The sequence below is a fragment of the Anopheles arabiensis genome, chromosome 2, assembly GCF_016920715.1.
Source record: "Anopheles arabiensis isolate DONGOLA chromosome 2, AaraD3, whole genome shotgun sequence".
NCBI classification, from domain to species: domain Eukaryota; kingdom Metazoa; phylum Arthropoda; class Insecta; order Diptera; family Culicidae; genus Anopheles; species Anopheles arabiensis.
In genome coordinates, this window is record NC_053517.1 from 31,394,969 (window position 1) to 32,269,749 (window position 874,781).

The 874,781-nt window shown below is 45.9% G+C and overlaps 46 protein-coding genes and 8 non-coding genes across 102 annotated transcripts; 27 read left to right on the forward strand and 27 right to left on the reverse strand.

The window, feature by feature from the left end:
* Positions 1 to 54,324: 54,324 nt before the first annotated feature.
* Positions 54,325 to 73,634, reverse strand: LOC120895320 (proline-rich receptor-like protein kinase PERK13). The gene is made up of 4 exons (XM_040298556.1): positions 73,350 to 73,634; positions 60,274 to 60,460; positions 59,185 to 59,289; positions 54,325 to 55,009 (listed from the first exon to the last, which is right to left on the reverse strand). The coding sequence occupies exons 1-4, from the start codon at positions 73,356 to 73,358 to the stop codon at positions 54,684 to 54,686; spliced, it is 627 nt and encodes a 208-aa protein (XP_040154490.1). The 5' UTR covers positions 73,359 to 73,634; the 3' UTR covers positions 54,325 to 54,683.
* Positions 73,635 to 82,433: 8,799 nt separating this feature from the next.
* Positions 82,434 to 85,269, reverse strand: LOC120896690 (protein Tube-like). Its single transcript, XM_040301017.1, has 2 exons — positions 85,037 to 85,269; positions 82,434 to 84,965 (listed from the first exon to the last, which is right to left on the reverse strand). Exons 1-2 carry the CDS (start codon positions 85,207 to 85,209, stop codon positions 82,925 to 82,927), a joined length of 2,214 nt encoding a protein of 737 aa, XP_040156951.1. The 5' UTR covers positions 85,210 to 85,269; the 3' UTR covers positions 82,434 to 82,924.
* A 91-nt stretch (positions 85,270 to 85,360) lies between these two features.
* LOC120895912 (RWD domain-containing protein 1) lies at positions 85,361 to 86,395 on the forward strand. The gene has a single exon (XM_040299652.1). The coding sequence runs from the start codon at positions 85,555 to 85,557 to the stop codon at positions 86,278 to 86,280; it is 726 nt and encodes a 241-aa protein (XP_040155586.1). The 5' UTR covers positions 85,361 to 85,554; the 3' UTR covers positions 86,281 to 86,395.
* On the reverse strand, positions 86,375 to 88,005 carry LOC120895910 (cysteine and histidine-rich domain-containing protein). The gene is made up of 3 exons (XM_040299651.1): positions 87,679 to 88,005; positions 86,825 to 87,591; positions 86,375 to 86,747 (listed from the first exon to the last, which is right to left on the reverse strand). Exons 1-3 carry the CDS (start codon positions 87,743 to 87,745, stop codon positions 86,502 to 86,504), a joined length of 1,080 nt encoding a protein of 359 aa, XP_040155585.1. The 5' UTR covers positions 87,746 to 88,005; the 3' UTR covers positions 86,375 to 86,501.
* A 131-nt stretch (positions 88,006 to 88,136) lies between these two features.
* On the forward strand, positions 88,137 to 100,481 carry LOC120898116. Of its 4 annotated transcripts, none has more exons than XM_040303515.1 (4): positions 88,137 to 88,252; positions 98,693 to 99,607; positions 99,674 to 100,003; positions 100,098 to 100,481. In XM_040303515.1, exons 2-4 carry the CDS (start codon positions 98,774 to 98,776, stop codon positions 100,455 to 100,457), a joined length of 1,524 nt encoding a protein of 507 aa, XP_040159449.1. In that variant the 5' UTR covers positions 88,137 to 88,252; positions 98,693 to 98,773; the 3' UTR covers positions 100,458 to 100,481. The 4 variants fall into 4 exon arrangements, with proteins under 4 accessions (XP_040159449.1, XP_040159451.1, XP_040159450.1 ...); XM_040303517.1 differs by lacking the exon at positions 88,137 to 88,252 and adding an exon at positions 95,511 to 95,599; XM_040303516.1 differs by lacking the exon at positions 88,137 to 88,252 and adding an exon at positions 97,327 to 97,423.
* LOC120897940 (probable cytochrome P450 304a1) lies at positions 88,289 to 90,050 on the reverse strand. The gene is made up of 4 exons (XM_040303174.1): positions 89,354 to 90,050; positions 89,007 to 89,275; positions 88,929 to 88,941; positions 88,289 to 88,838 (listed from the first exon to the last, which is right to left on the reverse strand). Exons 1-4 carry the CDS (start codon positions 90,004 to 90,006, stop codon positions 88,289 to 88,291), a joined length of 1,485 nt encoding a protein of 494 aa, XP_040159108.1. The 5' UTR covers positions 90,007 to 90,050.
* LOC120897945 lies at positions 90,253 to 95,387 on the reverse strand. The gene is made up of 7 exons (XM_040303180.1): positions 94,689 to 95,387; positions 94,312 to 94,612; positions 93,927 to 94,207; positions 93,213 to 93,838; positions 91,527 to 92,311; positions 91,097 to 91,365; positions 90,253 to 91,024 (listed from the first exon to the last, which is right to left on the reverse strand). Exons 1-7 carry the CDS (start codon positions 95,035 to 95,037, stop codon positions 90,399 to 90,401), a joined length of 3,237 nt encoding a protein of 1,078 aa, XP_040159114.1. The 5' UTR covers positions 95,038 to 95,387; the 3' UTR covers positions 90,253 to 90,398.
* Positions 100,482 to 100,944: 463 nt separating the features above from the next.
* On the forward strand, positions 100,945 to 102,149 carry LOC120898118 (signal peptidase complex catalytic subunit SEC11A). The gene is made up of 3 exons (XM_040303521.1): positions 100,945 to 101,210; positions 101,303 to 101,559; positions 101,628 to 102,149. Exons 1-3 carry the CDS (start codon positions 101,142 to 101,144, stop codon positions 101,854 to 101,856), a joined length of 555 nt encoding a protein of 184 aa, XP_040159455.1. The 5' UTR covers positions 100,945 to 101,141; the 3' UTR covers positions 101,857 to 102,149.
* A 1,035-nt stretch (positions 102,150 to 103,184) lies between these two features.
* Positions 103,185 to 261,748, reverse strand: LOC120898114. 4 transcript variants are annotated; one of them, XM_040303514.1, is made up of 14 exons: positions 261,563 to 261,748; positions 250,860 to 250,888; positions 249,453 to 250,394; positions 207,216 to 207,426; positions 204,329 to 204,450; positions 172,718 to 173,166; positions 165,582 to 166,341; positions 155,091 to 155,231; positions 141,079 to 141,203; positions 119,897 to 120,025; positions 110,619 to 110,787; positions 110,361 to 110,508; positions 109,704 to 110,271; positions 103,185 to 109,315 (listed from the first exon to the last, which is right to left on the reverse strand). In XM_040303514.1, the coding sequence occupies exons 3-14, from the start codon at positions 249,631 to 249,633 to the stop codon at positions 106,952 to 106,954; spliced, it is 5,367 nt and encodes a 1,788-aa protein (XP_040159448.1). In that variant the 5' UTR covers positions 249,634 to 250,394; positions 250,860 to 250,888; positions 261,563 to 261,748; the 3' UTR covers positions 103,185 to 106,951. The 4 variants fall into 4 exon arrangements, with proteins under 4 accessions (XP_040159448.1, XP_040159447.1, XP_040159446.1 ...); XM_040303513.1 differs by having other exon boundaries at positions 250,849 to 250,888; XM_040303512.1 differs by having other exon boundaries at positions 250,788 to 250,888.
* Positions 141,262 to 153,392, forward strand: LOC120898117 (parkin coregulated gene protein homolog). The gene is made up of 4 exons (XM_040303520.1): positions 141,262 to 141,829; positions 141,923 to 142,004; positions 148,795 to 148,906; positions 153,082 to 153,392. Exons 1-4 carry the CDS (start codon positions 141,537 to 141,539, stop codon positions 153,360 to 153,362), a joined length of 768 nt encoding a protein of 255 aa, XP_040159454.1. The 5' UTR covers positions 141,262 to 141,536; the 3' UTR covers positions 153,363 to 153,392.
* Positions 261,749 to 262,547: 799 nt separating the features above from the next.
* Positions 262,548 to 264,383, reverse strand: LOC120893442 (mitochondrial dicarboxylate carrier-like). Of its 4 annotated transcripts, none has more exons than XM_040295460.1 (3): positions 264,263 to 264,383; positions 263,268 to 263,719; positions 262,548 to 263,186 (listed from the first exon to the last, which is right to left on the reverse strand). In XM_040295460.1, the coding sequence occupies exons 2-3, from the start codon at positions 263,681 to 263,683 to the stop codon at positions 262,739 to 262,741; spliced, it is 864 nt and encodes a 287-aa protein (XP_040151394.1). In that variant the 5' UTR covers positions 263,684 to 263,719; positions 264,263 to 264,383; the 3' UTR covers positions 262,548 to 262,738. The 4 variants fall into 4 exon arrangements, with proteins under 4 accessions (XP_040151394.1, XP_040151553.1, XP_040151474.1 ...); XM_040295619.1 differs by having other exon boundaries at positions 263,268 to 263,695; positions 264,263 to 264,334; XM_040295540.1 differs by lacking the exon at positions 264,263 to 264,383 and adding an exon at positions 264,102 to 264,192.
* LOC120893792 lies at positions 264,121 to 275,876 on the forward strand. Of its 3 annotated transcripts, none has more exons than XM_040296108.1 (2): positions 264,121 to 264,225; positions 274,970 to 275,876. In XM_040296108.1, the coding sequence occupies exon 2, from the start codon at positions 275,036 to 275,038 to the stop codon at positions 275,810 to 275,812; it is 777 nt and encodes a 258-aa protein (XP_040152042.1). In that variant the 5' UTR covers positions 264,121 to 264,225; positions 274,970 to 275,035; the 3' UTR covers positions 275,813 to 275,876. The 3 variants fall into 3 exon arrangements, with proteins under 3 accessions (XP_040152042.1, XP_040151869.1, XP_040151953.1); XM_040295935.1 differs by having other exon boundaries at positions 264,177 to 264,289; XM_040296019.1 differs by lacking the exon at positions 264,121 to 264,225 and adding an exon at positions 268,260 to 268,413.
* LOC120893670 (mitochondrial dicarboxylate carrier-like) lies at positions 264,428 to 268,973 on the reverse strand. Of its 2 annotated transcripts, none has more exons than XM_040295814.1 (3): positions 268,811 to 268,973; positions 265,373 to 265,792; positions 264,428 to 265,302 (listed from the first exon to the last, which is right to left on the reverse strand). In XM_040295814.1, the coding sequence occupies exons 2-3, from the start codon at positions 265,783 to 265,785 to the stop codon at positions 264,858 to 264,860; spliced, it is 858 nt and encodes a 285-aa protein (XP_040151748.1). In that variant the 5' UTR covers positions 265,786 to 265,792; positions 268,811 to 268,973; the 3' UTR covers positions 264,428 to 264,857. The 2 variants fall into 2 exon arrangements, with proteins under 2 accessions (XP_040151748.1, XP_040151665.1); XM_040295731.1 differs by lacking the exon at positions 268,811 to 268,973 and adding an exon at positions 266,248 to 266,418.
* A 118-nt stretch (positions 275,877 to 275,994) lies between the features above and the next one.
* LOC120893262 (neuromedin-B receptor-like) lies at positions 275,995 to 361,783 on the forward strand. 3 transcript variants are annotated; one of them, XM_040295095.1, is made up of 8 exons: positions 322,768 to 322,918; positions 323,736 to 324,165; positions 348,186 to 348,801; positions 354,423 to 354,588; positions 354,701 to 354,833; positions 355,266 to 355,473; positions 355,589 to 355,803; positions 358,191 to 361,783. In XM_040295095.1, the coding sequence occupies exons 3-8, from the start codon at positions 348,378 to 348,380 to the stop codon at positions 358,947 to 358,949; spliced, it is 1,905 nt and encodes a 634-aa protein (XP_040151029.1). In that variant the 5' UTR covers positions 322,768 to 322,918; positions 323,736 to 324,165; positions 348,186 to 348,377; the 3' UTR covers positions 358,950 to 361,783. The 3 variants fall into 3 exon arrangements, with proteins under 3 accessions (XP_040151106.1, XP_040151029.1, XP_040151188.1); XM_040295172.1 differs by lacking the exons at positions 322,768 to 322,918; positions 323,736 to 324,165 and adding an exon at positions 275,995 to 276,561; XM_040295254.1 differs by lacking the exon at positions 323,736 to 324,165.
* LOC120908765 (glutamyl aminopeptidase) lies at positions 359,138 to 369,754 on the reverse strand. Of its 5 annotated transcripts, XM_040294976.1 has the most exons (6): positions 369,522 to 369,754; positions 368,672 to 369,198; positions 368,428 to 368,591; positions 360,174 to 361,725; positions 360,016 to 360,095; positions 359,138 to 359,919 (listed from the first exon to the last, which is right to left on the reverse strand). In XM_040294976.1, the coding sequence occupies exons 1-6, from the start codon at positions 369,550 to 369,552 to the stop codon at positions 359,268 to 359,270; spliced, it is 3,006 nt and encodes a 1,001-aa protein (XP_040150910.1). In that variant the 5' UTR covers positions 369,553 to 369,754; the 3' UTR covers positions 359,138 to 359,267. The 5 variants fall into 5 exon arrangements, with proteins under 5 accessions (XP_040150910.1, XP_040150824.1, XP_040176252.1 ...); XM_040294890.1 differs by lacking the exons at positions 368,428 to 368,591; positions 368,672 to 369,198; positions 369,522 to 369,754 and adding exons at positions 362,196 to 363,368; positions 365,743 to 365,825; XM_040320318.1 differs by lacking the exons at positions 368,428 to 368,591; positions 368,672 to 369,198; positions 369,522 to 369,754 and adding exons at positions 362,196 to 363,368; positions 365,631 to 365,740.
* Positions 369,755 to 370,639: 885 nt separating this feature from the next.
* On the reverse strand, positions 370,640 to 375,315 carry LOC120895538 (endoplasmic reticulum metallopeptidase 1-like). Its single transcript, XM_040299017.1, has 7 exons — positions 375,020 to 375,315; positions 374,614 to 374,901; positions 374,345 to 374,405; positions 372,860 to 374,265; positions 372,060 to 372,796; positions 371,820 to 371,973; positions 370,640 to 371,744 (listed from the first exon to the last, which is right to left on the reverse strand). Exons 2-7 carry the CDS (start codon positions 374,620 to 374,622, stop codon positions 371,577 to 371,579), a joined length of 2,535 nt encoding a protein of 844 aa, XP_040154951.1. The 5' UTR covers positions 374,623 to 374,901; positions 375,020 to 375,315; the 3' UTR covers positions 370,640 to 371,576.
* A 2,982-nt stretch (positions 375,316 to 378,297) lies between these two features.
* Positions 378,298 to 420,716, forward strand: LOC120908536 (translational regulator orb2-like). 5 transcript variants are annotated; one of them, XM_040319656.1, is made up of 9 exons: positions 378,303 to 378,644; positions 380,889 to 382,592; positions 398,043 to 398,181; positions 408,891 to 409,570; positions 410,049 to 411,321; positions 411,406 to 411,559; positions 411,659 to 411,816; positions 411,976 to 412,420; positions 412,674 to 420,716. In XM_040319656.1, exons 2-9 carry the CDS (start codon positions 382,575 to 382,577, stop codon positions 413,458 to 413,460), a joined length of 3,654 nt encoding a protein of 1,217 aa, XP_040175590.1. In that variant the 5' UTR covers positions 378,303 to 378,644; positions 380,889 to 382,574; the 3' UTR covers positions 413,461 to 420,716. The 5 variants fall into 5 exon arrangements, with proteins under 5 accessions (XP_040175586.1, XP_040175587.1, XP_040175590.1 ...); XM_040319652.1 differs by having other exon boundaries at positions 378,298 to 378,644; positions 411,659 to 412,420; XM_040319653.1 differs by having other exon boundaries at positions 378,298 to 378,633; positions 411,659 to 412,420.
* Positions 420,717 to 421,723: 1,007 nt separating this feature from the next.
* LOC120908537 (peroxisomal membrane protein 11C-like) lies at positions 421,724 to 424,394 on the reverse strand. Its single transcript, XM_040319657.1, has 4 exons — positions 424,031 to 424,394; positions 423,128 to 423,492; positions 422,738 to 422,806; positions 421,724 to 422,654 (listed from the first exon to the last, which is right to left on the reverse strand). Exons 1-4 carry the CDS (start codon positions 424,130 to 424,132, stop codon positions 422,435 to 422,437), a joined length of 756 nt encoding a protein of 251 aa, XP_040175591.1. The 5' UTR covers positions 424,133 to 424,394; the 3' UTR covers positions 421,724 to 422,434.
* A 1,407-nt stretch (positions 424,395 to 425,801) lies between these two features.
* LOC120897952 (lipase 1-like) lies at positions 425,802 to 427,164 on the reverse strand. Its single transcript, XM_040303198.1, has 3 exons — positions 427,063 to 427,164; positions 426,280 to 426,996; positions 425,802 to 426,191 (listed from the first exon to the last, which is right to left on the reverse strand). Exons 1-3 carry the CDS (start codon positions 427,162 to 427,164, stop codon positions 425,802 to 425,804), a joined length of 1,209 nt encoding a protein of 402 aa, XP_040159132.1.
* Positions 427,165 to 427,528: 364 nt separating this feature from the next.
* On the reverse strand, positions 427,529 to 430,621 carry LOC120894381 (lipase 3-like). Its single transcript, XM_040296911.1, has 3 exons — positions 430,286 to 430,621; positions 428,162 to 428,872; positions 427,529 to 428,090 (listed from the first exon to the last, which is right to left on the reverse strand). Exons 1-3 carry the CDS (start codon positions 430,607 to 430,609, stop codon positions 427,710 to 427,712), a joined length of 1,416 nt encoding a protein of 471 aa, XP_040152845.1. The 5' UTR covers positions 430,610 to 430,621; the 3' UTR covers positions 427,529 to 427,709.
* Positions 430,622 to 432,007: 1,386 nt separating this feature from the next.
* Positions 432,008 to 440,051, reverse strand: LOC120897955. Its single transcript, XM_040303207.1, has 7 exons — positions 439,830 to 440,051; positions 436,927 to 437,661; positions 436,425 to 436,832; positions 433,772 to 433,867; positions 433,420 to 433,725; positions 432,589 to 433,293; positions 432,008 to 432,502 (listed from the first exon to the last, which is right to left on the reverse strand). Exons 1-7 carry the CDS (start codon positions 440,034 to 440,036, stop codon positions 432,089 to 432,091), a joined length of 2,871 nt encoding a protein of 956 aa, XP_040159141.1. The 5' UTR covers positions 440,037 to 440,051; the 3' UTR covers positions 432,008 to 432,088.
* Positions 440,052 to 443,476: 3,425 nt separating this feature from the next.
* Positions 443,477 to 493,328, reverse strand: LOC120898430. 4 transcript variants are annotated; one of them, XM_040304274.1, is made up of 12 exons: positions 491,546 to 493,328; positions 453,198 to 453,333; positions 451,533 to 453,115; positions 451,132 to 451,462; positions 450,192 to 450,668; positions 449,407 to 449,586; positions 449,065 to 449,337; positions 448,221 to 448,529; positions 447,651 to 447,963; positions 444,308 to 444,539; positions 443,796 to 444,201; positions 443,477 to 443,700 (listed from the first exon to the last, which is right to left on the reverse strand). In XM_040304274.1, exons 1-12 carry the CDS (start codon positions 491,757 to 491,759, stop codon positions 443,640 to 443,642), a joined length of 4,515 nt encoding a protein of 1,504 aa, XP_040160208.1. In that variant the 5' UTR covers positions 491,760 to 493,328; the 3' UTR covers positions 443,477 to 443,639. The 4 variants fall into 4 exon arrangements, with proteins under 4 accessions (XP_040160208.1, XP_040160209.1, XP_040160210.1 ...); XM_040304275.1 differs by lacking the exon at positions 448,221 to 448,529; XM_040304276.1 differs by lacking the exon at positions 450,192 to 450,668 and having other exon boundaries at positions 491,546 to 493,327.
* LOC120898432 (splicing factor 3A subunit 3) lies at positions 453,567 to 455,768 on the forward strand. The gene is made up of 2 exons (XM_040304278.1): positions 453,567 to 453,826; positions 453,917 to 455,768. Exons 1-2 carry the CDS (start codon positions 453,731 to 453,733, stop codon positions 455,273 to 455,275), a joined length of 1,455 nt encoding a protein of 484 aa, XP_040160212.1. The 5' UTR covers positions 453,567 to 453,730; the 3' UTR covers positions 455,276 to 455,768.
* Positions 493,329 to 494,843: 1,515 nt separating the features above from the next.
* Positions 494,844 to 498,630, forward strand: LOC120893664. Its single transcript, XM_040295687.1, has 3 exons — positions 494,844 to 497,157; positions 497,229 to 497,473; positions 498,083 to 498,630. Exons 1-3 carry the CDS (start codon positions 495,457 to 495,459, stop codon positions 498,603 to 498,605), a joined length of 2,469 nt encoding a protein of 822 aa, XP_040151621.1. The 5' UTR covers positions 494,844 to 495,456; the 3' UTR covers positions 498,606 to 498,630.
* Positions 498,631 to 498,691: 61 nt separating this feature from the next.
* LOC120893668 lies at positions 498,692 to 499,989 on the reverse strand. Its single transcript, XM_040295691.1, has 2 exons — positions 499,755 to 499,989; positions 498,692 to 499,675 (listed from the first exon to the last, which is right to left on the reverse strand). The coding sequence occupies exons 1-2, from the start codon at positions 499,868 to 499,870 to the stop codon at positions 499,039 to 499,041; spliced, it is 753 nt and encodes a 250-aa protein (XP_040151625.1). The 5' UTR covers positions 499,871 to 499,989; the 3' UTR covers positions 498,692 to 499,038.
* Positions 499,990 to 500,038: 49 nt separating this feature from the next.
* Positions 500,039 to 501,462, forward strand: LOC120893666. The gene is made up of 4 exons (XM_040295689.1): positions 500,039 to 500,292; positions 500,360 to 500,495; positions 500,565 to 500,841; positions 500,950 to 501,462. The coding sequence occupies exons 1-4, from the start codon at positions 500,111 to 500,113 to the stop codon at positions 501,240 to 501,242; spliced, it is 888 nt and encodes a 295-aa protein (XP_040151623.1). The 5' UTR covers positions 500,039 to 500,110; the 3' UTR covers positions 501,243 to 501,462.
* Positions 501,463 to 501,477: 15 nt separating this feature from the next.
* On the reverse strand, positions 501,478 to 503,317 carry LOC120893667 (transmembrane protein 192-like). Its single transcript, XM_040295690.1, has 5 exons — positions 503,201 to 503,317; positions 503,009 to 503,127; positions 502,564 to 502,696; positions 502,205 to 502,484; positions 501,478 to 502,109 (listed from the first exon to the last, which is right to left on the reverse strand). The coding sequence occupies exons 1-5, from the start codon at positions 503,234 to 503,236 to the stop codon at positions 501,883 to 501,885; spliced, it is 795 nt and encodes a 264-aa protein (XP_040151624.1). The 5' UTR covers positions 503,237 to 503,317; the 3' UTR covers positions 501,478 to 501,882.
* Positions 503,318 to 503,543: 226 nt separating this feature from the next.
* Positions 503,544 to 505,650, forward strand: LOC120893665 (eukaryotic initiation factor 4A-III). The gene is made up of 3 exons (XM_040295688.1): positions 503,544 to 503,656; positions 503,861 to 504,285; positions 504,389 to 505,650. The coding sequence occupies exons 2-3, from the start codon at positions 504,150 to 504,152 to the stop codon at positions 505,453 to 505,455; spliced, it is 1,203 nt and encodes a 400-aa protein (XP_040151622.1). The 5' UTR covers positions 503,544 to 503,656; positions 503,861 to 504,149; the 3' UTR covers positions 505,456 to 505,650.
* Positions 505,651 to 506,002: 352 nt separating this feature from the next.
* Positions 506,003 to 513,714, forward strand: LOC120893344 ((E3-independent) E2 ubiquitin-conjugating enzyme). 3 transcript variants are annotated; one of them, XM_040295157.1, is made up of 6 exons: positions 506,004 to 506,232; positions 506,299 to 506,914; positions 507,071 to 507,324; positions 507,401 to 510,279; positions 510,366 to 510,587; positions 510,662 to 513,714. In XM_040295157.1, the coding sequence occupies exons 2-6, from the start codon at positions 506,378 to 506,380 to the stop codon at positions 510,907 to 510,909; spliced, it is 4,140 nt and encodes a 1,379-aa protein (XP_040151091.1). In that variant the 5' UTR covers positions 506,004 to 506,232; positions 506,299 to 506,377; the 3' UTR covers positions 510,910 to 513,714. The 3 variants fall into 3 exon arrangements, with proteins under 3 accessions (XP_040151093.1, XP_040151091.1, XP_040151092.1); XM_040295158.1 differs by having other exon boundaries at positions 506,004 to 506,215; XM_040295159.1 differs by having other exon boundaries at positions 506,003 to 506,914; positions 510,668 to 513,714.
* A 431-nt stretch (positions 513,715 to 514,145) lies between these two features.
* Positions 514,146 to 515,256, reverse strand: LOC120893345 (peroxisomal multifunctional enzyme type 2-like). Its single transcript, XM_040295160.1, has 2 exons — positions 515,141 to 515,256; positions 514,146 to 514,954 (listed from the first exon to the last, which is right to left on the reverse strand). The coding sequence occupies exon 2, from the start codon at positions 514,911 to 514,913 to the stop codon at positions 514,578 to 514,580; it is 336 nt and encodes a 111-aa protein (XP_040151094.1). The 5' UTR covers positions 514,914 to 514,954; positions 515,141 to 515,256; the 3' UTR covers positions 514,146 to 514,577.
* Positions 515,257 to 519,686: 4,430 nt separating this feature from the next.
* Positions 519,687 to 533,159, forward strand: LOC120895467 (ras-like GTP-binding protein RhoL). 5 transcript variants are annotated; one of them, XM_040298897.1, is made up of 5 exons: positions 519,687 to 519,819; positions 522,461 to 522,980; positions 531,386 to 531,737; positions 531,846 to 531,963; positions 532,159 to 533,159. In XM_040298897.1, the coding sequence occupies exons 3-5, from the start codon at positions 531,468 to 531,470 to the stop codon at positions 532,362 to 532,364; spliced, it is 594 nt and encodes a 197-aa protein (XP_040154831.1). In that variant the 5' UTR covers positions 519,687 to 519,819; positions 522,461 to 522,980; positions 531,386 to 531,467; the 3' UTR covers positions 532,365 to 533,159. The 5 variants fall into 5 exon arrangements, with proteins under 5 accessions (XP_040154831.1, XP_040154829.1, XP_040154833.1 ...); XM_040298895.1 differs by having other exon boundaries at positions 519,687 to 519,808; XM_040298899.1 differs by lacking the exon at positions 519,687 to 519,819 and adding an exon at positions 521,634 to 521,742.
* A 194-nt stretch (positions 533,160 to 533,353) lies between these two features.
* LOC120896380 (replication factor C subunit 4) lies at positions 533,354 to 534,755 on the forward strand. Its single transcript, XM_040300434.1, has 3 exons — positions 533,354 to 533,615; positions 533,683 to 534,550; positions 534,620 to 534,755. The coding sequence occupies exons 1-3, from the start codon at positions 533,491 to 533,493 to the stop codon at positions 534,710 to 534,712; spliced, it is 1,086 nt and encodes a 361-aa protein (XP_040156368.1). The 5' UTR covers positions 533,354 to 533,490; the 3' UTR covers positions 534,713 to 534,755.
* Positions 534,742 to 535,897, reverse strand: LOC120896381 (transcription initiation factor TFIID subunit 9). The gene is made up of 3 exons (XM_040300435.1): positions 535,830 to 535,897; positions 535,582 to 535,741; positions 534,742 to 535,490 (listed from the first exon to the last, which is right to left on the reverse strand). The coding sequence occupies exons 1-3, from the start codon at positions 535,833 to 535,835 to the stop codon at positions 534,850 to 534,852; spliced, it is 807 nt and encodes a 268-aa protein (XP_040156369.1). The 5' UTR covers positions 535,836 to 535,897; the 3' UTR covers positions 534,742 to 534,849.
* Positions 535,898 to 537,929: 2,032 nt separating this feature from the next.
* On the forward strand, positions 537,930 to 540,494 carry LOC120893185 (L-dopachrome tautomerase yellow-f2-like). The gene is made up of 4 exons (XM_040294916.1): positions 537,930 to 538,250; positions 538,335 to 538,440; positions 539,321 to 539,979; positions 540,056 to 540,494. Exons 1-4 carry the CDS (start codon positions 537,930 to 537,932, stop codon positions 540,356 to 540,358), a joined length of 1,389 nt encoding a protein of 462 aa, XP_040150850.1. The 3' UTR covers positions 540,359 to 540,494.
* Positions 540,495 to 541,979: 1,485 nt separating this feature from the next.
* LOC120893186 (L-dopachrome tautomerase yellow-f-like) lies at positions 541,980 to 544,156 on the forward strand. The gene is made up of 5 exons (XM_040294917.1): positions 541,980 to 542,195; positions 542,280 to 542,539; positions 542,829 to 543,401; positions 543,486 to 543,677; positions 543,756 to 544,156. Exons 1-5 carry the CDS (start codon positions 542,048 to 542,050, stop codon positions 543,903 to 543,905), a joined length of 1,323 nt encoding a protein of 440 aa, XP_040150851.1. The 5' UTR covers positions 541,980 to 542,047; the 3' UTR covers positions 543,906 to 544,156.
* A 32-nt stretch (positions 544,157 to 544,188) lies between these two features.
* On the forward strand, positions 544,189 to 545,724 carry LOC120893187 (L-dopachrome tautomerase yellow-f-like). Its single transcript, XM_040294918.1, has 3 exons — positions 544,189 to 544,362; positions 544,424 to 544,629; positions 544,704 to 545,724. Exons 1-3 carry the CDS (start codon positions 544,215 to 544,217, stop codon positions 545,616 to 545,618), a joined length of 1,269 nt encoding a protein of 422 aa, XP_040150852.1. The 5' UTR covers positions 544,189 to 544,214; the 3' UTR covers positions 545,619 to 545,724.
* LOC120893183 (gustatory and odorant receptor 22-like) lies at positions 545,715 to 547,442 on the reverse strand. The gene is made up of 3 exons (XM_040294915.1): positions 546,090 to 547,442; positions 545,907 to 546,019; positions 545,715 to 545,832 (listed from the first exon to the last, which is right to left on the reverse strand). Exons 1-3 carry the CDS (start codon positions 547,437 to 547,439, stop codon positions 545,808 to 545,810), a joined length of 1,488 nt encoding a protein of 495 aa, XP_040150849.1. The 5' UTR covers positions 547,440 to 547,442; the 3' UTR covers positions 545,715 to 545,807.
* Positions 547,443 to 547,482: 40 nt separating this feature from the next.
* Positions 547,483 to 549,148, reverse strand: LOC120893188 (putative hydroxypyruvate isomerase). Its single transcript, XM_040294920.1, has 4 exons — positions 548,662 to 549,148; positions 548,475 to 548,586; positions 547,995 to 548,170; positions 547,483 to 547,920 (listed from the first exon to the last, which is right to left on the reverse strand). The coding sequence occupies exons 1-4, from the start codon at positions 548,861 to 548,863 to the stop codon at positions 547,607 to 547,609; spliced, it is 804 nt and encodes a 267-aa protein (XP_040150854.1). The 5' UTR covers positions 548,864 to 549,148; the 3' UTR covers positions 547,483 to 547,606.
* On the reverse strand, positions 548,260 to 548,330 carry Trnag-gcc. Its single transcript has one exon. It is a non-coding gene; the product is annotated as a tRNA-Gly (tRNA).
* Positions 549,149 to 550,747: 1,599 nt separating the features above from the next.
* Positions 550,748 to 550,821, reverse strand: Trnai-aau. The gene has a single exon. It is a non-coding gene; the product is annotated as a tRNA-Ile (tRNA).
* A 1,841-nt stretch (positions 550,822 to 552,662) lies between these two features.
* Positions 552,663 to 552,736, reverse strand: Trnai-aau. The gene has a single exon. It is a non-coding gene; the product is annotated as a tRNA-Ile (tRNA).
* Positions 552,737 to 553,687: 951 nt separating this feature from the next.
* Trnak-cuu lies at positions 553,688 to 553,760 on the forward strand. Its single transcript has one exon. It is a non-coding gene; the product is annotated as a tRNA-Lys (tRNA).
* A 662-nt stretch (positions 553,761 to 554,422) lies between these two features.
* Positions 554,423 to 554,493, reverse strand: Trnag-gcc. The gene has a single exon. It is a non-coding gene; the product is annotated as a tRNA-Gly (tRNA).
* Positions 554,494 to 555,060: 567 nt separating this feature from the next.
* Trnam-cau lies at positions 555,061 to 555,132 on the forward strand. Its single transcript has one exon. It is a non-coding gene; the product is annotated as a tRNA-Met (tRNA).
* Positions 555,133 to 558,443: 3,311 nt separating this feature from the next.
* Positions 558,444 to 562,798, reverse strand: LOC120894816 (neprilysin-4). Of its 2 annotated transcripts, none has more exons than XM_040297650.1 (2): positions 562,670 to 562,798; positions 558,444 to 562,580 (listed from the first exon to the last, which is right to left on the reverse strand). In XM_040297650.1, the coding sequence occupies exon 2, from the start codon at positions 562,347 to 562,349 to the stop codon at positions 559,326 to 559,328; it is 3,024 nt and encodes a 1,007-aa protein (XP_040153584.1). In that variant the 5' UTR covers positions 562,350 to 562,580; positions 562,670 to 562,798; the 3' UTR covers positions 558,444 to 559,325. The 2 variants fall into 2 exon arrangements, with proteins under 2 accessions (XP_040153584.1, XP_040153585.1); XM_040297651.1 differs by having other exon boundaries at positions 558,444 to 562,577; positions 562,670 to 562,791.
* A 1,159-nt stretch (positions 562,799 to 563,957) lies between these two features.
* On the forward strand, positions 563,958 to 564,029 carry Trnae-cuc. Its single transcript has one exon. It is a non-coding gene; the product is annotated as a tRNA-Glu (tRNA).
* Positions 564,030 to 582,762: 18,733 nt separating this feature from the next.
* LOC120894545 (fibroblast growth factor receptor homolog 1-like) lies at positions 582,763 to 611,463 on the forward strand. 2 transcript variants are annotated; one of them, XM_040297196.1, is made up of 11 exons: positions 582,763 to 583,834; positions 591,942 to 592,307; positions 603,668 to 603,794; positions 606,630 to 607,723; positions 607,867 to 608,048; positions 608,720 to 609,100; positions 609,183 to 609,423; positions 609,495 to 609,790; positions 609,867 to 610,060; positions 610,129 to 610,269; positions 610,360 to 611,463. In XM_040297196.1, the coding sequence occupies exons 2-11, from the start codon at positions 592,175 to 592,177 to the stop codon at positions 610,634 to 610,636; spliced, it is 3,066 nt and encodes a 1,021-aa protein (XP_040153130.1). In that variant the 5' UTR covers positions 582,763 to 583,834; positions 591,942 to 592,174; the 3' UTR covers positions 610,637 to 611,463. The 2 variants fall into 2 exon arrangements, with proteins under 2 accessions (XP_040153130.1, XP_040153131.1); XM_040297197.1 differs by lacking the exon at positions 607,867 to 608,048 and adding an exon at positions 608,318 to 608,484.
* Positions 611,464 to 612,039: 576 nt separating this feature from the next.
* On the forward strand, positions 612,040 to 614,867 carry LOC120895937 (transcriptional adapter 2B-like). 3 transcript variants are annotated; one of them, XM_040299679.1, is made up of 4 exons: positions 612,040 to 612,087; positions 612,180 to 612,277; positions 612,399 to 613,259; positions 613,692 to 614,867. In XM_040299679.1, the coding sequence occupies exons 1-4, from the start codon at positions 612,081 to 612,083 to the stop codon at positions 614,253 to 614,255; spliced, it is 1,530 nt and encodes a 509-aa protein (XP_040155613.1). In that variant the 5' UTR covers positions 612,040 to 612,080; the 3' UTR covers positions 614,256 to 614,867. The 3 variants fall into 3 exon arrangements, with proteins under 3 accessions (XP_040155613.1, XP_040155612.1, XP_040155614.1); XM_040299678.1 differs by lacking the exon at positions 612,040 to 612,087 and having other exon boundaries at positions 612,170 to 612,277; XM_040299680.1 differs by lacking the exon at positions 612,040 to 612,087 and having other exon boundaries at positions 612,170 to 612,277; positions 613,628 to 614,031.
* Positions 614,868 to 615,039: 172 nt separating this feature from the next.
* Positions 615,040 to 615,113, forward strand: Trnai-aau. Its single transcript has one exon. It is a non-coding gene; the product is annotated as a tRNA-Ile (tRNA).
* Positions 615,114 to 615,371: 258 nt separating this feature from the next.
* On the forward strand, positions 615,372 to 619,298 carry LOC120895137 (protein suppressor of hairy wing-like). 3 transcript variants are annotated; one of them, XM_040298212.1, is made up of 5 exons: positions 615,372 to 615,526; positions 615,772 to 616,317; positions 616,400 to 617,459; positions 617,531 to 617,690; positions 617,776 to 619,298. In XM_040298212.1, the coding sequence occupies exons 2-5, from the start codon at positions 616,012 to 616,014 to the stop codon at positions 618,980 to 618,982; spliced, it is 2,733 nt and encodes a 910-aa protein (XP_040154146.1). In that variant the 5' UTR covers positions 615,372 to 615,526; positions 615,772 to 616,011; the 3' UTR covers positions 618,983 to 619,298. The 3 variants fall into 3 exon arrangements, with proteins under 3 accessions (XP_040154146.1, XP_040154148.1, XP_040154147.1); XM_040298214.1 differs by having other exon boundaries at positions 615,949 to 616,317; XM_040298213.1 differs by lacking the exon at positions 615,372 to 615,526 and having other exon boundaries at positions 615,557 to 616,317.
* On the reverse strand, positions 619,207 to 620,000 carry LOC120895138. The gene is made up of 2 exons (XM_040298215.1): positions 619,745 to 620,000; positions 619,207 to 619,662 (listed from the first exon to the last, which is right to left on the reverse strand). The coding sequence occupies exons 1-2, from the start codon at positions 619,874 to 619,876 to the stop codon at positions 619,459 to 619,461; spliced, it is 336 nt and encodes a 111-aa protein (XP_040154149.1). The 5' UTR covers positions 619,877 to 620,000; the 3' UTR covers positions 619,207 to 619,458.
* Positions 620,001 to 620,293: 293 nt separating this feature from the next.
* LOC120898266 (serine/threonine-protein phosphatase PP1-beta catalytic subunit) lies at positions 620,294 to 661,695 on the forward strand. Of its 5 annotated transcripts, none has more exons than XM_040303869.1 (8): positions 620,294 to 620,397; positions 621,973 to 623,070; positions 649,378 to 649,458; positions 656,972 to 657,103; positions 657,222 to 657,437; positions 657,518 to 657,657; positions 657,982 to 658,320; positions 658,402 to 661,695. In XM_040303869.1, the coding sequence occupies exons 2-8, from the start codon at positions 623,019 to 623,021 to the stop codon at positions 658,507 to 658,509; spliced, it is 1,068 nt and encodes a 355-aa protein (XP_040159803.1). In that variant the 5' UTR covers positions 620,294 to 620,397; positions 621,973 to 623,018; the 3' UTR covers positions 658,510 to 661,695. The 5 variants fall into 5 exon arrangements, with proteins under 5 accessions (XP_040159803.1, XP_040159802.1, XP_040159801.1 ...); XM_040303868.1 differs by having other exon boundaries at positions 620,323 to 620,561; XM_040303867.1 differs by having other exon boundaries at positions 620,323 to 620,551.
* Positions 661,696 to 741,975: 80,280 nt separating this feature from the next.
* Positions 741,976 to 827,336, forward strand: LOC120893760 (neuroligin-3). 8 transcript variants are annotated; one of them, XM_040295841.1, is made up of 10 exons: positions 741,976 to 742,007; positions 743,706 to 743,887; positions 754,624 to 757,096; positions 804,611 to 804,828; positions 804,965 to 805,114; positions 805,925 to 806,987; positions 807,954 to 808,072; positions 808,197 to 808,457; positions 809,960 to 810,880; positions 820,371 to 822,751. In XM_040295841.1, the coding sequence occupies exons 3-10, from the start codon at positions 756,864 to 756,866 to the stop codon at positions 820,676 to 820,678; spliced, it is 3,273 nt and encodes a 1,090-aa protein (XP_040151775.1). In that variant the 5' UTR covers positions 741,976 to 742,007; positions 743,706 to 743,887; positions 754,624 to 756,863; the 3' UTR covers positions 820,679 to 822,751. The 8 variants fall into 8 exon arrangements, 7 of the variants coding, with proteins under 7 accessions (XP_040151775.1, XP_040151777.1, XP_040151778.1 ...); XM_040295843.1 differs by having other exon boundaries at positions 741,977 to 742,031; XM_040295844.1 differs by having other exon boundaries at positions 741,979 to 742,031; positions 743,711 to 743,887.
* On the forward strand, positions 823,359 to 824,308 carry LOC120893761 (probable ATP-dependent RNA helicase DDX46). Its single transcript, XM_040295848.1, has 2 exons — positions 823,359 to 823,594; positions 823,677 to 824,308. The coding sequence occupies exons 1-2, from the start codon at positions 823,568 to 823,570 to the stop codon at positions 824,100 to 824,102; spliced, it is 453 nt and encodes a 150-aa protein (XP_040151782.1). The 5' UTR covers positions 823,359 to 823,567; the 3' UTR covers positions 824,103 to 824,308.
* Positions 827,337 to 874,781: the final 47,445 nt, after the last annotated feature.

The window sequence follows — 874,781 nt, forward strand, 5'->3', positions numbered from 1 at the left end:
CGTGGATCGTGAATGTGTCAGAAGGCCTGTGTAGGAGCAGGCACTCCGTCCACCAAGCCTTGCAGTTCGGCAAGACAGACTCCGGGCTCGTCGGGACCAAACAAAACCCGTGAGCTGACATGGCGAGCCCGAGCCGTATCCATCATTGATGTAAATTTATCACTCAGAGGAATTGAAACGTTTCTGCCAGCGGAAACATTTCACAGTGAATCAGTTGAATTTCTCCGGGGAATTCACGTCCGGTACAGGTGGTTTGGCTAAGGACGGGGACGGCGAAAACCGTTCAGCAAAGGAGGGAAAAGAAGGAATTAGAAATGGTTCTGGACCCGGGACAGATCGAAAGAGCATCTTGGCGGGCCAGCAACAAAACAAAAACGGAGGAAAACCTCAACTCGACATATACACATACATAAGCAGCAGCACATCCTTTCGCAGTTCTTCAATCGTAATGGGGCGAGGAACGGTTGATGGATGGGTTTACGATGCGAAATTAGCTGCTAGTTGATGGTAGGGCTATTTGTGGATGGACTTTATGAAGTGATAAATATCTAATCGAACAGGGAGGAATTCTAATACAAGCCTGTGTTTGTGTGTGTGTGTGTGTGTGTGTAGTGCTGCCAGGGGAGGAGTTACACTTTTCGCATCAGTTATTTTGTGATTGAAAATGCGCATTCATTGACAACAATGAACACAAAGAAGAGGTTAATGCTAAAAGAAGGGTTGGTATGGATCCATGTAGCAGCGTTGGTAGAGTTGAGAGCTGCTCTTGCATTGTTCACTTTATGTATTGGAAAAGGGTTGCATTGGAAGAACAATGCTGCAGACAGTTTTTTTTTCCTAGGAGTTGTGTACTTGAACGACGAAAATGTGCAGTAATGTATATACATGCTCTGTTATCATTTTATCAGTCGGTCAGACGAACTTAGCATATTATCTTGATTTTGCCTGTGATTGCCTCATAATCTGTATAAGATGTAAGAAACATGTAGCTACATAGGCAACAAGAAATTAGTAATAATGAATGAACAATAATCACCCAAATAGAACGAAGTGTTCTATTACGCATCAATGTCTTTCGAGCATATGGATCATTCAAGCTTCTGAGTATTGTTAGAAGCCATTCAGCAGCTAAAAAATATGCTCTTACAATTCAGAACCCTCGGTCTGATATAAACCAAATGCAGGGTATTTACTGTACTGCCTGATTTATAATATCCAAAAACTTAGTATATAAGGAAACTTATTTAGTGCTGAAAATACAAAATTTTATTGCATTAGTAGATCTAACAACGACCACATCAGGCGTCATGGGAAAAGAAATCCCGTTTAATCTTACAGCACAAATGTCTTACACAAATGGAAACTTATGTCTTACGTGTTCTAGAAACATTTTACTAACAACGCACCATCCGCTACCAATCAAACCCCCCCCCCCCTCCATCTACATCAACCTGTTCCCACAGGACCTTTTAAATTTTATCTTCGATCGCTCAACACCTGCTGCCCTCGGGCGCGTAAGCATAAAGGGGTCAGCAAGCTGGGAGGAAAAAAGGGCAAACAAACAAAAATCGGTTTTTCCCACCTCAAAACATGTCGCATCAAACCCGGACGGTGTGCACCTATCGGTCAAACAAAGCGGCCCTCCGAACCCGGTTTGGTGCAAAAACTAACTCGTCATCATGTTTAATGCGACAGTTTTTCGACAACGATCCAGGCCGGCGTCCGGCGAGCTCGCCCATCCCCCGGTGGCAAGCGGTCCGTTTCGAGGGTGCTTCCAAAACTTCCAAAAAGTGGTTGCCTTCCTTTCCATTGCTCTTCCACTGTTCGATTCGCGTTAATTTTTCATGTGCGTGCTGGTTTTCATTTTTACGCCCGCGCATCGGCAGCCGTGCGCTGATATTGCACAATTGCTTACGAGCGCTGATCGAAAGTTATGATTAAACAACGGTCCGGACGGTTTGAACGGTTTGCAAAACGACACCCAAACCAACGGCCACCAAGCTGGTGGGCCTGATGGGTGATGGGGAAGGGCGAACGCTTGGGGACTTCTTTCGGCTTCAGCCGTCCGTGCCGTGGTCTGACCACGCGAATGAATAATTGTTGTCATTGTGATTAATTTGTAAATAATTGACGATTATTTGTGAGCGATCAAACCCCATCGGGGGTCGCCCCGATGTTGGATTTCAGTGTTGGAACGAACAGAATAAGAGGGAGTGAGTGTGTGTGTGGGAGTGCTTATGGGTTTGCGCCATCTGCAGAGCGTAGTAGGAACTTATGTGTGGGTCTTCTGTTGCAGAGGTAGCAATTGGTGCCCCTGAAACGCATCAGTGGCGTTGGATGACAAAATAATTAATATCGCTCAAATGCAAATCATGTATCAGTCTCGCCCCTTGCTGCTGGACTAGAGTTGACTAAGATGCTAGTTCAGCAGCATACCCTTGCAGACGGAAACCGTTCGTGTACCGTTCTGACAGCAACAGACAACCTTGTAGATAGAGACGATTCTTCGGCAACACTCAGTCGTCTTCCGACTTTCACTTTCACGGAGCGCCGATGGTTTAAACATCCATCAGCTTCCATCGTAATACAGAGACACGTTCTCTGCTATCTATACTCAACCACACTGACATTGGCCTGTGCGTGTGCACGTTGTCGTCTGGTCTTTGCAGCATATTTCATCTGCCGCTTTTGCATCGCCCGACGCCCATCGATCAATGTGCGGAGAGAAAAATGCACATTTTCATTAAACCCCGTTCTCCGTAAGCAAGGCCTGAGTAAGGCCGAGCAAATCTACACATGGACGGATGGGCTGGAATTTATAATGTTCCTTTCCCGCTTTCTGCTCAACCCAGTACTCCCCCTCTCTAGAGCACCGTTCCGCACTGGGCTCGACCATGTTTTCGCTTCTGCAGACGGATCCATTAGGCTGAATGGTTCACAGGCAGTGCAGCAAAACATGGGCACGGGACACACAGCACATGTGTGCGTCGGAAGTGCCATCACATGCCCCCCCTCCATGCATTCCCCTTTTGCTACTCTGATGTAGCCAAATTCGAAAGGGTTCGGCCGGAAGTTGCCTATGAATTCATCCAGCAGCCAGCAACAGACAAAGACGCTGAACAGGGGGGGGGGCGAAAAGCGGGAGACTCTCGCGCTTGCATCCTTCGTTGCATTGTGCAATGGTTGTCCTTCCCGTTCCCCCCGGACACGCCCGCTCAACATGATGAGAACGGTGGCAGCTGCAGGCTCGGATGTGTGTCCAGCGAGCAGTGCAAATTAAAAATCAATACCAGGCCTGTGTAAATGAAGTGTCCATTGTTTCGAAGGATTTTTGGCGCGCAGTGGGGGGAAGCGGATGTATGCTGCAAAAACACACGCAGCGCAGAACGCAACGCCGTTCAAGCGCATAAACCAAACCGCCGCCGGGCCCAGTGTTTATCTACCCAAATTGAGCTTTTCATATCGAGAGAAAGAGAGAGAGAGAGATAGGCGGCTGGTCGTCGAACGACATGAACCATTGTTGCGTGGCAAATCTCAAACGCGTTGGTAGGGTTTAAATTTGAGCATCCTGTGTGTTTTCGCACAGGCTGTGTAAAATGCATTGCATACCTTGCAGGCGCGAGACAGAGATTAGACGAGTTTTTGTTTCGGTTTAGCGCAATCATAATGAAGCTGAGCCGTAATAACAAAATCGTTTGAGGTATGATGCGATGGGTGCTTCCGCAATCATGATTATGTTACTGTAATCCTTTTCTTAGTTTTATTTATATGTATCAATTTTTAAAGAATTATTAAGCAGCAGACTTTAAGTTGTAATTGAAGCATGTGATTGTACCAAAACGAATCGAACATTAAGCCTGTTTGACTTGATCCTGATATACATGTTTGTACCTCTTTATTCAAACAGCTACGAGGAAAACTCTATTTATACATTTATTTAAACCGATGAAAAACTTAAATTACGATATGAACCATGATCCGCCATAAATTTGCTTTCAGTGATGAAAGAAAACGAGCGCACGAAGTTTCTCTACGCAAATAAAACTTGCTCCTCGCAGCACCCCGACGATGAATCGTCGTTTCGCGATAGAAGTGGAGTAAAACCGATGCACGACACAAAGTTTGCAGCATAATCTGTATTATCCTCGGAACGGGTTCATCCTTCGTTAGTGAGTGATGGAAAATAGCCTGAAGTAATTCGCTAATGAGGCTGTAACATTTATTACTTTTCGTACAACGCTGCCGCATGTGAGGGCAGGCAAATGTGTGAAGAAGCTGCTACAAAAGCTCGCATGCTAGCATCCGTCAATTTCCATGCATTTCTTATTAAACTCGTGCCAATGATTCAATGGTAAATTTTGCCTCCAAATTACATTGCTCCCGCATATACTTCCAACCGGTATCACATTAGATTGAAATTTATGCGCCCGATACTTCAAACGATCGAACGGTTCAGTTTTGTGTTTGAAATTCTGTCGAATGACGTGCGCTGAATTTAAACGATCAAATACCGTAACATTCTTCCTTGACATTTCGCATGCTCTCTGAGCTGCCAGGCAGACATCTCCTGCGTGTGTAGTGTAAATAAAAGCTTTTCCTTAGGTCGTCGGCATGCGCGTGTGTGTGTGTGACCGCAACGGTACGGGGCAACGCTTCCGGGCGGGTTCGGGACCGCCTGTCGATGGAACCTACCCGCTAGAACGTCACATAAAATCTATTAAAATGATAATTGACAGCGTGCAACCTTTCTGCATCGATTCGCATCCAGCCGAACCGGTCCGAAAGCGGCAAACTAGATAACGACTTTTTCCGACGGATCTGCTGAGCGGTCGGGAATCGGTCGAGGATAAATATATCCCCGAAGACAGTTGCCGTTCATCGAGATCCAAGTGGTCTTCCTTCCTAGCTGGCGATGCTTTACCTCCCCACCCCCGGTACCGGAGACAGGTGAAAATTGAATGAGACTGACATAAAAGCAAGAGACCGTTGCACACGCCCGTGCACCGTTGCGATAAACTCTCCCCCTCCCCCTCTCCCCTTCTGCATTTGAATGTGTCCCTTAGGGGTTTCCCCATCGGGTACCGGAGATCGATTGAATGGGAAAACGGCAATGATGACCAAAACACCCCCCTCCCGGTCGGCGCCTTCGCAAACGACTTCGCAGCGTGTTCGATCTCGACCGTCTCGAGGAAATAAAAAGCAATGGCTTCCGTCAAGGCGCCCGGAGGTCACTCAACTGGCCTTCTGTTTGTCAGCCAAGGGGAGCAGAGCAAGGGTGCAATGTAAACATCCACCCACCCCCGGTCGGGGGGGTTTCTCGTACGAAATCGTTATGGAACCCGTTCGGTTCGGTTCACGGTAAAGGTTGCGAAAAACATTCAACGCTCGAGTGGCACGGTTGGGTTCTGGAGCATAAAATCTCTTTGTCTACCTTGAAATGAAAAACGCATTGCCGCCTGACTGAACCGCAAGGCTGCCGTCAGGTCGAGCTTGGATCGTGCCTCGAGAAAGTGATGATTTGATTCTCTTGCCGAAAAATAAATAACATGGGAAAGAGAAACAGGTTCAGCAGCTAAAATTTCGCATGTGAGCTTTCCTCCCGCAACAGCTCAACAAATACTCGTACGTGGGTGTGCGCTGGCATGCATAAATGTTGCATCTCGCACAGAAGGTAATCGGGAGAAGTACAAAAACCAAATAAAAGCGAGCACTTCTTCCTTCCCTTTTGAGCGAAAGTCGCCTCGGAGCTGTCAGAAATTTTAATTAGATCCCGTCCCTGCCCGGGTGGACTCAGCTAAATGCAACTGTATGCGCCAGTGGATATACAAAGCGACCTGAAAATACACAAAGTACATGCATTGCAGGTCGTGCGAATGTGTATTTGTTCAACGGGCTTGGTGGTGTACGGCATGATTTGCTAAGAGTGAATTCTGTTAAATAAGTAGAAATTGTTGAGTTGTTGAACTTATTTAAAACACATCCGTCGGGACGGGAATAGCTAAATATTTACTGTGAAAAAAGAAACACTACCGTAGTGGGGAAAAAATACCTTTACAATGCCAATTGCATCCCGCTTGCGGAACAAATAAACACAGCAAAAAAAGAGTAACAGCGCGCCTCAAACATTGAAGCTTTGTAGAGGAGCATTCTTCGCTGAACACAGGGGTATCGGGTTGCAACTTTCAAGGATGCTAGAAAATGCAGAGAAAATGCGCTACACAATTGAAAGCACCTCTCCCAGCTGCTTGCACATTTATTGGTGTAATCGTGTGGAAAATAAAGCTCAACTTGAACTACGCCAGCCTTCCGCCTGACGGCACACGGAGCAGCAACTTTTGCATTGTTTTAATTACAAAGTAGTTTTTCGTTTTAAGATTGGGGTTTTTGTTTGCTCCGCCTGCGCCTGAGAGTGAGCGCTCTGCTCGGTAGGGGATTGTTTTTTCATGTCCCTTTCATGGTGTGTGTGTGTGAGTTTTATGTTCGTCCCGGTTTCATTCTCGCTCGGGAATTTGTTCCTCGTTGCCTGCAAACCGCGATAGTGGTTTTTCGGGAAACGATTTACGTGTGGAAACTGTGAGGTTGAAGTGAAAATTGACGTAACTACAATGTTGTTTTATCGCTTTTCAACTGCTACCGTTCCGTGGAGCGTTGAAATTGGAACAAAATGTTGCAGTTTGGAGTACCGAACGGTTGGTTTAAGCAGCAAAACAGTACAATGTGATTAAATTGTTTTAGAATGGCACGTTGGATCGGATCTTCTCATATGCTGTTTGTTCTAAAACAGTGATTTGGTGATGGTGATGTTTAAAATGTAATTTTGCCAATAGTTGAGGTGACCAAGAAAAAAAGCGCTATTTTGATGAACTCTTGTTTTTAAGCTTTATGTTCCATAATCGTGTATTTCGTTATGTACAATAACATATAGAGATATTCGATGTAACAAAATTTTGGCTATCGTAACGACTTGGATATAATAGCTATGTTACAGTTATTTTTTCTTGCGTGTTCAGAAGAAATAAAATTGAAATTAATGTAAAGAGATATTGAAAAAAAAACAAAGATTTCGATGCTGTATTGGAGAGAACATATAAACTCTTCAAAAAATGCGAATATTTAATATCAACCTTTACCATACTGACTCCCAAGAAATCATATTTAAAGATTTATTTTATCTTTTTTTTTAAAGAACAGATATTATGCATTCCTGAGTCGTTTCTCGTCAGTTTCTCTTCCATCCGGTACGATGGTACGGCTGTAACGGTTCACGCTAACACTTTCGGCTATGTTTGAATTTTTCCATTTTAAACGAACCATAACTAGCCGCAATTGAACATGCTGAAACCGAGAACCAAACCATGACAACACTTCGTCAAACCCGACGGATTGATTTTACATCCGTAGTCACAGTTGGCAAACAGTGCGCGTGGAATGCCTTGCCGTTTTTCCTTCCTTCCTTCGCTATTTACGACCAACGCTTATCAATTCTTCCTCGATTGAAGTGCTGAGGGTTTGGATGGATTTTGGGTTCTGCTGTTTAGCATGATGAGAGGCCAAATTCGTTCAATTGAAGTGTGTACTCCCGCTAACCCCTTACCGTGCGGAGCCAAAAAAAAGGATAACCACGTTCCATCCACGTGTGCCGCGGCCCAAATCAAACCGAACACCACCGTGTTTGTGTGCGTATACGACCGGAACGGAAGAGCTGCTGGATATAAATTTGGTACGACCGGAAAACGCAACTACAAATTGCATTTCCCGTGCCTCTGTGTCGTGTGTGGCTGCGCGTGTGAACAGTATGCAAGCGGACTGCTGCTTCGGCCTGATGATGATGATGGGGAGGCCTTCTAGGAGGATGGAAAAGCTACGGCACGGAACGAAGGGCCCGAGACTGATTTGTCAACGAACCGTGGCCACATACTCTGCGTCTCCGTTTAACGATGAATTCAAACACATGCGACGGCCGGAAGGATTGGTTGCCAGGACCCAGCGAGTGAATCAATATTTTGGCTTCTTCCTGTATCCTCGCGCCGAGCAAAACCACTCGATGCCACATGCACACACCCGCTTCCCGTTCCAGTGTGCGCCGTTATTTTCCATTCGCGCTGGCGGAACGGTTTGAAAATTGAGTTTCACTTCGTTATTTTTCAAAATAAAAATGCAATTTATGACAACGCGCGCCGCACCCAGGCCATCGCTCTTGCTAAGCAGGCTTACGAATCTAACCCCCATACGAGCGATACCCGGAAGTGATCGATGTCGCGGGGCTGAAGGAAAATGTCGGCCAAAGCAACAAAAAAAAAACTATCACTCCTCACTCGTACGAATCGCTGTTTGTCATACGGACAAAATAGATAGAGTTCCGATTCACTTTAACCGTAGGATCCTATCCTCACGCTCTTCTCAAACACACACGCAACAAGGGCGAAAAAAGTATAATGTATGTTAGTAAGTAAGTGGGCTTTGCTGTTATTCTTTGGATCGTAAAATTTCATTCACTCATACTTCCTTCCGGGAGGACATGCCGCCGCAACAAGGGCACCAAGGGGCACGGCGAGCGTGCCAAACCATACCATTCAGCGTGCGGGAAAAGGGAAAACTGGGCCGGAAAAAATCAAAACTTTGCCTCCCGGTTCAATCACTCCCGGTCGTGGAATGTTCTACTCTTCTTGCATTGCTCCAGCGTGCGTACGGCCGCCTTTTCGGCGACAGCTTTCCCTCCCCCCGAGTTTTTCTCACCCGTCAAAGCCGTCCGCTGTGAAAACAGGCTTATCAAATAGTTGTGAATGTGTGCTAAAGCCTCAAATGATGCATAATTTGATTGATTTCGTATGTAGATGAGCGCATGTAGCGCTATCAATCCGATGTATGCTGTTTTTCCTTTCGCTGTCTCTTTCTCTTTTCAGCTAGTGTCACACTTACTAGCAACTTCATATTCCACATACGATTGGTGTAATTTGTGTGTGTGTGGCGGGGAAGAGATTTGAATTTTTTCCCCATTCAAGACGCTTTCTGGGTCAATAGGGAAGCAGCCGGGAAGTAGCAACAGTAGGGAGTAGCTACCCATTGTGAGTAGTTTATTTTTATTTATATTACACTATCATTGCCCAAAACTCCCAAACTCACATCGACGTTTATATATGTGGGGCGCCAACGAGTCGAGATACAATTGCAGCTAGAAGGCAATAAAACTGCACGAGTAACAGTTTCATCATCATTGAGATTTCTTCGATTGAATCTTCAAAGCACTATGAGTGATTTTGTTCTTCTAAGAATTTTCGGCAGAGTAAACTCGTGAAAGCAAATATCATGAAGCTTCAAATGCGTATAATTCAATTATTATCATCATAAGACAGTTACACACAAAACAAAAAATACATTCTAAATAGCCAACAGTTGCCTCTGTTCTGCAATATTTACGTATCATTTTATCCTAACACACAGTCCATAAATTTTGCTCCTATTCCTGGGCGACAACTAGCCTTCTTTTGCCGCAGGACACACCATTCACACCTTGCTCCCCTCGAACCAGCCAGCATCTTTAATCTGTCATTAAGCCATGCTCAGCACACGCTTGCACTTAATTAAAAATCATCATCCAATTGATAATTACATCTCGTTATTGCGTCGTCCATCTACGCGATTGCATGATGTATTTTATTTATTTTTCCCTCTCGTCGCTCCGCCTTTCTCTTTCACTTTCTCGTTGATGTCCAATCGTAAAAAAAATCCCCTCCATCTCCACTATTGTGATTCCACGGTACAGACGGATGGCAACGTGCGTTGGGTTTTTTTTCTCTCTTGCGTGCGTCCATGCACCCTTCCCCCACCGTTCGGTTGCTTTCACTTCTAATGCACATAATTTCACCCTGACAGACGTCTTTGTTTTCGTTTCCGGACCACGCGCGCCCGCTCCATTCACTCATCGTGTTTTTTTTTTCACTGCCAAGGATTACTAACAGCTAACCAGCACACACACAGAAAAGGCATCCTTCCATGGCGTAGCCAATTTTTTTTGCTTTCCTTTATTGTGTTGAGAGCTTCCTCTCGCTTTCGTTCTATTCTTATCACACACACACATACTTTTGTTTCTGTTTTTATTTTTTGTATGAAAAGCCAGATTTTCAGCTCTTTCTGTGTGTTTCATCATCCCATTGAGGGTGAACGTGGCGTTTGTTTGCTATTTTTTTTTCGCTCTCACTATTTGTCCAAGAAGCAGACTCTCGTGGTTACTTTTTTCTTCGTTTTCAGGGGTTTTGTTTTAGGAAATTCTTTCCACTGTGGTGCGAAAGGCGGCCGAGAGATGGTTGGGTCTCATTTTTGTGGCATTTTCAAGTGGCTGTGACGTCCGTTTTTTTCGGTGTTATTTAGATTCTTGGAATGTTTGCAGTGGCCACCTTTTATGAAGGCATATGGAATGTGAAGCATTAGGGATGGTAGTAAGAAAACAACAATTAAGAAATGTGGTATTTGTTGCAGTGGTAGACTTATTGCAGAAATTTAAACCACATTCTCTTAATTCATCAGAATTATTTTCTTTTATTTTAAGCAAAAAGCATATAATTTAAAAATTAACTCATTTACAGATTATTTAATCTGACCATTTCCGCTGTTGCTCTGTCCATTTTGAATGCACAAAAACTACACTATCTCATGATTCCAGACAATTTGGATTTTAAGATCAATTTGGGCTGAAGGACAGCAAAAAAAAAATTGTTTAAAGCAAAACGTGGAAACCCCTCATTGCTTTTTATGAATAAATCATTTTCCTTTTTTCCTTTCATGCTTTTTGACGGTACAATTTTGTATTTCGGGGTTATTTTTTTTTCACTTCATTGTACCAACAGAAAACTTTTTTTTTCTGTTTGCCGGTGTGTTTCTGACTGCCCCTTGTGTCAAAACCTTGCCCTTTCGCTCAATTTCACCCCTGACGCCGTGCGTTTTCGTGGGGTGCAAGCGGACTCTTGACTCATTCGCACCCCGTTTCAGCGGGTCCAGCCGCAGCATGCATGCAGCATAACGGCAGGGCAAGCAGCATGGACATAAGCATTGTCGGCCAGCCAGACGGGAGAATGAGAATGAAAAGCCCTCGCGGCTACTTGTTTTCATTCCGCAGTTAAATTAAAATTCATTGAAGGAGTAACTAGTGCCAGCGCGCGCGCCCGGCACACACTGCATGTTGTGCGGGAGTGTGGCCCCGGTTCGGAAACCAGCCAAGTCAATCAGTACCGCCCGTGCGCCTAGTCCTTCCTTTTAACACTCATTCCGGAAGCTGTGACAGGCAGCAGAAGAAAAAACGACCACACTAACAAACACTTCCTCGCCTGGTTTTCCGATTTGCATCCATCGTTCGGTTGCTGCGGCGGCCCTGCAATGAATAAGCGCTATTAATTATGATTTCAGTGATTGACTCGATCTCGCCTGACATCCATCACCTCGTCTCACCGTGTCACCGTGTGGACCTTGCGGGGGGCCAAATGCTGCGGTTGAAAAAGTGGCTCGAAAATAGCCACCACCATTTTGACGCGCGCTGTCCCCTCGGGCGGGGTAACGGGGGAAAGCGTTGCTAGATAGTAATTAGCTGTAAATTAACTCCCATTGAGATTCTAATTCCTGTCGATGGGGTTTTCCCACTGACAGCAGCAGCAGCAGCAGCACCAGCGGTGACGTTCATTAATGAAAGGCAAACAGAGTGACGAAATTGGAGTCGTTCTATTAAGCAGGTTTTGACTCTTTTTTTTGGGTGTGCCAAAAAAAGAGGAATGAGCTTAAAAAAGGTACCATACCTTCTTTATAACGCCATGCGACGAACCAGTAGTAAAGGGATACGTTTTGAGTTGGCTTTTGCGGTACCTGGTGGTAATTGGTAACTATGGTTTTCAGATTTGAGCAGATGCTGCTGTGGTTGTCCATGCCTTTTCCACCACCGTTTCTATAGTAATCATAGAGTTTACGGGATTTCACTCCTATCCCTAGCTTGATTATGGATGGGAAGTGGAGTTTCCACAGTGGAATTCATACGGCTTACGAGTTGAAATTTAATTCTAATTAATCTTGCAGAGCTTACCTTGCTTCCTTGGCATTCCATTACAACCGCACTGCAAGCGCTGGGAGCGGACCATTTGGAGGGAGTGCAAACGTGTACCCGTCAATTAGTGTATCCATTCGAATGATTTATCTTTCGGGTTAGGCTACCCATGGGTCGAGGGGAGGGCGTTATCGGTGAGCTTAATTTTGTCAATAATTGAATATTTGCCGGACTGAAATTTGCCCCACAGGTTCAATTACTGAATAGTGATTACTGATGATTTCGAAATCACGATAAACGACAACTAAATGAAGGATATCTGATAAGGTCAATAAAGGGAGGTTTCACTAGTTTAAATTGGAAGCCCGGAATTACAGTTTGTGTCCTTAGAAATATACATTAAATGAGTAGAATTCATCTGATCTAATTGATAGTTACATTCCACCGTTTTGAGCAGTGCTGCAAAATGTCATTGTCGGTGTCATAAAAAAAATCTGACTGAAACAAAATCCATATCAGCGTCACGTACTCAATTGTGATAATCAGAACGGTTGGTGTGACTAATACATGCTCATTACATGCTTGCGACCATCGCTTGGTCAGTCTCTCACGACTTTTTTTGCTGTGATCAGTTTTGCATAATCTCACTCACATCTCATGACAAATTCCGGCTGAAACAAAATCATTTCAGCGTCACGAGCTCTACTGTAATGATCAGAGGTGAGCCTCAAACAGTTGGTGCGACCATCACATGTTTGGTGACATTGTGTGCAACCAACTCTTGGTCAGTCACTTGGTCGCGACATTTTCAGTCGGTGATCATCGCGATGGTCACGGGAGATATGCGGTGCGTGCGAGTGGTTCCAAGAAACAAAATGAGCATGTTTTCTCGCTCTGTTTGACCCGACAGATAATCAAAACAGATAGAGGGAGAAAGCATGCTCATTTTGTTGCTAGAGCCCACGCGCCAAGTATATTTCAAGAATGTCGCGATTATCGCCGACAACAATGTCGTGACCAAGTGAGTGACCAAAAGTTGGGTGCTAAACTAAATGTCACCAAGCATGTGATTGATTCTCCAACTGTTTGAGTATCGTCACAGATCATCTCAGTTGTGTACGTGATCTGATTTGAGCTTCGTTTCAGTCATGAGTGTTGATGACTGAAACAGTGGCATTTGGCAGCACTGTTCACAGCCAGAAAAAAAATCATGATTATGCTTGCGCCGGCATTAAGCTAAGCTTGTCAGTCAGAGTATCGCGTTGGACTAAAGAATTCACATGTCGTATTCAGTATGTCATGACGCACTTACGTGAAAATCTCGGGATGCTTATGACATTTTGCAGCACTGGTTTTGAGTTTCAACATTTATGTGACTAAAATCATGTGAAAAAACAAACTTATTTTTTAAAAAGATTAGACTTCATGTAACATTTAACAGTAAATTCATGGGATTAAAATTGTCAGTAAATGATGATGTTTTTTATGTTTGTGTGTTATTTTTAGTAAGGAGATTTGTGTTTTTTATGGAATCTTACATCACATCCTAAAAAAGTAATTATAAAAAAAAAACATAAAACCTCCTAAGATCGGCACTTGGGGCTTGAAGTAGTATTTTTTATTGCAATATTTTAATCTAATCTCATAAACTACTATAAAAACAAAGAAAAATGCTCCTTTTCCTAACACACATCCCATATAACGTCTTCAATAAACGAAAACCTCTCAACAGCCTTTTCCTGTTGCAAGCGTACCGAAGCGTAGTACAAAACCAACGTTAGGTGCTCATCCCGAAACTCGTGTCAATTAGGTTGAGTGCGCATCCCCTGCCAATCCTTTCAATAAGCAATCGATGCAATCATAACCCTAACCTTTCCATCTACCAAGAACCACACACACACACACATATATTCTATGCTTCAATTCTGCAAATCTCCCCTACCTTTATCCCTTCGTCAAAAATGTGGCTTCTGGTTTCTGCTCCCGATGGTGTGTTGTGTTCTGCCGAAGGATTCGTATCATATTCGTCTGCACGCGAACGACACACTTTCACGTTCACTTTCCTTACCGCATCGAATGCGATTCGGTTTCAATCAAGGAAAGCATTTCGTGCAACAACGCCCGGAATGCGTGCGGTGACGCGCAACAGAGAGTCGGTGTGATGATCGGGAGCAGACATTTTGGCAGCTCGTTTGATACCAAACCCGAGTACATTGCCACATGCCACACATTCCGAAGTGTAATTTACGAGCAGCACTAGCAGCAGGAGCAGCAGCAGCAGCAGAGTTGGAGACCTCGCCCGGCACCAGCGGGGACGAGTTGACTGTAGCGATACCGATCGCTCATTAGCATCAGCATCGCCGCCCCACAACATATATGAGACTGCCGGTGGGCTTATCCTTTCGCGGAGCTGCTCGTTGCTGGAGCGAAACATAATGGCGAAAGTCGTTGAAATGCTTGAAGCACCATTCATTACAAATAAGCAGGCCCACTTTGGCGAGTGTACAATGGAACAGCAGAACAGCGGCCAGTGGCTAAAGGATTAGCAGGCAGCGGATTCGAATACGGTATTGAAGGGGCTTTTCCAGTGGAAAACTTTCCTATCGGTATTCAATGCTATCCAAACTGTTATTTCTATCCGGTAACGACGGGGCATTGTTGTGCTTTAAAGTGGAAGCAGTGCGAGGAAAGCTAAAATGCTTGTTTTATTATGCATCCCTTTGCCTCTTACCTTTCCTCCCAGTCCTCCTCCTGCACTGTCGATTCGCGTAAGCAGAAACCCATCCCAGCTCATTCACTTGATGAAAGAGCATACTTTTTTGCTCATTCATTTTATTGATGGAGGAAAATTCCTTCCCGCCCTGCCCCACCCTGGTCACCAACCACGGCCCGGCAGTACTCAAGTGCGCCAGTATTATTAAGCCATTCTTTGCTCGTTGCACATTGCCTTTTTTTCCTTCTTACGTATCTCTCTCCACTGTTCTATCGCTTTTTGCGTATGCTGTGTAGTCTCGTTTGGTTGCAGCAAGTGGCTGCAGTTGCTGGTGGAAAATCTGTGGGGTGCGGGCGGGATGTGTTTCCCCATCTCTGGGTCCTTTATGCCATTTTGCAATGACAACAACCTCCCGGAGCCGTCTGGCCAGGCTAGCCTCGAATGGGACGATTCGACGAGCTGGCAATACTGCGAGCAGCAGCTGCCGGAACGAGATTGCTTTACGATTCCTTCCTTTATTTGATCTCCGGCGACCGGCACGCGGGGGAAAGCCCTTGGTGTGGGGTGCGTTTTGGGGCGGGCATTTTCTACGCTTTTTTCATTAATTTGCTGGGAAATAAAATTGTTAGTTTTACGAGGCAAAGGTTGTTGCCGGTACCGGTGCGCGCGCTTCCCCGCACACACTGTTCGAAGCCGGCACCACCGGGGTCAGCCTGCATCGGAATGTTGATTTGCCGAACGCGCTGATGGATGCTGTTTCGGGTTGCTGGTTCACCTCGGTTTCGGTGCACAGCTTTTACGAGCATGCATTTTTTTTTTTTCAGTGGGATTTTCCAGTCTCCATTTGCCGCGGCACTATCCACTTTTTCCTCTGCAATCGTTCTGAAATCATTGCTCTGGTGGATTATTTGCACTCGTCACGTCACGGCATCGGTTAGGTGGAGAATTTCACACGTTTTCCTCGCGCGTCTGGTTACAGTTTATTTTGTTCCTTTATTTTGCTTCGTCCTTTCTGTTCTGCTTTGTTCGGTAGCAGCATCCTAATTGGATTTCGTTTCCGAGTCGTTTGGTGGTACTTTCAGCTGCACCGTAAAAGTGCATTACTGCAGTAACTTTAAACAAACTCGGGGTGGTTCGATGGTTTCACAAATCATTGCACAGGCAAGAATTGATTAATCCTGCGGTGCATTTGAGTGAGCTTTAATGCATATTTTATCATCACATTTTAAGACTCAATCGCAATGACAAGTCGCAGAGCATGTGTATTTATTCTAAGTAACTAATAAATTCTATTGAATTGAATGAAATATCAGCAATGTAATAAACTTCTCAAAAAAAATATAATGTTGTTAGCAATTCAGGAATTATGTTACCATATCCAATAACCGTTTTTAATCATTGAAATACTGTTAATAAAGTAAATTAATTACCCGAATTTCCTAAAATACAACAAATTTATTGTGAATACTCAAATATTAAATTGTATCAACTTCTCTCACCATGATGAATTTTAATTTCGATTTGTTATGTCCAATCTTCTACAGCAGCGTAACCTTATGAATTCAATTGGAACATTGAAAATAACGAATGATTTATATACAGTATAAATTATTCAAAGGAAACTTTAAATACTCTAAAAACCATAAATGTTTCCTTATTTTTCCTACAACAACCTAGTCAAATCTCATACAAACATTTAAGTTGCTCCACGATTTGCATCTGCAGCTTCGTCTTCCACCCTCGGGATTGGAGGTTTTAAAATGAAATAGTGAAAAAAATACACATTCAAATCGCAGTCGCTATCACCATCGACCAGAGCCAATATAAAACTTTAAATTGAAACATCAAAGTCAGTGAACCGTCACCGCAAACCCGGAAAGTTCCCATGGGCAATCTTTCTTCCTCCACACCTCCATGTCTTAACATCTTGCCCATACAATGTTGTACCGCTGCTAGCATCGAACTGTTTTTTTCTATTCCTTTTCTTTTCGCCACATCCTTCGAACCTAATCGATTAAGGCTCGCCCCGACTAAGAAGGTTATCAAACTATCTTCACCTTCCTCTCCGTCGCTCGGGCGGTAGGAAATGGAAGTGATGCTGCACTTTGACGGCTTCACCTCATCCCTAACGGGCTGGTTGGATGGTGTTGGGGCAATCTCTGTTCTGAGCTGGGGATGAGTGGTTGGGGTTTCACCCGTTCTGGGACCAGCATGAAAAATCGACATTTCCCATCGCAAGTCATAAATCTTAAACCAGATTAAAAGCGCCAAAGGAAACGATCAGATGTGGTGCCGTGTTGTGTTGTTCGGATTTTCCAATCTTCAGGAATACAGTGGCAGTGCTCCGAATCACGCATCATGTAGCCGAAAATCCGCATCACAACCTACCAGTGCCGTGCTGTGCATGTTAAAATTTTCCCACCACTCAGCCCACTCTGCTGGCCCCACAGCGTGCGTTTCGCCCGGCGAAAGGGTCACTGCCATTGCCACTGGCACCGTGGCTTGTGTTACGTTTACGGTTCAATAAATTATCGGTGAAAACATGCATGTAAATTGGATACTTCGGGGCAGGCAGGTTCTCGCTATTCATTGGCGTAGAAGCAAATCTGTTCTCCTTAGCAGGGGGCTAGAGGCTAGAGTTTTCTAACCGAATGCAAAACATCTTACTTCGTTTTGGGTTGCTGGCGCGTCACTCGTGCCCTTCTGGGGTGGGGTGCAGTGACAGGCGAACCGTTTCGATCTTCGGATAGTGCTACGGAGCTGCTACGTATTTAAAAGCCAAACATCGATAGGAAAAACCCATAATGGAGGGTTAGGACGATAGAGGGAACCGATAGGGTAGAGTGACCAAGGTGGGCCAATAATTGTACCTAGTGTATCGGTGTACACATGTTTGCAAATATTCGTACATTAAACCGAGCACCGATCGGAACCGATAACAGAGATTTTTTGCTTTCATTTCCCGGCAAGAGTGGCAGGAAAATGAACGCAAAAAATCCGTATTCGTTCGAAAATGTTTCCGTATGCGGAAGGGACGTTTGTCTTACCGACATCATAGTGAGAGCTGAAAGAAAGGTACTCGAATAGAGAAAAAAGGGGTACAAGATTAGCCTTTCCTATTTGGGTTCAATTTAAACAAAATAGAATTTGCATTATAAATTGACGAAATGCTGTCTGTGCGAATGGTACGAACCCTTGGGAAGCTTTCTTTGATGTTTCACATCCGTTCGATTGACTGATGATGTTTGTGATTTCCGCCAACCGATGGCGGCTCTCGAGAGCGGCTGTATTTATTAGAGTGATCCCATTAGGCTGAGTGAAGGCGCCGCTACACTCCCTTTTATTTTTGCAAACCCCTTGTGTCGTTTTTTTTTGTTATTCTTTCCTTTTCTTTTCAAAAATACTTTCTAAAACCATGATTCCTTTATCCAGAGTTTGACTCCTTCTTCCTCTACGTTTTTCCCCTAGGTACACGTGTAATTGATTCGTAAGGACATCCGACCGAATGTTTTGCCAGATTTCGCGAATTTCATTGATTGGGTCAATTTGAATAATGGCAAATTAGGCGAAGGAAAACATTTGCTTGGTCGTTGAGCACATATGCACCGTACTTCCGTGCGCTCTTGTGCGCTTCCTCGCTCATTCCTGGGGGAAGTATTAATGGCAATCACATAAAGTTCGGGATCGCGAAACAACGGCACAATAAATAGGAAGGGAGAGAGAAAGAGAAAGGGCGTACGAAACATTTTTGCAACATGTTTGCATTTTAACGGCATTTTCCGTAAATGAACCTCAAAATGATTTCTCATCCCACCGCCTGTATGTGTGCGCCTGTAACCGTAAATCCGGTCGGTTTATCACATTCATCACCCTCCCTCGCTCAGTTTATTATTACCTGCCGTCGCACATGCATTAGGGAAACCATCGCGGCCAGCACATTGAAGGAGAAAAAGTGCACCGAAGTGCCGGGAGGTTGTTAGGGACTCGCACTGTTTTTTTTTCCCCTTTGCTGCTCTCTTTAGCTCAATGCTATTAATTTACCGGCCATATTCAAATGTCAATTGAAATATTGAGCCGATCGGAGGGGGGAAATGGTTCATTTATTGAGTGTTTTCGGTGGTGTCATGATTTCGTTTTGAAAAGGGCAATTGAATGCGATACCGTCATTATTTATATGCTGAACCGTGCACCGGGATTGGCAGTAACATGCAGCGAGGTGAGCGATATTTCATTGCGCTTAGGTGAAAGTTTGAACAGATAGCTTGTCGTGCAGCACATATGTTGCGCATTAAGATGCTGCATGACGGTGAAAGGGATGTTCTGGATGTACAGGATTAAAATTGGGCTATTATTTAACGTAAATGAAGCTCAGCTTTGATGGTTTATTTTATTTATAATAAACTTCCTATTGAGGTTAATTAAGAAATTATGTTCTTTACATTTGCAAGAACGTTGGACTGCATTTAAAAATTTCGAAAAATGATATACGTGAAGTATCTAAAGAGGAGGTTATGTTTCAAGCATGTGAGATAGTTGTTTCTAATAAAACTAAGTAATCTATCCTTCTTCTGCCCGCCTTATATTTAACATTGGTGCTCATTACACTCATACATTATATTCCACCATCAAATCGAAAATATTGTGCAGCACATCGCTCGCTAACCGCTGCTAGAATTCTGCAGACGTGAGCAACAATATCAATTTTCTTCACTTCATAAACCGACGGGTCGAGTGGTGCTGCACGGATCTTCACCGACCGTCCAAAACGTTCAAGTACGCACAAATCTACCATCTTAACGAGAGAGCACACACACACACACGCCGCTGCTGGGGTTGGTCGCTCCATGTGTATCATGCCCATTGTATGACGTCCAATATTTTTTACGACCATCATCAATTCGTTTAATTGCATAGATTATGTTCGCAAGAGGTTGCAATGGTTATGAGTTTCCTTTTCACTTTCGGACACGGTCCGCCGTCCCAGCGAGTATTCCTTTCCCTTTTGGCTGAGTCCTTGGAGAAGCAGCAATGGGAGCGGCACGACATTTTCGACCAAGAAGAAAGGACACATCCTGGGCCTGGCGGTACGTTTAGTGTGTCATTTTCCCATTCCCATTCTGTCCGTGCCCTATTGTTGTTTGATGAAGGGATGAACCTGGTTGAGGATGCTTTTTATTGGTTTGTGGTGGTGGTGGCGCTCCTGCTCTAGGGGATGCAGCTTAAGAAAAAAATACTACGTGGAATGAGAAACAACGGGAGCACACGTGGATTTATATTCATTTTGTCTTGGGCACCGTATCAGCACCGTGCGCTCGACAGTGATTAAGCGGGATGTGGATATAGCATGAAATTTCTCCTTATGATTTGTCATAAAAACGCGGGAACTCCCCTCCCTTTGCCCTGGGTGAAAGGTGGCCACCTTTGATGAGAAACGCCACCACCGGGGGTCAGATGACGCAGTGTCAGTGACAACAGGAACCTCGGTGTCAGTGTCTGAATGGCTTAGTCAAGCGCATATGAGCTTTGGTCGGTAACGGTGCTCATTGAAAACTTTTGCCAATTGTAACTTTGCCCTGCCGAAAACGCAAGGCGAAACGATTGTCTCCCGAAGGGATGCTTACACTGCTTGGGAATGTTTGTTTTGTCAAGTCCACGTGAAAGGAAAAAGGTCCAGACGGAGGCAGAAAACTCCGCAAAATACAATTGTGCACGATAAGAAGCAAGTGTGCCCTTCTTTGTTGCACAAACTATGAGAAATGTTTTAACTATTTTGTAAAAACAATCGAACTGGTTGGATGCGTTGGTGAACCCTTTCACTCACACACGCTACATTGCAAAAAGGAATTTTTGTCCGAGTACCACCAGCAAAAATAAAACTGTTGCACCCAAAACTCACTTTATGGCCAAACCGCACACACTTCTCGTATTCCGTATATTGTGCAGAGAGTGCAAAGATCGCTGGGTCAACATTTTATATCGCAAAACTTCAATTGCGTCGCAATAGCACGGCGAAGAAAACGACCGGAGTCGCTCTTTGTTTTGTCGCTGCACACTTCTCGAAAGCACTCGAAACTCGTAAACTTTGTAGACTTTCGTTTCGCCTCCCTCGAGGCCATTGCTGCAAACCCGGTAGCAGCGCGCGTCCGCGCGTCGGAAGCGGGAAATATGAAATTTTATAGTTCAAATTATCAGCACTTCGGGGCACGAACGACAACGGCGACGTGTGTGGGAGACACACCAGAAACTATGGACTTTTGTCGAACAGAACAGACCTTTTGCCCCGGGAGCATAATCCGCGGTGTCATCGGGTTTTTCGTGTTTTGTGCGCTGGGGAAAAAAAAAACGAAGGAACGGGTCGATTTTCGTTCTGCTCCCTTTTGTGTATTACCTTTAACCTCGTAGTTTGCAGTATCTTTTTATCCCTGCGCTGCTCAAGTGTCGTATATTGGCCAGCGGAGCAATTTATGAAGGTGTGCAGGTACCGTATGCCGGTGACGGCACTGTTGCAAATAGCATTCGGCCAAGTTGAGTGACCCTTTTTTTTCGATCGTAAAACGGCGGACTTGGCGGCATGTGGTGGAGAGTTTAAAAGATTTTAAAGTCACACGAACATGTGGCTGTGAAAATAAAACATTAAAAAAGAACGACGTCCGAGTAAAGTTAGGCCGTGCGGAAACGGATTGCAGGAAGCGTGCATAATTATGTTGCATTGGCATTATTTTCTCGCTGGACTGTGGTGCAGTGGTACAGCGACACAATGGTGGAAATGATTGCTATTGCTTCACTCATTTATTCCTTCTCTTTCTCTTCCTGTTATGCTGTAAACTGTTGTTGAAGTGGTTTAAAAGCGAAAACAGCACCATCAAACGTTGATTTTGCTGGTGCTGGCCCCCTATATCCTCCTTATATCTTGTGTATACAATCGAAAAAAATGCCTCCACCCACCCGAAAACGCGATACGGTTCGTGACGAGAGAGAAGATGAATTTACACTTGGGTGAATATTTTGAGGTACTCTAGAAGCTTTTTTTTTGTGTGTAAAGTGCAATTTATTTTTTTGACATAAAATGTACCACTTCCGGGTGCGGCGGTGTTGACGGTTCAAGTGCGCACCACCAGCCGCCTACCAATTACTATGCTGCTGTGCGGTGGTTTCTTGGATTTTCCCTGGACGATATTTAAAAAAAAAAAACGTCGTTTTTTATAGCTCACCACTAACCATGAATAAAATTTAATGCACCAGTTTTACCGCCACTCTTGTACTGTCTGTTAGGAACTTTTTTTTTTCGTTTGGTATTAATTGCACGAGCTCATTTTTGCTCAGCTGCCTTGCCTCGTTCTATACGCTCGATCTAATGGGTACGACGTCCGTCCGTAGGGGGCAAGGACGCAAATTACTGCTGCTAATTCATCAATAAACATTTCCCTAACAGGGAGAAATTAATTTACCCGTAAAACACTAATTAATAATTTAGTTCATCATCGTTCTTGGCACGAGAGGGTGAGAGGAACCAGCTCACAACAACAACGAAAAACGTTCTACAACCGAAACAAAACATTTAGCGTGAGGGGTGAAAAATCGGCATCACAAGCACGGTTCTGGTCTCGTCAGCCGCCTTCAGCCGGAGGTGAAAGGTTCTTTGGCACCGATAATGGGTGTGTTGCTTTCTAATGCATTGCAGAGACGGAGGAAACAACGATTGAAAAAAAAAATAGGATAAACTGCTGCCAGAAACAAAAAAAAACTCTCTCCCACCCCGCTATTCGTTCGGCTGTGGGGTGCATATTCTTTGGCTAAAGCGCATACAAAAAATCGCCTCAGTTTCAATGGCGAACTGAACCTGCCCTTAAGCCAGCTGCGGTTCAGTGCTGCTGTTGCTGTGCTGCCCTGCTACCTTCCTACCTTTTCCCAGGCAGGTCGAGTCGAGTGATTAGGGCGTGTGAGAAGAATATAGTCTGCAGCAATCTGCAGAATTAATGAAGTCACGTCGAGGTGTACGCGTTGAACCATACTTTGAAAGTCAACACCACATCTCTCGGGCGGTGAGCTGGCCCTGTACCAAGTGTACCCAGTGCACGGAGCGTCCGAACGGAAGTGAGTGCAAAGTTTTCGTTTTTTCTTCGTTTCATTTTCGTTTATCTCTGTATGAGAGCGTTTTTGTGTGTGTGTTTTTTTTTTGAGTTCGATTCGCGCGTACTTCCACTTTATGATTACACGAATTTGGACATCTGCAAATTGGGTCCGGATTAAATTGGCTGTCAGAGAATCAGCGCTTCCGGCAGAAGTACGTTGATAATTACAGTTGTCGTACGGCGCCAAGGTGCGTTGAGGTGGAGGCGCGCGTAGCCTTTAAAAAGGAAATGAAAACATTTTGGTTCGAAATTTTCTTTTTGTTGGTTTATTATCAGTGAGTTTTATTTAATATACTCATCGTTATGGAAGGTGTAAAATGTTTTGGATTATTTTCTCAACCCCATTCCACATGCTCGCTCGATGGCCAGCTGATATGTTTCAGCCTAACGTTAATAAAACGAATTTTATATATTCTGTACATTTAGGGATCATTTTTACGCAATGCTAATGCTTCCAAATAAACGAATGTGCCTTGATTAACAGTTTCGAAACCAACATGTTCCTTTCCGCGCTCGGAACTGGCAAGGAAACAATGGATGATTAAAAAAATAATCCCCCCCTCAACACCCACCCAACAGTTGGGCGTCGTGCTGCGTTCGAAAATGATAAAACTTTCATCGAAATTAAAATAATAACATAAATCATTCATAACCATCGGTTTGGGGCCATCGGCTTTTCTTTTCCGTCGCTTTAACGTACTGGTATTAACAAATGAAAAAAAAAGCAAAGGAAGCAGTGTAAGTGTGCGCGACCCACCGAAATCAGGAAATTTATTTGTACCGAAGGAAAGTTTCACCATTTGTATCGCTTCGGATGGCCGTACCGCTTCTCCTGCAACAAGAACATCCATTGTGGAACGAAAAACGGACCCCTTAATACGTAAAAAACAAACGCCCAACACAAAACAAATGAAACACAAACTCCCTCCCGTTGTACGGATAATCGAAGAAGAACGAAACACCGCACCCAAATTAATACACTCGTAGCCGCGAAATGTGTTGTAATGTGTCAAAATATTAGTCCGGAAACGGGGCCGGTCGATTCGGGGAGAGGTGGAAAGGCACACCATCCAACGGGATAATAATTTATGATCCACTGAGTGAAATTGTGTCCGTGCGGCGGTTCGACCACTTCCTGCCGTTGGTCGAACGCGGTTGGTTCAAATTATTAAAAAAAGGCCAGTAAGTAAGCATCTTCGGAAGTGATCTTAGCTTTGCTGTGTGTATGTGTGTGTGGTACGCCATCTCCAGCGGCCGTGCATTTCCGCGGCGCGATTTCACGCGCCCAAACGCCGCACGGGAACGGTTGGCGTAACGAAAGGAAGCAGTGCGCAGTCCTTTCAGCAGCGCGCCCAGCGTTATCAATAATTTGCATAAGATGCTACTAAATAACGGCATTGTTAGACTGGGCTGGCGGGGCCATTGTTTTCAACCGGCACCCCTACCACCCTTGCTGCCAACTGCAAACGTTGCACCGTGCCGTGTTCGCATTGAAGGAGCAACAAATTTTCCGCGCTGAATGAATAAAAATTACGACCTACCGGGCGCACGTTTATTAGCGTCCTGCCGGTGGCATCAATACCGCGTGGCCGGTGAGTGTGCGAGGGAGCGGGGGAACGTTCCACTATTTAGCAGGGCACTGCTGGCACACGATTAGAGTTGGGCAAAACGCACAAAAAAAGCGGAACTGGGTCCGGACGATTCCAACAAATTTCGGACCCAGTTCCGAAGGGTAGGTTCAATCCGACAAGCCGGAACCGCCCGGAATCGTCTGGAATCGTCGGAATCGTCGGAATCGTGCGGAGTCGTTGGAACCGTCCGGAATCGTCCGGAATCGTCGGAATCGTCCGGAATCGCCCGGAATCGATGGAATCGTCCGGAATCGCCCGGAATCGTCGGAATCGTCCAGAATCGCCCGGAATCGCCTGGAATCGTCCGGAATCGCCCGGAATCGCCCGGAATCGTCCGGAATCGACCGGAATCGACCGGAATCGACCGGAATCGACCGGAATCGCCCGGAATCGTCCGGAATCGTCGGAATAGTTGGAATTCCATTTCATTTCATGTCATTTATGCAGTGCATAACCTAATACAAATAGATACAAACAGTAACACAAGAAGCTAGATTGCATGTCGAACGATATTGAGGAACTCAGTGCGCGACATTCCTGGCTCAAATGTACGACAGCCAGCATTGACAGATGCGCGGCGGCCGGAACGTGAACAGACGCAAACGACCGGAATCGACTGAAATCGCCCGGAATCGACCGGAATCATCTAGAATCGTTAGAATCGTTCGGAATCGACCGGAATCAACCGGAATCGTGAGGAATCGTAGTCAACCAATAGTAGTAAATGGTAGAAGCCACATTTAATACATATTTTACTTTTTCCGTCATTGCTTTGCATGCACCACCGGCAAGTATGGCTTCCCAAAAATGTTTGGAGCGTTCATGAAACCTCTTAGTATAATGGCAACAAAAGAGCTTAACCGGAACAAAAGAGCTTAGGAATCGAACCTATAAAGGCCATGTTATTAAAGTCGTACGACTTGATAACTGTGTTCATAATTAGAAACGTGCGTAGCTTAAGAAATCAAAATAGTACAAATGTAAGAATCTTATTAGTTGTTGATTAACACTAGGTTTACGGAACCAGTCAATTTGACGGAATTTTAACTTTGCAGAGAAATACGAACAATACCTTTTGTTTAATTTAGTTTTTTTTTCTTTTCGTAAACTCATCATAACATACTATAAGTTTCTAACTTAAAACTATATTTACATTATATATTAGATGTTTCAAGTCATTCATACGTTCACTGGGGCCCCTCAATCGACGGGATCATCAACGGGGCCCCCAAATGGCCGAGGCAATGGAGATTGTTCTTCGTATTATGGCTGTGTATGGCTGTATGTAGATGCAGCTGTAACGGTTTTTGGTCTTGTTGTGTTTGCAAAAAATTAAATAGTCGATAAAAACCATATTGAGTATTTTTATACCCTTCTCCCCTTCCTTCTAACCTGAAACCTTTCCCATTTCCCATTCTCTTCGGTCCAGGGCCAAGAATGAAAATTTTATTTTTTGCATTAAAAGACACACACAATCCACTATCCTAGGCCAGGAATGTGAATACCATTTTTCGTGTGAAACAGCTGTCTGCTTTCGGCACACAATCGCAAAGCGGTAGCAGGGGCCCCGTATACAAGAACAGGACGGTTCATCCCAGCCAAGAGCGCACACAATGACATCGATTACCATTTCTCGAATGAAACCTCAACCCACTGAAGCACCGTTGACCAAACGACCTTCCTAGGCTTTTTTAAAGCGACGCGAGCTTGGTGTCAATTTTTCCTGCTAATTTCTCCGGCTACGAGCCGGCGTATTGAAATTTTGTGTAGGGGCCTTTAAATTTTTGTCTGTGTATGATGTGTGCTTGTGGCTGTTGAAACGGGTTTTCTTTGTGGTTAAACGCAGCGTTCTGTTCTGTGTTCCGTGCATTGGATTTTAGCAGCAAGTGTCTCCGCGTTTTTTTTTTTGGTGAGCTCGTGCACCGACCATCCACACTAAGACCAAATGCACGGGGCCCCTTATTGACGGGGCCTCTTTACCGACGAGGGCCCTTACCGACGGGGGCCCTTACCGACGGGGGCCCTTTATCGAAGAGTCCACATAATCGTTGGGGCCCCGTAAACCACCTTTGAGTTTTGGCTTCAATATAGCCGTATCGGTTTTGTATCTTGTCTTCACGCAAAAAGTTGTATGTAAATAGTGATAAAACATCATTTTAATATTAACACGGCCCAGTTCCTTTTTTGTCATATGAATACCACCCCTTCCCGATTTCCCCCTATTTGTCAGTTGACCACAAAAGATGAGTAGGGCCCCGCGTGAAAATTTAAGGTTTTGGTTTAAAAGCAGGCACGCTCCACGATCTCAGGCTTGAGATGTGAATACCATTTTTCGCGTGAAAGCTGTCTGTTTTCGGCACACATCTGCAAAACAAGTATAGTATCTTGACACCCCCAGCAAGCACAGGCACGTTTCATCCAAGCCAAATTGAAAAGCGCACACATCGATATCGATGGAATCGTTTCTCGAATGAAACCTCTACCCACTGGAGCACCGTTGCTTGCTTGGTGTTAGTCAATTTTTCCTGCTAATTTTACCGGCTACGAGCCGGTGTATTGATATTGTGTTTCGGGGCCTTTAAATTTTTGTTTGGGTGTGTTGTATGCTTGTGTTGTGTAACGGGTTTTCGGTGGTAGTTAAGCGCAGCGTTCTGTGCATTCCATTTTAGCAGCAAGTTGCTATGCGTGGTTTTGGGTTTGGGTGTCTCGTGCACAGGCCACCCACACCAGCAAAAATTGACGATTTCTCGCTCTCTCCAATACTTTGCGCCAACGATGATGAGGTATTGATTTGAGCTGTGCGCGCGTGTGGCAGCGTTCTTCGCTTGCGACTTTGATGCAAGTATTGGCAGATTTCTTAGAACATTGAATGTGCTGCTTTGAGTAGTATGGGGCCCCGGTTTTCTGCAGTTCGTGGCCCTCGTGATACAGTGCTTGAAGCGATGGGAAAAATTTAAAAATTAAAAATAAGTCTATTTGAATTAGATGGTCAAAGGTCCCATCCAGGGGGCGGGGGTGGGTAGCATCGATACAAAGTCGAACATCCACAATGACGGGGCCCCCTAGATCGCCGGGCGGTCGCCCAGTCTGCCCACCGTTTAACGCGCCACTGGACATGAAATGAAATGGAATTCCGACTATTCCGACGATTCCGGACGATTCCAGGTGATTCCGGACGATTCCAGGTGATTCCGGGCGATTCCGGGCGACTCCGGTCGATTCTGGTCGATTCCGGACGATTCCGGACGATTCCGGGCGATTCCGGACGATTCCGGGCGATTCCGGGCGATTCCGGACGATTCCAACGATTCCGGACGATTCCGGTGGAACTAGCGATTCCGTTTCTCTGGAGTCGGAATCGGAATCATACTTGCCGGAATCGGAGCGGAACCGTGGGTTCGATCCGGCGAACCCATCTCTACACACGACGCTCATCGAACCACGGCCAAGTGCCATTAACACATTCGGCGTAATGTAGTGACGTTCTAGCGCTGGTCGCCGATCCAGCCCCCGGCAGCCGATGTTTATTTATGAAAGAGGGATACCGGGTTTCCCATCCCACCTTTTGCGTGCTCCTTGCTGCTACTGTCGGTGGCGAATGGTGGTGATGAGGTATTTGGCGCGCTAAGGAAATCAGCCGCAAGGGACACGGCCGTAACGTCCGCAGGGAAGGATACGTGCGCAGGGAAGGACATTTGCTACATCGTCGTCACTCAGCAGCATGACCCGGACGGTGGTGCTGAAGGTTTGATTTACGATGGAACTGGAATCGTGTGTGTGAATGTTTGTGCGTTCGTGGAAGGACATCGCAGGAGGGTGAGCTAGGTACAACGGTCCAAGGATAAGGAACAATGCGCCAAGACAGGGATCTGTTGCTCACCCTTCTGTCGCTAGGTAGTTGGCACTGGATAGTATTGGAATTCAATGATAAATGGACTGTAAGAAGAAGAATTAACACAAACTGCCAGCCTGCAACATACATACGCAACATACAAAATTCTTGCGATGTGTTTCAATTAAATTACTGTAATAATTACAATTACAAGGGCTCATCCATAAATTACGTAATTACTATTCATGAAACCCAACTGTACCACTAATTTAAAAAAAGTAACACTACCACCAACCTTCCAATTATTAGATCCTAAAAATATGTTTTTGAATCGAATTCAGTTGATACGCGTAAAAAGCAGATCTCCTAGTCATTTGTTTCAATATTTAGATGCAAAACACATAGTAATTGTTTTTCGAAAAAAAAACTGATCACAATTTAAATTTTGATACCAATATAGAGTATCTCGTTTTGTATTACAAAGCAAGCATTCTAGCCATTACTCTCCCACAACTAATATAATAAATTGCAAGGCCTGGAGGTATACTTAGTAACACTCGCCCTTGCGTTACATAATTAATGGACGTTTCCTTTTAAAAACTTGTAACACAACTTAAAAAAAAAGTAGTTCAAATTTAAGATAACTCGTATTTTAAGTAACAAAAAGCACAAATCTGATCTGAAAAAATCATATGAACTGATCCTGAGACATATCCGTTATATGCACCACTTACATGACGCTCCTAACTTCATGGTACATACGAACTCAACATTTAAATATATCTGCTGTACGTCAACCGAAACACACACTGAAAAACTATTGTCAATTGTATTCCGTTGCGTCCAGCCCATGAAATAATACGCCAGTGCCCACTGTCGTCGGTTTGTAAAAACGTAAAATCATTGGTTTTTTTTTTCTTTTTGTCCTGCAATAAACGTAATGAGCCCGCCACCCAATTTTCGTCGCATTTGCCGCCCATGTTTACTAGGCTTAATCTCGTTTAATTGGCGATTACCGTACACGCTGCACCGTTTTATGCTGGTTTTATGCTTTACAACAAACATCCTTTCCCACCCACTCCCTCTCTTTATGCTCCTAAAACTTGCAGTTATTTTTACACATCTCGGGCTCGTCGTTGTTGCCCCGTTTCGGTGCGGTACGTTGAAAACCGTCGATTAAACACAAACATGTCGGCACTGCTCGTGCCTCGGCAGTTCAGTATTCCTCCCACCGAATGTGCCACACACTGTGGACCTGTGGAAAATGGAGGAATAATTGATGCACATGACGCCGACTACTACCCGTGCGCCCACACCGGCGACCGGCGTTGTTGGGGAAGATTTTTACGATCCAATTATGCCCGTTCGACGTTCTATACGTATTTTATTTTATTAGCACCGCGTGTGCAGCGCACTATCCTCCGCGGTACATTCAATAACGGCCGAACGGTGGCGATCAAGTTTTATCGCGCTACATGCGAACCTTGGCCACCGTGTTAGCCCGACGGTGGCATTAACGCGCGATGCGCTCTGTCCCAAGCGCCAACCTATGCCATAAAAACCACTCTCGTCCACACACACACAAGCTGCTGTACGACATCGGTTGTACGGAAACCGCAGGCTACACGAATGGCCGCTGTATGCAACGGGGCGCGCATCATCCGCTGGGTGTCGTGAAAATTCGTTAATCCTTTGTGACCGTTTCTCAAAATTCGAAGGAAAAAAAATCAAGTCGCTATGCGTTGACTCAAAGGTAAATGCTGCTGCTGCTGTTGCTACTGGTGTCTATCAAATGGATCAATGGGAGCAGCTACGAGGCACCAATCCGCACGAACACGTGGACCGAAACAAACGAGCGACAAGTTGATAGCCCATGCCGTACAAAAACATATTCAGCACGGGATGACACTCTCGGGAACGGTGTAAAGTAAGGACGTTGGAGAATATTTTCGATTGCTAGCCACCAGGCAGTCGTTTAGGCGACAGATCTCACAGTATCTTTAATGGGGGATTTACTAGAAAGATTCTGGTGGCGTTCTGCAAAAGATCCTTAACGACGCAAACTTTGAATTAATTTTTGCTATCATTTATTTTGCTTATTGTTAATTTATTGGAACTTTGTTTCTTCCATTTCTAGGTTATTGAATTTCCCGCAAATACCATCCCACTAAACATATCTATTGTAACAATTTGAATTATTTTTCAATCTCGGTCGACCATTTCAGTTATGCTGCGTGGTTTTTATCAAATTTCTCCACAATACAGCTCCCCCTTCTCCCTTACCTCTTCCCGGATGTATCGTTTTGACGAATTTTAATGGCTTTAAAACCGTTATAAATTATTGTTAATATCTTCACGCTCCATCGTTAAATTACGTTCGATGATATTGTTTGCTTGCTCGATTTCAATATAAATCACCACTGTAAGTATCCGACCCGAAAAACCCTCCACACACACATGCCTGCGGTTGTACCAAGAAACAACCATGTCAACGTCCCCGAGTGCATTTCCCACCGTGTTCGGCAGCGTGCGTGTAGTTCGTGTATGCCTATCTGGCACATGTATACTTTTTTTTTTACTTTTATTATTTTTATAAACGACTCTCGTCATTAAAGTATGATCGTATTGAATTATGATTCATCCCACCCGGGGAATGGAAAGGAAGAAGCACATCCTTCCCGAAACGGCTTCCCAGCTGGGCGAATGAACAAACCCGAGGGCCAGAGGGACAGAGGGGCGAGCTGGCGGAGGACATTAAATGGGCGCTTCCCTGGTGCTTTAAAGCCGTCCCTTTTTAAATACCGAAGCGCCATATTTTGTCCACAGAGGCACCGGTAAATGTTCATTAGAAGGGATCTGAGAGCTTCCGGGTGCAGTGCCACGCAAGGCGGTGCGGAGACAGGGGGAATGGATGTGTTTTATGGCTTAGTTTTCTGCGTTTAAAGATGCTGAATGGCAGTAGAGGGAAGTGGAAGCAAAAACGTTTAAATGTCGAAACGAAGTGTAATACTGAACAGATTCGTTGACAGACATGCATTGAAAGGAGTTGCAAAACGCGTTAAAGGTTATTCTTCGCCAATGTACCTCATTAACAGTACGATGCACTGTAAAGCCAACCAACCGAATCGGGATAGAAACATTACCTGATCAACGAACAACGCGCATAAACAAACCGATATACTGTAATACGGGAAGGCTACCCATCGTGCCAAGCCAAGTTAACGATGCACAAGGACTTTTCCAAACGTCCGGGACCCGTCCTTTACTCCAAAAAAAAAAACTCAAATGATTATGAATGATCACAAGCGGCCGTGCCGGTGCTTGTGGACAGATAATAAATAAAAATTATAAATAAATCTCGAATTTGTATACCCCGCGGCCCACGGCAGGCACGGCATGGACCTTCCGGATCGTCCACCGTCAGCCGTGTAGAGTGTGTGCCCGAGCGTAGGGAAGCTCTTCCCCTTGGCACACTTGATACTGGTGACATGATTAAAAGCATTTAATGAAACGGTAGACCCACTCGAGCTGTGTTTTATGCTGTGTAGCAAGTTGAAGCCGAGGGGAAAGATGAACGGTTGGCCGGAAGGACACACTTTCGCACAGGCCGAGAGTCGATTTATCATAATTATTGGAATGTTATTGAAATTTCCGTTTGGCCGTTTCTGTGTTGAAGCGAAGGCAAAGAGGCTGCCGTCGCTGCTGCTGTTCTGCTCAACAATCAGCACACAAACGACGTGTCGAAGTGTCGCGAATGTTGCATTTCCAGTGGGGTTGTATTCTTCTTTTTTTTAATGGCACGCCCTGTGGATAGTGTTGCTGTTTGCTGGTGGATGATTATTTATGCTTTATTTGGTGCGTGTTGCTTGATAGGATGGTGTTTAATGGTGTCGGTTGATTCCTGGCTTGTTGAAGGCTTTTGTACATAAGGAGAGCAGCTCAAAGGACATTGCAAGTACGTTTAATCGTGTGTTTACAATATATTATATTCTACTTTTTATTGATTAAATTTAAAACGTTTAGTAATAATTTAAAAATACCAACTATATTATTTGAACACGACTTTGCACTGAAGCAATCTGCAACGAAATAAAAACAGTGGAAAATCTTTATCTATCACAATTCTTGTCCCTACCGTCGCAACGCAAATTTCAAATCATCACGACGTGTACACATATTAATATGTATTATAATCCCTCCCGTACTGATTCCATCATCCCACCAGCAAAACCCTAAAAGCAATCTAAATAAAGTAATTCATCAAATCAAAAAAATAAAATCACCAGATACCAACGGTACGCGCAGCATTGGCAAGGATGAAATGAAGTGCGATGAGTGTCGAACGTGTGTGTGGCGTGCGCTTAAGACGTAAAGCATCCTGGCAACCGGGCGCTGGCAGGACAGGTGGCACGGGACCGACGGTTCCATAATCCGTTGTCAGCAGAATCCGCTCCGTCACGCGGCTCATTAGAAATTCCATTTTCGGGACGCTTTTACTCCAATTCCGTCCGTGCGCACGGCAGACGATTCGGCGACGTTCTCACCGGTCGGCATGATGAATGCAGGGAATGTGGGCAAAAGCGGGTACGTGCCCGGCGCCCCAATCCGTAGTACGATAATAAGCAATAATTGAACATGAGCCACCGATTCCGATTGTCATGTAGTCGATTTCTCTCGCAAGGCGCATTCCGGTGCTTGCTTGGGGATGAAGCAACCGTTGAAGGACAATCAGATTACAAGCGATTCAAGCGCGACGGATGAATTTGAAGCAGCGGAAAACGGCAGGGACCGTTGCCTCTGCTCTCAAACAAACCGTTGGCCATTTCCCTCGAGGAACGCTCATCATTGAGAGCAACCGAAGAGCAGCGGAAACGGCACACACACGCACAAAAAAAACGCAAAACGAATCGCAAGACACGAACCTTCTATCCGCCGCTGCTCCGCTAAGTAGCTCTGATTCTAAACGTGTTGACAAATCCCACGAGTATTTAATCTAAATCCCTCCGCCACGAGATCACCACCATTGCAGCCGTGGCGAAAAACATTCCACGCTTGAGCGACGGGCGAAAAATCGAGCAATCACCGCCGCCGCCTCCTTGCGAGACGTGTAAGAAATGGGTGAGCTAGCTAGGAAGGTTGTGGCGCTAACGACTTACCGGAATGGTCTCGATGACGAAAGCCCCCGGACTGCGGACGAAAGGCTATGCCGGATGAAATAAGGATGACAATGAGAAAACGTACAATTCCTCGTGAGTCCTCTAACCTTTTCTTCACAGCTAACGATAAGCCGTTGGGTTGGGAGGGAATTTTCCTAACGAATTTTTCTCGGGCCCAGTTCATTGACGTTGCAACCAATCGCTCTTCCCTCTCTGGCTTGCCTATGATAATTAGATTCCGTTCGACAAACGAACACCGAGCCACTGGTCGCACCGGGCGAGAGCTGATTATTGGGCGCGAAAGGAGCAAACCCCCGTACCGTGCATGGGTGCGTTGGGATTGGTGCGAAAAATCCCGCCCAACCCTCATGTCACCTTCCCCTTTCATTCCTTCAACATTAGGTAATCAATCAAATCGTTAATGGAAAACATGTCCCACCGACAGAAACATGGCTTCGTGATGGTGTGCCTGTCCCAGCAGATGAATCGAAGAGAACGGAGAGAAGAGTTGGAATTCCCATGCGAATTTGCCTGCCTGCCTGCCGGATGGATCGACAATCCTGGGCAAGTATGTACGGCTGATCGCCAAGCACACCAAGGCTCGAATGGTGGCCATTGCTAATGATTGCTTGTTTTATCGCAACCAACGCACACATACAAACACTGTGCACATTGCATTGTCACGATTTCTTGATTACTGGGGAGGGATGGTGTTTGAATTGTTTGAAAACTGGTGATAATCCTTCGACGATGGCAAGATGATGCAGGACGCATTGAGCCTAATGTGATGCAATTGCAATTAACTAAAATTACGCCACACAAACAGCGGGGTGCGCTTGTGATAAGTGCAAAGCGCGCCAAACCCTTCCGCGTTCCAAACGTTCTTCATGCTCTGCTTCACTCGAACAATCAGCAGCGTAATCATTTTAAGTTTACGACACGTTTGGTGCTGCTAAATCATGTCTAACTAGTATCCTACCTTTCGGTAGGAAGGACGTGCGGTACGTTGCATGCTGGGGTATAATCAATTATTGAATGGCTTCTATTTGCAATGGAGGGGGAGTTCCGGCAGACGAATAAATGCATCGCCAGCACCTCGTTTGCAAATGCACCCGAGCGCGTGGGAAGGGGGGGGATGCTCATTGGTTTTGGGCAAGCCCGCGCCAACACTCGAAAGCAATCAGGCGTGGGATTAAAATAGAAAATGGTATTTTTAAGAGGATTTTGCTGTGCGTTGTTAAATGCGCCGGAAAATTAAGCTAAACAGTTTCGGACACTGACCACACGGGCACATGCACATGCTCGGGCAAGCTTTTCGGGAGGGAGGAAGGGCGTTTGTTGTATTGGAGCACACTGCAAATTTATCAATTGTCGGGGCTAGTAATTGCGGTATTACGATCGGAGTCTGGGTGCAACTAGGATTCATTCGATTGATTTCATTTGTATCATAAACATTGGTTTCATGTAGTAAAATACATGAGTGGCAGAGTGAATACATTGTACAGTCCGTTGATCTTTTGTTACATTTCAAACATATTATATCATTTTTCGAATTTTCCTTCCCAAAAGTTTTACAAGGAATTTATCATTACAAATTATTGTACATATTTAAAGGTTTGGGTTATATTACAGAGATAACCCAGCTCGAGACAACATTTTGCCGCTTATTTCCATCGGTTCTCAAGAGAAGCGGAACAGAAGAGAGCACAGATCTTCACATCACATCTTCAGATTTAATCCTCACAAAGGTATCTATCCTGAAGGTACATATTCGAAATTGAGGGTAATTTTCCTATTACCCGTTAAAAAATTCCAACCGCAGTTTGATTATTATAACAGTATTACTTTAGGAACCGAATTCATTGAATAGTAGATTAGATCGTGAAGAACTTAAACTGTCTATTGCAACCACTGCATTTCTATCATTTTCCAATGCTTCTTCTGAATGTATTATTCATGTTTCCTTATCAACGCAGTGTAAAGTATCCGAAAATGAGAGCATATTTTAGATATCTGAACCGCAAGATCTTATCTTCTTTAAGTCCTACCCCTTTGCTGAACTGTTTGTGAGCTCGGGACATCTATCAACTTGCTAAAAAAATAAACATCATGATCAACTATCATAATTATACTTCTATTTCAATGTGGTCTCCAAACAAAACGAATTCGAATGCAATTACATCCCAAGTGCTTTTATGAAACACCACTTACACTCCAATTCCACTCATTACAAATTACACCAAACGTTCAGCTGTACAAAACGCTCAACTGCCGTAACATAATCGTGCTGCTAAGTATCCGTTCCGATCGTCATAATCTCGGTCATCCTCTAAATTCTCCCTTTTCAATGCACGAGGTGGTCCGATAATCGAACAATCACTTGTAACGATTGCGATTATGGGTGGTCAATACGGGACCACCGACCGCAGGACACCCGCCCACCCACGTGTACTCTGAAATGAACTGACCGCACGGACCATCGTTGGCACGTTCATCACCCCTAAAAACCAACAGTGCCATCAGCTACTAATTTGATGTGATTCCGATCAGCGTCAAGTTGACCAGTCGCTGCACAAGAAGCAACCATGTTGTGACAGCCACAACCAGTCCCGGCCAAAACTCCGGCTCATAAACCGACCTCACCTCGCCAGGCCTTCCACTTCCACTTGCCCGAGGGGCAACGAGTCCGATCTCAGCTCATTTGTAAGCCGGACCTTTCATCGGTCGTCCTGCGCTCGACGCTCTGCCGGAGCATTTATTTATGAAGACATTATCGTAAAATTTAATTTGAAATTTCGAAATTGATAAAACACACGCTCGCTCGGTGGAAATGCAAGGAAAAGAGAGAGAGGTCAAAGACTACCGCGACCGAGCTGTCGAAGATGCGGCGAAATGCCAATACACCCAACTGACGCCCAGCATCAGCTCCACCCGGGAGCATCGCTGGCTTGTTCTGCTTGTTAAAGTGCTGACAGGATGCGGCGGTCGGAACGATACCGATGGCGCTTCACGCTGAATTCCACGCCAGTGGCGGTTTGGGGTACCGCACACGATAGTTTTACCATCCACCGTACCGCAGTACCGCACCACAGCGCCATCAGACGCCATCGTTCCGACCGCAAAACGGTTGGGATGGCATCCCACGAGCGTCGTTGCCGCAGGACAAAGAAAAGCATCGTAAGGTTTCCCTACCATCCTGCTACGAAGCACGAAAATCAAACACACTCTTTATCTTGAAGCTTGTATCTATTTTTGCGTGCTGCTGCTGCTGCTGCCTCACACAAACCTCAAGTCTCGCCTCATCCGGTACCGTATTGTGAGCGGTTGGAGGCTACGAATGCTGCGAAAAATCATTCACTTCGGTTCGTTGAAGCTTGAGTTTGAATGCAGGGATCGATCGGGACCAAAACCCCCAACCGGGGGGGCTGAGTTGGACGGGGACGAGTCTCTTTCTGCCAGGGATCAGGAACATAGTTGCTGTTTGTCTGCATTTTATCTAGCCCGTAGCATTCTCTCCCTACTACCTGCTTTGGTCCCTGGCTCGGATGGGATGGGGGCCGCTGGAAGAGCACAACAATCTACACAAGGATGTGGCATTTCCTCCTGTTGCTGGTTCTGCCATCAGCGTAACCATCGCTGCCACAGCTTGAACACACTTCCTTGGCTCAAAATCAAACACCAAGCAGGACGGGAAAACGTGAGCTTTTGACTGCATCGCTGATTTTACAGAGCAACGGAAAAAGCATCACCATCTTCACCGCCGTCGCTGCGTGTTGGCTGACGCCGACGGCTGAGATGGGTTTGCGAATCGGGGAAAGCAACTCCCTCGAGTGGTTCGGTCGCGTCTTGCAACGTTTCCTTCAACCCCTTTTGCCTGTGTTGCCGTTGGTCCGCGCGTTCGCGTTCGGGGGGTTTCGGTATTAAAATGGAAAATAATGGAAAGTCTAAACATGGAATGTGGGATTAGGAGACAATAAAGTATCCGTTTTTCGAGTGCTGTGCGCGTAGACGCCCCCAGCAAGGTTCACGTTTACCTTTCTTTGTTTTTCGCTGCTCTCAAGGATCTTCACCGCGTGGCAAAGTTTAATGCTGCAAGGTGCCACGAATGAACACCCAGCGCTGTGATATGGGAGCATGGCTGAGAGATATAATACCGGTCGGTGGAGTTAAGACATCACAAGCGCGTGCACTCCCCGGTTGGAGCAAGCAACCCCTTGATTGGGTTCCGGTTCCTTTGGCGGAACCTTTTTGCGGGCACATGCATATGCACCATCGGCTTTGCTGGGATTCGCCGTTGAAGCACGATCGGATCGGAATTTGTGGCAATCGTTTGCAAATCGGAACGTGCAAGGGATCGGGAATGATTAATGATTCGTAACGGCATCTGCGGGTGCTATCGGTCATCGTCCGGAAGTGAATTCAGTGGGGGGGGGGTGATAATTTTGTTTTAAACGGTTTCACTCAAGATAAAGCTTTCAGTTCGGGACAGACGTTTATTGTACATTTTCACACAGCTTTATTTTCTGATGGGTTTACTTTCATTTTGCTATAAAGTTATATGAAGTTATTATTATTATTTTTTGAATCTGGTTTCAAACTGTTGGAAATTGTTATTTTAAATCTTGCATTTGAGCAGAATAATTCTATTTTAGAACAGGATTAACAGATGAATTAATTATTGTACATACGTATGGAGTTTTAGTACACGTCTTTATCAACTGTTTTAAGAATGATGAAGATATTATTTGTGAGTCCTGTTCCAAATAATCATCCTCATAGACAGTCACGGGTAGATTCTTCTTTTATTAAAGCTTGTCATAGGAAAAAGAATGATTACAAATGAAAAACTCAAATAATGAACGAGCAGAAGAACTTGTTCGCGCTCGTAATACGTTACACATTTTTACATCATTAATTTCACTTCATGTGACGTGTTTTTCCGTTGCTTCGCCTTGCCATCGGCACTGAACGTGCCTGGTGGCACAAGAAAGAAAACAAATGCGAAATTGCAATATTGTTCTTTGGTTGTTCGCTGTTTTTTTTTCTCTCTTTCTCTCTCCATAGTATGCGCTTGTTTTCGATGCTCGAATGGCGTCAGGACGCGTTATTGGCACGCGACGACATCCTCTCACTCGGCTGTCAGTACGGTGTGCACCCCATGCACGGTGACAGAACGACGAACAAACGTCTCAAGGGAACGGCAATATTTATTGATCATTTGGAGCAAAACTTTACAGTCGATTTAATAATTATTATTAAGCAGGATTGACTGCTTTCTGTGCTTTCTTTTGGCGGCAGCCGTGACTCCCTTGCCATTTCCATGCAGAATTCCCACATTACCGTTTGGGAAAAACAGGGGATTTACGAGAGCACGTTTTCCCCCTGCCCCGTGTGCATTGGAACAACCCCTTTAAAAACAGCTCAGATTCGGCTCACTTTGGTGAACTGTTACTGCTAACAGATACTTGAGAGCGGCTCGTGTCCAAACACACCAGTCAAGTAGGGTTTCGATTACATGACGAGCCGTACCACTTCAGCACCAAGAGCCGAAGCCTTCGGGGACACTTTACCGACCACAACACAGCGCCACCTGCCAACGCATCGGACCATTGCGGACCGGTACGGAATCACTTAAGCCCGCAGGGCTGTCCCATTGCAGAACTGATCGAATTTCCCTGAACCGATCGTTTGATGGTGCGCTCGAAGCGTTTGCTATCGACCAAACCAAAAGAACAATAATCACAATCGCTCGCTCCTGCACGCGCAAAACACACAGCCTGGAAGGAATACACTTGTTTTTTTTTTGCGTTGTCCGGAAATGGTCCAGGTTGGAAATTAGTTTGGCCTCGGGCCAGCTAGCCCCTCCCGTATGACAAGTAGGAAGTTGTCGTCGCTTTCGGGAAAGTTGTTTAAACAAACCGTCTTTCACCTACTTCACAGGCCGTAGGGGGAATGGTTTTCAGCCGGTTCGAGCCTGTTCCCGGGTAACGGCAAGAAAGTTCTTCCCTCTTTACGTACGGCATCGGATCGGATTGACCCTTGAGGCAAATGAGTCGGACTTCACAACGGGGTGAGTGTCCCTTTTGTGGAGTTGCTATTTTAGAAACGATTGTAAAACAACGACGACACTATCGGGCAATACATAGCCCAGCCCGATGTTAATCCCTGCTAAGCGATATTAATTTCCCAACCCATCCACCATCCCCGGGCCCGCTTTGCTGGATTAGACGGTCAATGTGGGACTTTGTGGGTTTCGTTACTGCTTGGAATGGGTACCCGCAATGTATGACAAATGCTAATCAAGTTGTCTATCGTACGCTACATGTTTGTGTTGCAATACTTTTTAGAGTGTAGTGCAAAACATGGGCATGAAAGGATATGATGCTTTAAACTGATTACATCGTGATTAGGGACATGAATTCATTATGTTCTGTGCAGTTTGCAACATTAGTGATGGTTGTGGAACTGGTCGAACTTAATGTTCATAAACAAATTAGCCCATCTAAGTGGCTTTAAGCTACACGCATTCGTTAACGATTGTTGAAGAGTTAGTTGAAGTGAGTAGGGAACACGTTGAATTTGAACAGCTAGATTTTGTCTCATTGCTATTAATTTTGAATTGTAGTTTGAATTGTTCCTTAAAGTTTTACAATTCATTCATATTTACTACTCTAATTACTAACCCAGAGAAAAGTGTGACAAAATGAGAAAATATTCAAAATACGAGCAAATTGGAATTTCGGAACACACGGAATTTCGTAAGAGGGGAGGATGCGATTTGGAAATCGAACATTGAGGCATTAAAAATTACTGTGATCACTTAGCATTCACTATCATGACTGTCATTTATACATGCTGAAGAGGTCGTTGGAAGTAGTATAGGATGTAGAAGTTGATAGCAGAGTGTTGGATTTGTAGAAACAAACTTCAGAGCGCAGAGGAGTGTTATAGAGTATATTAATGGATTATTGGATTATTGGATATCATGTTGAACTTGACGGTGTCATTATTATGTCATTATCAAGTTTGCTGGCATTGAATTTCTCTTTATTAAAAGATACTTCGCCGTTGAAACTAATCAAATTTTAATGTTAACAGCCAAATTTTCAAGAGGTTTACCTGCACCACTATCATATCAACTATTAGTTCACTGAACTGCTAAGGTAGACAACCCAAAGAATTCCTTCCCATGTCCACCACCCAGTGCGTATTCCCGCTTCGGCGCTGCTCCATTCCATTCGTCTTGTGATTTGTGATCCGATCTAATCGAGTGTCAATTAATCACTACACCGCAAAACTTACACCATGGACTTTGTCCACGCTGTGTTTACACGTCGTCGAACGTGATCCCGGCAACGTGAAGCACACCACCGAGCAGGCGGGCTGCGATGTAACGGGAACGGGAATACAGACAGGATGTGGGAAAAGTTTCCCGACCACACCGAGCACTAGAAACGATCCCCTAAACTGCGGTGAAACTCGCTCTGCTAATCCTTCCACATGCTCGTACATGTGTACGGCATTGCTACGAAATGGGTATTTGTAGCAACCGTGCTGTAGCTCACGGGACGACCGCTTTCCAATCAACAAGTTACGACCAGCCCAGAACTACCCACCCAGCCAGCCAGCCAGAAATCAACTGTAACGACCCGTACGACCGAAAGGATTACCCAAGAAGCTCCCGGCCTGGCTTGGCCCGGCATAAATCATGGTAAATTATTTTACGAAAAACTTATTTAATTTATACCGCTCCTTTTGGTCGGTACTTACCGCACACACACACACACATACACACACATACACACATACAACCGGTAGCCCATACTCGAACGCTACACCACGTTTTGTTTTATTAAGGCAAAATGTTTTTGTCCCAATCGACCCAGCGATACATCGATGCAGCACAGCCAAAATGCACCGATCCCGACCGCAAACTTATCGGAAAAATGGACGCGTGTCCTTGCGCGTCCGGGGTAGGTTGTGATTTATACCACGGCTCGTGCTAGCAACGGGCAGCCCTTACACACTCACACATGAGTCGACACAGCGGGAAAGAACAAGTTAAATTCTATACCCCGCACCAATGACTCCATTTCCACCGACAGCGTGCCAAGCGGGTTTTTTTCGTTTTTGGAAGTTGAAAATTTCCACCAACAACCAAAGACGACGACGACAGCGAAGAAAGAGGCACGTGGTGTGTGCGCCAAGGGTGACCTACTCGACGTTCAAGTAGAGCACATCGTCGAGCGAGCTCTTGGCGCGAGTTTTCCGATGCAATAAAAAATGAAATATCGACATTAATATGGATATATCAGCGTGTGTTTTTGGTGGGTTTGCTGCTACCCCAAAAGCCTCGCAGAGGAGGAAAAAATCCCTTTCCAAACGCTCCTTGGTGTGTGTAATTTTGAACTCCCCCAAGACGGACTCGCGACGGCGGTCGTGGCGAATGTGGCTAGCGAAAGTGCTCTTTAATCCAGTTTAATGAATTATGAAAATGTATCGAGTTTCGGGCAGGGATTGAGGAGAGCATAAATCTAGAAACGGTTTCAGACGACACACACCCTGTGGGTCACCCTGAACGACGCAAAAAGGGTTGTTGTAATGCGTTACGGGGGAAAAGGTTAAACACGCTGCCAGTGGCCATCGGCAGGGGGTACGGCATGTGTGTACGCGCACGACGCACAAGGGTGTACACGAAGGAGTAAATTTAATTTGCAACATCGTTTCAATTACCGACACAAGCCTCACTGTCAAAAGGTGCCCTTAATCGTATGTGCGTTTGTCCCTTTTCACGAGTCGCAGGGGTGAAGATTACTCTCCGAGGGATATTGGCTGCTTGAGCAGGCAAACAAAGATTGCAGGAACCTTTCATCTTTCAATTAAATTACGAATAATCGACAGCAATTCATTTGCGAGTGTTAAATGTTTGCATTCTATTGCGCTCTGTTTACTTTCGAGCATCAACTGTAGTGGCACGTTGTTGACAAAAAAAACGGTTGTAACGCATCAAACTGCATTTGCAAATGTAAAACAGGGTTCCACTGGGCTACTGTTACGATGTTTCCCGAAACAGAGACAACAGCGAAGCAAGAATGCAATAAAAATCGCATTTTAAACCTTTACTCATTAAACAAGCTTCTGCAGACAGAGGGCAGCAGTAAACGTTTGCATCTAGCTCCCGAAGCTGCACCATAATCCTTTGTACATCCACACTGAACGAAGACAATGAAAACTTTGAAACTCTAAGCCCTTCTCCACACTTGCCACACCGCTCCCATGTGTCAAGTTCGCAGTCCCGAGACACGCTAGAGAAAAGAATTCCTTGACGCGCTTTACAATGCAGAAAGAAAGCAGATAGGAACAAGCTGGGAGAAGGAAAAAATATAATTTTAAATTAAATTAAACTCCTCTGTTATCGTGGGGCAGTTTGCTATTTCTCTCTCTCTCTCTTTGTCCTAAGTTTTTCTTCCCCGCCTTTTGCTTTCATAATGCACCGTAGTCCTGTAAGAACCTTTCTTTTCCTGTGCATCTTTCCTGAATTCATCGGACGGCTGCATCGTACGCGCACACGAAGGTTCGAGGAAAACTTTTCCACACTCTCTTTCGTCGTTATTGAGCAATGATATCTTCCGCCCGGTCCAATAAACTTAGGATGGCCTGCTACTCATGCTGCCCTTCATTGCTGCCAGTGCAAAGCAATAGGAATTTATCGAAACAACAACTTTATTTTTAAAGATTTACCTTCTTGCGGAGGCCACAACATCATCATGCGGCTGTGTAGATGCTGCTAACAAAAACAATCAAACGAAAGACGAAAAGAAGGTCAAGAAATACAAGACCGGGAGAGACGGACTGTGACATGCGAGAGCCCTTTTCCACGTCCAACCGCAGCGGTCAAAACAATGCTGGAATGCACATACACACGGGTTCGCTCTTTTCTTCTTTACATTTTTTTGCTCCTCTCTTGCTGCCGGATGCCTTTAGAGGAATGGGAAGTGAAAACTCTTTAAGAAAAATTAAAATTTCTCCATTCTACCCAACGGGGTAAAGGGAAGTAAGCAGACCCGGGCCCTCAGCGACGCCACGCGGGACGGCGTGGGTTGAGAGGGCAAAAACTTTTCAGACTGCTTGTCAACTTCACTATACTTCGCCGCGGGTCCCAAACGCCTTCGCCTCGCGTACCGAAACAAAAGGTACACTGACCGAACGGTCGGCGGCAGCGGCGGCGGCGTAAAAGTTTGGATAGATCGAAAACTTTGCGGAAACGCAACCGGGACATTCCATGGCAGTGAAGTGAAGAAAGGATGGAGAATGAAAGGGGACGAAAGGATTCGCAAACGATCGGGCTTAAGTTTGACAATTCATTAGGGAGGGAGCACAAAGGCAACAGGATAGCAGCAGCAGCAGCAGCGGTAGCAATATCAACAGGAAAGATAAACCTTTACAGTTAAGCACCGGGAGAGAGGATAAGCAAAAATATCCTCAGCCTGTTGTTCGCCTGAAGAACGGTGATGCATTTTGTTGCGATGAATGAGCTGCAAAATTGGTACCGACGTATCAAAATTATCGTAACCAGACGCACCAAGAGCGCCAAGAGCCACTTCAACAATCTGGTTTACGTTATCAACAGTAGCAGCTCCAAAAAGATAGCAGCCGAATAACTGCACCAAGCTTACGTGACGGGACGGAGGACCGAAAATTACACCAGCTATTAAGATAAATGGCACTCATTTAAATGATGGATACATTCCCATTTCGCAAACCTGCAATGTGTCGTGCAATCGTAAATTTTCAACGGAAAGAATCAAATATATACATACTCTTCCAAGTCACGATGCACGATGAGAGGGTATGGGGGAGGTGAATGAGAGTCATGGGAGATACACAAAACAAATCAAACATCTCTTCCCTCTTGTTTCGCTTCCCACAAGTCCTACCCATCCCCGGGCTGAAACCACCCCATCCGCTGGGGATACAATCGTTTTGACTTTCTTCGGTGTCGATCCAAAGGTTGTCACTATTATGCCGTCATATGCGGCGCAGTATTTGAATATGATATCGTTGTTATGGTTCATTTCGCCTCCTAAATTGCCAACGAATTCGATAAAGATAGCCCTTCATGCACGGTTTTTTTTCACTTCACATCTTCACATCTGCCTGGCAGTGTTGGCTGTGGGCGAATGGGAAAGCGTACGCCACCCTGAGGTCCCCATTAAGCGAATGATAGTTGTCATGCTTACATCGACGGCAGCAGCACCATCGACGTCGTAGAAACACGGGCAAACACATTTTCATTCGCAAGGAATGTGATTCTATTACTGCAAAAGCTTCTGCTGGTTTAGTTCGCTTTTTTTTGCCATGTGCCATGGTTGGGTTATTTATGCACGCGCCGTTTCACTCCTGCTCTCGGTCTCATTCTGCACTGCACGCGTCTTGTGAATTTCTTTGTGGAGTCAAAATCCACCATCGTAACCGTCGATAGAAATCATCGTTCGTGATTGATTATGTTATAATATTATTCGTTTGCTTTCGATCAGCAGGCACTGCTTGGTTGGTGCCGGTATGGATGGTGCTACTAAATTGGGGAGCTACGACTTAGATTGCTATGTTTTTAGATCTCATTTTGACTTTGCTACTTGTGCTTTGATTGATGGCTTTTGAGAAAAATGATTCGTCGTATGTGTTTTTCTGCATTAAAAAGCCCGGTGACATAAATGGGTAATAAAGCTGACCTATATTTATTAGCCACAACCAGTATGGCAAACCTATTCATTAGTACTACAAGTCTATTGGTCGATGACCAGTAGAGTTGTGCGGTATGTCTTACCTACGGTATGCGAATAGCATTGTTTTTACCGAAGCTTTTTGAAGTCTTTCAGGAAGCGATAAACTGACAAAAAACAGTAAAATGCCAAATTCGTCATAATCAAAATTACTATTGAAAGCCAAAGTTTTAGAGGAATTTTTTACCGCATTACAAAAAAGGAACTTTCTCTTTTGTACATAAAACCTTCAACAGTAAAGATTAATTTATGGATCGAGGGAAAATGAACCAAAATTTTAACATTTTAATGTTTTAACAAATTACGTCCCAAATGTGAAGCATGAGATATTAAATGGAAATATGTTTTGTTGACAACTTTTTGAGGATTTCAATGATATGCCCGTCGGGCTTTCAAGCGAAAAATTAAACTATCTGGACGCGTTCTGAATAAAGTCTCGATTACCTGTATACATTTACAATTACGCCAAAAAGATCTTAAAATTACATTATTTCATTAGTATCCAAGGCTGTTTAGGCCTTCCAAATGGTTCAAAGAGTTATGTTTATTATTTATGAAGGGATTATATCCGTCTTCTGGGCAGCAAAGAGCCGCGTACTATGTGTCGTACTATTTTGTAAATAACCTGCTTGACTTTAATAGGTAATTTTTTTTAACAATCATTTGGTGTCATAATTTTACCTTCAACAGTGTAATATTTTATGATGATTATTTTACCCCAATATATGGCCTTTTAATTTCATAACTCTCTTGATTTCTGTCGCTTACAAACTTTGGTTTCCGTTAATGTCCAATCAAACCGCTCGTGTCAACAATCACAGCACCCTGACCCCTCACAGCCCAACAGCAGGAAGGAAATGATAATTCAATTTGTACCGCATATCAAACTCCGTCCGTCAACTAATTCCCCAAACCGAACGCTGCGTATCGGTTCTCATCCCCGTTCCGACGGCCATATCACTGACCGACCCGGCCATCCGTCCAGCTTTAATATAGCGAAATTACATTACGCCCTAAACAAAGGGAATCCCTGCCGATAGCTCATAACAACTTGTGCAGCGGTAGCGGAAAGCAATCGACCGCGATGCTAGTGGAGCAAAGGATTTCACGTTTTCGAGCATCCGAAATCGCTCGAACCACACAAAAGCGTAGAGCACAGTCCAACGGATTCCTTTGGCAGGTTATTGTTTGGTTGGCCCGTCCACGACCGAGCACCGAGTGGAATGCATTGTCTGTGTGTCCCTTGTTTTGGTCAGGGATGATTCCCCCGTTCACGCTCCTGGGCGGATGCTGCCGAACGGCTCGAACGGGGAAGACAATGGAGAAATCAAATCAAATCATAAAAATGAAATCCGAATCATCAGGAACGCATCACGGAGGGGGGTGGTGTTGGTGGTTCTACTGCCGCTGGATTTTCATCATAGGATACGATTGTGTGTGTTGCGTTGTTGCTTCTCAGTTATCCCCACACTACCAACCAATAAGAGTTTTGTGTCATTTCGTATTTCCTTCGGGGATTATCCTTCCCGAGACCCGGCACCACCGGAACCTCCGTGGACCGTGACTACTTCCGGAACCATTGTGAATGAGTACGGGACGCACTTTCGCTACACAGCGACTCACTGTCAGCGGCATTGTTTTCGTGTCGCCGCTGGTTGGCATGACGAATCACGACCACCTACCACCTTCTTCAAGAACGCCTGTCAAGCACTGTTGTCGCTCGATTGTTGTCGACCCAAACTCTTCGGTGAAAGTGTGGTTTCCATTTCAACCAAATTTGGAATGACACAGTGAAAACCGCGCAGGGAAGCGTTCTTTCGATAATGCAAATAAATATTTATTATCGCATGCAATTATGAATGGTCGCTTTCATTGCTGCGTCTGTTTGCTGAGCTGTTGTAAAGTTGATTCCACTCAGGCAGAATCTGTTGTGGCCTATTGGACTCGATGTGATTGACTGGCTGGGATTTTTGTTATCCATCTGTACACATCTGTTTCATTTGTTGAGATTTATTTACGCTGTCCAATTAATATAAATGAAAACGTACAATTGTTGAGTCAAAAGAATTAAACAATTTGTGTTTGAAGCTTACTGATAACCCTGTGGAAGGTGAGGCCTCTCAACTCTTGTCTACTATTCCATAATGTTTCTATAATTTCTAATGCTCTATCAGTTTCTATACTTTCTTCAAACAAATTTATTCCAAAAAAAAACCATGTCCCTTGCGGCCAGCTCTCATAACCCAACACAGCGGACGTGATTGATTGAAAGTGCCTTCTGTCAAGTGGCGCACATCAAAACCCTGCCGCGAAATGTCCCGCCCGGGTCAATCAATGGAGATTGCGCGGGGCTGGTGTGTGTGTGTTTGCGTTGTTTTTATTGCGCTGTACCCACTTTCAAAATCGTCAGCGTGAAATTGAAGCCCATCCAACCGTCCCGCCTGCTGAAGCAACAGGGCCGTGTTGATCCTTCCTAGGGCAACGGGGGCCACAGCAAACAGAATAATCGAGTCACCGTCCATCTAAACCGTAACAGATGTGACCCCCTTCCGACCAAACGCACTCACTGCGACGCACTCTCGAGCCGGGGGAAAAAGCCGAAAAGTCAACTTGGTCAGAAAAAAGCACTTCAACGATTAAAAGAATAGGAAAAAGGGAAAAATCTCCAAAAACACTACCCGCCCACCAAGTCCGGCGGCAAAAAATATGAATAATAATCATTAATATAACGATTTTAATTAAAACCCCTTTTACGCGCATTCTATCACTCGCCCTGATATGCGTGTGATGCCGGTTGCCTACCTTTTAGGCGCAGTGGCGCGGGCGGGCTTTATTAAGAAAACGAAGCCACAATTTGTTTGTTGGACGATACTCTCAATTGAATAATTATGTTAATTTCCCAAACCAAACCCCCTAACCATCACCCGGGGGGGAGGGACGGCCCGGGAGCAAGTGTTCTAGCCCTGGAAAAGCTGGACCATTTCGGCGACACAACAAACCCTTTCCCCCGGTGGTTGGGCCTTCCGGGGCCGGACACCCGCCTAACCCACGCACCGGTACGGCAGCCGTTACGGTGAGCGTAATAGTTATTGTTATGGCTAAATTCCCACCGGAATGTTTCGGCACGGTGGGACGTCTATAAAAGCAAGCTTAACGTACGCATTTTTGCCAGCGCATAATTATGATCGCTTTTAATTTTAATCGCTCGAAACGGCTTCACTTTTGCGGTAAGTGAGGCTTGCCCGCGTGCGATGTCTTTCAGCGTGGAAGACGGTTCGGTTGGAATGTTAACCAGGCGACCGGTTAATGAGTTGCTCTGCCCAAGGTAATATATGGTACGGACAGAGAACACACACACATTCACCCGTTCGAGAGAAATGCTGCCACAGCATCCAAGCTGTTTTCCACCTTCCACCGTGTCCGATTTTAATGTATTCAATTCATTAAACCCTGCTCATGCACGAAGAATGTCTGTTGTGTCCTATTACAACCAGTAGTCCTCAATTCAAACCATACGCTTTTTTTGCTCTTAGTTCCCTCGCTCTCTCTCTCTTTCTCTATCTCTCCCCACTTCTAGACAAAATATTCACGGCTACTAACAAGCCCAACTCGTGCATCTGCTCTGTCCACCTCTGGGTGCTGCTAACTTTTCCGTCGCGTGCAAAGCAAATCCTTTCAGATCAATGACACCAGCGGAATACAAATTCGAGCGAATCCTTTTGCTAACCAGCAAAACGCGTGTGTACGATTACTGTGAGGGCGAGAACGCAAAAAAACGCACACATCTCACCCATCCATCCAGCGTGTTCTGTAGCATCATGAATACATAATTCGAACCGATTGGTTGACTTTACCGGAACGACCCTTTTTTTGGCAGCGAGTAAAAGTGGCGTGGCAGATGTGAAACGTGACTAAAAAAAATCGCAGCCCACCGACACTGGCCTCTTCAACCTGACCATCCATCATCCATCATCGTCACTGGAATCGTCGATGGAAATGGACCATTGGACCGCATTATCGCTGGACTATCCCGAGGGAATTGCACTACAGTAAATGTGCGTGCGGACCTATGCGATGCCTGCTTGACTCACTTCAAGCAGGCTTAAATAAACAGATTTTATTCCCGAATGCCTGAAATCGACCAAATTTGCGCCGCCTGCCAAAAGGAAATGTGCAATTTTCGTCAAATTATGTCCTCGTTTAAGTCAGGAATGTTGAACGATATTATATCGCTCATCGAACGGTCTTTCTTGCGCGCAATAAATCGAAGTCGAAATATGTTCCAAATATGGGGTAACCGGGCTTTGGTCAATTGATACGGTTCTAGTGAGGGTAATGAACGAATATGGATGAATAGCTAAATCGATTGCTGAACGAGTCTGCCTTTGGTGTGCCTGGTCGATGACGCCCCGAGGGCACAAATTATTGACCAATCAAAAACCCACCCCTGTACACCTTGTACTGTTTTTTTTACAAGAGGGTAGGGTTTCACCCAAAATTCTACCAAAAATGAGACATTGCTTGTCCAACTGTCTGCAGCTTTGCTGGCATCATTTGAATGACAATAGATTGCTGCTCAGACGGTTGCTCATAAATCGAGCATTCTCGAAAATAAACACACACACAGACACAAGCCATGGTGCAATACCAATTCAGTAAGGTCACACGAATGGCTCAATTAATAGCCGTAAGCAACTGGCGCGACATCCATAAAACTAGCACTTAGCCCGTGGTAGCAGCAGAACAGCGGTGAAATGCCCCAGCAGCTTGTGCGAGCGTCACACGAAAGGATTAGAAATCTTTGATAGCGCAACTACCAACCAAAACGGCAACAAAACCAAAAAACGGCGAGAAGGAGAAATCCCCACACCACGCAAGGACGGCGTCACGGGAAAATAATCCGATTAATTACCACCACGGCCGGAGTCGGAGGGCAGTGCGCGCGAAACAACAAACGGAACCGTTGACTGCCCTCATCCCCGGGTACCCGGAATCCTGACTAACGGCTAGCGGACACGTAAAATTTATAAAATCACGCCATTAAGTCAAAACTGTGCTGCTGCTGCTGCTGCTAACACCGCTTTTTACGTTGGCCAGTGCGATCGGGTCATCGCACCACGACCGACTTTGCCGACACTGCAGGATGATGAGCTGCAGCTGAGCGCGGGTTGGGTCATTTATTTCGATGACTTCCTTGCAAGGGTGTGAGTGGAGTTGAGCATGTAAAATAGAAGCAGAAGAGAGAAAAAAACAGCACCCCTTTACCAGTACGACATAAGAATGCGAAGCAAACGGTGGAGCAAAAAGACGTGAAACGTCCATTACACAGCGAACTGGCCAGCGGTAATGCACTGCTGAGGTTAAGGATTTTTGTGCAGAGTTCAGTGCTTTTAATCGTTTGATGAACGTGTAACCCTTCGTGGGGTGGGAGTTTGGTGGGTTTGGTTTCATTAAAAATTATGTGTTTTTACTTGCGCTGGCTCTTGTTTTGGCGAACAGACACAATCATCTTTGTACAAATGCATACGGCGAAGGATCATCATAACCGTTACTGTAAATCGCAGATCTAAAATCGGTGGCTCAGGTGAAGCTAATTGTTATGGAGCTACAAAAACAATATTGGCGCTGCAGTTAAGAGGCGAACACAATTCAAATTAAACTGCTTTGGTTCTAGATACACGATCCTTCTCACAAGATATCGAAAAAATATATATATATCTGAAGCATTCGTTGTAGGGATGAATGTTGGCTTATGCTCTTTAAATAAACTAATTTGCAGTAAAGAGCTCTGTAACTCATAAACTGGCCACTGTCGCCAGCAATCTAATAAACCAATAAGCCAAAATGCAGCCCATACTGTGTGAGCAACGCGTACAAATCAACTTTAATCAAATGTTTTATGAACTTGTTTTCAGCGCCGTCTCACCATTTGAACGCAGCCATTGGACGTTGCTCACCGCTACACCGTAACATGCTTCGCAATCAGATAGTTCGATGCATTCAGAGAACAGAGGATGAGAAGGGCGAAGAGAAGGAAAAGCTCTCGAACGCTCTCACCAAAACAAACCATCCAATTATAAACATATCAGCGCTAATAAATGAGCACAGATAACACCGCCCGATAGCGATAGCATGCCGAGGCCCCATAATCCACCAACGCGTACGAAGGAGCACCGTCCGTTTGGGGGCCAGCCACCCCGAGCAACAGCACAGGGCACAGGTCCCATCCAGTAGGGCCACCGCTAGCCTGGACAACAACACAAAAAAAACATCACTCCAACAACCCAAAACGAACTGCAAACGACTGCGAACGACACCGCGAACAACTTTCGACAGCCAGAGCGCGACCAGGATTCGGATCTCCGTGACTGTAGCACATCGCCATCCATTTCCCCACGGGGAGCGAAAGGAGGACGCCATTCCTAGGAAAACGGTGACGACGATGGCGCCGTCTCTGGCGGAGAGTTGGAAAAGCTTTCGCTTCGATTCACTCGTTCATTCCGTTTCGCCTCGCCCCCTGTTTCGGGTTTCGGGCAAGTCGACAGTCAACAGGTGAATCCTCCAGTGCCCGCAGGATTAACCCGTGCGACACGGTACGCGGAGCGAACAGTGCCTGTGCGAGCGATGCCAATGTCCTGCAGCACAGTTGGCCGGCTGCATGAATTGGCAGCCGCCCGGGGTGGCAAACGACGCGAAAGGGTAATAAAATGGCTTGTAAATTTCTCACGAAAATTTTTAACGCTCTATCTGTTTCTGCCACCTGCCTGCCTTTCGTGCGAAAGTGCTTTTAGCGTTTGTTTCACTTTTAACTCTTGTTCAGATCTAATTTGTTGGTCTCGCAAGTCTTGGCGTAATTGAACCGTAAATGTCGTAGAAATTAAGGCAAATTACGTTCGCTAGCACCGGGGTACGGGCGAAGTGTGTTTAAGGTTTGTTTGAAGCGCGAGGAACACAATCGTGGAGTTGTGGAGCAATAACATGCACATACGTTTCTTGCTAAAAAGATTTAGTATTATCATTTTATTTAGTTTCTGGATTGTACTAATGACTCCAAACATGTAGGAGGAAATAAATAAATAAAAACATAATTAGATTAATAATTAGATTTGTAATTAACAAAATTATATTTTTTATTCTAAACATCTCCTATGTTGGCAAGTTGTTGAATCAAAAACTGAGGAAAATTATTCTTCGCTTTACCTCAGTTGTGCAGCAACCCTTTTTAGAGAGTTTTTTTCACAAAACTTCCTCCATGGTAACAATCAATCCAGAAACATTCTCAAACTGCACGGGGGCAATAAAGATATTTAAAAACGAAACAAACACGATCATAAAATTAGCACACTCACTTCAAACAATGTCATAAAAACAGAAACGACTGCTGCATGACTATCTTCGCACAAGCCGCAAATGTTGATCCCGACAAACAAGGCTTATGCCACCAATGTGCCGTATCGCTTCCAGAGCTGGCCAGCATCACCCCGCGGCACACACCACGACACATTGCACCGCACAACCGTGCGTGACCCTAACTTCGTTCGGTTCCGGGAGTTTGGCATTTTATGATCCCAGGAGATTATTATTATTATTCAATTGTCTACGTATTACCGGAACCGCCTCGTATCTATTTTTTAAAGGTTTTCCTTTCGCAGCGGTTTTACGATCGTTGCGAACAGTTCCGGTTCCCAGCGATAGTTACCATAGTGGCCCGAAAATGTGCTTCGAAAGGGAATGGGAATCGATGCGCACTTTTTTTTTATACGCCACATCCTTCGGAAATAAAAATGTAACGTTCTGTAGCGATCGATTGGCAGTCGTTTCTGGCACGGTGGAATGAGGACAGTTACTACATAACTCGGTATTTTTATGATCTGTAAGACGCGATAGGCAGACTTGTTATGAGGGATGCAGTCCACATCAGCTACAATGTAACAGCAATTAAATGTTTCAGCTGCCGTTCTAGACGGATGCCTTTTCTGCAAGAATATAGTACATTTTTCGATATGCTGTGTTTTATGAAGAATGGGTTATGATATAAATGTGGAAATCTAGTTAAAATAGGACAGAGTTATGGTATTTCTACGATTGTCTTTCTGAGTTTTTTTTTGTAACTTAAGTTTGGCTAGAAACCCTGCCTCACTGCTGAGTGACAGAGAGCAAACAGTTGCAAGATAGACGCACAGCTTGTACTGCGAATTGCATAACTTATAGTTTATATGGTGTGGGCATTGCATACTCTCTGGGGGTAAATAATGTAAATATCAAATCGAACATTGGGAGATAGAAGACCTAAATTGTTATGTAATACAAATATGGCCGAGGTTCGAATCCAAAACAAAGCATTTCCCTGCTGCAAGGAATGAATATTAAAATAAATTTTAAAATATGCCTATAAAAGCTGCATAGGACCATCCTCACAGGGTAGCGCCAACAATGAAGAGGAAATTGAAAGAGGATACCTTATTATTGAGTAAGTAACACACGCTTTTGTTCACGAAACATTCATTCAAACATTATACACTTAAACAAAACTATACACGAAATTCATTGCCACTAATAAATAGTGTTACAAAGGTTATTATTATGAAACAGTTTTCTAGGCTTCTAGATTTGTATCTATGACGATTTTATGATTTTTTATTATTTTTGTTTAAACATTGATATCTGACAAGTTAACAAAGCGTGAAACCTACGATTGAAGAAAGGAAACAATGTGCTATAGAACCAAAGAATAGAGTTATATCAAGTATTATCATCAAATTTAGCAAGTCAAGAACTTATACGCTATGCAACAAAAAAAATCTTCATTAAATGTTTGGACCAACGATCAGAATTTTTTTTTTCAGATTTTAAAAAATGTTTAAGGATTTGACTTTATTCTTTTTACACGAGCAACTTATGATACATGAAGAAACGGCATAGAACAGTAAAAATGAAAACACATGTTTTGCACAGGAATTTAAAAATGTTTAATTGCATTGCTGAAATTCATATACACTTCAAATGCTAGCCAATTGGATTAAATTTTTAAAAATGATTGCCTTATAATCAGAGTCTGTTATATTGTGACATGTTCAAGGAAATGATTGGAAAATAAGAAATAAATACACTAGCGATTACCTTTATATCAAGAACATTGCTTTATTTTGTACTCTTCTATACCGTATTACACAACACTGCTAAATATTCATTGGTTAATTCAGAGCGGAAACATAAAGTGATCCGTCCATCTGTTGTCGTTTTCGATCGTCACTACAAACTAACTACTGCTCTAATGGTAAAATGGCGAACACTTCACTGCCAGCCAACAGCTGCTCCTGCGCTCGTATGTACATCGTTCTCGAGGTCGCCCCGCAACGCGTCCTTGGTACATTGCATCCATCGTGTCCTCAGTGCCGCATCGTCCGCCGCCTAGTGTCGCGTCGCGTAGCTAACGCTTGTGGCAACCGCTTTCGGGCGGCCGACAAACACACTCGACCCACCGTACCCTAGGCCGTGCGGTGCTGGCGGGGGCACGGGCGGAGGTTTCCGTACGGGCGCCGTACCCGGTCCCTTGTAGAACCGGAACCACTTGGGCGGCGTCGGCTTCTTGTAGCCCCCGATCGGAACGGTCGGCGTTAGCTTGACGATGCCGGGCTTCTTGGGCCGCTGCGAGGTGCCGGTGGAGGCGGCGGCCGGAACGGGCAGCTTCCAGGGCGCTGGCGGATATCGGTATGGCGGGGCCTTTTTCCTGAATTCTGTAAACGAGGTCAGTCAGAGTGGGTGGTCGTAAGCGTCATCATGATCGGGGCGGCCCGGCCTCCTTCCATCTGCCATTCGCACGTGTGATGTAAGTCGTGTCTGTACAAGTTCAAGTTGCTCGAGTTAGTTCGCACCCTCAATATGTACAGTATGTTTGCGCCACCTGCACACAATGTCAGCGTGTGGTCAGCATCGGTATGCAATGGAGACAGACAGCCAGTAAAGGGGGGACGGGGTCGGAGGAGGATAGTGGGAGAAGCTTGCCATTACACAACAAACAGTCGCTCAATCAATCAGCATACCGTGCGGGGGGCATACCAACGAAACGGGTCCGGGGGTCGCCATCCGGGGGAGGATCACAGTTATTAACGACACTTTGCAGCGGCTCTGTGCTGTGACACTAAAAAGTCAATCGCCACAGAGCATAGCTGCCACAGCGGTGGCAGTGCGCGACTGCAACAATCGAGCGCGACCGATGGCCACGCGCCAGAAGAGGAAGGCGATCTTACCCAAAGATTAGCGCGTTCTTGCGACGACGAGGAAGCTAGCAGGGTTTTGTGTGCGGGTTTTACTGTGGCGGCGGCGGCACACCTTCGCCGAGTGGCGCGAGTGGACAAAAAGGAAGGAAAACCACCAATCAGCCCCCCCCCCCCTCAAAGCTCGCGGTCGGTTGGCAGCACGCGATTGCGAAAGAGCTGCGGCGGCGTGTTACGGTTTTAAAATATAAATACCCATTACCGCATACGCCGATGCCCACCATTCCCCACGGCGAACATATGAGAGGCTTCGGTTGGCGGCTCCCCTAAACATGCAGGAAGTGAACGGGGAAACCCGGGGAACCGGAGGGACGAGGTGGACGAGCGAAAAATTGCGACCGCTTGTGACCTTGGGCAAACGCATATGAATGTGACGCTGGTGAGTGCTGTTGCTAGGGGGCTGCTCCATTAAAACCGAAAACACTGTCCGGGAACACACGGTAAATGCAGTGCGAATGTTGTGGGCTCGGGTTGTAGCAAACGGTGGATGGAAACAAACCGGCAGAGCCCGACTTCCCCTTTGCCAGAACGAGTTAGAGATCATATTTACACAGGAGAGGGAGGTGCAGGTTAAATTAGCGAAGGTGGTCAGTCGGTTGAGATGGAATTTCGATTAGAAGAAACCGTGCGGGATAAAACCGATGTCCCTGTCCCCTGTTCACTCGTATCGCCGGGTCCCCCATTTCAACATCGGCAAACGCCCCCCCCCCCCCCAAAACCCCGAAACCCAATTAAACATGTCAAACCCGTAACACTTAAATGTCATTTATACAATAATTTATTAAGTTACCAATTAATTGCTATGTGTAAAGTATCGTACAGAAAATGGGGGAAACCATCAGGTGTTACGGAAACTTCAATCCCACTCGCTCACACCGGCGCTCGGACGCACCTGTTTCGCGGACATTCTAATGCTCGCTCTCACACACATTCGCTCAACACACACACACACACACACATTCATTTAGCCTAGCAGACACACTTAAAGGATTGCATTTTGTACAAAAAGGAGAAGGAGGGGGGAAAGGGATGAAGGATAGTATTTTAGGAGGGCTATACAGGTTACAGCTGTGTTGCTCTGTTGCTAAGTAACTGGCGCCGCGTGCGTTAGACGTGCTTGCTCGTGTTTGCTCTTTGTACAATATGTTCAACGGACCGGGGTTGGTTTGGTTCGTTTCCGCGTGTGGGAGTGGTTTCTGTTGAAGGATTGCCCGTTTGATACTGGTTTGGTGGTGGAGGGTTGGGTTGGTTCTGTACATTTTTGGGGGAATCGGTTGTGTGGCTTCGGGCGGCTGTTGCTGTTGGTGGCAGCACCGGCAGGGGTGTTGGTGTTGCGGTAACCTCTACTAATAAATACTGTCCGGCGGATTTTATTCCACCGTGGGGTGTGGTAGTGAATCATTTAACTGTCTGTGTTAGGGTTGATCTCCTAGCGTTGCTATCCTATATCGGAGGATCCTGATCATGAAGGAACCAGCAGCTAATAACGATTTTGAACGCGCATTGCATTAACTGTAACACTAGCGTAAAATGTCCGATGCGTAGCTCCACTCATCGTTTGAATCGGGGAAGTAAGATACCAACAATGAGCTTTTCCATCTGACAGTGTGACAGTGTGGAAAAACTGATCGGAATAGTACTCCCACGGACACAAACTTTGAGCCTTTCCGGCTACGCAACGGCGACTTTCCGGGTTTTGTTTGAACAACAAATTTGATATGGCATCAAATTCATTCCTATGCACTCTTCTATGCGATCTAAAACTAATCCCTAACCAACAAAAGCAACCAGTGCTAGACGCTATCCCTGATCAGTGCGCGGACGGTGTAGTGATGGACTGGTGGACTATTTTGCGTACTTCGCGCGATGACCCTGTACCCTGTTGCCTGATGTGTGACGCATTTTGCGTTTCTTAATGATTTTCCAACTCCGTCTGCGATGTTTTTGTTTGTTCATGAAGGATAGTTGTAAACACCCTATTCTACGTCTTGCTAGCAGTAAACGGTCTAAAGCAGAAAGATACTTTTGAATACAAAATCTTCTATGTACAGCTAACAACAGAAGTATATCGATCAGTTCACCGCATCATTCGGGGCGCAAACCACACACACACACAAAACTACAAAAACCCTCACTGACTTAGTAGAATCGCAAATTTCGGTACAACGCATCTGGAAAATGGTAAGAGAACACACGTTGGACAATCGGTGCATTGGCGGTAGGATTGAACGCGGGAAGCAGGTTTGGTTTTTTGTACAGGGAGTTGTTTTCGCATTAGTCACATCCAAATCTACTCGCAAACACACACACTTATATGTATATAAAGCATCCTAGTGGACCCGATCGGCTGATGGGTTTTCCGGTCGGCTTGGGTTTTGGTTTGGGAGATCGCATCATAGATCCCTTTACCTTCCCCATCAGTGCCCACCAGTAGGGTCCGCTTGCAGTGTTGCATTGTTGCAAGAGGAATAGGTCTATTGGAGCACGGTGCTTGGATTGCTTGGAAGGAAGCTGGAGGGAACGAGGTGGTAGGATGGATAGTGTTGGACGGGGAAGGTTGCGGATGCTTCGTAGGACGTAGGACGACTTAGTAGTAATCTAGACGGGGGAGCAGATTCAATGGATGAGTATCACGTTACGGATCCGTTGCGGCGCAGCAGCGCCTAAGCGTTAGAAACGCGGCTACACAGACGCGTGGTTAGTGCTGCGGGAGGTACTACGGGGATCAGCACGCGGTTGGTTAAAATAGGTTAACAGCAAACTAAGCGACGGAATAGGTAGCGGGACAGGAGCGGGTAGCATTGTGTAAACTATCCGCCCGGCACGCCTGTTTAGTTAGATGGCAATCTGAAGAGAAACGGAACTGGCCTGTCGTGTGGCCAGTGACGCAGAGCTGCCACGAGTAGGCGCATATTTACTAGAAGAATTCCTTCCCACGTTTACACATTGCACATCTCTGCCGGGAGGAGGGGGGTGGTACTAAATGCTTTCGTTCCACGGATGTGGAGGGCTTGCTGGTTCAGTCTGCATGCGATTAGTATCAGGCCGAGAAGGTCTCCCGGCCAAGCGCGTTCCTAGCTCATTAGGGTTGGAATTAATTGAAAGCTTCGGCATGTGCCGTTGTTGTATTTTTTTGGGGTTAGATCGAAAACGCAGCTTGTGCGCGTGGTTTATCTATCTTTGCACCTATGTACATTGTGCGCTGTCCCACGGATTGTTTTGATTGTTTCTTTTGCCCTCCCTCCTCGTGACGCTTGCGTTAGGCAAACATTCGATCTTTTTTGAGGGTCAGGCCACGGCGTGTGTGTTCCCTCGCTTCGCTTACACGCTTTCGTGGCGAGCATCACGGCGGCAGAGATTTAAGGTTAGCATAGGAAGGAAGGGTAGCTTATTAGTGGCAGAACGATGCTGATGTGGTAGTAATTGTGGTAATAGTAGTAGTAGTAGTAGTAGAAGTAGTAATAGCAGCATATCACAAAACAGTTATTCGTCTAAGCGACGAACCCCCTATTATTGGTCGGCAAAGAGGCGGTGGGGGCCAATGTGTTAGTGGGTGTGTGGTAGTAGTAGTAGTAGTAGTGTTGCTGTTTTGCCCAACGAAGGTGCCAACGCTCGAAATTATTATTCGTTCTTACTCTGGGGCGTATTCGGTGGCACGAAACCGTATCCGGAAGCACCAACAATCACTCCGCTCGACTCAACTGGAGCATCGGCGGGCGCTGGCGGGAACACAACGGGTCCTGCGGAATTGGGAACGAGGGAAAAGACGTATCCATTAGAATGTAGTAAGCAACACAAACTGTAGTCCAGCGTATCTAACAAACAAACAACCAAAATAATCCTTAAACAAACGCTAATCTCCCAACACTAGATAGAAATTCTCTCCTTTCCGATGGGGAGGATCACCCAACGGGGCAACCCGGCCGCCCGTTCACTCCAAACCACTGCTCCACTACGACTATCTACAGCTGTCTGCCGGTCCAATCTACTGCACAGGCAATAACACTCCGAGCCACCCTTAAATGTCAACTACCGTACCGGTTAACCGTATACTTAGCGCCTTGTACGGTGCCGTCAAATGCAAATAACGATCATTGCTCGCCCGACGGCAATTTAATGCGCGATGCTGTGTACGGTTCAGCTTTTCTCTCTGCCATTCACTGCCTTTTTCCGATTAGTTTGTCCAAATTCACAACACAAAACCTCACACACACAAAAAAACCCGTCGTTAGCCGGGGGGTGGGGGATAGGGAAAACCGGTCGGCATGGATAGAAGGTAGGGAAGGGAATGGAAAAAAATGCGCGGGAATGGGACGAACTGCAACTGTGCGCCCCTCGCTAAAGGTCACACACTATGCTACGGGTCCGATTCTAGGTGTACCGGGTGTACCGAAGACAGCTCAACTTATGCTAACAACTACAACCGTCAGCGGGTTTGGGTTTTGTTGGCAGCCGCGTAAATCACACTCCCGCGAATGCGATGCAAATTACTGGTCCCGCGTGCTTACGTCAAACCTTGTTTGGGAACCTTGCCGTGATGGTGATCGGTGATCCATCCCTCGCCCAGAAAGGGGAAGTCTGCAATCGTTCCTTCGTTTCGCTACACTCCTGGACGTAATAATAGAGCTCGACTCTCCCGCGTGTCAAGATCGCGCCCGAATCGCGTCCCTTTGCCACGAAACCCCCATTCGTCCCACCCACACCGGAAATTGTAAGCCACTCACCTCGGTTCTGTCGCGGATCTCTGATACCAGCGTTCAAAGTACCTGACAAATCCTGTCCACCGAAGGCGCTCGGTCCACCGAAGTCACCGGTCAGCGAGGCGAGCCCGAACTGGGACGTGTGCGGGAAACCGAACCGTTGGCCGGCGACGGTGGCCACTGCCAGGACGAGGGCGAAGAACACGGTGAACTGAGGAGAAGAGGAGAGATAGAAAGAGAAAGAAAAGAGAGTGTGAGATAAATGATCATGGAAAACAAAACATCACGATCGTAATGATCAAAAGTAGAGCTACAGTACATAGGAAAAGTGGTGAGAAACAAACAAACAAAAAAACAGCACACAATAATCGAGCAGATGAGATGATGCCGCAAATGATGGGTCAATTATAGACCATTTCGCGTTTGGGAATGGTTCACAGCAAATAAAAAAAGAAACGAAACGTGTTGCAAGCTCTTTTCGCCATACCCAAACGATAACGTCACTATCAAAATAAGGTCAAATTAGACATATCTAATCCCCCACTGTTCGGTGCAACGGTAAGAACGAAAGATTGCAATGAGCGATAGCAACGAACGAGAATAGCTGTTAATGAATTGTTAGCTAACGAAACCCCGACTGTCCATTCAGAATAAATCACTCGCTAGCGCGGAAAAATGATAGCTTTTTTGGTTGTAGCCGCTTGCCTAAGAGAACAAACGAACATTGCACCAAACACTGCTCTAATTGAATAGATGATAAACGGGCTCTTTTTGGGCAATTTTCACCACCACGACCGGTGGTCGGTATCGCGCTCGTTTGATCGCGCGCACACCCAATTTATGCGCTTAATTATGCGCGTTGGATTGATGGTGGCGCATCGGCGCGCTGCGTATGATGAAACTCATTTAATTAAAGAAAAGCCGTTTATTGTGCCCCTAAGCCGGGCCCATCGGTACTCTCGGTTCGATCGTTAGCGAATGGCACGAGATCGAATAAAAGGGGATCAATAAAAACGAGGGCTGACTGAGCTGACGGGTTTTTCGATGGTCACCGTTTCCGAGACGGAGGCGCACCTGAAAGGCACCCATTAGGCAAGCGTGATGATTAATATGCATTCAAATGCACACCGTTTCACGCGCTGCTAATTGTTGCTATCCGGGCACAAAAGCTCCCGGAACAGCATACGGTTCAACCCTCTGAATCGGTTCAGAGGAAACCGATCCGTATCGACAGGCGTACAGAAGAGCCGTACGCATGCGATGATTTGCCTATTCTTTTTACCATCTAAGCTGCTCTTTACTGAATGGGATTTGTCTGCCGCCGCCGCCGTGCCCGGAAAGACTTGTTGTTGGTTAAACTTTGGCTTTCAATTTGTTCACGTTTGGCGTTCCACCGGTCCACCAATGCACACGCTTTTTGTACCAGATCGATCGCTCTCCGGCCGCTTGTGTGCTGAGGGGGTTTTCGTATGTTGCGTATCGCGGAGCCGGGGGCCGATGCTTTCCGCGATGACATAAAACCCAGCCAGCCGGTTAGCGATGTGTGAAAACCGATTTGCGGATTGGCAAACAGTGAAAACGCCCCGCGAAACAAAACACGTTCGATCGAAGCTCGCGCCGAAGGCTGGGGATCATAAACTGGCCACCTGGCCGTTGTTTTGGGTGAACTGGATTTTTGGGCCTCCATCCCCGACGGATCGGCCAATTTGGCTGGCTCATTCATGTGTGCGCGAAGATCTCACTTTCTTTTCACAAAGCCCATTAACTCCCGCTCTCTTGCGCGTATCGAGCTGATCTGAGACGCCGGTTCCCCTTCAGGGTAGTACCCGTTGTATCTGTACGGATGTGTTACAAGTACGTCCAGCTGGAGTACGGTTTTGTGTGGACAAGCGGGAGCTCCGCTAGATTGGCGTGCAACCAGTTCCGACCAGCTATCGACTGTCGGATGTTGAGCGAAAGCGAAAGTCACATAAACCCGGGGTGGACGGGCGGTATCCTCGGAGTAGTCCGGTTCCGTGCAGTCCGATAGGAAGTGGGGAAGACAACAACGCTCTTCAAACAAACGAACGCGACTCGTGCCACACCGGTTGCAGGCTGGAGCCAGTGCTCACATTCCGTTACGTCTATTGCTGCTACAGCTTCGGGCAGACTGCGCGGGCTAGTGGGTGGGCGAAGAGCGGAGGCACCAGATCTCCGACACAATGTAGCACGTGCGAGTGTCTACACTAGCTCGGTGTGCTAGAATTGGGTGAGTAACGTACAAAGAAAAGAGTAGAAAACACAGCTCTAATGCTGCACGATCGATCTAGTTTTAGTTGTGCGCTCCTTCCTCGTTTGGGGTTGGTCGGGCAGGGAGAAGGGCGGCGCTAAAATGGTGACCTAGTTTGCCTTTGTGGCTACAGCGCGGGGTGGTCTAATTTGCCTACCAGATATTCTAGTCGGTGCACAGCACCGGAATCGTGCCAAGAACGACCGATAGCCATTGCTTTGTGTGCGCGAGTCTCTCGCCTGACGGTATCTGCTCGTTATGCCATAATTCCGGCGCGCACCAGTTACACACCGGGCAAAAGCAAGCAGAGACAGAGCAGCGGGAATGGTGCATAAAGGGAGGAGGAAAACAACACCTCACATCCAGATAATAGTGCCTGGCGGGATTGAGAAATTGGTTAGGGCTGCCGCTGGTAAGCGTCTTGTCTCGGCCCCTCCATCATCCGGCAGCTGCTAGGCGACGACGGCAAGTGCGATAAGTAGCAGCTTTTTAAGGGATTCCACCTGGAGGGCTACCATGAAGGTGAAGCGTGTGTGTGTGTGATTGCTACCAGCCCTCCTCGAGCAATCGAAACCATTAAGCGCCGAAAACATGAAAGTGAATGCGCAGTATCACACACACAGAGGCACAGAAACTCGGCAGCAAACCACGTGTTGGCGCTTGCGTAACAAATGATGTGATTAAACGCTAGTTGGGGGCCTAGAAATAAATTCTACCATGAGGCAAAATATCGCACTAGAGGAGGGGGATGGAGAGCTTTTTCCTCCTGTTTGTCAGTTTCGCTCGAATCGTTGCGAAATTCTTCACTGCAAACACACACACACACAAACATACCACGACTACCGAAATCTGATGATGATCAATAGCCCGAGCCTTAATTGACAGACGGACCCAGATTCAGTTCGGGTGTTGCGCACACGCGGTGAAGTTGGCCATTAGTGTGCCGTCTCGGGGTTTCGTCGCTTGCCTCCACTAGCGCCTGCGAGGACGCACCATACGCTCCCACATGCGTGCAGGAAGGATACCGAAACTCCCATTTGGTTGCGTCTCCCATTTCCGTATCATCAACAGCAACATCAAACCCGGGACCGAGTTCGTTCTAATCGTGATCGAGCTGCCACGGGGAGGGCAGGCAGTTTGTGGGGCACAAGTTGACACTTTGACAGGTTACAGCAACACACCGGTACAGCACAGCGTCGATCGTGATCGGTGGCAGTAGAATTCCCGCTTGCGTTCCCCTCCATTCCATCCCATCTTCAACATGAAGCATGAAAGTGATCATCGCCACCGACCAATATTACCCTGCCTTCTCAATCTCGGGTGCCTTCTCTTTCTCTCACTCGTGCCGCCTCGCAAACCAATACTGTGTGCGGCCCCTGGTGCTGGCCTCTTACTGACCGTCGGTCGGCACCGGCCAACACGATCCAATTGCATAATATTTCATCTTGAGGCCTGCCTGGGGTCTTGTAAAAACTCGCCCGTCACACCACCCTCTTGTTGATGTTGATCCGCCCGCCGCCCACCTAACACGAGGAAGGAATCTTGTTCAATTCTGCTGGAATTTCATCATTTTTCAATAAAGCTCTTTTTTATTGTCCCTCCTCCTTCTCCTCCCCCTCCTCCCCTCTCAAGTCTTCGTCTCCCTGCCTGCCAACAGCCCGTGTTAACTAAGTGCGTCACGGTGAAGTGGTAAGATGAAACAACAAAACACGATCGTTGCTGCACTTTCATAGAATGACAGTCGTCGACTTCGAAGGCAATCAGCAGCAGCCAATCCAAAGATCGCGGTTCGGGTTGCTTATGAGCTGGTTAATTTTTTGGGAAGCGCTCACGGAAGGGCACTCCGGTGGTGACCGATACCCGCCGACTGACCTACATTGGGCAAGGTCTCTGTTGTCCGCGCGACGGTTGGAACGGTTGTTGGTGCAGCGGCAGCAGGTTCCGCAAGTGCATCAGAGCCGACAACCCGACCGTGAGCGGAGACGCAGGGGCGGAGGGTTTGATACCGGCAAACGTTAATGACATTCTTTTGCTACAGAGCGCGCACAGCTACTTGGAGGCGGACTCGGTTGACTTTGGCCTGTTTTTTGCTTCATTATGTGCGCTCTGTACTTTACGTCACACGCGGTGTGCTGTTGTTTCGAGCGCCTGAATGTATACACTTCGATTACGATCTATTTATTACCAGCTGTTCTTGTTCCCCTCCCTCGACATCTCCCCCTCCGGTCACAACGGAAAGCAATAACTCATATATTGCCCTTCCACAGCCCTACCCCGTCCCGAATGGTCGTTTGGCAAAGTACAGAGAAGAAGAAAAAAAAGGCACCCCGATCGAGTGTCGTTAATAGAGTCCGTTAGTTGGCAATCGAGCTGCCATCGAACGATGTGTGATGGGACGGTTGTTAAAATCCCATGGCCAGCATGTATGTGTGTGAGCCGTTTGATCGGGACGCAAAGTGGATTGAGAAACGCCGCCAACCGTAAACTTGTCGCATTCTACGTTACTTCTGTTTTTTTTCTTTTTTTGTGCCTTTCGTTACGATCATCAATGTCTTGTTTGTCGCATTTTCAGGTAGCGCCGAGCACTAGCCGAACGAATCGGGTGCTATTTGCTTCGGTGCGAAAATTATGCAAAAACGCTCACAACGACAAAACGACACACTTGTCGCCGAAAGCGACCAAGCGAGAAGTGGCGATCCTGGCCAGGCGGTTGTTACCGTTTCGGACCGACCGTTTCCTGGAAGGAAGCGGACGGCACATGACGACACTAATCCGGCTGTGCCGCGAACCACTTTCCATACTTTACGCGGAACACGCTTTCCGAACCGGCCGCAACAGTCCAGACCATGGTCAGCCGGCGTGATTTCCGTGCACCAAAAGCTCACCCTGTGTGACAGCTTGACAGACCCAGCGCGGTCTTTTGCAGCTATTATTTGCACAGCACTCGCGCACTGGGTCGATCGGTCGGTCGGTCGGCGCCTCCAGTGGCCAATTGTCACAGCGCATTTTGCAAACCTCAGAAACCAATTGGCCACACGAGCAAAGCGGCTTCAAAGTTCGCTTCCCAGCCGTGTGTGTGTGTGTGTGCCGAAGCAAACTGGCTGTGGGCCGAACGGACGGTCCATTTTCCCAGCGCACGCGGCCCCGCGGTTTCGAGTGTAATGCATTTTAATTGGCTCCGGCACTCCGGGTTTGATTGGCCAGCCGAGAAGAGGGTGAAATGGGGTTTTGCAGGGGGGAGGGGGGGAGCAAACGGCACACAGTTTTTTTTGCAGAGCCCCTCCCCGATCAGCTGTGCAAACTTGACCCACAAACCACTCTCGAGTTGTGTGTGTGTGTGTTCGGCATAAGTAGAACCCGCCGCTAGTCAGCCAGCTCGAGCCAGCTAGCTCGAAGCGCCGATGGCTGCGGGAGGGTGACGTTACTTCAAGCAGATTTTCCACTCCACACGTAAGCGGTCAATGACAAGCTGACGTGAACGTTTGCCTTCTTCATTTACGAATTTTCGCCCAGCCGTCGATCACGTACGACGACGCCACCGCCGCCAGAGACGGCCGGGCACGGTGGAGTGGTTCAAACTTCATTTAAATCTCCGGCGCCGCGTATCACACACCTACAATGTTCACACCCACCCACCCCGCAGTACGTTTTTGCCGTTGGTTCCGTTACAAAAGATTACGAAACCGTAATTCGGCCCGAGTGCTTCGAGCGCGGGTCCAGTGCGACACTCTGGCCCACAATTCGGATCGGATCGAACCGCCGAAGGCCAGACGTTGCCACCGTCAATCGGATGCAGGGGTGCAGGTTTGGAAGGAGCGCACGGTCAGGTAGGCTTTTAATGATCCGCTCCTTGCTCCGCTCCGGTTCCTGGCGCGCACGAACGAACGAATGTGATGAGAGGCCCCCCGAGCGGCCACTCGATCTCGCGCTCGCGTCCTTGCGCGTGTAAACGCTCACGAAAGTCAAGGTCCTGTATGGAGCGATGCGCGGGTCCATCTTCAATTCGACGATCATTTATCAACAACGGCAATAAAAAAACGCACACAAACACACTCAAAGCGGTGGTGGGAGAGCAATAATGGCGATTAAATTGTACTTATGCTGCTGTGCCTTTGCCGCTCCTTTCGCTTTTCGCGGAGTGTGTGTGTTTCATGTCATTTGCTCCACTATCTGTCACTTGCAACAGGTCCACGATCGATCACGGTGGAACTGTTTGGTTGTTTTTTATTCCTCCCTCCCCAACAAATCATTAATCTCCATCTGTTCAATCACACAGAAGCAGGTTCTGCTGTGCCCTAGAGGTGAATAAACGTAACCGGAACGGCAAATGTGGTTCTCCGCTGTCGGGGCACGGAATGCAAATGTTCTCGGACGCAAGATGTCCCGCGCCGCAGCATCTGGCACCATTGCTGGCCGCCCTTGAGATACATTTACGTCGGCTTAGTGTCGTGTTTGCGCGTTTCCCGGTTCAAGGATGCTTGCTACAAGCCGGAAAGATGTGTGCGTGTGTGCGTGAGCGGTTAATTATAACGGCTCGGGCCCAGCTCGGAAACGGCGCTCAGATTAATGCAGCTCGCAACACGTTACACGCTTGCATTTACAGCATCAAATTAAAATCTCCCTCCGCCAGGTGTTGGTCCAAGGGGGGGAAGTAGTGCCACCCTACCCACACTAACCCTTGTGAGCGCGATAAACAGCAAACGATCGCGTGCGTATTTTGCTCGTACGGCTTGCGTTAGAAAATAATTGTCTTCCATAAGGGGGGGATGGTTTTTTTCTGCAAAGTGCAAGTTACAGCAAGAGAAAGGCAGGAGAGGAGGAAGGGGACGCAAAATGGCCAATGCGTTTACCCGGGCCGCATCTAATTGAGGAAGTACACATTCCTGCCCAAACTCCCGCCAGTGCAGCAAACACCGAAACCAGTTGCGTCATTAGACGATTTGCTTTGGCCGCGTCCAATCGGTCACATTGTGTCCCGGGTGTTGCGTACGGATCGATCGAACGGAACGGAATTTTAAGCAACCGAAGTATCCGAAACAAGGGCCCGCGATGGGAAACCCTGCCACGGGCACGCAAAGAATGCCGTGCGCTATAAATTATAGGGACGTCCGCACACGCGCCAGCGCGCCGCATTGCGTGGCATTCCGAGCCTGAAATCGAAATCGAAATGGAAAACGGGGCCAGGAAATCATGTGCGCATACACACACACAGACACACACACACTGTGTGGGCTGTCTTCTTTCCCAAGCGGGACCGGACATGGTCACCGTCCGAACTGGGGCACGGTCACTCTGGTTGCGCACCAGAATGGGGAATGGGCTGCGGCGATGGCGACGAACGTGTTCAAGCATTAATTGCCTTTTACAGCTGATCGCTATCGCACGCCGCCAAAAAGGTGTGTGTGTGTGTGCGTGCGACCGATAGCTTTCGAACACTCCTTGCCCGGGCATGCAGATTCTTGCGCGTGCCGCGCGTCCTCCATCACGTTAATCAAATCGAGCAGAGCACTATGCGCAACACAGCTTGCAAATTTTTGACGTAACACTTCATGCGCTGGATTGCTCTCGGGATTCGATTGTCGGGTCGGCGGACGAATGCATTGTTGTAATACATTCGAAGATTTATGGGCGTAGTTTTTCCATGTGTTTTTTGTTTTTGTTTTTGTTTTACTCATTTCATTTCGTTTCTTCACCCGGGCCACTAACCTTGCCTTGGTCGGGGCACGTACTTTCGGAATTGAGTAGTGCAGTAGTTTGCGGCGGGGGGAAGAATCATAAAAATGCTACGCGCATACGCGTTCATCGTGCGAAAGTCGAACCGAAACTCCACCGCGTGTAACGCTCGAATTTGTGCAGCCATGCCAAGCGCAGGTGGAACCGAATTTGGGCGCGATTGTTGCTTCGGGAGAGGCTGATTATATGGGGCGCGTTTTTCCGCCAGTGCAGCAAAACAAATTGCCAGCTAGGGCGTGTGGTTGGAAAAAGATGAGACGTCTGCAGCACGGCACGATAATGAACTCAACGCAAACGCCGTGCAAACGATAATCAAATTACTACACGGCAGCCCAAGCACACACAATAGAACAAAACAAATGCTCCCAAAATGTGCAGCTTTGGGGCGGGGTTGAGAAAATCATGATATGAAGTAACAATTTCACATTTTCGAGGACGGCACACAATTTCCTCCTTCGACTTCGACGCCGTAAAGGCCAACCGGACAGGAAAGCGTACGAAATGGAACGCCCTACAGCCTTAGGGAGAATGCAGCACATCATCCAATCGCGTCCAATCGCTGCAAGCAAGCTGTGTAAGCTCAATTTCAATATCGTTCACATGGTGTGCTTGTGCGGAAGTTAGCTCACAGCCTGAACGACCAGGGACGGATGGAGCTGATGCGGATTGCGTCTTTGGCGCTGCCGATGTCGATGAGATTCCCTTCGATCGAGTGTAGGTGCTGGATCAAATTACTGTCATTTCCTTCGCCACGTTTCATTCCACACCACCTGTCTGTTTACATCGATCGCAAGCCACCCATTGCCATCGGAGGGAAAATGGCAGTTTTCTGGTGTGCACGTTCACCCCGCAACAGTCGCGGCCTAATCCTCATTTACCATAAACTGCCCATAATTAGCCAGATAAAAGGGAAAACTGGAAATCATTAGCCTCTTCGGTGCGACCACTTGAACCCCCCTCCTGCAGTTTGGCGCAAAGGGTAGCACTTCACGATTCCACATCGCAACTGTTTGCTCCAAAGTTACGGGCCCATTCGTACGGGTGTGAAGGCAAAGGTTCGTCGCTTAAAACGCGTGCCCGCGAGTTGAAGTCTTTTGTGTATGCATTCATAAACGGTGCGTCATTGTTGGGCGCTGCTTCACGCTTCGAATGATCGGTACGGACCGCACGTTTTTAACGCGATTATCACGCATTAGTGCCGGGAGGTTGATGTTTTTTTGGGTGCATGCCACGCTTCGCTGTATATCTAAATGGTGCCCAAATTATCAATTTAAACACACGCTGTTTAGTAAAGCAACTTTTACTCTGGCCTTTAAACGTGTATGATTTATTCAATTATCTGCCGATTATTTGCATCTTATTGACCGTCCCTGCAACGAGTGGTAGCATACTGTCTATTAACTGCGGAACCCATCACATCTTACGATCGCTTTGTTGGCATCTGCAATCTACTCAGCTGCAGTCATGCTTCCGTACTACTGACCCAACAGTAGCGGCAGCGCGCTTCCTCTCGTGCTGCAAAGCATAGCGTCATAAATTGTGACGAATCAACCCCGCAGTAGGGTCTGGCCCCGATGCCCTTCGTGAAGTTGCTGGCGGCAAAATTGCTACCGAAAGGGAGGCACACTTTTTCAAATAGATTTGTTTCGTTTGGCTGCACACGACCGTCTAATAATAAAATCAATGTCAATGACGCATCACCTATCGGATCGGTGTCAGCTTCCGGAGGGGTGGGAAAGGGGGTAGCAGGGTAGGTTGTAAGGAGAGGCCCACGGAACGTGAAGCGGCAAAGTTTTTCCGCGCGCGCGTTTTTCGGGTGCCCCGCGGCCGGCCTAATGTGCCTTAATTAAGAAAGATACAGCGATGGAGATGCGTCGCCGATTCGAAGCGGTTGTCATGTGTGTCGAGTGCGTATCTGTGCACGAAAGCACACACACACACACGCGTTAACACCACACCGCCTGACCTCCATTTTGAACTTGCGACGATCGGAATGTAAGCGCGACCGCGACCACCACCACCACCACCACTCCGTTACTTGAAGGTCAAACGGACTCGAAGGCTACGGAAAACCGTCCGCCTCGCTGATTCCATAATGACAATTAACGGCTCACTCTCGATTTTGTCGTGGTTTTTTTGCTCTTCTCTTCATCTTCTGCTTTTTTCGTTTTATTTCATTTCGGTTTCCTCCCTGTTCTGTTCCCTTCCTTCCTCCACCTAGGGGCCCACAAAGGTCAAAAACCATCGCGGATCGGTGGTGCTTGCTGGGTAAATGCTGCCGAAGCGCCTCGCGGAAACTCGCATCCGAGTGCAACCGTGGGGCAGTCTCGGTTTAAGCGCGATGCCGTACCAAGAAGAAAAAGGGAAATCTTGACTCCGTCATCCGATGCATCGTGTCTGTATGTGTGTGTGTATTTTTTCTCTCCACTTGCACCTCCAAACCGGTTCCTTACACGTGCTCTTTACTGCCGTCGAACCGGTGATAGTAGATGCAGGAAAATAAAAGGGAAAATTAAGTCCGCAGCGCGTGCCGCCGCACTGTTTACCTGTTTTTTATTTTCTTTTTTTGTGTGAGGCACTACGCACCGCATCATATGATGCTGGGTACCACCGCACCAACCAGCGCCACCTGGATGTATTATCGTTTACAAGTGACACTTCCCTACGTTGCGTGTATCTACTGCCGGACCCTTCTCGTTATTCCGCTGGCATTCGGAAGCATTTCTTTGCCCTTTTCGAAAGCTCCGCGCAGCGATCGTATCAATCGAACGGGAAACGTATAATGGCCGGTTCCGAAGCCGAAGACGCAGATGCTTCCGGTGTCATGTCGAGGCAAAGGAGAGAAAAAAAACGTTCGGCACGCGGCCCACAAGCGGTATGCTAATTAGAAATTATTAATCAAAATTTCCCTTTCTACGTTTCGGAGCTGTGTGGGATATACTTCACGGAGCGAGCCCTTTGTCACCTCACCTGCATGAAATATGGTACCGGATTCTAATAAATTTTGAACCCCAATTCCAAACCGGCCGTGTACGATCGAAACCGAAACCGTGTCGGGACGGTGATCGAGATCAAAAGTGTGCTAGATTGCATTAGGCCGGCGGGAATTGGTGTCACCCGCATCAATGGTGGCCAAACAGAGTTAATCAAGCCATGCTTCTGGGGGCGGGGCGCATGAGAACTGAAGCCGGACTGGAGAGAATGAGCCCAGTGGCTGGAAAATGATGTTTTGCAATGCAAAATTGGCACCCCCCGATTGCCACCGATCTCAAGATCAAATAAGATACTGGAACGAGCGCCGCGTTCGGCCGAGTTGCTAAATGGCCATAAATCGGCATTATTGTGTACAAAACGGTGGCAGCCTGCAAAATTTGGCTTTGGAACAAAAATGGCCCCGCTAGACCGTTCGGGGTCTGCTACGACGCCAAACATCGAATCGATGGCCAACTGGCTCATCAAACCCGCTCTGTTCCTTTCTGTTCTCCATTATGCTCAACCACCCAGCCCCATGATAAACAACTGCCAAACCTGTCTTTCCGGGCCATGGGCACATGTTGGTGTGTGTGTGTGAAATTGGTGTGCGCGTAAACAGACAAGTGAAACAGACTAACCTTACAACTAGTTGTTGTTGCTCATGTTTTTGTTGTGTTTGATCATGTTTCATGATTTTTTTCTTGCACTTTCAAGTGAACTTCGTTGTTTACGGCCTGTTTGCCGTTGATTGTTTACAGCGATCGAGACGGGTCGATCGCAAAATGGGAAACCTTGGAAAAAAGGAAATCAAACCAATTGGGAGGTGCAATCCCCGGGAGGCGCACGGCAACTCTTCTCATGCAGCTTGCATCTATGAAAATCCATGAAAATGAGCCAATTTCGAGGGCGGAGAATTTAATAAGCCAAAGGGTTAACGCTATCCGTGAACCTTTTTGTCTTGAGGGAGCGGGAATAAACGGCATCGGTTGGAAACGCCCGCTTCCGGTGCACAATCAACCGGCGCCACAATTTGGGACTGGGAAAACGATTGTACGATCGCTGCGAATGAATCGACCCGCGCGCAGCTGAGATTTCCCGAGTACGTCGTCCCGTGAAACGTGGCGCGTTAAGGTCAATCTGTTGGCGCCAAGCACTCCGTTACCTCGAGCATGCGGTACGGTGCTAGCAATCGGTTCGATCATCCGGGGGAGGTGTGCATGAATGAGGTCTGCCCTCGCCAACTGTTCCCCGGAAGTGGCCGCTAATCGATCGATCGTTCCCTCATTGAAAGCGTCGATTCAGTTTCAGCTTTGCACCAAACAGGTGAGTGCCTTCCCGCCCTAATGGGCCCTGCTCTTCTTATGCCATTTTTTGTGTGATTATTGCTATCGTGCACACACAGCCACACAGCGATCAATGCGGTTTCGGAAGGATGAAAAGACTCGCGTTTGGCAGCGCTCACGTCACGGCAAAGCTGAAGATGGCTTCGCTGCGTGCCGGACTGGTGTTTGTTTTTCGGGCAATTTCATCGAACCATCGAGCTCACGCACGTACACACAACAACTAATCACGCAAACACTGGTACAAAACACGCACGCACGCACACAAATACACAGGAAAGACAAAATGAGCGATTAGGAGAGGAGTGTTTCTCCCAAAAAAAAAACAAAATTAGGAAACAATATACAGCATAGAGAGTATGAAGAAAACCAAACAAAAAAACATAAAACCAAGCCTATCGGCTATGTTGCGGTGAAGATGGGCTTCAGTTCATTGGGTTTTGTGCCACAAACTGCTGAAAGCAGCTTCCCCTTTTGGCTGCTGCTTATCACTCTTCGCTGCCCGGCTTGCTTTGCACCGTGCCTTTACCGTTTACCGTTGAGCAGAGGGCACATCGCTCCCCACACTTCAATAGCAATGGAGCAAAGGGAAAATTGACGCAGCATACGGGCCTAATATCACCAATGAAACCGCTGCTTAACCGTTCGACTTCCAACTGTTCAACAGTTTCACTATTTTACACTTTTTACTCCATTCACAAGCCGACAAACAAACGTCTGTTTTACACTTAGTACGCTACCTATGCCAACAACTACAACGTTCGCATGACAAAAAAAAAACTTACTAGATTCATTTTGATGATTGGTTTGTGTGTTTAAACTTGCGGCAATCACTACACGAAGGTATCACAGTTCACTCTTCCGGCCGTTTCTCGGGACACTTGCTGGAGTTGCTGTACACACGATCGGGTGACGTGTTGGCGAGGTGGGATGGGGAGTGGAAGGCACCGGGAAATCTGAGTTCACACAGGCAAACCTTTCAAGCTGGGGGGGGAGCTGGGTAAGACTAGGACGGTGTGATCCTGGCTGCTGAAGCACTGAGCGTGGAATGATCGGTCGGTAGCCAGCGTGAAGTGATTTTATACATTCGACCAGTACCAGCGGGGCCGCGTCCGTCGGCCGCCCAACCCGCTCAGCAACGAAACGGGTTGAAGGGGGGAAGGCCCCAGGGCTGGCAAAGCACGCGCCAAATCTACGCTCCCGCCGCCCGTTCGGTTTCGGTTCCGCGATGAGCTGCCGCGAGAGCGACGAGAGCGAGCGCGAGCTTTCAGTCAGCCCCCTCAGCTGTGGCGATTCTGGCCGACATTGTGAGTGATCGAGATGGGGGAAGCCGTGGCTTTCGGATCTCGGGTGAGAAATAGAGAGACCCCAGCAAGTGGGAGAGCTTTGTGAGCGGCCGCTTTGTTTTTTGTTGTTGCGCGAGAGCGAGAGAACGGGTATGCGAAAAATCAGGAAATGCGCGAACACAATTTAATCACCTTCTTGCCAGGAGAATTTAGCAAGCGGATTGCAAAAGAGTAAGGAAGTAAGGAGGTGGTAAATTACAGACACTTTTTATGCTACTAGCAGCAAAAATAATACACACAAAAAGCTTGATTTTTGCTCGAATTCATTACCAGCGTATATGATTTAAAATTGGCCGATCGCTGCTCAAAATGTTTACACTCCGAGAGAAGACCGAACGATCGTGAGAGCGAATGTGCGCCATCCAGTGCACGATCCGGCCAGCCTATGGCGTACGTGACTTCTAGCTCTTCGGAAGGCACTATAGTCTCCCCCTTTGCCGTTGCCTTGAAAAACGTTCTCGACGGCCATGCATGGGGGTTCCAGATCCAGAACCCGGATCCCCATACCGCCGGAGTAATGGCAGCAGTCAATGCGCCCGCCGGTGCTGTGAGACACAGTAAGCAGTTAACAGGGCAAGAGTTAAAGCATCAGAGTATACGACCTTGAAGCCCAAACTTCCCTACGGAAGGCACATTAGAACGTACATGCTGTCCCGTGTGCGGTTGACTGGATTGTGAGTGGCGGTTCAATCGAGGATCGTCCCCGATCATTTTTCACTGGTAGTTAACACCCACAGGGAAACTACTTCCTCCCTTCACGTCTGGCGAACGTGCGGAAGTGTGCATGAGCCGTTTGTTCCTAGATCCGCGTTCCGTTACACGTTCTGTTGATTCATCGAGTCGAACTGTCGGGTTCTATATTGGCGGAGGTGTTCAGCTACGTTTATCAATTCGTTCGATCTTCATCGTCTCTCAATCGTGCTGGCAGATGTAATGGGCGTTCCCAATATAAAGATAGATCATAGATAGCGCAGATATCTCAGCACGGTTGTCAGTGGTATCTTACTTCCATCAGGAGGGTAAACAAGACGTCATAGTGCTACATGGAGTTTTAAATAAAGCTATCTAGAGTTATGGCCAGAGTGACTTTAACTGTGATGAAATTAGTATAATTAATAAACAAACAATTAATATTCAAGGCGATTATTGAGCGGATATATTTATCAGTAAATTTGAATGAATATTGCGCACGACGGCAAGACACGGTAAGATACAGAATTGCACAATATCGTGTAATGGATTACAACCAAACGGGCTGTTAATTTAACAAACTCATGAATTTTAATGTCAGATAATCTCGAGTTTTGTTTTACACTGTTTGCATTTGATTAGCATCCTGGCAAGATCTTTGCACGACGCACAGACGCCTTAGTTTCTAAGGCAAAAATCTTTAACTTGCAGAGAATCCTGCAAAAGAGAGATCTTTAAAATAGAACATTCGAGTATAGGGAATATGAATAACGTCCGAAACATGGGATAAGGCTTTAAGTAGAAATGATTGAAACTCTTCCTCTAGGAGCGCCTTTTTGTGACGATTTGATATATATAATTTTATAGTTTAAAGCCATACAACTCTTGAATAATTAATCAATAATGAATGATGATAAATTAAGCAACAATTATGTTTATGATTGAAGGATTGCTCTTAGCGTCATATGATCCTTATGTTCACCGGTAAGCAAGTTTTTCATATTGGGAGCACTGTTTCAGTGAGGTGTGTCTTATTAGCTTATATTGCATTCATAACTTTCAATAACCTGGATTCACTGTAATTAATTTGACATCTAACCAATATCGGAACAATTGTTTGGAGCCGTGGTATATCTAAAGAATAGACACCCAACGGATCAAACATTTCGAAATAATTATCATAAAATAAAAAAGAAAATTGCATGCAATAGAACTAATGGTATGTTATCCATAGAACAATCAATGTTGTGTTTCTTTCAACTGCTCTCGTAATGATTCCAGTTCATAAAATCCAACCAAACGTTATCTTGTTTTGCGGCTATAAACGGACATGTTTTACACCAACCCTCCGACACACCGACACGCACCATCAGCTCTCCGAGTTGATGAAGCAACAACAGCAACAAAAATATCAACTGCCAAGAGTTCAAAACCATCGAACACCAGACACTCGCTTCATTAAATGCGGCCATATAATCCCCGAAATTACAGGCACACAACACACGCCATACCGCACCGATAGGCCGACTAATCCGTCCCGATCCGCCCGGTGCGATTGATGCGGCTTATCAAACCACCCCCAAAAGGTGCCCAATGTTAACCACCCACGGAAATCGGCTACCGATCAGCTTGCGGTCATCTGTGGCGCACACACACACACACACAGATGCAGAGAGGTCGCGATCGTCAATCATTTCCCTTTCCCGCGTCAAATCCACCGTCAAAAAAGTGTGGCCGGTATTTTGGGGCAGCAGTTCGCTTCCTACCGCAACGTACCGTCGGTTGACGCTTTCGCAATCGGCCAATCGGTGGCATTCTTGCGCCTGGTTCCTGGTACCGGCTAAAGGCCATTGCTCGGTCGAGGTCTGCCTACACTAATCCACTACACCTGGTGGTCTCGCTGTTGGTTTCCCCAGTTCTACCCGCATGTTCACCTGCCGTGCCCGCTGCCATCGACCAGTGTCAATCGTTAAGTCAGCGCGAACATTTATCAAAAACACTTACCACCACCCACCCAAAACCGAGCGGTTCCGTACGGCTCGGAAGCCGTTTCAGTCCATAAACTTCGCCGGTCGGCTCTAAATTTCGATGTCAGCCCGAACCCGACACACGATCGCCTGTCAACCGCTCAGCACTCGCACTTGAGTGATCCGGTTCCGGTGACTTAACGACCGGTGGCGGGTTACCTTGATCCTGAAACCCCGCCAACGGATGCGTGACGTGCACGGGCGGAACAAGGAAGAACTGGCTGTCCGATATGCGGACGAGAATGTTCCCCGGTCCTCGCGCAAAGCGTACAACACCCTCCCCGGGCAGCTCGAGTCACCCACTGGGTCACAGAGGGTAAGGGGTGATTGTCTTCTGCCGGCCGTTATTAAAAACCCTTTCTCTTTGGCAGTCCCTTACGACGGCAAGTGGATAGCCTTGTGACCGATAAACCTGCCACAGTGCCCTCGTAAATACGGTTCCTTCGCGCGACAGGAGGATAACGCGTCTTGCCTGACGTCTTGCCGCCTTGGCCTTGGCGGTCGTTGCTCTGGGTGCCTGGCTGGGTATCGTGCGCCGTAGATACAATCACCGAAATCATGCTAACGTTTTACTAGAACGCAGGGACAGGGATTTCCCTTAGAACAGAACATAACGGCACGTCCCGTACAGCACCCAGCAGCCCTTAATTTGACGATCTGGCCCTGCGAGTAACAGGTTTTACGGCGTTTTAGTGACGGGTGACGTTCGTTCTCGCGCGCACTTTCAAGTTCGCTGCTCCACACGATCACCTTCTGCCACGTGCCCAGGCGCAAACGTGGTCGGGGGCCCTTTAGGCGGTGAGTCAAATTCGACGGGTTGCGCGCGCGATTCCTCCGGTTGACCGATCTTGAACTTGAACGACGAACTCTCTGCTGCCGTCAACTGGTGCTCTGCTGCGGGCCGGCTGATCATTTACCGGTCGCCGCGATTTCGGCAGCGTGAGTGGAGGAAACGGCGAAAAAAAAGGAGCCCAAAATAACAAAAGTTACAAACGGTCATGTCACATCATGAAGCATGCTGACGGAAGAAGAAGAGCAACAACAACCAATACAGCAAGAAACAAACTACTACAGCATTTGGCAACTGGTTTTAAGCTTTTTCGGGAGGGGGGTTGTGGTTTTTTTGTTGGTTTTGCGAGGATAGTATGCAGGAGACCTTCAACCGCTCGACGCACATATGGACGCACACTGCGGAATTGTTTCTAAATGACCTATCATTTTTTAAACCACATTAAGGCAGACCGTTAGGCCGGATGTGGAGTATGTTTTGCGTTTCTAGGAAATGTCGCTTATTCTTTTCATTGCTGTTCGGTCATTATCATTGCGGCGTTGATATTAAGTCGTTATTTTTGACACTTTTGTTTTTATTGCTTATTACTTTCAAAGTTTTGCACTCCTTTTGCTTCTTCTTACACTTTTGCTTTTATTATGTGCATCGCTTCCGTGTGTGCAAATCTGTGCTTAATGTTACCCATCTTTTAACACTAGCCCGGTTTAATAGGTCTCTTTTTTCGCTCTAAAAAATGCTTCTTTTGCTATTATTTGTTCTGTTTCTTCTCAGTTTTAGTTTTCACTATTTGCTTCTTCTCACGTCTTGCACTGTTTTAATTGTTTATTTCTTACAAAGCTTATGAGTCTATTGTTTCCATATTTGCATTAGAAATAAATAGATTTGAATGATGACATTTCTAATAATCTTTCCTTTTTTATTTTTCTGTTTCTTATATTCTCTTCACTATTCTGTATTGTATTTGTTATTGATCATGTTTCTCTTTTGTTGTTATTTGTTACTTTTGTTTTATTATTTGCTACGTTTTTTTAGAAGAATAGTTTTTATTTACATTTGAGGGTAAAACGCAAGACTTGCTTTTGTTTTTCCTCTTTATATTTACTATGTACTATTGCACTCCTCCGTTGCTACTTCTTACACTTGTGATTTTATTGTTTTAAAAGTGTTATATTTCTAATCATACTTTTACTTTGCCCTCCTTCTCTGTGTCGTAATTCAACTATTCAAATAATTTCGTATCGGCTAATCATGCTCACTTAACCACTTAGCTGAAAAAGAAAGCTTATTATAATACCTCATTATCCACTCCAAATATTGTTCAATAATTATGCATGCAGCCTCAAAATAACCTTCCCACAAAACTAACCAGCCCTAAAGTAAATCAGAACCGCTGACCTTCGCTTGCAAATCACTTTTTGTTTCGCTGAACTTGGCCAAAATAAACGCATCATTTGCAGCACTTAGGCGATAAAACGCCCGCCGCAATCTGTAACCTTCTTGTGCTGTGGTTGCTAAAGCAGCAGCAGCAGTAACAAAAAAGCGCTGCAAACCACCACACTTTAACACTCCACTCAGGCGGCCCCGACTTGAATGAATGCATAATGCGCAGATTTATCAGCACATGTTAGCTGATTGTTTTAGCAAATCCCGCGCTACGCAAACATTCGTTCGGCCAATCGTTGCCGTTACCGGGCAAATCGTTAATGTTAATATGCATTGTGGAGCCCCCTCGCCCATGGAGTTGAACCACTTTTCCGCTCCCAGCAGCCCACTTCGCCGTTACAGTTAGTGAAGTCGGTAGACAGTCCGAAGCGGCAGTCCAAGCCTCGCATCACCAAATCATCCGTCAATCATCTGGCACCTAAAAATGGGCCATCCTTCCATCTATTCGTCCCCCCTCCCGGCCAACCCAGCGGTTCAAGATACTATCGGTCACGAAATGCCTTCTCAGCTAGTTAGCAAAACGTTTTCCTCAACGCTAGCATAAATACCCACACACACACACACACTCAACGTTTTCCCAGCATATTTCCCCGTTTGTTTGCAGGGGAGGCCGCCACCGTCAGGCTCATGCTAGCCGTTGATTGTTATCGCTGCCCGAGCTGCACGATACGATTTGCGCTCCGTCCGGCAGTCCGATGCGGGCTTGAGCGTTGCCCCGCTTCCCCTTCCACCGCGCAAGCCCATACACCAACGTGCCCTCGGTGCACGCGAGGTCATTGGGTTACAGTGCGACCCCAAACCAAATGCGGCATGATTTCGCAACGAATCTCGGAAGTGGCTGCAACGCCGCTAGGGGAGAACCGAGAACGTCCATTCACTCACGTACACACAGGTGGTGCGCGAGACAATGACCGAAATCAAGTGCATCTCATTAGATTTGTTACGGATTTGTGCGTCAGCCGGTCCCGGTCGTTGTGGTGTCGAGGCCGCACCAGAACGCCCGAGAAGCATTTGCCGGTGTGTGTGTGTGTGTGTGTGTGTGTGTGTGTGTGTGTGTGTGTGTCTGTGGAATCAATTAACGGATGCTGCCCGGACCGTCCCCGATTGATCGGTGTATTCTTTGCGGAAATCATACCAAGGCCACCGGGTGGCCACCGCGAATGTTCAATGAACCTTCCATGTCCTCCGTCCGGACCGTACGTACACATCTCCGGTCCGTTTCAAGGTAAAGATCACGATCATGGAGAATTCAAACGTCACTCGATCGATCGCATTGCTCATATGTGTGTATGTGTGCGGCTTTAATTGGCCACGGTTCGTTCTGGTGCACCCGTCCTGCACTGATTGGGCACGTTGCGGCGAACGGCATCCATTCTCCCTTTCTTCTGACTTCTGGCGAGGCCTCGCCGGGCATTACAATCGCTGCACCGAAGAACCGACCGGCGTACGCGAAAGGCGCTTGCCGGGGGTCTCTGATTGGACAAGGACGCAGTCGCCCGCCGCCTTGGTGCTCGCCGTGGATCCTCGAGAAGGGCAGACAGGTTCTAGCGACGTGCTGGAATGCGCTAAACACCGATCGGCCGCCGGCGGTTGCTGACTCACTGCAGGTCTCCCCCACCTGTAATCGACACGGAGCTGACATTGCACTTGAAATTCTACCACCAGTGGACCGTTCAAGTGGTGCACTCAACCGTTGCATCGCGCGCGCCTAGTCAAAACGCAATGGCATTTGGAAGCTCCCTGGCGAGCTGGTCCACCTGGCTGCAGCTTTCAGACGCGCCTAATCGATGGGCTGTGAGAATTGTGGTGTCTATCATTGCTACAGACGCTTTGCCTATCGATCGTGTCCGACCGGCAACGGTAAGATCGATCACCCTCGATCGCTCCCCCAGCGCTGGGTGAGTTATGAAGCTTTTCCGCTCATAAAAAAACACCGCACGTTGCGTTTTCCTGCACTTCAATGGTGCGGTGAGGTTCGAGAGCGGCAACGGCTAGCCAAGGTGAGGTTTGGCCGACGGTACGAGTAGAGAAATACCAAAACTCTGTTACAACCGGATGGAGAGATTGTGCAATTGCTTCATCGGAACCGCCTTCGTCCATAGTGACCCTCTGCAATCGAACGCGTCCATCAAAAATGGACCAATAAACGTGTGACCAGCCCCGCGATCGGTTCTGATCCGCTGCATCTCGTCCAACACATTCCAAATAATCTTTTTTTTTTAATATTCAATCAGAAAGGGCCTTACGTTCTTTGGTGATGAAAGTGCGTCCCCGCGTTGGCATTTAAAGTTTAGGCATTCTGACTTCACACTACCGCGCGCGCGCTGCAATCGAACAGAAAGATCGCGTGTGAACCCTCGCTACAGCTCTCCGTCGGCGACAAAACCGGCTCCTTTGACCCTCCAAACGGCAACGGCACGAACCGGTACACGCAAAACCTCGCGTACCCGTCGCGCCAGTCATTAGCCACGACGCGCAGATCGCAAGGATTCACTAGTCGGAAATGGCCTTCCGCACAGGCGCACATGATGCGCACGCTCGAAAAAAAAAACAAGATCACACTCTGGCTCGGTGGCCTTCGCCGTGGCTACCGCTCCTCCTTGGCAACATGTTGGTGAGGGAGGCGAGGGGGTTACTACTTTATCTCGACACTTCACGAGCAGGCTTAATGATCGATCCTAACCACACTAACGATTGCACGCAACGCTTGTGTGGCGCGCTGCATGATCGTCGGCTTAATTACTCCCTAAAACATACGCGCATACGCACGTGCGCACGGCTAACCGCAGCGATGACAACACCGTGCCCTGTCCCCGCTTAAACACTACGGCTTGCAGTGGCGGGCTAAATTGTGCATTTCCGGCATACCAGGATTGGTTGGGTGCTGGTTTACCGGGCACAATCTCCCCTACAATAGAGCCTGATCGCGATCGAGATCGATTACCTGTCATACGCCTTCAATCAACCGTTATTAAACGACAGTGCGAAGGGCTCAGTCCACCCTTTACCCCGCGTCCTGAGCCGGGTTGGTAAATTATTTCATCTCATTAATCACCCAAAGTAGCAAACGGCTTCAACCGTTCCATTCTAACCACCCGGACCCGGACTTCTCTACGCCTCCCTGCGCTACCGCTGCCCTATCGGCGCCGCGGTCTGTCCGCTATGGTCGCGAGGTCGAGATGAAAAGATCTAAAACTGACCGCAAAACCAATTAAACTCGAAGGTAATGGGCCGGATCGAGGAGCGAAGGGCGGCACGCGCTACGCCACGGTACGGTGATGTGGGATTATGGATCAGGAGGGGATGGCGGCTGCCGTTACCGTTTGTCGCGTGGTAGCCAGTGTCTCGCTCGGTGCATGCAAAGGCTACTGCCGTTCGGAACGCTGCACATGGAAGGACAGCGCCATGTGAACGGGGGGAGGGTGCAGACACCACGTCGGCAGCGGGTCCGACCCGTGTTACACTCGAATGACTCCGGCAAACGTATCGGATTGCTGATTTTCGGATCGGTGGACAGATTTCTATTACGGCTAGCAGGCGGAGGGGATTATTGAATTGAATATCGATCATTGGTTCAAATGTAACGGTCAGCAGTGCTGCTTGTAACTGTTGCGTTTATTCGCCACAAGCGACGAACCCATTAGCGTTGTTTACATTTGATTTAATGTAAAAGGCTTATTAAAGATTATTTTTCCTCTGCTGTTTGTGTGTTGCATTGTTTTAGTAAGAATAAAATTGAATGTTAATCACGCGAATCCATTTTTAAAACGATTCTTCGATATGTTTGCGTTCCAAGCATGCATTTTGGACAGACCGTGCTATCTTACCGGAATGTGTAAAAGTGTTGTTAGAAGCTATAGGAAAAGGCACAGCAAAACTTATCTGTTCGCCTTTGCCGGTAAGAGTATTTTTTGTGCATTTAAATGCTTATTTGTTGAGCAAAAATTATTGGTAACCTGCTTAATGCTAATTATTGCCCTGCATCCTATTGCACGAATGATTGCTCGCTTTGCTCACTTTACGTCACACCCTTTGTCTTTTTTACCCACCGTTTGCATTGCAATCTATAAAGGCACCAATTGTATGCCGGCTATCGCGTCAGCCAGCGCACCACTGTTCGGTCGGCTCCACTTTTCGCCCATGCACTTGATCGCAATCTCCAGCAGCTTTCTCCCGGCCTCATACCAGCGAGCTTCGCCGTCTCTGCCCACCGCGGCCCGCCTATCGACGAGCAAGCCCAGATCCCGTCCTTCCGCTCGCTGACGGCATACATAGCCCGCCAGGTCGATTTCGCTGCGAGATTCCTTCTCCGCCAGCACGGGTTCGCCGGTGACCGTTTCCGCAACCACGATGCCGAACGCAAAAATGTCCAACGCTGGCGACACATCGCCCCGCACCGCCTCCGGTGCCATGTACGCGTTCGTGCCGATAATGCTGGTGGTGGTGCGTGAGCTGGTGCGCTTGATCAGCCCAAAGTCGCACAGCTTTGCGACCGGCCCGTCCAGCAAAATGTTTGCCGACTTCACATCGCGGTGAATGATTTTGGCTCGCTCGTGAAGGAAGGCTACCGCATTGGCGATGTCCTTTAGGTACTGTAGACGAACGGTGGCCCCCATCTGCCGCTGGCCCGTTCGGACTAGTGATAAAGCTGCCTCCAAATTGCCATCTTTCAGGTATTCGTACACCAGACACAGGTGGGGCCCATCGGAGCTCGAGCCCAGCAGGGTGACCACATTCGTGTGCAAATGTTTCGAGAGAATGTCTAGCTCTAGGTGAAATTTTTCCCGAAATTTGTACTTGTCGGGATCGAGCCGCTTGACCGCGGCCACGGGAATGGATGGCGCGAGATTGAGCGCTAAAAATACTGCTCCGAAACCTCCCGCACCGAGCGAGCGCCCGTTGGGTGCGGCAAGATTGCCGTTGGTATAGGGCGCCACGTTGAATCCGTCCGTGACCACGCGAAGATGCTCGTATGCGTATACCGCTACTACTGGGGAGGAGGAAAATTTTATGAAATCGCTAACGAACTCGTCCACTTGCGGTACGATCGCTGTAGAGCTGCTTTCGCTACCGAGCGTATCGGAGGTGCTGCCGTCCGAGCCAAGCATCGATAGCATTGGAATACTGTCATGTGTGTTGTTTGTGCTGTTGGATTGCGTTTGATGTGCGTCGGAAGAACCGCCCAGCAACGCCGATAAGGCCGGAATGTCTTCGCGGTGTTCTGCGGGAGCTCCATTGTCTTCCTTACTCTCGCTAACTTGCCGGCCAAAGATGGATAGTTCAGGAACCTGCGGTCCGTTCACTTCCTTTCGTTCGCTCTCCTCTCGGCCAAAGATGGATAGTTCGGGAACCTGCGGTCCGTTCACTTCCTTTCGTTCGCTCTCCTCTCGGCCAAATATTGAAAGATCGGGAATCTGCGGTCCGTTGATTTCCTTGCTCACACAGTCATAGTTGCGATTGTTTTGCAGTTTCGATGATTCCGGCTGACCAGCCGTTATGCCCAGTGCCGAAATCATTGGCAGTCTGTTCGATGACAGCGGACCATCCGGAGTAGCTTCTGCGGGTGGTGCTTTCGCTGCCGCTTTGCCTGGACTCGAAGGCCCAGGCAGCTGGTGTGGGTAGCGGTCCATCATTACTGGGTTTCTTATGTCGGACGAATCGGAATCGGATTTTGTATTGTTGTTGCTGGACGAAAACACTGGCAGCTCGCCATCCACGTTCACCGACGATTTATCCTTAATTTCGACCCGCTTCGTCGGTCCCAATTTGTCGTAATAGTCCCTGTTGTTGCCGATCGTGATCGATTCCACATGGTGCAGCAGGATGGTGCTGCTCGGATAGCTGATACCGTTGAGCAGTGATTCCGTCTGATGATCTTCCGGCAGCGTCACGTCAATCGGTGCCCCCGGGCCGTCCTTGGGCCGGGCGGGAGGTTGTTCCTTCAGCAGTGTGGTTAAATATTCGGCCGCCCGTATCTGGTTTGCGCGCACCAGCAGCTTCAGCAAATGATCGACGGTCGGGCGCACCTGGCCGGATATACCCCACTCTTCCAGCAGCAGCTTGGAGGGAGACAAGTCGCGTTTCTGGCTTTCGGTTTCGAGTATGCTGCAATCAAATAATCGCTACCATCAGCGCAGTCACCTTTGGCAGGCTGCTCACAGCACGGTGTGACTCACCTTTCGTTCAATCCGGTGTACTTGAGCGGGTAGTACGGGTCTTCCTTCAACAGGTCGTCCAGGTTCCGCGGTATCAGGTACAGGAAGTCACGCCAACCTTCGCTGGTGTCCAGGATGTGCGCCAACGTTTCCAGGTGGAACGCCATGTGACGAATTTCCATGTTGCGGTGCATGGTTTCCGCAAATCATCAGCTGAGCGGGACGGTCGCGCGAAATGTTGTTTTGGTTGGGCAATATTTATGTTTCTCTTCCCCCCCCTCCCCGTACCCCACGCCCCTTGCAATGTGTCACAACTGACAGTTCGCGACGTGTCAGTGATGACAGTTTGGAAATGCGAGAACGAGTTTTTTCCCTCTTCTCAGTTTGCGTATGCCTTGTGTTTTTGCCGGAGCAAATCGCGGAAACCGGGAACGGAATAAACAAATGTGTAATTTGCCTGGCAAGTGAAAGACTGTCCACCGGCACCAACGGAACGCAACTGCACAACACGACCGACACCGACCGGACCCGGCCCGCCGATGGAGCGCAATCACCACGAGGACCAGTGCAATGAGATCGAAGCGCTTGATTCGATCTACTGCGGCGAGCTGGAAGTGCTGGAGACGGAACCGCACAAGTTCCGATTACCGATCGCCACCACCGAGTACGATCCGGAGGTGGAAACGGAAGGCCTCTCCTGCAAGCTCCTGTTCACGTACACAGCGAAGTATCCCGACACAGCGCCGCTGGTGGAAATCGAGGAGCCGTCCAACTTCCACGACGGCTACGAGGAGGAGCTGCTGGAACACATACACAAAACGATCGAGGAGAACCTCGGCATCGAGATGATCTTTTCGCTCGTGTCGTCCGCCCAGGAGTGGCTGAACGTGAAGTACGACGAGCTGAAGAATGCGGCCGAAACGGCCAAGGAAGAGGCGAAGCGAAAGGTCGAGGAGGAGGAGATGAAAAAGTTCGAGGGAACGCGCGTCACGGTGGAGTCGTTCATGGCGTGGAAGCTCAAGTTCGAGCAGGACATGGGCATTACGGAGCGGAAGGAGAAGGTGGCGGCGGAAGCCCGCAAGCTCACCGGCCGGGAACTGTTCCTCAGCGACAATACGCTCAACGAGTCCGATCTGAAGTTCCTGATGGATGCCGGGGAGTCGATCGAGAGTGTGCGCATTGACGAGTCGCTCTTTCAAAACATTGATGATCTTGATCTGGACGACTCGGACGACGAGAACGACGAGGACTATGTGCCCGAGTAGCGGGCGCGGGGGGCGAAGGCGAAGTGGCGTGTTCCGGATTGCGGAGAGGCGGGTGTGTTTGCTTGTTGCTTGAAAAGACTGTAAACTGCCGAAATACAGTGAACGTTATACCTTACACGGTTTGTTTGAGGTTTATTGTACGATTTAGAGGGAAGGACCTCCGCTCCCCACCACGGGACAAGGAATCGATCGCTGTACTAGAGAAGCTTCCGTCTGTGTGTTTAGTCCTTAATTTCCGTAATCGTGGCCGTGCGCATCGTGGGCTCGAGGTCGTCTAAATCCACGTCCGAGTCACTGTCGTCGCCATTTTTGGTGCTGGCCTGCTTGTTCGCATCTTCCTTCTGTTGCTCGGCCTTCTTTTCGCGCGGGAAATCCAGCTTGGCCCACGTGCCAGGTTCCGCTTTAATCAGCGTTATTTCCACTTTCGTACCGAACATCTGCACCTTACACTGTGTGACATCGATGACCTGCACAAAACGGATACACCAAACGTTAGCTGCCGCTTGTTTCCTTTACCCCCTCCCACAGTTGTCCTTATACTTACCCCGCGCAGCTCCATGTCCACATTGTACTGGTTTCCATCCTGCTGGGGGAACACCAAACAAATCGCTAATCGAATCGGATTCACGCGCACGTAGCTTTTCGCGTAATGGTAGTTCTTTGCGTACACCGTCACCACCACGGTGGTGGCCGTTTGGTGCCAATCCAACCGGCACTTGATCGCTTTCGACTCGTCCTCCTCGCTGACCCACAGGTGTTTGCCCGTCTCGCAACCGGCCTGGTTCATGAACGCGGTGAAATCGGACGTTTTCCGCTGACAGCAGGACCAAAACTTCATGCCCTCGTGAAAGATCGGCACACCCGGGTGGTACACGCACGGCTTGTCGCTCGTCTTGGCGTCCTCGTACGTGCAGCTGCATCCACCGTGCTTGCACACGGTGCCAGCTTCAATGGCGGCCGCATCGGTGGGGCTCTTCCTCTTCACGGCGGTCTGGGGCATTTCGTCAATCTGCTTGCGGAAAGCCGGCGCCACCCACGGATCGAGCGAGGTTAAAGCTGTCTCGAACGGTGGACGCTCCATGGACGGGCGTATCGGTTCTCGTATTTTCACCTCTGTCGGGGCCGGTTCTTCCGCCAGCACGGTGTCCTCTTTGCGCTTTTCCGGCTCCGGTGGCTTCTCGTTCGAATGCAGTCCCTGCGTACAGCCCTTGATGTTGAGAAACTCGGTAAAGTCCACACTTTTCTTGTTGCAGCACGTCCATCCTTTGTAGGCATCGTGGAAAAATGGCACTCCCGGATGGTGAACGCAATCTAAGGCAAGGGGGGAGTAAATTGATAAAAAATGAATGAAAACCGTCGGCAGGATTGTGTGAGGAATGTTACAAAATAGGCAAATACCTTCAGTATTGTTTTGTGGGTCAAAACTTTGACCACATCCTCTGTTGTAGCAGACCACCTTGGTCATAGTTTTTTTCTTCTTCTTGTAACTTCTCCTGCGTGTTTTTCAGGGCAAAATTTTTACCGTTTATGGTAAGCGGAAGATACACGTTCGGATAGCTGAATCGACGGTTTTCTTCACTCTGTATCAAAATGAATGGATATTTTATCCGTGTCCCAGCTAAAACGGTGCGAATGTTCGAGAAACAGCGAGAAGTAGCGTGCATGCAAAACTATTTTCTGCCGCTATTTTTTTTTGTCCTGTTTGCTGCCCAGAACGGCACGATTTCGGCGGTGACAGTTGTGATCAACACAAAGCTTCCTGCGGTTGTCAAACTTCGGGCGGGCAACATGCAGCTTCGGCTTTCTGTGAAGCGCGCGCGCGCGTGCTCAATTACCACAGTTGATGTGTCAGTTGCTGTGCCTGTGCGGCGATGCAAACAACAAACATAAACAAATCGTTCAATTTCGTGCTCCAGAAGACCAGATAAAAAAGTTTCATTCCTGTAATTACTTCCAGTTTTCAACTCATAAGGTAAGTGAAAATAGTGCATCAGTGCATCATTGTTATTTATTGATCTGCTGCCCCGCTCGTCCGTCGGGGTACAAAACGCACCCAAAAATCATCCGGTCCGTGCACCAATCCGGTCTGCCGTTTCGATAAGTCCGGCAAACGGTCTGATTGTAGCGGGAGTAGCTCGAACCGCTGCACCAGTGTGGCCACGATTAAAAACATCACATTGCGCGTGTACGTCTGACCGGGACACTCTCGTCTGCCCACGCTAAATGTTAGCGAACGGTCCTTTGACAGTGCCAGCATGCCCGTCTCCTCGTCCAGCATACGATCCGGCCGAAAGGTGCGCGGATCGCCCCACACTTCCGGCTGATTGTTGACACTATCCAGATCGAACAGGAAGAGCGTATTCTCCGGTGCGCTATACCCTTCAAACTGGATCGTTTGCTGTGCCCTGTGCACTATTCCCGAGGGGATGAGCGTATCTATTCGCAGTCCTTCTCGGATCGTTGCCTCCGTGTACGGTAGATTGACACGATCGTTAAGCGTGGGAAGTCGGTCGCTATCTACGACCTCATCAATCTCCTTCTGCATACGCCGGACAACGGTTGGGCTGAGTAGGAGTCGCTCGAGCAGCATTGATAGTTGGACTGCGGTGCCCGCGGTTGAAGGGATGAAACAATCTGCCAATCCTAAAACCAGCTGGTCATCTGTCGGTGATAAAAAGCACATGAACTAATCCTTTTTGCCTGCTTAAAAACCGTTCGATACCTACACTGAAACGTTGTCTCATTGCGCTGCGGCACATGGTTTTGCATCTCGCGCAGATACACGTCCACAAAGTGGCGCGGGTTGTTCGGGTCAAACGTTTGCAACTGCTTGTCGATGATAGTTTCTAGCAGCTGGTTCACACCCATCATGCCGCTGCGAATGTTGCTGTACTTGATCGTAAATGGAAACACAAACCGCAACCAGGGAAGGTAGGTGAAGATCGTCCCATAGTCATCGGCATTTCGTGCGAAGAGCATTGCCTTCCGTCCAGCTCTGTAAAGACCATCAAAAACGCTTCATTTTTGGTAACTGTTTATCACCTTAAACCAGCCTTAAGCTATATCCACTTACACCAACAGCGATTTTGCCCTCTCTCGATCGTACCGCTCACCGATCGTTACCTGCAGAAAAATGTTCGCAAGCGTCACCAAAAACACATCCGGACATTTAACTGCTCCCCCGTCCCGCATAAAGTCACGCTCGTACCCGTACAGCTCGCCGGACGCTAGCTGGCCCACCAGCTTCCACAGTTCCTTTTCCATCTCCTGCTCGTACTGTTCCGATCGCCGCCCGAAACCATAGTCGCGCAAATGCCGCAAGAAAAACCGACGCTGATCCTTCCATGCCGGTCCGTCGATGAAATTGATGCCTCGCAGATGGAACTCCTTTTGCCGCATCCGGGCCAGAAATAGATCCGGCCGGCCGTCTAGCTCACGGCGCGTTAACAGCTTCCGAGCGATCACACCATCCCGCACGATGACGGTCGGAAGGCCTGCCAGGAAGAGGCCGAGCACTTTGGTGCGGTAGATGTGGGCCAGCCTGGATGCGGCCCGCTGCAGATGGCGGTGGTTGAGCAGTAACAGCAGAGCGTAGTCTTGGAGTGGGGAGAGCCGTACCGCTGGTCCCGGGGGATAGTTAAGTGGCCGTTTGATGCGGTTCAGATAGAAGCGGTACGATAGCAGCAGCACTACCGCCGACCAGAGCAACGCACTTATGACAGGCATTTCGGATGGTTTGGATGGCAAAGTGGATCGGATTGGTTGTGGGAGCATTGGGTTTTATCAAATGCGAGTTGCGCTCCCTCTTCCATTTGCTTTGTAGCGCGTGCTTGGCTTTACGATGTTCGTTTCACACGCAAAAGGGCCACGCAATGTTGAACTTGATCGTACCGATGAAGTATGCACTTCGAACACTGACATTCACGTGAAATGAAGACATACCTTGGGTTTTGAGTTAGGTAAACTCGTCCATTCACGTGTTAGTCATTTTAATGTTTTGTTTTTATTTATTAAATTGCTTATTTTGCTACATGCTTGTACAATATTTAGGATACATGATACTTTGATAACATACTTTCTTACAATGCCTACAAAATCTCCCTTCTTTAACTAACCACTTACCGTGGCTCAAACTTTAACCAAAAATCTTCCGGCGCAATAATAACGCCAGTATTCCGTTTGCTCAAATCCGGCAGCCGGGCATTCGGTGGCTGCCGTATGTTGAAGTTTTGCATCAGCGCCGCCAGCGTCAGGAACATAATGTTCCGCGCAAACGTTTCCCCGGCGCAGAGCCGCTTGCCGGCACCGAACGGTACGGAAAGATCCTTCGCCAGCGCTAGCCGCCCGTGCTCGTCCAGGAACCGTTCCGGCCGGAACCGCTCCGGATCGCCCCAGTACTCCCGCTGGTTGTGGATCGCATCCAGCCCGATCAGCACCAGCGTGTCCTTGGGCAGGTCGTACCCGCGCAGGGTCGTGTCCTCCTGCACGCGGTGCGCAATCCCGGACGGTACGAGCGTGTCGATGCGCATCGCTTCCCGCAGCGTTGCCTCCGTGTACGCCAGCTGGGTACGGTCGTCCAGCGTGGGCAGCCGGCCGTGTCCGACGACTTCGTCGATTTCCCGCTGCATCCGCTCGATGACGGGCGGGTTGTGCAGGAGCCGCTCGAACAGCAGGGCCATCTGGGTTGTCGCGCCGGAAATGGCGGGAAAGAAGAAATCGACCAGCCCGAGCAGTAGCTGATCGTCTGCAAAGAACGGTCGAACAAAAGGGAAGGGCATGAGATCACGCGCAAACGACACCCGGAGACCATGCTTACGCTGGAAGGTAAAGTTGGGTTCCTGCGGGGTGCACTTCACCATCTCCCGGAAGTACAGATCGAGAAAGCAGCGCACATGGTTTTCGTCGAACGTGCGCAAATATTTGTCGATGATCGTCTCGATGAAGCCGTTCACATTCATGCTTGCCTGGCGGATGCGCTGGAACTTGCGCGAGAAGGGAAAGATGTAGCGCAGGGTCGGAAAGTAGCTGAGAATCGTGCCGTAGTCATCGCCCTCCCGCTGGAACACCATCGCATTCGCGCCGGTACTGGGAAAGCGAAGACAAACAAACACACACAGTTAGTGATAAGAGGATCGAAACGCACTGCGCCACACTGCACCAATTGAACACACTTCGATGTACATGCACACAAAGACACCATTTCGGGATCATCCCAAACTCCAAACTCCAACCTCTTGGCCACTCACTCGTAAAGCACACCGGTCTCCTCCCGGGACAGCCGCTCGCCGGACACGATCTGCAGGAACGCGTTGGCAAAGCAGCTGAACAGCACATTCGGACACTTGGCGTACCCGTCGTCCCGCACGATTGCCCGCTCGTGGCCGTGCTTCGGCCCGTACCGCAGCAGATCGATCAGCACCAGCAGCTCACTGTTCACCTCCGCCTCGTGCTGGGCAAAGCGGCGCCCGAACCCGTAATCGCGCAGGTAGCGCAGTATGAACCAGCGCTGCTCCTTCCAGCTCGGCCCATCGGTAAAGAAGATGCCGCGCCGGTTGTAGTCCCGGTCGCGGATGCGCGCCAAGTACAGATCCGGCCGGCCGTCGAACACCTTCCGGTTGAGCACCTCCTTCGCGACGGTCAGATCGTTCACCACGATCGAGGGATAGTCGCGGAGCGAGATGCCCAGTATCTTGGTGCGATAGTAATCGCCCAGCACGAGGGCCGCCTTGTGCAGGTGGCGATAGTTGATCAGCAGCAGCAGCCCGTAATCGCCCAGGAAGGGAAACCGGCCGGGCGGCCCGGGTGGGAAGTTTTTGCCCGGCCGGGCAGTTAGCGGCCGGACCAGGGCGTACAGTAGCAGCGAGATCGCGACGCCCCACAGGAGCAGCGTTGTGGTGGCCAACATCTTGTGTCGGTAACTGAACCGGTTCGGGCATCGGTGAAGTGGTTTTATAAGCGATAACCGACCCCCGCGGGATGGCATGCGGGATGGGGCGTAGCAGAGGGAAAGCGGGCCCTTGTCCCGCTTTCGATGGCGACGGTGTTACTACACTCTACGCGCAGTGATCGTTGCAGTCGTTAGGTTTTTTTCATGCAAACACACCCCTCAAACGCGTGCAATTATCTCGTTTTAATCATAAAATGAAGAATGACCGGTGGCCGGCGGTCCGCGTATACATTTACAATCGGCTGTGTGTGCGTGCTTGAGACGTTGACAAGATGCTCAAATTGAACAAACCTATTTGTCTTGGGATGAACGGTGGGGTCAAGCAGGGAAGGTTACAAAAGCACGTTTATGGGATTTTGTTTATTTTTTTTGTACCGAAAATATGTTTTTGCAAACTTCAGATTGGGACAACGGCGTTATCAGCACAGTTGGCAGAACCGGATCGGTCCGGAAGGTTATATGTTTTTCGGAAATCGTAAACCTAAAGAATCAGAATTTCGCATATAGGGATGACTTGTGGTTTTTGGGTACCAGAAGGAGTCTCAATAACAGAGTGTTTTATGTTGGAAGAACTTTTAAATTTAAATTCTCCTTTAATTACACCTAATCCCGTTGACCCATTATATAAAGCGTTACCTTCAACACGCACCGGCCCTAGTAACCGATGGCCTTTCGAGAGGGTTTCTCAAGGTGCTGTAAGCACATCGTCGTTCAATCACTACGCCTAGACTGCACTGTGTGTGCGTGTGTGTAAATATCGATATAGAGATTTTATTTGCATTGGTTCGAGTATTTGCCAAGTTACAGCTACTATGTTTATCGCGAATCAAGCGCACACCAGACGACAAACAGACAATTAAAACACAAAAAAAACCTAATCGAACCCCACCTGCGCTTTAACACAGGTGAGTGTGAAGTAGTGCAAAGTTAGTGTAAGTAATTGCAGTAAAAAAAGCACACAAATCAAACGCAATTCCCATTTCTAGCGGGCGGTAAACTTAATTCTAAAATCGGGCGCCGTGCGGATCACACCGGTCAGATGCTGCTCCGGATCGGGCGTGCGGCCTTCCATGCTGAAGGTAAACTGCTGCACCAGCGTGGTGAGCGTTAGGAAGAGTGCATTGCGCGCAAAGCTTTCCCCGGCACAGACACGCTTTCCGGCGCCGAACGGTACGGAACGATCGTGCTCGAGCGCTAGCTGCTGCTGCTGCCCGTCGTCGCTAAGGAAGCGCTCCGGCCGGAAGGTGTGCGGTTCGGGGAACACATCCTCCTGATGGTTGATGTAGTCGAGCCCGTTAATGATGAGTGTGCCTTTGGGGATTTGAAACCCGGCCAGCTCCGTATCGGCGGTGGCGACGTGCGGAATGCCAGACGGGACGAGTGTATCGATGCGCAGGGCTTCCCGCACGACCGCCTCACAGTACGGCAGATGGGTACGATCGTCCAGCCCGGGGAACCGTGCCTGCCCGACGTACTGCTCGATTTCGGTGTACATTTTCTCCGCCACGGCAGGGTGGGCCACGAGCCGCTCGAGCATGAGGCCAAGTTTGGCCGGTATGGCGGAGAAGGCCGGCACGAGAAAGTCGGCACAGCCGATGATGAGTTGATCGTCTGGAAGAGAGGGAATAGGAGAAGAAAGATCAATTGCTGTTCGCAAACAAACCGATTGCTGTTGGCAAGAGGCGCTTGTGGCACTTACACTCAAACGCAAACGCATCACTTCCGCTCGTTGCCTTGCTGCCAGTGCGGCGCAACTCCCGTATGTAAGCGTCGATGAAGCACCGCTGGTCATCCTCGCTGTACGTTTGCTCGCACTGTTCGACCAGCGAACGGATCACCCCGTTCGCCTTCTGGTTCACCTCCCTCAGCAGACGATACCGGCTCGGGCCGGGCAGCACGTGCCGTATCCAGGGGATGTAGCTGAGCGCCAGCCCATAATCGTCCCCCTGCCGATGGAAAGCGAGCGAACAGTGCCCAACGCTGGCGTGTTAAAAATGGCAAAATTAGTAACCGACCTTCAAACACACAATGGGACACACGTCATCATTGCCGCTCTCCACTCTCCACGGGCAAACTACACTCACTCGTACAGCACGGCCTGATCTTCACGCTCCAGGCGCGTTGCGGTCAGCATGCGCAGCATCACGTTGGAAAACAGGGCAAAAAACACCTGCGGACAGAGTGCGCTTCCGGTCGACGCGTCCACCACTGCCCGCTCGTGCTCGTGCACGGGGCCGTCCTTCAGCAGGGCAATCAGTTCCGCCAGACCGGCCACCAGATCTTGCTCCACGGCGTCACTCCGTCTGCCGAACCCGTACTCGTGCAGGGTTTTGAGGAAAAACTTGCGCTGCTCGCGCCAGCTGTCACCGTCGGTGAAGAAAATGCCTGCAAAATCAAGCAACCAGCTGGCTGGTTGTACAGATCGAACACAGCTTGCACACACACACCCCACGACACTTACCTCTTCGCGCGTACCGTTCATCCCGCAGACGGGCCAGAAACAGGTCCGGCCGACCGTCGAACTCGCTGCGCTGCAGCACCTGCCGGACGGTTTCGTGATCGTTCACGAGCACGGCGGGCAGCGGCCCAAGGTACAGCCCGACCAGCTTGCTCCGGTACAGCTGGGATAGGCGGGCGGCGGCCCGATGCAGATGGTGGTAGTTGAGGGCAAGCAGAAACGGGTAGCTACCGAGCAGGGGCAGCCTCGGCGGTCCCGGCGGAAACCGTTCCGATGGACGGTGCAGTGCGTATCTTATCGCGCACGAAACGATCAGCACGGCCAGTGCGACTAGCAGCATTAGTTCCATCATCGATGTGTTGTGACGGGGTGACGATTACGATAATGATGATGATGATGATGATATCATGCGCTGCAAAGGTTGATTACAATAATTGGAACGCTCCAAAGCGCTCTCCTTATCACACGCGATACACGTTCTCACGGCACGCGCGCGCTCCCTTCCGTATAAACAATCTTCCGAATTGAACAAATGCTCGCGGTTGACTGAAAAATCCACCACAAAATCCAACGACGACAGGTTCGCTTTGGTGCTGTGGATCGTCGCTCCATGCCTTTTCGGTATTCGTGTCCACTTCTCCCTTTTTTTTTGGTTTAGCATACCGTATTATTGGTTGGTCGGTTTGGTGTGCATGTGTGTATTGGTGTGTCTCCAAAAGTGAACCAGATGTTGGATCTGTTTAGATACGGCGTGGATGCGTTTCCGAACCCCGCTGGGCTGGTGTGCGAGACAGGGACGGAGCAGACGGCAAGCTACACTTCAAACGCGCTTCGAACGTTTGGATGTGTGGTAAGGCGTATTTTTAGAAGGCGCAATACATCCCGAACCTCCACTGGCCTAAAGACGCAAAACGGTAACCGCAAGGGGGAAGAGCTGGGAAGAGTTAGGTGCCGTCGCACAATGTCGGTCGGTCGGTCGTACGGGGTCGTCCGCTTAGAAAGATGCGGTTCTCCAGCACACTGCCCAGCGCTTCTCAACGAACACGTGCACGTGTTGTTCATTTCAAAGAGTCGTTTGGCGGTTAGGGTTGGGGAAAAAATGTTTTGGCAATATTATCAGACAGATATTTGAAAAAGATAATAACAGTCCAAAGATTTCAGTGGTTTTTGACCTATTTACAGTGACGGTCACCCTAACTCGGACATTGATTTGGTCTAATGCATCACACTTGATATGTGTTACATTTGTGGCATTCTTTACAATTCCTTATGCCAAGTTTTGTAATACCTTCTTCACCTATATAGATGAGGATCACCAGACCTCTAACAGAAAGACTAAAAATCTCACCAAGAATAGCAATTGTGCATGCCAAGTTTTGGAACTAGCTTAGGCTTTTTAATACGCAATTGAAGTACCAATACAGTCTACGGATCACCACTGATGACAAATATCTTTATCTTTTCAATTCCAGCACCTGGTTGACTAATATAGGTAAGCTACGTGGTCATTTTGTTAGGTAAAGATTCACGAATCTTCAAAAACTCATGAATCTCTGAAGAAAGAAGACTCATGAATCTCAAATGATTCATGAATTTCACAAGAAATCTCGAAAGATTCACGAATCTCAAGGATTCATACATTATTCTCATTATTCTTCTTCTTGGCGTAACAACCTACGTGGTCATGCCAGCTATACTACAGGCTATCGAGACTTCTTGGCAAGCCCAGCCAGACAGTTTGTTTTGCTACGGGGAGACGGTCCATGCGAGGCTTGAACTCACGTTGTAGACGTGACCGTTGTTTGGTGGGATCGGGCAAATTCACTATTTTGAAAATCATACATCTCTAAAGATTCATGAATCCTTGGAGATATATGTATTTTAATGCATTTATTAATCTGTAAAATTCATGAATCTTTGAAAATTAATTTATCTTTCGAGATTGGAGATTCATGAATCTTTGAAGAGTCAATTCGAGATTCGAATCATTCATGACTGGAGATTCATATTAATGAATCTCAACGAAGGATTCATGAAACCACACACTAGTCAGAAGATAATACAGGCCAGATAGTGAGAATATAGGTGTAACTAAAATGAGGCCAAGTCTGTTGTGGTTGCTCCTGCATGCATATTCTGGATTTGATAGTAGCATCGGATTATTCGGCAACTGCTCCAATAATTAACTATCTAAAACGGAGTCACAGTTGACCACTAAGTATATGGGACATTCGATCGAACATATGATTGAATGGAAAGAATTTGTACGCTATTTATAGAGGGTTCGATTGACAAAAAACTTACGAAAATGGTCTTGAATTGAATGCTTTTCTGATGTGTCCTCATAACTTCCCTCACTATATGCTATTCTCAATTCATACATTATTTACAATTGTTCGTAAACATAATTTACAATTATTCCAACAGTACACGTGAGTTTATCCTTGCTTGATGAAATGAATTTGGGAACCACTGTCGATCCAGCATCATCATTCTGGGCTTTGGGAAGTTTACGATGCGCAAAAAATAAGAAGAGTGTGTGCCAATCAAGAAGGGAACGGAAGGGTTTTTTTGTTGGTTCCTATATCTCTCTCCCCCTCTCTCTGCGAGAAGAAAGAGAGAGAGGTGTCGAAGATGCTTAGCGTTGACAGGGCAGTAGTACCAAACGGTTGTGTAAATGTGCTGCAGTTCGGCGCGCGTTTCGGGGTGAAAGAACATTGGCGTTGCCATGGCGACGGGTAAATGCGTTTCGGAAGCGACCGATAATCTTATTCCCGGCCCTGTTGCGCTAGGGCTACTGCTTCTAAACGCTCTCCGCTGCTCTTTGCATAACGATGGTGGATTGTTATTCCCCCTCTCTACACGGGAACGTGGAAATAAGAGGGCAACTCCTCACACGAACTCTGCCGCGTGGTCGTCTTTGTCGTCGTGCGTGCATCTACGCGTAGGGCTTATTGCTTGCTCCGTTTAATGGTAGCAACTTTAAGACGTAGTGCCGGCGTCGTCGTTACCTCTTGCCTGGAGCAGCGTACGTTTTGATGTTGGTCAGCTGAGTTGCTGTTGTTTGTGCATAGTAGCGTTTCCTTTTGAGCGCAGTTTACGATGCCAAGAACAGCAAAACCCCCACACCACACGCTGGCCAAAATCAAAGTAAACAAAGAAACCAAACAGCGTTGGGTTTGGTGCATGGTGGAACGGGTGCGCAATAGCCGGCGAAGGTAACGAACGAAACGGGTTTGAAGAGTCGGTTGACTGTTGCTCTCATCGCAGATTCGGCGCTTGAGTTGTCGCTGAAGAGTGGCCGTTTTTATTTGCGCCTTTTTGCATAATTACTATTTGTAGAGATCCAGCTCGTGGGTAAGACGAGTTGTTGGGCTACGAATACGAATTAAGAGTTTAGTTGGTAGGCAATATTTTGATAATAATTATCTAACTCTTTATTCCATAATGCAGGCAATGTTCGAACTTTATTCCCGTGCGTGATTTGAAGATGTCGATCTTTTATACGCAAAATCTGCTTCAATTTGCACTGCGTTGCGCCTTTTAAAAAAACAACATCATTAAAAACAAAACCATTTTGCATTCATTTGCCCCGTGTAGAAAAAAATCGTACCAAAACCAAAACAAAATTTTAACAATTTTATGACTTGAACGTCCTGATTATCGCATTATGACCTTTCTGCATTAACCCTGTGACCATTTGTTGTTTTTTAAACCACGGAAAAAACGATCCGGCCATAAAGTATGTTTGCTTCTGATTGTCGTCTTGAGCGTAGCAAAGCAAATCGAATTGTTAAAATGTCCATCTGCTTCTAACCCAAAATTGCCATGTACCAACATTTGTCAAATCTTGATTGTGGAAAGCTTTTCTATTGTAAATTTACGACCCCTTTTTTTAAAGACCAACAACCACGTCGGTTACGGTGTTGATAAGCAATCTGGAGCATAGTAAAAGCCGCCCCATCCTGTATTCTAATGACCTTTTTTTTCTCTCTCCCCCTTCACAGCACCCGGCTCTATCTGGCGTATTTGAACACGGAGTTTTTAACTCCCCTTCACCCACCGCCCTCCTCCAAAGTGCAGCAACGATGGATGCGTCTACCATGCTGGAGCGTGCGACGGAACTGATCCGCTGCTGCAAGGTACCGCGGCTGATGACCAGCATCGAGGAGGGTCCCCTAGACCGGGGCACCTTTACGCAGTTTCTGCACGTGCTGGAAGCGACGCTACCGGCAGTGTTTGATCTGCTAGCCGATCACGGCACCCTACTGACCGGGTACGACGAGTACAACGAGGATGATAACGTGCCGTTCAAGGCGGGGCTGGTGCTTGTGATAGCTGAACAGTACAGCGAAGCAGGCGACGCTAGGGCGTTCGGTGAGGATGCAACCCACGGCGAGGAGTATCGCACCGGCACGCCAGCGCTGCGGAAACGTATCGCACAGTTCTGCCAGGGCCACGAACTGGAGCATCTGCTGACTGACAGGGGCAGTGATCGGGTATGGCGTCACTTGCACGACCACTATCGGCGGGTGCTGTCGGCGAGCGAGTGGAAGCATCATCCGGCCGACGTGGCAGGGTTCGTGCGGCTGGTGGAGCTGCTGTACGGGCCCTATCCGGTGAGTGGCGCCCCGCCGCCGCAGCTGGACGATGACCGGGCGGCATACATTCTGTCGGTCGGCATTATGCTGGTGGAGTTTTTCGAGCCCGCCTATCAGCTGCTGGGGCTGCGGCTGTTCTGTGCCCTGCTGGCGCCACACCATCGGCCCGTCATGCGGCGCACCAACATACACCGCGTTGTGTACAGCAATGCGAAGCGGCTGACGAACAAATGCAATCAGGAGCTGTTTCTGGAGGCGCTCTGGCGATGTATCTATCTGTACGTGGAGTTGGAGGAGGCGGACCGGCAAGACTTTACGCAGGTTAGGGGAAGCACTATGTTGCTATGTTTGGTTGGGCAATCTTAAAACGAAACCATTTGATTCCAGTGGAACACGGTGGACGATATAATGGAGATTCTGCTGAATGGACTCACGTTCCAATCGAAACTCAGCCAGTCCGGCATCTATCTGCTGTACCTGCTGAAGATGCTCGCTCTCGACCTGCCCGACTACCTCATCGATGGGCTGGATGAGGTACAATCGATCGACCGGAAGTGCCACCTGTACGAGCTCGTGTGCGAGCAGCTGCGGCAGGACTGTCTCGGCGGGTTCCACAACCGCCGGTACTACCGCTGGCTGCATCAGATCATCGAGCTGCTCCCACACGAAGCCGTCAAGTGCCAGGGTGCTGCTAGGGAAAATGGTCGATACTGTCATGTACGTACCGCCAGAGTTTATTTTTTTTTTGGCTGAATGCATCGCGAGATCAATTATTAATTCCATCTCCACTCTCTGTCCGTCTGTGCAACAGGGCGTCAATCTACTCTTCATACTGGTCACGTTCCCGGTCGAACCGGAAGCACTGCGACCGACCCATGTACGGATGCAGACCAGTTTGGTGGAATTCATCAACGTGTTTAAGCAGTACGAGCAGCAGCAAAGTGCGGCGGCGGCCAAGCGGTCGAGCGCATCGAGCGACTTCGTCTACAACACGAAAGCGCTGGTCTCGATCAGCAAAACGATGCTGGTGTTTCTCACCCACCTGGCACCGCACTACTTTCCCGAGCATCCCGCAATGGCAATGCTCGGTCAGCAGCTTGCAAACGACTATGCGGACTGCGATTCGATCATGTACAACTGCATGCAGAGTTTGATCGAGAAGTTGCGATAAAAAGAAGTCACCTTAAAGAGGAAAGGTAATGATGCTTTTTTTTATTTATACGTTTTACCAATCCGAATAATTTGGCCAATGCCAGTACATGTTTGTAGCTTTAATATTTTGATCCGAAATGTGTGTTTAATTTTTCATTTTTTTCATTGTAATTAAAAAAATTCAATACGCGTTCAAGCGTAATACGAGTTGAACTGTTGTAATTAATCGAAAAACGGTCAATTTAAAAATACGTGGCCGACTGTTGACCAAACTTGTGTCAATTATTACCACAGTTGATCACGGCCCTGGAGGGGTACGTTCTGCATTGTTCGCACCTTTTCCAATTTTTAAAGCTAAAAAGCTGTTTGATTTCAAAGATATAGAAAAAATCTTAATTTTATACAATTCCAAAACAATTTAACTTGCACAATTTACAGGTTTCAAGTAATTCTTGGTGGAAATGTGTCAACTTTTGACTACGTGTATATTTTGACAGCCGCAGCAAGAAGAAGAACAACAAGAAGAAGCAACATTGATGTCGTGTTCGGAAACGCCGCAGAACAACCCACAGCAGAGCAAACACAACTTACCAAAGCCCGTTCACCAATTGTGTGTGTGTGTTGAGCCAAATTCTATCGAATTTGGTGCGGTTTCAGCTTCAGGGTAACGTTGCAAAACAGCAAAAACGATCTCAGCCAAAGGATGGGCATGATGGACAGCCTCGGCCTCAGCGGGCTCGCTGGTGGCGTGCAGCGGATGGACAAGCGACAGGTGAGCTGTCCGTGCGGCCGAGAAAGCTGCCGCTCTAACGCGCGTCCGTGTTGCGTCGGGATTGATTATCGAATGTGTTTCGCTTTTTGCAGTTTCTGTTCCAAATGCTCAGCTTCGGCATGATCGTCTCGTCCGCCCTGATGATCTGGAAGGGCCTGATGGTGGTCACTGGCAGCGAGTCGCCGATTGTTGTGGTGCTGAGCGGTAGCATGGAGCCGGCTTTCCACCGTGGCGATCTGCTGTTCCTCACAAACCAGGACGAGCCGGTGCGCGTCGGCGAGATTGTGGTGTTCAAGATCGAGGGCCGCGATATTCCGATCGTTCACCGGGTGATTAAGCTGCACGAAAAGTACGTAAATGCTTGCGTCGGGACCGTGGAAGGCGAAACCGACTAACCACTTTGTTTTGTTTGCACAGGAGCAACGGCACGGTGAAATTCCTCACGAAAGGTGACAACAACTCCGTGGACGATCGGGGCCTGTACGCGCCGGGGCAGCTGTGGCTGACGAAGAAAGACATCGTCGGACGGGCAAGAGGCTTCCTACCGTACGTGGGGATGATCACAATCTACATGAACGAGTACCCGAAGCTAAAGTACGGCATCCTGGGCCTGCTAGCGCTGTACGTGCTTGTGCACAGGGAGTAGGACACGCGAGCGGAGGCTGCATCATTCTTCCTTTTTCCCATACTATTTTCGATACATCCGGACGGACGGGAGCGGTCGCTGCTGCCGGTCTGTGGATGCGTTTGATTCTCTCAACAGCAGCAGTTGTGTTGTGTTTAATAATTGTTCCCGCTGCGCAAACGCTCCACCGAGGGGACATTGTGGAGCACGGCATGCGGCAGTCAGCGGCAGTGCATTTGGCAGTATGGTTTATCGCACGAAACAGCAGTACGTAACGTGGAGACGGTGGAAAATAAATAAGAACTTAAAACACCTAACAAACATCGTTCCAGATGGATTTGATGCTTGCGGTACCCACCGACAGGGGGCGCTGCAATCGGTAGAGGGTTCAATTGTTGAATGTTCAGTTAACGCGCGCGTCGTTTGCACAATTCGACACGGTTGGACACGCATGTTGCGCCACGAACCAGTGCTGATATGTGCAAGATCGATTTACGAGTTGTTCTAGCTGTTTCTCCAACACCAATATTGTCACGTTTTATACGCAAAATCAAACACAACTGCTTCGTTTTGTTTCCGTTTTACACATCGTTCTTTTATTTGTTCGTACATTCGCTTTTCTCCTTTCCTCTTCAATTGATCTATTTATACTCTTTCCGTGCTGTCGTTATTTTGCTGTCGACAAAAGAGCTCTCCCTCCCTCTCTCTCGCCTTCGACGCATTTAAACTTAGATTCATATTTGCTTTATTTTTACACTTATTCAATTGCTTCCTCATTTCTGTCGATAGTTCAGGAAGTTTCTGCCGCTGGCAGCTGTTGACGGTTGACTGACGAGTTTTTAAGCGAATTCATACAATATTATACAGTTTTACCCTTTCGTGCTGTTAAGTTAATGTGTTAATTGCACCGTTCTTTAGCCCACAGTTGCTTATTTATGTACCAAAAAAGAAGAAAACACATCCAGCCAGGCAAAGTAAAACGATTGTGTGAGGAGTTATTAAGTCAAGCGATATCTGTAAAACTAAACCAAATGATTAAATGGAATTTTTAATGCGTCTTTGAGCTTTGCCAGTGTGTTAAAGAGATAAAGAGAGTTAAATTTAGGTGTACAATTTGCATTGAACATTCAACATTGGCTTCCGTTTTTCTGCATAAAACTTTACATTGAATTTGAAAGTTATTTTGCTACAGTGCGCAATTTTGTGTTGTGTTGCGAGAAGTTTTCCAAAACAGAAACAAAAAACTCTCACACAAAAATGGCCATCCACATTTACATTCCCATTGATTGCTCCACACCCACCGTTCAGTAAGTCATCATCATCATCGTTAAGTTAACTCGACAAAAAGGTAATAGAAATTGGTGGTTTTGTGTATTGTGTTTTCATTGTTTTTAATCATTTTAATTTTCTTCTCTCTGCTCAATGTATTTCTTCTGTTACATTCTCTCTTGCATTCCATTCTGCAAGTGTTTGTGTGTATGGGTTGTGTTAGTGTCTCCTCTCCTCTCTTCTCTATCTGCTTGCTGTTCCTTAAGCCTATGAGTTTTTCTATAAGATTAGAATCACATTTATCTTATATGTTTAGTTTCTTATTAGTTGTCCACTTTGCTCTTTGCTTCTTCATCCCCTCCTCCCTGCTTCCTTCTCCTGCTTTTCGACCTGCTTTTACAATTTATCCGATTATCGTTCTCGCTTATCGTGCTAATAATGTGTATTATTGCCGCTTATTTATGCTGTGTGTGTGTATGTGTAATGCAGATAAGAGCCTAAAACGGGACACAGGAGGAAGAGAGGGCTAAATCCACGCCGCACCCGCCTCTTCCTCCTCTTCGTGCCCCATTGTTTCGTTCCGTTCGCACAGTTAATTGTTTACACAGAAAGCGATCGTCTTAAATATACACATATCTAAACACCGGTCTCAAACACCACCCTCCCATCGAACCCACCCTGCTCCCGTGGTGGAGAGGAAGGCAGCCTTCTTCTGCCATTGTTTTTATTTCTTTCTTTTTTCTACTTTATTTACAAATCAGCTCTCTCTCTCTCCGTCCGTGTGTTTTGTTCCTGTGTTAGCAGTTAATATCGGCAGCATTTTGGGGGAGGGTGGTAGTACCCGCCCTCTGTAGTCCTATAATTGCAATATGGCGTCGCACTCAGGCTAATCAGTGTATCAGTGGCTTCTCATTGCGGGCACACCGAGGTCGTCCTGCCCTAAACTAAACCGTCTCGAAAGTATGATACAACACCGGGTGATTTGATTTTGTTTGATTTTCTATCTCAATCTCATTTCTACCTTCTTCCTGTGATCCAGTGATGTGTGATGCTTCCTGTCGCTTAGCCTTAAAAAGCCCCGCTTACACTCCCCCTCTCGTTCTTGTCTCTCTCCCACATCTGCAGCAATGCCAACCCGGGTGAGCCGATAAAACCGAACGATGATAAAAATAGTTTTCCAAAAAATATTCAGCACGCTCTCTCTCTCTCTCTCTGTCCTTACTTTCTCCTGCTTTACCGTCCTTCTTTACTGTGTTACAAAACATTACTATTTGGAAAAATTGTTCTAATGATATGATTCGTGTTTTGTATAGGTCAGTTAGCTTGGTCAAGGGGGGGGGGAGTGGGAAAAGGGGGAGGGAAAGAAGATAATGCGAGAGGCAAAACCCCGAGAAATGGGAGCATCTGTTTCGTTTGCATGTTAAAATACGAAAAAGCTTGTTTTTCTCTCTCTCTCTCTCTTGCGGTTGTGTTTGTGAGTTCTCTAGTGTTGTTTGTGTGCCTTAAAATTATCTATTTTTCTCCGGGGAGGCACACAAACTGAAGGAATAATGTACCCCCCCTCACCCCCACCAACAACCCGGAAAAGCTGGAAGGAATCTTGCAATCTGGCAGTAGCATTGTATCGAGCAGCCTGTTCTACTGTGTCTGTGTGTGTTTTATGATGGAATCTTTCATTTTCTAATTGGCACGGCATTTACAAAAAATAAAACTTTAAATCAAATTATAGTGATAACAACACACACACACACGCGCAATCGTCATTGTGATGGGATGTGGAAAACAAAGAGAGACACACACACAACCCTACCTCACTTCGTCTGACTGACCAACCGGTTGCTGTTGAGGGATGGTTAAACACAATTTCGTAATCAAATCGTACAAAGTACCAGGCGCTTCCATTGCGATGACGCCACGTGGCCATATAGAACGGGATGAGCGGGATGAAATGAACGTACCTTTCTGAGCGTATTCTAATAAATATATCTTCCCTTTGCTTTCTGCTTAAAAACTAACCCTTAGTGCGATGTGGTGGAAAATAAACGGGACACGGGAAATTCCTAGCGCTATAGAGCTTTCGAGGGGAGGCGCTTTAAAAATAGTGCCATCTTGCGCACACACTACACACTACTACCATCGCCTACAGTTTCGTTCTTCTCGTCTTCGCCATCCAAGCAGGCACGTGTGTTGTGTTGTGTCTGTCCGCTGTTCTACTGCATTCCAGTGTGCACACTGGTGGTGTTGATTGACGTTGGCGTTTATCGTTTGTCACTCTTCATCTAAATCGGAGCCATTTTGTGTTTGTTCCTTTCTTTTCTTTCTATGTTTCTCTTCAATGCATACAGTGAGTCCCAAAAGTATTCGTCTTTGCTGAATAGTTTACAGCAAAAAGGCGAATTACCGTCGCAATAGGCAAGGGTCGATGAAAGTAATAGTGAGGTTTGATAAAGGGACCATCAATACATACACGTTTGGTCAAAAAATAATGGCATTTAAATAGTACAATAGCAACTACAATACGAAAAAGACTAAAAAAAAGGGTCGTTTGCAGGTTGCGCAAAAAGTATTCGTCTATCCAGCTTTTGGCTCATCTATGCTGGCCAAACACTACGTAGACACGAATTAAATGTATTATTATCATTCTGCTACTTGCTCGTTTCAAAATTAATACATTTTTGTTGTTTCAATTCCAACTTCGAGTAGATTGTAAGCCATGTGGGAGATCTAATTCCTACGTTTGCACATTTTTCTGACACAAAATGTGTGTCAAACTGTCAACTCGGCAGCCATCCTTGACCGTTAATCTTCCGGAAAGGAGCGGTTCAATGTCCCAAAAAATCAAGCAAAAACCACGAATCATTGCAGAAGGAGCAGAGATGGGCCACGTTTGGATGATGGGTCATGCTGCATTTCATTGTATGTAGCTGGTCATATTATGGCTTGAATGAGTGCGTTGTTACGAAAACGATTTGGTTGAATAATGCCATCCGCCGAAAGTGGCCAAATCGGGTTAGGAGCATCAAATAATTCACGAATTCATTTAAAATAAGGCTCTATAATAGAGAGAAACAAATTGGACATGCCAAAGTCATACGGCCGTCGTCTAGTATGGCGAAAACAGTTTACTAAGATGCGGCTATATGTAGATATGTACTATATGTACTATGGTCTTGTGTGTTCTTGTATGTACTATAGTCTACTATACTATTGTGTCCCAGTACTGAGAAATTTTACTTAACAAGTACCACATGTTTCAAGGTCAGTCGGGCGGGAGACCATACAGAGCATTGTCATTTGCCCAAAACACCAAACCAGCCGAAACCAAACGGATGAAAACGGCTAAAGTAGGCTCTAAATATGATATCAGTTGCCTATTTTTCAATTGAACTTGGCGAAGTGGTCTAAAAATGAATATTATTACTACCAGAACCTACCAGACAGTCATTGGAATAAGTCGTGTAGGAAAAGTGGGTTAAAAATAGGCCCTTATTGCGGTTCAAATGAGTTAACGTGTTGATCTTGTAATCACTAATAGTCTACAAGACTATAGTCACTAGGGAGTATTCAGAAACCAAATTGAGCAAGTTTTTGTTTCAATAACCTATTTTTTTAATAACCGACCCATGCCTATTGCGGCCATAATTCGCCTTTTTGCTGTAAACTATTCAGCAAAGACGCATACTTGTTGGACTCACTGTACATCTCTTTCTGTAGGCTGTTGTCGTTCCATTGTTACTCACTTATCACTTGTGTTTGTGTGTGTGTGTACTCGACATGTCGTCACCATCATTGCTCCCCCCCTTCCCTCTTCAACCTTCTACTAATCGCTTGGCAAACTGGTTTGTCGCTATCTATCATCGCAGACCAGATTCTCCACGTCCGAAACCATCACCTCCATATCGGACGGGAGCGGTTCGTCGTGCGGTGGACGGCGTCCAACACCGCCACCACTACCCCCAACCCCCATCGGCCACTCGAACGGTCGCTGAGCTTTCGGATCATCCGCACAGGACGACGTGTGTGGGCGACCCGCATGATGGTTGTGCTGCTGGTGGTGATGGTGATGCTGATGCTGATGCTGATGGTGGTGAGGATGATGGCCGTTCGCTTTCCCGTGCAGTGACGTTTGCCGTGCCAGGGGAGCCAGTGCCGGCTGCTGCTGATGGTGATGCGCTGGCGGATGGCTCGACGAAGGTTTCGCCCCGCCAACGCTGCTGCGTCGATGGTGGTGGTGCGGATGATGGCCATTGCTACCATTGCTCGTGCCGGAGTTGTTGCTGCCGAGCGTACCACCACCGTTGCCGTGCCTTCCCGCCGCCGGCACACCGTTCGAGGCCGAGCGGGACAGCTTCGCCGGCTGGGTGATACTGTTCCGCCGGCTGCCGCCCGGTTCCTGGTGCAGCGTTTGGCTGGACGAGCCGTGCCGCTTGAGCGAGTGCAGATTCGAAGCGGAGCCCGACTGGTGGCGGCTGAGGTTGGTCGTGCTGGAGCGCTTCCGGTCGGCGAAGCTGCTACGCTTCCCGCTGTTCGGTTTGGCCAGGTTGGTCGTGCTGGACCGGATCAAACACTCCGTACTGTCCGTGCCGCCGCCGCCGCCGCCACCGAACGCCCGGAACGCTGTGGTGCTGTTGTGCACGCTCGACCGTCGCTGCCGGTCCCGAGCGCCACCCGCCACCACCAGATTGGACGTGCTGCCCCGCACCGAACCGGCCAGCCGATCCGGCTGGGTCGCACTCTTCGCTAGCGCGTGCTGGCTCGGCAGCCGCGTCGTCCCGCTCGCACTCCGGCTGATCCGGAACGTGGCCGTGTTGATCGATGGCACTGGATTGGGGGGCGCGATCGGGGCGGGGTCGTCCACTGCCGGCTGCCCGTCCCCGTCTCCGTCCCCGTCGAACGTTACATTCTCGTACGTGTGCGACTCCCCGTCACCGTCCACCGGCTCCCCGCCCGGTGGCCCGTGCCGTGGATTGAGCGTTTCATAGTTCGGCTCGGACAGCGGCGCACTGCTGATGATCGGGAGCTTTTCCTCCGCCTGTTGCTGCTGCCGCACAAGTATGGCCGAACGTTTCCGGGCCGCGGCGTGTTGCTGTGCTTCCTCCCCCGCACCGCCCGGTCCAACGCGCTTCCGGTCGGTCAGGGGACGCGTTTTGCGCTGCCCGCCCGGGCCGGCGACGACGTGCGTCTTCACGCCCGATCCCGCCGCCGGGTCCGTCTTGGACAGCTTCAGGCTAAACTTGAACGGCGGCTTGTAGACGACCTGCAGCCGCACCTTCTCGTTCAGATTGCCCACCGATTTCGTCTTGACGCGCGCCACCTTCTTCGGCGCCACCACCGGCACGGGCTGCTGCTGCGCCAGATGGTCCGGCGTCGACTGCGATTTGGCGAGCAGGTTTGGCACGGCGGCCGGTGGAGCGGGAGCATGCTCGTACGAACCACCGGGAGCGGTGGCCGCCGCCGCCGCCGCCGACGGCGACTCCAGCAGCCAGCGGTGCACCTTCCCGAACGTGTTGCTGTGGCTGTGCGCGTCGGACGCGTTCCGGCTGGAGTAGTCGATCACCTCTTTGTGTTTGGATTTCGGTTTCTTGTGTTTCTTCGGCTGTTTGATCGCCGCCGCCGTGGGCGATTCCTTTACCGGCGACTCGTCCGATGGGGCACCGGCGCCCGCAGCAGCTCCTCCGCCGCCACCGCCGCCACGCTTTTTCTTCTTGCGCAGCAGCTTCTTCGGGCTGTCGCCAACGATCGTGGTGGTGGTGGTGGTGGTGCGGCCGACGTGCCGCTTCACCTGCTTAATAACTATGGTGGCTGGATTGGTGGTGAGGGCGGTGTGGTGGCTGGTGCCGCCACTGGTTGGGCCGCCCGTCCCGGACGCTTGCTGGCGCTTGTGCAGCTCCTTCGACGTGGACGGTAGCACGGCGGTGGTGGTGGTGGCGGCGCTGTTCCCGCCCGTCAGCGTCGTTAGCAGCTGCTTCGGCACCGAGGCCGCCACGGGTTTCGTCTGCGGGGGGCCGCCCTTGCCGCCCTTGCCGCCCGGTTTCGACCGCTCGCCCCGCACCTTCTTTTTCAGCGGCACCTTCGTCCGGACGGCGGTGTGCACTATCACGCCGTTGTTGTCCTCCGGCAGCCGGACCGTTTCCGTCGTGGCACTGTGGATGATGGTGACCGTCTTCAGCTTTAGATTGGTACGCTTGCCCAGCAGCTTCGCGCTCAGCACCTGTTTAGAGAAGAGCAGAGCAAGCAATTAGAGAGAGAGGCAGTAGTAACACAGCACAAAGGGAGGAATGTAGGGTTTAAAAGCGTTTTCCCCGAGCGTGTTTCATTTACATCGAGCAATAGCGAAAGTAGTGGAGCGAAAACAGCGTTAAAGAGGCCGACAACATGACAACGAGGAGCAGGATTTCTAGCGCCCCAACGATGGTTTGAACCCATTCAAAGCTTATCCGCTCACAATACTGCTCAATGTCCAGCGGGATGTCCTTCCAGTGGCGCACGTTGTGGCGAATTTTCTGCTCGCCCGGTTTGCATTGGTGTGTTGTTGCCCACAAGAAGAAAGTGATTATCATTGGCAACAAGGCATGCAGGAGCAGCAGGCGACCACTTACCAGCAGGACCAGCACGGCGGTCACGATCAGCGCCACCGTGTACCAGTTGCTCAGTATCCACCGCTTAAAGCTGGCGATGCTTTCCTCGGACAGCAGCAGCTTCCGCAGCGTCGCGAGCGGCCCGGACGGGTCCACCTCGCGGCACTTCTGCGCGACGTCGCAGTACCCGTTGTAGTCGTTGCACGGTGTGCCCGGCTTGGCGTACATGTCCGGCACGTCGAACGGCGGCTCGTTCCAGTCGAACGAGCTCAGGCAGGGCCGGTCCTCGCCCGGCTGCTTGCAGCACAGCTCGCACGCCTTGATGGCGGGATCGGTCGGGCCGACCGCGCACTGGCAGCTCTCCAGCCCGTACGCCAGACAGATCGAGCCGGTACACTCGCCCATGTAGCACACGTACTCCTTGTTGCAGATCGTCTTGTTCGGCTTGTTGATGGACGGCGGGCAGACCGGCATCTGCCCGTCGCAGTAGGCCGGATCGCGGCACCCATTGTCGTCCCGGCACTTGTCGCCGAGCTTGAGCGTGCACTCGAGCGTACAGCACGGTCCCTGGGACGGGCTGCATTGTGCCCTGGAAAGAGAAGGGGAGAGAGAGAGAGAAGGTGTATCAGTTGGTACAATCCGGGATGGAAGGTTCCGGCCAAATCGAACGCTTCTTACTTCGGTGTCAGCGTGCACGGTTTCTGGTCGAAGCGCGGATGGCGCGACATCGGATAGCAGCACGAGTCCTTGCAGTCCTCCTCCCAGCCGCAGTCGCACTGTTCGCCCGGTTCCACCACCCCGTTGCCGCAGATCGCTTCCTGCGGCTCTGTGTGTACAGGAGGAAATGGAAACAAAAGTGAAGCGTGGGAAATTATGTTACCGCACGGGATGGGATCTCCAAATCAGCTAGAATACTAATCTCAGTGGTTCACCTACCGGTAAAGCAACCCTTGGCGCTGCGGGCCTTCGCGTTCAGCACCGGTTCGATGGCTTTCAGCGAGCACGGGCTGAAGCGGTTGTTGTTGCGCTTGTCGCCGGACGTCGCGCGCGCAAACATGATGAAGTTGCCGTCCTCACCGCCCGGCGTACACTGCTCCGGATCGTGCTGTGGGTGGGCGTGGGTGAGAAAGAAAGAAAAGGACAGTGAGAGAGGGAATGAAACAGTGTAACAAAAAAAAAAAGGTTCCTGGCCACAAAATCATCCACCTCTTTGCCTTCGTCCTGTGGCGCCGAATGGGTGGTACCCGTGTACACCTCCGTGTACTGCTGCTAAACGGAAGTGCCCCATCTCGGTGAAATATGGCAATTTCGCTCTAATAGCCGCAATTACTCCGGGGAGGGGAGGAAATTAATCAACCACAATTATTTGTGCAGCCAGGAGCGAGTGCCAGGTGGCGCCACACTCTGCTATTACTACCCGCTAAGGTCGCATTCGGTGGAAGCATTCCGGTTGTGCTGCTGCTGCGTTATGTTTTGTTCTCCCGAGCCCTTTCCCTCTCTGGTTGGAATGCATTTATAATTGTGACATTGTGTGGCGCACAAGCGCAAGGGGGTTTGTGTGTATGCGCGTGTACAATGATTGCTATTATTTGTCGGGCGGTGGAAATTGAATTAGAAATTGGTTTATTAAGTCAGGCTTCATTTCTTCAGCGACCAGCCTCCGCGCTGCCGTCGACATCCTGTTCTTTCGTGAGCAGAATGTGGGAGAAGACTGGCCAGCTTGTATCGGTGGTCAAAGCTCTGAAGTTGAACGTTTTCATTACGAAGTTAGTTAGCGTATAGCAATTTAGCGTATTTAGCAAAAAACATCTCATTTAAAATGTATGTAACAATCAAACGGGTTTTCCCATTTTACTGTAAACAGACAGAAACGTTTTTAATATACGTTTTTAAATGCTACAAGACAGTTGAGTGGTTTTGATAAAAAATGTTATTTTAAACAAACAAGTTGAAAACTTGTTTATTATTACGGCATTTTTTTAATACATTCTTTGCCACAGTTCTCCAAAATAACTGTCGACGTAACAAAAGCCGCATCGCGATAGATTACTCTTTTTGCCTTTTACTTAGCTGTTCTTTTTGCCATCTTGTTATCAGATCTCTTGTGTTATCAGATCGATGTTGGCCATTACTGTGTTTCTTGCAATTTAATCAGACGCGTTGAGATGGAATTGAGATTATCTTGTGTGAGTATTCACACCCTTAACCTCTGTTATTGGTGGGTTTATAGGGCGAACAATTTCTTGCATACTATGGCTTGTTATATTTGTTAATTCGTGGTACATTCGTCATCTCGTTCGACTTAACAACATGCCTTTCATGGGTTCAAGCCCCGGATGGACCGTGCCGCCATACGTAGAACTAGTGCTGCAAAATGTCACTGACAATGTCATACAAAAATCTGAATGAAACAAAATCCATGTCAGCATCACGTACTCAATTGTGATAATCAGAGGTGATACTCAAAACGGTTGGTGTGATCAATACATGCTTCATGACATTTTTGCGACCATCGCTTGGTCAGTCACAATGTGTTTTTTTTTACTGTGATCAGTTTCGCAAAATGTCATTGACATAGTCATGACAAATAACGGCTGAAACAAAATAGTGTCAGCGTCACGAGCTCTACTGTGATGATCAGAGGTGATATGTACTCAAACGGTTTTTGCGATCATCACATGCTTGGTGATATTGTGCGCAACCAACTCTTGGTCAGTCGTTTGGTCACGACATTTTCAGTCGGTGATCATCGCGATAGTCATGGGATATATGAGGTGCGTGCGAGTTATTCCAAGAAACAACATGAGCATTGTTTCTCGCTCTGTTTGACCCGACAGACCATCAAACTAGACAGAGAGAGAAAGTATACCACACGCCAAGTATATACACAAAATGACTTGACCAAGTGAGTGATCAAGAGTTGGGTGTTAAACAAAATCTCATCAAGCATGTGATTGGTCCACCAGCTGTTTGAGTCTTACCTCTGATCATCTGAGCTGTGTACTGACTGTGTACGTGATCTGATTTGAGTTTCTTTTCACTCATGAGTGTTGATGACTGAAACAGTGGCATTTGGCAGCCCTGTTCACAGCCAGAAAAAAAATTATGAAAATGCTTGCGCTGGTTTTAAGCTCAGCTTGTCAGTCAGAGTATCGAGTTTGACTCAAGCCCTCGCACGTCGCATTCGGCATGTCATGACGCACTTTCATTGAGTATCAGGAATGCATATCAAGCTACCTCGGATATGTTCATTGTTTTACGTTGGTGAATATCTCGTGATGTTCATGACATTTTGCAGCACTACTGCAAAACTGCAGGACTGACTATCCTGCTTTGGGGAGAAATCAATAAGTCACTGAAAGCCAAGCCCACAAGTGGTACCGGCAGGCCTAGACCGAAAACAGTTGTTGAGCCAAAGAGGAAGAAGAAGAATGATCATTCTGATTCTCAATATCAGATATTCTTGATAGATGTGTTGATTTCCTAATGCAAAACAAACCTCCACAGACAGCCAGCTTAGCGATGGTATTGCACAAACTACAAAACATAAGATAAATTTATTTTAATCTTTAAAAAACACACACTACCCATAAATACACCTTTCTTGCACAACATTTCAACCGTGGTTCCACTTCATTCCCGACAACGTTGCTGACATTGAAACATAAACTCCGCCCAAAGCTAATCACTGCTGCATGTCACGAGAGGCACAAGAATATTATCCCTTTCGCTTGCAAACAACGCCAAGACACACGATACGCAAGCACACAATCATCATCATCAACATCATCATCTGGATGCACTTGCGCGCTGCCCAAGTGCAGTAACAAAACCGTTGTATTTTCTCCCCACAAAACAGCAGACAAATGCAATGGGGAAGGAAAAACGGGGCAGTTTTCCCGAGTCTTATAAATGGGTAACACTTGTTTGAGTTCCTCCCCCGTGCGAGAGTGCTGGTGGATTTATGCCACCAGCTAAGAACGTTGTTACACTACACTACAATCTGGCACAGTGAGCCAGTGTCTGTGTGTCGGTGAGATGCCCGCGTTCGCCCAATTGGCCCCCTTCGGGGTTGATCCTCTCTCGTGTCCTTTCTTTCTTTTTGCATCCTTTCCCTACCGTATTGTTTGGCACCGTGTTCGTTCGATGCTGTTTATCTTCCTCCAGTAAACTTTGCAGCTTTCACTAATGACCGTCCGAGGATTGTGGTGGTAGCACCCCACGAGGTTGTTTGCTTTCTTAGCTTTCTTAACCCTCCCCTCCCGGAGCACACCGGTAAACGATTAATTGTGACTAATAAATTTTCCTTTCCAGTATTTATTTTTACCATTCTCCCCGCGCCAAACCACGTCCCCAAGAAGTGTGCAATACCGACGAAGCTCGCATTTTCTCATCTCCGGACCAAACGCAGATTGAATCACGTTCACAGAGGCAGACGGGAGAGCTGCAGCGTTTTGTTAGCTCCAGGAAACGGAACATTCCCTTCCGTTTTGTTTTTAGATGTATTACAGAAGATGGATGGTACCACCTCCCTAGTTCAACCGTTTCCCCATTGTGTCCCCTTCATAAACCGGGACCTGCGAGGTACTGCGCTGGCAGGAACCTGGAGAGTTGGAGTGAACAATATTCATCTTCGTGTTCCGTTGCTGTTGCCTCTGTCCCGCATTCTGGAAGCTTAACATATTCCGACGGATTGTGTCCATTGTTGGAAAATATTGCTTGAAAAGCCCCCCCCCCCAGATCGTCCACGTTTCCACTCGGTGCCTTTATTCACCTTCCCCGACGACTGGATTAAAACCATTAGGCGGGGTTAGGTTTAAAGCACCGGAATTATTATTCTATTAATTATCCAACGACCCCCGGTGCGAGCTAATTGAAGCCTTGGCAACGCGGGCAAAACGGCCTTCTAGCGTGCGCTGTACTAAATGAGTGACGAGACGCTTTCCGCGGCCAGTGTTGAAGCGTTTTATTTTTGTATCGTGCATTTTGCCATTGAAACAACAGCATACATAAGACATAAGAAAACAAGGAAACCAAGCGCGTTGTTTACCACTAAAGCTCTGTATAGGGGGGTGAGCTAATAACTACAGCTTGATGCACTTTGCTCCATAGTACAGCCAAGGAAAAAGGCATCTATGTGTCACCCGGGCGTCGAAAACAGTGCGTCGGTGGCAATTTATTTCATTTTATCATTCCACGGCCACAAGGAGGCGATGGGAAGGGAGACCGAAGCAACCAAAGCAGCAGCAGCAGCTTCTTTACGTGCCACTCGGGGAACGTGTTGCGCAGTACTGTAAACAGGTAGTGTATCAGATTGCAATTATGGTTGCTTATTTATCTTGCGGAATTGCACCAAGAACTTGATGCCCGGAAGCATCTAGTTTTTTCTTCATCTCTCTACTCAAGACAATTTACTTTGTTATAAAATAATACCCCAGGAATGATGTTACAGAGGAATTTCTCGCTTACAAGCTTACTCTTAAACCTCTAAATGTAAGCTCAATAATCGAGGAAAATTGGCAGTCTTTAAGGCCGGGATACATTGTCCTTGCTCGCTAGTGTAATTTCGATTTTCACTAGCGCATCTGGCGACGGCTGTCCGACGCAACAATTTTGAGCCGCTTCAGAAAATATGTTATTATTCCACGTTTTTACTTAAACTGGGCTAGATATGCTTAGTAATTTCAGCCCTTTTCGTGATAAAAAACTATGCAAATAATACTTCATTTTGAGATCCCGCACGACCATTCCCTCGATGACCCAAAAAGCTTCCACCAGCCGCCGCCAGATGCGCTAGTGAAAATCAAAATTACACTAGCGAGTACGGACAATGTACCCCGGTCTTAAGAGTTTGAAGATATTGGATGTTACCAAGCATGACCAAGATTGATTTATTTGAATAAAATTAGAAATTTGATTAATTTTTGAAGAATGCTTGTATCTGTCTAAATTGTTCAATGTTGGTGATGATATGATGAAACAATACAGTTGAAACAATACACATGCTGCATATTTATCCCTTTGCTTTGCGGTTTGCATTTGCCTGTACAAATTAAGGAACTCAAGAACCATACCAACTAACAGCTCCAACACAAACGCCACAAAATGAGAAGCGTAGAGCAGCGTGTTGTGTCCTTCAACCTACAGTATATGATAATGATGTAAAGCTTACAGCAAAGTCGGCTAGTCTCTCATTAAATACCGAACCGATCTGGTGAAATTTGCCATCCACGGTAGTACAGTACGGCGGGGAGATTAGAATACGCTGGATATAGGTCAACACAAAGCCCGGTGTCATCCATCCAGGGGCCACAGGAAGCCTAACAACAGGTCCCGTCAACCTGTGTACTCAACAACAGCAGCAATATGGACACTACAAAAAAAAGACTCCATTCCAAAAGACTGATGTGCACATGGAATGAACGAGCTCAGGAAACGTAAAGAGTGCACACGTGTCACCATCACGCCGAGCCGGCTTGACAGAACAAGTTCTCGCATTTGTTGCTCGGTGACAGGTACAATTTTTCCTCATTTTTGAATTTCCCTCATTTTTTCTCTCCTTTTCACACATACAAGCACACACAAACAGGAGGAAGAGAAATGCAAGTTGAAGTGCAGCATGCCTTTACGCTCCGACGGCCTCCATTCTGCTTCATGCAATATATTAACCCTTCCGCAGGCAAGTTCCGTTGGTGTTCCTCCGCACTCCGGGGCAAATTTTTATACACACACACACACACACACACACACACACACACACACACACACACACACACACACTCATACACTGAGTAAATTTTCTACGTGTATGATTATGAAAAGCGCAAAAAGCGAGGTCCAACGGGTTTGGCGGTGTCGCTTTTATGTTACGACAAAGCAACCACAAACCATTCTCCCCCAAACCCACAGTCGGTGTCGGAAAGGATAAAGGAAAATGAACGAGCAGCGGCTGGCTGGTAGGGTTGTAGGGTCCACCAGGCTGGCTGGGGGTTGCACACACACACACATACAGTGTTACTTTTGCATTTGCTCACCCTTCTCCACCAGGGAGCTTTGTGTTTACCCTTTTTACTAAAATCCATTTCCGTTTCGGGTTCGGTCCATCGTGCACGCTTCGAATGCGAATAAATCATAGCACCAGATACACCATTTTCTCCCCCTGTGCCTTTCGTCTCGAGGTATGAATATCAAAAATCCTTCATCTCTCTACACTTGTTGCTCCCTCATGTTGAAAAAAAAAAAACCCCCGAAAAACCTACTGAAAGGGAAATAGTTTGAAACGGCAGCACAAAACAGCAAACACGATCAACCAACCGTACACTGCACTTAACCGGGTTTGCGCAGAGCTTCAAAAGGAACGATGTTTTGCTTGCCGCTTTGCTTGAGTTTGCTTTCTTTTGTCCCTTTTTTTGGGGGGAGCCAGAGGACGGGTACGCTACAGGGGACAGCGCTGCTTTCCTTTGGCAGTTTAGTGAAGTGGTCTCGAACGAAATTAGCAGCAGCGCATGAGAAGAGCGAGGGAAGGAGATCTGTACCTTTCCCCTGCCCGAATGAAGATGTTTTCCATCTCGCGGACCAAACAAAACGGACCATCATTTGCACGCTGCCAAAAGGGGGAAACAAATGTAAGGAAAGCGTACAAAGGAAGAGTTTGCTCTGCCTATGCTCGGGTCATAACGGTCCGAACGGTTCCCTCCCGGGAAGAGAGCCGATGAATGAGGAACTGAAGGGAAAGAGGGACCTCGGCCTGCGTTCGAAAGTTTGTTCGTTTTCCCCGAAACCGATACCCAATTCGTGCGCTGCAAGGTTTTGGGCGGAAGTTTTTTCGACGCAACAAAAACGAAAGAAAAAACCAAACTGGAAAAAGTTTTGCTCTGGCACAAATCTTGATTACACTTGGATTAGGCCCATTATTTCCGTGCCAATAAATTCCTGCTCCTAGGGTGGATCTCCTGTCCCGGAAATGATGACGTCTCGCAATCCCCATCCCTTTGGAGGGAGGGCTACAGACGGTAGGGGGAGAGGTGTGAAAGGAAGATGCTCGTCTCCATCAGTGCAATCAACGCGACGAGTTTTGTATCGGATGGCCAATAGCAAATAGTGGTAAGCATTGAAGGGAGGAGGAGTTTTTTTTTTCTTCTTAGTTCCCTTTCGTTGGTGTGAAGACACGATGTTCGATTACCGTGCTTTGGTCGAACGGAGGAAATCAATTTGGCCAAAGTTGACAAGAACCAAACGACGATGACAGCGACGACGGTGACAACGAGGACACGACAACTTGCTTCCACTTGATTGTCCCCCTCGGAGTGGGCCGGGGGCGTTATCTGTTATTGCAACGCTTTCGGCCATGTGCGACAATTGGGGAAGTTTTTTGCTTGTTGCTTTGGGCCACCTTTAGCCTTTAAGACACCGCTGGATCTTCTTTTGTAGACTATTTTGTCTTTTTGAACCTCTTTCGCTACTAAAACTAGAGATTGGGTTTGAATCAAACGCGATGGAAACAAGGCTAGTAGAATGCTTCCCATTTGGTCCCGCACAAAGTGTAAGCTAGTGGCGCCTTACTGATCGTCTACTGAGCTTAAAGAAAACACGTCAAAGGAAGTAAAATTCGTTTTGCAAACCTGACACAAAAGTGGCCGGAACCGGAACCGATGCGAAGGATATTTTCGCAATCGATGAAACGGCCGAAAAGATTCAAGCCATCCACCGAATTATCAGCCTACCCAGAAAAAAAAAACGGATAGCGACCATTCTATCCCTGCGTACACACATCTCTGACGATTCAATTCCGTTCCACACGAACTCCTTTGGCCAATCTCGAATTTGGTGACTCGGAAACGGTCCCACGTGCAGGATGATGGGAATGATTTGGGTGGGGGAAAAGGAAACAAACAAAAAATGAAGCCCAAAAACCATCTCGAATTTGTTCCGCAAGAGCCCCCGAGCAGCTTTGGACAGTGCCAAGCGCCATGGTGTTGGCGTCGGTCCGTGTTGCTGTGCGAACCAAAAGGGGGACAGAGGGCGAGAGAGAGTGGTGGACGCTCGTTTTTACGGATTTTATTTCTATTTTATTTATTTATTATGCTTCTCGCTGCGCTTTGCCTTGGCGCTGCCGGGCGCTGTGTTTGCCGTGCGAAAAGAAAATTGAATAAAACATACCCTTCTCCTTCGCAGCGTGTGCCTCACGAAGAAAAGCCAATCCTCCGGAAGGACTGTGATCCGTAGGCGCGCAGACAAAACACTCATCTCGAACGGAGTGGAAAGCCAACAGTGGGAGAAGGAAAGAGGGGCTGGGGTAAAAATAGAAAACGCAAAAAAGAGCCAACGAACGGCCAAGGAAAGAGAGCATTTTCGCTTTAACATAGGCGCAAGATGCAAGATGTTCGCTGAAAAGGAAAACCAACATCGCTGAAGGACGTCTCGGAAGAGAGGCGAATTGAAAGAACTGCAATCAAAGCCACTGCGCTTTTCTTCACCTTCCATCAGGCAGGCGTCTATCTTTCGACCAGAGAGAGAGAGAGAAAATTAATTTCCAACGACACACACCCACAAAGGAGATGCCGTGGACCCGAACGCTGCAAGATGGAGAGTTTAATTGAATCGGATCGAATTAAAATGCTCCGTTCAATTAGCAATACGGACGGCGCTGACGCCAATCGTGGCTGGGGGATTGCGTTGACAGGTGCGGCTGACTAGGTTGGACACAGTTCAGCAACGGTTTGATATTGATGTGATTTGAATAAGGAGCGCGCGCAAGGATGCTCCATTTTCGCGTGGAATTAATGAGCTTGGGGCAAAGATTCGCTCGCCCATTTTTGTCAATCGATCCAAGAAGCGATCCAAGTGTCTTGCTGTGCATACCACCTCCCCATCCCGTCCGTAAGGTCGCTTTGTGTTCCGTACCAGACACAACCAGAGTAGCTTTACCTCCAGAGGAAAGCTCTTTGTGTGCCACAGCCGTCGTCGTCACTGGAACGTAATCCGCTTTTGCGCTTCCCTTTGTTTCTGGAGGCGCAGTCTGGACTGCTATCGTTTGACCTTTACCTAGGTTAGCGAGAGCAATCATGCCCGGTGTGTGTGTGTGTGTCTGTGTTTCTCTTTGATGTTTTAATGATCGTGCTCGGTCGGAACGACACAGTGACTTTGAAGTCGTCGAGCTTTACCATTGCCAATCGCATTTGACGAAAGCAGAAACACGATCGTTTGTTACTTACCGGTGAGCCAAAGTTGTGTCCGATTTCGTGGGCCAGCGTTACGTGCGATACGGCCGGCGGAACGTGTTTGCCATAGTTTAGCAGCGTGACGATGCCGGTGTTGAGCGATTTCAGCGAACCGCGATAGTGCTGGAAGGGAGGAAAGAGAGAACAGAGGAAACGATATCGATAAAATAATGTGCTGCTGATAAGCGGCTGCTTGGCCAGTTGGTAAAGGAACTAAGGAGTGCTGTGAGACTAGACAAATGATTTTAAATGACGCATAGAATCTGAAGAAAATTATCTTTATTTCTTTGTGGTGATAGACTCTGCACGGCTGCAACATTCCCACGAAAGTATTCATGGAAGGATTAAATCGAACTGCGAAATTTCGCACGCCATTGAATTTCGCCATTAAATAGTAAAATTAGTTAGTTGTTGGGACATAATGCGATGTTGTACAATTTGAGAACCTTATAAAAGTTTCTTTCAATGACATATTTGCAAGCAATTCAAGCATCACTTTGGCTGATCATGTCCCATTGGGAGTTTAAAACATATTCATTAAAAAGCAGAAAACATTTCCCAGGATGGTCCTAGGGCTCCTTCTTCCCATTTTGAGGTTGATGAGCATCCTGTGCATGCTGGATAAAATGCACGAAGCTTTCCCATTTCCCGGAAAGCGTCCGTTGTAAGTTTTCGCATGAAACGAGAACACGGCGTGAGAAGGAAACCTGTACACAAGCATAATCCTGTTTGTGATTCGCGGAAGGCAGTCGCGTGCCGGTGTGTATTAATGAGTATGCGAAGGAAACTCGCACTGGGTGTTTTTGTTTTTATTAACAGGGTTTTCCAAGTCCGTTTCGAATGTAAGCATTGCTATTCACCGTGTGCATAATGTTATTTCACATCGATCTGATATTTCATTTCCATCCATTTGAAAGTGACTCGGAAAACCCTGTCTAAACCTCATTACTGTAATCACTCCAATAGAGAGAACTCATAGATCTCACTGAAAACGGTAAGCAACGGTCCAAATGAACGGGTTCGTCGCCTTTAATCATAGCACGTGCGATATGCTCGTAACGCAGGAGAGCACTGGCATAAAGCATCAGCGAAGCATAAACTTTAATTACATTTTAATATTGCAATAGCTTGCTTGTTATTATTGTTATTATTGTTATTTATTAATCTTCAACGGGCCGTATGGCCTAATTAAGATGTAACAGTTCAATAAAAAAAAATACATAGCAAAAACAAGATTTGCATCGCAATTCACTGCGGCCACGGCAAAAGCCGGAGACGTTCCTTGAAGCACTGAGTTGAGATGTCGAAGTCGAAGCAATCCGAGACAGTGTTGAAGACAGCCGACATGCGGAACATAGGGTCAGATCGACCAGCACTGGAACGGGGTTGAGCGAGCCGTAGAGTTTCTCTAGACCTAAGTGTTCGGGATGGTGCATAGATATCGACTCGATGCAACAATGGCGATGAGTCGATAGAGCCATTTAGCAATCCAGCGATGAAAGAACACTGTGCATTGCGTCTTCTAACCGAAAGAGGTTCAAGGCCTAGAAGACGGCAGCACGCAGCATACGGAGGAAGATTATTGCGATCCTGCCAGGGAAGTAGGCGTAGGGCATATCTCGTGAGCTTACGTTGAATCGCCTCAAGTCGAGCAATTGAAGAAGCGGTAGTTGGGCTCCAGACTACGCACGAATATAGCATCAGAAACTGTTAACATGCGACCAATAGGTTCACGCCATGACTTCTTTTTAATTTCTTACAGTAGAACGCTGTTTGTACGGCCACGCCAAGACACGGGACCTCAGCCGATTATTGGAATAACACGTAAAATTGGTAAAATAGCTTGTTTTTGACTCATTGGTGTGTTTTTATTGAGTTCGTTATGTTTTGGAGCTATTCAATAAGTGTTTCGAAATACAGTCTGATCTCGAGATACGCGGTTTTTGCCTTCCCTAGGAATCCGCGTAATTTGATTACTCGGCAGTTTCTAGTAAATTCAGTATTTTAATAGTGGTTAATAGTTTAAAGTGTATTTGTATTTTGTATTTGTATTTGTGTGTCATTTATTACAAACGATTGGTGCAGAAAACTCCGTTATATATGACTCTTAAGCGGATTAAATTTTATAACTAAAATGAATTTTACACTGCATTGGACAATTCTGGAAACAAATTGTACTGATTTGCCATTTGATGTTAGAAAACTACGTATCTCGAAATCCGCGAAACTCGGGAACAGACTGTACATGTTTTTAATGAGCATATTTAGAATTCGTCCTGTTTTTCAATGGTGTTTGTCAGATGAACGGCGACCTCACTGTCGTGCAGCTTATTAAGCTCGGCAGGCTCCGATGGGCTGGCCATGTTGTACGCATGGAAACGGACGACCCAGCCCGTAAAGTCTTTTTAGGCCGTCAATAAGGACAGAAAAGGATACGTGGAGACGTGGTAGGCCCAAACTGAGGTGGCAAGATGGCGTGGAGGCGTCCGCCACTAAGGCCGGGATAACGGACTGGCAGACGAAGGCGCGATTTGTTGCAGTAACATTGTCGGACACGTAATTTTAACTTAATATTTTAAACATTTTTGAGTTCAGTAAAGTTTACATTTGTGTAAGCAAATATGTGCACAGTTTCAGCAATAAATTGAAAAATCCAGGAATGTTGCCATTGAACAAATGTTGCCGCAACATGTTCATAGACCCAGGCCTTGCAGTACTTGAACTAGTTGTCCCAATATCCCAATAGCTGTCACAATTTACTTACTGGATGCTGGATTTCAGTTTCCCGAAATAAAACCACCAACGCCAATCGAAGCTGCGTAGTAAATCGAACAGAAATTAACGCCAAATAAATGCCCTACGCCTTCCTGCCTTGGCACCAAACACGCGTCACAGCGTGCGCTTTGCTGCAGGCCGGCGGCCACCGCGAACCGCAGAGCACTTTAGTCAAATTACATACTCATCATCATCCATCATTCCACTTTTGGCCCAAGGAGGGAAGATTTTCACCATGATCGCCATGAATGATGATAGATTTTCCGCTCACTCCTTCCACCCACACACACACACATATTCGCACATTCGCTCTTCATTTGTAATCTTCAGCTTCGGCGGTGGTTTGCGAGGGTTGTATCTCATTTTCCACGAATAAAAAAAAAACCCCAAATTCAGTGTCCAATTTCTCGCACTTTCTCGTTTGTGGCACACATTCTCTTTCCGTGTCGTTGTCTTGTGTGTGAGAGAGAGAGAGCGGTGCGGGGACTATCGTGTGGCTAACGAGACAGCTTCATTTGGGCGTAATTGAATAGAAAAACTATCAGTCATCATCGCCGTTCGAGTTAGCTGGCCGTTTGCTTCCGGCGGTTTCCGGTGGCGCCTGCCTGGTCGTTTAGAAGGAGGAAAACATGAAGCCTGTAACCGCACACCGCCACCAGCAGAAACACACGCACACAAACAATTTCCATGGGAAGGAGCAGCGGAGCCACAACAACAATCCAATAAAACCAAACACTGGGGCGGCACGTGGTTTGTTGTTTCGAATCGAATCGAGACGATTGATTAAGTGCAGATAGAAACTTGTGGCTCGCACGGAGAGAGAGAGAGAGACTGTGCCAGAGCAGAGCAGAGGGACACAGCTTGAGAAGTGTTACGTTGCGGTTCCGCACTGTTTTGACAGCGATAACATTCCTTTCGAATTAGTGAAACCACTCGCTCGGGATCGGATTGAGCTGGAGCGGAGGGAATCGGATCTCTGCGCCACTCTTCCGGGAAGAGGTGTGGTGTGTTGGTGTTTGGAATTTAATCAATGTTCGCCCACGGGGAAATCGATCGTGCGAGATGGAGCGACTGGGATGAAATTACAACCGTTTCGGTGGTGGTGAGTTGCTCCTTAAACTTTGGCATGATGATAAGATTTGACAGTTTTTTTCTACCATTCAACCATTGTTTCTTTATAAAGTTATTTTAAAGAAGGATTGTATTCCTTGACGTAAACCAAACAAAAGGAACCAGTTGATTATATAATCAGAGTACAGAAATGTGAAAAAATGACAAACGATTAATCGTTTGTAGTGGTGAATAAGAATCCCTAATCGCTTCACCACAATCGCAGGCGATAATCCGTTCTGTTGGAAGTGTGAGTAAGCAAAAAAAAACACCTTCCCATTTACCGTGCGGCTACCTTTGATGCTCTAATCGGCGATGGAAGGAATCGCTTCATTCCCCGTGAATGAAAAGGCAACAAAGTCCAGGGCAAAAACATGATCATACAAAAAAAAAAGAATAATCGCCAGCCTAACTAGGTTCCCTTTGCGTAATTAAAATTCCCTTTCTCCATTCTAAGTTCCCTTCCCCCAATCTTCACCTGACGGCACCGACACCGGTCCTGGAGTCCCGGTTCATCATTAAATGTGCAGACTCAACGCGAGGGTACCCACCAAGCTTTAGCTTCTACGGGATGTGCACGGAACATGTATATCGCTTGCTTTTACCAACCATCATTTAAGAAAAAGAGGCAGAAATGCAAAACGTGAATAAAAAACACATCTCATCCTTACGCCGGTCGCTCGGCGCGGGCTGCATCTAATTAAAGCCTTCTCACCCCCGCCCAAACGTTCACAAAAAAACCCGTTTTGATAAAAAAATGGTCAAAGGAAATCAGTTAAACGAGGAAAAGCAAGAGATAAGATTATTGGGTCCCAGCAACCGGAACCGGGCTCATTAAACCCCGAATTCAACACACGCGGCCACACGCCGGTGTCTCCGCCGGGTCACCGCGCATTGGATTCGCCTTGCACGGATTTTGCACGGCGTGACCTCTTTTCGTGAAAACGGTTTCCGAAATGATGCTCGAGCATAAATGAAAACAAAAGCCAAGGGATCAGAGATAATTCGTATCGCTCTCGCTTATCAGCAACACCATGTACAGGGTGAGGGGGTTAAGGACAGGGCGTGGGAAAAAGGAAAAGCCAACCGATTATAAGTATGGTCGATCTTTGCTTAAAAACACGGAACCACACGAGTCAGATTTGAGAATGGTTTTGTTTTGTTATCATTTGCTAAATGTCTAGTGTTAGCATTGGTTTGCTTTTGTCGTTGAAAAACTATTCCATAGTTCCTATTTTTCATTTTTCACAGTGCAATATGTAGTGACAAAAGTGAGCGATTTTCATATCAAATAAAAAATTAAAAAAATTAAAAAAATAATACATAATTAAACTAATTAATTCATTAAAAAATTATAATTTTGCAAAAAAATAATCCTTGGCCTCGTTTTTGTTATACTCTTCTTAAACGTGGTTTATGTTAAATTGTCCTTCCATCATTGTAAAATTATTTATTAATTCATGTCTTTCATATGTTCTTAATTGCATTTCCTCCTGTAGTTTCTTATTTTACTTGTCACCTTTCAGCGAAAACTATTCCTTTTTACCTATTTCTATTGTTTGTGTATTCATCGTTTTAAAACATACTGTTTAGAGTGCTTTAATATATTGGGTTTGAGAAAATAACATTTTTCAATAACTTGCTAGAAACTAATGCTTTTCAAATGCTAGAAACATTAATCACATTGCATACCTTCGGACCAACATCGTAACATCTGACCCGTAAATTTGCCAACATATTTACCAGTGCCCGAAAATCCAAGTTTCCTTTTAAGCTTTTATTCATTAAAACGGTTTCCTCCCGGCACCGGAAGCGGGTGCGGGGTGGGCGGGATCCCATAAATAAATGGTACACGCACTCCCGCCGGCCAAAAACTGGGAAAGATTTCATATTGCATCACGCGTTTCCACCGCGCCGAGAGGTGGTTATTTTTCTTAATTTGTTTGATTTCTGCACCGTTCGTTTATTTTTAATTAGACCCTCTCACAGCACCGCCCCAACACGTCCCACAGCCCACGCGGAGGAGCTCGGAAGGTTCGGTCTTTCTTTCGCCGAAACGTGACCATAAGCGGCCGCGCCCAACAACCTTGCCCTGCGCGCAACCTTCGGCCGGGCGCAAATCATTTGGCCAACCGAACGGCCCCGGTCGCTTCGTTTGCCCAGCTGTTTTCGCCCGCACCAAAGCACACCAACCGGTGGCCGGGCGCGTTTCTAGTTGCGGGGTTTCTTATTGTTTGGAACGAGGGCAGGCGGGCATTTTCAAAATAAATAAGCACCTCGCCAAGCGGGGTTCAATTCGCATAACTTTTGCCGGCGCACCGGAGGTTCTCCACCGCGGGTGGCCATTTCGGTTTGTAAGTTCACGCCGACCACAGTTGCCACTGCTGCCCCTCCTGCGAAACCATGGGACGCGTATAATTCAATTATCCACTAAATGGAGCTTTGAGGCGTGCAGTGACGGACGCTCTTGGCATCATTTGTAATCGAATTTCGTTGCTATGCGCAGTGTGGCGGCACACAAATAAATGAAACCTGTTTGCTACCTTCCCGCCCGTGTGATGTTTGAGCGAGGCAGGGCCTGGTGGTGGTGATGGGTGGCCCCAAGGTCTCCTCCCTTTCCGGCCGCCGTAGGCAGCGGGAACGCTAGATGGAGTAGCATTTTTCTTTTATCTGCTGGCGGAAAACTTCTTTGCGGTTTTCCGCGAACGCTTTTGTGCTGTGGGTACAATCGAATGAAGTGAAAACAAATTGCCATAAATCATCCGTTGCTGGAGATGGGAATAGGGGGCAGAAATAATGGGGTGCAAAGTTTAGACTGGCAAAGGAAGTGTGACTTTGTGCAGAGAGAAGTAAGCGATTGTTGTCACTTTGTTGAAATCATTAGCCTCAGCGACTAGCGGTCGTTTAATACAAAGGCTCAGGGAAGCGACAGTCAATGTACGTGCACTTTAAACAATATCGAGAATATGCTGCAAACATCTGCGTGTTTCAAGCAACATACATTTATGATACACCTCTGTAGCTGATATAATGATAGACACGTAAGCTGCATCAACCGTGCAACGAGTATTCAACGTCCTTTACGCCTCATGAAGTTTGCCCTTTTGCGGGATGTATTGTCCGGGGCTGAGTAAAAACCAACTGGAAAACTGGAAAATTGCTTTATTTATAATGTACAAACCCGGCGGTAGCGTCCGCTGAACGTTGCGAGGGTATCAATGTTTGTGCGAATTATGAATTCCGCTTCACTTACACGAGCTGCCCGAGCCTTCCGATGATCGGTGTAACGAGCCGGTGGGGTAGAATTATTCATAACTCATAAAGTACACATAAAAACGGCGTCCGGAAGAGAGGAAGGCAGCGCGCGTTCAGCGCTGTGGATGCTGTGGGATGCTTTAAAACGCTGTACACAATAATTAAAGCTGAAGGTGCGTTAACAAAGCAAAATACAGCAGAGTACAGCATGAGCCATCCTGTTGATGGGTTGTGAAGTTGAAGAGAGAGAAAAAAAAGCTTACGCATACAGAAAACATACAGAACGCATTTTGTGCGTGTCTCGAAGAGCCCAACATGAAGCGTTTTGATATACTTTAAACTTGTCGTTCACTATTGAAAGCAAAATATCAAACAAACTTGGTGCCTGGGTCTTGCAATCAGTCTTGCAATCCAAGTTATCATCGGGAAGAACTCGAATCAGTAGACGACGAAAGCTTTTCGAGAGCGATGATGAATAACGCGCATTATGTTGTGTGCGTTGGTCTAAACCACAAGTGTTCGTCTAAACCAACTCAAATATCAATGTTAAAGAAGTACCAATTCAATTATGGACTTGACTAATCATAACTTCGCGGGCCTCAATCAGAACCCTCAGGTGCCGCATGCGATTTGCTTCACCTTCCCGAAAAACGGACACGTTTCCAGGACTATGCATAAAAAGTAGCTGTTGTTAAGAATACAGAATGCTTTAGGCTCACTTAGTACGAAGTACCTTACATCTTGAGCGATGAAGAGGGTCTTGGATTCTTAAGAACCGCATATTGGACATGACTTGGCCCGTAACATTCGACAGAAGGAGGATGGGTGAGATTTTAACGTTTCGCTGGAAGCGTCATCGCACCAGTTGCTAGAATCTTTTCCCGCCTGTTGAAATACAAATAAAAACACCTTTTTCTCCTCCGGGAAAACAGAATTAAAGTTAATAAACACACACACATACACACATACATAATAAGACCCATTCAACACGGTGTTCCTAGAAATGATCCGTCAGCACGCATTGGCACAAGCAACATACAAAACAAAATAGAAAGAAAACTCCAAGCGCGCTTTGTTGCAAAGATTCCTTTCAGTTTATCTCTGCCCCCCCTTCGGCAACAAAGCTCAAACACTCGAACGTTTTGTTTTTGCTCCCTCGCTTCCCAATGCGCAACACTGTTGGCACACATTTGCTCTTGCTCGCAACCACACAAGTGTCACACTCTGTGAAGAGCCTCCAGATTCAGTGGCAGGTGGCACCGCTTCTTGGACGCTTCTCTCGTAACGTGCAATCCCCTCTGCCCAACTGACTGCTGGCTCTTTATACTTTCTGCCACCTTGGTCAGAGCAGGTACAGCCCGAGCCACAGCCATTGCTTCGTACAAATAGTACGTACAATTACACAAAGGCAGGCGCCAGTTAGGGAAAGAAGCGCGAGCGAAGGAAGCTTTTGTCAAACATTTGTCCCACACTTGGCTGTTAATTGTTTTTGTTTGCATCAATGTCAGGGGGTGTGTGTGTGTGTCGTACGTGCATACACCCTCCCTCCCTAACACTGTCCGCATACGTTCGTGCCCTTTGGGTGGAGCAGGTTGCCGAACGTGCCCGCACGTGTGAAGGAAAAGAAAATTGTTCCTGCCACCGGTTGTTTGTAGCGGACGAACTCGCGGGCAGAGCTGGGAGGGGTGACCTAGGACAAAACGTTCCACGTCGGACGCGTTAACCCACTGCCACACTGGCCGGGTTGCGAGGAGGACAGATGAAGAAGCGTCGTTTGTTAGCTGAAAAGGAGGTACTGCCGCAGCACCGTGCTATATCCGCAAGCGTAAAAGATATAACCTTACGCTGCTGCGGCAGGAAGGAAATCCGCATAATGTCATGAAAGTCACACCGCTGCCACACACAACCGTGCGAGCGCGTATATATTGTGGCGAGCGAGAAAAAAAAAACGGGGGATTTAGCGCAAGAAAGCAACGGCAACGTGTCACTTTTTCCTGGAGGGGTTTTTCTTATGCGTGTAAAGTAAAGAGGGTCAATGAAAAGACGAACGAACCACATGGCAATGCTACAGGCATGGACAAAGGAGTTATTTGTTGAGACAGGCGTGTCGTGCTCTTTTTTTGTGAACATACCCATGTAAATGTAAGCTTTTATTGTCTTATCTTTTTCCACTTCAAATATCGATCGTGAGCCTGTTTGCAAAATGCTTATAATCGTGAGAAAGGAAGAGAAAAAAGGCGAAGAGCTAGCGCTGCGGAACAGTTTCTTTTGTCCATCTTTTGCTTCTTTCAATGGTATCCGTGCCTTGCAAATCGCAAAGCGTTTTCCGACATTCGTACCAAAACCTCTCCGGTACAGAAGAACTGGGAAAAGTCGTTCCCTCCAGCAAACAAAGTGAGTGAAAAATGGAACAGCCAACCGCTCAGCAGACATCGAACGGTTTAGAGGTCGTAAATATTTGATCATTTCACACCGGTGTATCGATTTGTTCGTTTCGTGAGCAACATTGTTGTGTTCCCCCCTTTGCCAAAGAATATGATTTCGCAGACAGGGCAGGTGGCCACTTGCAGCTGTGCAGAGCGCGTGCTGAAAAGTGCAATGAAATCAGTCCTCTTGACCATTTTGGCCCTGCCTGTACCGACACGCAATTCCAAGCTTTGTGAGATTGATGAAAGCTTTTAAAGGTGCTTTTAAAGACCCCCAACATACCATGGGAAGCTTCGTCCTGGTGCGACTTTAAACATTTCACTCAAGAAGTGAGCACGCGTCCCGTGCGTTGAACGGATGGCTCCCAGCGTGGGGTTACATTCCATTTCGAGCGTTCGGCAGCCGTTGGCAACGCACCAGGGGTAGGCATGCTACCATTAATCAACAAACCACGGACCACGGACCGTTTCCCCCGCGGCATCCCAGGGGACGAATTCCGTAATGGAGAAAAAGCGAGAAAGTTTTCATTTCAATTTATGTGATTCTTGCCGATCTCCCTTCCCAGCTGGTTGGCACGTACCCCACTCTCTCTCTCTTTCTCTCTCTAGGGAGTCCTTCGCCCAGGTGGTGGTGGTGCTTCTTTCCAATTTCCTCTATTCTGCGCTCACGATCATGACCTTTTTGTTCACTGTGTGCAACACAAAACAAAACAAAAAAGAATTCACATCCACCTTCTTGATACTTTTCGATTCGAAATGGGTCCCGCGCCAAACTGGATCGAATAGAACTGTCAAGCTTTGGTGGAAGCAAATAAAAAGCTTCCCGGATGAAAAGCAAAATAAAAGTCAACTCACTCTCGCAAGATGTCAAGGATTTGTCAGTTTTCGAGGGATGCGAGACAAATACGGTACGGAAAAAAATTCGCCACCAAACTCGAAATGGACACGCACAGTCACGCAACGCATGTCCCGGGCGTTAGGGCACATTCCAGAGCACATTTGCTCGGCTCAAAACTGAAAGCAAAAGCCAATCGATCGACCCATTCCTCCCATCCGCTCTTTACCACCGGGTGCGGTACGGTGGGGTATGGCAGGACCGCTATCAGCTGAACCCTTCACTCACGCTGTCCTTCACTTTTGACACGCAGGAAACAAACGAGATTATTTTCCTTCGTGCATTCGATTACAATAGCAGATTGTGTGAGCGTGTGTATGGAATCGTACAACATATATCGTCCCCTGTGACAGCGCCCTTTGGAGCAAAAAAAGAAAGAAACAGTGCCGAGAAACCAAAGCAAGTTCCAGAGCAGCCTGATTTGATTTAGTTATAAAATATTACTAATACTGTCATCTTTACAGCTACCTGCGTTTACCGTCTACCTTCTCAATGTCAATGTTAGGCACCTTTCGCCCGTTCGTACGTCAAAAGATGATTAGCAATCACGCGTTCGTGCACACGTTCCGCTTCAAAGTGCCCGGTTTTAACGGAGCACATATTAATGTTAATAAGATCCTCAACATTTCCCACTCGCTTGCCGAACATAAAGCCGGAGGCTGTGCAAGGCTTTGGGGGAAAAGCAAATCAAGCTGATTTTGTTTGTTTCCTCCCGCCCGAGACGAGGAAGGAAGCATTTGTGGACGCACCGTTTCTTGCCGTGGGAAAACATTTTGCACACTCATGTCATTTGTCATAAAACGCGCGTTCGTCAGTTGGGAACGCGGTGCTAATCTACCGGCAGAAGCTACGTTAGCACGGGTTTGGCAAGTGAAGAGCTATAATGTAATGACTTAAAAGCATGCGCGCCTGGTGCGGGTGTGTGTTGTAGCTGGTGAAGTTTACTTTGCAAAACGATTTGTTTGTCCTGTTGTTGTAAGGTGGCAGCGGCAAAAATGCAAGGTGTCGGAATATCTTGGAAATCATTTCGAAGCTCTCCAACCGTATTACTCCAAGTGCTACCTGCCGAATGATACTCGTTACGTTTTACAATGCTCATTAGATGCAAAGGAAATTGGTGAGTTATGTTATTTTGATGTTCTTCGTAATGATCATTGGCAAAATATGCAGTTAAATAAACTTTATAAGGATGATCTACGGACGACAAAAATTGCGATAAGTATACAATTAGCACGAAAGGCTTCTGATGTCCGCAGCTTTTCAATTATAAATAATTAAACTAATACGGAATAACGTTCATTTTATTAACATTATTTTTTTCTATTGTAACAATATAGCCTCTTGGACCGTTCCTCCCGAATAAAACAAAAACAAAATATCCATAATTCTTTTACTTGTATCCAACACCAAAACAATGCTTCGAATGCATAAATTCATCATTTTCTTTCTAGGCAAAGGAGTGCGTCTCTCCCCAAGCCGTCAAATCAACAGAACCGAGTAGGTATTTCAATTTGTTAGAAGTACTTTGTAAAGTGATCCCAATATTAAGCCAAAGTTTTGAAAAGAATTTTTAATCATACTTTGCATCTCCTCACACAGCCCACATTCCCTCAAAGAGCACCGTAAAGAGGCAGCTGCAATTTAATTCTCATCATCAGTTAGCAAAGAAAACAGCAAGTTCAGCAGTACTCGCGCGTCATGTACAGCATGTTGGTGAGCTGTTGCGTTTGGCGTACCTTCATCAAAAAGAAGAGAAAAAAAAAAACAATTCTCACACATTCCTTCGGTTATCTTTGAAACCGCCTGAAGATATCATGGTAACATCCCGCTCAGCAACACAATGCGGTTTGCCGGTGGTGACGGGTTTAAGCAATCACCTAAACTAACCGACGGATGGGACGATTTTTTAAAGTCTCCCGCTTACACTCACGGTCAGCAGCATCACGTTCGGTATGGAGAGGAGACTCCGCAGCTGGAACACCGAAGCGGTAGCAGCAGCATAAAACGTTCTGTCTATTTTGTTGCAATTTTTATCTCCATCCGCTCCACGGCGGTAGCGCAGCAGCGCTCGATAGATACATCCTGTCGGTATTTTATTATTATTTTTCTGTCCCCTTGTAACCCTCACCCCATTACCAACATGGCGCTTTACGTATATTTACTCGTGTGGGGGTGAATCAAGCTTCCGGCGGATGTGATGTGCATTTTAATAAATAAATACACTCTTCCGTAGCCGTTGTTGCCCGTTGCTGTGTACCGGCCGTTGCTTCGGGCAATACCTGGTTTTACACCTGCCCTTAACCCAACACCCTCGTTCCCCCAAACCTCTCCACGCTCATCCCCTGCTCTGTTCGACGGTGCAATGGTGCACAAAACTTTTCTCGCCTGAAAAAGAACATTTTTTGAAAAAGTATTTTTCTGTTCAGAGAGAGAGAGGGAGATAGAGCAACGTTAGCTTTCGAATTACGGTTCTCATTCTAACGGCAAAACAGAAAAGTGGTGGGTCTCCTTTCCTTCTTTTTTTTTGTGTGCAACTATGGCATACACTTTTTACGATCCGAGCGCTACCAACCGCCGGCCCTTAACGTGTGCAGCAGGCGGGCAGGCAGACTGTTGGTTGTTGTCTAGACTTTGAATGGAAATGATTTTTTCCCACCCAGGCGTTGATGTGTTGTTGATTGTGTTGGGCCACACAGCTTGTGCGCCGGGCGGAAAGCAGCATCCATGCTATTCCGCCCAATTTCATGCAGGGAAAGTATGAACACCATCGTGGCGGACTGTTCATGTGCTGAGATAGAGACAGGCACTCATAAAAACCATCGTGGACATACCGGTGTTAAACTGTTTTTTTTTTTGTTTTTTTGTTTCAGCTTTATAACAGCATTGGCAATAGAGTGTTAAAATAGTGTCTAAAGTTTTGCACAAAGTGAGAGCAATTTAAGACCTGCCTTTTTTTCGCGGATATCTAACTAAAGGCTACACAAAAAGGCTTTTAGTATGGTTAAATAGACGGCTGAAAATTTGATTGCAGTTCGTTTTAGATGCATATTTCATATCTATTCCAGGTTTGGGTTAGCGGCAGTCCCGTGGTCTAGTCGTCGACAGGCCCGTCGTCTGTATAGGCCTGTTCCGATCTGCATGACTGCGTTACGCCAAAAAGAATACCAGGTTCCGGTTTACATGTTACAATTAATGTTAGTACAATCAGTTCAATTTCAATATTCCAAGGTACTACAATTCATCAAATCGTGACAATATATGGCATGAACATGATGATTTATTGATTCAATGAAATGAAATGAAATCCAATACATTTTCAAATGGTTCTCAAATGAATCTCAATATTTCCCTAACTTGCGGTGTGAATTTGCATAGTCGGTCATTAAAAATCGACCACCAAGGTATATGGCAATAAATACCAATTAAGAAAAAAAACTACTTCCACTAAGCTCTAAGTGCATTGACGCGCACACAGAAATAACCATTTGCTAATTGGTCCCAGTCTGACGGTGACGCGGTACGGTGCTCGTCTTTTCCACATACACACACACAGCTTTGGGAATACACATTTCCCCCGATTACCCTCTGCACCCATGCCACAGCAGATACATTCCAATTTAAGGGGAGGGAAAAAGTTTCACACCCTGCCAGGAATCCATTTTGGTGCGGGAGTTTTAGGAAAATGTTTGTAGTTTGTTTTTCGGCTACAACGGCCGATACTGACCGGCATCCGGAGGAGGTTGAGAAGTTGGTTGCGGTTGCAACTTTTACAATTAGTACATTTTTCTCAATCATCCTCGGGTCTGGTGTACGTGACCCTTGTTATTCCCACCAGTGCACACGGTACGCACACCGGCCAACCCACGGTGAGAAGGGTGCGAAAAGTTAACCTCCCTGTAGGTTCAAATCGACACATTCAACCCAACCACTACTAGCCGAAAATGTGTGATCCGAGCCGGTCATAGGGTGGCCTTCGTGTGCACACCACAGTCCCGTTGCTAGCCGTAGCGATGGAATTGTGCTTTTCTGTTGTTGGTTTTGCGTTGCTTACGGCAAGCGTAAATCAAACACCAACGACGTATGATGGGTGACCAGGCGCCTCCATCTAGCTCACCGGTTTCGCAGGGTGTAGAGCTGTCCGGCTGCCCACCGGGGTACAACACGTTGGAGCAGCAACGGGAACGGAACAGAGAATTTAAGCCGAACATTCGGGGCAGCCCACCCCGCTATCCCATGGAGCTATCATAACTAACCGCCTCTGGAGGGTAGTAAATTATCATTTCTGTCCATAAAAGTTGTATGGATGACTCTATTCGGCATTCGTGGCGTTTCGTGCTTCTTTACGTTCGCTTTGATTGTGAGCAGGACCTCCGACAGGCCGAATTGTTGCATTCTTTGCTGTACACATAGTGCTATCTCTGCCACCGGCACTACCACCACTACCACACGTACGTACCACGACGACTCTGTTGGTCAGTAACTGTTGCGATGGCTTTGGGAGGCAGGGGTTTGCCCGCGTCGTTACGATGAAGTATTTAGGTGGGATTTTATTTTTTCTTTGTCCGTACCATCCTTGGCTGCCGCCCGGATAAGGACGAAAGCGTACGAAAGTGGTGTTATTGCGCTCATTCTACCATCAAACGCACAAACACACACACGGCGCTCCGTACACACGAGCAGGAGGGTTGGTTTTCGATTCCGACAAGGCTAAAGGTGGCCATAAATTTAGTTGTGCCACACAATTCGCCCGAAATGGCGGTACGAAGCCGGCACACGACTGCCGCACCGTCGTGCTTTCCTGCTCTGAATGGCCAATCTGTGCGGCACGATCGCCACACGTTGGCGTTGACGACCGACTCAGGCTCATCTTTCTCTGGGGCAAGCAGTCGGCTTGAGAGGGAAGCAAAGACGCGCAAATTCTGCCGTTCGTCTTCTGCAAGGAATCTTCTTGCCCAACCCTACGCAAAAAAAAAAAATACGCTGACGACAATGGTGGCTCGTTTTCCTGCAAAAGTCAGCCACTTTTCCATTCACATTTCCCATTGAAGTGAACATAAAGCTTGGAACTGATTTCGGGCAGCGTCTTCCGCTGCCAAGCATTTACGCACAAACAGGGGTGCACAAATGGGTGTGGCCGGGTAGCAGTAATTCAGTCAGCTGCGCAAAGGGAGGGGATGCGAAAAATGTCCGCGCGCCTAAATAAATCACTATCGATCGAAGAGACAACAAGAGAAAGAGAGAGAGAAAAAAAAAAAGGAAGAGGAAAGGGAAAAGGAGATACTAAGAAAAACGTGCCAAAAAGCGTTCCCACTTCCTTACGATTACGCGCCGACCTTGCACTTAGAATGACGGATAATGTGGTGAAGGAAATGCCAATAAATTGACGATATTTTTTTTTTATTTGGCGAGGGATTTTTGACGTCACTCTTAGTGGAAATTGATGACGCCGCTGACGATGACGAACGGGCCCGCGCAAACCGGATTTTTTTTTTATAACCTTCTGAGGAGCATCTCGTGTACAGATGGTTAAGCTTCTTTTAATTTGCTGTGTATGCCTCTTTTTTGTGTCTGTTTTGCTGTTTTATTGTGCCTGCATGTTTGCAGATAAGAAGGAAGTCATACTAAAGTTAACTTTTTTGTAGCATTGCATGTACTTCATCTCAAGGTGGTGGAAAATATATTCTTTTACCATTATTTAGCAATATCACATAATACAGCCATACAATAGCACAAAGTTAGTTAGTTGAAAGCTCTGTGAAACAATTAAGCATGGTTTTGTTGCTTTCACATAGCGTCTACCATCTATAGCAAGAACAGCAGGACACTAGTACTTTTGCTATAAAACTAATTTCGTTCATGCTATTCACAATCCATCACGGCTAATCATCAATTTCATCTTTTAGCGTAAAATGTGCAGCATCCGTTGGCTAAAATAAAACAAAAAAAAATCCACAGATCACCAACAGAGCCACTCCCGTGCCGGTTCGCAGAGACGTCCTCCCAATTTCCTCGCGCTCTGGGCGTACTACAGATACAATCAGCTAAAGTTTAGTCGCTTTGAGATTGGATTAAAATTCAATTCTTTCGACCATCGTCTTGGGAGCTACACGACCGGCAGTCCCAGAACCACACCATCCCAGCGGAATGTGCTGAATGGAAAGGAGCATGCGGTGGTGATCCAGCCTTGCTGCTTTTTTTTACCATCTTCCCCCCCATTCCCTCCTCGGTTTTGGCACACAGCACAATACGTTTCTGTAAGCGGTGCTCTCTGTGTGTATGTCAACCGGACCCTTACTGCTGACACACCGTAATTGAGACGGAAATTGCATTTCCTACCCTTGGACGACCAAGTGCGACAAAATGGGCGTCCGAGCAGAGGACTTGGGAACAATGGTAAAAGCAGCAGTAGTGGTAGTAGTAGTGGTAGTAGTTTGTTTTGTTGCTTTGTGTGGTTCTATCCGCGGCACAGGGAGATATGTTCAACCGGAGGCCATTCGATGTACAACCGGAGGGACATGGCCGTGTGCTGAGCTGTTCGGATTTGTGGCTCCCTTTTTGTCGCTTTATTACACTGCTCTCACAGCACGGATGGATGAAGGCAAGACTATTCTGGCCATTTCGGTGCACGTTGGAAATCGATGTGGCCTGCTCTATTGCCATCCCTTCCGATGGGACATAAAAGAAACTCTCCTTGCGAGGGGCGGAGTGGGAAAAGGGGACGGAACAGATTGTGTGTCGTCGTGTTTTTTTGCTGCTGTTGTTCCTTTATTTTGCCTGTCTCAAGGAAGATATCCTTTACTTCGGGTTTCATCAGGCCGGTGTCAACGGTGTCACAACTTCTTCGGCCCTGCTGGTCGTCCGCTATATAACATTGTTACCTTTCGCTGTTTGTCGACTGCAGCAAAACAACGGCAGCACTGGCGCGTAGTTATGTTGTTGAAAATATTTGACTCTTCCCGTTTTTTTGGGGTCAGCAGACCGTGAAGCGCAATTTAAATCGTAACGGCGGCATGCTGGAGATAAATGAGAAAACCAAGCCCACCTTGCCCTTTACCTTCCCCGGTGGACACATTGTTTCTGTGCTGTGTCAGCCGACAGATGAAGAAACAAGGGGTGCAATGTTGCTGCGAATTTGGTGGCTTTGTGAAATGGTAGAATGTAGAAATATTACAAACCTCTCCAAAGGTACGATAAATTCTACTTTCTACCCCACCCGAACACGGTGACAAATGATTCAGAAGGAACAGGGGGTTGTATGGGGGATAGAACCTAGAAAAGGATGAATGTGAAGCTTCTAATGCGCACTGATCGTACGCTTGTCTGTCCGGAAAACGGCAACGACGCACAAATTGGCACCTTTGTAATAAGCGCAGGACCAAACGCAGTACCTCGGCTACCCCTTGGCACAGGCCAAATATTTTATCTGCTTACCTTTCTACCCGAGCACAATGACACGACGGAATGATCTATCCTCGTCAGAAACCGCAGGGACGTTTGTCATTGTGATTGTATCGGTGGAGAAAAGATTGTGCGTACCTCGTTTTTTTTTTTTAATTTGGTCTTCACTCACGACCTAAGGTGGAAGGCAAAATAAAGCCCCAAAAGCAATATGCATGTTGTTGTAAGCTGTATAATTCTCGGCAACGCATAAAGCTAGCCAAAATACACACACACACACACACACACACACACACACACACACACACACACACACACACACACACACACACACACACACACACACACACACACACACACACACACACACACACACACACACACACACACACACACACACACACACACACACACACACACACACACACACACACACACACACACACACACACACACACACACACACACACACACACACACACACACACACACACACACACACACACACACACACACACAAACCACTGGAAAGGACGGCAACAAATGGTCGTTGGATGGAACACTGGATGGAGAAAGCAAAGTTCACAAATGCGCTCATCCACCACCAGTGAGCCCGAGCCAGAACAGGGCAGGTTTTTATGACCTGTCATCTGTTTCGAATATCAGGCCAGCCGGGCGGGAACCGAATAATTCTTTAGCCAAGCAAACTTTCGCCCCATTGCCCAAGCAACGCGTTAGGAGCGAGCGTAAAACAACGACATAAACCACTACGGCTCGATGCCTCGGCTTTTGTTCGCGCATTTCTGTCTGTCCCAATACACACAGCTAACACAGAAGGTAGTTACGAACACGTGGTTCCGCTACTTCGTTGCTCTAACATCCACAATGGTGAAGCTAATGAGTCGAAATGGTGCCAGCCAGAAGAATAAACAAAAAAAAACCCAAACCATGTCCAACAGTTGTGTACGAGCGCGTTCTCTTCAGGGTATTTCCAAAGTCTCTAGCCCAATACCTATTAGCCCTTCCTAGACGCTCTTTTATTATTCGAAATCCGCTTTGAATATACATACGCCACCTGACTGAAAGAAGGATTGTTCAAGCGCACGCGAACAGCCAATCGTCACCATCGTTCAAAGCAATCTAGTTCCCTCCCTGCCGGGTGCTAGACGGTAGTAGTAAAATAATGTTTCGCCTAAAAGCAGAATAGGGAGAACAAGACAAAAAAAAAACATTCAAAACAACTCCACAACACGTTTACTATTGTAGTGAAAAGGGGAAAGCAATGGAAGAACAGCTTGCACTCAACAACTGTTGGATATAATGGTCCCACCAGAGGTACCATTTCCATTTGCACTCCATTGCACTGTCACAAAGTTAGTGTCTGCGATGTTGTTCGCTCGGCTTCCAAACGAAAATGCACCGACACTGCAGTGTTTGAGTGTGTGTGTGTGCTGTTGCTATTGCTCGTTGCTCCTTGGCGTCATTGCTTGAGGCGAGAGTGGCGTGAGAGGCGAACTATCTGCTGACAGCGCACGCTAACAATGCGACGCCGTTCCCACCCAGACTGTCGATGTGTCATTCATTTCCAACTGCATAACGGTAGCAGCTTGCTCCAAAGCGCGACGCACCGACTGATGCCATACTGGCATGAATCTCCTAACTCCGATGTGTTCCGTTTCACCGGCTACGGCTCAACTACTTTCGAATAGAGAGATACTATGACTTCAGTCGAAAGCCATACAACCGCTCCTGCCACAGAGCGTGGTAGCATATTTGTTCACGCGGTGCACATGATGATGCTGGCTTTCTGTATTTTAGCAAAAAAAAATCCCTTTTTATCAGATCGAACTGTTGGAGCGCATGAGATGCGGCGTTTCGGGTTCGGAATGAAGCGCAAGCATTCGTATCATACGGGGATCAATAGCGCATGCAGAGGAAGAAACATGACTATCGCTACAGCGCCAAGTGTTCAAGGTTTTCTTTTCTTCTTTTACTAACCCACAAGAGCTTTTGATTTCGATTGCGCGAACGGCGTGATTTTCAATGAATGCATACGTACTTCATCTTGGTGCTTCTTCGGAGGCTACAGCTAGATCTGGTTAATTGAAAACGGAAAATCACGTCCACCTACCGGAAGCCCAAGCAACAACCACTAATAACAGCGAAGGTTTTAAGAGCAGATAGCACCGAGTTCATATATGCGTTAGGGTTCATTTGTCGAGTAGGCACCAAGGGAAGCTTTCTCGCAAGGTTCCACCAGCAACACGGGAGCGAAATGTGTGGCATTATTTGTACTTCGAGAGCATCCAGGAACCTTCAGTGAGAGCTAATCTATGCCTTGCATTCCATTCAAATAAAACCACGCTGGCGTTCGGTAATCCTTTCCCGGCGCACTCACGCTGCTCTGCTACGATCAATCGCTTACAAATCCATCTTTCCGGGGCAAGACGACGTTTGGTGATAGCGTTTCGGTTTAGCTTCGCCACAATAAAACGCTTACGATATTCTGACTGTCGACAAATAATCCATATGCTTTCAGGAGCTCTTTCCTTCCTTAACCACCCCCATTTTCCGGCCACAAGTCCGTACAACATCAGGTTTACTGCTATTGACTCGATGAAGTCTTTCCCGCGCAAAGCAATAAAATTCGTTTCATCCCTCCATTCCACCACCAACGGTGCGCGGCGGTCGTGCGTTTGGTGAGTCCTTTTTGGCGCATAAAATAAGCTCCAACACACATACACACACACATACAGATGTAGAGACACATCATCACCATCGCTACCGCTTCAGTATCTTCGAATGGGGCGAATGGTATTGAAATTTAATGGAAAGCTTCTACCCATCCGTGTCTGAGCCAATAATCATAAAAAACCTGCCCGAGCGCTGACGCTCGGGTCGATACGTATACGTATCTCGGATATGCAGGCACTGGGTCAGGTACCTGGGGGTGGCAGGAGCCGAACCTCGTCTTCCCTGCGCTAGCCTAGCACGATGAGTGGTCATTAAATTTGATGTAGCTTCCGATCGGCCGCCTTCAGTTTGCCGCTGTAGATCTTTTCCGAGTGCCGGCGGGATGCGCTAAATTGGATCTAGATAGGGTGAAAGCAGTTTGGAGATTTTCCTTTTCTCTTTATGCCTAGCCGAGCTAGGGCTTCCAATTACAGAAAGCGAACCCGGTGGCACTATGCTTTATATTCTTTGCGGAAGAAATTTAAATTTTCCATTAAAGCACCAGCAGGGTGGAATGAGCGATCGTAAAGCTGTCGAACTGCTTGCTTACTATATTAAACTGATGATTAACGAACGTCACTTACCCCATTCTTCTCGCAGACGCCGCCAGCATTCTTGAGGTCACCGGTCCAGGCCAGCCCGAGCGTGCCCATCTCGAAGTCGCGGTAGGTGAACATGTACGCCAAGCAGAACGCGTCGTAGTCCTCCTCTGTAAAGAAAAAAAAAGATTAGACACACAAAACAAACATGTTAGAGTTTCAACGCCTGCATCAAGTAGCCATTGCTCCGAGATGTTTCTCGAACAACTGTCAAGTGGAGTGCAGTGAGGAAGTTCCTCTTTTCTTCTTTCGGCCGAACAACAAACATCTAAATTCCCGTGTGCTCAAGAAACTGTTCAGAATTTCCCGAAAGCATCACACCAGTGTGCCAAATTCCTAGTGGCTTGTTTTCCGCCGAAAAAAAAAATCCCCCTCAACCGACCGAACCGTGTTGCACTGCCACCGCCCGTTGTTCGAGTGTCGGCGCATCATATCGCAACGAAATGCCGTCAACGTCATGCTGGTGCCAGCCACGCACATGCCCCGGAATTCTTCGTCGCGTGCCAGCCTTCACAGTGCAGGCCTGCCAGCGCTGTGTAGTGGTCTGGCCGCCCTGCCCCATGCCGGTGTTCTGCATCCGGCCGGCGCGCGTATCGCGCTTCCGTGGGTTTTTCCTGCGCGGCGACATACCGATCTCGCGCGAGTGCGGAACGCGCTGTGTGAAACACTTCATCAAGTGGCACACACCGCCGGAACAGCTCAACTATCAGCGCTTTCTGCCACTGTTTTTCGATGGGTAAGTAAGGCGCGCGGGTGGCTTGGTGCAGGGGCGAGCGGTGAGGCGCTAAATTCGACACTCTAACGAACGGGCATTGGGTAATAATTGCAGGTTGTGCGAGTCGACATTTCCGTACCGGGAGTTTGCACGCCACGGGGTGAGCGATCTGCTGATAGCCGGGACCGAACGACAGGTGAGTGCTGGGTTGGGGGGAGATCAGGGGAGGTGCGCTTTCATGATTGATGAATTGCAGCAGCGCAAGGTTCGGGCCGGGGCTTGTCATTCGCTCGGCGGGGCGTTTATTATTCAGACGCTTACTGTATCGCACCTCTGATTTATATCGCTAGCGAGGGTGAAATGTTGGTGAGCCTTTCCTGATGTGCAAACGAGCATCTACCACATCGTTTGAGAGATATTTCACGAACCTTTCAGTTACTGTGGTCTTTTCAAAAAGCAAAAACCAAAGCATTGGGAAATTAGATCCTTTTTTCTGCGCGTATCACAAGGATGTTTGATTCCACGAGAGCTGTACGCTGTATGTAGCCGCTAGAAGGATTCCGCAGCAATGAAAACTACCACGATTTCCACGTAATGCATAATTTCACTTCCCATGCTTGGGACGCGAAAATATTGCGAAAAAAAAACATACTTTCCCCGCAAGAAAGCTTCATTCACAATCGGTTCTAATTGCTGGACACGACTGTACGGCGCCACTTCATGCATACACACTCTTCCTCCACGAGATTCAAGGTTTCGGTGTATACAGGAGGTAGAAAAAAAAAAAAACTCGATGCAAAAAAACGGTGCCACGATGCCACACAAAGGATGAAAACGTCCAACTGTTGCACGCCGACGGCATTCATCTCTTCAGTTGGGAAAATGAATTGCACTAGATGAAATCCCCATTCCTAACCGAGTGCGCACACTAAGGCCGTGTGTTTTTTTGTCCCGCTTCCGGTACGAATCATCCGCCCGGATCTTTTTGCCACATCGGTGTGTTGCATCGGTGGAGAAAACACACGTCACACGGCACGATAGAGAAAGGAAGGAATGTAGTGAGGCATCTCCCCCAAACCCCCAGTTTTTTCGTATGAATAAGCGAAGACTGTGAAATTGCATTTCACAGCGCTGGATTGCGGGATGAAGGATGCTTTTCTCCACTGCACATTCGCGCAAGAGTATACTCCCCTGAGTGATGACGCTGGCAGACGTTAATGCAATCTGTGGATGTATGTGTGTGTGTGTTTGATGGTGTGCCACAAAGAGCCATGTTAGGCGGCCGACTGGACAAGCGAATTCGCGGTGAAACCAGACAACACCCGGTGGTTGGTTTAGCGCAAAATAGTTGAGGCAAGAGTCGTGCAGAAGCAACAAAAATATCCGTTGTACATTAGCACTGGGCCACACACACACACACATACATATATATAGACAACCGGATGGACAGGACGGATGCTTTTTCGTCAAATGGCTAATAGTGGTTTAGTGTGGGAGAGCTGTCACATTTGTCCGCTTCCGGTCCAGAGTTCGGTGTTAGTTTTGGAAGATCTGTTTTTTTCTTCTGATTTGTATGGAGCTTTCCCCCAGCTGTGGAACAAGATTTATGTGCACATTTTCGGTGGCGCACTTTGGGGGATTTTTTTTCCTACTAGCCACGATAATGCTCTGTCCTCCGTTAGCGTTAGTTGTGTTGCATTCCTGGACGCGGAAAGGAGTAGACACACCCTCACACGCACGAGCACTTTTGCGCCAGATAAAAACGTGTCCAGCTCGTCACTTGTTCGCCGTAGAGCGTGACGTGTGCTACGGCGGAAGCATTGCCTTTACCCCGGTGGGGTCCAATATGGCCCATGCATTATGGCGCTGCTCCACCCAGACCGTTGGGGAAATGTGCTACGTTGACCATCGTCGCGATCGTTACTCTCTCGTCACGTGTGCCGTTGGTTACTGGCGACAACCGACATGGCGACAACTCGCTGACCTTCACGCTAACCTACCCGAGCGGCCGAAGCCGTACACACGTGCTTTGCGCTTCCTATCCCGGCCTGCTAGCCATTGAACACCATCATGGACGGAATGCGCACCCCGGGAAAACCACTCCTGCAGCGCTGAAACCAGCCCTCGCAACATTGCAACTTTCGGCTAACAATCACGTAGCCTTGCCGGGTGTCCGATGGGCATCGTAAACCCGTAAACCTGAAGTGAACGGTCCACGGCTATGGACTTTGTTGACTTCATTTACCTCGTCGTCGCCCCGGACGTTGCCGTGGAAAAGCTGATGAGCTGGAGCATCATCATCACCTTCCGCACGGTCCGCTCAGGTTCAGGCGATGGCTAGATGAAGATGAGCTGTCGTTGGCACGTTTCCCGCTAGTTGATATATACTACTGCCCGTCGCCCGTACGGCGGAGGTGCATTTCTCGGTTGGTGCCGTTCTGCGTAGTGCATTTTTATGAGCAGACGAAAAATTAATACTGGGACCTAGGGACCTTTGCCGGGACTACGGTCGGAGGTCACTCGTCAGGCATATAAATAGCATAATGCTTGGGTGGAGCTGTATGCAGAGCGTTTCTTTTCATAGAGCATAAGCTACTTTGCAGTTAGATTGTGCTATGGGGAGTTAGAAAAGGGACATTCAGGCAGGATGATACGAAATCTTCAATCTGCATAACAGCAAAGTTAATTATTGTTTGTACCAATCGGCTTGGAACTGTGCTAACAAAAAGGAGAATCATTGCCAGCCTGCAGCACAGCAACCTGTCGAATGCAATTAAAAATATCCCTTCGAGAAATGAAACACTTCAATAATGTAGGGCAATTATACATCTTTTTCAACAGCCACATCACATAACAAGTGTGAACAAGTGTGGGAAAGAAAACGATGCTTTACTCCTGCTTTCGTTGCTATAGCACAGTTGGAGGTTTTTGAGACGACTTTGTAAGGAATATGTCATTTTTTTAAATGTCTTTCAGTAAGAATGCTAAAGCCATTGAAAAGTGGAATTGAATTTCAATTTCTCTTCTGTGCGAGTGTCGTTCATCCCTCGGGTTGTGCAGTGCCGTTGAAGAGTGATGAGTTTTGTGTTCAATCAGCTTTGTCTGAGACACTCCACCGAGCGATATAAATCCATGTGTAGCAGCGTGATGACAAAGATCCAAAAATTCGCAGAACAAAAAAACAGTTAGAAAACCAAATAGAATAAGAAATTAGATCAAACTTTTCCAACAAGATATATTTCGTAGAATTCCACCGTGAGGTAGGTTTTGGTTCGTTTCAGGGAGCCAAAGCAAAGCATCGTAACCGCAACCGCCACCGGTAAATTTGCTGAAGGATTACGTTGTTCCCATACACAGACATACACACACATACACACACATACAAACAAGTAAAAAGTCACAATCTTCGATTTCGAGGAAAGTTTGCTCCCGTTGAGTCAAATGGAATCGTATTTGCCTAAGGTCAACCGTTGCCAGCAGTCAGCAGACAGTGGGGGGCAGGCGGGCGGCATCCCGTTTGCCCAAGGGCTGGTGGGAGGAAAACTTTTGTGCGCACCGTGAAATGAGTATAACAATATTCAAATATTGCCACGATTTACATACAAATTCATCATAATGAGAGTTAAGAAATTGCAAAATTTGACCCTGTTCGGTACTTAGGTGACGCTGGTTGGCAACGAGCAAGTCGGGCACGGAATATGCGCACATAACAGTGACGTATAGATTCGTTTGTGTGTGTGTGTCAGAAAAACATACCACCCCGACGGTAACGATGTTCCAAGAGGCGCTTACTGTTTTTTTTTCTCTTCGTGAGAAACTTTAAATCAACCATCCGCCACCATCGGTGCTTGGATGATGCTCCCGGGAACGCCAACAAAAAGCCGAATGGTGGTTTGGAAGAACGGCAAGATCCTTTATTCTTTAGATGGCAAACGGATGGCTCATTGGGGTGGGATCGTATTTTGAATGCGTCTCCTGTCTCCCAACCAAAGACAAAGATCGATGGCTGTGCGAATGAGAGTGGAGGGCAGGAACGCTCAGCGAGCAATCGAATCTTGAACCCACAGCAAACACACCGCACGGAGTTTCACTTATTTGCTCGCGACCGCTCGCTGCTACCTCAACTGTCGAACTTTGTGGCCCGGCATTGGCCAAACTCTCCCCGCCCGTTTTGCCGGGAGTGAGCAATCACAATAATCCCAGGACGGGGTTTTGCAGGCGGCAGGGAGAGGACGGCAAAGTGCGAAACGAAACCACCTCCGTCAGACGCTGTGATCGCATAAACATAAATCATTTAATATTCAAATGAAGTTTTCTTTCCGCGCCATGATACGGCGCAAAAGCCTTCCCGAACCCCCTCCCCAATTCCGCGGAGGTTTCCGTGGCCATTCCGGTTCGCGAATCGCAGCACGAGGATTCGCCACGGTATGTCTTTGTGTGGCTGAACGTTTTTACGCCGCCAAGGCTGGCGCACGACGGAAGCACACAGAAAGACCGTGCGATTCGGTAGTAATGATTCCGTCCGCTCCGATCCCGCTCCGAAAAGAAAGAAAGACAACATGCGTGGGAGGACGTGTCGGTTGGAGGGGGTGAATTTATGCAACACGGGCAGGAGCAGCCCGTGGCAGGTAGGAATTAATGATTCAGCTGCATGCAAACTCATCATTCACAGGGCTTTCCGGCCTTCCATTCGTCAGCTCGGCGGGTGAGCTCTGCTGACTGTTCCGTTCCGTGGGGTGACGATTGACAGCGAAATTTAGCTCATTGTATCTGATTTTCGCTTAAAATAAACTTTTGTATGCTTAATTACTCGTCCCTCGGCTAAGGTGTGTGGGACCGTGCGCTTGTGTCGTGTGGCTTCACAGGTGTGTCTCTCCACCCCCACCCTCCCCGATACCAGGTGGTAGTAGTATGGGAATAGGGCACGGCTGTTGTGTGTGGAAACGTCACCGACGGGTTTCATTCAGCACATTTTCATGCACAGTTATATCGTGGAACTTGACTTTGAGCGAGCACGTGACGGTTATTCGGCCCTTCGCGCTACGCGCGTCAATAATTTCCCCCGAGTGCCGTCCACGGTTTGGAAATTGGAACGCACAGTTGCGTTTGCCAAAACATTATTGATCCTGTTTGGTTAGCGTACCTGCCCGAGAGTACGCCTTTCAGCGCCCGCCTTTGGAAGCTGACGATCGGGGGGAAAACTTAAAATTAATAAACTTTAAAACCCCCTTCCCGCAGTACGGACCAGTTAACCGCCATGTCGCTAATGGGTAAAACTTTGCCCATTCACTAATACACAGCCGGCTTGCCGAAAGCGATTTTGCAAAAGCGTCAACAGCGCGATGCCGTCAGTTCTGACAGAGCGGAGCGGAACTGAAGTCTTGAGGTCCGCTGCTTAGCTGCCAGCGTTGAGACGTTGGTTGAATTGCTGATTTGAGCTAGGAAGGGGAGGGGATGCAGGGATATAATCCTTTGGCTCCAGTTTGGCGTAAATTTCCCGCCACTATCCACAAGTGCCCTGCGCCAAGTGCCCTGGAAAATGCCCCGTAAAGCGAAAGCAAGATGCCCCGAATTGGAAAATTAGATTGAATCCTTTCTCCCGCGTCGCCTCTCCTTTTTGCCTGGGCGGCGACCGAGCTTGGCCAATGATCCTTGCCTCTGCCCTGGTTAGCTGTGTGTCCCTAGAAGCCCCTGGACGGTTGTTGTCACCGTGAAAGAGGATGGTGCTTGATTTTTACGCTCGAAAACAGCCGACTCAATGATGGTACATAATTTAATAAATTAATTTCATGAAGATTAGCGCGGAGAGGGGCCCCAGCCCGGCACTGCGGGAGCTGTGGAATTCTTGATGGGCTTGATGCTAATAATGCTGATGACGGCTAACGGTAGGGCCACAGCTCTTTGGGCAAAAAACCGGCGCCTCATCAACATCAGGTACTACCTCCTACGACGCCGGATGTCTGCCTGCGAGCGGTCGGCTTCATCAGTTGGTCAGATCGTTCGCATCAGCTCTGCATCACTGCCACAAGCTCCACTGAAAGTGTCCCAGCAGGGGGTGCAGCCTTTGCCGGTTACTGAGAGTGTTTCTGGTCCGACACCCGTGTCCCCTCCGAAGGCACAGGGGGGGCTCCCGCCAGCCCCGCTCTCACTGCAAAGCCGATTTAGGCGGAGCGCCGAGGCAGAGTGTGACTGACCGCAGGCAATGGATGAAAAAATTAATTTACTTTCAGAGGGCGGACGGTGCTCCACAGCAGCTACCGAACGTGCGCCAAGTGCCTAGATGTACGCAGGAATCCGAGAAGCTAGGTTTCGGTGTTTCGGCGGTGAGGAAGGAGAATGACGAAGAAGCAACCCGGACAAGGGGACACACTTGGGATTAGGCTTTAGTGAACCGTTCTACGATTAGATTATAATGAAGACCGCCCACGAGGCGGAGGGAGTGAGATAGGATTTTCTGGTCCTCGAAATGATACGCATCGCCATTGCCGTCGCGAGGGGCGGACGAGCGGGTAGGGCAATCGACCCGTTCAACTAAGGGGTGGTGGTGCGATCGTAATGATAGCGAGAGTGTTCTACCGCTTGTTTCGAACGACACAGACGCATGGCCACACAGGCCACACGGCATGAGTTGGTGGTGAAGATAAGCGCCGTAGGCTTTTGCCCCGATGCTCCTGTCCCGAGTGACGCAACGACGGCGCTACAGCCTCTCGCCAGGGCGCCGGTCGCCTACCGGGAGCACAATGCCTATAATTGCGGTCGTTACTTCCAACCGATTTGCGATGCTATCATAATCTCTTACATTTCCATTTCGGGCGTCCCCGTCCGGTGCGTTTCTGGGTGGTGATTACAGTGAAGGACTTCCAATGATGAGATCGGAGTTTAGCTTGCTTTACTAACACGTTTTTATTTTCTTCTCATCCTTTGTTTCTTGTGGCGGTGGACCGCTGTGTGATTGGCATTCGAACACAACGCAACCAACCCTCCAGATATTTCAAACCATCCCCATGCTGATACTACCAATGCGCGAGGCGTTGAACACGAGAAATCCGGACATTATAATTGCAACATTAAACGCGTTACAGCAGCTGCTGCGTGTCGGTAAGTAAACGTCATAGGTTAGTAGTAGTAGTAGCAATGTGGCACTAGCTCGTCTGGAAGATGAGCATCTTGTAACGAAACCAGACCAGGGCAGACAGTGTGTGGCAGTAGTGCGTTGGTGGTCGTCTGTTTTGTCGTCTGACTCATCTCCGGTTGGCAAGCTTCACACTGCACAGCGTTCCCCAACGATGACAGCTCGTTCGCTTAAAGTAGCAGCCTTTAGTTTGTAGCATGGGAAACCAGATGCCGTGGTTTGGATCAAGGGGAGATTTCGTAGAGAGGAGCCTAGATTGGCACGACGAAGCTCGTGCTTGTACGGTACCAGTGTGAGCTCTGTCGGAGTGATTTCATTTTTATTTAACAACCGAGAAGATTGCGTTGATAATTGATACATTTATAGTAGAGCGCTTAATTTCACAACATAACGTTCACAGCACAATCATCATCATGAGGGTAACATTTTGGGGTTTCGGAATGATTAATCTATAAATGAGATGTGACTTACAATAATGCTAAAATTGATAAAGGCCGACACACATGTTTTCTGTGCTTGTCAAACTTATGCATGGAATATATGTACACTGCTTTCTTCTTTGGCACAACAGCTGTTGTTGGTATAGGTTTGCTTGAGCACAGTGGGCTTGGCTTTCAGTAACTTAGTTATTCTTGCGTAACTTAGAATAACTTTTGACACGCTCCACATTCATTGCACTAGCATTTGTGTTTTTTTATATTTAAATACAGTCAAAGACATTCTTTCTAAACAATAATAATAATACAGTTAAAGACATACTTTGATTGCAAACAATATTTATTCAAACCTTTAAAATGTGTTCAGAGCTAACACAAATGGTTTGTTGGCATTTAATTGTTACTCATAAAACTCTTAAAATTCATGTTTGATTGATTTATGACTGATGAGTATTGGTTTTACAACGTGTAAAACCTGAGAGCTCACTTGTTCACAGTCGATCACGATACGGTGCAATTGTAGTTTCTTATTAAACACAGTGGCAATATTATTGCACACCGCGGTACCTCATCTTGTAAAGTAATGTAATAAAAGGCATACACATCGTTTGTTCGAATCAACATTGCAAGTGTTCTTATGAAGCGTTCGATTGAAATCGTTGATGGCCGATAGAAAGCGTTCGATTATCGCTCGAGTCCCATCAGCACACAAGATGGCATGGAAAGGGAATGCTAGAGGAGCAAAAGGTGGTTCTGCTGATGACTTTTACCAGCATCAGACACCATCAGTACCGCCCCACCAGCACCGCGCGGAGGGAAGAAACGGGCGAGGGTTTAATTAATTTTGTTTATGGCGAGTAAAACTGAAATTAAAGTAAAAAATATTGCCACAGACCAGCAATCGAGGCAGTGCTCGGTCCGGGGAGGTGTGGGAAGGTGTGCCTGCTGTTGCGGACGACCGACCCAGGAAAGTCAGCTACTTACTGATAGCGTTTTTATGGCCCCGGCACCTGTTGGGATTGTTTTAATATCTTGGAAAGCTTCGACAGTTTGCACCATCCTCCTGGGAATCCGGAGCTGCTGCTACTTTACTCCGGGGTTTGCGCGGCCGCTGCATTAGCCCCTTCCCATCCTTGGTTCGTGGAAATGGTTTATCTGCTTTCTTTTGCCCCACCACCCACCTCCCCCCAGGCACATGTACCACACCCAGTCCTGGCTGAATGCTATGCACGGACACACAAACCCTCTTGGGAAGAATTTACACACGTGCGAGAGGAAAAAAAAAAAGAAAATCATTGCCCAGGTGCAGACGGCCGAGGGAGATAGGAAATTAAATTTTAATTTTCCATTAACGTTGAAACATGACAAACGCTGTCGCTTGTGTTGAGAGGTACTCCGGACTCCGGACACTTTACCACCAGTTTCGCTACCACACTTTCCCTCTCTTTCCTTTGCCGCGCTTGCTTGTGTTCCGTCAGTTTGTGCCAAATCATGTGAGGCGCAGCAGCGTGCACAAGGATATGATGGGCGAGTTAGTGGCTTTTGGGGTTTTCTTTCGTGCCACTGCCTTACACACACACTTCACTGTCAGTTAAGCGACTCGGCTAATTGAAACTCTTCAGCCCGCAGTAGCAGCAGTTGCCTGTGCCGAGCGTGTGCAGCAATAATCGTTAACGTGTAATTTACTTAAAACGTTTGTGCTAGATAAATAACCGTACGTGTTTGGCCGAAGCGGCAGCAGTGGAACACGCCCGGCAGGATGCTGCGATCGTGCATTTTGCCCGCGTAGCATTAATAGCACCAAACAATTTCTGCAGTAAGCTAGAGCCCGTTACAATTCATTTCAACCGTGCGCTAATGCCGGACATGATAACAATGATAACTAGATGTCATTTAATGCTCCGTCTAGCCTTATTAAGATATCTTTACCATGTGCTTGGTTTCCTGTTTTCACAAAAAAAAAAAAAATCTTTTCTGTTTCTTCCAGCCGCCTTAGCTTGATGGTCCGTTTTGCTCCAACGAGGAGCGAAACTCCCCAAAAGCGCAACCGAAAGCGTTGGTCGTTTCGCAGAATTTCATACTTCCACTTCACATTTTCCTTTGTCATCCACGAGCAGCCCTTTTCGTGGACGATTTTTGCTGAATGGAGCACACAATGCTGCAACCACATCACCGCAATAGCTTCGGGGTGGCTGAGTTTTCTTGCAATATTCTGCCCAACGTTACGCGCAGAAAATTCTGCCGGTTAAGGGAGTCAACTAACCGGCAAAACCAGTACAAATGCTGGAATCGGACTGCTGCCACGATAGCAGCAACGGCACGAAATGGTGTGCCTGGCGGGCGAACAGCATTCAGCCCTGTCTTGGTCGTTCGGTCGTGTTGTGAAAAAACACACAAAAGCTCTTCCCAGGTTTGTGTTTCACACAACACACAAACGGCTTGTGCGAGGGGTGCTCGTGTATTTAGGGAAAAAGGGGCAGCGCTAAGATTCCATCGCGGCCACCCCAGGCACATGACCCCGGCAGTATTATTTTATGATTTTTACTGTTGGCCCATCATTATTTTACAACGTTTTACGCGCTGTTTCGTGTGCGAGTGTGAGTATGAATCCTCTGTTTGGTTCTTGTTGGACCAACGTTCAGTTCAAATTTGTAGAACAAATTTCTACCAGTATCGTGTAACCGGCCCTCGTTCACAACGTGTTCTCCGCCACCAGAAGCAATCTTCGTGCTTAAACATTGCGGTGCGGTGTGAGATAAAATAAAAATGAATATTTCCCTTCGTACCGGCGCAGGTGATTGTCCAGTTGCAACCGTGCACTGTGTGCGATTGGCTGAACCACATTGCTTCCATATTACACCGAAAGTCGGAATAGATAAAATGCATGGAAATATGTGGTTTGCCTTTCCGTGCGGGCAGTGAAGGTTGGCAGTTTGGCTGGTTTCTCCTCCGTTTCGAGTTTAAACCATCTGCTCCGGAAAAAAAACACGACCACACACGTCCCTGAACGAGAAAAATAGCACCACACATGGAGGAGGGAAAGGCAAAGCACGTGCTTTGAAATAAAAACAACAAAAGCTGAACCAAACATTACATACTCTCTTGGTAAAACGTTTCATAGAATTCAAAGAAGCAGGATAAAGCGAATTGAATGCTCAATTGCAGTGCTGCACAAAAGCTGACTTGACGATATTTTCCACTTCGAATGGGAAATGTGCCAAAACGGGAGGGAAAAATTAACAGCCATCTGGGCAGTGCCAGTAGCACCGAAGTGCTTCGGCTAACGCCGTGTGCGATGCAAAGGGTCTGTAGCAATAACATCACGGTAAAAATACGCAAACCAGCCAGAAATGGACAATTATCTTCGTTCGCTCTTTTGCTGGTCAACGCAGACTGGAATTGCAAGTGGCAAGGCTTATCAAGTGATGAAACAACCAGTTAGAACATTTCTACTCAGCTGTCGTTAGAAGGAAAACCCAACTAATGAGTTTCCCTCTTAAGGTTGGAAGGGGTCATCGATGATTGGTTTTTACTTCAAGCACGTATGGCACATACAGATGTGAGCAAGACTGGTATTCACCCTTCAGGGGGGAAACATACACTTTTTGATATATTTATACTAGGTTCCAGGAAATTGATGAAATCCTTATGTTTCGTTGAATGCGTAGATTAAAAAAAAACACTGCTCTTTTTTACTTTCACAGGACCATCGATCGGAATCGCTCTGGTGCCGTACTATCGACAGCTGCTGCCAATGCTGAATCTGTACAAGCAGCGGCGCGTTAACATTGGCGATCATATAGACTTTCGTGGCGGTCGACGGATTGGCGATGTGGTGAATGCTACACTCGAGCTACTGGAACAGTGCGGCGGGCCCGATGCGTATCTCAATATTAAGTACATGGTGCCGACGTACGAAAGCTGTGTCTACAATCGCTCGAACGGTTGCAAAACATGTGTGTACAAATATAAAATTGCAACATGACCAGCTAGCAACATATCATGCGAAAGAAATGTAAGTCTTTTTTTGTGGTATATTTTTGAATACATTCTCCTTTCTGCTTAAAAAGCAGAGTTGGTGCACTTCTCTTATTTGAGTAGTAACATATGTTTATTTATTTTGCTACAAATCGAGCAGGAACTGAAGCTTCTTTTGGTAAATAGAATTTTGAAAGAAATAATAACGAATACATTCTTAGAATTCTTAGTTTAAATGATCTAATCGGATGGGAAAGCTTCTGTGCCGCTGGCCTTGCTGGAGCTAGTGTGTTTAGTAGACCCACTAGATTGTTAGCCATTCCGTTTATTAAACTGATTTCATTTTTAATGACATAAAAAGTCAACCCTACCCAGAAAACTTAGCGTAGCGCACAAACTTAAAGAATTCCATGCATATACTCATGATCGGTAAATATCTTCGCAACCGTACTGGCACGCTTTGGAGACCCATACAGTAACGTTGTTACGTAAGTGCGGACGTTCGTGTAAAGTAAAACGGCCGTATATTATAAATCACAACCCAAATTGGATGGAAAATGGTAAATCATCATTTGTGCAATTTTCTATCCTATTACTTCGTTGCGTGCAGAACGAGACACGTGCGGTGGCAAGCGAAGCGAGAGAACGAGAAACCATCCCTGCCGGTTGGTTCGTTCGTTTGCGAATGCGGGTGCCGTCAAACGGAAACAACCAAATAGGATCAACCCTGTTTCGAGGCTTGCAATTGGAGAAAAAAAAAAACACCATTGGCGAGTATGCAATTGGTTGCAAAAATGTGTATGGGCGTAGGAAATTTATTGGTAAATTGCAAAGTAAATTTGCATACATATTTTGCTTCTTCTCTCCGCTGGAACGTAATTCGCCGATACGGGGTTTTTTTTTAAGTTTCAAGAACGCTGGCCAGTCATTGCTTGCTTTAAATTTTGTGTGAAAAGTGCAGTAAATCGAATCGGAACTGTCTGCACAGCAAAAGATGCATATTGGCAATTTTATATAATGAATTAAAACCAAAGCAACAATATATCTGCACAGTCGACTGTTCGTTATCGGTAGTGGAAATTGCTGTTGAAAAAATCCACACTCTACAAGGTCTTGGTTGCGTACGCGAAAGTATAGAATTGGTATTTGATTTTCTATTACCTTTCGATTGGCGTACCTTACTCCTGCGCATGTCTTTTTTTTGTAATTCCAATGTGTTTCCCCTGCTTACATCGAAGCAAGATATGCACCGTACAATCACCCATACAGCACCCATACGACACGGAACTTACGAAGGGTTTTGTGTAGGACGGAAACCTTTTATCCGCACACATTCGAACGTGCCCCTAAACCGACCTTCAATAAAATATACATTGACAGTCATCGGTTTCCCCCCCATTGACTTTTATTTTCGAGCAGACTTTCGAAGGGCTTTTATCCACGTTCTTATTTCGTTAAGAAAATCATGCGTTGGGGTTCATGATTTCAGCCTCTACGGGGGTAGGATTATTTAGAATTATTGGATCAATTCTATTGCCTATTGCCGTAGATACTTTGTGCAAGTATTAATTCTACAAATACGCTCTCCGAGTTTAATGTGTAGGGGGGCTGCTTCCTTATTGTTGCTTGCAGTGAGGCAACTGAAATACTAAACTTTCCTAAATACACACACCCTACGCTGCGGATAGAGAGAGAGTGTGTGTTCAAGAAGATAAACAAAAGCAATCTAACTTACCCGAAAACAGCTCTAGGAACTTTTCCACACCATAGTTTCCGGGAAACCGGTACGATGGATCCTTCAGCGCATTTTGGTTGTGCACCTTGATGCGCTTGATCATGAAGGTGATGTTATCCGGCTTTCCGTCGCCGTTGAAATCTGAAACAGAGCAAGTAAAAACGTGTTAGTTTCGGTAAGTTTGTGGTTGTAATTACCCTCAGATCGATTAAGGTTTAGGTTTTAGCTACGTTTTTTCGAATAATCTAGAAAGCAATTTTCTCAATCAACTGACTGAGCACAAACAAACAATCACAGCAAAAACATCAAGCATTCACCATTCTTGGCAGCCTGCCGGAGAGCCCGGGTGATTGTATGACAATCGTTTACATTTTCCTCTTTACTCACCGTGCGCTATTGTAGTTTGCCATGCATTCACAACACAAACAGAATTACCCAACCGCACCCACCTACAGCAGCGCCAGGAAATGCAAAAGATCACCCGTTGCACATTTGTGCAGGTGACAAATTTTCCAACCCCATCTTTCACTCCCGGATTGTAGTACCAAGAAGAACGGCAAATGCATTTGCGACTGTCGCACTAGGAACGATAGCAAACGAGGCAAACGAGATGGATGTCTTCGTGGTGGGACAGAAATTGCTTGGAATGCTGGATGCCCCGTTGCACCCGGCGGCATCCGGTACACCTGGCCGACAAGCAAAAGAAAGCGTCAAGAGCTCACGGAGTAAGTCGTCCCCGTTTTCAGCCTTCACTCTGCGGTGCTATCATCATCATCACCACCACTTTGGCTCCCCTATTCCCGGTGGCCTACCGCATCAAACATCGCAGAGAGCATTCTGCAGCAACCGACACGCGCGCTATGTACGGCCGGCCACAGCATGATGATTTGCGAGTGAGTGACGATTGCTCCACCACCTGCGCCGGTTAGCGAGCGAAAAAGAATACGCAAAACGGAGCAGTCAGGGAGTGCGAAAAGTGGGTAGCATGATGATGACATTTGTTGAATGTTTGCTTTTCTTCTCGCACCTTAATGACTGACGCTTTTCCATTGGCTGTCGATGTGTGAGTGGTAGGAGGAGAAGGCGAAGGGCAACAAGTAAAGGGAGAAAGGAAAGAAGGAGCATGAGAAGGGCAATATGTGCTGTCAAAGTGCTCTCCAAAGAGGCCGGCCGACTCGTTGTCGTGAAGTACCAGAGGGCACAATAATGGAACAATCATGTGCGTCGCATGTGCAACTATTACACTGCGAAGCAAAGGCAACTGAGGAGGTGTGTACTGAAAGATATTTTAGCAGATAGTAAATAACATCCCGATTTTATGTTTGAAGCAACAGAATATTTTTCTACGTATAAAAAATGTTAAATGGTTTAAAAGTAAATAAAAAACAATTTAAAAGGTAGTATAAATTATCAAAATGCTCCTTATTGCTCAACCCTTGTGGTGTTCAGTGTGCAATTAAGAAAATATAATTTTAACGCCTCGTTCGATTTTAAAGCTAACTTAAGCACAGTTTTAATATTTCATTATTTTTACCTTGGTATTACTGTCAAAAACAGTAGTACAGAAGACTTGGTTTAAAGCAACTGTAATCAACTATCCGTAAAATTGATAGTATCATCTGTACGATTAAAAGTACACTCACTAATGGAAACCCTGGATGTAGGCTATATTGCCAGCATGTTTACAGATGCATTTAGTTTCGTTTTCATTAAACGCTGGTGCAGTTCGCTTTCCAGTTCGCTGGTGCAGTTGATGATCTACCATCTACCTCTACACCGGTATCACATCGGTACCTGGCCATTGCAACAATTTGCCACCTCAAACCCCACCAGGAGACGTTTTGTGGCTTTTGGTCAGGATTTGCTTATTGAGCAGAGCTGTTGGGACGTATTAAAACTGGCTTAGCTGTTTGTGTTTCGGTACTGTGGTGTTCTGACTGTAAGTACAGTTATCACCGGACAGACAGAATCCCCCGGGGGCTTGAGTAAAAATACCCAACAAACCACCAATGCAAGTCAAAGCTAAATTTATCGATTGGTCATGCAGCTCCGCCCGGGGGGGAGACAGGACGTTCCGGTTTAGCCGGAAGTAATGTGCCGAGCAGCCTAGGGGGAGAGACATTTGCCAGGGATTACGGATCGTTCAAGTAAGAAGTCACAGGATTTGCCTGGACGGTACACAGTCACAGTGTGCCGACCGACAACAACACAATGTGGTATCGAGTCTGTGCAGTGTACTTATTACAAAAATACTGTAAAAAGGTATCTACCTTCCTAACAGAAGATGGAACGTAACTATTCTTTACTGGCTTTCCGTCTCCCGCCTGACAGAAGCATCTCGATCCATACCAGAGTGGGCTATGGATTAAATTACTGGTTAGGTTTTATACGGTTCGTTTAGCTTTGTTAATTTACTCTGCTTTACCATGGTTAAATGGTTTGCAAGTGCAATGACTAGAAAGTACCAGCGTTTACCAATGGGAGATTTTGTTCAGCATTAATTATCTGATGTTGGCAATAAGTTCGACACAGTTGGTATTGATTGACAAAAGAATCATTTCAGCAATGCTTCAAAACAGAGAGATTGTTGTTCAAAGAATTAATGTAAATCGAAAGCTCTAAAAATAAATTATTTTCTATTCTTCCCATCAAGTGATGCTTGTTTAAATAATATAAATAGTGTAAATAAAAAATCTACAAAACAACACACACATAACAAATTGTGATATAATTATTGTGTAGGGTTGAATTAAATTATGTTTGCTTTTTTAACTAGATTAAAAAAACACAAAACAATAATTACAAAAAGGTAATCCGAATGTAATAAATCATAAGCTAGATGCATCATTGAGTTCGGGCAATTTTCATAATTGTGGCTTCGATTGTAGATGCACCGCAAGCGCAATAAAACCCATAAACGATAATCAACGGATCAGTTTTCACCATAGGCATGATTGCAAAACCATCTCCCTGCGCTTCGTGACATATTGTATCAATTATTTGCACCATGACCGTTTACCAATTGCACATTGCATTATGTATTCCGCGTCGGCAGGTATTCCGGGGCGGGTCGTGGAATAAAGATAAATAAATGAACAAATATTATTTTTACCGCCCTTCTGTAGAAGCGCAGCCAACAGCAATGGACAGCAACACATAGGCGAATGATTGACGTTACCGGTTACCGGATTTTAATTCCAAAATCCCAAACAAATGGGTGCCGAATCTCTACCGCGCCCAGTGAACTCTGTGTGCGATTTTTATGTGCCGGTTTTTATGCATTATGCAGGACAGACAATTAAAATGCGCTCGCAATGTCTCAATTTTGATCCCGCTTATGGGCTTTCCGCGTTGTTTATGTTGTGCCATAAATTGTTGCAATTTATGGGACCATCCGTTCGAACCGCCGACGACGACAACGACACGACAAGCGCGTACGGCGCGAAAAGCAAAACCGCACGAACATAATCGCGCGTCCATGTTGTTCCGCACCACAATCGATAATTTTAAATTTATTCTAGGCATGCTAGGCACTTAAAGCGACAAGCTGCTCCGCACACACTGTGTGTGTGCGCCCTTCGCGCGGTTGCCCCTGTTTCCCGTCGTCCGACGCAATGGCTGTGTCTCGATTAGAAGCGACCTGCTGCCCGCAGGCAGAAACGCGCTTTGACAAAACTGTCACCCAGCCCGGTGCAAAATGAAGAACGGCTCCCACCAGGAAACGGGGGTTTCGATAGCGTCCCGCTTCATCCCTTCCCTCGATTCGCGGCGAATGATTCTTCCCCCGGTTTGTGTCAGCGCCAGAAGACAATTATCGGTTTTCCGGAGTTTATTATTCACTCGAGAAACATTCGCTTCTCGCACGCGGCGGTGGTTTGTGGCGCCTGCGACCGGGTGGCTGCGACATTGATGTGGCACTCAATGGCGGGCGTTAACATCCGAGCCGATGTTAAATGGGCGGTTTCCAGTCGGTAATAGGTTGGTCGTGTTTCTTGTGCGAGCCACCACCGCGTGTGTGCCGTGGGGCTGGCCACCGGCTGGGATGGAATAAATTTCGGTGAACCGCCGCTTGTCCGCACGAAGACAGCGCGACAGCGCACGGTAGTAGGTCGCCCGGCCGCCCCGCTGGTTGCTAATGCATTGATCAGTGGCTCGTTGGTGTACGTTGGTGTACGGCAACAACACGGCTAGAGACAATAAATTATGTTCAGTTGGTCGTTTTCCCCTCCCACTATTATTCGATGTTAAACTGTCATCGCGCATTGTTTGGCTGGCAAGACTCATGTACATAACGCACGGCACAGTACGTGCTGTGCAAACACATTTCAAAACAATTTTCCCTTTCATCTTTTGGACCAACTGAAGTCACGTTTTCACACGCTTGAAACAAGCAAATACCTGGTCCGACATTTAGCTGCCACCACGCGCTAGAAAAAAGCATCAAACGGGATGAACAACATGTGTCTTTGTTTTGTCAGCATCGTTGTGTGCCTATTATCAAACTGAAACGCACGCTAGCATTCCATTTTTGTTGTTATTATTCGGAAGATTTTAAAAGGGAAACCATCTACCGAATGCATGTGCCAAAAAGCTGACTGCTAGCTAAACAAACGATCGGAAAAATGTTTGCACTTAATTGGAAAAACGACTGTGCATCGTTTTTTTTTTTAAATGATACCTGGAAATTTACAGTGGAAAGCAAAGCTGGATAAACCGCTTTTTTCGGGTTCGTTGCGTACCGAGCCACACTGCATTGCTAGCTGCCACTCTCTATACTGTGCCGTATTTTCACTAATCTAATCACTCAACACACGCACGGAAGCGCTTTTGATTGGGATTTGAATTTTTATTTATCGCACCCGGAGTTTGCCATGGACTGCATGGAGGCGCCTGGTGGATTGTGCTGAGCGATGGATAAACCCGGTGGTAGCAGGTAGCTTAACCGGATTTACATTCAACTACGGCTGCTCCGTATCTTTGCACTGATTGACAGCTGTTTTTATTCGGACTGTGCGTTTGATAGAGGAATGAGCATAGCAGCAAAACAAAACTTTGGCCAAATCCGATTTGCAAAAGCAAATCAGTGAAAAGCTGTAAAATGGCGCATTGGTCCAATTTTTAGTTTGATATAAGGTTTGTCAAAAATGAACAAATAAAATAAATGAATGACAAGGTATAAAATTTAGTGAAGCAGTAGAAATACGAGCATTTTGAAACAGCAAACACACTTTCTTATCATGTTTGTTAATCGTTACCGTATCACATTATGTATTGACTGATGATTAGAGAAGCTAAACAATTGTTATACATCAACAACCATGCTTAGATTTTTGTTCTTGCTCATTAATAAATGTGTGCTACTATTATGATGTTCTAGTAAAATGCAGTTTCTTATTTTAAAAGAATATTTTGTAATTAAACATTATATTGTGTATCAGAGGAGGAGCATTCGATCGATTTTTGTGCGATTTTCCTCTTTGATTGAGTTCATTGCGGATTCTCCATCGGTTCGGAACAGCCCTCGTAAGACGAACGGTCTAGCAACTGACGAGGTGTTAGCGAGCGTGCTTCATACCCATCAACCGTGAAGGTAAGATTAAACGACACAATTTCGGTTGCGGTACGGCCAAATTTACCGTGCCGCTGGGTTCTGGGTTTGAAAGATGTACTTCTTTTCCGTGCTTATTGCTTTGCTAACGCAAACGATGACTCGAAACCGCCGGTGGGGGTTCGATTGGACATGAATGGTTCGCCAGGGCGGTTGTGCGCTACTGAAGCATACCGTGCCGAGCGCGGTGTACCTCCGAGTGATCTGACAGGTCGAGGCATCGAGCGCGACGCGTATCAAAGACGCGCCACACCCAGCCAACCAACCCAGCCCAGCGATCTGGAAAACATCGAGGGAAATTGACTTTCTCCTCGTACCGCCAGCGCTTCGCCCGCATCTCTTCCGCCGATCGGTTATCTCAGGCGTTCGAGTGGACGTTGGAGATTGAATTAAATTCTCTTCGGCGGGTTTGATGCGCTCATCCCAAACGAATTTCCTGCTGGCCGGAGGAGAGCGCATGGACTGGACTCTGTAAGGGGAAGAGGAGTCGGCGGAATGAAATATTTCCGTGTACCCCGTCTCGTTGGTTCCCCGCCCCTTTGGACGCTGTCATCCGGAAAATGACTGCGGTAAAATTTGATGAAGGACCTGGACCTGTGGTGTGGAATGCGACCGGGGCCGTAAATGTCACCGTTGTCATGGGCGGGAAATTGGGAAGATTGCGCACTTGGGGAGGGAGAAAAGAAGGAGAGAGAAAGAAACGGCAGCCCCATTCGCTTTCGGTGCGTCACCGAGATCGAGTTACCGTGGTGATGTCCTAGGGTAAAAAGAGTATCGTCAAATGACAGTACTGAGAGGATGATAAAACCAAACCGAACGGCTGATGCTGTGCCGGTGATCCGTAACGATATGTGATTGATTTTCACACGCAATGTTTGATTGCGCAAGAGCGCACGGCCTTTCATTTAATTGCGCACAATTTGCAAAACCATTGCACAGCGGCAACGCAACCGTCAGTGTGCGGCAACGTTTTTAAATAGCGGCCCAGACATTTAACCGTTTTGGCGAATTTCATTCCGGCCGGAGGCAGAAGAAACTCTATTGTAGTTATTATTCTGGTTAAAGGAGGTAAATAGCAAATAGCACATGCTCTTTATACTTCGTAATTAAACGGTTTTGCATAGTTTTGTTTAAAATTTGAGCTTTTACCGTAATATTCGAAATACTTCACAATTTTCGCCACAACTGTTGGGATTTTTTTTCGGTAAAACTATGCAGGCTCTTCTATAAAATATTTTAATCTTCATAATGTTAATATATGAGAAGCATCTAGTGTTAAACCAATTCGGAAAAGAATACCTTTCTCTTGGACAGCTACATCTGCTTCTTAGCGATTGCAAAACACTAAACTATCAGCAGTTCTATACTGCTGGGCAAACATTTCCAATAACAGAAAGAATCTCTTTATCATGCTCTTTTTTCCACAAGATATCTCGCTGCGCTTCATATGCTAAACAACAATCATCATAATGCAGTATCAAGATTTCCCCTTTCGGTCGGTTCTAGCTAGCGATTGTTCTTCCTTCGCGGGAAGTCAAACAAACTTCACGCGGCTGCTTTTCGCTGAAGTTTCCGCATGTTAGCCTGCCGGTCTATTTCTCGATCCAATTTCCAACGAGATCCAAGAGCTGGGTCAGCACCCTCCCCACGCTCGGTGGCGGTCCTGTTTTTCCAAACGTCGTACCCCGGATGCTGGTTAAAAATATAAATGGAATGCTTGCCTGTATTACGTTTACCGTGGGGTTTTCTATTATTTGCCCCAATACTGCCTCCAGGTACGACGAAAAAGGAGCGCACACACACATACACGCAAAGCAAGTGGAACGAGCTACACATGCAACGATAGTATCAATCAGGCTGTATTTCTGTTGCCGCTGCTTCAAAACCACCTGAAAGGATGGTGCCGCCTTACATCGCCCGCATCATGCCTGCCCTTCGGCTGGCGGCGCTGCAGAGCTTCTAAACCGTTCCCATTGTGACATTCAAACCGCTTCGAGCAGCAATCTACTACAGCATCAAAACACATGCTTTTGGAAGGGGGAACGGGGGACGGGGGGTGTATGCTAGCGGAGAAAGCATAGCAAAACAACCTTCCACACACACACGGACACACACACGGACACAGCACCGGTACGATAACATTCCCAGTGCATGAGAAGCGTTCTGTCTCCCTGGAAGGAACAACTGTTTCCAGTTTCTCGGCATGCCAACCCGTGTGCTGTTTTTGGTTGAAAAGTAGAACAAAACACCCTCCCTCCCTTACCCTCGAGCGCATCCAATAGTCCGCATCCGTACATCCACATGCAAACGGAGCAAACGGAGCCCTCCGCACTCGCATTCGGATGTTCAGTGAAAAAAAAGTGGATTCCGTGAGAAGAACGAATTTCATTGCCAGGGAACCGAAAATGGGAGGAAAAGTTGCAAATGTTCAAGAATAAAATACATATAAACACGCTGCCCTCACGCCGCCCGCCCATTTCCTGTCGCACGGGCAACAGGCCCGAGCTACGAGCGAAGCTATTGCTACGATTTCGATTCCGATGTCGGCTGACGGGCGAACGGTGCGCGCGCGGCCAGAACGGCGCAACCATGTAATGCTATAAACGAGTTTTTGGCTATGGAATGTTTTTTTTTTTTTGTTGGTGTTGGTTGAGCTCGATTCTTTACCGCCGATCAAGAGGTGCAAGCCACACGAAACGAGCCTCAGCAAGCGCAAGGGGCCGTGACAGTTTAGTTATTCTGAATTCTGAAATCCTCCCGTATTTGTCCCGCTTGCCACTTGTCTCCCTGCCTGGTGGTCCCGGATTGGAACGGAACCCGTGCACCGAAATATGCCAGCCACCATCAAATACTGGTTTGTGATTCACCCCCAATGCACGAGAACGATCCTTTTCCGATTGTTGGAAAGTTTCGTGTGAGGACACCCCTAGGGGGCTGGTGCGGTAACGACCGATGGTGCCAATGCTTCTCGAGCGAACATTTTACCCCGTGGCATGCATGCACACGCCGGCGCTAAATTTGGATTCCAACCGTCCGTTCTTCGGTTCGTTCGTGGATTGTTGTGAAGCCGGACCCAGCCGGGGACACGTCGACAGAGGGAGGAGAAGAAAGTTAAGAGATTCATCGATAGTCTTTGCTCGAGAGCTTATCGCCCATTGTCTGGGCCAGTGTAGTGCACTGTTCAGTAGCAAACAAGGCGGGAAAACGGTGAGGTCGTCGTGCGCTACCGTTAGCATTCGTAGCTCGTTGCCTGAAATCTCGATCCCGGGCACGAGGGGTACGAGCAATCGCTGGTAACAATAAAATATTACTTAAACCGAACGATACGCGCGCGCTTATGCATTTTCACGAAACACCGTAATGTCATTCCGGTTCAATCGAGCGCGATAGGTCACGGGAAAGGCATGACACGGTGGAGAAATGCTGTAATGTAATGGAATGGAATAAGCAATTTAATGCAAAAACACATTGTTTCGGGATGGCACGGGCTGATGGTGTGCAATGCAATTTGCACGGCACAAATAAATTGATTTCAGAGATCGTTAACCCTATAGCCCTACCGGGATGGAGGTTGAGAGGTTAGGTCAGCAAGATGCAAAACACGATTGTTGGTACGGTTTTCATTAGTTTGAAAGGAAATTAATATGAATAGAAGGATAAAAGCAATTTGATAAAAGCAAATTATTTCACGGCAACATACATGTATGAAGAATATTTTTGAATTAGGTAATAACCAATATATTAAACACAACAAATTTGATGGTATCGCTCTTTTGTTTCTGTAGTGGTGATAGTCAAATAAAACCTGAACTGTATATATGTAGCAAGCATCTGGGTTTTGAAGCTTTTCTGCGTAATTTAATTAAATTTTCGAATTTGATAGATTGTGAAAATAAATGGTTTTGATAGACGAAAACATTAGATTTAGCGTTTTATAAAGAATGTAGCGACTGTTCAGACACAGGCACGGAAGTCCTGTCAGTTTGATCGTGTTTAACGAAACACGAAGTTCATTCGTTAAGTTTGGAGCTTGCGGCTCGATCTTTTAGTTTATAAGTGTAAATCGATTTCGTGAAATAAACTGTTTTCTAATTTTGCGCTTCGAGAAACAGCTAAACAGCTTCTTCTTCTTGGCCTAATGTCCGGCCTTTACAAGTTTTCGAGAATTATTCAGTATCATACAGCCGGATACACGTGACCACCGAGATACGTATTTGGGACCAAAAAAATGTCCCAAAGCAAGGCGTAAGTCGATACAGTCTTATGACGAATATCTGTGAATATTAATTTTACTCCAAAAGCCGTTTGCACAATTTAGATATTCAAATCGGGTAGTTGGGGAATCTTTGGAAATGTGGAAATCAATTTCTTCACAATAACAATAACTTCTTCTTTTAACTGTCAAAATCAAAATCGTCGTATCTGCGAATCGTCGTAACTCAAAGGAGTCGTAACTTGGGGGACGCTTATAGTCAGTCTTTGCTACGAAGGGACGGTCCATTCTACACTTGAACCCACGACGGGTATATGGTTTAGTCGTGTGAGTTTACTGTACCACAGTACCAGATAAAGCCAAACAACTGGATATTCTAATTTAACTTTTGTTGCGTAAATTATTGATATCAAACTACTTGGTACTGATGCTGTTCATATTTCTGAAGAGAATTCTAGTATTCAAAACTATTCTGAAAAAAATGTTGTTATGACAGCAACGCTAATCAGTTGAAATCAATAGCACCTAATCAAGAATCTCAAAATATAACCTATAAAAACATCTGCTTTTTGCAGAAAAAAGTGTATAGATCGTAGATCATTGTAAAACCCTGTATATACGAAAGGTAACAAGGCATGTTGCATTAAGTAACTCAAACCCGGCTACTAACCTGTTTTTCTGTAGATGAGATTCGCCCGCTGCACGTGCCGCGTGATCGCCTCGATGCTCGCCTCGTCCGAGCCCATCTTCTGGAAGAAGGTATGGTCCGCCTGCAGATACAACATACACGTGCTCTTCCGATCGTACAGCGAGTTGGCAAACGATTTTTGCTCCTTCTGCTGCTGCTGCTGCTGCTGAAGCAACTGCTGCTGATGATGGTGATGGTGGTCGTGCAGATCGTTCCGCACGTTCAGGTTAATGTTGCCGTTCACCATCACATCGGGATGATCCGCGACCGGCACGTTCTTGCGCGTCGACCCATTCTTGGTAATGATTTCCACGTAGTGATCCTTGTTGTGGTTCGTACCGGTCGCGTTGATCGTGCGCGTCCACGGGAACTGTTCCGCACCGGCCCCGACGATGCCACCGCCGGTAATGATCGTGCTACCGCTGCCGTGCGGATTATAAATGTTGTACAGGAAGTGATTCTTCCGATTGTTCACTGCGGTCGTGGGCGTCCGGGCGGTCGGTGCCCCACTCCCGACGCCCGTTCCACCGATAATGCCCCGATTGACCGTCCGGTTGATGGTGGGACGGGTGGGAGAAGGAGCGGACCCGGAGGCTCCAGATACGGCCGCACCGCCGGTATCCATCGTGCTTCCGCTGCCCCCACCGTTCGCTGTCTTGCCGTGGCTGCGCACTACCGTGTAGTCATTGTTGTACGGCACCTCTAGATCTAGTGGCAGCGATGGGTTTCTGCTCTCCTGTATCTGTGTCAATGAGAGTGGGGGGAGAGAAACGGTAGAAGAGAAGACAACAACCAATTAGTGCCTGCTTGCTTCAACAATCTTAATCAGCTCAATTTATAGTTATTTCCCCCATCGAGTCGTCGAGAGCGTCGATCAGTAGCACCAGCACGGTGCAGGCGAGTAGTTGCGGCATCCTGTTACACAACGGTCGCCTTTCCCCCGGCGAACCATGACAATGTGGTGGAAGGATAGAGGAAAGACGGGAAAGTGGAGTACGGAACGATAGAGACACACTCCCCGGCTGGCTGGCTGGCTCGTTTGCTTAGTCAGCTCCGGGGAATTTACCCAACATAAATCCATTCCAATTTGCCCCAGTCTCGGCGGGCGGGATACTTGCTTTGTCCATTGTCGGGAAAGAGTGATGATTTCCAGGCATGCCAATTAATTAACGCAATTAGGAAACTTTAAGTCCTGTGTGTGTCGGAACGAAGGCAAAAAAGAAAAAAAAAACAAACGAAGCACATTTTACAAAACGGACCCACCAACGGCTTCCTGCTTCGTGCCAGAGCACACTAGTAGCGTTAAGCTTTTGCAGCAGGAGATTAGTCGACCGTTGTGAAGGTATGCAATGCTCATAGGAAAAACATTGTGTAATGTGCGTGTTACGGGTGCGTTTTTCTTTCCCTTCCAAGGGTCTACTCGGCTGGTCGCCTAACACAGTAAGAACAATCTTGAGAGAGGAAAAAATCCATTTTAAAAGCGAACCAACCGAGCATACTTTCGAGTGAACCAGCAACAGCAAGTACTGGCAAAAAGGATTTCATTTCACGAGGGAAGTGGTGCTTGCTATTTATTGATCGGAAAAGTGCAGAACCACTCACTAATGTACACCTTAAGTGGCACAGATAGTGCCGGATCCGAGCACATAACAATGGCAAAGAGGGTTCCCAATTGGTTCGTTGCTAGTGAGAGCTTCATCCCTTCCGGCTTGGGAGAGCACTGTGAGTTGGAACCGAGACGAAAGGAACAATAAAAAAAAATACACACACAATCACGTACACTAATAAGAGACTGAACAAACCGAGATGCTTTACTGGCCCATTGTCGCTTTCTTCGAGTAATGCAATCGGGTTCGATGAAGTAGAAACTGTCTGTGCCACTCAGCAAATAGCTTCCAGCACGATCGCTCAATCACCTTCCCTGCCCGCCCCAACAACATTGAGTCATTGAAATGTAAATACGGTCTTCGCTTCCGCCGTCCATGAAGCCGTCCCGGTAGACTCAGAACCTTCACCACCTTTCAATCCTTCCTATCGCAGGTTCGCAACCCGGGAAGCACGCATTCGGACGACCTTCGAGACCATTTCCTGCCTCATCGCTCCTCCACTAAAGCTAGTGCACAAGCTAGTCCTTATTTCGCTGCCCGCGGGTCACGGGCCGAAGAACAGCTCCCTGCAGCAGCCCTTCAAATGATGGCCGTACGCTCCGTCGTGCGATGTCGTCTTTTGCTGAATCCGATTTGACATTCATTTCACTTCCGTTTTTTCGAGCTCGAGGGTGGCCATTCTCTGCCATTCAAACTATAGCCGTAGAAGAAGTCGTTTCGTACGGTTCAATCATTCTATTCTAAATCCACCGGATGCAGACACACACACACATACACACAAAATCATCCTCTTTTTCGCACACACGATTGCAAAGAAATGCGACCAGCCGGTTGCACAGCTGGGATGCTGCTGCGCCCTCAGCAGTTGAAGAAAATCCCGCTTCCTACCCTGTAGGAGGCCAGGGAACTCACAAACGCCACCGAAGCGTAAGCTTTGTAAATAACTAAAAGGCTAAAAGCTTTCCGGTTGCTTTCCGGGGGAGGATGGCGACCTTTTAACGCCAGCCCCGCCATGAGCAGCGCGTCGATGACGGTGAACGATTTGCCGTCCGTGCACGACGCTATTTTATGTTCCGCCGCCTGCCAGCGAGGGCCAGCAGCAGCGGAGTTTGTTAGTCCGTGGCCTGATTGGAGTGCACCGGAATGGGATCCTTACCCACGTGGTTATTGCGAGGTGGTGCAGCGAGAGGAGGAGGAGGACAGGGAACGTTACGTAAAGGCAGTGTGCCAAAAGCTGCCATGAACACGTTCCGACGGGGAGCGCAAATGCTGGAATGCTGAATATGGTGGTGTGGCGGGTAGAAAGACGCTTCTTTGCGCAAACCAACGTTTAAAAGATGGAAAGGAGTACAAAAAAACATGGCACCAACACAGTCACACATTCCTGCTTGTTGACACACGCGGTATGGCACGTACGGGTCGCGGGACTGCGAAAGCCGGAAACCCGACAGGGAAGGGGACACTACTACTCACTGAGCGCTGCAGCGTTTCTGCCCCGGAACGCAATCGTTTTGAAAATCGTTCGATATCCGTCCGCCGTCGTTTATGCATGTCTTCCTGCTCCGAGAGGAGAGGGGCCTCTCCGTCCCGCTGTCCTCCACTACAGCAGAACGAGAAGTGGAACAGCACGGAATGGTGGTACCCGTTAACGAAAATCATTGGGTTACAATTTCCTCCGCGCCACACACAACGGCGGCTGCTGCAGCGCAACTTCAAACGAAAACGAAATCAACTCTGCGCCCTGGATCCGCACGTACATACACACACACAGACGCTGGCAGGATGTTTGCATGTACTTGAAGCAGCAGCCCTCGAGCGAAGGGTGCTCGTATAAGTTCACCGGACCGGATGACGGTTCAACAAAGGAAGAAATAGTCTATTGATCAAGAAGAAAGCTGAAATTTTATCGGTTGGCGAGAGTGGTGGTGAGGGAGCACAAAGCTGAAAGCAATGAGCTGTACCAGCCTCAAAGTACCTGGCATGGTTTTCCCCTTCAATCCTTACCCTTCCTAGCTTAATCCTTCCCCACTCACACACTCTCTTTGCCTCTAATCGACAGATCAAAGGACAACGATTGCAATAAAATAGAAAGGCGAATAAAATGGGCTGCGTAGCGACTGAGTACAACGGAAAAAATACATCAAATAGTTTTGCCTGTACAGAATTATCAACGGTAATTTAAGGGCTGATAGAGATGGTTTAGATGAGAAATGTTCTTCCAGAGCACACACCCGCAAGAATAGAGTTGTAGAGTAATATTGGCTGTAGTTGAAATCGCTCTCATTTTGCTTCTAGGACTTTCAAAAGATTTCATCAAATGATTCAAACCACAACTCCCGCTCGGTCAGATTCCCCCAGATGCAGATGCAGTTTGCAATAGAATGCAATAGCCACACACACACACATACCAGAGACAGAACTTTAAGAGCTCTTAAAGCAACACATTTGATATTTTTGTGTGCCTTTTCCATAATTTTGTCCGGTTGTGGAGTAGATTTGAAGGAATATTTGAACATTGCAGCTGAGTTAAAACCCATCAAAACATAATTCGTTAGATATAAAATTCGTAAACTGAAATCTCTATTGCATGTCTCGACGTGTCTGTAAGCATCTACCGTAATAACTTTTCACACACTACGCTCAATTGGACTTAGTGGCATGTTTTGCTTTGATGTTTCCAACTAGCCGACCATTTTGACGGAATGAATGGATACATTTTAGTGAAAAAAATGTTAATTTTTATACATACAGTACATTTGTGTGAAATGGGGAAGAGTAAAGAAGCGTGCGCGAGCGACGGAATGTGCGCGAGAAGAAAGGAATAAAAAGAACGGGCGAGGATGAGCGAGGAGAGGCGGGTAACGCGAAGCGAGAGGGCAGATAGGCAGAAGCTATAAAAGCGGTGCCCGCTTTGGGGACGGGGAGTTAGTTTGGGGAACGATACGGGAACGGTTAAATGTGAACTACAAAACTAGAAACGAGTGCAAATAAATCTATTTTCCGGTGTCCTTATTTACTCCCCATATTTCAGCTAATTTCACATTTGTTTTACTGATTTGATTTGATCCAATGAAATATTTAATGATTTTATGAAAATCAGTAAAAAAGACAATGCTAAACATTACTAAACATTACAAAGTAGGTAATTAATGAGCTGTGTGCATAAAAATAATTGCTCCAATGGCTTAATTGTGCTCAACAATGGGGCCCTTTCCGTTTTAAGTTCGTTGGCTGAAATTTCAGCCTGTCAGCTGTTTGCATTGTATAGCAGTTTTCGGGCAGCTATCTAAGTGAGTATAATATACAGGTGGGCTTATCCTAAGGTGTATGAATTTAGAAGGCAGATTTTTATCGCTTCTGCTTCTGAATGAAGATTTTAAGAGTGTTTTGAGTATTCGTCAAGCCTCCAGAAAGCTTGTTTGAACAAAAGTTTTCACCCATCCTGTCAAAAAGTGATATTCAAAATTGGTTATAAAAAAATGCTATGAGACCACCTGGACTACATGCACTTTGATTCCAGATTCCACCACCAGATCTCTTTAATGCACTTTGGGTTAAATGTAAACAACACCGTGTTTTCGAGCAGGTACTCGAATCTAATTCTAGCTTTGAGGCTAGAATAATCTAGACTGAAAATTGCAGACTGGTTTTTTGGGTGGTTTTGTATGGAGTGTTTACATGATTTCAGCCTCCAACTGTCAAACTCCATACAAAAAACTAACTAGAATCGTGAAGGCCCCCAATATTAGATTATTGGAGGTTGTGCTTTTTGTTTTCGTTTGTGTTTCGCGAGAACATTGTCAGAAATTCCCGATGGCAGTTCCTGATTTCTGATTCCTAATAGAAATTGATCATGATTTCCTCAGTTGTGTACAAAACGTTCCAACAAATAGTATCTATTAAGTGCAAAGGAACAAGTATGACGCAGAAGTTACATTCTGTTTCTTTTCAATAATGTATGTCAACTATGGACACTTTTTACCATGTGAATTCCAAAGCACAGCATTTCCATGAATAATCAAATCGAGAAGATTGAATTAATTTCCATCCACCATCAATCAATCTATCATTTGCGACAACCTTGAACCTCAATCGATCCCGAAAACGTACAGAATTTGTGTCGTTTGGCAACATAGCCCCAACACCTCTGCCAGGCTGGCCTTTCGTTCTAGGAAGTGTAAAGCTATCCCGCAACCAAAAACCTAATCAGATTTACCTAAATCGATGATGTTTGAGCAAATTGTGATCGTAACAGAAGCTTTACATGTTCTTTTCCCCCATAACAGGATTGGTCGCGTCGCATAGGCATGAGTGGTTCCTTGCTTTCACTGTCTAACTATTGCCAAATCCGCTCATCATCGATAATGAACGTCGGCCGTCTTCTATTAGATTACCGATGCGAAAACTAAATGACTGACTTAGTTCACACTCTTCTACACAAATTCTCGCACACCATCAGGTTGTGATTTACTACGGACACTAGCCACAGGAGGAACCATTTGCAAACCGTCCGACTTCGTTCCGTGCCGCCTTAAGTCACCGCCGTATGGTAACATCGAGCATCCACAGTTTACCCACCCAATGCTCTCTCACCCCCAACTGCACCCAACATCCACGGGCTGAAGTTCAAGGTCTTCGAACTCGGGCTTCATGAGCGAAATTGGAATGTTCATAAATGGTATTCGTGTCATGTTTCTGTTAAACTCTCTCGGATTAGTAACATGTCGTCTCTGTCGTACGCGTCCCGGGACGTTTCTGTACCGCCGTGTGCTGTGTGTGAATGATTTCAGCACAAACCTTGATTCAATTCTACGTCGCCCTCTGTTTTGCTTTCTTTCTGTTTCATCTCTGTCTTCCATTCCCTGCCCACACCGACACCCATATCCTGATTCATCCATTTAAAAGGTATCCCCCAGCAAGCAACGTTTCATTATTTAATGAAATGCACACGACAGCACGTACCGTGCCCGGTGTGCCAGAGGAATTAAAGTTTTTTTCCGCACCGCAAGACACCGGACGATGCCACCGGTTGGGAGTGGCGGCGAAAGCAACTTTTACCGTTCGTCGATCCTAACGAGTTGCAAAACAAAATGGGAGAAAATAAAATTAGCTAATCCCTGATATCTCTATCTTTAAACTCCGACGATCGCGCTGCGCCAACCGCGCGGTTGACGCACGAAACTGGTGGCATTCGCTTTCAGGCACGTTTTTCACGCTGACGGCGATACGAGGACAAACTTTGCAATAACAGGTGAGAACAGGTTCCTCCACCGCGAGAGTGAATGGGCCGCGAGAGCCCTTCGGAATCGCGCTGCGGGAAAGATGATTTCGATAACGTACAGCAAACTTAAACGGCGACAAAAGTTCGTCTAACAAATGTGGCTTGAAGGACCTGCCCGTGTGCTATCGAGCAGCGTTGGGCAAACCGCTGCACGCATTTTGATACAGCACGAACTTTATAACGCGTAACTGTTTTGAGACGATGTGTGACGAAACGATGATGTTACTTACCACTTCTTCCTCCTCCAGCCAGCGCCGCTTTCGGCGCATTTTCCGCTGCGCGGCGCTTCCCGGGCGACGTTGTTTCGTCGTTACGGGCCTTCCGCTGTCCACTTCCGCCGCCCGTTGTTCGCTTTGTCCGTCAGCTTCACGCACGTGATTGAATTGAGTACTAGGGCTAGACTGGATGGTTGCTAAATTTAACACACGTTCACCGGAATCACTGCTGCCATTGCGCGCCCGCTCCGCCCCGCGGTCCGGCCGATGGTGACCGTGGTGGTTCTGGTGAATTTTCACGTCACTGAGTTTGTAGATCACAGTATGAACACCGTGCCGCCGCTCGAGCTCCGGCGAGTACCGGGCGGCCGGTTCGATGTAGTATTGCTCTAGGTTCGTGACAACCGTACCGTCGAACAGGTTGTCGCTGGTCAGCACACCGTGGACGTGCGAGTGTTCATCGTCTGGAAACAGAATTGGTAAGAAGCAATGGATTGTTAGAAAAAGGGCAATTAGTCAATAAATGAAAGCGGGACTGGGCAAGGATGGTGGAGGATGTTCTGAGAAAGGCAATCTTTTGCATTCGGTTTGGAGGGCTTTTATTGGTCATTACAGGACGGGATGTATGAATGACGAAATGATGACTTTTCGGACGAGTCAGGAAGCTTGCAAAACAGTCCTTCATTGACATATTGATGGACTTTTGCGCTCCCTTTTTTTATTAATCATTCCACACTACGGATTATGAACTTCAAATCCCACATAAAATGACATGGCTATGGCAGGTACCAAAGGTAGAGAGGAAGCAAATCCCTTGTTCCTCCATTCTGCTGACTCATGTTCCATGCCATGCATTGGCTTTGATTTGCGTGTGTTTACGGTGTAGCTTGGGTTGGGTTCGGTTGTTGATAAAGTTCCACCGATAGACTACGGGACCCTCCGCTCTACCACACGTCTACCGCCAAGCACACACAAACACCCCTTTTTTTGCTCTTGCTTCGCTCACTCGCTTGCGCCTGCTTTGTGTGGCGGGATCTTCCGCCTCATAAATAATCATCCGCTGCGTATCATAGTACCGTGTGCATATTTTACGATCCGCACCCAGTAAGCTGCCCGGACGACGGACGCCGCGTTCCGTGAAGGATCACCAGACAGCGTATACCGCTCCTCGACGGTGTGTAGCTCGGCAAACAACCCAAGCCATCCCTTCGGCAACCGAAAGCGGAAAAAACAACAACACAAAAAGCAGGGAAACGGATCCTTCGATAGAGGGGGGCCACCTTTGTTCCGTTTCCACTTGCCCAAGTTGCGCGATCCTCGAAACGTGACGTGGCCGTGAGAAAAGATGAAAGCAGTAACCTATTCGATATCCGACATTGAGCGTGTACACTACAAAGAAGCGATAAGCTTGTCTGTCCTGGGAAGGGGTGGGGAATCACACACACACACGCACATACACACAGAGCGGAAATGTGGTAAATAAATAAGCGCAGTAAACCGGGCAGATTGAATGCCGGCAATTGCTCGCACACATCGATAGAACCGCGCCGGAAGAGCTGTAGGTGTACCCGGTACATGAGGAGTGCACGGGAAATTAGCATTTCAGACCCGAACCCGAAACCCGATCCGTTTCGAACCGTTTTGCTCCGAAAAAAAGGGGTGTACGTTTCGGAATGGAGAATGCTTTCCCACCGCGCACCACCCTGCACGGTGACAAAAGTGACAGACGGAAGAAGCCCCATTTCCGCTCCGGCGCGGGAGAGCGTTCGATCGATCGATCGAATGCGTATCCGCCAACATGTGCTGCAAATAACGGTGCAGGTAAAGCCTGTAGTATCTCAACCGCCTCAATCAACAACAGCCAACAGCGAATTAACTCGAACATCGCTCCCCAGCCGGCGGCAGTAGTTGCTGCACGCCGCCGGCAAAAAGAGGGGATTAGCGCAAAGGATTACGGAAGCCAGGAAAGCCTTCAGCATGAGCGTACCATATGGAAGCTGATAGAGCGGCGGATGTCGGTAGGCGTGTGCGGCGTGCAGCAATTGATTTGTCGAAAAGACATGCAAAACATGGCACTGGAGCCGCATCCACAGGCGAACGAATCCATCGGTGGAAAAGCAAGCGGCCTGCCCGAACCCACCTACAGTCACTGCAGAAGTTGGCCGGGGGTTGAGCGGAGGTGTGTTGATCCCGGTAATCCCTTAGCTACACTGTGTACAACATGTACGTGGCCCGGGAGTACGCGCTCGCTGCCTTGGTGGAATAAGCCGCTTACGCGCTGCTAAACGGTTGCCCATGAGTGCCGTGCGAGAGCGGACACGATCCGGCGTTCCGCGGTAATCTAGGACGCACCACCCCAAGGATGGGGCACGAACGGTGGGCACGATTTATGATTCACACTGGAGGGCGGCGTGGCGGCAGCACACGAAGTAACAATATGATGGATGGGCGAATCAGACCCCCTGCCCGAGCAGTACACCGTGGTGGGATGGCGTGTGGACAAGCTCATGCACTTCTTTCCAAGCGAATCGTCCTGTCGGTGGGACACACGAGCCTGGCCAAACGGGCGCACAATTTAATGGGCACACCGAACACAGCACCGTGCTTCGCAGCGATTGGTGTGGGTTTGTTTTTCCACTTTCACCACGATTCGGTGTTTTGTGTAATTCAGTGTGGGTGGTTTGTTTGAGAGCTGGCCGCAAGGGCGTCTGGAACATTGTTCAGCAAAGAGCAGACATTTGATGATGGGCATTATCGTTGCGTTTTGCTTCGCTTTGTCGATATCATCTCAGAATTGAGTATAACAAACACCCTCTACCGAAGGTAACTTTTTTTTTATAAAGGTTTGTTCAAATAAACTTTTCAAATGTATCTAATTTTGTGAATCAGTAAGCAATATTTCAATTCGGAATTTGTCATGTTAAGAAATGGATAATTTCATGGATTATGATCACATCTTTAAAAGACAAAACCATTCCGTTTGAAAAACCTTCGTTTTACAATAATTGTCTTCAATTTTCGAAACAATAAAATCTTACTAAAAGTGTGTGTGTGTGTGTTTTTTTTGTCCTTTTTGTCACATTAATGCCATTTTGCTTAAAGGTAAACCAGTTGCCTCTCAGGGAGGAAAGCCAAAACTCCAACCAAACGTTCTCACAAAAGTCCAATTTAAACGAATTGGATTTCCACGCACAGCAGCCACGCACAACTTTGAAGTTGCTAAATCTTTCTTTCTTTGTCTTTTGCGAAGACACACTCCCACCATCACCACCACAACCGCAACGAACCATAGGTTGGCGCACTGGTGAATGGAGTGTACCAATCCTAACCAACGTACCGCACCAACCATGGATAGGATCTTAGGATGGTTTCCGAACCGAAGAGCAACGGAGAAGCGCACAAATCCAACACAAAAGAGCTTACCCACATGAATCATGAAACTGTCCATATCCTTCCCACACGCGAAACTACACATACACACACGCACGCAAAGTCGCATATGGATACACGCATCGTGCTACGACTCACGAACGTCGGCGAAATCTACCTCAAAAGCCATCGAAAGTTCAAGTGGCTTTTGGCCACCCCCGGGACGAACAACGGGAAGCTAGTTGTGCCAGCATGGGAAGCAATGGGAGCAAGGGACGGATGTGCGGGAAGCATACCGAATCCGATTCACTCACTCACGATCGGGGAAGGATGAGCCTGAGCAATAGGAATATTCACGCTTGGATGACGAAAATGTTAGCGCACAAGGGGGACCCGAAAGAACTAGCGTCTGCTGGGCGCACCGAAAACCGAACTCAAGTGTGTAACTTTTCCTACGGTTTAGAGGTTTTTCAAGTCAAATTCGGGAAAATCCTTCACCCGACTCTACTGTCTCTAGCAACAGCACTGTATCATCGTGCACTCCGGACTGTGCCACACAGGAAAAAAAAAACAAAGCGTGTGATTTTAAACAAGTCGGTTCGTGCTGACTTCCTTTCCCTTCCCTGACTGCAGCTGACTGCTGCCTTGGGAGCGGAACGAGGCGCAAGCTGGCGGCAGGATAACGGCATGGCGGATGGACGGAACTTTCGGCTGGCGGAGTTGCGTTAACTGTTAAACCTATATAGCCCAACACATCATTTCCCGTGCTGCAAGCGCGAGCATAGAGAATTGAATTATTGACATGACTACTTCCCCGCGCGCTGTCCTACCCTTACCCACCCCAACTTTTGTTCCGACACACCGTCAGAAAAAGCCATACATTTTAATGATATTTGATTTAGCTACTTCTCCAAGTGGGCGAATGCCATCCCAGCAGCCTGCCTGCTGGCGCTCCCACGGAACCAGAATTTATTTGCATGGCCCAACTCACGCGCTCAAACATGTGCAGAAACACACACACACACACACATGCTGCGAAGCGCACAAATTTACGATAGTTCCGTGTGGCGCGAGCATGGCGCTACCGCCCGCTGGCAGCAAATCCAGATGGTTTTCATTAATTTTCCACGCGCTGTCGAATGCTAATAAATATTATTCCTGTGCCGCTTCCGCGCGCTCTGCCTGCTTGCCGAATCCTTTTCGCACCGATCGGGGGCACTCTGCACGGCCACAGCAGGCAAGCAAGCTGAGCTTGGTTTGCGTGTCGTTTACACTGGTGGAAAATTGGCATTTGGAGACGGTGAAGGAAACAGCGCCCGGAAAACGAGCGCTAGTGGGGATGATAAATTTTTAAATTTTTCTTCACCATCCATTTACACCACATACGAATTTTCCCACAGAACTCCTACACACACATACAGACAAACAGGAGGGAATGCAAATCAATCAGTGACGTGCGGTGTAGTACGAAAACAACATCGAAAGGGTACTTTCCCAACCCTCACTGGTTGGCGGTTCGAGTCGTTCACTTTAACGGTTACACTTCGCGGTGCTAGTTACGCATATCAGGTGCAACAGTGAACAGCTTTTTTTGTAGGTTTTGTTTTTGTTTCGCAGTGTCGCACTGACAACTGTTATCGGCGAAAATAAAAACAAACAAAACTATCTGTATCCGCCTTCCTGTTCCTTGCTTGCATTTTTTACAGTATTGGACCCATCCTTTTCTGGTCCTCTCCGACTGTCGTTGGGTGTTTTTGGTACTACGGTTGAGTATGGCTTATGGCTTTTATTTGTATTATTCGTTGCAAATCCGTTTCACAGGGCAGGCACTTCCTATTTGCATATGTCATGTTATTAATTGCTTATTGCAACAAACCGATCGCAACGGAAACAAGGGGTGAGTTTAATTGAATTTTTTACATAATGAATGTGTTTCGGTGAATGTTTTGTTTTGCATACGTTTCGAGAGCAATTGACTTTCGCCGGGCACGTAAGGTGTCAACCTGGTGCGTGCGTGTGTTTGACAGCAATTGGGTATGTTTTTGTACATTTTAATTGGCTCTTGGTCACTGTTTTCCGTACAAAGGTAATTTGATATGCAATCGACGTTTTGCTGATGAGCTTCAACTGTGTGTAATAAGCAATGCGTTTTTAATTTAAACATTATTATTTGATTCTATAATTCATATTAATAAAACGGTTTTATTCATCGTTTTCGTTAACTCATGCGGTAGCACAACCATCCACCCATGTGTCCGTTAATATAAATTTAATTTAATTAAGTGTCCCAGTTGACTTCAACTTTGCTTGCAATGTAATTTGCCAGACCCACACCAGTACGCTGTGCGTGTGCATTTATACATCTGTTAGGTACCGGTGCTACATTTTTCCTTGCTTCTTGTAGCAAATGAAAGCACAAAATAAAATAATAACACATTCCATCACCAAAGCGTGTATGGACGCGGCATGCATTGCGCAGCCTGCAGTAAAACAGGCGAAGCGAAACAACAAAAAATAGCAATACATTGCCTTCGCTTACATCAGTGGTGCAACCACGCGCGGGGTAACAGAGCTCCCGATGCCGTTAATTACCGTGCCATATTTTACGACATTTTTTTTATGTGCAAAACCCCCATACCGCATCGTTGGTGCAAATTTTAAATAAAGAAACTACACCCCACCAAAAAACCCAGCGCACATGGCGCGGGCACACCACACAAGCCCGTGCACCGAGATGCGATAAACTTTTTCTACATCATGGGATTTTTCTCCCGAGTATGGTTTTGCAACGTTCACCCACTGCTTGACGCGTTTCCCTTGCTCGTTCACTCGTTCGCTGGTACGTTCGTCGCTTACTCCTCTTTTTTTTCTTCATTTCTCAGTAGAAACTCCCTTCCAGCATCAGCACCACGGACGCGAAAACCAGCCACAAAACTGAAAGATTTACAAACTTCCCTGTCCCGCCACTCGCAAAATTCCCGACCGAGCTTCTCGAAACAGTGCTCACAAACTTGCTCACCTGAGGGTGGAGATGGCCGTGGTGTTCCCGAGGGACAAAGGGGGTTTTTCCCGATCTGAAAATGATGATAAAATTTATCACCCCAGCCCAAGCAGCCGCAGAACCGGCAGCAGTAACGAATTCGACACACGCGGTACCACACCAACCGAAGCCGGGGAGCACAAGCCGTCGCGTCGCGGATTGTTGCAATGTTTGCGAGATAAATTTTCATCCGACAAGTCCGGAGAATAAATGTCCTTCCCTACTGGGGAGCTCTACCAGCCCGCGCACACAGCGGGACAAACTGATGCACATTACAACTGTAGCGCACGATTTCAATTCAACCCAGTTTTAGTGTAGATGAGAAGCAAATAAGGAGGAATTTAGTTACAAAATAGTGCGATAGTTTTTCCATTCAAAAATTTGAAAGTAGCTTTAAGGTGCCATTTACTACACTGTTTTGCATCTCAAATTTAGTAGAATTCAGGATGCACTTCCTTTTCAAAAAATCACTCATTTTAATTTCTTACCATATATTTTATATATGTATTTACCACACCATATATTTTAGGGGCAAATTACTGGAAGTTTTACGAATAGTTACAGCACGTTTTTGCAATATGAACATCTTAAATGACCTCTATGAACGACTTATCGATAAACTTTGATCATTGTGCAAACAAAAAAGATGAATTTGTCGAAGATAAGGACGCTACAATGAAAGGATTATCCAAATGCAACGAGGGAAACCCAGCCGCGAAGTTAGCAAAAGGTCAAATACAACAAGCAGGAGGGAAATGTTTTCGAAGCATACTGGTGTGTTCCAAAGCGCACGATGCTACACACATACACACACAAACACTTTCCACTACACTCCCCAAGAGGGTCGTAAAACAAAGCGGAATGGAAGCACAAATATCGAACCCTCGTACAACCGCCCTCCGTGTCTCGCCAGATGTGCCGGAGAGACATAAAACATCCAGAAATTTATCGATAGTAATAATGGCATCTTTTCTATTTTTCTTTTCTCCCATCTGGTGACGCTAAATGGCAAGGTTATGGCAGAACATTTCGTTTTGATTGCGATAATGCATCCAGCCGGGGGAGGATGCTATCGGGCCGGTTCCGATGTCGTATAAAACCCTGCCTCCCTCGCTACGCTTGCCTAATATGTTCCTTCCGTTTGTTTTCAGCTTTCGACTATCCTTATTTATATCTACAGCTTCGTGGCATTTGCTACTACCGTGCACAAACCGCCCTCATATCCATTACGGTGTGTCATATTTTCCCATCTCGCGCGGATCACCGGAGCATCGCCAATATGGATGGTGACGATCTATCAAGCACGGGTAGTTCCTTTCGGACGAGTTCTTCAGCTGCTTCGATCCGGGGTTCACTCTTCGGACGGGTCGTGTGCTTGTTTTATGGCGCAGCAACTTTAGCAATGTGGAATGTGCAAACTTGGGACGTACGAATGGCTCGTAAAGCATATGCTTCGCTTCGACGGTACACTTTTGGCCCCGCGCGAGCGTTAAAAGTCAACGAGCTGCGGCAGTAAGTTGCCGCGCGGAGCATTCCGCGGAGAGTTCGCAAAACTTTGTGCGCATCTTGGAAGTGTGTTGTCGAGTTTTGAGTTGGAAGAGAAATATGTTACACCAGGGAGAGAGAGAAAAAATGGAGGAAGAGTGTGAACACAGTGCAGTGTGTGTATCCTATTTGCAGCAATAAAGGAAGGTACAACTTTGTACCTGGTCTATGAGTGTGTTTGTGTGAGTATGTTTTAGTGTCAATTTTAGAATCGATCGCGGACGGGAAATGATCCGCATCGTTCGGAGCATGTTGATTTTAGCACGGTAAAACGACCGTAAAGAGAGCTTTTCATAATAAACTAAAGAGTAAACATCAGTCCTACATTTCTCACGACCGAAATAGGCAAGCATAAAACAAAATACATTCTCGCCCTTGCGTCTGCCAAACCCAGGGCCTGCTGCCTTTCCAACATTTCGACCTTCAATGCTGGCGAGAATTTCATTTTCCCAACAAATGAAAGTTGGTTGGCACAAAAATGTTTCAAATATTTGTGCTATAAATCATCGGGAGTGCCTACGGGTTCGGGCAGCACCCCACGAATGACACCGGCTAGGGATAAAAATATCTAAACGTTCATCTCTACCCCACACCACCCCCATCGAACGCAATTTTCCTCCTTTTGACATCGTGACCCAACGCTTCCACAGCGGAAGCGGCAAACCAAATCAAGTAATTTCACGCAAAACATAGCACCGTACGCTTAAAATAACCAACACCGGGGTTGGGGGTTAGGGATTCGGTTCACGCTTGACCAGGCAGCAGCCGGCCAAAGCGGTTCGATGGCTTGAGCAGCATTTCGGAACGTTTTGAGAAGCAGCGAAGAGAAATAGAAGCTTGAAGTAAAAAATAAAGGAACCGCTTGAAGTAAAACACGCTGTCAATCCTTAAAAGATTGCACCCAGGGGCTTGGAAGAGGGAAAAGGACCCCAAGGTATGGCTGGGCTGGTTGGTACCGAACGTTTTTCCCTATTTTGATAGCATTCCTTATGGTAAAAAGCTCTTCGACAAAAATTCCATTAAATGTTTGTCTTTCCCACTTCTGCCAGAAAAAGGGCTTTTGCTAGCAGACCATCACCCCCCCCGCCCTCTCCCCCACCATTTTCTTCCAGGCTGCATCACGCCAAGTGCAGAATGTTTGGCATGAACGGAAGCTTCCAAGCATACGGGGTGAGGGGTGGGGAAGTTGGCGGCAAGAAGTTTTTAGCTTTCGGTAAGTATTCCTCTTAACGTCATTCATCGTTCAACGCCATGAACGGTGGAGTGTTCGTTCGTACCGGGCGGTTCATGGGGTTCGGGTTTCATGGGGGGGGGGGGGCTCACTCCAACTACAACAACAGCAGCGGTAGCAGCAAACAAAAAAAAAGCCACTCTACAACCCCAGAGCATCATCAATCCATCCTTCAAACCGCTTCGCAAACCGAACAACAGCGAAAGAGTACAGCTGGCTAGAGGGGGCTGGCGCTGCTGGGTGGAATGAGCGAACGCAAGAGAGGTCCTTCATTTTATTTTGTGAAAGCCTCACTTTTTGGCATTAGCACTTCCGAGCAGTTCGGTAAGCTGTCAACGAGACCCCTTGCAATGTGGTAGTGAGAAAAAGTTGGCCACAAAAATGCTCTACCGTTGGAGAAGGGGTTGGTTAAGAATAAGGAAGAAAAAATGAAGAAAGGATAAATGAATAAATTTTTGAATAAATTTTTGTAAGAAGCAATGCAGGAAGCGTCAACTGGGTGGAATATGAAATGAAACTACTCACCTACTTTAAAAAAAAAAAACGAGTTAAAGCATAATGGGTTTACCTGGTTTCGATTGTGCAGGACAAACGAACAATAGGGCATGAGTACAACAAAGAACGTACTGCATATTTGCAAAAGATGGAAAAACAAACGACCAAGAATACGATCCACGATGTGCTCGAAGCTTCAACGCTCAAGTCACTCAATGCGCGCAAGCACAGCAGCACACAATCTTGGCCGGATTTGTACCTGCTCTCCATCACGCTGGAGCGGAAAGGTGAAGATAAATGTACTTCAAATGCCACCGGAGCAGGCGACGTTGCACGGCAAATTGCGACCGAAAGGGAACACCAAAGGGACACGCGGCATGCAAATAAGTTGCATAGCAATATAATGCATTTTTGAGTGCACAGTTCAAACGGGAAGCAGCCCGGACCGGAATGCCAAGCGAACCATCCAACACCACTGTAATCCTTACCTTGTTTATCATTCCAAAGCGCAAGTGTACGCAGAAGGATGAAAACGAAACGAAGCGATTTTGATTTAAGTAATACTCCGCCCTTCCCCTAGTGCTTCAAGTCACCAAGCTCAACGCACACTCCTGTACAGCCGTATTTATCAATAGCGCATAAAACATCATAACCGGCGGGAACGGTTATCGTACCTGAAACATACTTTCCCACTTAACCACTCGGCAGTAGAATATTGCATCGCTGAATGTCACTGCGGAGCGAGAGCCAGGCGAAACAGGACCGTTGAGTTGTAATAACGGAGCGAAGCAAAAGGTAGCAAGTAGAGGAAAAAAGAAGTATAACTAGTTCCAACTTTTTGTCTACCAGCAGGAAACTTTATGTCAGCCATTTCAACCTCAACCACCCCCCGTGCGCGTTTCCATCGCGCGATAATTCTAAATAAAGGCAACAAAGAAACGCCCAACAATAGTGGCCACCCTGGTAATGCGGCGCTGCCGAGGTGCCGGGTCACGTTTTATTGGACGCCCTCCTCGATGGCAGAGCAGTGCATTGTTGGCGGTCTAGACGGAACACCAATAGGTTGCTTTTTTCTTTTTATATTTACAGTAAGATGAGCGAAACATAATAACAACACAACCGTGAACCGCTCCGAACATTCAAATGAGCTTCGCAGATGTGTTTGGTGAGTTTGGACAGCGGCGAATAAATAAAGTCTCACGGCAAAGATTAGTCCCCGGCGCGCCGGTTCATCGTTGTGCCACAAAGAGGCGACACTTGATGAGCGCGTTCAAGTTCGAAGTTTCGGTTGTGTTGTATGATGCAAAGTAGCTTAAAACATGAAGAGGAAACCGCCATAAACCATGCCGTACCGTTTGGAGCGCGAAGGAAACTTTTTGCCTTTTCGATCGTAGTGTGACCTCGCATAAACTTAATTCCAGACAACAAAGGATCGAAAACGTAGTAAGGGGACCAATCGAACCCACCAAGCTGCTGGCACTGTCAACTCGGTGCCGGTATCGATGTGAAAGCAATCGAACATTCTGGCACATTACGGGACAGGGCAGATCGATGCATGCATGTGTCAGGCACTACACTGTGTGCGCCATTTCCGGACACGGATCGGAACGCCAATAGCAAGTGCACACAAGGGTCGTCCAGTAAATGCAAATTATCGATGGAAATCAAGTTTTCTGGCAGGAAGCAAAAGAAATACTGGCGCAAAACAAAAAAAAACCCTCCATTCATACCCCACACAGCGTTCCTTTTCCCACCAGCACGCAAAACCAACATTGCAAACCCGGAAATTGCAAAAGTGAATTGAGAGCAGACACACACACACACAGCAACAACAAAATGACACTACAATGCATCACTAGAGTAGACGTTGTGGTCTGGTTGTACTTCTGGGTGTCAGTTCCCCACAGTGCTGGAAGAAACAGCCAAAAAAAACCAGGAAACTCACTCTGGTAACACACATAGTGTACGATCACCGACTGTGTCCAATTTTTCAGGGAAATACAGCAACACGACTGCCGGATCGCCACTCACCGTCCGTGTCGATTCGCTTCGATTGGTGTGGTGCGGCACTTGAAGTCGATTAGAAAAGTTCCGGCGAAGTCTGCTAAACGGTTTTCAGGATCGCATCCAAATTGGATCTGGCCGGAACTGTGCATTCCACAGCACAAATGTGCTCTTTGCAAAGGGGAAAACCGTTGAGCAGAGGGCAAACGTTATGATGTACTTCGAACGATTCCTACCATACTCATTGTCTCCAGTCTCCAGTTTCCACTGGAGATTAGAATGTGTCCCTGTGTGTTTGTGTGTGTTTGTGTGTATGTTTCGTAGAGCACAACGAACTGGTTGCGATCCGTTTGGATGCTGCTGCTGAAACACCACAACACTAAATAGTCTCAAACGCGAAACTCTGGCACACCGTGTAGGGTAACATGGGAAAAGATGGTCATGTTTACGATATTGCTCTATATCTCTTTGAGTAAATCACTTCACATTGATGTTTAAACAGTAATGAAATTACTCACAGCATGGTCACAGCGAAATGGTCACAGTGCGGGGTAAAAAATTAAAAAATGAAACGTCAAAGCAAACCGAAAAAATGGACATCAACACCAGTGAAAAGGTGATTGCACGGCATTTTGTGGTACTTTAGATTTGATAGAAGTTTGAGTTTTTATTTGTCTTTAACTGTACTATTGTGATATGCCGTTTGAAGTATCCTATTTTAAAATTCATAGATAAGTTATCACGATACATACATCAGAAGCAGCTTGCCTCTAGCGGGTTGTGTAAACTATTATTTGCTATTTGCTAACTTCTTTCCTTTAACTATTTGCTAGATTCTCAACGAAGCATATGCTGAGAACTAATTATTGTATGTCCAAAGTTATTACTAATATAATACGAAATCAAGGATATTAAACGGTCGTAGTGTGCATCAAACATCAAATTTAATTATTTTTCAATAGCTTCAACTTTCAAAGAAATTGTACATTTGCTTATAATGCAGGTGACCACTTTGTCCAGCATGATCATTTTGCTCCCGGTTCTCCTAGAGCTGAACTGCAGCAGAAGAGCATGTTGCAACGCTGCATGTATGCATGAGTCACCTCGAGGAGTAGGAACGGCAACGATTTGGCACACACACAAAAAAAAGAATGCCGCTATGCAGAGCTCCCGATGCGTTTGGAATTCTTCCCCGAGAAAACGGTGCAGATTTATACCGATGACCGACACATATCCTACACATATCCTGCCCTCTCTCTCATATACACACACACGCGCTTGTGTCGTTCCACTACTGTAATGCTCTGTGGTGGCACCGAACCACAAAGCCCAAGAATGCCAAACGCTACCGATGGAGCGGAGAGGAGAGTGCCAGAAAGCTGCTGCCAGGGAAAAGCTGGTCAAACTTTTAACCCTTGAGCGTTGGTTTTGTTGGAGTTGAACCAGAACGATGGGATCAGTCGTCCTGTGACCAGTCACACTGTGGCAGACAGTGTGGCAGACAGAGGTTTGGCGGAAAGGGCAACAATGCATTCCAAAAATCTGCATTACTATTGCTTGCCTATTTTTTTTTTGTTTTTGGTTGCCGTTTCTACTACCACTACAGCTGGATGGGATAGCGTGAGACTAGGTCCGGTTTCGTTTCAAGAATCCGGACCATGCATCTGCAATGTCGGCCTGCTGACGCAACACGTCTAGGATGCGCTTACATATGAACAGATGCTTGCAGGTGGTGGTTGTGTGAGGATTGCGTTGGCTTCGCTCGTTTTCTCTCGTTTCGTACGTTAAGCTGCCGATTAAACGTAGCGCAGATGGGAGTGGAGAAATTTTCACAACTCAGCTTTTGACCAGCTAGAAGAACATGTACGTGGCACTAGAGTACGCTACGTAGAAAGGGAATGGAATGTTGTCTGAGCATCAAACAACGCTGAGCATTCGTGGAATTTTCCAATCTTTCCCGATACGAAACATCGATCTACTATCTCACTATCAACCGCCGTTGTGCCACGCATCGCCTTCGCTTACACGTACGTGTGTTTGTTCTTGTAAAAAATCACGACTAAAACTGCAGATAGCTCAGCTGGCACTTTCGACACCTTGACTGACTGATGGGGCAGGAACGGATTCGCGCGATCGAAGGTTTGCCTGAAGCTCCTCGATATGCCATGCAAAAAGGAAGAATAGGAAGTTGTAGCTGATACGCACGGCACGAAGAGCACATGAAGACCGATACCCCAAAATACACCAACGATCCAATTTTGCTGAAAACTATCCATCATCATCGAACGGGGAAGTATCGCTACAACGGCAGCGTGAACAGAGAGCTACGTTCGGCATGTTAACTGCAACGGTGCTGCTGCGACCGAGCCATTATGACAGCCAGGGCAACTTTTATTAAAGAAAAACAAAAGCTCCAGTAGCCGCATCGTTCAGGGCAGCAGCTACCGTTCTCCTTTGCCGAACGAAGGGTTGTTTTTTGTTTGTTTTTTTTAAGCAAATTTTCGAAACTTTCTCTCGAAAACCATTAAGGTCCCTGCTCGGAATAATGGAGGATTTCCACTGCAAAGGGTGATCGGTAGGGAGGAGGAGAAGGGAAGACATCAATCACAAGACCACCTCATAGGATGAGAAGCCAAACTCCCGCACAAACTCACACACCCAAGGAAATGAGAACCATCTGTGTCAATCAGCAATCCGTTCATCAACGATTCCAGGCAGGTGCGCACCTCCTTCCATCATCTCGAGAGCACGCACTAACAAATTTATCCCACAATTTGTTGGAAATGGGAAAGCTGCAAAGGGATAGGGTACAGAAGGGGGAAATGATGATGAGGCTCTCCCAAAAACATGGACAGCCGAGAAGGAAAATATTTTCTTTACTAAGCTTTGTGCAACCTTTCTCCCCCAAAGTGCCGTCCGATGCAGGCAAGGCAAAAACGCACGCACACCGCACACAAATTCACACAGCGACTCCAAATCCCTGTAAAGTCATCCTTTCTCCCTTCCCACAGACCCTCACCACACCACAATTTACCATGTTGGAATAGGATCAACATTTTCCATTCCGCCCCAGCTGGGGTTGGTAAAACCGAAATCGATCAAGCGGAAAAAATCATCAAATTAATCCCCTTTACGGATTCGCTCCCCGACGACGAGGCGGACAAGTGGATCTTTTCCGGAGTTTGTGGACGGCTCGGTGACCGCAGGAGCGCTAGCGATACGTTTCTCCGTGCTGGGCTCTTTTTTGCTGCTGTCGTTTTGCTCCTTCATCATTGTCATCGGTCTCGATTTAAATCTGCCAGTTTTACGCTTCGTTGAAAGTTTCCGCGAACATTCAGATTTGTGCTAAACTTCACGAAGGGTTACGGACTGCGGGGCCCGACCGTTCCCGATTCCCCGCACACAGACGCTTGGGCTTGGGGGGAAACGGAAGGCGCTCGCTTCCCAAACTTTCCCAAACCGGAGCCTTTTTCCCTTTTTGGAAGCCCAACCTGCACGCGATGGAAGTGGAATAGCGGCGAACTCATCACGCGACCACGGAAACCCATCCGCCGCAACGTCATCCCAAAGCGCCCAAACCACCGTTTGGGAGGCAAAAAAAAGGGTTCACCATTTGGGCTGTGTGATTAAGGCAACTAGGCACGGGGGAGAAAACGAACTAGGCACTACAGGCGTATGACAAGCGACCGAAACAGACGCACCGGCTCCGAATGGGATAATCGGTGGCGTAGCAGTGGCGTGCGTTCAGCGGCGGGAATCCTTTCCCGGAGCAGCAAGGAAAAGGTTCGAGTCAGCGAAACGTGTCCCGCCGGATGAGTGTCTCAAGGGGTCGACAGTCAGTTGGCGAGGCGGATAATTCCATCTCGTGCGCTGCCTGGGTTGGGTGCCAAATTGGTCAACGGTACTGGCAATGTCTGCAGCAATGCTGCCCTTTTGCTCTGGCGAGGAGGGTTTTAACAAAAAAAAATATTTCCCGTCGGACAAATGAAGTGCTCGCGACAAGTGCACTCGGGCAGAATGGGGGCCAAGGTTTAATTCACTGATCCAATTAGCAGTGCTCATTGCACGGTCCAATGAGTGGAAGGGTTTATTTGGCGGAGTTTTGTTGATTTAAAGCAAATACAAATGCACTGCAAAAAAAATATTTCCTTTCTATGTTTTGTATGTTTTGTTTATTTGATGTACCAACAAAGTAACTGAGGACTTTGTTTCCGGTCTAATGAGTTATGCAGTTTTCGAGCTTTGTTAGCGATAATTCTTACGACCCTCCTAGTCTTACGGTCTATAAATCGTTGCGAATTGTTCAAATTAAGCTATTGAAACGGTATACACCGCTGTGCAGGTTTATTCCAAGAATGAAACTGTGGATGACTTGAAAGATTTGATAGAAAAAATCTAACAGCATGCAAAGAGACAGACAGCATGTAAAGCATGCAAAGAGCATAGGTCGCAGTAACTTAAATCTTTAGAAAGGTCAAACCATGGCAGATTACGAATAGTTAGTCTAGTGAACCTGCACTGTATCGACTCAAGTCTACCTATCTAAACTGCAGAGCGGGGCGTCCAGGTTACGGAGTTCAACTCCAAGATTGAGCGAACTAACGAGGCGCAGACTGCTTGACTGCAGGCACATCGAGTCTTTACCGTATTTCTAAGTATAAACCGTTCCTTATTACGAAATCAAGCATTCGACTCGCCTTGTCTATCACAGATTTGTAGTGGTCATCAAAGATAAGATTCCTGTGAATAATGGTTGTCAAGACTTTAGATATAAGCTAAGGGACGCCTCTTACGAGAATAGCTACCAACGCACCCCACTTCTGAATCACCAATATTTGCCAGTCGAGATGTCAAGTTAAAAATAGTTCAGAAAGTATTTATATAAAAGAATTAAATTAAGCTACAAAATACAATAAAAACAGATTGGCCTTATAGCGTAGATATAGCACAACGCTGTTCTCGATCCGAGCTAAACAATTTACACCAACCATTGGTACTATTAAACATATGAATAATTGAAAAGTTTAAATCGTGTTAACTACCGTATCATCAAACATCTTGTGAAAACGAAAGAATTAAAATACAGTGGTCAATTAATTTAAATACTGTGGGATGATTATTTTTCACCATACGATCGACTCGACGCAGTCAGCGGTTAACCGGGCGGAACCATCCGATTTCATTGATTATCCTCATTTCACTTAATTGCATTACACACACATCCACTCAACCGCCGACCCCTTGCTCTCTAGAACGCGATAAAACGTCCGGCACAACACGTTGATTTACTGGACATGCGGTTCTAAATTCCGTTAAGCCAAGCGCTACATGACCATCAAACAACACCACCGCGCGGCGGCAACTGAGGATCATAGGAAGGAGGAATAAAAAAAGCCCTACCGGCAGCAATTATCCGCCACCCCATAGTCCACACCTCGGGACCGAGGATGGACTAAATCGACCAAAATGGATCATAAACATCCTGTCAAAATTAACGAGCCAATTCACGCGCGCATGGTTCAACATTGGCAGCAACGCGAAAAAAAAAAACAAAAATGAAACCAAACGATGGTTCGTTCCATTTCGATGGGATGTTTTTTGTTGCTTCTTGCTGCTTCTTTTGCCAGTGGTAGGTGTAATACAAATCGCTTCATTTATACTTTTGCCGCCCAGTTTGACGTCCGAACGTGGCACGGCTTCAAAGTCCAGTCGGTGTCCGTCCGGCTCTCTATCTTTCTCCTGGTTTGGCTCTTGGTCGATACAAAAAAAAGATAAAAAACAAAAAGCCGACAAACCAACGCAACAAAGTAAACCAACAACGCAGTGCGGTGGTGAGAACAAATTATGAAATCGATGCACAGAAGCAAACTTTTCGTCCTTTGCGATAAGGCGAAGTGACGGAAACCAAAGTGAAGCAACCAACCAAAAAAAGGGAAAGAAAAACAAATTATTAATGATTACACGTACTGCGCGCGATGGTCGAACGGAGAGTCGGACACATTCCGCCACGTGACGGTGGTCAGCGCTGCCAACATAACTGATCAATTATCATGGATTTTTATTTTCCCTCCCGGCGCCCTAGTCGTGATAGGAATTCTAAGAAACGGACGCCCTTTGGCCGAACTGTGCCGTGTGGTGGAAAAGCGAGAAAGCAACCACCAATCGGGCGTATGATTGAGAACGCTTATGGGAAACGTTAGTGTGCGAACCATCCGGAGCCGGTAAAGTTTGTTTTCCAGCTCTTCCTCGGTAACGAGCAACTTTGGAAATGATTATTAAGTGATCAAATTAAACAACCGCCGGGCACTTTCATCAATCGACGATGGGCGCTATTGCTCCGTGGCTTTTTTTTTGGTTCGCTGCCCGTGTGGGGTACGATTGTGCGGAGCTATAAATAAATGTAGTCTATTTTCCTCGCTTATCACAATCACAGTGCCACACACACACGCCGATTGTCCACTAAGGTCGAAAGAAAAAGGCTCCATTTTATTAGGCAATGCTTTATGATGTCCGTCCACTAGCGCCTTCTAATAATAGTGAACACGATTGGAGACAATAAACAAGCCAGGCCCTTTATCGCGTTCGAGCACAGAACCACCTGTGGTGCAATGGATCGTTTCGTTCCGGCAGTAAGCAAAACCAGCAAAAAAAAAAGCAAAACTTACCTTCATTGCCACATTTCTGCGCTAAAAATACAAATTACCACCCAGCGCAAAGGATGGCAAAGCGGTTCAGAAGGTGTAAGAGTCGCAAGTCCCGCCGGTGAACCGGAGCACAGTCCGGCGAGGAGCGACAAGGACTCGAAGGAAAGGATTGCGAGACAGTTACCGAGCTTTCGCCGCCGCCGCCGCCGGCGGTTGGGAATAAAAACCACTTGATGCATTATTTATGAGCGCCGAAAGCGCGGAAAGTGAAAAACGGATATGCTGTTTATGGGGAGTACAGTGCACCCGGGAGGGCAAAAAAGAAACCAACGAGGCTCGTCGGCGGTCGGCCGAGCGCGACGGAATAGTGATACGAATCGTTCCCCCACCATTGCTTGGGGGGGGGGCACGAACCGGACTGCGGGCGGAACATAGCCCCGGCCGTGTGGCAAAGTATGTGGCGGCTCGTTAACTGACCAGCACTACGACGGGCCAGCATGACCGCATACAATCGAGTGCTTCCAGTACTTAAGCGAAGCGGACGATTTCGTCTTGAGCGATTTTGGCCAAGGCTGGCCGCTTTTGGCGTGATGTGCGAGACAGCGCGCCATATTTCACCATTTGCCATGCGAACGCGAACCAAGCTAAGCGATAAATTTGGGGCCCTCACTACGATTCAACGAACTCCGCGCGCTACATACTAGCAGGAGGGTGCCTAGGGATACTAAAACATGCTTTTTTGTCCATCGCTTTCGCTCTCCCGCGTGTCCAAATTTATGCACATATACTATGCCACCTAATGCTTCACACACACACACACCCGGCATGGTGTCTTCCTTGGTTTCCGGCGACGAGAACGGCCACACATGGCGCTGTTGGTGCTGCCACGCCGGATGGTTTTTGCCGTTCCATTTCCGGACTATGGCCCGTGGACCTCCTTTTGTGGCGCCTTTTTTCCATCGGCCTGATAATGCCGGACTGGTATTCACGTTCGGGCGCGAGTTGTATTTATCTTTCTGTCCGCTTCAACGTTTCGTCCTCACTCTCTCCGGGCGACAAAAACACACACACACAGCCGATTCTCGGATAGGTGGGTGCTGCGAGAACGGGATTGTTGCCTTCTTCCCGCATAACATTATACCGTGTTGCCGAGAAGGCTGTAATGCTTCGGGCATTACATGCCTTTCCGCTCAATGTTTTTTTTCCCCGCTACCCCGCTGCGATGGGTGGAAGGAGGGGCGTGAAAAACTCAGCAGAAAAGACACATTACACAACAACAAAAAAAAAAACCACTACTACTGGGCTGCTGCTTTACCGGACGGACGGTGGTGTATACATATCATACATCGGCCCAGGAGGATCGGCTCCAAGGACGGTTCCGGTCCTTTCCCAACGCGAACTCGGCGGGGGTTGCTTGCCGAAGGGAAAAGATTCGGTGGCCGTTTACATCCGCTCGGGAAATTCGGAAAACACGAATCTCTACTCGCAACCAGCACCGATGGGGAAGCTGTACCGTACCGTGTGCTGCACGATCGTCACGTGACGGGCCAGGAAATGACGCAAATGGGGAAATAGTTTTCCGTTCCATTCCAGTTCCGCACATGGCACAGATTTTGCTGACGTGACAACGGAACAAACATATCGTACTGGTGTGGCGGTGGTGTGCTGCCTTGACGTGCTGTCCGATTTTGCGATTTGCACTTGCGGGGCTAGCATCGAGACACTATCGCGGATGTGACCGAACGAACGATCACAAGGCTACGGGCGGGAGTTGGCCAGCATCCAAACCGAGTGGCGCCAGCAGTACAGCAGCATCATCAACCCTGTTCCAAGGTCTGACCCTTTTTCCCGGCAAGTAGTGCCCTTGAAAGATGGACATTTTTCAACCGACAGAAATGTTGGGAAAGGTTTTTATCACTTTTATTTAACACAATAAATTACATCACATCGAACGCGCCTGCACTTCTCTTTTGGCACATTTCCCGCGTCCCTGAAAATAACGCTCACACACACACACACATACACAATTGCAAAGCCGAGAGCTTTTTCTTGCTCGCTGCAAATGTATGCAAATGATCACAGCGTGTATGCTGGCGGGGAAAATGTGTCCTTCAGCCCACTGGGTGGGTACATGAATTATTCGCGCAAATTCATGCGTAAAAGCCATGAACATTCGGTGCTGGGATAAACACTTCACCGAAACAAACACACATCCGGGTTGATGGAACCGAATGTCCCCGGGGCTTTTCCCATGCATGCTCCACAATCCACGGACACAATTGAATGTGGTTAAAGTGACCGAACGGAGCCATGGTGTTTTTCCGCTTCGCTTTTTTAGTGGCGATACTATTTTAGCCCGGCCGCGGGTTATCGGTAAACTCAATTCGGTCACTCGAGATCACTCGCGCAAGTGCGTGCGTGTGTGCATTTCGATTGAAAACCCGAATCAAATTGCCCATCGATGGGAAACAAAACCCCAAGCTGAAAAACAACCACGTTAAATAAATATCATCATCGATTGGCCGCCACCGCACGACCGTTTGCCAATGGTTCAGTTTCCTGCGTGTGCTAATTGGCGCTCGTTTGTGATAAAAACCCGACCGCCAACAATTGTTGTACTCTCATGCACCCTCACTCGGCCCCGTTGCCAGTAGCAATGTGTAAAAAAGTACACTCGAAGTACACGTTCAGCAAAAAAAAAGGAATACTTACCAAAATGAATGAACAAAAACAGTGGCTACTGTTAAACAAATGATAAAAAAAAGTCAGAATATAACGTATGGAACATTAAAAAAAAACACTCACACACATACACAATTTCCAGCGACCCACCCGGAGTGCAAACGCAAGAAAAAAAAATCGTACTTGCCGGACCATCACTACCCTGAACGCAGCACGCCAAGGATCAAGGGCTCGTAGCGAATGAATAAAAAACTACTTAATTACAACTTATCTGCGGCTCGACCCGGCTCGTACGGTACCGGGACGCAGAGAGAGAGAGAGGCGCAGAGAAAGGTGCTTGCTGCCGGGGGGGTCCTTGCGTCCGGAATCTGGCATCCGGATGAAGGGCAAGATGGTAATTAGTGATAACTAAATTTAAATTAAAAGAATGAAACATTTCCGGGGCCCCTACCGGACACCCGTCGTGGGTCACTTCCGGACAGAGCGCGAAAAGAGGAGGAGCAAAAGGAAAAAGAGAGCCACCGGGAGGCTACCAACATTCCAGTCCTTTTTTTACTATTATTTGGGAGCAAGCAACGGAAACGAGTGTTTTTGCTGAGACTGGGCTTTTTCTTCTGCTTTTTTTTGCCCTTCTCCACTGTGTACTTCAATCTTTCGGACACTCTGCAGACATAATCTTTTGCAATGAAGCGGAGCTGTCCGAGAGCAATTGGTCCCTGGTGTGTTCTGGCTTGAGAGAAAAAAAAACAACGAGAATGAAGGATGGTTAAACGGCTATAAAAAACACCGAGTGCAAGAAGCAAGCTGAACCTCAATGTCAGCGTTGAGAATGCGGCGCTTAACTTATGTTCCTAAGCAAATTAGCAACTTTGAACTTATCATAAACCATTCCCACGAGCGGGGACGGAATGAAACGATGGCGAATGGTGCGAAACGGGGCTGCTGGGAGGAGGAAAAACTTTTGTTTACTTTCAACCACTACCGATGCGCCGGGCAGCACAGCAGCACGCGGCAGGAGGACAGGTGAAGAAATATTAAACTTATAAACTGTTCGTAGCGGACATTGCTGCTGCTGCTGCTGCTGCTGATTTCTTTGCTCATCTAGATTCTCGGTGGTAAATTTAATAAAAACAGAAGTTACCCGCAAACTAATCACAACTGATCCGAGGGATGGAGAGCATATTTCTTTACAAGATTTTTTAATGTAATATAATCATGGTGCTTCCCCACCAAAGCAGCTCTGCCCAGACCATGGGAAGTTTGCTAGTTGATGCAAGTGCTTGGAGGTAGGGTGGAACATTTTTGATAGCGAAGGTTTTGTTCAAAGAATGCAACGAACATATTATTAACGGAATTTCGACGGAACAAATCTGTAACAAAGCTACTGTTCGTTACAAGCATATAGTTTTTTTTAAATTAAAAATTACTTTTATCACACTTTCTCGCAGCTGTATCACATCGTCTAGGCTTGATTGCTTGCCATTACAACAGGGTAACAATATAAATTTTAAATTTTGACATTTGCTCCCACATTTCATTCGCGCTTGACTGACATTCGTTCAGACAAAGTTTAAACAAACGATAGATGAACAGTAGATGACACTGAAATTCCTCCATAAGAATGTCAAGAAAAAGACGCAAATTTAAGAGATGCGAAACATACCATACCTTTGCGAAACAAAACCCTGTCAATGCTAACGTTGTTGAAAGTTGTCAAACATTGGACAGGTGTTGATAACTCATATTGTAATTATTTGTCAATTAAAAAGAGTTAGGCATCGTATTAAAGATTATTTACATTTACAATTATTTACATTAGCAATTATTTAAAAATGACCCTGGTTTCCCTTATTACAAATTTACTAAATGCACAGTAATTCTAAAATTTCCCAGTAGATTGATTGAACTATGACCTTCCTATGCTTGTTGCATTTGTAATCGTACCATATCTGCAGTTCATGCTTTTAGTGCAATTTTGTTCTCGCAGCTTTTTGCTATCATGCAGCTAAATGGCTCATCTCCCATCGTTCATTCATTCTGCAACGGATCCTTCAGAACAAAGACCTACGAGAACGTTATGAAACCACCCAAACTACGGGGATTTGGGTTACTTGCACTGTTTAATGGCTTCTTTCGGTTCGCGGACTCCGACAAGGCGAACAAGGTCATAGATTTTGCCGGAAGCACATCAAACCCCGCGAAACTGCCCTCTCCAGCATATAGACGAATCTCCAAGCGTTCCCCAGTCGGTGGGAGTTTAGTTGGAAATTATAAACAGAAAGACACCCACCACACAAAAACATCACAACAAAAAACATCAACACCTTTGCACACAGTCCCAGACACACATAACACACACACAAACATACACAACAAAGGAAGCATTCTTATTTACGTCGGGATGGCATGACAGCAATGAAAAGGATATACTCGCGATGGCACGTCGGTGAGCAGCATTCCGGTGCGCTTTCGGTGAGCTTGGCGTTGTTACACGTAACGTAACAAACAAAAACCAACTTACTGCCGCTTGCTCTTGTGAAGGGTTGTACAGCGCAGTTTTCCGTCAGAGGGAAAGAAAAAAAACACACACACACACAGCTAAGATGAGTAAAGGCGAGGCGAGAAAAGTCAGGCGACCGTTCGCGGCGTCAACGCTGAGCGTCGCGGTGCGTCCGGTTTCATTTCGTTGGGATAATTTATGTGTTTTAATTAGGCTTCGTGCCGGTGGTCGTAAGTGTGTACAACACCGTCACCCACTTTTCGTGCTCCTTTTTTTTGCCTCGGTTGCAAAGTCCAAAACAGGAGGACCGATGGCAACGACAAAAAAAGGACAATAAAATAACGACACGCACAAAGACACGCGGTAGGCAAAGCATGCAAATGTAGGCGTGTTTTAACAAAAGCCCAAATGGCTGCCCAACTGCTCCCCCGTCAACTGCGCGATAGTTTAAACTCTGACCCACCAAATGGCCTAGTATTTTATCGATTAGAAAAATGTAATGTTTTATTGCATAATTTAAAACACACGCGTGTGCATCGAACTACTAGCTCATCATTCATCAATGGCCGGGTGCCTTTGTTGCATACTTTTACAGCAACCAAGCATCAACACAAAAGGGTCGGTGATTTTGTGGTTAAAATTAAATGAACAACAGTTGAGGTAACCACAACACAAAGGCGCTCTTTCTAATGAACACCTCTTCAACCTTCCCTGTTGGCAGCACCCAGCCAGTTGCGGCCCAAAGCCCAGATTTGACGGCCCAAAGTTTACGTTCGTTCCGCTTCAATCAGGGTACGGCAATCACGGATTAGCCCGAGTGCTATTCAATTAGGGTCCATATATTTATACACTGCTTGCCTTTTCCCGCCCCCAGAGCTCACCTCTACCTTCAATAGCCTCTGTACGCTCAGCCGGAAACGTTAAACGGACGCGTCGATGCGTAATCCTTGCGTGCGGCGGTGGTATTCATGTAAAGGAAGGCAGCCAGTCCCCTTGGCCGGTACCAAGCAAGGGCAAGGGATTAGTTCGAAAAGCGCCCAATGAATAACGGTCCCATGAACATGAGCCCTGCACGCCCTGCTCGCCCTACTCCCTGCTCATTAGATGACAGTACCGAATTGTGGTTTTGGAATAACTGTGATTATTATCAGCATTTCCAATTATGCTAATTAGATCAATAAATTATTGTCCCATCGAACGGCAGTATGTGTGTGTCTGTGTGTGCTCGATGGTAATGGTATGTCGGGTGTATGTTCACCTTATTACAGCACGTACTCTACAGGTGCGCCTTCTACCTGGCAGGCAAGCACACGGGGGCATGCCAACCCGACACCGATATATCGACAAATAATCCTCCAATTTCGAACCGTTTGCTGGGTGGGCGGGACCGAGAGTGATAATTTTGGGGCAAAGCAACATAATTGGCTTATTGTTGCAGCATTGTGTAGGTAAATTCCCAGCCCTGCTTTTAGCTGCTTTTCCTACAGCGGTACACACATACACATAGGCACAAAAAAGGTAGCAATTTGGAAATTTATGCTACCAACCCTGCCGGCTTCCGGGTGGGGAAGAGGGAAGTACAAATAATGGCATCCCGCCGAACGCTCAATAATCAATGTCCCTTCCCACGCTACCACCAGCCGCCAGCTCTTATCAGTGTAATATTTTTCTGCACCCTCAACCGTCGTCATCCGCCGAATCACCCTCATGCTCATCCAAAACCAATCTCCGGACTCTGACAATGTGGAACGTGCCGTTCTATACCCCCCCCCCTCTGGTGCCTTCACACCAAACTACATACGTTATCACCTCGTACGCAAAACGTATCCCCCTGCTGCTGCCGTTCTCCCTGAGCGGCCACGAATCCCTGAGCAAACAAGGATAAGAAAACTCGAAGGTGTGCGAGCGTGTCTTGATTCAGCCAAAAATCACTATCCAAATATGGCAAGTCAGCAATAAGCTGGCAGGGCTGGCAACGGGATTACGCAACGGGGATGTCGGTGCACAGGGACAGCAGGGGTAGGTCAACAAACGATTCATAATTGGATTGGTGGCCATTCGAGCAGAAAAGACCTCACCACTCTCATCAGAATCGTTCATTATCGGCACTCGTTTTGGATCGGGGGGAGGACCAGATCGTATCGAACCGTTCGTTTATTTGTTTTCGCACCTCCGCGTGCGTCCCCATTGTCGATGGGATTGATGAAGGGGAGGAGGAGAGGAGGGGGTATACATAATCGATTGAAGCATGGAGCGGGAGGATAAATGGTCCATGTTGCTTCAAGCAATGGGGACGTCCTGGGGAGCAAGGATGCGAGTGCATTATTCCGATTTATTGATACCAATGGCAGCTGTGGTAATGCTGTTCCGTTTATAAAATCCTTATTATAAATATTAGCAGCATAATGTTTTTTTTTTTTTGTATAATGCATATTAGCATATTCTATTCCATCAAGGAACAAACATGAAACAAATTCAACAAATTTCAGCTACGACCAAACTAATGCACCAACATTCTTTGAAAAGTAAAGAAAAATGCCACTGGACGGTCCCATATGACGCTTGAACCCACGACGGACGTGTCGTAAAGTCGTGCCAGCTGACGACTGTACCAAGGGACCCGCCCAACGGAGCCTCACATTTGACAGGCACATTCAAAGTTGAAAATGACAGCTTCAGTCTTTACAAGGCCATAATAGAGTTGGCAGCGTTCAGTTGAGGGTTTACGACGCCATAATAAAACTTAACGAAAATCGATAACTAGTTTACTACCACAAATTGGCATGGAAAACCCTGTATTGTTTTCTTCAAACCCCTGAAGTCTCGCTTTTTTACTATGTGTTCCGTTTTTTTCATTCATTCATTCATGATCACACAAAACAAAACATGCACGAACAAATAAATGGAAATTAGATTTAAAAAAATACACTATCCCTACTGTATCGCTAATCAATCAAAACAAACTGTTTCACCCCTCAAAACACTACAACGGCTGGGTGAAATCTCTGAAACCCAACAAAATAACTAACAGGGACGCACACGGCGGCGCTGAATACCATTACCATGAAATTTTATATTCAATCCCCGCACTCAAACACATAACTTAGCTAACTCCATCATTTGCCTTATCTTTTTGCCGTGTTAAAACACTTTTCCCCACAATCACCACAACGGCGCTTAACTAAGTGAGTCGGATGTTTAAGGTATCATTTGGCACACCTGCAACGATTCCGATTCCGCACACACAAACGAAGACCAAAGGCTCGGAATAGACTGTACACATAACTTATGATTATTCACTCGCCGGAGTGTGGATCGAAGTGGTGTGAGAATGGAGACAGGGGAAGGATTCTTATTACACACTTCATCCGCTTCCTTGCGAAAGGTTACAGCACAATCGGGACGATTAATATGGAGAATCGATACAATAAATCAACGTAAAACTTGAAGCGTTTTCACGCCACGTTAGCTTCAAAGTGTCTAACACACACACAGAGAAGCCACCATTACAATATAATGGTATGGACTCTTTCCGCGTTCTGGAAAACGTTCGGCAAGCATTATACGCGCAACCGGGACAGCATCCCCTGATAAGGTTGGTAGAAAGTGAACCGTTTCCCTCCGTAAGATATTTGCCTTGCGAAAAGCTTCCTCCCCCAGGGCTCGCCAAAAACAACGAGGCACGTGTGGCTGTTTATTAGTTGCCGCTACCATTACCGTCAAGGCGAAAAGAAGCGAACATACTTGCAACACTACCAATTCCGCTGGGATAAAAGGGGCATTTGCAGCCGTAAGAGCACGAATGCCTCGCCGTGTGTGCCACACACATACACACGCTCGCCAACGAGAATATGATGCTGCGCATCATCCTAATGAAATCAAATCGAATTAATATTTATCGATTACCCTTCACGGAAGCTGCAATCAGGCACATTCGATCGCAATGTACGGTGTGAAGGCAAAGTTCGTTCGAAAAAGGAGCGATAGGGAACACCTCGAACACTCGAGACGGGAGCAACAACGACAACAGCAAAAAAAAAGCGCGGAAAGCGTGAGAATGCCAAGTGGCTCGATTCGACACAGTCGGATGAAAGCACTAAAGGACACTCGGCACGAATCTGCCAAAAACCCCTCGGGTCGTATGTGCGCCGATCATACGGAAATGTTGCGCGCAAAGCAGCCCGGGCCGTTCCCGGGCGATAATGATGATATCGAAGGCTTTTATCGTTCAATCGTGGTGGTGTGCTGGGCCACAGGGGAAATATCCGAGTACAATTCGAGTGTGTGCACGCGCGTACGACAATGGCAGTGGCGCAGGATGCCAGAATCAGGTTCGCAAAACTGTCACGATTAGAAGATTTTGCGAGCAGTGTGTGGATTTGTGAGGGACGGTTGGCAGAAGAAATTTGGAGCTGGATCTGGAGTACGAGATGCGACTGATTGAGGCGTTTTTCTCCGCAGGTTTGCCGTTTGTTCCCTCTTCCTGTCCTGTTCGCCTGTCAATCAAGTGAAGTCTTCGATTCACATGAGGTAGTGGCCTGGTGCCTTATGATGGTATAACGTTTAACGTAATCTGAATGGATATGATGCTTTCAACATCCCATTGTACAACAACATTGGTATTAAAAGGTAATGCAAACTCTAACATTACAGGAATTAAAAACAATATTTAAAACAAAACTTAACCAGAATGAGAGTTCAGACAGAAAAAAATGCTTTCAAAATATTGTTATTGAGGTCTATTGACATGGGGTTTATTAAAGCTAGGAATGAGGTAACTATGAACTGTTTCTAAAACAGAAATAAAATCAACACACTGAACAAGAGTTTCACATAAAGGCTTTCTTTCAAATTTAACTGCAAAGCAAAAATACGAATACCTTTTTCTCAAATCAACCTGACGCAGACGTTCTAGCTTGGTTTCTAGATTTGTATATTCAATTACCTCTAGTTATTTCGGGAAAAAGGAGTCTTAATCTTCTGATTCCTGAAGCAAAGCTAAAATCGCGTATTAAAAACAAGCATTAAAAACAGAACATGTTCTTCATATTTAGATACGTACGACGGGAATAAATCCATCCAACATGTGTATATGTATATGTATCCACAATTAAATTAAATGTTATTTGAGGTAAAATTGGTGAAAAAATGCAGACAGAGTCATCATGTTCAGAGTAACGAAGCACATTGAGCCTTCTTTGTCGATTCAGAAGCTTCAGAAGCTAAGATACAATTACAACACGGAAACTCGTCCTAATTGAATTAAAAGTCGATGTGTTGCCAAGATGGGACGTACAATTACTTAAGTATTATGTTTAATATGTTTAAAGTTATGTTAAGATGAAAACCTTTAAGAGCTTTATATTTAAGTGATTAGTGCAGTATATTATGGACATGGGAACGTGGTGAGTTCTATAATTGGCGATTACTGTCACAATATCTATAAACAATCTAGAACTTCAATTTAAGTCAAAGTAGAATTTTGAACAGAAACTAAAACTAATTGCATCCTATGCAAAATAACGCCCCACACTGAATGACCGGCTCGCATTCACTACATATCAAACCAGCAATCGTCCTGCCGTGCCGGAGTGACAGGGAAAAGTGTTAAATTTTCTTCCCCCTCCACCGGGGCACTACTCAAGCACACCGCAGACCACAGGTTCTGTCGCACCAGGGCGGAGAGAGTACGCCGCTTGAATGTGAGTGTTCGCGCAACGGGGGAAAGTGCCCGGCCGTACAACACACAATTCGTTCATCATTGCTCATTGAAAAAGCGACAACAACTTCCTCCCACCCCCCACGAACCAGCAGGAGGGGCCGCCAGCGGTGGTGATGCAAACAATAGTGTTGCGCCTTAACGACGGAACTGAAGTGGCGGATGCTATTATTATCCTTCTGCAAGCGTATCGCTTCGTTCCGGCGTACTACGGGGCGTGCATACTGCAAGCGGGAGAGAGGACAATTGCACTAATAATGTGCACTACCGACCGCCTGCCAAGCCGGATCATCATCATCGTTGTCCTCGTAGCAGTCGTCGTCGTCGGTCGTTGCGCGCTGCTCTATGAATCTCCGTTTTTGCGTACGCGCGCTGCCACCAGTAAAAGACCAGAGCAGAGTGGGCAGAGCGAGGTGTACCAAGCAGCAAGCAGACAAATTACTTTCAAACTCAACTGAATGAAATTAGTTTTTCCAGCACGAGATTGTTTGGAGCGGAGTGGCCGGTTAGAGCGAGTGACGGCACGGGACAAAACCGCCGGAAAGATTTCTTGTCGCATCCGTAACCGAAACCCGAGACTTCTCTTCCCCCTTCCTGTTGCCACCGTTCAATGCTGCCTGCCCTATGCCCGCTTCTTACTGCCCTCCGCACACCAACAAAAGGCTCACCGCACGGGCAACAGTTCCGGAAAAGTTCCGACAAAAGTGCCTTCAGTTAGCAGATCGGAAAAGGGGGCCAAAAATTATTATGCATTTGCAATGAGCAGCCAAAGCGACGCAACGCAAACACACCGTTTTTTTTGAACAGTAGGATGCTCCGGGGGTCGTTGTAAAAGTGCTAACTCGGGAGCGTTACAAAAACGGTACAAACCGCTCCGAACCATCTCGGGGCAGCAGCAGCAGCAGAAAAAGCGAAAGCATACATACAACGCCAATTCTTTGTTTTTGTGTTTTGTTAAACTCGCCCAATAGGCAGTGTGAGTGAAATGGTGTCGCACTGAATTTGACCAGCGGAACCGACGCCGGAGCCAAGCCGAAAAACCTTCCGATGGCCGTTGCTTTTTACATCGTTTGGCAGGCGAGCGCGGGCGTGCACACACACGCAGACTCCATTAAGGCACTTCAACTGGTTCCGCGCCTAACACTAAAGCAAAGTCCCCTCACCCAGCATCATGATGGCATCGTATCACATACACACACACATACACACTAATACAAACTCAAATACAGCTGGTGGGGGAAAGAAAAACGCGCCCCACAAGCTAGGCAATCCAGTAGAAATGGGAATGAAACTTGTTGAAAAGCCATTTATTTTTCATTATGAATAAAATTACTGAATTTTCCGCTCCGGATTGGCGGACCTGTGGGTTTGGGTGAAGCAGCACTCGGAATGTGTACTCATTTTTTGTGCTGCTATCCACTTGGTCTTATGTTCACATTCCCCAAACGAGAATATGGTTGGAATGTTGACCGCGCTTTTTTTTCTTCTACGCCCACAGCCGAACGGTCTTGTGTGTAGTAACACAATCATGGTTTGGTGCTGCCCCAGTCTCCCTCAAAGGGCAGGCTTGGGGGTGTACCGAATAGGGGGATGAGAGCCAGTGCCAAATTAAACGCTGTTTGCGCTTTCTGCTGCCAATTTAGTGTACGCTGCGGGAAGTGAAGGATGCATTATGCATGTGTACGCTACGCTTTTGACCCACGACGATTCCGACAGTATGGTTGCCGCCGTGCGCGCAAACGACGAGCGTGAATACAAACCTGCCCAATGGGTGTGGCGTGTGTGAGGCTTGCTGCTTATGTGTTGCTGCTTGAGCAATGCTTTCTGCCCTTTCGGGAAGTGCATATACTCGTAGGGATCGGTAGGAGCTCATTTGTCTGCTGTAAATAGTGATATGAACATTTGTTTTTTTTGTTTTTCTACGAACGTTTCCTTTTGTTTCTATTATGCTTCATGTTAAAAGGATGTACGATTCTGTTTAACATATTCTACCGATCGAAATGTAAGCCGCAGGGACGCGTAACAGGACGAACGATGTGGCACCCACAAAAGAGCTTTTCACTCAGCTCTTACAACTTTTCAGAAAATTATACCTCAGTTTTGCTTCACAAAAGCAACCAAGTCAGCTAATTTCGCGCCAACGCAGATGAATTACCAAAAAGCTTTTGTAATGTATACCGTGAAATGTGCTCCTCAAACATTGTGCTCCTTAAAACATTGTCGCAAATTAGTTTTTGAAACATTTCCTTGGTTTTTTTAAGAAGCTCTTTCAAGAAACCTTACACATGATTTACTGCCAGTACCGAAAATCGCATGAATGTTGTGCGTTAATTTTGAAAGATAAAGTTACTGTCCTACCCATTAGAACGGAGAGGCCGCCAATGGATGCATGCTTACCTTCCACCGTGCCGGTGTAGATCCGCGACAGATCGTAGTCCAGCGGGCCCTCGGTGTTCTCGATCTGGACGTCCCGGGAAAACACCGACCGCGGGTCCTCCCGCAGCACCAACCGGAACTCGCTGGAAAAAGGAGGAAAGGGGAGAGGAAAGAGGTTGAGTGCACCATTTAGTTGCTGCGGAACGCAAGAGACAAACTACCGACACTAATCTCCCAAACACTCCCAATAGCGGCTTGTTGCGGCTGCGGTGACGTGGAAACTTTTCACATCTAAACTTGTACCGGCCAAACTACAACCGACGGTTTGCTGTAAATACCATTGGCCCAGCAAGCAGATACAGCGGCCGTCGTGTGATAACTTATTACCGCCTCCCTCCCGGCTTCTGCAGCCTATCGCACGGTCCACCATCGTGGAAAGTCTGTTCGCTTCGCTCGTTGGATTTTAAGTCGCTTCATTTTATGAAAGAAAAATGGGCTCCGGTAGGACATCCAGGTCTAGCCCTAACGCACCGCAACTGTGTCAGTGTGTTGTCGCGCACAGCGCGAGAAAACTCCGTGTACGGTTCTAGCATCTAGGCGAAAAGAAGATGTATAAAATAAACACCAAACTTGCCCAACCAACCAAGTGTGTTTGCAGTACGGTGCGAAAAGTTTTCCCAGCCGTTTCTCGCCTCGCACATACTACCAAAATCGCGCCGCGTTAGCCACTTGCCACTAGCCGCAGGCCTGCTTCTACCTTCCTCCAAGGTTCCCTGCCCATTAGCCCCTCCCCGGGCCAGCCCCTCACCGGAAAATTATGTCGCCGGAAAACTTTCCTCGCTCGGTCCAAAAATCAAACTTTCCGGCACATCACCGCACCCGCCAGCTGTAAAACAGGCATTGGAGAAGTGGGCTTTATCGGGGTGACCAGCTGCTGCCAGGGCGGTTTTTGGCAGGCCCGATACTGCTCTTTCTTCCGACAACGGGAACGGGTTTTGGTGGGTCCCTCCCTCGTATAGGGCTACACAAAACCATAAAAGAATGTGAAAACTTTGCCTCAATGTAGCACGCCCGTGTAACGAAGACATTACCCGGTGTCGTGCAAAATTAATCACACCGAACAGGATCGGTTGGGTTCTTCGATGGTTGCAAAACATACGTGTTTGGTGGTTGGAGCATTTGTGTTTGTGCTAAAGCTAGGCAAGTTCCAATCCGTGTCACCCCGCCGTCGAAGATGAGCACCATTTCTGGAGGCGCACAACAAACACTAAACAAATCCTAGCCTACAGATACAACCAAACACGATGTGGTGCTTGTCGCTTCGCAAAGAGTGTTTGAACTTTTTCTTTGCCCTTTTGGGCTGGCCGAATAGATACTAACATAGTCTCACTCCAACATTTCGCTGTATCACTACTTTGTACACATTCAATCCGCATCGCTGTAGTTGGCACAACAACGATCGTGGCCCGGTGGACCCATCACTTCCTGCTAACCGGCAGCTAATCAGTACTGGCAACTACAATGTGCTTTGACCAGCAACTGCTTGTGTGTGTGTGTGTGTATGACACATAACACATGTACACAACATCCCTGGTCGCCGATACGGAGCAACTCTTGCGTTCTACGCTACGCCCTGCAAGGTACGACTCGCATGCAGGGCGGCTTTAATGAAAATGACTCTGCGAGTGCTGCCCGTGCTTCGTGCGCGGACAGAGGCCTGCAGAGGAGGCTGAAGTCGGTAAATAGCATCGAGTGCAACATCTGCCAACCTCCCATCCAAATGAACCGTGTGGAGGGAGTTTCCCCTAACAAGTGTGTGCACACACCGGGGGTTGAACTGTATTGCTCCTCATCGCCGCATTGCGAATCTTGCTTCCGCTGTCGATGTCCTCCGCCTGTCGATGCAACTGTGTCGATGTTGACCAAAATTTCATGCGACGACAACGACGATGACGACGACGAGGACGATAGCACATCGTCGCTAACCGGAAACTTTTCGTCATGGTCATGGCGTGGTCATTCCGGTCGACATGGGGCTGAAAGCCATCGAACTGGGCTGACGGGGCTGTGAGGCAGCGAATGGTCAGTGCGGCTCAACGAGTGAGTGAATAATGTTACAACTGATTCGGGCGAGGCTTCTTCTCCACCGGCTTGCGGCTGCGGCACGAGTGTCGTTCGGTTGCCGCTCCGGATTGGATGTGAAATTGTTTTAATACAAATGAAAGAAAACTAATGGCACAATTTGTTTCGTGCAGTTGGTCGGTGGTTTGCCTGTCAGCCGGTTGCAACACGACGACGGTCGACCGGAACCTGCACGCTCGATCCGTGCTGCAGCAGAGGAACGTTCGTGGAGCCACGGGACAGGATACCTTGCGAGCGGAAGTTGGCTCGTTTGAAAAACGCTGCAGTCGACATTCGAAAAGAAGAAGCTAGGGACACAAAATATTGGGAACATTTGTTGTCGCTATCAATTAACGAGGGGAAATGTTTCGCCCCAAAATAGTATTTGTTTTTGGTTAAGTGTGTGCTAAATGATGAAACTTGTTTTGTAGTCGAATTTACAAACCAATACAAACTATTGTATTGTATCACTATGTTTTAATTAAGGCGCTGCAGTGCTCTGTTGTCTTCGGTCTGCAGCTACTAGCCATCAGAGCAACACCGAACCCCTAACCGCCTACAAGTATGCAATCCGCAATGCATCCGCATGTGAAAAGTTTCCATTATCTCCCTGGTTTTGAAATTTCATCTTAAATTTCATAAAGTATAAAAGCTCAATTGTGCCGCGAATGTTTAGTTTTTGTAGCATAATTACACACACTTTTACATATTTTATAAATGTACACAAACAAAAATATTATAACAAACAAACGCATTGAGTCTACTCTTCATTTCTGCCTATACTTACCGATCATGAGCCCGAAAGTTTAATCGCACCACATTGGCTGGACCGTACGCGGCGGAACCATGCTCGTAGTTGATGCTGCGGCGGCGCCTTCGGTGCTGCTCGTGGTGCTGGTGGGCCACATCTAGTAGACCGCGGTCGAAACGGGCTGGTTCCCAGTACCGAATGAACGGGTTGATCGTCGAATCGGCTCCTCCAGATGCCAAGGTTGGTACTGTGACGAAAATATAAGAACAAACAAACACAATGTAACAAATCTGTGGCGCAAAAGGTATGAGTGGTACGGTAGCATATCAGTTCAGCAGCCTCATCGGGGACACTCGATGGCCGGAAGGTAATAATTACACGCCGGCTTGAACGACCAGTGTTCAGCTATTTACAATTCCAGCGTACGACCAAAACCACCCGAAACCGAGCATGCGAAAGACATTAGCCCGTCCTTTCCGACTGCTCCGCTACCTTTACGTGCATCATAATTAGCTCTCTATCTCTCCCTTTATCTCTCTCACTCGCAGCGCTGTCAAATGCAACAAAATCGAACCCTCGCGCGAAGAGGAAGCGATCGCACACGTGGGAGGCCGCCTGAAGGCATGCATAAATTTTAATCCACCAGACACAATTACAGGATATGCATCGCGATAAGCGGCACGCAGTCGCAGACAATCGTTACATCCGCTTTTCTGCTTGTATGGGTAGCGTATCAGGCATACAAAGCCACTGTCACACACGCGGATAAGACGTGTAGATAAAAATTCGATAAGCAGCATAATACATACACGATGAGGTTAACAGGAAACAGGTTCGGTGTTTGGTGCTCAATAAATGAAGCGTTTCAAACACTGCACGTTCTTGCACACGTATAAAATAACACAAAAAAGACTCCGAGCCGTTTGCATTCATTGGTAAGTAAAATCTTTTCACACACATCTGGATGATTTGTTGTAAAAGAATCTTTAGAGCAAGGCAGAATTAGTAATAATTTTTTTATGCAGCAAATTGGGGTATAAATGTAGAAGCATCTGCGTTCGGTCATCCAATTGCTGCTTCGGGGTACCGTAACCTAATTAATGTCATCTAACGCAATCGAACGAGGCAACAGTATTATCAGTTTCCGGATCATCCAACCGATGTAACAATTGAACAGACATCGCGGACCTGGCACACGGTCTGTTTGTGCCTTGCAAACCTACCGCTAAGCTCAGCCAAACGCTCGTGAGCCTACAGCAAACAGATTCTAAAGAGTCCAAATTTGCTGTACATATCATTTCATTATGTTCCCGTTTACCAATGGCAACGCCCCAGCATGCAGCATGATGTAAATTAAATTCCCTAGCAGCGTGCATTTTCGCTACTGGAACGTACTCATCTCGGTATCATGCCAATTGCGAACTCTACTCGTGCTTGTAGTATCCGACACACAGTCAACAAAATCTGGCAGGATTGAAATTACATTACGCACTAGCATTCACACATCCGCCCCTTCGCGCCGTAACGTTTTGTTAGCTCCGGCAGAACCCCAGATGTGTGTCATCGTCGATGCTGCTTACCAGGCGGCCTTGTGGTAGTACTAGCTCGATGTACTAACAGGATTATGCACCGTTCCTTCATGAGCATTCGTACCGAACCCGAAAATAGAACCCGCCGGCGCGAAATCACGCGCTTCCCAGGTGAAGTACATCTTCCGGAAATTCCAGAGAGCCAGAACCAATACGCTGAGAAAATAGGGCAAACGAGCAGATTTAGTGCGGAAGTAAAGTGTGCTGGATGGAGCGAAGAGTTAATTGATTGACTGATTTGTTCTACTTCATCACACACACACACACTACAGAACGGGATGATGGTACGGTTTTGCTCAGCTAGATTCGAGAACGATAACGGGACGAAACGGCGTGAACAGTGAATTTCGAATGAACAGATCGCAAATCATTTCATTACAGACCTGCAAGAAATTAATCCTGGAATTCGTTAAACTCTTTAATACGTTCCCTGGCTTTTGAGTCGAGTTGAAACTGTTACAAACTTGTTTCAAATGTTACCTCGCCCGTATACCTGGGCTGAAAACCTCAAACCATAACTAAAAATAACACTAAAAGCAATATTTGAGTCAATCACAACGAGTCGAAACTTGGTGAGCTCGTGTAATAAAGTCTCCATTACCAGCTCAAAAGCAAGGGAAACTACGCCGCATAAAATAACAACGTGAAACAGGCCAACAGTCGTCAATAACACTCAGAACTGGTACGCATGTTTTAGCCCATTCCGGCATTGGTCGAATGGCCAAAGAACAGGCTTTATTAATCGCGCGCCCACTTTCGCGCGAACTCCATCCATCGGAAGCCTCTCCTTCACTCAACGGAAGCAGCTAACTCATTTCAGCAAACTGCTGTTGATCGAGCGAAAGTGAACTAATTTCGCGTGCTTACGAGCTACTTGCGAGGGAAGAGATGTGTGTCGACGCTCTACGGTACACCGTTTTGACACACTGTAACATGGTGCGCGGAGATATTAAAATTCTTCTTCCCACCACCAGCTCATCAGATTTTTAATTTAGAATATATGAGTTTTCGATGAACACATTTTGGACACGTCATGATGTCCGTCAGATTGGAGCGATGTTGAAGAGATCCCATTTTCGTTTTGAAACATCATCTATGCTGTAACGAATTCTAGTTCGCTTCAGCGTTACGACTTCAGCTCACAGGCGAACAATGCTGTCTAAATGCAAAGCAGAATGCTGATGTACATGAAAAACGAATAGCCCACCATTAGAACATCGACACCACACCATCCCCCGGACTGGTTACCGTCCACAATCTGCTCTATCTCGCTGATACCTCTATTCTGAATTCAAACACAAGGATCAGAACACCACCTGGGTAACGAATGACCCGCCATACATAAATAAGCCCCGGTTATACGCAATAACCGTCATGGTCCCGCCGCTTGTAACCAGCAGGACAACGACATTAACGTCCATCGTTCACTTTGACCCATTCACTTGAACGACAACGCTTTACTATATCCTGGGGCAAAAAGAATGTCCTTCTTTATGATGACTGGAATTCTGATATCTCGGCTCTCGTCGTCGCCGTGCCGCTCTGTCGTCATTATATATTGTTACCTCATCGCATCTAATCGCGGCGCTTTGTGGCAAGAACGCTCTGTGCGCGAATGTCAGGTTCGTAACCTTCACCTCCTTCCGTGCCGTCCTTGCGGGTGAATTCCTTCCATTAGAAAGACTCGCAACAATGCGAATGACGCGCAGCGTCCACGAAGATACGCTTCCCCGGAGTAAGCGCTTTGAACGAAACCAAAGCCAAATGATGTCATTCGCAACTGGCAACAGATGAACCACCAGCGAGTAGAGTTTAATGGTCGTGTACAAGGGAGTGAAGAAGCAGCACAAAAAACTGCAGAAAACAACCAATCGGTTGATGAACGCTACACGCATCTGACTCGTCTTGTCGTCTGGGAAACCGTCGTTTCCGAATGTCATCCAAGTTCAAGGTGGTCTGCCCGTGTCGGCCCAAGACACAAAGACGACCACAGAACGACCGTATGCCGGCTCGGAAGTACAAAATCGATACGAAATAATTTGTCACTTCCTAGTTGGATTGACGACTGATGAAGAGATGAAATTGAGAATGATTCGCCGGCGACCGTTTCAAGATCGTTTGCGCTCGATCGTGATTCAATTAACATTCTTTCGCAACACTTACTGACGCACTGTGCTTACCTTACCGTGACGTTGGCGTCACTGACTCTTGCAATAATGGATGAACTGTTGAAACTAAATATCTTCTACGAGCCACGATCAACAGAAATGTCAAACAAAACGCATGGTTTGTCAAGGTCAAGGCGCCACGATCGTGTACCCCAGGTCCATGTCCATTCTCCACAGCAAGCGGTGAAATGTAGCGCTCCAGCGACCGTAATCTCCGGCCGACCTCGTCAGCCAACCAGTGCTTGAACGAGTGTTCGAGTGGCCGCCTTTTGCGCATTCATCAACACCTCGTCTCGGCTGCGTTATGCTCTACATACGCGCTCAACGCTCTACACACCGTCGGGCTTAAATGCGTTACCAAATCTCGATTTGATTGCGAGTGAATAAGCAGATAGCACGTGCAACGATTAATGCAACATTACACAGCAGTAGCAGAAGCAGCAGCAATAACATCATCGAAAGCTTTTCCTTTTATTTCGCTAAGCGACGAGCGAAGAGGAAATAAGCGCAACGGAACGAAACACGGTCCATAATAGATAGAGGACATGATAAGTGGATGGGTCCCGCGGATGGTGCACGGGGGGGGATCAAGCCGCCATTATCCAGTAGTGCCAGTCACCCACAAAACTTGATTCGCACACAAGCACGTCCAATTAAACCGATAATGAGCTGACGTTATCTCTGGCCGGTTTTATTATTTGGGGTGAGCTTTCGCTTTCTCCGCCGTCCCGAGAAAGCACCGGGTGCGCCGATGCTGCTCCACAATCTGCCGAAGCTCTTTTGTTGTAGCCGTGCCCTCCTGCTAGTGCTTTCCAACCCTCGTTTCCCCCAGCATTATGTTCGATTGTTTTCGTCGTTGACAAAAGAGGTGAAAACGGTGCTTAGAAGGTGCTGCCTTCATACCTTCACCGAGAGGGAAAGCGAACGCCGCTGGGACTCGTAACGCCACCCAAAACAAAGCATCTGATAAGACAGCGGCAAGGAACGTCTTTAGCAGAAACCGATAATGTGCCCTCTTCCCCACAACAGTGGATGGCCTCTTTTCCCAAGGCAGACACGGCTTCTTTCCTTTGTTTGCAAAACCCCTGCACACAGATTATTTGGCTTTTACTGCTCGCTCTTTGTTGGCCGAACGGATGGAGAGGATGGAAGGATGACTTCAATCAAAACGTACGCGCTTAAGAAGTACCCTTCAAGCGCTGCTCTTGTCTAGGAACAATTAATTGAGCTCGATAATTACGGGACAAGAATCAACCCGCGCGCGCACAAGCGGGCGAGCTTTTATTCACGGTTCTGGGCTAGTGATGTGCTCTTTGGAGCGCATCCACGATGCCGAGTTCGACTCCGGTTATTGTTAGTCTTATTACGACTCCGTCAAAATCGGAACCACTAATCGTCCGACAAGATCGTTGTCGTCCGGAGACGAATTCAGAGTCATCCGGAGTTAGAGTCGTCGAGAGTCGGACTCGGAGTCGGAATCGTCCAGACTCCAGACGTCCAGAGTCTTCCGTAACTTCGGCCAGAATCTTCGGCATTTCGATATTTCGTTTCGTTTAGTTTTTTTTTATCTTTTGCTTTGCGCCTGCACTTCGTAAACATGCTTTTACTTTTAAGAACAGCACTTAGCGACGACAGCTTTACTTTGTGATGGCATCCTTGCACCGACCGTCGTCGATCCCGACACTGACCGACCTCGGCCGGCTCCAGTCGATTCCCACCGACTCCAGATGACTCCTAATCCGGACGACTTCAAACAGCTTTGGACGACTCCGGACCAGCTCGAGCGGATCCAGACGATTCCACGCGACTCCGGATAAAGCTGGGCGAACCTACCTTTCAAATCCGGTTCCGAAGTTATCGGAGTCGGCACGCAGTCCACTCCGGATTATAACTAATTACTTATGACGGTCGTGAACTTCATCCTGTATTCGTGACCATTTTAAAGAAAGCATCTTGTACGGATACAGGATTTAATTTTAGGTATTTTGCATCTAATACTTAGATTGAGACGAACATTGCTTCTATTTTCGCAACTAGAATCGTACTGATTAAAATACAACTCGTTAAATCCTTAGCAGGCTACGTCTGGTAGCATTATATGTAAAAGTCAGCAGGAATACAAACAGCAAACATGCACCAATCACAGACATACGCTCAAAAAACCGCATAAAACTCACAAAAATAACGCTGAAGGTGGAATCGATACTTTCACGCTACAGTTACGGAATGAACCATCCGGAATTTTCCTTTGCCGTCATCTGTACTATTTTCCGCTTGTCCTTGAATTTTCCTTTTTTCTACCCTACTTCACCTCCTACTCTCCCTGGCCTTGAATATTCTTTCTCCATTTAGCCAGTTGATCGAAAATAAATCTAGCGGTTCTTTGCTTCATTATCTTGCGGGAAATACTCGCGAGTGGGAGTAAGCACGATCATCAAGCGGTACTTAACGTTCGCGATAAATAACTGTGTGCGTGTGGACCGAGTTGAAGATGAATGACGATGCTGTGTAACCCACCGCTCCGATAAATCGATTTATTGTGACAGTGGAAAGAGCGAAAAGCTGGCGGCAAAGTAATAATTATTCGTCGAACAAGTGTTGGAACTAACTCGGTTAAGTTTTAGTTTTTCAGCGTATGTGCCCCGCTGTTCGAGCCATTCATGGTGACGTAAAGTGCCGATGGGAATTATTTGTTCTTCCCAACCTTATCAGAAGCGTCTTGCGGGAAGGTCTGGTTAGTAGGCAAAGTGTCAAAGAATCTGTGTAAAATTCCACAATTTGTTTTGTTTCTCCGCTACGACCCAGCGACTCTTGCCCTTAAATCCTTTGAGTTGCCTGTCGGAAAAGCTCATCACGTAACAGGTCCCTTTACAAATAGTTGGTTAATACCCATTTCGTTCCTTTGCCTATCCTACTTCCTAAAATTGTTGTACATCCTTAAAATTAAGACCAAGAAAATGATTTATAAACCTCGGTAATTAAAAACAATTTTACTTTTGTCCTATCGTTAGCTGTTAATGTACACGTACATCAAATTATGTACACACGAAGCAAGCACACAGCTATCATATACCAATTTTTAATGCAAATTACTAATCTGGCACTCGCCACAACAACGAGCAAAGCTCAAAATCGAAAAAAAAACTCAACAACCCCCGATCCCCTCCAGCATTTGTTCTTCGTGCTGTTCATTTTGCATTTCATTTCAGTGCCCCGGCAAAAAGGGCAAGCAGAGCAGCTAATCAAAATTATGCTTTGCCTATGAATAACATCCAACAAGATTGCTACTTCGGGCCATTAACAATACACAGTGTGAAATTGTACTTGGCACAATAGCAACATAACACGTACAGAAATACCGATTGCTAAACAAAAAAAACACGAATATTAATTAAAATCTTAATTAACTGACGGACTATAAATGGAACTCGCTGTAAATATGGAGCGAATAATACGAATGGCATTTTTGGCGTGTCCTCCATTTTGCAGATGTGTAGAATTTCTGTCCCATAGATATTTTGTTTGTATCGAATGGGGGCCATTACACGACTAACACAACGCAGCCGGCATCCCAGAAAACCCCTCACATTCAACAAAACACACCCGACGTCATTCGGGTGTGATTTTTAATTTATTGCACACCTCAACAATCAACCTGCCAATCGGTGTACTTTGCACCCGGCACCCCAATTGAGTGCATCCATCGCCGGATAAACCCCGGAGCAACAACAGCAACCGCGAGCCACCCCTCCGAATAGGTGGCTTTACATCACCGAATGTCGAGTAGCCAAACCTTCGACACGCACACACACACACACACCCATGGGCAAGAAGCATCGCACGGCCGCGCTGATGAGTGTTAATAATTAAAATCATCAATTAACCCGATTCCCGGTGCTTCCGGAAGCCACCAACGGGTGCGCGGACGCAGCGCACCAACATGAAACATTCACGTACAAATAATGTAGCCACTGTTATTGGCGCAGAACACAAACACACCTATCACCGGCAGGGGCAGTAGTGTGTGGCAACAGGGCGGGATTGGCCGAACCGAGAGCGGGAAGTATTATTCTCCCCCAGCCAGTACACACATCGTGCCTGTGCGACACAGTGTGGCATTTGATGAACTGCTACCCACCACGCGATGGAGCGTACATCCGGTTTTGCCAGCTTCACACTTGCCGGGGCTGCGACTCATAATGTTGAAATCGTTGAATAAATTATTTAAATACAATTTCTGCGATGCATACGCTTTGTGTGCAGCTCAACGGGGGATTATTTAAAAAAAAACACACACACACATATCAGCAATGGGAAGAGAGTAAGAAGAAGCGTGCTGTTTGTTAAACGAACGGGAATTGTCTTTTTCTGTTTTTTAATAGCATAGATAATTGTACATTCCTCGCTGGATTTTGTTTCAATATTAAATCCGAACTGAACTTGACTGGCACGAATGCATGGCGATATTCATTTACAAATTCTTTTTTATGATTTTTATTTATTATTTATTCCGATATCGTAAGAATTTTAAGAACAGTGTATACATAAAAGTACTATAAATTTCACGGAAAATATGCTAAAATCAATAACTCACCACAAAAACGTCAGATAAATTAACACATTGTTTTAAAATAATCATCAGAACAATGGGACGCAGCTCCCTACTTTTCCACCCAAAATCATACCCAACTAACATCAATCAATGGTGCGCCGACGAGGCCGACGGTACAAATCGAAACCAAAAATTAAGCCCAACATCGCGCGCCCCTCTCTCGAACGAATCGGCTCAGCTCGGCCGTGGAAAACAGCGCGGAAAACATACACACAACACACCAAATCATCTGCATCCGTGGAAGGGGTGCTGAAGAATGTGTCATGGCTACCGGTTTCGCTCCCGGCTACACATCGTCCTCGTGTACATCGAATCCTGTCACGTTGCAAACTTCCCACCAGGAACGTGCCAAGCATAGCAGATCAGGCAACCCTGAGGTCACACGGCGCACACCCGCAAGCACAGAGACGATACAACAACAACAAAAAACACAGCACAAGAACCTGTGTCTGCCGTTCTGTCCGTTCGGTCCGAAACACGCACTCGATGGTGGTGGAGGTGGTGGTGTTGGGAGAAAGTGTACACGGGAAAACGGCCGACAAGCGAGAGTCCTTTCCTTCCCAACCCCCCCATCGAGCAGCCTTCGCAAGTAACGATTCGCATAAAAGTTAATAGTGTCGTTATAATCCCTACTGACGGGGCTTCTTCTACGCTGCTCCCGACGAGGACGATTTGGCCATTGGCCGTTTAAGCTGCGGTTCTAAATATACTTTTCCGAATGCGTGTTTTTTTTTTGTGTGTTCGCTGCTTTGCGGTCCTACTTTCCCATCGCTTCCCATTCGAAAGTATTGCTGGTGTATTTGCACAAATTATCTGCGATTTTTGCTTCGTCTTGCTGCTGCGTGGGTTTTCTGTACGTTCCTTCTTTCTGTCTCTAGATCTCAATCGATTCCAAACATCACGAACCCGGAACACGTGATTTTATCCTGGTTGGCTTCATTTGCACTTGCACGACTGAATCGGATTTACCCGAGGCGACAGCTAGAAGGGCAGCACGCGACTCAAATGGAAAGGGGAGGAAAAACTTTAAAATAGGTCGTTAAAAATTCTATTCCTGCTTTTGCTTCGATGCACACCGCTAATCCTTAGTACACCTGTGGCCCCAAGGCAAATGAAAGCGTGACCGTAACCTTCAACCAATGGACCCGTTGTTGGTGTTAGGTTAGGTGTATTGATTTGTTCTTTACAGGATCGCTTGCTGTACCAGAATTACCAGAACTCATTTATGGTAGGAGTTCCTTAACTATAAAGCTTGGTATGCATTTTCTAGAAATATAAGCAGTCCAAGAAGTGGATCGTTGTAGCCTTGATTCCAATTCAAAAGGTCCACCACGGCTATGACATAACAACGTTCATTGAGTTCTCCACAAAACGACGTTTCTGCCGAACCATGATTCTAGCGGTGCATGCAAAAGTTGGGGCTGCTTTTTCAGGCTTCCAGCCAACTACAAGCAACAACTTTCTCTCACTTGCACCGCGACGTACTGCACAGTTTAGCAGGAAACCCGTCACATGCGCCGTCACGACCGGCAAACGTTCTCTAGCCCGGTACACGGACGTACCAATCCATCTAAATGCAATCTGGGCTCATCTCCAATTAGAACAACTTCTTCGAAGCCTCACTTACGAACCCTGCTTGTGCGCCAAGCTCCGTACAAACATTTACAAAAAAACTCTTACGCTTCTTAAGCTCTTACGCCAGAAGTCTAACTCTAGTTATCTTGCGCTCTCACCCTCATATCTGTAAAAACGAGAGCTTTATCGCGATGCACTACAGAAGAGCGCTCCTGGTTATTACGGCAGTGGCTCTTATTGATGCTACGAATGCTCATAATTTTAACTTAGTTCCATGCATTTGCACGATTAAAGTTTCGCGGTGTTTCGATCCTGCAAAATTCGGATTCCCAAAGCACCAGCAGCGCCATTCTACCTTCTGGTGGCAGCCCACTCCATTTACAGCGTGCAGGAAGTTGCAGCACTCTTCTTCTTGCACGCTGAAAAGCACTTCAGCCCAGCTGAATGAAGCCCCCGGTGCAGAACGAGGCCAGCGCTCCACTTACTTTTTGGAGGCACATTTTACAACGCTCCACCACTCGTTCGGCTTCATCTTTTCGCAAACCCACTTTGGCCAAATTGCTACGGGCCGTTGGGTGAAGTTCTGGGTCCCATTTGTCGATTACCTAACGCCCGAAAATAGCATCAATGATTATAACATCATCTTAGCAAGGTTTCGGCTCAAGCATCGGGCGCACATCCGTATGGTGGGCCCGTAGAATGAAACCATAATAGATTGAGTGAAAGAAAATCCTACCACCTAAGGATGTTAAATATTGTTTAATTTTTTGTTTTGTTTTGCTATTCCCATATGTTTTGGGGAGTTCTGACACATGGGTAATAGGAATAGAAACGTTGTCAGAAGACTGACGCAAGCACTAAACATATTTAGTTACCTTAGAATACGTAAAACAGTGTTAAAAGTGATACATAATGACTAACGAACCTGTCCAACATGAGAGTGACGTTTTATACAACTTACGGAAACAAAATGAAAAGACCAATAACCGTTGATCGGAAAAATAATTAAATATACATTAAATCTCACGAAAACAACCATATCAAAACAATGCGATGTTTGGTTTAGAGTTTCATTTTTGATTGCAACTTCTAAGCAAAACCTATCCGTTATATCGACTATAGTGGTTTCGCCTCACTCACTCATCATAAACAACGTATTAACACAGCCACACACACTCGCTCGCACACACTCCACAGAAAAGCAATTATGCTTTCACTAAACATTATCGCGCTAACATTTCGCTTTCTTTTCCTTTTTGCTTTTTCTTTTGTTATATTTTGTTACGTCCACAAAAACAGACACACAAACGGCGATCAGCGAAAAAAAGAAGAAAGAAACAAAAGCAACAGACCATTTTCATAAAAATGCCAACGTCACGTACGTGTCATCAGCCGGTGAGGTGGATTAGTGTATGCCTCAAAAACTAACGCTTGGCACATAAATTCCACGCTACGCCAGCCACACCACAGGCAAATGTGACGATGACGCGGCGCGCGCGCACACACGACGATTTCTGCTCCATCATCTAAACCAGCACGTGGAAGTTGCCTCCAAAAAAGAATAAAATACCAGCTCCATCACACACACACACACATCAATGCTACAGGTTCTCGGTGCACGGGGCCATCTGGTACGAGGATCAGTTTCCAGCTGCAAATCTCTCTACTTCCGGTAACGGTAAGGTAGCGGAAAGCACAGCAGCAACACATACACATACACACTAGAGCCTTCCCTTCAAAGAGCCATTTTGGTGTTCATTTTCACGTGGCTGTTCTTCTTTTTTTTCTACTGCTTCTACTGCTACATATTCTTGCTTAATACGACTGAGAGCGCACCCTTCTGCGCTGCGAAGGTTAATATGGAACACAAAAGTGCTGATGAAATTGTGCCGCTTTTGCTGAGTATGTGGTCAAAGAAAATTGGCCACCGAGGTACCGTGCACACAGTACTAGTAGCACACATTCCCTTGAACGCAGTCATCCTCCCTTTGCCATAAGCTTACGGGGGATAAATCATTCTTCCTCACTCATGTACACCGTTGCACGGACGGTTAATGGTAAGCTATCAAAAAGAGGTTGAAAAAAAAAATCCCACGAGCTTACCTTCAAGCTAATGTCATCTCATGCCCTACTCCCTGCTGTCCAAAATGGTGAGATAGCTGCTGACTGAAAGCATTGCGGAATGAAATAAAACTCACGATGCTTTCGGGCGTCGCATTCCATGGTAACGCACTTTAATGATACAATCTTCATCAAGTAGAGCCCGTTCGCTGTGAGTAAGTAGAACACGATGTCATCCATGTGGCGTAATGTCGTTTGGAATGAAATGGGAACATATGAAAATGCCAACACCAGGAGTGCATGTGGCATTGCTGCTTCTTGTTACCTTTAAGATGCATCGCTTCTGAAAGGCAAAATGGGGATGCATACAATTTCCAACTATAAATAGCAATAAGTAGTGAGAATAAAAGTAGGAAAACATATCGGATGACGATGAAAACCTATTAAAACCTGTCGAATGGTTTATTAAGTAAAAAAATAGCTTTAGTAAAAAAAGGAAACCTATTAAAAACACAATCATGCAATCGACGCCCGTAAGCACTCTCGAATTGTTGGTGACAGACAATCACGAGAAACACTTTCCGTCTAACATAAATAAGAACAGCTACTCCATCACCGACAGCTCATGCTGTGTTTGATGATGATTTTTCCGCAAAAAGCTTCCCGAAAGGACACGCATATGCCCCCATTCCTCGTGCCATTTTCATGGTACATCCGGCACACACAACATAATAGAGAGCGTGTTTTGATTAAACGATGCCATTTGTCTGAACCATCCCTGGGCCTCCGCCATCTTCAACCACCGTAGGCACGGCTGATTCCAGTGAAGTACAATCTGGATGAGTTTCTACCGGTGTCCATGTTTTTAATCGTGTGACAGTCGACGTGTCAGAATTCCCGTCATGCATCAGTTCTCAGCCAACGGCCCCAGCACGCAACAATCGTGTCAGGAAACCCCACTCGCGCCTCAAGACGTTATAATTGCACACACACACACACAAATTATCCCCAGTAAAGAAATTGCAAATGCAGTTCTGCACCAAGCACCTCAGCCGGTAATCAATTAAGCCAGGCCGATCGCATTCGTTTGGTTGGGTGCAATCACCGGTAGTGCGGTGCGGTGTGCTTCTAAAATGACCTCAAGCAATGAAAATCCGTGCGAGGGCACCGAAGCTCAACCATCCGCCGTCTGCCCACGGTGGAGAGGAATTCTTGGATTATAAATATTTATGCTAACTGTTGTGGAAACTCACCTAGCGCCTCGTCCTCCCACGGAACGGCATGTGCGTGTGTGCGGTTTCCGATACGCACTCGCCTATCGTTCTAAGGTTTGCTGTGGTTTTCATGTGGTTGCCGTTTAATCGCTAACCGCGCTTCAGGCAATGTAGAGTAGCCTAGTAGTCATACTAGACCGTATTATGTACGACTTGAACAGAACACACGCACCCACTGATAGATTGATAGGTTTATAAGGTGGATGGGAGGTATGAAAGGTTCGATGAGCGAACCGATGAAACCTTCGCCGGGATGGGTTTTTGGAAACCCCCAAAGGCAGCTGGGAATTCCAATTGCTCCAATTGTGTTACCGCGCTCGGGACTCAGGCACCGTGTTTGGCGTAAAGCACCTGGTAATCCTAAAATTAAGTCGAAACTCCCGTTCCCTGGCACCAACAGCAGACCTATTCGATTATTTATGAGCAGTAAATTGAAGTGTAAAACGTTACAACACGTTCGCCACCGTGGATAGTGGATTGGCGCATGTGGTAGGCAACGCGTCGTGCCGAGAGACCTTCGATCTACTTCCCGTAGAGGATCTCGTATTCGTCGGCAGTCTTGCCACGGGAATGTTGCCTCTGTAGTAGAACGTTGAAGAGGAACTTTGAAGACGAACCAAATCGTTGCATAAATAATACTGTGCAAGCCACTGTAAAAATAATTATGCAGCTATTGGCAGCGAATTTCCGATCGATGTGCCTTATGCCAATTACGCACAGCAGTGTTTAAAAATGTTAGAAAACAAGTTGAATAATTTATTGAAAAATGAGCTTCAAAAGCATTTTCTAATGAAGCTTCATCAACAGGTACTTAACTATGGACTAATGTGTTAAACTTCACATAATTAACGTGGTCTCAATTTCCTTCGTTTTTCTTACGCACGGATGTTACCAATGTACATGAACTCCTTCAAAGCATCGTGTACCATCTTTCGAATAAAGCATATCGAGCGGTAATCACTCAATCGCAGCTCTTCAATTCTGTTCAAAACAAACTTTCTACGCCACTGTTTCAACAGCAAAAGCTCTAAGCAAAATAAACAGGTTTTGTTCCTAAACAGCGAAAACAAAATATGAGATATGCTTTTACCTTTAATCCTTACTCTTCTGCCGTTCACTCGCGGCAAAATGGCCATATCGGGGCAAAATGTCCGAGTTTGCTTATTTAAATGTGGAGGAGTACAATGTTTTAAGAATATCATGATTTCCTATTCAATAAACAATTAAAGGAATACGACTTGTACTCAAAATGACAATAATTTAATTATCTCGAACATCGGATTACGCGAGGATGGTGAGAAAAGTTTGAGGTAATAAAAAATTCCATCTATCACAAATAAGAGAATTATATATGTTTGATAATTCTTCCTATATTTTCGTGGTGGAAAAGTACCTTAACTTGTATGAATTGTTTAAAACTGTATGTTTTGTTAGTAAAGAAATACATACAAATTTAGAGCAAAATTCTTAACATGGCCATTTTGAGCCATGTCCCCCTACACAGAATGTTCGATACAAAACATGTGTCCTGCGTGGGACACATATTTGTTGAAGCATCTTTATCATGTTCCTTTTTATTTTATTTTACAAATAATCTTCTCCTGTTTCTACATATGCGGGGCACTCTTGAGAGGTAGAATTTACATTGGTTTCTCCGTTTTTCGGTTGTTGTTGTTGTTCGATGGCTGTGTGAGACAAGCAATTTAATATTCTACATCGCTGTACACAGATTTGGGCCGATTCGATAGCGAGCAAAACATACCACACGTAGCATTCAACATCAACGGCTGCCAGGGGCAAAATCGATAAAAACTGACAGTGTCGGTGCCGGTATTACCATGTTCAATTACTTGCCCGATGTTTGTTGGTGAAGAGCATTCTAAACACTACGAAACGAATGATCGAAGCAAAACGACAACTAAATAGAACAGTATTTAGACGCCAGAGAGTTATTTCTCGCTGCCGTAGGGGAGGAAAAAACAGCTCTATCTCCCCTCTAGCCGCCTGTTTGCGAGTGTGCTTTGGATTGATGTAAGCTCGCATGCTCCATCGCTAGAGCCGGTTCGGTACGGAAATGTTACACGGTAATTGATGGCAGCTAAAATTACCCACCGAAAGAACGCTCCTCACCACCAGCAGCCACACTACTTTGCCGCTGTTCCCCCCGACAGGAAGCCAAGACCTGAATCGCTCCATCTAACTCTAAATGAAGTACGTTAGTGGCGATATCAGTGCCTGGGCTAAGGTAAAACCCTCAACCACTTGCCGTAAGATTAAACACACACACACACATACAATTCCCGTGTCCTCTGCTGGGTTTTCCAGGTTAGCGTTGCGTCGATGCAAAAGTTTCTGCAGCCCTCAGCCAGGTCGATGAAGATGACGAACCACCAGAACGAGCGACTCGTGTACGTGTGGCGGCACACCGAACGCACCGTGTAATTAACTTAGTTTCTCTACCGCTCAACGTACCAACACACAAATTACGAACCTCAAATGCAGAGCCCTCCGTAAAGAGCTTCCTGCTATGAGACACACACACACACACACACACAGGTGTGCCCGCGCTGTCTCAAACGATCTCTCGGCAGATTGGAAAACTTTTCCGACCTCGTTGCATCTCGAAAGAGGTTACACTACCGTCAATGCTGTCGTCTTCAACGCGACCCCGTCTCCCGACACCGACGGTAGCATTCTGCGGCATGCAGCTCGGGTCGCCCGGATGAAGCTAATGCGGGCACTGCTGCTAATGTCAGCTTACGCATCGACCTTCCCTAACGAGTTTCACAAGATCTACACGCACACACACACACACACACACACACACACACACACACACACACACACACACACACACACACACACCAGGAAGCGAGGAGGCGGCAAAGTGCAATCGAGGGATTGTGCTAGGCAATCGAGTCGTTTCAAGCCCAGGCTTAGAGATAATTATGCGTACGCAACATCACCTCAATGCTCGGCGGTTGTTTATCTCGATTTTTATCGAGCCTGTACTGTGGTTTCAACCATGATCGTCAGCATCATCACAATCCGGGGGGGAGCCGTACGGAGATGGTCAGTTCAAGCGAGTTCATGAGTGTGCGTGTGTGTATGTGGTCTATTTTTGCGTGCGTTATGTATTCCACGTTAATAAGGCACCATATCATCTTCGTGAATGCACTTTCGATCCAAATTGTCGGTGGTAAGGTTAGACTTTAGGCCCATTCGCTTTCGATCCGATTACGGTCTAATTGAACGAGGATTAGCAGGTACTTCTGCTGCAACGCAAGCAACAGCAGGCGAAAACGGCCCACGGACATGCGGGACACATCAGTGTTGTGGTAATCTAGCTCAGGCCACTACTCTCCCTCACACACACACAGGGCGACATATGCGCAACTTAAATGCAAAAAGCACATAATCGCCAAATACAGCTTTCAACCGCAGACAGATGGGAAAGGGTAGCGGTGTGCCTACGGTTCTTTTGCCCAGACCAGCGATCCTTTTGCAGCATTCAACCAGGCCGCACAGAGATTATGAGCAAGTTGGAAGGAAGTGTTCTGCATGTTTGAGTCCTTCGTCTTCTGCTAGCGACAGTACGTACACCGGAGCTGACATTAAACGACACTGTCATGGGCGCAACCGATGCTGTCGCATCGCAGCAAAAGCGCACAAAATGGTACCAAAATACAGGCCCTCTCGCATGAACCTGCTCAGTGCATTCTGGCACTGGCAAAGGACCGCTTTATGTCTGCGGGCTGGAACACCATAGCCGGGTAACACGGGATAAGCGCCTACATGTCGGCACTCTCCGCCCTGCAGAAACGAAAAATACACATATACCCTCCTCTCGGTGCTGCTTTTAAGCCACATTTCGACCCGCTTTGCTGCTATTCTCTGATAAACACTGAGCACTGGGTTCGTCTATGGTACTTTCCCCGAATATGAAGTGATTGTTTTACCCGTAAGAGAGCTCGGGCTAGAAATTGAGTTTGAAATTTTGATGAAAAATATTTCCTCCCCAGTAGATTGGAGATATTCGTAGTAGTAGTGCGAACACGTTCCAGTACTCCTTTTACCCACAGACAAGACCAGGTTAATCGCTGTCTTGAATAGTTTTCGGTGCACAGTTTTCCCTGCGCCATCATCGCTGCTTACATGCAGACACACGTGCAGCATGAACTCCTGCAGCTGTGCGCAATGTGTGTGTGTTCGAAGTGGAGAACCTTTTACGAGCCTTTCACTACGATGGAAGTTTCGTCAAGTGCTTAATAGACGATGCTTAAAAGCAATGTTGCAAACTTGATCAATAAATTGCTGAAGATTGTAATGTTTGCCTATAGAACCGCTATTAGCCAACTACATCGTTTTTGCAGCAGAAGGTAATTGACAAGAAATTACATACTATATTGATCGGTTTACTTTATCCAATTCCCGCATTCTTTGCTCAATTTGTCTAAGATTAGGTGATTGGTTTCAAAAGACGAGTAAATTACTATACAAACTGAGTAAATAGACAATCGTTTTGCCAAAAAATGTGCTTTTTTCTCACTCAACTGACCGATTCACAAAATATTGCATGGCATTCAGAGGGGTATGGTACTTCAAAAGCCCAAGCAACCGGACCCATTTGCAAGTCAAAGCACCAACTCCAGCAGCAATTGTTCAACAATTTATCTAAAAAATGCTGCCAAACCCGCATCATGTACTGCGAGGCTGTTCGACGAAAGTCAGCGCTAGAGCTCCGATACACCAGAAAGCCTCACACACTGACCCGGTCAGTAGAAAGAATGTTGATGAAACAGTCGTGTAACGAAACAAAGCAGGAAACAAAGTGGTTTTGTAAAATGAAATGATAAAGCACAAAACGAAGGCTAGCCAGATACCACGAAGGCAGACCGGCAACGGTTTTGCCGCACCGGAAACCACCACAAAGCAGCAGCAGCAGTTCACCCCAGAGTGACGGTTCTTTCCGGTCGCCAAAAAATACGCCATCCGGCCGGAATGATATGACGAAAATATGTCGAGCATTTCACTTTATCAACCCTTATCTACGTCTCCGCGGTCCCTTCTTGGCCCCTTTTTTGTCGTTCTTGCCGTTCTACCGGGGACAGTCGGTCGACCCACTTTAGGTAATCGTGGAATGAATTCAATCAACTTCCAATTCTGATTAGAGAAGGTATTTTCGTACAATGCATACACACACACACATCGAGACATTTCAGTTAACATTTTTTCATCGCATTCTTTGTTACCCACTTTACGCAATTCGTCTGACATTCCTCGACTGCCATGTTTCAATGATTGGTGCCGCCGCCTACGGGAGAAACACTTATCGAAAGTAAGCACAAACGAAACGGTCGCTCTTGTTCACGCAGCTCCATTGGTGGTGGCTGATTCCTGCGCATTTTTTTAAATTAGAGCCCCGCCAATAAATTTCGCACTCACCGCTCCTGCCCGCTCTCCCAGCCACTTCCACGGAGGTCGTAAAATCGAATCGGTAATCACTTCCGGTTGAGCGAATCGATAGCAATTAGAAATATTTCATTTTCCGCCTCTCAACCTCCGCAAACCCCGGGGAAGGAAAAAGGGCTGTCAAAATTGGACCGGCACTTCACAAAGAAGAGGACCGAAGAAAAGAGGACCCCCCTTCGCAACCCTTCGCGAACTCTTCCTTCGGCGGATCGCTCCCAGCAAGCCCAATGCGATTGCCTATCAGTGGTTGGCTGCCATTTGTTCCGCTTATTTTATTTTCCCGCGGAAATCGCGAGTTCGAGAAAGTTTTCCACCACCACTGGAATGGAAGAGAAAAGAGAGGAACCGCTCTCACGGGGTGGGCAGCATTTTCCTTTTCCGCAATGGGCGAAAACCAATCCATTCTTTCGCATTCTTTTGTATCCTCCCTCTCCCCTCTCAGCCCCACAACCTTTTACCGCATAGAATCAGAGTTTTATTCAGTTTACTTTTCCACTGCCTCACTCACTCATTAGGTAGTGTATGTGTGTGTGTGTGTGTGGTGGCACTCACGGAAACAGCGGAGGAAAGCAGGACCTTGCCATTATCTTGACGTTTCAATCAACATGCGGTATCCCCCTTTCGCCCGGGTAGTATGAACCTCTTGGTTGGAAATTGGGTTTTGCGTTTGCAGTCTGTTTGTTTTTCCGATTCCTGGTGTTTTTTTCTACGTTCATTTTTTTCCTCTTTTCCACAAGGGTTGAAACTTTTGCGCTTCCGGGTGTGCCATCAATACTGGCCACTCGATCATGATTAGCAGCACTATGAAAGGCTGATGCGTTCACGTTTGAATTAAAGTTTGATGGTTTAATCAATTGGCAGAAATTGAAGTTTCCCCAGTTAATATTTTTATGCAGATCGCAATCGGTGTTTAGAACGTGTCGAGCTATCTGGCTGGCCCCATTACTCATTGATTCGTTGAATCGCAAACTTCAATCTGCTCCAAACGAATGGCACGTTCCATCGAAAGTCTTTATCTCACAATGGTGAAGATGGTTTTACACTGATGTTTAGTCCGCCAATCGGTCATGCATGCGCACCACACATAGACCGGGTACGGGATGCACATGTACTGTTACGGTCGATGAACTTTGCCTTCCCTTGCTGGAGATCAGAACCAGCAAAAGCCGACCACGCAAGGGCACCACCCGATAGGTCGTCCTCCAGCCGACAGATGGTCGTGCGGGCCCGACGTTCCAAGACCGGTTCGGGCGCGTCATCGTCGTTTTGTTCTGGACACACGCGAGAAAGCAACCGCGAGGCACGGAGGCACGCAACAACGCACACGAATGACCGGCTGGACACGAGCACAGAGTTACAGCACCTCTCCCTGGCCCCCTTGTAGGTGACACGGAGTCATCGGTTTACCCGTTGGCACCTTCTTTGGATGACTTTCATGTTCTTGTCGACACAAACACACACACACACACAGATGGTGGTGAATAAGCAGCGAGAACTATGCTAGATGTTTGTGGGATGCTTTTTCTGCTGGTCAAAAGCAGTTTGTTTTGCTTTCGTTTAGCGGGTGATGTTTTCGGGTTTTATGTGTTGGTTTCTTCTTTCCTCTTTCAGCAACGGCACCCACCCAATTTGGGCGATCCAGTCAACGGTGTTTAATACAGCAAAAAAAAAACTAGATCGATAGAACCCTTTACTAGAATGAATTTCGCTTTGCGCTGTGGGTACTTTAAGAGCTTTCCGGCGGTCAATCCGCTACTCGTTGAATGGGGCTTTTGATTAGCTAACAGTACTGGTTGAATGGATTTCGATTGTTTACGTCCGGAAGAAATTGCCCGATTTAGATGCACGATCTTCTTGGTGTTATCGTTACTACAGCGCGCATACCAGATTAAAGATTAATTGATGGATATCTACAATGAGTGATCATTTGAGCTAATAGACGAATGATCAACAATGTTATGTTGTGTGAGGAAGTTTGAGCTGGCGCCACCCCTTTTTGTGACAGCCCAAGAAGACAAAAAAAAACAATTTACTGAGAGAAGAAGGGAGTGAGAGAAGAAACTGAGTAAACCATGCAATTAAATAAAACAATATCCATACATTTTTGTCTATTCCATCATTTGACAAACTGTGGTATAGTCGTCAACTCGTACGAATCAATAACATCACCCCGTAGCAAGGACTGATTATCAGAATGCGTGGTACTGAATAAGTCTCGAATGCGTATAAAGACCGGCAGGTCCGCGTAGAACGTTACGCCAAATAGATGAAGAAGTAACAAGCTTCGTTATGGGTTTTCTCCCAGAATTTTATAAATACAAAGTGTTAAATAATGAAATGAAATGAATAAAGTAACACGGTGTTTTTTATGATATTTTGCCTGCCACCCATTTCACTAGCCATGAAACCTATATTCTTCCTTTGTACCAATTTGTAACATTTAATGAGCTTTGAACAAAATGCACGACAAAAAACAAAAGGCATTAAACGTGCGTTTCAACGGATTCATCATCCTAAAAACTATTAATTACACATACATTCCGGGAAATTTTCTTTTTTTATAGCAAATGAAACATCAAATTAATCTATACAACCCATGCAATATTTGCCATGTCCATTATAGTATTGGAATTAGCACAATGCATTCACTCGTGCGGGTAAATAATTAAAGCTTATAGTGGGTATGTCACAAAAGCTGATGGGCTTAAAATAATTTTCAACAAACCAGCACCAACGCACGCAATATTCACACACCGAACTGCCACATCAATTGTTGGCGGAAAATATGACGATGGAAAACTGTTGCGGACATTGCTGTACATAATAGGATTATTTTAAAATTATCGACCATTTAAAATATCCAACACACTCGGTACACTGTGGCCGGAATTAGCCAGTTTCGAGGAACTATATATTCGCCCGCTTCGCTATCAAAAGCTTTGGACCCGAACCCAAACGCCCGCATGCCTCCAGACAAAGTTACATAAACAGATGCTCGTAACTTTATCACCGTTTTGGGTCACCTTTACACAAATTACATTCTTCCCCTTGCTGCCGCCCCTGCTCCATCCCGCTGCTCCATCCGCGTAAGGGTCATCTTGTTTCTGCTAATCGCAATACTACCGGTCTCCGCCCCATGAAAACTTTAATGAGCAGTGAACGATGCAATAACAAAGTTGTACAGCGCTGTCGTAAATTCAAATGTTAACTCTGCACAATGCCATCCCGGCATCGATTTTGTTGGCAGCAGAATCACGCGGAAAACTTGGAACTGAGCGACATGCCTGTCAGAGAGAAAGAGAGAACAATACCTTGGTTTGCCCATTTCGGGCACCGAATGCTGCGCGCAGAAAATTAAAAACAACCACCCAGAAAAAAAAACCAACCGGACCGAGGAGATGAAACTTTTCACATCAATTTTGCCACAGTTACCGTCCCGTAAGCGAGCCAGGGTCAGGACGGCCGTGACAACAACTGGTCACACGGTGCACTCCACGCCAAACCCATTTCCTAGAGACCGAAACCCCCACTGCTGCTCCACTTATCGGATGACAAATAAGGGATAAATCATCAAAAGTTTGCCACATTTTGCAGTCTTTTCGCGGTACAACAAGGTTCCAGGCATTTGGTCTGAGCTTCCTTCCGCATACAGCCCCAAGAACATAATGAAGGGCACACTTTTCGGTCTGCTAGGAAGCGCTCGCTTCTAGCACCAAAGTATAAACAGATTCTCATAACCGACGGTCGATACGATCTTCTTACAACAATACGTTAAAGCCTAGAGCGTCAAAGTGTATCAACTATATTGAGACTCTGCGGGGAATGATAATGATAGGAAAACAAGGCCTGCTTCGATGAGGCCACATTAGCCAGACAAGGAACAGAGTCAACCAGTGAGAAGAAGCTGTTCTACGATAAATTATGCAAGTTTTACCATCTAATGACATAAATTTCGCAATCAAATTATCTGATGAACCGAACAGTAGAAGAATGTACTGTGTGTTCTATTCCGAGTGATATTTGTTTGGTGAAACATAACCAATCAATGATCAATACTATGCCAGCATTGTCATTTCCCTCTTGAGTTGGAAAGGCCAACGGAGCCAATTTGCATGCAACCTTTATCTCAGAACATTCGTATACACTTCATGCCAGTTGCACAAAGAATACGAGCACACGGAGGAACATTGATTATTGATGTGATGACAACCAGCTTTGATGTTTCTAGATTGATATTGGAATTTAATAACCATCAGATCCACTGATTTGTCCAAACATTGCGCTGTAGAACGCATATTGATGTCGTTCAGATTCTATCGCATAAAACTGCAATATCTCAAAAGGTAGTAAAGTATGAGAGCGTAAATTGCACTTTAAAAACTACGAACAATTGCTTTTGTCACCATCACGTGGCACAATAATGTCAAACGTTTGCATCGGTTCCATGGCAACAGGGATGACTAATACCTGGTAAAGCTTTTGCTGCAGGAAGGCAACCCCTCTCTAAGCTTCTACAACGCAAACCACAGCAAAAAAAAACCCGCTCACACAAAAAAAAACATTCCCCCACAAAGCTGCCCACAGCTTCTTGTGGTACACAGCACCGTGCAACCTTCACAAACAAACGGCGCTGCAAATGCGCGACCAGTGAGCTAACAAATACGTCTGCGTAAAATGAATGCCCAACCCGCGCGCGCGCCCCGCTGTAAAGGAACAAAAATACGACGACGGGCAAAACGGCAACGAAAACCGTCCGGCGAAACCAGTTTTGTGGCCAGCTCGCGCAGTCTCAGGCTCACACCATCTCTCCCACACCGGAAGGCCCGTCGTCGTCGCGCGGAGCTTTAGAAGGTCTCTCGGCAACGCAACCGCCACAGCGCCAACCGAAACAAGCGCGGGCTAGACACCCACGGGGGCCAGCTTTCTTAGGTCTAGCGCCAGAGATAAAAGCTCGCCCCTCGCTAAGTGTAAACCGCAGCGGCAGCGCACACTGCTGTGTACAATGCATTATTTAATCGCAATACTAGCTCCGCTCACGCACACACATACAAGCACGATACAGTGGTCATACACATGGTCATCTTGAACAGCATAACCAACACCACCACGCACACGGGAAGGCTTTATGCTGCACAACCACCATTACTGTGATCGGCTTACACAATAATAAAAAATGAGCTGTACGCGATCGTGTCTACTGTACCATCAGGTTTCTTGGTTTCGCTGCGTTTCAGTTCTTTCAAGCTCTTTGCACTTGGTGCAGTAGTCAACTCTTCATTTAAGGGTACATCTTTTCCACATTCGTAAAAACAACTAATAGTCAACAGCGGTCTTCCAAATCCATTTTCTCCTTCTAAAAATATCAAATTCTACCACGCACAAATTTGAGATAGAAGATCTCGCTCCGCTTGAGTTTTTCACTAATATCAACAAGATCATCTCGTTTCTTGGCTTACCCGTCAAACGTCAAACACAAATCAACCTTCCACGCAACTGTCGTAGTGTTGGTACCAACAAGCCAATTCTTTTTACCATTGCGGTTTTGCGATTGCGATGGTAGTGTTTTTCTCTCTTTATCCCCCTCTCTATCCCTCTATTTCTCTCACGCTCTATCTTATTATCTCCTTCTCTTTATGATTTCTCCCTCAAACGCAACTCCACGCTCTTGGTTCATGCGAGCCAATGTGTATGATGTACAAAAGTTCAACCGTACGCGTTTTGCAATGTTTTCTCCGTTCCGTTCGACTAATTGAAGGGTTTGAGGGAGAATTTTGTGGCGTTTTTTTTTTCTTGTGTGCTTGCCGAGCGTACCGATCAAAACGGAACGGAGCTAGCAACAAGCAGTGACGACTAACGAGCCCAATAAATCTCCTCCTCTGCGGCCCCTCCAAACGGTTACGGAACGAACCCTGCCCATGGGAATATCTCAAAGGGAGAGAAAAAGAAGAAAATCTTACCGTAACACCAGAACACGCACGTCTGTGCAAAAAAAAGGGCTAGGGTGTGGGGAAGGGGGTACGATTTATCTGTGATTGTTCGGCGGGCAATAACCGCCATCACCAACTGGTCAGACGATAGCCAGATCGGCTCATTTGGTTTACCTTTTGCTACGTCAGCACGCCCTGACACAATCTTCCGTCAGCGTACGCCATGTTGCACACAGCGCGCAAGCGGACGGACGATCGAATAGGCGGCTGGTCACACTCTACGAATGACCTTTCCCTTTTGCAGCGGCTGACCACACGGAACCTTAGTGTATTTGTGTATTGCTGTCGGGGCGTTGAGTAAGCAACATGAGCTACCGCTTTGGCCAAGTTTACCGAGTGGCACGATTATTGCGAATCGTTTGAAGCTTTTCGTTTAAAATCCTCTCAACACACATACACACTTGATTGCATGTCTTCTCTGATGCAGTTTTAAGTAGGGAAGGGATGTTCTCGAAAGCTTCTTACCTGGAAAGAAGGAGAAAAGCAACATAGAAGTACAGAATTAGTTGATTAGAATAGAACATCTACAAATATGATGACGCAACATGCTACATCGTGTGAACATGTACAGATTCTGGTCATTTCGCTCAACGAAGGTGAATCTATTTCAAATTTTATACCGTCAACATATCCCGATAAACTGACTCCATTATTAGCAGCATCTATTCACATGCCCACCCGTGCCATTGCGGGGTATCCGACCAACAATGAACGTTCCACCGGCTCGATGTCTCACCATTTGTACACATCCGGACACAAAGCACCAGATGGAACAACCCACTGCCAGCAACGTGAGAAATAGTATTCACTTGCCGCATCGGTACGACACTCGGAAGGAAGTGCTACCGGATGGCCGACGTCCTTATAATGGAGTGCCAGTTTCCGGGAAGAAAGAACGACAACGGCTTGCTATTTGCTGCCTCGCCCTTCCCAAGCATTGCAACCCATTGCAGGAACGACAAGCTTTCGGTGTGTCGCTTAGTGAACGTCTTGCCGCCGATTGCCGGAAGGCAATAGGAAAAGCACCGAACACCGCAACTGGATGCTGTCCGGTTCCGAGCGGCAGCCTTTGGTAGACGCAAAAGCGGCAAGGACTCGTGCGTTGTTGTCGCTTTAGGTGTTGTCCACACACACACACACACACACACATTGCTGGAAAGAATGTGAAACACGGCCCACAAGCCGAGAGTCCGATAAGGAGACGGGGACGCACCCGGTCAACCATAGATGACATCATGGCTTTTGACCAAAAAGAAACGGCAACCAAATACACTTCTTCCTCCGGGATACGTTAACCAAAAATGCAAATAGGTCACGTGGTAATGTAAACCACCCCCGCGCCGCGTGTGTCCGCCGTCCGAAATGTAGGCCACACACGATACGGTGGCGTGTGTCGGGTGTAATGGGTCGGGTTCGTCGCTTGCAAAACTTGCACGATCGGTACCGGTTGAAGTCTTTTGTTGATCAAGCACCCGTATTGGTGTTTATTTGCTCGAACCCCAGACGTACGGTCTCAGTTTGGGGCAGATTATTTGCTGCTGTTGTAACATACACACACACACTTGCATTTGGGTTAAAAGCTGAGATATATTTCATCTCTGATTTTCCTTTGCACGATAGAAAAGAAACTAATGCACCAGAGACAGTCTATTAACGCAGTTAGGGCACTGTTGGGTCATCGTTTTGTTTGACAAATTAAAACAACTGCCCATTAAACGCAAAGCGAGTAAGAAAAGCAAATAAAGTGCGTAATATATGTGCTGAAACACATAACACATCCAGTTATTTCCTTATATGTTCTATCAATATCGTGTATTCGAAATGTGAAAATACTATTTCGTTACACATGAATAAACAAAATGCTCAAAGTTCGTGGAAATAGGCAAATCTTGCCGTTTGCCATCCCTATCTACCAAACGGTACTTTTCTCGTATTCTACCCTGTACCCAGAATCCACCTTTCACGAAACGCATACAAAAAATAAAGCTTTATGGCGCCCGCCCACCTTTCCTTCCAGCTTACAATTTTCGTGCGAATCAAAATGAAAGCATCATCGATTTCCAAACCACCTATAACGAAGAAACAAACAAAAAATGTTACAAAAAATGTATCTTATCGACCGACTTTCTGGCCAGAATCCTACGCTCCACCACAAAACAAACGCGCGCACACACTCACACACACATATATACACAAAACAAGCAACACAAACAACAACAGAAAAACATGGATACCAAGTGAAGGTGCCAATAAAAGCGAGCGTGGGAGACACGCTTTATTTGTCCGGATGTGTCATCATCTTCAGATTATCGCCGCCGCAAGCCGCCTTAAGAAAGTTGCCGTCCATGGCATAGGTGTTGGTGATGCTGGTTTTGCTTTTGCTTCACGCTGGCTCTATTTGTATTGTTTTTTTGCAAACACACACACACACACACACACACACACACACACACACACACACACACACACACACACACACACACACACACACACACACCCGACAGTTTGTGTTTCCGTTGCGTCCATCCTGCTGCCAAGCCGCGTTCAACCGTATCCCGCACGGCCAACTTTGGGTCGTGAGGGTGGATTGTGGCACGCGAAAAAGTAAGAAAAAAGTAAACCGCTCGAAAATGCCACCCGAATCTGAACCATGCTTAACGTCAAGTGAGCTGAAGTGTTCACAGTGATCTGACATCTGCCATGATTGCTGCGGGCGCGAGAGAGAGAGAGTGAGCTTGCGTTAATCGCGGACGCGGTTAAATGGGCCATCGAGAGGTGACTAAAGCGAACGGTATATATTGCCGATATGGGTGGTGAAAACTCACACACACACACACACACACACACACACACACACACACACACACACACACACACACACACACACACAAACATAGAAGACGATGTGAGATATCATGCAGCGTTTGCCGTACCGATTATACCCTCATTAGCCTGAGTCACTGGCGGGCAAATAAGTGTCACTGTCCCAGGGGGTCTCTTGCTTTGCCTTCCTCTCTTGCACGATACACTAACCCTTATCATTAAGCTGCCTTATTTCTTGCGGACTTCTTGCTTTCGATCCGTTTCGTAGCCATGTATACAGAACGTGGTACTACGTGGTCATGAGAATCGTCTAGTTTAAAAGGAGAACAAACGAACTTGCAAGGTAAGTCTCGCCAAAATAATGATATATGAAATGATTTTTCGATGTGATTCATTTTTCCAAAATTATTCATTCCTAAACTAATTGTGTAATTATTGGCACCGTTCTCATGACATGAGATACAAACTAGCCTGCGAACGGAAATGCGCTTAGGAAATGTGATGATCCAAATGAATAGTGATGTACACTGGTTAATCTTCTTTTAATCGCCGACCTGCCCGGGCCGGGTTAAATGTCACCTTACTACGAACATCGATAGCCGTGTACCGTTTCGTGTCACCGATTTAACGTACCGCAAGTAAGAGTCCGCCTTTCGATGATGTTTTTATCTCCTGCTTTCTCACCCCGATCTTCCATTTATATACAGCCCATTCTGGTGCAAGATTTTTTCCTCTAGGCCATGTTTTACGTTCTACATCCGATTCGAGGGAAAGTCTCCGCCACGTCCGAAAGCTTTCCCAGACACGTGTTTTCTTCTCGGACAGTCTATAACCTGTCGAGGAAAAAAAAGAATCCCTCCCTTCGAGCGGCAGCGCGCAGATCGATACGATTCCGACGAGCTGCTGTGTTCAGTTTCAGCCATCTTTTCCGAACGGTCTAACCTACTTCCCAAAAACCGCAAATTACCATCATCAAAGTACGCTCGCCCTGTTACCGTGTCGTACATACGTGCGTACACTTCGGCAGCCCACGTGAAACCTTTCTTCAATTTCCACACTCCCCCCCGGAGAAGCTTGTTGGTTCGCTTTGAGGTTAAGAATTTTCGCTCTCTGCCAGCACGAGTGCTTGGCAATGGCAGGAAAAAAACCCTTTTCTAAAAAGCAACCCTCTTACCAACCGAGAGTGATTTTTTGTTGAAGAGCAGCAGTAGCTGGCTTAGCCGTGGATCCTCTTTTTTCCTGTAAGATCCCCCCGCACTTGAAGGATGAAAACTTTTTTCGACCAAGCAGAAAAGCATCACACCGTGCAAAAGAGGGCAGCATGTGTTAGTGCGTAAAACAGAGGGGGAGAGAAATAGTCAATCTTTCTCTGTCTCTCTACACATACACACACACACACACATCAGCACTTTGGAAATAGGCCACTCGACCAAGCCCGGTAGGTAGAGCACCTTAGGTCAGGATCCTGCTCTCCCCTATTGGCCCCGGGGGCTGGAACCACGTACGAGAACGAACGGTCATTGAGAATTCATGACCCGATCCGTTTGCGGCGGAATAATAACGGGTGCCCCCTGCCTGTGGTGTGCTGTACCGGGAAAGGAAGGCGGGGAAAAAAGTGCACAACCATGGACGTTCGAACCGTACCGGAATCCCGCACAACCGGGGAGAATAGAGATGTGTCCTTCCTGCAACCGTTCGCAAGGACAAGCACATCTCCTATCACTCCCTTCCCCGCCTTTCGCAATGTCAATCCTTGATGCAATTTCACTTTGCCGACAACGTCCGTCAACACCTGTGCTCTGGCGATTGACCTGCACACGCTTCCAAGTGGGAGACACAGCCACACTGCACATTCGATATGTACGGTCTGCCGGACGGGATGGACACACTTTGGCGAGAACGATTAGCACCGGCAAAAACTGCCACTCGGTCCACGATGGATGCACGACGTTTTACGTCATCGATTGTTTACCGAGCGTGGGCTCGTAATCAGTGCAGTTGCCGACCATCGTGCGGCAAAGGACACCTTGCCTGCTGCCGGACAGTTAAGACTAGAGTGAGTACACACTCGCCAGCATCATTTCAGCTCGAGCACGGTAATTCCCTTTCCATCTACCCACGAGTCTTGGCATGCGGCAATGGAACCCATTATCCTTCCAGCCACCTTCGACCAATCACTGAACAAACAAGCAATCGTTGACAGCACTCCTTGGGCCCTGGGTCGTTCGGCTGTCATTTGGCCTGTGCCAAAACTCGTTGCCCCGTTTCCGTGTCAACCCGTACGGGGATAGAAAAACGGAAAAGGAAGTGATGCATTGCTCTTGTGGGAGCTTTTTTGCCCGGCCAGACCGAGGCCTAGGTTGTCTGATAATGAAGCAAGAAAGCACGCCCGAGAGCGGACAGCAATGCTCAGGTTATGTCGAGTTTTATGAAACCTTCTTTCGGTATAGTGATACACATGCACACACACACACACAGGACATGGCGAAACACGTTCAATATTCCCACGATTCCCACTTGCACGTAGCGCTCGTTCGGAGGAATACAGAAAATATCGAAACAATTTTGATGCATTATTTAGTGAGCGTCAGCACACAGGAAGGGGGAGTGGGGGAGGGGTAGTGCCAACCCGGGCGTTCGGTGTGACTTTGCTTCGCTTTTATATCCGCTTTTGGCTGGCGTAGTACAACAGTACACCTGCGATCCTGTTGGCCGGGTGGAAGCAGTCGCAACCTTCAACTGTTTGGCTTAAATTTTGAAACAAACACAGACAATTCTTCTCTGAGTATTTCTCTCGCTCTCTAGCTCACTCTCTCTATTTCTCTCTCTTTCTCTCTCTCTCTCTCTCTCTCTCTCTCTCTCTCTCTCTCTATAGATATATTTCTCCTAGTATTCGAGTACGTTACTTGATGTAAATTTGCTGCCTTCTTCCCCAAATCAACCCCGGTCCCGTCTCTGGCCCGGCTTCGTAATGGAAGGTAAACACCGTTTAACGAGCTGCTGCTGGGTAAATGGTAAACACGATACGCAGCTCTGTCTGTCTGCAGCACATCTGCTACAAGGATGGAACACACCCGGCAAACCCACTCAAAAATTGGTGCGAATCGTTGTTAAAGCTTTGGTAGCGCAACCGCTTCCGTTCCACCAACCGCCTCACAGTAGCAACCGCACACACACAACGATACAATTAGACTCGGGAAGGAACTTATGCTGTATACTGTTTTTCTCTAACTGAGGTAGGGAGTTGAATTTCTCTTTTACAAAACATCCCTTTCGCGCGCCCATAACGATACAAAACCCGCTCCGGAACATGGCTCAGAAGGCATGGCTTTAAAGTGAAGCCCCAAAACTATCCTTTTACACGTCGCCAGGTTTGCCACGCACTACAACAACTACTGCTACTGCTGAACAACTGTACTACGGTAAGGGTAGTAACCAAAACGGGTAATTTTAATTAAAGCATTTTACAATTGCCCGGTTACAACCTCGTGGCCTGCTCCAACGCCGAAACAAATGAAAATAGGAACATTTACAGCACATAAACCTTTGAAAGGTTGCGCGTGGGGAGCGACAGCAAACTGAACCTAGTACCTGGGTCCATCTTCTCTCTTGAAAAGAACGATGTTTCAGTGTGCAATAAAATCTTCATCGCAGCACCAACCAACCGTCTGAGTCGCGTTGCTATGAAAACGGTATTAAGCACGCAATTGTCAACGGGCAGTTAAAACAATGATGAGTAGATCGTTAGCAAGCAATTAAAAGCTCGCTTTTCAAGATTTTTTTTTTTTTTGTACACTAATCGTCTTGCTGCGTGTGAACGGAAACGTTTGATCAGTAAACCGAGTTCGTAGTGGCGAAATATACACAGCTAATTATAAACCCCTTAAAATAAACACTCTTATTATAAAGCTTGTTCGTGAATTTGAACAACATTTGCTACGTGAGACGCAATCTGTTAATTGGGTGCAACGGTAAAGATAGTTTTATAAACTGTCTTTATTCTAGCGGTCATGGCTAGTGATGGGTAAAATTGGAAAAAAAATTCCGGGATCGACTTCGATCCGACTCCGAATATTTCGAAGCCTATTCCGGAAGGAAGGTCTGACCAGCATTATTTGGAGCTGTGTAGATTAGACTAGAATCATCCGGAATCGCTCGGAGTCGTCTAGAGTCAAAGTCAACCGGAGTTGTCCGGAGTCATTCGCAGTCGTCCGGTGTCGTCCGGACTCATTGGGAGTTTCTCCGGAGGTATTTCATTTCAGGGTATTTTTTTCCTCTTTCGCACGTGCACTTCTTTAACCGTCCTTTTGGTCTAAGAATAGCGGTTTGCGTCGAGCGGAGTAGGCAGGAGTCGGAGATGAAGTGCCTGACCGCAAAAACATTGCACCAGCCATCTCCAGCAGACTCCGAACGATTCTGACTCCGCCTGACTACAACTCCGGGCAAGTCCATATGACTCCGGCCAACTCTGGACGACTCTGGACGACTCCGAATGACTCTGGATGACTCAGACCGACTATGGACGACTCCAACCAACTCCGGACGACTCTGGACGGCATCGGATGACTTCGAACGACTCTGGACGACTGCAACCGACTCCGAACGACTCTGGAGGACTTCAGCCGACTCCAGACGGCTCTGAACGACACCGGACGACTCCGAATGACACTGGGAGGCTCCGAGTGACTCCTTTGGACGACTCCGAGTGACTCAGGATGGCTCTGAATAACTGCGGACGACTCTGGACGATTCTGAACAACTCCGAATGACTCCAACCAACTCCGGACGACTCTGGACGACTCCGGATGTCCGGATGCAGACAGTTTCATGTTTGGAAATATTGCTCTTTCTATCTAAACGCATGCGGTCGATATCGTGCCAATTCTTCGAAACAGGAATATTTATTGATCTTCTGAGCAAATCAACACTTTCCTACCGATCCTAAAACAGATTAGCACCAGCAATTTAAAACTAGTGTACAGTTAGTTGCTGCTAATCAAACAACAGACTGACCTGAATGATAGCGTTAGCAAATAAATAAACCAATAAAGAACCTTAATTTCCATTCCGAATAGAAATTGAGCATTAAAATTCCTGCCACAAGCTCAATAAAATATACAATAATAAAACTACTCTATTGTGTTGTTTTTGGTTTGTATATGCCACTGCCGAACGGTACACTACACCGAGAACGATCCCGCGCATAAGAAGGAGAGAGAGAGACAAACGTTATGCAATAAAAATCAAACACTCACCAACCGTATCGGACAGCAGGCAACTCGAAAAGGCAACACAATAGCACACATACACAAACACACACACACACACACGTACAGTTAATTCTGCGCTACCGGAAGTAGTTTCGCCCGGCACACTCCAGTTGTCCAGCCAGCACAATATTTGACTACATCGATCAAGCGCTTGCCAACATTAGAGATGGGAATGTTGCGTCTACCCGTAGGCAAAGGGAGTTATAATGAAAACATTGACCAATTTATATCTATCTATCCCCCCAGGGGCGAGAATCGAAAGCACAACACCCGCCCACCGCGTCCCGCGCCAAACGTCCATGCCAGCCACGCAAACGAGACACCACTACCAACGTCGAACCTGTAGCACAACTTTGCACCGAATCAATTATCCCGTAGCTATTATTTCTTAATTTATCGTAAAGTTTACTCACAACAGTGCCCCCCCCCCTTCCCCATGCTGCTGCTATGCTATATCTGAGAGCACGGCGGTTTGGCAATAATGCAGAGCCGGAACTTCCGATAGGAAACTATAACTTCCCATCAGGGCGCAGTGCTTACGGTACACGGTGGCCGCATCGTGGCGGGGCCGTTTCGTTGGAGAAAGCTTTTGCTCCCGAAAAACCTGCTCTCCGTTTGGTTCGACGCTCTTTGGGTGGCCTCGGGCTATTGATCGTAATCGCACCCCCCTCGTAAGCACCGTATTACCTGTACACCCGAAACCGTCCCCGCCACGCCGTTGTTCCGTAGTAGAAGGGTCGAATCATGCCGACGGTCGAAAGAAAATGCGCCAATTCCGGGCACGCTTCGTGTAGCCGCACACGAAAACTAATTCTACTGCTTCGCTGCTACTACCTTTCCCTGCCCTGAAAATGATGAGCACTTGGGCACAAGCTCACACACACACACACACACACCTGCAGAAGACATGTGGGTGACCGACACGGTATAAGCGGACGGACGGACGGACGGGCAAACGTGCTAAGGAGCTGGAATTGAATTCAATTTCCATCCATTCTAAGGCTGCGAATATTTCGAAACTCTTCCATCACCAACCCCCCGCCACCAGGTCTAGGGGCAGACCCGTTGTGGCCTCTCGCAGCAAGCCTTCCCATTCACCCCCCCCCCTCCCCCCTCGGATGAGATTGAAAGCACCGGAAAAGACACCCAACGTGCGCCTTTCGCTCACCTTCCCACACCGAAAGGAACAGGACTAAGTTTGTTGGCACACTGGATGGTGGCACGCAGGGTGGCAGGCTGCCGCACGGAACACGGGAAATTTTAATTACAAACAACTGCTCTCACTCTCCCCGGCCCTCGGCTGGGATCATCGCGTCGTCCTGTGCCTAATAAGTACCCACCCGAAATAGTACGATTCTTCCTCCCGCCCGCCAGCGAATAGACTGCAAGAGCGAGAGTTTATTAAAAATTGATCACCATTTGCGTTGGGTTTTGGCACCGTTCCAGTGCCCGGGCTAGAGGGTTTGATGAAGTCCCGGGCGCTCGCGATTCGATTGGAAGCTTGTGCTTGGGCCGAGCAGGTCGGCGAAGAACGAAGGTTCTCCTCCAGCCCGAAAAGCATTCGGAGGATCACCATTCTCTCGACCCGTTCACAAGAGTGTTGTGCACGCCGCACAGCTTAAGGATGAACTTCGGCAACACCGACAGCATACACTCAACTTGAAGCACTGTCTCCTTCTCCATGCTACCATCGCTTGCCTGCAAAAAGCTTTTCACAGCCATCGGGAAATTAGTAGCGAAACAGTTTCGCCACTGCGATTGGTACACAAAGTTTAGCAACTATTTCCGCTTCAATTTCCAATTCGTGCACACACACACACATACAGAGCACTCTCCACGCACAACCGTCGGCAAGGGTGTTAGTTCGCTGACACAATGGTGATAAAAATTTTCCACCCCAAAACTTTTCCCGTATTTCCCCGTACACGATTATCTTCCGCGAGCCCGAGCGGCTTCTCTACGATAATGGCGTCCCAGCATAATCCCCATGCCACAGAGGCCGACCGTGTTCTCATCTTCATTTTAACGAATCATTAACGTTTCGGAAGGGCATCCAATGCGATGTGGGGGAGTGGTGGGTTAGGACGACACATTCCTTCCAAAACTTGCGCCGTTGGTGCATAGCCGACGACGGAAAATGGAAAACAATCACGATTCCTTACGCTTCTTCGCCTGATGAACGTGCCACCGTTTTCACGGTACATTTTCCCCATCACAGGCAAGCAACATCAGGGAGGGGGTCTGGGTGACGATGGGCGAACAGTGCAGCTGCCGAAGGCATCGGAAGTGGATCAAACGGAGCGGAATGCTAATAAATTGCGAAAAATAAACCTCTACCGTGATTATGTGCTCTTAGCATACTTTTTATTCAGCCACTGCTTTTGTTGCTGCACATTCGGTTTTTGGGTGTACTCTTCTGTGTTGCCTACATTCTGTAGCTGTTTTTTGTTGTCCAGGGGGGGGGTGGAGCAGTCCTTCACCGAGAGTATTTCGCGTATCTAGCAAAAAGCGCGAAAGGACGAGGGTTACTGTCCTGCTTGGCGGCATGCCAACCGACCTACCCACTACTCGCTGCTCGTGCGACAAACGCGACCGGACATGGGGACCTGTTACCTGCATGTTGCATTTTCCACACATACATAAAAAGAGTGAAAGTGAGAGAGAGAGACAGAGGGAAGAGTGGCAAAACAAAATCGTCATGCTTTTATTGTTGCTTCACCCCCATTCCCATCGCTCGTTCTGCATTTATTCTGTACTTAACAAATTTACTTATTTTTTTATTTAAATGTTCTACCGTATACAACACAACCTACCTCAAGGGAGAGCGCAATAGTTTATTTTATTGATGTTGTTGTTGTCGCTTTTGTGTAGTGTTTTTTTTTTCAATCCTTTTTTGTAAAGAGTTTGGACGCATGATTGGTTCGAGCGTTCGGGTAGTGCGCTGTTCAATTTTCCGCTCAACAGGAGATTGCTGATGCACGCCAAAAAGGGGAAGGTGGCGGGCAGTGGGAAGAGAGGAGAGGAATGGTTTCACACAGCGACTCACCACCGTTCAGGTGCGAGGTAGTACATCGTGTAAATTGAACATTTTTCCGGTCGTGAAAAATGGTGCATCATTTGTAGTGGCGTGTTTTTTCTTTTCTTTCTTTTACTTTCGAGTCACATTATTTTTTAAACAACACGTTTAACGAAACTTTTTAAACAGCTCAAACGATGTAACACGTTGCAGCACCAGACATGGACGAGGATGTTACACGACCAATAATGTTGTAAAATGTACACATGAAGGTAAAATAAGTACAACACAAAGTGTTTGGATTAAAAAGCTCTTTTTATATTGCAAACAACACGTTATCAAAGACTCTAAAAAAACCCCGCAAACAAAACAAAAGCTCCACTACCCCCGTCTATCAAACCAGCTCAATAGCTTTTTAATAGATTTTGTTCGCAGAATGCACCGTACCTAGTAATAATTACTCCAAGCGGCAAAGAAATCACACTGGGACGGTGTTTCCTCACCATCCCACCCTGCAAACACAAGGGCTCGAGGGTGTGAGGGTGAGCTTTGTGCGCCGCCCCATGCCGAGAATGTTCCCGCGTGGTTGTTTTGCCTGCACGCCACTCCACACGCGGCCAAACGCGGTGCGGCCAAACAAAAGAGCAAACACGCCAACGCGCCAAACACTACTAACACAATTACCTTGGCGAATCGCGCCACGCTAAACAAATCGGTGGCAGATTGCAAAAAAAAACACACACACACAAACACTAACGTCCATTGCACTACTGGCTCCTATTGATTGCAAATAACAACAAAAAATGGATGGCAAAAAGTACAACTCCATTACAAGCGGTACAAACGCAACAAACTATTTGCAATAGCGACACACTATGCAGCACACAAAAACAACAACAACAGGCAGCAGGCAACCTCCTCCTCTCACAGAACCGAAGCATATAGCAGCGTGAAATGAACCGGCAAGTGGGCACCCCCCCGTAGGGAGGGGTTGATGTTGGGGCCACTCCTTTAAAATGGATGACCGTGTTGAGCAAATCGAAACAATGAAGCGAACAAATCAACGCCCAGTCAATTGGTTCAATAGTTAGTTGTTGCCCGTTCGCTTCGTTTTCGAGAGGTTTTTTTTTATTTACGTGTGTGTGTGTTTTTTTTATTTTTTTTTGCAGCAATTGGCTACAGTAGCAATTGGTAAAAAAGGGTTTGAACTTGTTCATATGCTCTTTGAACGTATAGTTCACACACACACACAAACGACCGAGGGCGCGTAACTGCTACAGGAAGTGTTTTAGTGCGCGCAAATTAAGGATTCTGGAAGGGGAGTTTTCAACAGTGGAATTGGATTTTAGCACAATCGGTGATGCATGCCACTCGATGTGTATTGGCAAAATGTTAGATTTCATTTTCACTGCAACATTCGGAGTGCCGTTCGAGTAGAACTATTCAGCAAACGGGAAACGGGTAATTATAAAGTCGAAACGTTCGCGACGCCTCTTGCTAACACGCTTCTGATTGTTTCGCAACCGGTTGTGCACAGTCCAACGCATACCGGGAGGGGCATTGCTGTTGGTAGGTAAATTGAATCAAACGGTGTAATAATCAAATTAAAAACGAAACTGGCCCAACGTTTTTTTTAGCTAATTATAGCGTAGGTTTTGAACAGCAATCATGGTCAAATCGCTACTAACAGAATTTGGAGTGCACAGCGGCATCGAAACCTACACACTGAGGGTTTTATTTGTAGCTTTAAAACTATTGGTTAACGTTTGTGGATAAAGGCAAAAAAGTAAGTCTGTATACACGTTTGGTGTGACACCTATAATTAAACAACAACGGCAACAACCTATTGGCTCCTGTACGCAAAAAAGTTATTAGAATAATAGTACAATTTTCTTTTTTTTTCCTCATACCATCTACTTGAACATGTAATAATAAATGTACAATTTTGTATATAAACACGCAAAACAATCAAATATATAGGCAGAAAACATTGGCAAGTAGTGGGAAATCACGACCAAATCCACTTTAATTTCAGCGTCACGTACTCAATTGTGATAATCAGAGGTGATGCTCAAACGGTTCATGTTTCCAATACATGCTTGGTGACATTTTAGCAACCAACCCTTGGTCAGTTACTTTGTCATGTCTTTTTTTTACTGTGATCAGTTCTGCAAAATGTCACTGACATGACAAATTTCGAGTGAAACAAAATAATGTCAGCGTCACGAGATCTACTATGATGATCAGAGGTGATACTTAAACAGTTTTTGCAACCATTGAGTATCAGCAACTAACATCAAACTACCACGGACATGTACATTGTTTTCGGTGGTGATTATCACGTAATTCTCATGACATTTTCTGAATCGAATCATCTCTAATAAATTAAATGTCGTTAAAATAAAAATGTGAAACTTTAATTTTCCAGACATCACAGAAAAAAACATCCATCAAGAAAAGGCTTCATTCCTGTTACCAGTTAAGGCTCCCGTTTTATTGCGCACAACTCCAATAATGCTTCAAAACGTGCAACGATTTGTTCCTCTCTATTGCCGATAGCGTTAAACAGTATGGGGACAAAAACACCACACAAATCGATGTTGCGCAATCGACCTTTATTCTGACAACTGACAACAGACACGGCCCAATGCACCGTGTCCCAGCTAGTTTGTAAGCCATCGCAACGCATGGATCCGCTTTAGGCACCGTCATTTGCAGCATTCGCATCAAACCACTCCGGAAGGTACAATAAGGCTCAACACAGAAACACACAAACACAAACACGTAATGCTTGTTGATTTCTCACCGGCCCCCAAGGCTTGGTGAACATCCCACGTTACTCGTTGTTCTGCAAATTCTGCAATCATGCTGACCGGACCGAAACCCCTCGGAGCTGCACTAAAACCGTTGTGTTGTGCGACAAACCTGCCATGTGTGTGTGTGTGTGTATGTTTGTGTGCTCCATGTTTCAATTAACTCACTTTATAGAACATTGTTCGACGCGAATGTCCTCACCAGGAACGTCCGGTATTGAGTAGCGTTCCCGGGAGAAGGCCACTGCCGGCCACTGCAAGCCAAGCAGTTCGAAATTGAATATCGCTCAGGCAACGCTGATAGGATTAGTGTAACAAACATCAACCCGCGCGCGGTTTCAAACAACTGCAGTGCTGCTGGTTAGTGTAGCAGCCGCTGCCATCGCAACCGCCGTGAAATCGATCGTTGAATTATTAAACAGAGCAGATAATTGAATTTTCACTGTCAATGCGTCAAAAAACGCATCCTCCGAATGCTAAGCTGCACATAAGCTTAATGATATAGTTGTGATACTGGGTGCATTGTTTAAAACTTTGCATAGCATATTTTAATGACCACATATGTAACATAAAACTAGAACAAACTACCATGAAATGGATGTGTTCTGAATAAGCTGCATTAAATTGCACATCCCTGGTGTGTGATTTAGTATCTGATCGTAAACTTGGCAAGAAAATTGAAATGTCAACATTCTTTTGCAAAAATTAGACACGTTCGTGCATCATTACTCTTCCTGCAAATCAATTACAGCTCGGTAAGATGTTCAAACAACAACCAAACCCCTTTTTCTAATGAATCACGTACAAAAGTGCTCATCACACAACAATAATTGCCTTCGCTGTTTGCTTCCAATGAATAGATAATACAGCGAACGATCATAAACAAGGGAATTCAATAAATCATTTCCAATACATCCTTGTTAAGCACTAATGTGAGGCTTCAAGCGTGCAAAGCAAAGCTAATTTTTTCTCTCTCACACACACAGACACACATACACACATACACACACATCAATATCAATGCAACCACCGCTTGACGTTTGGATAGGATATATGCAACAAGCGCAAAGCAGTCCCGTCAAAGGCAGGACACAGAAAAATGAATCATTAAAATCGGTCAGTTGATTGAACCGCAATAGAATCAGACAGTCCATCCGTCCACTTCACGTGTGTGTGTGTGTGTGTGTGTGTGTGTGTGTGTGTGTGTGTGTGTGTGTGTGTGAGTGTGTGTGTATGTGTGAGAGTGCTCTGTTGCTATTAAAATCGGGTCACCGAGTTTCTGCGCTTAATTCAATCAGCTCAGCCACGCGTTCCGTGCGCCGTGTGTCAAAGTGCAAATTGCATCATGCACGCCAGCGCCATCGGCCACCACTTGCGATTTCGTCCCCTAGAGACCATCATGGCCGCTGCCACATATGGCCGAAATAAGTAACAATTTGTGCCTTTATTTGATTTCAATTTTGCGCTCCCAGAGGGAACGTAGCATTACAGAGGATATGAAATAAAACGGATAACCCGCGTGCATGTTCCGAGTCAGCATCCTTATAAGTGCTGTTCTTTTTTTTTCTTTTCTATAAATCTCCAAGCCTACCAATTAACACATTGCTAATTCCAGGTGATGGGCGCGCACACGTAAACACAAACAGCCGATGCAAAGCGAATGAGAAGAAGTGCCGTATTGGCAAAGGTGTGTGTTTTTGTTTACAATTTTCAATCGTTTTCTTCCGCTTGAATGTCTCTCTTTCTCTCTCCCTGGTGACCTAATGTTTTGTCAGTCAATGTTCGATCAAGTGCAATCGTCTCGGATACGATTTTAGCCACTTTGCTTGCGTTTTTTCCTCCAAAACTCATATGGATGAGTTGTGCAGTCAAGCAAAGCGAATGCGAGGATATACATACAAATGAATGTCACACCTTCACGCGTCTTTGTGCCAGCATTGGGGTATGTTCTCATCGGTATCGGGTTGATATTCTCCAAGGGGATGCAACATCAGTGCTAATTCCGTGGCAACTAGAATTCAACGAATCTGACGAACGCATCGAATAATGCGACAGCATCCATACCCATCCCGCTGGAGGATTGCATCAGTTATGTTTATATGAGTATGCTTTTCACAATGATGCACTCATTGGAACGGTGGAGTTAATGAATACTTCAGTGCATCCAATACATCAATACAGCATTGGAAGTGGCAATGATTTGAAGCAGAATTTGAAGAGCACTCGTAAAAATGCAAACCCATCCATGCTGACTCTTTCATCCATGCATGTTTTGTAGTATACTAGCTCATACTCAAATGACAATTCCACCTTGCAAGCTTGAATTCAAGCGGATTATCCTTGATAAATTAACAGATGAATGCGCTAACACTTGCAGGTTTTTCACTTTATGCTTCAAATTTCTAGCAAAACTGCTCCCTCTGCTATAGGTAATAGTACCTTCTCATTTCACCCATTACAATCCATCTTTTGTAATTTTGTTACATTATTTTGTGTTGTTTTTTTTTTAATTTCTTATTTTATTTTGTTATCAGCAATAATTTTGTAGCTGGAATTGATTTGTTAAAACTGTAATTGATTGTCTTACATTATTTACAATCGGAGTGAGTTTAGGATTTAGGTTTGGAATCAGTTCTAGGTTCGCTCTTGGATTTCGTCTCAGTTAAAAAGCCGGAACGGAATTGTGGACAGTACCGGGGCCGCTAAGGGTTCGGAATCAGTTCCAGGATGAATTTTTGTTTAGGACTGGTATGAATTTGGGCACAGTTATAGGACTGGTATGTGTTAAGGACCAGATCTAGGACTAATATGAGTTCGAAATCAGTTGTAGAACCGATAAGGGTTATAAGCAGGATCCAAGGCCGGTATGGTTTTCGGAACCAGTTAAAATAATAATTGTACGTTAGATAAAATTCGTGAAGGAAAGTGTATGTGTTTTATTCCATTAAAGATTAAAATGATTAATGAACCGACAGGGATGATATGGGTCATGGCTGACCTGCCATTCAACAATAACCAAAGTACAATAGTGCTTCAACCCATGAGGGCAAAGCAGATCAACACAAGATAAATAACAAACCCAACAAGTGTGTGTCTGTGTGTCTCAGTTCCAACTCAACTATATGTATATGAGCAAACCATCACACGAACTCCGAATGTCCCTTGTATTTGTTCAATCAACTTCAAAAACCAAATTTCAACCGAAATTAAAGGAACTATAGGTTCACTGACCTGTACTGTAACATGCTTCGTTTTGTGTTGCTAACTATCTCCTCTTTACCCAGCGCTTCCATCTCCCCCACCCAAAGAATGTCTGCCGTAACACTAGTCCGCCTCTAATCGACGGGATTCGTGCGACTTCCCACACGCCAATTTATCTTAACCAACGGGTGCAATAATGGCTCGCATCACTTCTAATATTATTTCTACCCACGCACGCTGAAATTAAAACCCAACCACCCACCAAAACTAAGCGCAACCCTCCGAAACGTCCGAATGTTCTGAACAAATAAAATGAATCAATTTAGCTAGTGATTTAACGCGCAGCTCCGTTCCGACACGCGGCCAGTACGCGGCCGAGTGCAAACGAGTGTTCCGTTCCGTGTCTACTAACCTTGTGCAAGTGGAGTCGCCTGGACGGCGACGATGCCGCCACCCGCTCCTCCCGGTGCTGCTGTGCCGTAGCCGGACGCTGGCCGCTGCTGCTGGTGGTCCGCTAGCGGGGTCCTTGGTGCGGACGGGGGCCGGCACGTGAGGATGAGAAACACCCCGAATATAATCCTGTTCATTATCATCCGAACGTAATGACATCACCAAATGCTCATTTAAATTTTAATTGAATGCACATCGGATAACCATGACCTATGCACGGCTGTATGTTACCAAGGGGATGGGAGAGGGGACGGTGTGAGGTGAGTGGAGAGGAGGTTGAAGTTGGGAGGAAGGAATGCAACGGCTGACGGGATCGGTTTGCGGACACGTTGCGGCAATGGAAGAGGTAGGTAGTGCCAAACTGCTGTTGCTGCTGCTGCTGCTGTTACTACTAATCGCTACGGGTGCCACGTATTACTAATACACCACAATTTTAGCACTATTTCACACTTCACTAGCGACCATTACGGCGCCACCGGTCGAATGTGCGAAACGATCACGGCCGAATGCTTCATCTTGCCGCGGCTAGAGATGCTTTCGCGATGGCCATCACCATCACACTTGCCATCGGTTGGCAGCCACTCTTGCAGCACACACACGCGCACACACTAACTCAGGCGCTCTTTTCTGGTACGCTTTGCACTACAATCTCACTAGGCTTGGGGGCTTTTTCACCGGCATCGAACGCTCATCGCTTGCCGCTCGCGCAACTCACTCACTCAGCGCGCTCAACGGCTCCGATTGCGCCGCTCGCTGAAACAACTCACTGTATTCGTGTATCGAACAGGATTCACAAATTCTATGAACTTCATGTAAATATACACATCCACACTAGCACAACACTTTCTCTCACACACACATCATTCGTTGCTAACTAGCTAAACCACCCTGTTTTACTGAAACGCTGAATAATTTTCCGATAGAAAAGAAAGAAAACAAAATCGAAATAAAACTACAATGCTCATACATACTCCTTTCTACTAATACATAAACCACACACACACACACATATATATACAAAAGCACACAGAGAGATATGAGAGAATTTCTGCAATTTCTTTTTCCTCTTTCGCTTTAAACACTTCGCTTAACACGCCATACACGCGAGAGTTCTGGTGGCACCCGGGAATCATCCGCCGGCCGGACATTCGGTTCATGGAACAACCGGCGGTGCCGGTTGGTTCCGTTCCAACGACCCAGGCTTTCGCCAACGTGCACAGCGTCGAAAGATTCTTGGCAAACGTGGAAAGCAAAGGCGTCTGCGTCACAAAAGGGGCGGCGCAGGTTAGTTCCGTACCTCGCGTTCGCCGGAAAGGCAAATCGTGCCACAACCCGGCGAGCCACTTATATGCCACTACCCTGCTGCTACCCTTATAACCGGGAGCGGAGCGGATGGATCTGAAAGAAGCGAGCAGAAGAACAAATAAATATTAATTATTATTAGTACGTCGCTGCCTCCTTGCGCACTGGGGGCTCGGCCCGCCGTTCCCTGAGCACCAACTTTAGGAAAGGAGAGGATGAAAACTTTGTACCGGGGTTGGGTTTTTTTTTTTTTTTAAATTGATGTATGTTTTCCTACCACTGCATGCCTGCTTTGAACTTGCGTTTTCATCTTGCTTTCATCCACGCTTGGGAGGTTCATTCACTTGCCACAAACGTACATAGTTGGGACTGTGGAGCCCGCGCGACTAGGGGAGGGGGGGTGCAAATTTGAATTATTTTACGGTCAGTGCCCGGTACGTTGTCGGGCGGTCGTACGTGTGTGTGTAAGAATTTTTATACAGCATTACACCATAGCACAGACATACATGCACACACCGACAAACACACAGATGTGCGCATTTTACGGTTTAATTTTATTAATTACTTTTCTCCCCGCGTACATGGTACAACTGGAAATTCTTTTCTAGTGACAGTTCGTCTATTACCTACCGCGAAGGGAACGGTCAGGCAATTGGTGGATGATTTAATTAACTTTACATGCTTTAAAATCGGCGAACTAGCAGCTGCGCGGGTGAGATGAACACGTCATACGTATGTCACTGGAGCGGTCCAAGTCGTGTACGACGTCCAACAAGCTGTGATAGGCACAAACGTTTTCTAGTTCGTTCGGACTTTTGTAGGACATTTACAGGGTTTTTCAAGTCAGTTTCGAAAGTAAACATTGTTATACACCGCATGCAATATGTTGTTTCACATCGATCTGACATTTCATTTCCGTCATAATAATTTTTAAAATCTGCAGCATGATTTTCAACACGTCTCAAGCTGAATTGAGTTTGACAGCTCTTTGTTATGTGTTGAAACTGAAATTTCAATTTGAAACAAATAAACCATTTGACAACTGTTGAAAATCATTTTGGATGCGGTGAATAACAATTTTTACATTCGAAACTGACTTGTAAAACCCTGTATTATTCAGGAGTCCACGGCCACGAAACAGTTGTAGAAACTTGATATCTTTCTTGATGCGAAATGAGGCATTAATATTTTCTAGCTTTGAAATACATGTAAATCAAACACAATTGACCAAACAGAATCTTTGAATGGATTACTGCCTTATTTGGGGGAGATGGCCAGATTCTCAATATTTTTACAGGGTTTTCCAAGTCACTTTCGAACGTGCACATAATTATTTACCGCTTCCGAGATGTTTTTCAACAGCTGTCAAATGGTTTATTTGGTTCAAAATAAAATTTCAGTTTTAACACAAGATTTTTAAAACATAACAAAGAACTGTCAAACTCAATCCAGCTTGAGTCGTGTTGAAAATCTTGCTGAAGGAATTAAAACTTATTGTGATGGAAATGAAATATCAGATTGATGTGGATTAACATCTAGCACGCGGTGAATAACAATGTTTACATTCGAAAGTGACTTGGAAAACCCTGTATAAGAACAACTTTTCAAAGCTTTTGTAGGGTTTTCCAAGTCACTTTAACCGTAGAGTTGGCAACCAGATTAACATACGTAAGTTGGCAACCGACATACCCGGGTATTCCACACGTTTTGACGCAAAAAATTAACGGTTTTCATAGGTAAACAATGCTTTCTATATTTTAATGCTGTAAGCAAGTAATCTCGACCATATATTCTCTGCTATTTCATTTATTCATTAAGTTTTTTTCATTTTATGATAAATTTAACGGTCAAATTGAAATTTGGAATCGCTTGAGTTTGACTCTAAAATAAGCATAATACGAAAAGAGGAAGAAGAGAAACGTCATTCTCCATACAAAATGTATGGAATACCCGGGTATACTGGTTGACAACTTACGAGGTAAAGTTTAAAAAAATCAAAATAAAATACTTACAGACTGTTTAAAATTACAATTTATGCACCAAAAATCAGAAATTAAAAGTTGGGAGGCTACGGAAAATTTCAGGTCAATAAAAGCAATGAATCAAAAATTATTTAAGTTTAAAGTTAATCCGGAGTATAGTAGTAGTTAATTCGGAGTATCCGGTTGCCACCTTAAAGGTTAAAATGTGCACATAATTATTAACCGTCTCCAAGATGTTTTTCAACACCTATGAAATTGTGTATTTGCTCCATAATAAAATTTCAGTTTTTACACATGATTTTCAACACACCCGCAAAGAACTGTCAAACTCAATCCAGCCTGAGCCGTGTTGAAAATCATGCTGAAGAAATGTAAAAATTATGAAGATGGAAATTAAATATCAAATTGATGTGGATTGACATCTAGCACGCGATGAATAACAACGTTTACATTCGAAACTGACTTGGTAAAAGTAAAGCGCTGTTCAATGGAGCTGTTTTGTTCACGATAGTGCATGGTTCTGATGAATCCTTTATTACTGATGGCCAAAAACAGACTCCAATAGATAGATTTCAGGAAAATGATCTCTCGGAATCTTGTGTTTATTCCAAGAATGTAGAATTTGCTATTTGAAATTAGATTTTGCAGTTTTTCCCCCTTTTTATAGATAAATTGAGTCAGTTGTCCACTTCTACAAGAAAGACCGGTAATCCAAGTTTTACTGTAACATTTACCCCCAAATCTGGTTTGAAGAATGCACACATCAAACGTTTCGTCAAACCTCTTTGTTCATATGTGCTCGTGTTTCCGAAATGTTACGCTTGCACTAATAAATACGCAATTCCAGACGCAAAACCCAACATTCGAAAAGCATCGCACAGCATCCAAACAGCCCTATCACATTACTACCCGTCCGATGTTATCACTTAATTAAGTAAAGCATCTTCCCGGGCCCGGACGAGGTAACGAGAGATGATACTCTCCGGGTATCCCCCACTTTGTACGGATTAAATCCACTGGAAAAGGTTGTGTGTAGCGGATACATCATCTGTCCCGCTGCGATGCCCTTCTGCTAATTCGAGTTCCGATAAGGCACAAGCACACAAACACACACACATACATATAATAGCATCCTTTGGGGCAGGAAATCGATCCTCTTTCAAAGGAGCACGCTCGCCTGGCGTCGCTCTGCAGCGCTCCAACTGTGATGGACAGTTGATAGGAATGCTGGGGGAGCTGTGGATTTGAAAATTCACACAGTTTTGCAAACGTAACGGAATGATGAGTGGAACACTGCCACCGCCCGACCATCGTTTTCGTTCGAACCCGCGAACCCTTTGATGTTGGAGTACGCACCCGAGCCGTGCGACGTCCTTTAATCCATTCGCTGTTAAAAGCACGCTGGCGTGCTGCTGTTACGGTCCTGTGGCTCCTTACCACCGACACCGGCACATAATTTCCTCTAATTCGAGTTAGTCAATCCGTGCCCGCCCGTACGCTGCCACGCTCAAGGATCAATGTTTTGGCCCAAGGTTTTTGAGCATGAGGTGAATGAGGTGATATATTGACTGGCACTGGTTTCGATTTTCAACATCCCCGTGCGAGATCGTTGAACTCTTCCGCTGGTTTCGCTTTTCAAACCAGCTGGTGTTGAGCCGAAATTCTCGGAAGGTACGGGTACGCAGGACACAGGATACATTTCCTGCACTTCGTCCCGTAGCACCACCACCACCACCACGCATATCGAAGGGGGTTCGTTGTTTGTTATACTTCCCTCTACTCTACGAGGACGAGGAGGTATTATCGTGAACAACGCCAAAGTACTACAGCGTTCCCCCTCCATTTTGCTAGCCCAAAACCACAGCACAACAGAGCACCGCAACCGCAAACCCTCGGTGGACGGAACGGAGGGGGAAAATGCGCGTTCGGTTTGCGTTTTTATAGGTCGCTGTGCTTCTGGGCCTATATATGTCGCTTTTCCCTCCCTGGTTGCGTTAGATGCTGATTTCCTTGTTAAAATTATCCTTCCTGGGTGGGTGGAGACGGGTATGGGGCAGTGCCATTTGATACTATTTTCAAGTTCAGCATTTTATTACTATCAAACGAACAGCACGCACACCTTGGCGCGCAGGGCGAACGGAAGTCTTTTCTACCATATGTTACAGATTTTCCCATTTCCTGTGCCTCGCACCCTATCCGACGCGATGCGTGTGTGTGTATGTGTTTTTATCACCAATTCTTGCGCTTGTTTCTGTCTTCCAACCCTAGTCCCGTTCGTTACCTTTTCCCCCATAGTTTTTCCTTCTTTCTTCTGCGCACTTGACGCGTGAAAAGAAAGCGGAAACATTTATTCAAAAGTCGCTCTTTGTCTACACAGTCTCGGCTCGCTCACGGCGGCTACGGGACGATGTGGTGTGGTGTGCCTTGAGCAAAAGTGGGGGGGGGGCACGTGCAAGAAAAATCGACCAAACCATATTCATACCCTCGCACAGGGAAGAATCAGGCAGCACAGAACGAACGCACTCGGCACGGTACGGAGCACCGCAAAAAAACACCTTCCTTTTCCATGACACTTCTGCTGTTTTGGCCCCTTCTGGTTGCTGCTTTCTGTCCTTCACCATACACCCCGAGACTGTATCGAACTAAATGCATGCTGTGCACACATTGGCACGTGTGTGTGTCTGCGTGTGTGCAAGGAGGGTTTGTGGTGAAAATGCTGCTTATTACGGTTTGCAAGGGTTCGCCGGCGTACGCATTTTATAGCCACTCTCTGTGCGCGTTGCGATCGGCAGCAGGTCGTCGGTTGGGTTGGGAGCAGAGGTTTGCTCGTGCCAAAGTCAAGTGCGAAAAAAAGGGGCTAAGGAGGAGGAAACCGCTGATGTCCTTTAGAGAAAGGTGCCAAGGCGTTTTCCCGTTCCGTTAGCGAAGAACGTGCTTAAAAATCGAAAGACAGAGAGCACGGCGAAGCGATGGGAATTTGAGTACGCCACACATCGCGTGAAAATGTTAGCAAAAAAATAAAAAAAAGATAACCAAGAAAAAGGAAAGGCACGGTACTGTGCTGTCGTTTGGGAGATATTAAATTTCGCTCTGCCGTGGCATTATCAAAACCCGCCCGGGGGGAGGGTAGGTGTGGCTGTGGTGGCGCAGAATCTAGTTCCCTCGCCGGAAAAATAGGACGAAAATAAGAAAATGGAAGTCGAAACGGAAAACCTAGGAGATGGTGGGGTCGCCACCAGCGACAAACCCCGAGGGTCAACTCACCGCGAGCAGTGATAGAGTGATAAAGAGGGAGACTGGCGTGAAGACACAGTGGTGGTTTGTGCTGTGCGCACACACAGCACTTATCTGAGGGGTGGGGGGGAGAGCAGGGTGTGGATGAAATTTTCGTTTCTTCCTGTCCTCGTCGTTGAATCGATTGGCAGTTTTTTTTATCGATTTTTCGCCACCCAACATACTTGCGGCCGAAGATGCTGCGGCCGAAGATGCTGTGCCAGTTGCTGCCGGCCGTACGAGCGTTTCCTGTTCGCTTGATGGATGGCTGGCTGCTTGATAGCAAGGCAAAATGCCCATTCGGCGAACAGTTTAGTTATCGTAACTAGTCGAGCACGATAAATAGTAAAAAAGCTGATGCTAATCTGTTTGCTCCAGAACGTTGGTGCAATGTTTCCGGTCAGCCGGCCCTGCGGCAGTAAACAGAGTGGTAATTACATTGGGAGGTAGAAATTTAATCAGAATGGTTCGGCAAAGATTGCAAATCGGTAAACAAACCAGTGGGCGAAATGAATTATTCATGCTATTTGGGGCTTTCAAGAAGGCCCTTTTCATAATTCGTGTTTTTTTGTCAGTGCTATTTTGTGAAATTGTTCAATGTCGATTCGTCTCATTTGTGATATTTGCGCTTGAAGCTAGCGTAAATGCATCACATAGTGATGTAAGATGTGGTCGAATAAATATTTTTTAAATGATTAGTGCAGTGTGAAGAGGACAAACATTAGGATATTTCAACATACTCAACACAGCAAATTAACGCTGGTATGGGTAATATGGTTTCTTTGCTCACTGTGCTCATATTGTGGAATCATCCAAAATAAACCAAATATGTTTGAAATTTAATATTTACAGAACAAACTGCTACAATTGATTGCATTACCTTAATCTCTAAAAGAGCATGTCTATTGTCACGATATGAAAAAAATATATATGTTTTAAAATAAAAAACAACTCATCCCAAACCGCACTGCAATTACATAAATTAATTGAAATGAACAACCATCCATTTCATCATTTGGTAACCATTTAGAGTGTCAATAAAACATTTCTCACGAAATACCCAATCCATCCGGAATGAGGCTGAAATTTTTAACAAATTATTGTATTTTTCTACCACTTTGTAATGTTGTGTTTAAATAACTGATTTGATAAAGACCCAACGATGTAGGCAATAATCTTGCTGCGGCTGTTTCCCGAAATAAATCATGTTCTAAAGTAGCGTCGCTGCCAGCGCACGGAAGCGCTTCGGTCGAAGATTGGTCTAGACTCTACCTTTAACGACTTGGTACGAATACAGAAACAAATACAATACTACAGTTGGTGTTGGTGGGAAAGACAATTCAAAGTACGCCATATGACAGAATCTCTTCTTATCTATCATATGTTGTTGATCATAAGTATGTTGGTGAATTACTATCACCATTATTGGCATGTTTACTGTACAAAGAAGCCTACCTTTAGTACTCCAAACTTTAGTTCAACGCATTTTTAGTAAACATTAAAAGTATCGGCTTTCCTGTTTCAATGGCAAATGAATATCGGGAGGTATATGCAACCTAAGACATGAAATATCCTCATCGCAAAACTGAATTCGGGGTCATTGCAGAACACAAACATGTCTTACAGGGTTTTCCAGGAGTTCTCATGGCTGTGGGACACTTTATTGACTCCTTCTTATGTGAAATGAACTTAATGTAATGGAAATTGGACTCTAGAGCACCCTTGTCGGACAAATCCAATAAGATTTTCCAAGGGTGCCATAGAGTCCAATTTCCATCACATGAAATTCACTTCCCATAAGAAGGAGTCAATAAAGTCCCCACAGACAATCCCACAGCTATGAGAACTCCTGCAAAACCCTGTATGCCGAATAGAGTATCTACAGAACCAGAACACATGCTTGTTATGCTTGAGCTGATGCTGAGCTTATGATTTTTGCTGTAATTTTCTAAACAATAAAAACTGATCGCAATATCGAATGTGGCTCCAGGACTCTAGAAGCAAGTGCAGCTACTCTAGATAAAGTTTACCTTATTTAGAAGAATATCCGAACCGTAAATGAAATCTGTTCTAAGCACAATTTGGCAACAGTAGACCAGTACATGCTGTCACTATGCTGTTCTCTTTAAAAAAAAAGCGCATTTCACAAATTCAACGCGCCCAACTTGCAATCAGCAATAAACACACTTGTGCGTGTGTGTGTGTTTTTTTTTTTAATTTGATTCCATTTCCTTGCAACCAACAACAATGAGAAAAATGTAATAAACGTCAATTTTCTTTCTCGCGCGCGCTCGCGTACAAAATCAACCGATCCGGTATCTGCGGACCATCGGACTTGAGGCGCCAAACTGCATTCAGGGTAATACAATTTCCTACCAATCACCCAACCCACCCTCCCGATCCATCTTCGTTTTCCGCCAAGACATGGGGTGGGGATGAAACGAAACAAGGAAAAAAACAAACAAACAAACAAGCGAAAAAGCAGGACATGGTTGATGTGAATAAATTTAATAAAAGTATCCACCATTTGTCCGCACTCGAGGGAAAATGGCTGGGCTGCGCAATTGGGCGCAAACACGTGGGACATTCGCCGCCCACACGCGCCTGGTGGGATTTTCCTGTCCGAGTTTCTGACACATTTTCGAGTCCCCCATCGCCAGTCCCTCCCCCTCTGGCTGGTGCCCAAGGTTGGCGGCCGGTGTTGCGGTGCCGTTGTTGCAGGCTTTGGTTGCTGTTGTCGGGGGCTTTCGCCGTCTCGCCAAAGTAAGGGACAGTACGAAAGCAGCTGGGATGGGCCCCTCTTCTGCCCTCTAGTCCCGGGCTTGCACAGTCCAATCAAAATCCTTCGTCATAATGGCGTCCGGCGTGCCGGGGTCATTCTTTTCTTTTCTTTTTTGTTTTATTTTTTTTTATACATATTTGGCAGCGCTTCGTACGGAGACGACTGCTGCTTGCCCAATGGAGCAAACACGGTTCAAAGAAGGGGAGGGAAGGAAAATTTCCATAAACTTCTTACCACCCGGGCGGCAACTTATCTATGAAAAGGCACCGATGATACAGAGAGGCCTCCAGCCACCCAGTCCAGTCCAGTGGGCCTAGGGTTTTGGGGCTTGTAGGTTTTTTTTGTATTGTTACTTGAGTATTGTGCTGGCCTACAGCAGGGCATCGAGCACAATAGGGAGGGGGGAGAAGAGAGTATTTGAGGGGGGAGGATGATGGGAGTCAAAATGAACCAAACGCCGGCGGGATGGCTAAACTTTTGTTTCGCGAAGAAAAATGTCACGCTGCGTTTGGGGAATTTGCGTGGGGGTAGGGAGTGCGCTCCGTTCGTCCAGTGAATTAGACTGTTTACAGTTTTGCTATTGAGCGTCTTTTTTTTTTTTTTTTTTGTAAAACATTTTTTCTCTTTTTTCGGCCTTTCCTATTACGCTCGGTGTCAATCAAAACAACGCGCACACAAATCAAGCGAATTAGGAATAATAATAAACAACTTTCTTGCCACCGCTGCCCGTTGTATTAACCCCGAGAATATTATTTACCATATTTTTCAACAAAAACAACAACAACAACTACAATAGCAACAATATAAAAACAAAACCAACATGCTTCCTGCTTTCCTTATTAAGATTGATTGAATTTTGCAGAGAAGATTCGGGCTCATCCGTTAAACTTCTTACTAACAAGCTTGTTTTCATTTTAAATCTTTTTTTTTTTTGTTGATGTGTATGTGATAAGCCTGATAAGCCTCTTGCAAAACAAACATTTTGGTGCGAGACTATAAACCTTCCGAAACACACCAAATCACATCCGGCAGCTGGCCGCATTCTAACGTTGCAACATCACGTGCGGAAAAACAGCAGCATTTACCTCCTCCTCCTCCTCCTTGGTCCCAAAGAAACACAACAATAACAACAACCAAACATACACACCGAGCACAGGTTGTAATCTGCGCAAAGAAGCTTTAGTGCCGCAGCAATCCGGCCTGGCTCTGCTCGTGGTATTACTTTCCTTCCTTCAGTTTCGAGCAAAATCGCGTTGGTTTTACGTCGTTGTTTCACGCTTTTCCGACAGCTTTGTAGAGAAAAACAAAAACAACACAGACACACACACACACGCAACGTACGACCACCAGATGTTCGAAAGTGTAAGCACACACACGTTTGGGGCTACTGAAAACGGGGCACACCATTTCCTTTTCGGCTACTGGGTGGCACATGCTGCAGAGCGTACAGCAAAAGGTAGGCTCTGTTTGGGGCTGAAGAAGCTGATCCATCTTGCTTCGCTTTCCCCCACTTCCACCCCTAGTGCACAGCGTTGTTAAGGGTGTGAGCGTTGTCCAAGTAACCAAGGCAGATATGGCAGAAGATGGTGATGATGGAAGATGGAAAACATACACTCACACACACACAGTCAGATACACACAACTACTCGCTCAATGTTATTTTAGTGTATCAAAAGCGATTGCCCTTCCGAAGACTTGTTGTGCTGTTTTGTTTGGAGTAAAAGAAAAACACCCCTTGTTGGGGTGCCACTGATTTCACCGTAAAAAAACTGAATTGAAAATAGCCACAGTAAAATTTACCTTTAAGCCATACTCGAATGCACTTGCAGGCGCTGCACAATTCTTTTCGGCACGGTTTTTTTTTACGTTTCTACGGTCACACAGCGCCACAATCCCTCTGACAAATACACTCACACACACACAAATATTCGGAAAATGGCACAAAACAACGGAAGATTGAACGGAAACACTTCACACGCGGAGTGCCTACCAACAACGATTGGACAGGCCAAAACTTGCGTCACTGCCAAAGGCCGGGTTTCCCGACGCCAAACATACACACACACACCTGGCCGCGAAAAGTGGCCGTTCCCACACAACCTGGGGGGGTTTTGTTTTTCCGGCACAGTCACCCAACACGACGCTGCGTTTCGTAGGCCAAGCGCGATGCCGCCCAGCTGGTTTGTCGGTAGCTTTTCGCTACGATTTTGTTTTCCTTTTTCTTTTTCTTTTCTTTTTGTATGCCCCCCCGCCAGCATAGAACGTAAACTCGCCGCACCCGGTTCACCCTTCGGCCGCTTTGGTAGTTGTGCAAGGAGCATGCGAAGAGGGGGCTTGTTTTGGTATGTCGAACACGGCCTGCTGCTGCTGCTGCTGCTGCTACGGCGTTGTTGTAGTGGTAGTAGGCTCCACCAAAACACACACTCATACACTCGCGCACACTTCGAACAGAGAAGAGAACGCACGAAAGCTTGTCTAACAACTGCGCTCTCTTGCCTCTGCGAATTCCGAGATGAAAGCAGCGAACTCTGCGAATGCGTCCGCACCCCTGCCCACGGTTTCTGCTTTACACACAAACACGCACACACACACACCCTTTTTCCGAGTAACGGAGATGACGACGGGGTTTCAATGGGGGATGATGGGGACACAATCGAAACACGCCAATAGACATCAAGTAACAATTGCACTATTTTCCGACGATGAAGTGTAAACAAAGGTTGGAAAACAAACCTGCACAATATGGTGTCTTTTCCAGTGCACCACACACACACACACACACAAGAAGAGAGCAAACGGTGTTCTGCACACCGAAGACGACGGCGACCACGACGACGACAACAGTGCGAGACCCGTCTGTCCGTCGTGCAAACCCGGACACGTCCTTTCGAATCTACGTTTCAACTACTACTAAAACAAAATCTCCCATCGCTCGCGGTTCGTGCCGGAGGTGCAAACACTTTCGAAAAACCGAACAGAAACTCGCACCCTCCCCCCGCCGTTAGAAAACCCGTTTCATCCCCCATGCATACACACTTCACACACACACACATACCTGCTCGAACCGATGTAGAGTGTGCTTTCCATCCCTTGCGCACGTGCAGCGATGGAGCGACCCCTGTACAGTTGTGCTAGAGCGAGACGGGGAGTGTTGAATCGTTCCATACACGCAAAGGTGATGGGATCGTAGCAACCAGACGCGCACATACACATCCGCTCGCCTGTTTACAAACCGCGGTGCGACACCATTTGTGTATGCGTGTATACAAAAAGACACACATACACACACACACACAAGGGAACGTAAGGGAAACTGGTTTTCCGAAGCTTTCCGGATGCCCTTCTCGCCCCATTCTGAAAGCTCTGTCTGTCAAACAACCCTCTACGAACACGGTGAGGGCGTTTGGTTGTGTGTGATGAAAACAGGTTTTTGGCTCACCGTAGTGTTCGTGGGTAAACCGCGGTGCATGGATTGGTTTACGATACACTTCAGTAGCATAGAAAGATGGATTAAAGCATGAACATTATGTTAGAAAATAATGTATCAACTGATTAATGGCAAGCGAAATGCGGTTTGCGCCTAAAGTTATGCTATCAAAATGCATACGTTTGATTTTTTAAATGAATATTTAACGTAACATTCGTATTTTACCGTTTAAAATCATGAATAACATGATTAATAAACGACACAAGATAAATAAAGATTAACGAAATAAAATGAAATTAAATTTTATGATTTTATTTATCAAAAACACTATTCTAACTGTATCAGTCCATACCTTCACTATCAAAAACTAACAATCACATTTCCTATTTGGTGCTACTTTTTTTTGTTTTAAATACCGAGCCACCAGCCGAGGCTCCTCTGGCGCGTGTTACAACCGTACCGGAACAGTGCCCCTTTCCCCCTTACTGTGCCTTCAGCACACCGAAGTTAATTCTCAGCTGCTCGAGAAAGATGAACGTAAGCACGGTGTGCGGCCCGAGCCGGATGAAGCGGGGTACAAATCCCTTGAAAAAGCCCACCGGTCCGAGCCGGCTGATGTGGCGCAGGATCGCCCCGATACTGCTAAACTCGCCCGGCTTCGCATTCATCATCACCGTCTTGACCACGTCGATCGGCTGCGTCATCGTGGTCGCAATACCGCCCGCAATGACCGAGGCCAGGAAATGCGTACCGATGTTGTCGGTAAAGTGGCCCGTCTCGAACAGCGTGTACTTTGCCTGGTCGTAGAACGTTAGCTGCCCGATCGTCATAAACACGGAGCGTGCGGTGGCCGAGCTCGCACCGGCAAACAGCCGCCGGAAGCCTTCCTCGCGCCACACACGAACGATGCCGTCGAGCGCATTTTTGTAGCTGAAAATTGTTGTGAAGCGTGAAGGTTACTAATTCGTTCGATGTTGTGTGTTATTATTGCTACAACTAAAATACGCTCACTTTCTACGCTTCTCTGGCGGTAGCTTCACGTCGTTCTGCATGCGCACGTTGATCAGATCTGCCGGCGAGCCAACAAATCCACCCACCGTGCCACCGATCGCGGCCATCATAATTCGTCCGAGAAAGCCGGAATCCTTGCCGTACTCCGACTGCTTGCCTATTTCGTAGATGGCGAAGCGTGTGGTTGAATAGGTTAGCTGGCGCAGCACCGCCGCCGTTACTCCGTTGTACAGGGCGGTAACACCATCGTCCCGGATGATTTCGCGCGACAGCTGCACCATCGACAGGTTGGTGCGAATGTCCGTTTGGTAGAGCACTTTCAGCAGATCCAGCGGGTGCGTGCAGTAGGCCGCTCCGGCGCTGGCTAATCCTCCAAAGTACCATCGGGACGTTTTTTCCAGCCGTTTCGATTCCATTTGGGGCTGAATCTGGAGGTGAAAACGAATGAGCACCTGCAAGCACAGTTCACAGCGCGGTAGAACGGTTATTTGAAAATTGTATAACACCTGCGCCCAGCGCCATCTACATATCCGTTTCTGTTATACCGAATAGTCTGTACAACCACCGTCGGTCGGTGTAATCGTTGCACAGTGGTCTACGGACAGAGACCTACAAGCTACAAACACATCGATTAGACTTCCAACGAGAGAACCAGGAATGCACTTAATATACATTCTTTCTAATTTTTTTACACAATTTTTAATACTTTACTATCTTAGCCATAGCAATTGCTATCTCCAAACCAGCTTTCAAGGTAAACAAACAACGCTGGCCCAAATTGCACCGCTGGCGACCACTGTGCACCGGATTTTTTTGACAGCCGACCGTAATCACCTGATCCAATTGTCAATATCGTGTTGTTATCGCACAATTTTATCTAACTTTGCGCGCTCCGTGTGTTGTTTTCGACTGCCAAAAGGCCAAATCTGCAGCACCGGCTGGTGCACGACCTGCCGGGGTAAGTGGCAAGCGGCACCGAACACCGTTTCACTTACTTTTTCACCGAGGACACGATTAAACAGGTACGAACAGCCTTACGCCGCATCCGCTACGTCAAAACTAACTTTATCTCGCACACTGACGTAAACAACGGTTAGGTAAACATGGACAATGCGTCCCGCACATACAACACACCGAGCGAAGATTTCATGCACCGCAGCTAACGTTGATAAATATTTATTGCGATTCCTTTTGGGATGGTTTTCCCGTACCTCACTATTGCTACTCCTTTTTGCACTTCCCGACGCTTGTGTGAGTAGGTAGCGCGGTCGTAAAATTCTAGTTTTTTTGTGCAAATTAAAAGAAAAACCAACAAAAAATATGTATAAACCTCCGTAACATGTTCGATACCGCCCGTTGCACGGTAACTGCATTCGATGCAATGCCAAATCCCTACACGCGAGTGTGACTCGTGACTGATGCTTGTTCGTTAGTGGAATGTGTCAAAATTGCTCTAAAAGCTCACGGTAACCCGTAACCGGTAAATCGTTAGTGGATAGTAGAGGTGAGTGGGTGATGTGTGTGATGGTTGTGGCATGGTTGTTTTTGCATGGCCCGCAACACACAGCCTAAGAGGGAACCGAACCGCGCTTACGGCTTCAGGTAGCCAAAGTTCATGCGCAGCTGCTCCAGGAAGACGAACGTCAGGATGGTGTGCGGCCCGAGGCGCACGAACGCCGGCACGTAGCCCTTGAAGAACCCGAGCGGCCCGAGCCGGGCCGTGAAGCGCACGATATCCCAGACGCCGCTGAACTCGCCCGGCTTCGCGTTCATCGCACGCGTCTTCAGCACGTCCAGCGGCTGGGTGAGGGTGGTGGCGATGGCACCCGCGGTTAGCGACGACAGGAAGTGGGTGGTGAGATTGTCACCAAAGTGGCCGGATTGCAGCAGCAGATCCTTCACCAGATCGTAGAACGAAAGCTGCCCGATCGTCATGAACACGGCGCGGGACGTGGCGGTGGACGCGCCGGAGAAGAGCCTGGCAAATCCTTCCTCCCGATACACCCGGAACAACCCGTCGACGGCGTTCTTGTAGCTGCGAGAAAAGAGGGAAAGAGGGTCACTCGTCAACATGTTATGCAAAAAATAATGACACAGTCACTCACTTTCTTCGCTGCTCCACCGGAAGCTTAATGTCGTTCTGCATTCGCACGTTCACCATGTCCGCCGGTGTGCCGACGAAACCGCCGGCCGCTCCGGCCGCACCGGCTAGGGCCGCCTTGCCCAGGAAGCCGGAGTCGTTGCCCATCGCCTGCTTGCCGACCTCGTAGATGCCGAACCGGGTCGTCGAGTACGTCAGCTGGCGCAGGAGTGACGCGGACAGGCCATTGTACAGCGCCAGTACGCCCTGTGTGCGCACGACCTTGCCCGTCAGCTGCAGCAGCGAGATTTTGCCCTCCTGCTGCGTCTGCAGCGTAACCTTGAGCAGATCCAGCGGGTGGGTGCAGCAGGCCGCACCGGCACTGGCCAGTCCGCCGAAGTACCAGTACGAAACACGCTTCTTCTTGTCGTCGGACATTGTGTGGCTGAAAATGAGAGAATAACCGTTCTGATATCTGATGTTCTGACATGCGTGCACACAGTGGCTGGTCAAGCAAAGTAGGTCGTGAAAGTAGGCGCTCGCTGCGCTAGCAACGACCGAAATCAGCTGACAACTGTTGTGTCACACTGTGTATGCGAAGGGAGTGGGATGTAAACAAAGTGCACAATATGATAAAACCCTACACACACACACACGTCGCTTGCGGTTGAGCCAAAGGTACACGGGCCCCCACGGTTTTCTACGGCATTACAAAGTTCGCTTTTTGTCGGTAGGTCATGACCACCACGGTCGTAGGTGACAGCAACAAAAACGGCTGCTATTACGCGAGCGCAGGTGGCGAGACGTTATTTTTAGATAAAACCACCACGCCGGATTTGTTTGCGGAAGATAATGGGGATGCATCGCCACGAAACCAACCACGATGCAAGTTAGGCTTACCAGGTAGCTTGTGAGGGGGACGGCTGGGGGAGGTTTAAGGCCAAAAATACGACACAACAACGACGACCACGACGACGGTGGGGACGATGGCGACAGGCGACGGCAGCAACGGTGACGAACACTCTCGACTTCTTTTCAATGAACGACCAGAAGGGAACGTGACGTAATTGTCAGCCACCCGACCCAGCTAACAAATTCCACCGCTAATGACATTAGGGTGCACCTCCATCGGCAAGTGCGCAAAGTTTCACTGCAAATTTGTTGGCGATGCAGAACGATGTTCTTGTAAATGTGCTGCTAATGGCAGGTTTTAGCCATTAATTGAATTTTTGTATTAAAGCCGGGCTACATTGATCGTACTCCCAAGCGTAATTTTGATTTTCACTAGCGCATCTGGCGGCGGCTGGTGGAAGCTTTTTTGGTCATCGAGGGAATGGACCAGCCGGATCTCAAAATTAAGTAGTTTTTCCATCGTTTTCCATTGCAAAAATGGATGCAATGCGTGCAAGACATGTGTATCTACGTTTTACAAAACTTTTCTCCTCCGATTTAAGTAAAAAACATGGAAAATTAACGTATTTTCTGGAGCGACTCCAAATTGTTTGGCAAAATGCTTCGGTCAGCCGCCGCCAGATGCGCTAGTGAAAATCAAAATTACGCGTGCGAGTACGATCAATGTAGCCCGGCCTTTACAATCCGACTGAAGATTACAATTTTGAAAACTACTGAAAATTTTTTTTATAAATTTGGCCGAATGGGCAATTTTTGCATTTGATAATTGATATGTCAAAGCAGTACATTTTGCGCAAAGGTTTGTAACGCAAAGGTTGTAAGGAAGAAAACCTTGTAACTCGAATCCTCGTATCTCAGGGATACGAGTGCAGCAAAAAAAATTGAGCATAATATTCAACTTTTGAAAAACTTGGTGACAATAATATTGAAAATGTCATAATGATTATGCAATCAATACAAGTACAGGTACTCCCCGAGATACACGGTGCCTCTTAAACGCGAATTTGGAGATACTCGGTTTTCTAAATTTGACAGTTCTTTGAGCAAATTGTACTGATTTGACTCATCAATTGTCAAATGCCAAATAATTTCCCTCTTGATCGAATGCTAAAAACCATTTCAAAAGGTTTAAAATTGTTGCACTCCCTGCTTGCAAAATTACACGAAAGTTTTGTAATATTTTGGCTACAAATCACGAGATTCGACATACGCAGAAATTCGAGATACGCGGTATTTTGCAACCGTTTTCGAACCCTTTTAACTAGGGGACCGCCTGTACATAATTGTATAATGCTGTTATCCAATTTTCGCGTAATTCTAATACAATCGTGAATTTCAGTTAAAAAGTAACTTTCGTGATTGATTGGAATTAAGAATTTTGCTCTCTAAATAATTATCTGATACAATAATGTTTGAAAATTCCATTGTTTTTTTTTATTTTTTGCGTTCATATAATAATTTAGTGTTTTCAGTTCAGTTTTACGCAAAATGTACAGTAGAACGTCGATTATCCGGGGGCGGGCGGTTTAACCGTGCACATAAATGTGACAGCTGTTCAAGCGTACAGCGAACATTTGCAGCGTTAGCCAAGTGGGCAACCAGTTTTTGTACAGCTCTGTAGTGTCTAGTGGTGTTTTCGAAATTCATTTTTGTTCATGAACAGTTTTAAAACCTATGGTTATTGATTAAAATAAAATTCTACTAACGATTAATCGATTGATTCAAAGTAAATTAATCATAAAACTAGTGTATTTTATAATTTTTATATGAATTTGATATTTCTTGGACCATTATCCGTGCAAATCGATTAAACGGCAACCGTCCGGTCCCGAGCTACCCGGATAATCGACGTTCTACTGTATGTAGAAAAACGAAATTTTAACGGCCGTATCAAACTGGCTCGCACCATCTGGCTTGATTCAAGATGGCGGAACGGTAAACCCACCATAGCTTAGCATGATCCAACCCTCCAATGGAACGTCAAACGCAAAATCAAAACAAACTTGCAAAAACAACCACGAGCCAACCAAGTTCTAAACAAACACACCAAATGTGCAAGCGCGCGCGCGCACCTACGCACACCCTCGCCGCCCAATATTAGTGCTCACAGGATAAATACGCGTTTAGCGGACAGCTGATAATTTGACCTTTTCGGTAAGTGTACCCTGTTAATCGTTCAATAAACGCGGTTTTCGTGGTGCTACACATTACACCAACCGTCTGTGTCCGAGGGTGGGCACCAGAAGCCGGAGCTGTGTTTGCATTCCACATTAGCACATTGACCGGTTTGCTGGCGTATTTCCACCGGCTGTTACTAAGGAATGGTCGTATCTTTTTACCTTGAATCGTGCACACGGTAGCACGATGGTTGAAGGGTTTGTTTACGAGCTGTATTGTTACTAACTGCCCCTACCACACACACACACTCACACGGCAATCTAACGAATCGATTTCGATTAAGTTAGTAACCGCAATCAAACGGCAATCACTCACAAAATTATACTTTTTCACTTCATTTGCTTTACGGATATGACTGCACCTGTGTACTTACCGCTGTTGCAGATCGATACACCGAATTCCCCGATTCCACCGAACTCTGGACGGGGAGGTTAGATTCCGATGCGATGCTTCCGATTTCAGTGGGGGGGTTGGAGTTGTAATTGCGCCAGGCGCACACCCACTCAGCACGGCTCACGGCGTTGAAGTGAGAACTTATCAGCTGTCCATCCACCGGGACGACCGGGCTGCTAAATTTATCATCGCTTGACGACTTTTCTGTCAGTGACAATATGTTGGAATGGCACCGGTCCTAGCGGGGGGAATGTTCTTTTTTTCGCTTTATTTCCATCTCCCCCCTTTCTTACTTCTCTGACGCACATTGTATGCGGATAGGGATGATCTTCTGCTCGCCGTTACGTTGCTTCCGTTTTTGAGAGTGTTTCATTTTTGATTTTTGGTAACGTTTTACCGTCCCATTACGCACCAATTGGCTGCATAGGATGGTTGGCGTGTGCGTGTGGAATGGTTGGCTACACTTTGGTTGATTGATGACAGATTATGATGTTGGGAGACATTCCACCAGACTGTTCAAAATGAATCATCACCTTCATCATCATCATCATTACTTTCTCGCGCGGGTTGCCAACAAAACGCCAACAGGCCGTCCAACAAGAGCACATGGCGCTGGGAATCAGGGAAAGCTCGATAAGACACGATGATGACAGTGGAAAGGATTAAATCTGCATTAGGAAAAATGCCTTTTTGCTGTCTCTTTTCTCTCATACTCATCCACAGGCTTGTATGGTTTTGAGGTGAGCATTTCACTGTGTTCTTCTTTTCAGTTGCGTTTCCTCTCATCCTACGCCAAAGATAACGTCAATCGGTCGAAGAAAATTGACTGCTGCTTGGTAAAATCGTGTGGAACACCGACAGGACAGCCGACACAACATGAGCGTGTGTGTGTGTGCCTTTTGACGCTGACGCAACCATTTTCCGGGCCCGTCCCTCATCCTCACCCCAAAATTGTTTGGTGAAAAAATGTCCCCCCACCCTTAACCGTGAGCGGCGTGAGAAGATGTGATAAGAGCAAACCACTTTGCGGGATTCGTTTGGCATTTGGTTTTTTCGTTTTTTCGCTTTTTGCCTATTATTTATCCCTCCCAAACACGTGTCACCACCATCGCGGGAATGAAATTGAGTTTTATAAATGTATGAATCGATTGGTTTTTCTATCGTGTTTATACCGTAAAGAGCCAAATTTGTATGTCATATGAAATTATTATTTATTTATGGCAATCACTCGTAATCGTACCACCTTTACATGAAGCGTTCCTTTCAGTATATGGTTCAATGCGTTAGGTGACGGGACATTTTCCATCCAAGCAAAACGGGTGGATTATTGAATACTTTCCACCTAAGCTTTCGTGTGGGATGTTCTTTGTTCTAGTTTACCTAACCTTTTCCCTCATTCAACCCAGTCAGTATAATCTTCGGGGAAAGCTTTAATGCGAGGATTTGGGTATGCACAGCTAAATCCACTTATTAAAGAGCTTACAAAATTAGTTTGCTGTTTGACCAGTTTGACCGCCCTGCCATCCACTCGTGAGATGACAGTGATATTTTCATCCCGTCAAGCGTTATCCACTGAAAAGGGACGATCTCCTGCTCATCGTGCCGGACACATCATACGTTCGTCCCAGCATTGTTTAGTTCCTTTTCTATTTGGACTCGGGAAGCTTAATTGTGTAATAATGCTGTATCATTAAATACCTTGGCGCTGGTCATTAGATAGATGCGTCGGTTCCTACAAGGCCGAACAGAATCGATTCCCAACTGGAACGTATGCAAGTAAAGAGCTATCCGGATGCGTCTTACTATTAAGTCTCGGTAGCTTGTATTATCCGACAATGAATGCGCGTAGATCACTACGCCAGCTAGGACAAGAATTTATCTTTAGTATTTATATCATATATATATCGCTTTCGTACTAGTCGTAACAATAGTATTGGTGTACAGTTTTACCACAATTAGGATTTGTTAGTAAAACTATTTAATATACATTTTCCTGTACTTCAGATATTCTCGGACCAAAAAATCGTCATTGTATGTAATACAAGCTATGAATGTTCTAGCATCCAGACTAAAACAAACAACAACCGATCCCACTAACTGTCTATTGTCTATAAGTCTAATTAGACGACTTGTCGAATTGTTGTCTTTTTGTGTCTAATAAGATTTATAATAGCTAATAGCTAATAATGTAATAGCCGTTAAAAAGTGTCTAATAAGCCTTATTAGACTTACTGTCGTAAACCGGTCTAAGAAGTGTCTAATAATTGCTATTAGATGATATATCCTAACAAGTGTCGAAAATTCAGTCTTTAATCAATATTGGTAGACAGTTTGCCCTACTACATGGATGAAATTGTCTAATTTGATGAAGAGTAAAAATGAAAAATAAAAGAACTGCAAATTATGCCAAGTAATCAAGGACTGAGCTAAACAAACAGCAACACATGTATATTGGGTAAGAAAGCAGTAGCAGTTCTTATCTTACAGGATTTCCAATTCACTTTGTGTATGTGCACATCATTATTCACCGCCTAGAAGATGTATTTCCGGCCGGTCTCGTAGTACAGTCGTCAATTCGTACGACTTAACAACATGCCCGTCATGGGTTCAATCCCCAAATAGACCGCGCCGCCATACGTAGGACTGACTATCCTGCTATGGTGGGGAATCAATTAGTCACTGAAAGCCAAGCCCACAAGTGGGTACAGGCAGGCCTTGACCGACATCGGTTGTTGAGCCAAAGAAGAAAAGAAGAAGAAGAAGATGTATTTCAACAGCTGCCAAATGGTGTATTTGCATCATAATAAAATTTCAGTTCTTACACATGATTTTCAATACATCACAAATAACTGTTAAACCCAGCTTGAGACGTGTTGAAAATCATGTGGAAGAACTAAAAAAATATTGTACTGAATTATTGCAATGAAAACATGTCGTTGACAGAAGAAATTGACTTGGTAAACCCCTGTATTAATTGACACTATCAAGATGTAGTACAAAAACGTTAAAACTATAAACATTCGACGCATAATTGTAAAATGTCTACCCATTTTGGTAGTGAAACCATGAACAAAGTGATATCTACGGTGTTTGCGATAAAAAAAAGCTCATCAACCATGCAAAAAATGCCCCCAATTGCTTGCTTGCTTAGTAAGCAACGAACGAACTAAATCAAAAATTTAGATCAAGTTCCACCAATCCTCTTTGGGAGGCCCTATCAAAGCATTGAACGGATTAAAGCAACAACAACAAAATGGCCAGAAGCATGTCGCTCCCGTTGAAATTGGTTCAAACGAAACTGAATCTCAGACATGCTGGATGGATGTTCCGAAAGAAAATTGACGGAATTTACCGGGTGCCCCAGAATCAAGTGCATTCCAGTGAAGCGAAAAATTGAACAACATTTAAACGCATCGGTTGCGTGAAGCCGCCACCGGTTCCATGCCACAAAAAAATGGTATCATCGTCAGCAGCATCATCCTCCTCATCATTATCATCATCATCATCGTGATCCTTCGAGTAGTGCTGGCACATCGAACCACTGTCGCAATCGGACCACTTGACGACGGTTCCTTTGGTGGAACGGGTTTTAGATAGCGGCAAAGAAGGAGATACCGTCCACGAAAATAGTCCACCAGTCCAAGAAAGAGCAGACCATTTTGCTTCAAAGAAGGTTTTAAGAGATAATCTGCTGCCCACTTTTGTGTGCGTTGTTTCATTAAAGCAGGACCCGTCGTCGGTTGTCCAGCTGGGGAACAAAAACTCATCTTACCCGAGTTGCTGGTGCTATCTTTGCCCGGACTGCCGGGTGCTATATCTTCCCAATCCCAGTTGTGCACCCATCCTGCAGTAGCCGTCCCCCCAAAGGAAAGATCCATATAAAGTTTGCCAAACCTCATTTTCGGCGGGAAGGCCAGGAGAAGTGTCCACATTATCGACTCGTTAAGAGCAAAGGGAAAAACAAACTCCACCCGCCAACCCGGGCAAAAAGTTTCTCCACACGTGCGGTTAAAGATTTGTTTGCGTACCCAATCGTGGGCTGGGTGGAGTTGCAACCACGCGAATAGGGATGTGCGTATGTATTTTTTTTTTATATTTTTTGTATGTGACGCAAACAGCAGAGGTTAGCAAAAGTTTTTGTACTCCACTGTGGTGTTTGCCTCCCCACCAGGGGGAGTCTTAACTACTGAATAATTCTTCGAGTTCTTTTTCACATCGGGAACTAGAATAACATAACCCAAGGAAGCCATTTCAGTGCCTTCCAGCTCCCCCATGAATACAAAAGCTTTGACAGAAAGTTTTGCCCGCTAGCAGGGCGTTATTTTCGGTAAACAGGGTTCCTGAATTGCTAATCAACCGTTTGTTCTCTTACTACGCGCGCTGGATATAGAGCGCATTTGATTGGAGCGCTCATGTAAGCCCAGACACATACACACCACCTGTAAGGGTTTTGTCTTCCCCGCATTGTTACCATAAAACTCGCGAGTATATCTTATCTGTAGCGATAGTGTGTGCGGCTACATCATACACCTGCTTTCACCCAGCAGCCCGTCGGCAAACAAAAACTCAACCAAAAACCCCCGCTTTTGGGGATATACCGTAAATTGAGGTGACTGACGGTGCACCAGCCGGAACTGTAAGCCGCCTGTGAAACGGTTCATCTGTCACGACCCTTCCGGGTGCGCCCTTTGCGCGGGATGTTGGGACGCACTGTCTACCAATATTATGATAAGAAAAAGTGAGCGATTGGGGAGGCGGAGGCATGATCGATTGGTTACCCCTTTTTGCCGCCCGTGTGTGCATCTTAATTACAATTTCATGACCAAACCATGGGAAATGCATAGCTGACTCATGACATGGACTGGCAAAAGGTTCTTAAAATATTTACACACCATCCACTTCCGTCATAGCTCTCTCGCTCTCACGCTCGCAAGCATCTCGCACGATCGGTACCGACGCGTGAACACCATTTAAAGTCCACTGTAACGTTGCCCACGTGGTGTAGATTTCTGTATTGATGGACGGTTTTTGGGGGTGCAAGGATAATCGGCGGAGCTATCGACAACAGGAGAAATTGGAAATGTTATTTCCACCGTGTCCTTGTGTCCGTAAACGAAGACAAAGAATCGCAACACGAGAGGAGGGGAGACCGATGCACTCGGTTGTCGGTGCGCGGTGGTGTCTGGTTTGCTCTGGTCCAGCGCCGGGGTTACACCCGGTTTGCCCTTGCCTGCCATCGGGATTTAGAGAGCAAGAGCGCGCCAGCGAGTGGCTGATTGGTGTGGAATGTGAGCTGGAAAATAAATTGAATTTTATATCCCGGCTGCTGCTGCTGCTGCTGGATTCCTGTCATTGCACCGTGCGGGGATCTCTTTTCTAATGCCATTCGGGAAGCCATTCGCTTCTGCCACGCATAAGATTGCACTGTCGTCGCTCGTTCCGCTCGCTGCATAGTAAGTTGATGAAACACAAGCGACGAGGCGCTCGAGGTACGGTACGATGCCATGGACAAAAATGGGTTTGTTGATACAAGATGGATCTCGGTAACGATTGCGTACAAAACGGTTGGTACGCTATAAAACATTCTTGAGCGAAGGGAGGGAGGGAGGGTCAAGGATAACGTTCATTCTGGAGCTATTTTCGTGAAAGCCGTACCGAACCGTGCGGTGTAAATAAAGATGAGAAATTGGTTGAATTTGCTCAAAATCATTCCCTCCCCCTTCTTCTAAAGCTCACACAAATCATCTGAACGTCGGGGGGAAAGGAACCACGACCCGTCGCTTCTGTTTGAGGCAAATATATTTAAAAGTGCGCCCGTACCCTTGTTTACTTCACGCATGCGGATCTCATGTTGGTTTTTGGTTCGCTCTGGTTTAGCAGCTTATTAACACCCATCCGACGGTCCACTACGCACGCACCGCAACAACCCCTGTTCAAGGGTTCGCCACCCCGGGCTATGTTTTTTTTCCGGTTGGCTTCCGTTGCGGTTAGAGAGCCGGTGGCACTATGGTTTAAGGTTTTTTTTGTATTTTTTCTTTCTACTCGTGACTTCAAAAACAAGCAACACACATTTACACATTTTAGTCGTTAACCTTCCCCGGCTTGAGACGCTAGAAACTAATGTATCTTCTCTCCACAGAACCGAGCGGCTAATACCGGCTGTACAAACGGACCCAACCGCTCCAGCAGACGGCGACCCACCACCATGGCGTGGGACATACTGTCCGTTTGCGGTTGGCCAATCGCCGGCAGCAGGAACGACCACCAAACGCCACCACAGCAGGCACCGCCTCGCGTTACCCTCGTCCAGGAGCAGTCCGGTGTCGATGGAGCCTTCCTGCTCGCCATGCTGCTGACGAACCATCTCAAGCGCAGCGGCGACAATCGTGTGCTACTGTTCGCTGCCCATCACAATGCCGCCCACTATACCGCCGCCTGCCAGAAGCTTACGTTTAACGCCGCATCCGCCATCCAGTCGGGCCAGCTGCGCATCGTCGACGTGCTGGCGGCCGTGTACGGGGGCGCTACGGCCGGACCGGCACTGCTGCAGCTTATCAGCGACCGGGTGGCCGAGGCTGGCCCCACCAGTAACACACTCATTATCGTGGACGATCTTACCTGCCTCGGTGCCATGATGGGCGGCGGAAGTGGCGAAAATGCTGTGATCGATTTTGTCGAACGGCTGCTTCTGCCGCTCCACCCGGCGGCCGCCCAATGCGTGCTGAAGGTGAACGTGTCGGAATGCTACGAACGGTTGTGCACGTTCCTGGCCGATCTGGCGGAGGTGATCGTCGGGCTGGGACCGCTCCCGTCCGGTGCCAGCCACGAGCTGGACGGTATCTTAACGGTGTACCGCCGCCAGTCCACCTCGTACCCGCTGCTGGGCGCATTGCGCGAACCAGCCAAAACGCTGCTCTACAAAGTGCACGACCGGCTGGTACGGACCTATCTGCCCGGTGAGGTGGGAATAAAAAATCTATAATACCGCCAGCAGTACCGCAATCGAACGCGACGGTGTTTGGCAGCATGCCAAGTGTAATAATTTACGGCGTTTGAGTATATGTGTGTGTGTAGATAGAGCTCTGTATGGAAAGAAAAGTCACTGCATCAACCGGTAGACGTACTTACACGTTCTTGCGAAGGAAATGATGTAGTGTGGTTAAAAAACTGCTATCACCACTGATACGTTGTACCCCTGTACCTTAACTGAACCGAACGAGTAGAGGCAAACATTCAGAAGGAACCTTTTTCCCCGCATAGCATCTAGCAGCCGTTGACGTCGTACGTGATTCTTTTGCCTTTGCAAATACAGCATTCGTTGACAGAGGGAAAACCCAAATCCGCTCTTGTGCGGCGTCGTGTGCCAAATTCCAACTGCAACCATTTTCAGTGTGGCGCTTGCATTCCCCTGTCGAATCGTGACGAACGCGGCGACACATACGTTCCTTACTGCTGTTGTTTTTTTTTGCCAACAGGCAGTGTCTATTAAAATTTAATGAAGCCAATACCGTACGAAACTGCCACGCACACGGTTGCGGTTTAGTGCGCGGTAAAGGTCGTGCAATAATGTTGCCAATGTCTTCGCTGCCGTACCGTGCTCGTCGAAAGGAAGGATGTGGCGTGCATTATACACACACTCACACACTACGTGACAAACGCACTAGAAAGGATCATCGGTACCGATGGCGACCCCAAAAAGGGGCAACAAAAGCATCCGAAGCATCCGGGACGGTAAGTCGTTTCACTTAAACTTTCGTGCTAATGTGTTGTGTAAATCCCATTCCCACAAGTAGCCGGTGTTTGTTGTCCCTGTACGTTAGATTATAGACCCATGTTTACATGCCCGTTACTACAATCGCGAGTGATGATTGTGTGTGGGGCACAGGATGTAGCAATTTCAATGTCAAGTTTGCTGTTTGCTGTGCCGTACCTTTAATTGCAATCGTTCGGGCAAAGGATCTTTCCACCCAGGTCCCATTCATGGCTGACTTTTTGCACCCTGGCAATGCATGGAAAGGTTGGAAAAAACCCTCGTAAAAGTCACACGATATGTCAGAGATAACATTTCATTACGGCATGGTCTTGCTGCCACCCTAGCGTCTAGCGTGTCGCTAGATAGGCTGTTGCCGGATCGGTTGCGTCTGGCGTGTGGAACACATGGAATACCTATTCTACCGGCTAACACCTAGGTCGTGACGCTCGGGGCCTGGACGACGAAGCGGGAGCCGTGAAGGTTAAGAATCCTAGACGACCGTCTACGGAACTCCATGGAGACCTGCTAAATATACATCTTCGCCCGTGCGTGTGTACCGGTTTCTTTTAGGGGCCCATATTTCATACCCCCGGGACCGTCATTCCGTGTCGGTCACGGTGCCACTGTTGTCTGCTGTCATTTTTTTGGAAAGCCACCGAACCCCGATGGCCCGGTGTGTTTTCTTATGACATTCCCGTTTGTGCAATATTTCATTCATATCGGTCCGGATTAAACCCCCATCCCGAGTGTCGTGCTTCTGGTTCTGCGCACACGAATCCGTGTTGATGTGCGAATTTATTTATTGCCCGCAATTGAAGTGCGCTGCAGTTGACAGGAGGCCGGCTCGTTGATGACGGAAGGCGTAAACGCTCCGGCGCACTTTTTGCGTGTGAGTGTTGGGCTGTATAAAACGGTTCCACGTGTGGTGGCTTTCCTCAGAATCGTACCACGTGCTGACAAAGTTGCAAATCATTAGGCAATTTGGTAGGGGCGTTCTCCGTTCTCCATATCTTTTGGTATCAATATTTCCGTTGCATGTTTTTTTTTTCTTTCGGAAATTAAAGAGCAAGCTTTCCCGATGCCATTTTAAAGATGGGTTACAAAAAGCGCATTATGTACAGGCGGAATCTCCTTACCGAGGCAAAGGACCCCTTTTTGTTGGCGGGAATTATTTTTCTTGTGCTTTACCTGACTCGTCACTTCTTCCACGGCACACACACACACACCAAAACTCAATTTCGTTCGGTATGCACCGGTCGCGGGACTTTCATTTGCTTGCTAACCTTTAATGTTGTAAAGCTCGTAAAAGTAAATATTTGGAATTCGGGGGAAACCTTTGTCGCGACCTTCGGGAAACGATTTTTCACCTTTTAGGCAGCCGGTGTTACACCATTCGTCACAAGATAGCAGCAGCATACGAATCAAAAAGTTTGTTTTTTGTCGCTTCTTTTGCTCCACCTACATCCCACAGGCGGGGTGGCCCTCGTGCCATTTCAATCTGATCCATAAAAAGCCATCACGCACCGTAAATCGCACCACTTGCTTGCCCATTAAAACGCAATACGGAAAAGCCCTTCTCGCCATAAAAAAAAACCGGGAGATCGATCCGACCTCCTCAAAGCTTTAACTCTCAATCCGTCGTACCCGACCTCATTCTGGACGCGTTTTGGGAGTGGGCAGCTGATCCAGTTTGACGTGCGTCCGAAATCGTTTTGCTCCCCCTCCACTAAACAACTGGCCGAAACGACTGGGGGGGAGAGCAAGGACAGCATTCGGAGTAAATAATCATTTAGCGTAGCTGGCCCGGTTTTACGCAAACGGATTTTTACGATGCACTACTAAGTCCGATGGCATGCTTTCACCCTCGGAACATCGATTTTCGCTTATCGATCTTCAGGGCTTTTGATCGCTCCGGATGGCAAGCGCTCCGTCCCTCCCACTTTTGGTAGTAAACGCAGCCTCCTCTTCCCGATTCCCGAGTTTCGCTCTGCGCTGCGAATATCCTTCCTTTAGTGGCCAATTTGTGTCACTCAATGGTGCCGTTGCTGCCTCTGCCGCCTGGAAGGATATTGATTTTTTTTTGCTGCTGCTGCTGCCTTCTATACGTTTGCGCGTGAAGCGAGGGTGCCTGGCGCCTGCCTAGCACCATCATCACGTCCAGCAGATGGCACGGCTCACTAAAAGAAAGGCCACTAAATCTTCTTCCGGATCGTGATATTTCGATTATTTGACTAGGGTTACGATTGTGTGCTTTCCCTCCCTTTCCATCCCATTGTTGACTTTTTTGCAACTTTTGTGGGTGTGTTGGGAATCGACATTCGGATGCGGGATGAGGTTTTGCTTTTCTATATATCTTCTCGATAGAGGGGTAAATGTATGCTTGTGTTTGTGTGTGTGTATGTTTAATTTGACGAGATTAGCGAAAACGAAGTCAAGGATGTAATTTGCCAGCTTCGTGGAACTGCACCTTTGCGGCCGCCAGCAGTTCAGCGCAATTCGTCGTTCACGTGCTCGCAGCGCGAAACTCCACAAGCGGCGCCGCCCTACCGCGAATGCACGCACCGATAATTTAATGAAGAAAATCGGGCATTTCGTGGCGAGAAGCTGTCGCGCGGCTCGTGGAATTGATTTGCGGTTCGTACGAACCGGCGCGGTTCAAATACATTTCGATGGGGAAAAACAATTCGACAAAGTGATAACGCGTGACTCGACGTGATAGCGCAGTACTGCGCCAAACGGTATTTCATTGCATAAAGTTGATAAACATTATGTTTTTGTTTTCTGAGCAGGGTCATGCGGTTCGTCTGTTGGCATAACCTTTAGAGCAGAGATGTCAAACTGGTGATCTGCGGGTCAAATGTAGCCCGCGAGGTCTTTCTGTGTGGCCCGCGAACTCTTGAGCCAAAATTTATTTGTAGAATCATATCTGCCTCTATAGCACATATCAATCAATTCCGGACACCTGAAATATGCAGTGTTTTCAACTTCGCAGGTTTCTACACTAATTGTCATTATCATCGTCATAAAACCTTGTCTGTGAGTTTTCCCACACAAAAAGAGTAATTCGAATGAAACTGCTTGAGTTATAGAAGAAAAACTAAAAATGTTTATTTTGATGAAAATGAGCATTCAATTCCAGACAATTTTATACCCTTTCCGATGAATAAAACCAACAGAAATAAAAAACGCAAGCTACTACCCTTTTTTGGCATACTGTTTTGGGAAAGATTGAGCCTCTCTTTAGGTATGCTTGCAGCTTAGAACATTATACTTCTGCAAAACAGCTTTAGAAATCAGCTTAAATCAGATGTCAGCACAAACACGTGTTACTTTTGATAGGATGTTACTAATGATTTCCAAGAAGACTAGATGTACTACAGGAGGGCTAATGACTCTGATTTTGGTCGCCATAATCCATGCGGATTTCTATGCAGATTGGTAGGAAGGGAGCGATTTCTAAGGACTTGTATGACTGTCCCGACTTCCCGACTGTCAAATGAATATTTGCCTAAATCTGCACTGGACTGCACGAACCGACTAATTAGATTAGGGCAGCATCACCAATAAGAATTCACTGTTTCTAACGTACGTAAATGCTGTTCACAATCAGCTCCTACTCATAAATGTTGTGTCCTCAATGGAAAATGAGGTTCGACTCAATGAGGTTATGCACTTACACTGGACGATACGACGTGGGAGCACGCTCACGTCTGGTCGGGTCGAAGGGCCAGGCGCCAGAGAACGATCGACGGCCCGTGCCCTATGCTTCCAGGTAGAGCCAAAGGGAGTCCATCGCGTACGTTAGCACCCGGCACTTAGCGACAGGGCTGAGTAGCAAGGGTCTGCGCTTAGTGCCCAAGGTATCCACAACAATAAATATTGATAATTTAAATCACACCAATATGAACATAAAATTGACTTTTTTGCAATGAATAAACCAACGTACTTAGTCATCAGACGCCTATGACCAATTGAAAATACAGGGTTTCGAATCATATAAGGGAATAGTTCAATCACTTAGGGGAATGTTGCAAATCGGTAGGGGAATATTGCATGCAAGCTGTGGATGTTTGCAATCACTTAGGGGAATTTTGCAATCGATTAGGGGAATGTTGCAAGCGTACTGTGGAGCTGTCATCAGACTGTGGGTGCCGGTGTAAAAAGCTACGAATTGATACCGATGATGTTTTTTTTTTAAACATCGTTTGGAGTTGTTTTCGTGTGGGATTCTGTTGTACGCATGATAAGCTAAATAAATCCTGCTGCGGAGTCATAATTAAACATGATAACTTAGTAAGATTGACGAAAATATTTTAAGGTATTTACAGCGGCTTTATTTATTTTATAAATTTATTTCACTTTATTTTACATTAAAGTTTTAACTATTGTAATATATCCGTTATCCCAAAATGAAATGAAAAGAACTACTAACGATGTGAATTTTGTATCATCTAATATCATATAAACACTAGACTGAGGCCCTATTTTCCCAAAAACATTCCTATTTTCCCCCTAAACACTGTTTTCAGTAGCATTTTGGCTCGCGTAGTCAAATGAGTTTGACATCGCTGCCTTACAGCTTGAGTATCCGGTGTGTAAAGCAGCAGAATCGATTCGCAATCTCGAGTGTTGATGTTTTATGTCACCCCAAAACAAGTGAAGCAAAAGCATGATCACAGCGTATCCTTTTTGTGCCTTTTGTGTTCTGTGTGTCGGGAAAGTCGAGATGACTTCTTTATTTCCCAATCGTTTGCCCAATCTGGGCTCGCTTTTTTGCATTTCCAATCATTTATCAATCCTGAATGTCATCACAAAAACAGACAGGGGGGGAGGTAGCTCACCTTAAAACGGTAATGATTAATGATGAACATCGTGTGCTTCCACTACCTCTCTCTCTCACACTCTCCCACACACACAGACATGTGCCAGGCTGGTTTAACGTAATAGCCACGCGCACACATTAAAGTGTGGATGAGTTTTTAAAGTCTACAACAAGAAAATGGCCCGAAAACAAGGCAAATTATTACGAAAATTTGCAAGCAACGGTAAAACTAAATTGAATTGTTAGTTTGTCTGCCACAACTGCTGCTACACACACACACACACACCCCTACACGATCAAAACGGCATTCAGCTTGTTCGGTGCACTCTTTGCCCTTTGTCGCCTGGGGTGGTTCTTCGCCCGCAAAACAATGTTGCGTAGTCAACAACTTTCGCCACCCTCGGTATAGGTGTGTGTGTATGTGTGTGGATGGTCAAGCGAGGCAGACGATTTGTTACAACGATTACCGAACAGCGGAACAACGGCAAAGTGTTGTGTGTGTATGCTTCGGTCCTTCAAGCCGGAAGTGGCTAGGACCTTTCCAACAGTGATAGACAGCGACAGGCACGACGACGGTACACACGAGATTGATTGTAGAGCAGCCCTCCTGCCACGATCGAAATATCACTGAACCTCCCCCTAACTTTCGCAACACTCCTCCACACTTCCTGTCCTATTTTTGGATGACCCTTCTGGTACACGGACTGCGGGCTGACGTAACATGGCAATCAATATTGTCGTCGTCCTGTCTCACGAGACTGGAGCGGCTTAACTTCGAGCTGATGATGTTTCGAGCGGTTTTTTCCTCCCCATCCAAAGAAGGTACATCATTTTTTATGCCCGACTTCACCCCACAGTTATGCTCCCTACAGCGCTACAGTGAAGAAGAGACGCTCTGTGAACATGAGGTCACCGAAACGGGTCGTCCAAACGGTGCGTGTTGTGTGGTGTTTTCATCCTGGGTCTTCTCATAGCAGCCGCTGGTGGTCTGCTGGTGCTTCGTAAATCGATACAATCCGTCCCAATCAGTCCCGCCGTTTGCCCGAGGGCCGCCACCAAGTCAACGGCACGATCCTTTCCCTCCCTTATGCTGTAAGACGCTGCAAAGATTGAGAGTTACGGTTTAAGGAAGGAGGAGCCAAACAAGCGCCATTTACTTTTGTCCGCTTTTGTGTTTGCTTTTATAAAAACGTTTTTTGCCTTGAACACAATTCGCAACACACTGTCACGGCAACGCATACGCCTGTTTATATTTATGCAAAAGCTTTGCGAACGCAACGCTCAGAACGATCAAGACAAGAGCAACTCAACACCAGGAACTTGAAGGAAACGGCCAAGCCGGTAAGAACAATGTGTGTGAGCGCAAAACTGTGGCAAACAAACAAACCAACTGTGTGCTGCCGATGTTGTGAAGGCGTATTTTTATTATTTTAAATTTATTTTATTAACAACAACCTGTCCCGATCCTTTCAACAACACGAAGACACGTGGTGCGGTCGTCTTGAGCACTACCGGCCCGGTGTGGGACGGAACGGTGGCTCACATTACCGGTAGGGTCTGCCTGCCAGCCCACATTAGTGCCGTTGTGTATCAAAATCCTGTCCGTCCCCTCACAAAAATGCCGGCACTTTTGCATTCAATCAATACTCTGGCATGTTACCGTTCAATTTGAGCGTAAACGACGCGTCTCTCATCACGCACCACCCTAGGCTTTGGCTAGGGTTTGGCCTTAGTGTACCTCCGGCACGAGCATGCAAAACACACTTTAAATAAACGTCAAAACTCCGTCAAAATCAACAAGGCACGAGGGGCCTCCGTGATGGATGACTGATACACGGGGCGCTAAAGCTAAAGGAGTTTACTTTACCCGTGCCGAACCAAAGTGCCGAACCAGCTGCTGCCCACCCAGCTACTCGTTCCGAAGCGACTCCTTTCTGGCTTATTTTGGCCCCCACTCGAACGGCATGGGGCAATTGGGAAATGTATAATCATTTCCGTACGATAAACAGAAGCCTCTTGATTGCGTATCGGAACGACTTAGCGCCCCCCGTAGCGAAGCGGGACGGTGGTCCTGGAAGTGGTATTGGCAGTGGCTGTGGGAATGTTGGTAGCGCGACCCTGTTCCGTCGTTCGTTGTGGAATGGAAAAGGGAACACAAACCTCACTCTGCACGTGGCAGCGTGGTTGTTGAATCCTGCCAGTCGAGCGATAAAGCGAATCCGGGTAATTTATTATTGCGATGACGACTCGTTCAGTGGGTGGCGGGTCGTGTTTAAACTAAACAGTTTACTCTACCGCCCATTGCCAACGTCCCCGTCGGGAAGGGGATCGTCAGCCGGTGCTTCTAACTGCCACCAGCGGATGCGTATGAAGGTAATTACATCCTACTGTTTTCGCCCGGCTGTCCCAGATTCAATAGCTCCTTTTGGGCCGGCCCCCTTCATCGAACGACATTGAAATGGATCGTTGACGGTCATTATGCGGTCATTTCAATTGCAGTTCTCGAGCGCTCGTCTGCGGTGAACGCGTTTCCGCCCTCCCCCGAGTGTCCGGTCGGTCTAGTGGCGCCAACGCTCGCCTCGTGTCCCTGTTTGCGGAAGTGACAAAACAAAAAACACATCCTCAACGATCCATTGCTAGCATCGTGCGCGATGCATTGGCGCGCTCATGGAGAGGGGGATGGGATGAATGGTGTTTACAAGGTTTTCAATTTCCGTACTGCCCATTTGCTGCACTTGCCATTGCACCGTGGTAGAAAAACACAGCGAGACCAAAAGGGCAATTAAACTGGGCCGGCGGTTAGGTCGCACGAATCGCTCTCAAACGCTCATCAGATGGAAACTCATCCGTTGGAGCTCGGTCGTTCTTCTGGATGATGGGGTCGGATGCTCTCTCTCTCTCTCTCTCTCTTTCTCTCTTTTTTTCTCTCTCTCTCTGCACCCCTTTTTCCCAAACTCAGCCTCCGAGTGTGATCGAGTGCTACTGCCATAATTCTGTCAAAACTCATCCGTGTAAACACCGTCGGCGTTCTCGTGTTGCGTTCGGTTTGGAACACCACGTCCAATGGTACTTAAAAGACCAGGCATGGAGGGAGCGGGGGATGATTATGAGAAATTGACGAGACAGGAGGAGTAGGCAGAGGGACCCGATTTGATGTATGAGGGGAGCGTGCTGCACATTAAACTAAATATTGACACGAACGGGTGTGGTGGAATCTCGCATGGAGAGATTTTTGGTTGCGCAAAACGAGCGCTTAGCGAGGGAAAAATTAAGCCACGGAAGGGAGGCGTTGGAGGCAGTGGAGAATGTTAGCTCGTTGGTATGTGGGTAAGGAACGGCGTTTTTTAGGCGCAAGTTTACATGAAAGATAACAGGTGATTAATCCTTTACATCGTTTACACTCAAATAGACCCTGCTTCAACGTTCTGCTCTAGATTTGTTTTACACACATTTGAAAGCGCGTATGGATCTTATGTTAGGGTACACTGGTGGACATAAAAATAGGAACTTTTTTCTGTGCCCGAAAAACATAGTTCTTGTCGGAAATATTTGGTAGCCCTGAAAAGGACTGTTTAAGTGGTTGTTGGGAGGTGGTGTTGCGGTGTTCCACAGAGCGGAAACATATTCTAACGGTCAATGTGTTGACCGTTATTCGCTATCACTTCCTCACAGCGTAGGGCCATATCGCCGATGAGGTTACGGCATTCGCTTCTGTCTATGCGTTTCCACATAGCCTTGCAGCGTCTCCATAGCGAATCGGCAGAACGTGCATGCTTGTTCTTAAGCTGACGCTTGAGAGTTAACCACAGATTCTCAATCGGGTTGAGGTCTGGACACAACGCAGGCCACGGTAGAACTTGCACATCCTCGTTTGCCAAAAAACATTTAACTAATCGCGATGTATGCTTTGAGTCGTTATCGTGCTGAAAGATGTAATGCTCTTCGTCTCCGAATTTTTGTCGGGCGTGTGGCAACATCTTACGACGTAGTATGTTTCTATACCCTTCCGAGTTCAGTGTCCCGTTGATACGGAACAAAGGACCCGGGCCGTGCCAGGAGAAGCAACCCCACACCATTACGTGGCCGCCTCCGTGACTAAGGGTTTTTATAGTATTTTTCGGATGATACGCCTGTTTAGGAAGGCGCCAGACGTATTTAGTGCCGTCCGAACCATCCAGATTGATTCTGGACTCATCCGAAAAAAATATTTTGCTCCACCAAAAGATGGATGCAGCTAAATGCTCTTCGGCAAACCGAATGCACGCTTCTACGTGGTGCGGCATTAGCTTACGAACCTTTCGTGGTTTCCGGGCACAGAACCCACCGGCGTGTAAACGCGACACCGTTTTCGCCGAAACTTGCAATCTAAGCTCCTGCTTAATACGATTGCAAGTTTTGAAAGGAATAATCCGCCCTGATTATCTCAATCATCTGCGCGTCAACGTCAGCCGTTGTTTTTCGCGGACGACCTGTGGATTTACCCGTAGCCTCGCTACGAATGGCGTTGTCCACAAACGTCCGCGAACGGCCGAACGCCTTGCAGATGGTTTTGATAGGCACGTTCTCACGATACAAACCCTGAATATGTTTCCGCTCCTCTGGAGTGCAGTGCTTTCCGCGACCCATGATGAACTTGTGGAATTTTCAAATCGCAAACTTTCACCTTTACCACTGAATGAAGAATGAAGCGCAACACGGTTTGGATCTCTTTTTATACTACCGAAAAACGCTGCCGTTACTCAAAACTCAGATAAGTAGCGCACCACAAATGCGAGTATAAAAGGCAAACAAACAGCGATTGCAAATTCAGTACACCTCGAACGTTAGGCGAAAGAACTCCGCAGGAGCCAAAGCCTCTCTAAACCATACTAACAACAACATACGCCTCGATCTGTTGGCGATAAGAGGCCAACGAACTCCGCAGGAGCCAAAGCCTCTCTAAACCATACTAACAACAACAACAACTGTTGGCGATGACACACCTATTGCACGCAAAAAAACACACAACAAATTTTTTTCCTATCTTTTTGTCCACAGGTGTACCATTTAATACCTTATGTTACGCGTATGGATCTTATTTACCATTTAATACAACCATTTAAAACTTTTGAATTTGGTGAGCAATTTACTATTTGATTTCCAGATAATTAAAAATCAACCACTCACATTACTGAGTTAGTCCCAACATATTTTGCTTCAGTACCACGATATGTTGACTATTTTACAATCTTTTTGTGCAACGAATTCTAGGCAGAGTCAATACATTGTGAGATGAACTCAAATTTATTTGGAAAAAAAACTATGAAAAAACACCATGAAACGAACTTAAAAATAGAGTAATTCCCCAAATTGATCAAAATCACTCTGACAAATTAAAGTGCCCGCTTTAATCATTCTAGAGAAATTATTGGTTTGAACAAATATAACACCAATTTTATAATTTATATGCGTTCCTCTGTCATTCCAGACTTGTTTCAGGATATTTGACGTAGTTTTTTTTACTAAACTTTGATAAATTTATCATGTTTTGCATCTAGTTTTTGCATCTGGTCTCTTGGTTGCTCACTAAAGCGTTATCCAGAGATTTAAATTTATTTGTTTGATACGCCAGTTCGGGAATTGGTCACAAACTATCGATGGCACCAACATTTAGACTTCCTGGAGGACATTTAAGGTTTTTTATTCGATACGAGTTGATTTTTTTTTGTATTGATAGTGTTCATCCGGAATGTAATATTGGTATCAGCCATCGTTACACCTTCGATTCGTACCAGTATTCTCGCTACTCCTAAATAAAAATGCCCCCTGGTAATCACAGATGTGACGTCCTTAAAGCTCCAAGTAATTTCAAGAAATTTTAAGTAGTAGGCACTTTATTTTGCCGACCACTGTAAAAAAAACAACGAATTAATGTTTTGTGCTCAAATTGTACAAAACCCCCAAATAATTCAAAGAGAAATTAATTCCGAAACCTCCCCAAAAGTGTTTCCAAATAGTGACAGTGTTTCCAAATAGGACTGAATTCAACTAACATAATCTCATCATAACTGTCGCACATAACAGCATAACGTTCCGCATAAAAACCTTTTATTTCATTTCCAAAATTGTTCTTTTTGGAACGTTCAGCATCCCTTTGCAAAAGCTAGCAAAAAAGAGAAAGTTTTGAGAATGATTATTTTTTTATTGTAAATAAAACGATCGTCGTATCATTTGATTGACACGAGACTTGCCTTCGTTTTGTTTTGTGTCTCTCTGCCAACAGGCCCGTCCGCCTATCTGCCTGTGCACAAGCAATCCAACTATGCCTTTTGTTTCATTTTTAGCAAACATTTCATAAAAGCGATGCCTGTACATTGATTAAATTTAACGGCCAATATGGAGCAAATATTTCACTCTCATTTTGTCGCCTTCTCTCGCTTTCCTGTAGTGAGTGAAACTACTGCAAGTTTTGCCCTGTCTGGCCACTGTCCACCGTCCCAAGGCCAGCGAGAACCTTCAAAGCTGTTCAAATTTGCATTTCTTATGTCGCAATCGCCCACCACTATAGCGCACGCACGAGCCCGGGCGACGAGTCAGAATCCATCGTAAATGGTGGCTCGTTGCTCTTCCTTCTGTAGCATCATTCGGCTCAATAAAGCCTCCGTTGTTCCTTACTTCTTACTGCTACCAGAAAGGGCAGAATCTTCCCCAGCAGCGTGGAGCAAACGGCAAATTACCGCAGAACGAGCGGGGTGTGTTTTGGGCTGGCCGATTTCGGTGCGCAAACTTTTAATGCTTCCCATAAAATTTGTCACTTGTAAGCTTCGTTTTCCATCCGCCACCAACACACCACCACCAAAAGGGGGATTTGTCACTAAACCGGAAAAGTGTGCTTAAATCTTATATGGCGCCGTGCGGGGTAGATACAGCGAACCCGGTTAGGCACCATCTAACACCGACCCACCGTACTCCTAAAGCCAATTGCCAACCAATGGTGAAGCGCAATCTCAATGCAGACCGGTTGCGTCCCGTAATCGCTTACTCCATCCTCTGCCCTCGGTACCGGAAAATCAATTTCTACTTCGGTACCAAAGGTCCGGCAATGTGAAAATCCAAACCAAAGGACTTATTTTCAATTAGTTCGCATGTGAGTGCGCTTGCCCTGTCCTCTGCACGCACCACATACCGGCGGAGCAAGGCAACGGAGCAGGACGATAAAGGTCAAATATTCGGTTACGATCTGCTTCGTTCGTATTATTGACATTGACATCCTGAACCCTTTTTGCGGAGGGCCGCCTTAGTGCGCTCTGTCGAGGGCACTTTTGATGTTCAATTGATGATCTCTCTTTGTGCGGGGCTGTCCGATGGCACTTGATGAAGCGTGTGGCTGGTACCGTCCGTTCAGAGGCGTGTTTGGGGGCTTTGCGAGGTTTTTTTTTTTCTTCTGCCAGAGAATGTATTTAGGGTGCAATAAAAAATCGCATTACCAAAATCAAACAATCATTAACAGGCTACTGCACTGAAAGCAGCTTGAGCAAAACAAAACGAAAAAGAACCGTTTTTTCAGTGTCTTGTTTAAGCCGCTACAAAAAATTGGATATTTTTTCCAGAATGACTAATAAGGGGGTTGTGCCAAAATTAAGCCTTCAAATGGACAATTTGCACGCTTTGTTTGGCTCTCAGCATCTTTTGAACTTTTTCATCTCGGTAGAATGTTTTTGTTTAATGTGCTACGCTGATTGTTTAGTAATGATCGTTATTGTTTTATGTTTTTCTTTTCGTTACCATGCGCGTTTCAATCTCAAATGCACACATGTCTGTCTGTCTGTTCCCGTATCCCGAATGTTTTTGTGTGCGTAGAATGATCGTGTATGATCGACCAAGTGGCAGTTCGACCAAGAGAGCTCGCGTGGTTTGATTCGAACCTTTCGACCGTACCCATTAAAACGGGGATTTTTCGTGCAATTTCCGCTCATTGCTCAATCTACAGCACATCGAATTTGAACCGAAAAACAAAAGGCCAACGAACAAAAGTGTTAGAAAACCGTACACACGTGCAATGGATTACGCGTAGCGAAATGGCCCCAGACGGGGGCCTGATGCGCAATTAAATTCGCAATAGATTGTGGTGGAAAGTTTTGCCCCGCATGTTTGTTACCCGTTCGTCGGTACCCTTCGACCGGCCAATCGGAATTTTCGTGTGGCTGCTTTAGGCAGCAGAATCATTCCGGATATGCGCCATTATCCGACCTGCAGATACTCGCATGCAAATATAACTATCCTGTTCAATAGCCAACACAACAAGCCTATGGCGCAGCTTTTCTGCACGCTCCGTCTGCCAACAGTCGATGATGCTCGCGTGTCTTACAACCCCATTTTAGAGGTCGCATTTGTCGCTTTTTTGCCCCCGTAGTTGTTGTGTGTTTTCTTCTCTGTTTGCTTTTCGATTTTTACACGGTCAATTGTAAAGGTAAAGAGAGAAGGGGGGGTACGAGAAATTAGCCTACCGGAGAGCAATGAAACAGCAGCCACCCGAAACCACTGGAAGCAAACAGATGGAGCTTTATGTTGTGGGCATTGTGTTCGCACAGGGTGGGTGAGTGCGTTCTGTTTGATCAAATAAAATTATATGGACCTTGTTTTGGGTGCTTTTGTTGTTTGCGGTGGTTGAATAATGAATGTATCGTCCGAAGCGTCTGGTGCACACGGGGACGGTTTTAGAGCATTTTGTTAGGTCAGTTTTAGCAACCACCGTTTTGTTACATCAGACATGGGTTCGATGAATTGGTCAATAAACTGAAGAATGGAAAATAATGTACACGAAACTTCAGTTCCATCCGATGTATAGGCGATAGCTCTAAAAAAAATATTGAAAAACTGCTCATTTACTTCATGGTTTCTTAATTTACTTAATGATTTAGCCATGATGTGTTATATCAGCTTTCTTAAACGTTACAGATACAGGGTTTTCCAGGAGTTATCATAGCTGTGGGACACTGTATTGACTCCTTCTTACGTGAAATGATCTTAATGTAATGGAAATTGGACTCGATAGCGCCCTTGTCGGACTAATCCAAGAGGAATTTCCAAGGAGCCTGTCAAAAAAGGGTGCTATAGAGTCCAATTTCCATCACATGAAGTTCAGTTCCCAAAGAAAGAGTCAAATAAGTGTCCCACAATTATGCGATTTCCTGGAAAACCCTGTAAGTGGGGTCCTTTCCGTTTTAAATTGGTAGGCTGAAATTTCAGCCTGTCAGCTGTTTGGATTGTAAAGCAGTTCTCGAGCAGCTATCTAAGTGGGTATAACATACAGGTGGACTTATCCCAAGGTGTATGAATTTAGAAAGCCGATTTTTATCGCTTCTACTTCTGAATGAAGATTTTAAGAGTGTTTTATGTATTCGTCAAGCCTCCAGAGAGCATGTTTGAACACAAAATTTCAATTTTTTTCCCATCCTGTCAAAAAGTGATACATATTCAAATTTGGTTATGAAAAGACCACCTGGGCTACATGCACTTTGATTCTGGATTCCATCACCAGATCTCTTTAATGCACCTTGGGATAAATGTAAACAACACCGTGTTTTGTCATTTTTCAAGCAGGTACTCGAATCTAATTCTTGATTTGAGGCTAGAATAATCTAGACTGAAAATTGCAGGCTAGTTTTCTGTGCGGTTTTGTATGGAGTTTTTACATGATTTCAGCCTCCAACTGTCAAACTTCATACAAAAAACTTACTAGAATCGTGAAGGCCCCCAGTAACAAATTAAGAGTGAGATTATTCTTCTTCTTCTTTAGCTCAACAACCGTTGTCGGTCAAGGCCTACAACCTGTGACCACTTGCGGGGTTGGCTTACAGTGACTTATGGATTATACCCCATAGCAGGATAGTCAGTCCTACGTATGGCGGCACGGTCCATTCGGGGCTTGAACCCATGACGGGCATGTTGTCACAAGTCGTACGAGTTGACGACTGTAACACGAGACCGGCCGTAACAAGAGTGAGATTAAGAAATTGTAAATGGCATAAACACTTTTATACAAAAGTAAGGATTTTTTTTTATTCAGTAGGGACGGCTTTGCCGTATTGCTTAAAATTTTATTTTTTCATTCTGTTATTTTTTTCCTTATTACTTATGGCTATAGAAGTTAGTAACATCAGTCCCTTAATTTTTAATTCATTTATGTTTTGCACAATTATAATTGGATCCTAGATCTTATGCACCTAATTCAATACACATGGTTCAACTCTGCCCAGCAAGACCTTCCAAATTGAATAAAACGATTCTCAAAAACACAATGCTCAACCAAGGCAGGTCGAGGGCAGTGACCGTCGTCAGCGATGTATCCACTTCTGACAGTGGACCTACCGAGAAAAACGATAGTTGGTACCTGAGCAAACAGTACCAGCTTGATAACCTTTTCCTTTCACTTAGTTTAATTGAGCACTATTGCGCAAACATTACTGGACGGAGTTTTATTATAAAATCGGGCGAAACCTGTGTCTCTTTTACAGAATATTTAACGGATGACCCGTCTTTACTTGATGCGAGCGCTGAGCATACACACTGATTCGCTCCGCAACACCCTGTCTTCGGCCGGCAGCTATTAGTTTTGATGTGTTTGCCTTGCCTGCTCCATTCCTCGCCTGTTCGGTTCGGTCCATTTGGATGACCAGCATCTAAGACTCTGTTGCTCTCTATACCGGTGGTTGGTGGAAGAAGCTCCAGCATATTTCAGCACCTTCGCCTCACTGGTTGGCAGACGGCCAGCAGATTTCGGCCGGAAGCATTGAGCTGCACGGTTTGCAAAACACATACGGAATGGCAATTTCGTGCAAGCTGGTCAGTTTTGCATCCGGTTTCCGAGCTCCGAGATATGCATTACATACCACCTCCCCCGCACAGCTGCAGAGACGGAATTTCGTGTGTTCCGCTCCGTTCCCGGTACGATGTGGCACGCCCGGGGAAGCTGTTTGCTGTTGGCGTTTGTACTGGATGTTGCAAACGGTTAGGCTTGGCGCATTCTAGCTGCGGGTGAGTTTTCAAAGTCCAATGTAAAACAAGCACCGGTCAGTGGATGGAAAAAGGGCAGATAAATCACGCTGGTCACGCTGCTCGAATCGAATCGAAACCGATGGAACCGCCCCCCTCCCACACGCCTATCGGAATGGAGCTGACCGGGCTGTGCCCCACCTTGCTGCCAAATTAATCGTGTGCGATTCAGTTAATCTAGCGTTTTGCGGTGTATAACTTAAGCTAATGAATTTATTTCGGTTCGAATAAGCGAGAGAGAGAGCGAGAGAGTGCAACGCCCGCTTTAAGGTTGCCCGCTTCGTCCCGCGGAGCGCCCTTGAACTTCAAGGTGGGAAAGGGGGGAAAATGACGAACCAACAAAAAACACACACCCAAACAACGAAAATGCGATATCACGGCACTGAACTACCACCACCACGGGCCCCGTACTCCACTCACCCACTGCGTTACGGTTTTGGGAAGTGTATTTTATATGCTCTATAAATAGACATTATGTAGCAGAAAAATGGACGATCTTACCGGCCGTCCCGGCTCAACCTGGGTTGAAGTGGGAAACAAACTGGGGGAAAACATAAGTCGGCACAACACTCCGCTCAGTGGTAGATCGAAAGGCTACTCAAACAAATTACTTCCAGCACGGGAAAACACATCATCCAGCTTACCCGGAAAGAGGGGGCGGAAGCTCCGCTACGAAGATGCGGTACCCCTAAATCATAAACTTTGCAGTAGGGTGCCCCAATTTGTCTGCGCAAACACAGTCAAACAGAGTCCGGATCGGGATACGACACACGGGACACAGGCCTTTGCTGAAGAACTCGCTAGTGGGTGCTAATTCCGTTTAGGTCCAATATTTTTCGATGGTAAATTTCTTTTTCACTGTAATTTCATTCGTTGGATAGCACAACTTGCCTTCAACCGTAATGCTGGTGGGAGCTGTTCTTCGCCGAAAACAAAAAAAAAAACGCTACCACAAGGGAATAGTCTAATTATATTTCCAGCCCTGTGTCTCCATGAGGTTCTGTTTTCGTAGTAAATTTTGCTCACTAAACTTCCTAAGAATTTTCTAACGGCACTATTTGGTACATGGAATGAACCTGTTCAATAGAATCACGAAAAAAAAAACCGATCAAAGAGTGGCATGCATGTGCAGCAATAATTAAACTTAATTAATCAGTTCATAATTTCATCAGTTCAAATTAATTGCAACATTTCAGCAGAAGATTTTTTATCGCCTGCTTGTGTGGTGTATCATATGGACTGTTCAATAGAAACTGTACGGTCAGATCAAAGAGTGATATTGACGTGTGAAATTAATTAAGAACATGTAACTTAAGTAGAACATGTGTCGAGATTATAATTATTTCCAGGCACCAAATTCCGACAGCACTTCCATTCGGTTTACAGTTGGATAGGGTTTGGTTTTTGTATTTAAATTCAAAATCAAACCCTTCCCGCGTTAAAGTTATGCTGCGCAACGTTGCAGGGGAAATGGTACCGTCGCACGGCATCCGATCGTGCAACAATCCATTTCGGCCCGTGCGAGAGCATATAAAGAATCCATTCAACAGCGGTCGCTCGCTTTCAAGCTTTAAAGCTTTCGCGTATTTTGTTGTTTATTTCGCAGTGGGTTTTGTTCCTTTTTTGCTGCTGCTGCTGCTGCTGCTACCTCCGTTGTTTATCGAGACAAACCACAAGTGGCCACCGCGGTTTTGATTGTTTGGGGTGCAATAGAAAATAAAACCATATTTACGATGTTTACCAGGGCAGACGAGCGCACCCACCAGCATAAACGACACGCCACTAGGGCATGGAGGCGGACCCAATTTGCCGTTGCACATAATGTCTTCGGCGGTCATAATGTGATGGGTAAAACGTCCTGGCGAAAAATAGTACACCGCTCCGCGGGCACTTACCGTTCCTGGGAGGCTGGGGCTAGAATGGGCCGCCAAAGTGCTGGCAGGCAATTTTCGGCGTTGTGGATTGCGGGGGATTGCGCGGCAGTATAAAAGTGTACCGAAGCGCATGGGCATGACGTGAAGCGCCGAACAAATGTGAAAGACAAAGTTTATTGTCTACTTGCACAGCGACCGCGAGCGTTTGTCGTTTGCTGTCTGTTCCAACACGGGCAGCTTCGTTTGCTCACGCGGCCCAAAGCCTTCCGCCATCAAAGCATCACGACATGCTCTTCACCGTTGTGGAAATGCCTTCCCCAGTGGCCGCAGCTTGACTGACTGGGGCGGATCATGGCGAGGTGGGTGGTATAAAATTTATTGACTAACAGCAAACCTCCTTTGGATATCACCCCAATTTGTTCCATTATTTTCCACCAAACCCCTCGCGAGAAAATCGATGCATAGAGATCGATTCCAAGCCAGCACCCTTGAGACGAACGTTCGCAAACGTTCAAACCTCTTCCCAGCCCGCATAAATGGGCGATTTATGGTACGCATAAGAGTGTATCGCCATGTTTCAACTCCCACGCCCTTACTTTCCCTCTCCCTCTCTACTATCGCCTTGTGTATTGCAAATTTTTCAACCCACCATCAATCTTCATTTCGCGTGATGCCGCCCAGCATCGTCTGCCTCTCAGATCTTGTGCGTGCGTGATGGTTTTTGGAGCTTTTCTCTCAAGACTTTTGGGGTGAGGTGGGAAAATGTCAACTACCAACAATTGAGGTGGAAAATGGCTACCACACAATAACAGAATCGATGAGACATCAGCTCCATCATCCCCTGGCTGAAGTGCACTTGATACGAGCGAGCCGATGCGAAATGGGGGAAAGCTGGACAGGAGGGTGAACGATGAAACTGAAAGTCAATGAGGTTCACTGATTGCTCGTGATTAGGGCCACTGATTGACCTATCATTTGTGGTGTATTGGTATGTTTCACTCGAACACAAAAAGGCGCGCGCTCTGCTATTTTCTTTGACGCGTTCTGATAAAATGGTTTAATTATTTATTTTTTCATTTCATTGTAAAGGTTGCTAAAATACGAGAGCGTTTGCCAAAAATGCTGTTTGCATATAAACTATAGTTAAATCGAAGAATCGATGAAATCCAATATGTTGCATCGTAATTATCGAATTGTTACAACCCGGAAGATGAATATTGTTCCACTGATAGGCTGAAATTTCAGCTTGCTGCCCTTAAACATTGAACGGGCTATTATTTAAATCTTATTCAGATGCTCCATACTTCAACTTGTGCATGGTTATATTTAACATTTGATTGTACGTGGCACTGCTGATGACTGATTTGCTTCATTACTGTTATCGGAAAATCGAGAAACCCTTATCAACGAACAAATAAGTCACGATCGATTATATTCGCTATTTGGTTTGGTCTATGAAATATGCAGTAGGTCAAACCAATGCTCGAGTCATTTGAAGCAACTCACCGGCCGATGTACTTGCCACGGTAAAACTGCCCACATAATTAGTGAAACAGAGAAGGGGATTTGTTAATGCGCGTATTTTAACCCCTTTTCACCCTCCCCATAGCTCGAGCCACATTGCACCTGCCGGAATCATATGGCGCATAATGCGGGTGGGATTTGAAATGCAATTTATAATCTAAATTAAACCTATCCCGGTTTCGGGAAGAGAGCGGCTCGCTGCTCTCTAATTGGAAAATGCCTTTTCATAATGCTATGTAAAATTGTAATGCTCACCACCGATCGCGCTCTTCGGTGAAGCAGCACATGCACATTTATCATTTCCACATGTAGCCTGAATTATTTAACCTCAATTGCGCTCCGTTCGTGAAATCAATTTTCCTCCCGCTCTATTTATTGGCCCATTTTTCCCGTGCATTCGGCGGGGGGAGGGGTAGGAAAGCCGTCCCGCTTGGCCGTCACGTGCGGATTCGTTCGTTATCGGCCACACCATATTGCGCTTGATTAGGTCAACTTGCGATGAGCGAATACCAAGCGCGGGTGGGTGCTGGTGGGTGGTTACGGTGGTGATGCGATAAATCGACCATTTTTATCGTCGCGCCCGCCACCAGCCAGCCCACCTGTTCCCTGATTTCACCACCTGTGCGATCCCGAGTATCATCGCGCAAACGTTCCCAGAACGCAGCGCATCATCGTTCTTGTCTTCCTCGGCTGCATTAGAGCGTGGATTGTGTGTGTGTGTGTGTGTGTGTGGCGTTTTTTTTCTTTTTTTATTCGTTGAAGAATTTTCTTGCCGGCTTTTCCCCACAACGGATGCGTCCCGAGCGAGAAAGAGCACACATATTGATTATTCAATCACATTTCACGTTTGCCGAGGATTGCCGTGCGAGTATAGACAATAAAAATCGGTTCCATCCCCCCCAAACCCGGTTCTTCATTTCTCGGAGGCAGTTGCTGGATTCTTTTGTTACGTGCGCGTTCCGTTTCCTTACTCCCTGGCTGCGTGGGTGCGCGTCCGTAATCAAGTTACATCGGTGCTAGGTGTCTCCGCTCGGTACAACCGGGCTCGGTACTTCCCCGATTCCGTTTTTCATTTTGCACACACACACACACACACGAATGGAGCGGAGCAAAGAATTGTGCCACTGCCGCAATAAATTTTACTTCCATAATGAATGATCGTAATGGAAACGAATGGCACAACATCGATCGCCATTTTGTGGTGCAAAAAAAAAAAGGGGGGGGGGTTGAAAAGGGAACAAGGATGCAAAAGGCGCAATCTTTTCAACGGGGGGAAGGTTTATAAAATTGTGTAATAAAATCACTTCCAAACTTCTCCCCATTACAATGTAGAGTGCATGCGTGTGTGTGTGTGCGGTTTTCAATTACGAAGTACTTAGCTTTACAACAATCTTTGTTGTGTGTGTGTGTGTGTGTGTGTGTGTGTGTATTTTTGTTTTGTGTTTGCTGAATTTGTTCGCTTTCCTTTTAACACTTGCACATTCAATGTGCCCCCCCCTCAACACGCGTGCCGCTTTGTTCGCGTGCGCCATGCCGAGGTTGCATTGCAATGAAGGATGGGTTGAAAAACTGCACAACAAAGTCGAGTTTTCAATCTTGTGTCGAGTTTAAAGTTGATTGATGGAGGTTACTGGAACCAGTTGCTCGTGTGCCGTGCGCTTGCTAGCTTCTCGAACGTACGATGGAAATAAATGGCCAACTGTGTCCTGTTGGTTCTTCTTTCTCCATCCCCACTTTTGGAATGAAAAGCCGAAGGGGTTTTTTTTTGTTGGTACTACCCTTGTTTTGCAAGCCACAGAAAATCAGTGGTTTAAAACTCACATTAATAACTACAGCGCGGTGTACCATCGGTTGCTATGGGAGCTATGTTTGGAACACTTTAATCGGTGTAATAAATGTGGCTCATTGCTGTGGCTTTTGCTTTTGAAATTTGCCACTAAAGAAAAGGTCTACACATAATGTTCTGCTGTTAAAAGGACGTTTTTGCATAAATTTAAGTTTATTGAATTGAATATTAATGTCGCTTCATTATTTCGTTGACTGGTGGTTCTAAACGCTATAAGGTATTCGATCCTGTCCGGATGATGGCAGATGATTCATGGGTTGATGCTTTATCAGAAAATAAATCACTCTATTCTAGTTATTATTATTATTATTATTATTATTATTATTATTATTATTATTATTATTATTATTATTATTATTATTATTATTATTATTATTATTATTATTATTTAAAAATATTGCATCAAATTGAAAAGTAACCAACTGCTATAAAACAAATAATTTACGAGGAAAACAAAATATTAAAAATCGGAAATCATTTAAGTTTAATTTTTAACAGTATTTTTTACAGCCGTTCTGTCTAAAATACATCAAAAGCTGTGACAGGTAGTGGAGAGAATATATAGTTTCTTACTAGAATGTCTACTAGAATAGAATATAGTAATTACTAGGATGTCTATTATGAGCATTGTTGTACCATGGGGTAAATACCTTTTTACTTGGTATTTATTTTTTGGGTTTTTACCGGGTTTAAACCTTTTTCGGTTTTACTCAGGTAAATATTGGGTATTTTCGTTTGAATGGAATTTTGAATTATTTTTGTCACTTATGCAAAAAATATGTTTCGACAGTTTATTTAAGCCAAGTGTTTCCATATACTTATACGTAATTCAGGCAAATACATGGTCTCTTTGCCTACATATTTAATACATTTTATTCTGTTCCTAATGAGACTATGATTCAACACCTGTATTTTCCCATTAAATATGTCTTGCTATCAGATCTTGGTATGTAAACGATTTGTTCACAGTTTTCAAATGATTCAAAAGATCAAAAGATTGGATTATTCATTAAGTGTTCAACATCTTCAATCATTGCGAGCGCTTATGTTTTCCTCAATATGAGAACTCTAAGATTGTTATGGGTTCTAAGAAATCATGTTGTATCAAATAGTTGAACACTTGATTAATCAAACCGTTTTACCCGGTACATTTGACTTCTTCTAAATTAAATTTCTCAGATCAAGGAACGTGACAAGCATCTGTTAAAAATGTACTCAAACGAGTTCATACATAACACGGCTGTTTAAAAAGAAAATGGACAATTGTGGAAAGACTTTTAGTAAGTTTGAATAGATGCACACAAAAAATAGTACAATTTATCCACTGATCGAGCTGAAACATTTTAGTACAACTTTGGTTTAAGCAACGAAATATTTTATAAAATTAGTATTATTATAAAAAATTATCAATTTCTGAAGATGAGCGATTCATTCCAGCCTTGAACCCACGACGGACAATTGATAGAGTCTTAAGAGTTGAGGACTGTACCACGGTAGCTAAGTCATAGACACCAATTACATCCAACAGCCAAAAACTGACATCAGCTGTTGCGCCATTCAAAAAAAAACCCAATTTACCCGAGAAAAAATCGTTTTTACCGTGAAAATAACCTCATATTTTTTTCCAAAATTGAAATTACTCGATTTGGTATATCCCTGATTGTGAGGCATCTAGAAGCGAGTTAAATATAAATCTAATTTCAAGGTACGATATAAATGTTATATATAAGTTATGATATTTAAAACTTTACAGAAAACATAAAAGAAAACAGACATTTCATTACACGCTACAAGCTAAAAACTTGCAGTCACAATTGCAGCCAAACCTATTAATGGCTTAGGCAGACCTAGACCAATTACGGCTGTTGTCGCGCCAAAAATAAAGAAAAAATAGAACCGTAACATAAAGAAGACTGTAAAATCATTTTCATCTACAAATGATGTATGCTGTGTGCAAACTCTTATCAGTTATGATTTAAATCAAATGTTATCTGCAATTTTTCTTCAATCAACAATACCTACACACACTCACCATAAAATCCACAGAAAACAACACTGTTTTGGGTTAACTCGGACCAACAAAACCCATACGCACCATCCTTACTACGCCCCTATCTACCAAAAAAACTCTCCCTGCTTTCTATCGTACCCTTGACTCCTCTATGCAGTTCAAAATAACACCCTTCCCCCATCCTGTTTTTCTTTCTTTCGCCTTGCTTAATTTGCACAAATTCCATCACTAATGATACAGCCAGAGATAGGGCCTTGCTTAGCGACCATAAAATCTAAGACTAATTGGCCCAAACAGCTACAGCATTTAGCCATCCAGCACTCACTGGGTAGATATTAAGCTTCCGTTCTTGAAACCTGCATGAGTCCACGGCTCCCATATTAATTGCATGCTACACCTGTCCCCATCCTTCTCTTCTCCTCGGAAAGGATCGGAGTCTTTTCATTAAATTATATTGTATGGTTCCATTTAGCTTAAACACACATTCTCCCTCACACACACCCTTTCATTGCAATTTTCATTTGCGACAAAGCTGTTTTTCAGCAGAGGCGATTTTGTAAGAAAAATTGCCTCCGCCCCAATCCAAACGAGCGGCCCAAACAAAATTGCTAAGAAGCTCAGACCGCCAACACACACACACATCACGCTCTCATGCATGCCGGCCGATCGGGGAGACAGAATCGCCGGTGCATACTAATTGAATATTTACGCAGATTCTTAATCTCGGTTCACGGTATGGTGTACACACACACACTCACACTGTACAGGCGGATTTTGTGACGCATTGTGAACAACACAGCGAACCATTCTAGAGGGTGGCTTCTTTTAAATTTTCGTGGTATATTTTTCTTTTTACACCAGCGTAACCGATCCTTTCATTATTTTCGGCGGCTGAAAAATCTTCATAATCGTTTCGCCCTACTTTTACACAAACCGTGCCAAGCGTAACTCCCAGCCCCTTTCACTACAGTTGCTGACAACGTGTGTGTGCGCTTTGCGTATTGCACGAATGTGCCGGTTACCCATCTTGTCGGTCCTTTTCTTCGACGTCGCCCTAGTCACACAGTTGCCAAAAGGGAGAATGTGATCAAGAAAAAGGTTGTTGTGAGCGGAGAGTCTTAAAGCCTCTGGCCATTTTCCTGCGTACTCCTTACAGAAAAAAAACCCTGCTCAATATCGAGATGAAGACGAATCAAACTAAAACCAGCACACACAAAAAACAGAACAGGATTGCACCCGCCGAAAATGTGCCCCTGGGGGATGGTGGTAAAACACGTTGTCAAGGAGCTTTGTCCTGCTTTGCTTTGGTACAAATGAACAAAAAAGCATCCTTTCGTCACCTTTGCCAACCAAATTCATCCGGTGCTGTTGACTACCGTGTGCCAGGGGGTGGGGGGGAGGAAGGCCTGCAGCCTTGTAATGAATACTGAGAAAAATAGCAAGCGTTTGCGTTGTGTGGCGCGGCCTGGGCTGTGGGTAAATTTGTTTGAACGCCTTCTGAATAACAGGCGCATGAAAGTACGCTTTTAACAGTTTGTTATTCGTTTGTGCGGTCGGCGTGTGTGTTCGTATTTGGTAAACTTTGGCAATGCCAAATGTGTGGTATGTTTTCACATGTACGGCCCTCGAAACCGAGAATTCAGCTCTTATCAGCATTTCAAACAACGGAATCAGTACGACGATTCGCAATCTCACAGATGTAACGCTTAACTGCGTATGAATGTGTGTGTCGGAAAACCACATTATCGTCCTTTTAGGATCCGGACAATCTAACGCAATACCCAAGATAGCCTCGCGCATACATTCCGCGTTGGGAAGCAGAACGAGGGTTGAGCTTTCTGTTTTGAATTATGACAACGTTTATTATTGTTCTATTCAAATCTCGAAATTCATTACTTCAATTATCCTCTCACCGCAAAAGGCATAGCGAGTCTGCACAAAAATTTACTTTTTTGTGCGATTTTCAATACTGGTGTGTGTGTGTGTGTTGTTTTGCCCTTTTCACTCTCTTTGTGATGTTTGGTTTTATGAGTCAGAGCATCAGGGTTGATAGCTCTTTTCCTTCGTTTTGCTAAATCAGTTCGGTCTGCTTTGGCTTTTTCGTTCGTTCCGGCTGTTAACGCTTCGTTTTCACTATTCCACAGTGCTTTATTTCTGGAAAAAGGGCTTCGTAGAAACTTACGCTAGCAAGAGAGCAAAAAATCATGTTTATTATAGAAGAAGAAAACCAGAACCCTGTTAAATTTATCTTACTTCCCACTCACAGGACTGTTGTAATCAAATTCGTCAAGGGTAAATAATCAGACGGCAAGGAAAGAAAGATCCCAAAACGCACCATCATGAAGGCGTTATAACGAGCTTGTCCGAATCGAGCTTCCAAATGTATGTCAACGAGTGGACACGGTGACGGCAAAAAAAGGATCTTTTCGATTTACTCGTATTTTTTTTTCTCGAAGTCTATTTTTAGATATTACAGAATAGCACTTCACTCTCTACTGAGTGGATTTTTTCTCCATTCGTTTCGAACGGACCCATTGGTACGTTTATTTTTTACCACTTACGCCTTCTTCGTTCTTCAGTGCAGACGAGTCTCTCTTCACGGCACGTTTTCCCATCCACCTGCTCGAGATTGAAAATCGAAGCCAAAAGTTATGGGGCAGATAATTTATGGGCGGCTTAGAAGGGTACCTTCAGTTGTGTAAGCTCGAATTAGTCGAACTGTTACAGCATGTTGGTAAGAGGGTAATCCTGCGCTTGACCAACACGGAGCAGCAGAAACAAGCGTTGAAACATCAGCGAAAGCGACAGCTTTGAACAAAAATGCTTCCCCGGAGTTCGTAGAAAACCCCCCCCCCCCGAGAGCTTGGCCCAGCTTCCTAGAAAAGGGCCACCGAGAAAAACAGTGGAAAAATGTGTTGATTAATGATGCACTGTGGCCGATTCATTAGCAGTCGGCGAAGGGTACAATGTGGAATGTGCCCGAGAAGAACAATTTCACTTTCGGATAAACGCAATGTGCGCGATTCGGTTGCTTAAGTTCGCCAGAAAAAAAGGGTGCAATAAAAAGGGGCATTACAGTGATATGCTGTTTTATTTTGTTCTTTTTGTGTGTCCTGTTTTAGGCAAGCTATTTGCACGTTAATCTTCTGAGAAATGTATTGAAATTCCAGATCAAATTTTCACCAACAAACATCCAAAAAACAATCTCCCACGCACCCTTCTGCTTGTGGTGGGAGCACTTTTCCCACGAAATTGAACGAAATAATTGGTTTTATCGAGTTTTATCGACAGACTTTTGCTGAACCGTAATGGTTTACGCCGAGCAGATGTCTCGTGCTCAAGAACTCTACGGCACATTGAGTTCGGAACGTCAAGTGGGTCCAAGACAGGGACTGGCGGGTCTTTAAGGTTTGTTAGTGGGAACGCAATGGCACCGAACAAAAGAAAAACCTCATCTTTTTTTCTTATCGACCATCCGTTGTTTGATGTTTCCTTTCCTAATTGAAGCATAAATCTTGCTTTTTGAAATGGAACAAGTCCATTTGCTCCTATCGGCCAGCGTTTCAAGTGTGGCCGATGTTTGTTCACCATACCAATGCGATGGACACACAAGAAGCGTACTGCTAAGGAAAGTGGTAAATCAATTTTGGCACAACCACTCCCGCTCTATGCTAACACCACACATCGGTTTGGGTGAATACTAAATAATCGCAGTTAAAATCGATCGATTGCCCTTGGAAGCGGTTATTGATATAGATTAGTACATTATCCAGACGGTAATGGTGGTACCTACGGTTCCGGCTGTAGTAGTCATCTTCTTCTGTGTGGAGTGACCTCTCGTATGGGGCCATACTTTATCCTGCCCTGGTGGGAGTAGGCCATATGTTCGTGAATTTTAATCCTGCAACCATACACTGGCACGGAGAATGCTTTTCGGGGACGACCGTGCGTGAGTGTGTATATGTGTGAGCACATTTGGGTTTGGTTTCGTCTAAAAGAACGCGATAGAAAGGAAGCAAAAAGACACTTGCTATAAAATATGATTATCAGTGCTCTTAATGTCATAATAAATTGCTCCCAAGGGTGGTGGTGGTAAGGACAGCTTCTTGCTTTTTTCTCTTCTGCTTCTTCTTCTTCGTCCGCCTCTCTCCCATTTCACTAGCATCCGCAAGATCCCCTACGCACGATCAAAGCCATTTCCAGGCGATGGAACCGTACGAGATGTAGACATTTTTGCCACTTTTCATTACAATTCACTTTCGCCAAGCTCCGGCCCGCCGTGGATTCCGTGGTGCGTGGTGACGTTTCATGTTTCCCTTTATTTGCTTTACAAGAGGCACGGTGCGCGCTCCGTTCCCGGAAGCGTTACGATGCGTTTTCGGGGAGTTTTTCCACGAGCCGAAATGGCCAGAAGGGCGCTTTACTGGTGCGGTGTAACATAAAACGCACTTGCGAACGGCTCAACTCCCCTCTCGCTCTGGGCGAACAGCCAGTCATTCCCGGTGGTAATGTTTCGCGCGAAAAGTAGGCGAGAGCTCCTCTAAATTTAATTTCTGCGTCATCGCGGCACGCGGATCAGGTTTTGATGGTGGTGCGTTTATTGCCCTTTTTTAGCGTTACGGTGTGCTTTCGCCGTTACCCTTTTTTCAATTGACGGTTGTTGTTGTTCTGTGTTTGGTTCTGCGCCTCGCCATTGTTAAGCAATGGGTTTATTGTTTATTAATTAGGAAGCAAGGAATGTGTTTTTAATTTGCAGATATGGCTTTTTCCGCATGGGAAGGATGTGAACTTTTATCGACTTTTAATGGTTAAACGACCGGAAGGAATTGCACCACTGTTCGTAAGCATTGTGGAAAGCCCAATGTTGCTTCAGTATTAAAGCATTTCCCGCTTTTGGGAAGATATCTCCTGACAAGAACAGTTTCAGGCCAACCAACTCTTTGCCTCTTCTATTGCTCTTCGCTTTAACAGCGATGTTTTGAAAGTGAAAGTTTTCATCAGTAGAGAGTTCTAACCAATCCCATGACACGGCAAACAAATCGGGCTAATGTAACATCCTTTCCGAATTAATAAATTTGATCCTTTATTTAAACATGTAAACCGGCTAGAAAAGATCCTTGAAACAGCTTTTATCTTTGTCTGGTGGGTGAACTTTTAACCACCAACAAAAAGAAAGCTCCCAACTTTCTGCACAACCTTTATCCCTTTTCGTAGTATGGATAACGAACAAACAACTTATCGGTTTCTTTCACCACCCGCCTTCATTTTGTGGCCTGTGGAAAGAATTGTGGAATTCTTTGCAGGCAGAAATTTCACTGATAAAGTTTGCTTGGTTCTGGTAAAAAAAAGAAAAGGATTTTGTTTCACCTTACACGCTACACTGCGATTAATCTTTTACGAGAGTGTGCATTAAAACCGTGGCGATCTTTCGGTGTAAACCGTGCACTCAATACAAATGTCTTAATGCACGCACTCGTCAACTGTGTGGGAAGATATTGACGGATTAATGTTAGAGCCATCTCAGTATCTCTTTCAATAATGTATTGCACAACGGTACGAAAATGGGTGTCAACTTCATCTCTTCAACTCCTTCCCGTGGATGGATGAACTTTTCAAAGATAACCCCAAGTTATCTAACCCTTGCTTCATCTATTCTAGCTGGGTAAGTCTGCTCCAATCCAAGAGGAATCCAAGAAAAGGAAACTTTTGCCAAGTGCAGGACTGAAAGGCAGGACAAGTTTTGTCGAAAATTCTTCTACCCGTGCATAATTCAACGAACCAACACTTGGCTCACCTCAAATTCTTCGTGCAAGTGGCGCGTTTTGGTGACCATTGCTCCCTGCGGGCAATTAAAAATGCGTCTTCTGGACAGTTGCAGCCAGCCACGATTACGCACGAAAAGTGTAATCTACATTTCGGATGTTTGCAGGTGCCAAATTCTCCCCCTACTGTTCAGTGGCGGATCAAGGGTATCGGGGGCCCTAGGCGCAACGACGAGTTGAGGCCCTCTGTAAATGGTAAATGTTGGTGGAGGGGGGAGGGGGGGGGGTAGCGGCACTAAAGTTGCTGTTGGGAGATTGAACAGTAAACTTGAAATGCCGTCGGGGCCCCCTTCGATCATCAGTCGCAAACTCTTCAATTTTTTGCTGGGGGGGGGGGGGGTGCAATTGATTCAGCGGGGCCCCCTTCGCAAATCAAATCCTTCGCAAATCATCTGTCGCAAACTCTAAAATTTTTGCTGACGGGGGGGGGGGGGTGCAAATGTTTCGCCAACCTCGGGGCCCCATCGGCCATCCTTCCGGGGGCCCTTGTCGCTAGTACTCTGTCCATACGGCATACTATAGAACGGCGATCTACGGGGCCCCTAAATCGGCGGGGCCCCAGGCGACCGCCTAGTCCGCCTACCGTTAGATCCGCCGCTGCTACTGTTGCTATAAAGGTCACCAGTCCATATCCGGGCACAATGCTCCGGGGTAGCGCGTGGGATTAGGAAGCGTAGAATAGATCCCATCAACAAGTGTCCTTCACATTCACCCATCAAACCCATCCGCTGTGCCAAGGGAAGGTAGCTCTAGGGCAAGCGCAAGCATTTGTCATGCCATCGGCACCAAAACGGCACCGGACTGACAAATAACACGCATGATGCGATGATGAAGATCTCCTGCCCGTGTTCAGTAGGCTTAAATCTTTTATCCCTTCGTGCTATTTTTCTCTGGAACGGAAATGTGAGCATCCGGAAGATTCTGCTCGGTATTCGCTGTACGACAGTGCCACATCGGGCGAATGGTGCAGGAACGGTCCCGGGTGGATGTGGTGTCAAATTCACAGGAAAAATAAATAATACGCCCTATCAATGCCCGATACTACCCGGATACGTACCCAGAGGTGGATCGATTTTTGCGGCCTAGCCAACGACCGGAAGCAATAGTGTTCTGCCGTGGTTCACAACCTCTCGCGCGCATATCTAGCGAATGTGCTTCGTTCTGGTACATCCCTTCCCACCGCCAATTTCAGCAGGTTTTGGATGCTGTGTCGTTCGGTCGTTCCGGCGAGGCTCAGCACACAGGACAGGTTGTTATCGCACACCTTAACGTTCACTGCCTGGATGGACGGTCGTTCGGTTCAATGGGCGTTGGGAGTATACGCTCCATTCCAACTTCCTTAAGCTCTCAGTTAACGTACCCGTCTATGAAAGCTGCCCACGGGCACGGAGGACGCTGCGCGTACATAACACGGTGGCTAAGCGACCATACACGGACCAGAATATAAAGTTGTTCACACAAAATCCACCAGCGAAGGACGACGAACTGCGTGCTGAAAGGCGAGGAGTAATCCGTCCTCCGCGAGCATTCTTGCACCGAACCAACACAGTTCGGCACACGGAACACGGTTGTTGTTACTTTTCGGGTAAATTTACCTTCGGGGGTGTTGAGAAAAAAGTTGATACCGTTTGATGTTATGAGCGCTGCCAGTGCTAAACCGGTGGATTGGGAGGGTGAACAGGAGAGGGGCGGAAGATGCATACCCTCGAAGCTGTTTTGCTCTGAGAAATGAGTCATCTTATCGCTTTGTTCGGTATGCTTTAACAAGTGAGAGTCATTTTGGAGTGCTTAAGTGTTCACTTTTGCTCGCATGGTTAAAGTAATTGTTCGAAATTGCTTGCGATTTTGGATGGAGAAAGGTGGGCGGAGTGAAATGAGTTTGCAAACACCTTAAGACACCTTTGACCAGAGCTGCGCCAGCTCCTACAATACGCTTAACCGTAGCAGTGAAGACATGACTGCCAGTTTGCGTAGGTTTGATAGTTCCAGCGTGTAGATCTTTACGCTTAAGTCGAAGAAGTCATCGAAAGCCATAAGTAAACAGATATTTTGTTTTATTACAGGGTTTTCCTGGTCAGCTTCCAATATCTACCGCATTATTTTTAAACAGCTCACCAGATATTGTTCAACATCAGATGTTGAAAAACACCTCGCAAGAATTACTTGAAATTGAAATGAAATTACTTTATGAATATGATTGTGAAGGTGTAATTCAGTTATTTTGTGATAATAATGTTCTAAATTAAATAAATTAGTATTAAATGTCACCAAATGTCGATTTTCACGTTTCTCTTTTGCAGTATTGGATTTGAATATGAGTGCACTGAGTAAGAGTTAAATCCTGCTAGATAATATATGGATTTAACACAGCGCGAAGAGCTTATGAATCTTATGAAGCTGATTTCCTCTGATTTCGGCTTACTGTTTATTGTTTTATGACATCCTTAAAGAGCCAATTCCTTCAAGTGTGGGTAAAAGCAGTCAACGAATAATTATACATTAAGCAAACAGCTTTATCGTTGTACTTTGACAGCACAATAATTCAATGAATTTCCTTCATGTTCTGAATTTGTAATCATTTAAAGCAACCAAAGCACTGCAAATTCTGACTCGCTTAAGCCGTACCAAAGTTGTGCAATATAAATAATAATAAACCGCCCAAAAAAAAATCAACAACTTCTAAACTTTCCCGTATCTAATTAAACCTCCACTCTGATTTCCTACATGCGAATCAGTTGGTCGAACCATCCAACCGTTTAAAACACCAATATTTCGACCGAACCAGCAATGGACCTTAGGACTATGGCAGAACTTTCTCATTACCACAGCCCAATCGCTGGATCAGCAGACGGCCAGCAAAAAAGTTATAAGCCGCTCCCCGCTAGTTTGTACTAATTTACATGCAAAACAAACTCACACTGTCGCCTGTGCGATGAGGGAAATGCGTAAGCCGTACTTATCCCTTTTTTTGCCACGACACTAAAGGACAGGCGAAAAACATTGCACTGCTTTTAATTTTCCAACCAAAGGTCAGCCATTGTGTCGGTGGTTTGTCTTGTTTCTTTGCCATCCGTTTATCACGGGCTTCTGTTTGTGCGCGGTGCGACAACTTTAACCCAAAGACAAAGCACTTTTGCCAATTTCGTCTGTTGCGCGTCCATTTCAAGAGAAGTTCACGAAGTGATTGCATCTCTTCTTCAGCCCTGCATAATTGTTCGCTACTATTCTGTCACGTCCGTACGTACCCGCCATGGGGAGCATCGCCCAGCAGCCAACTAATGATGCCGCAACAATTCAATCGAGCTGGCCACGGTTTCAGATCGACCTCGATCGTCCAGCGGTGCACGGTGGAGGTATTAATTAGAATCTATTATTTTGTCAGCCGCCCCAAAGCAGTGCGGAGGATACTGTTGGCACCGGTTGCTGCTAAACTTTGCCCACAATCGATCCGCCTTTGGCCAGTTTTCCAAATTTCGCTCCGCCAGCTAGCGCGCTGTCGGTCCGTGAGATCGTGCCTGAAACACATTCATTAACGTTTTGATTAATTTAGCCACCCGTCGCTACTAGTGCGCCGGTCGTCCCCACTGCCACACAAAGTTTAAGCAATGGTTGGGAGGCTTCATTATCATCATCATCGGCGGCCGAAAGTCATGAAAGATGGGACCCGGCTCAAGATGGGAATCTGGGCCATTCTTTTGGCACCCTTTCAGTCAGCCCTCCTTTGACCACCACGCAAGAGCAGAAGAGCAACATCGCGCGCGATTATATACCCCCATTGCGTACAACGAGCGTGTGGGTAGGCGAACCCCAAAACGATATGCTTCGTTCTCCATCGCCCCAGGGAGTAGCATCATCGTTGCGAACGATGATTGATGAGTTACAGGTTGCTTTCATTACTAAAACAAAACGAAAAGAACCTAACCACATTCACGGACACACTTGCCTCGCTGCTAAATTCATCCGTAATATTAGAGCGGCGTATCAGCTGTTCTGCCTCCTCTTCAGTTAATCTTTTGCCAATTTAACTAGTCCCGAACGCCAACGCTAAAAGAGCTGCGAGAGTGGAAAATTGTTGCGTCGGCCAGTCCCGTGACCCTACACCGTGATAATGATTCTCAAGCTACCTACCCTTCACTGCCGCTGCCAATAGTTTACCTAGGGGGTTTATCTATTGCACAACCCCCGCACACCAGCGGATGGACAGGGCGAAATGGAGATTGTGTTCTTTTCGATGCTTTGCTAGCTGTTTGGCTGTTTGTGCAAGTTACAAAATCGAATGCCGAATCAACTTTGGCCATTAATTAAATGTACTTTATCGTTGGGGAAACTGAAAATTCACGCGAACTGTGAGCGTGGAGCAATGGGGCTGGGGCGAACAAAAACATTTCAATATTTTCGCCAACACAAAACACTAACGAGGTAATCCGCATCACTTGACTGCCATAACTCGACTCGGCGGTGGAAAAAGTTGCTTTTGCAATAATAAGCGCAACCTTTTACTACAGCCAAGGTGGGATAAGTTTGCCCGTTTGGCCAAAGTGCAACCGTTGCCGAATAGCACGGTTCAATTTGAAGTCGGCTATCTGGTTACGCTAAGAAATGTGGAAATTTCGATTCAAAACAACAACTGGAGATTTTTTTGGCTGATTGCTTTTACCGTTTCATTTTCAATAATATGCTGAAAAGCTGATTTCAAACTAAATTTGTATTGGAGTACACTTTAGTAAAACTGTCCTTATGTTCATTGTTATTTTACTTGATTTAAGATTGATGCTATTCCAATATTGCTACCTTTCGTTATTCAAGAATCATTTCCGATAGCATTTATTTTGGAGATAATTCGTTCGGAGATGCTAAACAATCTGTAAAGTTCCAACAACTTTATAATGTTTTCAAGCGATGTTTTCAGAATGTCTATTAAGGCTAATTTTCTGTTTTTGTTAGCTGATTTTAATCAATCTGCTGATATGTTTGGTGTTACCCAAGTTATTTTTATATCTGGTCAAGTATTCCATAGTCAAGCAACAAAAAAAACGTTACGTTTAATTTTCGGATAGTCTTAAAATATATTGGTCAAATTGTAAACTTTTACAAAAAGTTTAAAAAAATGGAAAAAACGAATTACAGAGCTACAAGTATTGGGTCAGTGTTATTAGAGATATATTGAATGCTTATTATAGCACACTAGACATTTAAATTTCAAGGATGACACAATCAGTGCAGCAAAATGTCATGAGTATCACGAGATTTTCACCAACAAAAGCAATGAACATATCCGTGGTAGCTTGATACTCATTGCTGATAGTCAATAAAAGTGCGTCATGACATGCTGAACACGACATGTGAATTTTGGAGTTCAACGCGATGCTCTGACTGACAAGCTTAGAAACTCAAATCAGATCACGTACACAACTGAGATGATCAGAGTGACTATACTCAAACAGTTGGAGAATCAATCACATGCTTGGTGACATTTAGTTTAGCACCCAACTTTTGGTCACTCACTTGGTCACGACATTGTTGTCGGCGATAATCACGACATTCTTGGAATATACTTGGCGCGTGGGTTCTAGCAACAAAATGAGCATGCTTTCTCCATCTATCTGTTTTGATTATCGGTCGGGTCAAACAGAGCGAGAAAACATGCTCATTTTGTTTCTTGAAACCACTCGCACGCACCGCATATCTCTGACTGAAAATGTCGCGACCAAGTGATTGACCAAGATTTGGTTGCAAACAATGTCACCAAGCATGTGATGGTCGCACCAACTGTTTGAGGCTCGGCTCTGATCATTACAGTAGAGCTCGTGACGCTGAAATGATTTTGTTTCAGCCGGAATTTGTCATGACTATATCAATGACATTTTGAAAAACTGATCACAGCAAAAAAAAAATGTCGTGAAATAGTGACTGACCAAGCGATGTCATGAGCATGTATTAGTCACCTCTGATTATCATAAGTGAGTACGTGACGCCTGATATGGATTTTGTTTCAGTCAGTTTTTTTATGATATCGACAGCGACATTTTACAGCACTGGACACAATGGCATTATCATAAAAAAAATCTTTAGAACTGTGAAAAACTTTGTTTCTTGTTTGACTTTTCCCCTTTCATTTTAAAATTTTATTGTACTGTTATTGATGTACTAATTACCACATAAATTGGCTTTGTAAATGTTATGTTGCTAACCCAAGTGCGAAGTATCTCGCATTTGACAATACTTGTTACATGTTATTTATAATTTTCCATTGAAGCTTGTTTTGCTAGTGTTCTTTTAAGTTGCTTGTTTTTGTCTGAGAAAAAGTGTATCATTTTTACCAAAACCATTTTCCAGCCATGGCCAAGAACAATTCAAATGCTGTGAATGTTTTCAATTATCGCTCTGGCGGCGCTGCCTGTTTCTGCCGAACCGTTCATCAAAAATCAAATCAACACCGCGGCCAAACCCGGACAGATAACCGGGTTTTCCGACAACCATCACCACCTGGTACCACCACCCACCGTTGCCAGACACGTACTCATCCTTGAAAACACGGCCCGAATCCCTTTGCTCCGTTTTCGACGAATCTCCTCCTCCGAGCGAAATGTTTGCTCCATTCAATCCCAAAATTCAATCTTCCTCGAGCACGATCCGAACACACATCCGCACGGCGTCTGCCTGGGTGAATGCTTTATGCCACCACCAACGCCGCCGCCACCAACGCACCGACGCAAGTAACACACCGATCGTGAAAAATGCAAAGGAATAATTTTACTGCCATCATTTACGCGTGGTGCAATTCCGGGAGCGTGTAGCGATGAGCCGCGGTACCGAGTACCGTGTCCAATTCGGAGGAAGCTTTTTGCTGCACGTCGGTACGCGCCTACACCAGCCAAGAACCGAGAGCAAAAAAAACAGCCTCCCTCCCAATCAAAATTGACCCGTTTGCAAACGGAAGACGCTCCCAATCCGGGCCGGTTTTGGGGCGGCTGCGGAAACGCAAATCGAAAACCAGACTAAACAAGGCCGCCAAAGAACAACCTACGATATGGTTGCTTCGGAATTGCTGTCTTCTTCCTCTACATATTCAAAAAGGCGCTGCAAGCTCGAACGGGCAGAAGCGAAATTGCAAAATAATTCACTCCCTTCCAACCCCCCCTCATCCGACGCCCCCTTCCCATCCCAGTAATGGTGTGGCTTGAAATGAGCTTCTCGGATTCAATTTCATGCGAAGAGTTTTTCCGAAGAAAATCATCCATGTAGAATCGACAAACCCCATCGGCCGTGTGAAGCACATCGCACAGCCGATTGAACCAACCGATGGGATCCAGCCCGTTGGCGACCATTTACCGCAACCCTCCCTCTCTCTTCATTTCTCTTTTAACCCTCCTAAACCCCCCTCCCACGGGGGTGGCGCCAGCCTGAAAAACTAATACCACGCCACCATCGTCTGCTCCTCTGCCGGACAGTGGGCGCTGCTTGCCGAACCACTCTTTCACCGTATGGTTGCGTTTCCATTTGGGAAATGAAATGGAATTCATTCTGCCATATTTTGCCAACAGCGAGACGGTGGCATGCCCACCAGGCAACTCTGCATTCCTCCGTCCCACCAAGCCCACAATTATCAGATAAATGGTGTTATTATAATTATCATCACTGATTTTTATGCCATTAATATGTGCGGTTGCTGCTGCTCCTGCCATTTGCTTCTTTTGCCACTGAGAAGAAGTAACGAAGAACATCGGCGCAGCACAAGCAAAACTGGGCAAAAGTGGTGGAAAAATTCATTGACCCTCCCAGAGCCCGGTCGTGTGTGTGTGTGTGTTGCGTTTGGTTCGTTGAACCGTTAGCAGCTCCAGTCCCCGGTGTCGATCGGAATCCGTGCCGACTCAACATGAGCTTGGCTAGGGCGGCACAATGCTACCATCGCCTACTACCCATTCCGGTACGGCGATGATCGAGCTCCCAGCTCAGCTTTGTGTTGAGCTCCGGTGCGCGGAGCTGCCGGATTGATGCATGGGCATGTTTTAAATTAATTATCAAAAAAAAAAGCGGCGTATGATACAGCAATGCTACACTGCCAGCCGCTTGAAAACGGGCAGCCCAGACACGTGCAATTATTTGTTTGTTTTCCATCATGCTCTGCCTAGGCCTCGGTCTGGCCTCGGTGGCCGTAGCCTAAGCTAAAGGTGTAGAAATCTTGCTTCGCGATCGTGTCGGACCGTTGATCACTATCGTGTGCAGATCTATTAATTAATGGTGTGCTAGGTTTGGTTACGCTTCGTGGTGCTGGGCAGGGACGTGTGGCTTCTTAATTTCCTGTCCTGTCCTCTGGGGTACGCCGTTTGCCGTTCTATGGCAGGGGTGAGCAACTTGTCGATGTTATACTAAATATTTACATTACCATAAGCTGGCACGTGCCCAGATTTTGTTAGCTTGATAAAAGCTGTTTAACACATTTCAATCAGCGCAGGTCTGTGCTGGAAAGCTTTTGTTCCTTGCCACCTTCAGAGTAAAGAGTGAATAAAAAACGTAAGGAAAATAATAAAAAGGAATGAGGTAATAAAAGTCAATTAACACACGCGAAAGAACAGTAATTTTAACACACACAAAAACAGGTGAATTTAAATGGAAGACCTTTTTTTTTCTTCTGCCGTCTGTCGTTTTAACTGCCATCTTTATGGTTGCAATAATCTTTCGTACCTCGTACAAGTGTACTCATGTTTCCTTTTCGCCTATTTTTGCCGGTTTGCCAGCCTCTGCTCACCCCTTCCCAGAAATGTGGGTTCCAAAACGATCTAATCGTGCCAAAGGAAAGATAGCAGCGACGATGCCTAATTGCTAGTTTGTGCAAATGCGAGGCATTAAATCGATTCAATGCTTGGCCTAGCCTGAAATGGTGGTGGGCGAAAGGGTCACCGCCCACTAGCCACTAGCGTAATGCGTTTTCCATCTTCAGCCAGTGGAAAAGTGCCCCCAAACTATAGAACCTTTCCCGCCTTTCAACGCCTTGCGCCTTGGAAGGGGATGCTAGCTACAATGTACGGCCTCGCGTTAAACAAACACACACACACGCACCCAGCTAAACCATGAAAAACATACGCTTCAGTGCTGGTCCTGGACGCAAGACGCCTCTACCACTGTGCACGTTATGGTTCACTTTTGGTGCTAAAATCCAATTAGAATGATTTTTTCTTGTCTCGCCCTTTCCGATAGTGTAACCTACGAACAGAATCGTCTTACTCGAGAAGATGTCGGGGCAACGGTTCGTGAAATTGGTGTTTGGCGTACGCGCACACTCGCCAAACCCCCAAATGATAGTAATTTGACCGAAAGCAACCGTTCTCGCTCTTTGCAAATCGTGAATCGCGTATCACTGTGATCCACGATCTTACCATTAATCAATTAAGACACACGCGGCCCTCGGCTCGGAAGCAATGCGCCCCGAGGCTATCGCTTACAACATATCCTTCGAGCCGCTGCGAGCCTAAAAGCCGAAATTCCAATCTTCCTTTATCGCAAATCCGTTATTTTTAATTGCTTTTGCTCAGCTCATACAAGACGCGCTGGCGGTTGGCGTTTGAATCTACAAATTTAACGGTTGCGGCTCGGTTGCGCTTACAGCCGAAATTTTCATATCTCGGCGTATCGATGGGGAAGAATTCTGTGCACCCAAGGTTTAGATCGGGCCGAGACACACCTCCGCACACGAAACCGGCAGCAAAACCGGCCCCTGTCAAGTCACGATCTTTAATGTGGCCCGGCATACCACTTTCTTTCCCTATTTTTATGGTTGTTGTTTTGAAGAGACCATCCCACCATTCCCAACGGAGCCCGATAATCTATTTCGCCGGTCGGGGAGTACCCGTTATGCTTAACTCTCTACTTTGAGCGCGCGCGCACCCCCCCCCCGAATAGGTCACTTTCTGTTCCGATGGTCCCATGCATGATTTGACCGAACGCCCGGACCCCGGTGGTACACAGGTCATGAACCGACGGCCATGACCGTGTCCCGTTTGGGGTCGTTTCTTTTCGCACCGTGCATTGCTTCGGGCACTGAGTGCCCCACAGTGATGCCATTTGCCCATCATCGATTTCATCTCTACCCAGGCGGACTGGGCGCCTGCAAAGTGTAAAAGGCACAACGACTACACAAAAAAAAACCCTTCCATCTGCTTTTTCTACTTTGTTGCTCGTAACGAGACAGTGGAAGCGACTCCTGCCAGCATGCCAAACCGATGGTCCGGGGTTTTGTATCAGTTGAACCCGAGCAAGTGGACGATTATGGGGGGGAAATTTAACCCATTATGCGGTGGATGATTCACCCTTATGGTGCTGTGAGAGAGCACTCCGCAATCGTTGTGGGTTATGGCATCGAAGCCATTCGACTGCCATTTTGTTATGAATTGCTACCCTGTTTGTTGAGAGCCATATTGATGTAATTATTTAATTATTAATATACAATGATTATGATTATTTTATATTTATTGTGTGGCTTGGCACTTGGCTTGGCTTTCAGTAATTTATTGAATACCCATAATCAGTCCTACGTATGAAGGCACGGCCCGTTCGGCGACTGAACCCATGACATGAATGATTGTACCACGAGATTACCCGTCTCTAAATCGCTAAATGCTTACAACCTTGTTGTTGACCTGTTTATTTATCAATCGGTGCATCCGAAAATCCTCTTGTTCAGAGCAAAACTTAGAATAATAATGCTGAGCTATTGCAAAAGAAGAGCTTAAGAATTCGTTTCATTTTGTGTAGCGTATTCCAAAATTAATTAAATTCAGTAACAAAACATATTTAATACAAAAAAAAGAAATTGAAACATCTCTCGATTGCATGTTAAACAGTTGGAATTTTGGATTTATGGGCGGATTTAATTTCAAGCGGACGGAAACACGATCGGTAAGAAAATATTAAAAAAAAATCGTTTTTCCGGTGAGGGTAACATTCCGCCAAATTGGTTTCACGCCCCCAGGCGCAATTAGTCATCTTGTGTGCGATGCTGGAAACATTCGCCTAAGCATTGTAAACGCAATAATTACACCAAAAAATAATAAAAAAAATCACCATTTCGGAGACACACAGTTTTCTCCTCTGCTTAAACTACACTTTTCAACAATATGCAAAAATTCATAATTCATGAAAGAATGATGCCCTTGCGCTTTTCCCCGTTGCGTGTGCTGCCCTGAACCGAACTCTCATTCCTTCGGGGAAACCAAATACCACACCGGCAAAATTAAACTCTAAACCGAGGGGAGCAGGCGCTACTCAATCAAGTTCCGCATAACTTCAACCATCCATCAATTTTCCTTCTGCTCGTGGACACGCACACACCGGCTACATAAGCGCAAAAACATTCCGCATCACCCTATTCCGTACAAAAAACAACAACAAAAGCAACAAGATAAATGTGAAAAACACAGAACAAACGGAAGATCATCCGGCCAAAAAGGCGAATGCCGTCGACCGGACGCGCGCGCCGCCCTCTCGCTTAGCTCGCTAGCAGCCGCATCTGGTTCGACAAATACAGAATTTAAATTTCATGCTTCCAGTATTAGCAGCGAAACATAAAAAGTGCGCGTTGCCGTGCGTTCTTGCGCTCGCTGCTGAATTTCCCCTGAAATGCGCTGTGAAATGCGGCGGGATGGATACGGATGGACAACGCAGCAGCAGCATTATTTCTGCGCATCGCGCGCCCAGGAATGGAAAAAAAACAAGAATTTCCCCGCGCTCAGCCCCCAAGGCACAGGCAAGGCATAAAATTAGTTTTTGATGTAGCGAAATCGATACTTTGTGTATCCTTTCCGCGAAGCGCGTCGTGTGCTGTGGAGCAAAAGTTTTTGCCCTCATACCCGAGAAACCGAGAGATTGTATTGCTCTGCTGCTGGGCGTTATCGTGAACCGTTTGAACCACGATGATGTTACAACCAGCCGGCAGAACCTATTGTTTTTACCTGCCGTTAGCATGCACCTTCTTTATCTGTGGAAGAGTTTTTATAGCCTCCTCCTTCCCAAGCATACATACTTGACAGAGTTCTTTGAAACTCAACCACTTTTCTCGGATGTTACCGACAGGGTCTGGATGGTGTCGATTATTATCATGCTTCTCAGGCTTCGCAGACGATTCAATAACCTCGTCGAACCTCGTTGGAAGTTAATTTTTCACCCAACTGTCACACCCAAGATGGGCGCTTTGGTTGTGGCCGGGCATTAGCCTAGGGCTAGATTATAACGCAGGCATTCAGGTAGAGACACACACACACACACACCTAATCGAATCGTTAGGGAGGCCGGCCGGAACCTTCCCATCGCACTTCCTGTGGCAGGAAATTTAGTTTTGTTAGCTCGTTTTCAGTTCAGCTTCTCAGCGCGAGCCCGTCAGCCGTTGCCGCATTACCCAAACGAGGCGCCCAAACGCCGCCGCCGCGACCAGCATGGGCATTGCAGTAGGTGCAACAAAGTGATGGGCACCGCCAGAGGCACAAAATAAAGAAAAACCTCTCCCGTATCAAGCACCCGCGTTGACAGAACGCTGCCGGTATCGTTTTGTCTGATGACCGGCACGATGTTATTCCGCGGGGGATTGGAAGCGAATCGAGAGTTGGAAAAACCAACTTTCTGATAGCGGATGGCAAAGCATAAAACTGATAAGCGATCATGAACGCACGGCCGCGCACCGACAGGGATAATCGTTTGTTCGCTAATGTTTTTAATCATGTTTTTCCGGTTCGGTTTCGGGCCCGAGGAAGTGCCGGCTTTATTGGCAGCACTAATCTCTGACAAAGCCGCACTTTGGCACCGGATGGTCAATTGTGGTTGTGGGGCGAAGCGTTTGGAAATTAAAACAAAGCTGCTAAACGACGACGGACGACGCCAGGTACCAGGTCGTGGAAAACCGGGCTGGGTGGGATTGCGTTTTCCCCGAACAAAACGAATGGTGAACGGTTCTGAAAACGGCAGATTAGATCGCTTCCATTCGCGGCCAGAGCGTTCGAGTAGTGTGCTGTTCATGTTTTCGAGGATTTAATCAACATTACGAAGGCATTCGCTTCTTTTATCGTTTTATCAACGCGGGAAAAAAATATACCACACAATTCTAGGCAAGCTTTTCAAACAAAATTTAACCTCCGTTCGTTGAAGTCACATTGACTCGCTTGGTTGCCAAAGTTGCCGTACATTTGGGTCCCTTGTTTGTGCCCTTGTTCCCTTCAAAATAGATAAGTACACATTTAGATGAAAGCCATTGTGTTCCGTATGAAGCATCATTCCCCGTACTGAACAAACTTTCTCCAAAAGGGCAAAGTTTATCGAATTCATTCCACGTCTGAATTGTCCAAGCAGTACACCCTGTGGTACACAGCGCCATCTCGAAAGCCACGCAGTACATTAACAAATGTGGCTCGCGTTTTCGTGGCTGGCTCGATTTAATAGGATGCGAGCGAGATGATGAGCGAAACTTTTGCACCACCACTGCTCAACAGGCATCGATTACACAAAGAGCAGCAAAGGCGCATAGACACGCTTTTGTGCGATAAATATTCAACGGCCAACTGCCAAAAATTCCTAAATTACAGCGCTGGGCATGGTGTTTAGCATCTCGGTTGAATGGTTTTGGACAAACGATGTTTTTAAGAAGGCCTTCTTCCGGCATGGCTCGTGCGCTTCTTCAGAGGGGTTTGCTTTCGCTATCGTTAGTGGTGCTCTGGTGCTAGGTGCTACTTCCTCCCATGGTATCGTGGACAATATATCATTATCTAATTAATATCACATTCAAAGGCCCAGTATCGGTGAATTATGCCCTTCGGGGGGGATATGGTGTTCTGCGAAACCGGCTGCTTTGCGGCTATTGTTTGCAGACTTGCCAGAACAGTCAACCTTGATAAATGGAAGATGATTTGGGGTTGAGTTTTGGCGTGATAAAATTCCAGTCTCTAGCCCCTCATGTGAAAGGTGTCAAAACGAATAGGCACAGCATTGCGGCAGCAGCGATGATATTAAACATTACAAATTTGGAAAAAACAACAAAACCATTTCAGTCACACTTCAGTAAACGATTTCCTGGCGGTATTTACTTTGTGTCTTGGGGCACTGCGACACCGTGCGTACGTGCAATAAGACGAGCAATAAACTGCTCGTCCTACTGCCACGCTTGTCCCTATTCTGTTGGCGCTGAACGCTATTTTAGGTGAAGGAAAACTATTTTCTCAGCCATTTGCACTTTGAATGTAGCATAAACACATAAATAACAGCGTGGTGTAGATGTCTTACAACCGAGACTCCCACACAAGCTGGTGGGTGTGTCTGTTAGAAGACGGGATAGGTAGGGTGACTAGAGCAAAACGTCAACCTTTCGATATATACTTTACCAAAACTGAAAAGTAAACAAGCTCCCTAACCACCATGAAAGAACTGTTAAAGATTTGAAGCGCGAAAGAAAACGAATTCCTCGTAAAATGGGATGATGCTTTCCACAAAATCCAATCTGCCGCCGAAATCAACAATCGATCGTACCCGGCACGCTAAGACAGACCAGCGCAGACAGACTTTTCGGAGCATAATTTTGAAGGTTGATCGGTTCGCCGTTGCCCAGATTGATTTGTCACCCACATTAGCCCATGATTTGACAGTTGATCGACAAGTTGTTTGCTAGCCGTCCCGTTCGCGCTACTTTGGTTGAGAGTTTTTAGTAGGAAAAGGGGAGGATGGCTGCAGAATGTAGAGCAGGGGGAATCAAATGACGGATTAATGGAGCATACCACGAAAAACGCCATAGGGGAGCAACAGTCGTTTTCTAAACTAAAACACACACACATTGATTAGTGAAGGGAGTATAAAAATACATTGATCAAAGAGGGGAAACGTAGCACTTTAAGAGGAAGACAAGTTTAGAGGAACCTAACGATCGTCTTCGGCGAAGGGTAGAATACCAGTTCGATTGACAAGCAAGCGACCAGATGCAACATTTCAACCGGTTTTTGTCTAACGTCGCGTGACAAGTTGCGATATTTCGTACTATGGTATAGTTTGCGAACATATTCTGCAGATACAAATATTCTAAGCTTTATGATTAGTGAATTGTGCGTATCAAGTTCTCAGTTTGTCTCATTCAGGTTGTCTCATTTCTGTTTATTCGTGTGTGTTTTAATCCAATTTCGTGATGTATGCAATAGCTTTTGTCATATTTTGAACTCCTCTGAATCCAGTAAACATTTTTTTCGAGTCTTAATCACAAAACAATAAACATGTTTTTAAATAACTCTAACGAAATTTTGTGAATACAGGGCTACAGGATTACAGTCATATTATGGAATATTTCAATCGGTTAAGGGAATGTTTCGAAACCGTGGAGGTTTGCAATCATATAATGGAGTGTTGCAATAGAATAGAGAAGTTTTGCTAGCATACTGTGGAGCTGTCACTTGACTTTGGTGTAAATATTAAATGCTGTCATGTTCACGATAGAAAACCGTTTGTAATTTAAATTGTGTACTAAATATCATTTACACTTCAATGTTGTCTTGCTTCAACTTTAGCAGGTTTGCTATAAGAATAAAATTAAAAAGGAGCCATTACCCAACCAACCAAACCGAGCTCTTTCGAAGCAAATCCTTCGTGATGAGCGAGAAAGCATGTCACGCATCTCACGTGTTGCCATGCGAACAGCTGCGCGTGTAGATGTGTGAGTGCGCGGAGAAAAATTGATGGATGACGAATGGAGGAAGGGGAGGAGCTTCACTCTGTCGAAGCATCTGAAGGGGGCCGAACGCTCTCTTCACATTTTGCGAAGAATCAGTTTAACTCAAACGCTTGGCAAAGAGGATATACTACTTTGAGGCACTAAATATTTCAGGCAATGGAGTCGTGGTCTATTAGTATTAGTATAAATTATTTCCCTTGCCCCATTTATGAATTAATTTAAAGGAATAAACATTAATCTGAGTAAAATTTCAAAAGTCACTTTTAGCGAAAAACTTTTTCCAAATGTGTTTTGAAATTCTGAATCAATCTTGTAAAGTCGGTTTTTTCATACAATGCGTACTTTTTCAGATATTTGAAAAAGTACGGTTCACAGGGTGCGCGGATGATATACTAGCAATGCTATTACAATGAAATGCTATTCCGCTCTATCAAATTTCCAGCTGAGCGATTTTGTCTGTTTACGTTAGAACCGCTCCATTATTATTGCGCCTTTTACGTCCTCACGCGCGAATTAGCAAATAGTTAAAGTGTTAGGCCCGCTTGTGATGAACAGTAGATCCACCTACTACCATGTTTCAATTCTCTGATTAAATCGCACGTAATAAATAAATCGAATATCTCTCCTTCCATTTTCAATTCAAAACACATATCCACTGCACATAAGGTAGGAAGATAGATGAGAGGAGGAGGAGGAGGAGGAGGAGGAGGAGGAGGAGGAGGAGGAGGAGGAGGAGGAGGAGGAGGAGGAGGAGGAGGAGGAGGAGGAGGAGGAGGAGGAGGAGGAGGAGGAGGAGGAGGAGGAGGAGGAGGAGGAGGAGGAGGAGGAGGAGGAGGAGGAGGAGGAGGAGGAGGAGGAGGAGGAGGAGGAGGAGGAGGAGGAGGAGGAGGAGGAGGAGGAGGAGGAGGAGGAGGAGGAGGAGGAGGAGGAGGAGGAGGAGGAGGAGGAGGAGGAGGAGGAGGAGGAGGAGGAGGAGGAGGAGGAGGAGGAGGAGGAGGAGGAGGAGGAGGAGGAGGAGGAGGAGGAGGAGGAGGAGGAGGAGGAGGAGGAGGAGGGGCTATAAACACGTACGTAAATAAAGGGGGCAGGGCGCGCGTGTGAGCGAGAACGCGGCAGCATACGAGAGATTTTTTTTCTCTTTTGTAGCATTTCGGCTAAACACCCGAGCCTAACTTCGGTAGGAACTGCCTATCAAAGTTGATACACCTTCGGTAGAGAACTTCTATCGAAGCTATATCGAAGCAAATTTACTTCGAAAGAGCACGGTTTGGTTGGTTGGGTAAATTGCAAATGAATTGTGAAAACAAAAAAAAGGTTTTATACTTTTCGGCTCAGCCATAAATACTGAGAAAAAGTAGCGATAATCATGTATTGTATTGTTAGTTTGTCAACTTTTTAAGCTTTTAAAGCTAACAACACGAGGAAAACTTAAATAACGTCAGTCTTACTTGTAAGGGAAAAATATTTGAAACAGACAAAATTAAACATATTTCCCATTTATGTCCATCCAGCACCGAAGTATCGACGCACTGTGTAGCGGTACATGTTGCACGACTAAGCGCCATGTATCGCCACTCTAACGCCGTCGGTATCGCAACTTGTTTCAAACAAACCGTCGCCGAGAGCAGAACGTGTCCGAATATCGTGCTCCCGCGTGTGAAGCTCTCGCTGCTAAGCCCATCGGTCAGCACCATCCAGGAAATTTAAATTGGTAGGCAACTGGTACGTCTGTGTAACCTACCATTCTCATCCGTTGTGCAGTGTAACGCCCACGCAAGCAAGCATTAGATGCCAGCATTTGATTTTGTTCTCGCTAAAGTGGCGATAAGTGGCGACATCGTTTCCAATCTGTCGAACGTACGGGCTGCCAACCATCTGGTATGCGTTGATTCATCGTCCAAGCTAACCAGCGGCGTCCTACGCGTGTTGTCCACGCTGCCAGATTCGTAACCGATGGAGCCGCCTGGTGTGTGGAAGATGATGCGTGTAAAGTGTAACTCTTGTGTCTAGTGGAGTTGGTTTTTGTTGTTGGTGGTGTCTACCGGTCGCTCAATTTCGCTGTCTACTGTTTGGCAAATTGTTCCATTCATCGTGCAAGTGATAGAATTTATCACTCTGACTGACGAAGTATCGTTCCCGGCGAACACTTTCGTCCTGGTAAATTGAGTAGTGATTGAGTGCTGGTGCTCTGTGTGAAGATACGACCGCTTCCAAGCGAAGGTATTGTGCAGTCCGTTGTTAGTGAAAAAGTTCTCTAACTTATTACGGTTCATGTTTTATCATCGGGCGAGTACGACTGTTACGATCTCCACCGGTGGCTACCATTAATTACTTACTCGTCCAACGAGACAGCGTCAGCCGGTGGAAATTGAGTGGAAAATTATGCTTCACTTTAGCCCGAAGCGTGTAAGCTTTTGCCGTTGACAAAACATCTTTCGGGAGGAGCTCATGCTGATGGAATACTGAATGATCTGCTATATTATTTTTTTTATTTTTTTTTGGCTTGTATCTCCTATCCCACGCTGCAGTGCCATTCGTTTTCACGCCGAATGATAAAGTGCCGACCAGCCGGCACAGTGATAAATGTCTAGGCGAAAAATTATTACAAGTGATATGAATAGGAATACGATTTGTGCAACTCGTTCAAGAAGCAGGAATGTTAACGTGCTGTGATGATTCGATAGTGTATGTGTTTGTGTGTGTGTAGCGCTGTGTAACACTTTAAATATTATTGTGCACTGGTTGTAGCGTGGCTGTGTTGTTAATCCTGTGTGCTTTGGTAGATAAAATTATTGTGAAAATTAAAAAGAAAGAAACGCTCTCTAAAGCTGTAGCGGTGTTACAGGAATTAAAATTACTTGAAAACAACCACCCCTGGCAGCCAACGTCGTGGTTCGAGCGCAACGAAACGCCCAAGAACATAAAGATAAAGTTTGCTCATCGGTTCGTGCATGGGCGGTAAGTAACATCGAAATTGTACTTGAAACCACCGTCACCGATTCGGACGGCATCCTCCAGGAACCATTAACAAAAACCGATCAACGCGTGGGAAGGAGGAAAATCTGATCAGAATAGAAAGAATCCTCCTATCAGAATTAACCGCATTCATTAGCGGCACCCACGTCAACGTAATGTGACAGACATTATAAGCGTACTTGGAACACGTAAGAGCAAGCGTCTCCGTAATGTATTTACTTGCCCCGTCGTCTTTGTCGCCGCATAATTTTGGGCGATAATCACTTTACGGCCTACATGGTACATGGCCCCCACCCCTAATGTACTAACAAGAATCGCGGTGGTTTTGTGATTTCTTCGTCTTTTGGGCCGAAATGTTAACCGCAGCGAGAAGCGGTTGTTTGCTAGAAACGTTCCACTGAAAAGACAAGGTTAATATTACCATCTTGGATCCAAATATTCTTTGAAAAACTTCATAAAAATGGCTGTTCCTCAAGCAAGTGTTGTGTGTGCGCAAATGAGTTCGTAAGAAACGGTTGCTTGTTTGTTGATCACTCCATTATTCACTTGAGAACATTAATATTGTGCATGCCAGAATGACACTCCTTCCAAGATACCAGCGTGTTGTCTTTGTAATTATTCGCCAAAAACTTTGTTTGCGTCCCAACAGGAAGGTGTTATTACCCTTTTTTCGGAGAACTTTGCGTGATTCAAATTAATTATGCTCAACAACCTTGCAACTACCTTCGTCCATTCATTGCTATGATCGTACCCGTCATACGATACGCTACTTTGAAAGCGCTTTCGTTATATTTAACTCGTTGCAAGCACTTTTCCTTGCTTTTTTTCCCAATCACGTGCAGCAAACGTTCGTTTTTTTCTTTGCAACGCTTGCCAACGCCAAGCAGGCTGAGAAAGTTTCCATCGTTACTAATTGAACCGGTGCCGGGACGCTGACGCTTGGCGGTATTCCTCTTCCCGGAATCGTCCACTGCCGTGCCTCTTGTCGTGCAATAAATTTTCCCCCGGTCTCGGAAAAAAGTGTAGTTCATCTTATTATCGTGGCGATAAAATGAAACTAACTTACCGAACTCGACGTCGCAACCGGGCGCTGCTACGCGAACCAATGACAACCGTTCTGCCGCCTGCACCTGCATAATCTACGCGCAGCGATTTCGATGAAGCACTGTGAAGCGGCACAATGCACATAGCGTACAGGCGGTCCCCGAGATACACGGTACCTCTTATACGCGGATTCGGAGATACGCGGTTTTCTAAATTTGACAATTCTTTGAGCAAATTGTACTGATTTGACACATCAATTGCAAATTGCCAAATAATTTCCGTTTAGATCGAATGTTCAAAACTATTTCAAAAGGTTTAAAACAGTTATATTCAGTCAGAATCATATCAAATAATTCATAAAATGACTAAAACCGCCCCCTACTTGCAAAATTGCACGAAAATTTGTGATATTTTAGCTGGAAATCACGAGATTCGACTTACGCGGAAATTCGAGATACGCGGTATTTTGCGGCCGTTTTTGGTCCCCATTAACCGTGTATCTCGGGGACCGCCTGTACAGCGAAGTTTTATGCTTTTGCTAGGATTCGTTAGCACTTCCAGTCGAGCTTTCGGCGTTGGACCATAACTCTTATCGGGGCCGTATGGATGCTGCTTTTTTTCTTAAATCCAACTCGGTCGCTCTCACCGTCTTGCTCTAAGTTGTAGTGGGAACAGTGCATTGAGTACTGCACTGTGCCCTACCCTGTTCGTAGCAGGTCTTTATATCGCATTGGTGATTGGGGGTGGGCTGAAGCTAATTGAAAGTTGGTTAAATAATAAATTGTAATACAGTGAAATCCCTCTACGATGGTGTCTCTTCTAGATGAATTCTTTCTTTTAGATAAACATTTTGACGATCCCGTCATATTACATACATTTTATATCTCTTCAAGATAAATGTCTTCAAGGCCCGTTGAAGATCTCACAATAAATAATAATAATAATAATAATAATAAAAGTTGACAAATATCAAGAAAAGAAATAAGTATAGTGTAAATATCGATTATAACAAGATCAGTGCCCAAAATTAGGACGAAATCATGTGCAGCTCAAGAGGACCAAAAAGCTAGGAGGCTAGAATTCTTATTGTGGTCGTTTTTAAATGATGAATTACTGAAAAACTTCATGCCACGTAAATGAGAAGGAAATGTAAAGTTACACTAGGTTTTGTGCAGAAAATATACAATTGGCCCTAAAAAGTGTTAGGTTGTGTGGAAATGTTTGTAAACTCTTTTACATCTAACTGACAAACTTTGAAAATGGTGGACCAAAATCGAGCTATGCATCGACCTCTACGCATATCAAAGTGTATCTAATACAATCTCAAATTGCGCGTCGTTTATTTATACGGCTAAATGAAGCCAGGTTATTCCCATGGTTTCTTGGATATTTCATAGCACCACTTTTATTGGTTATTTCTTCCTATGAATATCTCTATAAGCTGACGGTTCCTTGAATATTCAGCTTAGAGAGATTTCACTGTACTTGCTATTGGGACACAACTCATCGCTAACGCTCGCGTTTCCATGGTATCGAGCTTGATGCACTGGTGCACCCAGCTGGACGACTACAATTTGACATATGGCGGACCAATGAAACGTGCCATAAAAATGGGATGCACTACGGTGATGCAATTTCGCGTAAATTGGTAATTCGATTGACTGCTTGCACCACACGACACGACGCTCATCGCTTATTTTGTAACCTTCGGCTTGGCTCAGAGCGGTTGCTGCGCGTTTCCGCATTGTTGAAAATTGCCCTCCCTTTCCTTTACACTCAAATCATTCGCTGAAAGGGATTTTGTTGTTGCACAGCACGGTGTACGTTGGGCAAATATATGTCCTCATTGCTGGTCATTGGAATCAATTTCAATTCATTATGCCTAGCTAAGTTTTCATACCACTACCGGAGGTTTTTACGAGTCCTACTGAACGGCTGTATCATGTGTGATTGAGTTTGGGTACTAAGCCACAAGTAATTTGCAGAGCTTTCTCTTTCTTTCTTACCAACAGTGAGGCTAAAACGATCTTTTACAGTGTAACAGATGTATGACATCTTTTTTCCAGCCTAAAAATCAAGAATATTGTGGCATTCATGATTCATGTTCGATGTGATTTGAGGTAAATGAAGCAAATCAATGAGTAAATTGATATTCATTCAAGAGCAACAATTATGTATTGTTTTGCTCTTTCAACCTTTGATAACACAGCGAAGAAGAATAGTGCCGTGTTTACTGGTTGGTTTGCTATCACAAAATACACCATTTCTCAAAACCAATTTATTTTTAGCCCCTCTGGTTTGCCCGACGCCAAACCTATCACAACCCCTTGCCATCATTGCCTTACATTGGAAGCGTGTTGTAAAGAAAGATAAAGCATCCATCCAAGGATAACCATAAATTCTCGGTATCATCCCAAATAACGATGTCACGCTCTACGCATTACGACGCTTCCATGCGCACCGTTCAAACATAATCCGTTTTGCAACACCACCTGCCCCGCCCGCCCGGTTACGGTAAAGCCAAGGTTTTTTTTTTCTTTCTTACATCCCTATTTTGTAATGCAACCAACCTGTGCCCCCCCCCTCCGCCCCTTCTTCCTCACCAATTCTAAATTTTCGCAGCTACAGGTGGTGGAAGCTCGGATTCCACCTGCTTCGCCCGTGTTAAATCGTTTTGATTCGTACCTCCCCATCCTCCGTTGCTAACATTGGGCCGCGCACACTGGAATGGCATTTCAAATTTTTCCGATCCGAACGACATTTTTACACCACATTGTGAAGCTGTCGCTCCCTCCTACGCTTCCTTCCACGCAATATCGGCCTGTGCGTTGCCTAGGCTTCGTTAAAGCGGCACGGTGCCTCAGGCTCTCCTCGCTTTCCTGTCCGGAGTCCATTAGCAAATTGCACGCAACTAGACACCTTCGACAGACCGAACAGGGGGTTGGGTTGGACAAGATTTCCACTCCCACAAGTCAACTTCCCGGAATGGCTGGTATTGTTGTACGGATGTGTGTCTTTTATTCACGCTGGATTCCTCTACCGATTGCTGTGATCGGCATGTACATACGGTATTTACGATATGCACCAAGCACAAAGGTAGGCAGCATTTTCGCAGCATGTTTGCAAAGGGTGGAAACATGTTGTTTCGGTTATTTGCTATCTATGCCTTTGAAATTCCAATTCTCAAATTGTTCAATCGTTTCCATGATGTATTTGATGATGATGATTATGTATTTTTTTTTTAGTACAATTATCATACTTCACAAGAAGTAGAGCATGGGGCAAGTCACTTGTGCAGGTCCAGTCACGTCCAGTAAGGATTGTAAAAAGAAAATGTTTCAAATACTACAAATTAGGCTGATAATAAAACGTGTCACGTAACCCTTTAAGTGCAATTGTACCGAAGAACTAAACAACATAACTATTATAAATTAAGTAATTATCGCAGCTTCTTTGTCCATCCTGAAGATGCATGAATGATTAATGAACCTTTGCTTCCACCGTTGATCGGGGCTTAGGATTAGAGTCAATTTCCAATCTGGTCCAATCATTCGCTTGCTCCATTCCCTAGGACAGAGCAGTGCTAGGCTATGCTGGCATCATCCCTACAGCAGTGACTAATTAACCTTTGCAACAGCTCTAGTCCTAATTTTGCATCGAGCTCTTCTCCAATCTCACTTAGTGTGGTACGTACCTTTTTGTTATTGATTCTTAGAAAACTTTGTTATCATACAACCACCTTTTCCGGTTCTAATTACGCACCGCTCTGGTGGTCCTTTGCATAATCACGCTCTCGAGCTTTGGTGAGCTTCACCGGACAGGAGGGAATGCCCGCGGGGCGAGCTGTTGGATTAATTATCATTCTGCCTCAGGAGAAGAAGAAAACCGTTGAACATCTTCAAAAGCTCCGGGTTTGCGTCCGCTGAATCGGTATTGATGAACTGTCGTCATTAATTCAGGCAAACCCGGAGCGCAAACGGGGCGTGAAAACATCGTCTTCTTGTGTCTTAAGCGCACAGCAAGCCAAACGGGTGATGCCATCCGTCTATATATTTACCTTGTTCCCGCGAAAATGAACAGTGTTCGGTAAATCCTGGTGGATTTATCACCGTTTGTCGTGAGATGCCCTATAAGCTCCAAATAATGATAGTAAATCTACACAATAATAGACTTTACTGCCAATCGATACCGATCGAACAAACAAACATTTGGCGTGTGTTTGATTTTCGCACCGAATGGACTCTCCGAATGGAAATAAAAGTTCGAATCGTTTAACGATTAACGAATGCTTAACCGGCTAGGAACAATGGAGAGAAAAAATCTTAACCCATTTTTGTGGTAGGAAACCACGGTCAACACGCGACCACTTCGTACCGAAGTTTCATCCGACTTTTAATGAGATTTTTTTACATGCTCTTTCTTTCTCCTTTGTGCGTTGTAGTCGCATGTTCTACAAGGATGACCCGGAATTAGGATAAGGTTACCTACAAACGAAAATAAAAGGAAAAGCTCGCCCCAAATCCCGAGACAATATCCGCAACAGCGGGAAAAAAAAGTACAGCACTGTACATCCTGTCCTTTGTGTGAAATAAACTCCAAATGAAAAAAATGAAAACCAAAAATCCTCTCCAGCTTCAGATGTTCCCAGAATGTGCAGCCCCTAATGCGGATGTCCTTTAATTTCGTTTCAATTCCTTGCCCTTGTCTGTGTGCTCATCTTTCTGTTCATTGTGCCGTTGTTCTGTGTATTCCTGGTAAATTTAGTGCAGTACTCCCATCTGTTTGATTGAAACATACCGAACGTCGTCCGGCAGCATGGCGGAAGCAAATGTCTCATCTGCTTCTGTAGGAATGTTTCCATACAGTTCTTTGCAGGCGAATGACGCACACCCAAGTGATGGTGGAAAATCTTCCCGGAATTTATATTAAGTTCCATGACACTTGTCAAATCAATCATCGACGGGAAGGCGGCTCCTTCCCGGGCGGCTATCTCTTTATAATCGCACCAGGGGTCGTCCGGGTAGGATGGACAAACTACGCACTGTGTGGTGCGATTCTGACGCGTTGTGTCTATTAGATGAAAGCAGACATGATTTTAACACAGCCAGCTTCCGGCTGGAGGTGACGTTTGGGAGGGTTCCCTGGTTGTGCCAATTAGGTGAGGACAAATTTACGATCGTAGTCACAGCGGGTGATAGTTGCCGCGGAAGAATCGAATCTTGTTGTTAATCTGCTCGAGCAAAGAACATAATTATATGGGCACGCCCGTTGGCGTTAATTTTTATTCTTTCCCTGCTTCGTTCCCCTATACATCTGGCCACCCTTCGCCCTCAACTTCCGTCACGCGCACGCACATAAATTAATAAGTGTCAATCAGGACGGAACGGTGGGCCCGTTCGCGTTAAACCCTTATCACACCAGAGCGCGGTGTGATATAATAAGATCGATAGCGGATAACCTGTTCTGTTGGCGATGTTGATGGTGGTATTCCTTGCTACATCAAAGCCCCCGCACACTACGGTGCGGCTGCTGTGCCTGGGGACGACAGATCTCCAACGCCTGCTAATGCCCATAATCTGCTCAGGGAGTCCCAACATTTCCCTTCCCCCTCCCTACTGCTTCATTTAGGCTCGGCTTACGTTTCGGCACGCTGGCGACAAAAGAAGGGCCGTTATTTGTCATCGCCGGGAACACGCGCGTGGATAGTGCGGGGCAGTAAACCGTTCTTTATGGCGCTTTGGTTGATCTAATCAAGCTGACTTGCTTTATAGTATTTGTCGTAGATTTCTTTTCCTGCACTTCTGCGCAAATCGTTTCGGTTTTGATGCCCACGCCTCGCAGCAATATATGAAATCCAGCGCGCGCTCTCGGCTCTCAGTTACTGAATTACGGTAACTGCATTTTAGCGAAAGATTCACGGTCGCTTACACAAATCGTCGACCCACGGGCCCGTTCGTACGCTCCACGGATCTTGTGAAATTATTTGCTCATTTTCTTATGAATTTATTCATGAGCGAGTTGCAGGAGGACGACCGAGGACGGCGTCGGCCACCGGAAAGGGAAAGCGAAAGGCTCCGAGGAAATTGTCATTGTGTGGGATTACTGCGGGGAGGCGGTGAAGGGAAGATTTGGGGTTTTTTTTCATTTCATGCGTTTGTTTCACTTTTGCTTCTGATGATAAACGAATGATTTTGCGAATGAGAAACAAAATGAAGTCAACTTTAAAATGTGTGTGTATGTATATTTCTACCTAAATATTCTGGGAAATATTTCCTTCTAGCAATGATGGCGTCTTCTGCTTGCTCGGTCCTTTTATCAAAAGTATGAAGCCGACCTACATTATTTTTCGAATACACCTGCTTCCAAATTTTGTACACTGTTCTGTTGCTAAAATTTGTTATGCTCAAACATTTGCATGATATCGCACATTATGTTACATGAAGAAAGAAGCTGTAGAGCCCAAAAAAACTAACACAAATAATGTTCTAAATTATGCTGCCAAACAACAAACTCATCCAATCATTTTACCTATTCGCTCAAAAACCCATAATCTCTCTTTTGCATCAGAAACCAACCCGGGATTTAGTCTTCCTCTCTCTCTCTTATTGTATTTTTTAAATAGATAGTTCAAATACTCCTTTATACATCCCTGAAAGAATGTGTAATGTGATTTGTACCAATTCTTCGGAAATCTTCTTGCATCTGTCCAAGAATTGCAATAAAAAAGAAGGAGCAATCTATAATAGCTTCTAACTACTGAGGTGTTCATATATGTGTAAATTGTTCAAATTCCTGGTAAATGCCTCTATTCTTCCGTATATGGCTAGCAACATACCACAGCAAAGTATGCCTTAACGCTCTTAACCTCGGCGATTAACCGTAGGAACGTTGTGTCTGTACCAAGGAACCTGTAGACATGGATGCAGGTGGGTTTATAATTCTCATGGTTGCCCATGGTTATCGTCGATTGAATATGACAGAACCGTGGTCAAGATTGTTAGCCTTTACATTCAGTAGTTTGCCTCACAACATACAGCTAGATAAACGGAAAATACTCGTTATCGGCAAACCTATCGTTTCCAGACTGAACTCCTTTCTATCAAATTGACAATATACTGTCAGATTGAAAAATTCGTCCACCACAACAATTATAGGCTTGTCTTCCTCAGAGAAGTTCAAGTAGTTCATTTATTTTTGTTTTGTTTATAATTGACTGCACTTCCCACTGATTTGTTATTTGACGGACGATGTAGTTGGTCAATTCTTGCTCTGTGTTGTGTTGTTCGTATTTCACGATCTTATAACATCAGTTTCGCATTACGGGCATGTTATTGAGTCGTTCGATTTGACGACTGTGCCATGGGACCACCACAAATACAGATGCAGATTCCATACATCTCATAGATCGCTAGCCCTTGCTATATTTATTTATTTATTTATTTCATACACAACCGACCGGCAACCTTATAATTAAATTAAGATATGTATAACAATGATCATTTATAACATATAAATAGACCTCTAGTTATAAGCTAACATTAAATGTGACGTAGACGCAATTTCTCCTTGAACGTAGATGTAGACATACTAAAATCGAACAAATCTAACACTTCATTGAACTCGAGGGACATACGTATAATGGGGTGTCCCTGGCTATGGTTGTTGCGGGTACGCGGTACACGGAGATGGAAGTTGGATCTAAGAATCCGACAGGGAGCGAACAAATTAATGCTGGCCAGTAATGCCGGGGAATCGATCTCTATGCCGGGAATCGATATGCATGCCCTATAAAATTCATGATCCTCAATGTATTCAGCACCAGCACGCTAGGCTTGTATGATTCTGATCTATGTCTGTGAAGTATGAACTGCTTATGGCCATAATCGTTCCTGGTTAAGAATGCGCTTCATTTAATCTCGTGTTTGACTTCTTAATGTTTCTTAATCTTCTGAATTTCGTACTGGGCTGTTCAATGCTTTAAGCATTTTCTCGATCCTACATTTCCTACATTTCGAGCACTATTGCAAAGTGCTTGCGAGCATTTCCCCAACATACAATGATCAAGTTATAGCAACAATTACGTACGACAAACGCGACCTTTCCCCCAGCAACCAAACGCCTGCACACGGCCTTAAATCCTTCACATGCAGCGATACTTAGCCACGGAAGTACCACACCACTCTGTACCGCTCGACACTAATCCATCACTCGCAACTAAGGCGTTCTGGTGTGGCAATGTAATAATCTCCGGCAGGCTTTCCGAACCCATTTGTGCCCGTGTTTTGAGCCGCGCGGATAAATCTCCGACACTCGCCGGCCGTTCCAGAACCTGTTAATGGAACCGGCAGCAAAACCGCCCCATAGCCACGCTGATGGTCTCATAATCCAATCCCCGTGAGCCGTGAGCGCCCAAGAAACGCCCGTTCTGAAGCGTGCTTTTTACGAGCGCACGTTCTAAATATGGTTCAGTAAGCCAGTCAGTTTGCCCGGGCCGCCGGATTGGCAGTAAAAGACACACTTCTACCTTTTAAGCTTTTTTCAAGGCGCTATAAAATAATAGTACGACCCGAAATGACCGGCTTTTCGCGACGTGTACTGGGCAAGCAGAGTGGCACGCCCGCCCGGTCACCATTTCTAATCTCACCAAGCATATTTCGCTCCACGCACACCAACCCGTTACCTTTCACTCCCGACGGAAAGTGGTGGGTTGCTCGGTGGAACGAAATGCAAAGTGGCGAACCTTCCGTGAAGTCACCGTACAAAACACTCAGACGAATTCTACCGGTGGGAACGGGCCAAATCATAATTGCTTATTTTTATGTGGACCCTTCACCTTCCCCGATGTATTGCTCCCTTCACTCGTTTCGGGAATTGTGAAACCCAGCGTAACCGAAATGGCCGTCCGTTATCAGTTGGTTTGCCTGGGACATTGAGCAGCATATGGTTTTTTCTTTGTCGAAAGCATAAGCAGTTTCGTTCAATTGAACCTGCTATATCTCCCACCCCCCTGCCAGCAACGTCTGTAATGGGCTTCCTAATGGTGTTCAGCAGGGCATGAAACGATCGGCACTCGGGGAAAGAGGTGTACGAAAGCGTTCTCAATTTCCCTCGATCGTTGTGCAGTGGCTCGACCCAGACAGCGGTCGGAGAAGCATCCCCAAGTACCACTTCGCAGCGGCGGTGAGCATTGAATGAAATTGAGCAATTTTGGGTGTGTGTGTGCTTTTTTGAGTCTTGTTGGGCCGATTACTTGCGCACCTGGGCAGCTGGGTTCCTTTTGCGTTGGCGGTTGATCCGGTGCTCTGAATCATTCCGTACGGGACGGGGCCACTTTGCTTCGCCGGCGACTGGCCGCCGACAATGGTAGTTATATTTTGGCATTCCCTCACACCTCACGTCTGCCTTCGGAATGAATTCATCTTGTATCGAATTCTGATTCATTGTGTTCGTTTCGTTGGCGTTGTTGCTACTTGTAGCTCATTTTATTGCTCCATTGTGCTGCCGTGTGGAGGAAATGCTTTTCCACAGACCCGAGCTTGCCAAATCCACTGCTCAGGCTGCAAGATCCAATCAAACCATTGATTGGCGGCTTATTGCCGAACGTTTCACTGCCATGCCACGTACTCTAGCAAGAGCGCAACGCGGTCCCAACCCGGCATTTTGTTGTACAGACAGGGGCAGCAGCTGCGTCTTTACATCCCAGGAGCATAATTTTGAAGAAAAAAAAACCAAATCCAGAATTTCATTTCCCCCCGAAAGGAAAGGAGGCCCCTTTTTCGGCCCCTTTCCTTTCCTTTGCACACTTGCCTGGTCGCTCAAATGTTGCCGCCGAATGAACCGGCGTGGATGTGTTTTTGCTTGTATTTTTCATTTGTTTCATTATGCTGATCAATCATTCATTTTCTTTTGTACACGAAACATAATGAAAAAAAACTCCTCTCCCAGAGAGCAGCTTTGATTGAAACTAGCCCCGTGCGAACACGGAAAGAACGGAGCCGCTTGTCCGGCTTTGTCATCGCTTCGGTTACGGCGTGCTATTTTAGGAATAAAACAATTCATGCTTGCTTATCCAATTTAACAATCTCTTGAGCGCTTGGGGACAAAACCTTGGCCGATGGTGCGTTTTGTTTTTTGAAAGCCCGTTTTTTGTGCACGAAGCTTTCTTGCCTGCCTCCTCACTACACCGCACACAATAGGGGCGCAATGGGAACAAAGGCTTTTTTATCTTTGTCATGGGCGTCAAGTAATGGGCAAAAGATGCTCACTGAATGTGTCTTAATTTGGCGCTCAACTTTTCCTGCTGTCTTTTCACGTTTTTTTCCTTACATACGCACCATCACCACGCAGCCTGTGTTAATGAGTGGAAACAATAAAGATAACCAAGCCAGATTTCCACCACCAGGTCGGCCGTTCGGGACAAGAGAGAGAGAGAGAGAGAGAGAGAGAGAGAGAGAGAGAGAGAGAGAGAGAGAGAGAGAGAGAGAGAGAGAGAGAGAGAGAGAGCAATGTACAGAAACGCACCGAAAGAGGCCCGCCGGGAGTGTTACCGTCCGGCTTCAAGGCGCCACCGTGCCTCCCCGATGAACTTGTTATTGTGTACCAACCCGGGGATAAGAACCAATCCGTCCACTGCCCGATCGATGTGCCCCAAATTGGCGGCACAGAACAAGGAATAGGAAACACTCCGGTGGTCGGAATATCCCTGCGTGGTCGCTAATCAGGTTAAAATGAATTTATGGAGCGGGCCCTTCATTCGCTTCCCTTCCTGGAAGCGCCGGATGTCGGCAAGATACCAAGAACCAAGGATAACTGAACCCGCAAACAAATACACACAGGCACACACACACACGCAAGCAACCACATCCGCCGAGGCCAATGGTGGTGAGCCAGCGGTAAATTGTCGCACAATCCCATCCAATTTCCCGACCTCGTTAGTCATCCTTTTGATGCCGGCACACAACAACCCTGGCCGGCTGGATGGGTTCAGGTGACGCTCTGGGGGCAAATGATGAAGAAACTTCTCGCCGAAACGTTTTCGGGGGCTGACATCCTGGCAGCGCGAACGCATAAAGTTCCCCGTCTTCTTCCCCCCGAAAAGAAAAATATCTTCTCACCTCACAGCTCTAATCATCTGTGAAAGTTAATTACAGCATCACCATAAATATGGTACCGGAAAGCGTAAGAGAGCAAGAGACAGAGTGCGAGAGATGGAAAAAAGAAGGGAAATGAAAGATGAAGCGTATTAGCGTCTAAGCGGATCTTATCCAGCTTGACCGTGGCATCTATGTTTTGTGTATTTCTTTACTTCCTTTTTTTTCTGCTGTACCACCACTACTCAGCCGAGGAAAGTTATAATTGAATTTTCCACCTTCCCCGCAGGCTGCGAAGCAACGGATGAATAATTTTGTATGCACTAGCTCCCATGTTGGCAGAACTACGCGGCGGTCGATAATAGGGCAACCTCAAGCCTCCCAGCCCCTTATCCGATGGGCATCCCGCCAATCCAAGGAACATCTGACTTTTATTGGATCGCTTAGATTGACCTGCCTTAGTACGGTGGCGAAGGGATTCCACGTCATTTCCTTCCCGCAGGGTAGGAACTATTAGCCGAACGCCATTGAATTGCTTAATTAATGGCTTTTGGATCGTGGGAGTGGGAGGGGGAGGAGATTTTGGGATAAACTACTACGCAATACTGATCGCCCACTACGCCACCACAGCCATCCCTTGTATGGTAATGTGCGGTGAAATACTGGAGGGCGAAAGCCAGTGCCAGCCAGGAAGCCGCAGCCGTAGTGTAAATTGCATACACAAACACACACCTTCCCACCCCGCGTCCCGTTTTAATGGGAAGGGTGGCTGGGAATCAGGAAACCTCTAAACTGTAACACTAGCCAAACCTCAACCCGTACATGCTGTCCGTAATGGGTTTTTGGTAAAGTTTCCGCACGCCTGTATAGGGTTGCAAAAAGGCAAAATAAAAGTTATTATTATTGTAAGTAAATCACTGTACCCTACCCGACCCACCCACAGGTGGGTTGCTTGCCGAACGTCGAGGTAGCAACCGTAGTTGGTGCGCTTTTATCGTGGCCAGACGAACGTTGCTACATAGATAAAGTTGGTCCAAAGCGTGCGTGTGTCCTGCGTGGGCTGTGTTAGGGTTTGGCTGGATGTAATAGAGTTTCAGATTCACCCAGCCACGGTTGAGGGACCCGACCGCACACGGGTGCATATTAATTGGCGCAGAAAATCTTATTATTACTTGATTTAACGTCACATCGGGTGTGCTAAATTAGTTCCGGAACAAACTATTATGCTGTTGCTTGTTGGCAAGCTTTGCTATTGACAGTGTAGCAGATGACAATAGAATAGGTTGTGGTAGAAGTTCAGGAATTTTTAAAAGATCTAAGCACAGTTACAATGCCCATAAGCAAGAGATTAATATCGACGCTTGCTCTCGCGTCATTGTCGTTTGACTTTGTAGAGACCTCACTTAACTAAAATAACAGGTACCTTCCCACATCTTGATACCATTTGTTATATCTGTTCACTCCGAGTATGTTTTCTACCAGCCTTGCACCACAAGCTCTGAATAGTTAAGGAAAAACACGACATTGTTTGCTATGCCTGATGATATGGAAAAACAAGCTAACCAGAGTGAGGCAAGTTGTTTTGAATGTCAATTCTATTGGGAGTTTACCGAACACTGCGCACTTGAAGCCTCGAACTCGGCCTGAATAACAGCCCGATAAACTCTGTCCGACAATTACGTTACGACCAGCTGTAAACTTCAAACCAAAAAATAAGCCTTAAAAGTGATGCTCATTTTCCAATGCAAAGTAATGAAAAAGCGTTAGAACAATAACGAGCTTTAAAAGAAATTTATTGCATAATTTACGTTTCAGTGAATAGCGTTCTTATTGCTGTATAGAATGAAATGTATCACACTAGCAAGCATTTGAAAGCTTCCCACATATTGGAATTGGTAAGACAAAGAACCGGGCGTCTCCTTAGCAGACAGCCCCCGGGCAACGTCTCGTAACATACTGTGCAAGATGCAAATGAAAAATTCCATCCCCAGTTACAATTCATCTACACACCCCTTTCATTGCCTTCCGGTATCATCATATTGACACGTGCTCTGTGCTATATATTGACGACTCGGCACCCACACACTCAGCCACGGCCATTTCCGGGAAAAGGGTGCCCTCCCATTGACTTGTACGCAATTACGGTGCTGGTCTGTGCACCCGGCCGAAGGATCAGCATGCACTGTCGTATTTACTTTGTCATTGACAAACATTTCATTACGTAAACAAGAATATCTAAGCCGCGCGTCACGAGAACCTCAGCCCCATGGGTTCGATGGAGGGAACGGATACAAAATCTGCCAAGCATATGTTGCAAACCACGCTGACGGATGATGGGCGGGACATTTTTAATCAACGTCTCCAGCAGCAACGAGAACCGCGGCTTTGGGCATTGATTATTATCAGCCGTGAGCAGACACATAAGGGAAGTTTTGAGGGAGTGCGTTAGGTTGAGGGATTGGCGTTGACACTTTCACCAGCCGTTGGAGAAGCCGGCGTACGAAAGGTTAAGAACCAGAGTGGGTCTCCTATCCGTGAACAACATGTTGTGCTTGAGGTTGTGAAGGGAGTGTTTACTATGGGCTCCAATACCCATTTGCATGCGAGAAATGTACACTAGAGAGCAGCCCGATCCTGTGTGGTGGCGGTGTGGCGGCCAAACTTCATTAGTTTGGCTAATGGGGCTATTGTGAGACTGCCAGCAAGAACGACATGGACGACGTGTGCAGCTCGATATCTCGGATTAAGGATGATGTTTGTGTAGTTTCAATGAGTTTTCCCTCTGTGTGTGCATTTCGGGGAAAATTTAGGCTGTTCTTGTGCCGGATCTTATGTCCAACTCTGACGCTGAACACATACACACCTCAAAAAGTAAGACTTCAAACAGGAATGGAGCGACTATTCATGAAGTATTATTTAGGAGCAAAACTTTCATGCGATCGATTTTCCGTACCGAGCAAAAGTGATACCATAAGCGAAGAATCTATTATTCATTTCTTGCGCCAAGTGTACATTTCTTCCCTCCTCCATCTGTGAATCGACCAAAAATGCCTCCTGAAATGCGCCCCGGGCATTCCAAAGCTCTGACGCGCGCGCTAAACGTGACCGTACCCACACGGAATAAATGATTATCGCTCGGTAATTAATAAATGCGCCCACTGCACAGGGGGAAATCATAAATTGTGTACCACCATCGTCCTTTTGCTCGGCCGGATAGATGACCGAACCGAGGCCGAGCTGCAACCGTTTAAAACTGACCGGCAAAACGATGAATAGACTCTGCCAGAAACCACACGACTGTGTGGTACATATTATCTTTCGCAATTGAAATGCGAGTACTTTATGTGCCGCTGGTGGGCTGTGCTGCTAGCGGTGCAGTAAGCCGATTTGGTGCTACAATTTATGGTTTACAACGATGGGGGTGTGGTTGGGAAGGTGGAAAAGAAAAATGGGCACCAAATACAGAACCTGCACCTGGGAGCTGAGGTCGAATTGAATGCGAATGGATTCAATCGGTGTAAAGATACAGCGTTTATTAATGAGCTTTGCCTTTTGTTTCGCTATAACCACGTCACTAATTTAGCAATTTAAATATATACAAAAAAAACAATAAAATACGTTGCATTAATGTGAGATTTTACGGTTGCAGCCAGTTTTTTATAACGAATTTGATATTTGCCTGCTGAAATTATGGCACCACGCCATGCAAAACCACGTGTGAAACGAGCCTCAGTGGTTTTCATCCTAGATTATTTTAACATTAAAAAATGTAAACAAACGTTGGTTCGATATTTTTTGACAAAAAAGTGTGTGAATATTGTTTTATTTCATTACGCAAGACGCATTTATTCACTGTTGCAAGAAGGAAAGAAACTCTGCTACATTTTTGTGTATTTTAAAAGTATTTAAAGATGTTTTAAAAGTATAATCAGTCCACAAAAAGCGTTACGGTTGCTTTGAGTATATGAAATACAAGGTTAACAAATAACCGTGTACAAAAAAAAGCTGCTGTTTTGCAGAGATGTTTATACCATCGCACCCCGCAAGCTCATAAGAATCCAATTTTCTTGTATCATCCCACAAACCATGCTGTCTCGATGCTCGGATAAACCATTGGAGAATGTTTGGCTGATGTCATTCGAGAAAATAACACGACATTGCCACTCGTTATCTGGTTCGAAGCGTCTGATTTGTACCGAAGTCTAAATCTGTCTAACTTACCCACCAACTCATCTTCGACTAGAGGATGAAATGGGTGAACTAAACAACTCGACAAAAATTGCACAAAACCAAACACACACACACGGGCGCGCACACGTATAATTGATTAAAAAAGAAAATTCCCAGACTCGAGTGCTCGAAAATGTTCAATCAAGCGACAACATCAAGCTGGTAAGCAATTGGGAAAGTTTCTGCAATGTACCGCAATCTGCGCTCCGGTCAATGGCAGAAGCTTGTTTCGCTTCTCGGTGGCTTTCACGCGTTAACGTGGCAGCCGGAACTTGTATCACGTTCTTCCACACAGATTGTCCATTGACGGCCGACAGAAGAAGAAGAAACTTTCCTCTCCGATCCCATCCATCCTACTTTATGCTTATGCTTTTCATTTGATCAATCAAATGTGCTGATTATGGTTTTGGTGAAAATGTAATTATGATCGTGCTGCTGCTGCTGCTGCTGCTGCTGCTGCTGCGAACTATTGGGGCAAGGTGTACGCACATCAAAATTGTTCTCCAACAGCGCACCAAGAGCTCAATCATCTGAGATGACATTTCACTTTGTGGGATCTGTGTGTGTGTGTGTGTGTGTGTGTGTGTGTGTGTATATTCGTGTCTGTGTGTGCCTTTCATGCTGTTAGCAACAACAAATTGATCTACGCGAAACTAGTTCGCAGCACGTGCGCCGCGGCCCCGTTATTGTGTTACTGTAGGAGAGAGGGGTTGGTATGCTTTGGATGCCCTAGCGGTATCTGACAGGGGCCGACCACAAAGTCGTAGAGGTCAGCTTAAGCCGGCGTACCGGTTTCCGCCACTCGCTTACGTTCACGGAGCTTCGGTTCAAAATTCGGTGCCTTCCCAACCCACAAAAAAGTGTGGGTCATCGTCATGCAACAGGGCAAGGGATTGTTGAAGCGATTTTTTTTTCAGTTTCAGTTAGAAAGAAATTAGATTATCAGATAAGATTGCTCAACATTGTAATGTTAATATCCTTTTAGAGCGGGTTCTTTTTTGTGCATCTATCACATCCCCCGGAACCTCCCCGGATGACAGCAAGCGAACAGCGAAGCAAAGGATCCGTTAACTAAAAGACACACGTTTACTCCGCGTCTTTCACGCTTTACCGTTTTTCGAGCGCAACAAAACAACATCGAGCCATTCAAATGTCAAGCGCATCAAAACCATACCGGTCGGGGATGGTGGGCTGACCGGCATGTTAGTGAAGGACTGTTGCTCACAACCACAAACAAACAAAAAACAGCACATTTCATCTTTCGCCAACACTGGATGCAGAGGGCCTGGATAGCGTGCTTGCTTTTTACCCCGCATGGGTGGTACCGTCACAGACACCGTCCGCCTGCAGGCTGCTAACACTCGCCTACCGATAAGTCATCAGTGAAGAATTTTTGGCTCAAAACCAGATGAGTAAACATTCCCACACGAACGCTCCGATTCGCCCCATCAAAGAGAAAGACACAGCGCGCACCACCGCTTGGTTTGTTTGTGCAGCTGAAATGTTCTTGCTGTTCCTGTCTTTTCTGATCATTTCCGGTGGGTTGGGTTTATTTCTTTATATTTTTTGCTGTTGCTGTTCATGCTGAAGCGATGGTAGGAAGCTTTGGTGTTTATGTAATTAAAAGTTGGATACTTGCTAGGCGACTTATGTTTAGATAAAGGTAGGCTCTGTGTTTTTTAATCTCTTCTCTCGATTTGTCAATAAACAAAAAGCTTGTGAGGAAAATGTTTTACATTGACAGTTTTAGTACTTTCGTGGTACAGTTCCTGGGAACACACGAGCTTTGTGACATTTTTACTGCAGAAGGTATTTGTTTTGCTTGGTTATTATTTTTATGTAACTACCTACGCGATCATACCGACTTTCATAGGGTTCCTAGGATTGTTGAAAGCCGAATTTCAATATCCTTGGCACGGGCAGACGTCCCAAATGGGAATCGATGATGTCCACCAGTCTCGTACAATCGGTTGTGTCTATTGCGAATAGACCATCGAATCGCTGATCTGACATCTGACTGAATTAAGCAATGTTTCAAAATTCAATCGCTTCAAAGTCCCGAAAGTCAAAGAACGAACGTGTGTCATAAATCATGTATGCTAGAATTCTGCCACACTTAGGCTTTAAGCTTTAACAGACCTAATTCCAATGGACTAATGCACATACTAGACTGATTAATTGCACCCTATCGGTTTCGATGAGTGGATTAAACACGCTCAGCCATCGCACTTTAGCCTCTTAGGCCGAACATGACCAAAACACAAGCATTAATCATCCGAACTATCTCTAAACGAACTTGCAAATGCTGTTGTCCCATTTCACACCGGTTCAAACTATTCGGAACACTCCCATCAAAAAGTATCTTCTTAATTATTTATCATCATCCGACCCTGCACACTAAAACACATAACGTAAAAGCTTTACGTTCGTTTACACGAAACACTCTCTTCGGGACCGTATGGTGAGAACTGCTTTAAATCAAACCGATTTGCGTTTTTGTTGGAGTGTGTGTTTGTTTGTTTACGGTCCGAAACGCTAGGTGATACCAACAACACCTGTACGATCAAAAGTGGTGTTGTTGGAGCCCAACAAAAACCCCTCCGCGGCAACCAGTTTGGGTTTTGGTAGTGAATTTGTTTTTTTTTTATCACCACCTTGCACGAATCGCAGCGTGGCGGGGAAGGTGCTCGATTCGGTGATTTGATTCGGACTCGGATTCATGATGAGACCGGGACCACTTCGTCAACATTTGCGTAACGCAGATAATGTAAACGCTTAAGTGATTTTTAATTTCCCAATTCAACAACACGTGCCGTCGCCGTCCGATCGCTGTGACATTTTACATTTTCAAAACTCGGACAAACGCACAATCTAGATAGGCTCGTCCGCGCGCGACGCACGGTCAGTGATCTTATCTGAAGGAAGGAGGGGGGTGGGGGGGTCTGAGCTTTTGAAGCGGATGTGTGGAACCTTTCCCATTTTTTGCTTTTGATTCCCATTTCGGAATTGCTTTCGATGGTGGGCCTCTTTTGTCTGCCCTTACTTTTTGGCATGCCACTCACGCTTTTTGGCATGCCAAAGATCGGCCATCCGTGTGTGTGTTACTGCGGCAAATTATGTGCCCCACAGGAGTTCGTACCCGATATTTGAGCAATCTCTCCGTGCTACTTTTGCCCTTTTTGCCCAAAACACTGTTTCCGTGTTTAGAAAGACGCGTGGCGGGAGGTGCGCGTTAAACCGATGCGAATTGGGCCACCCTGCGCTTCAAGATGCTAGACTCCGGGCCGTAAGGGAAGTTTTTTTTTTGAGATACCGTGCCCGAACAAGACCAGTTCTGAAGTGCACACCGAGAAAACCAGTTTCACTTTTGACGTTATCGACCGATCGCCCTGGAGCGGAGTGGTGCGACTGGTCCAAAGCTCCATTTCGGTTCTTCGCTGAGATCATCGTCGACCTGCTCCTCCAGCACATGGCACCAGCGTTACATAAATAATTCAAAGCCCATCTCGGTGACCGGGAGGTGGTGCGGAATGATGGCTGGCTTTGGTCGAAAGAACTCCCAAGAAATGACCCACAATTCGCACGACCGGTGGAGACGGCCATCTTTGGTTCACGACAGTTTTGTCGAAGGGGAAGGGCGAGGGGGGGACCAAGCGACAGGGCCCGGTTATGAATTCGGATCGCATTATTATTCACCAGCAGGCGAGAATATTCAAACGTGGCGCATTTCTGCTAATTGCTTTCAGTGCTGCGCCACGTGGCGTCCGTAAGCAGACGAAGATGCTGCTTAGCTCGTTTCGTTTAATATTTAAAAACAGCAATAAACCCCTTGGCTGCTTCTTTTCTTTTTTTGACTACCAACTAGAACCTCTCAGAGTAGGGGAGCAGTTTCGGAGGAACCCCCGGCACGCCGGGGCACTAATTTGTATTGGCCGTGCAAATTTTAACCTTCCAATAGTTTCGGACTAATGACACGTTCGACACGCCGACATGACAGGCACTGGCTGATGGATTACGAGCACAGGGTAGCAGGAACAATGGTCCCGGTGGATAAGAAGAACGGCCCGTTTGGGCTTGAGGCGGATGACAGTGACAAATTTCCAAACACTTACGCGCTCAATGTCAGCTCCATTCCATTCCTAGGAATCATGTCGACCTATCGTCCAGCTCCGCTCGCAGAGTGACAATTCCAGCGACTAACTGGTTCAGATTACCACCACCTGGCTAATGAAAGTGATCACGGTTTATTGTTGTTTCGTGCAGGAAAGCTTGGTTATACTTCCGGTTTGATGTTGGAACACAGAGTGGTTGTTGGAATTTCGTCACTTTTTCGATTTATTGTCATCTACAATCACATTGAAGTGAGTTGAAGGAGTGGCTTTGTTTGTAGGCGTGTGAGCTCGAACCACTTTGTTTGCGGAAATGGGCGATTGTTTTCAATATGCCAGGAAAAATGATGGCTTTCACGGCGGGATTTGTAATTAGTGTAAGTGCTTCCCTGTTCCCAGCGCGTTCGGAGTAACGTACAGATTAATGGAGTTATTCAAATATTAAAGTATCGTCATAAATCTTCCCAAAACGGATTAGATTTTTCCCCAAATCAGTATAAGGGTAGGAACGTTTTATGGCTTTCTTTGGGAAATCCTTTTTGTCTCTCGCTTTAACACACCGCAGCTCTCACAAGAAATCTAATCTGCATCGATAGTTCTCACTTCGAGAAAGAAGTCCCCCGTCCCCATTACACAATAAAATAATTAAAGTATTTATAAGAATAAATCGTTTGCGAAAGTTTTGTCACTCGAAACGAATTTGCTCTTGATAAACTATCACGAACAATCGCCGCCTGGGCTACCGTTTCTCAAACAATAAATCTTTTACGTGTTTCGCGCAAGCAAAAGGGACATTACGCTCCCTTGACTAATGCTATCAAAAGTTTCCGATCTGCTTTCTCGGCCCTAAATCTACAAAAGGGATACGTGTGGTATACATGTTCTTTCTTGAGGGTTATGATTTATGCTCTTTTATCAGCAAACTCCACACCATACTGAAGACAGTACCTAGCGTGCAGGCGGAATCAACTTTTCGATTGCGATGCGTGTCCCTCTTGATGAACCGGGAGATCGAAATATCGTTTACAGAAGTCAGTTCGACATGGGACAAATCAAGCCTTTTCAATCGAAAAAAAAATAAAATAAAAAGGTTGCCCTTTTTGTGGACAAACAACCAAAAAAGCAACCCCGGAGATAATAGTTTTCTCCCCCTCTGTCAATCTTGTTTTTGTGATGAAAAGTTAACCTTTTTGTTTATGGAATTCTTTTTTTTGTTTATAAACTTCATACGACCGATGGAAAAGTAAAGTTCGTACACGGACTCACATAAAAACGCAACCACACGTACATGCAGAGCAAATTTTCCCCATCTGAGACACCTTCCCACTTGCGATGACAAGACAAACGGGGAACAAGAAATCGAAAGATCAATACACAACGCACCGGAAACGGAGTTGGTGGTGACCTTTCGGGCGGAATGGGATGGAGGTCGCTTTATGGGACAGCATGATCGCACAGGTCTCGGACATTGAAGTCGAAAACTTTGGCACCTGCAAATGGTACCGGAAATTGCCAAATCCGATGGCGCCGATGAACGGAACGAATTTGTAGCGAAAAACCATTAAAGAACGAAAGATGAAACATCGTCTCCACCGGAATACTTAAACTTCTGATGGAAGTTTGCTTCGCTCGATCAGAACAAGCGCACTCGCTCGGGACACACGGTCTGCGAAGTGTTTCAAAGCTTTCGGGCTGAAGAATTGCTACGGAACGGCGGAAGGCGTACGGGACCAACCGTTCGTTTCAATCGGCCTGTAGCCTAATAGCCATCACGGTGAACAATTTAATAACATTTACTTTTACACTTATGGCACCTTTAGCGGACCTTAACCGTGTTCCCGCTGTTCATACTGAACTCGTCTCGTCCTTCAATGAATCATTGACTTTCCTGCATTTTCGCTACTTTTTGCCCCTTAACTACTCACGAACTGGTTCAGCTAATGGTGTATCTAAAACATTTTTATCCGACACAAATTTTCACGGGAACCAATTTAAGAGCTGAAACTCGCCATCGGCCATCAAAATCCATCCCCAACATTCGCTACACTTTGTCAAACGGTTGAGCAGAAAGAACATCAAACCCGTCGGGCAGCATCGCCGTAAATCTGGCGGAACGTTGTCTTTGCCAATCATGTGTATGGTGGCTTCATTTTGGCAAGACACACTGAAAACCGGGCGAAACGGTGTTTGCCGTACATGACTGTTACGGTACGCTTTAATCCAAAGCCAATCATTGAACCGAATCTAAGCGTGATGTGGCAGTAGAGAGTTTAGGATGGAAGAAAAAAAACCTCCCAAACTCACTTAAACAAACCCTTTTTCTGGGGTGCTGGGACAGGAGGAAACCAGGGAGAGGATGTCCGCGTGACAGCACCTTCCCCCTGGAGAGGAGGTGGTCACAGGCTCGAGGGATCAACGGTAGATTAGAGGTTTGCTTGATGCGCTTGATTGACAGGCGCGCGAGCGCGCGTACGCCCCTGACGACACGCTGTCATCGTATGAGACGGAAGCGTCGGCTGCGTACGGGTTTGAAAAACCGTTCGGGATGACAGACCTATCGATCGTTTTGCCTTTGATTTACTGTAGTCCAAATGCAATGGAACGTATCCAATGTTGGGCAGTAAAATGCTGAGTACAGCTACGTTGGATTACTTCTAAAGGAGAAAGCCTTGCATCAATTTACATACATTTGTTAGGTCGTGAAGGTATAAGTGTTACCGTTTATTTCTTTGTTAGCAATTTAGTTTAATGTCACCAATGTTCTTTTTTTTTATTTACTGGAGAGAAGAAGCAATAAGTTTGGTAAACGCATTACATGATCTGATAATTTCTATTTCATGTGCAGCAGTAGCCGTATGCGGCTGATTCTCGATATTGGCTCGATGAAGCATCGGTGGTTTATGGCGTATCGGTCCTAGCCGTATCACTTAGACGGTTCCCCGAATCCGGTCCCTGAATTTTGTCCACCACATTGTCGTCAAATATTGGCTCCCTCGGGTAGCACGAACTTTGCAACCGTAAAATGTGCAAAGTATGCTCGGATGTCACTGAAACGGTGTTAACAGTTTAATTAGCTGCACGTGTATTTAAACGCTATCACTTCATGGAAATAGATAAATTGGGAGAGAATGTGAGACTCCTTTTTGCTTGGACAAGTTTAACCGGAATCAACTGGCAACCGTTTTTCACTTATCAATTTACTTAATAAATTACTTTAACAGTTCATCCAATTTCCTTACCTAACAATTTGTCTAACCATTTAATTGGTCCTTAAAATATTGGAAATCGAATTATATTCGTCGACTAGGGAAAAAGACATTGTTCACAACATTTGTTAGTTGAAAAGTACCATCCTTCACCAAGACATTGCTACAAAACAAGCAAATTTAACTGTTGATTCGTGTCGATGGGTTTTGACATTTGACCCCCCACTCGCCTATTACAATTTCAACTTGCCTCATAAAACCTCTTTCACGCTTGAACAATTAAAAATCTCATACCTTCCGTTCGTGGTGTCCATATTTTCCAGCCTCTAAGCACAACTCGCCCACACGCAACGTCCCATTATTGGCCCAGTGCCTGGCGGCACTCACGCATCAATCCCGTTGCTTCACCCACACAGCCATGGATCATCGGCCCTGAGCGCACCACCCGTTCCCGCTCGTTCCCGGCATATCCTCGCCCCGGTCCCACAGTGGAGTAGGCCCAACTGCCGGCTAACATGATGGAGCTAAGCCCGACGGTCGGCAGTAGTGGCAGCCTGCTCGCGGCCCTCATCACCAACGGTACCAATGGGCGTACCAGTTTACTGCACGATATCCTCGATGGGCACCGTACGCTGCTGCACCAGCCGCAACAGCAGCAGCAGCAGCACTACAACCATCCTCACCATCAGCAGTACCAGCCGCAGTATCTGTACGCGAACGAGAGCCTGGCCGGATCCGTGCCCGAATCGGCAAGCTACGGTACGGACTCGATCTGCATCATACTGCCGATAACGATCTTCTACTGCTTCATCTTTGTGGCCGGCATTGTCGGCAACCTGTCCATCTGTGTCGTGATAGCGAAGAACAAATCGATGCACACCGCCACCAACTACTATCTGTTCAATCTGGCCGTGTCGGATTTTCTGCTCCTGCTGTTCGGTAAGTCTGTCCGCTGTTCTAGGGTAGATGTGGGCGGGGTTGAGGAGAGACAAGTGGAGAGAGTTGATGGAGGAAGGCCACCGGAGATGGCTAGCGAACCGGGGGCTAATCTGATTTACTGCTCCCGGGAGCATCACCGACTGCGGGGACCGTCACTAGGAGTCGAACCGTATTGTGGAATTTTTCGGGAAGAGGAACCCCGCGTCGCATCGAAAACCGTTGCTATAGGAGTTGTGTTTCTCATTTCATGCTAGATGCTAATGAGCTGGAATCCTGTTTCTTTACTATTACGGTGAAAGGAAGCATGGGAGGGGAGGAGGATGTTACAGCTGGAGGACTAAAATGCGGGTAATGCTTCTCGGGTAAATGAGGTAGCACTTTTTATATTTTTGTAGCAGGAGTAAGGAGTTTTCTGGCAACCGTTTTATCCCATCAAGAAGTTGCGCAAGGGCGACACGGTGCTTAAAGTGGCCTAAGATGTTGGAGCAGCTTACACTAATTGCCACATTAGTGTAGCATCCAGGCGGGGTTTATACAGATCCTGAAATGATGAAGTTACCGTGAACCATTCACTTCCCGGAACTGGGCCACAAAGTTATTAAGGATATTAATTTTAGCATTTCGCGTACAGTGAAGTAGGGAGTTGGAAATAGATTGTACGATGTTGTGTGTCGTTCAAAAATATCACCATTTCAGAATAAAATGTGTATCATACCAGCCCCACCACGGCTCTGTCACCCCGACAAACCGACCTCAAATTATGTAGATGAAAGGTTAAACTTTTAGTGTGGTATGATGTACATTACTCTCGCATAAAGGGACTTCCCCGGACACCCCCGGATCGATTCGTTTGGGGAAAGCCACATTTTCAGCCCCATGGTTGCGCTTTGCTCACATATGCCAGACGGACGAGTTTTGCGATACCAAAATAAAATAAACCAAAATAAATAAATTACCGGCTCCAAGCCCAATTGTCCAACACGCATCGCAAACCATCTGGCAGACATTACTCTGACCGCATGCAGTGCCATCGAGATGGGCGCGAAATTACTAAATAGACAACCGTTGCTACCTTTACCACATACGTTTTTATTTGTTGGTTTTGGGGACGTTTACGGAGGTCAGAGAAATGGAATGGTTAAATACTGCACCGTTCGGTCAATTTCGTCCACCGCAAACCTGTCCCACATGGTGCGCAAAGAACATTCCAATCTCTGGCAAACTGCTTTTGCGGTGTGGTACTTGATCGGGCGTTGAGTTTGAAGTAATTGGTGTGCATTACAAATTCGTTCAGAGTTGCTGTGCTTGCTCTGGTGTGAAGTTACGTTACATTGCGAGTCATTTTGCGAGACCACATGGAGAGGCAATAACACTTCTGCTCAAAATTTTCTCATTGTTTCACTTTCTCATTACATTTGGGAAAATGTTAAATCATTCTTTGCTAGAATTTATTTGCATCATAAAATCTATTTTCTGGGAATAACAGGGCAATCGTAACTGTTGCAGAAGACACAAAACGTTAGTGAACTGCATCGCCACGTGTCTGCAAGTACGCCTGAAGTTATGCAATTATGAAATGATACACAATGACAAACTTTTACAATTTTTGGTAGCTTGAAAAAAGTGACCTTATTTTAGGATAGTACAAACGACTGTCAATAGGGAAATATGGACCGATTTAAATATTCATAGAAGATGCATGATGGTTAACCCGAAGAAAATATTCATTACACATTATTTCCCTATGTGCCTCACGCACTGTCATGGTGTAAGGTTGGAAACCCTTCTTCAACCTAAACAGAAGTTAAACGACACAGCAGTTTGCACTCACCACTCACGGCCATCTCTTGTCACGATGTTTCAATGAAATTCCAATTTATATGCATTTGCCTTCCCCAAAAAAGCGGTCCCGCCTCTAAGCGAAGAACCGTCCCATTCGTAACTTGCGGCCAAATGGCGTTCATGTCGCATAAAAACCCTCTAAATATTCTACCACTGCACGTATGGGGACCATTTTGACCACCTCACCCAAACACGTCCCTGACCTTTGCCTCGTGCAATGTCGCTGAGAAATTCCCTTTCGCCAAAGGTGTTTGAGCCATGACCGGACGGACGGACCTGCCACCGGGATCAAGGACGAGTGAAGAAAGGAAGCAAAAAATAAGGAGCACTGAAAGCCTTTCTCCTTGCTCTTTCGCTTCTCGCAATCTCTAGAACATTTTTTGCATATTGTGCAATCATTTGCCGCTGTTTCGTTGCGACAATCTACCTCATTTGTTTCAATTTTGCAACAACCGCCAGGTGCATTTTTCTTCGGGAGAATGTGCACAAAAAAACCCCCCCTGCCGTCCTAGATATTGCCAGTACAACGGTATTCACTCTGCCTCGTGATTACGGTGTACAGTTCATGGTGCCACTTTATGATCGTTCATATATGAAGCCAAAATATTTTCCACACGTACACCGTCGGGCATCATCTTGCGATGGAGAGAGAGAGAGAGTCCAGACGATACAAGAAGGAAAAAGATTTGCAAAGGAATATTGCAATTCGAAAACGTTGAAATCAGCATTAGATGTGCATATTTTCTAGGATAAAAAGGCACATACCTAGGACGTGAATCAACTGCATCGCAATAAGGAACGATTGTTACCTCTGTCGGCAAAAAAGAGGAAACGATGGCGACCGAAGACAAAGATGGAAGGGAATGATTTTGCAGTACACATCGCATGTGTGCCAACCATCCGTTGCGCCATCGTTGCATGTGCATCCCGTTGACATACGGATGCAATTTTGTACGCATTTTGTTACGGTTGCTTGTCCAGCAACAAGCTGTGGGTGTGAGCAGATCAATGTGTGGCTCATTGGTTGTGAAAGTAATGTCTGAGCAATGCATTCGACATTGCGGTTCTAGGAACACAGTGAAGTTGAATGGAAATTGGGATTGTTATTTATTTGTGTACAAGATCATCGTCAGCCTTGTGCCTCGACATACGTGCGGTTAGATTTTGTAACGATAAAGTTCATGAAACGGCAGACACTTTTATTAATAGCTCATTTGAGATTAAATTGATTAATTTTTGTAGAAGCCGCGGTAGTCTCTTGAGCGGTCGCAAATTTTCCGCGCGAATGCTTCAGAACAGACCAGCGTGCGACAGTCTGCGGCTTTTGCAGAAACGTTCTGCTTGCTTATGCTTAGACACTCGTGAGTATCTCGTTCTCGAAAGCGCCACAACCTTTTCCCTTCGAAATCCGCAACTAGACAAGCGTGAGACTGTTTGCGGTTTCGACACACATTTAGAGGGAAAGTATGAGAAAGGTCAAATTTAGAATAAACTTTCAAACACTCAGCATGAAATTGGCTTTTGTTTTACAAGTCTAGTAGTAGTTCAATAACAATAGATTATCAGTCATACAACTGTGTTACTGTCTCGCCGCTATATATTATTGCTCAACATTATTTCACCCAAAGCAGTTCACCCATCTGAGACACCGATGAAACGCTCTATTTAAATTTGTTTAAACAAACGCGCGTAGAATAAAGGTTTATCTATTTGGATGTGTCTTATTTTGTGTATTTATAGCCACAATCAGTTCCTATCAACATTCCCTTTTTCTAGCGTACAATGCGCTGAATTAATAAACCAAAACCATCACTGTTCATTTTTACCACTTCCGCTGATTACGCTCGTAAACACATAATTGATAACACTTTATTCGCCAGCATTAATATTCGTCCCTGTAAAAAAACAATCTCCGTCCCCATCCTACCCTTTTGCTTAATGCATTTTTAATGAAAAATAATTGTACCATCAATTAGTGTAACCACGCTGTAACTACAAAGTAAACACACACACAAACACAGAGTCCCATCAAACTGGTGGATAAAATCACGGAATCACCTGCAACGGATATTAAACCACCCGCTGGCTTCCGCTGCTGCTGCTACTTTTGCCCCATCCCTCCCCTTTAGCCATCAAAACTGTGTACACAATCCCATCAAACACCCCCAGAACCCATCCGGCGATCCACACCCATCGATCGAACCGATCGTTAATTCACGCTAGTAACGAAAATGGTAATAAAATTGTCCTGCCTTTATCGGACGCTGGCCAGATGCTTCCGGCGTTCCGAGTTTGTTGCTACGGAGCCGTAATGTTCATCACCGACATCGTCCCCGGCCGCCAGCCAAAGGGGAAAAGTCAAATGTGTCTCGGTCCGTTTCGCCCACACGGGAGAAAAATACGCCCCTGTTTCTCTACAGGGTTCGGCCGCAAAGCGTGCTCCCCGATGCCGATGGTCACAGCCGGCCCCCGGTTCCTTAGCAATCCGACCTGTGGCGACCCTTTGGCAACGCAGTTTACGAACTTCAGCAATTTGACCCCTCCCCCCCTCCCAAGAGGGTTCAATGCTTTGCGATGAAGGTTTACGACGATGTCGATTCACTGGCAATGGCCTAGGCAATGGCGCTCTGCTACATTCCAATCCCAATGTCCCCGTGTTCCGAATGCCGTTGTACACTGACATGCAGGCACCTCACCAAGGAAGGTGAGAATGTGCACATGTTTTCGCATCAAAATGCTCCACACATGCTTAACGAACAATCTTCCTTCTTTGGGGGACGGGGGAAAGGTTTATGAATATTTCCCCCTGCATTTGTTTCGAAATTGTAACCACCGTGCTCCATGCTCCTCGACTTTTCCGACGCGTCTTGGAGTGGCAATTTTCATTTGAATAATGCCTCTCGGTAAATGCATACCAGATCATGCGTGCGTGGGGTTTTGTGCTTGGTGTGATTGTGATAACTCTGTTTGACGAGTTGATTCAGCACTGAGTAACCTTCTGATTGTTGTAATATTTTCCTTGGAGATAGGTAGCCGTGATCTAGATTCAGAAACTCGAGTAAATCTTCAAAGTGAATCAATGAATTTAAGTCTCCTACTTGTGAGTGTGTAATGGTGAAGCAACGAATGTAAGTATCTAACTAATGAATTTCTAACGGTTTATGAAAATACAACAAAATCAAAAAATTTACCGATTCATAAATTTCTTAAGAGTCACGAATCACGGAAATGGTAATGAATTACTGATTATTTATGACTCTCTTTACAATAATGAATACCTTTATGTAAAATTTGCCTCTGTTTTTGATTGTGAGAAATTCATTAAATTTATAAAAACTCACGAATATACAAGAAATTTTTTTTATATATCTTTAGAGATTCGTTATCAATGAGTCATTAGATTTTTGGGAATGATGAATCATTTTTTGTGAATATTTGGAGATTAAATTCAAGATTCGAATCACGCATCACTGACAGTGATTGAAAGTGATCATCTTCAAGAATCTTTAAGAAATATTAATAATTCGTAATTCATAATTCAACATTAATGCTAAATAATGATCTTTCTCGTGATTATCATGAAAATCAGCAAATCTCAAAGAGTCATGGTTCAGCTCGTGATCGAACCAATTCCTTTGACTCAGATGGCTCGCTTTGACGCGCAGCGCTCCTCACTGCACAGTATTACAACATTGAAAATGGGTTTCATCGAATAATTGTAACGATGTAGGACGCATTGCACTCATCGGAATCACGCACCGTTTTCCACCCACCCGCAGGTATGCCGCAGGAACTGTACGGCACCTGGAACCCGTTCGCCTACCCGTTCAACCAGATCGCCTGCATCATCATGGGGCTGCTGTCGGAGACGGCGGCCAATGCGACCGTGCTCACCATCACCTCCTTCACCGTTGAGCGCTACATTGCCATCTGTCACCCGTTTCGGTAGGTGAATCCCTCCCCCCCCCCCCCCCTCCAGACATTGCCCGGGGTGGCTGTCACCGGTGGAGGTTTGTTTCCGGTTTTGTATTACCCGCAGCGGTATTTCTTCTTCCAGGTCCCACACCATGTCGAAGCTGTCGAGAGCGATAAAGTTTGTGATCGTCATCTGGCTGGTAGCGTTCGGATTGGCCACACCGCAGGCACTCCAGTTCGGTGTGGTGGAAACGAACACCACACGGCTCTGCACGGTAAGCATCAGGGTTTGGATAGAGCATCTCGTACCGAATCTCGTACGCACGGAGTTGTTGAGTTGGGAGGGTTTTTTTTTTTTGGAGCAACGAACGAGCACTTACCACAACAAACATTTGTTCAGTTTTGATAGAATTTTGGGGCAGAAGCGTGTTCGCACACGAGAATGATTTTAATTATTTTAATTGGAAGATTTGTGACGAATGGATGCACACGAAGCCCATGTGGGTAGTTAGCTTTGGACCGAATTTTGTGCCGAATTTTGTCACTAATGACATTGATGTTTTCTTATCCGAGATCAATTTAATTGGTTAGTATCGGTAGACCGTAGGACTCAATTAGGACGGATTCGTTTGCCATCGATGCATAAACTCGTACCGTGTCACTATTTCACTCCGCTTTCCATTTCACAACCGCATTTGCATTTGCAGATCAAAAATGAACACTTTTCCCACGCGTTCGAGGTGTCCAGCTTCCTGTTCTTCGTTGGCCCGATGACACTGATCGCCGTGCTGTACGTGCTGATCGGGATAAAGCTTCGCAAAAGCAAACTGCTCCAGGGCGTCAAGCGTGCATCCTCGGACTACACCACACCGCCCCGGGGTATTAGTGCCCAGTCCAGGGTCATCCGTATGCTGGGTAGGTACAAAAAACACCCACACATACACCAATTCCAATCAAATACTCCACGACTACACGGGTTCACTAATACAAGCTTTTTGGTTTGGCATTTCCCTCCTGTCCATCCTTGCAGTGGCCGTTGTGGCAACGTTTTTCATCTGCTGGGCACCGTTCCACGCGCAGCGTCTGATGGCCGTGTACGGTGTGTTTTCCAAGACGGAGAACGTGTTCTTCTACAAGGTGTACATGGTGCTGAACTACACATCCGGCATACTGTACTTCCTGTCCACCTGCATCAATCCGCTGCTGTACAACATCATGAGCCACAAGTTCCGGGACGCGTCCAGGGTAAGTGTCTACTTATCATGCGAGCATTGCATCAATTTCATAATCAAACGGGAATAATAGTTCCTTTCATTTTTGTGAATTTTATTGCTAGAACACACGGCCGGATGAGTAAAGTCGATTATAACGGCTGTCTTACTTTAAATAACCATCCGACGCTAAAGTAGAACTTGATTTGTTAATGGATGGTTTGCCATTGAATTGTGTAGTCCTGGGGTCGGCAAACTTTTCAAGCAAAAGGCCCCGGAGTGTAGTTATTTGCCGAGGCAATGGATCAGAGTAATGTGTTGAAAATGATTGTTTTATATCATCTGAAATATTCTATCGTAGCTTAACATAACTTACTTATCCGGCGCTATAACCGCTTTGCGCTGTACGACAGTGAGGTCGCCGTACATCTCGTATAGCTCGTCATTATAGCGGCTCCTCCATTGTCCTTCCACACATACGGGGCCAATTATCCTTCTGAGCATCTTCCTCTCGAACGCGGCTAAGAGGGTTTCGTCAGATTTGGACAGTGTCCATGTCTCAGAGGCGTATGTGAGTACTGGTACTATATAGGTACTATATAGTCCCAGCTTCGTCCGTCGCGACAGGTTCTTTGAGGTGAACTGATATTTCAGGCTGTAGAATGACCGATTGGCAGCCAGCATCCTTGCGCGCAACTCAGCTTCCATGCTATTGTCGTCGCTGACCTTTGGCCCAAGATAGGCGAATTGTGGGACGACTTCAAAAGTGCGTTCACCTATCTGCACGTCACGCCTACGTAGATTCTGATTATTTATTGATAGGCCCGCTGATATTGTCACCATCAGTTTGGTCTTTGCCTCGTTTATCTGCAAGCCGAGGTTCTCTGCCGCCTGCTCGATCCCTTGGTAAGCTTCTGCTACATAGGAGAGCCGCAGACTAATGATGTCTATATCATCAGCGTATGCCAGGATCTGGGTTGACTTATAGAAGATGGTTCCCGTAGTCTCCACCCTCGAGTCGCGGATGGCCCTCTCTAGCGCCAGGTTGAATAGGGGACAAGCAAGCCCGTCCCCCTGGCGCACCCTCACCTGGCAAGTGACGTTGGTCATAGTCATTCTAACTAGCCTTATCAGTTTGGCCGGGATTCCAAAAGAGCTCATAGCGTCATACAGTTTTACCCTGGCTATGCTATCATATGCGGCTTTGAAGTCAATGAAGAGATGGTATGTGTTGTGTCAGCCATCTTCTCCAAGATCTGCCGCATGGTGAAGCTTAACATAAACGAATGGAAAAGTGATTTATAAAATCTGCAAATGTGGCTATGGTAGCCGCTTGGAATGTTTCGTATGACGATCGTTGAATAACCGGACAGCCGAGGAGTAATCTGCGTTCGAAAGGAAATGTTTAAAAAAAAAATCATCAAAAAAATCAATCAATTTTTTCAAACTTTATGACACTTCTTGTTGCAAAAAGAATGTTTTACCATTTTAAACCGCCACGCACGTGAACGTGAAACCCATTTAACGGCGAGTTTTGTGTCGAATGGTAACCGCGATTGAATGTAAAAATTGCACCGCTACCACAGAACTACCAAGAAAAAGGGAAAACTTTTACTTGACGCCAAAGTTAAGTGACGCATTTTTTTTTCCTCTGAACCATCGTGAAACCACGAATTGCTATCAACACAGAAAAGTACCACTCTTCTCCGAATAGAATGTATACGCTTTGTGCAACTTTTTCAAACCAAACCCAACCACTCTAGGAACACGATGCTACAATGCTTCACATAAATTGAAAACAGCCAACAAGTTATTTTTTTCTTTCTTTCGACTTTCGAAGATTATGGTCCATTTCCAGCGTGCCTACCCGGTGGTGTCCCAAATATCCCCTAGTTTTGTCATCTAGCACAACTTTTAACATAGTTTGCGTACTATAGTAAGCTTACGTTCTCCACATTGCGCCACGCAAATCTCCAACCTCCAATAAATCACCCTGCGTACACTGTGGACAGTTTTATCGGACACACATCGAACATGCGGCAACGGTCTGCTAGTTTGCTACGTTCTGTTGCCATCTGAGGACTTCGGGGACGGGCACGCGGATCCAAACTCCCATGGTTAGTGGCCGCGTACGGAGAAACTAGTGATAAACGACCTCAGAGCGACGTCACGATCCGCCCCCTCGATCCGCTTCCGATTGGATTTCAGTGGGAAAGAACTATCGAAACAACCATTCATCTTGATATTTATCCATCCAGCTTTTGGCTGTGTAGAACAATATGCAAAATAATCAGTTTTCAATCGTATTTTCACTTCCGCCTCCTTTTCCTTCGAAGAAACTTTCCCCTTAATCATATCCGTTAGTCGTGCTTTTTTCTAATCTTTCCCTACCAATATCTCTCCACACCCGTTCTCTTTCAGCACACCCTCAAGATGAGCTGCTGCGGTGGCAAGCGTTCCAAATCGGACGGCCAGCACCACACGTACAGTGCCGTCTCGCGGTACGGCGTTACCGGTTGCGGCTCGTTCAAGGTAAACTCGAACAATATGGCCTGCATCGGCGCCGGCATCGGGCTCGGTACGGGAAACGCTGCCAGCAAACAGCAGCACCAGCAACCGGGCAATGGGACGGCGGCAACGCCCAACCAGTGCCAGCAGGAGTCGAACATGTCGCTGCTGGCGAACGAAAGCTGCAACCGCGGCACGATGCCCCCGATCGCGATACGGCCCACGTTTACGCGGGCCGATTCGCACTGCATCTCGATCAGCAGCAGCCAGTCGACGACCGGCACCAATGTGAGCAGCAACGGCAAGCTAAGCCGCAGCTCGAACGGTTCCCTCCGGCACGGTGGCAGTGCGCTCGAGCAGCCGACCGACCATGCTGGCGGTGGTGGTGGTGGTGGCCGTCTGTCCACGATAGCGGAGAAGCTGCGGCGCGGCACCAAGAAGGTGCTCGCCTTCAGCAAATCCCCCACCGGTACGCCGAGCAGATCGATCGTCAGCGGCGCGTGTGCGGTGGGAACGAATGGGCGGCGGAAAGCCTACCGGAAGCGGAACAGCTGCGACAGCGTCGACACCAACACGATCAGCAACTCGAGCCTGAAGGAGTTCGACGAGGAGGAGTTTAGCAGCGCCGAGCTGGCCCGCTTTATGGGCGAAGTCAATAGTGAGATACGCTAGACGCAGAGGGCTGGACAGACGGGGCTGGCCCGGATAGTTTACGTGCCACACCCAGTGGGGCGCTAAAGAAAGCGACGGACTCGACGGAGCGCCCTGAAACAGTGATGTCAGGCACAACAAGCCCAAAGGAAGTACAAACGGTACGGAAAACAGGACGGAAGAACGAAAGCAAACGCATACGATGGAGCTCGATTCCAAATAATACACAGTGGTACCTGCGATTTAATCTCTTAGAGCCCAAATCGAGGCGGCAGAACATACAACATTATGCGGGGATTGGTGTTGAGGGGTGGATGAGTGCACCGCTGGATACTGCAGTTACTGCGGTGCCGTCGCCTCCTTCAGCCAGGCCGCCACATTCGCCTCGTTGCGCTCCAGCCAGCTGATGTTGTTCTGGATGTTTTCCAGCGCCTGGCGCCGGGCGGTCGCACCGGCACCCGACTCCGGATAGCGGGCGAAGAAATCTTCCAGCTCGGTCAGGCGGGCCTGGGTCGTGAACCGGCCCGTCACCGAGGGTATCATGCGCCCTAAGTTGCGCTCGCCGATGCCGAAGCGGGCCACCAGCCGGGGCCAGTTTTCGCGCACGTGCTCCCAGGCCGCCTGCTCGCCGGCCCGATTCGCCGCGATGTACTGAATGCAGCTGAGCTGGTCCTGCGTGCGCACGAGCGCCGTATCCCAGGACAGGTCGAGGAACCGGCGCATGGTGCGCTGGTCGGGATAGGAGGCGAGCGCCACCATCAGCTTCGTCTTTTCGTTCGCATCGTTCTCCTGGCGGAAGCGTTCCAGCACCTTGTCCCAGTCGGCCACGGTAACGCCGGACTGTATGCCGTAGGTGTACACTACCGAGCGCAGGTCCGGATGGATGACGGCACCGTCGTTGAGCCATTCGCGGAACTGTTTGCTCGCTTCCTCCAGGCACGCCGGATGGCCGAAGGAACACGCGAGATCCAGTATGGTGGTGCGCAGCAAGCTGTAGGTGAAGACGATATGAAGAATAGTGCGTTAAACAACCGTTCCTAATATGTGGTTGATGTAAGAACCGGCACACAAAAAAGAAAACGCTCACTTTGTCATGTGTCCGCCTTCCGCGGGTACTTCCCAGCCAACCGATTTTACCGCAGCATCGACCAACGTTTGCGTGTACGTCTGAAATGGAGAAACAAGGCGACGGAAATACAGAGTTTAACACCACTTACAGCCACACACAACCCCCGCTAAACCTACCGTAATGTCATCGTACGACTGGTAGTTGTACAGCAGGTTGCGAATGTTCTTCAGCTTGCTCGCGATCGCCGACCACGGCACGTACTCAGTCTCTCCGCTCAGGTAGCGCGTCAGCTCGAGCGCATGGTTGTACGCCAGCAGTGAGGCGTCCGCAAGCGCAAACGCATCATTCAGCAGCCCGGTACGGTCGCCGATCGTGAACGTGTTCACCTCCTTGCGCAGCGCCTCGCCGAACTGTTGCCACATCGCGATCGGATAGTTGACGCGATAGTACCCAATCTGGCGATAGTTCAGCTTGATCCAGCTGCTACCCGCCGGCTTATCGATCACCAGCTCCGGCCGGCTGGCATCGTTCGGGAACCAGATGCGGCGCGGTGCCGCCGTCGCCGGATCGTCCGTACTGGCCAGGTACGTGATCGGTATGTACCAACGGTACCCGTACGGCGACTCTTCCGTTTCGTTCGCATCCTGATCGGCGAGGAAGCGCTGCTGGCGCAGCACGTACTGCAGCGCGTTCTCGGCGACCGTCACGACCGGCAAACCCTTCTGCCTGGTGAACGTGTCCATCACGTCGGTAACGCTCACGTCCGGCACCAGCTCGTCCAGCTCGCGCATCAAATCCTCCGACACGCTGTTCGCGTACGCCAGCTTCTCCAGGTAGCGCTTGACGCCCTGCTGGAAAACGGGCGGCGTCACAAAGTCCTCCAGCATGCGGATGACCGACGCACCCTTCGAGTACGTGATCGTGTCGAAGATTTCCGTAATTTGGTTCGGGTTTTCCACCGACATCACGATCGGATGGGAGCCGAGCGTCGCGTCCAGGTTCAGCACACCGTGCAGATCGTCGATGATGAACTGCTCCTCGATGCCCCAGTCCGGGTGGGCGGCGTCCATGCCCTTGTACTCGATGTAGCTCGCGAACCCTTCGTTCAGCCACAGCTCGTTCCACCACTTCATCGTGACGAGATTGCCGAACCACATGTGGGCCAGCTCGTGGGCGATGACGCCCGCCACCCGCTGCTTGTTCGCGGTGCTGCTCGTCTCGCTGTTGTACAGAATGGACGTTTCGCGGTACGTCACCAGGCCCCACGTTTCCATCGCACCGGACACAAAGTCCGGTATGGCGGCCATATCGAGCTTGGGCAGCGGGTACGCAATGCCAAAGTACTTCACATAGTACTGGATGATGGTGCGCGCAGTGGCGAGTGCGTACGCGGTGTTCTCCTGCTGGAACGGTGTGGCGTACACGCGCAGCGGAAACGACGAACCATGCTCGGGCAATATCAGTACCTCCTGGTGCAGGAAATCGCTCACGATAAACACCACGAGGTAGGTGCTCATGCTGACGCTTCGCTCGAACGTGGTCGTGCTCAGGCCGGCGGACGGTTTGTCCGCCACCGTCTCCTTGACGTTCATGTTCGACAGTGCGGCGTACCCATCGCCGGACGGATGCACCATGTGGATCGTGTACTCGGCCTTCAGGTGCGGCTCGTCGAAGCACGGGAAGGCTTGGCGGGCGAACGTGGGCTCAAACTTGGAGGTCGCAATCGTCCTGTAAATACACGGAAGCAAACGCAAACGCGGCAACAATTAAATGAGTGTGGTAAATTAAAAAAAAACCCTTGTTAAGCGTAGTGTGTGTATCGTTGGCCGTTGGCTAAAAGTAAATAAAGGAAAATAGTTTATTTTTTACAAGAAAAAAAAAATGGTCACCAAACAATTATGGCCGGCTTTTAGCATGAATGAAGTTGAATCGATTCCGAAACCGAACGCAAATTGTGCAACCAAGATGTCCCATATGATTTGCCATTTTTTCCACCCACTAAGAGGCAATAAAATTACAATGGCCTTCTCTCGCGAGATAAGGACAAACTGCTCGCAACATTCCTAGATAATTCCCGGTCTCCCGAGGCCCCGCATCAATCCATCAACAGGCACGGCACGAGGCTAATCGCGTCAAGCACGCTGGACAAGACAGCGGCCCTATCAGATACGCCCGCCCCTTATCCCCCGCACAATTACCTCGTCCGGTTCGTTGTCTTATCGAGATACTTGCTGCTGTAGAACCCGATGATGCGATCGGCCAGGCTGCCGTTAAACTGCACACTAAGCCGGTACGCGCCGGCCCCTATCTCGCCCTGCGTTTCGATCACCCAGTACTCGTGCTCGGGCAGCTCGTACGCACGGGCAATGGTCACCTCCTCCGGGCCGGTGCCGAGCGTCCGCAGCACCGTCTCCGTGATGGACAGCTTCTTGCTGTGCAGCACGATGTAGTTCGTCGACTCGGACACGTTCAGCTCGATGCCGACCCGGCCGCTAAACGTTTCGCGCTGCAGATCGGGCTGCAGCCACAGCTCGTAGTGTACCGGCCGGATGTGGCGCGGCAACCGGAAGCCGAGCCGTTCCGCTACCTGCGTGCCCATCTTGAACACACGATTCATACGACCGGTCGGTCCGGTGCCGGGCGATACTGCTACTGGTGGTGGTGGTGCTGCTGAAGTGTTAAACACCGAGTTCGGCAGGAAAATGGTGCTACGATTGTACTGTGGCTCGTTCGTTCGCTCCCGTTCCTCTTCACCAGCGTCGTCGTCGTCGTCGCCGTCGCGGTCGATGTGATTGTTGTTGATAAATAAATGCTGCTTATCATCCGACGCAACTGTCAGCGGCGAGTGACTGCCAGCATCGGCTGACAGGTTGCGCCCAACCAGCACCAGCGCTGTCAGCAGGCAGAGTGACAGCACGAACAGAAACGCACACGCGGCCAGTAGCGAAAGTATCACGATCGAGCGGCGCCGCTGCTCCCGGTCCGGTGCACTGCCGGCAAAGTGAGCCGTCGGGCGGATCGTCATGCCGGAACCGATTACAACCGTCGTCGTACCAGACACTGCCGGTTTCACTGTCATTTGGGGAATTGGGGAGGGATGATGTCCAGGTTTTACGCTCACCGCCAGTGCCTAGGCGTGCTGGCACAGTTTTGCGAAACCGCTTGGAAACCGCACGGTAGATTTTTTTTTTTTGGTTGTGTTTTTAAAATATGCACACTTCACATGTAACCTGCTAGCACCGGAATGGGAACGGTCGGCGTATGCACTGCATGTCCAATTTGCTAAATTTCACCGATTCACTTGGCTAAAATGTGTTTCAACCTGCTGCTGGTGGCCATCTACGGTGGGCGGCAGACAGGGGGCGCTCAAGCTAGAAATAAGTAGATACAAGGTCGTCTAGTCACGCGATTGCGGCATCGTGCACTTATCGCACACACTGCCGCCTGCACGATGGATGTGCCTGCTACTACTGCTGCTGGCATTTTGATCAAGTCCCACAGAAGACCATCATAATACCAGCATTTCTCGCCCACCGAGTGGGGGGTTATGACTTTGTCAAACGATTGCACACCTGACTGAACATACATTAAAAACAAGCGAGTGAGAAGATGAATGTTGTAGCTGAAGGAAGGCAATCTATCATCACGACCGATTTTCGGTGAGAACACAGTAGAAAAGCGCATAACCAATTGGATTTTGAAAATCGTTTCACTCGCTGCCCAAACGACGACGAGCCTGGGTGCTCGAAACAATAGAAGAGGGTTGAGAAAAATAATTAAAAAAAAACGAACAACAACAAAAACAGCAAAACCTTGGCCAGACTTGCTTCGAAAATGATTCACAACCTCATACGCATGCTTTGCACGTACCAGGCAGGCAAACGGTCGAGACGAGCCCTTTCGATTCAAAACAAACGCGTGAGCGCGCGCGCGCTTTAACTCGGTTACGGTTGCACCAAAGTGTGCCATTGAGGCACCATTAGGTAGACCGGTGTTTGTTTTCGTGTTGTTTGTTTCTTTTCGCTTGTTTTACTGTTCAATTTGTTTGTCATTTTTTGGAAGAACTTTCCAAAAAGCCCAAACACGCGCAGCACCAGCCGCAGCGGAACGTGGTCGCGCAGGCAGACAGCTTATCGAAGTATGTCATGGAAGAATCGATGACGATATCAAGCAGCCTGTGCCCTGTGGTGGTCCCCTTTTTTCGGGGTTCTGATTTGAAGTCATTAAAACCATGTCAACTTTTTCACCTTCCAATCCAGGACCAGATCATCAGCGTTATGGTAATAGATTATGCAATTTTTTAACGCAAAATATCACCCACAACACGCACACTTGGCATTGCTTCACAAGCCCCACCACATCGCGCTTTTGCGGATGGAGGATACGCACGCAGTGGTATACGCAACTTTCCACAGCTCACCCACGTGTTTGTGTTCGTCGCTTCTCCATCATTTTTTAAATATTAAATCGTACCTACTCCCCGCCGGAATGGGAACCGCGTGTTGAGCCAGCACACTTTGTAAAACATTAACCTTTTTCGAATTTCAAGGCTGCTTCATGCCGCATTCGTTGCGCAAATTTTGTCACAGCAGCGTATTGTTGCTCTATTAAACCCGATCGGTTGCCCAGTTACCTGGTGCACAAACACAATAGCACACACTACAGTCGCTGATGGCTGAGTGTTAAATTGCTGCTTGACTGTGGAATGCTGAAACTTTCCACCGGGAGTGAAATAAGCGCGGAGCACAATCAAATTTCTAACCACGAAGCGCAATCACCACAGCGTCCTCTAGTCGCGATCGAAAATGGCACGTGATTTGACAAATTACGGATTTTGTCTAGCAGATGATCGTAGACACATACACACCACACATACGACACACACGCACATGAGACGAATCGTCAGACGGGCGCACAGTCGTTACCGTTACGAGACAATTGAACGAAATTGGCATCCCAACGAATCATCGCTACGTAGAAATCGCCGCTTCCAACGGTGAACCGTGGGGAGCTCACTTTGACCGCGAGGATCGGTTACATCCCGGGCCACGGAGAGATTTGCCTGAAAATGTTTTTTGGTGATCTTCTTCTCCGCTACAAAAAGGGAAGAGAAGCTGCTGCTCGATTGCAGCTGGACGTAAAAACCAGTTTTTGGCCAAAACATTCCTTTCCATCCCAAATAACCTGATTCTTTTCTCATTCTAAGGGCAGACACACACTGTGGGGCTTTTTTTTTTTGGCGGGTTTTGCTGTTTTCTTCCGCAGGCCCCACTTTACACTGTGCACCCTCCCCACTTTTTGGAGATATGATCCTCGATCCTGTCCACACACTGTTGCATTCCGTCGCAGCAAGAACGCATCATCACCAGGACACCATACTTTTTTGTCTGCTTTTAACGTTGGCTACACACACTTTGATTGTATTGCCCTTTCGGGCGATCACCACTTCAAGATCACCATCACCGCTAACACGATCAACAGCAAAAACACAACCGTTCGTTTGACTCCGTGGGGCAGTGGGGCGAAAATTACGGCAGCACTTTTACGGTACGAGACACTGATCGTCGTCACTGCACATTGTCGGCAGCGGTACTATGTAAGCTAATATGGGTGAAACCCAAAACAAGACGCACCGTCGATCGAACCGTGGCCCTCTTCCCCAGTGGACAAATCGAGCGCGTTGTGTTTTGTCTTTAGCAGCGGAGCAGTTTCTATCGTGCGGCACACGATCGTTGCGTTGCAAACCTTCGCTTCTACAACAACCATGCGCGCGCTTGGCCGATGTTCGGGTCAGAAAAAGAGTGTCGGTTTGCTGTTTGCGCTGTTTGGCTGGCCGTTCGGCATTGGTGGTGGAAACCGAGTGGGGGAAGGCACTATGAGGGTTGATCGTATCCGTCGTTGGGCGTAATAAATTTAATATTCATAAAAGAGAGGAGAAATATTTCCTATTTTTTTCTATGAAAATTACTGCGTTTTGGAGCAATGAATACAGTTTTTTGTACTATTTTTACTATTTTTAACTATTATACCGTAAATAAAGCATCGACTTGCAAATGCAAATTCCAAACAAAGATCCGCCTGCTGCCCATAGTGTGTGTGTGCCACCACCACTCCAAAAACAGCTCGCCAAGATGAAATGGAAAGGGAAAAGAGAAGCGGCAAGGTACTGCGATGCCATCCTCAGCAGCCGCATCCATCAAACCTTCTCTTCGCTTCCGTTCAACCGGCAACCGTGGCAACTAAGGTGTATTTTGGGGCCAGTTTCGCACGCTCAATAGATCACATGGCCGGCGGGGGCTTAAGTGGCGTCCTGACCGGACACATGATTGCTGCTTAGAAAGGGCTCCGGACACTTGTACGTCTAACGTGGTCGAGGCGGTTGTTTATTACCTTGATGAAGTAAAATTAGCCACACCACGGACACACACACGCACACAGAAGCCATTCCTTTCTTTTGCGCACACTTGAACCGGCCAAAGCGTGTACTTCACTGGGAATGGACACGGCTCAATGTGTTCGCTGTGGCAAATAGTGGACCACTTAGGGACAAGTAACAATGCCCGCAATGCCCAGTAATGCCCGCCTGGTAGTACAGAGCAAAGCACGTGGTTGTTTCGTTATCAGCTTTAAAATATCAAATAGTTAATAAAATTAAATAGTTTGATGGTTTTCCATTCCACATCCCAGCAACATCAGACGCTAGTAGCTTGGGAGCTAATTATACACTTCAGGTTGTGAAGTGCCATTTGGAGAGCTTTTCTACAGTGTGCTTGTAAAGCCACTCCAAACAGTGTGTTGCATGGGAGCGACAGAAACTCAACTGTGTTTCAACTGTGGTTCAACACTCGCGGCGCATTTGCGGTGGCGCATAACAACAATCACAACAATATTGGAATTTGATTGATGAATATCTCTTGCCCTTTTTGTGAGTGTGGTACCCGAGCCGTGCCGTGATGCTTGCAAAAGCGTAGCGATGATCGTGCGCCTAGTGTCACCACTACCAGCAGATACAATGGCGACCACCTAAAGTCGCACACCTGATATTTTCACCTATTATCGGACTTTGCGCCACCCTGGACAGCTCTCTAGACCACTTATCGGATTTTTTTTTCATCCATCGGTGTGGACACTCTTCAGCTATGTCGCAGCAAAAAATCAGACCGATAGGTTTACAAATCTCGGAACCATATGCATAACTGTGATAAAAGGTATGGAATGTGTGCGGTCCACTGATCACAAATCAAAATGATCACGTAGCATGCCAATATTGACCAATATGGTTCTTAAATCATTTGACATCAGTTATTAAAGGTCCATCGACTAGTTTGGGTGGTCATCTGCGTATTACATAACTTAGGCCAAGCGCTCTATGGCCTTAATCAGCCAAATACCGTTTCTGCAAGGTTTCAACAGAAGTAGTATAGTACTTTTAAAGATATTGTTAATGTTTTTTTTATAATTTTAGAGTTACTTCATCTTTTAGGTGTATCAGGAATGAAGGAGAAGTGGAAATTTACTCCCTTACCTGCCATTTAAGACCGAATTGTCCCAATGCCGTTATTCATTATATAGATACAATAATTACTGCTTCGAATTGGTTGACCATTTGTATTTCTGGCTTGGTTACTGAGCATGATTGTTGACATGTTAATAACAAGAATCGTATCTCGCTTTAGCAAGGTAATTAATAAGGCTTTGTGCGCGAATAAGCGCTCATGCATCTCCATAACTTTCTAGATACCCTTATGGGTGATGGGTAAAAACAAGTTTTCCGATAAGTGGTCTAGAAAACTGTCCAGGGTGCCACAAAGCTAGATAATAGGTGAAAATATGAAGTGTCCGACTTTAGGTGGCCGCCACTGTAGCAGCGGCGGCGTCGGTGTACCACATTCCGACTGTTGTTGTCGATTACGATTACGGAACGCTCCCGGGAGGATGGTGACGAAACCGCAACGAGATGAAAAGTGACTCGCAGGCAGCAAACTCGTGTATGTGTGTGTGTGTTTGCAGTAATCGGAAGTAATCAGAGCAGCACTACCACTGGAAGAGGTACATACCACCAGTGGGGGAGAAGGCAGCCAAGACTATCCTGTCAGCTCGATCGACCGAAGCGAAAGAAAACACGTTTTGCCATCAGGTGGAAATGCTGGCGCCACCAGCAAAGCACGGGGTTACATAGTTTAATAGAGGCACGCAAAAATTATGTTACTGTATCCCGTCCAGCAAAAGGTACGTACGGGCTGGAAAATGGTATTTATAGGTACAGGCCTGTGTGATGCAAGTCCGTGGCCGATCTTACAGCTTTCCGTTTGGTAAAAGGGTAAGTGACACCCTGCCCCTGTGAGCTGCCTAGCCTCTTTACCGCCGTCCCTCCGAGGTGGAAAGTGTGAAGCGGAAATTGTAAGTAGAAAAAGACATACTTTTACTTACTTTGTACCACCGTTGCCATCACTGTACGAGCTGGAGTAGAACCCGACGATGCCCGCATCCAGCCTGCCGGTGAAATCGATCGTCAGCTCGGAGATGTAGTTGGCCACCAGTGCTTTGTTGAGATTGATCTTCAAAAAGTCCCGCTCCCGGTCAACGTTGGTGTTCTGCGTGGAAGGAACGGGAAGATTAGACCAAAAACGCTCACATTACAGCCTCTAAACGAATGCCCAATTCAGATACGTACGAGGTATGTGTAGGTCGAATCATTCAAACATTTGAACGTGATCCGCCCAATAGCGAGCAGCTCGTGGCTGTGCAGCACAACCTGATCGGTGGCACGCACGCTCCAAATCGTAATCTTCGCCGTGCCGGCAAAAGTATTCTTCTCCAGATCGGGATGCAGCAGCAAATCGTAGTGCAGCGGTATAGTATCGTCCGGCAGTCGGTAGTTGATAACGTTCGGTGCGGTAGTGGTGGTCGACACACTAGTGACGGTGGTCACCTCGGGCAGGGGCGATGTATCCATCGACACGGTGGTGGTGGTCGCACCTCCCGTTCCTTCGGTTGTAGTTTGCTGTTCGCTCGTGGTAGCTTCGGACGACCCCGTCGTCGGCACGTTGGTGGTGGACAGGAAGGGAGCAAGCTGAACCTCGCACTCTTCCAGATCGCTCGCATTGCTGTTGTTCGAAACGGCCAGCGCAATCGTGGTGATGACCATCGCGAACAGGGCGACGGAAAGGAAGGTTGCTACCTTGTTCCGCAGCACCCAGTCTGCCGGTAGATCAAAACAGAAGGGGGATTTAGAGAGTGAGTTGTTGTTGCGCGTTGTTGAGCACTGTTCAGCTGACACAGGCCGGTGGGCACACGATCATAATAGGGTACAGCAGGCTTTGTAGAACACCACCACGTACAACTGATAAACGCGTATCGATTGCGAAGACTTGTCACAATGTCACAACCGTTATCGATCACTACGCTAAGCGCACACCGGGAGCATCCGACAAAGGCGCGAGGGCCCGAATCTTCATCTTATCGCGCACCCCTATACAGTACAGCCCGTAAACAACGGGAACATTGGGCACAATATAGCTTACCTTTCGACTGTTGCAGCAATTGATTGACCATGTTTACACTATCGCGTTTACTGTCAGTTCGGCTAACTATCACTGTTCAGATGACTACCACCTTATTATCGGGTCAATCTACCGAGACCATACTAAACGTATGGGGGGAGTTGATGTGAAGAATTCCAAAAAAAAAAAACTCTGAAATTTGTTTCGGGAATGTCGAACTCGTCGCGTCTCTCCCAGAGGTTGAGAGCTCACTGAGTGTGCTGCACGCTGCGGATAGCTATTTCATAGCTGTTGCCTTCAAACAACCCCATAAAACACCTATCGCCGCGATAAGTCGTCTTAATTTCGTGATTCGCTTCGTCGTTCGCACTTGGGAGTGATAAGACTGTGCCGCTCCAGGTTGATGATTTTCCTTTCTTTTTTTTTTGCGCCGCCGAGCCAATCGCCTACCGATGGACAGTGGGTTTGTAGTACTGGCTGCTGGATGATACAGCTGTTTGTTTCGGTTTTCGCTGGACGCTGCATGAATGAAGATTAAATTTAAATAGGGCTGATAAAATTGGAGATGCTCGTACGCGGTGTTGTCTGTCACTCAATGCAAAAGGCAGTTGAAGGTGTGCCAACCGGTAGAGAATGGGTCAGATGATGATGGGTAAACTATTGTTTTAAGCTGTTGGTTGTTTGGTGTGATTTATGTAATTCATAAATCATATGATTTATTTGGTATTTTGCTGGTTTAGCAAGATCGTTTCAAAAGTCTAGCTTTTCTATATTTATGGGAGAAAAATGTGTTCTTTTTTTCTCAAGTAACAGTGAAACGTTTTGTAAAGGCAGGTTGAACGCTCATTAAGGAAGAATTAGGAATCTGTGAGCTCTGGAAAGCATGTTCTTGAAAAATGAAAGATAATTATTTTTAAACCGTTGTTTATTCAACATTCTACGCGCCAAAACGCTGCATTCAGTATTGCTATCATCTAATAGATGGCGCCACCAAACCAGTGCATGCGGTTTGAAGCGCAAAACTTGGCGCAAAACGATGGCAACCGCATTGCAAAGGGAAACATGTGCGGGGCATTTTAAATAAACTTCTGGGCCGTTGTTCAAGGGAGCAAAAAAATGTCTTTGAACTACTCTTCAGATAGTCGTGTAATTAAAGCGTTTTTATTCATTCTTTCAATGTATGGCTAGGAAACAGCTTGGTTGTTTGTTGTTTGGTATGCTATTCCTTTTAATGCTAACTAACTGAAAACAAAAATGCAAAGTATTCATTTGCATACGCTCGACGTTAAAGCTTTTCCTTAGATTCTATTGAGTGGTGTAATTGAAGAAAGATGAAATCGTGAGCTATAGCTAAAGACACGCATTCAACAACAGTTTCCTGCAATGTCTGGGGGCCCATATTTTTGTGCTGAGGACAGAGGACCCGCTGTATAGTGTGCACTAAGGCGAAGGAACTTAAGTTACTATTATTGCGAATAATATCATAATATCGCTTTTTTAGCAAGATTCATACGATCCCTAGTGTTGGATTACTCAATCCTTCACCGTGTGTGCGACGTTTCTTTGGACTGAATGTGTCTAATTTTTAGGGGATTTTTTTTCCTGAATTACTATCCCCTCAATAACCTACGTCTTTTGTGTTGCTTCAATTATATTAAATTTGCATGCTTTGAAATTTATCATACAATCGAGATAGTTGAACAATAGAGAGTATTCTGTGTGACGCAATGGAAGAAATTCCTTTGGTATGATCGAACTAGAGAGAATCAATCGACTGTAGATATATTTTAACTACAATCAGCGATAAAAGGTAGACTTTTGTTCTGTTTGTTTTGTTTGCTGTGCAACAACCTTCTACAAGCGTGACGTATCGTAAATATCTAATTATTGCTTCCGCCCCACCGACTGGCGACGTCGTAGATTCGTAACAGTTCTTTAAGGCAGTAGAATGGAGAAGGTATACCAGGCGGTAGAGTTAAGTAATTTGCGCTCGAAGTGAGAAAGCTTTAAACTGGTTAATATCATTTTTGGTAAGAAAGTAACACGCGCGTGCAGCGCGTAAAATCGGCGCTAGCTTTAGAAAGTGTAACTATTGACGGCAGCCACGGAGGGAACGACATGTGCCCAGCCGGGCACACGCGCCAGAAGGCGATTGAACACGGGCGTGTGCTCCTTGTGGTACTCCCAGTGTGTCGTCGTGACGAGCAGATCGACCAGCGGTCCGTCATACTTCTTCAGCTCGTGCTGCGGGCATAACAAAATCGATCGTTAGCTGCTTTTTTCTACCAGCACAGCATTTGCTAGCTACGTTCCACTTACGCGCACGTCCAGTGTGATGTTCATCGGTTCGCTCTCGACACCCGCCGTCAGCAGCACGAAGTGTCCCCGCTGCCCGTTGAACTCGATCGGGGTCGGGATTTCAACGGTCACTGCCTGCCGCACGACCGGTGCCGGTCCTGGGAGCCAATAGTTTCTACGATGGTGGACAATAGTAAAGTAAGGTATTAAGGTATTTTGACAACACAGTAAAGCACGACGCAAATTGTGAATAATGCTTACTCAAACAAAACCTGATGCCAGATCGAGTAAAACGGTATCGCACAGAACAGCTCCTTGTCGCAGGCCGGAATTTCGCGCATCGGCGTCACCACGTCCGGCATCGCGATGCCCTCGATCGTTTTCTTCGCATTGCGATCGAGCTCCTGCAGCAGGAAGCCCGCATCGGTGTACCGCTCGCCGCCGTTGTGGTCGTAAAACTTGCGCACCGTGTGGGTAATGTAGTGGCGCTGTACGGCCGGCGCTTTGACCGCATCGTCGCGGTAAGGGAAGCCGACGTGCGTGGACGTCGCCAGTACCAGAGCGATCAGCGTGATGGCCACCAGCTCCCCGATCAGCTTGTCGGTTTTTTTCAGCAGAAACAGCAGCGGGGTCAGGTAGCTGCAGCTGAACAGCGTCGCGAACGTGGCCAGCGTGCCCACGATCACGTCCGGATTGATGGACGAACCGATGCGCCCGGTGATCGGGACGAACATGTTCATCAGGATGTGGTAGAACTGGGTGCTCCAGGCGAGGGCAACGATTTGGAAGAGCATGTGCAGGAGCAACCACTTGTGGACCGTGTTCTGCAGGCCGAGCATTGAGATGAGCGTGCTGGAGCAGAGCGAACACAGGATCAGCACCATGAAGATGTACGCCAGCCGGTAGCCTGTGAAGGTGATGCCGAGCGTGATCATGCCCCAGAACAGGTTCACACCGTTCAGCCGTGCCTGTACCTTTAGCGCGAGGCTTAGCGGGGTCTGCGGGATGGAATAATAATGGCGTCAGTAGTTAGCAAATGGAACCTGATTACAAATACTAACCGTCTTGCTTCCGAACAAACGATTGCACAGCAAATGCACAACGCACTGGCAGAGCAATGCCGGACAGCAGTAAACGCCGAGTATGAGATTCGTGGACGAATACCACGACATCGAACGGCCGATCGCATCCAGCTGCAGTCCGATGAAGAAGCACAGCACGCCGCTCGCACCGGCACCGAGAAACGTGGCCAGAAACCCGGTCATCGTCTCCGACCGGATCTGCCTGCCGTGCGTCCCACTCGTAGAGCGGGCCAGCGACAGGAACGGTATAATGATCGAAAGCAGCACCACGGACAGATTGATCATCAACCCCACGTCCGCCGAGTAGGACACAAAGAACAGCCCCAGAAAGTCGTAGAACACCATGTACCCCTGCGCGTACCGTTCCGTGCTGCCCAGCTCGTCCCCGTTAGCGATCGCACGCGTCAGCGCCAGTATGTTGTCCCCGGTGCGCTGCAGCACCGGCAGCGGAATGTAGTCGATCGAGTCGTACCGCGTGTGGTACCGGTACCCGTTCGCCGTGTGCGCAAAGTCCATCCCGGGGATGCGCCCGACGTCCCGAAACACGCGAAAGTCCGTGTCGGACGGGATGACGCCCGATTGAAAGATTTCCTCCGCCGCCGCCTGCGCGTACGGGTGCGGGACGGCCCGCGCGTACGCCTCGATCAGCCACGGGTGCTTGGGGCCGCTCTGGAACAGCATTTCCTTGCCGCCGGACCCGGCCGACTCGAGGTTAATGAACGCACGCACATCCGCCGCCCACGGATGCTTGGTGATGAATCCGTGCGACGCCTGCAGGGGCGTTTCCTCGGCCCCGTTAAACAGGAAGATGATCGAGTACCGGTTCACGTCCGACTGGCGGGACAGGACGCGCAGCACCTCCAGCATCACGGCGCAGCTGCCCGAATCGTCGCTCGCACCCGGCGAGCCCGCGACCGAATCGAAGTGACAGTTGAGCAGCAGCGCGTGCCGGCTGGTCGACTCGCTGCGGCCCACCAGCTTCACCACCACGTTCTGCACATTGCGGTACACGTTGGCGGCCGACTTGTTCATGTACACGCCCACGTACCCGCCCGACACGATCTGGTTCTGCACCACCAGCTGCTGGTTGCGGTTCTTCAGCTGATCGATGTAGGAAATTTCACGATTCAGAAAGTCCACCGCCAGCACCTCGTTCGTGTAGGTGCCGGTCGGCTTGGGGCCGAAGTCGTTCAGTATCTTCAGATCCTTCCAGGCCCGCTCGGCAATGAACGCGGCCGGGAAGTGGGTCAGGTGCGCATTCCGCAACCCGTCCGGCAGGTGCGAGTTGGTGTAGTTGGTGATGTTGCCCACGACCAGCACGATAAAGATGCCGCCGATGCCCCACCAGGACGATATGCTGTGGACGCTCTTCGCCTTCGAGTAATCTGGTGGTCGGAATGGACAGGGAGATGCAATGAAACATTGAGAAACCATGCCCCCCTCGCTTCTGCTGTCCACACTCACCTATATCCGGATCGAGCACCTTCACTTTCGGGTGCTTTTGTTTGGACGATTGACCGGTAGGCTAACGAGGTAGGTGGTTCGGCCCAACACATTGCCGGCAGCAACGCAAGAGAGAGAGAGAGAGAGAGAGAGACAGCACATTAATAAACAATGAAGGCACTGGTGCATGAAAACTTTATCGATATATCCAAGCAACCGGCTGACTTCTGCCACCAGCCCGTTGAAATATTTACATAATTCGCCAGACGCACATGTACGTTTCTGCTTACCTGAAACATTGCTTACTGATCGATATTCCAGTCCCTCTAGGTACGCTCGCTGTGCCGCTTTGCCTGTTTGAGGACGAACAGTATAAACGCCTTGCCGGTTTTTCTGATGGGGGCTTTTATTAAACGATGCACTGCTGTTGCTTTGTTGGCAGAATTGAAATCAGCTCTTTCCACCAGCTTATCTGTGAACTGGCCGCCGCCCACACGTTCGCCCGTTTGCCTGCACGCGCTCTGCAATATCGATTGAGGTCACTAACCGGCTAAACTCATCATGGCTCCGAGACAGTGCTGGAAAACGAAAGTAGCACAACCGCTTAAATGCATTTCGATTGCACTCTGGCGTATATCATCGAGCACTAATCTACGCGACACGTTCCAATATAACCATTAATACTGGCCACGTTACCTCCTTCCTCCTTCTCCTATCACATACACTCACAACAAAGGCACAGAAATGTGGTGTCACGAAAGAGCACACCGAATTCGGCACCAGGAATGGCACTGCAGTTCGGCTTTGTTATTATCACTGGACGCTTTGTTTGTCGCTGTTATCGGCGCTATTTGTTGCCACTCCGGTACGGAGAGAATGAGCCTTCGCTTTTTTTTTTTTATTCCATGCCAAGCGACCGCACCGGGGGACTGAAAATTGGCAAGCACATTACGATACTACGATGAAAAAAAGATTGTTTTTGCGTCAAACGTCTTGCGATAAATAAACAAACACACACACATATAATTACGCACACAAGCGCGTTCAACTTTGACAGCTTGCGAACAGTGGTAGCCCCACACGGGAAACAATTTTTCGTTTTGCTTTGTTATTTTTCGTTGCACTTTTCATATTCTCTGTTTTTGATCCCACAAATATCTATTGCTTTTCCATCATCAATAAGCGTTTGCGATCGCATGAAATAAATAGAAGCAAAATGTATTTTTTGAGACCCAAAATAACCTGGTGAAATTGCGAATGCTGAGTACTGACTGTATTTGAAAAAGCCGTTGATATGGTCATTCATAAAAACAATCAAACAAATTGGAGTATAGTTTAATGATTTAAATACAGAACCAAAGGTTTTGCACAGCAATCCTGCTCGATCATCGTTGTTTATGCAAAATGATTTTGGTATTTAAAAAAAGCATCCTTTGTTGCTTTCCCTCAAGCGCCCCAGATTAAGTTTAGGCTGGAAATACACGAACCGAGATCGTCGTGGTACCGCAAAATTCGCGCCTTGTTTATAACAGTTGTAGAACAAATGGTCTGTCAAATCTTCCACGCCTCCAATCGCGCCAGCTGTTTGGCAGAGATACCCAACTTCGGTATTCCTGTGATTTTCGCGGTAGCTCGAACCGATTATGTGTACTTTTTCTGGTAGATTTGTTTGAAAACTCGTGTCGAGAAACGAGTTTTGTCTTTTATTTTGCACAAACTAAGAGAAATGAATATTTTAATTTGCAAATTGATATACAATTTTTCATCTTGGCACATTCAATCGTCACCAGACCTTGGATGAGTCCATACACGAACCGCGATTATCTCGCCTGTCTGTCAGATTTTATAACAAAATTCCCAAGCGCCACAGATTAAGTTTCAACGACAGGAAAATCAAATATCCATTGAAAAAAAAAACGAAAGTGCCATAGCTTCACTGGTTTGCTCAATAGATGACATTTTATAACTCATCATTATACTGCTGACCTTACCTTTTCTTGCAATGTGTTTTACCTAACTTAATCTAATCGTGGCCTATACCCTATATAAAAATCTATATGAATGGTCGGGTGGTGAGATACGTGAGTATCTACACCAACGACCACTACTCAAATCTCACTTGCCTCAGTGCTGGTAATTTACATTGGAGTTTAGCATTTTAACAATCCTATCGCCATTCTAGTTCTAGAGATGCATAACTTCAATGCCAAACCATGCAACAGTACAGAGTGAATGAGAAAGCTCTCCAAGCAAAGAAGCTCCACTGTGTCACTATCCCATCAACAGTTGGCACTACCAGCTTTTTAGCTATTTTTTGAATGCATGAGTCGTTTGCCGTCTGCTAAACGAAGTATTTTTGTATTCCATTTAGGTTAAGAGCTTGAGTCGTATAGAGCCCGTTTAGTGGTCGTTTAGTGGATTTGTGGCACTTGGGGAGTTTCACAATTTAAAAAACGTTATTCGAATGGTACCCTAATCTTTAGGTACCAGAATATGAGAAATTCAAATCATATCCGAGCATTTATAAAGAAGCTATAAATTCAAGTGCAAAAACTCAATCAAAAGCCAGCAAATTCTCCTTGTTGAAACAACAAACTTTTTTTCCATAAATATGCATACATAAAACGCACAAGATCCTTTAATCGAGTCGAATCAAAATAAAATTGGTGACTTGCACAGAAAAGTACACGCAATTTCAAAGCAATTTTATTACATTACATATTACATACATTTTGCTACGTCCTGTACTGTACCTGTCGTTAAAACTATGATTTAAAAATGAAAATAAAATATTTGATTAAAGAGTCAGTTGTGCTTTAAATTAGTTTAAAAAAAAGTCATCCACCACGTGTTTGGTGGAACAATTATCACCACGTGTTTCGGACGAAACATATCTTTTGCATGCACATTCCCCGTTCACGCGTCTGGTTTTGCGTACAAACAGTGCGTATGGAGAAGAAAATACGGTGCCTGCCATGCGCTGCAGAAGATTGTTGATCCCCCACTCAATCCCCACGTTTGCTTGGATGGAAAAGTATATCCTTTCCGAATGACTAAACACGCCACCGCGCGCGCGAGAGTGAGAGAGAGTCTCTCTCTCTCGGGTAGTTTGTATGCGGCTGTGTTGATGCGCTGAACCTGAACGAAAGAACTGGCACGCTAAAACGACAGCTAGCTCGAGCAGGACGGGACTAGCATCAGCTGGGTAGCAGTGCAACTGATAATCGTGCGCCTGTGTGTAAGCAAAATCCAAAAAAAGAAAAGAGCAACGCATATTCTGCTCGAACGTGCGATATATGGGCCGGCTTTTTTTATTTCTTGTATTTCGCCGGTCGGTCGCTGTGTGCGTGAAGGGGATACAAAAGTGAAATGGATGATGACCATAGCTTGTTTCGCAAGAATGGTCGCAAGGGGGTCCGACTAACTTGTTTTCTAGCCACGTTCTCCCGCTCTCTCGTTCACTCTTGCTATCTTGTGCTTGGTAGCACGTTAGCGAAACACTCATAACAATAAAATCATTTGTTTAATGATCAAATCAAACATTTAATTAATGCGTATTTCAAATACCAAAATACCAATTTAGAGCCATTATCACATGTAAACCTCACAAAATTCTCTTTTTTTCATACGTTTTAGAGATCAGCTGCTCTGATATTAGCTTCAAGACCAGTATTTATGAAATTGTCTTTTCTTTGCTTTTTAAAACAATCCGTAGTGTCTCAACTTTTAAAATGTTCCGACACTCTGGACAACATTTTGACCATCGCGAGCATCCAGTTGCCCCATAGTGCACAACTGCTCCATCCCGTCACGTGCGTGTACGCCCATGGCTGGGTATGCGTTCACCCATGTATACGGATATATCACAGCATGCCATACATGAGCTATCGTAGTGTGAAACTATGGTAGTGTGTGGTGTTGGTAGTAGTAGTGAAGGTACGTACGTGAAGCAGTATTGGAGAGCAGACTGGAGACTGATCAAACTCGTCGTTAGTTCGTCCTCCCGCAGCGGAACGATAGCGCAGATTCTTCCAGTCGCTCCGGAACGTAACATCGCAGAGACGTGAAGGTGTTATCCCGATTTCGGTAGCGTAGAACGATTTCCGGTTCAAGTGCCTATCCCGTGTGTATGTGCGTGCGTGTTTGTACCGTGTGGATTCCGTTCAAAACTACTCGCTAATCGTGTGGATGATCCTGCGAGATTAATTCAATAAAACTAGCGGATAAACTAGAGGATCGTGCAGAGTAAACGATGCGGTATCCTGACCGGGGACACGTTGTCCATCATTCGGCCACTCGGTGAAGAGCAAGTTAGTGTTATGTATGTGGTAAATTTGCTATTGAAATTGTGAATGTTCGTATGGTTCCGTTCTTGAAAGTAGTTCTTGAAATACTATATAGATGGGCAGCAAAAGGTTTGCTCTGGTTCTGGAAAATTCCGCTACTGTATAATATTGCAATACTCCGTAGGCTGTGTGAAAACGTCGCGAGAGGAGGGGCAGCTTACACAGACCGTGCCCATGCCAGAAACATTCTTCCTATTCTTCGCAAGGGTGTGGTGCATCAGGATAATGTTTATCGGTGTGTTGTGTACGGAGCCGGCTTGTTGCCGGAGTGTGCGTTCATGGCGAATCCTTTCCACCGGGTGTGTCGGTGCATCAGCCAGCGTCAAAGCGATTCCTCCTTTTCCTCCCACGGTCATTAAATTTGGCCGTACAGGCAAAGCTTCAGCAGCAGCATGCCCGTGCCCTTCCAGCAACCTTCCCCATATGTCCGTTTGTTCCACGGTTTCTGCTGTTGAAATGCCCTGAACCTGAGAGCGCTGCTGCACACACTGTGTAGTGGAGTAGGCTGTGCCGGTCGGTTTTTGCGTAGTGGTAGTGCGATAGGCCATGGTAGTGTTCCTTTCCTCCATGATAGTTGTGTGTGCACACGCTTGGAAAAAAAACACAAATATTACTTTTTCTCTCTGTGTCGAGACAAGACCTAGATTTTCTACTTTTTTTTTGTACGCCATCGCTGTTATTAGAATTGTTAAAATCACAATACTTTTAAAATGGAATCTGCTAAATTGGCTGTGTTCTCCATCCTCTTTGTAAACGATCAGAGTAAGCGAAACAAAAAAACATATCTTACCTGTGGGTTACGCTATAGCAACGCACACTAGTGCCGGATGAGACAGGGCAGCTTAGTCTAAGCGGGCTGTTATAGCCGTGTGCGTATCGCTATCATTTCAATTGTCTCCTCTTCAATAGACGGTTTGTGTGTGTGTGTGTTAGTATTGGTGGTAGGTGTAAAACTCCCGTTATCATATCCTCACCATCGCCGGCAACTAGTGTCGCCGACGGTTACGTGTGCACTTGTTAGACGATTTTTGTGCCTCCTGTTATCACCACGCGCCTCGGTGTAGTTGTCCCGCCAGGTAAGAAGGGTTCAGCTAGTATTGCACACTGTGTCAGGAACTGCATGTCTACAAGTCTCGGTAAATTCTGGGCAATCATGAGGAACTGTAAAAGTGTTGTGCCTTTTCCAAGAGTCTTCAGCTCGATTAGAATGTGAATTTCATAGAATAGTGTGTTTCTTCTCTTTCGCTCTTGTTTCCTGTGGAGATCCGCTGGACGTTGTTCTCCATTTTGTTTTGAACGGGGAACGTGTTATAACCGCGACCGGCGAATTGGAGTGTGTGTATGTGTGTGAGTCTGTGGGTGCTTGATCGTGAAAAGAGCTGACTTATTCATCGCAGAATCTATTGTTCAGGCACTTCTTAGGAAGGAGCCAATACAGCGTTGTCAGACTTTGCGGATTTGCGCAAGTTTTGTGCATGTGCGTGGTGATGAGTAACTTAACTTGCATCAACTAAACCACTTAGCCAAAGGTGTTACACATCTTCACCTGTGTATTGTTCAGCAATACAAGACTGCAGGCAGCAAGAAGCTCCATGTGCGCGAATGTTACAGCCGAAACCATTTTGACACGACCTACACACAGGCACACATCATCCCAAGCTGCTGCTCGATTGCAGATTCTTTCTCTCCCTCTGTTGGAACATCGTGTCGTATGCCGTCTCGCTCTGAGCTCTGTGGTGCGTCTTCTCGCTTCATCATTTCGGATGATTTTGCTCCATCCGAGCAGCACAGCACACACACGCAAACTCGGTGAGTGTGTGTGTGCTGGTCTGGTTGGGGAAAGCACATCCTCTACCGCTGCTGCTGCTGCTGTATCATTTCGGAAGGATTTATCGAATCCCTCCGAGAAGAGGCAATCTCATTGCTGTTTCGTGCGTCGCCTGCTGCGGATCGTGCGTGGCAAAGGTTCGTGGAAAATCTGTTTGCGGCCGTCGTCGTCGTCCCGTCGGATGGTGCGGGGCTGGATGTTGTTGAAGCACAGTGCCGCCACCAGAACGATGCCGTCGGAACACGGTTCAAATACACGGATATAATTGTCTGGTTCTTTTGCGTGTGATTTTTGGTGACGAAATTCCTTTCAGCAGTCGGGTTTTTTTATTATTTTGTACTAATTTCCTGTTTGTTTACTTTTTCTTATCGTTTTTTTTTCTTTCCATCAGCCAAACAGCCACCTTTACTGTTCTTCCTCTTTGCGGAATTGTGCAAGACATTTCTGTGGTTCTCCGTGTCCAGTGCTTTTCTGCTATGCTGTGCGTGCCAAGTGCTCACTGTGTGTCATTAATCGGCTGAATCCGGTGCGGTGTGCTTTCAGCAGTGTTTGCCGTATGTACTGGAAGGGCAGAAAAGTGTACTGTGTGTTGTGTGGTGGTGCTGCTACAGCTGACAGGTCCCAAGTTGTGTGGTGCCAGGAGAGGAGGTGACTTCATTACTCATCGACCGGAGCAAGAGCTTTTGAAAAATTCGGCAAAGAAGAAAAAAAAACAATTCAAGTGTGAAAAGTAAAGGGAAAGCGCGTGCGAACGAAGAAAGGCAACATCCTGCGAACGTTCTGTGCCGTTACAACCCGGGAGAGGCTGTGTATTCGCCGCATCGACGAGAGATCGGGGCGAATAAAAGGCGAGCAAAAAGACACGAACTATGAATACTTAATCTCCCTTGCGCGCCTGGCAGCAGACTCTACTACAAACCTTCCGAATGTGTAACGGACAATCGCCACAGCAGCAGCCGCAGCAGTAGCCGAAGAATAGAAGGTTTCCCCGTCGAACAAAACAGCAGGGAGTGCGTGCGTGCGTGCGTGCGTGCCAGATTGTTTGCCTGACGCTGCTGTGTGGTGTTTCTTGCGCGAAAAAGAAACAAACAATTGACGTGTTTGTTGTGCGTACGTGTGTGTGTGTCTGTGTATTTCTTATACGAAAAAATCGTTCGTAAAAAGGTGGACGGACAACATCTGACCACTGACCAGCACTACCTTTTTGTGTCTCGACAGTAGCGGTTTTGTTCGGATCAAGGGCGCACTCTAGCCAGCGAAGCAATCGCGCTTGCTGCCAATGAACGTTTATTTATTTATTTATTATTTATTTTGTTTTGAACATTCCCGTGTGAGCAATTCGATCAGTGTGAATCACCCACTGGAGGCAAAAAATCGCTTCGACGACTACTTGCTGGTTCATCAGATCGAGCGAAGGGGCAGTGTCGCTGGTAGAAGATTCCCTTGGCTTGTCAATATCATCTGGTGTTGTACCATCGTACACTAGTAGAAGTGCCGGAAAAGGCAGAGGAAGGAAAGCCAAGTAGAAGCACGCGAAAAAGGAACGGAGCGAGATCTGAGCGACATCCAATCTTGCTGTGGCACAAACACACACCCACACCGGATAACAGTGTACTCCCCATACACCATACGGGACAGAAACGGACGACGACCGTTGACAACTGACTACTACTACTACACACGCGGATTTGCTGCTTTGCAATCCCGCATGGTTGCTCCCTGTGCGAACGTGTGTTGGTGAAGCAGCAGCATCTAACGACCGTGCAACACTCACGCACACACCACTACGCGGTAATTTTCAAGTGTGCGTGTTCACCCAACATCATCGAACAGATTTGTGCTGTAAAGTAACACAAAAAAAATCCAATCTGCAACATTCGGTGACGACGGCATTGGCCGCGCAAACGTGTTCCCTACTCTTGAGTGAGTAAAAAGTCAAGCGTCACGCGTTTGAAGGGAACGAAAAGTACACGGAAGACGGCCATACGCGCGATACACACACACGAACACAGACTGCCCCCGAAACGGCAGGACGATTCCGAATTCTCTCCCGAGAGTGAAACCAACCGACGAAGGGATGCCTTCCCTGCAACAGGTGAGTGTTTACTTATTCGTCGTCACCGGAGTATCGTTTCTGGTTTCCCTATAAAGTAGGGGGAGAAGGGAATACGTTCGTTTGCGCACTCACTCCCTACACTGTGCACCATGCGATACACACTTCCTCATTTTGTTTCCGATGTACACGTGGCGGCAAGCACTGCAATGTGTGCCCCCCCATCATCATCCTAGGATATCGCTGTGTATGTTGACCCCACCATATGCTCCTCTTTTCAGCTGTGTTATAAATCACGCCCAGATTGGATATATTTTGTTGTGCTTTCTTGCACCCACACCCACCCATCCACCCACCCAAGCAAAACCACCGAGAGAGAGCAGCATGATGGAGGTTATTGACATCGGTGGAATAACTTCTGTATGTTTTCTTGGGGTTTGGCCTGGATGCAGCGAGGCATCAACGTGCTAACATTTCCCCTTCGTGTTAGGTGCAACATTATTTGACGCTAATGGTGGGTTTATTTCGCTGGACCACATGCAAGGGTCGATTTTTCATTTGGACCAAAAGCCACACAGTTGTTACCACGTGTGTGTGCGTGGGCGGTGTGAAATCATCAATTCGATTAAACACGTGTCCAAACCATAAGGACGCAATATAAGTACGATTGATTACGGTTGGTTCCTGTTTCGCGTTGCCATTTCGCCACAAAAGTGCTAGAGAAGGAGTCAGAATTTCGTACTTGGCCAACATTTCATCGACACAATGTAGAATACAGATTTGAACAATCTGATTAGGCAATGCTTTTGTTAAGCGTTAAATTCTTTCGTATCTGAGGTAATTTTCGTTTACTAAGACTCATTACACGGTTAAACATTTGTTACGGTGTCGAAGTCAATAATAGCCGCTTTCTACACTGAAAACTACTTGGCAAAATATCTGGCAACAGTCAAGCATAAAGTACCGTAAGCGACAAGCCATCGCTCCAAAATACAAGATCGCGGCGATGGTGTTGTGGACGGTGATCTTGAAGCGTAAACACAACCGGACCAACCGGGATCAACCTGTTGATGCGCCGTGCGCTCGCTGATTTAATTCACCTTTCGCGTATACATTACAATAATTAGCCCACCAGCTAGCTTGCTCGTTGGCCCGGCGGAGGATGAACTATGCTGGAGAAGCTCAGCTCTCACAAGCTTTGGATGTTTAAAAAGTCGCGGTGGAGAAAGAAGGAAATGGGTTTGGTTGTTTGCTGGTTGTAATGAAATAGATGAACGTGTTGTGGAGTGGAATCACTCAGCCATAAGTGTGCGTTTATCCATATATTAGCGACAAAGATGATTAACAAGGTGCGGGGAACTATAGTTGTGATTCGGCCTTTGTGTAGATACAACTAATATTCAGGCTCGTGTTGTTTTCTGTCCTTTTGTTTGTGCACAAGATGTAAGAGTGTGTAAAAGAGTAATGTTCAATTGCTACTTATTAAGAAAATTTCACAATCACGACGCATCTCTTTCTGAAACAGGCAATCGAAATCATTTAAAAAATGTAACAACTGTAGTTTTTCACCCAGCACACGTCATAAAATGGTTCACAGCTGCGCTAGATCAAATCTGTTACCCCAAATTAGCAGCTGCCCCCCTTGCGTGTGCACAGGCCTCAGACATCAGCTAATTGGTGAAAAGAAAGGCGCTTCGGAAAGCTTCTGTCGGGAACCTTTGGTTTAGTCATCGCCCGCGTAGCTTACGGTAGTTTTCCCTCCCAATTTTCACCACACTGTGCTTCGCGCACTACTTCCCACCGGTTTGGGTAAAACTTTTGGCGACGCGAAAACACTTCGATCCGTTCACCACCCATCGTCCCCCATGTGTGTGTGTGTCTGTGTTTGTTGGATGGATGGCTGGTCAACTTCGACATCATCATCCCGAGACCGCGCACGACCCCTCTGGGGGAGCTCTTTGGGGGTAACGAACCGCGGCGTAAAGTAAAAGTGTGTACTACAGGCTCCGCTCCATGTGTGCGCCGCGCTTGCGACGCAACGGCGTGTGAATTATAGCGTCCACGCCGTTTTAATAATGCCCCCACTGCCGCCGTTAGGTCGCCAACGGCTCAAAGAGAGGTGGTGTGTTGATGTGGTTTAAAAAAATATACGTCAAAATAAATTAATAAAATACTACCAAGCAGTGCGCTTTCGGGGGGGAGCATATGGTTGTGGAGTTTCCCGAGCAATGCTGACGCCCGTTAGCGAAAGAGGCCGCGATTTTTTTTTTTTTGATATCTTTGGCTACAGAGCACACAGGACACATTCACCTAACGGTGCTGGACTTTCTTCGGGTAAACCCCGTAGAAAGGCTATAGGTCGCGGATCTGCGGACATTGCCCAAAAGAAATGCGGGAGGAGAAAGCTTACAGTCGGGGGCAAGTTTTTATAAAAACCATCAAATTGGTAATTGCTTCGGATGAGTGCGCGCGTGTCGCTTATGTTGTTAATTTGTCGCTCCCCGTGCACTTTTGACTTGGGAGCGTTGTATAAATGTCAGATGGTGAAAGTAGTGCAATCTTTAAATGTTAGATCGTCTTTACCCCTGTATTTTGTGATTTACAAATACATTTTATGGCTAAACATTAGTTATTATTTAGTATCAAACGCTGTCAAAATAATTTGACCTATTTCTCCAAGACTTTGACTGTAGCAAGTTAAATGTTTCTACTCAATAAAACGGCTCCCAACGGATATTTGATATACCAAGCGGTGGTGACACCAGGGATGTACAGACTAATGATGAGTAAAGTAGGCAAAAATCCGGACTGCGATCCAACTCCAATAATTTTGGAACCGACTTTGGAAGGTAGGTCCGCCCAGCATTATCCAGAGCCGTCCGAAGTCGTCCGGAGTCGTCCGAAGTCGTCCGGAGTCGTCCAGAGTCGTCCGGAGCCGGCATTTGGAACAAAGGCCTGTACACGAAGTGCACGCGCAAAGTGAAAGAAAAAAAAACACAACGAAATGAAATGCCTGATCACAAGCACATTGCACAGGACGGCTCCAGTTGACTCCTACCGACTCTGGACGTCTCTGATTGATTCCGACTCCCGACGACTCCGGACGACTCCGACCCAGACGACTACTACTCTGGACGACTCCGGATGACTCTGGACGACTCTGGACGTCTCTGGACGACTCTGGACGTCTCTGGACGACTCTGGACGACTCCGGACGATTAGGACTCCGGATGACTCCTCCGACTCCGGGCGGAACTAGTGATTTTCCATTTTACCAGAGTCGCAAACGGACTACTGTTAGTTGGAATCAGATCGGAGTCATGGGTGCGCTCCAGATAGCCCATCTCTAGTACATATGCTTACTTGTGGAGTATAAAGTTATTATCTTAAATGCATGTACACCACCGTCAATTGTGATCTGTGCAGGAAATGTACGTTTGTGGGCGGATGGAGAGGAAACATTCGCCCACATGCGTTGTTCCCATTCACACAAACACACACCCACTGTGTTAGGTGTGGCGGAACAACTGCCAGCAGCTTCCAGTGAAGTCCGACTTGAAGGCATAGATGTGTGTGGGTATGTGTTAAATGGATGGATGTGACAAACGTCAAATGGCGGGAACACGCTCCTGTTCCTGTGCCGGGGTGTTATTTCTTTTTCAATTTCCCACAGAGAACGGATGCAAAATCATCCTTTTATGCGATTGGTGGTAGGAAACATCTGAATGTCATAAAATCGGAATGCTTCTCCCATGCTGTGTGTGTATGTGTCTGTCTCTCCAGGTAATAACATGCTTGAGTGTCAGGTCCGCTGTCGTGTGCGCTCCACACTATTAAAGGGAAATCGAATGTGGGCGATGGCAGTTATCTGTGAAGCAAAAGCTCACACGCCCTCCCTCCTATTCCACGACGGTGTTGAGGGGGGACAGTAATACACTTATTAAGTTAATAGAAATATTCTCACCTGTCAGGCTCTATAGCATGCCCGGGCGTATTTTGTGCTGCCCAGCGGGAGGAGAAAACATGCGCGCCCCACTGGTTGCTCGAGTAGAGATGCTCATTTCCTCGTCCCAGTGTGTTCTACGCCCCCATCCACTGTGCTCACATTGTGTGACAGGCGTGTGTCACACCAGCATCGTTTGCGCTTTGCATACCGGACATCAGACCTGCCACAACAGTATTACATTCCCTCCCCAGGCCAACTAGAGGTGACTAGGTGTGTGGTGGTTTACCTGCGAAGATACGTTGCGCTGGTATGCATACGTCGAGCGAAACACGGGGATATGCACTTCCTGCGTCTTTAAGTGACTGACCGCCATTCAGAGCCATTCATTTCCTGGCGAGTGTGGTGCGTTGTCAGGAGAGTAGTACGTGGCTGTGTGTGTGTGTGATTGTTGATGTGTATGGTATTGTAAAATGATTGGTTGAACATGATGCAGCAGCGGGCATGTGTGTTGACCTTTTCCCTGCTACAGTCGCGTCATAAGTGACGCAACTGTGAATGATGATAGTTTCTCGAACATCAGATGAATTAGATACTGAACAAAATGTGTGAGTGGTCGTAGTGCTAGTTTATATCGAAGCATGATTCACTGTTTGTATATTTTTCCAATATGAATTTGCTCCTTCTAAACCTTTTATGGGGCCCTTTCCGTTTGAAGCTCGTAGGCTGAAATTTCAGCCTGTCAGCTGTTTGCATTGTATAGCAGTTTTCGAGCAGCTATCTAAGTGAGTATAATATACAGGTAGGCTTATCCCAAGGTGTATGCATTTAGAAGACTGATTTTTATCGCTTCTGCTTCTGAATGAAGAATTTAAGAGTGTTTTGAGTATTCGTCAAGCCTCCAGAAAGCTCGTTGGAGCAAAAGTTTTCACTCGTTCTGTTAAAAAGTGATGCTCAAAATTGGTTATAAAAAAAAGCTATGAGACCACCTGGACTACATACACTTTGATTCTATATTGCATCACCTGATTTCTTTAATGCACCTTGGGATAAATGTAAACAAACCCGTGTTTTCGAGCAGGTACTCGAATCTAATTCTAGCTTTGTGGCTAGAATAATCTAGACTGAAAATTGCAGGCTAGTTTTTTGTGTGGTTTTGTATGGAGTGTTTACATGATTTCAGCCTCCAACTGTCAGACTCCATACAAAAAACTAACTAGAATCGTGAAGGCCCCCTATATTGGTTTCTTGCATTTTAACAGCTTTGTTTTTGATGTCATTTTCATTGGATTTCAAAATGCTATTATTTGTTTATTTGTTATCCACTAATTATTGTTTTTCAAATGATGAAATTTTTATTAATGTAAGAAACTCACCGTGTCAATCTGATTTAAAAGGAAACTTGCAAAGGAAATAAATTAAATGTAATTAAATTCCAAAAAGAATGACGGTAATATATTGTGAAAGGATAATTTGGCGCTACTTTGTTGTAATCGTATTTAAACTATCGTTTCAGTATTAAAGGCTTTATCTGCTCTACTTTCACGTACACATGCACAAACGCTCTCGCTGCACGTTCGTGACGAATGCGCCTGAAAGCCGCCATAGATGCATTTCCTCTTTAATCACACTGTCTCTCTCGCGTGTCGCCCCTCTTGCGGCCACCAACACCTTCCCGCCGGCTTTTTGTTGTGCAGTGGGTTGCATCGTTAGTTTGCGCGAGCCCCGTTCTACGGTCTCGTACCCTGGGACTGGGAGCTGCCGGCGTACACGCGTATGCAAGGCAAGAGGAGGAGTCCCGGCAGCAGAGAGAGAGAGCAGCCGCGTGTATGTATTGACGACGACGACGACAACGGCGGCGGCGGTATCGTCATCGTCGACAATCCTATCCAGCACAGGATGCAAGCGGGAAAGAAGCACTTCCGACTGTTGAACATCCTGTTGCACATCCTTGTTGAAGCGCGCTCTCTTGCTGTTCTCTGCTTCTGTGTCTCTGTTTTGCTTTTGTGTTCAAGCGTGACGATCCTATCGGGGCACTCTTCTTCGCTCCGTGCCCTTATGTGGTGTGTAGTGTACAAGCCAGGTCCCCATTGCGTGTCCCATTTCTAGCCCTGAACCAACCAACTGTCTGTTGCGCTGCTCCACCCTGGTGGCCGGATTTGTTTCTTCTGCGATTCGAAACAGGAAAACGATATGTGTGTGTGGCGGTGTGTGTGTAGCGGTGTGTGCGCCCACGGTGTTGAAGAGAATGGGCTCCACCGTGGGTATACTTGCCTGTTTGCCGTGTTGCGTGGGGCAAACGTTCGTATGATAATACCGTACGTCGTACCAATACATTCATTCACACACACCATCCAGGATCTATGCAGGAGAGGCATTTCTATAATTCAAGCACAAACCGTTTTCAGTTCCAATAGGCTCTGTAATATTGCGAGCAAGCAGCAGTGTACGGTTCAAAGTTGTATGCTCGGATGGCTTTTAAAAGCCTTTTGTGTGCACTATTAGTGGTGGGGAGGGTTCGTCGCTTGGCGTGATGGTGGTACCGCTTTTAACGAGTTAGATCGCTTGCCGTATGAAAGAAGAACAAATCGCATGCATCCATCCACTATTGCAGCACACACACACACACGGGAGAACACTTGCACCGAGTCAACTTTCACCTGCCACGACTAAGACGCCGCCGCCCCTCTTAGCAGCAAGTTAACTTGCTGAATTGTTTTGACGAGTAGACCAGATATGCCATATTCCACCTTTGTATTGCAACCCGGGCGTGTAGGCCTGGAGCAGCGATGGGAAGTGGCCTCGGTACTTGGCGGAAAAGCAGATTATTCGAAGAGAGAGAGCCGATAAAAGGTGTGAAGTTTCCGTTGTACTGTGTCGGTTGCTTGTGCCTGGTGTGAAACGCATTAGTGGGCCAATAGATGTGCGTATGTGTGCGCAAACATGGCATTGGGCGTGGCAGATTGTTGGCTGACTTAATCGCATTATTATGGTGGATTGGCAATGAAAAGATTCACACATCATAAGATTCATTCACGTTTCCCGATCGAGTTGTGTGTATGCAGTAGATTTATGGAATTTTGTATCATTTTGTTTTCAAGGCAGTCATTCTTGCAATGTTTATTGTAAAACTTGCTGTAATAGATATTTTTTTGTAGCTCAGTTCATTTAGTATTACTCGCGGGATCACAAATGGTGGACTCGTGTCGTGCCGTTTTGTACAAACCACCAGGCGTCTCCATTGAACTCATTCATTTATCAGACGGTGGAGTTCGTTTCATATGCCGTTGAATGCTTGCTAGACGCTGCTTACAAATGATCCCTTTTCATTTTCCGTAACAAGTCTTGCCGTTGTGTGCGTTTAGTTTCTTCCAGCCACACATTAATGAGCATCCGGATACTTCTCCGTTAAAAGCATTCTTGTTAAGTTAATTTGACGCTCACTTTTCCCACTTCCTGGTATCGGTCTGCTCCATCCGATCTTGGAGGCGTTTGGCGAAACACACACACACACACACACACACATATATATATATATATACATACACTATCAGCAGATTGGTTGACTTATTGCATTGACAAACTGGCGCTGATGTGTTGTGTTGTGCTCACCATTCTCTTGCTGCTCCTACTAGGAGCAGCATCATCATCACTGTTTTAACAATAGCCTTACCTGAAGGGCATATTTGAAAAACTTGCCTTGTGTTAAAGTGTGTACTATGCTAGCGCATATCACTCAAAACGGCGATCAATGCTTTTGGAGAAAAGTGAAAACTCTTATGCGTCTCCAAACTCCAAAGCGTGAAATCGCCAAGCTTCTGTAACGCGAAACCAACCACCCTGTCTGTCGGGCAAGGTCGTCTTCCTTTGCTGCTGCTGCTGCTGCTGATTTCCTATGATATGCACTGCACGCACACACCACATACCGATGCGAGACAGCAAGACAATTTCTCGACCAATTGGCGCAAACTGGTCGCAACAACAGCGTGGAAGTAGAAGAAATCAGATGCTCAGATAATACCGCCCTTTGGATGTATGGGAAGTAGAGTGAGGCTCGTGAGCATTCATGCTATACCAGTACTCAACAGCACGGCGACCTAAACACACTCAAGAAGGGCCTACGAGAAGCTGTGTCGCTGTGCGCCAATCTGCAATCGTAAAACCAACGTTCATTCCATCGGGTAGTGGCTCTCAGGCCAGTGCGGTGCTGTAATCGAACTTTGATGAAGCATTTCGGTGTGTTTTAGGCTGTGCCCCTAAGTAAAAGTGTTCAGGGAGTGAGAAGTCTTTTATTTGGTGAGATGTAAACGTTGCTTAAAACAAAAATTGCGTATGTTGAATGTATTGCGAAGTTCAAATAAAAGTGAAAACTAATTGAACACACACTAGCTGAGTGTTTTATATGTTGTTGTGAAAAATTTGTAAATTTGAATGAACATACACACTTTCAAAGTTTTCAGGTGATGACTATAAAAGAGATCCCACGTTTCATGCAGTTTTATTAGGCTTTGATAATAGTATAAAATTAATCATTTATTTCACCTTCTACTCAAACCGACCGACAAATAGCAGGAGAGGGCTGACAAGGAGAGGGAAGGTTACCGATTCTGATCGGTGTATAGTTGTGAAAAAGTCACGTCGGTTCACGAGAATGGTAGTGTGTTTGGGAGAAAGTGGTAGGAAATATGCATAGCGATGCCCTGCCGTGGGTTAGTTGCGAATCGGCGAATTCTGTAACAGGAAGGGGAACCACACCACCGTGTGATGTGGTGAACGGTGGATGGGTTGAGGCACCCAGAAGAGGACACTGTGTGCGTGTGTTTGTGTGTGTGGAAAACATTGGAATGACATTGTGGCGCCTCATTTGATGATGCTGTGCGTTGTGTGTTGAGCTGTTGTTGTATTCTGCTTTGCCAGTGCTGCCTATATTCACTTGCGCTTACATACACACAGTTAATACAGATCGTGCCGATTGGAGCAGGAGGGGAGCAGGTGTGAAGTTGCTGCTGGGTGGAGGGTACATTGTAGGCTACGTTGTTCGTGGCCACTACCACCAACCTTGCACTGTTTTCAGCAAGGGCGTGTTAGTCAAAAAAAAGTAGTAAAATCAGTAGCAAAACGGAAAAATAGAGAGAGAGAGAGAGCATTGGTTCACAATCCCCCCCGGCTACTTTGGTAGCGAGTGGCAAACAAAAGCGAGATGCCAAACATGCGCTAGAACACATACTCCGTCGCTCCCCAACATCCTCCAAGCCACCGTGCTCCTGCTGTAGATGGTTGGAATTGCTACTGCCTGGTTTGCTACCAATCGTTTCCCGTGCATTTTGGTTTATGTAGCATTACACCACTTGTCAGTGTGTGTGTGTGCGTGTTTTTGTTGCGTGGCTCAGTGTGCTTTTCTTCTTTCTCCTTTTCCTCTTTTCGTTGCTGGTTCCACATCCTACTTTCGTTCTTTAATCATTCCTGTAATCAGGCTCCAGCACTTCGGGGCCAATATCGTTACACGGACCTGCAAAGAGAGCAAAGCCGCCGCTGGTCGCGCAGCAGTGGCAGGGTGTGGTGGCGGCAAACCACCGCAGTGTGTGTTTGGATCACACACACACACACGCTACCAGCACGTAGGGCGATTTTATGGATATATGTAACGCGTATGAGACAAGCCAGAGCCGAACGAGAGGAGAGAAGGATACGTGAAGGTCGGCCCTCTGACGTTTCCTGCGTTGGTTGGTTAGTCTCCCTCCGCGTGTGCTTTCGCGCCTTGCACCACCTTCATGATATCAGCAGAGTAGCAGCAGCAGCGTCGTTTCTATTTGAAGTGTGGTGCTATTTGTGTATGTACGTAGCATTTGACAGAACCTATTCCCCCCGGAATAGGATGGAAGTGTGTAATTTTCTATAAGCAGCACCATAAATATTGAGGGATTAAAAATGCTCTGCCTTCTTTCTTTGCTCTCGTTTTATGGTGTATCTGTTCAGCTTTCTAGGCGGGTGCTTCATGATCAGCTAAGTGAGCTAATCGGTTTTCTTTTATTTTTGATTTTTTTTTGGTGACAAGTATGATCCGTGCCTGAAATTGATAATGTGCCGACAATTGTATGATATACTATTAGGGTAGTCTATCTGCTAGATGACTTGAACCAACTCAAACTATGGGTAATCGCGAACATTTAAATAATATTTCCATACTATTTGTGTCCTGTAGCTGGTGTGTACGTCCTGAAGCTAGGAAAGAAAGGATTGTCAACGCTTTCTAACGTAGGAAATTGAAACACCTTTAAACACATTGTATTGCTAGAATTGTCTTTTTCGTTAGCGTCTCGAATACTGGTGCACAGCGAATTTAATATATCCCATCGGAAGTTCCTCTTCAGAATTACGTATGTTATGCCTTATATTTCAAATGATATCTGGGACACTTCAAATCAGTGCAATCAGCAATCAGAATTAGTGAAGTGCTGCTGACCAGTGAGTTGCTCTGAGAAATAATTATAAATATGATCAACTGAAACAAGAAATTGGATTTATTACCATGTCCCCGACGTTTATGTTATTTTGCTATAATATTCTACAAGAATAGCTAGGTAAGCTGGTGAACCTTTGCAAGTACATAGATAACTCTTCTACATTGCTTAATTTCTCTGAAAAATAAATCAAATTTTTCCTACTGGCCCTCCAAGCCACGTTTTCCAATTCGATTCGTCGTCCTCAAAGGAATGTTGAATCAAACTGGCCAAAACAAATGGTAAAAAAAAGGTTCGGCTAGTGGCAGCAGTAGCAGCAGCTCCCTTGCTCTCCCGCCCCGTTGCTATTTCCCAGTCTATTTCCCGTGAATTCTAGGGGGACCACCTGTTGCGCGCGCCCATCCCGACCGATTGTCAACCGGTGTGAATGAGAAAACCCCTTAAAAGGATTTCATCCTTCAGCGGGAGGGTGAGAGACGCAACAGAGGGTGTAAATGGATGAAAAGGACAGTTCCTCCGTTTCCTTTACTTTACCCCCCTTCTGGCGTGTGTCGCCTGCCGGGAACATCCGTAACTTCATCCGTACTATCACTGCCACCGTCGCCAGTACTACCACACACAATCGCAGGACGTCATCCTTTTTATCGTACTCTTCAAGCGCACACATATATACGCGTGTGCCGGCAGGAACACTGACGCACACATTCGCACATCCGGTATTTGCTTGTCAGGGGAAGTGGGGGACACTGGCCGATGCTGGCGATGCGAGGGAATTCTGCACTACTGCTCAAAGTGTCCTGCTGGCCACGGTGTGTGTGTGTGTGTTCGGCTTTTCCCCAACCGGGTTGGAAGATTGTGTGGCGTAGTCTCGGTGCGGTCGGGGCAAGAAAAGCTGTCAATGGCCGCCGTGTTCTCTGAAGTTTGCTAGCTCTCCAGCTCCCTAAGTGAGGAGAAGCGCCGCACATCCCCAATGCTAACAAGAAGGATAGAGAAGAGTCACGACAAGGGTGCGATGATGATAGCGAGCGAGAGAAGGACACAACTGCACTTTGAACGAATTTGTTTTCCCGTGTCGAACGCGCGTGTGTGTGTGTGTGTATGTATCTGCATGAAAGTGAGCCTTGTTCCTTGCTTTTCATCTTGTTTTTCCTTTGCACGATTTAAAGCATTGTAATTTTGGTGTGTGGTAGCTGACGACTAACGGCGGCGCGCTCTCTTCTGTACGGAGCCGATCGTGTGTTCCAGCATGAAAAGGCAACCGACCGCACGTGTTTTAAAGGCATATAGTGTCTAGTGGTGTGTGTATAAGAGAAGAAGGACCATTTAATGTGTTTCTGTTTTCCATCATTGGGAAATTTTGGGTCATGACGACGTGGGAAAATCCTGATAAGAGAGGAGAGAAACCTATTCCCACCAGTGAGTGGGCTAAAACGCGTGACGACACGTAAAAAGCCTTTAAAATACCCCCTCCTTCTTTCACCACCCATTCGTTTGAAATTGTTGAAGGAAAGGGGGGCGGAAGGTTGAGTGGGGTCGGTGGGCGGCGGTCGCTACGCGTGGGGATATATGGTGGTGATGGACGGGGGCTTGCGTCATCCGGTTGTAGTATTTCCACTGTAGAAGAAGGTATATTACGTGTTTTAGTGAGTGATTAACTGTGGATGAACAGATAAAACTCTTCCCAAATGTTGCTTACCGTACCCCCGTGGGTGAGCGGGAGGGGGCGGGAAGATTTCCGGTCCCGGTTTGTTGAACAACCTAGTGTGTATGGGTTTTTGGGTGAGTTTGCGGTCGAAGAAGTGTGCTTTTCTCTGGGGCTTGCCGGAAACGAACGTCAACCTTTTGGTCGTGTAATATTTCGTCCATTCAACCGTTCAAGCATTCAAGTGGATTATTCCTCATCGTGTGGATGGAGGGGGAGAGCATCGTTTGCTTTGCTTTTAATAATAACATGCACACGCGTAATCAAAAAGGGTTGTGGTGAAGGTGGGAAAAGGGAGGCCAGAAGAGGGCATTGTAATATATTTTAGAAACATTTAAGCTACATTCTCTTGCGAAGGAAACTCGTTGATTGGGTTCGTTTTAGTCGATTCATGCAAATAATAATGCGAATAATCAATATCGTACAAGAGCAACTGTGCATACAAAATATCTTTAAATCGGCGCTATGAATAGATAATCTTGTGCAATTTGCTATAAAATGCTCATTTATATTTATTTTAATTGATTCATTTTAAGGTTTACGTGCTTATTCATGTAAACAAAAAAAATCAACACAAAATTTCCAATTGTAAAATCTGACGTCATTATTTGCTAGCTTGTGGGAGGACCCTGGCATATAGCTGGGATGCAAAGAAAGACAATTTTTTGGCTACACTCTCGCTATTGTTTCGCAGCAGAAGGAAACACCGGGGGGTTTGTGGGAGTTATTATTTTCATCCCTTTTTTTACATGTTTTCAAGGGTCCGATCTTACTGACAGCTTGATGATGATGATGGTGATAACGGGATGGCGGCGGACGTCATCGTTGCCATAATCGAACGTTAAGCAGCGCCGACATTCCGACCAGAAACTGCCGTAACAAATCTCTCTCGGACGTTTCGCAAGTCTTACGGCCTGCCTCCGGTCGTCCAGTCGAGTGGAAGTGGCTTTGGTAGGCCTGCCGTGTTCTGTGTTCTGCCTTCATTTACCTACGAATCACCGTTAAAAAATCACCGTTCACTCTACTATCCTACGTGTCTACTCCCCTCTTCTAAAGACCTAAAATTGAAGTAAGAAAAGGGGTAAAAATGGATGATTTTGTTGTTTCTTTTGCTGTAGCTTTAGTTTCCATCATTAAGGAATTGTGCTGTCCAGTTTCGTTCGTGTCAGCAACGCCCGCGCGACGCTGACTTTTTGTCGGACGCGGGAACATTTTGCTCTCCTCACTCCTGTTTACTGCGCTCCTGTACCCTGCCACCTACTGCGCGCGCTATGAGCACTATGGGGCCCGCAGCGGAGGACCGAGATAAAACTCCAGCTAAATGTTCGCGTCGCAGAAGCATGTGATCGAGGAAGCGTGCAAAGCACGGAAATTTTAAGCTACAACAATAATAAAAATCGTCAACATCGCAGTGTGGTCAGTGCAGTGGTCGACTACGGCGCGCCGGCTGCCGCTTGTTGCACCGTTCCAGGCGATTATTATTGTAGCGGCTATTTCTTGTCATGTCGTTTTTGTGTACATATATTTGTTTTGGGGTTTGCACAAAACTACAGAGACAGAGGACAGAGAAGTGAGATGAGACTGAACAATAATGTCATCGTGGGTGAGGGACAGACAGAGAAGGGGCCCTCTCGCATCGATTGTCCTTGGGTTTGCGTTAGTGCAGTGCAGCCGAATAATCCTGCCAATGTCACGGAAGACTGCCAAACTGATGCAAAAATGTAAAATCCAGAAAGCATAAAGCGAATCATTTTAAGGTCTATTATTGTTTGCTTCTGGTTCGACGGAAGACAATGTCTAATTTTTATGAGGATGCGATTATTGTACGGCGCTGACCAAACCAGACCCGCGAATGACGTTGGATTGATTTACGTTTGTACTTTTTAGCGCTGAGTTGGCGCTTAGCTCTGTTTTTTCCCCTAATGCTTAACGATTCTTTCGTTTACAAGAAGCTACAAGGAGGAGGCTTGGACATGGGCGTACTTCACAGGTAGTAGATATTCAATAGACCCTCCAGAAACTGGTGGACTGAGCTTTTGTTTTGCGCTTGTGGGGGTTATTCTCATTAGTTAAAACGAATATAAACTCGTTCTCTCATGCCCTCTCCCCCTCAATTCGTTTCATGTTTAAAATTGGATAAAAAGGCAAAAGAAGGATGGCTTGGGAATGTGCTCTCTGGCTCCAGAAAGAGAGCCAGACACACACCGTTCACAGAGGTTGTCAATTGCATTTTCCGAATGTGACTGGAATGACGAACGGCCGACGCGTCGGCGGTCGTCAGTGTGATGATGAGCAGAGTGGGTGGGTGGGAATCTCAGGCATATGACTCATGGGGCAAGAGAGACAAAACTATAAATGTGTGAAGCAGGAAGATGAGGAGAGAGGCGCCTTTGCAACGCTTTTAGCGTTTCTTCTGTTTTCCTTTCTGCTGGTGTGCCCCGTTTCATCACCACCTCCGCGAACCGTTCTCGTTAGTGTGAACATCCGCCGGAACATCCTTCGGTATTTCCTTTCGGGAAATTAAAATAACAAATAGAGTGAAAACCACCACCTACATACAGACACACACACGCGCTTCGTTTTCCTGCTCCAGTGGTTGTGGGTGTGGGTTAGATGGAAGAGGTGACGTACCATGCCGGAATGATTCAGAGCGCTTTTCCAGCTTCGCGTCGAGCTCGTCAAAATGAAAGTGAGTGTGTGTGTGTGTGTGATGTCGATGATCCATCCCGTAAGCGCCTCCGGGAGGCCCGTTGGTTGAAGATTCTACCCGCCCTAAAGTCGTAATTGCTGTGTGGCGGTAATGAAAAGCAAAAAAGACAAACCATTGCCAGTGAGAGGAGCTTCCGGTGTGGGAAAGCGTAGCAAAAAAAAAACGCGCTTCATTGGAAGGCACGTTCCAAAGGGTCGCGCGATCCATGAGCACATCTCGGGGCACATTTTCATCCATCACCCACCACCACACGAGCGTTTCAAAGTGTCATAATGAGGATTGTATAAAAGAATATCATTAGCGAATGAAATGCCTTTTGTTTGTTCCGCAAAAATAAAGATTAAATCATTTGAAGGGGGGAAGGCCGTCTCACATGCCCTGCGGGGCCAATTTACCTCTCAAAATAGTGTCATTTGCGCCTCAGCGGTGGTGTGAAAACGGTTAGCTGCTTACACCACAAAATAATGATACAACACACTACGTTAAGGGCCTCAGGAACTAATTATACTGTGTAAAGACGGTTAAATACCGCATCCTACCTCAACCTTACGCTTTCTTCGGAATGCACTTATTATGCAAATAAATATAGTAATTCTAATTTGATTTTCGCATTATTCTTTCTTTCCATCTCTCCCATCACCACCGGGACGACACACACACACACGCGCGCCCACAGACTACATTCAAGGACTTCCCCAGCCCGGACATTGCCAGATCGCTGACGGGGCCAGATATCCTGCAGAAGCATTCCATCAACTCGCTGCTGCTGGAGCACAATGAGATCATCTCCCGGGGACTTCCGTCACCGATCGACGGTAAGTGGTGCACATTTTTAAGTAGTAGGCACTGTTTTGAAAGAAGAAAAGACCATCGCACGTGCAAGCGGCAGTTTCTAACCATCCTGCTGTGCCCGCCAGCTCACCTCCTCCACAGCTCCAGCTGTGTTGTGTTGGCAGAAGAGTTTCCGGTGCGTGGAATATATGTGTGTCGCTTTGTGTGAGCTGTCTTGGCATGGACAATTGTTGCGAATTTTTCTTGTATGCTTTTGCTGCATTGTGTGAGCTGTAATAAGGACTTGTGCCTCAAGTGCCGTATGAAGGAGAGAGGGAGAGTTTCTTTTTTATTTACCTGCCCGCCGTCCCAGATGGAGAGATGCATAGAGCTTTGTCTATGCAGCAGAACTCGTTGACAATGCCGCTTCCTGCGTTGGACTACTGCTGCAATCATTAAAACAAAAGCACACGGGATTGCTGATGTCGTTGTCTCCCCCACATACCACCACAAACAGTCCAAAGAGCCCTAAAGCCAGTGAGTATGAGAGCGCACAGAAGAGAGGTCTGCTGTAGTGATGTGCTCTTTGGAGCGCTCCCACGACTCCGATCTGCCACCGGCTGTTGTTAGTCCGGTTCCGACTCCGGCAAAATCCGAACCACTAATTCCGCCCGGATTCATCCGGAGTCGTCCAGAGTCGTCCGGAGTCGTCCGGAGTCGTCCGGAGTCCTTCGGAGTCGTCCAGAGTCGCTCCGAGTCGCCCCGAGTTGTTCGGAATCGTCCATAATCATCTGGAATCTTCTGGAGTCGTTCGAAGTCGTACGGAGTCTCCATGAGTGGGAGACGGGCGGAGTCGTTCGGAGTCGGCCGGAGTCGGCCGGAGTCGTGCATTTCGTATGCAGGCCTTTGTTTCGAAGGTCGACTCAGTACGACGCCGGATGACTTCGACACCGACATTCCGGCTGACTCCGAACGACTCCGGGCGACTCCGGACGACTTCGGACGACCCCGGACGCCTTCGGACGATTCAGAAAGAACCCAAGAAAATGCTGGGCGGACCTTCCTTCCGGGGTCGGTTCCTAAATTATTGGAGTCCGATCGGAGTTGACTCCTGATTTTTGCCAACTTTACCCATCACTAGTCTGCTGATCGGTCTTTTAAAATGCATTTGTGTGTGCGGTTCAACCTTCAACAATTGAGAAAGCTCGTGAAGAAAAAACAACGACAAACCCTCATTTTAGGATTTTAATATTGTTAAATACATTGTTTTCAGAATGTTAAGCAGAATCTACAGCACTACTGTGTGAGTGGTAGTAACTAACATCTGACAGCAAAGTGCAGCGTTCGAACACGGCAAGAAGAAGGAGGGCTAAGGATATGTGAGAGTTTAGAGGCCATATAGAGTGGCCGTGTATTGTGTCTTGACTGCTGTCAAACAAGGGAGTTGATCGTCTCTACACGCGTCCTCGTCGGGGCGAATGCAAGACACGGAAGGGGCGGGCGGGAGTATTTTTCTTTTTCCCCCACTCAAGTCGTTGCGCGCGTGTAAAATACAACGCTGCGTTTCGTTAGAGATTGGGTCTGCCTGGGGAAAGGGTCCATTTTATTATTCATGAAAATGCCTCTGCCACCACATTTATCTCCGTTCAGCGTCGGGCGCGATATTCTTTCTCTACCGTGGAGCTGCTGTGTCTGAGCTTTTGCGAAGAAAGAAAAAACAAAAGCAGCCGGTTGGTAAAGACTCGCCAGTGACTCACGCACACACACACGGTGGTGTGGTCTATATTTTTCCTGAAAAATCGCAAAGAAGAACAGAAAAATACACATACGCACGCACGCATTCACTCCATGTTCGCTTTGTCGTAAGAAAAGAATGAGTATGTAAGAAATGAAGCCTTTTTCTTGCTGTTTTGTCTTGTTTGTTGTGCTTGGTGTTGTTACACGCAGTTTAAAACACTTCACGAATTCCTCTGAGCAATCGATTGGTCTCGCAATTCGCCTTTTTTTCTTTTTCACTCAATAAGATTTTTGAATTGTGTTTCTGATTGTTCCTATTCTGATTGGAATTGTTCCTATTCTAGAATGAAATAAGCTAATAGAATTAGTACAGAGAATATATGTAAGAGTTTTTGGGCAGAATATGCTTCTGTGCCTGTTTCCTGTTTGGATAAAGATTTCCCACCTCTGTATAGGCAACAAAATAATTGAGAAAATTGCGAAATGAGCCCGCTCTGTAGACGAAGCCAAACCAATCAATACGTGTCGCATCGGGCGACAAGATGATGTGACATGAAGTTGTGAAATTTCTTGTCTGCCTGAAATTATGCAGCAGGATTTAATTTCCTCTAATGAAATGCAGATCATTAACGTTTTAATGCTGTCTCCATTATGGTCTGTTTCCCCTTCACTTCAGTATACGTTTTAGCATTTCCTAGTTTTGCAGCGCTAGCATATATACAAAGAACACATCTTCCTATTGGATTAGATCAATAGCATTTACTCATTTGAATGAGTGGAAAGAAAAAACATTTTATTGCTACTATTTATATTTAAGTAATCACAGTATTCTCAGTTGTGTGTTGAAGGCAGTGTTCTGGAACTATGTTGCGTGCACAATTTTTAAGCTCAAACCATTCCTCCATTTTATATATTTATCTTGCATTTCATGTACATTCTCGTTTACTGTAGAGAATCAAAAATTTATCTTTTATAAAGTAAAAAATGCAGGTCAATTAAAGTATGTTCATTGTCATTTTTTTGCATATTGCCAAATTTTTTGTGTTTTTTTTTGTCTAATTGTCTATTGTAACCTATTTATAATCTATTTATTGTTGGTCAACAAATCTGTTTTGTTATGTTCGGTTTCGTGCTGCCACTGTTACGTTGTATCCCACAGTAATCGAGCACGTGCTGCGCTTGGATGTTGCACAAACGCATGGCACATGCATGCACGAGCGCGGGCCGCATAAAGTAATCGCCGCCGCCGGGTCAGTATCACAACCGTTTATAGAGCCCTCAATTATGCTGTACACCCATATAGAACACTCTTCTTCGCACACACACACCTACCCGGTATTGCACTGATGTTGATGAGGATGATGGACGCTTCTGGTCAAAACAATCTTTAACCGCAGCAGTGGACCGGCACACACACACGCGGGGGTAAACCGTTAGAAGAAGGCAGCAATCATAGATAGTGGTAATGGTGGTACACGCCATTACTAGTCAAGCTAGTATGTAGACGATGCGGTTTGGATTCGTTTCATACTGGACATTGTGGGATACGCATTTTTTGCGGGAAGACTGTTTTAAGTTTTAAAATTTTATTATTTTTAGATCCATATGTATTAAACTGCACTTAAGCGTGAATACAACTATGAATCCATTTATAAAAATATGTCTTTCCCCAATCAGATCAGAACGGTAGATACGGCTTGCGTCGGTATCATTGGTTTCTCCATCGGCTTGAAGTATGCTAACCCCTGGAAAACCCTGTAAACCTAGTTGAAGAGAGAATACAAAAAATATGCGTTAATTGGTCTGACAGCATAAACGCTACGCTTCGCTGCTTTGTCTTAGTGACTGGGGCATGTTGAAGTAACATTGATTTCGAAGGGGGGAAAATCAGAAATACTGTTATGACCAAGGCATGTCTTGATCTCCAAAAATATCTGTCTACAATTTGTTCATCTTCATCACATATTTTTAATAATAAGGCGTGTGCTGCACTTCCTGCATTAAGTATGAATGATCACGAAAGTGAGCATCAGCGTTTGTTACGGCAACGCCTTATCTTTCCAATCGATTTGTCTCAAACCCCCGCTCGACACTCTCTCCCCTAACGTGCTCTCACTGGCGTTTAATTTATCTAGGTATCAAAAATACCAAATTAGAAAAAAGGCTCAAAAGCACACGCACCGCACCACACGACCTTTATATGGATGGATGTAAGACAGTCGCGAGAGCAACCTTTCGAGGGTAGATCTTGTTACCGGGGAACCGTACCATTGCTGCTGGAATAGAGAAACTGCGCTTCGCGATGAATTTCACGCGTTGTTGATTATTCATATCAACACAGTAAAAGGTTAATTCCCCCTTCTCAAAAGTAGAGAGAAAAGGTATGGTGTTGTATGGTCTACCGTACGTGTGAGTGTCTTCCTGGACAGTTTTCAACGGAGCAAAAATACAAAAAAACACAGGAGGGAAGAAGAAGGAGTAAGATTTTATAATTTCATTCCGTTTTAATTTGCCCACCCCGTTTTCTAACGCCCAAATTTACAGTTGTTTCATAAATATTTGTGAAAGCTCTTCTTGACACGGGGCCATGATCACATGATCTCGGACGATCAAGATTTTTCACGCGCGTTGTGCTAATGAGCGAGATTTTGGATAGATTTTTTAAATATAAAGGCGTTCGTGTTTTTTTTTTTCAATTATTTCGATTAACTTGGAGTATGAAACAACTGCTGTAGCAGTTGCAAGTGTGATTATGTTGATTCCAAAAAGAGAATTCGTGGGATTTCCTGGGACACATTCGAGACGGCTTTATTGTTAATTCTCTTATGTAGAGTTACAAATTGAAACGAATCGAAGTATTTGGCTCTGGCATCGTTACACCGGTTTCTTTTGCAAATGATGACGTCTGACGTGCGCGCCAGCGCTCAATGCATCTCATGTATGAATTTTAAAGAAGTAAAATATCTTTCCCAAGTGCTGGTGCGCGCGCTCCTCTCCCTAATGAGGCTCACTTGACTGGCTTGACTGGGCATCGACTGCCGTTTGGAAGCCAGAGCGCACTCCCCCTGCTGCCCCCCTCCAAACCCATCTCTGAAGGCAACGGGTGGAACAGAAACACACGGCCAGTAGTAGGAAGAGAGGTAACATGCAAGAATTACTCCGCATCGAGGCACGTGTTCTCTCCTGGCGCGCGGCGGTGACGATGGTGGGGGTGCCTTGCTACAGCACCAAACTAGCAATATATTGAGCCGTCTAGTCGAACGTTGAAGAGATAATGTTGTGTTTACTTCCTTTTTGCTACCTACTGGTTGCCGCTTTCTTCGATGAGTTCCGGATGAACCGCCGGTACTCTGCCTCCTTTCCTTCCCTCCGAGGATAGAATTATTGTGTAGAACAAACTTCTCATTTCTTGGTGTTTTACCGCCAGCTTCTCGTCTCCTACCCACATTTGCGCTGGCAGAAATGGAGAGACGGGGTGGATTCGCTTTTCCGCGTCTGGTCGTGTTTGAATGTATGTCTGCCCCGGGGTGGTGTGGAGAAGGAAAAATGGGATCGGGAGCGCTTGATTCTCCCCTGCCACCGCCGCACAACCGTTGTTTCGCCGCCCATACACAGCGCAACGGGTTGGATGAAGTTTTGCAAAAAGGTATAAGTAAATCGGTGGCGGCCCCGTCCCTCCCTCCTTCTATCGCTCCCCGATTATATCGAATTCGTTGATCATCACGTGTCTATAGGGAACCGAGGGGCGGGAGACCAGCATGGATTGGGTAGGGAGCAGATATAAATTGAAGTTCAAGTACATTTTACGCGACAGGAGTTTTTGGGTGAGGGAAAGATGTACCGCGGGAAGAAGCGCGGAAGCTTTGGCCGTACAGGGGAGGCCTACCACCCATCCCTTCAGGCGAACGTTATGCGATAGCCTCCCGAGCTACGAGCCTTAAGTAGAAAAATAAGTGATGAGAGATGTTGCCTGTGTGTGTGTGTATAGAATGTTATCGTGTGCATGTGTGTGTGTGTGCGAGTGGGAGGGGCGGAAATACACAACGACGGCGGTCAATGGCACATAATCAACGCCCAACTAACCGTAAACAAGTGAACTATGTTTGATTGAGTTTGGTCTGTACCAATGCTCGAGCCCCAGAGACACTGGGAGCCTGCTGGGAAAGGGGAAGAGTAAACCAGCCCTTTGGGAGTGTAAGCAAAGGGGAATGGAAGGGAATGGGGGGCTATTCGTGTGTTGCTGTGAAGTTATGTTGCATGCAACAGCTTTGAAAGGGGTTAAGTAAGTAAATCCCTACCCATCCGGAGCAGTAATACACACTTCCTCCTCCTACATGCTGTTCCACAGCTGGATGAGCAAACTTTTAGCGCGCGACTCTCCCAACGGGTGGTGATATCTCTTCTTCAAAGTGTAAAAAAGTGATGAGTTAATTGGTAGATAGCAAATACAAATCCGATTGAAATGAAGCTATCCTGAAAGTGTGCTGCAGGGAGTATTAACGAAGATGTGTAACAATGATCAGTAAGGAAGCAATTGTGCGCTTATCCCGTGGCTCAGTTGTCAAGTCGGACGACCGAATATCTTCCCTGTCATGAATTTGTGTATCATCGCTGGCAACATTATAAGCCTTGGCGCGTTCTGTGGACATTTAACAAATTTGTTTTTTGGCATATTGGGACATACACTCCTCCACACTCTTCCTGAATGTGATGTACTGATGAACAGCAAATCTACTGAATGGTTTCCAATCTTTCTCCTTCTTTCATTCTCACGAACGTCTTCTTCTACTCTTTTCGAGATTGTACCCCGGTTCGGTAACGGAATCCAGTTTCTTCCTGGCCCTCCGAAATTAGTCCGTGGATGCGTTTTACTGCAATTCTCTATAGTTTAAGACCAGCAACTAAAGCTATATATGCTTTATTTTTAGATTTTTTCTTTCGATTTGATCTATGAGATTCGGTATTAATTGCCTCTGTGTTCTTTCTTGTAATTTTTGTTTTATGTTGTTGTGACTGATGGTGTGTTTATATATTGGAGTAGATTTCTGGACTAGCTCTAGTTCATTCGTCTAAAAATGTTGTTTTAGAACATTATTCTGTTATCATTGATGAATTTTATAATTATTTTTAAGATTTTTATGTTCTTTGTTTTTCATGCTTTTATGAATGTATCCTCGTTGAGGTTTTCATGTCTGTTTCGTTCTAATTTCATACTTTTGGCAATCGAAAACTCGGTGTGATGCTGCATCCGATTTATTGCATGTATTGCATGATCCATTATCGACCAACTTCATTTTCTGCAGCCAGTATGTCCCATATTCATGACTAGCGATTAGTCGATTGAGCGTTTTTTATTTCTTTTGGGGTGAAGCCTTGTGTCACATCTTTTTTGGGATTGATTTCTGATATTTTGCAATTTTTTTTTACCTTTAGTGAGGCATATTTGAGAATACCAAGTGTTAGCCTCTGTCCTGGCTTTACTTTTGGAGTTAGTTATGGCATCCGCTAACATTAGATTATTATCTATTGTTTGTGTTGTGGTGTACCATTTCTTGCTAGGGTATCAGCTATTTCATTCCCCGGAATGCCCACATGGCTTGGAATCCATTGTATTTTACAATGTGTTTCACGAACGACTAAAGCACGTTGTTGTGACATTGCACTGACTACAATGTTTTTAATAATTAAAAGATATAAAAAAAGAATAGTGCTGTATAATAGCATTATGATGGAACTTGCGATGCTTGGAAAAGGTTGTTCCTGTTAAATACGAATTACGAATCGCAAAAGGTTGATAACGTTCGTCAATTAGCTGCTATTAATTGTTTCTCAACGCTCATTGATTTGGCTGTCATATCCCTAATCTCATGAGGAAAACGTTTTAAACCGATAAAACAGTCATACGTCGGAGATATGTATTTTAATAGGGGGGAGCAACGCCAATGGCACGTAGTGTGGTCATTTAACTAGCCATTACTCATCATTGTTTATCTGGCGTTTATATTCCCTAACATAAAATTATTTAAATACTAAGCGTGTAATGGAGCGATGCAAAAAGCGATGCCCCCGCCCGCCCGATCGTTGCAACAATAGTGCGCTGGCAAAAGCTTGCAAAACTGAAAGCAAGCACAGCGCACTTATTCGTTTTCCAGTTCAGTGCCAGAACGATTACCGCCTGAGTACTACGGGGTTTGCATGTCTTTCAAAACAAAACCACTGGCGGAGCACGCATGAAATGTACGGTGGGGAAGGTGGGAGTTTTTATTTGTATGTCTGCGCGTGCTAATCCTCCTCCATCCCGGCCCGATTCCTGGCAGGGAAGACATCCTCAAGGCCTATTTTTATCGGCCTAGAGAAGGCGTTGCTTTCCCCTCCACCACCCGCTTGCTTTACTTATACCCCGTTGGCTTGACATGTGCGCGCGAGCTTTTGCGTTACGCTTCAACTGATGCTGTTGTGCGATTGCAACTTACATATGCCCTCGCGAACTGCTTGCGCTTACTTTAGCCGCTTCCCGTCATGAATCGGTGTTAAAATATCCCTTCTGGAGCCTGACTAATAGCATGAAAAAAAAATAAACATACACACAACAGCGTAAGATTCCATCCATCGTTGCTCCCATATCCGGGAGCCGCCGGATACGCGAAGCGATTTCCGCACCAGTTCGGGAAAAGAACTCTACGCGCGCGCGCTCATCTCCAGTCAAGCGCTTCGAAGAGCGTTCCGAAGCCACTGTGCAAGAGTCTCGAAGCAACAAGAAGAAGAGACGGCGATCGGTGTGTAAATCACCGTACCTGTGCAACAGGTGGTGGAAGGGAAAAGGTGTCTTATGTGAGAGAGTGGCTGCGAGTGGCGTTGCGCGTCTGATGGTCATATGATACACAAGCGCGCACCACCGCAACACCACCACACACGGTCAGCGGCAGGCGCCTTGCCACCGACACCGACGGCACCTAATTAGGGTGAACTCATAACCACCCCGCGTCGTCTTTGGGCAGTCGGAACTTCTTCCGCCTGGAATGAATGTTGCGGCGTTCGCACTGGGTCCGAAGGGGATGGGCAAGGGTGTGCTGTTGACCGTATCCAACCCATCCGCACCTGCTTTGCAGGCGTCCAACTTACCCGCGCGCGCGCCTCGAGGGGTGCTGCTCTGGTGTGTTATGATGGTTGCGTTATTAGGATACACGCATCGCTGGACACGACATCACCTCTTCGCGAGGCAGGCGAAAAACGAATGAGGTTCCCGTTCGAGCGGCAAGGAGCTGAAGATGACGCTAAGAGCAAACACCGCCAGATAAACCACATAGTGTAGTAGGGAGTGATTGGAAGAGGCACTGAGCACCACCTCGGCCTCTATATTGGGTTTGGGAGGGTTACGTGACGTTCCGTTTTGCGGCGGTGGTGTGGTGTGGTGGTAAACAATTCGATCGGCGGCCAGCTCTAATTCCTGGTGGAACGTTACGCATCGCAATCGTTGTTTGAGTTGCAGTCTCTTTTCTTGTTTTTTTTTGTTTTGCTTTGCACTGTGCATTGGGGGCGCTTCCCGCGCCGCCGCCAATACAAGCCACGGTACTTGCCCCAACCCATCTTGGATAAGCGCTCCTCTGGAATATGGGCATTATAAAAATATATGAGCTGCACGGCAAGAGGCCGCGGAAGGGGAGAGGCAGGTCTGTGCTGTTAATTTATTACGAATTATATTACTTGGAACGCAGACAAATTGAGGCGCGAGCACACACAAACACAATATGCTCACGAATTGTGACCTCACTGTAGATATGGTTTATGTCTATCGATGGAGTGGCTTCTTCAATTGATCTTTGTGCTTATTTGTTGTGCTGGTCTTGGAATGTAATTTATGTTTAAAATTATATACGCACGCTTGTGCCTGCTACTGAGCATGATACAAACTCTTCCCTCTGTGCGCTCTACCCTTTTGTCTATCCGAGCACTTTAGCCAGATATATGTGCGTTCCGATAATACAGCCATAACTTGCACATCGCGTCCTTCTGCATCATCTATCATCGTATGATTGTTGGGACCAACATCAAAACTGAGCATGAAAAGGGCGGGGATATGATTTGTTGCTTCCGTTTTGGCGCAACAATTACCCACTAAAACACCAAGTGGTCTGGGTGGTGGACATGAGAAAGAAATCACATCAACCGATAGTGTTTTTTATAGCTGCCGCGAATTCGACAAGGACATTGGGGCGCACTATAATTAGGCGTAGCGCGGATCGTTCGGGTTTAGCTGCTCGAAAAGTGCTATTTAATGAACCTTCCCTATAATTGGAGCAGAGCCTCTCTATGCTGTGCGGCGAGTATCCTTGGAGGACAGTGCCGTTCTGGAGAGAGTATTATTGTTTTGCACTTGAACCGGTGCCAAATAAGTTAAGAGAAGTTGTGTGCTGCTTCCTGCCAAATCGTCCATAAGTTGGTGGCATGTGCGTGCGCGTGTATGCATCTACGGGGCAATGGAATCAGGCAATGGATTGTGTATCGTCCGGCCAATAGTGCAATGGTTATACGCCTGACCGCGCGCTTGATGAGAAAATAGTAATGTAGGAATTGTGAAGCATCGATAAACATAATGCTAGTTTATGTATATTATTATCTGTATATTTTCTCGCTTCAATTGAACCCACATACATTAATGATCCCTAGTATCTACAGTTGTTTTTTCCTCCTAGATGTTTCTATTGTTAAAATCTGCTTCCGTTTTTTTGCCGCTACAATCGTAAAAGACCTGGGCAGAACCGCTTATAGGTTTTGCTATCATTGACTTGTTGGTTCACCTACAGGGAATAATTGAATTGAATTGAATTGAACATACACAATTAGAAAACCATTGCTGCGAAGAATCATTCTTCTCCGTAACGTTTGCTTGATGTTCGTCTCGATATTGGTCATGCTTGTCTGATTTTGTATTTTTAGAAACACAATTATATAATTTATCGTTACGATTGATTGAATTTTGATCTATTTTTCTCTCGCCCCTCTCCACGCGTCGTAGATAACATGTCCTTAGCCGATCTGCTGGGCGGTTCGCAGGCATCATCCCCCACCTCGGCAACGTCGTCGGTAGGCAAAGGTGGAGATGGAAGTCTTAGCAGCAGCACCGGCCTAGCGCACCACCACCATCACCAGCTACAACATAATCAGCAGCATCTGCCGCAGCAGCAAGGTCAACAGAATCACCAGCATCATCACCATCAGCATCATCATACCACGCTCGGGTCATTCGCGTCGTCGCTTGGCTCGTCCTTAGCGGGCAGCAGCGTGGCAAGACCGACGACAGTTTGCGACGACAGTGGCAGCAGCATCCTAAGCTGCTCCGGCGGCGGGAATAGCTCGGCAAGCGGAGGATCCGTTTCGTCGAATCCATTCAACTTCTCCAGCCTGCGCATTCCGAGCCCATCGCTTAACTCGCCCGACCTGCTGATGGGCGGCGGTGTATTGATAGGTGGTGGCATTGCCGGTAGCAGCAGCAGCAGCAGTAGCAGCAGCAGCGGCATCAGTTGCGGTGGAGCAGGAAGTGCTGGCAGTGGCCAGTCTCCAACGACACACTCGTTCTACACGGCCCTGCAGCAGCAGCAGCAGCAGCCGGGAAGTGGCGGCAGTTCGGGAAGCACAGCCGATGCCTTACCCTCATCGAGCGGCAGTGGCGGTGCTGGTGGATTCGAGGGATTTCGGGTGAGGAAACATGTCTATTATTTAGCGATAATGTCATCTAGACTATCTCATCCCAACCGGTACAAAAAGGGAGGATAATCAATTAAGATCGACGAAAATAGTTTTGCACCTTCCGCAGAGCTGAACAAGTGTTTAATTAAGTAAAGTTCTAAGTTATTTTTTTGGCACGAAACGAACAAGTGGAGTGAGTAGCGGTGGCAAACAGTTGCAAGTTGCGAATCTATCGCCGTTTGTCATCCCACTGTATGAAGTGCGGTTGTTTTTTGGCCAGATGCCAATTTTATGTTTCCCGTTGCTATTAAACGTTTTAGCGAGAGCAAAGTGTGTAACATTATTTTTTGTAGATCAATTGTGGCTGTGACTTATGCGGTTAAATATCTTGTTATTTATAAATCGGTTGATTTTTGCAGTAATTTCTTTTAAAATTCTATTTTTGGTTGGTTCATTGCGGGTTTGTTGTATTTTCTCCATCTTCCAGTTCGATACCGATCTGATGCTCGGATGTGTCGGCAGTGGTGGAATTGCTTCAGCGAATGCATTGACCACCGAAACGCTGAAGCAAAGACGACGAAACATTAGTTTCGACTGTTCCTCGCCCACCAACGGCACGTCCTCGCCGGGCGAAGGAAGCTCCCCCTCGCTGACACTGCTCTGCTCCAACAGTGGACGGAACTACCGAAACGGTAGCAGCAGCTATTCGCAGTCCCAGCAAAATGCATTATCCCATCATCAACAACAGTCGTCGACCGTCAGCAGCGTACAGCAGCAACAGTACGATCTGCTATCGGGCAGCAATGGTTCAGCGAGCGGCATCAACGGACCAGCAGGAGGAGGCGCCGGAGGCAATGGAATTACCTCCAACAATAACCACCTTGGCAGTGGAATGGGTAGTTTCGATTCGGCAAACAGTGGTACCACCAACAGCAGTGCTCTGTCACTGTTCGGATCGGGCAATGGTTCACTGTCCCGGTCGCACTCACCGCCGGACCATTCGGACACCAGCAACTTGCTGACGAGCCTGGAAAGCACCAGCATACTGGATATGCTAAACTATCTTACTCTAGGTCAGAGTACGAATTCGGTGCCGACCACCAGCGGGCTTCACAATCAATCTTCCCAACATCAACAATCCAACGGTGCTCAGTTGGCGCCCTACACCTCGACACTGAACACGCTCTATCAACAGCAGCAGCAGCAGCAGCAACAACATCAACAGCCGACAGCCGCTTCGGGATCGTTTGCTGGGTGCAATGCTGCGAGCAATAATGGAAACACAGTTGGTCTGTCTGGGCTAAGCCTGGGCAGTACCGGTTTTGCTACAAGCGAATACGATCGTCTGCAAAACCTGCAAGCGCTCAACACGCTGCGCCTGCTGCAGCAAACCCAGCAGCTGTCTCAGCTGCAGCAGCTTCAGTTCAACCAGTCGCTATTGCCAGCAGCGACTGGAAATGGTGGCGGCAGCATTTTCGGCAACTGTGGCGCTGGCACGGCGGCAGGCTCTATTTCCACGTCTGGTAATAATGCGCTTACCGCAAGCGGCAGCATTGGCTCGAACATGAGCTGTACCGGTGGCAACAATGGCAATAATAGTATGCAGGGAAAAAGCTGGTCCTCATCGCAGCAGCATATGGTGGTGTCGCATCGCCAGGGTTCCTCGTCGCCGTCACTAAACGGTGGATCTGCTGGGAACGGCAATGGGTACAATGACATCAACCTCGATCGCATCGCCCGATTTCATCGATCCTCCGCCGGTTTGTGTTACCTGCCTATATTATTTACAACCAATTGCTAAATGATCGGAACCTCCTTTTTTAATGATGCATTTTGCCCCACAGCACATTACGATGCCACTTGCACTTGGAGTGGCGTGTTGCCGCCTCGGTCAAGCCGGCTGGTGACATATTCGTCGAAAATATTCCTCGGCGGTATGCCGTGGGACATTTCCGAACAATCGTTGGTGCAAATTTTTAAACCATTCGGCTCAATCAAGTAAGTAGGGGAGGAGAGGTGAAAGCCAATTTTCAATAATAACCGATCACTGACGATGAATGGCTTGTTGTTTTTTTGTATTTCGTTGCCGTCGCATAGAGTCGAATGGCCTGGAAAGGAGCAACAGGCGACACAACCGAAAGGTTACGTGTACATCATCTTCGAATCGGACAAACAGGTGAAGGCGTTGCTGCAGTCATGCACGTACACTACCCCGAACGGTGGTATGCACGTCCATCATGGTGGCGCAGGTCCAGGTAACTACGGAGGCAGCCACACTGCCGTGAACGGTGCCTCGTCGAACGGTTCGGTAGCCCGGGCTGCTGGGGCGAGCTACGACGAGGCACCACCTCACCAGCACCAGCAGTCCCACCGGCAGCAAGTATTGCCGATGTCTAATCTGAATAAACCGCTAGCTCCTTCAGGTGCGAAGATCAACTTCAAGATATCGTCGAAGCGCATCAAGTCGAAGGACGTCGAGGTGATCCCGTGGAACATCGCTGACTCAAACTACGTCAAGTCGGCTTCGCAGAAGCTAGATCCAACGAAAACGGTGTTTGTGGGGGCACTGCACGGTCAGCTGACGGCGGAAGGGTTGGCGAAGATCATGAACGATCTGTTCGATGGCGTCGTGTACGTGGGCATCGATACGGATAAGTACAAGTATCCGCTGGGTTCGGCTCGCGTCACGTTCAACAACTCACGGTCGTACATGAAGGCCGTCTCGGCTGCATTCATCGAGATTCGAACCTCCAAGTTCACCAAGAAGCTGCAGGTTGATCCCTACCTGGAGGATTCGCTTTGCTCGATGTGCACCGTACAACACGGACCATACTTCTGCCGGGAAATCATGTGCTTCAGGTATGTTTTTCATTTTTAAGATTTTTAAGGTAACTTGTGCTAATGCCGTCTACGGCACTGACTTTTCTTGATGAACTTTATAAGGCTTATACAGTTAATAATATAGCATGACCGTTCCTCACGATTAAATATTAAAAACCTTTCAAAGTGAACCATTTTACCTAATAGGATGGCAATTCATTGATTAATGCTTAATGTCCTATCGATTACATGTGTGTTTGTGTTTGTATATGTATTTGCTGCCCATCTTTAGATATTTTTGCCGTTCCTGCTGGCAACTTCAGCACAGCCGTGAGGTGTATCTGCAGAACCATAAACCACTGACCAGAAACTCCAAATTCACCGCAATCATTGGTGTTGGCCCTCAGCAACATCAGCAACAATCGCACACATCCGGTGGCAGTAACGGCAGCAACGGCAACCATCACCTGCACCAACAGCAGTCGTCATTCGATCACAGCCCGTACTACAGTAATCACCATCACCATCATCACCACCATCATCACGGTGGCTCTGGTAGGGATTCGCTGAGCCAGCAGTCTGGCTCTAGTTTGTCATCACACAATCATCAATATCATCATCACAACAACCACCATCATCAGCAGCAACAGGGTAGTCGTTTAAGCTTGCTCCAGCAGCAGCAACATCATCACCACAATCACCACCGTGGCCTCGCCAAATCTCCCTCACCGTCGATGTGCAATGGCGCCGAGGGCAACAACAACGGTATTGGCTGCGGTGGCAACACCAGCAACACTAGTAGCAATAGTTCCAGCCCGATTGGTGTGGGAACGAGCGGCCGTAGCATCAATGCCAGCAGCACCAGCAGCAGCAGTTGCAGTAGCAACAGTCTCAATGGTAGCAACAATAACGTCAACTGCAGTGCTGGAACCGCCGGTGGCAGCACCAGCAGTGGTGAGCACGTATCGTTGAACCTGCAACAGCAGCTTAGCTTTGTTGCGGGTGGCAGCGGTACTGGTGGCAGCGATGGACTTAGTGGTAGTAGCAATGGTAACGGTGGTAGCGGTATGCTCATTTAAATTGCAACGTTCTTTTCAACTTGGTGGAGCGGAAATGTTTCTTTCTATTTATATATCATTTTTCCTCCGTTCCGATATTTGCTTTTTTTTTGTAATGTCGGTTTTGTTTTCACCGTTCTTTAGGCAAAATTATGTTTGTATGCCAGAGTTTTTCACGCCTAGTTTTTACTTGAACACGGCAAATATTGTTTTTTTTTGTGTTTCTTTTTCACCATCACTAACTCGAAACCACGAGGTTAGTATTTTAGTCGTAATGTGTGTTGGCAATCTATAATCTTATAAAAGTCTTGCCTGATTTGCTTTTTTCTGGAAAGATGGGATTTGTTGGTCAAACAAAAAGGCAAACTCTTACTCGACCGATGCTGTTTCATACCTGCCAAAGAAGTAGAAAGACGTTGGAAACGAATTTCCCCGATTGAAATTTACAGTTTATCGAACGTTGTACAAAATTCTTCGGCTTTGGCGCTGGCTTGGACTTGGCAGCACAGTCGACCAAACATGCAATATCGTCTCTCGGCTTGCGTAGTGGTAGCAGCTTTGTTATTGTGGATTTGATGCTTTGAGAAGGACGGAGGATCGCTTCAGAAAGTAACATTTGCAGAATCGTTAATTTTACCCAATAGTGTTTTAGTTCTTTATTCAAACAGCTTATTTTGACTATTGCTGTGTTTAAGTTAGCGCACAGAACTGGGATGTATGTGTCGGTGTAGCAGAGTTTGTGCTTTCTAGTATAAACTGCTTGTTGTACTTATAGAGCTACTACTTTTGCTGCACGGATCATCCAAAACATAAAAGGTGTGCAATTTTTTGCTTGGCACACCTTTTGACGGCCATGGCAAAGCGATCCTCCATACTAATGATTTTTCTCTTTGATAAGCTTATTTATTTTTGGTCAATTTTTTACGGCGTTCAGTGCCGACCCAAGAAAATGCACTTCTGCACCGAGAGACGACATGAATGTGGAATATTTCTAATAGTGATGAACCACAAACGTGACCGATAATACGCCATTTGACTTTTATACAGGCAAGCATTTTTTGTTTTGTTTGAAAATAGAGCCATCCCTGTGTTTTTCGTTGATAAGCTTGCCAAAAGAAGCTTAAAATAACACAGTATTTAAATGTTCGGGTTGGGAGGAACCTTCTGAAGCAGCCGCTACTACCGTTTATCGTTGCGCACACTATGTTTGACGGCTCTGTGCTACTAACCGACCGCCGTAATGATTGAAATCAACCTAACCTGCATACAAGTTTGCTCGTTTTTAACGACGTAAGCGTGAGGAAGACATGCGCATGACGTGTTGTTACTATAATCACTTTTTTAACGCGCACGCCACACACTATCTTGTGTCATATGTATGAATCCATAATCCCTGTTAGAAAAGCAAGGCGAGGAAAACAAACTAAATCCCCGTATGCATGCGCACATGCTCTGCTCATATTTGAAGGGAAACATTGTTGTTTTATTGTTGAAGCCCGCGCCGACCGAAAGCGCCCCCACTTGACACAGGGTGGGTCAAAGGTCAGGAAGATTTTGCAGAACAACAGCTGTGTCGAGATGATGGTATACCAATGTGTGGTGATTGGCTATGAATTTAAATACGTTTTTATTAAATGGCAGGGGTGTGTATTGCGTGATCATCGACGTGATCAAATGCAATCTTTTTAGCAGAGGGGGAATATGAAAAAAGCTAAAGAAATAATCGGGTAACAAACACACCATCATTTATTGCGCCATTTAATAAGCGCCTTCGCTCCAGCAGATACGCTATTTTACGTAAGCAATTATTTAAAAATATTGAAATGATGGAAAAATTAGTGCAGGGTGAAATATTTAAAAGTAACGGGTCACGATTAGATCAAATGCTACTACTGCAGCAGCGTGGTGCTGGTTAGTTGATTGTGTGTTGAACAGTACATTTACAATGGTAGGTTAGGAGGAGGGAGGTGATCGAAGGGCAAGTTGTTTCCAAAATTGAATTCTTACCGTCGTTGGTTATTATGAGCGTTTCAATCAGTTATTTATTAATGCCAATGTTCAATTTGGCGCGTTCGTTTTTCCATGTTTATTTATTCGTATTTATTGCAGGGCATAGCTTGTTATGCGCCAGGATTTGTTTATTTGTAACTTAAAACGCTATTCAGTGTTGCCTTTTTTTCGATGTAATAATAATTGAACTGTATAAAAATGGTTATGCACAATTGTGTTGGCAACCTTATCAAAACAATACCATCAATGAACATGAATCGAACCATAATTCTTATTCTTCTATGTTATTTGTATTGGTAGATGTGAACTGTAGATACATTTTCCCCGTTGGTTTTATTATAACGACGACGTACGCAGATAATTTTAAAATATTGATGGAAGAAATAATATTTTTAAAATAGGGAGAAAGATTCACTCCAGTTACATTACCTTGAAACATTGTTTTAATGCATGCATAGTAATAACTCCCTTGCATATTTGGTTTCAGCAATTACATCATACATCGTTCCATAATGTTTACATGACTCTAATGATTGTTTTTATGAATTGTTTTTTGTTTTAAATTTATCAAAAACCCTAGCAAATATTGGTTTTTTATTTACATCTTTTTATTCTTCATCAAGTTTGTTTTAGAGGCATGAAAATTCGGCCATTTCGTGTACTAAAAACTGCTTTTAGTTTACTACTTTTAGCGAGTAGAACGATCGGCGAGAATGAATGCGAGCATTACATACTGTTTCCTGTTGAGCATTACATATAAAATGGTACTATATTGAGATAGGTTTTAAGCTATATTCAATCATGCTAGGCCAGCTATATTGAAACAAATATGCTCATGCTGGTACATTGAAGGGACCCGTACATATAAGAATAAGGATCACACAACCACAGTTATAATGCCAAACCTAACCTAGGGGGTACATAATTTTAAGAAAATTATGCTACTTGGCCGATATTTAGAAGTATACAAGCGATATGCAAATATCTATATTTTTTATACAAAATAGTTGTGACAAAGTGACAAAACTCACACATAGTAGTAAACATCGGATATATACATATATATATATTAACTCGTGAATTCAGCCCAAAACAATTCGGTGGGAGTGAATTTCGAGGAGGAATAAAGTTTGTTATAAATCGCAGCTGAGAATATGAATAGTTACTTATGGTAAGACAATAATACATACATTTCCATCTGCTTTATATATAATATGTTGGAATTCTAGATGCAAAAGCAATTGTGTTGTTTTACGTGCATTCCATCATTGTTCAATTAATTTGTATTGTAACAATTTATTATGACTTTTTTTTCTATTTTGAATGTTTCAAGTCTCACTTGGCTCAAAAAATAAGCGAGAAAATGAAGGTAATGCCAATTTTACCATTTTTCTTTATCATATCTTCTTGGAGCTGGCACAAGGACCAGAATGAGTTAAAACAACTAGTTCTAAACTAATCATACTGATAATCATCGCATAGACTTCAGAAAATAAGAAAGGAAATATCGAGCTTCAATTATTTAATCGACGATTTTCATACATGGTTAAAGTACGTACGTTGAATGCTGTTAATTATTTGGTAGTATTATCTGCTACAAACATATATGATATTTATATGCCCAACCGAAGCGATGGCGAAGGGACATAAAAAAATACACGACTATGACGTAGAATAGTTGAAATCATCTGACTCGCAAACAAGAAATAGCTACAAAATAACATATGTATATGAAACAGAGGAGCTCAGATGAATTAACCCCTGCTGCTATCATGCAATCATCACGTTTTTACTGGTGTCACCATTCTAAATAGTAGAATTTGAATTACTATTTGCTATTCCGTTTTTAATTTTCAAGCCCCTTCGGATTTGAATGAAACATTTTTACACTAATTGCCTTTAGAGCTCACATCAATTTGTAAAGCCAATCCGTTTAATTAAGAGCGCGAGATAGAATGGGTAAGGAGCAATTCCTCAACATCAAATTGCAAAACATATAGGATACTAAAAGAATAACGAAATGTGCCTAGCAATATTCATAAGATAATCTCACAATACATCAAGTGCGTGTATGTTAATGTGCGGTGTAAAGTTTGAACTTTCATTAACAAGCAAAACAAATAATAATAAACAGAACAAAGTTGTGTGTGGATTCAAGTGCGCTTGATATGAAGAGCTATTCTGATTGATCAGTAAGATTCATGCTGATCTCGAACTAAAAGAACGGTGGTTGTTCGAAATGACATTTGATTTTTCAAACAAAAATATAACGAAAAACCCGTAACTACGTTTCATCAAGATCATTTTGATCATCAATTTTATGACATTTTTAAAGCAATTTGATCAAACGAAACTTTGGACTCTTGCATCACTACTCTGTAGCGGATTTTGATGGTCAGATGTTAGTTTACATTACTTGGTAAAAAATAATGTCAGTTTTATATTGTTCGTTGTTGTGGACAGGTATTTAAATAAAAAAAAGAAGCTATAAAAGAAAAGCATAGACAATTTTCTAATGGTAGAGGCATTGCAGTGAACAACGATTGTTATGTTGCATTCTTCGATACTTAAAAAACATATAATTGGTAAACTATTCTGATTATTTGAGAGCAAACAGAGAAGCAGAACAAAACAATCAATAATTAAATTTTTATTTTGTTTTTTTTTCTAAAAATACTCCTGGCAATTGTGCAATATTAACATTCATTTATAAAAAAAAACAAAAAAAAAATAGCTTACTTGCGAGACGGCGTGTATCAACATTTGTTAGGTTAGGTACAGATAGATGGGGCGATGTTTTGTCTCGTGGCAAATATGTGAAATACATTACAACAAAACAATGTTACTGGTTTAGTTAATAACATTTTAAAATATCCTTGTAATTGAACTTATGAACTAAATGGTTTTACATTATTTATTGAGTTATTCGCGGTCATATGGAGTTAACAGATATAGTTTAATGTTTACAACAAGTTCGTTCTTTATTTGTAAACTAAATAAAACATTCAGATAATGATTTTTTTTTCGTTAACGCATAACATCGCATGATAGTGTCAACATAAAAATATAAACACTTGTTTTTACATGCATGGACTTATCAAACATGATCTATTTAAGTTATAGACGCATAACCACGAAAAATGCACCTTCGTTATGCTGCTGCATTACATTGCACTAACGGTGGGCCAATTTTTGAAACTGCGCTATAATTAACGATGCATTGAAATTTTTAACTAGAAATACAGCCTGTGGTTGTGTACATATTTTAAAAAACGTTAATTTGTCGATTGGCAAACAATTTAACAGTTCGTATGAGCAGTAAGAAGAAACGTTGTTGTCACTTTTACAGACCTAAACCCCCCAGTTACATGTTCATCGCATGAAACATTAGCGCGCGGATTCAGCCGGACCATCCTTATTCCGCGCGTAAATGATGTGACTGGTATTTGAAGGTTTAAACATTTAATTTAAACAACAAAGCCCGCACACCTTAATGCAGCACTCCAAGGTGTACGTGGCAATAATGTGCACTTTCGGTCCCGGTTTGATAACGTTTTATAAATTCGTTTTAATTTTAGCCTTTTCTTTTTATGAAAATGCAACAATCACACAAGTCTGTGTGGTATTTGGGTGGCACTAGGTAAACAATTGATACAATTTAAAAGCAATGTCTAAATTGCTTCAAGGGCGATGTTTTAAAGGGCAGCACGAAACGAATGTAATTTGATCGATCTTTTACGTATTTTACTATACCTGTCTCTCGGGGGGTGGTGCGTGTGCTGCGTGAGTGGGTTCCATAGACAGATAATTTTAAAAATGAAATTTCCATTACCTTTTTTTTTACGTGTTATGATTACTAATTTTATAATATATATTTGCACGTTGTGAAAAAGTGTGCGCGTGGTTTTATGTACTGTTTTTATTTATCTATTCGTGTATTTTTTTTACCTATCTATAGTGTTGTTTTGTTGATTATTCATGGTGCTACAAAAAAGGAAAACAATTGTTTTACAAAAAAAAGATGGACAAACAAACGGAAGATAGGAGCTAAAACAGTTTTTTATAACAATGCAATACTTTCAGCCCAATTTTAATTAGACCAATTTTGACAAGTGCATTTGGCAAGGCATCCCTCAGTCGAACCTGATAAAATTGAATGGAAATCGAAATGGTTTGAATGAAATGCTGAAAGGAGAAGTAGAAACACTGTAAAGAGTGTGCAAAAAAAACAGATTTTGAACTGAAGCACGTATTTCTAAAGCAATGTGTATATGAATAGAGTAAGCTGCAATGCAGTCACGCAGGCAAGCAATAAAAGTTAAACATAATTCAAATGAATTATGGTGAATATTTAATCGTGCGACCAATATACGCTTCAATACTATTCTGCTGCTATCCCGCAAACTCATTTGTGAAAGCAAGGATGCGAAGTTAAGCCTTGAAAGAAGCAAACAACAAACAATATCGATAACAATCATTCGGACATATACGGCGCAACAGACCTCCTTCGTGTCGTGTGTGTCGTCACATGAAACTATTTAACATCATTTAAGCAAACCCAATACTTTGCCGCATCTCGCAAAAGGCAAGTTGGTAGGACCAAACTATATAAATATACATACTAATCACAGATAAATCTACCACACATCTTAACCTCAGCTGCTGCTTGATTGGAACATCTATACAAAACTATGTATATGAACGCTGTAGCATAAACCAGTGTCTGATGCATGACGCTCATGGGTATCTTCCTTACATGGATACGATGTACGGTATCTAATATTAACACTGCTTGGATAATCATTAATACTGTATGCGGAAGCAATTAAAAGAAAAAAACTCAAATAAGACAAAATCAAAATATGAAACTATAACTGGAAAATGCTTTTTGTGATGGAAGTGAAGTGAAACTAAAAACTTATCTAGTAAGAAAGCAACACATGGAAATGTAAACCACTGACGATAATAGCAATAGCGTAAGGCTTAGTTAAAACCCTCGAATCGGTTTATAGACATTTATAATGAGTTTTCCGAAACGCAGATATAGAATCTAGTGCAAAATTGCGCAGTATTGGTGATGCCTAACTTTGTTAATAGAAATAGTATCATTTAGCCGATGGATGGTTGACGATTGTGTAGGTACGTCTATATATGCTACGCTGCTGCATGTGTTACGAACAATTAAAGATGTGGCAAAAGAAACTCGTTTTATCTACCATTGCGTTATTCAAGGTATTTACCAACATTAACCGTTTGAAGAAAAAAAACTTATACGTAACAGTCGTTAGTGCGCGCAAGGTATTGAAAATTCATACAAAAAGACGAAGAGTACACAAAACAAATACGGTGGGGGCAATCAATCAATACTGCTCGATCAATGACCCCTTTAAAACAATAAACACTTCCCCGAACGAATGACGCTTTTTAAAATGTTTTTTTTTTTGCTGAAAATGATTATAACAGGAGTGAGGAAAAGGGAGGAACATGCAATACACCAATAAAAACCCACAAAGGGTTAATAATTTCGAAATTAGAGCAAGAATAACCATTTCTTACCGCATTAAAATCTGATTGAAAATGCGATGACGCGCACGTGTGTGTGTGTATTTGCTCGAAGGTAGGAAATGAGAGAGGTTAACTAAACAAAACTATGCAAAAGTTACAATCCTCCTACTATACACTTAACCAAACACATTCCGCACCCGCTTTCGAGATTATTACTCGCCAGAAAGAGAGATACACAGAGACAATATGAGAAAGACAAACAGGAAATTTAATGCGCCAAAGTTCAATATAACAGCAGTATGTGGTAAACAGAAAACTATAGCTAAAGCTACTTTTTCTTCTTGGCTCGTAACGATTCGGTTAACACGGGAGAGGTTCTTTGCACGACAAAAACAATGCATACGTACGAAAGAATGAAGACTTGAAACATTGCAGGACTCTTGCAAGAAGTAAGCCACTGGACATGGAAGTTTTTGTGTGCATTTCTGTATGTGGCTGTGTGCTTCGCGGTGTGCAGTTAATAGGCGAGGGATATGAAATATTCATTGCTCCCGCATCAAAACCGATTCAAAACCGATCAATGACAAAAGAAGAGCGCTCACACAGACCCAAACTTAGCCAGCGAATGAATGATTAAGGCATTAGGGTATAGAGCTAATGGAATGCAAGCGACTGCATCTTCCCTACCATTCCCACAAGCAGAAAGCATTACGAAGAACGAATAAGAGCGAACAGGTAAAGGGGGGAAAAGGAAAGTACATCTCAGAACTGATCAAAAATGGACTTTGTATTAACGCAAAACAATAAGAAATATGAAACAATAACAAGTAGCAAGTACTACTACTATTACTACCACTACTACTACTACTACTACTACTGCTATTTATTCCTAACAAACAAAGGAAGCCCCTGACGTTTCAATACACACCAAATACAAATAAAAAAGAATCAATAAAACATACAGATTTCATCAAATTTACCCCTGCGTTCTTTGGGCGGTCTCATTTAATTACTTTAAGAAACTTTAAGAAAAAAATACTACAGACATAGTGCAGTTTTTTGTTTGCTTTTGTTTGTATCATCTCTCTGTATCATGAATATGGACACAAATTGTTTCAAAATAAAAGATTTATTTACAAGTCAAATAACTGACTAGAGTTTTGTTTTGTTACATTTTTTTACAAAAGACATTAGCATATTTTTCTTACAGCAAACAATTGCAGGACCCGTATAATCTAAACAATTATTAAACTAAAAGGTAATGATTCTACAATTTAGCTTTAAACTCCATATTAAGGCAAAAGTAGATGTGCGTTTTTCCTGTCCTATATATCTTATCCATTAAGAGGTCCCTTCGGGAAAGCAAAATGAAAGCAGTTCTTCTAGATGTAAATGAATGTTCGCTACACTCTTCTCGGGTGGGCACGCAATCGATCGCCGTCTGGATGGAGGTGTTGTGTTGGTACGCGAAGGTAATCGCCTAGGAACTCTGCTTAACGATTCGCTTCTTAGCCACATACTGGTAGAGTCCCAGCAGCGAGGAAATGCTACCAATCAGTCCTACGTGCCAGGTTTGGAAACGGCCACCCCAAAGCATACCCTTGGGCAGGGTACTGCCGGCATGAACCAGATCCAGCGACAGCCGCAATATCGATATCGCCTCCATGCGCTGTTTTATCAGCAACATGCGGAACGCTTGGCTAAAAGTGACAGACAGATATGGAAAGCTCGATGTTATCACACGTTTAACTGGTCTTGGCAACAGCCAAATCCCGATATTTACCTGCTTTCATTTTCCTTTTTATCGATGCATGATTTATGCTGTTCCATCACAGTGAAGCTCCGGATGGTTCTAGTTATCGATGTAGCAGGGAAGTGTTGATAAAGAAATAAAAATAGGGAATCATAAATCAATTAGCGGAAATCAGGGATGTTGCGCGCAGTTAATCCTGTCTAATGGAATGCGATTAAATCATGGGCAGGGTCAGATACACACCAACGTGCAATATAGCTGATTTGTTGGTGTGGGGTCAGTTGTAGAATAGATAAATGCTACCTTAAGATATGGTTCGATAAAGTCACGTGATACTCGAGCCAATGTTAAATTCTCTACGAAAACTTTGCCTTCGATTGTGGCGAAATGTGAGACCGCCTTCTCGGTTTGAGGACTTACTTCATCAGATTGAGGTAAATCGATGCGACCCATAGCATCGAGTTGATCGTGTCCCACCGGGTCGGGTTCTCCACGTTCAGCAGATTGTGCTCGATCAGCCAACAGATCTTGTCCACCGGGTAGTACGCGTGATCGATCAGATTCGTGACGAATCCGATCAGACCCATCCAGCGGTCCGGCTCCTTGCTGCCACAGCCGTAGCTCAGACTGTACGCCAGCATGGGCAAATCGTCGAACAGGCGCAGCGTGGCACGTGTTTGGGACATTTTCGAGCTAAATATGGCCAGTTTTTTGGCACGCCCCGGGTCGGATTGTGCATACAGCCCCGAGGCTAGCTTTGTGGTGTAGCATAGTGTGCGAATAATCTGTTGGGATAAAAAAGGATTTTAATGCCATCATTTGCCATTTTATAGAAAAAGTTTTAAGAAAAAGCTCAGGCACACAACGTCAAACGAGGGAGCTGACCTTCAACAAATTTAACAGTGGAGGTACTCATTTATCACATTCACCCACACACCATGCGTGCCTTTTTGCCGCGTGGAAGTAAACAAACCGGTCTGGCGTTTAAAATGTGCCACCCATCATAAGGCGGTTACATTTCTGTTGCTTTTTCGATTGCGGCTGCAAGGTATTGCTCGAAAACACGAATGCTGTACATACAACTAATGGGTCCATTTTTCTTCACCACTCGCAACCACATTTCACGCAAACAAAAGCCAGAAACAACCGAGCCCATTGTGCTGGGGGCGAGGATAGAAGTGAAAGTTGTTTTCAACGCCACCAACGACACCCCATAGCTTTATCCGACGTGGAACTTTTGGTGCTCCGCACTTCCGCATTACGGGGACGCTTTTTTTTCAAAATGCTGATTCTAATTGGCAGCAGTCCGCAAACCATACGCACCTTATCTCGGCCGGTATATCCGTCCAGCATATCACAGATTTCGTTCAACATTTTGCTCATCTTGTGTGTCGTACGTAGTCCGAACGATAAACTAAGGATCATGCAACTCGTTGCCTAAAATGATCTTTGCTCACTGATGCCGAGTCGTGAGGCAACCGGTCACCCCGAACCCGATACACCACTTATTACTTTCTGCAGCAGCTCCCGCTCTAATCTTATCAATTGATCCCGCAAAAATGGACACGAGAAGAGATACACACAGGTGGTTAAAATACGCAAAATTACACTGAGCAGCTGCTGGTCGGGATCGGAGGGAGAGCGAGAGTGTGTGTGCTTCTCGCTGCAGGTCCGATGGAATGTTTTGGATCGGTTGCCACTGTAAAGCACATTGCATAAACAGTGCCGCTGTAACCGTGCTGTCAGGTGGGTGCCGCAGTACCCAACCAACAAAACGGGCAACGTGTCAAACTGTCAAAGAGGGTTGTTGGGAAACTGGAATTAGTGTGCCAGTTGGCGTGTGTAGCTAACCAATATAAAAGAAATTATAAAAATTAAAGTATTAATTATTTGTTTTATATTGATTTTACCCAACGGTGCGCGTTCGAAATTAAAGCATATCTCAAGTGCCAGAAATCCACTAATCGACCACTAAACGGGTTCTAAACGGGTCAAGCTCTCAATCTAAAAGCTATCCCAAGCGCCACAGATTAAGCTTAAACGACTGGAAAATTGAATATCCATAGGAAAAAAATGAAAGCTCCATAGCTTCACTCGTTTCCTCAATAGATGGCGTATTACAAACCCATAATTATATTCTTGTCCTTTTCTTGCAATGTGCTTCGACAAGTTTCATCTAATCATGACCTATGTAGCCTTCTAACTTTCCGAGCAAAAACCTATATGAATGGTCTTGTGGTCAGATACGTGGGTATCAACACCAACGACCTTTACTCAAATCTCACATGCTTCAGTGCTGGTGGTTTCCATTGAAGTTTAGTATTTAAACAATCGTATCGCCGTGCTAGTTCTAGCGATGCATAACTTCAATGCGAAACCATACAACAGTATAGAGGAAATAAGAAAGCTCTCCTCCAAGCGATGAAGCTCAACTGGTTGGGGTATCCCACCAACAGAGAGCACCACCAGCTTTTTTGCTATTTTTAGAATGCATGAGTCGTTTGCCGTCTGCTAAACGAAGTCTTTCTATATTCCGTTTAGGTAAAGAGCTTGAGTCGTTTAGAAGCCGTTTAGTGGTCGTTTAGTGGATTTGTGGCACTTGAGAAAGATGGCGTCTGATGTCGTAACACCACCAAATCGACGTGACACTTGGAACAAAATGAGCCGTTTCATATTCATGCATGATGTTTCACCAAGCCTCTACCAATCATAGTCTAAATATCATGCAAACCTCCTACGGAAACTTAATTAAAATGGTCGTGTGATCAGATACAAGTCATTGTAAATTATTTTTAAACTGAAATTTTGAGTCGTGTAGATCTCATTTAGGAGTCTTTTACGATATTCGATGTGCTTGGGATAGGCTTTAGGCAAATACGATAGCATGAAAATCAATCTACGTGTGACCGGTGCGTTTAGGATAGGATTACCAGGGTGCGAAGATTCACTTCTTGTGTTATTTAAATCTAAGATGACAATGTTGATTAACATTGTATTTAATGGTCATGATGAAGTACTATTTATTCAACGAGGATGTATTTCTTTGATTTCAAAATAGTCATGTCCCATACACCGGACCCACCTCGATAGCAGTTTAACTTTTCTCTAGTTGTCGTAAAAGCTCAACCATATCATTCTGCAGATTTGCCATGATTTTAGTATAAAGGACCGTTCTAATGCGCTTGGCAGCGATAAAATCGAGATGGGTAAATTTTTTACCCCCGACAGCGCGTACCTCGCGAATGTTCGGCAGCGCAGGGGTAAACTTTCGCACATTTTTCGGATGAATGATCCAATCGTTCATGCCGTAGTAGATGTACACCGGGACGTCCGAGGCACTAAGGTTGTACGGCACGACGATGCGATCCACGGCACTTTCCTGGTACGGTCGAAAGATTCCGTTCTGTATGACCTGGTGGTAGTGGTACACCTCCTTAACCGCTGCCCCGGACGGACAGTGACCAACCAACGATTGAATGGCATTCTGTAGCAGCCGCACATAGTGAGTTGGACAAAAGGTAAAAAAGTCATATTTTTCGAAAGTTTTTTTACACACACCAATCCATACGCACCGTATCGAGTGATTCCGGATTGGGGCCAAACAGATTATCAAACAGCACGACGCACGGGTTTCTCTTCGTCTCCGGTGGACACATCGTTTGCAGCATGCCGCTCTGCTGTTCCGACCAGCGCAGCAGCTCCACCAGGTTCGTAGTGAACGCGAGTGGCATGATAACTTGCGCATTATCGACCAGCGAGTTAAGCACCGGGCTGCGCACACTATCCAGCAGCACGGACGGCGCGAGCGCGTGTGCCAACCGGATCTTGCGGTTGTACGCGGGCCGGCTGCTCGTCATCACAAAGTAAGCCGTAGTACCTTCGGAGTAGCCGATGTAGTAAATTTGCCCGGCCGGGTGTTTGGTGTCGCTTAGCATGTAGTCGATCACGGCCGGCAGATCGTAGATGCCCTTCTCGTGCCAGGTAAAGTTCCAGAAGGCCGCATCGCTCGGTGACAGCTGCACGTGCTGGCGGGAGTACCGATTGCCGCGCGTGTTGATCAACCACACGTCGTACCCCGCTTTGGCCAGCTGGTAGGCTAGCGCATCCTCCGGTCCGATCACCAGCCAGTCGGCCGAGCTGCCGAGCAAACCGTGCACCAGCAGTACCGGCAGCCGGTCCGGATCGGGGCCCTGCTTTCGTGTTATCCGATGAACGCCGAGCTTGTAACCGTCGGCTGTTGTGACCGTGTACGCCTGGCCACGGTAGCCGTACTTGTTGATGAGCTCTATCTGCAGGAAAGTTAGTGTCATTCGGTTTAAACGAGTGCGCAGACACTGACCACGAGCACTACTTACCGATGTAAGTTGACCATCAATTCTGCTGATGACAAACTTCCCGCCAGTAGCACTAGTTAGCATCAACAGTGTTACGGCGAACGCTAAACAATTTGTAGACATTGGACCAACTGTGTGCGCTGTCAAACAGACCGACCGGTACAATCGAGAACCACAAGCGTACGAGCGATTCTATTTGACTGATATTTCATAGCCCCACAAACATATATAATGAAGAGATTTGGAAGCAACAATCTCACTGCCGATCGGTAATTATTCTGTATAATAATATCAAAGGTGTAATTGGTCAGCTGCTGTGTTGGCCTTTCTGGTTAGGGGTGCGCGCACGAGGCTCCATTTTATTGGTAAACTAAAAATAAACACTCCAATTGACGAACGGTCCAAAAACTAAATAAATGAACTATTAATTTTAGATGATGTTTCGAAAATGAAATTGTTTATTTCAGATCAACATTTTCCGATCCATCGCCGCCTAAACCTGTCAACATTGTACACAGTATTAGTAAACTCAATTTGTCACAATTGAAACACACGTCAATCGAAACAGTAACAAACCAATCACGATAATACCTTTATTAACATTAACATTAAACATTATAATTACATGCCGTCACCACACCGATACGGTTCCGGACATCCCAGTCTTTTCACAAGTCGCGCAGCTGCTCCAGAATGCTGTCGTACACGAGCGCACGGACCCGTTTGGCCGCCACAAAGTCGAGATGGTTAAAGTGCGGATCCTGCACCTCGGTCAGCGAGACAACGTTCGGCAGCTCAGCCGCCAGCCGCACCACGTTCGCCGGTCCAACCATCCAATCGTTGAGCGCGTAAAACAGGGCGACCGGTGCCGTGACGGCCGACAAATTGTACGCCGGCGGCTGTTCCCGCCCGTAGTGGGCCAGGTTCTGGTCCGTCCGCTCGTAGGCGAACTGCTGGAAGCGGCCGCACCGATTCAGCTGCGCAAAGTGTAGCAGCTGCTTGCTGGACGCACCGGACGGATTGTGCCCGGCCATGATGTGCTGTGCTAGCTGTGCAGAAGGAAAGAAAAAGCAAATCATTAAACAGGGAATATATGATATGGCACCCTGTCCACACCTACCCGATCCGTGCCGTTTGGGTTCGGTCCAACCATCTGCTCGATCAGATGCACACAGACGGGCCGGGCGATACGCGCCGGACACAGGGTCCGCTGCAGTGCGTACTGGACAGGGTTGTGGGGCAGCACCTGCCACATCCCGACCGCGTCCAGGAAGCACTTGACGGCGGGACCGTTTTCCGCCAGCCAGCGGAAGATGGGACTGCGCACCTGCTGGACGTAGACGGCCGGCGAGAGGGCGTACATGCGGGCAATTTTCGCGTTGTATTCGGGCCGGGTGGAGGCGAGCACAAAGAACACGGTCGTACCCTGCGAGTAGCCGATGTAGTGGAGGCGCCTTGCCCCCGTCACGGACAGGACGTGATCGATCGTGGCGGGCAGATCGTAGTAGCCGATTTCGTGCCAGGTATAGTCCCAGAACTCGCGGCTATCCGATGATAGGTGGGTGTGGCGCCGGCAGTACCGATTGCCGCGCAGATCGGCCAGCCACACGTCGTGCCCCTGGTCGGCCAGCAGGTAGGCGAGACTGTTGTTCGGCCCGATGATGAGGAAATCGGCCGAGCTGGCAAACAACCCGTGCACCAGCAGCACCGGTAGGGAATGGTCGGATTTGGTGCGCATCGGAGGGATTCTCGTCAACGTTAGGATGTAACCGTCGGCGGTGGTGATCTCGTACTGCTCGACCGGGTAGCCATACTTACGGATCAGCTCAGACTGTGGAAGTGGAAGGGTATTACACACGAGTTGACAGTTGACAGTGAAATTAATTGCATTTTTGAGTACATTTCAGTGCCCCGATAGTTGTTGGAATCAACTAACAGCGTTGATAGGAGTTATGCCTTTATCGAGATACTTGCATCAGACTTATTAATCTGATTAATAATATGTATGTCTTTGCTCCTGGAAGCTGATATTGGCTTGTTTTTAGGATCCAAACCCCTTGAAGAGGATTCGTAAGTTTAAAGAGTTTCTTACAGGGTTTTCGAGGATTATATAGACATGTTCAGCGAGTTGTAGATTCGTTCAGGCATATAATAGACTCTTTTAGCGAGATATAGAATTGTTCGGAAGTAGGCGTTGACATGTTCGGTTATACCAAGGGGGATTTAAAAATATCAGGTGGTGGACTCTAGTGCATTTTGACAATTCGTCACTTGACGTAAGGTCCCCAGGATTCAAACATTGTTTACATTTATTAAATTTGTTCATATAATTTATCTACCCCATTTTTTCGATTAAACATTCTTTAAAAATATATTTTGGACTTTGCGAGTTCTTATTTACAGGGTTTTCAATGATATTATTGACGTGTTCAGCGAGTTGTTGATTCGTTCGGGCATATAATTGACACTTTCAGCGAGATATTGAATTGTTCGGAAGCAGGCGTTGACAAGTTCGGCGATACTATAGAGCGACGTGTTCACTTTCGTACCCCTTGGACTGCAGCTTGGATCATTCTCATCAGAAGGTAAACAAACGGTTTTCGTAAAAATATGTTTGTTTTAACTAATTCATGAATTAAACAGCTTGGGGAATGATTATTAGCTACTTTTAGGACTTTTCAGAATGAAAAATTGAACCCTGCGGTACAGTGTGTAAACAAAACAAATGACAACACTACAGAATTGCTGAACTTGTCAACGCCTGCTTACGAACAATTCTATATCTCGCTGAAAAAGTCTATTATATGCCTGAACGAATCTACAACTCGCTGAACATGTCTATATAATCCTCGAAACCCCTGTATATTCTCAGTGTAAGTACTGCCAAAACATGCTGACACGCGGCAACCTTAATGCCGGAAGAAAACTCGTCTCGTTTCTTGCTTGCTTGCTTCGACCGTCACGATAATGGCGACTCTTCAGCTTTATCTTTTCATTTCCCGCCCAAGTCTTGACGGCTATTTCACTGAAACTTTTACAACTAACCTTGACCTGATTGTAAAACCACTCTTATTTCGGCCAGAAAACCTTTCAAAATATGACCGTTCCGCACCTACTCGTTTCATCACACTAACACTGTACTCCACTGCACACTAAAAGCTACCGTAATTGATTGATTTTGTACGACCATCCGGTCGGTCGCTCGCGCGGGATGTCACTACTAATGCACGAACACATAACTCACCGTTTCCAGCATACCGTCTTCTTCGTCAATTGAGAAAACGGTTGGATAACCGCCGAACGCATCACTCGAACGTGCCACTACCCTCAGCGGAAGGGTCAACGTACAAAGCACCAAAATGTAGGGCCACCAACTGCTGCACACTGCACTCCACCGGTAAGGCCAGATGCACTGGGCTGCTGCTGCATTTCCGTAACGAACCACGGCCATTTCTGCACTGAATCGCCATCCGAGCTGTGGGCAGGTTAGTTGCTCGGCCACTGGTCGCTGCGCTGTGGCTACGCTTTCTTCAGCCCGAAGCTGATTGCAATTGCAGTGGCGGTGCATCGGCGTCGACAATCGGTACTGTGTGTGTGTGCGGTATGTATCATGGTCAAGGCAAGCGAGCGGGAGATCAGTTGTCCTTTGCCTTGACTCGGAGTAGACTTTTTTTGCTATTGCATTCGTACGCAAGCGGGGCAAGCGTTCGGTTTGTGGTGCGCCTGGCTTGTGTTCCGGCTGTGAGTGTGTAAGAGCAGTTTGTATTTAGTATTTATTTTTAGATTTTATGCATAGTAAGATTTCATAATTAATCTTACTATCATGATTTATTTTTTTTCTTTCTTATTAATGATTTATTTATTATTTATTATTAAAAACTTATTATAAAAATGTCCCAAAAATGTCTCATCAAATGTATTATAATTATAACAATGTCCCAACTTCTTGAAATATTTAATTCAGCACAATCATCGACATTCTTTATCGCGGCATAACTGACCTTCGCGATCATGTCGGCCTTACTTGTTTGTCAAGTTTGTTATACTGGATACCTCAATTGTCAGCCGTCGCAACGCTACCGAGGGACCATCCAAATGGGAATCATTAACCTTTTTCTACTAAATTAAATAAAAAAAATATCTTTATCGAATTATGTCGAAACAGTATTTCCACTACATCAATAGATGCGTTTGAAGAGATTTTGTTAAAAATAAACCCTTTTCGCCCGCTCTCTCCTTATCACTTCTACCCCTACTGTAATAATGCCGTAATAAAATGCGCACATCGATATGAATCGATTGTACACGAACAGGAATTTAAATCAACATTCCACTGCACGAATCATCTCAGCATATCCGACTCGGTAATTACGCGTAAATCAATTTCAACAAGGTAATTTTCTCCCAATTCTTACGACACTTGGGTACACCGCTTCAACTATCGCGCAAGTCTCTCGAGCGACATGAGAACGATACGCGTCTGTTCATGAGCGTAAAAGGAGAGAGAGCGCGAGAGAAGCAAACGCAAAAAACAACAACAAACGAACGATGATGAGCGTAAACCATAGCAATGCCCGATCGTTATCGCAGCTAATATCGCCCGTGCGAATGCAAATATAGATAATGCTGCTGCTCTAGCACCGCCTTTACCCCATCACCGCTGCTACCGAACACACCGAACGAGGCCCGACATCAAATCGAAACCCCGTGAAACCTGGGGCCCGATTATCTAATCACTGCAATTGATTGCAGTGTGCAGCGATTAGAGGAAGTAGTTACCGATCATGAAAGGGAGGAGAAGGCAAGAGGAAAAGGGGGAGGAAGGCGAAAGGTGTCGGTTCTGAGACGATGCTGATTGCCAGGTTGAAAGTTCAACTAGATTCCGGTCGCGTGCGTGGACTGTCTACGTCTGTAGACTGTAGTCATTCTAATAAGATTACAAGATCAAGACCACACAAACAGGAAAAACAAAGAGTACTACTTCTTTGATGTAACACAATTTTCTTTACTTCTACACTTAATCATTCGACATTTGGCGGCTGCAATCCTATCTCGCCCGCTTCCTTCCACTATCGTTCGATCGTTCCCGCTCCTCCAGACTGGCCAGTATGTGCTCGTACACCATCGGGCGCGCATTGATGGCAATCGTGAAGTCGAGATGGTTGAAGTTTGCATCCTCCACCAGATGCATGGTCGGCGGTGTCGGCAGCAGCTTGGAAAAGTCCACCGCATCCCGCGGATCGATCAGCCAATCGTTCTGCGCGTAAAAGATCGTCACCGGCGCCGTAACTGCGCTGAGATTGTACGCCGGCGCATTCCAGTGGCTGTAGCGGAGGGTATTGTTGCGCCGACCGTAATCGTACTGGCGGAATTGACCCGTGCGCTGCAGCTGGGCGTAGTGGAACAGCTGCTTGATGGAGGCGCCGGCCGGATCGTGCCCGACGAGGATCTGCATTGCCATCTGGAAGTGGTGGATGTACGGGTTCGGGTTCGAGAAGCACATGAAGGAAACGATTACCGAACACTACTACCACTGCCGCTACTTACCATGTCGGCCATCTTTGGATTCGGTCCCACCGTTTGGCTCACTACCTGTATGCACAGATTTTCCGGATCGGTCATGGGGCAGAGCAGGCGGGCCAAACCGTACTGTGAGGTCAGGTGCGGCAGGAACTGGTGCACGCCGAGCGCATTGAACAGCTCGTGCAGTGCGTCTATGTTCTGGAGCAACCACTGGACGGGCGGACTGCGGACGCGCTTCAAGCAAACGGCCGGTGAGAGCGCGTACATGCGGCCAATCTTTTCGTTGTACTCGGGCCGGCTGGAAGCCATCACGAAGAACACGGTCGTGCCCTGCGAGTGGCCGATGTAGTCGACCTGCGAGGCACCGGTCTGCCCCAGGATGTACTCGATCACGGCGGGCAGATCGTAGTAGCCCATCTCGTGCCAGGTAAAGTCCCAATAGTCGTGCGAGTCGCTGTCGAGGCGCGTATGGCGCCGGGAGTACCGATTGCCGCGCATATCCGCCAGCCACACGTCGTAGTCCCGGTCGGCCAGCAGGTAGGCGAGGCTGTTGTTCGGCCCGATGAGCACGTAGTCGGCGGAGCTGGCGAGCAGTCCGTGCACGAGCAGCAGCGGCCGCGGGTGGCGTTGCGTTCGCGCCGGTATTCGAGTGAGGGAAATGACGTACCCGTCTGCACCGGTCGCTTCGTGGCTTTCGACCGGATAGCCATACTTGGTGATCAGCTCCGTCTGGGGGGCAGGAAGCCGAAAGACACAAATAATCAATTTTTCTGAACACTTCCGCACAGAGTCACAAGGACTTGCTAGTATTTAAAAAAAACACTTTAAACATTAATTTTCACATTTGCACCTTACCGTACTCAGCGCTCCGTCCCCTATATCGATCGCAAAAAAGCTGCCAATGTCGTTGGCATTCTCTGAGCGCACCTCGGCAGATGCTGCGTCGGCGACACTGGGCGCTACACCGAGCAACACGATCAGCGACGACGACAGCAGCAGGGTCAGCGGCATGACGGCTATCATGGACCGGCGTGTCACAACCGTACGTTCTAAGTCGGACGCCATGCTACTACTGACAAACCCCGTAGTAAGTACAACCGATCGGAAGGAGAACCGCTTCACTACTACGCTACACACTGGCCAACAATTCTGATCTAATACCTACGCTATCATCATCCCGTGATCGGGCGTTCTCACAAGTTCTCACAAGCGTGTGCGCCAGTGCGTTCGCCAGTGCGATATCGCGATAGGGGAAGGGCGACGCAAACACGGTTTGTCTCAGTGCACAACCGGGCATCAGTGACTAATCGGTTGGAATCTTGTGTGTTTTTTAGCGATTTTAGCGAAAGGTAAACTACAAATACATTTTCATAACAAATAATAACAATTTAGAAGGTGGAAAGCTTGAAAAATGCTGTGAAAAACTAATGATTTGATGTTTTGAAATCGCTGCCAACGGTTGTTGTGACGAGTCGTACTAAATCGATCGGAGTGTTGATATGGTGATATGATGCATTCTCCTGAAACTCACTATCCAGCAAACGTATGCTTCATTTTGAGCTTTTAGCTCAAAGTTGTTTAAGTCGCCTTCAATACTCACCATGATTAAACAAAATAATTCTGTAATAATTCATTTCAAAAACTAAGATGAATGTGCAAAGGAACATAGTACAGCACTTTAAAAAAACGCGTAGCTCATCGCGCTCATACGAACCTTGGAGCTTTCATAAAGCTCAATCGAGTAGAGCTTTCGATAGGGCTGCTCGATTGAAGGGAAGCACTGTGCTCGAACGACAGTAATGGGCAGTGCATCTGACACACGGTTTAAAGATTCAACTTGAGGCAAACCATAGTTTCAATAGGTGAACTTACTTTCACTCAATTTCGTTTCTAATTCGCTGCATCAACGGGACGGAATAGCTTATGCTTTTTTACACCAGTCGAAATCATTGCGCCTACTGGACCTACTTATACCATACGGAACGACTCGAACGACTCCGGGTCGTTCATCACTAGTTAGTAGAAGTGGTAGTTTTGGTACGTTATTGAACGTAACGGTGTTTGAGAAAGACCATGAGCATTACGATCTGATATGGAAAAAGTTCCTGTTCTCCGACTAAACCAAATAACAAAACCCAACACCGTTGAAAGGTCAACTGCTCGTCCTAAAAATAAGAGCACAAATAATACGATCAAATTCCAAATCAGCCAGTTCTGATTAGTGTTGGGAGATTCAAGATTCAATCCCTAGGAAGATTCGATCGGATCAGATCCCATTTGTAGGATTAGAGTCCCTTACAGGGTTTCCCACGAATTATTGGTCAGTTCCCATGATTTTTGGTTCGTTCCCATAATTTATTGGTATTTTCCGATTGGATATCAATACAATTGGACCATAAAATTCTGGGAAGCTGCCAAAAAATCGTGAGAACGCACCACAATCGCAATATGGGAGCCTACCAAAAATTGATAAGAACCAACCAATAAATCGTGGGAAACCCTGTAAATATTACATTGCGATAAGATTGTAATTCGATTGGCTTTGGGATTAGATTGCTATTGGACTGGAAAAGCGATCGGATCGTTATTCCAAAGGGAACAGTGAACAGATTACAATAGGATTTATTGGAATTGCTTCGCACCACTAGTTTTATGAAGCAAGAGATAATCGATTATCTATCAAGGTTATTTAATTTGTTGACTTTGCTCTGTACGCTATTCGAGAAAGCGTGGTATAGCCTAGATTTTGCTTTTTTTGGGAAGGGGTTATCAACTTAATCGTCAATCAATTCATCAGTCATCATCAATCAATATCAGTGAAACATTTTTTCACAGAGAGACATTTCAGACAGCATCATAGAGACATTTCTTAATTTCTATGTTATTTTATTTTATTATATTATCGCACTAAGTAAACTTATTGGGCAGTAACATGTTACAAAATAATACTCAACAATGCACCAAACACAACAGCGCGCTAAAATGTGGATTATAATTATGTTGCTCTGTTAATACTTGTATGTACCATCATGCGCACCTCAACGCCAAATTTTTGAAATGGAACAGAATGTTACGCCCTTGTAGCCATGCTTACATCTGAAGCTTGTGTTGCTATCAATCACAAACGTACGTACACTTCCTGCGCTCTTTTACACCGACCATGCCCAGGTACCGGTTATACGCTTGACGCCCAGCGCGTAACATTCCGTTTTCATCGATCCATCAGTCTTCCCGGCCGATAGGAAGAACGCCTATGACATAATACTTAGCGACCTTCACACTGCTGCACCGTAATCCTTTGTCTGAACGCTTAACGCTTCACTAATCAGTAAACTTCGACAAAGCAGCGGTCAAATACGCAGCGGGATTTTTGAGCCCACTTCCGGACAGTTAAAGGCCACTTATCCACTGATCCGATCGTCACAGTTTGGAAACGAGAAATATTAATCACACCCTTGAAGCGATAGGGGCGCTTTGCTGATGATTTGATGATGACGCAGACACTGGAAAGGGTTTCACCGGTTAATCATCAGTCCCCAGAGGGGGGCTGCCATTTGTAATCATAAACCAACCGATTTGAAGGGTGTCATCTTACACCGAGTGTGCGGTGTGATTAGTGGCGATCAAAACAGCAACAAAAATGGCAGTAATTAAGCGGCAGTTGCACGTGCATGTTGCAGGCGCGTAATGTGTGGCCCTTTAGACACACCTCCGCGCGCGTCAACCACACACGATCATCGTCAGCGTCATCGTCGTACAGGTCGTGGGAATTCTCCTCCAATTAATGCCCTAACACCCGGTAGCACTCGAGGGTTCGCGATTCGATCGCACCAGCGAGCCCCTGCACCGGAGCGTCACACACTCCCGGATGTGCGCGAGGCACGCCGATCGTACTGGTCGAGCTCCTGCAGCAGAATGGAGTTGAGCAGGCGGGCCGAGTTCTTGGCCAGTATGAAATCGCTGTGCGTGAAGTGCCGGTCGGCGATCTGATGGACGGCGGCCAGGTTCGGCACCTCGTCGGCCAGCTGCAGCGCGTCGCGATAGTTGATGACATGATCGTTCAGCCCGTAGTACACCACGACCGGTACGGTGGCACGGGTCAGATTGTAGAGCGGGGCGGGCGGTGATGCGTGGAAGCCGCCCCGGCCAGTGCTCCGCAGCGGGCTGTACTTGGCGAACCGGGCCGTCCGTATGATCTGCGAGAAGTGGTGCAGCTGGCGGAGCGATGCACCGGCCGGGAAGTGGCCGAGAAAGATGCGCAGCATTCGCTACCGGAGCAACAAGAAGGAAAGGGCAAAAAAGTGCGTTGAAAAACTTGGCAACCACGAAGCTAGCACGCAACGGCTAAGCGGAAACACTTACATCGTCCACCTGGGCCGGGTTCCTGCCCGCCACGTCGTACAGCAGCTCCCGGCACACGGTCACATTCCCATCGGCGCACACGATCTTCACCAGCGGCGCAATGAACCGGCGGTTCGGCAGGATCTCGCGCCGGCCGGCCGCGTCCAGCGCGGCCACCAGCGGATCGGCCAGCGTCACGAACGTGCGCACGATCCGGCCCTCCAGCCGGTACATGTACACCGAGGGCGAGATGGCCTGCATGTCGATCAGCTTCGCGCTGTACTCGGGCCGCTCGGACAGCAGCACGAACAGCACCATCGTGCCCTGGGAAAAGCCACCGTAGTGCAGCCGGGCGGCGCCGGTCGCGTTCAGCACGTGGTCGATCAGGGCGCGCACATCGTACAGCCCGATCTCGTGCCAGGAAAAGTTCCAAAACTCACCCGCGCGTGCGTCCGGATCGAGGTGCAGATGCTTGCGCGAGTAGCGCGTGCCGCGCGCGTTGCCCATCCACACGTCGAACCCGGCATCGGCCAGCAGGTAGGCGAGGGCCCGGCCCGGCCCCATCAGCACCCAGTCGGCACAGCTGCTCAGCAGCGAGTGCATCAGGAATATTGGTGCGTTGCGGTGCGGTCGGAGCGGCGGCTTGCCGGATGCGGCTCGCCGGCCGGCGATGCGGTACAGATCGAGCAGATAGCCGTCCTCCGTTTGCACCTCGTGGATTTCGATCTCGTACCCGTACTTCCACACCAGCTGGGGCTTGAAGGTGAGAGGGAGTTGACACAAAACACGGAGCATTAAATTAGTGAGCGAACAAAGCACTTTAGACGGGTAGACGGTACACACACAAAAAAAGCATTTGGCAGAAATTGATAAAATCAGTAATTAGGTGAACGACACCACGAATTTGTTGCAATAACTGAGCAAGGTTTAGGTTAAACAGCTCTGACCATAGTTAACATTTTGACAAATTTGACAGATTTTGGTTCATGCATTGACCACGCCACTATAGAAAGTAAACATTGAACTTGGCGATACTTTTGATCGATATTTGGAACATGTGTGGCAATAGACGAACTATGAATCTAATTTTAGTCTGTTTATTGTCTATACATTACTTTAAATCCATGCAAATATTCAGGGTTTAAAGTTGTGTATCGATAAGGAAGTTTAAATATGTCCTTACATGTTACTGAATAAGTCTCTATTATTTAACTTCGTCTCAAGAGTTTTGAAACAGATGATTCAAACACATTAGCAGAGAATAGAGTATCACCATTACATCTTAATGTCTTTTAATACAAAAAGTTTCATTGAAGTAATGATAAAGTTTTTGGTGAAATAAAAAAAAACGGAATTGTTTTCCTTCAGGGCAGTGGTGCCCTCAACACCTATTTGATATCACTGATGATCTTACGCTGGGGGCCGGTCTCGTAATATAGTCGTCAACTGGTACGACTTAACAACATGTCCGTCATGGGTTCAAGCTCTGTGGGGACTGTGCCCCCATACGTACGACAGACTATCCTGCTATGGGATACCCATAAGTAGACTGATAGCCAAGCCCACAAGTGGTACAGGCAGGCCATGACCGACAACGGTTGTGTTGAGATAAAGACGAAAAAGATGTTCTGACGCACTTGATGATCACTTTGATGCAACTATTTTTTTCCACTGCTCATTGATATTGAGGAAGGAAGGGTACATGTCTATATTTTTTTCACACTATTATTGGAGATTATAGGGGATACGTAGTTAGATTTTCCTACAAATTCATTTAATTTTGGAAATATCACAAAACCATCAATTTCACTTTGATGTACAGGCGGTCCTCGAGATACACGGTTAATGTCTTGAATCTCTTGATTTCCAGCTAAAATATCACTAATTTTCGTGTAATTTTGCAAGTAGGGGGCGGTTGTAGTCACTTTATGAATTATTTGATATGATTCTGACTGAATATAACAGCTTTAAACCTTTTGAAATAGCTTCTAACATTCGATCCAAACGGAAATTATTTGGCAATTTACAATTGATGTGTCCAATCAGTACAATTTGCTCAAAGAATTGTCAAATTTAGAAAACCGCGTATCTCCGAATCCGCGTGTAAGACGTACCGTGTATCTCGGGGACCGCCTGTACCGAAAGCCTACAACCAACTATCTTTCGCGGATCAATCACAGGTACATAAGTGGAGGGGCGAATTGTTTCTTTATTTGTACTTCGGGATCAAAAGCCACGAAGGAAATCGATTTGGAATTCAGTTTTATTGCCCCGTTATTGAGGAAATTTACACATATTTCCCAAGATACTGTTTCCCACCACTTTGCGCTTTAGAGCACAAAGCACAGTTTTGATATGCTTTGGATTAAAGAATAGGATTGCTCTTGTTGGGACCTTCTGCGGCCTTCCCGATTCTCTATCTCCAAAAATATAGATATTAATCCTTGGTTGGAAACCGGCAGCGATCGAACTCAAATGGGCCAGGAATGCTTCTGAGCACGAGAGATTTTAGCCTCCAAGCCAAGCCCCATACAACTTCTCGATCAACACTTCAGAAAGGCCTACATTCGTGTGACCGCTTAGGGTTGTTCCACTTGTGTTAATCCGCCACTGGCCTCACCTTCCGTCCAATAAAGCCAGAGAAGGGACGGAAAAGCTTTTCTCATGTTCGCATGATTTTCTTTTTGTTTTTTTTTATTTTGCAAAATTTAAAACCATTAATTTGATATTATTAAACCAATAATTTGTCGTTCTCCAGCATACCACTGTCAGTAATGTAATAACACCATTGTCACCTTATGTACGTTGATTATCGGTCCTAGTCCCACAACACTGCATCACATTTTCCACAGCGATCACTCAGGATCAACAGTCGTTACAGAAACCGATCGGACACTTGCAAGGATCACCCGTTCCGCACTTACCACCGTCAGGTACGCGTCTTCCTCCTGCAAGTTGTTGAACGGTGGATCCTCCTCCACCGTTTGCACCGACTCATCCTCATCGTACTCGTTGCTATCGTACCGGCGTATCGGATGCTTTTGATGGTAATGGGCCGAAAGTAGCATCGGAAACACTAACAGCAGCAGCAGTAACCGCTGCTGCGGCAGCGACAGTTGTCGGTGCGCCATTTCTCAACGCCAAACTCTGCGCGTTTCGTTCACCACGCCGAGCATTCGGATCGCGCGGTCTCGGCTGGTTCGGCTCGGCTGTAGCTGCCTGCAGAACCGATCCTTTCGCTAGCGGTATCGCAATAGAACTAAAGCCGACCGAATGCTTCGCCGGGTACGTTACCCGGTAGCGGCCGCGCATGCTAATGGGCGCCAACAATAATTGCCATGCGGGGGCCAGGGTGCTGGTAGTGGTAGCGCCGGAGTAGCGCGCGATCTCGCTCACAATAGGCCACGGCAACCGAAATCATGCGTCGCGTCTTTTCGTGTCCCATTGTCGTCACGTTCCGCCATCGTGTATAGCGTGTTCGGTTTGTATTTGCAGCTGGAGGCCGCTCGGAGCCTTTCTACGGATCGGCTCACGATCGTCGGGGTATCGAGCTGCAACCGAACCTTCCAAACGATCGTGCTGGCAGAGGATCGCTTCTATTGTTATTGCACCTTTACCGATTGCACCTTTACCGAGGCATCAGGTTTCATTATCGATCGCTTATCTACTAGCAAGATAAGGTTCATTTTCATCGCCTTCGTCGTGCTACTAGTTAGTGGTGCTTAATACACGGGTAAGAAATAGGTCAAAGGATCAACCCGAGTCGATACTGGCAACGCCTACCAAATGATGCTTAAATGCCCTATATTTAGAATATATTAACATTGTTATGATCAATGGTGAGATGTTGCATTTAAGTGGAATTTCTGAGCAATTAGACTCAACGCGATTAACCGGTTGAAGGAAGCTGATGGAAGCATGTGTGCATTCTGGTTGCTGGTTGGTATGCACATCACAATTTAGAGGAAAAAAAAAACACACTAATAAGCTTTCAATACTCCATTGGATACGGTGGCTTCTGTTGCTCTAATGTTTACCCCCCTTTGGTCAGCCAAAAGAAGAAGAAAAAAAGTCTTCCTCAATTTGTGCATCATAATACGCGAGTGCATCTTTATTTGCGTACCCAAAAAAAAAAACGAACGTTGATGTGCAGCACAAACATTCAAATGGATGCAAATGAATCAAACCTTGAAGGCTTCGGTCGCGGCCACGAACCCCCGGGCCTAACAAGCAGTCAGTCAGCCAGCCAGCCACTCCGCTGTTGATAAGGAACAGAACTGCAAACACTTACATTCAATTCACAGCCTCTTTTGGCCAAACCAAAACTTCTTGCAACCTGCAAATGTTTACGATGCGTTGCTTTTTTTGTGTTGACTCACGCTCTGCGCCCCGGCGTTTAGCACCGGCTTAGCAGGTGCCGATCCCCCACGTCGCAACGGCTAATCAGCTGGGCTGGAAAATAACGGACGGCGGGCTGGAAGAGCCGTATGTGAACTGATTAGGCCTGGGACGGACGCGGGTTTTCGCAGAACCTGATGACCTTAATTAGTGCCAGGGGACGGGGATCGAACCTCAACCTAACCCAACGACTACTGCTACTACCATCACCTCCACCACCACCACCACCACCAGTAGCGAAGGGGTCTTTGATTATAGGTCACAACACTAGCGAGCAGCTCACTGTTGCTGCTACATTCCTTTTGAACTGACCCTTCGCCAGGAAAGCGAGACACAAACTCACACACACAGTGGAAAACTCCCCACTCACAGATCAAAATCACGTGCCGAACCGTACGCTGCTTCTGCCGGCCTCGGCTGGAACACGCGTGCGTTTCTACCGATCAGAAGGGGGATTTAAAACAATAATTGAAAATGAAAATTATCACCCCAACGGGGTGGAAGTGAATAGAAAAAGACATCGAGAGAGACAGAGAGCAAAAAGCAACCCTTCGCGCGCGATCACCGCGATCGATGTGTGGGTAAATAATGACTGATGATCGAGAGGTGCGCGAACAAAATCAATCTTCAAACTTTTAGTGCCCAGCGCACCAATTATCCTTTTAGCCGGTGCGCCGGAACAATGAACGGATCGAACAGTACGACCGAAGAGGCACCCCATTTGCATTGTGCACTTTATGGACTCATGCTGTGCGGAGAGGCAGGGGAGCCCTAATAGTGGCGAACGGTGCGAAGAATGGGAGAAAGACCACGACACACGATTGGCCAGCAATAATAATAGCAATCATATTGGAGCATCTTCCTCTGGCGGCTAGAAGGTTTTGTTCGATCAATTCCGACAATAAGACTACTTTGGTTGGGTGCCAGTTCCGGACGTCAGGTAAACTCTGCCGGTGCACATTTGCTGGTAAGGTCGCATCGTACGTCGAAGCAAGGCCACCCGAGCTGAGTACAAGCACGGTGGGGGGTGACGCTGTTTCTGAAAACGGTTCAACAGTTGAAAAGACATTCCTGAAAAGACATTGAAAAGACGAACAAAGAGACTGCGATGCGGCAACCAGAAAGAAGAAGGAGCAATTGGAATCCTCTTCCTCGATGATTTTTTGTAATGATATTTCCAAACTTTTTAAATTGTCTTTTCCATTTTAAATCCTTGCGCGATCAGTTAAAAAAGGAGCCACAAGCAACCACGTGCGTGCGAAATTTGAAATGTCCCGGCGCCGGGAATCGCGCCCGTAGGATAAAATCCGTTAAACTACCAGGGCAGCAGGATCGATAGGAGGATCAACACACCCGTTGTGGCGCTATCGCCAACTCGCCGCCATCCTGTCGCCATCGCTTAAGGCGGCGCTACCTGCACTAATGGCGGCGTGAAACAATAGCATCGGCAGTTAGTACACGTCCTTCGAGTACATTATGGCGAGCGATTTGGGGAACGCTGCTGATTGGTTGCCGTGTGTTTGCCATGGTAACGGCGGTGTACGTTTGCTGCACGGATGCTCCACCTGCAAGCGATCCTTCGATCCTGTTCCGAAAACATCGAGTTTGGTTATCAATTTGCATCGCTGATTCGACGAAACGAGAGAGAGAGAGAGAGAGAGCGCGCGCAAGCGAAATCAATCAGCCGCCTACTCTCTCCCTCGCATGTCGTCGATCGTCGTTGTCGCTAAACAAGTGGCCGCAACAAAAAAATCAGCAAACGAGCGATGTAATGATAATTGCATCAATAAACAATTATGAATGTGATTAACTGTTTCGGGGCAGGCTGCGATAGAGGCGATCAAATTGAAGTCTAACGCGATATGGTGTGTGTGTGTGAGGGCTATGTTGCCTGTTAAAGCCATTGATAGCCACCGAGCTACCACCGAGCACGTGCCCCCATCGCTTTGCCCGCGCGATCATCATCATTAGCGATCATTAGGTGGTGAGAAATTAGTTATTTTTCTTTCCCTTTTGTTGCGCCATTCGTTGCTTTGGCAGTAAAGCGTCCTCATTATGCTATGTTTATGTGGCTATAAATTGATTATTCGCATGGAATTTTGCAAAAAAAACAATAATTATACATTGAATTAGATTTAAAGGTAGTGAAGATTCGCAAACTTGCACGTTGTCCTTTCTTGTTCGAGTAGTCTGGTTGTCTGTTTTTATTTCGCACATTATACATACAATTGTAATATAACAGTGACTTGGTACTGCATAAATTAGTGATATTCCCTGTTGTCTTCCTACTTATTTACAAGCTCGCCCATCACGGTGCGCTTCTACTACTATTACTACTACTCGCGCGTATTTAAGGACGATCGCAGCATTTCGTACGCCGACTTGGATGCTTCGGTTCTGGAATGAAGAACAAAAGAAGAAAAAAAAAGAAGCAGCTCATTAATGCTCACCCACAAGCGTTCACGCCAATCCGGCCAGCGGACCGCACTTACCGGAGCGAAAGGATTGGCCGTAGCGCATTGCGAATGTTTTGATAAACGAGCGGATTCAGCTGCTCTTGCTGCTGCAGCAGCTCGCCGAGCGAACGGTCGCCCGTGTTCGAGCCCGAGCGTGCCATGGTTCGTCGACACGGTAGGCCGTGGGCGGCCGCAAACTGTTCGAACGTTTTCTCGCGCAAAAACAACAGCGGCCGAATGATGCGCACCGCTCCTTCCGGGTGCGATTTCGACACATCCTCCGAGCGCTGCACCGCCGGCAGCGCACACAGCTCACCCCGGTGGAGCAGCGAGGTGAGGAACCGATCGGCCAGCTTGTCGAGTGTGCTGGCCATAGCGAGCACGTTGTACTGCCGGTGGCGAGCGTGGTGCATCAGCTGATCGGTAAGTGATTCGTGTGAAGCTGCAAATGATGAGTGTGTGTGTGTGCGTGAATGTGGTGTGAAAAAAAAGGCAAATGATCATTACACACTGGTGTACACAGGTGCAGGGTGAAGATCGGCACCTACCTAGCGGCTCATAAAAGTACGGCACATCGAGCTCCTTCAGGTACAACATTAGCGCGCGCGGATCCACTCCACTGTCCGCGCTGCCAACGGTGACGGCGGCCAGCTGCACCTTCAGCCGCCGGGTTTGACAAAACTGACGCAACAGATGCAGCAGGCAGAGGGTGGAGCTACTGCCCGACAGGCACACCAGGACGCGATCGCCCTCCTGCAGCATTTGATACTCGTCCAGTGCCTGAACGGAGGAGAGGAAGTAGGTTCAAGAAACGACCAGAATTACATGCCGGTAGTGTGAAACGGTTGCAGTGGAATGGTATCGGTCAACCCATCAGCTGCAGTCCGTTTGCAGTAGTGACCGAGCGAAACACTCACAGGCGCGGTTTTGCGCGGTTTACTGTACGATGGAGCGGTTAATGAGCGGTGGTGTTGTTGTTGTTGTAATGAGTGGTCAGCCAGTCTCGTCTCTCGATCCAATTAGCATACCAACGTCCTTTGCATGTGTGTGTATGTTTAGTGAGAAGGAAATGTATTTCTCAAGGATGCAGATTACGCACAGCGCAGCGGGATAGCAGCAGGGTGGGTACTGGTGTTGTGGAGACTATCTACTAAGCGCTTGCGAGTTGAATGAATGTTAGTAAACAAGACAGCGAACATACCACAGCTTGTGGAGAGAAGTTAATCATAAGCATTTTCTTGCATTTTGAATATAAAATTTCGTTTTAACAAAATCACATTGAAAATTAAATCTACAAAAAAAAAAGTTGCTAAAGGGTCCTAATTGTAAAAAAATAATTATCATTTGGATTGATAATTTACTAATGCAACAAAAACCTGATTGAAAATTTTAGATTTACTATCCCTGATTCATAAGCGATAGTAGCGCCAAAGCTGCACTGCAGCGGTCAAACCGAAAAGCTCCACTGTTTATCCAATGCACAGCAGCGCCATCTATGTGTCTGATCGATAAGCGAACATTTTAAACGCGGATTCGTTAGAATAGTGCAATTCCTTCTTCAACTAACTTCATTTCTTGTGGATGTTGCTCGTTTTTTTTCTCTTCTTCTTCAAAGATAAAATGTAGGTAAATCGATCCTCATTCAACTTCGATTCGATGTGAATCCGCTTACCCATTCCGCAAGCGATGAATGCCACTGTGGTGATTGAAACGAAATTCCGTCGCCCTGTTCGCCTACACAGCAGTTAGAACTTCAACATTAAAAATAAACCTTAAAAGCCGCATTACAACATTACTTTGCTACTGTATGCACCCAAACGTACTACGCACGCTTCACTAACGTCAGCTACATTTCGGTTACAGGAAAATGGAAAAAAATGGTTAACGATTAGATCAAACGCATCATGATCGAATTAACTTGTTGTGAAATATATATTTCTCTCTCTCTCTCTCTCTACCTCTCTAACGTTATATTCACTTTCTGCTATATTTATATGTATATATCACACCATCACATGCCATGTTCTGGCAAGTATGGTAATGATTTGTAAGAATAGTAAAGATACATTTCCTCTCCTCTCCAGCCCTACGCTAATGAACAATCCCCTTTCCCTCATTCCCGTTTCCTTCACACGCTAATGACTGTTACAAAGCTACAAGTTACAACAAACATACATCACTACAAGTATTACACACTCCTTCACAGCGGCTTACCAAGCAGCACTTGTGTTGCACAAAACCATTGCGTTCGGTAAATGTATGCACACATACTTTAGTTACACATTGGAAGGGTTTCATCCAAAACCTACAAAAAGCTTCGCGCAGATTGCGCAGCAGTAGCGATAACGCCTAGACACAGTAAATACAACAAATAGGACAGGGTAGACAGGGTAAGGATGTTTCGCGTATGGCGCACGCAGAAAAAAAAGCAGCTTCAAAATCTTCTTTCCGGATCTCATCTCTCCTCCAGCAGCGACTTTAAAATATGGTACAGATATGCATTAAAGTTCCGCTCCACAGCTCCTTTCATTAAACGCACACGGAAGTTACACACATGTGTCCTTTTCTTCCTCTCCACGTGAGATACTCTCTCGCGCGCTCTCTCTTTCTCTCGCTCTCTGCAAATCATCTCCCGCCGCTACTGTTCATCTCATCTCAGGAGGCGTTCTTCGTCTTTTTTTTTATATTTTAAACAACTCGGTGAACTTCACGAACAGCTGTTGCACGCAAGCGGCACACGTTCGTACGCAACAATAAAAACGGGTAAGAGAAAGAAACGGAAGTATATTAAAAAAAGAGTTGATATCACCTTCGCAGGGAGTGGGGGGCGTACCAAAAACGAACGTAAAACGTAACGCAAGAACGTAACAACAACAGAAAAAAAAAAACATTGAATCAAAAACAGTAACACATAAAAGAAGAAAAAACATTCTTGTTGCAAAAATAAAAAAACATAGTAAAAATGACACGAAACACAATAATAAACACGATAACAGAAAACACAGAAACCTCGAAGCTACCCGGAGCGTTCAATGGTAAATGGTGGATAAAATCGTAACAAATGGATCGTGTTTACACGTTATACACGCATCTGTGTGCGCACCCGTGGGCTCTCCCGGTTGCTCGCAATATGCGCTGCAGCAAATTGTGAATTGAGGGTTTTTTTTATATAAAAACTATGACTATCAATCGCCGTTCGAATCACACGAACATTCCTTTCGAATCTTATTCTCTCTTTCTATATATCTCTTTCTCTCTGTTGATTCTCTCCAAATAGTAAAAGTAAGGTGTTGTTAGTAATGATCGCTTAAAATAGTATCATGAATTAGTAATGCTTTCCCGCTACTTGGTACAGCCTGCAACCTGTGCTTGATCACCTCTCCAGTCTGTCTCTTCTGCTAGATTGTACTCCCAAAAGTATGCCATTTCTAGTACGTGGTTAGTTAGCTAGTAGCTGCGAGATCCCCTTCTGCAAACACAACTGTGCCCCCCAGCCTACATGCCCAAATGCACACAAAATGCAACCGATTTCAAGCACCGTTTGCAGTTTTTTGTTATGCTTTATCTGCGTACTCTGTCCGACCAAACCCGTTTGCGTTTGGCGTCGCGATTTGAGCGCATCCTGCGCGCCAGTGTGTGTAGTAGTAGCAGTGAGTGTGTTACTGGTGTACCGTAATAACGAGTGTAATTAGTTTGCCATACTAAACGAGCGCCCCGTAGTAGTAGTAGTAGTAGTAGTACAAGCCAAGCAGAAGTAATGGGAGTAGCATCATTCATCAGCATGCACACCACACAAAAAACCGCGTGCGGGTAAGTAAGTGTAGAGCAGCGCGAAGGTGCCGCTCCGCAAGGGTAAGTATTGCGTGTTAAAGCACAAAATTAATCGTTAACCTCGGCTGCCTGCTTCCAGACTTCCTTCGGCATCTGGTGCCACTGGACGCCACCGGCCGTCCCAGGCGTCACGTGCCCGACGACGGTCTCCCCCGAAGGTGTACGGTTGAGGACGTGCTGCTGGCGGGTTAGGGGACTTTTGCCCGTAGTAGCATCGGCCGGACCGGGCGGATGTCGATCGTTTGGACTGGCCGAGTCCGTATTGGGAGAGGTTTCAACGATTGATCCACCGGACGGTTCCGATATGAGCCGTCGCGGTGGAATTGCTGGCTTGTGTGTTGTGTTGTCCACATCGGCGGAGACGGTGCGTATTCTGGGTGAGGATAAGAGAGAGAGAGAGAGCAGAAAAAAGCAATTGATTTAGTTGAAAAGAATTAATTTCTGATACATTTTGTTCCATTACACACACACTAACAGAATTATGATATTATTCCCTCATCGAAAGCACTGCATGAAAGCACATGGGACACAACACAATCACACACATGTCACCGAAATGGACATGAATCGCAAATTGCTTGCCGTCCTACCCATCTTCAAGCCCACCCGGTTTGCCGTAGTAAACCTTACCTACTGTCGTGGCCAACCGTCCGGCCCGTCGCCCGTACCCGGCACCCGGCACTATCGTCCGGCGCGTCGCAAAAGTTCATATTGATGCCGGAGTCCTGCGACGACATGGTGGACCGTGGATCGAAACTCTTGCAGGCGGCGATCGGTCCGGCCGCACCGTGCAACGGTCCCATCATGTAGTCCGGGCTGGCTGCCGAACTGGGCCGCGGGAACGATTCCGACCGGTGCTTGCTGTTGTCGTGGTCGGCCGACCGGGGCCGATGGAGTTTGGCGTCCGGCGTAATATCGCTGTACCGTTGTTTGATCAAGCTAATGGGTAGATGGATGGTTGTGTGTTGGGGTCACCATCACAAAGCGAGGAAATAGTGGGTACAGGGGACGATGATGATGATGGGTGCGTGTGTTTAAAAATTGCAATCATGATGGATGGATGGATGGACGAGATGGGATTACAGTGACAGTGAAGGACAAGCGACGGTGCGTCCGTTGTTACCGGTGGACAATGCACGCGCACACATTTACGGTATGGGGAAGAAAGAGAAACAGAGAGAGAGAGAGAGAGAGAGAGAGAGAGAGAGAGAGAGAAAAAAAGAGACAAAAAAGAGAGAGAGAACGAGGAAGCACCCGTTAGCGATCGGTGGTTAAACTAGCGCTCCTACGGCATTACTTTGATTCCCCCCTGCGGGGGCCTTTGGAGGGAGCTTAAAGCCGTGCCGGTAAACAAAACAAAAACCACAAAACGGGACGGGGGATTAACAACTTAAACAAATTCTATAAATACAAACACACACTACTAGTACTAAAGTAACAAATGCACTGCTCCCCCCGACAGAACGACAATTACAGTTTGTGTGGTGCCGCTCCGCCGACACCGGCTGCGTTGGACGTTCCACCTGCTGCTGCTGCGCCACCGTTGCTGCTGCGCACTATGTCCGGGGGTGAGTTTTTGCGCGCACCAAGAAATCCTTCGGGCGAGATAATCCCATCGACCGCATTCACGACGTCCCGTATCTCGGACTTCACCTCGTTCGTCATCTCCTTGCTGAACTCGCGCAGATAGTCCACCACGTCGCTGGTGCAGATGGAATCGCGCTTGCTGTCCGTCGGCGCAGGATGGCTGCAAGAAGAAGAAGAAGGCGAGACGGTTGATTGTAAGACTTCCTTTCAGGGCTTTCTCCACGCTTACCTTAGCGGTCCGAGGGAGTTGAAGTTGACCAAGCTGCTCATCTCGATGCTGTCGGTGCTTTCGAGCACATCCTCCACCTTGCTAATGACCTCCCGTATCTCGGACTTGATCTCGGTGGCCAGCTCCTTCGTCATCTCCTTCACGTACGCCTGAATGTCTTCCGTGCTTTCGCTGCAGCTACTGCACACGGTAAGTAAACGAATTTAATGGCGTACAGTTATTATCTATTTGGCATTATGAAACAAATACAGACGACATTGAAGCGTATAAAAAAAACGATATGTTTAAGCACATTGATATGGGGGAGATGCAAGAAATAAGCCACGCGGAGGATGCATGCGGAGTAGAACACGGAACGAAACACGGAGCTTTAATCATGCACAGCGAGCGAAATGTGTTAGGAGCGAGCGATCAAGCGACGAACGTTCTGCAAACATGCAACCAGCATGCATTGGCAATCATTGAAATAATTTCCCTTTTATAATGATTTTTTTCTTAAGCTTAAGCACTTTCTTTTCAGTGTTGAAAAATAGCGTTAAAAAAACCCCCGAATAGCATAATAATTCATTAACAATATATCCCAATGAATGTAGCACAACTCAAATGATTCAAATGCATGCGTTTGCAACAAACAAAACGGAAAGCCGGAAGGAGCGAGCACGGGGACAGCAGCGACAGCGGGTGATGTAAGAAGAAAAAGGAGGAAACAATGAGTAAAAAAAACACCGGAAAATGCACAAAACGGAATGTGGACACGAGCAGCACCCACACATCGGGATGCTAACCTTCCCATCAGAGAGCGCAGATTCGGAAGGCTCGGTGTCGGCGACGCTGTCCCCGGATGCGGTGGGCTATCGTTGCGCTGCGTCAGGCTAACGGCGTCCGTCTGGCTGCTGCACGAGCAGGACCGCTGTTTGGGGAGCCGGCCGGACGGGGGCAGTATCGGTATCGGTGCGCTGGCACCGCCTGCCCCCATCATGGACAGGGGACGGCGTAGCTGGGGCCGCTGCTGCTGCTGCTGCTGGGATGGAGCCGCCGGCATTGACTGTTGCGTTTGGTACGATCGCGCTTGGTGATGGTGCGGTTCTAGCCCCAGGCTGGCGCGCGTATGTGGCCCCAGTGCCTGCAGCGTGGTGACCGAACTGCCATCGCTGAAGTCATGGGCATCGGTGCTCTGTGCTTCGCTTACGTCCACATCCCGTGCAGTAAGGCCGGTGCCGCCGATGTGTGTACGATAGCTGGCGGCTCCCCAGCTGTGACATCTGCGCGATTCATTCCAGACGGGCAGGCAGGCAGGTCGATTTGAAGAGTGTAACGGAAAAAGTGCATCTATTATATATGTATTCCCATCGAGAATATCCGCGAGCGGGGTGACGATGGGAAGGTATCATAGGGGGGGGGGGGGGGAAGGATGATGGAGAGAGCAAAAGGCTTTCATTCTTTAGGGAACCGTTATCGACTGGCTCGGAATGAAGGGGGGAGGGCGGGTGAGAAATGTATTCGAGTTGATGCGCCAGAACGCGTGCAATTCACGTGCGCCAAGAGAACGCACAGCAACAGGATTAATTGCGCAGCGACATTCGCCAGGCCGAACTGTTCTTGCACATTTGCTTGTATTAGTCACGGCAACAACACGCATGCTCAGGTTTTGCGCGCCACGATCTACGACACTCGGCTCAGCATCACGAGCTCATGAAGATCGAGAGCATCGCTACGTGAACTCACCTGTTACGACTCACGTTCATGTCACGCCCAATTGGTCCACCGGGACCGACGGTGATACCGGCGGCGGAAGTGCTGCTCACGTGCCCGGATGCCAACGAGGTGACGTTCAGCATGGGCGTCACCTCACCGCCGACCGAGAATCTTACCATCGGCGGCGACGAGGTCGGTGTGGGGCTGTGCGATTGGTACGGGGATGAGGATGAGGAGTTCTGCCGGCGGTTCGATATCTGCAGCGGCGAGGCCGGCAAACTACGGCTCTTGAATCGCTTAATGTCCAGCGCCGACAGGCTGTGGTGTCGATGGATCAACATCAGCGACGAGTTTTCAGGTACTGGAAAAGCAAAAGCATGACCATGAGCGTGAATTGTTTCTATTTCCGACAAGGGCAAAGCCCCACTTACTTCTGGTAGGATCGAACGGTACGCAATTTTTGACACTGTGTGAATGGCCCAGCAGCAGCTCGTGAGCCTCGCCCGACAGCATGTACCAGCGTAGATGCTCCATCGCCGCGTGCGACAACTTCAGCACGATCTCATCCGTCGTGGACCGCTGGGCCATTTTGCGCGCCCGGTTGAACAGATTCCGCGCCGTCTGCAGGCAGTCGGAGTAGTTCTGCGGGAACGTGCCCGGGCCGGAGATGCGCCGATCGGAGAACAGCATTTTGCCATCGATGTAGCGGATCGCGCCCAGCCATTTGCGTTCCTTGGCCAGCGAGTTCGAGTGGTGCCGCCATTCGCCGGACCGTGCGTCCACTTCGTACTGCGGTAGCAGCTTCCACGCCTCGGTCGCGACCATCTTGAGCGCCTCCAGTATGAACGCGACCTCCGCCTCCGGCATGAAGAACGGGAAGGTGATGCGCGTGTAGCCGGGATGCAGACAGCCCGCCTTGAGCGACTCATCGTGCAGCAGCTTCTCGTACTCCACCATCAGCTGCGGGTTGATGCCGAGCGAGTCGCTCATCATGTTGTCGGCCGTCGCCTGTATGCCGAACACATCGTTCAGCACCGCCACCACGAACCGGTGGTGCAGGAAGGCACCGCGCGGATGGCGCACCATGAAGCAGAGCGTCGTGAGCCGCTTGGCCGTGGTGCACGGTGGCCCGAGCAGCACTATCTCCGGAATGGTGCGCACGTGGGCCAGCATCTGCTTGCACGTCTTCTCCATCCGGCCCATGATCGCCTGCGATCCGAGCGACTCCTTCAGCTGCAGCACGAGCCCGGCCCGGACGGCACCGACGACCCCGACCGAGTCGGTCATAAAAGAGGTACTGTGTTCGATTAGTCTACGCTTAATGACTAGTACGCCCGGTGCCTGCACACCACCGACCAGCCGGTTGCAGTGGAAAAAGATAGCGTCCTTCTGGGCTCCGGGTAGGATCGGGTTGGTGCAGATCGGTGCACAGGACGCGGCCATCGAGTGGTCCCAGATGGAGAGCGCATCGTACTGGTGCAGCAGTATCGTGGTCGCCACGTCGTCCGCCAGGATGCCGGTGAGCCGGGACGCACCGGAGAACAGGCCGACCATCTTGCGCCGCGCCTCGGAGAAGTGCTGCAGGCGCTTCTCCAGGTCGACCAGGTCCAGGAAGCCTTCGTGATTTTTCAGTATCCGCTCGATCTGCCAGCCGGCATCGATCCACGAGCGCAGGTTGAATACCGGTTCCGAGGTGCTCACGAACAGGATTGGCGGGGCCGCCGACGGGAGCTGAGTAATGTCGACCACGCTGTCCGAGAGGGCGGACGTGTTGGAGAAGCTGTTGTGCCGGATGGAAGTGCCGAGCTGGAGCGACTGTTGGTGCAGCGCGCCGAGCGATACGTTGGCACTGATGGCACTGTGAGAGTTGTTGTTGAACTGAGACTGGCTGAGGTCGCACACGTTCGGGTTGGACAGCAGGTAGCACAAACGTTCGGCGGGATTATCACAGAAAATGATCTCATCGTCTCCATTGGCACCGACTGCGGCACGCACCAGGTCCCGTGCTTCATTGCTGCAGGGAGGAGAAGGGGTGAGCAAGGGAGTAAACTTATGTTGCTCATCGGCGTCAGTCATTATTGTTTACGGTTACTTACTCATATAACTGTGACTGCAATCCCGTGACGGCCGATATGCAGCTGATATCACCAAACGCCGGTAGCACTTCTTTGTTTATGTAATCTTCTAAAAACTGCAGCGAACGGCCCGATGACGCATAGTCGGCATACACCACTGTAAGAAAAAGAATGGGCAACGATTAGATTCAATAAATACAGCATTATTTTTAAAAAACATACGATACTCCATTCCTCTCCGTTTCATAACGTTCAATTCGAAATTGTTCACAACACACGTGCAATGTTTTCACATGTCACCCCTAGATGGCGCACCGCAATGACGCCATTTTCTTTTTCGAACGTTTCGAACATCGCCCGTCAATCTTCGGGCCGCTTCGGCTTCTGCGGCTGCTTTCATGTTCAGTTCTCGATCAAACGTCAGAAAGTTTGTGTTTCTTTTCTTGTGCTGCGCGTTATTTCTCGATTCGCTTGCATTTTTCACTGATTTCCCGTGATTTTAGTTCCATTTTCATCGTCAATACTGTGCTGGAGCTGACGAAGATACAGCAAAGATGGAAACAATCTTTGAAATACAGCGGCGCTTGCACGAAGAGTGTGACCGCCTGGTGATGGCCATGTCGGAGGAGTTGATGATACCAAAGAAGACGGTAAGTGGAACATAAACTACACCGAATACAGTACAATCGGTGCAAATCGTTTATAATCGCCTCTGTTATGTGCCCCTTTGCTTACCGCAGACTAAAGAGAAAGTGCTAGCGGACCACCGGATAAAGATCTATCTCGAGCGATACCAGACGTGCTCGAAGTCGCTGCTGGAGCTGTACCAGGACAAGGACGGCGAGCGGAAGCAGGAAATCACCAACATGAGCGTGAACGAGTTCAAAGAGTTTTACAGCCAGTTCAATGGGTTGATCGAGTTCCATTCCAACCACGGCAACAATGTGGCCGTACCGGCATCGATCGAGTTCGACAAGCTGAAGGAGCAGCTGAACGATCCGGCCTACCTGGCCGAGGTGGTGAAGTTTAGCGACGTGGAAAACTATGGCCAGTACTTGGATCTGCACGAATGCTACGACAGCTTCGTCAATCTGAAGGGCATCGACAAGATCGACTACATTACGTATCTGTCGGAGTTTAACAAGTTCGCCGACATACCGCGCAAGCAGAAGAACCTCAAGTACAAGGGCTACCTGCAGCTGCTGCACGACTATCTGCACTCGTTCATCACCCGCAGCAGGCCGCTGTTCTTCGAGCTGGAGCATACGGTAAAGCGCAACGAGCTGCAGTTCGAAGACATGTGGAAGAACGGCATCGTGCCGGGGTGGGAGAAGGTACGCGACGTCGACGACGATGCGCTGATCAATTTGAACGAGTTCGGCAAATGGGAGGACCTCACGTACCTGGGGCTGGACCGGCTGAAGGCCGCCCTGCAGGCGCTCGGCATGAAGTGCGGCGGCACGCTGGAGGAGCGCGCGCAGCGCCTGTTCGCCTCGAAGGACGACAAAAACCAGGAGAACGAGCGCAAGCGGATGATGAACCTAAACAAGGAGAAGGATATCGCGCAGCTGGAGTACAAGATCGCGAAGCTGGCGGACCTGGTGGACGACCAGATTTACGAGACGAAGATCAACCTGCAGCGCAAGCAGGCCCGCTACACGCTGGACGAAAGCGACGAGGACAGCATGGACGAGGAGGAGTCGGACGATGACGACGGCATTCCGTACAATCCGAAGAATCTGCCGCTCGGGTACGACGGCAAGCCGATCCCGTACTGGCTGTACAAGCTGCACCAGCTGCACTTTACGTACGAGTGCGAAATCTGCGGCAACTACAAGTACAACGGGCCGAAAGCGTTCCAGAACCACTTTTCCGAGTGGCGGCACGCGCACGGTATGCGCTGCCTGGGCATCCCGAACACGGCCCACTTCGCCAACATTACCAAGATCGAGGACGCGCTGGTACTGTGGGACAAGGTGAAGGAGCAAACGTTCTCCAAGATGTGGGTGCCGGCCAACGAGGAAGAGTTTGAGGATTCGCGCGGCAACATTCTCAGCAAGAAGGTGTATCTTGACCTGCAGAAGCAAGGCCTGCTGTAGGAAAGTGTATTGCGAGGATTGGAGGGGGCGAAACGGAATAAAAACAGCAAACGAACACACAACAGTACACTTATCTCTTCGGCTACTCCCTCCGGCCCCCCGGGGTTGGCGCCAGAGCAAGAGCAACTCAATCGGTGTAATCCAAGTACGCTGCGGCGTTGTTTACGTTTCGAATGCCCGTTTCGTAATTTGCATCCCAAAAGGTTGATGGTGTCTGGGCGTGTATAAGTGTATAAGTGTGTGTGTGTGTTGGCAATCATGAAAGCGCCACATTTGCATACGGCCCCCATTGTGGGAAGTACCACACAGCCTGCAGAGAGGAGCGACAGAACACAAATGATGAACGAATCTGTTCTAATTTTAAACCGAATACCACGAGGGGAAAGATCTTCTCCTCGACAGTCAGTCTCTGCGCGTATCATCATCATTGGTGTATGATGGTGGTATGACACCTTCTTTGCATTGGGTAGAATAAAATATGATCTGCTGTGAATTGTTTTGCGCGTTTATTTATTATTTTTATTTGCAAAAAGCGGGAGGGAGTGTCGCGGCACGACATTTAAAGGGTAGAGATAAACAAAGCACACAATCCGATGGTGTAGATGCATTAAATATCACAAGCGCACGTTGTTCACACGTTTCTAACCCAGCAATCGTTTGCTACAGCGCATCCCAAATGCTAAGTGTCGAACAATTAACATATAAGAGGACACACACACACATGCGGGACAGTCATTTCGTATAAGGGTTACTTCCGCCTTCGCGGCCAAGTGCCACAAAGTCTCAGCTGTTTTGCGCGTTCACGCGTTTTTCTTCTTCTTCTGTTGCTGAATGTGTTAACAACGTGCAAAACACCGCCCACAGTGGACGGCCAACAACGGAACGCGCAGCGGTACCGGGGTAAGGAGTGCTAGGGTTTTGCTTAACTAATTCCAACACAGCAGCAACTCACCTGCCTTTCCTGCGCGCACCAAAGGGGCAACAACGTTCGCGCTTCCAAGTCGCTAAGGCAACGCGCGTTAATTGCCCGAACACTAGAGGGCATAAATCGATTACTTTCAAATCGCTACGATTAAGTGACACGTTTGACATTCACGCTGCCAGCCATCCACGCTTAGGCCGTTTAGCGCAACAAAAACAACAACCAATCAGCCCAGCAGGGACATGCTTTGCTTTCAGCAGGCCGCTTTCATCACTAATAAAGTCTGTTTAGCGTTTAGATAATCGTTTTGCCTAGATTGTTTCAATCGCGTTGATGGTTCTCATCGATTATCCTCTTTAAAAACCGAACCCAACTTCGACGATCAACGCGTTCTGGGCGTTTCTGAATGTCATCACGCGGGGTGTGGTTGCGTTTGCAAAACTTCACACTTCACCCCGAATCGGGGTACGGGGTGAGCGCAACGGATGGGATCCCGATGGATCATTACATGGTAGTAACAACACACACACACACGTACCCAGACCACGATGGTTAGCATTTGCCAAAATGGGAAGACACATCAGTGGCCGCCACATGCGGTGTACCAAAAACGGGGATGTTGTTGGAGAAGGATATGAGTCTGCTGCTGCTCCCTTGCCGGTTTATATTTACACAGTTGTGTCGACAGCCGTCTGGGGCTACCGAACCGACCTCCCCCCACACCCCGAGCCAGTTCAATATGGGTGAGAGAAGGTGAGAATTGTCTCTTTTTTATCGAAGCAACTGTTGAGTTTTTGGGCAAACACAAAGCCAACGTGCCCTGCCTACGGATGTACGCAAACTCCCTGCGCTGGGGAATGGATATTGAACTAAGAGCTAACAAGCCGGCTGGCCGGTATTTGTGGGGCGGTTTAACGTCCATTACTTTGCATTCGAAACATGGATAAGGTTTCAAATTTGGCCAATCCCAAAACACCCACAACCATCACGCGAGGACAGGAATTTTATGGTTTTGAAGTCAATTTGGTGTTTGCGTGGAGTCGAGGCATCAATTATGCACCTCAAATGATGGGTCTCGTTAAATGTGCAAATTAAATTATAAATCTTCCAGTAAGAATTTTTCATTCACACACACACACTTGATCGTATTTTTAATCGTATCGTATCACGTGACAGTCAAAGTGACGGAAACAGGTCTATGCTGTCTACCCATAACGCATACCTTCAGAACAGAAGCCCCAACACAGAACAACAGAAAACAATACTCCAACGCCAACTCTGTCTTGTTGTTGTCCGATCGCCGATCCTGAATACAAATAAATACGTCACCAACCAAGGCAGAGTAGTGAAAACGTGTGCGGCCATGTCTCGAAATACACCAAAATACGAAAATAACGCTCCAAACCGGTTGACAATCGACAACCGGTCAGCCAGATTATAACCGGCCAGTCGCCATGTGGTGGCAATAATAGATGCGCGTCAAGCCGATCTGTGTTGGCCTTTCGAATATGCTAAGAAGCTAAAGCCACTCTACAGCTAAGGCCCAGCGGACCAGCGATCGAGTTGCGATCGCAGGCACACACAGCCACACATGTGTGGATTACACGGTTTCTTAATCACAGCCAGCCCATACATTCACCAGGATCTCTTGCCTAGCCTGGGCCAGACTGTTACAATTACTCCCCCCAAAAAAGCCTACCGTCCAGTATCTTGCGATCGATTGTTTATCAACATTTTCAAACACCCGTGCGAACCGCGAAAAAGTCCAATGTCACCGTGCACCCGAGGCCATAGACACACGCAAGACGACACAGGCGCAGCTTATCTCAGAAGGTTTGCCAAATGTAACGTTACCTTTCCGATAGCGACAAAAATAGCCTTCAACGTGAACCCGCGGCGCTTGGGTATCGCCAATGTCCACAATGTCTAGGCCACCGTTCTTCCGTTCTCTGTCCCCTCCTCTTCAAATTGGGTGTTTCGATTTATTGATTGATTACATGTTTTTCAAAGCTCCCCATCCCGGTTTGAAAGCGTCGTTTGTGTGTGTATTTTTTTTTTATTTTGGCGCGATAGAGATGGGAGAAAATATCAAGGCCACATGAAGCGGTCTCGCGGGTCGTGCGATACACGAAAACACACACAACAAGGAAGCTAATTTATTGCTACAATCGCACCCGAGACACGCACGCATGATCGGCGCGCACTCTCTCTCTCTTCCACACACACATACTCTTCCCGCGGTCAGAGTCCGGCAAAGTGGAATATTGTGCCGAAAATGTAACGATCGGGAAGAATTGGCAAATTCAAAACAAAAACACTCCTCTTCCCCCGAGAAACCCCTTCCCCCCCGGGGAGGGGTGACGTGCAGTGAGAGTGAAAGAATGTGGTGCCCCGCGACGTCATCATCCCCAATATGCTGCTGCAGAAAACGGGATGCTTCGAGAAGCGGTTTGCCGTTTATTGGGTTGAACATGGTGGCGATGGTGCCACCATACAGCATGCAAACACACACAAACACATAGAAGCCACCCGCCGCCGCCAGTTGAAGGACGGTCATTGTGAACAAACAACACGGCGGGGCACGCCAACGACGCGCGTTGCCGCGGGAAACGATATGGCGCGTTCGTGGCGCGTTTCCGTGCAGCGCTTGCGTTGCGTTGGATAGGCGGTGCGCGACTTGAGCTCGTACAATGCTTGCCGCTGCTGCTGCCGTGTTGTTTTCAGCATCCTAACCTCGATGACAGATCGCAGCTAGAGCTAGCAGCGCTACTACGGCTACTAGCTGCTGCAGAAACGTCAGCATGTTAGCCGCTCTCTGGCACGTTGCTCTCTTGCCGACGCACGTGTTTGCGCGCAACGGCATCCATCGGCATGTCGGCAGCACATCATGCGTCAGCGAAGCTGCATTTTGGGTGGCAAGCAGAGGTGGTTCTCGTGCGTGCGGTTCAAAAACGCTTCCCAAAAAGAGAACAAAAACACGTGCAACACGCAGTTAGAGAAAGAGGGAACCAAACAATGTCTGGATGGGGTGAAGGATTAGCGGGCGAGAAACGAGAAGTTAACCAAAACGTCATCAACCCCAACTACACTCGTATACGCGAGCAAGCACCAAACAGCAAGCAAGAAAAACGCATTCGATGCCCTCGAATTAGGAATTGACCTAGATTTTGTCGTAGAGGGGAGTCGCTTCGTGTCGAGGGGTCGTAAAGTGATAGAGATAGAGAGTGTTGAATCAGAAAAAAAACCCAGTACACGCTTACAACGTTGTATCGGTGTGTCGAGCAGTTCTACCAAAATGCAACCTTACGTAATGTTGATAATTGGGGTGGTGGTGGTCAATCGATGGGTGATGGGAGGAAAACAAAAAGTGTCACTGCACGATAAGAGATCTGTACTGTTTGTTTTTCCACTCCAAACTCAACCAAAAAACTGGATATTTTGTCTATGGGGTGAAAAAATTGAAGCCTGATAACACCACCGACGATGATACGAAAAGTGAGCTAGAGATATCGGCCAGCTGGTATGGGCGAATTGGAACGTCAATACATCAATGACCATTTTGCACGCTTATCATGATCAGAGATAGGTTTGTGCTAATGTTTTTCGGACAGCTCAAGTTTTGCGTCAAACAGACTTGAATGCTTTGTTTGTTTTCTCTCCCTTTTGATGACAAAGTCTACGTTGAGTGGGATTAAAATCGACTCAACATTTAGTGCGATAACATGGATAACATTGCTCCTCAATTTCGCTAAGATTTCGCCCCCTCATCTATGAATAGTGTACACTTTGCTACTGTTGCTAATTTGAGGTAAATTAGGCCCCGCTTCCCCGTAGAAACATACCATCATGACCGAATGACGTACCCGATCAGCGTGTCAGCGCGAGCGATGGCATCCTTAAACGAAATGTACGCAAAATTTAAATATGCAATGATGCAAATCGGTGCAACAAGCAGAGCTGCAACTTGGGGCAAGGCACGGGTTGTGGTAGTGGCACCCAAAATCACACTAATCGCAATCAATTAAACTCTGTACCACGCTAAACGATTTGCAAAAAGGCGAAAGAGAATACGCGATACTTGAGCAAACGAGAAAGAGACGGCTAGTGTGTGTGTGTCGCTCCGTATGTGCCGAAAATGCAACGTGAGGAGTGGATTATTTTTATCTCGCGTGCAACACCACTAACCTTACCCAGCCTCCCCCCGTTGCAACCCACCCACAAAAGACGAAATGGCGTCGTGTTGGCGGAAGTAACAAGCGCGCATTCAATTCGCGCGAACTACCCCGCACACACACACACACAGCACTTTGGTCGTTAAAGGAGGGATTTGGCGAGCGGAGCGTGAGGTGGTGGCTGTGTCTCCCAGGGGATTGCAAATTTCACACTCAATCGATGCCAAAACAAGATGCCCCGAAACATCATCATAAGAGGAGGGGCGGCAGTGTGCTGTCGGATCAAAACCTTCGGTGACGGTGGCCACCGGAAGCATCAGCACACACACACACACACACACTCGAATGTGATCTTGAGATGGAGGGAGGAAGAAAGAAGAACAAACCTAAAGGAAATGGTGCTTGTTTGGCAAACTGGGGGAAAGCAAGCAAGCAAGCAATGGCATCGTGCCGGCGACACAAAGCCGAGCGCTGCTGCTGCTGCAATCAATTCCTCTGCTGAGTGGAAAGTGGCGGTACGCTTATTTATCCTTTCCACCCCCTTCGAGCAGTACGGGTGGGGTGAGGTAGGATTGGGGAGTTGGCTTGCCCACGCTTAAAATAGCGTTTGTGCGAACGTTTGGCAAAGGGCCATAATAAAGCTATATCGCCGCCTCCGCCACACTGCAGAAAGGATCTCCATCCAAGGCAGAGGGATGTTCGCTCGGAGCGATGATGAGTTTAGGGGGTAGGAAAAATTAACCGACACAAGCAGAAAATTGACGCCTGTCAGCGGCGGTGGCAGACTCGATAGCGCGGTGGATACACTCTGGTTAATTATTCCGTTTCTCGTTAGCGTGCTGCCAAGCCAGAGAGACAGCGAGCCATTTGCCATTCGAGGGGGGGGGGGGGAGATGGGACATATAGTAAAATTATGCCAGCCAGTGCTCTATCGAACGATAAAAGATGGGAGGATCGTGGAGCTTTTGACGTAGGAAGGAGACAGTTTCTTTGATGGAAAAAGGAAGAGAAATTGTCTTTGAATTACTATTTTTTTGTAAACAGTTGCTTTGCGAAACGGCGTACAAGTGATGTGGAATAATTGATTTACAATTTAGCACACTGCCAAGCAGAAAGGAAACACTCAAATTTGGCGCTCATCAACAATAAAGCACCACCACCAAACCAGTTCGATCAAAACAACTGCGCCATTCCGCACAGTAGTTAATAAAATCGAAAGCTCAAAGTGTAGCGCGCAGCCCCGCTCTAATTTATGCAACCTGATGAGTCACCCAGACACACCCGATGCACCCGCGGCGGCCGGGTTGACTGGCCATTTTTGCCAGTCTTCCAAAACTGAATTATTTATTTACTGAGAGAGAGAGAGTGGGAGGGGGAGGCTGTGAAATCAATTATATTCAATCGATTACACAGTGCTTATCAACTGTCCGATACCCATTAGTCAGCGAGCCGGGACAGATAGCTGTATCGGCAGCATGCCTTTTAATCGCTCGACTGCTGCGTGATTCAATCAATCAGCTCGTGTCCGTTTCTGGAGGGGGGAGGGAAGGGATCAATTAAACCTGTGACACCCGTTTGAAACACCCCCCGAGGGGGAGGGAATTATAAGATACACAGGCCACCCTTCCTTTCGAACAATCTTGGAAAGTAAATTGGAATTCGAACAACGGATTAACGAATCGGCAACATCGGATACTGGTTCAGTGTGGTGTGTGGTCGAACAGATTTAGTCCCCAAGCACCCAAGCATTACACAGCCCGGTCTACCCAGTTCTTCGAACGGCAAGATTGGCCAGCATCATCTTTAATCAACTTCAATCAACTCTCCTGCTCGTCTTGGTAACAGGGCAACCACGCCAACCAGGCTTGCGAGCAGGCGTGTCATGTTGTGTCTTACAGCCGCGCCAGGCCACGTCACGGGACGGGCGGGTGGGGAGGTTTGGGAATATCCTTTATCACTTCTGCTACCACCAAGCCAAAGGTCATTATTTGCGCCCAAACGGAAAAGATGAGAGCCCGTTGCGTAGTGCCGTTTTGCGTCATCGCCGGACAAAAACGTCGTCGCAGGCGATACGCGACACCGGAAATATGGCCATGTTCCGGCAGTGCGAAAGCTGAAGCAACGGGATGAGGACATTTTTTTCATGGCGTGGAGAAGGGGGGGGGTGTGTGCGGTATCCACTATCATATCGTACGCATCTCACTTGCTGATTGCTTTCAATTTGATTCAATTGTGGTCAGCAAATAGTAGATCTTTAACAAGCGTGATTCGAATGGCGAGAAACACACACACACACTGCAAGACGGCACAGCACAGCGGCAGGTCCTGAACAGGGAATGATCATTCTAGAAACGGTCGCAGCGGCAGCAATACTCTACCCCTTACTAGCACCTCGAACAACTTGGGAGGGGGAACCTTTCCGCTTCTGGGTAAAGGTGTACGTAATTGAATAATCGCATGACCATCTTATTGGCCTGCCTGCCCCTGTTATTACAGTGTCCACTAGACCGTGGTTAGCGCAATCATCCGTCATATGCTCGCTCGTTATATGCTCCAGCCTGTGTGACTCATGAGAGCATGGTGCACTCTGCTTCAAAACTTAGAACCGCTCATATCAACCTGAACGGAACGCGACGAGCCTACTACCTTCGCTGAGCCTAGCCTACCTGTTGCAAATCCCCGCAACAGAACCGGCTCCTCCAGTGTACGCTACTTATGAAGCGAGCTGCACACACACACAGTGTGCCGGCAGTATTTCCTACTAAGGGAGAGCACACTACAAGAGACAGAGAGAGGGGGCAAGTCGGCAAGCAACCTTCACTTTTCGCATTTCTCAACCGTAACGGTGGGATCGTCCGCCACCACTCCGATCCTTCTCCCTACCGTTCTGTCACAACACACACACACACACATAGACACTCACACAACAACCTAGTATCTCTTGCGAATTGTACTACCTTTTGCAGATTCGCTTGTGGTCTAGACTAGCCGAGGCCAGACAATGTTTTTTTAGACACCGTCAAGAAACCGCCCGATTCGGCGACGGCAGAAGTAGCCTTCGGGGCTGGTGTGTCTAGGAATTACACACCCCTTGTGCAGTTTCTCCCCTCCTCCCCTCCTGTACTGATGGATCAGTAACTTCCCGAGGCTGGCACCTGCCCTGGGAAGGTCACGGCGTGGCACTGCTTCCTGAATACCTCGCCATTAACGAGCAAACCAGAAGGTGCTTCGTGCCGACCGACCAGGATAAAATCCCTTCCCAAAATCCAATTTGCATCGTGGGCAGAGAGGCTCCCGGCTTCGGCCGTTGCGAAACAGATATGAACACAATGTGTAAAAATAAACATTAGCTAACTGCTGGCTGACGGTCATAGCGGCCGACTACTGGGTCCCCCCCTCAATAGGATGGTTGGTTTGCAGAGCACCCGCCCGTAACGCACACACACACACACACATGGACACGCGGGCAAGGGAGAGAAAGACGTGTCGAAACTAGAACAACATACGACAACTTAATAGGCATGTTGTTTTCGCGTCCGCCCGTTGTTGCTTTGGCAAAAATAGCAGCACTCGCCGCTAACCCTCCTCGTGGTAGATGCGCGAACCGGCACAACGATGCCGTCCGCTCGTTTTGTTATTGGAAGAAGGAGAACATAAAGACGAAGACAAAGAAGAAGACGAAGAAGAAGATAACTAGTGGGCAACTCTCCTATCCGTACGATCTCTAACGCGCGAATAAGCCGCGAAATAGAAGCGTGACATTGACCCATATTCTCGGCACGCCATTAAACCGGTGACACCCTCGTCATATATGTGCGAAGGTGTTCAAAACGGTCTGAAATAGGACTCCCGAGAAAGGTGGGCGTGAAGTGAAACGAAGCAACAAATCCTATGCCCCAACCGATAAGGGATGAAAAGTCGCAAACTTGTACTAGTTGAGTCCTTGGAAGCTTAGAGTCTTCCGTTGCCCCGTATCTCATCAAACCAGTAGCGGTACTTGAGCGATCGCATGAAACCCGCCTATCTCCTCCAATGTCAGAGCGCGGCCATGTTTTTGCTGTTTTGAGCTCAAACTCAAAATAATTATTACTTATTGAGTGTTCGGCTTCAAACGGCTGGCAACCTTCCGCTTTGCAGGCGCGTTAAACGAGCCCCGTTAGATTATGTGGGCTGTGTGTATCGATTTCGAACGCCACACCGTACCGTACTGTTTGGAGTGTCACTACTGCGGCTGGGGAATCGATGTCACAAGCTGACACTTCAAGAACAACCACCCTTGTTCGGGCTGCGCTCTTGGGCGAGGAGCTGATGTTGGTTGAGCCGCGGTCGAGTGTTAGATTTTACCGAGCCAACGAGCAGACTCTGACGCGTTCGTGATCGTTGGGTGCGAGTGGAGGGCGCCGCATTGGAGCCTGTTTGATGGGTGAATAATAAATCTCACCCTTCCGTATAATTTGCTGGGAAACGAGCACATGAATGATGGTTCTTTGAACAGGGTACCAGCCCGGAAGAGGACTTCATGTCTGGCGTAGGACATTGTTCAACAGTCGGTATGGGTTTCCCAATGGTGGCCCTTAGCGTGTTTTGCAAACACGATCAAAACCCATTCCCCCCATTCACTTGCGTTGTGGTTTGCCGTGCCGTGCCGCTGTACAATTCGATACTTCAGACGACCATAAACGGTAACGTAGACATGCGAGAAGCACACTTCACGCTGTAAAAAGCAGCACGGTAAACTGACTTAGAGAAGAATATGGATGTTTGCAAAAAAAAACACTCAAGGTTCACGCTTTCACGTTCAAACTGTACCCCGTACATGCTCGTCTAGAATCAACACCCTTTTTTATTTGCGAGAAATCGTTCAAATACTCCCAACTTCACCAAGGTTCCCCGTTCAAAACCAGATGCCGTGGACAGGTTGAGAAGAAACTGAGAAGAATTTGGCGAAATCTGAAACATTCATGCGCTCTTTAACTCTAACCTACTTTTGCGAAGGTTAGGCACGCGGCAAATTGCTTTTACGGACCGTTTGGCAAACCGGCATGGTGCCGCAATGGTCGCACAAGCGGTAGATCGTTAGGAGCTGCCGCACAACCGGTGGACGAACACACTGACGCAAATTCTGGCAAGCGAAAAGACACAGCTTTTCTGAGTGGTGAGTGGTGAGGAACTTGGTACAGGCAAAGGACCCAGAAGGTCAACGAGTTAATGTAAGGTAACATTATCGTATCCAAAGAATTCTTGCCATGTTCTGCGTTGAGGACAGTGGAAGAGGTATCTCAATACCTCTTCCTCGTATTCCGCCTTCTAATTTCAACTAATTGTTGAGAACGTTCAGATGATGGGACTTGATCTCAAATACACAGGCGCATCATCGGACAGGTCCAAAGTCTCGTGAATGATCCACCGAGTCAGCGCCACTGCAAACATGGCACTTTGGCGTCATGAAAACTAAACAAGCTGCTGCTCCCTCCTTGCCCCCTCCCATGGCCTGTTCGTCATAATGGCGATAACATCATAATTTGCCAAGCTTTGACGACGGACGGCACAACATCATTCGCGGCATGCCTTTTTGCAAGCAGCTTCCAAGGCCTTTCCATCGCAATGGATGATTATCGCCCATGACACGCACTGGCCCCAGAACACGCTTTTGTTCCGGACATCATCACACAGACCTAACAGAGTCTAATGTGCGGCTATTTCGTGTGCGTGTGCGTGTGTGTTTTGATTCTGCCACTGAGCGAAGCTCCTCGCACACGCATCTCGCGCCTCTGCCACATATCAATGAACGGCCTTGACTGAGATTCAAACCTTGAAACAACGCAGAGCGTGCAAAAGACTCTTCAAACCCGTCCGATCCGCCTTTGTACAGCTGCTGCCTGGTGCGATGGCTAACGCATCTTGTACTGCGGGTATTTAACTGGACTCGATCTACATAATTTATGACCTGCAGCTCTAGGAACGCGCCTCGCAGGGAAGCCTTTAAGCATTAATGTCTCCCCATAGGAGACTGAGGTAGCAGTCCCACGTCACGTGACCGGATGCCGTGCCGGACCTGTTGCTTCTGCGTTTGCGTTTTCCGCAGCAAACAACACTGTCTGAAATGGGGGAGATGTGGGGGAAAAAAATCAAAACAAACTTCCTTGAACTTTGCAGAAGTTCACCCGGTACACCTCACACCGTAGAACAGTGTACCTTCTGTTTCCGCAGTCAACAGAGACACGGTACGGTGCACTGCAACGACAAAAGATCATAAAGTTGCACACAGCACACCAGCACTGCACTTTGAGACGCACGATCGTAAAATCTATCCCACATCCGGCAGTGCCGCGACGACAACGGGGACAACTACAAACAGTCGGCCAGTATAACTCAATTTAAGTCCTCCTCCACATAACGAGAGACACATACACACACACAAACAAGTGATAGGTGGCAGTAGGGTGTTGGGTGGCTTTGCATTCCTCACTAACAACAACACGCTCTGTTTCAGCTGTCCCTTCACACTGTTAATCGGCCAATCATCCGCACAATATTCCACCCTTTCGTCAGGCCAATGATCGGTGATTTTCCACCCCCAGGGCGATGCGACAAGAGTAAGGCGTGTGTGTATGTATGTGTGTGAAATGAGATCTCGTCAGCAAAGTCCGATTCATTTAGTCGATAATTTATTAGCCTGCGGGAAGTGGAGGAAAGCCACACCGCAGTGGCGATTTGTGTTCAATCAACCGCGATAAACGCGTTCCCTTCGCTTAAGGACACCTTCATTCGTCAGGCCAGGCGCAATCGAGCTAGATGAAAGCTGCAGTACCGACGCTTGACACGAAGGGTGCCTAATCACTCGAGGTCTTACGAGGTAAAGCAATGCCCGACACACTATATAACAAACCTTTGGTACGGAATAGTACGAGGACTAAGATTTGCATCCCCATCTGGACACACACAAAACGGTGGAGCGCGTGGCCACGATGGATCGATCGCCAAGATTACATGGCTCTGGCGTTCGTTCGTCGCGTTGGATGCTAATTGTTGGGTACGGGTACTGTTTGTATCATGTAATAGCAGAAGCTATGCCATTTCCCTTTACAGCCGTTTGCAAATGCGGTTCAGTGAAGCGCGCCGCAAAGCGCGTTATGCAATTGAAGCCTGCCTGAGACATTTTTGCGACAGCCAAGGCACACTCTTCCAAGTACGGCAAAAGGAAACCTCTGTTCCCGAACCCCTGCCGTACCCTGACAGCATGGCACGCGACGTAATAATGTAATACACTTAATCCGTGCCCGGTCGCTGACTTATGGCCTAAAAACTACGCAAAGGATTATATTACCAGATATTTTACAATATAAGACGCACGCCCAGAGGTGACGTTTAGCTAATGGTCTGTGTGTGTCGTCGTGCATTACCGTCCGTCGGGATTTAAAATTTGCAAACACGCATTCTTTCGAATTGTCTTTAAACGGGCTCCTGCGGGAGAGCACATTGCTACACCGCGCTTTTAATGGGCCGCATCCCATTAGGGTGAATTAAAGTTCGGACATTAAACTTCGTTACCATGATTTACACACTGTGTTGAACACACTTTGAAGCCGAGCAGATCGGCCAGACTTTATGCGGCTTTCATTAAACCATCTTAGTCTGGGGTTTTGTTCAGTAAAGTTAGCGGAAACGCTCAGCACACACGGTTCAAGTGTCATGAACTGACCCGAATATTCTAATTTTACACCATCTTCCCAGTGGACGACAAATGCTAGAGCAAACAACCGGAGGACGGTCGCAACCGTGAGCGTGTGCGTGTGGCGCAACCAGCACATGGTCAGGGTTGTTGAACGGAGTGGAAAATTTGTTTTAACGATCCACGTTTTAGCGGCTGTTGCTGTTGCTGCTGCTCAAACACATGAGATTTTCTTTGCCCTTTTCTTCGGTTGCTGTCACACAGCTAACTTCCCCCTGCCAACACGTCAGACTCACGAACACACACACCCGTACATACAAATTGGTTTTATCTGGTCTGGGCCACGAGCAGGAATTAAATAAGACGCTTAAGCAGTTTAGCGACCAACAGTCTGGGCCAATTTATGAACCGTTGTCGCTATCGAACGCGCGCGATGCTTTAGATGCGGGGCATGAGTTTTATGCGCGATGATGTCACCGTGGGTGGTTGTTGTGGAGATTTTCCGCTGCCCCAAAACAACAAAAAAAATAATTTATTTTTACCGATACATACCTACCAAACAACGGAGCGTTCTATCATTTATCCTACACGGCCTGACTAGGCCGTTGTAGCGTGTTTACTTCAGAGCGTCGCGAAACGGAAACACTTCGAAGCTAGCAACGACAACAACAAGTACGAATAGGAATTATTGTCCCTCATCATTTAACTCCCTGTACCGTGTGTGTGTGTGAGAGAACTTTTTTTTTTTAAATTACCCTAAACCATGTTCCTCGATCACCCATCATAACAAACAACAACGTAGAGAGTGTAATATTTCCAGATGCTTGTCCCTTTTTGTGTGTGCTGTTCTTTCATTTGGCCCCTTCGCGCTCAAGGCCAAACAACAACCGTTGGCAGCATTGTTGAATGCGAGCGTCTCCAGTTTCCTGGTCGCGCATGCATGGTAGGGTGTATTAGTCACATCGAGTGGTTATGCTTCGCTCCGCACCTTTTTTCAACCAGATGCGCACATTTGGGCAGTTTCTGCGCAAAAAGCCAACAGCGTTCCAGGCTGGGCCCTTGCTGGGACTTGTATCGCAACAGCGAAGATTTTCGATACAGCAACCGAAGAAGAATGTTCTTCTTTCCAAGGGATCCTAGTGACCAGTCCACTCGGTTGGAAAACAATCGCAAAGGGGGGAAAAATCAACAGATAAAAATAAAACGATAAACACACATCCGACCCACAGCCGACCCACGGGAAAAGTCAATCAGCAAGCCAAAAACCAAGGGAAAGCGTAAAACTACACACCGAACGGTGCTTTCTTATGGCGGAGGGTGGGAAAAACTATCAATCAGCCGCATTTACACATACGTCGTTCGACCTGTCTACCTAGCTGTGGGAAAGCGAGCTAATTTTTCATTCCATCGGTCCTGACCGGACCAGCGTGTTGACCAGCGCCAAGCACAGACAAGTTCATTGCCAAACGGACAGCACTTCGCCCAAGGTCAACACACCGGTAAACCGTAGAGTGCGGCGGAGATTTGGGGATGCCGCCGGTTGAAAACTATCTTCGTCCATTTCTAATGGGCCGGGAAATCAAATTAGCAGGAAAAATGATCCAATAGTGTGTAGTGCGTCACACGGCGTTACGTCGACTGTGCACCACCCGGTGTGCTCTTTGCGGGGTGCCAGATTGCCGTGCAGGATGATCCTGTGGAATGTGGAGAATGCAACACGATGACCGAATTTATAGTGTGAGTTTGTTTGATCGTACGGCGGAGAACCTGGCCGTATGCCAGCTCGCGTTGCCCAGAAGTGGTAGGAAATGAGATAAAGTACTGCCGGTTGCCGATCGTTTGTCACGTTCATCGGTTGGACAGCTTCATTATTTGTTTTTGCTTTTTCACCTTGTTTTTGTGTTGGCAAGCAACTATTCTAACGAAAAAACGTTGTCCCCAAGTGTGCTCCACCATGTGATTGAAGTTTTCTAATGCTTTCACCGAGATGATTTATTCCTGCGAATATTTAACACGGAATTGAATCATCTTTGTTAATAATAACCACTAACCGCTTGTGCTACCGTTTAAACTGATCTGCTACTGATCTTCGACCAAAGGGCAATTAGAATACAATAACTCACTGACCCAATTGATCTGCAAAGCAAATAAACCAATCCCCATAAGCCAAAACCCTCGTGTAACCCACATTCCAGCGACTGTCCTCACTGGTCGTACGGTCCCACTCTCGATCTTACCGAGTCGCTTTGTCACGGAACGCACCCCGCCGAGAACGCGCAGCTGTTTGCTTCCGTTTGATGGGGTGCTTCTCTGCTTTTTTGTTTTGTTTTCCGTGCCACTCGTGTCCCGTGGCACGACCAGCAGCAGCGGAACGAGCCGTTTCGCGCAGCATTAGCATGTTCGCGAGATGTTACGCGAGACGTGCGGACACACTCGAATTCGCATTTTTCAATGCCATCAATCAGATGGCAGAATGGAGTCGAGGACGGTCGAAAGAAGTAAGCAAAAAAAACATTATGGTGATGGTTGATCAAAGAATTAACCACGAAACCGCAGACGAAAAAAAAAACACTGCTTCGATGGTAGAATGGTCAAGAAGAAGGTAGCAAAACAAGACACTTAACACACATCATTGGCAGAGAAGAAACCGCTTTACCATCAACCACTAATTGCTTCCAAGGATTGGGAAGACGGAGGAGAACAAAACTAACAACAAACAATATTAAAAAAGGGAAAAAAATGCCGCAAACGATTCTCGCAAACCAAGCGCGATCCTTCCAATCGATCGGGTAGGAGGGTGGAAGTTTGTCAAGAGCACACATTTAGCAAGAATTAGGCCAATTCGGTTAGCTGAGTTGGATGGATGGAAAATCGTTTGCAGAAAAAATGTTTTCCCGATCTGTCGCTCGTAGGAAATCGCACTTCTGCTGTGCTGGCGGCGATTCGTGTAGTGGAATTTGCACGGCACACACACACGCACACATACAGTGGGAGGACCAACTAAAACTTATCTGTGCTAGCTGTCAAACAAGTGGAAAAATTGCTGAAATTAGGTTAGAATCTCTCGCTCTTTCGCTCTCTCTCTCTCTCTGTTTTCTTCGGCTCAATTAGCTGTTGCTGATGGGTGTTCACTGATGTCCGGTGAGGGATGCGCAGCGAGAGGCTGTGAAAAACACGTGCGGAACAACAACACATACCTGGGAAAGAAAGAAACGAGAAAGAAGAGAAAAAAAACTTTCGTTAGAATTTTCCTCTGGCGGCCAGACGGGACCGCAAAACGACACAGTCAGTCGTCAGGCGTGCTCGAAAGAAATACATGGCCGTCCAGCGACGCTGTGCCGCGTGAGACGAGACGGATTCTGTTCGTTTCGTTCGCCCTTGGATGATCGTCACGTGAAAAATGAATTTGCAAACGGTTGCCGCAAACTGTTACACCTTCTCGATTATGGATTCACACAACTGTGGCGCGGGGAATGACTAAAAGTCACCCGACGGCTAACCACTTCCCACATCACGCTTTTTACCTACCCCTTAACATGTGCTGCACAAAGCATCACACACACACTCAGGTATGTCCTTTTGAACGTCGTCTTTCTGCACGAACAGGCCCCGTACTGGTAGTAAAGATTCATATTTTTACTTATTTATTTGCTCAATAGCGATTCCAATGTATCAAACAATTTCAGTGTGCCAGTTTAAACGTAAGTTGAAACAAAAATGTCATTAATTATTGCTCGCATTGCTTCCTAGTGCTGATGTGACACACAACACAAACGACTTCTACAAACTTATCAATCACCATAGATGGCACCGAGTGCAAATCAGCTCGCCTGTGTGAACAGCACCAGCGAGCCAAGTGAAACGTTCTTCAAGAGATTTTAGAATAAATTTAAATACATTTCCTTAGCGGCAGCAAAAACCACCTTGCCGACCAGCTTACAGTGCTGGACATTGGGTTTGGGAGGGGGGGGGGGAGAACGGGTAGTCAAGTGACCGAGGGCAACCGGTGTCGGTTCTCAGCCGATCAACCAACCAACACAGAGCCCTTGTGACAGAGCCAATTGAACGGAAAGGTGTGGCATACTAAGCCGTTAACACAAAGGGGATGCAGTGGTATGTAATTAAATGTGCCATTAAAAATCACACACACGTGAAACGACGCGAACTACAGCATACCGGGCGAAAACGACGAAAACCACCGCCAATCGGGAAAGGAATCCGGAATCTTCTCGGTTTTTAAACATATTTACAAATATTTATTACATGCCCGCTGTTGCTGTTTCTTCCAGAACATGGCCATCAGAACATGGCGTGCAAGCGGCGTCCAACCAGTTTACACCGGAGTCGAGAGATAATGTGGTAGAAGGTAGACTGCCGTGGAAGTGCTCCCAAAAATAGCAAATCGGAGATATGTTTATTTTCTATTTTCTTTCCACTGGGAGGGAATGGTTTCGACAAGAGGTTGGAGTTTCGTTCAACAGCACAGAGCTGAATTTAAATCAAATGTAAAAATGGACAGTTCTACTTCTCGGACAATATAGGCCATTTCGGAGGGATGGTTTTAATGAAATGTGTCCTCCCGCAAACCATCTGTCGTCCTCGAGCCAACTCATCAAACCCCAAGAAAAGGTCTCAAGATTCTCAACAAACGCGTTTTTTTTATTTAAAAAAAACATAACGTGCCCCCTAGTAGTACAACACAATACACGGAGAGCAGTACAGAAGCGAATGAAACATGGTGGGCAAGAGGCAGTCTGAGTTGATGTGGAAATTGCTCGGTTAAATTAAGGCAAAATGTAAACATTTTTATTCGCAACCCTATGGCCCATACCAAGCGCAAGGCGGAACAACCACTGTTCCTTTCCCAACACCCACAGGTCCCGTGTGCTTCTTCCGAGCGATCACTATCACATCTTCTACTTCCAATCCACCGTCCGATCCGGGTCCCTTCTACTAGTGCTTCTTGGCGCTGCTTGTACTGTCAAAATATTTACGAGTTTCGTTTCCAAACAAATAAGCACCGGGTTCACCCTCAGCAATGCCGTAGCACGGACCGTCCTATGGTTAACGGCTGCCCGAAGGTGTGTGTGTGCCGGCGATTGCAGAAATAAAGAGGCGACCGACGGCACACGATAAGGAGTCAACAACCGCCACCAGCAAAATTGAGGCACGAAATAGCGTAGATTTGTTATTTAACTAATATTTACGTTGCTTTAATTAGCTGAGTTTCTTACAGCTGTAGGAACAATTTTAGGGTGAATAAGTTAAATATGTTCACTCCACATCATTAACGCACGCAGAGCAAAATCGTGCCAGTAGAAGATTTTAGGAACAGAAAACAATATCACTAATGTGAAGATTCATTACAAGCGAAACAAAAACATCCCACCCAAGAAACTATCACAACACACAACGCGGACCGCATGGCGTACCGGCGACCAAGGACGCGGGAAGCGAAAAACGAAACCCTTGCTGATAGAGCCAACTCAGCTGTCGGATGGTAGGCAACAAAACTTCCGCCTAAGTATACCACCGGCACCAGGGTTTGTGCAGCAGTCGTCGTTCTAATTAATCTGTCATTGGCCGCCCGACTGTCTGCGGTTGCCGGTGAAGTTTGTCATTTAGCGAGCCGGTCGGATGCCTGTTGCCTCAGTCCGCCGGTCCACCCTTTGGCATCATCCATCCCAAAACCTGTTGGTGCACTGCTATTGGGGCCATACACACACACGGAGAAACGAAAAAGGGAAAAGTTCACCAATCAATTGAAACGTCGTGGACCAACCCCGCTGGGAGTGTCCCGAAGACAGATGATAGAGGCTAGTTGCGTGTACGCTTGTTGCAAAAACCCCGCCCGCCCGCGCAATATTCATCACACGACTCGCGCACACACTGTTAGTCCCCGCGTGCGCGAAAATCCAATGACTGATGGTGTGTTCTTTGCTCTGCCTGCGTGTCTGTCTTTTCCTCTGCTCTTTGCTTGTTCCGTTGATTGATGGATGACCCATTTCGAGTGTGGTTTTTTGTCTCAACCATCGGTCCCATACACTCACCTCTTCCCCAAAGGCCACCACCACCAAACCGCTAACGAACGCAGATCTCGAAGGATCTTCTCTGTCGCTCACTGTACAGCGATTCTTGAACAGCAGCGCTCGATTTGACCATCGGACCCATGGTCAGAAGTGGGGTACGATCGTTCGCCCTACCGCCACCGAGCTCATACTCTGTAAGTTGTCTTATCATCCACACGGTCACACTGACTGCGAATGAACCGCGGCACCCGTAGCGCGACGAAGGAAGCTGTGTACAGAGGACGACATGGACGAGATTTTTTCTTTTGTTTTATTCCATTTGCACATTCACATCCCTCGCTCCGACTCTGCATCTTGCATACATCCTTCAGCTGTCAAAATCTGTCCATCATGCTCGGTTGAAAGTGAGAGTTACCTTCTCCCCGCGCCTGCTCATCGACGACCCGTAACGTCTGGGGTGTATTGGAGCAAACCCTGCAGGAGATCAACCCAGCAACAACAACAATTTTTGCCGGCCGGCAATTGCTACAGCGCACACAACTGGCAGACAACTGGTCTGGTCCGTATTGCCCGGCCCCGGCGGCACGACTCGGTGCCGAAAGTTGCGCGAACCCTCCAAGCGCGACTCCACCCGTTGAGGCGGGTTTTGGGTGCGAATCCAACCTCTCCGTAGCAGGTTGACGTCATCGCACGGATATATTCCACTGAGGCGCTTCCATTTCACAAAAATTCAACTTTCGCCAATCCGTTCCATGGGCGTCGGTCGTCTTATTCGTCGTGCTGTCTATTTCTTTTACCTTAGCTTTTTAAGATTGCAGGCAAGAGGACACGACACTGCAATTCGCAACGCAACGACGGTCGGTGAAAATGCCATACCGCTGGACGGGTTTTCCCAGCCCCAAATGCAACCTCGGTGGAACCTGAAGCCGGAGGTGGAGAGGGAAAGAAAGGCTAAATAAAACTCTGCCCATAAAGCGACGCGAGCGATGTGCGAACAACGACGGTTCGAAACCGTAAAGGCGAAAGTGACATTTTGATTTTGGGCACTTTGGACTGACTATCCTTTATGTTCGGCATCCTGGTCCGCTTTCCAAGGCAGGAAAAGCGGAAGGAACTCATTCGATGTGCTTGAACCTTGTACTTGAACGTAGCATTTGTGCTTTTTGTTTTTGTTTGCTTTTCCTTCTACACGTTGTGCTTGCAGTAGCGCAACGCCCAGTGGGCGCAACAGTGGGGTGGACCACGAACACTGGGTGCACCGACACACTGTTAGCTGTTGGCATGCAACTCTTGGCAGTGTGTCAGGGAGCCGCCGCCACTGCTGTAGTGTAGTGTAGTATGCTTCAATGAAATATGATATGTAAGGTTCAAGGTTATTCAACCTTGGCTATAAATTGTGGTGTCGTCACCAAGGGTGGTTAGAGTTTGACCGAATTAGTAGGCTTTGAGGTATGTACGTGAAATTTCTTTAGATTGCACCATAGTTCAAGCGCCAATTATTGGTTTGTGCTACATGCAGAATTAATCATCTACTCTTATTCAGATTTATGAAACTGAATGAATCTTTGAACTGAATTAATACATTTTAAATGTAAGAATTCAGGATGCTTCAAAAGTTGATAAAACTACCAAGATTGTTTAATCTGTGTAGAGTCAAAATATTTAGACATTCATAAATTTGAAAATGTTCATAATTATTTTAAAATATCCTTACAACCTTCAGAGATTCTTGCCTTCTTGTAACCCTTAAAAATTTATGTTGAAATTTTAAAAATGTTACCCTTAAAAATTCATAAATATTTATGGTTTTAAAACAATCCAGAATCTGTGAAGATTAACTCTCGATCAATTAATGGATCTTTAGAGATCCTAAAAGATTACTGTATCTTTAGAAGTTTGATTCGAATCCCCGACACTGAAGTAATTTTAATTACTCATCAATGAATGTTACCAATAGTTGTATCGCTAAGTGTAAGGTTAGTTTAAAACACGAATCTAGTTCCACTCAGTTCTTCGCTCACTTGACGTCAAGTCAATAAGCATCCCCTATCTATGACATCTCGGAACGATCGAAAAATAAAATATATGCCTATAAAATCGATGCAAAAGGTTAACATACACCTACACGACTTCGCTGGTCACTGAACACGGTCCACTAATGAGTTTTCCGTTCGCCTCTCGGCTCACTCGGACCACCGGCGGACGCAGGGCGCGGATTGTAGCCAATATTTGCTTTCCGTAAATATTTGCACTACTTCCCCGTTATCAACTAGCGCACAGAGCGCTGGCCAGGCACTCCCCAATGTTTAGCAAACAGACGCGATGCGAAGCGATAAGGCTACGGTCAACACTAGACGATAGTGAACTGGAACCGGTACACTTCCACGCGATACGGTTTGAAGAAGGGAATAGTTTTACCCTGGCAGACAGGAAGGTGAATTGCAATTCATTATTCTAACCGAACGTGTAATGGAGCTGTAGGATCTTAGATGAAGGAATTTTGCTGGGCGGAATTTGATTTGCATTTGATTATCGGATCACACTGCTTCGTTACTTACCATAAAGAGGATTAAAACGACAACATGTCTTCAGATTTTGGATTTTTTACACAGAAATGATGATGTGTTTCAAACAAGATCTTTTAGTTTGAGATTAAACAGTAAATATGTGGAGAAAGGTGTTTTATTGCTTTCTCTCTCTCTCTTTCTTTCTCTCTCTTTCAACGCGTTTGAGCTATCGCTATCGTCACAGTATCGTACCAAAACAGTCACTGCATACAAATATGGTCCCAGCTCATAAACCAAGCTGCTTTACGACGTCTCAAATAACCACACAGTGTGCGTTGTTGTCATCACGTTAGCGGTACGGTACAGGTTATTGTGCTGTGTACGTGATTGTAGGTGGAAAAAAGCTTACAACTCGTGCGAGCTATTGCCCGCGAAATGGCAAAACAAAAGAAACAAGCTAAAATTCGCGCCAAAGAAACAACACTCCACCACATATACGATCGATCAGCGATCAGCGAAACCACGTTCGAAATTCGATAGTGACATGACTTTGCGTCGACACTTGAAGATCGCAAGGCGTTGAACTCCCGAAACCAGGTACGTGAGTCGGCACTGCTTCATGTCACTTAGATGATCTCCAATAGCCAACGATCACTGTTGATACTTTCTCCAGCTTAAAGGCATAACGCGGTTCAAACTTCCGGTGGATCGACCGAAAGGAACGATCCTTAAAATTTATTAGGTTCACCTTCTATCAGCCCGGATATTGATTATGTAACACTGCGATGACTTCTACAATTCCCCCATTTTCTGTCACAATCAATTTTGTTTGGTACGCCAAACGCGTTTCGCCTCCAAGCGTCCCACTTGCTCGTGCTGGTGTCAATCATTCAAACCAGACGTAATGGGTTTCCGATCGCACCTCATCTTACGCGAACTATTACAACCACCGCTACGAGATACCGTCATCACCAGTCTGCCCTCAAACAGAGGGTACACGGGCAAGTGGTTCGGTGTAGTATTGCATATTTTCATTGCATTGTAAGCACGAGCTTTCGCTCCGGCCAGACTTCCCGTCATCCCGTCAATCAAGGTGCGCTCCCGTGATTATCAAAAGATGGTCGGGCGATAATGGTGCGGGCCTCCCTGTGGGGAAGGCAAACGTGCTGCTCATCTAACACCGCGCCTGCGTCATGGTGTTTAGTGTGCCGCTCGGAAATGTGGACCTGGGTACACTCCGGGCTACACGCCCAATTCCCTCCGGGGCCTTGCTTAGACGTATCTGCCGACCCGTCCCACCCGGCTTGACCTTTCAACTATCTCTCCCTCTCTCTCTCTCTCTTTCTCTAGCTGGGAGGGGGACACATTTGGTAAAAGTCACTTCTCCCAGACAGTGTCGTGCCGAGGTCCAAAAGGGAATGAAACAACTCCGACAGCGAGACACCTCCGGATTGTTTCACAGCCGACGGCGCACCGATATAAGGACGTCGCTCACCTTGTCCGGGCACTGGAGTACTAGGAGAACTTAAACTACACAAGTGCTCAAAACGTGATTGCCTTTTTGCGTGAAGGTAACATTGGTTGGCCGGAATTGTTACGGGCGTTTTCCCCCCCTTTTTCTGCGGTACCAGTTCGAACCGGCACAGACTGGAAAGCCGATTGTAGGCAGATTCGATGTCACGGTGTGGAGTTTCTCACCGAACCTCCAATATTCGGCTGGGGAAGTGAGCAGTAAGCCGAGGACGAAAAGGTATTAGTAACAAGCGTTAACGCTTGGAGAGGTTTTGCTGAATATGTAATTCGCCGTCAACCCCGGTGCGACACTGACCCGGTGGTGAGATTGTTTTATTGGTTTTGCTCTTGATGCCGTGGGTACATGATTTGCGGTTTTGCAGTTCAAGTGGAGGGAAAGTTAGTTTCGTTTCGTTCGCACAAAAGTGAAGCATTTGACCTCCGTCCGTAGAACTAGCGGTGGTTTGCCACGAAGCATCAAAGCGAAAAGTACTTGAAGTGAAAATTCTTCGAAAAAAGCGATTCAAGCTAAAAATATGCTTCCAAAATATCTGCAAACGACATCGGTGACAAAAATTAGGCTTCTCCTGAACCCAACTTTCTGCCTTTGCCGTGCAATCTCCACTTCATAATCGTCAAGAGCAAATGGGCAGACAGTGACAAGAAGGTCGCCACCTTTCCGCCATGCTTCACACACACACACTCACACACACGTGTCGAAGGTGGACCACACCAAACCCACTTGCCGGCACCCAACGGAACCACTTTCTCAAGCGACTTACGCTAGCCGTCTTGCGTGCCGGTCACCCCCTTGGTCCTTGCATCCTGCCAGGCAAAGGAACCTTTAAATCCGTGCCGATCCGGATTTTACTTTGACGTCAGCGAGAGCGAACACTCCGAACGACCCGCTCGCAATACGTGTGGTAGGTGCCGCAAGTGGGGTGCTTCGAAATGGTTCTCTATTCACAAAACCGCCCCAACGCAACGCAACAATGCTTTTTTTTTCGTTGCGCGCACACATTCACGGAGCTGTTTGGGCGGGAGGGAGGCCAGGGGACTGCAAAAATAAATACAACAAATTTGCACGCACAACGACAACAGACAACAGCATCATCAATCAAAACTCAAAACTTCTCCACATGACAGGGCGAGGCCTTCAATTAAAACTCCATTAATCCGTGGCCGTAGAAGGCCACACCAACCAGGGCAGGCAGGCAGGCAGGCAGGCAGGTTCGCCGGTTGACCTATAAAAGTGGCCAAAACGCTCACGCTCAGAATTCGCCATGTCGCGGCGCTCGGGTGTGCTGCGGCGTTCGTGGAATATTTCTATGGAATCTATATTAACGCCACACTGACCTACAGCGAACGCGGCCATTACCCATTGGAACGGCTGTTTGGGCTGCGCAGCGATTATTAAACAATTTTCTGAATCTGCACGTTTACTGCTAGACACTGGAAATTGCAGCTGAACAAAGCATTCTAACATTTTTGTCATAAAATAGACACACATTAAGTTTGGTTGGTGTTTTTTTTTTTCATTCATGTAGCTAAAAATACAAACTAGACTAGGCCTTCGCATTGGGGCTATTAGAACAGAAGAAATTTATGTCTCTTTTCTCTTTAACCTGTTTGACTGAAAAAATACGCACTTGACGAACACACGTTTTAATTGAAAAGGTAAGACTAGATTTAAGAACATTCACTGGAATCATTTGTATCAATTGAACCAGAAATAAACAATTACAACAATTACAGACAGGAAAATAATACTCCTGCCCATCTACCTAAAATATATTAAACGGATTAAAGTCGAAGGAAGCGGTATTCTGCCGGAACGGAATGCATACCTTCAAAAATGGTGAGTGGTGTTGGTTTTCATCTCTTCTACAAGCTTCATTTAATTCGCCCTCAAATCACATCTTGCCCGAGCCCGAGCGCGAATCGGTTCGCTTGCTGTTGCATTCGTTCGGGTAATTAGAAACACAAAATTAACCCTCCTATGGCCAACCAGCCCCAGGAACAACCTTCACATCCTAAAACCGCCACTTCGTCGTCTTGCAAAACGGAACCGCCGAGTTGGCTGTCGCAGGGAATGATCGCAAAAAACACAACAACAACAACAACAACAACAACCACAAGACACCCGCTGTGGCGGCCGCCAACATGTCTGGCGCGATCTCTCGTACGATTCGCAAAAATTCGCTTCACCCTTTGGCGCACAGACACACACACACACACTGCCGCTTACATAAACCGCTCCCGCAATCCCCCCGGCTGTCCGACTGACGTTGGCAGGCAGACGCATAACCTCGAAAAACGATTGCGCGAAGGACACGCATAGATGGGAATGGGTGGCGGCGTGCGCAAGATGTGTGTGTGGCAGATTGGATCACTTGCGAAACGTGATCGTTTCATTCACGGGCTTCGAAACACCAGTGCGAGAGAGGCACCAGATGAAGAGAAAGAGAGATAGAGACAAGAAAAAAACACCTGATCACACCGCTATCAGAGCTACATATTTGGTACCGATCGGGCAGCGATCGTACTAGATGGTTATGCTCTATCTGTTTGTTGCGTTTTTTCTCTACCTACTTTTTTCTTAGAAAACATTTCTAACTACGCAATACAACGCACTCACCCAGATCCTTACCCCCCACACGGACCCTGTCTGCGACAGAACGTGCTGAAATGAAAAACGAAAGCACCGCGTGTTCCGTGTGTCGCACTTTCTCAAAGATCTCGAATGATTTCTCACGGGTGTTGAGTTTATCGATACTGAGGGGGGGTTGGGTAGGGAAACGAGAGCCCGCCCGTACTCCCGTTGCAACCCCTGCGGCTAGCCCGGCGGAGAGGCTACAATTACGTCGTTAGCATACATTACTTTACGCACACACGCCATGATGATTAGCACCCATGATTGGGGGATGCAGCGAGTGCAGCGGGGCCGGCAGGAGGTGTGCAATTGTGACGGAAAGCTGCAATAATCAATCATCTTGTGGGACGTTGGGAAATTTTCATAATTCCCTCACAGATCGATTCGGCGCAGGTGAATGACGATAGCAACGATGTGGTTACAAACTACGGCAAGAGCATATCTTACTGAAATGCTGCATCATTGAATGTTCAGTTGCTTTCTTATCACATCAACATCAATATATTTTCAATTATTCTATTAAAAAAGGAAACATATTTGCAGCTGCAATTATTTCTACATTTTCCAACAAAGTGTGTTCTAAATAATTAAGAAATATTAGCACGTTGTAGACACATTTGTAACGCCATGTTTTCCCATTTTATGTTTTCATGCTTTTATTTTTTTGGCATCCAATTGATAGACTTTGTTTTTAGGGTCAGTAGTTATTTCTAGCGGCGGACGAAATTCGATACGATCCGCACGTCAGCGGCGAAAGAGCTGATGCTAATGCTCAACTAGGAAGAGTTAAGTTGCTGTTTCGCACGCGATGCATTTGCGGCTGGCACACAAGCCAGGAGTGTACACACCACCGCGGTCAGTAACACTTCATAAAACAGTCAACATGGACGCGCGCACTTCTGCCCACAAGTACCACCTGTGCAGTCCCCTCGATAGGTACACGATTAGGTGTGTGTCTGTGTCCGTCTCCCAAATTTGCGTCATTCGTCGTGCATTGATGAGTCTAAATTCCACGCGCGGTAGGAAGCCGAACAAGTGTGTCTCCCGTCCGGCTTACGCGCGGATGATCTTCCCTGCTTCTGGGGTGTAAATTCAACTCCCTGCCCAAAGTAAACTACCGCCATCCCTTGCTATCTAGGGGACTGCAAACAAATAAAACACCCAGGATTAGTACAAACAGCAGTGTGGGGTTAATTATTTGTCCGTCTGTCCGCGGTCGCCTGAACAAAAAATAAAGCATGAAACGAGGTACAATGCACAAATTAGAATGCAACTCTTCACAGCTACCCAGGTTCGCTGTTGTCTCGTCGGCGGTTGTGTTTTTGTTGTGGCTGCGTAAAACCATTTTAGACGATTTACGCTGCCCGTTGCTGCGCACTGCCGCCGTACGTGATCAGCTCAGAAAACGCGCATTCGATGCGCGACGCTTCCGCCACAGATGGATCGCGTCATTTCGAAGATCGTGCTGCAGCTATCAAAATATGGCGATCGGTAGCTGATCTATACAGCGCACTACGACTGTTCCCTATTCAAACTCAACCACCCTCTCCTCTACCGCGTGGCACGTGCCATATTGCACCCTGGAGGGTGAGCGAAATTTTCCAAATCCCACCTCAATACGCTGCGCAATAACCGACCGACACACAGCTGCACAGAATTTCGCACAAATGGCTCCGGGACGGAACGTCAAACGCCTCGACCAACGCCCCGACCAGTTAGCGAGGTGTTAAATTGTTTACTTTCAAATTCCTATCGGGAAATTAGAGGTTCCAAGGGGCGGCGATGCATCGTTGCGCTGATGACGCTTACCATCCGGGCCCTCCCCGATGCCAATCTGGGGTGAAACTCTTTTGGAAACATAGCCCGACCGAGTTCTTTGGTTTAGTTTGGTGTTGTGCTTAAAAGAAAACTGAACACAATAAATTGTCCCTGATCAAAGGTGTCTTTGAATGTGAGCTAGCTGCAATGAATCGCAAGCGCGTTCGATACACGTGCCATCGAGGAGAGAGGGAAGCGATCGTGGTGGTGGGACTTTATTTGCTGGCACTTCATTTACTGACACCTACTCGCCAATGTTTAACGACCAAATGTTTGACCGGTGTTTATTGTTCGCCGCTGCGGTTATCTTTTGCCCATTACACGGTGCTTCGTGATTCACTTGCCTGCGTTTTGACCAAACTAATTTGGCTAGAGATGCTAAGTGTGTATAACAAACCTCCGCTCTTTGCAACACGAAGTTGAACAGTTCACATCACAAAAATGCGTTTTTCCACACCAAAATTCACCCTTGGAGTGTACCATCAAGTGTTTGAATCGATTAATATGCATCACAAACATATCACATGTGTCGCAACGACGCCTTTATAAATCCTGCCCGAGTGCCCTTCCCCCAATTGCACCCTCCACGCCAAAGCTTTGCAAAAGCTTATTCACGCCATTAGCAATGCACTAGCATCAGCAATATCGGACACGTGCCATTCCCTTGGGGTGCCTGTGTGCTTGTCTTCGATCCATGGGTGTGTGTGTGTGTGTATCAACTACACACACTTGAACGAGGCCGCGTATATTCATATCGAACTCTCCTACACAACTATACGCGCTCGGTGCATTTAAATGCAGTTTGCTTCTGTAACAAGCCGATCGCGGCATCGTTCTCGGCAACGCATGATGCATCACCATGCTCGGCACGATTCGAGACCAGCCCTGCCTAGGGATTGGGTGTCGAGCCGGCTTATAATAATAACGGACTTTAAGGGGCACGATCAATTTACTAAAAACAAACCAACGCCATTGAATCGTTATCGCTGCACGCCTCTTAGCTTCAAGTGAGTGTTGGATGCGTTTGAGGCGCTTTGTGCGATAACGGTGAGCTTAAATCTGCATCTAAAGGTAAGCCAATGAGCTAAAGGGACAGAACACGTGGTATTGCAATATGGTACGCAAGTGCATGGTAGGAGTATCGGGAAGTTTTACTATCAACGAGATATTTGTTAGGAACTTCTTGTTTAATTTCAGTACGATTCGATTTAAGTATACCTTTCATAAACCTAATTTTTAGAAAACAGATTCACAGAGCAAACGTAAACAAAATATAGAAAGACGGCATCCTAAAACATCGAGTTTGTAGCAAAATAGTTCAGTTTCATCACTTAAAATGAAAATAAATTACTGTGTGAGTAAGAGCATTTCACGATCGGTCCGTGCGAGTCTTGTTACCAAATTCCACGCTGCAATGATACTCCATGCATATGATGCAGTGCCAACGCGCAGAAACGAACGATACGGACAACATAAACACTTCCCCTTTGCCGTTTGCTGACTTGAAGCATCAGCCGAGGAACAGCGCACACCTACTTCCGCTCGAGCAAAACAGTTCTTACCATTGCACATTCCGATGCCCGATTCCGATGTCTTCGTTTGCGCTGATTCAGATATCACACATACACACACGACGCTTAATGACGCTGGAATTTAAACATACAAATTCCAGCACCACGTGGAACGCTTCCCGACGCCGTAATGATTGCCATTGGCCATCCTCATATCGCAAAACCGTAGGCTGCACTAAAAGGTTCGCGTGCCCACGCGATAGAAAACGTGCAACGATTCTTAGCCACGGGGCAAAAGGGGGGTAGTCAGGGGGGGGGGGGGAAGTGGTGTGTCACCCTGTCGGGTGCATCAATTATTTGCCATCGTCACTCGCACAACAATCATCGACAATAATAATCATCGCACCCTCGAGCGCAAGCAATTCTTACCACGCCCGGGCGAGGGCAAGGGTTGTGGGAATGGGTAAAGCGCAGGGCACGCCACATTGTGCACAATGGCACTCTATTAGACTGCAGCAGGCAAGTATGGCTGTTGATAGGCGGTTTTGAGTGCTCCATCCATCGGGAAAAAGGCAAACAAATCATCGACTGGCACGTGGTGGATGATAATTATTGGGTACGAAATTTCTTGGCTCGAAGAGACGCATGCACAATCGCTCTGCATTTGAGAGTGTTGTTTTATATACCATTGTAAAAATATTCATCTAGACGTCCTATGATTGAGAATCAGATTAAGAGTTGCATATTTGTTAAATCTTCTTTTTTTTGCCACAATCTGCCGCAAAAGCGATAAACGCTATCAAGAGCACAGTTATTCGGTACATTGAGTTGACTTTTTCGATCCGTCCGTCCATGCACTCGCTTCATTTCCAGCTTTAACTAGACCGGCCAGAACTTCTGCTGCTTGATAAGACAGTGGGAGCAGTGCACGAAAACACATCCAGGCGCACGTAGTACCACCATATGTTAACACAAATTCGTTTAAAATCATTACCAATGACCCCCGGAATGGACATCATTCAACCGAGCGAAGGGCGGTGCAAGATGCGATGCGTGTCTTCTAGCCCCGGGCTGGTGCGGGAAGGTGTACCCCTCGTTGCGGAGCAGATCGTAGCCCCAACGTGATAAGGGGAGCCAGCAGCAGCAGCTAGCTGTAAACAACGTGAGCCTCGTCAACCAACCACACTGTCAACTGGCGCGCGATAAGCCGGCGTGTTCGGTGAGAATCTGGTTTTCTCACACCCGGTCACCCGGCAGACTCAGCTGCTGGTGTTGCAGTCGGGGAGATTCTCTTTTCTAACCACCCGCAGTCCCGTTGGCCAGAACAGCTTGATGGGAAGATTCCATTCGCGTGCATGCATGCATCGAGTGAACGGGTGCATCAATTGCTCACTATCGCAAACCTTGGCTTAGGAAGCAGTACAGCAGGCACTTAGTTTAGTTGTTTGCCTACTATAAGCTATTGAGATTTAGCAGCCGCTTGGGATTAATCAATGGCATTCAGGAAAGCAACGAACGTAATGAGGCACAGTTAGAGGGACAGGCACTAGACTATATGTAATATTTTAAAACATTGAAAATTTAAAACGCAAATCTTAGCAGAAGGAAAATAATTGCGAACCATGACCAACCTTGTCTACCACACCCCTTACACCATGTACTGCGCGATGCACTTCGATCCGACAGTCCCACAACGATGGCAACAAACGATCGTACGTGACCACTTTGACGATGTAAGCGCACTCTGTTTGCTGCACCGCAGTGATTGCGCGTTGAGTGCAAATGTGTGGCCAACTTCTGCCAGAGAGCTAGGGCGAGCCGCAATGGGGCAGGAAGAAATTGCGAAGAATCACGCCACCCCAACGGCCAAACACGCCCGCAGCAAATCGGAAGCGAAATAATGCAAACCACGCGCGATCAAAAACCCCTCCGGGGCTTGTTAAGTGGCGCTAGGTAGTGGTCGTAAAAAGTGTCGCATGGCTTACATTTTTTTATTTGCTTTGGTCGAGCTATGCCATAACTGGCATAACTGGGTCTCTGTTTTTGCGTACAAGAACAGTAACAATAACAAATGCAATAACAGTATTAATAATATTTTTTTGATTGATTGATTTGACCGTTGATGTCGTTTTATTTCCTTTAAACAGTAAATCAAAAATGATGCAGTGCATTTCGTATTGTTCCAAGAATTGTTGGATATTGTACGCAATAACGTTTGCATTAAAAAAAATGAACAAAAATTGTCACATATTCACGGGTTTACAAGCACCAACCAAATGTTGTTGCACCTTCAATCATTTTAACCCACGAGTCTGAAGCAAAAATTTGGAAGCTCTATCAGTCGTACACTAACCGTTATGGTAAAAAACTGAAGAAACTTCATTAAGAAGCGTGCGGGATCAAAGAACGGCACCCCGCCACGACGAATACGGATTTCGTGCGGAAGTTTTTGGTAGTCAGCCTTCAGTAAAGTTAGCTTTCAGTTCAGCCAGTTAAGTTAGACAGTGTAGATAGTACCATATACAGTCTTGCATCGTATTAGAGACCCAGAGAGGCTCGAACTCATGACGGGCATTGCACAACATCGGTTCGGTTGTACCACTTGCCGGCCGTACCACGAGACCAACCGAGACCAGACACGTAACTAGACTATATAAATAATTTGGTCTGACTACTCTAAGAACAAGAAGATAAATTCAAATCAAATTTGAACACTAGAACTAAAGTGTATATTTTTTTAAATTATTTCTTTCTTTATTCTTGATTATGTATCTGGCCTCCGTGGCCTACATACATCACTTAAAACTACAGGACCTTTAACTAAGCGTTCCTATGATTTAGAGCAATGTATTCTTTTAAATGTCGCAAAATTTTTAAAAAATTATTGATTTGAAACAAGTGTTGATTTTGTATATTAATGCTGGTATGATACACAACAGCGTTCGTGATTAACAATCTTAGACAGATGTACACTATATTGAATTTAACGTCAATTGAATGTTTGAAATGCCACACGAAAGGTGTGTTTGAATAACATAAAAGGTTAGTGCCATCGGTTGCAGGAAATGGCATACCAAAGCATAACCTTGCCTAACATAGCGCATTTCAGCGCACTACAGGTAAAGAAGTATTTACATATCACTCGAGAGAAAGTGAACGCATAGTTTGTAGTTTTTATACGTTTAGGCCGTACCGTACACGGCATACAGAACTTCTCAACAATTGAATCTAAATTATTTACAATTACACATTACAATTGACGCTTTATTAGTTCAATAAAATCTCAAACCATGGACTTACGGGAAAGAAGAGAAAAATATGTTAAGTGTAATATTTTACTGTCATAAAAGGTTTAAATAGTCGGAGAAAAGAATATTCTTAAACTTTATATTTAATACTCCATATTTCTAAGAGTGTGTTGAGTAATATCATCAATAAACAATATTTCACACTCACTTTCACTAGATCGCTAAATGGGCCTTACGAAGGGTAAGAACACACCGGTACACTCAAACCACAAAAGTATGCACTAGACAGTTTAATCGCGTAATGAATTCGCGTCATACCAGTCCCGCCCTTCAATACAATATGGCACCGTAACTATCGGCGCAGGGCAGCAAAAACTAAACGCGCGTGCACCGATTGTTGGAGGATTCGCTCGATTAAACTGGCGCCCGGCGACGATATCCGGTTTCAGCCAGATGTCTGCAACAGAACCGTAATGCAACAGAAGGTGTAGAACGGAAGCCAGCACAAAACCAAGTCATTCCTACACCTGCAATCTGACAGCCGGCTGCTATTGAACGGGGAAACCGAACACTCGACACTGCCCCTTCCGGCAGGTCCTGCTAGACGCTGCTAGACCTTAGTATGAATTCCGTATTCCTTTCTCAGAAAGCTGGTTGACACATTTTATGACAGGCCTTGTGTTGATTTAAATTGCGGTGTTTAATATATTTCAATTAAATTAGCTGCTCTGAATTCCATTAACTGTAGACAGGTTTTTTTTTGGAGGTTAAGATATATATTTTAATTGTAATCTAACGATAAGCTTCGTACAGTCGTGATGAATACTTATGCATTTCTTACTGTCTGTATTACTGTATGTTTCAATCGAAATAGGTCACTGCATTCAATCTGCGCTTTACGATTGAAAGCCGCTACGTTACTGCTGACCCACATTTAATATCATTCGCCATATCTCGCCAACTATGCTCGCAAACAGAAGCACTGTAACATCAAAGGGTATGCGATGGAGCTGCTAGGAAAAAGCCATTTCACTTCCACTCGGCTGGAAACGACTCCGCTGTCTATACATAGCCACCCCCCGCCTCCGACGAGCATCCGTAAATCGAAGATAAAATCCTGCCCACCGAAGGACCTATTGCACAGTCATCACACACGCACACGTGCGTGCCGGTTGTGCAGACAAAAAAAAAGAAAGGAAAAGAAAGGAAGCGGCAGCAATGCAGCAGACGAAGCCAGGAAAAACTCCATCCGCGATGCATTTCCCCACTGCTTCCGGCTAACCGGCTAACACGGGGCGACGTGCGTGATTTAATTGCGTACGTCGAGACAATTTTTCCCGGCCAAACCGGATGGGGGACGACCGCGTCGCCATCGCGACGGCTGGATAAAACAGAGAGAAGAAAAAAACAAACAAACAAACAAACTAGGTTACACAAAGTGCATAGCACTCGGGCCGGCCTACCTTCGTCTACCGTCTTGGCCGGTTCCATGTTGCAAAACCGGCAGGCTTGGCGTTTCGTTTTCACTTCACCGAGCCAGAGCACTTTCGCTGCCAAGATCGCGGCACGATCACGGCAGCATCTACAGCGAGATTCACTTTTTGCTGCTGTTGTACAGCGGGTGATGTACAACCGCCGCACATCCGCATGCTCTCCGAAGCACCGGGGCTAACCCTGGCCTTGAAACTGGCATTCCCTTTTTGCACCACCATCGCGCCCGTAGACGACGACCACGGCGACGGCGACGTTTGCCGTAGGCTCGCGTGTTCCGTCGCTCGAGTGTGGAAAGGAAGCAGCGAAAGTTTGTCGCTATTGGTCGTCGAGGGCAGGTTGAGCCGAGCGCATAAATATGCTTGCCGTGGGTTCGCTTCAACAAACAGCGCAGCAAAAAAACATCATAACCAGCACACAAACTGTGATGTCTTTCGGCCTGCTGTGCTCTCTCGGCGTGTTTCGCGCCTGTGCCTGTGTGCAGTCTCGGAAGTGGGCACCCATGTGTCGCCTAGTGGTGCTAAAAATAGCATTCACCCGAATGCAACTGCCGTGAAGTGCACACAACACTCGTGGCAGTGCGATCGCTTTCGCACGGCCAGGAAGCGCAGTCGATGCACCATGCAAGTGTGTCGTGACACAGTGATTTGTGCGACTAATCGTGTACGGTAGCACTGCTGTAGTGTGTTTTTAAGTGCGATTTTTTTGTTTTGTTTTTCGTTTGCACCACAAAACTACAAAATCGAACGATATTACGGCAGCGGTTTCGTTCCACTTTGCAATTTCGCTGTGAATGAAACATCAAACCATCGAGTGCTCGGAACACCTCGGAATGTAGGTTATGGGTTAAGGGGATTTCCAATACGACAAACATTGCTCTCTCCCTTCTGCCCAATCAAAAACATGTAGTATATCGCGAAACAAAAAGGACAAACGTCAGCGCAACAAGAGGAATGGATGAGTTTTTTTTTTGTTTTCTTCTTTTTTTTTTTTTGTGGCACTACCTTGGCACATCATCCCATCTGCCAGAAGGGTTGTTTTCTCGGCCAGCGATCAAAATTGGCTGCACGGTGTGTTTTCTAGCCATAAATATAAGGGATGAATGTGTTTGTGATGTGAATTGCTCTGTGCGGGAGGATGTGACTTCTTACTCATTTCGTAGGAACTAATAAACTATTCGTAGAATGTGCAAACTGCGCTATTTTCTTGTTGTTTTCATCCGAATTCTTGCCTTTTGTTTGACTTTCTGGGAATTTGCTCCTACACTAAGGGTGATAAAAGGCGACAACAACAACAAATAATGATTATGACGAAGATTACCTTTAATTTCTGCATTATTACACCCCAACAAAGCAAATAGTGATAATTATTTCGCGTGTTTGGATGCCAATGCTCAAGGATGATCTAAATTTATTACAATAAGAACTGTCAATATCTTAATGGAATAGAATAAGAAAATCATTTGAATGCTTCATTCTTGTACATATGCAGGATTAGTATACCGATCGTATCTTTGAATTGAATCCTTTCCACTGTATAAAACCCACAACCGTTTTAGGGACATATAATTAAATGTATTCCGAACCTTCAGCGTAGGAACCTCTGGTAGCATTGATCCCCTTGTTATTAATATGCAAATTAAACTTTAAAACATTGCTAAAGGAGACGTCACAATTGCAAGTGTCTGTGCCGATGACTTGCCCTGAGTCAAAGAGACACATTTCGAACAACGATCAATCTTTACAATTAATCTTCAACATCTTTATACTTCTAATGTTTCCTACTGTCTAACCATCCTTTTAAACTAATCCTGTTTTTTTGCAATGAACATCGCCGTAAGGTGTACTTTGAATAGTTTATCGGTTGCTAGATTTCATAGAACAAGATACTACATTTAAATCTAGCTATTACCCTCCCCTTAGCGTAAGAACAATTCTGGCCGATAGAGTCACCAATATCACGTGACGAAAGCATGGCCAAAACAACGCCTCACATTGTACACAGGCAATGGCACTGCGCTGCACGTAAATAGCACGCTGTTACGCAATTTACCGTAAAGAATTCCTTTTCTCATTCCAGATAAGATACGACGCCGTTTAGAATATTTTACAAACGCAGTTACGCCACAACAGTTTCTGATACGATACAGTCAGTGTAATACCCACCCGGAAAACGGAAACAAAGCCCAACAAAAATAGCACGAAACTCCCTTGTGCTATCCAGATTTTCCATTGCCCAGCAGAGCGAAAGGTGCGGAGCTGATGGCATACTGGCTCACTCGCCCAAAAAACCAAGCCCAAGGACACACACGCGTTCCTTGGGCAGGGGTAAAGCGTGCCACAACCGTCACAACGCCGAAACGCAGTTCGGCGTGTGTGGAAGGAGAGGGGTCAAAGACCGCACCGCTGGTGTATCCTTGAAACTGGGACATGCGCCATGACGTCAGCATCAAAGGAGCAGTGCTGTGAACCAACCAGCCATTGATGCTGTAAGGATAGCTACGTTTATCTCTTTCACCCTCCCGGTGGCGTGATGTGTTTATGCGTGGAGGAATGTATATTCCCCCTCAGTGTTTTGCTTTTCTCTGGGACGCACACACTCGCGCGAAAAACGCAAACGTAAACAAAAACAAAGAAACGACACACAAGGCCTTGAAACAAAGAAACAGCTATGCTGGTAGTGCTTTTATGAAAAGGATGCTCAAATGTATTTTGCATGTAGCCTATTCTACCTACCTTTGCGACGGCCGTACGGTCCCAGAAAGGCAACACCCTTCCCGATCACATTGTCGTCGATGTACTTCATTATCTTGAGCGTGTCCTCCGGCCGCTTCAGCGTGCTGAAGGCGGCCTTCGGTTTGCCCGCGACATTGCCGCCGACCGAACGGAGCGGAAAGTCGTCCCCGCTTAGCGACAGGCTCTTGGTGCGGCTGGCCTTCTTAAAGCTCATCGTGAGAGCGGATGCGCCCCCTCCGTCCCCACCGTCCAGTACGGCTTCCACGGTTACGGGATAGCGAAATGCAGTTGCAGCGCGCACACACACACCAAACAGTGATCTGGGGATGCTCTTTCCCTTTAGCTGATTTCTACGTTCTACGCTGCCACTTTCCACCAACTGCACTCTGTCCGATAAGGTAATGTTCGACCGGGGGACAGAAGGCAGTCCAAACGAAAGGAATGGTAACGCCACCCGCTTGCCGAGGGGCTCGCGTTTGCTGTGGGCTTCCCTTTACGGGTCTAAGTAGGCTGGCAGTTGGTTGATGGGTCGACGACCTACCGCAACGGTGACCACGGCGGCAAGGACACTTGGATCGCTCATACGGCTCGCGGTAGCGCGGAAAGGGCCACCGGCACACGAATTTCCGATTACGAGGCACCGCACACACCACACAGACACACACACACGCACGCCACACAAACACCACACTGAGGGAATAGACAGCACTAACAGCACATAAAGAAAGCACTCTCCTGTGTTGTGGCAGACGATACACACTCTATACACTTGCTGCTGACCGGGACACAGAATGATTTCTATTTCAGGCAATGAAATCAACGACTGGGAGCGGGGAGCTAAATCACTTTTCGCTTTCCCCCTGCCCTTGGCACGATTGATCACGAGATGCAAAAATTTTCCACTCAAATCTTCTCCTTTAGAGCACTTGCTGCTGCTGCTGCTGCTACGTTGATGACACGGCACGTTTTGACAGGGACCGTGCGTTTGACACTTGGTGCAAATACAATTGAACGGGGACACTTTTGCACGCTCACCGGACTAAACACTTGGCCGCACCCACCCGCACTTGTTAGCACTGTAGCACACCGACCGAGCGGCCTTTGTACAGCGGCTGCTACGCTTGTAGAGAACGCGCTCGTCCTGTTCCTTTGTACGCACACTACGCGCGCGCTACGGTGCTGTGTTAGTAGTGTAGGCGCTACGCTTACACACGCTCAATTATCATCTGAGTGCGCTGGGCGCGCTGTGTGTACACGATAAAAGCGATTGAACTCACGCGGCTTTCTTCACACCTCACGCAGACAAACGGTTCCTTCTAAGCAGTTTAGCGTTTACTACTACCAACCCCCACTCACTAAAGCGGGGAACCCCGTTCTTATGTTCTTCTCAGCCACCACCAGCAGGTGGAAAGATGATGCACTCAAGGTAAACAACACGCTGTAGCGATGCTGCTGCTGCCCCCACTGGAAGGGATAATTTTGGCGAGAATTCCTTTCCGCGGCCTATCTGCCTACCAGCAGGGCGGGTTCTCTGTGCTGCACCGTAATCGGGCAGGCGATATGGGAGAGGTTTGATTTTTTCCTCCCAAAATACGCACAAAATTGGCACCGAAACGACCTCACACAACGATTTACCGTAGTAACCACCGCACAGAGACACACACACGCAGTTGGAATCGGGCTGGGCACGGTACGAAAGAGACAGGGGAAATGGGTTTGTTTTTCTCAAGCAGCCGACGCGTGCTAAGCGGACGAAGCATGGACTTGAATTAAACGTTTCTCACCTACCGAGTGCGAGCAAGACCCTTTCGCAAGACGGCCAGCCAAATCCGTGGCTGCGAGTGAGAGCGAATGGTTTGCGCACAGCGGGACAATTAAAGCGTGAAAAGGTCAAAACTAGTAGTGATTACAAAAAAAAACATTTGTTCTTTCGTTTTCATTGTTGACTATTTTATGGTTTATTAAATGCTAATAAATTATACATAGATAATACAACTGTGGTGGATTGTAAATGATGAATTTCAAATGAATGCGAAGAATCAGAAGAGTTTTATTATATTTTACATGATCAACTATTACACACAATTTCTATAATTTGTCCAACATAACACCCCAAAACATCTGCACTCTATTTTTTACATAAATTTATTCCACACGATCCATGCCTTTCTGCCACTGTGCGCTGATTCGAGAGAAAAGAGAGAGACCGCCGCACTGTTCGAGAGCAAACGCACTTTCAATCTCCCGCTCTCACTAGCGCAGCTCTTTGTTTGGTCGCGTATCGTCAATCAGCTGTTTTCGTTTACGCAACCACAGCACACACGTTGCTACCGTTGTATGCGTAGTGCTTGTGCAGGTGTTAGTAGATCGTTTGAAATGACGTAGCTAATGTACGCAATTTGTAAAAAAAAACGCATCCCAATGTTTCCTAAATAAGTTATCATATTTGATATCATGAGTAGAAACTATCTATTACTAACAGCACCTAATGTTATCCCATGTACTATGTTATGCATTCAATAAAAGCTTTTCAAAAAGAATGTTTGAAAATTCTGTAAAATGCAGATTAAATTCCTTCAGATAAACCTATGCAACCTGTTATTCTAGTTGATTGTTTTATATACTTCGCCATCTACATTGGCCTACTCCACGGATCTTAAACTACTCAAACTGCGATTATTAAAAATATATATATTTATTTACTGTAACAACACCTATGTACACTTTTTCAACTTCCGCTGATCAATTACAACGCGCTGAATCACTGCCAAGCACGCGTTTATTATCGTTCTCCCTTTATCATACCACCACGTTCCTAAACGTTCGCCAATAGCTCACAGTGCGGATCTCCGCCAATAGTCATTTCCCTACAAAGTTGGAACGTTGATGACCCTTCGAGCGCAAGCGAACGAACACGACAATTAAATAGCTGAAAAATCGTATTAAACCGTAACAAAGCGGCACATGCTATTGCACCTTCTCAGCGGCGGCGACTCCCACCTACCACCGATCGGTTCGTTAGATGCCAAACACACACACACACGAGGCATATAATTTATGAGCCATTCTAGCCCGTCACTGCCGCAAAGCTTCCTGCTGTTGTTGTTGCCTGCTGCCGCTCGATGAGAAGCTCCAGCTGGCACAGTGCAGGCAAACAAAGGAACCACCCAATGGTGCTAATTTGTATATCCCCTTCCCCTCCCACAAAGGACGCACCCGGTCTCGAAGGTGATAACGTATAAACTAACGATGACGCGGCCGATTGGCTTTGATTTTCCAATCAACACACGCGCCACAGGAAATCCCATCAAACCCGCGGCACGGTAAGTGCCCTTTTCGCGGTGGAGTCTCCGCAGTGGCAGTGGAAAATGCTCTCGGGAAACACACAGCGCTTTGCGCAAACACCAATCGGAGTCGGAGCCCGAACGGTTGGAAAAACGACCCGTTCGGAGTCGGTCGTAGTTTCCGTTACCATAGTGCGCCAGGGAGCACACAACAAACAAAAAGCGCTGGTTTGGTTTTGCTGCCAGTGTGAGTGTTCCAGTGCAAATTCCAGTAGCGGATAGTAACGAATTGTGCTGCATTGTTAAAGCTGCTTTGAAAAGAGGCTAAAATTTGGGTCCTTTCAATTTAGAAACACCTGTCAGCAAAGGATATCAAGCTGCGGAGCATCCAGCAAGACGAGAACCAATATTTCCAGGTCATCCCGCTCGACTCAACCTTAAAACGTGCAAAAAAACGATGTCATCCGAAACGGTTTACGACGTGGCAATGCTGCCCTAAGCACACGGCAGGCTCTCGTGCCTACCCGAACCTTCCGAGCGCTCCAGGGTGTTCTAGATTTCTAGAATATTTCGCGCCCCTCACACACACACCAAAAACGCCGTTCAAACTCGAAACATTCGTCGACCATGTCGGGACAGCACGGTCGGTCGGTGTTTGTGAACTCCTGCATCAAGAAACCGCTCAGCCCGTCCAGCAAGCGACCGAACCCATCCTTCCTGGTGCCCCAGTGCAGTCTCGACCGGGGGCTGGAGGATCCGCGTACCCAGCAAGCGATGAGCACGATCACGCGCAAGAAGGCATCGATCAAGTGTCCGCTGGCCAGAAATGGCCAGTACCGCCGGTCCAAGTGCTGCTCGCTCACTCACCAGCTGCGCAAGGAGACGGACAGCTTTCAGACGATGGTCCAGTTCTACGACAGCATACCGGACTACAACGAGCTGCTGCATCTGCCGCGCGAAGAGTTCTACTGCCGGCTGAACACGCTGAAGAAGAAGCAGCGCGAGCTGAAATCGATCTGCTTTACGGGGGAGCTGCCCGAGCGCCGGTCCACCAGCTGCCGTCCACCGCTGTCACCCGAGCCAGCGAGCGGTGAAGTTCAAGGGCTCGGCAAGCACGACGACTACAAGAACGGCGGCAGCGAGAGTGCTCCCTGTGCCCAGGGCGACGCTGGTGGTGCATCGAACGCAAACGCTCGCCCGGGCGCAGGACTGGCAGAGGAGGACGGTGACTCGCTGCACTCCTGGAGCAAATCGCCCCCGACGGTCGTGGACACGGCGCAGGAGAGCAAGGCCCCCCCGGACAGTGCGGCACGCAAAGGATCCGCCAAGTCGGTGCGCATCGACAGCGGGCCGAAGGAGTGTCACAGTCTGCGGGACGAGCTGGGTTGTGGTACACGGTACCGTTCCGGCACGCCGTACGTGTCCGATCCGGACGAGAGCAGCGCACCGACGGCGAAGGACGGCGCCACGCCCACCGCCTCCACCGCCACGTGCGCGACGCCGACCGCCAGCTCGGACTTTGTCGAGCGGTACGATCGGTACGTGAAGCGCAGCCTGCGCTGCAAATCGGCCAGCCCGATACGCAACCTGACCAACGTGACCATCCCGCAGCCGTACAAGATGACGCAGCGCGAGGAGGAGCAGCGCACGCTGCAGGAGCTGCTGGTGGCAAGCAAGAGCGCCTTCCCGTCGAGGGAAGCGCTGGCCGACGGTGGGACCGCTCGGTCGACCCAGTTCCGGGCGAACCCGGTCCCGATCACGTCCCGCATACCGCTGTTCGAGACGATCATGGCGGACCAGGAGAACCGGAGCCGGCTGGCCAAGCTGAATGCCGAGATCGAGCTGCAGTCGCAGATTAAGCCGTTTCACTTTTCCGAGCGGCTGAACCGGGGCCACAGTCGGTGCCTCAGCCGGAGCCTTTCGTCGCCGGCCCTGCTCAGTACGGGACTGGAGTCGGACGGGGGGTTGCGCCGGACACGCCACACGTTCAAGGCCAAACCGTGCCCGAAGAAGCTGTTCAGTAGCTACTTTCACACGAAAGCCTGGGAGGACGAGTACTTTCGCCATCTGAACAAGCGGCTGCGGGCGGAGGAAATGTTACGGCAAGCCGCCCTCCCACCATCGATGGCCCGGCGGGAGCGGGCAGAGCGCAAGGGCGGCTGTCTATCGCGCCACTCCGGCGGCGAGGAAACGCAACCGAAGGAACGGCCCGGCTCGTCGGGCAAAAAGTCCAAGCGCAAGCGAAAATCGCGCAAACCGACCAAGCGGCGGAAAAGTGTGGAGGAAAAGTGTGCGGAATACTTTGCGTCCGTGCACGACCCATCCCGGGTGGGTAGTTTTTTGGGATTTGGAGAGGTTTTGAAGAGTTCATGATTTAATTTGCCACTCTAATCCCGTAGATTCCGTACCCGACGAGCAACTCGAGCTGCAGCAACAGCACGGACAACAACCGTGGGTCGGGCGATACGCCGGCACCAATCTATCCGGTCAACCGGCCGAACCTGGCCGCCACCCTGCGGACGGAATGGTGCCGCAAGAAGCTGCGCGACATGGAGCTGGACGATACGACCGCGGACAGGAAGAAGGCGCCCCGGTTCCGGTGGGGTGTGAAGAAATCGCAAGCCTTTCAAAACCTTAACCTAGAGTAAGTGTACCAACCGATTCTGTGTTCGGGAGCAGGACCTATCCAATTCTGGAGCCTATTTCAATGCTGTAATCGATTCTGATGCCGGAGCCGATTTCGGAGCCGATTCCGGAATCGGAATCGACCTGGGAATCGCAATTTACTCCGGTAACGGAATCAGCACTAACTCCAGAATTGAAATAAGTGCCGGAATGAGAATTAGTTCTTGAATTGTAGTGAGAAGTTTCAGCAACAAAATTAGTTCAGGAATCTCCATGAGAATTGGTCGTTTACAAGTATTCAAAATTCTTATGGAGATGGCAAAACCGACTCCGATCTTGAAGCCAGTTCTGATTTCTGAGCCAAATCCGATTCTGGAGCCGATTCCGGAACCAGTTCCGGAGCCGATTCCAGAACCAGTTCTGGAGCCGATTCCGATTCCAGAGCCGATTCCGATTCCAGAGCCGATTCCGAAGCCATTTTCAGAAACTGATCCCGGACCTACTATCCGAAATCAATTCCCGAAAACTTCAGAGCTATCCGGAAGCGATTCCGACGAAAACTTCATTTTTCCCATTACTAGTTTGAAGAGTGAACCGCTTTACAAATCTGTCCCGCAAACGCTTTCAGCCATACGCACGAGGAAGAGCTAAACCTGCGACTAGCGACCAGGCGGGCCGAGCAGCGGCTACGCCAGGAGGAGCACGCCATCAACATGGAGCTGATGAGGCAGCGCGTTAAGGCGGCCCCACTTCTGCTGGAAGGACCCCCGCAGTGGGGACCCCGGTTAGGCCATGTGGCACATCGCTGTGCGAGCTTAAACCGCGAAGCGGAACAAACCCAGCACCGCAGCAAGCCACCGGAGGGTAAGCTGGGCAAAGCGATCGCGCAGAAGCTGTCCGCCGGTGGCGGTGGCGCACCCAGCAAGAAGTGTGACTCACCCGTTACATCGTCCAGCACCAGCACCGGGAGCCACCAGGGGCGGGCAGGGACCGGTGAGGATGTGCGGCGGCATCGACAAAGAACCGTAGCAGCGGAGCAGCGTCGCAATGCCGGCAATGGCAGCAAGCTAAGCACGTACTCGTTCGACTCGACCGGCAAGCTAAGCTACAAGGCGTGCGATAGCGAGCTGCTGAGCCTGTCGGATGCGTAGTGTGCGGGCGGCAAAGCGCCCGGTTGGACGGAGCTGGGGACGGATGACACAATCAGATGTAGGGATTTAGTGCGTAGTTGATCGTATGTGTGGGACTGATCACGGCCATGTGCACGTATATTTATTTAATTTCGTTCTGTAAAGGGATTCTCCCTTCCCAGTTCCCGTTTTGTTTTACGGCTGTGTGATTTGATTTGAATTATCTTCTCTCTCACACACACACACTCTCCATTGCAGTGCAGTAGCGTACTATCATTTTTTGTGACCAAAACTAATTAACAAATAAACATATCAAGAGATGAATTGTTGTTTTTCCAACCCGTACGTTTTGGGTACGTACCAATCGGGGACAAAACATAGCTAACGATACGTTTAACAACATAACGCAATACACAAAGCTACTAAAGTACGCGTGACGCAATCAAACAGTTTATCAGCAAAGATCAACGCCGAGCAGCTTTGCTTCGCGCTGCAAACGATCGCGTTCCGCGCGCAGCCGCTTGATCAGGACGGCTTGCCGCTCCAGCTGCCACTCGATCGGTTGCTCCGCCAGTTCCGTATCGGTCATGCGACGGTACCGCAGATCGGTCACCTTACCGTGCCCTTCCCCACGCCGTACGTCGATCAGGATGCGGACCAGCGGCACGTAGAAGCAGAGCAGCACCAGCAGCTCGAGGGCACACACGACGACCACAAACACCTGCGGCGTGATGGCGGGATTCAGTGCGCCACCCGCCCCATGGTCCGGCCGCTCGTACGGAAACAGATAGCGCACCTGGTTCTGCACCGTCAGCAGTATCACATTCCAGAGCGTTGCGATCTGCAGCGGTGCCTTCCGGTAGACGGCCAGCGCCCGGTAGTGGTCAAAGTCCGGCTCGGCCAGCCGTACGAATTCGGCTTTGTTGCGCTCGTGGATCACGTACGTTACCAGCCAGTACACGATGCGCAGATAGATGATGAGGAAGTACACGGAGGACGAGCGATCGGTGTCGCCTGCGGGCTGTGGCCAGCCGGCTACCGATGCAACCGTGCCGGCCGTAATGATCACGATGGCGAGAAACAGATGGGCGCTGGGAAGAACACAGATGTTGGGAGCGGGTAGATTAGAGACGATTTGTGCCTGCTCGTGGCTAGAATACCCAAACCTACCTGAACAAGCTGATGACAAAGATGGGACGAAAACGGGGTTTGCCCTCCATCAGGCATGGGGGTGAGTACAGTTTGGAACTGTTGGACTGCGGCGGCGTATCGGAGTGTGTTGACATTCTCGCGCAGAGTACGGTGAACGATCGAGCTTCACCGGATAATGGAACCGCGTGGCCGCGACAGTGGCTGACAGGTGAACAGTCGCTAGGGAAAGGACACCGGCGGCGAACAGTCAATGTGGGGAAGGGTTATTAGAAAATGGAGATTTTTTGCAGACGTACGATCAAATGATTGTCATGCTTCAGTTGTCAGTTGATCGATAACCTCCGATCGTGAGCGAAGGCAAAAAGTGGTACAAAATGTCGACCTCCTTTCTTACTCGTGGTTTATCGTCGTTTCTGTTTAAATCGTTTGCAATCGGTTCGTCCAGCGTCGCGGGTCGAACTGCCGGTCCGAACCAGTCCCTGTTCCATTCCACCAGCAACACCGAGCCGGAGGATTCGGTTCGGTTTGATAAGCTAGAAACGGTGCCCAGCGCATGGTACGGTGGCAATGTGCATCTTACCGGAAAGGGTGGGGAACAATTGATCACATTCCCTTCTTTACAGCATCCAACTGTTTGTTACCCTTACGCTGACGATCATTTCGGTGATCTACACACTGCAGCAATGTGATACCACCACGGTGTGCGTGTACTACTACATGCTGCTCTACCTGCGTGGCGTCTATTGGGCGATTGTTTATGTAAGCAATCAGACAAAGGGAACTCCAACCCAACAACCCCCACTCTAAGATCTCCTTCTTCTCATTTAGCTAATCCATCTGTACACTAAAAGCCGCCACCAAAGCCTGAATCGCTGCGGCCACCATACGTTCGCCGCGAGGGTACACCGGCACAAGAAATCCAGCCTGCAGCTGGTGACGCTATCGAACATGGTGCTGCTAACGGTACACACCGCGATGGGTCACGGCTTTGGGGAAACGTTTATGCAACGGTGCTTTGTGGAGGGCTTTTCGTCCGTTGTGTTTGTAGCGTCCTTCACCCTGCTGGAGACGATGGTTATTGTGCCGGTACAGCTATCTTACATCGGTAAGCAAAGGGCGTTCGGCTTCAGGCGATAAGATATGAACGGTGTGTAATAATCACAACACTCATGCAAACCGCACACCTTTTCTTTTGCCAACCCCAAAACAACAGTTCAAGTTCGCGTGTTCAATCTGACCCGCCCGATGCCCGACGCACAGCACAGCGCTAACGATCTGAGCTTAAGACTGTGCCCGGCCGAGGATTACAGCGTCAACGACAGCTTCAAGAGCATTGCCGATCCGAAAGAGTTCGTCCAGCTGCAGGCAGCGTTGATAAGTAAGCTGAAGGAGGAGAACGATCAGCTGCACAGCAGGATACAGGAGGCAAGATGTATGGTCGAACTCGCGCCGAACCAATCGCTCAACTACTCGCTGGCGGAGCAATCTATGGTTGGAGGTTATTGATAAGCCGTAAGCATCCCTCTGAAATTGTACATCGCCGTCTCTGCGTAGCCAAATCCAGAGTAGCTTTGCGTGCAAGGACGGTGGAATTTTGCTACCTTTTTTTTTTACTACACGTGTAGTATTTTTTGAACATATTTTGTTTGTGTATAGTGCGATTCTTTTGCTACACTGCACCGCTATGATCAATAAAGATGGATGGATGATTGCATGAAAACTTTAACACACAAACACCTAATTCCATTGGCAATAGTTCGTAAGTATTTATTTAACGACTGTTTCTTTTTATCACTCAGATTCCAAGAGGAATTCTTTCTTAAATACCAATTTTGGAACATATGAATTACATCGAACTAATAGTGGGCACTACTAAACTGACCTGACACACAAAACATGCTTTGGAGAACGTAAGACAAACATACTTTGGAAATAAGACACTACAATATACTTCCTATGCTCCGACACTAATCGATGGAGAACCTTTTCATAGGAGAGCAGTAGGGATAGTTGCGTAAAGTGCTTCAGTCCAATGTGCATTTCACAACCCACCAATACCAAGGTTGGTGATGTAGAAAACGAAAACTTTTTCTATTACCCTGTTCTTAATCCGCGACCATACAAAAAAACACGCTCCCCATCCACCTCATCCAGGATACGTGACCGTTCGCACCTGGGCGTTCATTTGCATTATCTTTTGATTCAGCTTCAAGTTGTGATCCTTCAAGTACTTGATCAGATCCGCCTGCTTCTCCAGCAGCTCGGCCGTGCTCAGGCCACGCTGGGTAAGTCCCAACGAGCCACCACTGAAGCCACGGTTGTCCTGCAAAGCGTCCGGCGGTGAAGCGGTACGATTAAATCGCCGTACAGCAGCTAAAATGGAATGGGGAGAGTGAAAAAAAACAGAAACAAATAGAACATCAGCTGCAAAGCTTGGCTTGCGCTCTGGTAGAGTAGGAAATACATACCAATGTAGCTTCCATTGACGATGCACAGCACAACCGTTTCCAGCCCGGAGAAGGCGGTGATGTAAATAATCGGGGACAGCAAACCGACCGCGATGCACTTTTCGCCGAATGCGTCACCGTAGTAGTGCTGAATCAGCGTTTGGATCGCGAGCAGGAACGTGTTCCACAGCGACACTATCTGTAGCGGCACGGCTTTGTGCTGGTCGGTCGCACGGTGGAAATCGTGATAGCCGTTCAGCCTTAACTTTTCGTGATGTGCCCGTACGATGTGATCGAACAGCTAAGGGGAGAGAGAAAGGGGGCAAAAGAAAGGTTCAGATCTAAGCTCCAGTTCCACTGATTACGAGCCGTTCACTTACGTAGGTAATAATCCAAAACGCGGCTCGTAAATAAAGCATTATAAAGTAAGCCTCACATCGTCGGCTATCCTCCCATGTAGCCGCTAGAATGATTCCGGTCAAGGAAATACAGCTCGATATCAGCAGATGAATGCTGGAACAACACAAAAACGGACATTAGTTCCATGTTATGACAAGAACTGTTGCACTGAACACACACAAACAATAATTTGATTTCAGGATTCACACTTTTTGATAACAAAATGGGACTGAATCTTCGATTCGGCTTATCTTATTCCGTCTTCGAATTGATAATCCACCAACGGAACACATTGCAGTCTACGTAAAGTAAACGTATTTCCAAATTCGCACTGCAACTCAACAGTTCGATAAGATTCCGGCCTGATCCGGTCGGTATCAGCAGTTGGAAAGCACACACCACCGATCCACCTATTGCCGCGTTTACCTGAATGCTGGAACCGTGCGGAGCGGTCGAAAGCTGTCGTCATCCTCCGTCGCTAGGATGGGATCGAGCATCGTTCTGCTGTCGTCCATTCTCGATGATTCATCAAAGAAACGTCCACCCTACAATGATAGAATCGAGCAAACGTAATGTAACCTAATGCCAGCGACCAGCCGCCGTAGAGGGAAGCCTTACCGAGTTTGATGTAAAGTTCCGTAACAGACTGACCATACTACTCCTACGGAACCGATGTCAAACCGACGCGCTGCTGCTGCCAGTGATTAGACGCACACTCGCATACTTCTCATACGGAGGGGAAGATTTCGATGCTTGGAAAGCAAAAACGAATCACTGTTCCTAATCACGTTAGAACACCCGGAACGCCCGATGGCAGTGGGTCGTGAGTAATAAGTGTTGGGACGAGGGAGAAGCGAGAAAAAACAACCACACTATACGAAGCACACCAAAATACAACAATCCGCTGGCTGTCTTTCACAACCTAACCCAACTGATAAGCAAAGGAAAAGCAAACAACAATCTAGCGACGAACAGGGAACCAACGTCGACGCGTTGTACGCTCGAAACGGGGGGAAACCAAAATAAAACGAATAATTACGCCGCGGTACGGTGCGATCAGCGGACAAGTTTTTGGTGAGCCCTCGATGAAAACAAAAGAATTCGTAATCCTTTCTTTTTCGGTGTGTTTTGACAGCGGTGAGAATGACTGGTGAGAAGTGAGAACAAACTAATAAAACTCAAATTATAATGCACTACAGACTGTATTATCTGTGCCCATATGTAAGGGAGACATTTCATCAAAAATATTAATTCTTAATTGTATCACCCTTCAATTAGGTACTTTTCAATTCGATTGCACTTTTAAAGAGCTCTCCTGCGTTAAGTCGACTCACCACGTGAGAAGCCGAATGTCGACCTCCTTTGACAGCGACCGCTTTGCCGGCAGAGCTGTCAAGGGAGGAGAAAATGCCAAACGAAAATCTTGACATCGATCAACACACGCTCCGCTTTCGGAAAGTTTGCAAAGGGGCAAAGGAAAAGTGTTTTTTTATCGGCGTTCTTCTGCTGCAGTAGTGGAAATCAAACAATTGCTTAAAGTTTCCCCGAGAGTGCACAAAACCGAAGCATGTCGGGAAGACGGGTGCCGGCGAACGAGGACCTCTCGAACGTGGAGTTCGAGACGAGCGAAGATGTGGAGGTGCTGCCGACGTTCAACTCAATGGGGCTGCGGGAAGAGCTTCTGCGGGGTATTTACGCGTACGGTAAGTTGCATATGCCAGGCTAGAAAGCGGCGAATTTCTCCTCGCCATTTGACGGATTGACGGCGGGTCAATGCTGCAAGTGTAACGTTCGCTTTCTTTGTAGGTTTTGAGAAACCGTCCGCCATCCAGCAGCGAAGCATTCAGCCAATCGTGAAGGGCCGTGATGTCATCGCACAGGCACAGTCCGGTACGGGTAAGACGGCCACCTTCTCGATATCCATTCTGCAGTCGATGGACACGACGTTGCGAGAGACGCAGGTCCTCTGCCTGTCCCCGACGCGCGAGTTGGCCGTGCAGATACAGAAGGTCATCCTCGCACTGGGAGATTTCATGAACGTACAGTGTCACGCCTGCATCGGCGGTACAAATCTGGGGGAGGACATTCGCAAACTGGACTACGGCCAGCACGTGGTGAGCGGCACGCCGGGCCGCGTGTTCGACATGATCAAGCGGCGCGTGCTGCGCACCCGTTCTATCAAGATGCTGGTGCTGGACGAAGCGGACGAGATGCTTAACAAAGGCTTCAAGGAACAGATCTACGACGTGTACCGGTACCTGCCGCCCGCAACGCAGGTGGTACTAATTTCCGCCACCCTGCCGCACGAAATCCTCGAAATGACCTCCAAGTTCATGACGGACCCGATCCGCATCCTGGTCAAGCGCGATGAACTGACGCTGGAAGGCATCAAGCAGTTCTTCGTGGCAGTCGAGCGGGAGGAGTGGAAGTTCGACACGCTGTGCGACCTGTACGACACGCTGACCATCACGCAGGCGGTCATCTTCTGCAACACCCGGCGCAAGGTCGACTGGCTGACGGAGAAGATGCGTGAGGCCAACTTTACCGTCAGCTCGATGCACGGCGACATGCCGCAGAAGGAGCGTGACGAGATTATGAAAGAGTTCCGGTCCGGCCAGAGCCGGGTGCTGATCACGACCGACGTTTGGGCGCGCGGTATCGACGTGCAGCAGGTGTCGCTGGTCATCAACTACGATCTGCCGAACAACCGTGAGCTGTACATCCATCGCATCGGTCGTTCGGGTCGGTTCGGGCGTAAGGGTGTTGCTATTAACTTTGTCAAATCGGACGACATCAGAATTCTGCGAGACATTGAACAATACTACTCCACGCAGATCGATGAGATGCCCATGAATGTGGCCGATCTGATCTAGATTTGTGTGTTATTCTGCTAACACAATTAAACAGTAATTCCCAAACACAGACCCATTTTGTACTACTCATCTGATTTGCATGGCTCCGCCGGTGCAGCACATTAGAAAACGTAATCTTTTAAGCGTGTAATCATACAGCGTATATGTTCTGAAATTTAACAATGGACTTGAAATAAATAGAATCATCCATCAATACTCGCTGTGTAATAATACATTAAATGATTGTTGAATTGTGAAAGCTTTGACATGAAAAAAACGATTGAACATCAAATTTATCGCGAAAAACATATAACGCAGTGGTATTCAACCACTCTTTGATTTTCCAATTATTTATGAATCTGACCTCAATTCTATTTAAACTAACCAAACTCGCAACTCGTCTAATGACACTGTTTTTAATTCATATAATTTACAGATATGTTTTGTTTTAAAATTGTATACCCTAAAATATTTACAACATATTGCAAATTAAGAACCACTGACTGCAATCCTTTTTAGAAGCCCATTGTCAGTGTTTTCCTTCCACAATTTTCCATTCCAAGAAAAAAAAAACAGAGTGCGTTTGACGTTTGGAGCAGAAGGAGATACATTCGATTTTTGTTGCTGGTGAAACTAGCGAACAAGTACGCCGTGAAGCACATGACAGGATATCCGAAATATGCGCCCAGACTTCCACTGCTCTTGGTGTGCCGAAATTAGTGGTGTGTTAAAATTGTAGACCGTTTCTGTCCGTTGGAAATCCGCGAAACAATAGTTGCGTGTGCGTATGACTAGTGTGTATGTGTGTGTGTGTGTGAGCTGTGTAAACAAGAAAAGTTTTTCATCATTGCTTTTCCACGGTAGCCAGTAGTGCCATTAGCGCCCGCCCTGCACATTCACCATTGATACGACGTCGCGTGGTGTTGCGCCCAGTGATAACACAATGGAGAAAGTGAAGAGCGCGGAACGGGCAGCCATCATCAAAAGCCGCCCCAGCCCCAACGAGCAGAAAGCGGTCGCTGCCAACGCCGGGGGCCCAGGATTGAACAGTGACGGAGCGCCTGCCCTTCGATTGCGACCATCGCAGCTTTATCATACGCAGCACGGTCAGCAAACGGTGGCCACGGGGCCACTTGCGTCCGATCGGAAAGTTCATACCACCACCACCGTCGTAACACAGCAGCAGCAGCAGCAAGATCGTGTGGAACACGAAAAAGTGAACGACAAAGGAGGAAGGAACGACCGCAGTGAAGAGCGAGTGGCGGAGGAGCAGGAGGATGAAGAGCAGGAAAATCAATACTTTTACGAGGATGAAATATTTTGTCTCACCCCCAAAAACGGTCACGTCAAGTTCGGCCTGGTGCTCGACAACTACGACGAGAGCGACGAAGAAACGACGGAGGAGGACGCACCGAAGCGGGGCGAAATCCGTGCCTGCTGGCATCCGGACGGCCGTGAGGAAATCATCAAACAGCGCAAGGTGAGCCAGTCGTTGCCGGTTGCTTTTCGGTGGTGGTCGACTATGGTCGTCAAATGTGTAGATTATGTAATTTCTCGTCGCCTTTTCCAACGGTTGCTTACTTTCGAGTTTTTTTTTCTTTCTTCTCATTTTTGTTTTGTGCCGGCACTTGTATAGGTGGGGCTAGCGGACAGGACGCTGATGCCGGGCGATGTGGTGCGCCGAATGGTACCGGGCCGGGACACGCAGCGCGGCTACTGTCACGAGATAACGGTGCGGGCCGATTTACGCATCATCGGCACCAAGTACGTCGTGCGTAATGTGGCCTCCGACCGGCTTAGGCCGCTGCTCTCCATGCCCAAGGACAGTGCCGTGTGTCTAGATTCGTGGGTAGGCAGCACAAAACACATCAACGAGAAGTTGGTCCTTAAGTAAGTGCAAACACCGCGCGTGGAGTGTTGTAAGCTCATCACACTAATTCTTTCATTCGCTTGTACTCTGCTCCAGATCGTCCTGCGGCTCACTGGTGGAGGTGTGTCCCGCCAGCGACCTGGGAATGTTTCGCGATCACAATATGCGCTTCCGGCGCGGATTCTTTGCCGAACCACTGTTCTACCCCGGCCAGCAGCTGGTGGGGCTGATGAGCGAGCTGGCCAACGGCAAGTGGCTCACGACGTCGAACGAGATGAAGCTGTCGCGGAAGAACTACATGCTCGAGCGCAAGTTCACCGTCCAGTCGGTGGAACTGCAGGGCGTTTCCGTACACTGGCAGTGCAAGGTGTCGAGCGAAGACCTGGAGCAGAAGCTGTCCGAGGGCGGGAGTTTGCAGCAACCGCCCGAGTACATTACCGGCGAGGATTTGAAGCGCCTGAAGAAGCTGAACCTGTTCGAATCGTGCATGCTGCAGATAAACGATAAAAACTATCTCAAGCTCGAAGACACGGACATTATCGGCTCGAAGCAGGCGTGGCGCAAAGACATGACCAGCAAGTACCGCGAGCAGCTGCTGCAAGAGAGCAAAGGGAAAGCGAAACCAACCAGCAAAGCGATCAGCGGCGGAGAGGAGGAAAAGAAAGGCGGAAAAGGAACGAAATCGGGCAGCGCGGGTGCGAAGCTGTCGGCGCGCAGTGCCGGGAAAGAGAACGGGGCTCAGAAAGTGTCCACAAAGCTCACGAGCGTGGACAGTGATGAAGGATGGGAAACGGACGCGGAGGGTGAGCATTCGGACGGGGCAGCTTCGTCGTGCTCGGCCACGTCGAAAACTAGCCCGCGCAAGTCGCCCCTGCTTGCGAAGCGTGTGCGCAAGCTGAAACGCCGTCAGTTGACGGCCGAGTTTGCGGGCGATCGATTTCCAGCGGCCGGCGATGAGGTGGTCACCGAAGCGCTGGTCGTGTACAGCACGGCCACCGTCGTTTGGCAGGATGGTACGATCGAGCCGAACATTCCGTCTACCGAGCTGCGGCCGATCCACCATCTGGACGACCATGAGTTTTTCCCGGGCGACTTCGTGCTGGCGGGCAATACGGATCCGGCCAAAAATCCTTCCTTCCGGGACTACGGTGTCATACAGGACGTTGACCATCACGGGCGAACGGCGCGCGTCAAGTGGTTCAGCACGTACACGTGCACGTCCGAGCCGCAGCCGTCGTACAATGGGGAGTCCGAGGTCAGCGTGTACGATCTGAAGGACCATCCGGACTTCCAGTACCGCCCCGGCACGATCGTGATACGCGTGGCGAACTTTACCGGCGAGGAAGGCGCTTCCACCGCCGGCCAGGTGCTGGACAACTATCCCAACGGTATGGTGAAGGTGTGGTGGGTGGACGGGTTCGTTAGCATGTGCTGGCCGCAGGACATCTTCGAGGTGGGGCAGTACGATTCGGAGAACAACTTCTGGGGCAGCGTGGCCGACTCGGACGCGGAGTCGTGGGAAACGGAGGCCGAATCGTGCCACTTCGGCGACGCGGAACCGGGCTCCCCGTCGTCGGTGGTGCTGAAGCCGCAGCTAACGGCCAACCTGGAGCGGGCTCGGGTGGCCATTGCGCGGCTCGAGGAACTGTTCAACATTAATCCGCACCTGCAGAACCAGGAAATCATGAAGAAGCTGATGCTGGTGTACAAAAAGTGTCGCTTTCTGGATCGGCTGATGAACACGAGCTTCTTCCACGAGCGCCACTTTATGGGGCTGGTGGAGCGGGTGCGCAAGTCGAACAATCAAACCACGGTCGAGCGCATGCAGGACCAGAAGAATCGGCTGTTCAACCAGAGTGCGTCCGGGTCGAAAACGTCCACACCGACGGCCGGTACGCCGGAGTCGGTAAGGCCATCGCTGCAGCAGCGCGCCCTCTTCAGCCCGAGCACACCGACCAGCCCGGCCGTGAGCAGTCCGGCCGGGCGGCTGGAGGAAAACGACAATGCGAACTATAACGTCGGCATCGCGAACATGGAGCTGGACTACGTGAACAACATGTGCATGAAGATGAACGAGAATGCGGACGATGTCGATCTGAACAACACCAGCTCCGTGTTTGATCTGGCCACCGGTGGTGGTGGTGGTGTGGAAGCGGAGTCAGATAAACCAGACCAGGAGGATCGAGAAACGGGAGAGCAGCTGGCGCGAGAGTGCGTTTCCGCTCGGCTGTGTTCGCTCATCAAGGGCCAGCTGATAAAGGTGCTGGAAGAGATCAACGAACGCTACGGGCTGGAGGATCCACTGAAGGAGATCATTTCGGTGGTGGAGCTGAAAACGCCAACCCTCGCCTCAATGCCACCGTCGTGGACGCCGTCGCCGGTCGGTACGCCGGACATTCCCGGCAGTGAGCCGGATCCGCTGGCGACCAGCTCACCGGCCGTTGTAGGCGCGGACGCGGTACCATCCTCACCGTCCAGCGTCCCGACCGAAAGCTTCCAGATAATCGAATCGGCACCAACGTCCCACAAGTTCCATCTCACCATTTTCCAAACTAGCAACGCACAAAGCTTCTACAAAGCGGTACAGCGCGAACACTGGCTCCTGCGGACGGCTCTACCGCCGGGCGTGTGGGTGCGAACGTTCGAGGACCGGCTGGACTTGCTGAGCGTAATGATCGAAGGTCCGAAGAAAACCCCGTACGAGGATGGGCTGTTTCTGTTCGACATTCAGCTTGGGCTGGACTATCCACGTGCTCCGCCGCTGTGTCATTACATCAGCTACTGCACCGATCGGTTGAATCCCAATCTGTACGAAGATGGCAAGGTGTGTGTGTCGCTGCTCGGTACCTGGTCCGGCAGAGGGACGGAGGTTTGGGGCCCGACCAGCACGCTGTTGCAGGTGATCGTTTCCATACAGGGATTGATCCTCGTGGCGGAACCGTACTTCAATGAAGCGGGCTATGAAAAGCTACGGGGTGAGTAAAGGGAGGCCCCTGCGGAGAGTACGGGTTGTACGGGAAGAATAATAATTTTCTTTTATTTCTTCGTGTCACAATCGCAGGCTCACAGCAGGGCAAGGAAAACTCGCGCATGTACAACGAAATGGTGCTACTAAAGCTGGTCCAGTCGATGACGAAACTGATGTCCAATCCGCCGGAAGTATTTCGCGAACAGATTTTAACCCACTTCCACGCGTGCGGCCAGCGCATGTACAGCCGGCTGAAAACGTGGATGGAACTGTCCAATGATTGTAACCGGCAACCGAGCGCGTCCGATCAAACCGGTAAGAAATGATTGTTACCCATTTTGTGTGTGTGTTTCTTTTGTGTTCAACCCATTTTGTGCGTTTCTTTTAAGGAACAGCAGCGATCGACGTCAGCGCTGCTGCTACATCCATCCTTGCTTCCAGCGAACAAGAAGCTTCTAGTGCTACGGTTGACTACTCCTCGGATGCCAGCGCTCGTGCGATTCCGCAGCCGGAATTTCCGCTCATTCCCGCCAGCCGTGGTTTTTGCCTAACTCTCACCGGTCTGCTGGAAGGACTGCAAAAGCAGCTGCAGCAATTATCACCCCTACCGCAGCCAGCGCTTGCGGACGGCAAATAACAAGCAGGATCGGGAAAACGCGTGCACTGTTGCTTTTGGCGCTACGCGTCGGTAGGTTGTGTTGTTGCGGTGCCTCTAGTTTATGCTGCTGCCAAAGCAGCATGACACGCTAAATTATTCTACATAACAAAAGAAAGGCACTACGGGAGGAGGAGGAGGGATAGCTTTACTAGTTCCATCGTTGAGAGAAAAACAGGCAGTCGAGCGAACAAGAGGAAACGGCGCTGTTGTGCAGGTCGTTCCAATGGGTCTACGCTTTCGGCAGTTTATAAAAGGCACAACTAATTTGCCCCATTTGGTATTTATTAGCATGGGTGAGATTGTTATATTCACAAAATTTTGTTTGTTTGCTTCTGGCACATGTTTTATTGCATCTCATCACACCGACTGAGCAATAGAGTAGAACTGTTATTTATCAATAACATCGCTAATTGGCCGGATTGTTGCTAGCGACATGCTAAATGCATCCAATATAAAGCCACTTCTGGTTTCTTGATTACACGGTGTGTCTTTGTCGAGTTCTCAAATTAGTAACATTTAGTTCCTGTATCGCACATATCATCGCTTCCCATTTGTTAGCCTTTATAGTTAATATTAATCGAATCATGAGCTTATTTATACCAGTCATCTAGCTGTTAAATACTTTTAAATATGTGAGCTATTGCTGTTTGATCGATTTTTTTCGTAACTTGTATTTTAAGAATTACATTTTGTTCCACTGCTTTGCTCAGCTCATGCTCCCGAACGTGCTCTGCCAAACGTGTTCCGTGCGTTACTGTGCATCGAGTTTTTTTTTTAGATTCTTTTTGTTCCAGCCTGTGGAAGAAAACTGAACAGAAAAGAAAGCAAAACATTCCATACTATATAGCGCGCTGCAACAGATAGCTATTGCAAAATAGATGAACTGTTTTGGAAGAAAGCACTATAGATGGTTGCTAAACAACAACAACAAACAACAAAGAGCGAGAGAAAGATAAAGTTGAAACACGAAATCTCATAAAATGCTGTGCCTATAAATAAATCAATTACACAATCCCTACAATAAAAAAAAACGTATGAAACAAATACGAAAGGACGCTCAGACACACTAAAACACATTACCAAAAAAGTCACGGATAGATGCCCGTTGATAGCCGTTTTAATCATAGGGAGGAGCGATACGAAAGTCACCAAAACGAAAACGAAATCAAAAACCAAACTCTCCTAAACCTTACAATGGTGTGTAGCGAAGAACAATAACCTAGGTCCTATTGAAACTATTGCAATGCACAACTCGCAAGCGAATGGTAGAACTGTTAATACTATATACCTTAGCAAACACTTAACCTTTGCCCACCCTTCGCCATGCTGCGGGGCGGGGGATAGAGCTAACTGTTTTAGAGACACTCATGAACTATAGCTTAAACTTATTGAGAAGTTGGGAAAGTTGCGTTAATCTTAACGAGGGTGAAAACAAACCGCTTCACCTTCATGCGGAACTATGGCATTTTGCCCGATGGCAAACTCAGCTGGCCTAAACACATATGCGAATCTCACTGTTAAAACTGCTCACTATTGGTTCCTTGTAATCCGCTAGCACTTAATTATTATTGGTTTACACTGCTACCGAGAATTTTCCCACTTCGATGGACTGCTTCCATCGCCCTAAAAGGAAGCACAGACGCAAACAAACAAAAAAACCACATAAACGCACATTAAAGAATAGAAAAGATATGGTACGCTACAATCGAGCGAAGCAGGTTAAAGAAAAACTCTTTTAAAACCACAATCCGAGCCCTTTTAATGCGGAATAGCCGTAAAAAAGCCTAGTTAGCGCCTTTGGGAGTGTGTTGATCGCGGTATACGCAGAGTTTGAAAATTGAAGCGCAGTACGAGCAGACAAATGTAGCATGATAATGGTGGTCGATGTCGTTAGTAGCGCCCCAACCTATGCTGGCTAGACTTGGAATGGCTTAAACGCTTTGCCAAAGCGCATTGGTGAAACAGATTGTGCAACAACATGTCACAGCAATCCAGAAAGACTGTATAATACAAAGGGTCGGAATGCGGGTAGAGGAGCAGCATAGAGGAGAGAGCTTACTGAAGACAGGGAAGTCACACCCTGGAAGATTATTTTTGTTTATCAATATCTGAATCGCTTGATCCGGCGAATGTCCCTCAGTGTGTGTGTGTACTTTATCGTGAAACTGCCACCTACTTACTGGTTGCGTTGCTGCTTAACGTGCATGTACATAATTTCAACAATCTGCGCATTCGTTCGTTTACAGGGGAACTTGTTTATTGTTTATTATTGGTTTGCTCTGAAGAATCATTAGAAAGCAACATTCTAATCCAACATTTTGGGAGCATTGGTAGCCGGAGGGAAGTGTAGGAAAAATAGCTTATTATCTACCATATATTATGGTAACATCTGGCGGCTTATCAGTTCACGGTTGTGGCACTACCTAACAAACTGAACAAACCCAACGCCCAATCGGATCGCTCGCAGGATCGACTCATTTCGTCACGTTTACGTGGACGTCTGTAATTTAAGGCACGTGATATTTATGTTCTATCTTCACCCCAGTTCATGTTCACTCTCTATACGGCGAGCGAGGTTATAATTTAAAGGTGATGGAAACCAAACGAAAGAAAGGAATGGTATATGAACCCAGCTAACTACGGTGCGGAGTTGAAAAATGAATCGTGTATGAATCGGGTGGCGACATATTGTTGAACAATGATACCGCGTTTGTCGGAGTTCTCTGCAAAAAGTAATAACAAAATCGCATAACAATAAAAAACAACCAAAAAAATGCATCAAAATTGCGTAATCATTGTTTGTTTCATACTAAAATTTTGTGTTTTCTCATTCGCAGTTCCATTCGCAGGAAGCAAGTGAAACCACTGCCTAATAGACCACTGTGTGGTGTATCATTGCAGTGATATTGGCCCGCTGCTTTGCATCTGAGCATGGCTCCGGCTCGATGAGCAATTGAATTAATTCAACCACGAGCTGGGCACCACGCGGACAATGCAATCCAAGCGATCGTGCTGGTGATGATGATCGTTTAGTTAGACGACCCGCGGGGAAACGTTCGAACCGCGTCGGGAGCGAAAAAGAAGCGCCGAGAAGAAGCTAACTGACCGGAAATGGGCAGAGTAAGGAACAAGAACACCGCAACGAAGCAAACAAATCAGACTTTCCATAAGTGAAAGTATGAGAGACAGCAGAATAGAGAGAGAGAGAGCGAGTATTTGATTCTGTTTTCAAGCATCATTTAATAATCCTTTGGTACGGGGCGCAATCAACGCGGATGGTGGTGCGTGCGCCCAGTGTTGTGTACACCACCATGTGTCTGCAAATGTTGCGCAGACCAGCGATGTACGATGGAAGGTTGTTAATAAATAGGGCCGGGCGCGCATGATATGGCGGTGGTTGGTGATGCCCGGACGATGCATCAAACCAGAAAACAAATACCGATAGTTTGTTTGCATCCCGTCCGCAGGCGGGGGTGAGGAAGCCGGCTAAGATGTTCCTACGGGTTGCGGGTTGCGTGTGTGCGTAATGGTATATGCGTGTGTGAATGTTGCAATAAATTAATCCAAGCCCATCGACGGGTGGCATTTTCGATGTTCGCGTGGTACGTGTGACGGTGCTCCGTTTGGTGCGCGGGGCCCGCCCCGGCTTACTTCTTGAGCGAAGCAATGAACGGCTCCAGCAGGAAGATCAGCTCGACCTGTCCCTCCACGTCCAGCTTGTCCTGGGCGAGGGCCTCCTTGGCCGGCATGGCACCGGTGCCGAGGGCGAACATGATGTCATCCTCCATGGTAAGGGTGGCCTCGGCCGGACCATCGCCCTCGGTCAGCTTGACCGCCTTCAGGTCCAGCACCCAGGTCTTGACGACCGTGCCGTTCTGCTGGATGCGGAACTTGTACACCTGCTGCACCTGGCGGTTGTTCGGGTCGATGCTCTCCAGACGCTTGGCAATACGCTCGAAGACGGGATCGGACTTGAGGGCCATTTTGCAGATTTTGTTGGGAGGGGGGTGTTGAGGCTTTTAAACTTTAAAAGTAGAAGAACAAAAAACACGCACACACACACACACACAATCACAAAATTAGTAAAGTAGCACCAAACTCCGGTCAACTGCACGGTTAAATGAGTGTAAATGAGTTAGACCGTTAGTCACTGTTGCACAAAGTTCAATTGGACCAGAACTGGGACCAACCCACGAGAGCGCACACTTACCAATAGCTGACGGACACGCTGGGCTGGTGGACAGTACCAAACTGATGAGAGTGTCCCGGATGGACCTGCCTATTTAAACGCAACCCATTGCAACGTGGACGACATGTGTGTGCAAGTGTATGTGTGTGTGTGTGGGTAGTACGAGATATAGTACGAGAGAGTGCGCCGGTGATATGTACCCGTTCGCATGATGGTACGGAGAGGTGCCGTTATCACGAAAGGGGGTAACCGCGAGGAGGATCTGCACCAATCCCGACCACCGGCGGGTCGAAAGGGAAGACTTAATTCGATAGATTAGACGACACAATGGGAGATATCGTTGTGAGTTTTTTTTTATTTTTCGTTTGCTCTCTACCCCAACCGGCAAAGGAACAGGTCAAGTCCACGGATGCACAAGTGTATGAACGTGTGCGTTTGTATGCGAAATGTATGTGTGACTGGATGTGCTCTTCGACCTTTTGGCGGAGGTGCATTTGTGTGAGGTATATGGTTGACCGGTTACTAAGCATCCGGCGTCTGTTGGACGTCTGGCAGGTGCAATTGCATTGTGAAGAAGAATTGACGGTACTTTTTACATTTTACTCTCTTTTTTCAATACTTTCCTTTCCTACATTTGTATAGTAGCTGGAGGGTCTCTTTTACTGCGTTTGTTCTGTTTCTTATAGCTTAGTAGCTTAGTGGCTAAAATACTGTAGTAGTAATTGTAGTAAAATTGATCGTTCCTTTGAAATAATTAAAACTAAAATAACTCTTTCAGGCTGAGCAATGATGAAAGATAAAAAACTGTGACATTCCAGTTAAATTTATAATAATAAATTTTTATACATATTAATTTCATATATAAGTAAAGGCTATAGTTTATTGCTCAATTATTCTTCGTGATGGCAAGCAAAAGCGTATTAACAGGAGCAGAGTCCTTAAGCGGTCACACGAATGTAGGACTTTGTGAAGTGTTCTGAAGTTCAGAATTCTAAACTAGAGATGGATTGAAAATCAAATTTACTTGTGAGCGGGATCCCTTTTTTCGGAGCCCCATACGGCCGCTTAGTTTGCGTAGTGCTTAATCCGCCTCTGATCTTAAGGATCATACGTGAATTTACTAACAATAGTGAAAATCTAATGCAGAAGTAATACAAAAACATTGATAATCATGACAAAAATAATGAATTTTAACGGATGAGTTTTGGTTTGTATTTCAGCTAAATTCCATTATTATTCCAATTTTTGGAGTTTTTGCTGGAAGTTCAATATCATAATGACGGGTATGCTCATGACTCGATGCATACAGTATATAATTAGGTCGGCTTTTAAGCAGGATGAACCTGCCGGAACTATGACATCTCTGGAAGTTGCAGGTGAATTATTAAATTATTCTGCATATTACAGGGTTTCCCACGATTTATTGGTTGGTTCCCACACGATTTATTGGTGCGTTCCCACGATTTTTTGGTCATTTCCCATAATTTTTTGGTAGCAACCCACGATTTATTGGTCGGTTCCCAAATATTATTGGTCGGTTCCCAAATATTATTGGTCGTTTCCCAAATATTATTGGTCGGTTCCCAAATATAATATAATATAATACCGACCAATAATATTTGGGAAACGACCAATAATATTTGGGAACCGACCAATAATATTTGGGAACCGACCAATAAATCGTGGGTTGCTACCAAAAAATTATGGGAAATGACCAAAAAATCGTGGGAACGCACCAATAAATCGTGGGAACCAACCAATAAATCGTGGGAAACCCTGTATCATTTGTTTGAGAGCTACCTCGATTTCAAACGCTTGAACCTCGCCGTTTGATTACAATGTCATCACAAAATCTTATGCAACGCAGCTGAAGTTGGTGTAGTTTTCTTCTTTCCTAGCAAAACATAAACGGTTGTTCTTATTTAATGATACAGTTTATTTTTTGCCGCCCCGTTGGATGAGTCTTCTTTTCCAACTGCACCGATTAGCTCACCGGTACCTGGCACCTGGGGCAAAAATAGCAACAAAAAGAAAAAAAAACAGCAGTTTGCCCCGAAAAAAGCAGCCGACATCGCTAGTATCGCTGCAAGAGTGCTGAGGCGTGGAGCCATAAATCAAAATCAAAAGTCTGCCGATCGTCGATAACGAACTAGGTGCTGGTAGTACACTCTCTTTCTCTTGCCTCTTCAAAGTCCTACTCGACGCGACCGGCGGCCAAGAGATAGTAGATCGCTTTACTACACTAGCCAGCTTTAGTGCTTAATTCATGCAGCAAACTGATTAATGCTTTTGTAATTGTTCTAGCATTAGGAACCACTAGTTTAATTTGTTATAAAATTATGTACCATTTTTATACTAGCAAACCATAGAATACTTGTTCAAAGTGCTCTTTTAAATCGATAGAGCTACTATTCGTGTGATGTAAAAAAAAAACAACTCTTTGCTGGCTCGAATGCAGCTGGCTGTATTTCGGCTTAGCCCCGATAAGATAACTTTAAAATAAAACGAAAAAAATATATATTCCCCGTCAGTAAACAAGAGCAAAACAAGCGCCTCTAATCGTGCTCTTAGCCAGTGTGCTGAAATTAATTATCTTTTCAATCATATCTCGGACCCGATTTCACGAGTTTCTAGTCCTTCTCTCTTGCTCATGTTTTGGGCTGCATTTACTTGTATCTCGCTTCGCTGGAAATGCATCGTGGCAACGACTTACTTCACAATGTGAAACCACGCTTCACCATGTGAAATCAACTCCAAACTCTACTTCCCACCCATGCAGCGATACTCGTTCGATCTGCAAAAAATAAATAAAAAAACAGAGATACGGACTCCAATCGCTTCGCTCCGAGCGCTTTATCAGCAGCACACTAAGCGCTCTGGTTTCGACTAAGAGCTGCCGATAATCGTATCTGCAGCTAGGAGGGGGTTCAGTTTTCGGGCTATCACTTATTTAGCACAAAAACAGCACCGGTACAGGCATTCCCCCTTTTCGGACGGGTGGGATTAACAGTTGGATATGGACTTTGAGCAAATCTTCTTCTTTTTTCACAGATCGTGTATTTGTTGAATGTTGGCAAGGCAATCTGTTGCCTTCTGACTAATCTCTATTTCGTCAATTTATGGTGTTGCAGCATGAGCTGACGGATAAGACATTGTACAGAACCTGGAAGTGATTGATGCTCGGGGTCTAGAGAAAACATATCAGTAAAAGCAGATTCCAGAACATTCGCTTCCGTGCTGGTTGCCGTTCCAACCCAGCAAGAAAGTTATCAAAAACGCACTACATTTAGCCTGCTATTAAACCATAAATCTATCACCAAGTGGTAAATTACAGTGAGATTCGTTTAATTACGATATCGATCTTCGATTGCCAGCTATCGTGTGCCTGTTCGGGTAACTCGTTATCACCACGTTTTTGATTGATTAGTTTCGATCCTACTTACACCGTGCTGAAAATGGGCACGATACCAAAGCAAATAATGCACACTCATGTCGTACGTAATGCTAGCTTTCAAGTGCGATCGTTATCAACAGTAGATTAAACAGCAGGCAATAGATCGTATTGAGATGAACTTTTACTTGCACGCGAAATAGTTCACTAGTGGAAGCGATTATCTTTTACCCGCCTTCCCGATAATGTTTGTATCACGTGTGCTTTCACTCGCTCTGTCATCTACTGGACGGTCAATTAGAAAAGTGGATGACCCTAAGGAATGATTAGTGTGGGACGTTGGACAGTAGGGACAGAGCTAGTTAAACTTAGCATTGGTAGTAGTGCATGCATTACCTGGTCTAATTTTTGGATATTTTTGGTTGTTTTAAAATACTTAAGGCATAATTTGGCAAATTTAACATACTAACATGATAATGATAACATAATACAATACATTTAAAAGATGCATCATTTGTTCTGTAGCAATCAGAGCTCAGATTTCGAAATAGAATCAACGATTTATTTGAATGCTCAACTGCATCCATCGATAGAAAAGCTTAGATTGCTTGCACTACTGGCTCCTAGAGGGCGCTGCCAAGCATGCGTTCGACGGTACGGTGGCGGTATTGTTTGTGAAACTACTGTGTATTATTATCAAAACAGCGCCACAAAAAGAGTGGTTTATGTCATTTAAACAGTTCTGTAAGCCATATTTAATCTAAATTGTTGTTTATAAGCATCAACTAAGGCTTCTGAATAGAAAAAGCTACCGCTCAAGCTGTGTGGGGAGAATTCTAGGAATAGGGTTGAAGCCGTTACGTACGCAGCCAACTCAACCTCTACCGTAGCTTTAGGCCGCGCTCTAGCAGCTATCGAACAAGTCAGGAGACTCGAACAAACGTATAGAGCTACATGGAGGTGCAGGCATCTAGAATAAAAAAGACAGACATCGTTTTGAACCTGACTTAAATTATATGAAATATAAAAATTGTGTACAATTATGAGATGGTTCAAAAACTATTTTTAAAACAAAGGTTTGGTACAACAAGCTTCATAGACCGATGCCTAAGCTACCGTGCTGAGTGGTAGGGGTAGCAGCTCGGTATCGTGAAGATGATCATTCGCTTCGCAACCGGCAAGAGAACGACACGTCGATCGTGCTAAAGTGTGGTATTGGTGAACTGTTTGTGTACAATTCAAAGTTTTAGTTCAAAACATCTGTTGTTTTATTGTGTTGCAACACAACGCAAAGCAGGGTAAAAATAAAGTACCAGTTTTTTTCACGTGCAGTTTAAAAGTGTGCCAGGAATTGCTTTGGCGCGATTCAATAATACATTGTTACCTAAAACGATTCCACTAGGGAGTGAATCATTCGTGTAGTACCATGTTAAATTTACACCAAACGTTGTACGCTTTAAACTCGAAAAGTGTGACAAAAAACAAACAACACAGTTGTGAAGCAGTTGTCTTGCTACAAAGATCGAGAACCCGTATTCAAAACAACGCCGCAGTTCGCTGTTCGAGTGCGACGCATTATATGGCCGCGTGTCACAGTTTCGTTCATAACGAGTTCCAAACAACGGGGACAGAGTGGGAAAAGAAGGAAAAAACACCCTAAAAAAACAAAAAATAAACGATACCATAGTGAGCCAAAGGGGTTTGGTGGGCTTTGCCGTGTATTCGTGTGGACGACGACAACCTGTTGGCGCTGTTGGGGTTTTGTTTGTTGTCATCTTCGCAGCGCAAACCCCCCCCCCACCCGTGATGATCGTTGCGTGATCGTGATCTCTACACACAAATACACGCGAGACACGAGACGGCGGAAAAAAACGGGAAACCACCCTATCACGGGAATAGTGTGTTGAAGTTAATTTCCGAGCAGGTTATCGGTGTGTGGATTCGATCGCTGCAATATGGGGTGAAATTTCATCGTTATCAAAGTGTGTGTGTTTGTGTCTCTGGATCAGATTCGATTTCACTGCCGCAAGATCGCTCTCCGTCCCTTATGGCCCAGACGTTGGTAGACATTCTATTTCCGGTGTTCCAAAAGTTCAGCTTCAATTTATCGCACCACTCCCGCTTGAAGCCGCTGTTTTGCCCATATCTGGAGCGTATACACGCGAGCGATAGCAGGCAGTTGTGCGCGATGAGCGCAGACAACGCTTGTACGGGGGAATATCTTAAAATAACACAACCACGCGATTCCGACGCGCTTCTAATGGGGGGGGGGTAGTGCTCGTCTCTCGCACACCCCGAGACACACACACACACACACACAAGTGATCGTGGATCTATTTAAGTGGGTAGGGTTTTGGTGTTTAGTGGTGGCGACGGCGGACGCAGTTGGCGAATTCCATCCATTTCGGCAAACCGGGCAAGTTGGCAGCGGATGTGTCTGGCCCGGTTTGTTCCACTCTGAGTGTGTATGTGTGTGTGTGTGTGTTTGGACCTACTTCTGTGTAACAGAGGCTGTGTCCGGTTGGCTGTGAGGGTGGGCTGGTTGGTAGTGTCGATGATACGTGACGTGCATTCTCGTGATGCGGCGACTACGTCTTAGCACGCGCAGCCCCAGCGTCATTTGTGTGGTGCACGTTTAAGTGTGCCCTCCCCCGGGGGGATTGTGTGCTTTCTATTTAGGGATTCACTTGTATGGTAATGGACCCCCGAACCTTCCTTTCCCCCCCCCCCCCCCATTTCCCTCCATGTGAGCAGTGTGCAATTGTGACAGAAACATTCCCTTGCGCTCAGGTCATCATCCTACGAAAAACGGGCTGCTTGTAAAGTAACGTTGTGTATTAAAATTAAGATGTATTATTGCCAAACATCTATTGCTTCTAACACGAACATCATCCCATTACGGAGTGCCACATATTGCAAGCAAAGTTGTGTGGCCACTCCTCCTTCCCCTCTGGTCGTCCTCTCCAAAGGGTAAGATATTACCACCGAGTGTACCGATTATTAGTGTTTGTGAGCAAAATGCTCCAAACGCCTCCCTCCCCCCAAAAGGCTGCCGGATAACGTGCAGAGCGCAAAACGCAGGAGTACTCTCACTCTCTGCCCGTGCGTGTGTTCGCTCACAGAGATTCTCCCCACGCGTCGCGTTATCACACGACGGCGAGGCGCGCAATACAACACACACAGTCTGGCGTGTTGAACCGTCGCGTACGGTTTTCTGCGGCGTGCGTGCATAGTAATATACCCTTTTTCCGAGTGTTTCTGGTGTCTCGTGTGCAAAGTGGCGAGAATTTACAAAGTGTGTACAAACACAAGCGAACGAAGTGGAAACAAGAAAACAGTACAAAACATCCCATCAATCAGTCCAGCAAGAGTCAGGCCCAGGAGCTCAGGACTGGACGCATTGGACGCGGTGAACCAAAGCTCAAGGGGTTGGTAGTGGGAAAGAATGTTTGATAATAGAGGTCCCGAGCAAGGCATCGGGCGGAATAGACGTACGTCCGTGCTTATCAGTGTGCTATCGGGGGTGCCCACACATCATCATCACCACCAGCGGCGTAACAGTGCAGCTTGGTCGTTTGCATTGGTGCGCTGCACCCGCGGTAAAACGTCACATTTCCGGGAGGCTGATGTCGGGGTCTTCAACGTCAACGTCCCAAAAGACACGCGTAGAAAGTGATAACATCTCGTGCACCAATGCTGTGAAAAGGGTTAATGAATGCAGTCCCTTGTTGTGATTGTGTGATTGGGTGTGTGTGTGTTTGGAAGAAACAGTGGAGAAAGCTTCTTCCGGTGGCCGTAAGCCGGAAGCAAACCATCTGACCGTGTTCGTGCAACGAATTTGACAGTGTGAAATGTGATTTTGTGACTTTGGAGTTTGTTAGGGAAACTGTGGGTTGTTTTTTGGAGGCCTTCACCTTCTAATGATCCTCTTCCCCTTCTTTCCTTTTCAGTGTGCGTGTTGTGTGTGTGTGTGTTGTTAAGTGCGTTAGTACGAAGTGATATGATTACAGTGCAACGTGGCTGCCGTCCACTGCTCGGACCAACGGAAACGTACGCCAGCTTTGTGCCGTATCGGGCCATCGCGGCCATCACAGTGCAATTGTAAATGAGCACACAGCAACCACCACGTCGATGACATTTCCTAGCTACGATTGACATTTTTCAACGTGATTAAAAGCCTTCCTGCCCCTTCCACCCGGGTCCCTAATTGTCCTCCAGTGCGACCTGCTATCGCGGTGGCTCTCGCGCAAGCACACGATAAGATACGCGAATACGGTACGCAGGCCGTACGCTTGGGGAAGGTTTTTGCTGTTTGTTTGTCTGTCCGGTGTGGTTGGTTAGTGATTTTGTTCTGCAACTTAAAAATAACCTGCCAGCGAACGGTAAAGCTCTATCCCACACAGAGCAGTGACGAAGGGCTTTTGGAAGGGCCTAGCGAAGGGACCTGGAAGACTGCAGCTTGAACAAGAGGTGAGTTTTAGCTAATATAAACATGTAATTTTTTCTAGGTTCCGGGGATCCGGGACCAACGAATTGTCCGGGGTGGACTATCCGGGAAACCTTTCTAACGAAACCAACGTAAGGCTTGATGCCCCTTTTTCTACCGCTAACCGGGGACACACATCACTGCGCACCAGCGGTCCCTAATTGATAAAGTCACATGCACTGACACCCAAGCCAACAAATAGCACTACGCGTTTATCGTACCAGACATCCCGACGTTCTGAATGCCATGGAAATCGTCCATGGTGCACTCCTGTAAAGCCCAAAGCCTTCTTCTAGACGTTCCGTTCCGGGGTTTCTGGTTCGTGACACCAGTGGCAATTCTAACGATTCGTCAATGCACTTCAATTAATTGGAATCGTTAGAAGTCGGTTACGTTGAAAACAACACAATCTCGGTACAACGCATCATACGCCTCGGTACATCTCTTTGTCTTTGTGACCCTGAGCAACCCCTGCTGTTGGTATGGTGGTAAGCTGGCAAGCTTGGGAAATTCTATTGGGAATCCAATTCGTAGTCTCTTACATCCCCAATTCCAAGGAAAAACTCATTCAATATCACTGGCCGGATGCTGTGCAGTACTTGTGTTCCGAAGAAAAATACGGTTCAACACTTCAAAGGTGCAAAGTATTCTATCGACTACCTTTTTCCTAACACGAACCACCTTTCGTGCAACGCCATTTTTCTGCAGAATGGAAAGTGCGGAACTGCGAGTAGGTCGCGAGTGACTGGATCAACATTTTGTTCGGATTTAAATTACCGCTGCACCCGGGGAAATGAGTTGTTGGGCACCTCTGTGCGCATTTTTACGCGTAATTCATTTATTATTTAAATTGATTTTTCCCCACATTCCTGGACCGCCGCAACATACGTTTTACTTGCCATTTGCTGTGGCATTTACTAACAAAACGGTCTCATCAGAGCCATTTTTTGGTTCCATTTTGATAGAGCAAGCACAGTTTTTTGCTCGTTTTCATTCAGAAAGTATAATGATGATTTACTGCATCCACTCTCGGTATAAACCGTTTAAATGATCTCTCCTGTTTTCTGGTCTGCTCTCACATTGTGATGGATTTATAAAGTGCAGAAATGTGAAAAAAAGGAAACAAAATGGAAATATACCTTCCCGTGCGCGGTTGTTGTTATTAATGTGTATCCATTTTCGGGAGTGGTTCATGTGCGATGATCCGTACCAGGTCTAGCTCCCATTTGGATGGTGAAGGTCACCAAGAATGGAAGACTGGAAGAGGATGGAACTGCGCTAGAACCACTGCTCAGGTATGCAAAATCACGGTTTGTTTACCAATCCCGCCCCCCTCCCCCCAAAATCGATCGCTTCCATTGAGAACTGTGTTTGGACTGTGGGGCTACCAAAATGAAATAAAAAATAATAATAATTCACACAACAACCTCTCACGCTTTCGTACACGAGCGCGTTTGAACGAACAATAGACAATGAATCGAAAAACGATTTGGTGACGGTGCCCGAACACACCCGATGGGTGGTGTGCTATTGAATTTTGAAGCATATACAATCATCCCCATTTACGCTCCGTCTGCCTCGAAGATGGTGTGCAATTGAATAAGCCGTGTGAAATAAAAACACAAAAGTACATAAAAGAATCCAAAGCAAGACGATGAGCCATCGTTTGGAGGCCCGTCCCGGGGGGAAAAAACATTTCGGAAGTTTGCTATACGGTTGTTCGTCACTCGTTTGGGGCATCTTTGACAGATTTTGTCTCTAATGCAAGCTCTAATGCCACATGTTGAAGCTATCCCCTGGTTCCTTTCTTGTGTGTGTGCAATAGGGTTTTGCTGATTGATTCTTCTAGTCAATTTATCGGGCATTTCCGGCTGCGGTAGGATCGCCGGAAGTGATATCATTCATACACTGCAACACTCCAGAATGTGGGCTTTTGCTTTCGCCCCAAACGAATTTAAAAGTCCAAACCATTGGAATTAAGGCAGAGGGGCTGGAAGTTCTAACCCAGTGCAACAGTGATGGAGGGAGTCTGTTACGCATACGGAACGCAGCGTGCGACGACCTAGTGAATGAATGAAGAAGCCCTACGCTATCACGATACCACGCAGGCAACCTGTGGCCAGCATTCGAGCATGCTTTTCCAATGTTGGATCATGTTGCGCTTGATGCGTTCCGGTGAATGCCGGCCAGTGACTCATCAGCCCCGTGACCGTGACCAATCTTAAGCGCGTGCGTTTTAAAACACCTTCTGCGCTCTCCCAACAGCCGCCACAGCGGTGTCGGTAGGGGTGTTTGATTTCTGACGCATCGCAAACTCTCAGCCCCATGCGCTGTGTCGGTTTGGGGCGGCTGAGTAATACCTTGCGTACATGTGCGTCTGATATCTTGAAATTGTACCACGAAAGGGTACTGCTTGGCTGGGGGTGTAATACTGAATCGAGGATTCCACCACGCGCTTAAGTAAACACATCGGTAGTTGGTACACTGCCGGTGTTTATGTGTGTCGATAGCTAGCGAACGACTAGCGATTTTGTTTACTTAGCTATATTGATGGTTGAATCTTGTTTGGTGAAGTTCCTGATTTACGTTCTGCTGATGCTATCCTAATGAAGAAAATGGCAAGAGCACAACACAGTGAGTGGTAATCTAGTTTGGTCTGATATCCAACTCTTACATTCTTCTAAATATACCATCAACAGGTGACAGCCGGAATCAAAATGATATTTATACTGGAGTATACCAAACGAAAGAGAATTGCACACCACAAATCTTCAATCTTAGTATTATGATTCAGAAAATGTTGCAAATAGTTAAGGATTAGTATAATTTTTTTATAGCTATAAGCTATATACTTTTGTATGTATTTCGGGAGATATCTACAAGAAACAATGTTTCCTTTTCACTTGATTACTAAAAAGGAACTAGTGGATCGTTAGCCTGAAGTAATATTAAATCTGTTTCATTTTAATACATATTCTTAATATATATTAGAAATTCTGACGAATATTATATTTATCATTGCATCTTTGTGATATCTGTTGAATCGAGGCCATCCAAAGAAAAGCGGCTAGATATGCAGTAAGACTCTTACCATGGCGGCAGGGCGATGTGTTACCGTCATACCATTCCCGGTGTCTGCTTTTAGGGATTCAGCCGTTGAACAAGCGCCGAGAGATAGCTAAATGCCTTTTTATATCCTATATCCTAAATGCCAGTCTGATCCTATGTCAGCTATGTGTCGAACTTTCATAAATAACTACGATTTATTTGATTTCAACATACCACAGAAAGTTTTTAGAAATAGACTCAGGACACAACTTACGTAATAATCAAAATTTCAAAATACATTTTCTATTCTTGTGCACCAGTTCTCCCCCATCGATTTATGTACCTTACATAGTCTATAAGCACTAATTTAAGTACATTCATGTAGGATCTTTAAGATCCCGATAAACATATTAACCATATTAAACATACCTTTTATTGTCTCGAGAAAGTTTGTCAACATATTTAAGCGAAGTAAAACAGAAAAGATTGTCCTGTTTGTCTGCACTCAAGTTAAGTCCTCTAGACATAGCGCATGTTATTATGATCCCTTAGGTTTAATGATTTAATGACAGGTTGACTTCTAAGCTTCTATACTCTTGTATCTTGTTACTCTTGAAAACCTGCATAAGGATGTTGATAAAAGCATTAGCTCAGCTTCAAAATTCCCTTTTCTTTTTTGGTTTGATGTTTTAATTCTGCCTTGAAACCCGTGTGTTTACAATCCCCATGAATGCTTCAACCACCTGTCCAAAGGCACAAACGATGCATTATGATGTGTTTAGCTTAACCGTACCTTCCACACCGTCGCTCGTCGTAAAATGAATTTCATGCAACTATCAAAACAGCGTCTTTAAACTTTTAAGAGGACCTTCAAAAACATTGCCGAATCAAATATTGAAAAACTCTCCCCTTTAAACAACAGCTCATTTTACAAACCGAAACATGCAAAGCCAAATGCGCAAAAGTACTTCATGCTTCAAAATTTGACGAAAAGTTTTACTGCCCCAGCAGCAGCATGTTGGAGTGCCGGCAGTGGGTGGTAGTGCCAGATAATTGGATCTCATCTAAAAACATGGTACAGGTCATGTAAACACAGCACAGTACATCGTACCCCCCATTGCACTGCCAGCACATATGTAAGCTCAATTTTCGTCGCTACTTTTCCAATTCGGCCGTATTGTTTACGTTATGTTATGCTTTGCCTGGTAAAATATTCATGCTCAGACAGCACCATGGATTCCGCTGACCTTGACACCCGGGGTACGTTTGGCAGTTTTATGTTGGTTGGTAGCCTCCGAGATTGGTAGTCAGCTTCATTATGTATTTCTACCCCCGTGTTTGCCTCTTACAGATGCGATACGGTTCGTTGCGTTTGTACAAATTTAATAAACCCATGCCCATAAAACCACCAACACGTGGTGATGATACTTTCTTCCGGTTCCTTGCACACACTTTCGCTTTGTACACCTCTTCCCTCCATTCTGTGCACCACTGACCCGATTATCGCTTTGCGCGCACCTTACGCCGTGAGTCGCTTGTGCGTACCGGCGAATTTTGCCGGCGTCCGCGCTCAATTGCTTCTCAAAGTTCAATAGTACCGCCGTTAAGATGGACCACTGTGTTCGGGCTGTGCTGGTAATCATCCCCCAAATAGACTTCCAACCAGCTGGGGAATGTTAAGTTGTGCGTGGTCATCCACACTGGGCGGGAGTGTAGGGTTGCTCCCGGGCATCGTCTCAATTTACATCCATTAATCTTTGCTCCCGAAGCCAAACCGACATGGAAGGGGCGAAAAGGACGTGGCCATTTGTATTGGATTTTCGGTGCTCTTTTGCCTGCCTCGGTTTCGAATGCATTCGTCTTCCGTAGCGTAGTGTCGGGGCTCTGGCGAGTTTGATGTGCGTGTGATGTGGCGTGGTAGTGTGGTGAGGTTGATAAAATTAATTTACCTCAATTAACAACGCTGCCACCAACACGCTGCAAAGGAGACAGAGAGAGATAAAGACAAAGTATGTGTCTGCGTGTAAGAAAGTTGTTTGACGCGGGAAGCTGCACTGGTGAAGATGATGTTAGCTCGTTTCGTGTCAACGTTGGTAGCGGATGCAAATAAAAACGCCTGTGACAGTTAAACAGAGCGGGACCGTCGACCGAACCGACGGACGTCATCTGTGGTGGAAGATGGTAGTAGGCATCTGGTGCAGCGCTTTTCTTGTTCAAACTACCTTCCATCACCAGGTGGAACAGAAACCAACTGCAACACAACGGGGCAGCATATAGCAAGCTGCTTAGAACTGGCAAGCTTTACGCAGATAGCGCGTAAATATTGTTGTCGCGCAAGGTGCAAATTGTGTCTCGGTGGCAGCGAAGCGGTGTGGCGAACGAGGGCGACATTGGCACAGGGATTGGTTATCGTGATGTTACTAGTGTAAGTATGTGACGATGTGTACTGATAAGACGTAGGACAACACTTTGCCGCGTTGGTGTGAAGGCGTGCTCAAGTGCGAAGCTCAGAACGAGGGCCTGGGGCCAGTAAGGGGAATCGATGGTTTAAAAATAAAACATTTTTAGTGATGTAATGTTTAGTTTGGTATGAATTAGGATACATTATCTACAATATATCCTATTTCACCAAAACTTCTATTGCTTTGCTAAATAAAGAATATTAGTGTTTTCCTCCTTCTCGCGAGGAAAAATAGCCATCATTTCGTGTGCCATTTCGCCACAATCCCCGAAACGAGCCTACGCCAATGACGCGGCTAATTGGGAATTTACGTCCCACAAGGGATATTCTTACACAAGGGCCGTATCGGGGCGTTCGCTGAATAATTAAACCCGCCACCTGGAGCCTTCCTCTCGGGGCCGGGGAGCAGTTCTGCACCTGAGATGAGTAATAACCGTGTAACCGTGTACGTGTGTGTGTGTGTGTGTTAGAGACACTAACTAGCACGTACTATGGATGATACAGAAAAGGTTCAGTGTGGGCTGATTGAAAAGATAAAGCTCGTGGGAAATGGTTGGAAAAAGTGAAAAGGTAAAATTAAGCAGAATATTTCTAATTAAATTTCAGGTTCATTGTTACTAAAAGTGCACCTTTTGGTAATTCTCTATTATAAATTATTTAAAAATTGATGAAATATATGTATGTATCCTTATGTATGTTTGTCCATTGCGAGAGGATGTTTCCCAAGCAATCCCAAAGTTCCTCGAAAGAAAACTCGATCCTACCGAGCTATCTCTGCATCTAACAAACCCAGAAATTGTTTTTTTATATATTTTCTTACAATCCTATTCCCCCCACTTGCAGCACTTCCGAGGCAGGATGATAAATATTGCATACGCCTTGTTGACTAGACCGTAAGGAATGTGTTCCCCTGGGTGTGCATGAACCAGCCTCCAGCCTCAGGTTCTGGAAGGTTAGCTGGTGCTGTGCCGATACGTTATGGGAGAGATTCTTTTTGAGCTGTTGAACAGCAGCAAACAAGGAGGAAAATACAACATAAAAAAAACTACTCTAGCCTGATGCTTGATATGAAAATTCTTCCACCACACGTTGCGGAATGATGTTTTGCTATCGACCAGCACACACACACACACACATGGTGATTCGCGGGAAAGCGTACTATAGTTCCGGCTTCTCCAGACGAACGAACGAATGAAGCACCCTTAATCTCATGGACGTAATATGGAGCAAACAAGTCGTGGAACTTCAATGCCCATTGCCAGATGTATATTGCTGTTTCACAGCTAACATCACACAGCAATTGTATGTGTGTGTGTGTTTGTTCCTCTTTTATTTGACACCATCTTCTGGGTAGATTTAAAATTGAGAAATTTAAAACTGTACCGAGTTGCGATGTAAAATGCCCTTCATCGCCAGCTGGATCTTGTTTGATCGCTTTGGTCCAGTTTCTTTGGTCACATTGCCGAATGGTGCCTGTATAGCTTCCAGCAAGGAATGAATTGCTCTAACAGTAAAAAAATAGATCAAACGTATTTAAACAAACAATTTCAAAAATTTTGCTGAATAAAAAGCACATTCAATTTCGATAATGCAGATGGCGTGCCGATGCTAAATTCATGCAAACTACAAACCGCCACACAATTTAGTTACGACGAAAACTACTACTCCGTACCAAGCCTTTGTGTGTGTGGCAGGAAAAACTCCTGCAAAAGCTCACCATCAGCTTACCACCGAGCCGTTGTGACCAGGGGGTAGTAAGGGTTAAATCCTTGCGGGATTGGTTCAACCCATTTAGCCCATAAGCTATTTAATTAGGAAAGTTGAAAAGGTGTGTTCGACCGGAACCTGGAACTGGGAAATTCTGTGCTGAATTTTTAGCTTAGCTCCGATTGAAATTATGCAATGGGAAAACATTTAAGCAGCAACTGTTAATAGAAAGCTGGAAAATACGCCCAAACAGTGTTTGTACTGCATTTCCCTCCCGAAGTGTTCGTGAGGAAAGCGTTAGCGCCATTCCATTCCATCTCGCATCGGTCCACTAATGAGCGTTTTCGGTGGGATTTACTTGCACCCGCCTGGCATTGGTTAGAAAATGCATTCAACTGTCCCAAAAACTTTCCCATCGTTTTTCGCTTTCTTTAATTTAACTTCCAGTTTTCTTCCAATTTGTCACGCCATTTTGCGTCCTGTGTGCAGTACCGTCCGCTTGGATGAAACCATCCCAGCTCTGCCCCGGTACGGCTCATTTCCTTCCGATTGCCATTTTGCTACCGTTTTGGCATTGGCACTTTCCTCTCTCTCTCTCTCTCTCTCTCTGATCTACTAAGGGTGGGTTTTTCCTCCTCCTCTCCCTGGTGGGGTGCTGAGCAGCGATTAGCACCTTTTGTGTACCAGCTTGTGTAAACAAAATCATCGCCACCCCGCCGATACGATCATTTCCACCGAAGCGTTACGCGCTGTTGCTCACCCAACATGCTGCTGCTACTACTGCCCGAAGCGAAAATCCTCTTCAAGATCACACTTTGTAGCCCTCGGCACTACACAAACCCTGCTGTTGTTCGCCCTGTTCGCAGCGTCATATCCGGGTGACACAAATGCACATGTGTCGGGGTCGGTGCTGCATTTGGCAGGGAAATGAAAACTTTCTCATTGGCACGATAAACTGCGATCGGCAAATAACGCCACAAACGGTGACGGGAGGAGGGTGCTGTGGGGGTTTGTTTTTATAGCTCCTCTCACGGGGGCTTGGAAAGGCCTCTTACGGAAGTGTATCTCGGCCGGTGCTGGGCTAGAAACAGCTACCGTTAGCACGCGTGCCGTCGGTTAAGCTGGAAGGTTAAGCTTAAAAGCTTAATGTGTTATTTCATTTCTCCTTTCCAGACGGACAGAATCAGAGGACAGACAGCGTCGCCCTGCGGCGATACCCAGACGATATTAGTGGAGTTAATAGTGCCACACAGCTATGACGATCACTGGTACGAGTAATGGTGGTGGTGGCGGCGGCGGTGGAATGCGGCCCCTGAAGGTAACGACGGTCGGCGACGGTATGGTCGGGAAGACCTGCATGCTCATCACCTACACGCAGAACGAGTTCCCGAGCGAGTACGTCCCGACCGTGTTCGACAATCACGCGTGCAACATTGTGGTGGACGGGGCCGATTACGCGCTAACGCTGTGGGACACGGCCGGCCAGGAAGATTACGAACGGTTGCGACCGCTCAGCTATCCAAACGTAAGTTAGCCGGCTAAAGCGGGGCCCTCCCAAGCGGGTTTGGGTTTGCCCCTAAAACCTTCCCTTTTAACCATGCTTTCTTGCTTCGTCCGGCGCACTATTTTCCAGACCGACTGTTTCCTCATCTGCTACTCCATATCGAACCGCACATCTTTCGATAACGTGCTGTCCAAGTGGTACCCGGAGATAAGACATTTTGCACCCTCCGTACCGATCGTGCTTGTCGGTAAGTGTGTGTTTGCGTGTTTGTGTGGTTGATGTCGTAGTGTGTTTGTGTGTACCTTTTACTCACTTTGTGCTATTTCTATTTCTTCCTCAATCCGTGCCCACGTCGTGACCTGCGTTTGGTGATAACGCCCGCGTTCGCTGTCTGCGGTTACCTTCAAACGACACCTGGACTGAACCCACCACCATCCGCCAGGCACCAAGAGCGATCTGCGTGTGCCCGGGTCGGAGAAGTTCGTCACCACGGCGGAGGGCAAGAAGCTGAAGCACAAAATCAAAGCCTACGCGCTGGTGGAATGTTCCGCGAAGCGGAAGCTCAACCTTGCCGAGGTGTTTGACGAGGCGGTGCGCGCTGTCGAGAAGAAACCACACGCCGGACCGCGGATGTGTACGATACTATAGCTTTGGCGTGGAGAAAAGCTGCAAACGCTTCAGCGGAAAACAGTCTACTCTAGGCACGGCACAACCCAGGGATGACGGGGGAAGGTCTTTTTAGAGGTTGTAGATTGATGGATTGTGTAAACCTGGTACTCACGATGCGCACTACTACTACTACTACTACTACGAGGGGAACTCGTTCGAACTTTAGACGACTATTTAGGGCTAATTAAATTTTAACTGTGCCGCCACACGGGAAATTCCTGCAACAGTATTGGAATGTAGTAAATTTTAGTACGAAATTTTTGTGGGGCTGATGTATTGTGGTGATGAGATTCTGATCAACGGTTCAAGGATGCAGACCGGTTTGCCATAAACCCAAGATCGAAAGTATCGAAATGAGGATAAATTCGCAACGCAAAAGTTAGATTTGCTGATAGATAGATTATTTCCCTTTCTACACTGTCCAAAAAGTGTGGCCAAAAGAAGACTTCCCTGATAATGCAGTCAATGGCGGTGAGAGAGGTGAAGATTGATAAACACCTGAAGCGATAGTGGGCTGGGGCTACTAAAGAAGGGGCATGTTGGCGCGTAGATAGCACAGGAACAAGAATTGTTAAAAGAGTATTTATAGTGATAGAGAAGGGGAAGGAAAGATTGGTACGCGCGTTGAAAGCGGAAATGGAAAACTGAAAGGGTGTAAGAAAACGACGGTAGGGTAGCGGCATTTGCCACGAACTGCTCCTGCACTCCTGTACTGTGTGCTTGTTTTATATATACTTGTTAAATAAACTAGTCATTTTAAGCCTATTAGAAGGATACTGCGTGGTATTTTGTTGCGTGTTTCAGTACGCTTTTCTGTGTACAACAACGGTAAGTTTAAATTGAAGCTGTTTTTGTAACGTATTTTTTAAATCCCATGAGCACATTCCACTGTGTGCGCAAATTTCTCTGTGAAACCTTACAACAGTACAACGTAGAACGCTACAAATGTCGCGCGACAACGGCAAACGTCAACAAATGTGCCGCGCAAATTCGGTTCCAGATCGCGCTGTTGCAAACAAACTCAAGTCGTGTGTACATTATTCTCATTTGTTTGTCTTAATTTTGTTAAACCTCGTGTTTCCTGGTTCATTCTTACAACACAAAGATGCAAGCATTCCTGAAAACTGGTCGCACAACGGGCGAGAGCTCGGCAGCCGGCCCCGGCGGCGATAGCGGCACAACAACAGCAACCAAGCGGCCAAAGCACAGCGTACCATGGGTCGAAAAATAGTAAGCATACAGTGTGGCCCTTCCCATCGGTTTGCTGTCTCTACCGTGCTCGTTTGCTTTCTTTTAGCCGGCCGAAAAGCGTCGACGATGTGGTGGAACAAGCGGAAGTGGTTGCCGTGTTACGCGAAAGCCTTTCCACCACCGATCTGCCGAATCTGCTGCTGTACGGACCACCCGGCACCGGTAAAACCAGCACAATCCTTGCAGCGGCGAGACAGCTGTTCGGCGACATGTTCAAGGAGCGCATTCTCGAGCTGAATGCGTCGGACGACCGTGGCATTGCGGTCATTCGCAACAAGGTGAAAACGTTCGCCCAGCTGACGGCGAGCGGGACACGGACGGACGGTAAGCCCTGTCCACCGTTCAAAATCGTCATCCTGGATGAGGCCGACGCGATGACGCACGCAGCGCAGGCCGCCCTGCGCCGCACGATGGAGAAGGAAACGAAAACGACACGGTTCTGTCTGGTGTGCAACTACGTGTCGCGCATTATCGAACCGATCACATCGCGCTGTACCAAGTTTCGCTTCAAACCGCTGGGGGAGGAGAAGATCATCGAGCGGCTGCGTTACATCTGCGACCAGGAGGGCGTTACTGTGGACGATGGCGTTTACAAGGACATTGTGGACATTTCCGGCGGCGATTTGCGGCGAGCGATTACCACGCTGCAATCCTGCCACCGGTTGAAAGGTGCCCAGGCGCGCATCGAAAGGCAGGACATACTGGAGATGTCCGGCGTGGTGCCGGAACGCTATCTGGAGGAATTTATCTCGGTGTGCAAAAGCTCCAACTACAGCAAGCTGGAGGAGTATGTACAAAACCTGTCGTACGATGCGTACAGCGTGGGCCAGCTGTTTGAGCAGCTGACGGAGTACATTGTGTACAATGACGGTCTTACGGAAAAGCAAAAGGCAGTGATCTGTGACAAGCTTGGTGTAAGTATGGAGACTGTGTAATGAGTGAATGGACCGGTGTTAGTAAAACTTTATTACTCTCTCTTGCAGGAATGTTGCTTCCGATTACATGGCGGAGGGTCGGAATATATTCAAATCATGGATTTAGGGTGCGTTACCATTCAGGCTCTCAAAGATCAGTGAACCACGGCTGCGTCAATAAACAATGAATGCTCTTTTGTACCTCACATTGCATCCTGCATTTTCTTTCCCATCATTTAGGTGTCGCGGTCGGTTTTTTGTCCATAAATGCTACGTTTTCCATAGGTGTATTTGCTACATTACTCCACTACTTCAAAGTCATCCTCCTCCCGCTTACGCTTGTTGCCTCCGTTGGCTGCCTCGCCGAACTGATCGTCCGTTTCCATCTTAATCTCGACCGCTCCCGCTGTACCGGCGTTGCCCACTGCCGCCGCTCCATTGCTGCCCATGGCCGTGACCGACGTCTTGACCGGTTTGGCTGCCGCAGCCGCAGGTGTCGTCTTCGGAGCCGTACTAAACTTGAACACCGGTTTCGGAATGCTAACCACCTGCGTTTTCGGTGTCGACTGCACGGATGGGCGCTTGACGCCACCGTCCGCACCGCCGGCCGCTCCTTTACCCGACTTGAGCGACGACCGTCCCTCCAGGGCGGATTTGCTCATGCGCTTCGGTTGCTGTGCCGCACGCAGCTTGTAGTTGCACGCCGAAAGGCAGTAGCGGTCCGGCGGCAGGCGTAATCCACAGTGCGTCTTTATCAGCGGCAGCGGTGTGGCGTTGCGGACGCGTGAAATCTCCAGCAGTACGTCACGGGGCGGCGGCCGGGTAAACGCTTTGTCGAGAATCATTTGCGTGGCCAGCTTCACATCGTCCAGCTCGATCACCTTCTTGCGCGCATGGTTGGCGTATATTTTGGCGTCGTCCAGAATGCACGTTACGTATCCTACACCAAATGAAAAAAAATACAAAATAGAGTTAGTTTCCCCATTATTTACAATGGTAAGGCATGCAGAAACGAGACCGATTGCACGTACGGTAGGTAAATTCCAGGAGCTGGTTAATGACCCGCGGCTCGTAGTCGGTCGCACCAAGCTCCTTCAAGATCGACATCACCACCTGAGCATCTTTCGGGATGTGCTTCACCTGGTTAACTATCTTCACCTTCTCCCCCTTCTCTCGGTCGGTACTTTGAAGCTGAGCAGATGTAAAACAAAACGAACGAAAAATATCGTCATTATATCAATTAAAACACTAAATAATTGTAACAAACAATTCTACTCACATCCATTGCGGCTCCAATTCCCGAAAAGTGTATGAAAACAATCAACAACACAATTGCTCGAGCTGTCAAGCTAAGGCGGTGCTCTAGCAGTAATCGAACACGACATCCGACACGAACAAACCCAAGGTGTATGGATATTAGGAGGTGAAGTGCTTCAGAGCAAATTGACATTTCACGACTTGACATAACAATACTGGGTGCTCCGGTATTAAAATCGGGGAGGGCTGGAGGGGGTATAGAAAATTGTATGCGATTTGACATAACAATACTCAATGATGGCGCCCGGAAAACGCGCTAACAATTCACCTCCTTAATAAAGACACCTTGGAACAAACCCATATAATCATATGGAGGTGCACTGTCAGACACAAACAAACAAACAAGACAAACGTCGAGTCGAACATGTCAGTTGATTCTGTCTGTGATGTTCGATACCCACCTGTGCTGTGAGTACCTTGGCTGTCAAACGCTTCACAGCTACAGTAGATAGAATTCAATTCGGGACATTTTTAAGTTTGTTTGCGTAGTTTGTCTCTTTTTCTTCTTAAAATTGCGTGCAAAATATTTAAAATAGCTATCAATAATTATTGTTAAACTTTTCAATCAATTATAACATCAAATATAAAGGATTGAAACGTATTAAACTATTGTGTGTACATAATCCATGTGTATGCACTGTATGTGTTTTGGCATGGACGTTTGTTTACATTTTTCAATATTAAATTTGAATGATTTCTATATTATTATAGATGTGAATAACTAGTAAATTATGAGTTGAATCTTCCCCCTGTAGGTGGATATTCATTTAAACAATGAAAATGCTTCATTTTCGAGACGAAAAGAAAGGCGTATTGCAGTGCATCATGACAGGTCTATAAGACATCGAACAGCTGACAGAGCACCTATCGAACAGAGTCGTGTTTGTTTGTCTCGTTCGATTGGTCCCAGAGCGCCGCCTAAACAATACATGACAAGATACATGTAAGTGAGGTGTGCCAATATGGTAATCGTGGGAATTGAAATATTTCAGGCAGCCTTATTTGAATGTTCCGTTAAATGGATTTTTTCATTTCCATTTCATGTTTTTGTTTCAAAATTCAAACGCACTTCTCAAATTTTGTACCAAGATGTAAATAAATGAACGGGGAGAGTTAAAGAAAGATCAACAACTAATGCAAGGACACAAACAGTGTTTTGAAAACATAATTTGTACATTTTGCGAGAAAAATAAAACGAGAAAAATACTACAACTTATGAAATTGTTTTAGAACATTACGCTGATATGGAACGTAACCGTTGCAATAATTGAGACTCTACAGCAAAACTGATGTGCATGCAGACAGGTATCGAATGGCGGTAAAACAAATTAACGAAAGGCACGAAACAAATAATCGGCTACCAACTCCTAAGCGCATTATCATGCCTTCAGAACTCGCGAGACAATCTTCTTTCTGCTTAATACCTGAATGAGGAAGCATCAGTGTGTAAGCGATCCTTTCTTGGCGGAAAGTTTACGAACCCTATAAAATCTGCAACAGGTTGTTGACACCGTGCTGTTTACCTAGACCGGCTGTTTACCTGTCGCAGGCTAAGAACACAGCAAGACGATGCCATTAGAAGCTAAACACAGGAGGTGAATTTCTTCGGAGCTGCTGCGACCCTTGCCCCTTGATGAAATGTATTGCCACTTGGACAAATACGTTTGGAAGACATCACGAGAGAGAGAGATAGAGAGAGCGTGCGAGACTGTGAGCTAAACGCGACACACCCAGAGGAACAGGTCGTGATAATAAATGAGAAAGAGAGGAAAAAAAGCTAAAAACCGGTCGAGCAAAAGCGAAGATCCACGAGATTATAGCCACCAGACAACAACAAAAAATCCTCACCCGAACTCTATTTATTTCGTTTTGTCGCGACGTGCAGCATCATTCCGAACGGTGCGATCGAAACGGATCGGTCGCAGTGTGACAACGGAGCGGATTCAGGGTTCAGGATTCGACCTCCAAAGAACCACACCGCGTGTACTATCAGTATAAGAGAATACCCCCCACAGTGTGAGATCAGTTGTGTGTGTTTGGTTCATTAAAAAGTAGCCAGAAAATGGCAAAAGTGGCCCGTGTGGCTCTGCTCCTTCTGGCCGGCCTAGTGGCATTGGCCAGCGGGCAGGTGGACGAGGTGCTCAAATGGCAGAGGGTTGAGTACGACGTGCCGGCGGAAGTGTTGCAGCGGGAAAACGGCTACATACCGATCGGCAACATCCCGATGGGTGCGGTCCACCATAAGAACCGTGTGTTTGTGGCCGTGGCGCGCCGTCGCTGGGGCATCCCGTCCACGCTAAATGTGGTCGACCTTTCGCCACCCTTCCCCAACACGAACGTTATCCTGAAGCCCTATCCTAACTTTGCGCTCAACGAGCTGCGGGTAAGTGTGGGGGCTGTGACGAAAATGTGAGGACACTTGAGCGAATGATCGCCAACCTTCTCGCTTCCTTTTCAATGCTTGCAGGCGGATCTGCAACCGGACGCTAACCGCATCGTTACGGTTTACCGGCCACGTGTCGATCGCTGCGATCGGCTGTGGTTTGTCGACACGGGCATGATGGAAATCCCCGGTAAGTTTGAAATCGTTTACAGCGCGCGCGAGTGATGGGGAAATTTGTCCCAATTTACATCGCACGGTCAGGGCCGTTATCAAGTTGTTTAGGTTCAGCAAGCTGAACCCCCACTCCCCAAAGGTCACAATAATCAACGCACCGACTCGTAGTGGGCAACGTAGTACTGCTGCTTCTGCTGCTACCGCCGGGACGCTATAATAGCCCGACCTGCTGCAGTGCGGTTTGGTGTTTTATTTTTCATCTTCTTAAGCCTCCATGTTTACACGATTCGTAAAGATTGGCTTTCTTGTGGGGGAGCCTTTTCCGGCCCCGAAAAAAACGGACGTTATTTCCCCGCAGAACATACGCGCGCACAGAGAACGGCCCTGGTGCGTGTGCGATTGGTGGTGGTTTATGCGGAGGAAACCGGTTACACGCTTTATCACTTCGGTGGACCGGTTTCCGAATCCCGGGGAACGGGTTCGAAATGTGAGCAGAGAGATACAGTGAGCAGCTGGGGTTTGTCCCGCGGTGGTGTCTCATTCGGCGGAAAACAAACAAAATCTGGTCAAGGTGTTTTTGCGAGAATTTTTTTTTTCACTTGTTACCAGGCCTTAAATGTAGGAGAGGATGTCCTCGAGATGTGATAGCTTTATTTTGTGAAGAGATGACACATTTCCTTTAAGCTGCTTTGTCGTGTCTGGGAGACTGGATTTTAGCGTAGATTACTAAGTTCTTTGCATAATTAATAAAGGGGATGAGGAAGATAGCATTAAACGCAGAGAGTAGAGAGTCAACGCTAGAACCGTCGCTAGGCAATTAATCATGCTTAGCGAATTCTTGAATACAGCACGCCATCCAGCAACTCTAATCAATAATCCTCTTTTGCTCCGGGCAGGCAACTTCACCGTCGTCCAACGGCCCTCGGTCTGGTCCATCGATCTGAACACGAACGAGCCCATCCATCGCTTCGAAATTCCCAAGGAAGCGGTCGAAACGGGCTACGGCCTCACGTCGATCACGCTCGACGTCGACCCGTCCGACTGTGAGAAGGTGTTCGTCTACATCTCCGACCTGCAGACGTACCGCATGGTCGTGTACGATTATGCGAACCGGCGCGCCTGGCGCTTCCTGCACAACTACTTCTTCCTGAACCCGCTCGAGGGTGACTATCTGATCCAGGGCATCAACTTTGCCTGGGACGACGGAATCTTCTCGATCGCGCTGGGCAATCCGGACCCGGTCACCAAGTTCCGCACCGCCTACTTCCACGCACTGTCCAGCAACTCGGAGTTTACCGTGTCGACGCGCGTCCTGCGCAACGAAACCGCTTCCCAGCGATCCTGGCACGGTACCGACTTCCAGCTGCTCGGCTACCGGGGCAGCAAGTCCCAGTCAAGCATACACGCGTTCGATCCGGAAACGGGCGTCATCTTCTTCGCACTGATCCAGCAGAATGCGATCCTCTGCTGGGACTCGAACAAACCGTTCGCCCCACAAAACATGGCGATCGTGTACAAGAACGATCGTGACATTGTCTACCCGAACGATCTGTCGGTATGTTGGAGGCACCGCGTGGGCTATAGGAGTGCTGAAACATAAAATTAATTACTTCACCCTTCGCTTTTTGCAGATCGACCAGAATGGTTACGTGTGGTTCATGACCAACTCGATTATCAAGCTGCTGTACACGCAGCTCAACCTGGACGAGTTTAACTTCTTCGTGTGGCGCGCCAACATCAAGCAGATCATCAAGGGTACCGTTTGCGATCCGGCCTCACCGCCGAACGTTAACTCGGCCCAGCGATTCGGTGACGAGAACAACAACGATCGTGTGACGTTCTTCGAGTTCAAGGATAAGTACGGACCCGGCGGTGGCCCGTACGGTGGCTGGGGGCACGGCAACGGCCCAAACCGCCCCGGTCGTCGACCGTAAAACGGCCGTACGCTCGACAGTGACACACCGGCAGGAGGATGTGGTGCTGGTCACACACTACGAATAAGAGATCAAACCAATAAAAACCGCGTCAATGTTTTGTTTAACCGCAACTATTCGCAGCCACAAAAAAAAACAACCCCATGTGCCCGTTTTCAATCGTGTGTAAGGTGCGCTTGGGAGTGGAGGGGATGGTGTAAATTAGAGATGCGCGTGGTGTTCTGAACCTGCCAGGTGCCGGGTCGGTTCCAGCGTGCAAGCAATGCGGACGGCGATTCTTCAGCTCAATCCAAGTAGGTTTGTTGCCTGATGCTTTCAGCGTTCTTTGCGATCGTATCTGAACCGGTTGCTCTATTAGTGGCCTTTTCGATATAGTTTGGGGCGCTGGATGCTTTACTCTATTTCACTCGATGGGCCGGTTTGTGGTATGCAAACCATCAAGGATCAACCTGAACCGGCTCCGTTCTTTTCGATTCGGTATGAAACGCAAGGCATTCCCTTCTCTTTTGCTTCTTTCTAGTATGGATTCATATAATCAACGTACACGTAGTACACGTTCGATACATATACGTAAAGTTATCTTTATTGACTTGAATTCTCTTGATGTTGTACATCGACTGACTTTGCTTCCCAAATTTCCCTGTTTATATACTACCATGCTACCAGGGTTGTCGAACCCATTTTTCAATTCACATATATAGGCTTGATTGATAGATGAGATGCTCTGTATCACACACAAGAGCCATGAGAGCAGAAAACGACTACAATATTGGATGGAATGAGAAGTTAATTGCCTAAATTTAAGAATTAAAAGTGTTAAACAAAATGAATGAAATTCTGCGACATGCCAACAGCTAGCACGCAGCTACGCAATGTATCTTGTGCATCTTATCGACATGCGTCCTATTAATTTGGGTGCCTTTTTCTGGCAGGATCCTGGCAATGGATGAAATGCTCTGTTGCGGACCTGTATGTTCAATTAAACAATCGGACTTATGCCTGTGGTCTTCAGTGTTATGTGGTGCATGGTGCGCTTAGCCATCCGCAATATTTCTCAAACCATGATTTATCCTGCGCTATTCTTATGGACAAAATACATCGAATTTTAATTTATACTCGTGCTCTATTATTTTTGAGGAATTTTAGTTTGAAATTGGAGTTAATGATTACAATTTACGTGATTGCAACCAGCTGCTGTTAGTTGCATGCAAAACTGTCAGAATCGTTACAACTAGCAGTTTCGCTATGATCTCGCCTAGTGTGGAACGACTGTTGAAAGATTCTATAACGTAAAATGTTTCTTCTGATCAATTCACTGCACAAGTATTTTATTTTTATACGATAAAAAATTGTGTGGTTATTTTAAATTGAGGACATTAAACAACATACAAATCCCATTTTTAATGTGATCATCTGTAAAGTATAACAGTATGCTTGAACCTGTTTTCCGTGATCAGTTCTTTTTTCCCCGGTTTCGTTTCGTTCCTCAATGTTTGGAACTATTCCCAACACTAGTACAAATAGATTACGGTATTGGCTGCAGTCCACCGGCGAGTTCGCGAACGTGCAGCAAAAAAAACGTCTTAAAAATCAATAACGCTTCGGTGCAAAACCGGTTCACTCCGCAATTTATCCGCGTTCTACTGAAGGCTCGTCGGTCAGAACGTATCAGGCTGCACCGTCGACAAGATGTGTGAGAACCGAAAGTCCGCGTTGTTCGCTTGCGCCCTGCTGCTGGTCGCTGGGTCTCTGTGTCCTGTGGTGCGTGGTGATGAGTTTGAGGAAGTGTTTCGCTGGAAGCTGCTCGATTTTAACAACACCGATACATCAGACGAAGGTACAGCACATTTTCTTCAAGGTTCACAGTTCAAGTCATTCTTTAACGCATTTCCTTCATTTGAATCCTTTCCCTTCACGCAAGATGGATCGGATGGAGTTTTCTTCCCGGACGTGCCAGACGATGCAGCCCCCGGAATGGAGTCACTGAACGAAAGCTTCGTACCGTATCACAATCTGCCGATGGGGGTGACCCACCACAAGGGCCGAGTGTTCGTCACCGTGCCGAGACGGCGCACCGGCATCCTGTCCACGCTGAACGTGATCGTGCTGGACCAGGTGCCGGAAGGCGACAAGTCACCCAAGCTGATCGCATATCCCAATGCGTTGACCAACGAGCTAAAGGTAAGGCAACCAAAAACAAAAAAAGAACAAGCCGCTTCAGAGGTGACCTCACGGTGATTTCTAAAATCGAGGAAGAGGATAACATTTTGTTACGCTCGAAAGACCACTAAGAGCACAAGTGAACGGAACAGCAACTCGTTTGAGCTGAATTGAAAGAAACTGGTTTTCGGACACCGTTATTTTGCCATTCTAATGATCATGAAAAACCGTTTTTTTTTTGCAAATTTTTATCTGCTAAATATGGGGTTTGGATCCTCACGCTTTGCTTGAATCTTCCCACTTCTTTCAGACCCCATACCAGCCCGACCCGAAAAAACTCATCTCCGTCTACCGCACCCGTGTCGATCGGTGCGATCGGATGTGGTTCGTCGATACCGGATTTCTCGAGTACCCGGGCCATCGGCGACAGGTGCAGCGGCCCTCACTCTGGATCATCGATCTGCTGCAGGATCGCAAGGTACGACAGTTCGAAATACCGGAGTCGATCGTGCCCGAGGGTCACGGTATGGCCAGCGTTACGGTCGATTCGTCGAGCGACGATTGCGACGGTGCGTACGCTTACATACCGGACCTAGCGTACTACCGGCTGTACGTGTACAGCTTCCGGGACAATCGCATGTGGACGTTCAACCACCTGTACCTGTCGTTCGATCCGCGCATGACGGGCTTCAACGTGGCCGGTGTACGATTCCGGTGGAACGATGGCATCTTCTCGCTGGCACTCGGTCCGCAGCGGTCGCGAGAAGAGGGACGCACGGTATACTTCCACGCCATGGCCAGCACGTCCGAGTATCGTACGAGCTCGCGTGTGCTGCAGAATGAAACGCTCGCCAATGTCGGTGGGTACGATCATCTCTTTACGGTAAGTACATTCTCAATTGCCACCGATCGGAGTGGTTTTTTTTTCTCATGCCCATTCGGAGTGACTCACCGTTCCATTCAACAGTACGTCGGTGAGCGGGGAATCAAAACGCAATGCACCATACACCAGTACGATCCCCAGACGGGTGTGATGTTTTACGCGGAAGTGAACCGAAATGCGATCGGCTGCTGGAACTCGGCGCAACACTTCGAGCCGGAAAACCACGGCATCGTACAACTGGACAACCAGAACTTTATCTATCCATCCGATATGACGGTAAGGGTGGTCAGGGGCGGTCTCGCTTAGCACACTACTGCTTGATAACAAACTAACGATCCTTCACATCACAAACAGCTCGACAGTGATGGTGACCTGTGGGTCATGACGAACGGATTGCCAAGGTGGTTGTACGCATCGCTCGACACTGATGACTACAATTTTCGCATCTGGCGTCAGAAACCGGCTAGGGCGATCGCAGGCACGATATGTGCTCCGGGTGCATAATCAACGCTGCAGTTGTAGGACACACATACACACAAGGGACACAAGGTTGTTGATACGCAGACACCTCGAAGTGTTCGTAGGATCAGTATTTAACGATCTACGCTCGTTTGTGATGGACATTGCAGTATCGCGATTAGTGAGTGATTCAGTAACTGATCAGTGTGTAACGAGAGAGCATCAGATAGTGCAACGCAGTTCCTTAAGCGTTTTCTTCACAATAAAACCAATAAAAGTTTAATTTCCAAATCAAATCGGCACCATTTCAATTGTTTCCTCTTCTGCTGAATATTCAAGATTGGGAGGGTTAGTATGTTCAACCTAGAAATGAATGGTACGCGCTGCTTCGTTTTTAAGATCCTTTGGGGGCTTTTCGTGCTGGGAGTAGCTGGCACAGAGTTTGAGAAAGTCTTCGAATGGAAACAGATATCCTACACGAATTTGCCGGATCGAAGCAAAGGTAAAAAATCGCGCTCGCCCTAGTTGAACTCAGTGGTAACGTTCGCCATTTCCCATTGCAGGTTCTACCGACAATGAAACGTTTCAGGCGTACAACAACGTCCCCATGGGTGCGACGCATCACAAAAACCGCCTGTTCATCACCATTCCTCGCCGAAGACCCGGCATTCTGGCCACGCTGAACGTGATCGATATGACGAAGGTGTCACGAGGTGATCGTAGCCCACCGCTCCAAGCCTACCCCTCATATTCGATCAACGAACTGCAGGTTTGTTCCATCACTTTGATCTTACAAGAATGGTACAGTATGTAATTGACATCACTGTGAACACTGTTTTGTAGCCACAGTACGAACCCGACCTGCACAAGCTGATCTCGGTGTACCGCACCAGGGTGGATGCCTGCGAACGGCTCTGGTTCGTCGATACGGGTATGCTCGAGTATCCCGGTAATCGAATGCAGGTGCAGCGGCCCCAGATCTGGATTATCGATTTGAAGCGCGACCAGCTGGTCCAGCGGTACACGATACCGGCATCGATCGTACGGGAAGGCGTCGGTATGGCCAGCCTCACCGTGGACGTGGAAGCGACGGATTGCGATGCAGCTTACGCTTACATCCCGGATCTTGTCGCAAACGCGATCCACGTGTACGGTTTGCGCGAGAACGACATGTGGTCGTTTAACCACAGCTCCTTCGCACACGATCCTACCCGGGCCGCGTTGAACGTGGCCGGCCAGAGGTTCGAGTGGGACGATGGAGTGTTTTCGATAGCGCTCGGACAGAACGATACGCTGGCCAGTGGGAAGATGGTGTACTACCATCCAATGGTTAGTACGACCGAGTTCGGGACGTTTACGAACGTGCTGCGAAGCAAATGGATTGCACTGTCGGGAAATTACGCCAGTCTGTTCGAGCCGTTGGGTGACCGCGGTCCTAATACACAATCCACGATGCACCATTACGATGCGCGTACCGGGGTACTGTTCTATGCGGAGATAAACCGGAACTCTATTGGCTGCTGGAACACGAGGCAAGTGTGCGAGGCCGGCAATCACGCGGTTGTGCATCTGGACAATCGGGAGCTGATCTATCCGTCCGACCTGACCAGCGACTCCGACGGTGTGCTGTGGGTGTTGACGAATAATTTGCCCGTGTGGATTTACGGGCGGTTGAACGAGAGTGACTACAATTTTCGCATATGGCGCCAGGATCCGGCCGTCGCCATCCGGGGTACAAAGTGTGACAATGTAGCTTAGAAGCTGTTTGGACCGATGAGACATCTATGACCGTACATATTGGTTTCAGGGGATTAAACAATATTTTCGTCCAAATATAAAGTGAATACATTTACATGAATTGCAATTTGTCAGTTTATTATGTATGTTTGTTTTACGTTAATTGTGCAGGGAGAGACGACGAGAATAAAAACTATGTTACCTCTTGAATTAAGATGAGGATCCGGCGATGGCTCTTGAAAGAAAGATTAAAATTGTAGAATTATTGCGTGATCAACAAAACAGCAACCAATCGCTCTTAGGCCTTACTGTTTCTGTAGCAGCTTAACATTTTCAATAATTTCTACCGGTATCTGTTGCGATATCAAGGACAGCTTAAACTGCAGCAAAACGATCAGATAGATAGCGATGGTGGCAATGCTCTGCGAAGTGCGAATCATGATCATGAATATCGGGGGAGAAAAACCCGTACGAATCCGAACATCTACTTACCGATGTGAGCAGTTCCCGATTCACCTCCGCGTACCCTTTCAGGCTTACGATTGCCGGATTCATCTCGATCGCCTGTATAAACAGATCGATTTCCTTCTGCGTCGGTTGATCCACCTTCAGCAGATTGATGCTGAGCAGCGTGTCCTGCACACCTTGCGCCACCTGCAGCGTGGCATTGTGCGAGCAGTCGCAGAAGATAAACAGCAACGTCGAGCAGTACACCGTGTCCACGATCAGGCCGATCTCTTTGAACGAAAATCCAAACCCATGGTCGATGATCTCCGACAGCGCCCCGTAAATGGCCACCGTTATGTTGACGAACATAAACAAACAGTAGGTGGAGTAGGTGCGCGCGTACGCATTGCCCAGTGCTTGCAGCAGCTCGCTCAGATTCAGCCACAGAAAGCGGTAGCGCGAGATCATCGCCGCCGTACACTCGATCGCCACGTCCTGGCGGAAGCAGCGCGACAAGCTCGAGGAGGCCACCCGTATCCCGCGGCTATTGATGTACCACAGCGCACTGTTCATGTTGAGCATCGTGATGATGTGGTAGTAGGCGGACGTGTGCCACAGCGCAAAGCCCTCGAGCAGGAAGCTGAGCGACAGCAGGAACACGATCGCGCACACCAGACACCCGATCGAGAGGAACACGATCAGCAGCTTCAGGTGGGGAAACTGGAGCGAGGTGCCGGTCACGCGGTAGTACCGCACCTGGAACGCGCCCCACATCGTCTTGTAGATGGCGACCTGTTTCGCGACGCCCCAGCCCACGAACGGGATCCAGAAGTGGGGCACGAGAAAGATCACGAACAGGATGCCGTAGATGTACTCGTCGAACTTGGTGGTCGTTTGGAACACCTTGATCCGCTCGTACCCGACCACCAGCACGATCACGGTCGAGACGAGGTAGAAGCAGAACGCGTAGATGGACGCCGCCGACCGCCAGCTGAAGGTGATGCGGCCCGGCACCGACCGGGTAATCGGCATCACCGCCAGCCCCCGGAACAGCACGAGCAGCAGCTTGTGGTCGCGGTAGAACTGGTCGTGCGTTTCGCACGTGTCGCCATCGGCGGAGTTGAGCTGGGCCCGGACGGCACGCTCTTTGGCCCGCTGGATCAGCTCCGGATCCATCGTACCGTTGACCATCCGCTCGTCCTTGGCCGTGTCCCAGACGGTGCCCATATCGCGGCGCAGCAACGCGTACCCGAGCGAAGCATCGAACTCACTTTCCTTGATAACCATCGTTTTCGTAGGACAATGTTGCCGAATGAAATTCTTTTCAGTCCGTCTTTGTGGCGTTTGATCCGTTTTATATCTGTAGCTGACAACCGTTCCAGCGCATGCCACCATCGATAATCGATTAATAATAGAAACGCCTCACCTGTACCCAACATCATGTATCACCCAGTCCCGTTTATTTGATCACATTTCTTATGCATAATGTTGACACACGTTTGAGGCGCTTCGGTCAGTCCTCCGGTGGCAAGAAAGGGGCCCCTCGGCGCAAGTTGACAATGTCACTGCCAATAGCCAAAGTCACGCAACCAGCGGAGTCCTTCGACCGTACTGGTCAGCGGGCGATACTCACACCCAACCCAGCCGTCCGCGTACTGGCCCTCGCTGTCCAGCACTTGTAGCACGTGGCGAAAGTTCAATTCACCATCACTGTCCGGTTCGTTTCGGCCCGGTACCTGTGCCAACTGCACGTGTCCGATGTGGGACGCCAGCTCACGGATGCTGTTCGTGATGTTCCCGCGTATATGCTGGGCGTGGTAGATATCGAACATCAGCTTCAAATTCGGACTGCCGACGGAGGTGATGGTCTGAACAGCTAGAAGTGAAGGCAGTAGTTGCAAATGAGCGGTTAGTGTGGTTGTAGAGGTCAAGATGAGGTGAGATACTAACCCTTATCGTAACAGGAAAGATAGTACCCAGGCACCGCATACTTGTTAATGGGTTCAATAACACCGATAATGTTGTTCCGTTCCAAAATCGGAGCAGCAAGTCGAAGATTGGCAAGATAGGTACGATCGTGTGCTTCCGTTGCCGGACCCTCCAGCTTACCTGCCATTATGTGTATTCTGCAAAAACAAAGGTGAAACAATGTTGTGTTAAAAAGAAGAGATTTGTCCCAATCTACGAACGTAAAAAGCAAAAAACTCTCTCGAGCTGCATCGGCCGGGAATCGAACCCGGGCCGCCCGCGTGGCAGGCGAGCATTCTACCACTGAACCACCGATGCTTCGTGAAGGGAGGGAGAATCAACTCGTACTGCTCGCTATACCACTACCAACCAACAACTGCTTTCAAAGTCACCCTTCTTATCGTTCCAGTGCAATGTCTCTATTGAGTTTGCAAATGCAAACAACATTATCTCAACACTTACTTCCCGCAACCGACAGCCTTGGCGTATTCGACGGTGCGTTCGACATTGGCGAGAAACTCCGACTCCCATCCAGGCAGGGCGGCACACCCAAACTGACCACCCTGCGCGTCTCCTTAAAGCATGAAAATTGCATTGAAAACCTCTCAACTTCCGTTGGCAAACACCGCACTTCGTTCCACACACGTACCCAGCGCAATGTTCAGTAGGATTTGCCTCAATCCCGTCTCCTCCAGTACGGTTTTTAGCGATTCCGGATTGATTTCGGCGGGTGGAAATGGTCCTTCAACGCCCTGGAAGCCAGCCGCCTTTGCAGCACGGTAGCGACCCAGGAAGGAACTCGCTTCCAGGAACATAAAATTCAAATTCGCACAAAACTTAAGCGCAGTCATGTTGCTTGAGGTTGGCGAAGAATGTTCACACGCTGACGAGAGAAGAACCTTCACTATTTGTCACTCTTATCAGTGGGTTTGAAAAGCACCCCCAAAAAAACCAACGAACCGCAGCTTTTTGTTTTGTTTCGTGTCAATCAAACTACCAACAGTGCGTGTAATTAATTAACCTTTCCGGGTGCGTTTAGAGAACACAAGACCGCCACACCAAACCACAAACAACACTGGGCTGATGCTGGTGTGATTTCTCCCTTGTGGGTGGTTAGGGGTGACTTTTATGTGGAGAATGCGTTCAACCCGAGCTGCAGCTGCTTTTGACATAACAATGAACCGTTTTCCGAAGCGTTTTGCGTCTGGATGCCAAGCGGAATAAATGGGATGTGTGGTTGCTATGGATACATTCTTTAGCAACTCGATGCAATTACCATCTCTCTATATGTATGGATGCTTTAAAAATAGATCCTATGCTTGTTTCTTTCAAAACTAATTTTACAAAACAATTGCAGACATGACAGCTCTCGTGTCGTCGTGTTCATGGCAAGCATTTGCGATTCATTCCTGCCAGCCCCCCCTTTAAGGGTTGCACGGTTTATCTAAAACAGCTGAGTGAACGTGGTGTAAAATGTGGGGTGGGGAATAGGAAGCATGCAGTTCATCCCCGTGTATAAATAACTGAGCCACCCTCCATCGCTAAGGGAGTCTGCTACTAGGAATGAAATCATACAACTGTGCTTTACTTTTTATGTACTAATATGTTGCACCGTTTTGCAATTGCATTTAGATGAATTACTGGATGAGATTCCAACTGGCAAAGGTAAATTATTATAGCAAGTGTAACGCGGTAAAAGATTCTTTTAGTTTAATAGTACTTCTGTACGAGTTAATACTATCATAGGTAAAAGTTGTCAACGATTATGTTGAAAACACCGGATCTCGTTATAGGTAAAATTTGGAAAAAAGATAAAAAAGATCACATTAGGTCACAGAAAAGATAGAGCAAGAGGCGTAGAAGGACGAAACAAAGAAAGGATTTACTAAGCAATAATATATTATGCAAAAATAGTTAAGTTTATTCCATATTGAAATAGTAAATTCTGTTCAAAAACGTTGAATTAAAACCACAAAACACCACACAATAATAATAATTAATTTACCATATGAATGATATGAATAAAAAAAAAAAACTACAATTTGCATAGCAAACAACGTTCGGCTAATGAACATATTTCATAGTTGAAACAAATGCCGATGACACATTCATTTCATGGTCAACTAACCATATAGACAACACACGACTGTGTACGACTAATCGAGATGAATAATGGTCCGTTACAAAAGCCCAAAAAACGCACCATCAATCTGCGTTTTGTGCTAAAACACTGCTACAGCCTGTCAAAGATCAGGTAAGCGAGGTGCTTGCCAATGCTGCTTGAAAACATGTTTGGAAATGGTTTTGTGCAGAAAAAGGGCACCTATATGAACACCGGCACACTCCAAAAGGTTTGGACAACGTGCAAAATATGCTGAACTACTCCTGTCGTCTAGTCGCGCAGCAGTGTGTACGGCGCACGGTTGGCGACGCGTAAACTCATTAGCGAAGGGTTATTTAAGATTGACATTTGTTCGACGTATGATCCCCGCGTACGGCGGGTGTCTTGGGCGTAAATTTGTGCGGATGCGTGCTGATGCGCGAATGCATGCGTGAAAATATTGGCCGTGAAGTGTGTGGACAACTGTTGTGGTGTGATAGATGAAGGTAGAATTTGGTAGACGTTTATCATCTTAAAATATAATAGTATTACTTAAAGGTAAAATGTTGGAGCGATTCTCTCGAATCACTAATAAAACAAGCTTGTCCTCGGAACAGAACAAAAAAGTGTCGCCTGGCTCCAGAGAGGATCGAACTCACGACCTTCGCGTTATTAGCACGACGCTCTAACCAGCTGAGCTATGGAGCCGCCATATCTTCCCTCAAGCTTCCATTGCGTGGTATACAATTTGCAATGGCCGACTTCATCGCTTCTGCGTACAACTCTTCGATACCAGGAGCGCATGTTGTACAGCTGGTTGCTGCAATACACACACTCAAACCCTTCCACATGTTTCGTACTGGAGCACAAATGTCCAGTGGTGTGCTTGTGCGTCGTTCATTTCATCGCAATTTGCCATCTGAAAAGGTTTCCAAAAAAATGTGTGCATATAAAGAACGATTTTCTTCGTATTTTAAATAGACTATCCTACTTTCATTAATACAAGAGAATGCTGGCTATCCTTAAGAGAAAGTGTCGTTGACATTGCCTTACTACTATTTTTAACACACATTACTTTAAGGTGTTTTACCAGTTAATTGCATAAATACAATCCCACACGCCATGAAACAGTTATTTCTGGTTAAATGATTAACTACAGGTATCCAATATAACCCTTGCGTTGTGGGTGCTACATAAATTAAAACATCAAATCTTGTCAACACCTTCAAAATTATTCTACCTCTCCCTATTGTCAAACCTTTCAACGCCATCCCTTGCCTTTTGTAATGCGCATTCACAGTCCGAATTTATTAATACCTCTTCCGGTTTACAGTCCCTACTGTTTTCGGGCACTCCTTTTCCCCTTTCACAACAGTCACACACAGGCACAATTGAATATGATGCTTAGAAGAGACAAAAAGAAGAGAAATATAGACACACATATACACTTGCTGACAGGTTTCATGTTCGTTTCATCAATTCATAAATTATGAAACCTGGAAAGGCAATAGAAAGTATTGGTTCGGCGATTAAATCTATGAACACCATCCTCAAAGGGGCTCGTTTCCTATCGTGGGATTTAAAAAACAAGAAAATATTGTGTTTACATCTTTAATTCACAGGCACATACAAAAGGCGAATTGTGGGACGAAATGTTTTTTTCATGTTTGTGTTTAGAAACGTGATAAGAATTTTAATAGATTATCCATCGACTATCCTACGGATGGTGAAAGTCAATTATTACAAAAGGCAGAAGAACTCCATTCCACTTGACACAGGGTGTTTGTGCATCGATTGGACAGGACAGGAAGCCGTGGACGGAGAGCACGGCTGTACGCGAGAAGAAATCAATTAAACATTTTGTCAACATTCACTGCTGCTACTGCTCCTACGGTAGTCGTCTCGCAGGTCGGAGGGAAGATGTTGAAACGTTTATGCTTACCGGAAGTCTTCGTCGTCTTGATGAACTTGGGCGCGCGTCTCCTTTTCTCCCTCTCTCTGTGCATGACTGGAGGAGCCAGTTATGTTTTGACGAAGTGTTTCCGGCTTTTCGCGTTAGATTGTGTATGGCGCGTGCGAAGAATTTTCTAAACAGTCCTTATGAGGTTCAGTGCTACACAACAATGAGTAAAAAGTCGGAAAATTACTGGAAAAAAGACAAAAATATATGACAACTTCTGATGATCTACCCGAACCGAGCATATTGACCTGAGAGCATCAGTACTAGAGAAATGTAAATATGTTTGCCATTTAGCTGGCGGCAGTCTGTGACTTTTATTTTTCCTGTTCTAGACTACGCATTATGCTTGCACAACACCGGGAGCATCGAACTGCAAAACGCATTGCTCTCTGTTTGTAGAGCACCCAATGAAAGTAAAGCCTAAGACTCTTTGCAGGGTCACCATTTAGAAAAGTGCAATTAACTGCATTTGTCGTTGGTCGATTTACAATAAATAAACAATTGCTTTATCTACTCCTGTCTTTTCGTTGTATCGGAAGATATTTACTGATAAAGAGAAAAAGAAATTTAAAACAAAAAAACAGAAGTCTGGCTCCAGAGAGGATCGAACTCACGACCTTCGCGTTATTAGCACGACGCTCTAACCAGCTGAGCTATGGAGCCGTTGAATATTCCCTTGCTTACAACACTATTTAAATACAACCAAGGTATTCAACATTATACGTGATGATCATTACTTGTTGACAACGTTGCTTTAGTTTTATTCTAACAAGCTGATACTGAATACATAAAACATGTTTTTCCTTTTCATTAGAATAAACAGCTTGCACAAACTACAACCTGAAACTAAATTATTTACTCTTCTTTTTGAGTTTATTGACAACCAGCGAACGCTTCCCGTCGAACACCAGCAACGAACTGTTTGGCCTTCATTTGTTTGATCAGGAAAACACAACAGGCAATGCACTTCCAAGAAATCCTGCCAATAACGCACACTGGTGTACCGAGCTATAGTAACAATAGCAATGATTTGGCAGTAACACTGAAGCTAGGAGTAGGAGTACAGCTACTTCTTGAGTTATTTTCAGTAGGACTGATTGGAACAGCAGTCCATATTAAATAACAATACTTTAACGAATGAATATTCATTAAGTTTATCGTTTTATGCGATAAGCAACGCTTGGGAAGTATTACCGTGTATGTTTTGTGTAACGGGCGTTTGTGTATACCTAAAAGGCAATAAAAAGAATACATATGGTCTACAATAAACGGGACTGCTGAAGATGATTCGCTAGTGTGTGATAAACAGCATAATAGAAAAATACGTTTGTTTAGTGCAGAAGTTAATACATAAGTGTGAAAAAAGTTAATTTAGGCGATTAAATATTCAACAACAGTAATAGATTGTATATTTTTTGTGAAAGATTTAATGAAACGATGACACACAACATACAGTTATTCTTATATGTGTTAAATGTAGTGCGCATTCTGTATAATTCTACATTCAACGCAGCACGTAATGCGCATACTCCTTGAGCGATTTGAGCACTAGGAAACATGGATTAAGGTACGCATTTTGAACAAAATGAATATTGGTGGCTGGTAGAATAACTTGCCCGGCTAGCTCAGTCGGTAGAGCATGAGACTCTTAATCTCAGGGTCGTGGGTTCGAGCCCCACGTTGGGCGCATGAGTACTTTTTTTGTTTGTTGTTTGGTTGCTATTGGTCCTTAAGCATTCAAACAAGCCAATCCCATTGCTTGGTATGTATGTAGTTTTGTGCTGCTATCCACATTAAGAATTATCGATGCGAAAGGCCTCTATAAAACAGCTTGAGCGATTTGAAAACCATATTGCGCTTGTGAAAAATAGCATCGGTGCGGTCAAACAACAACTTTTGACAGCTAAACTGAATCTTGAGCTTGTGAAATTGTTTTGTTGACATTCGGTTCTGACTTGTAAAACCCTGTACAGGTGTCCCCCGAGATACGACTGTATTTGGGACCGAAAAAATGTCCCAAAGCAAGGCGTAAGTCGAAATATAGTCGTATGTCGAATATCTGTAAATATATAAGTATATAAGTTTATAACCGAAATGGAAGAGTCGGAATCGAGGAAATCGTGTATTTTATTTAAAATAATTTTCGATAATATATTAACTCCAAAAGCCGTATACACAATTTAGATATTCAAGATCGGATAGTTGGGGAATCTCAATGACAATTTTACACCGTCAAAATCAAATCGTCGTATCTGCGAATCGTCGTAACTAAAGGGGGGTCGTAACTTGGGGGACGCTTGTATTTACAATCAACTGTAAATTCACAGCAAAACAGCCAAAAATAGGACCTGCATCGGCCGGGAATCGAACCCGGGCCGCCCGCGTGGCAGGCGAGCATTCTACCACTGAACCACCGATGCTTGTTAGAAAAGTGATAGAAGCAAATTAGCGGCTCATGGAGATCCGACAAGGTTTTAAAATTAATGTTGTTTGTTTATGTTCATCCATACATTTGTTATACACCAATGAAGTTAGCTGCAAAGTGGTAAGAACTGCTAGTAAGTATGACGAAACAAATACAAAAGCAAAACAAACAACAAATGTGTCTGATGCATTGTTGTTTGCAGAGCCTCAGCAGAACAGGCGAGCAGCGAGCGCAAAGGTAGAGCTGAACCCATGCACACAAACTTTTAGTGGGGAAAATACGATAAAGTTTCTCGGATAAAGATCCGTGCATTTCCTCGAGATATTTGCAAATTTCATTTTCTTTCATTTGAAGAGCAAAATATATTTAATGTCAGCTTTTAAAATTGTAGTTCGACAACATATTGATTTACCTTTTGAAATTGTTTATGTTTAAAATTGAGGTCTGTTTGAAGCATTGTTTCATTAAGACAGGTCCAAATGTGAATTGGAATATTATTTTCTGCTTGTATGATGAGTAGTAAGGATTTATGTTGAGCATTGAATTGTCCTCTAGCACGAAGAGCAGAGTGGCGCAGTGGAAGCGTGCTGGGCCCATAACCCAGAGGTCCGTAGATCGAAACTACGTTCTGCTATCGGGAAATTCTTTTTTTCTCATCGCACACACGATTACACTGTTCCCTCCCAACTGTCGTTTGTTTTTTCATGATGATACATTTGGTTATTTTGCCCACGAATGATGATGATAACAAATGATACCCATACCATATAATGTTGCAGCGTCCATGGTCTTGGGTAAGCAGAGCGTGTGTACGAATTATCCATTATCTCATTTTATTCACATCCTCTGGAAGATTCATCAATCTTTTGTAGAGCATAGCAGATTTGCATCACTGTGGCTATGACAACGCGCATTAAATTGTTTGCAATCACATTAAACCACATTAAGTAGTAAACGGTGCTCTCCCTCTTGCCCAGAAACGTTCATCTAAGCTCATTCCAAAGCTACGCCAATCAGATCGTGTCCCAAGGACTGTATTTCCGCTTGATGAAGATTTATGATGATGTACTACTATCCTGTGCAAAATCCGGTCCAAACGATCGTAAATAATCGTGAGAACGACCGAAAAGAATACTGTTTTTATCATTCCTTTCATTTCTTCTTTATCCTTTTCGTCACTCTAGTGATAATTTCGTAATCATAGGCAGAATGTGGCTTGATCTGGTTAAAATTATTCACGATTTTCTTGGTGCTCTTTGCCCCCAAAAATATCTTTGCTTTATTCAATATGTTGTGCATTATAAGCGATTGCTATTGTGAGCGCAGTAAACTAACGGGATGGACGAATGTGCTCACAGTATAAATTATCACCTGGCCGCCCAACAAACTAGCCGTCTTGATTACGGAGGCGGAAATGCTGGTAAGAAAGAACGCTCTCCCAGCACTAAAGGTATACCAATACCGTGGCCACTTCCTGGCGCAACACCATCTCGCGCCGCATTTCACCCGCAGCTTTGGGGATGGGACAGGGCTTCCGTAAATGTGTTTTCGCTACCATCTTACGGGAATCACTTGCCGGCTCCGAAAAGGCATTCCTGTTACCAGCACCGCCGCAGCTCTGGAGGGTTGGAAGTCCATGTAGGGGTGTGTGTCAAACCGTAAAAGGAAATCGTAAGGAAAGAGTGGTACCCACCAAACGAACAGGTTGACCGGTGGTTGTCCAACCTCGTAAAACCGCACACGGTTAGCTCGTTACATCGTGTGCCCCATTGTGTGTGTGTGTGTGTGTGCAAAGGCTAGTTCCGCCATTTCGGGCGTACATCCATTTCCGAAAAGCACACACATACCCGTGGACTCTCCCGCGCTGGAAAATGTGGAGAATTAAGAAGGGTTGTGTACCACCGTGGTGTGCCATCTGATGCCGCGCAATCGCTGCTGTTTAATATTCTAATTCCAGTACCTTCGGTGTTTGTTTCCTGTTCGCACTTCCTCCAGTGGCACCGGTGTCGGACGGAGGGGAACACGCTCTGGGTGTCTCCAGTTCCTGGTGCCTATTGTCTTGTGCCGGGGGTGAACGTTTGATAGCTCCGTTGTTTTTATCTCTTATTTCCTTACTGATGGGCCGAACAGGTTGTGGAAAATAACGCATAATAACTGATTTATTTTACCTGACCACAAACGCTTCCTATTCTATAGCTTTCCGTTCGTGTAGCTTGCATAAGATGCAATTTGTGTCGACTATTCAATAAGTGCCATTGACCCTGCACGACTTGATTTGCAAAGTAATATGGACGGTAGTCCTCAGACCGCATCGGCTTAAGGGGTTATTGTTGCTCCTCTAACTCATTTCAAATTGCATTGTTGCCATCTATCATTTGCTGGAAACATATGCAGAAAATAAATTAAACAGGTGTGAGAAAGGTACGTGCAAATTGTGTTTGAGGAAAACGCATTTTTGTGGAATGATATTAAAGTTACTTGAGTTGTGTTCTTTTCAGTTGTGTTTATTCTTAGCATTGTGTAATATTCCTTGATATTATTTGGCTGTAATCAAACTGTAAAGCTGATGTTGGGCCATTTATAAACAATTTTATCTTATAATGCACATCTCAGTATAAGCATACGTAATCTCAGCACTAAAACTTGAGATCATGATGATCAAATCGTACCAAAAATATCTTGCGTAATTAGCGCAAATTGTCCCATCTGAACCGGAACATTAGGAAGTTTGCTCTTTAAAGAGTCTGTAAAACCTAACTTCTTCTAAATGTCTGCCAGGAGAAATGTCTCTAGAAAAACACCCTGTAACACTTCCCTCAACGACGTTTCCAATGCTGATGATCGTATTTTGAGACAAATTGAGTTATGCACAAATGATCGTCTACCATTCACGCGCAACGAAACGGAGTACAAAAAAAAACGCCTATAAAAGAACGACTTGTTGCTTTTCATCGTCTACATTTATCACCGCACGTGTGTGTCTGTTAGAACTTCCCTTTACACTTGCGGAAAACACATGCTGAGAAAGTGTTCAAAAACCTACCACCGAACAGCGTGTGTTGGCAGAGAGAGGTAGTAATTCTGGTGCCCGCGCACACAACATCACGTATAACTTCCACCCGCGGGGCCGCACTGACATTATGAGCTAGAGGTGTGCGCGACGACGTAGCTAATAACACTTCCGTTACCCCGTACTGCTGCTGGCCCAAAGATGACCGCGGTGTCTAAAATTAGAAATCCTCACACACATTTCGATCGCTGGCAAGTTTGAGCAACCGCGAAACGGGCGAAAGATGCAACTGGGCTGGTGCATGTTGCGCTAGGGCGGACATGGAGTTGGGTGTCCCCCCTCCCGTGTTGGGGTCACCGGTTCGTTGCTTCCGTAATCGGTTTGATACCAGAGCAGAGGTTTGTGGGAGTTTTGATGTGGACGGGAAGACATCACCGGACACTGCGCAGGCACAGTATAGTTGCAAACGTTGTGGGGTGTGCTGTGTGTTGTAGTAGTGAAACTATTTTGTAAAACACCCAGAGCATCGCGTCTCCCAAATGGGAGGAAACACTTGGTTGGTTGGTTGGCTGGTTGGTTGGATGTTAATTCCGTCGTGTGCATCCGGTTGGCGCGGGACTGGTTGTCGTTGGTGGAACAAAAATTTGCTCCGCGAAGATTCGTGCATTTTGGAGACTATTTCTGGCCACAGCCGATGGGCCTGAGCACCTCTACTACGGGTGGAACAAGTTGCAATGTAGTGGAATTGATTCCACGGTGCGTCCACACCGTGCGCGTTGCAATGAGCCGTGGACGAGTAGCGTCTTGTTTGGGGAGCTTGTTGGAATTCATTGAATGAGCGAAGGAAATACGTACTCAAGTGGCACCTGCTGGAGAAGGAGGATATTGCTTCTGCTGGTGATATCTTCATTAATTAAAATACTTGAAACCAAACGTATATCTCGGCGAATTTCCTTCTATATTTCCTGATCTGAGATGTAAATTGGCATATTACTTGATGTTGGGTATCCTTCAGGTACTTACGACAACTAGGGGAATTCCGTAAGGGTTTCACAATTGCATCGGTGAGACACAACTAAACTACTCCCAACGAGAGATGTATGAGCTTCGAGGTCCGAAAATTGCTGACAATTTCGAAGATATCTCCAACTCCAGCTTATCCCGACACTTTAGGCAGAAAGGTATACCTAAACTAATTGCTTAACCATCACTAATGTGAAATATTGCTCTCAATTCGTTTGTGTGGCGTGCTCACTTCAGCAGCGCTCCGTAAGCTACTGTGTGGAAAAACGATTCGACCTCGGCGAAATTGATCTACGGCAGATAAATTGGATAACAGTCCCTTACTGGAGAAGCAAGGAGAAGAAGAGGGCAAGCCAAGCCCGGTCCGGGAATCACCGGAGCGCGGATTCTCGGACGGGTTTTGGAATTGATTTCAATTAACTAGTGTCTTACAGCGGGAGGTTAGGATGGTGACAAGCAGCGTGCAAGCAGCGGAGATATGTCGTTTCTCGCTAGTAAGCGACTACTAGCTAAGGTTTTATTTATTCAACGACACATCTCGCTAGCCCCGCTGCGATCAATGACGACGGGATATGGCATGCACATAGAACAGATCAAGTACGATCGATCGAAACGTAACACGCATAGTAGTGTCGTACGCCACACGTTTTTATTCCCATTGCCATCTGATCCGGTCAGGCCAGATGATCCGGGTACCATGCAAATGTCAGCGAGCGTTACAGCAACACAACTCCTTAAACACGGCTCTCCCTTATTTACAAACGTACGCATCTCGGTCGCCCTAACCCTGCCCTCTACCACACGCTGCACTTGCCGGGCGGGTTCATGGTGCTACCGACCGGGCAGTGATATTCGCGCGCAAAATCCTCCGAGTTCGAGAGCGTCCCGATCACCCGGAACCGGCCCGGGCTGTGGACGGCCGTCTTCAGCTTGTTGCGCGTCGCTTCCGGCCGCATCGCGCCGCACCAGATCTGGGCAAAGTTGAGAAAGAAGAGCTGCGTCCGCGTCACGTTCAACCCGGGCAGCGTTTCCGCCTCGAGCACGCGCCGATCCGTCTGAGCCGCGAGCCACTTGCTGTACGCCAGGAACGCCTGCTTGATGCCCCCATTGTCGGCAATGTTTTCGCCCTGCGTGTTTTCCCCGTCCAGCTGCACGTCGACCTCGGCGATCCGGTACCTGCCGTACTGCTCCACCAGGCAGGCCGCCCGCTCGTGGAACTCTTCGATCGCGCGATCACTCCACCACCGGTACAGATTGCCGTCCCGATCGAACAGCCGGCCCTTGTCGTCGAACCCGTGCGTTAGCTCGTGCCCAATCACGACCCCGATACCGCCGTAGTTGATCGCCTTCGGCAGATGGCGATGGTAGAACGGAGGCTGCAGTATCCCGGCCGGAAACATGATCTGATTCTTGTTGCGGCTGTAGTACGCATTCACGACGGCCGGAGCGGTGTGCCAGGCCGTCTTGTTGACCGGCTGGCCGAGCTTCTCCTGGTCCGTGCGCCGGATGTGGCTGAGCACGTTCAGCGTGTTCTCGAAGTACCGGTCCGGGTGTATCTCGAGCGTGGCGTACCGGGCGCTCAGCTGCACCGGATCGAGTATGAAGTCCGGGTAGCCGATGCGCAGCGACATCGCGTTCACCTTCTGCTCGGCCAGCTGGCGCGTCGCCATATCGATCCAGCCGGTGCGGCCGAGAATCTCACGGAACGCGTCCTGCAGCTCATGCGTCATCGTGAGCGTGTCGCGCTTGCTGTTCTCGTCGAAGTAGCGCCGCACGAACATGGCCCCCACCGCCATGCCCATGTTGGCGTTCACCTGCGTGACGCAGTTCTTCCAGCGCGGTGGATTGCGCTCCCGCCCGAAGAGTGCGTTCGAGAAGCGCTGCTTGGCGCCGAGAAAGCGATCGTCCAGATTGTTGATGCGGTGGCGCACGAACCGCCACAGCAGATAGTTGGCCACGATGCGCGGCTCCGTCTGATCGATCAGCTCGACCAGATCGCGCATGTAGCTCATGGCGAACATCACCACAAAGCTGGACCCGTTCACTGGCCGCTCGGTTACGATCGTAAGGTAGTGCGTCCAGTTGATCTGCGGCACTTCTTCCTGCAGCTGGTCCAGCATCAGCTTGCGATAGAGCGTCGACACGTTGTTGCGCTCTTCCGGCGTGCTGGTAATGTTGGCCAGCTGCGTCTCGAACTCGATCATCTCATCCGTCGCCTGGCGGGCGGTGTCGGCCGGCACGTCCAGCAGCCCGATCACCTCCAGCATGAACTGCCGGTACGCCTCGAGATATTTGCGATTGCCGGGTTGAAGGTAGTAGTCGCGCGTTGGCAGCCCGAGTGAGGTCTGATCGAACTGCACAATGTTCTCGTCGGAGTTTTTAATGTCCGGTCCGACCCACTCGACGATCAGGACGTCGTTGTTGTAGTGCCGGAGAGCCGCCGTCAGGTTGAGCCAGTCGAAGCTGGACTCGTCCCAGCTGTCCGGTTCGAGTACGGGCCATCCGCCCAGACTGTGGAGCAGCGTGCGCAACGGCTCCAGACCACGCTGCTCGATCAGCTCGTAGTTCATGCAGGACACGAACAGATGGCGTGCCTTCATTTCGGCATCATCGTTGATAAGCAGTTCGCGCTTGCGGCGGACGCGCTTTACCTGGGCCGAGCGGATGATAAGCTTGTTCTGGACGGCACGCCCGGACCGGTTCCGATTCTCCGCCCGGCCACGCTTTCGTACACGATGGAGCTGTTGTTGTGCGGGTCCACCCGTCACCGTCGTCGTTGGCCATCCCGCTGATGCAGCGGTCGTTGTCGTGCTTGTGCTCTTTTTCGTCCCGTCCGGTTGGGAGCGCACGGTTGAGAGCGCATTCTCTACATCGTGCAGACCCGCCGGTTCACCCTCGAGCAGGAGTTGTTTCAGCACCAGATCGAGGCTTTCGCGCAGCAGCTCGAACGTGTCCAGTGCGGCCTTGTCCTTCGGTATCGGGTTCACCCGATCCCAGTTCCCGCAGGCGTACTGGTAGAAATCGTCGCACGGGTCCGCGTCCGGATCCATGTACTGCTTCATTATGGCGACCTGCGCGGCCCGCACACTCTCCGGGCTGCTGCGGTCGTCGTTCATCCACCCGACGGATCTTCTCACACGGGGCAGCTGCTCGGACCGCTCCACAGCCTTCTCCGTTGCTGTGCTTGGCTGTGCCTGTTCACCTAAACAATCTGCCGGCAGGACACGTCGCTCGGACGGTATGAACGAGGTGCGCACGATGCCCCGCAACAGGCCACGATCGTCCGTGTCGAGGCTCTCGCTCGGTCCCTTCTCCGGAATCGGTTCACAGCGGCGTTCGACATCGTCCGCCGTCTGTTCCGCCCAGTCGATCTCCTCGGTAAGGTGGTTGTTGTTCGTGGTCAGATGCTCCTCGGTGTAGTAGTACCCGAACTCACCGCACCCTTCGAGATCATCCGTCGTCGTTGACAGTTCGGTTAGCTGGTGGCCGTCGCCGGCAAGACTAACCGATCCAACCACCTGAAACCGAGACAACAGCAGAAACAGCAAACCGATCGGAAGCATCGCTGCCGGTATCACGAACAGGAACTTCACGAACCTATACCCCGGGCACCATTGCAGCCGGCCTGTGCGCTCATCGATGCCGAGTGTGCAACCGCCGCCGCCGCCGCTGCCGCCACCACCGTCCTCACCGCAGTTTGGGGCCGGCGAAGACGCCGCCGTCACTGACAACGAACCCTTATCGTGTTTGTTGGCCGGTTTATCGGCACCCAGTTCCATCGCACCTCGGAGGCAGCCGCTGCTAGCACTACACCTCATTACTGCACTGCACTCGTTTGCACATTGGTCATCCGCGGAACAGTGCGCCACTTCACACGACACCGTGTTTCTTTCGCTAGTGATTCTGGAGATCGTTAAATCGCTTATCGTCGCTGGCGAACGTCGTAACTACTTATCTTTTACACCGAACTACTTAGAGCACAGTGTTTCTAAGGCTACAAACTTCCGCTTAAAACACACACACATCCGGGGGAACTGTCTGTACTCCTGCTGCAAGCAAAAGCGTGTAGAGAAGAGGAATGTGTCAGCACTCAGTCGCTATCTCGCTGCAATTGACGCCGATTAACGGCCCCGGGTACCTGTTTTGCCTGGTGCGATACGGGACGGCGGTACGTATGCGTATGCGATAGAGGGTTCTCCAGCAGCATCCGAACGCGCCGCGGGAACAGATGACGGTGAGTGCCCGTGATGATCCACTCTGCCGGGCCGGGAGATGACTGGATGGAGCGCGATCTCGAAATGTGATGCTGCGTGCAGTGTGTATTGGTGCTGTCCGCGGGATAGGACCCATAACTGGAGGGCGTAATAATATCAACAATTCAACAATAACAAACACCCCCCTTCTGACAGCTTGGCACTCAGCGTGATACGGTGGTTGTTAGAGAGGAGGGAATCTGACGAGGGTGAACGCTGTTAACGCGCCATGCCTCTGACACACGCGTACACTGTTGTGTCGTAGTGGCGCGTGTGATGATATGATTTTTTTTTATGATCGATTGAGAATCGCGTCAGATGGCGCGTTACACAGCCACTTTCTTAGGCGAGCTGTTAGTGTGTAGAGCGCAGGAAGCCACACCACCGTATCCGCTAAAACCGTGACATAGGGCAGTGATTCGTGGCGGCAGCAGCAATACGTAAATACTGTTCCCTCACTGACACACACTGGCTCTGTCGATTCCAAAACGGATTCTCAAAATCTTCCCCGGTCCGTAAAAGCACTCATACACAGTTACGCGGGGGGCCTGCTACCATCCCCAAAAGTGCGTTCCAACGATCGCCTCAAACTGTGGTGAGAGACGTCGTCTGTTTTGCGCTTCGCGTTGCTGTTTGATTGAGACTAATTTAAATCAATTTCAAAGTAGCTATTCGCCAAATGACGCCCTCTTGGGGTGAAGACGGTAACGTTATGCTGTGAGAGGCAAGAGGTAAGAGGAGGAAAACGTCACAGAAAACGCGTGGACAGAGCGCTGAAGACACACAATTTTGCTGATACACCAAAGGAGCAGCAGCAGTTTTGATGTGTTGGCGAAATATGGCAGGGCGAAACATAAGTAAATTTTAACCGATCCTAAGATTAGGTTGATTAACAAAAAGTTGCTAATTATGTGTTAAAAATAGTAAACAATGAAGTTAAGAAATGCGTTGCAGTGGTTTTTCATGCGTTATACCAATATGCGGCATTGTAAAGGAATTAGTTTTCAGTTATTTGTATGCTATTTCAGAATAAAACACAATTATGAGTTTATTATGGAGGAAATAGTTGTGAAAAGTAGACATCATCATGATAAGCAATAATCTTTGTGTATGGTGTGTTAGTGCGGCGAAGGTTGTATTTATATATTGCTTTGAGCACCTACCTATCATCAGTCCCATATTGTCTAGTGGTTAGGATATCCGGCTCTCACCCGGAAGGCCCGGGTTCGATTCCCGGTATGGGAAACTCTTTTGCATTTTTTCTTCATATTTTTTTATTCTAAGACGCTGTGTTCTATGGAACACTTGTCATGTAAGCATTCTTACGAAAGTTGATATAATAATTTGTGATTTATTTACTAACTAAATAAGCAAATGTACTTCCCCTGGGATTGCCTTCGCATTCGACGTATCGTTGCTTTGCACAAACTAAAATCCAGCAGTGCGAGCAGCTGCAAACAATTTACATGCATACAGCGTGCATGGACACCATTATAGTTGCAATAGACACAACCACACTACCCTCCTCCTCCACACGCCTTGTCGCAATGCAGCACTCCCACACTATATCCCAGCCGCACCATATGGAGGCGATTACGCAAAACGGAGACAATAGTTTTGCTATGGGCTATTAATAGTAATAAGTAAATCCTTAACGCACTTAAAAGATGCTTTTTGGTTGTTTGTGCATTATTTGCACGTTGCGTTTTGTGCACCTACAATATTCCCCCCCCCCTCCCCTCGGGCGCGATGCGAATTGCTTATGCTTTTGCTTGCGCGCCGCCCCATTCTGGAGGTTGAAACAGATTCCTCAATGAGCGTAATAAATTGTCGCCAATCGAAGTGGCACGCGCGCGTCAATCGGTGGTGTGCGGCGCTAAATATATGCGCAACCGTACGCGCCTCAAACCCTATAATATCATCGCATTTTAGTAATGTTTTTACGAGCAAAGTGGAAGAAATATACAATCACCGTCCTTCGGGGGTGGTGTGTTGTCGTCGTCTAGGATTCCTTTTTGAGCCTAGTGCCGTCGTTTGCTTCCTTTTATATCGTAAAATTTTATGTGCAACCATTTCGGTTTTATATCATCACTTTGGCGGTACGCGGAAAAAAACGAAACGGCATGGGATTGTCCAATGCACATCAAACGAGAGATTGGAGTTAGTACAACAGCTTTATCCGCTCTAAGTAATAGATGAATTCTACTAAAACCGCCATTGTTTGTACCCTCATTCACGAAACTTAAAACGAATACATGATTTAAGAACAGGTCCGTTTACACATCCATCCATTTCGTTTACATCCATTGAACACGACCGCCATCGTTGACCGTAACTTCTCGTGCTGCCATACCCGGTCGCAGCAATCACAATTACCTAATTCAGAGCGAAATCAGCTTGAATGGTTGTGTATTATCTTCCGCAAATGAAGCGAAGACGTTTGCTTGATCGTCCCGTGACGCTCCCGGTGGCACAGCACACGACTCGTCTGCCTTCTGGGCGAGGATCACCACCCAGCAGGTTAGGTGGTTCTACTCGCGGAAAGATAAAACAATATATAAACATAGCGAGTCTGGCAACATTTATAAGAGCATGTGTCTTTTTACATATGTTTTTGGATTGATTTCAAGTTTTCGTTGTTTCTAGAATTCTTCTATGTTTTATACATTTAAAAAAAGAATTGTTTAAAGTATCTAATCGAATTCTTTTTATACTCCTTTGTTAGTTTTCTTCCGCTTTATTTATATCATCATTTTAACGCTGGATTGTCCCCATAGTAAGATGTCGCCAGGATTGTGTGACCGGCATGCAAATAGCATTTTGCTCGTTTACCAACCTCACACACACGCACTCCAGTCCCACGATCCTCTGCCTCCTCCGACAAACAGGCTTATCATACATCAATGAGTTGCGAACGACAAAAACCGCGCATCAACCGTTCGGCCAACGGCACCGGCCGGTTGATGGACGCAAAAAGGCGATAAAGGAGGGACAGAAAAAAAAACAATCGATAAGCACACGGGGATAGCGCAAATGTTGCCGGTGTGAAAACATAGCTAGAATGAATAAATAAATATGATAATGCAAAAGGGATCGCGCGTAAAGATATTCTTCAAGCACCAGGACAAACCATGAAAAACATAGACAAACGAACGCGATAAAAAGTGCACAACACACACACAAGGTATCGGAGAAGATGAACACAACACATAGTGCACTCCGGAGTCGATCGCGCGCAGCCAGTAAGGAAAGAACGGATTGCAATGATGAAGAACCAACCAAACTATCATTTCGAACGATGTGTCGGGTGGGATGTCCGGTGTGGCTGGTAAACCAAGAGAGCACAGTTGTGGTGACAGGTTCGGTTGATTATTTATTATTCGATTTCAAAGCACTGCACGCTCTGTGGGCGCTTGGAAAGCGATGCGCGGTTGGTAAGCGATAGGTGGAATAAATAATAAAGCATTATTTTGTGTTTTTCCACAAGCTTGAAAGCAAATGTATTGATGCAGGAAGGATTACGTTGTGGAGAGGGGGTGTGTGTGTATCCTTTGAGGGTCGCGGTGGAGGATTAAGTTTCTTCTTGTGTGGACTGTTGGATCCCAGTCCGTATAAAGAAGGATTACATTAAAATCGCGCTTTGCTTGCCTGCCAGTTTTGTTTGTGTTTTTAAACTACGATAATGATTTGCTCCTAAAGCTTCTCTAACAGAAGACACAAGAATAAGGATAATGTTGAACATTTGTATTTACTGCTGAACGAAATTTTTGAGTACATGATTCATTATGAACATACTACCAATCAGTTCAGATTAGGTAGACCATTTAAACAATTCTCAAGGAAAGCAATACATTCCTATAGTTTATCGATTGAGACACGGTCTTACCTGCTGCCTTGAAATGTGCGAAATGCTCCGAAAACAAAGCTCTCCATGCATGAATTACTTTCCTTTTTCAACTTTCCGCATTTGCGCACCCTGAAGGAAAATAAACGTGAGATTGTAGGCCAAACAAAAATGATATGAATCGAGTTAGCGCGAAAATGAAAATATCTTGAGTTAGGCACCAAACGAAAGATTTTTAATTTTCCAACGTAATGAACTATAATTTTCAAATGTATAATAGGCTCATAATAACCATTATTTCCATTTCCCTTTCATGCAAATAATAGCCGTTAAAAGAGATGAACAATGATAGAATATACTGAAAAGAGCTACATTTGAAGAAACATCATGTTTTTTCCATTAAAACACATATCGGTTGATGCATAAAACTGTTTGTTTTAACTTGGAACACCTGTAAGAAATATAACAAAACAAAAAATCTCACTTTCATGTTTACTCGTAATCACTGCTTTACACCGGTGCATCTGTACCTACCAGATGCATCCTGTTTCCCTTTTCTTTCACCGGGCACACATCACGTGCCGGTACTGCTGCTATCAACCGAGCAAACCCGAGCTCTCCCAAATTACCTTGTAAAAAGGGATGGTGGGTGTTTCCCTTGTTTTTTTTTGTGTTGCATTCACATTTCACGGCACCCGAGCAGTGATCGCGGAACGTGATCGCATTTCGACGCGTTTTTGCAACTTACATTCCGCCTGGTATGAATCACCTCCAGCCACACGCTGCCTGACCCTCGCACTATACTGCCTCGTGATGCCAGCCGGGGATGGGGAGGCACCAATGCGTCACGGGTGTGAAAAGGGCGTGAAGGTTAACCTCCGGAAATGCATCCATTTATGAATCGATGCATTTGTCGCGCGCTCTGAAGATAAGACGCTGGGTGTGAGTTGTACTTTTTTCTATTCTACTCACTGGCGGTCTCATCGTTGGCGGTCGATCGCGTTTTTGTGATGATCACCGCCGTGATGAACGGAACGATGAAGTGCTCAAGTTGCCTAGTGTGATGAATGACACCTGGTAGGAAAGGTAGCGACATACACACGTTCTTAGGATTTGTCTCTTTTTTACTACACAAAAAAACGCTTGCTTGAAACAATCTTTACACGAGGGTGTCAAAAATGGGATTAAAACGCACAGAGTAATGGTTCCCGCTTTGTCAGTCGCCCGGGTTCGGTGGGTGTAATCTTTCATCCGGATGTAATTGAGAGGATCAAAAATGTGTTCCGATTGCAGGAACAACAGCGGATGTTTTGATTGTTTTGCTTAATATCCGGCCGTGAAGTTGGCGCGGGGTGCAATTTGTAAAGCTTAAGTGTAAGTAAACAGTTTTTTTGTAAATAAATTTTAGAAAATTTCCGGTTCCTTTCTCAGGGATGATGGTGAAAAATGGTACTGGACTACATTAAGTATGATATCAATTTAAGCATGTTCGAAGAGAGCAACTTTCTCCCAATACTAAAAAATAGCTCATCATTAACGCATGATGCGCTTAACATCTAGAGTTCTGGGCTAAGCCTAAGCTTCCCCCAGCACCCGTAGAAAGTTGATGCTGCGTGGTTCACCTCCCAAGAAGAATGGTGTATTGGCTGAAGATGCGTACCATCATGCTTGCCACACGGTTGTACCATCCGATACCTGTACCGATTAGAAGCCTGAGCAACTAACACCGGCAGCCACCGTGGCGTTCTACCCGTACGAAGGCGGCTTCCGATTACTCGGGTTAGATTTAATTTATTGCTGGAAATAAATTAAGCACCCCTTCGGCCACTGCACTTGTTTGGTGCGTTGGGTTGTGCGGGCTGAAAGGAAGAAAGCAGCAAGCATCGTTGTAGCTTTTGTCGAGATTTTATCGCACAAAGTCTGTCGTCCCTTATGCTCGTTTTTACCTGCTGATTGCGCTCCGGCTGCCAATCAGACGGCGGGCACGAGCTCCGTAGATGGCACGAGCAACGGTAGCTACGCAGTGTTCTTGAGTAAGTGTGTATCCAATCTACTGGGAAAAGCTAAAATTGGGGATGAAGAGTGCTCTTGCGACGGAACTGTTGATGGGCGCAGTCCTTGAACAGTTGTTTGCGTGCTGCAATGTTACGCGCGTTCTAGCCGTCCGAGAAGCGCTATAGCTGGTTGTTTGTTTACGAACACTTCTAACTTCTGTGTGAAGGATCACTTGCCGTGTGGCTCGAGCCGAGAGCATCATCAACTATCAAGCGGTACTTTCCCTCCAGCTGCATCTCGTAGCGGTGCCAGGGCTTGTGCACCCGTCGTCTAGGCATTGGGTCAGCTCAATCAAAGTCAATTGCTGCAAAACGGGCGAGTGTGAAGAAACGGTTACACAAAATGCTAGGCACTTCGGTCTCGGTCGTCAAAAGCAGCACGGATTTCGCCTTTCTTATTAGTTTTATTTAGTGTAGCGAACGTCTTCTAATGTGTAATAGCATTAAAATAAATCTACACCGAGGTGGTACCCATCGGCGGGAGACAATTGAAGCCAATTGATTTGAATGGCCTGGGCAAGGTTTCCCCACAGAAACATCGATTCAACTGGAAAATTGCCCCCCCCCTTCCCCCTCCGGTCGTGGCGCAACCCGACAGATGCATTGGAAAGGTGGTTGCGTGCATATTGTGCTAATGCTTGGGAGGGGAGGCGATGAGGGCAGTAGTACAGCATAAGACCACGCCGTATGTCGTAAGATCAAGTATTGTGCGTTTTGTTTATGCTGTGTAATGGCAGTGGTATAGGGCACTGTGTGCCTGTGTGCACGATAAAGAAAGTGCTTCCCAGAATCAACACAAGATGCTGCATTGTTTGATGCAAGAAATTTTACATTTATAAAGAAAGCGAGGCATAGAGAAGGAGAGAGACAAAGCATCTACCATCTGGATAAAAGAAAGCGCAACGTAATACAGTGTTGCAATACTGCGCTGTTGCTGTTGTTGATCTTTCTCAAACAATGTTTTACAATCCTGTCTCGCTAGTGCTACAGTGGCTACCGCATCCTACACCCCGCCATTGAGCACGGTAGCTGCTGCGGTCCTGTTAAGATGTATATTTTACTGTCAAACATCGGAATCGATCGTAAAACAGTCCATAATCAAAACATTCTGACAATCTAATAAACGATTTATTTATAGCGTAACTTAAGAAGGAACTCTCCAACAACACAGCAGCACTGCCGGAGCACGCCGAGAAACACGATCGTTCGTTGTTTTATCACCCCGCATGTCCAGGTCGCACGCATGATAATTTCCCTTCCCACAAACGTGTCTCGATCACGGCGGTGCGGTTTGGCTAGAATATTGAGGTAGAAAATAGTAATAAAGCAAAATTGTAAGGCGGCTCGCGCGAACCGGCACGCACGCGAGAGAGGATCGTAAAATCCGTCACATTTAAGGATTTATGGTCCCCCGTTTCGGTAGGGACCGATAGGACCGCGAGAGCGATAGCGTTACGCGCCCGCCACCAGTGTGCATTGATATTCGATCATCGACGAAGTGCGTTCGGCGGGACGAATGCTTTATTCGTTTCGGATACGGTGAGGACAAATTTAATGATTCGAATGGTTGGGGGGGGGGGGGAAGTTTTGTTTCCGTTTTTTTTATTCTTGTCTAAATCCGGTTCGTTTTTTTCGCTCTTTTCCCAACGATCGAAGTAATCTGGAGTGGTGTCCCGAGTGTGTGGTGTCCCGTTTCCGGTGGAACCGTCCCGTGCCGGATAAAAAGGGAAACAAAATCATGTGGAACAGCTCGTTCACCACGTGCCCCTGTCAGATGGCAGGGGAAAACAGCTCAATTCCTTGCATGTGTAACAGCGAGGGGCGTCTCGTGCGTCTTGTGTGTGCAAGATGGCGTAAGCGAAACTCTCGCTCAATCTCTCTCTCGCGCCCCCTTGCGTCAAGATGTACTTATGCAAACAAACATACAGTTCGAATACCCGCTAGACTGTATTCTACACGCATCCTCAGAAAGTATGTGGATAAATTTACTATAGTCAAACTATTCCGGAAACGTACATCCAAGCACATACAGGGGCAGCAGTACTGTTTGTCTGCCCTCGTTCAAGGCTCTACGGGGAGTTTGCTGCGTTGATAAATTGTTTCTTTGCTTTTTACAACATTTTGTGTAGTGAGGTGCTGTAGAACAGCGAATAGACAATGACTTGCAACGGAACTTTGGCGAAACAGCATTAATTTACTTTCAAGAATCAAATCAAGTCAAATTTTCATTTAAAATATGATCAAATGGTTATATTACAAAAAAACTGTTGGGTTGAGTATTGAAAAGTCCTTAAAATTGGAATGTTATTATCGGAGGCATCTTCATGCAATATCGTTAAAATGATGTTTGCATATAACTGCTTATATGAATACACCTCAACATCCCTATGTTTCTTCCAGGATCCTCATCTCGATCATGGGAAGTGCTGCGCCTCGAATCGAAACATTAGCGGCAGGTTGATGCGTGACTTGCTTGCTGGTGAAAAAAGAGAAAAAAAGTACCTCATCAGCCTTTGATCTCTTAATACCTTGGTGGCTCATCATCAACATCGTCAACATCTTGCCATGCGTCTTGGCCACACATACTCTACAGCTCCAACCGACCGCCATCTGCAAACCGACCGGGACCGATCATCGTTTGCTTGTGTGTATGCATTAAGCAAACAACAACCATTCCGTTTCATCTTCAATTGCGCGCGAGCGCACACGCGTGCCCTGATGGAGTTCTTCCACCCTCCTTTGCTCGACCCAAGGGACCGGCTGGACGACAAATAAGAAGAAGAGCAAGCAATGTTGGCGGCATCACAGCATAAGTTTTTAATAAAAATACGAACTCGAGCGTGCGCGTTCCGTCAACAATGCGCCTCCTTTCATCTTACGCACAGGAACATCGGAGAGTGCTCGCGTGGCCATCGTCGTGCCGGTGTCCATGACGATTTCTGCTTATGATAATTTTGGTGCAAATTTCCCAAGAAACACTGACCATTTGCGATAGGAGATAGGAGGCTGTCCAGTAAGCGGTGGCGTGGTTTTATTTGGCTTGGATGAATGTTTCACATGTTGGGTGAAGTTTTTATGTTCCAGGAATGCTCAGCAAAGGGACCAGACATCCACCTGACAAAACAATTTGAGAAGTCACAGCGTACAAGTGCATTTCCTGCATTTCTAAACCCATCTCACATCCATCCAGTGGAATTGCTCCTTGTAAGGCGGTCTACCAACCGGTTACCTCAACATATTAGTATGCAAACCCACGAGCCAATGGTCGAAAAATATAAAATTCTACCCCGAAAAGATAAACCCCGAAACAACGATCAGGTGTGGGAGCGCTAGTGTTCCGAAGCCGGTTGATAAATTAAAATCAAATAATCATAAACATGAATTATTAATCAAACCGACGAAATGGAAAGGAAATACGTTGGTGAAATGTTAATTGTGCCATGGGCGCTTCACCGGCGGAATATGGAGGTTCCAAATCCCGGCTCCCTGACACTGAGGCGCAGGAGGAGCAGAGCCAACAAGTGTATCCTGTTCGTCGTGTCTAACCTTGGGTAGTTTTTTGACGCCACCCCCAAAAATGACGCTCCTGGTCGTCATCCACCGCTCAAGAAGCATCTCCCGCCACGGTTGGAGCCGTTTGGGGTACATTTGTCATGGCGTGTTTCTTGCGCGCGCGACAGAGCATTCCCGACCACCAGAACAAGTGCAGCGCGCAAATGTGTGCGGCCAATTTGTTGACCCTGACAAACGGGCGCTGTGCACATTAATTTCCTGTATTCCCCTTGTTGCTCCGTTTGCAAGTGTGTCTCGGAGGTGCCATTTTGCGGAGGTGTTACACGACACACAATCCGCGTGCATGTGAGATGAGACAGTTTTCAGATGGCGCAAGCGTTGTGGAAGGGCAGCTGGCAAAAGCACAGCGCGGCATGCCCGGTGGTGTATGTCTTCCAGGTGGGAGGCACTATATCCGTTAGGAAGACGGGCGTGTGGAGTTGCTTCATGAAATAGCCGCCTTAAAACGCGTCTCCGTGCGGGGTGTTGTACATTGTTGTACATCAGAATCGGAGGTAGTGCGCTGCCAGAAGGTGACGATGCTCATAAAATAGGTTAAAACGTCGTTAACCAAAAACGGGGGAGGCCTTTCTTTCTCCTCTATTCTTGTATGAGATCACACGTCGGCTTGGACGCGTTTTGGATGTTTTCGAGTGGGTGAAGGTAGCAGAGAATTTAGCTCGCAGGCAAATTTGAAAAGTCCAGAAAATGCTGACAATGCGAAGGTAAATTATTTACCCGAAGCATAAACTCTTTTCGGTGCACACCGTTAGCACAACAGTTTTAATCACATCCACGCGAAAGGTTGCCATCGAGTTCTCGTCGTTTATGGTCACGATATATCCCGGGCGACACAGGTTCCCTCTTCCGAATAAACGTTCCGCACGGTCTCTGTCACATTGGCCTACCAGTGATGGTTATACGGTGGACCCACTGGAAGATGATGCGTCACAGAGCGGTGTACTCTGTTTACTTCGACGAATTGGGCGCTCCCCTCCAGCACGCCAGATGACTGTAAACAGTTGCTGGGAATCTGTGCTTCCTCCCACTACCGGGGCGGCACTACTGACGATCGGCGGCCGGAGAGTCACCGGCCAACGATCAAACCATCTACGGTGCGTGCTTGCGTGTGCAGGCGCGGCAAGCAAGCAAGAATCGGAAGTTTGATGGATGGGAAATGAATTTGTGGAGGAAATAAAAGTATTTAAGTGATCACATTACAGGCGCACTGGGGCGCAGGTTTGCTTTACCGGGAATTTAGATACAGCTGTGGACGGATCAAAGTAGACTGCGGTGGCGGCAAGCGATGGTTAGGCTAGGTCCCTGAGTTCGTATCTGCTTTCATCAGTTTCTTGCTCATAGAGGGAGGAGGTTAATATGCGTGTACTCTAACTAAAAGAGCGATGGTTTCTACGAAATTCTTGATCGTATGAAGTGAGAAAGTGTGTTTTGTAATCTTACAACCACAAGAAGCCCCAAGACAACTGCCGCCCGCGCGGGCGCAACTTCGGCATGATATGGAATAAACGTTTTAAACTAACATAAAAATCAAAACCGGAAATCTTGCTCTTACGAGATGCGCCTTAATGCTTCTGTGACGATTTGAACGCATTACAAGAGTGCTAAAATACCACAATCGCTAAATCATCAGTACAATTGCGAAATTAAAAAGAAACAAAAACTATGCTTCACATCACAGAAGATTGTCGTTGAAATGATTAATATATTTTTTATTGTTTCGGGTGGGATTTTTCTTTCTTGGTACATTAATCATAACCCTCTTGTTCAAGGTTAGAAGGTCACTTTTACCACCAATGTAATTCAGCTTCAAATTGAAACACGATTTTGAATTGCACGAGTGCCTAACAGTAGCCGCGAACATGTTACTCTGCCCAGCCTCTAACACTTGCTACATTCAAATAATCTAAAAACTGAAACGGCCTATCAAATACATGAAATACTGACCCCGGTGCATGTTGTGCCACCAAATATCAGTAGAGGCTTTTTTGTAAGCATATTTCATTGTATTGTGCAATATTGGCATTGTTTTAAATTTAAATAAAAAAAAAAGAATAACTTTATATTTTTTATTCAAAAATTCTCTTCAATCTCCATTCACTGTACAATCACACACTCATAATCAACAGACAAAATATTACCCAAAACATTGCCTGCGTCGTCTTGCCGCACATACTCGTTCGCATTGTGGTTTGACAGTCGGCAACGTTCCGATAATGAGAATGGTGGTAGCCGCTTTCTGACGGTTTGTACCTCCCAGAAGCTTACCCTTATCCCATCTATCATTCCCACCACCGCACGACCACTTCACCTGTCATCTATGCGCGGCTGCGTTTAACTCATGAGCAGTGTGCCTCAGGCACAACACACCCTACCCACAGTGCCATACGGTACTTTAGGCAACGGGAAACCACTCACTCAGCCAGAAGTGCATGCATCCCTTTCGGCGGTATGCGGGAGTAGCGTATCGCTGCCTACATCCTTCCATCACCAGCAGTTCCTACAACTATAGGCGACCGGAAAGATAATCGTTTCACAAATTGAAATCTTCTCGGGCATTGCTTTACAGGGGATTGTTTTTTCCCCCACTACTTTCTAAATAGGACTTTCCGTCGTCCCTTGAACATCCTCCCCTTGTTGTGTTTGTTTGAAGGTTATAATTATGATTTTTCCACCCACACGTATTGTTTCCTCTATTGCTGTGCAAAGCTGTGAAGGGTGTCAGATGTGGCCGTGTTGTGTACTAAAGCATGACAACGAATTAATATCGTTTCCTTCGTTTGTTTTGTACCGAGCTGGATATGGTGATTGTCAAAATGGAACAAATTTATTGCCTTCAGCAAGTGTTGCAAGTGTCCTGCAGGCAAGGGAAGTATTTTCATGACGCTTAATATGCGTCTAAATATTTAGAATAGACAAGTAAGTAGTAGTTTCGAACATAAAAAAGAAATTCATTTCAAGCAATTTAAACACAAACCTATCAGACATTCATCAAGCTATTACAATCTGCAACAAAACAAATAATCTTTCTAATCCGTGCCCTCAAAAAAAACCTCCACAAAACAATGCCGAAAATGTAAACAAAACCGAACTCGGTGGACAGGTGTCACAACGCTGTGTAGCTAACGGGTGGCCTCATTTTCGGCGTGCCTCGGATGCATCCAAGAAAGCACACTTCCTGCCCACGCTGCGCTGCCTTCCGCCGGCATACGGCGCGTAGTGCATATCCGGGCGCGACGATGATTATGCTTGCTTGCACCCAGCACGCGGCAAATGGAAATAGAAAATCTAAATTCCATCATTTCCGTCGGCCCTGTCAAGTGCGATTAGGCAGTGCGCAGTCGTTTGTCACTGGCGACCGGGGGCGCGTTAGAACAAAACTTAAAGTCCAACGCTTAACCTGCGCACGCTGGTCATGAATGGTTCCGGAAATGGTACGGAATGAGGTGAGAAAAGTAAATGCCAGTAAAGATTGGGACGATTCGAGCACGAGCTATAGTGGGAAATGTGGGTGAGAAGCAACAACCAAACGTGACGAACCGCACCGAACAAACGAAGTTGACGATGATGATGATGATACAAATCGTTGTTTAGCGTCTTGTGGACGATGGGCGGAAATCGCTTGATTCGATGTCACTAACAGTATTTGGGTGCGAAGCGATTGACGGACGCGCTTTTGTTGCTGGTTTTTATGTATATTTGGTGGGGGTGGACTATAGAGGTTTGCTGCCCTGACCATTCGAGAGGGAGGACAGCCGATGGGTATGAAGTGTAAGCCGTTCAACGCTATATTGGTACGGCGGGACGACAAAGAGCAGCGGATTTGACGGGTCGATATTTTTGGAACCAATTAGATACTGTATTAATGAAGCATTGGCATCTCTCAAGTTATTTTATACAGCTCTAAGACTCTTGTTCTAAACGGCTGTAACTATTGCTAATTGTATGTGGCCAATTTCAACTAATGCAATCATTAAAATTGCTCAAAACGAAGGTTTACCCGAATTTGTATTTTTGAATAATATACATTCAATTGTATTGTACTAGAACGCATCTTTAACCGATTTTACACAAAGAAACCTTCAATTATTTGTATACACAACAGCCATGTACAACGGGGAAAGGTCTTATTTTAATCAAAACACTACTAAAACAATCTTTTAACGATTTATTTTCATCCGAATCTGATTAATCATGCAGCCATCTACCACCAACATCGTTCAACAAACATAAAAATGATATGTTTGAGTATAAATCTAAAATCTGGCAAACAAACCCAGCCTATAACGTTTTCCTCGAGCTGCGAAGGATGCTAATAGTAGCCTCAAAATCTCTATTAAAAAACATGTTTCACCATTGCTATTCGTACCGTACTTCCGCAGCAAAACACTTCATGTTTTCGTATTGCATAAACCACCGTAAATCATTGGCCCCGGTCCCGTCATTTGCCATAAATAACATTATTATTCGGCCCAGAAGTAGTTCCACTGGCTGTAGTTTCCCGTGCACTAATTTATGATCGCCGAACCCAAACCAAAAAATCGGTTGTTTAAACGGACGAAGGGATGTTTTGATAACAGCAGCAGCAGCAACAGCAGCATCGTGGCGTCGTCTGTCCACGCATCACCAAAACTTCTTCAGACCAGCGTTCCAGGGAGCACACACTCACCAGTAGTGGTGGAGTAAGCAGCTTCACTATTCAAATTACCTCGCCACAAAAATGCACAAAAACATCGACACTAATTTGACCCGTACTGGCGGCAAGATCCACTAATCGGCCAAAGATCGCGGCAGATAGGCAGAGGGAGGCACGGCTTGCGATGGTCGCAGCCAACATCTGGAAAGGATTTTCTTCCGCTTCGGGGGTGCGAGCGTCACATCGCTAATTGCTGGTCGCGGTAGGAAGCAGCACCGTGGAACGCTCGCAGCTCACGCGTCCAATCGGTGGTTAAGTGCAAAATTTATGTTGACAATTCCGGGAAATCCGGGAAGGTCCCGCGGGTCACCGAAAATGGTGCCAAGCGTGTTTACCGAATTTCCGAAACGTGTTGTCAGCGACCCCGGGGGCTGAGATTGATTACACTGTGGGGTGTTTCGGGTAGGGAAATTGTGGGGAGTGTGGTTCACTATTCACTGATCATACAGTCGTGTGGTGTGTGTGTTTGTATGTGTGCCCGATTAGGGAAGGAAAGAATGAAAAATGGGAAGAATAAGCAGCACACCGAGTGTTGGCAAGCGATGTAAAATTGTCTACGATCGTGCTCCAGATGTGCCTGCATCGCTGCAGGTTCGTGATCTGAGAGGGATGGAAGACCGGGTGGGGATGGTGTGGGGAGCCGTAAATCGTGTACACACGCATGCACCATGCACGTTGCACCGGTTGTTGATGCAGTTGGCACGAGAGCAACAGACGGTAGCGTAAGGAGCGTCTTTCGTAGTTCTGGTTCCAGATTTTCCGTTGCGAAGGATGCGAGGAGGGACTGTGAGGAGTAGAATGAAGGCACGAGCACAAGGGCACGAACGAGGGACGCCTGTGTGATGGTCTGGTCGGCTGCAGCTGCTGCGAAGGACGTTTGCTGCTGTGCGTTGGGCGCGTTGGGGGTTTCGGATTTTCGGTTCGGAGGAAAGAACAATATTTAGGAAGCTGTCAGTGCACTTGTGCGCGAACCGTGTGCTGATAGGAGAATGGTGGTTGATTGTAAAAAGGTATTGTTTAATATTATCGGTGGAATGATTTGTGTTTTACTAAAAAAACAAAAGACAAAAAGATAGAAATCACTAATATTTGATAAATTAGTAATATAAATAAAATCAAAATTTACCCCAAAAATATCGTTCATTCATTCTAAACAAGTCCATTTCATTGTTGTACGAAATTTATAGCCATTTCAAACTTTATTGATCTACCATCAGTACGGCTGTCAATATTCATTCCGCTGCGCTATTAATTTTACTGTTATCGTCAAATCGCTCCACCGATCGTTTACCCCATACAAGCATCACATTATTGCAATTATTAATGATGCCAGCACGCGCAGCACACCGAACGGGGTAATCCTATTCCACGCAATTACATTCATGATCCCCCAACGGCAACTCCACCTTTCTGCATTTTTTTTGTTCTTTCCGTTTCTCCAAACGCGCCTGTCAACAAGATTACAGGGAGGGCAACATTAATCGCTAACAAACCATTCACTTGAACGAACGTTTACTACGAATTACTACATGATGCGTTTCTTCAGGGCTTACGATCCGTGTGCACTCTCTTCCTGCAGCTTCGTCTCGGTGCGTTGTGAGTTCCCAATCACAGTAGAATGCGACTGTTCAGCGTTGTGCAAGCAACCGTTGCGTGTGTTCGATCCCTGCCACGGAACGGCCTTATGCGCTTTTGGAACACGATGCGTGGAAGTTTCTCCTTCCGATCTTATGTTTGTAGCTCCCACGCGAGCGCCAAGCAGAGGAGATCTGCTTACGCACGTGTGACCGTTTGCGAAGCAAAGGAAACAAACAAACAGAAAAGAAGGGGCCAAACTCCTCCTTTGCTCCGTCTTGTGCAATCTTCTTCGGGAGGTTAATAATCGTAACGTTAATCAAAGATACATGCTCGTTGCGATTGTGCATGGCCTTAGTCGGTGGTGGTGGTTGCTCTGATAAGTGGCGAGTGCAAAGGGGCTCGTCGGATACGATAAGCTCGCATAGAGCAGATGATCGTCCACACGGGCGTGAGATCGGACCCGTCGCGTTGAAATGTTATCGATCGTAGGAGGCTAATGAATAATCTATAAAGGTATGGTTTGAAGTATGGGAGTTGGCTATAGCAGGATGCCTCTAGAGATCGCGTCTGCAAAATCGGTGCGCAATAATTAACAGAGATTTATCTGATCTGATAAACCATAATTTATAGAATACATATGGAAATGCTTGTCATTCGGAGGGTGGTGTAGTGAACCGTAAAAAATGCGTTGGATTGTTTTACATAATTTATGATTAGTCATTTTTGGCAGCTCGGTTTGAATGTTGCGAAACTGGCGTTTTATTATTGTTCAGTTTTTTTATTCCATTTTTATTGTTACTGATCTCCGGATCCTACAAGAGGTATATAATTATAATTATTTATGAAAAGTTCCCCTTTATAAACACGCTCTCCATCAAAGCAGATTGCTTCCAGGCGATCAATTTCTAAACTCTATTAAATGTGAACATCATCGGGTCCGGGTGTATGGAGGCGAAATTTTCCCCATAACGCTGCAGTTCATAAAACATTAACAACGATGAATCAACGCACGACCCCACACAGCACAGGCTACCGTTGGCGCATGTTTGTTGCCGTTGGCGAAGGGAAAACTAAAACCAACTCCACGAGAAGTTGGAGCATGGGCAGGGCATGCATGCTGACCACTGAACTTGTTGCTCCCTGCTGTACGAGCTCGCACCGATGAACCTCCGTTGGGGTGTGGTGTGTGTGGACCAAACCTTATCCCTACTGGATGTACTCCGTAGTGCTTAGGGAGTCAATTACGGTTGGAAAATAAACCGGTATAATAATCGACTGAATAATGGCTTATAGCTTAACGCGTAGAACAAATTAAGGGCAGTTACAACTATTAGACAGAAGGTAAATTTAATACTTAATGATTGAGGAAGGAAAACATTTCATTGGATGGAGTGAAACTTTCGCTAATTGCATTATTTGAAACTATATGTACTCCTAATTTTCAAATTCATTTAATCTTTTACTTCAAAGTCTTCCTCAATGTTAAATTCAAAATCGTTTTTTACCGTCATCTTTGCTTCTGTTGTGTATTTCGAAGTATTTCTATTGCAACATCAAACCGTTCCTCTAGCTCTGTTCCTAAACAGATGAGTGCTACGTCCTCTGGCTTGAACGTAACACAATTCCACCAACCGCAACGGCAACCTTCCTCTCAGGGGAACGTCCGATCCCTGTGGTTCGTGGCTTCGCGTTAGAAGACAGCGGTGATGCCAAAACGTCATCTTGTTTGCTTAAAAATAAATATCTTTCCCAAAATCGTTCGCCTCGTATCGTTTCCGTGCGGCGTGAACCATTTCCCGTCGGCCGGATACTTTCACTTCCCACGTCACGTCACCGCGGCCGCGTTGGTTACTATTTTTCCCCTGCCGGTGCTAGGGTACGGTGGTCAGTGGTTTCGAATTTTCCGTGGCCCACTTGCATGCGGCTGTTGCAAAGGTCTCGCCAGAATTCGACTATTCGATGAACTCTGTCGAACCTCATCGAACGCACCGCGATGACGAATGGCGGATGTTAGTTTTGGATTGGAGGGAAAGGAGTGGACTGTGTAGGTGCATTTATACTTCTGTGTTGGCTAGTCTAGTCGGTGTGTGTGTGTGTGTGTGTGAGGTTAAGAATGTCTCCGACGCAACCAAAGCGCATCGCACGCGGGTGCGATCGTCACAAAGTGCGGTCTCACGTGATTAAACTGTCATGTTTACAACTGTTTGTCACCCGAGACACCACAGCCCAGCCGTAGTGTGGAAATAAATATAATAAGACAACAAGGGCACATAACGACCATCTCAGATACACACACAAAAAAAACTCCCTCCCTCACCTTTGCCGTGACGGGAGGAGTACGCGTTCCTTTGTCTATCCGGCTGGATTAACGGTTCTGGAATAGCGCATTTCTTCCTTTCTTTCACATTGCCCGGCGGAAAACGAACCAGCTGGAAACTGGAAGCAGCGAAAAGAGAGCGCCGTTTTTCCGCCCCATCCACCATAACTCCCATCGATTTTGACACGATGTCGAACGAAAGAAATCGAGCGCTCCGTTGACGTGCGATGACGATGACGTATCCGGTGCAGTGCAGGGCGCTCGTTGCGCGTCGCACAAAACATGGTGGAAAAGGGGTGTGCTGCGTATGATCGCGCTGTCAATGATGACGATGGATCATGGATTTTCCGGATGTGAGTTTTCTTTCACAAGAAAGCGGGGAACCGTACAGCGGAAATTCCCGAAATGGGAAACTGATGGGGTGGCGGCGGCAGCGGCTTTCGAAGGTAACAAATAGCTACAAATATTGGTGGGCTACGCATTTGAAACTGCTTTTGGATGGTCGGATGCTCCCGCGGATGCTGCGTGAACAGGAAGAAACAGGAAGTGCAGCTAAAACAAGCATCATAATTCCGGTTCCGTTTTCCGGTGTTTCCGGCGGGGCGGGGAAGGTAGGCAAAATAATGTATACACACACGCACACACACACACACCGGACCTATGTTTGGCAAATGGCACGTGCACTCGCTTCGTTAAGAGAATTAAAGCAGTTAAACGGTCTGACAAGCGGCAAGCATGCGGGATGTCATGTGGTTTTCGGGTGATGGAACGGTTCGTGCCTCAAGATTCGAAGGCTCAAAATCATGGTGGTTGTGTCTAATTCAACCTTACGCACTAAAAGTATCGATCCTTCAAAATGTTTCGTCTTTTGTATTGTGTTCGATGCCCTTACTGATCACAATAGAAAAAAAGCACAGGTGCATTGCTTTATTTGGTTTAAAACATAAAGGTATACTCGACATTCAGATCCGGTATCCACTGTTTCACCTAATACGGGTATCCAATAGATATTTTACTCCTAAGCTAACTTCAACAGAGTGATTTGTATCCTTCCCAATGAGAGGACGAAAACACGCAAAGTGAGCAGCGAGAAAAAGCGGTTGAGCATGAGCTGAGAACGCGGTGAGAAGCACAGCGATGATCGTGCTCTCTTTCTCACCATGCATCCTTGCGATCGCAGAGAGTATTGGAAAGAGAGTGATGGGTTGTTCTGTAAGTGAGGTGCTTTTTTTTTGGTTAACCTCCAGGATGAATGTTTAGTTAGCTACTTATTTATCTCGTGGATTTTCCGTGTTATCTAATATCTACATAATTCGATGTTTTCATTCACTTTTCTTTTATTTATGTTTTGAAATTTACAAAGAGAAGAAGTGAATTTGAAGAAGTGGTGTGCATTTCTTTATTTTTTTGTGATCCATGTTTTTAATTTTCATCAACTTCGTTTAAAAATATTCCCATAAGTAACCAACAATATTTTCCATTTTTTTCATTTCGCTATGTTTACAAATTTGTGCAAACAATATTGTGCAAACAAAGCATTCACTGTAGCTAACTCTACTACAAATTACTTGTTTGATCTTCTATTTTATATCTCCTATAATCGCATTTCTGATTCGGCTGGACCAGTCCCGTAGTACAATCTTGTAGCCGTAATTGTAGCCGTAATGTAATAATAATTAAGCATTGTTGGCAATAAGAAATAAAAAGACGGACATTATAGAATATTTCTAAAAAAAGTTATGGAAAACTATATACAAACATAAATCGTGAACCAAATGTTCAGCATTTCTGTCACAACTTTGCATCTCAGACTCGACGCTCGACGCTTACACGACAACCCAACACTTGCCTGGCGCAAAAGAGCACGCGGTGAGTATGCGTTTCGTGCCCGCACGTCGGAAAGCAGCCGCAGCATCGAAACATATTTTCTCAGTCCGTCTCTGACTACACGATCGTGCAGACGCGCGTTGCGCACAGTTGTGGAAGATCGTCCTAGCGTTGCCGCTGTTTGAATTCTCCCGTTGCTCTCGGAAGATTTTCCACCGCACGCAGCAATATCGCGCGTGCGTATTTGTGGTGTGTGCGTGTGGAACCGACGGTGGAATAGTTTTGTGCCAGTGCAGCGTGTGCATCTTGTGGTGGTGTATCTTCCATTCGTTGAGCTGAGTTTTTCCGTTTTTGGAACCAACTACAAAAAAAAGGTGCACTTTCCATATGTGAAATGTGAAACTCCATGAGCGCGTGTGTGTGTGTGTTATGTGCGTAAAGGCAGACATAACCGTCCGTACAGTAGACGCAGAACAGAAGGAAGAAAAACATAAGAAGAGAAAAGCAAAGCCAACACAAGAGAGAAAAAAAAAACGAAGTATGCAAAACAACCATCCAACACTCAAAGCAAAACGTGTTGTGGCTCTCTGTTGTGACCATGTGTGCCGTCAAGAGTTGTGTTTGCTGAAGCGAAGGCTCAAAGAATACAGTGAGATGCAAAACTAAGAGTTGCAATTCAAAAGTGAATTGCTAAAGTGAACGGTTAGCAAATTGGATTAAGAGTTAGTGAAATTGGGGTGTGTCAATCGAAGCGAAAAAAGGTGCAATACTTATCAAAGGAAGGCAAAAAATCAGTGCATCAGTGCAGTGTGCAGCAACAAAGGCCAAAACAACAACAAAAAACGAACCGAACGAAACGGAAGCGAAAAGAAGAAAAAAAAAAACAGGAGAAAAAATCCAATAAGGAATAGTATCGGATCGATTGTCATTCGATCTGCGATATTTGTCCTTACGTTCGAAGTGTTCAATATCAGTGCCAAGCCGCAAAGTGTAGAGTGCCGTGCGACGAAACAGTGTGAATAAAGAATTAGGGGAAGAGAAGAAGAAGGTTTCTATCTAAGCTGAATTAAAACCACCGCGGACAAATTGGATTACGCAAAGAGAATAGAAAATCAAGCACGGGAATCGATCACAATAGGAAGCTGTCAACACACATCGAATCAGGTAACAAAACTCAATCACTATAGCCCGCCGTTCGATCGAAAGGGATGGATACACAGTGAAAAGCGATCAATTTGTCAGAGGGACCGGGATTAATTGAAAGGTTTAGAGCATGGGAATAGGTTTTTTTGAAGGATTTTTTGTTAAATTCGTCACTTATTTTACATTGAGTAGGAATTAGATTGTCACTACTGAACCTACTCGAATTGGAACAATCACACAAACACACACACCGCTTTTCGCGTCCTTCGCGTTCGGTGCGCTGTGTGGGAACGCGCACGAGTTGGTTACCTGGCGCATCGAAACCTGCCAGCGCTTTTTTTTTCATCTTCTTCCTCGACAAACGAACACTCAATGATTTGAACGAATCAATCGATCGCTGCTGCTGTATTTGGTGGTCTGTATTTAAAAATAGTTCGCTTTCTGCACGGTCCCAATCGCAGCAGTTTGCCGTGCCCGGCACAAGGATCGGCGGCCGCACTAACAGACGCTAGTGTTACGAAAATCGAAAAAACCGAAACTTTGGTGTGAGAGAAAACCACAAACGTTACAATGTGTGTTTTACCGATGTGACCGAACTTGATTTTTTTGTTTTGCGCCAAAAAGCAAAAAAAAAAAGAAAAAACAGAAACGAAAAAACAGGGGAAAACCTCAATATTTAGCAGTAAAGTAGAGGAAAAGTTAAACAAAAAACGTGAAGAAATACACATCAACACCCAGTCGTTGATCTTCACCTCGATCTTCACACCTATCGACGGCAAGGAGGTGGGCATATCTCTATTCGCGTTTGTCGAGGGAAAATCCGCGAGAATTTCCCGTCTTTTTGTGTGTTGAAACGTGCATGTCCCTGTGTCTGTGTGTGTGTCTCACTAGCGCCCCGCGGAAATGTTGCCTTTTTTCCATTTTGCCAATATCGAACGCGCCGTTTTCGGGGGGGGCCCAGCTCACTCAACGGGGTTCCATCACTGTTTGAGGTCGCACCCGCTCCACACATTTCCCAAGCCGTTTGCTTGAAAGGAAGTGAAGTGAGCAAGCGAGAGGGGGGAAGTAAACATCAATATTTATAGCATTTTGTTCGATGGGTCAGAGGTAAGGTGCAAACGCCAGCTCGTCGGTCTGCCGCTGCCTGGCACTGTATGTTCGCTGTAGAATGTAACGGAATGGGGGGAGGAAAACATGGTTCTCGCGTCAAAATTCGAACACACAGCAGCCCGAGCCGACCCTGGGTGGATGGCCACCGTGTTTTTTTCGCCCCGCCCGGGGCAGCAGGGGCATCGATTTTTCTATTTTCCGATTTTCCTTGCCCCTATCAACCCCTCCGCGTGCAAAGAACAAATGATCTGCGATCGCTTAAAATTCGTTTCACCACCACCGGGCGTAATGGGCCCCACGGTGATCGTAAGGATTTGATTTATGTTTACTGTCCCGATAGCGTGACGCTTGATTTACCGCATCGGTCCTACGAATGCGCCCCAAAAGCTGCACGCTGAGGTCTGACGAGCCGGCACCTTGTCTCCTCACTGACTGACATGGATCGCGTAATGCGGTCACCTAGTTGTGCTCTACTTTTCGTATGCACCAATTGCATAGGGTTACTAGCCAACGACAACCACACGTGCACAGGCCAACAACACACCTTGATGTGCGTCTTACAGGCTTTAGTGCAGCATTTCCCGTGTCTAACCGGGCGCTTGTTTCGGCCGCTCCCGCACACCAGCACCGAAAACTGTCAACCGTTGGGAAGTTCATATATCACCGGCCTAATACACCGGTGCTAATACACAAAGCAACATGCCCGCTACATGGTGCAGCTTGGAGTGTGCTTGTTTCGTAAACATGGCCGGTACGAAATAAATGCGCTTCTTCACCTCGGACGGACGGATCGGACGGACGATCGTTCCTGTATCCGCGTTCTCGATTCGCATCTCGTAGTGGATCACCCCCACCCTCCCGGGTAGTAATTTTTCATTTTCCTCACCACACTAAACGAAACGTTGTTTACAGCTTTTGGAGTGATAAAGTTCTTTTGACCCCCCCCCCTCCCCAAGAACGAGCGTGTTTGTGTGTATTCTTTTTTCGATTCCGTTTTTGAATGTTTTATTTTTCAAATTTCACTGACGTCGGAAAATGGACCCATTTCAGCACGCTTTGCCCCTCCCGCGTTAGTGGCGGGGGTGAAAAATGTACCGATGGGATTAAGTTTAATTTCGGTAATTAATTAGAGCGAGCTGTGTGGGAATGGGGTAGCGCACGGGAAGGTAGCAGCACAGTTTGGTTCAAGAGGACGCAGTAAGGGAGGTTTTTTTTGGCGCTTCTTTCGGTGCAACTGTGGCACGTTATAGCGTCTGTAGAGTTATGGGGCGCATTAAGTGGACATTTACAGCTGTAAAGCGTACCAGGGCCGGGGTGGGTACGATTTAAGACAGACAATCGCGAGTCAGCTTCGATTATTGTGATGTGCATGAGGCCTTCTTTATGTTGAGAGTATAATTTACTAGAAATTGACAATTCTTATAGGAATCGCAATCCAACTGGATGAAACTCTAGAACTTAAATACGTACCGTGCTGCATATGATTGTAATTGTTGTACATTGTTTTCTTACTAATTGCATTTGAAATATTATTTGGGTAATAGAGTAAATCGTTATTGAGCCTTTAAAAGTGATTGGGATGTATCGCAGAAAATTGCATATCTTTTTATTCCAGTTTCGTCGCCTTTGATTGATTGTTATCTTGAAAACCATACGCACCATCCTGGTAAACTTTAAGCTATACTTTCACAAACTCACACACACACATTGCTAAGCGCACCTTACACCGATAGCATCATAACCACATTCCAACACCATCCAACGAATGTGTGCAAATCGGCACATGCCACCATTAATATGTGACGCTCATCTAACCCAATTCCTAGTTCTCGCTAACCGCACAATCTAGGTGCCACCGTCTAGTCTCGTTAGCAAGGCGGACGGGCAGCACGCATACCTATGCAACACCCCCAGAACAATGGCACGTTTGTGTTTCACTTTTAGCCCCCGATCGCGAGCGATCGTCCATCATCGATCATGTCTTCCTAAGCGAGCGTGGAAGCGAAGCGAGGGAAGGAGAGAAACGCATGATCTAATCATACGCACAGCAAAACCTTTCCGTTTCATTAATTCATGACCATACCTCCGGTGGTGTGCTCAAGGGAAAGCACAAAACAAACGCCCCGCGCAGGACACAAACACTCGATCCGTTCGGGGCACATTAAAGGAGCATCGTCGGGCTGTCGCTGGCTGCTTAATTTCGTATTCAATAGCTAGCCGGGCCGCGCGTACCCATGCTTGAATGTAGCTTCTGGAAATTGATTCAGTGTTCGGGCTCGAGAGGCTTGAAGCCTCTAATCAAAATCCCTGTCACGAGCCCTTGAGCAGCCCCACTCGCTCCGGTTTGCTTTGGTGGTGGGCACGTTTGCGTGCCTAATTGAAGATAGCTTCAGGTTCGGGGAAGAATGTTTCCTTTCGAGCCACCAGACAAGACGCAGGAAGCCATCGCTAGCAGCAGCAGATCCACATGGAAAGAGCCAACAGGGTGGAAAAAGAATTCATGCTCTCTGTCGTTCAGGTGGCCAAAAGGAGCATTGGTTTGCGCGAAGGATCGCGGCCGTGCCCGGATGTGGTGTGTCTGGCAGCCTGATCATCACCGCTAATGGCACTCAATTAGAATCCTTGATATCTGCGGTCGTCTGTGCGTGCCAGAAGCCGATCATCGGCACCGGTTTGACGACTGGAACAAAGGTGGTACCGGCACCGGCAGGTCTGGCCATCGGCCTGGGGTGAGTTAAGTGCTCGATTCACATCGTTATCAAGAGCTCGATTCCTCTCCGCTGTTGGTGGTGTTGCAAGCTCACTGATCTCTTCACGCTACCACGTGCGCTCGGCTACCGTAGCGACGGTCTGGATCTGGGTGCGACGACTTCCCTATCAAAACATTGCGAAACGCGTTTGAAGTATGTGCCGCGCACCACAGGTTCCTTTGGTGACAAAAAGTAGAAGCGTGCACAACACCATGCACATACACGCACACAAAAAAGGACAAACTTAGCGCTCGCGCGCGTCCATGTGCGGTACACACACACACCCGCTGTTGCTGCCAATCTTTGGGCGGCTGCAGTTCGAAGTGTAATTTATGCGACAGCAGCAGCAGCCGCAGCAGCGTGCAATAATCCCCTGAGTTTGCAATAACCGCCAGCGGGGCTAACGCTCTCCTTCACCGCCGCGTAAAAAAGAGATGTACGATGGGCAGATGGACCTGTCAAGTGGCGCGCAAACTGACATGGAAAAAGCGCGCACACACACACACACCACCCGCGCGCCGATGCACACGCTGCTGCACAAGGCGCGTGCACGGGTTGTGTTGTTGATTGCATTCACTAATGTGCATTGGGGCCCCGTTCACGCAAACAGCAGCACACTCGCTTGTCCGTGCGTAAGTGCGCAGCTCCTGACAAGGTTACGCAGCGTTTGCGAAATGTCCTGCGCGGGCGGACAGCGGCGAAGAGACAGTGAGACAAATTGCATTCCTCGTCCATTGCGCCTCCGACGCAAAATGCACAATGAAGAAATACACCTTTCCGAGATGGAGTTATCAACGCACATCAGTCAGTACAACAACGGTACGGTGCGCGGCTGATTCATCAGCTCAGCTTGCTTGTTGACGACACATAGATATCCCACGACCTCCCGGCACACCGTGCGGGCGAAACGAATCGTGTATAGGGTATAATTATGCTATTAATCAAATTATTTCGAAGATGTACCCGGCCGTGGGGAAGCATCAAAAGCTGACCGCGATGCGACCATGGCAGCATGTATCGAAGTGTCCCCTGACCCGACCCGATGTGCGTCTATCCCCGCCTAACACCGCGGGGCGGCAAGACCGAACTCAATTGAATTAAATCAAATCTTCCCAGTGAGGGTTTCACGCCCATCTCGGGCAGTGATACTGCCCAGGCCCTGCTATCATACTCGCAGGCTACCGTAGCAGACAGCGAGCCGCCTAATCCTTCAAAAAGGGGTTTCGGTTCGACTGACGCTGTTTCACTCTTTCTAAGCGGACGGTGCAACGGTCCCTCGCTGCGGCAACCTCGTGGCGACCAGTGGTGACCGTAGGTGCCGTAGCCCAAATTGAACCTTTAGCTCGAATTAAGATGTCCCCCCTCGAAACGATGCTGATTGAGTGAGAGATACGACGGCGGTTTGGTTTGTTTTTTTTGTTCGGCTGCTGCGGCCGTTACAACCCGCGATTCTCCGGGCATTCGTTACGGGTCGTGATTTACCGCACACTGAGGGTTGACAAAAAAAGAAGATGAAAAAAAACAACAACAACTACCAAATCTACTCGTCATCCACAGCCAATGGTGGCCTTAAAATAATGTCAAGTAATTCACAGTGCCTTTATGTTATTGTATGTGTGTGTGTCTCTCTCTCTCTCACTCTCGGCTCGGGGCCAAATGCGTGTCCAGCATAAATTTGATTGCCCGAAATACGCGCGGGGCCCCGAGAACCTTAAGAAGCGATCAACTTAACGGTGGGGGGTGTAAAAAAGAAACACATCATGGAAGACTGGTTGTCCAAGAAATTACTTTGTAAATTGAGTACGATAAAACAACTACCCATTGTTGGCGGCAACTCTCCTCGTCGAAGATCGCACACAATCGAGGCGTTTGTATAACAGTTGCCCAATAGGTCGCGTACGCGTCTTGACCATATTTTGGAAGTCCCGTCTGCCCGCGTTCGTGCTGGAATGGCAGTTTCAAAAGTGGTTGGAAGAGGGCCAAAGTAATGAGTCTGTTGCGGCCGGACGTGTCCAAAACCTCTCCTGAAAAAACGGCAGAAATAGTTCGTCGCTGTGCTAAATTTTCACCACAATCCTCATCACGCAGAAGACAATTTTCAGCTTTGTTTGGGGTGTGGAGGGGTCTTATCGTTGGATAAATTGTACTTGCATTGTACGCAGAAGAAACGTACGGAGATGACGAAAGCGGTCCCAAAAACGACCGCAGAGGTTTTTTTCATCTGCATCTCAGCGAGCCTGTGTATGTTTGATAATGGTGCTGAATAATTTACGGTGTGTTATTTGCGTAGTTTCTACCGTTAGCGCTCATCAATGGGGTAAGATGCATCGTAACATCCCGCCACGGCGCAGTTACAGTTTGGGCGTTTGGGTGCAAGCGACAGGACAATTGAATCTTTTTTGGCACCACGAAGTATGTGCTGTGCGACTGTGTTGTGTGCTGTGAAGATGACTTTTTTTCTTCTGCTTCAATATCCAAATCGTTACGAAGGACACAGTTTGCCTGGCCAAAGCCATTGTGCCAGCAGGAGCCGTCTGCTTTGCTCGTCGTCGTCGACACCACACCACATAGCCGGTTGGGTTGTTTGGCGTTATTTACGTCCGCCACCAATTACCGTCCGCCGAGGTTGCGGAGAGCGTGTGCAGAGGAATAAAACACGCTGAGGTCGAGCAGCAGCAGCAGCAGCAACACATGGGCACCATTCATTTTCGGGCGAGTTTTTCATGTCCCATTTTTCGAGACCCTTACCAAAAACACGATGCGCTCAATCGCAGGCGGGAAAGACTGAAAGAGAGAGAGCGAGAGAGAGAGAGAAAAAGACACAAATCCGAATGTTTCGAGTGCGGGCAGAGAGGAGGATGCGGAGAATTAGGGAAAAACGGATAATGACTTGCGCGCGGTGCAGTTGCATTTTTCCCTACACAACCAGCAACACAAACACACTGGGACGTCACTGGGGTGCCCTACTTTACATTTTTAATTTCTCGAGCTTGGAACGCCCTAACGAAAAGTGGCTCTAGGGTTTCCCGACGGGTCTCCAGCTAGGACCGGGTCTTGAAGAATAAGACTCTCCTCCCGGTGGGATGGGACATTGTAGCTGCCAGTATCCAGCCTTTTTTCTGTACATCGTTGTGATGTTGGTGATCCTGAGCCTTCGTCCCGTAACAACTCCCGCACTCGAGTGCGCCCCGCCATGTGTGCTAATGAAGTGCGTACTCAGAGGTCCAAATGCAACGCAAAGCAAAATGTGTACTTCACCGAACAATTGCAGTCACAAAAAGGGGTTAATAACAAATGGGAATGGGAAAAGGACTAATTTTCGGTGAAGCAAAAACTGAAATTCCCACCGGAGTGTCGATTTTGGAGGCAAACATTCCGTTTGTAACGATCAGGATCTTTGTAGGATAATTATATGATAAAAATGAATGTATTGAAGGTGCAAATTACATTATATCCACCGAAGCAAGAGTTTCACCCGCTTGGGTGAACTCGTCAGACACAAACTCGTCAGATAAACTCGTCGCGGCAAACATCCTTTTTATCATCCCGCTATAGTTTAGCTTCGAAGTCTGCTGCAGGTCTAATAAAAACTGTCGGAAAATCTACAAAGAGTTAAATCATTAAACAAAAACAACAATCGCTTGGGCGCTCGCGACTTACGGGTACCCGGTTACAGTTCATAAACATTTAAACCATCCTACAGTCCTGCTCATATTTCCGTGAAGGTTGTCCTTAGTACTAAAATGCGCTAGATCCTCGTTGGTGGCGTTAAAACTTGCCTGGCGGATCAAATGAAAGACCGATCCGATCCGTTTGGTGGTTGTTTGGGTTAAACAGTGTGTGTGTTGTCGTTTTTTTCTGTTAGATCACAATCGTACCCTTGACTGGATAATATGGATGAAACTCCAGTCGCGTAGGCTCAACACAAAGCGTAATCCTTTACCAGGCGATAGTAAACAAGCGAATCATGGGCATTAAGCATGGTAAAGCAAACACACACACCAGTACAGCGGATGTGAGGATAATAAAATTATTATGATGCCTCCATGTCAGAAGCAAAGCGATCCCTTACGAAAGGCAGCACAAACTGCTGGAGGTCTCGAGAGCTGACGGTGGTTTTCGCGGGAAAAACGAGCACTGTTACGCGTACCCCCATACAGACACACGTGCGCATGGGAATTGGTTAATTTTGGGTTCACATTCCTTCGTTTTACTGCATCGAAATTATGATTTGCCATTAATACTTTATTCCCTTTCCTTCCTTGCAGACCGGTGACCTTTACAATGTTGCAATGTGAGGTGAGCTCGATCGGATATGTCCGTACGGTCGCGAAACGGCCACGCAGCTGACGAGAGTAGAATTGTGAACAAACAAATCGCGAACGCGACCGAGTGAAGTGCGCAACGAATAAGGACCTGAAGGGTGGTTTGTAGGCCCTTAATTTGGCCCTATTTTGTGAAGCCGCTGTGTTGTGTTGTGTCCACTCCAAAGGGGAAAACAATGTCCACAAAAATGGCCTCGAACGGTACAGATTGGAGGTGCGTTCTAGCGCTGCTGTTAAGTGTGTGGATCGTGCAGACCGCAACGTACAAACTATCACAGTCCGACCCGGACACGATACGGATCAATTTAGGTAAGTGATGATTGCTATCGTGCATGTTGATTAATGAGAATGTTGCTCTCTCCCTATCCATCACGATTGTTCACGACCCCTCAGTCGATAATAGTGCACCCCATCGTACGCACATTTCGGCTCCAATTTTCGGCACCGCTTTTCGGCGCCATTTCCCCCTAGCCAACTGACTCATTAGCGTTGTGTATATTGTTGTTTTTTTTTCTTGCTTTGTTTTTGTAGCTTTTCTCACTCCCACTAAGCACCAAATTTTCATAATTATTTTCCCGTTTAGCATTTGACACATTCCTTCGCATGCTTGAGTGGTTCGAGTGGACGAGGGGAAGGAAAAAAAATGTCCACCGTCGTTGTTGACTTTTCTTTCTCGATTTTTTCTCTCTCGCTCACTATTTTAAATATGTCGAGTGTGTGTCTGTGTGTGTGTCGAAGGAAGGGCACTTCCGTCAGGCAGAGCAGAAGTACGCATGCAAAACGGGGGTGCAACGCACCTATTATGAGAAGGAAGTAGATGAAAGCGCGTATGTCACATTCCATCAGCTGGGTTTCGGTGTAGAAACGTTCTTTGCTCGACTCTCCGACTTTCCACGAGTCAGACAGACCGTGCGCAGTACGCAAAAGCGGTGCCATGTTTGCTTAGGCGAAATTGAAATTTCCTCTCATCTGGTTGGCAGGCAGTTGGTGGGAAATTCGATACATTGTATGGTACTTGCTTGGTCGGTACTATTTCTGCGATTGCAAATGTACTACACCAAGAAGTAGGACTAAACGAGATCGATGGAAAACACTACAAAATTCTTTAAAATGGAAATTATTTGTACTGTAGCAAAATGTAACCTGATTTTCCCAATTCAGCGCAACCGTTGCAATTTAGATATTCCTTTGCCATTGTGGAAAACACTCAGTGCGTTACGCACACAAGCTTTTGTTTACATCAATGAGCAGATTTCACCAGGCACCGAGAAAGGCTTTGTGGCGGCTCTCACGTTAATCGCCATTCGGTGGCGATCAAGTTTCAGCTTTTCAATGAAAGAGCTGTTTTCTGCCCTTTGCAGATAAGTTGCGCGTTGTTTGCCATTTCGAAAGGATGCAGGATTTTATCACCGGGCAAAATCGTGAGGTTAATGTAAACGATGCGTGCGTTAACGATCAACATGGGTGCTATGAATAGAATTAGATGTTAGAAAACAATCAGGCATGTTCTATTTCACCGACGAGTTGATGACCCTTTTGTATGGGGATATTTCATTTCGGAGGTCATTTAGTAAACTCGTTGCTTACGTTTGTTGGTATGATTCTAGAACAACAACAAAAATCGTTCTTTTTAATCTATCGCAAAAAGAGGCTGGAAATCAAATTTCGTTACACATCAGATTCTCTTATTCAATTAAGAGCTTTATTCAAGTTATTTACTCCTGCCATTCACTTAATGACCCCATGGGACTTTATTTGCTAATGATTGGTTTTAATTACTCTTCTCAATGGACCGCGATGTTGAATTGTCGATCGCAAAAGATGCAATTAGGAGCAGCCAGGGCGTGCATTTCTGTCATACAAAAAGGGAATCTTTTAATTAAAAGAATTTGATTTCGGTACTGAACACTGACCCCTGCGGATAGAAGAGATTGCATGCACGCGATCGCCCCTACCCATAGCCACTGTGCTTGCACATCAAACTTTGACCGCTTGTGGTGGATGCGGGATCATTTTCTGACGCGGTCGCATCGGCCACTTCAATACCTTGGCTGACGTAAGGCAGCAGCGTTTGAACGAAATTCGTTTTATTTTGGCACAATGTGAGTGTCGGAAATGTTGTCCCTTTGCAATAAAACATAGAAAACAGAAAAAAAGGCATAAAACAGCAAGTCGATTCCCGCGCTACCAGAGCATTGAACCTTTTTTTTGTTCTTCTTCTTTAGAATGACTATTTGTAAGCGTTTTCCAGCGAACACGACCGCACCTCGGTGTAGATTTAAAGCGCTGCGAGAGTTTGTTGAATTTTTCTGAGATTTGGTCATTTTTGAATTGAACCGGCAAGTGTAGCGTTTGACCCGCATTCATCCGTCCACGGGATCATCAAGGGTGACAAAAAATGGTGACCCTCCTTCGTAGCCTTCTCCCCTACATTTCACCGCCGAGGGGGTGGAAACAATCGTGTGCAGTTGTTCTTCAGTCTTAATTCATGCCATTCAACTGTCAAGTTAGGCAGTGTTGTCGAATGGGGAAAGGGATGGGGAAGCAAAACACACAAAAAATCACACACAGAAAAAAAAAGAAATCCGTGCAACAAAGCTAGCCGGCAGATTCTTTGCCGAAATTTAATTGCAAACAGGCGGGAACGACGAACCCTTATCATCGGGCAGCAGCGGCAGCGGCAGTTCCAATAAACTGGGGACCCGCGAAATCGGTGACGAATCTGTATCACCACGTACCACCAAACCATCCAAACACCAGCCCCGTTTCGTGACGGGTCACTTTTCGCAATGTGTTGTGCACAAACCCTTGAAGGTCATGCGTCCCAGTGTGCGATCGACTAACCCTGTTGTGATCCCCGGGCGCTGTGGCAGCGTTGACGCGATAGGCTAGAAAGTTAGCTTTTTCTTGCTTCGCTGCTATGCTCTGCGTTTGGTGAAGCACACACACCGAATAACCGAAAACGGCAACCCATAGGCCGCAACATCCCAACAATGTGTCCCATTAAGGGGCGTGTGTTTGTGTTTTTGCCCTTTTTTGCCATCATTTTTCAGAAACGTGAAAAATGATATTTTGTTGCCGATTTAAATGCTGTAAGAGGTGCCCTCTTGAGGGAGCTTGCTCTCCTTGTGTTGCCCTTCCTTCCCTTTCGCTCTTTCCACATTTTTATTTCGACCTGACTTTACTCTACGTCCTTCGGTCGCTTCACGATCACTCCCGGGAGTTTGTGATCAGGCGTCTTGCGACCTGATGTCTTCGAGACGCCAGCATAAGCAGAGCATAGTGGCGGTGGGTGACATGAGAGCTGCGTCTGGCGCATATAATAGAGACCATAAATTACTGCTTTCCCGACCCGAGTTTGTCACGCGCTCAGCTCCCGGCGTAGCCACAGGAAGACAGGAAATAATAAAATGACAAAAATTAAATGAGATCGCGAGTTAAGAAGTACAACAACAACAACAACAACAACCACAACGAAAAAAAATCAACAAACAACGAACCATAAACGAAGCTGGGTGCGTTCAAGAAGATCTGATCGGGCCAATTCCCATCAAAATCACTCACTCCGTCTCTGGGAGATGCAGACTTCGTCATCTGGGATGTGTCGCATAAAGCGATTTGCATGACTCGTCGATCGAGTAGGCTGGTGAGATAGTACTAGGCTACGCTCAGCCGTAGTTCTTTGACCCTACGGGTACTGCAAGCTGGTTCGATCTGCCAAGAGGGCTGTCTGTGTGCACTTCAAAATAGACCACCCGCGCTTCCGCGAACTACGACCATTAGTGGCGGGCATCCACCATCAACATGCCATCAGCGTAACTTTGCAAGGCATTGGATAACTTGTTAGCTTATTAGTGATGCTACTTCCTATCAATAATAGCCACCGAGTGAATTGAATCAAAAGGAAGGTTCAGTGAGTTCTGCCAACTTCCTGTGGGATGCTGTGCCCCGTGCACGATGAGCCCTTCTCGCTACTGGCAGCCATCGTTGCAACGTATCGAGGATTAATTGAACCTTTCACTACTCGCCTGTATCCCGCACGACGGACCCAGCGTGGTAGTTGCTTTCCACATACAGTATTGTAATTTTCCCCCCATTAAACTGACGCATCGGAATGGTTCATTTAACTGCCGCCTTGCCTTGGGGGATCCACTTCTTTCACCCACGGTCCTCGAGTCGGCATACAACTCCGGCAGCATCTTTTTGCACTGGGAGCGCCCTATCTCTAGTGGTGCCGGGCCGTTTTTTTATTGCGTTTGTTCACTCGATGTTTACATCGTTCGCTTTATGATTTGTTTATACGATCGCATCACTTTATTAGATGTGATCTTTGCCCTGCACTCACCGTGTTCCTGGCTGGCAGTGTTGTTGTGTGCGGGGAACCCGGGACTTGAAGACGAAATTTTGGCGTAGCTTCCTTTCTGCAGAAGTTGCAAAGCAGCACAGCTTCTCGCTCCCTCAAGGTGGTACTGCGGGATTGATGGTTCAACAAATTTCGGCACACACGATTCAGCCACACACAGCCACAGTAGAAGATCAGTAAGATGAGGGAAAGAAACAATCCTGCTGAACTTGGCAGACAGCAGCAATGTAATACATTATGTGTGTTTTCGTGTGTTTAAAGTATTTGTTCGTACATAATTTTACGGATCCATTCCTCTATCTTGCTGCTGACTCACACACGGTCGCTAAGCGGGTGATACGAGATGATGATACTGTCAAATCTCTGCAGTACGTTACCGGAGTTACCCAACTGCCGGCTGGCGAGCCCTAGCGTATGTGCAGAGAATCGGCGCTGTTGTGTTGATGCGATCTTGGTTGGCTGACTTTCCTGGAAGACGGGCACAACCGCACATGGTCGCTGCCGCCTCCCGAAGCATCCGAGTACAGGGGGTTGGCGGGAAATCGACTCCCAACCAAGATGGCGCCAACCCTCCAGCGTCTACCGAGGCGAGACGTTTTGGAAAGATGCTCACGATTAGATGGGTGACGATTGACAGGAGAAGAAACAGATTCTCCAAGCAGCATTCTCTTGATTGATTCGTCAAAACCAGACACTCGCTGTGCGAATGTTGGCCATTTAGCAAAGTACGTAGACGGGTGGGATCAGTGGAGTTTCCTTTTTTTCTCCTTTTCCACTCAGTTTTGACGTCTTGGTACTGGGAGATGTGTTGAAAATAGGTTGGATGAATGTAAACATTTCTCGAGAATAGATTGTCTACATTAAATGAATCATTCGGTAATTGGAAATGGAAACTAGACCAGGTTCTTTCTCTTGCCTTACACACTCGTAGTTACTGTGCCTCAAAATGCTTCCAAACTGTGTTTAAACTGATTTAGTTTCATCAAGGTTACTGAAAAGCGCGCCATCGTTCTGTGGGGTTGCGCGTTCCTTCCACACATCGAACACCAAGAAAACAGCGTCGCATTGTTCTCCGCATCAAGATAATCTTCCAGCGCATTCCATTCCAAAGGCAAGCGGTTATAAATGAATCTCGATCGCGCAAAACATACGCGTCATAGCTTGAAACACAGTGAGCGCTGGGCAGTACGTGGCGGGAATACTACCAGACGCTCAAATATGTCGATTGCGACGTGCGATCCGCTCGCGAACCTTTTCAAATTAACGGTTACCGTCGCGAGCCTCAAATACAAAACTTTCCAAAAAAAAACAAGGAAAAAAAACAAAAAGCCTAATGAAACGACTGATTTTATCTTTTGTGTACATTCCTCAACATTTTTCCCGTTAAAGCTTACCCAAAAAAGTAAAATATACGGCGTACTTTGTACCAAGTGTTCATGTGGTATTTTACTTCATGCATACATCCCGCATCGTGTATAATCCTCATCACGCATCTTATGCCGCCAAAGCAACTCGATTTGATTAGGCGGTGTGCGCAAACGAAACCAAAAAAAAAAAAAACAGGGACGTACACGAAATCTTTTGAATCACTTAAAATAATTAACCGAATGATATGTTTGTCGTCAGATAATTAGCCTGCCTCCGGGACAGTCATTTATGCGGCATATAAATCTTGCCTATTACTCCATCTCGTCTCGTCCTCTCGCCTCCGTTAGACCCAGCTCACTTGACATTCGCACGCACGGTAGAAACGATGGGGCGATGGGCGGATAGAAGTTGGGACAACTGGCCCCAAAATGTTACTCCAGGCCGGTGACCGCGAACTGTGGCTGTCGCAGCCACGATGTCTAGTGTCCGGCTAGCTGTCACTCGAGCTGTCGTCGCGTTCAGCGTGGTACGAGATGGGGTGTACTCTACACACCCAGCCTCACAGAGGCATGCACTGATCTAAAGCTCAGTACCATGGGATAAATACGATCTCGCTGAAGAGAGAGCCGTTGAAATGTCGTGCAGAGCGGAGAAAAGTGACCTAATCATGACGTGATGCACTTAAGCGAAATGATGGCAAAAAGTTATCTTCAAATTAGCTTCAAGCTTTGCCTAATGGAACCGAGCGGTGGAAGTTTTTCTTCGAAGTATCGCGATGATTCGGACGCGTAAATGTAACAAATTCAGCCTGGCTAGTGACACTACCGTGTCGCCGACCGTCTGCTAAGCATACTAACTAGGCCTTTCGTCTTCTCGCTGGGGTTGAAATCCAAATGTGGATCGCTGCAAAACCAAACGCTTCGATCGCACACCGTACGATTGTCGCATGTCAATCGCTTCCCCTTGCCATGTTGGGAACAGCCATTAAGCGTGTAATGTGCACACCTGCAGTAAACGATCACACTAGCTCACGCCTTAGCAACCGACCGAATGTTCTATCAACGCCATCGACCGGAATTCACTGCCCCATCTCCCTTTGCACTGCCACACGCTTCAGTCAAGAGACTTCCACACTGGTAGGTAAGACAAAAGTTAGTGCCAATAGATTGCTCTCCCCAATAACGTTCAACGAACGGATCAGTTAGCAATTGCCGTTCGAAGCTGTTTGGCTTCTGTCCCTGTTTACATTGGCACTTTTCGGGTTTGCTGGTGGTGAGGGAGACGCATGGGTTTGCGATACCACACGTTTGGAATGTTTATTTACCTTGGTTTAATGGGAAGGTGTCGAAAATAGCGCACCTCCGCACCGTACGTTGCAGATGATAATAACGCTGCCGCTGCTGCTGACGATGATGATCATGGTGATCGTATTTGCTGTTAGCAGTAACAGCAAGGAATGAAGAAGGTGTGCAACGAGCAAGGAATGAAGAAGGTGTGCAACGAGCTCACGTTGCTTTGTAAAGCTTCTGCGGACAAATTTCTGGGTGGGGAATTGACGCAGCACGACCAATTTTGAACAAACGGTTACAAATGCCGACTCCCTTACGGTTTCGAGGAATAGGGAGCTTCCGGTGGATGATTTCACCTGAGCAGCCCCACCGAGTCGCGGGCAGCCCCGAGATGGAATTGGGACGCGGCTCGTACACCCTGAGACTATTATTGTGGACCAAGGTTACTGGCGATCCCAAGATGGTGATATGCTCGCTTAAAAGGGCTGCCTGTTAGAGTATGCGCTCGACGTTTGTTACGTAAAGTGATCGAAAGGGTTACCGAGCTGATTGTAGGTAACCATAGTACGTGATTGCGGAAGGGGAAATAGTTAAATAGTGCGATAGTGGCAATAAAAGGTACTGATTGTTTTAATAATTTTGCATACATAATGTTTTAGTACAGTTGAAAACACATGAACGATATTCTGATGTCAGCTCTCTTATATAAAAAAAAAAACTACCATGGCATATAAATAAGAGTTACAACGTTCATGTACCAGCCTGTGAAAGGTCAAACATTAAAGCAATTACGATGTAATTTCTGTACACAATTCATTCCTCATCGACACTTTTCACTTAACATTCGACCCGACTATGTGATGTGTTTGTAAATAAGAAGTAATCGTAATGATCGCACCGCGTGCCAAAGGGGCAAAGATTAATAGAACTGCTAATTGAACTACCAATAGCATCAAATATGCTGGAGACTCGTTCGCCGGTTTCCCCTGCCAATAGATTGCCTTCGGCAACTGCACCAGTTGCTTAGCACAGACACAAACTGTTGTAAGGATAGTTCAAAATGTGTAGGTGAGTGTGTTTATTTGCGTGTGGTCATGATTGAAAAGGAAATACTACTTCCTGCATATACCACCAACACCGGAACAGTAAGCAGTGCCGGAACGCAATGGAATATGTTTAAACCATTCCCAGCCAGAGCTATGGTGGAGGTAGGAATAAGTAATACTGTATTTCCGCTGTTTGTATTCACTTTGAAGTACGTGAACAGATAAGCTTCCGCGTCAGCAATCAATCCAAAGGTAGAAATGAAATGGAATTCGCGGGGTCTTTACTGCCGGAATGCTATTCCCGTTTGAGTTGGATGATCTTGTAGCACGAAACTCCAGCACGATACGCACTGGTTGTGACGTAGAAGGAAGGTATGGCAATGCTGCCAGAAGGCAAACAGCGCGATGCGTGGACAAATTTAGCACTGCCATAAATTATTTAATTCGCTACCATGCCCGATGCAACGGCGCATCAACGGCAACAGTATGGCGGCCACTCCATCACCAACCAACATAACCAACATCTCCGTGCACGGCAAAACTCACACGCACATGGAACCTTCGTTCGTGTGCATGAGCGATAGCGTGATTTCGGTGGGCAAAAAAGCATATTCAAATCCTTCCTATCGGTCCACTCTCCACACTCCCGGGAAGGTCTCCTTACCTCGTGGGTCGAGGTCCAGCACCGCCGGAGAGCAACCCGGAGGAATGAAGACGCTGGTAATTGAAGCTCATTTCCGTCTGGCCAAAGGCAAAACTCTCGTCGATTCGTTCGTGGCATCTCCCAGCAGCGGTACAAGACCATTCCCCATTAGATGTTCTTTTTGCACAGCCGGCCAGAGCATCGATCCACAGAAACCGCTGGGAATGGGTTTGGGCGATGCCCGAGTGTTGTCACCGCGATCCCGCAAAGATGTGGTACACCCGTTGCTTGCGTTTCTCCACTCCCCACCACACGGGTGAGCACTTAAGCCATGAATGACTGCAAGTGTACCAGCCGAGCCACGGGCAAGCGCAGAAATTATGAATGAACGCGAAATTGTGCGACAACTAAAATAACCTACAACGCAGCATGGCATCATGGTACAAGAACCCGCACAGCACAGCATAGCGATGCACACGAAAATAGAACAGGTGCAGCAACCTTTACAGTGGAGTGGCATATATCATTAATTAAACGCTACAATGCAAATGTTTCGTTCCAGCGATTTGGTCGTACTGTGCGAAAGAAAGATGAATGACTAGGCAGGGAGCGACCGCAGCACCGCAGATGATGATCGTTAAGCGAAGAGTATTGGATCGTGGGTTTCGTTTGAACGTTCGCTTCTGAGCGACGATATCGATCGAATGCAATGGCATACAGAGACAGCATCTGTGCGCCAGATGGAACCGATCGGCTGGAAGGGGTCGATCTGCATCTCGATCTTCCAATACCTCGCGAAGAGCACGGAGCGCTCATACATAGTTGCATAAGAGATATAGCTTCTCCGCACGTTTTATGGCATTGTGTCTGGTTTGGAAGATATCGTACCGAAGCGGACCGGAACTAGCAGGAATTTCTCGTTGGAGTACTGCTAGAATCCGTTGAACGTTGAAGCTAACATCCGAACTGCTCTGAGCAATGCCGCGCCGTGGACAGTGCCTAGACATCAATTAGCCACAGAGCAGTTGGAGTAGTTCCAAGTCTCCCCGTTCTGCAACACGTCTGCGGTGCAGTCTTGTCTTTCTTCTGCAAGACGAGCGTTAGCGAACCTTTAGTTCCGAAGCTGACGATACGTTCAATTGCAGCATTCGAACACACGGGGTATGTAAGCCTTCACTGCCGCCGTCACCGTAGACCCAGGAACACGTATGAGCTATAATTAATATTTTATTCTCGAGTGCTTCAACTCAAGAGTTCGGTTCGGATCGTTCGCACGAAGGTCATCACCACTTTGATCGGGGCAAGCAATCGTTGTTGTTGCTACTACGAATCGGCACTCAACACTAGAAAACCACAAGGTGTATTCGTGCACCATATGTAGGTTTCTTCGCCGTCTGATGATCGATAGTGCAGAGGAGGTAGCATGGGTTGATGGTTTGTGACTACCAGACGGTTACATCTTTTCAGACTCTGCTACTAAACCAGACTGCATGGTGTCTAGGCAGAATATGTTCTACACGTGAAAAGTGTATATCTCTTCAAACCCCAAATGCATCTACGCATTATTAAGAATCTACAAATGTTGTACGTTTTACGAAAAAAATAAAAAATATTCTACGTACATAATTGGAACGGCGTTTTTGAGTTGGATCGCATTGGAACACATTGACCCGCGTGAATTATTGGAATCAAAACCCCTTGTACGGACTGCAGGCTAGACGGGGACCCATCATTTAAGCGTTGTGGTTGTGTGACAGCAGCGTTGACAGGGCCAGCCCGTCCGTCAGGAAGCGGTGTCGCTCATCACGCGCGTCAGCTTCACTCGCGCACGTGCGCACCCGACGGTCGATAGTGAACGCGCAAAAGCCCCTTCAGGTTGCGCACATGTCACTAATTAAAGCCCAACCAATTGCCCAGGAATGTATCTGCGGAAGGTTGCACGATTTAATTAAAATCGCACAACGCGTAAAACTCATCGAAATTGTATCATCTAGCTGCGCATGCATCGTGATTCGTGGTGTGGGTTTATTTCGTTAAAATCGGCATAAACGTACGCTAAGCTTCTAGCGTAAGCATCTCTTCACGGGTTAGCTGGTAGCGTTTTTGCATTTGTCAATCTCAGCTCGCTAGTGGCATTTTCACTTCCACATTTCCTTTAAACGAAGATCGAGTTTGAGGCAATAAAAATCTTTCGCAAGATTTAATATCTTCATCCCGCCCCGAAATCCACACACCACACGCTAGGCGGCCTACCGTTTGGTTGAAGCTGGTAACGGCACAGCGGTAGTGGTAGTTTTTTCGTTTTTCTGGTCGCATCTGGTTTTGGAAGACCGGGTAGAAGCCGCAAACGTAACAATACACCCTTCGGCAGCATCTCCTGCTCGTTCCGGTAAGCGAACGCTTCTAAACTCCATCTCCTTCCCGATGCGAACCCCGGGCCCGGAACCGTACCGTTGCAGCGAAAGGGTTTCCCGAAAATAATCAAAACGGAAACATGTGCAAACTATGCTATACTATGCGTCTAAAACGCCCCTTCTAAACGAAACTCGACGCTGGCTTGAGCGTGCAGGTTGTGGCAGGGACAGGACACCCGTGTTCCCGAAGATGCCGATCTTCATCAACGCCGTACTCATCATGTTCGTCTTGTCTCGGTTGTTTCGTTGCCCGATGCACGCTCGTATACAAAATCCTTTGGCAGGATTGTTGCTTGATGGCAGCTTTAATTTGAGTTTACTTTTTTTTTGCATCTTCTATTCCATTCCCTTTGGATTTGCAAATCTGCCTCTTGTGAGTGTCATCTGGTGTGCGGTTTGTTGGTCCGAAAAAAAAACCTTTTATTTTAACTTTGTGGGGAACGTCATACGCTCAACATTGTTGACGAAGTCCCAATTGCAACACATAGCTATTAAAATCAATCTAATTCTTGTTTTTTTGTATGCTTCTTTATGTTATGTTCACAGGCAATAAAAAGTTAGTAAAGGAGACGGTCCCACTCTATTCGAAGTTGATCATCAAGTGCAACTTCGACAGCCCGGCGTGGTATAAGAACGGCAAACTGATTCCGGTGGATCATAAGCGTGCAAAATCGTAAGTAGTACAATTATCACAATTATAAATTGATAAAAAGCTAAAATCTAATTATTAGTCATGTATTTCTCAATCTGCATCTAAAACAGTACTGTAAGAGTCATACCTTGATAAATATACTATGTATGGCGTTTGAGGGTACGAAAAGATTGCCAGTGTTATAAACGCTTCTTTTCGCTGTAAACGAAGCGAATGTGTAATACGCTGCGTCTAGCTTTCGTGGAAACTCCCGGAGGAAAACTCGCCAGATGGCGGCCGGTATTGGTCTAAAAAACTGTTTACCTTTTCTCGGGGCGCACTCCGACAACGTACATGGCGTTCCGTTTGGAAAAGTGGGGCCTTTTCCGTCGCTCTGTCTGTTTAGGTACGGAACCGAGAACCTCGCCCTAGCAGCGCAAATGGAAAAATGGTATGCGTGTGTGTGTGTGTGGTTGTGTTTGAAATTTCATTGAGCAACTTAAAATAAACACAAACGCAAAGAGTTTTTTGGAACTTTTGGCAGTATCATCCGTCGCGAGATGGCTTGTCCGGCAACGAAACGGGAAAAACAGTGATGAAAACGGTGCACCGTATGTGTGTGTAGGAACAAAAACAGACCGGCCAGCAATGGTCGTGGCTCTGAATGCTGCGGTCTCTAGCGGGACGCGTGCTAGCGTTGATGCAGGAGCACACACTTGCCGGCCGCGTGGACCACGTTGTGGAGTGTGGGAACTGAGGAGGAAAGAAAAACTGTTAGAATAATCCATCCCGGCGGAGTACGCCAGTACGGGTCGGTTGGATCCACTCAGGTAGTACATTAAGCTCTAATGTGTGTACATTAAACAGTGCCTTTGATGGGTGTTGCTGCTGCTGCTGCTGCGGTTGCTACCGCTGCCAACAGAAACACTGAAATTCCACTGTTTAAACGGATTCCTACAGCCAAGACGCCTTGCCAACGACGGGTCGGATTCCTTCGATCAGCTCATCGAAGCGCTTGATTTCAATCTGCATACCGACGATCGATCTGTTTTGCTCACTTCCAATTCCGGCAGCCGTGGATGTATGATTCCGGGTGAAGGCAACCGCGCTCGGTTAGCAACGGCACATCAATTTGTAATCCATTAAGAGCAATTACCAGTGTCTTCCGCGACAGCCGTTTTACCAGCAAACTGCATACAAACAGTTGCAGTGATTGTTGTTGGCGTGGCAGAGTTGAAAGCCAGGAACACTGGGGATTGGCTTTCCTTCGACAGTCTGTTTGAAGGCTAGCTCACCAGCAACATCCGTTAAATGGGCACAATTTTCCACTTTACAGCACAGCACTTCAGCCGCGAGCGTCGTCCTTGAGCTCGGATCCAATCTCAAACTCCACGGATTCAGTTTGGACAATGTCCGTGTTTCTAAAAATACGCCTTGGAAATGAAACGTGAAGGTGAGGAGAAATTATGAGTGTCAGCAGCAGCAGCAGCAGCAGTTGCAGCAGTTTTTTCCCTTAATGTTTACAAACATGCGTTCCCGTGTAACCCCATCCCGCGCGGACGCGCGATATAGTGCAGCGCGCGCCTCATCAACAACAGCGCTCTGCATTGTATTGCATCTGGACCTTCTACCCCGGGGAAGAAAACCATGGCCTGAGATACCCACGTGCGCATTATTGAACAACATGAACATAAAAAAAACATCTCCATGGTGCATTTTCATCCCACATCTGCTCGATCGCTTGGTTTTGATGGCTGTGGTAGAAGGAAATCCATCTATATACATGGGGCAGATTGAAGCATTAAACAACGGCTTGAGAAAGATAAGAAAGAAGAGGGGAAACCGAACAATCCCAGGAAAAGTTATTGGAAAAGCCTTCAATTATCATCTTTCTTCTTTTGGTTTGGAAGCATTGCCACTGGAAGCTAGAAATAAGTTCCACAAACAAACAGAGCGCTCACTGTTCCCCTTTTCGTGATTGCGTGGTGTATAGTATATTGCCACGATCGAGACTAATTTTTATTAGATTGTTGAAAAATAAACAAATCCTCGTGACACTGAAGCCACCGAATGCGATGGATAAAGAAAACTGCGTAATTTTGTTTTCCTTTTTCCTCTTTGTGGCCGTCCAATCGATCGACCACGTGCCAGGGCACGCGTGGTTCAGGCGTTACCCGCTTGCGTCGATTGACGAAGACATGAGTGGTAGAGATCGAAGTAGCAGCAGCAGCAGTAGCAGCGCGGAAAGAATTCCAGGCCTGTGGATTAGTACAGTCAATCGATTGACACTTGAATTAACTGCGCCGGCACCGAGGGGAAATTTGAAAAAATGCAATTTATGACACGACACGGGGTTCTTTCTTCTTCCCTTTCGAGGGCCGCCTGTTGTGCGATTAGTTGATAGACATGGGTTTCGAATGTTGCCGACCGGTGAGAGCTTAACGTGATTGGATTCGTTGTTTGACGGATTTACGACCGTACCTTGTCGTGTCGATACTTATCGGGGACCACCCTCTCGCTGTGTCCTGGGAGAACTGCGGTGATGGTGTCACTTCACCATAAGTAACTAGTATTTATTCCCGGCCAGTCTGTACCCCATGCGAAGAGTAGTTGAACGGAGTGGAACAATATTTAACAACTGTTGAACATGTGTTCTGTTGGGTGTTTAATTTTAAAAAGACTCGCTTTGTTTAGTTGCCTTTGCTGTACGCACACAGTACTGTAGTTAACGATCAAGGCTGCTCGTAAACTGAGAGAAATCTTTATTTTTGATTTTATTACGATAGTTTAGTACGAAACGGGTCTAAAATGGTGTGCAAGAAAGATGCTATCACAACTAATGCGTCTTGTTTTTTGGTTCGTCTATTTCTTCACCAGGCTACGCTTTGAGCGAGTGCGCAAAACCGACGCCGGTTACTATTCGTGCGGTTCCGAGTTTCACGAATGGTCCAACCTGACCCTGTCCGTGTTCAGTCAGGAAACGGACCAGTATCAGAGTGACGGAGCCGGCATGGCAAACCTGGAACGGAAAAGCCTACACTCACCATCGGTCGCCGCCGCCGCCGTTGCCACCCCCATACTGGACAACGAGTTGAAGGAAGGCCCGCCGCGCATACTTGGCACGCGTGACGAACCCTATCCCTCCCCGGTGGTGCGCGGGGTGGGCGAAGCGTACCGGCTCAAGTGTGACGCCGTCGGTCAGCCGGCACCGCACGTTAGCTGGCTCAAGGATGGGGCCGAGTACCGGGACAACTCCTACAAATCGACGATCGTGTTCAAGCAGCTGCTGCCGACGGACGCCGGCACGTACGTGTGCAACGTGTGCAACGTGTACGGGTGCGTCAATGCCACCACCGTGCTGGAGGTGGTCGAATCGGGCGAGCACGAGCCCGCCTACATCCAGCACAACACGATGGAGAGCCATTCGCAGCTGCAGGGCGATCCGGCCACCCAGGACACCCAGGTGATGATGCGCGCGCTGGGCCGTTACTATCCGGCCGGGGCGACGGAAAAGCGGCCGCAGCATCACACCTACCAACCGGAAGACGCGGACATGGATGAGGATGAGGATGAGGACGGGGAAGAGGAGGAAGAGGAAGAAGGTCCAACAAATGGCACGGGTGTGCACGGGTCCGACACGACCGAGGACAGTGCCGGTGCGGTCAATGGATCGGGCACACCGCCCCCGGATCGGGCACCGATATTCACCAAGAAAGACCAAATGACCAAGATTGTGTCGAAACCTTCGGGCAATATGGTGAGGTTGCGGTGTCCGGCCGATGGGTATCCGAAGCCGAACATCACCTGGACGAAGGATGGTCGGAAAATCGAACGCGCCATGGGCCAGGTGAAGAAGGTGAACTGGGCGATCGTACTGGAGGATTTGGTACCGCAGGACTCGGGCAGCTACACTTGTGCGGTGTGCAACCAGGTTGGCTGTATCAACTTTACCACCAAGCTGGAGGTGAAAGGTAAGTGTCAGGACACTCCTTGGTTCCTTGGTTCGTTTGGGTTGTTCTCAGCTTTTCGAACAACGCGTCAAAGTTGTTGGGTTTGCTAAACATTATTTCCTTTCGCGCGCCGGCAATCCTTCCCGATCTTCGCCGTCCATCAGATCGCTTCCCAGCACGGCCCCACATTACCGAGCGACCGAAGAATGTGACTGCGCTGGTCAACACGACCGTGTTCTTCAGCTGCCCGATCCTGTCCGATCTGGAGCCGCACATTGAGTGGGTGAAGCTGGGATTAGTCGATCTGGAAAACATGTCCATACCGGAGAACGTTACCAAGCTTAAGGTACCGAGAAAGCAAGAGAGCTTACCTTTATCTTGGTGGATGGTGAACTTGGTCGTTTAGCTCTTAAGGTTTTTGATACATTGGACTCAGGTTGTGGCGTGTTCTTAGGTGTAGCCGGTGTTGGAATTATTTCTGTTCTCTGCTCGTTTATCTTTGTATTGATTACTGACTCTTATGGGTGATGGTTGTAGGGGACATTGCGGGATGGGACATCGGACGGTGATGGAAACATAAACCAACAAAATCCAACTATTCCAATCACATTGCAGATCGTGTTAACCATCGGCCTATCATTACGAAAGCGCTCTCGAACGTGACCCTCGTTGTCGGTGGAAATGTCACGATGGAGTGTATGGTGCTGAGCGACCTTACGAAACACGTCGAATGGGTCAAGGGTCTCTGCGAAGTGAATTGCGACAATATTACACTTGTTAAGGTGATGGTTTAAAACATTTGTAGAGATATCTCCACTAACGACACCGCAAGCACTAACCAATACGTTAACCAACTGTTTGTTTAGGTGTGTTATATTCCTTGACGTTTGGGTGCACTAACATTAAGCAGTTCTACTTCACTAACAGTAACTAATCAACTGGATGAAAAATGACCTCTTTCTTTTGTACCTTCATCGTTCGACATTGTTAACACTTCGCATCCCATCCAATCAACAGCGCGATCCGGACAATCCCGAAGTGTTGACGCTGGAAAACGTTACCCACGCCGACGAGGGCTGGTACACCTGCATTGCGGCCAACAGTCTCGGCGCGACGAACGAGAGTGCCTACCTGCAGGTGCTGGATGAACTGCCGCCGGACGACACCCCGACCGCACATCCGGTGCGCACGCACTCGACGCTCATCATGGGCATGACGATCTTTCTGTGCGCTTGCTTCACCGTGCTGGCCGTGATCGTGATCATCGTCTGCAAGAAGCTGAAGCGCGAGAAGATGAAACACCGCGCAATGGAGCACGTCAACCAATGGACGAAGAAGGTGATCGTGCTGAAGCAGCCGGTCGTGGAGAGCAGCATACCGGGCATGTCAGAGGCACTGGTAAGAAGGAGTGCGAGAGATCTTGGATCGTCGCCCTGGGTTGGCGGTTAGATTCTTAATCGCTATTTCCTCCTCTTTTTAGCAAATGCCGATCGTACGCATCGAAAAGCAACGTTCGACGCTGGTGCAGAGCGGTAACTGCGATCCGACCATGATCTCGGAGTACGAGTTTCCGATCGATTTGAACTGGGAGTTTCCCCGCAACAAGCTACATCTGGGCAAGAGCCTGGGCGAGGGAATGTTTGGCAAGGTGGTGATGGCGGAAGCGCACGGGCTGGTCAAGGGCCATCCATCGACCGTGGTTGCGGTGAAGATGCTGAAGGGTAAGTGTTCAATGGGGTTAGTAGATGAGATCGATTGCTATAACACTACGCCATTGCGTATCACGTAACAGAGGGACACACGGATGCCGATGTGAAGGATCTCGTCTGCGAGATGGAGGTGATGAAGATGATTGGCAAGCACGTGAACATCATCAATCTGCTCGGCTGCTGCTGCAAGGATGGACCACTGTACGTGATCGTCGAGTACGCGCCGCACGGCAATCTGAAAAACTTCCTGCGCAGCCATCGGTTTGGCTCGAACTACGAGGCGACGAACGAAAAGGAGAAGAAAATCCTCACCCAAAAGGAGCTCATCTCGTTCGCGTATCAAATTGCACGCGGAATGGAACATTTGGCATCGCGAAGGGTATGTGTTAAAGATTCAAAGTTTTCATGTCCTTACTGGAATAACTTACTTATTTTCTTTCGTTTTTTTACTACAGTGCATTCATCGAGATTTGGCGGCGCGTAACATCCTCGTGAGCGACAACTACGTGATGAAGATAGCCGATTTTGGACTGGCGAGAGACATCCACGATCAGGAGTATTACCGTAAAACGACGACCGGCAAACTGCCCATCCGATGGATGGCACCGGAATCGCTGGAGGAAAAGTTCTACGACTCACAGAGCGATGTGTAAGCATTGGGATTGCCACTGTGGTAGATCGCGTGTTACTAAACTTTGTTTTTTTGTTTCCTTTTAGATGGTCCTTTGGTGTGCTGCTGTGGGAGATTATGACGCTGGGAGGCAACCCTTACCCATCGATACCAACGTGGGACAACTTGCTGGAGCATCTGAAGAAAGGAAAACGGATGGAAAAACCTCCACTGTGTTCAATTGAAATGTATGTGGTTGTGCTTCGTTCGCTCCTATCCATTGCCAACCTTTTACTTATGATTGAATATATTCTTTCTTTTATTTTCACGTTTTGCAGATACCTTTTCATGCGCGAGTGTTGGCACTATCGACCAGAGGAACGACCCACGTTCAGCGAAATCGTACAACACCTGGACCGGCTAGTAAGCATAACGTCCAACGAGGAGTACCTAGACCTAGGGCTACCGCAGCTAGAAACACCACCCTCTAGTGACGATAGCGACGACGACGTGGAGGAGGACGAGGAAGATTGCGACGATCAGGCGGGCACGGAGCACGAGCGTGTTCATATGTATCGATTCAACAGAAGCTACAACAACGACTGTATCTACTAAGCTACACTGTGCCATCAGCGGGTAGGGATCCTCAAGATTAGTCTCACCGATCACTGAGCAGTCCCAGCATAGAATATTTATTTTATATCAAACGATTACGGTGGAGCATGTATGGAGCCTGGATGTATGTGTGTATGTGTGTGCGTGTGTACGAGAGGCCGGTCCTACTGCCCTCAGCATGGATGTCCCGTGCGTGTTGGGAATGCTCTCTGTCTCGCTAGCCGTTAAGTTTAAACAAGACTGTATTTATTTGATGTAACGTAGAGCAGCTGTTAGTCTGGTAAGGAAACAAAAACAAACTAAGGAGGGAAAACTAGTCAATAACTGCGGATCCTTTCGTGTGCAGCACATCCAAATCTTATATTGTGTAATAACCAGTTCACCATGACCACGTGGAGGCCATTACGTGTTAATTAATAGTACTATCGGTCTGTCGACGATTGTTTCGCGTGCGCCGGTTTCGGATGGCTGGACAATCCGACGAAACAATCCCAATCCGAGCTCTTAGCGTTAATGTTTTAAGATGTGTTCTGGCAGGCAAACGATTCAGGACGATACGCATAGACGTACCACGCATGTGAATAACTGTTTCTTTTCAATTGGAATTCTATGGTACATGGTTCTATGGTATCGCTTTTAACGGTAGTGAAGCACAGGTGACAATTTTATGAGACACCCCATGGATGTCGTAGGCATTATACGTAAGCGTAGATCACTTGATAACACAATCAACGAGTATTATTGTAAATAGGGCGGTAGATGCAGGAATCCAACGAACAATTGTAAAAATCGAAACAAACAAATAAAGTCTAAGAAAAGCCGAACAATGCATTGTAGTTGTTTTTTTTGCGTATCTGTAATTCAATGATTTTATATGATTGAAGCAACATTTTGTGAGCATTAAGCAGCTTACAGCGATAAATGTATAGATTGCATTTACGAAATAAAATTATTTTTATATTCATATGAAACAAATTAAAAAATATGTTTATATTAATAGAGCTTTCTCCATCGTGCTACGATTTCGCAGTATCTTCAATAATGTTAAATATCAAATATCAAATTAGCTAGCTTATAATAAATGATATTTTGCTGAATTCGTTAAATGTGTTCTTCATCTTGTCCTCCTTAAAAGGAAGAAAGGCTTATTCAGAAGATTTAGTTTTCCCAATGAACAACGTTTTAACATTAATGAGAGGTAAATATATTAGAAAACACTGACAATAATTTAAAGTTTTTTTTAATATTAATAAAAATCGATTTAAATTTAACGGCTTTTAGAAAAAAAAAAACGATGCGCAAAATTTGACCGTATAAAAAGAAATGATTGTGCCCAGTGTGCAGAAATCGAGCAGAACTGCTCGAAACAGCCGAGAAGCTGCTCGAACATCCGAGCTCAAAAATAGCAGGCACGAATAATCGAAAACTCGCCAGCATAACCAAGATGGCGGGTAAGTGCGAGCGTCCGTGTGCTGGGAGACGGAAAATTGGTCGTACAACTTTCGGCAGCCTATCTAATCCATTTTCGCACCCATGTCCACAGAACTGTTCGCCAAATACACATGCACCAACTGCCAGGAGGATATTTCGGGGATCCGCGTCCACTGCGTCGTGTGCACGGACTTCGAACTGTGCCTAGCGGTAGGTGTTGATGCGAAGAGCAAGAAGATGATGGGGATAGAAAAGGAAGAGGAGAAGTGGGAGAAAGAGAGCGAGAAGATTGCTTCTGGGCTTGCATTGATTGCCAGTGTTTTGTTTACAGTGTTTCGCTGCCGGAGCCGAAATCGGACCGCATCGCAATGACCACTCGTACCAGTTCATGGACTCGGGCATTCTGTCCATCTTCCGCGGCAAAAGCGGCTGGTCGGCCCGGGAAGAGCTGCACCTGCTCGATGCCATCGAGCAGTACGGGTTCGGCAACTGGGAGGATATTAGTAAACACATCGAAACCCGCACACCGGAGGAAGCGAAGGAAGAGTACGTGTCCAAGTTTCTGAACGGCACGATCGGGCGGCACACATGGCAAACGGCGGTCGACCAGCGGCCGATCCTCACCGATCACACGTCGGACGATACGGGGCCACTGAGCCAGCTGCTGATACAGAAGCTGCCGCCGATGGACTGTACCGCAGAGGAGGCGGCCGCTCTCGGGTACATGCCGAATCGGGACGACTTTGAGCGCGAGTACGATCCGACGGCCGAGCAGCTTGTGTCGACGCTCTCGCTACAGCCGGACGATGAGGATGTGGACATGCTGCTGAAGCTTGCCCAGGTGGACATTTACACCCGCCGGTTACGGGAGCGCGCCCGAAGGAAGCGGGTCGTGCGCGACTACCAGCTGATTGGCAACTTTTTCCGCGGCAATATGAAGCGCGCCCGGCAAACCCGCGACCAGCGTGAATTCCGCGAACGGTTACGCACGTACTCGCAGTTCTACACCTCGCTGGAGTTCGAACGGCTCATCTCTTCGCTGGAACGCGAGCGAGCGCTTCGGATCCGGCTGTCCGAGCTGAACCGGTACCGCTGGAATGGCATCCAGCGCGTCGACGAGTGTGTGCATTTCGAGCAGCATGTTGCCGCGGCCCAGTACCGCAACACGGGACCGTACGGACACGGGCGCACGGTAAGCATTGGCGTAGCTTTCCGCACCGGTATGCCCACTGATGTGAGCCATGGAAATGGGCGTTGGGTATGGGAACGAGGCCACACTTTGCTACTGATGCTCACATGCACGCAATACCATCTCACCCCCGGTCCTCCCATTTCCATCGCATCCATCGCAGCATACCGGGCCGGTTCCGATTATACATGGGAGCTATTTTTGTGAATATGATTTTTTGTTGCCTACCGCGAGTAGCTAATCGGTACCTCTCAACTCTCTTTTCTCTCTGTTCTTTCTCCCCCCCTTTCCCCACTTGGGTCGCCCCGTGTCAATCTTATGATTTGGCCTGTAATGCCCTTTGCTTTGCACACACGGTGGTTCCGAAATAGCTTGCATGTATAATCGGTCCAAACGGTCAGTCGATCACCGGTTGTATACGACAAATTTTGACAGGACAACCGAAGCAGAGGCGGCTCTGGAGAGAACGCCAAAGGGGCATCCTCGGCGTCGGGCAGCGGAACGGGCCCAATGGTGGGGGCGGGCCCGCAGACTGCGACCCACGGGGCATCGGCAAGAAGAAGCGAAGACGCCCGCGGCTCAAATTCCACCGACCGAAAGCCCACGCACCCCACCGACGACCGGGGCTGCTCCGACGACTCATACAGCAGCAAAAACTGCTTGGATAGCTTACAGCGGGATGCAGTGACGAACCCGGGCGGCCATCATCAGCCGACGAGCGGTCAGAAGCACCACCACCACCACCATCAGGCGAACGCCGCCGGCGGGGTAGGAAGCCTGGCAGCCGATCCGGCCCAGCAGCCCGGGGGTCAACTGCTAACGTCTAACGAGATCCAGCTGTGCAGTACGCTCAACATGCCCGTCACGCGCTATCTCACGCTGAAGACGGTGCTGCTTAGCCGGCCCGCGCTCGACCACAACATCAACTCGGTTGCGGAGAGCATCGTGAAGAAGTATCTGGTCAGTCGCGGCTGGTTGCAGACCAGTCCACAGAACTAGAAATATGGGGGGCACCAAGCGCTTTTTTTACCACCTCGTACGAACATACACACACCACACAACACATCAACACACAAAAGGAAACATTTTAGTTGACGTTGATTGATCTCATTGCACTGCAAACAGAAACGCACCGCTAATAGTGCGGGATGCGGTCGTGTTGTCTGACGCGATGTTTTTGAGCTGCTTTTATTTGGTAATTATTTAGCTGCGAAGCTCTACATTTTTAGTTGGGATGTGTGTAAATTACTCGTGAACGAATTGTAGTTCTTTTAAGACAAAATCCGTTTTTGCTTCTCGTGGGAACAGCGCGCGGTATATTACGCGCGCGCCGGTATTGTGTGAACGATGCCATAGTTTCGTTATCGAAAATAGTTCACATTCCCACTGCGTGATAGTAGATGCTTTTCGATTTGCAACTAGATAGAGACACGCATTCGATATTGAGCGTCAGGCGATATAATAGTGGATTTAGGTGCATGAAATAATTCAATCTCTACTCTAGAATAACAAAAAAAAAAAACAACCAATTGTGTACAGTACGAAAGGGTATGAAAATGTTCTTATTTTATTAATCTTAAATAAATCGTTACAATTTAAACTAGAAATGTAGACTTTGTGTATGTTGTTTAATGTTTTACAGCTTCTATTGGTTATGCATTTATTATTGAAGTACTTGGCACTATTTTATGCATTTCGGGATGCCGATGAAGAAACAGCGCCCCGAACTGTCTTGGAGCGAGGTCTAGTTTTAGTAGCAGTTTACTCAAGATGATTAACAAGCGGCTCCATAGCTCAGCTGGTTAGAGCGTCGTGCTAATAACGCGAAGGTCGTGAGTTCGATCCTCTCTGGAGCCATCTGAAATTTTTGGTCTCACGAGCCGTGGCATCTATTTTACTAAACTTGACATTGACATTGAAAGAGTGATGTTGACAGCTTATTTTGCCTTCTAGTTAATTTATTGAAGCTGCATTTCGAATAACAATCAGGACCGCCTGTCCCTGCTGTTTTATTTCTGCGCCTAATTTCCCTTCATGCACACGCACACGCTCAAAAGCGCCTGATAGACGGCAAAGCTGGTGACGTGTCTGCGCCACTGAAGCCGTACTGTCAAATCGAGCTGATGAACAGTGAACAATCAGGGGTTCTTCGGACCTGCTGTAAACACGTACCAATTGTAACGGGAATATCGTTAGCATAATTGTGCGCAAAGTATGCTCTGTTGCTGCTGCTGCTGCATCACACAGGTGTTAATCGTTCACTAATCCAGGTAAGCATCGAAAATCAAGTGAAAAGCTGCGTGCGTGTGTTTTTCCCCCCTCGATGCGTGAGCGTCCCTTTTGCGTGTGTATGCAACAAGTCTGACATTTACGCCCCAGAGAAGAAGAACTGTGCCGAGGGCTTGGGTTTGTGTTGTGTGTTGTAAGAAGCGGGCGATGCTACATCGAGCGCTTATTTTTTTTCGGTGTGTCCTCCCGTGATGTTCTTTCATGCGTGCGATTGGTTTGATTGCAGGCGCATAACTTTCCATCAGAACGAACGTTTGCATACCGATGCTCTCACGGATTCCAGAAGGGATTCCAAGTGATCGTCGCCGTACTCTGCTTTTTTGTTGCGCACACCGCGTCGGGTTGTTGCTGGTGCATAACGAGAAGTGAAATCTAATTGAACGGAGCATACCTGTACACACAGCGACGACTACGACCACGACCACGACGACGACGTCAACACGGCTACGTTGCCCCACACAGAAAGATGGTTGGTCGACGATCGCTTGGAGGGATCCGTACAGGGGGTACGAAGAAGGAAGAAATACTGTTAAACGTTCAGGTGAACGGCGATGACGAGATCGATCTGGTGCCCGTCACCAAGCAAAAGGATTACCGACGCAGCGCATCCGGCGTCGACGATCGGGAAGGCGATGAGGAGGAATCGGACGAGCTGTCGGACAATCCGGACTCCGACCCGGACCTGCTGGAGACGGAGGACGGCCGGCTGATACTGGACATGAAGCGCAGCAAGCACTGTGGCAAGTGTAAAAAGCTGTTCAAATCGTCGGCGGTAAGTAGCGGCTAGCGATGGCCAGGTTTAGTTGAAGTTCGATTCACGATGGGTTATCGTTGTCCCGTTACCCCTTTTGCAGGAAAAGAAAGACCACAAATACAAGTGCCCGGGCGTGGTGGATGAGGTGCAGGACGTTATACTGAAGGAGCGCAAGGCGGCGAAGCACGCGAACCCGGGCGAAGAGTTCCACAAGTACTGCAACCCGAACCCGGACAATCCGTGCTACTGCTGCGGGGAGGATGTGAGCACCGCCCACGTCGGCCACATTCGGTGCAAGTTTTGCCCGAAGTCGTTCAAAGCGTACGAGTACATGGAGCGGCACCTGAGCTCGGTCCACTCCGAGTCGGACGCGTTCCCGTGCGGCTACTGCAACGCCAAGTGCAGCACGCAGTCGGTGCTGGACGAGCACGTGAAGACGCACGACGAGGGCAAACCGTTCGCGTGCATGGCGTGCGGGAAAGATTTCACCCGCCGCTACCATCTGGACCGGCACGAGAAGCACACCAAGTGTGGCACGGTCACGAAAGAGATCGCGGTGCTGCCGTGCGAGGTGTGCGGGAAGGAGTTTACGCGCATCGACAATCTGCGCGAGCATTTGCGCTCCCACATGGGGCAGGGCGCCCGGAAACGCGACTACCAGTGTCCGTACTGTGCGAAATCGTTCTACGGCTCGTCGCTGCTGAACATACACATCCGGACGCACACGGGCGAGAAGCCGTTCCCGTGCGATCTGTGCCCGATGTCGTTCCCGTCGACCGGTGCGCTGCGGAAGCATCGCCGCAAGCATACGGGCGAGCGGCCGTACCGCTGCGACGAATGTTCGGCCACGTTTGCGGCGCGCGAAACGCTGAACCGGCACCGGAAGACGCACACGGGCGAGAAGCCGCACGAGTGTGACCAGTGCGGCAAGCGGTTCATCCAGGCCACGCAGCTCCGGGCGCACGCACTGACGCACAGTGGCGAGAATGCGTTCCAGTGCAGCGAGTGCGACGCGTCGTTCAACCGGAAGGCGCGGCTGAACGACCACATCAAGTTTACGCACCGGGGCGAACACCCGCACGAGTGTGACCAGTGTCCGAAAACGTTCCTGCGCAAGGAGGATCTGGCGCGCCACCTGCTTATCCATTCGGAGAGCAAGCGTAAGTAATGGGTTAGCGCAAGGGCGATGGAGGACTAGGTGCTATAAATAATGTTTTATTTCTGTTTGCAGCGTTTGAATGTTTGGTGTGCAATAAGTTTTTCACCACCAAGCATGCAATCCAGCTACACCAGCGAACGCACGACGAGGACAATCCGGTACAGTGCAAGGTTTGTTCAGGGACGTTCAAGCGGGAAGACTGCTTGCTGCGCCACATGCGCTCGAAACATCGGTAAGTGGGATCTGGTTCCATTTTTCCCTTTTGCTAGTTGTTAAGCGGCCATTTTGATCAACCCATGCACTTCTTCCTCCGACAGTGACTACTTGGACCAAATCATCGAGGACACCGAGAAGGAAAAGATGAAAAAGCTGATCGCCAAGAGGGACGCGGAAAAGGAGGCGACGGTCGAAATTGACGGCGCCGTCTATCAGATCACAACGATGGAGGACAATCCAGCGCAGACGGTGGAAGTGTTCGAGGTGGTGGAGATTCCGTCCAGCACTGGAACTGCGACGCCCATCGCGCTGCCTCCAACCACCTCGGTCCCGTACGACCTGCTGCCGATCACGGAGGATACGGAGGTCATTTTAGGTGCAAACGAGGAGGTGGAATTTATTGACAAATTGAAGACGCAATCCACCATACTACCACCTGCAGTGGTAGCCGCGAAGAGTGTGAAAAAGGAAAAAGATTCGCTGAAGGAAGTAAAGCTGCTGCCGGCCCCAGCGATCGTGACTGTTGCAGCCGAACCCTTACGTACAAAGCCAGCGGAGCCAGTGGTTGTTGCGACCGCTAAGCCGAAGGAAGCAAAGGTTGTGAGCATTAAGGCCAATGAGGTGATCTCACCACCGAAACGGCAAAGCGTTCCGAGCGTCTCGAAACCGGGCGCAAGTGCTACAACCGCACAACAAAAGCCGGAAACTGTAACACCCCGTCCGGCAAAGGAGCTACCGACGAAGGCGGCAACTCCTTCCCCGAAGCAACCGAAAGAGCAATCGAACCTACCCACCGTGCTGGCGGTGGAAAGTGTGAAGCGTGTCAAGCCGGAACCACAAGTGTCACCACCGCCAGTAGCACTACCGCCGGCAGCTCCGCGTCCGAAAGAAGCAAAGACAAAGCCGCTGCCGGTGGCGGAGGAACCGAAAGCGAAGCGCAAACGTGAATCGAAATCGTCCACCACGCCGAAGCGTGCGCGCGTGATGGACGAGGACAGCATACCGATCTTCCTGAGCGATGATATGCTGGAGCAAAAGATATCGGAACTGCTGCAGATGCTGATGGGCGACGACATGCTGACCAGCTTTGGCTGGCCGGACGCACCGGTGGAGGAGGTGCTGGGCCGCGTCATCCGGGGCTGCGGACATCAGCCGGCAAAGGGCGAGGAGGTCGGCGACCACACGACGCGCATGCGGGAGAACACGAAAATACTGTTCTCCGTTACGATGGACGACGAAGACATTAAGGCGCTGCTGAACAATCACACGGTCGATGAGGTCATCATGCATGTACTGAAGAACAAATGATGATGATGGTGGTGGTGGTGGATCGGTGGCTTTCCGCCCAAGCGCCAAGCGATGTCAGCGTGACCTGTACGTGTTAGGGAGCGTCTTTAGTAGAGAGGGTTTTCAACGACATACGGTAAGGTGCAATTGGTTAAAGTTTTACGAGAGTTTTTACTACCTTTTAACATCCAGCAGCGAGATTTACAACTTTGTGGCCTTCCAAAGACCTTATTGCTACACAACTGTAAGGTTATTGAGAGTATTTTTTTTATTATTATTCACCGAAGATTATACTATTGGATTGTATTGTAGAGGGATACAATAAATGTGAACTGATAAACAATTTTTTTCTTGCTAGGGGAAAAGGCGGTCTTTTGAATGTATCGAATTTTGCACGAATAAATTGCACGACAAGGGAACATTTTCTTCCCTTTCCATAGCGGCACGTTCTGATGCATTTACGCTTTGGCATATAGCTTGTAGGGAATGCAGGTTCGCTACATAAACTTCAGCGCGATCATGCCCGCTAGAATGACCACCTCCATCACGATGATCATGATGAGAATGAGCTTATTGTACAGCACATTCCTTTTCATCGCACGGATGATGGCGCCGGATTTGCTCAGATCATCGTTGGCATTTTCCAGCCGGCGCTGGCTCCGCAGCAGAGATTCTCGCTGCACCTCAAGCTCGTTTATTACCTAGCACAAGAAAGAAGGAAACTTGTTGGGAAGAGCCGTGGACACATCCTCGGGGAGTACATTCGGTACACGGCACACTCACCTCATGACCCGTATGTTCCGTCTCGATGGCGATCTGATTCGATCGGGCCAGACTGGCGGAGGTGCGCTCTAGAATCTGTCGTCCCTGCAGGACCTGCTGCCGGTGTTGCTCGTTCCAGTCGTAATCGGCCATTGCTACTAGCCGAGCCGTGTGGTATTGGCCACTAATTCGAGACTGACGAAGTGCGTAAAAGCGAAATGTTTTGTTGTTTGTTTTGGAAGGAATGTTTGTGGGAATGTCCGTACTGCGTTTTGTGTATCACCCTGTGCTGTCAAGTCGGTTTGAAGTTTGAACGTGTCGGAGTTTTAGTTCGAAAAACTGTTCGAACAGCTAAAAACTACAAATCGCGATTTTTAACGGAAAAATTGAAGAATTTCACTGAAAATCCTTCTTAAATAGCTCAGCTAAATGCATCAATTAATATCACAACGAAATTGTATTTAAATCCCATTTGCTATGCGGACAATGGGACATTCTGTCAATTCATTCCGTCACATTGCACTATGGGCCACTTCGATTGGCCACAAAACGCAATAGAATCCGCTGCTGTCATCGCGCACCGAGACCGCACCGTTCGCAACCGTGGGCCATTGTGCTTCGCTTGGAAAACACTCTACACGCAAACACTCTCAGGACAGGGTCCCGCAAAAAAGGTGTGTGCACTGCCCTGCGGAGTAGTGAGTCTCTTTTTCATCTCTTCCCCTCGAGGCAACGATAGAAAACGGTGCTCGGACGTGTGAAAAATCACAGTCGAAGTGGTTCGCTCTGCTCCCGCTGGATTCCTTCCGTTGCGTGTCGTGCCGTGAGGTGAGGCGTGGTAGTGTTTTTTTTCTGTATGCTACAGTCACGAACGAAAAAAGAAAAGAAAAGATATTCATCGCCATCAGCTCCGTGAGTGCTGCTGGGAGGTGTAGAAAACGGGGGCGATGGTGCAGTAGCTGTGCCAGTAGGAAGAAACGACCAGGGAAACGTGTGCAAAAATGCAGCGTGTGTGTATGTGTGTGTATGTGTGCGTCAGCAATTGGGCGAGTTTGCTCCCATTTTCTGTGAATCTAATTTTGAGCGGGTTCTTGCCGTTTTCGTGTATCACCGCCACACCTCGGCGGACCGTGAATAGGGCAGAAGTTGGAAAAAGACGAACCATTCCTCTAACCCCCCCTTCGCTGCCTCTGCATGCATCATCCCGTTAGCCCGTTGGTCGGTTGGACGGACGGGGAGTTTCGCTTGGCTGGATCGGCCGCCTGCCCTGTGTTGTGTTGACCGACCGTGCGCGGATGTGAAAGGTGGAACCGCCGGAACGTTGTGTGCGAAGAAAATGCAACAAAAAAAGGGAAGGGAGCCATTTTCTCGTAGCTGGTGCTTCTGTTTTCTTCTTCCTCCGTTGCCGTCGCTGTGAATTTTAAGGGGGTTTTTTTTTTAAATGGAAAATGTGTCCAACCCATGAACGATAGAGAATTATGTGTTCAAGTAGGCGGTGGTGGTGGCGACGACGATAGTGTGGAGAAGAGAACCGATTTCCAAAAATAAAACCCCTACATGCATGTGGCTGTATGTGTGTGTTCTCCTTTACACGTTTGTGTGAATGTGTGTGTGTGTGTGTGCGCATGCATGTGGAACACTTGTGTGCTGCATATGCAAGTATGCGTTGGATGGTAGCTTGTTTCTGCTGTCGAGGTGTGAAAAAATAAACTCCAGAACTGTTGGGACCGTGCAAAGATTGTGCTTTTCCACGTGAAAAATACACTTTTCCTGCCGCCGCACGTTCGGCAGCTGTGCTGCACTCTGGTCCGTAGCGACACTGGCGCCACCACCGCTTGCATCCATCGCCGCGTTGCAACGTGCGCCTGCTGGCGGCGATAGTGGTAGTGGTGCTGACACCGTACAGTCATTCCGTGTGGACGACAGGGATCCGTGTGGGAAAAAAGCGGGAAGCCGCGCGCGTGAATAAAACCAGGTGCGCGTGCGTTGTAAACAGAAGTGTGCACAGCAAAGTGTGTGTGCGTGGGGCACTGAGACAGAAAGAGAGAGAGATATATAGAGTGGGTTAACAGCACTATAAACACAGGACGGTGATAGATCGTTGCAGTGAACACACACAAAAAACACAAGTGCTAAGTTCGTGCCTGTAATTACGGATTAATACACATTAAAACACTTTTTTTTTTTAATTTGGTTTCATTTTGCTCTCTTCTTTTGAAATAAATGTATATTTTACTCAAATCTTACAGGATCCAATCGCCGACAGCTCGAGTGATGTAATGAGTGTATGAAGATTCTCAACCCCACAGCAGAAGAAAATCAACCAGCAAGTGAGCAAGAAAAACCCCAGCGGGAACACCGCATCATCGCCGGCCTTTTTTTTTGGGGTTGTTATTAATAAAACAGCACAACCCCGGTGTGAGGGTTTTCTCCCCCCCCCCACTCTCCTGTGTGTGTGTGCGTGTCTGTGTGTATGGTTGCTGGTGAGACGATTGTTTTTCGCGTACGCAATCAGCTAAATTCGTCGTCCGTCACCGGGCCGCCCTATCCCCAGGGGTTTGCGCACGTGCGTTCTTGTGTGTCAGCCAATGTGTACGTGAGTGTGCGTGTGCCCGTACCGTGTGCCTGCGTGTGGATAAAAGAATTGTGGTCCCGAGAATTTTAATCTCCACCAAACCATCCCCCGCGAGAAGGTCTAGCAAAAAGGGCTACACCCGAGCAGCAGCCGCCCCAACCGCATCGTATGCGTGTGCGTTTATTTGAGAGGGTTAGAAGAGCAGTGTGTGTACGTGTGCGCGTCATCGTAATGTGATGGAACTGTTGCGCGTTGTGTCAGTGCTGTAATACGTGCTCAACCATCCAAGTAGTCAGCTTTTCGGCAGGCAACAGAGAACACTTTTGACGGCGAACCCGAACGCAATTAGGGAAGCGAGGAAGGCCGCGACGCTAGAACGACCCGTTTTTCCGTCGAACCGTTTTCCCGAAGTGTCCAAATTTACGCATTGTGTTCCGCAGAGGCTGAAAACTGTTGCGGGGGCAGACAGAGAGAGAGAGAGAGAGAAGGAGAGAGTATAATTTCATCGCATCACCCGGTAGAGGTTCAAACATCCACCGGCCAGTTAAGCAGAGCATTGTGTGATTTTGTGAGCGCTTGTGAGTGTGTGTGTGTGTGTGAAATCGTGTCAAGAAGGATTTCCTGCGGCGGAAAACTAAACCTCGAGAGCGGACACCGCTGCGCAAACTATCAAAGCTTCGTGACACACCCGCCACCCACCGGGACCGCTGCGCTACTACAATGGGCGACTACACGCTGGATGTGGACAATCTGATTCAACGACTCCTAGAAGGTAAGCGAACACACAAACCGACAGCATAATCTATCCCTATCGTTGCCCCCCATCCTTCTCGGTTTCATTCAAACCTGCCCCCCCAAAACAACAATGTCCTTTCCACCCCTTTTACACAACATACATACAATTTGCGCAAGAATAAACCCCGTTTGGACGGGGGAGGACGGAGGGATCAATTATCCTCCCGGACCATCATTATCATGCATTTTCGTTAAGGGGGGTTCTTTTCGTAACACCTCGTGTCTCATCACGGTAAACTCCACGAAAAAAGGAAAAAAAGAGCGCCTTTTGGGCCAGTCGTGTCGTGGGGGAGAGCCGTTGAACATGAAAATAAAGGGGGACATAGCAGCTAAGGTCCATACTCACTACATATACACACACAAACACACACACACACACAAACACCCCTTGGAACGTCCATTTGTTGTTCACCCAGTGTTGTATTGCTAATGTGGCGTGAACACGCTGTCTCTCGTATGTTTTAATTCACTTTCCTTCACTCACTTTTTACCTCTTTGTTTTTTTTGTCCCTTTGTAATCGCTTTATCGATTGGACTCCACTCCTATGTGTGTTTCACCTGCAAAAGATCTTTGTTTTGGTGGAGCTTTCGCTTTGCTTCATTTTCAGTCTACTCAAAGCAGCTTCATTTAGCGTTTAACTTCTCTACCCTTCAAGTCTTATCCCCAACCCCCCTCCATGTAGTGTCTCGTGTGACGTGATACGCTTTTTGTTTTCGTTTCCTTTATCGTTCGACTTCAGTTTGTCATTTCAAACGACAATAGTCCTTTGCATGTATTATCGTTTGTAGTTCCTTTTGATTCAAATTCGATTTCTGTATTCGATTTTTGAAATTTATTTTGTTTTTTAATTAATCGTAACGAGAGCATCACATCTCCACCCAACATTCTTATAAGCTGAAGGTGTGCTTTTGTTCGGCAAGAGGGAACCCGACCCGGACTCCATAGTAACCATAGGAGATTGGTGACAGTAATGTGCACAAACCGATGAAGCGCCAATCATACAGTTGGAGCGCAATCTGACCCAGAAAAGGTCTTGCAGGTCCGTTCGCAGCTCGCTCAGGATGGCTGCGACGGTTACGGGTGGCGTGGTTTGGAACCGCAAATGACGTGTAAAGCGTCAATAGGGATTCCAATTGTATGGCCGTTTCGTCACGCTGGCACGTTGAATTTCAAAGGTCTTATAAGCAATTTGATGTTCATTCGTATTTTGAAAATCTAATAAGAGTTCTCTGTCACCAGAAATCTATTCAATCTGGACGATTAAGACACGTTTTTTTTTTGCGACTACGCTTGGATAACAGGCACTACCAAATTTTTGTGTGAAAATCGAACGTATCAGAAAGTAAATGCATAAAATATGCAGCTTGGACAAAAGTAATGCCACAAACGCGAATACTCCACCGTTCCCGAGGGTCTCCCCAGTCACGTGGGACTTGATGCATCCACACCCACACACACTCACAATCCCCAATCAAGTGCTTAAAAGTTTAATAACAACCAACAACCCCCCTCTTGTTGACCGTGTTCACACCGAAAATAAAAGCTCGCCCGGGGGTTACTTTGTTGGGTTGACGGGGGTGGCGGCGGACGGTCGTTTGTCGCGTTTCCCAGCCCGGGCCGACCAATGGTCGCGTCCCACCACCTTATCGCACCGCCTAACAGGCCACCGAAATTAATAATTAAAATGCTCGTTAGGTTGTCGATTGATGATGGAACGACCGATTGGCAAGTGTAGCCGCCTGTCCCATCAACCCTCCCCTTCGCCGTCCCGTTATCGGTCCGATCGATTGAAGTGCCAATATCGGGCGTGTTTGTTCGTTCGTTTGATGATGGGTGATGATGATCGAGGAGCGAGGAGGGGAGAGCTGTTGATGGATGGAGTCGAGCTCTCACGTTCGTCCTTGGGGCGCGTTGCTGTCCGTCCTTCGTCGATTGGCCCCCGCGCCTGACCCTTTGTGGGCACGTGTTTGTGTGTGTGTGTGTGTGTGGACTGTGCTGGAGATTATCCGTTACTGATCCTTCTTCCAGCTCGAGTGTGTGTGTGTATTAACTTTGGCTAAAGCTTTACTTCATTACACGCCTGTTATTATTATCATGGCCATATTTTTAGCTTTCGGGTTGAGGGTTTATTTATCCGCTCCCTTGTGCTCTAGGAGCAGGCCGTGTGCGATTGTGTGTGTGTGTGTGCGGTGTGTATTTTTGTAAATGTAAACAATCCACGGATCTTCGGGTTCCGTTTGGAAAATCGCCCAAAATTGCACCACCTTGCCTCAAGACTCGTCTCAAGAGAGGGGGAAGCGTGTTTCGTTTTCAATCGCGAAAAAGAAGGAAAAACAACACGGTAAACCCCCCACACTCGTCTTGTCGTTTTGTCCCCTGCCACCGGCGTGCCATGTGGCCCGTTCTTCATGTTTTTGTTCCGTTCGGTGTGTGTGTGTGTGTGTGTGTGTTTGAGCCTTCTTTGCCGGCGTGGGGTGACCGTGAAGTGGTGAAGCATATCTGTTTTATTTTGTTCTTGCACACGTCGGTCCTGCTGTTCGAATGGCGCTCTGCCTTTTGGCGCTAATGTGTGGCATGTGTGCGCGGGAAGGAAAGGAAAGGGGGGAAGGGAGAGAGGGTTAGAAAGCTCTATTATTGACTTCAATTGATTGGGGAATATTTTTATCGCCCGTTCGCCAATCGATATTTTGCGACAGCGCGTTCTCGGTGTGATGTTATTTTCGGATGTGGTGCTCTCTCTCTCTCTCTCCCTCGTTGGGGCGCCACTGGGCGGTGGTGGTGGAACGCGCTACTTTGCGCCGTATGTTGCGCCGCAGCTCGGCATCGGGTTATGTTCTGGCTGAGAATGGGTTGTATATGAATGCTTGATCAGTTGCCAGCCCTGCCAAGGTTTCGTGGATGAGCCCTGCTGCTTCAAATGTGCTTCAATACTTCATCTGCATAAAGAGAGAGAAAAAAGAAAACAAGTAGTCATGTAACGGGATGAACTGTTTTGGGTAATTTGGATTTGTTTTTAATCGAATGTATTTGTTGTCGGGTTTAGTAGAAGCTTTGTTGCCCCTTGAGCTCGGATGACTACAGTGTGGGCATTGTGGATGTTAGTCATCGCGCTAGTATTCTAGTTCAAGGAACAAAAACAAGATGTGTTAGTTGCTGTAGGTCCTATAGGATTATTATTAATTAGAGATGGGTAACCCTGATTCAGATTCATGAATCCGAATGAAGCTTTAAAGAGATCCCATCAATTTGAATTGCATGTATTATGATTCTTGTATGTATTAAGTTTTTTTAATCTCTACAGATTTCTGAATTTATGAAGATCATGAATTTCGAAACACTCTACTAGAGTAGAGTCGTTGGACGACTCATCATCTCTAAAGCTTCACAAATATCTGTAGAACCTCTAAGGATTAATAAATCCCTTACTCTGTTCATTTCACTTCACTACGATATAAGTGATTGGAAATCAGCTTGAAATCAGTATCACCGCACGTTGACCGCTACTAATTCTAGGCTTTATGACTCTTTTAAGCTTTATAAGTCTTTAAAGGTACATCAGACGTTAGATATTCATATAAATCTGGATAAATCAAATCATAAGATATTTATGAATCTTTGCATGCATAGTTCCACGTAATTACTTGCTCACTAATGACTCTTACGAATGATTTTTACGAAAGATACCTCAAGCACCACACTAATCAGTAACAGCAGGTTCCATATGAAAAAAAATCGTACGCAATTATGTGTTTCTAGTGCGTGGGTGCCTTTCGTTACCACGTCTTCTACAGTTGCTGACCCAAATAATCCCGTTGATCATTTGGAGCAACAAATGAAAACAAAAAAGAAAACGAAGAAAACATATACTTTGCTTAATAGGAAATCTTTACCCGGCACATTGTACGGCTTCAAAATTCTAGTGCATGAAAAAGGGGAAGAAAAGGAGAGATGCTAAAAAAACCCCCCACCACCACCCCGTAATTAAGAATCATTCATTGGCAAGGGTGATGAATGTTTCGCTATCCGCCGCCCGCGAATCCGTTAGATCCCGGAGGTGCTGGGTGTTTTTTGTTTTATTATTTCTCTTCTACCAAGATGCCTCGGGGCATCGTGAATGATCTTTAAGAGAGCGGCACAGTGGGCGGAAGAATTGTGGTTACCGAGGGGAAAGAGTAACAAAAGGTGTGTGGAGTGTGAGAAAAAACAAAACCACATTAAACGTGTACCTTGGCGGAGGGCCGCCGCTATGAGTCCGCAAAAACCAGATGGAGGTGGTGTTGTAAATTCATTTGGCCACGCGAGGGAAGATGCAGGCAGAAAGGCACCGAAGAGCGTCTTCTCGAATGGGTGATGATCTGATTTTGCTTCCACTCCGGTACACCCTCCTCCGGATTCTCATCTCCTCCTCCTACTGTGTGTTGGAAGTAGTCGTTGTTTCGATTCATTCTATGATAATTTCCTGCCTGTTGTTTCTTTTCTTCGTTGGGTGGATGATGTGGTTTGCGGGCGAGTTTTGTACCGTTCGGAGGTTTATCTGCTGTGCATCCATTTTGCTATTTAGCATGGATGGATGTGATGATTGTGTTTCTTCTGCCCACTTCCGCACCCGATAGTCGGGGCAGTTGCCTATTTCTTGGTGGGTGATAGGAATTAGAGGTTTTTTGTTGTTTTGTTGTTTTTGTAACATCCGTACCCCGTTCAGTTTTGGACTTGTCGGTTGTAGAATACCGGTAAATGGTAACAACACCCACCTGCTGCTGGCCAATGGTCTGTGTCTGTGGATCGTGGACTCTCCACTACAGTCGATGGCGAGAATGCATAATGTGGGTAAAGCCAAGAAACGCTCGCTTGAGTAGAACACACCTACAATCTGGTGCTTTTCGAGAGAAGGTAGAGAAGCAAAGCTTGTGCGCGCGATCATCCGCTTCGGTAATTTGATTGCGGTTTAAACGAAACACGTTTTTCCTTATTTTGCATTTTACGGGAAGTACCAAGACCAACTAACCAACACACACATCACAAGTACAACGCTGCTGCTTTGATGGATGGAGTTAATTACTTGTGCGGGGTGTTGTGCAAATTAAGTGTGACTCAGATGGCGGCTTTTTAGTTTGTTTCGATTAGTCATCGATCACCACACAATAATAGCAGAGTAGTGCCCCCCCCCTCTGTATAACTTCTGTAACTGTGTATACTTTTCGTTGAACCCACCCCATTAAAAAGATCCGATCCAGAATGGGTATTGAACGCACGATCTGTGGCTCGTTGGAACAGGCACTTGGCACTGCACCACGCACCGCCCAGCTAAGCTCATTCGTTAGTAGGTAAATGTAAACGGTTTTAGCACAGCAGCGTGCAATACTATCATTTTCAAGATCACGTCTCGACTCGCACAAGAGTGTCGTATTGATTTAACGAGCACTGCTGCTGTGAAGGTGGAGTGTTGCAGTATTGAATAAGATTTGCCCACTCGGCACAAGTACATTAATCGGTGTTTCGCATTTTCACTTCCCTTGCGCCAAAAACCATCCGATTGTGTAATGGCTAAATGGCTTCACGGCTTCCGTCTCTCTTGCCTGCTCATTTCGCGAAAGAAAACACTTGAAGCGGATCGTAACGGACTTGGCGCGAAATGAAATCTTTTCTCCGTACCCCGTGTGTTCTCACGGCGGTACTTAAGCTACCTCCTCCGGGGGTCCCTCTTCGTCGCACGGTAGCTTTCCGAGTTTGTGTGTCGCCTCGTCCGATCTGGGTCGCGGTGTTCCGAAACGGCCGTGCAATGCTGTGTTGCTGTCGGACGAATCGGAACACTCGGAAAGGAGAGTGAGAGAACTACGTCAACCTTCTCTAGGCGGTGGTGCGCACGACTGCTGATACATTCTAACTGTGGTCACATAAGGAAAGTGGAGCGATAGAAATAACAACAACAACGACGACAAAACGCCCCGGAGAGGCCACAACACCATCCACTTTTGCTACCGCGGCGGCTTCGAATGACACTCGATAAAAGTCGTTACTGCATGACCATTTGTGGGTGGTGTGGCGTGTGGTCGTCCCGTCTCGTTCGTTGCCGGTGCTGCCAGCAAAGCATCAGCAAACCCGGGGCAAAACGCGCACAGGGCTAGGAGGTATAGCAAGAGCTGAGCCCCGGAGTGGTTGGAGGGGGAGCCGTTTTAATGCTGTTTGGCTGTTTCCGTCCCATTGACTTCCAGTGGTGAATTTTGGAGTGGTTTCGTTTGGAAGGGGTTTTGGCTTCACAGTGGTTTTTAGGTGCTTTTTGGGCCGTACACGATGGGATTATGGCAATATTTGTCAAACTTTGAGTAGCTTTTGCTGTGCATTACTAGTGCTGTATCTTTGTTACTGTGTGGATATCGAAGTGAGGCTTTTATAAAAAAAAGGTAAAATATTACAATATAGTCTGGACGTTAAAACTAGACTAATGAAGCAGATTCTTCGTTCAGATTATTCGTTATTCTGAACCACATGGTTGTAGATGTTTTTTTTGTCTCTTCAAAGAAATCATTCCTACCTAGGCGTTGGTGCTCTATATTCACAAAAATGCTAATATTTAAATGCACAGATCCTACTTACTTGCCTTTCACTGTCCAGTGTTCTTCTTTGTTTGTGTGCTAGAAGATTGTATCCCACTTTTTGTTGCCAGTTGCCGAATTGTCGGTCGGAAGCTTCGTTATCTAATTTGTAAACATACAATTTCCTGCCATCACCATTCTCTGTGTACAAAAGTGCTCGTTAGCATAAATCAAAACAGTTTCCAACAACACGTGCACATGAAAGGGACCGATGCCTTGGGAGGGGAGCATATTTTCCACCATCCTCGCGACCATTTGCTGCGTTTGATAGACAGACATCAGCAGTCTGTCCGCACTTCTTCACAGTGTAGAAGCGAGGAAAATGTCATGTTATACACACACGCTATAATATTCGAACTCACGATATTACCCTTTTTATGTATGGATGAGCAGCAGCAGCAGCAGGTGTTGGGGAATGGATGATATGCGAAGAAAATCAGCGATGAGCTGTGTTCTCCTTGACAAACGCGCTGGCATTTGGAGTGTTACTCTCAGCGTGTGTGTGTGTGTTTGTGTGAGGAGCGCGTATTTGTTATCAGGTGCGGGTGTGGATGTTGCATTACATTTCATTTCGTGTCTCTTTCGTTGTTGAAGTCATTTTTCCCCCCTTTTTCTTTGCCACTCTTACTTTGAGCTTCTTGTGATAAAAGAAGTCGCTTCTATTCAGTCAGCGTGGAAAATGTACAATACATTCTGGTTGTTGTACAGTTTTCCACTTCGCAACTGACACTTTCGACCGTCGACGGTAACAGTGTGGGAAAACAGGTCGTGGTTCGGTTAGTAGCGCGTTCTGTGTTGTTCCAGGCATGGTTCTAACCGAGCACACAATGGGAGAATTTTGCAAAACGAAACCATCAAAATCAGCGCACGAAATTGCTGAGATTGTATTGCGAATCGCGGCATCATAACGCGGATAAATGTGGATGTTCTATTGATTATTGATGAGGCTACCCTATGCAGTGCTGAAATCATGTATAGTTAGAATGCTAAAGAAGTTGTGTAGCATTCTCAATTCAGTGTCTTATACTTCTGCTTTGATTCTGCTTTGGTTGAATTATTTTTTTAATAATGGGGGCCTTCACAATTCTAGTCAGTTTTTTGTATGGAGTTTGACAGTTGGAGGCTGAAATCATGTAAAAACACTCCATACAAAACCACACAAAAAAACTAGCCTGCGATTTTCAGTCTAGAAAATTTTAGCCTAAAAGCTAGAATTAGATTCGAGTACCTGCTCGAAAACACGGTGTTGTTTACATTTATCCCAAGGTGGATTAAAGAAATCAGGTGATGGAATCTGGAATCAAAGTGTATGTGGTCCAGGTGGTTTCATAGCATTTTTTGTAACCAATTTTGAAGATCACTTTTTTACAGGACGGGTGAAAGCTTGTGCTCCAACAAGCTTTCTGGAGGCTTGACGAACACACAAAACACTCTTAACATCTTCATTCAGAAGTGTTAAAACCAGCCTTCTAAATTCATAAACCTTGGGATAAGCCCACCTGCATATTATACTCACTTAGAAAGCTGCTCGAAAACTGCTATACAATGCAAACAGCTGACAGGCTGAAATTTCAGCCTACGAGCTTCAAACGGAAAGGGCCCCAATATCAAAATTTTGGAATGATTTTTCTAAGGAATGTCTTTTTCATAATCCTCCAGTAATCCGTCAACATCTATGCAGATTTCATTCATACAGCCAAAGCAATGCAGTCAGGCGTTTATTAGTTCCCGATCTCCATTGTGTATGTCTTGTACATTTGCATCAGGTTGTTTGATTGCATCACAAAAGTAGTTCGCGCCCGGATGATAAGTAATCGACAGCTCGCAGTTGTCATCACCATCCCTCATCCCTCGGCGTACTGATCCTATTTTTAGCAGAAGACGAAAAAAGCATCTTTTAGCTGCTGTTTATGGCATGGATTTGGAGTATACACCACAGCGCACGCCGACCGCTGATGATGGCGGTAGCCCCCAGTGCCAATATTGACATAAAGTGCTCCATAAATACAGACACACGGAGTCGATGGTCTGGGAATGGTCACAATGTCCGCTGACAATGGTCTAGCAAACCCTGTGGGATTGGATAGGGGAGGTAGCTTTGCTTATTTACGTTGACGGATCAACTGATCGAATTGTTGCCACTGGGAAGTGGAAGAGGGTTGTAACCAAGAGCACAGCACAGTATCGCAAAGAAGCGATCAAACATCGCTTGGATACACAGTCTGCGTTAATGCGTTCCCCTCCACCACGGCTAGTGTATGATGGGAAACTGTGTCCTAGGACTATGTGTATGTGTAGGTGGGTTAAGGGCAATTCTCTATACCACGCGTTGCCCGTTTGGCGTTGTCGTTGCTGGGCGCTGGAAGTTAATGTCCACCCCACAAATGGTTCACCGTGCCAAGGAAAAGTGTTCAATATTTTGTTGCGTCTTTTTATTACACCCCCAGCGAACGGGTATTTTCTTTTGGTGGGTCGTGTTCTTGGCCCAGAAGTTCTTTTTCTTCTTCTAATCAACATTTGCTGTTTAGTGTGCTGCTTACAACATCTGTATTAATACTACGTACAGATTTGTTTATTAGTTGCTTTTGCTTCCTATTTTTGGACTGGCACACCACCACACAGCGCTCTGTACAGCGCTGTCACAGCAACACAACATACCAACGCCATGGTCAGCCATGGTCCATGGTTGATGGACCTTGGTCAGGTCAAAAATTTGGAATCGCTCCAGTGTGTGTGTGTGGTTGTTGGGTGTTTTTTTTGGAGCGCGCGTGTTAGGGCCGTACCTAGCCTAGGTAAAGCTAAATTCGACATATTACGAACCTGTCATAATCTCCCCCCCACCCAAACCCCTCGATTCAACTCCCCCTGGGGGAGCAGGAACTGTGTGTGTGTGCCCTTCTGCGCGCATCGAAACATGTCAATGGGTAATGGATTTCTATTTTTAACGTGTCTGGTTGCTAATGTGTGAGGAAACACCCCTTCATTCACTGCTCCCTCAATCGTTTCCCCCTTCTGTTCAAGCAATCGCGCACACGCACACGCGAATGTTTTTGTGGATGCCAGTAGCCAGTGCCCGATTTCCACCGTTTGCCGAATAATATTTTTTCTTTCCGCTTGGGAAAACTGTTTCCATCTCTCTATCTTATTCTTTCTCGCTGTGTGATGTCCTTAACTGTGTCGTGCTTCTTCCACACACGCATCACACACCATGTCGTAGCATACGGTCAACGCAGGCGACTCTACAGCAACATTATAGTATGGTGGTTATGTGGCAAGGTTCGTTATGCTTTTTCAACCCAATGCTCAATTTTCCGGCATCCAATCTAAATTCTTCCCATTGAGCGGAAGGTTTCATCGCGTTTTGATGTATGGATTGCTTTTCCACCTTGCCGGCAGGGAACCGCCCTCACCCTTCTAATAGCGTGTGGTGTATGTGTGGGTGGGTACGGTCGTCAGAACCGATTTTGCTGGCAAACAGCATTATGCTACGCTTCTGCGATGCGTCCAAAAATAGGTTTTTCACCATGCGAAGTTCTGCAGTTAGTGCAGGGCGCAACGAGTAGGTTCGATGTGTTTGAAGTTTTCTGGCTGACGGCAGACATTATTCCAAGGTTTGGTAGTGAATTTTTGGCACAAGTTCAATGGTGCCTTGGGGGGTATATCGCTCATAGCTCTACCGTCAGTCGTCTGTGGGGGGCGTTGGTGCCAGCGTGTTTCGGTTGTTGGGTGGGATTAATTTGTATTTAATTTTAACTACATTTATACCACTGGAGTAGTGATGGGAAAAATGAAGATTTCGTCCGAATCGATTCCGGTTAGCTCCGAAGTTTTCTGGAATCGATTCCGAAGGTTCGATTCCGTAGGTCCGGAATCAGTTTCCAGAATCGATTCCGGAATCAGTTCCGAAATCGGCTCCGGAATCGATTGCGGAATAAACTCCAAAATCGGCTATGGAAATGGGCTATGGAATTAGAATTTGCTCCGGAATTGACTCCAAAATTGGTTTCGGAATCAAAACCGGCTCCGGCATCGGAATTGGCTCCAAAATTTCAGAATTTGCTTCGAAACGGACTCGGTTTCGGCATCTCCATAGGAATAGGCGTTTGGGTGCAATAATGCGAAGTGATAGGCGCAAAATTTCTGATTTTTAATTCCATTTCTAGAGTCAATCCTGATTCTATTAACGGATCAAATTATGATTTCAAAGACGATTCCGATTCTGGAGCTGATTCTGATTCCGGAGCCGATTCTGATCCCTATATCGATCCCGGAGCCGATTCCTATCGCGGTTTTGAAATCGGCTTCGGAGTCAACTCCGGAATCGGCTCCGGAATCGAATCCGGATTCGGAATCGGTTACAACATCGGAATCGGCTCCGGAATTGATTTTGAACACGGAATCGGAATTGGGTAGGTCCGATTGCGAGCTCTCACCACTAAACTGGAGCTCTCCCGTAAATGAGAAACGTGCAGATTTTAGAGTATTTTATCACTTTTTTTTAATGAGTGCATAAAAGGATTTGGCTGGATTTGTGTTAAGAAAACGATTAAATCCCAAAGGATTGCAAAGGTATGTGCATTCTTGTGCGAAACAGCATGTGTGAAACACGTTTTGAAACACACGCGTTGGTGAAATACGTCTTCATCGTTGGCGCTGCTGTGTTTGCCAACGTGCTGAGGGAAGACCCCGTGCGGCTACTGCTGCTATCTTATCGCATTCTTGAGCCTTGAGCGAGTTTACCGCGATCGGTTGCGCGCTCATTTTTCGTGCCAGACGTGCAATGCCTCGTCGCCAAGATAAGGACGGGGGGAAGCTCTAGCATGATGTGTTTGCAGGGGGAATACAAAAGAAAAAGGGCAACAGCATTTTCTCACCCCAAACAATTTTACATTCAAATTCAGTGTGGAGATTGCTCACTCACCATGCTTTAGAACCTTTTTTTTATACTTACACACACGCCAATTCAGGGGTAAGGGGATTTGTTGTTTAAATTGCTCTAATTATATAACGCAAACGTGTTTGCATGTTTTGGTATTAATAAGAGCTCCCCCACGCCCCAAAACGTGACGCGTTTCCCGCGTTGTGTGTTGCGCTATTTCTGCATTAGATCATCCATACACACACATACTCACACACAGACTGGCACAAACGGTTCCGTTCTGCGGCTTTCCGATGAACTGGTACACGCCTTAGCTCATCAGCGGTTTGTTTGCTTTATATTAGCTTGCCTGATGAACTGCAAAACAAACAACATATGACACGGTGGTGGGGGGAGGCTGTGTGTAGTTTGGATTAGAAGTTCCACATTCCCGGCACTCGCCTGCGGTTGAGTTTCCCGCCAGAAGAAAGTAACCTTTGAAGGTTAATCCGTTCACGCCCTTAGCTAGCCGCTTTGGCGGTGGTGGCGATATAAGCATATTTTCGCTTTTTAGCGAAACCTCTTTTTATCCAGAACGTTGCTTGTACGCAAGAAGGTGCAATGTTTTGCTCTTTGTTTTGGACTTTTTTTTTGGGTGATTCATATCACTGCCTCGCCCCAAATTCACAGACCAATGAATAAATCCATCCAGCAGAGGACGAGAGGACCAACAGGCGGCGCTGAAGCGCAGAAGAAGGAAGTTCGTTTGCCATTAGCCTAGTTTTCCAACTTCCTGTGCTGTGCGCTCGCGTTTATGGCGCTGACTGACCCACAACCCCTGCAGAACTCGCGACACAGCTACCCTTTTTCCATTCCCGTGCTTATAATGCATAATTACATTACAACAGGCAGTAGCGCGCACGAACACACACACACGCACCCACATTGTGCGCTTTATTTGTGATTTTCTTCCCGTCCTAGGGAAACCATCACCACGCCCGGTCGGTCCTACTGTGTGTGTGTGTTGCTCCTGCCGTTGGATTGGCGTTCCCGATAGCGGCAACTAACTTTTCGATCGAGAATGTCCTTGACACGAAATGTGCACGCTACCGAGTTTACGACCATGTAGAGGCGCCAGCCAGTGTTTGTTTGCTGCAGCACTGGTTTTATGATGGTCCCGTTGGCTCGGCTCCCTTGCGAGAAGCAACAGAAGGTGGTGTGAAAAGGTGGTTGATCTGTGTGTGTATGGTTTATTATGAGGTGTAGGGAAAACTCAACAGTTTACCCCCTCCGTACAGGAGTCACGAAGTGTTGGTGGTGGTGGGTTTGGGTAGAGAGGGGCGAGCGACATCGGGGGCAAATCGACTTCCTGAGGTTGTCCTTCCTGGCGCTTCCGTTTCAGTGCCGCCAACCTGCCTGCCCGCCGCCGATGAGAATCGTTCCGAAGAAAGTGATTCCAACAGGAGTCGATCGATCGAAAATGTGTATGGCATAGCACGGCTGAGGGTGGTAGGAGGGTGGTGGTGCACCTTATAAGCTGCAAAACGGAATGGGAAGAAAATGCTTCCTTCCACATAAATGCAGTTGGTCAAGGTGTTGGTGTTGTATTTTTTTCTTATCGGAAAACCGTTGGCACGGCGCGCTTTCCTCTCTCTCTCTATCTCTCTCTCTCTCTCTCTCCCTTTCTCTCTCCCTTTCACTCTATCTCTCACACTCGTACTTGTTGCTGCTAGCGCATTTTGCTTGAATATTTAACACCGGGAACAGTCGGTAAATCAGATTCTCGCTCACGAATGGGAAACGATGGAGAGGGGCATGCAACACTCTTGCAGCCAGCAAACTGCTCTAATGCAATTTAAAATGTCAAATGACGTTTTTCACTCGACGGCCGCTTCTTCCTGCTCTGGTGCGCAGCAAACGACAGCAGCAGGAGCGGAGCGAGCGGTTGTGCCATTCCTTATCTATTACATCCGGGGTGGCTGGGTTGGGGTGCGAGAGGACGATAAGGAGCTTTTTGCAATGTGTCCCAGCTTTGTGGGTTGAGAAAATCGATAGATGAACGGTGTGTGTGTGTGTTTGTGTGCCACAGTGCACGTGGGGCCTACTCGCTGCCGTGGTAGGTACACACTGTTATACAAACTGTTATACACACTCCGTGCCATAGCTGTAGCAGCACGCCACCGTCTTTGTTCAATAGACTCTTCGGTATAAAATGGGAAATTGAAAGACACTTTTGCTCAAATTATGAATGATGCTTATTTCACCCCAAAAGTGTAATTATAGGCCACCTCTTTCCATGCACATTTTCAATTGTGTTGGTGTAGGATATGCAAACATGTTGAGGATATGAAACCCACTAAACCCCCCGAATCAACAAGTGGCAATTTAAGGGAAAATAAATGGGAAAATTCTTGCTTGTATTTGTAGTTCTAAACCTCATTTATCGTCATTTGTTTTTCACCAATTCAAACGGGTTGGTGCTATCGATCTGTTACTTAGTGTATACCCTACCTTCTACTGCTTCTGGCAGCGCTGTTGAAGCTTCTAGAGGTGAGTTGAAGGATGGTTACTTCCTTCGGCTTGCGTTCCCATTTTCCAGCGTGGTGTGGTGGCTGGACACAACGAACTTTAAATTGTGTGGCTGCTTGTGGTTGTGGTGGTTAACCGCGAAGTATGCTATACTTGTACTGTGGACAGAGCGAGAGAGCGAGATAGAAAGAGGGTGGGAGAGAAGGGGCGCATGATTGGCGAAATGCTGGGTGTGGGCACGGGTTTTCCCCGCGTCACTGGCGAAGATGGTTTCTTCACCGTTCCACCCCTCAGTGGTTGTGTCATTTCAGGACGGGGTTTTTGTGCGTTGACCATGACACTCACCGTTGAATAAGTTGTGACAAAATTGTAGAGAGGAGGATGAGGTGAAAGGGGAGGGAACTGTTCGAGGGCGTAGAAGGGACAGCTGTGTGGCAGAGACCTTTCGCTCGAAGGGAGTAAGAACATAACTCTAAAACCCAAGCAACTGGCAGCAGCTTTTCCCTTCATGCTCTCCGTTCTGCGCGCGCTTCTCGAGGGCTCTTCAAGTTGAGATCACGTTTTTCTCACTTTTCAATGGCTTCCGTTGAAACCAGTAAAAGCTGTATCGGGGGGCGGTGAAGGTCTGCAGCTTATGGTGCGGCGGGCTGGGTAGTTGCTGTTGCTGCCGAGAGGATTTTTTTGTTGTTCCTTATCCTAGTAGAGTTGCTGTCAGGCCCGCAGCCGAGCAGGACTTGTGCATCGATTGGAAGATTTATCGGGAAAAGTACTGTGGGTGGGTGGGAGGTCGGAGGAAAAACTTTCTTCCTGTGTGGATGGAGGTACTCTCCATCACAATGGAGACGCGTGCACTGCTTGTGCGCTGGAATAATTAATTTTCTTGCTGATTGAATTTTCTGCACTGATATCGGTTGGGTTTCAGAGAGGTACGCTCTGCGCTCTGCGTGGCAGGACAGCATTATATTAATGTTGTTGCATAGGCTCTTCCGAACGTACTGTGCGTGTGTTGTGTCTGTGTATGGTAGATGAGCATTTTATATAAACTATATTGAGATGAACTCTAGCAAATGCCGTTCGATTGATTGCTAAAGCAATTCCACTGTTCATAGAATTTCAGTGATGAAGCATCAAGAAAGCAAAATCGATTTAACAAGATGCGATGCAAGCCATTGTTTTTATTGAGGCTCTATCATCTCCCCCTCCCTCTTCTTGATATAATATTTCTTCTCCTGGTGGGTGGGAAGATGAGGTTATTGTTTTATTTCCACGCCATTTCTCCCAGCGAGGGAAAAAGTTACCACGGGGTTGCAAAAGGGCAACGTTTGCACCGACGAAAGTAGTTTTCAAATGCGTTTTAATGTATTTTTCTGCTGCCAGCACACACACACACACACACACACACACACACACACACACACAAATTTAACCAGAACGCTCTGTAAATGTATTAGCCCATGAAGGTCAAAGAAGAACCAACGTGGGAGGTTAGGCCGTAAGGGGTGGTCCAATTTATAACAGCAGTAGCAGCAGCAGCAGCGCGCTGTATCAAAGTTGTTTGGGAAAAGTTTTCGAAGGGTAGATAATTACTTTCAAACTTAGCCTTTTTTTTTGGGCTGTGTTCGTGAGCCTAGGGTGAGTGGGGGGTGTTTGATTGCTGTTGCTGTGAGGAGAGATGGGTCTCGTGTGCGAGCTTTTTCGTTGGAAGGGAAGCGAATGATAAGCATGTGTAAAGTGAACGTACGGCGGCGGGAGGAGTGCCCTTGGGCCGGGAAATGCCGGCGGTCTCCTGTTGGGGAAAATCCATTAAATGTTTAATCTGTTTTGTTTAAAAAACATACACACATACACAGCTAACTGGACGTATTTTAGCCGCGGAGGTTCATACGCCCCGTCGGGCTGGTAAAGATTTAACATAGGGGGGGACTGTGAAATGTGCAATCAATAACAATTTGCCTTTTAAGCAATACAATCAATGTTCTGGAATGTTTGGCGTATCGATTTAGTTTAGAATTTTGGGAAGTTTTTATTTTTAAGCAAACCACAGGATTAAGCAGAAGAACAAATTGAATTGTTAAACAAAACATAAAAGCAAGTAAAAAAAGGCAACAAGAACAGAGTAATCCAATTAAAACCTGTTACTGTATGGGGCCTGATGTGGGATGTCTTGTTTGTACGGCACAAACAAAAATCTGGTATCACACAAGGACGGTACATGCCCATGATGCCCCACACTAAACAAACTCAACAGCACTAAAAAAACAAGACCGTGAAAAATGTATGTCACGGGGTTTCTTTCCACTTCCTGTGTATCCTTCCTCTCAAATCCTCAAACTTTCGTACAGGACAGGGGCGGGCTAGGGTGCCAATGTCTAGATGATGGTCCTCAATGATTTAACTAGATTTCTGGTGATGGTGTAAACATATGCTTCTAAATTTAGCATCCCACGAAACGCGGCGAAAATGGGGCGGGTGGTTTTTTTTTCAGGTCATTGCGCATTTTCAACAGACACCGCACACTGCCCGCTTCTTTGATGTGTGTTGGATTTAGATCGTTACATATTTAGCCAGTCCCAGAACTTAAAAGCGAGACGGGAGACCCTAATGCTGTGTCGGAGTGTGGGAGTTTGGTTGGGAAGGGTCCATCTACCTAACTTCAAATGATATTTTGTTTGATCGCCGCTAAAATGATTCTGTTGTGTGCAAGAATAAATTGCCTGGTAAAGCGATGCGATGGCATTTCAGGGTCAAATGTTGTTTTGCTTGCGCGAATCGGTGCCGTATCTCGTAATATTGCATGCGCACATTGACCTGGAACCTAGAAAGAGTTTCGGTAGAGAGGAAAAGGAAGAGTAGATGGAGGTCGGCCTTAAATCAGTACCACCATATCGCGCCTTGCGCCTATTTCATCGACCCGGAAGAGGCGACGGGAGAAAGTGCGCAGAAATCATAATACATTGATCAAAAACGACCTTCCAAGTGCTGGCAAGAGAGACAGTGCTGAAAAAACAAGCACCATTTCGATTGTTGTCGGTGCAAACTAGTGATGTGCTCTTTGGAGCGCACCCACGACTCCGATGCGACTCCGGCTATTGTTAGTCCGATTCCGATTCCGACTCCGGCAAAATCCGAGTTGTCCGGAGTCGTACGGAGTCGTCCGGAGTCGTGCGGAGTCGTCCGGAGTCGTCCGGAGTCGTCCGGAGTCGTCCAGAGTCGTCAGGAGTCGTCAGGAATCGTCCGGAGTCGTCCGGAGTCGTTCGAAGTTCCTCGGAGTTGTGCGGAGTAGGAGTCGTCCGGAATCGTCCAGAGTCATTCGGAGTCGTCGGGAGTTGCCCGGAGTTGTTTGGAATCGCCCGGAGATGTTTGGAGTCGCTCGGAGTTTGGAGTCGGAGTCGACCGGAGTCGGAATCATTCAGAGTCGTGTAGAGTCGATCAAGTGTAGAGTCAATCGGAGTCAATCCGAAATGGAGTTGGTCGGTGTAAACAGGAACCGTCCGGTGCAATGCGTTTGTGATCAGGCATTTCATTTAGTTGTGTTTTTTTTTTCTTTCACTTTGCACGTGCACTTCGTATACAGGTCTTTGTGTTGAAGGCTGACTCTGGCCGACTCTGGCCGACTCCGGACGACTCCGGACGACACTGGACGACTCTGGACGACTCCGGATGACTCCGTACGACTCCGGATGACTCCGTACGACTCCGGATGACTCCGGACGACTCCGGATGACTCCGGACGACTCCGGATGACTCCGGACGACTCCGGACGACTCCGGACGACTCCGGACGACTCCGGACGACTCCGGATGACTCCAACTCCAACCGATTCCGTATGATTCTGAACGACTCCGGATAATGCTGGGCGAATCTACCTTCTGGAGTCGGTTCCGAAATCATCGGAGTCCGATCGGAGTCGACTCCGGATTTTTGCCAACTTCACCCATCACTAGTGTAAACATGTCACTCAAACAGACTGGGGGAGGAAAGGTCGGTTGGAGCAATTTTTCATCACTTTTGATTGCCGCCAGTGTGTGTATGGGATGATGTCGGGGCCATTTTGCTGCAGTAGTTTGCAGTTGGCTTTGTTTGCAATAGATGCCATCATGATATGATGCTAATGCAGGATGGAGAAGTGATGCAAAGATGTATTGAACTATTGTGTCAAGTCGCGACACGTGCATTTGAGTACTACTGGGGGATTACTTTTTTTTAGGTTGAAGATTTATGGAGCTTCTGTTGTGTGTCTGACCCGTGAAGCAATCAAATTTTCAGTAGCTTCATGCGAAGAATAATGTCATTTTGAATATTCTTCAATACAATCGATGTTGATCTCGCTTTGCTTTTCTTGCAATAACCAAACACACTGTTCCTGTAATGCGCGCCTGATAGAGAGCGGAGGAACGTTTGACAGGCGTTACACACTGAACTTCATGACTGTATCGATTAGCCAGAGCTCACCCCGTGGTGACGATAAAGTGAGATAGAGAGAGAGAGAAAAATCATGGAATATCATGGAACCATGTCAAACAATTTAAACTAACACACAAATACCCATGCCTGCGCCACCACGTCATGTGTCTTGTTCGATCGGCTGCACGTGTCGTGTGTTTGACTGACGGAGCTGGACGTAACCTGCACTGGTGTGTGCATTCCCGGGGTGCATTGTTGGCACGATACATCAAAATGCAAAATGCAAAAAAGAAAAGAAAACTATTAGCACTTATTTTCTCACACGGTTGGCGGCTCAATACAGTGTGCATGGAAGTGTGCAAGTATGCACCGGCACAGCAAAGGTTTTGTTTGCGATGGTATACACGTTTGTTTGAACTGAATTTAACTAGCGTGTTTAACATTAATCAAAAATATCATTCGAATGTTTCGTGCAAATGTCTGCTAAAATACAACTCCGTTGGATACATCCCTAGAGACAAACGTCGTGCTTTTTACGTAACTTGTAAGTTCTCCGCATGGATTGGTTATACACCGACGGAGAAAGGTTCGTCGTCTGTGTATTGTAATGTAAGCCGCATCTCGCTCGCTTCGCTAGGCCGCGTTCGTTACAGACCCAGCTGTACTTAGTTAGGGTGGCGGCCTTTCTGCACTCAAAGCGGGTCGTCTCGCACAAGCAAAAACGAAACGCCTCGACACAACTACGTCACGGTTTCGTAACCGAAACATCGTCCGGCTCTGCCGCATCCCCTTGAATGTTACATATTTATCACCTTTTGATACGGTAAATGATCCGGTTCCGGTTTCATTTTCACCAAGATGTTGGCGTGGCTCAGGGAGCGTCAAAAATATGTCTTCCGGATGTGTAAATTCCGGTGTGGTGTGCACGTCGTGCGCCGCCGCGCGAGCCGCACGGAAAGTCATTGACACAAACACACCTTTTCAGCACACGGCCTGTAAGCGGGTTTGGGCGTTAGATACTGCCAAGGTGGGGCACCCTCCGTTTTTGTGGATGTGTGATAGAAGGTATAAATTGAATACTACTCGAGTTAGCTTTTGCTGCCCGCGCCCGGAGGCTGTTTCCATTTGGGAAGGCCTCGCCACGGAGCGTGCCTGGAGTGAAACATTTCTTTCTTTCACGGGCACACTTTGCTTCCGTTTACGGCACACAGTCTCTAGCGGCAGCAGCATCATCATCGCGCACCAGTGGGAAACACGGCACCGACGGATATTTGATAAACAAGGTGTTTCGAACATCATCCCAGCGGGACAGGTCGACCCTTGCTGGTGGTGAAGAAGTAATTTCTTTTTTTTTTATGGAAAGGGTGATTTAGGGAAATTTCTTGCTGCGGAAGCAGCAGCAACACAACTACTACTATACAACGCGCAACAAATTGGTACGACAGGTGACGACGAAGGTTGACGATGATGTTTAAAGCGTGTGAAGAGCACGGGGGAAATTGGTTCGCTGGTTCAATTTGAGCGCAATAATTAGGTTGAAAATGAAATCCTCTCCCCCGGTTCGTGCCCCGTGCCTCTGGTCCGGCCGTCTGACGGCAGCAGCAACCATATTTAAACCACCGGGCACACGTCGGGAGGGGGTGGACAGAAAAAAAGATGGCGTTGTGTCCGTTAGTGATGGTGTCGCAACGTGTCGCCGGTTTTTCCTTTGCTTTGCGCTCTCTATATCTCGTTTTACTACTGTGTGAGCTGGGGCACCAGAAAGATCTGGCACTGCTCTGGGGTAATAGTATTATATTTTGCAGCAGCGCTAACGTTTGACCGGCGGCGGCGGCGGAGGTGGCGCTTCGTTGGACAGGAAATTGGGTTTTGAGATGTTTCCACGGTTGGCGCGTATTATTGGAACTTCTTGTTTCAACGAGTGGAAATAACCGACTGATTTTATTCTATAAATTCACCAAAGCCTACTAAACTACGTTCATGCTAGCGAGGTTGCTATGATCTCAACACTCCTCCTCAATCTCGGCTGGCTTTAAACCAAGTCGTAGGCGCATCTGCTCCATCTTAACGCGAGCTAACGGTTTTGTTAAAACATCCGCTACCATTTGTTCGCTGGGACAATAGCGAATATCTATCACACCATTTTTCACTAACTCCTTAACATAATTGTATCTGGTGTCGATGTGCTTCGTCCTGTTACTATCACTGACAGATTTCAGCATTGCTATGCAACTCTGATTGTCTTCATGCACTATTATCGGAGTCGGAACTGGTTCATCAATGTCCTTTAATAGTTTCATTAACCACATCAACTCGCGGCTGGCTTCGGAGAGTGCCACGTATTCCGCTTCGGTTGACGAAAGTGTAACGCATGGTTGTTTTCGAGCTGCCCAACTGATTGGTCCTCCGAGATGAAACACGAAACCGGTATTCGACTTTCGGTCCGTCTTATCACCAGCCCAATCAGCATCAACGTACACTTCTAGTGATCCTGGTGAACCTATTCGCAAACTCCACTCCGCAGTTGACTGAAGATAACGTAGCGTTCTTTTTGCTTCGGTCCAGTCTGCTTCCGTTGGGAGACTCACCTTGCGTCCTAGGATCGAAGCGCTAATGGCGATATCCGGTCTGGTATTCACCGCGACGTACAGAAGAGCACCCACCAGGCTCTGGAACTCGTCGTTTCTAGGCATGGCTTCCTCCTCCTTCTGCTGTGCGTTCGGATACCCAGGATCCATCGGTATCAAAGATCGCTTCGAATTCAATTGTCCAAATCGTTGAGCTATTTTCTTTATATAGTTCTTCTGGTTCAGGAAAAAATGTCCACCTGACCGTCTCACTCGTATTCCCAAATAGTGCCGTATGTCACCAAGACACGTAATGGTAAAATTATTTTTAAGATGCTTACGAACAGCTTCATATTCTGCTTCCGTGTTGCTCATTATCAATATATCATCCACATAGAGTAATATGAACGATTTCTTCTGTTTTCTTGAAGTTTTAACAAACAAGCATGGGTCTGCTACCGATGGTATGTAATCCAGTATCTTCAATACTTCGGTGATTTTCGTATTCCACACCCTTCCAGCTTGCTTTAGACCGTAAAGACTTTTTCTGATTTTCAATACGTCATCTTTAACTCCGTTATTAAAACCTATCGGCTGCTTCATGAAAATGGTTTCTTCTAATTCTCCATGAAGGTACGCCGTCTTCACGTCTATATGCTTCACCAGCATTCCTCGTCGAGCGGCGATACTCAATAAAGTTCGAAAAGTGGTTTGTTTAACGACTGGCGCAAAAACTTCATGATAATCAATCCCATATTTTTGATTGAATCCTTGTGCTACCAGTCGGGCCTTGTAGCGGATCAGGTTCCCGTTTTCATCCATCTTTTTCGTGAAAATCCATTTGTTTCCGATAGCCTTCTTGTTTGGCGGCAAACGAACTACCTCCCATGTGCGATTTTCCTCATGCGCCTGCAGCTCTTCTTTCATAGCTGCCATCCACTTGTCACGTTCGGGGCTAGCTATTGCTTCTTTGTACGTGCATGGTTCCGCATGAAATTGGTTTGCTATGCGCACGGTGTCCTGGTATCGCTCTGGAGGAATACCCTTTGTGGTACGCTCCGATCGTCGAACTGCTGGAACAGAAACTTCCTCGATGACGAAATGCTCCTCCTGATCGCCAGATGATTCCAGCTCCTCCTGCGTTCCAGTTGCCTCAGACTCCAAGATATTTTCACGACGGATGGTATCGAATTCGACATCGCTCTGGAACTCATCGTTAGATGTTACTGATTGAAAACCATCAAAATCTAAATCGCTGCATTCATCGTTTTCATGGTCACCATCATTCTCGGAGAACGTAGTAGTTGGAGTCTCGTCGTTGCCTGTTTCTGGTGCTGCAATAACGGGATCATCATCAGCTTTGTTCATCGCCGGAGAAGAAAATGGGTATGAAACGATACTTCCCTGCGAAGGTTTGGTTTCCCAAACCTCCCGATGTGTCAGAAAACGACAATCTCTGCTCATGATTATTTTATATGTTTCAGGATCGATGAAACGGTAGGCCTTGTGGTGCAAAGAATAGCCCACAAACAACATCTTTTTTGATTTTGCATCCATTTTAGATCGCTTGTTCGGTGGAATCCACACGTATGCCCACGAACCGAAAATCTTGAGATGACTGAGATCAGGCTTCTCTCCAGTCCAGAGCTCAAATGGTGTTTTTGAAATAGGTTTCGTCGGTAATCGGTTCTGTAGATATGTGGCCGTGTTCACAGCTTCTGCCCAATACGTATGCTGCAGCTGTGCGTCCAGAATCATACAGCGAGCCATTTCCACCAGTGACCGATTCTTTCGCTCCGCTATCCCGTTTTGTTGCGGCGTGTAAGCAGTAGTGAATTGTTGAGTGATGCCCTCTTGACGACAGAAACGGTCCAGAGCTTCATTCTTATATTCACCACCTTGATCTGATCGAATCACCTTGGGTGCTCTTCCGATCTGATTCTTTACAAATCGAACATATTCTGCTATTCGCTTTGTAACCTCCGATTTTTCCTTTAGAAAATAGACTACTGTGTAGCGGGAAAAATCGTCTATCATCGTAAGGAAATAACGACAACCTCCGGGCGATGGTGTTCGCATTGGTCCAAACACGTCCGTATGGATAATGTCTAACAGCTGCTTGGATCTAATTTCTGATTTCCTTGGAAACGGTAGCCGTGCCATTTTACCCTCTAGGCAACACTCACACGTTACGACATTTTCGCAATCTTCGATACAGCACCCTGTTGCTAGATCTTTATTCTCCAGGTCCCGAATTGCACCCGGATCTCGATGCCCAAGAATGCGATGCCAAGTGTGTAAACAATTAGATGTATGGTCACTCACCTTAAGTACAGCTTGTTTTGTGCGCAACCTATACATCCCATCGGACATAATTGTATCCGCAATCACCTTGCTGTCTTTTTGGATGTGGCACCCATCCTCATCAAAGATGAACTTGACTCCCTTGGCTGTCAGTTTCCTCACCGATATAAGGTTGGATTCGAATTGCGGAACATAGAGCACATCTGTGAGGAGAACAGTGCTTTGTTCACCCTCTCGAGTTATCCACGTCACTCTGCACGAACCAACTCCTTCTGTGGCAATCTTCTTGCCGTCTGCTAAGGAAACTTTTTGCTTCACTGTACGGTCCAACGAAACAAAGTAGTCTGGTTTGATGCACATGTGTGATGTTGCACCGGAGTCTATGATCCACATATCACGTCCGCAGAATCTTTGTGAAGCCGCGAATGTGAATTCTGATGCTTCTGAATCCTGACAAGCCGTTTTCGCTTTCGGATAGCGACTTTTTCCTGGCCGCTCGTTGGATTTGGTCTCCTCGATGTGTTGTTCCTTCCATGCCCAACATTGCTTCTGCTTGTGACCTGGTTTTCGGCAAAAGTTACACAACAAGGTTTTCTTCTGCTTTTCATTACCAGCCTTAAGCACAGAATCGCACAGATTGTTGCGATTTCCCCTTTTTGTCACTTCGTCAACTAGCTTGGATTTGATCAATTCAAGTGTCAATTCACTCTCTGATCTCGTCTCTAATGCTGTCGTGAGAGTATCAAAGGATGCGGGCAAGCTACGTAGCACCATTGCCACCTGCAATTTTCGGTCCAATTCATGATTTGCCACCGACAGCCGCTCAAACAGTTCCTCCATTTCGAAAACGTGCCGTTCGATGTCCTCGCCATCTGTATACCGTTTGTCGCAGATTTGCTTGAGCAATGACACAACGGAAGTCAACGTTACCTTCTCATACTGGTTTCGAATGGCCTCCCAAGTCTGCTTCGCCGTTTTCGAGTCCTTGATTAGGTTCAACTGACTATCCTCCAGAAGAAGCCCAATCGTCGCACGAGCTTTCTGGTCTCCGGTTTTCCAAGCTGTAGTGTCTGTTCCAGCACTTGATCCGGGAATAGCAGCACTCGATTCGGGGGTAGCAACTGGGTTTGTTCCAACCACGTATTGCCACAAGTCTTCTCGCATCAGCAGAAACTCGACCTTGGTTTTCCACGTTCCGTAATTGCTTCCATTTAGTTTGGCAATTCCTAGTCTCTCCATCTTGAAAAATCTCAATTTATTCTGATTAAAAGAATTTTCTGATCGAACGCTAAGCACCTGGGCCCATAACCTATTGGAACTTCTTGTTTCAACGAGTGGAAATAACCGACTGATTTTATTCTATAAATTCACCAAAGCCTACTAAACTACGTTCATGCTAGCGAGGTTGCTATGATCTCAACACGTATCCCCTAATGAGATTCGCCTTTGGTGTGAAACCTTTCGCTTGTAAGGATTTAAAGCGTTGAAATGTATGCGTGTTAACTCTCCCTAACAGTGTTGATGATGCCTGGAAGTATTCAAAGAAGCCTTCAAGAGCTTCGAAAGGATAGCTAGAGGTAGTTTTGTTTTACTATTTAATAATTATTATTGTCCAATGTGGCCATATATTATCCATCAACATCTGTGTAGCCTCTTCTCTTACTCAACATTCAACTCCAGACCACCCCCCCCAAAGTGCATGTGTAGGAAGGAGTTGATTTTCTCGATCTCGCTTTCATTGTGCTCTGTATCACGCATCATAATATGTCATCTGGCATGCCACTAATTTCCAATAAGGACGGCGCATTATATAGTAATACCATGAGAACATCAATGATGCGCGCCCCATGACTCGGTCAGCCAACCGTCCTTTTCTCCCAACCCGTCCTCCATGTATCAGCTTCATCATTGTGTGTGTGTGTGTGCCCTGTGTTTGGCGTATCTAATTTCCACCCCTCTTATCCTGCTCTCGATAAACACACACAACCCCGTTCGTTGTTTCATATAATATGTTGTGTGATTACTGCTACTTCTCTTCGCACCACACGTCCGAAATTTCGAATTTTCCTTATTTATTTGTTCCGTTTCTCTTTTTCTTTTTCTCTTTCTTTTCCTGCTGCTTTATTAAAACAAAACAAAAAAAAATTACTGGATTTCGCTACGATTCTTGAACGCAACAAACGCAACAACTGTAAAAACCTACAACTACACTACCCTACTACCTGTGTACTGCGCAAACTAACTTGAACTGTTAAAATCTGACGCTCGACAACGACGCAACCGTACTATCGGTAACGGTTTGTGTGTGTGTGTGTGTGTGAAATTATGTGGAAAATTCGTGCAAATCGTTAATTCTTCCCCCATTCGGGTGATGATTTTGTAATTTGCAATGCCGTTGCTACCGTGTGTGGGACTGTTCTTTTCCGTGTCGTTCTGAAAATGCTCACTACATCTAAAACTGTTCAAATATGTGTGGCAATTTATCGTTGAAATTTGGCGTTAATATACAAATGTTTTGTAAAAAATGACAAAAATGCTGTTTAAAAAAAATCATCACGATCAATCTCACACACACCCGCATACAATCGTCTTGCCATTGCGCGCTTCCTGATCCATCCCCAAATTACACGGATCGAACAATTGCTCCATAAACTCGTCGCCGCCCACTCTCACATATATACCTGCCCAATGTATCTCCTTTCTCCTTATGATGCTGTAATGTGCTGCTTTTCTATTGCTTTCTTTTGGCTCACCGCGAACTCTGCTACCAACGCGCACGACGCTACCCCCTGCTGTCTGGCGATGATCAACGGCGCTACACGCATCAACCATCTGTGAATGCAAACCAAAAACAATCGAAATCCCTCCGTGTTTTCTCTCTCTCTCACGTGCGCTGCCCGGCCACGGTGTGTGCTGCCTATCGATTCCCGCGTTTTGTGCCGGCCCACACACCACCCTTCATCGTTTATGTCTCGCGTGTACGCAACAAACAACGCGCACACACATCCTCCACCACACCCGCCGGCAGCCCACAAACTGCAGCAGCAGCAGGCACAAGAGTCCCGGAAAAAGGGCAAACTGAAAGAGATATTCTCCCACGATTTCATGGGTACATATAGAGCAATTACTACTGATGGAATGATAAAAAAAAAAAAACAAACAAACAAACAACACATTCCTTTGTTTCTGTTTGCCTAGTTTCGCAGTTTGCGTCGTTTGCGAAGTATTATGTTCGTTGCATTCGTTCCTTGTAGTAGTTTTTGGTTTGATTTGGTATGATTAGTTGACCGTGTTGAATGGTTGTGTTGGTTTTCACTTAACATTCCCTTTGTCAATTAGGGTTAATATCCTTTGCGTTTTGCCAATTTTAGATTCCCTCCCCCAATACTCACGTCTAGTTTTGTTGATCTGTCCCGTACTGTTCCGATTGTGCAAAACGTTTTGTAGGAGTTTGTTACATTTTTTCTTGTGTTAAAAATGCCTTTCGACTGTTTCTTTGCTGCATTTGCTGACATGTTGTGTCCTACGTCGTGCCAAGCTGTCTTGTATTCTGCTTTCCCTTTCTCTATCTCTCTCTTCTCTCTTGTTCACTCTCTCCTCTCTCTTTTTCTCTCTCCCTCTCTCCTTATCTCTTACTCTCTCTCTCTATCTCTCGCTCTGTCTGTTAGTTTTCCCATAACCGTTGTATTGTAATGAAGAAAGCTATACTTTCGTGCTGTGTTGTTTGTTTTTGTATGTTCTATTTCTACTGTTTTCTTATTGGTACACCCGGCGATTCTGTGCTCTAATTAGACTTTATTTGCCTGCAGTTGTGTTGTTGTTTTAGTTGTCAGTTTAGTAGATTACAGTTGCTAGCTGGTTTGATTATTGTGAAAGTCACTGTGGTGAACATATTAGCTAAACTAACTATCGTCGACGACCTTTCCAATTGATGGTTTAATTTAACCTACACATATGTACCGGTAGAATAAACTAATGTTCTACGATACGAAGCAAAGGTAAGGTGTTTTATTTGTCCCGTTCGACATGCAAAAATAATGTTGCGTAGCCAAGGTCCTACAGTGCGAGTATTGTGTGATCAAACTTTTGATTGGAATTTTGATCTCTTGGATTTCTGAGCTCTTGACACTTGATCCAAAAGGCGGGAAGGCGAAAGTAGCGCATGTATTTTTTTCAAAGATGAAGTATCATAAGGAAATGTGTTTATACAGCAAACGCAGCTCGTTGAAACCGGCGATAAAGGATTTGTTTTGCACAATCCGTGACTGATGAACACATCGGTAACAAACAGCAGCAACAACCTGTTACATATGCATGAATGAATTCGCGAAAACTGGCGCATCTCGCTCGTTCGTCCACATGCCGGATCCACATTTCTTCTCCCCTCGTTCATTGGATATGCAAATGTCCAACCCTCCGCCGTGTGCGCGGTCACTTGAGTCCTTGAGCGAATCCGTGGCAGCGTACCATCTCCAAGACGAACAGGAGCCGCGTTCGTTCAGCTGCCGACTCTGGTGGGTTGCCGTCCGGACACTGCGCAGTGTATGTCCATTACTCACACGTGCCCCGGCCGCCGTGGTGCTGCGTCAGGGATGGGATTGGCAAACAAAGCGAGAGGCGGCGGCGGCGAACGATGGTCGGCGTAGAGACAGCCACTACCACCAGCAGCATTGTTTATTCGGTCCGTTCGCGGTCGGTTGAACTTTCTCTGGTGTGCCGCATGCAGCACCGGCGACGAACGTGCGTTGTTTCGTTGTTGTGTGCTGGTTGTTGCAGATTTAGCTGTCAATGTCATTATCATGGATGGATTGGCGAAGGCAACGCGGTGTGGCGTGTGCGCTTGAAGGGTTATATTGCTCGGCTCGGCCATATTTTATTGCGATTATTATTGTTGTTGCTATCGTTTATGACTTAATTGGATGATCGTTTGGCTAGATAGATGTGCTCCATGGCCGTTACCACGGGCCTCAGTCTAGGGGGGATGTCGTCGGCTGTCGAAGGCATTGAAGTGAGTAAATAATGCGGGTACTATAGGATACATCAATGGTAACTTTCATCGCAATCAATCTTAATCTCCACACTAAGGCTTTTGTGGTTCGAGGCTGGGAACTGAAGGAAACTGTTCAGGTATAAAAATGCGTTTAGTGAAATCTTTCTGCTGGGTAATGACAGGTAAATAGAAAGATAGACTCTCGTTGAGTTCTATCATGAATGAGTTGGGCAATTTGTTAAGATGATTCATTTTCTTAAATAGTTTTTAGGAATGGAATGGGATTTGCAAATCGATATTTTACCAGTAAACCTCTGTATTATTTTAAAATGTCTAAGGGATTTGCTTGATACTCCCCTAAGCGTCAGTTAGCATGTATTAATTGCAGTAGCGAGTCTTCATGCTTCTCACGAACCAGAGGTCTAATTGTTCCGCTACATGCGTCACTGTCTATTAGCCTTACGACTGGAAAGATAACAGCCTCTCGCCCCGTCATGTTGCGTAAACTTTCACACAGAATAAGCTATGTCAAAAGCCGCACATTCCTACCCGTCCCGGATGTGGTTGTTTGGCTGTGTCTATAATTTTGTTTGCATTATCCATCGATAGCTGCTGAAAGCAACGATTCTACGAAACGATACCTTTCGTGTTTATTGCACGAAACGATAATTGTGTTTGGTGGATGGATTGATTTACCTGTCACGCATCCTAAAGAGAATGGAAAGTATCACCCTCACACGCCTAGTTTATCTATTCGGGTTCGCTCAGCCACAACACCATCCTTTTGGGGCGTGTGTAGGTGTGCTGGTGGCTGCTTGGTCGGTTCGGGTTTGCGATCCTTTCTTATCGCACGACCCCCATTCAAATGACGGTGTCGGACGGTGATGGATCAGCGTGTGAGAGCAACCCAGCGCCTAGCTTTGTTGCTTGATGCTCTTTTGCGTAGGTTTGAGCGGTTGATGATTGATTGCAGTGTGGCGGAAAATCTTCAACCGATTGTGGTTCATAACTTTGCTGCCGACCGCACGTATATGCGGGTAGGTGTTACCAGCTTATCCAAATGACCTTTCATTGCCTTAAAGCTAGACTTAAACAAAAAAGGCACAACGATAACATTCACCGGGCGTCTCCATCTGCGCACGCTCAACGTCTTTGCTGGCGTGGGCAGGACAGAAGGGCAGAAGGGACAGAAGGGAAATAGGGCAACTAGAAGAAGAGGAGGAAATAGTATATGTATAAGCGTTTGTTGAAAAAGATTCTGTTTTAGGAAACGTTGTCGAAATATATATTCTTGTAATAATGTGGGTTTTCACAGCCAGAGGGCGGCTTGTGTGCTTTTTTGGTACGCCAGAAATGTGATTAGTGGTTACGCCTTTTATCTATGCTGCTTATAAACCTCACACTTTAGACTGCTACATACTAATCAAACGATTAATATTTGATGATTCAATTAAACTTCCAGTATGGTAGAGCTGCTACGCGTTGCTTCCACACAACCACTAAACCATGGTCGAGAGGGTGGGAGCAGGTTACTGCTTGAAACCGTCCGGATCGTTTGCCGTCTACCGTACTTTATGTTGGTGTAGCTTAGCGGTTGATTGTTTCTGGTGGTTTTCGTTGCGTTCACTAAATTAAGGCTTAAAGCGAATGGTGGAAAGGGTTTTATTTCAAGCAATATGTCTTGTGTTCTATATAAAAGTGGTATGCAACAATGGAGAACGTGCTACTGCTTACTTGATTGATCGTGTTAGCCGCAAGCTGGGCAGTGAAGTACAGTGTTGAAGTACAATTATTTAAATTATTGAAAGGACATTGTAAACAGCAAACAAATATATCTCCGAACAGTTCCCCTCTCTCGCTTGTATGAAGTGTTGTCGTGTTGTGTTTGCTGTATTCTTTTAAATCTGCGAGTTAATCTTAAGCATGCTTTTACTTAGGTGGCATTGTTGGCTCGAATGTGTATCTATTTTGATCTGAAAGTTCTGTCTCGCTCGCTCTCTATACCACTTTACCTCTCCTTCTACTACAGGTCCGCTAAACCCCTGCTCACACCTAAAGTTGTTGTTTTCTAAGCCTTTTAGAAAGGGTTTTATCTTGTTGTCCAATGTAATCCAAGCTCCCGCTCCTCTAGCTCCACTAGTCGTAGTCTGTAAAGCATATAGTGTGTGTTTGAATGATTATTACGGATGTTTTATGCTCTGCAGATAGGTTAACATAAATGTGCATTATATTTTGTGTAGTTTCTTTAATTAAAATCAGTGTTGTAAAAAGTGCGTCACTAATGTATTTGTGTTTTTTCCTCTTTTTTCTATATTTTCGTTTCAGGTCAGTATATTTGCACACTAGGGATATATCTGGTACAGTAATAGTTGTGTAATTGTATGAATGTGTGTGTCTGTGGGTCAATGATTGCAATGTTGTTACGTAAAAAAGGTGTCGTGAGGTAACCTTGGAACGCGCGACGTTCTCCTGCAAAGTTGATGTAACGTTCGGTACTTCTAGGAATCTCTAGGTCAATCTATAGGATTGCATCTCTAGGAAACGTCAACTAATCGTTACCTGTGTTAAACCTACTTTCCATTATGCATGTTCGGCGAATGTGGTTGTGCTGCTTTTCTAATGCTGAATATCGGGAAACAATCGGGAAATATTGAATTTAAATTTGTTTTATATTTAGTATTTATCTGTTTACTTATCATTTAGAATGCCATCAACGGCAAACAATTGATATCTGCTACAATTACAGTACAGTCAAGAGCAGAATCCATTAATTGTGTGTTGTTAGAACATTCCAATACGACTCCGTGGGATTCTGAAGCATTACGTCTGGGTAAGGGAGGCGACATGAGTGCCTTCGTTCATTCCCGCACACATTATGTGCACACTGTGAGCGCCTTGTGCATTTGCGCACAATTCAAACCGTTACGCAAAACTGTCATCAGGGTGAGAATGCGCGTCATCGGTGCATGGCTGCGGCGCGGTGCTTTTGGTGATGGTGTCTGGACAAATTACGATCTACTGCCGCCTTTTGCTACCTTCCAGCTATAAAGTTTGCATGCAAAATGTCGCGCACAGATGGATAAAGGGTGGTTACCGGACGAATATTGGCGCGGAACCGAGCACTTCAGACAGCGGACAGGGGTAGGGGTAGCTCTCCACCTTTTTCTCCCACATCTCGTGTAAAGTTCATGGCCAACGATTCTACTGCCACCGGACACCACCCCGGTAGCGAGTGTTGTTGGTGTGTGTTCCTCCGTGCGTGTGTTTATGTTCACGCGAAGTTGGAGGAGCGTTACGGTTGGGCGATTTAGAACAACTCGATTGTTTATTTACCTTGTTTTGCTATGGTTCGCTCTATGGCAAGCGCTGCTCCCCGTGGACGGCATTGAAAGGCTGTGGCATTTTTGCTCCCGGCAAGGGGATTATATTTCAACAACGAGCAGCAACTATTGCACCGTGATAACATCGGTGCCAGTTGTCGACGGGATGAGATGCGAATCACGAGCGATACACATGGCTGTTGCAATGATTGTCGCATGCGGGGAATGCATTCGTTTTGTCCCATCGTGTCACGTCCGGACGTCATTGCCCTTACTAACTTTATGGCGGTGGGATTGGCTTTAAGCTTTGCTATTTGGTGTGATAATGCGTGATTTCAATCGGTAGAGGTCTCGAAGAAGAAATATCTGTTAATGTAAGAACGACAAATTGGTTAAATTATGGTTAAATTAAACTGTTTCGGTTGCAAAAAGAACAAGGTCTAATAAGATACCCTAAGCTCTGAGAAGGAACTAAATTTCCGTGCGAGGAGTTCGATGTCGATTTGAAGTATATACGAAAGAATTGCGTGATACTAGAGCAGTTAGACGCATGGCGTGTATTTTGCATCTGGTACGTGGTTCCAAAGCTATAATTTGCTCAATCCATCGAATCAGTGCTGCCGGGGTTTGCCTGTGCTGTGCGAAGAATGTAGAGGCGCAAAAGGTGTAATTGTGGGGCGTAGCAGCCGAAACGGGTACGATTGATGTTATATCCGTAGTGCCGGGTACTAGCGCATCTAATTCCTAGCGAACGTGTACTATTTTACCAACACTACTACCTACCAACATCACAGCACGCGTGCTGCCGCTATTGTTACCGGCTGACGGCTGCTATTAATTCGTACATCAATTGCATTCGATTAAGCTCACGCGATGCTGCCGATGACGATTTAAACGGCCCGAACTCTACCTACTCCCTCTGGCTGGCCACCCCCTCCTCGGTGATTATTGTCGACGAACAGCGACGTCACCATTATAATAACACCCTTGAGAGGGGAAGCTTGGGTTGTGGTGATGGGGGGACCCAGCTTCATCAAATACAATCGGGCGTGTGCAACTCCCGGCCACCGTCACGCGGAGTGGGTGTTGTTACCTCCTTTTTGGTCACGTTTTGCTGTGTGTGTATGTGTTTTTTTTTTCTCTCGTTCCGATTGCAACCGGGTTTGTTCGTTGATCGTAAATTAGGTGCAATTAAAATCGTCCGCCCATTGTCAGCGCCCACCCGCAAACGCTGTACCGCCGATGTAGTTCCCTGACATGCGGCAAATTTTACACCCCGAGGAACTAGAATTTTCTCTGGAAATGGGCATGAAATCTTCGCCCCAAATCATTGTTTAGCCTGGTAAGCAGCGAGAGCTGGCTGGGCGGAAAGGTAATTTTGTGGCGGCTTGTTTCGCGAATGAATACATCGTTTCGGTTTGATTAGCTCCTCCTCCGCACACAGCGATCGTTCGGCAAGGGAATACGAATTCGCCTAGCGCTTGTTGCTGTTACTGCATTCGTGCTTTGTGGCAAGGCATTGATCTCGCTAGCTATAATTTAGAAAGCTCTCATTCTCATAGTATTGGCGGTGCAATTTTATTTTTTTCTGTTTTGCTATACGATCACATAAATACATATTTGATTTACTTATTCATGTTTACTAAAGTTTTTTTTTATCGAATATTTATTTTAACAGTTCAAGCTATTTTAATGGTCTGAGCACAACATCGATATTCATGTATGTGTAGAAGGAGCTCTAGCTTAAATCAACCAGATAAAACAGTTGTTAGTAAATAGTATCTGGATTCATGCTTCAAATTATTTGATTACACTGGAAACTGGAATGAAATTAGGCATGTCAACGCCGTATCTTTATGTTTTAAAATAGAAGAATATTTTGCGTTGAATGCGTCTATAGCAACCTTACAATACCTTTCGACCTTTTATGCACTGGTTATACAACACGAAATATTAGTTCGTAAGAAAACTGTTATTTTTTCCTGCTTTGTGCTGGTCTTCTTTTCACTGCACGGTGGTTCCACTTGTGCAAAGTGGATAATTTAATTAAAGCCGCATTTGAACAATTCGTTTTACGCGCTGTGCAAAAGGAAAAGCGAGAATTATATGACTTCCGGGGAAATATAACTATTAATAGCGGCAGCCAAATTAGCTCTAATCCATCTGCTGAATTTATATGATTTCAGCGTTTGGGTCTTCTGTTTCTGTTAGCCATTCACCGCTGTTGTGACGCAGTTGAGCATAGCACAGTTGAATTTTGATAATACATTTTTTTATTATTTTGAATTTTAAATTGTTTCTTTTCACCGCAGTTCGGGGATGTCGTCCAGGAAAATCGGTACCTATGCCAGAGGAAGAAATTCGTGCGCTATGCTTAAAATCTCGTGAAATTTTCCTACAACAACCAATCCTGTTGGAACTGGAGGCTCCACTTAAAATCTGTGGTAAGTAGTGTGCGATTCACTGTCAATGGGGTGCTTAATGATGTGCTATTGTTGCTATGCAAAAAGAAATCCTGTTGCTCATGACTCTGTTTTGCTCTTTGCTTGCCCTCCTTTGCAGGTGATATACACGGCCAGTACACAGACTTGCTGCGACTGTTCGAGTACGGTGGATTCCCCCCGGAGGCCAATTATTTATTCTTGGGAGATTACGTGGACCGAGGCAAGCAGTCGCTGGAAACGATCTGTCTCCTGTTAGCGTACAAAATCAAGTATCCGGAAAACTTTTTCCTGCTGCGCGGAAATCACGAGTGTGCCAGTATTAATAGGATATATGGTGAGAAAGCGAAGGGGAGAGGAGGTCACGATGCTCACGAACGGGTAGAGATTATTAAATGCGTTTCCATTTAAATGCAGGTTTCTACGACGAGTGCAAGCGGCGGTACAATGTGAAGCTGTGGAAAACATTCACGGACTGTTTCAATTGCCTGCCGATCGCTGCCATCATTGATGAGAAAATCTTCTGCTGTCACGGAGGTTTAAGTCCGGATTTGAACGTAAGAGTTTTTGGTTTTAGCTGGTGAATACAGAGTTTTCCAGGAATTATCATAGCTGTGGGACACTTTATTGAGTCTTTCTTAAGCGAAATGAACTAAGTGTAATGAGAATTGGCCTATATAGCACCCTTGTTGGACAAATCCAATAGGAATTTCCAAGCAGCCTGTCCAAAAAGGGTGCCTTATAGTCCAAATTCCATAATTTGAAGTTCACTTCCCTATAAGAAAGAGTCAAAGAAATGTCCCACAATTATGAGAACCCCTGGAAAACCCTGTAATGTTTCGAGGCTACTAACAAGGGTGGTTTTTTTTGTTCGTCTGTAGCATATGGAACAAATCAAACGCATCATGCGACCAACAGATGTTCCCGATACGGGCCTACTGTGCGATCTGCTGTGGAGCGATCCGGACAAAGATGTGAAAGGATGGGGAGAGAACGACCGTGGCGTTAGCTTCACGTTCGGCGTAGATATCGTGGCAAAGTTTCTGCTAATCCATGAGCTGGATCTCATCTGCCGGGCGCATCAGGTCGTGGAGGACGGGTATGAGTTCTTTGCCCGGCGATCGCTGGTGACGCTGTTCTCTGCACCGAACTACTGTGGTGAATTTGACAATGCCGGCGGCATGATGTCGGTTGATGCAAATTTAATGTGTTCGTTTCAGGTACGTGTACAGCGCGTTGCGTATATTTAAAGGCACTCGGCGGAACCATTTACTAATATGCATTATTGTTGATGTTTGCAGATTTTGAAGCCGTCGGAAAAGAAGGCTAAATATCAGTACAGCGGTACTAACAACCAGCGACCGCAGACGCCCCAGCGCAATCAGAATCCAACCAATAAACGGAAATAATAATTTCTCTCCCTTCTCAACCGCTACCTGACGAGACGCAGCAGCAAGAAGAAGTCATCGCAGACGGCCAGTTCGTCCGCAAACACCGCTACCAATGCCACTAACGATTCTACCATTGCCGTTTGTAACGATGAAATGCTTACCGGGACCTCCGTACCGTACGATCCTGCGGCCGAGCATTTGGCGCACTGCCAGGACCACGATCGAGTTAACACAGTGAACGGCAATACGGCATCAGCAGCAGCCGCAAGCGCATCATCATCTACGGGCGCTGCATCAGCATCGTCCGGCGCTGGTGTACCATCGTCTTCAATGACGCTGAAACATGTTCCAATAAAAGCAATAGTATTTTCGGACGAATCTTTGCCAAGTATCGATGGCGGTACGGCTTCGTCGCATTTACGCCCTGCTACACCTTCGTCCCTTCGTCCGAATGCTTCACTGACTGACCGGTGCTTGAAAGCTGCGGAGGAGGAGGAGGAGGAAGATTGTTCCTTGCCTTCCCCACCACCTCCACCGTCGTTACAAACGGTACCAGTAATGCAAATGCAAGCGCTTCACTTACACCAGCCCGTCCCACAGTATCAGCAGGATCTATCGCACGGCACGGACCGTTCCTGCTTTTCCCCACCGCCCACAGCGATCGTGACCACCACTACTAGCCTGTTGCATTCCACTGGAGCGCATGCGATACCGAGTGGATCATCGGGTGCTAGTAGACAGTTACCTGCCTATCCGCCGGCGGTTTCACTACCAAAGCCTACCCCTATTTGGGTTGCAGCCGGAGTTCAGCATCCAGCAGGTGGTAGCAGTAGTGTGATTAGTAGTGGCGCGCTAGCCAGGGAACGGTCAGTGCTGGTCCATGGCTATTCGACCGCATCTACCATCGCCGTTGCTACTGGCAGTAATAGCCCGGCAGTGGTTTCGACTGTGCCTGTTCTGCGCACCTTCGGTGCCTCGGCAGGCTCACGGCAAAATTCCTTTGGCAGCTAAGGGCGTAGCACTGCAAGGTCGATGCAAGGTGCAGTCCCTCTAAGCTACTGAAAACAATTCTTCTGTTGTGGGTGTATGGAAGCAATAACCCTCCCCCTCCCCCACGGTGTACGTTAGTGGTGTACTTCGAAAGACAGTGTAATGTTTGTGCATAGATCAATAATGAAACACATTCTGCGGGAGTGAGGCGAAAACTGTTGCGAAAAGAAAGTCGGTGGAGAATGTTGTTGGCAAATGGTAAACGATGCGGTTGGCAGAGGACGACGATGACTATCGCCCTGTGTCGCGGCATATAGGAAGCGAGTGAGAATGTGAGAGAATTCAAAAGGGAAAGAGAGAGAGAGAGAGAGAGAGAGGGAGAGAAAACAAAAAACAAGATACAATAAGCCCGTTGAGGTTAATGAACACAAGGAATGATGATGCGGGGCAAAGAAACATAATAACGTAGTTTTTATCGCATGATATTGTTAACAAATAAACACACACAACAGCGCACCATCATCGGTAAAGCCGGAAGCTGTTTGCACACTGTGGGCGTGCTTTGTGTGCAGTATGGGGCGAAAAGAAACACTGATGTAAGAGAGCGATGATAAAACAAGCTTACTAAAGCGATAGCAATAGTAGATTGCTAGGGCAAAATATGTGAATTAAGCCGACAAATGTAATATGCCAAAGTGGCACACACAGGGTTAGAAGAAATAGGAAAGACATGCAAGTGTAAAATGTGTGGCAAGGAAATATGGAAACTCTTGATCGTACCGGCAACTCTGCTATCGATACCAGAAGAGATAGAGAGATCGTGCATACACCAAACGAAACAGATTGCATGAAGACATGCTGAGCCACAGCTGTAGTGCCAGCACAACAAGAACAACAACAACAATAAGAAGAAAAATAGCAAAAACAGCATTGCGAGTGAATGCAAAGAGTGAAAGCACACCTGCTTGTAGGGACAAACTAACCAACCACGGTCATAGTGTTAGAGCCACTCATGTGTCTATCTGAAGAGTGCACACACTTTCCAGCCACAGCTGCGTGAAGGTTGTATTCTGTACTATTATTTATGAACTCGAAGTGCAGGGAAAGGGCAAGAGATGATATGTAAAGCATCTGTATTTATAGTCTCGAAACCACGCGTACGGAAACAAATCATGCATAACATATTCAGTGGTAGCGGACGTAATGTTATCATTCAACATTGTGAGGGCAAAATATGATTGGAAATCAATTCCAAAATTGGAAATGAAATCGATTCCCATACATAGCATAGATACGCAGAGAGGGAGTGCTCGAAGTGAGACAGCAGAGCGAGGGAAGAAGAAAAAATTTACGCGGATCGTCACCATTATTGGTATGGTGGTAGAGGACATAATGGTGTAGTACATGGGCGAAAATAATGTGCAAAATGCAAAAACAAACTTCTGAACTGGACTCTGGAATATGTGCATGCGCGTATGAGAGAATTATATATATAAATGTAGATATACATATGCATACCTATACACAAACACCCATACACACATTACTCAATACGCGATGATGGAATACGGCAATGCCGTACATAACATATGAGAGAAAGAGAGAGAGAGAGAGAGAGAGAGAGAGAGAGCGAAAAAGAGAGAGAGATTTTCCGATTATTTTCGGTTGATCGTTTTATTGCCTTCTGGAAACTAAGTAGAAATATATGTTCCACCCAAATCTGCGGCGTGGGGAAGATGGTACGCGCACTGTGAAGAGATTAGTGAGAAAAAGAAATGAAAGATCATCAAATATGAGACCAATATGATGACCCCTATCAATGGTGTAAGGAAAGCATCGGTCAAGTAAATAATTTTGCCCCTGCAAATAAGCTTGTTTATGCGTATGTGTGTGTGTGTGCGTGCGTTGAGAAAGTATTCATACTAGAGATGGCAAAGCATGATTTATTAAAGCACTGTAAATCCCCCCCCGATAACAATTCAAATGCAAACTTTAGAACTTCATCTAAACAAAAAAAAAATGCTTTAACTCCAGCTGCTCGTTTGGCGAAAGGAATCGGTTTTGTTTTTTCAACATGCGCGCAGCATTGGCAGCAAACACAACTGTGCAAGCATTTACACACCACCAAAGGGAAGTGCACGAGTATACAACAGTGATGAAATGCAATGAAGTAAAATGGATTATTTAAACCCCGTTTAGAGCTATTTTCCGTTCCAAAGATGAATTTAAAATTTAGTTATTATGATGATGACGTGTTTGTCTTGGCAAAACTGAGAACAACGGGAAAGAAATAGGAAAAATGAAAGTATGTTTTGTTTGAAAGCTTTCTCTACTGTTGAAGAGAAGATGACCAACTGTCTTGAGTCTTTTATGGTAGTGGAGTAAGGCGAATATTCAATTTTAAAGCTCGTAAACCCCCAGGAAATCAAATCAGGATAGTATGCCGTTGGGGGGTAATAGAGTTGCCGGACGGAGCTGTTTAATTTGCATGTAACCGTTTGGATTTGGCAGAAATGAGTCATTTCTGCGCCATTTTGTCGGACGCAAATGCAGTCTTTTTTTCTAGGTTTTTTGCTGCAATTTATTAGCACCCATGCACTGTTGTACCTCGACTTGTAGTGGTGAACGGCACAGCTTTCTCCTATCGTATTGAACCATTCGAAAACAAACATGGCTCTACCCGTTTCTCTGGCTGTGAACGAAGCACATATACAGTGGAAAAGAATCGGAAAAAAAACAAATGTACTAAAACGGTATGGTAGTGGGGAGCTATGGCGTTCCTTATCCTCCACTGCTCATTGCGTGTGTTTCCACTGGAACCAAAGCCGAACCAGCTATCTATACCCTAGTGTGCACACCGGAAAGTCCATTAATTGTCTCCCGTTTTGTGAACGGTACGCTCGCTCGCTTGTCTCACCCATGAAACTGAACCATTTATACACGTCACCGTTTGGAAGGCTTTTACAAACACCATTTTTACATTCGATCAATCGTCACGAAAGACATGAACAGGAACAGGTGTAACAACAAGTGTGTAGCAGAGAATCTATCTTTTGCGTTGTTGATGCTGAATGCAATTCAGCTCGATCTTGATTTATATCTCGATCGTTTGCCCTACGCGAGCGCTTCTATTTCCGTTTTCTAGTTACAGAAAAAGAATGTCTTTTTGTGTTGCTTTGTCCTTATGCTTAAATCATCTTCTTTAAGTAACTCGTGTAACAGCAGGCAAGCAGCTAATACACGCATGAGATGCGTAACGCGGTTAGGTTGCATTCAAATCGAGCAAAAGTTAGGGGAGGCATATACATTAGTAAGCAGGCAAAGCAGTAAAACAAGTAACTTATTATAATTAACATAATTCGGCAGCAGCATATTGGGCACGGGCCGGCCGTCAGACAGTCGTGCTATCACGCTTGCTGGCAGAGAAAAACGGGGGCCGTACCCTGTGGATGGACGCAGCGCAGCATCCGGGCAAATTATGTTGGAAAGAAGAGCAATGTAATGAATAAAGGATCATTATTAATATTGAAAATGTATGTGCAGCTGACCGGTTGGACTGGTGCTTCGTGTGTCACAAACACGGTGGAAAGAAACAAGCCACATCTCACCAAGAGCGATGTCCCTTATGCTGCTGGAGCTTGTCAACTTTAGAAGACGACGATGGTAAATGTATTCTCCATTTTTTTGAATATTAAAGCACAAGTCACGTTTGGCTCAAGCGCGTCACCAGTACCGAGCGAGTCAACGCCGTAGTCAACCCGCTGGCAAGTGTTTTTGACTTAAAATAATTCGAAACGCAACGCGAACTCGATGAAAAAAAAGTCCACTCTCTCTGCCCTGCGCCTACACAAGCCTCTCCGTGTTGCTGTCGCCGCCGGCAAGCGTCTTTCTCCACAACCGTCAGCGTCAATATCGGCTGGTAGTGACAGTTGCGTGACAAGGGACTCAACACACTGGAATGGAAATGGAATCCCGCCCGCTGCTTTGTCGTCGTCATCGTCGGTGGCAGACGTTGGTATGCAAAATGGAATGCAATCGCACTGGCCGGGAAGAAGGTGTGTGTGCCGGTCGCTCTTTTTCTGAACTAGTTAGTTTGGCTTCGTCATTCATTAGTTGTCAATGGCCAACAAAAGAAGAAAAAAAAAAAATGGTGAAATAATTTTATTGCACTTTAGCTTGCTCGTACCGCAATCAGCAGTAATTTATTTGCAATTACCAACCGTAATGAGCGCTTCAATCAACGGGCGTGTGGTTGTTTGCGTTGTTCATCCGTGCGCCAGGTGAACGTACAATAAATGGTGGTGGGATGGTGCCAGCCGGGATGTTCATGCAATTGAAAAAAGGTTAGGTCTGGTTTGTTAGTATCTATACTTTGGTTTTGTGTGTTTAAAAACCTCCATTAGATTTGAGAAGGATTTGTTATTTTATTCGTTATTTTTAAGTAGTGTGGCTATTGCGATTAGCTTTAATTATTTAATTCATAATTGACTCATATTTACAGTAATTTTTGACAGTTTGTTTGATTTTATATATTAATTTAAATTAACTCAAATCTAAACTTTAATTGCGATTAGATACAGATGGAGCGGTCCCGTGGTACAGTCGTCAACTCGAACGACTCAATAACATGCCCGTCATGGGTTCAAGCCCAGAACGGACTTGCCCCTCCGTAGCAAGGATTTGACTATCCGGCTACGTGGTAATGAATCAAGTCTCGAATGCCTGTATAGACCGGCATGTCCGCGTAGGACGTTACGCCAAATAGAAGAAGAAGATACAGATGATATACAAAATATTGAAATATTTTTGATTATTTTAAGTAATTGTTTCTACGTGATTTCAAACAGTAGTAAACAAGTTTGCAATATTTTTACATGTTTTTTTAAAACTTGCCTTTTATATTGTAAATTATGTTTGCAATAATGTTTATACCGCTTTCTTTATGTTTTCTTTCATTTTTGTTTATAGAGATTTTCCACCATGCGTCTCCACTGATTACCGCAATCAACATAATACGAACGGTAAGTTTTGCTCTTTTTACTATGATTTATCATATTGTTGTTATATGTGGTTGAAAATTTTTGCCCTCTACCTTTAAGTAAAATAAAATGGTAATTGAAGAAAATGAAATGAAATACTATTTCCATACTTAATCTGCCGTCCATTGTTGCTGGTTTCCTTACACTCGCAGCTTGATCTAACTATAGTTACACCACTCATACACAACGCAACATCTGCTCTGCACTTAGTTGTCTCCTTAAACCTTCTTCACCAATCGCTAATCCTGCACAATCAGAAAACGATCCTCATCAAAGCTACGCCAAAGAAAGGCGAACGCCTCTCCTAATCCTTTGGCAGGGATAGGGATCGGCTCAAGCTCCCAGTGGCGTTTCGATCAGCTTCCTTGCCCTTGTTGCGCAACACAAAAAAAGAAAAGGTGTTAATTTCTTTTTGCCTTTTCGGTTTCCGTAAATTCAAGATACCCTCCGTGCATTGCTGTTCGATTGGGGTGAAAGATAAGAAAGTGACAAGAAAAAGAGCCCCGTATAATTACCGCGAAAACTTCTCCATGTCATCGCTGTCAGGCGCTCGAGTGTTGAGTGAGCAGGGTAAAGTGAAGGAGGGCTGAAGGTTTGTGTAAATAATTGAGCAAAGTTTTGGGAGCATTCCGGCAGAATCTTCTTTGTCGCGTTCCTGCAAACAATGCTGCTAGTGATAAATTATTTCCATAGTTTCAAACGTAGGATTTGTACAACTTCAACCCTTGGAAAAAGGGACACTTTTCGATCCAATGCGTCGAGTGTTTTTTCCCCTAAAAAGGCTTTACCCCCTACCCCATTTGTTTTGTTTACCCCTGATAACGATTACAACTTTGAAGTCGCGTTAAAACGATCCATCAGCTAGAGCCGGCCACCGACACACGAACCACTTCGTGCGGATAAATGATTGTTTCTCTAAATGGATTTTCCGACGAAAAAAACGGTGCTTCAAACGGATACGGAAACAAAGAAGAAAAAACAGACTACAAGGAAATGCAGGCTCAAACCCTTCCGACCCCATCGCTGGCATTGGAAAGCGGGGAAAAGTTTACTTTCTAATCCCAACCACTCAACCACTAGCGGTTATATGTTTTATTTACGAAAAGGGGGCACTCCAATACATCATCACTCTGTCAGCATCAGGAGCAGCAGCGTACGTTGTTCGCGTGTGTTTTCGATTGCTGGCGGCAGTCCCCCCCCTCCGATTCACGGTACACGGTGGGGGCAACTGTCCGGATAGTGAACAACCAAGAACCAAGGGTTCGTCCCGGTTTCCGGGTTTGTCTTGACACACGATGCGCTTTGTTTGTGTGTCTCTTTCTCTCTCTCTCTCGTTCTCTCTTCAGTCTGTTTAAATGGGGAATGCGGGAGATCTTGAGTAGTGCAGAAGATGGTGGGGTAAGGTATGGTTATGGCGTGCGAGCCCCCCTCTGCCGTCCCATTTTCGGTCGCGCTCTGTCAAGCAGGCGTGTCCATGTAGCGATGTGTGTTGTATTCACGTGCGGTACACTTCTCGCAAGTGGCCACTTCACGCTGAGGACTATCTACCGGTCCGGAAGCGGGGTGACAGCGGGTGACGGCACAGATTTATGGTTTCCAAACTGGAGCCAAGTAACATCATGCCCTGAGCGATTCCTCTTCGATGGTGTACGGCTGATAAATGTGCAGCATCCATTAGCCTTCACGCGTTGCATTGGCGAAAGTTTATTGCAAGTTTTGCCCATGTATTTCTTTTTTTGCTGTCTGCTGTTGGGTTGGGTTGCTGCACGTGGGCAAACCCATGTGAGTGCGCGTCAGTTGGGAGGTGTTTATAAAGTGCATTAGAAAGACAGACCAGTGCAGATGCTCATTTGCGCAACGCAATTTCCAAAACACTTCAAACCGGGAATGTTCTTTTGCTTGTTTTCTTCCCCGCAAAATGCATTTAAACTTGACACACACACTGCCCATAAATGCAACAGAGAAGCACTGAAACGGAGCGTGTTGTCACTTTGCATTGCAGAACAATGCATTCAAACGAAGCGATGTTACAAATTGTACCCACTTCAAACGGGCACTGTTGTTACCTTTCCGTCGGATCGATTGTATGAATAACAAATGTATTGCTGCAACAAATGCCATCTGCAGCTAGCGCGCGCTCTCTCTCTTGACAATAGGAAAATGATGTTCCCCTTGAGGTGTGGAAGCGTCGTTGAAATGTTGCTGTACGAGCTTGCATGGTGTATTGCGTGGGGAAAAGAACTATTCTCTGCCTTTCTTTTTTATATTTTTTCTTCTTTTAAAGGATATGGAAAGTATTTCGCCCCAACCACATGCAGCAATAAACCATCAGCATAGCACAAAGGAAACTGGAAAGGAACTGTAATCGAGAGTCTATTTTCTGGGGAAATGGAAAACTATAACTTGTTTTCAAATGAGAGGGAACTTTCTTTCAGGGTCTATCATTTTTCTCGTACCCATTTTCTATGGACCTGGCCTATCGTATTTCTGCTACATCTCTTTGCCTATTATGAAGTTCTGTGAGAAATACTAAGAAATACTAAGTTTAATAAATGGCTTTCTGATGCATTAAAACGATCCTTTTTCTACAATTTAATCTGTCCAATTGTGGAATTATGCCTTAACGTCTTGCTTTAATGTTAACTAAACTCTTGAACATTTACAATTCAAGCAGAACAGTACTCAGTTAAAGGTGCCACACTCGTACAACCAAGCTTCTACGGTAGCTCATCGATTTGAGTGCGATATTGAAGGAATTCGGTTTAATTAGCTCAACTCGATTCCACCCAACACCCCGGACCGTTATCTAACTCATCCTGCTAATCTTATTTTGTAATTGAGAAAAGCTGGCTATTGTTATCGGCTCCCAGTTAATGCTCTCCAGTGAAAGCTCCTGTAAGTGGCTCAATAGGGGAATATCGTTTGAGATTAGCTGTACAGAAGGTTTGTAAGATATACTCCTTTGTTATTAATTGAAACTGCTGAAGGTTTTGATTATCCAAGTTTTACAGCAATTGTTTCAATCATTCTTTCAAACTGTATGAAAACTTCGACAATCACCTTCGCATTTTCCAACAACATACAAACTGAGACACACTTTTTATCGCTTCCATTAAGCCACCTAAACAATCACGCCAAACGCACGAGAAACGCATTCTTATCAGACAATATTATAATTCACATATCATTTGCATTGCATTATGAATAATCAACACCGTTCGTCCTTGTTTCGCCCTCCACCCTCCCCAAAACCACTAAGGAAATATTCTTCCCAGCTTCTTCACGGTCGTTCTCTTGACTCAAAACATCTGCTCGCCACCACACACCGAGATAGTGCAGCTGATGGTTATTGTCTTAAGAATTTACCCACCACAGACAAACACCAAACGGTCCTCGAGCGAGCAGACGGCGCACCAGAAGCTACGAAAACTCACCAAATACGACACGATGCTGCGTTGCCGAAAATGCAAATACTTGCTGCAACCGACGTGGCTCGTGAGCATACATACACACATACATCCGAGCGATGCGTGCGTACACGATAATAAGATACGGATGGAGCCTTTTCACTTCATGCTGTTTGCATTTCCCTTGTCCCAACAGACGACAAACGCACGGTCAGAAGAACAAAAAAAACGCCAGCATGGATAATCTCGCTGCAACCGTGAGCAAATATCAACAAACGGGACGGATTTGCGGGCCAATGATGCTTTCGGTACAAACATCCATCTCTCTCCATGAGGTTCTGGTTGAAGTTTTGTTGTGCGACGCGGACGAGGAGACACGGGGCGGTGTTTATCGTTGTTAGCCTGGGTAAGTGATATATTATCACTTTGGCCAGGTGTTGCGTGCTTGCAAATTGTCTTGTTCTTTTGCGTTTTATGAGCTCGTTTTATGGCGCTTTACATGGTGCGTTTACGACGAACCGAGTGGAATTGCGAAGTCTGGCCTGGACTTTGCTGGCGGAGGAGCGTTGTTTAACAGACAGCGTGTTCCATCTACTGTGCCATGTAGTTTCGTTTGACGAATAAATCCATCCGGGATTACTGCCTGGAACAGTGTACCGGTGAAGGTACGAGCGCATGTAATTGAAAACGAAGAGTGATTTAAGAGCTGAATGATCCCGAATGTTAATATGAGTGACGTTGAGATTGTAATGATGATATGTTTAAAGGTTTTGTACGCTCAAGAGATGCCAATGTCACAGTTTCATATTACCATCATTCTTCAAAGTTCCATTCTGGGGCTCAATACAGTTCCTGATGCCGATTCTCTTGCATTATTTTGGCCTCGTTTTGTTTCTTGTTCATAAAGTTCATGTCTCCCTCAAACAAAATCGGAACCAATCTACTACCTTCTGTCCATTTTGTGTATCCAAGAAATGCGTTGATCTATCCGACTTTGAATTATTTATTTTCTGTCACACAAAAACCGATCCATACTAGAACTGTAATCCATTTCCACAAGAGTTCTGTACTCAGCATTGAAAACGATTGCAACGCTCCACATGTCGGCCATGTGGCTGGACTGCTTCACAGGTATTTATACTGCCTTTTTATTGCTTTCACTCTGACTCTTGCTCCTCTAATGGCTAGTTTTATCAAAGACCGAACCCAACATTCAAAGTTAACGTGCACCGGTGAGGCGAGGAGAAGCTATCTGCTCTACAACTCTATTTTGACCAAACGCAACAAGTACAGTACTCGGAGTCCGGCTCTTCATCTGGTGGATGCATTTGCACAGATTGGAAATCACTGCTCGATGCCATCGACTGGATTTGTACCGATCCCACATCCACATCCAACCATTAACTCTCAACTCCAAACTCCAAACTCCAATCCTGCATACGAGTCGTTTTGTTGTATCGCACCACGAACATCCCAACCCACACACATACAGACAGCTGTTCTCGAGCACTTTTGATCTGGCTGCAGTTGCACTTCAAAGTCGTCGGACACTGTGGATGGTGCATGCTCGCAACCATTTGCCACTAAATGGTGATTTGCCAAATGGATTGGCGTACGTAGATTACATCTGATGAGATTACCGCGAGCGAGAAATATCGTGCCCTTGGATGTACAGGATTAGAATCAAGCGCAGATCGAACAGACATTCGCGAATGTTATTGTTTGTAGGAAATTATTCAATATCCTATGTAATGCATTATTCTTGAATGGACAGTTTGATAGACTTTTCCCATCACTGCCACATGCAATAAGGATTTGCGAAAAGACGCGAGAAACACGAAGCTCTGCCATAGTCCGTTAACTGCTTGTCTATGTAATTCAATCGAAACATCGTGCTCTTCTTGTGCTCTTAAGCTTCCATTTTAATTTGTACATTCTACTACTACTCGTGTCACTACTACCGCACTAAGCATTGTCCCATGTAACGACACGAACGTAGAGACGAACGCTCCACAAAACACTACAAAACACTACACGCTTTGTTTCAGAGTTCGTTCGGTGTGGGACTTTTTTAAGCTCTGTAACAACACGAATCGTACAAGTGCTCGAGGGGCTGAGCTTCTCTGCTGGTGACAACTGAACCGAGTAATTTAAAATAACAACACTGACACATTCCCAGCCACCAGCACTGCCAACACGAGCACGAACACCCAAATCTCACTACGAAGACGGGAAAGGTGGCCTCCATTATGCATGGAAGTGAAGTATTGAATGAGGCAAAAGTGTTTTCTTTATTCTATTTGTCGTGTTGATGCTTGCTTAATGGAAAGTTTTGCAACCTACAGAACACGGTTAGTTTTGGAGATGGAGTATTGACCAGCAAATGTGACACGTCAAACACAATCACGACTACTTTGATAAATCCATCATTTCCAGCTGATTGTTCTTTGAATTCTTTTATTTTTTCTAATAAGCCATCGTCGTCGATGGTTCGGTTGGTCTGACGCTTTCCCAATTGTTTTACAGTCCCACCGTGTACGGTTTGCTGCCCTACAATGACCTTCGATGCATGCAGTAAACACCCACCAACAGCTGTTCCGGTGCCCAGTAAAGCGAATAATTTATGATTATGCTGCCATAATTAATCACTTTACCGACGGCACTGGATTACTGGTGGTCGTGTCGTCTGTCGTGAATGATGGTACAATGACGCTACACCGAAACATCATGCTTCACTAGTGTGTCACTCTAATCAGCGAACAATCACGGTGATGAATTTTGACAGCGATTAATCATGCAGCGGAGAGAATCGATGGTGGAGAGCCGTCGCCGTGTCTATCGGTCGCGAATGTTTGCTACTTTCGTCGAGATCTCTGTCCACAGTGGCCCTGCACGTGGGTGATTCAGTAGTGCATACGGACCAAGTAACAAGCAATGAACGCCTTTTGATGCTCTTAGAACGTCTCATATTGCGCGTACAATACGCCCAGAGGTTGCATCACAACGCTCATCAACGTAATCACTCGTATTGATGATAATAGCATGCTCATGTTTTACACTCAATACTTTGTCCAAAGAAAGATTGATCAATTAAGGCTGTAGAACACAACATTTGCACGAGTATGAATCAATGCTAATTACCGTTGATTATGTTCTTCTTCCAACGTATTTCATTCTCTCTCACATGAACACTATTCTTGCGATAATGGCTCGAAGGATGTGCACTTTCCACTTGCCGGCTTGATGCGGCTTGAGGCGTTAGTAATTATTTAAGCTACGGTCTGGCGTTGTAAGGAAAGTTTTTGCACCAACGTGTCGGCTGCTTGCGCTGAGCTGTGAATGCTGTGTGGTAGTGTAAATTGAATTTAGTTATAATTGAACAGACTTGTGACTTGAGTCTTCATGACCGTCTTGTGAAGTTGTCGTCTGGAGGAAGAGAAACTGGTTTACTTGAGTCGGAACTGCTCATTAGAGTACATTGGTTGCAATAAGCTTTCCAACAGCAATTTCGGTGAGCATGATGTACTAAGAATGATGCAGGAATATTTCAAAAATGGTCTTTTCCTTAGTGTTGTTTGGTTTTGCCATGCATCGCTTCATTAAACACTTGTTTCGGTACTTCATAGCATCGGACAACTTTATTCCTTTGAAAAGGGCATTTCACTTCCGTTCAACTCTCTGTCATCAAACACCTAAAGTTCAACTAACACAACTTCCACGAAAATCGACTTCTCAGCTGACTTCACACTGCTCTCACAGTTTTTCAAGATGGTATGCTTGTGTGGGACGATCGTCAGCTTGGTTAAAGCATTTCATGTTCACAGACACAAAATGAATCGGTGCGACAGCTGGAGGTACATTGGGTGAATCGATTTCCACATATGCCCTATGTACTTCCCGGGCATCATCCGTTATGACGCAATCTAGTCTGAAGACTGTTGGCCACAAGTGTCTGCTGCGCTTTTGTTCGGTCGTTTGACCTGTGCTTCTGGCTGACGTTAAGTATCTTTTGATTAAAAATGCTACATGACTCGCTTGTTTCCTCACACAGGCTGGCTGATCGATACGTTTGACAATGACACCGTCGTGCAGTGAGAATCGATGGCTAAGAGGCACTCCAGTAGAACTCGACTAAGGTGGCAATTGTGTTGAAGCAATCGTTCAGACTCATTTCCTAGAACAAAACATTACTTCCATCCATTTGATCAATCGAAATAATTGTTCAAAAACATATCACACATCAACATGATAGAAATATCGTAGTTTCAAGCATTTTCCTTTCGTTCTATTCAACTGCAGTTGAGGAAACGTCGTGCAGAACGATAAAAGAGAACAGCTTCCTCTACTTTTCCCCGCAATAGAAACACATTCTAGCATTGTTTGCATGGCTTCGAGCTCTCCTACTTTACAATAGAAACCACCTCTGCGATGGCCTCGTACAGCAGCACGTAATCCTCGTTTCATGGTTTGGATTTTAATTGAATAAATTCCCTCTCTAATTAGCCGCATTCCACCACACCGTACCCGATCGAACGAGCAGCCCGATCGAACGACGTGGAGCATTTTTCCAGCGCTAATTTAATTCCCGTACGGAAGAGCTCTATAGTCCTGGAGTCAGTTCCGGAATCGTATCATTTGCTTTCTTTATCTTCTGTGTGAATGCTGGCTCTCGACTCACTTTAAATGCGTCCAGCAGCAACGTTGGGTTTACCTATTTTCCGTCGTTTGCATTGTGTAAGGAAATCAATTAACTCGTTACAACAGATACTGACATCTTAATTGTACATAATAAAACACGATAAGGAACAGTTTTCTGCGAGTTGTAGATGCAGTTTCGCGTGCTTTATTCTTGTAAATCTAATCATTCATGTTCGGTTTAAAGTAACATCATTATAAGCTTTAACACTCGTTTGAAAACACCACACTGTCTGCTCATCAACTGGTGTCAAACTGAAGCTTCAACTTTACGCAACTTTATGACCTTGGTCCCCAAATCAATGCTACGGATCAGTGTATTATTTACTTTTTATTCCGTCTCTCTTCAATCTGTTTATGCGCCATTGAAAATCACAAAGAGTAAACACACTTTAAGCCTCTTCTCAAAGCTTCTTTGAGCTTTTCGGTGCAACGTTGTACTCTTCTCTTCTGTACCTTCCGTTTCGTCACCTTAACGACCCTTTTGAACGATGCTCCAATAGATCCGGCCTGAACAGCGGCGCATTGACCGGGTTTTATTAATGTTTTATGTCTTATCAAAATCCCATTAAATCCAACCGCCGCGCTCGGAATGTGCCGATCCGTTAACAGACTGTCGAACTGCTTACGAAGAATGGCAAAGAGACGAAATCAACCCAAAAGTGTTCACCAAATACACCAAATCCGTGCACCAAATATCAACGCCTTATGATGTATTGATTGTGACTCCGCCAATGGAACGAGATGCATCATCAACGACCCCTCGATTGGCAATTAGTGGATATTCAGCTCCCTCTTCCATTTTCAACCTTCTTTTCCTAGCTGAAAATGTTTCACGAAAACGTACCACTTTACTCCTCACTCTGGTGGTAAAGGAACGAAGACAACTGCCAGCAGGAGGAAACATAAATTACCAACACTCAAGCATCTCCATCGTATTCTGCACGCACTTTGGCAGTTTTATAAACGGCTTGTTTACATCTCGTTCGATGGGCACGCTGGCTGTAACAATAACTTTCCAGCGAGGACCCACTGCGAGCTCGCCGGCCGCAACCTGAGCCCTCCGAATTCGCCCGTTGCGCGACGATTCTTTGCCGACGCGCAGGAGCAGGAAATGAATTACCGACAAAAGTTTGCAAATTAAATGTCCAACTTTATGCTTCGCACTGGGTCCAGTTACCCCCGGTACGGCCGGCTGGTTCAGTCATACTTTTGCACAATTTGTTGGCGGAGAAGCGAAGCAGAGAACTATTACGGACGGTTATTGCTAATGAGAATTATTGATTGTGTGTTTGTACGAGCGCGCGCGCAAGTTGCGGTGGAGTCTACGAAATACCGGAGCGCGAGCAGAGAACAATGAAATATTGAAAGTAATTGCAGAATGCTTCCGCACATTGTTGGGATCGTTGTTGAGCGGCAATATTGCGTTGCTTAACTGAAGCAGATGCGGTTTAGGTACATGATTTGACAGTTTAATTGTTGCCGAAAGCACCGTGAACCGTAAACTGTCTAGCTTTGGTTGCAGAAACGCCAACAGTTGGGCGAGTTGTGTGTTTTCGGGACATTTCCTGGCGTCGCAATTTTATCGTGTTTAATGATCACGCGCTGATAATTGGAAATATTATGATCGAATGAATAATGGCTAATTAACCTTTCTTCTAATAACTGTACTTACCAGCCAAAGGTCCTTTGCCTATTACATTGGCCTATCGAACCGCAGCGACAATGAAGTTTTCAATGCGGTTTTTAGGCCCTCGGTCCTTTTCGAGGGATATGTCAATGAGCAAAGAGTCAATGATATTGCAAAGTTCGAAACCTGGTGATAAGGTGGACAGAAAATGGCCCACAAAGGAAACACAGAAAATTACTCGACTCTCGGGCCTATTATACACCGAAAGCCGTCAATTTATATGCAAATGAAAAAAGCAATTTCATTCTGACCTGAAAGTGCGATATTTTCGACCGGTACATTTTACTTATTTGGTGTCGTAGCGTCTTGCAGAGAAATGTTGCCTATGGGTATGTGAAAAATGGTTATTATCCTTGAAGATAATTATTGGAAAATGCCTTTGATAGTTTCGATAATTTGTATCGTGTGAAAATACCTTATAACTTCCTCCACATGGGTAACATGTCTATGCTGATTATCATACCCTGGTTCGACTACATTTCATCGCAGATTGATTGGCTTCTGTTGTTATGCCAAATAAGCAGAAGGAGAAATTGACCAGAACAGCTTTCTTCGGAAATAGCCTTACAAATTTCGCTTTGGCCAGCATTATATAAGAATGAATAGATGAAAGCAATACATCTGGTTGGAAATTTTCATAGTAAGTGTTTTATGATTGTCATGTTAACCTTGCAAGCTCGTGACAAAGCACTCTATCTTTTTGTCATTAAAATGCCTTATTATTGACATCTGATCATCTATTAGCAGATTTCAATCAATCCGTTAGTCAGCTGCGTCAGCATATTCAAGTTAGTTCTAGGGCCATAATTTAAACTTGTACTCTGTAAGCATTAAGTTATTTAGGCATACTGCCCGATAACTTTGATTTAAATAAATAAATAAATAAATAAATAAATAAATCTCACATGATGAAACGGTTACCGCTCTACACTGGAGCGGTGCTAACAATGTAAGCTGCTGACAACACTTTTCCTTCTGAGCTTTTGTGGAAGCCGGCTCACCATGCATGCAGGAATGCCGATGTAAACATATTGTGAAGCCTAACCGACACCTTTCGACACAATTGATTTGCATGTTTTTGCTCCTTGCTTTTGAAAGCAGCTTCATCACGCCTGTATACAGCAAACGTGGAACAGCAAGAGCCTGTTACACTTTGTCTTTTTTATATTTCTATAGCATTTGCGGACCATGCTTTGGTAATATTTCTGCTCGATTTTTTATTTTGAATATTTTCGTCTATACACTACGATGCTTTATTTTATATTTTACTTTATACGGCAATGATGATAAGCATGGTTTGTAAAATAAATTAATAGTACATCGATCTTTTCTTTGAAAGCTCGTCAATCTCAAAAGATGCCACTCAAAACCTTCGACATAGTTCGTTCAATACGAAGCAATGCGAACCCCAATTCACACCTCACCTTATAACTGCGCACTCACAGCTCAAACAACCAATTCAGGCCATTCTCCTGTGCTTTGCGGCAGCTTCAGTTCAATTGTATTGTGTTTCTAGCGAGCAAAATAAAACCATCACTACCCCACCGATACACGCGCACTAGACAATGAAATGACTGCCCCAAAAAGTCACAGTCGCACTCGGTTCGAACGTTTGCTTAGGGCAATAAAAATTCATGGCCCATTTAAAGCTGTCAAAGGATCAAAACTTTTTGATTTATCACTTAACGAGCACCGTTCGGTGGGCTCAGTGGCTAGTCGTTAGGAATAAATTTACTGCATTGCCTTTGCGGCCGCCGCAGTGATGCGAAGAGGTTAGCCAATAGTAGGGCTACTGTGCCGTGGCGAGCACGCACATTAACGGAAGCTTTGCAAAGCCCCAGCCGAAAAGCATTCTCTCACTTGGTCAAAAGTATGCCGCCGGGCACTGTACACGCATGTGTTTGTGTGTGTGTGTGTGGGATGGGGGCATGTTGTCGAAAGTTTCGTCATCTAATTTATTGTGTCGCCAGTTTTGTGAAGCTTAGAAATAGCTCATTTCTGGGTAAATGACCTTCGCACCACAATTCGCACAGTTGTTACAGTTGTTTTGTGCGGTTCTCGATGCTCGTTCGCTTGGTCGACTGTGGGACCATGAGCCGGTAGCCGGTCAAGACTTGCAGTAATCCTGTTGGATATTAGTTTCGTTATGTGAACTACTTCAGATGCGTATGGGTCGTATTTTGAATTATTGGATTTAATAGTAAGTGGTACATTAACCATTATGGAATAAGAATTTAAACCAAGACAATGTCCTTTCCAGTGACATCTTGTAAATAAATGAAGGTAATTGACTGGCTAAATTCGTGACATCAATTGATTCATTTAGTTACAGTAATTTGAAAGCTGTTCGAAAACTGGTTGTAAAAATTTCCTTAAATAATGCAAAATAGTCAAGCGACATTTTATTTAATATCTCGATAATAATGGAATAATAATAGTGTCCTTATTTCATCTCTGTATAATAATCATCTTGGACAAGTTGTCCCTTCATATCCGTGGATCACTTTTCCCGGTTTTATCCGCCCGAACGGTTCCGCTCCATCTTCACTCTTAAGCTGCACTCCAATCAACACCCAAATCGCCGCCGACCGAACCACCGAACAAGCGGAATGAATGACAAAACGTAAGATGATTGTGATCGATGGACACTCACACACACTCACTCCCTCTAATGATCTATTTTTCGTCCCACCGTGACGGGAATGCGCACGGACACTGGCAACCGTCGACGTCAGAGCGCCCGGGACAAAACACCGCCGGGAATCGATCCGGTCCGGTTCCGATGAAATGTGGATTAAATCAACACCATCTTTCCACTCTTCACCGTGTGAGTGTGTGGCTGACCCTGCCTGTGGCTGCACGGAACGCTGTGCTTCAAGAAGCGGCCACTGCATTTGTTTTCTTTGCAACATCCTTCGCCGCCAGTCGAAGGCATTCGCGGCATGGTACGGGAAGGATGCTGCCAACACCCGGCCTGTTGCCGTTTCCTACACCACCGAAGACGGACGTTTCCTACACCACTGTATCATCTTTCATTTTCCGGTGAAGCGAGCCAATAAAGACAGCTGCCCGATCGATCACAAACACTCGATATTTTCACTCAATTCCCTCGAGAGCTTTCGTTCATTCGTCCGTTCGATGGAATGCGAGCTGCAACTATCCCGGTGGGGGTCGTCACAAGAACAAATGAAGCGATTGGTACCATCTTTCGTGGAAATTTGCGATAGAAGTTTTATGCGCGCGTAAATTCCATTTAAACATTTCACAATTACAGCAAGACACGTTCAAACGATACAAACGTTCATTCAAGTGTGCTTGAGTTATATTGAAGCTTTCTGGAAAGTATTGCCTTGCGCTTACAGTTTGATAAGCACAACCCTAGACGACACACAGCGCACAATAGTCCCAACAAACGTCTGCTAAGCTTAAGTAGATAACAATTAGGTATGCAGTCATTTAACTGCTGCCCGGCTTCGAGCCACCGATTGGGGCAGGCCAGTATCAAAAGTTAATATCTTAATAACCAAAAACTCCTTAGCCCACAAAATCGCATATTTACTCCCCCTCCGATCAAGGACGCCATTTCGCAACGCCAACGGACACAAAGCGTAAAATGTTAATTTCATTCTTTCCGCCAAAAGCTTGCTGACACTCACCATCTCATCCCATCCCACACCGCAAACAACAGCTCGAGCTCGTTACACTTCATTTACAAGCGTGATGAAGCTGCTTTCGAACGCGCGAGAGCAAGATAATGCAAATCAGTGGTGCAAAGGAGGCGGAAAGCCTTCGCCATGTGTCTGCTTCCGCAATTCTCCTACATCGATACGGCCAGCAAACGGAAAGCACTGCACAAAAGGCCCTTCTTAAGCCCACCAACGCGTGAAGAAGGATGCGACAGTCACGGTGGTGTGTGAGGTGTCAATAATGGCACAATTTAATGACAAAGGATTAAGCGCTCTAATCCGGAGATTTGCGATGAGGTGGGCCGGTGGGCCGCACCGAAGAAAGCAGAAGATGCTGTGCAATCGTCAAAGCAAGCACGAAAAGGCATATTTGCCTGTCGGAAACGGCCTGCTTTCGCTAATGAATTGGAACTTGTTATTTGGTGGATATGAAGCACCTCGTAATGGTTCGATTACTTAAGCCTCCAGCCTAACAGTGCAATGGGTATCGTGTAGGTTCTATTTGCACGTATTAAAACGTTGAATAACAGGGTAAACAATAAAACATATTAACAGCTTACAGTTTCATTATTAACATGAAAGAGCTCTACAAAAACATAATCAAAAAAGTCACACAAACAATAAATAGCGACTGTAACACGATGATGATTTGGACTTTAACCGGCAATTAAGTTGCCCGAAATCGTTATTCGAACCCACGAAAACCGGATGATTGAAGTCGTAGATAATTCAATGAAAAAGTTATACCCGCTTCAGTACCGTTCCTTCCCACGGAGCAACTGCGCTGAAAGTATCATGTCATCGCACGATTCAGTGGCAACCATTCACTGCAGAGCAACTTTCTGCCTAGCTTAAGAAGCCTTAAGCTGGCAAAGGCAAAACCAATTCCCGCTCTGCTGCTTAAGATTTGTGCCGACGGGTGGGTGTGGCCACCCAAAGAGACGAAGTAAAACTATTATACCACAATCACGACGCTTTTGTATTTACGTTCTATCACACCGGATCAATTTATCACACATATACCCATGATTCACGCTGCTTTTTCGTCCCTTTTCGTATCCTCCTTACGCGTCACATGTGCGAAAGCATTAAAGTTGGAGCTCAAAATGAGCGATGCGACGGGGAAGGGGGCCTCCTGCTTGCTCGTGTAGGTAGTGGGTATTGACCTTACCCAACTCATTGCTGCTTTGGCGTTTCGAAGCATGTTCGAATCCGAGCCAACCTCAAGACACTTTCTATCGGCCCACTGATGGGTTCTCTCGAACGAAGATTCTCGCAGCAAAAGTTTACATTGCGGAGATTTCGGAGAAGCGGAGAAAATGGTTCAATCTCTCACACTTTCCTCATCTTGAGCATCTAGAGATTGGATCACATATTCTCGTCTACCTTTTTCAGTGTGTGAATGTATTATCAATGTCCCAAAAATATCAATGATTGTACTTTACCACCCCATTCCACGATGCAACATGCTACGACACCGAATCAGAAAAATGTACGGCTCGAAAATATCGCACTTTTAGGTCAGAATGAAATTGCTTTTTTCATTTGCATATAAATTGACGGCTTTCGGTGTATAATAGGCTCGAGAGTCGAGTAATTTTCGGTGTTTCCTTTGTGGGCCATTTTCTGTCCACCTTATCACCAGGTTTCGAACTTTGCAATATCATTGACTCTTTGCTCATTGACATATCCCTCGAAAAGGACCGAGGGCTTATAAACCGCATTGAAAACTTCATTGTCGCTGCGGTTCGATAGGCCAATGTAATAGGCAAAGGACCTTTGGCTGGTAAGTACAGTTATTAGAAGAAAGGTTAATTAGCCATTATTCATTCGATCATAATATTTCCAATTATCAGTGCGTGATCATTAACCACGATAAAATTGCGACGCCCGGAAATGTCCTGAAAACACACAACTTGCCCAACTGTTGGCGTTTCTGCAACCAAAGCTAGACAGTTTACGGTTCACGGTGCTTTCGGCAACAATTAAACTGTCAAATCATGTACCTAAACCGCATCTGCTTCAGTTAAGCAACGCAATATTGCCGCTCAACAACGATCCCAACAATGTGCGGAAGCATTCTGCAATTACTTTCAATATTTCATTGTTCTCTGCTCGCGCTCCGGTATTTCGTAGACTCCACCGCAACTCGCGCGCGCGCTCGTACAAACACACAATCAATAATTCTCATTAGCAATAACCGTCCGTAATAGTTCTCTGCTTCGCTTCTCCGCCAACAAATTGTGCAAAAGTATGACTGAACCAGCCGGCCGTACCGGGGGTAACTGGACCCAGTGCGAAGCATAAAGTTGGACATTTAATTTGCAAACTTTTGTCGGTAATTCATTTCCTGCTCCTGCGCGTCGGCAAAGAATCGTCGCGCAACGGGCGAATTCGGAGGGCTCAGGTTGCGGCCGGCGAGCTCGCAGTGGGTCCTCGCTGGAAAGTTATTGTTACAGCCAGCGTGGCCATCGAACGAGATGTAAACAAGCCGTTTATAAAACTGCCAAAGTGCGTGCAGAATACGATGGAGATGCTTGAGTGTTGGTAATTTATGTTTCCTCCTGCTGGCAGTTGTCTTCGTTCCTTTACCACCAGAGTGAGTATTCTACCACCAGAGTGAGTACGTTTTCGTGAAACATTTTCAGCTAGGAAAAGAAGGTTGAAAAATGGAAGAGGGAGCTGGATATCCACTAATTGCCAATCGAGGAGTCGTTGATGATGCATCTCGTTCCATTTGCGGAGTCACAATCAATACATCATAAGGCGTTGATACTTGGTGCTCGGATTTGGTGTGTTTGGCGAACACTTTTGGGTTGATTTCGTCTCTTTGCCATTCTTCGTAAGCAGTTCGACAGTCTGTTAACGGATCGGCACATTCCGAGCGCGGCGGTTGGATTTAATGGGATTTTGATAAGACATAAAACATTAATAAAACCCGGTCAATGCGCCGCTGTTCAGGCCGGATCTATTGGAGCATCGTTCAAAAGGGTCGTTAAGGTGACGAAACGGAAGGTACAGAAGAGAAGAGTACAACGTTGCACCGAAAAGCTCAAAGAAGCTTTGAGAAGAGGCTTAAAGTGTGTTTACTCTTTGTGATTTTCAATGGCGCATAAACAGATTGAAGAGAGACGGAATAAAAAGTAAATAATACACTGATCCGTAGCATTGATTTGGGGACCAAGGTCATAAAGTTGCGTAAAGTTGAAGCTTCAGTTTGACACCAGTTGATGAGCAGACAGTGTGGCGTTTTCAAACGAGTTTTAAAGCTTATAATGATGTTACTTTAAACCGAACATGAATGATGATATTTACAAGAATAAAGTACAGGAAGGATCGCATTATGTGTTCCTTGTCGTACTACATAATGCATAATTAAGATGTCAGTATCTGTTGCAATGAGTTAATTGATTTCCTTACACAATGCAAACGACGGAAAATAGGTAAACCCAACGTTGCTGCTGGACGCATTTAAAGTGAGTCGAGAGCCAGCATTCACACAGAAGATAAAGAAAGCAAATGATACGATTCCGGAACTGACTCCAGGACTATAGAGCTCTTCCGTACGGGAATTAAATTAGCGCTGGAAAAATGCTCCACGTCGTTCGATCGGGCTGCTCGTTCGATCGGGTACGGTGTGGTGGAATGCGACTAATTAGAGAGGGAATTTATTCAATTAAAATCCAAACCATAAAACGAGGATTACGTGCTGCTGTACGAGGCCATCGCAGAGGTGGTTTCTATTGTAAAGTAGGAGAGCTCGAAGCCATGCAAACAATGCTAGAATGTGTTTCTATTGCGGGGAAAAGTAGAGGAAGCTGTTCTCTTTTATCGTTCTGCACAACGTTTCCTCAACTGCAGTTGAATAGAGCGAAAGGAAAATGCTTGAAACTACGATATTTCTATCATGTTGATGTGTGATATGTTTTTGAACAATTATTTCGATTGATCAAATGGATGGAAGTAATGTTTTGTTCTAGGAAATGAGTCTGAACGATTGCTTCAACACAATTGCCACCTTAGTCGAGTTCTACTGGAGTGCCTCTTAGCCATCGATTCTCACTGCACGACGGTGTCATTGTCAAACGTATCGATCAGCCAGCCTGTGTGAGGAAACAAGCGAGTCATGTAGCATTTTTAATCAAAAGATACTTAACGTCAGCCAGAAGCACAGGTCAAACGACCGAACAAAAGCGCAGCAGACACTTGTGGCCAACAGTCTTCAGACTAGATTGCGTCATAACGGATGATGCCCGACACGTACATAGGGCATATGTGGAAATCGATTCACCCAATGTACCTCCAGCTGTCGCACCGATTCATTTTGTGTCTGTGAACATGAATGCTTTAACCAAGCTGACGATCGTCCCACACAAGCATACCATCTTGAAAAACTATGAGAGCAGTGTGAAGTCAGCTGAGAAGTCGATTTTCGTGGAAGTTGTGTTAGTTGAACTTTAAGAGTTTGATGACAGAGAGTTGAATGGAAGTGAAATGCCCTTTTCAAAGGAATAAAGTTGTCCGATGCTATGAAGTACCGAAACAAGTGTTGAATGAAGCAATGCATGGCAAAACCAAACAACAACGAAGGGAAAGACCATTTTGAAATATTCCTGCATCATTCTTAGTACATCATGCTCACCGAAATTGCTGTTGGAAAGCTTATTGCAACCAATGTACTCTAATGAGCATTTCCGACTCAAGCAAACCAGTTTCTCTTCCTACAGACGACAACTTCACAAGATGGTCATGAAGACTCAAGTCACAAGTCTGTTCAATTATAACTAAATTCAATTTATACTACCACACAACATTCACAGCTCAGCGCAAGCAGCCGACATGTTGGTGCAAAAACTTTCCTTACAACGCCAGACCGTAGCTTAAATAATTACTAATGCCTCAAGCCGCATCAAGCCGGCAAGTGGAAAGTGCACATCCTTCGAGCCATTATCGCAAGAATAGTGTTCATGTGAGAGAGAATGAAATACGTTGGAAGAAGAACATAATCAACGGTAATTAGCATTGATTCATACTCGTGCAAATGTTGTGTTCTACAGCCTTAATTGATCAATCTTTCTTTGGACAAAGTATTGAGTGTAAAACATGAGCTTGCTATTATCATCAATACGAGTGATTATGTTGATGAGCGTTGTGATGCAAGCTCTGGGCGTATTGTACGTGCAATATGAGACGTTCTAAGAGCATCAAAAGGCGTTCATTGCTTGTTACTTGGTCCGTATGCACTACAGAATCACCCAAGTGCAGGGCCACTGTGGACAGAGATCTCGACGAAAGTAGCAAACATTCGCGACCGATAGACACGGCGACGGCTCTCCACCATCGATTCTCTCCGCTGCATGATTAATCGCTGTCAAAATTCATCACCGTGATTGTTCGCTGATTAGAGTGACACACTAGTGAAGCATGATGTTTCGGTGTAGCGTCATTGTACCATCATTCACGACAGACGACACGACCACCAGTAATCCAGTGCCGTCGGTAAAGTGATTAATTATGGCAGCATAATCATAAATTATTCGCTTTACTGGGCACCGGAACAGCTGTTGGTGGGTGTTTACTGCATGCATCGAAGGTCATTGTAGGGCAGCAAACCGTACACGGTGGGACTGTAAAACAATTGGGAAAGCGTCAGACCAACCGAACCATCGACGACGATGGCTTATTAGAAAAAATAAAAGAATTCAAAGAACAATCAGCTGGAAATGATGGATTTATCAAAGTAGTCGTGATTGTGTTTGACGTGTCACATTTGCTGGTCAATACTCCATCTCCAAAACTAACCGTGTTCTGTAGGTTGCAAAACTTTCCATTAAGCAAGCATCAACACGACAAATAGAATAAAGAAAACACTTTTGCCTCATTCAATACTTCACTTCCATGCATAATGGAGGCCACCTTTCCCTTCGTTCGTCTTCGTAGTGAGATTTGGGTGTTCGTGCTCGTGTTGGCAGTGCTGGTGGCTGGGAATGTGTCAGTGTTGTTATTTTAAATTACTCGGTTCAGTTGTCACCAGCAGAGAAGCTCAGCCCCTCGAGCACTTGTACGATTCGTGTTGTTACAGAGCTTAAAAAAGTCCCACACCGAACGAACTCTGAAACAAAGCGTGTAGTGTTTTGTAGTGTTTTGTGGAGCGTTCGTCTCTACGTTCGTGTCGTTACATGGGACAATGCTTAGTGCGGTAGTAGTGACACGAGTAGTAGTAGAATGTACAAATTAAAATGGAAGCTTAAGAGCACAAGAAGAGCACGATGTTTCGATTGAATTACATAGACAAGCAGTTAACGGACTATGGCAGAGCTTCGTGTTTCTCGCGTCTTTTCGCAAATCCTTATTGCATGTGGCAGTGATGGGAAAAGTCTATCAAACTGTCCATTCAAGAATAATGCATTACATAGGATATTGAATAATTTCCTACAAACAATAACATTCGCGAATGTCTGTTCGATCTGCGCTTGATTCTAATCCTGTACATCCAAGGGCACGATATTTCTCGCTCGCGGTAATCTCATCAGATGTAATCTACGTACGCCAATCCATTTGGCAAATCACCATTTAGTGGCAAATGGTTGCGAGCATGCACCATCCACAGTGTCCGACGACTTTGAAGTGCAACTGCAGCCAGATCAAAAGTGCTCGAGAACAGCTGTCTGTATGTGTGTGGGTTGGGATGTTCGTGGTGCGATACAACAAAACGACTCGTATGCAGGACTGGAGTTTGGAGTTGAGAGTTAATGGTTGGATGTGGATGTGGGATCGGTACAAATCCAGTCGATGGCATCGAGCAGTGATTTCCAATCTGTGCAAATGCATCCACCAGATGAAGAGCCGGACTCCGAGTACTGTACTTGTTGCGTTTGGTCAAAATAGAGTTGTAGAGCTTCTCCTCGCCTCACCGGTGCACGTTAACTTTGAATGTTGGGTTCGGTCTTTGATAAAACTAGCCATTAGAGGAGCAAGAGTCAGAGTGAAAGCAATAAAAAGGCAGTATAAATACCTGTGAAGCAGTCCAGCCACATGGCCGACATGTGGAGCGTTGCAATCGTTTTCAATGCTGAACACAGAACTCTTGTGGAAATGGATTACAGTTCTGGTACGGATCGGTTTTTGTGTGACAGAAAATAAATAATTCAAAGTCGAATAGATCAACGCATTTCTTGGTTACACAAAACGGATAGAAGATGGTAGATTGGTTCCAATTTTGTTTGAGGGAGACATGAACTTTATGAACAAGAAACAAAACGAGGCCAAAATAATTCAAGAGAATCGGCATCTGAAAGTTTATTGAGCCCCAGAATGTCACTTTGAAGAATGATGGTAATATGAAACTGTGACATTGGCATCTTTAGAGCGTACAAAACCTTTAAACATATCATCATTACAATCTCAACGTCACTCATATTAACATTCGGGATCATTCAGCTCTTAAATCACTCTTCGTTTTCAATTACATGCGCTCGTACCTTCACCGGTACACTGTTCCAGGCAGTAATCCCGAATGGATTTATTCGTCAAACGAAACTACATGGCACAGTAGATGGCACACGCTGTCGGTTAAACAACGCTCCTCCGCCAGCAAAGTCCAGACCAGACTTCGCAATTCCACTCGGTTCGTCGTAAACGCACCATGTAAAGCGCCATAAAACGAGCTCATAAAACGCAAAAGAACAAGACAATTTGCAAGCACGCAACACCTGGCCAAAGTGATAATATATCACTTACCCGGGCTAACAACGATAAACACCGCCCCGTGTCTCCTCGTCCGCGTCGCACAACAAAACTTCAACCAGAACCTCATGGAGAGAGATGGATTTTTGTACCGAAAGCATCATTGGCCCGCAAATCCGTCCCGTTTGTTGATATTTGCTCACGGTTGCAGCGAGATTATCCAAGCTGGCGTTTTTTTTTTGTTCTTCTGACCGTGCGTTTGTCGTCTGTTGGGACAAGGGAAATGCAAACAGCATGAAGTGAAAAGGCTCCATCCGTATCTTATTATCGTGTACGCACGCATCGCTCGGATGTATGTGTATGCTCACGTGCCACGTCGGTTGCAGCAAGTATTTGCATTTTCGGCAACATCGTGTCGTCTTTGGTGAGTTTTCGTAGCTTCTGGTGCGCCGTCTGCTCGCTCGAGGACCGTTTGGTGTTTGTCTGTGGTGGGTAAATTCTTAAGACAATAACCATCAGCTGCACTATCTCGGTGTGTGGTGGCGAGCAGATGTTTTGAGTCAAGAGAACGACCGTGAAGAAGCTGGGAAGAATATTTCCTTAGTGGTTTTGGGGAGGGTGGAGGGCGAAACAAGGACGAACGGTGTTGATTATTCATAATGCAATGCAAATGATATGTGAATTATAATATTGTCTGATAAGAATGCGTTTCTCGTGCGTTTGGCGTGATTGTTTAGGTGGCTTAATGGAAGCGATAAAAAGTGTGTCTCAGTTTGTATGTTGTTGGAAAATGCGAAGGTGATTGTCGAAGTTTTCATACAGTTTGAAAGAATGATTGAAACAATTGCTGTAAAACTTGGATAATCAAAACCTACAGCAGTTTCAATTAATAACAAAGGAGTTTATCTTACAAACCTTCTATACAGCTAATCTCAAACGATGTTCCCGTATTGAGCCACTTACAGGAGCTTTCACTGGGGAGTATTAACTGGGAGCCGATAACAATAGCCAGCTTTTCTCAATTACAAAATAAGATTAGCAGGATGAGTTAGATAACGGTCCGGGGTGTTGGGTGGAATCGAGTTGAGCTAATTAAACCGAAATCCTTCAATATCGCACTCAAATCGATGAGCTACCGTAGAAGCTTGGTTGTACGAGTGTGGCAGCTTTAACTGAGCACTGTTTTGCTTGAATTGTAAATGTTTAAGTGTTTAGTAAACATTAAAGCAAGATGTACCAACTTGGGGTGTGTTAAGGCTAAATTCAACAATCGTACAGACTAAATTGCATAAAAAGGATCGTTTTAATGCATCAGAAAGCCATTTATTAAGCTTAATACTTCTCACAGAACTTCATAATAGGTAAAGTGATATAGCAGAAATGCGATAGGCCAGGTCCATAGAAAATGGGTACGAGAAAAATGATAGACCCTGAAAGAAAGTTCCCTCTCATTTGAAAACGAGTTATAGTTTTCCATTTCCCCAGAAAATAGACTCTCGATTACAGTTCCTTTCCAGTTTCCTTTGTGCTATGCTGATGGTTTATTGCTACATGTGGTTGAGGCGAGATACTTTCCATATCCTTTAGAAGAATATAAAAAAGAAAGGCAGAGAATAGTTCTTTTCCCCATGCGATACACCATGCAAGCTCGTACAGCAACATTTCAACGACGCTTCCACACCTCAAGGGGAACATCCTTTTGTCAAGGGCGTTCGCTAGCTGTAGATGGTATTTGATATAATTATTTTATAGTGTGACCAATTTCTAGTTGTTTTTATTTTTATATAACAAATACTGTCGATTGAATGGACCTCACTCGATGGACTCTATTAAAGTGATTTGAAAATGTTGTACTGTTTGGTTTGATATCGACTTAAGATGTATATGTTAGTTTTCTTCTAAAAGAAAGAGGATTTCTTTTATGCTTCAGGCTTTTCCTGAAATTTATTAGACAAAAATAACTTAAGTAAGATAGCTGATATGATCAAAGATAGCTACACTTGCGTTGTCTTGATGATATAAATTACATGTTTATGGTTATCGAAGTGGACATCTAGGTCTACAAAATGAATGTGGGAGGAATTTTCCATGCAGACAATGGAACCCTAATGGAAAAATATATTATACGATCATAAAAAGTTTCACAAATAATACGACAACAATGATTTACTTGACTTTCCAATTCCTTTCTGCTTTATCACAGAAATCTGGCCAATAAATGGACCAGAAAAGGTTTTGTTTTATTTTGCAATCACTGTTTTTTTTTTAATCATTCAAATAATATTTTTGTCAACTCCACGATGCATCAAATGTTACAGGCTATAGCGGGTTTTCAAATGTCTGATGAGCTTCGGGCAGTAGAAAAAATGGGTCTCCCTACTGCAAACATAAACGGTTGTGATGACCATAAATCGAGTTTATGATCATTATTATGTATGCTGATTGTGACACATTACTATCCCTGCCGGTGGATAGGCTAATAACCTGGTTAAGCTTTTGAAAGTTGAAATTTTCCCATAGCATCATTCTCTTGAGCAGGTTTCATCCTCCCTGGAGGCTTTCCTGCTCGAGAGCCCTCTCGTTTACGTTAAATTTGCGGAAAAATCCCCTGCCTGTTGGACTTTCACCGTGCTAACGTCTTTCCCGGACTGACCTTCATCACTTAGTACGGGGCTTGCACAGCCTGCCCGAGGGTGCGTTTACGTCAACGTTCTCGGTAGAGTAGGTCATGCAGCAAGCCGTACCGCTCCGGCCTGGGGTACACTGGCCAAGTAATTTCATGTAACGCTCGAAATGAGTTCTTAACTACGGAAACCAAGAAGAGTGCAGACTGGCAAAAGATGTCCTACACGATGTTGCATCCCGTGACAGTACAGCCAGCCAGGCCCGGTCGGGAGTGAGACGATACTGGATGAACATAATTTTTAAGCAACCCTGTCAAATCCACCCATCGGACGGGAGGCCACCAAGCACGGTCCGGAGGGTTCTTTTGTATCGCATGCCCCCCCCTCCCCCAGTACGGAGTGCCATTGTAACGAGCGAACAGGAGAGTGGGTGTATGCAGTTGGTTAGTTTTACGAGTTGTGATAAAAAGAACGATCGTATCTTTAAGTGTAACCCCGACAAGAGTACCCGCAGCCGCGCTGGTGTGTCGGAGCGTGGGGGAGAGTTTATTTAGAGAGTTACCTTTAGGGTTTTAGGAAGGTGGTACTTCCATGTTTTTCATCAGCAAAATTAAACCCATCGTTCATAGAGCGGGTACCGTGCCGTGCGGTAAAACAGTGTGTAAAACAAGGTTGTCCTGCCTTTGAAACAGCATAAGATATGATGATGGCAGCAAGTGAAGACAATGGAAGATAAAGTTTGTGGTTAACTTTACTGTTATTGGTGACTGAGAAATCGCGCAAGAAACTGGAAAGAATAGGGAAAAGGGGAATGAACAAAAGCAACCAACAAAAGGTGTTTGAAATACGTGGAACTGCCTGCTGCGGGTATTCGCTCTTTTTTTATAGTATTTGCTAACTGCGCTGCTTCATCTAAAGACCAAACTATTGTCTTTTACGGTTTGATAAAACTCGGAGCTTTAGAGGAGTATGAATGAATTTTCTTTAATGCGTCTTGAAGCTGAAGTTTGTGTTTTAAATTGGAATATAAATAATTTAATAATAATAACATGTTAATGTAGCGATTGTACTAGGAATAGTAACACCAAGGTACAAACTACCATGCGTCTCCATCGCGGAATTAAATTAAATTTATTTATTTTTTTCTTATTGAAATTCTCTAGCAATGTTCCCTTTTTCTAAACGAGTTGTTTATGTATGTCGTTGGTTTGACTTTTTAAAATTCAACCAAACAATGATATTTATGTGCCAGCACCGGTAAGCATGGAAATCGGTTGGTTTTCAGCGTTCATTGTTTAGAATACTTTTCCCAGTAGGATTTATTTTCGTTTCCAGTACAGGCCGTCACTCAACACATCGATTTTCTCGCTGCTCGGTGGATCGTTGCATCAAGTGCCACGGTGCTGTGCCGTGGTAAAAATGCAAAAAAAAAGTCGCCATTGGTATGTCGGTTCCATGTTCGCGTGATCGGAAAATAGATGAAACGTGCTCCATTAGCTTCATCAAACTCCCTTCCACGTAACAGTTGACGGTGTCGTTAGCAGTGGCCCAATATCACAGGCAGAACCATGGCAAGTGAGAAAATTGAATGCAAATCTATGCATTTGTGCTCTCCCTCTCGCTCACGGTCGATTTCTATGTTGTCGCCGGTTGAATGGTTCACCGTGCAATCTGGCCAGTTTTGTGTGGCATATTTTTCTTTCCCATTTTTGATTTTCAATCCTTTTGGGTCGATTGACGAGCTTCCTTGAATATGGTAGTAAATTGTCAATCAAACTATTTGATGTACTATTTTATGGGTTTTCGTTTTCATGGTTTTTCCGTTTCTGTGTCGCGCTCTGGTCTGGATGGTGGCGGTGGTGGTAGCGGCGGTGGAGATGTGGAAGCATTCTGAATGTAGTATCGATCATAACTGTTACTGTATACACCAGCTCTGTGCGCGGACGGGCGGGCTGCGGTGGTAAAGCAAATCGCGAAAGGTAACGCTTTGCTGAGTAGAAATGATGATGTTGATGACTTTCCGGTTCGCTGAACAGATGCTGGCGCTTTGATTCGCTTTTGAATGTGGGTCGTTTATAGCAATTTGATTGATTAAGAGTGAACTAAGAATAGGGTTATGATGAGCAATTAAAATTAAATCGGTTGTAGCGTTATTGCACAGGCACAATTTTAATGGAGGTGTGATAGATGCATTGAAAGTATATTATCTTCTAAGTGATTGTCTAACGGATTATTGAGGTTAGTTTTATCTTCGAAAGGTCAAAATACTCAATGAGGGGGGTTTGAAACAAAATATCGTAAAAATATGACTAAACTTGAACAGCACCGCTAAAAGCTAATCGAACCAGCATGCTCAACATGGCAGATGGTATGAGGTGTCAACGAGTGTCAAGCACACAAACCATGGGAATGGGACGTTGTAGCAGCATATTCCACCCGTTTGGTCACATTCAAAACTAAAAGCAATCGACGTACGAATGTACAAAAGTTCATTTCATGAATATCAGGCGGAAAACTTTGCTTGTGCGTCCGTACAATCGACGAGGTGCTGTGCAGCTGTCATGCAAGTTGTGACGACATGTGGCGGTTTGGTGCGGTATTCAAATGCCAACCATCGTGTATATCATTCTAATGATTTTGTTTTCAATTTCATTCGTCATGTTTTTCTAACAAAGTTTTTTCGCCTGAGGATATCACTGGTTGTTTGTTTTTTTTCAACAACATCATTCAGATTAATTTCATTGTAGTATGAAGTGATTCTGGTGCATTATGTCCTTCTCTTTTTCTCAGACGTGTTTTGAATACAAGCGAGGAAAATGTTTTCAGTAATAAGCTTTCCTAAACTAAATGCTATAAATAACAAAACCAAATTTTTACTAATATTATTACATTATTGACTGGAAAGTATGAACTGTGCGATCCGCGCTATAATCCTACAAATCTCTGCCAATTAAAAGTAAGAAAAAGGAGCGATTTTATTACTTGCAATTGCATACATTAATTACTTTAGAACAGCTAGGCTCTGAAAAACTTCCGCTGTTTTTGATTTTTACGATCAATGCTTTTTAACTATTTTTATTTTCTTTTTCAAATAACAATTATACGAACTATGCAAAAAACGTTCTTCGAAAACTCTAAACACTATTCAAATTGACAACGCAGTGCAAAAAAAAAAGAAGTAAATAAAAGCTAGTAGAACAGATGTACCAATTCTGACCTAAGCACCAACATGGTGGCTGCTAGCCGTTACTAAACGTCAACCCGTCGGGCGTTGCAAACCGTCGACAGTAAAAATTAGTATTCATCCCCCGAGATGGGGACGCTGTACTTGTTCTGCCCTTCGAACTCGGGGAATACAAAATTAATTTAACCTTAATCATACACAGTTCGCTTAAGCGACAGGGAGAGATGTCGGAAGTTTTCCGCTGGGTGAAATTAGCCTCTGCTAACTGTGTTATACTTGTTTCATCAGCTGCAATATCTTTTCTCGAGAGATAATTGAATAAACGTAAAGCTTGGGACATATTTCTTCAAACATCCCGCTCATCCAGCAGTAATTACTTTCGCATCATGAATGTTATTTCGGATGCAGAGGTTGGTGAAAGAAATTTGAAGTAGCTTGAATTTGCTGGTTTTTTTGTTTTTTTTTGGTGTCTTCTTTATTTAAATGTGCTTTTGGTAATTTAAGTAGTTTATGCGCACTTTCTCTCCCGAAACATATGTTGGAATATTTATTTATTTATTTAATTTTTGTTTCAAATAATATTAACTTGATGTCAAAAGATTGAATAAATGCTTCATTGATTTTATTTGTTTTATATTGCAAACGCTGAGTATTGCTTAAAGCTATGTTGCTCGTTACATTAGTGCAAAGCTTTCATAAAACCTCTTTTCATGCTCTGAATCTGTCTTGATTTCGTTCAACCGAACATCACTATCGATTTAATCGTCGCTCTTTCATTTTCATCCTAACGCCATCGCTCGATTGATCACAGTTTTAAATGAAGCAAAATGAGGCAGCTCCCGCGCTCCCCCCCCCCCCTCGCCTCTCTTCCTCACCCAGCCGTTTTGCGCTTAATAATGGAATTAACTTTTCATGCTTTCCGTCACGGTCATCCCCAACCAGTCACGAAAGTTAACCAGAGGGGGGAGGGCAGTTGGGGGCTTTCACCTTCCTGTGTTCTCTTGTGTGTTCGAACGAAGAAGAAAGTCCGGCTCTGGTTGGCGAACAACCAAAGCGAGAAGCGCAGAATGGCGAACGTTTAACGGTTGAAGTAGCACGCTTTTCCGGCCTTCAACTGGCCCCTGGCTGGCGCAACGGGGAACGGGAGGAAAAGGATTAGGCGGTCGTGGAGTGGCAATTTTCGCTTGTTGAATAAATCAGTTGTCACTTCCGGCAGATTAGAATTAATGATCGATGGAATGTGAAGGGTGTAAAAAGCGGCGCAAAACGGTGAAACACATAGCGGAGTTTGTGGGCTTCTTTGTGCAGCAAAATTGATTTTCGGCAGCATGATTGCCTGCGCAGTGTTAGTAAGGAATGATCGTGGCCGGGGTAGATTTTGGGCTTCCGAGAGCATGTAAAGAAGATTAGTTTTTGGATGGAATGGCGTGTAGCAACAGTGTTCGACGGATAGAATTTACGTTCGCAAGTATTAATTTTAGTTTGGATTTATACATCTAACATAATCCGCATTCTTGTTTTATGCCAATTAAAATCAGTTCTGTCATGTAGATTGCATTGAGTTAGCAAATAAACGACGTAAGTATTGCATGGTTTTTCGAAAACTAAAGTGATAATCTTTATTAAGAATAGAAAACAGCTACCTATCACATTAACAGATTATTTTAAGATTTAACCATACTGACCGGGCTCATTGTATTAGATTTTAACTGTGAGAGCCATTTCGTCAGATTTGAGACAGCTTTCAATGCACTTTTCATTCCCTTGCCAGCTGGCAAATGGAAACGTCACATTCCATTTTCCGTTTTGTATAAAGATTGTATCCACGCTACCAGCGCCCTCCCGTGGTGGGATTTCTTACATCGGAAAACATTGCGAACGGTGAGAAAGAGTGTTGAACAACAGAGAACATGTTACTCCTACAAAAAGGTACTCTCTTAAGAGCAGTTTCCCTGTCTCCTTCCCATACCATTCTACGCGTGAAAACCTCTCTGCTAGTTAAAGCAATTATGGTTTCTCTTGGGTTTTTGCAAATTGATACGATTTAAGCTGTAAAAAGACTTTGTTGTGTCGTCAATATTTTGATACGATCACAACTGTCTGCCGAACATCTTCTCTGGTTCCAATTTAGCTTTAGCCTACACACATCCCCACACGCAGAACGCTTCTGAAGGTGTTTGTGTGTGTGTGTGTGTGTAAAAGGCTGACACTCTAACCCATGCTGTCATTTCCATCTGACGTTTCCAAACGGAGCTAGCAGATTTGACAAATCGTTTACTTGCAGCTGGATCTCACTCACACACCTACACAGACAGGCACAATTCACGAAAATGCTCCCTTCACAGTTCTATCATTGCACAAATGTCCTAATCATTTCCCGAGAATGCCCACAGGACCATCAAACCATGACCATCTCACGGACACATTAAAACAAAATAAAGGAAACCAGACACACCCGATGTCCCGGTTGCCCCGGGTCTCTGTGGTTGGCTGTGCTTCCTTGCACTCTCTGCTCTGTCCCACCTCTTGTAGATCCTGGTGTTGAGTGGGCAGGAAAGATGTCCGGAGCAAGGAGGGGAATTTGGCGCTGGTAATCTAACCCGGGTCAGAGAAACACACTCACAGGCTGGAGCTACCATGCAGGAAGCACGAACGCCCGAAGACTGACGGGCGAGACACAGCATCATCGGATCGGAACGGTTGAGGCTTGCGTTCGTTAGCGGAGCTCGTCTGGCGGCGTTGGTCGTGTGGCTTCGTGTTCGGGCGGGGAGCATCGGTAATTTCAGGCTCTCCAAGAATGAGTGTGGGACGCGCCGACGCAATTTCTCCATTTTGTTGGGGAAATGAGGCATAGTAACGCTGCAAATTCGTGAGCCAGTTTGGTACACACTGTACGTGTAGTGCTTTTGGGAGCTCGTACCCTCCATTCATGATTCTGTGCAGCACACATCCGGTGCACTTGAACATTGAATCCTTTCCTTCGAATCCAGCAGTGTGAGTGTAACTCAATCCCGTGGAACACTCACTAACATGCATTTATGATTAAATCGTGTTAGGAAGATAAAGACAATAAAACAACAAGCAATACCACCTACTGTCATGGTATTCACATTGAGCGTGTGCTTTTGCATTACTAGCACACTCAATATAACGTTTCTAGCAGGATGCAACACATAATTCTAGAAGGGAAATGGAATACTTTGCTTTGGTTTTGTCTAATAGAGAAAAAAACCTTCAAAAGATCTAGTAAGTATATTAAAAACTACCTCACTTCAACAATAATGTCTGTCAAATGAATGCTGTTTGTATCTCCTACCGAACACTTGAACAGGGCAAGACCGTAGCACTTGAGCACTTTTAAATGCACATTCGATTGAGAAGTGAAGGTCTCGTGAAGATTCGAAAGGGTTCAGCGTTGTTTGTTTCGAACAACCCTTGTCAATCGCACCCGAGTATCACCCGGTTTAACAAAAGAATAGCCTCCGTGCACTCTACTCATCAATCACGGCGAGCCTGAAGCATGCCTGATCCGATCGAAAGCGGTAAACATTCAACACAAAACATCAAACAATTTATCATTCAATGCGAGTGTGGGTTTTATTTTTTAATTATCTGTCGGGGACGATTGTCTTCAGATGCTTTCAGATTGTGCTTTTTTTAATACTTGAAGGCATCGCTAGCTTGTAAAGGACATTTGAAATCGAGAGTAAACTGAAGAGAAACGAATAAAAATTGACTAGTATTCTATATAAGAAACAGCTAGTATAGAGAGAGAGATTGTAGGAGAGGGTCAGCGAGAGAGAGAGAGAGACGGTGAGCACACATGTTTTATTTTTTATCAGACTGCTTTAATCCGTGACGCAGCTAAGCTAGCAGATAAGTATCGCACATCGCAAAGCAAAATCGCACAATCCATCACTTGCCGGTAGTTTGGGGGTGCACAGGTGCGGACAAAAAGATTATTTTGGCATGAAGCTGCGCGGTAAAACGATTACAGCAGAATCCATCATCGTTGCGATCTATATTAAGCGGATGATTTAGGGGATGATTAGCGATGTTAAATATTACCCGTAACTTTTAAGCGGCCAAACGATCGTTAACAAAGCATATTGTATTCCCTTGTGAAACAGTGGAAAGCTTTTGCTCACCTGTTTTATGTGGCACAGAGTATATTTTATTCATTTAAAGAGTATTTTTGATAAAGACTGTTCTACGAACAATGTTCTGGGAACGTAACTGTTCACAACTGAAGACAACTCAGGAAGCATCCAAACGAATTTCTGGCTTGCAGGAAAGATCTAACGAATATTATAATGAAATTAAACTTATGTCCTGCTTAGGCAGCAGACAATAATTTTATAATCTTTATACTCCCTACCTCGAATCTGGTTAGCTACTGGCTTAACGCAGCTAAACTTTCCAACCATTAAAAAATTGAGGAAAAAAAAACACAAAACTTATTACTTCGCTTCGCTGAGAAAGTTATGCCCTCAAAATGAAAACTGCTTACGATTGCAGAGCGGCATAATTCAAATCTTGAGCGAAAACTGTAAACGATGGATTAATTGCTTTCTCTTCTATTCCATTCCCACAGCTCTATTGAGGGAAGCACAGCTTCACCGTGAAGCTAAAGAAACATTATCATCATCATCATCATCAGCATCCACATCATCTGAGCGATGGAGAAGTAACAAAGGTAATAAATAACTTTTGTAACACATTCGATCACTCGCGTGGTTTCAGGTGCGCGGAAAGTATGTAATGAATTTCTCTCGTGCATAAATTTTACCCCCACGGGAAACGTTTAACTTTTTGTTTTGATGTAGAGTTTGAAGTCAAAGTGCGGTGTAAAGAACAAAAAAGTATGGTGATGTATATTATGAATTAAATTTTAAAAACTATTCATAAAATTAGAAAAAAAAACAAGAGTTGCAATCCAGCTCAGCAAGCTTACCGAGAGGAGTGAATGTGCTCTCTGTATATTTGCTTGGTTTGCTGTGAGTGTATTCATCGCATTAAAAAGATGTTTAACGACATTTTCCATTTTGGGCATTTTTCCCATTGCCTGCCAGAACTACGCACAGCCAGCTTTCCTTAATCTTTTTAAGTAATCCAACTTCGTTCCCTCCATTTTCTGTGGAATCAAGCGTCTAACAACGTGTACGAACAATCGACACTGTTGAGACTAATGAGAGCCAAATAAATCACGTAGCTGTTTATGAATGTCAAAACTCCCCGAAACAAAATGTTGCTCAATTACATGCGAATTTTGGAGTTTAAACTCAATTAAGTGACGGTTATATTGAAATGTTCCAGAAATGCAATCAAGACTGGAAGCGTTGGAATCATCTACCGTAAGATGGATAATTCTTTGAGCAGCAAAACGTTCTAGGGATAAAATGAAATTTACAAAACAGTTTGGCTAAGCATAGCCAGACCGTTAGTGCAGTGACAGAATTTGTGAGTTACTGTTTAGCTAGTTTTTCTTTGAGTGTATGGTTTTTAGAACATAACACCTTTGAAAGTATGGTTCGCTTGTTTTGCTCTTAGACTAAGGTTTAAGACTTTATCTACAATTAAGCTTCCGCGTTAGGTTGCTATGAAAAATATTGAAGTCTTGCAGCCTTTCACGATTCTAACTAGTTTTTTTTTAATTCATAGTTTGACAGCAAGCGGCTGAGTCAACACTCAATATAAAACCACACACCAAACTGCCTCAGGTTTTTAGCCTAGATTATTCGTTTTCCATTAGGTAATAAGATGATTCGCCGCATCTTCGAGCAGGTTAGTTCATGTATGAATGATTTTTTATACTTTTTCTTCTTTTTCTTCTACTACTTTAGCACAACAACCGTTGTTGGTCAAGGCCAGCTTGTACTACTACTAGTGGTCTTGGCTTTCAGTGACTTACTTATTACACATAGCAGGATAGTCTGTAGGGGAACTGGGGGTAGTTTCAACACCTTAAGGTTTTCCCCTGATTGCAATACTTTTGCCAATGTAAACTTACTAGTAGACATCGAAAAAGCTTTTTTGATGTATTATGTACCTTCTTACGAGAAACTACGATTCCTGGATTAATTTTGATAACATTTTGATAAAAATAAAAAAGTGTGTTTTTTGTTGCGCCACGACTGCAGTGCGGGTAAGATTGACACCATGATGGGGTAAAATCGACACCTGGTTTTAGCTTTTAAAATAACAAACTCTGATGGCCTGTAATTTTCATTGCAGTTCAACAAAGTATTTCGTACCAATTTTATGAAAAATTAACACAAAACATTATTGAAATATGCGAAAGAAATGAAGTTACAAACAAGAACAAAAATTTCATTACAAATAGCATCGGGCCAGACTCCATATAGTAGAAGATGGTTTACGGATAGCATCTGGTTTACGGAATGATTGGTTAAGATTCCTTTAAAAATTAACTTGGTAGCCATTTTCCAGTAATCTTCTTCTTTTTTTTATAAAATCGAAAAGTGTTCAACATTATTTTTCTCTGCCATCTCGTAAGCCGAAAGTCGAACATCTGTCAATGTGATTCCAAACCAGCGACTATTTTTTTTCTTCAGTTAAGCCTACCCTGCCTAAAGCCAGCCTAAAATACGGTCAAAGCTATAAAAATATTAATTTTAATAAGCTTAAACCATATATTTAGTACATGTTTTGAGTCCGAAACAGTCTATGAGAGAATGATAGCTAAATTCCATAATTATAACTTCCTTGGTTTGTTGACATCTTGAGTTTTAAAGCTTCTACGGTATTTTTAATTGCTTGTTTGTTCAGCTTGATTATTACGTTTGTCGTACATCGTTAAGGGACATCTGTATAAAATACAGGTACTTTCAATTTACAATATAAAAAAAGTTAAAATGCTACAAATAAGCATTACACTACTACCAAGTGGGGTGTCGATTTTACCCCCATTGACCGCACAAGTTTTAGTGACATTTTATATTATATAGTTTAATAGAAAAATTATGCCCTGTGATACAGAACTAATCAATAGTGTTGATAAAACAATACTTTTAACACGGAAACTATAATTTTGTTGAAATAACGGCACAATTCCTTAAGTCCCAGAAGTAAAAACTTACATCGGCTGTCAATCAGAACCACCATGTGTTTATTTTGTTGTTTTTTGACAATTGGCACGTTTCTGATCAGTGAAATGTGACTCAAATATTCGAAACAGTTGACATAAATAATATGTACTAGTTTTTTTCTTCAAAAAGTTCCATAAATACAAAAACGGTAAGGTGTCGAACTTACCCGCAGTGTCGAACCAACCCTGACTTCCCCCTACTGCGTATGGGGATACGCTCCATTCGGAGCTTCAACCCATGACGGGTATGTATGAATGTTTCTGCTGTAGCATAAATATTTGGTTAAGAAAGGTTAAAACATGGTTGGAATCATGTTTTAAAATGTATTAAATGTATTACAATGTAGGTCAAATAGAAAAATCGCAAACAGACCTTATTATCGATGCATATACGATAAAAATTACACTGCAAATTGTATGAACTTAATACTTTGCCGGTTTTTGTTACAGTTAGATACAAATATTCCATCATGATTCTTCATTGTTAAAAAATGCTGCATTATGATGCAGTGAGAGATAAAAAAAAGAAGTAAAAAGTGAGAGAGAAAGTAAAATGTAATGTTTTTATTAATTAAATGTTTAATTCCAGCATTTTCCAGTTTTTTTTTTTGTAAAAAGACTCTACACGTTGCAACAATACACAGTTACTTGCACACAAACTCACATAAAACCATATCGTTAGTAATACTAAATGAAAGCAAGGACCTTCCTTGCTTGCCAAACCGAAACATGAAACATGTTGGTAGCATAGTTTGCAAAAACAAACAGCGATGAAAACACAACTCAAACAATTGCCACCTGTCCTGTGCTTGCTTGCCGGGCACAGCCGCACTCCATCCAGGAGATGGCTCGGGTTTGTTCGATGATGGGTGACGAAATGTTCGCCAAATATCCACCGGGGACGAATTCGAAGCACAAACAAGTGGTTTACGACCAAAATGGCAAACATTTTCGCTCGGCACAAACACACACACACACGTTTCCTCTGCAGGGATTTTAGCTTGGTATACGGTCCAGGAAGAAAACAGTTTTCATACCCATTCCCATTGCTCTAAACACACACACACATTCATCGCTCCCGTTCGAGCTACCATAAGCGGCAGTCTAAACATCGCTGTACAACTTCTGCTAACAAAGTTATTACACTGCGTGCGATAATCGCGCTACTGGGTTGCTAAAATAGAAAAAAAACAATAACAAAAAATGAATTGGTGTGTTGGTGTGACGATGGTTTTGTTTTTTGTGTCGCAACAAGTTTAGCATGCGTTTTACGCAAACGGTATAATCACTAACAGTTCGGTAATGTTGTAAAGAGTAACGCGTAATACATCGTTGTTTATGAGTTTGTTAGGCTTTAGACAAAGACCTGTTAGACCTAGACAAAAGAAAGTTTAAACAATCAAGACACATTGAACAACATAAAGAGACAAAAAGAGATAAAAAAGGGGTGAGGATAACGTGGTATTGAAGATTGATTTTCGTCATCAAATACTCATCATCAATGGAAAGTGTGAATAATTGCCAATATTTTGAGATAACGACTTTATAAATTTGCAAAACTTGCAAATGACATGGTTTTGCATAAAACTTGGCAACAAAACCCTGTTGTGTGTAACGCGCCTCCGTGGGAGACGAGCTACCATTGAGTAAAGTCATACACAACTGGACGAAAGAAAGAGGAAAGCATCAAATAACGTCATTCCAACCTTAGGAAGCATGATTTTAAACAGAAGCCAAAGTTCATTTCTTTTTAATCGCAGTTTCGTAACAGAAATTAATGAACCGCTGCGATAGAGGGCAAAACTGTGCAATTGTATTAAGATAGACATCTGGCCAGTACAAACTTGTGACTCACCTGAACCGTACATTCCCGTTCGTACATTGAAGTGCCCCGAATAGCATCGATGCAAAACCGATTTTCGCGATAGCCATCGAATGGTTGCGGTTTCGTTTTGCAATTTAAAAGACCGCAAATGCCAAACGTTTTCCCTACCAATTTTAAACTTTAAAGTAAAGATCTCTCTCTCTCTCTCTCTCTCTCTCTCTCTCTCTCTCTCTCTCTCTCTCTCTCGTTCTCGTGCATAAATTTACCTTATCAGCGTGCTTTGCGATTTATTCTTGGAGGAAAAGTTTTTGCGGGAAAAAGTTCCAGCCGGACGGTGTATCAAAAATGCATGTCGACATTACAGCTTCATTCCTTTAACGAACCCCCTCAGTTTCGTTTTGAATAATTATAATTCGTCCTGCGGCAGCATAACTTATTTTGCCGTATGGGCACAAGTTGCTCCGCTCTGGGTAGACAATTTTCACCTTTTCCGGTTGCTCTTTACCCACCCAGTATATGGTAACCTTGTTTGCATTCGTGTAGCGCCAGAGTCGGGATAATATTTTTGTGTTTCTTTTTGCCCTCACAATGGGTACGCGAACACCACATGACAAGCGGTGCGAAGCTAATCAGTTCTGATGCACTGCTGTACGAATCCCGCTCGGTGGCGTGTGTCTGATTCATTATGAAGTATATGTACCGGCACAAAAGCATCCAGTAGTACAGGCTGTGGGAAGCGTGACACGTAACCGAAACAATGTCGTATGAAGGTAAATCGGATTTGGGGGGAAATTAAAAATTCTGGGCTCTCCTAAAATCCGTCACCGGAAACTGAAGACATTTTTATTCACAAACAGATACGTGGTTTTTTGTATGGCAAGGGTTCCATAGCAGTTGCATAGTTGAATTAAATATGGAATGACCATAAAGATCACCTCCCCCAAACAGCGCACCATTTCGGCATGGATAGATCGATGAGGGGGAATGGCATAAAGCGGCACCTCGTTTGAGGGAACGCGAAACAGAACGCAGGCAATATTTTCTGACCAATAAACTTCCCCATACAAAAGCCTGCAATCAGGTGCAAAGTTCAATAGAAAAACTTTCCCACATTCGGCACGACATTTGCACCTTCTCCGGGTACGGGCACTGTTTAGATTTGGATGGGCAGGGAACGATATTTCAGTGCAAGCTTGACATCAATAAAGCCAAAAATCGGTTGCAGACTTGATGAAGCATAAAAACACGAACCGAACGGTGCAAATCGGCAGAACAGAGTGTCTACGTGTGTCTATATGTGTGTGTGTGTGCGAGTCTGAGTGTGTAGACATTTTATTTCCCTTCGGCAGCCGAACAACTCACCACTTTACCCCCCTCACATCCCTTCCCCACGGAAAGTGCAGAAAAAGCTGAATGGATCGATTTTTCGGCCCACCACGAAGCTTCTAAGCCCCGATTTTGCCAGTGCACACATATTGATGTGTGTGCAGCCAAGGCTGGTGCAGTCTCACCGTACGGTTGACTTTTCTCTCCGCCGGTGCAGAAGTGTGGCAATGTGCCGGCACAGGGTGGTCCCCCAAAGTGGGGGAGAATGTTTTATTCAATGCGGCTTTTTGAAATATCTATCCTCCGGGAAAGTGTTGGCGCGCGCGCGTGTGTGTGTGTGTGGGCGCAATGTGGGCCGCGCCCGAGTACATTAAGTTTCGTCAACGGGAATGTTGGCACTGTTGAGGCAGAGCAGAGTAGCGGCTGGGTTGGGATTGTGTTTCGCTGATTATGCTTCCTGCGTTCACCTGCACACAGGTCTAAAACTTTGGATGAAATTTTCAGACAAAATCAAAAGCTTTTAATTTCAAAGCACAAATTGTAGTGCTGATCAAGTGCATCAATAATGTATTGAGGATGTGGAAATCCTCTTGTGCCTGCCCCAGATGGCATCGACACGTAGCTGACACGTACAAAAGGGCAAATTGGTTGGCATTCTCTCGCATGGTATGCGAGTCGCTTAAATCTTTAAATCAATTATTGACTCTCAGTGACTGGAGCCGTTCGCCGGAAGTATTTCAATTACTCGTGCCCTGTGATGCACATACACAAACACACAATGCAAATGTTTATCGTGCCCGGTTCACCCCAGTCACTAGTTGGCAGCTGGCAAACGGGGACCAGAGCATCTTTCCACCGACGAACCCGGCGGACAATTGTTTGCATATCGGGACCGAGCCGCAAAAGTGCTGGAATGTTTGCCACTCCTTCTTTTTTCCCCCCTTCAAGGGAATAGTAAATGTGCAGCATACAGGGCGTCACACTCGCATGCGGACACAAAAGACACTTTAGCTCAATAGGCTTCATGATTCATTTTCTTGGAATGCTTGCTTGAATGACAGCACAACATCAAGGCGTCACCATATGCAAGCAGAACCGGTTCATTCAATCTGAAGAATGGCATCGATTCTTCTCGTCAATACCGATCGGGGAGGAGGCGGATGTTTAGTTTTATTTGTTTGCGGAAGCAAGCCGTTCTCGATAGATTTGCACTTCCCTTCTTTTTTGGCTCGACAAGCATTTTAGCCGGCAGCATCAGCTGCAATTAAAGCTGCGATTGAACATTCCGTCGTAAGTGAAGCATTTACTAAACGGGTGCACAATCGAATGTGATTTGCCTATAAACGTACTAAAAGTAATAAAATATTTCTTTGCAATAGCTTAAATCACTAAGCTACGATCTCTGTATAGTCAGGTTTTTACTTTATTGAAGTGTTTCCTTCCAGTTGATAGCGTTTGCTCACAATGATCAAAACACTCTTAGAAGTTTGTTAAACCGTAAGCTTTTTTCCCCTTTTTTAACATGTAAAAATGACCCAATAAAGGTGATAGAAGATTAATAAACGTTCTTACGCTTTCTCAAATTGATTAACTGTAGTGGCATCATAGTGATGTCGTTTTTGCATCTACAGTCAACTGCCTCTAATCTGCTGTTTCTGACCAAATTGTTTTTATTATTCTATTACTAAAGGATAGTTCCGTTCAATCCCATCCCGTCTGCATCCTACGAGAACGTTTTCAAACATAAACCAGTGCCCCTTTTTCAACAAAATTCATAACCCAACATATTTTTTTTCCAAATGATATATCCTTAATCATATTGAAAGGAGGGTCTTTAATTCTAAAACTCGGCAAGGTATTACGTGTTCATAACATAGTAAATATTTACAATAAATATATTAGTTTTACATGCATATCTACTGAGCATATCTCAATGTTTAACGCAACAAACCTGTTTATTTGCTGTGTTTTTGCTGTGCACAACTGAAAATACAACCACACACAACCGATCAATTTAAATCTTGACTTTAAAGGCTTGCTCCGTGCTGTTCGAATTTAATTTTCTACCGGCGGACAGTTTACTGTGAGATGCGTACCGCTTCGATGCATCAACGCCGCGTCACTCCAGCCAGCCGCGAGGCGTGATGGAGACTGATGGGATATCATGGTTCATCGGAGGATGCGCGGATAATGCTCCTGTCAAACGCATTTGCTTCGGCTGTTTCGGTTGTGTGATGTGTTACACGGCAGTATTTGACGCACGTGTAAGTAGGGTGGTTATGTTTTATCCATGATTATTGCGTGTGTACGAAAGTGCGCGATCTACTGTTGAAATGTCTAAACAGCATCGCTGTTCTTACGAGAATTTAAAAAAAAGAAAAAGAACAATATCATACAATGTGCTAATGATAAGCCACTTTGATTATAATAAAAGCCATCGTTTACTTTCAAATCTAGAACCATAATTCTAGTTTTGGGAATACAAACAGTAAAACTGCAAAGACGGGGTATGATTTCTAACCAAATCCAAACTGGAGGATATGTGTTTCTTTTCCCCCCAACGAGTATCCCCAATGTGCACACCTCCAGCACATTGCAAATATGGGTGAACAAATTGCGTGCAGTGCCTATCGTCTGCATGCAATATTTCCTATCATCCTTATTCATGAGGTGTGTGTGTGTGTATGTGTTAGCAGCGGTTTGTTTCAATGCACAATCCTTCATGCTGCCGGTAGGTGCTTTATGGAGACTTTGAAATGGAATGGCCATCCCGCCAGAGCAAACAAACAAAAAAATAAAACAACAACGTTTTCTTCCCAGAAGGCCATCGCCAAAAAGGGTGGCAACAAGCGCGTGCACACTCAAACCTGGGATAGCCTTTTGTGCCGTCTTCTACCGGTGCTACACACACACACACACACACACACACAAAAGGACAAGCCGAAAAACAAGCAAAACATCCTACCATCCAGGGCACATGTTACATGGCTTCGCAAACGGTGTTTCTGTATTGATTTGCCAAAGTTGCGACGAAGTACAGGCTCTCCTGCAAGCCGCCACTTTCATGGGCGTCGAAAAGGGCGCAAGATTTATATGCACCCAAACAGCGGAAACGGTACGGAAACGAATGCTTGCCAAAAAAACGGGAACCTTTACTCACGCGGTGCGATAAAGTAAAGATTGTTCTTGCGAAAGTGTGTTGTGTGCTGTTGAGATTTCTTCTTTGAGTGGGCCACAGTACAGCAAAAGCATAAAAAATACACTCACACACACAAACTTTACTTCGCTTGCTGCTGCACTTGATCAATGTGGGTTGGTAAATGGATTCCAGGCGAGTTCGGAATTGAATGATGGGAAACTGCACTGGTAGGAAAGTACGGTTTTGTTTTATTGAACCAAAATAAATTGCGAATCGTGAGAAGAACGGCACGAATGGCAGCAATAGCTGTTAGCATACTTTTGGTATGAAGATACCGTAGCTGGCACTCGTGTGCTGCGCTTTAAATTACAATGAAAGCATGCCAAGCGAGCAAACAAAGGTGCCCTTTTTATTGCAAACACTCCTTTCGAATACTTATGTTTCGTAGTAATTAAATTCTAGCCTTAGTCTCAAGCTGAAAGTCTCCCTTTGCTTCACTCTTGGGAGCAAATTATCCTTACACTCCCAAACGATGCATGTGGGGACATTTTCTTAGGCCCTCCTGCTTCCATGGCCCTATCAAGGGCAATATAAAACCAAGCGCCATTTAAAGCAGCCGGGAGGATAGAAACTTTATGATTTATCACTACACGGCCACTTTTGCCAACAATTCACAGAATGTGTGTGTGTGTGTCTCAAAAAAGGGGGAAGGAATGGTGGGGGTCACATGGTGTACGCCCAATTCATAGCCGATAATGGTGGTTTTCGGTGTCGTTTGGTTGTAGCCGCACTGCAACCGTTACTAGGCGGCATTAACGAGTTCGCCAAAGTTAGTTAGCGATGGTCAAATTTATGCCCACCGTGCGTTCATACGTGGACCTTATTGCCGAAACTTTCACCACCTAATTTATAGCCCTTTTGCTCGTTGGGAGGAAAAGGAGGAGAAGTGTGGATTGCTAGAAATAGGCTCACTTAGGAGCAATGTTGTGGGGAGGGAGGGGAGTAAAAAAAACGACAAACTCCTCTGAATGCGTGAGGGATACTGTAGCAAGAACCACTGGCATAAGCGCGTAAGCATTTGACATTGGTGTGCTGCCTTTCGGAATGTCCTGCTGTTAACTGGAAACATTTGTCATGCGGAAACATGTACATTCGTTATCGACATCATCTAGCTGCTGGTGATCATGACGATGCTGATGATGGTCATGAATATTAACTGTACGTGGCCGTGGCTGCTCTGGATGAGAACCAACCGAGGCTCGCTAATCATACGACGCTGTACATTCGTTAGCTTTGAGGTTTTGCATCCTCCCTTCTCATTTGGTAACATTTTTTTTGGGGAGTGGAAATAGGTTAGGTTCATTCTGCAGTATTTTGTATGACTGCTGTTTAATTTTACTGTCCGTTGAACGTCGCAGTATTGTTCTTGGAAATGGTTTCACAGCCTTTTGCACGCAGGTGGTTATTTCGAGGAATGTCTGCAGTTTGATGGACGTATGTGTTTATTTATGGTTAACAACAAGGACAGCAAGAACTGGTACTAGGTACAAATCTTATAGGGATCGAGCGTCAGTGAAGGTAAAAAAATTATTGTTCGATTCTATCCCACAATATACTCGTCAAAATATAGAACGTTTAAAATGGAATACATCAAAGTTTCATTGTGAGCGTATTAAAACCATTTTGTGGAGCAATTTAAACGTTGGTCGTGACATGTAAAATGGATGAGACATGCAAAAAACCTTCTTTTGATATATTTAACGATACGTTCTTCTTCTATTTGGCGTAACGTCCTACGCGGACATGTCGGCCTCGAGGCTTAATCCACTACCAACGCAGCAGGATAGTCAATCCTTGCTACGCGAGGACGGTCCATTGAAGGCTTGAACCCATGACGTTCATGTTATTGAGTCGTTCGAGTTGACGACTTAACCACGGGACTGTCCCGACGTTACGTAATATGATATATTTAACGTTACGTTGTATGATTTATTTAACGTTACGTTATATGATATATTATTTATTTTAACAAAAATAATGAGAAATATTATGTGGTAAACAAATCACAGCAAAAATCACGATCACTTACTCACCAACTGGGTCTTTATATTGTATTAAACTCATAATGTACAACTCGAACTCGCTAGTTGAACTTCGATTCCCTGCCAACTATTGAATATGTGCTTTTTAGTTGGCACATTTTTCCATACAAAAACTTTTTGATATTTTTCTTGGCATGCCATGAGATTTTTGTGAATTAAAAAAAAAACAGTTTTTTCATAAAAACGCATGCTTTTTTAATTGAACTGTCAACCAACAATCGAGCGTTCAACTAAAAAGTGTACAACTATTGAATTATGTCTGTAATACGTTTAAAAAGTAAAACTATTTCAAGTGACACATCAAATGCATTCAATGTCAGCATTAATCAATGTTAAATACAACCAAAACCGAGAAATTCTGTCTGTACCAATTGCTGCAAGATCACTTCATTTCTTCGACCACTTCCAATTCATTTCTAGAAATTTATCGCGACACAATGGGAAAAGGTGATTGCGTTCAATGTGAAGATGATTTCCTTCTTCGTATCGTGACAAACACACACACACGCACACAAACACATACCTATCGGCCATCGGCGAACACAAGCCACCATTCTGCCAATCGAACAAGTTCCGGGCGAAACGTGCACTAAATCAACACCCGCCTTAGACCGTCTGCACTCTCTTCTCTCCCTTCATCCCACCCCCCTCCCACACCTAGCCCAGCTGGTTCTTTTCTCTCTATCTCTTCCGGAATGGGTCAATGGAGTGGCACTGCGACCTCTTCGATTGCACAGCACTCTTATCGACGGTGCGCCTGTCATCGTTGTTTGACCGAAGTGATTTTCCTCGCCGGTTCCATAGTCCACGGCGTCGGTGGGATGAAGATAGGAAGAATGCTTCAAACGTGCTGCTAGCCTCTCACTCACTGCTTATTTTTCAGCCACAGTTTTACCTTTCATTTCGCAATAAAGTCTGCCTCCGGGACGAAGCGCGTTGATCGAAACAATAATGGATGCTATTGGATCGATCAAAACCACTCGAGTCGCTTCATCTCGACACACTCGAGAACGTGCGACCGCGTCATCGCAGTGGTTGGGGAGGAGAGGGGGGGGAGTGGGCCGCCTAGTGTGGAAATGGATGAAGTAGAGCACAAAAAAATTTAAAGGCAACGTGCTGATGAGCATGATGCTTGAAGAATGTTCTATAGCGAGTGCGACATGGATGTACCGGTTCGCTGGTACTTGCGATGTATAAATAAGATCGTAAAATCAAGACCAAGAAACTGTTCTGCTATGTTCTTTATTATCAGTTTTTCTTGTACATCTGACAGTGCTTCATATTCGGAATAAAAAAAAGATCATTTCATCGTCATTTAACAACGCTCATTAAATTGACAGCGAGCAATTTTCTTGGAAGGAAAACAATACATTTGATCATTTTGTCCAGCAACAAACTGTTCCGGAGTACAGATTCTCGAGATGTTGAGCATTTGCGTATGATTATAGAGGTATTGCAAGTTTTATCTTAAATTATGACATTGTACTGATCGTGCAAGCTGGCGGAAATTTGTGACAACAATTAAACATTTACTAAAAAGGTATATGCGAGAGGAAATCGATTGAAACTCGTTGTCATCTTGTAGCAAATCATTAAACCAAAACAAGATTTTTGAGTAGAAATGCCATCCTTACACTAATTTCAATAAAAAAAATGACATTTTCGAATTCAAACCGATCAGGCGATCACAAACACACCAAATGTTTCAACATTTTACGGCGATTGTTGCCCACGTCATGGCTAGATGCCACTAGTCGATCAAAACCATTTATTCTTTTGATGTCATTATGCCTTAGGCCTGATGTTCTAAGATCAATGAAAAATGATCTTTGTTTGGTAAGCATTTATACAATATGTAAACTTTGTAATAAAATGTACGTCAATATGGTATCTGACACTTAAAAGTCATAAAGCTTGTATGTGGAATGTCAAAATTCTATCCAACATAATGATTGTGGATTCAATTCCTGTCATTGCCCAACAGACTATCGATTTGAGCTTGCGAGAGCAATAATTGAGTGTGCGAACTTCCACGAATCATGCTGTGGCATCACATTCAACGGATCTTTACTTTGTTCTCTTCTGTTGTTCCCAAACCTTTTCCCGAAAGATGGCTATCACCCAAAAAACAAAAAAAAAAGGGAAAAGAAAGGAAGCTTGTTATGTCAAGTATGAATTAGCTAATGTATTTCATCTGTTCGCCGTCGTCACGGATCACCGCAATAGTTCACCGGTTTTCGTTTTCGGTGTTTCACAAGCCTCCCACAAGCATGGCAGTTACAGCGGTTGCGGTCGAATGATGAATCGAAAAAATTTGGCCCCGGGCCTTCCGTCCAAATAGCCGCCCAAAAGCTACCAGACGGGTAAGCTTCCCCCAACATTATCCTGCACAACGCCATCTCCCATCGCTTTTGCCATATGCTTTGTGCGCCTTTTTTATTGTGTGTGTGTGTGTGCGCTGGCGTTTGTATGAGTGTGTCCTAATTTCATCGTTTCGTTTCCACCCTGTCAATCAATGGAGGATTGATGAAATTGGACCGAATAATTTATTGTTTTTCCGCTCTGCATGATGATTCGGTTTGATGATGATGATGGCGGGAAGCGGGCGAAACAGTAAGAAAGGATGAAAAGCAGCTCAGCGCATCAGCGGGGCACGATAAAGGCGTGTTCTACCGATCGCTGTGAAATGGAGGAGGAGAAATGAAGAAAAATCTCCCGATAGGTATCGTCACCGCAGAGCGTCGTCGCGAAGGTGGGTAGTCGTGAACGTGAACAAAAAAACGAAGCAGCAATGAAAGCGTTGGTCATCGTCAACTTATTTCTAATCGAACGGCGGTAATCGATCACGACGGGTATGAGAACGTGTTGAGCTGGCTCAGTTAGCACAATCAAACGATCTTTAGGAGGTTCCGGTGCCCGGTAGATTGACGATACCGGGCGTAATTTGTGGAAACATTTCAAAAGCGATAACAATTTAACGCATTTTATGGTTTTGCTTCGGTGTGAATATACGTCAGCGTGATCGGGACCGTAGTTCGAATAAGACTGTTTAATCAATTGTAGATGAAGTTTCTTGAAAGTTGCAAAAATAAGTACTTCAATTCGCTTTTTTCAATACAAAGTGTGTGATTTTTTCAATCAATGAATCAATTGCTAAAACACTGAACATAATTCATGAGAATTCTTTAATTTCGATCGATTGCTGAATAATAAACGACCCATACACAAAATAAGATAAACATTCATAGATACAATCACATCAAGATGCTCCTACCTATTCGTATTCCATTGCTTCGTATTCCATTTTCATAAATTTAACCACAACACAACATTGTGAGCAATCGAAACAAATCAAATTGTTGTAAAGTGGTTATAAATCTACATTAAGCTGCACTGATAAAGCACACACAAAACCAAAATCACATTCTCGGATGATAAAATGAAACATAACAGCAAATCGATGAAACCGTTGCTGAATGTTTAGTCCATTTTGTGCTACTGTTCTGCCCTCTAAACAATATTTCAAGTTCACTGACGATGCGAAGAATTCATCTTCGCATATTCATCTCTTTCGCCATCCTCGTTCTTCACACGCTCACGTCAGCTTTACTTTAGAGAGCTTTTTGGTCCATGGTTTTCACGTTGCCATACACACACTCACACGCCTTCACTTGGGTTATGGAAAAAGACACTTCTTCGTTGATAGGGATTGCAGTAAACCAGAAATCCGAAACCGTTTGTTTGTATCACGTCTGTGGCCACGATTTACGTCGTCATAATCTGCTTTAAGTTGCAAACAACGGTGGAAAGTGTTCGGGACTAAAACAGGAACGAATGTCTTTCTTATTACATTTTATGAAGCGTAGGTTTTTGCTCTCGAGCGCGTTTTATCTCAATGGTGTCGTCCTTGTTTTTTTTCTTTGCTCTCTCTTAAACTGTACATCTTTTAAATTGTTTCAGTTAAAAATGCTTTACTTCTACCTTCACCGTACAGAATTTCAAACAATGTATGTGTGTATTTTTTAAGCCCTCAAGTGATATTGTCTAAGCTGCACCTGAAAATATGCTTTTAAATAGACAATTAACCTAGCGTAAGCAGCTTTTCCAGTTGGGTACATTTCATGAATGCTTACGTTTGTTTTTCGCCTGCTGCAAAATCCATTTCACATTATGCTCCATACGGTGTGTTATGGAGCTACGAGACACGATAAGGATAGACCGGTGGAAATGTACCCTTTGTTCATCAAGCGTCACTCAATCGTGTGTAATACTATCAACTATCTGATGTTGTAATCAAACAATAACAAACATCAAACTGTTGTAAAAATGTTAAGGATAAGGATGTTAAGGATACCTTTCAAAACAACATATGATTCTACACTACTTTGCACAGCATTTTGCACACTCTATAGACGTATGCATGTCGTCTAGGCCAAGGTCTGAGAGGCTCAGTTTCAACTAAACCATTTGGTGTCACATACGCCCGCATCGAACAAAAGAAACGAATAACTATCCTTAATAATTAAACATTCACCAGGGCCAAATTAAACCAGCAGCAGTAGCACTCCACCAAAAACGGCTCACTGATGAATATCAAAACCTGACTATCGCCAATGCCACCGTTAGCCGTCGCAGGGAACAAAAGAACCCCCCCCCCCCCCCCCCCGAAAGAGGAAACTTCAAGCAATCAAAAACTTTTGTCATTTCATCTTCTTACCTTTTGGCTTGGTGTGCTCATCATGATCCAGCCTTCTCTTCTACACTCTCCCTGCCTATCCGTCAGAAAGAAGCTGTCCCTCACAACTTTTTCCAACGTTTGAGTGGCAGCATTCTTGCGGTAGCAGCCTGTAATTTCACCGAAAACGGGAAGCAGCAACACAAAAAAGAAATCAATGCCTCAGCTTTGGGCCCGCGAACTGCCCGATTTTTTTTTGTTTTTGCCTGGTGCCACCAAATTCCAGCCCCACGGTATAGGGTATGGATGAACGGCAGAGATAGAAAACAAAATCTACGGCCAAGAAACTCTTTGAAATTAAATTTTGAGCTTTGCACGACTTACCGTAACATTGTTTCGGATTTTCATACCTGGCTGGGTTCGGTTCGGTTCCGGCCGTGACGATACCGATGGGAGCGCAATTTTCTAACGATTGCTGGCCTGCCCGACAAAAGACGCCCAGCACGAGTTTTGGGAGGAATGTAATTAGAGACTGGACGCACTGAATGCCGTTGGTCATTATGTAAATGAAGGCAAGGTATTTACCGTGGATGAGAACTGCGCACAGCCCGAGCTGCAGGCTCACGTCGTACGTGGGTACGGGAGGCAATAATACTAATAATAAGCTTCCATTTGTGCAGCTTCCGTAGCTTCGCCGCCATTGTCTGTGCAGATGTTTTGGATGTTGCAATGCCGGTGTTTCGGAGGGCATGCGGAGGTGGATAAGATTTTTTGTCCGAAAATTGTAAGCGACCAAACCTTCAAATTACATCAAGTATTACATTATAATCAACACATGAGACGTTTAAACGAAAACTAATAAACTAACAACTTAACTTGAAAGCTGTAGAAATGGATGAAGGAAAATTTGATTTCATCTTATACCGACTCAAAACCATTTGTTATGTTATGATGGAAAGCCTCTCATAGTCATACTTCACGTGCTCTACCGATACATATACCACAGCAAGTTTCATAAATCAAAGCAACGCTTCAGGATAGAAAATGCCTCCTTTGAAAAGAGACATACGCGCCACTCAACTGCACCTAGTTATCGGTACACTTTTCGCTCTCGTGAAGAAGTACTGTCAACAGAAAAGTTCAACAACGTAGCTAACTGAAAATGGGACTGAATGTTTTTCCTGAATGTTTCTTAGCCGCCTGTTGCCGCTGGCATCTTGGAAAGTTTCGTTGAACGCCCGAAAGCCACAGCGAGGAGCTTCTGAACCTGACAGAGTGATGATGAATTTGAGTAGCTATTTTTCCGTAAAAAGACCATATTTTCCCGTGGTTTGTTTGTTTTTATGGCTTGTGGAGAATTCAGGCTTGTACCAAGTGTGGGTTTGTTGTTTGAAACAAAACAGCGACAGATGCGAGGATTTATTTTACTCATGTGATGTGTGTAGTAATAGAAAACAAGATACATTTTTACATATTGGCCCTACTGTTTGTTGATTTTGTATGGTTCAATAAAGTATTCCTTGTTTTAAATAGTACTAAAACACATATAATTACCTTCGCGTTTAACAATTGTCTATGAGAGACCATGCGCCTCCATACTTTTTTTTTGTCCTTTTAACCATTTTTATTCCTGTTTATGCAGCCTTTTTCCTTCTTTATTTGCAACAATTTATCTACATACCCGCTTTGCCATCCCAATGTGATATGATAAATTGAAAACAAACTTACTCGCTGGACAAGATTGATTTAAATTTCCAACTAGTATTTGCTAGAGAAAAAAAAAACCAAAGCAACAAAGATTTTACGCGTTTGATTAAAATTCAAACCAAAAACACCGATGCCGACCATATTGATAAAGACCAACTTGAACCCGTACCCGTTGTGCTGAAAAATGGAAAAAGTTTCCCGATTGCATCGTATTATGAACTGGCTCAATTAATCAACAGTGTACAAATTGGTCTAATTTTTCAACTAAAAACCACCTCAGCCGGGAATGATTAATCATCAGCGTGAAGTCGATTGCATGCAACACCATTGTCAGTAGCTATTTAGGAGATGAAGAGAATTAAATAAATGAAGCAATGCAGGGGAAAGACAGTGGGATGTTTCTCGTGCCGTTGACGAAATGAATACTCGAACTATTGGAATTACGTGAACAAAACCGTCATTCGTTGATTGTTACATTTCTTTTTATATTGCTAACTTGTTACATAAAATATGACACAATCATTGACGATGTGGATGGAATACGATGTGTATTGAGTCAATGACAGTTAATCTAATATTAATGTTAAAATTGATCGCAAAGTTTCATAAACAATATCATTCAAAGAAGCTTTCAAGCATGCTTTAGTTGGGTCGACTTGTAATAAAATCTGTAGAATTAATTAATTTAAATGATTTAAATAAGCTAATTATTCTCTCAAGCTTGTTTAAGGAAAACTGGAATTAAAAACCATCAACGAATATGCGTCAACTAAAATTCTAAGCATGTTTACCATCTCATTAATTTCAACCAACAATTTCCGATCTTCTCCACTGCTAGTCTCGTTATATGATAAATATTAATTCGTGCGCATTCGAAAATTCAATTCTCGCGTTCAAGCGTTTTCTGCTGAAACATATATCAATCACGTTTGAGTTAAAATATTCGGACACACAACGAGTAACCATTCGTTTGATTTTCAACAGACGCATCAATTGGATGGAGTATGAAAATCATTTCACTCGCCAAAAGAAAAACTTGACATAAAACATGACATAATTCGTAAAGAAATATGACATTTTGAAAACACGATTTGGCTCTTTTTGAAATAAAGCTTGCATGAAAGTTTTCCTATGTCCAAAAATTTCCTAAGTAATTGTTGCACCGTGCCGATGTAAGCCACCAAAAACACGGTCAAAAGCGGATAAGTTCTTCCAAGCAGGGAGAGTAGTATTTTGCAGGATCATCTACGCACGAGCAAACAAGATAATACCTGACACTTTTGCACCGTACTGGCCGCAGCCCACCGATTTCATACCGGCCCTGTCGTCACCCTAGTTCGCTCGTCTAGCATTCTTTTCACCGTGGGCCGCTGCAAAGCAGACGTGACCTAGACCCGTCTGCAAGTGTGTCTAATGAAAATTTATTCCGAAACGTGGTGGAATTTTAATGAACGACAGAAGGAAAATCCTTCTCAATGCTGCTCCGTTTTCCAGTGCCACTGGCCCCATACACCGGTGTAGTACGTTTGTGCTTTGTGCAACGGTTGCGAGAAGGCTGCTCATTCTCACATACGGCTCGCCTCGCTCATGCACGTGACAGTGAAAGCACTGGCCACAGCACCATTTGTGTATGTGTGTTGTGGTCGCTTGTTTTGAGAAGCGTGTGTGCACACTTTTGCCCCAAAATGCTGCAACGCTTTGCAAAATACCCTTCGGTTGCTCCGTGCAATACGTGATTTCGTGTGTGTGCACGTGTTTTGTCGGCCAGGGCGCTACCTTTCACTGCTACACAGGATTCATTCACCATATTTATCGCACTCGGGTAGGACAGGTTTTTGATTTCCAAACTGGGGCGGCATGGGCCGATTAGATCGGGGAAATTGGGACCTTTTCACAAACCTCCGGAAAGATATATCATCACTGACCTCACCGGTCGGCCTGTCACTCTGAACTCCCTTCGCAGGGGTGGGAGCGGTGGAGCGAAATAGGCGATCTAACCCCATTTCAGATAAGAAAGAAGGCGAGCGGAAGAGACGACACGTCTCGACGAATGAATTGAAATGGATTGAGCAGGGTGCTAGTTGGCGAGCGATGCCTTTGGGAATATGCAGATCAATTATGGTAGCAGCGCGTTTGATGGCTCTCCAGTGATTTGAAGAGCCAATGATCTTGGACCTGGCGTTTTCTCTTCAACGGCAAAGCAAATCCGGGGCGAAGGGAAAATATCGTGATGAAATAAGAAATGCGTACGTCGTATCTTGCAGAAAAAGTAGTCATTCCGATCACGCCGCACTTGTACCGGAAACAAATGCTACTCGCGTTCAGAGGGTGCACAGTTTTGAGGAATCATATTCAATTAAGCACAATTGTATTAGATTTTGGAGTGCGGATTGATGTTTACGAAGCTTCTTTTTAGAGACTGTATTATTCAAAATGTAGATGTTTTTATTCTATTAGTTTTTATTTTATTAACATCTAACGCAATTAATAACAGAGGAAACAAAATAGAAGAAGTCCTTGTGAGGCCTTGTATAACATACTTCTCCGATTTGATTTAATTGATTAATTATCATATTTGTTAGATTTTTGTTGTCTACAGAAATTGCTTAATTACGGCTAACAACCCAACCGATACGGAAACGATCACATGAGAATATCTCGTAAAATCTTCACCCATTTTGCTTCATAGCCGGCGTCCTCGAAAGACAAACTTCGATTAAACTTGCCTCGCTAAATGGAATTGTATGTAATGAAGTACGCCATGAAACGATACACTTCCTGAAATTCATTTATTAACCTGGCGGTACGACCTCCGCTATGAGAGAAAACCAACCGACTAAATTAGAACCAATAATTCTCATCATTCATTCGTCTGAATTACACACTCCTATTGCGTGACAGAAACTGGAACACAAAGATGTAGTTATGCGGTAAGCGTTTACATAACCGGACTGACATAATTCCACGAACCGTGCCACCCACAATCCCGCCCAAAGACAACAGCTCCAACCGGTACTGTTAGAGAAGAAGACGAAGTTGGTGTCCTCCTAGGATGCCTAGGACGAAAGTGAATTACCTGTTAATGGCAATGAAGAGCGATATTGATATGCCGAGAGACTTTACCGAAAGCGATGATCCCACCCATCAGCAGCGTGTGGAGGAAAGCTGATGGGAAAGGGCTTTTACATTCGGGAGCAAGTGGCACGGTACCTAGCCTAGGAAGAACAGAAAAAAAAAACAGAAGCCCGGACAAGATTCTATCGCAAGCGACGGATGGTTTAGTAAACTTCGTGATGTCCCAATTCAACTCGTCGGCACCTGGACGGAAATTGAACCCATGTTTTAGGATTAACGGTGAGTGCTTTTCATTAGCTCGAAACCTCCCTAAACATATTGTTGACGGTACAATCCCCAGAGCCATAAGTTTAACCTCAGCACGGTTTGCAGCTCGACGGTCTCGCATCGAGCAGGAGTTAGTTGGTTGGAGCTAAGACGACGTACGTTCAACTTTCATTATTATCGTGCGGCATGCGTTACGGAAGGGTTTGCTTTTGAACTTCAACAAAATCCAACGCGTTGCGCTAATCTGCCGTTTAAAGTGTTTTGCGCTCAGTTTAGTATGCATGTTTAGCAGTTTGTACGCTGTATATGCAACACCATTTTCACTTTAAACGTGTATTTTGTAGCGTGTTTTTTTCCTCGACCAACAAACCCTTTTCAAACATCTCCGTATCACACCGCTCTTTCTGCCTTACGACGAGAACAAAACGTGAGGTAATTTAACGCTACAGTAAATTATTATAATAAATCAATTAATGCACCTATCGTCCCCGCTGTTTTTTTGTTTTGCTTTCATTTACTCTCCGCTGCCTTTCGGTCGCCGCTAACAACGACGGCCAATTGAAAATTATTATGCAAGCAATGTTTGACCTTTGATTCTACCTTTTGCTGCGCGGGTTACACCGCGAGATTGTGAACGTTTGACGAAGGTCTGCATCGAGGGGCGTTCTTTATCATCGCGTCACAATTTGCCATTCCCGGAGCAACCCAGTAGCCGGGAGTAAAGATTTAAACACCCAAACATACACACACACACACACACACACACACACACACACACAAATACAAAAAACAAAAAAATGATTAAATTAGTGCCACAATCTCCGCTTAACGCAAGAGTGACAAAAAGGACTAATTATTTGGTTCACTGTTGTTGAGCATCCTTTAGCTTACCCTTTCGGTATTGAATAAAGTGGAAAGTGAAACAACAAAAAAAAAAAAACGAAAACCCCGAGAAAATGAAAAACCATCCCCATAAAGCAGCGCTTACCGTGGGAGCTTTGTCGAGACATACTTTACGGTGGTTTCTGATGTGTTTTTTAAGACATTCTAGGGATTTGCCTTACTTTTCGCAACCTAATTGGTTCTGTTTTGCTGAGAGAGAGTTCGATGTAAAGTGTGCATTTTACAGAAAAAAAGTTATATTCCATTTAACAGACTTATTCTACAATTATAAGGTCAATAAAATCGAGGAATTGAGGAAATAAAACTGAGGAAAAGCTCAATAAAATTGAGGAAAAGCTTAAAAGTGATCTTCTCCATACAAACATTTAGTAAATATACCTACCAATATATCGCTACAAAGACCGGAATGTTTTTATATAATTTTACACACACTTACATTATAATTAGATTAAACACTTATAGTACACCAATGTCTGCCAGTAAAATTTCACATTCTCATTGCCGTTGCTATGGCACTTGCTATGATGCAAATATTCAATAGTAAAAACCCATATTAACAACTCGCATGTGTCAGTTAAAGCTTCCATGTCTGCCCGAAGTAACTTTAACATTCTGTAAGCATGAAATGACAGCTCAACTCATAAAAGCACACCACTCGTGAATAAGCTGTCTGTAATCCTTTCCGCCGGGTCGAGCGGAAGAAAGAAACGAAGGAAAAAACAAAACAAACCCGAACGCGAATTCTGTGTTGCTCAACATTACGCTTAAGCCGAACCACCTGCAAAACATACTACCAGGCAGAACCGTATCTCTGTTAGAAACGAAAAAAAGCAGAAAACTATACCCTTCCAAGCGATTGCTTTGCCAAATGGATTGAAAAATCGACCGCAAGCACCAAGTACACCGAGCACAATGAGGTGCTCGGCGGTCGTGAACATCTGTAAGTTTTGTACCATTTCCTGTCACACCCGGAGTCTTCATCTTCATTTAGTGCAAACCGGCTGGCCACATTTGCTGCACCTTTGCGCTGCATCGTTGAGCTTTCGCGGCAGATAGTCGCGATGCCAGTGCACATGTCAGTTTTGACCGCAGTCATTTGAAGGAAAGTGTCTTTCTTTTGCGCCAAGCAGTATGCCAAGGTGATTTGGGTTATGTTATCCGGAAGGGAGGGAGATAGAAGAAAGCATTTGCGTCACATGTGCTACACGTAAGAGAGTTTTAATATAGAAGTGTTTCTTTAGACGTTTGGTCTCTTTTGTTCGTATGTTGTAAAAACAAAACGATATCTCAACCTAATGCACTTCCATTGATGAAAGTGTTGCATATTGTGACTCAAAAGTGTTTGGTTTAAATCTCGTTTTTTAGTTTCTGCCTAATGTTTAATACGTTTTCTTGCAATATGGGTAATACCTAGAAATTAAACAGCAATGACGTACACTGCCATAAATAGAACAAATTCGACAAAAAAAGCTTCTGCATGTTTGACGCTGGAAAATAGCTCCAACAGAGGATCAACACACCAAAGCGGCACACCATTCCGTTATCCCTCTTCTCGTAACGGTGCGCATTGCGCGGGGCGGATCCTCAAGATCTACTCTACAAGATTAAATAGCACTCTCCAAGAGCTTTTGGGCAGTAATGCAAAGAGGCTGTAAGAGGCTTTCCGATGCTCGCCCTAGTAGTGAAGTCACCCTTCGCTACGGCAGTTAACCTAGTAACCAAGCACTGCACTTTCTAAATCACGTACGTATCCGCACACGGACCAAACCGGCCGTAGTAGTAGTAGTGTTTCTATCCGGTCGCTGGCCGGACTGTCTATGTTGCATAGATACATTCATTTGAATAAATTAATAATTAAGGACAATAGTACAGCAAGCAAACACATAAAAAAGGGCAACACAAAACTTTCCGGTCGGTATGCTAAAAATAGATATTTCATTACATGCCAAGTGCAGCAGTCTGGAACTTGCATTGCGGAACCCCGGAAAGAAGTGACCGGAACAGCCCAACGACACACGATTTGCATATGAGTTGATAGTTGAGCAGGGTGATTTGCATTTATCTCGTTTGATACATCGCAGCTCCTCTCTCAAGCAACTCAATGAATGGAGCTGTTGTGGAGCAAAAGCTTTAATTCCACTTAAACGAACAACGTTCTAAATGACAATAATGGAGAAGTTTTTTTTGTCATTTTGTTGTGATTGTATGTGATGCTTGGTTTTATAAAATCGAAAACAAGCAAAGATTGTCTCAAAGAGAGCGTGTGTTTTGTTTGTTCTTCCTTCATCCCATCGTAACTAGATCCCTTGTCTCGCTGATGGTTGTCACAGAAGTGACATTCCCAGCAGCCAAGAAAAACAACTTTTAATTAACAATTTGCATGCGCTTCTTTCGTAATACGTTTCCGCCGGGAAAGGTTCAAGTTGGTCACACAATCGTGCAGTTCTTGTTGAAATTCAAGTCGAGTGCTTTTAAGTGCTCCCAGATGACTCTCGTGACAAACGGTGGAAGCAGGTTCCAATTCATCGCATTCCATTCCAATTCTATGCTAGCAGCAGCTGGATTTGGTTGTACTACAATCAGTATCATGGAGTAGTTGAGCAAATTTGATTGTTTTTTTTTTGTGGGTATGGTTCACCTAGAGAAATTATTTCATAAGCCTCAAAGATTAAGCATTAAACCTATCATGCATAGTCCGGGGAATAAACTTTTACTTTCAACTTTTTATTCTCTGCCCCGCAAAGGCTTTCTGGTTTCGGGGAGGTTGACGACGGCTCTCCCTTTATTTTACTGCCCTTCCGATAGTTTCTAAAGAAAGCTTCTCGGTTTGCATTGAAAATATTTCATTTCCTACTTTTTCTCTCCCCATCCCCGTGCTGTGCCTCATCATTATTATCCGCAGTGTTCGGCAAAAACAAAAACCCGGTGTTCCATTATTTCACCGATGGTAGCAGCAGCAGCAGCACCAAGCAGGCTCTAGCTGGACCGTCGTCCCCACCGTGAACTGCCCTTTTGCAGGGAGGAGAGAGAGGGGGAAAAAGATTATTCGGTGCGATATGAAACACTTTCCTATCTCTGACACCTTTGCCTCTTTTTTGCGTGTAGTTGTGTATGCCCGCCAACGTGGCGCACCACCAGCGGGACCTTTTGGATAATTAGGACGTACTTAAGCCGCCGAAAGAGTGCAAAATAGAGAATCGTTAGGGATAATTATCCTCATTAGGGTCGTCGCCGTCGCCGTTGTCAGTGTCGTCGTAGCGCCGAGAGTCTATCGCGCCAGGCAGTAGACCTTCAGGTTATGTTTTATACCTTTGCACCAGAGCAGCAACACCCCGGGACAGTGTGGGACCCTACAGAATGGGGCTATTATCTTGCCCGAAAGCGGATAATACGTGATTTAGAAAGTGCAGTGCTTGAACGGTAAACGTTGCTTTGAAATTTATGAAGATACGAGCGGTGTGGAGTGTCTTGAGCCAGTAGCAACACAGGACACCCAGGGGAAAAGGTTCGTTGCTGAACAATTAGTTACGATAAACATTTTATTCTAACTTCGGGTGATGCACCGGGTAACAAAAATGTTACGAAAGACAATTTACTTTTGTGCGAGACCAGACAGGTAGAAATAAGAGCACTTGAGATGTTTAAAAGTGGTAAAGATGTTAAAGGGCTTAGAAAGGTCGTTATTAGGTTAAACGTACCTATAGTGGTGGTAGTATCAATAGTGGTGGTATTGAACCAAAATGCGATCCATACGGCAAGTTGAAAGTAATTTAGTTATTTATGTTAGTGTGAAATGTTTTTAGCCTTTTACAAAGGGTTTAACGAAACTCATATTTTGGTCAACGTTCTAAATGACCACATAACCACTCAATTACTAGTTTTTCACCATAATTGTTATGAAGTGTTATTGTTTTACTAAAATTATTTGCCTTTTGTCCATATTCCTATAGTGGTTTTAGTTATAAAATCAATAAAAACATGTCATTTTAGGTTTTTTTAGAGGACATTTTTCACATGTCGTACTGTTTTCACTAAAATATGCAACAGAAATGAGTTTTCTGTAGGTAATTTATCAAACAAAGGCCAAAATTCGCTTATTTAACTAAATGAAAAATTGACTTCAAATCAAACACACTCTTCCGGGTGTGGGTTGACGACAGGTGTGATGCAGTACTTTAGTCAATAGTTTCATCAATCAAATTTATACATTTTTTTACGATCAAATTACGCAAGAAATCAATTTTATGGCATTAATCCTTGCTATTCACACGAAAACAGCTTCAAAACTAAGTTATATTGATATTATACACTGTTTTGAGGCATCCTTGTTTACCACCACTATAGGAACACAATGCGACGACTATAGGAACCATACCACCATTATAGGTACAACGAAGCAGTCACAAAAATATGTATTTTTTCATAAATTTGATGTGTTTTTTGGTAAAAATGGTTCTGATTGCGAAGATAAAACACATTTCAATTGCTATGTGTTCAATGTTCAGAAACTGTTCTTCCTGACACTTTTAATCCATTAAAACACATCTGTACCACTACAAATTGCACCACTATAGGTACATTTAGCCTAGTTAGAGTATGATTTTTTGTCTATTTTATTTTTTTTTATTGAGCGCTTGTTTACACTGATGTCTAGGTTTATGCCTGTCAGAAGTCACCGAAAGACTTGGCTGTTTGTAATAATGGGGGGCTACCAAGGCCCATGACAGGTATTTTTGATAAGTGTGCCGAACGGTTTGATGAATGTACAATTCTTTATTTATTTTTTATTTTTAGAAAAGAAAATATAAGATAAAAACATTTTTACCTCGTATCGCTATAGACAGCCTTTATTTTATGTTAAGTTTACTGCAAAATGGCGCAATACTGTCAATTGTTCGTCAAGTCAAAATCAAACCTATTTTTGATGTGTTAATATTTCTACGACTCTGATCCGGAATGGAATTACAAATTTAACGCTCATTTGATACGCCATTGACTGTCAGGATATGTTGAAGCTTTTTTTCAATTTGGAGATAATTTTTACAAAATAATCAGTAGCTTTCAACATTCTGCCAACACCTCTCTTCATACCATCAATAATTCTCTCGTTTACGCCATAATCTAAAGTGGAAGGTATCTTGCTTTTGTAGAAATGATAAAGTGCTCAGCTTTAAAAAAAAAACAAGCAAAACATATTTCTTGATAAATTATGATATCATTGTTTGCTCAACATAGCACACAAGTACACCAACAGTGCCTTTGTTGTGTTTCAAAATATGTGTGTTTTCTCTAACCATTCTACTCGGCTTCCCCTCGGCGCAGAAGTGGCAACGCAATCCAACAATCCCGATCCATGAGCACGTACGTATGCATCGTTTGAATCGAATGCAATGTCCTTCCCGTTTTACAGAGCAGCACACTCAAGAGATGGTTCCCCAGAAGAAAAGAAAGCATGTAAAACAAACGCCCTCAAAAACACCCACCGGGGGTTTGCTAATCCTACCCACCTCCTCCCCCACCCACCGAACCCATTGGCGAGACTGGTTGCCATTGTTTCTAGCTTTCTAGTGACCTCTTTCACCGAGCCGCAACTAATGAAAATGTGTTTCAATGGAAGCTGTTGGCAGCTTACGGTGCGCGTTCGTTGACCGGCAACCCTGGCAGGGGTTGAAGAAGAAGCCATAGAACAGAGCCGAGAACAAAATCCATCAAATACCCAGAAGCAATACCTGGGCCCGTGCTGGTGAGATGCTTCGGAGCGAGCACACTTCACTGCAGTGGTGCCGTTGCCTTTTGTCACCAGCCACCGGGTGCGGACGGGAGTGCGGACAAATCTGCACAAACAAATGTACTCTAGCGCGAACCAAACAAAGGGCACCGGCTCCTTTCGCAGTGAAACAATTCTATTTTTCATGACAGTGTTATTTACATGGATCAAAAGTTCGTTGTTACGCTTGGGAAAATAATTGAAAACTGTCCACTGCAATTGAGGTTTTGGGGTGACTGTGCGGTGCAAACGGTCGATGGTGCAGTAGTCGCTGCTGACTGGAACCAACGAACGGTAGACTTCTTCTGTCCCCTAATACCTGATTATGCAAAAGGGATATTGAATTTGAATGTTTACATTTTAAAACACATAATTCTGCCATTTAAATGTTCTCTTGAATTTTGTCCACCGTCATCTTAAATTTACAAGAATCGGCCCTTTATGTCTGGATTTATCCTTTGATCGTTCAATGATAATAACCGGAACAATGCAGTTCCCTAGGTTGTCATAGATTTGCATATTGACCGGGTGCAAATAGACTCATCTGGTCCTGTCCGCTGGCTCGCTGGTCGTATTTTACGATTGCACCATCCATAAGTGCTCGTCGGACCAATTTATTGACAGTATTGATTTCCAGCGCATGGATAATTCATCCTGATAGTGGCTCACTTCCACTACGTACGTACACGGTGCATATGTGTTTACGTTTGTGGTAAGTGTCCTGTTTACACGCAACCGTCTCTAATTTATGTGCAAACAGTTGGATAATTTATGTGGGTTTATCCCCGTCTCCCTCTGTCAGCCACCACTAGTTAGCTTGGAATTTATTTCTCTCCATCTTGACACGTTCCCTGCTATTAAACATATTAAACCTTTGATACTATGCAATGGTCTGCATTGCTGCATTGAGTGGTAAGGTAAATCAGGTGTGCAATCGTACAGGAGATTCCCTTTTTCGAATGTATCTAATACTTAATTGATTCTATAAAATTATTTTATTTCAGACAGACTTTCTTGCGTGTAATTGGTAGTGACGGGGTCATACGATTCATTTCACGACCCGACGGGTCTAGTCGGGTGCTAGCCTGTCGGAATCAATTCGGTGGGAGTAGCGAGCCCGATTAATTAGCAGGTGCGAGAAAACATAAGTGATTCCTAGCTGTTGGTGCAGCGAGTTTGGGTATTGAACCTACTTTGACCGGTAGATGCAAGTAAGCATAAGCGATTCCGACCCGTTGGTGCAGCGAGTTTGGGTCATGTATTGAACCTACTTTGACCCAACCCGACCCAAACTCGCTGCACCAACGTGTCGGAGTCGCTTATGCTTTCTTGCATCTACCTGGATCGTTGCAACTACTGAACCTACTTGTACCATTTGGGACGGGGTGTAGCGACTCTGAGTTGCTTCCGGATAGCTCCGACCCGGTGGTTTCGGGACGACCCGTCAATCACTAGTAATTCGTATTCTAAATTAACAAATAACTAAACTGTTAATGCTATACACCTTTTTTATTGTTATACTTGGCTTAAAGTGTGCCATATTAAAAGTGGTATAAAATAGCACATTATGACGTCACTAGATAAGCTTTTTCATTGTTTCAATCGATACAATGTATTGTTTCATACGATAAAAAGCTTGAAGCTTTATGTAGGAGAGCACAAGAAGGATATAGTCTTCCGTGCACAGTCAACCAATGCAACCTAATGCTCAATCGCCCCACAAAAACCTATTGTTTAAAAACAAGAACTAGATCTAGCTTTTTAAGTTTAAAAACGCATATTTGAAACGAAACCTTTATTAAGGGAGAAAAATAAAACTGATTTTGTAATAACAAAATAAAAAAAAAACTCAATTACTACTCACAAAACTACATAAATAAAATATAGAAAATGTTTTTTGTGCAATTAATTGTTAGGTTTCATAAAATTACTAACTACAACAAACTATTAGCGTAGCCGTAAGTTTTTTTTTCTTGAAAACTAGCAAAATTAAGGTATTCCCTACGTGAATGTTCAATCCATTCGGCCAGAGTTTTATTACATTTCTTTGCAATTTAATCTCTACCTATCGAGGAAGCGGAAAAGGAACGGAGCCCAACCCGAACCCGAACCCGAACCCGAACTCCAATTGCTGCGAGACACACGAGATTGAACGATAACCCACTCTGCCACCGATCTTAAATCCATTATGTGACAGATCCTTCACGAAATGTGATGGCTTTTCGGGTTGCCCAACCATACAAGCAATACGACACACGCACGAACACACACACACACACACACAAACGCTACTATCGCATGCTTCAGATCCGCTCCGAATCGGGAATATAATCTCAAATTACATTTTATTATGTTTCCCCCGCACTCACGCCGCCCGCTTTCCTCTTTTCCTTTTTCGATCGAAAAATTGTTTTTTTTCCTACCTACCTTTCCCTTACATTACGCCGGCCGAGTGGTCTTTTGCGCCAAGTGAAGCAGTCGCTTTCGGAAGGGCCGACCGTAAAATGGTATCCCACATTCCTGTCTATTTCTCTCCCCCCTTTCCCTTACCCCAGCCCGGCCAGGATCAGATCAGATCGAAGCGGCGCACGGTCGGTTATCTGTCGGCTCGGATCATTTTTGTATTTCTTGTCGATGAAAATCACCGCCGGCGGTAGAAGTATTATTCACTTTTCCATCCGTCGGCTGAAAACTGGCAATTTTCTTCTTTTACAGCATTGAGTGCACAAAAAATTGATATTTCCCCCTCGATCCGATGCGGTGCGGTGCGGTGGCATCGTACTTTGGGTGTGTCGTAAAATTGGACCATCGACCCTTCGCTCGCGTGTTTCCGCATTTACCTTCTTCCGGCGGGGCTTTCAGAATGCGTTAGAAATGGTTTTTTTCTCTCTCTCCAGGTTTTAAGCAGGGCACACACAGCAGGGAGCGTTAAGTTGCTGTGAAAATGCTGTGCAACACTCTTTTCCCTTTGGCTTCAGAGCGGGACGAGCAGCAATTGTGCAAAACAGAAGCACCGTCCAACCAGTTTGACCTTTTTTGCATACACCTTCACCGCCGTCACCGCTGTCCGCTGCCTGGCCTGCCGGCCCTCCCAGAACGGTGTAGAAATAAAGTGCTTTTCCGTCTGGCGGACAGTCGACTGGCCCCGGGGGTTGTGACGAATGTCGATCCTTTACTCGCTCTCTCTGGGAAGGATGATCGATATTGCTTGGATGATACTCCGATTTTCATTTCCCTCCAACAGGGGTAAAGGGAGGTTAAGGAATTTCGGTCTTACCAGGCACCGGTCCGACATGCTTTCAGTGTGACATTGTTAGCGTACGACACGGGTCTCGCACCTCACCGTTCCTGTCCCCGTCACCATCCCTACATTGCTTACTCGCGAGCACCAAAGTATGCAGGGAATGTGTCATCGGTATTGGTTAACCAGCACGGACACGGTATGCCCAGTGTACCCCACCGAGCGATCACCCAAACGTTGTCTTTGACACAACGCAACGAACCAAAGGTCATATTTCATCCGGTCACAAACCCATGAAGAGCATGTGTGGAATAGAAATTACACGTATGTGTGTGTGTGTGTGGGCGCTTTTTTTGTCATTTTTGTTGCTGCTTATCTCGTTCGGTTTTGGCTTGTGCGGGATGGGGAAAAACAAAGGATATTTGGGGGATTTATGTATTCGCATAGACTTGCTTGTGCTTCGGGAGCGGTCTCCGAACGTGTGCGCATCCGGTCCACACGGAAGATGAAGGTAGTTTGCTGGTAAAACATCACCCAGGGAATGATTGAAAGAACATGCCCGCTCCATTGCGCTGCTATCGATGCGTAATGAATCGATTATGAGCTCGAACAGGGATCGAAGACACGGGTGAGGACGAATCGGAGACAGGTCAAAGAAATATTGCACTGCCGGATCAGCGAACGAAACATGCCAGAAGGTTTCCGTGCTTGGGGTTATTGTTTTCTTTTGCTCTGGAAAAACATGAATCAAGACGTTCTTGGTTCAGTTTTTGGTTCAGTTATTTTGATCTTATCGTTTGGGCATTCGTTTGTTGTATTTGATACTGAACATCTTTAACTATCGAACAACCTATTTTGCTTTAACTTGGCATTTATTGTTGATAGAATATTGAGTGAATTTTTTTACCACATTTTAAAATCAAATAATTGTTACCTTATTTTATACCAGAAAGAATGTTAAATGTTGTAAACTATTTACAATTTCATTCATAAGTTCTACATCTTATATAGATTTTCAGAAGAAAAATCGTCAAATTAAACCTGAAGTACAGGCCATTTGGGCCGGTCTGGTGGTACAGTCGTCAACTCGTACAACTTTAATAGCATGTCCGTCATGGGTTCAAGCCCCGAATAGACCGTGCCCCCGTAGGACGTAGGACTGACAATAAGTCACTGAAAGCCAAAGCTCACTTCACTAGAGTGGGTTCACAAGGCAGGCCTCGACCGACAACGGTTGTTGTGCCAAAGAAGAAGAAGAAGAAGAAGAAGAAGAAGAAACAGGCCTCTTCTAATGCATTTTTTTACTATCAATCAACACTTCATCATCAAACCAATCGAACAGTAATCTATTTGCTTCCTTCGTCATTGCTTCATCGTCACTCACTCCGTGCTGCTGCCAATACTAACCTACCAATGCCATACGATATCTCACCCTCCCCAACACGCCTTCGAAAGCTTAACTTCCTCAAGTGTCTGCATCTCCCAAACGATCCCAAGCTAGCTTTCTTATCTTTCTGCGTGTACGCCAACGGGATGTGGTACACTCTAAACCCATTATCCAATCACGAGCCTCAAAAGCCACAACTATTGCGGAAGTATTTCAATTAGTCGTGCTAAGATAAACACGAACCACCACCACACGCTGCAAACACACGGAGCGTGTATCGATGCCCGTACCACACACACAATCGGGCTGGCTTGCCTTTCGGTTCACCCACCCGAGTGAGAACGATTATTTGCATACTCCCCTGATAAAAGACACATGATGGCCACATCTTGAAAAGTGTTGTGCGCATCGAAACGAGCATTTGGAGAGTTGTACCGGCAACGGCAACGGCATCCTGTGCTATTGATATTCTGATCGATTTTACTTCCGTACGCTCTGTGGCAAGCAAAACGGCAGAGCAAGCAGGCTGCACGGTGCCGTTGCAATCGAAGCATAGTTGCTTAAACTTCCTTCATTTTATGAACCAATGGGTTATGCATGAGCTTCACCCATGGTGCCAGCGGTGGCCGGTGGCTGCAGTAAAAGTATGAATTTCAATTTAACCTCCAATAACGACCCAGCCCTCCCTTCACCTGCCACCAGCTGGCTGTGCAGTATTTTAATAGCCTTCATCTTTGCTGGCACGCGTGTGTACTGCTGCTGGTTTTGTGGAAGTAATGGGAAGATTATGCACCTCATGAGCTAAGGTATTAGAGAGTGAAGTGTTTGTTTCGAGTGCATCAGTAAAGCAAGTTATTAGTAAAAATATTCTTTCTCTCTTTGACTCTCTCTCTTTTGACTTTTTTAAAGCTTAATTGAAATACTTTAAAGTAGTGTGTAGTAGTGCGTAGTTAGCTTTTCCTAGATCTCCATTCTTGACTATCTGACTACGGGACATATTTGAGTTCACTTCAGCTGAATTTCACTGATAGCACACTCACCCACACACACACACACACATCCTTTCAAGCGAGAATGTGCTTCAATCGACCTATCATCACCGTATCACCGTACCTACACTTCCCGCCGGCTCACTCGCCGGGCGCATGATTGATGCTAATGGGATTTCACGATTGGTTCTAGCAGGACGAAGCTCAGCCCAGACATCATACGGACCGATTCACACATGCACCGAGACCCACACACACACACATACACACACAGACCCGGCAAACACTCACGTGATGGATGGAAATGAATATTTTCTCGTCAACGGGTTCAACGAGGGGCAGCTTGCCGTGCAGGAAAACCGGTAATGCTGTGGCCATCTGCATAGTGGGGCGGACAGGGCAGGGCATGGAGGGGAAGACACAAATTGCCATCCACCAATACAAATGCACCTGTCATCATCATTATCGAAGGTTGAATCACAATTCGCGCTCTGGTTATTGGCAATTTTCAGGTGAGCAGGATATCCTTATGCCACCGCTGCTACTAGACGGCTGCTGCTGCTGCTGCCAAGTTCGCGATACCATTTCTATTTCACGTGAGAAAGGCTCTTAGCCGGGGCAGGGTGAAGGGGGTGGTGCAAGGTTGCTTCTAGATTGCACATCATTTCAATATAAATGATGCCGAATGGACGACCAAATGTCGCGCACGGTGTGGCGGTCCCAGACACAGGAAGTCATGGCCAAATGCTACATGCTTTGTAGACATTTCTAGTGATACTTTTCTTTTGTATTTCCATGCGTGTCCCGGAGAGACTAGCTCAGTGTTTGCCGGAGTGCTAAGGACATTAGGAAACAATTAGGCGTGTCGCTTTTGGCAATGAAAATCGTTAAAACAGGAACAGTTTAAGCTGGCAGAAGAAGCGTTAACGAAGAATTATGTAGCTGGTTGTTGTAACACAGGCTGTTTCCGAGGTTATTTGAGAGCTGTACGAAGAGATCAGCTTAACTTGCATATTGAATATCGCGGTTTAAAGCCGGTATTTATTACTAAATGGGGTAGTATAGGTTAAAAATGGTGCTTTTAGACACCTTATTATTTATTCAACACGGAAACTTTGCTGAAGCTCTCTTTCACGTGTGTCCAAAACCAGGCGAGTCAAAAACTGTAAACTCAGATGCATTGAAAATGTATACGAACTAAGCAGTGTTTTGATTTGACCTGATAGATTTGATTGAATTTATAGAAATCATTGCTTTTATTGAATGTGATCAAGAGGAAAAAAAATCGAATTGGAAATAACTTTATCATGATATTGATTCATATATGGAATAAGAGACCCTCAAGAAGAGTCTTATTTATACCTGTTTTTACGTGCACGGGACCATTCGGCGATCCCGCGCTACAATCGACAACTGGAACGACTCAATAACATGCCCGTCATGGGTTTAAGCCTAGAAGGTCGTGCCCTTGTATCAAGAACTGACTATCTGGCTGCGTGGTACTGTCTCGAAAGCCTATATAGGCCGGCATGTCCGTGTCGGACGTTACGCCAAATAGAAGAACTTCCCCATTCGAGATTTGAACGCACGTCGAGCGTGATTATAAGAAATTTCTTGGATATCTGTTCTGCTGTGGTTAAGAAAATACTTCAGGTGTATATTCCACCTCTTCCACCTTCTTTCCATAGCATAATTTTACAATCACTTGCTCAACCAGCGTGTACAATGTACATCCTAAGTCCATGCAAAAGTTGGCACACATTCACACAAGCGCAGTTTCCTATCTTTTCGGCGGCCAATGAATTATGGATGAGGCACATTCGATTACGTCGCTGCAACACTGTATAAATTCGACATGTGCAGCGAAGTAAGCACGATTCCATTACCTTACTGTCTTCACGGCTTATTGTTGTTGTTCCGTTTATATGCGCAGCCAAAACATGCATGCTCATGTTTTACAATCAAACCGGTTTCCATACATTTACAATGCACGCCGAAAACGAATGACATTTGCAAACAAGGTAAACTGATATGCATTTAGTAAATATTTTGCCGAAAAAAAAGAAACATTTTGGTTGAACGTTATTTGCTACCTGACGCAAATAATTCGAAAAAAAAACAACCCTTTTGCCCGGTTTAGATTTCACCTAGCTTTATCACAACGCCTGCACGGGAAACCCATATCCATGCAGTGCATTTTTATTACCCCCATTCGGTGAAACACCTGGTCCGGTAGTGTGTTTATTAATGGCGCGCAGAAATGGGGTTGGCCCCTTCGGACGCTGGTAAAAAATGCTGCAAAAAAAAAACAACACATCGTAAGACTTCCCGCAACCTCCAAAACCCAGCGATGCCATAAGTTTTGGCCGCGGGGCGTGTGCCGCTCGAAAGTCACGGGGAAATGAAATATATTGCACCAATGCGCACCACGGCTAGCGCGTTTGGCTGGGTAAAGATTGTAAAAGTGAAAAAATATTTCTTCGCCAGGAGTTCAACTTTTTCGATTTGCCATTTTCCAGCGCGGGCTAAAGCCAGGAGAAAAAGGAAGGAGAGGTAGTAAAGCAGGGGCAAGAAAACAGAAAATGCTGTGTTGCTACATAAACCTGCGTCCACTTAAGCACGTTCTCCAGTTTTGCTGAACCGGACGAACCGCACACACACAACAACAAAGTCGAAGGTTTTCTTCTCTCCCCCCCTCCCCTTCCCCCTCTCAACCACCAATTTTCTATTGCTTTCCTTTGCTATCGCGATAAATCATAACTTATCCAGCGTAGCAGAAAACAACCATTGCACTTTCAGTTTGCCTTCTTAGCCCGCTGCGTTCGGTGCGACTGATCGCTGCCGCACTTTGGTACTAGAAATGCAAATTTGAGCTTTTGAGTTCACGCTAGGGGGGGGGGGGGGGGAGAGCGGAGAAGGTGATGGTGGAGGTGGAGGGGAGATGTTAGCAGAAAGCAGAATCGGCCAGGAAGCGAAACGGTTTGGCAAGTGGGAAACACACAAAACACCACACCGCTGCAATGCAATTTAATTGAATAAATAATGGTCAAAATTTGCAATTGGAATTGGATTTCTGCAACGGATAGTGCAATCAGCCGGTTGACGTATTTAAACAAATTGTTTCTAATGTCAATTTAAGGATGCAAATGGGATGTGTATGACCCCCGGTGGCAAAGTGTTCGGTATTTGGTCTTGTTTCTGACGGCTGAAACATTTTGAGCGCTATTTTTAAGCTCTGCTTTGAGTATTTCTAAACAAGAACGTGTAAATGATGTTGGACAGCTGTAAGGATATTGGAACATATTTGCACACAGCAATCACACAGGTTAATGATATGTTGCGTCTGTCTTTCTCGATGAAAGTAATTTATTCCTAGTTTACAAGTAGCATTTTCGAGCAGATGCGCTGTTGAAGCTATTTTATTTATTTTTATGTTGAAGTTTTTGATGTTTTTAATGTCCCGGTTTTTAATGTAATGGGCCGGTCTCGTAGTAAAGTCGTCAACTCGTACGACTTACCAACATGCCCGTCATGGGTTCAATCCCCAAATAGACCGCGCCGCCATACGTAGGACTGACTATCCTGCTATGGGGGGGAATCAGTCACTGAAAGCCAAAGCCCACAAGTGGGTACAGGCAGGCCTAGACCGACATCGGTTGTTGAGCCAAAGAAGAAGAAGAAGAATGTTTTTAATGTGTTTTAACTCCTAATAATTTTGATTTTTAATTTAATTTTTAATTTAATGTTTTTTTAATTCCTAATAAAAATAAAAAGCCAACAAATAACTTTAATTCTGCAATTGCATCGTTTCCATTTACTTTGACAACTTTAAAGCTGTCAATATCATTCATAACGCAAGTATGATAAAACCATGATTTCAGATGTAGAGCCTTCTTAGAAAAAAAAACAAGCTAAAGAAAAGCAAGTATAGCGTTGCACGATCCCATATAGCAATATAGGATAGTATTTTCTATGGGCGATTCTGCGACCTTTTGCAATCTAATTTTCCCATGAACCATTAGCTCTTTACACCCTCGATAGTGAGAGCAGAAAGAAATCGTCATACAAAGTACGGTACATATATTGTGCGTTCCCTGGGGTCCCTGCTTGAGATGGAAAGTGAATCAAATGATGACAAATGACACTTTAATTCAAATGTTGAAAGCATAATAAACTACCGTTCTGCAACGGAAAACGAACCTTCACGGTATGGCATGGTTTCTTCTATGAGATCTTCAGACCAACAAATAAAACGTGAAGAAACAAGTGATACATTAAATACATCATACGAAAAAAAAACTCACCAGGAAACCTCATTGTATTTCACTGATCAAAGATGAGGGGGAAAAAACATTCCCAGCATCCTCGGCGGTCGGCAGTGGTTTTTGTCGCCACTCCCACTATACGACAGCTCACAAATAATACACCACGCAATGACGGCGAGAAGGAAGACAAAAAAACGATTGTTTCCTGCAGGAAGCGCAAAACTGTGTCCTGCTAGCTGTGGCAGGATATCATTGCACCTGCACCAGGACCTGCATCTTGGGTGAACACTATTAATTACAACCACCAACCGGACACGGGCAAGACTAGACTTGTTACTTGTTCATAAATCTATGTTTTGTGCTCACTGCTGGTGCCGCTACGCCACCACAGCCCCAACCACAGGGCAGTTGAAGCTGCAAAGTAAAAACTGAACTCGCCTCTGCGTAAAGATCACGAACTACACACACATACACACACATACAGTGGGAGAGAGAGTAAGCAAGCGCGATGGCAGGACAGCACACAGACAGGAAATGTCCCAGATATCACGATCTCGGATGCTTGAAGGGCGAGCCGCACGCAGAAGAAGGAGCGGCCTGGAATAGTGGACGACAGAAAACAACAACGAAGTGTACCACCCGTACGCCCGTACGGTACTTGCGAGTGTCTTAGCCAGAGTCTTTCAGCATCAGATAACGCAGCAGCCGGCCACGGGTTTCGCTTTGCTCGAGGGTGTAGTTAATTATTTTTATGCTTCCGAAGAACCGTTAATGTTGCGCGGGAGTGCAAAAACGAAGCGAATGGCGAATGGCGGTCGTTAGTCAGGTGCTGCTTCGCTCCAGTGCCATATGATAGTCATCGGGCTGGTTTTTTATTAGTTTACAAAAACCAACGGGTAGCATACAAAAAAAAGAAGAAGAAATACATAAAAAGGACGTAACGAGAAACGCTGCCCCGACATGCCCAAAGGCTTCATTGTCGTGGCAGTTTGACGGTGGTAGGAAATTCAGCTTTATCTTTTTTTTTGCTTATTAGATTAACAAAACTCGTTTGAAAAGCTTGCCTTCGCATTTTGCACAATTTTAATCATCTAAGTACTGTCAAAGTCGGTAACGTTCATACAATTGCATACTATTGCACTGAATAGACGTAACTCTTCTCGTTTGGCATGCAATTCCCGCAACAACCATCATCGCCACTCGTAAAGTTGTGGCGATAAAAACTTTGCTGACAGAGCCTGGTAGCTGGAAGAAACATTTACAAATTGTTATTTTATTATTGCTAACTGACTGATCCTCCAATCCGGCTCCACCGGCTGACAAAACAACTTTCACCGGATCGGCCACACGCTTCTCGCCATGCCTGCCAGCTAAAGGGCACAATGACAGGAAAACTCCATTACCTTCGCTAGGAATCGAATCGATAAAAGTCTGCGATTCATCAAACGGGAGTTTTTTTGTTTTGTTCTGCAGCTTGTTCTGCTCTGCATGATGTGTATGTGTGCACGGGAATATGCTCTCCAGCCCCAAACAACCACGGCTATCGAGCCCGAATCGGTCGAGACAAATGGTTCACTAGTCCCATGTTCTATCAATCATCTGCAGAGTGCCGGCGAGCAGGCCGGTACCGACCGGGTCTCTCCTGCATAGTGTGCTGTATGTGTCGCTTTATGTGTGTGTGTATGCGTGATTGTGTCCCCGTCTAATACGGCGCAACATCTGCATCAACAACCGGGAACACCGGTGGGGGACAGAGTGCGAAAGCTTACACTCTTAAAGCCAGCCCACTCGATGAACCCCTCACACAGGCGGGTTTTCCCAGTTGGGGGCCGAGGCCGAGGCAATCCGACTCAATCCACCCGGTGACGATCAATGCTCCCGGATCCCGGAGCAGTAAACATGCAGCACAGAGCAGCAGCAGCCGTGTGCCTTTTCGTTTGTAATTTAGTACTATTCATTCCACGATTTTCGCTCTTCATCTAAGCACCTACAGCATAAGTGTTTTGTCGTTCGACATACGAGCCGCCTGCCGGCATAGCACACTGCCGGACCGTATCAATAGCAGTGCCGGTGCACTAAAGCCACCGGACGCTAACGGACGCATACGGGTGGCACGATATTCATGAGCGTTTAGGCCTCCCCACACAGAGCACACGGCATCTGGCAATCGGGGTATGCTCGTCCGAGGCAGCAACAAAAAAAAAACACGAGCGAAAGAAAGAAACAAACATCCTCCGATCAGGACAACTGGGCCTGCGAAGCAAACGCAGCAAGGGAAGCAGCAGCAGCACCGAATGACACTACTCGTTGTTGTCCGCGATCTGGTGTTTTCGCCCGGTGTGCCGTGAAAATCGCTTTCTGCCGTCCGGACGCTACGACGGCCTGATAAATTGCATATACAAACCATATTTCACATCGATCCCGTACTTTGCTTTTGCCTCCGAAACGGCCCTCTACTGATGCTGGTGGTGGTGGTGGTGGTACTGGTGCGTTTCCCGTACGCTAACCACATCAATAAGCCGAGCGTATGTGCTTTCGGAGACATATTTCTCTAGCCGTGGATTTTCGTGCGCATTGCTCTACTGTCCTGGTTTGGCAACATGCTTTATTGGAATGCGCACGCACAAGCATACACACAGGCTGGAGTGATGTAGTGGTTAGCGCTAGTAAGGGCGCTGAAGTACTCACTCGATCGCTGAGCGTGTATATGTATGTGTGCGCGCGCAATTCAATGCAAACGATTCTTATCGGAGTGTGATTTCTTGTGCCAACAACCAGCAGGAGAGGGGTAAGAGTTGTTTATTATTTTCCCTTCGCTTTTGTCGTGGTTTGGTGTGCCTCTACTGTTAATACGCTACCATGATGGTGGAAACATAATTCATAGTTCTGCAGCTAATGAATATTGAACTGGGGCGCGGGGGTGATTCGGTCCCATCCATCATTGGCATGGAATTCGATCAGTAAGGCCACAAAACATAACACGGGAATGGTGATGGAAACTACAGAACAATTGTTGGCGTTTATGTGCAAAATTTTACAATCCTGACATGCTTCAAACAATGGTCAATTTCAAACAAATAGCTGTTTACAACATTCTTGTTGGCGCAGCCTCACCCCTTTTCTCCCATTTTGCCTCGTCTGTAAACGTCCTTAATCCTCAGTGTTTGCACTCAAGGTCAGAAAAAATGGTAACAGTGGGGTTGCAAATTGACATTTTTTTGGTTGCTTTTATGAAAAAAACGCAATTTTTATCAATAAAGTGTGTACAAATCAATAGAAAGAAGTTGTTTGAAATAGAAACTTTAAATCTTTTGACGGAAATTATATCCAACAGTAATTCCTAACATTCATCTCTGCAAGCCATTTCCTTCCTGCAGTTATATTATATTGGGTATTCTCAGCAAACTTTAGATTACGATAAGTTTTTATTTTGAATTATTTGTTATTGTTTGGTACAAATCCAAAGTTCTTCGAAGTTTTTAATAGTGGTTAGTGATTCAGATTAATTTTAAAGGACAATCAATAGCAATCGATGTCTTGCGAGAGAATAGTGTCGATGCTGGTGTACAGTTGGTAGGAAGTTGGTTGGCTGCTTTCAACTGTCTGTCAACTGCTGAACATCCAACCAACTTCCAGCCTTGAACTGTTAATGTTTGATGCGAAATTTTTCTCAAAAATAAACGACTACCTTTGCTGAACGACACGCAGTTCCTGTAAAGAGCAGGATGTGTTTCTGTTCCTGCCCGGACCATCCCCCATTGATAAAAACGCACAGGTTAGTTTATGCGCAGACTAAGTAGCTTACGTTTGCAGCAGTAGCAAAACATGTTTTGATCCCCCTTTGGCACTAAAACACCTGAAACCAAGGTAACATCTAAATCCTCCATCCGCATCCAGCTGAAACTAACAACTTTGCGGTCAAATGATGAATTGAGCAAATTTTTCGTCCATCCCGGCTAAAACCGCAAAACGGTACGGCCTACGAAGAAACACACAAGTTGGGCGGATGCTGCCTCTGCCCTACCTGTCCTTTTTTTTGCTTGTACCAGTACATGGTTTCCGACCTTCTAATTCGGTCGCTTTTTCTTGTACCCTGCTACGGCCGGCTACTGTCAATCAAGCGGGGGATTGAAGAAATCAGGCTGGATAATTTATTGTTTTTCCTTGGCTCGTGTGAAGACATTTCCCTTCATTGATGTAGTCAGCTCACCTTTTGCGGGTGCCGGCTGGCTGGGATGTTGGGAGGTTGGGATGGAACGGAATGGGGAACCATTGCCGTCTCGTTTCTTCGGACTTGTGGATCGTAAGGTAGGTTGCTGGTAAGGATGGTCAACGCTAACGTAACCTTTATCGAAATGATGTTAATCAATTATGTGTTTCAACATACCTCACTGTTTGGTTATACACTGTAAACATGTGTCACCGTACAGATTGGATTGTCAAACTGATGTTTTCTTTTATGCATTAAGATTCGTGTTATTTGTTTAGCTGTATTTGCCTACCAAATCAATGTAACAATTTGCAATTTATGATAAAGTTTCTAATAAATTAAAAACTCCGCTGCTTGCAATCAATCTTGAACTATGTCCATCTATTATTTCACATAATCATATTTTTGCCTCCGCACGATTAGGCAACCCAAGCGTACTTTGAAGCAAACAGCTTCAAGTTCCACGCTTTCATACAATCTTGTTCTCTTTCGAGCTCCGTAACGTCTTGTCGATACAGTGGAGGACAAAGTGTTAACTCCCGAATGCTTCAGAATCGGACGCCTTAGACCACCCGATATTTGAGCGTATAAATCTTACCCTTTCGACGCCCCTAAATGGTGGGATTTGCAGCAAAAAGCTACCATAAACGTAAATCAATACAAAACACTGTCGCACCCTCGGTCGGTCGGTCGGTCTAGGGGTGCAACGCTCTCGGTACGGTGACCGCACTTGCTAGGAACAATGTTTGGATAGCTTAAAATGTGTTTTTACTTGCACGATGTACCAAACTGTTGGAGTACAGCAGAAACTACGCCAGGACATGGAAGTTTGAACAGGGAAGTGGCGAGACGGTCGATTTACAAAGTATGGTTTCCGGTGTGTATGTGTGTGTATAAGTTGCCTCTGGAAGGCGTGGAACAAACATCGGGAAGCGTGGTAAAGGAAACAATCAGCTTTCACTACGCTGAGAAAACATTGATTCCGCTACAACAGTTAATCCGTACTGAGAAATGTAGAGAACATGTTTACCATGTTGGGTCGCCAACCCTGCTTGTTTACTCCACAACAGCTTTTCACACCGAACACCCTAATGCCCGCATCATCCCCTTCTCCAGCGGACATGTGATGGTGTCCTTTCAGTTCACGTAAATCGAACAAAAGCTCGCTTTCTGAAAATCGAACCAGAGCAGAGCAGATTATGGGTATCGTTGGTTCAATAATTTTGGCTACATTTTGTTGTTTGCCAACCGATACCCGAACGCCCGGTACCATATACGTCAACCGTTTTGTTTAGTTTAGATTTACTCACCAAATCTGCAATGAATTATAATGGATGATCAAAATTAAGCAGTAAACACTTAAAGGATGCTCTGCACAATAGTGTTAGACAGTGGGCACAGGAGCATCAAAGTATTAAAATAAACGCTTGGTTTGGTAGTTTTAGCTTGGGAGAAACTTTACCTCTGTCATGCCCGGGGCGCTACACATTCTGCCTGACGCCAATGACACGCTTTAAGCACGATAGTTTCGATAGAAGAACGCAGCATAAGGATGTGGTTTTCTTCGCACGTTTGAGTGCACTACACAATCTGGCACAACACTGGAACTATGCCGTGCTGCAAGTTTGCGATTTTGTTGCACGTCTATTGCGTACGTGTTGAAGGGTCGAAAACTTTTCCTTCCCTTATTGCCCACCCTAAGTGTCTGGTTTATCGTGTTGTCCTTTGAGCATAGAGGGCTTCAAACTTTCTATCAAAGATCTTAATAGTTTCGTTGTTATTTAGTACAACATCAATTGCTAGAGTTTTAGAGTTTGTTTTACCATTTTGCTAAATACTTCCTGCATTCTGAGTTGATGTAAGATAACTTTTGTAACTTTAAGCTGAAAAAACCCTAAAAGGCAATAAGGAAAAATAAAACAACACATACTGAAACACGACACTGTTACCTCACTGTCATCAATTCGGCATTAAATTTTAATACACAAGGTAAATCGGCATTATATTGTTTCGAATTGAAGCGTATATAATGCCAATGCTGAAGTCAACTTCTCTTGAAATTGTCGATACATTCAGTTCCTTGCTTTACGGCTTTTGCTTTTTTGGAATATCTATTTTTTCCCACAGCAATCGGCCTGCAGAGACTATCATTAACGTAACGTAATAGAATGTAAAGAAATTGTCTGGCACAAAAGCGTCCGCATGAAAATGCATCCAACCGTGTCAGTGCTTCGTTCCTGTTTAGGGTAGACTCTCGTAAATAACTTCGTCCACATTGAAAGTATACGGTGCATTCAGGCGGCTAACAAACTACCGGTAAACTAAATAAGAACTTTACGGCCGTTCCCTGACGAGCAGAGAGCTTCAATCAATTTTAATGATGCGCTCCTAGCGTGCAGCTTTATCTCGTACATTGCAGTTTGAAGCCCCGACGCCGAACCAATGAAAAGGCGGGCAACTTGACCTGTTTGCTCCTATGCGAAATGCACACGTCGGCAAAGTATGCCCCACTATAAATGTCAGTTTATTCAAAGTAAGATGATTTTCGAGTGTTGTACTATAGCGATTTGAATGGAAAATTTAACAAAAACGTATACCTTCAGTTTGCAGAAGTACTTCTTTAATACTCCTTAATGTACGAATCACACAGCTTAGGAGTAGCATACCTTTTCAAGTAAAGAAATGACCGGATTGAATGCTGTAAGCTTGTGATCTGAAAGAAAACGTTGAGGAATGTATGAATATACAAAATCAGGCCACATCTCTAACCAATTACTATTAAAATACGTATGTGCTGATGACGGCACGATTATAAAAGCGGCCAATAGCACGAATGTTTAATTAATTTGCCAATATATGCCCAGCTGTGTGAAAATCTGCTTTGACAATGACAACATATCTATGAAAAAGTATGCAAAAATTATAACGATGCAAGAGCAAAAAGACTAGTCACTTGCATTGAAATAAAACAAAAAATTCGTTATGAAACGTGGCGTACGTTCGTTTGGTTTATCTTCTCTCGTATCTCTTTCGATAATCTCTCGTCCTATTAATTCGTCAGAGGCATTACTATATTCTTGAGGCTTGCTACAATAAAAATATTCTTTTGTTTGTTTTGATCCAAATACATCCGGACCCAATGGTCTTCCGGGATGGATAGGATTAGCTCGCGGACCAGATTTCGCCAACACCGGGCACAACTGTATACTCATCTGCCGCGCTATTCATTGCACAATAGTCTAAATAAAACAGCTTCATTGCCTGCAACATTATTCCCTTCTGTATATTTTGACACTTATTTTTAAGTGAGTAAAAAAAAAACAATTTGACAATACAAATCGTGTTAGTGTGTCGCTCTTACTTCAATTACATCGCCTCGTACAACGCCACCGCAGCATACAACCATACCAAATCCCAAACAACTCAATTGCGGTAACACGTGTGCTGAAGAGAGGATGGAGGGAGAGGGGTGAAGAGGATCCACACACACTCTCCCACCCGTTTTGTCAAACGCAAAATAGCAAACTCAATAAGATTATCGACAAATAAACGGGCACGATTCCCCCGGCCTGGGCAACCGTTTTATCAGGCCGTACTGGGCGCGGGGATTGTTTCAATTTGTTTGATAATCTTTTCACATTTCCCATCTGCATATAGATAACGTGTCGAGGACAAGCGCCCCAATCCCCAAAACAACAACACTCGCCCCTCACAGGTCGCCCGGTCGCCAGAAATCAGGAATTTGATTGGCGTGAAAATCAATTTTCACACCGTTCGAAGGGTGCTGGTGGATTTCCAATTCATGCCCCGTTCGCGGAACAAGCGCCGTTATGAGCTTTGCTGCACAGGGTGCTGTTGTGCCGTATGTCGTACCATGTTTAGATTATTGCTTTGTAAGTGGAGGTTTCAAAATTTTGCACAAAAAAAAAGAAGTAAACCCATTTGTTGCAAGAATGTATTGTCACTCAATGTGTGACCGAAACTAGGTGCCGCCCGGTGTTGCTTCATCCAATGGCTTTTGTGGACCTTCACATAAATGTTGCCGACACCGAATCTCACCGTACCATGCTAACTGCAGCATCAGTGGTCTTTAAAGTGGTGAGTGCTTTCCGCTAGTTGGTTTGTTTGTAACTCTTTAATCGCACCTAGCAGAGCACCCATCCCAGACGTCGCGTGAGCATTAGAGACAACAACGTACCCTGCAATAGCTCTCTGCTGACTCTCAGCAGACTCTGTGCCGTTCCGTGCGCTCAAAGTAAAGCTGCACTCGTGGGCCAGTTTTATCGCACTTGCAACTAGTTTCCCCGTCAAATTGGTTGCGTTGCGTCGGCGCATGCCAGACTCGGAACTTTTGGGAACAGGAAACCCAACATTTCCGACACTCCCCGCCCGAACACGAAGCCACACGACCGACGCCGCTAGACGAGCTCCGCTAACGAACGCAAGCCTCGACCGTTCCGATCCGATGATGCTGTGTCTCGCCCGTCAGTCTTCGGGCGTTCGTGCTTCCTGCATGGTAGCTCCAGCTTGTGAGTGTGTTTCTCTGACCCGGGGTAAACTACCAGCGCCAAATTCCACTCCTTGCTCCGGCCATTCTTCCCTGCCCACTCACCGCCAGGATCGGCAAGAGGTGGGGCAGAGAAGAGGGAGGAAGAAAGCGCAGGCTTCCATCTTGTTGTGATTTTTGCCTGTGCTCCCTGTGAGTTTCAAGGTTTGGTAGTTGGTGCTGCGGGCGTTCTCTGGATTCTGGACATCTGTGCAACTGTGAAGGGTGAATTACTCGGTAGAACTCGGTGTACAGGTTTGTGTGTGTGTGTGTGTGGTTGTGGAATTCAGCTGCAAGTAAACTCCATTTGTCAAAACTGCAAGCTCAGTGTGGAAACGTCAGATGGAAATGACAACATGCGTGTGTGAGAGTGTCAGCGCTTTGACACACCTTCCGAGTGGGCTGCGTGTGTGCGTGCAGACTGAGTGGAAAGCGAACGTATTGGATTAGAAGGAAAAAGTTAAAAAGTAAATGGAAAATTGTGATACGCTTTGCGGGAAAACAACACAGCAAGGGTTTGGCAAAGCATTCAAATTGTATTGATTTGTGCAAACCTTAAAACGAAACATCGGTGAATTACTGCGAGCGAAGTGTTTTCCATGTGTGAGCGAAAGTGTGTGTGAGAATAGCGAGTGAAAATGGCAATGGTTTCGCGAGAAAAGGAAAAAAATATATCCTTGTTTTAGAGAGTGAGTGAGAGAGAGAAAGAGAAGTAGGGAAGAGAGCGACAGAGAGTAGACTTTCCTTGTGGAGCAGCGACTGGGTGTCTCTCTCCCGCTAGTGCTACTAACCTATTTCTCTTTCACTTCCAAATCCGCTCACCGGGCCCAGACCCGTACCTAACCCAACACGAGAGGGCGCTTTACGTTCGCTGCCTTCACGTACACAGCACAGCAGGATAAAGTGTGACATTTCATGACGGCACGACACACAGAAACGGAATACGTGCGGGATGCTGGATGGATTTTTCTTCCCCCGAGGTGTTTATGATTCCGGTCGAAAGGCATAGCAGAAGCAACCCGTTTGCATGCCTCTGCGCCCGCGGGGAGAGTGTGGTGCGGTAGTGAAAACATCGGGAACAAAAAGTGAAGAGGGAAAAGGGAGTTGAAAAAAAAATGCTCCACCGCCCAACCCTCTGACCAGCTCTCAGTGTTGTATACGTAGACAAAGCTGTTTACAATGTTTTCAATGAGATCATCCCGTTTGGATGGATGGCAAATGAAGTGGAAAAGCTGACAACAAATGGTTGCAATAGAAAGCAAAAACACGATAATTGTGCCACGGGTTAAATGATGCGATGTGTTCGTACTGCCTGTTTTAATCGCTGCTTGGCAAGTGACATGACGTGCGTTGTCTTTGGATGTGTGTTGGATGTGATGAGTATTGTTTGGGAGGAGTATATAGTGAATATGGTTCAAGAAATGTTGTGCAATGTGATTTAAAGCGTATGATGCTCTTGGATGATGGAGCTTTCGGTGAATGAGTTCGCATAAAACACTGTGCCAGATTGTGCCAGATTGTTTCTTCCCATCTTCCTCGTCTGATCCCTAATCTTTTCCCCTCTTTTCCAACCGGATATGGATAAGAGAGTTTTAATGTGATTGTACTATATTTTCATCAGCTTTGTAGTGTAGTGTTTACCATGAGGGCTCACATTTTTTGATCTAATCCTAATTTTAAGTGCAGGTGTAATGTTGATGCGGTACTGAAAAGTAGTCCAGTGACAGTGATGTGTGACACGATTACGATTGAAGCTCAATGTTGAATGCTCAAAGCAGTGTGTAGTTAAAAAAAGAAACGCAAATAAGTGTAGTTATGTTTTATGATAATTACTTCCGGTTGCAGTAATGTATCAGCTCAGAAGTAAGTTGCAGTAATGTGTGTTGGTATTATGTGTTCATGTTTAAGTATAATTTTAATGACTGATTTATTCGATTTTACTCAGTCACATTCATTAGATTTAAATATCTATGATCACAATCGAACAAAAAACCTAAACAAAATACAAGAAAGCATGGAGAAAGATTGCACTCGTATGTTTTTGAAGGCTCAAGTAACGCGACGTACCTGCCCAAAGTTAAACAGATTATTAAGACACTCGAGATGATTCGAGCAAACTCATAACCATTTTGTATCGCCCCATACGCAACTGGAAATGTGTTCGCACTTCCTTCCACTCACTTGCTAATCGATCAATGTTGAAACCCATCGGAAAAATGACACCCGATTTGTATCACCGTACCCCGCGCCTCGACCCAACCGCCTCCCACCTGCCCGAAAATGGCTTAATCTCTGTGCCGTGTTGCCTTCACCGTTAACAGTAACACCGTCACAACCTACGCACCCGACCATGAAACGTTTCCTCGCTCAGCTCCCTTCCCCCAGCCACAAAAAACCATTACACCAAACCATTCCTAATCTCCCTGGATCGTTCGGGCAAGGTAAGGAGAACCAATAGCGAGGGAACCGAAAGGCTGCGATGGGGAACCGAGGGCACGCAAACGCACCATCAAGCGCACACCTTCCAGTTCGATACCTGAGCATAATGAGCGTGCCAGACTGGGCAAACGCAGGTGAGCGCGTAGCGGGGCGGAAAAACCATGAAATGTTAATTCCATCAATTCGCGGAAAGCCCACACCGGCTGCTCATTATGCTTCATTTACAACCGCGATCGATGGGGCACGGGGAGGGTGTTTTGATGACGGTAAGATCCGCGGTCGTGACGATTTTCCGATGCTCAGTTTTGTGACTTTTGAAAACGTTTGACAGCGAGCGATCTGTCGAGAGCCGGGGAGGGGAGGGGGGGAGAGTAATGTTTGGGGTTTTAGGTGGGGTGGAGTCAGAGGGGATGGACGCTGTTTTCAAAGCTGATACTAAGGCGATTGAAGGTTTATCGGTAGATCAAGGGCACTCGATGTGTGGTTGAATGTTCGGTTGTGTGAAACAAGAAAAATGGCAATTTGAATTACACCGCAAGTGTGTGTGTGTGTGTGTGTGTGTGTGTGTGTGTGTGTGTGTGTGGGGATATCTTATGCATTACAAATTTATCATCAATCTACTCTATAAACCCAACAACTTGCATATGGGGATTTGCTAAACTGGTACAATTACTCAAATTTCCCGACGTAATGCGATATTTACCAACAACCATATGTCGCCAACCACTCCAAATACGATATACGCCACCCTCCCGTTTGCCTACACACATGGCAGAGATTACGCGAAATAAATTCTACTTATCTTCCTAAAGCGACAGATTTATGCGCACGGATGTACCATAAGTTGCCTCCGATGGTTGCCTCCGACGGGGGGACCATTTTTAACTTTTAATCTGCTTAGCTGGCTAACCGTCTTGCATTATGGGGCCATCCACCTTACGACTTTCGAGGATGTTTACTTCCTTATAATGTTCCTTTTTTTCTCTAATCCAAAGCAGAGTTTAAATAAACTAAAAAAACATGCAAAATACGCCCTGCCTTTAGTAGTAACATTGCATCCTTTGTCTACCGTTCATGTTTAGCGCGTGCTTTTAGCCAGTGTTACACAAATGAAAACCACAAGAGAAATCGGGTGTGGGTTGAGAAATGAATTCAAATACCACGCTCCCCTGATGCTTGGCAACGTGACCCGCCGTGTGCGTACCGAAACCACATTTACACCCACAAAACTCAATTTACCTGCTCCGATGAAGATAGAAATGGCTGATAGATGTTATTTTGTATTTTGTTTTTCTTTTCCCTCGGCATTCCCTGTTAAATTTAACGATAATATGGATGTCTTTCTCACTGCTTAATGCACGACGCAAAGCTCACGCTATCACACACACACACTTCTTTGGTGTGCAAATCGATGTTAGGTGTATTTATACTTTAGAATGGACGCTATCTTCTTATCATAACGCAGGAATCGTTCGTTGCCTGTCGTTCGTTGGTGGGAAAATCGTTGTTGATTGGGAGTTAAATTACACTTTCCAACGCGTGGGATGTTGGGTGGGATTACTTTTAACTGATATTACGCCATTTCGCAGCACGGTGTGGATTTGTTTTACGTTTTGCTAAGATTCTCCGCAGTTGAAATGGATGGAATGGTTGGAAGTGTGCCTTCAGGCAGTGCTTTACAACGTTTTACATAAAAAAACATTATTTTTGCTCTTACTTTATACTAGCTTGGGTCCTTTTTTGTTATTCTATCCAAGCATAAAACGATTAGAATTTTTTAATCAAATGCCGAATGTCACACATTCCTAGCTAGCGAGCGGAATGTCGTATTGTTTTCCATTGCATATCCACCGCGTTCAGCTACTTCAGCTTCTGCGAAGTGATTTGAGAACGACAAAATTGACCCCTTTGTCGAAATTCTTCAAAGCTTAACGAATCAGCGTGATAATCCCGTTTTTTTTTTTGTAGGGACAATGAGTACACCAAAACAAAACAAAAAGGGTCAAAATCCATCACAATCCCTTTTGCAAGGGTGCACTGTGTTTGCGTCCGTTCGGTCCAGTCGAGAAGACTTCAAAGTCGGTCCGTTGACTGTCGCCTGTTTGTCCTGCTAGCTTCAATATGGCGCCTAACGCAACAGCACCGTAACGCATTTGACAGGCCTGTTTGCGCAACGTTTTTGGAAGGGAATTTGTCGTTTATTTGGTGTAAATATTGTACCAAAACCGAGTGCACTGAAACAGTGAAACGCACTTGGTACTTAAAGGACTTTGTTCTCAATGTTTAAAGGGGACATTATGTGCGTTACTATTTCCGTTCGGGCTACCTTCCTGCGCGGGATAAACGATACGCTCATTTCAAAACCAAACACGAACCAATCCTTTGCTTTTCGAGTTCCGGTTCGTAGACATAGCCCATGTAGCAACTAGACATAGCCAGGTCTTGTGTGTGTGTGTGTGTGTGTGTGTGTGTGTGTTTGTGTGGGACCCGGGACAAATTGATTCCCTCATTTGTTGCCACACATTCGGTCAGCATGATGATGCTCGTGATGATGTTCATGCATGGGCAAAGGGACAATACTTTAAATCCCGCTCTAAGGTTGTACATTCCGCATAAGGACAGGATCTCTCACACACACACACACACTTCCTTTCTCCCATTACCCTCAAGCAACGTACAAGTGGACCTGATCCTGTGACAACAAAATCCAAGACCCTTTCCAGTTGATGGAAAACCCTCGAGAGACAGCGAACAAGCGGATGGAACTGCTGACGTGGGGGGAACGGGTCCACTGTCGGAAAACAGTCACTACCCTGGATCAGTGAAATACCCTCGGGGAGGGGTGCGAAACACACACCGAGTGACAACGGTGGCCCGGAAAGCAGGGAGAGAGAGAGGGAGAGGATTTTTTGTTATTTGAAATTTTTGCATACTACATACCCGGCGTACACGGGACCCGTGAATCCCGGACAGCAGCACACGCGGGGCGTGATCTGAGTGTCGGGGGATTTCCTTACGAGCGAGCGTTTTCTTCTTCCGCGAGCGAATGGGGGGGGGGGAATGGAAGAGAACAACGGAAACCGGCCAAGTGGAGTGCTTCATTCTAGTCACCGTCCCAAGTGAATGGAGGATCACTTCACATTTCTGTGCAAAAGTCCCGGGGGAAGGATTAAACTGACGTTCGCGCGTGTCCCTCCCCTGCGGCTATCAGTGCTCGTGTGCGGGAAAAGGGAATCTGCACATCCACAAACACGCTTAGAAAATCAGCTATAAAAAGCGCTTAGGAAATCAGCGTCCTCCTGCTTCTTCTTTATCGGCCCAGAACCTTATGGTGCCGTCCGGATCATGCTCCGTCCGGGATGAGTTGCCAACTTCGTGCCGGGCAGTGGCGGTGGGCAAAAAGCATAATCACGTGAACCCTATTATTGCCATCATTCAATTTCGCTCGGCAAAAGTACCCTAACACACTCGGTTCGCGTCCATCGCCACGCTGAGTTCGTCCGTTAGAATGGGTTGAATGTTTTGCCACTTTTTCCACGTTCGAATAAAGCTGCCGCCATCGTTTAGCTCGGTTCAGTGTTGTTTGCTTTTTTCTTTGTGGCGATATTTTTTTTGAAGGGTAGAAAATCATAATCCAGTTTCTTGACATGCCCAGAGCGAATTTAATGCTTTCGCTGTATTATTAGCTAGCTTGAAGTGGGTTTTTCTTCTAAAGATAATTTATTTGCTTGGTGGATTTGGCATTTGAAAATAAAGCATTCGTTTCAAAATGAATCAGTAAATCCTGTGAAAGCAAATCCAGTTCAATTCCAGCTAGCATTTGTTTGTTCATCGTTAATCCTCTCGTCCATACAAAGGGTTAAAGCGGACCAAACTGATTAATATAGGTTGAAAATTTGCACAATGATGCATATTAAGACATTAATTAGAAGTGTTTTGACCTTTTTACCCTAATTATCGTTATCGAAGCAATATTGCTTTTACATCCAAAGACTGTTTATATTTTTGTTTCCATATTGTTGATTACATTAGTTCACTCAATCGTTGTTTGTTCCTTTATTGAAGCAAACACCCAATCCATACTCAGAATAATACTACATAGCTATAAAGTATGCTCGTTAGATGAGCAAACTCGGTTCGTAAATTCCTTACCAGTAGATCGTGACAATAACGCACTGCCGATAAGTCCTACGTTCTACTAGTTCTTCTCCTACGCCAAAGACACCAGGCAGCAATCGATGGTAAATGTAGCCAGTAGTGTGCACTGCATTTATCCCTGACCGACCATTCCCACAATCGGCAGCCATCGACAAGAGCAAAGAGCCCGGTGCCGTTATGTGTCTCTTTGAGTAATTGGATTATCCTGTTTATGATGCGATTCTTATCCGAAATCAGAGCAATTGCTGTTGTTTCTGCAAATGAGCTGGGGGGTGCGGGCCAGTTCGAGCCTACGGTCCGGTACACGGTCCAGGCAGCACACTGCAATGCTAGTGTCAGGGAAACCAAACTTCTTCACTACGATTGACTGATGTACTGATAGTGCTGGCGAATGTCATTCATGTTGCCGTTCAGGGTCGGCGATGGTATCGCACTTGGTTTGTAGTAGAAGTATTAGCTTAGCTCCCGGACACTGGATTTCTTCTGCGTGTGTAGTCACTTCGAGCGACTGGCTAAAGTGATGAGAAAGCAGCATTTGTTGTGATACGTCTTATTGGTGGGGGCTCTGTCTGGAGGGCAAATTTATCGTCCCTACCCAAAGATCGATGATTCGATGTAAAAGGAAATTTGTTTAGAGCGTGACACGTCAGACAATCAGGCTTATATGCTCTGGTAGGCTTGTACAGTAATATGCTCATGATATGGTTAGATATGATAAAGATAGCTGTCTAGCCGACTAAATGGCTTATAAGATAATGTTGAAGTAGGAATTAATTAATATTTGAGAAACCATTCATTCCCAACCATTCATTCCCTTCTCTATTCCCATTCAAGAAAGCTTGTTTTTCTGTTTTGCTGTTGTCTTTCAAATCGTTTCGTCCTGTTGATAAATTATGTTTCTACAAACAAAACCAATCTTAACAACGTACAAAAAGGGAACTTGTTTTGTGCATCGCTATATGTATCTTATATGGATTTTGGCACGAGCCCACAGTATCCTGTCAGTTACAACATTGTATCTGTAATGGTACCGCCTCCATTAACAGGTAATCTTCTACCTACCTGCTGGTGGGTCGTGTAGGTAGCTGTCACTTTTCCTTTTATCCTTCTTTGTCCACGGTACACAGCACCGACGGTGATGACGAGAACCCTCGAAGCTGTGCAATTGCTTGCCCTTTTCTGGTCCATCAGAACCATGTGCCCCTCCTTGCAATGGTCTCGTCTCGTCGGCTTCCCACACGGAACCTTTTGTAACGTTATCGATAATGTCTTCCTTACAGCTGCTTTTATACGCAACCCCTAACACGGTTAGCAACTGGCACCGGATTCAGCTGCTGCTCACGGATAGATGATGGATGTTTTTTTACCGACTTGTGCCGCTTCCCCATTCCCGCACCTAACGACGCAAGCCTCGTGTCGTGCAAGGAGCAAAGCAGCACAGACGGTACACCGCTCCCGAGCGTAGCGTGCCATGTGTTCGGAAGCCTTTCGGATGGTCGCCTTTTCTGCTTGACAACATGGAAATGATCAGTAGTCCTGACAGCGAACTATGGATAATACTTCCGTACGTCAGCTTTTGCTCGCTCGCTGCAGGGTTTGCTGTACATCGACGCTACGCTGCTTCGCACTTTCAGCATGCCCGAAGTGCCGGCACTTTTCACGGTGGAAGTGCCAAACACTTGCAATCAATTATGCATCATGCGATCGCTCGCTGGCTTCGGGGTATGGTGTGGCGAAGTTTGAAAGCAGAGCGGAATGTTTAGGCAAGCATGTTTGGACAGCGGCACTGCTGTGCCCTTTTGCACATGTAGCCCATGCCACACAGGCTAGACATTTACTCTCGGGAAATGGTGAAGGCGTTGCTGCTTGATTGAATCAGAATGTGAACACAGTACCTCGGTATGTCTCCAATGTAAGTCGCTTGGGACAAGGGAAAGTTTCGTCTTTAAACTCACAGTTTCATTAGGAGATTATTGGTCATAGTTCAAAAAATTTTGTTATACAGTGCTTGGAAAAAGATCTTAGCACTGGTTTGGAATTGAAATTACATCAATTTTATTCATTTGCGAACCGTTACGTTTGTTTTGTTACATTTTCTTGTAAATTAATTATCTCACCGTTTATGCTGCCTGTTTCCTCGGTCCGAAAATCTCGGAAGCAATCTAATCCTTTTAGAAACCCCACACTCACCTCATTCCAAGAAGGAATCGAAGCAATGCTTTTATCTTCAAAATAAATTAAAGGTCCCAGCTCTCAGCGGCACTCTCAGCTACTTCAAAAGCAATAAGAAACGTATCGAACGCTTCACCGCGTTTCACAATCGGTGCCCGTCCCGCTTTCAACCGCCAGCGTTAAATCAATCGCTTGCCGCTTTCCCAAAAGAATGTTCACTAATCCCATCTGCGGATGACACAGACGATCGAAATATGGTCGCCGTACAATGCATTGGGTATGTGTGTTATTAAACAGTTGGCACGAACGAAGAAACGAGAAGCGCAAAGAAGGAGAGGAAAAAACCATAACAAAAAAAAGGTTCTACCAACATAAAAAGGATCCGCTTATCCGCTTGTTTTCCTCCGGTTGGTTTTTTTTTCTAGTGAAATATTTTAGCCCCACATATGTGCGTACACGGATGCCCGGGGGCCGTACAAAGGCCGCACATGTACAGGGGATGCTTTTGAAAATCAATGAAAAATGTTCATCTTCGATTTATACGGTCGTTCTAATTCCTTTCCCGAATCCCGCACATTTCCTATCGTATGGGCGAGAGAGTTTTTTTTTCTTTCTTTTCTGTAATGTAATTGTATTTTCGCTTGCCTGATGTGGCACACGTGTGCTGCCTCAGGAAAAGTCCATCTTACGCAGCAGACGTAGAGAACGACCTGTCGTTTAGCAATGCTGCAGAAAATATGAACATTTTGAACCGTTAAAATTACTGCTAGCAAATCCCATCGCTTTCCTGGTTGGGCACTCAACCTCGAAGGGCAAATAAAAGCTTGTTTCTTTAGATAATATTGATCTTCAAAAAAACGTCGTTTATTCGCTATTCACCTGCGCAAAATTCGCAACAAGATTAACAAGCGCAAACATAATTGTAACTTCGGCAATAGGTAGCGCCTGAAGACGACAAGTGTAAACATGGCCAGACGTCGGGTTTGCGCAATGGTTCCGAAAATAAAGAAGGATTAGTAACTGAATTTGCTCAGGTAAAAGCTTTTCCTCGTTAATCTCAGCCAGCTCAGCCAGCGGGCGAAGGTTCGGCGGTGGAACAAAACAGGCCGAAACAGATTGTATTAAATTAATTTTGCATCCGTAGAAACCGTAAACAACACAGGCGCGATAAATAAACACACGGTCAATGGAATTTGGGGGGACTTCGATCAGTAAACCAGGGGGGGTGGGGGAGGCTTTGCGTTTCGCGCACTAACCATAACGTGTTCGGAATGGTTGAACACTTTTAAATTCATTTCAAACACATTTCCATTCCTGGTATTTGGAGGCAATGGAGGCATTTGCAAAGAGGATTTACATTTACCAGTAACACACACAAAAAAAACCCTCAATAAAGCTTAGTGCGGCGTTGATGGTTTCGTTCTAAAGCAAAGCGTTAGGCGTAGCGTTTCTTTGCTACGTTTTAAGGTGACGGTAACCTCACAGCGCCAACGTAACTTCAAAGAGTTTTGCGTTCGGTGGCTTCCAATTTCGTAGAATGAAAAATTCGGCTCTACTCGCAAGCCATTAACTCTTCCTCCGTTGGGCGGAAAGAGTTTGTAAGTGGATTTTCGATCGATTCGGAGAAGTTGATATACCAACTGTATGTACAAAGCGTACCATACTTTAGCTTTGTTTAAATATGTTTACAACCTCCATCACTTTAATTCAAGTCGCGAAGGGAATGGGATTTCGGCTGCATTCCATTAAGCATTTATTGCAATCATCAGTTCCACCGGAGTGAAAGTATCGCATATCAAAATCTCAGTATTACATCATTCTGCATGAGAACGCTTTTTATACATTATTTTTTGCTTCGGACGCATTCAGTTTGCTGGCACAATTTTCCACGCAGCACCCTTGAGCCAATTATTCATTGCCATCGGGAACCGTGGGCCATCGGGGGGTGGCGGGTAATGTCTGCCAACGCTTTATGATTATTATTCATTTCACTTAACCCGGACAGCATCATGGCACTGTAATACCAATCAATTTATTACTTCGTTTTCCACCTTTATTTGGAACAGAAATTTGCATCGTACGGTGCAATTGCATTACGGTGAAAAGACATCGCACAAATACAGGTAAAAGGAATTGTTCTGCCTTGTGCCGTGTTCAACTGCATCACCACCAACTGCGTGGAGGAAGAGCGTGAAAGCTTCTGGGAAGGCATGGCGGGTCACCGGGGTACATCATGTATGAAACATTCCCAAATTCATCGAGCAAAACAAAAAAATAACGGAACGCCATGGAAGCGATGCCATCGCTCGGAAAGCTTCCAGATAATTGATAAATAACGAATCAGAAATCATACCCAGCAAAATGGATTGCTTTTATTTCGTATTTATTTCACGCAAAATTTTAAATTCCATGAATATCATTCCTTTCCTGTAAATGGAACAAAACTTGCTCGCGATCCCCGCCCTAGCTGCACGGTTCATGCAAAAGGCACACCTCATAAACCCTATTTTTGACTCGCTTCCAAAACACTCAATTCCAGCGGCCGCTGGAAGCGCATGGTGCTGTCAGGACCACCAACCAGTCCAACCACTCTAGGTCACCAAAACGACCGAAAACTAAACCCACTGACGAGTCACACAGCCAGCTGCATTCGAGTGCCTCGTACGTTCGTCGGTGGTTTAGCCGGTCCTGGGAGTTGCCTGCGGTTGCCCGAACCACCGTACGTCCATTCTTGCAGAGCCTTCTGTTTGCAGTTTGTGTGTTGTGGCACACACTAACCAATACCACTGACCTCCTGCAAATGAGCTGCCTGAGCGTGCTGAGGTGGCCCAAGAGCGGAGATTTATGAATAGTAAAAACGCACTCGTTATTTCGTTGTAATTAATATCGTACTCCCTTCCTGTGCAGGCTCGTTGCGAGCGTCTGTAGCGTGCTCCATGCTAATGGAGGCTAAAGGCGGCACATGTTGTAGAGGTTTGCTGAAGTGATTTTTCTAGTTTAAATTGTTTACCCTGGCTGGAATGAAATCCAGTGACATGGTTGTGCTAATAGGTTGAAGCATGTGTGCTTTTGGTTTGCTGTTTGTTGATTAGTTGTATACATTAACCGGTTTTTGCTTATTTTTTATTACCGAGCACGATCAATGGGAAATTAAATTTGGAAAAAGGAAAAAATTCGTACAGGCCACACAGAATGAAAAGAGCTACCAGAAGTAACTATGAGCAATTGAACATTTTAGCAAGGTTGACTGTTAACTAAACTAAGTTTTTCTTATTTTATTTTGTTTTATGACTATCTATTTCATGCTTTGTAAATCAAAGGGAATATTCTTCAATTAAAATTAAAAATGATGTTTCTATCTCCGGTTGCAAAAATAACCTATTTTTAACAAAATTGTCATAAAATATAGCGTTTTATTCAATCGAAAAAAACACTATAGAAAAAAGCTAGTATTCATATATAAAGGCCCTTTTTGGAACATGAATTCCTATTTTTTTCCTAATTATGTATGAATCTTTTACTATGGGGATGCATTTTGTGAAAAGCAAGTTAAAATGAATTTAAAGAAAAAAAACAACAAATTTAATAGATGCCAATAAGTCTTTTGGGCTGAAATTCAGCTTTTGAATAGAAAGCTAATACACATGCAAAAATAAACTATTTATTAGCTTTCTCCTTTCCATATTCTTTTCAACAGTGTAAGTTGGGAAAATTGTTATTATTTTCATCCTTATTATTTCCTTTGCTTTGATACCAACTTGGGAATTTAGCAAGAAAATGCTACAATGTAACGCTTGTTTTGTTTTATCTCTTGCTCCATTTCATTTCAGGATCGCCGGACCACGGTCGGAACGTCGACCGTGAATGTTGACGCTACCAGCTACGGCGAACGCACGAACAACAGTAGACGGCAATCAAATCCCAATTATGTACAAAATGAACCAGCACCACGCTACGGTACAGCGGGCACAAAAAACCAGCAAGCAACACCAGCCCGGAAGTGAAAGTTCAACGAAAGTCATCGATGCCCAGATAGCGATCGTGGCGACAGTAGCACAGTAGAGGCGCAACCTTGGCCGATGTAGTAAACCCTCCTCCCAAAGGGGATGCCGTGGTTGGCAGTGTGTCGTCGTCCACCATGGACGCAGCACCATTAAGTATGGCTGTTTATGACGGTCGGGACTGATAAATGATACACACGGTGGTGGACACGGTGTAGTGTGTTGTGCAGTGTTCCGTTTCTCGTACCAATCGGAGGACGTTTGCACATCGGAACCAGCTCGGCCTCGCGGGGCCTGTTTGGAAAGTGTTGCCCCGGTGTGCTGGTGTATTGTTGTCCGTTGCGAGACAAAGAGCGGTCGGGCGCATCTTATCGGTCGTTTGCTGTTGACAAAATGTTTCCCACTGTGAGCGAAGAAAAACGACCGAGGAAGATTATTGCCTGGCGATTTGTAGCAATTTCTTTCGCTGCGCTGTCGTGTGCCGAGATGTTGTGGTGGAAATAAAAGGCGAGCGAGTGTGGATGTGTGGTTATGTTTATGCCGGATAACCTCACAGTGCAGCCAGCATTGTGTAGCGTGTGTGTGTGTGTGTGTGTGTGTTGGGTGAGATCATCCGATTCGTTTCTTCCGCTGCAAACGGTCGTACGGCGTGAACATTCATAACTCTCACAGTGCTAATGAGACAGTGTGTGATGGTATCGCTTGTGACAATCGTTTTCCACCAATGGCAACGGGAAAACGGGAATGGAGCGACGCAGCTAATGAGGCACCGGGAAGCGAACCAGACACCAACACTATTCCGGTGGCTAACAAACAAACAAGCAAACACGTTGCACCCGTCATCTAATGAACCAGAACCCGGTTTTGCGACAGTGTTCACTTCGGGGCGATCGGAATGCGCCTAGGGTCGAATGAAATCATCAAACGGTTCCGTGTCCGGGCAGTCGACCAATGCGCCGGGCCAGTGGTCGGCCCTATCCCGTTTGCAATTAGTTCTAGTGCACCAATAACGACGAGTCAATAAATTGCAGCGGAATTGCTTCGGATTGACGGTGTGGGGCCACATTAAAAGCAGAAAAATGCTCTCAACCAGGAAGCGTACGGCTGCTTCACCACCGTCCGCAGCAGCATCATCATCATCATTACCGAGTCTGGCTAGGTGTGTAGCGATAGTGCGCGCGAGGAAAAAGTGTTTTTCGATGAGCAAACAGTGAATAGAAACGATCAACGAATCTCGGCCGTGGTGCAGGAAACGATTCAAGTGCGCACAGCATCGTCATAAAATGTTGTTTTTAATAGTGCGCGCATTTGATGGTGCTTAGTGTAGATAGGGAGCGAGTGAGTGATAGAAAGAGAGAGGAGAGAGTGAAGAAAAAAACGATAAAAAGTGAAAAAACGACCATCGCTGCTAGTTTTCTCAAGAAACTTCCTCCCAGTACAGCGACCACGCTGCTTCCTTCCTAAGTGATGCCATTAGCGATCGCGTAGAAAAATCGTTTTTGCTGCACAGTGTGTGTGTGTTTGTGTGTCCAGAAGTACTGCACCATTTAAGCTAGTGTTTTGAAGTGTGCAGCAAACGCGCAAAAACCGACCTCCACGGTTCGCTCTCGCAATGTGCATCCGCTTCGAGCACGAGTCACGTAGATCGAGTAATTCTAAAGCATTAGCTGAAGTGCAAACGCTGCCCCGGCTGCAAGTGCGGCGAATAATTTACCCCACAAACAAACATCTCATGTTAATGGGCAGTTGAATGAATGGTTTAACAGCTGGCGTTGGAGTAACATAACGCGCGAAAGTAGCAAAAAAAAACACACACTCATACGTAAGCAAGAAGCTCGCCAATCCATTCACCGTACGCGGAAACACACGCCCAAAGCATACACGCCCCGCTCGAAGAGTTGACCGTCCGATTGTAAATAGTGGAGAGGGTAGATACAGCACGTAGTAAACAAACGCGTTTCGTCAATAGTCTAGCCGGACTAGTAGCCTAACTGCAGCTGGTCGTAACTTGCAACTGTGTCTGGGCTGGGTGTCGTTTTCAAAGCCCGAAGCGGATAGCGAGCGGAAACATGATGTTCGTGAAATTCCAGTACTTTTGCATCGTTTATTTTTTGCTGGTGCGCTTCCTGAACGGTGCCACGATGGATCTGTACAAAAATTCGCGCCTCGGCAACCGGATCGTGCAGACGCGGTACGGCCGTCTGCAGGGGCTGGTGCTGCCGCTGGACGGATACAAATTTCTCAAACCCATCGAAGCGTTCCTCGGCGTCCCGTACGCCACACCGCCAACTAAAATGAACAGGTAGGTGGGGGTTTCGTTTCTCCGCTCGAGTTATTGTCATACTGTTTCACTTTGATTAATGAAATGACCAGGCGCCTCCATTAGCGCGTTTATCCTTCGTTGCCCGGACACTTTGTTGTGGGGAATGTTTTGTTTTCAATATTGTGAAGTTTGGCTGCATATCATAGAAAAATTAATATACTTTTTTATTACATGTTTCATGGTGATTGTTAAGGAAGTGAATCAATTTTATAGATGAATTTTAAACGATTTTCAAAAAATATTGGGCGTCTCCATTTCTTATCCTTTTTGCTATGGCTTATTTGAATCTTTTCATTATCAACGCCTAGACATTAAAATATATTTACGAAAATAATAAAAAATTACTCACACCAAATGATATAACAAACGTGCATACTAAATGTACTAAAAATGGGACAAAACAAACGTCAAAAAGGATGCAAAATCGTTCACCATAAAACGTCACGCTGATAGGTGAATCCTTTTATTGTTAATCAAAAACTTTTCGGTCACTGCTGTACGCTTACTCTCCCATCGTTCCATGCTTAATAGGAGCAATCTTTCATGGCACTGTCACTTTTATTTTCGAAACTGTTATTAAATTTTACTAAGCCTCTTTTTTTGGCCGTGCTGCACAGGAACTGCTTGGCATAAACCAGAAACGAATGTTTTCATTTTGACATAGATTGAAAAGGGTTTCGCTACTGCAGGGTGGGAAGTTGCTATTTTGCTGTTTTTGTTGTTGTTGTTGTTGTTGTTGGATTTTCTATCCACTCGCATCCCTCCGGGCAGCAGGGAGTCTTTTTTTGCTAGCTGTTTTGCATTTATGCTGCTGAACGTTCTTGAACAAAAAGTGATAAATGATGTAATTTATCAATTAACACCATTCACGGTCCGTTTTTTTTTTTGACACTGTCGTACGAAAACTTGGTAGCAAGTAACATAGACCAGCAGCAGCAAAACCGAAATGGGAAAAATAAAGTTTTGACCGCTTCTTTTTTTTCTCGTCATTCTCAAATTTTACATTGACATTATGCAAAACTCACTACCGAGAAACGATTTGATGTTGCACCAAACAGAGCATTTTTTAATTAAAACTTCATTCCACTGGACCGTGGCTACTAAACTATACAATTGAAAGTCATTTATTGTTTTAACTTCTACTCAAGCATAAGTTTTTAATCCACTTCAGTTTTGGTGCATTTACATTGGAGTATCTACTTGTATTATTTAGATTAACATTAATTACGACACCGACCGTAGTTTCGTCAAAATTATTTCCTCTACTACTGTCAATCAAAAAGCATCTTGAATAAAAATTGCTCTGGTTTCTATTTCTGATTTGTAAGTAATATGGATTCATCATAAAGTGGATTTTGGGCAAAATAACAGTCTCTTTTACACAAATACACAGTTATTGTTCTGAGAATTTGTCCCAAATTGTTATACGGTATGCTTTGTTCATTACATGAAATGAATTGTCAATAGCTTGGCTGAAATAAATCAATAATCCCGCCAAATAATGTAATACTAAATCACACAACGATTGTATGACACTGAATAAAGTGTACCGTAAACAAGAATCAGAAATACTTGAACATTTGTATCGAAAATTTGTATCGTACTTGCAGACAAACCCTGTAAACAGCCAGGTTGACATAATTCAGCAAAGGCATGACGTTAAAGTACTTGTAACACTGGAAGAAATCCTACACGAACTTTTACTCCCCAAAGTTCCAATGCTGCAGCTGTCAAGCTTGTTACAACAGTGATATTGTGCAAAAGTTTAATTCAATCAATGCACCACTCGGCACACGTTATCCCGAGCAAAACTATAATCATATACCACCGTGCAGTGGCATCCTTGCGGTGCGGTTTGTTTGCAGCATCTCTTTTGCGGTAAAAGCTCGAACGCACAACTTTGTTACTGAGAAGCGTTTGTAGAGCGTACAACAAAAAAAAGCATATATATACCGGTAGCTTGATGTTCTGCGAAACATATCGCCCGAAGCAAGACATCGGTTTGATACGTGAAAAGCCATGACATTACACACGCCAAAAAACCCCCGGGAGAAAATCTATTTATAAACTTCTCCTCTCGATGGGCACAATGGAATGGGTACGATCGTGCAGTGAGGGAAGGCAAGCAAAATGTACCTAACACTGTTCATATTGTGTTCAGGGGATGGAAACGCACTGGGTTTTTTTGTTTCGTGCAAGTTCCTAGAACTTTTACCAACAGATGGTTACAATTCGATTGAACCTAGGATTCACATCTGCCGGTGCGAGTGAATCGAAAAGTTGTTGATACGTTTTAAATTATGACTTGGAAAAAGTTTAAAAGTATGCCTGACAGAGCACAAGCGAGAAAAAAACACACACATAAACTACCACATACCTGTGGTTGAGGAAGGATCTTCGGAATTAATCTAGTAGTAGGGGGCTTTTACGATATTAGCCAGTTGTGTTATATGGAGTTTGATACTGGGCGGACGAAATCATGCCAATACTCCATACAAAATATTACGCAAAACTAACCTCAAATGCTCAGCTTAGCTTATTTTAGCTTTAAAATGGAAAAACAAACGCTGATTCGTCGCAGACATGATCAGGCAAGCTCATGAAGGATTGAATTATTACTGAAGGATAAATATTGTGTCAAGAAAGGATACAAATTATTTGGGTCGGTTTTTTAGTTTGAAAATGTATTATAATTCATTTTAAACAGAAAAAAGAAAGAAAAATATTTAAAAATACATCTTTGTTTGTTCACACTTGCTAAAATCTAGTATGGCAGAGCGTGACAGTCAAATGGATACAACCCGGATGCTGAATACTGTTTCATTTACAGGCTGGAATGTTCAGCCTACTGGCTTAAAATATAGCACAGGCCAGTATTATAAAAAAACAATAAAGGCAAAAACATCTGTATCTTAAAAAGGGAAAATTAAAACAACATTTGCTAAACCTTTACATTACCTAAAAATATTGGACTGATGAAATAAGACTGTTAACAGGACTAGTCGAACAGTCGAGTATCCTCAAAGCGTTCGTTTTTATCCTCATCATTACATTCCGTGGCACTTTGCCATACCGTAATTTATTGTCAATCACGAATGGCCTTGCAACAGTCAAATACACTCTTGCGACCTGATTCGGCGTACGAACAAAAAACCACTAGAAAACCAAAACCATAACCCGGGGAAATCGATGAAATAGCACATAAACTAGTTTGATTGACGATTCCATAGCCGCTTTTCCTATTTGTTCCAAATAGTACAACAAAAAAAACCCAAAAAAGAAAAGGCGTACAGTGCTTGGCAAACGTTTGACTCGGTGGTGTGGCGAGGCACATGAAATAAAAATGTGCCATGTAAAGCAGCTGGCCTAGAGTTGCAGAACGGTGGCACCGAGCACGGCTACACCATTGCCGATTTGCATACGCGTTTTTCACTCACCTTTTTACATTTTCCACGCCCAGGCTAAGCCACTACTTCTTCTTCTCGTACCCCTTTTTGCTGGTGCTACTAATGCGAATCAATCGTAGCAACGTTCGTAGCATTGATAAAGCTAATGGAGCACGTTTCGGTTTTATTTGTCACACGCACGAACATTGGCAGCGTGGCACATTGCGCCGTACCGTAAGGCCGCGTGAGTGTGTGTTTGAGTGTGTATGTTGATTTTCCTATGAATTTCGAACGCTTCCCTTATCGGTCACGTTTCTCTCACCTGGCCTTTTCTCTCATTTTGCAAACATGGTAATAGCGCAGTGTGGTAAATCTGTGCCACGGATGACACTTTCAATTTGTTTATTTCTCTTTTTTTGTGAAAGCGAACAGCCGATATAATGCTGCGCTGTCAACGTTTTTCTCTTGCATAGCATTACCGTGGAGCAAATGTGCCGATTGGCACTTACTGGCGGTGGTTGCGTTTTGTTCCATTGGACTAATTTGGGTTTGTGTGATGGTTTTATGCCAACCAGGTGCACATATTGCTTACTGCAAAAAGTCATGTAGCATATCTGGTTGAAACTATGGTCGAAATAATACTAAACATACAAGATTTGAAGTCTAATTGTGGAAACCGTTTTTATCGGATTTTGGTAGATCAAACACACTTAAAACAAATATGAGATTTATATTATTCGTCGTATAGTTTTCATTTTGTTTCTAAAATCTTCATCAAAAAGACAGCCAAAATTTAATTCAGTTTTTGGTGTGGCACACAGTTTTAACTTATTGAAATCAAGCAAACACCATTGTTTACTAAATCACGGGCGAAATTTAAAGATTTTTCCAACCCCAATAAACTTGTGAGTAAACGCTCATTCGTTGTTGTTCGTGTATTGATTTTTTATTAAATCATGCTATTTTGCAAAAAAAGATAAAAATAGATTTAAAATAATGTATTAATGCAGCATTTAAATTTTTTTTATTTAATTGCGTCAGACATGCCGTTATTATCAACATTTCATCTCTTATTGCACCATATCCCGTATTGCACACAAGATCAGACAATCTGGATGAGTTTGAAAACAGTTTTTAAACACTTTTATGAGCTAATTCATGTGAGCCTATAAGTTCACCGAGCATTTCCGGTACAAAATGAAATTGCGCAGCCATAATGTTGATGTGTAAAACGATTTCTTGCGCACACTCTCGTATCGTATTTTTGCTCGAATCAGACGAAAGTATCTGAAACTTAAGAAATGCTCGTTTGACCATAAACAGCGTGTTGTTATTGTTGGTTTGCTAAAGAAAACAAAACCAAAGAAGAAAAAAAACACAACAACAGCACACACGCTTACAGACACACATTTACGTCATGCATGGTGGGGCATAGCACGTCGTAAGAACGGGCCTTGTAACAATTTTCCAGTACGAGCATATTTTCCACTCGACCGACTCTCGCTGCTGCTGCTGGTGCTGCTGGCCTCCATAATAATTTCCCCAAACTGTTCCGCCACCGGGCGGATCGCTACGCGTGACCTCGCTCACAGTTGCGAGACACCATTGGCGGTATTGCTGTTTCGTGGAAAAATCAGACGCCTTACTTTCGCCAGCAATGCCTCTTGTGCTTTGTGCTTTTTTGTTGTTTTTTTTTTGTTTTGCTCTTTTGCTTTCATCGGGCATCATTCTTCTTGTTATTCAATTTGGCACGGTTCGTTTCGTTTTCGGGGTGTTGTTTTTTTTAGCTGTTTTGTGCGTCCAAAAGAGAGGCCACCCGACGGCCACACTAAAATCGTTTTGTTCTTGCTGGGCTGTAAGCGTGTAGCAAAAATAGCTAACATACCATCACACTATTACCATGCAGCTATAAACCGTGGCCGACAATTGCAAAACGGGTGGGCCGTTTGGAAATGTTTTTGTTTTTTTTTTCACACGCTCGCCGAGCACGTGAATCTTGGGCAATAAAAGTTTGCGAGCCTTACTGCAGCGTTTGTTGTTGTTAAAAGTTTGTTTCGCCTGACTTGTGCTGCATTCGTTTGTATGTGTGTGTGTGTGTGTGTGTGTGAGGTGTAATTTTTATCAATTTTCCATGTAATTGGAGAAAAAATTGTACAGTAACGGTGTGTTTGGCTTTACTGTAGTGATGTCATTTTTGGTAGAATCATGCGATAAATTGATGTCAGTTTTATTTGAATATGCTGGGAATTGGTTTTGTTTTTACGGTGAACAAAAACAATTGAGGAGATAAACAGCTATTTTCCCGAGAATTTCCAGAACATCGTGCTCTAAGAACATCAACATCGATGATTGCCAGCGTTATGCTTGTTTGGTACTATTATCCTATTACTCACCGGCTAATACAGCTACGTGTCAATCTGCCTCATCCAAAAGCTTACACAAAAAGCTTACCGTGTTGTACTATTTTTGCTTTTCGTTAGAAAACTCAATCCAAGCAACACGAACAATCTCACGTTTGGACAGAATTACCATTGACAAGGGCAATTCACTGTTTGCAGTACGTACAAAATGTACAAAAATATTGATTATACACAGCAAACTCGGTCGAATGAAAGCTAAAACGAAAGCGATGGAACTTGAAGAAATAGCGTCGACACCGTTCTTCACTCCGTTGGACTGTGCGCTTCGTTTTTAGTCGCGGTCAACGCGGTTCTTGAGAGTTGCCTTACTGAAACGCCCGTCTATTTCATCGACCGTGGAGCACCCTTAATAGCGCTGGCGCCAATGGCTATCGGCAATCGCACGAACGAAAGTGGCCCACAGTAAGCCCTAAGTTTCTCTAAATATATACACAAACACATACATGCACAAATGCCAGCGTCTAAATGGACAATCGTCGAGACCCAAACAAAGGGAAGCGGAAAGCACGAGAAAGCTAAAGGCTTTTAGTCCGCAAAGCTTACCGCTCAGTCTTACCCGCGTCGGTTGGTATGTACTGGAACCAACAAAAAAATATAAAAAAATGGTAGGGTAAATGTGGCAGGCATAATGGACAGACACGGAGTGGCATTTTGACGCGACGAAAAGGCATTTAGCAAAGTAATGGTGCGGGCCCTACAGCCACCAGCCATCGTGTTCCACTTCGGCACAAATTGTATCGCATGGTGTCAGTTTGGCTGACGGTCGATTGGCTTTTGTCGGGCTCATCGAAGTAATTTTTCATTCCGGGTTTACGTCCGTGCAATTTGGCCCCATCAATATAGCTGCACACAATACCGGACTACCGCGCGCGAGGATGAGCATGATTTCACACCCCAAGGTCAGCCCGAGCAGCATGTTGGGCGTTGATGCTGAGCTGTGCGTACGAGTGGTATTATTGGGCCATTAATTTTGTGCAGGCAAAAACGCGGCTGGGGTGAAATGCACACTTACTGTGTGTTACAAATAATTTATCAGAAATCATTAATATTTCATAACCATAAAAATAGAAAGCTGCCGATGGAGGTGCCTGGTGTTTTTGGAGCGTTTGTGTTCGCTTCATAATTTTAGGGAGCAGACTTTTACTTCTTGTTCGAGCTGTACCCCAAACCCAATCACAACCACTTATAGACTCTTTGGTATTGCATTGTTTTTAGTCTCGTCGCTGTGCTATTTTAAGTGCGAGAAATTTTGTGAATTTTTCATGAAGCTTTCACTCAACGTGTACATCTTGCGTATAGAGTGTGAATCATTGTGAATGCCGCTGAATGCAAACGGCACTAATAAAGTCAACCAAACGCCAACAGCTTGACATCGGGGGGTGTCTGTTTTAACAATTCTAAATCAATGTTCGTTTGACTTTCATGTATTTTTAACGTTTCGCAAAATGAGGGTGCTGTGCGCCGCTCGAAGCTAATTGGACGTGATAGACAGATGCATCGAGTCTTATTTACATTCAAATCAATCACAACACGTTGTGCCAATTACACCTGCGTATTGGGTGGTATTTTTATTGTTTCCCTAAGAACAATACTAGTAAAAAAGGAACATTTGAATAAAAAAAATCATACTTTCTACATCCAATGTCGCCGGTTGATGACTCTAGCCTGTGTAATGTGCAATATCAATTGGAAGTTTATGAATTCCAAATCATTGCAATACCTTATCGACCACCATCAAATATTTGCATTCGCAAAAAGAACAAAACAATTGTAACACTTATTTGTTTGTATTTGGTATTTGTTTGTAGTCTGTTTCAATAGTTCATGAAAGCATTCCAGAAAAAATTGATCGCCAGTTATTGGTACGGATTTTTTTCTCCTGAGTTCTCAGCCCGCATTTAACAACACTTTTGCACGCCACCGTACAGTAGCCTAGTGCTGTACTAAATCCCATACAATGCCCATGCATTATTGAAAACATTTCACGATCAAACAACACGCTCAAGATAAAGTTTGCTAACTCAATTTGCTTATTCCCTTTTCGCTACTTGCTCACACTCGATCTCGCACAGGTATGTGTCGAACTCAACAACAACAACAACGGCAACGCGATTGAAAAGTCAAAAAGTGCAGCGAAAGGCAAACGGTGGAAAAAAGTATGCGCCCTCTGTGTGGCCTTCCTTCGCCATCAACCTCATCCTACGGTCACCTTCGCCATCTGGCGTTTGCAAACTTTCCGCCAATCTGCAGCGAAGCTACGTGACGCGTTCGCCGGCGGTAATCGAAAACTTGACGCATCGAAAGTTTTTTTTCTCCTCCGTTTCTCGTCAGTTGCTCCCTGATCCGTCAATCCCATTCACCGTTCCGCTTTGGAATCGATTCGAGCTGGGCTTTTCAGTGCAGGCAGGCAGGCTACTGCTAGGGCTAGGATGAGCGTTGAGAATTTTTCCAATGAAGTTACTCCACTCGCCTGATGTCTGCCGGCTGACAGTCTTCCTTTTTTTTTGTTGTCCTTGGAACATTGAACAAAACTTTGCGCTTAGGAACAGTTTATGAAAGTTGTGTTCTGTATGGATGGGTTTTGTTCGTGCTGGCAGACAAAATTTAGTTTTTTCTTCGCATTCTCCATCGCAGGGAATACTTTTTTTTTCCTTTTTTTACCAAAAGTGTGTAAGCTAATTACCGTTTGGTATCAGTTTTGTCCATAGTGATAGCATTACCTTAACCAAACGATGCCACTATTGACTAGAAGTAGCTTTTTTCTAAAAAAAAGTCTTTTCAAAGTCTATCAAACTTTTTCCCGGCTGCCATGGCTGCCAGCAGCAATGGCCTTTGCGGGTGGCTATTGTTTGATTTGATTTTAATGATAATGGAATCGAAACATAAACAATAAAGCAACAGCGCAGCCAAGGCAGAAGTTAAATAGCTGTCGGTGCGGCTAAGTTTTCAACGCGAGCAAGATACATTTCATTGTTCGGAAGGTCTACAAAATTGATGTTTTAGCATCATTCAATAGAACGGAAATGGCTTGGATCAAATAAGTACGTACGGAGTCATTGTTTTTTTTTTAGAGGTTTTGTTTATCTTTTGGTGCGTATTGCAGGGAAGTATATCAAGCATTAATTGCCAATTAAATCAGCAAACTTCTTTTGCTAAACAAAGAAAACAAACGGTTTGATTCAAGTCCAAGATCACTTTTTCATCATCCAAGAGTTGTATTTAGTTTGGCTTCATTATTATGTTTTACAACTATTTATTAACGAAATAAAGTGCGGATGCAGATGTTATTACTCAGAGCATCACTTCCAATTTCTGCTCATTATAAATGATCCTAAATTACACTCAAGAATGGTGCGTATCCACTCGAGTGGAGGATACAGATATCGTATTACAAAAAAAAAACAATGTTTCTTATGTCTTCATTTACATCGACATCAAGGAATTGTCCCATTGGAGGGTAAAACCCAACCAACATGCTAATCACTCTCCCAATAGAGAGATATATTGATCCATTTTGCCAACGTTCGAACCTTATCTATCTGTGGCTGTGCCTTACCTTACCTTAGCAGCACACTTCAGCAAAACCGAACAACTATTTCAACGATCTCAGTTGACGTCCTCTCCTCGCAAGTGTACTACCCTACGGCTGCTCCAAACGTAGCGAGAGGAACTGGCTACTTCAACACTTTCGGCTGCCGGTACCGAAAGCTGCAACTGTCTCGCAGTGTGGCTCGAAACATAATTAACGTCATGTTTGCACATAAATTAGGACTACTGTGAGCGTGTTTGTAAACATGGCACATAGCTCTGCCACACTCACAGTGTGCCAACGGGCGACCGTGTCTTCCCGCCCTTCCCAATTCCAATTGGGGCTCCCATCCCTTTCTCGCTTTTATGATGAGGTTTTGGACCTGGCTGGGTCCTGTTTGTGTGTGGCAGTGGGATTGTGGACTGTGTAAAATAAATTACCATCGGAATCGAACTTCTCAGCATTGTCGATAAATCTCAAAGCGCTGTACCGGCGTTGTTATTGTGCTTGCGAGAAAGCACAGCAACGGTTCCCGTGTTTTGAGCCACACGCCGCCATGGAATGGCACTCTCGCACCCCCGCACACCGGCCCGAAAAAGCATAACTAATGTGGAACGGGCGGAAAGTGGCCACCCAGCGCCAACCCAGGAATGTAAGCACGAGAGTCGTAACGAGCGTACGCCCAAATGATTTCATTCGGAGATACTGTAGAATTAGCAATTATACAGTCAATCCCAGGTTCGGTCGGTTCTGCCGAGAGCACGGCTGGGTGCTTGAGAGTTTGAATCCAGCACTGAAATGCCACACACATACACGGGCCGAAACTATAACGATTGCACGAACCGCAAACAGAACCGTTGCCAACTTCTAATGTCTACTACCTCAATATAATGGAATCGGTATGTAAATGCCCTTTCGCGCTTTTGCTACTATCGGTCCGAACGGTCGGGTGCCGTGCCGACGCACCCGTTCTTTCGTCCCCGCCGGGTAGTTCAGGCTTTAAGCGAGTGCGAGTGGAGGGAAGAGAGAATGTCGAAAATTATCGCCCCTGTTAAGCTGTGTGACACGCAATCCGCTCGCCGTGAACCGGCACACCGAGTTCGAGAAAAGGTCGTGGTCGTTTTCGATTTATCGGGGTAGACGCCACCAGCCACTACGCCGTCACAAATGTACGATTGCGACGTGATACCATCTTTGCCAGCCTACACATACGCGGCCCCCGTATGGTACGTCTGAGCCGGTGTACGCGCGCGCGGGTTTTGGGCGAGCCCATTCTCACGTATTAAGCTTAATACGGTCTTCGGCATTACTGCCAGCGGGTGATACGGCCGATACGTGATACGAGCGGCCCGTTGGGCGATGTGCGTTCCCTTTCGGTGATATAAATTAAAGTTTAATAATCGCATCAGGAAAACGGGGATGGTCGGCATCTCTGGTCGCTGTAATGTAGTTGAGTACTAGCGAGCGTTGTTTTACAGTGTGTCTGTGTCGCTGCGTTGTACGTTTGAGGTAAAAGCAATGCGACCACGCATCTAACAGGATCAACGCTCTGTGGGGGATTTCAAATTTTCTCGCATGAATTGTTAACTATGTTAATCAATGGTGCACTATTTTAGCTTGTAATGTAAAGTTCTTTCGGGTATGCTTGAATCACTTGGATACAACTTTCTCTGTAAAGAGCTATGCTGCACGGGGAGTACAGAGCAGTAACTCTTTTCAAATAACTCTTTAACTCTATTCAAACTGGAAGTGCAAAGCCTGAACGCTTTTTGTGTGATGGCTTGCGTCTGCCGTGTACATTCACAAAACTTTTTGCAAACGCAATTACTGTGCGTAGAAACGCGTAGAAATACTGTCGAATTGTGACGCAGCCGTGAAGCCGAGAATCGAGGAAATGTGATGCAATTTGATGCAAAAGCTCAATGTACCATTAGTGATGCAATTTGTAGATTTACAGTCATTTAAAGTTTGTCAAGATAAACCAATATTTTCATAACTGCAACACACTGCAATCATTTTCCTAAAGAAAATTACACTTTTTCTACAAACACTACACGTTTTACCATTATGCACATTTTGCTGACTAATCTGCTTGATATCGATATGGTTCCAAGCGTTGTGCTATTGTGTTTCTATAGTGGTGCATGCGGTGTTGGTGGTTAAAACATAAAATTGCTCAATTGAAATTGAAGTTTGAAGCTAGTTTGATATAAATAGCGCTGAAAACTTTCAAAATATCGAATATCGGCACAAATTATTTGTTTGAAATGTATCATTTACAGATTTTGACAGCGTTTGTTTTGCCGTCGATTGTATGTCAAAAAACGTTGCAGGTAATCAAAAAAATTCTAAAAATATATCCACCATGATATTTGTAGTAAAAATACCTTCAACAGCTGTTCTATATAAATAAACAAAGAATGACTATGTGTTTTCTAATATATTGCAAGGATAGTAATTCAGCAGATTTCAACCAATGTTGGTACTATCATCACAACTTTTTGATATTAAAAGTGTTGTAAATAAAGCTGAAAACTCTTAAGCAATACGGCCGAAGCCGTTCTTTCTTAATAAAAAAAAGCTGAAAACTCTTCAACATGACCTTAATGGATACGGTGCTTCCCTATTCGAGATGCAGCACATGCCATACACCAATCTGGCACAGTATTGATCTTCCATAAGCGCCGCTTAAAACCATTTGCTCAGTTTTTCCCCGCACTAAGCAAACGAGACCCGTTTTAGAAAGGTTTGGCAGAAATTTTGTGCACCACACACACACACAGACACACACACTATCACAAAAAAGAGCTCCCGGATTAGGCACCACTCGAGAAGAAGTTTGCGTTACTACCCCGTTTCCGATTGGCACGATGAAGTCAATCCGGCCGTTGTTCGGTTGCATGGTGACTTAATCCTTGGTCTTATCGATTTTGAACATCCGCTCAGATTGGCCAACCTGCAGCTCACTGCTGGAATGAAAGGTAGAAACATGCACAGCACAAAACTCTTTACCTTTTACCATATAAAAGCATAGCGTACACGCAAAAAAAAACGAACTACGAACTCATTTCAATTAGCACGTGTACGTAACACACAGAAGAAGAAAAAACAAACACCATCTGGAACACCGTGCAGCATTGCAAGAAGGGCATTTACGGGGTTTTTTTCCCCCGATTCACACTGCTACCTTGGTCCAGAGTTTCAAGAGAAGGATTCAACCCGTCAGCAACTTTTCATGGCAAACGAAGGGGGAAAACCCCAAACCAGAACACACAGACAAACACACACATACTCCGGGAGAAAAGTGGTTTTTGTAGGTTTCTGTAAATATCATATCTTTAGGATTAGCTGTCCCCAGGAATATGGCTTGAGTTTGCTAGTGTGTGTGTGTGTGTGTGTGTGTTTGTTCGTCAGCACATTATATCCTTCTTTCTTTCTATTTAGCTTCAGTGGTGTAGGTAGTTTTCAGTAGCGATTAATACCACACGTCAGCGACAAACGTGTGTGCGAGACGCGGCCGGGCGGCCATATTACCTGCCCCGGAACCGGTGAGCAGCTGAGATTAAACATAATTTGTGAGTGCTAGTGCCTAGTCCAGGAAGCGAAAGGATGCCATATTTTCATCCCAAAACGCACCGCTCCAACCCAACCTACTCCCCGCTATAAAGTCAGATTGTCCCCCTGGTAGGAAAGTGTTGGTAGAAAAACGTTCACTGCCGAACGATGCTCCTGTCGCACTCGATGTTTCCTCTCCACAATTTGGTTGCCGCTCCATAATCGGTGCCACTTTTCGGTGGTTTGGGGGGGGGGGGTGCCTAGGTTCGTTCGCTGTGTCCCGGAACTCATCTAAAAATATTGTACCCAGGTGCAACATTTACCATGATGTACGAGCTTCCTACGAGCGGGCGGGCGGGGGGGAGCTCTGTGTGACATTTGTTTTCAGGACCATAATCCAACGTGAAGGATCAAATGTATTTGCCAGGCGCACACCTTTTTCACGTACCGCCGAGCCGAGCGGGGCCGAGCACATTCATTTGTCACTTCTTGCAAAACTCGCTTTCCCGTGTTTACCGCCCTATGCCACCTTAGGCCTAGTTGTACGGGAAACCCCTTAACAGCCCTCTCTCTCACACACATACACGCACACACGTACACGGGTAGAGCATTTTGTTTAAACTTTAACATAACAAGCGCTTGTAATGCTTATCCAGCCAGCTGCGTATTTCATTAGCATCAGTTATCCGGGCCAGGCGGGCACGAGAAAGGTTGTGAATAGCTAACAAGCCATCCACCGTGCAAACGATGGTGCCTAGTTTCTAGACTAGTTAACTCTTTCCTGTTCGGTTGCTCGGTGGCCGGTGGCGCTGAACGAGTGGTACAGTGAGGTGCAAATGGGATAACAAACAGCCAGCCTTCCACTACAGCGGAGCACTATAATGATTAGCTTCATCATCATGAGCAGCAGGTGTGCGTGGTGTGAAATTGTTTGAAAATTCATACAAACGCTACAAATTGTGCTTCCTGCGAGATTGAATTTCCAATCCTGTAGCCCGAAAGATGTACCTTTGCTGCACTGTTTGCAGCTATTTAGCGGTTGAAAGATGACTCTTCTACTGACCCTATCGATCATGTGCTTTAGCGGAAAGACGTGTAAGGACAGCAAAAAATGCTTTTACCACCTACGCTACACGTACAAAATCCAGGAAACCATTAATGTAACATAAACGACAAAAAAAAACACACGCTTCCCCAATGTTTACCGCACAGTCATCAATGAGTACACAGCCCGATCAGCACCACGGTGGCGGACCTTCATTAGCGCACCATGACGTGCTCAAGCCGGTTGCGGTGTACCGTCACTGCTCGAGCTCATTACGGTGCTGCTCCCTGTGCCTGTTTCGGTGGCCTCCCAGCACGGTCGGTCGGGCTTATCAAAGATTCATCGACCCACACACACACCACGCTTCATCAAACCGCGCGATGTGGTGAAGCGCTCGCACCAAACCATCATTAAGCTAACCTGCTCGCTGCACCGACAGCGCCTGGCACAGCGCCCGTGACGGTTACAGCACCAGACACACGGGCAAGACACGCCAGCTGAATGGCGTGAAAGATCAAACCCGCTGGGGTCAGATGGTGGTACCAAAATCCGAACCCCTACCAAAGCACCAGCCACCAGTCGCACTCGAAGGTGTATCGTTTGCGCGTGTAATCTGCGCTCAAACAATAGGTGCCAATAGTGATAGTAACGGTAGGACTTTCCCGCACCTCCCTGCGCTAATCATACACATCAGTGAAGACTGTGGGACACGCTGGCATTTCACCTGCGCTATTGTAGCTATGCTGCCTACGGTATCGGTAAATGTATGCACCCTACCGATAGGATGGCAGAAAGCTCAGCTAGAGGGCAGAATAAAATAGGGAGTAAAAAGCATCCCGTCGGCTCCTATTGCCCTGTTTGTTAGTGCATTGTGTTGTTTAGCGAATGCCAGGGAGGTTCATGAAATGCCATCAGCACGGTTCCCGGCAGCACATGTCACAGGATATGCGCCGTGAAGGGGCCATTCCGTTTGTGTGTGTGTGTGCGTTGACGAACGGGAGTCTTTGCGCGCTTTGTGCTTACACATAATGGTTGAGTAGCAGCAGGCCCCCGGTATCTAATCCTGATGTGGAATAAATTACGGGGACCTTCTGAAAAGTGATGCCGATGGCTGCCAAAGGGACTGAGCATCCGTTTACGAATGCGAGCAAAAAAGCACTCTAAAAGACACTTCGTTAAACAAACTACAATAGTCTAAAAATGGCAACACAAAAGCTAACATAAGTACGTGCAATGAAAGCGCAGGTGTAAGAAGTTTTTTTTGTAATAAATGGAGGGTACATATCATGTGTTTCGAACGATACACGAGTACTATTAAAAAAGAAAACAACTCAAAAGCATCCATTTATTGCACAGCATAAAACTTTTAAAAGATATAACTTTATGTCAAATCGAAAAAGTAATAAAAATTGAATTAAATTACTAATCGTTTTAATGAAGAAAAGTTCAAATATCAAACAAACAAAACAAAGGCAAATCAGAAAAATGAGGTCGTGTTATAAGATAAATAACAATATTTATAAGCTTTGGATACTTGTAACAAATTAGAAAAGTCCCATTCTCTTATTGCATCGTTAAAATAAAACACACGTTTCGTTTGCTAGCAAGAATGTCCAGTCCTATTCCTACAAATACACCAAGCACGCTAGCACCACCGTGGGGAACAGCTCCAAAGCGTATCGGAATGAATTTACCATATCCCAAACAGTTATCATTGAACGCTTTCCATCCGCCCGGCCGCAAACGCTGCCCGGCACTACCCGCGCCTTTTTTCCTTGCATGCGATGAAATGTACCGATAGCATTTAGCCCAATTGAATTGAGAATCCTGTGCGCGATTTCGTGTTCCCGGCGCTACACACGCACACGCCGGGGCCGTTCAATAACGCCGTGATCTGTGAATGGAATGCAAAATCAGGCCCATGATACCCTGTGCCGGGACCGGGTATCGTCCACCGCACGATCAATTTCACCACGCGCCGTGTAGCGCAGTGGCACGAAATTCAGCCGGCATTCGCCCGGGTTCACCATTTCGTGCACATACCAAACCGGCCATAGACACACAGCCACACAGCGCCTGTAGGCCTGATTCGCCACAGCCCACGACAGTCGAACCATCTTCGCTTGAATGGTATTTGGCGCGGCAATACCACCGAATGGCTGACCGATACGTTTGCGGGCAGGACACATTCGTTTTGGTTCGCGAGTCACCAGAGAGCCATCAAACGCGGTGGCTTCCATAATTGATCCCTCCTGCCACTCTGTCTTCCCCGCCCGAACCCCTCGAAACGATCGAAAGCCTAGATGCAGGGGCTTCAACAGGGTGTGTGTTTACGTGATTCGACCGACTCACCGAATGGGGATCGGGATGGTGGACGCGGTGGAAGCACCAAACCTTTCCTGTTTTCCTCTTTGTTCCGTGTTATTCCTATTCGGTGGCTTGCTTTTTTTGCTTTTTCCCATTCACACCGGGACTGGGACCACCCGAAGTGCCCTAAGAGGTCAGTGACGATTTATTTACGCTCGGACACTTGGGGTACGTACCGGCGCGGTCCCAAGCTCCCAGATCTAATCGACCAGAATACTAAGCACACGGGAAGGACTCCAGAATGGGCAAATAGAGGAGAGGGGGAGAAAGAGATAGAAGAAAGAAAAAAACACACACACATTCCCACCAAAGAAAGAGCGGTGCGGAAATCTGGCGAAATTCGTCGTGCACGTGCCGGACGAAAATCACGTCCAAGCGCGCGCCGCGTCTTGACGAAATGACGCAGCCTCAAAAGCATTGGCCAATGGCTCAAACGAAACGAACAAACAAAAAACACTCCAGGCTTACCGGTACCGCTCGGTGGTTCACACGTTATGAAAACGAAAATAGGTTTGCCTAGTTTTTCAGCACCGTACGCAGCCGAAAAGGAACACTTTGCGCACGCGGTTGCTGCGAGGGGCGTGTTTCCTTTTTCTTTTGGTCATTAAAATTTCTTCACGTTTGGAATAAATTTTCATTAGACAGACACTTACAGTGGTGTTGACGAAGTCACGTCCTGGGTGAAGGTAGGCACTTCGGTGAGTGGAGCGGTAGTAGTGGTTGCTGCACTAAAGGGAAATGCTAACGTATGCATCGTACAGCGTGAGCTGTCGTTACGTTTGGTGCTACAAAAGTCATTTGGATGGCTTACGGTAGGAGTGCATATTTGCTTTGAAAATAAATCATTCGCTTTGTTTTTGTGGAAAATAGCATACGTCGATGATTCTACGTGTGTATATTTTTTTCTCACTTTGTTTTGCGTGTTTTGCGTGGGCACACTTTCAACATAATCTTTCCCTTATCGATGATCAAAACGATATGACAATGACAAATTAAATGTTGTAATTACGTAACGCTTTGCTCAGTTCAACGATTTGCATATGAATCGACTGGTGGCGAATTATTTCGCTCGTCGATTATGCTATTTCTCTGAGGATTTCATTAATGTTATTACTAAGTTTTATTCAAAGTAGGGTAAATGTACCAATATTGGTGCAATTTGTGCTGGTACAGATGTATTTTAATGGATTTAAAGTGTCAGGAAGGACAATTTCAGAATATTTTAACCCGTAACAGTTGAAATATGTTTTATCTTCGCAATCACAACCATGTTTACCATGAAACACATCAAATTTACGAAAAAATACATATTTTTGTGACTGCTTCGTTGTATCTATAATGGTGGTATGGTTCCTATAGTCGTCGCATTGTGTTCCTATAGTGGTGGTAAACAAGGATGCCTCAAAACAGTGTATAATATCAATATAACTTAGTTTGGAAGCTGTTTTCGTGTGAATAGCAAGGATTAATGCCATAATAATGATTGTTTTCGTAATTTGATCGTAAAAAATGTATGAATTTGGTTGATGAAAATATTGACTAAAGTACTGAATAACATTTGTCGTCAACCCATGCCCAGAAGAGTTTGCTTGATTTGAAGTCTATTTTTCACTCAGCCAAATAAGCGAGTTTTGGCCTTTGTTTGGTAAATTACTTACAGAAAACTCAATTTTGTTGCTTATTTTAATGAAAACAGTACGACATGTCAAAAATGTCGTCGAAAAATATCTAAAATTACCTGTTTTTATTGATTTTAGAACTATGACCACTATAGGAACATGCCTGTTTGGTGTACCTATAATGGCACTATCGTAAAAAACACACCTAAAAATACGTAAATATGGTCAAAAGCCAATGATTTTGAATAAAACAACATCATTTGATAACAATTATGTTAAAAAAAACTAATAATTGCGTTGTTATGTGATCATTTAGAACGTTAACAAAAATATGAGTATCGTTATGAAATCCTAAGGATTTTGGAAAAATGTTGATATCTTTCACAAAATAATGGATTGTTCGGTCAGTAAGAAACGGATTGGCCCCATTTCATTTTTAAATCCTTTGTAAAAGGCTAGAGAACATTTCACACTATCATAAATAACTTAACTACTGTTAATTTGTCATATGAGACGCATTTTAGTGCAATACCACCACTATTGGTACTAGCACCACTATAGGTACGTTTACCCTATAAAGTGTTTGGAATGGACTATCCAAAATCTACTACTCGAAAGTCTTTCAAATGCCAATTTTACCTTACCAGTGTCAACCTTCCGGTCCTTTCTTAGTACAGTAAACTACCTTAAATCTGCTAGTCGATGAGACTTTAAGATTAGCGGAGTTTGCACATCGTAGAAGTTGCTCTTACGTGCTAGAAGGAGTTAGAGGTGACAGTGTAAACACATTAATAACACTTAAAGACTCTAATCGTGGGTCGATTGGTCGTCATAACAAATGGTCACAAAATCTGTTTGTAGCGGAGTGCGTGAAGTTGAAAATCATTTTTAAATTCAGTAAATGAATTAGAGGGTTGCCCATTTGAGAGGTATTGGTCATCTTTATGAGCAATTATGTGCACAGGTTTTTTTAAAATAATAATAAGAAAAATATGAATGCTACATTCAACATTCTGAAACACTCGGGCCTCAAACACGAATGATTTAAAAAATAGCGAATACGCTCGTACATATAGAAAACAAACTCGAAAACAGTTTACAATTTGATACTTAAAGTACTTAAAACTGTTTTCCAAACATGCCCATACAGCTTCCCACCATCGTCATCACTCAGATTGGGCCGCGCTCCAGCACGATCAAGGTTAGCCCCGTTCTTTTGACCTCATTTCCCGTGGTCACGCTCCACCTTCATTCCCTCGGAAACCATCCGTTGTGCCATAGTTTCTCAAAAATGTAAGCATACACATAGCATCGCTTTCAAAGCAGAGGCCGGGGAAAGGGGCAGGACTGAATTTTGCATTGAATGCACCCCCTCTTCCCTTCCCGGCCCCTGCCCCATCAAACCCGATTGCTTTCGGGGTCCAGCTTTGCAGGCATCTATGCGCACCGCAAACTATTCATTCAATGGACGAAAGCTTTTGTTTGTTTCCATTTTCGTCTCTTCACTCGGTGCACATCCAACTGTGTGTGTGTGTGTGCTTTGTGAAGAACGAAAAACGGGTGCATCTTTTGTCGTGCGCATCGCCGTGGTTTGAACGTGCACGCGGGACATACGCGCGCTGGTGCAGTGTGCTCTTTTCTCGCAATGCGGTGCTTCTTTTTCCCGGTGAATAGCACAAACTACCAAGGCCAACACCTTTGCCGAGCCGAGATGATGCGGAACATTGTATGGATGTGTGTGTGTGTGTTCATATAGGCTGAATAGTGTACGCAAACATCTTTCGTACCCCTTCCGCTTTGTGCTGTGCGGTGGATTAACTAATGAAAAATGCTGTGTGGCTCGGTAGTTATGAAAAAAAACACACACACACGTGCAGACCTGTCGAAGCATTATGGAACAGCGACAGGCAGCGAGAAAGTTGGCATTTCTCATTACTGCAAGCCTGTTACACATCCATCTCCGGTGCGGTACAATAGAGCGTAACCTCATGCATGCATGAAGGGAAACCCCGTTTCTATGGCCAATCTAATGAAGTGGAATGTTTCAACGCCTGTAAAGGATGCGCTGCAGCTGCCCTGCACTGCCTGTTTGATTTGTTCTTTTTTAATAGCTTCTGCCCCCACACGCCTTATTCAGGCCTTTTGTTGGTTTGGGTTCTTTATTACATTTTCGCTCAAATTATCTGCTCAAACATGAAGCTCCTTTCGTAATAGTTTGTATAAAAGGTCCACAGTTTCACGGTGAGAGGGTAAGGAAGTCTGATATGTTTTTGCTCAAAAGTAAGAATATGAACTGAATATTGTGGCTCCCTCCAGCAGTCAAGTGTTTGTGTCATTAATTAATGAAACAGCTGTTACATGTACAGTATATTATGTTCTTTGTGTTTTATGATTTTATTAAAATATAACAGTTTTTTTTTTATTTACAATTAGTATGATTTGATAAAAAGTGTTACTTATTGACCTTGTTTAGTTGTCATTTAGAAATAATAACTTGTTTATAGCTTATAACTAAGAACTCTAAACTGTGATTTAAAAAACATAATACTTTACAGCACAAACGAGCAACAAAAAGTTACCATCAGTGTAATCAATATCAAGATCAGTGTAATCCATCAATAATAAGCAATTTTATGAAAGAGTATCTGGTAAATTTTTTTTTCCACTTTTTCTTCTTTTTTGTTAATTTACGTATTGATCAACATTATCGTAATTAATTCTTGTCGACCGTTCAACCATTGAATTACTCCCAAACAGATCGATTGACGGCTATTGCATATTAAAATAAATTTCCCCTCACTCTAAAGTTCGCTCTAAAACACGTGGCTGCTGTAATTAAACGATACCTGCAACCGGCAAGGCACTAACTGTGTCCCACTGCAGTGGCGGTACATTCATTTCCTCGATTACCGCCATAAATAAAAGGCGAACGACTCTCGCTCGCCCTCTCCCCTCCCCAGCCGCAATGATGGGCACATTGATGGAATGAAGGTTATGAAGGAGCGCTCAAAAGGCCCCCAAAAACCACCAAAACAAGCGTTGCATTCTCTTGCGGCGCAACAAAACGTTCACTTTATGAGCTGTCGGTGCCCTATTCCAGCACAAAACCGCCGTTGCGCAACCCACCACAAACACACACACACATGTGTTGGGAGCTTTCATTCCCCGGTGGGAAGGTGATAATAAAATGCGCTCTTTTGCGGCACCCCAGACCGACCAGCTTGGGCCTGCCAAACGTTTGCCGTGTAATTGATGAATAAATTTACTTAATCGTTTCAACTTTTTAATTTCATTGCCTTCGGGCTGCCTTGGGTTGGTGCGCGGTGGAGTGAACCGGCAGGGGGGCAAAAACACCTCCTCCGGCCAAGGCGCAACATCATCATCCCTGCTGGCCGCCGGAATGAAACATTAGTGAAAGTGGAAAAAAACAAAAACTTACCACCAAACCAAAACTCTGCTGGATGCTGGAGGCGAATGCTGGAGTTTTGCCTTATTTTTGCTTGTCCTCTCCTTTCTCCCCGTTCTGCACCAACACCAACAGCAGGGCCAGAGTGCACAGGGAAAGAAAACCCAGGAACCTTCAAGGTATTTAATAACATATGACTCGGTTCGTGCGCGAGTTGGTAGGAACACGGAAAGGGTACAGCCGCTTGCTCGCGTGCTCCATCGCCGTGGACGAATGTTACTCGGCTGTATTTTAAGTGCCAAATAAACATTACGGCTATAACTGTTTCCTCTCGTTTACTTTTACCGCCCATTTCAAACGGGCACGGCCCGGCGGCGGTGTGGGCCAGTGTGGTAAGGAGCACGAGTCAAGTGTGAAGGGGAGGAAACCGAAAAGAGGAAACTAAACTGAATAAAACAATAACTCGCTACGGTTGAGTGAACGTTATCTTTCGCATTGCCTTGGCCATTTCAGCCGATGCTGCGCCGTTCCCGGCTCAATCAGGGAGCGGTGACGCATTCCTGTGGCCACAGTTTTATGCACGACCGGCCCGGCACAGTTCAACCCTTTGTCGTCCTGCCTGCCTTCAAGGACAAAGGCAAGGAAAAGGGCAAAAAGAAAGGAGCGAAAAAACAGGACGGGGAAAAGCATCACCCCGACTGTAACGGGAGCGTGTCTTTCTCGTTGATCCTGTTTTTATTCGTTTGCCGTTTCTCTCTCTCGAGTTGGAAATGCTACGACAGTGGTGCAGGATTTTATGGCATGGAAAACGGCCATAATACGGGCATCCTCCCTGCGCGTCACCCACTGCTTTTCGAGTCCATTCTTTCGCCGAAGTCTGGGCTGGGTCAGGGCCATTTTCTTCCCATCTGGCGTTCCGGGGGGAAAAAAAGGAAAGAACGTTGGTGATCCATGCCGTTTTTCTTTTTGTCCACCCAAAGAGGTAGTTCCACATACACACACAGCACGCACACACACAATCAAGCTTTCCGGTGTCGTTCTAGCGGTCAATAAAAATCGGAACCGAAAGGCGAGTGCCTTTGCGAAGCATCGCACAGAGATAAGAAAAGGATCGAGAGAAGTGAAATAAAATAAAACAAATATAACAAAAAAAAACCTCCGGCAGCGTACGTAATAAAATGCTCGTCAGAGAAAATTGTTTGATGGATGTTGAAGTTTCATTCGTCACCATAAAACGATAAGAAAGCCCTCCGGGGTAGCCTCGACGGTTGATGGTTGTGCAACAATGGCGACAGTATCGTTGGTCAGGATGGATACCGCCAGTGTGCATTTGAAATTTGCTTTTTATAGCTTTAATGAGAGGTCAATGGCAGGTGGTGGAACCAGGTGTTCAACCCAACCGGCAGGGGGGAAATGATCGTAAAAATTTATGCTCCAAAGTACCAATTCGTTGGAGAAAAACAGGATTGGGAGTGTTTGTGTGTGTGCCGTGATTTAAGTAAGGCTCGCTCCAGCGGACACAGCAAATGCATTGTTTGGTGGCAAGCGCATCTTTCTACAAAACTTTATTAAAAATCATTTTTGACAGTCGTATCCAAAGGTGTAATAGTTTCTTACACTACGCTCCGACGTAAATCAAACCTAACAGCCACACACACACACAGTAACTGCCTTCGCAAGCGAAGGAAAAATCAATTTCATAGGATTAATATTTCCGTAAATTAATTACTAAAGCTCCCCCGGGCAGCCTGAACCACATGCAATGTGAGTTCCCTGCTGGATTTCACTCTACCGGCGGAGTCAATTCCAGGGCTTCTTTCTCTCTTTCCTTCTCTCTCTCTCTCTCTCTCTCTCTCTCTCTCGCCTTTTCTCAACCAATCGCACGAAATGGCTCGCTGCGCTTGATTTGCATTTCATATTTCACGTCCCAGTTTCCCCCCCTCCCAGAGACCGGTACCGCGCTACCTGCACCTTCGCCGGCAGCTGCTTTAATATTGCTTCATCAAGCTTCCAGCGTCGCTCGGACCACACCTGCCGACCGGGGAAACCGGGACCGGCGAAAGAGCAACTCGGAAAACTTCAACCCTCCACCCCCCCAAACCAACCAACCTGGCAGATGGCGTCCAACGATCCTCGCCACAGCCACAGAGAGCTTTTGGCGTGGTAACACCTGACGAAGAATGTGTTCCCGCCTGCCCGGACTACCCCCTGCCAACCTTCCGGTGCCATCCGACCGACCGGGTGATACGGATAGCATGAAGCGTTTGTGGAATAAAATTCCAGCACGCTCGGTTTGAACGTAAAATATAACCACAACACACACACACACACCGACGGACAGAGGGAACAGGATGGTGGCGGGCATCAAGTCTTTGGGCGTCTCGGGCCCAATGCAAGTTGTATCTTCGTTGAAGGTTCAGCATGGAGGTGGCGGCTCCGACGCGTTCGCTCCATTTTCCAAACCCCCCCGGCAAACAGTCACCCTCCCCGGGTGGGCCGCAAAGCGCAGGGGCAAGGTGGCTGCAGTAAAATTTTATTAGTTACCCACTAAAGCTTCGCGTGGAAATTCATTTGCCACCCACTGAGGGAAAGGAGCAGCAGCCAGCAAGGCAGCTCCTAACGGTAACGGGCGCAGTTAAAGGAATGGATAGCGCATCGTGAAGAAAGTATCGTTTGACCGGAGACCCAGCAAATGGAGCATTCTATCTCGCTGCTGTGCTGCTTTACCTCTGTTCGGATGTGTTGAAAAATTTGCTAAACATTTCTTACACTAAACAGAAGCAGCAGCAGCAACGGCAACCAGGTGCACAACTAAAGCAATGATGTATGATAATTTATGCAACAGCGTAATTAAACACTAACTCCGTAGGTAGATAAAACTTTACCCCAAAAGCGTCCAGCAAAGCTCTGCCGGGCAATTAAATAGCCTGCAAATTAATTGCCCCACAAATGCGACAGTTTCACCTTGTTTTCGTTGTGCAGTTTTGCTATGCATACCGTCCCGACACGAATGGAAAACGCATATTTTCCAACCCGTTGAGTAGAGCTTGCTTTGGTCCTTAGTATGGTCGAAAACCATTCCATTTAAGCGCAACGTACCAGACTCACTCAACTTGGAGCCAACTTCATTCACTGATGAGTGAGCTTCAATGCAGCTTGTTTCTACAGCAGATTAGATAGATGAACGATTTCAATGAGCAGGGGGGGGGGGCAACCCACTATCCCTGACTAGCTACTTCACTGTATTTTACACAGTTTTCCACGTAATGTTACATGCAAGGGTAGCGAGCGTTAGATACTGTTCGGCTGTGTTCTGTGTAAACACTTGAACTCTGCCTAGTTCTGAAAAACGGGTATTTCTAGGTAAAGTACTCCACTCAGTACTGCCAACCACAAACCACCGGCTTAAAGATACGATCATCCGTTTTTATCACTTCTCATAAAACTACCGGACTGCATATTACTTTTGCCTTGTCAGGATGCGGCACAGGATAAACACTCAGCACCGCTACAACTATTCCCCCTCGGTACACAGAAACCGGGACGCAATTTTTAAAATTAGTTCAGTCCTTTTAGCTGCAACCTACCTTTACCCATTCGCTAACAACTGGAGAGACACTGGTTGACGTTAGGCATTTTCCTCCTGATCCAACAACCGCAAAACTCAAGCTCAAGCGTTTGATAAATTCACACGGCAACTACGGGAACAATCTGATCCTGACAGAAGCAACGTTTGGTGGGCTGAGGAGGTTGAAAATATGAAACAACCAAGGTCGGCCCAATAAACAACATGGACGCGTCTTAAAAAAACGTTTTTTTTTATCATAAAGTGTCCTCATGAAGGGCACGGTAAGAGAAATAAACACAACAAACGCCCGCTCCACCATGAGGGGCTGTACTAGACCAAGCCATTATGCTGAACGATGGTAGCTACGGCTCCTACGGCCTGTCTCCTCCAGTGGAATCATAAACGACGCACCGAACCATTGCTGAAGCATATAAGCCAACTGAATCCATTCCACCCAACAAGCATCACTTGAAGCAGTGTAATGATTCACAATCAGTATAGATAATGATAACCATAAACTTGTTTTATGGGGTCCTCGGTAGCCGTTCGTTTGTACCTTTTTTTCTCTACACCAAGATCCTCCCGATGTCTCATCATGCTGACTTAGTTAGGGAATGAGAGCAGGGCTCGCACACACAGCTCGGTAGTGGCCGAATACTAATAACTCATCCAGCAGGTTCCTCACAGCACAAAGACAAGCCGCTCTACAGAGTTTCCAAATTATAAAGCATAACGACCAGAGCCGTCATTACGATAACCCCTCACCGAGTTGTGGAACTTTCAATAACATGCCATCATCCTTTTTGCATTCTGGCACATGCACACACACACACACACACGCGCACACAGTGTCATTGCATAAGGCACAGGTTTCAAACATAAACCACCATCACCACCACCACCACCAACCGTGGTCATGGTGCAAAATAATGTCAGGCTCAGCAGCGGGTACGTCTTACCATTTCCGTCAGTTACAATTTCGCTACAACTACACGTAACTAGTTCCGGCGAAGTACTCACCCACCGGCATGCTGCCACCATTGCAACCGAACCCCGGCACATCACAAAAGCGGGGCTGTAAAATTGTGTCCGCATTTTTCGCCTTTTCATCCGGGCGAGCCGACGGAGCCACTCTATCTCTCTTTCTCTCTTTACTTCCCGATTTGAGCCTTGTTGCTTCTGTTGGGCCCGGAAAGTTCTAGCTCTGCATTTTTCGGTACAGAAGAAAGTTTGGTGGAAGGGTGGGAGAGTTTTCCCCCGTTGTCTAACAGCCGTGTGTGCATGCGAATTACTTTTCAAAGCTAAAGCTTCACAGCTACGGCCGGCCCGTAAGCTGGCAAGGTACGGCCGGCTACAGTCCAGTGAATATTACGCTACCCTGCCGCCCTAACGAGTACAGTTACCGGGAATTTTTTGGGGAAAACGAGCTCTGTCTCTGTGTGTGTGTACTGCTGCTGCTGCTGTGTGGTTATGCATGGTTTTGACACAGCCCCGGCACGCAGGCAGCTGCTGACCGAACCGTAATTAGGACGAGGCTCTGAGTGAGCTCGAGTGTGTGCTGCACGGGCAAAATTATTTTCCTCATTTTTCTTGGTCAGATACCGGAACCATATGGTACCGACACCTTTGCCCCGCCCGGCTGTCGGATCGATACAGCGCTTGCTCTATGGCTCCCCTCCGTGGGTCTCTGATATAGAAAGTTTAACACCGAGGTGATGCTTGCATTCTTCTTCCGCGCAAGGTGTGCTTAACACAGCAGATTTGAGACAGACTTCCAATGCGATGGTTTGCAGTGTTACATACCACAAAACAAGCTTCAAGTGGTATCACTTTTCTGCAAACGCCTTGTGATTTGTTCAGCATCGTACGGAGGTTTAATTTAAACGTCAACTTCGCTGGAACCTTTCCGAACGAAGAACCTGCTAGCTGAGCCGTACCGCCAAAGGCTTATTGTATTATGCAGCTGCAAAACGGATCGCCATCCTCCATGTGCGTTTGCAGTTTACCCACGTACCGTACCATGTTTAATTTGCTGAGATAGGCTCGAAAACATTCCCTGCAAACATCAATCAAACATAACGCCAGAGTCCGCTCCTGATAAGCTTTCTCCAGTTGGCAGAGCACGGGCTGCTTGGCCCACTGTGTGTAGCCTGCTCCGACCGGCAGCCAGGGATAATTACATCCATCCAGTGAACATTCCGATCCATTTGAAAGATTCCTCCCAGCGCTCGGACGCTCGCAATTCGATGCTACTAATCGGAGGCCTGACGGCCCGGGTCCGTTTACAGCATCTGCCGCAATGCTTTCTTCAGCAAATGGATCCATCCGAAAGGTACACACCTTCACCGTTTGACTGTACCGATGCAGATAATCCTTTCGTAGCCGCAATCCTTTCGGCACATCCAAACGTCTCTGTGTAATGTGTGTGTGTGTGTGTGACCAAAAAGTGCACCCTTTGCCCCCGGGTGCTGCTGCACCGAGCCCCGAATGAAACACCCGAAATGCAGCGTGACAGTTACCACAGCCCACGACACAAAGAGTTGCTACGTGAAGGGTGCTACACGCATCCCAGAGCAGCATCGCCAGCTGACTGACGGATGGGCTGTACTTACCCCTGGGCCTTCGAGAAAGGGGTGGGAGGGGGGGGGTCGGCAATGGTTTCCGTAGGCGTCCTGGAGTCGTTTTCCATTGCGGTTTCGTATTGTGTCAGTCGTAAATCATTATTTATTCGAACATTTGCGTACCCACACATGCGCTCTCTGTCATGGAGCTGTTGCGATGCTGCAATGCTTCGGTGGGATGTGGTCTGTCGGACCGGTAATACTTGGTACTGTCAGGCCGACGCAGCACAACACAACTCAGCTAAAAGCATGCCAACAGTTTGTGTCCGTGTGGGACGGGAAAATGGGAAAGTTTTGGGTGACGTTTTTAGTCACAAAGCATTGTACTTTTATAGCTATTCATTCTTAAACGAAAGATATTTAATAGAATTATTTGATGCGCATAAAGTTGTAGAACAACAGTACACACAATTTCCATTCCGGTTTCCATCGAAATGATGTAGCATTTGCTTCCAATACCTCAACCATCCTACTTCATCCATATGGGCGCGTAGGCTTGAATAACGAATCACGCCAAGTGCCCCAGCGCGGTGGTACGAAAATTCGTAGAACGGAATGGCATTTTACAGGCCCGGTTCGTGAAAACAGCAGCCCAAACCACGCTCCCGTATCATAGCATAGCAAACTTCGCGTACCGCTCCTAAACTGCCTGCTTTCGGGGGCGGGGTGGGAAACTTCACAAAACAATATCATATTACTGAACGCGAACGCGCGCCACGGCGCAAGCTTTTGGGGCGCAAAAACATTCGCCGAATATTCGCGAAACAAAGCACGCTACGAGAATCCACGAAATGTGTCCCCTTGGCGTGGGCTGTGGCATCAACACATTAGTGATCGTGATCGGAATATGTTCGCCACGCAAAGATTCGGTTTCCTCCTCGCCACTAATACCACCGAGTGTGCCATTTAGCGAGTAGTGCCAATTTGAGCAACTAGCAATCAGAAGCTAAAGCGTTGTGCAATATTGGCTTATTCAATTAAAACGTACACTGGGTTGGTTATAATTGTACCAATACCTCTCTGCCTGATGTTGCTTCTTCGATTGGCTTCCGACAATGTTTAGACAATCGACCATACGCCACCGTGCTCGGGCAGGAATGTAATGAAATGCATCAAATTGCCAAGCAACGCACAAATTCCACACGTGTTGCGGCACAAATCATACAATCAAAGCCCCTTCCTGCAACGCTCTCCACGCTCAATCCCCGAAATGGGCCAGTGACTTTCAGCCAAAAAACTTTTCAATATTAAATGCATCCAACGAAAAGGATCGATTCCGGAACGAGAAGTTTCGCCAATCTTATCATTTTCTTTCCCAACCGACTAACCCCCATTCGGCCCAGAACTTTGCTCTCTCATTTAATCGTACGCATGAACGAACGAGCCGAGCTGCGTAGCAACAAAGGTTTGCTTTCCCAAGGGGGGGGGGGGGGAGGGTGGAGTCTGAGCAAAACTTTTCCACTGTATCGTCTGCCCCGAGAAACAAAAAAATCAACCACTTTCGGGGAAGGCTCGAGAAAACTTTCCCCGCGGCGCAAGCCCTTCGCGTAAGCCTTTTGATGAATATATCATGAAACTTATGATTCTCGGGCCATGATCGACGTGTTTCCGCAGGCCGACGACGCATTCGTGGAAGATGGCAAACGGCGGGGGATGAAGGCGATGTTTCTGGTTCGAGTTTTGTGCGCTATGTGCTTCGGTGCTGTGCAAACGTCATGCTTTATTAATGGCGCAAGCAGTGTCCTGTATGCAGCTGGTAAAGCTTGATGTAAGTGGGAATGTTTCAGGAATGCATTAGTTTTAAAACTTAGTTTTTTTTTTAAATAATGTCGTGCAGTCGGGAAACTAATTTTCGGTGTGATCTTCTTTTTTTCAATTTGCAGTATTTGTCATTCATCGAACAAAGTATTTTCTTGAGATGTACATGTTATAGAATGTTGCTTTATAAAATGACCGTTTTCTTTAGACAATACAAAGCACATCATATAACTCAAGACACAAACGTTGCCATTGGCAATCGAAGAAAAGAAAAGCAAAGTACAGTTTTAAAAACATCGGGCCCCGACAATGCGCTCGAATAAATATTTATCCTTCCATCCAGCCCGCAGAACAATCGCGCAATTCACCGCCCGCCATCATTTGCCGCTTTTACTCGAACGAGCATTTTCGTTCCGTTTGGATGGTGTACCGCTCTTCTCCCACCCGTTCCTACGCAATCGACAAAGAACAATTTCCACTCTAATGCTATTATGCTGGCAGGGGGCTTTTGGGGTTGAGGTTAGGACAGGGGTCGAGTTCTTGCAACCCTCCGGTCAGAAAGTTCACGCAGATACCTTCTTTAGCCCGCCGGCTCGAATCGATTTCTTGCTTTACACACACACACACACACACACACACACACACACACACATACTCGGCAGAGGGAATTATATTTTGCTTTCAGCTTCGGTTCTTGGGTAGCTGGAACACACACACCCACACACTCACATCGACGCAGACACAAAAGCTTCCCGTCCACTGCAACAACCCAAACATCCAACCGAATGTGGCCACTGGGCATCGTCTCAATAGAACCATTAAACCGCAATCCGATAGAGCAATTTTAAATCGATCAACCCCAGTCCCGAACAAAACCTCACCTCTGCGGGCGAGGTGAATGATTTGTTGCAAAAGCTGCTTCCCAGAAAAGGGCTGCTTGTGCGAAAGCTTTCGCAGACGCTGTGGTAAGCTTTCGATGGGGGGGGAGGATTTTTGTGTACACAAGCCGTCACAAGGAGTAGGCTACTCTTTTTTATGCTTCATAAATTTACGGTCTCACTTGATTGATTAGGGAAAGACGGTGGGGGGGGGGAGAGGGGGAAGATAGCAACGCCCAACCGTAGCTAAGACGCTGTTGCTATGTGAGTCGGTTATTGAAAAGCGATTAAATTCGGGTCCAATCTTTGAAACGAACCAAATGGAGGAGATAGCTTTGCGGTAGCAGTGCAAACAATAGAACGTTCAAGATACACGATACCACAGCATAAAACGCAAGAAAGTAGAGTAGTAAATCCCAACCAGCAACGCCCGAGAATGTGTTATTACGATTTTATTGCAGCTTCTGGGAAGTAGTGGATCGTTTGTCGCTGTAAATTGGAACCATTGGCGCACACACACACACACGCACACCACGAGCGATTGGTTCAATCTGTGCTCCGAGCTGTAAAACTCCATTAATTATAGCACTAGCCTAGTGCGTGTATCGAGAATCTGGGGAAAACGCACCCAGATTGTGGTGCCGTAAAGTGTCAGCAAACCTTCGCCCCGTTCTGGCATGTACAGCCTTTTTTTTTATTGCACTCTGTTACGAAAGCATTTGGGGCACCGATGGAACAACATGATAAGAGCAGCCCCCCATAGGCCTTTCGGAGTAATTGTGTGTTGCTTAACTGGGCTGAATGAATTACACAAAATGGCACGTCGGTGCCATATAAGGCTGCTACTCGCACAGGCACAGCATATGGAGATTTGTGATCGAAACTAAAAGTTGTTCGGTGTGGCTCACAAAGTAGCACACTGGCTGTCGGTGTCGGTCAGCAACAACAAAAAACTTCTTCCACCCTAATTTAACTAGTAATTGCACTTGTTTTTTTAGTGTAACCATTTCGCACAGTATGCTTTTTTAAACGAATCCAGGAATCCGGGAGCTCAACAAAACCAAATATCGAGGGAAGCAATTTTCGAGCTTCAAATTAAACCTTCCGAAAATTGCCCAAAAAGCCTAAATCGACCATCCGGGAAGCCCTCCCTGCCACGGGGCAAACCGGCAACCCACAATCTGATCCTGTTACAATGGCAAAACAGTCGGCGTATTGGCAATTTCTGATTTTCCCCGTCCCGACAGCATCGGACGCACTTTCCTGGGGGTGGGGGGGGCGTTTCCTTTTTGTGCTGTTCCCGTTTCCCGAAAACCCCGAAACCCCGGAATGATTGTTATCGATGGGGAAATTTAATCATTCCGAGAAGCAGAAATCTCGAACGAAAAAGCCTTATGCCACTTGGCCAAACTGCTGACCAGCAGGCTGTGTATTTTGGCATCGGAGCTCCATCCCGACTGTGCGGGATGGTGCGAACTGGATGGGGTCGGTGGGGTGGCGATCGTGCGGTGCAAAGTGCTGTCGAACTAATTTGAATGCGGGATACTGCTTAGGGCTGGGTCGATTTTCGGTTGAACTGTGGCTGCTAGAGCGAGCGCCATTTGGTTGACCTTCTGCCCTTTCCCTGCCCCCCCCCCCCTTCCTCACCATCCAAACCAGCCCCCGATGGCTTAGGCTAATGAAACGTTTCTTTATTTATGCAACAACCACATTTTTGCAATGCAAAGTATCCAGCGCTCGCCCCGGTGCTGGTGCCGGTGAGTATTTTCACATCGCTTCGGCTAAGAGTTGCTGCCTTCATCCACTCTGATCTCGCCGTGTGTCTCGTGTTTGCTCACCCTGGAAAGAAATGGTCAAATGGCACCGTGTTCGCTTATTAACTTCTAGCCGCGAACGCGCCGATCAGAACGACAGCATGATTTGCCAAAGATTTCATCAGCATCGGCGCAAGGTTGTGATTTACATTTATTAAGTACACCATTAGCTGTTTGTTTTGTGCTTTCGAGGGTTTTTTTGTTTTTGGTTTTATCGGGTGGCGTAGGCGGAATGCTTGCGATGGTATCTTTAAGGCGGTGCCTTTCTGGTGACAATGTAATCAAAACAGACCAAATAGAAAAGCGTTACCGTTCATGATTTAATGTTTTGAATGAGTTTACAGCGAAAAAACCTCCTAGAGTAAGAAAGTCTGTATCGTGACAGACCAACTACAGCGTTTCTGAAACGGATGAATGGTTCTATGGATTAGAATCGAAATCGAAAAATGGCACTAAATATTTGTAACTTTTTAATGTTCGCTGTGATAAGCGAACAGTGTAAATCATATCCTGTGTGCTTCCAGTTGCTGAAACAACTGCAGCTAAACCTTTGTGAACTTCACAGATAAGCTTACGGTTGAAAATATTCTCGCGGGCCACAGTTAAGCCGGGAGGGAGGGGAGAATAGTGCTTTCGATCTGCAAAAAAGAAATTAAAGACTTATTCTTGGACCTATATCGTTATCTTGTCTACATTTATTAGTATCTTATCAACATTTATTCGTAGCCTCCAAAAAAGCTATTCCTGACAAGATGCCTACCATACATCTTTCATTGCGTAGAAATAATGTTCGAGAGGGCTTTATAGTCCATCGTTTAATAAACACTAAACTAAAAGAAAAAAAAGAACATGGAAATAACATTATGATAATAAAACCAGTTCATGAAATTTACACATGCTTTACGTCACTGGTGGGGGCCCTTACTCGGAAATTTTATTGGACCTGGACAGTTCATTGGGTGCGTACAAACGGCGTCCACGGGCCTGCCCACGCCCGAATGCAGAGCCGATTGCATACGATTGTATCTTCACCATTAACATGAGAGGGACAGAGCTTATACCACGAACGTACCCGAAAGGTATGCATGGTTCACCCATCAGGATCTAAAGGCAAGGACAAGGCAAAAGAGACACAGAAAAAAATCCTCACGGCTACACATGTCCTCTAGACGCGTTGTCTATGCGTCTCGCTCGGTATCACAGCGGCATACGGCAGGTAAGCAGTACAAATGCTGCTACCTGATACGCACACATGTTTATCGAACACATCTATTCGGGTTGGCTCGGTAAAGGTCGGGTTTACTCGACGGAGTAGCCGGAACGTAAAGGCGCAGCCTTTTCATGATTTTGTATGACTTCGGCTGTTTTGGACCGTACGTGTAGGCGCAGGCATTAAACCTTGTATATCGCCTTCACACACGACGACACACGAAGTACCCATGCAGTATTTGCACAACGCTAATGACTGATAACAATAACTCAACATTTTAGGACTACATCGGCTATATGGCACAGTTATATGGAAAAATAGACTTTTATCTTTCAATCGACCTTATACAATTCACGCCATTTTAAAGTGCTTGATTTCTTGAGATTTTTGCAGAACCATAGCTAAAGAGTACCCACATCAATGAAATGAAGAAAGTGGTATTCCAATACATGATTTCCAAACTTCCCAGAAAGCTTCAAAGTCAGAAAATGGGTGAAAATGTGGGGAGACTGATTTTAGGATAAAGTCAGGAAACAACTACTAAAACACATGCTGCATGACATCTTCGCGAATACCTTCCCAAACAAGCAACAATGTGTAACTTACCTTACATTTCGTTAATCGAACTATAAGGATCTAAATGTTGAAACCTTCTTCCTCAGTGTATAAACATTAATACATCCGTTTTTGTTATCTTACAATCTACAACCTATTTCAGCTACATTCAAATAACTGCCAAAGTTCTTCTTGATGTTTGACATGTCTGCAATAGAGAGAGATCTTTCCTTTCAACTGTAAAACGTCAGTGACGTAAAACAATATTCAAAATGACAAGAACCAAACTAATAAACGAATTATGATGATGGTCGAACCTGTCTAAACGACTTCCTTTCACTAGAATACGCTCGTTCATTGGACAAATCTCGTCTAAAACTGGCGAGCGTCTTCATAGTCACGTGATGAACGGCTGTCACTAGCTTTTGCACAGCATCAACATTCATGTCACCTGCTGCTGATGTGTATGTATGTATGTGTGTGTATGTGTGTATGTTAAATGGCATCAACGAACGAACTATCACCCGCTCGATCAAAGCAACGAAAGAAAGCGCACCGTTCCAGCGCTTCACAGCGGTTTGGGCGTGTGCGCCTATCTGTGTGTATGTGTTCATCATCAGTTTTTGATGTATGTACTAGGCATACTTTCACCCCCAGCGCCCATCGCTCATCGCGCTGATGAGCCCCCGAGGGTGTGAAAAGCTAATAAATACCTGTCGTCGTGCGGGGGCTTCCCGCTTCCGGGCGGGCAACCATAAATGGGCTTTCTTCGTGGAAAACACAAACACACACGGTGGGGCTTAGCGTGGTTCCTTCGCATCAATTTTCTCGCTACACGACGGCCCCGTGTACAGTGTGCAGGCAGGGGGCAGATGATGGGAGGAGGGATGAAAATCAAACAGAAGGATTCATTAATAGATCTTCTTTGTGTTCAGCCCTTAAGACGTGAGCTGTGCGCGGAAGCCTTGTTTGCTGTTGGCTCCGGGTGAATAGAATATTTTACCCTTTTGTAAACCGAAGCCATGAAACATGTTTGATGCTCAGTTTCCGGCCCTGCAGCGCTGCAATTGCAATTAAGTTTGTATGCCGTGCATTTTTACGCCCCAAAACAGTTGCGCCAGGGAATGGCGATGAAGACATGCAAACTACCATTGCAGCATACAGTACGGCTCATAACTGCGCAGGCACTGTTGGCATTAATCAAGTTCTGTAGCGTATGTGTCAGCCCCCAAAGCCGCTGCTCAGAAATGGCAGACACATTGTTGCTTTTCATCAACATGCAATAAAATCAGATTAGCTCGCCCAGCACGACGCGACGAGACGGGACCGGGCGCGATGATTTCCTCCAATGTGTCGCTACAAACAATCAACCAAGCTGGCCAAGCTTGCCGACTCGCGTCGCGTCGTCATGTTTATGCTGATTCCGGGCGCACACGGCTACTACTATCTTTGCTCTGCTAGGTGAAGAGTTTTCAATTTAGATCCTTTCCTTCGAGCGATCGGGCTGGCGCAAGAGCGATGGTTGGCGGCATATCACATCACATTCTCAAGACGGCAATACCATCCAACGCGCGTGTGTGCTTTTAGTGGGGGGGGGTGGCACTGTTTGCGAGCTGACAGGAATGTGGTGCGCGAATGGCATACGCTTCGCCAAACCCGAATTCCACTTCCCCGTCCCGTGTTTCTGATCTGCGAAATGATGAGAATGTAAGCGTGTGGATAGTGTTTCACCACGCGAAACGCAACTACCGCAAGGTTCTCACACATTTTACGACACATGAGTTAAATTACATCTTTTCGCTGTTACGCGTGCTCCGACCGAAAATGGCCTTTTCTGGCCCTTTGCCTCGCTTGCCGACTGCTGCGCTCCTGCTGTAGGCCAGCTTCCTGTTTGTTGCTTTGTGTGCGCTAGCGAACACGTGCTGCCGTTACTGCTGGTGCTGCTGCTGCTGTGGGCTGTTCTTTCCCGTCGCCCGACCCCGTTTGCGCCATCATTAACGGGTAACCAGGGTGAAACGCGAAACGTGGGCGGTGGCTGAAACCTGGCGCTAGCAACATGAAACTATTTCCCAGCCAGCATAAAGTGTTTCGTGCGTTTCGTGCATTGTTTGCGCAGGGGTTTTCTAGCCCCACCCGGGCCATATTGTGTTTGCACGTGCACACAAACTCACCCACACACACAAACACACACATGTATATAACACACATTTCACTCGTGGGTAGGTTCTGCCTTCCATTCCCCATTCGCTCAGCACCATCCCTCCATTTCGAGGGAAAGTGTATCCTCCGAACTTGTGGAAAACTGTTCGCTGTGTGGCCGTGTGTTTAGGGATGCTGCTCACAAAACTAAGACAATGCGCTGAGGGGAGACGATTCGATACAAACGGTACGGTTTGTTAGCTTAGGAAATTATATTCTGATTATTGCACCACAGCTGCGCTGTAATAAATATGGATGACAAAATGTTGCCGCAAATGAAACTTTCTCATTGCGTGGGATGGGATTTGCTATCGGGGGTCCTCTTTTGTTGTCAGCGTCTATATGTCACCTCGTTTCGGGGCTGAACAGTCAGTCAACAAGGTGCTATAAAAATAGTGTAATTTGTATTGAGTACAACCGAACCCGAGATGACCCAAACAGCCCAGTGGCTAAACTGGGTCATCTCACATCTCATCCGGAACATTTATCGATGCGCTTGGCCAACTTTCCTGCAAACGATTGGCCTATAATGAAGGCAATCGTAGCGTTATTTAAGAAACAATTGGGTCAGATTATTTTGTTTGTATTCGCATTTAGATTATTTTGTGTTAAACATTTATTGTCCTACTTGAAGTGTTATGGTTAAAACAAAATACTCAATGGTAAGTTTTCTTTCTATTGGGGATTAGTATACGATATGTGTTTAAATTACACCGGTTGTGAAAGAGACCGGAAGTCTTATCCGGCGCTACAACCGCTTTAGGGTATTGGCCTGCCTCAGGACTGTCCGAAACCGCTCACGGTCTCGCGCCTTCATCTGCCAGTCCGCTATATAATTCATTCTAATTCATTTCAAATGTTCATCTACTACCTTGCTTATATGTGTAGCCTTCAAGTGTTTTCTAAACTTTATATCCTTTAACTTAATTCTTTTTTTAATGAATGCTTCATTGTTTATACTTTTATTTCATGCCATAATTGAAATATATCATTCAAATAATAAAGAAACCAAAACAATATGATTCCAACTATTTTTGTTGCGAAAGGCACTTAAGAAAAGGAGAAAATGTGGATATTTCTGCTGGAGAAAAATCATAAAATTAGTTTGATTCCTTCCCTTTGACTTGATGCGGTTGTAAAGAGGCCGAAGGTGCATCCTTCGGCTCTATTTATACCGTCTCTACCCATCGCCATCGTAAACCCCGGTTACAAATGGAGGGCACCTTAGCCCTATGCTCTAACCTGGTAAGCCATCAGGAAAACCCTACAACAGTCACGAGCGTAGAAGATTTGTTAGGTTTTCTATGTGTAAACAAACGCTGTTCATAACATTTTTTTTTATAATTTGTTTAACGTTTAGCGGTTAAAACTTTTTTCAGATGTTTATTTGCACAAAATAGGCAAAATAGCATGTTAAGCAACGCTCACAGGATGGAATTTTTCAAGCTTTTTCTAGCTGAAACCATCAAAGGGAGCTTTTTTGTTTATTTAATGTCACGTTCTTTGTCAAGTTCGTAGAATTATTTAGTATGAAGCTCTTCGATCGTTTCCAATCAAATAGTTTCTACTACACTGCTTTACCATAATCACATCAGAACATCATCGGAACCACTAAGAGCATCTTCCAGTCCGCCAAATCAAATTCCACAAAGTTTAAAACACTATCAACCCTTACAGTATCCCATAAAAGCAGCATTCCAGAAATTCCAATTTGCAGCATTGCACATTGTAGCTCCTCGTCCCTCGTCCCATAGCCTGTACACTGCAGCTACGGAAATCAAATATTACTGTAATATTTCCCTCCCGCTTTTAGCATTTTATTTCGCTTTTCGTTTTCACCACACCAAGAGCTTTAGTTGAGAGTGGACTTGAATCGAATAACGCTAAACCCCCGCTTTTTGTGTGAACCCCCCTTCCACCCATCCACCTAAATGGTAACGTTTTACTTCTCTATTTGTTTCCTTTCTATCGTTTACATACATTATGACCACTTTATGTAAAACGGTTCGAACAAGATCCGTGTGTATCGCAAGTAAGAGCGGGCAAGAGCCAACGGGAACGGAGAAAGGCGCTTCGTGCTAGATTGAGCAAAAATCGAAAATGCACAATTCAAACGATCCTAGCCCCGGTTCTTCGCGTCTCTTAACCAGTGCGCTGGTGGGGTTGTTTGTGGAGCTGCCCCACCACCCGCAGCTTGGCTCCTGCCCTCGAGTGAACGAGTGTGGTGGATGCTGAAGTACCGGCAAAGGCAAATCGCCCAAATCCGATCCGTAGCCTTTGAAGCCGCCCCAGCCCGTACCCGGCAGAAAACATATGGTACAGGGTAAAGCATATAAAACGCCTCCCAATATGTTTTACAAACAAGATCAATCTCCTCATGGCCTCGAGCCACACGACAAGCCGAAGCGCTTTGGCGATGAAGATAGTACGGTCTGGCAACGGAGAAACGCTCAAACAGAGGGTTGAGCGGTTGGGAGAGGGCATAAGCTTGAGGAACGAAGAACATACACACACAAGAACGTCAGCGCAAAGATGGTTGCGCGCAAAGCGGACGAGCGCAACGAAAAAGTTTACTCCAATTTCGGGTTGATTCGGGTTGATAGCGCGCCACATAACACTGTAGCCCGGGCCGTATCCACTTAGCCGCTGGCCCGGCCTTGACTTTTCGCCCTTTCGCCATCCTTCAGTTTTATGTTAAATATTTCCAACTCCACTCCCACAGCGCGGTACCGGGGCTGCCGGTTTGCTTTTTCAACTGCAGCACCACGATTATCTCGCACACAACAAGCCACTTTGAGTTTTGGAGCCTTTTTCTTTTGTTCCGTTAAGCTTCTAAGCATGGTGAAGCATTTTGCCCTGCCTTCAACCTATCTTGCTCTGGGTCTCGTTTCGGGGTTTCGAGGAAAAAAAGGAATAAATACACTTCACTCTGCTGCAAAATAGAAAGCATTTAGCTCCAGAATTTACCAACTCCAATCAAAGCCGGATATAATCTTTCCACAAAATACCATCTTTCAAGAAACCGACGCAACAAGGAAAAAATATACAGCGCTGAATGTACGAAACACACTTCACAGCGCTTCACTAGTTCACAGTAAAACAACAAAGAAACCCCCCCCGTGGAACCTACGTCAAAATATCATTCGAAACCGACCAGACCGAACCATTTTTATCCGACGAAAGTTTTTCTCCTTTCACTCTCTATCCCTCTCTCTCTTTCTCTCTCTCTCTCTCTCTCTCCATCTCTTTTTCCCCTTTTTGGGTTAAAGAAGTGCCAAAACCCCAAGCCGGCACACGCTTTTGGGTCGACAACCGTTACAAGCTCGCCGCTGATGCCCGAAAATGATCACGATACGAAAAGAAGGAGAAAGCTTTTTCGTCCGTTTTCCAAATGCATGGGCGAGAGGGCTAAGGGGAGAAGAACACTGACAGCAAAGCGCACCGCGGCACCATCACCATCTTCGGCGCACGAAAACTCCCTTGAGAAAAATAAGGCTCAAGCTTGGCGGGTTTTTATTCTTCCCTTTTATCTCCTCCCGAAACATCTACCATCCGGGCGGAGTGCAATTATTGCGTTCTCTTTATACCGAGTTTTGTGCACCATTTTTGTGAAATATTTTTTGCTTAGCTCGCACCCCCACTCCCCTCCCCCCCTACCCCTGCAATTGGGCACACGCTAGGAGCTCTACACCGCGCCGGAATTCGCACAGCTGGGGCTCAAAATTATTTACTTCCTGCTCCGCCGAATCGGCAGCCGTGCTCGGTGTGTACGAATTTTGCATTTATTTACGAGCGGAGCGCTTGCGTGCGACGCTTTCTTTTTCCATTCGTCCACACTTTCTTTTCTGCAACCCGGTGTCGTTATTGTCTTTCTTTAATCCTTTCGACAAACGGCCACCCCGTTCGGGCGTCACCTTGCCAGGGTATGACCCGGCGGTTAAGGTTTCAACGCCCAAAGGTGTGTGTGTGTGTGTGCTTCGCTGCACAGATTCACTCTTTTGATGTTGACGACAAATTTGACTCGAAAAAGGACGCACCCCTGAAATCGATGGCCGAAATAAGGAGCCCCAAAACCCGGGGTTGGCTGGTCGTAAACTATCCGGGCTGCCTGGTTCGGTGTAATATCGAACAACTTTTCCCGAGGGTAGGGAAACGGAGCAGAGACAAACATGGCACATTTTCAGATAGCATTTCATTTCTCTTGCTCACTCTCTTTCTCTATCTAACTTGGGTGTGAATCATCAATTTGGGAGTAGCAACTGTGGCCGAAATTAGAGATTTGGTTTTGTAGTTTATTGCCGGCACTTGCTCTCTGTGCTGCTGCCCAACTGGCAAGATGCCAGCCCTACTGGTAGTTTGCACATTTTGAGAAAGTGGACACTAACAAGCACACGCTTTCGTTGGGAATAGCTTTTTTTAAACTGTAACCTACCATGCACCTCTGAGGCTTTGCAAAAATGGCTTATCAAGTCGTTTGTATTCGGGGGTTTGTTAAATAAATTAATATTAAAAATAACATACAGACACTTATAATACTTTTTTAACATTAAAAAAACCTTTCAATCAGTGATTTAAGCTTCATCTGCTTTCAATAGCTTGAGTTATCTTTTTTATGAGAGATGTTCAGATTACTTCATCATCATCACATTCACGTCCTTTCATCTTTCTATTTGTATCCATTGCGTTTTACTTACTTTTCCTGCGCTAGAACCACTGGCCTGTTGAAAGAGTATCTGAAACCACTGATTGTCTTACACCTCCGTCTGAAAATCCATTATCCTGGTTTTAATCATTAACGCCTGCACGCCATCTTGTCACCTCAAGCTGGGCCTACCACGTTGCACGGTCTAAAAGAGCTTTTCGGGCTGGGTTGTTGCTCAGCTTTCATGCTGTTATCGATGCTGACCTTTGATCGATGCTGAAATAGAGGAAATCTTGACAGTGCTCATTGCTCTTCTTATTAGAAATTGTTCGTTAAATCATCCCAAAAGCACAGAAAATTGCTTAAAATTTAGAAGAAAACGTATTTAACAAGCCTAGCAACGAACCACCTAAAAATAAAAAAAAAGGAAAACAATATTCAAGTATCTTGCTTTGCTAGAACAAATGCTCAAAAAACTAATAAATCATCAATTGGCTCATAATTCATGACTAGAAGGAAAAGCTTAGGCAGTTACATTTGGCATTTGTCGATTGCCAAAGCGCAGCAATTTTAAATAAACAAGATTTAAGCAATACGGTAAAATTTAATATTGTTCAAGCAAAGATTGAAACTTTAAGAAAGATTTAAACGCACAACAAAATTTATCTTTTTAAGGGTCTTTTTCGTTTTCCTGTCTCCAAGTACCATCCCTTGCTAACCGCTTCCTTGGAGCTTCAAAAATGTGCCAAAAGACCACTTGTAACAGTTTACTCCTTGAAAGTTTCCTGTATCATGTTCTAACCTCTCCCGACTCCCTGCCGTGCTCTCGTTTGCTCATCAAATGAAATATATCTTACTAACTAAAAAAAAAAAAAAAAACAAAATAAAAATCTTCAACAAGCTTTTACACAAGCCGCGCAAGTTTTCCTTTCTTCACTGCGTTCGTAGAAAGCAACGAGATTGCAATGCAAACCTTTATGTTTGGCTGAACAGTTCTTAAAAACATATCGTATCCACGTAATTGTTCCACGAATCAACGGAAAGTATCGATTCCGCGAAACAGACGTTCGATGAAACGAAACACAACCAAGCGAAGACAAAGAAAAAGGAGATGGGAACGAATAAATTTACCCCAAAACGCCTCAAGCAGTTTAATCGGAAACGGAGCCCCTGCTTCGTTCGACCTTGGGTTTATTCTTGTACGCGAAAGTGTAATATTAATACGAAAATTTTATCCAATTGCCCAACCGGTGGACGGAATTTCAGTACATCCAGCTTCCAGGTTTCGTATTTACAATCGACACACCGATCCCAGAGGAAGCGTGCAACACTGCTGTGTTCGCTTTTGCTGTGTTTTGTGTCATCTTTGTGGGGAAAAGCAAAATCGTTCGTTTGGCGTCGAGCACACAAACCGCCTCCCGAAATGTGATTATTTGAGCACAGCACATCACACATTTCGACAAATTTGCTTTCACCTGCAAGCCATTTGAATCGTCAGTCCCGTGCCGCTTTGCTAGAACTGGCGCTGGCAAAGTGCTGATAGCGCCAACGCCAAAAAAAAAAAAAGAAATGAAAAAACGTTTTCCCGCGCTATGACGCGTGCAGTAAATGGGAAATAAAACGAGAAGTCGAACGTAAAAAAAAAAACTTCTATCCGGGCTAGTAGTAATCACATTTCTTTTCAATCTCCAACCTTGTAAAAACCAAATGTGGCCCCTCGAAAAAGGACAAAAAATAGCGCAGCTTTACATTCTAAGCCGATAGACTCCCGGGTGCTTAAGCGAAAGAACGCACCGAGGCATCGACGAGGACGACGACGGACGGTGTGGCAGTACGGGTGTAATGGTAGAACAACATAAAGCTTGCACTAAAGCAAAACCGAACCAACAACCTAGGATGCCTAAAGGAATGGAGGAAAACCGGGGGAGAGCTGGGAAAAGGAATAAAAATCCACACCCAACTGTGTGCGCATTCGCCCCGGCCGCCCCGCGGCTCCTTGGGGTGGTGTTTTCTAACATGTTTTTATCTATCAATTCGACACTCCCAGAAGGTGCGTTAAGTCGGCTGACGGTTCCCTTACCGCGCAAACAACGCACCGACACCGACTGGCTGTAAGGTTTCCGTTTTCTTCCTCTCCCTCTTCACCAGGCCCTTTTGTGTCTTGTGTTCCTCCTCTTGTGTCAAAAGCCTCACACATAATCATAACCATAACACGGATGATGCTGGCAACATCTCTCGCCACACTCGGTGCGGGCTCACCTTTCTCGCCGGGCCCGCGAAAGAAAGCCCTCCGGTAGGGATGGCTGATGCGACCTCGCGCGCCCAGCGCGTGTTGTTGCGCTAATTTTTGCTCTTTGATGCGCCATCGGTGGTGGTGGGGTGGATGCTGGTGCTGGTCGCTGTTTGCTTTTCCCTTTCTTCTTGCTTGTTTTCTACGTCGCCGCTGTGTTGCCGCCAGTCGGTGTCGTTCTATCACAAAACACTTACCGCACCGCTGGATCTTTCCATTGAGGTGCCCGTGGACACATCTAAATTACATCAAGCCGCAGCGGGGGAGCAGGTGGGGGAGAGGGGATGGGATTGGTTTTTGATGATGGATATAAAAAGTGACTTTACCGGTCGACATCGACACTTTTTGTGTGGCGGTGGGTAGGGCCAGGGAGCTAAAATGGGAAAACCTTGGCCACAACAACATCGTCATTTCGCAAATAACATCCACTCAGTTGACATACACACACAGCCAGACACACGACACGGTTGCCTCGGTTCAGATTTGCTCCGGTCAGCAGATGCTCTGATGATCTTCTGCTCACACGCCTTGCCTGGCCTTTCCTCCCACACTGTGTCTGGTGGCCGAGAGCACACACTAATGATGTGTCCCGTGTTCCGGTCGTACACGGCAATGCAGCTAAATCCCGCGCCACCCTGCTCGAAACCGCCTAACCACAGACACCGGTGCGCGCGCGCTCGCGCTACCCGACGGGACATGCGAAAAACATGGACACAGTGGCCAACCTCTCCCCGTACACAGGCGCACGCGACGTTCGATGCTTGCACGAGGGGTATTATCATAATGGTAATAACCGTATAAAAATAATTATTTGCCACCCAAGAGCTTTAGCTGCGGCCTACGCTGATCTAAAACCACTCTGCTGGAATGGTCATTGCGGTCAAACGTCAAACCGACCGAAAAACAACACATTGGGGACGCATACACACACACACGCTGGAGTGTTTTTTCGTTAGTGACGGGTCTAGGATGATTAGTGGCTATTTATTTTGCTTGGTTTGCTTTATTTTATTTTTATATTCAAATAAACACAGCTCATTCAGCTAATTTTTCAATCGAATTGAAAATGTTTTTATGATTTAAAAAAACCTACATGCAGTGGCTAAATGCATTGATGGTTTTTGTAGCATTAAAGCTTTGCCTAGTCTTTATTGAGAACGGTATATTCGAGCCGCTATTGTCGTTAATTATTTTATTTATTTATTTATTTACTTATTTATTTATTTATTAATTTATTTACTTATTTATTTTTAGTTATTTACGTAAACATAAACTAGGCCTGAATATAATATCATAGATATTAATATTTTAACATATGAATGTTGTCATATTCCTAACCTAAATTTATAATTAGTGACCGATTAATTAAAAAGACAAATAAAAAAAATTTATCGGAACAATAAAGGAGAGGAAGAAGATAAAAAATAGATAAAAGATATAATCATTTACAATAAGGGAATCAAAACGCAAACTAGAGAAATTTGTAGTAATTTCTAAGGTTTAGGGTCTCATTAAAAAGTCATATTTAGGTCAATTCATTTGCTTAAATCGCTTTAAAGAGAGGTCATTTGTATAATCATAAGATCATAAGTACAAAATGTTACACTTTTAAATTATGATCCCAAAAATGTCATAGTCTAAGTATCTTAGCGGATGTTATAATTTATAATATACGATTTTGTAAATTGAAATATAAAAAGAGTACAAATAACCTTCATTTATTAAGTAATTATACAGTACAAATTAATTTAAAAAAATGTTTTGTCCTTCATCGTTTGCTTGTCCAAAAGAAGCTCAAGTGCACGGGTTTATAGAATTTACCTCCAACTCTGTTTGATTCTTATTCGATTGAATTTCATGGAACTTTAAACGTCCAAAACATGTTTTTTTATTACTTACTTGCAATTTGTCATGTTCAATGGTGCTCGTAGCTTTTAAGTGATATGAAAGTTTTTAAGTAATATGTAAGTATGGTACATTTATCTTAATAAATAAAAAAAAAAACATTTTAGGATGCCTCAAAATTTGCCGTTCAAAAATACATCAAATGACTGCAAAGCATAACAAATCGTGTACATATTGAACGAGCACATCCCATGCAAAGTCATCCAATGCAGCTGTACCATCAATTCCGTGCGTCACTGTGTCTGTTATGCATTTTGCTTAAATTAATACCGGCATAACATATACATACGGTGGAGCAAAAAACATCCCCCATCAACCGTCCTGCATAGCTTTGGTAATATCCTTGGTGGAGAAGCATTCTTTTTTTTTTGCTTTATTTTACACTCCAGCCCTCCTCCTTCGCGCTAAAGCCAAAAAACCATAAAGCCAGTGACAAAGCTTCATAAACCTCCATAACACTCCATCAATTTGACTGCAGTTGTATCCGCAAACCAGCAACAACCAGCATCAGCATGATGCAGCAGATGGTTGATTGCTTGACAATGCTTGACGCGCGCTCATTCTGCTGTGCGTAAAAATATTCGTTTCATAATCACACCCGGTAACGTTGTCATTGTTGCCAGACATCGTACACAAATCAATCTGACCGAGCATCGGTTTGGTTTTTGTGTGTGTGTCAGTGTGGAAGTTTGTGCGAGGGCAATGTTGCAACAATCGCACAATCGCCAAAAATGAAATTAAAAAATACATACAATTCTCGTTGCTATGGTTGCTTTCATCTCGCGCTCGTGCGCTTGATAGTGCGCAGCAAAATAAAAACGCATTGAAATGTATGTCAATTGAAATTCCATTCATTTGTGCTCTGCTTTGGAACTATCCACTTCACTACTGTCCGAAACTGTCACACTGAGAGAGAGAGAGAGCGATATGATATCTTAGTTGATTGAAAAGGGGTAGAGGATGCACCAAAAAATAAAACGAACTTGCCAAACCAAATTACTCACCATTATGTCGGCGCTAATAATACGCGAACCACCGCGTGATGCAAGCGATGCAAGAAGGATGGGAAGAAACGGTGGGAAAACCGATCTGCGACATGCTGGGGCTGTATTGATTTGTTTCTATGCAAAACGACCAAGTTGCATTTATTTGTATTGCTTCTCTTTAGTTCATCTGCCAATTATCCGACATGGTCGCTAGTTGGCAAGTGTGATGAAACATAAATTTAATAGGTACCAGTGGTAATATTTGTGTTCCCTGTATTGCAGATCGATATTTTGCTATTTTCTCACTTAGCTGCCAAACTCATTCATGGTAGGATAATTAAATTAAAAATACTTCAATTATGTTGTACCGATTGATATCAACACAAAGCATCTCACGTTCACATTAGCGATTGCACTATTGAATCGATGTTTATCGTGCTACGTTAATGCAAAGCGAAAACATCAAAGAACAATTAATTTATGATACATTGGGAAAAAAAGGATTTATCTTTCCCTGAAATAACAGTGGTTTTATGAATAGAAATTAAGTTCCATCAGCAATACATGAAAGGGTTCTGTTGATTGCATCATATTAAATTTCGCAGAATCACGGCATAAGTATGTTAATGTGATTTATCTATTTGAAGCGTACATGCACGCTATCAGTATTGAATCTGAAGCTTTTTTTCTATTATTTTATTGTACGGTTTTTACAGGTTTTTACCTGTTTGGAACTCGAGAGGAAAATATTGATACACATTGTCAAAGATGTGTTAGAGGTAACGACTGTATTAAACTCAAACTACGTCCACTGTTTCATTTGTATGATTATTTAATTTGTTTTATTTTCTTTTCCATCCCACAAACTGTATCTGGTACCTTTAAAATTTGCACTCAGTTTAGTTTGCATCTCCATTTTCACTTTATATCCATTTGTTCCTTTGCCCTTCTTCTATTGCCATTCAAATGAAAATCAAATACATTTGCTTCATTGCCCTAATCACATCATTAAAGACGCTCTTTACTGCTCTCGCTCATACTAAAACCCTATAAACTGTTTACGACATACTTACTTTCACCAAAAAACACCCTTCAAACACCACAACGTGGTCATCATAGAGATTATAATGTTATCAACCCAAAATCGATTCCCAATTTTCACCACCAACTTCACACAATAGCCCCGTGTCGTTCGCCAGCGCAGGAAAACACTGGTGGTAGTAGTAGTTTTTAATGTCCCACTTCATCCCTACCCTTCCAAAAAACAGACAATCCTCTTGACTGCACCACCGCAAAGCCTCCGATAATGCTACTCGTCTGCGGTTCGACAGTTTTTCCCAGACCACACATCCCCATTGTGACAGCTCCGAAAAAAACATTCCCATTCTCGTTACGAACTCGTTCGAAAACAAATTTCAAACCAATCAAAACTACTATTTCGGGGGTTTTCGTTTTGGGGTTCGAATGGGATTTCAGTATATGTATACATGCGGTGCCGGTGATAACCGGGAGCATCTCGAACGACCATTCATTCCCCGAAGGGTATTTCGATTATAATGGACCTCAAAAAAAAAAAACGGGCAAAAGCTTTGAGGGAGAGGCTAAATAGAGTAAAGGAAACTTCCGTCAGAGTGGCGAACAACGTCTTGCTTGTTTCAAATCACCATCCAAATATCCATCCGTACCGTCGAGTCTGAACCGCTTTCAACTTCTTTCTTTCACGATTTCTCTTTTTTGCAGATTTAGTCCAACGCGTACGCCGTCGCCCTGGGACGGCATACGGATAGCGGATAAGTTTAGTCCGGTCTGTCCCCAGCGACTGCCGAATGTAAATAACGAAACAGCAGCTTTAGATAAGATGCCAAAAGGACGACTGGAGTACTTGAAACGTTTGCTACCTTTTTTACAGAACCAATCGGAGGACTGTTTGTATTTGAATGTATTCGCTCCAGTTCATGGTGAGTAACGGATGCAAGGCTCAGCATCCTACCACCCATTTGTCCTTTCAAATATCAACCCAAATGACACGGTTGTTCGTCTTCATTCTCTCTCTCTCTCTCTCTCTCTCTCTCTCTGTCTTTCTCTCCAATGCAGCCACTCAAAGTGACAAGAAACTGCCTGTTATAGTATTTTTACACGGAGAATCGTTCGAGTGGAACAGCGGCAACCCGTACGATGGCACCGTGCTAGCCAGTTACAGTGATTTAGTCGTAGTTACGTTAAACTATCGGTTAGGTATATTGGGTAAGTTCTCTCCCACCCCCTCTGTTTTCCAGGTATTTAAAAATAGCCACAAGGCTGTAGGCTTTCTTAAGGCTGGAGCGAAGCAAACTCGAACCACTAATATTTGCCCCTGCAAACCTTAAAAGCCCGACCATCCCGACAAAGAAGCAATGTTGCCGCCATTCGTTCATCAATCATGCATAGGATGATGAATATCCCTGGGCAAAGTTTTGTGCCTCTCAGCCACTCAGGCTAAAAGATTTATTCTCCCCGAAACCTTCTCCCCCCCCCCTCGGTGATCCACCGGATGCTAAAGAAGAAGATGATGATGATGATGACGATGCGTTCGCAGTGGAAAGGCAGTCTACATTAAATGATACACTACAATCCATTTTTCGATCATCAGAATGACGTTACGAGCATCCTTCTATTGATAGACATCAAACGGAATAGATGCGGCAGTGCCCTTCGGCCATTCGGGTGTATGCACAGTGTGTTGAAAACCATCGCCGGTCGAAGCTTTCATTAGGTTAATCGATTATTCATTTATTATTCATCTCGACTTTGGCTTCGATTTCGAGGGTTGACTTTCGGCGCCCGATTTTTTTCCTCCCTATTCCGATCCTTATCAGCGATTTAGCCGCTGGCATGAATTTATTAGTGGGTTGCTTTGGCACATCCGCCCGCCCAGTGCAAAGTGCTGAAAACCCGATGAAATGGCCCGAAGATTTTGGGTGGTTCAAAGTTGTGACCACTTTCGCTGCCCGCAGAAGACTAACCCCCGTCACTAACGCGCTCTGCTTTCCATTCGTCCACCCCTCTTTGCGGCAGGTTTTCTAAATGCCAATCCCAGCCCACAGCTGCGGGCCCGCGTCGCCAACTACGGCCTGATGGACCAGATGGCCGCCCTGCACTGGGTGCAGCAGAACATCGCCAAGTTCGGGGGCGACCCGGCCACGGTGACGCTGGCCGGGCACGGGAGCGGTGCCGCCTGCATCAACTTCCTGATGACGTCGCCCACCATGGTGCCGGGGCTGTTCCATCGGGCGATCCTGCTGTCCGGGTCGGCCTACTCGTCCTGGGCACTGGTCGAGGATCCGGTCGTGTACGCGCTCAAGCTCGCGAAGGAGGTGAACTGCTCCATCCCGGAGGATCTGATCAAAAACCACGAGCAGATCGTCGACTGTCTGCGGGACGTGCCGCTGGAGGAGCTGTTCGGGGCCGACATTCAGCCGCCCAGCTTTCTGAGCGCGTTCGGCCCGTCGGTGGACGGGGTCGTGATACGGCCGGGCCGCTCCAACCAGGACATTGACGAGCTGCCGGTGCGCGGCACGTCCAAACGGTCGCAGGGTGCGGCCGGCCGGTACGATCTGCTGTTCGGCGTGGTGACGGGCGAGGCGCTGTGGCGCTTCAGTGCGGCCGACATCCAGAGCGGGTTCGAGGGCGAACGGCGCGACAAGATCCTGCGCACGTACGTGCGGAACGCGTACACGTACCATCTGAGCGAGATCTTCTACACGGTGGTGAACGAGTACACGGACTGGGAGCGGACGGTGCAGCATCCGATCAATATGCGCGACGCCGCGGTTTCCGCCCTGTCCGACGCCCAGTTCGTGGCACCGCTCGTGCACACCGGGGATATGTTGGCGCCGCCACCGCCACTGCCCGGACAGGAACCGTCCGGGCCGAAGTGTTTCTTCTACGTGTTCGACTACCAGACGAAGGACGGGGACTACCCGCAGCGCATGGGGACGGTGCACGGCGAGGACCTGCCGTACGTGTTCGGGGCGCCGCTGGTCGACGGGTTTAACCACTTCCCGCGCAACTACACCAAGTCGGAGGTGGCCCTGTCCGAGGCGCTCATGGTGTACTGGGCTAACTTTGCTCGAACTGGGTAAGTACGGGGGTGAATTAAGTCTCCAGGGATGTCTGAAAAACTCGAAGTCTTCTTTTTTGCCTAATTCTATGACTGACCTGAAAAGCCTACTATCATGTTTATTTACCATAACTCATAACAGGGTTTTCCAGGGGTTCTCATTGTTGTGGGACACTTCCTTGACTCTTTACTATTGGAAATGAACTTCATATATTGAAATTTATACTACGATACCCTTTTTGGACAGGCTCCTTTAAATTCTTGTTGGATGCGTCAAACAAGAATTAGAGTGGTGCTATAGAGTCCAATTCCCATTACATTAAATTCATTTCTCGTAAGGAATAGTCAATAAAATGTCCCATAGCTATGGGAACTCCTGGAAAACCCTGTAACATGAACCATAAAATGAGCCATGAAATGAATTATGAGCAGCTGAAAATTTACTCAAAAATGATTAGTTTATATTTTCGATTGGTTTTGATTTGACAGTTATACCAAGTGTAACGATTATGTGCAGTGTGTATCGTAGCTATCAAATGTTCTTCAATGAATGTTTTACGGAGAATGTAAACGAGCAACAAAGTCATTAGTGTAATCTATTTCAACGACCTGAAGATTTGCAACGAAAATTTAATTTTCTCAATTTCATTTCACCAATTAAAATCCCACCTTGGCAGAGCGTATAGTGGGAAGCATTGATATCCTAGCAACTTGATCTACGTATTTGTTCACCACTTCTTAGTTTCGTCTAAAAGAACGAGCGAGTTGATAGAAATTATGCAAACACTCCAATGCAAACGTTTCTTGCACCCAGCTCTTCCATCTTCCACACACGTCCACCGTTTATTACATTCTGCACAAGCAGATCCACGGTTTTATTTCAACCCGAAAGCTCCTCCCCCATTCACTTCCGGCAGAAATTAGCTCAATTAACATGATTAAATCTATTTTTCCACTCCATTTTCAAACCAAAACCTCACCCAGCAACCCGAACGAGCATCACCGGCAGGACTCAATTCTGGCCGCATCCCGCGAACGGAATCGCTTCCGCAGCATCAACTGGGAGGAGTACGATCCGGTGCATCAGAAATATCTGGAAATTGGTAATGCGCACCGAACCTATTTCTATTCGCATTCCCTTTATCTACCGACCTGCGTCTGTGTGTGTGTGTATATGTTTTAATCTTCAACCATAATCTCTGTTGCCGATCCTGGCACCGCTTGCAGGTATGAAACCGCGGATGAAGAACCACTTCCGAGCGCATCAGCTCTCGATCTGGCTGCGGCTAATACCGGAGCTACACAAAGCCGGCATGGAGGACGTGATAGCGAGGCACAATCTCTTCAAAAACCACGACGACATGGACCTGTACGAGGGGCTCGTCAAGCCGGACTCGTTCGCCGGCCGGCTCAACTACCTGGAGGACAATCTCAAGCGGCGAGGTATGCTGACGGGCGGCGAGCTGGGCCACGCACTGCACGCCAACGGTAGGTGTTTTAGCACGAGCTTTCGCACGCTTTCGACTGTTACCGCATTGTTGCTGGGAAGCTCAGAAACTGGCCCCGGTAACCACATTCCGGTGGCTGGTGCAATGAAATTGTGCATGAGCCATAAGCCAGTACAGCACGGCACAGTACGCCGAACGCAATTAATTCGACCCACTAGTAGAGTGCTCAACAATGTTTAGTGTTATTTCTAGGTACAGATTTGCTGGTGCCATGGAGAAGTTTAGCTTTGTTACAGTAGCATTCGTACTAACAAAGGAAATAGAAACTAACCAATGGGAGAGCAATTAAGCATTGTACATTGCACCGCTAGCTATTGGAAATAGTTTTTGGTTGTTTGAGTGTAACATGTTGAATGTTATTTCATCCGAGTTTTACAAGCGGCTTATGTTATTACATTTTTTATTGTTTTTTTCTGCCACTGTTTAACGAAAATCATGCCCTACCATACAGCATTTTATACTGAAGCTGTAGTCAGCAGAGTCTGTGGCGGTTCTTTAGTCGTTTGAAATATTTTGAGCAGTGACAGTGTTGTGGCGATAAGGAAAATGTAGTTGCATGCGTTTAAAAACATTTAAAATCCCTTTAAAAGTATGTTGAAATATTTTGAGCTACATATTATATTATTATATACAAATATTAATACGAAAAGCTATTTGTGTGTTCCAAATTGGATTATTATAATTTCCCATCAAATAAATCTCTCTCAGTCTTTTTTATTGCTCAGCAGTTTCACGCAAAAGATTGTTGTAACAATGCGAAATAGTAATAATTCATATTACAGGATTTTCCAGGGGTATTTTCTGATAGTTGTGAGACACTTCCTTAACTCTTTCTTATCGGAATTGGACTTGATATGGTGGAAATTGGACTCTACAGTACCCTGTTTGGACAGCTCCTATTGGAAATTCTAGTTAGATTTGTCCAACAAGGGTGCTATAGAGTTCAATTCCCATTACATTAAGTTCATTTCACGTAAGGAGTCAATAAAATGTCCCACAGCTATGAGAACTCCTGAAAAACCCTGTTTAAGAGATACATTTGATTGACAATCATGTGTATCGTTCAAAGGTTTATGTAGCTGGGAATCAACCAAAAACCTTGAGAAACTCTATAATTCATATTTTTATTTTTAAAAACCCATTTTATAGCCTAAGTATAAGCTTGGGATTTGTTTGACAAAATTTGACAACCACTGTCCGATTGTTGGGTCGCACAATTTGCATACATTTGGGCTGATTTGCTCGAGAACTTGAACTATCGAATGAACACTTGACATAATTCAATGTGTTTGGTATATTAGTATACTAAACAAATCAGTCTACAGGTTCGCATAAAGATTGTACATTTAAACAGAGTAAAATTTTAAATAAAAATAAATGTATTATGATTCAATGCTTTAAAATACTATCTCTTCCCCATTGCGCCTTCTATCTACCTTATTTCGTCACAACTCTTCACTTCCTGTTTTTTTTTTTTTGCAGTCGTCATGACGACGGCGGAACCGGTCCTGCTAACGACCTGCATGCCAGTGGGCAACTACAGTGCGCTCGTGCCGACGGCGACCATCCTGAACGCCACGACCGACACGCTGGCCGGGCTGGAGGCGGCCGGGTACGCCGCCTACTCAACCGCCCTGAGCGTCACCATCGCCATCGGGTGCAGCCTGCTCATCCTGAACGTGCTCATCTTTGCCGGCGTCTACTACCAGCGCGACAAGACGCGGCTCGAGGTGAAGAGCCTGCAGAAGCAGTACCAGCAGCGGGGCGGCGGCCTGCACCAGCAGGGCCCGTTCGATCCGATCAAGCACGCCCACTACCATCTCGGGCACTCGCAGTCGGCGAACGTGATCGTGGACGTGGAGAACCACGATACCGGTGCGCTGATCCTGGCCGGCGACGTCAAGTCGCCGCACATCTGCACGAACGCGATGCAGATCAGCGTGATGAAGAGTGGTTCGCCGGGCGGTGGCGTCGGCCACGGCGGTTTCGATGGTCGCGGGAACGGTGGTGGTAATGTGGTTGGTGTTGGTGGTAATGGTGTTGGTGGTGGTGGTGGTGGTGGTGGTGACGCGACCAGCTGTAACGTGCCGGCCCCGAACGTGACGAAGATGCCGCTGCAAGCGAACAACAACGCGTACGGTACGGCCAAGCTGCCGCCCCGCAGTGAACACATCGCCATCCCGATCAAAAACTCGACCTTCATCGGTACCGGTACCGGTACGGGCGGGGGGACGTTTGTCAGCGGCATGATGACACTGCCAAAGCCCAGCTCCCAGCAACAGCAGCAGCAGCAGCAGCAGCAAGTACACATCCCGATGAGCTACAACCGGAACGAGTGCATGACGCTGCCGCGGAACATTGGCGGAACTGGACTGAGTGCGTCCTCCGCCGGACCCAATGCAGGTAAACCGAGACTAGATTTCATGACCACACCGATCTGAAAACGGACCACCACTACTAATACTACTACTACTAGTACTACTGCTACTACTACGAGCACCACCACTACTACTAACACCATGACGAGCACCACCATCTCACCTTTACACAAAACCCATTGGCCCAAACTCACCATCATACCACAAACCCAGTTCTTGCCCGCGTTGAGTTGCGTTCCGTTATGTATGCAGTACTCAGGCCCACCTCAATGTTCTGCACCGTTAGACAGGGCAGGCAGGTTCCAGTCGTTCCGTTTCTTCAACCCCTAACCAATCAACCCCCGTTGTTTGTCCCACTATCTCATCCTCATCATTCATTTCTTTCACGAGAAAGACACGGAAAGCCTGGAGAAGGACCCCCTGCCTTCCAATTAAGGGGGGCCCGACGCTTTCCCTTCAACAAAAGCAAAACAGCCGGCAGAAGAAGACATTAGGGCCGATTATGATTCTGCCGCCGGGAGGCAGTGGCAGCCCACGATCAAGCGTCATTCTCGCTCACTCACCTTCTCTCTCTCTCTCTCTCTTTCTCTGTCTTTCCCGGAAACAGTGACCGGAATACGGCACTGCGACCCGCCATACTAAACCGGCTCATCCTTTTGTCCGACTGTGCTGGTCCGCGTCCGGCCGTGTCCGTGTTCGGTCTTCCTCATTATCCGTTATCTGATTGATTGCTAAGGATTGTTAGGATGGCGCTACGGTCGTCCACTCACGGGATTACTTCCCACACCATTAGAGCTGAGAACAGAAGCAGTGGGGGAGAGAGAGCTGAACACGTGTATTTCGATTGTTATTTGAGGTTCGTTATGTTGTGCAACGCCACACCATTCTTCTCGTTCACTGTTACGTTTTGCGTTTTTTCATAACGTTGTGTTGTGTGGAGGGATAGTTTTAGCGAAGCATATTGTTTGTGTTAGTGTGTAAGAAACGTAGTATGAGGAGTAAGCGCGCAGACGTAGGGCCGAAATAGAAGATAGGGGTGGGAACATCCGGGGGAGCGTGTTACATGATGAATCAGAAGCCATACGTGGGAGGGGAAAGCATAAACCTGTACCTAAGGCCGGGTGAGGGTGAAAAACTATATCAGTAAATAAAGACGAAGAGAAAACACATACACACATACACGTTTCAATCAAAACCAGTTTGGCGGGATACTTAGTTGCTCCGAAAGTGATGCGGCGAGCTTTGGTTGGATGGTGGTTTTGTGCTTTGGCTTCGGATTTGTTTTGTTATCCGTTTTGCGGCGTTTACCAACCTACCCCTTAATTATAGTGTCAGCTTTAAGTCGAAGGATAAAATGCTCCACCTTATTCATCATCATGCAAAATAGTAAGCTTAAAAACTTTAGGCAAAGCTCGGGCCATAAAGGTATTTTAAAGGATCCTCCAAGTCAACTTTTTTTGTCTCGTCAGGTATCTTTAAAAGGTCTTTTTGTCATATTTATAAGGCATTTTTGTCCCAAAACTATTGCCAATAAACTTTTCATCATCAGATGAACAGATAAGACAGATAAGAAAAACATTAGAAAATGAATGCAATCTATGTTTATGGTATAACTGTTCAGACATGAACTACAAACTGAACGCTTCCTTCGGTTTAATTTCTCCTTTTTAGGTTCTTGATTTTTTTTTAAATTTCTTCAATACAAACCGAATTCTGTTTGTTCAGAGCTTGGCAGTGGACATGCTTTTTAGTTGAATGTCCGATAGTTAACAAACAGTGCACTATGGGGCCGGTCTCGAACAAACCGCTGTCATAAGTCAATTTTAGTACTAATTACGATATATAATACAGTGAAATCTCCCTAAGATGTAGCCTCTTGAAGATGAATTGTTTCTTTAAGATGAATATTTTGACGGTCCCTTCGTATTCCATACATTTTATGTTTCTCCAAGATGAACATCGCCCTAAGACGAATATCCTTCTACCTGCATATGCGATTTGGCAGCCGGAATTCTCTAAGATGATTTTTTAGATGATGTTTCATAATAACATTGGTCAAAGGGTGCCATGTCTTTCTTATGGTTTCTTGGATACCTCATAGCAACACCTTTACTAGTTTCCCTCAACATGAATATCTCTCTAAGCTAACGGTCCCTTGAAGATTCACCTTAGAGAGATTTCACTGTACATCGAATCTTGTTTAAAATAGTCACTTTATTTACAAGGCAAAATATTTGAAGTAATTGATTTTATCGAAAAATGGCAATTGATTGAACTAAGTTTAACGAAACGTTTTCAAATCCGCTTAGCGCCGCTTCTAAGCCGGTCAGTTCATTTGGTGATGTATCTTCGTTAAAAAAACGCGTAAATACAAGAACTGTGTTACGGTTTCTGAATATATTGTTACAAAATACCACGTGCATACAAATTACTGCGCTTTTTTCAAAAGGTACTAAAAATCCGAACGCACCCCAAGTTGTCCAGTACTGGGCGTTCTGTTTGTGCGGTAGTGCACGTGAACGATTTATACATGGCGCACCCTGCAGAGGCGCGCACTCCAAACATGTTTGAATGCATTTTTGTCGCATTTGAGGTTAAATTCAGATTTTTTTTACTGCTTTTTGGACACAAGTAAAAAAAGGTTTAGAGAAAACAAATGGAAGATATACAAAAGTATGTATATTTTTTAATTCATCACCAAAGTTGAAAAATGTTACTGTTAGTTCAAATTTATGCAGTGTGCAATGAAAAGTTGTTCTAGAAAAGCAGAGAATTGTTCTCCTTTATTTTTCATAAAAATATTTATGCAAATATCATAAATAGGTAAAATTTTGCGAAAATAGGACAAAAAATAGTAAAAAAACAAGTTTGGAAAGATTTTTCATCTGTGACCAGCAATAACTTGTGAAGTTCAAATAATAAAGTTATAATGTAACATATTTTTCTTAACTAACTATTTAAAATTTCTCCCGTCCTTGCTCCGTGTGCACTGGCACTAAACAGTACGCGATACTATAGTAAACCCAGATTACGCAAAGATCGTTTAATTTTCATTGGTTCTTCGTTAGATGGGCCCTCATAAATTGCATTGCCTGCCAAACTACGATTTAGATTTGACAGAAAGAAGCATCGACACTAGTGAACTCGTACTGTGTTACATCTAAAGGGAAAACATCCCTGCATTAGGATAGCTAACGAAATGCCATTGACTCGTAGCGCAAAAGCTCTATGAATAAACCTTGGTCACGGATCAAGAGCATAGAAATAATAGGTTTTTTTTGGTAGAAAAAACGGTTCTTATTCTTCTTCTTCTTTTGGCTTAACAACCGTTGTCAGTCAAGACCTGCTTGTACCACTTGTCGGGGTTGGCTTTCAGTGACTTATGGATTATTCGCCATAGCAGGATAGTCAGTCCTACGTATGGCGACACGGTCTATTTGGGGCTTGAACCCATCACGGGCATGTTGTTAAGTCGTACAAATTAACGACTGTACTACGAGACTGGCTACCGAAAAAACGATTACAATGAATCAAATCTCATTCAAGATTTCTCGTGGAGTGTTACTTTTAAGGTAGAATATTGAATATTGAAACCCCCAACGTTTCGGGAATAAAGACCACCATCGTCCATTTTTTATTATTATCATTTCGGTAATCAATTCTGGATCACCTTTCTTGTTTTTTGTATTGTTGCCGTTGGTCAGCATGCGCCCCCAACCCAACCAGACGGCGACAATGGCTGTCAACCCATTTTAAACTCCCGCCAAAAGCAGTGTCGCCTTTAATCTTGATTGATGGCGGGCATCCGCAGGAAAAGCCACCGCGCATTAACGCTCGCCACACACCCGCTGTTCATCGTTTACCCATTCATCGCATTGTATTGCAATAAACATACGTCCATCATGATGTTCATCCGCTGCCGGTCAATAAGTCCCACGACGGAGGGTCGGTTTCGCCTCGGTAATGCCAACGTGTACAACGGGTGCAACGATGGCCACCCGGAGGGGGAACCAGAACAAAACCACTTAACAGGCATTCATTCAGTTTCACCTCATCTCTCTCCTCCCTCCCCTAGTTTTGCAACTATTTATTTACAACAATACTCCATCGTCAAACAGCGACCGATCAGCACACCGGACGCGGACGGGTTGGCGAGAAGCGCAGCAGGACCTCTTCCCCTTTTACATACACATCTTTTCAAGCCAACCAAACACCCCCTGCCGGGCGGGCACCAAAAGGCATTCCGTGGCACCGCCCAGGTTGTTACTGAATCGCTGAACGCTTTTAGCGCGCGTTAAACAATCCACCCGTGAACCCGACCAGGGGGGATGGGAATCAAATTAAACCTCGCTTACAACACGCATACACGCGGTGTGCTCCACTTTTCAAACGCATCCAACCATCAAAAAGGGGTGGCAAAACTACAAAAAGAAACACTCCTCCCCATGTTCTCTTCCCCGCACCCGGAGTTTCCGCTTTCCGAGCGGGCGCGCGCACGCACACACAAAACGGTGGAAATGATGATGGAACGCCATTTGTTAAGACGATTATTTTCAATCAATTATTCGCAATAATACACATTTCGGGGTCTTTCGCGGGGGAGAGAGGACGTAAGCAAGATGGTGTCACTGTCGTCACGCGAGAACGCCAGAAAACACACACACGCACACATTGACCCGTTTCACAGAGCCACCCTACCACCACCACCACCACCCGAAGGCTTTATCAAATAACTATTTCCGTATAATTAAAGCTTCACAGTTGCACACCGTCGCAGGGCCACACATACACGCGCATTCGCCCTCTTGCAAGCAGAAGAAGCAACATGGGCACGAACGTGAGGGCAAAGGGGAAGGGAAGCAATGGCAGGAAATCCTTAAACGATGCCGCTTCCGCTTCCGGCCGCTTTTCCGGCGACCGCGAAAGATAAAGTGATTAGCGAATGGTTGCGCCGCACCGTTACCGGAAGCGCACGGGGAAGCTCGCGCAAAAGGCAAATTAAATACATCCTCTACGTTTTCCACGCTCCACTCCTCCCTCCCGTCCCCCCCCCCTCTTTCCATGGTACCCTCTACTCCTTGACCCCTTCATTCCTTTGCCCCGTTCCCCGGGGCCGATTGCCGGTTGAAGAGCATTAGCGAAAGAGTGGCCCCGTTTTGCACCACACGGCAGGCGTACTGCTGCTGCTGCTGGTGCTGCCACGCGACATGACAGCAATTTTTAGAAGTGGGTTTTGCCAACCCAACCAACCAGCCCACCCACCCACCACCTTCGCATTCCGAATTTCTCTTTTTCTCTCTGCCCCCTTTCACCCTCAGGGCGGAGTTGGAAAAACAAAAATAAAACACTTGCTCGACATCGGCGTGCCCTGAGTGTGTATGTGTGTGTGGGGGGGAGAGGGGGTGAAGGCCGGGGGTGGGGGGGAGTTGAGGTTAGCGTTGGCAGTACCAGCACTTGGCGGCTAGCTCGTAGCAATTTTAAGCACACATAATTTCCTTTTCCCCAAAGCAAAGCGCTTCGACTAAACGATGGAAGGAGATTCGAAAAAACATCCACACACACACACACACACATACAAAACACAACAACCACAAACATACACACACACATACAAACAAGTCATACGCGAACGCTGGTAAGCCATGGGAAATACAACACCCCTCCCCTCCTGCTCACCTATCACCTTCTTTCTCTACACCCTTTTGACTGAGCTTTGGGGATTAAGCTCGCGCAAAAGTCTCGAGGGCTTTCTGGTGGTTCCATTGGGTGTGTGGCGCAACGGAATGGTTCAATGTGGGTGTGTGTGTGTGTGTGATATCCCGACAAATGTCACCCTGCGCTCCTCTTCCACCTTTTTTTCTTCTTTGCTGTTGTTGTTGTTGTGCGAATTATGATTCTCCTTACCACCCAGCCACTCACACACACACACACGTACAATAACGCGTAATAGCTCTAGAAGCGCAATGGTAGGGAAGGAAGAGAGGGAAAGAGAGGGAGACAGAGAGAGGTTTGGTTTTGTTTTAAATACTTCTCGAGCGATAAAATCGAGACACTCGAGGCAATTCGTACGCTTCCGATGGGTTTCGCGTGAATAAGACATACACACACACATACACACACACATGAAAGGAGCAAATGGAGAGGCTGCAAACTTGTTAGCTTTAAGTGCATGCGATGATCTGCGTGGATTTACGTGGGTGACAAACTCTCCATTCCACTACTTAGAGCGCTTTGGAAAGAAAAGTTCACAAAACATGCATTTGTTTCGGCAGTGGTACATACATTACACATGAAACATTATACCCTAAAATGCCTCTCATTTTCACAGCTGTTTTCCCGAAACGAGTGCTGCTTCATCACAAGGGAATGCTTCATCACAAGCGTTCGGGATTATTTTTTGTTTTCAAATCGGCTTTGCCTTTAAAATAAATAAAACATTCCAAAGTCGCTATTGCGTTTGTGTTCGGCAAATGTATATGACTTCCCACCAAAGAGGCCGGTTGGTTGGATTACTGCTAATGGGATTTCAATGGGTGCGCCGTAGCAGATGCACTGAGTATGAGTTGTATAATAACTTAGTGGCTGATTGAGCTAAAAACACCAAACAGTGAATCCCCTTTGTTTATGACCAGACCATCTGCAACTGATCATGTTAGCACACATTTGTATGACTTGCTAAAACATTGCTGTTTCTCAAATCATACCTACTGTTACGAGCCGAGCTTCTCCGGCAGGCCACGCGAAGGGTTGGCCCTCAGCAAGGTTCGTAGCAAGGGTAGAAACAAGCAGCGGACTTTTGGACAGAGTCTTTGACACTTTGCCCACTAACCAGTCCTTCCCGCTAGCTGCTTCTGATTCAAAGGTTGGAAAGTCTATGCAGTCGGAAGGGAGTGTTTTGCTAGGAAATCCAGAGGCTCTGTCCTATTTAGCATGTTGGAATTAATGGTGCTAACTTTAAGAACTTTTGCGATTGAATATCTTTTTAATGAAAACATGGTCTACTTTTATTTTGAATTTTAATTTTGTTAGGGTTTACATACAATTCTTACTGTGACGTGGAATAATTTGGAAGGATAATCCAATGGTTACTTGGATTAGATGAAGCAAACTGGTGAAGGAGGAAATTTATAATCGCGTGTGTAACTGCTTTGAAAGGGCGAAATATCTGACAAGGTACAGTTAAAGGGTTGGGGGAGATACAACAATCGCTTTCGAAATTCACTTAAAAAGAATATCTTCTTAAGCAGAACATTGCCTATTATTGGAACAAATGATGAATTGTTGACGGAAAATTAACGAAATTGATTTGATATTGAAGTTATGCGTTGCGATTTTGTACACATTATTATTTGTTTACATTACACACTAGCTGGCTGCTGTGATGCGTTATCTGACAGATATTTCATCTGTCAAATAGTTCATTTCGCTGTATATTGCCCCTCGTGTGGCTGCGCGGTAACACCTATCATCATATAGTAGATAGTCAACCGAGTGATTCGGGTAACACATGTTATTGGAAATTATTATACAGCTTATATATTTGGACCGGTATCGTGGTACAGTCGTTAACTCGTACGACTTAACAACATGCCCATCATGAGTTCAAGCCCCGATTGGATCGTACTCCCATACGTAGGACTGACTATTTTGGTATGCAGTATCTTCAATATCAATATCAATCTTCAAAATCAATAAGTCACTGAAATCCACACTTATTAGTGGTACAAGCAGACCTTGGCCGTCAACGTTTGTTGTGCCAAAGAAGAAGAAGAACAAGAAGAAGAAGAAGTGTCTATATCATATCATAAGAACTTGTCTGCACCCTTTCTGTTCATGTGTAGTATGTTTGCAATCAAATGCATCAAATGGAAATGATTCAAAATTATTTCACACTGTAAGAAATACGACGTAAGGATAAGGACCAAAAAAGTGCATTTGTACCAATAAATCGGATGGATAAATAATTACATTATTGAAACCTGTCATTGTTGACGATGCTTTTCCAAAGTGCATTAATCAAATGAATGGTTTTAATTAACTGCTTCCTCGATCGTTACGTTCCATTAACAGAGCATCATAGTAACGTAAACCTTTACTGTAAACAATAGTGAAAAATGGTTATAACAAGATGACAAACATGCGATGAAATGTAATTTGAGCAGTCCTATAACGAAGTAAAATCAATTAACGATTACATTAAATGCATCGTTGCATCGCAAACAAACAAACAATCGCTAACATTGAAAAATCAATCGCGCCAACTAACTACCTTCGAATCAGTTATTACTTACACGATCGAACACACACACTGCCATCCAAAACGCATCCATCCACGAAGTGAAGATAGGAACAGCACAGAGTAAATAAATAAAACATAAAAAGCCAAACAACTAAATACCCACACTGATAGACTAATTAATTACTTTATCGCAAATTTTGTAACACTCCTCGCGCAAACACTATCACCACCCACGGCCACAGCTTCATCATTCCCCACCGGCCGTGCAAACCGCGAAGCGAGATCAATTAATTGATTCAGTTTAATTCGATATGATTTTCCGTCCGACCAAACACAAACACACACACACACACGGAAAGATGGATTATGTGTGTGTGTGTGTGTGTGTGTGTGTGTGTGTGTGTGTGGGCTCCGAACCTCAAAATACTTCATTATTTTGATTGATTTATTGATAAGCGCTCGCGCTGCCCAATTAGTCGTCGGCTGATGGACCAGGTGCAACCGATTCCCACGGCCCCCTCGTGTGGCCTGCTACAATTCGACCGGTCATTTTGGTAGTGCATGGCACACACACACACACACATGGTACGAGTGGCCGACAAACGTTAGCCGACAAACCATGCCCGGGAAAACGTTCCGGCCAATAGAGTAATCGAATTTGATAATTACCAATTAAAGATTATTAAGTTTTCCCAAACACACACACACATGCACACACTCGCACGGTTCGATGCCTGCCCGGGGAGGTGTGTTAATTTTTACTGTTAACCCAATTTACATCCGTCCGGATTAGTTGTAGAGCTTGTTTGTTGTAAACACGGCGGTAACACGGGTTACAAAATTTTCCTATCATGGGTGCTTCCGAGTTCCCCCTTCCCCCTTCCCCCTCCCTCCCCCTTTTTTGATTGGACGCCTTTCTTTCCGCCCTAACGCGGGTGATAGGAGCGGGCTTAATTCGCTGCGTAAACAACTGGTAAAAGCGGTCACCATCGCTAACACGAAACTAATCCCATTCGAATCCAACAGTACCAAAGTACGGCTTGCTGTGTTTTTCCCCCTTTATCAGTCAGCACACACACACACACACAGCACACCTAGCACCAAACACCCGGACCTGACCGAGACCTGACCCGGAACCCGGATTCCGATTCGGCACTCCCCCCCCCCCCCAAAGCCACGTGACTACTAAAACTGTTCTTTCTCCATTGCTCCCTTCCCTCGCACTGTTCTTCTCTTCCCCCTCCCGTTGTGTCATTATGTTCGATTGCTTTTCTAGATGTGCAACAAATTAAATTACCACCAAACGGGACCGCCATCGGCATCCACATGCGGGCGGCCCAGACCTGCTCGAGCGGCTCGCCGGAAAACCGTCCCCCGCTGCATACGGCACACTCCCACCATCACTCCCACCACGGTCAGCACGGGCAGCAGCTTCAGCAGCAGCAGCATCAGCAGCAGCAACAACAACAACAGCAACAACAACAACATCAAGATAGTTTAACACAATTAAAATCCCAAAATCTCAAGAACAGCGGCTGCCCCCCGCAGCTGCCCCATGCCGCGATGAGCGAAATGCGGGTCTGATTGCATACCGATTGCGGTGATTTGGTTTGAGACGGTGACGGTGATGCCAGATAGTGTGGCATTGTGGCCAACTAAAAGCAGCCCCTGTTCCCTTCCCTCTTCTTCTCATTCCTCCCACCCCCCTCCACCCGGTAAAGTGGACCGAATCGATCAAAATGGATCGTCTTCGTTCTTCCAACTGGCACATGTTAATGTTGTGTGCTCTAAAGCTCGCTCGCCACCGCGCTAAACATGTCACGGGCTAAGGGATTAACATAATTCAGTGCTTTTGGGGTGGGGGGGGGAGGGGAAGGGGTGTGCAGATGGCACACTGATATCGGCGCGTCAATCAATCAGCGTTAGGCGCTTAGCGAGAGCGAGCGTTCCTTTGGACTCTATTCAATCAACCGACGAGATAATCGATTTCCCAGAAAAACCTCCCATGATTACTTACTCTAATTGAGTTTTGTTTCGGTAGCGATTGGTGTGTACATTGGTGTGTGCGTGTGTGCGTGTTAAACTCTTTTCTTAAGTGTGTTGATACATCGCGTACGTTTGCAAATACGCCAAACCGGTTTGCTGGGAATGGGAAAACTACTTCTCAACAAACGTTTCACCGCGCAAACAAGCATAACACAACCTCGCCAATCAAAACAACCTTTTGCAAACGTTTTTCCCCGTTTTGGTAAACTTTGTATTAACTTTGCCCATTTTCCAACGCGCTCGATCGAATCGAATTGGAATCGAGTTTTGGTGAGCTCAATTAAACTTGTTTCGCACGTCGTTCTGCGAGGGGGGAGGGATGGGGGGGGGCAGATAGGAAGCAGTTTAAGCTTAACAAACACACACATACACTTGAACGGTTAACAAGTGCCAATGGAATGGTTCCCCATATTAGTTACTGCTTTATTGAGAGTTGCGACAAAGAGTTTCATGTTTTTATGTTCGAATGATGCTTAAAAACTATTCGTTTCAGCAAACCACACTGCGGAAAGTGAGCTGCAAAAACACCTTAAAAAAACAACAATTAACGCGCATTTACAAACATCAATGCGCAAAACCGAACCAATGTAGCAATAGCATTAAACACCCAACATATCTGATGAAGGTATCAAATAGCATCACACGTCCAATTGAGCACCTTGTAAAGTGGCTGCCGTAAACGCTGATAAAAAGTTCCCGTTTTAGTTACACTTTGTTTTGCCTTCCAGCAAACACACACAGCAAACTGTTGTTATGCTTCCATGCTGTGTTTAAAATGCATCCAACGATCTAACTTCCGCCCTAACTTCCATCTGCTGTCGTCCTTTGACAATGTTTGAAAGTGCCGTAACAAAACACGTGCAAAATCACATGCAATCAGAATCGAACCGCGCAACTCGTGGTTGTACGCAGAAGGGAACAGCGCTTTTGAAAGTTGAGAGAGAGAGAGAGAGAGAGTGGAAAAAAGCGCTGCAAGCACTGCACGGCTCTATATGGGTTTTGCAACATTGTAAAGCTGGGTGTAAAATGTTGTAACGAACAAAAACAAACACACAAAAAACCAACTGTACATTGTAACGCTTTAGGGTAGCAGTTCAATTACCATTCATCCACAAAACCGCCCGGCACAACGGATGGGACAGCACACAGAGAAGAGGAAACTAAGTGGACAACCTCCGCTCAGCACTGAACCGCATTCAATAAGCGCGTTGATAATTGATTGATTGCTAGGATTAGGATAATAATATAATAATTAATAAAAAACAGAATTATACGTTCCAATCATTACGCAAACACTTGCAAGGGATGAATGTTTAGCTTCACTGTTCCTCGTTTATGTAGCGGTGCGTGTGCGAGTGTTTTCGTGAACCTGCGTCAGCATTGGTTGTTGATCATCTGTAAAAATAAGAAACCACTGTAATGACCCCGTTCAGCACGCATCAGCGACAATGTTCAGTGTTACTTCCAGTGACGTTTTACACATAAACACACACACATAATTATCGCGGGGGGGGGGGGGATTGGGGACATTGCATTAATCGCGCACGAACGAACTCGTACACTGTAAGCTACCGTCTAGACATGGGAGTATAAGACTTTTAAGGAAACACACACACACACACACACACACACACACACACACACACACACACACACACACACACACACACACACACACACACACACACTAATAGATATCGACCGATGAGCCCGATGACAGATAGGATATTTAAAAAAAAAAACACACTAAGGTAAGACCGTGCACCCACAACCATTTAGAAACAAAAATCGTTTAACATAAAGGCACGAATGCAGCCCGTTTGCGTTTTGCGCAGCATTTATGCATCGTGTGCTAGAGTGGATGAACCCGAGGAGAAGAGGGTTGAGTGAATGGTGGTTTTTGTAAAATACGATTGTAATTAGGTATGTAATACACGAGAAACGATACCAGAAAGTCAAGATTCGAATAAACAATATAAAGAGAACATTCTTCGTTGAAGAGGCTTACCGATGATGTGCACATCCGAAGGGAAAAGGTCTTTTTTTTATTTTTGGGAAGTCTTCAGCGGTACCACGCCATGTAACGAATTGAGCTTGGTTCCAATTCAAATTGCATCATAGTGTGCAACGCTTTCAACAGCGTGTCGGGTGCGTTTGCCGAAGCCTCACCCACTGTTTGGTAGGTTCAGTTGGGTTTTTTTAATCACAGCACACATTGCCAACACAATACTGGCGGCCTTGCCGAAGCACACGCTCATTACGAAGGAAGCTGTTAGCTGGTACGGATCGCTTTACTTTGTCTCCGTTCGTGCACTTCATAGTGCAACTCCTTCCCGGAACCTGGCGAGCAACGAAGAGGAGCACCGTCAGTCTTCTGCCCTGTCCGAGCATTTGGTGCACCATTTTTTGCACACTTTCGAAACGAGCATGGATCCGGTAATTGAAGACTTGGATGTAAGTATTGCCACTGCCCGCCCCGAATGGGTTTCCCCCATAATTGACCCCCTCGATTTTCGCTCCACCCCGATTCCGCCAGGCCCATCTGCCCGATCAGCATCCAGCGTCGGGCATGTTTTCGTTTCCGAGCGACGCGCTTGCCAGCATGACGACGGCGGCGGCAAGCGCACCCTACCGGCAGACGGCGAAAGCACCGCACGATGCGGGCGGCGCACCAATGCGGCGAGGTCGCTCCCGGGGCGGCCGCTCGCAGTCGCGCGGCCGTCGCATGGCAATGAAGCCAGCCCAGGAGCAGCATCAGCAGCACGAACAGCCGTCGAGCCCGTCGCCTGCGCGCCGTGGACGCAGGAGCCGCTCCCGGTCGACCGCGGCGCCGCACAAGCCCTCCCGCAGCCAGTCGAGGCGCCGGAGCCGCAGCCGGGCCCGCTCTCGGTCCCGGTCCCGCACCGCTCGCAAACGATCGCAGAGCGGTGGCCGACGTACCAGCCGCTCCCGCCGTCGCTAGGTGTCGCTGGATGGAAGAATTCGCAACAACGACAACAACGGTGTTTCGGTACGCTCTTCATTTCGGTCGTCTCGTTTGTGTGTGAGTGCTTGGATCAGGGAGGTTTTTTTTTACGTTTTTGGTTGTTGCTAGCATCCACAACAAGCTTCGAAGGTGGGCTAAATTGAAACCACTGTGCTTTACGCGCTCCAAACTTTATCGGTAAATTTTCAATCACTGTACAAATACATTGAATATATTTTGGATAACAGTTTAAAAAGGCATTGCCGTGTCCTTCATTCATTTCCTCCCAACATCTCGCGCTCTTTCTCACTCATCATGCAGCACATGCAAACTTTTAGTAAACATGGGAACCTTTGCCTCTCGGTGCGCTTGTGTGGTGGAGCAGCCAAAAAGTGCAGAAGCAAAAAGAAAAAAAAAACCGAGCGAAGCGTGTTTCACATTGTTCACATTTTAATACCTCGAATAATGCTCGGCATCTCTGACCGGAAGCGCTGGTGGCGGTGTCGGTGGACGTCGTGGCGCTCTGGCCGGTCGGGTGGGCGTTTGCATGCCTGCGTGTTCGCGCCGGGAACGTTCGCGCTTTTGGGGTGCAGATTTGCATAACGAGAAACGAACACGAGCGGAAGGAAGAAAGCGAGAGCAAAAAACAACCTCTCCTGTCCAGCCCGAGGGAAACCCCGAGCTTCCCGCAGCCTTCGTCGATTGGGTGCACTTTTCTCTTACGCTCTTGCTTTCTCTCTCTCTCTCTCACACACACACGGTCTTTTTTTGCTGCCCTCCTGCCCTCGACCTCCTGCCGGCAAAAGTTCCTGCATCGCGCTACGGTAGTAGTTGTAGTAGTAATCCATGAATAAAACATTCACCCGTTTGAAGCTTGCCAGTCGTCTGCCCCACCACCACCAGTGCATCGTTTTGAGTGAGAGTGATATGATAAAATCATGTACAACGACTGGTACTACCGTGTGCGATGACTCGGTCGGTTGGAGTGGAGGAGGAGTGGGCGAACGCGAAACAGGAAGGTTAAGACGGGGATACGATTCCGTTTCGGGCTGATGCTCATTCGCTTCGAAAATGGTGTGGACCACACGACCAACGCCGTTGATGATGATAATCTTCAGGGGCTGGGAGGGGGGAGGGGCAGTGAAATGGAGCACAAGTGAGGGAGGGAGAGGAAGGCCTGCTTGCAAAACAAAAAACCCAGTGGAAGCCAACATCATCGACCCGGGGATCGCTTTCTGCCTTTAAGTATTCCGTTTTCGTTTCGCATGCAAGTGGTGCTGGTGTTCGGAGGGGTGGGGGAGGGGAGAGGTAGGGAGGCAGTCACATCCATCCAGCTTCTCGGGGCGTTTGCTTGTGTGTGTCTGTGCTACTTCACTTTGAAGGATCCGGGGGCCTAATCCCGAACGAAAGAAGGGACAGCAGTGGGCGAAGATCATTGCACAAGCGGCGCTGTCTGTGAGTGTGTGTGTGCGTGGGGTGGAGGGAATGAGCTTAAATTATCATGAACCTAGGTCTCACCTCGCAAGCGCCCCAATGTTCCTTAAGCCACCTCCAGCCCTCCATCGCCGCCACCTTCCAGCGATGCAAAATAATGAGTTCCGGCTCCCGGATAACGGATCGAAAACGAGTACAAGGGGGGGGGGGGTTGGTAGAGGCTGGGCGCGTGGGGCATGATGCAATATAGCAGCCATTCGGGGCCGGCTGGTCGAAGAAATTATTTTCCCGAAACCTCCTCTCGCCTGCCGGCAAAGCAAGAAGCAGCGCCGCACATTCATGGCTTGCTTGATGTATTCTGCTGCTCCGCGCACGCTTTGCTCTCCATTAGCCCCTGGAGGGGGATGATTGCACGCGACCTTCCGGTGATGGTGCTGGTGGTGGATCTGGAAGGGCTGGGAGGAGAGTAACATTCCACCGCACATTCGTATTGTGCTGGTATTTTTTTTTTTGCCCCCCCTCGCTTTACTCAAAGAGGCGGAAAAGCAAAACAGCAGAAGCAGGCCGCCCGGTTTGAACATTTCCTTTGCGTTGCGCTTGCTTCCGTTCTGTTTTCCGTTTTTCCAACGCGCTGGATCGGTCGTGTAGCTGTGAATGCGTGCTGTGCTTTAATATTTGTGCACGAAAGGAGCGCTTCTCTTTGCTTCGGGTCGTGCAGGCAAAAGGGGGACAAGCCCGATCTTACTGTCTGTTTGTAGGAACGGTCAATGGCCAGGGGTTTTTTTGGAACGAAAGTGGGAGGGAGCAGAAACTGGCCTCGGGATGCAGCTGCGCCTGTATGCTGGTGGGGTTGACCGACTTGTTCACCGCACGTATAATTAGCAGCAAACAAAAGGAAAGGAAGGAAGGACAAAAATGGCATACACACGCATTACACGAAAGCTGAAGTAGCGGAAGCAACAGAAAAAGGGTTATATCTACCGACCGGGAGGATGCACAACGCTAGATCCAAGAGTTGAACTCCGTTTTGCACGTTGCCTATTCTATTAAAGGAGCACTTTTTATTATAATTTTATTCCGTGAGTATAGTAAAGCAAATCGATAACTTTACACCAGCAAATGTAATGCCACTGCGCACGAAAATTCACCGGTTGTGTTTATGGCCCTTCTGCGACCTAGGACGATCCAACCTTCGCACGCTTTTAATTTTGTCCCTCGGTCCACTTCGAGAAATGGGAAAGTTTGGCAACATTACCGACACGGAAGTGAACCGAGTACCGCTTCTCCATGCGGAACCATTGCGCGTGAATGGTACCGGCGTTACCGTCCGCGGACCCGTTGTGTTGAATAATTGAACGGGTTTAAAATTTCCAGCGCACATTAACCATGCATACTTTCCATGCGATGGCCGTCCGTTCCGCTCTCCCCGCACCGGTTCACTCTTTACCCACGGTCGTGCATTAACACATTCTTAACTTGATTGGAACGCTCGGCGGAGGTACTTCTTTTTGTTTTAACCTTCGCACTCACGCACTTGACGCACTTCTTTTAAGCTTGCTTTGATTGTGCAGCGGCAGCGGAATTGATTTTGCAGCGGCACCCACCATTCGGCGAACCGGCGCGCCTTCTTCGATCAAGGATGCGTCCTCGAGCACACCCAATCATTGATTGCTCCACAGGAATGCTCTCACGGGACGGGTCGGGCCGCATTTAGAGCGATTAAATTAAACTTTTATTGCCCCCGGTCCCAGTTGCCAAGGACACCCACCGCTAATAGCTAATAGGAGAGAGAGAGAGCGCAAAAGGTGAAGAAAAGAGAAATAAAATGAAAAAAAAAAACAATTGATCGAGTAATAGAAATCAATTTAGCCGTTGCTGCAGGATTTTATTGCCCTTGCGCCACGTGACTCCCTGCCAACGGGAGCAGGAGGGTCATTTTAATTAATTTAAATACATGCCGCACCAATTCCCAGGCGGGATAAAATGGGGACGTTTCGCGATGGGACCAACATCTCGTCGCATTTACCATTACTGCTTCATTATCGGCCAGCTAAAAAAAAAAAAAACTAAAAATATGTAAATGGCAAAATACTGCACAATGTTCACCATTACAATTATTGCACAAGAGTTATTGGCTCAGGTTTGCCGTATTTTACTTTATTCGAAACAAGCATTTGCTCTTATGAGCTAAACCAGAACCAGCAAACAAAAAAATAAAAAAACACCAACGCCAACACCGTCCTTTGCGCATGCAAGCGGAACCTTGCAAATGCTCACGCATACTCCCCCACGGAGAAATTATTCAGCGCAGTAAAAGAAAAGGCATATTTAGATACGCTTTTTGAACGATGGGATGGTTCTTTTTTGTTTGTTTTGTTATTCGTAGCATAAGTAGCAAAGCCCCACCCCATAGAAAGAAACAGAAGCCCTGAAACGGGGAACGAACACACAAAGGCTACGGGTGGAGAAAGCCGCTCCAATCCCACGTTTGCGTGCAGTTTGTTGGTGCGCCAGGCTCTACACCAAACACACACACACGCCCTAGCACATCGTTGCAGGCGCAACCGGAAAGTGCCAAGTAACGCGGTCCAACCGCTCGCGCAACATATTATTTCATTATATTTGCTGTTTGATTTTGCCGCTTCTTTGCGCTACTTTCACACGCGCTGCGTTCATTTTGTTGGGAAGCTTCCTTTTTTGTGTGTGCTATGTGTTTTGTGCTCTTCCTTTTTCTTCGTGTTAGTGTTTTGAGCCCACCGGACGGGACGGGGGGGTTTTTGTTTCGCCTTGCGCTCACCAGGAATAGTAGCGATATTGCGTACACATTATTATTACTACAACAGCCTGCGATGGGGCCTGCGATGGCTTTGGCCCGCGTTCGGGCCCGTTCTGCGTTTCTGCGCTTCTGTCGTCGGCTGTTGGCTCTGCTCTGCACGCGCAATGCTCATAAATATTTAATGATTTATCGTGGCTAATGTTTTTATGTACATGATTTTCTTTCTGTTCTTTTTTACTTTATCTTTTGCCTGATGGTGTTTTTTTCTTTCCCTCTTTGCATGTTTTCATTGCAGTGTTCTTCTTTTTGTACTATTTTCCTTCTTTTTTCGTATGCTTCTGATCCCCTTTCCCCGTTTTTGCGTCGTTCAGGCTGCTTTCGTTGAGCCCATTGATCAAATTGTTTTGTTTTCCTCGCAAATGTACACACACACACACACTTGCTAGCTGTGCTGCTCGACAGCACCCCGAAAACGCTCTATGCCATGCGTATGCGTTGCTTTTGGGTGGAAAAGGATTTTGTTTTTCGCTTCGTCAACTGCGTGAGTCCTTCATTTTGGGGTACACACACACTCAGTTCGATAGACGTAAAAGGACCCTACCTACCTTCGCTCACTCTGTAGCACATTATACATCAAGTAGATTTAAATCAATTTGAGTTGCAAATTTGTCACTTGTTACCATATTTTATACTGCGCGTCGCTGTGTGTCACGCAAATACACACGCCCTTGGCTCGCGGCAGGGCTCGGGGCCCCTTGGGCAGGGTTGGTTAGCTTGTTGTGCCATAAATTGGATCACCTTTTGCTTTCACCACCCGCTATCGACAGCGCACTTATGATGAAAGCACTCTCGCTGTAAACAGAACACTTGCGGAGGGAAAACTTGCTGCACAGCACAACAGCACAACAAGCGAGCAAGCAAAAACGGTTCTCATTCATTAAAATGGTATTATTTCTGCTGAAACGTTTTTTTTTATGTTCACCCTCCTGGTGCTGTAGATGGCCTCATGCAGAGATTCCCCATTGCGGTTACACTCCTTTAACAACCAGCTTCTGTACTGTGGTTCAACAATCGAGCTGCGCCGGCCTCGTTGTTCGTTTTTGCCAGTGTGAGTGTTGACTGGTTTGTTTCTCCATTTTTTTGCTGTTATTGTCGACCGTTTGAAGATGGGCAAAAACTTTTGGGCCCGAGATTTTGGTTTGCAAATAATTAACCACACACACACACACACACATGCAGACAGTCATACAAAAAAGTATTATTTCAGCTGAGCTTCGGTAACGTTACACGTTGGTAGGTTAAAGCTCGAATTCTCGCTGAAGAAGCTGATATGAAGTTCTTTTGGATAGGAACTTGGGTCTTTTTTCAAGCACAGCTCGATGAAATTTACGTACGGTTTTTTGTGAGTTGTTTTGATAGCAAAACATATTTCTAGAGAGATTACACTTGAAATGGATTGTGCTACGTGTAGGTTCGCTGTTCCAGCTTTGCGAGTTCTTATTTAACATTAAAACATAGATTGAAGTGTGTTATTTCGTGTATTTATTCTATAATTCAATGTGTTTTCAACATGTTTGAGGATAAAACAAAGAAATCATTTGTGTTTCCTATTTTCACATTTATTCCTCATTATCTGCGAGCTACATGACCAATTTAAGTGAGATTAGAACTCTTATTCGCATGATTTTAAATTTCCTGACTAAACAAATCATCAAATCTTTTGTTAATATATCTCATTTTATTCGATAAAATCAATAGACAATTATGTTTATGATAACCCGGAGTAAGTTTTAAAAAATATTACTGGGGATCTTTATTTGCGAACTGCTAAACTAAGACTGAAGCTAACTTCTGGATTCGGTGGTATTTAGCTAGGCTGGTGTTTTCGGTGCTGCCAGGTTTGCCGGTCACGTTGTCGTCCACGTTTATGATGATCATGTTGCCTCGGTCCGTCTGAGCATACGACACCACACCTGGTCGTGGGAACCTGCTTCCAGTGGAGTTCCCGTTGGAACCTGACTCCGCGCGTGGAGTAACATCGATGGCTCGCTTGCGACCGTTTTCTTACTCAGCACCTGTATCATAGCGCGTAGCGCATGTGTACATAACTCCTCCCTCCTTAAACGTCGAGCGTCCTCGATCGACTTACCGACGTTTGCAGTGGGATGATGTTGTGAATAGCTTCGGTAGACATTTTCTTCTCTGCATGTTTGGTTTTGTGTTTGTAGATGCAAAATGCAGTTATAAGAAAGCCTGTTAGAACAACAATTAATATCCCTCCTGCAATTGTATGCGTGCGTAAGCGGAGTGTTATTGTATGGAGTTGATGTATGTTACTAATATGCATTGTGTGCAGATCTTGTATACTTGGCTTGTTTAGAGTTATTTCTGTTTTGCTGCCAGTTAAGGGTAGGAAGTAGTCTTCTTGGTCTAACACATCAATATGCGCAGTAAATGTGCTATTTAAGATTTTTACGGTGCAATTGCCGGTTTCAATTAGTGTGGGTACTGCTATTATTTGGCTGTTTGAACATGAATCAATGACTGGCACTCCAAGGGTGGTATCGATTAGAATGACTCCTGGTTTCATTTCTCGTATTATCGTATGCTCGGAGCTCGTGGTGGTGGTACATTTAGATGGATGATTTCTGATGATATTTGAGATACACTCGTCGTTTAGCGGTTGTGGGTTGTTGCAAATCGTGCACTCTTCGTTAACATTGAAAATGGTGTTTTTATGCTTGGTTACAAATTTTACATCCGTCTATTCTTCTATGTCTTCTACAGTTGTACAATGTTATCAATGTTCAGGATAAGATTTACTTGTTCTATTTCAGTTTTTACGATTATTCATTTGATCTGATCTGATCTTTTATCTGATTATTCATTTGATTTTCGATTTTTTTTTTTTTTAGAGTTTGTGTAATTTTGTTCACTGATCTTTCTATTTCGGAATTAATTCTAACTTGAGCGTTAATGTTGGATATGGTTTTGTTTTCTGAATGTTCTAAATTCTGAATGTTCTAAGTGTTTTCTGATCTGCGGTTTCCTGCATTTATTATGCCTCTCTTTTGTTTTCTAGGTCTTATATTTCCTCATTTTTTTTATCAGCTGATAGGATTTTATAGTCTAAGGTGTCCTTAAGATGGTTGGTTAGGCTAATATTATTGGCTAAATTCTGAATATAGTTAAGGTTAGTCTCTATAAATTGTTACTGTTATAAGTTTTGAATTTGTTTTAACTATTTAAAAGGAATTAGTTTTAACTATTATGAGGAAATGAATCATTCCAAATTTCATTTTTAGTTTTTTATAGTATTCAGCTGTGATTTCCGTAAGGATGAGAAAGAATTTAAATGGTATGTTAGGTTTTTCGTTTCCTTTTCAATTTTGATTTATGAATTTTTCTTCCATTTCGGTCTAAAATATTTGTAACTAGGTTATCGAAAACTTTCGTTTCACGATACCTTTCTTCGTGTTTTAAATTATTTCTTTTCCTTTCGAAGATCGTGTCATTGTCTTTGAATAGTTCTGGTTCTTCTCGTGTTTTGTTTAATTTTTCTATGTATTTGGATTTTTTTTTCTTTTTTGTTTTGTGGCATACACTCTATAAAGTTCCTCTTTTTGTTTAATTCTTTCTTGAAGGTCCTCAGGGATAGGATCTTCGTTTTTGAAGCCGAAAAATAGTTCTTTAGGGGATATGTTTGTTTGAGAGTGTATAGAATCATTGTAAATTGAGACTGCCAAATTAATTTTTGAAGTAGTTGATAAATTTTTTGTAGAATCTCGTAGTGAGATTATGTTGTGCAATTCTCTTATTGTTCTATGGGCAATTTCAATTGTTCCATTTGAAGAGGATTGACCAACACTTGTATAATGAGATTCTATATTATTTTCTTCAAGAAATTGTTTGATTGTGGTGGATTTAAACGAACATTCTTGGTCCATCACAAGCAAACAAGGTCTTCCAACGTTAGCGAAGAATTGAGTTAGTGCTTTTAGTATATGTATAGCGTTTCTTGATTGTAAAGGAATCGCCATGGTTAGTCTTGAGAACTTATCGCAAAGGGTTAGAAAATGTTTATCACTAATTATAAAGATGTCCATATGAACGATTTCCAAAGGTTTTTTAGGAGTGGCAGTAATTTGATATTTTTGTTTATATGGGCGTTTTTCATATTTAGCTTTTTGACATATTTTGCAAATGTTAATAAATTTAGTAATTTTAGTTTTCATGTTTGGAAAATAATATTTTCTAGCAATATGTAGTTTGGTCTCAATAATTCCTCTATGGTTTGCATTATGTTGTCGTTCAATAATCAAATCTTGGTCAATTTCATCAGTTACATCTTCTAAAATTGTTTTTGTCCAAAATAGTTTGATCGATTTTGCGCGAGAGAAATAGTTTTTGTAGATAATTTGTAAGTTTTGTAAGATTTTTTCGCTGCAACTAATGCCAGTAACACATTTGGGAGATGCATATTCTTTGATTATGTTGATCAACATAGCTGGTCCAAAAAGAGGCGTTTTTATTGTTATTCTATGATAATTTCCGAAAAGTGTAATTGCTTCTCGAGAATCATTATTATTTTCTTCTAGTATTATTTGATTTCTAAATTCATTTAGTGGTTTTTCAGTTGCTGGGATGAATTCGTCATCATTAGTATCTGCTGAGTGTTGCGTCATAGTGTCAGTATTGTTAGAGGCAGTATTTGCATTTAATTCGGATGTTAAAGCAGGGTTTTCCGTTATGCGGGATAGTGCATCTGCATTGCCATTAAGAGTACCTTTTTATACTTAATTTCAAATTCGAATTCTTCCAAGGCCAGTTTCCAATGAAGAAGTCTTCTATTTAAATCATTTTTCTGTCTTAGCCAAACAAGAGGTTTGTGGTCAGTTCTTATTTCAAAAACTGTTCCGAAAATGTACGGTCGGAAATGCTTTGTTGCCCAAACAATGGCGAGTAGCTCTTTTTCGGTAGCTGAATAGTTGCACTCTGTTTCGTTAAGCGTTCTAGAAGCGTAAGCGATTGGGTGTTCCTTACCATCTTCGAATTTTTGTGAAAGTACAGCGCCAAGGGCGAAGTCACTTGCGTCTGTTTCTAAAATGAATTTTCTGCTAAAATCAGGATATTTTAAAATTGGATCAGTAGTGAGCATTTGTTTACAATCATTGAAACAATTTATAAATTCGTCATTATGTGTTATTTTAGAACCTTTCTTAAGACATTTTGTGAGAGGTTTGGTCAGTTTTGAAAAATCTTTTATGAATTTTCTGTAATAACCAAGGATTCCTAAGAAGCCTTTAATGTGGGTTGTTGTTTTTGGTATGGGCCAATGCAATATTTTTTCTATTTTGTTTGGATTGGGTTTGATGCCATCTTGAGTTACGATGTGTCCTAAGAATTCACACTCTTTTCTTAAAAATTCACATTTGTCTAATTGAACCTTTAAATTTGATTCAATTAATTTTTTCAACACTTTATTCAAATTGTCCAAATGTTGTTGGAGTGATTTACCAAAAATAATAATATCATCTAGATATACGAGACAGTTTCTTCCTACAAGGTCACCTAAAATATTATTCATGGCTCGTTGAAAAGTAGCAGGTGCGTTTTTCAAGCCAAAGGGCATTCGTATAAACTCGAAGTGTCCTTTTTCTGTGCTAAAAGCTGTTTTTGGTCTATCCTTTTTATCAACTTCAATTTGATGAAAGCCGGATTTTAAATCAAGTGTAGTGAAGTACATGCTTCTACCTAACTTGTCCAAAATTTCTTCTATATTGGGAATAGGGTATCGATCATCGATCGTTTTTTCATTCAATTTTCTATAGTCAACCACGATGCGCCATTTCTCCTTTCCACTTGCATCTGATTTTTTAGGGACTATCCAGATTGGGGATGTCCATGGGGATATAGAATGTTGGATAATACCGTCAGCAATCATTTCTTCGATTTGCCTATTCACTTCTGCTTTATGAATATTGGGGTATCTATAAGTTTTTGTGTGAATGGGTATATCGTCTTTAGTTTTTATTCGATGTCTAATAGCGGTGGTGCATGAAAGTTTTTCTTTTTCTTGATGGATGATGCCTAGATTTTGTTTAAGAATTTCGAAAAGTTTATGTTTTTCTTCTTTGTTTAAATGATCGGTGCGAATTAAATTTTCGAGATTTGCTATGTAATTTTGTGGATGATCATTATATGGGTGTGTGCTCATGTGATTTATTTCGATCATTTTGTCTAATTCATATGTTTTTGCTGGTTTAGTCCAATGAAATGTTAATGTGTCGCCGTAATTCCTGGCAAGAACTTTAGCATATCCTTGTTTTGCTTTATAAACGCCTGAAGGAATTATTGCATCTTTTATTTGAATGTCTTTTGGAAGAAAAATGTTTCCTTTTGTTTGAGAAACAGGAAGCTTTATAATTTGAGAATTATTAGCATTTAATGTAATTGAAGGGGGTTCTAATGTTCTTATTTCTAAGTCGATTGTACGATCGGGTAGAATAAGTTTATGATTTTTGTATCAATTAGTGTTTCCATATCGGAGAGTGATTCATATCCGAGTATTCCGTCAAAATAATTGTGACATTTGAAAAGGTAAAATTTTAATTTTTTATCTAGAATAGTTATGAATGTGCATTCTTGTGATTTGAACTTACCATTTTTATTTTTTATGGTGATTGTTTCGCATTTTACTCTTTGAGTTAGTGGAACTAATTCTGGATTTAAAAGTTTTTGTTCGCTCCGCTGTCTACTAAAAGTTTGATGTTTGAGCCATTTAATTTTGTTGTGTAAAAGGGTAGTCCGTTAATTGCGTTTAACTCGGTGGGTTTAAGTTTGCAGTAATTTGAAAATTTACATCTTCTTCATTATCGGTTTCTTCGTCTGAATCGGATTCTTCTGATATTGTTTTTCCGTCATCTTCTTCGGCTGTATGCGAGAAAATTTTGTTTCTCATATTGGACCGTAAGGATTGATCGACATCCATGGGAACAATTTTTGTACGATCTGAAGATGGTTTCATGTTATTGAATGGTCTATTTTCAAGGTGTTTAGGTTGTGAAAATTTATTATCCCTTTTACATTTTTGTCGACACTAGGATGTTTTTCGAACCCATTATTGGTGTTTGATTTAGTTCTTTCGGCGTTTTGGAATCTGCATAGAAAGGCGTAAGCTGATTCCAAGTCTTCTGGTTGTGCGGTTTGTGCATATCCAAAATATGTTTTGCTCAGACCATTTATGAACGCAGCGAGGCATTCTTGTTCTAAAAACAGGTTAATTGCCTCCCAATGTGAAGCGTATACCGTATTCTGTCTTGCTACTGATTTCATATTGATCAAAATTTCTTTTGTTTTTCTATAGTGAAGGCTCAAAGATTCGTTTTGTTTTAGGTTCCACAATTGTGTTTGATACGTTGCGATGTTGTTTCGATCGCCATAAACGTTCTGCAAAATATCTGCGACTTCATCAAAAGTAGTAGGGTTTCCGTTCACACAAATAGTATCACGTGCTTTGCCCTCTATCTTATTAATTACGGTCTGTTCGTAGACACTAAATATTTCTGGTGCCACATTGTTTTTGAAGAGGTCTAGTGTTTTTTTAACTGTTGTTAACCAACCGATTAACTGTTTTTTGTTTCCGTCGAATCCGGGAATGACCCTAATTGGATCCGGGATACGAAAATAGTCAGCACTGCGACTCGAGGTCGTTGGCTGTTGTTGTTGTTGGAAGCGTTGTAAACTATCATTTTCCGCTTGGAGTGTGTTAACGCGTTCCTCTAACGAGCGCATAGATTCAATCAATGCGTGTATATTTTGTTCCATTTTCACTGGAATTTTCTTGTCCCTAGTGAATTTCAAAGAACGAACTTTTGGGAAAGGGGTATATTTTGGCATTCAATTATAAAAATTGTTTGTTGCCTACCGCCTTTTTATTATAAGAGTGGGGAACTTATGCTTTAGGATGTAACTCACCTTTTTTATCCACGTGTCGGGAAATTAGGGTTTTCCGTTACCTGTCCTTTGCTTTGTCCTTCCTTTTCTTCTTTGGTCGCTCGTTGTCCACGGGTTGGGTCAGCGATTGTCCTTCCTTTTCTTCCTTGGTCGCTCGTTGTCCACGGGTTGGGTCAGCGATTGTCCTGCGTTGATTAGTTTACCCAGTAACGCTGGCTGGGGAGTCTTGCCGCTAGCTTTTGTTCGAATGTTCTCTTCCAATTCTAAATAGTTGAAACCAACCGTTCGTGCACTTGTTCTTACACTTTATGAAATAATGAAATTCACGCGATCGTCACGAGTCAACCACGGATCGGGCGATGGAGCAAAGTCCGGGCGATACACAGATTTATTTCCGTTATTTCACTGCACTATACTTGAACACTTGTCACTGAACGTGAATTGGGCCTAGCCGACTGCGCCAATTATGTTTATGATAACCCGGAGTAAGTTTTAAAAAATATTACTGGGGATCTTTATTTGCGAACTGCTAAACTAAGACTGAAGCTAAATTCTGGATTCGGTGGTATTTAGCTAGGCTGGTGTTTTCGGTGCTGCCAGGTTTGCCGGTCACGTTGTCGTCCACGTTTATGATGATCATGTTGCCTCGGTCCGTCTGAGCATACGACACCACACCTGGTCGTGGGAACCTGCTTCCAGTGGAGTTCCCGTTGGAACCTGACTCCGCGCGTGGAGTAACATCGATGGCTCGCTTGCGACCGTTTTCTTACTCAGCACCTGTATCATAGCGCGTAGCGCATGTGTACATAACTAGACATACAAATATGCACGTAGTAACAAAGTAACATACTGTTATATTTGCTATGCTTTGTGTGCGGAAATCAATGGCCTCCGCCCAGCCTCCGGCCACACACCCCGTTAAGGTCGGGCATAAAGGCATAGGCAGGAAACGGCGCGAAATTATTACCAGTAGCAAAAGCGAGTGTGACCGGACAAGTTTTAAGTATAGAATTTGCATCAACGTTAGAGATCACTTTCTTATTACAAAACACCCGGAAACAAATTACTACCAAAGTAACAATTCCTGTTTTATTAATATAAAAGCTTTAGAATGGTTCAAAGTATAAATAAAGAGATGTACACACTTTTGAAAGCTTTAGGTTAAATTTGAATTCCCATTTTTAATGATCAAGCTTTTGAGTTTAAAATATCTACGAATTTTGTAAAGATAACGTTTTTAAGTAATTTAAAATACAATTCAAATTACACATCCACCTGTTCATCCACTCCACCATGCTATACTAAACCTTGGGAAATTTTACCTTTTCACTCATATTTTAAACTTCATTTCTAAGGTTTTAATTTTAGCCTCCCTTTCCAGAAAACGGTAAACCGTCCCCCCGTGAGCTTTTCATAATCCTATTTTCCCTTGGACCATTTCCCGACAGCTTCATTAACTATCGGTCGACTGCACGCATTTCCTGTGGTCCGGGAAAACAGTACCGTCCAGCAACAACACACACACACGCGCGGTTGCCAGGCTGCCATGACCCTGTCGCTCGCCGCCGTACACCAACAAGGGTACGTAATTAATTAATTATTTATCATTTATTTTGACGCAAGTTTCACTGCGCAACGGGAAGATTCACTCAAACGGGGCGTGGGCGCATCCTCCCTTCCGCGCTCAACCGCTCAACGTCCTCGCCCGCTTGAAACGAAACCACTTTGCCTAGATTATCATCTAGCCCAACCGGTTATGATCGCAATTTTAGAGAAATTACCACCATCCCACCACCCGGCAAACTTCACCTGGCACACCGTTATCAACGCTCGAAGCGATTGGATAGCCGTAGTGGATGGCTTTATTTTTCGTGGAAAATGGCTGAATTTATAACATGGAAGCTTAATGCCCGGCACAGGCCCGATGGACCGACAGAACGCGAGCCAGCCCATCCCACCGCGGGCGCAGCTGGGCGAAGAGTTTCCACCGAACAACCATGGCGATTGGTGACGATCGGCCGGGGTGATGAGCAGAGGAAACACAGCACCTTTCTGCAACGGTGACCGTGTGGCACAAGCGTCCGCCCGGTGTCCGGTTATTAATATTCAAACGTTTACCATGCACCAACCGTCGCAGGGCCGATCAGAGAGCGTACCGTCGCGTGAGCCAATTGTTGTGAGATAACGGGCTGGAAAATGATAAACTACTTAAATGCGCCGCCTAATCCCGCAACAACATGACGTACAAACACACACGCGCGCGCGCCCTCCCACGTGACTGATGCGGTATTGTAGCAGCAACGCGCTACAGATTACGCGCGACCAGCTTCATGCGCTTTTGGAAAGGAACATTTTGGTTCTTTAGTGCCAATCGAAAGGGAATGTTTGACGGATGGGAGGAAAATCTACTAAAGTATAGGCTGACCAAACGATACATATTTAACAGAACACATCTCTTTTTTTACCAAAAGTTGATTTCTATTTTAATGGATGAGAATTCCTAATTTGTATCACTTTTTGATGCGCCGGTTAATGAACAATGATTGTACAATTTATTGTTATGGAGATTAGAAAACTTTGGTCGTAAAACTTATTGGTCAAAAAATGTCTGTTCACAAAATTCTTGGTCGAGAAATGCATGTTCGCTATAATGATGATCGCAAAGTCCTCGGCTGCAAAATGCTTGGTCGCAAAATTAATGGTCGCAAAAATCCTGACCGCACTTTTTATTCTTTTTATTCTGGTCTATAAAATGTAAAACTCACAGAAAACAAAAATATATAATTACGTTATGCACGTCAAGCCTGACGTATAAACGTGTCACGGCGATACGGGATCAACAGACGTCAGCATCTAAGACGGTTAACAAGACGTTAGAAGGTTACGTGCGACATTGCAGCTGTAGAAAGGTCCTATTTTGATATCTGGTGCTCGATAAATAAAGTCCTTAAATTTCAACACGTAATTATATGTTTTTTAGCCGGTCTCGTAGTACAGTCGTCAACTCGTACGACTTAACAACATGCCCGTCATGGGTTCAATTCCCAAATGGACCGTGTCACCATACGCAGGACTGACTATCCTGCTATGGGGGGGAATCAATTAGTCACTGAAAGCCAAAGCCCACAAGTGAATACAGGCAGACCTTGACCGACATCGGTTGTTGAGCCAAAGAAGAAGAAGAATTATATGTTTAATTAGTGTGCTGCAAATTAGTTGCTACAAATTTTTTTGACAGCTACCGAGCTGGGTTTGTTGGAGGTACATCCACCACTGACCAAATTGTTACTCTTCAGCAGATCCTCCAAATGAAGCAGATCCAGAAGAATCCAGAGATGCATTGTGCAGGACAATCGTGCATACTAAGAGCTTCTCCGACTGCTGAGATCCAGAAGACTTTGAGCCCGCACGAAATGTGAGATATATTGGACATTTCGACTCTATGGACACGAGTCCTGGACCATCCGAGCGGAGGATGCAAACGCTCTGGGCGTGTTTGAGCAATGCATCCTCCGGACCATCTTTGGCGGTGTGGAGTGTGGAGCGTGTAGTTTGAAGGAGAAGGATGAACCACGAGCTTCCTGAGATGTACGGCGAACCGAACATCCTGACCGTGGCGAAGGCTGGCAGGATACGATTGCTGGGGCATGTTATGAGGATGCCGGACTCGTGCCCCACCAAGAAGGTGTTCGACAGCGAGAACTGTCAAAGATCTGGTGTTTACAAGGATGAGAGGCTGCAAAGAGAGAGAGAGAGAGAGAGAGAGAGAGAGAGAGAGAGAGAGAGAGAAAGAGAGAGAAAGTTTAACACTCTGGGCAAAAAGTATTGCAGCAGGAAGAAAGAGAGAGAGCGCATATTGTAGAAGCGGCATTGTCTCTGAGGATCTAAAAGAGAGTGAACGATCGTAAGCCAACATAACGCTTCAGCCACTGTCTTATCTTGTACTGTGCTCTCCGCAGAAAGCTAGTGCAGAATGCCAGTGCTCAAAGTGTTAGTTAGTCCTTGTAATATGAAACATCTGACAACCACCAGGCGCCTCCACCGCACGAATGTTGTAGATATTTATAATTTCACACTTGTCGTCAGAACGTCTGAAAAGCTGAAAATCTCTGGCATGTCTATACATCTGTATTTCTACGTCCAATTTAATTAGTTTACTATAACATACCAATGGAACAGTACATATCAATCATGCTATACAGTTACAGGTTACAGCATGTTCAGTTATTACCGTTTCCGTCCTGAAGCCAATGCTTTCCTATTATTTATATTAAAGGAAAGGGATGGTTTACATATAATGTTGGTTGAAAAGTCGTCGAAATCATTAATTACAATTTATTTCACCCATGGTAACGTTAAATTTTACCAGCAACCATGCGCCTCCACCATAATTGTTCTTTTTCACTACAATATTGAATTTTTCTCGGTACAACAAACAATTTAAGCATCTTTATGACAGTTAATGGTTTTAAGCTTACTTTATCTGACTTTTAATCAATTGTTAATAACAAACAGGAAATTTCTGACACTGATGATCTGTAGAGAGTATTCTAACCGTCTCAATTCTCAATTATTAATGCATTGGCTTCATGAATATGTCTTCTCATCTTCTATCTACCATATTTTCAGCTCAACTCTTTTTACTGTTTAAAAACACTGCACAAATATCACCATGTCCCACACCATCAATGAAAGACGTTTGGCGGGGCCGTTGAATTCCGTCTGAAACCGGGACAATTTGGTCCCATTAATATCTGATCGAAATTAATACCTATTGCATAAAACATACGATCATGCTTGTAGAGAACAAAAAAAACCCCCGAACACAAATATACACAGACACACGCCATCGGTAAGCAAAAAGCTTTGGTCCATTATTACACGTGGTTGTGCCGCGATGATGTTGGGAATGATGTTTGTGGTCAATTTATGCATTAAAATGGCCATCGGCCATTGGAAATGCATATCGATAAGTTGGTGGTTGGGGGGTAGAATAATCAAGCCCGATTAATTAATATCTACTCCCTGAACAATATGACCCTGTTATTGATATGATATGCACGATAGCGAAGCCTAGCACGATAGTACAGCCGTTAGTGGCGTGCGATGCGCAACACTGCAGCAGCGAATGATGGATCGTTTGCGATGTAAAGTACCGATGAATCGCGTAAATTAGAGGGCTCACAAGCTGCCGAGCAAATGATTATGCTGATCTGAATGATATGGAAGTATTGTATTATACTAGTGCGATTATCATTAATACAGTTGAACTAAAGAAGCATAACGTTGAATCGATTTAAAGCAGTGAAAAATTTATTCAATTTTTGTACAACTCGATAAGCTAATGTAATGATATGCTTTCATTTGAATTATGGATTTAGATATTGTTTCTAAAATCACAATCTAGTTCTGTTCAGATTGCACTTGCGCATTTATTGTGAAATTGATATTAAAATGTATGATCGACAACACAAATGCATAACATTAAATCATTGATCTTGGACTTTCTTCGTTAATAAAAGTGCCTAAAGTCACAACACAATTGGATACCAAGGCATTATAGTCTTTTTGTTATTGAAATTGGTTGTCAGTTTTGTGCTTTCGCTGTTGCTGGCTATGGAAATGTAATTAAAGCTTTAAAACTGTAACAAACGCTCTCATTCATTTTAACAGCATTTTCCTTTATCTTTATCACTATCACCGTTCACCACAATTGACAGCATAATTTAATACATTTAGCAGTGGTAAAGTACAGCCGAACCAACAGTTAAAAAACGAGTTTGAAACACAATCCATTTTGGATGAAAGCTTAAACACTCCACCGCATAACATTATCCTCTTAAGCTACGCTTAAACGTGAAAGCTTTTGTCCCTACCATTTGATTGTAGTAGAAATTTAACCCCAACCAATAATAAAGGCAAAAAATACTTTTAAAAAAACACCTACCAAGTGCGATTGGAGTTCTTTATCCATCAATCAATATGATTGGTTAATTTTTTTGCCTCGCCCTTTTTGTTACAACCTTACCAACATATCGATTGATGTTGAATCATATGATTTAATTTATTTTCACATTTGATTCTCACAAAATGTTCCATTATTCCCCTTTGCTCTTGTGTGCTCACACCGCTCTGCACCGCTGCTGGTTGCGTTTGATTGTGGAGTGAAATAAATTTAACCATTCAATAAATTGAATTATCCTTTCGTACAGTATTACACACCCTCACACAGAAAAAGCCCCGTGAAAAATGCAAAAAAAGAAGAAACAAAAAAACGACCGACCTGAAGCTTGTTTGATCAATTCCATTCCAATTTCCATCGGCACAAAGTAACGCACAACTGTTCGTGCACCGTGTAGTTTTGTTGTGTGGTAATAAAAGAGGCAAAAGGTAACACACACCTCACAAAAACAGCTTTAACACAAATAGTTGAATCATACGCAATCCGATAGTACACTTAACATATTGAAAGCATACACAAATCCAATGTAGCAAAAAGCCTCCCCTATCGGAGGAAAGGTAATGAGTACATGAGGATTACCCGCTCTACCCGCGCACTCCGGATCTTTCGAGATTCTCATCGCCGTCCGTATTTGCTTCCGTTTTATGTTCCACCCCTTGGACGGGTTCGGCGTGTACCACGACGTATGCGTACGTACAAGGAACAAGGGCCCAGACATTCATTGATTCAATCACACGCGACAACAAACGGGTGTGCTCGTCGTTTCGTTCGTTCGCACAATCGACTCGACAAACGAACGAACGAACGAATGAACGACGACGAATCCCTTAATCAAATTTCCGCCTTCATTAGCACGGAACCACGGCAAGCCACGACAAACAACTTTATTAAAGCGAATATGCGAACACGAACGCCCAACCATTACCGCCCTGCTGGTGAGGCGGTTTTGGCCCCCCCATTTCTGCTCTGCCATTTTCTTGGAAGCTCAAGCATAGGCCGGCTAGTTCCGCTTACCCGGTGGAGAGGTGTACCGGCGCACAGTGGCTTCATACTTCACTCACGGCTTCTGGCAGTCGTCGTAACAAGAAAGGGAAATTGCTCTTCGCACCCTCTGGATTGGTTCGTCGACTACTCCTTTTTTTTTGTTAGTTGCCCACCCACCAAAGGATGCAAACGAACCACGAACAAGCCTACCTGAACCCGTGAACCCGTGAACGGTGAATGAGCACCTCACTTTTCTGCACTTTTTTTTTTCTCCACTCCACTTGCTTGCTCTACTCTTTCCAGTAACACCGGGTTCCAGAAACTGGAAAGGAAATGATTGCGTTACAAGCCTATACACAAACACACATACACGCGCACACACACACAGCAGTACCCCGCGAGACGTCGGATCCGGACGGTGAAAAGGCAAGTATCGTGCGCTACTCCATCCGATTCCTTAGCATTCCTTCCTGTTTTGGGGTTGAGGCAGGAAGATGCACTGGGAGGGCGAAGTGGGGGGGGGGAGGTACGGCATCCCGACCGAAGCAATGATGGAATACCGTCCGGCATTATGGGTTGTTCAAGCGCGCTTTAGTGGACGTACAAAGCACCCGCACAGGGTCGGAAAGGGTCAGGGCGGGTGTCGGAAGGTCATGCAAACCCCCCGTACCCGGCGGAGTGCGTAGTAAACATGAGGCGTTTATTTATGCTGCGCCATAAACATAATAACGCTGCGTTCGGCATGCGTTTGGTTGATTTTGTGCCTTCCATTTCTTCTGTGTTCCGCTCCACGCTTTCTGTCTTCTATTTCTATGTTGCTATTTCCATCATCACGGCGTACACGTGTATGGTGGTTTTATTTTTTTCGTTTTCAAATAACCCGACTATGGACGTTTTGATTTCTATGTGTGTAAGCGTGTGTGTCTGTGAGTGGAGTTGGTCATTTGCGTCCCGTTTGCTGTACGACGGCTTCCCTTCCAAACCTTCGCTTACTGAGATGTGTTTGTGTTGCTAACTCGCCGTAGCTCTTTCTCTCTCTCTCACACGATCTTTGTATTCGCTTTCTCTTTCCATATGATGTGCGTTCATGTTTTCTGCACACTTTCCCGTGATTGAGCACGAGAAGTATAAATGCAGTTGTTGTGTTTTTATGCTGCACTTTCTACCCACGCACTGAAAATGGCGTAACTTCTTCCTCCTTCGCTTTCTGTTCTATTTTTTTGCATGAATTAATGAAACCAAAGGTTGCAGATGTGGAGAAGCAGCTGTAGAAGCTCAAAGAATGAGCCGTACAGCAAGCAAAGTTACGCCAACACACGTACGACCTGATCGAATGGGATTTTCTAATAATCTCGGGTGTTTTCTTTCACTTCTTCTTTCACTCTCTGTTTTTTTTTCTTGGCAGGTGCGGTACCAGTGTCACAATAATCTCAATACAAGCTAGCTAGGCCTCAAGGCTTAACTTATGTGATTTGGATGATTTACCTGTTTACATGAATTTCACCGATTGGTATAGGGAATTATCTTGATGAAAATGATACAACAACGTCCACGCAAATGAATGAACCGCTGTATCGGGTGTACAGTGACGGGCACCTAAAGTCGGACACCTCATATTTTCACCTTTAATCTGACTTTGCGGCACCCTGGCCAGTTCCCTAGACAATTTATCGGCAAACTTTTTCCACTCATCGTTGAGGACACTCTTCAGCTATGTCCCTGCAAAAAATCAGATCGATATTCTTTTAAATCTCTTAACACCATGCATAAATGTGATATAAGGTATAAAAAATATGCGGTCCACTGAAAGTCGAACAGTTTTCATTTCATAGCGAAATGACCACGCAGCATGCCAATATTGTCCAATATGGTTCTTAAATCATTTGATATCAATTATTAAAGGTCCATCAACTAGTTCAGGTGGTCATCTACATATTACATAACCAAGACCAGGCGCTCTACGGTATTATTGTTATTCATAGTTTTGAAGTTATAAAATTTTGTATAAGTATCAGGAATAAAGTTTTAAAGACGGTTTTGTCAGCTTTTCTACATAATACCTTAATTAATACAAGCTAAAGATGAGGCGCAAATGAATATTAAGAAAATATTTGAAAAAAAAAACCATATGGAGAAATCTTCATAAGCATCCGTTTCTGCTGATATGCTCCAAATGCGTCATTCAAATAATCCATCTGCACACGTTCAAATTTTATAATTAATCCCAAGAAAGCATCAGTTCATTATTTAACCCAGTAAATGCATGTAAATATGTCAATTGAATAGTACATAAAAGAAGACTTGCGACAAAATGAACCTCACTTGCATTAATCTCTCGTCGAAAACTCCTCCTCGCAAACTTAGAACACACCAAAGCGACCAAAGCAAAGATTCCGTCCGGCGAAACCCATTCAGCACCGACTTCAAAATGAGCGCTAATGAGAGCAGATGGTGGTGTGCCCTGGCGAACGGAATCAGCGTACCGAGTTATGTGCTTGTGATCAGACTTAACTTTGAACAGCATTCCAACAAATACAGAACGATCAAAGCGAATGCGTTTCAATGGAAGTATCGAACAGTTTAAATGAGAAGCTCAAACATAACCCCATCCACAATGGCATTCAGTGCCATGATGCACTGCAATGTGAAATATGATCCATAAGCTCGCAATATCGTAATATCCCAGCGCACAGGATATGTATCTCCCCGGGGGGATGATAATTTAATAGCTATTGCAGCACATCTAAAAGCATGAAAACTTCGGACTTCCTTTTTCCGAAATCTACTGGGATTGATTTTTTCTTCTGTGCTCCCCCGAAACCAACGTTCAACCCATATCACCTTCAAGGTTGAAGCTTTAAGATGCGGACGCTTTTTCTTCCGAACATACATAGGGCGAGTGCCCGCCCACCACTGCACACCACCACTCGCCCGTATCCATGCTCGCGTCCCGCCTTCTGTCAGCCACCTGGAACACGGCGATGGTCGTGATCGTAAATCAAATTATCGAGCACTAAATAACCCGTTTGCTGGTGGGCGCTGAAAACGAACGACTCTCGTCCACGAGATACTCCGTGGCAATCGAGGCAATGGGTGTGGGTATGTGTGTGTGTGTGTTTGTGCCAAAGGAATACCGGACCGAGGGCGACCGTACTTTCTAAATTGAATGTTCATACTGTTCCAGCTGTTTCCAGCAGCTTGGCTTCTTTACTGCTGCTGCTGCTGCTGCTTCGTTCCTCGTGTCTGTCCACCCGTTGCGTTGTGCGATTCATTTCACCCGGGTCCCGTAATCAGGGGATTACATTTTCACTATCGCCGAGCACACCAAAACCCCATCCCAGCCGCGTCAGACACGGCGGCGGCGGCTGCGGCTACGGACGGCAGCACGGTGGCATAAACATCGCCAACGAACCTTCCCGCCAGCGTGAACGGGAGCGTTTTGTGGTGCTTGGACGTTGTGCGCCCGCTGGTCCGCTTCGATGAGTTCATCTTTCGACACCAGGTTGCTATGACACGCACCCACCCGCCTACCAAGACACGGGTGAGCGGGCATAACTGTGGCGGTGGAACACACACAGATCAGAAAAAAAGCGAAAGAGCAAGCAAAATTAAGCCATGAGCGAAGCCGAACTGGCCGAACTCCTTAAAACCCCATGCACGAATGAGGAGGAAAGAGATGGGAGAGAAGCGAAGAAGATCGCATTTTCCAGCGGAAGCAATAAATTAAATATCCCAACCCACGTCGTCGCTTTTTGGGGCGAAATTCGAACACATCGGTTGCGCTTTTGCTCTCCCTTTCTCTCTCTTTCTTTGCGTCTTTTCGACTCGCAATGATTCGCCTACTATGCGCCGAGCCGAGGGAATGGGGTTTGGTCCTTCCACTTCACTCCCTTCCGTGCTGCACCTTCCATTACTGGCCGTTTCGATTATCTTCCCATACATTTATCTATTGCCGTTGCCTGTTCCTCTCCATTCCATCGTACAGTAATGGTGAGCTTTTCGCTTAAAAGACGCGGCAAACCTTTTCTCTGCTCTTCTTCACATTCGCTTTGCCAATGTCACTAATCATCCTTGCGGAGCTTAATGCCCCCCGCTCTCCCCGCGGCTGCAGTCTACCCAAGCCACCCGAGCAGTTACCATCGATACGGTGGCTGGTAATCTTTAAATTAAAGCCAACTTTCACAGAGCGGCACAAATCACAGAGCGGCTGCGAAGGTTGCGGCTGCGGCTAGGTACAAGCCTAGCACCACCACCAGCCTATCTGGGCTGAGAGATTCTGTGCGCCTTCCGAACGAGAACGAATGAACGCAATGCAGAAAGCTTTTTTCTGTCGCTTACTTTGTCTTATTTTTAGCATTTTTCCTATTTTCCTATTTTCCCCCGTTACCTCTCCGGTACGGATAATTTATCGATATTGGCAGCGGGACGGTGCTGAGAAGAAGGCCCACCCTCCAGGTGCGCTCTGTTTGGAGAAATTGCAATTAAATCGACTCCAACACGCGGCAGGACAAATTAAATTTACTTATCGAAAAAATATGATGACCATGTATAATGGTATGGGCGAACATTTAATTGCAACTATAGATCAGAGAAGTCAGTTTGCAATGCTACGGTGCCAATGGACACTAACCACTGGCTTTGGTATCACACCGAACGCCCGAAGCTAGTGGCGAAATATTACCGTAATGAACGTAATGTTAATTAAAACCTGTGAACCTTTGTGAACCTGTTGGTTATTCTTGAATTTTATCGAACGAGTTTTATTATTGATTGAATGTCAAGCTATGATTAAACGAACATTTTATTGTTCCCGAGAATAATATTCAAATTATGGAAAACACCATACAGCGAGTCATCCATGTTAAAATATTATATATATGCATGTATTAAATATCCTTTTCTCTTATTAAAATCCTCTTTATTAAATATCCTTAACACACGGTCACAATTAAATAAATCATATTTGAAAACGAAATGTTCCCGTTTTCCGTTCGTTTTTCCTTCCCCACGCTTCCTCAAGGTCAAGCAAAGCAAAGGAAAAAATCATACTCAAAACCACAACACGCTCTACCGTGAAGCAGCGACAGAGAAGCAAAACGTAAAGCCACGAGCTTAAAACTAATTATTGCTTCATGCGCGATGCCACAACCGGTTTCCATTATCCGGTCGATGGAAAAGAAATTAAGACACATTTAATCCCAAACATTGTTCCCCTTTAGAGGCGAGGCATAGGTGGAAGAATGGTGGAAAATGGCCAAAATCAAAGGCCATTCCTCCCTCACACCCATAAACCGAGCGTAGAAGCGACCGAGACAAAGGCTTTCCGGCCCCGTAACGTCAGCCATTGCAATGGTTCCGGTGGCAGTGCCAAAGAAAGTAGTGGAACGAAAAGGAGGAAGGGAAGGAGAGATACTACTTTGGAAGGCAAGGAAAAAAAACACTTCCGCCTTACGCCTTCCCGGGGAACGAAAAAAGAAGAAAAAACTTATCAAAACTGAAATCGCTACAAGACAAGCCGGCTGTTGCAGCTGCTCCTGGTGCTGTCGAGCCTGTTTCTTCCAGTGCACACCCACACCCCTCTCATTGCCTCACTCCTCTTCTCTACCAACCCTGCCATCAGCCAAACATAATTGCCCAAGGAACCGCCGATAATCGGAGCGATGGAAATTGAAGGCGAAGCGGTTTTAAGCAAGCGCTTAGCGAAACATCACAAACTTTTACTTATCCCTTGTCCCGGCCAAGAATGAGCAAGTGTGTGTGTGTGTCTGTGTGTGCACTTGTGTGTGTTTTTTCTTCTGTTGCCTTTGTAGAGACGAGCAGCGGGTAGATAAGCTGAGACGATACATCGCCAAAGCTGGCAGGGGAGCTTTCCGTGGTAAAAACTTTAGCTTTGTTTCCAAACCCGCGGCCGACGCTTTCCATGGCCATGATGAGCCGGTGGCGTAAGGGGGATGGGGTAAGGGTAACAGTCAAAAGTGAAATAGTTTAAATGAAAAACTTTGTATGGATTATTTTGGTTTCTTTTGTTGCACCTCCTTACCCCCTATTCATTACACTACTTGCACACTGTGCACGGTGCACGGCGCGCAGTGGGCTTTGCGGGTTTGCAGATTTTGGTACCGTGGCCATAATGAGTTACGCGTTGACGCAAAGGGGCAGTAAGCGGGGTTGTAATGGAAAGTGCTGTTTTAAATTAAAAAAAAAGAAGACCAAACAACTACAGCCAAAGTAGGTCTCAGCAATTAAAACTTTAATTTCTCATTTTTTGGTCCATTGCTTACTTTTTAAGTGTGGCTGTGTGTTTGCGGCAGCAGCTGTGGACGACTTGCAGGCTAAGGAAGCGATCGTAAGCGGAAAGAATTAAATCGTGTGAAAACTGTACTGAATTGCAGGCGATAGCAATAACTGTTACCCAGCCGGAGAGGACGCTAATTTGGAGTGTTAAAGGTTTTCAATGTTAGCAAGGTTAGTAACAGGAATATTTTTTCCTTTTTGCTACTTTTTTTATTTTCTAGTTGTTATTTCTGGCCTGTTGTTTAAGCAGACACATTTCTAAACTAAAGAGAAAATTCCACACTTTTAAAGGGTTTAAAGTGCAATTTGAACACAAATCTACGACACCTTTGATTAAATACAAAAAAACCGGTCAAAATGTGTAGCTTTCTATCAAATAAAACAATTCAGTTTAAGAAAACTTTAAACCAAAGTCTTTATCAAAGTCTACGTAATACAGAGGTCACTGAATAGCTCGATATTGGTCCACCATATACTAAACTTGTTTTTGACAGTTAGATGAAAAAGTGTTTTCAAACATTTCCACACAACCAAACACTTTTTAAGGAAAATTGTATATTTTCTGCGCAAACTGAATCGATGGATCTGCACAAACTGAAACTGAAATATACTGCTAAATGAACTATTTGACAGTCGAAATATCTGTCAGATAACGCATAACAGCAACCAGGCGATCTGTAATATAAACAAATAACGAGCAAAAAATTGTAACTAAATCCAATAAAGAACTTCAATGATAGGTAATTTGGAAATTTTCAATCAATTTCATCATTTCTTTCATTTTGGGAATGTTCTGCTTAAGAAGATATCATTTTAAAGAGAATGCAGCTGTCAGATATTTCATCTGTCAAATAGTTCATTTCGCTGTATATTTCACCTCATGTGGCCGCGCGGTAAGTTTTCACAATTTTAAACGATATTTGAGAGGAATTGGAGGTCTATTGAATGAACGAAATGTTTACATGCACAGGCACTCTTATAAGTTCCTCACTTTGAGTATGATACTGTATTTGGTTCGGTTGATATACTGCTACTTGCTTGCTGGCTGAACGGATTCAATAATTGTTGCTTATGTATCAGATTTTGCGAAGGAAATGTTTTGTTTGAAATCAGTAATCTTCAGATTATCGTTTTAATCCAAGAACTGGCCGTCACGTATGTTGTTTGGGTTCTTGCTTCGTGCTACGCCTGAGTAAAACCACATACCATTTCTGCTAGATATCGTTTAAACTTCAAGGCATACTAGATTTTGTTATGGAACAAACTGTCAAATTGTGATTTTGTTATGAAACAAACTGTCGAACCTGACATATACATTCTTTTTGATTGAAGCTTTTTCATCTAATTGCCAAAACTTTCTCACACTTTTTGATAAAATGTTCTGGATGACTCGACCTCTGTATTATAGTGGCTTTGGTTTTAACAGTTTGACCTCATTAATTGAAGTTTAATTGCATGCCAACGATTGTTTTTGTGCCTTTTAGTTGACACGTTTGCCCATAAGAATACAGTTTGGAATTTGTCTTATTCGGCAATGGCATTCTTGTGTGTGTGTTTTTTAACCAGTTCCCAGTTTAATGTGTTTTTTAACCAGTTTAACCAGTGTCTGCCAACTATAAATCAAAAAGACTATAAATAATGCGAGCTATAAAGCGTCTAACTATTGAGTACTGACTGTACTCAATAGGACTTTTATTGCAATACAGCGAAGGAATTGCGGCTGCCTCTGAGAATATATATGTTTTAAATTTAAATATTAAAATTGGGGACACAAAAAGCATTCACTGACCTGCACACATTGCGAGGCATTACAGTGGTGCAGCAAATTGCATGCCCAAAAATGCGACGAAACGCAATCACCGCGACGTGCGCCAAGCCGCAGCTGCGCCACACTGCAATCGGAATTGCATTTGTAAAAGGGAAATGCATGCCGGCAGTGTACCGCTTCCGCCTGACATTCCGACCATTCCGGCCATTGCCTGCCGGAGCCGGAGGAGAAGAACAATAACACATCCCAGCCGCACAATCCGTAGCGAATGTGTAATGACAGTGTAATGAGAGCAGCGAGCATTTCGTGGTAATGTTCGTGATGATTTTCGCTTAATGGAAAAGTTCAATTATCCGCTTGGGACGAGCCAGCTGTTGCAACGATGGAACGATTTTCTCGTGAGACAGTATCCAAAAAGATGCCTTTATTGTTATGCATTTAAAAATGGTTACCAAACTCTATCTTGCATGGAGGAATTATTACACCAGAGCAGAAGTCGGCAATAGGAAAGCAATTCTTAATAAAACGCAAAACATTCACACAAAGCAAATACCATACGAAACGGAATTGCTTCCCTTGTTTGCTGCAAACAACCCACGATTCACCGGTATTAAGAAACAATCGATCCTGATAATCCCACACCGGAGTGCCGGGCGGTTTGGATCGGGGGTTTGTAAAACCAACTCAAAAAGGAACATGGAAGATCATGTAATTTAAATACATCATAATGATAACAATCACTGGAAACAGCACGGCTCATTAAACATCTCGAATGCATTGCCACACTCACACACAGACGGAGAGCGTGTAAGGGCGGAGTTAGAGGGAGGTACAGCCTGTTCCATCCGCCTCAGCCATATTTGATCGCCGGAGTAAACACGCACATAAAACATCCGGCCGATGTTGGTGCCGGTCGGTGGTATGCAAGCGAATAAAATTTCACCTCCAAGCAACAGCAACAAAAGCGAGCAATTCCATCAGCTACAAAAATTATACTTACCACCCACCCACCTACACACACACAGAGTGAAGCGTACCTTATCGTGAAAATTATTTTCCCCTTCACAAGCGCCTTTGCTTTCGCTCCCTCTTCGCACAGAGATAACCCACAGAAGCTTTGTTTGCAGCAATGTAAAAAAAGCTCATTTCATTTTCGATTCAACATACGACCCCTCTCCAATCACCACACGCTCCCCACGCCTGCCACGCTGATATACGGGAACTAGAAGAGCTTGGGTGGGTGATGTTGTTTTTTTCATCCCGACCGTATCGCATATGTTATGTGCTTAATCAAAGATGCAAATTTTGCTCCGCGCACAAAGATGTTTCTATTTTATTTTTTATTTTTTGCCCCTTTACTTTCATTCACGTGCGTGTTTTTTTTTCCACCCGTTTACACTGGCAGAAAATATATTTTCTTTTTTGCTGTTATTTTGCCATTGCTGCTGCCACCACCCTCCGGTATGGTAATGGTAACGAACGCGCAAAACAAATAGAAGCGAGCGCGAGCGAACGCTTCCAACCAACCACTCGAACCAGACGCTAAAGGCGTCGGAGGCGATATATAAATAAGAATTACCATCATCATCAACATCATCGTCGTTAGCGCGACTGCTTGGATGGATAGGAACCACGTGACATAAACTGTGCACCTCCGTCCCCTGGCTGGTGAAGTGCATCGCGTGTGCTGAAGTTAGAATGAATGATCTTATCGTGCAGGTGGAAGGCACTGTCATCCAAGCAGCCCGAAATATAACGACACTCTCCAGCACATTATCAATATTAATTATTGTTGACATGTAGCACACACACGCACACACTTCTCACAACAAATCCACCCATCCCTATCGCCGGGGATGCAACTCTGTGAGGGCTCACCATAAAGATAATCCTACGGCACATGGGTCAGTCTGGTGAGCACACTTTGATTACTACACCCGATAGGATATGGCGGATCGGCACCACAACGATGTCGTTAAACGATCTTCTATGACTTTGTTGATGCCCCCTTTTTTTATTAGCTCCTCCTCATCCTCCCCCTCCCCCCTCTCCCCAACCACTACCTCTTCCCCTTCTCATGGCTCTATTTCAAACCGCCTTAGCCCCACGGAACGATCACCCACAGGGGCAGTATATCGATCTTTTTACTGCTTCATAATTGACACGGAGACACTTCACAAGCTGCCGGTGTGTGCCGGTTGAAGATGAGATACAGCCCTACGCGGTGCGGTGTATATATTTTTGCTAGATTGTACCACAAAAAGGGCGTCGTTTTATGGGGTTGGAGCGAAGCGCAAACGAAAAAAAAAACAAAACAAGGAAACGAACGTCCCGTTGCCCCGGAGGCGGTAACAGCGAGTGAGAGCTACTTCGCGACGTTCCCTCCTATCAGCACTCCCATTGGAAGGGAACTTTTATTTAAAAAAAACACATACCACGCATGCACACAAACAACAGAGAATGTTCCTCGTGTGACAAAATAACAAAAAAAACCGAACAGAACTCAGTGGTCGCCAAAGGGAGTGTGACGTTGATGGTTCCCCTTTTTTTCAACCTAAGTCTCAATCGATCTCGCAGGGGAGTCATCCTGGGATGCGTCCTCGCTCAAATTCTCGCAAAATACAAATAATGGATGCAAAAGCTCTTTTTTAAGCTACTGTAGTATTTTAGATTGCTTTATGTTTTGGAAAACTGAAATTTGTGTTATGAAAATTAATGTTTATTTAAGAAGATCTTAACACTTTAAGCGCCGTGTCAGATAAATTCGCATGACGGTTTTGCTCACCGTTCAGCTTTGCATCTGACGCTCAGTGATTCTCTTGAGAACGAATGAGGTAGGAAAGAGAGAACGAGAACGACATGTGCTACGCCGCTTATCACAATGAAATAAAAGAGTGATAACAATGGCACAAGAAATTGTCGCTCTCATCGCTCTCTTACCATGCGCTACGTGCTCACTCGAAAAACTGTAACGTCAGGCCGGCGGTCAAAGTGTTAAATAAACATAACTTTTAAGCCATCTTAAATGTGTCATGCATTTTAGTAAATATCTTCAAGCTGTTATTGTCTAGAATCACCCCCTCCTGTGCGCATTACACAACCTTTGTACTGAAGCTGCAATTTATAACCAGAAAAAGTAAAAATTCATCCGAATATATAGTGTAAGGTGGATGCACTCGGCGTATGTATTGTAATATTTTATAATCGAGTTACGAAATTCATAACCATTGCGAGAATAATCATTGTTTGTGCATGATTAATTGTCAAAATCTTAACGTGCAGCTGTCAATTAGGGAATGGACAATACACCTCGATTAACCTCGGTTGGATCACCAACAAGGTCCTTGAAAGAGAACAGGTCGAAGCGTTTAGAGTAAAATGACAGAAAGCCATGGGAAAATTTTGACAGTTAAAGTGAACATTGTTTATGTTTAGCGATGGACGTTGCTATGGAGCGAATGGAAGTTTTGTTCAGCATTTTGCACTCATTTCCTTTTAGAATATTATCAGAAATAGAATCTAATAAGAATATCTCATGGCTGATTGAATCCATGGATCTCATTTATCATTCGTCGCCGGTTTATAAGTAAAGGACGGTATGCATATTGTATCAGTGTGTGTCGATTGGATGTTTCATTTTACTCTCAGTGTTTCATTGAATGTAAATAGGATTTCTTTTACCCAGTTGGAACATGTTAAACTTTTCGTTTTCCCAGCAGGACCGTTGGAAACGGTAGTGGTTTGTGGTCACGGAATGGCAAACAATCAAAAAGGTTATCAATGTTTCTGAATACAAAGTAAACTGCAATTACCTCTCCTTTATTCTCCAGCAGTGATTGACCGCAAGAAATTTAACCAATATAATCTTCCTAATAGTAAATTTGTCCATTTTTCCGCGTTAACTATTAGCCGTTTGTTTGTAAACACTTTTTCATGAAACTGTCAAAAGCGAGCTGAAAATGGCAACCTAGCAACGGGCTTTGCATCGACCTGTTCTCCTTAATTGATCTTGATCACCGATATGAAATGACAGGTGCACATGAACACACAAATCAATCAAGTTTCCACAGATTATCACGGTTATCTGAACAACTGCAAGGTTTCCTTTACACGAGCCGCTACTTTCCATTATTCAATATTTTAAATTGAACTACAATAACATGTTGTGTTGGAATTGGCAATGAAGCTATCATATTACCAAACGCGCTACACCAACTTCCTGCGCCTCACCACTGAAGAGGGTTTCGAAACGTTTCCTCGTAAAAATGCGATGAAAAATATGATATTTCTCGTATAATTGATCTGAACACATTGGGATTCAATTGTTTTTGCTTTTCGCCACACTTTGCAGGTTGGTATATATGACATATGCCTTTCAGGGAATTCAAATGAAAAATAACTTTTTTGCGTGGAAAATTATTTTCATAATTGGCGTAAGTATGAACAATAGTCGGATCATTGCACGAACAGCGAGTAGGGAGATCAAATTCAATGTCAGCATGATATGTACATCTACCCACATTACACGTAAATACGCAGCACGAACGAAAACATTTCGGTTATTCTGACGCTGTTTCACTGGTGAAGCATTTTGCAGTATTTTTTTTTAACGAAACAATTTCCCCATGTTCCATGTTGCCGGCCACTGGCGATCGCAACCGCAACCACCACGCAATTCGCCCCTAAAAACCAACTGTTTCCGGTCGCTGACGTCGTCACCGTTAACGCTGGAATTATCTTCACTTCCCATACAGAAAAAAACTGGTGTGTATGTGTGTGTTTGTATGCCCTTGCACCGTGAATTGTGAATTGTGTGACGATGGTAGTGATCCATTTTTTTTAAGAGCAGTCATCAAAATTTACGCCCTCACGCCGGCCCTGTTGCTCGCCCCGAACCGGATGGAGCTGGGCACCTTTTTTACGACGCCTTCCCTCTTCCCCCTTTCCCCGGCACACACTCACGCACTCGGTTTTGTTATCTCCGGCTAAGCTCCCTTCCTCGCAAGTGTCTAACGACAATCCTCGCGCCCGTTGGTAAACTGGCCCCCAGCGGAGCCATTGGGTGGGCCGGGCGGTCTCCACAGGATATCGAGTGGTTCTAGTTTATGCGTGTGTTTCCGGTCGGCTCCCCGGCACAACCCTGATCCTTGGCGGGCGTTTCCCTTCCCGAGCTGCAATCGGAAGCCGATAGGCAACGGAAGTTATCCTCCACCATTACGAAGGTGTGTGTGTCTGTGTGGATTCGGAAGCATTAAAGTAAAGGATTACACCCAACCATACTGGTGGCGCTCGAAATGGAACCGAAAGGAGCACCTTAAGGGGCAAAAATGGGAAGCGAGAGAGAGAGAAAAAAGTGCCCAATAAGAAAAAAGAGGGGGAAAGGGAGAAACAAACTTCTTTCGTTCCGAAATTTATGCTAAACAAATTAAAGCCATTAGATTTTATGAGATTGGTTTTTGAGCCCCAGGTCCCGCATCTCACTGCCGGAAAGAGGTTCTCTTCACCTTCGCCTCGGCTGCTGTCCATTCTGATGCGTGCACCACTCAACCCAGCGGTTGTCCTCTAACCCCGAAGGTGGCGGGTGGATGATGGTAGCAGGAAGTAGAAAATATGACCCGTTTCATAAAGAGTTATGGAATAATGACAAGCGCCATGGCCGAGTGGCAGAACGCGGAACACCGGAAACTGTATGTGTTGTTGTTGTTTTTTATCCCCTCTTCTTTCCTCACCCTTTTCTCCGTGCTGAACGAAATTCGGGAGTTTTGGGCTCCGAGCGGATTGTACAATTTGGATTCCAGCCGGACAGAGAGATTGATGTTTATTTTAGCCCCAGAAACCCCCTTCCGGAACGCTCATCATCCCGCGGCCGGCCAGGGGAACGGGAAGATTTCCTCAAGTTTGTCTTCAATTTATTTTTATTACCATATTTTTTCCCCCTAATTCTTTTTTATCTTTAACTCCTTTTGCCGAAATTCGTTTGCTGCAGTTTGCAGTTTCGAGTCTTCTCCGTTCCGGAAAAGGGGTTCGTTGCCACTAGTGTAATCGGTTTGTGTATGTGTGTGTGTGATTTTTCTTCCAAATCGAGCTGGCTTCCTCCATTTGCCTTCCCTCCCTGCCTACCCATCATGCAGCAGATTAAACGAAGCTCATAAATATCGTCTAAAACCACCCGCTGCTTGCACCACCACCACCACCACCACCACCACCACCGTTCATCGTTTGTGCTCCATCCTTTGGATGGTCCGGGGGGTTGATGATCTCTTTGCTGCAGGCGGGATGAAAAACGGAACGCTAGCCCCGGAAATCGGGAAAAAAGAAATATGCCCAAATAAAGGACCACCCCTCTAGCCTTGGCGGAATGGGGCAGGGGGGAGGAGGGGTGGGCGTAAGGGAGGAAAGAAGAAAATAAATAATGCAATTCCACAACCGAACGGGGAGCGCCCGCCGGGCGTTGTAATGCGAGGGTTAAAAATGGAAAACCATCGTCACCGACTCTGCGAGCAAATGAACGCTTTTCCACGGGTGGTTTTTCTTAAAAATAGCGACCAAAACCAACATCTGCCGCTCACCTCCCTTTACCACTGGCTGTCAACACTGGTTGGTGGGAAATGTCAACAGGGGTGGGGGGGGGCTCCCCAGGTGCTCCAGCCAGAACAGAAAGCATCTTGTTTTTGGGTGGGAGAGGATAATTTTATTCTGCCCAATCTCAAATCACACCACAATTGACACTCTCAACAACTCGCTCCCTCCCTTTCTTTCTCTTCAATGTAGGAACCAATTTCTTTCCCTGTCATTCTCTCTCTCTCTCTTCACTCAACCTACCTTGCCTATTTATTGTGATTGCGACAGCATATGATCAAGAGAAGCGAGTAGGTCCGCGACCCCGAAAAAAAAGGAAATCCACCAATCGCAGCAGGCTGGCTTGCGTTTGCAACCAAACGATGATGGACGGCAATGGCAATGGTTGCTACGAGTGTGTAAAGCATTTACCGGCCGTGCGGCGGGAGTACAAGTAGCCCGTCACCGACGCCCATAAGGAATGGATGTGTGTGTGTCTTAGAGCCTCGCCGAGCTCGAGCCCGCGCCCCTTATAAAAGGATAAGTATTATTTATGTGTACGTCATCGGGGCGGTACGGATAAATTGTGACTTTGCCGTTGCCATTAGCGAAAATGTCACCCGTTACGAGACACGCACTTGACTGTAGCGCTTACCTCGGGTCGGGTAATCAGAGCGGAGAGCAGAATTTATGCGTATTATTAATGATGATACACCGGAATGGGGCGGGATTGCGTCTATGATCAGTCTGCAGCGAGTGGGAGTGTGGTTATGGCTTTTGGAGGAGGAGGAGGAGGTAAAATTATACTCGAAGCTGATTACATGAGCTGTGCGCTTTGATTATCCGACAGACCCGATTATCCTACACGTGCGTAGTTCGTAGAGGCGAAGGGACCACCAGTACGTGGCGGTGTGAAGGTTGGAATGATCTTGCTCAAGTGACGTCATTCTAAACATTGCTTCATTCGTTCATTCGTGTTGTAAACACAGCTACGTTTCATTATTCAGGAAAAATGGCCGTATTGCTTAATCGGTACTTACAGGTATTTAAACTGAGATAAAAGTGATAATTTACCTTTTATTTAATAATGAAACTTTCACCTAATTAACTTATGTTCCTTTGCATTCAAGCCAACCATCAAACAGATGCATTTGGGCATGTTGGAAGTAATCAAACTTCAACCTTTCACAACGCCATGCTCAATCTTCAGTAGATCAACATCTGAAAGAGAAAGAGAGAAAGAGAGAGAGAGAGAGAGAGTTTTCATGTTTGAGACCGATCAACATCGATCTGATCGTTCAACACTATCAAAGGAGCTCAGACTGCAATAGGACGACGGGTTGGCATTGAGCTAACTGTGTCGGTGTTGACCTTTGACCTATGGCAGGTGAAATCTTGGATAAAGTCCATCATGCTGGGTGTGCTAATTGGTCATTTTAGTATTTGACTCCTTCATCTACAATCCAAGGTGCATTCCTTTGCCGCCTGCTCGATCCCTTGCAAGGATTGAAATGCTCAAACTAGTATGAATAAATAACCAACCGTAATAGATCAATTTCAAATGTTGAATTTATGGAAAATTTTTAAAAAGTTCATTTATGCTAAAACTGTAACTGATTGCAGGGGCGGATAGGCGGATAGTGTGTTGTCAAAAGAGGTTTACAATTGATTTAAACTACGTTCAAAACGCAACACACCTAACTTCTCCCAATTATGCACAGGTAAATGTGCGGTACTGCGGATGCATACCTAAACTGTACCGAATTAATTACAAACCGTTATGCCCCCTTATTTTTTGTTGGCATCCCTGCCCCTGCCCCCGACCTATCCAGCGAGCAGGAATTACATCAACGCTGAACATTTCTCTCACCATAGTTACACACTAACTGCATTAGCAGCGTTATTACGCGTATTATCACCACGACCATCTCCCGTGTGTGCATTACTCCATTAAATCATTTGAAGCATTCCATCCCAGCATAACATTTACATATCACAGCTCCACCCCCTGCACTCCTCCCCCTATGTCCATCGTTCGGTTGACGAACCAGCAAAACCACTCGATCAAATCGCTACTGATTTCCGCTCGGTTGAGTCATTAGTCGACTGTGTGGCCCGGAGACTAATTTGCCCTGAAGCTCGAACTAAAAACCCGTTCAAACATCCCCCCCCCCCTAAATGAGCAACATTCCATTGCCAGTCAGCCGCCCAAACCGCCAAGCTTCCGAACCGATCGTAAATTACTCACCCGTGGCCATATCGGTCATTAACGGACCTTTTTTTTCCGCAAACTGCAGGACCTGGCGGGCAAAACGGTACCGTGCCGTTCCCTAGCCAACAACTATTACCAACACCACACTTTCGCCTAGCAATTGACCACCGGCAACCAACACCCGACATCTTCCGTTTCAACTACTTCGGATTCGATTTAGTGATGATTTAGTTGTGGTACGATTTATGAGGTTTGCAGTTAGTCTCTGGGGTTTTTTTGTTGTATATTTAGTTATTGTTGTTGCTTTCGAGGAATTCTACAACCCCCAACAACAAAACCGGTCAACGATGGCCACATTCCGGTGGCGTTAGCTTCCGGAGTTTTTCCGCTTCCGCTCCCATCGCGGCCAGGACCGTACCTGAGGAACGGAGTGTTTTTTCTATGACAAATAGTCAATTAACTCTGAACCTCAAGTCGGCTGATTTATGGTATTGGAATAGCACAAAACCGAAACAGTTGTGCAGTTTGATGTGGGAAAGGGGATGAAGGTGTTATTGGACGTTGAATGCCACCCCCTCCCCCACACCGGTCAAGTAAAAAGCGATACAACATTGCGCCAACAGCACATACGCTCATTAAAACATGCGCCACTGCCATAAATCACGCTAATCCACGCCAAACTTGGCACGCGGGGCCAAGATTTGGTGCACAGAGCAGTGGAAGCGTGGGAAGGGGGAGCAATTGAATCACGACAGGAAATTCATGATCATTTGAACCCGACACTCATCCCCGGTTCCATGGGGACGCTGGGGATGAGGTTTGGGGCATATGCATCCTTCCCCGCACCCGGGCTAATAGACGAGCCGCCATAATTGCTGCTGTTTCGGTGATTGCTCTCGAGTTGATTGTTCCCATGTTAGTTAATCTAAACACACACACACACGCACACACACACACACACACACACACACACACACACACACAATTAAAGGTTATATCAGGATGAGTAACTATCTGCTCCTCGACATGAGGCTGAATTGTTTGACGCTCGGTTCCGCTTGCGGTTCCATCCGCCGGCCGGGTTCGGTTGTGTCTCTAGTGTCGTGCTGTGTGCAGTAACAATTGATAAATAATGTCATTGCTGATGAAAAGTGACCCCACGCCGGGGGGGGGGCTGCAACAGTGGACGGTAGCTACACCGGTCGACATTGTCTCACAATTCCTTCCTAAATTGTTATCATTGTAGTCATGATTGAAACAGTATATTTCCCGCGTTTTGTACTGTTTCGCAAACTCTGTGTGGTAGTATGTTTCGCATAAAGGGTATTGTGTTGTGAAATAAGTGAATTTCAGAAGTTTTGTAGGAATTTTTATTGTATGTAACGAAACAACACTCAACAAAAAATGTCATCCTGAAGGTTGCCTGAAGGCACCGCTTTTCTAGAATATTCTAGTAATAATAATGTAGTAATTGTAAATACCTCATCAGTATTGCATTGTTATCGTGCGGCCACAACGGGTTAATGAACAGTGAAATATACAAGGATAAGGGTGAAATATCTGAAGGATAACGCAAATGGGTGGGGCGAGGAGGGTACAACATCCGCATTCTATAATCACTGAAAAAGAGCATCTTTTAACATTCACGAAATGGAAAGAGTAATAATCTATCGATCGTAAATGGTTGATTTTAAAGTTCTTGAATGGATATACAGTGTCGATCACTTACAGTCGGACATCTCATATTTTCCTCTATCATCTGATATTTGAAGTTTTCTGGACAGTTCCATTAGTTCACTTATTGGAAAACTTTTGATTTTTTGCACCAGCATAGTCAAAGAGAATAGCGTAGTCGATATTTAAAGACGATATGCCGATACTTGGCTTGCGAAACCTTCGAGAAAGCCTAAATGCCAGCACATATCTGGTGTAAAGCATTGGAAAAACTAGGTGCCCGATTTTGGATGGCACCCAGTGGTGCAAAATGTCATGAGCATCACGTGATAATCACAACCGAAAACAATGAACTTATCTGTGGCAGCTTGATGTTCATTGCTGAAACTGCGGGTGCTTGAGTCAAACTCGACACTCTGACTGGCAAGCTGACATTAAGCACCAACACTCATGACTGTAACGAAGCTCAAATCAGCTCACGTACACAATTCAAATGATCAGAGGTGAGACTCAAACAGTTGGCGAACCAATCACATGCTTGGTGACATTTTGTTTAGCGCTCAACGTTTGGTCCCTCACATGGTCACGACATTTTTGGTATTTACTAGCAACAAAATGAGCATGCTTTCTCGCTCTGTCTAGATTGATGGTTTGTCGGGTATCTCACATCTCCCATGACTATCGTCATAATGACCGACAGAAAATGTCGCGAGAGTTGGTTGCACACAATGTCACCAAGCATGTTATGGTCGTACCAGCTGTGTGAGTCTCACCTCTGTTCATCACAGTAGAGCACGTGACGCTGACATTATTTTGTTGCAGTTGGAATTTATCATGACTGCGTCAGTGACATTTTGCCAAACTGGTCACAGCAAAAAAGTCATGACAAAGTGATTGACCAAGCGTTGGTTGCTAAAATGTCACCAATGATGTTTGGTCATACCAACTGTTTGAGCATCACCTCTGATTATCACAAAGGAGTAAAGGAGTGTGTATGACATTGATAGTGACGTTTTGTAGCACTGGTGGCGCCACACTGTAGTCAGCTATGAGAATAAAAGGGCTAACTCTATGCAAGAATTGAACCAACGACAGTTATGTTAATTTTTAGTTCGCGCATTTACTGTATCACCGAACCAGTCCAGTGTTAAAATTATTTTAAAAAGCTACTTTTTTCCACGAAATTAGTTTAAACCCGCAATGCGCAATTTAAAACGTGGCACTTAAAACACAATAGAGTGAGTGAAGTATAGGCTTTTTGTTCCGTTGTCTTCTCCCCTGTACTGCTTGAAACAATTCTATAAAAAATCGATCAACTATTCCCCATACATGGCATCCACAAACAAAGCTTGTATTCTCTCTCTCTCTCTCTCCTTTCTCTCATTTATACCCCCAATTGCAACCCCCCATCACGCTACTGAAGTATGGTGTCATCCGTTCCGACAGTACACGGGCACAGCATGTTTAATAATTTTGATCCGTTCCGTTTCTCGCTATTTATTTGCAGCAATTGATTAATTCCCCAGCAGTTTTGTGAAACGAGCGACGGTTCAAGCTGACCATAGTTCATATCAAATATTGCCATCCTATCAAAATCAATTACTTTCAGCAAAGCAGCGGCTGCGAGGGGCTGCTGCACTGTGCCGGACCAGGGATGCTGTGTTTGTCATGTTGGTCTGTATTTTATTAAATTTCATCGCAAAAAGCTCGCACAGAACACACACACACACACACACACACACACATACGCAAACACAGTGTCATCTCTGTCAGCCATAAAACATTCTCAGTAGCGATATGCATATTTGATCCCCAATTAGTGGTTCTGGTGATTGATTGATTGATTCATAGACAGAACTACACGATCGTGCATCGCTGCATGGGGTAGGTTTGGTGCACGGAGAGGGTTCGTTTTGTGCTGACGAACGACAGTGCAGTGGAAATTAATTGCATGAACTAGCTCTATGCCATATAATCTTTCATCTACTACGGCTTCCACTAAACCACTAAATGATACTGAACGTTTGAACGTTATGTTTGTATTTATGTATGTATTTACGCTGTGTGGTATCTGACTGCAGGCAAGAAACCGGTTCTCTTTGCGGTGTATTACAATGAATGTATTCTCAGCTTACGGTTCAAAGTCTCCCCGGGTGGGGAAGGATTGAAGGAATGTTGTTGGGAAAATCTTTTATTCTACCCACCCAGCATCTTGGCACCCGCTTGGTACCCGCCGTTCCCAACAGCAGACACAGACGGAGGAAGGACGGGTCGCCTTAGTGAAAGCGGGCAGTGCTGTGTGAAATCACTGTTTATTGCGCGGCGCTCGCAGCATACGCACACCGGCCAAGACCACCGGTGACAAGGGTAACGACAGGTAGGGCTAAAGTTTTGCTGAATGCTGAATGCCCTTTAGCTGCACGACCCGCCGCACCCACCACCCGCGGGGGTTGCAGCCATTGTGTTTGCGACCCGGGTCGACCCGGGACGGAACGACGGGAAAACAAAAGGGCGGATGAAAATCCGTTCGTCCACAAAACTGGGCACAGACATTTGCCTTTGTGTGTGTGTGTGTGTGTGTGTGTGTGTGTGTGTTTTTCTCCTTCTTATTCTTCCTCTTACTCTTTGCCATGCTATATTTGCTAGGATGGTGGATGTCTTTCCCTGCGGCTTCCCAAGCAGCGTTGTTGTCGCACAGGCAGCAGGGATTTGAAAGTTTTTTGTGTGAAAATGAAGTGAAATTTATATTCATTTTCGTAGCCCGATTGTGGTGCCGGCCAGCCATTGTAAAGGGGAGGTGACGTGACACAAACACCGTGGTGTGTGACACGGGCCACAATCTGGGATCTGTGGTGATGGAGAAATATTCCTTTCAATTCATTTCATTCATTAAGACGCCAAATGCCCAGCTGGGGCACCTCGGCCCCATGAGTTTGGTTTGGTTTCGACTGTAGCTCAAGTTTATTGAGTTTGAGTAGCGGGGCTTTTGGTGCATCAATTTAGAGCGCACAAAACCGAGTTAAGCCTCAGGGAAATGGTGAATGCAGAAACTAAACGACAACAAGTTTGACGTGTGTCAGAGAGAGGGGTGCATCTATTTTCACTTCTCCGGGTTTTGGTTGTGCAGTTTCTAGCAAACTCTTCGGTAACCGGGTGTTTGGACTTGGTTCGGCTCGCTGCTATCAAAGTCAATTACCAACAGCCATCAGCCAACAGCTCAATTGTGAACGCTCGATGGAGACGCCTGGTGGCTCGTAGAAAGCGTGACATGTATGGAATTTTCATTTGCTGAGATGTTAAAATTAGCAAAAAGGAACTACAAATGAGATTACATGCAAGTTTTCTTGTTTATCACAAATTAACAAAAAACACTGTTTTAGGCCAATTTTCAATAGTAGTAGTAGTAGTAGTAGTAGAAGTAATAGTAATAGTCGTTTATTTGGATTCTTAGCAGTTAATGTAATTATATTTTTACACATTTTCCTTGCGATAATGGGTCGACTCTTGAGCTTTCCTCATTAAAGTTTGCTGTGTATCAATTGCTGGATTTTTCGATTTTGATTTGATGTTGAGTAGTAGCGTTGAAAAAATTTACCAAAAAAAACCACCAATTTAGGTCAATTTCCAATGTTAACATTATTTATTAATTGCAAGAAATTGCAATTTGCAACTGCACATCAAAATATCTTAATTTAAACCATTCCTTTAGTCACACAATTACAAGATGACAAATGGTTTAAATTGGAAATATAAGACAAAAAAGCTAATAATAACAATAAAAAAAATTATAAACTATCTGATAACAAGTTGCCACGGAACGTTTTCATTCGAAATACTCAAGAGACTCGTAAAATTGTTGGTCGGAAAATGTAAAATTGTTAAACATTTTCTCCATAAACTTATAGTTGCAGACTAGAACAAAGTCGATGAATCTTTTTGCAAAGTTTGCGTCCATGTAACGTTAACATACTAATGTAATCAGTAGAATTTAGCATGATTTTAAACAGAAAACCAAAACATATGAACATATTATGTGTCCTTTGAGCAGGTTCTAGGAAGCGAACCAAACAACGTACAAAATGTGTACACAAATCAATGAAATGATACCAAAAGCACTCATTTATTTCAACCGATTCAATGCAAATATTTCTCTGAAATCGTAATCATACGCACAATCACAACCAAAACGCGAACCACCGTTCCCAGCAAGCTAATCGTTCGTCATGCAAATTTGAAATTTTGCATGTGCTTTGTATATATATGTACCGCCTCCCGGTGCTCTCCATCTGCGATCTTTCCACCACAAACCCTCAACTCGATCACCCCTTTTTCCCAAAGCGAGCATGATGGAATGTTGGGCAATAAAATAATTTCCTCAAACGAATTTATAAAACCACCGCCGCCGCCGTTATAGGCCGCCATTTTCACTCTCGGTTTTTGTTTTTTTTTTGTCTTTTTGTATCATATACGTTATCGTGTACGCAGTAGGCTTGCGTGTGCTTGCGGTTCCGTGCGCAACCTAGGTAGAAGCGCTAAACTCTATCGGACCATTTTCGGACAAAACCACACACTCCACGCTTTGGTGGAAAAAACTACACACAGGCAGCAGCAGCGATGTGTGCCCGGTGGTGCACAAAAACCCCAAACAGCGGTCGCTGCCCAGGTAGGCGCCTGAGGTACAGGTGAAAGTTCAGCGAATATGAAACCGTAACCACCATCACCGAGGCCTTTTGCCTTACCGGGGGCGGGACAGGGTACGGTGAGAATGCAAACGATGCCGTTCCACACGGCCTGTGGACTACGGTTTTGTGTGACCGGAGCCACCGAACAGAGAGATCCGATTTGCCTTTAAGGTCGTCTCCCGTTACAAACACCCACGGTCTCACCTGTTCCACGCCGGCTACTGGTCTGGTCTGCCAAAACACACGCGAACAGCAACGCGCTCAGGCCATGCACCCACTGGGTGGGTGAGTTATAATTTATTTGAAAATTTAATAAACCATAAAAGCTCGTTTTCCCGACGGCGAACAACCGATACCGGAGTGCCAAAAACCTTACCCCACCCGGCATCTGCAAACTGCTCTAATACTGGAACCCTTTTTTTGTGGCTCGCAAAGTACTGACCGTGTTTCGAGATTGGAGACCAGTCCAGTGTTCGATCGTGTTATTCATAGCAACTGGTAACGAGACGAGATAGGCTTGCTGCGATCCCCTTACCTGGGCTTCCATTCTCATCGATGCGAGCCGAATTGGAGCTGAGCGATGGATCGTTCGATTGTGTTGTCGTCAAGGAGGTTTTTTGCTAGCTTAACAAATCCCAGCCAGCTGGGAAGACTGCGCGTTTGTGGAAATATTCGTTCCCAGTTGCTATAGTATCTTTTTTTCAGGGCAGTTCTGTAGAATCTGTCGTATACGACAACTGGCAACGGAATGTTTCAGGGCTGCTCTAAAATCTGTCGTTCAACATTGTTTGTTTACATTTTTAAAAAGCTTTCAGTGCACACAATCATAAAATATCTCTTATATAAAACCTCCAGAATGTTTCTTCAATGCGCAAATACATACTTCTGGTAGCATCCCGATGATTTGGCGATCGAATATTGGATAGTTTTTTTACGATATTTACGTGTATGTGGCATGTTTTAAACAAAGAGGCACATATGCAAGTTGCGCTAACGACATGTTTTACAATTCACAATCGTTAATCCGCACTTGATCGTTTGCAGATTATCGAATGACGTTTTGGGGTGTTTTTCAAACTTCCTATTTTTGTCGCAGTTGATGAATTAATTATACCATTTCATACATTTATATGTTGTACAAAGAAAGCTTTTAATTCAAAAAAAAAAGATCGATGGCTAGATCAGGTGAAGCGAGACCTGAGGAACCGAGCATCCTGGAGAATAATGATTGACTGGACCATCTCACGACGATGTGCTGCATAGTGAAAATGCCAACAACAAAGAGAGAGAAAGCCAGAGAGAGAGAGAGTATAATGTAAGCATTGTTTTTCGGTTTTTTCTATATTTTTTTTCTATAGATTTTTTTGGGCAAATTTGTCTACTTTGGCATAACAACATAACAACTGCAATAAAAGCTTTTCTTGTGGCCGCAAAAATACATTTACAGTTTGTTTTAAATTGTAAAGGAAAAAACGGTTTATTTTGAAATTGGAATACTTCACATCGAAAAGCGAATTTGTGGTTAACATAGAAGTGCCTCAGTAGTAGAGCTTTTCGCATGAAATCGTCTACGTGCTCTGTCGATTCGAAATTGGCATCAAAACCATGGCGAGAAATGGATCGATACCATATTGGATAAAATTGCGTGCTCACTCGAAAAACTGTTACGTCAGGCCGGTGGTCAAAGTGTTAAGTAACACGCAGACGAATATTCTCAGTTATTGTCACGTAAAGGTTGGACCCTGGAAGCTTGAACTCACGACGGATGTGTTGTTAAGTCGCGCAGATGAACGGCTGTATCACGGGACCCCAGCTCCAAAGGTTTCCAAATTGTCTGCTACAAATCTCCTTTTGCGAGCCGCGCACCGGGGTGGAACTGGGTTTCCAAGGTTGTCGGTGCTCTATCTAATTTGATACAAATCATTCCAGCTCGAAGATCACCACAACCACCACCGCGCGTCTTTCGCCGGTTTTATTTATGACTTTCAAATATCCCGGCCCCAGCGCCACCGAATAATGTCCCGAAAACGATGAGTAATTGAATAATTATACATGCAAATGTACAGCACCGAGGGCGTGTGCTGCCTCTCGACTCCACCTTTCTCCATTCCACGTTTTCTCTTGTCGTCGCATGTGACTTTATAAGTCAAACATGATGTATGGATGTGTTGCTTCCATCCGTTGGTTTGCTCTTGCTAAAAAGTTGCAGCAAGTAAAAGTTGCGGGTAAGAAAAATAGAAATCTTGCCACGCTTTAAATGGCCACCTTCCCTACATTCTACGCTGAGGCATATCTTACCAAATTTGCACTAATTGTTTGTACCGTTGTTTATGTAGCTCGCACACACACACACACACACACATGATAACATTTCACTTATCTGGTGTAATGAGAAGAGCCAAATTAATTTGCACATGCTCGGCACTTGGAAGAAAAAAGTCACACAAAACCATCGCACCATCGCAGCATGATGGCCGCGGAGTCGTGAAAACGGAGTCGGGCGCTGGGGCAAATGACGTCAAGTGACTTCTCGCGGAGGACAGGCCTGCAGGCCCTGACGGTGAAAAGTCAACCGGTACCGGTATGCTTTTTATACTTGGCGCAAAAAGATAAACAACCGACCGAAAGTTCAACAACCAGCATTGATACATGGGGCGGGGCCTTTTCTGTTGTGCGTATGAGCAAGAATGCGTAAAAGAGGAGTGTAATTGAATACACCAACAGTGAAGTGCGTCCATTGCGTTTGGCTTAAAAATACTCCACTGGAAGGGTATCGCATTTCGTCACAGACATTGGAAAGCAGAGGAATTTGGATTTGGATGGAGATTTTTTTAGCATTTTTCCATTCCATTTGCTCAATACCGCCCGAAACAATAACATATCACTCGTTAGACGCTGACGGATATGTGCTAGGCATGGTCAATGCATTCCAAACAAGGGACTAGATTACAGTGAGCACTTTTGTATTGTTATTGGATTTTAATAAAACATTATTTACCCAGCTTCATTCTTCAATCTGCCTTTGAGCTTGGTTAGTCTGTTAGACTGTGCTAGGTGAATAGGTGCAACATATTATTTTTCTCAAAAGATTCTTAAAAAGCCCTTTTGGGAAATCCTGTGTTCGAATGTAACATTTTCAAAAGCGTATAACTTGTAGTAAGTTTGGAGATAGCTACGGTCGCCATGTAATATGTTTTAGTGATGTGTAAAGTTGACATAAATCCGGAGTCGAGTCCGATCCGACTCCGACGGAGTCATTCGGAATCGCCCGGAATCGCCCGGAGTCCTCCGAAGTCGTCCGGAGTCCTTCGGAGTCGTTCGGAGTCGTCCGGAGTCGTTTGGCGTCGTTTGGAGTCGTTCGGAGTCGTTCGGAGTCATCCGAAGCCGTCTGAAGTCGGAGTCATCCAGAGTCGTTCGGAATCGTCCAGAGTCGTTCGGAGTCGTCCGGAGTCGTCCGGAGTCGTCCGGAGTCGTTCGGAGTCGTTCAGAGTTGTTCAGAGTCGTTTGGAGTCGTTCGGAGTTGGAGTCGTCCGGAGTAGTTCGGAGTCGTTCGAAATCTTTCGAAGTCGTTCGGAGTCGTCCGGAGTTGGCTAGATTAATCCGAAATCGGAGTCATCCGGAGTCGTCTGGAGTCGGCCGAGGTTGGCCTTCGAAACAAAGGCCTGTATAAGAAGTGCACGCGCAACGTGAAAGACAAAAAACACAACGAATGGAAATGTCTGATCACAAGGTTCGACTCCGACTCACAATTCCGGTCGACTCCGAACGACTCCGGACGACTCCGATTCCGATCGAGTCCGGACGACTCCGAACGACTCCGAAAATCTCCGACTTTTTCTTGTTCTCAGACCTCAAAAGGATGCCCAATTCATGAATTTTTGCCATCGTTCTCAATGACTTGTGGCACGGTGCGTTGTCTTGGTGGAACAACACAACACAAAAGTTGCTTGACAAAAGACGCTCTGTCTCACAAACTAACTGACATACAGACGTCAAATTTTGACACGAATCATTTGAAGGTTGGTACTATATAAAAAAATGCATTTAATACTAGCGGCGCCATCTATGTGTCAGATCGGGGACTTATCAGTCAACCTGTTACCATCGCGGTAGGTCAGTGTTTCGCTGACATGTATCGAGGTAGAATAAACCTTTTTTCTTAGCGGACTTTTCAACACTAGATCGTTTAGGCGATCTTAGAAACCCGGAAGGGGTTTCCCTTATTGGAAACGTTGGAGTTTAGAAGCCTTAGCTTGGGAAGGAGGACATAACTAAACTCTTGAAATAATAATATGGAAGGTGAAGTTTTCGGGCAGCGTAACGTCCCATCTTGGCAGTCCGAACGAATCTGTTCTCGATCCGTTGGTCGATCTTTACCTACGCTGCGCTTTTAGCGTTAAGTTGCTATGCGTTCTCAGTTTGTCTATTTTGCTACAGTAACGCTTGAATTGCTTATGTTGCGCGTTTTGGTTGTTTTCAATAAATGTGTCTCAATTGTTTTGTCTACGAACGGTATGGTCTGGGTGTGTTACTATGGTGTGGATTGATTTGCTGATGTGTTATAATGAACGTGTTGCAATGGTGTGATTTGGCTTTCCGAAGTGTGTTACAATGTGTCTATAGCTGATAGTGTGTACTATAATAAGTTCTGTATAGCAGATATGCTACAAACTGTTCAATCAATATTGCGAACAAAACAATTTTCGTGGTCGGAATCAATAGTAATCTCATTACGTTGAACGGGGGAAAACATATAGCAAATAGAAGGCTATTGATTTTTCTTGCCAGCAATTCTTTAAATGTGCAATGGAATTATTTCAATGGCGCTGTATCGGGAAATATTAATTGTCATTTTATATAAATAAAAAAACAGTCCATACAGACCCACACCCAAACAATCCCAGAACGTGTAAGAGCAAGACGAACTTAGCGTCGACTGTGAAGCAGCATGTTCCACGATGCAACGGTCACAGGGATGTACATCACAGCTATACTTCATAGTTTGAGAGTGTTTAAAATCTTTTTAGCTGTGTTTCCGTAGGTAGTTATTAGCTGAATTATACCCTGCTGTTTTTGTTCTACAGCTTGAGAAAGCAGTTCACCTCAAACAACCTGTCGCGACAGACGAAGCTCACATATGTCTCTGAGACATGAACACTGTCCAAATCTGGCGAAACCTTCTTAGGCTCGTTGGGGAGGAAGTTGCTCAGAAGGATTTTGGCCCCCGTATGTGTGGAAGGACAATGGGGGAGCCGTTATAACGACGAGCTATACGAGATGAACGGCTACTTTTATCTGTCGTGCAGTGTATCAAGCTCGTCAAGCTCTGGTTTGCTGGCCATGTTGTACGTATGGAAACGGACAAACCAGCCCGTAAAGTCTTGTTAGGCCGTCCACAAGCACAGATGAGACAAGGCCCAAAATGTGGTAGCAAGATGGCTTGGAAGCGTCCGCCATATAGGCCGGGATAATGGACTGGCAGAGGAAGGGGCGAGGTCGTGCGCGGTTTCGGACACTCCTGAGGCAGGCCAAGACCACAAACCGATGCTAGCGCCCGATACGTAGGTGAGTGGTTATCGATTTGGACGAAACTAGGGATAATTTCATGAATTAAGCAAGAGATGAAGGTCTTTGTAACGTTTACAGTATCTCTATACTGTCCAACACTATGAACCCTCAAAAGACCTAATAAAGGATTGGATGTCATGCAATTGATATTGAGAAGTGCAATTTCACCCAACTCCAAGTTTAAGTTATGATGACAAACTAATAAATCCAACCCGCCCCAAAAATGTGAAACAAAAACTAACCTTCGCAATAAAATGACGCATGTCCACCGCCAGCCCCATTCATTGTTTTACAATTGCAAAGTAATAAACTACCTTTACAGCTTGACAGCTTGATTGATACACTGGCTCGCGACCGTACCGTACGATGCTTACCTACCTTGTGTGTTTTTCTTTTCCATATCAATTGATTTTATAAGAGGGAGAGAGAGATAGAGAGAAAAAAAGGGATTGAGGCACGAATCACTGCAAAACAAACTGCACCTTCCGCCTGGACAAACCCAAAACAAACACGCACACCGTTCTGAGGCCCTTCGCGTACGTGTGTGATTTATGATCAATCCGCTCAGCTGCCGTGATATTCATTCTTTTCCCTACAATTCCAAAAACTCAATCTTGCAACTTCAAAATGGCATGTGTATGTGCACGTAGAAAAAGCCCCGACCGTGCCCGAAAAGTTGGACTCATCACTCAGCCTCTGCCCGGGTGACAAAAGCTCCACAAAGTTGAAACAAAAACAATACCCCAACATTTGGTCCCAGATCCCTCCACCAACTTCACTCCCAGGGCTGCCAGGGTTTAAGGGCACTTGCTTAAAACAACACAAATCATATTGAACGTTTGGCTGGGAGAGGGTCCTCTTCCTCCTCCTCTTCCAAACCACCCATTTGCCTTCCTGGCTAGCCCCAAGCATGTGCGTGCCAAACCATGGGTCGTCGTACTGCGCCGAGTGCAGTCCCATGTTTTCGTGCACTTGAAATAATAAACCACCGCTTTGCTGATAGCGGATTGTGCATGCCCACAGTTCCTGCTGTTGCCCGTTTTTTTCGTGTTTTCACTGTCCGCACCACCACCGCATACGCGAACAGGACAAACAAAACAAAGAAAACAAGGACACCCATTATCACAAACACATCAGTGAGTTTGGTTTACCGATATCGAGAAGTGCATTTTTCCCTGAGTTGTTTTTTTTTCTTCGTCTTTGCGGCCACCTCTCAACTCGCGGCGTCTCGCCAGCAACTGACTTTAATCGTTCAAAATTTCATCCAACTCACCTGCAGAGGGGAGAGTTTGCTGGCGACAGCTTTTGTTGCGGTATTTTGTTATTTATTTACGCCCATCTCTCCGGAAAAGGGTGAAAATCTGAACACATTAATGGATGCATTTCGTCATCGCGCACCCGGGAGAGCCAAGGGTGCGCGAATGAATATGAAACGCTGCACTTGCAAACATGCGATTGAGGGATGTGGCCACATGGACACATATTGCATGGCATTGAAGTGAAAACAACACAGTACAAATTGGTCGGTGGTGTGTGGTTTGTGGATTAACGCTGTTATGGTTTTATACAGAGGGATTTTACAGCGATTCTGACACATTCGAAGCACTTTCTGATGTTAAAGCATGGATGTTTTGTTGGCGATTTTAACAGGTTTTGAATTAACGTCACAAGGAGTTCAAAAAGTGTGCCAAAAGCAAATGCCAAGTGGTGAGAAACCTTCCCATAGTTTGACTTATATCAACTGCAGCTCACTGTAGACTGCAGATATAATTGTGGAAACTTTTGGGCAATTTCCCCGGGAGTTCAGTTCAAATAATCTTGGCAAGAATTTCAATCTGCTAAAATAATAACCCACCACTATGCGCTCTCGAAGCTGCCCAAACTGCAATCCAACACGAACTTCCTGCTACACCAATTCAATGCATTCTTAAACGCATCCCAAAAGTGTCCTTTGCCTTACCTTGGCTATACTTTCCCACTGCTAGAACCGTACCATTACCTACCCAGGATGTATCGGAATCCGGGTTCGGAAGGCGGCAGCATCGCTCCCCATTCCTTCCCACTGACAGTGCACGCCGAACAGTGCAGCGCAACGGTACAAGTACTACGTGCACGATAAGGCTGCACAATGCGTTCCCATCGCGCTGGCAACTGCACTGCTGCACCGTGTCGAAGCTTCCGGAGCGCCTACCGGAAGCGAAAGCACTGTGTGGCTTTTGTCTTACGCTGATAAGCCATTACAGTGGAAAGGGGCCGGGCAGGAAAGAAGGCGAAGGTAGAACTTATCTTCTCCACCTCCTACCCTGGGGTGGCTGGCTGGTGGTGCATGGAGGATTCTACGAATAGAAACGTTGGCCGTGCGGTTAGCGATCTTTACCACACGAAGCGTGCATTCGGTTCACGGTGGTCTCGAGACATGCGACTCAAGATTGCGAGATTCTTGGCAGCTTGTGCATAATTTAAGGTACGTTCGCGAATGGAAACGCTGGAAACATGATATCCCCTTCTTTGCTGGCGTGAACTAAGCCAGCTGATTCTTGACAATGTTATTTTTCTTCTATTGCAGCATCATCCCACAAAAGGAAACAGTTTGGTCAGCATTAACATGCAAAGAAAGTTATGGAAAGTTGGCTCTTTCTGTGTCGTCTTCGGTGTCATCTGTTCTTATGGGTCGGGTGAGCTGTGAATTCTCTTTTTCTGCTTTGTGCTGTAAAGCGTAGTATGGCTTCGCCATACTAAGCGCTGCACTGTAAATCAGATGCAAAACTTCGTTTCAGCAATTGATGCTGATTGATGTGCTAAAGATTG

Bases quoted from the DNA above. Each gene is read 5' to 3' on its own strand.
- LOC120895320 (XM_040298556.1), bottom strand. The intron at 59,290-60,273 runs GTGAGTGGCTTA...CCAATTCCGCAG, and splicing joins AGATCCGCGACAGAACCGAG to GACCCGTTGTGTTCCCGCCA. The intron at 55,010-59,184 runs GTAAGAACGAAT...CCTCGTTTACAG, and splicing joins GCCACCGAATACGCCCCAGA to AATTCAGGAAAAAGGCCCCG.
- LOC120896690 (XM_040301017.1), bottom strand. From the start codon at position 85,209: ATGCACCGCAACATGGAAATTCGTCACATGGCGTTCCACCTGGAAACG. The intron at 84,966-85,036 runs GTGAGTCACACC...ATTTGATTGCAG, and splicing joins TACACCGGATTGAACGAAAG to CATACTCGAAACCGAAAGCC.
- LOC120895912 (XM_040299652.1), top strand. From the start codon at position 85,555: ATGGAGCGCAATCACCACGAGGACCAGTGCAATGAGATCGAAGCGCTT.
- LOC120895910 (XM_040299651.1), bottom strand. From the start codon at position 87,745: ATGACCAAGGTGGTCTGCTACAACAGAGGATGTGGTCAAAGTTTTGAC. The intron at 87,592-87,678 runs GTATTTGCCTAT...CCCTTGCCTTAG, and splicing joins CCCACAAAACAATACTGAAG to ATTGCGTTCACCATCCGGGA. The intron at 86,748-86,824 runs GTAAGTATAAGG...CGTTTTGTGCAG, and splicing joins TGGACATGGAGCTGCGCGGG to GTCATCGATGTCACACAGTG.
- LOC120897940 (XM_040303174.1), bottom strand. From the start codon at position 90,006: ATGCCTGTCATAAGTGCGTTGCTCTGGTCGGCGGTAGTGCTGCTGCTA. The intron at 89,276-89,353 runs GTAAGTGGATAT...TGGTCTTTACAG, and splicing joins AGGGCAAAATCGCTGTTGGT to AGCTGGACGGAAGGCAATGC.
- LOC120897945 (XM_040303180.1), bottom strand. From the start codon at position 95,037: ATGATGGAACTAATGCTGCTAGTCGCACTGGCCGTGCTGATCGTTTCG. The intron at 91,366-91,526 runs GTGAGTGGCCAA...TCGCTTTCCCAG, and splicing joins GAGACCGGTGTGCTTTACGA to TACCGGCGCGAATGCGATGG. The intron at 91,025-91,096 runs GTAAGCATGGTC...CGTTCTTTGCAG, and splicing joins ACCCAACTTTACCTTCCAGC to ACGATCAGCTACTGCTCGGG.
- LOC120898116 (XM_040303515.1), top strand. From the start codon at position 98,774: ATGGATGCGTCTACCATGCTGGAGCGTGCGACGGAACTGATCCGCTGC. The intron at 99,608-99,673 runs GTTAGGGGAAGC...ATTTGATTCCAG, and splicing joins ACCGGCAAGACTTTACGCAG to TGGAACACGGTGGACGATAT. The intron at 100,004-100,097 runs GTACGTACCGCC...TCTGTGCAACAG, and splicing joins AAAATGGTCGATACTGTCAT to GGCGTCAATCTACTCTTCAT.
- LOC120898118 (XM_040303521.1), top strand. From the start codon at position 101,142: ATGGGCATGATGGACAGCCTCGGCCTCAGCGGGCTCGCTGGTGGCGTG. The intron at 101,211-101,302 runs GTGAGCTGTCCG...CGCTTTTTGCAG, and splicing joins AGCGGATGGACAAGCGACAG to TTTCTGTTCCAAATGCTCAG. The intron at 101,560-101,627 runs GTACGTAAATGC...TTGTTTGCACAG, and splicing joins GTGATTAAGCTGCACGAAAA to GAGCAACGGCACGGTGAAAT.
- LOC120898117 (XM_040303520.1), top strand. From the start codon at position 141,537: ATGCCGTCAACGTCATGCTGGTGCCAGCCACGCACATGCCCCGGAATT. The intron at 141,830-141,922 runs GTAAGTAAGGCG...TAATAATTGCAG, and splicing joins CTGCCACTGTTTTTCGATGG to GTTGTGCGAGTCGACATTTC. The intron at 142,005-148,794 runs GTGAGTGCTGGG...CCAACCCTCCAG, and splicing joins TAGCCGGGACCGAACGACAG to ATATTTCAAACCATCCCCAT.
- LOC120898114 (XM_040303511.1), bottom strand. From the start codon at position 249,633: ATGATAATGAACAGGATTATATTCGGGGTGTTTCTCATCCTCACGTGC. The intron at 204,451-207,215 runs GTAAGTATAGGC...TCCTTTTTCCAG, and splicing joins AACTTTCGGGCTCATGATCG to CGAGTTCCGGTTGGTGCTGC. The intron at 110,788-119,896 runs GTAAGTAACAAA...GCCCACCCACAG, and splicing joins GACACAACTTTGGCTCACCG to CACGATCCGGAGCAGTGTAC.
- LOC120893442 (XM_040295384.1), bottom strand. From the start codon at position 263,941: ATGTATATTAAGTGCATTCCTGGTTCTCTCGTTGGAAGTCTAATCGAT. The intron at 263,720-263,812 runs GTATAACAGAAA...CTGTGCTTGCAG, and splicing joins GTGGTTGTACAGACTATTCG to GTGCTCATTCGTTTTCACCT. The intron at 263,187-263,267 runs GTGAGCGTATTT...AACAATTTTCAG, and splicing joins CCGCCAGAGAAGCGTAGAAA to CTACAAAAATGCGCTCGACG.
- LOC120893670 (XM_040295814.1), bottom strand. From the start codon at position 265,785: ATGTCCGACGACAAGAAGAAGCGTGTTTCGTACTGGTACTTCGGCGGA. The intron at 265,303-265,372 runs GTGAGTGACTGT...CTTTTCTCGCAG, and splicing joins CCGGTGGAGCAGCGAAGAAA to CTACAAGAACGCCGTCGACG.
- LOC120893792 (XM_040296108.1), top strand. From the start codon at position 275,036: ATGGCGTGGGACATACTGTCCGTTTGCGGTTGGCCAATCGCCGGCAGC.
- LOC120893262 (XM_040295172.1), top strand. From the start codon at position 348,378: ATGATGGAGCTAAGCCCGACGGTCGGCAGTAGTGGCAGCCTGCTCGCG. The intron at 354,589-354,700 runs GTAGGTGAATCC...TTCTTCTTCCAG, and splicing joins GCCATCTGTCACCCGTTTCG to GTCCCACACCATGTCGAAGC. The intron at 355,474-355,588 runs GTAGGTACAAAA...CCATCCTTGCAG, and splicing joins CAGGGTCATCCGTATGCTGG to TGGCCGTTGTGGCAACGTTT.
- LOC120908765 (XM_040294890.1), bottom strand. From the start codon at position 363,076: ATGACAGTGAAACCGGCAGTGTCTGGTACGACGACGGTTGTAATCGGT. The intron at 361,726-362,195 runs GTAATTGTGCGG...GTGTATTTACAG, and splicing joins AAGACAACGAACCGGACGAG to GACGATTGCGACCTCCAAGT. The intron at 359,920-360,015 runs GTGAGCGTTTTC...CTTCACCTACAG, and splicing joins GAAGGCGGACACATGACAAA to CTTGCTGCGCACCACCATAC.
- LOC120895538 (XM_040299017.1), bottom strand. The intron at 372,797-372,859 runs GTTAGTATTTGT...TCCATCCCGCAG, and splicing joins GTTTGTTCGGAAGCAAGACG to ACCCCGCTAAGCCTCGCGCT. The intron at 371,974-372,059 runs GTAAGCATTATT...CCACCATCGTAG, and splicing joins TGGCATCAGGTTTTGTTTGA to AAACTATTGGCTCCCAGGAC.
- LOC120908536 (XM_040319652.1), top strand. The intron at 398,182-408,890 runs GTAAGTGGTGCA...CACGCGTCGTAG, and splicing joins ACTTCCGTCACCGATCGACG to ATAACATGTCCTTAGCCGAT. The intron at 411,560-411,658 runs GTAAGTAGGGGA...GCCGTCGCATAG, and splicing joins AAACCATTCGGCTCAATCAA to AGTCGAATGGCCTGGAAAGG.
- LOC120908537 (XM_040319657.1), bottom strand. From the start codon at position 424,132: ATGATCCTTAGTTTATCGTTCGGACTACGTACGACACACAAGATGAGC. The intron at 423,493-424,030 runs GTGCGTATGGTT...TTATCCCAACAG, and splicing joins GATATACCGGCCGAGATAAG to ATTATTCGCACACTATGCTA. The intron at 422,807-423,127 runs GTAAGTCCTCAA...ATCGATAACTAG, and splicing joins ATTTACCTCAATCTGATGAA to AACCATCCGGAGCTTCACTG.
- LOC120897952 (XM_040303198.1), bottom strand. From the start codon at position 427,164: ATGTCTACAAATTGTTTAGCGTTCGCCGTAACACTGTTGATGCTAACT. The intron at 426,997-427,062 runs GTAAGTAGTGCT...ACTTTCCTGCAG, and splicing joins TTGATGGTCAACTTACATCG to ATAGAGCTCATCAACAAGTA. The intron at 426,192-426,279 runs GTGCGTATGGAT...CGGCTGCTACAG, and splicing joins ATCCGGAATCACTCGATACG to AATGCCATTCAATCGTTGGT.
- LOC120894381 (XM_040296911.1), bottom strand. From the start codon at position 430,609: ATGCACCGCCACTGCAATTGCAATCAGCTTCGGGCTGAAGAAAGCGTA. The intron at 428,873-430,285 runs GTGAGTTATGTG...CCACTTCCACAG, and splicing joins AAGACGGTATGCTGGAAACG to TCTGAGCTGATCCGTAAGTA. The intron at 428,091-428,161 runs GTAGGTGTGGAC...CCTTCTGCACAG, and splicing joins ACCCAAACGGCACGGATCGG to CTAGCACAGCACATCATGGC.
- LOC120897955 (XM_040303207.1), bottom strand. From the start codon at position 440,036: ATGGCGCACCGACAACTGTCGCTGCCGCAGCAGCGGTTACTGCTGCTG. The intron at 433,294-433,419 runs GTAAGGTGCAAA...CCTGCCCCCCAG, and splicing joins GGGACGGAGCGCTGAGTACG to ACGGAGCTGATCACCAAGTA. The intron at 432,503-432,588 runs GTAAGTAGCGGC...CACCACTTCCAG, and splicing joins ATCCAAAGATGGCCGACATG to ATGGCAATGCAGATCCTCGT.
- LOC120898432 (XM_040304278.1), top strand. From the start codon at position 453,731: ATGGAAACAATCTTTGAAATACAGCGGCGCTTGCACGAAGAGTGTGAC. The intron at 453,827-453,916 runs GTAAGTGGAACA...TGCTTACCGCAG, and splicing joins TGATGATACCAAAGAAGACG to ACTAAAGAGAAAGTGCTAGC.
- LOC120898430 (XM_040304274.1), bottom strand. From the start codon at position 491,759: ATGAGCTTTAAGAAGGCCAGCCGCACCAAGAGCCTGTCGCTAAGCGGG. The intron at 449,587-450,191 runs GTTAGCATCCCG...TACCGTGTGCAG, and splicing joins CTGCGCTCTCTGATGGGAAG to TAGCTGCAGCGAAAGCACGG. The intron at 444,202-444,307 runs GTAGGTGCCGAT...CATCATTTGCAG, and splicing joins GTACTTTTATGAGCCGCTAG to CTTCACACGAATCACTTACC.
- LOC120893664 (XM_040295687.1), top strand. From the start codon at position 495,457: ATGTCGGGACAGCACGGTCGGTCGGTGTTTGTGAACTCCTGCATCAAG. The intron at 497,158-497,228 runs GTGGGTAGTTTT...CTAATCCCGTAG, and splicing joins CCGTGCACGACCCATCCCGG to ATTCCGTACCCGACGAGCAA. The intron at 497,474-498,082 runs GTAAGTGTACCA...AAACGCTTTCAG, and splicing joins TTTCAAAACCTTAACCTAGA to CCATACGCACGAGGAAGAGC.
- LOC120893668 (XM_040295691.1), bottom strand. From the start codon at position 499,870: ATGTCAACACACTCCGATACGCCGCCGCAGTCCAACAGTTCCAAACTG. The intron at 499,676-499,754 runs GTAGGTTTGGGT...TGTTCTTCCCAG, and splicing joins TTTGTCATCAGCTTGTTCAG to CGCCCATCTGTTTCTCGCCA.
- LOC120893666 (XM_040295689.1), top strand. From the start codon at position 500,111: ATGTCGACCTCCTTTCTTACTCGTGGTTTATCGTCGTTTCTGTTTAAA. The intron at 500,293-500,359 runs GTACGGTGGCAA...CCTTCTTTACAG, and splicing joins GAAACGGTGCCCAGCGCATG to CATCCAACTGTTTGTTACCC. The intron at 500,496-500,564 runs GTAAGCAATCAG...CTTCTCATTTAG, and splicing joins TCTATTGGGCGATTGTTTAT to CTAATCCATCTGTACACTAA.
- LOC120893667 (XM_040295690.1), bottom strand. From the start codon at position 503,236: ATGGTCAGTCTGTTACGGAACTTTACATCAAACTCG. The intron at 503,128-503,200 runs GTAAGGCTTCCC...CTATCATTGTAG, and splicing joins GGAACTTTACATCAAACTCG to GGTGGACGTTTCTTTGATGA. The intron at 502,485-502,563 runs GTAAGTGAACGG...CTCTCCCCTTAG, and splicing joins CGTTTTGGATTATTACCTAC to CTGTTCGATCACATCGTACG.
- LOC120893665 (XM_040295688.1), top strand. From the start codon at position 504,150: ATGTCGGGAAGACGGGTGCCGGCGAACGAGGACCTCTCGAACGTGGAG. The intron at 504,286-504,388 runs GTAAGTTGCATA...CTTTCTTTGTAG, and splicing joins GCGGGGTATTTACGCGTACG to GTTTTGAGAAACCGTCCGCC.
- LOC120893344 (XM_040295157.1), top strand. From the start codon at position 506,378: ATGGAGAAAGTGAAGAGCGCGGAACGGGCAGCCATCATCAAAAGCCGC. The intron at 506,915-507,070 runs GTGAGCCAGTCG...GCACTTGTATAG, and splicing joins AAATCATCAAACAGCGCAAG to GTGGGGCTAGCGGACAGGAC. The intron at 510,588-510,661 runs GTAAGAAATGAT...GTTTCTTTTAAG, and splicing joins GAGCGCGTCCGATCAAACCG to GAACAGCAGCGATCGACGTC.
- LOC120893345 (XM_040295160.1), bottom strand. From the start codon at position 514,913: ATGGCCCTCAAGTCCGATCCCGTCTTCGAGCGTATTGCCAAGCGTCTG.
- LOC120895467 (XM_040298897.1), top strand. From the start codon at position 531,468: ATGACGATCACTGGTACGAGTAATGGTGGTGGTGGCGGCGGCGGTGGA. The intron at 531,738-531,845 runs GTAAGTTAGCCG...ACTATTTTCCAG, and splicing joins GACCGCTCAGCTATCCAAAC to ACCGACTGTTTCCTCATCTG. The intron at 531,964-532,158 runs GTAAGTGTGTGT...ACCATCCGCCAG, and splicing joins CGTACCGATCGTGCTTGTCG to GCACCAAGAGCGATCTGCGT.
- LOC120896380 (XM_040300434.1), top strand. From the start codon at position 533,491: ATGCAAGCATTCCTGAAAACTGGTCGCACAACGGGCGAGAGCTCGGCA. The intron at 533,616-533,682 runs GTAAGCATACAG...GCTTTCTTTTAG, and splicing joins GTACCATGGGTCGAAAAATA to CCGGCCGAAAAGCGTCGACG. The intron at 534,551-534,619 runs GTAAGTATGGAG...TCTCTCTTGCAG, and splicing joins TGATCTGTGACAAGCTTGGT to GAATGTTGCTTCCGATTACA.
- LOC120896381 (XM_040300435.1), bottom strand. The intron at 535,491-535,581 runs GTACGTGCAATC...CATTTGGTGTAG, and splicing joins GCTCCTGGAATTTACCTACC to GATACGTAACGTGCATTCTG.
- LOC120893185 (XM_040294916.1), top strand. From the start codon at position 537,930: ATGGCAAAAGTGGCCCGTGTGGCTCTGCTCCTTCTGGCCGGCCTAGTG. The intron at 538,251-538,334 runs GTAAGTGTGGGG...CAATGCTTGCAG, and splicing joins TTGCGCTCAACGAGCTGCGG to GCGGATCTGCAACCGGACGC. The intron at 539,980-540,055 runs GTATGTTGGAGG...CGCTTTTTGCAG, and splicing joins TCTACCCGAACGATCTGTCG to ATCGACCAGAATGGTTACGT.
- LOC120893186 (XM_040294917.1), top strand. From the start codon at position 542,048: ATGTGTGAGAACCGAAAGTCCGCGTTGTTCGCTTGCGCCCTGCTGCTG. The intron at 542,540-542,828 runs GTAAGGCAACCA...CACTTCTTTCAG, and splicing joins CGTTGACCAACGAGCTAAAG to ACCCCATACCAGCCCGACCC. The intron at 543,678-543,755 runs GTAAGGGTGGTC...CATCACAAACAG, and splicing joins TCTATCCATCCGATATGACG to CTCGACAGTGATGGTGACCT.
- LOC120893187 (XM_040294918.1), top strand. From the start codon at position 544,215: ATGTTCAACCTAGAAATGAATGGTACGCGCTGCTTCGTTTTTAAGATC. The intron at 544,363-544,423 runs GTAAAAAATCGC...TTCCCATTGCAG, and splicing joins TTTGCCGGATCGAAGCAAAG to GTTCTACCGACAATGAAACG. The intron at 544,630-544,703 runs GTTTGTTCCATC...ACTGTTTTGTAG, and splicing joins ATTCGATCAACGAACTGCAG to CCACAGTACGAACCCGACCT.
- LOC120893183 (XM_040294915.1), bottom strand. From the start codon at position 547,439: ATGGTGGCATGCGCTGGAACGGTTGTCAGCTACAGATATAAAACGGAT. The intron at 546,020-546,089 runs GTAAGTAGATGT...CGCACTTCGCAG, and splicing joins ATCGGGAACTGCTCACATCG to AGCATTGCCACCATCGCTAT. The intron at 545,833-545,906 runs GTAAGGCCTAAG...CTTTCTTTCAAG, and splicing joins GTTAAGCTGCTACAGAAACA to AGCCATCGCCGGATCCTCAT.
- LOC120893188 (XM_040294920.1), bottom strand. From the start codon at position 548,863: ATGACTGCGCTTAAGTTTTGTGCGAATTTGAATTTTATGTTCCTGGAA. The intron at 548,587-548,661 runs GTACGTGTGTGG...TCATGCTTTAAG, and splicing joins CCTACTGAACATTGCGCTGG to GAGACGCGCAGGGTGGTCAG. The intron at 547,921-547,994 runs GTTAGTATCTCA...CTTCACTTCTAG, and splicing joins TCTTTCCTGTTACGATAAGG to CTGTTCAGACCATCACCTCC.
- LOC120894816 (XM_040297650.1), bottom strand. From the start codon at position 562,349: ATGAGGTGTAGTGCTAGCAGCGGCTGCCTCCGAGGTGCGATGGAACTG.
- LOC120894545 (XM_040297196.1), top strand. From the start codon at position 592,175: ATGTCCACAAAAATGGCCTCGAACGGTACAGATTGGAGGTGCGTTCTA. The intron at 607,724-607,866 runs GTAAGTGTCAGG...GCCGTCCATCAG, and splicing joins CACCAAGCTGGAGGTGAAAG to ATCGCTTCCCAGCACGGCCC. The intron at 609,424-609,494 runs GTAAGTGTTCAA...ATCACGTAACAG, and splicing joins TGCGGTGAAGATGCTGAAGG to AGGGACACACGGATGCCGAT.
- LOC120895937 (XM_040299678.1), top strand. From the start codon at position 612,170: ATGTCCACAGAACTGTTCGCCAAATACACATGCACCAACTGCCAGGAG. The intron at 612,278-612,398 runs GTAGGTGTTGAT...TTTTGTTTACAG, and splicing joins ACTTCGAACTGTGCCTAGCG to TGTTTCGCTGCCGGAGCCGA. The intron at 613,260-613,691 runs GTAAGCATTGGC...AAATTTTGACAG, and splicing joins CGTACGGACACGGGCGCACG to GACAACCGAAGCAGAGGCGG.
- LOC120895137 (XM_040298212.1), top strand. From the start codon at position 616,012: ATGGTTGGTCGACGATCGCTTGGAGGGATCCGTACAGGGGGTACGAAG. The intron at 616,318-616,399 runs GTAAGTAGCGGC...CCCCTTTTGCAG, and splicing joins AGCTGTTCAAATCGTCGGCG to GAAAAGAAAGACCACAAATA. The intron at 617,460-617,530 runs GTAAGTAATGGG...TTCTGTTTGCAG, and splicing joins TATCCATTCGGAGAGCAAGC to CGTTTGAATGTTTGGTGTGC.
- LOC120895138 (XM_040298215.1), bottom strand. From the start codon at position 619,876: ATGGCCGATTACGACTGGAACGAGCAACACCGGCAGCAGGTCCTGCAG. The intron at 619,663-619,744 runs GTGAGTGTGCCG...TTCTTGTGCTAG, and splicing joins CGGAACATACGGGTCATGAG to GTAATAAACGAGCTTGAGGT.
- LOC120898266 (XM_040303869.1), top strand. From the start codon at position 623,019: ATGGGCGACTACACGCTGGATGTGGACAATCTGATTCAACGACTCCTA. The intron at 657,104-657,221 runs GTAAGTAGTGTG...CCTCCTTTGCAG, and splicing joins GGCTCCACTTAAAATCTGTG to GTGATATACACGGCCAGTAC. The intron at 657,658-657,981 runs GTAAGAGTTTTT...GTTCGTCTGTAG, and splicing joins GTTTAAGTCCGGATTTGAAC to CATATGGAACAAATCAAACG.
- LOC120893760 (XM_040295841.1), top strand. From the start codon at position 756,864: ATGATGTTCGTGAAATTCCAGTACTTTTGCATCGTTTATTTTTTGCTG. The intron at 757,097-804,610 runs GTAGGTGGGGGT...TCTTTTTTGCAG, and splicing joins CCGCCAACTAAAATGAACAG to ATTTAGTCCAACGCGTACGC. The intron at 804,829-804,964 runs GTGAGTAACGGA...TCTCCAATGCAG, and splicing joins TGTATTCGCTCCAGTTCATG to CCACTCAAAGTGACAAGAAA.
- LOC120893761 (XM_040295848.1), top strand. From the start codon at position 823,568: ATGGATCCGGTAATTGAAGACTTGGAT. The intron at 823,595-823,676 runs GTAAGTATTGCC...CGATTCCGCCAG, and splicing joins CGGTAATTGAAGACTTGGAT to GCCCATCTGCCCGATCAGCA.